This window comes from Schistocerca nitens, chromosome 1 (genome assembly GCF_023898315.1).
Source record: "Schistocerca nitens isolate TAMUIC-IGC-003100 chromosome 1, iqSchNite1.1, whole genome shotgun sequence".
NCBI classification, from domain to species: Eukaryota; Metazoa; Arthropoda; class Insecta; order Orthoptera; family Acrididae; genus Schistocerca; species Schistocerca nitens.
The window spans coordinates 31,711,620-32,633,379 of NC_064614.1; the positions used below are offsets into that span (position 1 = coordinate 31,711,620).

Genomic DNA, 921,760 nt, shown 5'->3' on the forward strand with positions numbered 1-921,760 from the left:
TAGAACAGAGGATTTTTCTGGTGTTGGAATTCCACCGCCTAGAACACAGTGTTGTTGCAACAAGACGAAGTTTTCAACGGAGGTTTAATGTAACCAAAGGACCGAAAAGCGATACAATAAAGGATGCGTTTGCAAAATTTCAACGGACTGGGAACGTGACGGATGAACGTGCTGGAAAGGTAGGGCGACCGCGTACGGCAACCACAGAGGGCAACGCGCAGCTACTGCAGCAGGTGATCCAACAGCGGCCTCGGGTTTCCGTTCGCCGTGTTGCAGCTGCGGTCCAAATGACGCCAACGTCCACGTATCGTCTCATGCGCCAGAGTTTACACCTCTATCCATACAAAATTCAAACGCGGCAACCCCTCAGCGCCACTACCATTGCTGCACGAGAGACATTCGCTAACGATATAGTGCACAGGATTGATGACGGCGATATGCATGTGGGCAGCATTTGATTTACTGACGAAGCTTATTTTTACCTGGACGGCTTCGTCAATAAACAGAACTGGCGCATATGGGGAACCGAAAAGCCCCATGTTGCAGTCCCATCGTCCCTGCATCCTCAAAAAGTAGTGGTCTGGGCCGCCATTTCTTCCAAAGGAATCATTGGCCCATTTTTCAGATCCGACACGATTACTGCATCACGCTATCTGGACATTCTTCGTGAATTTGTGGCGGTACAAACTGCCTTAGACGACACTGCTAACACCTCGTGGTTTATGCAAGATGGTGCCCGGCCACATCGCACGGCCGACGTCTTTAATTTCCTGAATGAATATTTCGATGATCGTGTGATTGCTTTGGGCTATCCGAAACATACAGGAGGCGGCGTGGATTGGCCTCCCTATTCGCCAGACATGAACCCCTGCGACTTCTTTCTGTGAGGACACTTGAAAGACCAGGTGTACCGCCAGAATCCAGAAACAATTGAACAGCTGAAGCAGTACATCTCATCTGCATGTGAAGCCATTCCGCCAGACACGTTGTCAAAGGTTTCGGGTAATTTCATTCAGAGACTACGCCATATTATTGCTACGCATGGTGGATATGTGGATAATATCGTACTATAGAGTTTCCCAGACCGCAGCGCCATCTGTTGTTGAAAATTGTAACTACTGTAATTTCGAAAGTTTGTCTGCCTGAAAATGTACTGTTGTCCCAAGCATATTGCAACAAACGGTGTATTTCTATCGCTGCTCGTTTAGTTTGTATTTCCGTTTCAAATATACCGCTCATTTTTGAAACACCCTGTACCTGTTACGTTGTCTCGTGCCAGTCTGTGCAGCCTTTGAAGCTAGTGATTTCATTGTCCCTAGACAGCGATATTGCCAATAGCCTAAGAAGGCGAAACTCAGTTTTAACAAAATAAATGTGACGTGACGTGCTCGCCTCCCATATAAGCGAGCCCGGGTTCGTTTACCGGCCGGGTTGAACATTTCCTCCGCTCGGGTACTGGATGCTGTGTTGTCCTCACCATCATTTCATCCTCATCACCGGCGGGCAAGTCGCCCATTGTGGCGACGACTGAAATGAGACTTGCATTTGGGTGCCGAAATCCCCCGACAGGGCATCCCGGCCAACGATCCTATACGCTCATTTCATTTCATAGTTGTCTGCCCCCGGTAGCTGAGTGGTCACCGCGACAGATTGTCAATCCTAAGGGCCCGGGTTCGATTGCTGGCTGGGTCGGCGATTTTCTCCGCTCGGGGACTGGGTGTTGTGTTGTCCTAATCATCATCATTTCATCCCCATCGACGCGCAAGTCACCGAAAGGCGTTAAATCGAAAGACTTGCAGCTGGCTAACGGTCTACCCGATGGGAGGCCCTCGTCACACGACATAAAAATAATAATGATAATAATTTGATAGGTAGGGCAAAAGCAATTCGAATTTTCAGCTTGTGTTGTCTGTTTCTGGCGAGGCAACCAAACTGCCTCCCTATAAATCTGTCTGCATTGTCGTCTGGCGATTTTATTTTACTTTTTTTTTTTTACTTTGCTTCCGAATCTCACGACCAGTCACATGCACCTGCAGCATTCCCCGTCCAGTCTGCTCGTAGCAAAATATGCTACTGCTGCTGTATCGTCCTCCATACTGAGCATCTGAAATGTGTTATGCCGAAATTGCGTTGAGGTATAGGGAATAATGATTCCCTTTACGCTTGGGGCCACACTTTATCACTTTTAATCAAACCGCACATCACCTGCATCTACAGCTACATGGATACTCTGCAAATCCCATTTAAGTGCCTGGCAGAGGGTTCATCGAACCACCTTCAGAATTCTCTATTATTCCAATCTCCTATAGCGCGCGGAAAGAATGAACACCTGTATATTTCCGTACGAGCTCTAATTTCCCTTATTTTATCGTGGTGATCGTTCTTCCCTATGTAGGTCAGTATCAACAAAATATTTTCGAATTCGGAGGAGAGAGCTGGTGATTGGAATTTCGTGAAAAGATTCCGTCGCTACGAAAACCTCCTTTCTTTTAATGATGCCCAGCCCATCTGTGACACTCCCTCCCATATTTCACGATAATAGCTCTTTGTTCTAGACCTGTACCTGTGAAATATATCTGAATCACTAAGAGCTGAACGGTGATACAGATTTATTAAAACAAGAAAGTGAATAGCAAATGCGTAAAGGGTCTTGGAACCCAGAGTGCTTTAATTGGCTGACTTGGCACAACGACTCAACTTGTAGGACGCTAGGAGATTCCTGTTCAGCTAGTTTGGTAGTCTGGTCTCACAGAAGTCTCGCCCGTCGAGGGCAAAGAACTGGCGGACGGTGGGCCTGATGCGTGGCGGCGTGAGCCATAGCTTCCAGTCTCGTGTGCGTGTGAGTCCGCTGGCTGCACGTGCCGGATAATGGGCAGCCGCCGGCGGTTGATCGCTTCAGTCCCTTTGTGCGAGCAAAGCGGATTACGACCCTTATCCGCCAGCCCAGGTCACTTGGCCGGCCGGGCTTCGACGTAGTTCAGGTAGTGAGCTGGTAGCCATCACCGACCCCGTACTCTGACACCCTGGTAGGACTCCAGGCACGAACTGGAATGACACAACGAAGGCTTTCAGTATTCGATGAAATTGCTGCTGGTAAACTTTGGAACACCTACATCTACATCCATACTCCGCAAGCCACCTGACGGTGTGTGGCGGAGGGTACCCTCAGTACCTCTACCGGTTCTCCCTTCTATTCCAGTCTCGTATTGTTCGTGGAAAGAAGGATTGTCGGTATGCTTCTGTGTGGGCTCTAATCTCTCTGATTTTATACTCATGGTCTCTTCGCGAGATATACGTAGGAGGGAGCAATATACTGCTTGACTCCTCGGTGAAGGTATGTTCGCGAAACTTCAACAAAAGCCCGTACCGAGCTACTGAGCGTCTCTCCTGCAGAGTCTTCCACTGGAGTTTATCTATCATCTCCGTAACGCTTTCGCGATTACTAAATGAGCCTGTAACGAAGCGCGCTGCTCTCCGTTGGATCTTCTCTATCTCTTCTATCGACCCTATCTGGTACGGATCCCACACTGCTGAGCAGTATTCAAGCAGTGGGCGAACAAGCGTACTGTAACCTACTTCCTTTGTTTTCGGATTGCATTTCCTTAGGGTTCTTCCAATGAATCTCAGTCTGGCATCTGCTTTACCGACGATCAACTGTATATGATCATTCTATTTTAAATCACTCCTAATGCGTACTCCCAGATAATTTATGGAATTAACTGCTTCCAGTTGCTGACCTGCTATATCGTAGCTAAATGATAAGGGATCTATCTTTCTATGTATTCGCAGCACTTTAAACTTGTCTACATTGAGACTGAATTGCCATTCCCTGCACCATGCGTCAATTCGCTGCAGCTCCTCCCGCATTTCAGTACAATTTTCCATTGTTACAACCTCTCGATACACCACAGCATCATCTGCAAAAAGCGTCAGTGAACTTCCGATGTTATCCACAAGGTCATTTATGTATATTGTGAATAGCAACGGTCCTATGACACTCCCCTGCGGCACACCTGAAATCACTCTTAGTTCGGAAGACTTCTCTCCATTGAGAATGACATGCTGCGTTCTGTTATCTAGGAACTCTTCAATCCAATTACACAATTGGTCTGATAGTCCATATGCCCTTACTTTGTTCATTAAACTTTCCGGGGCATAACGTCATAGCCCACGAAGCTCTTCTGTTCCTCACGTCAAACAACGTCGGTAAGACTCAACGGAGGAGCCTCTGAAGATGTCCATCGCTATACTGGACGAAAAGTCAGAAACAGAAGAGTTTCGTGGATCACGACCTTATACCCTGAAAGGTTCACCGGGAGCAACGAACTGGAATGTTGTCTTCGAACGAGAAACAGTGCCAGGAAAGAATTGATATTAGCATGGTGATACGTGAATGCCTTAATCTTACCCCCACTTATACACCATATCTTAAATACCATAAAAGAGGAAGCGGGATGGAATCACAGTTTATAATTAAGACAGTTTATTAACATTACCCCCTTAAAAATTGACAATTACAAACTGTGGACGAGCCACTAGATAAAACTTTGCAAATACAGGAAGAAACCCAACGTACTCAGTACTCTAACAAACAATTCCAAATTAAGAAAACAGGGTTAATGACAAACTCGAGAACTTCGAACTCCCCATATAGGACTTCCCTCAAAATAGAAATAACGAAAACAATTACCGGTAAGGGGTGACGTAATAACACTTGAACGCTAGTGCCAAGCTAAGATGTCATTACATAACATGATAGAACCACTTAAATAAAAAACTACAACACGCACACTGATCTTTAAAAAATAAATGTTAACGAGCTCAGATGTTAATGAAAAATTACTAGAGAAAGCTGCACAAGGAACTCAGCAGATGCGATGTATTTTACGATTTAGCCAGTTGCCAGTCCCTAATATTTAAGAAAACAAGTTCATATACAAACAGGTTACATACAATAATAGATATCTACCAGCTTAACCCGCCTTAACGAAAGGACTATAAATACTAAACTTTGAAAGACAATATGGGAACAACTCCTGTAGTGGCCAGGTTCTTAAACACTGCCAGGTCTAGACCCCGAATGACATTTCACTCCCCGCGAAGGCGCTGGCGCAGTCAAGGGTTTCTGCCAGAATCACAAGGACATTACAATAACACTGAAACATAGTAACGCTCGGCAGAACCTTTGACTCACATACGGACAACTGTATAATTTACATGCAGGCCTTAAAAACAGCAACATAAAATCATTTGACTGCAAGAGAGACAAAAAAAATGGCTCTGAGCACTATGGGACTTAACTTCTGAGGTCATCAGTCCCCTAGAACTTAGAACTACTAAAACCTAACTGACCTAAGAACATCACACACATCCATGCCCGAGGCAGGATTCGAACCTGCGACCGTAGCGGTCGCGCGGCTCTAGACTGTAGCGCCTAGAACCGCTCGGCCACTTCGGCCGGCAGAGACACAAAGCACTATTAAAACTTCTGAGAAAATTTTCAAATAACGGTCACCATTTAACTAGGCCAACTGAACTCTTCCACACCGTCTTAAGGTTCGACTATGAAATTCTCACCATAATAATAAAGTTTAAAATCTCCCATTGCTTCGATGAACCAACAATTACGACGACTTACTCCATATCAGGTGCACAATACGAGGGAGCGGGTTCCACAGCTTCACCACTTCCCTTCAAATTTTGTTCCCAGCGAAGTCACAGAATTTGTATCTCCAAGCTGCCCATGTCGGCAAAACGCCCAACCGATTTCGCACCACAACGTGTAACGGTCATCACGCTCGTTCGGCAGCCGTTGACACTCGTCTCCCCGTGAATGTCACGAGATCTGGAGGGTTACCCGTCGAAAGCTAACAACCCTCTCGCTTCGCCTGCCAAGCCGCAAGATAAGAACGCGAAAAGCAAAGACAGCTTACCTCAGCCACAATCGATCTCAACGATACATGAACAAAATAAGACTATCGCCAGCTCGCCACGGCTCGCATGGGATAGAATAGAGTGGAACTGTGCATGGAGAAGGAAATACATTAGAAGGAGGGTGGTCACGAGAATGACTCGTCAACAGGAGAGTCAAAACTTGAATAAGTACTGTAAATGCAGCATCGGGATCAGATTCTCAAGACACGGATCAGAACGGAAACAAATTCGAATGTTGGTGAAAATCAGCACCAGACTGCAATTAAATCCAACGTAGAGTCTATGGAAATCAACACATCGTGGAACAGACTGAAATCAGCGAGTTTTGAAAGTCGTGTGGGGTGACACGTCTGCGGAAACGAAAGGTATGGGATTTCTGCACAGTCAAGGCACTTCGGGTAGTCCTTCGCTTTCATATTCATTGGCTTCGCCAACTCACAAACTGTCACATTCCAACCTAACCTAGTCAGGCTAAAATTACGTTTGACGTGGTCAAACTGCCACAACAATTAGTTCACTTCCAATTCCTTGCCCGGCTTTCGTTCTTGATGTGTCTTGGATCTCGAATCCTGGGTTCGGGTTTTCCATGTCATATTCCATCACACGTGAGAACCACACACACACACACACACACACACACACACACACACAGAATGATGCTAGCGAAATCCACGCAATTTATACGCAACACTACTGGTTCGTTCCGCTCAATACGTGACCCAACGACGTATATTCTTCTCCTTCTTCTTTCCAATAATTATCTGGAGGGTACGATGAATCAACTTTGGCTACTCTTCATTGTATTAGATTTCCTTAGTTTCCAAATTTCCTCCATCCTTTTACAGTGTTGTTCCCTTTCTTCTTGAATCCACTATCGTCGAACTGTTTTCTTTCTCTCCTGAAATTCTGCCTTTTGAACTGCCTTTCTGCAGTGTGTTATGTTTTCTATTGTTCCTATTGTAATTCCAGCGTTTTCCATGTCATTTTCTGTCTCTATGAACCATGCGGGTTAGACTTGTAGCTATTGAGTAATGTGAATATCCGCTTGGTTAGTCTGTTGTTATCCATTCTGAATATATATCCAAAAACTGTAGTCTCCTCTTCTTCATGACATTAGTTAGTTTTTCAGTTTTCAAGTATAGCTCTCTGTTTGGTCTTAACCTGTATTCAGCATATTCGTTTGTCTTAGCTCCCAGTATTTTCCTTATAATTCTTCTTTCGACCTTCTCTAGTTTCTCAAGATCTCATTTCTTGTTAGTTTAATTGTTTATGCCGTATACAGAGCTTCAGGTCTGGCCACTGTTTGATAGTGTCTTAATTTCGTGTTCCAGGACAAGGATTTTTTATTATAAACATTTTTGGTCACATGAAACACTCTTTGCATTTTGTGCAGTCTAGTTTCTATAGCTATCTTTTCTTTTACATTGTATGTAATCCACTCTCCTAGGTATTTAAAGGAATCTGTTTTGTGTATTGTATTGTTGTCAACTGCAATATTTTCAGGAGCATCACAGATGTTTGCCATGAACTATGTTTTTTTAAAGGGTATTTGTAGTCCTACTTTGGTTTGTGCAGTTCTCTTATTTGTTCTTGGGCATTATCTAGTGAATCTGTAATCAATGTCATGTCATCTGCGAAGGCTAAACAGTCGACAGTGATCTTGTTTGGATTTCTTCCTAGTTGAATCCCTTTAGTATTGATGGCCTTCCTCCATTGTCAAACTACGTTCTCTAACAGACAATTGAAAAGCAGAGGTGACAAACCATCTCCCTGTCGAACACCTGACTTTATTTCAAACGATTTTGAGAGCTCTCTCCCAAATTTTACTTTCGATTTTGTGTTTCTCAAAGTTGCACTAATTATTTCAGTTGTTTAAGTATCGAGTTCCAATTCTTTTAAGATATCAAGCAGTGTATTTCTGTCAATTAAATCATAGGCTTTTTTTTAAAATCCACAAAAGTAATTACATATTTTAAGTTCCTATAATCCAGTAATTATAATCACAAAGATGGGTTTACATTGAGTAAGCTTCGTACGACATTGCGTGAAGCCGAATTTCTGAAGGCTGTCAGTTAATCGTTGCGACTGAGACCCCGGAGTCTTAAACATAACAGTTTTCTGCTGTGTAATGTCACAGCATAGTGGTTAGAGTATAAACCGGACTTGTAGAAGGTCGAAGGTTTGAGTCTCGTAAACTTTAGCGAAATTTTTATTTTTCTAAATCTAATCAAAAGACTTTGATTATCATTTTTATTCAGATGATTGCTCATCGGTTGGTAAAGCAACATCCCGTGTAGTCAAGTGTGAGGACAATTTTAGGTAATCAATGACAGCGAGAAATTTACTTTTACCACTAAAACTGAAATTTTTCTGCGGAAGATGCCTATGCAAAGAAACATATAAAGAAATTTTTTTCTGTCTTCAGTTTGCTTGTAGATGTTAGGCTTAAACGCTGTGAACAATTAGTTTAGAACATGAGATTAAATCCAGGTCTGCAAAACCCTTAGTCTGCCGCATTTCAGCCTCTGGTCACCTAAAATCAGCTATTGGCAGTGCCGCGGACAGAGCTAGAAGCGACTGAAGGAGAAGGGACTGGATGACAGAACAAGTGTCAAGCCACCAGGAAATAACTTTCATGGTACTAGAGACAGTTGTGGAGGGTAAGAAAAATCTAACAAGTAATTGAGGACGAAGGAAGTAAGTTATACTAGAGGGGAAAATATACTGATGATGATTTTAGAAGAAGTTGAAATCGGCTATGATACCATTTGTGTGAGCTGTGGCTGTAAAAACACAATAAAATAACTTTAGCTTGCGTTACTTATCCCCAAGTATAGATTTCGACTCTTCGAGCCTTTGTCTCATTTCAGACAATAATGTATATTGTTATATTGGAGAGAATTTAAGGTGTAACAAGTTTACTGCTGTTGATGGGCTACTAGGAAAAGCCTTCTGCTACTACCTTCCTTCATTGATCATTTACTACGGTGTCCCCGCCAACATATCGAGTATGTCAATGCCTGCGATTCTACAGCTGCAGCCTGGAGACAGTTCTAACAAGCTGCTCTCTGAAGATCAGTAAAAGCATGAACACACCCAGCAGGTTTCTACGGTGTAGTGCGATGTTATCTCGCAATAAAATCTTGATGCGGTGAGCACTTTAATTTAACCGGTAATAGAAAAACTACTCGACAGAGTTTTCTTTCACCGGAGAGCCGTCGCAGCAGATGAAAGACCTCAGCGCCATGCCCTCGCATCGTGCCGATGTCTCATTACAAGTGGCAGCGGACGAAACTTTTTCCATTCTCTGCGGACGAGCCGTTCTCGTCCGTCCGCCCGTTCCGCAGGGGCCATCGATAAATTCAGTCCCCGCCAGGTTCTGCCAGAGACTTACTTACCACGACCGACGTGCTGCAGTGCTCTGCGCCTGTCGAAATTTGTTACGAGAATTGTAAAGTGTCTACTATTCGATAGGGAAAGAGTACGCGCCTGGTATGAGTTCGCAGTGGCACTTTCTCTACACTGGCAACACTGACCAACAATGAAAAACAACACTTAGTTATTACTTTTACAGCGACACCGTAACATGTAATCTTGAATAGCTAAGCCAGATTTATTGGTTATAGAAGGTAAATATAAATTTTTGTTCCAAATTATGTAATCTTTAAGTTGTATATCGTAAGCAATAAGCAGTATCTGGATATGCACCGGAAAATAAAATTATTCTCCAAAAGAATCACCGTTCTATAAGGAACAAACAATGGATCGAAACAGTGACTGCTAATTGTGTTATTTTTTTGAACTCTGTAGCGCATCAGTTAAGTGTACGCTGTAAGATAGGGAAAAGACTACGCTAGCGCATCAGTTAAATGTACGTTGTAAGATAGGGAAAAGACTACGCTAGCGCATCAGTTAAGTGTACGTTGTAAGATAGCGAAAAGTCTACGCTAGCGCATTAGTTAAATGTACGTTGTAAGATAGGGAAAAGACTACGCTAGCGCATCAGTTAAGTGTACGCTGTAAGATGGGGAAAAGACTACGCTAGCGAATCACTTAAATGTACGTTGTAAGATAGGGAAAAGACTACGCTAGCTCATCAGTTAAATGTACGTTGTATGATAGGGAAAAGACTACACTAGCGCATCAGTTAAATGTACGTTGTAAGATAGGGAAAAGACTACGCTAGCGCATCAGTTAAATGTACGTTGTAAGATAGGGAAAAGACTACACTAGCGCATCAGTTAAATGTACGTTGTAAGATAGGGAAAAGACTACGCTAGCGCATCAGTTAAGTGTACGTTGTAAGATAGGGAAAAGACTACACTAGTGCATCAGTTAAATGTACGTTGTAAGATAGGGAAAAGACTACACTAGCGCATCAGTTAAATGTACGTTGTAAGATAGGGAAAAGACTACGCTAGCGCATCAGTTAAATGTACGTTGTAAGATAGGGAAAAGACTACGCTAGCGCATCAGTTAAATGTACGTTGTAAGATAGGGAAAAGACTACACTAGCGCATCAGTTAAATGTACGTTGTAAGATAGGGAAAAGACTACGCTAGCGCATCAGTTAAGTGTACGTTGTAAGATAGGGAAAAGACTACACTAGTGCATCAGTTAAATGTACGTTGTAAGATAGGGAAAAGACTACACTAGCGCATCAGTTAAATGTACGTTGTAAGATAGGGAAAAGACTACGCTAGCGCATCAGTTAAATGTACGTTGTAAGATAGGGAAAAGACTACGCTAGCGCATCAGTTAAATGTACGTTGTAAGATAGGGAAAAGACTACGCTAGCGCATCAGTTAAATGTACGTTGTAAGATAGGGAAAAGACTACACTAGCGCATCAGTTAAATGTACGTTGTAAGATAGGGAAAAGACTGCGCTAGCGCATCAGTTAAATGTACGTTGTAAGATAGGGAAAAGACTACGCTAGCGCATCAGTTAAGTGTACGTTGTAAGATAGGGAAAAGACTACACTAGTGCATCAGTTAAATGTACGTTGTAAGATAGGGAAAAGACTACACTAGCGCATCAGTTAAATGTACGTTGTAAGATAGGGAAAAGACTACACTAGCGCATCAGTTAAATGTACGTTGTAAGATAGGGAAAAGACTACACTAGCGCATCAGTTAAGTGTACGTTGTAAGATAGGGAAAAGACTACGCTAGCGCATCAGTTAAATGTACGTTGTAAGATAGGGAAAAGACTACACTAGCGCATCAGTTAAATGTACGTTGTAAGATAGGGAAAAGACTGCGCTAGCGCATCAGTTAAATGTACGTTGTAAGATAGGGAAAAGACTACGCTAGCGCATCAGTTAAGTGTACGTTGTAAGATAGGGAAAAGACTACGCTAGCGCATCAGTTAAATGTACGTTGTAAGATAGGGAAAAGACTACACTAGCGCATCAGTTAAATGTACGTTGTAAGATAGGGAAAAGACTACGCTAGCGCATCAGTTAAATGTACGTTGTAAGATAGGGAAAAGACTACGCTAGCGCATCAGTTAAATGTACGTTGTAAGATAGGGAAAAGACTACGCTAGCGCATCAGTTAAGTGTACGTTGTAAGATAGGGAAAAGACTACACTAGTGCATCAGTTAAATGTACGTTGTAAGATAGGGAAAAGACTACACTAGCGCATCAGTTAAATGTACGTTGTAAGATAGGGAAAAGACTACGCTAGCGCATCAGTTAAATGTACGTTGTAAGATAGGGAAAAGACTACGCTAGCGCATCAGTTAAGTGTACGCTGAAAGACAGGGGAAACACTATGCGCGTACTCTTAACCGCCCCCCCCCCCACTCCGTCTTTGTTTCTAACGGCTACTAATCCAGGAAGACCCATTAGGCAGGCAGATACGAGTGCCTTGTTGTGAGCTGCATATTCTATGGTTGCCGCAATCCAAACAGTTCAAAAATTCTGCTAATCAGCGGGAATATTCCAGTTCAATCCGGATATCTTGACACCAGAAGACTTTGCTCCATCAGAAATCACTGACAGAACTGAATGTCCAACAACTGAAGAGGGAAAAGGACTTCAACAGGAGCCCATGGACAAACGCTACTCCTCAGTGACAGGCGATTTGTCTGAGCGGTCACCATGAAAATACCAAGAACGTCACACAAATGAAGTTCAGAGTGCTGATGTACGATCAGGTGTAGGCCTGTCCAGTATTTAGCCACTGCCGAAATAAGATAAACCCACAACTAAGAGGAAAATGGCAAAAAAATGCGAAATTTTGTCTAGGTCTCCGTACAAACTTTCATTGTTAGAAAGACAAACTAAACGAGACAAAACCATGAAGAGATAAAAATCCCAGTAACAGACTATCTGGGCTAATCTGGACTATGCAATCAACATAAGGAACAGGCAGGTCCAAATCCAAGGAAGGATCTGATGTTTTCAGTTACTCAGGGTGTGGTGACGTCTACAAGGAGCCTATCACGGAAGACTTGATTGAATGTGATAATTGCTCGCAATGACAGCATGAAAAATGAACAGGTTATGACGGAAATGGTAAATTTTCTTGTGATTTATGTTGGTGCGTATTCTTAGGCTACATGCGCGTACTCTTAGCAGACGATGCGGCTAACAATACGAACGAGCACTGTCTAACATGTCCCGATATTTAAGCTTTCTGTTAAAAGTTAGGCAGCTGTAACAGATACACGTTGTTCCTAAGTAAATCAACAACAATTTGTTATAAGAAAAGATTGCTTTAACCTTCTCATCTACTATATATGAGCGATTAAATACTAAGAGCGTACTCTTTCCCGACTTTAGCTATATCATAGCCGGCCGGTGTGGCCGTGCGGTTCTAGGCGCTTCAGTCTGGAACTGCGTGACCGCTACGGTCGCAGGTTCGAATCCTGCATCGGGCATGGATGTGTGTGATGTCCTTAGGTTAGTTAGGTTTAAGTAGTTCTAAGTTCTAGGGGACTGATGACCACAGATGTTAAGTCCCATAGTGCTCAGAGCCATTTGAGCCATTTTCGCTATATCATACGAATAAACAAACGCTCTGTAACACCAAAGTAAAATACGTGCAAGGATGGAAACGTTGCAACACACAGCGTGTTTAGACGAAAATATGATACAGTCCTTCAGGGTGATTGAGAATGGCAGACGTATGAGGGTAGTTTGAAAAGTTCGCGGTGCCACCACTAGACGTCAGCACTATCGAAATCAAATTCCGCGTAATAATAGGTCGTCCTTTACAAGTAAACACGTGACGTGTCAATGCTGTGGGTAGAGATCTGTGATGCGGACGTCTCTCTGTTGTTGTTCCCGCGCAGTAATTCGTGAAAGTGGGAAAAAAAATCGGGATTCGAGAAGTGGTAAAGTACTTCGCAAAGAAAGGTATGAAAACAATGGAAATCCAATCCGATTTTCAAAATACACTGCTACACTCTGCTCCTTCATATTCCTATTGACAAGTGAACAAACGAGATGTCGTCCAAAAAATGCCACTACCCTAGAAATTATTGCAAAAGTGCATAAAAGGGTCTTGGAGGATAATCGACTGAATGAGTGAGAAACTGCTGAAGCCGTTGGGATGTTATCTGAATCCACATATCACATTTTAACAGTTTATGAGAAAATTATCTGGTAGATAGGTACCGCGAATCTTAATAGAGAATCAGAAACGCTTTAGAACTGAAGCAAAATACACCGTGAAACACGAACCAAGGAGGGCATTAAAAGCAGATTAGCACAGGAAGTAAGGGCTTTCCTTGCCAAGGTAAGTCTGCTAGTATGAAAAATAGGCCTTAATTTGACGAATAAATTTATCAGAATGTACATTTCGAGCACAGAACTGTTTGCACTGTTTGACAGTGAATCATGGACTGCGGAGAAACCAGAATCGAAGCATTTGAAATGTGGTACTACATTTGATGGACTGACAAGGAAAGGAATGAGCAGGTTCTCCGGTGAATCGGCAAGGAAATGAATATTTGGAAAACACTGACAAGAAGAAGGGACAGATGGTAGCAGACGTGTTCAGACGTCAGGTAATATCTTGCGTGTTACTGGAGGGAACTGTAGAGGGCAAGAAGTTTTTTCTCTTGTAGAAATAGTAAACAGTAAATCAGCTGCAAAATGGAAGGTTTATTAAAACCATAAGAGACCTTTAAGATTTAATAAGACCTCTATACCATGGTTTCAACGTTTGTAAAAACATGTTGTTTAGAATAAAATATTGACAAACTAAACAAATTGACAAGGAAAAACACGTTTACATGTTATGGCAGAGGTACTTCACAATGTAGACCAAAGGCGTGAATCAGATATAAAATTTCAACTCCACAATAATTAAAACATGCACGGCATAGTGGTTTGCATTTGGTATTTCCACGCCAGTGTGCAGCCATTGCATTACCATCACATACGCAACACTAGCTTCTGACAAGAGTGGGCACTAGTAGTGTACGCACAGAGAGTGTGAATTAGTGGACCCAACTTTATCATGATCAGCTAGCTTAAAAAGTTAAAATTAAAATTATGACATTAAAAACCAGATCACATTTAGCAGTATATAAAATGGCAACAAATAATAAGTTACCATCTAAAAAAGGTCATTCTGGTAAAAACAAATTACGTAAAACTGTCAATAGCGCAAATAGAAACAATAGCAAAAACACCTTGAGTGGGAAAGGGGGAGAGGAGAAGGGGAAAAGGGAGAGGGCAAAAACCGTAGAGGAAGATAAAGATTGGAATACATCCAGTAAGTAACTTAGGACGTAGGTTGCAAGTCCCACTCTGAGGTGAAGAGGTTGGCACAGCAGACGATTTCTGGTGCGCCGCATCAAACCAGCAACCAAACTGAAGAGTCATACTGACTGATGCCACATCTGCCTCATGCGCCTGATTTGGCCCCATCACACTTTCAGCTCGTCCCCGAGCTCAAAATTTTCCTCGCTGACGGAGATTCTCTTCTAACGAAGAACTGACAGCCGTCATTGGCTGGTATTTTGCTGGCACGGAGAAATACAATCTTCAAGGCGCGATCAATCTCTGGGACAAGAGCATTGAAAAATAAAAATGTTTCACTCAGGTAAGTCGTTTCTTTCTATTCCATTCCGAGAACCGAACTACCTTCGTGTCAGTTTGAGATAGGGAACGCCGGCTCAAAAGCGACTGATTTTTTTTAATTATTATTTATTGTCATTTCGTCCCTCTCGCCTCATATCGGTGGAATGTGGGCTGCCAACAGTACAACATTCCACTCCTCAAAAAATGGCTCTGAGCACTATGGGACTTAACTGCTAAGGTCATCAGTCCCCTAGAAGTTAGAACTACTTAAACCTAACTAACCTAAGGACATCACACACATCCATTCCCGATGCAGGATTCGAACCTGCGACCGTAGCGGTCGCGCGGTTTCAGACTGAAGGGCCGAGAAACGCTCGGCCACACCGGCTGGCTCCACTCCTCAGCCAAAAGCTTTAACAATAGATCACAAAAAATATGATGCCAAGGTAGCAATTTTTATAGATTTCAAAGTCTACAAAAAAGATGATTTTTTGTGTTATAAAATTAAGCTGTTACTTTTCAATGTTGTTTGATTTAAAACATGAACCCTAAAAGACAAAGATAAAGCGGAAATAAGTACACTGGTGTCCAAAATTAAAGCAACAAGCGGAAAGCTGGCCGGTGTTGCCGAGCGGTTCTAGGCGCTTCAGTCTGGAACCGCGCGACCGCTCCGGTCGCAGGTTCGAATCCTGCCTCGGGCATGGATGTGTGTGATGTCCTTAGGTTAATTAGGTTTAAGTAGTTCTAAGGTCTAGGAGACTCATGACCTCAGATGTTAAGTCCCATAGTGCTCAGAGCCATTTGAACAAGCGGAAATTTGCTACATTGCGTTTATTTTGCCATAAAACAGTACAAACAGGTGATAGTTAAGTGGAAACAATGTAAAGAATACAGAACGTAAACAACTGCAACATGGATAATGACGAAAGTGTTCTTTTTTTTTTTTCAACTTGATAAATTTGTACACACATTCTGAGATCTGGTTTATATGCTCAGTATGGGGTATGACTATCTCTGACAACAATACAGGCATGACAACGATGGGGGATGCTGTGAATGATGTCATCAATCTCATGTTGAGGCAGCATCGCCCGTTCCTACTGCAGAGCTGCTTGCTCTTGGAGAGTGGTTGGTGAAAGCCGACGAGATACAACCGCTCTCCCAACACTTACAAGGTGCGACAATAAAGTAATGAGACTGATTTCCTTTGCAAGATGTGGCAACGCTACAGGCTTGCCTAGGCACAATGTCTTTGACCTTGGTCTATAAGCTGCGTCTAGTCCAAGTGGCACATCGATGCAACTGCTCAGTCGTGAGTTGTGCTGTAATAAGTTAACACGTGTTTGTGTCTCTCGTCACGGAAATGGAATCGCGTATTATATCCGCGACGATATGCCATTTCTTTCTGCGTTAAATTGGATGAAAGCGCGACGACAGCTTACGGTAAGCGTCAGAAGGCTTTTGGAGAGGAGGTTATGTCAAGAGCTCAAGTTTTTCATTGGCATAAAATGTTTAGTGAAGGCAGAACGAATGTTGAAGATGAATACCGCAGTGGACGACCATCAACCTCTCGGATGGATGTCGGTTTGGCCAGGGTGCGTGAGCTCGTACGATCTGATCGAAGATTACCCGTGAAAATGATTGCATAAGAACTGAACATCAATCGAGAAACGGTTCGTCTAATAATAACTGAAGATCTTGGTATGATTCTGCATGACGATAATGCGCCATCCCATACTGCTCTGTCAATACAGCAATTTTTAACCTCAGAACAAATTTCAGTACTACTACATCCACCTTATTCAACAGATATCGCTCCGTGCGATATTTTCTGTGTCCAAGATTCAAAACAGTAGTCAAGGGACACCATTTTCAAACAACACAAGATGTCCAAAAAGCTGTGACGAGGGGTTTGGAGGACATCACAGAAGATTAGTTCCAGAAATGTTACCGTCAGTGGCAGAAGCGCTGGAAAAGGTGTGTGCAATCAGAAGGGAACTACTTTGAAGGAGACAACACTAAACTTGACTAAAACGATAAGCAACATTTTTTTCACACCTGTATGATTACTTTATTGTCGCACCTCGAACTCTATGGGGTTCAATTCGGGAGAGCGAGCAGGCCACGCCATGGGGCACTATCTTCCGTTTCCAAGACAACATCAACGGCCCATGCTCTTTGAGGACGAGCGTTTTATCGCCCATCAGTACGAGGCCTGGGCTCACAGCACCTCGCAACAACCGCAGATGAGGTCCCAAGATCTCATCACGACACATGACAGCAGTTAAACCTTGCCGTTTCATCCGTACAATTTCGTTAAGAGATGTGGTTAACATAATCCCTGCCCGTACCATTAGGGAGGACGATGGTTCAATCCCGCGTCCGGCCATCCTGATTTAGGCTGTCCGTGATTTCCCTAACTCACTCCAGGCAAATGCCGGGATGGTTCCTCTGAAAGGGCACGGCCGACTTCCTTCCCCATCCTTCCCTAATCCGATGAGACCGACGACCGCGCTGTCTGGTCTCCTTCCCCAAACAACCCAACCCCCATACCATTAGAGAACCTCCGCGATGTCGGTCTTTTTGCACAGAGTTAGGGTCCTGAAATCGATTTCCACGTTCCCTACCGAGCGAGGTGGCGCAGTGGTTAGCACACTGGACTCGCATTCGGGAGGACGACGGTTCAATCCCGTCTCCAGCCATCCTGATTTAGGTTTTCCGTGATTTCCCTAAATCGTTTCAGGCAAATGCCGGGATGGTTCCTTTGAAAGGGCACGGCCGATTTCCTTCCCAATCCTTCCCTAACCCGAGCTTGCGCTCCGTCTCTAATGACCTCGTTGTCGACGGGACGTTAAACACTAACCACCACCACCACCACCACCACGTTCCCTCCAGATGCGAATCCATCGAGAATCATTCTCTAGACCAAATCAAGACTCATCTGTGAAAAGAACATTGGCACACTGTTAGACCGTCCAGGTGGCATGCTGATCACTCCACTCTGGATAATCCCCACTGTGAAGACGCCTGAGAGGTACACATACAGGAGGCCTCCGGCTGTAAAAGCCACTCTGCCAAAGCCTACATCGTCTACCTCGATACAACTCGTCCAATGGATGCTGTGCAGTACTAAGGCAGTATCGTTGCTCCATTACAGCCAAATAACTGTCTTCTGGCCGCGCGGGATTAGTCGGAGTGGTCTAGGGGCGCTGCAGTCATGGACTGTTTGGCTGGTCCCGACGGAGGTTCGAGTCCTCCCTCGGGCATGGGTGTGTGTGTTTGTCCTTAGGATAATTTAGGTTGTGTGTAAGCTTAGGGACTGATGACCTTAGCAGTTAAGTCCCATAAGATTTCACACACGTTTGAACATTTGAAATGTCTTCTCTTTCTGATGTCACGAATGGTCGGCCCTCCCCTGGTCTTCGGGATACTTAAATCTCACATTGCGATACAGTTTCGATCTCTGTAAACACACCCGAGAAACAACAAAAAGGTTCACATTAAACCATCGGGCCACATCAGTTTTCTGCTGTCCTCCTTCCATTCTTCCTATGGCCCTCCAGCGCAGAGAGTATGGTAGGCGTCTTCTCAGCTCCATACTGCACCGTCTGTGACTGTGTACCCAGAAATTGTGAATGAGAAACTACCCGGCAAACACTGTAATGTTTGACGGGTGTTGGTGTGGTTTTCCGTTGACCCGAATTACACCAGTGCAGAACGCGATCGTACGGATATCTGTTGACAAATTGTATGATTATATCGTGAATTAGACACGGAAATAGTTACTTTAATTTTGGACACCAGTGTATATTAAAACACGGCTCAGAAATGGTGGCGTTCTTTTGAAAAGGAGCACAGCAGGGTCACTAAAAATTTGAAGTGCATGTGCTGGAGAAAGGTGAAAGGATTCGCGGAGGGTGAAATTTATTTTAGGTTTGAGTGGTGTAGAAATAAATATATGAGCCCGTTGGCTAACATCTATGGTGATGATCCTTTCCTCTATGTCTGTATAAGCTGCATTTCCTGTGATGCTGAACTTATTGTTTAATGTGCTCAATTTGGTGTCTCTCCCTATTTCTTCCTTCCCTCCACTTTCAATGGTTTTTTCCAGTGATCGCTGTCTGTTGTTCTTCAGTCAAACAATATTCTCTTCGTGGAGGCGATATTATTCCAAGACTTTAGAGTATATTATTCAATATTTCTTTAAATAGAAATATTCCTAGTATTTCATTAAGTGACATCATTCCTTTTGTCAGAAACTCTTCTCCTTGATTCCAGCCAATTTAATGAGTCGGTCCGCTAACTGTAGCGGCAAACACCACAGATTTCCATGGCTGAGAAGTATCTTTTATACTGAAACAAGTGTAGCGAGTTGCAGCGAGTAATCCTTAAATGGAAGCGCGGGAGTCCACTGAACACAATATCAGATTTTCTCGCAACGGTAAACATTAACCCAGGAACAGATCCGTTGACAAAATGTAAATATTGCAGGAATAAACAGACAACAAACGTCTACTGGGAAAAGCACGATGTCAAATATAAACGGCTGGTAGTCGATGCGGAGTCTGGAAGGGAAGTAACTACGCCGTCAGTGGGTAAAAAACGTTGGCTGTTATCGAAGTAAATGTATACCAGGCACTAATGTAAAAGTAAATTACCTCGTCTCCATCGGTTCTGCCCACCTCTCCAATGTTCCGCACACACTGAGAACTTCGCTCTACCAAAACTGCGGTTTGGTAGTTTTGGTACAGTAGGTAAATGACGTAGCAAACGGTAGGATTACCGGTAGCATTGGTACGGAAATAAATATAAATAAGTGTAGGAACTGGGAGCTGACGACTGTTCTTAGTTTGTTTGTTTTGCACATAATTAGAGCCGCACATCATTCAGTTTCAAAAAGGCTCTGAGCACTATGGGACTTAACTTCTGAGGTCATCAGTCCCCCTAGAACTTTGAACTACTTAAACCTAACTAACCGAAGGACATCACACACATCCATGCCCGAGGCAGGATTCGAACCTGCGACCGTAGTGGTAGTGCGGTTCCAGACTGTAGCGCCTAGAACCGCTCGGCCACCCTTCAGTTTTAAACCAACGTGTACTTTATACCCTTACGGAATATAAATTGTACTTTATAAGCAATAAAAATGAGTCGATCGCGTAACTTCTACACTTTTATATAACCGAATCAATTACTTTTGATACAACAACAGTTTACTTTACATGTACCAACATAAAAAATATATATAACTATTGTTGTTTTTCGTACTCAATAGAACGTTCTTCATCATAAAGTGTTAAACGTTGTTGCTTAGTTCAGTGGCCGTTTACAAATTAAAGTTAAAGCAGTTATAGCCCTCGCTCACAAATTTTAAGTCTTTTGACCAAGTTTCAACACTTCTATGTATACCTTCATCAGAAATTAGCTATTCAAATTGGCCTATAACATAAGTAAAAATTTGTGGAAAAGAGATTTATATATAAAAGTGTAAGTACTGACTAACAGTACAAGAAAGAAGCAGTGCTTACGTCACGTACAAGATAAAATATCAAGCCAGAAAATCTTTAGTCACAAAAATTATAAAGAATACATGGAAGGCTAGCCACTATGGGCTGCTCATACCTATAAAGCCACAGGAAGCAACAGACTTCATTATGATCAAAGTCAAAAGTTTCCTGTTATTCAGAAATGAGAAAGTTGTTTACGAATAACAGAAACACATTATATAAAAGTTCCATGAAGTATTAGTTTGATACATTTTTGTTTTGCTTCTTTTTACATTTTGTTTTCTAGCGTTATTTGATTAATTTGTATTGTCATCCTTATTTTGACTACACTATCAATGTGTCACGTTACAGATCAACAAAGTTCGAATTAAACCTGAATTAAACATTAAAATGTTCCATTTTTATGTAAATGCTGTCTATTTTTAAGCAAGGGGCAGGAGAATAATGATGTAGAACAAAAATGTAAAGCCTGTTATACATACATATTCTCTCTCAGTGTCTAGACGGTTTAACACTTCCTATTTTTAGGGGAATTTAGTAAGAGACTGTTCACATACCTAAAGAAAGCGACCGTTATTAGGTAACGCAACAAACCTAATATACTGGTTACGGCCTTAACTGACCAAAACTGCCAGGAAAACTACGGAAGTCTACAGTGGACCATGGTGGTTTTACAACTCTAAACACTCTTCATCATCTCACATGCGCTCTTCGCTTTGTTGCTGGAAAAGAGTGATTTTTTTCATCGTTCGGTATTGGCCATTCTTTGCCACCAAATGAAGATATTATGTGCAATTTGGAATCTATATTCACCGTGGAGAGCTACTTGCATTGCCCAGTTTATCGTGTATTCTAAGTATTCTAAAATCCGAAACCCCTAATAACAGTCACATTCTGGGAGTCATAAGAGAAACAACAAATAACGAAGTACTCCAGCAATAGAGTAGCTGTTAAATTCAGCGTATTACTTTCAGACATCAGTTAAATGCTCAGCTGCAACGTAATGCAGTGTATAGAGTTTTTGACCTGAAACACTTTAAAAGCGAAATTTTAGTGTCCTACTTAGGTCAAACAGTTACGGATAACGACCATTTGATTATTAGGACTCAGCAGAGATGAAAATTTTTGTTACATGTATCACTTCCAGAATCATGAGTATTCCTAGTATCTACTCTGGAAGAATAATCTCCACTACCTGTGACACTGAAAGACGAAGGTTTGTTTGCTTTGCTTACTTCCAGTCTGCTATGGGGCAATTCTGTGCATTAACCAAATCAGGCAGATCTGCGGTGTCAGTTCGCTAACACCATTTAGGCCGTTGTTCACAAGTCTGGGAATTCTTTCATGCTTGAACATAATTATACTCCATCGTGGGATTTATTGATGACAATAAAGGAAACTGAAATATGTATTCATTGAATATTTGTCACAAAAACTATTTGCACTTTGAGAATACTTTTGTTCATAATATTCACTCATTCCGAAGAAACAGAAATACGCAGTCAGTGAACATTTGACGGAAGAACTATTTCTACTTGGAGAATACTTCCTTAAGGGGCTCCGGAACGCCCTATACTTGCAATGTTAAAATAACGCTTATAAATTACATCTTTCCTCGCAAAGTATTTGAGGTAGGAAGTTGAACTTTTTACAGATTATTTATTGGAATATGGGCTACAACTTAACACAGGGATTTTACAAAATTTTAGTTCAGTTATTAAGGATGATTTTTTTTCAATTGTAATGAAAATTCACAACATTTTTTTGCAATTTTTTATTTATATATTCAAAAATATACAGTTTTTTGGAAAAAGGTTGTGTTAAATTATGCAGAAGGTACTGTGTAACATTTACTGAAAGTTTGAAACAAATATGTTTGGAAGATCCTTAGAAAACATGTAATTAGTATGAGAAAATAAAAGTTTTGGGAATCGAGCGACAAAGATTGGATTAACTTTTTAGTGCATTCCAGGTCCATACGATGGATTATCTTCATCCTCTGCAAACTCCTCCTCCAGATTCCTCTTGTTCCTCCTCCTGTTTACTCTTGCTTGTATTTCTAGACTCTTTACAGCCCTGTCTGCAGCCCGAAGGCGTTCCTTGTCTAAAGCAAGCATCGCTCGTACCATGTTAGAACCTATCTTCATTCCCATATTTCTAAATACCTTGCACCTTACAATGTTGCCTTCATTGAAAGTCGCAACAGCATCATACACACCAAAGTGAAGTGTTTCTATTCCAACAAATACAGTCTTGGGGATTCTCGACCATGTAACACTATTTACACTTTCATTGGCGTTTTGAGTTTTTCCGTGAATACACTTTTTCAACAGTTCAGGTGCTGCTAAGTCTCTGAAAATAGGTTTTATCACCTCCATTATTGCATGAGGCAGACTATGCTTATGAGTGTACGCTTCACCAGTTAGCAATCCTTTGTTATATTTACACCAACTGTCTTCTTCTTTGGGACACAAGCTATGTTGGGGATTTTCATCGTCTTTATTGTTTACAGTAATAATACATACCTTTGACTTTCGAACATTTCTCCTTTTCTTAAAAGCCTTCATAGGATTTCTAATAACTTTACTTTTACTCATTATTATACTTCAACAAAACAGAGACTCAAGAAACAGAATTAATTACGAATATTTTCGAGATAACGACAGAGTAAATAAACATGAAACAATCGACAATCACACCAGCGATATATATTGAACCATCACAGGTTAGCCACAACACATACTTTATCTCACATCACTAAAATGTACCTGATGAACACGGACGTTAATAATAACACCATTTGACAGCAGTTTAACAGCGCCACAGTGGGTCCGCCCATGTAGAACACATTTCAAAAAAAATTTAAAAATAGTTGTAGTCTTCGGAATTGAATAAATTATATATCTATTAAAAGGTAATAGTCTGCAGATTCAGAAAACGCTAAAAAGTAAAAATTGAACTTTTCATGATTTTGAGCCTTTCCGGAGCCCCTTAACCACTGTACAAAAATACGTGCTCCATTTATCAGGTTTCATTTTCAATATGCTTCAAAAAAACTTTAAAAATTGAATGTTAAACCCCAAGTCATCGGATAAAGTTGAAAGGCTTCGCCGGCCGCGGTGGTCTAGCGGTTCTAGGCGCTCAGTCCGGGGCCGCGCGACTGCTACGGTCGCAGGTTCGAATCCTGCCTCGGGCATGGATGTGTGTGATGTCCTTAGGTTAGTTAGGTTTAAGTAGTTCTAAGTTCTAGGGGGCTGATGACCATAGATGTTAAGTCCCATAGTACTCAGAGCCATTTCAACCATGTGAAAGGCTTCCTTCTGGCATATTGCTTATATTACGTATGATAGGTTAGTTGCAGTAGTTGAAAAGTGGTCTCTGTACTCTATTATTTAATAGTACATTATTCTCAGTTTTTCTCCAGTTATTTCATTACTTTTACAACCAGAATTGTGTGAACTAGCTGCTGGCTCGTTTAGTGCCCAAACAGTTTTGGTGCTCACTGTACCACACAACTTGATAAATAAATGAAAATAGTAATCAGTATACAGGGTGTTCCTATTAGTGGCTTGTAGTTGTAGAGGGGCTCAGTAGACAAAGTTCTGCTAAGGAACACATGTACGGCAATGAACCGTTTGGATGTAAAGTAAGTATGAAGATCGGATTGCTTTCAAATTTCCCGCTTCACAGTACTCATGCAGCGGACCCAGTGAGCTCTGACCCATGTGGTATACAGGGGCCGATGACATGGGCAATGTTTCGAGTACTCGTGGTCGGGTTCTCTTCTACGTTACAAAGAACATTCTCTTCAAAGTCAAGATTTCGATGTGTACGTGGATAACGTCCATATTCTGTTACAGCCCATCGATACATTATTTAAAATAAAATAAAGACATACTTATCGTACAGAATCATCTACAGGTTGAAGCTCTTCTGTCCATGTTTGCGTACAAATAGATGAGATTGTGGAGGGGTTCCGCCTTGAGAAAAACACAATTTTACATTTTCCTCTATTTCCCAACATGTTTGGCTAAGTTTCAGCATCATCAGTGGACTGTTAAACATGAAAAACGCTCTTTACTACTTGTACACATATAAATTTGAGTTTTTAAGGCAGTATTTACAAATTTGAAAAACAGCAAAGTTTTGTATATATACCTTGTTACCACATGTTGTGGTGTTCCTGCGTGCTTATGTTTTTGATTGCACTAATCGTCTTACACAGTTTGCCATTTACAACCCGTTGGTCATCTTGAAAATTCCCAAAAGCAGTAACAGCCCCAAAAAAACTAATAACTGAAAAAAACTATCAAATACAATAATCCATAGTTAAAGAAAACAAATAATAAATGGTTACACAGCTCTCTCCAACGTAACTCTGTTTTCTGTCCTCAAAGAACTATTAGACAACACCAACCGGCCCCCCTTTCCTCCCACACACATACACACACACACACACACACACACACACACACACACACACACACACAAGCACGCACGCAGAAAGAGAATCTTCCACGCAGGATTAGTTAATATTAGGCCTAACCATAACATCCCCAGTCGTAAGAAAATAACTCATCTATACCAAGTTCTATACGGGTGCAAATGACAGACTGAAAGAATACAAGACTGTGCAATAAAACAACATGAAAACCCAGGGAAACCACAGAAGGTGGTAACAAGATATACAGGGTGATTCAAAAAGAATACCACAAATTAAAAAAATGTGTATTTAATGAAAGAAACATAATATAACCTTCTGTTATACATCATTACAAAGAGTATTTAAAATGGTTTCTTTTCACTCAAAAACAAGTTCAGAGATGTTCAATATGGCCCCCTCCAGACACTCAAACAATATCAACCCGATACTCCAACTCGTTCCACACTCTCTCTAGCATATCAGGCGTAACAGTTTGGATAGCTGCTGTTATTTCTCGTTTCATATCGTCAATGGTGGCTGGGAGAGGTGGCCGAAACACCATATCCTTAACATACCCCCATAAGAAAAATCGCAGGGGGTAAGATCAGGGCTTCTTGGAGGCCAGTGATGAAGTGCTCTGTCACGGGCTGCCTGGCGGCCGATCCATCGCCTCGGGTAGTTGACGTTCAGGTAGTTACGGACAGATAAGTGCCAATGTGGTGGCGCTCCATTCTGCTGAAATATGAATTGTTGTGCTTCTTGTTCGAGCTGAGAGAACAGCCAATTCTCTAACATCTCCAGATACTGTAGTCCAGTTACAGTAGCACCTTCGAAGAAAAAGGAACCAAAAACTTTATTGGCTGAAATGGCACAGAAAACGTTCACCTTAGGCGAGTCACGTTCATACTGAGTTGTTTCCCGCGGATTCTCAGTGCCCCATATACAGACATTGTGACGGTTGACTTTCCCGTTAGTGTGGAAAGTTGCTTCATCACTAAACACAATCTTTGAAACGAAAGATTCATCTGTTTCCATTTGAGCAAGGATAAAATAACAGAAATCGATTCTTTTAACCTTATCAGCTGCAGACAGTGCTTGAACCAATTTCAGACGATAAGGTTTCATAACTAACCTTTTTCGTAGGACTCTCCATACAGTTGATTGTGGAATTTGCAGCTCTCTGCTAGCTCTGCGAGTCGATTTTCCTGGGCTGCGAACAAATGCTTGCTGGATGCGTGCTACATTTTCATCACTCGTTCTCGGCCGTCCAGAACTTTTCCCTTTGCACAAACACCCATTCTCTGTAAACTGTTTATACCAACGTTTAATACACCACCTATCAGGAGGTTTAACACCATACTTCGTTCGAAATGCACGCTGAACAACTGTCGTCGATTCACTTCTGCCGTACTCAATAACACAAAAAGCTTTCTGTTGAGCGGTCGCCATCTTAGCATCAACTGACGCTGACGCCTAGTCAACAGCGCCTCAAGCGAACAAATGTACAACTAAATGAAACTTTATAGCTCCCTTAATTCGCCGACAGATAGTGCTTAGCTCTGCCTTTTGTCGTTGCAGAGTTTTAAATTCCTAAAGTTGTAGTATTCTTTTTGAATCACCCTGTATATACGGAACTGTCTGTTTTTCAGATTACTAAATGCTTGTAACGCTGCGCTTGTGCACACGCTACTCCTTAAAGCCTGTACTATAGTAAGTTGACGGGCTTCACCTTAAGAGAAAGGATTTTTGTATAGACATTGACCGCGTGTACCTGAATGGAGGCAAATCCGACTTACACCCACTCAGTAATAACAATGATACGTCAAGCAAGTCCGAAATGCAACTACACGTCAGGGCGGACAAGAAACAACACAGAAGATGTTACCAATTTGTTAATAATACGGTCGCCAGCCTAATTAGGCATTAACTGAGTTTCTTCCCTGTACAAGTTGATGTACGTTCGAGCATAACAACACGCAGTAACACTGCATAATATGGTAAATTTTAGAACCAGAAAATCAACTGAACTGATAATTTCACTTTCTGTACCAATATGGATAAACCATAAATACACAACATTACACTATAATGTTTACTACGAAACTTCGTACTGTCTATTGATCTGATTAAAATCGGGCATAGGCTACCCTAGAAATAGTACTTTCGAAACACACACACAATGTCAATTTTGATAAATGTAAAACACTGATAAATTTTGGTTTTTTTGTATTGGCTTTAACTTTGCTGCTCTAATCAGTTTAGAACACTTCAGAATTCAAATGAATAAGAAAGAGGGGGGGGGGGACCCTGAAACTCTTATGATCACTGTATTAAAACAATTAATTTATTGAAATAATTAAGCACTCAAAATTTCCACTATATGAGTTACTACTCTTTTTAGCTTATTTCCTGCTCATTTAATTACCATTATATCTGCCTCAAAATAATTAAACTTCACTACTAAACCAATTTCAAAATTATCTTCCCACTTTGTCAGACCTTTGTTATTTACCTATAGATTCATTAACAGAACAGTTCTTTAAACATCATTCTAACATAGCTAGGTCTGCAAGTAATTATTATTAACATAAACTTTAAATCTTCATCTCGGGACACTCGGATTGCACAACATGTGGAAAGGACCCTGTCTAGGTTAGTTGTGAGGATAATTAAATGATAGGACAGTTCTGGTAAAATTTAAGTTGTTATTGAACAGTATGGAACAAAAGTAACATTGGTCCACACGAGTACAGTACTAAAAGTTTCAACCTGTTCGTATCGATGCGGCGGTCGGCAGGCAGCGAGATAGCGAGGCACAGGGCACACATACAATCACAGCAATGGCTCTTGATGTATCGGCACTTTGCTTCTTCTTAGCGTCGCAATTCTTTTCCATTTAGTGCCTATGGAATTTTGCCATGCTGTATAGGCGTCGAGACGGCACATCCGAGGCTCAATGAAACTACGTCTTCCAGGAGAGCCTCCTCGATCCAGAACATGTTGCTCAGACCAATGCCCAACTCCGACTTCTACTGCTGAGCCCGTTATGCCGTGCAGCGCCCGTGTGCATTTTTCCGCGCTCGCCTGCCATCCACCTTTTACCGCTCCCCTACAGACAGGGTATTCACCAGAGGTTTTGCATTCTACATATCCCAATACATTGCCTACGTATGGACCAGAAGCACAATTACAAATTTAACATCTTACAACAGATTCAACGTTTCTTACATTTCAATTCTGTTACAATATTGTTTGACATTTGACATAAACATTAATATTCACATCGAAATTTGTTTACAGTTTTCTTAACACAATGACATGAAAAGAAAAGAAATGAAATCAGAATATCGATTACACTAATTTACTGAAATTCAGAAGAAAAAAAATTATATGTTCAATAGTACAGCGTTGTTGTTGTTACATGCTGTCTTAAAAATTGAAACTTATACGTGTACACGTAGTAAAGAGGAATTATACTGTCTAATAGGAAGAAAATAAAAGCCCACTGACGATGCTGAAACTTCAGTGCGACATGTCTGGGAAACAGAAGATAAGATAAAAGGTGTACCCCCTACGAAAACAAATCTATATTTACCTATAATTATTTAAACATTTAACAGAATATAATAATAGATAAGCTCCAGCAATTGAACGTTACTTCATACTCAAATTAAGAACCCATATCTCTGACTGTATAACATCTCTGAATTGATAGTGTAAACAAATATACAGTGCAGGGAACACGCAAGAAGTTGCAGGATCCAGCAGCCTTTCCACTTTGTTCGCCTTTTAAGTACACTTCCTTCTTACAAACTCATTTTTTTTAGCTTTAACGGTGCCTTTTCTGAAAAAACAATTTTAGCACCAGCAAAAGACGCAACATAACCTGTCTTGCACTTGGTCTGTTGCTATGAAGAAGCGTTTGTGCTTTTCGTTGAGACCAGCAGTGTAACTACACAGTACTTCTCCTGTAGATGATAGTGAAAATAAGTGACTGACGCAGTAAGTAGTTTTATTTATGTTATCAACAGTCTCAGCCCTAATGATCCGTTCTTTATGGACGAAATACTCATAGTGTGTTTGTAACAGACGCTGTATCGTCAGATGTTACATATATGAAAGTAACTGCTGACTGTTAACTTCAGATACTTCACAAAGACATCTTTGAATTGCTTTTAAAATTACTCGTAAGATGTCTGCACGAGTTGCAAACGTCCACTCGTACAAATTGCGAAATAATTCCGTATGCATTTACAGATTGAGTTCTACGGCGTATTGAAAATACGACAGGCTTCGCACTGCGGAAAGTACCAGCAACGTTTCGTTTGTTTACTCTGACAAGTGTAGCTTTCTGCAAACTTCCGCCGGCATCCGGTAGAGCCCGACGTTAGCGCATCGGAAGCAAAAACAGTTTTCACGGAGCCGGAGCTGAAAGGGTTCGCAACTCGTCGGGGTAATCATAGAGACATTACAGCGTGTAAGTCCGCTTTAATGAGTTGCAGCGGTACAAGCCGCCATTAGTCAACCCTGCGCGGACTTCATTCCCTCTTAATGAATCGAGGGCCCGCTAAAGTGCAGAAATTATTCCCTCTGTGGAGTAGAAAATTCGTTTAAATGCAGCTGGGGAAGGAAAAAAGCGTGGCCCCACAAAAATAGAATTTTAATTATGTCTCCTACTTTCAGGGACAAAAAATATTCACCTGCGCTGGATTTGACGTTTTAATTTAAAAATGCTGCGCAGAGTCTGTGGCCCGTTGGACTCGCCACAAAAACAGAGCAGCGTTGGCGAAGGCAGGGACTGGCAGTCAGTGGAAGAGGGACCAAACAGTGCAGACCGTACACTCAGCCGGAGCAGAAGTCTTCCTTCTTGTAACTGTCTCTGAATCTTGAGTCGAGGCCCACAGCACGTTGAAGTATGGGCTATTTTCAAACCGCTGCAGGTAGCACGCGGATATAACTCGTTTCTCCACGTTTGCAATTGTCGCTGACATACGAGTTGTGGCTATAAAATAATGGGTTTAAAATGGCTCTGAGCACTATGGGACTTAACATCTGAGGTCATCAGTCCCCTAGAACTTAGAACTACTTAAACCTAACTAACCTAAGGATATCACACACATCCATGCCCGAGGCAGGATTCGAACCTGCGACCGTAGCGGTCGCGCGGTTCCAGACTGAAGCGCTTAGAACCGCTCGGCCACCCCGGCCGGCAAAATAATGGGACTATTGCTGCAAAAAAAAATTATTTCAGGGGCATACATACTGAGCTATTGTCACCCTCCACATACTCCCTCCTCTATCCCTACAACGCTTCGTGCGTATTTCCATTGAAGGACGCAGTACTGGAAGTCTTCCTGTGTGAGTTCCTTTGTCTTTCTCTGCTTCAACGGATTGAGATTAGATTAGATTAGTACTTGTTCCATAGATCACGAATACGACACTTCGTAATGATGTGGAACGTGTCAGGTTAATAAAAGATTCAAATGGTTCAAATGGCTCTGAGCACTATGGGACTTAACATCTGTGGTCATCAGTCTCCTAGAACTTGGAATTACTTAAACCTAACGAACCTAAGGACATCACACACATCCATGCCCGAGGCAGGATTCGAATCTGCGACCGTAGCGGTCCCGCGGTTCCAGACTGAAGCGCCTAGAACTGCACGGCCACACCGGCCGGCTAATAAAAGGTGTCCATACAAGATATTACATTACACAAAATATTATATGACACTTAATATTTTTAATTTTTATTTTATTTTATTTTTTTGTGGGGGTAGGGGAAATTACCCACTTACTATATCCAAAAATTCATCTAATGAGTAGAAGGAGTTGCCAATAAAAAATTCTTTTAATTTCCTTTTAAATGCTATATGGCTATCTGTCAGACTTTTGATGCTATTAGGTAAGTGACCAAAGACTTTTGTGGCAGCATAATTTACCCCCTTCTGAGCCAAAGTTAGATTTAACCTTGAGTAGCGAAGATCATCCTGAAATATAGTTCCCGTGGTCTAGGGGTAGCGTCTTTGATTCATAATAAAACGTCTTCGGTCCCGGGTTCGATCCCCGCCACTGCCTAAATTTTGATAAATAATCAGCATTGGCGGCCGAAGACTTCCGGCATAAGAAGTCAGCCTCATTCTGCCAACGGCCTTGTCAAAGAGGGCGGAGGAGCGGATAGAGGTTCAGGGCACTCTCTTGTCCTAGGGGTGGGAAATTGCCCCTAAAGGCGGAAGAATCAGCAATGATCAACGACATGAGGATGCAGAAGGCAATGGAAACCACTGCATTAAAGACACGTAACGAGTATCCACAGGACATGTGGCCTGTAATTGAACAAGTGTCATGATGATCTCTCCATTGGCAAAAGATTCCGGAATAGTCCCCCATTCGGATCTCCGGGAGGGGACTGCCAAGGGGGAGGTTACCATGAGAAAAAGATTGAATAATCAACGAAAGGATAGCGTTCTACGAGTCGGGGCGTGGAATATCAGAAGCTTGAACGCGGTAGGGAAACTAGAAAATCTGAAAAGGTAAATGCAAAGGCTCAATCTAGATATCGTAGGGGTCAGTGAAGTGAAGTGGAAGGAAGACAAGGATTTCTGGTCAGATGAGTATCGGATAATATCAACAGCAGCAGAAAATGGTATAACAGGTGTAGGATTCGTTATGAATAGGAAGGTAGGGCAGAGGGTGTGTTACTGTGAACAGTTCAGTGACCGAGTTGTTCTAATCAGAATCGACAGCAGACCAACACCGGCAACGATAGTTCAGGTATACATGCCGACGTCGCAAGCTGAAGATGAACAGATAGAGAAAGTGTATGAGGATATTGAAAGGGTAATGCAGTATGTAAAGGGGGACGAAAATCTAATAGTCATGGGCGACTGGAATGCAGTTGTAGGGGAAGGAGTAGAAGAAAAGGTTAAAGGAGAATATGGGCTTGGGACAAGGAATGAGAGAGGAGAAAGACTAATTGGGTTCTGCAACAAGTTTCAGCTAGTAATAGCGAATACCCTGTTCAAGAATCACAAGAGGAGGTGGTATACTTGGAAAAGGCCGGGAGATACGGGAAGATTTCAATTAGATTACATCATGGTCAGACAGAGATTCCGAAATCAGATACTGGACTTTAAGGCGTACCCAGGAGCAGATATAGACTCAGATCACAATATAGTAGTGATGAAGAGTAGGCTGAAGTTCAAGACATTAGTCAGGAAGAATCAATACGCAAAGAAGTGGGATACGGAAGTACTAAGGAATGACGAGATACGTTTGAAGTTCTCTAACGCTATAGATACGGCAATAAGGAATAGCGCAGTAGGCAGTACAGTCGAAAAGGAATGGACATCTCTAAAAAGGGCCATCACAGAAGTTGGGAAGGAAAACATAGGTACAAAGAAGGTAGCTGGGAAGAAACCATGGGTAACAGAAGAAATACTTCAGTTGATTGATGAAAGGAGGAAGTACAAACATGTTCCGGGAAAATCAGGAATACAGAAATACAAGTCGCTTAGGAATAAAATAAATAGGAAGTGCAGGGAAGCTAAGACGAAATGGCTGCAGGAAAAATGTGAAGACATCGAAAAAGATATGATTGTCGGAAGGACAGACTCAGCATACAGGAAAGTCAAAACAACCTTTGGTGACATTAAAAGCAACGGTGGTAACATTAAGAGTGCAACGGGAATTCCACTGTTAAATGCAGAGGAGAGAGCAGGTAGGTGGAAAGAATACATTGAAAGCCTCTATGAGGGTGAAGATTTGTCTGATGTGATAGAAGAAGAAACAGGAGTCGATTTAGAAGAGAAAGGGGATCCAGTATTAGAATCGGAATTTAAAAGAGCTTTTGAGGACTTACGGTCAAATAAGGCAGAAGGGATAGATAACATTCCATCAGAATTGGGGGAAGTGGCAACAAAACGACTATTCACGTTGGTGTGTAGAATATATGAGTCTGGCGACATACCATCTGACTTTCGGAAAAGCATCATCCACACAATTCCGAAGACGGCAAGAGCTGACAAGTGCGAGAATTATCGCACAATCAGCTTAACAGCTCATGCATCGAAGCTGCTTACAAGAATAATATACAGAAGAATGGAAAAGAAAATTGAGAATGCGCTAGGTGACGATCAGTTTGGCTTTAGGAAAAGTAAAGGGACGAGAGAGGCAATTCTGACGTTACGGCTAATAATGGAAGCAAGGCTAAAGAAAAATCAAGACACTTTCATAGGATTTGTCGACCTGGAAAAAGCGTTCGACACTATAAAATGGTGCAAGCTGTTCGAGATTCTGAAAAAAGTAGGGGTAAGCTATAGGGAGAGACGGGTCATATACAATATGTACAGCAACCAAGAGGGAATAATAAGAGTGGACGATCAAGAACGAAGTGCTCGTATTAAGAAGGGTGTAAGACAAGGCTTTCGCCCCTACTCTTCAATCTGTACATCGAGGAAGCAATGATGGAAATAAAAGAAAGGTTCAGGAGTGGAATTAAAATACAAGGTGAAAGGATATTAATGATACGATTCGCTGATGACATTGCTTTCCTGAGTGAAAGTGAAGAAGAATTAAATGATCTGCTGAACGGAATGAACAGTCTAATGAGTACACAGTATGGTTTGAGAGTAAATCGGAGAAAGACGATGGTAATGAGAAATAGTAGAAATGAGACAGCGAGAAACTTAACATCAGGATTGATGGTCACGAAGTCAATGAAGTTAAGGAATTCTGCTACCTAGGCAGTAAAATAACCAATGACGGACGGAGCAAGGAGGACATCAAAAGCAGACTCGTTATGGCAAAAAAGGCATTTCTGGCCAAGAGAAGTCTACTAATGTCAAATACCGGCCTTAATTTGAGGAAGAAATTTCTGAGGATGTACGTCTGGAGTACAACATTGTATGGTAGTGAAACATGGACTGTGGGAAAACCGGAACAGAAGAGAATCGAAGCATTTGAGATGTGGTGCTATAGACGAATGTTGAAAATTATGTGGACTGATAAGGTAAGGAATGAGGAGGTTCTATGCAGAATCGGAGAGGAAAGGAATATGTGGAAAACACTGATAAGGAGAAGGGACAGGATGATAGGACATCTGCTAAGACATGAGGGAATGACTTCCATGGTACTAGAGGGAGCTGTAGAGGGCGAAAACTGTAGAGGAAGACAGAGTTTGGAATACGTCAAGCAAATAATTGAGGACGTAGGTTGCAAGTGCTACTCTGAGATGAAGGGGTTAGCACAGGAAAGGAATTCATGGCGGGCCGCATCAAAGCAGTCAGTAGACTGATGACTAAAAAAAAATAATAATGCATATTTTATCTTGGGGAATAGATAAGTCACTTGGCACCGGGTCAGGCTAGTAAAGTGCGTGGTCTAACACTTGGATTCTGTACTTCGCTAGAAACCTCTCAACTGTCAATGTTCTTCCACAATTCGGGTCGTTTTTTTCTTATTTTCGCACGCACTTGAGCAAGAACCTAAACGTCGTAATGCTGATTAACACTCTGATCTTCAGGAACCCAATTTAAATAAACGATTCCATGAATACTGAAAAAAAACACCATCGTTTTGAACCTTGATTTGTTCTTTTCTTTCGCTCTCTGTGAGGTCGGGCCGGTGCTTACTGTCTGGATCGTAAATGAAAAACCAAGATTCGTCACGTGTTATCACTCTTTCTAAGAAAGTAGGATCTTTCCAGTGGTATTCAAAGTGTCAATACAAACATTTTCACGACCTTCTTTTTGTCCGATCGCGAGAATTTTCGGCACCAGTTTCGCACACACTTTTCTCATTTAAACTGGTTACTTAAAATTTGCCTCATGCATTTTTTGTCAATTGCTACAGTTTCAACAAACGATCGAATACTCAACCGACGGTCAGATCCAATCAGATTTCCTAACTTTTCGATAGTTTCACCCGTTGTTGATGTTTAAGAGCGTCCGACATGAGTCATCTTCAATGTCTTCTCGATCGTCGTGGAAACTCTTGAACCACTTAATAATTTGCGAACGTCGTAAACAATCTTCGCCATACACTTCTTTTAGTTTGTTCAAATGGCTCTGAGCACTATGGGACTTAACTTCTGAGGTCATCAGTCCCCTAGAACTTAGAACTACTTAAACCTAACTAACCTAAGGACGTCACACACATCCATGCCCAAGGCAGGATTCGAACCTGCAACCGTAGCGGTCGCGCGGTTCCAGACTGTAGCGGCTAGAACCGCTCGGCCATTCCGGCCGGCACTTCTTTTAGTAAAAGATAGGTTTCAGTAGCAGTTTTTTTCAAGTTTCGACTGAAAATTCACTACAATTCGTGGCTGTTTTAATTCAGTTATCATTTATCAAAATAAAACAACAGCTCTTATTCAAACTAAAGTCACGGCTATACTGATTTGTCTACATACATTAGAGATGTCGCATTCGATTGAGAAGTTTTAACTCTTCAAAAATATTGGTCGTTCATCTTTGGCGATTGCGCACTGCCACAGCATCAGTCCCGTTATTTTACAGCCGGACCTCGTATGATGGCCTCTGATTTTCGCATGCCTACATCAACATCGTTATTCTAAAGGATGTTTCGAAAACATTCATCCGAAATCACACTACGATACACTGATGGACCAAAGATTATCACCACCTGCTTAACATGGCTGACATCGAAATAAATGCCCAAGGAATAGAAAAGCAACTGAAATCACTCAAAAGAGGAAGGTCCACTGGACCTGACGGGATACCAATTCGACTCTACACAGAGTACGCGAAAGAACTTGCCCCCCTTTTAACAGCCGTGTACCGCAAGCCTCTAGAGGAATGAAAGGTTCCAAATGACTGTAAAAGAGCACAGGTAGTTCCAGTTTTCAAGAAGGGTTGTCGAGCAGATGCGCAAAACTATAGGCCTATATCTCTGACATCAATCTGTTGTAGAATTTCGGAACATGTTTTTTGCTCGTGTATCATGTCATTTCTGGAAACCCAGAATCTACTCTGTAGGAATCAACATGGATTCCGGAAACAGCGATCGTCTGAGACCCAACTCGCTTTATTTGTTCATGAGACTCAGAAAATATTAGATACAGACTCCCAGGTAGATGCCATTTTCCTTGACTTCCGGAAGGCGTTCGATACAGTTCCGCACTGTCGCCTGATAAACAAAGTAAGAGACTACGGAATATCAGACAAACTGTGTGGCTGGATTGAAGAGTTTTTAGCAAACAGAACATGGCATGTTGTTCTCAATGGAGAGACGTCTACAGACGTTAAAGTAACCTCTGGCGTGCAACAGGGGAGTGTTATGGGACCATTGCTTTTTACAATATATATAAATGACTTAGTAGATAGTGTCGGAAGTTCCATGCGGTTTTTCGCGGATGATGCTGTAGTATACACACAGAAGTTGCAGCATTAGAAAATTGCAGCGAAATGCAGGAAGATCTGCAGCGCATGGGCACTTGGTGCAGGGAGTGGCAACTGACTCTTAACACAGACAAATGTAATGTATTGCGAATACATAGAAAGAAGGATCTTTTTAATTGTATGATTATATGATAGTGGAACAAACACTGGTAGCAGTTATTTCTGTAAAATATCTAGGAGTATGCGTGCGGAACGATTTGAAGTGGAATGATTATATAAAATTAATTGTTGGTAAGGCGGGTGCCAGGTTGAGATTCATTGGGAGAGTCCTTAGAAAATGTAGTCCATCAACAAACGTGGTGGCTTACAAAACACTCGTTCGACCTATACTCATCAGTGTGGGATCCGTACCCGGTCGGGTTGACAGAGGAGATAGAGAAGATCCAAAGAAGAGCGGCGCGTTTCATCACAGGTTTATTTGGTAAGCGTGATAGCGTTAAGGAGACGTTTAGCCAATTCAAGTGGCAGACTGTGCAAGAGAGGCGCTCTGCATCGCGGTGTAGCTTGCTGTCCAGGTTTCGAGAGAGTGCGTTTCTGGATGAGGTATCGAATGTATTGCTTCCCCCTACTTATACCTCCTGAGGAGATCACGAATGTAAAATCAGAGAGATTCGAGCGCGCAGGGAGGCTTTCCGGCAGTCGTTCTTCCCGCGAACCATATGCGAATGGAACAGGGAAGGGAGGTAATGACAGTGGTACATAAAGTGCCCTCCGCCACACACCGTTGGGTGGCTTGCGGAGTATAAATGTAGATGTAGACGTAGAACAGCAAATTATTCCGCCTCTGCAGCACAATATAGCAGCGATTCTGCGCGTCACCGATTCAACAGTTCCTGGGTAGATTTTAGAAGGTATGGCGCCCTAGACGTGCGCCAGTGTGCCCGGGTCGCCGTGTCTCCGAGTTCCGAATGGACATGGAGTTGAGTCGGGTTGGAGCTGCAGTCAGCTTCGGACGGCCAAGACTCGCCCGACAGTTGCAGACACACGCAACTTGAGTGGGAACGACCTGGGTTAGTCGTTCGGTCGGTCGTCTCATCGGACGACGTGTATTTTCTCGCCGACCCCTAGAGGAAACTCTCTGAGTGTCGAACTGATTCATCCTTGTAGTTCCACAGTGATTGCTTTTACGATTGTTCGAGTTCTTGTGCAAGTGTGTTTACGTGGAACTGTGTGTAGCTTCTGTGATTTCCACTGAGCAGATGAATGCTGTCTGCATACTGGGGTTGGGTTGTGTTGGGGAAGACCAGACAGCGAGGTCATCGGTCTCATCGCACTAGGGAAGAACGGGGAAGGAAGTCGGCCGTGCCCTTTGAAAAGAACCATCCCGGCATTTGCCTGGAGCGATTTGGGGAAATCACGGAAAACCTAAATCAGGATGGCCGGACACGGGATTGAACCGTCGTCCTCCCGAATGCGAGTCCAGTTCTGCGTACTGGATTAGGCATTTGATCGGTTTCGACAGAAGGAATTGATTAGGTTGTTGGTTGGTTCTTCAGCCGTCCCTAGGTCGTGTTGCAACCCGATTGTTTAGTGTTAAGCCTGGCTGTCTGTCTCACCTAAACTGCTGTTAGAGTTTCGCCCCCAGGCCGACCCATGGAACGCTTCTGAGCACCGCTGTTCTGTTGTTTGTGATTTTCTTTCAAAAATGGCTCTGAGCACTATGGGACTTAACATCTTAAACCTGACTAACCTAAGGATATCACACACATACATGCCCGAGGCAGGATTCAAACCTGCGACCGTAGCGGTCACTCGGTTCCAGACTGAAGTGCCTAAAATTGCTACACCACGAAGATGACGTGCTACAGACGAGAAATTTTACCGACACGAAGAAGATGCTGTGATATGCAAATTATTAGCTTTTCAGTGCATTTACACAAGGTTGGTGCCGGTGGCTACACCTACAACGTGCTGACATGAGGAAAGTTTCCAACCGATTTCTCATACACAAACACCAGTTGACCGGCGTTGCCTGGTGAAACGTTGTTGTGATGCCTCGTGTAAGGAAGAGAAATGCGTACCATCACGTTTCCGACTTTGATAAAGGTCGCATTGTAGCCTATCGCGATTGCGGTTTATCGTATCGTGACATTGCTGCTCGCCTTGGTCGAGATCCAATGACTGTTAGCAGAATATGGAATGGGTGGGTTCAGGAGGGTAATACGGAACGCCTTGCTGGATCCCAACGGCCTCGCATCACTAGCAGTCGAGATGACAGGCATCTCATCCGCATGGCTGTAACGGATCGTGTAGCCACGTCTCGATCCCTGAGTCAACAGATGGGGATGTTTGCAAGACAACATCCATCTGCATGAACAGTTTGACGAGGTTTGCAGTAGCATGGACTATCAGCTCGGAAACCATGGCTGCGGTTACCCTCGACGCTGCATCACAGACAGGAGTGCCTGCGATGGTGTACTCAACGACTAACCTGGGTGCACGAATGGCAAAACGTCATTTTTTCGGATGAATCCAGATTCTGTGTACAGCATCATGATGGTCGCATCCGTGTTTGGCGTCATCGTGGTGAACGTGGCATATCACACGGCGTGATGGTATGGGGTGCCATTGGTTACACGTCTCGGTCACCTCTTGTTCGCATTGACGGCACTTTGAACAGTGGACGTTACATTTCAGATGTGTTACGACCCGTTGCTCTACCCTTCATTCGATCCCTGCGAAACCGTACATTTCAGCAGGATAATGCACGACCGCATGTTGCAGGTCCTGTAAGGGCCTTTCTGGATACAGAAAATGTTCGACCGCTGCCCTGGCCAGCACATTCTCCAGATCTCTCACCAACTGAAAACGTCTGGTCAATGGTGGCGGAGCAACTGGCTCGTCACAATACTATTCATGATGAACTGTGGTATCGTGCTGAAGGTGCATGGGCACGCTATCCAAGGTCTGTTTGACTCAATGCCCAGGAGTATCAACGCCTTTATTACGGCTAGAGGACGTTGTTCTGGGTACTGATTTCTCAGGATCTATGCACCCAAACTGAGTGAAAATGTAATCACATGTCAGTTCTAGTATAATATATTTGTCCAATGAATACCCGTTTATCATTTGCATTTCTTCTTGGTGTAGCAATTTTAATGGCCAGTAGTGTAGTAGAGTGTTCATTATTCATCGACCACCGTTATTCGTATTTGAAGTACGTTGCAAATAAAATACTTGAAGAGTAATGCACTTTCAAGCTTTAATTATAGGGTAAAACTTACTAGCACGGCTCGCAGAAAAAAAAAAATCGGTGGGCTACCACCCCTGATATTAATGCTACGGCCAGTACTCTGAAGCTGTGTTCTGTTCTCTCACTGCCACATTTCAACCCCGATTGGGTGAACACCCGTGACAAAGGCGTAGCACAACTTTCAAATCAGCTGCGTCAATTAGCACAGGGATCAACCGTGTTTTGACTGCAGCACACAGAATAAAACTGTAGTTAACAGCGGTTCAGTCATATTCGGAGCACTCGGGCACCAATTTGCGGCGCGTAATGCGCTTAGCATCGGCCCACGTGCGGCGGTGGGGGCAGCTAATGCCATTAGGCCGCTACTGTGCGGCTAATACGTGGCATTATTGCAGCAATTAGCAGCTGACACAGGCCCGGGGCGCACTCAACCTGCCGGGCACGTGACCGTCGCGCGGACCACCACTGGGGGGCGCCCACCCTGCTCCGCCACCTGTCACGAGGGCAGCCCGCTTCTCCAGCGCGTCCTGGATAGCGATTGTTCAAGTGAGAAAGTCCAGCACATGGGGGAAATGCCTCTCCAAGCGACGGAAATGGCCCATGTAGTCACTGCAGGCAAACAACAGCTACACTACTGGCCATTAAAATTGCTACAGCAAGAAGAAATGCAGATAATAAAAGGGTGTTCATTAGGCAAATATATTATACTAGAACTGACATGTGATTACATTTTCACGCAATTTGGGTGCATAGATCCTGAGAAATCAGTACCCAGAACAACCACCTCTGGCCGTAATAACGGCCTTGATACGCCTGGGCAACTCAAACAGAGCTTGGATGGCACCTACAGTTACAGCTGCCCATGCGCTTCAACACCATACCACAGTTCATCAAGAGTAGTGACTGGCGTATTGTGACGAGCCAGTTGCTCGGCCACCATTGACCAGACGTTTTCAATTGGTGAGAGATCTGGAGAATGTGCTGGCAAGGACAGCAGTCGAACATTTTCTGTATCCAGAAAGGCCCGAACAAGACCTACAACATGTGGTCGTGGATTATCCTGCTGAAATGTCCAACGGATGTGGTCACGAGCTCAAAAGAGGCGCTGCAAGCGATGCCGTGCTGTTAGTAAACGTACTCGCGTGAGCTGTCTGCTCCCACAGTCATTAACCCCAAATTACGCCGCATTGTCGTAACGGATAACTCCATAGTACGTCCAGCATTGATGTCTGCGGTTATTTCATGCAGTGTTGCTTGTATAATGCCACTAACAACTCTACGCAAATGCCACTGTTCTCGGTCGTTAAGTGAAAGCCGTCGGCCACTTCGTTGTCCGGGGTGAGAGATAATTACTGAAATTTGGTACTCTCGGCACAATCTTGACACTCTGGAACCCCGGAATATTGAACCCCCTAACGATTTCGAAAATGGGATGTCCCAAGAGCCTAGCTCCAACTACTATTCCGCCTTTAAAGTTTGTTAATTTACATCGTGCGGCAGTAATGAAGTCGGAAATCTTTTCAACGTATTACCGAAGTACAAATGACAGCTGCACTAGTGCACAGTCCTTTCATTCCCTGTGTACGCGATAATACTGCCTTCTGTATAATATATGCATGCCGCTATCCCATGAGATTCGTCATTGCGAGCTAACATCCCAAAGATGTTCAGGCTCACATGTGGTTCCTCTTCGTCGAGATGTCTTGGCTCAAACTCGTCTACGGGTTGAACCGCACATGTCGCATTACACGCCCTAAATTAGACACTTGTGACCCTTTGGTTAAATTGTCTAGCTCAAAAATGGCTCAAATGGCTCTGAGCACTATGGGACTTAACAGCTGAGGTCATCAGCCTCCTAGAACTTAGAACTACTTAAACCTTACTAACCTAAGGACACCACACACGTCCATGCCAGAGGCAGGATTCGAACCTGCGACCGTAGCGGTCCTGCGGTTCCGGACTGAAGCGCCTAGAACCGCTCGGCCACTCCGGCCGGCGAATTGTCTAGTTGATAGCAAGTTTGCATAGCACAAAGTTAACATAAAATATAATAACAATAATAATAATATAGGCCCCATAAATGATGTATGCCACACAGTTGCGATTTTGTTATGATGCTGTTTATTCAGAAAGCAAAGTAATAGCGAAAGTGGTCGTATTTAGAGTTACTATTACACTCCAGCGCAGGTCCATTTGACACAGTTCGGTCATTCACAATCTCATCGTGAATTACATGTCCACTACTCCACCTCGTCAACAATGCGAAGGTCGGCCGCGGTGGCCAAGCGGTTCTAGGCGCTTCAGTACGTAACCGCGTGACTGCTACGGTCGCAGGTTCGAATCCTGCCTCGGGTATGGATGTGTGGATGTCCTTAGGTTAGTTAGATTTAAGTAGTGCTAAGTTCTAGGGGACTGATGACCTCAGATGTTAATTCCGATAGTGCTCAGAGCCATTTGAACCATTTTTGAACTATGCGCAAAGTTAAAGTTCACACTAGGCGCCCGGCAGCTCACCGCTCAGAGACTAAGTCCCGCGATGACAAACAACGCGAAATTTTCTAAGTCGTTTCAGTTCCTTGCTGCCTAAGGACCGGCCGTCCGCTTTCGCGTCTCAATCCGATCTTTGGTGTCTAGACCAGAACTGTCCACTTTGGTGTCTCCAGCCGAACTGTCCGTCTTCCCGTCCCTGGCCGCGTTTCCCGCGCGCCGAATATCCTCGCTCAACTGACTAGGGCGGTTCCCTTTCCTGAATCCGCCCATCTGATTGGATACAGCTTATTCTACATTACATTTTAACATAAGTAAATAATCAAATGTTGACCACGTTCACGTTCTAAATAATGTAACAATAGTATCCGTTACATAATAAATGTTAAATTCTTTTACATAAAACCAATACAATTTCCTTCTTAACTTTGAATGTCAGGGCCAGTAGCTTTGCAACAATGAGCTTTCTGGCCAATGAAGAAAGAACAAAAGTAACTATTATGCACTAAACTTTACAACTAATATTCTATTCCCTTTTGATTCAGTAAGATGTCAGGCTGTCAACGTTCAACGTGTTTTGTGCGGAGGAAATGATGATCTGATGCTCAACTGAAAATACTGATAATTTAAATTTACTATATCTTTTAAACAAATAGAGTTAACAAATAGAGTTACAGAGTTGATATTTACAACGTTTGTCATTTTAATAATGCCCTTTTATATGAAATGTCCATCGTTAATATCGACGAAAGCGTTCAGATTTTAGCATTCAGGTCTTTGTTACAAAACTTGTTAATTTCACTTTAACAGTAAATCTTAAACTATTATAGATATGATCGATATTCAAGGTTTATTGAGATCACCATGAAAATTTATGGAGGATGGCAGATTAAAATTACTGTGGCTTAATTCCCTGCATTACAACAGAATTAAATAATTTTCATAAACGTTTCGCTTTATGGCCGATCTTAGGTCCGCCATATTTAACACTGCTACATCTCCTTGGCCACAAAAGGCTTCTACTGGGTTTCCCTATGACGGAGATTCTCGTCTGTCTTACTCACACACTACAGGCTTAGGCCTCAACAGACAATAGACGCTTGTGAGTTTCCCCATCACGTGGTGAATCTGCATCCTTTGTTGCATCCGGTCCCGGACGACAGGGTTCGTTTCACAATTCCTGAAGGCTGATTCTTTTAGCCATATACTTAAACGAGAGCGAGACGCTCTTTAACTCACAGTCACCTCAGTGTATGTTGCCCGAGTCATCTCGAACTGTATACACCGAAATTTGAACAATAGTAGTAACACTTTTCTTGCTGTCATTTCTTTTAAGATCCCCGGACAAAATGATGATCATCTACCTGAAAGCTCACACTGGTTGCTTACGAGAGCAGCAGACGGTGAAAACCTGTTACCTGGCAGTCATGTAATCTTCTAGTGTTGATGTGAATCAGTGTAGGACTGGATATGTGGCAGTCAGTAAATTTTTTAATACATTGCGTCCTGAAATTGGGCTAACAAATGTAAAATAATTTCTATTCCATACAGACAGTTCCGAAAATGGTTCAAATGGCTCTGAGCACTATGCGACTTAACTTCTGAGGTCATCAGTCGCCTAGAACTTAGAACTAATTAAACGTAACCAACCTAAGGACATCACACACATCCATGCCCGAGGCAGGATTCGAACCTGCGACCGTAGCGGTCACGCGGTTCCAGACTGAAGCGCCTTTAACCGCACGGCCACACCGGCCGGCTTCCGAAAATGTTTGATTATGAATTATTAATAGCTATCAAAATACTTTCAAGATTTAAAACAATAAACATGGAGCACATGCAATGGAGAATAGTTAGGAGGTGAATTGTTCATGCAGGATTTATGTATTGCACGTGCGAGACGTTTTTCGTCATAAATCTTAAAAGTACTTTTCATAGTTGTTAAAGACACGATCAGAAATTTTCAGAACTATCCATGTGGGGTTAGGAATTCGTGTGGGACTACGAGAAATTATTTTACACTTTCGTATGATTTAAAAACGTGATATGTTGAACATTTGTTTTTGTTTGAATAATTATTTCCTACTTTTTGGTCTCTGTGAAATTTCTCAACATTTTTCTGACGTTATAAGAGAGACGCTCTTAAATTTGAAGTTTATTTCAGTGTCCTTTCGTCTGATCATATTTGAAATCGGATAGTGTTACACCTACCTATTACTGTAACATATTGCGTAACTACACCTAGACTGACTGCCACAGTTTTCGTACCCAGGTGATATGAATGAAAAGAGCTTTCCCCAGTTGGTGAGCGAGATAAATACTGATAGGCCATCGGGATGTCATAGAAGTACTCTACCCAGTATCAGACCGTGAGAAGGCATGGACTACAACCCAACTACCAGGGAGCCATTGGTTTGAATGGATACTGGGGGAAGGTGGTAGAAATCGCGACATAAACAAAAGATTTAGAAAGTATCACAAAAAGATATATTCTGAAATTATCAAAGGACGACGCTCTCTTAATCGAAGTCAGCCTCCACTGACACAGACATTCACAGAATGACGTATAGAAACAGCTTTGAACTATAGCCACACAGTTCCACAAAATTTCAGGCGAACTGCTGGATGTTTGTAACTTCCTGCCACAATATTTCGGCGCAGAGTCTTCTGGCCATTTTCGGGTGAACTGGCGAAAACTCCCTGAGCTCTGGTATTTAAGGCCCCTCCGGCACATGCGTGGTGGATTCACTTGACGTTGCGCGTGCGCTACTCGAGCGCTTTCAATTCTGCTGCACCGCGCGCCCTCCGTGGTGAAAACTCGCCGCATCGATATCAGTTCGATTGTCTCCCCGCGGTTCCATCACAGAACTACGCCGGCTACGGAGGATACCAAGTTTTTCGACGATTGGATTCCATGCCGAATTCAATTGAAAACCGCCATCTCGATTAATAAGAGACTCATTGTCAGACAGCCTGATTTCCACGGATTAGATAATAATAGAACTCCATAAGTTAGACGTATGGGCCAAAATTTTCGTCTCATTCTACTTCATGGCATGACCAGTGGAACTACAGTGTTCGGCGATGGCACACTTAGAAGGCTGAAGAAGGCGACTATGCCGCTGATGTTTTACAATGCGATCCTGCACAGTACGCGTCGTTTGTCCTATATAAGACTTGTCGCATTCACATGCGTTCCTGTAAACACTTGCCTTGCGCAGCTCTAGGTCATCTTTGACGGATCCCAACAGCGACGAAATTTTTGCAGTAGGGCAAAAGATTGCTTTCACTTCATATTTTCTTACTATTCTGCCTATTTGAGCTGAAATTTTACCAATATATGGTAAATAGGCAGTCGTTTTAAAGGCCTCTTCCTCTTCTTTGCTCCGTCGTTTACAGGTCTGCAACGCTCTCTCCACTTGCTGGGACGAATAGCCATTCTTCAGAAAAAATCTGCAGGTGCTCCAGTTGCGTTTGCAAACTATCCGTGTCTCACATATAGCCACACAATTTAAACTGAGAGCAGTTTGGAGAGAGAATACTGAGCCATTAGGACTAGGTTTCGGCAACAAAAGGCGGGGTGGCAGAATTCAGTGCACCTTACCGCACTGCTAGCGCTTCTGATCTCCCGCACTACCGCGAAACGCTCGCGATCGCCAAACAAACGGATCGGCCATCAAATCCGAGCACTACTATTAGTCTGTGCCTGAAATTACGAACCATTAAGCATTATCGTTGTATGGCAGAGGGTACCTATGAACAATAGGCGGTCGCGGGCGAGGCGGCAATTGGTGGACCTTCGAAGAAGGCGTTCCAGAATGGGCCCGAGCGACTCTGTTCAGGGCTCGGCACCTCACACGGTGTGCCTCCGGCTGAATACAGTAGTTCCGGTGCCAACTTTCTGGATTGTCAAGCGACTAGCTGTCGCCTGCTGGGCTACAGAACTGGCCACTTCCTTTTCGCACCAGCGGTTTCCTAAACTGGCGCAGCCTCGTACGTTGGGAGGGCCGGCTTTTCTGTATTCGTGCGCGCATCAAGATGAAGTAGATACCCGGTTTAAGTTGAAATAATTTCTCTCTAAAAAGGTGACAGCTGAAATCTATTTACAGATTTCGCTTCTTCTATTTATAGGGAATTGTGATTACAAGGTTTTTTTCCTTTTTGTATTAATGTAGACACTTTAATTTGCGGTTGAATCTTTATATACTTCGAGTTAAAATTGTTGTGCAGATTATGCGTAGAGCAGAGATTTGTTCATCATCTAAAGGTCCCGAATATGTCACCTGATTTCTTATTCTTTAATTACTAATCAACCCATCCAATGTTTTCTGCCTTGCATGGCAGCTCAAATACTCGTCACTGCACGTTGCTATCTTCGTGGGATTCGTAACTTGATGTGTTCTAATATAAATCTCTTTAGTTCTGTTTCTTCTGACAATAAATTAAAGAACAACCAAAATTAATTTCGTATTGTTTTTATAAGAATTTCATTTTATTTGTTGCAAACTATTGTGATCAGAATCTAAGAAGAACGATTCAAAGAACCAGCAGAGACCGATCTGGGGGGGCATCAACAGTGGTTAGCCAAATGTGAAATTGAGAATAACAACAACAGTAAAACGGGCAATGGAGTCTGTGCAACAAAACAGCGAAGTTCCGACAAGTAATCTAAGAGTGAAATTCTGAGACACAGCGAAATACTGGGTACTGTTTTGTTTCATGATTGACCTTTTTTCTAAGGTTTATGATTAGGAAATGTTACTACTGGAAAATATTGCTGTATAATTATTCAAATTTTAGTATGCAAAAGTTTCAAATCATCGGTGTTCCTGTCTCGCTGCCACATTTTTTTCTCCTTTCAGAAATGTACACTTTGGCGACGGAAACGTTGAAACATTTCATATATGAAATATGGCTTTCTGGCAATTCTTGATGTGTTTTAATTACCGACGGGGATGAAAGTGCACGCTCAAAGATCCGTTCATAGAAACAGAAAGTACACAAAAGTCATTTAAAGAATATACTGTCATTGATCAATCAAAATAATTCCATGACGTACGTTGTTGCAGATTTCAGTACTAGGCCATCAACTAGTGTCAGCGTGCGAACCATTCAACGAAACATCAGCCATATGGGCTTTCGGACCGGAATGCCCACTCGTGTATCCTTGATGACTGAACGACACGTTGTTGCAGATTTCAGTACTAGGCCATCAACTAGTGTCAGCGTGCGAACCATTCAACGAAACATCAGCCATATGGGCTTTCGGAGTGGAATGCCCACTCGTGTATCCTTGATGACTGAACGACATGTTGTTGCAGATTTCAGTACTAGGCCATCAACTAGTGTCAGCGTGCGAACCATTCAACGAAACATCAGCCATATGGGTTTTCGGAGTGGAATGCCCACTCGTGTATCCTTGATGACTGAACGACACGTTGTTGCAGATTTCAGTACTAGGCCATCAACTAGTGTCAGCGTGCGAACCATTCAACGAAACATCAGCCATATGGGCTTTCGGAGCGGAATGCCCACTCGTGTATCCTTGATGACTGAACGACATGTTGTTGCAGATTTCAGTACTAGGCCATCAACTAGTGTCAGCGTGCGAACCATTCAACGAAACATCAGCCATATGGGTTTTCGGAGTGGAATGCCCACTCGTGTATCCTTGATGACTGAACGACACGTTGTTGCAGATTTCAGTACTAGACCATCAACTAGTGTCAGCGTGCGAACCATTCAACGAAACATCAGCCATATGGGCTTTCGGAGCGGAATGCCCACTCGTGTATCCTTGAAGACTGAACGACACGTTGTTGCAGATTTCAGTACTAGGCCATCAACTAGTGTCAGCGTGCGAACCATTCAACGAAACATCAGCCATATGGGTTTTCGGAGTGGAATGCCCACTCGTGTATCCTTGATGACTGAACGACACGTTGTTGCAGATTTCAGTACTAGGCCATCAACTAGTGTCAGCGTGCGAACCATTCAACGAAACATCAGCCATATGGGCTTTCGGAGCGGAATGCCCACTCGTGTATCCTTGATGACTGAACGACACAAAGTTTTACGCCTCGTCTGGGTCCGTCAACGCCGACATTGGACTGTTGATGACTGGAAACATGTTGCCTGCTCAGACAAGTCTCGTTTCACATTCTATCGAGCGGATGGACGTGTACGGGTATGGGAGTTACCTTATGAATCCATGGATCCTGCATGTCAGCAGGGAACTGTTAAAGCTGGTGGAGGCTTTGTAATGGTATGGTGCATGTGCAGTTGGAGTGATATGAGATCCCTGAGACGTCTAGATATGACAGGTGACTCAACGTAAGCATCCTGTCTGATTACCTATATCCATTCCTGTCAACTGTACATTCCGATGGACTTGGGTAATTTCAGCAGGACAGTGCAACACCGCACACGTCAAGATTTGCAAATGAGTGGCTCCAGGAACACTCTTCGGAGTTTAAACACTCCCACTGGCCACTAAACTCCCAGGACATGAACATCATTGAGCGCATCTGGGATGCCTTCCAACATGTTGTTCAGAAGAGATCTTCACTCCCCTCGTACTCTTATGGTTTTATGGAGAGCCCTGCAGGATTCATGGTTCCAGTACCTTCGAGCACTACTTCAGACAACAGGCGAGTGAGCGTTTAGACGTTCCTCCATTGGTGTAAAACATACCACCTAGTGTGAGAAAGAACGCTGAAATGCTAATGACTATTTTCCCTGTAGAAACATTACTTAACTGGACTATTCTGTATTAAGTAGACTGAGTACTTCGATCCTTAATTGATGTGTCGCCGACGATGCTTACCGATGCCCACTTGAATAACCATGTGGAACCGATTATTATCCAAGTATAAAAATAAACTATCACCAAGAAATATAGTCAGGTAGAATCGATAATAAGTATGACGGAACTTGAGCAATAAATGTTTACATTAAGTACCTTTAGTTAGATATCTACAGAACGCATTTTATGTTCGCCGATGTGGTGTAACAGGTAAATACATCAAAGAGGTTACTTTGTCGAAGCAGAAATGAAATTATTCAACTGACTATTAATACACAACCACTTGAGAGCCGAAGCCTAACTTTAATATTTCGTGTTACTCTACAAACAGAAATGAAATTATCCATTTGAGTACTAATACAGAGCCCCTTTATAGCCGAAGTCTATCACTAACATATCGCAATTCTTCAAGTGTGATGCTTGACTCTGTAAATAAACAGAGTTGTGAAATGATCGCTGGAATTAGCTCATAAGCAACTGCCGAAACTCAATCTCAGATTACGCCAAAGATTGCCGCATACTTTACAGCCTTCTTTCTTATGCTTTCAAAAGAGCTTCCGCATTTGGGTGCATATACAGGGTGTTTCAAAAATGACCGGTATATTTGAAACGGCAATAAAAACTAAACGAGCAGCGATAGAAATACACCGTCTGTTGCAATATGCTTGGGACAATAGTACATTTTCAGGCGGACAAACTTTCGAAATTACAGTAGTTACAATTTTCAACAACAGATGGCGCTGCAAGTGATGTGAAAGATATAGACGACAACGCAGTCTGTGGGTGCGCCATTCTGTACGTCGTCTTTCTGCTGTAAGCGTGTGCTGTTCACAACGTGCAAGTGTGCTGTGGACAACATGGTTTATTCCTTAGAACAGAGGATTTTTCTGGTGTTGGAATTCCACTGCCTAGAACACAGTGTTGTTGCAACAAGACGAAGTTTTCAACGGAGGTTTAATGTAACCAAAGGACCGAAAAGCGATACAATAAAGGATCTGTTTGAAAAATTTCAACGGACTGGGAACGTGACGGATGAACGTGCTGGAAAGGTAGGGCGACCGCGTACGGCAACCACAGAGGGCAACGCGCAGCTAGTGCAGCAGGTGATCCAACAGCGGCCTCGAGTTTCCGTTCGCCGTGTTGCAGCTGCGGTCCAAATCACGCCAACGTCCACGTATCGTCTCATGCGCCAGAGTTTACACCTCTATCCATACAAAATTCAAACGCGGCAACCCCTCAGCGCCGCTACCATTGCTGCACGAGAGACATTCGCTAACGATATAGTGCACAGGATTGATGACGGCGATATGCATGTGGGCAGCATTTGGTTTACTGACGAAGCTTATTTTTACCTGGACGGCTTCGTCAATAAACAGAACTGGCGCATATGGGGAACCGAAAAGCCCCATGTTGCAGTCCCATCGTCCCTGCATCCTCAAAAAGTACTGGTCTGGGCCGCCATTTCTTCCAAAGGAATCATTGACCCATTTTTCAGATCCGAAACGATTACTGCATCACGCTATCTGGACATTCTTCGTGAATTTGTGGCGGTACAAACTGCCTTAGACGACACCGCGAACACCTCGTGGTTTATGCAAGATGGTGCCCGGCCACTTCGCACGGCCGACGTCTTTAATTTCCTGAATGAATATTTCGATGATCGTGTGATTGCTTTGGGCTATCCGAAACATACAGGAGGCGGCGTGGATTGGCCTCCCTATTCGCCAGACATGAACCCCTGTGACTTCTTTCTGTGGGGACATTTGAAAGACCAGGTGTACCGCCAGAATCCAGAAACAATTGAACAGCTGAAGCAGTACATCTCATCTGCATGTGAAGCCATTCCGCCAGACACGTTGTCAAAGGTTTCGGGTAATTTCATTCAGAGACTACGCCATATTATTGCTACGCATGGTGGATATGTGGAAAATATCGTACTATAGAGTGTCCCAGACCGCAGCGCCATCTGTTGTTGACAATTGTAACTACTGTAATTTCGAAAGTTTGTCTGCCTGAAAATGTACTGTTGTCCCAAGCATATTGCTACAAACGGTGTATTTCTATCGCTGGTCGTTTAGTTTGTATTGCCGTTTCAAATATACCGGTCATTTTTGAAACACCCTGTATACGTACTTGAATCTCTGGCACCAACGATGATATCGAAACTCGCCTTCATGCTATAGAGTTAACGTAATCTGTGGAGAGACGATGAAAAGCGACACAGTCATTTTACGTTCATAAGCTGCGCCAAGGAAGTCGACATGGACACCTTTCACAGGATCCTGTGTTGCTGTTGTCGCGATCAGTCGCCTGAACCAATTACGCCACAGCTCTAAGACTGACTCATATTCATATTTGTCCTGGTATAAAGTTACACGTTCATTACTTTTGAGCAAGTTTTACATTAATTTCCACAGTGTAATATAACATTCTACATAAAGTAATAATATCAATGAGGAAAGCAAGTGAGAGACGAAAAATGAAAGGAAGGGTTGATAAACAAACTTTGAATTCGCGATATATCACTTTGCCGACTACAGTTACGACGAGCAGGACATCTCGTAAGGCAAATTTAAGTGCCGGTACGACGGCGCCCTTTTTCTCATTACAACGAGGTGCTCACACTAAAGCCCGACTGAAACTAGCGAGGCAGGAGAGTAATATAACAAAATTTCTTTGAAAACAAGAAAATCAGGTCGCTGTTGGCCGTCGCCGATGGCAGAACCTCTTTCCAAAGCACGTGGAAGCTACAGCTGAAAGCAGTAAACGAAAAACGCGAATACCCTCACCTGCTACAGCTCTCTTCCTCTTTATTTGAAACATCAGTCTACGAAACCTTTCCGACAACTCCGCATTCTCATCACTGCCGCCATACGTATCCGTGTGTGATTCCTACCTGAGGGGCTTCACCAAGGAAAGAAACTCTTCTAGATCCAGCGACGTTGACTGTATCGAGAAGGCGCATTTATAAAATTAGCCTGAAATCTTAAGAGGGATAGAAACAGCCAACGAGTTGCATACATTTATATTGACTTGATTTCGATACCAACTAAGAGTATCTCCGTCAAAATTAGTCAGACGTACCTATAATTTTTTAATCAATGTAGAAGAATACCAACCATGTTAAAAAAATTAAGTGGCACTAGAATTAGTAAAAACAGAAAGCTTAATACCTACAGAGAATCGCATTGCATGGAGAGAGAGTAAAAACATATGAGCTTAACGGCTCAAGTCAGATAAGTAAAAGTTGTCTTGGAAAGCCGACAGCAAAAACACAAACATAACAAGCCGCTAGCTCTGACGTCACACTGAAATGTTTGTCAACTGATTACATCAAGTGGCAGTTAACCCTAAATAACGGCCGGCCGGAGTGGCCGTGCGGTTCTAGGCGCTACAGTCTGGAGCCGAGCGACCGCTACGGTCGCAGGTTCGAATCCTGCCTCGGGCATGGATTGTGTGATGTCCTTAGGTTAGTTAGGTTTAATTAGTTCTAAGTTCTAGGCGACTGATGACCTCAGAAGTTAAGTCGCATAGTGCTCAGAGCCATTTGCACCTAAATAACGAAAATTGTGAGGTCATCCACGTGAGTGCTAAAAGGACTTCGTTTAACTTCGGTCACACGATAAATCAGTCTAATCTAAAAGCCGTAAATTCAACTAAATACCTAGGTATTACAATTATTAACAACTTAAATTGGAAGGGACACATAGAAAATGTTGTGGGGAAGGCTAACCAAAGACTGCGTTTTATTGGCAGGACACTTAGAAAATTTAACAGACCTACTAAGGAGGCTCCCTACACTACGCTTGTCCGTCCTCTTTTAGAATACTGCTGCCCGGTGTGGGATCCTTACCAGATGGGACTGACGGAGTACATCGAAAAAGTTCAAAGAATGGCAGCACGTTTTGTATTATCGCGAAATATGGGAGAGAGTGCCACAGAAATGATACAGCATTTGGGCTGAACATCATTAAAAGAAAGGCGTTTCTCGTTGCGACGGAATCTTCTCACGAAATTCCAATCACCGACTTTCTCCTCCGAATGCGAAAATATTTCGTTGACACAGAGCTACATAGGGAGGAATTATCACCACGATAAAATAAGGCAAATCAGAGCTCGTACGGAAAGATATAGGTGTTCATTCTTTACGCACGCTGTACGAGATTGGAATAATAGAGAATTGTGAAGGTGGTTCGATGAACCCTCTGCCAGGCACATAAATGTGATTTGCAGAGTATCCATGTAGATGTAGATGTAGATGTAGATGTAGACATCTCTACATTGGAACAGAGTAGTGCGCGCCACACATCGGGCGCGAATAGCGTAGAGCAGTACAAATTAAGAAAATAGTTATATTATAAATGAAAATATTTGTAAGAAGAGATCAAGCTTAATAACACAAGGATAAATATGGGTAATAAATGAAGTATGCAGGAAACGCTGTAAAATGATTCAGGGAGCTGGGCTACCAGGCCCACCACAGGACTTGAGCAAGCGAGCAAACAGTTGAACGCACCATCTGTCCAGTGCAGACAGCGTTAAACTGCTTAAAACGATCAGAATTAACACAGCAGGAATAAAAGCTATGGAATACAATAAAAACAACTGAAAGAGGAGGATGTAAAATGCTTACGAATAGCGGTTTGAAGCCGTTAAGAGGCTCCGGAACGCCCTATACTTGCAATGTTAAAATAACGCTTATAAATTACATCTTTCCTCACAAAGTATTTGAGGTAGGAAGTTGAACTTTTTACAGATTACTTATTGGAATATGGGCTACAACTTAACACAGGGATTTTACAAAATTTTAGTTCAGTTATTAAAGATGATTTTTTTTTCAATTGTAATGAAAATTCACAACATTTTTTTGCAATTTTTTATTTATACATTCAAAAATGTACAGTTTTTTGGGAAAAGGCTTTGTTAAATTATGCAGAAGGTACTGTGTAACATTTACTGAAAGTTTGAAACAAATATGTTTGGAAGATCCTTAGAAAACATTTAATTAGTATGAGAAAATTAAAAGTTTTGGGAATCGAGCGACAAAGATTGGATTAACTTTTTAGTGCATTCCAGGTCCATAGGATGGATTATCTTCATCCTCTGCAAACTCCTCCTCCAGCTTCCTCTTGTTCCTCCTCCTGTTTACTCTTGCTTGTATTTCTAGACTCTTTACAGCCCTGTCTGCAGCCCGAAGGCGTTCCTCTGTCTAAAGCAAGCATCGCTCGTACCATGTTAGAACCTATCTTCATTCCGATATTTCTAAATACCTTGGCTTTCCAACATTTCTCCTTTTCTTAAAAGCCTTCAGAGGATTTCTAATAACTTTACTTTTACTCATTATTATACTTCAACAAAACAGAGACTCAAGAAACAGAATTAATTACGAATATTTTCGAGATAACGACAGAGTTAATAAACATGAAACAATCGACAATCACACCAGCGATATATATTGAACCATCACAGGTTAGCCACAACACATACTTTATCTCACATCACTAAAATGTACCTGATGAACACGGACGTTAATAATAACACCATTTGACAGCAGTTTAACAGCGCCACAGTGGGTCACGCCCATGTAGAACACATTTCAAAAAAAATTTAAAAATAGTTGTAGTCTTTGATATTCTTCAAGAATATCAAGCCTAGAACTTTCCTTTCGTTATGGATTATAGTAATTTCATTGACTACCTTCTGTTTATGGCCTGTAATTATCAAATGAGCCACACACAACGAATTATGCACGTTAGTTCCCATTGTAACCAATAAATGTTCTTCATATCTCATACTGATGGCTCTTCCGCTCCGTCCTATGCAACAGACCGGACTAGTGCCGCAGATGAATTACGCGAAAGAGTAATCGAAGATTTCAAATTGCGAATTAGTTTTCTCTGCAAGCTGTTATTACTGGAAAAGGCAACTTTGCATCCATATCTTTTTTCCAGCAGCCCACGAATTCTGTAGGAAACGGTCTCTAAGTAAGGTAATCAGGAAATCGTTTTGCTTTCGTCATTGTCATTATCAGCAATACTGCCCGATTAGTGACTCTGCTAATAGTTAGTGCTTTGAAAATATTATCGACTAAGGAAGGTTCATAACCATTACTAACTTCTTCAGTTTTTATTAAATTCGTTTCAACTTTTAAGCTTTTCTGTTGATAACAGTGTTGAAACACTCCGACGGACGGGTGAATGGAGAGAGACACCGTGTTTAATCACCTCTGATGGCATATGGCACAATGTTTAAGATCGGGGGAGAAAATTGTAAGCATTCTAAGTACATAGGTTGTTTTTCTGTACTCGAATTTTCTCTTCCATCGTCGCATTTTTACAAGTTGTTTACATAAAAAGTAACACTAAATCACTATACAAAAAATGGAATTCATTACTCTACTCTACGGTTGTCTTTAGCACGAAAAGGATACACAGTTATACCAACAAAATTTTTGATCACCTACCGATTGATACAAAATGTCTGACAGACAATGAAGTTAAATTCGAAAAAAAACTGAAAATGTTTCTTCTTGACAGCTCCTTCTGTTCCGTAGAAGAATGTGTATTGTTGCATTTTTTAAAAGGTCATGGGTGGGTACCACTCACTCACTGGTGTTTTAAAAAAACGGGCACAAATGAAAAAACTTGTGCGGCTGGTCCCGGCAGAGGTTCGAGTCCTCCCTCGGGCATGTGTGTGTGTGTGTGTGTGTGTGTGTGTGTGTGTGTGTGTGTGTGTGTTTGTCCTTAGGATAATTTAGGTTAAGTAGTGTGTAAGCTTAGGGACTGATGACCTTAGCAGTTAAGTCGCATAAGATCGCACACACATTTGAACATTTTTTTGAAAAAACTTGCAAATGGTCAGCATGTAGCCTTTATTTACATACGAATATCTGACGTGAATGTAAAATAACTGGTTACGATTAATTGTCAAACGAACCGTGGAACATGAAACTAACTAACTATGGGAGTTATCTTTTGCGACTGTATAGTCTGATGTAGACCACACACTTATTCACGCACACAAGTCACTACATACCACTCCTTCCACCCTTTTCAATACTCCGCACGGGTAAAAAAGACACAGATAAAAGCACGCATGCGTGCGCGCGCATACATACACGCACACGCACACACACACACATACACACAAGAGGGAGAGGGATAGGGGGGGGGGAGGGAGAGAGAGAGAGAGAGAGAGCGATCAGTCGGATACATAGGAACACACAGAGGAATAGGAGACGCCACCACAATCACAAAAACAAAGCATCAGATGTTGGCATTTCACGTGGCAGAAACAAAGCACACAAATACACGAGCTGAATCTGGATATATAAAAACATATAAACGAGAAAATATTGCGTCACTGCAATGTATTCAATATCGAGCGCCTGTGTATAGAACAACACATGGAAATTTTTAGGGGATAAAAAATGTGAATAATGAAAAAAAACGTTATTTTAAAAATGTAAACAGTATGTGAGCTTGTTAAACTGATTTGTAAACAATACCGCAATTGTTAAAATGACCACTGACGATGTTTTAAATAAAGGGAATAGCGTTTGGTCTAAATAATAAGGTCCAGCTAAGACATTACTCAGTCGTAAAAGACGGTACAATTGCCATGTTATTTGTAATTATCAAATAAAATTTAAATATACACAGACAAGAACTGAGAGGAACACAGTCAAAGTCATCCAATGAAATTGTTTTGTTGTATTTCTCAACCTCGAGTTGCACAAATAACACCACGACCGGATTCTGCTTCTCAGTGAGAAGGAGAAAATGCTTTGAATCTTTTGCACAGTAAGACGTTAACTGAACACGCCGAGAGGGGCGCTCGCGGTGTGGAAGTTCCTGCGCTGTGATGGTTGAGGTTTTCAAGTGTTTTTTTGTGGTTCAACAGATGGATCAGTGGCGAAGACAGTTAATAATGGAAATGGTGGTACTGAATAGGTAATGGCAGATGAGGAGTAAAAAGTCATTTCATGAACGAAGAATGGCAAAACTCTGACAGTTGATTTTGTTTGATTGGGAGTGGTTAAATGTGCAGGAAAATATATATAAAATACATTTTAAAATTTATTTGCAGACGAAAGACAGTCCCAGAAACTACAACAACAGCAAATTTGTTCTCTAACAGAAAAAGTGAACAGACAAAAGGTAAAAAATTGCTCACTTATCAGCTGACTCTCCTTAGTGTTGTTATTTTCTGCAGTCCGAAGACTGGTTTGATGCAGCTCTCCATGCAGTTCTATCCTGTGCAATCCTCTTCGACTCCGAATAACTGCTGCAACCAGGATCCTTTCGAACGTGCTTACTGTGTTCATCTCTTGAGCTTCCTCTACAATTTTTACGCCCCAAGTCTCCCTCCAGTACTAAATTCGTGATCCCTTGATATCTCAAAAAATGTTCTATGAACCGAGCCCTTTTTTTAAATCCAGAAGTGCCACAAATTTTCTTTCTCTTCTATTCTACTTGACCTATCCATCCAGTCTTCAGCATTCTTATGTAGTACCACAGTTCAACAGCCTCTACTCTCTTGTTGTCTGACTTGTTCATCGCTCAAATTTCATCTTCCGTACAAGGCCTCACTTCAGACGAATGCCGCACGGGGTAGCCGTGCGGTCTCAGGCGCCTTGCCACGGTTGGCGCGGCTCCCACCCCCCCTTCCCCCCGTCGGAGGTTCGAGTCCTCCCTTGGGCATGAGTGTGTGTGTTATTGTTGTGTACATAGTTCGGCGTAGTCAGCGCGTACACAACTTTCCCACTAGAGCGCGCCCCGCTAAGCACAACAGCGCAGGCGCAGCGCTCGTCCGTCTCTGCTCTACGAGATGGCGCTGCCATAAAGACGGACCAAATTCTGCTTCCGCCGATACGCGTATTAATATGTAACGCAGCCAATGAGATTGCTGCTAACGTAGAACCATTTCTCCTCGCGGATCACACTCGCGCAGGGATACCTGAACGCGCGAGGTATTATAACGAGTGTACAGACCTCCGATTAGTCAGTCTGCCTTAGTCTATACCAATCCGTAGTCAAATTTCAGTCTGCGCCTAATAAGATTATCATATTCCTGTACATAGCCATGAAGAGAAATGTATAGACACTTTGTCAAGTATCAGAGATATGTGAGAATAAGATTAACGTACCAAGACCGAAGGAACTTCAGATTGTCAATTGTAAACAGCTTCCAGAATCAAGTTACGTAATATCTATGATTTTTATTATTTTAATAAATGTGTGTGAAAATTAATCAAGTTCTGTTTAAAGTTGGTCACCGTCAATCTGCTACTCTAAGCGTGCAAGTGCCATTTCTATCGTCTGACCTAACGGGAGAAGATAAACACGCCACGATAAGACCACGAGACATATTGCTGACACTCGCATAGAGCGACAAGTCAAATAATTTGATGGTGTGTGTACCGAATGTCTTACAGTACGCACACCACAGTTGTCCTTAGCGTAAGTTAGTTAAAGTTAGGTTAAGAAGTGTGTAAGCGTAGGGACCGATGACCTTACCAGTTTGGTACCATAGTTCTTACCATAAATTTCGAATTTTCCAGGCAAATACCTTCAGAAAAAGAGTTCCTAACATTTAATTCCACATACGAACTTCCAGCGCCTTGCGGACTTACGTTAATCAGTAGAAAGAAAATCCAGTCCAAAGTTCTAAATTTCACTTTCTTTTTATTCACTCGATGATTAGTTTCGGGCCGAAACCGATTTTCGGATCAGCGTAACATAGCCATAAATGGTATTTCCGATAATGCAAAAACGTGTCAAAATGTGCAACGAACAGTTACAGCGCATTCAGATGAAAAAAGTGGAACTGGTTTCTCGTTGTACTGATTTAAATCTGTATTAGATAATAACACACTCTTCGGTGCCATCGCCAGTTTACAATATCTGTCGTCACTACTTCGGCCATCATCGGTTCTTTTACTGCCCAAATAGCAGAACTCCTCTACTACTTGTAATGTATCGTTTTGTAATGCAATTCCCTCAGCTTCTCCTGATTTAATTTGAGTATATTCTATTATACCTGTTCTCCCTTTGTTAATGTTCATGTCATTTCCTCCTTGTCCATTCCGTTTAACTGCTCTTTCAAGTCCTTGGCTGTCTCTGACAGAATTACAGCCGGCCGCAGTGGCAGAGCGGTTCTAGGCGTTACAGTCTGCCTTGGGCATGATGTGTGTGATGTCCTTAGGTTAGTTAGGTTTAAGTATTTCTAAGTTCTAGGGGACTGATGACCTCAGATGTTAAGTCCCATAGTGCTCAGAGCCATTTTTTGAACAGAATTACAATGTTAAGATTTTTATTTCTTCCCTCTGAATTTTAATTCCTTCCCTAAATTTTTCTTTTGTTTCTTTTATTGTTCGCTCAATGTACAGACTGAATAACATCTGAGGCGGCGGGTGGAATGTAATAATATTAAGAAATACAGTATTAATTACTTTTTGATCGCCTGAAAACTATTTTTGTTGTCAGCCAGTAAGGGATGGAGAACATACTGACTATGTTTTCCAGTCTGAAAGTCCAGATTTTTCTTTTTTCACTGAAAGAAATGTTTCTACCCTCTGTTTACTCAGTGGAATCAGGAACTGTGATTATAACTGATTCAATTATATTTAAAAAATTTCGCACGCACAAAATAGCAATATTCCTGATAATAATAGTAATGATGACGTCTTTATCATAAACAGCACTATGAGAAGTTCAGAGGAGACCTCTACGGTAAGTTCCCATTAAATGGTCTTTTGCCCTGACTTCTAATAACCAAAGTTAATTGCTAGTCTAGAAAGTGGAAAATAATGTAACTACTTGCCACGCTGTTTTATTAACGTTACAGACGGCACACAAACAGTTACTTCCGCGAAATCTAAGCTACCCAGGACGGTGTACAGTCCTCGCGAGTTCACTTGCTATTTGCATCGAAAACATGCATTTAGCTGCTGACTGGCTGTGACGTCATCCGAAGCAGCGCGTAAGCCGGCGTGGACAGAGTGATAGCTCGATGCAAAGTGTGTTTTTCACAAATCTAAAAGATCCAGGACGGTATAAAGTCCTTGCGAGTTCACTTTCTACTTTTACGGAACACGCGTGATCGCTCGCTGCGAAGTGTAGTCCTTCACTGTCTCTCAGGCCGTATTTATACATGGGAGCGGCGGACGGCCGAAGGGAAAATCTGCCGTCATCTGCTGTATGCGCAGGTAGCATTATCCAAATGTCCACTTTCTCGGACGCATATATTTTAATAACTTCGTCATTAATCAAATTAGAATCTTCGTAATTTTTGTATGGGTGGAGTTAGGTTGGCTCTAATTACAGAAAAAAGTTTCAGTTCCATTGCATTTAAACTGCGCCCTCTAGAATTTTCAGAATGGAACCGACAGTAGAACATGACCTCTGAACTACAACTTTAAACAGACCTTGTATTGACTGGTATTTGCATCAAAGTCTTGAAACCTGTTATAGCTTTATTATTTAATGGGTGCTGTAAACAGAACTTCCTATCGTTAATATAACTGTATCTTAATCTACTACAAATAGGGACATGTTTTTTCGAAATCTAGTTTTCAGTAGATTACTTGAATACTATTAGAGGTAGCTTAATGGGGTCACATAGTTAAGGTATGTATATCAAACTGACGCTTCATGCCAAGTTTCATGTTTCTGAGTCAAAATTTAGCACCTTCAATTTTCGTAAACAAAAGCCCAATTTACCCAAACTATTTCTCCAGTGAAGTTGAGACTTGTAACAGTTAATTTTGACATACATTTACACATCATGAGCAATTTTTGGCTTTCTAGCTTTATTTTTTAGCGCCACTGTTTTTTTTAACTATGCATTTGGGGAAACATATGCATCTGATCACTCTGAGGTTTAACAGTTTAGGCATAAATATACTGAAGCGTTTGTTGACAAAGTTCAAATGAGCTACTTTAATTTTTAATTTCATTCTTACATTATGGTGCAATATTGGTGTGCTACGCACAGGTGCGTTATAGTGACGTGGCGCAAGTGGCAGTGAACTGGGGTGAGTCCCGGCGCACCCGTTCCTCCTATCTCTCTAATGATACAGCACTTGTTTCGCCACAAGGTTACAACCCTGTATCACTCCTTTCTCAACCCCTGCTTTCCTTTCGTGCCTCTCCGTAAAATATGAAGTCATTACCCATCACAGAAAGAAAACAAATTGATTTTAATCAGGATAAAGAGCAAGCTTTCTATGGAAGTGGCACAGTGGACTATTTGCAGATCATGAACGAATGTTTAGAAAGAAGTAACGATATGAGTATATTTCACCTCTTCGTTTCGTAGATTGTGTGAAAACTTTTACTCGGTTTTGAAGACAGTCTGTACTGACAGCCCTTGAGAAGTAAGATACTCAGTGAATCTACGCCAGTATACCGAAGAATATACACTGAAAAGCCGAAGAAACTGGTACACCTGCCTAATATCGTGTGGGACCCCCGAGAGCACGTAGAAGTGCCGCAAAACGACGCGGCATGGAATAGACTAATGTCTGAATTAATGCTGGAGGGAACTGACACCATGAATCCTGCAGAGCTGTCCAATAGTACGACGGTGTGGAGATCTCTTCTGAACAGCACGTTGCAAGACATCTCTGATATGCTCAATAATGTTCATGTCTGGGAAGTTTGGTAGCCAGCGGAAGTCTTTAAACTCAGAAGAGTGTTCCTGCAGCCACTCTGTAGCAATTCTGGACGCGGGGTGTCGCATTGTCCGGGTGGAATGGCCCAAGTCCGTCGGATGCACAATGGACATGAATGGATCCAGGTGATCAGACAGGATACTTACGTACGTGTCACCTGTCAGAGTCGTATCTAGACGTAGCAGGGGTCAACTGCACGCGCTTCATACCATTACAGAGCCTCCGCCAGCTTGAACAGCCCCTGCTGACATGCAGGGTCCATTGGTTCATGAGGTTGTCTCTATATCCGTACGCGTTCATCCGCTCGATACAATTTGAAACGAGACTCGTCCGACCAGGCATCATGATTCCATTCATCAACAGTCCAATGTCACTGCTGACGGGCCCAGGCGAGGCGTAAAGCTTTGTGTCGTGCAGTCATCAAGGGCCTTCAGCTCCGAAAGCCCATACCGATGACGTTTCGTCGAACGGTTCACACGCTCACACTTGTTGATGGCCCAGTACTGAAAACTGCAGCAGTTTGCCGAAGGGTTGCATTTCTCTCACGTTCAACAGTTCCCTTCAGTCATCGTTGGTCCCACTCTTGCTGGATCTTCTCCCGACCGCAGTGATGTCGGAAATTTGATGTTTTACCGAATTCCTTATACTCACGGTACACTCGTGAAATGGTCGTAGGGGGAAATCCCCACTTCATCGCTACCTAGAGATGCTGTGTCCCATCGCTCGTGCACCGGCTATAACACCTGTTCAGACTCACTTAAATCTTGATAACCTGCCATTGTAGCAGCAGTAACCGGTCCAACAAATGCGCCAGACACTTGTTGTCTTCTATAGGCATTTCCTACCGCAGCTCCGTATTCTGCCTGTTTACACATCCCTGTATTTGAAAACGCATGCCTGTACCAGTTTCTTTGGCATTTCAGTGCACGTACCTCACTACTATATGTTCCATCAGACTTCGTCAATACAATGAAACATTCAGAATTGAATTGGGAGTGGGGAAAATACATTCCGTATCACCAAAACTACTTTCACCAAAATGACAGGAAATATTCATATTTTTAAATCATAAAAACGAAGAAAGAATACGTGTTAATGGAATTTATCTGAGCCACCTTCCTTTCGCTAGTGATAGTGTACTGTTTTATAGATGAACACCAAGGAATGGAAGTAGTTTGATAAGTAGTGTTGAAAATGAGTAACAATAAGTCAAAAATTATTTGCAGTTAACATACCGAAAAGAAAATAGAAATTAACAATAACTTTGAAAATTTAATGCAGTTGCAAGAAATGAGTTCATCGGTAGAAAGGATAAGACATGGAACATACCGAAAAAGAAGGGACAGGATGATAGGACATGGGTTAGCAGATCACGAAGGAATTTCCGTGGTACCAGGAGCAGTCGTACAGAGTAAAAATAGGGAAGACAGAGAATGAAATACATCTAACAAATAATCGAGGTCGTTCGACGTACGTGTCACTACAATACCAAGCAACTGCCACAGGACAGGTAGTCATGTCCGGCTGCATCAAATGAACAATGGACGACTTTATACATAGTGTTTCGCAATTCCTATTACTGGATTGTAGAGGTTATAGAGGGGCTCAGTACATAAAGTTTTGACAGGGAACCCATGTCCGGAAGAATACCGTTTCGGAGTGAAATAAGTTTGAATGTAGGATCACTTTCAAATCTGCCGCTGTAGAGTAGGCACACAGCGGAGATGTGACCTCTACAGGAACCCACGGCATGGGCAGTGTTTCGAGTACTCGTTGTCGGTTTTCTTTCTACGAGGCGGACGTCATCTGTCGAGGCGGCGGTGCGTCCGTGGAGCACCACAGCTAACAGTCCTAGTTATGAACGCACCTGTTTCCCACAGCCGTTGTTGCAATCGACGAATACGCTACGTGATGTCATAATTACAAACGGACCGACGATGGCGCTGTCTTCTCACTTTGTGTGCGTACCGTGAAGCGGGAGATTTGAAACTGATCCGATCTTCAAATTTGTTTTATATCCAAACGATATTTTTGCACACAAAGGTTCCTTATCAAAAGTTTATCTACTAAATTGCTCCACAACTCCTAGCAGGGTGTAATAGGAATTGTGAAATACCCTGTACATTTAGTGCAATTAAAGACAAGGGCATGATGGACAGGAAAAGAAATAGACAAAAGAGTAAATGTTTCCTTCTGTGTTTTGGTAAACTAAATGGGCTTCGCAAAGTTAATTTGGCAGTGGTAAGATGTGTAATTTAAGTTGCTAGGCACGATCTAAGAACATACAAATAAAATGGAAGACGAAACAAAAATGAAGCCAAAGTTTGCGGGACATCTATTGAGGTGAAGGAATGGTAGAAGGACCAGAGAAATTAATTTCTGCTTTTCAAGAAATAAAAGAATTGCAAGATGACACTCTGCTAGAAAGCATTAGATTTCTTGCAGGAGTTACATGATTACGATGATGATTAATAAAACCACAATTAATAAGACAATGGCAAGCAGATGGTATAAATTTAAAATACGAAAATTCTTTTTGGTGAATACCAGACTCTTAGATATCATATATGTGAATGTATCTTCGCAACTGCGCGTTCTGCCTGCAGCGAGATGTGTAATTACGTAAAGCTCTCATACCATTCGACGATACATTTACCAATACATTTCTCCTGCGGTATGTACGGGGTTCACGTTCCGAAAATCTCTCGCGTATATAGAATTCCCGAATACAGGTGCCCTAGTAGTATGAATCGAAAATTAGTGCACACGTCTGTGGATTTCATCTCGTGAGTGCTTTTCTCACAAGGAACGTATGATGAAAATTCTCGATAAGATAAGCACGTATGTCATTTCATGCGTACAAGGTTCACTGGTAGCGCTAAGGGGCTATGAATGGTTGCCCAAAAGAGTAATAGTTTCAGGATCAAACCACGATTTAGTTTTGTATAGATGCAATTTAACAAAATGACTGAAATTGGTATTCGTACTCTTCGAATCATACAGAGTTTGGTACAGATTTATTGATGACATCTTCATGATCTGGACTCACAGTGAAGAAGAACTCCAGAATTTCCTCTCCAACCTCAACTCCTTTGGTTCCATCAGATTCACCTGGTCCTACTCCAAATCCCATGCCACTTTCCTTGACGTTGACCTCCATCTGTCCAATGGCCAGCTTCACACGTCCGTCCACACCAAACCCACCAACAAGCAACAATACCTCCATTATGACAGCTGCCACCCATTCCACATCAAACGGTCCCTTCCCTACAGCCTAGGTCTTCGTGGCAAACGAATCTGCTCCAGTCCGGAATCCCTGAACCATTACACCAACAACCTGAAAACAGCTTTCGCATCCCGCAACTACCCTCCCGACCTGGTACAGAATCAAATAACCAGAGCCACTTCCTCATCCCCTCAAACCCAGAACCACAAAAGTGCCCCACTTGTGACAGGATACTTTCCGGGACTGGATCAGACTCTGAATGTGGCTCTCCAGCAGGGATACGACTTCCTCAAATCCTGCCCTGAAATGACATCCATCCTTCATGAAATCCACCCCATTCCACCAAGAGTGTCTTTCCGCCGTCCACCTAACCTTCGTAACCTCTTAGTTCATCCCTATGAAATCCCCAAACCACTTTCCCTACCCTCCCACCACTGCATACTCCAGTCCTGTAACCCGGAGGGTGTACACGATCAAAGGCAGAGCCACGTGTGAAAGCACCCACGTGATTTACCAACTGACCTGCCTACACTGTGACGCATTCTATGTGGGAATGACCAGCAACAAACTGTCCATTCGCATGAATGGACACAGGCAGACAGTGTTTGTTGGTAATGAGGATCACCCTGTGGCTAAACATGCCTTGGTGCACGGCCAGCACATCTTGGCACAGTGTTACACCGTCCGGGTTATCTGGATACTCCGCACTAACACCAACATATCCGAACTCCGGAGATGGGAACTTGCCCTTCAATATATCCTCTCTTCCCGTTATCCACCAGGCCTCAGTCTCCGCTAATTTCAAGTTGCCGCCACTCATACCTCACCTGTCATTCAACAACATCTTTGCCTCTGCACTTCCGCCTCGACTGACATCTCTGCTCAAACTCTTTGCCTTTGAATATGTCTGCTTGTGTCTGTATATGCGTGGATGGATATGTGTGTATGTGCGAGTGTATACCCGTCCTTTTTTTCCCGTAAGGTAAGTCTTTCCGCTCCCGGGATTGGTATGACTCCATACCCTCTCCCTTAAAACCCACATCCTTTCGTCTTTCCCTCTCCTTCCCTCTGTCCTGACGAAGCAACCATTGGTTGCGAAAGCTTGAATTTTGTGTGTATGTTTGTGTTTGTGTGTCTATCGACCTGCCAGCGCTTTCGTTTGGTAAGTCACATCATCTTTGTTTTTAGAGAGAGAGAGAGAGAGAGAGAGAGATTTTGCAACATTGCTGTTAGACTGTCTCGCCAGTCGATTAAACCAGTGACTACTCTCAGTGCCCTTTTTTTATATACACCCGGTATTCCGTGTTATTATTAATTGATACCTTCTTTTAGACAATCTGTACTCCCCAGCATACCTTCATTGAGTCGCAGCTTGCCGTTTGATTTACGTATAACTGAGCCAATCTTGTCGTCTCACTTCACATCTCTACAAAATGTTACTCACGTATATTTGTACCATATGGCTAATTCTGTTTGTGTCTCATGAATTCAGTAGTCAATGAATATCACGCTGTTGTGTTCCTGTAAGCGCACGCTGCTCATTTCTCTAAATTAAGAGCAAGATGCCAGTCTTTCCAACGGCGATATTTTATCCAGATTTAACTGAATAGTACTACAGTTTGCACAGATAGAATTTCCGCATTGTACCGACGTAGACACAGTACCTTTTTCATGGTGCCGACGTGGGATTTTAATTTCCCGGAAATTGTGTCGAGCGACACTGCAGGGCCACGTAAAGGACGCGATTGTCCATGCACTGCCTGAGGCGCAAGGACACATTCCGTGGCCGCGTGTTTTCGGGTCCGGCTTAGACGCCACAGAAACTATCAGTGATTGCATCTGGGCGAGAGGCATTGGTTTTATCTGACGAATAATTAGGAATTTTCGGCGAATGCTCGGACACTGAACCATGACAGTCACGTACACCCAGTTACGAGATAGCTACTGGGAAATCTTCTTTCGAAGGATTTTTGAGGCTTTCCGTTATTCGAATGGTGGTTGTTGAATCCAAAGTGTCTGTTACAACCATCCTTGGAGTTATGTGACGATGTGTGGTTATGACACCAGACACTTATGGTTTTTTTGAGAAACATTGTGTTCAACAAATATCAAGAACCATAGTAGACTGGGCAGTATTTCGGGCTGCCATGCTCTCAGCAGACGGCCTTTCCGGCCCTTTGAGCGCTGCCTACCGACGTCAGAGACACCTCGTCCGGTTCCTCCCTGGAAGTGTCTGAGTTCATCTGACAGCGTTGTTTACTGTTTACTGCAGAGAAACAGTCTGAAGACGAAGAGAGTATGAGCAGGGCAATGCACCCTGTCTTAAAACAGAGTCTGTGAGGCAATGGTTTTAGACTAGCCTCCACTGAGTCCCTACCTGAACTCTGTAGAACACCTTTGGGATGAATTAGTATGTCGACTTCGCTCCAACGTCCAACTTCACTACCTGCTCTGGTCTCAGAACTTTCGAAAAAACGGGCTGGCATTCCTTCACAGCTACTCACTGAAAGTGTCCCCAGCGATAAGCCTGAGACTGCAACTAACATTATAAAAATGGCTGTGATCACTATGGGACTTAACTTCTGAGGTCATCAGTCCCCTACAACCTAGAACTATTTAAACCTAACTAACCTAAGGACATCACACATATCCATGCCCGAGGTAGGATTCGAACCTGGAGCGCCTAGAACCGCTCAGACACTCCGGCCGGCGCAACTAACACTATACCCTAAGTCACACAGTACGTCATGCCCTAAGTCATGTACAATATGAATAACAATGGTGTTATTTCAAGTACCTGGGAAACACCAGATTTTACTTCAATATCAGCAGATCTCTCTCCAGCCATGATAACGTGTTATTGGCTGCATGTTAGGAACTTTTGGATCCAGACGTAAAGAATGGAACTCTCGTGTATAAAACAGCTTCAAAAATCTGAATACTTTACAAATGTGTTAAATATTTAGTATGTAAGCGAGAAAAAGTTTAGCCAACGTTTGAAATTACGCTTAATGCTTGCTGAACGTCGCTTAGTGCTCTCCTTTGAAACACTTAATGAAGACAGTGTGGGTACTTTGCGCTCTATTTTAAACAAAAACAAGTTTTTCGCGCATCTCATTGTTTAGGACCTAATGTCTCGTGAACTACATGTCTTAAAACGACGTAATATTACACGTATATTCAGTGGTGTGTGTGGATACCGTATTGCGAATAGAGCCGCTGGTAAAGAAGTACACTACTGGCCATTAAAATTACTACACCAAGAAGAAATGCAGATGCTAAACTGGTATTCAGTGGACAAATATATTATACTAGGACTGACATGTGATTACATTTCCACACAGTTTGGATGCATAGATCCTGAGAAATCAGTACCCAGAATAACCACCTCTGGCCGTAATAACGGCCTTGATACGCCTGGGAATTGAGTCAAACACAGCTTGGATGGCGTGTACAGGTACAGCTGCCCATGCAGCTTCAACACGATACCACAGTTCGTCAAGAGTAGTGACTGGCGTATTGTGACGAGCCAGTTGCTCGGCCGCCATTGAGCAGACGTTTTCAATTGGTGAGAGATCTGGAGAAAGTGCTGGCCAGGGCAGCCCGTAGAGGACCTGCAACATGCGGTCGTGCATTATCCTGCTGAAATGTAGGGTTTTGCAGGGATGGAGTTAGAGCCACGGGTAGTAACACATCTGTAATGTAACGTCCACTGTTCAAAGTGCCGTCAATGCGAACAAGAGATGACCGAGACGTGTAAACAATGGCACCCCATACCATGACGCCGGGTGATACGCCAGTATGGCGATGACGAATACACGCTTCCAAAGTGCGTTCACCGCGAAGTCGCCAAATGCGGATGCGACCATCATGATGCTGCAAACAGAACCTGGATTCATCCGAAAAAATGACGTTTTGCCATTCGTGCACCCAGGTTCGTCGTTGAGTACACCATCGCAGGCGCTCCTGTCTGTGATGCAGTGTCAAGGGTAACCGCAGCCATCACAACAACGTTTCACCAGGCAACGCCGGTCAACTGCTCTTTGTGTATGAGAAATCGGTTGGAAACTTTCCTCATCTCAGCACGTTGTAGGTGTCGCCACTGGCGCCAACCTTGTGTGAATGGTCTGAAAAGCTAATAATTGGCATATCACAGCATCTTCTTCCTGTCGGTTAAATTTCGCGTCTGTATCACGTCATCTTCGTGGTGTAGCAATTTAAAGGCCAGTAGTGTAATACATTAAACTGTCATTTCTGATGCTTGAGTTTGACTACGTGACGAGCGAAAATTTAGTAGACGATAAACGTTTTTCCCTTCATCATTTTGCAGGGGGTGTCAGCGAGGAAAGTTTCGTATAGGTTCAGTTTGTTCAGAGTCGCAAATTTCTCTCAGTCTTTAATACTGCATGAATGTAGTCCGGGTATTTGCGGGACGTCAGTTACGTTGCCTCAGAACAAACACACAGTTTCCAGCTGTAATACTTGTCTTATTGCGTTAAACTATTATCAAAAGTATATACCACTTATGGCAACGGCCTTGCCACAGTGGATATACCGGTTCCCTTGAGATCACCGAAGTTAAGCGCTGTCAGGCGTGGCCGGCACTTGGATGGGTGACCATCCAGCCTCCATGCGCTGTTGCCATTTTTCGGGGTGCACTCAGCCTCGTGACGCCAACTGAGGAGCTACTTGACCGAATAGTAGCGGCTCCGGTCAAAGAAAACCATCATAACGACCGGGAGAGCGGTCTGCTGGACCACACGCCCCTCCTATCCGCATCCTCAGCTGAGGATGATACGGTGGTCGGATGGTCCCGATGGTCCACCTGTGGCCTGAAGACGGAGTGCATATACCACTTATGACAACATCTGAAATTTACAAATTCTGTCAATAATCACGCGAAGTAGTGGAAATTAAATTGTTACTGCCCCTGGAAGCCGTCAGACAAGCAACCTACAACTGGCTTTGGGTTCCGGGATAGCTGTTTAGTAGTATAGCTACGAGGGCATTTTCTCTTGAAGACGTCGATGAATTGATCAAAAGCTTTTCAAAATTTTAGAAACACTAAATCGACCTAGTTTTCTGTATCCACAGCGCTGAGAATGCCCAACGTCGTGGAAGAAAACGGGCTGCTTTTCATACAATCGCTACGCTGATACACGGAGAATGTGAGGGAAATTGATGCTAAAATGAAACACTGTTTTGTTTAAAATAAGATATTGAATACAAAATATGACTATTCCATCAGAAATGTCATCTCCGTTAATTTATACGTCTATTGAAAAAGGATCGATAACAATTGTGATGGAAAACGAATATGTTCAATAATGACAATATGGTTTTTAATATAGTGTAAATTATGAGATTTCTGAAGCGTTATGATAGAGTAAAATAGATTTAAATCGTAAAGAAAAACGCCATTTTATATTTTTTTATAAAAATATTAAATTATTCATTGACATCAGCTGGAACTCCACCCGCACAGGCCATGGAGGCCCAATGGTACCGACCGGCCGCCGTGTCATCCGGAGCCCACAGGCGTCACTGGATGTGGCTTTGGAAGGGCATGTGGTCAGCACACCGCTCTCCCAGCCGTATGTTAGTTTCCGAGACCGGAGCCGCTACTTCTCAATCGAGTAGCTCCTCAGGTTGCCTCGCAAGGGCTGAGTGAACCCCGCTTGCCAACAGCGCTCGGCAGACCGGATGGTCATCCATCCAAGTACTAGCCCAGCCCGACAGCGCTTAACTTCGGTGATGTGGCGGGAACCGATGTTACCACTGCGGCAAGCCCGTGGGCACATTACCTAGAAGAAGACTACAAATAACAGTGAAAATTATAATAACACTGTTTTTATGACCTGTAAATCGCAATTTCAATTCACCGTGCAAAATTCTTCACTAGCAATAGTCGCAAATGGAAAACTTCAGTCCATTACCCACAACACAACGTATCGCCTCATTCCGGACACATGACAGACTGAACTGAAGTTGTCCAGATTTTGACTTTTTGAATGTTTCGCACAAAATAGATGGTCTGCATCATCTTTCTCAGGAACTTCCATCCCCAGAGGTTCCGTCAGGTTTTAAGCACCAGAAGACAGCCTTTCTTCTTTCTGGCTGTAATCTTCATTTCTTCTCCTTTTCCACGTCTTCGTTTCCCTGTGTGAATGGTCTTTTTTTCTAAGATTTGTTTGACGTTTTTATGGTTCCTGGTTGACCTTTGTTATCTGAGTTGATGCCTTCTTCTTCCGCGGTTTTTTTTTCACCTACGGAACATATTAACGCTGTTATTTTTCATCGATAAGCAATATTGAAAGTTTTTTTTATTTCTTGGGGAAGTACGCATTTTCTACCAAATTTATTTTCAGAGAAATTGTACTTCCGACCTTTCTAAACACTGTAGCTGTTTGGTGTATTGAAATATATTTCTGCTTCATGTAGGGTATCAGTTTTATGCCTAACAGCTATTACTCCTTTAACCATTTCTTCAGGTCTCCATTTCTGCTGCGTTCCTTCTTTTTTAAGATTATAGACTGGTTCTTGGAGTAGCGGTACTTACAAAAGAAGAGTGATTATGCTATGCAATAGCGTGTTTTATATTGCTAAGCGACATCATTTTCGAAACTGAGCAATGGAACTAGATATTCGACACGCAGTTTCAGGTACCTAACATTCTCATTTGTAAGTTCAACTCTAGTGTTAAGTCATAAAATAGGTAGAGTATAAATTTTATAAATGAAGGTAACATAAAAATGTTTGAATCTTACATCACAAAAACTTTCAGAAGTTGGAATACAAAGTGCCTGTATTCACGACGGTACACAACCTGATACTGATGTCTTCTACTTATAGTGACGGAAACGAAGCGTTACAATTGTGACACGTTGCCGGTAGATGGCACTAGTAGCCACAGAATACTATTCTATTTCGTATTATAATCTTGTTTCATGCTAACCACCACCTACTTTATTCTACATATATCAGAATATTTGAACTCAGATATTTACTGATATTCTGTTTTAATTAGATGTGAGTGGTACATGACTTTTGTTATGTGGATGATTTTTGCAAAAGAGTATGAAAAAATATCTTCTCAAGGAATCTGGGGCAAATTAAGGTCGTAAGTGCAACAATTCTCTCACACATTTAGAAGAATTTGGGAGACTCCATGAGACTGTTGTACCTTACTGAGTATTGGAGCTTTTAAGTATCACCCTTATCGATTTGTGTCACTCATTTTAGCAGTGCTAAAGAGGTATGATATACCTACTTGATTTTACTCTGTAGAGGAGCATTTTAAGATGGATTTAATACGAAAATTAAGTCTATTTTCGTGAAAGCGAAAGTCACGTTAAGCGCAATAAATCGTTCGCCACGGCGGAAGGCATTCATATTAGGGCAGAAACGTCGTCACAGGTGTGAGGCAATACATTACGTGACAACAGTGAAACAAAATAGTCACACTCGGTCTGTTTCAAGATGTGCAGTGGGGGGCGGGGGGGGGGGGCGGTTGGAAACTCTTCCCTCCATAATCCCGCACCTCGGCCTTGCAATCTGTCACGAGCGTAACACACGCAGATAATCTCCTCTATCAGTCAGCTTATGCGGCTGAACTTTCTCCATTTCTCACAGAGCCTGCACGCAGCGTTGCCTTCAGCAGGCGAGGGGAAAGCTGGAAAATGCAAACGGTGGCGCGAGCCGGCTATAGAGTGCCTCTGGGGAAAGCTCCCTTAAAACCTGGACACAAACTTACTTGCCCTCGCACCTTTTTGATCCCTCGGCTTATTCACTCTCTACAAAACATTAACGCCGCGAGGAAAAAGTTTTTAGCAGCTCCTTAAGCTGAAGGCACACCGAGACGCTTCATACGGAAACGAAGCATGATGGTGATCTAGAAGAACCTGCTCTAGGATTTATAGTACCAAGTACGTAACCAAATCAGGAAGTTTCTAGCAGGAATCGCTGAGTCGATATTTTTCAAATACAAATGCGTGCGAGGTTTAAAATCACTGTACACCATCTGCCTACTTGCGGCTTTAGTGTAAATTTTAAAAGGAATTATTCACCATTACTCAAGCCCTCTACTGTGCTCTCACTGATACTAATCGTAATCGACGTATACATAGCAGAAGCATACTGCCGTCATATCGTATTGTGTCATGATAATTTAATTAATAACCTGGTGAAGCCCGTACACACTCGCCTCCATAGTTCTTACCAACATCAAGCCATCCTCTAATACATGCGTTAAAGTATTTGCGAAAATTACAACTTCCGTTGGTGGAATATTAATTAAGTGGTATCAGTTAAGAGCCGAAAGAAAAAAGAGTTATTCATATTACTTAGTCTGCCGCCCAGATTCTCGTTTATATGGTTTAAAGAACTTGCAGGATGTAAATCGAGCCGGCCGCGGTGGTCTAGCGGTTCTAGGCGCTCCAGTCCGGAGCCGCACTGCTGCTACGGTCGCAGGTTCGAATCCTGCCTCGGGCATGAGTGTGTGTGATGTCCTTAGGTTAGTTAGGTTTAAGTAGTTCTAAGTTCTAGAGGACTAATGACCACAGCAGTTAAGTCCCATAGTGCTCGGAGCCATTGAACCATTTGATGTAAGTCGAGGTCCGACTCAGAGACTAAAATTAACAATTTAATAGTATTCCCATCAATATCGTTTACCAGTTCTTTACATTTTACGTTTCGTTAAGGTATATGATTATATCTTCGTTTTCTCAAGACGAAAAAAATGTTTTCTGAAGACGGAAGAAATATTCAGCATTATCTAACATTTATGAGAAGAACCCCGCAGAAAAAAATCAAGTTATATTTTCAACGATATAATGTGCTACAAGGAAGGCGAGATAAGTAATTTGTGATAATAGAAGAAAATCTAAGAAATTCAATATGTACGCGAAATTTTTGTAGCCACGTTTCAAGGCATGAAACAGGATTGATAGAAACTTAGTGTCTAACGTCCTACCGATTAGGACGACACTGAAGACCGAACACAAGCTCGGATTACGGAAGTAAATCGTCCGTATCTTTTCAAAGGAACAATCCCACCAATAGTCAGTGGTAGAGTATACTTACAGCTGGATGGTCGGACGGGGATTTGAACAGTCTTTCTGCCAAATACTTATCTAGTCTCTTACTCCTGCGTTACCTCACGCGATCTAGATGAGTGAGACAAAAGTTTTTGGCTGAAGGGAAATCACATAGTAGCCAAACTTATTTCGAAGTTATTCATAAGACGTAATAGGTATCTTTTTTGAAAACAAGGACATTAGCAAAAATGGCTCTGAGCACTATGGGACTTAACTGCTGTGGTCATCAGTCCCCTAGAACTTAGAACTACTTAAACCTAACTAACCTAAGGACATCACATACATCGATGCCCCAGGCAGGATTCGAACCTGCGACCGTAGCGGTCGCGCGGTTCCAGACTGTAGCGCCTAGAACCGCTCGGCCACTCCGGCCGGCGACATTAGCAGTTGACTAAAATATGCATTATGTTGCATCATTATACAAGACAGTTCACAAAAGTTCCGAATTAGTTAATTCAGTGGAAGCTCATACATGCCGCAAAAAAGAACTTCTAAGTGTCATGGCGCGGGAAATGAGAGGGCTTGATATCTTTTCGCAAAATCTTTCTCCACATTTGTGTCCGACTTCATAAAGGATGAAGAGTAGTTCACGGACGATCGTGACGTGTAAGGTAACGTCCAACCGTGTCTCAGACATACAAGAGTATTCAAAACGCTGGAACCGATTTAATTAATTTTTATATTATGACATGAAAATTGGATATGAATACTCTAAACGTAGATGAAATCAGAAATTTTCAAAATTTTTAAACACATGTCTTTAACGTTTAGCGAAACGTCTTTGCACAGACATAAACCAACAGTTTATGCATTTCCTAGTTGGTGGCTCGATGCCGAAACATGGACGAAATTCCTTGTGCAGTGAAACAGCCGACTCTCTGCTTTCGAACTCAAGAACGCAGAAAACCGTAAGTTGCAGGGCAGCCAACATAAAGCTGATGCAAATTGGCTGTCTGTTGACGCGAGTACTCTAGATTGAGTTCTCTCCAGTTGTATAAAATTTATTCATATCCATCCAATTTATATTTCATGCAATAAAAATTAATTAAATTGGGTCCATCTTTTTTTGAATAACCTTCTATTCGACAGGTATCATATCGGGCGAACGTGAGGGCAGGTGAGCAGGCAGTGTTACCTCCTGGTCTTCGAAGAACAGTTCCACATTGCTCGGGATACGTGGTCAGTAATTTTCCTGGTGAAACAAAGCACATTTGGTTGGACAGTACCGCAAACTTTAAGACCACGACGGAGTGACAGCAGTTAAGATTATCCGAAATAATGCAGGCTGACAGATTATAGTCACCAGGGCACCATAAGTGCCGTTGTCACGGGGCTGGTCCCAAAACTCTACATTTAGTCGCTCAACACTCAGGTAAGCTACCTTCGCAGTGTACCATAAATCTGACCGCCACTTGGACCCATATGCACCACTACTAACACCACCGTAGGCTTGTCCTAGCGGTTACATCGCAGAAAGAGTTGCTGTTTGGATGAAGCTCTTACTTGTACTGTGTTTCCGAACTGGTTTCCTTTCGGTCATTGCATCATAAGAACCATTTTGTTTCCTTGTTTACACATCTCGTAGAAGTAGCGTTCATTGCATGTAGTAAAAGTCTTTACGTAGATGTCTAACTAGTTGACCCTACATGTAACGTGTCAAAATAATAAACACAAGCCACTGAATACTGCTTATTCCAGGCAGCGTACACAGCCCGTCCGAAGAAGTCTGAAACTGATTTTATATTTGGCGTATAGGAGACGCCAACGCAGTAACTACGGTGGCGGCTTGAACTAACAACTGTAAAGTACAGATGTGCCTACAACCAGTAAGTTGTGTACACGCACCGTTGTTGTGTCACAGGTCGCATTGAAGCAACGAACCGAACATCTCTAAATCAAATGCTCAAAATACTCTCCAGAATGTTTTGGAGAAGAGAAAAGTGTGTGCAAAGTCCGTCCCACACATCTTAACCCACAAAACAGCGGTGTGTGGACGATTGCCGCCAGTTGATTGAAATGAAAAGCGTTTGGAGTTCTTTCCTGGAGAAAATCATCAAGCCTGAGGAGACTTTGTGATATCAATACAAACTTTACATGAAACGATAAAGCGCAGATGGTTCGCCAAGACTTACGAAGGTGCGAACGGTGACGCGCTAGTTGAACAACATCCCAAGGATTTAAAAGGATGGCGAGACAGCTGGCGTGTCCTCCTTTCGGCGCACTCTGAAGGTGCCTGAACGTTATACATTAAGGTGAGAAAAGTCATGGGATAACGGCATGTACTTATACGACGGCTGTCCAGAAAGTAAGTTACGATTGATCGCGAAATGAAAATCACAGTGAAAATCAGAAATGTTTCATTTGTAACAGTTAGCTACACCTTTCAGCTACTTCTCTACGTAGTCGCCGTTCTGACTCAGACATTCGTCGTAGCGTTGTACCAACTTTCCAATACCCTCATCATAGAAGGCAGCCACCAGCGCTTTCCGCCAATTTTCTACGCTGGCCTAAAGCTCGTTGTCTGTGCCAAAATGTTGTCTTCATAGCCAGCGGTTCGTTTGAGCAGAGATGAAACTCAGTGGGAGACAATTACGGGCTGTATTGTGGGTAAACAAACATTTCCAATTGAAACGATGCAGGAACATCTTCATTGCCCCTGCAGAATGAGGCTGAGAATTGTCTTGAAGAAGAAGCCGCACGACAGTTATGTAATGTTGGTTGCTTAGCTTCAGGGGAAAATTCTCACCAGGCCCTCGTACTTGGCGGGAGACACTATTTTCTGTAACATCTTTACGCGCTCACTAAGAGCTCAGGAATGAAAAGAGTGACATAATTCTACCTAGAGTCATACTAGAGACACTGCCCAGCACATCTTTGCAAAGCTTTATCGGATTTTCATAGTCGTTTCCATTTCGCGACCGATCGTAACTTCCTTTCTGGACAGCCCTCGTACAAACAGCGGTAATGTCGGGTACACAAGATATAAAAGGGCAGTGCTTAGCGGAGCTGCCACTTGTGATTCGTGTACAAAAGGTTTCCGCCGTGATTATGCCCGCACCACGGAAATTAAAAGACTTTGAACTCGGGATGTTAGTTGTAGCTTGACGCCTGCGACAATCTATTTCGGAAATCGTTAGTGAATTCAGTATTCCGAGATTCACAGTGTCAAGAGTGCCAAGGACACAAAATTTCAGGCATTATCTCTCACCACGGACAACGCAGTTGCCGACGGCCTTCTCTTAATCTCCCAGCGCCACCACTTTTGCGTAGAGTTTGTAAGAGGTCCATGATTAAGAAATTTGTTGCTAGCGCACTCGAGCAGATGTAATTTCGTTGTATTGCTCACGCGCTACCTGCGATATGCAAGGTATAAGAGAATCTCAGACCAGAGAGCAGTGTTGTCAGCAGTAGCAGTAACTAGTAGCTAGCAGTCGTGTGTGTGGAGTTGGCTGGGCCGGTCGTGGGGAGCGATGGCGGAGCCTGAGCGATATAATGTAAGGTAAAAGCAGCCTCGCGCATATGTAGTATTGTTATCTCAAGTCCCATGTAAATATTTTTAAAAAAATCTCTTAATAATAATCTTTCTTATAAAAAAGTAACTTTTGACAATCAATCATCCCAATGTAAAGAATTTACTACTTTCTCCAATCCATGGTCATTCCGATTATTGCAAAGAAAAATCAGTTGTTCTTTTCATACATGACAAATCTATCGGCGAGCATTGCACTCAGCTGTGCCAGAAAAATTTCTTATAGGAGCAGATATATATGCGTTATCCGGCGACTAGACTGAGGTAAGAATTTTCAATTTATTCAGTATGATCTTTCAGGGCCATGACGCTGCACTGCTGACGTCCAAAATTTACCAGGTTAAATTGACAGTCAATTATTGAAAGGCTGTAAGTGAGCGACAATTTTTTATTATTGAGAGATTGGTCACATTTTATTATTGATAGGTTACGCAATTTTCGTTACGCAATTTATTCTTTGGGAGGTTACACTAAATGTGAATATTATTCGTATTATTTTTATTTTTTATTTTGTGGGGAGGTTACAAGTTGTCAGTGCTAAAGGACAAGAAACACTAAGTGAAATAACCGCAGAATTAGTGTAGGATGTACGACGAACGTAGACGTTAGGGCTGTGTGGCGAAATTTGGCATTAATGGGTGATGGCAGCAGGCGACCGACGTGAGTGCCTCTACTAAGACGTGAGTGCCTCTACTAACGACATCGCCTGCAGCGCCCCTCCTGGGCTCGTGACATAACGGTTGGAACCTATAAGAACGTAAAACCGTGGTCTGCTGAGATGAGCCTCGATTTCAGTTGTTAGGGGCTGATGGTAGGGTCCGAGTTTGGCACAGACCCCACGAGCAGAACACTGTGCAAGATGGTGTTGTTGTTGTTGTGGTCTTCAGTCCTGACTGGTTTGATGCAGCTCACCATGCTACTCTATCCTGTGTAAGCTTCTTCATCTCCCAGTACTTACTGCAACCTACATCCTTCTGAATCTGCTTAGTGTATTCATCTCTTGGTCTCCCTCTACGACTTTTACCCTCCACGCTGCCCTCCAATGCTAAATTTGTGATCCCTTGATGCCTCAAAACATGTCCTACCAACCGATCCCTCCTTCTAGTCAAGTTGTGCCACAAACTTCTCTTCTCCCCAATCCTATTCAATACCTCCACATTAGTTACGTGATCTACCCACCTTATCTTCAGCATTCTTCTGTAGCACCACATTTCGAAAGCTTCTATTCTCTTCTTGTCCAAACTGGTTATCGTCCATGTTTCACTTCCATACATGGCTACACTCCATACAAATACTTTCAGAAACGACTTCCTGACACTTAAATCTATACTCAATCTTAACAAATTTCTCTTCTTCAGAAACGATTTCCTTGCCATTGCCAGTCTACATTTTATATCCTCTCTACTTCGACCATCATCAGTTATTTTGCTCCCCAAATAGCAAAACTCCTTTACTACTTTAAGTGTCTCATTTCCTAATCTAATTCCCGCAGCATCACCTGACTTAATTCGACTACATTCCATTATCCTCGTTTTGCTTTTGTTGATGTTCATCTTATATCCTCCTTTCAAGACACTGTCCATTCCGTTCAACTGCTCTTCCAAGTCCTTTGCTGTCTCTGACAGAAGTACAATGTCATCGGTGAACCTCAAAGTTTTTACTTCTTCTCCATGAATTTTAATACCTACTCCGAATTTTTCTTTTGTTTCCTTTACTGCTTGCTCAATATGATGGCTCCATAATGATGTGGTCTGTGTTGACATGGAATGGACGGGGTCCTCTGGTCAAACTGAGCCGATCATTGACCGGAAATAGTTATATTCGGCTACTTGGAGACCATATGCAGCCATTCATGGACTTCACGTTTCCAAACTACGATGTCATGTTACCGGTCCACAGTTGTTCTCGATTGGCTTGAAGAATATTTTGGACAGTTCGAGCAAATAATTTGGCCACCCGGATCGACAGATATCAACCCCATGGGACATTTATGGGACATAATCGAGAGCTCGGGGCTGAGCGGTTCTAGGTGCTACAGTCTGGAGCTGCGCGACCGCTACGGTCGCAGGTTCGAATCCTGCCTCGGGCATGGATGTGTGTGATGTCCTTAGGTTTAAGTAGTTCTAAGTTCTAGGGGACGGATGACCTCAGAAGTTAAGTCCCATAGTGCTCAGAGCCATTTGAACCTTTCGAGAGTTCGGATCGTGACAACATCCTGCGCCGGCAACACTTTCACAACTATGGATCGCTATACAGGCAGCATGGCTCAACGACTCTGCAGGGGAGTTTCAGCGACTTGTTGAACCATGCCACGCCGAGTTGCTGCACTACGCCGGGAAAAAGAAGGTCCGATACCATATTAGGAGGTAATCCATGACTTTTGTCTCCTCGGATCACTTCAGTATACAGAACTGATGCAACTGCACACCCGAAATTTAATGGAGGACGATATTGCCTTTTTAGTTACTACGGTCAACGTGTGCGTCAATCTACGTCCATAAAAAATTAAGGTATGGAATTGAGGGTGGTTCAAATGGCTCTGAGCACTATGGGACTCAGCATCTGAGGTCATCAGTCCCCTAGAACTTAGAACTACTTAAACCTAACTAACCTAAGGACATCACACACATCCATGCCCGAGGCAGGATTCGAACCTGCGACCGTAGCAGTCACGCGGTTCTGGACTGAAGTGCCTAGAACCACACGGCCACCACCGGCTGGAATTGAGGTGTTAATGCAAGTACAGTATTTGTAAATAATGGGGGAACGAGGGGATTACACTAACGGAAGCAACTGTGTGTGTGTGGGTGGGTGGGTGGGTGTGGGTCTGTGTGTGCGTGTGTTTGAAACTGAATGAAGTTTCCTTTGGCTAGTGAGTAGCTCTCAGTTCCTTTTAGCAGGTCCATCCTTCTGGCTGTACGTTTTACAGAAAAATTTTTGATAGTGGCCATAAGTCAATATGTCAGTACATTGATATGTTTTAGTACTGAATCTGCAGTGTTGGCCCTCCGGTTCGTAAGCAATACTTTATTTATAAAAGACCCTTCTTGAAGAGGCTTAAGGTGTATGACAGGAGAAACGTTTAGTTTTTACCAGCCACGATGACTCTGATAGTTTTCACTGTAATTTTTTTCCTCGTTCTTCTTCGTTTGTTCGCCCGTCGTTTCTCTAAGAGAGATGAGAGCATTCCGTGAATGAGCTTTCTTTGCATAAAAAGAATTCGCCTTCGCTCATTTCCTGCGTCCCTGGGGAAATTACGCGTGTCTGCGCTACTACGCCCTTCCACCGTGGGGACACTGCGCCCAAGAATCGCACGCACGCCCTTCCCAGGCTGCTCTGCATCTCTCCCGGCCCGCGTTAAGCTAACGCGCCAGTCTCTCATCAGCAGTTCTCGTCACTGCAAATCCTCACCCTGATTGCTGTAGACTCTTGCAGGCTCCTTCCAGAATACTGTAGCATCTCCGAGACGCCAGAGAATCGTTTACGCGTCCTCGTTTGTAGGTCTTTTACATTCAAAGTGCTGACACTAACAAATGAGTTTCAGTTAGACACACCCCACAGCTATTATGTACTCACACCATTCTCCATCTGTGGGAATTTCTTAGAGGCACGGAAATATTGGAGTACCAATTTGCTAACTTTTGTTCTAGGTATTCATGGTACAGCACTTTCCAAACCCACAGTGAAGAAGAGTACCGAGATGTTTCCTCCGTAAAAGTTTGTAAGTAGGCTGTTTAGGTTTTTTTATTGGTAACGCCACCTCTGTATGAAAATCACTGGCTGTGCTGTGTGCAGTCTGTGGCTGTTTTGCATTGTTGTAATACTCGCCATTGTAGTGTTAGACAGCTGGCTGTGAACAGCGCGTAGCGTTGGGCAGTTGGAGGTGAGCCGCCAGCAGTGGTGGTTGTGTGGGAGAGAACTGGAGTTCAACTACAGTTTCGGCCGCTTCATGAGCTCAGAAGCGTCCGCGGTGCTTTCGTCGACCTGTGGCCTCAACGAAGATGCCCAGTGCAGAGAGAATTTCGTCGGATCATCTCGGTAGAGTTCGTCTTCACGAAGTTCTGGTTGCGCAGTGTTACCGATCAATTGCTTGACCATTCTTACGGATTTTCCGTCACTGCCCAACGCTACGCGCTGTTCACAGCCAGCTGCCTAACACTACAATGGCGAGTATTACAACAATGCAAAACAGCCACAGACTGCACACAGCACAGCCAGTGATTTTCATACAGAGGTGGCGTTACCAATAAAAAAACCTAAACAGCCTACTTACAAGTTTACGGTCACTTCCACACTACATTCTCGTGTAGCCTTTACTGGTACCGCCGTCCTCGACAGAAGACTAGTCTCCAACTTCCCTCATATCTGACAAGCACAGGGTGTAACTGAACTTCGAAAAGTAAACAAAGGTGGTTCGCTGTCAGGTTGATAAGCCGAGCTGCTAGGTGCTGAGTTTCAGTAATTCAGTAGTATCTGGTTCGTAGAAATACTGCATCTTGCTGAAGGGACCACTGCAGTAAATTTTCCATGTAATGAGGAAATGCTTTTAGATATCTTGAGACTGGCAGTCTCGATGGGTAGGGGGTAACGTTGCTTCGGGTTTGTTGGCCACTATAACTACATAAAATTAAAGTACTACTAGATTCGTGATTCCTTAATCGTACCTCGCTTACACACCATATCTTAAATACCATAAAATAGGAAGCAGGATGGAATCATGGTTGGTAGTCACAATTTATAATTAAGACAGTTTATTCACGTTACCCCATTAAAAAAATGACAATTACAAATTGTGGACGAGCCGCTAGATAAAACTTTGGAAATACAGTTAGAATGCCAACGTACTCAGTACTCTAACAAACAATTCAAAATTAAGAAAACAGGGTTAATGACAAACTCAACAGAAACCAAAACATTGCTTTAAAACAAGCGTTCAGTGCATAGTGTTGTGGAATGGGGAAAAAACCGCAAATTGGCGTTCATAAAAAGAATAACAACACCAAAAATGCAACAGGAGCGTAATATGTAGGAAATTGTCCACGCAACCTGCCACTGATGATGCCTTGCAGAAAATAAAGGCAAAACGCGTATGGCACTAAAATTGTGTTTTATTCAGTTGCTGTCAGACGGTCCATAAGTAAAAATTATTAATATACCGTAATATTACACGCAACTGAGGAAGACAGGACTATAAAAGTTGAAGATGACAAACTCGAGAACTTCAAACTCCCATACTGGACTTCCCTCAAAATAGATATAATGAAAACAATTACAGGCAAAGAGTGACTTAATAACACTTGAACACTAGTTCCAAGCTAAGACGCCATTACATTACATGATAGAACCACTTAAATACAAAACTACAACAGAAACACTGCTCTTTAAAAAATAAATGTTCACTTGCTCAGACGTGTTAATAAAAAATTACCAGAAAAATCTGCACAAGGAACGCAGTAAATGCTATGCAGTTTAAGGTTTAGTCGGTTACCAGTCCCTAATATTTAAGAAAACAAGTTCATATGCAAACAGGTTACATACTATTTCTATGCACCAGCATGACCTGCGTTGACGGAAGGAAGATAAATACTACACTTTGGAAGGTGATAAGTGAACAACTCCGGTAGTGACCAGGTTCTTAAACAGTGCCATGCCTAGACCTCAGATGACATTTCACTCCCCACCAAGGCGCTGGCACAATCAAAAGTTTCTGCCAGAATCACAAAGACATTCCAATAACCCTGAAACATAGAAACACTCGGCAGAACCTTTGACTCACGCATGGACAACTGTATTAATGACGTGCAGGTTTTAAAAACGGCAACATAAACTCATTTGATTGCAAGAGACGCAAAGCACTAGTAAAACTCGTGAGAAAATTTTCAAATAACGGCCACCATTTAACTAGGTCTACTGAACTCTTCCACACCATCTTACGGTTCGTCTATGAAAGTGTCACCATAATAATAAAGTTTAAACCCTAGTGCGTCGGTGAACAAACAATTACGACGACTTACTCCATATCACGTACACAATACGAGGGAGCGGGTTCCACAGCTTCACCGCTTCCCTTCAAATTTTGTTCCCAGCGGAGTCACAGAACTTGTGTCTCCAAGCTGCCCATGTCGGCAAAACGACCAACCAATGTCACACCACAACGTGTAACGGGCATCACGCTTGTTCGGCAGCCGTTGACACTCGTCTCCCCGCGAGTGTCACGAGATCTCGGGGGTTGCCCATCAAAGGGTAACAACCAACTTGCTTCGCCTGCCAAGCCGCAAGATAAGAACGCGAAAAGCAAAGACAGCTTACCTCAGCCACAATCGATCTCAACGATACATGAACAAAATAAGACTGTTGCCTGCTCGCCACGGCTAACTACTATATTACTTCTTAAATATTATGTGTGGTGGGAGACCGTAAGCATTTTATTTAGTCACGTCAGTTTTCTGTGTGAAGCACAAAACTGTTCTTCGTATAAATAGGATCTCTGGATATCTTAAAATCCGATAGAGTAAAAAAAAAAAATTCTCAGGTCTGAATACTATTAAGGCTTTCACGTTCGTTTTTTATACACTGACTTATGAAATTTATTGTCTTTTGTTCTTAACAAGTCCACTCCCAGTCAAAGTTCGAGTAACCTCGGTTGTGGGATTTCTTTGAAATTACGAAATGAATAATCACCCAGTCGCCTGTAGATAAACTATCGGACTCCTTCAGTGTAATTTTGGAGAGACACAGATCCCTTTTGTAGATAAAATTGACTCACTGACTGTCTGTGAAGCCGACCAAAAATTCTTGCCACGGAAACTTCGAGTACTACAATGCCGAAGGACATTGTTACTAACTATCTCAAAATGAGCCATGACTCAGGATATCTAAAAATAGCGCACGACTCTCAGTAATACTCTGCTTTTAAATAAAAATTTTCAACCTGAATAATATTGCATGAATCAGCAACGAACCCTAAAAATAGCATTCTCAATAGGAACTGCAAGAGGAATGAATAATATTGTACTGTTTCGTCACATTTACACTTTCACAAAAAAATTTAAGCCTGTTACGACGCACTCTGTCTCAAGTCTCTGCTTGAAGTTCTTTTCTCCGTTACTTTACTGTCTCGGAAGGTTTTGTCTATTTATTACTTATAATCTTTCACTCGTAATAAAGGGTACAGGAATAAAAATACGAGAAATAACTTAAATCTAGAAAAGAGACGCCACACTACTCTTTAGTTTAGCAGTTGGCACCAGTTTCAACGTCTACCATTCTTGCCACATGCTGGCCAGCATTCAGCCCCCATAATTGCCAAACCAGTCCTCTTGTCACATTGGGTAACTCCGCACACCACAATTTCAAGTGTTGGTAAATGGGTCTCCAGAATAGCTACGCTCTGAGACAATTCAGCAGGTCGATTTGACCACCACATACAGAAGCAAGACTCATCACTGAACACCGCCGAGTGCTACTCAGTGACGCAGCTAACTCTGGTTCCACACTGAGCACGTACACATGTTGCCTGTGGTACGGTCGCAGCAGTAAACTACAGATGCCAAGTCGCGATCTCAACCCACTTTCCAGTAATCTTTTTCCAGCTGGTCGTGGTGACTGCCTGTACCCTCTTTCTGGATTTCATCTATTTGTCATCTGTCTATTCGTCACAACCAATCGAATAATCATGTGATTGTCTCGTGCTATACTCGGTTTGGAAGGACCCTTGCCTGCTCCACTTACCACACTGTGTCCAGAGTCCGTAACGCTACCACTCGAACTGCGGTAATTGAACTGCAGTCGGTTGTCGGTGCGCTCTGTCGGTATGACGCTCCCTTGTCAATCGTGCCATTGACTCGAAAGGTCCCGTAGTGTCCGGCTATAGCATTTGCAGTGTGCTGCTTGACAGTCTCGGCGGTTAAACGTCTATATGCGACCTTTCAAAGCGATGTGGACGAGCATATAAAGTTGTAGTAGGGAAGGCGAATGGTCGATTTCGGTTTATTGAGAGAATTTTAAGAAAATGTGGTTCATCTGTAAAGGAGACCGCATTTGTGTACTGCTAGTCTGTTTGGGATCCGCGCCAGATCGGATTAAAGGAATGCATCTGCGCAATTCAGAGCCGGGCTGCATGATTTAATACCGGCAGGTTCGAACAAAAGGGTACTGTTACGGAGATGCTTCGGAAACTGAAATGGGAATCCCTGTAGGTAAGGCGGCAGTCTTTTAGAGGAGCACTATTGTGAAAATTTAGAGAAGCTAAATGCAGAACGACTCTACTGCCACGAAGATAACAGAGGTTAAGTCTCGTACGTAGGCATACGGATTGTGGTTTTCCGTGGATCTATTTCCGAGTGGAATAGGACAGGAAATGACCAGTAGTTGTACAGGGTATCTTCTGCAGAGCACTACACAGTGGCTTGCGAAGTGTGAATATAGATTAAAATGTAGATAGCGAGAATCTGCCCGTGCATACCTTCTGGGCATGCTGTGTTCCGATCTCCGCCGGAAAAGTTCCAGTAACGTTAGACAAGACCCATAGCCATGACTCACACCATTCTTCATTTTTGGGAATGTTCCATAGGCAGGAAACATTGGAGTATCAGTCTGGTAACGTTCGTTGTGGGTACTCATGGTGCAATACTTTCTAAAGCTGTCAGTAAAGAAAATAACGGTCAGTTTCGCACTCCATTCCTGAGCAGCCTTTGCTGACATTCCCGCTGTCGACGGGAGACTGACTTCCAATCATCCCTCTTATGTGAGAAGCTGGTTAGTACGAAAAGTGAACTTCTCACTGTAAAGACAGGTTTGCTTACTATGAAATTTATTTGCCGTGATTCGTGGCAACTGTGCTTAAGAGAGTGAAGGGAAGTATCCTGTTGCACAGATCGCATGGTATCAAGCTCGTGTTACTTCGCGAATAAATCATAATTACTTTGTCATTCTCATAGCGAGACCTGGCAGTTTGGGAGAGATGGGGCTGGGTTGAGAGAGGTGTACAAACTTTAAAACCATTGGTTTTTCCAAGCAACTGAAATCCCCACTCCAAAATGATGTGAACCCAGTTCGTTATTGTGAACACACAACTATCTCACGAAACATCAAAGCACCCTCTTAACATTATTAAACATTAGTACAATTCGTAAAAGCTCAAATATGAAAGCAGGAAATAAACCTTATATACACTCCTGGAAATGGAAAAAAGAACACATTGACACCGGTGTGTCAGACCCACCATACTTGCTCCGGACACTGCGACAGGGCCGTACAAGCAATGATCACACGCACGGCACAGCGGACACACCAGGAACCGCGGTGTTGGCCGTCGAATGGCGCTAGCTGCGCAGCATTTGTGCACCGCCGCCGTCAGTGTCAGCCAGTTTGCCGTGGCATACGGAGCTCCATCGCAGTCTTTAACACTGGTAGCATGCCGCGACAGCGTGGACGTGAACCGTATGTGCAGTTGACGGACTTTGAGCGAGGGCGTATAGTGGGCATGCGGGAGGCCGGGTGGACGTACCGCCGAATTGCTCAACACGTGGGGCGTGAGGTCTCCACAGTACATCGATGTTGTCGCCAGTGGTCGGCGGAAGGTACACGTGCCCGTCGACCTGGGACCGGACCGCAGCGACGCACGGATGCACGCCAAGACCGTAGGATCCTACGCAGTGCCGTAGGGGACCGCACCGCCACTTCCCAGCAAATTAGGGACACTGTTGCTCCTGGGGTATCGGCGAGGACCATTCGCAACCGTCTCCATGAAGCTGGGCTACGGTCCCGCACACCGTTAGGCCGTCTTCCGCTCACGCCCCAACATCGTGCAGCCCGCCTCCAGTGGTGTCGCGACAGGCGTGAATGGAGGGACGAATGGAGACGTGTCGTCTTCAGCGATGAGAGTCGCTTCTGCCTTGGTGCCAATGATGGTCGTATGCGTGTTTGGCGCCGTGCAGGTGAGCGCCACAATCAGGACTGCATACGACCGAGGCACACAGGGCCAACACCCGGCATCATGGTGTGGGGAGCGATCTCCTACACTGGCCGTACACCACTGGTGACCGTCGAGGGGACACTGAATAGTGCACGGTACATCCAAACCGTCATCGAACCCATCGTTCTACCATTCCTAGACCGGCAAGGGAACTTGCTGTTCCAACTGGACAATGCACGTCCGCATGTATCCCGTGCCACCCAACGTGCTCTAGAAGGTGTAAGTCAACTACCCTGGCCAGCAAGATCTCCGGATCTGTCCCCCATTGAGCATGTTTGGGACTGGATGAAGCGTCGTCTCACGCGGTCTGCACGTCCAGCACGAACGCTGGTCCAACTGAGGCGCCAGGTGGAAATGGCATGGCAAGCCGTTCCACAGGACTACATCCAGCATCTCTACGATCGTCTCCATGGGAGAATAGCAGCCTGCATTGCTGCGAAAGGTGGATATACACTGTACTAGTGCCGACATTGTGCATGCTCTGTTGCCTGTGTCTATGTGCCTGTGGTTCTGTCAGTGTGTTCTTATTTCAATTTCCAGGAGTGTATTTACAATTTTCATAACACAGATTCAGGCTTGTCAAATTCAGCCACTCTAAAATTAACGTATGTCAATGATTACACGAACTGTACACTCACGTTTCTCGACCTACACAGGTTATAGTCCCAAAACACAAGTGGTGGTCAAGATCTAGCTTTAATTTCGGTTTCAGTAAGCTCCAATATTGATATCAAAAGTTAGCCTGCGTTTAACGCAGCTAACGGTTAATACCACAGTTCCAAGAACAAACAGTACACTGCCAAGCACGTCCGATCGATGCGGGTGTAAAGATTAGTCAATACAAAATACCAACGACCCACTACAGATTGCACAAATCATCATTTACTGCCAAAGGGGAGAGCGCCAAGATGTGCGGTACACAAACAGCGCTATGCTCGGCTACTGAACAAGACAATAATTAGCTCACAGACTCTGCTCTCCTCTAATAAAGACCCAATAGCACATACGAGCACAGAACTCAAGCCTGCCGATGCACAAAGCATAAGTTGCGTATGTAGCTACCCAAAACAACAAGAACACTTGCTTGAGAATTGTTCCTCAGCTGCGTAATTCTCTGCTGCAAATACGCCTCACTGCTCAAAAGTGCAGCAAGTCTCACAACAGGTAAAACCACCAATAACTCGTGACATGGCAAGGGAGAAGAGATATGTCGGTGACCACACAACACCCTTGCAGTGTGACCTTTCTAACCACGTCACGAGCCGTCAGCACTTACTACCACAGAATACAGGATGCACTCTTGTTGTTCGGAATCCTCCCTAGTATCAGCTTATTGAGATTGGTACCGACCCAAAAATGCTCGATGGCCGCCAGTCCAGCCGGTGAAATCCAAACAGCGCCGGCTCGCCACGCACCACACTGCCCGACGTGACCTCCGTCCCCGAGGGCGACGTTGACCTGTCTGTCGCTGACTTCGCAGAGACGCCACCCGCATCCAGCGCCTGTCGCACGAATCGACTCCATCGCGTACGATTACGGCTAGTAGCGCCACAATTCCGTAACAACCCACCGGAGACCACAGGTATCATATGCTGAAGTAGCCACAAAATGTCCCTGAACAACTCCCAAAACGGCAGTGGATTTTGGGTTAACCCTGTGTAAACGATCTGCCAGGCATTGTATGCTGCAAAGGTGTTCAACAAACACGCCGGCCGCATTCGTCCCAAAGCAAGTATCAAAGCCGCCCAAGAATTTTCAAGAGGAAACTTCCGCCACATGATACTTTCTCTCATTGGCTCATCCTGCTTTTTTGTGTGTTATTGTTACTGTTAAGTATATTACGTGCAGCCCAAAAGTACTCTTCTTCCAGTGTGGCCCAGGTAAGCTAAAAGGTAGGACACCACCGCTATACAGAGAGATCGCCATGTTGTTGTTGTGGTCTTCAGTCCTGAGACTGGTTTGATGCAGCTCTCCATGCTACTCTATCCTGTGCAAGCTTCTTCATCTTCCAGTACCTACTGCAACCTACATCCTTCTGAATCTGCTTAGTGTATTCATCTCTTGGTCTCCCTCTACGATTTTTACCCTCCACGCTGCCCTCCAATGCTAAATTGGTGATCCCTTGATGCCTCAGAACATGTCCTACCAACCGATCCCTTCTTCTGGTCAAGTTGTGCCACAAACTCCTCTTCTCCCCAATCCTATTCAGTACCTCCTCATTAGTTATGTGATCTACCCATCTAATCTTCAGCATTCTTCTGTAGCACCACATTTCGAAACCTTCTATTCTCTTCTTGTCCAAACTATTTACCGTCCATGTTTCACTTCCATACATGGCTACACTCCATACAAATACTTTCAGAAATGACTTCCTGACACTTAAATCTATACTCGATGTTAACAAATTTCTCTTCTTCAGGAACGCTTTCCTTGCCATTGCCAGCCTACATTTTATATCCTCTCTACTTCGACCATCATCAGTTATTTTGCTCCCCAAATAGCAAAACTCCTTTACTACTTTAATTGTCTCATTTCCTAATCTAATACCCTCAACATCACCCGACTTAATTCGACTACATTCCATGTCGTTAGAAAAAGGCTTACAAAATGCTGAAAGACTAGAGGATAATCAACACTTAATGCGAAGACTGGCAACATAAATGAATGTCAAGGTTTTGTTCATTGTGATGCTTTTGAGGGTCCGTGACCGAAGTATTTCAGGGTGGTAGTGAAAGACCTTTCCAGAGCCACTGCCAGAAAAGTTTTATGAACAAAATTCATTCCAAGGTTTTAAATCTCATTTTCATATTTTTCGGCGATCACATCTTCGTTTTGACGAAAATTACACATCGGAGTTACATAACACACCGCCAGCTACTTAATAGCCTCACACACAAAGCACGTTTATTTTGTTCTGTTGTAGTATCACATTATTTTCATGTCTTATTTTTTGACTGTACGTACAGAAGAAACTTTTCGAAATAAGATTTAAAATTTCTAAACGTGTCATTTGAAGAAAAATTTCCTAGCAGTGGCTGCAAAATGAGCATTCACTAACCTCCATAAATAAAAGTGACGTAAATAGGCAGAAAACTCAAAAAAATGGTTCAAAAGGCTCTGAGCACTATGGGACTTAACATCAGTCCCATAGAACTTAGAGCTACTTAAACCTAACTAACCTAAGGACATCACATACATCCATGCCCGAGGCAGGATTCGAACCTGCGACCGTAGCGGTCGCGCGGTTCCAGACGCAAGCGCCTAGAACCGCTCGGTCACCCCGACCGGCCAAAAAACTCAATATCATTCGACGACATATACATTGATACCCTGCAAGACACTATACAGAAATGGCGGAAGGTACATCGCATCAATATTATCGTTTTCTCTCCTATTACTATCGCGTATTCAGCGAGGCACAGTGTCTTTATGGCTCTGTATGTGCTCTACTCATTCTCTCACTGCCCGATGTTGGCAGCATAATGGTTGCACGATCTTCTTTAAATACAGGTCTCTAAATTTTCTGGACAGGATCTCCCAGAGGAAATACGTCCGTCTTTCTGTCAAGGATCCCAGTTCAAGTTCCCCGAGCATTTCTGTTACATTTTCGTTTGGACTACACCGACCAGTTAAGCTCCTAATAGCGCTTCTCTGAATTCGTTCGTTTTCTGTTGTCAGTCCTGCTTGACAAGGATTCCAAATCGTGCAACAATACCCTAGAATTGGCCACACTAGGTTTTTATACGAGATTTCTTTTACAGATGCATCTCATTCCCCAGAACCCTTGCACCAAACTTAAGTCTTTCATTCGGCTATCCTAATACTGATTTTACGTGACGTAACATCTCTTTGATTTTCTTAGACGGCCCAAGGGAGGTCTTAATCTCGTATCTGTTTAAGATTCCTGCAGTTGTACTTGACTTTGCCCCACGAAACGAAAGAAACACCGTGTGCTGATTTTGCTCTGTTGGTTTATCGAATTTTTACTTGCGTTTTCTGGAGAGAGTTGACTCAGTTTGACGTACCTGATAGCCATTTTCTAGAACGCAACGACATTAATAAGGTGTACAGTAATGTAGTATAAGAACAAAAAAACATTCATAAGAATAGTTTAGTGGGACGTCTTCCGTTATTTACAGAGATGGTTTACTCGGAGATTGAAGGAGCAGCAGGTAACAAAAATCGTACGAAAGGACAAAGACTTGAAAATGCTACACAGATTGTAGATAATACTGCGTGCAGTATGAATGAGAAGTTGAAAATGTTAGTAAAAGATCATATGAGATGGCAGTAGTTGTCAAAAGATTTTAAGTTGGTAACCTAAAAATGAAAGTGCAATGCCTCTTTAATGACGGAAGGGTGTATCCTAAAACTGAATTGTGTACATAAATACGAAAAGTTCATAGTCCGAAAAGTTGACTCTGGACAGCACGGTTTTGCAACCCTCTACCCCATTTCTAGGGATGTAGCAGCAGGAGATAGCCCGACACGTGCTGCTGACAGAGGCAGTGCGGATCGACAACACACGCCACCTCCATACAGCTGTCTGGTAGTGTTTTATTTTTATCCTGCAGCACCTGTGCAGAAAGACAGTTTCGACGCTAACGTGTTTCCTGTTATTTAAACATTTGCCTCTGTGTCCGACAAATGCATTTATTTCTCCTGTACACCACAGAATTTCCTCTCTTTAGTTTCCGAAGAGTTTAATTAAATTTCTCGATGGTTTTCCGAACAACAGACAGGATTCCTGCTAATTGAAAACATATTTGGAAGAAATAGAACGACATAGGTAGAGCGTCATCTGACAAACACGTGATATTCCCTCCTTCTCTTTACTGTTAATGCGTCGTATCATGGCCGTGCTATTACTTTGCACTCCTTTTGAATCATTCATTAATCGTGTACCGTAACTGGCATAATGAAGTAACATAAGGATTTTCACAGGGAAAAATAACAGCATTAATTTTCTCAGAACAATAGCAGATTTGTCACATAGGGTAAGCAGCAGACATTATTTGTTGTCTGGCTACGTTGTTGATTTAGTTAGTTCCATGTTCAGTAGCTCATATTCACGACCAACGTTTAATGTGAAATGTGGCAGATGAATAAACTATTGCAGAAAGAATTAGATTACTGTGATGACTGAAATCATTTGACACGATAATCTGAATTACATAAATAAAGTATTGCAGAGAGAATTAGATTACTGTGATGATTGAAATCATTAGTCAGAGCTAGATCAGAAATGTAAGGACTATTATATGAAGATCAGCATCTCCAAAACGAAAGTAATGTCAATGGGAAGGAGATATAAACGGATTGAGTGCCAAATAGGAGGAACGAAGTTAGAACAGGTGGACGGTTTCAAGTACTTAGGATGCATATTCTCACAGGATGGCAACATAGTGAAAGAACTGGAAGCGAGGTGTAGCAAAGCTAATGCAGTGAGCGCTCAGCTACGATCTAGTCTCTTCTGCAAGAAGGAAGTCAGTACCAAGACTAAGTTATCTGTGCACCGTTCAATCTTTCGACCAACTTTGTTGTATGGGAGCGAAAGCTGGGTGGACTCAGGTTACCTTATCAATAAGGTTGAGGTTGCGGATATGAAGTAGCTAGGATGTTTGCAGGTACTAGTAGATGGGAACAATGACAAGAGGATGTCCTCAACGAGGTTCAAAATGGCTCTGAGCACTATGGGACTCAACTGCTGTGGTCATAAGTCCCCTAGAACTTAGAAATACTTAAACCTAACTAACCTAAGGACATCACACACATCCATGACCGAGGCACGCGGTTCCAGACTAGAACCGCTCGGCCACTCCGGCCGGCTAGGGACCGACGACCTCAGCAGTTTGGTCCCATAGGAACTTACCACAAATTTCCAAAATAACACTGTATTTACAAAATAACCACGTCAGATCTCAACTTCCCACCGTATACAAGAACAATAACATTATTCCATTATAAACCTATAAAATTAAGTTATTGTGTCACGACCAACTCTAAGCTGACTAACTCGTTTGCACAAAAAGTTAGATTTTTAGAGTCTTGTTCACCCCCACCCCCCGTACCCCCCTCCCCCACCCCTTGATAAATTTCTGCGGACGCCAACATGGCAGTGCCACTTTTTGGCTCCTCCATCGGCGTTGTTGTATCAGGTCATATGAACCAGGACTGCAGTCATGTACCTCTAAAAAACGTTAATTATGTAACTTCTATATTTTCGAAATCCTAATGAACACTTTATGAGTTGTTGTTGTTGTGGTCTTCAGTCCTGAGACTGGTTTGATGCAGCTCTCCATGCTACTGTATCCTGTGCAAGCTTCTTAATCTCCCAGTACCTACTGCAACCTACATCCTTCTGAATCTGCTTAGTGTAGTCATCTCTTGGTCTCCCTCTACGATTTTTACCCTCCACGCTGCCCTCCAGTACCAAATTGGTGACCCCTTGATGCCTCAGAACATGTCCTACCAACCGATCCCTTCTTCTAGTCAAGTTTGCCACAAACTCCACTTCTCTCCAATTCTATTCAATACCTCTTCATTAGTTATGTGATCTACCCATCTAATCTTCAGCATTCTTCTGTAGCACCACATTTCGAAAGCGTCTATTCTCTTCTTGTCTTAACTATTTATAGTCCATGTTTCACTTCCATACATGGCTACATTCCATACAAATGCTTTCAGAAACGACTCCCTGACACTTAAATCAATACTCGAGGTTAACAAAACTTTATGAGTACCCCTTCTAAAATAAATTCCAAGTTTTTCATATAACACGGAAAAATGAAAAAATACGGAGCTCATTGCGCAGTATCCTACGTCGCTCCACATTATAGTTGAGGCACCGATCTGTTGACAGTCTAGCGGCACAACCTTCGCCTTATTATTTTATATGTATAGGAAGATCACCTGTGAGCTTTGCTTCTAATTCAGTTCTGTCCAGTTCACGCAGAAGTATAGTATGTAATTTATAATGCTTTTGTTAAGACAAAGACGACACCCACAAAACTAAACTAACTATGTAATACCGATAGTGCCTTACAAACACAAAATAGTATTTGTTCCAACTCGTAATGTTTCAGATACATTAATTATGTAACATTTATCGTATTAAGCATATTTATCTGACACTATATTGCACAACACAGGATGGCTTGCAGTGCCACAAATATCTACTGGAGATAAGGGGAGCTTTTATAGTAATTCATCAGCGGACATTTCCTTTAGTGGACGTTCCCCGCAAACAGAGTAGATTCTAATTCTAACAGCTAAGAATGTGGATCGCTAAGTAAACCTCTGTCCTCTATAGACATGAACTGCCCAACATGGGGAAATAAGAAAAAGTGCAGTGATGTTTAAGTCAAATCAGAAACTTTGTTTCTCTCTCTGCCATGTGTGTGACGGATGATCCAAGTTTTCTTGCATGGCTTCAAATTCCGCATACGACAGCAGTAACGTTTCGGCCGTAACGCGGACTTCCATCTTCTGTTGCAGTGGTGCGGCAGGACTACGAGGTGCAGGTGTACCGCGCGCATGCGCTGCTGGGCAACACGGCGGTGCTGCGCTGCGTCATCCCGCCCTTCGTCCGGGACGACGTCTCCGTCTCCTCCTGGTTCCGGGACGACACCATCATCCTGCCGGGTAGCCACGATGCAGGTGAGAACAAAGCTTCTAATCGAAGATAAGACATAACGAACGGTGACGTTGCGAAATACCTGTGGAGTAAGCAATCACTCTCCATCTGATTAGGAATTATTTAGTCGTGGTGTTCCTCAAGGTACCATGTTGGTTCCATTGCTTTTATTTATTTATTTATTTTTGTACATTAATGACCTCTCGTTTGTTACATTGCCAGATGCTAAGTTTGTTTTGTTTTCAGATGACACGCACATTGCAATAAATTGCAAGTCAAGTAAAGATTCAGAAATGGCTGCTAATTAAAAATTTTTTCTGATATTAATAAAAGCTTTAAATCTAACTCCCTGTCATTAAACTTTGAAAAGACCACTGTATTCAGTTCAGAAATTGTAAGAAGTTTCCTTACATGGTACATATAACATATGAAGAGATGCCGATCGACGTGGTTTAAAGCGTTAAATTTCTGGGATTACAACTCGATAGTAAATGCAATTGGAAAAGGTGTAGCACAGAATTATTGAAGCGCCTAATGAAGTCTGTATTTGCAGTGCGAATGATGTCAGGTGTAAGAGATATAAACACAAAAAAACTTGCCTACTTTGCTTACTTTCATTCTATTATGACATATGGGATCATATTCTGTGGTAACTTGTCAAATCGAGTAAAAGTTTATAGCGTGCGGAAGCGTGTAGTAAGATTCATTTCTGGTGTAAATTCAAGATCAATCTGTCATTTTCCGAAGTTCAATTTATGTTGCAACCCAGTACTGAGTTAATCTGTTCAAAACAGTTAAGAGCAACAAGATGTTTCAGTTGCGTAGATGGCGACTGACTGTATACTGAAAAAAAAAAAAAAAAAAAAACTATATGTACTCTCTATGACTTTACTGTGGATTAAAACTGAAGAAACTAAGGAAACTGCAAACAGGTGGGAATTTAAGGAGATGGGACCTGAATAAACTGACTAAACCAGAGGTTGTACAGAGTTTCAAGGAGAGCATAAGGGAACAATTGACAGGAATGGGGGAAAGAAATACAGTAGGAGAAGAATGGATAGGTCTGAGGGATGAAGTAGTGAAGGCAGCAGAGGATCAAGGAGGTAAGACGAGGGCTAGTAGAAATCCTTGCGTAACAGAAGAGATACTGAATTTAATTGATGAAAGGAGAAAATACAAATATGCAGTAAGTGAAGCAGGCAAAAAGGAATACAAACGTCACAAAAATGAGATCGACAGGAAGTTCAAAATGGCTAAGCAGGGATGGCTAGAGGACAAATGTAAGGATGTAGAGGCTTATCTCACTAGGGGTAAGGTAGATACTGCCTACAGGAAAATTAAAGAGACCTTTGGAGAAAGGAGAGCCACTTTTATGAATATCAAGAGCTCAGATGGAAACCCAGTTCTAAGCAAAGAAGGGAAAGGTTTGAAGGAGTATATAGAGAATCTATACAAGGGCGACGTACTTGAGGACAATATTATGGAAATGGAAGAGGGTGTAGATGAAGATGAAATGGGAGATATGATACTGCGTGAAGAGTTTGACAGAGCACTGAAAGACCTGAGTCGAAACAAGGCCCCGGGAGTAGACAGAATTCCATTGGAACTACTGACGGCCTTGGGAGAGCCAATCCTGACAAACCTCTACCATCTGGTGAGCAAGATGTATGAGACAGGCGAAATACCCTCAAACTTCAAGAAGAATATAATAATTGTAGACTTAGAGAAAGTTTTGACAATGTTGACTGGAATACTCTCTTTCAAATTCTGAAAGTGGCAGGGGTAAAATACAGGGAGCAAGAGGCTATTTACAATTTGTACAGAAACCAGATGGCAGTTATAAGAGTCGAGGGGCATGAAAGGGAAGCAGTGGTTGGGGAGGGAGTGAGACAGGGTTGTAGTCTCTCCACGATGTTATTCAATCTGTGTATTGAGCAAGCAGTAAAGGAAACAAAAGGAAAATTGGGAGTAGGTATTAAAGTCCATGGAGAAGAAATAAAAACGTTGAGGTTCGCCGATGACATTGTAATTCTGTCAGAGACAGCAAAAGACTTGGAAGAGCAGTTGAACGGAATAGACAGTCTCTTGAAAGGAGGATATAAGATGAACATAAACAAAAGTAAAATGAGGATAATGGAATGTAGTCCAATTAAGTCGGGTGATGCTGAGGGAATTAAATTAGGAAATGAGACACTTCAAGTAGTAAAGGAGTTTTTCTATATGGGGAGCAAAATAACTGATGATGGTCGAAGTAGAGAAGATATAAAATGTAGACTGGCAATGGCAAGGATAGCGTTTCTGAAGAAGAGAAATTTGTTAACATCGAGTATAGATTTATGTGTCAGGAAGTCGTTTCTTAAATTATTTGTATGGAGTGTAGCCATGTATGGAAGTGAAACATGGACGATAAATAGTTTGGACACGAAGAGAATAGAAGCTTTCGAAATGTTGTGCTGCAGATGAATGCTGAAGATTAGATGGGTAGATCACATAACTAATGAGGAGGTATTGAATAGAATTGGGGAGAAGAGAAGTTTGTGGCACAACTTGACAAGAAGAAGGGACCGATTGGTAGGACATGTTCTGAGGCATCAAGGGATCACAAATTTAGTATTGGAGGGCAGCGTGCAGGGTAAAAATCGTAGAGGGAGACCAAGAGATGAATACACTAAGCAGATTCAGAAGGATGTAGGTTGCAGTAGGCATTGGGAGATGAAGAAGCTTGCACAGGATAGAGTAGCATGGAGAGCTGCATCAAACCAGTCTCAGGACTGAAGACAGCAACAACAATGACTTTACTTCCGTTTCCAAATTTGTCATTCAATTCCTTCATAGTTTCTCGGCGATTGAAAACATCGAGAATAAAACGTGACAAATCCCTCTTGCTCCCTTCTCAACTACAGCTTATCTTTCACGTGCTCCCCTTCCACCTTCCCCCCCTTACGGCTTCACTATGGTCTCTGTACAAGATGTAGATAACCTTCCGCTCTTCCGCCCTACAGAAATACACTGTGGAACTTCTCGGTCCTAGCAGCGGTCTCGTTGTCTGTCCCATATACCTGCCTCTGCGTCCATCTCCGACACTACCCCATCCTTGCCCTCTAACCCCCCCCCCCCCCCTTCCCTCTCTCTCTCTCTCACTCTCTCTCTCTCTCTCTCTCTCTCTCTCTCTCTCTCTCACACACACACACACACACAGAGTTAGCTGAGCTGCCCGGCCCAGCTCCACGCCTACTGCGGCCTCCCGCAGTGAGCCGGCCTGCCGCTGATGCGTGCCGCAGAGTAAACTCGGTTACTCACGCACACATACGCACACGCGGCCCGCTGTTTGATTGTGAATGACGGGCCGCGAGCAGCCGTGCGGGCGCTGCATGCCTCATATATCACGCGCCCCGAGCTGTCTGTCACACGGACGGCACTGCGGCCTCCCTCTGTATTCTGACCGCCGCGCCGCACAGTTTCGCCTCGGCTCGAATTACGGATATGCTGTGTGCGGTTACGAATGTGAACCCCAGCGGCCTGCACAGGACACAACGGAACCATGCGGGATGTTTCTGCACGCCGCGAGTGTTATCATCTACAAAACTATACCGCTTGTGTCACTATTGTTGGGGCAAGCGAAAGGGGGCGAATAGAGGACAGTAAAACAAGCAAATAATCCTAGTGGCCAGAGATCTGGAAATCAATCGTTGCCGTGACACTGGGGGCGCACAAGTACAGTCATGGCAATGCTACAACACCGTCAGTATCGAAGGCTACGTTTACCTCGAAACACCGCAAGCGAGCCGTAAATTACGAAATAATAAACTGTCCTCGTTTCATTTTATCGTCATTGATTCCGCATACCTAAGTACTGGTGAATTGCACTGTTTAACCCGCAGGACATGACAGATAGAATAAAATGTGGAAAGGGGCCAAAATAAGGGGCTGTCAGTTACACTCGAAGATACAACTTTACTATTTGATCAAAAATTACAAGAGCCCAAAAAATTTTTAAACACACAGCTTTAATCTTTGGGACTTAATTACCAGCTGAAAGCCACTTTAATTTAAAAACGGTCGAAGACTAATAACTTAAAACGCAAGTACGAGGCCTGTTCAGAAAGTAAGCTCCGATTGATTGCCAAATTGAAACCACAGTGAACATCAGAAATGTTTTACTTGTAACAATTAGCTACACCTTTCAGCTACTTCTCTACGTAGTCGCCGTTCTGACTTAGACTTTTGTCATAGCGTTGTACCAACTTTTCAATAGCCTCATCATAGAAGGCAGCCGCCAGTGCTTTCCGCCAATTCTCCACGCTGGCCTACACCTCGTTGTCTGTGTCAAAATGTTGTCTTCAAAGACAGCGGTTCATGTGACCAGAGATGAAACTCAGGTGGAGACAATTGCGGACTGTATTGTGGGTAATCGCACATTTCCATTTGAAAACGATGCAGGAGCATCTTCATTGCCCCTGCAGAATGCGGCTGAGAATTGTCTTGAAGAAGAAACAGCACGACAGTTATGTAATGTTAGCTGCATAGCTTCAGGCGAAATTTCTCACCAGGCCCTCGTACTTGGCGGCAGACACTATTTTCTAGACATCTTTACGCACTCACTGCGAGCTCAGAAATGAGAAGAGCGACGTGATGCTAACTGGGGTTATACTAGAGACACTACCCAACACATCTGTGCAAAGCTTTATCGGATTTTCGTAGTCGTTTCCATTTCGCGACCGATCGGAGCTTACTTTCTGAACGCCCCTCGTATAATCAGAAATTTAAAAGGCAAGCCTTATCTTAAAACAGTTCTTTAGTTAGCCTGAAGTAAACAAGTTAAATTCAAATCGGCTGAAGGCTGAACACTTAAAACTCCAAAACATTATTTTTTTAAATACCAAAGTCCTTACGTGAAACATTTCTTTATTTTAGGCTGAAAGCCTTAAGAACAGACAACTGAAACTCAAACTGGCTGAAGGCCGAAGACTTAAAAATCCAAAAAATTTTAAAATGCCGAAGGGCTTACGTGAAACATTACTTTAACTTGGCTGAAACCCTTAAGAGTAAAACAACTCTAATTTAAAACACAGAACCGGCTAGAAGCAATACTAGGACCAACAACACGAACAATTTTTTAAAAAATAAGGCAGTGCACACAAGGGCGCCCAGATGTTCATGGTTTGGCCTGGAATTCAAACACTAACGCTCGCTTAGATGAGACAGGCAGTCGGGCCAACCATTCACGATCCGACAACAACCCGGCCGGCCGACAGTCAGCGGACCCACCCACAAGATAACTTCCACTTCACCTGATCAGGGCACAACAGGGAGTTGAACGGAACAACGCAGAAGATAATGGCGCCCACAACCAATCATACACGGAGCTGTCAAACTACACAACCTGCTGGACAGCAACAACACGATGAGGAAACCACACTGCCTGAAATTTACGTCAACGGGCAGGACAGGTAACTGGAACGTTAACGGCCACAAGCCAGAAGATTACGCTGGTGCACTTCAGTTCAAATAACCAAATACAGTGAAACACCACCGGAGGGTGGCTAGAATTTTGCAACTTGAAAATCACATGGTTGCTCGTGGGAATATCCCAGCAGCCGACAACGAACTCCAAACGACACAATTTGAACAGTCTTGACTTGCTGGTAGGCGAAATCAAAACTAAACTTTCGTGTCCAGGGTCGGTGAGCCACGGACCTCGTAGCAATGGGAGCAGCACCACACATTCCGACACCGCGTAGAGTCCGCCAGCGCGCCCGGCCAAACTTCACCCCGCCGAGATTTCCTCGCTGCTCCACGCCAACCGTCCAGCTCGACAGAGCCAGTACACCGACAGCATTTAAAATAACTTTTCATTCAAAATCACACAAACTACACACAGTTTCATGAACACTTGCACGAAGAACTAGACAATGCTAACGGCAGTTCCTGTGCAATAACAGCGACGAATCATGAGTCAGCACACACACAGCCAACCCATAAGCGATTGCTGGCCAAATACACGTCATCCGGCAAGACGACCGACCAACGACCAACCAAAGTGGACCCCACTCCAGTCATGTGTGTCGGCAACCGTTGGGCGAGTCATGGCGGTCCGGACCTCACTGCTGCCGCGCCCCAACTGAACTTGTGCCACGTGCCCACTCAAACACTGCCAGGTCCGAACTAACTGTTGGCATGTTCCAACTCACTGGCAGATCCGAACTGACTCCCAACACACGACAACCGGGAAGTAATGGCAGTCAGCAAAGATAATACGCCAGGGCCTGTATCGATAAATGCCGCCAGGGGGCAACTCAGTGACACCAGTAATTGAAATTATGATAATGAGGTGGTAGTACAGTAAACACAGGATGTCAAATGAGACATGGCACGGACACGAGGCATGTACGGCTCAACGGGTATGCAGCGTTTCAAAAACAATGGGTCGTGGCTCGCCGTGGTCTCCCAGGTCCCCCGATTTCAATTACTTGGATTGTGTGTGTGTGTGTGTGGTGGGGCGTATTCAAAAACTTCGGTGTACTCCAGCCCTATCCACAGTTTTAATGAATTCCAGCGACTGACCGTCATTGTATTCAGAACACAGGCATACCTGGTATATTAGAACGCGTACAGGTACAAATGAGGAGAGGGATGGGATAATCCGACAGGTGAAAACCGATACCGGTATTTTAGTTGTAAATAACAGGTATTTTTCTGTATTTGTTTCGTCTCGGTTATAACAAATATTTCTCTTTTTCACTGATAATCGGGAATAAAACCGACGTATCAATTTGCCGTAGCAGTGGTGCTAAGATTTTTTGTATTAGATAGAACTTCTTTTAAAAAACGAGTTTGGTGGGCGTTCTGTGGCTTCTGGAAGAATGAGAGCGTCTTTGAATAAGGTTGTTCCTGATGAAAGGAGTCAACTTACAGATCAGTAGAATATAGAACGAGTATTTATGAACAGATTGGATAATAAGTATTTACCAATGGATTAGTTCATTATTGAAATTTCAAAATATTGTCATGAATCTGTTCCTCGTGAATTTTATATTTCGCCCTCTACGTAAACTATTCATTTGTGTTTCTTAAAAGATCATTTTTGGTTTATTCAGCAAAAAATCAATTGTGTTCAAATTCCCGTTAAAAAGTACAGTTATATACTTGATTAAACGGCCTTTTCATTGGAAATAGTTAAAGAGAAAGAATGCTAAAAAATTTTACACAAAAGCTTATTACTTGTCTCTCTTTTCTACGAAATAATAAAAACGCGAGCAATAAAAGTTTAACAAATCATTCAGAGCTTATAATAGAAACAGAAATTAGCCCATCTGCTGCCTGTGTCTTCTGCATTCTTTGCCTGCTTGCAGCATTTAGAAACGGTCAATTTAACACGAAAAATAGAGTGATTCAACCTTAGTTTGCACCCTTTAGCACTGAGTATCTGTAACGCTCATATAATGGTACAACCCTCCATTAAAAAGTGATTTTTTAACAGAGATTTTAAAAAAGCAACGAGATAATGTGTAGCGCTCTCTATTAGAGTTACGTTGCACCTCGCATTTGGAAGGAGTATTCGAAGAGCGAGTTAAAGACTGATGTCCTCGAGGGTCAGTAAGCCTCACTCCCCACTCTTTACTGGTACTTGAAACCGGATAGCCCTCAGTCTTTCAGCTATTTTACAGCACTCAGAAAGAATCGACCATTTTATAGGTTCAAAAGGCTCAAATGGCTCTGAGCACTATGGGACTTAACTTCTAAGGTCGTCAGTCCCCTAGAACTTAGAACTACTTAAACCTAAGTAAGGACATCAGGATTCGCAGGATTCGAACCTGCGGCCGCGCGGTTCCAGACTGTAGCGCCCAGAACCGCTCCGCCATCCCAGCCGGCTGACCATTTTATAGGTATTTCTATTCTTAAACAAAACGCAATCAAAATGTAGTAAGTTGGCACACAAACCACAAAGCAAACTGAATAAATTCCTTCTTCATAGGTAAGAAACCCAAAATAAATAAAATCTATCGGAAGCAGCAAATCAGTTTCGTTGCAAAAAAGTAAATCTGTATATCCCAGCTAAGTAAGTTCACTGTTGTTTTGCAGTCACAAAGATAAAACTGTGCCGCTTAATTCTATCACTGATGTAAACTTCCGAAAATACTTCCTTCACTGACGTAAAAGAACTAGGAGCGCCATTTATTGGTTCCTTGGTGTACTACGTCGTGATGATCATATCACTGAGGTAAACATCGGAGCTAATATGCTGAGCAGGCAGATTAAAACTGTGTGCCCGACCGATACTCGAACTCGGGACCTTTGCCTTTCGCGGGCAAGTGCTCTACCATCTGAGCTACCGAAGCACGACTCACGCCCGGTCCTCACAGCTTTACTTCTGCCAGTATCTCGTCTCCTACCTTCCAAACTTTACAGAAGCTCTCCGCTGCAGAGTGAAAATCTCATTCTGGAAACATCCCCCAGGCTGTGGCTAAGCCATGTCTCCGCTATATCCTTTCTTTTCAGGAGTGCTAGTTCTGCAAGGTTCGCAGGAGAGCTTCTGTAGAGTTTGGAAGGTAGGAGACGAGGTACTGGCAGAAGTAAAGCTGTGAGGACCGGGCGTGAGTCGTGCTTTGGTAGCTCAGATGGTCAGTCTGCGTTCGGCAGGGCAGCAGTGCGCACGGCGCTCGGCCGACCACGCCGCTGCGCGCGCGGAGTGTTTTGTTTACTTCCTCGTCACCGCGCTTCTCAGTCGAACAAGCTCTAATGGCCAACTCTTACAGGAAGAACACTCTTAAGTTCACCTTCTCAAACGAATACGCACGACCCAAAGCACTGGCCGTCGAACGCTTCCTACGCGAAGACGTGAAGATCCCCCGTGACGAACTCATCGGCATACACCTATCGATCATTAGCAGCGTCGTTTATGTTAAGATGACTTTCGACGCTGCCTGCAATGAGATTATTCAAAGGACACGACATGGACTAAAATTTCGACACTCCGACGGAAACGTCGGGCCTGTGAATGTCGACCATGCAGAACTTGGCCTTCGGACGATCCGTGTATTCGAACTGCCTTTCGAGGTGAATGAAGATGAAGTCATCGCGGCGCTAAGCCCGTTCGGAAAAGTCCAGAGCCACGTAGCCGAGACTTGGGCACAGTTTACGACGTATCCGGTGCTTAATGGTGTGAGACAAGTCCGAATCGATCTCAAACGGCACGTTCCATCGTACATTTCTATCGGCGGCTGCCGTGCGGTGGTCATTTACGACGGACAATCTCGAACATGTTCCGGTTGTGGCAAAGAAGGCCACGTCCGTAATGAATGCCTGCAACGCCGCATCACACAACTAAGGCACGACGACACGAACACCGACAGTACCACAACACCCAGTCACCTATGCGGCGACACTGCACGCCCAGCCCTCACAAGACCCCGTTCATGAGCGTCTCTCTGGTCCGATACACCCGGAGACGTCCCAGCACTTTGACACCGGCGATGCCGCCCGTGAACATGTCCAACAGCCGGACACGCCCACGCTAGAAGATCACAAGGATACCAACGAGACTGTTTTGGAGAATGACGACCGCATCATAACAGCCGCGGCTTTTGTACCGGAACGACGTGAATCTCTTTTTTATTTATTTATTTATTTATTTATTGTTCCGTGGGACCAAATTAAGGAGAAATCTCCATGGTCATGGAACGAGTCAATACATGAAATTATAACACGATATTAGAAACAGATAAAATGAAATATAGAAAAAAAAAACATATTCAGGTGACAAGTCATAAGTTTAAATGAAGACAATCAACAATGTAACACTGGAATTTGCTTAATTTTTTAGCTCTTCCAGGAGCTCCTCGACAGAATGGAAGGAGTGAGCCATGAGGAAACTCTTCAGTTTAGACTTAAAAGAGTTTGGGTTACTGCTAAGATTTTTGAGTTCTTGTGGTAGCTTATTGAAAATGGATGCAGCAGAATACTGCACTCCTTTCTGCACAAGAGTCAAGGAACTGCATTCTACATGCAGATTTGATTTCTGCCTAGTATTAACTGAGTGAAAGCTGCTAACTCTTGGGAATAGGCTAATATTGCTAACAACAAACGACATTAAAGAAAATATATACTGTGAGGGCAATGTCAGAATTCCCAGATTTTTGAATAGGGGTCGACAAGAGGTTCTCGAACTTACACCACATAAAGCTCGAACAGCCCGTTTTTGAGCCAATAATACCCTTTTTGAATCAGAAGAATTACCCCAAAAAATAATACCATACGACATAAGCGTATGAAAATATGCGAAGTAGACTACTTTTCGTGTTGAAGTGTCACTTATTTCAGATACTGTTCTAATGGTAAATAAAGCAGCATTTAGTTTCTGAACAAGATCCTGAACATGGGCTTTCCACAACAGCTTACTATCTATCCGTACGCCTAGGAACTTGAACTGTTCCGTCTCGCTTATAACATGCCCATTCTGTCTGATTAAAATGTCAGTTCTTGTTGAATTGTGAGTTAGAAACTGTAAAAACTGAGTCTTACTGTGATTTAGCATCAAATTATTTTCCACAAGCCAAGAACTAATTTCATGAACTAAATTATTTGTTACTGTTTCAATATTACACACAAGATCCTTCACTATCAAGCTGGTGTCATCAGCAAACAGAAATATTTTTGAATCACCTGTAATACTAGAAGGCATATCATTTATATAAATAAGAAACAGCAGTGGCCCCAGCACCGACCCTTGGGGAACGCCCCACTTAACAGTGCCCCATTGGGACTGAACATCACTACCACTCTCAATATTGTGGAGAATTACCCTCTGCTTTCTGTTCTTAAAGTAAGAGGCGAACCAATTGTAAGCTACTCCCCTTACTCCATAATGGTCCAACTTCTGCAGTAATATTTTGAGGTCGACACAGTCAAAAGCCTTCGTTAAATCAAAGAAAACACCTAGCGTTCGCAACCTTTTATTTAATCCGTCGAAAACCTCACAGAGAAAAGAGAATATAGCATTTTCAGTTGTTAAACCATTTCTAAAACCAAACTGAACATTTGACAGCAAATTATGTGAATTTAAATGCTCCAGTAACCTTGTATATACAACCTTCTCGATAACTTTAGCAAACACCGATGGCATAGAAATAGGTCTAAAATTGTCAACATTATCAATGTCTCCCTTTTTATAAAGTGGCTTCACTACCGAGTATTTTAATCGATCAGGAAACCGACCACTCCTAAAGGAAAAGTTACAGATATGGCTAAGTACTGGGCTAATATACATAGAACAATACTTCAGTATTCTGCTAGATACCCCGTCATATCCATGAGAGTTCTTGGTCTTTAGTGATTTAATTATTAACTCAATCTCCCTCTTGTCAGTATCATGGAGGAGCATTTCAGGTAACAGTCTCGGAACACTTTTTTCTAAGAGCGCTATATGATTCCCTGTTGGAATTAGGTTTCTATTTAGTTCACCTGCTATATTCAGAAAGTGATTATTAAATACTGTACATATATGCGACTTATCAGTAACACGGACATTCCCACTACGCACTGATTCTATATCCTCGACCTGTCTCTGCAGACCAGCAACTTCCTTTACGACTGACCATATGGTTTTAATTTTATCCTGAGACTTAGCTATTCTATCTGCATACCACATACTTTTTGCCTTCCTAATAACATTTTTAAGCACCTTACAATACTGTTTGTAATGGGCTGCTGCATTTAGATTTTGACTGTTTCTAACGTTTTGATATAATTGCCACTTTGTTCTACAAGATATTCTTATCCCTCTAGTCAGCCACCCAGGCTGCCTGTTTGTGCTAGTACCCTGTTTTAAACGTTGTAACGGAAAGCAACTTTCAAAGAGCATGAGAAAGGTCTTTAGAAAAGCATTATATTTATCGTTTACTGTCTCAGCGCTATAAACATCTTGCCACTCTTGTTCCTTTATAAGGTTTACAAAGGTCTCTACAGCAACCGGATCAGCTTTCCTGAACAGCTGATGACTATATTTAACACGAGTTGCAGCATAAAAATCTTTTAAAGTTAAAATTTGCGCATCATGATCTGAAAGGCCATTCACCTTTTTTCTAACAGAATGCCCTTCTAGTAATGAGGAATGAACAAAAATGTTGTCTATGGTTGTTCTACTGTTCCCTTGCACTCTCGTTGGAAAGAATACGGTTTGCATAAGATTATATGAATTAAAGAGGTCTACCAGCATCCTCTTCCTTGCACAATCACTTATACAATTAATATTGAAGTCACCACATATAACTAACTTTTTGTATTTCCTATAAAGTGAACCAAGAACCTCCTCTAGCTTTAGCAAAAATGATGTGAAATCGGAGTCTGGGGATCTATAAATAACAACAGTTACAAGTTTAACTCCGTTAAATTTAACCACACCTGCACAACATTCAAACACCTTTTCAGTGCAGTACTTTGAAACATCAATTGACTCAAATGCGATGCCGTTTTTCACATACATGGCTACTCCCCCACACCGCAAAGAGCTCCTCGAAAAGCAGCCAGCCAACCTGTATCCTGGTAAAGGAAGCCTCTGAATTATCTCCTTATTTAAGAAGTGTTCAGATATACCAATAATTTCAGAGTCAACATCTATAAGCAGTTCACTAACTTTATCCCTAATACCTTGTATATTTTGATGAAATATACTAATTCCCTCATTACTCGGATACCTAAGCTTTGTCAAAAGTGATTCCCTTGTTAGAGAGACTTCCCTTAAGCAGGAATACCTATCAGCTGACTTCAATCTAAAAAAGGTGCAGCTCTAACACACACTACTGCAGGAATTTTCCCATGAGTGATCCCACCAACCCCACCTATGCTGTCACCTATAAGCTTTGCCAACTTCCCCTTCCCATACCTGTTGAGGTGCAGGCCGTGTCTAGTGAAACCCGTCCTGCTGATAGACTCCACCGACACCACTGTAATGTGACCCATGCTTTCTGTCATCAGCGCACCCCCAAGTCTCATGTTATTACGCCTGACGGCTGTATTAAGATGAGGCCGATCGTGACGCTGAAACAGTTCCACGAAATGCACATTCGTGTTGCCAGTCTGAGTGGCTATCTTTTCCAGGTCACCATCTATGTTATACTCCCCATCCCTACCAATACTATTACCAGCCCCACCCACAATCACTACCTGATCCTCTTTAGTAAAATCCCTACATAACCCCCCTATGTTAACAGTCACCTGAGCCAACCCTGCATTAGGCTTCACAATGCTGGTGACCTGGTACTCACTTCCCAGCACTTCCTGCAACTGCTGGCCTACACCTCTGCCATGTGAACTACCTAACAGCAGAACCTTCTTCTTCCTCTTCGACTTTGCAACTGTTCTAGGCACAGTAACTACTGAGGTCTGCTGCATACTTCCTACATCTACAGCTACTAGAGATTCCTCTCCACTAGACTCTGACAGTTGGTCATATCTATTGTAAACACCAATAGTAAAACTATCTGAAAATCTTCTTCTCCTAGCAGATCTCTTGCCAACAGCCAGCTCCCATTCCCCAACCCCCTTCTCCCTCCTCATCCTATCTAGCTCCTCCTGTGCGTTTTTCAACTGCACCTGAAGGGCACAGATCTTACGCTCCTGCTCCTCTATCAGTTTACTCTTGCTACATAACCTGCAGTTCCAGGAGAGGATCTCACCAGAATGCCCACTGGCTTCCCCACTGCATTCCCCCCCTTCCACAGACACCGAAACTCATTGCCGAAAGCAGAAGTCGCCCAAACGACGAAAAAAAACGCCGCAAGACATCAGAATCGACCATTGATCCCCCTCCGCAGGACGAAGAGATGGCACATCACTCTGACGGAGAACACGATAACACTTTCTCCTCTGCCACGGAGACGCGTCATCCACAAGACGGTGAACCGTCCAACAGAGATCGTGCGCAAGCCCCGCGCCCAGAAGCCATGGAACACAGCACGCCTGTTGTCACCGACGCAATTGAGCCGACTCGGCCAGCGCTGCCACCTCTTGCCGATGTCAAACCTGTCGGACATTTTTCATGGGCGGATGACACGGATTTCCCACCTCCATCTGATGCGGAAATGAGATCTGTTCCTCCGTTAGACCAACACTAAAATGGGGGAAGTTTCTACGGCGACTCCTGCGACTTCTATGGACGTCACGCATCCACCACGACAATCTTCACCAGCCACGAACCTATCGGCAGCACGGATCTCCCATCAGGCGTACCGAATAGCTACTATCAATACTAATAATATCGGCTCCCATGTTAAACTTTAACTGCTCCGTGACACGCTAAGAGCAGCGGACATCGACATCGCCATGTTACAAGAACTGAGGACAGCAACTTGGACTGGGTGTTATGGATATGAGACGTACGCCGCCCCTGCAGCTATGGAACACATAGGCGCAGCCATCCTCCTACGAGAAGGGATTGCAGTTTCCGATGTCGCATACCTCCCAACGGCGTGAGGGGTGGCCATAACAGTTGAAGGACTCAAAATCATAAATCTCTACGCCCCATCGGGCACTGATAAACGGAGGGATCGCTCCCAGTTCTACGCAGAAGATATCACGCCTTTATTCCTCGGTCGATACGATCATCTCATCGTAGGTGGAGATTTCAACTGCGTTCTCGAGCGCACAGACCAATACCCCCATTTCACCACATGTCCGGAACTTCGTTTCCTCGTCCGCCGCCTTCGTCTCCTCGATACTTGGCGAGTGGTACACGGCGACCGCCCGGGGTATACACACATCACGAGCCACTCCGCCAGCCGACTTGATAGAATATACGTCTCTGACACTCTGAAATCAGTTCTCCTCGACGCGGAACGTTGGCAGTCTGCCTTTTCGGATCATGACATCTACATCTGTACCATGAACCTACGTCGACAGTCTATATGGCGCAGTGCAGGACCTTGGAAACTCAATGTCACGCTACTGCGGGACCCTGAATGTCGACAACAGGTCACCGACACGTGGCACACCTGTGTTCAACGCATTATGCGTTACGAGACCACACTGCAGTGGTGGTTGCTGTGCGCCGAACCGGCCATCCGACGCACATTGACACACTATGGCAGAGCCAAAGCCAGGTGGAATCACCACACAACTGATTTCTACTATAGCGCTCTTCGTGAACTCATGGATCATCCTCCATCCCCGGATCGTCTAAAAGAAGCTCAACGCATCAAGGCAACCTTGACCGGATGCCGTCTAGAGGGAGCCATTGTACGAGCACGCAGCCAAGATAGGATTAACGGTGAAGAACCTTCTATGCATCATATCGTTCAAAATGTTCGTCGACGCTGACAGGCTTTAATGACAACTTTAGACTTATCTGATGGATGACGGCTGACTTCGCAAGCTACCATTGCGGATGCATTCACAACGCACTATAGACTTTTCTATCAAGAAGTACCTGCCGGTGCAGAGGACATTGCTGAGGTTGCCCAGGAGACACTTGTTACTCTAAATGCAGCAGCTGCAACCCTCCTGTCTTCTGAAGTGACCACCGACGACGTCCAACGCGCTGTGCCCAAAGTGTCTCTGAATCAATCTCCCGGCCCGGATGGTTTACCTCTCGAATTTTACAGAACCTTCCAAGATTTGATGTTGCCACGATGGAGGGTCATGTTCTGGGAACTTTTGTCCGGCGCGGTGAACCCGCCACCAGTGTTCATGGAAGGCTTACTTGTACCAGTCCCGAAACCCGCAAGAGGAACACGACTCGACAGTCATCGGCCAATCACGTTACTCAATTCCGACTTCAAGATTTTCACACGCCTTCTAGCAGTGCGACTCAAACATGTCTTACGTGACATTGTTTCCCACCAACAAACATCCTTAGGCGGCGATCGTAATATACAGACAGCCCTCACTGAATATCGAGATGTGATCGCTGTGGCAACACACTCGCGACTGCCAGGCGCTTTAATCTCCATCGACTTCAAACAAGCGTTTGACCGCGTCAATCATGCATTCCACAACGCAGTGATGGACCGAATGGCAATTCCCCCGACGTTCACGCAAGTGATTATGCGGCTCCTTCGTGGAGCAACGTACAGACTTCTCGTCAACGGCAGACTTGCAGAACCTATACGGATTGAAAGCTCAGTACGGCAGGGTTGCCCTTTGTCGACGGTGCTTTATGCCATTGCGATGGAACCACTCATTTGCGGATTACGGCGACGTTTGACAGGTATTCCACTCCGGGATCATGTGTTCCGCTGCCGAGCTTACGCGGACGACTTGGTCCTCGTCGTACGTTCAGCGGCCGACGTACAAGCTGCGATGCAGTGGATCACCCGTTACAGTGCAGGGGCAGGGAGCGCTATGAACGTGGCAAAATCATGCGCCATGAAGATCGGCCGCGGCCTTCCCGCAGACAGCGTAGTCCCATTTCAACTGGTGGACACCCTTCGTTGTCTCGGATTGGGGTGCACGCGAGACATTCGCCGCACCTCGCGCGATCAATTTTCGGGCGGTACTGCAACGCATCCGGGCCAACATACAAAATCACATACTACGCCCGCTGAATATGTGCCAGAGAGTCACCTTCGTCAATACCCATCTGGCAGCCCGGATACCCCCTATAGCGCAGATTCTGCCCATCACTGCGACAATGGCGGCCGGATTACAGGCGGCTTTCGGCTATTTTATTTGTTCTGGACACATCTTCAAAGTCCAGTATGAAGCTCTCACCGAAGCGGGACGGTGGCCTCGATCTGGTTAATGTGAGAGCCAGGGCTACGGTACTTTAGACCAATACTATGCTCCGGTTTTGGAAAAGCCAAAATGCTAGTTTTACTGGAATGTTGACCACCGAGCTCGCACCTGTTTCGAGACGCCCACCGACGTCTCTGGCACACATCCCACCTCCGATGTCACATATCGGCCGTTTCTTTTTGGAGTACAGCTACATATGCACCGAGCTCCCCAGAACCAGGAAGACGACCACCCGCGACATCTACCGCCTTCTCCGAAAGTCTCCCCCCCCCCCCCGCAGCCCCGTCAAAACACGTCACCCCCAGCTTTCATGGCCTACAGTTTGGAAAGCGATCCACCAATCATATCACACCACTGACACCATCTCTATGTTGTACCTTCTCGTCAAGTATACTACAAGACAGAAACTGCATCGCATCGCACTGGTGGACTCACCCATGTGCCTCAAGTGCAATGTCGAAGATACAGATTTACATCGTTTCGAGTGTCGGCCAGCAGCAACTGTCTGGATCCTCGCACAGAAGATTGTGGCTTTCTACCTCCGAGTTCCACCACATCACGTTTCTCCTACCATGATGATATATCCCGAGACGACCTACTTTCCATCGGCTAAGTGGCACGCCATCACATGGATCAGTGGCATGGCTGTCAACTACCTCTTCCGGGACGACATCGTCGATCCGGCGGACTTTTGGACACGCCTCCAAGTACATCACCACACCCTTCGCCGACATCGACACTATCGGGCCACTTTCGCGAACTATTTACAGAGTATTTTCACCAACCCGCCTCAAAGCTGGAATCTCAACGAACTGTGCCAGCCAAGACTGGACGATCCCACGTTCCCCTTTAATGGTCAATGATAGAATGCATTTTGTTCTGATGGCGCGCCAAAGTGGAGTACGGCGCGGAAAGTATTTCTATTTTATTTCAAATCTCTTTTCTCCTCCTCTTCTAAGTTTTTTTTCCTTACACATGTAACAAAAAAATAAATAAATCAATAAATAAAAAAAGAAGGCCATTGCGGAAATATAGCTACATTTTATGTTTTACTTTTCAAAGGATATTGTGTTATTTTATGAAGAATGTCGTCTTTTATTTTCATATACAAGAGGTTTTTGTTTTCTCCTTACCTGCAACTTAAAAAAAGAAAAAAGACTAAAAAACAAATAAAAATAAAAAAAACAAAATAAAAAATATAAAAAAGTTAAAAAAGGACCGTGTGCTGCAAGATTTGTGTTGTTAGTAGTGTTAGTGCCATGTCTTGCCGTTAGAGGCCGGTGCTAGAACGGCGAAATAGAGCTAAAACAAGAGGAACGGTTTGCATTACAGCTGCTCACAAACAACGTGGGTCTGGACAAGGCGAGCAGGGCTTTACTCGTAAAGCCGTTTTATCAAAACAACAGCAATAGTTCTCTTGCGCTCCGCGAGTATAGACGTATTAAAGGAATAGGAATCGTCCTCTTTCCGCACTGGTGTTGGAGAACACGATTCGGAAGTTAGAATTATCTGGCGATTTGTGAATTACTCCTGTGAGAGGCTGACGGCCACTTCTGCCACAAATTATTAAAAAGTTACTGTTGAAAGAAAAAAAAAAAAAGATGGTAGAGCACTTGCCAGCGAAAGGCAAAGGTCCCGAGTTCGAGTGTCGGTGAGGCACACAGTTTTAATCTGCCAGGAAGTTTCATATCAGCGCACACTCCGCTGCAGAGTGAAAATCTCATTCTGAAGACTTGTAAAACTTTAAATTAAGATATCTTTTTCCCTAGAACTGTGTCTGATCAAACAGAGCATAAATGTTTCCCCCGAGCTAGGCTCACCCTTACCTGTGAAACAAGCAAGCAAGCACTCCGTCTTCAGGCCACAAGTGGCTCATCCGGACCATCCGACCGCCGTTTCATCCTCAGCTGAGGATGCGGATAGGAGGGCGCGTGGTCAGCACACAGCTCTCCCAGTCGTTATGATGGTTTTCTGTGACCGAAGCCGCTCCTATTCGGTCGAGTAGCTCCTCAGCTGGCATCACGAGGCTGAGTGCACCCCGAAAAATGGCAACAGTGCATGGCGGCCCGGATGGTCACCCATCCAAATGCCGGCCACAACCGACAGCGCTTAACTTCGGTGATCTGACTGGAACTGGCGTATCCACAACGGCAAGGCCATTCCCCACCTTGCCTGTGAAAACTCTGTGAAAATCCGTCTAGGAGTTTTGGAGATTAGCGAATTCAAACAGACAGACAAAAGATTTTAAAAATATATTCTGTCCTGTTACACTCAATTTTTAGCAAAAATTTTCAATGAGCAGACACGACGGTTGTATAGTTTTATTCATTTATTCGAATAATCCTTGTGGAAGGTATGATAAATCAATTCTGATTTTGATTCTTTGTATTTAATTTTGGTTGTTCCCAGACTTCCTTCATCCTTTTGAGAGTGTATTTCCTTTTCTTCCTGGGTCCACTTCCTTCCTTTTGCAGACCCCTATCTTTACTGAAATCCTGATTTTTTTGTGTTGCTTTTGTTGTCTATTATGTCCATTCTAATTCCTGTGTGTTTCATATCTTTGTCAATTGCGGTGAACCATGTGGGTTTGGATTTGTAGCGGTTTAGTGAATTGAGGGTCTTGGGTAGTCTGTTGTTAACCATTTCGTACCTGTGGCCATAAAACTGTAATCTTCTTTTCTTCATTTCATCAGTTAACTTTACCATTTTCAAATAAAGCTCTCTGTTTTATCTTAATTTGTATTCAACGTTAGTATTACTTCTAGGTTCCAGCATTTCCCTTAGAATTCTTCTTTCATCTTTTTCCAGTTTTTCAAGATACCTAAATATTGTTAGTTTACGTGTTTATGTTGCATACAGTGTTTTTGGCCTTCCCACTGTTTGATAATGCCTTAGTTTTGTGCTCCAGAACAATTTTTTTTTCTTATATAAGTTTTTTGTCATTTGGAATACCCTTACCACTTTATGTACTCTCTTTTCTATAGTTATATTTTCTCTTTTGTTGCTTGTTATCCGTGAAAGGAGGATATTAGTGTTTAACGTCCCGTCGACAACGAGGTCATTAGAGACGGAGCGCAAGCTCGGGTGAGGAAAGGATGGGGAAGGAAATCGGCCGTGCCAAGGAACCATCCCGGCATTTGCCTGAAGCGATTTAGGGAAATCACGGAAAACCTAAATCAGGATGGCCGGAGACGGGATTGAACCGTCGTCCTCCCGAATGCGAGTCTTGTTATCCGTTCTGCTAGGTATTTAAAACACTTTGTTTGAGATATTATGTTCTTATGAATTGTAAGATATAGAGAGGCATCACTGGTACTCGTCAGAAATGTGTTGTTTCAAATGAAAGTTTCAGTTTGTTTCTGTAGTTCCATGATTTTTTTTTTCTTTGACACTATCCAGTGAGTCAGCAATTAATGTCGCATCATCTGCAAAATCTAGACCATCTGTGGTTATTTTATTTGGGTTTCTTCCTAGTTGAGAACCCTTAATATTAATATATTTTCTCCATTTTCTCACTACCTTCTGTAATGCACAGTTAAAAATACGGGTGATAAACTATTACCGTGGCTTATTCCTAATTTTGCTTCAAAAAGTTTTCACAGCTCCCCTATAACTTTTACTTTTGATGTGGTTTTTGTCAGTTTCTTTAATTATTTCTGTTCTATTATTGTCTAGTCTGAAGTCCTTTAAAATATTAATCTGTGCATTTCTATTAATTGAGTCATATGTTTTTTTAATCTACAAAAATTATCGTCAGCTTTATGATTTTCTTTATTCCTATTATGTTCTTTAGATTTAGTACTTGCTCTGCACAAGATTTTCCCTTCCTAAATCCTGCTTGATACTCTCCTAGCTGTGAGTCAAGTATTCCTTAAAAGTGCCATGGACAAGATCTTTTACGTCACTGAAAAGAGGGAAATCCCTCTATAATCGTTAGGCTCAGTTTTCTTTCCTTTTTTACGTAGTTTATATATTAAAGCCAGCGTCCATTCTGATGGCAAGCTGTTTGTTGTCCAAATTTCACTAATGATTTCTATTGTCACTAGAGTGTTTCCACAATTCAGCAACTAAATTGTCTCCTCCTGTGCATTGTTATTTTTAAGATGTTTCTTTGATTTACTCTGTTTTGCTCACATTGAGTTTGGTTGTATTTGGATTATCATTTTTTTTTCTTTGGGAAGTTTATTAATGTATTAAGTTTTCCTGTTTGTAAGAATGAATTTACATAAAAAGTGGCTACGTAATTTATGTTTCTGTGTTTGATTTTACGGATTTGTTGTTTAAAACAGGTTTCAGAATACTCCAACTCATTCTTTGCACGACGTTGTAGGCCCCCACAATCCGAATGCCTGCCTTTCATTCCTTAGAAATGGGATATCATATGCTCCCTAGGGTAAACTCCCTTACCAGGTGTTCTCTATTGTTGATTGTTTGTTGAATTAGGGGAACAAGTCCCCTAAAGATACTACTCAGGGTTTTCAGCATAGAGGAACACGTTTCCAGCCGCACCTCTGGTGAAAAGGTGCTGACGACTTTGTAACATGTTGCATGTCAGACGCAGTGTGGATTTTTCCTTGTGTCTTTCTTCCACTAGTTCCGCCATTCCAAGATGCCTTCTTTCTGCCTTCAATACCGGTGAATTCTTCAGTGTAACCCTAGTCCTCACAAGGTGCTACGACAGCTATGTCAGTTCTGGTTGTTACTCCTTCCTCATCACTTGCATGATGAGGCCCCAGGCTTAGGACTGGCATAGCGCAGATTTTATAGTTTTATAATTAGTATGCATTTGCTTGTTTCATGCCCTCTATTTGTTTCTGTCGTTTGCACATATTAACACAAAGCACCTTGTAGGCTTCCATTGCCAGTACAAATTTGAATTTTGGATGCTAGTCTCCATCATTTAAAAAAAACTAAAACAACTATAAAAGCAGCGTTTCGACCGTCTTTGATGCTGCCATCTTCGGGGCGGCTAAATTGCTCAATTCTGGGGATAATCTTCCCCCTGGGGTGGTCTTCCCTCTGTACACACCATCTTCTTTCAGTTGTCAGATGTCGACATATGATAACTTCTGGTATGCTATTGATCAGTTCGAAGTCAAAATCCTAGAGTGGCAGCTGCACGGTAAACCATTGCCTGTGCTACTCAGGTGGGTGATTAGCAGGAACAACAAATGGATATCTTGTACCCGAGAAGTTACTTTTGCTCCATAACGCTCTACCTAATTCTGGGTTGGACACTGGCCCCCTTGCTTCTTTGGACTGCAAATATTGCCAAACATCACCTCTTTGTTTTTCTCGCAATCCAATCAGCGAATTCTTACTGTTTCCTCGGATGAAGACACCACTGGGTGGCAGGAAATTCCAGAACGATGACGAGCTAATGTATGAGATGGAACGTTACCTGAATATCCAGAATGCAAAGCTCTACATCCAAGGCCTCCTGTAGCCCCATCAGAAAATGTTGGCGGTACATTAAAGTGGCTTTTTGTCTCTTAGGAAGATAATCCGTTAGGATAGTTTTCCAACACATGGCAGGGATGGTACAGCAAGGTACAGCAACCAGTAATATACTATAAAGAAAAAGTCAGTTTGGTTGCAGGGATGTATTTATTACTTATTTACCAATGATGTATTCGCCTGATTCAAACATCTTCGGGTTGTCTGAATATTAGATACTGTTAGTTACTTCAGTTACCTAGCACACAGAACGTTAGATCAAATAATTGCCCTCATCAAATATTTGTAAACATTGCACGGTGTCCTTGTTGAGATATGCGACGTAATCCAATGAAAGCAAAATAGCATCTGGCCAACATACTAGTGTCACCATACAAACATGTCAGAGGTTGTTGTTGTAGTTGTTGTGGTCTTCAGTCCTGAGACTGGTTTGATGCAGCTCTCTATGCTACTCTATCCTGTGCAAGCTTCTTCATCTCTTAGTACCTACTGCAGCCTACATCCTTCTGAATCTGCTTAGTGTATTCATCTCTTGGTCTCCCTCTACGATTTTTACCCTCCACGCTGCCCTCCAATACTAAATTGGTGATCCCTCGATGTCTCACAACATGTCCTACCAACCGATCCCTTCTTCTAATCAAGTTGTGCCACAAGCTCCTCTTTTCCCCAATTCTATTCAATACCTCCTCATTAGTTATGTGATCAACCCATCTAATCTTCAGCATTCTTCTGTAGCACCACATTTCGAAAGCTTGTATTCTCTTCTTGTCTAAGCTATTTATCGTCCACGTTTCACTTCCATACATGGCTACACTCCACACAAATACTTTCAGAAACGACTTCCTGACATTTAAATCTAAAATAGATGTTAACAAATTTTTCTTCTTCAGAAACGCTTTCCTTGCCATTGCCAGTCTACATTTTATATCCTCTCTACTTCGACCATCATCAGTTATTTTGCTCCCCGTATAGAAAAACTCCTTTACTACTTTAAGTGTCTCATTTCCTAATCTAATTCCCTCAGCATCACCCGCTTTAATTCGACTACATTCCATTATCCTCGTTTTGCTTTTGTTGATGTTCATCTTATACCCTCCTTTCAAGACACTGTCCATTCCGTTCAACTGCTCTTCCAAGTCCTTTGCTGTCTCTGACAGAATTACAATGTCATCGGTGAACCTCAAAGTTTTTATTTCTTCTCCATGGATTTTAATACCTACTCCGAACTTTTCTTTTGTTTCCTTTATTGCTTGCTCAATATACAGATTGAATAACACCGGGGATAGGCTACAACCCTGTCTCACTCCCTTCCCAACCATTGCTTCCCTTTCATACCCCTTGACTCTTATAACTGCCATCTGCTTTCTGTACAAATTGTAAATAGCCTTTCGCTCTCTGTATTTTGCCCCTGCCACCTTCAGAATTGGAAAGAGAGTATTCCAGTCAACATTGTCAAAAGCTTTCTCTAAGTCTACAAATGCTAGAAACGTAGGTTTGCCTTTCCTTAATCTTCCTTCTAAGATAAGTCGTAGGGTCAGTATTGCCTCACGTGTTCCAACATTTCTACGGAATCCAAACTGATCTTCCCCGAGGTCGGCTTCTATCAGTTTTTTCATTCGTCTTTAAAGAATTCGCGTTAGTATTTTGCAGCTGTGAGTTATTAAACTGATAGTTCGGTAATTTTCACATCTGTCAACACCTGCTTTCTTTGGGATTGGGATTATTATATTCTTCTTGAAGTCTAAGGGTATTTCGTCTGTCTCATACATCTTGCTCACCAGATGGTAGAGTTTTGTCAGGACTGGCTCTCCCAAGGTTGTCAGTAGTTCTAATGGAATGTTGTCTACTCCGGGGGCCTTGTTTCGCAATATCGTATTTCCCATTTCATCTTCATCAGAGGTGTATTTGCTTATATCCAGTTAATGCACATAGTACTATTTTGTGCTGTTTTGCACTCATTAGACTATGTCACATACCTCAACAAGAACAATGTGGAATGTTTCCAAATATTTAACGAGAGCAGTTATTTGCTGGGACGTTCTGTATGCTCAGCATCCCATGTACATAACACCATCTGACATTCAGCCAATATGAGGACGCCTGAAACAGGCGAAACGCATCATTTTAAATAAATAATAAATACATCCCTGCAACCAAAATTTAGTGCTTGTTTTTTTTACAATCTGTGAGCACCATACCGTGGTACTCCCAATAAATCACTCACCATCACTTTGCCCATGATATTGCGTCTTCGACTTTTTCAACCGTGATGAGTTCACATGTTTCCATTGTTCGTCTTGCTCCTTTCTCGCAAGGTTACAGTCACACATCATGGTGACTAGGCAGCCAAAGAAATGACCTGGTTTGACCTAACACAGCTGCAACTGTACTCCCTCGGTGAATTTTCTGAATGATTGTGATCAGTAGCGGAACCCATGAAGTAGCGATCTGTATCATGTTCACTTTTTCCGCTTTCACTTCGATTGTGATGCACCGTTCTGCGAGCCCTGGGGCCTATTAATTCCCTCTTCTTCACCGAGAGATGGCGTGTCACTTCGCCATTAAGAGTTGTTTTACTACAATGGAACTATCTGCTCCGCCTAAACACTTTGTCATATGATGGCATATTGTTGACGTACACTCTTCCAACATCTCAGCATGGACTGCTGTAGCATTGTCCGTCTTCAAAAGCGGAAAACGAATTATCGCAGGACACTCCACTTTCTCAATCGGCTGCACCATTTTGACTCCTCTAATGGCGTGCTATACTGCTGTGGTGTGGGGATTTCAGCTTGTGTCAATAACAACAGAGATCTACATGAATACTATCAAAAAATAGCGTATTTACGCGAATCTAAGGCGCCAAATAATGTAGTGCGCACCTCAATTTTGAAATATAAAATCATAAAAAAGAGTTTGTTGGCGCATCTGTGGGTAGCTCAATTTACTTTATCCAACAGTCGATTTAAACATGAACTATCAAAATAACAACAACTTCAAAATGCCCAATTGTTAAGTGACACGGTTATTATTAGAAAAGAGTGCCTAAATTAAAACTTTTATCCATTCTGGATTTGGAACACTGTCTTGTTAAAGGTTTCAGGAATTACCGCAACCAATCGCCGTTTTTTCTTCACATTAACTTGTGGCAGCTGTTCTTTCTACTACATAGGATAGACAGGAAGAAATTTTGAAATCCGATACAAAGAGCACACTGACGCACTCCGTTTAAAAATTTAAATAAATCCACATTTGCAGCCCATGTAGCCCTAAATAGTCATTCAATTGCAGATATAAAAACCAACCTCCATTTTCTACACAATGTAGACAAAGGAATACAATCGGACCTCCTGGAGCAATTAGAAATTTTCATACATAACAATAAAACACCCCACACCATCTTAAATGAAAAAATTGATTTAGCAAACAACCCGTTCTTCCAAAATTTTAAGGAGTCCTTAAATTTGAAAACTTATGAATACTGTACTCATCCACTTCCATACCCATTCCCCACCTCGCGCATACCACACCTAAACACCATCCTCTTTGCCTCTGTTTTCACACACACACACACACTATCTCCCTCTCTCTGTCTCTCTCTCTCTCTCTCTCCCTCTCTCCCTCTCTCTCCGTTCCCCCTCCCATCCCTCCCTCCCTCATTCCCCTCCTTCCCACCTTCCCCTCGCCATATGTATACTGTCCTGTTTATTGAGCAATGAGAAACATGCCAAACATAACTTCACTACCAGAAATATCGTCCTAAGCACTTCGTTGTAGATTTTGTAAATAGCATAAGAAAATTCTACAATGTAAAAACATAATAATTTTGATAAAGAAAGTAATATAATAAATATATATTCTATTACGAATGCCATACAAAACGAAAAATGAGCAAAGATAATCTCTGCCTCCACAAACTCTTTGGAGACAACAACAGCCACACTCTTTGGTTTGTTTATATTTTGTAAAGCATGTGGGAGTCGCTATCGGAGGAAAAGTGCCTGTTCCACTTGATATGTAACGATACTGGTAAGCACACATTATGTTTTCCAGAGCAGTGCCTGCCACAAGAATAAAAACAGTGATTAATACCATCAAATTAATCTTACAATAGTAATATTCTTTCCACATACAGTGTTCACTTTTTCGTCTCTGTATTTTCCACAGGTGCAAAACCCCGAGAATACTCCAAACTAAGTTGTATCATCTGATGATGAATTACCAAGAGATTCGAAACCGGTCATGAATAAATAAAAATTGAAGAAAAAATGGCGATTGGTTGCAGTAATTCCTGAAACTTTTAATGCCTAAATTGACTACCTCCATGACATGCAAAACAAACATACCGTAAATTATAGGTGTCACTCACCATTATTAATTAACGTCATCCTCAGAAGAGTCTACGTCAGAAATAGTTTCATTTCCTCTTTCCCCATCATCCTCGGTGTCTTTCCATCTCTGCCATCCAGAATATTGAAATATAGTGTTTCTTGAGTGGCTTTACGATCATTGGTGTTTCAATGCTTTTCCAACCTGCCGAAACGCCGTTGTGCAAAAATGTGGCTGCGACATACTTAATTTTTCCTGAAGGAGTCAGTTTGGTTCACAAAACCATTTGTGGTACTGATCCTGAACGTAACCTTTGATAGATTTGTTTATACTAACGTCCTGGGGTTGTAACACAGAAGTCAGCCCTCCAGGCTGTGGATCTTCTTTCTTATGTCTTCAGTTAGATAACTACGAAATGCATCAACACAAAGCACTGATGGTACTTTGGAAAGCCCACCAGGACGGATTTCCCACAAGTTTCGATACCAGTCAAGCGTTAAAGTTTGTCATCGTCTCTTCTCTTGATTTCGAACAAAGATGACATCAGGGAACAGTTCCACAAGATTTCGGGATTGCAGCCGGTTCTCATCGACTTCTTTCCACGATATTTCGGCTGACAACGTTACAGCCATCTTCAGGCGAGTGTTTGACACTGGAGATTGCTAGTGCAAGTCTCTCCATAGATGCAGTAATATTGTAGAGGGCCATGGAATCGACAGGTGGCGCGCATGCCTGCGGCACTTTTACGTATAAATAGAGTGACTTGCACTAGCAATCTCCAGTGTCAAACACTCGCCTGAAGATGGCTGTAAGGTTGTCAGCCGAAATATCGTGGAAAGAAGTCGATGAGATCCGGCTGCAATCCCGAAATCTTGTGGAATATTCGATACGCCGGGAGAATTTCAAGAGTCACATCAGGGAACAGCTTTTCGTTTTTAGAGATCTTGGTGTTTGTTTTATGCTTGAATATTAACAAAGGGAGAAGTTTGTATCCAACCGATGCGATCGCCAGGATTACAGTTACTGCGCTGATTTTCATACTCTGATGCTTTGATGGTAAATTCTTTTGTCCCATTCTTATCAATCGGGTAATTATTTGGTGTATCAGACCAAATTGGCGTCTCTTCAACGTTGCCTATTTAGACCATCGCAAAATTCTTCTCTTCAGAAATCTGATGACATACCGCTGATATTCTGAAAGTTTTCTCTCGAAATCCTTTATACGCCTTTGACATACTGTTGGACGGTGTCATAAAGCCTGCCTGTTTCATTACGCAATCAACCTATCTACGGCTAGCCTTACACTCTTGCCTCCTTATACGAGGGCTATCCACAAAGTACATTACGTTTTGGAATTAAAAATAAATAAAGTATTGGAAATTTATTTTTTGTTATATACATATGAAAGCCACACCTAAATACTACTTTTCTACATAGTTGCCATTTAAATTAAGGCACTTATCGTAGCGATGGATGAGCTTGGAAATTCCTTCGTCGTAAAATTCGGCCGCCTGCGCCTTCAACCACGTGGTTACCTCTTCTTGAAGCTGTGCGACGTCATCAAAACGCTGCATAGCCAACCACTTCTTCATTGCTGGGAATAAGTGGAAGTCGCTCGGTGCCAGGTCGGGACTGTACGGCGGATGAGGAAACAACTCCCACTTAAAAGATTCGAGAACTTCACGAGTGGCATTTGCCGTGTGGGCCAGGGCGTTGTCGTGAATCAGCAAAATCTTTGAGCCCAACTTTCCCCTGCGCTTGTTTAGTATTGCTCTTCTGAGGTTGTGCAGAGTTTGGCAATACCTTTGAGAGTTTATTGTAGTGCCTCTTTCCAGGAAATCCACAAAAATCACACCTTTTCTGTCCCAAAAGACAGTCATTACGTGGTTGAAGGCGCAGGCGGCCGAATTTTACGACGAAGGAATTTCCAAGCTCGTCCATCGCTACGATAAGTGCCTTAATTTAAATGGCAACTATGCAGAAAAGTAGTATTTAACTGTGGCTTTATCTGCATATAATAAAAAAAATTTCCAATACTTTATTTATTTTTAATTCCAAAACGTAATGTACTTTGTGGATAGCCCTCGTAGCAAGACCTGTCATGCACCGACAACGTTATTGAAATTTATTGTTCCTTACGTCACAGTCCATTGTCGTAATTCTAAAATTCGTTTTTTCTTGATCTGTTACCGCACAGTGTCTGCATTGGGCAAACACGAAGTGGAAGGCAGGCAGAGAAGAACATCGTACTTTCAAGCGTAAAGTAATTCTATATGCTGAAAAGTATGGTAACAGTACGACGGGACCAGAGTTAAATATACTTGAGTGTAACATTCGCTTATGGAAGAAACAGAAATCGGTATTATTTGAAACTATCACTGCTAGAATGAAATTCACAGTCCCTTCAAAAGGAAGACACCTTGACGTTGCAATACAAGTTTTGAAATTCCTCCGTGAAAGGAGGTGTTACTAGTCACAGATTGCCCGTCTTCCTCCTTTCACGGAGGAACTTCAAAACTTTTATTGCAAAGTCAAGACGTCTTCCTTTTCGAGGGACTGTGAGTTTCATTCTAGCAGCGGTAATTGCAAATATTACCGATTTCTGTTTCTTTCATAAGCGAATGTTGCACTCAGCTATATTTAACTCTCGGTCCGTCGTATTGTTACCACGCTTTCCAGTATAAAGAATTACTTTACGCTTGAAAGTACGATGTTCTTCTCTGTTTGGTTTCCATTTCGTGTCTCTCTAATGCAGACATTATTCGGTAACAGATAAAGAAAAACGCAACGAAATTGGAAATTAACGACAATGCACTGTGATGTGAGGAACAATACCTAAATTTCAATGATGTTGTCGGTGCATGACGGATTCAGGTTTGTGCTCGAGTGTAATGCGCCATCGAATCTTATGCGCACCCCAACTATGAACGCTGCATGTAGTTAAAACAGTCCAAGAGATTCGCATAAATACGACAACTGGGTTTGGTGCAAGAAGGAGGCAGCTCCACTTTTTCCGGTTTGTGGCAAATAAAAAAAAAAAGTTTTAAAAATTCAGTTTTCACCAAAACTAAAAAATTGTGAGCCTCGTTTAGGCTATGGGGTATCTAATACTACAGACGAGAATAAACGCAAATCCATGCACTCAGGTACGTGCAATAGAGTTTTGAATTTTGGAGCTGCCTCCGTTTTGCTCCAAAGTGAATGAAAAGCACTTTGTAGGACCATTTTCTTCATAATTAACCACATTCCAGTTAAAAAAAACATTTATTAATAAAGAGAGTACAACATTATTGGCATAATACATTAATTCTATCAATCACCTCAGGATCGTTTGAAGCAACTGACGTCAACTGGTTGTAAAACAACATTATGTTTTACCCAACATACTTTCTGTCCAGCTCTTTGACATCTTTAAATTTTTGGCCTTTAAGCTGGAGGAGACAATCATAATCTTGATGAAAGTGTTCCATTGTTATTAGACTCGCAGGTCCTTGGTTGCGAATTTGCGCATTATCGGAGACAGTGTTCCCTACGGTCGCACTGCATTGAATAATCCCTTTACTGATGTATGGCTGTTCATAGAGGAATATTTTGTCCTTAGTGATTAAATATTTTCCTCTTTTCTTGTTCGATAATGATACGTAAGGGTTCTTTAGAAAAACCCGTGAAATCAAATGACGATGAAGTCACAAAACGGATCGTAAATCTGATAAAAAGATATCCCTCACAGAGAACGAGCGATGTTTACACCGGTCTGCTGAACAATACGCAACACAACCTCCTTCCTGCTATTGTTTTGGGGAAGAAGCTCCATGAGCTGCTTCTGTTTTCATGCAAACTCGGAATACAGGCAGCTCCATCTTTGGATTTCTCTGAAACTAGTGGGTGGAGCTGCCTCTTCCTTGCACCACCAAACGAAGGGGCTTTTTTTGTGTGTCATAGAATGTTCAACTCAATAGAGTCAAAATGTGGCGTTGCCTCCTTCTTGCGCCAAACCCCTCAATTACGTAAATTTATCTTTCCGTGCAGACTTGAAGAAGAATATAGTAAATCCAATCCCAAAGAAAGCAGGTGTTGACAGATGTGAAAATTACCGAACTATCAGTTTAATAAGTCACAGCTGCAAAATACTAACGCGAATTCTTTACAGGCGAATGGAAAAACTGGTAGAAGCTGAATTCGGGGAAGATCAGTTTGGATTCCGTATAAATGTTGGAACACGTGAGGCAATACTGACCCTACGACTTGTCTTAGAAGAAAGATTAAGGAAAGGAAAACCTAAGTTTCTAGCATTTGTAGACCTAGAGAAAGATTTTGACAATGTTGACTGGAATACTCTCTTTCCAATTCTGAAGGTGGCAGGGGCAAAATACAGAGAGCGAAAGGCTATTTACAATTTGTACAGAAAGCAGATGGCAGTTATAAGAGTCGAGGGAGATGAAAGGGAAGCAGTGGTTGGGAAGGGAGTGAGACAGGTTTGTAGCCTATCCCCGGTGTTATTCAATCTGTATATTGAGCAAGCAATGAAGAAAAGAAAAGAAAAGTTCGGAGTAGGTATTAAAATCCATGGAGAAGAAATAAAAACTTTGAGGTTCACCGATGACATTGTAATTCTGTCAGAGACAGCAAAGGACTTGGAAGAGCAGTTGAACGGAATGGACAGTGTCTTGAAAGGAGGGTATAAGATGAGCATCAACAAAAGCAAAACGAGGATAATGGAATGTAGTCGAATTAAAGCGGGTGATGCTGAGGGAATTAGATTAGGAAATGAGACACTTAAAGTAGTAAAGGAGTTTTTCTATACGGGGAGCAAAATAACTGATGATGGTCGAAGTAGAGAGGATATAAAATGTAGACTGGCAATGGCAAGGAAAGCGTTTCTGAAGAAGAAAAATTTGTTAACATCTATTTTAGATTTAAATGTCAGGAAGTCGTTTCTGAAAGTATTTGTATGGAGTGTAGCCATGTATGGAAGTGAAACGTGGACGATAAATAGCTTAGACAAGAAGAGAATACAAGCTTTCGAAATGTGGTGCTACAGAAGAATGCTGAAGATTAGATGGGTAGATCACATAACTAATGAGGAGGTATTGAATAGAATTGGGGAGAAGAGGAGTTTGTGGAACAACTTGACTAGAAGAAGGGATCGGTTGGTAGGACATGTTCTGAGGCATCAAGGGATCACCAATTTGGTACTGGAGGGCAGCGTGGAGGGTAAAAATCGTAGAGGGAGACCAAGAGATGGATACACTAAGCAGATTCAGAAGGATGTAGGCTGCAGTAGGTACTAAGAGATGAAGAAGCTTGCACAGGATAGATTAGCATGGAGAGCTGCATCAAATCAGTCTCAGGACTGAAGACCACAACACAACACATCTTTCCGTGGTGACAGTTAAACCTTTATGACTACTTTTCACTTATTTTTGCTGTTCGCTGTCAATATTTCTCATATTATCGACGTTCACTGATTAATTTCAATATTTCATCGGGCTGCTCGAAATATCGTGTCATCTCTATCGCCTAACATTGACCAAGATCTTTAAATTGAAGTTCCACCTGAAATTCTCACCTGAGGGGTAAACGCACTTGCATTTTAAGCAGGTGCACCAAACGCTCTAACAGTCTGAGCAGCAAACAGATGATCCTCATTTGGAAGAAACAGTGCTCCAGGCCGAAGGAGCCGGTAGGTAAGGGAGGAAATGGAAAACGGAGTACTGTTGGCTACACTGGGGCTCTGCTGATGTTCTTTAGGACGGGCCCTGCAGCTCGCGGCACGTAGCCAGCCGGCCAACTACGGCAGGTGGATTCATTGGGCAGACTCGCAGTCCTAATTACGGGCACATCACGGCTCGTGCCTTGCACATTAGTCGCCAGCTGACTGCTTTACAACCGGCCCAGATCTCATTAACGCGAATTCCGGAAGCTGGGGTCCGCTCCGCTACGAGTACGTCGAGTGCAGAGCGAAACTGATAGAGGCCGACGTTGCGCAGCGGAGGAGGAAAGGGGCGTGGCGTTAGGACGGTGGGTAAAGACCGTGTACTCGGGACAAATGAGCAGCTGGAGAGCAGCAAGGGAGTGCGCGCGGTAGGTCGATGTTTCGATTGTAATGGCCAGCAGGGAAGGAGAAGCCGCGCGGTTAGGGTCCCCTAGCAGTACTGCACGAAGAGTAATAAGGGACACAGGGAAGGGAGAATTGGAGGTTTGTGGAACACATCGTCACATCACTTAAATCCTAATTGAATGCTTTGAGTGAAACGTGCTGCAGTTGCTACTGCTGCTGAAAGCATGGTAATTAAAATAGTCTTAATATTATGCTTCACGCCTTTTATAAAAGAATTTTTTTTTTTGTAAACCACCACAAAGCAGTTAAAACCTTTATTTCTCTGCCGCTGATTTCGACAGATTTATAACACTCTCAGACCCCGACATGGTTGACAGTAAAAACATAAAATTTTCCCGAGGGTGAGACGTATGTAATACTTACAAAAAATATTTATCGTAACAGTATCAGATGCAGACTGTGGCACTGAATATCCTAACAATATGTCATCCATTATCCGTACGTAATACACTACTGGCCATTAAAATTGCTACACCAAGAAGAAATGCAGATGATAAACGGGTATTCATTGGACAAATATATTATACTAGAACTGACATGTGATGACATTTTCACGAAATTTGGGTGCATAGATCCTGAGAAATCAGTACCCAGAACAACTACCTCTGGCCGTAATAACGGCCTTGATACGCCTGGGCATTGAGTGAAACAGAGCTTGGATGGCGTGTACAGGTTCAGCTGCAGATACAGCTTCAACGCGATACCACAGTTCATCAAGAGTAGTGACTGGCGTATTGTGACGAGCCAGTTGCTCGGCCGCCATTGACCAGACGTTTTCAATTGGTGAGAGATCTGGAGAATGTGCTGGCTAGGGTAGCAGTCGAACAATTTCTGTATCAAGAAAGGCCCGTACAGGACCTGCAACATGCGGTCGTGCATTATCCTGCTGAAATGTAGGGTTTCGCAGGGATCGAATGAAGAGTAGAGCCGCGGATCGTAACACATCTGAAATGTAACGTCCAATGTTCAAAGTGCCGTCATTGCGAATAAGAGGTGACCGAGACGTGTAACCAATGGCACCCCATACCATCACGCCGGGTGATATGCCAGTATGGCGATGGCGAATACACGCTGCCAATGTGCGTTCACCGCGATGTCGCCAAACACGGATGGGACCATCATGATGCTGTAAACAGAACATCGATTCATCCGAAATAATGACGTTTTGCCATTCGTGTACCCAGGTTCGTCGTTGAGTACACCATCGCAGGCGCTCCTGTCTGTGATGCAGCATCAAGGGTAACCGCAGCCACGGTCTCCGAGCTGATAGTCCATGCTGCTGCAAACGTCGTCGAACTGTTCGTGCAGATGGTTGTTCTCTTGCAAACGTCCCCATCTGTTGACTCAGGTATCGAGACGTGGCTGCACGATCCGTTACAGCCATGCGGATAAGATGCCTGTCATCCCGACTGCTAGTGATACGAGGCCGTTGGGATCCAGCACGGCTTTCCGTATTGCCCTCCTGAACCCACCGATTCCATAGTCTGCTAACAGTCATTGGATCTCGACCAACGCGAGCAGCAATATCGCGATACGATAAACCACAATCGCAATAAGCTACAATCCGACCTTTATCAAAGTCGGAAACGTGATGGTACGTATTTCTCCTCCTAACACGAGACATCACAACAACGTTTCACCAGGCAACGCCGGTCTACTGCTATTTGTGTATGAGAAATCGGTTGGAATCTTTCCTCATGTCAGCACGTTGTAGGTGTCGCCACCGGCGCCAACCTTATGTGAATGCTCTGAAAAGCTCATCATTTGCATATCACAGCATCTTCTTCCTGTCGGTTAAATTTCGCGTCTGTAGCACGTCATCTTCGTGGTGTAACAATTTGAACGGCCAATAGTGTAATATGATTGTACAGAATTATACCATTAAGTACGTATATTAACGTTGAAAATAACGCATACCCTATGGCGAAATGCATACTCCACGGGTAACCATTCTGCAAATAAATTCGGCTGCTGCGAAGCTCTTGCTATTGCACTAACGGAAGCTGAGCGGAATAAACTTCTGGATGCGCACCATATTTAGTAAGTGCTGTGGAACCACATGTACCATATTCCACATGTAACTTTACAATTTCTCCCTAATGAACAGTCTGCTCCACGTACACCATCCTCCCAAAAAGTTCCAAGGCTTGTTTTATTCCTGACATACAAGCGGAGCCAGCGCTGTAATGACGGTGAAAACTTGAACTACCAAACGTAAACAAAAAATGTCCATTCGACCAGTTAGTATTAAGTAGTGGGCGAGCTACTGTAGTGAATCAAGGTTACTGTGTCACAAACCATGATGGAGAAATATCTCTAAATAAAGTATTAAAGATATCCTGCAGAATGTTTTGAAGAAGAGAACAGTGTGTGCAAAGTGTGTCCCTCACACGTTGAAAAAGGATGGTTCGAATGGCTCTGAGCACTATGGGACTCAACATCTTAGGTCACCAGTCCCCTAGAACTTAGAACTACTTAAACCTTACTAACCTAAGGATACCACACACATCAATGCCGGAGGCAGGATTCGAACCTGCGACCGTAGCGGTCGCGCGGGTCCAGACTCTAGCGCCTAGAACCGCTTGGCCACCCCGGCCGGCCTCACATGTTGACTACCGATCAAAAAGAACGACGTTCGGACGCCTGCCGCAACTTGCTTGAAATGCAAAACGCAGACAATCGTCTTCCGGCAAAAAATCATGACAGGTGACGCGACTTGGTGTTATCATTACGAGTCTACCACCAAATCCAGAGTTATACATCAGGTACAAGATCACTAACAATCTACAAAAAGTATTGAGACACATACCACGGAAATCGGGGCCCTTTTCGTAATCAGGAATCTACGAACGTAACTGTGAAGAACGTTCAAAATTTCATATTGGACGAACAGGAAGGAAAGTGAGCACACGATTTAAAAAACACACTACAATAAGCGACAATAACCCATCCACCTTTGCTGCACACTTAAGAGACACCAACCGCAAAATACCCAATACAGATGAATCACTACAAATATTACATAAGTTACAGAAAGGAAAAAAAAACTTGGACGTAATGAAAGAAACTGAAATTTACATCCATCTAAAACACAAGTCAGATAAAGCTTTAAATGAACAATAAGACCTGCGAAATGGAAAATTCCTTGATTACTTTCTACCATTTCTACGACGAAGCATTACAGAACAATACAATGCATAATTATTGCTACACTCATTAATAAATACGATTGTAAGGTGAAAAATCACGCAACCGCAAAGCAGTTTTTACTAGATTCTCGTAGTTTTCAGTACTGTTTCATTAGAGTGCTGCAGTCAGTTTTATATGAAAGACTTTCTAACAGCTATTCAAAAATGACGCGCTCTCACAATAACAAAACAAATATTTACTAGTTTTTTAAAGAAATTACATGCAGACATAGTTACACCAATGTTTTCTGTAGGTGTTATTAATCCAGTATCGAAACTTTTTGGACTATTTAGAACTAAATTTTACATATATTCCTTCATTTTCCCGTTTTTCTTTTCTTTTAAGAATGTATTGCGCCTTCCTGCATACATGCCGCAGACCATAACAATAGTAATTTTATAGTTCTTGGTAAGCATCCAGATCTTTATTCTCCATAGCTTCCGGTAATGCAATAACAAGAGCTTCGCAGCAGCCGAATTTATTTGCACAATGGCGACTCGTGGAGTATACGTTTCGCCTATAAAAATGCAGACAAGGTTCTGTTTCCCACAATAAGGATTCTTTATTAGGGAATCGTGGCAATATTGGAACAAGAACACACGCTGGGACGCACTGAAGAGCTGCTCGTAAAGCTACTGGCGGAAACAGAATTATATTCAAGGATACGCTGCAGAGTGAGGCCACGTGAAAATGTAAAATTTAATATCATATACAGAAGCCGTTGTTTCCCACCAGTCTAATATTAAATATTATGTAACGGCATCGGTTTAAATGATCGTGTACTAGCTGAAATGCTTTAGGTACTATTCGTTTGAATAAGAGTCTAGATATTCTTTGAAATAAAACCTCTCCAGTTATCGAGATGTCATATGATCACATCCCTACTTTAAAAATTAGTTACATACAATAGTGTTGGGGCCACTCCTGTTCCTGATTTATATAAATGAAATGCGTCCTAGTATTACGGATAACTCTGAAATATTTCTGTTTGCTGATGACACTAGCTTGGTAGTAAAGAATGTTGAGTGCAACACTGGCTTGGTTTGAAATACTACAGTTCGTGACGTAAATTCATGGCTGTAGAAAATAAACTGATATTAAATCACAGTAAGACTCAGTTTTTACAGTTTCTAACACACAATTCAACAAAACCCGACGTTTTAATTTCACAGAATGGACATATGACTGGTGAAACTGAACACTAGGTTCTAGGTATTCAGACAGATAGTAAACTGTCATGGAAGGCCCACGTTCAGGATCTTGTTCAGATACTTAATGCTGCCATTTTTGCTATTCGAAAGGTATCTGAAGTAAGTGATTATTCGACACGAAAGTTAATCTACTTTGCTTAGTTTCATTCGCTTATGTCGTATGGTGGTACACTTTGGTTTAACTCTTTCCATTCTAAAAGGATTTTTTTGGCTCAGAAACGGGCGGTTCGGGCAATAAGTGGAGTAAGTTCACGAATCTCTTGTCGACCCGTGGGTATTCCGACATTAGCCTCTCAATATATATATTCTTTACTATCGTTTCTTGTTTACAATATCAGCTTATTCCCAAGAATAAGAAGCTTTCAGATAAGATTACATTAGATTATATTAGTACTTGCTCCATAGATAATGAATACGACACTTCGTAATGATGTGGAACGTGTCAGGTTAACAAAAGGTGTCTATACAAGATATTACATTACACAAAATATTACATGACACTTAATATTTTTAATTTTTTTGTGGGGGTTGGGGCATCACCCACTTACTATATCCAAAAATTCATCTAATGAGTAGAAGGAGTTGCCATTAAGAAATTCTTTTAATTTCCTTTTAAATGCTATATAGCTATCTGTCAGATTTTTCATGCTATTAGGTAAGTGACCAAAGACTTTTGTGGCAGCATAATTTACCCCATTCTGCGCCAAAGTTAGATCTAACTTTGAGTAGTGAAGATCATCCTTTCTCCTAGTGTTGTAGGCATGTATACTGCTGTTACTTTTGAATTCGTTCGGATTATTAATAACAAATTTCATAATTGAATATATATATATATATATATATATTGTGAGGCTACAGTGAAGATCTCTAGCTCTTTAAATAAGTGTCTGCAGGATGATCTTGGATGAGCTCCAGCAATTATTCTGATTACACGCTTTTGTGCAATGAACACTCTTTTACTCAATGATGAGTTACCCCAGAATATGATGCCATACGAAAGCAGAGAATGAAAACAGGCGTGGTAAGCTAATTTACTGAGATGTATACCGCCAAAATTTGCAGTGACCCTAATAGCATAAGTAGCTGAACTCAAACGTTTCAGCAGAACTTCAGTGTGTTTTTTCCAGTTCAACTCCTCATCAGTGCATACATCTAAAAATTTTGAATATTCTACTTAGCTACCGATTTCTGATAGAAGTCTATATTTATTATTGGTGTCATTCCATTTACTGTGTGGAACTGTATATACTGTGTTTTGTCAAAATGTAATGAGAGCCCATTTGCAGAGAACCACTTAATGATTTTCTGAAAACATTGTTTACAATTTCACCAGTTAATTCTTGTCTGTTGGGTGTGGTAGCTATACTTGTATCATCGACAAAAAGTACCAGCTTTGCATCTACGTGAATAAAGAATAGCAAGTCATTAATATATATTAAGAACAGCAGAGGACCCAAGACCGAACCTTGCGGCACCCCATTCTTGATTGTTCCCCAGTTTGAGAAATCACCAGTTTTTTGCATATTATGTGAACTGCTTATTTCAGCTTTCTATACTCTTCCAATTAGGTATGATTTAAACCGTTTGAGCGCTGTCTCATTCATACCACAGTACTTGAGCTTATCTAGAAGTATTCCATGATTTACACAATCAGAAGCCTTTGAGAGATCACAAAAAAATCCTAACGGGTGACTTCCGGTTACTCAGAGCATTTAATATTTCATTAGTGAAAGTATATATAGCATTTCCCGTTGAAAACCCTTTCTGGAAACCAAACTGACATTTTGTTAAAACTTTATTTTTACAAAGGTGTGAAGCTACTCTACAATACATTACCTTTTTAAAAATTTTGGATAAGGCAGTCAGAAGAGAGATTGGGCGGTAGTTGTTGACATCAGACGTATCCCCTTTTTTATGCAGTGGTTTAACAATGGCATACTTCAGTCTATCTGGGAAAATACCTTGCTTCAGAGAGCTATTACATATGTGGCTGAGAATCCCACTTATCTCTTGGGAACAAGGTTTTATTATCCTGTTGGAAATGCCATCAATTCCAAGTGAGCTTTTATTCTTGAGAGAGTTTATTATCTTCCCAATTTCAGAAGGAGAGGTGGGTGGAATTTCAATTGTATGAAATGATGTGGGTAAGGCCTCTTCCATTAATTGCCTTGCTTCTTCTAATGAACATTTAGATCCTATTTTCTCTACAACATTTAAAAAATGATTATTCAAAATGTTTTCGACATCTGGCTTGTTGTTTGTCAAGTTTCCATTCGCTTTGGTGGTAATGTCGTCATGCTGTGCTCTTGGTTGCCCAGTCTCCCTTGCAACAATATTCCAAATTGTTTTTATTTTGTTAGTGAAATAAACAAATAATGTTTGTAAAATCATTTGAAGAGCGATACAACATGTTGTGGCGTAACAAGCTAGCTACGCCACACTGAAGTAGCCGAAAGGGCACGCGTCAACTCACGCCGTCTTGCGTTAAGTCTGAAACAGGATACTTTATGAATGCTATAAAGAAAAGAACGGAGCTTCTCGTATACTTAACTTTGTTCCCTCTTGTGGTACATCGCTATGGTTAATACAAGTGAGACTCTCTCCAGATATGGTTAATGGCGCCTTGCTAGGTCGTAGCCATGGACTTAGCTGAAGGCTATTCTAACTGTCTCTCGGCAATTGAGAGAAAGGCTTCGTACGTGTAGTCGCTAGCAATGTCGTCCGTACAACTGGGGCGAGTGCTCGTACGTCTCTCTAGACCTGCCGTGTGGTGGCGCTCGGTCTACGATCACACAGTGGCGACACGCGGGTCCGACATGTACTAATGGACCGCGGCCGATTTAAAGCTACCACCTAGCAATTGTGGTGTCTAGCGGTGACACCACACAACACTTATGACAAATACAGCATGATTAAACAGTGAAATGTAGAAAATCTAACTCTACTATCTACATTTCCTGTCCGCTTCCATAGCTGAGTGCTGCCCGCAGCTCGTGGTATAGTGGGTAGCGTTGCTGCCTCTGGATCACGGAGTCCCGGATTTATTCTCGGCCGAGTAGGGTATTTTCTCCAGATTTATCATCTCATCATCATTCGCGAAAGATGACGTACGTGGGTGTCGGGAGAGGCCATCTACACCCTACAGCAATCCTCTTCCAAAATGTTTTCTCACTGTATGCATTGGGGGTGCATTTCTTCAGTACTGTTCACCGAACTGCGGCAGCCACATATCGCCGGCTACTACAAGGGACACGTGCGCTGCTCCGTGATATCAGATTCCACAATATCGATATGGTTCTCCGAACGCGTTACGCCACCACTTACCTGGTGTCCAAACTTAATTACTTTGCTCGAACAGTCCACGGGTACACTGCCGGTTCATAGTGTCCAACGGGCACAATATTTCGGCGATCAGACATGTCGCCATCGTCAGGTGCGCTGACGAACTGAGCTCCTGAGGGCGGCCGGCCGATTTAAATCCCCCCCCCCCCCCCCCCGGGGCCGCTCTCTTCGCCGTCCGCGCCCGCGCGCCGGCGGTCGCGAAGACGTTGGCGTCGGAATCTGTCGTAGCGTCAATGTGCTTGCTACGTCTGCCCTGGTCGCCAGTTCGTACTTCTTGCTGAGAGTCTTCTTAATTACATGGAGTGCCGGGTCCCAAGCCTTGCTGAGATTGTAGCCGCAGTCTCGGTTGATAAGATCTTCCCTGGTGCGAATTTCGATAGCCTCCCTTATAACGCTGTCCCAATATTTAGAGGTCTGAGCCAGGATCTTGGTACGCTCATAATCCATCTAGTGTTTCTCTGACAAACAGTGCTCTGCTACCGCTGACATATTTGGATATTTCAGTCGAGTGTGCCTTTGATGTTCTCGGCAACGATCTTCGATGGTGCGGACTGTTAGTCCGATATAAGTCTTCCCACAAAATGGTTCAAATGGCTCTGAGCACTATGGGACTTAACTGCTGTGGTCATCAGTCCCCTAGAACTTAGAACTACTTAAACCTAACTAACCTAAGGACATCACACACATCCATGCCCGAGGCAGGATTCGAACCTGCGACCGTAGCGGTCACGCGGTTCCAGACTGAAGCGCCTTTAACCGCACGGCCACACCGGCCGGCCTCTTCCCACACTCACAGGGAATTTGGTATAAGCCAGGTCATCTTTCACACTTCCCAGTAATGGTTCAAATGGCTCTGAGCACTATGGGACTTAACATCTTAGGTAATCAGTCCCCTGGAACTTAGAATTAGTTAAACCTAACTAACCTAAGGACATCACACACATCCATGCCCGAGGCAGGATTCGAACCTGCGACCGTAGCAGTCGCGCGGTTCCGGACTGCGTGCCTAGAACCGCGAGACCACCGCGGCCGGCCTTCCCAGTAATGCCCGGGTTTTATTGGGCGGGCAAAAGACGGTTTTAACTCGGTGTTTCTTTAATATACGGCCGATTTTCTCCGACAGTGCACCATTGTACGGAATAAAGGCAGTGGCTACCTCTTCTTCCGTGACTTCATCCGTCTCCACAGGTTGTGCTGTGGTGGTGGGACGGAGAGCGCGTCTAATCTGCCATTCCGAGTACCCGTTTTTTCGGAACACGGTCTTGAGGTGTTCCAATTCCTGGGGCAGATTCTCTGCGTCTGAGATGCTGCGCGCCCGGTGTATTAGTGATTTTAGTACTCCATTGCTCTGAGAAGGTACAGGTCGGTCTGCATGCAGGTACAGGTCGGTGTGCGTTTTCTTCCTGTACACACCGTGGGCTCAGGGTACCATCAGCTCTTCTCTTGACCGTGACGTCCAGGAATGGTAATCTTCCTTCTGCTTTGGTCTCCATAGTGAATTTCATGTTTGCATAAATGGAGTTTAGGTGTGTAAGGAAATCCAGGAGCTTGTCCCTACCATGGGGCCAGATGACGAACGTGTCATCGACATAACGGAAGAAACAAGTAGGTTTCCAATTGGATGACGCCAAGGTTTCCTCCTCGAAGTACTCCATGTACAAATTCTCGACCACCGGCGAGAGTGGGCTGCCCATTGCGACTCCATCCGTTTGCTCATAGTATTCCCCATTAAACAGAAAATACGTTGAGGTCAAGATATGCGTAAAGAGTTCGGTGGTCTTCTCGTCAAATTTCTGCTCAATAAGCTCGACTGACTCTCGTAGAGGCACCCTGGTGAATAGTGAAACCACGTCGAATCTCACTAGGATATCAGTGTCTTTTAGACTGAAGTTGTCGAGACGTTTCACGAAATCGACGGAATTACGGATATGGTGAGGGCATTTGCCTACATAGGGGCTAAGTAATTCAGCCAGATATTTTGCCAGCAAGTAAGTAGGTGCCCTAATGTTGCTGACAATCGGGCGTATAGGTACCCCCTCTTTGTGGACCTTAGGGAGTCCATAGAGTCTTCGTGGTACAGGTCCTTGAGGTGACAATTTCTTGGCGTCCCCCTCTGGTAGATCCGTGTCCTTGAGTAGAGCTCTGGCCTTGTTCTCCACCTTCTTCGTGGGGTCAGCGTTGATCTTCCTGTAGGAGTCGTCATCTAGCAGGCGCTGCATCTTCTCACTGTAGTCCTTACGAGAAAGAACAACAGTGGCATTGTCTTTGTCAGTAGGTAAGATAACAATCTCAGAGCACTCTCTTAGGTCCCGAATGGCCGCCCTCTCTCTACAGGTAATGTTAGTCTTCGTAGGTTTAGTTCTGGTCAGAGCCCGGCAGGTTTCCCGACGCACTTCTTCTGCTGCTTCAGGTGGTAATCGCGCTGCAATCTGTTCCACTGCACTGACGATGTCTGCGACCGGCGTGAACCTAGGAGTGGGAGCAAAGTTGAGTCCCTTCTCCAGAACCGAAACCGCCTCATGAGACAGCTCCATGTCAGTGAGATTGATGATCGTCTTGCATGGTGCCTCTAGCGATGGTTTATCCGAGAGACGTGAGAATCTTGAAATCTGACGTCCAGTGGCCTTTTTATGTGCAGAATCGGCTGTCGTCCAGGTAACACCATCCACCCAGACCCAGGTCCACGAATTAAACTGATTGGCCAGTTTATGATGAAGTTAAAATAGTTCCTGGGAGTTGTATTCAACGCTGCGGCGAGTGAAGTGCACCCTCTCACGTACCAAGGTAAGGCTGGCCCGTCTCTTAATTCTCTTGGCTGCTGCAGAATCGATGTGATGCGTGACCTTGTCAAAGTTCGGCATAATCTGCTCGGCACACATTCTTCCCTTAACGTTCACCATGGTCCACAGTTTCCAGGCGGCATGCGGACAATTTGTGAGTGTAGGTCACATATTCAATGTCCGTCGCACTACTTTAACGAGGCCTCCACTGGCAGTGGGCCTGGGGTTGACTCACATCCACAACCGCGCGCGGGCATTGTACCCACGGACAACGCGACTCACATGGACCGCGGCCAACACCAAGTTGACGGGGACACTGCTTCGGATCATTGCGCCCCGAGGTCGCCGTGGGCCACATCTCTCCGTCTCTTGCCCACCCCCTGAGATTTCCTGGTCGAACTGAGCTACGTGATCGAGGATGTACCGGTGACGAGGGCACCGAGCACGGGAGATTATTCCGCGTCTGTCAAGTATAAGAACCACGTAACAACGTCCAACAACAACAGCCAACCACCCGCTGGACTAGGGTGTCGCGAGTCGTCCACACTCCGTACCGGCCCACGTTTGCTCGTTCCTTGTGGTATGTGCTGGTGAACGGCAAATTAGCCACAGGCCAGCGCCTCCTTTCCATACATCTCAATGACGATCCTATGTGCCCACACTGCCCATTCGTCGATTCGCCGCAAGCGCACTGCTTGACATGTGCTGTGACGGGCAGCTGCTCGGATGTTATACAACGTACGCTGGCGCTACCGCTGCAACGACAGCCGGAGTGTATCACGCCGGACGAACTCCTACGCCCAGATACTGTTTACGTTCCCACTACCAGAACGAACACCGTCAACTGGCTGAAGGGCATGGTGCTGCTTTACGTTTTGCAAGCCGCGACCGAAAGCGCTCTCGACTTGTGGTTCCGCCTAACGAAGACTCATGAAGCGTTCCGGCGCCATGCATTGCACCGAACACGACTATCAAATAATTTGGGCGCATTATTCGAGGATCCTCCTGTCCATTGGGACGTTCTGATTTCAGAAGGCACATTCGAAGATGACTCACGGCACGTGATTGATATCCTCTGAGGAAACGGTTTAGAGGGAGTCCCCCCTCCATACATATATATAAAATTGCTCAAACAAATTTCTCTTGATCCTGTAGGAGTCCTTTCCTTCCTTGTCTCTGGGAGGGCGGGAACGGGACATTGAGACCAGGCATCGGACGACCCCTGCCCTCTTTGCCCCTGACCCTACTCTTGGGTCATCTTTAAAAGAAAAAAATATACATGTGGTCAGCGCGACAGACTGCCACGCGAACATCCTGGATTCGATTCCGGGCCGCGTCAAAATTTTTCTCTCGTTAAGGACTTGGTGCTGTGTTGTCTTCATAATCTTTCCATTCTCATCGACACGCAGGTCACTGAAGTGGCGTCAGCTAAAATGACATACACCAGGCGACCGGTCTACGCCAAGGGACGCCGTATCAGCACATACATTTCATTTCATCTCCATTTACGCATTCGAAGATGATTTTTTGTTCGGTTAGCTATCTCACGTTTCGGTCCACAGCTGCAACGAATTTTCTGAAACTGCCAAAAACACATAAAAATTGACAGACGCCACTAAGGATGAATTTGACCATAACTTTAACGAAACAACTCTAGTTTAGACACGTTATTTAAGACCCTTTCAATTCCAATACTTTAACATTAATGTAAAATAACAGTGGACACACAGCCTCAATTTTAACACCAATACTTAGAACATATTTATTAAAATGTAACTTGGGCAATCTTGCAAAATACTAGACTATAGAACCTTGCAGAGCGAACCACGAAATTATTCACATGCCCATTGGCTTGTAAGATGGTCTTTTAGGGCATAGAAAGTTACAACTTTGTACAATCATAAATGTGTAACAACAGAAGTAAGGCCCAAGCTTGTAAGGCCGAAGTTTAACCACGAATGGTGGTGCGAAGTGAGGGAAGTAATAGTTAACGTCGAACCAAGAAGAGGCTCCGTATGCAACCCCACATCCAATAGGCCACCGAAATGTGAACCCAGCAAACGGTACCGAAGAGGAACACACGAGCTCATGCGAAGTCCACCGCCCACCAGCCAAACTTGTAAGCTAAAGGGAAGCTGTGCCGCCGCGCGGGATTAGCCGAGCGGTCTTGGGGCGCTGCAGTGATGGACTGGGCGGCTGATCCCCGCGGAGGTTCGAGTCCTCCCTCAGGCATGGGTGTGTGTGTTTGTCCTTAGGATAATTTAGGTTAAGTAGCGTGTAAGCTTAGGGACTGATGACCTTAGCAGTTAAGTCCCATAAGATTTCACAAACATTTGAACATTTCTGGAAGCTGTGCCCTTCGGCTGTCCGCTGCCTCAGCTCACTGAAACACATACCACAGCCGACAACAGGAGGCCAAAAATATTTTTTATTAACTTTAACATTCAAGATTGACCAGTAAATTAACACTATAAAATCAAGGTTAAACAACAACTAATTTCACTCGTAAGTCCTTTCTTTAAGTGAAACAGTACCTGATAAACAAAAGCTAAGAGTGGTTTCAAATGGTTCAAATGGCTCGAAGCACTATGGGGCTTAACATCTGAGGTCAACAGTCCCCTAGACTTAGAACTCTTAAACCTAACTAACCTAAGGACATCACGCACATCCATGCCCGAGGCAGGATTCGAACCTGCGACCGTAGCAGCAGCGCGGTTCCGGACTGAAGAGCCGAGAACCGCTCGGCCACAGCAGCCGGCGCTAAGATTGGGAAATGAACTGGCTCACGAGAATCGGCACTGACTAGAACTTATTGGCCACCTTACGTGGGCCTGCAAAGCTCAACACGGTAACCTTTAGAAATTAAAACTCAGATTGCGTGTAGGGCACATACTGACATGGATTAACCGATATCATAAGAAAATTAAACACTTGCTAATAATAGCTAATGAACTAACATTCTGCAAATACATCAATATTATGCGGAAACAGAGCACACGCTTAGTAAGAGGCATCAAATGAAATCTAACACACATGACATCACGAGTACGGCAACGTCTTACTATACCAAGAGCGATCACAATCACAGTTAACTAAGCGCTCTTAGTAATTAGAGTACTTAACTGGATGTCTTGATGCTGGGGAGGTTTTGCAAAGAGGTCAGACCATCACTTCGCAAGAACTTAACAGCAGATGCCTTCAAGGAAGCGGGCACATACACAGCTCACGAGGTTGCCGGAGAATGCACAGTGCCGGAAAACTCCCGCCGCCTCCAGTATAACCACGTGACAACCGCCGCCCTGCCTCAGGCACGCCGTCTTCGCTTCTGCACGCCAGCCAATCGGCGACTCGCGCACCGCCGCCTTCCGTTCTCACCCCAAGACAAACCTCTGTACTGGGAAATCGATCGTACTCATGTCAGAGATACTACTGGCGCCGCTTCCCCCACGGCTCAGTTCTAACCTAAAAGTAATGACTTTTTATCTGCATTTTTATGTTTTTGGCTGTGGAAACACTTTCAAACAGCCGCTGTGAATATCGATAGCTGCTACTAATTTTTATAACGCAGAACATCATACATAAATTGATAATTTTCTAAAACTGTAAACTTTTTTGTGTCCTCAGACAAGTTGGTAGCTTACAGTTCCACGTCACGAGCGTTTTTATGAATTTACTGAACTTCGTTGACAATATTTTACACCGAAACAACAATTTTTCGTGTCAACATATTTCTCACAGCACTCATATTTACAGGCAATCTGTAAATAGTAACAAGAAATTTTCTGGAACATCGAATTGTTCATTGCCAATTCTGTCGCTGGGTCTCTGATTGAACAAATCTAAAGTACTGTCCACTTCTAGTATTATGTATCTTTTATTTTTTTTTTTTTTCCTTGTATCGCATGGCTGAATGCCCGAATTTTATCATGGTCCTCTTGTCCTTCAAGCGCCTTTCTGCACGTCAAAAAATCCTATGAACGTCTCTTGATTTTTCTTTAGCCTTGCTGTTGTTATCAACCCCAACGTCAGAAGTGCACCTCTGGTGAATTTACCTTTCCTAAAGCCAAACTGATCATCGTCTAACACATGCTCAGTTTTCTTTTCTCCTCTTCTGTATATTATTCTTTTCAGCCACTTGGATGAGCTGTTAAGCTGATTGTGCGATAATTCTCGCATTTGTCGGCTCTTGTCATCTTCGCAAATGTGTGGAAGGTAAGATGGTGCGCTGCCAGATTCACTCATCTGCACACCAAACTGAATAGTCGTTTTGTTGCCACTTCCCTCAATGATGTTTGAAATTCCGATGATATGTTATCTACCCCTTCCGCCTTATATGGTCTTCATTCGTCGAAAGCTCTTTTAAATTCTGATTCTAATACTGGATCCCTTGCCGGCCGTTGTGGCCAAGCGGTTCTAGGCGCTAAAGTCTGGAACCGCGCGACCGCTACGGTCGCAGGTTCGAATCCTGCCTCGGGCATGGATGTGCGTGATGTCCTTAGGTTAGTTAGGTTTAAGTAGGTCTAGGTTATAGAGGACTGATGACCTCACATGTTAAGTCCCATACTGCTCAGAGCCATTTTTTGAACTGGATCCCCTATCTATTCCCTATTGCCCTATTTTTTCCCTCTTGGTTCTTGTACATATTACATAGCCTACCTATATTTTTCTCAGAGTTTTCCTACATCATGCACCATTGTCGAACGCTTCCTCCAGGTCGAAAATTCCTATGAACAAGTCTCGGTTTTTCTTCAGTCTTGCTTCCACTATCAACATCAACGTCAGAACTGCTTCTCCTTCCTAAATCCAAACTGATTGTCATCTAACAGATCCTCAGTTTTCTTTTCCAGTCTTCTATATACTATTCTTGTCAGTATAAATTGTGAAGCTGATCGCGAGATAATTCTCGAGCATGTCAGCTCTTGGTATCTGCAGGTCGTGTGGATGACTTTTTTCCGTAAGTGTAATGGTATATCGTCAGTCTCTTACCTTCTACACACCAACATGAATAGTCATTTTGTTGACGCTTCCCCCAATGATTTTAGAAATTCCGATGGAATGTTATCTAGCCCTTCCGCCTTAAGTGATCTTAAGTCGTCCAAAGCTCTTTTAAATTGTGATTCTAATACTGGATGCCCTATCTTTTTCCTGTCGACTTCTGTTTCTTCTCCCATCACGTAATCAGACAAGTCCTCCACCTAATAGAGGATTTCAGCGGACTCATTCCACCTATCCAATCTCTCCGCTGCACTTAACACTGCAGTTCCCACTGCATACTTAATGATGCGTTTCTTGCTTTTAAGTTCTAAAAACATTTAGCTACTGCCGAGAAAATCCGATATGTCACAGTTGATTGTGCTTCGATAACAATACGATTAGGTTCTGGGTTCGAATCCCTGCCCAACACAAAGTTTTACCTCACGGCATTTCAAGTAAGTTACTTGTGAAGAAGCAATGTTAACATCTCTTGTAGTTCGTTAACAGGGACAATAGATACTGGGTAGGAATTCGCGTCCGTTAAAAATGTTTACGTTATGTAATTTAAAGTTGATATTTGCTATCTGATACTGTCTAAAAGCGTGGTATATCGCTCTCTGTATGCCTAGTCAGGAATGACTGTTAGTTTCCGTCAGTCACGAAATCTTAGTCTTCATGACCTGGGCTTGAACCCATACGCAGAACGAGACGGTTCGTCGTGTCATTTTAAGTTCATACATATTCTCAACTAGCTGCTCGTGAATACATAAATTTTTAATGTCACTTTGTGTTAAATAACAAGTACGGTAAGTTACTTTGAAGAGGAAATCATGAATACGACGAACTTACTACGTGCATTACCAATCTGACGTAATAATGAGAGTGGTAACATTTCAGGTACATCATTTATTGCAATAAATGTGAGCTTACAAGCCTTAAGCACAGTCCTATCTGTGATAAGGTGTTCCCTGATATTTCTAGTATCGTGGTATTACCTTACATCTTGAGTGGTGATTTGTTGGAACCGTTTTCAATAGTTAAGCGACTGCACCAAGTAGCGATTAGAGGACCTGCTAGACAGCTGTGTTATGCGGGTTGCATGCGAGTCAGGCGAAATGCAATTCAGGTCGTTCGGATACTTTTGAGCACGACTGTACATGGTATGCTGTATATTCTCGACATTGCAAGTTGACCCCGTTTTTTCCTTTTCCGATATGAGACACCCTTTGATCTTCTTTGTCTGTTTATAAATGTTCTATACGCCCTTTTTTGCGCAGTATACGGCCGATTATGTCCTTCACTCTGGGAATGTATGGCAGAAAGGTTGTAGGCGACATTTCTTTCTCCGATATGTCACATCGTCGAATTTTTGATTCTGTCTCACGAAGATCGATAACACAATCTCGAAGGTTATGCGTCTTCTGGGAAAGCACTGTGACATGCTTGTGTGGTCACCGAACATAAAATCATTACAACGGAAACGAAGGCATATGACATGAAACTACATCCATTCATCCTCCCTCTTATAAATAGATCTTGTTTCAACGTGCAAAGCCCGCATCTCGTGGTCGTGCGGTAGCGTTCTCGCTTCCCACGCCCGGGTTCCCGGGTTCGATTCCCGGCGGGGTCAGGGATTTTCTCTGCCTCGTGATGGCTGGGTGTTGTGTGCTGTCCTTAGGTTAGTTAGGTTTAAGTAGTTCTAAGTTCTAGGGGACTTATGACCACAGCAGTTGAGTCCCATAGTGCTCAGAGCCATTCAACGTGCAAAACACATATATGAAACATTATTTTATCAACGGTCGACGTTAGAACACAGAGACTGTTGATCTAATGAAAGGTTGGAAAATTTGCAACTAGTCGCTTTTTTTACAATAATTTATTATACCGTTATCCGTACGAAAGTCGTTGCTATGGCCTGGAAGCAGCAATCTACGCGAAACTGATGTCCTTGTGAATGTGCATATGCAACTGCCGTCTGAAGGTGAGCAAACTAGATCATCCACCGTGCAGCCCCGATCTTGCGGTCAGTGACTACCACCTGTTCCTGCACTTGAAGAAACACCTGGGCGGTCAGCGTGTTCGAGACGATGACGAAGTCAAAACAGTGGTGATGCAGTGGTTAACAAGTCAGGCGGCAGACTTCTATGAGGAGGGTATTCAAAAACTGGTACAACGTTATGACAAGTGCCTCAATATTGACGGAAATTATGCAGTAAAGTAGATTAAGGTACAGGCTTTCATGTAAAAATAAAATTATTGAGATACCTTAGCTCGTTTTTTCTTCATTTCAAAATGGTACTTACTTAAAAAACACGCCTCGTGAATTCCCCTACAAATATGACTGGTCGTAGTTCCTTCACGCTTTCGACGTACTCGTACGTTAAATCTAATTCCTGGTAGCACTTGCCGTAGACTGCAGCATGCTCTGCTATGCTACTAGACAGGACTGAAATTCTTAACGTGCTTACATGGCGACAGCGAAAGGCCGCTTATCCCAACAATTATTCCAAGCCCCCTCCTCACTTTAGGACTACGTCTACATCTACATGATTACTCTGCAATTCACATTTAAGTGCTTGGCAGAGGGTTCATCGAACCACAATCATACTATCTCTCTACCATTCCACTCCCGAACAACGCGCGGGAAAAACGAACACCTAAACCTTTCTGTTCGAGCTCTGATTTCTCTTATTTTATTTTGATGATCATTCCTACCTATGTAGGTTGGGCTCAACAAAATATTTTCGCATTCGGAAGAGAAAGTTGGTGACTGAAATTTCGTAAATAGATCTCGCCGCGACGAAAAACGTCTTTGCTTTAATGACTTCCATCCCAACTCGCGTATCATATCTGCCACACTCTCTCCCCTATTACGTGATAATACAAAACGAGCTGCCCTTTTTTGCACCCATTCGATGTCCTCCGTCAATCCCACCTGGTAAGGATCCAACACCGCGCAGCAATATTCCAACAGAGGACGAACAAGTGTAGTGTAAGCTGTCTCTTTAGTGGACTTGTTGCATCTTCTAAGTGTCCTGCCAATGAAACGCAACCTTTGGCTCGCCTTCCCCACAAAATTATCTATGTGGTCTTTCCAACTGAAGTTGTTCGTAATTTTAACACCCAGGTTCTTAGTTGAATTGACAACCTTGAGAATTGTACTATTTATCGAGTAATCGAATTCCAACGGATATCTCTTGGAAATCATGTGGATCACCTCACACTTTTCGTTATTTAGCGTCAACTACTACCTGCCACACCATACAGGAATCTTTTCTAAATCGCTTTGCAACTGATACTGGTCTTCGGGTGACCTTACTAGACGGTAAATTACAGCATCATCTGCGAACAACCTAAGAGAACTGCTCAGATTGTCACCCAGGTCATTTATATAGATCAGGAACAGCAGAGGTCCCAGGACGCTTCCCTGGGGAACACCCGACATCACTTCAGTTTTAGTCGATTATTTGCCGTCTATTACTACGAAATGCGACCTTCCTGACAGGAAATCACGAATCCAGCCACACAACTGAGACGATACCCGATAGGCCCGCAGCTTGATTAGAACTCGCTTGTGAGGAACGGTGTCAAAAGCTTTCCGGAAATCTAGAAATACGGAATCAACTTGATATCCCCTGTCGATAGCGTGCGGATAAAGAGCTAACGGGACGAACTAGCTCAATATAATATAAAAGGTATCCACATTCTGTTTCTCCAGAAGTTATGAACAAGGTCCAGTGGACCGCACAATTTACCAACAAAGCATTCCTCCAGCTTACTTTGGTGGTATCAGTGACGCCGCTTGTGGACAGCAGCTGGAGGATCGCAGAGTGGCCCGCATACCACGCGCAGGTCCTGGAGGAGGCGCGTCTGTCGTATTGTTGGTCGGCACTCAGGTACACAGCGGGGGCGGCGGCGGCCGGCTATGGCTACATCCACCGGCAGCGGGCTGGCTTGGTTATTGGATTCCGATGCGACCGCCCCACGCCGCTCCGCGTCCCTGGAGCAGCCGGCGGATTCCAGCCGGCCGCGGCCACGTGCCTTGCAGTCGCGCCACTGGAGCCTGCCTGCCCGCCAACCCGTGGGCGGAAGGCTACAGCCGCCCACAAGGGCCGCCGCGTCGCCCACAGTACCTGTACTTCCTGCTGCCCCAATGAACACAAAAGCCGTCTAACAAGGGGACCGATGTGATTCATACACACAGGGTGTAAAGGACACAAGTGGGACTTCAACATATCTACAGGGTGGGCCATTGATCGTGACCGGGCCAAATATCTCAAGAAATGAGCGTCAAACCAAAGAACCACAAAGAACGAAACTCGTCTAGCTTGAAGGGGGAATCCAGATGGCGCTATGGTTGGCCCGCTAGATTGCGGTGCCATAGGCCAAATGGATATCAACTCCTTTTTTTAAAAATAGGAACCCCCATTTTTTATTACATATTCGTGTTGTACGTAAAGAAATATGAATGTTTTAGTTGGACCACTTTTTTCGCTTTGTGATAGATGGCGCTGTAATAGTCACAAACATATGGCTCACATGAAACTTCCTGGAAGATTAAAACTGTGCGCCGGACCGAGACTTGAACTCGGTAGAGCATTTGCCCGCGAAAGGCAAAGGTCCTGAGTTCGAGTCTCGGTCCGGCACACAGTTTTAATCAGCCAGGAAGTTTCATATCAGCGCACACTCCGCTCCAGAGAGAAAATCTCATTCTGGAAACATCCCCCAGGCTGTGGCTAAGCCATGTCTCCGCAATATCCTTTCTTTCAGGAGTGTTAGTCCTGCAGGGTTCGCAGGAGAGCTTCTGTAAAGTTTGGAAGGTAGGAGACGAGGTACTGGCAGAAGTAAAGTTGTGAGGACGGGGCGTGAGTCGTGATTGGGTAGCTCAGTTGGAGCCGGCACCGTAGCTTAGCGTGTTCGGTCAGAGGGTTACGTGCCCTCTGCAACAAAAAAAACTGAGTTAATCGATCAATAACGAACTTAAACGGTTGTCTTACGACGTCCGCCCCGAGCAGATGCAACGAACAAAAGCGAACAAAATGAGATTAAAAAAAAAAGTTGGTAGAGCACTTGCCCGCAAAAGGCAAAGGTCCCGAGTTCGAGTCTCGGTCCTGCACACAGTTTTAATCTGCCAGGAAGTTTCATATCAGCGCACACTCCGCTGCAGAGTGAAAATCTCATTCTGGAAATATGGCTCACAATTTTAGACGAACAGTTGGTAATAGGTACGTTTTTAAATTAGAATACAAAACATAGGTACGTCTGAACATTTTATTTCGGTTGTTCCAATGTGATATATGTACCATTGTGAACTTATCATTTCTGAGAACGCTTGCTGTTACAGAGTGATTACTTGTAAATACCACATTAATGCAATAAATGCTCAAAATGATGTTCGTCAACCTCAATGCATTTGCCAATACGCGTAACCACATTCCTCTCAACAACGAGTAATTCGTCTTCCGTAATGTTCGCGCATGCATTGACAATGTGCTGACGCATGTTGTCAGGCGTTGTCGGTGTATCACGGTGGCAAATATCCTTCAACTTTCCCCACAGAAAGAAATCCGGGGACGTCAGATCCGGTGAACGTGCGGGCCATGGTATGGTGCTTCGACGACCAATCCACCTGTCATGAAATATGCTATTCAACACCGCTTCAACAGCACGCGAGCTATGTGCCGGAGATCCATCATGTTGGAAGTACATCGCCATTCTGTCATGCAGTGAAACATCTTGTAGTAACATAGGTAGAACATTACGTACGAAATCAGCATACATTGCACCATTTAGATTGCCATCGATAAAATGGGAGCCAATTATCCTTCCTCTCATAATGCCGCACCATACATTAACCCGCGAAGGTCTCTGATGTTCCACTTCTCGCAGCCATCGTCGATTTCCCGTTGCCCAATAGTGTATATTATGCCGGTTTACGTTACCGCTATTGATGAATGGCGCTTCGTCGCTAAATAGAACGCGTGCAAAAAATCTGTCACCATCCCGTAATGTCTCTTGTGCCCAATGGCAGAACTGTACACGACGTTCAAAGTCGTCGTCATGCAATTCCTGGTGCGTAGATATATGGTACGGATGCAATCGATGTTGATGTAGCATTCTCAACACCGACGTTTCTGAGATTCCCGATTCTCGCGCAATTTCTATGCTACTGATGTGCGGATTAGCCGCGACAGCAGCTAAAACACCTACTTGGGCATCATCATTTGCTGCAGGTCGTGGTTGACGTTTCACATGTGGCTGAACACTTCCTGTTTCCTTAAATAACGTAACTATCCGGCGAACGGTCCGGACACTTGTATGATGTCGTCCAGGATACCGAGAAGCATACATAGCACACACCCGTTGGCCATTTTGGTCACAATAGCCATACATCAACACGATATCGACCTTTTCCGCAATTAGTAAACGGCCCATTTTAACACTGGTAATGTATCACGAAGCAAATACCGTCCGCACTGGCGGATACCACGTACTTATACGTTTGTGGCTATTACAGCGCCATCTATCACAAAGCGAAAAAAGTGGTCCAACTAAAACATTCATATTTCTTTATATACTACACGAATATGTAATAAAAATGGGGGTTCCTATTTAAAAAAAAAACGCAGTTGATATCCGTTTGACCTATGGCAGCACCATCTAGAAGGCGAACCATAGCGCCATCTGGTTTCCCCCTTCAAGCTAGACGAGTTTCGTCCTTTGTAGCTTTTTCGTTTGATGCTTATTTCGTGAGATATTCGGCCAGGTCACTATCAATGGGCCACCCTGTATACAGGAAGACGTAACTCTCAGCTTCTTTCGAGAAAAACGAATTTGAAAATTCTTTCACGTATTCGTATATTTTGTATGGTCACTAGTACTCGAGAAGGCCGCCTTCGAGAGCGTTAAGCGATTTGATTCAGGAGGGCTAGGTCCTTGGATCAAATACACTTCCCTGCATTTTTTCTTTCTTCCCACATAATTCTTACGATCGTGCAAACTGTCATTATTGAATGATTCGTTTATTATTGTGAAAATCTTTATCCGGAAAATAGAAGAAAATACACTACTGGCCATTAAAATTGCTACACCAAGAAGAAATGCAGATGATAAACTGGTATTCATTGGACAAATATATTATTCTACAACTGACATGTGATTACATTTTCACGCAATTTGGGTGCATAGATCCTGAGAAATCAGTACCCATTACAGCCACCTCTAGACGTGATAACGGCCTTGATACGCCTGGGCGTTGAGTCAAACAGAGCTTGGAAGGCGTCTACAGGTATAGCTGCCCATGCAGCTTCAACACGATACCACAGTTCATCAAGAGTAGTGACTGGCGTATTGTGACAAGCCAGTTGCTCGGTCACCAATGACCAGACTTTTTCAGTTGGTGAGAGATCTGGAGAGTGTGCTGGCCAGGGTAGCAGTCGAACATTTTCTGTATCCAGAAAGGCCCGTACAGGACCTGCAACATGCGGTCGTGCATTATCCTGCTGAAATGTAGGGCTTCGCAGGGATCGAATGAAGGGTAGAGCCGCGGGTCGTAACAGATCTGAAATGTAACGTCCTCTGTTCAAAGTGCCGTCAATGCGAACATGAGGTGACCGAGACGTGTGGCACCCCATTCCGTCACGCCGGGTGATACGCCAGTACGGCGATAACGAATACACGCTTCCAATGTGCGTTCACCGCGATGTCGCCAAACACGGATGCGACTGTCATTATGCTGTAAATAGAACCTTGATGCATCCGAAAAAATGACGTATTGCCATTCGTGCACCCAGCTTCGTCGTTGAGTACACCATCGCAGGCGCTCCTGTCTGTGATGCAGCGTCAACGGTAAGCGCAGCCATAGTGTCCGAGCTGATAGTCCATGCTGCTGCAAACGTCGTCCATATGTTCGTGCAGATGGTTGTTGTCTTGCAAACGTCCCCATCTGTTGACTCAGGGATCGAGACGTGGCTGCACGATCCGTTACAGCCATGAGGGTAAGACGCCTGTCATCTCGACTGCCAGTGATACGAGGCCGTTGGGATCCAGCACGGCGTTCCGTATTACCCTCCTGAACCCACCGATTCCATATTCTGCTAACAGTCATTGGATCTCGACCAACGCGAGCAACAATGTCGCAATACGATAAACCGCAATCGCGATAGGCTACAATCCGACCTTTACCAAAGTCGGAAACGTGATGGTAAGCATTACTCCTCCTTACACGAGGTATCACAACAACGTTTCACCAGGTAACGCAGGTCAACTGCTGTTTGTTCGGTTGGAAACTTTCCTCGTATCAGCACGTTGTAGGTGTCGCCACCGGCACCAACCTGGTATGAATGCTCTGAAAAGGTAATCATTTGCATATCACAGCATCTTCTTCCTGTCGGTTAAATTTCGCGTCTGTTGCACATCATCTTCGTGGTGTAGCAATTTTAATGGCCAGTAGTATACTTTTTGTGATGAGACTGGAAAAAATTGATACAAAAAACTTTCAATTACATCAGTTTAGTCACATCATTTGCATTATTTCGTTTACATATTTGAGAAATATAATACGTAATCCGTGAAACACTGTACGAAGCAGGATCATGTTGATCTTAGAAACACTGGAAACAATTGTTATTGGGACATACAACACTTCTAATAAACCCGTATCTTCCACGTGCATGGATTTTTCAGTGTTTCTATTGCAAAACAAACTTGGGTCACATTCGTAAGAGGTGGTCAGTGATCACGTAATGTGGTGGCGTACCACGCATATCTGTTGTTAGAATAACGTGGGAATAAAATAAAAAAAGAGTGCGAGAAGCGAGATTCAATCCAGAACCTTCGCGCTATTTAAACTAAGCGCTTACTCCCGTTTTGCTCAATTTTGTTCAACATTGTTCTCATCATATGATCTGGGCGGACGTTACACGACATCCCTTTAGTTTCAGCGCTGAGTACATCATCGCAGTTTTTTTTTTTATTATTACAGAGGACAGCCAACCCTCTGACCGTACACACTGCGCTGCAGTGCTTGCTGCTTAGCAGCGGAATACTTGATTACTAGCGAGTATACGAAGTATGTAAGCTCGACTAAAATATTCAAATTCTATTTTCTCAAAAACGGTTGAGACTTGCGTCTTGCTGTTTATATACTGTAGTTGAAGTCCTAGTCGTGCCCTACGCAGCTTGTCGGTATAAGACAATCCGTGAGGCAAAGTTCGTATAATCCCCTTGTAAGCATGCTTACTGGTTGGTCGTCAGTTACAGTGCACCGACACCTTTTCCCTGCAAGAAAAAGACCAATTTGACAGGATACGGCAAGTATAAAATCTCCGTCCCCTACCCTCACAAAAAAAAGGTCCGGCAAATCACTACGTTAGAAACTACAGCAGCCGGGTGCTACCGAGTGTATCTATGGTTGGAGTCAAAAACGATGTCGATCGAGTTTACGCTAGTTCTGCGCACCTGCGTCACGCATTCTTTGACAGAGAATGAGCGTTCGGGAGTGTTCTGAGCGCTCCGCTGTGAATGTCATACCCAATGCGAACGCTGAACGTGACCGTAGCGAGCTGTTTAGTGAACTTTTATTTCATTTGTTTCGGGTTGTCGTGGCTGATGGTGGTGGTGAGCGACGAATTCTACACAAACAAGTTAGAGACATATACTATGTGATCAAAAGTATCCGAACACATGGCTGAAAATGACTTACAAGTTCGTGGCGCCATCCATCGGTAATGTTGGAATTCATTATGGTGTTGCCCCACCATTAGCCCACATGACAGCTTCCACTCTCGCAGGCATACGTTCAGTCAGGTGCTGCAAGGTTTCTTGAGGAATGGCAGCCCATTCTTCACGGAGTGATGCACTGGGGAGAGGTATCGATGTCGGCCGGTGAGGTCTGGCACGATAGGCGGCGTTCCAAAACATCCCAAAGGTGTTCTATAGGATTCAAGCGAGGACTCTGTGCAGGCCATTACAGGGATGCTACTGTCCTGTAACCACTCCGCCACAGGCCGTGCATTATAAACAGGTGTTCGATCGCGTTGGAAGATGCAGTCGCCATCCCCGAATTGCTCTTCAACTGTGGGAAGCAAAAAGGTGCTTAAAACATCAATGTACGCCTTTCTGTGATAGTGCCACGCAAAACTACGTACAAGGGGTCGATGCCCCCTCCATGAAATCCCACGATCATAACATAGCACCACCGCCTCCGAATTTTACTGTTGGCACTACACACGGGCCGGCCGTGGTGGCCAAGCGGTTCTAGGCGCTTTAGTCCGGAACCACGCCACTGCTACGGTCGCAGGTTGGAATCCTGCCTCGGGCATGGATGTGTGTGATGTCCTTAGGTTAGTTAGGTTTAAGTAGTTCTAAGTTCTAGGGGACTGATGACCTCAGATGTTAAGTCCCATAGTGCTCAGAGACATTTTTGAACTACACACGGGGGGCAGTTGACGTTCACCGGGCATCCGCCATACCCACACCCTGTCATGGGATCGTCAAATTGCCGACCCTGATTTGTCATTCGACACAACGTTTTTCCACTGTTCAATCATCCAATGTTTACGCTCCTTACACCAAGCGAGGCGTCGTTTGGCATCTACCGGCCTGATGTGTATCTTATGAGCAGCGGCTCTACCATGAAATCCAAGTTCTCTCACCTCCCACCTAACTGCCATAGTACTTGCAGTGGGTCGAGATGCAGTTTGGTATTCCTGTGTGATGGTCTGGATAGGTGTCTGCCTATTACCCATCACGGCCCACTTCAACTGTCGGTGGTCCCTGTCAGTCAACAGACGAGGTCGGCCCGTACGCTTTTGTGCTGTACGTGTCCACTTCCCTATCACATCGGAAACAGTGGACCTAGGTATGTTTAGGACTGTGGAAATCTCACGTACAGACATGTGACATCCAATCACCTGACCACGTTCGAAGTCCGTGAGTTCCGCGGAGCGCCCCATCCTGCTCTGTCACGATGTCTAATGACTACTGAGGTCGGTGATGTGGAGTATCTGGCAGTAGATGGCGGCACAATGCACCTAATATGAAAAACTTATATCTTTGGGGTGTCCGGATACTTTTGATGACATAGCGCAGTTTGCAGTATACACGCGTACATCAAGCGCAAAGCACGCGTATGAGCGTACCGCAACATCTACGTCTACATCCATATTCCGCAAGCCACCTTCCGGTGTGTGGCGCTGGGTACTTTGAGTACTTCTATCGGCTCTCCCTTCTATTCCAGTCTCGTATTGTTCGTGGAAAGAAAGATTGTCGGTATGCCTCTGTGTGGGCTCTGATCTCTCTGATTTTATCCTCATGGTCTCTTCACGAGATATACGTAGGAGGGAGAATTAAACCGCTTGACTCCTCGGTGAAGGTATGTTCTCGAAACTTCAACAAAAGCCCGTACCGAGCTACTAAGCGTCTCTCCTGCAAAGTCTTCCACTGGAGATTATCTATCATCTCCCTAACGCTTTCGCGATTACTAAATGATCCTGTAACGAAGCGCGCTGCTCTCCGTTGGATCTTCTCTATCTCTTCTATCACCCCCATCTGGTACGGATCCCACACTGCTGAGCAGTATTCAAACAGTGGGCGAACAAGCGTACTGTAACCTACTTCCTCTGTTTTCGGATTGCATTTCCTTAGGATTCTTCCAATGAATCTCAGTCTGGCATCTGCTTTACCGACGATCAACTTTATATGATCATTCCATTTTAAATCACTCGTAATGCCTACTCCCAGATAATTTATGGAATTAACTGCTTCCAGTTGCTGACCTGCTATATTGTAGCTAAATGATAAAGGATCTTTCTTTCTATGTATTTTCAGCACATTACACTTGTCTACATTGAGATTCTATTGCCATTCCCTGCACCATGCGTCAAATCGTTGCAGATCCTCCTGCATTTCAGTACAGTTCTCCATTGTTACAACCTCTCGATATACCTCAGCATCATCCGCAAAAAGCCTCAGTGAACTTCGGATGTTATCCACAAGGTCATTTATGTATATTGTGAATAGCAACGGTCCTACGACACTCTCCTGCGGCACACCTGAAATCACTCTTACTTGGGAAGACTTCTCTCCATTGAGAATGACATGCTGCGTTCTCTTATCTAGGAACTCTTCCATCCAATCACACAATTGGTCTGATAGTCCATATGCTCTTACTTTGTTCATTAAACGACTGTGGGGAACAGTATTGAACGCCTTGCGGAAGTCAAGAAACACGGCATCTACCTGGGAACCCGTGTCTATGGCCCTCTGAGTCTCGTTTCGAAACCCATGCTGATTCCTACAGAGTAGATTTCTAGTCTCCAGAAATGTCATTATACTCGAACATAATACGTCTTCCAAAATTCTACATTTGGTCGACGTTAGAGTTATAGGTCTATAGTTCTTCACATCTGTTCGACGTCCCTTCTTGAAAACGGGAATGACCTGTGCCCTTTTCCAATCTTTTGGTAGGCTACGCTCTTCTAGAGACCTACGGTACACCGCTGCAAGAAGGGGGGCAAGTTCCTTCGCGTGTAAAATCGAACTGGTAACCCATCAGGTCCAGCGGCCTTTCCTCTTTTGAACGATTTTAATTGCTTCTCCATCCCTCTGTCGTCTATTTCGATACCTTCCATTTTGTCATCTGTGCGACAATCTAGAGAGGGAACTACAGTGCAGTCTTCCCCCGTGAAACAGTTTTGGAAAAAGACATTTAGTATTTCGGCCTTTAGTCTGTCATCCTCTGTTTCAGTATCATTTTGGTCACAGAGTGTCTGGACATTTTGTTTTGATCCACCTACCGTTTTGACATAAGACCAAAATTTCTTAGTATTTTCTGCCAAGTCGGTACATTGAACTTTACTTTCGAATTCATTGAACGCCTTGCGCAAAGCCCTCCTCACGCTACATTTCGCATCGTGTAATTTTTGTTTGTCTGCAAGGCTCTGGCTATGTTTATGTTTGCTCCGAAGTTCCCTTTGCTTCCGCAGCAGTTTTCTAACTCTGTTGTTGTACCACGGTGGCTTTTTTGCATCTCTTACGATCTTCTTGGCACATACTCATCTAATGCATACTGTACGATGGTTTTGAACTTTGTCCTCTGATCCTCAACACTATCTGTACTTCAGACAAAACGTTTGTGTTGAGCCGTCAAGTACTCTGAAATCTGCTTTTTGTCACTTTTGCTAAACAGAAAAATCTTCCTACCTTTTTAATATTTCTATTTACGGCTGAAATCATCGATGCAGTAACCGTTTTATGATCGCTGATTCCCTGTTCTGCGTTAACTGTTTCAAGTAGTTCGGGTCTGTTTGTCACCAGAAGGTCTAATATTTTATCGCTACGAGTCGGTTCTCTGTTTAATTGCTGAAGGTAGTTTTCAGATAATGCACTTAAAAAATTTCACTGGAGTCTTTGTCCCTGTGTGGGGCGGCGGGTGGAAAATAATTGTTGCATAAATGTTTGTAGAATGTAGAATTTGTTCCTATTATTTAGAATGTTATTTATGCTGTCTTTCGCCGTTCTCAACACTGGCTCTCTAACTACAATATTGGCAACCAGAAAGTGATTAGCAAAACGTGAAGCCTGTAATTAGAATTCCTAGTGCCCACTTCATCTGAGAATACACTTATAGTTACAGCTTATAGCTCTGAGGAATTCGGAGATTGTCTGGGATTTATAATCAAAAACGGTCTTGAAAAAACGTTCTGTATTCTGAAAGTCACAGATGAAAACCAAAGAATCCACACAATCTAACTAACAGAGCAGTTCAGAGTCTAATGCGCTGATGCAACTATAAATGTCCAAATTAAATGTTTAAATGAATCCTCGCCATAATTTGATGATAATGTTTCATCAAACGCCACGCTAAATAATTGGTAGAATGTCTGTCCCGAGGCGGCACGTGAAAATACAATACGCAAACTGAAGATCGATAATTAAAGTCAACCCAGAATTAATACTCCACTCGAAAAGGATTTCATGGTTATACGTATCACTAGTAACTTGATACGGCATCCAAGGCTGTTTGTAGCAATGATACCGACGCGACGCGACTCCCGACACAGATAGCGTGTTATTCAGCGTCTGGAGAGAACTGAGACCTTGCTTCCTCGCGCAGCGTTCTTATATATAAAGCCGCGGTGCGGACGGTTAAGGGAACGCCTGATCAAATCGGCTCTCCCGACTAGCCGCTGGGCTAGTAATGCACCACATTAAGTAACCGAATAAATCATAGCTTCTCTTGCTGATGGCAGATGAAGCTCTTAATTTAAATGTGCATTCAGCACGCAGGTAAGTATTGATAATAAAATTTTGACGTGGCTAAGTTAAATATTTTGGGCGAGAGAATTAATTTAATTACACTGCATGCAGTAGACGAGCTCTGAACTGGCCCTTTGGAGATACGCTATCGCTATAGTTGTATAGGTATTCAAATGAAACTTTTCACATCTTCATAGTTATAGCGGATCTCCAACCTACTTAAATATAAACATCCTAGCCTTATTTATTAGCCTACTTAATCTATCTTGCTTCCTTAAGTTTTAAGACAAAAACCAGGAAATATTGAATTTCAACTAAAATCTAAAATTGTGAGATCCAGATGATTGTTTGTATTAAATATTTATGAAAAAGGAATCTAATTATAAATTTTGAGGTCTCTAGCTCTTTTCTGTTGCGCCAATGATTTTTACAGAAAAACGTCCAAATTTCGAAAATGGCTAAAGTTATCGAACTGATATTCAACACATATTAATTTAGTATTACTCCTGACATGCTAGAAACATTTTAGGTTATTTATTTGATTTTTAAAGTATTGCGCAACATTTATGACGTCAGAGCTAGTTACAGCGGACTGGCTGGCACACAATGGAAAGACTGATGTGAATTTACTATGGCGTGAGTAGGCTGCTTCCCTACACCTGTCACCCGTTATAAACGTTTGAGTCTCCCAGTCTATACCCGGCAAATTAAAATCCCCACCCAGAACTATAACATGGTCGGGAAATATAATCGAAATATTTTCCAAATTTCGCTTGGGACATGTAGCAGTGCAATCCCCGTGCGTATCTGACCTGCGCGGTCCGCCATCATTCGTCGATCGGACGCCATTGTTGTGCTAGATTGGAAAGCGACCGTAGCGTTGCAGTATGAGCGGTGGTTGCTGCCAACCCACACTATCATTTCAGCCCCAAGTCAGCGCAGCATACAGCTCCACCCTGCCGTCGATGCCGAGGAGATTTGCGTCGGAAGGAAGTGCATAACACACGAAGTGTAACACACTGCCTCAATTAGTCCCGATGTTTTTCATACACTGGTTTCAACCAGAGAAAAAGTGATTGTTACGACCCAGGTAATGTAGTACCGAGGTCTGACGCCATTCCAGTGCATATAGAGATTCTTTATTATTGGTTGCATTTCGTAAAGCACTTCGATGATAGCGGGTCTGGGGCTAGAGGCGGCTAGTAGGCAGCGGGTGACGTATACTGAGACAACGTAATGCTGCGGCAGCACTACAGTATGAGTTGGCGCGGCACTTTCGCCGACGTAAATCAGGTGTCAGCTTCTGGCACGGCGAAGTTTGTCAGCTGGGCTACCGAACACCGCACGCCGCCCTGAGCTGGTCGCAAGAGCGCGCGGGCTCTTGGAGTCGAACCCAGTACCCTCAGAGACTAGACGGAGGGTCAGACAGTGGCTTTCACGCAGCGGCATTGCCTCGTAGGGTCCACTTCAGGACCCGTAGATAAGCTGCTTCGCCTAATTAGTAATGCTGCTCGATTAGTCTGTAGTAGCTTAGCCGCTCTCTCGACCGATGATTGGTGCCGGGACCGTAAAGGTCGATGTTAATACCGGTACCAGCTGACGTGCTTGTGTGATCTCCATCTACTTGCCTACTCTGCAGTTCACAATTAAGTGCCTGGCGGAGGGTTTAACAAACCACCTTCAAGCTCTTCCTCTACTGCTCCACTCTCGAACAGCTTGCGCCGCGCGGGATTAGCCGAGCGGTCTGAGGCGCTGCAGTCATGGTCTGTGCGGCTGGTCCCGGCGGAGGTTCGAGTCCTCCCTCGGGAATGGGTGTGTGTGTTTGTCCTTAGGATAATTTAGGTTAAGTAGTGTGTAAACTTAGGGACTGATGACCTTAGCAGTTAAGTCCCATAAGATTTCACACACATCTGAACAGCGTGCGGGAAAAATGAACACCTAAATCTTTCTGTGCGAGCTCTGTTTTTTTCGTATTTTATTAAGATGATAATTTTCTCATTAAGTACACAATAATCAATAAAATATTTTCGCTTTCACACGAGAAAGGTCGTGACTGAAATTTCTTGAAACGATCTCGTCTCATCGAAAAAGGTCGTTCTATCAATAACTGCCACCCCAGCTCGCGTGTCATATCTGTGAACTCTCTCCACTATTCCGCAATAATACAAAAAAAGCTGCCCTTCTTTGAAATTTTTCGATATTTTCAGTCAGCCCTATCTTAGCTTCGCTTTCCCCACAATATTATCTATGTCATCCTTCTAGTTTAAGAAAGATAGTAGGAGTAATCCACTAAATTACAGGCCCATATCGTTAACGTCGATATGCAGCAGGATTTTAGAACATATATTGTGTTCGAATGTAATGAATTACCTCGAAGGAAACGGCCTATTGACACAAAGTCAACATGGGTTTAGAAAACATCGTTCTTGTGAAACACAACTTGCTCTTTATTCACATGAAGTGCTGAGTGTTATTGACAAGGAATTTCAGATCGATTCCGTATTTCTGGATTTCCGGAAGGCTTTTGACACTGTACCACACAAGCGGCTCGTAGTGAAATTGCGTGCTTATGGAATATCGTCTCAGTTATGTGACTGGATCTGTGATTTCCTGTCAGAGAGGTAACAGTTCGTAGTAACTGACGGAAATTCTTCGAGTAAAACAGAAGTGATTTCTGGCGTTCCCAAAGGTAGTGTTATAGGACCTTTCCTGTTCCTTTTCTATATAAACGATTTGGGAGACAATCTGAGGAGCCGTCTTCGGTTGTTTGCAGATGGCACTGTCGTTTATCGACTAATAAAGTCATCAGAAGATCAAATTAAATTGCAAAACGATTTATAAAAAATATCTGAATGGTGCGGAAAGTGGCAGTTGACCTTAAATAACGAAAAGTATGAGGTCATCCACATGAGTGCTAAAAAGAACGCGTTAAACTTCGGTTACACGATAAATCAGTCTAATCTAAAAGCCGTAAATTCAACTAAATACCTACGAATGCCAATTACGAACAATTTAAATTGGAAGGAACACATAGAAAATGTTGTGGGAAAGGCTAACCAAAGACTGCGCGTCATTGGCAGAACACTTAGAAAATGTAACAGATCTACTAAGGAGACTGCCTACACTACGCTTGTCCGTCCTCTTTTAGAATACTGTTGCGCGGTGTGGGACCTTTACACAGATAAGACTGACTGAGTACATCGAAAAAATTCAAATAAAGGCAGCACGTTTTGTATTATCGCGAAATACGGGGGCGAGTGTCACAGAAATGATACAGGATTTGGAACGGACATCATTAAAAGAAAGGCGTTTTTCGTTGCGACGGAATCTTCTCACGAAATTCCAATCACCAACTCTCTCCTCCGAGTGCGAAAATATTTTGTTGACACCGACTTACATAGGAGGGAACGATCACAAAGATAAAATACGGGAAATCAGAGCTCGTACGGAGAGATATAGGTGTTCATTCTTACCGCGCGCTATACGAGATTGGAATAAGAGAGAATTGTGAAGGTGGTTCGATGAACCCTCTGCCAGGCACTTAAATGTGATTTGCAGAGTATCCATGTAGATGTAGATGTAGATTTGTGATTGTAATCCACAAGTTTTTAGTTGAATCAATAGCCTTAGGTCGTGTAATCCGAATTTAGTGGATTCCTTTTAGTACTCATTTGGATGATTCCACACTTTTCATTATTTAGAGTCAATTGCCGCTTTTCGCATCTTACAGATATCTTGTCTAAACCATTTTGCAACTGATTTTGATGTTCTGATGGCTTTACAACACCGTAAATGACTTCATCGTCTGCAGACAATCAAAGATGGCTGTTCAGATTTCCTCCTGAATCATTTATATAGATTAGGAGCAGTAGAGGCCCTGTAATAGTTCCCTGGAGAACGGTAGGTATTACTTTTACTCGATGTCTTTCCACCAATTACTACGAATTGACCTTTCTGACAGGAAATCACGAAACTATTCGCTCAACGGAGACGATACTACCGGCCGCTGTGGCCGAGCGGTTCTAGGCGCTTCAGTCTGGAACCGCGCAACCGCTACGGTCGCAGGTTCGAATCCTGCCTCGGGAATGCAAGTGTGTGATGTCCTTAGGTTAGTTAGGTTTAAGTACTTCCAAGTCTAGGCGACTGATGACCTCAGATGTTAAGTCCCATGGTGCTCAGAGCCATTTGAACCATTTTTTGAGACGATACGCCATATGCATGCAGCTAAGATATAAGTAATTTGTGTGGAACAGTGTTGAGAGCTATCTAGAAATCGAGAAATTCAAAGTCAGTTTGAGGTCCTAAGTCGGTAGCACTTATTACTTCGTGTGAATAAAGAGCTATTGGTCAATAGATCCATTTGTTCGAGGTAATTCGCAGTGTTCGAAAACAGTTGATGTTCCAAAATCCTACTGCAATGCAATGTCAGCGAGAGAGGTCTTTAATTCAGCGGATTACTCCTATTTCTTTTCTAAGTCATTGGTGTGACCTGCGCAACTTTCATGTCTTTAGCTACGAATCTGTCGTCGAGCGAGCTGTTTTATACGACTGCTAAGTATGGAGCTATTGTATCAGCAGACGCCCATCACGTACTTGGTTGTGGAAACGCCGCTTTGTGCTACACCATTTCCGCAGAAGGCCCCGTTGCAGGATGTTGAGCAATAAAACTATCGGGAGGCCATTAAGTAATATTCTTATTGTGTCTACTTGCTCACACAGTCCCGATCCCGACCGCTTCTGAAATTATTAAAATCTTTGCCTCAGGTGAGAACTTCCGCAGTAGGGGCCTAATATTACAATTCCTTAAGAGCGCACTCGGTTATTAGGCTGGTGGCCTCGATTAATGATCTGAATGCCTTGTAGTTAAAGTTCCTCCATACACGAAGTCTGAAGTTTCAGTTCTCAGAAACATCTCATACAATAAAAGTTACAGTGCAAATTATTCTTCAAATCATGACATACTGCGACATAACTTACTTCAAACTACGAAACAGTATAGGGAGAACTGCTGTGATACACTGCAAATGCATTCTTCAAACGAAATTACACGCAATGCGCCGTCTATTCAGCGTAAATGACATGAAAAGTGCAGTATTGGCTACATATTTCCACATCTTGTCAACAGATGAACACCCTATTCATAATCTGTGCCGCATTAGCTGGTGGTCGCCCTTGACTATTCCAAATAATTAAAACATTAACTGTAATAAAATTCTGGCCTGGCGCAACGGAAAAGTAAGCTTCAAGCAGCACTTATAAACCAGAGGCTCAATATACGTAATTTAATTTCATAGAATCTTCGTAGTAGCAGAGGTGTCCCGAAGCTCCATGACTGTCGCAGTATTTATATGAATGCGTGGCGTCTAAATCCCCAGCTGTGATATGTTATATGTAAATTTAAGGTGGAGATGGGATAAAGGAAAGGAAAAGAAAGGGAAGAGACTATAGATGTCAGCTCGTTACCTTGAGATTACGGCAGGAAGCGAGACGCAATCGTGCAACAGTACTGAAGAAGTTGGTTTTATTGCCCACCGAGACGAATCAGTTATATGAATGCGCGGTGTCTGACATTCTGCGGGAATCTCAAAGTAGAGAGTGGAACGTCAACACAGAGGTTGAGACAGAAAAGGAATCATATGGAAGGGCGAGTCCAGAATTTTTGCATAATTTCTTCTTTGGATAATCACATTTATTTACAGTGAAAATGAAAGCACAAAATAAAATACAATAATCACCAGATATCTCTGACTATAAAGGTTGTAAAATGGAAACAAATTCAAAATTTTAAGCACAGATTGACGTGGCTAAACCTGCAATTCTTGCTACCCCAACGAATCAATGCCATCGACAAATGAAGAAATAAATCTCTTAAACGATGAGTGGGTAAAAGATAACTCCTGCTCAATCTTCTTAAACAGTCACAGTTATTAAGAACTGGTAATTTAGAATAGACGCCCAAGCATGTCAGATCTGACAAATTTTCTTACATCCGGAGAACGGATGCAATGACAATTTAAGCTCAGGCAAAGAATAGTGGGTTAATATAAAAAACAGAAGTCTAAGGAGATGATAATCGGAAATCATTTTGCACGGCAATCCGCCAGCGCATACAGCCAAGCTGTGGCCGTTCAGTTCGGTCGATGGTACTGGGACGTACTGTACCATCCACCATATTCCCCGAACATTAGTCCTTGAGACTTTGATTTGATTCCGAAGATTAAGGAACCAATTCGTGGCATTCGCTTCACCACTGTTCCAGAGATTCGACAGGCAGTAGACCGCTCCATACACACCATCAACAAAACAGGCTCTGCTAACGGTATACTACGCCTTCCACATCCCGGGCAACGCGTTCTACACAATGCTGGTGAATACTCTGAAGGACAGTAACAGGTGCAAACATGTAACTCTTTTGTATCGGTTGTGAAAAAGTAGTTGCCACTATTTAAGTTTCAACCCTCGTACATACGCCATTCTTCATCTGTAGTAATGATTCTTTTTCTGTACTGGAAATAAAGTCGCATAAGAATGTTATCTTAATCAGCATACCCCTCAGGCACCGAATCACGGATAATCAGTTTGGTAGAGTTGGGTCATGGAAGAATCATGGAGATACTAAAAGGTATCAGATAGATTATGTAATGGTAAGGCAGAGATTTAGGAACCAGGTTTTAAACTGTAAGAGATTTCCAGGGGCAGATGCGAACTCTCGCCACAATCTATTGCTTATGAAGTGTACATTATAACTGAAGAAACTGCAAAAAGGTGGGAATTTAAGGAGATGGGACCTTGATAAACTGACTACACCAGAGGTTGTAGAGAGTTGCAGGGAGAGCATAAGGGAACACTTGACAGGAATGGGGCAAAGAAATGCAGTAGAAGAAGAATGGGTAGATCTGAGGGACGAAGTAGTGAAGGCAGCAGACGATCAAGTAGGAAAAAGACGAGGGCTAGTAGAAATCCTTGGGTAACAGAAGAAATATTGAATTTATTGATGAAAGGAGAAAATATAAAAATCCAGTAAACGAAGCAGGCAATAAGGAATACAAACGTCTCAAAAATGAGATCGACAGGAAGTGCAAAATGGCTAAGCAGGCATGGCTAGAGGACAAATGCAAGGATCTAGAGGCTTATCTCACTAGGTGTAAGATAGATACTGCCTACAGGAAAATTAAAGAGACCTTTGGAGGAAAGAGTAACACCTGTATGAATATCAAGAACTTAGATGGAAACCCAGTTCTAAGCAAAGAAGGGAAAGCAGAAATGTGGGAGGAGTATATAGAGGGTCTATACAAGGGCGATGTACTTGAGTACAATATTACGGAAATGGAAGAGGATGTAGATGAAGATGAAATGGGAGATATGATACTGCGTGAACAGTTTGACAGAGCACTGAAGGTCAAAGTCGAAAGAAGGCCCCAGGAGTAGACAAGATTCCATTAGAACTACTGACAGCCTTCGGAGAGCCAGTCATGACAAAACTCTACCATCTGGTAAGCAAGATGTATGAGACAAGCGAAATTACCTCAGACTTCAAGAAGAATATAATAATTCCAATCCCAAAGAAAGCAGGTGTCGACAGATGTGAAAATTACAGAACTATCAGTTTAATAAGTCACGGCTGCAAAATACTAACGCGAATCCTTTACAGACGAATGGAAAAACTGGTAGAAGCCGATCTAGGGAAAGATCAGTTTGGATTCCGTAGAAATGTTGGAACACGTGAGGCAATACTGACCTTACGCCTCATCTTAGAAGAAAGTTTAAGGAAAGGCAGACCTACGTTTCTAGCATTTGTAGACTTAGAGAAAGCTTTTGACAATGTTTACTGGAATACTCTCTTTCAAATTCTAAAGGAAAATGCAGGGAGCGAAAGGCTGATTACAGTTTGTACAGAAAACAGATGGCAGTTGTAAGAGTCGAGGGGCATGAAAGGGAAGCAGCGGTTGGGAGGGGAGTGGGACAGGGTTGTAGCCTGATGTTATTCAATCTGTATATTGAGAAACCAGTAAAGGAAACAAAAGAAAAATTCGGAGTAGGTATTAAAATCCATGGAGAATAAATAAAAACTTTGCGGTTCGCCGATGACATTGTAATTCTGTCAGAGACAGCAAAGGACTTGGAAGAGCAGTTGAACGGAATGGACAGTGTCTTGAAAGGAGGATATAGGATGAACATCAACAAAAGCAAAACGAGGATAATGGAATGTAGTCGGGTGATGCTGAGGGAATTAGATTAGGAAATGAGACACTTAAAGTAGTAAAGGAGTTTTGCTATTTGGTGAGCAAAATAACTGATGATGGTCGAAGTAGAGAGGATATAAAATGTAAACTGGCAATGGCAAGGAAAGCGTTTCTGAAGAAGAGAAATTTGTTAACATCGAGTATAGATGTAAGTGTCAGGAAGTCGTTTCTGAAAGTATTTGTTTGGAGTGTAGCCATGTATGGAAGTGAAACATGGACGATAAATATTTTAGACTAGAAGAGAATTGTAGCTTTCGAAATCTGGTGCTACAGAAGAATGCTGAAGATTAGATGGGTAGATCACGTAACTAATGGGGAGGTATTGAATAGGATTGGAGAGAAGAGGAGCTGGTGGCACAACTTGACTAGAAGAAGGGACCGGTTGGTAGGGCTTGTTCTGAGGCATCAAGGGATCGCCAATTTAGCATTGGAGGACAGCGTGGAGGGTAAAAATTGTAGAGGGTGACCAATAGATGAAGACACTAAGCAGATTCAGAAGGATGTATGTTGCAGTAAGTACTGGGAGATGAAGAAGCTTGCCCGGGATAGAGTAGCATGGAGAGCTGCTTCAAACCAGTCTCAGGACTGAAGACCACAACAACAGAGTTGGGTCGAGGTGTTTTTGGTGTAAGATTATACATTTCTGTCAGTATAGCCCATTTAGATGTATCAGAAATAATACCACTCGTTGTATTGTGTCTCGGGAAGCTCCATTAAAGATTTCTCCTCCATCATAAAATCTCACTTCTCTAGTTACATCGAATTACGTGAAACAATATGGTCCATTTTTAATTTCTCCAATTTTAGTTTGAGTCCAAATGATAGATGGTTGAGTGCATTACCACTGTAGCACTGCGAGCACTGAAGCCATAAGATGGGGACGTTCACGTTTCAGGAGGCGGCCGCTTCGTGGTGACGAGCACCGGGGACCTGCTGGTGAGGCGGGCCACGGCGGCGGACGCCTCCTCCCGCTACAGCTGCCTGACGCTGCACGCACTCACCGGGGAGCGGCGCAGGAGTACCCCGACCCAGCTTCTCACCGTCACAGGTACACAACTGTCTTCCACTTGTAACCTCCCCCTCACTTATCGACCTTAATGACAGTGAAAAATTAAACCGCTTGTACCTAATGGAAATTTGGGAAAAGCAATCGTCACCGAAGTTAATCTGTCGGTAAAGAGGGAGGAAAGGGTTACATCTAAATGAAAGGAAAAATGCAAATGAAACTGGTGGAAATTAATTTTGAAAAGGGGTAAAGTTAATAGAGAAAGTAAATGTGCAGCCGTTACGTTAACAATTAACTAGCGGTAATTAGATATTTGAGATTTGGGGGAAATTACGATCGCCAGTCCTAAGGACAATTGCTCTAGTAACTGAAAAAATAAAGGTTATTACACATATAATTAGCACTAGAAGCGTGGCAACTGAAGGTTGACACGTGTAGTGTGAAAACTGAAAGTTTGTCAGAAGTAATAACTTTCGCTACACTCTGACTTAATTTAGCAAAAGAATTAATAAAACCGGAAAATCGGAAGTTAATTTAGTGACTGAAGTTAATAGTGAGCTTTCTTTCTGAAGCACATCGAAATTCAGTAAAATAAGGTTAGTCTTGGACTACCTCAACAATCATTTCAAAAGCTACTTGAATCTACGCAATTTAGAAATAAGAGATTTAACTTTGAACTTGAATTAAATGATTCTGAACAATTAACAATAGTAAAATTTAGTACGTACCAAGCTGAGCTGCAGTCACAGGTAACTAAAATACGGTAACAAAACTCGCTTGTGCAATCTAAATATTGTAGCCAGCTATGAATACCTTAACTGAACTTTGAAATTAAAGCGGTGAAATCGAATGATGCTGGCGTTTGAATTTCAACGACACTCGGGCTCATTTCGGAAAAGGAAGGTAACCTGATTGGCAATGCAATTGGGACAATGAGCAACAAAGGTTCATGCTAAGTTGCTGTAATTTTGTGATGCAACAATTTTAAAAGTTTGAAAAGCTGAGGTCTGCCATACAGCTATAAAACTTTACGTGCTTCCAGTCTTCCTTGTTGGCTGATTGAGGGTTTGAAGCCGTCGATCGAGGAGGTGGCGACAGTCACTCATTGTCGGCCGTCGCTGTTGCAGAAGCTGGATGTTGGCGCGCCTTCTTCTCGACACGGTCACCAGACGAAACGGTCTCTTGATGTGCGCCAGCTAATGCTTCCCGTCCGCAACACCATGTCAGAAACTATAATTGCAAGTCGAGCGCAATTACAATCTGCCAAACCCCGAAAGCGCGGCAACTCGCGGGAGCTTCACACAACACACCTGCTCCACTGCACCACCCCAGCCAGACTCTCTCTGCTCTGCCCGCGCTCCACGCGGCAGAGTTAACCCTACCAAAGATCCTAAACACTTTGGTTCTCCACACGACCTATCGATGTAATGGTTCGATAGCATAGTTTCCCTAGGCCAGACCCAGCGTAAAAATACAAATAATCTTTACACAACAAACCAATTATACATCAACATAAATGCATATATATATATATACAAATAATAAAACAATTACAATATACAAAGACACAGAAACGTCATATATTCAGGTAACAAAATAAGGAACAAAAATTATAGTACAATACATGGAAATATGAGGATATGCATTTCCGGCGTTACACACTGATCTGCATTTCAGCCAGCCTACAACGGGGTGGTAATAAAGACTACCGCCTCGAGAACAGTAATTCGTGTACTTAATTTTTTGTTTGTTGGGAAGTACATCTCTGCATTGCCCAACGTAAAGTACCGAGCGACTGGAAATGAGCGCAGGTGACGCCTTTATATAAGAACGTTAGAAGGACGGATCCTCAAAATTACAGACCAATATCCTTAACATCGGTTTGTTGCAGGATTCTCGAACATATTCTCAGTTCGAATATAATGAATTTCCTTGAGGCAGAGACGTTGCTGTCCATGAATCAGCACGGCTTTAGAAAACATCGCTCCTGCGAAACGCAACTCGCCCTTTTTTCTCATGATATCTTGCGAACCATGGATGAAGGGTATCAGACGGATGCCATATTCCTTGACTTCGGGACAGCGTTTGACTCGTTCCCCCACTGCAGACTCGTAACTAAGGTACGAGCATATGGGATTGATTCCCAAATATGTGAGTGGCTCGAAGACTTCTTAAGTAATAGAACCCAGCACATTGTCCTCGATGGTGAGTGTTCATCGGAGGTGAGGGTATCATCTAGAATGCCCCAGGGAGGTGTGGTAGGTCCGCTGTTGCTTTCCATCTACATAAATGATCTTTTGGATAGGGTGGATAGCAATGTGCGGCTGTTTGCTAATGATGCTGTGGTGTACGGGAAGGTGTCGTCCTTGAGTGACTGTAGGAGGATACAAGGTGACTTGGACAGGATTTGTGATTGGTGTAAAGAATGGCAGCTAACTCTAAATATAGATAAATGTAAATTAATGCAGATGAATAGGAAAAAGAATCCCGTAATGTTTGAATACTCCATTAGTAGTGTAGTGCTTGACAGAGTCACTTCGATTAAATATTTGGGCGTAACATTGCAGAGCGATATGAAGTGGGATAAGCCTGTAATGGCAGTTGTGGAGAAGGCGGATAGTCGTCTTCGGTTCATTGGTAGAATTTTGGGAAGATGTGGTTCATCTGTAAAGGAGACCACTTACAAAACACTAATACGACCTATTCTTGAGTACTGCTCGAGCGTTTGCGATCCCTATCAGGTCGGATTAAGGGAGGACATAGAAGAAATTCGGAGGCGGGCTGCTAGATTTGTTACTGGTAGGTTTGATCATCACGCGAGTGTTACGGAAGTGCTTCAGGAACCCGGGTGGGAGTCTCTGGAGGAAAGGAGGCGTTCTATTCATGAATCGCTACTGTGGAAATTCAGAGAACCAGTATTTGAGGCTGAGTGCAGTACAATTTTACTGCCGCCAACTTACATTTCGCGGAAAGACCACAAAGATAAGATAAGAGAGATTAGGGCTCGTACAGCGGCATATAGGCAGTCATTTTTCCCTCGTTCTGTTTGGGAGTGGAACAGGGAGAGAAGATGCTAGTTGTGGTACGACGTACCCTCCGCCACGCACCGTATGGTGGATTGCGGAGTATTTATGTAGATAGATGTAGATGTACATTCCTGGTACACAATGAAATGCCCGCGGCACAATGGCGTAGCATGTCGCTAGAGGTGTTAAAACGATATGATGCACCCCACGGGCAAAGTGCATCAATTGGCACTACCGTGGCCCGGGCATTTCATTGTGTAACAGGAACGTAGACAGGTACTTGGAAACAAACAAAAAATTAATTACTTTTCCATGTGACAGTTAAAACATTACGACTATGCCTCCTACAGTGTTCTCTGGCTCTTTCATCTCCACGTATTTCTCACACTCCAAATCCTCGATTATCTTCATCGCACATCTTCATCCTTTGCCATCCCTTTCAGCTACACTACGTGCTCAAAAGTACCCGGACACCTGAATGAAAATGCCTTACAAGTTCGTGGTGCCCTCCGTCGGTAATGCTGAAATTTAATATGGTGTTGGCCCACCCTTAGCCTAGATGACAGTTTCCACTCTCGCAGGCAACGTTCAGTGAGGTGCTGGAAGGTTTCTTGGCGAATGGCAGCATATTCTTGACGGAGTGCTGCACTGTGGAGAGCTATCCATGTCGGTCGGTGAGGCCTGGCACGAAGTTGGCGTTCCAAAACGGCCCTAAGGTGTTCTATAGGATTCAGATCAGGACTCTGTGCAGACCAGTCCCTAACAGGGATGTTATTGTCGTGTAACCACCCCACCACAGGCCGTGCATTATGAACAGGTGCTCGATCGTGTTGAAAGATGCAATCACCATCCCCGAATTGCTCTTCAACAGTGGGAAGAAAGAAGGTGCTTAAAACATCAATGTTGGCCTGTGCTGTGAAAGTGCCACGCAAAACAACATGGGGTGCAAGCCCCCTCCATGAAAAACACGACCACAGCATAACACCACTGCCTCCGAATTTTACTGTTGCCATACACACCCTGGCAGATGACGTTCACCGGGCATTCGCCGTACCCACACCCTGCCATAGGATCGCCACATTGCAGACCCTATTTTGTCATTCGACACAACGTTTTCCCAGTACTCAATCGTCCAATGTTCACGCTCCTTACACCAAGCGAGGCATCGTTTGGCATTTACCAGCGTGATGTGTGGCTTACGAGCAGCCGCTCGACCATGAAGTCCAAGTTTTCTCACCTCCCGCCTAACATTCATAGTATCTACAGTGGATCCTGATGCAGTCTGGAATTCTTGTGTGATAGTCTGGATAGATGTCTGCCTATTACACATTACGACCCTCTTCAACTGTCGGCGGTCTCCGTGAGCAAACAGACGAGGTCGGCATGTACGCTTTTGTGCTGTACGTGTCCCTTCATGTCTCCACTTCACTATCACATCGGAAACAGTGGACCTAGGGATCTTTAGGAGTGTGGAAATCTCGCGTACAGACTTTTGACACAGATGACACCAAATCACCTGACCACGTTCGAAGTCCGTGAGTTCCGCGGAGCGCCCCATTCTGCTCTCTCACGATGTCTAATAACTACTGAGGTCGCCGATATGGAGTACCTGGCAGCAGGTGGCAGCACAATGTACCTAATTTGAAAAACGGCCGGCCGAAGTGGCCGCGCGGTTCTGGCGCTGCAGTCTGGAACCGCGAGACCGCTACGGTCGCAGGTTCGAATCCTGCCTCGGGCATGGATGTGTGTGATGTCCTTAGGTTAGTTAGGTTTAACTAGTTCTAAGTTCTAGGGGACTAATGACCTCAGCAGTTGAGTCCCATAGTGCTCAGAGCCATTTTTTTTTAAAAACGTACTTTTTGGTGGGTGTCCAGATACTTTTGATCACGCAGTGTATAAGGAGTTCTGAGATGTCTAGGACTTTGCTCTTGGCTAGTCATATAATTTCTGGGGGGGGGGGGGGGGGGGCAGCCAGGCACATGGGGTGATACGTACACACTTAGTGTGATATCTCGCATTTATGTCGCAAATAGTAATAGTTGACCGTGTGCTGATGGCGGCTTATGCTGCTTTCTTCCACGCAGAAGCGACCGGAGGCATGCCCCCGCGGCTGACGCAGCGTTCGGTGACGTCACTGGTGGTGGAGCAGGGCCGTGACGTCACGCTGAGCTGCGCCGCCCAGGGGAACCCGGCGCCCACCTTCACGTGAGTACCGCGAGCTGCTACGTATCCGCAGTCGCCAGCAAATCCTCCACATCTAGGCCAAACTTTGGTCCTGTACACCACTAGGCTGAACTTGCAGTATGGCCCTCATTAGCAAAAATTTTCTGGTAACTATAACCTACAAAAAAGAACATTCTAGAGCGATTTTCGAATTAGAAGTTTATAATGCAGCACATAAAGTTTATTGTTTACTGTTGTTGTTGTTGTTGTGGTCTTCAGTCCTGAGACTGGTTTGATGCAGCTCTCCATGCTACTCTATCCTGTGCAATCTTCTTCATCTCCCAGTACCTACTGCAGCCTACATCCTTCTGAATCTGCTTAGTGTATTCATCTCTTGGTCTACCTCTACGATTTTTACCCTCCACGCTGCCCTCCAATGCTAAATTTGTGATCCCTTGATGCCTCAAAACATGTCCTACCAACCGATCCCTTCTTCTAGTCAAGTTGTGCCACAAACTTCTCTTCTCCCCAATCCTATTCAATACCTCCTCATTAGTTACGTGATCTACCCATCTTATCTTCAGCATTCTTCTGTAGCACTGTAAGTAGGCTGTTTAGGTTTTTTTATTAGTAACGCCACCTCTGTATCACTGGCTGTGCTGTGTGCAGCCTGTGGCTGCTTTGCATTGTTGTAATACTCGCCATTGTAGTGTTAGGCAGCTGGCTGTGAACAGCGCATAGCGTTGCGCAGTTGGAGGTGAGCCGCCAGCAGTGGTGGATGTGGGGAGAGAGATGGCGGAGTTTTGTAATTTGTCATGAACTGCTATATATATGATGATATCAAGGTAAGTACATTCTTTGTTCTCTATTAATATCTTTCATTTGCTAACTATCCCTATCAGTAGTTAGTGCCTTCCATAGTTTGAATCTTTTATTTAGCTGGCAGTAGTGGCGCTCGCTGTATTGCAGTAGCTTGAGCAGCGAAGATTTTTGTGAGGTAAGTGATTTGTGAAAGGTATAGTTTAATGTTAGTCAGGGCCATTCTTTTGTAGGGAATTTTGAAAGTCAGATTGCGTTGCGCTAACAAAATATTGTGTGTCAGTATAAGCACAGCCCTGTAAAATTATTAAAAGGGGACGTTTCAGCACCACATTTCGAAAGCTTCTATTCTCTTCTTGTCCAAACTAGTTATCGCCCATGTTTCACTTCCATACATGGCTACACTCCATACAAATACTTTCAGAAAGGACTTCCTGACACTTAAATCTATACCTGATGTTAACAAATTTCTCTTCTTCAGATACGATTTCCTTGCCATTGCCAGTCTACATTTTATATCCTCTCTACTTCGACCATCAACAGTTATTTTGCTCCCCAAATAGCAAAACTCCTTTACTACTTTAAGTGTCTCATTTCCTAATCTAATTCTCTCAGCATCCCCCGACTTAATTCGACTACATTCCATTATCCTCGTTTTGCATTTGTTGATGTTCATCCTATATCCTCCATTAAAGACACTGTCCATTCCGTTCAACTGCTCTTCCAAGTCCTTTGGTGTCTCTGACAGAATTACAATGTCATCGGCAAACCTCCAAGTTTTTACTTTCCTCCATGAATTTTAATACCTACTCCGAATTTTTCTTTTGTTTCCTTTACTGCTTCCTCAATATACAGATTGAATAACATCGGGGAGAGGCTACAACCCTGTCTCACTCCTTTCCCAACCACTGCTTCCCTTTCATGCCCCTCGACTCTTATAACTGCCATCTGGTTTCTGTACAAATTGTAAATAGCCTTTCGCTCCGTGTATTTTACCCCTGCCACCATCAGAATTTGAAAGAGAGTATTCCAGTTAACATTGTCAAAAGCTTTCTCTAAGTCTACAAATGCTAGAAACGTAGGTTTGCCTTTTCTTAATCTTTCTTCTAAGGTTAGTTAGTTGTTTACTGTATTACATGATTTTTTGTGAAGTTGTAATCCCTGACACAGTACTCGTTAAAGCCTGTGCTATGGTAAGTGAGCGGGATTCACCTTATGAGAAAGGATTTTCGCATAGATAATGACCGTGTGTACGTGCATGGTGGCAAATCAGACTTACATCCACTCTGTAATAACAATGATCCGTCAAATAAGTTCGAAATGCAATCGCACGTCAGGATGGATCAAAAGCAAACCAGAAGATGCTACCAACGTGACAATAATACGGTCGCCAGCCTAATTAGGCATTAAATGAGTTTCTTCCCTGTACAAGTTGGTGTATATTCATGCTAAACAACAAGTTGTAACACTGCATAATATAGTAGAATTTTAGAACCAGAAAATCTATTGAACTGATGGTTTCACGTTCAGTACTGATATGGAAAATCATCAATACATAACACTACACTATAATGTTTACTACAAAACTTTATACTGTCTATTAATCTGATTAAAATCGGGCATAGGTTACCCTAGAAATTGTACTTTCATGCCACACACAAAATGTCAATTTTGATAAAGATAAAACACTGACAAATTTTGACTTTTATATTGACTTTAACTTTTTGCTGGTCAAACCAATTTAGAACACTTCAGAACTGAAATGAATTAGCGAGGACCCTGAAACTGTTATGATCGCTGTATGTAAAAAAATTATTACTGAATTTATTATTCATTCAAGATTTCCAGTATATAAGTTACTACTCTTTTCATCTTATTTACTGCTCATTTAAATGCCTATCTCGAAATAATAAACTTCATTATTATATCAATACTAAAGTTATCTTTCGACTTCGTTAGACCTTCGCTATTCATTTATTGGTTCTTTAACAAAACATTTCTTTAAACACCATTCTAATATAGCTAGTTTTATTAACACAATTTTTTATTTTCATTTCGGGACATTCGGATTGCACAACGTTTGGAAAGGACCCTGTCTAGGTTAGCTGTGAGGATAATTAAATGATGGAAAAGTTCTGGTAAAATTTAGGTTATTATTGCACCAAACAAACACAGTTCACTCTCTGATCCATGCGAATACAGTACTAAAAGTTTCAACCTGCTAGTATCGATGCGGCGGTTGGCAGGCGGCGAGATGGCGAGGCACAGAGCACACATACAACCACAGCTATGGCTCTTGACGTATCGGCACTTTAATTCTTCTTAGCGTCGCAATGCTTTTCCATTTAGTGCCTATGGAATTTTACCATGCTGTGTGGGCGTTGGAACGGCATACCCGAGGCTCAGTGAAGCTACGTCTTCCAGGAGAGCCTCCTCGCTCCAGAAGGTGTTGCTCAGACCAATGCCAAACTCCAACTACTACTGAGCCCGTTGTGCCGTGCAGTGCCCGTGCGCATTCTCCGGCGCTCGCCTGCCATCCACCTTTTACCGCTGCTTGACAGACCAGGTATTCACCCGAGGTTTTGCATTCTACATATCCTAACACATTGCCTACGTATAGACCAGACGCACAGTTACAATTTTAAACATCTTACAGCAGTTTCAACATTTGTTACATTTCAATTCTATTGCAATATTACTTGACATTTGACATAAACATTAATATTCACATTGAAGCTTATTTACAGTTTTCTTAACATAATGGCATGAAACAAAAAGAAATGAAATCAGAACATCAATTACACAAGTTTATTGTAAAATCAGATGAAAAGAATTACTTATATGTACAATAGTACAGAGTCGTTGTTGTTACAAAGTGATGAGATCAAAAATGAGAATAACTGAAATAATTAAAACATTTGACACGATTTATTATCATTTCTGTGAGAAATAACAAGGAGCTTAGATTATGCAGTGAAAAAATCAGAATTACAATCTTAAAAGTAACGGATAGTAACTATAAGCAAACATGTGAGGTAAAAGCAAGATAACAAAATGATTGTAACAAATAACTAGATTTCCATTATATTTGATTCAAATACAAATCTTTCGCAGACAATCATCCTTGAACGACAAAAAATGGTCTTATTGGCTAATTGGTTTGTGGAAATACTTCATACTAATTAAGCTACTTATAAATTTGTACATAACACGCACGTGTTACTCTTCGACATTGTCAGTGGGGAGATACGCGATCTGTTGATTTAAAATATGTATGGATAAAAATACTAAGTCAAGATCGCAAATTTTCTTTATTGACTACCGGTTTCGATTCATTACTGAGCAATCTTAAGGTCAATGTAAAATGTTGTTCAATGTGTGACACTCATCACACATCGTCATATTTTTAGATCTAAGTCGTCTTTGTTAAATAAAAAATTTAAAAACCTTACTTAACTAGGGCCGCTTAACTCTTAAAAATACGACGATGTGTGACACACACTGAGCAACATTTTATAGTGATCTGAAGATGATTTCGTAATGAGCCGAAACCGATTGGTGATAAAGGAAATATACGATCTTGACGTAGGATTTTTATCCTCACATGTTTTATAACACTTACAACCATCCTATAATAGGAAAGTTGACAACTTTTTGGAGTATCTCCCATTCGATTTTAGTTTAATTAGTACCACAAACAATATTTTTATTAAAACTACTTTCATATTTTTTTAAACACATTTATTTATTTATTTGACTTGAATAACCCGATAAACGCTCGAAGTGGTAGCGTGACCTCACTATGACACCGCGAGTTTTTCAGCCATTATGGATATGAAGAGATCTACTTCGTTTCCCGCAATATCTCGTTAATGAATCAAGCAAAGTGAATGCGGTTTAACCCTGCTTCAAGAGCTCAAGTACCCGTGCCTGGTGACATGAAGCAAATACATTTCACTGATGCTTGTTTTGGATTAAGTGAAATAAGGAAAGAACTGGATCTCCGTCAAATCGAAATCATTGCAAACCGCCAAAATGCCAGTAGTTGTTCTTATAAAGGTCTTAGCGATTTTGCCAGCTGTAAACCGTCACGTGTTTGAGCGTGCACCACAGGGTTAGACTTAATTCAACCGAATAAGCTCATCGTACAAAATAATGACATCTTCGCCTTTTATGGCAACAAGAGGACCCGCAGTGCAGCACTAAAACAAAGCGATTTCTTGCTGATGAGATCATCCCATCTAATTGTCGACGACTTGCTCCTTCTCCCCCCCCCCCCCCCTTACCACCCAACCTCATCAGCATCACCAGCGCCATCACCGTCACCACCAACCGCGTCTTCTCATCAGGAGGAGACAGAAGACACGCGGCTGCTCACCCATCACGGCCTCGGCAGACGTTCTGCGGTCCGACGGCTTTACAGGGACGAAATGAACGTGACTCATCGCCTGAAAATTACGAGCAGAAAACCCGTCGAAACGCTGCGACAACACGAAACCATGACTCAGATGATAGCCTGAGAAGATTTCATCAAGGAAAGTCGTCGAGAAAGCTTGCATTCCCATAGAGAATTTTTTATTTTAAATTACTATGGTGCGAGCCCCTTAGTGTAGCACCTAGACTGCGGCCCTTTGCCCTACGTCTTTACCCCTAGACGGTACTAGGACCATGTGTCTGCCACTCTGCAGTTGCTGTTTGGATAATGTAATTAATTGCACTAGACTCCGACTGGAGTAAGTTTGATCTCGGCGAAATGTGTGCCATGCTGCTAACCACTCCTAGTCGCTTGCAGGTGTACCGCTTATACACTGAAAACCAATATTCTATGTGTGTGTAGTTGGCTATATGTCAGGTGGGCTGTGATGCAACCATCTAGAATGAGTACATCTACATCTACATCTACATGATTACTCTGCAATTCACATTTAAGTGCTTGGCAGAGGGTTCATCGAACCACAATCATACTATCTCTCTACCATTCCACTCCCGAACAGCGCGCGGCAAAAACGAACACCCAAACCTTTCTGTTCGAGCTCTGATTTCTCTTATTTTATTTTGATGATCATTCCTACCTATGTAGGTTGGGCTCAACCAAATATTTTCGCATTCGGAAGAGAAAGTTGGTGACTGAAATTTCGTAAATAGATTTCGCCACGACGAAAAACGTCTTTGCTTTAATGACTTCCATCCCAACTCGCGTATCATATCTGCCACCATCTCTCCCCTATTACGTGATAATTCAAAACGAGCTGCCCTTTTTTGCACCCTTTCGATGTCCTCCGTCAATCCCACCTGGTAAGGATCACACACCGCGCAGCAATATTCTAACAGAGGACGAACGAGTGTAGTGTAAGCTGTCTCTTTAGTGGACTTGTTGCATCTTCTAAGTGTCCTGCCAATGCAACGCAACCTTTCGTTCGCCTTCCCCACAATATTATCTATGTGGTCTTTCCAACTGAAGCTGTTCGTAATTTTAACACCCAGGTACTTAGTTGAATTGCCGGCCGGTGTGGCTGTGCGGTTAAAGGCGCTTCAGTCTGGAACCGCGTGACCGCTACGGTCGCAGGTTCGAATCCTGCCTCGGGCATGGATGTGTGTGATGTCCTTAGGTTAGTTAGGTTTAATTAGTTCTAAGTTCTAGGCGACTGATGACCTCAGAAGTTAAGTCGCATAGTGCTCAGAGCCATTTGAACCATTTTTTGAACTTAGTTGAATTGACAGCCTTGAGAATTGTACTATTTATCGAGTAATCGAATTCCAACGGATTTCTTTTGGAACTCGTGTGGATCACCTCACACTTTTCATTATTTAGCGTCGACTGCCACCTACCACACCATACAGCAATCTTTTCTAAATTGCTTTGCAACTGATACTGGTCTTCGGATGACCCTACAAGACGGTAAATTACAGCGTCATCTGCGAACAACCTAAGAAAACTGCTCAGATTGTCACCCAGGTCATTTATATAGATCAGGAACAGCAGATGTCCCAGGACGCTTCCCTGGGGAACACTTGATATCACTTCAGTTTTAGTCGATTATTTGCCGTCTATTACTACGAACTGCGACCTTCCTGACAGGAAATCACGAATCCAGTCGCACAACTGAGACGATACCCCATAGACCCGCAGCTTGATTAGAAGTCGCTTGTGAGGAACGGTGTCAAAAGCTTTCCGGAAATCTAGAAATACGGAATCAACTTGAGATCCCCTGTCGATAGCGGTCATTACTTCGTGCGAATAAAGAGCTAGCTGCGTTGCACAAGAACGATGTTTTCTGCAATAGTGCTGATTACGTATCAATAGATCGTTCCCTTCGAGGTGATTCATAATGTTTGAATACAGTATATGCTCCAAAACCCTACTGCAAACCGACGTCAATGATATAGGTCTGTAGTTCCATGGATTACTCCTACTACCCTTCTTAAACACTGGTGCGACCTGCGCAATTTTCCACTCTGTAGGTACAGATCTATCGGTGAGCGAGCGGTTGTATATGATTGCTAAGTAGGGAGCTATTGTATCAGCGTAATCTGAAAGGAACCTAATCGGTATACAATCTGGACCTGAAGACTTGCCCGTATCAAGCGATTTGAGTTGCTTCGCAACCCCTAAGGTATCTACTTCTAAGAAACTCATGCTAGCAGCTGTTCGTGTTTCAAATTCTGAAATATTCCATTCGTCTTCCCTGGTGAAGGAATTTCGGAAAACTGCGTTCAATAATGCCATAATTAATATTTCTTAGGGACAGCCGAACTTATTGCCTTCTCAAACTAAAAAACTTGCGCGTAGCGATCGCGAACTACCTATAATCATTTCATATCACCCCACCCCTTCTCCTTGGCACTATTATCCACGTGTTCCTTGCCGATACTGCGTTTAGTGGTTCAAAAATGGTTCAAATGGCTCTGAGCACTATGGGACTTAACATCTATGGTCATCAGTCCCCTAGAACTCAGAACTACTTAAACCTAACTAACCTAAGGACAGCACACAACACCTAGCCATCACGAGGCAGAGAAAATCCCTGACCCCGCCGGGAATCGAACCCGGGAACCCGGGCGTGGCGTTTAGTGTGCTTATACGTCCACTTCTCATCGTCCATTACGGTTTATTACGCTTCCGTCCCTATGTAATGTAATATGATGGTAATATCCTGCTGCGAGTATCGGCGATGATGCGCTACCGGAATTTGATACGACAACGCTCCTTGCTCTGACGACAACACTTTTTGATAAAAAGAGGAGCATCCATGTTTTCTTGTAATTGTTGGAGATAAGAAATGCCGATTGGACATTGTGCCTTTTGAAGTCAGATAAGCTTGCATATAGAAGTAATATGAAGTGCAGAGGTCAACTTTTCATAGCAATTATCAAGAATAAAAAATTTAATTTGTGAAGAAGCTGAATATCGTTTACGAATTTTTATTCGATGTTGGATCCCCGGACGTTCATAAAAACTGTTAGTGTGTTTTGCAATTCAGTGCACAGTGGTTTCTCCGCGAATTAACAATACTGGGCGAATCTGCTACTATCACGGACCGAACGACGTGCAAAATGTTTCGCCGTTCAAGACGTTCCCTAAGCGACCAGTTTGTTAGAAGATACTACACTGCCCCTGTTTGTTCAACTTTCTCATTTTGAAAGTGTTTTCCAGAAAACCTTATGGCGACTGTGGGTCTTTTGGTGGCAAGAGAGAGACGGAGTCTTCATCACATGTTGTAGTGTTGTTGTTGTTGTGGTCTTCAGTCCTGAGACTGGTTTGATGCAGCTCTCCATGCTACTCTATCCTGTGCAAGCTTCTTCATCTCCCAGTACCTACTGCAACCTACATCCTTCTGAATCTGCTTAGTGTATTCATCTCTTGGTCTCCCTCTACGATTTTTACCCTCCACGCTGCCCTCCAATACTAAATTGGTGATCCCTTGAGGCCTCAGAACATGTCCTACCAACCGATCCCGTCTTCTGGTCAAGTTGTGCCACAAACTTCTCTTCTCCCCATACATGGCTACACTCCATACAAATACTTTCAGAAATGACTTCCTGACACTTAAATCTATACTCGATGTTAACAAATTTCTCTTCTTCAGAAACGCTTTCCTTGCCATTGCCAGTCTACATTTTATATCCTCTGTACTTCGACCATCATCAGTTATTTTGCTCCCCAAATAGCAAAATTCCTTTACTACTTTAAGTGTCTCATTTCCTAATCTAATTCCCTCAGCATCACCCGACTTAATTCGACTACATTCCATTATCCTCGTTTTGCTTTTGTTGATGTTCATCTTATATCCTCCTTTCAAGACACTGTCCATTCCATTCAACTGCTCTTCCAAGTCCTTTGCTGTCTCTGACAGAATTACAATGTCATCGGCGAACCTCAAAGTTTTTATTTCTTCTCCATGGATTTTAATACCTACTCCGAATTTTTCTTTTGTTTCCTTTACTGGTTGCTCAATATACAGATTGAATAACATCGGGGAGAGGCTACAACCCTGTCTTACTCCCTTCCCAACCACTGCTTCCCTTTCATGTCCCTCGACTCTTATAACTGCCATCTGGTTTCTGTACAAATTGTAAATAGCCTTTCGCTCCCTGTATTTTACCCTTGCCACCTTTAGAATTTGAAAGAGAGTATTCCAGTCAACATTGTCAAAAGCCTTCTCTAAGTCTACAAATGCTAGAAACGTAAGTCGTAAAGTCAATATTGCGTCACGTGTTCCATCATTTCTACGGAATCCAAACTGATCTTCCCCGAGCTCGGCTTCTATCAGTTTTTCCATTCGTACAAATTTGTTAAACAAATGTCTTATAAGGGAATACAGAATTAATAAGGCAGATAGCCTCCAGAAATCTGATCGGGCACTAATTACATAGTTAAACCCAGTTTTACAAGTCTAAATTCATTTTTAGAGCGAAAGGTGCATTCGCCAAAGTGGTAGAGGAACGAGCTAAAAGCTTAACAACCTGACAGAGCCACGAGCAAAGAGCACAGCAATACTCAAATTAAGGACGAGATCGAGACAGAAGGCCAGCAACATGGAGCCCGTTCTAACGAATCACAGTTCCACTGGCAACGGCCAAGTCGTCAAGCCCCGGTGCCACGCCCTACCGTACCGGACGAAACACTTCGCGCTCCGCCCAACTGTAACAAATCAACTACAACAGCACACTTGCAGTTGCACATTCATATTACACAAAATAATAAAACATAACATTGAAGCAGGAAAGCTTGCTAAAAAAATTTTAAACCCAACACTTAAGAATTCATTTAAACACTACAATACATGCGTAAGTAAGATTGTTTCTTGAAACGTGATAGTAACAGCTGAGTATTATTTGAAACGGGCAAGAGCCCACCGGAACTACATTTTCATAGAATCTGATGTTTGTAATGGCATCCGTCCATCGTTGGGGGATGATGGTGTAGCATGCTTGGTTCAGAGCCTGCAGCGTCTGCTGTGGCTAAAAAGTCCCACTCTAGAGTGGCAGTCCCTACTGCAGTTTGGACATGTGAAATTTGGGGGACTTCGAACACAAGCCGCTCTGTCTCTTCGCTTTTTCCTCTTCCTGATTTGTTCCTGTGTGCGTTCGTCCTCTGAGAGCTTGACGCCGTTGCGCACAGTTACTCGCCACTTGACACGGTCATCTGCAATGCTTTCCCAGCGACTTGGATTGATTCTGGTCTCGGTCAGGTCTCTCTTGCAGACATCCTTGAAACGAAGATGCGGTCGTCCCACTGGCCTCACACCCTCCTGAAGTTCTCCGTACAGCAGTTGTTTCGGTATCCGTTCAGGATCCATGCCTCTGACATGTCCCAACCATCTTAGACGTCGATGACTCAGGAGTGCGAAGATGCTGGTTGTGCTTGCACGATGAAAGACTTCGGTGTTGGGTACTCTATCTCTCCAAGAGATCTGAAGGATCTTTCTGAGACAACGGAGATGGAAGCTGTTGAGTCGAGATTCATGCTTAGAAAGAGTTGCCCATGTCTCACAGCTATAGAGAAGGGTGCTTATAACACAAGCGTTGTAGACTTTTAATTTAGTTTTTGTGGTAAGCAGTCCGTTGTTCCATACTCTGTTTTTCAGTCTAGCCATGACAGATGATGCCTTTGCGATTCTGTTAGTAAGTTCAGTGTCCATGGACAAGTTGCTACATATTGTGGATCCCAAGTAGGTAAAGTCATCAACTATCTGGAGAGGATTGCCATCAATGCTGATGGATGGAAGGTTGGTAGTGCTCTGCGCCATGATCTTAGTCTTTTGAAGGCTGATGAGTAGACCAAACTTTTCACAGGCATTTGATAATTTGTTGATTATATACTGCAGCTCATCTTCTGTGTTCGCTACTAGAGCTGCATCGTCCGCATATAACAACTCACGTATAACAACTGTATTTACTTTGGTCTTGGCCTTGAGGCGAGCAATGTTGAAAAGATTTCCATCAGACCTCGTATGTAGATACACTCCCGCCTCACAGTCTTCAATGGCAAATCTGAGTAGAAGGGAAAAGCAAATCCCAAATAATGTAGGAGCTAACACACGCCACTGTTTCACACCGCTATTAACAGGGAATGCTTCTGATGTTTTACCTTTGAAGCAGATTGTTGCTTGTGTTTTCTCATGGAAAGAGACAATTATTTGTAGTAGTTTGGGTGGGCATCCAATCTTCTGCAACAGTTTGAAAACCCCATTTCTGCTCACTAAATCGAACGCTTTAACAAGGTCAATGAAAGCAATATAAAGTGGCCTCTGCTGTTCACGACATTTCTCTTGTAGCTGTCATAAGGAGAAGATCATATCTACGGTTGATTGGCCAGGCCTGAAGCCACACTGAGATTCTGGGTAGATTCTGGAAGCTAAGATTTGTAATCGCATTAGGATGACTCTTACATAAGCTTTCCCGGCTACACTTAGTAATGAAATGCCTCGGTAATTGTTACAGTCACTTCTGTTCCCTTTCTGTTTATATAGAGTAACTATCCTCGAATTCCGCATACTCATCGGGACATAACCTTCTTCCCAGCTGGTTGTGATAAGTGAATATAAATGTTTGAGAATAACAGACTTGTTGTACTTAATAACCTCTGCAGGGATCCCATCTTCACCTGGGGCCTTTCCGTTAGCAAGAGTTTCTTCCATAGTAGGCATTGCATCTAGTTCTTCCATAACTGGCATTTGTTTGATGCCGTCACATGCATCCTTGCTAACTTCATTCTCGGCTGCATACAACTCCATGTAGTATTCAACCCAGCGTTCCATTTGCTTGCCTTCATCAGTAATGACTTCACCCGTCTTGGAATTCAGAGGAGCTGTTTTTATGACAGTTGGTCCAATTGCTTTCTTAATACCATCGTACATTGCATTAGCATCCCCAGAATCGGCCGCTTTCTGCATACCTGCATATAAATTCAGCCAGTAGTTATTTGCGCATCTCCTGGCTGTTTGCTGTGCCCTGTTCTTTGCTTTTCGTAGGTCATCTCGAGTTCTTTCATTTGGGTTTCTTTTGTAAGCAAGAAGGGCTTTCCGTTTAGCCTCAGTGACTGGTTCCATTTCTTCCAAATTTTGCTCGTACCAGTCCTTATTTCTTTTTCCTTTTATTCCATAGGCCAATACTGCTGAGTTGTAGATTGAACCCGAGAGTTTTGCCCATTTCTTATCAACATTCCTTTCTGATTGCACGTTTCCTGTGAAGGCACTTTCAAAATTACTGGCAAAATCCTGCTTTCTTTGTGTGTCAGGGACATGAACTGTGTTGATACGGGGATGACCTGCCGGTTTAGCGTGGTGACATTTCTTAGGAGTGAGCCTCAATGTGCACGCCACTAGGGCGTGGTCTGTGTTGCAATCAGCACTATGATAAATTCGTGTCAGTAGCACATTTTTGAGACCAGTACGCCTAGCTATGACTAAGTCAAGTTGATGCCAGTGATGAGAGTGCGGGTGTCTCCAGGAAACCTTGTGCTGATCCTTAAGCTGGAAATATGTGTTTGTAATGCAGAGTCCATAAAAGCAGCAAACTTCAAGCAGTCTCTGGGCATTTTCATTCATTTTTCCCACCCCATGATGTCCCAGGCAATTCGGCGATATGTCATTATCTGATTCAACTCTAGCATTAAAGTCCCCTAGAATATACAGTGTCTCGGTGCTAGGTACCTTGGCTATTATGTCGCTGAGTAAATCATAAAACAGATCCTTCTCTTCTATGCTGGATGATAAGGTATAGTTCAATTCTTTTATCTTGGCGGCTCGCGCAGGCCCGCCCAGACGCTGGAGATTGCTGCGTTGCCAGTTGCACACGACGCACGCGCCAATAGAAGCAGCGCCATAGTATAGCATAGTTCGCAAGCTTACGTGTAGCGGGGAGCGCGCAGTTCATGAAGTAAAGCCACCACGGCCGCATTAACCCTTTCGCTGCTACAAAGACGTGCTCCCTGCATTCCGCGCTGTGGGCGATTTTGTCACTGCACTGCTCGCCTGTGCAGACACATTGTGTTCCGACTGCTTTGACACTCTTTATCATTCGATTCCACAAAAACTATTTGGCTCAAAAATTAGATTTTTACCTATCTTCTTGACTGATACCTTCCCCCCATAAATGACTCAATTTTGTTACGATGTTCAACGCAGTTATTATGCAGCATTAAATATAGTAAACCTTTGCACGAAATTTTGAAGAGTTTGCAGAGGTAAAAGTCCATAGAGCATACTTTCCGTATGGTCGATTTTAGTTGCCACAATGTTGAGAATGAAATGTGGACAAGATACCTGTATATTTCATTTAATTTAAGTACCACATAAGTGTCGTGTGTAATATTGAGAAATATTCCACCTTTCGCGACTGTAACAAAAGTTTTACTTACACTGGGCACGTTTGGCTTTATTTTAAGGCACTTCAAGCAATCAAAAGGAAGTAGACAAAATACATTAAACAAAACTGTGGACTTACAAAAACATTAGGACTTGAATATACCGTCTGTCAGTGAAGTGCTCAGAGCTATGTCAAATATAATTTTGTGTGTGGCACACACAAACAGCATTTATTTGCTAAAACACTGATGAGCCAACACAAACGTTGAATATTGTGCTACCGCAGCACAAAACTACGAAAGGTGACTTGGCAATGGAGGACACAAAATACAGTCCTCTTATGATGCTTCAAAAGAGAGAAACGCGTCTGGTCTAAATAAGTCGCTTATTACAGTTGCAGAAGGGGGATATATTTCAATACCATTGGTAAAACTGCGACTGTGGAACAAAAACAAGAAATAGAACATGAATACCATTGTGTATGTGCCATACCATTCATCGATGGAAGTGCTTTAAAATAAAGCCAAACGCGCCGTGTGTATATAAAACTTTCATTACAGTCGCGAAAGACGGAATATTTCTCAATATTACATACGACACCTATGTGGTACTTAAATTAAATGAGATATTGTTATACAGTAAATATTATATGAAATTTAGGTATCTTGTCCACATTTCATTCTCAACATTGTGGCAACTAAAATCGACCATACGGAAAGTATACGCTATGGACTTTTACCTCTGCAAACTCTTCAAAATTTCGTGCAATGGTTTACTACATTTAATGCTGCACATCAAAACAAAATTAAGTCATTTATGGGGGAAGGTATCAGGCAAGAAGACGTGTAAAAATCAAATTTTTTGGCCAAATAGTTTTTGTGAAATCAAATGATAAGTGTGTCAAAGCAGTGGGAACACCATGTGTCTGCACAGGCGAGAAGTGCAGTGATGACAAAATCGCGCACAGTGCGGAATGCGGGGATCACGTGTCTGCAGCAGCGAAAAAGTTAATGAAGAGGCAAAGCACTAGAAATTTCATTCAAACGAATAAAATTCGTGAAGTAAGGCACTCCAATATTGTTTTTAAATAAAGAAAATATTAAGCACCACACAAGGTTTGAACTCATAACCTTTCACTTGGCAGCCCAACACCTTAAAAAAACCGTTCCGCTACCTCAGCTCACCGAACAGTGTAACTCCATAAGGACTCTAACACCTCACGGAACTACTTATAAACACTGTTGGTATGTCTATGAATTACTCACGCTTCGTCGAAGTAGAATAGGAAATAAACAATTACCGCTGTTCTTTATTGCGAAAAAGCAGTTCGTGAGATTGAAACAAACACCTTTCCTTGCTATCGCCTGAATTAGGAGTCTTATTGCTTGTTTGGTTTAATTAATTAATAGAATATGAAGCAATTGGTATAAAGAATGCTTTTTCCAAACTTTCTGTAAAAGAAAGTCTGCTATCAAGACATTGCTTTTGTTCTATTACTTTATTTATGACTGAACGTTTCTAAAACTGAAGACACTCGTCCGTGCTCTGCACTGCTGTCGAGATCTGGCAACGTCGTTCTCTGTTCATTGGCTGACTGTGTTTTGTGACGTCAGATGCGCAGAACGAACCTAAACTCGGCTGCCAAGATATATGACGCGCACTTTAGGAGCGTACACATTTAGGATGTTGACAGTGCCACTTGAGGAGCATATTTTCAAATCAATAATTCGCTCTGTTCCACCGGATGGTGGCGCAGTACAGTCCAGGAGGGCGTTTTTAACAGCAAATCCTACGCCATGAAGTCTTGGCTCGTCTTGAGACTTCCCCTGCCAGAAGAATGTGTAATTATCCTCCCTGATAGAGCCCGCGTCTGGAAGCCGCGTCTCCTGCAGTCCCGCGATGTCAACATTCAAACGGTGGAGCTCTGTGTCAATTACGGCAGTCTTACGGATGAAATCAACCTCTTGGGCATCGTCAATGTACCTTGGACACATGGTCCTAACATTCCAGGTGGCAATACGAAATAGTGATTTCTTTATTATTTCATTTCTGTTGTTGGTAGGTGTACTACATCAACCCGCTTGTCGAAGATTACTTCTACGCTCCACACACCACGTGAAGCAGGCGGATAGTGGCGGGACAGCACCTTATTGGCTGGGGGCTGCCCAGCTTGAGGCGAGCGGTAGCTGTCCAGTGAGATGCAATGATCTCTCCCACCGTCGGAAGTGGCCCCTGGCACTCGAGTCTTACGCCAATCAGACAGAGCTTATAACCGGTAACTGCCTCTTCCCGTGTTGTGCCGAAGTCCTTGGACGACGCTGAAGTGTCCTCTCCAGGATGCTACAAGCCTGAGCGATAAATATGAAGACACGTGAGTTGCCCAATAGTCACGGTCTCCCTACATCTACATCTACATACATACTCCGCAATCCACCATACGGTGCGTGGCGGAGGGTACCTCGTACCACAACTAGCATCTTATCTCCCTGTTCCACTCCCAAACAGAACGAGGGAAAAATGACTGCCTATATGCCTCTGTACGAGCCCTGACCTCTCCTATCTTATCTTTGTGGTCTTTCTGCGAAATATAAGTTGGTGGCAGTAAAATCGTACTGCAGTCAGCCTCAAATGCTGGTTCTCTAAATTTCCTCAGTAGCGATTCATGAAAAGAACGCCTTCTTTCCTCCAGAGGCTCCCACCCGAGTTCCTGAAGCATTTCCGTGACACTCGCGTGATCATCAAACCTACCAGTAACAAATCTAGCACGCCGCCTCTGAATTGCTTCTATGTCCTCCCTCAATCCGACCTGATAGTGATCCCAAACGCTCGAGCAGTACTCAAGAATAGGCCGTATTAGTGTTTTATAAGCGGTCCCCTATACAGATGAACCACATCTTCCCAAAATTCTACCAATGAACCGAAGACGACTATTAGGCCTCCCCACAACTGCCATTACATGCTTTTCCCACTTCATATCGCTCTGCAATGTTACGCCCAAATATTTAATCGACGTGACTGTGTCAAGCGCTACACTACTAATGGAGTATTCAAACATTACGGGATTCTTTTTCCTATTCATCTGCATTAATTTACATTTATCTATATTTAGAGTTAGCTGCCGTTCTTTACACCAATCACAAATCCTGTTCAAGTCATCTTGTATCCTCCTACAGTCACTCAACGACGACACCTTCCCGTACACCACAGCATCATCAGCAAACAGCCGCACATTGCTATCCACCCTATCCAAAAGATCATTTATGTAGCTAGAAAACAACAGCGGACCTACCACACTTCCCTGGGGACTCTAGATGATACCCTCACCTCCGATGAACACTCACCATCGAGGACAACGTACTGGGTTCTATTACATAAGACGTCTTCGAGCCACTCACATATTTGGGAACCAATCCCATATGCTCGTACCTTAGTTAGGAGTCTGCAGTGGGGCACCGAGTCAAACGCTTTCTGGAAGTCAAGGAATATGGCATCCGTCTGATACCCTTCCTCCATGGTTCGCAAGATATCATGTGAAAAAGGGCGAGTTGCGTTTCGCAGGAGCGATGCCTTCTAAAGCCGTGCTGATGCATGGACAGCAGCTTCTCTGTCTCAAGGAAATTCATTATATTCGAACTGAGAATATGTTCGAGAATCCTGCAACAAACCGTTAGTAAGGATATTGGTCTGCAATTTTGAGGATCCGTCCTTCTACCCTTCTTATATACAGGCGTCACCTGCGCAATTTTCCAGTCGCTCGGGACTTTACGTTGGGCAAGAGATTCGCGATAAATGCAAGCTAAGTAAGGAGCCAATGCAATAGAGTACTCTCTGTAAAACCGAATTGGAATCCCATCAGGACCTGGCGATTTATTTATTTTCAACCCATTCAGCTGCTTCACAACCCCAGGGATGTCTATCACTATGTCCTCCTTATGGGAATCTGTACGAGACTCAAATGGCGGTATGTTTGTACGATCCTCCTGCGTGAAAGATTTCTCAAATGCTAAATTTAAAATTTCAGCTTTCTTTTTTCTGTCTTCCGTTGCCAGGCCAGACTGATCAGTGAGTGACTGGATGGAAGCCTTCGACTTTCTTACCGATTTTACGTAAGACCAGAATTTCCTTGGGTTTTCAGCAACATCTTTTGCTAAGGTATGACGGTGGTAGTGGTTGTATGCTTCGCGCATCGCTCTTTTTACAGCAGCACGAATCTCTACTAACCTTTGCCTGTCCTCATTCTCCTGATTTTTCTTGTACCGCGAGTGCAACTGTCTTTGCTTCCTGAGCATTCTCCGAATTGCGCTGTTAAACCACGGGGGGGGGGGGGGGGTCTTTTCCGTACTTAACCCACTTTTTCGGCACATACCTGTCCAATGCGTGATTTACAATATGTTTAAAATTTGCCCATAATTCTTCCACGTCCATCTTACCGGAAGTAAATGGAGTCGATTCATTTACTAATTTGAATGATAACAACTGTTTATCTGCTCTTTCTAGTAAGAATATTCTCCTAGCCTTCTTGACCGACTTTTTAACTTTCGTAACCATAGTCGTAATGACATCATGATCACTAATCCCTGTCTGAACACTGGTCTGTTCGTGCCTACCAGATCTAAAATATTTCCATTACGTGTTTGCTGTAGATTTAGCTGCTCAAGACAGTTTTCGGATAATGTGTTCAAAAGTAATTCACACGATGGCTTGTCTGTACCACCTGTAATGAATCCGTAGACATCCCAGTCTATACTAGGTAGGTTGAAGTCGCCTCCGACTAATATAGCATGATCCGGGTACTTCTGCGATACAGGGTGTAGACTCCCTTTGAATGATTCTAGAACTGTCCCGGTGGAACCTGGTGGCCGGTAATAACACCGAACAATTAACTTTATTTCTCCTAGGCCTGTTAAACGTGTCCAGATAACTTCACAATCACACTCTACTTCGACCTCAGTAGACACAATGATAATATCCAGAGGAAAGGCAAGCCAATACGTCTGGTATCACTTCGGTTGCAGGAGCTGCCGAAGGGGGACGTAGTACGCCTTCCAACCGCCTTTGGGGCCCCACTCCAGATTTTCTTTCAGGGTTTTCTCCCTTAGCCTTCATCCCTCCCGAGACCAACCACAAGGCAGTGGTGTGTTAAGGTAATTAGAGAAAGAGAAGGAATGGTAGCTGAGGAGAGGGTAGGGAATAGGGTATATAGGATATAGGATATAAGACGGGTCGTTGTGAGGCACACTTTGTCTGGCTCCTCTGCTGCGACCTGCCCGTCTAGTTTGGACCTGCCAGTAGCTACGCTACCGCCGATGTAGCTCTCAGCTTCCTTGGAGCACACAAACTCCCCCGCCCACACGGACAGTGCTACGATAAGACGGTGCCTCATGGGAGGATGTAGTTTTACGAGATAACATAGTATTTCGTTACTCGTAAACTAAGGTGCAAATTTTGGTACTTAATCACCAAGGTTACAACTACTTTAGATATATCATCACTCAATAATGACCAGCTCACCGGTCTTCCTTAGATATAGCTGCAGATCCTTAAAGTGGCAGGAAACTAAGATGAAAAGCACAAGCCCCGTTATCATGCCACTTGTGACATAACTTTGACATTTCAGACTCGTCAGCAAATTCACACTGAAGACAACATTAGTTGACCATTAAAAATATTGATAAGCACACAATTGCACCTGTTTAAATCAAACACACACCATATGTCCAGGCGAACGGTTAATGCCAGGCGACGCTCCGGCAAGCTCTTCTCAGGGTGATGAAAAAGCCAGTATAAATTTGGAAACTTAATAAACCACGGAATAATGTAGATAGAGAGGTCAAAATTGACAAACATGCTTGGAATGACATGAGGTTTTATTAGAACCAAAAAGAAAAACAAAGTTCACAAAATGTCCGACAGATGGCGCTGGACAGCAAAACGTCAGTAATTGCTACCGTGACGGGTGAGAGGTACGCCGATATGTTACAGAATCGCATCATCCCCAGCCTGGCTGATAAACACCTGCTGGAACGTATGATGTTTATGCAGGATGGCGCTCCACCCCATATTGCTAGACGCGTGAAAGATCTCTTGCGCGCGTCGTTTGGTGATGATCGTGTGCTCAGCCGGGCCTTTCGTCATGCTTGGCCTCCCAGGTCCCCAGACCTCAGTCCGTGCGATTATTGGCTTTGGGGTTACCTGAAGTCGTGATCGACCGACGTCTCTAGGGATGCTGAAAGACAACATCCGACTCCTATGCCTCACCATAACTCCGGGCATGCATTCCTCGACTACAGCTATTGTTGAGGAATGATGGTGGACATATTGAGCATTTCCTGTAAAGAACATCATCTTTGCTTTGTCTTACTTTGTTATGCTAATTATTGCTATTCTGATCAGATGAAGCGCCATCTGTTGGAAATTTGTTAACTTTTGTATTTTTTGGTTCTAATAAAACCCCATGTCATTCCAAGCATGTGTGTCAATTTGTACCTCTCTATCTACATTATTCAGTGATTTATTCAGTTTTCAAATTTGTACTGACACTTTGATCACCCGGTACACTGCGTGGCGAAGAAAGCCAAACAGCACGCCTCGTGCCGGAAACCAAACCTTCCCGCCGTCTCCGGCCGCAGCACCCCAGTAATACCATGAGCATTGAGCATGCGCACCAAGTAAGGACCAACCTCCAGACCGTGTTGTAACCGCAACCGACAGACAACACGTGAGGCTGCTGCCTCGACGCTGCAAAATGGTTCAAATGGCTCTGAGCACTATGGGACTCAACTGCTGAGGTCATCAGTCCCCTAGAACTTAGAACTACTTAAACCTAACTAACCTAAGGACAACACACACATCCATGCCCGAGGCAGGATTCGAACCTGCGACCGTAGCGGTCGCGCGGTTCCAGACTGTAGCGCCAGAACCGCTCGGCCACCAGCGGCCGGCTCGACGCTGCAGACTTAAATAGCCGAACCCGAGATGAACAACTGACACGCGGTCGGCCAAAGCGAAATCGATGACAAAGATGACACTACAAGAAAAAGGCACTGGAGCCAGCCGAATCTGTAAGTGGCAAGTGTAGAAATGGATACATTACATCATTTAAAACAGCTGCTGTAACAAGCGTTTCGTCAACGTGTGATAAAAATGTATACAAGAGGGACAACCAATGATAATTGGTTATAGAATGTAGATTGCCACCTGTGGAGAATTGAAGAAAACTCGCGGATCGTATGCCAGCAAAGATAGCATATGGACTATCAGACCAATTGTGTGATTGCATTGAAGAGTTCCTAGATAAAAGAACGCAGCGTGTCATTCTCAATGGAGAGAAGTCTTCCGAACTAAGAGTGATTTTAGGTGTGCCGCAGGGAAGTGTCGTAGGACCGTTGCTATTCACAATATACATAAATGACGTTGTGGATGACATCGGAAGTTCACCGAGGCTTTTTGCGGATGATGCTCTGGTATATCGAGAGGTTGTAACAATGGAAAATTGTACTGAAATGCAGGAGGATCTGCAGCGAATTGATGCAAGGTGCAGGGAATGGCAATTGAATCTCAATGTAGACAAGTGTAATGTGCTGCGAATACATAGAAAGAAAGATCCCTTATCATTTAGCTTCAATATAGCAGGTCAGCAACTGGAAGCAGTTAATTCCATAAATTATCTGGGAGTACGCATTAGGAGTGATTTAAAATGGAATGATCATATAAAGTTGTTCGTCGGTAAATCAGATGCCAGACTGAGATTCCTTGGAAGAATCCTAAGGAAATGCAATCCGAAAACAAAGGAAGTAGGTTACAGTACGCTTGTTCGCCCACTGCTTGAATACTGCTCAGCAGTGTGGGATCCGTACCAGATAGGGTTGATAGAAGAGGTAGAGAGGATCCAACGGAGATCAGCGCGCTTCGTTACAGGATCATTTAGTAATCGCGAAAGCGTTACGGAGATGATAGAGAAACTCCAGTGGAAGACTCTCCAGGAGAGACGCTCATTAGGCAAGTGTAGAAATGGATACATTACATCATTTAAAACAGCTGCTGTAACAAGCGTTTCGTCAACGTGTGATAAAAATGTATACAAGAGGGACAACCAATGATAGCAGTATATTGCTCCCTCCTACATATATCTCGCGAAGAGGCCATGAGGATAAAATCAGAGAGATTAGAGCCCACACAGAGGCATACCGACAATCTTCCTTTCCAGGAACAATACGAGACTGGAATAGAAAGGAGAACCGATACAGGTACTCAAAGTACCCTCCGTCACACACCGTCAGGTGGCTTGCGGAGTATGGATGTAGATGTAGATGTAGATGTAGATGTAGATCTTCAGTGACGCCAGTGGCTCCCATGGAAACGGCGTGGAATTATCGGTACCCATGGGAAGACGTTTACAGAGATTCGAAAGAGATTGGAGTTAAAAATGTACTGGCGTATAGGCAGGCATGTAGCTTTGTGTGTCGGATATTTCAGATTGTTCGCAGAGTGTTACGTTTTAAGCAACTGCAAACAACTATTTCACAGCATGTTTTACAGTTCTAACTGCTTATCTTCTTTATTTATGTCAGGCATGATGGTTTCATTTTGGAAGTTTTGACTTTCTAATTCCTTTGTTGTAACATAGTTCACATCCGCTTATTTGCTGTTTTGATTTCTGTGAAAGGTCGATGCGTCATCTCGCCTGTTGTTACTGTTCATAACATTTACTTGTAATAGTAGAACATTCTTATCACATGACGTATTCTATAACTAGTGTATAGTATGACAATTTCCGAGACTGCAGAAGGAGAAAAGACATGTCAAAAACCGTATTTGTGAAAAAAATGATTTGAACACGTGTGTTCCCCTTCGCAGTCCAGCACACTTGCGACTTCAGGTAACCCCAAAGCCAATAATCGCACGGACTGAGGTCTGGGGACCTGGGAGGCCAAGCATGACGAATTTGGCGGCTGAGCACACGATCATCAACAAACGACGCGCGCAAGAAATCTTTCACGCGTCTAGCAATACTTTGTTTTTTTTGTTTCTAATAAAACCCCATGTCATTCCAGGCATGTGTGTCAATTTTTACCTCTCTATCTACATTATTCGGTGGTTTATTAAGTTTTCAAATTTATACTGACTTTTTGATCAGCCGGTACATGAATCGACAACCAATAACTTCGCTCTATCGTCGGGTTGCAAACATCTCTTTGCTCTTGTTAGAACGAAATATCCTGCCTCTGATAGTTTACCTTCAATAACGGGTGAACGTAACAAATAATCTGGCACGAAATATGCGAGTATACTTTCTTCATTCGCCACGGCTTCCGGAGGAATAATATCGTGTTGTGTAACCAGCCGTCAAATAACAATATGACGCGAAATGCGCATTCAGAGTCCAAAGGGGAGGGAAATTGAATGCATTCCTCGGCCTCCTTTGAGGCATTGTCTGGGTCGGGCGAACACGCGACGAAATCTCAGACGGGCGCCTGAAAAGCCACCGTGGCGCGACAAAGATTAAAAATTGACTGGCGCCGCGGCGCAGCCATTCTCCACTGCGCTGCTCGGGCACAGAAAATATCACCTGCCGGCGAGGGGGGGGAAAGGGGGGGGCGAGAGAGATAGGGAAATTCCTTTCAGGGAGATCCCTTTGAGCTACTACGCCTCATCCGACAAGTAATCAGGGCAAACGGAAGCTCTTTTATCGAGGATGCGACTGAAAAATGTCTCCTCGATTAATCGTCGATCAAAAATCGTCTGTCGGAAACAAAATAACAACGGTGCACAGGTAGTCTTGAACTTTTAGGGTCACAATAATACTCATCAAAGACAGTGCTCATCTAAGTTCTTTGAGATAAAGAAATAACTGCCGAATGTTGGTATTTAGTTTTTTATTACTAACGATTTTGAAACGTCTACCGGCGATACAAACTTGTAAGACTGGATGTCATGAACTGATATATACAGGGTGTTACAAAAAGGTACGGCCAAACCTTCAGGAAACACTCCTCACACACAAATAAAGAAAAGATGTTATGTGGACATGCGTCCGGAAACGCTTAATTTCCATGTTAGAGCTCATTTTAGTTTCGTCAGTATGTACTGTACTTCTTCGATTCACCGCCAGTTGGCCCAATTGAAGCTGAAGTCAATGTTGACTTCGGTGCTTTTGTTGACATGCGACTCATTACTCTACAGTACTAGCATCAAGCACATCAGTACTTAGCATCAACAGGCTATGTGTTCATCACGAACGTGGTTTTGCACTCAGTGCAATGTTTACAAATACGGAGTTGGCAGATGCCCATTTGATGTATGGATTAGCACGGGGCAATAGCCGTGGCGTGATACGTTTGTATCGAGACAGATTTCCAGAACGAAGGTGTCCCGACAGGAAGACGTTCGAAGCAATTGGCTCAAATGGTTCAAATGGCTCTGAGCACTATGGGACTTAACTGCTGAGGTCATCAGTCCCCTAGAACTTAGAACTACTTAAACCTAACTAACCTAAGGACATCACACACATCCATGCCCGAGGCAGGATTCGAACCTGCGACCGTAGCGGTCGCGCGGTCGAAGCAATTGATCGGCGTCTTAGGGAGCACGGAACATTCCAGCCTATGACTCGCGACTGGGGAAGACCTAGAACGACGAGGACACCTGCAATGGACGAGGCAATTCTTCGTGCAGTTGACGATAACCCTAATGTCAGCGTCAGAGAAGTTGCTGCTGTACAAGGTAACGTTGACCACGCCACTGTATGGAGAGTGCTACGGGAGAACCAGTTGTTTCCGTACCATGTACAGCGTGTGCAGGCACTATCAGCAGCTGATTGGCCCCCACGGGTACACTTCTGCGACTGGTTCATCCAACAATGTGTCAATCCTCATTTCAGTGCAAATGTTCTCTTTACGGGTGAGGCTTTATTCCAGCGTGATCAAATTGTAAATCTTCACAATCAACATGTGTGGGCTGACGAGAATCCGCACGCAATTGTGCAATCACTTCATCAACACAGATTTTCTGTGAACGTCTGGGCAGGCATTGTTGGTGATGTCTTGATTGAGCCCCATGTTCTTCCACCTAAGCTCAATGGAGCACGTTATCATTATTTCATACGGGATACTCTACCTGTGCTGCTAGAACACGTGCCTTTACAAGTACGACACAACATGTGGTTCATGCACGATGGAGCCCCTGCACATTTCAGTCGAAGTGTTCGTACGCTTCTCAACAACAGATTCGGTGACCGATCGATTGGTAGAGGCGGACCAATTCCATGGCCTCCACGCTCTGCTGACCTCAACCCTCTTGACTTTCATTTATGGGGGCGTTTGAAAGCTCTTGTCTACGCAACCCCGGTACCAAATGCAGAGACTCTTCGTGCTCGTATTGTGGACGGCTGTGATACAATACGCCATTCTCCAGGGCTGCATCAGCGCATCAGGGATTCCATGCGATGGAGGGTGGATGCATGTATCCTCGCCAACGGAGGACATTTTGAACATTTCCTGTAACAAAGTGTTTGAAGTCACGCTGGTACGTTCTGTTGCAGTGTTTTTCCATTCCATGATTAATGTAATTTGAAGAGAAGTAATAAAATGAGCTCTAACATGGAAAGTAAGCTTTTCCAGACACATGTCCACATAACATACTTTCTTTCTTTGTGTGTGAGGAATGTTTTCCGAAAGTTTGGCCGTGCCTTTTTGTAACACCCTGTATATTATGACTTTTGAACACTATTAAGGTAAATACATTGTTTGTTCTCTATCAAAATCTTTCATTTGCTGACTATTCCTATCAGTAGTTAGTGCCTTTAGTAGTTAGAATCTTTTATTTAGCTGGCAGTAGTGGCACTCGCTGTATTGCAGCAGTTCGAGTAAAGAAGATTTTTGTGAGGTAAGTGATTCGTGAAAGATATAGGTTAATGTTAGTCAGGGCCATTCTTTTGTAGGGATTATTGAAAGTCAGATTGCGTTGCGCTAAAAATACTGTGCGTCTGTTTAGTATTGATCAGAATAAGTAAAGAGAGAAATGTCTGAGTACGTTCAGTTCTGCTCAGCTGTTTGAAAATCAAATAACGAAGAGGATTACAAGCACAGTAATTCATAGATTTTTCTAAGGGGACGTTTCATATGGCGACCCTGCCAGGATTCGAACCTGGAATCTTCTGATGTGTTGATCAGAACAAGTAAAGAGAGAAACGTCTGAGTACATTCAGTTCTGCTCAGATGTTTGAAAATCAAATAACGAAGAGGTTTACCAGCACAGTAATTCATAGATTTTTCTAAGGAAACGTTTCATGTGGCGACCCTGCCAGGATTCGAACCTGGAATCTTCTGATGTGTTGATCAGAACAAGTAAAGAGAGAAACGTCTGAGTACATTCAGTTCTGCTCAGCTGTTTGAAAATCAAATAACGAAGAGGTTTACCAGCACAGTAATTCATAGATTTTTCTAAGGGGACGTTTCAAGCCACTCACCAGCCAGCCACCCACCAGCTAAAATTCTTTTTTTAGCGTCCCGTTTCCGTGTATCTTAGGCTAGGAGACGTCTATCTCTCAGAATGTTTCTGTGACACAGGCCTTCCTGTCGCCCCCTGCTTCAATGAATACCTCACTGTAGAACTGTAACTTTCAGGGTACCTTTCTCTAACAGGGCGCAGCCATAAAAAGCACCGCTCTCTACACGGACCTCGCGTTTTTAACGTATCTGCTACCATGCCTGACACTGTGCCAGTGTGACCGGCTCTGCCATTCTGCCGCACCTGGGCCTGCGCCTGTCTTCTGCTGTCACGCACACAAACCAGCCGCTTCTTCCTTTGCTTCCCGCTGGCCAATTCTCACAAGACTTTCCGCTTGCGTCTCATTTGGAATGTCCTCGCGTACATACTGCACCGCACCACATCTTGAAAGGTCACACAAATAAATCATTTTAACAGCTTGCACTATCTTAATTGTTGAACAGAAAAAAAAGGAAGTGAAATTGCCCCTTACAATCACTGCTATAGTTTTATCGAACACGAAAAACATGTTTGCACGATCTGCATAAGTTTAATTACGTTAAACAGAATGTGCATATCAAGATGACTGAAATGTAACCAACCGAAACGGTACAAAACATTTCATGACGACTAGCTCCCAGACTGGTTGACCATCTGTGGGGCGGCGAGTAAGCTACTTCACTGGTTTAAAGTTTTGATGCCGTCTTTAATCACGTGAGCCTGGCAACTAACTTGGTGGTCAGCCAGAAAGCGAAGGGAGACATACTGACCTTAATTTCCAGTCTGCACGGCCACATTCCGGTCCAGCCCACTGAAAGAAAAGTTTCTATTTCCCATTTCTTTGCGGGATCAGGACTATGACTTCAGTAAAAGTTCATAAACTTCCAATCAAGATTTAATTAAATTAAAGTTTCTCACAAACGACACTTAAAATTGCGTTATGTTCAACTGAAAACAAGTCTTTCTAATCTAACAGAACCTTTAGTAGTTCAGAGGCGACCTCTACGGTAACTTCCTACCAGATTGTTTTTCGCCCTGACTAACATCACTCAATTGAAAGTTCGCCATAAATGTTCAAAAATTAATGCTCGCCATAAAAGTGGAAATATGTAAATTCACCACTTGCCACGCGGAATTGAATTTCACACGGACGGCACACTAACAGTTATTTTAGCGAATTCTAAACGATCCAGGACGGTGTACAGTCCTCGGGATTTCACTATCCGTTTTCACTGCCAAATACCCGCTTGTCACAGCTCGGCTCTGACGTCATCCGAGGCAGAGCGCGACCAGACGTTTAACTGGCGTGGACCTCACAGTGTCTGAGAGCGAAGTGAACCTTACTGCTGCTTCAGGGGCTGTATTTATAAGGTGCCGGTGCAGACTGCGGAGAAAACATCTGTTGTCTCTGTCTATTTGCATACGGCGGCAGTCTACAAACGACCACTATCTCGGGCACATAATCTTTAATAATATAGTTACCAATTACTTCAGAAACTTCTTAATTTTTGCTGGTATGTAGATAAACAGTTTGAAAGCACGTAGAAAGTTTCAGCTCTCTAGAATGAAAACTTTGCTTAACAGAATTTATTTAGTAGAACTAACGGTAGATTGTATCTCTGAACCATACCTTTTCATAAGATTTATATCAGTTGCTATTTATGTTACAAGTCTTAAACTTGGTGTAGCTCTATTATTTAATATATTTGATCATCTGGTTTAACCAAAATCCTCTATCATTAAAATTTCAAGTACTTAATCTACAACACTTAGGTACATTTTAGTTACAAAATTAGTTTTTTTTTAATTACTCAAAAACTATAAGAGGTAGATTAACGTGGACTCTCTGTTATTATTTTTGGGGTATACTGAAGCATAAAACAAATTTTCAAGTTTCTAAAGTCCTTTATTTAGCGCCTCTGATTTTTTCCGAAAAACGTGGATTCTGGCGTTAATTTTTGTTTTATGGTTTTATTTATAACTTGTAACTGCACGTTCTGACCAAATTCTGGCTTCGTAGCGTCATTATTTAGCGCCTCTGATTTTTCTCTTAAAACGGCCTTTTTCCGTAAACTATTAAGTTTAGAACATCAGGACTTGGTATTTGGAACATTATTACACTAAACTATAATTTAACAAAAATTTTGTTTTTTAATTTCATATTAAATTGTGGTGCAATACTTGTACGCTACATGCAGGCTCGTTAAGGTGACGTGGCGCTACTAGCAGTGAACTGGGGTAAGTCTCGGCGCACTCGCTCGCCTCTGTATCTCACACATGATACAGCGCTTGGTTTGCTTCACATCGATGAAGACGTCGATGAGAATTCGCGTCATCTTAATAACTGTTATCCACTGACGATTTTCATCCGCGGCGACCTCACCTTCATAGATGGTCGCTTTGCTTAGTTTTCCTGAATTGGGATGCTAGGCTCGTTTTGGGGTGTGACCTAGCCAGGGTACAGCGATCAGCTATACTCGTCTGTAGTTGACGAGTGAGTAGGACTGTTGTGATGGTTGCCGTATTGCCGCGTAGTAGTCGGCGAGCAGTATTCTTTCTCTGCAGAAACACACAGAACGTACTGTACATTCCGTCTTAAGTGAAAACAGACTGGCGTGTTGACCTCCATCCTTCTGTGGGCCGCTTTACTTGGTGCAGGACGTGGTTGTACCTACGTTGGTCGGATGCTGGGTTGTCGTTTGGCGGCAGTGGCGTATGTCCGTGTTGGTCGGGTCTATTCTTCATGGTGTGTTCGACTGGTGGAGGAAATTGGTGCCAAAGACTAAGATACCTCTTCTTCGACATTCTTCATTATCTCCTGACGCATGGCCTCAACATTCGTGACTGCTATCCCTTGCGTACTCGGTCCGACATTTCTGGCTGCCATATGCTCTTACTATCTGGCGTATGAGAGAAAGGCGGGCTCAAGATGGTCTTTCGCAGCTGCCATTAGACCACATTAGCCACTTGGTCGTATCTCTTTCTTTCTTTCTTTTTCTCTGCATCTGTATTCTGTCTCTGTCTCTCTTCTCCCTCTCCCTCTCTCTCTCTCTCTCTCTCTCTCTCTCTCTCTCTCTCTCTCGCTTTTATTGCGCTTCCTCGATTCGCTGGCGCCAATTGATGACTTTCTATGTTGTTGTGGCAACCTTTACCAGAAGAATTGGTACATGTCTTCTGCGACTCCATTCATCAATTGACACATTTAGTCGGCTTCTGACATATTAGGATTCATGCATTCAGTATGTACGACTTGTGTCGTTTCGCCATGACGTTCGGCCCTGTTGTTCAACTGTTCTTTCACTACGCGGATTTGTTGCTGATTCTCGCCAAACTTTTGTTTCAGTTGAACCTGCAATTTTTCCCGTCTGTTGAGCCCCTCTTCGTGGTTCTCGGACTGCTGCTGGGCTTTGCCATCCAAGCTACACATTTGCCGAACCCATCACATGGCCATATCAGCTGTATTTGGCGACTTGATCCAAACATTTTAGACAATTTTTCGGATACTGACAAGCGTCTCTGGAAAACACTGATGTATGCTTGTTGTACATCTGATTTATTGCTGTTTTGGAATCCATATGTTTCCTGAACATACGGACCTTAAGAACGATTTACTGCTTGTATTCTGATTGTTGCCCGTGTAGAAGACACATTTTACGCTGCCTAATTGGAGACACGGTAATACAGACGTTTTGAAGTACGCAGCATCTTCACCAGATAATGTTTGTGCCACAATTAAGTCCAAATCCGAAGGCAGAGTCGTCAGTGAAGTACAATATTTAGCACTGAAAGCAGGATTGTTACTGACAGCAACACACAACGAGAACAGAACTGATCTCCTGCACTGACAATGGAGTTACTTGTAAAAACCTCGAAACCTCGAATATTCCAGAAAACTAATATTTATACAAACATCGAATATTCCAGATATACAAACATTACAAGCGTAAGGTTTTTCAAGAATCTTCCAGAAATTATGAATGTTAAATCCATAAGAACGGATGTATTTAAGTGTGTACGTGTATGTACGTTCCACAACCCCTCCGTAAACCACTAGATCCAGTTCAACCAAACTTGGTACACAAAATTGTTAAGGCTTTCGTGGCCACTTGTTGACAAACTGCCTATTGGCTTCTGTCTCGGGTTCTTCGGCCGACGTTCATCTAATAATTTTTCTGACGTTTCGCCAGCACGAGTGGCTGGCATTGTCAAAGCTTCACCCTCCATTGTTCACCACCGGCAATGGAGGGTGAAGCTTTGACAATGCCAGCCACTCGTGCTGGCGAAACGTCAGAAAAATTATTAGATGAACGTCGGCCGAAGAACCCGAGACAGAAGCCAATAGGCAGTTTGTCAAACTTGGTACACATATCCGTTAGCATCAGGCAAGTCACTGTAGGGGTAACAACCATCTAAGTGTCGCAGTTCAGGAGATATGACGTCATAAACAATTAGATGCGTGGAAAACTACCCCATTATGCATGACATTTGTGTTTATTACTTGCCGGCCGGAGTGGCCGAGCGGTTCTAGGCGCTACAGTCTGGAACGGCGCGACCGCTACGGTCGCAGGTTCGAATCCTGCCTCGGGCGTGGATGTGTGTGATGTCATTAGGTTAGTTAGGTTTAAGTAGTTCTAAGTTCTAGGGAACTGATGACCTCAGCAGTTAAGTCCCATAGTGCTCAGAGCCATTTTGTTTATTACTTCTTACCAAATAACTCTATCCGCAGCACATTTGTCAGACAGTACCCATATATGACACTGCGTGTAGCTATAAAATGTGCGACACATACTTCAAGAGATAAGATATTACGAGGCGTGTTTTTTAAATAAGTACCGTTTTGAAATTAAAAAAAAAAACGTGCTAAGATATCTCAATAATTTTATTTTTACATGAAAGCCTGTACCTTAATTTACTTTTCTACATAATTTCCGTCAATATTGAGGCACTTGTCATAACGTTGTACCAGTTTTTGAATACCCTCCTCATAGATGTCTGCCGCCTGACTTGTTAACCACTGCATCACCACTGTTTTGACTTCGTCGTCGTCTTGAAGACGCTGACCGCCCAGGTGTTTCTTCAAGTGCAGGAACAGGTGGTAGTGACTGGGCGCAAGATCGGGGCTGTACGGAGGACGATCTAGAGTTTCCCATCCAAAAGATGTGATTAGATCTTTGGTCTGATTCGCCACATGCGGACGGGCATTGTCTTGCAGCAAAACGATGCCCTTGCTCAACTTCCATGGACTGTTGCTTTGATTCTGGTGTGACGTAGGCCACCCATGTTTCATCGCGCGTAACAATTTGACTTAAGAAATCATCACTGTCGTTGTGGTACCGCTCAAGGAAACTCAATGCACTGTCTAAACGTTTTGTTTTGTGCTCATCCGTCAACATTTTCGGTATCCAACGTGCGCGCAATTTTCGGTAATTCAAGTGCTCGGTTACAATGCCATACAAAACACCACGAGAAACATTAGGAAAGTCATCCCGCAAGTAGTAAATCGTAAAGCGTCTGTTTACTCTCACATCATTGTCCACTTCCTACACCAAACTTTCATTAAGGACCGAAGGACGCCCACTCCGTTGTTCATCATGCACATTTGTGCTGCCATCTCTAAATGCGCTCACCCACTTTCTTACCATTCCATCACTCATAATGTTTTCCCCGTAAACTGCACAGATCTCACGATGAATATCGATCGCTTTTAGGCCTTTAGCCCTAAGAAATCTCATAACAGCCCGTACTTCACAGTCGGCGGGACTCACGATTATCGGAGGCATCTTAAACACTCAGTACACAACGTAAACAAGGAAGAATCGGACTGTAATGGCGTCAGTGCGTAGATTAAGGTACAGGCTTTCATGTAAAAATAAAATTATTGAGATATCTTAGCACGTCTTTTTTAAAATTTCAAAACGGTACTCGTATAAACACTGCGATATGTGAAAAAAAATACCGCACCACGCACACATATTATTCAGTACTAAGACCCTCCTACGCTCGAGGAACATACTGACAATTACGCAGAAACTTTGACAGCTTTCAACTGTGAAGCGCAAACGGCAAAAGTCTAAAACGATGGCCATCAATCAAGCTATAAAGAAGTGTTGCCTTAGAAACGTTTACAAAATCGCGTTGTAGACACGCACAGCAGCTACGCCCGGCGTCCAGATACTGTCTGGGATCGTGTTTCTAATTTGGATACTGTGCTTGTACCACTGTTTCATAGATTCAAAGGTATTTTCGCGAAAACGTGGAAATGAGTTTTTTTCCATGTTTCGCTACAAACACTTTATTTCATTTTTTGTTTTCGTTTCTAATAGAAAACTGGGAGAATGGCAGATTCGTCAGCTTGCAACGGTACTTTCGCGTTCTCGTCAATACGGTACCAGAATGTTTAAGTTCTACCACTGTAAAGACGGAAGATCCGCGATTCGGAATGTCAGAACTGTGCAGTAAGTAGCGGCAGGAACACCACCACAAAATCACGCAGCACTAACACTCCAAACCATCGACACTCGGAGAGGGATTTTAACCGTGTTCAACCCAATGGTGAAGTATCGAACTATTTTTCTCCGAATCATACAGTTTGGGGGAAAAGCAGTGAGAATAATTACTTTTGGAAACCTTTTATCAGACAAAGCCTGTTATAACAATAAACTGTTTCGCTTAGTAAAACGGCCGCCAGCCCAAATCGGGAACAGTGTCTACACAAAAAGATGAAGTCAATTTTCGACACTGAATAAATAACTACTTTCACTTACTACGGTCACTTGGCAGTTGTTGTTGTGGTCTTCAGTCCTGACACTGGTTTGATGCAGCTCTCCATGCTACTCTATCCTGTGCAAACCTCTTCATCTCCCAGTACCTACTGCAACCTACATCCTTCTGAATCTGCTTAGTGTATTCATCTCTTGGTCTCCCTCTACGATTTTTACCCTCCACGCTGCCCTCCAATACTAAATTGGTGATCCCTTGATGCCTCAGAACATGTCCTACCAACCGATCCCTTCTTCTGGTCAAGTTGTGCCACAAACTTCTCTTCTCCCCAATCCTATTCAATACTTCCTCATTAGTTATGTGGTCTACCCATCTAATCTTCAGCATTCTTCTGTAGCACCACATTTCGAAAGCTTCTATTCTCTTCTTGTCCAAACTATTTATCGTCCATTTTCACTTCCATACAAGGCTACACTCCATACAAATACTTTCAGAAATGACTTCCTGATACTTAAATCTATACTCGATGTTAACAAATTTCTCTTCTTCAGAAACGCTTTCCTTGCCATTGCCAGTCTACATTTTATATCCTCTCTACTTCGACCATCATCAGTTATTTTGCTCCCCAAACAGCAAAACTCATTTACTACTTTAAGTGTCTCATTTCCTAATCTAATTCCCTCAGCATCACCCGACTACATTCCATTATCCTCGTTTTGCTTTGGTGATGTTCATCCTATATCCTCCTTTCAAGACACTGTCCATTCCGTTCAACTGCTCTTCCAAGTCCTTTGCTGTCTCTGACAGAATTACAATGTCATCGGCGAACCTCAAAGTTTCTACTTCTTCTCCGTGGCATTTAATACCTACTCCAAATTTTTCTTTTGTTTCCTTTACTCCTTGCTCAATATACAGATTGAATAACATCGCGGAGAGGCTACAACCCTGTCTCACTCCCTTCCCAACCACTGCTCCCCTTTAGTGCCCCTCGACTCTTATAACTGCCATCTGGTTTCTGTACAAATTGTAAATAGCCTTTCGCTCCCTGTATTTTACCCCTGCCACCTTTAGAATTTGAAAGAGTGTATTCCAGTCAACATTGTCAAAAGCTTTCTCTAAGTCTACAAATGCTAGAAACGTAGGTTTGCCTTTCCTTATTCTTTCGTCTAAGATAAGTCGTAAGATCAGTATTGCCTCACGTGTTCCTGTGTTTCTACGGAATCCAAACTGATCTTCCCCGAGGTCGGCTTCTACTAGTTTTTCCATTCGTCTGTAAAGAATTCGTGTTAGTATTTTGCAGCTGTGGCTTATTAAACTGATTGTACGGTAATTTTCACATCTGTCAACACCTGCTTTCTTTGGGATTGGAATTATTATATTCTTCTTGAAGTCTGAGGTATTTCGCCTGTTTCATACATCTTGCTCACCAGATGGTAGAGTTTTGTCAGGACTGGCTCTCCCAAGGCCGTCAGTAGTTCCAATGGAACGTTGTCTACTCCCGGGGCCTTGTTTCGACTCATGTCTTTCAGAGCTCTGTCAAACTCTTCACGCAGTATCGTATCTCCCATTTCATCTTCATCTACATCCTCTTCCATTTCCATAATATTGTCCTCAAGTACATCGTCCTTGTATAGATCCTCTATATACTCCTTTCACCTTTCTGCTTTCCCTTCTTTGTTTGAACTGGGTTTCCATCTGAGTTCTTGATATTCATACAAGTCGTTCTCTTATCTCCAAAGGTCTCTTTAATTTTCCTGTAGGCAGTATCTATCTTACCCCTAGTGAGATAAGCCTCTACATCCTTACATTTGTCCGCTAGCCATCCCTGCTTAGCCATTTTGCACTTCCTGTCGATCTCATTTTTGAGACGTTTGTATTCCTTTTTGCCTGCTTCATTTACTGCATTTTTATATTTTCTCCTTTCATCAATTAAATTCAATATTTCTTTTGCTACCCAAGGATTTCTACTAGTCCCCGTCTTTTTACCTACTTGATCCTCTGCTGCCTTCACTACTTCATCCCTCAAAGCTACCCATTCTTCTTCTACTGTATTTCTTTCCCCCATTCCTGTCAATTGTTCCCTTATGCTGTCCCTGAAACTCTGTACAACCTCTGGTTCTTTCAGTTTATCCAGGTCCCATCTCCTTAAATTACCACCTTTTTGCAGTTTCTTCAATTTAATCTACAGGTCATAACCAATAGATTGTGGTCAGAGTCCACATCTGCATATCTTACAATTTAAAACCTGGTTCCTAAATCTCTGCCTTACCATTATATAATCTATCTGATACCTTTTAGTATCTCCAGGGTTCTTCCATGTATACAACCTTCTTTCATGGTTCTTAAACCAAGTGTCAGCTATGATTATGTTGTGCTCTGTGCAAAATTCTACCAGGCGGCTTCCTCTTTCATTTCTTAGCCCCAATCCATATTCACCTACTACGTTTCCTTCTCTCCCTTTTCCTACACTCGAATTCCAGTCACCCATGACTATTAAATTTTCGTCTCCCTTCACTATCTGAATAATTTCTTTTATTTCATCATACATTTCTTCAATTTCTTCGTCATCTGCAGCGCTAGTTGGCATATAAACTTGTACTACTGTAGTAGGTGTGGGCTTCGTATCTATCTTGGCCACAATAATGCGTTCACTATGCTGTTTGTAGTAGCTTACCCGCATTCCTACTTTCCTATTCATTATTAAACCTACTCCTGCATTACCCCTATTTGATTTTGTGTTTATAACCCTGTAGTCACCTGACCAGAAGTCTTGTTCCCCCTGTCACCGAACTTCACTAATTCCCACTATATCTAACTTTCACCTATCCATTTCCCTTTTTAAATTTTCTAACCTACCTGCCCGATTGAGGGATCTGACATTCCGCGCTCCGATTCGTAGAACGCCAGTTTTCTTTCTCTTGATAACGACATCCTCTTGAGTAGTCCCCGCCCGGAGATCCGAATGGGGGACTATTTTACCTCCGGAATATTTTTCCCAAGAGGACGCCATCATCATTTAATCATACAGTAAAGCTGCATGCCCTCGGGAAAAATTACGGCTGTAGTTTCCCCTTGCTTTCAGCCGTTCGCAGTACCAGCACAGCAAGGCCGTTTTGATTAATGTTACAAGGCCAGATCAGTCAATCATCCAGACTGTTGCCCCTGCAACTACTGAAAAGGCTGCTGCCCCTCTTCAGGAACCACACGTTTGTCTGGCCTCTCAACAGATACCCCTCTGTTGTGGTTGTACCTACGGTACGGCTATCTGTATCGCTGAGGCACGCAAGTCTCCGCACCAACGGCAAGGTCCATGGTTCATGGAGGGGAGGCACTTGGCAGTAAGTACTATTAATCCCACACTTGGCAGTAAGTACTATTAATCCCACTTTCTGTTACTTATGGAATTTATCACTGTACTTCAGTAATTATTTAAAGAAGAAACACATATATTTCGACAAGGATACAAAAAATATTAATCTTATAGCTATCATTCATATGACCAAAACTATTATTTAACACGACTAAATTTCATTTCTGTAGGACTGTTATTTGTTAACGTTTTACTAACACCAGTATTTTTCTGGCTTTCTTTGACATGGAGAAGCAACACGCACAATTACCGTTAAGATTGTTGCAGTTAAACAATTATGTTACTTTATTCACAATAAAGGATGACAGCCAGAAACAGTTGCAGGATAGAATTTTTTTATTAAAATTCTTGACCACGGTTTCGGTACATATAAATATACCTTCATCAGAAGTAAAACTTCCTGAACAGAAATACACATTCATTAGAAAAGCCATATCAACGAAAGTGAGAAACAAAAGCTTAAGTAACAGTGAAATTACTAAAGTAATACAGGCACAAAATCTTTAGTACTTACTAAAATTACATCATGCCATGGAGAATAATAAAATAATTATGCCAAAGGCGTCGTCAGTAATTTAAAACATCATCTCCATCTGTACGACATGTGTAATGGGCACAAGATCATAGCGAACAGTTTAACACCGTTACTTCGCCTATGAACTATTGAGACACGAGTGTGAAGGCACTAAGGCAGACTGTTTCGCCGCGAGAGGGCACTTGCATATGCAAGACTCGCGTATATTAAAATCCATAAGTACATACATAAGCGCATCAAAAATTATTAAAGATTGTGTTAATTCAAACTCTGTCTTAACAATAAAACGTATCAGGGCAATTAAAGACACTTATGTAAAATAAAAATATAGAACCAAATTTGCCTGTGTCCTAGTGTCAAACGGATAAAGCTTGAGCTTGGAACATCTAACGAGAGAGGGCACAAGTGTATTGCGCGAGAGTCTCGCGTAACGTAGGCATGAAATACATACTAGCGAAACAACCAAATTGTTATAATAAAATGAAACCATCTGTCATTATGAATAAAACATAGTAGTCATTTAACCACACATACACATTAAAATTCATAACTAACAAACATCACAATACTTAGAATCCCAACAAGACAGGAAAAGCGCATTTCACCGGCATCAACAAGCAAGAAAATAACTACTAGTCAGCCAGACTAAATTACATTAAGGCAATGAGGGGTTTGAAACTGTCTAAAAAATTTTTTTTTCGAAGCTGCACCTGTTCATTAAGAACAAAACCATCTTTTAGAGACAGATGCTTAAAAATCTCTAATTCTTCGAGCAAGTCTAGTTTGTAACCTTTATTAGCTTCATGAAGCAGCTCTACGTCGTCCAGTTCACATGGCGTGTGCCGTAAGAGCCATAGATGTTCAGCAAAGGTGGAATTATATACGTTTTCCCCATTTTTACCTAACATGTGTTCTTTATACCTAACTTTAATGGGTCTACCTGTCTGCCCTATGTAATAGTTTGGGCAGTCGTTACAAGTAATTTTGTATACACCGGACTTAGTGCTGAGTTCTTCTCGTGCTCCAATATTATGAATTACTCTACGTTTCAGGCTATTATTTACGGAAAAAGCAACTCTATAACCGTATTGTTTCTGTAAAAGTCTTCTTATCTTATATGAAACGTTACCTAAAAATGGAATAGACATAAAGTTACTCTCATACTTAATTGCCCTGTTATCTCCTAAAGTAGAAAATTTTACAGCTGTTTTTTTCTTAGCAATTTGGTCAATTAATTTAGGGTTGTATCCATTGTTGGTAGCTAATGATTTTAATAAAGATATTTCATTTTCAAAACAATTCTGTGCTAAAGGTGTGCTCACAGCGCGATGAACTGCAGAATGAAAAAAGGCGATCTTGTGAGTTTGAGGATGACAGGAATCTGCTGGAATAATATTATCAGAAAAAGTTTCTTTACGGAAAATGTCAAAGCTAATAGTGTTACCCGATAACTTAAGTTTCAAATCAAGAAAATTGAGTTCTCTCTCGTTATTTTGTATCTCTTTAGTGAATTTCATTTTCTCGTGGAAACTGTTGAAAACATGAAACAGTTGTTGTAGATCTTGGTCACACCCTTGGAATAGTATGAGTATATCATCAACATAACGAGCGTAAAAAGAAATCTTATTGCCTAAAGTAGGATTGTTTTTGAAGAAATTTTCTTCTAGTGCATTCACAAAGATGTCAGCTAAGATGCCAGCTAGCGGGCAACCCATGGCTAAGCCGAATGGTTGTTCATACATCTTACCATTAAACTGAAAGTAATTGTACTCTAGTACAACCTGCAGTAGTGACATAAGTTCCGACAACTGTGGCTCACTTAGAGTTCTATGTTGTCGAATGTTACCTTCAATAATCTTAAGAGTGATAGCCACTGGAACATTAGTGTATAAACTTACGACGCCAAAAGAAACCAAACGAGAGGAAGAAGTGATCTCTATCGATTTTAGCTTGTTTATTACCTCAGCACTATTTTTAACAGAGTAATTGTTTCCAAAAACAAAGGCTTCTTTAATTTTAGTGTGTAAAAATCTCGCTAATTTATGATGTGGGCTCTTTATTCCGTTAACGATGGGACGAACTGGGTGTTGACTTTTGTGTACCTTAAACTGACTTCTAAGCGTAGGTGCTCTAGGGTTCATATTAATTAAGGTTTTCTTTTGAAACTCTTTCATAAGATGTTTACTTCTTCTTAACGTATCCCTAATTTGCTTTTGTAACGTAGGGGTATGATCCTGCTCAATTTCAAGTATACCATTTTCTTCGAAAAAAGCCAAAGTTTTAGCGATATATTCACTTTTATAGGCTACAACAAGTGAATTTCCTTTGTCTGATTTAGTGATGAGAGCCTCGTTATTTTTTAATTTACGGTTAATACTAGTAATGATGTTACCCCCTCTCTGTTTTAAATCACTGTTTTTTACCGACTTGACCTCTCTTTCTATAATTGAGCTATCCTATTTTGTTGGGATTTTTCAGTTTTTAAGGAGTCAAGACCAACTTTAAGGTCAACAATAAAATTATCTACCACTTTAGGATCGTTAATATTAGGCATGAAATTGTATTTAAAACCTCTCGCTAGCATGGCGCTTTCTTGAGGGGTAAAGCTTATAGAAGTTTTTTTTAGTACTCTGTCGAAAAATTGGTGTTCGCAATTGACAGTTCTTTTTGCATGAACAACATTAGATTTTGGGGTAACATTTTCCAGTTTATCAAGTTTAAAATCATGCCTACATTGAATTTCAACCTTACGATTGTGTAACCACTCGTTAACACTATGCCAAATACTGTCTACATGAAAGTTAAAATAATCTTTAAAAGTTCTAGTAATACAGAGATACAAAGAGTAAGCTTCTTCATTTAGTTTATCTTTCTTCTTATAAAGGTCACTGATTCTGTCACTCATAATTTGTTTCACCAGTTTAGCTTTAGTAGATGGAAACTTCTTACACTGTTTCACATTGATAAAAGCCTTCACGTAATTCGGTGTCAAATGGCGTCTCTCACACTGTTTAGTGAAGTCAATAGCCATACCTGTTTTCAGGATTTTAAATGAGATGTCCATGTATTTCGAAACAGCCTTTGAAACCTGGGCAGGTACATATTTTTTCAAGATTTTAAACATGGCTGCAGCAGCAACTGTTAAAATTCTTCACAATAAAGGATGACAGCCAGAAACAGTTGCAGGATAGAATTTTTTTATTAAAATTCTTGACCACGGTTTCGGTACATATAAATATACCTTCATCAGAAGTAAAACTTCCTGAACAGAAAGACACATTCATTAGAAAAGCCATATCAACGAAAGTGAGAAACAAAAGCTTAAGTAACAGTGAAATTACTAAAGTAATACAGGCACAAAATCTTTAGTACTTACTAAAATTACATCATGCCATGGAGAATAATAAAATAATTATGCCAAAGGCGTCGTCAGTAATTTAAAACATCATCTCCATCTGTACGACATGTGTAATGGGCACAAGATCATAGCGAACAGTTTAACACCGTTACTTCGCCTATGAACTATTGAGACACGAGTGTGAAAGCACTAAGGCAGACTGTTTCGCCGCGAGAGGGCACTTGCATATGCAATCTTGAAATATGTTACTTTACTTTCAGAAATACAATTGAAAATTTTTCCTCATGGTCACGCAAAGCGGTGGCCCTTAAACTGATACGTACAAACTTTAGTATTTAATAATGATTTTCAGAATTTACTACCAAAACAGAACTCTTGCCAGTAATTTACTATTATTCAAGATTCAATAAACATCAGGATACGCGGAATAAATTCGTTTAGGTAAGGACCCTACTGAGGTAAATGACATAGGGAAATCACGGTTAAACACTTGTATTCCACTGATTGAAGATGGATGGTTCACACTGTGATACACTTCTAAATAAAGTACTTTGCCTGTTACTGATGTCGAAGGTGGCGTGAGGCGGTGCTGCGTAGTAACATTGCGCAGGTACGGCTCTTGATGTACATAGCTCTGTCTTCCTCTTGGTGGCGACGATAAAATTGCAAATTTCTGAGCTATTTGTTTATTGCCGTACTGCGCCAATCATGTAGAACACGTCCGAGGCCAAAAACCCAGTCTTGCAGGTAAATTCGGGGCCTCTAGTGCTTGACCAACGTAATGCGTGTTCACCACTTGCAGGGCAGCTACCGACTCTATATGCCACTTGCGCGCCAAATCTCACTCGGCGCCCCACCACCTTTTCCATTCCACCACAGAACGGAGTTCCGTTCTACCTATGATCCCTACACCTTTTCAATTTACACTTCTGCTTACAAAAACCCTAAGTATGAACCATCGACAATTGCATGACAGCATATACATACAAAATTAACATAATTATTTACAGTTGTACTTGAAATATTACATAATTATTTACAAAATATATTTTAATACATTTATTCCACCTACGTCAAAGAGGTGATTTTAAACAGATAAACTACACTTAACAAAAGCTTACTCTCGTTATAGTAATTTGCTTAATTTTTCAAAATTATTACGGAACAAAAAAAAAATATACAGATTAATGGCAGTCATGTATGGAAGTGGAACATGGACGATAAATAGTTTAGACAAGAAGAGAATAGAAGCTTTCGAAACGTGGTGCTACAGAAGAATGCTGAAGATTAGATGGGTAGATCACATAACTAATGAGGAGGTATTGAATGGAATTGGGGAGAAGAGGAGCTTGTGGCACAACTTGACGAGAAGAAGGGACCGGTTGGTAGGACATGTTCTGAAGCATCGAGGGATCACCAATTTAGTATTGGAGGGCAGCGTGGAGGGTAAAAATCGTAGAAGGAGGCCAAGAGATGAATACACTAAGCAGATTCAGAAGGATGTAGGTTGCAGTAGGTACTGGGAGATGAAGAAGCTTGCACAGGATAGAGTAGCATGGAGAGCTGCATCAAACCAGTCTCAGGACTGAAGGCTACAACAACAACAATGGCAGTATTATAGTTACAATAGCATTACAAGTAGTAACAAATAATTGCACCTGGTAGGGGTTTCCAATGAAGATCTGTAGTACAGTAGCGGGCGATGCTAATCACTACACTATATGCATCAGAGATGGCACCAAAATCACACTGTGCAGAGCGCGTGTCGGGAATCTCCTCAGTTGTAAAAATTCGAAGCCTGAATTCGGAATGTGACGTGCCACTAATGTATGCTCCATATGCTTCACACGGCAGAGCTATTACGCAAGGCGGCAGCGCCCGCCCACGAGCGGCAGCAGGCGCCACGGCCACGGGAGATCGTGTCGGTGACTGAGAGCCACCCGCACGCCGGGCTGCGCAGTTATTCCCACGCCGCGCGCATAAAGCGCGGCCCTTTGTCATCGCCACGGCCGGCCGTTCATCGCAGCGCGCGTGATAAACGCTAAATGCCGCCCAATATCACAACACGATTTTATTCTGCCCGACCCCACCCCGACCGCTTTATTCCTGGCGCCGGCACGGGTCGTAAAATAAACGCCAGCGGCCGGAAACGGCTCTCAATTTGCAAGAGACTCCATCGACCCCCGGGAATATTTCTCGCTGTCGACAGCTGAGTGAGACGAATGGCCAGCGCGACCGGCCGCACTAGCGGCTAATTTCCTTTTTCTGCGGCGCCGGTAAATCACGAACCGGTTATAGCCGTATCGTGCAGTAACGTTCCGCGTATACGCAGATCCAACTTGGCGCAGGTTGGCTGACTAGCGACGTGACATCGCAACTGGAGACGGAGATCTGAGGCGATAATGAGAGAGGCCACCCCAGGGGAATTACACAGTAATTTTCTTAACGAGCTACAATTAACTTCAACTGACTTTTTTCAGTCGTTTTTTTTTTACTTGGAAGCCTCCTTAAAATCGATGTCGGCTGTTGGGCAGCAGCGTGAAACAGCGAATGAACAGAGGTCTCCGTTGAAGTGATTATAAATGTGGCTACCGCATGTAAATTACTCAACAATTATTCTAACTGTCTACAGGGTGAAAAGTATTTAGACCGACAAACTCTGGGAGGTTGTAGGGGACATCAAAACAAATATTTTTCCCTAATGTCATTTTTCCCTATGAGGAGTATTTAAATCGGTAGAGGAAGATTTCTTTGGCGGCAAATTAATTAAACCAAGAAACACTTTTCCATTTTTTTATGACCAGGAGACAACACATTAACACAACCCAATTTCAATTACAGTAGATTTTCAAAAATGCCTCCATTGACACGTAAACAAAGGTTACAATGTCGGATCATGTTCTGTCTGACATGGACAAAAAACCCCAAGAGTACCCTGAATTGTTCCTGCTGCTGCTGCTGCTGCTGCTATCCAGGCAACCAGATCCTCTTCTGATGCAACAGGAGTTGCGTAAACAAGGTTGCGCATCTCTCCCCACACAAAAAGTCCAGAGGGGACATATCTGGGGATCGAGCAGGCCATGGTACAGGACCACCTCTGCCAATCCACGTTTTTGGAAACCGTCGGTCCAGGAATCGATGCACACGACGACTGAAATGTGCCGGCGCCCCCTCATATTGGAACCACATGCGTTGTCTTGTAGGGAGCGGGACGTCTTCCAGCAACTCTGGCAATGCTCTGGGGAGAAAATGCCATTTAATGGCCTAGGTAGCAGATACGGCCCAATTAAACAGTCCCCGACAACACCGACCCACACATCAACGAAGAACCGCACTTGATGGGCGCTAGTAACTGTGGCATGTGGGTTATCCTCACTCCAAACATGTGAATTGTGCGTTTTGAAGACTCCATCACGCCCGAACGTTGCTTCATCGGTAAACAACACAGACGATGGAAATGTAGGATGCATTTCACACCGTTCCAGGTACCACTGCGAAAACTGTGCTCTGGGTGGATAATCAACTGGTTCCAGGTTGTGGACACGCTGTAAGTGAAATGGACGTAATTATTGCTCTCGAAGGACAGCTCTTACATTCGTCTGATTCGTCCCCATGTTACGTGCAATTGCACGAGTGCTGATTGAAGGATCCCGCTCCACATGCTGCAAGACAGTTCCTCAAATTGCAGCGTTCTTACCGTGCGACGGCGTCCCTGTCCAGGTAATCTGCAAAATGACCCAGTCTCACGCAGACGTTTCTACACAGGAGCAAACGCCGTATGATGCGGGATAATGCGATTAGGATATTGTTGTTGATAAACCCGCTGTGCAGCTCGTAGGTCGTGGTGCGCTACGTAGTACGCACCAACCATATCAGTGTACTCACTCCAGGTGTATCGCTCCATTAGTAATCAGAGGCAATGCACTACTACACTGGTGGACAGCAGTTGCTTACAACTGAAGATCGTAATACGCCCTCTAACAACAAGATCGTAATACGCCCTCTAACAAGTGAAGATCGTAATACGACCTCTAACAACTGAAGAGCGTTATACGGACTCTACGGGTTTAAATAATCCTCACCGGAAAATATGACATTAAGGAAAAATATTTGTTGATGTCCCCTACAACCTCCCAGAGCTCGTCGATTTAATTACTTTTCACCCTGTATAGTTATCTGCTGTCGATTGTTTCAGCTCCTTTTTCTTACGTGGAAAAGTCCTTAAAATTGAAACTGAGTGTTGGGAAACAATCAGGCCCAAACGATCGACCGTTCCTATCAAAGAAATTTCTGCCTACAGTAACTCGGTTGAAAATAGACGTACTGCGATTGTGGTGGACTTTAAAGAGGAAAGATTTAAAGCATCCTTAAGAAAAGAGAAACAACGCACCACAACGGAATTATCCGAATGTACAGACTGACAAATGATTAAAATTCAAAAAAAGAAGTCGATGATTTATTCAAAAGAAAGAGCTTCACAAATTGATCAGGTCAGTAACGCGTCTGTCCACCTCTGATTCTTATTCAAAAAGTTATTCGGTTTGGCATTGATTGACAGAGTTACTGGATGTCTCCTGAGGGTTGTCGTACGAAATTGTGTCAAACTGGAGCGTAAGATCGCAGGAACTTCGTGCTGCTTGGAGAGCCCTGCCCAAACATTCATAGTTGGGGAGAGGTCCACTGGCCAAGGTAGGATTTTGAATGCGGGAAGAAAAGCAGTAGAAATTCTCGGCGTGTGAGGACGGGCATTGTCTTGCCGTAACATAAACCCAGGACAGCTTCCCATGAACGGCAACAAAACTGAGCGTAGAATATCGTCGACATACACTATGTGACCAAAAGTATCCAGGTACCCCCAAAAACATACGTTTTTCATATTAGGTGCATTGTGCTGCCATCTACTGCCAGGTACTCCATATCCGCGACCTCATTAGTCATTAGACATCGTAAGAGAACAGAATGGGGCGCTCCGCAGAACGTGATTGGGTGTCACTGGTGTCATACATCTGTACGCGAGATTTCCATACTCCTAAACAACCCTAGGTCCACTGTTTCCTATGTGATAGTGAAGTGGAGACCTAAAGGGACACCTACAGCACAAAGGCGTACACAGCCGACCTCGTCTGTTGACTGACAAACACCGCCAATAGTTGAAGAGGGTCGTAATGTGTAATGGGCAGACATCTATCCAGACCGTCACACAGGAATTCCAAACTGCCTCGGGATCCACCGCAAGTGCTATTGGAGAGCAACAGCAGACCATGATGCCGTATTACCGAAATACAAAACATAAGACGATTAGGTTCCACAGCAGGAACAGTTTATGGGCAAAGAGCCTACACGGTAAGATATTATAAAGTTCATGGTGTTTCAACTCCACTTAAATTCCAAAGCGACACTTACTCACTTACTATACTTCCAAACATATAAGTTATCCCACATTTCATAGCGATAATAATAATCCCATAATACTAACAGCACATATACGGTTAAAAAGCGAGCTCAGCTCAGAATTATTCCTACAAAATTTTAGGGTGAATCTTTCATGTACTCCCAGCCATTCTATATCCACACATCTCTATATCATAATTTCCTATAAAGGGCCCCCTGCTCGCTTATTTGAAAATTTTCACTTAATACTAGTAACAGCATTACTGAAATCTTAAACCAACTATAGCATTAATAAAATATAAAACTACAACCCATTTCACTCATTAATAAATTTAAAAGTACATTAATTTAGGACATACAGATACAAAACAAATATTCAAGTAACTTGCGAACATCGGCGAAGTGGCTCATGTAGTTATATCTTTTGTCACGAGCGTGGTACATTTCTTTTCATCTAACAGCCGTTACTTGTTTGGGCCTTTCTGTTTGCTGTCCACACAGATAACTGGTAGTTAGCGTATCTAAGGTTCATCTGAAACAGACATACTGTGCGATATAGCTGCTGCTGCCAGGAAAGATACCGCAAAATGCACTTGAGGTCCGGTAACATAGTTCGCACTCCACAGCTAGGTGAAAATGATTTGATACCAAGAATGGACTATAATCCAGTCCCAACATCACTATACTGTGGGCTTTATAGTCGCACCACAGTATATGCACTACATCAATAGGCAAATAATCACCAATAATGTTCTATAATGCTTAGAAGGTCGCAAGGCAAATACCAGCTATACCACCCACGAGTTTGCGGCAAAACATAGTGACAACAAGCAGTGACAAATGTCAATTCAGAGCAGCAAATTCCCTTCAGTACGGAATTACTCAGAAGGCCTGCCACATAAACAGTCCCTTGATTTGACCCACCCGTACTACAGAACGGGAAGTTGCACCCGTCTACTGCGTTACATCAAAACCAACACAGCGTCATGTCCAAGCTATACGGGCCTCGTTCCTCTCGGAAGATAGTGACTCAAAATCTCCACAGACTTAACCACAGTATTCACTGGAATCTTCTGCGTCACTTACATCGCACACACTGCCGTAGACCCACTTGTTACACACACGTGCCGTTATGTCCTGCCCCCACATACAGGCCACACTTGAGCTTGTTATGGCTCCTAGGTCCCCTTCCAAGATGCTACTCCAGGCGAGTTTAAAAGGAATGTGCGCAACGGAAAATAATAAACGCTAAAACGAAGATTTGGCCCTGTCTGACTACCCCTTGAAGCAGATCTTAGAATCTCTTAATTCTATGAATTAAAATCTAAACATAAATGATTGATGTAGGCAACTAATCCTACTAAATGATAAACGTTGTTCCTGCTTATATATTTATTGTAGATTGAAAAAAAAAACTTTATATTACAAAGTTTATATTTCCTAAGTGAAATTACTAATCAATTGCCCAACTCTGCCCGTTATTATGACTGCGTGGTCTAACATCAATAACGCGAAATGACTGACATCATGTACGTACCAAACACTAGAAGACACTACTTTCGAAGATGATCTACGGTGGTGTGGAACCTCAGTGGAAATAAACTAAAGTGATCACAGCTGTTTAGCTTTTATAGTCCTAATACGCCGAAGCAGTTTGCGATATCACCATATGTACTGCGTCCGGTGCGTCGAAATGATGGTTCTCGTACTCGTCTGCGACGATGGAGGAATTCCAGCCACAAATAAACTCTTTCAGACACTAGGACGGCAGAAGGCGGTCCTGTGACTAATATACTCTAATACTGTCTTCTACTCTCTGTGTTCTACAGACGAGAAACACGAACTCCCAGCCACAACGACGGAGTTCAGATAATGTCTCAACGTAAGTGTGAAACGTCCCCTTTGAATAGTTATACAGGACTGTGCTTAAACTGACACACAATATTTTTTTTTTTTTAGCGCAACGCAATCTGACTTTCAGAATTCCCTACAAAAGAATGGCCCTGACTAACATTAACCTATACCTTCCACAAATCACTTACCTCACAAAATCTTCGTTACTCGAACTACTGCAATACAGCGAGCGCCACTACTGCCAGCTAAATAAAAGATTCAAACTACTGAAGGCACTAACTACTGATAGGCATAGTTAGCAAATGAAAGATTTTAATAGAGAACAAACAATGTATTTACCTCAATAGTCATAATATATATAGCAGTTCATAACAAATTTCAAAACTCCGCCATCTCTCTCCCCACATCCACCACTGCTGGCGGCTCACCTCCAACTGCGGAACGCTACGCGCTGTTCACAGCCAGCTGCCTAACACTACAATGGCAGACAACAATGCAAACTAGACACAGACTGCACACAGCACAGCCAGTGATTTTTATACAGAGGTGGCGTTACCAACAAAAAAACCTAAACAGCCTACTTAGAAGTGTAGGCACAAGAAGTGCTCTCAATTACTGAACGCTGCGTACTCAACGAGTAGGCCGGAGGTAAAGTCCAGAATCGTATAGGTTCCAACTATAAACTCTCCTGAGAACAAAGACAGTATGTCCGTCAGTACCAACAAAGCTGATATCGAGCGAACGTCACACACGGGCGCTCGCAGTGGAAGACCTCGTCTCTCCACTGCTGGCCTCCCAGCAAGGCTCGGCTCCCCACCCTCGTAATTCCGAAAACGAATCATATTCCCGAAACCACCTCTCTACAGATTCTTCCGATCGCCGACCAATCATATTTTAGTCTTTTGTCGTCCAGCGAGGAAAGGTTGAGAGGAAAAACCTATACTCGTACAATGGTGTGCGGCTGAGTAAAAATCGTTGGAAAGAACCCAGGCTGCGAGGTTCCCGAGGCGACACTTACAAGTTCCTCTCAGTTGCGTCCAAGATTTTCATGGTTTCCGAAGTCTAATCCTTCCTCTCCGGCTACAATACGGGCCGGTCGCGACTCTATTGCGCCCCAACGCTCAGCTGTCCCAACGTCCGTCTCGCTACTTGCTGTATTTAAGCAGGACCAACACACCTGTGTGGGCCTTCCACCCAGGGCCTGAGTTCAGCATGCCGTTTCATTTCCAGTGTCGTTCCAACCTCTACTAGTATGATAATAAAGACACACCGTCACCTTTCATGCAGTAAGCGTTAGCAATTATTTACAAGGCATATGTGACAATGTCAGTCTCCTTTATATATTAATATATACGATGTACAGTCATTCATATGATACCTGATAGTGTTTGTAGTGAGTGTCTGTCGGTTAACATCTACATCTACATCCACACTCCGCAAGCCACCTGACGGTGTGTGGCGGAGGGTACCTTGAGTACCACTATCGGTTCTCCCTTCTATTCCAGTCTCGTATTGTTCGTGGAAAGAAAGATTGTCGGTATGCCTCTGTGTGGGCTCTAATCTCTCTGATTTTATCCTCATGGTCTCTTCTCGAGATGAACGTAGGAGGGAGGAATATATTGCTTGACTCCTCGGTGAAGGTATGTTCTCGAAACTTCAACAAAAGTCCGTAACGAGCTACTGAGCGTCTGTCCTGCAGAGTCTTCCACTGGAGTTTATCTGTCATCACCGTAACGCTTTCGCGATTACTAAATGATCCTATAACGAAATGCGCTGCTCTCCGTGCGTTCTTCTCTATCTCTTCTATCAACCCTATCTGGTACGGATCCCACACTGCCGAGAAGTATTCAAGCAGTGGGCGAACAAGCGTACTGTAACCTACTTCCTTTGTTTTCGAATTGCATTACTTTAGGATTCTTCCAATGAATCTCAGTCTGGCATCTGCTTTACCAAAGATCAACTTTATATGATCATTCCATTTTAAATCACTCCTAATGCGTACTCCCAGATAATTTATGGAATTAACTGCTTCCAATTGCTGACCTGCTATATTGTAGCTAAATGATAAGGGATCTTTCTTTCTATGTATTCGCAGCACATTACAATTGTCTACATTGAGATTCAATTGCCATTCCCTGCACCATGCGTCAATTCGCTGCAGATCCTCCTGGATTTCAGTACAATTTTCCATTGTTACAACCTCTCGATATACCACAGCATCATCCGCAAAAAGCGTCAGTGAACTTTCGATGTCATCCACAAGGTCATTTATGTATATTGTGAATAGAACGATCCTACGACACTCCCCTGCGGCACACCTGAAATCACTCTTACTTCGGAAGACTTCTCTCCATTGAGAATGACATGCTGCGTTCTGTTATCTAGGAATTCTTCAATTCAATCACACAATTGGTCTGATAGTCCGTATGCTCTTACTTTGTTCATTAAACGACTGTGGGGAACTGTATCGAACGCCTTGCGGAAGTCAAGAAACACGGCATCTACCTGTGAACCCGTGTCTATGGCCCTCTGTGTCTCGTGGACGAATAGCGCGAGCTGGGTTTCACACGATCGTCTTTTTCGAAACCCATGCTGATTCCTACGGAGTAGATTTCTAGTCTCCAGAAAAGTCATTATTCTCGAACATAATACGTCTTCCAAAATTCTACATTTGGTCGACGTTAGAGTTATAGGTCTATAGTTCTGCACATCTGTTCGAGTCCCTTCTTGAAAACGTGGATGACCTGTGCCCTTTTCCAATCCTTTGGAGCGCTATGCTCTTCTAGAGACCTACGGTACACCGCTGCAGGAAGGGGGGCAAGTTCCTTCACGTACTCTGTGTAAAATCGAACTGGTATCCCATCAGGTGCAGCGGCCTTTCCTCTTTTAAGCGATTTAAATTGTTTCTCTATCCCTCTGTCGTCTATTTTGATATCTAGCATTTAGTCATCTGTGCGACAATCAAGAGAAGGAACTACAGTGCAGTCTTCCACAGCAAAGTATGTGGATGGGTGCTTGTAAGGTGCGAAATTATAGCCACCTTACAACCTACGTAGCAATCACGATGGTCGCCGTTGCCACTCTACTCCATGCGATGCACGACACACAGCCCATCGACCACCACAAATCTATCGATAGCAAAGACCCACCAACCGGTGAAACCGGTATTGGCAGAATTTTCGGGGTTGGTAGGGACCTCTACCCCCTCCTTCAGCGATGAGAAGAGTGACCGTTAGCTGCATGGATGTAAAAAAAAGAGGGGAGGTAGTAATAACTCACAAACTTGAAGCCGATGTCCGCCATCTTAATTAGCCCAAAATATTTGGTTCACCGCACTCATACCACCTTAGTTCGATTCGGTGGCTCTTCCCGGTGACGTCACTCTGACTGTGTCGTATTACTAGAGAAAATACTCGTTCAAGATCAGAGAAACGGTCAAAATTGTCTTCCTGACGCTATGTTATTCATGTAAGCTCTATACTTTTTATTATTTAAAACAGCTGTTGCTTGCACTCGACAGAAATAAAAAACAAGAAAAACTCGTAAACAACAGTCTGCTAATGTTTTCGGCCTCTTAAAATGGCGGCAGGCCCCACTCACTCTAGCTTCAAAACAAGGTACATCGTAAGTCTGCGGTGCCACCTCCCTTCTTTTTGTACCTCCATGGTTAGCTGGCGGTCTGCCATCTTCATTAGTCAGTTTGCAGCTGGCTGAGACGATGGACGGACTGTGTGCATGTTTCCATCAGGTTGAATGGTCAGTTCAGAGGATGAAATGGTTCAAATGGCTCTGAGCACTATGGGACTTAACATCTATGGTCATAAGTCCCCTAGAACTTAGAACTACTTAAACCTAACTAACCTAAGGACATCACACAACACCCAGTCATCACGAGGCAGAGAAAATCCCTGACCCCGCCGGGAATCGAACCCGGGAACCCGGGCGTGGGAAGCGAGAACGCTACCGCACGACCACGAGCTGCGGACTCAGAGGATGAGATACATTGTAATTAAAATAAGTAATCCGTTTTGTTTCAGCCTGTCATTGTCAGGGTTATGTTGCGACCACCTTTTGTAATTATTTTTCAAGTAAACTCAGTGGTTAGAACTTAGAAATCTAACGAGAACATGGCGCTCATTTCAGTCCAGCGGTATGAAGTTATCCTTTGATGCTCTCAGCATATTTAACATTTGTTGACTTACTATTACTCTTAATTTACGTTTATTCATTTTCAGTAACTTTCTGAAGAGAATTTAACATTCTTGCTTGTTGATATAGGTCTCACCGCTTCTTTCTTGTTGATAAGGGCCTCACCGCTCAGCCAACCATGTGGTCGCAACCATTTCATACATTAGTTTATAATCGAGTGAATAGTGTGCATCATTTAAGTATTCTGACAAGTTTACTTATTTTTGCTTGGTTCGTCTTTGTCTCCATGCTCCCACGAGAGCACGACTACATGAGAAACGACCATGTGCTCCGTAAGTTAGTAAATGATAAAATATGCCTATGATGCGTCTGCAGTTTTGCTATTAATCCAAGAAAGATCCAACTGAGCGAGTACATAAGTGTGCCATTGACTTACGGTCATCTACATGATGTCGGCTGCACAGCTGACGAACGATGATAGTTGGAATTTCATAACAGGCTTTACTTGTGTTGGAATTTTGCTAATAAACCAAGAACAATCCAACACGATGAGTACACAGTTCTTCTATTGACTTCTAATCACCCACATGCTGTTGGCTGCACAGTCAATGAATCCTGAAGAATTTCGTGTCAGGCTAAGCGTGTGTGTGTGTGTGAAAAATATGGTAGGGTGTACTATTGATTTATATGTGTTTTATGTTGTATACTTCTGTCGGCTCCAACTCCACTTGTCTTCAGATGATACTTTGAGGTTACATGCTCACCGTTCCCGCCAAATCTATTGAGCACCCCGAAGACGTGTTGTGTGCCTAATTATGAGCAACAGCAGTCTTTAAGCAGTCTATGAGTACCATGAGTATGGAAGTTAAATATGAGAAGCATCTTAATCCCAGTAGCAACATATTTTCGTCCCAACCTCATGGATTGTAAATTACGCGTAGATGTTGACCACCTTCAGCGCGTGGAGTTTGTTACACATGTTTTGTTCACCTTTGAGATTCGGGCAGGATCCTGTAACAAAACCATTAAGCGGGAATTACCCTCAGATTGTTCACGCTAGTAATTTCAGTCACCTGATCCTACCTAATAATGCAATCGCGAGCAGATTAGCCGCTTGAAATAACATTGATTGAGTCAGTAATTGAATTAAAATCCCATGTTGATATTTATCGTGTCAGACTGCTGAAAGCGGTCTCACTCAGTTATCTCCTTTGGTTACCTGCTTCCTCCCTTTCGCATTATCCATTGTGCTACGTTGTTTAATTGAAGATTAATGTAAGTACTTGATTGATTAAATACTCTATCTCCCTATCAATTATCAGCAAGCACTGATTCAAAGAAGGTAACGAGATCGTGCAGAAATATAGAAGCCACAGCGCGCGCCGTCAGGCAGCGACCAATAAATTCGAAATCTGAATCCTTTCAAGTGTCGAATCCAGTTCAGCATAATAAACAAAAGAGGGGTAGTCTTTCAACGTTAAGCATACGGTAGATGTGGCTATTTTCCGATCCCGTGAAGTAAACATCATACTCTATTTTCTAAGGCTGTAACTATTCCTGTTAAGTGTGCGTGGAGATAGACTTTCGCCAACGTGGCGCCTACGACAAGGTTCTCTGTGATACAGTCTGACAACAGGAGACTATACGATAAGCACTCCAAGCAGCTGTTCCTATAGAAATCTGTATGTCTGGTCCAAACCACCGTCTGCCATCAAGGAAGATGTACCTGAGCTCCTGGTGCCCTTCATAAATCCAAGGAATTTCACTACCACCAATAATTAAAGTCTGAAAGGCCAAAATCACTCCAGTAATTTCCGTCCCATTCCAGCCTTGAGGATACACATGAAATCGTGAGGCACCGTTTATTTATTTTAATTTATAACTAAATCCTCTAACTACAAGCGCTCTCTCAGCAATTCCTAACTGAACTGTCCGTGTTCCTAAGGCTTTGGCTATTGGTCCTTTATGGGAAAGACTTACAGCAGACCACGATCGCAAATGGAAAAATAAAGGTGTCTGACTTGTCTGGAATTATTTGTCCCAAAAATTGATCATACGTGATGGTAAGAATCTTCTTCAGTAAAAGATGATGTCCTTTCGTACTTTATTTAATTTCTAGCAACGGAAGTACACCTAACCATATCTCATTATTACCACTGATGAAACTGACAAATCCAAATCCGTTCATTCCGAAAAGCCATATATTGTTCAACATTCCTGTTCCAATTAAACACGCCCCTCAGCAAACTATCAAATACTTTCCGCTTCAACTTCGTATATTTCTGCCTTCCTGAATCGTTCACCAGATGTGTACTCGGCCGACTTCACCCAACTACTGACTTTGGACGCTCGCAACTGATTAGCGACACGACATAGCCCTGCCCCCCCCCCCCCCCCCCCCAGAAAGTGTGGGAAAAGATAGTGGGTTTTTGAAGCACATACCTGCTAGTTAGAGCATGATGCTAGGCCGTTCGCTGGCAACTATATCGATCACGGTACCCCCATAACGAAATAAATGTTTGCTGGTAATACATGCGACGGTAAAAACCTGGAACAGTGATTGGATCACTCTTCCCACTTAGTGAAAAGAAAGTGTCAAAACACTATGGCTACTTGTTCAGTTTCAATGTATACATGCCCTAAGTCGGAAGTGGTCTAGAATTGTATTTCAATTTACGATCACATGCTGTACATCTAAATAATGCGCTGAATATCTGCAATAGATCGAATTTTACAATCTTTTTTATAAATGTCCTTTTGTGTTTCGTCTGAACCGGATGAATAATGGTTCAAAATGTATGTGAATGTGTGAGTGTAGAAAACTATCAGTAAAATTCTGAAATGTGTTTCTTCGTATCCTTCTTGTTTGTATAAAGCACAACTAAGGTTGAAACACTAATCCACTCCACTATATCGTAGATGAGTGTGGGTAACCACCAAAAAACTACCAGTAGAACCGATTCGGAACAACCTGGTGTCTACTATAGATATCATAATGTGACACTCTTGACGCGTTACCTCATACTCACCTCAGGAGGTCAACTGTCTTCATGTCAGTAAGAGACAGAAAACATCAGGTGGAATTTAACTAGGCAGTGGCGTTTCCTTGCTAACAAGGAAATATCGGCAACTCGACTTCGTATTATAAGGAGAAAAAAGCAGACATGGAACATTCAACACCAGAAATCTGCCCAGCGCAAATATTTGGGTCCTAATTCTGACAGTACGCAGTTATAACAGTCTGAAAGTACACTTTTTAGTCTTTTGCGCACTCCGTTTGTTTGTCACTCGCTCCGCCTTACAGCAGCTGCCTAATGCCCGAGCGTTAAGTAGTGTCCATTGAGAAAGAGATTTGTGAGATACTACACACATCAAAAAAAGTTTTGCATCCCCTCGGTTCCGAGAGTTCCGGAACCTGTACAGAAAATTGGAATAGAGATCAACATAAACATCACTTCCACCCTTTTCATTGTTGATGAAAAACACACATTACATGTTGTACCAATATACAGCGAGACCTTCAGAGGTGGTGGTCCAGATTGCTGTACACACCGGTACCTCTAATACCCAGTAGCACGTCCTCTTGCATTGATGCCTGCTTGTATACGTCATGACATATCATCCACAACTTCATCAAGGCACTGTTAGTCCAAATCGTCCCAATCTACAACGGCGATTCGGCGTAGATCCCTCTGAGTGGTTAGTGGGTCACGTTGTCCACAAACAGCCCTTTTCAAACTATCCCAGGCATGTTCGATAGGGTTTATGTCTGGAGAACATGCTGACCACTCGTCGAGCGACGTCGTTTTCCTGAAGGAATTCACTCACAAGATGTGCACGATGGGGGTGCGAATAGCCGTCCATGAAGACGAATGCCTCGCCAATACGCTGCCAATATGGTTGCACTGTCGGTCGGAGGATGGCATCCACGTATCGTACAGCCGTTACGGCGCCTTCCATGACAACCAGCGGCGTACCTCCGCCCCACATAATGCAACTGTAAAACAGCAGGGAACCTCCACCTTGCTGCACTCGCTGGACAGTGTGTCTAAGGCGTTCAGCCTGACCGGGTTGCCTCCAAACACGTCTCCGACTGATGACTGATTGATGGAATGTGCGACACTCATCGGTGAAGAGAACGTGATACCAATACTGAGCGGTCCCTTCGGCATGTTGTTGGGCCCATCCGCACCGCGCTGCATGGTGTCGTGGTTGCAAAGATAGACCTCGCCATGGACGTCTGGAGTGAAGTTGCGCATCATGCAGCCTACTGCGCACAGGTTGAGTCGTAACACGACGTCCTGTGGCTGCACCAAAAGCATTCTCCAACATGGTGGCATTGGTGTCAGGGTTCCTCCGAGTCATAATCCGTACGTAGCGGTCATCCACTGCAGTAGTAGCCCTCGGGCGGCCTGAGCGAGGCACGTCATCGACTGTTCCTGTCTCTCTGTATCTCCTCCATGTCCGAACAACATCGCTTTGGTTCACTCCGAGGCGCCTAGACACTTCCCCTGTTGAGAGTTCTCCCTGGCACAAAGTAGCAATGCGGACGCGATCGATCCGTGGTACTGACCGTCTAGGCATGTTTGAACGACAGACAACACGAGCCGTGTACCTCCTTCCTGGTGGAATGACTGGAACTGATCGGCTGTCAAACCCCCTCCGTCTAATAGGCCCTGCTAATGCATGGCTGTTTACATCTTCGGGCGGGTTTAGTGACATCTCTGAACAGTCAAAGGGACTGTGTCTGTGATACAATATCCTCAGTCAACATTTATCTTCAGGAGTTCTGGGAACCGGGGTGATGCAAAACTTTTTTTATGTGTCCATTTTAACAGTAGTAACATGCTTTGTCCATTGTTCCAAGGCGCTCAGCTTGTAACATACAGCTAGAGCCAGAGATCTCTTTTCTTTGAAAATTTTTATGTTGCGATTCACAGTTAATGCAGTGTAACAGAATGAAAAAAATCGTGTTACTAAGCAAGTAGCGTAGTGCTATTCAGTCATTAATGTCGCTGTCGGTTCGATTTCAAAGTTGACGCTGTTAAAGCAAAGTACATTTGCAGGAGATGCACTGTCCATCAACGAGATATGCATAACTAAATTGTAAATCGAAAATCATTAACTTCATTTCGTAACAGTTCTTCAGTTGCGTAATTTTAAGCCATTTTGATTCTGTACATAGGTGCAGAATATCAATTAGAGAATATTGTTAAAATCATATGGAATGCATGTGTGCGTGAGTTTTATACATTGCGTACTTATGCTTGTTACCCTTTATCGCGAACAATAATCTGTTCCTGAACAGGATTTGAAAAGACATTGGGCAGATGTGTTCATCTTCCCCCTCCTCGTCCGTATCTTTCAACGTTCCGCTAATACGATATCCCTGATTGTCACTCGGCTGTCACGTCGTGCTGGGGTGTTAGGCCGCTGAAGTGGGACGGAGAGTGTGACACACGTTGCACCGAAAGTTATTTAGCTGTACTTCCTGAAGTTCATAATTGCGTAGTAGCAGAATTATGGCTCAAATGTTCACGCGGGATCGATTTCTGGGGCCGATATCTTGCATGTGTCCTTTTTCTCCTTAATACACTACTGGCTATTAAAATTGATACACCACGAAGAACACGTGCTACGGACGCGAAATTTAATCAGCAGGAAGAAGATGCTGTGATATGCAAATGATTAGCTTTTCAGAGCATTCACACAAGGTTGGCGCCGGTGGCGAAACCTACAACGTGCTGACATGAGGAAAGTTTCCAACCGATTTGCCTGTTGAAACGTTGTTGTGATGCCACGTGTAAGAAGGAGAAATGCGTACCATCACGTTTCCGACTTTGATAGAGGTCGGATTGTAGCCTATCGCGATTGTGGTTTATCGTATCTTGACATTGCTGCTCGCGTTGGTCGAGATCCAATGACTGTTAGCAGAATATGGAATCGGTGAGTTCAAGGGGGTAATACGGAACGCCGTGCTGGAGCCCAACGGCCTCATATCACTAGCAGTCGAGATGAAAGGCATCTTATCCGCATGGCTGTAACGAATCGTACAGCCACGTCTCGATCCATGAGTCAAAATATGGGGTCGTTTGCAAGACAACAACCATCCGCACGAACAGTTCGATGACGTTTGTAGCAGCATGGACTATCAGCTCGGAGACCATGGCTGCGGCTACCCTTGACGTTGCATGGTGTACTCAACGACGAACGTGGGTGCACGAATAGCAAAACGTCATTTTTTCGGATGAATCCAGGTTCTGTTTACAGCATCATGATAGTCGCATCCGTGTTTGGCCACATCGCGGTGAACGCACATTGGAAGCGTGTATTCGTTATCACCATACTGGCGTATCACCCGGCGTGATGATATGGGGTGCCATTGGTTACACGTCTCGGTCACCTCTTGTTCGCATTGACGGCACTTTGAACAGTGGACGTTACATTTCAGATGTGTTACGACCCGTGGCTCTACCCTTCATTCGATCCCTGCGAAACCCTACATTTCAGTAGGATAATGGACGACCGCATGTTGCAGGTCCTGTATGGGCCTTTCTGGATACAGAAAATGTTCGACTGCTGCCCTGGGCAGCACATTCTCCACATCTCTCTGTTTGACTCAATTTCCAGGCGGTGGTTGTTCTGGGTATTGATTTCTCAGGATATATGCACCCAAATTGCGTGAAAATGTAATCACATGTAAGTTCTAGTATAATATATTTGTGCAATGAATACCTGTTTATCATCTGCATTTCTTCTTGGTGTAGCAATTTCAATGGCCAGGAGTGTACATGAGGTCTAGTTGGTGATGTTTCCTTCTAAGTAAATCAAGCTATAAAACTGTAGTTATGGCGGGTGGTCAGGTCTTTTCACAGTATGTTAATTTGTTGGTCAGCAGACGGTTCAGAAACCGAGACACGTAACATCTGAATGCGCAAGACACACAGTTTGTATACACAGGACATTTTGCGTGTTATTGGAAAATCATCATGACTATTTCTCCATTGTCACTAGATTCTGGATTAGTTTAACATTTGGAACCCCGGAAGGGGACTACCAGCGGTCAAGTGACCGTTTTCATTCCACTGTTAAGCGTAGAGGAGAGAGCAGATAGACGGAAGCAGTACATGGATGACTACTGCCGGAGGGGGAAGGGGAGACATGTCTGTTGACGCAATAGAAGAAATGGCAGTTCATGTGGAAAGCAAGGATCCAGTGTTAGAGTTTAGTAGCGGTTTGGAAGAAGACATAGATTAAACTCCTACGAAATATCTAAACTCATTGGGTTGATTGGGAACTAAAGGACAGTTCAGGTTTGTTTGTGGAGTAGGAGACATACTATGAGACATTCGGAAAAGTATCAGCCGCACAATCTTGATACTAGCAAGGGCGAACAACTGCAAGTTGCTGACAAAAATAATGCACAGGAGGATGGAGAAGAAAACCGAGGATTTGTTAGACGATGATCCGTTTGGTTTTGGGAAAGGTAAAGGCACCGAGAGGCGGTTCTGACGTTGCGCTTGATAATGGAAGCAAGATTTTAAGAAAGTCAAGACACTGTTATAGGGTTCGTCTACTTGAAAAAGCATTCGACAGTGAAAATGTTATAAGATGTTCAAAATTCTTTCGAAAATTGCTGTAAGCTATAAGGAAACACGAGTAATATAAAATATGTTCAAGAATAAAGAGGGATCAATAAAAATAAAAACCCAAGAACGAAGCGGTCGCACTAGAAAGGGTGTAAGGCAGGGATGCAGTCTCTTGCCCCTACTGTCTGATATACACATCTAGAAGGCAGTGATGAAATGAAAGGCATTCTCAGGTATGGGATTAAAATTAAGGGTGAGAGGCTATGAATGAGAGATGGTTGACATTGCTGTCCTCAATGAAAGCGAAGAAGAATCACAGGATGTGCCGAATGGAGTGAACAGTCAATTGAATACAAAATATGAATTGAGAGCAACACAAAGAAACAATGTAAATAGTGAGGATATAACTACCCTCTCGATATTCATCCAGGCCCGCTATATTAGGTCACAGTCTCTCCTTACTTTTCCAGCAAACTTTCCGTAGAGCTACTCCCATTAAATAATTCCTCCAGGGCCGGCCGGGGTGGCCGAGCGGTTGTAGGCGCTACAGTCTGGAACCGAGTGACCGCTACGGTCGTAGGTTCGAATCCTGCCTCGGGAATGGGTGTGTGTGATGTCCTTAGGTTAGTTAGGTTTAAGTTGTTCTAAGTTCTAGGGGACTGATGACCTCAAACGTTAAGTCCCATAGTGCTCAGAGCCATTTGAACCATTTTTGAATTCCTCCAGGGATGTAATGATGACTCTTTCAAGTGAGAACATCGATTGTTAAGGGGTCACGAATTATGCTTTATTCAAACGCTCAGTAAACATTAACACTTTTGATAACATTCAGTGTTTCAATCTACATCAGTGCCGACGATTGCACTATCCAAGCTCGGTTTACTTCGCCCTGGCCTAGAGCCCAACTGCAACTAACTCGCCCTACAACGATAACTGGTCCCAAGCATATTGTCAAGAAGGAAAGATTAACTTGTAGCCACGGCTACAACACGCTCAGTGGAGAACTTCATCGATAACTACATATGAAAAATAATTATTCATATATTGCAAATACATTGCCATGTGAGGACACTGTACCTTCAGAAGGAGTAGCACAAAAGAGATTAGTGAGAAACTTACCATCAACACTGCAGACCGCGAAGTGGGTGAAGTGAAGCATTTCTGTTACCTTGCAAGCAAAATAGCAGAAGGCGGACGAAGCAATGAGGACGTAAAAAACAGACTAGCGCAGCAAAGAAGGCATTCTTCACCAAAATACGAGGGTAATCCCAAAAGTTAGGTCTCCTTTTTTTATAAGTAAATAGACCTGTTTATTTCTACAATGGTTTACATCAGTTTACAGCCTGAATATTTAGCTATTTTTCGACATAATCACCATTTATATCGATTTATTTTTGTAGACGCTGTGGCAGTTTCTGTATACCCTTGTCATACACAGCTCTCCGCCATGCTGTTCAGAAAGTTATGAACCTCTTCTTTCACCTCGTCGCGGAGCTGAATCGCTTTCCCCCCAAATGCTCTTTTAACTTACGGAACTGGTGATAGTCATTGGGCGCCAAGTCAGGACTATAGGGTGGGTGGGTGATTATGTTCCATTGAAACTGTTGCAGGAGAGCAACGGTTTGCCGAGCGATGTGTGGGCGAGCGTTGTCATGGAGAATCTGTACGCCCTTGCTCAACATTCTTCTTCTCCGGTTCTGAATTGCCCGTCTGAGTTTTTGCAGAGTCTCACAGTACCTGTCAGCGTAAATTGTGGTCCCAGTGGGCATAAAGTCGACCAACAATACCCCTTTCCGATCCCAAAAAAACGGTTATCATGACTTTACTGGCAGACTCTGTTTGTTTGAATTTCCGCGGCTTTGGCGAAAAAGGATGCCGCCACTGGCGTGATTGTTGCTTGGTCTCAGGTGTAAAGTGGTATGACCAGGTTTCGTCACCCGTGACAATTGAGTCCAGGAAGTTGTCCTGTTCGGCTGCAAGGCGGTGAAGAAATGCGCGGGAAGCATCAGCTCCTTGCCGCATGTGTTCCTCAGTCAGCATGCGTGGCACCCATCTTGCGCACACCTTCCGGTAGTTCATTGTTTCCGTTAAAATTCTGTGAGCGGTGCTTCGGGAAACCTGAGGAACCAACGTGCAGAGATCATCCAGGGTGATCCGACGATCTTCACGCATGCTTTGCCCAACCTTCAACACTGTCTACTCAGAAATTGACGGTCTCCCGCTCCTTTGTTAGTCTTAAATTTCGGTCCAACCAGCTGCAAACTCTCTACACCACTTACGAACATTTTTGACATCCATGCACGGCTCACCATACACTTCCGTCATTTGGCGATGGATTTCAATCGGCGCAGTGCCCTTTGCGTTCAAAAACCCAATAACTGCGCGCAATTCGCACATGGCGGTAACATCCAACGGGAGCTCCATTCTCAACGGCTGCCAAGCCAAGACTGAGCGCCTCAGCGCGGCGTGCACATGTTTACACACAGCGCGTGAAGCATTCTTCATTACAGTGTGACCAACTGCCACACAAACAGAGTTCTGTACTTATAAAAAAATAGGAGACCTTACTTTTGGGATTAGCCTCATAAGTCTACGTGTATTATCATCCATCGCACTTAGTTTGAGAAGGAAATTTCTTAGGATATACATTTGGAACAGGGTATTGTATGGAAGTGAATCATGAACCGTGGGCAAACCGGAAGCGAACAGAAGCGCTTTAGATGTGTTGTTGTAGAAGGATGTTGAAAATTACCTGGACGGATAAGATGAGAAATGAGGAGGTTCTCTGCAGAACCGGCGAGGAGAGAAACTTTTGGAAGACGTTGACAATAAGAATAGACAGGATAATACATGTGTCAACACATCATGGAACTACTTCCATGTGCTAGAGGGAGCTGCAGAGGGTAAAAATTGTAGGTGAAGACAGATTGGCATATATTCAACAAATAATTGGTGCAAGCGCTGCTCTGAGATGAAGAGTTTTGCACAAGTGAGGAATTCTTAGCTAGACGCATGCGGGAGTCAGAGGACTAATAACGCAAAAAACCAAGCATCTGTTAGCGCTTGATTTAGTGAGACAGAATTTTACTACACTTTACCTTTACATTCTGCGAGGAGGGAAAATAATACGTTTACAAAATGTGGATACTTATTTTTCAACAATGATCTCTCTACGGGACGCCGCGCGACCTTAAACTGACCCTGCACGATGATCGATTATCTAGTAATTTTTCCGGACCGTATTAAAGTGGAACGATATCATAAAATTAACTGTAAAAAAGACAGATGTCACACTCAGATGTACTGGTTGGATCCTGTGGAAATGTAATTCCCTTACAAGACTTCGTTGGACTAATTCTTGGTCACTGTTTGCCAATGTGGCATTCTTACCAAATAGGATTAATAGAAGAGACGGAAAATATTCAGAGAAAAGCTGCACGATTCAGTAGAAATTTGTTTAGTCAGAGTGAGGACTGTCGTGGTATTAAGCTGTAGTCAACTTGAAGGTTGGTCTGGACACAGTGACTTACTTTGCATGGTCCTTTTGGAGATGGCATTCTACTGCCTTCTTCCGACTTGACACACCCAGCAAGTTACAGAAGGAGCTGCTGTTTGACATGGACTCCGGTCTACGGTGCCTTTCTCACATTAATAAACATTACCAGGTGCGAAATAAGTGATAAGTGAGAGAGTAAAACCCTAAGAGTGACTGGAGATCGAATATTAACTTTGGATTTTTCGTCTGGTAATTTACTACTGGGCTACCAAGAAAGCTCTAAAACAGTCACTGGGAGACATAAGACAGACATTGGGCATCATGGGGCATCCAACGGCCCACGTTCCAAACTGTCAGGAAACGTACCATTCCCTCTGCTTTTATTTTTTACTGGTTTGCTGCGGCCCACCACGTCTTCCTCCCTTGGGCCAACGTTATCACCTCAGAGTAGTACTTGCAGCCTATATCCTCAGTTACTCATGTTTTCTGGGTGTATTCCAGTCTGTGTCTTCCTCTTTTCCTCGACAGGTTTTACCCTCCACTGCTCTCTCTACTATTCCCTGATGTCGAAACACATGTCCTATCATCCTGCCCCTTCTTGTCGTCAGTGTTTTCCAAGTGTTCCTTTGTTCTCCGTGTCTGTAGAGAACCTTATCATTGTTTATTTTATCTACCCACCTAATTTTCAACATTCATTTGTATCACTACGTTTCAAACGCTTCGACCCTCTTCTGCTCCTGTTTTCCTCTCTGTCCGCGAATCACTACCATACAATGCTGTGCTCTTCTAGGAAATTTTAGTCCTCAACTTAAGGCCTGTGTTTTATACCAGTAAACCTCTCTTGATTAGGAAAGCCCTCTTTACCTATGTTAGTCTGATTTTTCTGTCCTTCTTGCTTCGTCCGTCATGGCCATTTTGCTCCCAGGGTAGCAGGGTCCCGTAAGTTTGTTTACCTTGTGACCACCAATTTTGACGTTATCATTTTCACTTTTACCATTTCTACTACAACCCATTACATTTGTCTTTCTCCGGTTTACTCTAATCCATATTCTGTACTTATTTGATTGTTCATGCCATTCAATAGATGACATAGTTCATCTTTACTTTCTCAGGGGACAGCAATGTGATCAGCAAAACGAATGAATGATATCCTTTCACCCTGAATTTTAATCCCACTCTTTAACCCTTCTTTTATTTCTGTCACTGCTTCTTCGATGTATAGTCTGAATACTAGAGGGGAAAGACGGTATCCCTGTCTAACATCCATCATCCATTTTAATTCGAGCACAGTGTTGTTGTTCCCTCTTGGTTCTCGTACATATTGTATATTACCCGTCTTTCCGTATAGTGCACTCCCATTTTTCTTAGAATTTTGACCATCTTACACTATTTTACGTGATCGAACGCTTTTTCCAGGAAACCAAATCCTATAGACGTGTACTGATTTTCCTTCAGTCTTGCTTCCATTATCAAGCACAATGTGATAACTGCCTCTCTAGTGCCTTAATTTTCCTGAAGCCAAACTACTCGTCATCTAACTGATTCTCAATTTTCCATTCTTGTGTACATTATTCTTGCCAGCAGCTTGGATCGAAAATCTGATAGTACATAATAAATGTCATATATTCTGCACACCAATTTGAACAGTCGTTTTGTTGCCATTTCTTTCAATTATATTAGAAATTCCGACCGAACGCTATCTATTCCTTCCACTTTATTTGACCTTAAGTCTCTTTTAAATTCTGACTGGAATATCGGATGCCCTACGTCTTCCATACTGACTTCAGTTGTCTCCTCTTGTATCACGTAATCAGTCTATTCGTCACCCTCATAGAGACCTTTAATGTACTTTTTCCATTTATCCGTTCTCTCCTCTGCATTTAACAGTGCAATTTCCATTTCACTCTTAATGTTACGACCCTCGCTTTTAATTTCATCGGATGTTGTTTTGACTTTTCTATATGATGATTCAGTCCTCCAGACAATCATTTATTTTGCGATTTCTACGCATCTTTCTTGCAGCCATTTCGCCTTGGCTTCCCTGCATTTCCTATTTGATTCCCAATGGATTTATACTGCTGCATCCCCTGAAAATTTTTGCACTTCCTTCTTTTGTCGATCAGATGAAGTATTTCCTCTGTTATGAAATCTTCTCGGGTTTTCCGAGAAGATTTCATGGCCTAAATACGCCGAGAAAGCCTGCATCACATACATTTTTTCTACTACCCAAGCTTTCTTCGCAGTTACCTTCCTCGTGCCTATGTCTGTCCGTCCACATCTGTGATTGGCCTTTTTAGATATATCCTCGCATAGCAGACAAAAAAAATCTTCTTACGATCCAGAAGAAATAAATATTAGTTGTCTTTAGTAACTGCGTCCATGGGTATACAACTGAACGCCACTTTGGATGGTCTGAGGGCGAATACTGCTACAGCCTGCGCATGCGCGTTGGGGAACCCCAGAGCGCAGCTTGCTGAATGCAAACAAAACCCTACAAACAGTAGGGATCGGCGACCCGTATAATCGCTGCATAACAATTCAATTTGTGTATTGACAGCGCAGATTTATTTATGCTATTAATCACGCTAATCCGCGGCTCATATTCGCAGATAATTTAATGAACCGTGCTTGTCACTCTAACGATAATCGTTTACTCTTATTTATTCACCTGCGCGCGTATAATCGCCCACCGTTTCCAGGTTAAATATGAGCACACACTCCCACTCGCCCCTCTGATGTATCAAGGATTACGCAAAATCAGATCACACAGGCCTCGATTTCCACGAACATGTTCCCCGCTGTGGTGTTGCAGGTACATTTGATAGAAAACTCATTTGCTTTTGGTCTGATACTGACATCCGGAAACGTTTATGATAATGATCGCATCAGTTGCGATAGTCTCGGTATGTGATCAAAAAAGCGTCACAAAACTGGAAACTACTGAAACGTAAATAAAAGGCAGAATTTCGTTTAATGGTCTGGTGTATCTCAAGAAAGAGTGACAGGATAGCTAACATCTTTAGATAAAATTATATATAAATTAGCCTCTGGCTGAGGTCGGTATTCAGTTTCTTTCTTGCATTATCGAGTTTGGGCCTATAAGCCGCATCTTCAGATGCGCCTGTTCACATTAAAAAAATCCCAGAATTACATTACAGCGGTGCATACACAAATAGCATTATTAGTAAACTATGGGTTACAAGTTGTTAGGCATGCGATCAGATTCATGTTCATATATTCAAATCCAACTATTCGTGACATTACGATTACTTATAATCACAGGCAAAAACGTTAATATATAAAACCAAGGAGGTGTTATCATGTAAGTATTTTATTATGGTTCGGTGTCTTTTTAGAATAAATGTCACCATGCTTTATTTAAAAAATTTGAATTTGTTCTTAACGTCATAAGTGGTTCGTCATAGTAGAACGATATATATTGCCCCTTTAAATGTAAACTAGCTGCTCACATTCTGTAACGACACTTAACATACATAAGTTTAAAACAATATTACTAACTTAATATTTCTTCCCATAGCTACGAGCAACTGTAATTTCACAAACAGTTTGATCTGAACATAGGAATACTAATCTGATCCCATGGCGAATAGAGATCTACCAGCTTCTAATGTACAGAATACAACTACTGATGTTATTTTGTAGATTCACAGCTGTCAACTGACAGTTGATGGTTAGTGATGACACATTATCTGCAAATCCAGTAATGCTGGCAACTGATGGGTTATGCATGGGGATCGTATCAACCTGTACCGCATCAAAACAGCCTGAATATGACGCAATGAAGCGTCGAAACTGGTAGCGACAAAATAAAATAAAATCATAAGGACGGCTGGAGGTGTTTTTATTTTTTGTCATGATTCAGCAAATTATTCTGAAGTGTATCGAAGAGGTACTTCCCGATGTACGACACTGCGTTTTCTTCGCATTCCATTCACGTCCGGAGCGTGGCAAGAATGTACAAATATGAGCGCCGTAATTAGTTTGACCTTTCATTCGCGGTCCTTACGGGAGCGATAATAGGGCGCTGTACATTAGGCATATGAGACGAAAGCCTGAGAAGGGGCGGGGGGGGGGGGTGGAAAACAAGGGTGACGTTCCTTCCCCTCGCCTCCTTCCATCGTCTGTTTCAGTAAACGTCCGGAAAATTATGCCCTACAATTAGACTTCGTCCGAAGCTCGTGGTCTTGCTGTACCGTTTTGGCTTCCAGCGCACAGGGTCCCGGGTGCGGTTTCCGGCGGGGTCAGGGATTTTCTCTGACCTCGAGATGACTGGGTGTTGATGTGTCGTCTTCATCATCACCATTCATCCCCATTTGCCTAGTACGGCGGTGCGGGTTTCCCGCATCGTCCTCTACACTCCTCGGACTATGGGACCTCATGATCAAGTAGACTTCATTGCTAACCTTGCTACGCTTCATCGCTAGCTGTAAACGGCCTCCCTGTTTCTTTTATTTGGGTGTAGCACAAGTGTGAAACAGGAAAATTCTAGTGAGCCGTTCATGTAGACATATTTTAAGGAAAATAAAGACATGAAGTCCCCACTATTCCCGAAATTGAAACTAAATAAAGCGAAACGCTTTCCGTGAGTCGTGACGAAAAACCTTATTTCTGTACTTACACACAAAGCAGTAGTGTCAATAAATTATTTATACAGCAGCTGCTCACACCATGTACACACAAACAGAGGATTTAAGAACTTTCAGCATGCTTGAATAATTATAGGCCAGCAACTTCTGTTAACGAGTACGACGGTAAACCAGCCAAAGTTGCAGATTTCCATTTTTTTTATTTATTTGGCGACTTGTTCAAATCATCCAGGAGAAAAAATTGGGTCCCGACCCGAAACTAGTCATCAAACAAGTAAAAAAGTGAAATCTGCAGCTTTGGCTAGTTTTCCGTTGTACTGAATAGAGAATTTGACTGACACTATTGTGAACGTGCCAGTGCGTTGAAGAGGTGAGTTGACGTTCCTCGAACGTCGTTAAGTGAGACACGGCGGCAAAGTTGGCGTAATTGCATTCATGAAATTCTTTTTAAAATAGTGCGGTGCTGACCCTATGTGTTGCGCAGTGCCGGTCGCGCTTATCTTCCTAACTGCAGACAGCAGTGTATTGCCAGACTCCTCGCATCATACAAATTCAAACAGTTTTGTAACTGATATTATTGGGTAGTTCACGTATATTTTGAAGTGCCCGTCATGTCAGGTTTTTCAGTATTTATGTGTCGCTCTAATATAACCGGAAAAAAACCTACGACTGTTCATTCTGCGCTTAGTTGTCTAACAGTTTAATATCCCCTGTTAGTCCTATTTAATATAGGTCCTGCATTTTTGTGAAGTATTCTAGAATGAGTCTCATTGTTTTGTACGCAATCTCCTTCATAGACTCATTGAATTTTCCCAAAATTCCAAAGGTGCCTTAGCTACTATTAAACCTACGTGATGATTCCTTTTCACATCCCTTCTATTTGTCCGAGTTGACTGATCCCAAATGTAGCTCATTGGCATTGTATTCATAGCACAACGCTCTTGGCTAAATGAGTGATTGGAATCATCCCACATAAACAGATTCACCTGCATATCAAATCAGTTCACTCCTATGTTCACAACCTCAAACAGGCATTCCTGTCGCGGGGGCAAACAACTGAAACTTAAATAGGACTACACCTACTTACATACACTGCACACCACTGTGAAGTGCGTCGAGGAAGATATTTGGCATTGTACCACAAGTATACCCGTGTTAATCGGACTCGGTACGGACCCCACACACTTGAGTCATATTCTGAGATGGGAGGCACAACTTACACTACTGGCCATTAAAATTGCTACACCACGAAGATGACGTGCTACAGACACGAAATTTAACCGGCAGGAAGAAGATGCTGTGATATGCAAATGATTAGCTTTTCAGAGCATTCACACAAGGTTGGCGCCGGTGGCGACACCTACAACGTGCTGACATGAGGAAAGTTTCAAACCTATTTCTCACACACAAACAGCAGTTGACCGGCGCTGCCTGATAAAACGTTGTGATGCCTCGTGTAATCAGGAGAAATGCGTACCATCACGTTTCGGACTTCGATAAATATCGGATTGTAGCCTAACGCGATTGCGGTTTATCGTATCGCGACATTGCTGCTCGCGTTGGTCGAGATCCAATGACTGTTAGCAGGATATGGAATCGGTGGGTTCAGGAGGGTAATACGGAACGCCGTGCTGGATCCCAACAGCCTCGTAACACTAGCAGTCGAGATGACAGGCATCTTATCCGCACGGCTGTAACGGGTCGTGCAGCCACGTCTCGATCCCTGAGTCAACAGATGGGGACGTTTGCAAGACAACAACCATCTGCACGAACAATTCGACGACGTTTGCAGCAGCGTGGACTGTCACCTCGGAGACCATGGTTGCGGTTACCCTTGACGCTGCATCACAGCAGGAGCGCCTGCGATGGTGTACTCGACGAACCTGGGTGCACGAATGGCAAAACGTCATTTTCTCGGTTGAATCCAGGTTCTGTTTACTGCGTCATGATGTGTTTGGCGACATCGTGGTGAATGCACATTGGAAGCGTGTATTCGTCATGGCCATACTGGCGTATCACCCGGCGTGATGGTATGGAGTGCCATTGGTCACACGTGTCGGTCACCTCTTGTTCGCATATACGGCACTTTGAAGAGTGGACGTTACATTTCAGATGTGTTACGACCCGTGGCTCTACCCTTCATTCGATCCCTGCGAAACCCTACATTTCAGCAGGATAATGCACTACCGCATGTTGCAGGTCCTGCACAGGCATTTCTGGATACAGAAAATGTTGGACTGCTGCCCTGGCCAGCACATTCTCCAGATCTCTCACCAATTGAAAACGTCTGGTCAATGGTGGCCGAGCAACTGGCTCGTCACAATACGGCAGTCACTACTCTTGATGAGCTGTGGTATCGTGTTGAGGCTGCATGGGCAGCTGTACCTGTGCACGCCATCGAAGCTCTGACTCAATGCCCAGGCGTATCAAGGCCAGAGATGGTTGTTGTGGGTACTGATTTCTCAGGATCTATGCACCCAAATTGCGTGAAAATGTGATCACATGTCAGTTATAGCATAATATATTTGTTCAAGGAATACCAGTTTATCATCTGCATTTCTTCTTGGAGTAGCAATTTTAATGGCCAGTAGTGTAACATCTCTGGTAGTGAATGTTTACGTCTTACGATGTTAGCGCGGTCGTTGGCGAAACCACGATGGATGTCTGGCGAAGTAGTGTTTGCTTTTAGGCAACAGCATCTCGGCGTCGAGGCCGAGAGGAGAAGAAATGGGTCGGAACGGCGCCGGCAGCTCGCTCATTACTCGGCTGCGCCGCGGCGGCTCCCGCAGACCGCACACTGCGGCCGCCATGGCCGCCGCGCCGGCCGCGCTCTTCCTCCGGCCCATTGCAGCCAACACCTGCGAGAGCTCCGGTGTTCCGTATAATGGGGCGGAACGCCTGCCGGCCCACTTCCCCGTCGCGGTCGATACTGAAGACTGTCTGGCGCCGCAACGCTGTAACGCAATTAGGGCAGCGGCCATTCCACGCTACACCTGCCCGGCTGACTGGCTTCCCTCCCGTCTGTCTGTCTGTCCGGAGAGCGCCGTCGCTCACGAGGGAGCCAATTTCGCTGTTTCTCTAACACAGCCCGCATCCAGCTTCTTCAGCTTGTAAGAGTACAGTACCCTTACGTAGCATCGATTATGCACTATGCAGAGATCATACGTGGTTTAAGCAAAGACTGCAGTGCAGTCAACAATGTGCGAGTGGGTAAGCAGTAGTCGAGTGTTGGAGTCCGTGGGTGGAAGTCGGGTATCAGAGGCTAGAGAGAGAGGTTGCTCGGTAGCGAGGCCGGAGATGAGTGGCAGAATGGCACACAGTGTTTGATGTTCATTACTGTTTATAAATTGAGTGATTTAATTAATAAATTCCAGCATTTAAGAAAGGAGATGTTATCATTTGGTCGTTTTCACAATAACTGAAGTGGACAACAATGAGTCTCATGACAAGGAGGAAAGATATATATTATGCTAAAATAATTGAAATATAACTTCACCTACAGTGTTTGCGAATAATATAGTTCGGTGCGAAACTGGGGGGAGGTCACAAGCTCGTCACGAGTCATCATGCTATAATTTACAAATTTCCAAGAATGCAATTGCACACAAAATGCTCTTACGTATTAAAAATCCAACAAAAACTTATACGTAACAAGATCAACTGCAGATGACAACAATCTAAATCAGTCGACAACAACCTGCGGCCCACGGCCCGGAGGCAGCCCAAATCAAGTTATCGTGCGGCCCTCTGTTCCCAGCCGTAGTTTATAATAATATGCATCCAATAACTAACAGCCAAACCCACAAACGGCAAATAAACTTACTAGCTTCTCAACAGCGTAGTTTTCCTTGACAGTAACAAACAAAAATACTTACAGAGACAGTAATGATCTAAGATGTGCTTAGTTTAAATTGATATCGGTAAATTTGGCAGTGAGCTAAATTCGCTGCTTACCTCATGAGCAGGGCGCGACGGGGAGGGGGGGGGCTATGTAGCACGATCACTGTGTGACAGGCGGAATGCTTTGTCTTGCAGTACTGACAACTAACGGGCTGATGCGACTCCTACCGATTGGTTGCTTTGGTATAAATTTTGGCACGCAAGTGACACGGGTTCATGAATGCGCAATATGCAGACAGTCGTCTTCAAACACGGTACTTCTCTGTAGCAAGGAACATTAAATTAATGAAGCATTTCGTAGCACAACACATAGAGTAGAAGAAAGTTGGCATTGAAATCATTTACTAAACCTCTGTCATGATGTCCCATATTCAAAAGTGCATTTCAATATAAATACAAATACTTTTATTAATCAAACTCATTCGTACACACAGTGAAACCAAGAACACTTTATATATACTAAGATAGTATCTGTCCTTTCGGACATGTCCGAAAGAACCATCTTAGTATATATATATATATAATTAAGGGCCACCGGCCACTTGACCATCTTCTTCTTCTGTGCGAATGCACAAACAGTGCCCGAACTCTTACGGGAATCGGCAACGCGCCGCGAGTAATGAGTATAATGGGCGGGGGCACTACGAATGTACTGCGGGACAATACGTTGAGAATGTGGGTTTCGCGGCAGGCGTGCCAGAGATAAATCCCTGCAGTCGCGCTATCCTCTGTGTTCTCGGTGGCTCAGATGGATAGAGCGTCTGCCTTGTAAGCAGGAGATCCCAGGTTCGAGTCCCCGTCGTGGCACACAATTTCATCTGTCCCAGTTGACGTATTTCAACGCCTGTAAGCAGCTAAGGGTGTTCATTTCATTGCAAGAACACTTTATCATGCAACCATAGTGTCACAACAGTTGGGGTCGCTGAGGTTGGCCACAATATGAAACAGACCAGTCAGTACGATGTACGAGGGCTATTCCGAAAGTAAGGTCCGATCGGTCACGAAATGGAAACGACTATGAACATCCGATAAAGCTTTGCACAGATGTGTTGGGTAGTGTCTCTAGTATAACCCCAGTTAGCATCACGTCGCTCTTCTCATTTCTGAGCTCGCAGTGAGTGCGTAAAGATGTCTAGAAAATAGTGTCTGCCGCCAAGTACGGGGGCCTGGTGAGAAATTTCCCCTGAAGCTATGCAGCTAACATTACATAACTGTCGTGCTGTTTCGTCTTCACGACAATTCTCAGCCGCATTCTGCAGGGGCAATGAAGATGCTCCTGCATCGTTTTCAAATGGAAATGTGAGATTACCCACAATACAGCCCGTAATTGTCTCCCTCTGAGTTTCAGCTCAGGTCACATGAACCGCTGGTTATGAAGACAACATTTCGGCACAAGACAACGAGCCGTAGGCCAGCGTAGAGAATTGGCGGTGAGCACTGGCGGCTGCCTTCTATAGCGAGGGTATGGGAACGTTGGTACAACGCTACGATACACGTCTAAGTCGGGTCGGCGACTATGGAGATAAGTAGCTGCAAGGTGTATCTAACTGTTGCAAATAAAACATTTTTGATTTTTACCGTGGTTCCCATTTCGCGACCTATCGGACCTTACTTTCGGAATAGCCCTCGTATTTCGTATTTTGCCTCCGATTAATTATCAATACTTTTGGTGCTTCACCCACCTTAATTGCTCCGACACTATAGGCAGTCTTCTGGAGGATCATAACATAAGAAGTTATGTACTTTACCAGTTTTATTGATTGGTACATATGTGGCTCTATGTGGCGCCCCGCAATGTCAGTATTGGCTCTTGAACAGAAAAGCTTGACAAACACTGATCTAAATAATCAGTATTAGGAAATAGGAAAACTGAAAACATGACCTCACAGCATGTTCTGATGTACTCTCTATTACTGATGAGCTGCATCAAACGGTTCAAATGGCTCTAAGCACTATGGGACGTAACATCTGAGGTCATCAGTCCCCTAGACTTAGAACTACTTGAACCTAACTAACCTAAGGACATCACACTTATCCATGCCGGACGCAGGATTCGAACCTGCGACCGTAGCAGCAGCGGGGTTCCGGACTGAAGTGCCTAAAACCGCTCGGCCACAGCGGGTGGCTTGAGCTGTATTACTGCCGGGGTTGCGTTCTGGACTACTACAAGAATAAAAGTAATAAAGTGCCAGAACCCTTACTATTATAACCCACAAAATACCTTGACATGAACTCTCGTACACGAGTACTCAATATAGACGAAAACGTAGTCTGTGACAAGTTGTCACTTCCACTAGTAAATAGCCTCCAGATACCTAGTCTGTATCGTTGATGCTGCACTGTTCGTATGGTGGTTCCAATAACAAATGTACCTACTAATACGGCGTATTCCAGTATGGCATTGAAACGTACCCTTAGAAAAATTATAAATGACTGTGCTTAAACTGACACACAATATTTTTAGCGCAACGCAATCTTACTTTCAATAATCCCTACAAAAGAATGGCCCTGACTAACATTAACCTTTACCTTTCACAAATCACTTACCTCACAAAAATCTTCGTTACTCGAACTACTGCAATACAGCGAGCGCGAATACTGCCAGCTAAATAAAAGATTCTAACTACTGAAGGCACTAACTACTGATGGGCATAGTTAGCAAATGAAAGATTTTGATAGAGAACAAACAACGTATTTACCTTCATCAGGTCCACATGAGTGGCTGCTTCTGTCGGAGATCCTTTATCATTGGCTCTCCTGGCCACATGATATCGTCGTAGTCTCTGACACACCCGTAGTAGGCCGGCCGCGGTGGCCGAGCGGTTCTAGGCGCTTCAGTCCGGAACCGCGCGACTGCTACGGTCGCAGGTTCCAATCCTGCCTCGGGCATGGATGTGTGTGATGTGCTTAGGTTAGGTAAGGTTAGTTAGGTTTAAGTAGTTCTAAGTTCTAGGGGACTGATGACCTCAGATGTTAAGTCCCATAGTGCTCAAAGCCACATCCGTAGTAGGTGTGGTAATGTAGACCATCTGCTGTAGGCGATCTCATTGAGGCTCTGTAAGGCCAGGCGCACATCAGGAACCAGCCGGCGAAGAGTAAGGGAGGACAGCGCAGCGAAGGTTTTTGTGACTCGTGGGTGTAAATACAACAGCGCAAATTGAGGCGAAGGACAGGGAAGGGAAGCACGGTGCCTGCTTGCGCCTGCGCCGCACAGTTTCCGAAACTCAATTTACTGCGCGAGCGGTACGAAGATTACGGAAGGCGTAAAGATCACGTGCTCTTGCGGGGTGAGCACGATAGAGGAAATTGCCTCCCAATGTGCCCACCTCTGTGTCGCCAAGTATTTCCTTCGCCAGCTGTCCTGCCCTGCCCTTCATCTTCCGCGTCCCAATGCGCGTCTGACTGCTAACGGCCTCGCCTGCGGCTCATGCAACATATGCAACCCGGAATACAAAGATGCTAGAAGGGATGTCCGTCTGGCTGCGCTAGCAGGAGTACTAAACAGGAAAGCTGCAGGATGACTTCAGATTATTCAGCAACTAATGTCGATAGCACTATTACTTTCTCGTCAAGCATAATTCAGGTATGCTGGCTGTCGCCAGAATCGGAGCGGAGAACGTGTGGAAAACACTGAAATAGAGAAGCGGTATGTGTAGAGGCTTGAAGGAATCACTTCCATTGTACATACGGGAAATGTAAATTCTCAGTAACTTCTTACAGAATTAAAATTATCATAACGCATTTCGCATATGTCCCACAAGGATTTAAATAATGCCAGTCAACGTTCATGGAACTGTTGATATTTGATGTCACGTGATGTTTTTCGAAGAGGTAGTACCTAGTCTTAAATCTGCACCTTGAAATCCCTCTTAGCTCTATGTAGCAGAGGTTTGAGGGCTTGGTTTCCTCGGAGTACTTTCTAATGATCGTCCTGAAGGCTCTGGTGTTTCAGCCTAAGGGTGTCCTACTGTAACCTCCCTCTTACTAATCGGCCTATCCTGCTTGCGATATAAAATATGACCGTCGATCGCGTGTATGGCTAATGGCTTTTTCTAATTGGATAAGGCTATCTTTCTCGAAGACGTGATACCGATAAGTAGGAGGAAAGTGTACAACCGACCCTTCTGATGGAAAGTCTACTAAAAATAAAAAGTAATGAAACCGAACAGGGCTATAATTTGGAAAAAGAAAGTTATTTTGTGCATTCACTCACGGACAACTCTGGACAAAAAAGGGATACCACTGATCATGAATCCAAAAGTTAGACTAATGAATGAAAAGGAAATAATCAACGGTCGCCAGCCCACTAGGGCAATTTACATCCAAAATCCTGTACAAGAAAGAAAAACATGCATTATTAAACACTGACGTGGCAACTTGAAGGTTGTCACGTTTTTTGACACTAATTTTAAGTGAGTATGTAATGATAAAGAACACTGAGAAGTCACTTTTACATTATGTTTGGCATTTAATTTTGAAAAAGACAATCGAGTAATGATTTGAAAATATGGAATTAAACTTTATGTTAGTACTGAACTTCGTTACGTGAACAATGACTTTCAATGACCTCAACATAACGTCATAAAAGCAATTTAGAAAAAAGCAAGCACTTTTTACTTTGCTGTAAACAGACAGTTACAGCTTTTCTTTTGCACTGCACGACGTTTTCAACAGATAGCCCAATAGACTAACTCAAATGGGAAGGAACACTTCCTATTTAAACTTCTGCATCCTACACTGTTGACAGTTATGTGTAGGTGGCAGTTACGTGATTTTTTTTCGGTGATTACAAAATAGAATCGAATGTATGCACTGGGTAGCCGAGGCAGCTAGTTCATGGCGATTCGGTCAACCAAGTAAATGAATGTACTGAACATTCTGCAAACCACTACAGGGAACCTGTGTGTCAGAATTCCCATCGAGTGTGCCGCAATGGTGTTATGATAGAAAGTGAGGCTCAGAGAAGAGGATTTGGTGGTCTGTTGGATTGGTGACAGGTTCCTATGACGGTGGTCTGGGTTCGATTCTAACTTCTGCCGATGATTTTTAATAGGGAGGGTCAGATTCTATTCTCTTCTGGCTACGCCAAGTGAAGAAGGTATAATGGCATTGTGGTCTGAAATTCACATTAAACATGGTATTCCTTCTCTACCAAGTAGACGTTAGGTTGAACCACAATAAAGTCAGGAGTCGCGAAGTGTGGGAACTCTATCACCAGTAACATATCTTATACTAGTTATTTATTTCTAGTGACGAAACAAACGCTATGTAGGATCACAGGACACTTATTCATCTTTTATTTGAGCTTCTGTATGTCGATAAAATTGGTTCTGAACTGGGAATGCAACTCAGACCTCCCTTAACGCGGAATTTGATCCCTTCGTGACAATACAGCTCGACTACAATTTGTTGTTTGTTCAAAACTGCAGATTCCTCAACATCTCCACACATTGCGCGTGAATGGGTTCGAATCCTGGTCTGGCACTAAAGTTTTCATTATGTATAATCAAGCTCTTGCATGGGAGCACCTATCTGCTGGTCGATAATAATTTTGATTTTTAATGCACTTTCATTCGTTGTCAACATCAACGATATCTGACGTTTTTGACTCCCAGTGAGACACAGGACTATTTGAGAGATCACTGTAAGTTCAAGTATGTTATTCCGAGCTGCTGGTGGAGAAAAATTCGGTAGCTGACGTTTCTTTGTGTGTAGTCAACAACGATATGTGTGGAGTTCGATTCCCAGTCAGCACTGAACTCTTCGTCATATTATTTCCCATTCAGAAATGCTCACATGTCGCTGCTGGTGTCACAAAACCATATTTAACGTTCGTTTTCTCTAGAATACAACAGCGATGGGTGCCGGATTGGAGTCCTGGGAAGGAAAAAATTAATGTTTCGTCTCGTCCTTGCAGTTAAAACATCTAGCTATTGCCGAGAAAATCCGACATGTCACACTTCATTGTGCTTCGATAACAATCCGATTAGGTTCTGGGTTAGAATCCCTGTCCAACACAAAGCCTTACCTCACGGCATTTCAACTAAGTTACTTGTGAAGAAGCAGTATTTAACATCTCTCGTAGTTCGTTAACAGTGACAATAGATACTGGGTAGGAATTCGCATCCGTTAAAAATGTTTACATTATGTAATTTAAAGTCGATATTTGCTATCTGATACTGTCTAAAAGCGTGGTATATCGCTCTCTGTATGCCTAGTCAGGAATGACTGTTAGTTTCCGTCAGTCACGAAATCTTAGTCTTCATGACCTGGGTTTGAATCCATACGCAGAACGAGACGGTTCGTCGTGTCATTTGAAGTTCATACATATTCTCAACTAGCTGCTCGTGAATAACTTAAATTTTTAATGTCATTTTGTGTTAAATAACAAGTACGGTATGTTACTTTGAAGAGGAAATCATGAATACGACGGACTTTCTACGTGCATTACCTATCTGACGTAATAATGAGAGTGGTAACATTTCAGTTATATCATTTATTGCAATAAATGTGAGCTTACAAGCCTTAAGCACAGTCTTATCTTTGATAAGGTGTTCCCTGATATTTCTATTATCGTGGTATTACTTTACATCTTGAGTTATTGCGATACAGAGCAGTGTTTTCTAGTGGTGACTTGTTGGAACCATTTTCAATAGTCAAACGACTGTACCAAGGAGCGATTAGAGGACCTGCTAGACATCTGCGTTATGTGAGTTGCGTGCGAATCAGACGAAATGCAATTCAGGTCGTTCGGATACTTTTGAGAATGACTGTACATGATGCCGCCGAAATGGTACTCTCTACTGCGAGAGCGTTAACACCACACTTCCGCACACTACAAGGGCTGGAACCCTTCTCTCCTCTCTCTCTCTCTGCGCGCGCTCTGTGCAACAAACCCCTACCCAAAGGTTTTACAACGCACAAGCACTGCTATTACGTTGCCAGTCGATACAAATAACAATTCCTTTGGCTTTTTCCCAGAGCTTATAAGTTTCACAGTAAAACACAGATAAATACAATGAAACGTCAACAGACTTCTACCTAAATGTACACATACAGTGAATCAATGTCCTTACTTATTAAAAGAAAGCATTTAAATTACAAAATATTTACATACAATTTAAAAAAATGTATATATCGGTATCAGGTGCCATGCATCCTACATTTTCGGTGTTACACTACCAACGTGCGCACAATTTTCACATTCCACTGCTTACATCAAAAGGGAATTAACAGAATTGCTGAAACTTCGCTATTGAATATCTGTCTCTATACATCTCTATTACGCTTTGATGCGGCTTTAATCGACGTTTAGTATTATTGTTTTGATAGTGTTTTACACAGGTTTTTTGGATCTGCCATTGGTTATACTATCCACTGTGGAATTTCCCAACAGAGTTCACCAGAGTAACGTAAGTATCACCACCTAGCGAGAGTTTCACGAATGATTACAGGAAAAGAGCATGCAAAATATACCCCTTGAGCGAAAAATGTCCCGTTACTTTAGTTTTCTTGCTTGCTGACAGATGGAAACGTGCGCTATCAGTAAGTTTCTTTCTGTGAGTGCAATATGCGACAGTTTAGTGAGTTTTGCTTTCTTGCGAATAACAGCAGCATGCCCCGAGTTCGAAAACAATACCTTATGAATTCAGTCTGCAATTTATCAGGTAAAATTTTGGAACATACGGTTAGGATAAAAGTGAAGGAACTTGGTGGTCCGCCGGCCGCAGTGGCCATGCGGTTCTAGACGCTTCAGTCTGGAGCCGCGCGACCGCTACGGTCGCAGGTTCGAATCCTGCCTCGGGCATGGATGTGTGTGATGTCCTTAGGTTAGTTAGGTTTAAGTAGTTCTAAGTTCTAGGGGACTGATGACCACAGATGTTAAGTCCCATAGTGCTCAGAGCCATTTGAACCATTTTTTTGAACTTGGTGGTCCCATATTCCATGTAAACATGAATCAAGAACAAAAACAGAGTAAATCCAGGCAAGGATATACACAAAATTTTAACAGAGCACTGTACGTACAATGCGGCTGAGTGGTTGTGTGCGCTATACTACTTAAAATGCATATTTTTGTAATGCACAAGTGTAAATACGACAAATTCGGTCTGTTATTTTCCATGGCGATTGCTCAGGTTGCTCATGACAGCCAATCACAGCACAAGATCGTGACGTCATGGAAACACCATTGTTTCGTCACGGGATCTGATAAATACCGCGGATTGCGTGCACAAAACGTGAAACATCTGAAGTTTAGAAATGAAAATCCTGAATTTTGGTCATGTTGACAGACTGATCTGTAGCGTCGCCTGAGGTCTAGGTTTAGTTCCGATTTATAAAAGTCGCAACCTTCCCCAGCTTTGAAAACACGAGCCGCGCCTAGTCAAGTGTATTACCCTATGAATCTGTCACAGATAACTTCTGTCCACACATTGATAATGAACAGTTTCTGATGCCTCACCTCTATGGGTACTCGAGGATTTGCATCTGCATATTGTGGTAATTTCGTGTATCATCTCTTGTGAATCCCGCAGCATCTGCAAATAAAATGCAGGCTGTGAATAGATGATCTTTAACGGCACATACCTCAACAGATATTGGTTTCTAGGCATATCATTATAGGACCCTTTCTTCTAGTTTTGACCAATACTGCCTCCGGTAGGGTAGGTGGCACTTTTTTCCAAAGATCCTGCACCAACGCAAACAGCAGCGGCAGCTAAATTAACTAATTCCTCCATGCTGATAGCAACTGTCGCTTACTGAAACGCTTCACGCTTCGCCGTCACAGACCGCTGCAAGCTGGTGGTGATCGTTGCTTGGTGTGTGAGGCGTTGTGAGTGTTCTTTCCACCTAATTTGGACCGAGACTGAAATGATACAGTCCACGAGGACACACGCCAAATGGATCACTCCACTGCTTATAGGTCTGCCCTCACAGATTTTCATTAATGACAGTTTCATGCGATAACATGTGGGTTCCTCCTGTAAAAATCGAATATTCGTTAGTCTAATAATTGATGGTTTCTTTAACACAATGGATCTTATGTTTATATATTTTAAATTTTTGCAAAATCAATTACAGAAAAATAATTTTTTGCTACGAATGATGTTACCGTTTCTCAAATTATACACTCATAAAGTATTTACTGTTCTGCGTGCGTTCGAACCATTTCATGGGAAAACTTTTTCCCTTTGATATCGATACCTAAATAATATGGTTTTGGACAGATTCAACTGCTTCTTAAGACAATGAAAACGCTGTTCACACATTATTTGCTTGATACAAAGGAACAAGAAGAATGCGCTAAGCTGTAAATCAGGCGAATATGGGCAATCAGACATTAAATCGATGTTTATCTCCGTCGACCACTTAATTATATGACGTGCTGGACTGCAGCTGAGATCTTCATGATGAATAATGATTGCGCGTTTTTGGTACTTTTCCTTGATTTCACCGATAACTTGTGTGAAAAAAATTGTTGTGTCATTCAGCAGTAGCTGTTTTTCAAGCCTCTAAAACATGGATCACCTCGAGTTCGCAGAAACTAAAGAAACAAGCAAGTGGAAGCGCTTAGCTAATGAACCATTTTCTAGTGGCTAGCGTTGCTGCCTCTTCATCACGGGGTCCCCGGTTCGATTCCCGACCGAGTCGGATTTTCACCGCCCGGAGACAGGGTGTTTTTGTTGTCCTCATCATCATTCCATCATCAGTCGGGTAGCAGCGAGACTGGAAATGGAAAGATTGGAACTTGTACGGGCGCTGATGACCAGTATGTTGAGCGCCCCACGAACCAACATCATGAACAATGTATACAAGTTTCGCCTCCTGTTACGATGCTGTATTGTAATGTATTTTACATTTCCTTGATCGAATTCTTTGATATCTTTCTTACACCAATTTACTGTCACGAGAGCCAGTTTCATCTCAACACACACACACACACACACACACACACACACACACACACACACACACACAAATAGCTGTCGCGTATTATAAAACAAAAATATTCCCGTTTTCCTCTAACGATTGTAAACCGAAAGCACCAACGAATGTTCACTTTGTTTTTGGAATAAGCCTGATAAAATTGTTACCTACATAAAAACGTTACCTGGTCGTCAACTCAGGTTAAATAATTATACACGGATTTCATAATATCCTCCGAAAATTCTGGAATGATAGCACATATCGATGCGTAGATACCTTGAACCGAAAAATGAATCTTGAGGAATTAATGCCTTTAGCAAGAAATCTAAGTGCCTCAACTAAATATCACGTGCGTAACTCATTTATTCTGTACTTCACAATGAACTATTATTTTGGTAACGCTCGCTACATACGAATAAAATTTTCCAGGAGTCTTCCATCTTTATCTCTTCAGCCACACTCACTCGGCGCGAAGGGTATTCAGTTATCCAGTACTTTTACTTCTTTCTTCGATTTCCACATCTGTTGCAACAACAACAAATAACTATCGATTATACTAATCCCTTATTATGTATTTAAAGCATTGCTGACCACAATACCTTACTCCAGGATAATTAATGTCAGTCTGATGATGTCCATCTTCATGAGCCACAAACAATAAGACGGAAGCATCTTGTCACACAAAATACACTAAAATTACAAAGTAAAGCAATCAGAAATGGATTTATGCGTAAATGACATTCACATACCTGAGTACAAACACATCGTCCCAACATATGTAAATGTAGCACAGTTAGAATGCAATAAGCCAAAAATAATTTGTCGTTGTTATCAAAAATGGAAACACCTCTGCACTCTTTGAACACACATGTTGAATATATACAAAATCTTAGCACGCTTGCAGTCCGGCGCTGCTGTGTAGCGAGTTAACATGGAATTAGCCATTTATGGAATAAAGAATTTCTCGAAACCGTTTTCACAAACGTCTATAAAAATATTGCTGCTATTATGGCGCGATTGGTGGTAATGTATATTCGCTGCCACGCCCATAGCTACTGGATCATACCTTTCAATTGGCCTAGTTTTAGAGGTGACTCCCTGTCGGCAATCTCAGATTTTGTTCAAATATTGTGTGCTGGTTTGCTAAACTTTCAATAGAAACTTCTGTGGATGGTTGTAGATGTTCGAGAAAAAAATCAATCCCTTGAATCTGATATTTTACGCAGGAAAAAGAGTGCTCTTTCATATGGTGGTCAACGCAAACATTAATCAAGCGTCCCTTTCAAGATACAAGGGTTTGGAGGTCACTTATTTTTGCAACAGATTTATTTCCTACGTAACTCACTCCTATCTATCTCACAACTTACATACCGAATAGAAATAAAACTTGCGCATTTTATAAACAAGCTATGAGATAAGGTTATGAAAGAAGTCCTCCTTAAAGCAACTATGGACAAGATCAAGCTATTTAAACTTGGCAGACATTTTCACACAGCCAACTTTTTTGGCAACTTAGATCGAAAATAACGAATCAAATGCCCACAGAACTTTTAGAATGTGCATAATGCACACTGCTGAACCATAGTACCACGTTTTGCACCACTACCACAATTATTCACTGAAATACAGCTCTTGGGACTCGACAAAAATTTTTTAAATGTTGTCGCGCCATTTTGTTGCCTTTCACGTAAAACGCTCTTACTCCCAGAGTATTAAAACTTTGCAGATTTGTGTACACTATGTGATCAAAAGTATCCGGGCTGCTGGCTGAAAATGACTTATAAGTTCGTGGCGATCTCCATTGGTAATGCTGAAATTCAGTGTGGTGTTCGCCCACTCGTAGCCTTGACAGCATCCACTCTCGCAGGCATACATTGAATCAGGTACTGGAAGGTTTCTTGGGGAATGGAAACCCATTCTTCACGGAGTGCTGCGCTGAGGAGAGGTATCGATGTCGGTCGGTGAGGCCTGGCACGAACTCGGCGTTCCAAAACATCCCAAAGGTGTTCTATAGGATTCAGGTCAGGACTCTGTGCAGGCCAGTCCCTAACAGGGATGCTATTGCCGTGTAGCCACCCCGCCACAGGCCGTGCATTAGGAACAGGTGCTCGATCGTGTTGAAAGATGCAATCGCCATCCCAGAATTGCTCTTCAACAGTGGGAAGCAAGAAGGTGGTTAAAACTTTCCACGGGCATTCGCCGTATCACACCCTGCCATCGGGTCGCCACATTGTATACCGTGATTCGTCACTCCACACAAGGTTTTTACACTGTTCAATCGTCCAATGCTTATGTTCCTTAGACCAAGCGAGGCATCGTTTGGCATTTACCTACGTATTGTTTGGCTTATGAACAGCTGCTCTACCACGAAATCCAAGTTTTCTTACCTCCCTCCTAAGTGTCATAGTACGACTTTCCCCGGGCATTCGCCATACCCACACCGTGCCATCAGGTCGCCACGTTGTGTACCGTGATTCGCCACTTCACACAAGGTTTTTCCACTGTTCAATCGTCCAGTGTTTATGCTCCTTACACCAAGCGAGGCGTCGTTTGGCATTTACCGGCGTGATGTTTTCCTTATGAGCAGCTGCTCTACCATGAAAGCCAAGTTCTCTCACCTTCCTCCTAACTGTCATAGTACTTTCATTGGCTCCTTACGCAGTTTGGAATTCCTGTGTGATGGTCTGGATAGATGTTGCCTATTACACATTACGACCCTCTACAACTGTCGGCGGTCTCTGTCAGTCAACAGACGAGGTCGGCCTGTACGCTTTTGTGCTGTACGTGTCCCTTCACGTTTCCACTTCACTAGCACATCGGAAACAATGAACCTAGGGGTATTTACGAGTGTGTAAATCCCGCGTACAGACGTATGACACAAGTGACATCCAATCACCTGCCCACGTTGGAAGTCCGTAAGTTCTGCAGAGGGCCGCATTCTGCTATCTCACGATGTCTAATGACTACTGATGTCCCTGATATGGAGTACCTGGCAGCAGGTGGCAGTACGATGCACCTAATATGAAAAATCTGTGTTTTTGGAGCAGTCCGGATACTTTTGATCACATACTGTATATTCCTTTGATAGTGTACCAAATCAGCACACGAAAAAAATTGAACCAAAACCCGAACAAAATCTGAGATGTGACTCCACCTGCACGCAAAGCAGGCATCTCCGACTTTGCAATAAACGGTGCGTCCTCCTGTGTCAGTGCTTGTGGAATGACGCGTGCGTACATCATGAAACTGAGGCTAGCGCATAGACGCAAGCTCCTTCTTGCGACCCACGGAGACTGGATGCGGAACGCACAGCCCTAAAGCTCCGTCCACTTGTTGCAGGTGGTGGCACGAGTCCGGGACGCCGGTGGCTTCTTCCGGCCGTGTGTGGGCCTCGCAGGAGGCGCTGCACATCCGCGGGGCGCGGCCCGAGGACGCCGGCAGGTGGGAGTGTCGCGTGCACAACGCCTTCGGGGAGCAGCGGGTGCACGCCTCCCTGCAGGTCACCGCGCCGCTAGCAGTACACGTCACGCCGCACCTGCTGGTACGTCGCCCGACATTCATCTGTTATGCTACCGTCAAACAAGAAATTGTTGGAGTGGTCTCGATGATGCCGTTTGCAGTGAACTCTACGTCCCCTTAATATGTGTGTCCACCCTTGAACACATCATTTTTCAGCTCTGGATGGCTAATAAACCCTAATAGGTTACGCATTGGCTGTCGTCCAGTTCTACACTACTGGCCATTAAAATTGCTACTCCACGAAGATGACGTGCTACAGACGCGAAATTTAACCGACAGGAAGAAGATGCTGTGATATGCAAATGAATAGTTATTCAGAGCAATCATACATGGTTGGCGCCGGTGGTGACACCTACAACGTGCTGACATGAGGAAAGTTTCCAACCGATTTCTCATACACAAACAGCAGTTGACCGGCGTTGCCTGGTGAAACGTTGTTGTCATGCCTCATTTAAGGAGGAGAAATGCGTACCGTCATGTTTCCGACTTTGATAAATGTCGGATTGTAGACTATCGCGATTGCGGTGGAATCGGTGCGTTCAGGAGGACAATATGGAAAGCCGTGATGGATCCCAACGGCCTCGTATCACTAGCAGTCGAGATGACAGGCATCTTATCCGCATGGCTGTAACGGATCGTGCAGCCACGTCTCGATACCTGACTCAACAGATGGGGACGTTTGCCAGACAACAACCATCTGCACGAACAGTTCGACGACGTTTGCAGCAGCATGGACTATCAGCTCGGTGACCATGGCTGCGGTTACTCTTGACGCTACATCACAGACAGGAGCGCCTACGATGGTGTACTCAACGACGAACCTGGGTGCACGAATAGCAAAACGTCATTTTTTCGGATGAATTCAGGTTCTGTTTACAGCATCATGATGGTCGCATCCGTGTTTGGCGACATCGCGGTGAACGCACATTGGAAGCGTGTATTCGTCATCGCCATCCTGGCGTATCATCCGGCGTGGTGGTATGGGGTCCCATTGGTTACACGTCTCGGTGTCCTCTTGTTCGCATTGGCGGCACTTTGAACAGTGGACGTTACATTTCAGATGTGTTACGACCCGTGGCTCTACCCTTCATTCGATCCTTGCGAAACCCTACATTTCAGCAGGGTAATGGACGACCGCATGTTGCAGGTCCTGTAGGGGCCTTTCTGGATACAGAAAATGTTCGACTGCTGCACTGGCCAGCACATTCTCCAGATCTATCACCAATTGAAAACGTCTGGTCAATGGTGGCCGAGCAGCTAGCTCGTCACAATACGCCAGTCACTACTCTTGATGAACTGTGCTATCGCGTTGAAGCTGCACGGGCAGCTGTACCTGTACACGGCATCCAAGCTCTCTTGGACTCAATGCTCAGGTGTATCAAGGCCGTTATTACGGCCAGAGGTGGTTGTTCTGGGTACTGATTTCTCAGCATCTATGCACCCAAATAGCGTGAAAATGTAATCACATGTAAGTTTTAGTACAATATATTTGTTCAATAAATACCGGTTTATCATCTGCATTTCTTCTTGGTGTAGCAATTTTAATGGCCAGTAGTGTACTTCCACCCTTGGCCCGAAATCCAGTGATCATGCTCTTTTAGACGGCAGATAAATCGCTCTGTTTACCTAGACAACAACTGCAATGTTCGCTGCATCCCCCCTCCCCCTCCCGGCCCTCTACTCTTGCAGCCACCTGACTTCTGTGAGAGGTTACTGCATGTTGACGTCAGACGTAGGCGGTGGTCACATTAGTGTTAACGTGTAGTTTAAATATGATTTTCACCTTTATTTTGGTTAGGGTTTTACTTTAAAATTTTAACTACTTACGAAGAAGGCTGTTATTTTACGATGGCGCTGAAGTAAGTTGTCACCAATGTGACAATATATGCATACGTTTCCTTACAGCTACATTTTCCCAACTTCCGTAAACTGAACCTGCGCTTCTCTGTAATCTGGTTCGTATTGCTTTACGATTTTTTAATTCGTACTGATGACGTGATAGAAGAAGAAACAGGTGTCGATAAGAAGAAACAGAAGTCGATATAGAAGAGATTGGGGACCCAGCACTAGAATCAGAATTTTAAAGAGCTTTTGCAGACATAAAATCAAATAAGGCAGAAGGGATAGATAACATTCGGTCAGAATTTCTAAAATCATTCCGAGAAATGGCAACAAACGAGTATTCACGTTGGTGTGCAGATGTATTAATCTGGCGATATACCGTCTGACTTTCGGTAAAACATCATCCGCATAGTTCCGAAGATTACAAGAGCCGACAAATGTGAGAATTATCGCACAATCAGCTTAACAGCTTATGCATCCAAGTTGTTGACATGAATAATATACACAAGAGTGGAAAAGAAAATTGAGTATGTTTTAGATGACGATCAGTTTGGCGTTAGGAAACGTAGAGGCACTGGAGAGGCAGTTCCGACGTTGCTGTTGATAATGGAAGCAAGACTAAAGAAAAATCAAGACACATTCATAGGAGTTGTCGACATTGAAAAAGCATTCGAAAGTGTCAAATGGTACAAGATTCTCGACATTATGAGAAATATAGCGTTCAGCTATAGGCAAAGATTGGTATTATACAATATGTACAAGTGGCAAGGGGGAACAATAAGAGTGGAAGACCAAGAACGAAGTGCTCTGATTAAAAAGAGTGCAAGACAGGCATGTGGTGTTTTGCTCCTACTGTTCAATCTATGTATCGAAGAAGAAACGATGGAAATAAAAGACAAATTCAAGAGTGGAGTGAAAATTGAATGTAGAAGGATATCAGTGACAAGATTCACTGATGAAATCGCTATTCTCAGTCAAAGTGACGAAAAATTACAGGATCTACTGAACAGAACGAACAGTCTCAGGAATATAGGAGTATATAATATGGACTGAGAGTAAATCTCAAAAAGACGAAGGTAATGAGAAGTAGCAGAAATGAATATAGCGAGAGCACCATCAGGATTGGTGATCACGAAATAGAGAAAGTTAAGGAATTCTGCTACCTGGGCAGCAAAATAACGCATGACGGACGGAACAAGGAGGATATAAAAAGCAGACTAGAACTGGCATAAAGGACTTTCCTGGCCAAGAGAAGTCTACTAGTATGAAACATAGGCTTTAATTTGGGGAAAAAATTTCTGAAAATGTAGTTTTCAGCACAGCATTTTATGGTAGTGAAACGTGGACTGTGGGAAATTCTGAAAGAGAGGAGAATTTAAGCATGGCTAAGACATGAATAGTCCGCAGCTCGTGGTCGTGCGGTAGCGTTCTCGCTTCCCACGCCCGGGTTCCCGGGTTCGATTCCCGGCGGGGTCAGGGATTTTCTCTGCCTCGTGATGACTGGGTGTTGTGTGATGTCCTTAGGTTAGTTAGGTTTAAATAGTTCTAAGTTCTAGGGGACTGATGACCATAGATGTTAAGTCCCATAGTGCTCAGAGCCATTTGAACCAAGAAATGAATATATGGAAAACACTGACAAGAAAAGGACAGGTTGAAACGACGTCTGTCAAGACTTCACAGAACAATTTCTATGGTACCAGAAGGAGCGATAGGGAGCAAAAAATAAACAGGTAGACGGAGGTTGGAATACATCCAGCGAATAATTGAGGAAGTATCTTGCGAGTGCTACTCTGAGATGAAGAGGTTGACCTAGGGGAGGAGTTCGTGGTGGGCCAGATTAAACCTGTCAGGATACTGATGAAGAAAAAAAAAACGGATTGTATACTGCGACTGTTGTATTTTTACATTTTTACGTGACATTACGATCAGCTTTGTCATACAGCGTCCATTTCTCTTATTTTACTTATTTGATCGATCTGAGGAAGACCTCCAGTATACTCTGCCCTTCTAAAAAATTCTGAGTCTGATTTTAGTGCTGGCTTCTATTCCTTCTGTTGCTTGTGCCTTTTCCCGCAATGACGCAGGGTCGGCATGGTTAATCGGATTTGGCAAGGTTAATTTAAGGGGTGGCCGGATGCCCTTCCTGCCGCCACCCCGTACCCCCCCCCCCCCCCCCTGGGACGGCATTATTGTATCCCAACTGTCTGTGTCTAGTGTAATCCATGGAATAGAGCGAATGTATTCAAATGTCTGTGAGCCGTGTAACAGAGGCGGCGGGACGTGGGGACCAGCCCGGTATTCACTTAGGGGCATGTGGAAAACCGCCTAAAAACCACATCCAGGCTGGCCGGCACACCGGCCTCCGTCGTTAAGCCGCCAGGCGGATTCGATCCGGGGCCGGCGCGCCTACCCGAGTCCAGGAAGCAGCGCATTAGCGCTCTCGGCTAACCTGGCGGGCCAAATACGGGCTCTTCCTGGGGAAAAAAAAATAGTGACGGGCGACGATATCTGGTGGTATCAATACGAATCAACGACAAAGCGCAGAAATTCACGTGAAGGGTCAACGCTTTGACGACACAACCTTCATTCAAGCCAATGTGACGCTCCAGCTGAACAGCATCCCAAAGAGGGACTTGCTCTGACAATTTCACATGCCTGTATTCCAGTCTCGGAACTTTTTGGACTGGTGAGCTAGGTCGAAACCGAATAGTCCAGTAAAATGTACCAAGTGACCCTAACAGGGCCTTCATTCATTACAATTACAAGAGGTCAGTTCCCTGAGATACCACGTCTTCAATTACGGCACTGCAGAATTTAGACGCAGATGTTACTACACTACTGCCCATTAAAATTGCTACATTACGAAGATGACGTGCTACAGACGCGAAATGTAACCGACAGGAAGAACATGCTGTGATATGCAGATTATTAGCTTTCCAGAGCATTCACACAACGTTATCGCCGGTGGCGACACCTACAACGTGTTGGCGTGAGGAAACTTTCCAACCGATTTCTCATACACAAACAGCAGTTGACCGGCGTTCTCTGGTGAAACGTTGTTGTGATGCCTCGTGTATGGGGGAGAAATGCGTACCATCACGTTTCAGACTTTGATAAAGGTCGGATTGTAGTCTATCGCGATTGCGGTTTACCGTATTTCGACATTGCTGCTCGCGTTGGTCGAGATCCAATAACTGTTAGCAGCATATGGAATCGGTGGGTTCAGGAGGGTAATACGGAACGCCGTGCTGGATCCCAACGGTCACGTATCACTAGCAGTCGAGATGACAGGCACCTTATTCCCATGGCTGTAACGGATCGTGCAGCCACGTCTGAATCCCTGAATCAACAGATGGCGACGTTTCCAAGACAACAACCATCTGCAAGAACGGTTCGACGACGTTTCCTGCAGCATGGACTATCTGCTCGGAGACCATGGCTGCGGTTACCCTTGACGCTGCATCACAGACAGGAGTGCCTGGGTGCACAAACGGCAAAACGTCATTTTTTCGGATGAATCCACGTTCTGTTTACAGCACATGATGGTCGCATCCGTGTTTGGCGACATCGCGGTGAACGCACATTGGAAGCGTGTGTTCGTCATCGCCATACTGGTGTATCACCCGGCGTGATGGTATGGGGTGCCATTGGTTACACGTCTCGGTCACCTCTTGTTCGCATTGACGGCACTTTGAACAGTGGACGTTACATTTCAGATGTGTTACGACCCGTGGCTCCACCCTTCATTCGATCCCTGCGAAACCCTACATTTCAGCAGGAAAATGCACGACAGCATGTTGTAGGTCCTGTAGGGGCCTATCTGGATACATAAAATGTTCGACTGCTGCTCTGACCAGCACATTCTCCAGATCTCGCACCAACTGAAAACGTCAGGTCAACGGTGGCCGAGCAACTGGCTCGTCACAATACGCCAGTCACTACTCTTGATGAACTGTGGTATCGTGTTGAAGCTGCATGGCCAGCTGTACCCGTACACGCTGTCCAAGGTCTGTTTGACTCAATGCCCAGGCGTATCAAGACCGTTATTACGGCCAGAGGTGGTTGTTCTGGGTACTGATTTCTCAGGATCTATGCGCCCAAATTTCGAGAAAATGTAATCACAAATCAGTTCTAGTATAATATATTTGCCCAATGAATACCCGTTTATCATCTGCATTTCTTCTTGGTGTAGCAATTTTAATGGCTAGTAGTGTATTTAAAAGTCTGGCAACACAGCCGGCCGTTGTGGCCGAGCGGTTCTAGGCGCTACAGTCTGGACCCGCGCGACCGCTACGGTCGCAGGTCCGAATCCTGCCTCGGGTATGGATGTGTGTGATGTTCTTAGTTTAGTTAGGTTTAACTAGTTCTAAGTTCTAGGGGACTGATGACCTTAGATGTTAAGTTCCATAGTGCTCAGAGCCATTTGAGCCATTTGAATCTGGCAACACAGCGCCGCCTCGGCGGCCGCGAAACGTGTTCGGACAAATTAGTTTAAAACAAATGACTGTCCCACAAAAGGGAAGCCAGGGCAGTGTTTGTACACAGTGTAGCGTGGCGACCTAATACAGCCAGAGCGACTCGGAGTTGTTACACAGCGCGCGGCTGATACCTCGCGAGGCCGAGAATGCTGCGTGGCGCCGCCTGATACCCGGCTACACGCCAGCCTAGCGGCAGATTCTGCAGACTCGGCGCTCTCGCACGGTTTTTGTTTGTTTGGTTTTTACACGCGTCTCGCCCACCTCCGGCGTCGCACTCCAGCCTGTGCGAGGAGAGTTTACATATTTAAATTATTGTTGGCAGACTGCGGAGGGGAGAGAGCCCGTGCATCAGATTGACGAATATTCCGCGGACGGCTCAACCCGCACGCATCCATATTCATCGCATTCTTTAAAAATTCATATCTCGGTGGCCAACGTTTGCACGGCGAAGTCTGCGCTCGCTGCACGGAATGCTCTGTGGGGTTTCCACAGTAATCCACATGGGGGGGGACATACCGCGACGCGGAAACGAAATCCAAGCGTCGAGCGGTACGTCGAGCGGTGTCAAACCTTTGTGGAGTTGTAAAGCATACAGAACTTAAAAACATATTACTTCTCCACACCTACTCTTAAAAATGGCTTACTTCGAACACACTGGAAATAAAGCAAACCAACGTTAGTCAGAGAATCTACTCTGGTATTCAGACATCAACAAATAGAAACACTTTGAGGTTCATCAGCTTAGAACAATGTTAGGCATAGATAACTAGCCATCATTTAAAATGTTATGGCACATTTGTGATAGTTATATTTCGTCTGGTAATACACACTAAAAAAGACCAAACTTCCAGGTTTATTTTTCATATTTATTTTAGTTATTTGATACATTAAAAATTCTACAATAATTATGACAAAAGTATAATTATTCTTCAAAAAAAAATGCGAGGTTGGTTCTTGAGCAATTTTACACGTAACTGGTGTTTGTATGTTGGACTGAGGGTAATAACAGTTGATTTCTCTCCTGCTTGTGTTGCCGATGAATTATCTCGTCTTCTAGAAATAATTCTTGGAAACCCGTGTTGGACGCTTCTTCATTATGGGGTTCATCTGCAAAAAGGTCAACAGAAATAAATTGTAATTGCTGCAGTATTATCTGTAGCAACAATTTTAGCGAACAAATGTTGTAGCAGGCAGCAGGTTATCTGAGTATGAATTTTCTTCAGTACTTCCCAATCAGATACTTCTTCCTCCGATACAGAATCACTGAATTCTCCCTCTTGGGCTTCCAAAATTTCTTCTTCGCTCAACAAGTGTGACATATTTGTAGCACAATTACAACGAACTGCGAAATCTAAAGAGTTTAAACATGAAACGCACGACGAAGAAAGCACACTTTGGCTCAGTCGCGACAACAGCTCTTATGTTCGCTATTGTTTATTTCGAAGTAATTGTAGCAATTGGCAACAGAAGGGAGCAGCGTGAAGGGACAGGTAGCGAGCCGTCGGCATATTGTTCTCATCCAAAGTAAGTCCACTTTTCGAGCGATGCGCGAGAATCGTGGCCCGACCTACACTCGGGTTTGGTCGCCAAAGTGTTAATTTGGTGATTGAGGAAGGTGTAGGAGCGGGGGAGGGGGGGGGGGGGTGAGGCAAAATTTGTAGCGGAGACCAAAGCTTGTCTACATTAAGAAGGTTCAAATTCATGTGGGATGCAATAGTTCTGTAGCGATATAGTGGTTTGCACAGGATAGGCTAGCATGAAGAGCTGCATCAAACTAGTCTTCAGACTGAAGACTACAACAAGAAGCGACGTATATTTTGCGTATCAAAACCGCAAAAAAATATAGTGTTCTGTGATGTCACAAACACTGAGTCACAAGTGGAATCAGTCAACTCCTATAAATATGTTGATGTAACCGTTTAAGGAGATATGAAATGAAATTCCGAATTATGGTCAGTTACAGATAAACCAGTTGGTAGACTTAGGTTCATTGGAAGGATACGTAGAATATGGAATCGGTCCGAATAGAAGACGGCTTACAAAACAATCATGAGATCCAAGCCAGAATATTAATTGTGTAGGATTCATACCAAATAGGATTAACAGCAGATTTTGAACATATATAACGAAGGGCACGGAGACTGGTCAGAGGTTTATTCATTTGAGAGCTTTACTGGGATGCTGAAACACCTGAACTGGCGGATGTTTCAACTTAGATGGCAACAATCCCGCAACTTACAAAATTTTTAGAAGCGGTACTAAGGGAATATTAGAGTAATTAAAGAGTGCACAGAGGGAAGCAAGTAATCTTTCTTCCTGCGCTCCTAACGTGCTTGGTACGCGAAAAATCTCTAACATGTAATACAGTGTCAAAAACTGCCTGCTATTCACTTCACAGTTGTTTGCTGAGTAGAAGTATATGTAAATAAGTGCCGCAATCATCAGGCATTTGGCATCTTGCTAGAAAAAGGCCTTCTCTACGCTTTTACAATCTTCATCCGTAACCGTTCATGGTGCTCCACCTTTCCTAATGACATCTACACACCTACCTCCCTTTTCTAAGTAAAGTAAATCTATCCTCAAGCCGACAATTAGTTTGCACAACGCAGTGTTTTAATAGGCATGAAACTATTAGTGGTAATATGCCCATTCCTTCCTTCGTCCTTCCAAAGCGACTTAAAACAGCCAGTAGGTACCTGAAAAAATCGTAACACCAACTGAGGATTGACGTATGAATTTGTATTCCTATAGTTGCCCGCCTTTCTTTGGTTGCAGACCTCCTCCATAGCCGAATACTTTTAGATATTGTCCAAAGGGTCGCCTTTACTAGACCCCACGTGGCATCCCGCATACTTCATTTGGCGCAGATCCTACCTATCTTTGTTTACTTCGTTAGTAGTGGACTTCTCTTCAAGATATGATACGCTGCCCTCACCCTCCCTCCCCTCGTGGAGGGCTGGGATGCATCAAAAACGACCGCTTGTGGCGGACCATTACATCAGCACCATGCTCAAGATGTGGACCCATCATCGACACAGTTTCACTGGTCTCTTCATTGATGACCTGGGGATTACGTCCTGCCTGCCTGCCCCGCCTCATGTTGAACTCGCCCACATCGCGCGGCGCTCTTCCCCACATCAAAAGATTCTTTCTCGTTTATAGCTACAGTATGTGCGCATGAATTTCCCCCTTAGCAGGGTACCTGCGGCGCGTGGCCTGTTGATGACGAATCGCCCTTGTAATGTGGTTTTGGGAAGCTACCCAGGTATGGTGTGACCTGCGGTGTGGCGAGAGATTCACTAAACTTATTTCACGAACGGGACCCGCGCCAACTGGTAATTCGTGTGCAGGAAAAAATTTCCGAAAAGATGCAGTCTGCACAACATTGCTCTAGCTGATTCCCCAGTGTGCATACAGTGTGCAGTGTCGTGCGACAGACACGGATGAACATCGCCTGGGACATAGACCTTCCGCAGGAGAGTGGCTTCTAATTCAGAAGAAGCTTGCCATCTAACTCCGAGTGCCGCCTCACACGATCGAGCACGGAATGCTCCATCGGCCGGTTCAGACCTACTTTTCCCAGCCAAAGAAACATGTGATGAAATGGATCAAAGGACTTCCTGTGTACTTTCTTTTTCAAGACGGTCTCAAAGCCGTGCTTGGCTTTCGGACTTTCTTATAGGAACAACACGATCAGTTGCAGTACTATTCTAGATATCGTCAGACTTTTGCTAATTACTTAAGCAGTGTATTCGACGCGTGCCGCTCCCCCCCCCCCCTCCCCCCCTGTCCAACTGGACAACCGTGGGTAAGAGAAGTTGATTCTAGTGGACGTTATTTGACTCTCACAATGGACCACTGAACGAGACTGACTTCCGAGAAGACGTACCCGGCTCTCCGCTATGAAGAGCTGAGACCAGACAGCGTTTATATTCTGATATTCGTTCCTAAGTTGTACTATCGAAAGGGTAGCCTCAGTTTGATTGTAATCTGTTTTATATTGTTTACAAATAAAATACAACGCTGTGACGCAGCTTTCATTCTGTGCTGTAATTTTATTATGTTCACTATTGTTAGGACCATGTGAGTGCACTAACTTATAAAAAAATACGTTACTGTAGCAGGTGGAAAAATTACAGTAATATTTTTCTTATTCAAATTGTACAGTAAATCTTCCTCCTTGTCATTATTGTAATTATTTTATGTGATTATGTGATGGGAGAAATAGTTATTACCGCTCCCTGCGATACGGAAAGACTCTGAATCGATTCCTGGTAGCTCTTAAAAAGTGGTTAGCGTCGCTGCCTTCGGTGCGGAAAGACTTGAGTTCGATGTCTGAGAGCTCCTCAGACTTTTTCTTAGGTAGGGAGGTCTGCAACGGTGTTCACTCAGCGACACAGACAGGATTCATGTGCTGGCAAAAATAGCTGGAAGGATTGGCGTGTTGCTGATCACATATCTCGCCATCATATACTGCAACTCGTACTGCCTTGCAGATAGCCGTCGGAAGAACCTAACGCTTAGTCCTTCAGAGGTGTTGGTGCTTAGTATTGATTATCTATTTAGGCATAATTTAGCAAAATTATTATCCCACTAGACAAGAAATACTGCCAATGCATGTACCGTAATTATGATCAAACTGAAACATTACTGTATCACAAATGAGTTCACTCATCATCACAAAACTTCATTGTTTCCAGACAGCATGTCTTACAGTACTGCCACACCCGTATAACCAAATAAAACATTTCTAATACAGTACTATAAAGCACAAGATCAACTATTTTAAGATGTTTTTATTTTGTTGCTTGGAAATCGTGACAAATATTCTTTTCTCCAACTCATACCACTTTTTTCGTGTAGAAGAAAAACACCACGCTGCTCCATCGTCCTCTTACAGAGTAAAACTTAATTTTCATCTCCGTTGACACAGGGCATTCAAAACAGAACACTGTACAAGATCTTCAATGAGTGTAGTAGTGAACCCTAGGTCCACCGAAGTATGTGAACGTTGGCTTCTGCGGCCTTTGTCATTGCCCTTAAAATTCTTCAGGGTATCCGACCGCATTGTCATATGTAACATTCCTCCGACGTTTCGGTCACTGTTGCAAATGGACTTCCTCGGGGTGCTTTGCTCGCAGGAAGCAAAACCAGCTGAGGATGGTCATTTCAAACAGTAGCCCAAACAGGAGGAATTTTACATACTGATATTGGGTCACGTATCCTGAAGAAATTCATGCTGCACCGCCATAATTTCGGAGGTTGTTTCGCAATTTTTCTGAATATTTTCATACAATGGACGCTTGGTCTTCAGTGGATCGTTACAGAGTAACTGCATTTTGATTTCTTACCCCTTCTATTTTTGTACCTGTATATCGAAGCGCAAGTCGCCGAAGTGGCGTCAAATCGAAAGACTTGCACCAGGCGAGCGATCTACCCGACGGGAGGTCCTCGTCACACGGCATTAAATAAATTAACCTGAAGACATTTTCGCAACAACGCAGATATCGACAGTATGCGTTGTGTATGTTGTTTGAAAACAAACTTATTCCATTCAAGCACAGTTCTTGCTGTTCACAGTAACAATACGTATTTTACTCTTCGCTCTCCACTTTGCATTAAGTTCTGCTCTGTTTTGCCCACAGTTTGTTTCCGCAAGAGTTTTGGTGACAGTACGTTTACAGTGATAACACAGAGATGTGGATCAGCTTATGACAGCTCGTGTATGCGTTCCCTGACGCTAAACTGAACTGGTTTCCGCAGAGACGGCAACCACATCACAGTAAATTTTCATCTGCCTGAGGATTGTCTCACTACTCCTGCATTTTTACGGTGTACATTCGCGTATAGCATGCTTTTTCACTCTTGTGAAGGTATTTGCACAAAACAAAGGTAGCTGGGGTAACAATCCAGATAAATCATAGTTGCATTATTACTCTGCGAAGATCCACCGGAGACCATGGGCCCCTTATTCTAGAATCTTATAAAATGTGCCTGAACAGCCTCCGACCAAATAGTGCTCGTTACTCGGTCCAGGCATCGAAAGCCTCTTTCCAGCAACCTGAGGTGGTGTCCCTTTCTACAAGACTGTTTTTTTCATATCCATATCCATATCTCATGGTCGAAGTAGAGAGGATATAAAATGTAGACTGGCAATGGCAAGGAAAGCGTTTCTGAAGAAGAGAAATTTGTTAACATCGAGTATAGATTTAAGTGTCAGGAAGTCTTTTCTGAAAGTATTTGTATGGACTGTAGCCATGTATGGAAGTGAAACATGGACGATAAATAGTTTGGACAAGAAGAGAATAGAAGCTTTCGAAATGTGGTGCTACAGAAGAATGCTGAAGATTAGATGGGTAGATCACATAACTAATGAGGAGGTACTGAATAGGATTAGGGAGAAGAGGAGTTTGTGGCACAAATTGACCAGAAGAAGGGATCGGTTGGTAGGACATGTTCTGAGGCATCAAGGGATCACCAATTTAGTATTGGAGGGCAGCGTGGAGGGTAAAAATCGTAGGGGGAGACCAAGAGATGCATACACTAAGCAGATTCAGAAGGATGTAGGTTGCAGTAGGTACTGGGAGATGAAGAAGCTTGCACAGGATAGAGTAGCATGGAGAGCTGCATCAAACCAGTCTCAGGACTGAAGACCACAACAACAACATCTCATTTCCTGTGGACAACGAGCCACCATCTTTGTGCATTATCTGTATCAAACAACTGTCACCCGCAGAGCTGAGTAGAGTTGTTGCATGCGTTGAATCAATATGCATTGAAGCCAATTTGTTTTTATTTCATATCACAAATATCCACTTTGAGAGCCGGTATAAGACGAGAGCAAGCATTTCGCTACATAGTTAACACTTGACAACATTGTTGTAAACATTTGACAACCTTGTGACAGTGCATTCATTTCCGCATGCAGTCCAGACCTGTTCCACTAAATTCACTTGGCGTCCCCTTTACACTTCGATGGCTTATGCTACATAATCACCGTGTAAGATAGGACACTTGAGACGGAAAATTTAATTTTTGGGCTCCATAAATTCCATACTTCACGTAAGTGAAACTGTTCTTATCGTTAACGTTGTGCTGTGTGGCTCAGTTGCTATAATGCGATGAGAGAGGCCTGCTCCCAGCAGTGTCTCATTAGCTCAGTGAAAGCTGGCACGGTAGCTCAGCGTACTCGGTCAGAGGGTTAGCTGCCCTCTGTGATAAAAAGAAACTGAGTGAACGGATGAACGATGAACTTTAACAGGTGTCATGGCACGTCCGCCCCGAACAAATTTAACGAACAATAACAAACAAAATGAGGACATAAAAAAGTGAGTCCACAAATGTCTTGTGATGCGAGGGCGGCGTGAATTCTCAGCTCTGATCTCAATCGAACTGCAGATTGTTAGAAGAAATTCCTTAACAAAATCTTAAGAAAAACTTTACGCATTAGGTCTTCTCACAAGCTTAACTCAGAAAAATGTGTTCTACACCTACATCTACACGGTTACTCCGCAATTCAGACTTAAGTGCTTGGTAGAGGGTTCATCGAACCGTTTTCATACTACTTCTCTACCATTCCACTCTCGAATGGCGCGTGGGAAAAAGAAACACCTAAATCTTTCCGTTCGAGCTCTGATTTGTGTTATTTTATTATGATGATCGTGTCTCACTACATAGCTGGGTGTCAAAAAATACACTCCTGGAAATTGAAATAAGAACACCGTGAATTCATTGTCCCAGGAAGGGGAAACTTTATTGACACATTCCTGGGGTCAGATACATCACATGATCACACTGACAGAACCACAGGCACATAGACACGGGCAACAGAGCATGCACAATGTCGGCACTAGTACAGTGTATATCCACCTTTCGCAGCAATGCAGGCTGCTATTCTCCCATGGAGACGGTCGTAGAGATGCTGGATGTAGTCCTGTGGAACGGCTTGCCATGCCATTTCCACCTGGCGCCTCAGTTGGACCAGCGTTCGTGCTGGACGTGCAGACCGCGTGAGACGACGCTTCATCCAGTCCCAAACATGCTCAATGGGGGACAGATCCGGAGATCTTGTTGGCCAGGGTAGTTGACTTACACCTTCTAGAGCACGTTGGGTGGCACGGGATACATGCGGACGTGCATTGTCCTGTTGGAACAGCAAGTTCCCTTGCCGGTCTAGGAATGGTAGAACGATGGGTTCGATGACGATTTGGATGTACCGTGCACTATTCAGTGTCCCCTCGACGATCACCAGTGGTGTACGGCCAGTGTAGGAGATCGCTCCCCACACCATGATGCCGGGTGTTGGCCCTGTGTGCCTCGGTCGTATGCAGTCCTGATTGTGGCGCTCACCTGCACGGCGCCAAACACGCATACGACCATCATTGGCACCAAGGCAGAAGCGACTCGCATCGCTGAAGACGACACGTCTCCATTCGTCCCTCCATTCACGCCTGTCGCGACACCACTGGAGGCGGGCTGCACGATGTTGGGGCGTGAGCGGAAGACGGCCTAACGGTGTGCGGGACCGTAGCCCAGCTTCATGGAGACGGTTGCGAATGGTCCTCGCCGATACCCCAGGAGCAACAGTGTCCCTAATTTGCTGGGAAGTGGCGTTGCGGTCCCCTACGGCACTACGTAGGATCCTACGGTCTTGGCGTGCATCCGTGCGTCGCTGCGGTCCGGTCCCAGGTCGACGGGCACGTGCACCTTCCGCCGACCACTGGCGACAACATCGATGTACTGTGGAGATCTCACGCCCCACGTGTTGAGCAATTCGGCGGTACGTCCACCCGGCCTCCCGCATGCCCACTATACGCCCTCGCTCAAAGTCCGTCAACTGCACATACGGTTCACGTCCACGCTGTCGCGGCATGCTACCAGTGTTAAAGACTGCGATGGAGCTCCGTATGCCACGGCAAACTGGCTGACAGTGACGGCGGCGGTGCACAAATGCTGCGCAGCTAGCGCCATTCAACGGCCAACACCGCGGTTCCTGGTGTGTCCGCTGTGCCGTGCGTGTGATCATTGCTTGTACAGCATTCTCGCAGTGTCCGGAGCAAGTATGATGGGTCTGACACACCGGTGTCAATGTGTTCCTTTTTCCATTTCCAGGAGTGTATATTCGCATTCGGAAGAGAAAGTTGGTGATTGAAATTTCGTAAATAGATCTCGCCGCAAAGAAAACCGCCTTTGTTTCGGTGACTGCCACCCCAACTCGCGTATCATATAACTGACACACTCACCGCTATTGCGCGATAACACGGAACGAGCTGCCCTTCTTTCAATCCTACCTGGTAGGGATCCCACACCGCGAGCAATATTCCAGCAGAGGACGGACAAGCGTAATGTAGGCTGTCTCTTTAGTGGGTTTCTCACATCTTCTTAGTGTTCTGCCAACAAAGCGCAGTCTTTGTTTCGCCTTCCCGACTATATTATCTATGTGTTCTTTCCAATTTAAGTTGCTCGTAATTGTAATTCCTTGGTATTTAGTCGAATTGACACCCCTTAGATTTGTGCGATTTATCGTATACCCAAAATTTACCTGATTTCTTTTAGTACCCATGTGGATGACCTCGCACTTTTCTTTGTTTAGTGCCAATTTCCACTTTTGGCACCATACAGAAATTCTCTCTAGATCATTTTGTAATCGGAATTGATCATCTGATGATTTTACTAGACGGTAAATTACAGCGTCATCTGCAAACAATCTGGCTGCTCAGAGTATCACCTAGACCATTTATGTAAATCAGGAACAGCACAGGGCCTGTGACACTACCTCGCGGAACGCCAGATATCACTGTTCATGGTCACTAATTTCTGCTTTGTGAATCAGTGCCGGATACAGAAAAACCTCAAGGAGGGGGCGCTAAGGATATCTTCAGCTACCTTTACTTTTACCGCAATAAAAAATAATCAAGTCACGTGCAAAGTTTAAGAAACTTTTATTTAAACGGATATACACATATACAAGACGACGCCATCTTACGGTATAAAAAAGTTACAATTGTGGTTCTCTTCCTTAAATGGTGAATTCTATGAGCCTATTCTTCCTGGCAAATCGGTTAATTACATCGTCAATAGGACAATCAATGTCAGGGTGAGAGTTCAACAGAGGTAAGCCGTTCCTTTCTTGTGCATTCGATAGAGGGCCTATATAGTAACAATGCGTTTTTAGGTATTTTCTCGAAAGTCACTATTACCGGAGATACAAGAATCAATAGTTTCCCAAACATTATGAGTTAGGTACGGGAAACTATGGTTACGTTATTAGTAAAAATATTGTTACGAGTCCGCGTAATAATATTTTTACTGAGAAATTGCTATGAAATACTATTATTAATACTTCACAATCAGTTAATCACTCTCACTCTTGACTAATCTTCACACTCAACGCTTGCTAAAAGTAGAACTTTTTTCTTATTCATTGTTCAGTCTTGATATTTCTGCTTCTGAATGTAAACTAGCTTCCTATTCGACGAATAGTCCGTATTTATAGCGCTACTTATCGAAGGTTCGCTGTACAAGAAAACAGTAGAATATTCGCGACTTTTCTCGCATAAATGGCTGACATAACGTATCGAGATCACTAAAATGGCCGCGACTTTTCTCGTTGGTATTTGTTGGTTATCTATGTGCCAGGCAGAAACGCACAAAATACGATGACGCGGACGCGCGTGCTACATAGAAAAGCACACCTACTCGATAACACGATACAGTAGAGTCGACTGACGAAAGAAACGAACGAGGTTGTGAATACTGAACTTTTTCACCATGCAAGTGTCTGAACAACTTCGACTCGATCATCATCGATACGAGTTTGAGTTTTCTAGTAGGACCCATACGTCAACGGAATAGTTGTGAAGTGTAGTTCCTCTGTGCTAACTCCGTGTAACAGCAATTAGGCAGCCCTGTAGACGTTTACTGACGCCAGCACCAGGAGCTTCCTTCCACTCTGGGTAGCTTCAAAAATGGGCCGTTTTGTTGGTTTACATCTAATTCAAAACCTTAAATATCACTTTCCATCAAAGTTAAATTCTTCATTAATCCATAAACGGACCTCAAAATGTGCAGTGTGCCTGCTTTGTTATAGAGCATGCACTACAAGGTGTTCACGCACTTTATAGCGTACTGATAATTAAATCGACACCCTGGCTTCCAACAGGCATTGATATACATCGTTGGGGACATGGAAATGTGTGCCCCGATGGGGACTCAAACCCGGCATCTCCTGCTTACATAGCAGACGCTCTATCCATCAGAGCCACCTAGGGCACTGAGGATAGTGCGCCCTCGGTGGCTCAAATGGACAGAGCGTCTGCCATGCAAGCAGGAGACCCCAGGGTCGAGTCCCTGGTCGGGGCACACAATTTCAACATGTCTCCAATTATGTATATCAACGCCTGTTTGTAGCTATGGTGTCGATTTAATTATCATTTCATTCTAGAGAAACTGCACGGTCATCAAAGGTATCTGTTGTTTCGGGAATAGATACTACCTTCATATATACACTCCTGAAAATTGAAATAAGAACACCGTGAATTCATTGTCCCAGGAAGGGGAAACTTTATTGACACATTCCTGGGGTCAGATACATCACATGATCACACTGACAGAACCACAGGCACATAGACACAGGCAACAGAGCATGCACAATGTCGGCACTAGTACAGTGTATATCCACCTTTCGCAGCAATGCAGGCTGCTATTCTCCCATGGAGACGATCGTAGAGATGCTGGATGTAGTCCTGTGGAACGGCTTGCCATGCCATTTCCACCTGGCGCCTCAGTTGGACCAGCGTTCGTGCTGGACGTGCAGACCGCGTGAGACGACGCTTCATCCAGTCCCAAACATGCTCAATGGGGGACAGATCCGGAGATCTTGCTGGCCAGGGTAGTTGACTTACACCTTCTAGAGCACGTTGGGTGGCACGGGATACATGCGGACGTGCATTGTCCTGTTGGAACAGCAAGTTCCCTTGCCGGTCTAGGAATGGTAGAACGATGAGTTCGATGACGGTTTGGTTGTACCGTGCACTATTCAGTGTCCCCTCGACGGTCACCAGTGGTGTACGGCCAGTGTAGGAGATCGCTCCCCACACCATGATGCCGGGTGTTGGCCCTGTGTGCCTTGGTCGTATGCAATCCTGATTGTGGCGCTCACCTGCACGGCGCCAAACACGCATACGACCATCATTGGCACCAAGGCAGAAGCGACTCTCATCGCTGAAGACGACACGTCTCCATTCGTCCCTCCATTCACGCCTGTCGCGACACCACTGGAGGCGGGCTGCACGATGTTGGGGCGTGAGCGGAAGACGGCCTAACGGTGTGCGGGACCGTAGCCCAGCTTCATGGAGACGGTTGCGAATGGTCCTCGCCGATACCCCAAGAGCAACAGTGTCCCTAATTTGCTGGGAAGTGGCGTTGCGGTCCCCTACGGCACTGCGTAGGATCCTACGGTCTTGGCGTGCATCCGTGCGTCGCTGCGGTCCGGTCCCAGGTCGACGGGCACGTGCACCTTCCGCCGACCACTGGCGACAACATCGATGTACTGTGGAGACCTCACGCCCCACGTGTTGAGCAATTCGGCGGTACGTCCACCCGGCCTCCCGCATGCTCACTATACGCCCTCGCTCAAAGTCCGTCAACTGCACATACGGTTCACGTCCACGCTGTCGCGGCATGCTACCAGTGTTAAAGACTGCGATGGAGCTCCGTATGCCACGGCAAACTGGCTGACAGTGACGGCGGCGGTGCACAAATGCTGCGCAGCTAGCGCCATTCGACGGCCAACACCGCGGGTCCTGGTGTGTCCGCTGTGCCGTGCGTGTGATCATTGCTTGTACAGCCCTCTCGCAGTGTCCGGAGCAAGTATGGTGGGTCTGACACACCGGTGTCAATGTGTTCTTTTTTCCATTTCCAGCAGTGTAGTTTATAGCGCACATTTACCGTAAGAAATCAAATAACAACAATAAAAACCATTACATCATAGCTACTTACCGTTCCTCGGAAGAAACATACGAATTCCTTGCAAAAAAAAAAAATAATTTTGAGCCATAGTGACGCCTTACATATTAGTGCAATGCAATACTCAATATACACTGATCAACCAGAGCGTTATGGACACCTACCTAACAGCCGGTACGGCCACCTTTGGCACGGATAACAGCGGTGATGCGTCGTGATATGGAAGCAATGAGGCCTCGGTAAGTCGCTGGAGGGAGTTGGCACCACATCTACACACACAACTCACCTAATAGTATAAAATATTGTAGAACTTCTTGCCGCATCAATTCAGGATAAAATCTCGAGTTTTCGACGATTTCCATCACGAGCATCTGACTGTCAAAATCGCTCTTATGGTGGCCTTAAATAGCCCGAAGACGGCTTCTGATTGGTCGGTAGTTAAATCATGCTGTTGCAGATGGTGTCAACGTCTGCGAAGGTGGCTCCACCGCTCCGGCCGTAGCGTAAACATTGCGACGAACATCTATGGCTCTTCTCTGCATCGAGAGATTGCTTCGATGCACCGCTAAGTTCGTACATGCCTTTTGAAGGTTTTCTCACACATTCTTGTTTCTATAGTCTCTTTAATTATAGTGTCCCACTATATGGCAGCTTGGAGAAAAACTTTTGTTTCGTCAGATAGTATTTTATTTTTGCTTGTCAGGCTATGCTCAGCAACTGCGGATTTCTCCAGATCACGATTTGTACTATGCCGTTGATGTTCTGCACAGTGGTCGGATACTGTGCGGATGGCCTGGTCGATATAGCTGCTTCCGCATTCACATGGGATGTTGTAAATTCTAGGAATCGTGAGGCCAAGACTATCCGTAAGAGGCTGTTGCATCTCCTTTATCTTCTAAGGAGGTTGGAGAACACATCTTCTTCCCACTTCCCAGGGCTCTGCCTATTTTGCTCTTCTACCCACGGCTCTGCCTATTTATCTGATGTAGCGCCGCAGAAGGGACGGAATGCAATCGGTGGCTCATCAAATGAATGTTCAACATTTTCACGTTTCCTTTTCTTGGAGAATGCTGACTTGATATGACTTGACACATAGTCGGTTTTCCGGAACGTATACTTCAGATGATTGATTTCTGAATCCAAGTGGTCTTTGTCAGGAACAGTTTTTGCTCTGTGTACCACTGTGTTTAAAGCCTCTATCCTCTGTACTGGATGATGAAAACTCTGGGCGCTCAGATATAACTCAGTGTGCATCGGCTTGCGGTGCACTGAGTGGCCGACACGCCCATCTGACTTCCGTTGTACCACATCTAGAAACGGCAGCCTTCCCTCTTTCTCTGTCTCGACGGTGAACTAGATGTTTGGGTGCATACTGTTCATATGTTCCTGGAAGTGCTAAAGAGCTAATACGCCGTGTGGCCAGAGCACAAACGTGTCGTCAGCATAACGATAAAATGAAAATGTTTCGTTGAACATTGCTGGAGACAACGGAGAATCCGTAGCCATTCCGTCCATCATTTCATAAAACTTACTGCCCTACAAGATGTAGTTGGTCGTCAAGACATGTCGGAACAACTTAATCGTTTCAGGAGGAAAATGCTCTATCAACAACTTCAATGTGTCCTCCACGGGGATCTTTTGTAAATAATGAGACCAACTGTAATCTGTTTAATTTTCTCAATAAACATCTGAGAGTTTTTGACGTGATGTTCACAGCGTCCGACTATCGGTGTTGCGTAGTTACATATTTCGCCATCCTGCAGGTAGGAGAACCAAGGGCCTCAGTGGAATACCTTTCTTGTGGACTTCAGGTAATCCCTGTAGACCAGAATTCTTCAGGACCTCCACAGTTTTTCTATTATATGTCAGAGATCGGTCCCGTTTAAGGAATTTTTACTTGCCATCTTCCAACAACGATTGCATTTTGCAGTGATATTCAGTGGTATTAAGAACAACCCTGACATTTCTTTTGTCAGCAGGCAGTACCAGAAGATCTTCGTCTTTCCGCAATGCACGGAGCCCCCCCCCCTCTCTTTCTCTCTCTCTGCTCTGCTGATGTTAGATTTGGGCGGCTTGGCTGAGGCTAAAATGCGACAGGTGGTAAGCCTTACATCGTCGGTGTCTCTTGTGAGAGAGGCCGCACCGCCTGTTCCGCTCCACTAATAAAATCCGCGATAGGTACAGTGCTCGCCGTAGGAGTGAAATTCAATCGTTTATTAAGAGCCGAAATAGCTCCTTCGTCCAGGTTGTTGTCCGACATGTTTATGACAGTGCGTCCCGTTCCGTGAGATGACACCGGTCTTTGCGTGTTTGCAAGTCTGTCCAATCTCTTTGCCTGTTTCGCCGTTATATTGCTATTACGAGCTCTTTGATGAGATGCCGTCGACATATCGACCCACTTCCAGCCGAGAGATGAGAGGACTGCAGATAAAAAGAGATGCCAGTTACACCAACTGTGTTCATTAGTATCCAGTTCATTAGTATCTTGTATGTTGTATCCTTTCTTTGACGATGGCCAGGCTAGTCTTCCGTAAAATATTAGTCATTCCTGGCGACCTTATGTGATATTTTACTGTAGCAGTATGTGATAGCTGACGTCCACTCTGCACACAAAGTACCTCGCATAAGGCTCACCTATCGCGTTGTGCCTCAGTGTGTTGCTTTCTCTGCCTATGCCATAGGGCCACGCCTTTGAACACACAACCTCCCCTTCCCCCTCCCCTTGCCCCCTCCCCCCACCACCGTACACCTCCTTGCACAGACACATCACGAGCTGAACTCTAGACGATCCATGCATTTCATTTCAGAGCAATGGATCTATTTTGTGAGGCTTCAGTAAACGCGCACATCGAGTGTTTTATTTACGTGTCTAGTGAGAAGTGATATTCGAGACAGTCGATTATCAACATACGCCACTCTGTTATATTAAGCTACGAATAAAAGTAATTTTTAAATAACAATGACGAACTGTGGGATAACGATGTTACACGCCGATTGCATGCGGATTGTAGATCCGGTGTCGAATGTAGGGTAGTCTGTTAGAAGAAGTCGTAAACGGCAATTAATACCCTCATCAGTGTGGAATGGAAAAATGATGATCAGCGACATGTTGTATGAGTGGTTACTGAGAATTTGTACATGCATTATGGTCTATGTTGCTGCTAACATATGAATAAGCGCCGAAGCTCGTTATTGCTATCAGTGATTGTAACTTAGAAACTTTGTTCACCTCCAGCTATAAATAACCACAACAAGAAAACACTAGTTGCAAGTTGGGCCACGGTATTAGCAGCAACCGTACTGACAAGTAATTGAGGTTACTTAGCGTGTATCGCGATATCAGAATGGAAGTAGACAGGTAACATCGAAATTTCTCAAATCGGTGATACCAGAAACGAAATCAGTCATAAGAGGTGGTAAGGTTCCTCTGCAATAAAAGATGCCGTCCTTTAACTTAATTTATTCACCTTCGTAACATGGAAAACCCGCCTAACTATAGCGCACTCATTCACTTTTAAGATTCTAACAAATTTTAAAGTTCACCCTCTCAAAAAAAAAAAAAAAAAAAGGAAAAGTCACGGACGATTCAACATCCGTATTCCCACGATTCAACATCCCTATTCCCACGGAATATTTCCCTCAGTGTGGTATGAAACACTTTATAATCCAACTTCGCGTACTGCTGACGCACAGCTCTTTCAATGCATGTTCACTCGACCCAGTCTACACCACTACACCCCCTCGCGCGCTCGCTGCTCACTTGCATTGTCGTCGCGACAAGACAATGCCCTTTCCGCCGGAGAAAGCGGAACACCGCAGAAAGCTCGAGAAGCTAAGCCTCGCTAGCTAGCGCCTGCTGCTAAGTAGTTCACTGGCAAAGATATAGACCGCGGTATCCTTATACTCACTCCATATCGGCCGACAGCTGACAGTAAAGTGCGCCTGTCCGAGAGTAGTTTGGCACATTTTCAGTCGACATTGTTTATAAAATGATATTCATTAAAAAATTCAAGTTAAATAACTGACGACAGCAAATTTAGAGAGACTACGGTTCGGTAGTTTTGATACACTATATAAATGACGTAGTAAATCGTCGGATTACCGGTAGTATTGGTAGGGAAAGAAACATAAACGAATGTGTAAGACAGACACTGGTTACCTACGATTTCCCTTCTTTCCTTTTTCCTTTTTTACACATAATTTGAACCGCCCGGCTGAAAAGACATTCAGCATGTGATGATCTCAACCCACAGGAAAAATACACTCCTGGATATGGAAAAAAGAACACATTGACACCGGTGTGTCAGACCCACCATACTTGCACCGGACACTGCGAGAGGGCTGTACAAGCAATGATCACACGCACGGCACAGCGGACACACCAGGAACCGCGGTGTTGGCCGTCGAATGGCGCTAGCTGCGCAGCATTTGTGCACCGCTGCCGTCAGTGTCAGCCAGTTTGCCGTGGCATACGGAGCTCCATCGCAGTCTTTAACACTGGTAGCATGCCGCGACAGCGTGGACGTGAACCGTATGTGCAGTTGACGGACTTTGAGCGAGGGCGTATAGTGGGCATGCGGGAGGCCGGGTGGACGTACCGCCGAATTGCTCAACACGTGGGGCGTGAGGTCTCCACAGTACATCGATGTTGTCGCCAGTGGTCGGCGGAAGGTGCACGTGCCCGTCGACCTGGGACCGGACCGCAGCGACGCACGGATGCACGCCAAGACCGTAGGATCCTACGCAGTGCCGTAGGGGACCGCACCGCCACTTCCCAGCAAATTAGGGACACTGTTGCTCCTGGGGTATCGGCGAGGACCATTCGCAACCGTCTCCATGAAGCTGGGCTACGGTCCCGCACACCGTTAGGCCGTCTTCCGCTCACGCCCCAACATCGTGCAGCCCGCCTCCAGTGGTGTCGCGACAGGCGTGAATGGAGGGACGAATGGAGACGTGTCGTCTTCAGCGATGAGAGTCGCTTCTGCCTTGGTGCCAATGATGGTCGTATGCGTGTTTGGCGCCGTGCAGGTGAGCGCCACAATCAGGATTGCATACGACCAAGGCACACAGGGCCAACACCCGGCATCATGGTGTGGGGAGCGATCTCCTACACTGGCCGTACACCACTGGTGACCGTCGAGGGGACACTGAATAGTGCACGGTACAACCAAACCGTCATCGAACTCATCGTTCTACCATTCCTAGACCGGCAAGGGAACTTGCTGTTCCAACAGGACAATGCACGTCCGCATGTATCCCGTGCCACCCAACGTGCTCTAGAAGGTGTAAGTCAACTACCCTGGCCAGCAAGATCTCCGGATCTGTCCCCCATTGAGCATGTTTGGGACTGGATGAAGCGTCGTCTCACGCGGTCTGCACGTCCAGCACGAACGCTGGTCCAACTGAGGCGCCAGGTGGAAATGGCATGGCAAGCCGTTCCACAGGACTACATCCAGCATCTCTACGATCGTCTCCATGGGAGAATAGCAGCCTGCATTGCTGCGAAAGGTGGATATACACTGTACTAGTGCCGACATTGTGCATGCTCTGTTGCCTGTGTCTATGTGCCTGTGGTTCTGTCAGTGTGATCATGTGATGTATCTGACCCCAGGAATGTGTCAATAAAGTTTCCCCTTCCTGGGACAATGAATTCACGGTGTTCTTATTTCAATTTCCAGGAGTGTAATTATCAAAATCTGAACTGTGAAGTCATCCAAAATTCTAGTTGGAAAACCACACTATTTGTTATACTTCTCAATTGTTCACGATCCCACTTTGTTTATGAACTGAAAACTCTAATATTCACGAGAAACTGCTCTGAAATGAACCCGAACCGACAAAATTGTATATATATTCTCTGAAACTTCAAAGACATCTAAGACAATATCTGAAAGGAATTAGAAAAAGTGACAAAATTTCGTGAATCACACACAATACTGTTAACAATCGCATGAACACTGGGGAGTTTCACCATACATCTACCCACTTTTGAGTATAACCAGTGTCTCTTAATACTACGACTCGTAGCAATACAGTATCAAAAACTTTTATTACTGGGTAAACAGTCCCTACGCGATTTGACAGCTGACATTTATAATTCACGCTCACGTCAGGATATGCACCAATACGGGAATAGCAGCTTTTACGTTATTGGTCAGAACGCAAGCAATTATGGCGGTCGCCGTAATTTTCGCGCGACAAAATACTCTTATTAGTCACTGTCATATATCTAGTTTCATAATAATACATAAAATAACCACAATAATTTTGATATGCAAGGAGAATTAGTTCTAATGAGAGGAAAAAGTTTATATTTACTGGTTTTTCAACAATGACTACCCAGCAACTTTTAATTCGCTGATTGTAATTTTATTTTCGTTAGCAGAAAGTAAACTTTAACTAAACAAAGAATTTATTTGAATAGAGTCTGTAATTCTTATACTTTTAAAAGAGAAAGAAAGTTTCTAGGTCAGGGGATAGCGTTCGGTGAAATCTCTTAACTTTTTGTTGCATACCGAAGCGTTGCGTTGGGCAGCAGGATGTCGGCGGGTTACGATGATGAGAACAGGATACAGGCAGTTCCGCTGGTTAATCTCCTCCGGCGAAACGCAAATAAAGTTCCGGCACAGCGGTATCATTAGCCTCGTGGTGATTAACAAACCACAAGACGCCAGTATACGACCGTTGTTGACATGTCCTCTCTTTCAAAGTGCATTACGTAGACATCGCTCGTTTTTACACTTTATGCACTGTCCGTGACGCTATCGTCCATAATTACACAGTTCGTCACATTCATATAGTCTTAGCCACAAATACACAGTTCGTAGATTTGTTCTTGTGTGTGAAGCACACCGTAAACAATGTCCACTCTGTTCTCGCATTTCAAACTCCGACAACGTCACTGAAAGTCATTTATATTACACAGTTAATTTAAGTTTTCACTTTCACGGCTTGATAGAATGTGACAGACAACAGTTCCACCACCCAAAACCAATACCAGCAAAGTTCATTCGCATAAAAGCACTGTTCGTGTCGGCCACAACAAAGTATTGTTAGTGGCACTTTCACAGTCCGTTTTATTTGCTCTTAAAGTTCGCTGGCGATGGCATTACATACCGCAGTGGTAAAGAGAATTAACAATCTGATAGTTCGGTATCACTGTCCATACAATTACGAATGCTTTTCATAAAAAACAGTACTATTTTTCCGCGCACGCTTCATAGACACACCATCAACCATCCTCTCTACTACACAATAACCTTTCGACTATCTATATCACTATCGCTGTCCCCTGTCTATAGATGTTATATCGTAAATTACATAAATCTTTATAAATGTTATTGACTGCATTTTTCACGATTAATAATACTCCAAAAGAGAACTTTACAAACTTTACCACAGGTACAAAGCAAGAAACATATTTATCCATTGGAAAACGAAATAATCAAAATTACATCTTTACATTTAAAACCACAGTAAAATGTTACATAATCACAATTAGAAATGACCATATGAACAAAAGAAAAAATAGAAATCCAAATAAAATCACGAAAAAAAATTTATATGCGTAATTAGCAATGCCTTCACACCATCATTCACTGTTAGTCCACTCTGTACTTTATATCCTTACAGAATATAAATTGCAATTTATAAGTAATAAGAAATAGTAGATCGCATAAATTATGGGCTTTTGTATAACATTTGATGCGAGTGCCGTACAGTTTACATACACAAACGTATACATTCTTGTTATTTTGTACTGAATTCATTCTTCATCGTGATCAAAGGCAAGAGTTTCCTGTTTTTATTGAGAAATGCGACAGATATTAGTCTTTAGTACAGGATCAAAGGGGCTTAAGTCAAAACTATGACTTTTTGAGGAGAGCCACAACAAACAAATTCCACCACAATCCTCTCTAAAATCCAACAATGAATATATTTAAACTAACAGTACATTACTACATAGTAACTATTCCCTAGTTTATAGCCCCATTTCCTTGGGCTCTCAAGTTTATTTTTCCCCCTTTTTATCCTGTAAACGTAGATATGTGCTCCGTACCATCCGCTTGATAATGTTATGACCTTAATGAATGTGACATGAAATAACTTTATTTGCAAATAATTACCACATCGCGACAACATTATATGAGTAGCACTAAATATTAAACAAGAAAGTACATACTGTGTAAATATTTCTATAACAACAAGTTATGAATGTTATGAACAAGAACAATATTGTGGATTCAGTAATTCCATAAATCAGCCTGAGGTTATAAATAAATCGAACACGATACAACAAGAATGCTACTCCAACTCAATTTCAGTTAGATCTGGACCTTGTGCAATTGCATCAGGATCTGTATGAAGACTCATAAAATTCATGAAACACTGGTGGTATAGACGCAACAGGTCAAGTAAATCCTTCTTCTTTTCGTTGGATATAGGCACGAGTGATTTGTTTTCCCTTTCCACTTACTCTATTGATGTCCTGCCCCTTCTTCTGAAACTCAACGTCTTGAAAGGTTCGTCATCCAAGGAATTCTCGTAGTTGACCATTCCTTCATTGTTATTATAGTGGAGCCATTGAACAGTATTCCATGAGTAATGTTCTCCATCTGTGTTTTTCTTTCTAGAAATCAAACTAGATTTGAGCAGTGCAGCGAAGTCACAAAACTGATCTTGGTTTAATACAACAACGTTGAATTGTTGTTTTTTGTCAGTGCTCCACACCAACTGGTACCAATCATGAGGATGGTAAATTGGAACCTTGCATTATTTCCCTTGGTTCTCTATCATGGATCGGTCGATGTCGCATTCCATGTGCGTGTGTCCAGCAATTAGGAATTGACCCTGATGTGAGAGTAGTCCCTCAAATCCTTAATGAACATGGCTGTAATATGGGAGTTTTTATTTTGGCCCCGACATGTGTCTGAATAATAGGTTATTTTTGAAATATTTATGGGCATATTAGACAAATGCATGTATACGCACGAAGCTTTTTCGTTTGCTCCCTGCTACTTAAAGTTTCATTCCACATACAGTTGGTGGATTGTCCTGTACCATTGTCATGTACTGTCAAAATAAATTTTCACTGCTGACGTTTGTAGAAAGCTACAGAAGAACCAAGGCATGGTGTAGGAAGGCATTACTGCAGATCAAAACTGAAACATTTTTTAGAATCATCTTGCTTACACATATTTTTGTCATTTGCTTTTGATAAGTAAGGAAAGTCAGCTGCCTCTTGATGTAGGTTTTGTTCGGCTGAGTAATTTTGTACATCTGCTGCATTACCGGTTTCTTTTGCAACTTGTATTTTCCTATGTAAGACATCACATTTTTTAAAGTAGAGTTTCGAGGCATGAAGTTCCCTTTCGTACATAAATTTGGATACAGGTTTTGATTTGTTCTCCGTGTATAACTGGTACATCATTTGCAAATTCAGATGAGACGGGAGATACCTCTTGTCATTGCTCCTTCTGGTGTAATGACTCTCGTACGAAGGGAAAGAAAATAAATGAGCTCTTAAGACGTCGTTCAATTCTTCCTCACTCTTCTTATTTTCCGGAGTATGTTTCCCACGCCGATCACTGGGGGGGAGGGGAGGGGGAGGGTTCCAGTAGTGCTTCGTCTTTTATTTTTAATGGTGTGTCTATCAAATTTCCCATGTTTATCCAGTGTGCTGAGGAAACAGTGTCTGCATAGAGGTTTCCTTTGACCATTGATTTCAAAACAGTATTCATGGGTAACATTCCTGTTTCTAGAACATGTTTCCTTTCTGGGTCTCCTAGTTGCTACATGTTTAGTAGTGAGATGCTTTGCTACAAACGCAACTCTTTTATCGTGAGCACCGAGTCCCTAGTATCACGAAAAAATAGTTTTACGAATATCATTTTCCAGAACGATAAAATATTTCTTTTTGCACTGTTTAAGAGGTTTCATCTTTCTAGCACGTACTTCCTTCTCACAAAGATTAATGTACGACTGTCCACTATGCAAGAGAACAGTTCGTTCTTTGCGCAGTGCTGTAGCCCAAAGATGTTGAATAGCCGTACCTTCGCCATTGCCATTGCTTGTAGCAGGCTGCTCAATTCCATCTCTTGAAAGAGATGTCTCCACCACAGGATCTGCAGGAATATTTTGCCAAGTGTATTCTTGCTGCTGATCTGAATCATCAAGAGGCACTTTTAGTTTTTTAGTAACGTGACTTTTTCTTCTCATTATTATTTCATCATCTATGCTGCTTTTACTTTCTGAACCTGGAACATATGTCTTGTCTTGATCGCTGTCATCATCATAATCCAAAATATCTGACAGTGAAGATGTTAGTTTGTTCATTGATGGTTTGTCAGGGGCTCCCTTCGATATATCCCGTATTTTATCTTGTTCGGTTAGTGGTGAATACAATATTAAATTGTTATCACCGCATTCATCTAACAATAAACAATAAAATGTTTTGTAGAAATTAATAATGTTTCGTATTCAGTATCCTCAATTATTGTCTCTGTAATTTTACAAGAAGTGCAGTTTGACACAACTTTTATAAAGAGGTCTGTATCACTACAGTTTATTTAGTCTCGTAAAATTAAATCTACTACATCGATTTAAAGATCCACTTACTTGTGTTAATGCCAGTCTGTTTCTGCACTGAATGAACCATTTCCTTCCCACGGGAAAACATTTTCAAACATGTTCAATAATCAGTGAATGTTAATCTTCCCTCTTTGACAATGCAACATCAACTGAAATATTCATAGCACAAGCTTCCTCAGTAATACAGTATTGCCAACCCTGGCAAAGATTACGGAATAACAAATATAAATTAAAAATATTGAGTGTTACTAATGGTATAAGTCAACATAAAACTTGTTCAGTTTATCACACACTGCCGATACTAAGGGCATAAGTCGACATAAGCCCTTAATACAAAAGAAATATTAGGAAATATGATTTAAGGCACAGTGACCATGTGATTCAGTATGCCTTGTATTGCACCCTGACATAAGCCCTTTATACCACAATAAACCTTGTGTTTTCCTTGTCAATGTCGTTCAACAAACCAAAGAGGACCAAAAAGTGATTTACGCCCTTTTGACCCTGCACTAAAGATTTATTAATAACAGAAACATGTTTTATATACGTTCGACGAAGTTTTGAAGCAATGTTTGATATATGTCACCGAGAAAACTGCGTTTCTAGCGCTAAATGATAAATCTGTATTTTCTCTTTATTTTTACTACAACATCCTCTGTTTCATGTTACAAATCAACAAGTTTAGGATAAAAACTGAATTAAACATTGACAGGTTCAATTTTGCTACAAACACTATTTATTGTTGAGTAACAGACAGGACAGTAACTATGCGGAACAAACATGTTCCGTAGGATACACTGCCCTTTATATACCCTCAGTCATTTTCTAGACTATTTACCGCTTCCGGATTTTATGGGATTCTACTAAGATACTGATCGCATACGTAAGGAAAGCGATCCTTATGAGGTAACGACCGATAGGTATGCAACGCACCCAACGTACAGGTAACGCAGCTACGACTTTAACTGACCAAAGTTACTAGGAAAACTACGGCAGTCCATGCTTAGTTATGATAGTCTACGGTAGCCTATCGTAGCCTATCGCATACGTAAGGAAAGCGATCCTTATGAGGTTACGACCGATAGGTATGCAACGCACCCAACGTACAGGTAACGCAGCTACGACCTTAACTGACCAAAGTTACTAGGAAAATTACGGCAGTCCATGCTTAGTTATGATAGTCTACGGTAGCCTATCGTAGTCTCACAACTCTAGTTGTGATGCTCTTTCTGACGGTATCTGTCTGGAGTATAGTCTTGTACAGAAGTCAAACGAGGACGATTAGCAGTTCAGACAAAAAAGAAGCTTTTGGAATGAAGATTAGATGGATAGACCGAATAGCTGATGAGGATATTCTGAATCGAATTGGGGGGGGGGGGGGGGGGAGGGGGAGAAAAGAAATCTAAGACACAACTTGACTAAAACAAGCGATCGGTTGGTAAGAAATATCCTGAGGCATGAAAATATAGTCAGTTTGGTAATGGAGTGAACTGTGGCGAGATAACACCTATGCATGAATACAGTAATCCGGTTCAAATGGACGCACGCTGCAGTAGTTAGGCAGAGATGAAAAGTCTTGTACAGAAGAGAGTAGTGTGGAGAGCTGTACGTGACTGTGGCCGAGCGGTTATAGGCGCTTCAGCCCGGAACCGCGCTGCTGCTACGGTCGCAGGTTCGAATCCTGCCTCGGGCATGGATGTGTGTGATGTCCTTAGGTTAGTTAGGTTTAAGTAGTTCTAAGTCTAGGGGACTGATGACTCCAGATGTTAAGTCCCACAGTGCTTAGAACCATTTGAACAAGCGTTAGTTATACGGTGTGGTTAGCGCAGCTGCTGAAGGAGTTGCGTCTGTGCCGGCAGGTGGTGAACTCCGGCGAGCCGGCGACGTTCAACTGCTCGGTGTCCGGCTCCCCCGTGGCCGGCGTGGAGTGGCTGCACAACGCGGAGCCGCTGGCCGCCGGCCGCGCGCGCCTCCTGTCGCCGCTGGCTCTGCACGTCGGCGCCGCGACGCGCGCCCACCGCGGCGTCTACCAGTGCGTCGCCAGGGGAGACGGGGACAGCGCGCAGGCCGGCGCCGAGCTGCGGCTCGGAGGTTAGTCAAACCATCTTGTGCTGTATGTTAACCGGGGATCTAGAAACGACGGAGAGGCTCCGTCCCCGCCGCAGCCGCAGTGGTCCACAACCCCACGACCGTTACCGTAGTCCACTTCAGCCCTCCGCCGCCCCACACCGAACCCAGGGTTATTGTGCGGTTCGGCCCCGATGGACCCCCCCCCCCCCCTCCCCAGGGAAAGCCTCACACCATACGAGTGTAACCCCTATGTTTGCGTGGTAGAGCAATGGTTATGTACGCGTACGTGGAGAACTTGTTTGCGCAGCAATCGCCGACATAGGCAGCTGAGGCGGAATAAGGGCAACCAGCCCGCATTCACCAAGGCAGATGGAAAACTGCCTAAAAACTTTCCACAGACTGGCCGGCTCACCAGACCTTGACACAAGTCTGCCGGGCGGATTCGTGCCGGGGACCAGACGCTCCTTTCCACTCCGGAAAGCCATGCGTTAGACCGCTCGGCTAACCGGGCGGGCAAAACCATCTTACTCTGGCCGTCACCCAGATTTTCAAGACTTTTCTGATCTATGTTCTGATAATACGTCGCCCGGCTCTCCTGTGCGAAACTCATCTCAGAATAACCCCAATTTCGATGTTCTCACTTACTGCGTATTTGTACTATCTGCCTTCGTCTGCAGTTTTAGACTCCTATACCTCACTCTAACACTATGGAAGTTATTCTCTGACGTTTTGAAACATGTCCAATTATCCTGACCTTTCGTCCAAATTTTTACTAGCTACATATTCCTTTCCCAGCGATTCTGAGAAAAACTGACCATTCCAGTTAATTTAACCTTTAGCGACCTTATCGCTCTGTTGCAGGGTTGCAATGAGGTTCGCTAAACCTCTGAGACTGATCCTAAAGCGATGATCTAGATGTCAAGCGGTCCTAGTCGAAGACTACATGTTTGTTCCACATAGTTACTGTCCTGTCTGTTACTTAACAACAAAAAGTGTTTGTAGCTGTTTTGTTTTCTATTAGCGCTCGTTGTACAACTATAAGGCTGGCATCGGACCCAGAAGCATTTTGGGGAAAGGGACCAAACAGCTAGGTCATCAGTCCCATCGGAGTAGGGAAGGACGGGGAAGGATGTTTAAAAAAAATGGTTCAAATGCCTCTGAGCACTATGGGACTTAACTTCTGAGGTCATCAGTCCCCTAGAACTTAGAACTACTTAAACCTAACTAACCTAAGGACATCACACACATCCATGCCCGGGGCAGGATTCGAACCTGCGACCGTAACGGTCGCGAGGTTCCAGACTGAAGCGCCCAGAAACGCTCGGCACTCCGGCCGGCCGGGGAAGCAAGTCGGCCGTGTCCTTTCAAAGGAACCACCCTGGCATTTGCCTGAAACGATTTAGCGAAATCGCGGAAAACCTATATCAGGATGGCCGAACGCGGGTTTGAACGGCCGTCCTCCCGAATGCGAGTCCATTGTGCTATTCACTGCACTACCTCTCTCGGTATCCAGAAGCAGTCCTGCCGATTCAGTCCCCCGACTGTCCTTGTGCCGGGCAGCTAACATAAATACATGGCGGGCAAAGTGATACTGGACAACGCTCGATTTCCGCCCACGTGATAAGCGATACAAAGTAGGCAAATGTGTCGCCCTCTTCAGGCTAGAGCACAGGTACGGCTTTAGCCGTACATAGTCTCACCTCTTGACGCCTGCTGAGTAGGCAACCCAAGTTACACGTCTGTAGCGCGTGGAACAACCGTGCCCAGTATGATACAGCACCTCAGTAACACTACGCCCACAAGACTTCGACTTTATTTTCCGGTTTACGGTCGGGTCATTACTAACTTCCACACAGTGATGTCCTCCAAACCGCTGGCAATTAAAATTGCAAAACCTTGATTGCATGCAGCCGACAGTTATGAAACTGGCCTGAAAAGTTCTCCTTGCTTGGGTACACGAAGTATAGAATTTCAGCACCGCAGCACGAAGTAGATAAGACTGACGCCACCTCATTTTCTGTATAAGGAAAGAGTACACAGCAGCTTTCTACCTCAAAAATCTTATTTGAATGTTGTTTGTTAATAAGACTGTGGGATGTAAAAGTCACTAATGTTCAGAAAAAACAGAACACCTTGAACGATTGGAAATACCACGTTCATATTCACAGGACATGTACACCCGTATGTCCTGCCGAAATGATTAGCATTTCAGTCATTTCGGTTCACCATGTGTCCTGTGGCCTAGTAAGCACAGGTCCGCCAAGGGTCCTGATAATTTGTTCCATGCGTGATGTCATCGACCAGTGTAAGGTGCGAATGTCATCCTGTGGTACACCCATCCATGCTGCTTTCAACTGGTTACGAAGTTCATCTGTGGCGATTGCCATTGGTTCATAGAGCTGCACCCATCCTTTCACCATTACCCACACATTTTCGATTGGCGACAAGTCTGGTGATCCGGCATGCAGACATCCTAGGACATCAAGAATGCACGTGTTCGTGCTGCAACATTTGCCCGCGCATTGTCTTCCTGAAAAATGTGCATTAAGGGTATGGCTGTGTCGCAAGAAGTCATTCACGGAAGTAACACTGGTCACAGTGCCCTGGACACCTACCAAATGTGATCTGTGGTTGTACCTAATAGCATAGCACCCCACACCATAAAACCTAGCGTTTGCCTGTATGTCTTGCGTGAATGCAGTCATTATGATGCTACTCCCCCTGTTTGTGACGAACAAAAATGCGGCCATCATTTTCGATCAAACAGAACCAGAATTCGTCCAAAAACACTATCTGATGCCATTCCTGTCTCCAGTGACGTCGTCCCACACTGTTTGTGGTGTAGTCGATAGTCGTAGCGCTGGCGCCTGTTATCGACAAACACAGATACTCCTTGCTGTCGATGTGTAGCGGGCCACACCAATGAGACGGAAGTGGCAAGACACTCCCACAGAAGCTCTTCAGGCGACCGTCGGCGTCCTGTCTTGAAATAGACCGACACATAGACAAGAGGTCAGTTCTAAGTCTACATCTACATCTACATCCATACTCCGCAAGCGACCTTACAGTGTGTGGCGGAGGGTACTTTGAGTACCTCTATTGGTTCTCCCTCCTATTCCAGTCTCGTATTGTTCGTGGAAAGAAAGATTGTTGGTATGCCTCTGTGTGGGCTCTAATCTCTCTGATTTTATCCTCGTGGTCTCTTCGCGAGATATACGTAGGAGGGAGCAATATACTGCTTGACTCCTCGGTGAAGGTATGTTCTCGAAACTTCAACAAAAGCCCATACCGAGCTACTGAGCGTCTCTCTTGCATATTCTTCCACTGGAGTTTATCTATCTTCTCCGTAACATTTCGCGATTAATAAATGATCCTGTAACGAAGCGGGCTGCTCTCCGTTGGATCTTCTGTATCTCTTCTATCGACCCCATCTGGTACGGATCCCACACCGGTGAGCAGTATTCAAGCAGTGGGCGAACAACTGTACTGTAACCTACTTCCTTTGTTTTCGGATTGCATTTCCTTAAGATTCTTCCAATGAATCTCAATCCGGCATCTGATTTACCGACGATTAATTTTATATAGTCATTCCATTTTAGATCACTTGTAATGCTTACTCCCAGATAATTTATGGAATTTTTTTACAGTTGCTGACCTGCTATGTTGTAGCTAAATGATAACGGATCTTTCTTTCTATGTATTCGCAGCACATTACACTTGTCTACATTGAGATTCAATTGCCATTCTCTGCCCCATGTGTCAATTCGTTGCAGATCCTCCTGCATTTCAGTACAATTTTCAATTGTTACAACCTCTCGATACACTACAGCATCATCCGCAAAAAGCCTCAGTGAACTTCCGATGTTATCCACAAGGTCATTTATGTATATTGTGAATAGCAACGGTCCTACGAAACTCCCCTGCGGCACACCTGAATCACTCTTACTTCGGAAGACTTCTCTCCATTGAGAATGACATGCTGCGTTCTGTTATCTAGGAACTCTTCAATTCAATCACACAATTGGTCTGATAGTCCATATGCTCTTACTTTGTTCATTAAACCACTGTGGGTAACTGTATAGAACGTCTTGCGGAAGTCAAGAAACACGGCATCTACCTGGGAACCTGTGTCTATGGCCCTCTGAGTCTCGTGGACGAATAGCGCGAGCTAGGTTTCACACGATCGTCTTTTTCGAAACCCATGCTGATTCCTGCAGAGTAGATTTCTAGTCTCCAGAAAAGTCATTAAACTCGAACATAATACGTGTTCCAAAATTCTACAGCTGATCGACGTAAGAGATATAGGTCTATAGATCTGCACATCTGTTCGACGTCCCTTCTTGAAATCGGGGATGACCTGTGCCCTTTTCCAATCCTTTGGAACGCTACGCTCTTCTAGAGACCTACGGTACACCGCTGCAAGAAGGGGGGCAAGTTCCTTCGCGTACTCAGTGTAAAATCGAGCTGGTATCCCATCAGGTCCAGCGGCCTTTCCTCTTTTGAGCGATTTAAATTGTTTTTATATTCCTCTGTCATCTATTCGATATCTATCATTTTATCATCTGTGCGACAATCTAGAGAAGGAACTACAGTGCAGTCTTCCTCCGTGAAACAGCTTTGGAAAAAGACATTTAGTATTTCGGCCTTTAGTCTGTCATCCTCTGTTTCAGTACCATTTTGGTCACAGAGTGTCTGGACACTTCGTTTTGATCCACCTACCGCTTTGACATAAGACCAAAATTTCTTAGGATTTTCTGCCAAGTCAGTACATAGAACTTTACTTTCGAATTCAATGAATGCCTCTCGCATAGCCCTCCGCACACTACATTTCGCTTCGTGTAATTTTTGTTTGTCTGCAAGGCTTTGGCTATGTTTATGTTTGCTGTGAAGTTTGCCTTGCTTCCGTAGCAGTTTCCTAACTCGGTTGTTGTACCACGGTGGCTCTTTTCCATCTCTTACGATCTTGCTCGGCACATACTCATCTAATGCATATTGTACGATGGTTTTGAACTTTGTCTACTGATCCTCAACACTATCTGTACTTGAGATAAAACTTACGTGTTGAGCCATCAAGTACTCTGAAATCTGCTTTTTGTCACTTTTGCTAAACAGAAAAATCTTCCTACCTTTTTTAATATTTCTATTTATGGCTGAAATCATCGACGCAGTAACCGCTTTATGATCGCTGATTCCCTGTTCTGCGTTAACTGTTTCAAATAGTTCGGGTCTGTTTGTCACCAGAAGGTCTAATATGTTATCGCCACGAGTCAGTTCTCTGTTTAACTGCTCAAGGTAGTTTTCAGATAAAGCAAAAAAAAAAAAAAAATTCACTGGATTCTTTGACCCTGCCACCCGATATAAACGTTTCAGTATCCCAGTCTATATCTGGCAAATTAACATCTCCACCCAGAACTGTAACATGGTCGGGAAATCTACTCGAAATATTTTCCAAATTTTCCTTCAGGTGCTCTGCCACAACAGCTGCTGAACCAGGGGGCCTATAGAGACATCCAATTACTATGTCTGAGCCTGCTTTAACCGTGACCTTCGCCCAAATTATTTCACATTTCGGATTTCCGTCAATTTCCTTCGATACTATTGCACTTCTTATCGCTATAAACACGCCTCCCCCTTCACTGTCCAGCCTGTCTCTGGGGTATACATTCCAATCTGAGTTTAGAATTTCATTACTGTTTGCATCTGGTTTCAGCCAACTTTCTGTCCATAGAACTATGTGGGTATTGTGACCGTTTAATAATGAGAGCAGTTCTGGGACCTTTCTATAGACGTTCCTGCAGTTTACTATTACTATATTAATATTGTTATTCCCTGTTGCGTTTTACCTACTACTACCTTGTCGCGTCTCAGGAGGCGTCTTGCCGGGCCTAGGGAGGGAATTCTCTAACTTAAAAAAAAACCATGTGCAGTCCACACGTACTCCGCTACTCTTGTAGCCGCTTCCTGCGTGTAGTGCACGCCTCACCTATTCAGTGGGACCCTACATTTCTCCACCCGATAGCGGAGGTCGAGAAATTTGCACTCCAGATCTCCGCAGAATCGTCTGAGCCTCTGGTTTAAGCCTTCCACTCGGCTCCAAACCAGAGGACCGCGATCGGTTCTGGGAACGATACTACAAATAGTTAGCTCAGATTCGACCCCACGAGCGAGGCTTTCCACCTTCACGAACTCCGCCAACCGCCTGTACGAACTGAGGATGACCTCTGAACACAGACGGCAGGAGTCATTGGTGCCGACATGAGCAACAATTTGCAGTCAGGTGCACCCAGTGCTCTCTATCGCCGCCGGCAGGGCCTGCTCCACGTCTCGGATGAGACCCCCCGGCAAGCAGACAGAGTGAACACTGGCTTTCTTCCCCGACCTTTCCGCTATTTCCCTAAGGGGCTCCATCATCTGCCTAACACTGGAGCTCCCAATCACTAATAAACACCTCCCCCCGCGTGCCTGCTCGGACCTTGCTGAAGGAGCGGCCACATGTCCACTCACAGGCAGAGCGGGCGATGCCACACGGCCAGCCGCCACATTGACCCTCCACATCGTGCGACGCCGCCGAACCCGTCACTCCCCTTGGAGAGAGGGTGGCCCAAACGCGCCCGGTACCTGCGAAGATGTCTCGACAGCAGGGACCGTGGGTGAAGCATGTAACACCTGGGGTGTACCATGAGACGCTTCAGACTCCTCACTGACGCTACACTCCGAGGCAGCAGCCTGAAGACGGCTGACCGTGGCCATCAACACGTTCAGCTGTTCGCGAACAGTGGCCAGCTCTTCCTGCGTCCGTACACAGCAGTCACACATCCTACCCATCCTAAGAAATCAACAGTTTACTGTAGAGAGTTAATCAACTTTTAACTAGACTGCTAATTCACTAAAGGCGGCTGATAGCTGACTAAAGTGTGGTTACTAGACACTTCTTGTTGGAAACAATGAAAATAAGTTCTAACTGTCTCTGGACTGTATTCAGAACATGCACGAAATCTATGGAACACTATTACTAGTACTCGAAAATTGAAGCTGCCTAAAAGCAAAAACACACAGAAAAAGAAGTTACAAGTAATAAAAACACAGTTAATACTTAAATTAACGTAGCTTGCTGCACAGCAGATGTGAAGCAGACGGCAGTTACGACGACACTGACCAGTCAACGCCTAGTCCACAGCAAGCAACGAGAGCAGTACTGTGTCCGGCGACAACAGAATTGGAGACAACCAGTTAGACTCTTAAATTCAGCACAAGTGTTACACTGGTTGCCTCTATGTATATAAATGTGCCTACGCCCTGATCCACAGTCACACAAGACTTCATTTTGACTGTGTAAGAGTGTTTCAGTTCCTACATTTTACGCGTGCAATAATCATGTCATTTATCACCCGGTCAGAACCTAATTCAGTTGTGACAACCCATCACAAGAATTTGACCAGCAAGTGTACCGTTTTCAATTATTTGGAAATAAGTACGCCCATGCGTACCTCACCACACCGTAACTTCTGGACACCAAAACGATAATGGTCGACATTGTTCCTGGGTATTTACTTGTTCCCACAGCTCTTCATATGAGGGTACATGCAGAATCACTACTCAGACTGAGTCTGTTCTCATCCGAGAAGAGCACGCGACTCCACTCCACGTTGGTCCAATCCCTATGCTCTTGGCACCGTCAGTAAAGCTGTCACCGGTGAGTGGGTATCAACGGAACACAGTGTACTGGTGGTCGGGCAAAGAGACCCCTCCCATGCAGTCGCCGTGTCGCTGTGGAGCGTGAGACTGCCTGCCTTGCACTAATGCTAAATGTGGTTGCAATTGCACTCGTGTTTCATGTGACAAGTCTGCTGCTCAGTGTACTGGTCATCTACTGCTGTAGCTGACTGCGGTCGATCGCCTCCTGTCCTTGGGTCAGCAATGCCTGTGGTTCAGAACGCTCCCCGTCCACTTGACACGATGGTGTGAGCACTACCGAACTCTTGGTTACACCCGTCACACTTCCTCCTTCATCCAGTTCCACTATGATTCTTCCCGTGTGATGTTATCCAAATGTTGTATTCAGGTCATGTTGTAATGAAGAACATTATCACTGCGCACAGTAACTGCTCGCTGTTAGATACACACAAGGCCAGTCCCAATTGGCCTCAAGCCATGTGACGTCCAGTTTTCTGTGCACGACTGGAAGACTTCTAACAACATGTTCTCGCTCTTTCATTCATTTACACGGGAGTATTTAATACGTTATACGAGGTACTACAATAAAGTAATGAGACAGATTTTTCTTTGCAAGATGTGGCCATTCTGCAGGCTTGCGTAGGCACAATATCTTTGACCTTGATCTATAAGCTGCTTCTAGTCCAAGCGGCACATCGATGCAACTGCACAGTCATGAGCTGTGCTGTAATAAGTTAATACGTGTTTGTGTCTCTCGTCACGGAAATGGAACTGCATAATATTGCGCAAAGGTATGCCATTTCTTTTGATGTTAAATTGGGTGAAAACGCGACGACAACTTACGGTAAGCTTCAGAAGGCTTTTGGAGAGGAGTTTATGTCAAGAGCTCAAGTTTTCGTTGGCATGAAATGTTTAGTGAAGGCAGAACGAATGTTGAAGATGAAGACCGCAGTGGACGACCATCAACCTCGCGGACGGATGTCAACTTGGCCAGGGTGCGTGAACTCGTACGATCTGATCGAAGATTATCCGTGAAAATGATTGCAGAAGAATTGAACATCAGTCGAGAAACGGTCCATCTAATAATAACTGAAGATCTTGGTATGAGAAAGATTTGTGAAAAAATGATCCCCAAAAATTTCACACCACAACAGCGAGAAACACGGAAAAATGCGGCAGCCGATCTGTTAGAGCAAACGCAAATCAATGCAGAATTATTTTGCCGTGTTATCACTCGTGATGAAAGTTGGATTTTTCAGTACGATCCAGAGATAAAACGCCAAAGTTCGCAATGCTGCTCAGAGGGATCGCCCAGACCAAAAAAAGCTCGCATGCCAAAGTCAAAAGTGAAATGCATGCTTGTGTGCTTCTTTGATTCCAAGAGAATTGTTCATAAAGAGTGGGTGCCTCCTGGACAAACAGTTTACCAATATTACTACAAAGAAATTTTAGAAAGACTTCGTAAAAGAGTTTTTTGTGTCCTTGCCAACATTGCTGATAATTGGATTCTGCATCATGATTAATGCGCCATCCGATACTGCTCTGTCAGTACAGCAATTTTTAACCTCAAAACAAATTTCAGTACTACCACAGCCACCTTCTTATTCACCAGATATCGCCCCATGCGACTTTTTTCTATTTCCAAGAGTCAAAACGGCGATCAAGGGACACCATTTTCAAACAACACAAGATGTCCAAAAAGCTGTGACGAGGGTCTTGGAGGATATTACAGAAGATGAGTTCCAGAAATGTTACCATAAATGGCAGAAGCGCTGGAAAAAGTGTGTGCAATCAGAAGGGAACTACTTTGAGGGAGATAGCACTAAACTTGACTAAAACGGTAAGCAACATTTTTTTTCACATCAGTCTCATTACTTTATTGTCACACCTCGTATTACTTTATATATCTCGTACTTAAGTTTAGCAGAGCCGTATAAATACTGTGGGTTTCGTAGGGTGAACAACTCTCCCGTATTTCCCGGGATCTCCTGTATTATACGAGGGTTATTCAGAGAGTAAGAAAACACAGTGAATATCTGATGAAGGTTTGCACAGACAGTGAGAACGTAAAGATGGCTAGAAATTAGCGTCTCCCGCCAAGTATGAGGGTCTGGCGAAAAATTTCGCCTGAAGCTATGCAATCCACATAACATAACTGTCATGCGGTTCGTTCTACACGACACTTCTCGGCCGCACTCTGCAGGGGCAATGAAGATTCTCCCTCCGCGTTTTCGATGGGAAGTGTTTGATCACCCACAATACAGCCCGTAATCGGGTACCCCTGAAGTTCACCTCTACTCAAATGAACCGCTGGCTGTGAAAACAATATTTTGACACAGACAACGAGCTGCAGTCCAGGGTAGAAAACTGTGAAATGCACTGGCGGCTGTCTTCCATAATGAGGCAATTGAAAAGTTGGTACAACGCTACGACAGATGTCTAAGTCTGAGCGGCGACTGTGTAGAAAAGTAGCTGGAAAGTGTAGCTAACCGTTGCGAATAAAACAGTTTTCATTTTCACTGTGGTTTCCATTTCGCGACATAAAATATTAATCCAGTGAAGTACTATCGATAGCTCACGTTCACTGACCAAGAGATCTACAAAAGTTTTCGTATAATAATCGATGCTGCCATTGACGTAGTCTACTATCAGTTCGTGCTTCTACGAAAAGATGACGGTTCGCCTCAAGGGAATGCGAGAAGTGGAGGAAGAATAACAAAGGCTGCCGGTATAGAGGGGTCGTGACATTGGGAACGTTTAATTTTTCCTGGGTCTCTGCTGTACTGGCAACCCACGCGTGCGTTCGTCTCGTACCGATCAGCAGCTGTGGTACAAATTACACACGGAAGTAAGAAGGGGTCGCAAAAGAGTATTATAGGGTAGTTCATATTTAAATACGCTCCTTATTTATTTGTTAACTGATTCACATAAAACAAAAATATTTCTTAACGCTTCGAAAGAGATATTTCCCTTACGAACAGTAAGTGGTCTGCTCGGAGAAACAGCAGAAGACTGCTTAAGTCAAAGCTTACGATTGAAATAAATTTTGATGTAGCTGCGAAGAGTATTTTAAATTTGCACAGGAAGAGAACAGATTGCAGAGGTCTGCAGCGTCTGTAAATAAGTACTTGCTCAAAAGAATTAGGGGAACATGACTTTGGGATTCCGCCTTACTCCGTTACCAAATTATACCTTTATCTCACACAAATTAGGTACAGAACAAACATCATTGCATATTCGATATCTTGGACCGTTTACATAAAAAGAACTGAAACGTTCAACAGGCGTCGAAAACAAAGTGGAAAAAATAATACACCCCGTCATGTTGGGTGCTTTTCGTTAAGACTTCAAGAGGTTCAATAACGTCATGTCCTTTGTGAATGTTTATTACTAGCTCACACCTATGTGGCATGCTCCGCGTAAGTCTATAGAGGTCGCCGTTCCGTGTCCGTTTCCATTCTTCTATGAGAGCCCATGAGAGTTCTTGGAGTGTTAATGGTGAAATAGGACGACCACGAACTTGTCTGTCAAGCATGTACCAGTTTTGCACGATGTGGTTTAGGTCGAGACACACCGCCGGCCATTCCATTACTTCAATGCCCAGGCTTCGCAAGACATCACTGCCGACGTCCGCCCCAAAGGCCCTGGCATTAGAAGCAATTCAGAGCCCATCACCATATGCAGCAGTCACCACGTGGCCCAACGGGGTATGTTCGATGTACTGCCTGGCGGTAATGCTACCATGGACAACAAGATCCGTAAGGATGCCAACACTGGAGCCTGCCCACAACATCACAGAAACTTGGAAATCTGTCTATATCTTGGACAACATGTGGCAGGTTCCACACACGATCACGGCCATACCTTGAGTCAAGAGCATGTCTGGACTCGTCTGTGAATAACACGTTTCGCTAGCGGCGAACTTCCAACTTGACATGGGAACGGTCTAGCGGTTCTAGGCGCGCAGTCCGGAACCGCGCGACTGCTACGGTCGCAGGTTCGAATCCTGCCTCGGGCATGGATGTGTGTGATGTCCTTAGGTTAGTTAGGTTTAAGTAGTTCTAAGTTCTAGGGGACTGATGACCACAGATGTTAAGTCCCATAGTGCTCAGAACCATTTGAACCATTTTTTTGACATGGGAACGGAAGAACTGAAGGCGACCTGCAAAATGTTCTCGTGTAAAGCGAGGTACTCGAACAGTACCTCCGAGTCGTAAGGTGCTTTCTCGTAGTCTGTTCAGTACAGTCTTATCCGATACAGCAGCTCCAGCGACTCCAGCGGCTCTTCCGACACCGTACTGCAGCTCTTTGGCGGTGTCCATACAACGCCGCAACGCAGAGATGGCCAGATATCGGTCTTCACGTCGGGTTTTAATGCAACGGCGACCTTTCCCAACTGGCGTTGTGTACTAACCTGCCTCCCTATTGCGTGTCCACAACCTACAGATGACATGTGAAGAGGCCTTGGCATCTGCAGTAGCACAGTCGAAGCTCAGCCTTTTTTTATCAAACAGACTGCCCTACCAAACTGCACTTCCTTAAGACGTCGCATTGCACATGATTGGCTGAATATAACGTCCACAAATAAAAATGCCATCTGCGTACATCACTAGAAAACACTGGGGCACCGACACTCACTTATTTCTGAGAGGACACCTGACAATGTTTACGCTTAACAAAGTCAATCGTTAAAATGGCTCTAAGCACTATGGGACTTAACATCTGAGGTCATCAGTCCCCTAGACTTAAAACTACTTAAACCTAAGTAACCTAAGGACATCACACATCCATGCCCGAGGCAGGATTCAAACCTGTGACTGGAGCAGCAGCGCGGTTCGGGACTGAATCGCCAAGAACCGCACGGCCACAGCGGCCGAAACACAGTCAATAGATAGAGAATGGTTTTAATTGTTGCGTACATTGAAAGCGAAGATATCAAGACATGCAACAAGACCACAGTTATCAAAACAGATTTAACGTACCGGACGTAGATGCATGTGTTCCCCTAATTCTTCTAAACTGTGCATATATGTCGAAGTCCATCCTTTTTGGATCAGACAGACTGCCCTATCAAATTGCACTGCGTTAAGATGTTGCATTGCATATACTTTATTGAGTATAACGTCCACAAATAAAAATGCCATCCGCGTACCTCACTAGAAAACACTGGGGCACCGGCACTCACTTCTTTCTGAGAGGACACCTGAAACTGTTTGTGCTTAACGCAGTCAATAGATAGTGAATGATTTTAATTGTTGCCTACATTGAAAGCGAAGATATCAAGACATGCAACAAGACCACAGGTATCAAAACAGATGTAACGTACCGTACATAGATGCATGTGTTCCCCTAATTCTTTTAAACGGTGCATATATATGTGCAAATTTGTTAAATTTTATTGTGATTGTATTTGTGGATTATATGCGATGAACAAACAAATAGTTTTGTTTAAATTAGATTAGATTCACTTTTCATTCCATCATCATCATTTCCTTGGGCATTTGTCCCTCTTCAACGTGGGGTTGGCCCTGTTACTATGGATTTGGCAATGTTAGTGTCAAAGAGTGGCCAGATGTTCTTCCTCTCGCCACCCTGTACCTCCCGTGATGGAATGAGTGTACACCAGCTGTCTGCGTCTAGTGTAAGCCATGAAATAATGCGAACGTTTTCAAATGTCTGCGAGTCGCGTAACTGAGGTGGAGGACCAGCCCAGTATTCACCTAGTGGGATGTGGAAAACCGCCTAAAAACCACATCCAGGCTGGACGGCACCCCGGCCCTCGTCGGTAAACCATTGGGTGGGTTAGATCTGGGGCCAGCGTTCCTACCAGAGTCCAGGAAGCAGATCATTAGCGCCCTCGGCTAATCTGCCGGGTATTGACTTCTCATTCCATAGACAAAAAAAAAAAAAAAAAAAAAAAAAAATGAGGGGATACCCGTAAGCATGGAACATGTCAGAAAATGTAATATAAAATACATATTTAGAAGTAACTTCTCATGGTTGGGATTCAGTCGTACAATATTTCTTAAAAGACATCATAGTCGCCGTTGACTGTACAAAATATTTATTGTTACTATTGCAATTTCGGCCTTATGGCCATTTTCAAGTATGCAAAGTTACATTCTGTCAGAATATAAAACTATCTGACATGAGTACATGTCGTCGTCAAAATGCAGCCTTTTCACTGTGAGGGTGCCACATGTACTCATATCAGATAGTTTTATATTCTGACAGAATGTAACTTTGCAGTGTTACTTGAAAATGGCCATAAGGCCGAAATTGCAATAGTAACAATAAATATTTTATACAGTCAACGACGACTATGATGTCTGTTAAGAAACATATTTAGAAGACTGAACGCAATACTCATCTCTGAACTTACACCAGCAGTGAGTCTTATTATACGCTTTTGTACTCTAAGAACTTTCTCTCCGTTTCTGGAATTACGGTACCCCAAAATATGATGCTGTGTGACATAATAGAGCAAAATATGCCTGTTTACTTTTTATATTTCTATTGTCACTCTATTGCCCATTTTTATATCTCGCCTAAATCGCCCTTAAATTCGTGACAAGATATTGGTCACCTCCGTTAAAACCATGATCAAATGTTGGCCACCCTAGGATTTGGAGAGGTACAGCTCGCAGGAAATCGCAAGCTACTGTGGACCTTTGGTTGCTCCTTTGTACTGGTAATCTGGTCCTGGGGACTGTCTAGGTGGTGGTTGCGCGGCGCGACAGCCATTTGTTAGTCAAAACACGCGGCCGGCTTTTAAAAGCCGCTCCGGAGCTGGAGGCACAGGACGCGCACCCCGAGCCGCCCACCGCCGCCCACCTCGGCCGGCTCCACATAATCAATCTGGCGCCGCTCTGCGGGCTCGGCTGCATTATGCATGCGGTCCGTACCGGCCGTGACAAATGACCAGCGACCGCCGCAGCCGGCTGTCAGCCACTGTGTCGCCGCCGCCGCCAGGGGGCTGCGTCACGCCGGCGGCTTCCGCCCCCCCAGCACTGTACCCAGCGCGCTGCGTCACAACTTTCTTGCTCGCCTGGCGCCTGCACGTGGCGTCCGACACAATGCCAGCAACACAGAACTCCGGCGAGCTGACTCGGAGTTTTTTCCTACAGGGAAAATCCTTGACATCTCGTACCGTACTGGAAAGCTAAAAAACTAATCCGGCCCTATAGTATGCCCTAGTAGAATTTCATTCTGTAATCCGTGGTGTAAAAAGTTTAGAAAAACTAAACTTTTTGATACACTACTGACCATTAAAATTGCTACATCAACAAGAAATACAGATGATAAACGGGTATTCATTGGACAAATATATTATACTAGAACTGACATGTGACTACATTTTCACGCAATTTGGGTGCATAGAACCTGAGAAATCAGTACCGAGAACAGCCACCTCTGGCCGTAATAACGGCCTTGATATGCCAGGGCATTGAGTCAAACAGAGCTTGGATGTCGTGTACAGGTACAGGTACAGCTGTACAGGTACAGCTGCCCATGCAGCTTCAACACGATACCACAGTTCATCAAGAGTAATGACTGCCGAATTGTGACGAGCCAGTTGCTCGGCCACCATTGATCAGACGTTTTCAATTGGTGAGAGATCTGGAGAATGTGCTGGCCAGGGCAGCAGTCGAACATTTTCTGTATCAAGAAAGGCCCGTACAGGACCTGCAACATGCGGTCGTGCATTATCCTGCTGAAGTGTAGGGTTTCGCTGGGATCGAATGAAGGGTAGGGACACGGGTCGTAACACATCAGAAATGTAACGTCCACTGTTCAAAGAGCCATGAACGCGAACAAGAGATGACCGAGACGTGCAACCAATGCCACCCCATACCATCATGCTGGGTGATACGCCAGTATTGCGATGACGCTTCCAATATACGTTCACTGCGATGTCGCCAAACACGGATGCGACTGTCATGACGCTGTAAACAGAACCTGGATTCATCCGAAAAAATGACGTTTTGCCATTCGTGCACCCAGGTTCGTCGTTGAGTACACAATCGCAGGCGCTCCTGTCGGTGATGCAGCGTCATGGGTAACCGCAGCCATGGTCTCCGAGCTGATAGTCCATGCTGCTGCAAACGTCGTCCAACTGTTCGTGCAGATGGTTGTTGTCTTGCAAACGTCCCCATCTGTTGACTCAGGGATCGAACGTGGCTGCACGATCCATTACAGCCATGTGGATAAGGTGCCTGACATCTCGACTGCTAGTGACACGAGGCCATTGGGATCCAGCACGGCGTTCCGTATTACTCTCCTGAACCCACCGATTCCATATTCTACTAACAGTCTTTGTATCTCGACCAACGGGATCAGCAATGTCTCAATACGATAAACCGCAATCGCGATAGGCTACAATCCAACCTTTATCAAAGTCGGAAACGTGATGGTACCCATTTCTCCTCCTTACACGAGTCATCACAACAACGTTTCACCAGGCAACGCCGGTGAACTGCTGTTCGTGTATGAGAAATCGGTTGGAAACTTTCATCATGTCAACACGTTGGAGGTGTCCCTACCAGCGCCAACCTTGTGTGAATGCTCTGAAAAGCTAATCATTTGCATATCATAGTGTCTGCTTCCTGTCGGTTAAATTTCGCGTCTGTAGCAAGCCATCTTCGTGGTGTAGCAATGGTAATGGCCAGTAGTGCAATAATTTTATCCAATACTAACTGATAACGCCTCATTGTCCGGGAATTCATTTTGACATTTTTCTATTCGAAAAGAAAACAAAATGTCAACTACGCTCATAGTGAAGTGTCGAAAAAAATTTCGTTCCCACGTATTCTTGAAAACACCTTTGAAATTATGAAACAGGAAATATGCACAATCTACAAACATGGAACCACAATATCCAATTTGAGAAACGTAAACCCGGGCAGTTTCTGTACGGTGGGTGCAGATGCTTCGCGTGTCTAAAAAGCTATTTTGTAAGCGTCTCTATGGCAACGCCTCTTCATATATCTACAGACGGCTACTCTTTCCACCTACGACCGCTTTCTTTTAGCACTTGAAAGCTGTCAAAAGCACTGCTAGGTGTCAGGTGAGATGGATTTCCTTAAGCTGACTCGATTGTAGGATTCTGTTCGTAATAAAGAATTAATGTATTAAAACTTCATGCACGATACACCTTTCTTTCACACATCTCACTGTTTATGTCGCCATATCTGTTGAACTGTTTGTCGACCAGTAAAATATTTGTGAACACGATAGTAACTGGTCTCGAAAGAACAGAAACCATTGATGACCGTGCAGCTTCTCTTGAATAAATGATAATTAATTGAAACCCTCAGCTGCCGTCAAGTGTTGTTGATATACCTCGATGGGGACAGCTGAAAACGTGTGCCCCGACCGGGACTCGAACCTAGGATCTCCTGCATCTTCGGGTGGGTTTCGTGACATCTCTGAACAGTCAAAGGGACTGCGTCTGTGATACAATATCCAGAGTCAATGTCTATCTTCAGCAGTTCTGGGAACTGGGGTGATGCAAAACCTTTTTTGATGTGACTCCCGACTGGTACACACCAGCAGAAACATTGACAATGACCTTCAATGAATGTACAATTGCCCAAAATTCAAGGTAAGATGAGAACTAAAGCAGACGGCTACCTCAGCCTACAAGGAACAAGCAGGCAAGTTTCACAATGAGTGGAGTTAGCTAATGACTGTGGATCAAAGGAAAGGCTCAACAGTTTATATTGATAAGTAAAAGGCCTTAAACTTAACGCACTCGCAAGAAGCAATAAGGGTGCAAGGCTTAAACGAGTAGTTAAAGAAGAGGTATGGTGAGGAAGAACTTTGGGCTTGCAAAACATGCTTTAAACTGCAAGAGCTTACTGAATTCACCAAATAGAGGTGACTACTGGTTCCCAATTAATCGACGACACCCCTCCGCGTCACGCATCAGACCATCACCCTTACATAACTTGAGTCACCACGACGCGGCTGGTATAGAGGCACATGACTGCCGGCCAACCCAGACGCCGTGCATCGACGGAAGTGCCGCCGAGGCAGAGAACAAACACGCCTCTGCTCCAGGCCCAGGGAAGAGGAACGCGTCGTCTCCTGCCAAAGCTACCCTGCAAACACACATCAAAATGGAAAAGTAATCCGCGCAAATAAGTCTACAGACAAAAATGCCTAAGATGTAGAAAATCTGAGCTAATCGCGCAAGTGACTACCGATACAAGTTACAAGCTTAACACTTCAGAAAATTACTCGTTGTTTAGAAGCGGCAACATCAGTGCCTGCTGATGCAATAATTCAGGCATCATCATCATCAGTTTTCTGCTACACTACTGGCCATTAAAATTGCTACACCACGAAGATGACGCGCTACAGGCGCGAAATTTAACTGACAGGAAGAAGATGATGTGACATGCAAATGATGAGCTTTTCAGAGCATTCAAACAAGGTTGGCGCCGGTGGCGACACCTACAACGTGCTGACTTGAGGAAAGTTTCCAACCGACTTCTCATACAGAAACAGCAGTTGACCGGCGTTACCTGGTGAAACGTTGTTGTGATGCCTCGTGTAAGGAGGAGAAATGCAAACCATCACGTTTCCGACTTTGATAAAGGTCGGATTGTAGCCTATCGCGATTGCGGTTTATCGTATTGCGACATTGGTGCTCGCGTTGGTCGAGATCCAATGACTTAACAGAATATGGAATCGGTGGGTTCAGGAGAGTAATACGGAACGCCGTGCTGGATCCCAACGGCCTCGTATCACTAGCAGTCGAGATGACAGGCATCTTATTCCGCATGGCTGTAACGGCTCGCGCAGCCACGTCTCGATCCCTGTGTCAACAGATGGGGACGTTTGCAAGACAACAACCATCTGCACGAACAGCTGGACGACGTTTGCAGCAACAGGGACTATCAGCTCGGAGACCATGGCTGCGGTTACCCATGACGCTGCATCACAGACAGGAGCGCCTGCGATGGTGTACTCAACGACGAACCTGGGTGCACGAATGGCAAAACGTCATTTTTTCGGATGAATCCAGGTTCTGTTTACAGCATCATGATGGTCGCATCCGTTTTTGGCGACATCGCGGTGAACGCACATTGGAAGCGTGTAGTCGTCATCGCCATACTGGCGTATCACCCGGAGTGATGGTATGGGTGCCACAGGTTACACGTTTCGGTCACCTCTTGTTCGCATTTACGGCACTTTGAACAGTGGACGTTACATTTCAGATGTGTTACGACCCGTGGCTGTACCCTTCATTCGATCCCTGCGAAACCCTACATTTCAGCAGGATAATGCACGACCGCATGTTGCAAGTCCTGTTCGGGCCTTTCTGGATACAGAAAATGTTCGATTGCTGCCCTTGCCAGCACATTCTCCAGATCTCTCACCAACTGAAAACATCTGGTCAATGGTGGCCGAGCAACTGGCTCGTCACAATACTCCAGTCACTACTCTTGATGAACTGTGGTGTCGTGTTGAAGCTGCATGGGCAGCTGTACCTGTACACGCCATCCAAGCTCTGTTTGACTCAATGCCCAGGCGTATCAAGGCCGTTATTACGGCCAGAAATGGGTGTTCTGGGTACTGATTTCTCAGGATCTATGCACCCAAATTGCGTGAAAATATACTGACATGTCAGTTCTAGTATAACATATTTGTCCAATGAATACCCGTTTATCATCTTCATTTCTTCTTGGTGTAGCAATTTTAATGGCCAGTAGTGTATATTAGCAGGTTCTTTGCCTCTCCATTTTCTGCGATCCATTGCTTCCTTTTTAAGGCTGCTGTATGTTGTACCGTCCGTCACGTCATACAGTATCTGAAACCTCTTCCTTCCTCGCTTCCTTTCCCCTTCTACATAACCGTCTAAAACTGTTTTTATCACTCCGTTATTCTTTCTTAATATATGCCCAATCTAATTTCTTTTTATTCTTTTTATTACATCTAGTAACTGTCTTTTCTCTCCCACTCTTCTCAGTACCTCTTAATTTTTACCCCGGCCATCCAACTTATTCTTTCCATCGTCCGCCATGTCCACATCTCAAAAGTCTCCAGCCTTTCTCTGTCTTTCTCTCTCAAAGTCCATGTTTCAGCGCTTACAGAAGAACACTCGATACAAAACATTTTATGAGTCTTTTTCTCAGTTCTCTCTCCAGACTGCTGCAGAAAATTCTCCTTTTCTTATGAAATGCCTCTTTTGCCATTGCTAACCTTGTTTTAATTTCCGTGCTGCACTTCCAGTCGGTGTCTATCCTGCTTCCAAGATACTTAAAATTTGGTACCTATTCTAATATTTCTCCATTCAGCATAGTTTTTATTTCTTTATTTCCTCCTAGTTCCAATACTTTTGTTTCCTTTGTGTCAATTTTCATTCCATAATTTTTTTGCGTTAGCTTCAATGGTGTCCACTAAATCCTGTAATTCTTTTTCCCCTGTGGCTAGAAGGACCATGTCATCAGCATACCTCAAACACCCTACTCTTCTTCCTGCAATTTCTCCTTTGCCATATAATGAGAATAGGTCAATCATAATTTCCAAGTAGAGGTTGAAAAGGGTAGATGACAAAGAGCATCCTTGTCTTACTCCCTGTCGTAGTCCGATCCAGTTTGTACTTTCTCCTCTCACTTTAGCTGAGGCTTTTGGATTCAGATATAATGTTTAGAAGTCTTCTGGTTTTCCAGTCCACTCTCTTTTCCCTCATTATAGTCGCCAGCTTGTCCCAAGCCATATTGTGAAATGCCTTTTCTAGATCGATGAAGAACGTATATAGGTCTCTTCCTTTTTCAATAAACCTTTCTCCCAAGATTCGTAGGAGCCCTATTGCATCTCTGGTGCCCGTATTCCGTCTGAAGCCAAATTGCTCCTCGCCAAGATTCTCCTCCATTTTTCAAGTCTCTTATTAATTGATTGGCGACTCGACAGAGTGCTGTGTGCACAACAACCATATGATAAATAAAATTAAAGGGAAGCTCAGCATTGGCCATAATTTTGATGATTTTTTAAAGAGCAAAATTGATTTTCGATCACATAATAATCATCTTCAGTGTTTCAGCGTACAAATTAAATTTCGTAGGCACTGGTGTCTAGTTATTAGCAGTAACAGCGGCTTCAGTTATTGTGATCGTTTCATAGCTTCTGTTACTGCTAATAACTCGACACCAGTGCCTACGAAATTTAATTTGTACGCTGAAACACTGAAGATGATTATTATGTGATCGAAAATCAATTTTGCTCTTTAAAAAATCATCAAAATTAAGGCAAATGCTGACCTTTCTTCTAATTTTTTCTTATTAATTATTCTTAACATCACTGCTTATGATATGAGGCTGATTAGCCGTGTGCTCACTGCATTTCTTGGTTCCTTGATTTTTCGGTAATGGAATCATTACTGTTGTCAGAAAAACCTCAGGCCATTCACCACTGTCATATATTTGACTACATAACCTCAATATTTCTCTTATTCCATCTTGGTTCAAGCATTTTAATTCAGGCATACTCATCTACAGAGGTTGCTTTGCCTCCGACACAGATTATGTTACAAATTTAATTCCGTCCATTGAATTTATAACAGAAAATACTCATACACTTGCACGGAATATGGCCTGGAACACAAATTGCTATAAGTTACACTGACTAATTATCATGCATACAATCACTCGTAGGCCGGTTAATATAACAGGTCCAAATACACATAACACGGACATGGCCGGCCGGCCGCTGTGGCCGAGCGGTTCTAAGCGCTTCAGTCTGGAACTGCGCGACCGCTACAGTCGCAGGTTCGAATCCTGCCTCGGGCATGGATGTCTGTGATGTCCTTTGGTTAGTTAGGTTTAAGTAGTTCTACGTTCTAGGGGACTGATGACCTCAGCTGTTGAGTTCCATAGTGCTCAGAGCCAACTGTCCCTCGAAGTCGCATTTGACTGTCATTTGACCACTGCAAGAAATGAAATCTCGACGTACTGTGCAAATAACGTTGCTGCAAATAGAGTAACAATAAAATGCAATAAGATGGTAATGGAAAAATAAGAGTGACAGCTGTTAGAGGCATTGTGAAATGTACAGGCATTTTTAATTTGGTTGCGTACGAGGTGGATGGTCACTATCAAATGAAAAGTTGTGGGATGACAATGAGAGAATAGAATACCGAATATGTATGTGGGAGGTATAGGCAGCGAGATTGGCGAGATTGACTCTGTAAGCCGGAAAAAAAATGTTGAAGGATCGTATCAGTCTGGGGCCGACACGGTAAACTGAAAGCAGAGCTACAGATACGTCGGATGATTCCACAAAAATATCAGACGCGACTGCTCTGCCAGGACACTTGAATAGCAATGCGCGCCGCCACTATCTCAGCGCGAATGCCACTTTCAGCGCCGCCCACACCCTGCCGTCTGGCCACTCCACACACACACACACTGACACACAAGTGCGCGCGGCGATGTCCGTACATATTCGCGGGCGCCGCGTTTTGTTCTCGCGACATACAAAATGCATGACGCAGCGCGCCGCCGCCAGCGCCCCTGGCGGATTACATCTGCCGCGGTCGCCGCACCTTTTGCGAGCAGCGGCGCCCGATTTCCGCTTTCAGATCCGCGATTTCTGTGTATCTGATCCGGGCTCCCCTCTGTGCGCTGCCGGCCCGCCGCTGTATCGGAAATTAGAGGAGCGAGCGCGCAGCGGGAGACCGAATTACGCCGGCGGATTAAAAACCCGCGCGGCCTTTTCCGCCAGCAGTCGCCGTTTTAGCGAAATTGAATGACCGCCCGCCGGTAGGTCTAGTGGCCGCGGTCCGGAGGGGTGGGGTGAGGGGGGGGGGGATTGGAGGGGCGGAGGCAGTGTTGCAATACAACACGCGCGACGCTGCAGCAGTTGCTCGTCCGTCCCGAAAACACCGCGCACGTTGCGGCCCGCTGTTTACATTTCATTCTCTGCCCTCCCAGGAAACCTTTCCCCCCATGAATTGAATTTCGCTGCTTTGTTCTTGAATCCTCGGAGTTGTTCCTCACGCTCGACTGTTCTTCATGCGCCAGTTCTTCTCGTACCCGGCACACACACACACACGCAGCGACGTGGCGGATGTTGCCCCACACCTACACAATGCGTAAGCCGCGCTGGACGCGGTCACAGAGCCTTTTTCTGAAATGCTACGGGGCACTAACAAGGGAAACTCCCCATCGCACCACCCTCAGATTTAGTTGTAAGAGGGCGGAGTGGACAGCCCGTCAAATATTGAACACGTATCAAGCATGGAAACAGGAAGAAGGTGTACTGGACTGTGAAAAAAAACAGCAAAATTGAACAGTGAAAGTCCAAGAACAAGAAGTGCAATATAGAGCAGCCAGGACGGCAAATGGAAACATGGTTTAGCCGCCACGATAGCTCAGTATATTCGATGAGAGAGTTAGCTACCCTCCGCAATAAAAGAGCTGAGTGAACGGACCAAGGAAGAATTTGAACGGGTGTCATCGGACGTCCGCCCTGAGCAAATTCGACGAACAACAGAATAAAATGAAATAAAATAAAAGTGGTTACCGTGTTGGACTACCAAGCGATGAGCCGTCTTCAAACCTGCCTCGTGTCAATTCTTTTTCCCTCGCTCTTCGCTTTATTTAAATTTGTGTTTGTGTCGTGGTGTAACATTCGTTTGCAACAGCGAGGTGTAAGGTAGGGAGGGGCCTATAATGACAGTTGATTCTGCACAACTACTCTATTAGCAGCCGAAAGAAAGTGGCCGGCCACTGTGGCCGAGTGGTTCTAGGCGCTTCAGTCCGGAACCGCGCTGCTGCTACGGTCGCAGGTTCGAATCCTGCCTCGGGCAAGGATGTGTATGATGTCCTTAGGTTAGTTAGGTTTAAGTAGTTCTAAGTCTACGGGACTGATGACCTCAGATGTAACGTCCCATAGTGCTCAGAGCCATTTGAACCATTTTTTGAAAGAAACTGGCTTTCGAATGGAACAGCAAACGTATGATGACAAGGCGACAAGTCAACCAAACCGTCCACCGGAAAGCAAGTCTGGTGTGTCATACAAGGCATTAGTGACAGTAAGTGTGTCATATGATAGGAATCTCTTATCGACGCACCTAATTTGTACGACCGGTAAATGAGTAGGATATGCCTCCTTGTCCGTATGAACGTGGATGTGATCACTCCCAAGGAAATGATGAAAACATAATAGTTTGTCACATAAGCTGCAACAAATAAATGCAACACTTTCACGATCACACAGTTCCTCTGCGCTCTGTAAAAACAAATGTTTTTAACGTTTTTGAAGTTGCGTTCCGTTTAGGAAGTCTTGCCTCTTGAAATCCTTGGTGAGGTGAGAAAACTTGGATTTCATGGTCGAGCAGCTGCTCATAAACCACACATCACGTGGTAAATGCCAAACGATGCCTCACTTGGTGTAATGAGCGTAGACATTGGACGATTGAACAGTGGAAAAACGTTGTGAGGAGTGACGAATCACGGTACACAATGTGGTGATCCGATGGCAGCATGTGAGTATGGGAATTCCGGGTGAACGTCATCTGCCAGTGTGTGTAGTGCCAACAATAAAAAAAAAATGGTTCAAATAGCTCTGAGCACTATGGGACTTAACATCTGTGGTCATCAGTCCCCTAGAACTTAGAACTACTTAAACCTAACTAACCTAAGGACATCACGCTCATCCATGCCCGAGGCAGGATTCGAACCTGCGACCGTAGTAGTCGCGCGGTTCCGGACTGAAGCGCCTAGAACCGCTAGACCACCGCGGCCGGCGCCAACAATAAAACCCGGAGGCGGTGGTGTTATGATATGGTCGTGTTTTTCATGAATGGGGCTTGCACCCCTTTTTGTTTTGCGTGGAACTATCACGGAACAGGCCTACATTCATGTAATACACGACCTGTGGCGGAGTGGCCACGCGACAGCAACATCCCTGTAATGGACTGGCCTGCACAGAGTCCTGACCTGAATCCTATAGAACACCTTTGGGATGTTTTGGAACGCCGACTTCGCGCTAGGCCTCACCGACCGACATCGATACCTCACCTCAGTGCAGCACTCCGTGAAGGATGGGTGGCCATTCCCCAAGAAACCTTCCAGCACCTGACTGAGAGGATGAGCCAACACCATATTGAATTTCAGCATTACCGATAGAAGGCGCCACGTTCTTGTAAGTCATTTTCAGCCAGGCGTCCGGATACTTTTGATCACATAGTGTATGTTGGCGGAAGCACGAACTTTCTGCAGTCAGCTCCAAATACCAGTTCTGTAAATTTTCTCGATAATGTTCCTCAAAAAGAACGTCGCCTTCCCTGCAGTGATTCCCATTTGAGTTCTCGAAGCATCTCCGTAACACTTGCGTGTTGTTCGAACCTACGTGTCACAAATCTAGTAGCCCGCCTCTGAATTGCTTCGATGTCTTCCTTTAATCCGAACTGGTGCGGATCCCAAACACTCGAGCAGCGCTCAAGAATAGATCGCACTAGCTTCCTACATGGTCACGCGGTTCCAGACTGAAGCGCCTAGAACCGCACGGCCACACCGGCCGGCCACGCTCTTTCCATTCCATATCGCTTTGCAACGTTACGCCCAGACATTTAAACGACTTGACTGTGTCAAGCAGGGCATTACTAGTGCTGTATCCGAATATAATGAGTCTGTTTTTACTACTCATCCAAATTAACTTGTGCGCCCCCGGTAGCTGAATGGCCAGCGCGACGGATTGTCAATCCTCTGGGGCCGGGTTCGATTCCCGGCTGGGTCGGGGAATTTTCTACGCCCAGGGACTGGGTGTTGTGTTGTCGTCATCATCAGCCTACCATCCACATCGACTGCACGTCAAATTGGAAGACCGGCACGGGGCAAACGGTCTGCCCGACGGGGGTGCCTGGCCATACGATTAAATAAATAATCCAAATTAACTTACCTTTTTATATATTTCGAGGCAGCTGCCATTCATCACACCGACTAGAATCTAGAAATATGGTATTTGCTTCTCTCCCTTCATCTACAGTTCGGAGTATGTCATATGAGAAGAAGGCACACTGAGCTCCGCACGAACGATGATTTCCAAAAGCGTGCTGGTTCGTGGACTTAACCTTTCATTCTCTAGGAAATTTATTACATTCGAACTCAAAATATATTGTAGAATTCTGCAGCAATTCGATGTTAAATCTGTAGTTTTGCGGGTCCGTTCTTTTGCCATTCTTGTGTGCAGGAGTCACCTCCGTTTCTTTTCCAGTCGCTTCGGACTTTGCACCGAGAGGTGTAGCGCAGTGGCTGGCACACTGGATTCGCATTCGGGAAGACGACGGTTCAAACCCGCTTCCGTCCATCCTGATTTAGGTTATCCGTGATGTCTCAAACTCGCGTAAGGCAAATGCGGGCATGTTGTTGTTGTGGTCTTCAGTCCAGAGACTGGTTTGACGCAGCTCTCCATGCTACTCTATCCTGTGCAAGCTTCTTCATCTCCCAGTACCTACTGCAACCTACATCCTTCTGAATCTGCTTAGTGTATTCTTCTCTTGGTCTCCCTCTACGATTTTTACCCTCCACGTTGCCCTCCAATACTAAATTGGTGATCCCTTGATGCCTCAGAACATGTCCTACCAACCGATCCCTTCTTCTGGTCAAGTTGTGCCACAAACTCCTCTTCTCCCCAATCCTATTCAGTACCTCCTCATTAGTTATGTGATCTACCCATCTAATCTTCAGCATTCTTCTGTAGCACCACATTTTGAAAGCTTCTATTCTCTTCTTGTCCAAACTATTTACCGTCCATGTTTCACTTCCATACATGGCTACACTCCATACAAATACTTTCAGAAATGGCTTCCTGACACTTAAATCTATACTCGATGTTAACAAATTTCTCTTCTTCAGAAACGCTTTCCTTGCCATTGCCAGTCTACATTTTATATCCTCTCTACTTCGACCATCATCAGTTATTTTGCTCCCCAAATAGCAAAACTCCTTTACTACTTTAACTGTCTCATTTCCTAATCTAATTCCCTCAGCATCACCCGACTTAATTCGACTACATTCCATTATCCTCGTTTTGCTTTTGTTGATGTTCGTCTTATATCCTCCCTTCAAGACACCATCCATTCCGTTCAACTGCTCTTCCAAGTCCTTTGCTGTCTCTGACAGAATTACAATGTCATCGGCGAACCTCAAAGTTTTTATTTCTTCTCCATGGATTTTAATACCTACTCCGAATTTTTCTTTTGTTTCCTTTACTGCTTGCTCAATATACATATTGAATAACATCGGGGAGAGGCTACAACCCTGTCTTACTCCCTTCCCAACCACTGCTTCCCTTTCATCTCCCTCGACTCTTATAACTGCCATCTGGTTTCTGTACAAATTGTAAATAGCCTTTCGCTCCCTGTATTTTACCCCTGCCACCTACAGAATTTGAAAGAGAGTATTCCAGTCAACAATGTCAAAAACTTTCTCTAAGTCTACAAATGCTAGAAACGTATGTTTGCCTTTCCTTAATCTATTTTCTAAGATAAGAAGTAGGGTCAGTATTGCCTCACGTGTTCCAACATTTCTACGGAAGGTTAGGTTAGGTTAGGTTAGGTTAGGTTAGGTTAGGTTCCAAACTGATCTTCCCCGAGGTCGGCTTCGACCAGTTTTTCCATTCGTCTCTAAAGAATTCGTGTTAGTATTTTGCAGCAGTGGCTTATTAAACTGCGGGCATGGTTCCTTGGAAAGGGCACAGCCGCTTTACTTCTGCATCCTTCCCTAATCTTAGCTTGTGTTCCGTCTCTAATTACATCGTTGTCGACGGGACGTTAAACGCTAATATCCTTCTCCTCTTCCTCGTACTTTGCGCTGAGCAAGAGGTTCGCAGTAAATGCTGTAAGTGGGCTGCTTCTGTGTTGGCAGCGCTGTGTATCGCTTTGCATTGGATCTCTGATTACGCTTTCTTTGTAAGACACTCTGTGACTGGTTGGACTCGTTGTTGGAAGTTAATCGCCAGGAGTGTTGGGCAGTTGGAAGTTAGTCGCCAGCAGTGATGGAAGTACTGTTGGGCAGTTGGAGGAGAACAGCCAGCAGTGATGGATGTTAGATGTGGGAAGTTAGCATTGATGGAGGGTAGATGTGTTAGCGTAGGCTAACGATCTGGAAGTATCCGACTTGAGGAGATTGAAAATTATTCATGACTATATACAGGGTGTTTCAAAAATGACCGGTATATTTGAAACGGCAATAAAAACTAAACGAGCAGCGATAGAAATACACCGTTTGTTGCAATATGCTTGGGACAACAGTACATTTTCAGGCGGACAAACTTTCGAAATTACAGTAGTTACAATTTTCAACAACAGATGGCGCTGCAAGTGATGTGAAAGATATAGACGACAACGCAGTCTGTGGGTGCGCCATTCTGTACGTCGTCTTTCTGCTGTAAGCGTGTGCTGTTCACAACGTGAAAGTGTGCTGTGGACAACATGGTTTATTCCTTAGAACAGAGGATTTTTCTGGTGTTGGAATTCCACCGCCTAGAACACAGTGTTGTTGCACCAAGACGAAGTTTTCAACGGAGGTTTAATGTAACCAAAGGACCGAAAAGCGATACAATAAAGGATCTGTTTGCAAAATTTCAACGGACTGGGAACGTGACGGATGAACGTGCTGGAAAGGTAGGGCGACCGCGTACGGCAACCATAGAGGGCAACGCGCAGCTAGTGCAGCAGGTGATCCAACAGCGGCCTCGGTTTTCCGTTCGCTGTGTTGCAGCTGCGGTCCAAATGACGCCAACGTCCACGTATCGTCTCATGCGCCAGAGTTTACACCTCTATCCATACAAAATTCAAACGCGGCAACCCCTCAGCGCCGCTACCATTGCTGCACGAGAGACATTCGCTAACGATATAGTGCACAGGATTGATGACGGCGATATGCATGTGGGCAGCATTTGGTTTACTGACGAAGCTTATTTTTACCTGGACGGCTTCGTCAATAAACAGAACTGGCGCATATGGGGAACCGAAAAGCCCCATGTTGCAGTCCCATCGTCCCTGCATCCTCAAAAAGTACTGGTCTGGGCCGCCATTTCTTCCAAAGGAATCATTGGCCCATTTTTCAGATCCGAAACGATTACTGCATCACGCTATCTGGACATTCTTCGTGAATTTGTGGCGGTACAAACTGCCTTAGACGACACTGCGAACACCTCGTGGTTTATGCAAGATGGTGCCCGGCCACATCGCACGGCCGACGTCTTTAATTTCCTGAATGAATATTTCGATGATCGTGTGATTGCTTTGGGCTATCCGAAACATACAGGAGGCGGCGTGGATTGGCCTCCCTATTCGCCAGACATGAACCCCTGTGACTTCTTTCTGTGGGGACACTTGAAAGACCAGGTGCACAGCCAGAATCCAGAAACAATTGAACAGCTGAAGCAGTACATCTCATCTGCATGTGAAGCCATTCCGCCAGACACCTTGTCAAAGGTTTCGGGTAATTTCATTCAGAGACTACGCCATAATATTGCTACGCATGGTGGATATGTGGAAAATATCGTACTATAGAGTTTCCCAGACCGCAGCGCCATCTGTTGTTGACAATTGTAACTACTGTAATTTCGAAAGTTTGTCTGCCTGAAAATGTACTGTTGTCCCAAGCATATTGCAACAAACGGTGTATTTTATCGCTGCTCGTTTAGTTTTTATTGCCGTTTCAAATATACCGGTCATTTTTGAAACACCCTGTATCTTTGTACTGGATGTCAATGTTTGAACTAGATGTCACACTATTAAGGTAAAAAATACATTATTTGGTTTGCAATAAAATCTGTTGTTTGCTAACCACATGCCTTTTTGTAGTTAGTGGCTTTAGTAGTTAGAATCTTTATTTAGCTGGCAGTAGTCACGCTCGCTGTATTGCAGTAGTTCGCGTAATGAAGATTTCTGTGAGGTAAGTGCTTAAGGAAATGTATAGGTTATTGTCAGGATTGCTTCTTATTCAGGGACATTCTTTTGTATTAATTATTTGAAGTCAGTTAAAAAATAAAAAATAAAAACAGTCAGATTGCGTTGCGCTAGAATATTGTGGGTCAGTGTTGACATGATAAGAAAAAGTAAAGAGAAAGTAAGCTCAGTACGTTCAGATTTACTCAAGTGTTTCAGAATCAAAGAACGTAGAAGTTTCATCTTCTCAGTCATTCAGCAATTTAAGTACAGATTCATACATTTAAATAAAGAAGTTCCAATGCAAGATAAGGAAAGGGCAAAAGCCTTAGAGTACTCTTGTAAAACCGAACTGGGATCCCATCCGGACCTGGCGGCTCATTTGTTTTCAACTCTTTCAGCTTTTTCTCTACGCCAGGGTTGCTTATTAGTATGTCGCCCACACAGCAGTCAGTGCGATGGTCAATCGACGTTATATCAGCAAAATTGATTACATATACGTCAACCCAAAACACACAGTCTGCAAGGTAGACCACGGTGTAGTCTCATCTCCAGCCCACAACCAACTGAACTGAACCCAGTTTCCGTGGGGCTGTCCCCAATCCAGTCCTCAAAGGACGCTCTTGTCACCAGCCGCTGGAGGTCGGACGCTGTAGGCGTGCTACATTGGCCGCGGCTTTGACTTGCACGATCGCTATCGGCGTCCGCAGAATTTTTGTGGTATGTTGGCAGTTATTGCAATGCGCCGGCTCCGGTAATGCCGACTGCAAAACGAGTGCCGTATGTCGAAGCTAAGTGAATGCGAACGAGGGCAAACGGTTGCTGCTCTTGCAATCGAGAGAGCCGCAGTGTTAGGTGTTTCAAGAAGCACCGTATCGAAGATTTATACAGCATACAGGCAAAGCGGAGAAACATCATCGTCTAAGTAACAACGCGGAAGAAAGTGTGTGTTGAGTGATCGTGACAGACGGTCACTGAGGAGGATTGTGGTGAACAACAAGGGGACGATAGCTGCAAAAGTCACTGCAGAACTGAATGTTGCACTCACGAACCCTGTCAGCACCACAACAACACCAAGAGACCTCCATAAGCAGAGAATTTCAGGGCCAGCTGGAACTCCAGAAACACTCATCAGTGATGCAAATGCCCGGAACAGGAGAACTTGGTGCCGAAGGCTTAAGACCTAGACTACGGAGCAATGGAAAAAAGTCACTTGCTCTGATGTCTGTTTTCAACTTCTGGCAGAGTTTCTGTCCCAGGGGTTACACATGACGGCAGTTCGGTGGCGATTTGGGTACCCTTATAGCAATGACCCCGTGGTTACTCAGCGAGGTCGCATTACTGCCAAAGGATTGTGTAACCATTTTGGCTGATCAGGCCCATCCCACGGTACAATGTTTGTTCCCCAACGATGATGCTGTGTTCTGAAACGACAGGGCCCCTGTTCATACGGTTCGCATCGCCCGGGACTCGTTTGGGACCGGCAATGTAATTATAATGTGTATCCGACATTTGTATAGGCCGATACGTCGATATTCTTCTCTCAGATACATCGATACCATTTTGTCGATACATCGACGACAATAAATGATACTTTCTACATGTCGATATATCAGATTCCCGATATTTTTAAAAATACCAACAGTTCCACTCCAGATATCGTCACGCACTCCGTGTTATGACGTAAGTGTATGAGAGCCTTGAACTCACCGATTCCACATTCACATGGTATTTGTGGGGTCCCGACCAACACGAGTAACTATAGTGTGGGACGCTAAAGCGCAGTCCCGATAGGTCGCGGTTCAATTCCGACAAATATTTTCAGATCTACATCCATACTCCGCAAGCCGCCTGACGGTGTGTGGCGGAGGGCACTTTGAGTGCCTCTATCGCTTCTCCCTTCTATTCCAGTCTCGTATTGTTCGTGGAAAGAAAGATTGTCGGTATGGCTCTATGTGAGCTCTAATCTTTCTGATTTTATCCTCATGGTCTCTTCGCGAGATATACATGGGAGGGAGCAATATACTGCTTGACTCCTCGGTGAAGATATGTTCTAGAAACTTCAACAAACGACCGTACCGAGTTACTGAGCAGAGTCTTCCACTGGAGTTTATCTATCTTCTCCGTAATGGTTTCGCGATTACTAAATGATCCTGTAACGAAACGCGCTGCTCTCCGTTGGATCTTCTCTATCTCTTCTATCAACCTTATCTGGTACGGATGCCACACCGGCGAACAATATTCAAGCACTGGGCGAACAAGTGTACTGTAACCTACTTCCTTTGTTTTCGGATTGCATTTCCTTAGGATTCTTCCAATGAATCTCAGTCTGGCATCTGCTTTAACGACGATCAACTTTATATGATCATTCAATTTTAAATCACACCTAATGCCTACACCCAGATAATTTATGTAAGTAAATGCTTCCATTTGCTGACCTGCTATATTGTAGCTAAATGATAAAGGATCTTTCTTTCTATCTACTCGCAGCACATTACACTTGTCTACATTGAGATTCAATTGCCATTCTCTGCACCATGTGTCAATTCGTTGCAGATCCTCCTGCATTTCAGTACAATTTTCCATTGTACAACCTCTCGATATACCACAGCATAATCCGCAAAAGCCTCAGTGAACTTCCGATGTTATTCACAAGGTCATTTATGTATATTGTGAATAGCAACGGTCCTACGACACTCCCCTGCGGCACACCTGAAATCACTGTTACTTCGGAAGACTTCTCTCCATTGAGAATGACATGCTGCGTTCTGTTATCTAGGAACTATTCAATCCAATCACAGAAGTGGTCTGATAGTCCATATGCTCCTACTTTGTTCATTTAACGACTGTGGGGAACCGTATCGAACGCCTTTCGGAAGTCAAGAAACACGGCATCTACCTGGTAACCCGTGTCTATGGCCATCTGAGTTTCGTGGACAATGCATGTATGGTATTCTCAGAAACAACCAAACTTCAAATGCGATATCTGAATAACAAATGCGTTCCTTATATACAGAATGTGGCGGCGTTATCCCTACCTACCACGTGCGGCTGCACTGACAAGCGTTGTATGGGTTCTACCTTATTTTTTATATTCCATGAGAGTGATGTGAGTTCTCTTTTTATTCGATGAGTCATATTTCACACTTCTACACTGGATATTTTTTTCAGCCAGATGTCTTTGTTGGTCGATATGTTACGCCACAGAGGATTTGAGTATATGCGATATGATCTTTGGTTTTCAGTAATATTTTCGTTGCCCGTGTAGTCTTCGGGAGTACTTTTTACTGATGTTGGTCACGCTGCTCAGCGGTCTCTGAATAAATAGCAGACCACAGAGAACCAAACGCAAACGATGTTGATTTTTGGAAATATGGTTTTGTAGAGATTGATTTCAGAAGTGTGAAAATATTCAGGTTTTGTTATCACTGCATTGCTCGGTCGCGCGTAATTTATAATGAGTTTCTGAAAGGCAAATTTTCAATATGATTTATCTTGATTGATTCTGGTCGGTTAGTTCTATCCACCACTTCTTTACCATTTCATTAACGAATTACATGGCAGAGTATTATTTTGTTGCAAAAAGTGGATTTTGTAAGGTTTGTAGTAATAGATTAAAGTTAGTTTCACAATAAAGTTTGTAAATGTTCGTCTTATCTGTATCATTCAGTAAGTTCAAATTTTTTTCGCTATCTGATTACTAAAGTTTTGTGTTAGTAATCGGGTGTCGCCGCATTGCACTCAACGGAACACAGTTGCACAAGCTTAAAGTGTGACGTGCTTAGCAAAGATGCTTTTCCTTGGATTGCACTTGGGCAAAGTTTTCTTTATCTGGTTTGCTGCTACGCTGCATTTTAACATTCACCACTTTCGAGCAGTACCGAGTTTCCGTTGCCAAAAGGTAGTTTGTTAGGGTCAGTTTAACTTCACTCTTAGAATACAGTAAGATTATTTACAGTTAAGCATTGCATTTCAAATTATCGGCAGGGTCAATTCCCTTCAAGTTTAGTTCACAGCCGGCAGGAGTGGCCGTGCGGTTCTAGGCGCTACAGTCTGTAACCGAGCGACCGCTACGGTCGCAGGTTCGAATCCTGCATCGGATGTGTGTGATGTCGTTAGGTTAGTTAGGTTTAATTATTTCTAAGTTCTAGGCGACTGATGACCTCAGAAGTTAAGTCGCATAGTGCTCAGAGCCATTTGAACCATTTTTTTAGTTCACACCTCATTTCTTTTATCAGACATTCTTACCTTTACAGTGCAGTATTATATATTTGGGTGTGTGTCATTTAGCCTTCGGAATATTACCTAGTTTTGGTACGTAAACTTGCAGGGCATTTTAAAACAAGCATTTTTGGATATTTATTCTTTCAAAGTTTTTGTAATTTTATGCAGGATTTTTACTCGGTTAGATAATGTGTATTGCAATTGCAAGACACGTACTGTGACATCACGCACTGTAGCGTTATTCGCTACACTGCACAATACAAAGTTTCACAGGAAAGCTTCTTTAGCATACAGTTTAGGTTTTCTAATTCTTTTACTAAAAGTTAAATGGAATAGAGTTACACAATTTCAGACGGATTTAGGGACTCATTTCATCAAATAGCATTTACGTAAGCATACCACTTGCTTTGTTCAGCTGAGAGAACGTTTACATTACAATAAATACACATACAAAGGTTAAGAATAGGAGACCAGTATACAGAACAAAACAAACAAAACATTCACTGCGTATCTAAGTACACGGTGACAATTATTGAACAATATGAAATAAAATCGTCATAACTTCTGACCGGTTTGCGTTAGGACGCTCAAACTGCACGGTTGGCCGCGGGGCATGATGGGAGTTAGTATGCGCCTTGTTGATGTTTAGCTTAGCGAAGCCCACTTTCAATTGGATGGGTTCAACAATGAGCAAAACTGGCGCATTTGAGGGACTGAGAATCCGCATTTTGCGATCGAGAAGTCTCTCCACCCTCAACTGGTGGATGTGTGGTATGCAGTGCCCAGTCAAGGAATAATCGGTGCGATATTCCTTGATGGCACGATGACTATCGAACGGTGCGTGAAGGTTTTGGAGGATGATTTCATCCCCAATATCCAAAGTGACCCTGACTTAGACAAGATGTGGTCCATGCAAGACGGAGCCCGACCCCATCGAATCAGGAGTGTGTTTGATGACCTGGAAGAGCACTTTGGGGAACGCATTCTGGCTCTGGGGTACCCAGAAGTCACTGGCATGGGCCTAGATTGGCCTTCATATTCTCCGGATCTGAACACACACGACTCCTTTTTGTGGGGCCATATTATGAAAATAAGTACAGCAATAACCCCAAAACCTTTGCTGAGTTGAAAACAGCCATTCAGGAGGTCATCGACAGCACGTTTGCTGCATGCAGTCTTAGTAATGGTTGAGTTTTAGTGATTGGCAGTATAGTTACGCAGATGTGAAAAGTTTAACCCGAGATAATAAAAAAATAAAGGGCAGCATCAGACTTTAACCCTACCGCTACAGTGCAGACACTGTAATTATTATGTTTTTAAAAGAGGAAAAGCCCAGTTGATAACTTCAAGGAAACTAAAAAAATTTTTGCCCAGGGGGGACCTATAAAAAAGCACTTCCCGTAACCAGTCAACTTAAATACTAAAATGCTTAGATACTACAGCACACACTTTTTATACTGAACATTTCACTTCAAGAAAACCTCTCTCTTACTGGAATTTACTTTCAAAAGTTATTACTCTTTGTACTAACTCTGTACAGTCATTAATAGATTCTAGTAACTTTGCTTTAAATGGTTCAAATGGCTCTGAGCACTATGGGACTTAACATCGTAGGTCATCAGTCCCCTAGAACTTAGAACTACTTAAACCTAACTAACCTAAGGACATCACACACATCCATGCCCGAGGCAGGATTCGAACCTGCGACCGTAGCAGTCCCGCGGTCCCGGACTGCAGCGCCTAGAACCGCACGACCACCGCGGCCGGCTAACTTTGCTTTACTCTGACTGAATTTTACGTAAGTTAACTTATAATACAACACTTGCAAGAGTTAAGAAAACTTTTACAACAAGAATAGTTTGACTTTATTTCTCTGTAATGTTTTATTACTCTAACTAAATGTATTATTACTCTAACTAAAATTGTCATTACGCCTTTCAGTGAAACAACTAAGACAACTTTTCTTTAACTATTGCTCACGTTGAAAATATTTATGAACCCTTTAACTTTGTGATGCAAAATTACATTTAAATTCACTATATTCAATTTAGACTGGAACACGTGAGGCAATACTGACCTTACGAATTATCTTAGAAGAAAGATTAAGGAAAGGCAAACCTACGTTTCTAGCATTTGTAGACTTAGAGAAAGCTTTTGACAATGTTGACTGGAAAACTCTCTTTCAAATTCTAAAGGTGGCAGGGGTAAAATACAGGGAGCGAAAGGCTATTTACAATTTGTACAGAAAGCAGATGGCAGTTATAAGAGTCGAGGGACATGAAAGGGAAGCAGTTGTTGGGAAGGGAGTAAGACAGGGTTGTAGCCTCTCCCCGATGTTATTCAATCTGTATATTGAGCAAGCAGTAAAGGAAACAAAAGAATAATTCGGAGTAGGTATTAAAATCCATGGAGAAGAAATAAAAACTTTGAGGTTCGCCGATGACATAGTAATTCTGTCAGAGACAGCAAAGGACTTGGAAGAGCAGTTGAATGGAATGGATAGCGTCTTGAAAGGAGGATATAAGATGAACATCAACAAAAGCAAAACGAGAATAATGGAATGTAGTCGAATTAAGTTGGTTGATGCTGAGGGAATTAGATCAGGAAATGAGACACTTAAAGTAGTAAAGGAGTTTTGCTATTTGGGGAGCAAAATAACTGATGATGGTCGAAGTAGAGAGGATATAAAATGTAGACTGGCAATGGCAAGGAAAGCGTTTATGAAGAAGAGAAATTTGTTAACATCGAGTATAGATTTAAGTGTCAGGAAGCCATTTCTGAAAGTATTTGTATGGAGTGTAGCCATGTATGGAAGTGAAACATGGACGATAACAAGTTTGGACAAGGAGAGAATAGAAGCTTTCGAAATGTGGTGCTACAGAAGAATGCTGAAGATTAGATGGGTAGATCACATAACTAATGAGGAAGTATTGAATAGGATTGGGGAGAAGAGAAGTTTGTGGCACAGCTTGACCAGAAGAAGGGATCGGTTGGTAGGACATGTTCTGAGGCATCAAGGGATCTCAAATTTAGTATTGGAGGGCAGCGTGGAGGGTAAAAATCGTAAAGGGAGACCAAGATATGAATACACTAAGCAGATTCAGAAGGATGTAGGTTGCAGTAGGTACTGGGAGATGAAGAAGCTTGCACAGGATAGAGTAGCATGGAGAGCTGCATCAAACCAGTCTCAGGACTGAAGACCGCAACAACAACAACAACAATTTAGACTCTTCCACCTCTGAGACGTAATTTCATTACTACAGGATTTCGTCCTCCACACATATATCTCATTATTTACACAAAAACAATTTAAATGGCGCCCCTTTATATTAACTTAGCACTTCATAAATCTGTAAAACAGGATACTCGGATTAATCAAGCACCAGAAAGGAACCGTATATAGATGTTTGATTAGGATGAAATAACAAGGTAAACCAGTTTCTTTAAAGTTCAAGAATGATTACTCACTAATAAAACACAGTTAAAATTAATGGTTCACGCTGTACACAAGTTATCTTTGGCTGTAGGCTTGGATGTGGCAAACAATAATTTATAGCGGCTACACTACCCACAGTACAGCCTGCAAGTATCTTGCTGTATGGGCTCAATTTCTCTTCTTGGCCTCGTTCAATTTTACATACAGTAGCCCAACAACTCGCAGCTATGCCGTAAGCCGTTTGCAGTCTTCATCCGAGGCATGCTTCTCCTGCTCCTCAAGGGTGTTGCCTCAATCTTGCTGCCTACAGGCTGTGTCTCTTACTTCCCGCGCTTGCTCTAGGTAGCGTGCCAATTCGCCCTTGCCACCTTTTCCACTCCCCAGAGCTGCTTTCGTTTCAAACAAAAGCAGATTGGCTTTTACATAACACCTATTTATTACACTGTTCCTAAGCGTGACCATTTCTTAGAATTGCGAAATTGATATCAACAAAAAAAAAATGGCTCTGAGCACTATGGGACTCAACTGCTGAGGTCATTAGTCCCCTAGAACTTAGAACTAGTTAAACCTAACTAACCTAAGGACACCACAAACATCCATGCCCGAGGCAGGATTCGAACCTGCGACCGTAGCGGTCTTGCGGTTCCAGACTGCAGCGCCTTTAACCGCACGGCCACTTCGGCCGGCGGATATCAACATAAACAGTTTATACACACAAATATTTTAAACACAAATGTCATCAGAAAATTATTTAACGTAATAAACAATTTACATAGTATTTTACATACATTACTGACGTACTATGCAAAGAACTTCAACCTGAAGTATAGCACAGTTTGCTTTACTTATACAGAAAATATAGTACCAATATTCGAAAAATACAGAAACCAGATGGCAGCTATAAGAGTCGAGGAACATGAAAGGGAAGCAGTGGTTGGGAAGGGAGTGAGACAGGGTTGTAGCCTCTCCCCGATGTTATTCAATCTGTATATTTAGCAAGCAGTAAAGGAAACAAAAGAAAAGTTCGGAGTAGTTATTAAAATCCATGGAGATGAAGTAAAATCTTTGAGGTTCGCCGATGACATTGCAATTCTGTCAGAGACAGCAAAGGATTTGGAAGAGCAGTTGAACGGAATGGACAGTGTCTTGAAAGTAGGGTATAAGATGAACATCAACAAAAGCAAAACGAGGATAATGGAATGTAGTCGAATTAAGTCGGGTGATGCTGAGGGAATTAGATTAGGAAATGAGACACTTAAAGTAGTAAAGGAGTTTTGCTGTTTGCGGACCAAAATAACTGATGATGGTCGAAGTAGAGAGGGTATAAAATGTAGACTGGCAATGGCAAGGAAAGCGTTCCTGAAGAAGAGAAATTTGTTCACATCGAGTATTGATTTAAGTGTCAGGAAATCGTTTCCGAAAGTATTTGTATGGAATGTAGCCATGTATGGAAGTGAAACATGGACGATAAATAGTTTAGACAAGAAGAGAATAGAAGCTTTCGAAATGTGGTGCTACAGAAGAATGCTGAAAATTAGATGGGTAGATGACATAACTAATGAGGAGGTATTGAATAGAATTGGGGAGAAGAGGAGTTTGTGACACAACTTGACTAGAAGAAGGGATCTGTTGGTAGGACATGTTCTGAGGCATCAAGGGATCACAAATTTAGCATTGGAGGGCAGCGTGGAGGGTAAAAATCGTAGAGGGAGACCAAGAGATGAATACACTAAGCAGATTCAGAAGGATGTAGGCTACAGTACGTACTGGGAGATGAAGCAGCTTGCACAGGATAGAGTAGCATGGAGAGCTGCATCAAATCAGTCTCAGGACTGAAGACCGCGACAACAACAACATTCGAAAAATTTAAAGCAAAATAGTATAAAAGATTCAGATGACTCATAAACAAATAGTGTTGTAAGACTAGTCAAAAGAGGAGTGACTTAAAAATAAAACAGTAATGAAGCAGAAAAAAGGAGATACAGGAGACCAACGAAGAACCTGTAACGACAATAGATGAATATTTCAATTAGAAATTGATGTGGGCTTCCATCGGTAGATCCGTAAGTGAGCGAAGGATACTGGTTACTGACTTCACACAAAGTTTGTTCGCGTGAGCACTATGCTACGTGTAGCGTACTCCAGCAAGTAAAGCGTGGACTTTCATTAGAGGTTTGCAAATTTGATCTGCAGTGCTGTTACGGGGTCCTAGCGGTGTTTGCGAATTTGTTAAGTGACTGCGTATTTCGGTACAGCAGCTAATGCTCTAATTACCTGTTTACGTCAATAATGATTGCGTGCAGTATTAATTGCCGTTTACTCCGCATAAACGCTGAGGATGAATGTTTACACTGGACAGTGATCCGTTCCTCATCAAAAATTAATGTTCTGTACATGATGAATTGTAGCCAAAGTAAAGCGCCTAGAGCCCAAGGGAAGTAAGTGCAGTTTACCGCGTTGTTAGAAAATCGATTTCAAAGTTTAGCAAGCGGGATTGTGTTTGGTTGCATTTAATAGGGTATGTAATGGGGTTTCCACTTACATTCTGAGGTTGTGGTCTTCAGTCCGAAGAGTGGTTTGATATGACTCCTGTACAAGCCTCATCATCTTTATACAATTACTGCAACCTGTTTCCATTTCAGCCGACTTACTGTATTTATATGTTGGTCTCCCTCTCTCAATTTTAGTACCCACTCCCCCTCCCCCCAGAACAAAAAACCTCCCTCTATTACCTGATGCTTTGTTAAGTTACGCCATAAATAATTTTTTCGCTAGTTTAATTCATTGCCTCATTATTGTCTATTCGATCAACCCGCCAAATCTTCAACGTTCTTCTGTTACAACACATTTCAAAAACTTCTATTCTCCTTTGGCCTGAACATTTATCGTCTATCATTCACTTCCACACATTCCTTCAGAAAAGACTAAGTAATAGTTAAATTTATATCCCATATTGGCACATTTCTCTTATACAGGAATGGTCTTCTCGCCGTTGCCAATCTGTATTACATATCTTCGCTATTTCGGCCATTGTTATTTTGCTGCCCAATTAGCAAAGCTCGTCTATTACTTTTAGGATCTCATTACCTAATTTAATTCCCTTAGTGTCTCCTGATTTAATTCAACTTGCTGTTCATATTACAAGCCCTTTCCGTTCAACTGCACTTCCAAGACCTTAGCATTACTGACCGATCTCAGGACAATTAAAACCCCATGTGAGTGATGCTTTTTATGAGGTTTTTGAGCAAGGACAATTAGAAACCGATTTTCCCATCCGATGTGATAGGGCCTTGCCGTGGTGGATGGGCTTACGTAACTAACAGTATCACACTTGTACGCCCATACACGCTGAGTAGTACAGTTTGTTTAATTTCAAACGTGCACCTTAGGCATTGTCATTTTAGTCGACCACTATTAAATTATGATGCTTACAGCACCATCTATTGCTACATTTTGTAACTATTTATTTTTCTTCTTCCATACGTTTTCGCCCTTCTCCGATAATATTCGTTTCAATTTGACGTCATTCCGACCGGTGGTGTTATTTCCACAGCGGTTTGAAAGTTTAACTTTGATTATAATCACCCTGCATGTAAAACTTAAGAGGTGGACTGGTCGTATAAGGCACAGCAACTTCTTTTAGTTCTTGTATTTTATATGTTTTATCTTCAGTTTGTGGGGGCTGCAAGGGAGCTCTTTTGGAAGCACAACCTGTCCATGCTCCCCCTATGATTCTGGCCACGGATCTAGTTCCTCAGAAATCTCGTTTGTTGAAAAGCATCCACTAGGTACTGTGTATGTATTTCACTATATTCTTACTAAGCTGTTTCAAGTGTTAAACTGTTTTAAATACAAATACTTTCCACAAGTGTGTACCTGTACGAAGTTACGTTGACATCCACCCATGTCTTCCGAGCACTTCACTTTCCTTGCCATGTAGTGTATAATCCTTTAGATCAGCGAATTGTTTATGAAAAGTAATGTTTCGTGTACATCTCTGTATACGAGCGAAACGTAGACAGTGTGGAAGCCAGCAATGAACAGAGTAGAATCCTTTGAAATGTGGCTTCGCAGGGAACTGCTGACACATTCAGTAAAGACGTCCTGCCAAGAATCAAGGACAGCAAAGTGCCTAATAGGAAATACAATGAATCAAAGATATACGAGGGCGCTTCAAACGAAAATTTTAATTAATTATTTATTATTATGAAAACGAGGGAAAACAGAAAGATTACATATATATAATTTTTCGATGAAGTCGCCACGGCGTATAGTTCACGTATTCTGCCTCTTCAGAAGTGCGTGGATACCTCGTGAGAAGATTTGAAGATGTAACTTCATTGAGAATGCAACAACTCGTGCACCGCCGATTCTTCTGAAACATTTGCCTGGCAACGGTTCTTTGAGCCTTCTGAACACGCGAGGCGCTCGGGGCGAGGTTTTGGGAGTAAGAATATTATTCGGGACATTTAAATTTCATATGCTGCATTATTGGTACGAGCGGCATGGGGACGAACATTGTCGTGACACAACGAAACACAATCCTCGTCGTTTACTCCTGATTTCAGGGCGAATGGTATTTCGTAGTAGACTTGAGTACGAATTACTGGTCACCCCTTTCTCATCATCTGTGTCAGTTGTGTACAGAAACGATGCAAAAGTGTCTCACATGCATCGACGCGAGGATCTCCATGTCCAGCAGTAAACTGGCGTGGCACCCATCTTGCGGAAAATTTATTGAATGCAACACATCATGGAAAATATTGTATGCTGATCCAACACCAATATCCAAAACTTAGTTCTTCTGTTCACAATAACACGTCTGCTTCTGCCACAGCGGCAGTGCTTTCGTTTGTCACTGCGCGTCGTGACTGGCCGAAGCACAGAGCATCTTTTCCTAAAGTTACACCTTTTGTTTTAAACTTCCTGCACCACTCAGTTGTTGCAGGGACCTACACGAATCACCAAATACAGGTTGACACCCGGCGCGGTGGCTGATGGGAAATGCCATCATCTCGAACTGCGCGAATAATATTAAGACATGAGTTGCTACAACGACCATTTTCCACATCTGCACATCCATATTGTAGTAATATGGATGTGCAGATGTGGAAAATGGTCGTTGTAGCAACTCATGTCTTCATATTATTCGCGCAGTTCGAGATGATGGCATTTATATTACACTCCACGTGTCCCCATTCTATCATCATTAAGCCAGGCCATTACTATATAAGAAACGTCCAGTGGTTTCACCAGTCAGTTTCTGACGAAAATTTTCGAAAATCTTAAGACAGACATGTCGTGTTTTGAAAACAGAGAGAAATCGGTATGGGGGTGCTGCCCAGAGAAACAATGAGACCTACCTTTCTTACTCAGGCGGCAACTTGGCGAGCGAGGACGAACTTACTCGTTCGCAGCTTTGGAAATGAATTCTCGGGATGAAATGTTTAATGGAAGCGAAAGCGGTGCGCCGTCTTGCCATCGTATTTCTTGGCAACGCTGTCACCTCGAGCACAAGGCAACGTTTCAACGCTTGGTAAGTAACGCCGCGCCACCAGCCATAGTCGGTTTCCCCATACAACATGTGTGGCAAACGCCACGGACCCCGCACTGTCAAGGGCATTGCACAAACACTTCTCAGTTTTAGGGGACGAAATAACGAATACTTCACCAAACGTTAAAACACAGCAATAAACAGATGATTTATGCCTTTTTTCTACTCATCAAGATCTAGAATCAGTTTGCCTAATTTAGACAGAATCATTTACGCACTAACCCGTTGGTTGGCCTAACAGATTCAACTGAGACATATTCTGTACTTCTCTTCGGCCGCAGAATGACACGCTCGAACAGCTCAGGCATTTTTATAGGAGATCTCTCCTTCCTGCTGGTGACTTGAGTAAAATTTTTGGGTTTCGTATTTGATATCCGCCTTACATGGGCTGACGACAGCTCATGTAAACAAGAAAACTCTATGACATCAGTGGTTGGAACTTGGTGGGCGGCGTAAAGTCAGCGCCGGCACGCCAGTCTGGAACTAAAGAGAAGAGACTGCTGTGAGAAGACGTCAGCCAATCGCACGCTGCCCGACTGCTCCAAGACGACAACGCTACATCAGCGGTCCATATGTGAAGAGGACGTAAGAGCCGCGCGCGACTGGTAGGAACTCACTTCAATAGCAGCTTCAAGATTAGTCTACATCTACATCTACATCTACATACCTACTCCGCAATCCACCATACGGTGCGTGGCGGAGGGTGCCTCGTACCACTACTAGCATCTTCTCTCCCTGTTCCACTCCCAGACAGAACGAGGGAAAATTGACTGCCTATATGCCTCTGTACGAGCCCTAATCTCTCTTATCTTATCTTTGTGGTCTTTCCGCGAAATGTAAGTTGGCGGCAGTAAAATTGTACTGCACTCAGCCTCAAATACTGGTTCTCTGAATTTCCTCAGTAGCGATTCACGAAAAGAACGCCTCCTTTCCTCCAGAGACTCCCACCCGAGTTCCTGAAGCATTTCCGTAACACTCGCGTGATGATCAAACCTACCAATAACAAATCTAGCAGCCCGCCTCTAAATTGCTTCTATGTCCTCCCTCAATCCGACCTGATGGGGATCCCAAACGCTCGAGCTGTACTCAAGAATAGGTCGTATTAGTGTTTTATAAGCGGTCTCCTTTACAGATGAACCACATCTTCCCAAAATTCTACCAATGAACCGAAGACGACTCTCCGCCTTCCCTACAACTGCCATTACATGCTTTTCCCACTTCATATCGCTCTGCAATGTTACGCCCAAATATTTAATCGAAGTGACTCTGTCAAGCACTACACTACTAATGGACTATTCAAACATTACAGGCTTCTTTTTCCTATTCATCTGCATTAATTTACATTTATCTATATTTATAGTTAGCTGCCATTCTTTACACCATTCACAAAGTCATCTTGTATCCTCCTACAGTCACTCGACGACGACACCTTCCCGTACACCACAGCATCATCAGCAAACAGCCGCACATTGCTATCCACCCTATCCAAAAGATCATTTATGTAGATAGAAAACAACAGCGGACCTACCACACTTCCCTGGGGCACTCCAGATGATACCCTCACCTCCGATGAACACTCACCATCGAGGACAACGTCACGTAGATAGCAGATTCAATGTTAGCCACTTCGTTAGTTATCTCCATGTTGCACCAACTTGTGTTTCTCTATTGTGAAGAAGACTGATTATTTTACACTCCTGGAAATGGAAAAAAGAACACATTGACACCGGTGTGTCAGACCCACCATACTTGCTCCGGACACTGCGAGAGGGCTGTACAAGCAATGATCACACGCACGGCACAGCGGACACACCAGGAACCGCGGTGTTGGCCGTCGAATGGCGCTAGCTGCGCAGCATTTGTGCACCGCCGCCGTCAGTGTCAGCCAGTTTGCCGTGGCATACGGAGCTCCATCGCAGTCTTTAACACTGGTAGCATGCCGCGACAGCGTGGACGTGAACCGTATGTGCAGTTGACGGACTTTGAGCGAGGGCGTATAGTGGGCATGCGGGAGGCCGGGTGGACGTACCGCCGAATTGCTCAACACGTGGGGCGTGAGGTCTCCACAGTACATCGATGTTGTCGCCAGTGGTCGGCGGAAGGTGCACGTGCCCGTCGACCTGGGACCGGACCGCAGCGACGCACGGATGCACGCCAAGACCGTAGGATCCTACGCAGTGCCGTAGGGGACCGCACCGCCACTTCCCAGCAAATTAGGGACACTGTTGCTCCTGGGGTATCGGCGAGGACCATTCGCAACCGTCTCCATGAAGCTGGGCTACGGTCCCGCACACCGTTAGGCCGTCTTCCGCTCACGCCCCAACATCGTGCAGCCCGCCTCCAGTGGTGTCGCGACAGGCGTGAATGGAGGGACGAATGGAGACGTGTCGTCTTCAGCGATGAGAGTCGCTTCTGCCTTGGTGCCAATGATGGTCGTATGCGTGTTTGGCGCCGTGCAGGTGAGCGCCACAGTCAGGACTGCATACGACCGAGGCACACAGGGCCAACACCCGGCATCATGGTGTGGGGAGCGATCTCCTACACTGGCCGTACACCACTGGTGATCGTCGAGGGGACACTGAATAGTGCACGGTACATCCAAACCGTCATCGAACCCATCGTTCTACCATTCCTAGACCGGCAAGGGAACTTGCTGTTCCAACAGGACAATGCACGTCCGCACGTATCCCGTGCCACCCAACGTGCTCTAGAAGGTGTAAATCAACTACCCTGGCCAGCAAGATCTCCGGATCTGTCCCCCATTGAGCATGTTTGGGACTGGATGAAGCGTCGTCTCACGCGGTCTGCACGTCCAGCACGAACACTGGTCCAACTGAGGCGCCAGGTGGAAATGGCATGGCAAGCCGTTCCACAGGACTACATCCAGCATCTCTACGATCGTCTCCATGGGAGAATAGCAGCCTGCATTGCTGCGAAAGGTGGATATACACTGTACTAGTGCCGACATTGTGCATGCTCTGTTGCCTGTGTCTATGTGCCTGTGGTTCTGTCAGTGTGATCATGTGATGAATCTGACCCCAGGAATGTGTCAATAAAGTTTCCCCTTCCTGGGGCAATGAATTCACGGTGTTCTTATTTCAATTTCCAGGAGTGTATATGTCGCCCTTTGCTTGCGACACATATCAGAGTTAAGTACTGTAATTGTCTTATTGTAATAAAACTCATTAATACGAGTTGTTTGTTTGTCTAGCGAAACGAGTATACACGATTCCTAGACACAACACACACCAAAACATTTTCTTGATCATGTACAAGGGCCTCTTGCACCCAGTCATCAATTATGGATGCTTCTCGCATCACGGTGCTGCTCAACGTGTACTTCATGAACTAAGATACGGTACAGTTTGATGCTTGCTCATGTGCCTTGGCGAAATGCAATCGGTTTGCTAGTAGAAGCTACTGAACCTGCGCTGTATGTTCGATGCCAGTACCTGACGAAGAAATTTCGTTACCAAAAGAGTCAATAACCCAATAGCAAATTAACAACCCTCCAAAGCGAAGTGAAAGACAATCTTCCCCTCATAAGGTCTACATCGGAAATTAGGAACCTGTACCCTATTCTAGTGGCAGCATTGGACTCAATGCGTACCACCGACAGCTGAATTCAAATGGATAACGACATAGTCCCATTTGGAATTCAGTTCCGATATCAGCTGGAAAATATTACTATTTCAGTTATATGAATCATTGCGTTGCCATAATCAGTTCAGCTTTCAGTGTTTATGTTAATCTTTATTCGTCGCACTTCGTTCATTTGTATACTGATGCCTCTCGATATCGACACATCAGCAGGTTGCTCAATTTTTAGTGCGGAAGCAAAAGCTATTCGCGTGCTCTTCACATTTGGTTTCGTGTCGGGTTCAAGTACAGCTTAGGTTGCCATCGGTCCCGATATATCGGGACCGTCATAGTTAAGGACGTTCTTGACCCGACATCCCGACAAGACCCAATTATTTTACCGATTTTGCATAACACTGCTACGATCTTGGCTCAAGAAGTATTGAAGTAACGCCATCTGTTAGCGCAGCCTCAATTAGTTGTATTTATGTCAGTAAGTTCATGTTGACAAGGTCGTCTCACAGATGGCGTTGCATGTTCGTATCCTGTACCGACGACGTCAGCACCTTCTAGATCTAGCTCCATCATTCGAGGAAAAAAAAAATGCCCGCCTTAACAACTGAGTGATCAGCGCGACGGAATGTCATTCAAAGGGGCCCGGGTTGGATTCCCGGCTGGGTCGGAGATTTTCTCCGCTCAGGGACTGGGTGTTGTGTTGTCTTCATCATCATCATCTCATCCCTATCGACACGCAAGTCGCCGATGTGGTGTCAACTAAAAAAGACATGCACGAGGCAATCGGTCTACCCGACGGGAGGCCGTAGCCACACGAAGGCGATTCGAGAAAATACCAGACTTCACCAGTGATACGGGCCTGGAACTATTTAAGCAGCGCCACGCGGAACAATCGACCGGTTCCCATTTGAATAGTAATCTGATAAGGCTATTCTTTCTAAATGTAATACCAACAGGGGCTGCTGGTCACTAATGTTTGTAATATTTACTGCGGGTATGTAGGGCGTGAAGTGTATAGTTACGTGTACTTCGATGACAAGGGTTACTGTCGACTGTTTACCAATTGATAAACTTGTTTTGTCATAGCTTACGGAAATGCCCAGGATGTATATTACGCAAAAAAGTGGTCTTTTGTCATGAAAGGACGTACGGATCAGGAAGCGTTGTGTGACATTCGTAGCTGTCATCTCACAAGGGAACCTCCCCATCGCACCCCCCTCAGATTTAGTTATAAGTTGGCACAGGGATAGGCCTTGAAAATCTGAACACAGATCAATCGAGAAAACAGGAAGAAGTTGTGTGGAACTATGAAAAAAATAAGCAAAATATACAAACTGAGTAGTCCATGCGCAACGTAGGCAACATCAAGGAGAGTGTTGGCTTACGAGCGCCGTGGTCCCGTGGTTAGCGTGAGCAGCTATGGAACGACAGGTTCTTGGTTCAAATCTTCTCTCGGGTGAAAATTTTAATTTTTTATTTTCAGATAATTATCAAAGTTTAGGCACTCACACATAATCAACTTCGCTCTCCAAAATTCCAGGACATGTTCAGATTTGCTTGGACATATACAGAATTTGACGGTCTACGCACGGAAACATTTGAAAACGTAAAAAACATATGTTTTGACAGAGCACAGGGAAAACTGTGCGACTCTGAAACTGTTGCATTCATTTGATGCAGTTTATGTGACAAACTCTTATGTTTTCATCACTTTTTTTGGAGTGATTGTCATATCCACAAGAAAACCTAAATCGGGCAAGGTAGAAGAATCTTTTTACCCATTCGCCAAGTGTGCAAGTTAGGTGGGTCGACAACATATTCCTGTCATGTGACGCACATGCCGTCACCAGTGTCGTAAAGAATATATCAGACGTGTTTTCCTGTGGAGGAATCGGTTGACCTATGACCTTGCGATCAAATGTTTTCGGTTCCTATTGGAGAGGAACGTCCTTTCGTCTATTAATCGCACGGTTTTGCGGTGCGGTCGCAAAACACAGACACTAAACTTATTACAGTGAACAGAGACGTCAATGAATGAACGGACAGATCGTAACTTTGCGAAAATAAAGAAAGTAAAATTTTCACTCGAGGGAGGACTCGAACCAAGGACCTTTCGTTCCGCCGTTGCTCGCTCTAACCACGAGACCACGGCGCTCATCAGCTAATGTTCTCTTTTATGTTGCCTATCTTTCACATGGACTACTCAGTTTGTATATTTTGCTTATTTTTTCATAGTTCCACACAACTTCTTCCTGTTTTCTCGATTGATCTGTGTTCAGTTTTTCAAGGCCTATCCACTGTGTCAGTTTATAACTAAATCTGAGGGGGGTGCGATGGGGAGGTTCCCTTGTCAGTAGCCTACTGAGGTAAGGTAAATGTGAGGCATCACATATCTACGAAGAATTGTATAAACAAATTCGCAGTAGTTGCGACATCAAAGCCTATTTCTATATTCATGGTTAAAGAAAATAAACGTGTAACACGTCAGCCTCAGTAGTAAATAGAAACCAATCTTTACCTAGGTTTCAGCCAAAATAATTTGGTCTTCTTGAGAAGCTATTGACACTAAACTACTGCATGCCAAAGTTTGGCCATGTCAGGCATAAAACTACAGCACCGTAGTACCCTGTCATCAATCTACATTTCTTGGGCTGAAGAGAGACAGCAGGCCCCACTGCGCGGACGAGGTCGGTAGGCCGCGAGAGCTGCGCGGAACTAATCGCAGCGAGCAGCTGTGTACCAAGAAACGCTGATGGTCATGCGCATGCACGCGTGAAAATATATATGCATAAACAGTAGCTATCTTTACGTTAGGAATTGGATTAATATAACCATTAAAACTGTTAATCGCGTAATCTGTAACCGAACTTACTTCTGACGAGGATGAGTACCCTATAAACGGATTCGGAGCCTGTAAGAAAGACTAGCTATTACTCGGCAAAATTAGTCTTCAATTTTGAATACTTTACTAATCGACTAAAGAAAGTGGAGTCAGGCGTCGGCGACTAAAAAGACACCGTAACATCAGGGCCGGTGAAGCAAAGGTTGAAACCCTCGAAAAAGTTCTTATTTCTCAATTGTAACTGGTCATTAATTAGGTTTTCTTTATCAACCAACAGGTGTTTAAAGATTTGCAACGCCTCAAGGATGTCAAGCCTAGTGCCTTTAACCTCGCAATTTAAAAGCTCTTTGTTATTTGGAGGATTGGGAGCACGGGCCAATTAGGTTAGAGGGACCCCCCCTTGGGCGAAACGATAAAATACCTGACGGCTTACCAGAGAGAACATTATCATCGTTGATAAAGAACGTCCGTCCTCAGAGACCAAAAACAGGAAAAGTTAACGTAATATTGGTAAACTGCAGGAGTATCCAGGGCAAGGTTCCTGAATTAGTATCTCTTATTGAAGGAAATAGTGCGCATATAGTATTAGGAACGGAAAGTTGGTTAAAACCGGAAGTGAACAGTAACGAAATCCTAGACACAGAATGGAATATATACCGCAAGGATAGGATAAACGCCAATGGTGGAGGAGTATTTATAGCAGTAAAGAATTCAATAATATCCAGTGAAGTTATTAGCGAATGCGAATGTGAAATAATCTGGGTTAAGTTAAGTATCAAAGGTGGGTCAGATATGATAGTCGGATGCTTCTATAGGCCACCTGCATCAGCAACCGTAGTAGTTGAGCGCCTCAGAGAGAACCTGCAGAACGTCGTGAAGAAGTTTCGTGATCATACTATTGTAATAGGGGGAGACTTCAATCTACCAGGTATAGAATGGGATAGTCACACAATCAGAACTGGAGCCAGGGACAGAGACTCTTGTGACATTATCCTGACTGCCTTGTCCGAGAATTACTTCGAGCAGATAGTTAGAGAACCAACTCGTGAAGCTAACGTTTTAGACCTCATAGCAACAAATAGACCGGAACTTTTCGACTCCGTGAATGTAGAAGAGGGTATCAGTGATCATAAGTCAGTGGTTGCATCAATGACTACAAGTGTAATAAGAAATGCCAAGAAAGGAAGGAAAATCTATTTGCTTAACAAGAGTGATAGGGCACAAATCGCAGAATATCTGAGTGACCACCATCAAACGTTCATTTCTGAGGAAGAGGATGTGGAACAAAAATGGAAAAAATTCAGAAACATCGTCCAGTACGCCTTAGATAAGTTCGTACCGACTAAGGTCCAAAGCGAGGGGAAAGATCCACCGTGGTATAACAATCATGTACGAAAGGTACTACGGAAACAAAGAAAGCTTCACCATAGGTTTAAGAGTAGTCGAATCATACCTGATAAGGAAAAGCTGAACGAAGCGAAAAAGAGCGTAAAGAGAGCAATGAGAGAAGCATTCAACGAATTCGAACATAAAACATTGGCAAACAATCTAAACAAGAACCCTAAAAAGTTTTGGTCATATGTAAAATCGGTAAGCGGATCTAAATCCCCTATTCAGTCACTCGTTGACCACGATGGCACCGAAACAGAGGACGACCGAAGAAAGGCAGAAATACTGAATTCAGTGTTCCGAAACTGTTTCACTGCGGAAAATCGTAACACGGTCCCTGACTTCAGCCGTCGCACGGACGCCAAAATGGAAAATATTGAAATAAACGATATCGGAATTGAAAAACAACTGCTATCACTTAGTAGCGGAAAAGCATCCGGACCAGACGAGATACCCTTAAGATTCTACAGTGATTATGCTAAAGAACTTGCCCCCTTTCTATCAGCAATTTATCGTAGATCTCTGGAAGAACGTAAAGTACCTAGCGACTGGAAGAAAGCACAGGTCGTTCCCATTTTCAAGAAGGGTCATAAATCAGATGCGAATAATTATAGGCCTATTTCACTTACGTCAATCTGTTGTAGAATAATGGAACATGTTTTGTGTTCTCGTATTATGACGTTCTTAGATAATACAAATCTCCTTCATCATAACCAACATGGATTCCGCAAACAGAGATCATGTGAAACCCAGCTCGCCCTATTTGCCCAAGAAATTCACAGTGCCGTAGACACTGGCGAGCAGATTGATGCCGTATTCCTGGACTTCAGGAAGGCATTTGATACGGTTCCGCACTTACGTTTAGTGAAAAAAATACGAGCTTACGGAATATCGGACCAGGTTTGTGATTGGATTCAGGATTTCCTAGAAGAAAGAACACAACATGTCATTCTTAACGGTTCAAAATCTGCAGATGTAGAGGTAATTTCGGGAGTACCGCAAGGAAGCGTGATAGGACCTTTATTGTTTACAATATACATAAATGACTTAGTTGACAACATCGGTAGCTCCATGAGGCTATTTGCAGATGACACGGTTGTCTACAAGAAAGTAGCAACATCAGAAGACTCGTACGTACTCCAGGAAGACCTGCAGAGGATTAATGAATGGTGCGACAGCTGGCAGCTTTCCCTAAATGTAGATAAATGTAATATAATGCGCATACATAGGGGCAGAAATCCATTCCAGTACGATTATGCCATAGGTGGTAAATCATTGGAAGCGGTAACGACCGTAAAATACTTAGGAGTTACTATCCGGAGCGATCTGAAGTGGAATGATCACATAAAACAAATAGTGGGAAAAGCAGGCGCCAGGTTGAGATTCATAGGAAGAATTCTAAGAAAATGTGACTCATCGACGAAAGAAGTAGCTTACAAAACGCTTGTTCGTCCGATTCTTGAGTATTGCTCATCAGTATGGGACCCTTACCAGGTTGGATTAATAGAAGAGATAGACATGATCCAGCGAAAAGCAGCGCGATTCGTCATGGGGACATTTAGTCAGCGCGAGAGCGTTACGGAGATGCTGAACAAGCTCCAGTGGCAGACACTTCAAGAAAGGCGTTACGCAATACGGAGAGGTTTATTATCGAAATTACGAGAGAGCACATTCCGGGAAGAGATGGGCAACATATTACTACCGCCCACATATATCTCGCGTAATGATCACAACGAAAAGATCCGAGAAATTAGAGCAAATACGGAGACTTACAAGCAGTCGTTCTTCCCACGCACAATTCGTGAATGGAACAGGGAAGGGGGGATCAGATAGTGGTACAATAAGTACCCTCCGCCACACACCGTAAGGTGGCTCGCGGAGTATAGATGTAGATGTAGATGTAGACAAGGTGCTCGGCAAAAGTCGAGCCACGCGTGCCATCACCACTTTCCGTGGGTATATGTTGTTTATATCTAGCTGAGAGGGCTCTCCCTGTATGGCCGATGAAATAACTCGGGCAATCACTACAGGTGATTTTGTACACCCCAGAACGAGGTAATTTGTTCAAATGGCTCTGAGCACTATGGGACTTAACTTCTGAGATCATCAGTCCCTCAGGAACTTAGAACTACTTAAACCTAACTAATCTAAGAACATCACGCACATCCATGCCCGAGGCAGGATTCTAACCTGCGACCGTAGCGGTCGCGCGGTTCCAGACTGTAGCGGCTAGAACCGCTCGGCCACCCCTGCCGGCGAGATAATTTGTCATTAGTATTCTTTAATGAGTGGACCAAGTTCTTTTTGAGGCTGTTATTCGTAGAATATGCAATGTTATAGCCGTGGCTCTTGAAGAGTCGCCCTATTTCATAAGCTGCTTTGCCTGTGAAGGGAATAGAAATGAAGCTAGTGGAGTTGTCCTCTGGTGTGACACCAAGTGTGGATGAGGTCGCAGTTTTTCTACCTGTTTCCTTGTTAAAGAGCTGTCTCACAATTTCTGGTTTATATCTATTATTATAGGCGATAACTTCTAAGGTTTGTAACTCGTTCTCCATTGCGTCTGCTCAAAGAGGAAAGGCGAGCGCTCGGTGTATGCAAGAATGGAAGAAGGCCATTTTGTGGGCTTGGGAGTGTGTAGAATTGGCTGGGATGATATTATAAAAGGTATTTTTCCGAAAAATGTTAAACCTAGTACGGTTGTCCTCTATTGCCAGATTTAGGTCTACATAATTCAAAGATCTATTGGGAGATTCATTTTCCAGTATATAATTATGAAGAGTAAGTCGTCTACATATCTTGCATAAAAATAATTTTGCTCCCTAAATCTGCATTATTTTGAAAGAAAAGGCGTTCCATAATTTTACAAAGATTTCAAATAAAATACCTGACAGAAGGCATCCCACTGCTAGACCAGATTCTTGAGAATACATTTCTGCATTAAAAGAGAAATAGTTATACTTCAGGGTAATGCGCAAGACAGTCATTAATTCACCTATTTCAGTGTCGGATACTTTTTGTGGACACGCAAGTTAGCTTCTAAAATGTCTAAAATTTGGTACACTGGCACTTTAGTGTACAGACTTGTGATGTCAAAGGAAACGAGTTTAGAAACATGAGAGCAGATTAAAGTTTTCAATCTGCTAGCTAGGTCAATCGACACTACAGATTACGCGATTAACAGTTTTAATGATTATATTAATCCAATTCCTAACGTAAAGATAGCTACTGTTTATGCATATATATTTTCACGCGTGCATGCGCATGACCATCAGCGGTGCTCGGTACACAGCTGCTCGCTGCGATTAGTTCCGCAGTTTATTAAAAGTTGTGGAGATTTGACCTATATCATCTTGAGAGCCGTTAATTATGAAGAGTAAGTCGTCTACATATCTTGCATAAAAATAATTTTGCTGCTTTGCCTGTGAAGGGAATAGAAATGAAGCTAGTGGAGTTGTCCTCTGGTGTGACACCAAGTGTGGATGAGGTCGCAGTTTTTCTCTAGCGGCCTACCGACCTCGTCCGCGCAGTGGGGCCTGCTGTCTCTCTTCAGCCCAAGAAATGTAGATTGATGACAGGGTACTACGGTGCTGTAGTTTTATGCCTGACATGGCCAAACTTTGGCATGCAGTAGTTTAGTGTCAATAGCTTCTGAAGAAGGCCAAATTATTTTGGATGAAAACTAGGTAAAGATTGGTTTCTATTTGCAACTGAGGATGACGTGTTATATGTTTAATTATCACAGTTGCCCACAAGGCTGCACGATGTTAAAAATTCTTAAAGGAAATACCCAGGAAGAACTGCTCGTTGCTGCCGCAGAAATAACAACAGCTTATAAAGTTGTCAAGCATCGTCAGTCCTTCAGTTCCCATGGCTGTAAAGTAAAACTAAATGCCACAGTGTCTCCTGACTCCAAAGTCGCCGCAAAGAAGTCTACAGCCAGGACAAAAGCTACAGCGATTGTTGGCCGGCCGAAGTGGCCGTGCGGTTAAAGGCGCTGCAGTCTGGAACCGCAAGACCGCTACGGTCGCAGGTTCGAATCCTGCCTCGGGCATGGATGTTTGTGCTGTCCTTAGGTTAGTTAGGTTTAACTAGTTCTAAGTTCTAGGGGACTAATGACCTCAGCAGTTGAGTCCCATAGTGCTCAGAGCCATTTTTACAGCGATTGTTAAAAATATTCCCGCACCACACTGCGTCAGAATGCTTAAAACAATCGCAAGAAGTTTCATTTTACGGCATAGGCACCGACGCATCGAAACACAAAGCTGGACAGATGTTTCCTTCAGTTGTTCAGTATTTTGCTGAAACTGAGGCAATCCAACAGAAGCTGTTAAAGTTTGATTCGCTGAATAACGGAATATTGGACAATTGCAAAGTTTAGTCTAGACACTTTAAGTTAACTGCTAATGCCATTAGATAAATTAATCGCTTTTTGTGGAGACAATACCAGTACCAACATCGGAGGGCTTCACCGACGCTGCCAGCGGAATGTGTTTCACCAAATTAAAGAAGTAAGACTATATCAGGCGCTGCTGGAGTCTTAACTGCCAAAATTGAAATAATCGTCATGACAATAGTCGAATATGTTTCAAGATACACGGTCAGAACATAGAAACTGAAAGAGCTCTGCTTATATGTTAAAGGCAATCATCAGACTCTTCTGTCTTACTTCAAAACAGGATGGTTGTTGTTAATGCGGCCAATTGAGAGAATTATTATGGTTTGTGCTGTGGCCGAGCGGTTCTAGGCGCTTCAGTCCGCAACCGCGCTACTGCTACGGTCGCACGTTCGAATCCTGCCTCTTGCATGGATGTGTGTGATGTCCTTAGGTTAGTTAGGTTTAAGTAGTTCTAAGTCTACGGGATTGATGACCTCAGATGTTAAGTCCCATAGTGCTCAGAGCCATTTGAACCATTTTTGGATTCCATTACAATTTTTTGACGCCTAAGACAGGCCACCTAAAATAATTTCAGGTTTTCTCAGTAGTCCATCAATGGAGCTTACTTCCTGTTTCCGCAGTCAAACTTGGCTCTGTTTGAAAAAAAAAATAATTGAAAAGCGAGGAGAAGATTAAAATCTCGATAACTGATATATGTGTACGAGAACCGTGAAGTTACTCTAATGAGAGTGATTTAGTACCAGCCTTGAAGTTGTGAGAGCAGGTCATAGGCCGTGCCCGGTCTGCGAAAGGCCAGGTTCGAGCCCCGGCCCGGCACACTGTTACAATCGGGCAGGAAGTTTCAGATCAGCGCGCACTCCGCTGCAATGAGATAACTCGTTCTGCTAACCAACGATAACAATCGTATTTCACTGAGATACAGTGTTTCACAACGTTTTTACGATTTCAAACTTGAATAACGCTCGCTGAAAACAAGATACAGGGACGGTGGCGCCGTCTATTAGTAGTGCTGAGTGTCAAGTTTCATCCCATGTACAGGTCAGTAATCATTCATACTAGTCGAAGCAACATAGTGTTTTAGCGATGGAGCGCTGTTTTCGCTACGGTGAATCTGCCGTGTTCGTGAAACGTGCCATTCGTAAGCATTTAAACATTCAGCCACGATATCCAACTCTTGCTCACGGAACAATACAGAACTGGGTTAAGAAACTCCGCGCAAATGATAGTGCATCGAGCCGAAAGTCAATCGACCCTTGGAACACCATCCGATCTCCCGAGAACATCAAACGTGTGTGCATCAGTTTACAGTCAAGCTCTCCTCATTCGTAACGAAACGCGCCGAAACGCTGAACATGCCACGCTTCCAACAAGACTTTGTGTAAGTTCTCCGTGAAGCGTTTGGTATCCACATAACTTCTAAAAGCGTTTGTGTCGATTGACCGTCTCCCTCGCCTGATTTAACGGTGCCGGACTTTTACCTATGTGATTATTTGAAGGCGAGAAAGTACTCCGACCAGCCGAGAAGTTTACAGCAGTTAAAGGATCCAATCTACGAAGAAATTTCCAGAATTGCTCCAGCAGTTGCGAAAGATTAGTCAAAAACTGAGCCAAAGGTCTAGATCATTGTGTAGGTGCGTATGGCGATTTGTCCTATTTAGTATTTTACAATAAACTTGAATAAATGTTGCATCTTGTGTAAAATATTCAACTTTAGATTGTGTGTTATTCAAATTTGAAATCATCAAAACATTGTGAAACCTCCTGTATGTAGTTTCAAGATATAACGTTATAAGTTTGAAACTATTTCTACATCTACATCTACATCTGCATGGATACCCTGCAAATCACATTTAAGTGCGTGGCAGAGTGTTCATCGAACCATCTTCACAATGCTCTATTATTCCAATCTCGTACAGCGCGAGTAAAGAACGAACACTAGCATTTGGTGACAAATGTCGTGACGTTGCAGACAGGGTGCCGGAGCTGCAGTGGACGTGACATACTGAGACGATATTCCACAAGCACGCTATTTCACTACAAGCCGCTTGTGTGGTACAGTGTCAAAAGCCTTCCGGAAATCCATAAATACGGAATCGATCTGAAATCCCTTGTCAATAGCACTCAACACTTCATGTGAATAAAGAGCGAGTTGTGTTTCACATGAACGATGTTTTCTAAACTCATGTTGACTGTGTGTAAATAGACGGTTCCTTCGAGGTAATTCATAATGTTCGAACACAATATATGCTCCAAAAACCTGCTGCATATCGACGATAATGATATGGACTTAATTAAAATTAAGAACATTTTCGATATGCTTAGAGACGTTATAGAGACACATACCATATGCAAATTCCTCGGTGGAGAACGGAACGCTGTGGCGGCTACCTGCAGAAAATAATTGCGGCGACAACTCGCAAATATGGACCTTAAAACACCCAAAAATTTTCAATGATTATTAAGAATAGCTACGGCTGATTGTTATTGTTGGAAACTTGCACTACTGGGCAAGTATGCCACACGGATGTCTGCTTACTGCCTTTCCGTCTTGAGATGTTTATATTTTCCCACCTCTGCGTTGCAAATGTTTTGAGTGAAATGCCCAGTCGATGCGCAGTTGTTTTCACGTCAATTCTACCAACATTGAGAGTTGTTTAGTTCTCGGGGTTTTGTAAAATTCCTGGATTCATGTCTCGTCGCTGTGCAGCCTATGAAAAGGATTGCGGAAGACTCCCAAATAAATTCCAAAGTACAGTGCAGTTTTAATACCAATATATTTCCAGGACTCTGGTGTCCGAGCCTGGTGAACTATACTGGTTACATCACATGTACCCAAAGTTGACATCAAACGACACAGAGTTCACAACAATCAACAAACGAGTGAGCCTACAGTACATTAGCTCGCAACCAGAGCCAAAAAACGAGTGCCCCAAGGCGCCTGCGTGACCTCTATTTATACTTTTGTTAACAATTACCTACAATGAAAATTACAATTTTATGTAAAATCACAATTAAAAGTTAAAGCGAATATGAGCTACACATTGCTAAAAATTTACAATCTCAGTGCTGAACACGGTGAACTTCTTTTCAACTTAGTTACGAGTTAATATAACATTTTCTGACTAATTATGTTACAGGTAACAATTACATTTCTAAATTTGTTTATAACAAATCAACTAGTGCCTGAATTTTAGTGCTAACATACATCGTAGATTCAATTAACGTGCTTTATTTATATGTTCTATTTAAATTGTTGTAGTAATTTTATAATGATAGGTTTACTGGTACATCCTGACCATGTGCTACATTTCTTTCGATTAGTTACAGTATTAATTTCACATTTATATTGTGTTTCTCACATAAAAACAATGTTAAATGCTTTTGGCACATTAAAAATACACACAGTGGCTTTTACACATATGGTATAAGCAAAGCATCGTTTTCGAATTATATGTATACTGAAATAGTGGTTATTTTTGTATGTAATGGACAGTTTGGACTAGTGTCTATCTTTGATGCTCTCCGAGGGGTTCTGATAGGTAGCAATGAGATACAGTAATACACTCCTGGAAATGGAAAAAAGAACACATTGACACCGGTGTGTCAGATCCACCATACTTGCTCCGGACACTGCGAGAGGGCTGTACAAGCAATGATCACACGCACGGCACAGTGGACACACCAGGAACCGCGGTGTTGGCCGTCGAATGGCGCTAGCTGCGCAGCATTTGTGCACCGCCGCCGTCAGTGTCAGCCAGTTTGCCGTGGCATACGGAGCTCCATCGCAGTCCTTAACACGATCAAATACAGAGCTGCAAGGTACTGGTTAAAGGTGGGGAGACTAGATAAGGTACACACAATAACCGGTGTGCCCATAGAGACGATACGTCACCTTAAAAGATGGCGTTTGGATACATGGCAAGGTGAGTGGGATGTAAGTGATAAGGGACGTAGACTGCACGACTTCCTCCCTGACATAAGGGAGCGGTTGAGAATGAGACATATCGATCCCAGCCGCGGTATGGTACATTTCTTAACCGGGCACGGACCTTATCCCACGCACTTAAACCGCGTGAGTCTGAGGCAGACACCTACATGCACATGCGGGGAAGAAGGTTCCCCAGAACACACTGTCTTTTTCTGCGGGCAATACGCGAACAATAGACATACACTACACTTAGATTACACAGATACAGACATAGATATATACACCGCAATAAGAGACGAAGAACAATGGGCACAATTAAATGCACTGACAAACAGTATTTCAAAAACAACACATGAAGAGTATATGCGGACACGACATCACAGACATGCCTATGTGCAGCGTAACAACAATCTCCAGAGGGTGGACAGCGATACCTACAGTGACAGCGAAAATAGTGACAATGAGGAGGAACAGGAGGAGGAAGCTGAGATGTGACATAAGGTGCTGGTGATCTAGCCAAGAAAACACCAAATGCTGTACATGGATGCACACCTAATGTAGTTAATACATAGGATTAGTAACAAATAGGATAAGAAACATTATTTCTCTACTAATAACCATTTGTGTGTGTGTGTGTGTGTGTGTGTGTGTGTGTGTGTGTGTGTGTGTGTGTGACTGGCGGTCAACGGCTCGATGAAACCATTCCGAGGTATTCACCGTCAGTCACACTCGGTGATGGTACTAACATATCTCTCATCTATCCTATCTTCTTTTTATATTCTTCTTAAAAACAACAAAATTTTATTTATATTTCAACCTCAAATTATTGTTATTTTGAACCATACTTTGTAAATGTTGTAGATAAAAAAAAAAGGAAAGAAAACTGTAAAAAGATGAAAAACTAAAATTGTAAGATGTACGACCTGTTTTAAACATTAGGTAACAGGTCTATAATTTGGCAATAAATAAATAAAAAAAAAGTCCTTAACACTGGTAGCATGCCGCGACAGCGTGGACGTGAACCGTATGTGCAGTTGACGGACTTTGAGCGAGGGCGTATAGTGGGCATGCGGGAGGCCGGGTGGACGTACCGCCGAATTGCTCAACACGTGGGGCGTGAGGTCTCCACAGTACATCGATGTTGTCGCCAGTGGTCGGCGGAAGGTGCACGTGCCCGTCGACCTGGGACCGGACCGCAGCGACGCACGGATGCACGCCAAGACCGTAGGATCCTACGCAGTGCCGTAGGGGACCGCACCGCCACTTCCCAGCAAATTAGGGACACTGTTGCTCCTGGGGTATCGGCGAGGACCATTCGCAACCGTCTCCATGAAGCTGGGCTACAGTCCCGCACACCGTTAGGCCGTCTTCCGCTCACGCCCCAACATCGTGCAGCCCGCCTCCAGTGGTGTCGCGACAGGCGTGAATGGAGGGACGAATGGAGACGTGTCGTCTTCAGCGATGAGAGTCGCTTCTGCCTTGGTGCCAATGATGGTCGTATGCGTGTTTGGCGCCGTGCAGGTGAGCGCCACAATCAGGACTGCATACGACCGAGGCACACAGGGCCAACACCCGGCATCATGGTGTGGGGAGCGATCTCCTACACTGGCCGTACACCACTGGTGATCGTCGAGGGGACACTGAATAGTGCACGGTACATCCAAACCGTCATCGAACCCATCGTTCTACCATTCCTAGACCGGCAAGGGAACTTGCTGTTCCAACAGGACAATGCACGTCCGCATGTATCCCGTGCCACCCAACGTGCTCTAGGAGGTGTAAGTCAACTACCCTGGCCAGCAAGATCTCCGGATCTGTCCCCCATTGAGCATGTTTGGGACTGGATGAAGCGTCGTCTCACGCGGTCTGCACGTCCAGCACGAACGCTGGTCCAACTGAGGCGCCAGGTGGAAATGGCATGGCAAACCGTTCCACAGGACTACATCCAGCATCTCTACGATCGTCTCCATGGGAGAATAGCAGCCTGCATTGCTGCGAAAGGTGGATATACACTGTACTAGTGCCGACATTGTGCATGCTCTGTTGCCTGTGTCTATGTGCCTGTGGTTCTGTCAGTGTGATCATGTGATGTATCTGACCCCAGGAATGTGTCAATAAAGTTTCCCCTTCCTGGGACAATGAATTCACGGTGTTCTTATTTCAATTTCCAGGAGTGTTCAAAAAAAATGGCTCTGAGCACTATGGGACTCAACTGCTGAGGTCATTAGTCCCCTAGAACTTAGAACTAGTTAAACCTAACTAACCTAAGGACATCACAAACATCCATGTCCGAGGCAGGATTCGAACCTGCGACCGTAGCGGTCTTGCGGTTCCAGACTGCAGCGCCTTTAACCGCACGGCCACTTCGGCCGGCTCCAGGAGTGTATTTCAGTGTACACAGAAAGTAACGTTTGGTCACAAATGTCGTGACGTTGCAGACACGGTGCCGGAGCTGCAGTGGACGTTCGTGGAGCAGGCGCTGAGTCCCGGACCCCCCGTGTCACTGCGCTGCTCCGCCGCTGGAAGTCCGCCCCCGCAGTTCACCTGGTACCTCGATGGACGGCCTCTTACCGCCGCACGTCTCGGCCACAGGTCAGTAGCCAGTACCCTTCAATATGTATATACCGATCTGGAACAGCTCTCAAAGACTAGCTCTCTGTGTTATTACAATGGGCTTCCTTAGTAGAGTACATCAATTACAAAAGTTCGCTGTTGTTGTTATTGTTGAAGGTAATATGATGATGCTGGTGATGATGTTGACGTTGTCTTCGGTCGGAAGACTAGTTTGAAGCAGCTCTTCATGTTTGTCTATTCAGTGCAAGCTTCTTCATGTGCACCGTACCAGGCCCTTACTAAGAGGGCGGCAACATAGACCCCACAAAGGGCGCAGCCACAGAGGAGGCCCATAAGCCGATAGGGAAAAACACTACAAAAACAGGATTTAAGAATTGACCGGAAAGAAACTTCTTCTACTCCTTCAATTCCTGTCTTCTGCCTTTCCGTTGTAAAAGCACGCTGTTCTCACAGCGTCATTTCTACAGATTCATTTCGTCCCGTGTAGCTTCATAAAGAAACGACTACTGCCGGGCAGACGTCCATCGCTAACATGGTTTCATTGTTTTTGTGACAACACTGCGCTCTATTGACACAGTTGCCGCCTACACAGCTCGCCCACGTGCAACAATGGAGTTCTTGACAAACTGCCTATTGGCTTCTGTCTCGGGTTCTTCAGCCGACGTTCATCTAATGATTTTTCTGACGTTTCGCCAGCACGAGTGGCTGGCATTGTCAAAGCTTCACCCTCCATTGCCGGTGGTGAACTGGAGCCGAGCTCGCGGGCGCAGGCTATATGTACCTGGCGCGCCAACGTCCGAGGGCTTCTCCGCGGTCATTTCCGGTGCGGTTCTCCTCTTGCTACCTGCGACGGTCGTTCGCTGCAGTACGGGAAGCCAGGATCCGTTGACCTTAAGGCTTTCCTCTTTCTTGTTCAAACTGTTCGCGTGTTTTTGTATTTCTACAGCTTCTCTGAACAAGCGCGTGTGATAGTGCTTCTCTACAGCCAGAACTTCCGTGTCGGCGAATTTTATTACATGGTCGGTCTCATTCAGTGCGTGCTCTGCCACGGCCGATTTCTCCACCTGCCCCAACCTGCAATGTCGCTTATGCTCTTTGATCCTGGTGTTAATGGATCGTCCAGTCATTCCGACATAAACTTTTCCGCATGTGCATGGTATGCGGTATATTCCCGACATTGCAAGTGGGTCTCTTTTCTCCTTCGCCGATCTAAGACACTCTTTGATCTTCCTTGTCGGTTTGAAAATCGTCTTTACGCCATGTTTGCGCAATATACGGCCGATTCTGTCCGTCACTCTGGGAATGAATGGCAGAAAGGCCGTACCCGACAATTCTTTTTTTTTCCGGTTCCTTACTTCGCCGAGGGTTGGGCTCTGTTACACTTCTAATATAATTTGTGGAGTAACCATTGCTCCTCAGGACAGTTTCCAGGTGTTGCATTTCTCGTTTGAGGTGTTGCGGCTCACATATTCGTCCTGCTCTCGTTACGAGCGTACTAATCATGCCTCTTTTCTGGCTCGGGTGGTGGTTTGACAGTTTGTGCAGGTATCGGTCCGTGTGAGTCGGTTTTCGATACACGCTGTGTCCCAGATCTTCGCCGTCCCTTGTGACCAGAACATCTAGAAATGGCAGTTTCTTGTCCTTTTCTACTTCCATGGTAAATGTTATGTTGGCATGGAGGCTGTTCAAGTGTCTTAGGAAGTCACTGAGCTGTTCTTCACCATGGCTCCACACCACGAAAGTATCATCGACGTACCTGTACCACACCTTAGGTTTGCAAGTCGCCGAGTCCAGTGCCTGTGCTTCGAATTGTTCCATGAAGAAGTTGGCCACCACTGGACTGAGAGGACTACCCATGGCGACGCCTTCCAGCTGTTCGTAGAAATCGCCATTCCACGTGAAATAGCTCGTGGTGAGACATGCATGGAAGAGCTTTCTGATGTCTAGCGGAAAAATGGAACCGATGTGCTCCAGAGCGTCACTGAGTGGCACTTTCGTAAATAACGAAAGAACATCAAAGCTGACCAGGATGTCGTTTGGTGCAAGTTTCAGTTTCTTCAGCTTCTCAATGAAATGTCCTGAGTCCTTAATGTATGTGTCGGTCTTCCCCACGTGTGGCTGGAGCAGAGAGGCCAAGTGTTTTGCCAGTTTATATGTCGGTGATCCAGGAGCGCTAACGATCGGTCTCAGTGGAACGTTGTTCTTATGGATCTTGGGTAATCCATACAGCCGAGGTGGTAGGGCTTCTGTGTTGCGCAGGTTTCTCTGTTTGTCCGCCGGCAGAGAAGACGCCTTGATTAATCGATTCGTATTCCTTGTGATACGTTGCGTCGGATCTGCGCTTAGTTTTCGGTACGTCGTCGGATCTAATAGGTCTCGGATCTTTTGCTCATAATCTTCGGTCTTCATTACGACGGTCGCATTCCCCTTATCGGCAGGCAGTACCAATATACTCTTGTCGGCGTTGAGATTCTTAATGGCTTGTACCTCTTCTTTCTTCAGGTTGCAAGCTGGTGGTTTTGCTCGGCGCAGTATCCTGGCTGTTTCCGTGCGTATTTCCTCTGCCCTTTCACAAGGAAGGGTACGAATGGCTGCTTCGGTGTTGGCAATGATGTCCTCCATAGGTATAGTTCTCGGGATGATAGCGAAATTCCCTCCTTTTTGAAGAACAGACACTTCCTCTTCGGTCAATTGTCGTTCAGTGAGGTTGACCACTGTGTGTGACATGTCGGGAGTCGCCTTGTCGGTGTGCTTCCGGCATCTTTCAAACTTTTTCTTCTGTCGATCGGTGCAGCGCTCGAGTTCGTTCTGCATGCTCCTGTGAGTGATGCTGTCAATCTTGTCCCAGTCGTCTCGATGCATTCTGCTACTTAGTTAATAGAAAAGGTCCAGAAGTTCCTGATCCGTTCTTGCCAAGTCTCTCCGTGTTGTATGTATTCGCTCACGAAGAAAAGCTCGTTCCATTCTGTCGTAGATGCGATGTGCTTGGGCGGTGGTGAATAGGCGCTTACATCTCAAGAACTTCGGTGTAGCACATTCATCTCGGCAACGTGACAGAAAGGCGAGAGAGGACATCAGTCGCGCTTTCTTCTTCCGTCGTTGGTCAAGGCGTCGGTACAATCTGCAAATCTCCTCCCCGTAGAGGCGTAATACAAAATTGTTGAGGCTTTCGTGGCCACTTGTTGACAAACTGCCTATTGGCTTCTGTCTCGGGTTCTTCGGCCGACGTTCATCTAATGATTTTTCTGACGTTTCGCCAGCACGAGTGGCTGGCATTGTCAAAGCTTCACCCTCCATTGCCGGTGGTAGGCGTCGCCATGGGTAGTCCTCTCAGTCCAGTGGTGGCCAACTTCTTCATGGAACAATTCGAAGCACAGGCACTGGACTCGGCGACTTGCAAACCTAAGGTGTGGTACAGGTACGTCGATGATACTTTCGTGGTGTGGAGCCATGGTGAAGAACAGCTCAGTGACTTCCTAAGACACTTGAACAGCCTCCATGCCAACATAACATTTACCATGGAAGTAGAAAAGGACAAGAAACTGCCATTTCTAGATGTTCTGGTCACAAGGGACGGCGAAGATCTGGGACACAGCGTGTATCGAAAACCGACTCACACGGACCGATACCTGCACAAACTGTCAAACCACCACCCGAGCCAGAAAAGAGGCATGATTAGTACGCTCGTAACGAGAGCAGGACGAATATGTGAGCCGCAACACCTCAAACGAGAAATGCAACACCTGGAAACTGTCCTGAGGAGCAATGGTTACTCCACAAATTATATTAGAAGTGTAACAGAGCCCAACCCTCGGCGAAGTAAGGAACCGGAAAAAAAAAGAATTGTCGGGTACGGCCTTTCTGCCATTCATTCCCAGAGTGACGGACAGAATCGGCCGTATATTGCGCAAACATGGCGTAAAGACGATTTTCAAACCGACAAGGAAGATCAAAGAGTGTCTTAGATTGGCGAAGGAGAAAAGAGACCCACTTGCAATGTCGGGAATATACCGCATACCATGCACATGCGGAAAAGTTTATGTCGGAATGACTGGACGATCCATTAACACCAGGATCAAAGAGCATAAGCGACATTGCAGGTTGGGGCAGGTGGAGAAATCGGCCGTGGCAGAGCACGCACTGAATGAGACCGACCATGTAATAAAATTCGCCGACACGGAAGTTCTGGCTGTAGAGAAGCACTATCACACGCGCTTGTTCAGAGAAGCTGTAGAAATACAAAAACACGCGAACAGTTTGAACAAGAAAGAGGAAAGCCTTAAGGTCAACGGATCCTGGCTTCCCGTACTGCAGCGAACGACCGTCGCAGGTAGCAAGAGGAGAACCGCACCGGAAATGACCGCGGAGAAGCCCTCGGACGTTGGCGCGCCAGGTACATATAGCCTGCGCCCGCGAGCTCGGCTCCAGTTCACCACCGGCAATGGAGGGTGAAGCTTTGACAATGCCAGCCACTCGTGCTGGCGAAACGTCAGAAAAATCATTAGATGAACGTCGGCCGAAGAACCCGAGACAGAAGCCAATAGGCAGTTTGTCAACAAGTGGCCACGAAAGCCTCAACAATTTTGTAATGGAGTTCTTACTGCTGATTCACTGTACTTCCTTCGTCATAAGAATAAACCTGATGTATGCACTCCACGCCAGTAAATGCATTGTTAGCTGAAGCTGCAAAAATGCCCTGTGCCCTGCGATGGAAATTAATGACCGATATATTCCTTGTAAGAAGACTTGGTGTAATTGACCACCCACTGATACAGAAACTCGACAGATGGTTTCAAAAAGACATGAATAGACAGAGAAGAAACACTGCCCTAAAACCAGGACTGTACAAGCTTCGTAAGCCCAAAGTACATCATACCTAATATCCGAAGAACGTTAACATATCCTAATTCAGAATAACTTCAGTAGCTGATGTCTTCTAATTCCCAATAACAACCAATAATGGTGCAGAACTTACTGACGTCTCCAAAACTCTAGATAATGGTAGAGTAGGTTGGGCTTTCCTACGTCCAAGCACAAATTACAGGGAACTGATATCGCTTCCCAGTTAAACCTCTAGCTTTACGGCAGAAGCTAAACCTATACTCGCAGCTTTATGTTATTCGCGGATATCACACCAAGAAGCATTTTTATTATAACGCACTGAAGAAGCTTGCTCCAATACTTGCAGACACATGCCATTCTCAAGAAATTGAATCCACTGGTAGTGGACATCATGAAAGCAACCAAAGAAAACGAATATACTGGAAAGAAGATAAAACTTACGTGCATCAAACAACAGGCCAACATTAAATATAATGAAATGGTCGATGAATTAGCGAAAAGTGCTGCTCAACACTTTACTTTTGTAAATATCTTATTACCGTCATCAGACACGAAGACTACTTTATGTAGAAGAACAAGGCGACAATGAAACGACGAATATCAAGCTTCATTGCGCTTTAGAGGGAAATATTATGGTCAAATATAGCCGAACATTCCTTCAAAGCCCTGGTTCTACTCAATTAAGGCGAACGAAAAATTTATAAACTCAATAATCCGAATAAGATTTAATCACGGATCTTTCCCTAACCGTCTTCACCGATTAAGCGTCCTAGACAATCCTTATTGCGAATGTAATGGAATATCAGTGGGGGATATCAGTCACATCTTTTTCGAACGTAAACTACATGGAAAGCAAAAAATCGAATTTGTTCAACAATTAATGAGATGCCATCAACCATTGCCAACTACCGTACCAGATCTCCTGCAATCGAATAATATACTAATCCTAAAAGTAATTACGAAATTTTTAGATAAATGTGACCTCACTTTGTAAACCCGAAAGCATTGAAAGATAGTTGTATGGTCTTCAGAACAAAAGTCAAAATAAACAAAATAAACATAAAAAGAATCTGACGTAAACGAACACAAACGCTATGATTGGTCAGCAGCCGTAGCACAAACAGTGCACTGGTGTTGTTCCGCTCTTGGAAGTAGGTCCTACTTATCTATTAGATATTTTATTATTTTCTTGCTGTAAATGAAGTTTTAAGATATGTATGAACAACTATCAACATTTTCCGTAATCATACTTTAGCTATGAAGTTTTAATTTCAAAAATCGTGTACAGTCTTTATAACTGCTTGTTGTGCTTTGATGGTCGCGGTGGCAATACGTGCTGCGAATATGGGTGAAGCTGCTCCCTGCTCCGTAGTGATATGTTCGTGAAATATTGTTAACAAATGGCAAGAAACAATTTGTTCTTAACATTTTTCACATGTTTACAGAGAAAATCGAGTTCTAAGTTGTAAAGAGACGCCTGGTGTATTCGGTAGCACTGGAGCCTCGTAATTTGGTGTATTGTGCATGATCGCAGGTTCGAATCACCCTGACTGGGGTTTATTATTTTTAAAAAATTCAGCTTTTAGATATAAAATTCGTCGAATGTACGTTAATTAATAAAGATTTCATTATCATTTTACGGAAAATGCACATCTTGTTTCTAATTACATATCGCATGCTCAATTCCAGTTTTCATTGCAAATATAAATTCTCAATTATCGATATTTTATTAAATATTGTTAATAAAGCTTGTTTAGAATTTAAAAAAGCGTTACAAATTTTTGGGGCAAAAATTACAAATCAAAAACTTTTGACTTGGACTGTGACCATTGTTTTACACCACAGATGTTATTTCACACGGGCCAGAATGACAAGCGTCGTTTGACATCGAAAATAATTTAACGGCATCGAACAGACCGCACAAAAGCTGCATTTCCACTGTTTTACCGTAAAACTGCAATCTGAACACAACGGAATTGATCTACATCTACGTCTACATGGTTACTCGGCAATTGACACTTACGTGCCTGGCAGAGGTTTCGTCGAACCATATTCAAACTACTTCTCTGCCATTCCACTCTCGATTGGCGCGTGGAACAAAGGAAGAACTAAATCTTTCCGTTCGAGCTCTAATTTTTCTTATTTTATTATGATGATCGTTTCTCTCTACGTAGGTGGGTGTCAACGAAATATTTTCGCATTCGGAAGAGAAAGTTGGTGATTGAAATTTCGTAAATAGATCTCGCCGCAAAGAAAACCGCCTTTGTTTCGGTGGCTGCACCCCAGTTCGCGTATCATATCAGTGCCACTCTCACCCCTATTGCGCGATAACACGAAACGAGCTGTCCTTCTTTGCACTTGTTCGATGTCCTCCGTCAATCCTGCGTGGTAAGGTGTCAAGAGAAGGAACTTGTCGCGAGAAATAACTATTCATTTATGCTGCCAAACGTACTGAAGCTAATACACGAAGGGTTGTCACACGTCATTGTCGAACGCTGGCATGACACAGAATGGCACGTCATAAAAGAAGAGGAGAAAATGTGGCGCTTGGATGGCTTCTTGGATTCTGTTGTTGAAACCTCGTTATCAATAATGCAGATGATAGTTCCAATATTGAAATGTATCCACGAACAATACGAGACTGGAATAGAAGCGAGAACCGATAGAGATACTCAAGGTACCCTCCGCCACACGCCTTCAGGTGGCTTGCGGAGTATGGATGCAGATGTAGACATATTCGTCGGATATGAAAGGAGTTCAGAGGTTAAGAGATGACTGACAGTGATACCGTCGGGTGGCTTAAATATTCAATAAAGGGTGAAATCCTGTTCTGTTTTTAAGTTAGGAACTTTCTTCACACTTGTTTTCAATTACAATAATATGTTCGCTAAGAACGTGAGCATGTCGTGTTTTCAGTTTGGTCTCCTAAAGAGGCACATTGCCGAAGTTTTGCCACATATCGTTTCATTCTGTTTAAAAATGAAGTGAAATTCGAAGCTATATTGCTTGTCTGGTCGTATCTTTTTACATCTTAACTGCAGCTGTTCACAAGTTCGCAGATTAATTGAACTACCTGGCTGGCCAGTGCTGTCCAAGTTAAATGCGCCAGTAAAGCTTTCATCCAGTGATCTCGCTGAGTCGCTGCGCTCGAAACGCAAAGCATAAAACGTAATCCTTCTTATCGTTTTCGACTGTACTCAAGGCAGCTTCGCTGATCGCTCCACGAGAAACAAAATCCAATGAGATTCCAGCAAACGCGGAAGAATACATGGTGCAATATTTACACCAAGTTTATTCTTATGATGAACGCAGTATAGCCCACTATATTGTTTGTCGGACGTCATAGGTCGGTGAGCAGGTGCTGAATCAAGGGCTTTCGATTTCTGCAAACAGAGGACTGTTGCGAGACGTGACGGTGGAGGAAGCAAGCAGCTAAAGTGGAAGGCTTGCTGCTCCCAAGTTTCTGTTGGTAGGATACGCTGTATAGATTTTTAAAATATCGAGAGTAAGCCACCTGTGGCCGAGTAATAACATTACCGGATTTCTTAGTCATTGAGCCTATAGACAATACGTATTTAAAAGCTGATCTCTGCCATAAACAATCGTACGTTCCTTCAGTGGTTATCGGCTGCATTGCTCAAACATCTGGTGTCGTAAGACCATTGAAACAAGGCGTCACTGATGTATTACGTACAATGATTAGGTATTTTGTTTTTATCCCAGTGCGAATGAAACTCTCACACTCCTTAAAACATCGAAAATTAACGTTTTTTGTTGAACACCGTGCTAAACGTTTAACTCACGTAAAATCTTTATTAAACTTCACCGGACATTCGATTCCCCTGTGCTTAATTTTTATTAAACCTACTTACAAAATTATAAAATTTGCTGAATAGGCCTAGAAAAATAGCAGAAAGATAATTTACAGGGGAGTGTGTGTGTGGGGGGGGGGGGCAGTTTTGGCTGTTCTGCTACAGACACATTATCACCCCACCAGACCTCTGCACCCTACATCCAGTAAACTTCCTTGCTATAGTCAAGACTTGGTCCCCCCCCCCTTCACTTTTTACCCCACTGCACTTCCCTCCTTTACGAAATTGACGTTTCCTTGATACCTCGAGATGAGTCTTCTCAATCGATCCTCTCTTTTAGGAAAGCTGCGCCATAAATTTATTTTCTCCCAGTCGGATTCAATCCCTCCCTCGTTAATTTTCTATCTACCAATCATTCTTCCCGCGCTTCATACGTGAATGGAACGGGAAGAGTCCCTAATAAATGGTACAATGGGAAAGTACCCTCTGGCAAGCACTTCATGGTCATTTGCAGAGTACAGATATAGATGTAGATGTAGTTCCTGCAGCCATATCAGCTGTGTGAATATTTTCATTCAGTTTCCGTGTTTGAATGGCTTCACTCAATGTGAGACAACAGATTGACACAAATTTCTTGACACTTACGGCGCTCAGAGAGTGAGTGACTTCGATAACATATTTTTCAGCCTTTTTTCGGTTATACAAGAACTACATTCAGGATTGCCAACTGTTTTAGAGACAAAAAACGTGTATTATTTGAGGTAGTGGTTAATAAAATATTTCTGAAAATTAAGTATTTTCAAACTGGATCTATTTATTTCCTTAAATAGGAATTTTTCGTACAATCGCATTAAATATGGGTTTCTGGTTGGATGTAAAAGGTTAATAACTAGTGTTGCGTTACAAATTTGTTTAAATGAATAAACAACCACTTTTTATTTAAATTTGTTCACTCTCACTCTCCTTTCCGCTGGTTTGCACCCAGCACTGGAATTCTTTTTTGGTATACGCTGAGGCAACATGAACGGAAACCATGTAGGACGCAATTTTTTAATTTTTCATTCACTTAATCACTTGCTTTTTAAGCATGCTAACTGCTGAGAAAGTGCTTTTGCGCTCGTTTCCCGTACCGGTCACGCTCTCCGTAATTTCTTGTCGGCCGAGAATAGTTCAGAATTTCGTGCAGAGGTATGTGCGCTCTAGCCAAGACTGCATTTGCTGTTTTGTCTCTTTTCTGATGAAATTAATTAAATCCACGTGGCAGCATCTCAGTAAATGGAATTCTCTCCTTTCTACCCACACCGGCTTGCGTTCTCATTCCGGTAACATTTGTACCAGTGCTTGAGTACCCACGGCACATTGTAATGGTACACTATGTGATCAAAAGTATCCGGACACCCGCAAAAACAGACGTTTCTCATATTAGGTGCATCGTGCTGCCAAATACTGCCAGGTACTCCACATCAGCGACCTCAGTAGTCATTAGACATCTTGAGAGAGCAGAATGGGGCGCTCCGCGGAACTCATGGACTTCGAACGTGGTCAGATGATTGGGTGTCACTTGTGTCTTATGTCTGTACGCGGGATTTCCACACTCCTAAACATCCCTAGATCCACTGTTTTCGATGTGATAGTGAAGTGGAAACGTGAAGGGACACGTACAGCACAAAAGCGTACAGGCCAACCTCGCCTGTTGACTGAAAGAGACCGCCGACAGTTGAAGAAGGTCATAATGTGTAATAGGCGGACATCTGTCCAGACCATCACACAGGAATTCCAAACTGTACCAGGATCCACTGTAAATACTATGTCAGTTAGACAGGAGATGAGAAAACTTGGATTTCATGGTCGAGCGACTGTCCACAAGCCACGCATCACGCCAGTAAATTCCAATGACGCCTCGCTTGGTGTATGGTGCGTAAACATTGGACGACTGAACAGTGGAAAAACGTTGTGTGGAGTGACGAATCACGGTACACAACGTGGCGATCTGATGACAGGGTTTGGGTTTGGTGGACGCCCGGTGAACGTCATCTGCCAGCGAGTGTAGTGCCAACAGTAAAATTCCGAGGCAGTGGTGTTATGGTGTGGTCGTGTTTTTCATAGAGGGGGCTCGCACCATTTGAGTTTTGCGTGGCACTATCACAGTACAGGCCTACATTGATGTTTTAAGCACCTTCTTTCTTCCCACTGTTGAAGAGCAATGCGAGGATGGCGATTGCATCTTTCAACACGATCGAGCACCTGTTCATAATGCACGGCCTGTGGCGGAGTGGTTACATGACAATAACATCTCTGTAATGGACTGGCCTGCACAGAGTCCAGATTGGAATCCTATAGGACACTTTTGGAATGTTTTGGAACGCCGACTTCGTGCCAGGCCTCGCCGATACCTCTCCTCAGCGCAGCACTCCGTGAAGAATGGGCTGCCATTCCCCAAGAAACCTTGCAGCACCTGACTGAACGCATGCCTGCGAGAGTGGAAGCTGTCATCAAGGCTAAAGCCGTCGGCACACGGACCGTGCATCCGAACGTTGAGCGTTGAGCGTGCCGAGTTTCTGACGTCATAGCGTGGAACAGCACGTTCGGGAGTCTTTCCGAACGTGCAGTGCCATATCTGGCATGTCAAATATTCTGAGCGTGCGTCTGAGCGTTGACCAATGAGATGGCACAACGCCACCTACGTCACACGCACGCCGTCTCCCTTCAGTACAGAGTTGTGAGGCGCCATATTGCCATTCATTTCAAGCTAATATGTATATATGCCGTTTCTGAGCACCAGCAAATTCAGAATCATTGGAAAAACCGTTGTTAACTGTGTGATTCGTTCCAATAAAACAACGAGAAACATCATATTCATGTCAAAATAATTATTGTAACTTGCGTCTTATGAGAGTAGGCTATTTGAAGAAAGGTGGAAGGAGTATATATAGAGGTTCTATACAAGGGCGATGTACTTGAGGACAATATTATAGAAATGGAAGATGATGTAGATGAAGATGAAATGAGAGATACGATACTGCGTGAAGAGTTTGACAGAGCACTGAAACACCTGAGTCGAAACAAGTCCCTGGGAGTAGACAACATTTCATTAGAACTACTGATGGCCTTGGGAGAGCCAGTCCTGACAAAACTCTACCATCTGGTGAGCAAGATGTATGAGACAGGCGAAATACCCTCAGACTTCAAGAAGAATATAATAATTCCAGTCCCAAAGAAAGCAGGTGTTGACAGATGTGAAAATTACCGAACTATCAGTTTAATAACTAACAGCTGCAAAATACTAACACGAATTCTTTACAGACGAATGGAAAAACTAGTAGAAGCCGACCTCGGGGAAGATCAGTTTGGATTCCGTAGAAATACTGGAACACGTGAGGCAATACTGACCTTACGACTTATCTTAGAAGAAAGATTAAGGAAAGGCAAACCTACGTTTCTAGCATTTGTAGACTTAGAGAAAGCTTTTGACAATGTTGACTGGAATACTCTATTTCTAATTCTAAAGGTGGCAGGGGTAAAATACAGGGAGCGAAAGGCTATTTACAATTTGTACAGAAACCAGATGGCAGTTATAAGAGTCGAGGGATATGAAAGGGAAGCAGTGGTTGGAAAGGGAGTGAGACAGGGTTGTAGCCTCTCCCCGATGTTATTCAATCTGTATATTGAGCAAGCAGTAAATGAAACAAAAGAAAAATTCGGAGTAGGTATTAAAATCCATGGAGAAGAAATAAAAACTTTGAGGTTCGCCGATGACATTGTAATTCTGTCAGAGACAGCAAAGGACTGGAAGAGCAGTTGATCGGAATGGACAGTGTCTTGAAAGGAGGATATAAGATGAACATCAACAAAAGCAAAACGAGGATAATGGAATGTAGTCGAATTAAGTCGGGTGATGCTGAGGGAATTAGATTAGGAAATGAGACACTTAAAGTAGTAAAGGAGTTTTGCTATTTGGGGAGCAAAATAACTGATGATGGTCGAAGTAGAGAGGATATAAAATGTAGACTGGCAATGGAAAGGAAAGCGTTTCTGAAGAAAAGGAATTTGTTAACATCGAGTATAGATTTAAGTGTCAGGATGTCGTTTCTGAAAGTATTTGTATGGAGTGTAGCCATGTATGGAAGTGAAACATGGACGATAAATAGTTTAGACAAGAAGAGAATAGAAGCTTTCGAAATGTGGTGCTACAGAAGAATGCTGAAGATTAGATGGGTAGATCACATGACTAATGAGGAAGTATTGAATAGGATTGGGGAGAAGAGAAGTTTGTGGCACGACTTGACCAGAAGAAGGGATCGGTTGGTAGGACATGTTCTGAGGCATCAAGGGATCACCAATTTAGTATTGGATGGCAGTGTGGAGGGTAAAAATCGTAGAGGGAGACCAAGAGATGAATACACTAAGCAGATTCAGAAGGATGTAGATTGCAGTAGGTACTGGGAGATGAAGAAGCTTGCACAGGATAGGGCAGCATGGAGAGCTGCATCAAACCAGTCTCAGGACTGATGACCACAACAACAACAACGACACACGGAAGATCCACCCAAAACGCATTGTTCTTCGTATAATTTGTTATAATTGAATTTCAATTAGTAACATATCTACCATAAGGTTTTCTGTAACGGTAAGACACTTTGATTACTTGGGAAGTATGTTGGTGTTGTTGGATTAGCGTACTGAGTACCGTCACTGTTCCGTAATGCTTTGGTAGTTGGGGCGGAGGTTCGCGTCCTGACACTGCTAGATTTTATTTTCTAACATTAGCGTTTTTATTAGGTTCTGATACTTTATTATTAGTTTAATATAAGTATATACTATGAGATTTGATGTTATGTAAATTTAAGTTCCCCTGTTTTTCAGGGGTGACTTTGTTCGATTTGCGTAATCTACAGAACAGCTTGCGCTACTTGTATAAAGATATTTTGCTCCTTTATCTTTTACGCTTCGTAATTCACGTGTTGCAAAGATTCTGCTATTGGGTAGGAACAGTGATAAAGTAAGACTGACCTTGGGGTTTTAATAAAATGTGGGAATGATGAAATAATGTTTATCTTATGCGGAGAAGTATTCCAAATTTGCAACGCACTGTTTGTAATGGAACTTTTATAAGCCTGCGCCCTTATTGACTGGACATGGTACTTTCATTTTCGTGGACGATGGAGGAAATGTGCGTTTTAATAGAGCTAACGTGGGAATTTTACGCGCGCCCGTTGGGTAAACAGTGTGATTTACGAACTAGAAACATCCCTCAACTGCCGCTGGAGTGCGTTGCGATCGCGTATACCACGCTGGGGCCCACGTACCGAATGCACAAGTCGCATCGTTCCTGAGCGTTCAGCAGCACGTTGAACTTGGCACGCTCAACGTTAACGTTCGACAGCACGGTCCGTGTGCCGACGGCTTAAGGGTGGGCCAACACCATAATGAATACCAGCATTACCAGTGGAGAGCGCCACGAATTTGTAAGTCATTTTCAGCCAGGTGTCCGGATACTTTTGATCACATAGTGCATTTGCTGAGGTCTCTACTTCAGCATCTGAGGACATTGTAAATCTCCATCCAGGGAAAATCTGTTTGATGGTATCGAATAAATTAATGTTCACCCAGTACAGAAATTTTTAAAACATTTCTCTCTTCTTTGAGCTACATTATCTGGAAACCCTTTTGTGATACGAAATTGATCACTAGGTATGATGAGAGGCGAACCCACCAGTATTGAAGGAGGTGGGCAGTATGGTGTTGTCAGTAGACAACAGAATGGGTAATGGAGGAGAGAATAGTAACTTCTAAGGTGGACTGGTCACTGGGTGTGACCTGAGAAATAAATCCATCAGAGCCATTTCAGACCTTCCACAGCTGGCCAAGTGGACTTCTGGTGATGTGACATGTGACAGTGAAGCGGAAACGCAGAAGAACAACCACAACTAAACCGAGACCAGGCAAACGCCATGCATTGTCGGAAGGGGATCGCCGAGCACAGCAGAGGGTGGTTGCAGACACTCGCATCAAATCAGTGGAAGGAATCCCTCAAGAGTTTCAGACTGCTGCCAGATGTCCAGCCAATACAGTAATTGTACGTAGGGAGTTGAAAAGCACGGAGTATAAAGGGCGAGGAGCCCCTTAAAAGCCAAACATTCTATTGTCGGTGCTAAGCGTCGCTTGAGGTGGTGTAAAGAGCGATGCCACTGGGCAGAGGATGGCTGGAAACGAGTCATTTGGAGTGATGAATCACGCTGTGACCTGGGGCAATCCGGAGGAAGGGTCTGGATTTGGCACATGCTTGGAGAAAGTTACCTGCCATCATGTGTAGTGCCAACAGTGAAGTACGGATGATATGGTGATACGATATGGGTGGGGAGGCGGTGTTTTCGCGTTTAGGGTGTGACCCCCTCGCTGCGCTTAATAAAACGCTAAATGTGGAAGGATATGAACCCATTTTAAAACGTTTTGTATTATGTACAACAGAGGAACAATTCTTAGACGATGATTGCAGCAGCATGATCATGCCATCTGTCATAAAGCAGCATCTATGAGATCGTTTGTAGACAGTTTTACCTCTGAAATGGACTGGCCTATCTAGACTCCCTACATGAGCCTAAAGGATCACCTCTTGGATAAGACGACGATTTCGCTCCAGACCGCAGCACCCAACATCGGTTCCTTCGCTTGCTTCGGTTCTTGAACAACAACGGACTGCCATTCCTCAACACCCATTCAGACACCTCAGTGAAAGTGTCCCCAGTAGAGTTAAAGCCATCATAAAGACGTAGGGGCACACCCGTTAAAGGGTTTTCGGACAGTTTTGGCCAGATGGTATGTGTCCTTTCACTAGTTTTAAGTATTAGGAGGCTCGACCGCAAGTACTATCTTCCACCAATGTCTGGTAAATCGGGAAGAGTAAGCTGGAGAGCAGCGTCAATGTGCTGTACAGTTAGCATTGCGTTTCTTCCAGCTACTGACAGACAAAGAGCCAGACCGTAAATGGGTCAGTACGTTGAAAGATAATTATTTGTTTCTCAAGTTTCTTGGCAATAGGTGAGCTACTTTTCCACTTTGCCCATTCACTTGCTTTCTCCTGTGTCACAGGTATACGATTGGCCAGTACGTGGACCAAGCTGGTGACGTCATCAGTCACGTGAACATCTCGTCGGTGCGCATACAGGATGGCGGTTTGTACACGTGCAAGGCCAGCAACTCAATGGGTGCCGTGTCCTACGAGGCCAGGCTCAATATTTACGGTGAGTATGTTTAGATTTCTCACAAACAAATTTCTTGGCGCAGGAGAAATATGACATGTTTATGTTTCATTCTGGGAGCCATTAGAGTTTCCGAAATGAGGTCCCACTCTGCAGCGGAGAGCACGCCGATTTGAAACTTCCTGGCAGATTAAAACTGTGTACGGAACCAGGAATCGAACCTGGGACCTTTGCCTTTTGAGTGCCAGTGGTCCACTGGCTGAGCTACCAAACCACAACTCACGAACCATCCTCAAAACTTTGTATCCACCAGTAGTGGCGCCTGAGACTTCGGGACAGTTTTATAACCACCTTCTCCTCTTTGCTACCGTCCAGATAAATTCTAAAGACCTATCGTCTTTGTAAATGGAAATCTAACCAAAGTAATGTAGTCATTGCACAGAAAGAAAGAAAGATTTTTCTCTGGATCTCATTAAAAAGCAAAGATGAGAACTAAGCTTAAGCAGAGTTATGTACAGAAAGGCAAACTGATAAATATTTAACATGTTTTCTGATACTTTTTGGCGTGATTGGTAGATCCTGTGTCAGACACTTCAGGGGCTTAAAAATGCCATCTCCCTTTGCAAAAATATGTTTTTACTGTTACACAAAAACTGTGCCCCATATGTTCATAAAGTACATGCATTGAGAACAGTTACAACGTGGGCTCCTGATACTTCTCTTACTGTGAAGAATAAGTTCTAAATTACTGTAATTATTACATTACCCGTTGAAAGACAAAAGACACACAAACAAAGATAGAAGACAAAAACCATATCCGCAACATGAATTGATGCACACAAAGAACCATGTAACCAACAACACCAGCGAATATTTGTCACATAAATTAGCGGAATTGATGGAAGAAGTATACTACTGTGGTAAAAGGACTGTTGAGATGTGGATAAAGATGTGACAAGAGTGAATCGAATTCTTGAAGGAGGCAGTGTGCAATGGGAAAGAGAAGTATGACCAGGTTCCAGCCAGACCTACGCCAGCGTTTGCAGACTTAAGTCAGATACAATTGGAACACCAATACAAGGGATAACAGTATGCAGAAACACTACTGAACATTGCATCACGACCGTCGTACGGCTGTGACGTGTATCGAAAGAAGTTTCTCGTGTCGATGTTCCGCCCCCAGCTTAATCACAGGAATGTAAGCGTAGGCTACTGCGGCCATTTTCACAGTTAATAAAATTCTTCTGGTATGTCAATGTATAAAATTCTCCGAAGTTTCGCTGACTATTGCAAAAGGAATTCCTCAGAGCGTTTTTGCTAACTGTTGGATGAGAAAACTTTTGGATCTTATATACTGGCGGAAGAGGCTGTTACTGTAATCTTATGGGGTATCGAGGACGAGGAGAAGGTGTGTCAGACATCATTTATTGCTGTTTGCATTATTTCTTTTCATTCCTAAAAATAGATGTTCTTGTTTGGTGCTTGCGTTATTGCCACTGGTGGAAACGGCCTGCAGCTCTGACGTAACGCTGTTTACTTGCTGTCCAGTGCCGGCCGAGGCTTTCCAGTGCTCTGTGTACCTGCGGCCGCTGTGGGCTTCCGCGCGCCTGTGTGTGTTGCTTCGCATGAGCGGCCGTTCCGTAGTGCTGTTACTGCTGGCAGCCAAGACGAAGGAATGTACAGAACCTCTTTATTTATGTTGGCGGGTCGCTTGGCTATGTCTATCGCCTCTCTAATCTTCCTTCTGATAGTTGTTTCGCCAGTATGCGTATTTCTCTCAGTCCTGTGCACCACACTCATCCTGGTGTTCTGCCACCTCTGACTTGGTGTGTTGTCCTAGTCAGATATATCTTCCATGTACAGATATCCCTGTGCTCATCGGCCATTCCGTCTCGCCTACATACACTAGTACACACTCACAGCCAATTTCGTAAACTCCAGCAGTAAGTGGCTTGCCAATTGCATCTTCCGTTGAACCAAGAACATGTTTATTCTGTTGCTGCTTAGAAAAACCAGCTTGGTACCTGCTGGTCGGGGAATTTCACCCACACGTTCAGTGACCCCTTGAACATATGTTAGTAGGACGATATTTTGCGCTTCCTTCTCGCTTCCCTATTGCCCTCATCCTTTGTCGCTATAGCTTTTATCTATTTCATGCCATAAACATTGGCCTAATAAATGGATTTGTGTTTTGCTGTTCAGCCTTCAGACGTCCTTCTTCATCGCTAATCCCGTGGGCCCTCTTGGTTAAAGTATACAGGGCCGATTTCTTTTGCGTAAGGTTCAAAATGGTTCAAATGGTTCTGAGCACTATGGGACTTAACATCTGTGGCCATAAGTCCCCTAGAACTTAGAACTACTTAAACCTAACTAACCTAAGGACATCACACACATCCACGCCCGAGGCAGGATTCGAACCTGCGACCGTAGCGGTCACGCGGTTCCAGACTGAAGCGCCGAGAACCGCACGGCCACACCGGCCGGCTTTGCGTAAGGTGAAAGAGAGGGGAGACATATAGGTACCTGTCTGTGCTAGCGGGATTTCTATATACTCTCTGGTCAAGTTTACCATCAGGCTTCCGGTAAACTTCCGCGTCGATGGTAGTCAGTACTCCATACTTCTCTAACTCCATAATAAATTGGATTGCCGGCGGCTGTGGCCCAGCGGTTCTAGGCGCTTCAGTCTGGAACCGCGCGACCGCTACGGTCGCAGGTTCGAATCCTGCCTCGGGTGTGGATGTTTGTGATGTCCTTAGGTTAGTTAGGTTTAAGTTCTAGGGGACTGATGACCTCAGAAGTTAAGTCTCATAGTACTCAAGGCCATTTTGAACTAGCTCGCACACACCGGGTGCCGTACGTTCACGGAATCTGACACTGATACATGTGTGAATAAAGACTTCACGTCGAAGCTGACCATCAGGTCAGCAGCCTAGATACATTTCTCTTTTAAAAGTGCTACAAAATGGGTGGCGTCCTCAATATATGAGTGTGTGTGTCTCACCAGATGTCGAAGCTTCGGAGACAGTTCTTGCGCTAGACTGTAGGTCAGTGAATTAATGCTATTCACAATGCAGCTTCGGTACGCCGTTTACACTTGGTGCCTGTGGAACTTGTGGGATGAGTCTTCTGTCTGTGTCGAAGTCCATTCTAGTTTGCTTTAGCAGTGCTGAAATCTATTTGATTATGTTGGCTGTCGAATCTGCCTTAACTTTCTTATAAATTGGTTCACTCAGTAGATCATTCGTTTGTTATCTGTCGTATCCACGTATCCAATACAACGATGGCATTTTCCTTGTCTGCTCGTATTACTACTAACAAGGGAACCTCCCCATCGCAACCCCCTCAGAGTTAGTTATAAGCTGACACAGTAGATAGGCCTTGAAAAACTGAACACTGATCGATCGAGAAAACAGGTAGAAGTCGTGTGGAACTATGAAAAAATAGGCAAAATATACAAACTGAGTAGTCCAGTTGCAAGATATGTAATATCAAGGAAAGTGCGAGCTCAAGAGCGCCGTGGTCCCGTGGTTAGCGTAACGAGCTGCGCAATGAAAGGTCCTTGGTTCAAGTCTTCCCTCGAGTGAAAAATTTAACTTTTTGTTTTCAGTTTATGTGACAAACTCTTATGTTTTCATCACTTTTTTGGGAGTGATTATCACATCCACAAGAAAACCTAAATCGGGCAAGGTAGAAGAATCATTTTACCCATTCGCCAAGTGTACTAGTTAGGTGGGTCGACAACATATTCCTGTCATGTGACACACATGCTGTCACCAGTGTCGTATAGAATATATCAGACGTGTTTCCCTGTGGAGGAATCGGTTGACCTATGACCTTGCGATCAAATGTTTTCGGTTCCCATTGGAGAGGCACGTCCTTTCGTCAACTAATCGCACGGTTTTGCGGTGCGGTCGCAAAATACAGACACTAAACTTATTACAGTGAACAGAGACGTCAATGAACGAACGGACAGATCATAACTTTGCGAAAATAAAGAAAGTAAAGTTTCAGTCGAGGGAAGATTTGAACCAAAGACATCTCGTTCCGCAGCTGCTCACGCTAACCACGGGACCACGGCGCTCCTGAGCTCACACTCTCCTTAATATTGCCTATCTTAATCATGAACTACTCAGTATGTATATTTTGTTTATTTTTTCATAGTTCCACAGAACTGCTTCCTGTTTTCTCGATTGATCTGTGTTCAGTTTTTCAAGGCCTATCCACTGTGCCAACTTATAACTAAATCTGAGGGGGGTGCGATGGGGATGTTCCCTTGTAAGTAGAAGCTGTTCAGAGGCTCTGCTCGAGTCACGAGTTGCACCGTTTCTTGTCGGATGTTCTCCGACTCAGCTTGTGGTAGGTGACGAACCGAAGCCTCAACAGATTCGATGATGTCTTCCTTCGCAACTCGTTTCGGTGCGATTGTGAAATTTATTCATTTGGCCAGAATTTCTGTGGCTGCACCGCTTGAGATGTCACTGGAGAGGTTAACCACTGTCTGTCGGATGTCCGATATCAGCCACTTCTCCACCGTCTTCTGCTGCAATTTGTCGTACTACCTCATCTGACGGATGGTGCTACTATCGCTCGATATTGTGGCTTGTTGAAAAGTTAACATGTCGACCTTTCCCAATATTCCATATCCATTTTCTAGTCAGAAAGAGGTTCGGTTCCCACAGTTTTCTGTCGTTTCTATCGACTATAAATGAATGTGGCGTAACCTTTCCCGCAACAAAACTTCGCTGGCTTGTACACAAATATTCTTCATCTTGTTAGATTTTATATGGGACGTCAGCCATAAGAATTTTGGCACTACAGTAGTGTCACTGCATAACTTCAAGAAGAGAAGATCATTCGTCACTTTACCTTATTTTAGCCGCAGAGTTTCAAGCTGCCTGATAATTTCGTAGACTTCCTACCCATACAGGTTGGTTGCACGTAAGCGGAGGCTTTGTGACGGTTCCATCTGCTTTATTTATCTCTTCGTCGATTGATGTTTGTTGACTGTCCTCGATGTCTTCGTACTGCGTTGCTACACTGGCTGAAAAATGGGTTGTGGATTTCGACTCTGACTACTTTAAATGATGTAGCCGATAGATGCACAGTTACGTTTTACAGTACTTTAATTTCACTGTTCACAAACCCCCAATAATACACAGTTATATGGCCAGTGCACTATTTTTTACCTTTCGATAAGCCTCATTAATAGTCTGCAGGCGAATAATTTACTGTTTAAAATGTAAGTGCAGTAAAACCTAAACACAAAGTTCAAAGTTCTTTAAGAATAATCAGGTACGTATGGATCCGACACGTCCACTGTTTTTACACACGGCCTAATTGTTTAACACTTGTTCCGCAGTTAATTTGTAGCATTGTTGTTGTTCTAACCAACACAGGTTGCTCGCCTGAACTCGGCCGTGAACTGACTGTGTCGTGACCAAAAATCGGACCCTTATATATCATCACAATAATAGGTGCTGAAACTACACATCGGTTAAAGTTAAATTTACAAAAATTACAATTAAAACTTAACTCATTAATTTGACTGAATACATCGAAAAATTGTTTCTTTTTAAGAGTTTCTTCTGCTGGAAGAGTTAGGCCCAATTATTTGTTTAAAGCGTGAAATTAACAAATATAACACGAACAATAGTTTTGACAAAACTGTTAATTGCTTTGGAATTAATGAAGGGTTGGTTTTGCTAACATGTTTTTGAATAGAGCTAAATAGATACTTTAAAGTTACTAGTACTTCGTCTTCCAAATTTTTACAATTATTACAGAATTAATATTTGTGTAAATGTCAAGAATAGAATTTAAGTAACGAAATAATCATTGATTTCACCCTATAATAAACGATACTAACTAGGAATAGTCACAATAAATTAGAAAATCAATTACATACATAAAACTAAGCACAAAATTAGATCTGTTTTTATTTACTTTAAAACTGAGGGCCAATCTTTCTCTTTTATGAAAATGCACATTAAGCTCACGTATATTAATAGTAATCAGCCAAAAGTAACAAAACGTATTTAAGGAGGCAGATGGCAAAACAAGAGGCGAATTGAAATTATCGCAGGTTGCTTCGTCACAGCTTCCATATCCGTTGTTACAGTTAATAAAATTCCGCTCGATATATGACCGCATTGTCAATGTCAGTGTATAGTATTCGACAGGAATCATGGATATGCAGTGTACCAAAGGTTCACAAAGAGGCTTCTTTGTACGGCCATTGCGAATAGCATTCATTCACCGACCTACAGTCTAGGGAAAGAACTGGCTTCGAAGCTTCGACATTTGGTGAGCCATGCAGAATCATATGTTGAGGCCTCCTCCTATTTTGTAGCACTTATGAAAGAGAAGTGTGTCTCGGCTGCTGTCCTGATGGTCAGCTTCGACGTGAAGTCTTTATTCACAAATGTACCAGCGTCAGATACCGTCAGATCATAGAGGAGCGTACGGCACCTGGTGTCTGCCAGCTAGTGCGCCACTGTTTAACGATCACCTGTTTCAGACGGAAAGAGAAATTCTTTGAACAGACAGACGATGTAACTATGGGTTCCCCTCTCTCGCCTATTGCAGCAGATATCTTCACAGAAGCATTTGAAGAAACAGCACTCCAGTCCGCACAATTACGCCCATATGTTCACGACACCTTTGTTATCTGGCCACACGAGAAGAAGAGTTAAAGAATATCCACCAACACCTCAATCAGCATCATAGAAAAATTTAATTCACTATGGAGATAGGAAAGAATGAGGGTGCTGACTTCCATCGACGTTGACCTTTACCGAAACCTGACGCCAAACTTGGCCACAGAGTATGTGGGAAGCCCACCAGCTCAGACAAGTACCTACATCCCTCCTCCCTTCTTCACTCTACACAGAAGAAATTCGCCCTGCATATTTTAGCCAAGAGGACCCACAGGATTAGCGATGGAGGGCATATGAAGGCCGAACTGCAAAACCTGAGAAGTCAATGGTTATGGCATGATATGATAGATAGAAAGTATGGCGACAAAGGGTGAAGGCAAGAGTGAAGACGTCACGGAACGCATGGGCAAAATTCCCCGACGATCAGGTATTAAGATCTTTTTAGAAGCAGCAACAGAATAAAAAATGTTCTTGACTCAACGAAAGATGCAGTATGGCTACATGCTTCTAGAATTTACATCGGCTGCGAGTGTGGACTAGTGTATGAAGGCGAGACGGGATGGCTGATCAGCACACGGATATCTTCATCTACATCTACATTTATACTCCGCAAGCCACCCAACGGTGTGTGGCGGAGGGCACTTTACGTGCCACTGTCATTACCTCCCTTTCTGTTCCAGTCGCGTAAGGTTCGCGGGAAGAACGACTGCCGGAAAGCCACCGTGCGCGCTCGAATCTCTCTAATTTTACATTCGTGATCTCCTCGGGAGGTATAAGTAGGGGGAAGCAATATCTTCGATACCTCATCCAGAAACGCACCCTCTCGAAACCTGGACAGCTAGCTACACCGCGATGCAGAGCGCCTCTCTTGCAGAGTCTGCCACTTGAGTTTGCTAAACATCTCCGTAACGCTATCACGCTTACCAAATAACCCTGTGACGAAACGCGCCGCTCTTCTTAGGATCTTCTCTATCTCCTCTGTCAACCCGATCTAGTACGGTTCCCACACTGGTGAGCAATACTCAAGTATAGGTCGAACGAGTGTTTTGTAAGCCACCTCCTTTGTTGATGGACTACATTTTCTAAGGACACTCCCAATGAATCTCAACAAGGCACCCGCCTTACCAACAATTAATTTTATATGATCATTCCACTTCAAATCGTTCCACACGCATACTCTCAGATATTTTACAGAAGTAACTGCTACCAGTGTTTGTTCCGCTACCATATAATCATACAATAAAGGATCCTTCTTTCTATGTATTCGCAATACATTACATTTGTCTATGTTAAGGGTCAGTTGCCACTCCCTGCACCTAGTGCCTATCTGCTGCAGATCTTCTTGCATTTCGCTGCAATTTTCTAATGCTGCAACTTCTCTGTATACTACAGCATCATCCGCGAAAAGCCGCATGCAACTTCCGACACTACCTACAAGGTCATTTACATATATTGTGAAAAGTAATGGTCCCATAACACTCCCCTGTGGCACGCCAGAGGTTACTTTAACGTCTGTAGACGTCTCTCCATTGAGAACAACATGCTGTGTTCTGTTTGCTAAAAACTCTTCAATCCAGCCACACAGCTGGTCTGATATTCCGTTGGCTCTTACTTTGTTTGTCAGGCGACAGTGCGGAACTGCATCGAACGCCTTACGGAAGTCAAGGAAAATGACATCTACCTGGGAGCCTGTCTCTAATATTTCCTCGGTCTCATGAACAAATAAAGCGAGTTGGGTCTCACACGATCGCTGTTTCCGGAATCCATGTTGATTCCTACAGAGTAGATTCTGGGTTTCCAGAAATGACATGATACGTGAAAGGTATGTCCGACAAAGAAAACACACCAAGTCAGCGGTGTCCGAACACCAGGATGAGTGCGGTGAACAGAATTTAGGGAAATCCGCGTACTGGCGGCACAGTCTCTTACCTTCAGGAGGGGATTTAGAGGGGCAATAAAAATAGGCAAGCGAATCTCCAACATGAGTAGAGAGGACGGGTACAGACTTTAAAATGTTCAAATGTGTGTGAATTCCTAAGGGACCAAACTTCTGAGGTCATCGGTCCCTTGACTTACACACTACTTAAAGTAACTTAAGGTAACCTCTGTTAAGAACGACACACACATACCCATGCCCGACGGAGGACTCGAATCTCCGGCGGGAGGGGCCGTGCAATCCTTGACATGACGCCTCTTGTCACGGCTGCCGGCAGTAACAACAGTACGGAGAGGCGGCTCGTGTGAAGCGAGACACACAGGCGCGCGGGGGACCGCAGCGACCGCAGGTACACAGAGCACTGACATGCCTCAGCCGGCACTAGGCAGCAAGTAAACAGCGCTACGTCACAGCTGCACGCCGTTTCTCATTCGCCTATTTTCACCAGTGGCAAGCAATTACGCAAACACCATCAAGAATGTCTATCTTCACCAATGATAAGAATTAATGCAGATACCAATAAGGACGTCTAACATCCCTTCCCCTCATTCTGAATACCCAATAAGATTACCGCTAATGATATTTTCATGAATATTAATAAATGGTTTAAAGCCAACTCACTGACATTAAACTTCGAAAAGACTCACTATATGCAATTCAGAACCTGTAAGAGGTCTCCACCCAGCATATGCATAAAGTATGAAGAAGAGCAGATAGAAGAGGTTGACAGCCGGCCGAAGTGGCCGTGCGGTTAAAGGCGCTGCAGTCTGGAACCGCAAGACCGCTACGGTCGCAGTTCAAATGGCTCTGAGCACTATGGGACTCAACTGCTGAGGTCATTAGTCCCCTAGAACTGAGAACTAGTTAAACCTAACAAACCTAAGGACATCACAAACATCCATGCCCGAGGCAGGATTCGAACCTGCGACCGTAGCGGTCTTGCGGTTCCAGACTGCAGCGCCTTTAACCGCACGGCCACTTCGGCCGGCTACGGTCGCAGGTTCGAATCCTGCCTCGGGCATGGATGTTTGTGATGTCCTTAGGTTAGTTAGGTTTAACTAGTTCTAAGTTCTAGGGGACTAATGACCTCAGCAGTTGAGTCCCATAGTGCTCCGAGCCATTTGAACCATTTGAACCAAGAGGTTGACAGTCTTAAATTCCTGGGATTACAACTTGATAATAAATTCAGTTGGGAGGAGCACACCACAGAACTGCAGAAACGCCTTAACAAATCTGTATTTGCAATTCGAGTGTTAGCAGACATAGGTGACATAAAAATGAAAAAGCTTGCATACTTTGCATACTTTCATTCCATAATGTCATATGGTATCATATATTGGGGTAACTCTTCAAGTCAAACAAAAGTTTTCCGAGTCCAAAAGCGTGTAATACGTATTATTTGTGGAGTAAATTCACGGACGTCCTGTAGAAACCTCTTCAAAGAACTGGGTATACTAACTACTGCCTCTCAGTATATTTACTCCTTAATGAAATTTGTCCTAAATAATATATCTCTTTTTCCAACAAATAGCTCAGTTCATACATACAATACCAGGAACAAAACTGATCTGCACAATGACTTAAAACCACTTACTTTAGTTCAAAAAGGAGTCCACTACTCAGAAACACTCATCTTCAATAATTTGCCAGCAAACATAAAAAATTTAGTTACAAATAAAAATCAGTTTAAAAGGACCCTGAAAGACTTACTAGTGGCCAACTCCTTTTCCTCCATTGACGAATTTTTTAATAGAAACAAATGATGTACTGTATATATTCATACTATTAGTATTGTTATTTCAGTTTTAAAAAAATCGACATGTTCCACATCCACGAGGATGTCCTCAGCACGGATCTATGGAACGAAAATCTAATCTAATCTAATCTAATCATTACGGTAACAGCCTCTTCCGCTTAAGATCCAAAAGTTTTCTTATTCAGCAATTTGCAAAAACTCCCTGAGGAAGGCTATTTGCAATAGTGATCAACGCTTCAGAGAATTTTAAACATACGGTCACACACCCAGAAAAATTTTATTGAATAACCACAGAAGGTTTCAGTAGCATCTTCACCCATTACACTGGACTGGATCACCCCATGCGAGTGTTTTTGGAGAGGGGCACTAACCGTATTAGTAGCTGTTCTCTGCGATCACAAGAAACAACCAGTTTACTATTGGGTCTAATAAAATGTGACCCACAATCACCCACTAGTGTTACGACTTTGTTAGCAACATATGATATGCAAGCTCATATTCAGATTTTTATTCACTGGTCAAATTACACAGGTCGTACAAGAACTCAACCGGTAAGCTTTCAGAGATGGTAGCGTGGACCAAAACAATAACAAAATGTCTAGTAAACATAGGCTTTAAGTACCGGCCGGGGTGGCCGAGCGGTTCTAGGCGCTACAGTCTGGAACCGCGCGACCGCTACCGTCGCAGGTTCGAATCCTGCCTCGGGCATGGATGTGTGTGATGTCCTTAGGTTAGTTAGGTTAGGTTAGGTTAGGTTAGGTTAGGTAGGTTAGTTAGGTTTAAGTAGTTCCAAGTTCTAGGGGACTGATGACCTCAGAAGTTAAGTTCCATAGTGCTCAGAGTCATTTGAACCATAGGCTTTAAAATGCAAACCTTAAGAGTTATGAGCACTTGTTTGTCTTCATACTGCGAAACAAATCTCTCCTAGGTCCTAGATCTTTGCCTTCCACACTTTGGGAGAAGGCAGTAAGGACCAAAACAAGACATGGTGTCTAAGATGCATACCTTAAGAGCTATGAGCACTCGTCCAGCGGAAGGGATGTGTTTCACAGTAGCGAAGATGAACAAATACCCATTGCTCTTAAGACATACACTTTAGAGCTCATATTTACTGGACTTTTTTTCATGTTTTAGTACACACCACCACCTCTCAAAATATGGAAAGCAAAGAGCGTTCATTAGAAGAGATGCATCTCACAGAAACTAAAATGAACAAATGCTCATAGCGCTTAAGGTATGCATTTTACAGCCCATGTTTACTAGTTATTATTTTCTTGGAAAATGGAAATTTGTGGTAAGGTCTTATGGGACCAAAGTGCTGAGGTCATCGTTCCCTAAGCTTTCACACTTTAATCTAACATAAACTAACTTACGCTAAGGACGACACACACACACACGCACACACACACACACACACACACACACACACACATCCATGCCCAATGGAGGCCTCGAACTTCCGACGTGGGGAGCCGCGCGGACCGTGACAAGATGCCCAAGACAGCCCATACTACCACTTCTGAAAGTTTGTCGGTGGAGTTCTGGTTCACCCGACATTATGATTAATTTTTTGTGCCCGACATTAAAGTATTCTTAACATGATGTATCTGTGTTTGTGTATGGGAAAGGAGAGAGGCAGGCTGGCGCCCGCACTCGTGAGTGTGTCATCCGATCTAGGCGGGTCAAGGTCAACTGACCTACTTACAGCATTGCCTTTTAGCGACAATTTAAAATGTTAGCAAAAATTCCATAAATGTATTAGACATTTCTGTTTTTTGTTTGTAATGTGACACAGTACTTTCTAAAGGAATATTCTTCCTAATTGCTACGAAAAAAAAACTAACGTTATAAGAAATCTCCAAAGAAAAAGAATTTTTACTTCAGTCTATGGAAGAAGCCAGAAACACTAATATATTGCATATTTCATGGGAGAAAATATGTGAACATTCTCAAAAATTACAGATGTGCGCAAGAAGTAGTTCATTGTGCAGACACAAATATATTTGTGAGATAAAAATAAAATCCTAGAAGAGGTGTGAAATTGTCTCGCTTTTGTGCTACTAAAAATGCCGTCACTGATGAATCTGCGTTATATTAGACCTCGTAGGAACTTCCAGCGAGAAAATTGCTAAGAAATTTACAAAATTAATTTTGATGACACCTTAGACGTTATTATGTCATCTCACCTATTAAAACTATTTATTTACGAGAGACTCCGTGCGTGGTAGAGAACAATGATCGCTTGCCGCTGCCACAGTTCTTTCTCCTTCAGCTTGCATTAATACGACAGGGAACATTCCACACTTACAGAAAATATAATACTTGCAACTGTTCGGTCACAGACGCTTCATCACTGTACACATCACCTAAAACACCGATGTACGCTGTAGAAAAGTGTACATGAAACACCAGTCCCTTACAATCACAAATGAATATACGTGAAAAACGATCGTAAATTTACAGATGATGTATGAATTGAGATTTTTTGCAACAATTCAATGACTGCTTACCAAAAACACTATTGCGTCCTGCACGTTCAGACATAAGAAAGATGGTAGCACTTGGAAATTATTCACAGTACATCCTATAAGAAAAGAAATACGTGCAGTAAGGAAGCAGCTTTACTAACTGCACTAGTTGAAGCAGCTAAATGCAGAATGTTGTTTAAGACTTTATAGATACCTAAATTTGTTCATCCTCTGATTGTTATTCAAGTTTAATGACTGTGGTTCCACAGCAGCACCCCAATGTATTGCTTATCATTTTTTCGCACAACTCCTCCAAATATTTCACTCATATAGTCCAATCTTGTTTCATAAATCGATCTAGAGATGTGTACATAAGCCGTTCAACATTGGCGAACCTAAAAACAACGTTCCTTTCTGCCACATCACGTTTAACCTGAGCTCATATCAACTCAGTGGGATTATATTGGCAATGGTATGACGGACGTCGCACAACTTCATGTACCATTTTCTTTGCAATGTAGCCCCGTTCATAGACCTTCTCTGCACTTCTTATCCCTTGCTTGGATAAAAGTTTACCCTTAGTTTCAGCAGGAGAAAGCTGAACACCCTTTTTCTGATCCACAATGTCCGTCTTACGTCAGTTCGATGATGGAGGTTTGTAAACATGCGTGGAATAATGGATAATAGCTGGCATTATCAATAACAATAATGTAGCCTTCTTCTAATGAGCGCACTAGATTAACGAATTTCTGCTTGACATAGCGCCGTTGATCCCCGAATGGAACTGTGATAGGAAAGAACTCTAACAACCACGAAATTCGAAGTTGAACTAGCAGAAAACCAGTATTTGCGTATCCAGCATGAGCCACAATGAGTTAGGTGCTTTCAGGCTACCACTTCCAGTGGAGTCATGCCCAGTATACCAACGGATAAAAAAGTGAAGTATCCAGAAAGGAATGAAGAAACGAAATGAAGCTTACCGGGCTGAGAGGGTATGTGATGTTATTTCGGTGATTAAAAAATCGAGTCAAAGAACTTGGCATTATGAGCAGTATGATATTGGATCCCCTCTAGCCTGGGTGCTTGCACAGACGCGGTTGGGACGGATGTCCTCTTCTGAGGCAAGCTGGCCCACAACTGTCGTAATTCGTTCTTGATATCCTGGATACTAGCACTGGCTGGTTGGTTAGTTGGTTGGTTTGGGGGAGGCGATCAAACAGCGAGGTCATCGGTCCCATCGGAATAGGGAAGGATGTGGAAGGAAATTGGCCGTGCCCTTTCGAAGGAACCATCCCGGTATTTGCCTCAAACGATTTAGGGAAATAATAGAAAACCTAATACAGGATCGCCAGACGGGGGTTTGACCAATCGTCCTCCCGAATGCGAGTCCATTGTGCTAACCACTGCGCCACCTCACTCGGTGATCGTGGCACTGGGACAGAGCTGACGTCCTAGCTTGTCTCTCACATGTTCTGTCAGGGATACATCTGGGGATTCTGCTGGGCACGGAAGTGTTCAACATCATGTATCATGTATAGAGGTGCATTCCCCTGTTGGAAAACGGCACGAAGATAATGTTGCATGAGAGCGCAGGATGTCCATGATGTACTGTTGTACCGTCACAGTTCCTTAAATCACTACCAACTGTCACCTGAAGCTATACCCAATGGATTCTCATACAATGATGACAGGAGTAACATTGCTGCGACTCTCCAAAACATTGGACGAGGGGGAACTCTCCCCAGGTTGTGGCCATAGTCGCTGACGTTAGACCCCTGCGGTAGTGCAAATGGTTCAAATGGCTCTGAGCACTATGGGACTCAACTGCTGAGGTCATTAGTCCCCTAGAACTTAGAACTAGTTAAACCTAACTAACCTAAGGACATCACAAACATCCATGCCCTAGGCAGGATTCGAACCTGCGACCGTAGCGGTCTTGCGGTTCCAGACTGCAGCGCCTTTAACCGCACGGCCACTTCGGCCGGCGCGGTAGTGCAGAATAGCGATACATCGCTGAACACAGTGCAACATTACTGATCAGTAGTCCAAGCCTAGTGATCAAGAAACCACTCCAGACTCAACTGCTGGTGTCGTGGTATTAATGGCAGCTTACGCATTGGACAGTTGCTCCCTAGTTGCTCTCAGTTGCTGTTAGTCTCCTATCAATGGTGCAGGGAGTCTATTAGTTGTTCTCAGATGGCAGGCGCGAATGTCAAAGGTTAAATAATGTGCTCTGTGCACAATACAGCGATTGGGGCGTCTGACGTAGTCGGCCGGAACCTTGACGGCGAGTATGCCTGCCGTCACGTTCCCATGCAGTCCAACACTGGGCCACTGTCACACTTGAATACCCCACAAATCTTGAAGCACCATTCGACCAAGCGGCGAAATGGAGACCTGCACTGAAGCCTCGTTCATACTCCGTCAGGTGTCCTTCACAGTGATCACTCAACATGTGTAGCTAGCTGTTCATGCCCCTTACATACCCGACCAGGCCTGGTAACAACACTACACTCAAACAACACTAATGCAATCTCGTGACCATTCCACTTGTTGCAGATAATTGCCACTATTATAACTTACATTCCTGGCAGTGGTGTGAAAGTTTAAGAATACGTTGGCGTATGACACGTCTTCTGCGTGCTTCACTTTTTTTGTCAGGCCCTGTATATTTGCTTCTAGCAACGCCGGATAGCCGAACATGTAAAAGCGCCCCTTCCGGGATGGCGAGGTGCGCCGGCCCCTGATCGAATCTGCCTGGTGGACTAACGACGAGGGTCATTGTGCTGGCCAGCCTGGTTGCGGTTTTCAGGCGGTTTCCCACATCCCAGTAGGTGAATACTGTGCTGATACTGAATTCCCGCCTCTGCTACACGATTTGCAAACATTTGAAAAGCTTTCGCTCAGTTTCAGATGAATAACACAGAGAGAGGTGTACACAAAGTCCTTCCATTCGAGGGGAGGGAGAATGGGGGAAGGGGGAAATAATGAGGTGGTGACAGGAAGAGCATTGGGGCACCCTTTGAACTAACTGTGCCAAATCAGTTCATAACCATGCCGAGCCAGCAAAGGCACAAGAAAAATTATATATTTGTTCTTATGCTTTTGTGATGTAGTGGTTAATAAAAAAAGAAAAATAAATAAGAGGAGAAGAAAAGGTTGAAAATGTGGAAGAAATCGTGAATAAAAATGGTTTTTTCTAAATCAGTAAAGACCGTGAAAAAAGGGAAAGAAAGAAAGAAATGCAGATCGGACTTCGTATTACAGAAAAGCTATCGGACTTCGTTATTCGGAAAAGCTTTGTTGGGGTGGTCCTTGTGACGTTTTTGAGCAAAAGTTAAACCAATTTCCACTACAAAAATTTTGAAAAATAACAGAGAATAACAAAATGTAACTGACAGGGGGAAATGGCGTAGCTTAGAGTTCATTCTTTACCAGGTTAACATGTCTTCTTTCGTGCGGCGTCCAGGTCTTCAAAAATCTCCTTCAATTCTGCGTGAAAAGTCTGCTCCGAAATCTTGCAATCGTCCAGGAATCACTAATTTATACCAATTAAAATCATCTTGATACTGTATGCAATTTAATTTACTTTCCTACTACCATCCTCCGAATTTCTTAACAACTTCCACAATGTCTACAAGATTAGCCATTAAGTTTTTACGTCGGCATCAGATCACGTCTGCCTTAAGCTTCGGCTATCAAGAGACAAACAAAAAACGGATAGAAAACAAAAAAAGAGTTACCATTTTAGTATTTTCTCTGCCGTCGAGCGCTCATACCGCTGCGACGGGATATTTTTTATCTGAGGGAACGAGTGTAGCGCGGCGAAATTCAAAGTCCCGCTACAGTGAAACCCATGTTTCGTCCGGATAAACTACAGTTCTACTTGCCTTCTGTGTGCAGTGAATGCTTAGTCCGCGAAAATGTACCTGGTGATCAAAAAGTCAGTATAAATTTGAAAACTGAATAAATCACGGAATAATGCAGATAGAGAGGTACAAATTGACACACATGCTTGGAATGACATGGGGTTTTATTAGAACCAAAAAAATGCAAAAGTTCAAAAAAAGTCCGACAGATGGCGCTTCATCTGATCAGAATAGCAATAATTAGCATAACAAAGTAAGAGAAAGCAAAGATGATGTTCTTTACAGGAAATGCTCAATACGTTCACCATCATTCCTCAACAATAGCTGTAGTCGAGGAATAATGTTGTGAACAGCACTGTAAAGCACGTCCGGAGTTAGGGTGAGGCATTGGCGTCGGATGTTGTCTTTCAGCATCCCTAGAGACGTCGGTCGATCACGATACACTTGCGACTTCAGGTAACCCCAAAGCCAACAATCGCACGGACTGAGGTTTGGGGACCTGGGAGGCCAAGCATGACGAAAGTGGCGGCTGAGCACACGATCGTCACCAAACGACGCGCGCAAGAGATCTTTCACTCGTGTAGCAATATGGGGTGAAGCGCCACCCTGCATAACATCGTACGTTCCAGCAGGTGTTTATGAGCCAGGCTGGGGATGATGCAATTCTGTAACATATCGGCGTACCTGTCACCCGTCACGGTAGCAGTTTTGCTGCCCAGCGCCATCTGTCGGACATTTTGTGAACTTTTTTTTGGTTCTAATAAAACTTCATGTCATTCCAAGCACGTGTGTCAATTTTTACCTATCTACATTATTCCGTGGTTTATTAAGTTTTCAAATTTATACTGACTTTTCGATCACCCGGTACGTCTGCAGGCGACATCGTCCTTCGTTCCGCACGAGTTCTGAAATTAATGGCCAGCCGCGTCTTTTCGTTGAGCCGCAGCCTGTAGTGCAGCGCTTCCCCTGGACGTCCGCAGGCCCGCCGTACGTGCGCCAGGTGGGTGAGCCGGTGCGCGCCGTGGCGGCCGCCGACGCGACGCTGCGCTGCCCGTACGCCGGCCACCCCGTCAGCGGCGTCTCCTGGGAGCGCCGCGGCGCCCCGCTCACCGCAGACCTGCGCCACGAGCTGCGCGACGGTGGCGCCGCCCTCCATATCGTGCGCGTCGACCCGGCGGCCGACGCGGGCGCCTACGTCTGCAAAGTGCGCGGCGCCGCCGGCGAGGTCGCCAGCGGCGAGCTGCTGCTGGCCGTCACCAGTGAGTGTCACCCTGCTTGCCAGCCGCGCGCGCTTCTATAAGCGGCAGTCAGATGAAACAGAGACAGGTGGAAAGAAAAGTAAGAAATGCCGAGCGGGGTAGCCGCGCGGTCTTGGGGGTCTTGTCACGGTTCGCGCGTCGCTCCCCCCCCAACCCAACCACCGCCTCCCCCCCCCTCCCCACCGTCGGTGGTTCGAGTCCTCCCTCGGGCATGGGTGTCTGTGTCGTTCTTAGCGGAAGTTAGTTTAAGCTAGACTAACAAGGGAACCTCCCCATCGCACCCCCCTCAGATTTAGTTATAAGTTGGCACAGTGGATAGGCGTTGAAAAACTGAACACAGCTCAATCGAGAAAACAGAAAAAAGTTGTGTGGAACTATGAAAAAAATAAGCAAAATATACAAACTGAGTAGTCCATGCGCAGGTTAGGCAACATCAAGGATAATCTGAGCTCAGGAGCGCCGTGGTCCCGTGGTTAGCGTGAGCACCTGCGGAACGAGAGGTCCTTGGTTCAAGTCTACCCTCGAGCGAAGAGTTTAATTTTTTGTTTTCAGACAATTATCAAAGTTCAGGTACTCACACACAATCAACTTCGCTCTCCAAAATTCCAGGACATGTTCAGATTTGCTTGGACATATGCAGGATTTGGCTGTCTACACGTTGAAAACGTTAAAAACATAGCACAAAACAGAGCACAGGGAAAACTGTGCGACTGTGAAACTGTTGCAGTCATTTGTTGCAGTTTATGTGACAAACTCTTATGATTTAATCACTTTTCTGGGAGTGATTATCACATCCACAAGAAAACCTAAATCGGGCAAGGTGGAAGAATCTTTTTACCCATTCGCCAAGTGTACAAGTTAGGTGGGTCGACAACATATTCCTGTCATGTGAAGCACATGCCGTCACCAGTGTCGTATAGAATATATCAGACGTGTTTTCCTGTGGAGGAATAGGTTGACCTATGACCTTGCGATCAAATGTTTTCGGTTCTCATTGGAGAGGCACGCCCTTTCGTCTACTAATCGCACGGTTTTGCGGTGCGGTCGCAAAACACAGACACTAAACTTATTACAGTGAACAGAGACGTCAATGAACGAACGGACAGATCATAACTTTGCGAAAATAAAGAAATGAAAATTTTCACTCGAGGGAAGACTTGAACCAAGGTCCTCTCGTTGGTCAGGTGCTCACGCTAAACACGGGACCACGGTTCTACTAATCTCGCATTATCCTTGTTGTTGCCTATGTTGCGCATGGACTACTCAGTTTGTATGTTTTCCTTTTTTTTTTTTTCATAGTTCCACACAACTTCTTCCTGTTTTCTCGATTGATCTGTGTTGAGTTTTTCAAGGCCTATCCACTGTGCCAACTTATAACTAAATCTGAGGGGGGTGCGATGGGGAGGTTCCCTTGCAAGTAGTGTGTAAGTTTAGGGACCGATGACCTCAGCAGTTTGGTCCCATAAGACCTTACCACAAATTTCCAGTTTCCAAGTACGAAATCTGTTTATTATTTAAACAGCTCTAATAGTATTGCCACAGTGGTAACACACGTTCCTTTCAGAGCACCGACGGTAAGCGCTATCGGGCGGGCTTGGCCAGCTCTTGGATGGGTGACGTCAGAGTCTGCCAAGCGCTGTTGGCAAACTGGGTGCACTCAACCCTTGTAAGGCCAACTAGGCGAACTATAGGATTGAGAAGTAGAGGCTCCGAACACGAAAACTAACGACGGCCGGGAGAGCAGCGTGCTGACCACATGACCCTCCATATCTGCTTCCAGTGACGCCTCTCAGCTGTGGATGACACAGCTTTCGATCAGTGCCGTTGGGTCTTCCGAGGTCTCTTCGGAGTATAGTTTACTGTTTCAAAAGTAATCCTTATAAATGAAAACACAGTTATCATGACCGAGCAAGAGTGCACAGTGGTTAGCATTTGGGAGGACGACAGTTCAAACACGCGTCCAGTCATCCTGATGTAGGTTTTCTGTGATTTCCCTAAGTCGTTTTAGGCGAAAGCCGGGATGGTTCTTTTGGAAGGGCACAGACGACTTCCTTCTCCCCTAATCCGATGGAACGGATGACCTCGCTGTTTGGTCCACTCGCCCGAATCAACCAACCAACGCATTCATGGAAGAATGTTTGCAGTTGCCTACAGAACCACGATTGTGCCCAGGCGTGTGCTTCTTCGTCCGAAACAAATTGACGGCCACGAATGCCTTCTTCAGGACTCCAAAAATATGGAAATGGCATGTGGAGAGATTGGGACTGTGTCTGCTCATTGAGTTTATGGAACATGATTCCACAGTGGTACGTGCACACTTTTCAAAAATTGAAGCGCGCCATCAAGTCCAAACGCCCAGAAATGTTGACGGACGGCATCATTCTGTGCCAGGATTAAACCCGCCACATGTTGCCATGGTAGTTTCGACTACGTTGCAGAAGTTTTCTGGGAAGCCCTTACACTTTCTCCGTACAGTCCCGATCCCTCCCAATGCTGTTTCTATATTTTTGGAGCCCAGAACAAACACGTTCGTTGCCGTCGATGTGCTTCAGACGAAGAGGTGTACGCCTGGGTACAGTTATGTTTACGTAGGCAACAGCAAACATTTTTTTTCCACGAAGGCGCTGACCGGCTTGTCTCACAGTGGGATAAATGTGTTAACAGTTTATGATGATTACAGTACCTTTCAAATAATAAACAGTTTACTTGCTTCTCTCGATCTGTCTAGTTTTCACTACCAAAAATTATCTTAGGAGATCTGTGACATCTTCAGCACTGAATGGAAATGCTCTACTCTTGGTCACGAATGTAATTATACTGGTGATCAAGGCTAATATATTTACATTCATTTTTTGGTTTTATTGTTGTATACTTTCAACTGTGTCACTTTACGCTATTAATTACGATATACGCTACATGCTAACTCAAGCAGTATTTACAGACTCATATATGCCAACGTTGAAATTCCTGTGTTGTTCTTCTCCCATTCGTCATCTAAATGTGAACGTGGAGTTTAAATGATGTGATTAGAACACAGTGGACTGAAACAGCTAATGGTAAGCGTCGGTATAATGTGATCACCATAACTTTCGATACGCCACTAATGAAGTACGGATACTCCGAAATTGAAGTAGCATATTGCCCTTCTTTTCCATTACGCTTTGTTTTTTCACTGCAATTCCACATCTACATTTCGATGACGAATAAAGGTATAAGTACTATAACACGCCTTGTCTGCAGCAGCATATCGCTAAAAAAATGGTTAATGCAACAGTATTTTGACTATCTGCGGCCTTCGAGAGCGATAACCGGCGTGCTGTCCGCAGGCCCTCCAGTGCTGGAGCCCATCTTCTTCCCGGCTAACATCCAGGAAGGGGCGAGGGCACAGCTCAGCTGCACTGTCTCGTCAGGAGATCTGCCCATACGGTTCTCATGGCTCAAGGACAACGCGCCGATTCCCAAGTCTTTGCAGGTAATTTCAATACCTCACGGTACCCTTAGCCATAGAAATGAAGTGAATGGTTCAAGTAAATTTTCTAAAAGTCATCAGAGACAAAGCTGACCGCATAACTGTTCAGAGCCAGATGTGTTTCAGCCGGCCGGAGTGGCCGAGCGGTTCTAGGCGCTACACTCTGGAGCTGCGCGATCGCTACGGTTCAGGTTCGAATCGTGCCTCGGGCATGGATGTGTGTGATGTCCTTAGGTTAGTTAGGTTTAAGTAGTTCTAAGTTCTAGGGGACTCAAGACCTCAGAAGTCAAGGTCCATAGTGCTCAGAGCCATTTTGAACTAGATGTGTTTCAAAAGCAACGATCGATCCGTTTTACAGGGAGGACAACAACATGAATACAAATAGTAGAGGTAGGACTGACCCCACGCATGCACATTAGCACCAGCGATGTCATCTGTAGTTGGGGATGGACGGTGTTTAGTTTCGATGGATCAAAGTGAATCAGTTGTTGTTAACACTTCGATATATGCGAAACATCGATGATCTTTTTTCTTTGCTGCATCGACGTAATCGCCCTGCAGACGTACACATTTTTCACAACGCTGACGCCATGATTCCATGGCAGCGGCGAAGGCTTCTTTAGGAGTCTGTTTTGACCACTGGAAAATCGCTGAGGCAATAGCAGCACGGCTGGTGAATGTGCGGCCACGGAGAGTGTCTTTCATTGTTGTAAAAAGCCAAAAGTCACTAGGAACCAGGTCAGGTGAGTAGGGAGCATGAGGAATCACTTCAAAGTTGTTATGACGAAGAAACTGTTGCGTAACGTTAGCTCGATGTGCGGGTGCGTTGTCTTGGTGAAACAGCTCATGCGCAGCCCTTCCCGGACGTTTTTGTTGCAGTGCAGGAAGGAATTTGTTCTTCAAAACATTTTCGTAGGATGCACCTGTTACCGTAGTGCCCTTTGGAACGCAATGGGTAAGGATTACGCCCTCGCTGTCCCAGAACATGGACACCATCATTTTTTCAGCACTGGCGGTTACCCGAAACTTTTTTTGGTGGCGGTGAATCTGTGTGCTTCCATTGAGCTGACTGGCGCTTTGTTTCTGGATTGAAAAATGGCATCCACGTCTCATCCATTGTCACAACCGACGAAAAGAAAGTCCCATTCATGCTGTCGTTGCGCGTCAACATGCCACTCGGGCAGCCATGTGGTCGTCCGTCAGCATTCGTGGCACCCACTTGGATGACACTTTTCGCATTTTCATGTCGTCATGCAGGATTGTGTGCACAGAACCCACAGAAATGCCAACTCTGGAGGCGATCTGTTCAAGAGTCATTCGGCGATCCCCCAAAACAATTCTCTCCACTTTCTCGATCATGTCGTCAGACCGGCTTGTGCGAGCCCGAGGTTGTTTCAGTTTGTTGTCACACGATGTTCTGCCTTCATTAAACTGTCGCACCCACGAACGCACTTTCGACACATCCATAACTCCATCACCACATGTCTCCTTCAACTGTCGATGAATTTCAATTGGTTTCACACCACGCAAAATCAGAAAACGAATGATTGCACGCTGTTCAAGTAAGGAAAACGTTGCCATTTTAAGTATTTAAAACAGTTCTCATTCTCGCTGCTGGCGGTAAAATTCCATCTGCCGTACAGTGCTGCCATCTCTGGGACGTATTGACAATGAATGCGGCCTCATTTTAAAACAATGCGCATGTTTCTATCTCTTTCCAGTCCGGAGAAAAAAAATCGGAGGCCTTAGAACTTGAATGCACTTCGTATATGACAGCTGCAATTTCTTAGACTTTCCCAGCGATTTTGTGATATCTCGTTGAATCGGGTGTACTGCCGGTGGTCTGCCTTCCTCTAACACAATATTTCGACGTCATACCTCGGCGTCTTCATCAGGTGCTTCCTGGGACTGAACAACACGCTGACCGTTTATGTCTGTACGGTGTCTGGCGTTCCCTACGCCGTCCGCTCCCGCTGCGACGGCTGTCCACAGGACACAGGGTGCTACCAAACTCGTGCTTTGGCTGCTTGTTACTGTGGTAGCTGTCGTGCCCACTACTGGCAGTCAGCAACTCTGTTATTCTGATCCAAGTAGAGTACCTCATCATTTGCTTTGTTGTCTTAAATCATTTTCGTCACCTGAGAGGGCGCAACAGCGATAGACAGACGCTCGCGCAAATTAATGAACTTGTAAGATTCTGTAGTTTGTGGAAATGCTGTAGCAAAACTTAAAGAATCGCGAAATTTTCCTCAAAATGTAGATACGGAATTCGACTCTGACAGGTCTGATAAAAATGAAGAGACTTCTTTATTATTAATTGACCATCATAAATTAATACATCGAATCTGAAGAGTAATAAACCTCCCGATAGTTTTTCTGATGAACTTTTAATTTATCTGAGAAACCTTGTAGAAAAATTAAAATAAAATCAGTTGGAAATATCGAAATATTATAAAATCCCAATCTCCAAAATTGTGTAAAATCACGTTTAAATATTTGACAGTGGTCAGTACATCTGTTCCTGTTGAGACTATTTTCGCAGATGGTGGGAGATTTTGAATCAGCAACGAAATCGATTGTAAAGAATGAGTAAAATTTACTGTCGCAAGAAGAAATATTGGAACTTTTGAAGAACTAAATTTTTTTATGACACACTTGTCATTCCTAACAAAATGTTCTAGACATTATGAAATTATCGTTTTTTTTATGTTTCAGGCGTATCCGTATTGTGTTGCAAAACACAACGATGTTTAGGACACATCAGAGTATTTTTCGATGTCTCAACATAACATCGATGCCACTACACGATATTTTGCAAGGGAAAAAATAGATTAATTTTTTAATGTCCATTCGTACTTCCGTTGGTTTTCTGCATAAGAATGTAAGAAATGGCTTAGATAACAATAAAAAATTCCACCAAACTTATCCAAATGCTTATCCAATTTCCAACGCAAAAATTTAAAATAATACTACATTGATCACGGACAGATTTATATTAAGACATAATGAAGCAGGAGTGTGTGTGGTTACTAAGTGGAACATTATTTCCTGTCGTGCTTAACTGCCTGATTTGAAAGCGATTGCGCCCTGGAAAGTGCAGTAGATTTCTAATTATTGATCTTGGTGCTGTAAGAACGTCCACACAAATAGTTCCATCTTTGTGTGTGATCTTCCTGGCTGACTAAAAACAAATCAGCCAGTTATTTACAGGGAATCTAATAGCAAACATTTTCAAAATCCTATTTAAGTTACGCTGTAGACATTTTGTATCTGTTTTCATTGAAAAGCACTGTATTGTTTGTCAAGGGGCACTATTTGCTGTACTTAATTCTATCACTGTTATTGTTTCTTGAGGTGTGACTACTGCGATGTAATGATTATCCTGCTCTTCTCTCGGTAGGTGAGTGAGAAAGAGGTGAGCGAGTTCATCAGCCTCCTGGTGTTCAGCAAAGTTTCCTCGCAGCACAGTGGTACCTACACGTGCGTCGTCTCCAACAACGCCGCCAGCACCAACCACTCGGCCCAGCTGCAGGTCAAAGGTGGGGTCAAAGCGCTGGACGTACTCGTACACCACATCTCTCTGTACGTCCATCTTTTCACATGTGGTTGCTGGACCTCGGCTGTTCAGTACAGAATGTCAGATCTAACACATTCCAGCCGTCTAAAATTCCAAATTGTTATTTTATTGGGCCACTAGTTTCGGCGATATATTACGCCATCTTCAGGCCCCCTACCGAGGTGTAGGAAGATTCGCTCTTCCTAGATTTCAAAACAGGAGCCAGCATTCAGTGACTGGTATCCGTAGATTTCTACTTCAGGTCGTTAGGTGACTTTTGAAGTGATCACTGTTTCAGGTATAAATCTACGGATATCATTCACTGACTGCTGGCCCCTATTTTGACTGGACCAGAGTTGGGAATCTTCCAACATGTCGGCCAGGGAGCTGAAGAAGGCGTAATATATTGCGCGAAACTGTCACCCCCAATAAAATAACAATTTATAAATTTAGACGTATGAAAGGTGATTGATTTGATATTCTGTATATCAGATGTGTTTCTTGTGTGTGTGTGTGTGTGTGTGTGTGTGTGTGTGTGTGTGTGTGTGTGTGTGTGTGAATAAAATAACAATTTATAAATTTAGACCTATGAAAGGTGATTGATTTGACATTCTGTATATCAGATGTGTTTCTTGTGTGTGTGTGTGTGTGTGTGTGTGTGAACGACTGGTGCAATGTCAACAGAACTTGGAAATAATACTGTGACACTAGGGCTTCCTTGCCATACTTAGCGGAGGAGTAAGCACTGAGGAAGCAGTTTTAGGTACGTCGGCCGTTCACTTATATAATAAAATGGAACATCTATAGCCGTCTTTACGATGTTATTTACTATATGGCTATCAGTTTCGGTGCTTCAGTGCGCCATCTTTAGGCCTTAACTGACGCTGACGGGGTTAAATCCAAACGTATACCCGATTCATCAGTGGCCAACATCTGTGAATTGGTTTTCGCAGACTACCTGCAACAACGATGTTGTATCTTCCACCATCAACCTGTTGATGTTTCTGTCGCATAAACTCCCGTAAAAAGGACAAAGAAACAGACATCGCGGTCATTGAGAAGCCCCTGAAAGAGTTAAAAACACGTAAATCTCCAGTTCTGGATGGAATCACAATTCGGTGTCAAGGGGTAGTGGCCTCTTAATTAGTTTGAGTTAATCGTGACTCTCTCGCCCAGTGCCAACCCAAAGGACTACAAAGAAAACGCAGGTGACTCGGGTATGCAAAATGAGTAAAAGAACGTACCCGCAAAATTACATACCAATATTCTTAATATCGATCTGCTGTAAAATTCTTGAACAAATCCTAAGTTCGAAATTATTAAATTGCATTGAGACAGAAAACGGTCTGTCCACAAACCAGCACTGATTTAGAAAGCCTGTGCTTTCGAAATCCGTGCTGAAACTCAACTTGCTCTTTTTCTCATACGATATCCCGCGAACCGTGGATGAAGGGCAACAGGCAGATTTCATATTCATAATTTCGGAGAGTGTTTGACACAGAGCCCCACTGCAGACTGTTAAAAGTTGGGCACGTGTCATCGTTGTGTGATTGTAGAATACCATACAAGATCGCTTACTCAGAATTTCTATTAGGTTTGATGAATGACTGCTTGCTCTACATGTAGAAATACGTGAATTAATGCAGACGAGTAGGAAAAACATTCCTGTAATATTCGAATACAGCATTTGTGGCGTGCTGCTTGGCGCAGGTACGACGATTAATTAATTATTTAAAGGTGACATTGCAGACCGCTTTGAAATGGAGCGAACGCTTAAGATCAGTGGCAGGGAAGGCGAATGGTAGACTTCGATTTATTGGGAGTATGTTGGAAAGGCGTAGTTCATCTATAAATTACAATTTGCATAAAGGCACTGTGAGACCAGGAAAAAAATTGCGGTAACTTCGTATGGGACCAAACTTCTGAGGTAAAAGGTCCCCAGGCTTACACTTACACACTATTTAATCAAACACACACACACACATATATATATATATATATATATATATATATATATATATATATATATATATATATATATATGGTGTCTGTTCTTTCGGACATGTATCTCGTTTTTAGAATAAAATTACAATGAAATCACTACGCTTAGCTGCATACAGGCGTAGATATACATCAACGGGAACAGTCGAAAATATGGCCATTGGACCATCTTCTTCTGTGCGGATGCACAAACAGTGCCCGAACTCTCACGGGAATTGGCAAAAAGCAGCGAGTAATGAGTATAATGGGCAGGGGCACTATGAATATAGGGTGGGACAATAAGTTGGGAATGTGGGTCTCACGGGGGGGCGAGCCGGAAGTAAGTCCCTGCATTCGCACTATCCTCTGTGTCCTAGGTGGCTGAGATGGATAGAGCATCTGTCATGTAAACAGGAGATTCCGGGTTCGAGACCCGGTCGGGGTACACATTTTCGACTGTCCCCGTTGACGTATATCAACGCCTGTATGCAACTAAACGTAGTGACTTCATTATAATTTCAAACTTAAACTATCTTACGCTAAGGACAACACACATACCCATGCCCGAGGGAGGACTCTAACCTCCGTCGGGGGTAGCCGCGCGAACTGTAAAAAGGCGCCTCAGACCACGCGCCTACCCCACCCGGCGTGAGACAAGGGGCCATTGGATGCACGTAAACACTTTTAGATGTCTTGACCAAAATTTTATTATTGTAAAGGTCCTTAACGCATCTCATCTTACGTCGTTATCAAAGTGTATAAAAAATATAAAGACACAACTGGTATCAATAGAAATACAAGACATCTGACATTTTCACCATTAAGTGGAACCAGATATGGAAAGTAAAATATGGTTTAAAGCTTATCAAATATTTAATGAGTCAGTAGGAACTAGTCCAGATGGATACACGGTGTCTATAATCCGATTAAAATTACTTGACGGTTCGGCAGCTCACTTCACAAATGGTGTTAATATGTAAAGCGAACAAAGTCAGAAGCTGCCGCGGTGAGATGTGAGAGAAATGCGACAGCTAATTTGAAGTGACCAGTGCCTGAATTGGCGGCAGACGACTCGTTTTGTAGCTCTGAATTCAAACTCATGTCCTAGGCTAATCATAACATCGTGATGTGCAGTATATACGAGAAACAGCGGTCAAGAATCTGCGGCAGAACTAAAATTACGACCATTTTGCTCACGGCGATTAAAGCTAATCCCTACTAGCAAACTCAAGACAGAAACATTACAGTTTCAACGCTAAAAGCAAACAGTAACTTCTAGCTATCATTGGTTACTTGAAACTATCCTCACAATGGCTAGCCGCGCGGGATTAGCCGAGCGGTCTCAGGCGCTGCAGTTGTGGACTGTGCGGCTGGTCCCGGCGGAGGTTCGAGTCCTCCCTCGGGCATGGATGTGTGTGCTTGTCCTTAGGATAATTTAGGTCAAGTAGTGTGCAAGCTTAGGCACTGATGACCATAGCAGTTAGGTCCCATAAGATTTCACACACACAATGGCTACACGAGCTGCCGCCTAACCAACTGATGAGCACTCCTGGTTGGCACTGGGTTGCAGATTATAGGCGAAACTGGCAGATTCCATACAAAAACGGAATGATAGGACGAAAGCAAGTAAAACAGTCAAAACAGTGATAAAAATGGCGCTACAACTATCAGGAAAAAAATACGTTTAAAGTAATTAATTGAATAAACGTAACAATAAAAGTCTTTTTTATTAGATTTAGAAATAAAAATATTTTAGTGCTTGTGACAAGATTCGAACCTACAGGCTTCCACACATCAGGTTTGTTCGCTAACAACTGCACTAACCATAGCACTGTGTGAACTGTTTATTTATGACTCTGCTGACCGTGTTGCATAAATGAATTGCACCCTTCTAAAATTCGGCTCCACGCAATGTCATGCGGAGCGTAACAACTGCACTAACCATGACACTGTGTGAGCTTTTATATTTATGACTCTACTGACCCTGTCGCAACGATGAATTGCAGCCGTCTAAAACTCGGCTTTACGCACCGTCGTGCGAAGCTTTCTAACGTAAGCCGATTTCTGTGATTGTAATAACTGTATATGTGATGCTGAATCGCATCTTCTGCGGATGGATACAGCAGTGTTTCGTTAGCGCTGTGTATGGCTCAAATGGCTCTGAGCACTATGGGACTTAACTTCTGAGGTCATCAGTCCCCTAGAACTGAGAACTACTTAAACCTAACTAAGCTAAGGACATCACGCTCATCCATGCCCGAGGCAGGATTCGAACCTGCGACCGTAGCGGTCGCGTGGTTCCAGACTGTAGCGCCTAGAACCGCTCGGCCACACTGGCCGGTCGCTGTGTATGAAACGTGTGTATTTCTTTACCGTTGTGTGTGTGTGTGTGTGTGTGTGTGTGTGTGTGTGTGTGTGTGTGTGTGTGTGCACGTGCTTACGTGTTATGTTTGGTGTGGTTATGATGTATGATGCAATACGAAATTAAAGGGCCAGTGAAAAGACCAATTGTTGTGGCAGTCTGTCAACGGCGAAAGGTTCCTGCGTGACACGGAACGATCTGATTGGAGGAAACCAACGTGTGAAGTGTGAACTATCAAGCAATTTTAACCGTACTATAGTCAAAATTCCTTTACAATACGCTAGTGCAAACTTCCTTCAAGGATCAAGAATGATACAAGAAGAATAAACTGCTAGGCAGTGCTGGGGTCGTGGTGTAATGGGGCAACTGTTTGCTTACAAAATAAGTGAGTTAACCAACTTCATAATATAAATATCTGCACCAGTGACGAAAACATAAAATTTACGATACAATAATTTTACAAATAGTAGTTTTAAAATACTAGTGGTACTACACCACGTACCCACTTCCATTCGTTCACAGTACTTCGCCAAGTATACAGTAGATGTAGATCAATGGAAACGAAATGATGTTAGTGTCAAATCCACAAGTTTTTTGTTTGCTAGGTTGTTTGGTGACAGTTCCGTTAACATTTCATCTGTGCTAGCGTGTTGGGGGGTGTGATGCGAAGGGTGACACATAAAAATAATCTAAAACTACAAGTACGAGGTGTGGCTAGAAAAAAACCGGACTAGTACTGGTGAAACAATAAAACGAATGCAATAAGGTTGAAAGTCGCGTGGCCTGTCACGTGACTCTCGCTCCGCCTACTGCTCGAGTTTCATCTGCCTCCTGCACTCAGTCTGCCCGTGGCGTCTGTTTTAAGTAGTTGACGTTTTGTCTGTGCGTCGGAAAATGTTGAGTGTACAGAAAGAACAGCGTGTTAACATCAAATTTTGTTTCAAACTAGGAAAATCTGCAAGTGAAACGTTTGTAATGTTACAACAAGTGTACGGCGATGATTGTTTATCGCGAACACAAGTGTTTGAGTGGTTTAAACGATTTAAAGATGGCCGCGAAGACACCAGTGATGACACTCGCACTGGCAGACCATTCTCAGCAAAAACTGATGCAAACATTGAAAAAATCGGTAAACTTGTTCGACAAGATCGCCGTTTAACAATCAGAGCAGTGTCTGAGTTAACAGGAGTTGACAAGGAAAGTGTTAGGCAGATTCTTCATGAAAGTTTCAACATGAACAAAGTGTGTTCAAAAATGGTTCCAAAGTGTCTCACAATTGAACAGAAGGAACGCCGAAGAATGATTTGTTCTGACATCCTGGAAAACATTGAAAGTGATCCCACCTTCTTACAAAATGTTATTACTTGCGATGAATCGTGGTTTTTTACTTACGATCCCGAAACTAAACGCCAATCGATGCATTGGAAAACTCCTGGTTCTCCACGACAAAAAAAAGCACGAATGTCAAAATCGAAATTCAAGGCAATGATGATTGTTTTTTTTGACATCAAAGGGATTGTGCACATTGATTGGGTACCAGAGGGACAAACAGTGAATCAGCATTACTACATTAGCGTCCTGGCTACCCTACGTGAGCGAGTACGGAGAAAACGGAACGATTTGTGGAGAAAAAAGTCATGGATCCTTCACCAAGACAATGCCCCAGCTCACAGTGTGTCGTCAGTGAAGACGTTTTTGGCAAAACACAACATTCCCATCTTAGATCATCCACCCTACTCACCTGATTTGGCCCCCTGTGACTTTTTTCTTTTCCCTAAAGTCAAGTCAGCTTTGAAAGGAACTAGATTTGAGACTGTTGAAGCAGTAAAAGAAAAAGCGACGGAAGTAACGTATGGAGTTACCGAAAATGATCTGCAGCATTGCTATGAACAGTGGAAAATTCGTATGGAGCGGTGTAGAGACCGAGGAGGAGAGTACATTGAAGGAGATAACATGAAATTGTAAATAATTGCAAATAAATGTTTTTTCCAGCATCAGTCCATTTTTTTTTCTAGCCGCCCCTCGTATTTGTTTCGAATCATCAGAGTGCTCACTGTCTTGTTTTCGATTGATCCATAATAGGTGGATGTGAGTTTGTATACTTGTATACTTGATGTTCAATAAGTAACACAACACTTTTTTTTCTTGGCCACTTTCGGTTTAAAAAAAAATACGAAAGTGGTTGTGGGACATTGCAAAATATTCCCGCTTCCTCCCCTATCGTTTCATGAAGTTACGACAGGCTGCGGGCTATACACGGCGTTCAAAATGGCGTTTGCAATGGAAGTGCTTTCCAAGCGGAGCGCCGTCATTGAGTTTCTATTGCGGACAAACAGAGCATCACAGATATTCATAGGTGCTTGCAGAATGTCTTCAGAGATCTGGCAGTGAACAAAAGCATGGTGAGTCGTTGGGCGAGGCTTGTGTCACCATGGCAACAAGGTCGCGCAAACCTGACCGATCAGCCGCGTGCCGGCTGACCGTGCGCAGCTGTGAGTCCTGCAGTGCTGGTACGTGTGGACACTCTCGTTGGACGTGATCGACGGATCACAGTCCACGCTGCTCAACTGGACGTCTCTGTTGGTAGTGCTGACACACTCGTCCAGAAGTTGGGATACTCATAGCTGTGTGCGAGCTCTCGCTAAATTTCATTGGACTCTTCTCCCTCATCCACCCTGGAGCCCGGACCTCTCAGATTCCGACTTCCATCTTTTTGGCCCAATGAAGGAAGCACTCCGCAGGAAGCTGCACTGAACAAATGGGAGGTTTTTGTTTGAGGAAGACGTTGGCTCCGACGTCAACAAGTAGAGCGGCACCGTATGGGCATACAGGCACTCCTAGCAATGTGGCGAAAGGCTATCGCATTGTACGGAAGTTAAGTTAGGAAACAGTGTTTTGTAGCCAAAAGAGTGGGGAATAATATGGTGTGCTGGAATCGTGCATAAAAACAAACTGTTTTCAAAAAAAAAGTGTTGCAATACTTATTGAACACCCCTCGCATTTCGTGTAGGTTAAGGTGTCCTATTTTCGGATGGTGGACTAATTCCGGATAGATGGATACTTGCTTCCTGGACAGTGCAGCCGATGCGGAAACTAGCTGTATTCCGACATTTTAGTGTCCTGCTAACAGCCAAGCGGATCAGTCGCACTCGTAACTCGCATTTTATTTTTTTCTTAATGTCGTACATTTGAGTGTAGTATTTTGTAGATACAACGTACGCATCACCGCTGCATTGTATTTAGTTTGATATTTGTCTTATTTATTAGTGATATATTTAATGAAAATTGTGAGTAGCTTTTAAATGCAACAATTCATTGCACATTTCTGATACTGCTAGAGTGCTTAATTTCGACCATCCAGAAATAGGCCCCTTAGAAGGTTTTGCATTTTATTTCTTTTCAAGAGACGGCTGAGAAGAAAAGAAAGTGTTGGGCAGAGAAAAATTTGAGCAAGGCACTGGAAGCCATTAGAAATAAAGAAATGGGATTTTTAAAGGCGTCGAAAGTGCTTCAAGCGCTAAAACCTGCACTCTTAGATTACATAAAGGTAAAAATACTGGTGTGCCTACCACCCCATAGTATCCATAACCTACAGCCACTAGACGCCATTCAAAAGGGTTTACTCACTAGAAATTGATCTCCGGCTTGACAACCATCCATTTCACGTTGTGACTATGACTGAAGTTGGGGAAATATTTGTAAAAGCATATGTGCGAGCCGTAAATATGCAAACAACTATAACTGGTTTCAAGATATGTGGAATAATTCCGTTCAATCCAAACGTTTTCGATGTTGCAGACTTTCTCCAACAGGAAACCAGTCCAGAAGAAGAAACAAATGAAGGTGACTGCTGCGAAGATGTAGAAAACTACCTACAGCCACAGTTTCATCATTTCAAATGCGCCCACCGCCATTCTCAACTCAATCTTCTACAAGTGGAAGACAAAGCGTAAATAAAGGAGTGTTGACATTCTCACCTTATCTGAAAGAGCTTGCTGCCTTCAACTCAAGACAAGCTAAAATGCAAAAGCGCAATTTTATAAGAACTAGGACACTCTTCAAAAAAGGGAAAACATCAAAGCACCCAAAAAGCCAGCCAGAAGAACACAAAAGCGGCTAAAATTAGCAGACGACGAAGAAAATCAACATGTTAGCTATCATCAGCTGAGATTTCCGAAAGTTCTGTTTTCCTTGCCTCAACAAATGGTTCAAATGGCTTGAGCACTATGGGACTTTACATCTGAGGCCATCAGTCCCCTAGAACTTAGAATTACTTAAACCTAACCAACCTAAGGACATCACACACAACCATGCCCGAGGCAGGATTCGAACCTCGGCGGTCGCACGGTTCCAGACTGAAGCGCCTAGAACCCCTCGGCCACACCGGCCGGCCCTTGTCTCGACAGATGATGATGATAGTGCAGATGAGGAATGCATCTATTGTTCTGTCCCATACCGGGAAGATAAATCTGGAGAAGTTTCGATAAGGTATTTAGGATGTTTGCGTTGGCTGCATGGACTGTGTGCTGGGACTGAAAAACGTGGCTAGAAGACGTACAAAGGTGAAAGCTGCAAATGATAGTCTCAATGTAGTTATAAGTGCATCACTGTGGTAATCAAATTGGAATATCTCAGTATTATTTTTTGTACTTTTTTATAATAAAATAGTATTCCTAAAGATATACAGTCTCGAATTTTCTTTATGAAATAGCTCTGTTCGAAATTAGGAACCACGGTATCTGAAATTGCCCACCCTCTCCAAAATGCGCAAGATTCCGCTATATTAGGTTATATATAACCAAAATCTCTTATGTGTTTGGGATCTTTCGGCTGATTTTTAAACAACCATATCCTCAGATTTCCTTAGCTATGCGAAAATATGGCACCTTACCGTGCCGTATTTACACTTTAAGAAACATATAAACTTTGTTTTTTCACTGTAGGTAGATTTTATTCCTTTTCTTTGTTTTTTAAGTGTAGATAGATTTTATTACTTTTCCTAACTAACATATGTTCGCATAAATAAGTAAGCGAGCAAAGCTGGGTAGCCCTCTAAGGAAAGGCGTGACTTTGACAAAACACAGTATATACAGTTCCACACAGTAAATGGAATGACCCCATTAATAAATATGGACTTCGATCAGAAATAGGTAGAATATTCAAAATTTCTAGGTGTATGCATTGATGGGTTTAACTGGAAAAAACACACTGAGGATCTGCTAAAACGTTTGAGTTCAGCTACTTACGCTATTAGGGTCATTGCAAATTTTGGCGATATACATCTGAGTAAATTAGCTTACCACGCCTATTTTCATTCTCTGCTTTCGAATGGCAACATATTCTGGGGTAACTCATCATTGAGTAAAAGAGTGTTCATTGCACAAAAGCGTGTAATCAGAATAATTGCTGGAGCTCATTCAAGATCATCCTGCAGACACTTATTTAAAGAGCTAGAAACTTCACTGTAGCCTCACTATATATATATATATATATATATATATATATATATATATATATATATATATATATATATATATATATTCGCTTATGAAATTTGTTATTAACAATCCGAACGAATTCAAAAGTAATAGCAGTGTACATGGCTACAACACTAGAAGAAAGGATGATCTTCACTACTCAAGGTTAAATCAAACTTTGGCTCAGAAGGGGGTAAATTATGCTGCCACAAAAGTCTTTGGTCACTTAAGTAATAGCGTCAACAGTCTGACAGATAGCCATGTAGCATTTAAAAGGAAATTAAAAGAATTTCTTAATGGCAACTCCTTCTACTCATTTGATGAATTTTTTGATATAGTAAGTTGGTAATTTCCCAACCTCCACAAAAAATAAATTAAAAATATTAAATTTCATGTAATATTTTGTGTAATGTAATACCTTGTATAGACACCTTTTATTAACCTGGCACATTCCACATCATTACGAAGTGTCGTATTCATGATATATGGAACAAGTACTAATCTAATCTAATCTAATCTAACCGTGTGTGTGTGTGTGTGGTGTTTCAGTGGCGCCGCAGTGGCTGATGGAGCCCAGGGACACGTCGGTTCTGGCGGGCAACCGGCTCTCCGTCCACTGCCAGGCACACGGGTTTCCTCAGCCCGCCGTCACCTGGCTACGCGGACATGGCAAGTAAAACAACTCATTCCCAGCGACAGCTACGTTGCGCTGCACCAGGGCCCAAAAGATGTTTTTTTTATTTAATCGTATCGGCACCTGATGTACAATGCCCACAAAACGAGTTAAGTCCCCGTACCTGCGCAGACTCCGCACTAGGGGAAGGGACGAGGGTGGCGGTCGGGAATCCCCGTCGTGAACGGCCATCGCGCGGTAGGGTGAAATCGCATAACAATAGTACGAGGGTGGTTTGATAAGTTCTCGGAACGGAATAGAAAAAAATTATTTACATCACTGAAACTTGTGGGTAAAATCTTCTCAGATATTGTTGAAAGGAAAGTGCGAGTATTAGTTGAGGACCAATTGGATGAAAATCAGTGTAGGTGTAAGCCTTTTAGAGGTTGTCAGGACCAGATCTTTAGCTTACGGCAAATAATGGAGAAGTGTTACGAGTGGAACAGGGAATTGTATCTATGCTTTATAGATCTAGAAAAGGCATATGACCAGGTTCCTAGGAGGAAGTTATTGTCTGTTCTACGAGATTATGGAATAGGAGGCAAATTTTTGCAAGCAATTAAAGGTCTTTACATAGATAGTCAGGCAGCAGTTAAAGTTGACAGTAAATTGAGTTCATGGTTCAGAGTAGTTTCGGGGGTAAGACAAGGCTGCAAGCTGTCTCCACTGTTGTTCGTATTATTTATGGATCATATGTTGAAAACAATAGAGTGGCTGGGTGAGATGAAGATATGTGAACACAAAATAAGCAGTCTCGCATATGCGGATGACTTAGTTGTGATGGCAGATTCGATTGAAAGTTTGCAAAGTAGTGTTTCAGGACTATGGTATCAAGATTAGCATCTCCAAAACGAAACTAATGTCAGTGGGAAAGAGATATAAATGGACTGAGTGCCAATTAGGAGGAACAAAGTTAGAACAGGTGGACTGTTTCAAGTACGTAGGATGCATATTCTCACAGGATGGCAACATAGTGAAAGAACTGGAAGCGAGGTGTAGCAAAGCTAATGCAGTGAGCGCTCAGCTACGATCTACTCTCTTCTGCAAGAAAGAAGTCAGTACTGAGACTAAGTTATCTGTGCACCAACTTTCGACCAACTTTGTTGTATGGGAGCGAAAGCTGGGTGGATTCAGGTTACCTTATCAACAAGGTTGAGGTTACGGATATGAAAGTAGCTAGGATGATTGCAGGTACTAGTAGATGGGAACAATGGCAGGAGGGTGTCCACAATGAGGAAATCAAAGAAAAACTGGGAATGAACTCTACAGATGTAGCAGTCAGGGCGAACAGGCTTAGATGGTGGGGTCATGTTACACGCATGGGAGAAGCAAGGTTACCCAAGAGACTCATGGGTTCAGCAGTAGAGGGTAGGAGGAGTCGGGGTAGACCAAGGAGAAGGTACCTGGATTCGGTTAAGAATGACTTTGAACTAGGCTTAACATCAGAAGAGGCACCAATGTTAGCACTGAATAGGGGATCATGGAGAAGTTTAATAAGGGGGACTACGCTCCAGACGAACGCTGAAAGGCATAATCAGTCTTAAATGATGATGATGAAGATGATGAAACTTTTTTTTTATTTTTCAATGCAGTCTCCTTGTAAGTTAATGCACTTGGTCCAATGCTGTTCCAGTGCCTTGATCCCACCTCGAAAATGAGTTTCCTCCTGGCCTGCAAAATAGTTATCAACTCCGGCTATCAATTCTTCGTTTGAACTGAATCTTCGTCCACCAAGAAAACTTTTCAGTTTTGGGAAGAGATGGAAGTTTGACGGAGCCATATCAGGTGAATAAGGCGGGTGTGGCAACAATTCATACCTTAGTTCGTGTAATTTGCCATGACGACGGTACATGTTTTTGATACAGCGTCGAGAGTCGCGGCACCCATCTTGCAGATAATTTTTTTTTTTCATTTCTAATTCTTCAGTTAAAATGTGATATACCCTTTCAGATGACATCTGGCACGCGTGAGTCATTTCATGCACTTCCAATCGGCGAACCTCTATGACCATTTTATGCACTTTTGCAACGATTTTGGCCAACCACTGCGCGGATCACCATCCAAGCTTTCCCGACCAAGCCGGCCGAAGTGGCCGTGCGGTTAAAGGCGCTGCAGTCTGGAACCGCGAGACCGCTACGGTCGCAGGTTCGAATCCTGCCTCGGGCATGGATATTTGTGATGTCCTTAGGTTAGTTAGGTTTAAGTAGTTCTAAGTTCTAGGGGACTAATGACCTCCGCAGTTGAGTCCCATAGTGCTCAGAGCCATTTGAACCATTTTTCCCGACCAAATTTAAATTCATTTGTCCACTTGGCAACAGTTGAATATGAAGGAGCAGAGTCCCCCAGTGTGTTCTGGTAATCGGCATGAATTTCCTTTGCTTTCATACCTTCCTTTACGAAGTACTTAATCACTGCTCGAATCTTGATTTTTTTTTTTTTTTCACCTTCGGAAATCTCTATGCAGGAACAACAACAGAGCCACGTCACCGCCACAGCTCTCTTCCAAGGGCACTTGGTTCAGATGGCTCTAAGCAATATGGGGTCATCAGTCGCCTAGACTTAGAACTACTTAAACCTAACTAACCTAAGGACATCACACACATCCATGCCCGAGGCAGGATTCGAATCTACGACCGTACCAGTAGCGTGGTTCCGGACTGAAGCGCCTAGAACCGCTCGGTCACAGCGGCCGGCTCCAAGAGCACTGACGTGGCACGTGTTCACAGGCAATAGTCCAACGAATATCATGTGAACAACTCGTTGCGCTAGCGCTGACCTCTCGTCGTGATTCGGAGAACTTTTCAAACCACCCTTGTAGTAACAGGTTATGCCAGCACGACCAATAAGTTTACGAGTACATAAGTTCAGAGTCAATAGTTCTTCACTAAAGTACCGAAAGGGAAACAGTCTGGTAAACAGAGGGTGAACCAAAGCAAAATAAGTCCAACTGTGTGCTGCTTAAAGGAAACCTCTCAAAACAAAAAAAAGAGATAAAAATGTAGCATAGTGACCACATCACTCACTACAACAGTGACAACTTAGAGTAAATAATATGTATCATGTGGAAATAATACGTCAGTCCCTTGATGACCTGTTTAACGATGTTACCTAAATGTGAAATTTTGCTGGCCGGGGTGGCCGAGCGGTTCTAGGCGCTGCAGTCTGGAACTGCGCGACTGCTACAGTCGCAGGTTCGAATCCTGCCTCGGGCATGGATGTATGTGATGTCCTTAGGTTATTTAGGTTTAAGTACTTCTAAGTTCTAGGAGACTTATGACCTCAGCAGCTAAGTCCCATAGTGCTTAGAGCCATTTGAACCATTTTTTGTGAAATTTTCTGCCCCTTCTTTTCCTGAAATAGTGAAGCCATGAGAAGTACTTGTTTCTTTTCTCCCTCTTCAACTTTATTCTCCTTATTGTGCTGCTGGAACCGCTATCAGTTCCTGAAACCATCTCGAGCACACTTTCTAATGAGACATTTGCCTTCTTGTTTGCCTCTTACGACATAAATTTAACGGCATCGCATATAACGACACGTGTCGGATTCTGAAGAACTTCCCTGCACCTACGGTGCACGAAGACAGGGGGACCATGCTATGTAGTTAAGGCACAGCAACGAGAACTCTCAAAGTGCGCAGCTTTTTAGACTACAAATAACTAATGCAGCCTCCCTTTGGAACAATACAATCGCCCAATGCTCAGGGCGAGTTGTTATATGCAATGTCAAAATATACATAACGTTAGTAGTATATACGATATACGGAGTCGAGTCCAGGATTTTGGTCTGCAGAGGAGGGGAAGGGCCGGCCGCGGTGGTCTCGCGGTTCTGGCGCTGCAGTCCGGAACCGCGGGACTGCTACGGTCGCAGGTTCGAATCCTGCCTCGGGCATGGGTGTGTGTGATGTCCTTAGGTTAGTTAGGTTTAAGTAGTTCTAAGTTCTAGGGGACTTATGACCTAAGATGTTGAGTCCCATAGTGCTCAGAGCCATTTGAACCATTTGGAGGGGAAGGGGCCGAGTTCATAGAAATTTGTATCACCTGCCGTCTCAAAAGTCTGTACAGTAAACGAAGGTGTTTTCTTTACCTATTATGTTACAGTAATAGCTTTTTTTATTTAGATTAGCTAGAAACAGGTGTAACTATGAGGGAGGTAGGGGGCTGCAGACCCATAGTTTCCACCTGGATTCGGCTCTGAGTATATACATTGTCCAGTCACACTATTCGGACAGTAGTGGGGCAAAGGGGGTTCTGGGCAAATTTTGTGTGAGTTGCATACATTCAGGGTCAACCATACATTCAGGGGACAACACCTCTGCTTCCCACAGTGTCCAGAAGGCTTGTGCCCCGGCCTGCAGACAACTAGTGAGTAGTGGGAACTACTGATCAGTGATCACATCACAAAGAGTGACGTGGTCAACCACATGTGTATAGCAAATCAAGTACCGGTAATTAAATTTGAAGTGCACTCGCCGTATACTGGCGGTCTTGTATGCAGAGAAGTTTGAGAACACAAGCACCATCCTCTACATGTCTCCCATTACCCACATTGTCACGAAGACCGCCAAATGCATATTGAGTATAGTTCACTATTCATCCACCTAGGGACACCTTGAGCGTCGCCAAATGGGCAGTTCAGTTATCCCAGAGCAGAAGTCGGCGTCCTTTTTCATATTTGATACCTAAGAAACCACCTCTGCCCTCTCTCAAGTGGCTACTTCCTGTTTATGTGTGATCAAACATGTCCAAACACGCAGACGAAAGTTTTCATCCCTCCTCAGAATACTGCATTCCTATTGGCTGATGCTGAAACAGTGAAGCTCAAGGTCGATGATATAAAGTCAATTCGCAGTAAAAATATTTCTGTTACTGATAAATCAGATATATGTACAGTATTTAACAATCATTTTCTGAGCATTGCTGGTGAATTAAATAAAAATTTAGTTTGTACAGGGAATCATATAACTTTCTTCACAAATGCCTTTCTGAGATTAATGTCTGAAATACTCCTCTGTGATACAGACAAGAGGAGTCAATAATTAAATCACTGAAGACTAAGGACTCTCATGGTTATGATGGAGTGTCTAGCAGAATATTAAAGTATTGTGCTGCACATGTTAGCCATGTAATTGTAATTGAATCAGCAGTTGGAAGAAGGAAATAACTCCATAAACCTGTCTGTTGGGAAATTAAAAAAAAAACTGTGTCCTATGCATTTTACATTGAACCAGAAATCATTTTTTACTGCACACACTGAAAAACATTTCCATCCATTTGCAGTGTTCGGACAATTCCCAGGTGTTGTACTTTGACTCGTAAAATTAAAAAAAGTTGATGGATTTGTGTCCTTCTTTCAACTGATTGAAAATGTGACAAAAAATAAAGAAATAAATCAATAACGCCTTTCAAATTTTATTCAAAATTGTAGAATCATAACATTATAGGCTATTGGAAAAATGTACATAGCTGAAAAGTTTAAAAGGGCATCAACTATTTGACCCCAAGAATGGGCAGAAAGTATTAGAGAAAAAACTTGGACACAAAAATCACTCATCATCATGATCAGCTGGATCTGAGGTGGTAGGTCAGGTCATTAAGTCCTCATAGAAGTCTATTTTTTCTGTAGGTATGTAGGTGATTATCTTCTATACGTCTTGCATTTTTTCTCATTTATGAGTATTTTCCTGCGTATGCAATCTGTTTAGGAAGCGTTATTTCATCCAATAACTTTAGTTTTTGAAGGACAAATCTTGTCTGAACGATGCCATCAATGAATTCGGAGGCTATTACAGAACCCATCGAATCGGTTGAATATTGAAGGTGTCAGTGTTTAGAAATACAAAAGTTTGAATATTTGTTGTTCATTGATTTCTTGAAGAACTTGGGCCTCCAATCCTTATAGGTCACGATTTGTTCTGAAGTCACCTTTCTCACAGAATATCCAGATTCCCTCGCTGTTTGTATCAACTCACAATACTCGTCCGGAGTGTATATTCTGTTCATTTTCCTAATCTTACACTTGGCGGTACCAAAGATCGTATCACATTGCAGAAACGAATGTCCACGAATAGGAAAATATTGGTGAATTTTAGCAAAACGGCCAAGTGATACCAAGGCAAGTAGTAACCTGATGACAGTATTATTTCGGTTTCGTCCGCCGCAAGCGTCGCTAAAAATGTGAAGTTCTTTAACAGTTGGACGCATGTCCGGAATCTTCAACCAAAGTACCTCATCAGGGCCTATTTCAGCCACACCATCTGGATATGTGTAGGAATTTGCTGATCCTGTTTTCACATCATGGATACAGAAAACGTACAACCGAAGCTTTCTTAGACAGAACGTCCCTTACACCGGAATTTTCGGCGTTGGAAGATTTTGCATGTAGTCAAAGACGAGGCACCCTACTTCTTCTTTTTCATTGCACAGTTGTAACACTTTTTTTTTTTGTTTGGAGCAAAATTTCTTGGTTCCACGTAAATGGACCATCTTTTCAGCGACTGGGACACGTTTTGCGGTGTCGTTGAGAACTGGTGATTTGATCTTTCATTTCCAATTCCTCACATGTGCTACAGACGTAATTTTGGAGCCTCCCAAATCTATATCTATGGTTCTCATTATAATATTTCCGATAAAAATCTTCTTTGACACTAAACGCATAATGCGGATGTTTCTCACAAAACAGGCAGTGCAAAGTTTTTATGTCCAGCTCGGCACTTAGATATTTAATTTCTTTACTGCAGTAATGAGAATAGTGAATTGGGAACTCATTTACATGATCATCAATAGCACCTAGTATTTGTGGAGGTAACACATTACCCCAGTTCATATGTTTACCGCACATATCAATTGCAGATTTCCCAGAAGCAATTAAAGTAGTCAAACGGAAAAGCGCTTTATTTTTGATGGCATATAAAACGGAAAATGCAGTTCCACGAACTTGATTTCTTTTGTTGGCATTGTTCAGAACAAAGAAATCGAAAACTTTGTCTCGTTTCTTAAGGTTTTCGTTCTTTGAACGCGGCGTTTAGGATCACGTCATATTATCAGACCCATTAGGAATGTACATTGTTCATTTTTGTTTCGTCCGTCATATAAATTATCTAGAAAATATGTCCTCTTTTCAGGAGGGAAGTTGTCTGTACATTTCTACTTGGAAGAACACGAAATGGTGGTGTTTGATTTTGCAGGAATAGTGTTACTTATGGAGATACATATTGTTGACCAAGAAGACGCTGTCTCTTCTGTACTTCACGTCTATAGCAGTGAACATAGAAAACTCCTTTTTTCCGCTTGTTTCTGAACGATGAAGCCACTTCAGAATTATTCTCGGAAATCGATGACGTTATATAAGTTTGTTGTAGTATGAAGAAATTAGTGATTATTAAAAGTTCTACGCGAACACATAATCACATTAACCAACTGTTTGCAAACTAACTAATTATAAAATATATCCAGCAGATGGAGCAAGAACAAACTTGTTCTGTGCCCTGCTGGCATGTCTTGGCCATGTGTGGCACTAGTTGGAAGACAGAAATAAATCCGGTCTTTGTTTCCTTCTTCCAATTTACGTAATATTCAGACCTGGTTTTCAAGGTTTGATGGGATGGTTTTCGTTCCTTTCTTGTATTCTATAGTTTCGTGTACCCTTTCGTGACTCGAATTCGGCAAAATCTCGATTTATTATTTGCGGTGTTTATTCCCTTCTTCCAACTACCGATTAAATTGTTCCTTTAGAAATGGTCAGTTTCCTGAGCGATTAAAGTACTCAGTAGTAAAGCTGCTTTATGAAAAGGGAGAAAGGGATAATGGAAATAATTTTAGACCTATTTCTATGCCATCAGTGTTTGCAAAAGTTATTGAAAAGGTTGTGCATGTAAGGATAATTGATCATTTTACGAGGGAAGTTCAATAAGTAATGCAACACAATTTTTTCTCGGCCAATTTTGGTTGAAAAAACCAGAAATTTCTTGTGGAATATTTTCAAACATTCTCGCTTCGTCTCGTATAGTTTCATTGACTTCCGACAGGTGGCAGCGCTGTACGGAGCTGTTAAAATGGCGTCTGTAACGGATGTGCGTTGCAAACAACGGGCAGTGATCGAGTTTCTTTGGGCGGAAAACCAGGGCATCTCAGATATTCATAGGCGCTTGCAGAATGTCTACGGTGATCTGGCAGTGGACAAAAGCACGGTGAGTCGTTGGGCAAAGCGTGTGTCATCATCGCCGCAAGGTCAAGCAAGACTGTCTGATCTCTCGCGTGCGGGCCGGCCGTGCACAGCTGTGACTCCTGCAATGGCGGAGCATGCGAACACACTCGTTCGAGATGATCGACGGATCACCATCAAACAACTCAGTGCTCAACTTGACATCTCTGTTGGTAGTGCTGTCACAATTGTTCACCAGTTGGGATATTCAAAGGTTTCTTCCCACTGGGTCCCTCGTTGTCTAACCGAACACCATAAAGAGCAAAGGAGAACCATCTGTGCGGAACTGCTTGCTCGTCATGTGGCTGAGGGTGACAATTTCTTGTCAAAGATTGTTACAGGCGATGAAACATGGGTTCATCACTTCGAACCTGAAACAAAACGGCAATCAATGGAGTGGCGCCACACCCACTCCCCTACCAAGAAAAAGTTTAAAGCCATACCCTCAGCCGGTAAAGTCATGGTTACAGTCTTCTGGGACGCTGAAGGGGTTATTCTGTTCGATGTCCTTCCCCATGGTGTAACCTCCCCACAGAATTTTGAAATACAATACTTAATAGAAATGGAGCCAGAAGCTAAGTGTAACCTCCCCGTAATTATATTTAATCACAACGACAATAAATCAGAAATAGCAATCTGACCCAAATGTAAGCTGCCCACAAAAAATGTAACACAATTCAGTGATAATAAAATCTCAGTGACAATGAAAACAAATAGACGGAAGTATCAGTCTTTGGCCCTGTGCGAAATCAGAATTAATTTCTTACCTCAGTATAACTGCATGTCAAAGTTCTGCTCTTATTGTTGGCCGCGGCTTGGAGGAAATGCGTTGCAAGTACTTTTTTTTTTGAAATCTAACTGAAACTTTTCTTTAAAGGAAATGTAAGGAATTTGTTCGTTCAATTAAATGGTTCTTTATCAGAATGCATTGAAAACAAAATTATTATTAGGGCGATTCTTGCACAAATTAGTTACAGTCAATTTACATTACTAGCTGAGCGCAGGGCTGCTTACTTAAAATAATATACCTCATCCTGAATCTTGACCAGAGTGCGATGTCGACGCCCGCCGACTGCTCACACACAACTAAACTCTCTCGCATCTAGACCGCGACTGCCCTCTCTCTAAAAGCTAACTCGCGACTGGACTGCTATAGCACTGTCACACGCTCTCTGGTCAGAGATTTTACCATATGCCTCACCATCGCCGCTACACAACATACGTGTTTCATAACCCTCCACTGGGGGGCAAAAATTTGGCAGCGATGGTGAGTCATTTGGACTTGCCAATCGCGGCAAAATTTTTTCTTTAATTAATTAAGTTTTACAAATTACAAAATATTCAGATGTAGTACATGAATTAAATGTGCACATGCACCGAGTACAAAACATTTCAGACAAAGACAAAATATAAGTACAAAACATATCTGGAAAATGTATATACAAATTATTTGATAGATGACAAAGTGCACACGCACTGTAAGATTCTGTAGCATTTTCAGAACAAGTAAATAGAATGGCAAAATAGCATGTTGACAAGTGACATGAGTGCACATGCACTGCAGTTCAGAACATATCAGCATATGGCGAAATGTATATACAATGAGTAACAAATGACATAAAACATATCACGAAATCATAAAAGGTATACAGAATAAGCACAAATCATATTGAAAAATGAGAAAAGTGCACAGGCACTGAAGTTCAGTAGAAAACATATTAACACATAAGTGCACATGCACTGAAATCTTTTGAACAAAATCACAAAAAGTATATACAATATAGATGACAAGAGTGCACACATACTGCACTTCAGAACAAATCGAAAAAAATGCCTTTAGCATTTACACAACAAATAAACATAATGGCAAAAAATCATGTCGACAAGTGACATAAGTGTACTTGCACTGGAGTTCAACAAATCGAAAAAACATGTACAGGCCATGAACATAAATGATGTTGGCAAAAAAAATTATTTTCACTATTAGGATAGGAAAGGAAAGGATTGCATCATGGTTGTAGCACTTTAATTTGCACACAGCTGCACTGAAAGTCCATATCTTTCCACAGAATCACAACACCAAGTGATACAATCTGCAGTTCAGAAGCATTTATCAACGTATCAAGACACTGAAACGTCGTAGTAATATTCCATGCTATCATTTGGCAGTACACCAGGTACACCAAACAGTGGGACCATAATAACGTCTTCATCGCTTACGGTGGTGGACAGCATGTCGTGTCAACACCACGCTCTTAAAAAGGCACACCATCGTAGAATTAGTGCAAAAACCAAATATAGTGCTCCATGATAATGAGGATGGACAAGACAAATGGATATTACAGTAATTTCAGGTAGATAGGTCAGAAAGTGAAGGACATTAACTAACAGACAAGTCTTGATTAGTGATTACATAAGTAGTTTGCGGCATCCATAGTCTAGTTATTGAACATTTCTGTACCATGTATTTTAGTATTACAGAATAATGTTCATAAAATTAAATTATTGGCCTCATGGGTAATCATATTACAATAAACAGCGGCAGTCTTGGGCCAGTTACAAACCATGTTTAGTATGACAGAATAATGTTCCTCAGAAGTCTTAATTACATTAATTATTGGCACTCAGTGGCCATTTACTAAAATCATTATTGAAAACAAGAGCTAATTAATGGCATAATTAATAACATAATTTATATAGTTACATTAATTATTGGCACTCAGTGGCCAGCAAGTATTGAATAGTATAAAACATTGTTCATCATTCAGTATTATTCAGATCATTAAGAAGTCATTATAAAAAATCAGTTAATTACAATCATAGCATTAATAATCATGGGCATTATAAGTAGTCTCATTACAATAAACAGTGGCAGTTATTAGCCAGTTACAAAATTACAATCATAGCATTAATAATCATGGGCATTATAAGTAGTCTCATTACAATAAACAGTGGCAGTTATTAGCCAGTTACAAAGCATTATATTTTTTATATATATATATATTTTTTTGTATCATTAAGAAGTCATTATTCAAGTGACATACTATTCAGAGCTGATCAGTATTATTCAGAATTATTATAAACTAGTGACATTATATGAGACTGGTAATACATTTTTTTTTTGTGCTAGCAATGCATTGCTTTGGGTAATTATAAGGGAAAGCAAGAAGAAATAAGAGAAAAAATTGCTTCTAGGTTGTTCCTATAAATGAAAAATGTGTAACGTCATTCGTCAGCTGTACCAAGGTTGTGACACAAGGTAGTATATGTGATCACATGTGTAAATTATATACACAAATGGGTAAAAAAATTGCAAGTATTAGAACAGGTATAATAAGTAACAAGTTTAGTAAGTATCATGAAAAGCTTCTCCTGGACATAATACAAAATGGATTATTGAGCTGAAAGAAGAAACGCAGACTATGCTGAAAAGTAGTGGACTTCGAATTAACAGGTAGTGAAATGTGTATAAAAAATGTGTTCCATAGCTGTCCTTTCCAAAACCTTCAGTCATCCTACTACGCAATATAACACCTGCTGTCAAAGCAAACTGCAACAAATACTTAAATAACTACATAGCATAAATACATAAACTTCAACATCATCCTCATCTGTAAAGAAAAAAAAACTTCATTATCCATATTATCATAACTCCATTATCGTCATCACCTGTAAAGAAAAACTTCATTATCCATATTAGTATATTCTTCATCATTATTCATCATCAGCATTCATTATCATCTGCAAAAATCACTTCATTATTCATCACACAAGTATTCCTTATCTCTAGCATATTTCATCACTTAAAACTAAGATGTGTAGTTCTGTCTGACAGCTTGCATCAATCGCCTTGTATTCTGAAAGAAAAGATTAGTTAAGACTGCTATTCTGCGATGTGTATAGTATATTCTTGTTAATGCTTGTTAATTCTGATCCATTTACTCGTCCTCATAAGGTTTTGTATTTTCTTTCATCTATTCCGTAGGTGAAATTCCCATTCTGTTTAATTTATTTCCTTTACGCATCATTTCTTTCTGAAACTGATGAACAAAGATTAATGTCTTGTATTTAAATCATATACCCATTAGATAATGACTGGTTAATCGTGACACAATTAAGCATACAGCATAACATGACAGAAAACGTAATATGTCAAAAGCATAGACAGTGTTCAAAAGCAAAAAGTGTACAGAGAATATCATAATGCAGCAGCAAAAAAAAAGAAAAATGTAAAACAGTCACGATGTTGAGATATCATAGGGCAAAAATGTCAAAGTCAACTGGTGTGTGTTATACCTTAACTAGTTCACAGTGCATACAAACAAAACATGAAAACAATCGTACATACATAAGAAAGACAAAATGTGACATTCGTTGTGTTCAGCTTGTATGTAGTGTAGTTAATAGAGGCGATAATTAAAGACTTTACTGGAGAGAGAATTTGATAAAATTAATGCGTCACTACAGAGAATTGCATAATTATTCATAAAATGCGTAAGTTCATCTGGAAAATATGCACGGTCTAGTGTGTAACGACAAGAAGAGCGACCTGCTAACCTTACCTTGCCGGGCACTTGCCAAGAAAAAATACGATAATCATCAATAAGTAGTCACATAAATATAATTGCATAAGTGGTCATAAAAATGTGTAAGTTCATCTGGAAAATATGCACGGTCTGATGTGTAACGACAAGAAGAGCGACCTGCTAACCTTACCTTGCCGGGCACTTGCCAAGAAAAAATACGATAATCATAAAAATGTGTAAGTTCATCTGGAAAATATGCACGGTCTGATGTGTAACGACAAGAAGAGCGACCTGCTAACCTTACCTTGCCGGGCACTTGCCAAGAAAAAATACGATAATCATCAATAAGTAGTCATGTGAATATAATTGCAGAAATGTTCATAAAAATTAGCAAATAGCATTACGGTGTGATAAATCATAAAGTATGTTCACTCAATAAAGGGTTTTATGTTTGACCAATGGTGGTTGCCTTTCGATTTCCTGGTTCTCAGAGTTTCGACGTGTACAACATTGGGGTGAGGAATGCTGCAAATCCGATATGGACCTGCGTACAGAAGTTCAAATTTACTGCACTTACCTTTTAATTTGCTGGATAAATAGTGTGTACGTACTAATATCTTCTGTCCAACGTGAAAGTCTCGGCGTCTACAAACCTGTTTTTGCTGTCTTCTCCGGCGCTCTGCGGCACGTTTGATGTTGTTCAGCGCAATGTCAATTATTTCGTGGTGTCGTAATCGACGAGATGTAGGAAATGTTACTAATTCTTTAATTTTGTTTGGTGGTTCAACGTTTTTCAGTATTACAGACGGAGATAGCATAGTGGATTCATTTGGAATGGAATTAATTACATCTTGGAATGAGTGTATGTGTGTGTCCCAATTAACATGTCTTTTGTGGCAGTATATTCTACACAGTTTACCAATTTCTTTCATTAATCGTTCACAAGGGTTCGAAGAAGCGTGGTACTTGGATATATAAATCGGAGAAATGTTTCTAGCTCGTAACATGCGTGTCCATATAGCAGAACGAAATTGTGGTCCATTGTCAGAAATTACTTTCATCACATGCCCTACATGAAATAGAAAATGTTTTACAAATGCTTTCGAAACAGTTTTAGCAGTAGCTTTGCGTAACGGAGTGAAAGTAACAAATTTTGAAGTGAGTTCAACAGCGACAAAGATGTAGCAAAAACCTCTATTAGTTCTCGGAATTGGACCAAAAATGTCTACTGCGGCCATATGTCTTAATTTAACAGGTACAATGGGGTATAATGGAGGAATATGTGAAGTGGTGTCAGACTTAGCTTTCTGGCAAATTTTACATGACGCTAAAACTCGTCGTATACGTTTTTCCATGTTTGTAAAATAACAGTTCTGTCTCAGTATAAGAAAACATTTTCTGGCTCCGTAATGTGCGTAGCTTAAATGCGTGTACCAAATTAATTTATTAACCAGTTCGTCAGGAATGCATAATAACCAATTGTTGCTGTCTGGATGAGAGCGGCGAAACAGAATGTCATTGCGTACAGTGTAGTGGTTCCTAATCGTAACATTATTCTTATCTTTCCAAAGGTGTTTAATTTCTTTCCACACATTGTCTTCGCTTTGCTCTCGTGCTATGTCCTGTAATGACGATGAAATAAAATTTTCAAATGCAACTTGCTGAATGTACATAATGCTGAAATTTGCTTTGCAGAAGTTGTTTGCTACGTCTTGCTGATTGTTGCTGAGAGAACGCGATAGTGCGTCTGCTATAACATTTTGTGTGCCGGGAATGTGAACAATCGTAAAATTAAATTCCTGTAAATAAAGTTTCCATCTGCTTAATCTGTCATGAGTGAATTTAGCCGAAAGTAAAAATTGTATAGCTCTGTGATCTGTGTAAACGGTCGTGTGTCTTCCATAAAGAAAGTGCCGAAATCTTGTGAAAGCCCATACAACACATAACGTTTCCAATTCTGTGACGGAATAATTTCGCTCAGCAGGTGACAAAATGCGGCTTGCAAATGCGATGTTCTTAATTACCGTTGAGCCATCTTCTTCAATTTCCTGAAAAATATGTACGCCTAAAGCTGTGTTGGAACTGTCGGTAGCAATAGAAAAATTCCGAGTAAGATCTGGGTGCGATAAAAGTGGTGCATTCAACAAAGCATATTTCAAATAACATTCTCGTGAACAAAATTCTGCGTGTCAATAAGTATTGCTTACGTTACTGGAATAGGCTACCTGTACTGTGTCTGGTCAAATTCTGTCGTACGTGCTGTTATTTACGGGACGATGCTGTGGTATTTTGACTATTTAAACTGCTCTGTCATTTCTTACCGACATGTTACGCTATAGATGACACCTATTGTCTGTTTCATTCATGATTATATGTTGTTGCTGACATTCTTGCTGCTGAAAAGATCGACTGTAATGAAATGTACGCTGAAAATTGTGCTCGTTAATTTTACGTCTGTCATAATAGTCACTTCTATACGGCGCATTGCGATACGAGTCGAAATAGTGTGTTTTCTGTACGTAGTTATTTCTCTGCTGTGCGTTACTATTTATTGTAGCTGGGACTATACGTGCACGCGGCGAAACATTAAAGCTTGTACATTACATTGTTGGTCAGGAATGCTAAGCGGCTGACTTTCATGCCGTTGTGGTGAAAAACGTCTATTGTTACCAAAAAAATGCGTTTGCTGTTAATTTTACACATACTGATGATTACGATTTTTATCTGTTATCAAAATTCTCGTGGTTCTCATTTTTGGAGTGCCTAATGAAAATTGTCACATTCGGTAAAATTTTGTCTTATCGGGTTCTCATTACTCATTTTTCTTAATTCTAGGAAGAGCAATAGTTAAAGAGCTGTTTTGATAGATATAAAGGATAGTAGAAGAGAAGGCAGCAGTGCAGAAAACTAAAGATGAAACAGCACTACTACAGCTCGGGGCCGTATGCTCGCTACGGCACATATTCATTAAAGCGTAATGAATCCCCTGAGGTCTATTACACGCTGCAAATGAATTTTAGCTTTTGCGTTCCATGCAACCGCGGTAAAAATTCAGAAATAAATTGTTGTATCCATGCTAATTGTTGTTTCTTCATTACAGTCAATGCTATTAAAAATACAAAAATAAATCGACGTATCCAGTTCAAATCGTGTATCTGTGCTCTGTCATTATTAAATTCCTTAGATTTTTTTACAAATGCAAATTGCTTATAATCAACGTTCTCGTCACTGAATTTGAGAACACGTTCAGGTTTGTGTGAGAATCTGTTTGTCTGTGTCCTTTCGGATTTAAAGTTGCGTAACTTTTCAGATTTTAAGTCGCGTAGTCTCTGTAAATTGCTCAAATTGTACGCGCTGCGTGAGTCTGACAAATGTTCGCAAAGTGGCGTCTGCTGTGATGTGTTATTAACTGAAATATTTTTCATCTGTGTTACTTCTTGCTGTAAACTTGACAATTTTCTACGCAACGTGTTATTAGACGAATCGATCTCATTAATTGTCTGCTGTAAATTTTGAAATTCAGGTGTTTGATTAAATGAAACCGGTGAAGTATCGTCTGATTTATTGTCATTAGTACTTTCGATGACGTCAATACGACTGGCCAATTCATCATATTTTTCAGTCAGTATTTTTGCCTGATCATCGTTTTTAGAATCGGACGCATCAATCTGTTTTTGCAACTTACGTGTAATTTCGTTCAGTTTTTTAACGTCAGCTTTGACGACATCGGAATCCTGTGTTATTTCTAATTCTTCAAATCTGTCTGTCACTGTCTGAATATCTGCTGTGTGTGTATCTGTTTTTGATTTAAGATCAGAAATTTCATCATGTAATTCCGCGTTCAACTGTTCGATGGTATTAATTTTGTCGGACATTGTAGCAATATTGTTGTCTACGTATGTTTTTGCTTTCGCAAACATCTTACGTTTCTCTTCTTGTCTCTGTGCAGTGATTGTTTCCATGACTTGACGTTTGACTTTATTTTGATCCTCAATAAATTTGCGGAAACGCGTATCACTGTTTTCTATGTGAAGACTAAGACGCTCGTTAATTTGAGTGTTCTGTTGTTCGAATTTCGCGTCTATCTTTGCGTCCATTGTGCGCGAAAGTTCTACCGTCATTGCTTTAAACTCGTCCCGTAATTGTGTAACTTTTTCAGAGCATTGTTTAGCGACTCCGCTAATTTCCGCTCTAAGTGTTTCTGTTGTAGTTGTTTGCATTTCCCTTAATTCCTGAGCAACAGACCTAATTTCTTCGCTACTTTTTCTTGAACAACCCCCAATTTCCTCGCGCAACTGTTCCTTGGTGTCATGACACTGCGCGGCAACGGCTCTAATTTGTTCACTAAGTTCCCTGGAATTGTCGTCTAATTTTTTATTAAGCTGTCTGGAATTGTTGTCTAATTTTTCATTAAGCTGTTTGTTCTGCTCACTAAGTTGTCTGAAATCTTCACTAAGTTTATCTTGTTTTTCGTTCTGTTGTTTGACCTGTTCACTAAGTTGTTTGAGATTTTCGTCATTGTTGTCTAATTTTTCACTCTGTTGTTTACCCTGTTGTACCAATATTGCCATAATTTGTTCCAAGGTAACATTACCTACTCTATTCTCTGTACTGTATGACTGTGTATTTGCAATTGTCGCGTTTTGTGTGACCATTTGGTCATTCTGTACTTTACAAAAAGGTTTATCAGACGGATGTACACTGTCAGACATTATTTCGGAATTAAATAAGTCCGTCGTACTTTGTGTCTCCTGTTCATTTTCATTAGACAAATTTGTCTGTTCGTCACGTGAATTTAGTAATCCGGTTGTGTTGAGCTGGGCAGCGCTCATTACAATAGGGCGCCCCGCGTCATCGATTGTCGTCAAATCAACAGAAGACACAATTGAGTTCGTTTGTTCATCATTAAGGTCTACATCATTAGAGGTTGGAACACACTGAATGTCGGTGAACTCAGGATTGTCACCATTACACTGCGTGTCAGAATTACTATCGGTAAAGTTATTTAAGTCGGCAGTTTCATTTATAATACCTCGCGATACACTATTCACAGTCTTTCGCGGCATTTTTACAATAGTCACAATTAATCACAAAACAAATAAGCACAATGCAAAAACAACACACCAATACAACAGAGCAACGAATTGCCGTTGACCTGCAGAAAGAAAGTCACAAGATTAGTAAAAGCGTTGCGCCAAATTCTAATTATATCTAAGCAAATAAGAGCAATTACCTGACTGTTTTTCAAAAGATTCTGAACGAAATACGATCCTGGACTGGGTGTCGCCAAGTGTAACCTCCCCACAGAATTTTGAAATACAATACTTAATAGAAATGGAGCCAGAAGCTAAGTGTAACCTCCCCGTAATTATATTTAATCACAACGACAATAAATCAGAAATAGCAATCTGACCCAAATGTAAGCTGCCCACAAAAAATGTAACACAATTCAGTGATAATAAAATCTCAGTGACAATGAAAACAAATAGACGGAAATATCAGTCTTTGGCCCTGTGCGAAATCAGAATTAATTTCTTACCTCAGTATAACTGCATGTCAAAGTTGTTGGCCGCGGCTTGGAGGAAATGCATTGCAAGTACTTTTTTTTTTTTGAAATCTAACTGGAACTTTTCTTTAAAGGAAATGTAAGGAATTTGTTCGTTCAATTAAATGGTTCTTTATCAGAATGCATTGAAAACAAAATTATTATTAGGGCGATTCTTGCACAAATTAGTTACAGTCAATTTACATTACTAGCTGAGCGCAGGGCTGCTTACTTAAAATAATATACCTCATCCTGAATCTTGACCAGAGTGCGATGTCGACGCCCGCCGACTGCTCACACACAACTAAACTCTCTCGCATCTAGACCGCGACTGCCCTCTCTCTAAAACCTAACTCGCGACTGGACTGCTATAGCACTGTCACACGCTCTCTGGTCAGAGATTTTACCATATGCCTCACCATCGCCGCTACACAACATACGTGTTTCAATGGTCAAACGATCAACTCTGAAGTGTATTGTGCTACTCTTCAGAAATTGAAGAAACGACTTCAGCGTGTTCGTAGGCACAAAAATCTGAACGAACTTCTCCTTCTTCATGACAACACAAGACCTCACACAAGTCTTCGCACCCGAGAGGAGCTCACAAAACTTCAGTGGACTGTTCTTCCTCATGCACCCTACAGCCCCGATCTCGCACTGTCGGATTTCCATATGTTTGGCCCAATGAAGGACGCAATCCGTGGGAGGCACTACGCGGATGATGAAGAAGTTATTGATGCAGTACGACGTTGGCTCCGACATCGACCAGTGGAATGGTACCGTGCAGGCATACAGGCCCTCATTTCAAGGTGGCGTAAGGCCGTAGCATTGAATGGAGATTACGTTGAAAAATAGTGTTGTGTAGCTAAAAGATTGGGGAATAACCTGGTGTATTTCAATGCTGAATAAAACAACCCCTGTTTCAGAAAAAAAATGTGTTGCATTACTTATTGAACTGCCCTCGTATATCACACGATTTGCTATCAAATGTAAAGTTCGACTTTAGAAGTCGTTTAACAACTGAAAATGCTATATTCTCTTTTCTCTGTGATGTACTGGATGGGTTAAACAAAAGGTTTCGAACGCTTGGCATATTTTTTTGATTTAACTAAGGCATTTGATTGTGTTGATCACGAAATATTGCTCCATACGTTGGACCATTACGGAATACGGGGAGTAGCTCACAATTGGCTCACTTCTTACTTTAGCAACAGGCAGCAAAAGGTCATTATTCGCAGTGTTGATACCAGCTATGATGTGATATCTGAGTGGGGTTCTGTCAAGTGGGGGGTGTCCCAGGGATCAGTGTCAGGGCTACCCCTGTTCCTTATTTATATAAATGATATGCCCTCTAGTATTACGGGTAATTCTAAAATATATCTGTTTGCTGATGACACTAGCTTTGTAGTAAAGGATGTTGTGTGCAACATTGACTCGGTTTCAAATAGTGCAGCACATGACCTAAGTTCATGGCTTGTAGAAAATAAACTAACGTTAAATCACAGTAAGACTCAGTTTTTACAGTTTCAAACACACAATACAACAAAACCTGACGTTTTAATTTCACAGAACGCGCATATGATTAGTGAATCTGGGTAGTTCAAATGTCTAGGTGTTCAGATTGATAGTAAGGTGTCATGCAAAGCCCACTTTCAGGATCTTGTTCAAAGACTTAATACTGCCATTTTTACTGTTCGAACAGTATCTGAAGTGAGAGATCGTTCGACACAAAAATTAGTGGTGTAAGTTAACGAACATCTTGTTGACCAATGTTCACGAGTCTCGGTATTTTGACATTGGCCTCTCAATATATATGTATATTCCTTAATGTCATTTCTTGTTAACAGTATTAGCTTATTCCAAAGAATAAGCGGCTATTCTACTTGGTAGGAATCAAACCTGCAATTGGATCGGACTTCCTTAACTCTTGTGCAGAAAGGTGTGCAGTATGCTGCAGCATCCATTTTCAATAAGCTACTACTCGAATTCAAAAATCTTAGCAGTAACCCAGGTGCTTTTAAATCGTGGAGTTCCTTGAAAAAATAAGCTGATTCTTATTGTTGACTGTGTTTACCTAAACTTATGGACTGACTTTTTTTGGGTTCATAAACATTTATTTTTATCTTTTATTACTTTTATGTTGCAATTTCATGTCCTGACACATTCCACGACCTTGGAGTTTTGCTCCTTAATTTGGTCCCATGGAACTTGACGAGTAAATAAAATAAAATAAATTATAAACCCTATCTCCTCCACCCCGCCGTCCTTCTGCTAGCGTCTGCGGTTGGGTCAACTCGACTGTCTTGCTCAAGGAGGTAGAATAAGGGGAGATGACGCAACAGACTTACGCTGTACGTTGTTTTGAAGCCAGTGCGCGGGGCCTGCCGCCATCTTTGATTCCTCAAAACATTAGCAGACGAGTGTTTACAATTCCTTCTTGTTCGTTATTTCTGTCGTGTGCACGCTATATATATTTTATACAGTAAATGTTACACTGTTTTAGTGAACAACACAGCATAAGGAACACAACTTCAACCGTTTTTCTGCTCTCAAATGCGTATTAGATACAGTAATACGACACCAAAATATGAAGCTTCTGGCCTCAGTACTGTAATTCCTTTTTGTTTATACACTTCGAATAACCGAGAAGAGAAGTATGTGCTATGAAAAGCGTGCTTTCGTAATCCATTTCTATCACTTTCATTGTATCTGTGTCGATAATTGATAAAGCCAGACCTCCAAAAGCAATGATTGATAGTTTAGTCACCGATTTGTATTCGTTGCATTTTCAAGTCAAATGCAGATTTTAAATGTTCAGGTTTGCAAGAAACTTGCCTTATTTCCTTTGGTGTCCCATAGATGTATGCAGGGATGATATAAACAAGCCAGCTGTCATGTCAACAAAGTGAAAGGTTCGTTCAATTACGAAGGAAAAGAATGGAATTTAAGATTGTCAGGCCCATTGTAGTGTACACATCTGCTTTGTTTTTAAATTGTACATACCAGGTGACATTCAGTGTGGCGAATAACAGCAGTTTACAGGGTAACACGACAACACAATGATTAATGTAATGCAACAAATAGCCTGGACGTAGATACGGAACTTTGCTTTAACAAATATGTAACACTTTAAGTACTCATAATTTAACCACTGTAACATGTGTTCCACAGATTTTACTGAAGATTTAATTAACTTCATGAAGTTACACCACTTTTATATTAAATTATCGCATTTTAAAACATTAGTCCCAATTTCCAGGGTATTTCATGCCAGGACTTTTCAGTTACTTGGGAATAACCAAACAATGAAACCAACTGTATTGCTCACCTCCAGAGAGTTCTTCGCATTGGACTGATAGGAAATCTAAAGCCAACTCACAGAAATAAAACCATACTGTAGAACTTCACAGCGCATCAGAATTTCAAGTATATATAAGAAAATAGCGCTTAAATAAGTCCACTTACGAATGAAATGTGATTTGTTTAAACTTTATACTACAATCAGAACGATTAGTACACCAGTAAGCGACGCAAGCCGGCATTTTTTATCAAAACACTTCACGACTACACGGAATCAAACTACCAGAAGCGAATATTTTGGGGTAGCTAACATGACGGATCTTGACTTGGGTCGGCTTCAAGTTTGTGACGTCATGACAACTCCTCTCATTTTTACCTCCATGGTCTTGCTGTCGGTTGTGCTTGCATTAATCGTTAGTTTGCTTCGTCTCTGATCTAACGTGAAGCGTTCAGCGGCATCAGGCAGCACCAGTGGCTGTGCCAGTGGCAGCAAACGCTCAAGACCGTCGCAGTAATGAGAATTACCAGGTAAGCATATATTTAATTTCTACTATGAGATCAGATATCGTAGTGTATATATTTGTAAAAAAGTTTCGCAGTAGCAAATCACTGTATGTTCAGATTTCGAAGTATATTCTTATAAAACAAGTTTCGTAGTTCCAAATCGCATCAAATCCTAGTGTATTCAGATTTCAAAGTTAAAAAAAGTGGCGTAGCAAGTATTCAGATTTAGGCAATTTTTTCAGCACACATGAACCAAATCGTGGATGAGTTGGAGGCGGAGAGGTTGCAGCAGCAGCAGCAACAGCATCGTATGTACTATATATTCTTCTTTTTACACATAATAAGCTGCTCTTATATTAATGGTCAGTGAGACTTTGCTTTTAAACATGATTTCGAGAATCAGAAACGTTAACTGTAGCTTTTTCACTAAGAATTTTGTGGCACTGAATTCAGGTCATCTTATTGTTTCAGTATACATCCAGCAGACAACTGATGACCTGCTTGCTGAAACCCAGCAACAGTAGCAGCAGCATTGTAAGTAGTATATACTTTCTTCTTCATAGTACTGTGCCTATACGTAATATGCTGTAATATGCTGCTGTTAGACAAAAATTTTATCATATACGTGAAACGAAAAATATGTTGCATATTTTCTGTTATTGTTGTTGACTATTTCGAGGAGCAGGGGCAGGAATGGAAAGAGATTGTGATGCTATCCGCATTACGGATATTGTGCAAATACATATTCGTTCGTCAAATTTTTTCTTGTTTTGTGTGTACACATTTTTTTAATTAAATCAATGTGTTGCTGTTCTAGGTGATTTCGGAGACCTCGATCGATTGATCCACGGTGATTTGGATGAGGTGAAGCCTGAGCGGGTGGAGGAGACGGAGAGCGAACTGCATCGCCATGATGAGATGCCAGATGACCTCAGGGGTATGCCGCAGAGCCAGAGCGACACAGGAAATAAATACTCTGCTTAAAAATAACCAGTATTCTTTTCTTGCAGTAGTAGGCAATGTCTGGATCAATGTACTTATTTCTCGTTATTATTTCTCTACAGCATCAGTATCCATTCAGTATGCAGTGGTGCAGGTACTGGGGATGTGAAGAAATCACCAAGCTGCAGTCTAGTGCGGCATGCTCCACCATGTCACTGGTCCTAAATTACTTTGTGTGGATACAGATTGCTTCATCTGTTGGGTGAAGAACTGCAATCCATATGAAGTAATGAGGTACCATGGCAATGAATTCAATACATCTTCATACACGACGAATAATCCTCATAGTTTCACAGTACAAGAAGGTTATTCGCCTAATGAAAGACAAGCCAAATGGATTGCTAATTGTACACTTTGTAGGCCTGTGAGCAAAAATGTATGTGTATCACACATTGCAAGGTGCCATCCAGAGGCAGGCTAAGGGTGTGCATAGTGTGTTATCGAGAGCCCTCTCTATCTGAGACTATTTTCAGTGTCTGTACAGTGGAGTTCTTGGTGCTCCACACAGGTACAGCATATGGTGTAGCACACTAGTATTCAATTCAGAGGACTTGAGGTGTACTGTGCTGCAATCTAAAGCCGATCTGTAGCTTCATGACAATAAAAGGCTCATTTATGATTATGGGATTGAAATTCTCAGTATTCACACTACTCACTTGTTGAGAGAGAGGCAGTGGGGGACTCTGATTGAGTGAGAGGAAGAGGATGAGGCTGGATGTAAAGGCTGCAGAATAGTGCGACCCTTCTATCATAGTGTAAGTAACTGTGTGTGTGTGTATCATGTAAATATTTATTCATGCACACCATGTGTGTACTGTATACACCCATGTAAATACACACATCAAAAAAAGTTTTACATCACCTCAGTTCTGAGAGTTCTGGAACCTGTACGGAAAATTGGAACATAGATCAACAAAAACATCATTTCTGCCCCTTTTATTGCTCATGAAAACCACACATTGCATGTTTTACCACCATACAGCGAGACCTTCAGAGGTGGTGGTCCAGATTGCTGTACACACTGGTAGCTCTAATATCCAGTAGCAAGTCCTCTTGCATTGATGCATGCTTGCATTCAGCGTGGTTTACTATCCACAAGTTCATCAAGGCACTGTTGGTCCAGATTGTCCCACTCCTCAACGTCGATTCGGCATAGATCCCTCAGAGGGGGAAGCAAATTATTATTTGTGGGGACTTCAATGTAGATTCTCTGAAAGAGGGTACTAGGAAAAATGACCTTGAAGTATTACTCGGTTCTTTCAATTTGACACCCGTTATTGATTTTCCTACTCGGGTGGTAAAGGATAGCAGCTCACTGATAGATAACTTCTTTATAGACCAAGATAAGTTTAACCAGATAAATTCTCAGCCTGTTGAGAATGGTCTTTCTGATCATGGTGCACAGCTAGTTACAATATATGACATAGCTCCATTCAGCAATACTAAACAGTCCTCCAAAGTAGTACGTTCAGTCAACGATTTAACAATTGCAAATATCAGGGAAAGCCTGCAGCAGTTAGACTGGGATGAGGTGTACCGTGAACCTGATGCCAATTTAAAATATAATTTATTTCATGACATTTTTCTAAACGCATTTGAAAACTGCTTCCCCAAGAAAATAGTTAAATATACTCGTAAGAAACCTTGCAACAAACCATGGCTTACTAAGGGTATAAAAATATCTTGTAACCGGAAAAGGGAAATGTATCTGACAGTAAGAAAGTGTAGTGACCCAGAAACTATCAAACATTATAAAAACTACGGTGTTATATTAAGAAAAGTTATTAAAAACTCCAGGAGTATGTGTATCATGTCTGAAATCAGCAACTCTGATAATAAAATTAAAACAATTTGGAATATTATTAAAAGAGAAACAGGTCAACCAAGAGCAGAGGAAGACAGTATTACCATCAAATTGAATGAAAACTTTACGAACAAAAAGTCAGAAGTTGAAAATATTTTTAATAATCATTTTCTAAATGTTGTGGATATAGTAGGATCCAGGTGTTCATTAGAAGATGCTAGGCTGTTAATGGAAGAGGCCATACCTATGCAATTTGATACAATTGAAATCTCACCCACTTCTCCCTCTGAAATTAGGAAAATAATAAACTTGCTTAAAAGCAAAAACTCACATGGAATTGATGGCATTTCCAGCAAAATACTAAAAGCTTGTTCTCAACAGATAAGTAAGATTCTCAGCCACCTGTGTAATAGCTCTCTGGAACAGGGCATTTTCCCTGATAGACTGAAATATGCTATTGTTATACCTTTGCATAAAAAGGGGGATAGATCTGATGTCAACAATTACCGTCCAATCTCCCTTCTAACAGCTTTATCCAAAATTTTTGAGAAAGTAATGTATTCAAGAGTAGCTTCACATATCTGTAAAAATGAAGTACTAACAAAATGTCAGTTTGGTTTCCAGAAAGGTTTTTCAACAGAAAATGCCATATATGCTTTCACCAGTCAAATTTTGAATGATCTGAATAACCAAACACCACCCATTGGGATTTTTTGTGATCTCTCAAAGGCTTTTGATTGTGTAAATCATGAAATTCTGCTAGACAAGCTCAAGTATTGTGGCATGAGTGGGACAGTGCACAAATGGTTTAATTCGTACCTAACTGGAAGAGTGCAGAAAGTTGAAATAAGTAATTCTCATACTATGCAAAGATCAGCACATTCCTCAAACTGGGGAACTATCAAGAATGGGGTTCCACAAGGGTCAGTCTTGGGTCCTTTGTTGTTCTTAATATATATTAATGACTTGCCATTCTATATTCATGAAGAGGCAAAGTAAGTTCTCTTTGCTGATGATACAAGTATAGTAATCACACCTGACAAACAAGAATTAACTGATGAAATTGTCAATACTGTCTTTCAGAAAATTACTAAGTGGTTCCTTGTAAACGGACTCTCGCTGAATTTTGATAAAACACAGTACATACAGTTCCGTAAAGTGAATGGTATGACGCCATTAATAAGTATAGACCTTAATCAGAAGCATATAGCTAAGGTAGAATATTCCAAATTTTTAGGTGTGTCCATTGATGAGAGATTAAATTGGAAGAAACACATTGATGATCTGCTGAAACGTTTGTGTTCAGCTACTTATGCAATAAGGGTCATTGCAAATTTTGGTGATAAACATCTTAGTAAATTAGCTTACTACGCCTATTTTCATTCATTGCTTTCATATGGCATCATATTTTGGGGTAATTCATCACTGAGGAATAAAGTATTTATTGCACAAAAGCGTGTAATCAGAATAATAGCTGGAGTACACACGAGATCATCCTGCAGACATTTATTTAAGGATCTAGGGATATTCACAGTAGCTTCTCAGTATATATACTCTCTTATGAAATTTGGTATTAACAACCATACCCAATTCAAAAGTGATAGCAGTGTGCATAACTACAATACTAGGAGAAAGGATGATCTTCACTATTCAAGATTAAATCTAACTTTGGCACAGAAAGGGGTGAATTATACTGGCAGTAAAGTCTTTGGTCACTTACCAAATGGTATCAAAAGTCTGACAGATAACCAACAAGTATTTAAGAAGAAATTAAAAGAATTTCTGAATGACAACTCCTTTTACTCCATAGAGGAATTTTTAGATATAAATTAAGAAAAAAAATATTAAAAAAAATAAAAAAACACAAAAAATAAAAAAGTTGTTCTATTAACTTAAGTATGTTGTTAAATTAACTTAATTATGTCATGTATTGGAAAATTTGACGCGTTCCACATCATTACGAAATATCGTATTCATGATCAATGGAACTAGTATTAATCTAATCTAATCTAATCTAGAGTGGTTGGTGGGTCACGTCGTCCATAAACAGCCCTTTTCAATCTACTCCAGGCATGTTCGATAGGGTTCATGTCTGTAGAACATGCTGGCCACTCTAGTCGAGCGATGTCGTTATCCTGAAAAAAGTCATTCACAAGATGTGCACTATGGGATCCCAGATTGTCGTCCATGAAGACGAATTCCTCGTCAGTATGCTGCCGATGTGGTTGCACTATCGGTTGAAGGATGCCACTCACGTATCGTACAGCCATTACCGCGCCTTCCATGACCGCCAGTGGCGTACGTTGGCCCCACATAATACCACTCCAAAACAGCAGGGAACCACCACCTTGCTGCACTCGCTGGACAGTGTGTCTAAGGCTTTCAGCCTGACCAGGTTGACTCCAATCACGTCTCCGACGATTGTCTGGTTGGAGACATATACGACACTCATCAGTGAAGAGAATGTGATGCCAGTCCTGAGCGGTCCATTCGGCATGTTGTTGGGCCCATCTGTACCTCGCACATGGTGTTGTGGTTGCAAAGATGGACCTTGCCATGGTCGTCGGGAGTGACGAGCATCATGCAGCCTATTATGCACAGTTTGAGTCGTAACATGACGTCCTGTGTCTGCACAAAAAGCATTATTCAACATGGTGGCGTTACTGTCAGGGTTCCTCCGAGCCATAATCCATAGGTAGCGGTCATCCACTGCAGTAGTAGCCCTTGGGCGGCCTGAGCGAGGCATGTCATCGACAGTTCCTGTCTCTCTGTATCTTCTCCATGTGCGAACACATTGCTTTGGTTCACTGCAAGACACCTGAAAACTTCCCTTGTTGAGAGCCCTTCCTGGCACAAAGTAACAATGCTGATGCGATCAAACCGCGGTATTTATTGTCTAGGCACGGTTGAACTACAGACAACACGAGCCATGCATCTCCTTCCTGGTGGAATGACTGGAACTGATGGGCCGTCGGAACCCCTCCGACTAATAGGCGCTGCTACTGCATGGTTGTTTACATCTTTAGGAGGGTTTAGTGACATCTCTGAACAGTCAAAGGAACAGTGTCTGTGATACAATATCCAGAGTCAACGTCTATCTTCAAGAGTTCTGGGAACCGGGCTGATGCAAAACTTTTTTGATGTATGTATATTTGCTCCCCATGATTCCTAACAAAAAATGTATGTATATATGGACATGCAGAACGTATGTACTGACGAAAAAAGTATACAGTTGCAAAAAAATTTGTACTTTGCATGTCAGATTAGTTTTTAAGGGTACAGTGTTCACAGTCCATCAGAATTATTGTTGTTCATCCATGTAACTGCTGCTATTGAGACTATTGCAGTGTAAGAATAAAAGTATCTCTGCAGCAGTCTTTAGCACAGATTTATTCATATCTGAAAACTATTAATATTTCAACCAGTGACTTCTTTGTTTGTTATTGCCAAGAAAAAAGTATTATGTGAAAAAGATTCAAATTGCAATCTCCAGAACTGAACTGTAATCTCAAGAACCAAATTGTATATTTGAGAACAGAATAAATGAAAAACTTCTATACCATACATCCTTATTGTTGTTATTTACAAAAAAAATCCTAATTGTGTATACCTGTATAAAGGATATGCAGGACACAAATGACGTTAGTTTTGAAGTTCAGTGTTGAAGAGGACAAAATATATAGAATGGTTGCAAGGGATTACACCTATCTTACAGCACGAATTGGCTCATGGGAGCAGGAGACACGTTACCATCTCCATTTCCAGAGACATATAGCAAACATGTCTAAACTTATATCACCAGTACTTGAAGAAAACCATAGACATAGTATCTAGGTAAAGCTGTATACTGTCAGAGTGGGAACATGATGAAAAGAAATTATTTATTTTTCATTAAAACTTAAAAGTAATTTTAGATTTTCATAAGCTCTCCATCATCTCAAGAGGAAGAAAAAGATGTGTGTAAACACTGTTTAAACATATCTTTTTCTTCATCCTGAGACTATGGAGAGCAGGACACCCAAAGAATTCCAGGTCTTAAATAATAGCAAACTTGAAGATTCGACACATCCATGTGATCTTCTCCTCACCTCTGAGGTAGATGATGAAATCTGTGCCATCGAATAAGCAAAACGATGTCATTATACCTTTATAGTGTATTCTAGTATCATCCCAGTGGATTACATTGTAGAAATGTGTTAACCAGTTTGCACTCTTCCATGTTTTAGCACACTTCATGTCCTTGAAAGACCTCAGTGATACAATATTTCATTAGAATGTCACTATTATTCTGTATCTTCTGTGCATGCTATGAATGCAACATTTTTAAATACGATTTTTCTACACTCATCGTCATAGAAAGCCTGAGTGTCTGCAACGATGGCCAGACCTTGAGTTGCTGTTGTGAAATGCTCCGTGTGTGGCTCAGCATCTGTTTTCTTATACAGCTCATTGCACAACACCAGTGATGGGGCAATTGTTAATCACACGGTTATATGGAACTAGAGCATATGTTGCAGTGTGTTCTGGGAAATTTGCCAAAGATTCAGATTCAGTTCGTACAACTATAGGTCCAGATTTAATTATCTCATTCTGTTTTAAGCAGCCTATTATGATGATTGGGGGCACCTCCTTGAATTTCTGTGGGCTGAGTAGACATCCGTCCTCTTGATAGTACAAAGCACAGAACCTAGCATACAGGTCATATGCTAGGCAGCATACATTTTCATTCCACTGCAGGTGTAAATTATCACACAGGTTCAATTCAGAGTTCAGCTAGACTCTGGCATTAGTTAACCTGTAATTATCAAATTTGGTGGGTGGAATTATTTGCATATTCCCTCTTCTATTGGTGTGAAATGCAAGTATGATGAACCTGGGTGTCTCCAGATGAGTGGAGGCTTTAATAGACCATGTTTGTCTGCTTACAGTCAGTAGCGCTGGGTACCTGAAAACCTTGCACGAACGGAAAGATAATGGTAGAAATACACTAGCATTCAGAAGTTTTAATGCTTCATATACTGCTATCAAATACAGTGATGTGTGGCATTTTGCATGTTATTTTACAGATAGTGATCTCGTTTTCCACTTGAACTCCTTGAATGTATGAGTTGTTATCCATTTGCACTGTGTACCAGAATATGTTCCTGTTTAGGCTTCAGAACAATTCACCGCATGTCCTCTAAGTATCCCTCAAACAATTTTAGAGGTATACATGCAGTAAATTTCTTGTACTCTTCCACTGTTCTATCTAGTGGCTCGTCTATGAACCATCCAACATTTTCTAAATCGTTCAGATCTGAGGCAGAAGCATACACATACGTTTTAAGAGTTGATGTTACGCCTTCACTGCATTTATGATCAATCTCGATCCCATGAAGTACGTATCGTATCTCATGATACAATACTAAAGCATTACGTGTAAGGTTCAATGCCACTGTAAGATGGGTGCCTCACATGTGCCCAGTCAGGCAGTAGGTTTGCTGGCTGCCACATGGTGGTGGTTGTGTGCTCGCCCTCGCAATATCATAATGTGCCATTAGCTGCAGGCTTCCACAGCAAATGAAGTTGTCAGCACTCGGCACTCTGCCAGGTGCTGGTGGCGTCTGGTTAGCAGACATTGCCTGATATCTATGACACACAGATCGGTGCACTCGGTGCCCACTGTCTGGCAGCACTTGGCTGACTGACATGGATGACAGACACACAACCAGGCAAACCAAAATGGCTGCTAATATGTTACACTTCATGTCATTCCTCAGTGCTTACAGTTATTACATCATGAAAAATGGGGGGGGAGGAGGGGAGAAGCCTCATTTGCAGTACACTGATTAAATACAAGGTCTGTTCAAAAAGTTACAGAAATTTGTCCGCAAAATTTTTCTATACTTAACTTTTACTTATTGTGCATGGTCTCCTTCGAAGTACTCTCCTTCACAACTGGTACACCACTCCCAACACCATTTCAACTTCCAGAAAAAGTCTTGGTATACCTCTTGCTGGATTGCATGAAATGCCATCTGCGCATATTCTTTTATCTCTTCTATCGTTGCAAACCTTCGTCCTTACAATAGGGTTTTTAATTTTAAAACTATGAGCATGGTTTTGAAATTTGACCTGACAAGCCTTTTTTGATCATGGAGGACCTTTCCCAACCCATTGTGAAGATTGAACCTTGGTCCCAACATCATAATCGTAGACCCATGTCTCAACACAAGTTATGATTCTCTTAAGGGCTATGTCGTTCTCATTTGCTTGCTCCAAAAGCTCTTCAAAGATTGCAGGGTGAACATCTTTTTGGTCTTGACTCATAAGCTATAGGACAAACGTGATGGCAACATAATGCACTCCAAGATGCCATGTCAGGATTTCATGACATGATATAACGGAAATTCTGCAATCTCTTGGACAGTCAGTCTAAGACTGGCACACATAATTTCTGTTGATGTACCTGACATGAGTGTCATCAGCAGACTTCAAAAGCCCTTATGAATGAGGGTCACCTTTAATTTCTTTCCGAGCATTTTTAAACTGAGTACCAGAGCAGCTTAAGCGCTCATCAGCTTAAGCTTCATGCATCCTTTGGTGTGTATCTGTAAAGGTTTTCTTGAGTTTTGTGCAAAATTTAATGCATATGCATTGCTCCTCTTTCTCTGCCATCTGGAAATTCGCAAACTGTGTGACACACTGTTCTACTCAATACAGCACTGAACAATAAGTAACAGACGTACAACAATGAAACTTCCAACCGTTACACATTAAACACAGGCGTGTGCAGGGATCCCAGCTGCATCTCAGTCCACCACTGGCATGACATTACGAATGTTCTGGAATTTTTTGAAAAGACCTCATAAAGAATATGCATATTGAATTGAACAATTCATTATTATGTCAGTTGCCATTGATTTGAATTTTGTGTCATGACATCCTTTTCCTGCCAATTTCCAGATGGGAGTGGAGGGGAGACGTGGGAGGGGGGAGGGCTGGGGCATTTTCCAGGAGGGGGAAAAGAGGCTCAGAACTGAGCTGGGGAGGAGGTAACAAAAGAGTGACGCATTTTGCAGAGTGGTGGGAGAGGAGGAGGATGAGGAGGTGGGGTAGTGTGGTTTCTCAGAAGGACAGATTATCCCCAGGAGTCATAAATCAATCCCAAGGATGTCATAAATCTATTACCATAGTAATAGGTTAATGGGAGGAAGAGTGGAATAATTTATCCGTGAATGTTTCCCTGCTCCTGAATGTATGCAGCCACACAAAATAAGGCCCAAAACGCCCCTTTGCCCCACTACTTGTGACCAACTTTCAAAATCCTAAGCAACCACCTTTTGTGGCTTGGACTGCAGTGAAACGTGAAGGAAGGTAATCAGTGATTTTCTGGAAGCTGACTCCAGTGCAGTGGTCACCTGTGCTATGTTTCTTGGATGAGTATGCATGGCGCAAACAGCCCAATAGAGGTGTTTTCACATATTCTTGCTAGAATTTAAATCTGGGGATATTTGTAGCCAGGGGAGTACTGTAAACTTAACCTGGTGCTCTTCGAACCATGCATGTACAACGCAAACTGTGTGACATGTTGTATTCTCCTGCTAGTAATGCCATTGTGCCAAGGAAAAACAAAGCACAAGTAGGGGTGGACATGGTCCCGAAGGAAATATATGTACTTGTGTTGATCCACTGTGCCTACCAGAATGACAAGATCACACAGGGACTGCCACAAAAACATTCCCCAGACCATAATACTCTCTCCTCAGGCTTGGACCTTTCCAACAATTGTTACAGGGTGCTTGCTTTCTGAAGTTTCACACCGAACGCAACAGCAGACATGTATCCAGTGGAAGTATAAAACGTGATTCATCTGGAAAGGCCACCAGTTGCCACTCAGCAGACACCTATTGCAGTACAGGTTTTCAAATTCCAACCTTCGTTGCTGATACACAGCATTCAGCATGGGTGCACGAACCAGGCACCTGCTGTGAAAGCCCATACCCAGCAGTGTTCTCTGAAAGGTCATTGAGGAGACAATATTGGTAGCCCCCTGGTTCATCTGAGTGGTCAGTTCCTCAATATTGCACAGCTATTCACGTGAAAACATCTCTATAGCTGTCGTTGATCCCTGTCATCTATGGCCTGTGGTGTACCACATTTGCATCGGCTCCAATATGGATAGCACCATTTTGCTATGTGCAGTGTACTCTAACCACGATAGCATGCAAACAGATAACAGACTTGCCTACTTCGGAAATGCTTTTACCCTTGGCCCGAAAGCCAATGATCGTGCCCTTTCAGGCATCCGATAAATCGCTCTGTTTCCATATTACATCAAAAACTGCACTGTTTTCTGAGGCTTTATACACCCTCCATTGCTAGTGCTGCCATCTGCCATCTGTGAGTCGTTAGGGGAAAGTGGCCCAAAATGATGTAGAAAAGCAAAACGACGTATTGGCTTTTTTTTTAATTCAGTAACTGACAAGATCTTAGTTTTTTATGTACTTGATTGCTTGTTGTGACTATATTTTACCCACAAGCCATAAATCTCTGCACACTTCCATTTCGGGAAATGAGGTGTGGGAAACTGTTTTCGAATTTATCGAAACCAATATTTCTGTTAGGAAAGTTTAAAAGTGTGCAGTTTTGATTATTTGTGTGGAAGATGTACTGTCAGGGGGAGGCCTTATAAAGGTAAGTACTTAAATATTTTGATCATGTGTTTGATAGTTTTCCAGGTTATGACCAAAGATTACGATTGTGTTGAAATTACACGTGTGTAGAAATTCTGCTTGTGTTGAAATTACGATTGTGCTGAAATGACACAGGGCTACATTGGTTTTGTGCTGCTTCATCACTTACCTTATCGACTGCTGCAGTGCATTTGTTTATAAAATGTCTATTAAAAATTAAAATAGTAACTGGCAAGAACAACTACTACACTTTATAAGTGAGTTATAAGATTCTAACTTCCTGGATGTAACTTGGCGCAAATTTTGTTAATTTATTAGGATTACAATTCTAACACTTAATTAAGTTATAATATATGTTTAATGCTATAATTTATGCTTACACTAACAATGTAGTAGTAAAAAATAAAGGAGTAAATCTGCTAAGGAGAATAGGTGGGGCACACCTGATAACCCAAAATTATACGCTGACAGTATCTTTGAAATAAGGAATTCGAAGCAAACTTAATTATTTTATACTGAACTCTAATGTAAAATTGCATTTATATAATTTTAATTGGTATAGATGAGCTGTGAAAGACAATTAATTTTTAGTATGTCTTTTCGGTCATTTTCCCCTATTGCATGTTGACTTTGAACATAGTCAATGGTCACGTTAACATGACTGGACTGTGTATGAGTACATCAAATTTATGTTACTACATACGAAGACGTTGGTACAGTGAAATCCAGAGGAAGTTTACCGAAGTTCCACAACACTGCAGCCCAGCCTCTTTCTGCACTATGCTCATAAGGTAGATACTGTTACTTCTCCGTACTGCTGGGAAGGAAGGAAGGAAGATAGGGGTTTAATGTCCCGTTGATGACATGGTCATTAGAGCTGGAGCAGAAGGAAATAAGCCACGTCCTTCTGAAAGGAACCACCTCAGCACCTACGTTAAGCACTCTAGGGAAACTAGGGGAGACCTATATTTGCAAATTTGAACTGCTGTCGTCCCGAATACGAGTCCAGTGCTTTGCCACTGCGCCATCTGTTGATGGTACCCTTTATGAGTGAGGTATGAGGAAGATCTTGTTCACTCCAAGCCCAACTGGTTAGCTTTTACGATGACCGCTGCCTCTGGCGTGATCTGAGGAAAGGAGATTAGGACAAAAGAAAGCTGTGGGCATATTTTTCTTCTGATCGAAAGCCAAACTGGTTCTTACTCAATAATTTATTACTTTCAAAATAATTGTAAATTTGGATATGTATGCAGTTTTCTATTACTTTCGATATAATGGGAACTATTGATATAGGTCTATAATTATTTGGCATTTTTCTGTCACCTTTCTTATAGATTGGCAGTGTAACTGTCATTTTCAGACATTCAGGGAATACTCCTTCTTCTAGTATGCGATTCGTCAGATATGTTAGTGGCATTAAGACTACAGTGGCTATGTGTTTAACAATACTGTTACTAAGTCCGTAATAGTCCTCTGCTTTTGAGTTGAAGAAGAAGAAGAAGAAGAAGAATGAGAGCTGGCAGAATTTATAAAATACTCGTTAAATATGTTGCAATCTATAGGCACTGTGGCTTCCTGTTTACTCATATTGATTTCACTTTTTATTATATTCCAAGCTGCTTGACAGGCATTTTTTGAGCCTGCAATATATTAATCATTTACTTTACTTTTAGCTGATTTTATTTCATATTTGTACAACTTCTTAAGGGTCACATAGTGTTTCCTGGCTTCCTCATTTTTATCACTATTATGTTTTAGTATAAGTAGCAGTGTCCTCATTTACTTGAGCTCTGGAGTGTACCACTTGTTAGAGTGCTGAGGTTTTTTTCTGTTGTTAGGGGCGCATCTTTTTGTGATAAGTGGACAGTGACTATCTACTGCATTTTTAATGATATATAAAAATATAGAGAAACATTCATCAAGACTTTTTATATTGTGTAGTGTATTTGGCCAATCTACCACCTTCAGTTCATGTTTCAATTGTACAATATTACTCTCTGTTAATATTCTGAAAGTGACTAACTGTTTAGTTCTCTCCGGGTTCATACTGCCTATTCTGACCCATATCCTGTCATGATCAGATAACTCTAACTTAATCACATCATGCTTTAGTTGATCTTGATTTACATTACTAATTACATTGTCAAGGCATGCATCTAGTCTAGTAGGTTTATCATTTATACAGTAGCAGTTTAGTGCCTTTAGGCTGTTAACCATGTCATTTACATTTTTCTACTTTCCCTTATATCTATATTGAAGTCACCTGCAACAAAAATTTTGTGATTTTTGTTTTTAGTGAATAATTTGATTAGTGAATTTAGTTTATCTATAAGAACTTCCTCATCAGAGGCTGTTGTACGGCACACAGAAGCAATGATAATTTTTTGGGTATGCAGTACTATGGCTGCTACTTCAAATACACCTTCAATGCAATGTTGGTGTAGATCTATCACTGAATGCTGCAGATTTAAGTTTTCTTTGATGTAGATTGCAACTCCACCATGTGAAATATTTGTTCTACAATATTTTGTGGCTAATATGTAGCCATAAGGTACACATAAAACTATTTCTGAGTCATGCAACCAATGCTCATTAATACACAGTATGCTACAGTTAATTTTGTCTGCTGAGTACTGTAACTCATTAACCTTATGTCTTAGGGAGTGTACATTAACATGAAATAACATTAAATCGTTTTTGTTACTGGGAGAAATACTTGTTGCTTTTTCTGTTGCATTATCTTTACTGTCCCTTGCAGGCTGTTGTGACCAAATACAACTAGTGTTAGATTTGGTCACTACTGGGAGTTTCCCTGTACCATATCTTTGAACTGAAGCCTATAAGTTGTTTTATTAGCAGAGCTTAATTTTTTTCTTACAATCCCAAGTATTTTTTTGCTTAGAAGTGACTTTCCTAAGCCATTTAGATGCTGACCATGGCTTGTATGACAAGCTCTGTTACAGTGACAAGGTTTGCTAAGGGGCACAATTGTGGTGTCAATCACTGTTACATTTTTGAAATGTTTACATACTGAATCATAGAGGTTATTTGCTTCTTTAATTTCGTTGTTCACACATGATTGTTCTATTAGATCATATCGGTAAGGTATTTTAGCCACTATTACATTGGTATGTGTTAGCTTACCCAGTGACTCTTTCAGGGCATTTGTTGCTGCAACTGTTTCATTGTGATACACATCATTAGCACCTCCTATAATTACTGCATAGTCCTTTGATGATAGATTCTTGCATTCTTCTTCAACACTGTCAACAACGTGGCTTAATTTTGCATTTGGTTTTACTAGTCCCTGAATTTTGAACCTTCCTGCTGCCTCATCTGTTTTCAGTTTTATAGCTAACCCTCTTCCAAAACTGTATGAGAAAACTTTTAGGTTATTATAGTGTGTATTTTTTCGTAGTACCTTTGTGTTCGTTTGACGGGATTGTTTTATCGCAGTTTTGTTTGGGGTATGTCTTCTTTGGACTGTCACTAGATGATCACTGTCATTGTTTATGAGTTAGAGCTGAGTATCTATTCTCATGTTCAAGGATTGTACAAAGATTAAGATAGCTATTCACTTTCGTGTTGTTTGTTACCTTACGAGGCGGTCGAGGCATAATCCATCCTGTGCTACTTTTCTGAAAATGTGTTTGCCCAGTGGACTGGGACGGTGTTTCATTATTTAGCGTGTCTATTGTTGTTGTAAATTCTCTATGGTAAACTTCCTGTTGGCTTATAGCATTAGATCTTGTCCTACATTCCTCACATTTCCAGTTTGTCAACAATTTCATGTCTTCTGTAAGGGATGGATCAACTTTTCCACATCTAAAGTGAAATAGTAGATAGCACTCATTGCACTTCACAACACTTTTCAGATTTTTCTTGCATCCTTTACAACGAGACGAAATTTCATCACTTGAAAATTGGGTGCTAGGATCTAGTCTTTTATCAGTGTGAGTTATACTACGATTTTCTTTTATCATATACGAAAGTTCATCACATTTGTATTTTAATGTATGTATTTCTTCTATTAGCGCCATAATAATTTCGTTTTTACAGTCCTTTTTAAGTTTACTATTCAGTTCATGTTGATCACATTTTGCACATAACCATATTTTCCATTTCGAAGTCGTATTTGCACATTGAAAAGCAAATATTGTTTTACATTTCACACATGTTATTCCTTTGTGAGCTCGCTTTTCACAGTAGCAATAACCGGAACCGAGAAATACGTTCATATCACTGTTGTAGGACGTGGTTGCTATGCAGGCAATGTTTTCTACGTCCTTAGTCTTTATTTCGGTTGTTTTTCCAGCAATATGACACACCAAGCACATATTATTACGGTAAACACAGAATTGTTTGCACTTTTCACACATTTTCTCGCAATTTCTTTGTTTACTAACAGGAATATCACACTCGCGATTTACTTCGGCCGCCATCTTGGTCAGGATGTCAGAAGACTCACAAATCAAAGTAAAGGTTAATTAAAAGATATACAATTACAACAGTCTCTAAAACACATTATTAGAAAACTTTTAAAACCGTAGATACACATTAAAATAGCTGTAACGACATAATAAAATATTTTTCGCATGAACGAGCCAGTTAATAGGAAATGTGATTACCCTTGCCTGTCATACATAGAATCCTCTGTGGAGCAATTTACGAGTTCATGAGATCCCCATGCTAACAAGAACGACTGCAGTATAGGGTAACACTGCCGAAATGCATATAGGGAGCATGCAAACTGCAAGTTCTACACCTTGCGAAAGTCTTGAAAGAAAAAATGGTACGTATAAGGGCGTGCTAGTATAAAGGGGGCTTCAGGTTCTAGATGGGGCAACTGTAATTGTCCTGTAGTTGTTGCAACTAATGGCATAACTCAAGTATAACCTGCGCATGATACGGTGGACAATGTGCAGTGACCAGTTTATGTCCAAAGCACTGGGCATGTTCATTCGTTTGTGTCGGGGGTACCAACTGACTGAAACCTTTCGGCCGGTCGGTGATGACAAAATCGGGGCATACGGCCTGCAATCTTTCTCAAACGATTTTATAGAAACTATTTATTTGATAAAAAAAATATTTTTGCTTTACTCAAAACTTTACATGTCATGTTCATGATGATGTGCCCATCATTTAGTTAATGGTTATGGTTATTATAATACTTACGTGGAAACTAGAAACTGCGAGCAGTTCAAAACAGTTGTCATTGAAAAATAGAGGTCGCTATGGTTTTGCGTTTGGTGCATTTACGTAATATGTTTCAGCGTTTGAAATTTAGCTAACATACTGATTTTTTCTTTAGACTTGCGTGGAGGTTTCTATCTTTCACGAATCTCGAGAAAATTTATCTGATGTAACACACTCATTTGTGATCGCGTGCGCCAGCGATAAAGCCAGAATGAAATATCCGTAACATTCCTCATATTTTATAAACGGTTTGAGATATTGAAATGAGATTTTGACAAATTATGGAAATGGTTAAAATGGCTCTGAGCACTATGCGACTTAACTTCTGAGGTCATCAGTCGCCTAGAACTTAGAACTAATTAAACCTAACTAACCTAAGGACATCACACACATCCATGCCCGAGGCAGGATTCAAACCTGCGACCGTAGCGGTCGCTCGGTTCCAGACTGCAGCGCCTAGAACCGACGGCCACTCCGGCCGGCGACAAATGATAGCACACAAAGAAAAGAATATTTTGTCATATGGTTATTACGCAAAACTTCATTGTCTACCGTGTTATTCCACTAATTATAGACATTTTTAATAAAAGAATGCAATTTTCAAGTGCCATCGATAGGTGGTGAAACTAGAAATGCTACAGGTGTTAGAACAACATAAGTGAAGACATTACACGTTTATTTTGTACCGAGAATGTGCTTTTTCATAAGCTACTGATCTTACTTTTCCTCAGTTCCTCACTTAATAAACTTAATAAAGCACTTTTTCAGAACTCTTTTGCAATCGTGTCCGCACAACATGTTATTGAGGTGAGACTGTGTAAACACCGCTGTGTTTTGGCAAAAGGAGCAAATTTTAACATGGCAACCCGAGAAATGTGTATGTTTTACGCAAAATTCGCCCCTCTCGGCGCTTATCTAAAAGTTACAAATGGTTAACAAGCCAGACGAGAATAAAGCACTGCATTTTCGACAAAATTCTATTTAGATTCTAACGAAAACAGAGGTGGCAGTAGATCTTTTTGAATGGTCACCATGCAAGTGTGGGCGTGGAAGGGCTCCGCTTAATATTTACAGAAAATGTGTGCGTGGGCTTCAGTTTAGAATGGCACCCTCTAGCGCCTACCCATAACCTCGCCACCATTGCCCTCCCCACACTTGCCTTGCTGTCTGCGCATCTATCGACCACGGTATTCTGCGGGCACTATAGACTTCTAATAAGAATAATCCGAGTTTACCTCAATTTCTGAGCGAAGCTTCAGACGTGATGAATAGAAAACCACCAAAACTTCCGATTTTTTTAAAGAACACTCTTAAAACAGCAGCACTTAAGGAGGAAACATATTATATTCAATTTGTTCAACAGCGTCTATTACCAACTGTTTCACAGCTAAGTTGGATATAACTTTAAGCGTTACTTTCATGCTCTTCTTGTAATATATGAGAAAAGGCATATTATCTCTTTGACCTCGTGTAGTACCTCTTGTTTATTGTTCTTCGACCGTTTCGCCTTTGGAGTACAAGCCGCAAAGACAACAACCTGGATTTTCGCGTGTTGCGGAAGGATAGTTTTAGAAAAATCTCTGTCACTTTTTTTACAGCTTCCCGAGAGGCCTGCATTACACATATATTCACCTTTCTGAAAAACAAAAGTTATATGCACGTGCCATTTATTAACGTTATATAAATAACATTTTCATATTGCACAATTGCAATAAACATGTTTGTGCAACTTACTTTGATTTTAACTGTGTACGATTTCAGATTAGCACTAGTTTTTCTTTAACACTTGCCACACGCTTCCTCTCCCAATACTTTCTTAACTTCAAAAACATGATAACTGTTTTGAAGGTGGATGCCTTTCCCTCATAGTGGAAGACCTGAAATACAGTGAGCCCCATTTTACATTCTAGAAGCCAACATAAATTACGCTTTTAGTGCTGGACGCCAAGACGTGCACTAGAATACAGCTGACCAGTAGGTCCGTTATTGTTAAAAGTTTTCCACTCCTGTTGCTGGAGAGGTCGCCGTCAAAAATTGTGCATTCGCATGCTCCCTTCATAGGCCAGTAAAATTAGCTCCAAATAAGGAGCTGCCTTCCAAGAATTAATGGAATGCTCGAAACTGTTTTAATCACTCAAGTAGACTGCTGATAAGAATAATCTGAGTTTGTCCCGATTTCTGAGTGGAGCTTCAGCCGTGATGTATAGAAAACGACCAAAATTTCGTAATTTTTTTTCAAATTCCCCCAAAACTATGCGTTTAATTGAAAAATCCAAGGTTATCAAAAAATACAGAGCATTAAATTCTGCACTGAATGAATAACAAAACTTTGTTACTTCATTAACATTTCCTATAGAAAATCTATGACAGAAGATGGCAATTTTCACACTTTTCGAGAAACACTCATTTCGTTGCTATAAAACGTACAGCATCTGAGAACTAGTCAGTTCGACACAAAAGTGTGCAGAGCATCAAATCGTGTTTTTAGTAAACCAAAGAAAGTGATAAAAATACCTAGGTGGTAAATAAATGTCCTCATTATGCAATTACAAGTAAATCGCATGGTCAACAACCAATATTAGCTTGCTATTTTCACTTAAATGATTTCTTCCGGTGTTCACTCTTGATCGTTTACTTTTGAGTACATTCATATTCTGCCTACATAGGTATGTAGAAACACACAAAACCATGTTTTACGGGTTGTTTGATGCCGTCAAAGACCCAGTTGATTTCGAAAAGACAGATTTCGCAATAGACAGGGTGACATGGGAAGAAAAAGAACTATTTTCTTTCATAATCACAGAGTACATAGATTGTTGTATGACAGAAAGGACACGATTGGTTTGATAGCACCCTGATGTGAAAAGTGAGTGGAGCACGAAATCAGCAGAGCAGCTGCGTAGAGTCATCAAAGAAACTCCACCAGCTGTCACAATTGATGTAACGTAACAATGGCAAAGATTTTTTTGTCTGGAACGAACAAAATAAACAGCGCCATTGCTTTACCAATAGCAAAACTTGAGGGCGAGCATCTCATAACTAAGCAATCTGCTGAGGACGCCGATACTGTAATTGTAGCTACTGATGTTGACGTTGCTCAGACTCTGTGTCGTCATTACGGAGGTCACCGACTTCTTGCGATTCTGATCGCTTGAGCCGCATTGCTCCCCAACATTTTTCCACTGATGCCTGACAAAGGCAGAGAGTGCCCTTCAACTTTCAAGTTGTGTCAAGTATGAGGAGATAATATTCTGTTCCTACATGCCTTCGGTGGCTGCAATACGACTTCGTCGTTATTCGGCAAACGAAAACAAACTCCTCAAGTCATTGGTGACGATAAACAACCTACAGAAAGCATAAGAGATTTCAGCAATTTCAGTGCTACTGCTGAAGAGATTGAAGAGGCTGGACAGAGCTTCATAGCAGACCTGTACTTTGAAAATGAAACAAAACCATTAACCCTTCTGCTACCAATGGGGGTAATGGAGTTACCCTACTTACCATTTTTTGCGTACAAATGCTTGAACTATTTTCCATGGTTCATGTAGAGTGTTTCTGTGTCCTCCCCCCCCCCCCCCCCCCCCCAGGTCATGTTTGCTACGAAATTTGTAGCCAGTAGGATTTCCTCCATAGCCTTGTTATCCCATGCAGAAGCAATAAAAATTATGTTTTCACTATTGCTATTATGCTGTACTTCGATTTTCATTGTTGAGATCGGAAAAAAATGACAACATTGAATTTATAACGGGTCTTCGTTGTTTTCTTCTTAGGGATGTTTGGCTTGTATTTCTGAGTGTAAACATGGACAAGGGCTAGGCCCTACAGTATGCAGGAGTTGGAAAGGATTATAAATATTGATAATCCAGATCCATGTGACAAAGATTGTGATATGTACAATTTGTGGTATGATGAAGATGAAAACGATAATGCTGAAGTTATTTAAGAAGTTGTTGATGCCAAAGAAATGAATGAAATGCGTCAAACAACAGAGCCACCATGGTCAGAAAGTTTATCAGAAGATCCAACTCTTTCAGGTATGTTCAAATCTAGGAAGTGGTTTAGTGTGGCATTCTACTACACCCGTCCGTCAATGAAGAAGACCAGTTCAAAGTATTCTTCGACAAAAAACTGGTATTTTAAGTGGCAGTAAAACTGTAGGTTCGAATGATAATATGTTTGCTCTCTGTCTTCCTGAAAACATGCTTGATATAGTATGTAGGCTTTATAATGAAAAATGTTAAGATGCAATGAATCCCACCCAGAATGATCTAAAGAATAACACAACATGACAAATAAGGAGGTTTTTCATTTATTTCCATACTATTGGCTGCAGGGAAGATTCGTGGAAATCGCACCATAGTGCTTCCGATTTATGGACTAACCACTCAGCTTTTCGAAATCAGTATTTCACGGCTTGAAGGTGATTTCAACAATTGTTAGCTGTTTTCAGGTTTGATGTCTAGTTGTTGTTGTTGTTGTGATCTTCAGTCCTGAGACTGGCTTGATGCAGCTCTCCATGCTACTCTATCCTGTGCAAGCTTCTTCGTCTCCCAGTACTTACCATAACCCACATCCTTCTGAATCTGCTTAGTGTATTCATCTCTTGGTCTCCCTCTACGATTTTTACCCTCCACACTGCCCTCCAATGCTAAATTTGTGATCCCTTGATGCCTCAGAACATGTCCTACCTTCTTGTCAAGTTGTGCCACAAACTCCTCTCCTCCCCAATTCTATCCAATACCTCCACATTAGTTATGTGATCTACCGATCTAATCTTCAGCATTCTTCTGTAGCACCACATTTCGAAAGCTTCTATTCTCTTCTTGTCCAAACTATTTATCGTCCATGTTTCACTTCCATACATGGCTACACTCCATACAAATACTTTCAGAAACAACTTCCTGTCACTTAAATCTATACTCGATGTTAACAAATTTCTCTTCTTCAGAAACGCTTTCCTTGCCATTGCCAGCCTACATTTTATATCCTCTCTACTTCGACCATCATCAGTTATTTTGCTCCCCAAATAGCAAAACTCCTTTACTACTTTAAGTGTCACATTTCCTAATCTAATTCCCTCAGCATTACCTGACTTAATTTGACTACATTAAATTATCCTCGTTTTGCTCTTGTTGATGTTCATCTGATATCCTCCTTTCAAGACACTGTCCATTCCGTTCAACTGCTCTTCCAAGTCCTTTGCTGTCTCTGACAGAATTACAATGTCATCGGTGAACCTCAAAGTTTTTATTTCTTCTCCATGGATTTTAATACCTACTCCGAATTTTTCTTTTGTTTCCTTTACTGCTTGCTCAATATACAGATTGAATAACATCTGGGAGAGGCTAGAACCCTGTCTCACTCCCTTCCCAACCACTGCTTCCCTTTCATATCCCTCGACTCTTATAACTGCCATCTGGTTTCTGTACAAATTGTAAATAGCCATTCGCTCCCTGTATTTTACCCCTGCCACCTTTAGAATTTGAAAGAGAGTATTCCAGTCAACATTATCAAAAGCTTTCTCCAAGTCTACAAATGCTAGAAACGTACGTTTGCCTTTTCTTAGTCTAGATTCTATGACAAGTCGTAGGGTCAGTATTGCCTCATGTGTTCCCATATTTCTATGGAATCCAAACTGATCTTCCCCGAATTCGGCTTCTACCAGTTTTTCCATTCGTCTGTAAAGAATTCGCGTTAGTATTTTGCAGCTGTGACTTATTAAACTGATAGTTTGGTAATTTTCACATCTGTCAACGCCTCCTTTCTTTGGGATTGGAATTATTATATTCTTCTTGAGGTCTGAGGGTATTTCGCCTGTTTCATACATTTTGCTCTCCAGATGGTAGAGTTTTGTTAGGACTGGCTCTCCCAACGCTTAGAACTGCGTTTCCATCTGAGCTCTTGATATTCATACAAGTGGTTCTCTTTTCTCCAAAGGTCTCTCTAATTTTCCTGTAGGCAGTATCTATCTTACCCTTAGTGAGATAAGCCTCTACATCCTTACATTTGTCCTCTAGCCACGCCTGCTTAGCCGTTTTGCACTTCCTGTCGACTGTCGATCTCATTTTTGAGACGTTTGTATTCCTTTTTGCCTGCTTCATTTACTGCATTTTTGTATTTTCTTCTTTCATCAATTGAATTCAATATTTCTTCTGTTACCCAAGGAGTTCTACTAGCCCTCGTCTTTTTACCTATTTGAACCTCTGCTACCTTCACTATTTCATGCCTCAAAGCTACCCATTCTTCTTCTACTGTATTTTCTTCCCCCATTCCAGTCAATTGTTCCCTTATGCTCTCCCTGAAACCCTGTACAACCTCTGGTTTAATCAGTTTATCCAGGTCCCATCTTCTTAAATGCCCACCTTTTTGCATTTTCTTCAGTTTTAATCTACAGTTCATAACCAATTGATTGTGGTCAGAGTCCACATCTGCCCCTGGAAATGTCCTATAATTTAAAACCTGGTTCCTAAATCTCTGTCTTACCATTATACAATCTATCTGAAACCTGTCAGTATCTCCAGGCTTCTTCCATGTATACAACCTTCTTTCATGATTCTTAAATCAAGTGTTAGCTATGATTAAGTTGCACTCTGTGCAAAATTCTACCAGGCAGCTTCCTCTTTCATTTCTTAGCCCCAATCCATATTCACCCATGACTATTAAATTTTCGTCTCCCTTCACTACCTGAGTAATTTCTTTTATCTCTCCTACATTTCTTCAATATCTTCATCTGCAGAGCTAGTTGGCATATAGACTTGTACTACTGTGGTAGTCGTGGGCTTCATGTCTATCTTGGCCACAATAATGCGTTCACTATGTTTTTTGTAGTAGCTTACCCGAACTCCTATTTTTTTATTCATTATTAAACCTACTCCTGCATTACCCCTCTTTGATTTTGTATTTATAACCCTGTATTCACCTGACCAAAAGTCTTGTTCCTCCTGCCACCGAACTTCGCTAATTCCCACTATATCTAACTTTAACCTATCCATTTACCTTTTTAAATTTTCTTATCTACCTGCCCAATTAAGGGATCTGACATTCCACGCTCCGATCCATAGAACGCCAGTATTCTTTCTCCTGATAACGATGTCCTCCTGAGTAGTCCCCGCCCGGGAATCTGAATGGGGGACTATTTTATCTCCGGAATATTTTACCGAAGAGGACACCATCATCATTTATCCATACAGTAAAGCTGCATGCCTTCGGGAAAAATTACGGCCGTAGTTCCCCTTGCTTTCAGCCGTTCGCAGTACCAGCACAGCAAGGCTGGTTTGGTTAATGTTACAAGGCCAGATCAGTCAATCATCCAGACTGTTGCCCTTGCAACTACTGAAAAGGCTGCTGCCCCTTTTCAGGAACCATACGTTTGTCTGGCCTCTCAACAGATACCCCTCCGTTGTGGTTGCACCTACGGTATGACTATCTGTATCGCTGAGGCACTCAAACCTCCCCACCAACGGCAAGGTCTATGGTTCATGGGGGGGGGGGGGGGGGGTGATGTCAAGTAAGAATCGCAATATGAGAATCACAGATGCAAATGATAAGCCTCAGGCAATGAGAGAGGTTTCTAATATCTATGTGAATCCAGGCATAAATAATTACGAACCTAATGAGCACCAAACTGTTGATGAAAGTCTTGCAACTATCTGTGGCAACTGCTCATTTCGAGTGTACATGACACTGAAACCAGGAAAGTATGGATTAAAAAAGGTGGATATGTGCAAATGCTAAAAATGAAAATTATAGATACCTACAAGTACATACAGGCATGTAGAGCAACCAGAGAAATGTTTTGAAGATGACACAATTTTGTGTCAATGATCTTCCAGTGCTGTGCAGTCGTGTATACACGACCCCAAATGGTATGGGGGAGTGTGATACCTGGAGAATAATGTGCCTAAGAACACAAAAAAAATTTTTCTGTATTTCATTCAAGAGAGTAAGTTAAGAATTACATGGTCTGTAGACCACCACAAAGTAGTTTCCACCATTTTCTACAGTTTTTGTTGTTAGACATGAGGTTGCATTTTGCACAGCATTTGTAAATATTTTACTTTCTACGCATTTAAATGCTGTATAATACAGTATGTGAAAGCTGTTTGGAATATATTGTTGATATTTGGTGCGGCGGCTGACGGGTGCGACCCTAAAAAAATTTCCCATTTACTGTAATTCCCATCAGCCAGCCCGCACAGCATGAACCAGGTCTGTGAGGCCAGTACCACAGTCTAACAGTCGTGACACACACTGCTGTAAAAGGTGCTACCGTTTGACAGATAGAGCGACACTAGCGCTCCAAGCGGCGAGTAAGGTGACGTCAGACGTGTCGTAATCATAATGTTTGTTTTGCATCCATTTCCTACGTAATTTGCGAAATGTTTGAGTTATTTTCTTGCCTCCGAGGATTTGTGTAGCATCAGAAGGCATATATGTTTCTAAAAATGATTCTAAAATAAGCACAAGTATGGACAAAAACCATGAATCGAGTGGAAAGATACAACACATTCGTGAAGAAACACTTGTGATGTTGGATAGAATTGCAGCTTACCGCGTCGATATCAAAAGAATATAAACATACAGATTCACACTTAAGAAGCACAGACATGTACCTCTACATGCAAAAGGGATCGACAGCTCATTTATCGTTCTGTAGGCTTGTTTGTCATTGTCGCTTGTTGCCACAAGTACGACCTTCATCTTTTATGTGGAAAACATTAAAATGAGCTGATTACATTACATTTCATGCAAAACCAAATATTTGAAAAATTTTCAAACAAAAATGGTTCAAATGGCTCTGAGCACTATGGGACTTAACATCGGAGATCATGAGTCCCCTAGAACTTAGAACTACTTAAACCTAACTAACCTAAGGATATCACACACATCCTTGCCCGAGGCAGGATTCGAACCTGTGACCGTAGCAGTCACGCGGTTCCAGACTGAAGGGCCCAGAATCCTCTTGGCCACCACGGCCGGCTTTTCAAACAATCTGTCAATGAACAAGGTGCTAGCAAAATAATGCCACCACATGAAGGAAGCAAGGAAAATTAAGTGACTAACAGCAGAAGTGAATGAAATACTTACCAAACATTACGCTTTTGTAAGACATGAATAACTGCACTTAATCTAACCACTTCATCGTCAAAGCAGGTCTGTGTTGACGATTCACACGAATCTGGCACTGATACATTGAGAGTTGAACTAGCTGCTTCTGCGTCATAGGACTGTTTTAAAGCTTTAGATGGATTGACGAATCTTTGTGGCAGTTTCCTCTTCATCGTCAGTTGAGGTGGCTTGTTTGGGATGTCAGACAGGGTGGGTACTGCATTCCACACGAGTTTATTATTGTCTGCGTTCATGAACTGGTTTTATTCGAAATGTAGCGAACAAAGCCTAATACTATTGTACAGGTAAACTGAGTCTTTTTCATAAAGTCTTCTCATCTGCTATTAACTAGCCATTTTCTGCTCCTAAAACGAAACATTAATCATTAATACACATGTAGTTTGCAAGTGAATCCTGACGATACAGTTTAATAACATGATGGTATATACCTCTCAGGATCCTTAGGAAACCTAAAAAAAGACAGCTGTGGTATCTTCTTCCTGTTGTTGCTGCAATTTATTGCGCTACAAACGCTCCTGCTTGTAAAAACCATTGTAGAAATCAAAATAAACAACCGCTATTCGCTTTCACGAATGCGTCGAACTCACAGTTTTAAGTTACCGGCCGCTTGGGGCGCTGCTGGCACGGTAGGTAACAAAATCGAGGCGAAGTGTCGCGACTGTTATGTTAGACTATAGTTCAATTCTTTTATCTTGGCGGCTCGCGCATGCCCGCCCAGACGCTGGAGATTGCTGCGTTGCCAGTTGCACACGACGCACGCGCCAATAGAAGCAGCGCCATAGTATAGCATAGTTCGAAGCTTACGTGTAGGGGTGAGCGCGCAGTTCATGAAGTAAAGCCACCACGGCCGCATTAACCCTTTCGCTGCTACAAAGACGTGCTCCCTGCATTCCGCGCTGTGGGCGATTTTGTTACTGCACTGCTCGCCTGTGCAGACACATTGTGTTCCGACTGCTTTGACACTCTTTATCATTCGATTCCACAAAAACTATTTGGCTCAAAAATTAGATTTTTACCTATCTTCTTGACTGATACCTTCCCCCCATAAATTACTTAATTTTGTTTCGATGTTCAACGCAGTTATTATGCAGCATTAAATATAGTAAACCTTTGCACGAAATTTTGAAGAGTTTGCAGAGGTAAAAGTCCGTAGAGCATACTTTCCGTATGATCGATTTTAGTTGCCACAATGTTGAGAATGAAATGTGGACAAGATACCTATATATTTCATTTAATTTAAGTACCACATAAGTGTTGTATGTAATATTGAGAAATATTCCACCTTTCGCGACTGTAACAAAAGTTTTACTTACACTGGGCACGTTTGGCTTTATTTTAAGGCACTTCAAGCAATCAAAAGGAAGTAGACAAAATACATTAAACAAAACTGTGGACTTACAAAAACATTAGGACTTGAATATACCGTCTGTCAGTGAAGTGCTCAGAGCTATGTCAAATATAATTTTGTGTGTGGCACACACAAACAGCATTTATTTGCTAAAACACTGATGAGCCAACACAAACGTTGAATATTGTGCTACCGCAGCACAAAACTACGAAAGGTGACTTGGCAATGGAGGACACAAAATACAGTCCTCTTATGATGCTTCAAAAGAGAGAAACGCGTCTGGTCTAAATAAGTCGCTTATTACAGTTGCAGAAGAGGGATATATTTCAATACCATTGGTAAAACTGCGACTGTGGAACAAAAACAAGAAATAGAACATGAATACCATTGTGTATGTGCCATACCTTTCACCGATGGAAGTGCTTTAAAATAAAGCCAAACGCGCCGTGTGTATATAAAACTTTTCTTACAGTCGCGAAAGGCGGAATATTTCTCAATATTACATACGACACCTATGTGGTACTTAAATTAAATGAGATATTGTTATACAGTAGATATTATATGAAATTTAGGTATCTTGTCCACATTTCATTCTCAACATTGTGGCAACTAAAACTGAGCATACGGAAAGTATACGCTATGGACTTTTACCTCTGCAAACTCTTCAAAATTTCGTGCAATGGTTTACTACATTTAATGCTACACATCAAAACAAAATTAAGTCATTTATGGGGGGAAGGTATCAGGCAAGAAGACGTGTAAAAATCAAATTTTTTGGCCAAATAGTTTTTGTGAAATCGAATGATAAGTGTGTCAAAGCAGTGGGAACACCATGTGTCTGCACAGGCGAGAAGTGCAGTGATGACAAAATCGCGCACAGCGCGGAATGCGGGGAGCATGTGTCTGCAGCAGCGAAAAAGTTAATGAAGAGGCAAAGCACTAGAAATTTCATTCAAACGAATAAAATTCGTAAAGTGAGGCACTCCAATATTGTTTTTAAATAAAGAAAATATTAAGCACCACACAAGGTTTGAACTCACTTGGTAGCCCAACACCTTAACCGTTCCGCTACCTCAGCTCACCGAACAGTGTAACTCCATAAGGACTCTAACACCTCATGCAACTACTTATAAACACTGTTGGTATGACTATGAATTACTCACGCTTCGTCGAAGTACAATAGGAAATAAACAATTACCGCTGTTCTTTATTGCGAAAATGTAGTTCGTGAGATTGAAACAAACACCTTTCCTTGCTATCGCCTGAATTAGGAGTCTTATTGCTTGTTTGGTTTAATTAATTAATAGACTATGAAGCAATTGGTATAAAGAATGCTTTTTCCAAACTTTCTGTAAAAGAAAATCTGCTATCAAGACATTACTTTTGTTCTATTACTTTATTTATGACTGAAAGTTTCTAAAACTGAAGACACTCGTCCGTGCTCTGCACTGCTGTCGAGATCTGGCAACGTCGTTCTCTGTTCATTGGCTGACTGTGTTTTGTGACGTCAGATGTGCAGAACGAACCTAAACTTGGCCGCCAAGATATATGACGCGCACTTTAGGACAGCTCCATACTTTCCTACCTCAACAAGAATATCTGTCAATAACTACTTTGGCTTTCGCGCCAGTATACAAATATTATTTACATTTACAGTATTTTAACAATTCTAAAACAGTACTGCACTAATTACAATTCGCACAAGACAGCAACAAAGTAGAAAATAATGTTTCGTGTTAAAAATTATCAGCACTTAGGTCGATGAGACACTTTTTTTTTTTTTTTTACTCTAAGTCGTACATACAATACTACTTAGTCTACATTACCTATCGATACTTTTTCTGTGCTACTTGTTGATGATGATGCTCACATTAGAACGAAAATATAAATTTCCATCTCAGATTCACATTCAAGAAGATCGGAAAATCTTAAATAGAGTGCTCTCTCTCTCTCTCTCTCTCTCTCTCTCTCTCTCTCTCTCTCAAACAGTAACATTTGCCACTTTTGGCCATAATTCAAACTGTTTTATATTCAGTATTATTAAATTATTGTTATTAATATTGTCATTATGTTTCCTTTCCAACTTTTTGTTTGCCAGATGGCAAAGCATTTGACTTCCAACCTTTGGACAACCTGATGTCTGGTGCAGTTGTCATGGCAAATGGGACACTGTCTATTCCATCTGCATCATCAGATGATGAGGGATTTTACCTCTGTCAGGCAGACAATGGAATAGGTGCTGGACTCAGCAAAGCTGTGCAGATATCAGTAAATGGTAAGCAATCCAGCTGTTCATTCCTTACAGGTACTTTAGATTATTATTATTATTATTATAACAGTAAACACAGCTTATGAGTTCATTATACTGTATTTTGTACTTTATGACTAGTTGGACAATTCCCAAGTATCTGACTTTGTGACGTGTTGACAGATAATTCAAACAGATCCCAGTAAAGTGCCTTTTTGTAATTGGCAGAGGGATATTATAGCAATGTCAATGGTTTTCACGTGTCCCTAAGATACTGTGGCACTGCTCCCAGTCTGCCAAACACCACTTTCACTGCTTTATAATAGAGTCACTGGTTCAATTTTCGTACCTGACGAGTTTTTTTAAATTGTTTCATATCAGTTCTGCAGTCATCTCTGATGACAATGCCAGTGATCCAGACTGGTAATGTCAATGATCTACACTTTCTTTTTCTCCACAGTTGTGATGTCTGGTGTACTGTGTTCCAGCACGTGACCTGTCTGAAGTCAGAAGCCCCACAGTAATTTGATATATTCATTTTTGACAATTATTTCTGGCTTGTGGTCCCACCAGTTCACTGCCACCAGCATGTGGTAATTTTAGCATAAGTTCCAGTGGCTCATTCATGCCACTTCATTGTGCCTCTGTTTGTAATCAGTCTGGGCACTTTTGCTGCAACAGTTCAAGATATTGTCTTCTTCTTCTTTCCAGAGTCCGAACTTTGGGTAGTTTGCTTACTTATTGCTCCTGGCTTTGGTAGTATCAGTTCTGATGGTTTGTTCCAGTGCAGAAAAAATCAGCCCTGTTCCCTTCTTAAGTGTTTCATTGGTCAACCATGATCAGGACTATTCTTTATCTATTTTGCCTTCAGTCTGCACTCTTATTGCATAGCCCATTAGTCCGTCATTGGAGTACAGCTTTCCATGCAGAGTATTTATTCTAGGTTTGCTGTACAGTACTTTGAAGAGCTTTCAGTTGTTGACTTCAGTAGCTGATGCTTTACTGTCTTTCACATACTGCAGTGATTACTACTCCACTACTAAGGTTCAGCATGTCCTAACACAATGTAAATACACTTCTTTCATGACCATAAAGTATTAAGTGAGAGCATTCATTTCTAAAAGATTCTCAGTGTACTTTTCATATGAAGCATAACTTTGAACCAGATGTTTCCAGGTTTTTCTTTTTTGTGTTAAGCAGTTTTGTTCCTGATGAAGAGGAGACAAATTCTAGTCAATGTGTTGATATTAAATTTGGATTTCTCATGAAATGTTGACTGAGAATAAGTAATATGATTCTTTCACATGTACAGTAGCATCATTACTCAGAAATTCATAATAAGTTACTTACTGATTGTACAATTATTTATACTGAAAATGTCCTGCACTCTCTCTGGTGATTTCACTGTTGAAAAAACATTAAACTGTAATCACATATTCGTGGGGACTAGACTTATGTGTTCTCGCTGCATAGTTTAACTTTCTTCAGACTGATGTTGTATGGTATTGTTTTTTTCTGTAATATTTTTATTTTATTTTTTCTAATAATACATTGCAAACTTTTCCTTTTGGTTGTCTAATTTGCTAAATATGCAAAAACATGCTGCTATACTTTTGTGGTTTTTCTTTATCGTAAATATTTTTAAACAAAGAGAAGCATCCACTTACCAGCCACAAAGACAGGAACAGATGGAACTGAGCTGCCACACAAATAAATTTAATAATAACAATAAATTTTCATTGTTCTTTTTCTTGCATTTGTTAATTAATATTAAACCTTTCTTGTGAACCTGCATCACAGGAATAGTAGTTAGTTTAGCATAACAGTTTCTCTGCTGCAATGTATTCATTCAGTTTCTCTCCTCCTATCTGTAATTTACTGACTAAGAGTTTCATGCTGGGTTTATAATTGACAGTACTAGATTTTTGCAAACATGATTAATTGAAACCAATCATCAAAGCTAAGCTTATGTCCTGCTCCAATTCTGCTATGATATTAAAAATTGTATAGTCGAAGCTTTTCTTCTCTTAATGTTAATCTAATTCATAATATGATCTGAATTTTCAGAGCCAGTAAGATTTGATGTTATGGAGAAAAATGTAGCAGCCAGGCGTGGGGAAGAAGTGGCCCTCAAGTGTGACATCAGAGGTGATCATCCCATCAAAGTGGATTGGCTCTACAATGGACAGAGAATACATCCCAACTATAGGTGTGTGTATCTGACATTTCATCCTATATGTTATCTGATATTACTCCATGCAGTATTGGAAACAGATGGAATAAATTATTATTGAAATTGCATCATTCAATAAATATACTTGCACTGACCTTGGCAATATTGCTTTCTAAACTTCATGTAGATAAAAATATAAGAAATATAAAAATTGTGACAATGAGTATTATAATCAATATTTCAGATTTCATGAGCAGTAGGTGCTGCGTGTTCATGACACTAACTTGCATTTCATGTAGTCCAGTCTGTTTTTCTGCAAACAGATAATACATCAATTGAGTACATTCTTCACTCTCTTAACTTGCACAATGTACTTGCACTAAATATTTCTGCTAATAATTACCAAGTGCATTAAATTATTCCAGAAATTTCTTTGGAAACTACCTTGCACCTTAGATACTTGACATGCGACCTATCTATGTTCTCCTTGCACTAAGTATTACAATTATGAATGTTGAAAACTGCTATTTACCATAAAGATGACACGTTAAGTTGCAGACTGGTGCAATGAAAAGATACTTACACAAAGATTTCATCCACAGCCTTCATCATAAAAAGAGCAACACACACCATTCATTCACACAAGAAAGTCAGGGCCCAAGCTGCTGGAGTTGGTGGTCGTATGTGTGTGAATTAATGGTGTGTGTTTCTCTTTCTCCAAAAAAGGCTTGGGCCGAAAGCCTTTGAAAGTTTCTTTTAATTCTGCCTGACTGCAACTTAACATGTCATCATTACAGAAAGCAGCAATCTATCTTTTTTACATTGTTAATATAATGTAAATGGACAGATTAAAAAAATCTACTCACCAAGTCTTTCCTTCTCATCCCATTTGGCAAGTCTCCCCTGACCTGGGGCTCTGGGTGACTTTTCTAAACTGTACCTCTTTCCCTAAACCTCTCCAATCCTTTTCCTTCATCCCTCTTTCTTACCCTTCAACTCTTCCGCCAGAAGAAGAAGCCACTGGCTCCAGAAGCTTGTGAAAGTCAAATCCTTTTGTGTGTGTGTTCCCCTTTCGCCACTTGGTTAGTAGATTTTTTTTCCAGTTGATTAACATTATATTTCTATGTTATTGATATTCCTACCTGTAGTTTCCTTTGTTTAATCATGAATGTTGTGTTTCTTATGGCAAGTTTCTTCATATAACTTCAGATCAACAGGCAATATACTGAATGAAAACTGTTATTACTGTCAGTTTAGCAAGTTTGTGGTAAGCTGATATCTTGTTCCACTGATTTACTTTTTCCTACAGTAGAAACACGTTTCTGTATACTGTTGATTATCCTCACAGACTCAGCCCATAGTTGATATGTCAGTGCAAAGGAGCGCAACAAATTGCTACCTGGCATTTTCTGTTATCATATGAGGATGACTTGCAAACTCTTTGCCACTGTTTTTTGTTACCCAAAATAAGGTGCATACAGGTAACTGCAAATGTATGTACTGTTCTACGTACCTTAATCTATTTTTCCACATTGACCCAACACCATTTCAGAAATTTATCTCATTGCTACACTGAATTTGAGACATCCCTGTGGTTGAATTCATCCACCTGACTGTGGAACCACCATGGGACTGCTGTCCTGGCTTCATCGTTGCATGTGAATCGCTGTCCTGCCAGGAACTTCTTCTGCCAACTGAAAACGTAGTAATGTCAAGGAATGAGGTCTGTACAGTATGGTGGGACTCTCTCACTGAAAAGACCACAGGTTGTCGGCAGTCCTGATGGCAACATGTGGTCTCACAGTGTCATGGAGGATAACCGTGTTGTCCACATCATGAAATTGTCAGTGCCTCTTCCTGATGGCAGCCCACAGACATGACAGTGTCGAGCAATAACTGTCAGCATTGGTGATTGCGTCTAGCAGCCTGAAATCCAGCAAGAGTGCTCCAGTGTGATCCCAGAAGACCATTGACATCCCTTTCCTAACACACGGCACTGATCAGAAATTTTTGTCACAGACAAACCTGGGTGTTCCCACAACATGCTACGCTGCTTCGATTCTGGCATGAAATACAGTATCCATGTTTCATCGCCAGTAACAGTGTAGTCCAGGAAATTGTCACCCTCATTGGCATACCATTGCAAATGATTTGGCAAAGCAATCATTTGCTTGCCTTTCAGCATGTCGCCCATCTGCTTAAGCACCCACCAATGCGAAACCTTCTCATACCCTGAGGTTCTCTGGACAATGTTGTAAACACTCCTATACAAATGCCAAGCTCCTGGAAGATATCCTAGCGATGTATACACTGATCCACTTCCACCATTGTGTCCATGCAGGAAATGTTGTTGCCAGTCAGCAACAAATGGGGCCTCCCTGAATGCTCATTGTCATGCAGATCTTTGTGGCCTTTTGCAAACTCTCATTACCACCACCTCATTTTCCCCTGTGTGTGGGATGGATTTCCCTGTGGATTTTGATAGGCGTTCATCCCTAGCTCCATAGAAAATGAACAACATTTCATTGCTCATATTTCATGGATACACAACCACCATCTTCAACAACTGACAGCACCACTGTGCCATGGAGCTGCTGGTAGATAAGGCCAGGCTGGTCTAATAAAGGTCCATCGCTGGGAACGGATATGTTGATTTTACATTTACAGCTGCAATTTATATAAAACAAAGAAAGGGGCAAAGCTTTATGATTCAACCTCGTGCTTTGTGATACTCTTCAGTAAATCCAGCAGGAAAATGGCAGGGTGAGGTTGTAACATGCATTAGTGCTTCATACTACCATCTGCATTTTGTTCACATTCATTTTCATTTTATTTATGCACCTTACATCTTTCCCTCATGAAATTGGTCATCATCTCATTGTGCTGCACGAATCTTTTCCCTTAGGCAATAAGGCTGTGACATCTGCAAATTACGCAGTTGAACCTCTGAAGCTCAACCACTCAGGAAATTGAGGGGAGGGGTGGGGTGGAAACAGGAAAAGTCCTTCAACATCACAGGAATTACGTTTGCTGCATATGTCATTATGTTGAATGGAAATGGGTGGCATACTAAGCTCACCAAGTGTTAGTTCCATTGACTATTTTTCTTCTAACATCCAGCTTCGATAACTTTAAGCTAATATGTAATAATTCAATACCTTTCACATTCTCAAATGTGCAACATTAGGTACAAGGCAGTAGGTAATAAATTTTACAATCCATTGATGTTGTTATGTTTGGCTTTCCACTCCTGCATGTAGACAGACAAAAGTAAGACAGTCTGATAAACAAGGTTGGCTAGCTCAGACAGGCCCCCTTAGATATACTCAGAATGAGTAAATATATTGAGATACAGTTTTCTCTAAATTATTGTGGACAACGTGGCAAATTTTCTGATATGTGCAACTAATTTTTAACATTAATATAATAGAGGGAAACATTCCACGTGGGAAAAATATATCTAAAAGCAAAGATGATGTGACTTACCGAACGAAAGTGTTGGCAGGTCGATAGACACACAAACAAACACAAACATACACACAAAATTCTAGCTTTCGCAACAAACGGTTGCTTCGACACGAAAGAGGGAAGGAGAGGGAAAGACGAAAGGAAGTGGGTTTTAAGGGAGAGGGTAAGGAGTCATTCCAACCCGGGAGCGGAAAGACTTACCTTAGGGGGAAAAAAGGACGGGTATACACTCGCACACACACACACATATCCATCCACACATATACAGACACAAGCAGACATATTTAAAGACAAAGAGTTTGGGCAGAGATGTCAGTCGAGGCAGAAGTGCAGAGGCAAAGATGATGTTGAATGACAGGTGAGGTATGAGTGGCGGCAACTTGAAATTAGCGGAGATTGAGGCCTGGTGGGTAACGGGAAGAGAGGATATACTGAAGAGCAAGTTCCCATCTCCGGAGTTCGGATAGGTTGGTGTTGGTGGGAAGTATCCAGATAACCCGGACGGTGTAACACTGTGCCAAGATGTGCTGGCCGTGCACCAAGGCATGCTCAGCCACAGGGTGATCCTCATTACCAACAAACACTGTCTGCCTGTGCCCATTCATGCGAATGGACAGTTTGTTGCTGGTCATTCCCACATAGAATGCATCACAGTGTAGGCAGGTCAGTTGGTAAATCACGTGAGTGCTTTCACATGTGGCTCTGCCTTTGATCGTGTACACCTTCCGGGTTACAGGACTGGAGTAGGTGGTGGTGGTGGGAGGTTGCATGGGACAGGTTTTACACCGGGGGCGGTTACAAGGATAGGAGCCAGAGGGTAGGGAAGGTGGTTTGGGGATTTCATAGGGATGAACTAAGAGGTTACGAAGGTTAGGTGGATGGCGGAAAACACTCTTGGTGGAGTGGGGAGGATTTCATGAAGGATGGATCTCATTTCAGGGCAGGATTTGAGGAAGTCGTATCCCTGCTGGAGAGCCACATTCAGAGTCCTGGAAAGTATCCTGTCACAAGTGGGGCACTTTTGTGGTTCTTCTGTGGGGTATTCTGGGTTTGAGGGGATGAGGAAGTGGCTCTGGTTATTTGCTTCTGTACCAGGTCGGGAGGGTAGTTGCGGGATGCGAAAGCTGTTGTCAGGTTGTTGGTGTAATGGTTCAGGGATTCCGGACTGGAGCAGATTCGTTTGCCACGAAGACCTAGGCTGTAGGGAAGGGACCGTTTGACGTGGAATGGGTGGCAGCTGTCATAATGGAGGTACTGTTGTTTGTTGGTGGGTTTGATGTGGACGGACGTGTGAAGCTGGCCATTGGACAGGTGGAGGTCAACGTCAAGGAAAGTGGCATGGGATTTGGAGTAGGACCAAAGGAGTTGAGGTTGGAGAGGAAATTCTGGAGTTCTTCTTCACTGTTTAGTCCAGATCATGAAGATGTCATCAATAAATCTGTACCAAACTTTGGGTTGGCAGGCCTGGGTAACCAAGAAGGCTTCCTCTAAGCGACCCATGAATAGGTTGGCGTACAAGGGGGCCATCATGGTACCCATGGCTGTTCCCTTTAATTGTTGGTATGTCTGGCCTTCAAAAGTGAAGAAGTTGTAGGTCAGGATGAAGCTGGCTAAGGTGATGAGGAAAGAGGTTTTAGGTAGGGTGAGCTTTTGACCAAGAGGCCTTTTGTTGAAAATAGACAACATACACTCATGCAAATGAAACTCACACACACATGACCAAACTCTCTGGCAGCTGAAGCCAGACTGCAAGCAGGAGCACATGATGGGAGAGGCAACCAGGTGAGGGGTTATTGGACAGTCTTTCCTTTTCATAATAATGTTACATTCCATCCTGGATTTTTCATTGATTAACTTTTAACATTTATAGTTGTCAAGCTGTGATATAGGCTTAGTTCTTTTTAAGTGAACTATGTATTTCTTTCTGTGGCATTGGAAAGTACCTTTGAAGTTTCTGAAATAACATAACATGTGTGGAGCTTAATCAAATAGTAACAATATAACATTGCCATAAACCACTGTTGCATCATCAGGTGACGGTGTCCCACAAACAACTGCTCTGCTGTACCAAGTATAAGCAAACTTGTAACTCAGGTATGGTTTGCGTGTGTGTTTGTATGATTCCTGTATGAAGTACACAAAATGTTGACACGGAACATTGACACATACTATAGAACTATTTATAACAGACAGTTCTACAGGCTAAGTTTCATCTGGACCTATTGCAGCTCAGTTTTGGGGTACTACTTTTCTGCATTTGGTAAAGTGGAAAACTTTAAATTTATATACATTTAAAGCTAGTGGCCTACTTCTACACCACTTTGAAATCTTCTGACAGCCTGACTTTATATCTGTGCTATTTGTCCAGTTTTTCTCCAAATAGTGCTTCATTACAGATAACTTTATCATTTGCTTAAAAGTTTGTGGTTAGTTTTAAAATTGTCTGCCGGGTCATCAATAAACTACATGAACAACAAGGGTCCCAACAAACTTCTGAGGGGCATGCCTGAAAAATTCATTCAAGATAACATTCTGTTTTCTTCGTGTCGAGAAATCCTCACTTCAGGGATAAATTTTGTTTGATATCCCTTTTTCAGTAGTACTGAAATTGTTGATGCGGTACTGAATTAAGTGCTTTTCAAAAGTGAAGAAGAACTACATTGACTTGACTACACCAGATGAGTGGCTTTTGGGATCTTATGTGAGACAAGTGTAAGCTGGATTTTGCATGATGGATGTTGTGAAATCCTTGCTAGTTGACATGGGGGAGGTTATTCTGTTTAAGATACTTCATTATGTTTGAACTCATTATACAGAGTGTCCCAAAAAGAATGATGTGATTTTAAATAGAATTATTTATTAGGAAGAAGGGCTTAACACCAACAAATTGCATATTGAATTACTCAGAAAAGACAGAAGTTTATAAAAATCCATCATAAATGTTCAATATGTCTTCCATTGGCTGCACGGATGACATCTAGCCAATAGCCGAATTCATCCCTAACTGAGCGTAAGGTGTCTTCTGTCACTGAAGCTACAGCAGCCGATATTCTGGTTTTTAGTTCATCAGTGTCACAAGGTAAGGGAGGAATCGAAACACATTGTTTAACATATACCCACAGGAAGAAATCACATGGTGTTAAGCCATGGGACCCAGGAGGCCAAGCGTGTAAAGCCTGGTCTCACGGCCCTGTACGCCCTATCCAACATTGAGGCACATTGGCATTGAGGACACACTCGTAGAGACATCTAATGCATTTTTTCTGAAACTCTAGACCATGCCGATTACATCTAGTGCTTTTTCAGTTACCTAGTGACATTTGTCTCAATATTATTACAAGTTAAAATCGGGTCATTCTTTTTGGAAACCTGTATATTCAAAGATTCTACAGCAGATGGACATCAGTGAAACTGGATGGTAGTTTTATGGATCACTTTGTTGCCCTTCATATAGATTGGTGAAACCTCTGCTTGTGGCCAACCACTGGGCACAGTTTTTGTTCGAGGAACTACAGTTTATTGTGGTTAAAATGGGAACTAACTCAGTTGCAAATTCTGTGTAGAATCTGACTGGGGTTGCATTGGTCACTGGAGCCTTATTTAATTTTAGTGATTCCAGCTGTTCCTAAACACCACTGACGATAATGTCTACATCACTCATATTTGCAGTGGTGCAGTAATTAAATTGTGGCAATGCTCCTGGATTATCCTTTGTAAATGATCATTTAAAAATGGTGTTCAGCATTTCTGCTTTTTCTTTGCTACCCTCAGTTTCAGTTCCTTTCTCATCCATGACAGTAACTCTGGTACCACTAACAACCTTTATGTGTGCATAATTTCTTTGATTTTGAGAGAGATCTTTAGATTCTGCTGCTAAACACTTTGTTCTTGTGACAGCCTAATGTATTCATTCAGCGTCACTTGTTCTACTAGATATATATTTATCGAGTTGTCAGTCAATTATTCTTCTAAACTTGAGCCATAGTCCCTCTACTTGATGCTCCCCAGAGCTAAATGTTCTGAATTCCTCCTTGAGATATTACACTACTGTCTCTTTATCTAATTACTGAGTAATGTAAATCTTTCTTCTTGTTTTGGTGTACCAGAAAACAGACATCAAACAAAGCAGTAGGAGGAAGTCAGTGGGCTTCTCTCCTGGGATATACAAGGAAATCTTCGCATTGATTACCATATAAAGTATAAAAGCATAATTGGTGAATACTATCCTTGTCTTCTACACCAACAGGATAAAATAATGCCTATGAAAAGGCCTGAATTGTTAAAGAAAAAAATACTTCTTTAGTTATGGCTGTGCAATAGGTCATCAAAATCCCTTCACAGTAGAAAAACTGAAAGAATGGAAGTATGAAATTTGTTGTTACAAACTGGCTTCAGTCTACTGAAGAGGTTGGGACCACTTTAGATGTGTACTTTGCAGAGCTTCCTTCCTTCATGAATGGAATCTGGAAAAATGTCACACAAGCACATTGACATAAAGGAGGGTTACATTAAGAAATGAGTCAATTTTTAGACAAAGAAAGACTTTCACAGGCTTGGCAAGAACTTTCTAACTGATTCCTGTAAATGTGAAATAGCATTGCTTGACCCAGAAGTATATAACCAGTTTGAACAAACAAACAGTCTTTTACAGATACTGTAAATGGTCTGTCATGTTACAGAAAATGGCACACTAAAAGCATTTAATTGAATATTATTATTTAACTTATTTACAGGACAAGTGTAGCTGATGTGAAGACTGACACAGGGCTACAGTCTCAGCTTGTTATCAGTCAATCTGATCGGCAGGACTCAGGGCTATATACATGCCAAGCTGGCAATATGTTTGGGCATGGTGAACTGCTGATCAATCTGGCCATTCAGGGTAGGTAAAATTTTGGCACTTCACTTGTTTCGGTTTACTGAAATCATTATATTTAACGCACACTTTAAATTAATCTAAGTTAATCGCGTACACTTTTCAGATTATATGTAATTTCAGTGCTTTCCGTTTATGAAAGATATTTATTAATTTTATGCTAAGATGCTATCTTATGAAAGTGTAATAAAAGGTACCAAATAAAAACCAAACAATGCTAGGAGTCTGACATATTCGAAACTACAACTGGCAACTTGTTACGAACCTCCGTGGATAGACAAATAAATTCGGTTGCCAGTACTTCCATCACAGATCAGAAAGTGATAGCATATACCCATGAAACACTAAGAGTGGTTATCTATATAAATGTGGTGCTTGCAGGAATGTTAATTTAAATCCTGATTTCATCAGGCAGTCTCTTTTTAATGTTCATGGTTGGAGAGCATTGACAGTTTAATTATAACAGTGGAATAAATACTTCAATCATAGAGTTTGATCTGCTAATAATATACACTTATTAAGAGATAAATAAGACAAAATAAGCATGCTACCAACATACTGAATAAGAAGAAAGAGAGAATCATATCAGCACAGTCACAAAGAAATTATTCACCATTCCAGGCAGTACATGAATGGAGCTTAATAAAAGTTTTCCCTTGAATTCAACATGATAGGAAAAGAAAGAATTATGCAAATAGTTGTGTGAAGCATTTATTATAGTAAGAGACTAGCAGGGAAGCTAAATCCTAGGCATAAAATCCTCTCTCCTCAAACAGCTGAAATTCCTGTTGTTGATCGATTGCATTGCAGTGCAGGCTTACCATATATGAAATGAATCTGTGCCTAACTGTATGCTGTGCTGCTGATCAGTCAGTCTTTCCTTCTCATCCCATCCAAAAAGTCTCCCCTTATCCGGGTTTCTGGATGACTTTTCTGAATTGTACCTCTTTCCCTAAACCTCTCCAGTCACTTTCCTTTCCCCCTATTCCTTCCCCTTCAACTCTTCTGCCAGAAGAAGGAGGCACTGGCTCCGAAAGCTTGTAAAAGTTAAACTCCTTTTGTGTGTGCATTCCCCTGCCACCATGTGGTGAGTAGATTTTTTTATCTAACCATTTACATTATGGCCTGAAATACAGTCTGATATACCATCTGCAGTTTGATTTTCTGGAATAAAGAATGCCTAAAACTGTTCAAATATTTCTACATTGATTATGTACCATAAAACAGGGATCATCTGAATGTGTTCTGAAATGTGTTGTGTCATGAGCTGAACAAAGAAGCTAATTTCCATTCTTATCCCTTCATGGTGTAATGGTAGCAGGCAGTGAAGTGTCTCATTCTGAATGGTCTTGAAAACACCATTGAAGACTCAAATGGTTACTCAGTGCTTCTTCAACTCTGAACTTAATTTAGATGCAGAATTTAGTAACCCTCTAAATACTACTAGATTTACTAAATCGTCTTTCCCGTTATGTCCATCTAAGGGAGTGTCAAAGTTTCCATGAAAGAAAATGCAGTCCATTATTTTTGACATTATTTCACAGTTCTTTTCAGCTTTTAAATCGTGCTCATTGATTGAAAGTGTATGTCTCACAATGTTTTTCATTATACTTGTGGTTTCTAAAAGTGACAGTGAAACTACATTAGCAGTGTGCTTCTTTGATTTCTCACATTTTTCAGTTTTTTATTTCATTTTGTTTATATTCAGAAAACCATCTTTTAGGCACCATACATCACATCCAAACAACAAATACAGAAAGTAAAATATTGCATTTTTTTTACTTCACAGCCGCAAAGCCAGTTTTTCCATTGCTATCATTCAGAATTAAAGCCATGAATATTTTTCTTGTTGTTTGTTCTGGCTGAATTATTCTAATATCATGTGCTGAATGACAGCTTTCCTTAACTGTGACTTTCCCACGAAGAGACAGCTATGAAAACTTAAGCTGTTGAGTAACAGCTGTAAAGTAACAGAACTGGAAAAAATCAGTGATACAAAATAACTGGGAGTAGGACAATAATCCAGTTCTATGCTTCATCACATTCAAGAATATGATGCAAGGATTTTAAGCACAACACATATATAGGGGGGGGGGGGGGGGAATCTGCATGCCAGGCTTGGCACTGTGGGGGTGACAGTGCTCTCTCTCCTTCTCAGCCTTGTCTGCAGCTTCCTGTGTGCACACATACACAACAGCCAAACTCCATGCCACTGGAACTGTGAAGCAAACAGTTCCATACAAAGATTTTTCTCTCTCTTTCATAAACTGAGAGATGACTACTGACATTAAGGATTATATATTGTACAAATATAAAGAAAGAATTAAAGAAAGATGAACCAGTTATATTAAATGATGTAAATGGATAGATAAAAAAAACTACTCACCAAGCAGCGGCAGGAGAACATACACACACAAAAGGATTTAACTTTTACTTTTTGCCATTGTATTAAATGTTATCCATAATATAAAATGAAAATTGGGAGTGCTGCAGCTCCACTGTGCCTGTAAGTGAGCCACCACTGCTTGTTTGTTTTATTTATCACTATTAAGGGATTTTTAGACCTCCACTACATCCCTTCCTTAAAGATATTTTATGATTTCAATTTCCTCTCAATGTGCCTGAATTATGCCAAGAGCTGTTTGAAGTGGGGTTGTTGTATTTGGATTAGATCAGTCCTTCTCAGTGGATAACTGGTAGTAGAATGGGAAGAAAGGACTGTCCATAAGTTTGACTATCCTGCTTATAGATCAGATCAGGCAGATTTTTCAAGTCTGTGAAAACCTGAATGATATATGTTTAACGTTTTTAGCTAATTACTTAATAATGAGTTGCAACTTGCATGATGGTCAAGAACATTTTCATTGTTCTTCAATGAAAGTTCTTATCTTTATTGTAAAACCCTAAAAGTACTTTATTTTTAATCCTCATTTTCACCAACTGTGATATGTAAAAGCTCCATTTTGATTTCCTTATTGTTTCCTTTCTTTTCATTACTCTTCCAGCTTTTTTCTCATCTGTTCATGTTGCTCCAGTGGTTATTATTACTATTATTACCCTCCTAGACCTGAGTAAAGCATTTGACACTGTATCTCATAGTACTTTGATCATGAAATTAAGACACTACGGTATGGAAGAGGATACCCTGAAATTATTAGAATCCTATGTAAGCAACAGAGTACAATTTTTTAGTGTAAATGGGCAGCTGTCAAACCCACAAACAATAAAAAGAGGTGAGCCACAGGGCTCCATACTTGGGCCCTTCCTGTTTGTAGTGTATGTTAATGATATTCCACAGTATTTACCCTGTAAATACTGTGCGGACGATACAACTTTTATCAATTCAGGACAGACTCTTGAATCTGTACGAGAAAAAAATAATATAATATTTGAAAAATCGGTTCATTGGTTTAGTGCAAACTCCCTATTCATAAATGAAACAAAAACTGAGGAAATATTCCTTAATTTGAAGGTATCAAACAAAGAAAATAAGTCCATTAAACTGGTAGGAATGATGATTGACCAGAAACTTAGCTGGGATAAACATATCACATACGTCTGTTCTAACTTGCACGTGCTATGTTCCTACTTTATAAGCTTAGGAATAACTTCAGCCAAAAGTTGCTGCTGCATTCATATTTTGCTTATATCCATCCCCATCTTTCATATGGTCTTCTGCTCTGGGGAAATTCTCCCAATTCAATATCAATTTTCAGATGGCAAAAAAAAAAGCTCTTCGATGTATAGTGGGTTTATCTCCTAGGGATACATGCAGGTAACATTTCAAAAAACTTAACATCATGACAGTTCCTTGTTTGTACATCTATTATTGCTTATTGCACGTAAAAGAAAACATAGCTCAATATCCCCTTAGGTCATCTGTCCACACCCACAATACAAGACGAAACCACACAATTGATCTGCCATACTCTAGATTGTCCAAGATACATAATAGTTATAAATATGTAGGCCTCGAACTGTTTAATATGCTCCCTAAAATTGTACAAGTAGTATCTAAAAATAACTTTAAGACAACATTGGGTCAATGGCTCAAAGGTAAAGCATTTTACTCAGTTGATGAATATAAAGATTGTAATATGGCAGATTTGCTGTTTGAACACAGAGAAAGGCACCTCTGCCTCTAGTAGGACCTAAATTTGGAAAAACAATATCTAACATATAGGCATAATAGACCTATTTCGAGTGCTCTATATTTGTATCAATAGCTTAGGATAATGGCATAGTGTTATCAACATGTATATGATAATGACATAGTGTCATCAACGTGAATACTCCCCGCTTAATATAAATCTGTATAATGTTTTCTTTTTTATTGTAAAATTAACAATATATAAAATTCGAAATGTGTGCTATTGTACTACACTTACATTCATATGATTTATATATACATTGTTATGAGAATATAACTATCTTTATACTGTAATTGAACTTATTGACGAAGCCGATTGTATAAGAAAATACTGAACAGCTAGTAAAGTATTATTATTATTATTATTATTATTATTATTATGATCATTGTTATTCTTACCATTAACATTTTGTTCCTATTACATTTATGAAATTCTCCTTTACTTCTTTATTTCTGGTTATCAAACATTTTTTGATTGCTTGCTGCAATAGCTCTGTTTTCAGATTTCTGATGTCCACAAATAAATTATTTTGTCACTATAAATGTTTCCAGAACCACCTGATCCTCCACTTGATGTGGAAGTGACAGAGGTTAACAGCAGATCTATTCGCTTGTCATGGCAACCTCCATTTGATGGCCATAGTGCCTTGACAAGTTATCTAATACAATACAAGAGAGGAACTAGTCTTATCAGTGACTGGCAACACTCTGGAACTGTCAACATTTCTGTCCCAGCCTCAGGAACTGATTTTACAAGTAAGAAGTGAGTATTGATGGCATTCATACATCACTGAAGCTCATGAAGAATAATTCACAGCTACTGGTAAAGTTCATCTGTTGGAATTCGTATTCTTTGTATGTACGTAGTGTTTGTAATTATGATAATTACACTACAGCCCACTGTTTCTTCCGTGTGATATTTAAGTATTCTCTTCACTATCAGTAAATCGTAGCCTTGCAATAAATTCAATAATTCTACTTCAGTTATAACATACGTAAAGGAAAGGCAACTAGCAACTTCTCACATATAGCTCACTGATGCATGGCACACAAAAACATGCAACAGAAAAAAGTATTTACTCTAGCTTTCAAGCTCTTATTTTTTCTCTAGTGGAATTACACACATTTACACACACAACCACGAAGATGCCCAAACATTCACACTAATGGCCACGACGGCCTCGGACTACAGAATACAACTCAGTAGTAACATAGTGTTGTTCTTTTGGGGACTGAGTAAGTAGGACCAGATTAATCAAACAACTATTAAAATATCAGCGGATAAGAAACTCAACAATCACCTGAATCAAAACAACAAGAAGGATTTATAAAGGCATAAAAGAAAGAAATGTCGTAATAAATGAGATATTAAAATATGGACGATTCCAAGGCAAGGAAACCAGAGAATAATTGAAGCATCAGAATCTAAAGAGAGAAAAAAGATCAGTTGAGATTGGAATTTGATCCCATTTGGTCAATAAAAAAATTAAGAAAATCAGAAACAAAAGATTGATGATAGCGGAAGGACAGAGAAAAAGAACTTGGAAAGAAAATAGGCACTGACTATAAATCTGATTTGAGTGTTATGATCACTCTGAATAACAACAATCTGAAACATATTTTTAACTTAGGAAAATAGCCTATTAAATTTAGAACACCATTACAATATGTATTAAACAGGGTAATAACATTACAAGGAAAATTCCCTGTGTGAAGTCAGTTAATCAAAGGCCTCTTGGCGAACAGCAAAATTCATTTACAGTGCAGGTCAGATAATATAAACTTCTCAACTTTAGCACAGTGTCACGAACCGGCTCTAATATGCAGGAAAAGTTAACTCCATAAGGACACCGTTACGGTGTGGCTAATGGCTGTAAAGGAATTTAGTAGAGCTGGCCATGATGTCTCCTTTGTTGATGCTGCTGTGTCTGCGTTGTCCTTGTGGCTTCTTGTTGTCTAGGCGATGATTCCTTGGTTGCTTTGGGTCCAAGAAAAGGTGCGGGTTTTTTAATTATTACTGGACTATCGAAAAATGACGCAGTATTCCACGGTTTCTTTGTATCAAACACATTTATTGCAAGAACTATATGCACAACTACACTCAACCGCGGCCAACACACAAGTGGTCGAAGACCCGTCGTAGACCAAAGATCACGGTCATAAGCTACCAAGAACATACAATTCCAATATCGATTATTGATCGCAACACCTAACTTAGTATTATCGTAAGCAAAAGCTTTTATAACACGACTTTAGTGTATAATAAAATAAAGTGACGTCTATTAGTGTATCATAAAATAAAATGACGTCTATTTGTCAGTTCCATTACAACAGACAGAAAGCACATACAACTGCAAACACATAGCAAGCTGTGTTAGGAAATGCTTGTGAGCCATACACAGCTACAAGCAAGCCAGGCCCACGCAGCAAGAAGCCAGCGACACGGAACGCCGTTTTCCTGCCAACTCAGTAAGTTCTGTTAACAAACACAGAATATTAAATTTATCACTGAATCACACTGTAAGTGAAAGTTCTTGTTTAACCATGATTGCACATATAGAACCTTCCCAATAAGGTTATACACCATAGAAAATAAGCTTCTTTAAAAATGTATGGTGTAAGAGAGAACGACTCAAAGGGACCTGTAAATTGTTCCAGAAAGGAATATAAAAAACATCTCACTAAGGTCTTACTGGGGAAAGAAATACAGTAGAAGAAGACTGGGTAGCTTTGAGAGACGAAATAGTGAAGGCAGCAGAGGATCAAGTAGGTAAAAAGATGAGGGCTAGTAGAAATCCTTGGGTAACAGAAGAGAAATTGAATTTAATTGATGAAAGGGGAAAATATAAAAATGCAGTAAATGAAGCAGGCAAGACGGAATACGAATGTCCAAAAATAAGGCTGATAGGAACTGCAAAATGGCTAAGCAAGGATGGCTAGAGGACAAATGTAAGGATGTAAAGGCATATATCACTAGGGGTAAGATAGATACTGCCAACAGGAAAATTAAAGAAGTATGAATATAAAGAGCTCAGATGGAAAACCAGTCCTAAGCAAAGAAGGGAAAGCAGAAATGTGGAAAGAGTATATAGAGGATCTCTACAAGGGCGATTTACTTGAGGGCAATATTATGGAAATGGAAGAGGATGTAGATGAAGATGAAATGGGAGAAATGATACTGCACGAAGAATTTGGTGGAGCACTGAAATAGGCCCCGGGAATAGACAACATTCCATTAGAACTACTGATGGCACTGGGAGAGCCAGCCATGATAAAACTGTACCATCTGGTGAGCAAGATGTATGAGACAGGTGAAATACCTTCAGACTTCAAGAATAATATAGTAATTTTCTGTACATGCTATTCATGGCTTTAATCATTTAAGGTAAGACTTACACTGAACTTGTGTCCATCATTTTGAAAAATGTTTTAAATTTTCAGATCGGATTCCATAAAAACAGCAGTAATAAGTGATTTGCATCCTGCCACCACATACCACATAAGAATGCTTGCAATGAATACTATTGAGGCCAGCATCTTCACTGAACCCCTGATTGTTAAGACACAAGAAGAAGGTAAATCTTTCAGTTCTTAATTGTGTCTTCTTTTGTATTTCCTAAAAGATTGCATATTAAGTGAACAATAAATATTTGTGCTCAAATTTGTTCTTAGTTCTAAAACAGTAAGTACTTGTGTAACTTCAGCTCCAGTTGGGCCTCCACAGGATGTGAGAGCAGAAACTATTGGTCCAGATGAACTGCTTATAACATGGAAGGTATGTATAATTTTAATTTTTCTGTTACTGTTTTCAGACAATCCTGTAGCCCAAAACCTACATCATAATAAAAATAACATTTCAGCAGGTGACATAGCTATACACACTGAAATAAGCTCACTGGGCAGAAATTGCCATTTTTAGTGTAGCTGGGCACACCATCCCCACAAGCCTCAATATCAAGCTGCTCTCCACTGTAATGCAGACTGCACAAGATTTTTGATGCGGTTTCCAAGCACCTCTGTCACAAAACACACATATGTTGACCAGACAGCATCTGTGTCATGCTTAATATTTGTCTCATAATTTCAAGACTTCTAAGTAACTTTCTGTGTGCTCTGTGTGTGAGTGGAGATGTCTGATGGAGATTTGTGACTGCCCGTGGGTGTTCCTTACACGAAACATTCATTTTTAGTGCAGCTGAAGCAAAATCATTATTGGAAGACAATGTTGGTGATACAATAGGCCTCATTAAGTTAATGAGCATTCTTTGTTGTTCACTAACTTATACTGTCTTTCTGATTCATGGTATCTGTTAACCATTGTTATGTATTTAAAAAAAAAATTCTTCAACTTGCTCCAGCCTTGCATGCAATGTGTACAAAAGGATATCTGAAGTCTACAATGAAAAAAAAGCTTGTGGGTACAGGGGGGATGTTATGGGAACCCTTGTTTTTCAGTAATGAAGTTTTACTTCCAAAGGCCAAATACAGCCCATGAATTGTTGTAGAAACATATGGTAAGGACAAGTGTAAATTATTCATATCTTATTGTGACATTCACTTCTATATGTTACCCCACTGTACACATGAAATTCTCTGACCATAATGAGCCATGCCTATATGTTTATAATAGCATAAAAACTGTACAAAGTACCAGTTACAAACAACTGAAAGGCAAAGAAAAATCACTCAGTGAATGACTTTCTTCTGAGAATTATTACATTGATTGACTTTTCCATCAATTCTTGGTAGAATATTTCATTCATTATGAATAAAAATGCACACAGCACCAGTGTAATATTCTACAATAATGTTGTAGAATATTACACCAGTGTTGTGTGTGTTTTCATTCATAAGAGATTGATTAGTTCAAGAACGTGTTTCCAGTACTTTTGGTAAACTGTCTGCTCCTTTCATGTTCTTACAAGTATTTTTATCACTTTGGTTGTTTCTTTTAATTAAAACCTTAAGACATTCTTTGTAATAAAATATTCTTCTTAGAAGCCAAATAAGTGCCTTGATATTTTTAACAGCCACCACTACCAGATACATGGAATGGTGAAATTGTGGGATACACAGTTCACTGGAGTCTTCATGGAGCTTCATTTTCTGATAGCAACAACACAAATACAAGTTCGGTTAGTATATTTTTTAGTTAAAAAGCAAGAAAACCCCAAATATTCAAGTCAGTGTTTCATACTTATTAACCATTTCATTTGCAGGTTAGAGGGCTCCAAAATACAGAGATAAGACTGAAACAACTGAAGAAATTTACAAAATATGACATTTATGTTCAAGCCTTCAACAGTGTGGGACATGGACCAAAATCATCTCCTTTCACTGTCACAACGCAAGAAGGAGGTTACAACATTGTACTTTTCATTTATAAAATCACATACTGTAGAAAGTTTTAGGTTAATATGACATGGAACACCATTTTTACATAAGAACTTTCACTCCTTCTCATCCTGTATGATAAGTCTGCCCTGACCCGCAGTTCTGGGTGACTTTCCTGAAATCTACCCCTTTTCCTAGAAGTCTGCAGTCCTTTTCCTTCACTCTTCTTCCGTCCCCTTCAGTCCTTCTGCCTGAATTAAGCCATGTGATATACCACTTGCAAAAAGCACTCAATACAACTTTAGTTACTTCATACTTCAATATAATCTCCTTTTTCATTATCATCAACCTAAGAATTCATTGCATAGACATGAGAATTATATTCCATCAGTGCTTCCTTAATCCTCATACGATGTTGCAACTATTCATATGCTGGATTGTTTATTATGTGTTAATCACATTCTGATTTGTAGACTGATTTCATTGAGAACTGATGACATTTCTGCAAATTTGTGAATTAGAACTTGAACAATAGCAAAATAATTTTATTTTTTAATATTAGTTTCCAGATGTTCTACAATTACACAAACTATATCTTGTCATAATTATTTGGCCCAATACAGTTTCAGTATGATTATAAAAGGAAACACATAACTGTTTTGTGGATTAAATACCTCAAAAATTTGTTACAACTATACTTTTTAATGTCTTTGCTGTCAGTCTTGTTTTTTTTTTTTTTATTTTTGCAAAAATCAAATATGACATGCAGTTTTTAGTGATATTAGATGCAATGTGCAAAGTCAGATTTGGTTTGTATGTGTATTAGCTCTTACAAATAAATTTTTATAGTTAATGAGTGAAACATAGACAACATAATGTTGCAGTTTAGTGTAACTGAATATCATCTGGACAGTTTAAGAATTATTTGTGCATGCATGCATTATTCTCAAAGAGACAGAATTCCACAGAGAGGCAACATTGTGATCTCAAAGTAAAGCAAATTGAACAACCATCTGCCATGGTTTTGGAAGTCAAAACAAAGGCACATGATACATGATATTGCATACGGATATTACGAAACATAGGGTAAAATAATAAATTTTCATAAAGTTAAACACATGAAAGTTCTTTCCTTGTTGTTGTATAACACAAATGTAAGAAACTACAAACACATAATAATTTTAAACTGTACCCACTTGAAATAAGATATATTCACAGTCTTATTGCTTTTTGGCATGCAGTTACGTGCTGTGCAAATGTTAGGTATGATTTCAAAAAAGAAAAATAAGAAAATAATTGTCAATTGCTTATCTTAAAAGTTTGCACCCATACTATTTCGCTTTGAAAACAACTGCAGAATGATGAGTGACTATAATGAGGAAGCCACAAAAGCTTTTGGCTGGCTTTCAACTGAAACAACAAATCAATCACATGATGCCCCTCATGCCCTAATTCATTGTAATTTGTTGTTTCCATTTTATAACTTGTGTGTTATGACAGAATGGCATTTCAGAGCAACAGCACATTGAAGAATTATAACAAACATGTCACTTTAGATATGTTCTGTAATAATTAAATGTTAGTTAATAACATATCAGCTTCAGGAGACTCTAAGGTGAATGTTAATATTCCAAATTGTATGAGGCCACTGCGGTTTTGTGACTGAGACAATATATATTGTATATGTGTTTGTAACACACTCTAGGACTATCTTACACATGTAACAGAAGTATGTTCTGCAGCATTTGATGTTATTTACATAGAAGAGCATACTCTCTTATGAATTAGTTTCCTCAATTATGTGACTTAAGTCTGACTAAAAAAACAAAAGATGAAATTGCTATGAGTGAAACAACCAGCAATGACACTTATATTCTTTCTTCTCTCAAATATATGACCTTTTTTCTGAATATGTCAAGATTTCTGATGGTGTGCGTAGGCAAGAACCTAAGAGCACAGCAATCATTTTTATAGTCTTGCTTGTCACAAATAGTTAACTGTAATCAAATCCTTTAACAATGCTTTCACAAATTTGGTGGTCAAGATCACACCACACAGCAAGTGATGGATGTCACATGACCAATTTCATCTGAACACCAGTTGCATGCTGTGGTGCTTCCTCATTTTAGTTGCTTGTTGTACACAGTGACTTCTGAAAAATATGGTGCATTGTGGTACATCATGGCACTGTGGGGAATGCTAAATAGCATGGCACAGCCTCTCTGTGTAGACTCTATCCCTTTGATTATGCTATTACCGTGTTTTTAAATGTTTTGAAAGCTGTGTGGTAAAAATGTCAGACTTTCTTCCCATTCTAGGAACAATAAAAACTAGTACAATATGCCTCATTCTACAGTTCCAGAGGCTGCACCTCAGAATGTAACATGCTCTCCATTGTCTTCAAAGAGTGTGAAAGTTAAGTGGTTACCACCACCTACACAGTACCATGGAGGAGTTATTCAAGGTTATAAAGTCATTTACAGACCAGTTATTACTGATTCAAGTAAGTGTCATATTAATTTTTTATTTTAATTTTTTTTTTTTCAATCAAAAACTTCCAAAGTTTCAAGAACTAGTACTAAGCAAGAAATCTTGGAATATACAATATGCATCACTCCTATAGCGACCACAAAGATAAGATTAGACAAATTACTGACACATGAGAGAGTTTCATGGAGATACTAAAGAAACTGAACTAGCAAATGCTTCAAGATAAATGTGAAGTATCCTGAGAAGGTCTACTTACAAAGTTTCAAGAACTAGCTTTAAATGATTAACCTAAGAATAGACCATAACCTACTATGCATTACCTCAAAAGGGATCACCAGGACAAGATTATACTAATTATAGCATGCACAGAGGTGCAATCATTCTCCCCAAACCTCACATGTGAATAAAGTGGGAAGGAGCCATAAGAACTGTTACAGTGGGAAGTGCCTTCTCTCATGCATTTCACAATGGTTTTCTGAGTGCTGATGTAGATGCAGGTTATAGTACACACAGAAGTGTTTTAAATATTTTTAGTCCTGTTCCTGCTTTCCGTACACTTAATTGTTTGCAGAATATACATGTAGGTGTCAATACATATTTGAATAGCACATCTCTTGGGAGTAACTTATTACACACCAAAAACAAAACATTTTAAAATGACAGAATTACATGACTGGTGTGAACATACAGTTAATATTTTTAAAGCTTTAGAGTTCTTTCTATTCTTTACTGTCTTATATTTCAATCAAGTGTCACATTGTCCATAGAAGCTTTGAAGGATTTCCCAAAAAGCATTAACTGTGTAAGTCACACAACCATATTTATAATAAATTATTAATTCTGTAATCAATTGTTTGTTCCAGTTGTTATTATCTCATAAGTAAGGAGTTAGGGAATGGGAGGGAAGTTCTATGGAAGGGTGGCTAACAGCTCGGAGGGAGAGACATCAGGTGAATGTGTGGAATCCTGCCCACTTGCGTCTTACAGGGTGCCTAGGATGCTGCTTTCACAGATAGCTAAACAACACACAAGCAAATCCTATTACATGAGTTTATTACAGTAACTGAATTGACAATGCTTAACTTTGGGTCACAAGCAAATGGTGACATGTAGAATAATCAATGTTTTTATGCTATATACAATGTCCATGCAAGTTAATCACGCAAGTTCATATTTCACTGCTATCGTTAATATTATTGTGGCTTTTCTAGTGCTCTCTTCTAGTCCAAGTCTGCTAGTGCATCTCTTCTAGTCCTCTCTTCTAGTGCAGGCAAGGCTAGGCAGTGCATCGGTTTTATTCTCTTTGTATAGATGCAGCTCCTGTCATGGTGATGTCCTACTCTGCGTGCTATAGGCTGATGTCGTCTCACAGCCCTCTTTCCTGTATTATTCTTGTTCTCCATGCTCACACATGTTGTTTGCCAGAGCAGTCCTCCCCCCCCCCTCCCCCAAAGCGAAGCAGTGCGACAATGGTGGGGGAGGCAGGAGTGTGGGTGCAGTGCTGAAACAGAAGCTGTCGCTGCAGGTGATGTCAAGTTTCCAGTCATACCCTGCCATCCGGCCTTCGCTCTTGCAGAAACATCCCCCGGAAAATGACCAGAAGGGTACATGTCCACCTCCTGAGGCCATGAACCAAATGAAGAAGGTGACGACTGCTGTGGTGTGGGTGGGTCCAGCTCCATCGGTAGGATGAGAAGAGGCAAAGGCCCCACCTCTATGGGGTCATCCCGCAGTGTCTTGATGACACCCTCTGACAGCTGCTGTGGCTGTGCTGTCCTCAGGATCTGTGAATCTGGGGGAAGAGACACTGAAGATTGTCGTGCACATGACAGAGGCGAAGTTGATTTCGATGTTGGCGCTGCAAGTCATCTGGACCTGAAATAAGATACATGCAAGTTCCAAGTCGACGGACAATCTCACAACGCACCCACCATCTGCTGCCACTAAAAACCATGTAAAAGACAATTATCATACAGCACAAAGTAGGCACCGGATGCTGACGAGGGTGGAGCAGGTGAGTGCAGAGCAAAGTTTGGCCATCTGCTGCTTAAAGGTTCTGACAAAACATTCTGCTTCACCATTCATTCGACATGAAATGAGGGTGTTGCCTGACACTATTACTTCAGGTAAACCTTTGAGGCAAAAAAATAGAGGACAACAGCTGAATTGTGCTACGTGACATTGTTGAGTTCATTGGCACAGGAAAAGGAAACTTGCTGTATGAGTCAACCACAATCAACCAACACGGTGATTGCGACTTCGGCCAAGCAGAGAATTTCTATGGTGGATCAGACTCATTTTCCACATATTTGTGACACTGTGACATCATCTGTTCTACTTGGGTGTCCATATACTGCCAGGTACAGTGTCGATGTGCCAACTTTTTCATATGAACAGTCCCCCAGTGCCCCAGTGTCCTTGGTGAAGTAACTGCAACACTTCTTTTTGCAAAGCTTTCTACATCTACACCTACATACATACTTTGCTAGCCACCAAGCAGTGTGTGGTGGAGGGCACTATTCGTGCCAAAGTCATATTCCCCCCCCCCCCCTCCCCCCCTGTTCCATTTGCGGATTGCACAAGGGAAAAACAACTGTCTGAATGCCTCAGTACGAGCTCTAATTTCCCTTATCTTTGAACAGTGATCATAGCATGATATGAAAATTTGGTAGTAATAGTATATGCTCTACATCCTCGGTGAAGATCGGATTTTGGAATTTAGTGAGGAGCCCCTTCCGTTTAGCATGTCGTCTATCTGCAAGTATGTCCCACTTCAAACTTTCTATGAGATTTGTAATGCTCTCGCAATGGCTAAATGAACCAGTCACAAATATTGTTGCTCTTCTTTGGATCTTCTCAATCTCTTGAATCAGACCCAACTGGTAAGAGTCCCATACAGATGAACAATACTCTACGACTGGATGAACTAAAGTATTGTAAGCAATTTCCTTTGTTGAAGGACTGCATCGCTTCAGGATTCTACCAATAAACTGAAATCTAGAGTTCACCTTACCCATTACTTGTGTAAGCTGATCATTCCATTTGAGATAATTTCGAATAGTCACACCCAGGTACTTGACGGATGTTCCCGCTTCCAAAGGCTGGGTATTTATTTTGTACTCATATATTAATGAGGACTTTTGCTTTGTTATTTGCAATAGGTTACACTAACTAATATTGAGAGATAACTGCCAATCATTACACCATGCTTTAGGGATCATCCTATGACTGTCCATTGTCATTTTGAGCAAGAATCTTACCTTTCTATACAGCAAGGCTATGCCGATGTGCAAAGTATTGGTGCACTACAGAGTTGTGTATGCTATGCAAGGAATGAGGCCAAGATGTGCGAATGAATGTGAGCAAAATGTTCAAATCCAAATCGGCTTCTGTGGCCTGTGCAGTTTTTCTATAGTTCAGCGGAAAAGATTGAAGCGATTCAGAATCCTGAGCATTGATGTGACAAAAAGATGCAGCAGAAGCATCAAAGTCTGTATCAGGACCAATCAGAAAATGGGAAATTGCATCTGCATTACCACATTGAACTGTCATATGATACACAACCCCATACCGGTATTGAGACAACAACAAAGCCCATCTTTGCAATTTTTGGGCAGTTTGTACCTGAACCAATTCATCAGATGAAACAAGGACTGCAAAGGCTTGTGATCCATTACTAAGTAGAATTTTCTGCCATACAAATAGTGGTGGAACTTGGTGATACCATACAAAATAACCAAAGCCTCTTTCTCAGTTACACTGTGCTTTGGACAACACTTTCAATGCCAAAGCAATGGGCCTTTCTTTATTACCAATTCTGTGCAAAAGCACTGCACCAGTTCTGTAAGAGGAAGTGTCAACTTTCAATATAACTGGTTTGTCAGGATCAGAGTGAACTAAGCATTGATCACTGAGCAATACATCTTTAAGTTTTCGAAAAGCTGCTTGGCACACATCTGTCCAAACAAAGGGGACATTCTTGAAATGCAAGCGATGCATTGGAGCCACTTTTTGCGCAGCATTCGGTATGAACCAAATATAATAGTTCATTTTCCCTAAGACGGACTGCAATTCTGTGACATTGCGAGGAACTGGCAAATCTCATTTGGCTAACAAATGCGACTGAAGAGAATGTACACCTTGACTGTTTATGACATGACCAAGATACTCCAACTCAGGTTTTAAAAAATTGCACTTGTCCAATCTACACTTTAGTCCTGCATCAGGCAGCACACGAAACAAAACATGTAAATTTGCAATATGTTCTTTAGGTGTATGACCTGCTATGACAACATCATCCAAATAGCTTGAAAAGTTTGGTACTTTCACAGTCAGCTGTTCCAAATACCATTGGAAAATGGCAGGTGCAGAAGCACTGCCAAAAGTCAGTTGTGAATATTTGAACAAGCCAAAATGAGTATTCATTACACACACTTTTTGAGATTCTTCATCAAGCGGTATTTGAAGATATGCATCCTGCAAATCAATTTTTGAAAAGTAGCGTCTAGAGCGTAATTTGTCCATGAGATCCTCTGGGCATGGCAGTGGTCAAGTATCAATCACAGTTTGTGGGTTGACCGCATACTTAGAGTCAACACAGAGGCAAATGTGACATGAAGGTTTGGGGAGGAAAACCAATGGACTTGCCCTTTGACTAGCTTGTATGGGTGCAATAGCCCCACTGTCTTGCAAGTTCATCAGAGACTTTGTCCCTTAATGCAAGGGGAACAGTTCTGGCCCAGAAAAGTTTTGGCTGAGCATTGTCTTTCAGAGTAATATGTGCAATAAAATTGTTAGCCTTGCCTAAACCTTTGGAAAAGAGTTCCAGGAACTCTTTTAGCAAGCTAGCGACACTGGCGTTTGCATGGAATGCAGACACTGACAACAGATTGTCCTGAAAGTTAAAGCCAAATAAATCAAATGAATCAAGACCAACTATGTTCTCACAACTGTGTGATTGTAGCACCATAAAAGTCACTGTTCACGTATGTGAGCGATACATGGCAGGCAATGTACATTGTCCGAGAATGGGAATGTCTTATCCATTATAAGCTGTCACTTGTGTGCTACTTTTAGACAGGTATGGTGAGCCTAACAGTTCATATGTGTGACAATTTAGCAACGTGACAAAGGCACCCAGGTCCAACTGAAATTTCCCACATTTCCCACAAAGAAGCAAATGAACAAAAAGTTTGTTGGACTGGTGTATCACTGAAGAAACTGCACGCTTGCTAGGTTTGCTAATGCTTGTTGCAGACTTTGAATGTACTGCATTAATGTGACTAGATTTTTGTGAGTGGGCCAAATTCTTATGTTTGTTCCTCTGCAAACATACAAATTGTACATGTCCTTTCCTAACACAAGTGTAACAATGAGCTTGTTGGGAGGGGCAGTCTTGGCGTTTATGCTGTGAATAACTCTGAGGGCAAGACTTAATTCTGATCACTTGTGTAGCCACCTGTTTAGCAAATTGCTTACGCAGCGTGGAGCATTGTTTACTTGGCGTGGCTCGTGCAAGCTGCCACTGTATCGGACAATTGCAAACAAGGGACTCAACCCAACAAGTGGCTGGCTGCTAAAATTTATCGGCTGTCAGGGCACCTGAATAGTACTGATCTAGTTGTTGCACTACCTGCTGAAATGAAGGATCGGACTGTTTCAGAATCTGTTCCCTGAGTTTGACATCAGGTACATTGTACACGATCACATCACGCAACATAACATCTGAATATAAAGCACTACAAACACATTTAAATATGCATTTCCTTATCATATCCTGTTACCCACTCACGAAAAGTTTGTTCTGACCGTTTTTTGCAATTAAAGAACTGATACCTAGCTGTTACCACATTCACTTGTTGGTCATGATAGTTTGTTAGCAACTCTACCACCTGTTTACAAGCAAGTTCACTCGGAGTGGCTTTAGGAAACAGCTTCTGAATTAATCAGAACACTGCATTTCCTACCGTGGATAATAGATATGGAAGTTCCACAGTACCTGGTATGTTGTGAGCAAGTATGTGTGCTTCAAATTGTTGCAACTACTCAAGCCATTCCTCTTCTTATTCACAAAACTGTCAAAAAGGTGGTATAGCTGCAGGTGTTGCTGTGAGAGGTGCTTGTTACGTCAGATACACAGCATTGGCCAGTAGCTGTTGTACCAACATAGATAATTGCTGCATCTGGAACAGAAACATCTGTGTTTGCTATGTTGTATCTAACACTTGCAGCTGTGGCTCCTGAGCAGAGGGCGGGATAGGTGGGGAGGGCATCTTGGAACAGACAAATGCAAGAAACAGACAAGGCAAGCAAGAAAAAGAAGTATAAAAGTGAAGAAAATTTCTGCAACGCCCACCTGAAAACACTGTTTATCAAAAGAGCCTGTTGAAGCAAGTAACACCCCTGCAAAGTAAAGGCAAGACAGAATTAAGGCAACAGAAAAAAAAAAAAAAAAAAAAAAAAAACATCACTACCAGGCACTAGGTTCTTGTGATAACACATTGCCAATGTGGAATCCTGCTCACTCATGTCTTACAGGGTGCCTAAGATGCTGCTTTCTCAGATAGCTAAACAACACAGAAGCAAATCATATTAATGGAGTTTATTACAGTAATTGCATTCACAATACTTAACTCTGGGTCACAAGCAAATGACGTGCAAATAATCAGTGTCCTTCACTATATACAATGTCCATGCAAGTTAATCACACAAGTTCATATGTCACTGCTATCGTTAATATCACTGTAGCTCTTCTAGTGCTCTCTTCTAGTCCGGGTCTACGAGTGCGACTCTTCTAGTCCTCTCTTCTAGTGCGGCCGAGGCTAGGCAGCACACACTTTTATTCTCTTCTTCTTTATAAAAAGGGAGAAAGGGATAATGTAGATAATTTTAAACCTATTTCTATGCCATCAGTGTTTGCAAAAGTTATCGAAAAGGCTGTGTATGTAAGGTTAATTGATCATTTTATATCACACGATTTGCTATCAAATGTACAGTTCGGCTTTAGAAGTCATTTGACAACTGAAAATGTTATATTCTCTTTTCTCTGTGAGGTACTGGATGGGCTAAACAAAAAGTTTCGAACGCTTGGCGTATTTTTTGATTTAACAAAGGCATTTGACTGTGTTGATCTCACAATATTGCTCCAGAAGTTGGACCATTACGGGATAAGAGGAGTAGCTCACAATTGGTTCACGTCTCACTTTAGCAACAGGCAGCAAAAGGTCATTATTCACAATGTTGATAACGGCTGTGATGTGGGATCTGAGTGGGGTACTGTCAAGTGGGGGGTGCCCCAGGGATCAGTGTTGGGGCAGCTCCTGTTCCTTATTTATATAAATGATATACTCACTGCACAGCATGGCTGTTTGTTATGGGATTTTAATCTTCCTGATCTAGGCTGAAGTAGCTGGGAAGAAATCTGGACACAGGTTTTTCCGTTTACAGTAGACAGACACACTGGTATGGACAAGAAAATTTAGTGACTGGTTGTGAATTATTAACAGAAGAGAAAGCTTTTGTGATCACGCCACATAAGAATTCAACTTAGGCTGAAGCATGTTTATGCTGTGTCATTGTTGTTGTGAATTAGCTGGCTAGGCAACTTAGTGTGGATGTGGCAGAATTCTACAACTTGCCTGTGTTTATAGCACTGCACATGAAACATGTCCCCCATGGACATTGATTGAGATCTAGGATGCTTTGAAAAACAGTCTGGAGAACCTTGTTATTGTGATGTTGGCTGCTATATGAATTTTCAGTTCAAAATGGGAAGAGAATACATCAGTCTTCAGTATTAATAGAGGTCAGGGCAAAATTTATTTGGAAGAGACATTGTTGGTGGGTGATTATTTAAAAAAACCACTGCTGATGAATGTCATTGATATCACTAACCTGGAAATAAGATTGCTTGTGTTTGCAGTATGACTCCCACCGTGCTACACTGGCATGATGAGTTGCTGTAGCACGAGTCGGTATTGTACAGCCTCCTCGGCTTGTCATTCCAATAAGGCCAGCAGCCGAGTGTGCTGCTGAGCATGCTTCTCCACCTGCTTTTGTTCTTGTCATGCATTTGAAGTTGCAGTCACAGTTTCAAGAATTCTTGATCCATATTAACTAAAACCCGGTCTGCCATTCCAACACATGAACTGAATTTGTGTCCTTATCGACAGTGTAATATCTGTTGAATTTATTATGAGTAAGAGTGTAGTTTGTTGGGTGTATAGTTAACAAAAGTGATTTATTTCACTACTCGTTATACAACACCAAAATACACTGATAGGACATAAAACTAGTCTGTGCTTGACACCATAAAAGTGATAGATAACCAGCCTAAAGATCCATCAAAGAAGTCTGTCACCGCATCAGTGACCAAATAGTTGCAAAGTATAAGTCTGAAAAAATAACCACAAGAATGTTCTAACTCACAGCCAGGTAGAATAGAGCACAGTGTTAGTGAGAGCCATAAGCAAAAGCACTGCATGGACCAAAGAATTTGTGCTCCTCTAGATATCAAGTTATGTCAGCCATATGCTGTCAACAGTCTTGTACATATGATATCCTTTGCACTCTGTCTTGCGATAGTTGATGAAGCCTGTAGCACAGTGATCTTAAGCTAGTGAGCTTGCTGTCCAAAGATTTAGTTATAGTACAATTATTAGACAAAAATCATTATAAACATTGATTGATGTTATCAATACTGTTAATACATTTATCGAAAGTTATCACTGTGTACCTACAAGAGACATAATATTCACCTTTGTAGTAAATTTTGAAACTGTAATCATCTGAAGAAAGTTGTAGGTATCTATATTTTTTTTCATACTTTCAGCTCTGCAGATAGCTGGCAGTGAAGTGAAGAGAACAGCCAGTCTGGAAACATATCTACATGGACTTCTAAAGTTTACAAATTACTCTGTGAGACTGTTGGCATACACAAATGTTGGTGATGGTGTTCTGAGTACAGCAGTCTTCTGTATTACTGAACAAGATGGTAATAGAAACCCATGTAACATATTTATTATAATATTATTAGTATTCTAATAAGTGACAAATCTGTCTAATGTAGTTTTATAATTATGGAAGAAGTAGAGGTTGTAACTTGCCACATAACTTAAACAAGACTGAAAACATTACTAACCTTTTGGACAATTCCTTTCTTCGGAAATAACTAACATAGGGTACACATACTCAGAAGAAGGACTTTGTCCAAAAGCCAACATTTTCAGTCTTTTTTGTGTACATTTTGATTGTTCAAAGGCTCAACTCTAAGCAAGTTATTATCTTTACTCCTTTTACTTGTATTCCACCCAAGACTTTCTGTTATTCTGTGTGTGTGATTTGCTATTACATGCATGAAGAAACTATTATTCTTTTTCTGGTATTACTATTTTCCACTTCACCCTTTTTTAAGTACTTTGTATGCTGACAAGAATGATTATTCTCATCAATTCACTTGTGATCCTTTCTGTTTGGTTTTCATAACCCTAAAATGTAATTTTTGAGTAAAAACAATTATTCACATTGCACTGTTTTCTCCATTTACCATCAACTGCCCAGCAATACAATTTATTATGTAAGTTTTGTTTACAATGTCTATAAAGTATAACCCCACTTCTATGTTCCCAAGATTAATGTTTTCTCACTGTTTAAGACCTTTTCGATTGGGCCCTTGAAATTCTCTATGTTCAGAATGATAATTTCCAGACACTTGTGAATTATTATAAATTTCCCATCATTTACATTTAGTGTAACAGCATACTGGTAATTGAGATATAATGATGCTGCAAAGGTGTTGCCTTTCAAGCAAGGTTTATGAACATTATGCAGTAAACTTTCCCTAGTTCTGAAGTGCTAGCAGCCATTAGTTGGAACAATTCACACCACTAGTGTTTTATCTCCTAACACTAGCAATCTAACAATAATTGTGTGTAGCGTTGTTCGTTGTTGCATTGTCAAAGTATTGGCTTGAGGTATCAAGTCTGAATGGAAGGAAAGTAGACAACAAGAAACAAGAGCTATGATGGCACCATTTTAAAATAATATATGAACCACTTTGGAGCTATTTTGATGTTTTGTTCTTTGAACTGTCACAGATGTGATGCCTTGCAAGAAAAATGTGAACTACATGGGAATTTTTAGGATATTATTGCGTTAAAAAATTACTACACACTCTTGGAACTTCTTTTGGAATAATGTCAAATGGGGTGAAGTTGGTTCCTGAGGTGAAATTAACCAAAAGATTCAGAAAGATTTTATGTTAAATAATAACACATTGGTGACAAAAATTCTTTTATTTTAGTTATTATATTTACTGTTTGAAAGTTCTTACTTCTGGATAAATGTACAGTACTCTGAACAAATGTCTGAACACTAATCAGTTCTAGAAGGACTGATTCTTTTAACTTTCTTAGTGAACTTTAACTTCTACTTGTTTGACTGGCATGAAACCACTCTTTTGTCTTGATCTTAAATATGTCACATACTGGCCATTGACAATGACAACTATAGCAATAACTGAAATAAGTCTCCTATACTAACCTTTTTATAGACATGTAAATAAAATTGTGCAAATTCTTGGTGGAACTGGAGTGAGGTTGTCTGATTCTTTTCGAACACTTCTTTAAAGAATGTCACCTTTGGAACACAGCAACAATGTGATCCAGTGGATGCAGCTAGAGCTGTCTGTAACAGTCTAATGTTGGAATGAGGGAGTCATTGTTGCAAGATAATGTCTGTATGTCAACTAATGAATTTATGACATAGGTCAGAGTTGTGTTTGTTGCGTGATAGTATTGAGATCATACGAGTGTGAAAATGCTGCATGTGTACAAAAGTAAATCAGGCGAATTGAAAAAATATAGTCTTCATGTTTCAGAACTGTGACCCACAAAACTTTTAAATGGAAAAATAAGAATCAACAAGGTGCCAGGTTCCCAAAGTAACCCTGGTAAAGTGGATTCATAGTCACCATGGTAAAAAACAAGGTGTCAAATGAGTTTTTAGTGCTAAAGAAGACTGTGAATTTCTTTGGAATTTTATAAAGCAAATCTGTGATCATGTTTTTTTGTTCTTAAACTTTCTTTTTATATTCCTCTTAAATTAGTTTTAAAATTTATTTATTATGCCATGGACATACAAACAGGGGTATGACCATGGGAAACAGGATGGCTCTTTCCTATGCTAATCTTTTCATGGATCGTTTCAAGGGGGTTTTCCTGGTATCCATAAGTCTTCAGCCCCTGGTTTGGTTTAGATATATTGATGACATATTTGCTCGTGGTGAGGCTGACCTGTTAAAATTCCGGTAATCTCTAAATACCTTCTTCCAACTAAATTTCACATTTTAAATGTCACTCCTGTTATTTGAGAATACCATCCTCAGACAGATTTTTGGGCCAGTGAAGGATGCAGATGAATAGAGGAAAAGAAAGAACTGTGAATTGCAGAAGCTATACAAGTCGATGGACATTGTGGCAGTGATCAAAGAAAGAAGACTGAAGTGGTATGGACACGTAATGTGTCGAGAATGCCAGATCATCGGGCAGGTAGTGAAGGAAGATATTAGAGGCAAAAGACCATGGGGAAGATCACGACTCCAGTGGATTGATCAGGTCAGAGAGGATATGAGTACGCTGGGGCTGTCTGAAGAAGAATACATGGACCAACAGGGTGTATACGATCTGAGACAACCAGGAAATCCGGGAAAAACCTGGGAATTTTTTCATCCGGGAGAAAACCAGGAAAAACCAGGGAATTTCTCAGATTTTTGGAATTTTTCATTGTTTTAGCTTTCAGTTAAATTTTTGTAATTTTGACTGGTAAGAATTGATTCTCTAGCAAAGAATGTTACTGCATCCTGCTACTGGAGAATGATACTGCAAAATAAAATACAAGCAAGAGGAAGAAAATAAAACTTTAGTGGCAAAGGAAATGTGCAATTTACAACAACAAAACACCGAGCATGCACAAGCATCTGAAAGAAGCAAAAATATGTCAAAGGCCATAGGGCGAAGACTATGTAATTCCTCGTAACAATAAACTGCTTGCTATGAGCATGACGTCACAATTGTTCACATGAGGTTCATTTGACCAGTTGCCAGCGGGCTGATGCACATTCACAGTTGACTTGCGTATGAGCAGTACCTTCTGCCGCTTTCTGCTACTTGAAGTGTGGCTGTTAGCTGCATCGGCAGTAGCAGCAAGCAGCCAGATGCAAACGAGAAAAATGTTTCTCGCGCGCCCTAGCTGCCAGATTCATGCATGCACAGAATTGTCTGAGTTGTAGTGGGGAGGGCGTTAGCCTCCACGTGACCCATGTTTGCGTTGAGTGATTTCGCTGCTTCTCTTCGTTTACAGATACCACGTCAAATGAAAACAAAATGGATTTCTGTGGTGGGAGCTATCAAGTGAATTAAAATACATTCACATAATTACGTAGGGCAGTGTGGAGGGTAAAAATCGTAGAGGGAGACCAAGAGATGAATACGCTAAACAGATTCAGAAGGATGTAGGTTGCAGTAGGTACTGGGAGATGAGGAAGCTTGCACAGGATAGAGTAGCATGGAGAGCTACATCAAACCAGTCTCAGGACTGAAGACCACAACAACAACAATTACGGAGGACAAAAATATATTATTAGTTTCAGTTTTCTGATTTTATTTTGTTTCCAAGTTATTAGCAGTCAAACATTAATCACCTTGCAGAACAATGAAGTTATTTTTGCAAGTTTGCTAAAGAAATTTGGCTTTATTAATCTTTCCACAGAGGCAATCATTTTTTTTTAAACGAAGTGTTTCATTCCATAGTATTGGCTAGTTCCAACTGTTTGCTGAATTTCAAGTGCACGTTATCATTATCTCCCTTGTATGGCATTATGCCATAATAAAGAACCAAAAACGCGATTCTAGAGTACTGGTACTCCAAGAAAATTTATATCCCAAAAACCACACTGAGAAGCTTAATATCAGATGGGACCTACTTCATTGTGAATCTGGAAAAAACCAATGTGCACTTCAAGCTGAATTATGCATTTTAGTATGGTGCTCTTGGGAGTATCCTCTGATGCCGTTTCTTTTATGGTGTAATGTAAGCTCTCTTAGTGCTTTATACATACGCACCTATTTCTAACAGTCTCCAGATAGTATGCGAACAGTGGTTCGAAAAGCGTTACTTTCAAAGTAAATTTCTTTTTACGCAAGATGAATTATGTTACATGTGAGAAAGTGAGATGAATTTCTAAATCACAGAGCGTTTAAAACTGAACGCTTCGAGGACCGGCCACTTACAAGAATTTCAAGCCCAGACATTTATGTCATAATTTTAAATTTTACTGGCACATTTGTGTGATGTATCTTAAAGTATAACACACACAAAAAAGAACAATATTACATGTGGAAGCTTAGCTTCTGTTGTAGCTTGTTAATCTTAGAGACCAATATTATATGTGAAATCTTAGCTTGTCTTGTAGCTATACTATGTATATTAATGTAAACCGTTAACTTTTCCTCTTTGTGTGTTCGCGCTATATAACCAGTAATCTTGCTATTGGCTGACTATAACACGTGTCCTATGCTTTGAATATCTGCTGTCATCGGCTGGCGTGATCACGAGGCATGAGATATAATTGGCTTACAAAAGGACATTACAACCTCGGTTTCAACGCTCCGGAAACTAACATGCTGTGTTTGGTGCAATTCGAATTTATACTTTCGTAATATGAAAATATGCAGTGTATATGTTGCTGCAAATCAAAGGTCATTCCAAAACTTCTCTTCCACGTCTTTACTTTTTTTTCCGGGAAGTTCTATGTGAGTGTATAAAATGTTAACCATTCAAAGGATTGATAAGTTTTACAGTTCCGAGGGAATATCTATGGAAAACCTACTGTCACATGGCACAGAAAAAGTGTATTTTTACCCAGGAAAAAGCATATTTTTTAAACGGGATATCCAGGAAAAATCTGGGAATTTTTTTTCCTTGTCCCCATATACTCCCTGACCAAGGACACTGGAGGAGGCTGATTGGTGAGGCCAAAGACCGACTGTGGTTTGTGTGTCCAACACAGTAAGTAAGTGTGGTCATATTCTGAATACCAGGCCACTTTCCATGATGTTGATCTCATCCTCACCAAAGGCCAACTACACACTTCCATCCACATTAAACTTACTAACAAACAACAGTACTTACATTTTGACAGTTGCCATGCTTCCCATCTCAAACATTCACTCCCATACGGCCTTGTCATTCAGGACTAATGTTTTTGGTTGGTTGCAGTCTCTTTAGAGCAATACACTGCCATTCTCACCTCAGTCTTCACTGGATGTAATTATCCAACCAGCCTAATTCAAAAGTTTGGTTGGATGCAGTCTCTTTAGAGCAATACACTGCCATTCTCACCTCAGTCTTCACTGGATGTAATTATCCAACCAGCCTAATTCAAAAGCAGATTTCCCGGCCATCACACCCAATCCCAGTACTGCTGATTCAATATTCTTGTCAGACCCTGTACTCCCTGTGCAGCCTTCTTGCTACCCTATGGCTCCTACCCCTGTGACTGTCCCTGCTGCAGGATTTGTTGTCCTTTGCACCCTTTATCACCACTACCCCAGCCCTGTAACTGACAAAACATATACTATCAAAGGCAGAGCCGCCTGTGGAATGACACATCATATACCGGCTGTTATGTAAACACTGTTTGGCCTTTTACATCAACATGACTACCACCAAGTTATCAGTTAGGATGAGTGGGCATAGGCAGAGCATGCACTACAAAATGACAGTTGTGTCCTCAGTGACTTTTTGACCTCACATGATGTCTGGATTCTTTCCCCAGACACCAGTTTCTCAGAACTCTATAGGTGTGAACTAGTGCTACAACATGTCCTTAATTCTTGCCACTCACCTGGCCTTAATTTTCATTAATTTTGATGTATCAGCTTTTCTTCACAGTAATTACTCTTTTCTTCACTCCATTTTAATTTTCTACATCTTTCATTTTCTGATCTATCTATTTTTTGTTAACCCCCTCCCACCTCTGTTACATACATTGCACTTAGCTTTTCACTCTTACTAACTCCTGCACAGTGTTTTTGCAGTAATCTCTGTCTTGCATATTGCCCTGTCTTCTATCTTGAAGCTCTTTGGTTTTCAGATCTCGTTCAGTGATGTCCCCAACAATCAGTCATCCCATCCAATAAGTCTCCCCTGGCCCCCGGTTTCAGATGACTTTTCCAAAATATACCCCTTTTCCTAAATCTCCCCAATTCTTTTCCTTCAACCCTCTTTCTTCCCCTCCTGCCAGAAGAAGAAGCCACTGGCTCCAAAAGCTTGCTTAAGTTTAACCTTTTTTTATGTATGTGTTCTAAACTGGATGAAATACTTTTAAGGGAGGAGAGCCTGTTGTCATGATTTATCCTAAGAAGCATCAAGTGCCCCTACTCATGACAACAGTTATTTTACCATGTGTGACTCCATATCCACCTGCTATGCTCTCTCTAGTTAACTTTACTATGAACTTGGTCCTAGTCATGTTCAGGTGCAGTCAATGCATGGTGTAGCTTCCATCTCCCAATAGTGTCCACCAGTACCAGTGCAATGTGGATCCGGTCAGCAGCCATCATTGCCATCTCTAGCTCTACTTTGACTCACCGTACAGCACTGCCAAAATAAGGCTGATCATGCCAACAGAACAGTTCAGTCATGCTCACAGTGGTGTTGCCAATTAGGCAAGCTATTACCTGTATTGTATGCTGTGTCTCTATCTTTACTGTTCCCTGCCCTACCCCCTATCACTACCTAATCATTTTTTGTGAAATCCTTACACAAAGGCCATAAATTCTCAATTACTTGACTCAGCCTAGCAGTCAGCTTAAAAATGCTGGTAACCTGATATTACTCTCTTCTTTCTAACATTTGAGCTTTTCCTATCCTTCCTACTCATGGACAGAGTCTGCTGCACATTTCCTACCCTACACCATCCTGAGGTTCCTCTCTCCTCATCTCTGGCAGCTATGAACTGTTGCTGGAGGACATGAAGAAAAAAAAAAGCTTTCAGTCCACATCCTCCTCCTGCTGGCCTTCTACCAACTGCTAGTTCCCAACTAGCCCCTTGACCACTGCCTTTCATTACACTCACTAGCTCTCGCCTAGCTCAGTCTAAATTATCAGAAGTATGATTGCCTGGGGTACCAAAAGAAATTTGTGACTGGATTGAGGAATTTTTGGTAGAGAGGGCACAGCAAACTATCTTGGAGAGCCATTGACAAATGCAGAAGTAACTTCAGGTGTGTCCCAGGGAAGTGTGTTGGATCCATTTGCTGTACAATGTATATTAATGACCTTGGAGACAATATTAAAAGTAACTTCAGACTTTTGTAGATGATACAGTTATCTATAATAAAATACAGTCTGAAAGAAGCTGCACAAACATTGTCAGATCTTGTTAAGATTTCACAACGGTGCAAAGATTGGCAGCTTGCTTTAAATGTTCAGAAACATGAAATTGTACACTCATAAATTAAAAACACATAGTCTGCTATGACAGTAATGTCAGTGAGTCACAGCTGGAAGTGGCCAATTCGTACAAATACGTGGTTTTAACACTCTTTAGGGATATCATGGAACTATCATGTAGGCTCATTCATAGGTAAAGCAGGTAGCAGCCTTCCGTTTATTGGTAGAACCCTAGGGAAATGCAGTCAGTCTACAAAGGAGACTGTTTACAAATGACTCATGCAACCCATCCTAGAATATTGCTCAAGTGTGTAGGACCCAAACCAAATAGGATTGACAGGGAGTATTGAACATATACACAGAATGGCAGCATGAATGGTCACAGGTTTGTTTGCCCCCTGGGAGAGAGTCACAGAAATGGTGAAGGAACTGAACTGGCAGAATCTTGAAGATAGACATAAAATATCCCAAGAAAGCCTACTTATAAATCTTCAAGAACCAGCTTTAAATGATGATTCTAGAACCCCCTACATATCATTACCATAGGGATAAGAAGGACAAGATGGAGTGAGTTATAGCACATGAAGAAGCATTTAAACACCCATTCCTCCAGCTCTCTATGTGTGAATGGAATGAGAAAAAGCCCCAATAACTAGGACAAAGGGATGTTCCCTCTCCAATACACTTCACTGTCATTTGCAGATTATGAATGTAGATATAGATGTGCCTGAAGAGCACAGATCTTCCTTTCCTGCAGCTCTATTAACCTGTTCCTAGTGCATATTTTGTCCTCCCAAGGGCCTCAGTGACCTCCCCAGAGTTCTCTCCACTATCCCCTCCTGCCTCACCCTAGTGAAACCATTTGCTGCAGCTCCCACAATGAAACCCATTGATTACCTTCCTATGGCAACTCCCACAGTTTACACATATGAACAAGTAAATTGTTTATAGCAAAGGGGGAAAAAACCTAAATACGTGGAACTTGAAGAATTTTCTGAGACACATTACATTTATTGCACTCTACAAAAATGTAAACTCTGGTAATGTGCTGAGTTCATCATGAGCATGAGTCCAGAAATGTCAAGCATATGTATGTATGTAAACAAAGCACTGGATTGAAATCACACCAACAAAAATTCAAAATAATTCAACAGAAATTCAAAACAATTCGAAGTATTTGCAATGCAGAGGTGCCAAAACTTAAATTGTACGATAAGAAAAAAGACACTAGTGCGCCTGTTCATAGCAGAAGGTGTACTTGAAAATACACAAAGATATGCACAGTTCATTATGAGTAAGAGATCAATGTGCAAACAAGAGCCAGACCTAGATAGCAACTCTGAAAATTCAGTGTACAGTTAAACCTTCAACATAGTAACTACTAAATATACTACGGAAGGTATTAAAATGCAACAACGCACAAAAATACAACAAGAATTGTGGAAAAAACTTATGTCTTGACAAGCACTTTTGTTAATAATGTTGTATTGATGTAGAAGAATTTGTAATTTGCAGAATGAGACTTCTTGTATGAAAGATAATGTTTACTGTTATAAAACCTAGGTAAGGAACTGTAACATGCCACAGTTATTTTAAGTTCCACCTGAAAATCTACTTTCTTTTTTTCCAGTTCCTGGACCACCAGCAGCCATAAAAGCTCATTCCCTAACTTCTGATTCCATTCTGGTTTCATGGCTGCCACCTGAACACCCAAATGGAGTACTCACACAATACACCATTTACTACAGTGAGAAACATGGAGTGCAGAAGGTCAGCTGTTCGTATGTCTCATTTTGATGTAATAGATGATTACAACTTTGCTGAAATGATGGTAAACTTTCAGATTCTGTTTTCATTATTTGTCACATAATGAATATGAAAGACATTGTTCCCACATTACTGAATATTGCATAAGTGTAGGTTTTATGTAATTAGTCATAAATTTTATAGAATCATAATGGCAATCTGAGCATTAGGCTCTTTCTACTTATTTATAAATGACATATTCAACATCCCAAAAGATGCTATATCTATAATTTTTTATTTATAACTAGTTTCAGTCATAAATCATCAAGTCAACATAGTATTATAATTGTAGACAGTAGACATCAGACGTACAAGAAAAATTAAGAGCCCCCTGTAATATGCATTATGGTTCTCCAATTACTTCGTTTTGCTGATGTCAGATATAAGATCTAGTTATGAGTGCCTACTCTTTAGTGTATGTTATTACAGACGGTACATTGAGCACTTATCATTTGTCTTTACATCTATTATGAATGAACTGAAGTACCTGTAAAGTCCTGCTGTTCAATACAGTTGGCTCTTATGTCTCGCTTGTACATATGATGTCAGTGAAATGTCTTTTCATATTATGTTGACATCACAATGAACTATGCTTAGGCATATTCTGTCCTATCAGTGGCAGAGCAATCATATGATTCACTAACTCTTTGCAACTTTTGCATAGTGTTATATGCGGGCATAGCAACCAACCAGCTGTCTACCCTGGCAAACTGAGACCAAGAGCAGAGTTTACCACTGCCAACTAATAGAATATGCTGATGATTGCAACATGTTTGTCTACAATGGCCTTTTCACAACTCATGACATATACGTCCAACGCCCCCCCCCCCCCCCCCCCCATTTTCCTCAACCAGCTTCTCCCAACTACATAGTGTAACATTATGCTACAAAAATATATCAATTTACCGATGAGAAAAAGCTGATTTTGTAATTGGTTTCTAATTGGTTTACAAAGTGAACTACAAAATATTAGAATTACATATAGCAGAATGCTACTTGTCTTAGTCTTGTTCTCATGGTAGGGGTGCTTCACAGCAGTTAATACTGTTTTGATTCATCACACATGTAGGAAAATTGAACTTGAAATCCCATTAAATGACATAAGGAGATTCTTTATCCACCTTCACTAGATACTAAACAATGGAAAATCTCATAAAATGTGTCAGTTTTGACAAACTTGGCACACTGTGACATAGTGAACCAAACTGATACTGGGACACTGAGCCAAAAAAATTACTACTGCCCATTATTGACATGACTGAACAAATATGTTTGCATTTAACATTTTCAATTTTATAAGAATTTGGACTTACAGTTTGGTTCTAAAGAAAGTATAGACATGTTTATCTGGAAATTATGATATTGTAAATGCACATTTTAATATAAAATTTAGTAAAGTGACAAATATAGATTGCTACTTATCATAAAGATGACATGTTAACTAACAAACAGGCACAATTAACAGACAATTCTACATAATCTTTTAGCCACAGCTTTCATCAGAAAAAGAAAGAGAAACACACACAATTCATTCACACAAACAAGCACACCTAACGCTCACATGACTACTGACTCTGCCAGCTCAGGCCAGAATCTGCCCAAGTTGCTGGAGTTGGCAGTAATGTGTGTGTGAGGTGTGCTTGCTTGTGTAAATTAATGCTGTATGTTTCTCTTTCTTTTTCTGATGGAGACTGTGGCTGAAAGCTTATGTGTAAGTGTCTTTTAACTGTGCCTGCCTGCAACCTAACATGATCTATCTTTTCCTTACATTGTTGTCATTCCAGCCAGGAATTTCCGTTGTTTCATTAAATAAAGTGATTCTTTCATACAATCAAATCATAGAAGTGTTAATTTCTTTTTTAGTAGCATCACAGTTTTCAATGCTTATATTTTTGTAGAATTTCATTCTACTAACTGACATTATGCAACTGTTGTTTCTGGAATTACTAATTTGGAAGTGCTATTTCAGGAAATTATGTCAAACTGATTTTCTGGCACTTTTTATAAAATAGGAGTTACATAAAATAATGATAATTTGAAAACTAAGTTGCTGCCAGACTACTTAAGTTCAATAACAGTTATGGAGTCGTATCCAAGTAAAATTAAGTAGTTCATGAAATATATGTTTTATATGCTTGAGACATGTATTGAGACATGAATTAGTCCTGGCGTCAATCACACCACTATAATGTTCTACATTACAATAGTTTGGATTGGGAATTGTTCTTTCAGTACATTACCCTTCGATCCTGCAATCTTTCTAGCTTCCTCTAGCCCCTGCCTCACATTCATCTCCACTCCCTATCCCTGTATCCCCATTTTTTCTCATTCTACACTCGCACTCTCTTTTTCCACAGTCTCCACCTTCCTCTTTTATTGAAAGTGCTGGCAGGTCGACAGACGCACAAACGAACACAAACATACACACAAAATTCAAGCTTTCGCAACAAACGGTTGCTTCATCAGGAAAGAGGGAAGGAGAGGGAAAGACGAAAGGATGTGGGTTTTAAGGGAGAGGGTAAGGAGTCATTCCAATCCCGGGAGCGGAAAGACTCACCTTAGGGGGAAAAAAGGACGGGTATACACTCGCACACACACACACACATCCATCCACGCATATACAGACACAAGCAGACACATTTAAAGACAAAGAGTCTCCCCGTCCCCAAATACGTCTGCCTGCGCCCGCACTCCCCCCCCCCCAAGGGAGTCGTTCCGGTCCTGGGAGCGGAGGGACTTGCCTTGGGAGGGGGGGGGGGGTGGGTGTGCACTCGCACGCGCGCGCATGTGTCCGTCCACACGTGTGCAGGCACAGGCAGACGCATCCAGGGACAAAGAAACTCCCCGTCCCCAAACTCGTCTGCCCGCGTCTGCACATGTGTGGATGGACACGTGTGTGCGTGCGCGCGAGTGCACACCCGTCCCTCCTCCCCCCCCCCCAAGGCAAGTCCCTCAGCTCACGGGACTGGAACGACTCCCCACCCTCCCCCCCAAAAAACCCACATCCCCCCGTCCTCCGCCTCCCCCCCATCCCCCCCCTCCCCCCCTCCCCTCCCCTCCCCCCCCTCCCCCCCGACAAGGCAACAGTCCGTCGCGAAAGCCCGAATCCTGTGCGTGTGCCTGCGTGCGCCCGTGCGTCTATCGACGTGCCAGCGCCCCCGTTCGGCAAGTCACATCATCCCTGCTTCCCACACACATATATATATATATATATATATATATATATATATATATATATATATATATATATATATATATATATACAAAGATGATGCGACCCACCAAACGAAAGCGCCGGCAGGCCGACAGACACACAAACGAACACAAACACACACACAAAATTCAAGCTTTCGCAACAAACCGCCGCCTCACCAGGAAAGAGGGAAAGAGAGGGAAAGACGAAAGGATGTGGGTCCCAAGGGAGAGGGCAAGGAGCCACTCCAATCCCGGGAGTGGAAAGACCCACCTTAGGGGGAAAAAAGGACAGGTATACACTCGCACACACACACACACACACATCCATCCCACATACACAGTCACAAGCAGACATATTTAAAGTTTGGGGACAGGGAGTTTCTTTGTCCCTGGATGCGTCTGCCTGTGCCTGCACACGTGTGGACGGACACATGCGCGCACGTGCGAGTGCACCCCCCCCCCCCCCCCCCCCAAGGCAAGTCCCTCCGCTCCCAGGACCGGAACGACTCCCTTGGGGGGGGGGGGAGTGCGGGCGCAGGCAGACGTATTTGGGGACGGGGAGACTCTTTGTCTTTAAATGTGTCTGCCTGTGTCTGTATATGTGTGGATGGATGTGTGTGTGTGTGTGCGCGAGTGTATACCCGTCCTTTTTTCCCCCTAAGGTGAGTCTTTCCGCTCCCGGGATTCGAATGACTCCTTACCCTCTCCCTTAAAACCCACATCCTTTCGTCTTTCCCTCTCCTTCCCTCTTTCCTGATGAAGCAACCGTTTGTTGCGAAAGCTTGAATTTTGTGTGTATGTTTGTGTTTGTTTGTGTGTCTGTCGACCTGCCAGCATTTTCATTTGGTAAGTCACATCATCTTTGTTTTTAGATATATTTTTCCTACGTGGAATGTTTCCCTCTATTATTATCCACTACTGGCCATTAAAATTGTTACACCAAGAAGAAATGCAGATGATAAACGGGTATTCATTGGACAAATATACACTCCTGGAAATGGAAAAAAGAACACATTGACACCGGTGTGTCAGACCCACCATACTTGCTCCGGACACTGCGAGAGGGCTGTACAAGCAATGATCACACGCACGGCACAGCGGACACACCAGGAACCGCGGTGTTTGCCGTCGAATGGCGCTAGCTGCGCAGCATTTGTGCACCGCCGCCGTCTGTGTCAGCCAGTTTGCCGTGGCATACGGAGCTCCATCGCAGTCTTTAACACTGGTAGCATGCCGCGACAGCGTGGACGTGAACTGTATGTGCAGTTGACGGACTTTGAGCGAGGGCGTATAGTGGGCATGCAGGAGGCCGGGTGGACGTACCGCCGAATTGCTCAACACGTGGGGCGTGAGGTATCCACAGTACATCGATGTTGTCGCCAGTGGTCGGCGGAAGGTGCACGTGCCCGTCGACCTGGGACCGGACCGCAGTGACGCACGGATGCACGCCAAGACCGTAGGATCCTACGCAGTGCCGTAGGGGACCGCACCGCCACTTCCCAGCAAATTAGGGACACTGTTGCTCCTGGGGTATCGGCAAGGACCATTCGCAACCGTCTCCATGAAGCTGGGCTACGGTCCCGCACACCGTTAGGCCGTCTTCCGCTCACGCCCCAACATCGTGCAGCCCGCCTCCAGTGGTGTCGCGACAGGCGTGAATGGAGGGACGAATGGAGACATGTCGTCTTCAGCGATGAGAGTCGCTTCTGCCTTGGTGCCAATGATGGTCGTATGTGTGTTTGGCGCCGTGCAGGTGAGCGCCACAATCAGGACTGCATACGACCGAGGCACACAGGGCCAACACCCGGCATCATGGTGTGGGGAGCGATCTCCTACACTGGCCGTACACCACTGGTGATCGTCGAGGGGACACTGAATAGTGCACGGTACATCCAAACCGTCATCGAACCCATCGTTCTACCATTCCTAGACCGGCAAGGGAACTTGCTGTTCCAACAGGACAATGCACGTCCGCATGTATCCCGTGCCACCCAACGTGCTCTAGAAGGTGTAAGTCAACTACCCTGGCCAGCAAGATCTCCGGATCTGTCCCCCATTGAGCATGTTTGGGACTGGATGAAGTGTCGTCTCACGCGGTCTGCACGTCCAGCACGAACGCTGGTCCAACTGAGGCGCCAGGTGGAAATGGCATGGCAAGCCATTCCACAGGACTACATCCAGCATCTCTACGATCGTCTCCATGGGAGAATAGCAGCCTGCATTGCTGCGAAAGGTGGATATACACTGTACTAGTGCCGACATTGTGCATGCTCTGTTGCCTGTGTCTATGTGCCTGTGGTTCTGTCAGTGTGATCATGTGATGTATCTGACCCCAGGAATGTGTCAATAAAGTTTCCCCTTCCTGGGACAATGAATTCACGGTGTTCTTATTTCAATTTCCAGGAGTGTATTATACTAGAATTGACATGTGATTACATTTTCACGCAATTTGGGTACATAGATCCTGAGAAATCAGTACCCAAAGCAACCACCTCTGGCCGTAATAACGGCCTTGATACGCTTGGGCATTGAGTCAAACAGAGCTTGGATGGCGTGTACAGGTAGAACTGCCCATGCAGCTTCGACATGATACCATAGTCCATCAAGAGTAGTGACTGGCGTATTGTGATGAGCCAGCTGCTCGGCCACCATTGACCAGACGTTTTCAATTGGTGAGAGATCTGGAGAATGTGCTGGCCAGGACAGCAGTCGAACATTTTCTGTATCCAGAAGGTCCCGTACAGGACCTGCAACATGCGGTCATGTGTTATCCTGCTGAAATGTAGGGTTTCACATGGATCGAATGAAGGGTAGAGCCATGGGTCATAACACATCTGAAATGTAACTTCCACTGTTCAAAGTGCCCTCAATGCAAACAAGAGGTGCCTGAAACATGTAATCAATGGCACCCCATACCATAACGCCGGGTGACACGCCAGTATGGTGATGACGAATACACACTTCCAATGTGCGTTCACCAAGATGTCGCCAAACACGGATGTGACCATCATGATGTTGTAAACAGAAAATGGATTCATCCGAAAAAATAACGTTTTGCCATTCGTGCACCCAGGTTCGTCGTTGAGTACACAATTGCAGGCATTCCTGTCCGTGATGCAGCATCAAGGGTAACCGCAGCCATTATCTCCGAGCTGATTGTCCATGCTGCTGCAAATGTCGTCGAACTGTTCATGCAGATGCTTGTTGTCTTGCAAACGTCCCCATCTGTTGACTCAGGGATCGAGACGTGGCTGCACGATCCGTTACAGCTATGCAGATAAAATGCCTGCCATCTCGGCTGCTAGTGATACAAGGCCTTTGGGATCTAGCATGGCGTTCCATATTACCCTCCTGAACCCACAGATTCCATATTCTGCTAACAGTCTTTGGATCTCGACCAACACGAGCAGCAATGTTGTGATACGACAAAACCACAATCGCGATAGGCTACAATCCGACCTTTATCAAAGTCGGAAATGTGACAGTATGCATTTCTCCTCCTTACACGAGGCATCACAAAAACTTTTCACCAGGCAACGCCGATTAACTGCTGCTTGTGTATGAGAAATAGGTTGGAAACTTTCCTTATGTCAGCACGTTGTAGGTGTCGCCACTGGCACCCAACTTGTGTGAATGCTCTGAAAAGCTAATCATTTGCATATCACAGTATCTTCTTCCTGTTGGTTAAATTTCACGTCTGTAGCACGTCATCTTCATGGTGTAGCAATTTTAATGGCCAGTATATATATATATATATATATATATATATATATATATATATATATATATATATATATATATATATATATATATATATAAAAAAATAGAGGGAAACATTCCACGTGAGAAAAATATATCTTAAAACAAAGTTAATGAGACTTACCAAACAAAAGAGCTAGCAGGTCGATAGACACACAAACAAACACAAACTTACACACAAAATTCTAGCTTTCGCAACCAACGGTTGCTTCATCAGGAAAGAGGGAAGGAGAGGGAAAGACAAAAGGATGTGGGTTTTAAGGGAGAGGGTAAGGAGTCATTCCAATCCCGGGGGCGGAAAGACTTACCTTAGGGGGAAAAAAGGACAGGTATACACTCGCATACACACACATATCCATCCGCACATACACAGACACAAGCAGGCATTTGTAAAGGCAAAGATTATGGGCAGAGATGTCAGTTGAAGCGGAAGCAAAGAGGCAAAGACGTTGTTGAAAGACAGGTGAGATATGAGTGGCGGCAACTTGAAATTAGCGGAGGTTGAGGCCTGGCGGATAACGAGAAGAGAGGATATACTGAAGGGCAAGTTCCCATCTCCGGAGTTCTGACAGGTTGGTGTTAGTGGGAAGTATCCAGATAACCCGGACGGTGTAACACTGTGCCAAGATGTGCTGGCCGTGCACCAAGGCATGTTTAGCCACAGGGTGATCCTCATTACCAACAAACACTGTCTGCCTGTGTCCATTCATGCGAATGGACAGTTTGTTGCTGGTCATTCCCACATAGAAAGCTTCACAGTGTAGGCAGGTTAGTTGGTAAATCACGTGGGTGCTTTCACACGTGGCTCTGCCTTTGATCGTGTACACCTTCCGGGTTACAGGACTGGAATAGGTGGTGGTGGGAGGGTGCATGAGACAGGTTTTACACTGGGGGCAGTTACAAGGGTAGGAGCCAGAGGGTAGGGAAGGTGGTTTGGGGATTTCATAGGGATGAACTAAGAGGTTACGAAGGTTAGGTGGACGGCGGAAAGACACTCTTGGTGGAGTGGGGAGGATTTCATGAAGGATGGGTCTCATTTCAGGGCAGGATTTGAGGAAGTCGTATCCCTGCTGGAGAGCCACATTCAGAGTCTGATCCAGTCCCGGAAAGTATCCTGTCACAAGTGGGGCACTTTTGTGGTTCTTCTGTGGGAGGTTCTGGGTTTGAAGGGATGAGGAAGTGGCTCTGGTTATTTGCTTCTGTACCAGGTCGGGAGGGTAGTTGCGGGATGCGAAAGCTGTTGTCAGGTTGTTGGTGTAATGGTTCAGGGATTCAGGACTGGAGCAGATTCGTTTGCCATGAAGACCTAGGCTGTAGGGAAGGGACCGTTTGATGTGGAATGTGTGGCAGCTATCATAATGGAGGTACTGTTGCTTGTTGGTGGGTTTGATGTGGACGGACGTGTGAAGCTGGCCATTGGACAGATGGAGGTCAACGTCAACGAAAGTGGCATGGGATTTAGAGTAGGACCAGGTGAATCTGATGGAACCAAAGGAGTTGGGGTTGGAGAGGAAATTCTGGAGTTCTTCTTCACTGTAAGTCCAGATCATGAAGATGTCATCAATAAATCTGTACCAAACTTTGGGTTTGCAGGCCTGGGTAACCAAGAAGGCTTCCTCTAAGCAACCCATGAATAGGTTGGCGTACGAGGGGGCCATCCTGGTACCCATGGCTGTTCCCTTTAATTGTTGGTATGTCTGGCCTTCAAAAGTGAAGAAGTTGTGGGTCAGGATGAAGCTGGCTAAGGTAATGAGGAAAGAGGTTTTAGGTAGGGTGGCAGGTGATCGGCGTGAACGGAACTGCTCCATTGCAGCGAGGCCCTGGACGTGCAGAATATTTGTGTATAAGGAAGTGGCATCAATGGTTACAAGGATGGTTTCCGGGGGTAACAGATTGGGTAAGGATTCCAGGCGTTCGAAAAAGTGGTTGGTGTCTTTGATGAAGGATGCGAGACTGCATGTAATGGGTTGAAGGTGTTGATCTACAAAGGCAGAGATACGTTCTGTGGGGGCTTGGGAACCAGCTACAATGGGGCGGCCGGGATGATTGGGTTTGTGAATTTTAGGTAGAAGGTAGGGGTGCGGGGTGTCGCTGGGGTCAGGAGGTTGATGGAGTCAGGTGAAAGGTTTTGTAGGGGGCCTAATGTTCTGAGGATTCCTTGAAGCTCCGCCTGGACATCAGGAATGGGATTACCTTGGCAAACTTTGTATGTGGTGTTGTCTGAAAGCTGACGCTGTCCCTCAGCCACATACTCCCGACGATCAAGTACCACTGTCGTGGAACCCTTGTCCGCCGGAAGAATGACGATGGATCGGTCAGCCTTCAGATCACTGATAGCTTGGGCGTCAGCAGTGGTGATGTTGGGAGTAGGATTAAGGTTTTTTAAGAAGGACTGAGATGCAGGGCTGGACGTCAGTAACTCCTGGAAGGTTTGGAGAGGGTGATTTTGAGGAAGAGGAGGTGGTACAGATTTATTGATGACATCTTCATGATCTGGACTCACAGTGAAGAAGAACTCCAGAATTTCCTCTCCAACCTCAACTCCTTTGGTTCCATCAGATTCACCTGGTCCTACACCAAATCACATGCCACTTTCCTTGACGTTGACCTCCACCTGTCCAATGGCCAGCTTCACACGTCCGTCCACATCAAACCCACCAACAAACAACAGTACCTCCATTATGACAGCTGCCACCCATTCCACATCAAACGGTCCCTTCCCTACAGCCTAGGTCTTCGTGGCAAACGAATCTGCTCCAGTCCAGAATCCCTGAACCATTACACCAACAACCTGACAACAGCTTTCGCATCCTGCAACTACCCTTCCGACCTGGTAGAGAAGCAAATAACCAGAGCCACTTCCTCATCCCCTCAAACCCAGAATCCCCCACAGAAGAACCACAAAAGTGCCCCACTTGTGACAGGATACTTTCCAGGACTGGACCAGACTCTGAATGTGGCTCTCCAGCAGGGATATGACTTCCTCAAATCCTGTCCTGAAATGAGATCCATCCTTCATGAAATCCTCCCCACTCCACCAAGAGGGTCTTTCCACCATCCACCTAACCTTCATAACCTCTTAGTTCATCCCTATGAAATCCGCAAACCACCTTCCCTACCCTCTGGCTCCTATCCTTGTAACCGCCCCCGGTGTAAAACCTGTCCCATGCACCCTCCCACCACCACCTACTCCAGTCCTGTAACCCGGAAGGTGTACACGACCAAAGGCAGAGCCACATGTGAAAGCACCCACGTGATTTACCAACTGACCTGCCTACACTGTGATGCATTCTATGTGGGAATGACCAGCAACAAACTGTCCATTCGCATGAATGGACACAAGCAGACAGTGTTTGTTGGTAATGAGGATCACCCTGTGGCTAAGCATGCCTTGGTGCACGGCCAGCACATCTTGGCACAGTGTTACACCGTCCGGGTTATCTGGATACTTCCCACCAACACCAACCTATCCAAACTCCGGAGATGGGAACTTGCTCTTCAATATATCCTCTCTTCCCGTTACCCACCAGGCCTCAATCTCCGCTAATTTCAAGTTGCCGCCACTCATACGTCATCTGTCATTCAACATCATCTTTGCCTCTGCACTTCCGCCTTGACTGACGTCTCTGTCCAAACTCTTTGTCTTTAAATATGTCTGCTTGTGTCTGTATATGTGTGGATGGATATGTGTGTGTGTGCGAGTGTATACCCGTCCTTTTTTCCCCCTAAGGTAAGTCTTTCCGCTCCCGGGATTGGAATGACTCCTTACTCTCTCCCTTAAAACCCACATCCTTTCGTCTTTCCCTCTCCCTCCGTCTTTCCTGATAAGGTAACAGTTTGTTGTGAAAGCTTGAATTTTGTGTGTATGTTTGTGTTTGTTTGTGTGTCTATCGACCTGCCAGCGCTTTCGTTCGGTAAGTCACATCATCTTTGTTTTTAGATATATTTTTCCCACGTGCAATCGTTCCCTCTATTATTTTGATATCATTAATTTGAACCCAACAATTACGTTTGTTATTGTCACTGTTGCATTTCGAAATCTTTTCTGTCGTCTTATTTTCTCTTTCTGTTTCTGCCAGTAGTTTCACTTTGTATTCACCTTCTTTTTACCGTAATCTGCTATACAATTTTATCCCGCATATATTTTTCCGTTTTTCCCACATCACTGATAATTTTTAGCCGCTTCCCCCAGGTTTTAACGTCATTATTTCTTCGTCAGACAATTGTTAGCCTCATTTTCATAATCTGCCACCACAAAACCACTCCTTTTAATATATTACACGCAGTTTTTTCGAAATTTTCCCGAATTTCTCCGTCCTTTAACGTGTTTTGGCGGCAACACAACCACCTAACCTTTGTGCACATCGTTGTCTACCAACCCAAGTCCAACATAGCCCAGCTGTAACCAACACCTTTTCACCTTTTTTCACACCAGATCTCCAGTTACTATCCAGTTCACCTTTTTCTCTCCCCATATATTTTTATTTTCATTTTCATTTCAGCCTCATGTTACACTTTCCACCTTCTAATACCATGTCACCCTCACAACTCTCCCACAACGACCCCATTAAGTTTTATTTACATTCCCTCCGCAAACATGCCTTCACCCTAGACAGATTACGCTCCCATATTCTATTTTCTCAGGCTTGTCTGACATTTGGCATTACCCCCAAAGGCCTCACACTTAAAGTTCCCATCTCTGGCTGCAACCCTTCTTTCCATCAGTCCCTATACCAGTACCAAACTGAACAATCCATTGCCCTCACCCACCTAATCCTTCACCTACACATCAACTCAGCCAATGAACACACCCGTCAACTCCTATCCTTAATAAAAGTCCTTAATCTTTTCTCTCCCACATCCACACCAGCTGTTCAGAGCATCCTCCTACAGGCCAACCGTAAATTAGAACAGCATGCCACCCTCCACCTCAAAAAACCATCCAATCTCCTGGTTGCCCACCTCCGGAAAGGCAACTCACTCACCCGTCACAAGCTTTCCAGCAAACCTCAACCTCCTCTCATTGCACACAAACCCAGTCTCTCCCATCTACTCAATCTCCCACTTCCAGCTCCACTCCCTCCAAAACCTCAAAATTCCAATCGACACAATCTGGAACCACAACACCCTAATTCAGTAGTTAACCTTTCCTCCAAACCTCTCTCCCAATCCGAAACCTCTGTCCTATCCAAAGGCCTCACCTTCAGCCCCACTCCCAGATTCAACCAAACAGCCCTCGTCAAAGATTTACTGTCCTACACTCGTACTCTCTGCTGGAAATATCACTTTGCCACAAAGAAAAATGATCCTAATCCTACTCCTAATGATCCAACTCCCCAAGGCACCATCCAAATTGAACTCTACCTGGAACAGTTCCGTCCTCCGTCGCAGCGGGTCCCACCTCCTCTACCTCAAAATCACCCTCTCCAAACCTTCCAGGAATTTCTGACTTCCAGCCTTGCATCTCAATCCTTCTTAAAAAACCTTAATCCTACTCCCAACATCACCACTGCTGAAGCCCAGGCTATCCGTGATCTGAAGGCTGACCGATCCATCGTCATTCTTCCGGCGGACAAGGGTTCCACGAGAGTGGTACTTGATCGTGGTACTGCGTCAGCTTTCAGACAACACCACATACAAAGTTTGCCAAGGTAGCCCCATTCCCAATGTCCAGGCGGAGCTTCAAGGAATCCTCAGAACCTTAGGCCCCCTGCAAAACCTTTCACCTGACTCCATCAACCTCCTGACCCCACCGACACCCCGCACCCCTACCTTCTACCTACTTCATAAAATCCACAAACCCAATCATCCCGGCCGCCCCATTGTAGCTGGTTACCAAGCCCCCACAGAAGGTATCTCTGCCTACGTAGATCAACACCTTCAACCCATTACATGCAGTCACCCATCCTTCATCAAAGACACCAACCACTTTCTCGGACGCCTGGAATCCTTACCCAATCTGTTACCCCCAGAAATCATCCTTGTAACCATTGATGCAACTTCCTTATACACAAATATTCCGCACGTCCAGGGCCTCGCTGTGATGGAGCATTTCCTTTCACACCGATCACCTGCCACCCTGCCTAAAACCTCTTTCCTCATCACCTTAGCCAGCTTCATCCTGACCCACAACTTCTTCACTTTTGAAGGCCAGACATACCAACAATTAAAGGGAACAGCCATGGGTACCAGGATGGCCCCCTCGTACGCCAACCTATTCATGGGTTGCTTAGAGGAAGCCTTCTTGGTTACCCAGGCCTGCCAACCCAAAGTTTGGTACAGATTTATTGATGACATCTTCATGATCTGGACTCACAGTGAAGAAGAACTCCAGAATTTCCTCTCCAACATCAACTCCTTTGGTTCCATCAGATTCACCTGGTCCTACTCCAAATCACATGCCACTTTCCTTGACGTTGACCTCCACCTGTCCAATGGCCAGCTTCACACATCCGTCCACATCAAACCCACCAACAAACAACGTACCTCCATTATGACAGCTGTCACCCATTCCACATCAAACGGTCCCTTCCCTACAGCCTACGTCTTCGTGGCAAACGAATCTGCTCCAGTCCGGAATCCCTGAAGCATTACACCAACAACCTGACAACAGCTTTCGCATCCCGCAACTACCCTCCCGACCTGGTACAGAAGCAAATAACCAGAGCCACTTCCTCATCCCCTCAAACCCAGAATCCCCCACAGAAGAACCACAAAAGTGCCCCACTTGTGACAGGATACTTTCCAGGACTGGACCAGACTCTGAATGCGGCTCTCCAGCAGGGATACGACTTCCTCAAATCCTGCCCTGAAATGAGATCCATCCTTCATGAAATCCTCCCCACTCCACCAAGAGTGTCTTTCCGCCATCCACCTAACCTTCATAACCTCTTAGTTCATCCCTATGAAATCCCCAAACCACCTTCCCTACCCTCTGGCTCCTATCCTTGTAACCGCCCCCGGTGTAAAACCTGTCCCATGCACCCTCCCACCACCACCTACTCCAGTCCTGTAACCCGGAAGGTGTACACGATCAAAGGCAGAGCCACATGTGAAAGCACCCACGTGATTTACCAACTGACCTGCCTACACTGTGATGCATTCTATGTGGGAATGACCAGCAACAAACTGTCCATTTGCATGAATGGACACAGGCAGACAGTGTTTGTTGGTAATGAAGATCACCCTGTGGCTAAGCATGCCTTGGTGCACGGCCAGCACATCTTGGCACAGTGTTACACCATCCAGGTTATCTGGATACTTCCCACCAACACCAACCTATCCGAACTCCGGAGATGGGAACTTGCTCTTCAATATATCCTCTCTTCCCGTTAACCACCAGGCCTCAATCTCCGCTAACTGCAAGTTGTCGCCACTGATACCTCACCTGTCATTCAACATCATCTTTGCCTCTGCACTTCCGCCTCGACTGACATCTCTGTCCGAACTCTTTGTCTTTAAATATGTCTGCTTGTGTCTGTATATGTGTGGATGGATATGTGTGTGTGTGCGAGTGTATACCCGTCCTTTTTTCCCCCTAAAGTAAGTCTTTCTGCTCCCAGGATTGGAATGACTCCTTACCCTCTCCCTTAAAACCCACATCCTTTCGTCTTTCCCTCTCCTTCCCTCTTTCCTGATAAGGTAACAGTTTGTTGCGAAAGCTTGAATTTTGTGTGTATGTTTGTGTTTGTTTGTGTGTCTGTCGACCTGCCAGCATTTTCATTTGGTAAGTCACATCATCTTTGTTTTTAGATATATGTGTGTGTGTGTGTGTGGGGATGGGTAAACAAAGATGATGTAACTTACCAAATGAAAGTGCTGGCAGGTCGACAGACACACAAACAAACACAAACATACACACAGAATTCAAGCTTTCGCAACAAACTGTTGCCTCATCAGGAAAGAGGGAAGGAGAGGGAAAGACGAAAGGATGTGTGTTTTAAGGGACAGGGTAAGGAGTCATTCCAATCCCGGGAGCGGAAAGACTTACCTTAGGGGGAAAAAAGGATGGGTATACACTCACACACACACACATATCCATCCACACATATACAGACACAAGCAGACATCCTACGTGGAATGTTTCCCTCTATTACACACAAATTTCAAGCTTTTGGAGAGGGACTTACCTTTGGGGGAAAAAAGGACAGGTATACACTCACACACACGCACGTATCCATCTGCACATATACAGACACAGGCAGACATATCTGTATATGTACGGATGGATATGCGCGTGTGTGCGAGTGTATACCTGTCCTTTTTTCTCCCTAAGGTAAGTCTTTCCGCTCCCAGGATTGGAATGACTCCTTACCCTCTCCAGTAAAACCCACATCCTTTCATCTTTTCCTCTCCTTCCCTCTTTCCTGATGAAGCAACCTTGTGTTGGAAAGCTTGAAATTTGTGTGTGTGTTTTTTTATTGTGTCTATCTACCAGTGCTTTCCCGTTTGGTTAGTCACAGCATGTTTCTTTTTTATATATATTTTTCCCATGTGGAATTTTTCTATATTTGGGGGGTGGGTGTGTTTTCTGTACTATAATAAGAATATACCTGTTGTAAACAAACACAGAAGGGATGTTTGGTCAGAAGCCATAGCACATGTACACTGGTGTTGCTACACTCTTGGAAGTAGGTCCTACTTATGCATTAGATATATTATTACTAAGTTACATTAAATGAAACTTTAAGATATTCCAATGTAATAACAGCCTTCAATGTTTTTCTTAATCACACTTTAGCTATGTAGGTTTTATTTCAAAAATCGTGTACAGTTACATCCTCTGCACTGTTGTGCTCTGATTCTCGTGCTGCTAATGCACAGTATAAAAATAGCTGAGGCTGCTTTCTGTTCCGCAGTGAAACACATGTGGAATACTGTTAAAAAGGGCCAAGAAATAGGCTGTTCTTAAAGTTTTCGTAAATTTACAGAGATAATCGGCCTTGAAGTTTTCCCACCAATTGTATGCAATACAGTTGGTACACAAAGCCACAATGTACATGTAGGGCAGTCAGTAACATAATAGAATGTAACTCAAATACAGGTAATTGTTCTTTGGTTCAAATCTCCGCAGTATCATTTTTTTTCTCATTCATTTTGAAATAATTACATCTCATAATTATAAAACTCATCATCCTTTTTTGTGAATAATGCACCTCTTCTTGTTTCTAATTTCATATTGCACACAAAATTCCTGTTTTCATTTCAAATACAAATTCGTAATTATCTATCTTTTATGAAAGACTGTCCATAAAAGTTGCTTAAATTAAAAAAACATAACAATTTAATGTTTTAAGGCAAAAATGAAAAACCAAATCCTCTTTATTTGGACTATGTCCAACATTTTAGACACAGAGGTCGATAAGTATCGTAGAAACATGAAAAACAATCATTTTTGCAGCATTGAGCACATCATTCAAATGCTGCATTTTTTTCATTTGGTACTGTCCCATTAGAATATGAACTTAACAGAACCGATCTGAAGCAAAGTTGCAGGATTTGGCCAATGAAGTAACAAGACTTTTCAACTGCCAGACGTACTGGAACTAACACACACAGCTTTTTCAAAAGTCATTGCCAGATGCTGGCAGGATATAATACATTGTCATGAAAGAAGAAGAGAAAATGCTGCTCCTAGTTGGCTTTGTGGATTTTGTTGTTGATAGACTTGTTATCAATGTAGTAGGTGACACTTCCAGAAGTGAAACGTATTTCTTGGATTTGGATAAGGAAGGAGCTAAGAGATTACCAGACAACTGACTGTAATTAATACCTTCAGTGGCTTCAGTATTCAACAGTACAGTGACTTCCCTGCAGCATGCTTTTGCATTACACACAGCTCACTCAGAAAAATTGCCCTCATTTAAGTTAGAAATTTTCATCACTCTTGTTCGTAATTAGAATACTATGTCAGGTGAGAACGAGTGCATTTTATGCTTTCCGTCTGGTCACCTAAGGAGCGTACGGTAGTGATGGAGTTTCTCTGAATATTATTTCATTCTCTTTAAAAATTAAATGACATCCAATGCTATAGTGTTTCTTTGCTCGTCTCTTTTTATGTATGAAATGCAACTGCTCACATCATTGCAGGTTAGTTGGACCACTGGCTGGCCAGTGCTGTCCAAGTTTAATCCTCTGGTAAAACTGTTGTCCCGCATTATTGCTCAGTCTATGTGCATGTAACAAAGCATAATACGTATCCTTATGATTGTACTTGACTGTACTGGTCACAGCTTGGTTTCTGCTCCACGTGAAATGAAATCCAGTGAGATTCAAACAAATGTGGAAGAATACATGGCATAATGTTAACATCAGGTTTATCCTTATGATGAACAGAGTATAGTTACCTCTGAAGAAGTAAGTCATTCAAAACCTTAGCAATACTTTCAGTCATGTTTACGAGCCTATCAACCACGCAATGCCTATTTATGAGACTATTGACTACTCAGTGCCTCAACTGTATACCAATTGTGACCTTTACCCTTTCCACCATCTATATTCCAACCAGTCTTTCCATTATCATACTCATGATTGAAACTAGTTGTAAATAAGCAATTATTGCTATAGAAGCTACTGGTGGTTTGAAGATGCCAGTCGTGAACCATTTGAGAGATATGGAACAAAGCCTGTAGAATGTATTTCTTATTAGATGTGGATTACCTGTGGAATTCTATTTTTCATCTGATTGTGTGCACTTAGTTACTTCCAGATAATTAATTCATTAATTAGTAACTTCCTGTGCATTGATGCGCAGTTTTATGATGCGCACCAATAATAAAACCAAATACATAAAGAGACTGGTGTTAACAGCAGAAACAGTTTATACTGCTGGCATCCCCTGTTATACTATTTACTGCTCCCCAGTAAATTTATCCCTTAGTCAAATTTATCATTAAATATCTGTCTCTTTTTCAAACAAACAGCTTAGTTCTTGAAATCAATACTAGAAGTAAGAATAACCTCCACAAAGATTTAAAGCCAAGTACTCTGGTCCAAAAATGTGTTCATTAAGAGGTCTTAGCTGTAGGCCACTGATGAATCATCTATGTGATTGAAATTAACCCCACTCAGTGTCAGTTAAGGCCTGAAAATGGTGCACTGAAGCACTGAAACTGGTAGCCATATAATAAATAACATCATAAGGGTGGCTGCTGGCATTCCATTTTATTACAGTTATATATTACATTTTATATGAAAATAATTTTAAGAATTTATAGACTTATTCTACATCTATGAGGACCATTTCACTTGCGATCTGTGGGAGGTGAATTAGCATACCTGCCTTTCTTTGTAAATATTTACTGTCTATTCTTGTTTTTCTGACATGTTCTACTTGCTGGAGGATCTCCTCATTGTAAATTTAATGAAACAAAAAGTTAATTTAATCCAATCTGTCTTTTATTCAGTCATTGATGCATTTTGCTTTGTTTCGTATTGAAATCTACAGTGCATCATATGCAAATGAATTAATGATTGACAATGTATTTGACTCTTAATCTGTTCACATTCTAGCTTTATAATGCTCACAGTAAATTAACTTTTAAGTGAATTGCTATCTTGTTCTAATCTTATAATAGATAACACACAATAATCCACCTTTGGTTTAGCATATTTTAATATTTGTGCATACCTACAATATTTTCTGTCTACTCACCTCTTCAAGTGTTATGTCAACCATTACCAGATGCATGGACAGGTGTCTCACTGACCTGTTACTTATTCTGGTAAGGGTATTCCACAAACTTACTTCCTTGCTTCCTCTTTGTAGTATCTATTAATTTTGTGTGTTATCTGTTCATTAAATATAAATTACAATTTTTCCTCAAGGCTTACAGCTTCCCATAGATATGTCCACTAACAGAGAATCTTGAGAGACAGGAAACTTTTATACTCTTTTGCAGCCAGTACGACATCAGATAGGAGCTACCTCAAACACACATGAAGTGCGAGGGTTGAAAGAACTTCAGCAGTATGAGTTCTGGGTAACTGCCTCTACAACTGCTGGAGAAGGAGACAGTACAAGGCCAGTTCTTCAGGCACCAAATTCAAGAGGTGAAACTGACAGAGTATTACAATATAAACAGTTCAAAAACGTTTTGCACCACGCTCAGGATTTGCATGGTATTTTTGTTTCTCTTGATACATACTCTTTTGGCCACATGAATCATTACGTGCAGCCACCTATGTGATGGAGACAAGAATAAACTTGCATTCTCAATGCAGTACAAAAGAGCATGCTGAGACCCAAGTTATGAATGAGATAATATGGCTTGTGTACATGGCTCAGTGTATCAACATGCCTCAAAAGGAGTCATTTCAAGCTTAGACTTCGAATGCATCGTCACATTGATGCTACAAGAAGGACTGTCAGCATGGGAAGTTGCCTGCTAAACTGGTGTATACAAGTGGAATGTTGTTTGAACATTCAGCCACTATTGTGAGAGGCAAGACATTCAAGATTTGCTATCATCAACAATACCAAGTGAGACTCTGTTTCTTTAGATTATAACTTGTAGGTAACCTGAGGAGAAAGGAAAAGAACCATGCATTGCCTTTCTAGAGACAAGTGGGAGGACTGAGTTGTTTCGGACAATACACAGCTATCTTGCACTCACCAGTTTGGATTGTAGGCATCCATATTAGCAACAGCACAAACCTCCCAGTACCATTCATGAAGTACAGGAGCAAGGGAGCACCTTGAATGGAGCTTGTATCATTGGCAATGGGTTCTAATCGGCTTCTCTTAACTAACAAGTGCATGATTTGTCCAACACCTGATGGTAACCGCATAAAAGTATGGAGGCATTCAGATACCAAAGCACATATAAGACATGCATTCCTGCTGGTTCAACAGGGAGGTGGGCTAGTCATGTTTGGACTGGTATGATGATCTCATTTTGGACTTCTCACCACTCTTGAGGATAATTTGAGGTCTGTGCACTGTTGGAAAGGGATGCTCCAACCTTTTGTCCTTCCCTTCAGTCAGTATTTTGATTATGAATTGTCTTTGAAGATGGTAATATCCTCACGAAAATTTCCTTCATAAGGCAGGCATCAACCTAATGGAATATGTTGCTGAAATTACTGACATGAACCCAATTGAGTACGCATGTGGCCAATTGAAACTTTTGAAACTTTCTGTGCATCATTGTAGGAACTGTTCTCACATAATGAATGAACTCAGGAGAGCCACTGTCAAAGAGTGGGATGGATGAAGTAGCAGCATCTTGTAGACAGGCTGTCTAGGAGGATCCCAGCACATTACAGTTCTTGGGATGGAGGAAGATGGTATTGTATGTTACCCACCAACAGAATTTGATTTCACACAATTCAAAGATGTGCACTTTTGAATTTACTTTCTTTATTTCAGTTATTGGTTTGTTTTCATTTCGCAGTAAAGCTCATTTTCCCCATAAGGCTAGTTCTTTAATTTCCTTATCCTCTCATATTTACACATTTGCTGGTGGTGCAAAACTTTTTGAGCAGTTTTTTCCACTAACATGGAATACATCTAATATAATATAATATAATATGTTAATAGTCTAAAGATTTGTGGGAACATGAGAAATTACCATTAAAAATCAGTTATTATTACACCTTTTGTTCTTTATGAATTTAATTGTATGACCTTTGGACTTCGTAAAGCACCTAGCACATTTCAGAGGTTTATACGCGAAGTTTTAAGAGAACTGGATTTATGTGTTTCATATTTGGATGATAGTTTAATAACATCTGAATCTCCAGAGCAACGTGTTCAGCTTCTAAATTCACTCTTTAAGCAACTGAATGAGTATGATCTCATAATAAATGTTGGCAAATCAGTATCTGGTGTACAACAGTTAACATTCTTAGGACATTTAATTAAAATATAGAGAAAAAAGCAAGACCCAGAAAGGGGTGTGACATATCAAACTATAAATCACCCAAAACAGTTCATGCACTAAGAGCATACTTAGGGATCATCAATTTCTATCGTTGGCATTTGGAACATGCTGCTGAAAACCAAGCTTTGCTGAATGATTACTTAAATGTACAACTAAAACTGACTAAAGCTGTATTGACTGGACAGAAGAAGCGATTGCACAATTCCAAAAATGCAAAGATCTCACTAAGGCTACACTTCTGTCATTTCCTGGTTTGCATGATCAGCTTGCACTATTTGTTGATACACCAGATTTTGTGGCAGGTGCTCTATTGCAATATTGGAAAGAAAGACAGTGGAGACGAGTGATTTTTTTTTTTTTAGAAAAGTTCACAATGTGTTAGATGGAAGAGGTTTCATTATTTATACTGACTGTGCTCTCTAATGTTTGCATTCAAACAAAAGAATGAGAAATCAGTGCCAATCCAATTATGTTATTTTTAGTATATTTCATAATTTACTACTGATCTGTGACATATATCTGGTAAAGAAAATGTTGCTGATAGCTTATGAAGGCTTGAAAAATTAATTCCACTTAACTATGAAGATATAGCACAAGCACAAGAAGATGACAAATAGCTTCATCCACTATATTACAGCCATCATACATCACTTAAATTAAAATACTGCTTGACACATGAAGGAAAACAATTGTGGTGTGATATGTTAACCTATATTATTTGCCCTTATATTCCTGAAACATTTAGATATCCTATTTTCCAAAACTACTGTAATTTGGCTCATCCAGGCATTAAGACAATTGTAAACATGACCACATTAAGGTTTGCCTGGATAAATATAAGAAAGGATGTCCAAAACTGGGCAAAAACATGTATTGCTTGTCAGAAAAATAAAATGTCATGACATGTTCAGTTGCCATTAGGACATTTTCCTTAGTCAGTGAGGCTCCAGCTTTCAGCTGATACAGATCTACGGAGTGGGAAATTAAGTGTGTATCTTTTCCTCATAGTATGTTTATTCAATTTCATGTGCTTTTTCCTGTTTAAGAGATTTAATCTCAAATTTTTGTAAGCGTAAATTCGTTCAGTCTGTAGTACAGTAGTTGCTCATTTGTTTTGTTTTAAGACATGTATACATTCATTTAGTAATCCAGTCAGTGAGGCTCCAGCTCTCACCTGATACATATCTACAGAGTGGCAAGTTAAGTGTTTATTTTTTCCTGTCTTTCCTCACAGTATATTTATGAAATTTTGTGTGTGTTTACATTTAAGAGGTGTAAGCTTGCATTTTCTAAGTGTAAATTCAGGCAGTGTGTAGCACAGTTTTCATTTTTTCTGAACAGCCAGCTACATAACTCATTGAGGCATCAGCATCAATTGGCGGCACAACATGAGGATAGCAAGTTGCATATCTAGGATTTTATCTGCTTTTATAGTTTACTTCTTCAGTTAGTCTTGCTAGGACGAGCAGGATGCTGTATGCGGATGCAGGAGGAGCTGGCCACAGTTCACAAACAGCTGAATGCACTCTTGGCTATGGTCAGTCACCTTCAGGCTGCTGCTTTGTGGTGTGAGAGTGGTGGAGAAATTGGCAAGAGACATCTCAGGTGTCACTTGTTTCACCCATGGACTCTGCTGTTGAGACACCTTCTAGTGTATCTGATGCAGTGGATCTGCCCTCACAGCAGAGTGAGTGGCAGGTAGTAACACATTCATGTCACTTGAAGTGGAGGACTGATCTGGAAATTGGTCATCTGGCCTCGCTCATTTATGCTGGGAATGGACAAGTGGCTGCTCCTTCAGCAGGGTCTGAGCAGGTACATGGGGGAAGGATTTACTAGTTATTGGCAGCTCCAATGTTAGGCGCATTATGGAGCCCCTTAGGCAGATAGCATTCATGGCTAAAAAGAAAGCCAGCATGCACTTGGTATGTCTATCAAGAGGCCTCATCTGAGATGTGGAGGCAGCCTAGCAAGTTGTAGCTCATGTCAGCCCCAGTGACACCTGTCACATGGGTTCTGAGGCCACCCTCAGTTCATACAGGTGGCTGCTTGCCTCACACATTGGGTGCAAGCAGAACCTACAGTTTGCAGCATTGTTCCCAGGGTTAATCAGGGTCTACTGATTTGGGGCCAAGTGGAGGGTCTCAACGAAAGGATTCGTCAACTCTTTGACAGTCTAGACTGCAGATTTCCTAGACCTACATCATTGGTTGGAGATTTGTAGGACTCCCCTTGATGGTCAGCAGTGCACTATACCAAGGAAGCAGCTACTCGGGTGGCAGAGTACTTGTGTAGTGCTAGGCAGTTGTTTGAGGTACTCTGATGAACACTCACCAGTTGATATGCAGCAAGGGAAGTCAGGTTACACTCAGAGTAAAGACACTTCAACTGTCAAAATTTTATCAGTAAACTGTTCCAATATTCATAACAAAGTTCCTGAATTTACTGCTCTCCAGAAAAGTTCATGTGCTCAAATTATTCTCGGGACCAAGAGCTGGTTGAAACATGAAGTAAAAAGCTGTGAGACATTTAGCGAGGCATGGAACATGTATTGGAAAGACAGATTTAGAGACCAAATGAGGGTGAGTGCTCATTGCAGTTGACAAAAAACTTCTCTCTATTGAGGTTAAAGTTGAGTGTGACAGTGAAGTTATCTGGTCACGTATCACAGGTCTAGGTGAAACCAAGCTAATTGTTGGATCTTCTCACTGGCCACCCGATTCTGCTGTGACAGTTCTTGAGTCATTCAAAGAATGTCTATGGTCAGTAGCACATAAATATCCATATCATGGTGAATTTAACCTACCAGGTATAGACTGGGATATCTATGGATTCAATGCAGTGGGCACCGGCAGACAGTCATGCGAAGTACTTTGGAACATGTTTTCTGAAAACTTTCTTCAGAAGCTAGTTTGGCAGCCCAAACATAATGAAAATATCTTAGACCTTGTAGCTACAATTAGGTCTGACCTTATTGACAACATTGTTATAGACATGGGGATTAGCAATTGTGATATCATTATAGCAACTATGATCACATAAGTCAACAAATCAGTTAAGAAGGCTAGGAGGATGTTTCTGCTAGAAAGAGCAGATAAGCAGCTGTTAGCATCTCACTTAGATAGTGAATTGACATCACTTAGTTGCAGTAAGATATACATAGAGGAATTATGGGCAAAGTTTAAGCAGATTGTAAATCATGGGCTGGAGAATTATGTGCCTAGTAAGTGGATTAAGGATGGAAAAGACCCACCATGGTTTAATAATGAGATTTGGAAAATGCTGAGGAAGCAGAGGTTGTTGCACCCTCAGTTCAAAAGAAAGTGACAACAAGCAAAGGTTAGTAGAGATTCATGCATATGTGAAAAGATCCATGTGCGAAGCATACAACTACTACCACCGTCATACCTTAGCAAAAGATCTGATAGAGAACATGAGGAAATTCTAGTCCTATGTAAAATCGCTGAATGAGTCTAAGGCTTCCATCATGTCACTTGGTGACCAGTGTGGGGTGGCAGTTGAAGATAGCAAAATGTAAACTGAAGTTTTAAATTTAATGTTCAAGATGTTGTTCACACTGGAAAACTGTACAAACATACCATCATTTGACCATCAAACAGACTCCCGTATGCATGAAACAGTAATAAGCATCCCTGGTGTAGAAGAACAACTGAAGGAGATGAAAACAAATAAGTCACCAGGTCCAGATGGAAACCCTGTTCAGTTTTTCAAAGAGTACTCTACAGCACTGGCCCCTTACTTATCGTGCCTTTATCATGAATGTATCCCCAAGTGCAAAGTCCTGAATGACTGGAAAAAATCACAGGTGTCTTCTGTGTATAAGAAGGGCAAAAGTACGGACCTGCAAAGTTGCAGACCAACATGCCTTACATCAGTTTGCTGCGGAATCCTTGAACACATTCTGAGTTTGAATGTAATAAATTTTCTTGAGACTGAGAAGCTTGTGTCCACAAGTGAGCATGATTTTAGAAAACATCACTCATGCAAAACTCAGCGTGGCCTTCTCTCACGTGATATACTGCAAACTGTGGATGAAGGGCATTAAGCATATTCCATATTTCTAGATTTCCGGAACGCATTTGACATGGTGCCCCATTGCAGGCTGTTAAAGAAGGTCAAAGAATACGGAATAGGTTCATAGATATGTGAGTGGCTTGTAGACTTCTTAAGTTGTAGAATCCAATATGCAGTCCTTGATCGCAAGTGTTCATCAGAGACAAGTGTACCATCAGAAGTGCCCCAGGAAAGTGTGATAGGACTGCTCTTATTCTCTATGTACATAAATGATTTAGCAGACAGGGTGGGCAGTAATCTGCAGTTATTTGCTGATGATATGTGATGTACAGTAAGGTGTCGAAGTTGAGTGACTGTAGGAGGATACAAGATGATTGGACAAAATTTCTATTTGATGTGATGAATGGCAGCTAACTCTAAATGTAGAAAAATGTAAGCTAATGTGGATGAGTAGAAAAAACAAACTCATAATGCTCAGATATGACATTAGTAGTGTCCTACTTAACACAGACACATCATTTAAATATCTGGGCATAACATTGTAAAGCAATATGAAATGGTACGAGCATGTGAGGATAGTGGAAGGGAAAGTAAGTCAACTTCTGTTTATTAGGAGAATTTTAGGAAATGACTAGTAGTAGTACAGGGTACCCTCTGCTGTGCACCATAAGGTGAATTCTAGAGTACTGATGTAGATGTAGGTGTAATGATGAATGTTTCACAGTTATTCACCTTGAGCAACAGGCATTCATAGAGTTAAAGTTTAACTCTCAGCTATTCCAAGCACTATCAAAAATATGTGATTGTCACCAAACACAAACTGTGGCATACAGAGATGGCTTTTACATCAGTGAATTTTTGTTTTTGTTTTGTTGGAGCATATTGCATCCTCAGTCAAATGAAAATTTGGAAAATTTCATCAGACACTTAAAGCAGCCATCCATGCCCATGTAACTGCTAAATGGACTCAAATACCAGTAATCCTTCTTGGTCCTCAATGCATCATTAGAGAAAACACTAATGCTACTATTTCAGATACGGTTTATGGATCACCCATCAGGTTACGAGGTGATTGTTTTCATGAGTATGGCACAAAAATGCAGACTTACCTCAATTTGTGTAACAGCTGAAACAGTGTATGAATAATCAGAAACCTGTACAATATCCCTACAAAGGAAAATGAACACCATTCATACATAAGGGCCTCAGCAGCTCAACACATATGTTCGTAAGCGTTGACCAAGTGAAGAAGGCATTACAGTCTCTGTATGAAGGCCTGTATGAAGTAATTGAAATGATCCCAAAATTTTTTGGATTTAAAGTGAAAGACCAAATTGAGAACATCTCCACTGACTGATTAAAACCTGCATACCTGATGAATGAGAATAATAAACACCCTGAACACACTCCAGTTGAACTGTCAACTCAGGACCAACATTCAGACTCTGCAGAGGGTAAAAAACTGAGAAGAACAACAAGATGCAGTCATTAAATTCGATTTCCTACAAACTGACTATGCTACTGGGAAGGGGCTGATGTGGGAACATAACATATTACTATTTGTATTTGTATGTGTTTGTAAAGTGTTTTGTGTGATCATGTTGGCAGAACAGGATTATTGTTCTTTGGAATTTAAGAAAAAACAATGTTGTTGCTCCATGTTTATTGTAATTCATGTTTCAGTGTGTGTGTGATAAGAAAATAAAATAAACGGAAAAAGCTAACTTAAATTGAGTTCTTAATGAACGTAGAGGGTAACAGATTGTCTATTGTATTACTTCAGTTAAAAACAGTTCATTCAAATGTTGTGCAGTGACTGCATTAATTTTATGCTTTTATTTAACTTTAAAAAAAATTATCCTTTTAGTAGTATTAGAAAAAGGATAGACTGTTACTCATCATAAAGATACCCCTTTTAGTTGAAGACAGACACAATAAAAAGACTGTTACACATTACTGCTTTAGCACAAAGCCTTATTCAGTAAAGAAAACACACACATATTCCCACAAGCAAGCATGTGACTGTTACACATTACAGGTTTCAGGCAAAGCCTTCTTCAATAAAGAAAACACACACACACACACATATTCACACAAGCAAGCATGTGAGGTATGCTTGCTTGTGTGAATATGTGTGTGTGTGTGTGTGTGTGTTTATTGAAGAAGGCTTTGCCTGAAACCTATAATGTGTAACAGTCTCCTCATGTGCTTGCTTGCATAAGTGTTTTTTCTTTACTAAATAGGCTTTGACTGAAAGCTGTAATGTGTAACAGTCTTTTCATTGTGATTGCATGCAACTCAACAAGTCATCTTTATGGTCAGTAGCAGCAGTCCATCCTTTTCCTAAAATTGTTGATACACCAACGTGGAGTTTCCATTATTTGATTCCTCCTTTCAGTTCCATGTTCTTGAGGGCAACATGAAACGTTTTAGCCTAGCACAGGGCTGGCTTTTACATCAATGAATTTTTGTTTTTGTTTTGTTGGATCACGTCACATAACGACGCAAACCAAGTGTCAGTTCAGTCTGCAGAACACTTTGTTTAAAGCACTCTTGTTGTGTATGTTTTGTTAAAATGGATAAACTAGTATACTGAGCTGTTATACAAGAGGTAGTCAAAAAGTTTTGACTATCGACTAATTAAAAAAAAAAAAAAAATCGAGCTGTGACAATGACTTTTGATGGCAATGTTAGTTTTTCTTTCTATATTCAACTTTCATTGTTAAACATTTTTCTCAGTGATAGATGATGTGCAGGAGACCTCGGTTGAAGACATCACGATTTTGGCTGTTCAGAAAATGTTCCATCACAAAAATCATGCCCTCACTATTTTGGAAATACCTGCCAAGCAATTGAATCTTCATCTGATGAAAGGGGAGGAAGCCTTAGGTTACTACATCAGGAGAATATTGGGGATGAGGCAAAATGTGCTAGTCCAAAGAAGAAACATGATTGATTATATCCTGTGCAGAAAGATTTGGGATGTTGTCTTGGAGCAAAATCACCCCTTTGAACAGCTTCCTTAGTGCTACACTGTGGAAACCTCCCACAACATTTTCAGAAGATTCAATAGTATGTTTCTGTGATGTTTTGTCCCTTACGAGCCTAATCTGTTAGCACCACACCATGGCAGTCCCCAAAAACACTCAGAGTGTCGTGTTCAGATGGTAGAGCCTTCATCATTTTTGGCAGTGGTGAATACACATTTCCACTACTTCCTTTGCTACTTTCTCTTGAGGTCACAGTGAAACACCCAGACTCATCCTTGGTGATTAGGTAGTTTAAGAAGTTATCTGGTGTGGTCTGGCATAGGTGCAACGTTTCTTCCGGTGCTTGAATGTGAACAGTCATGGAATCCAATGGTCAGCAACTCTTATCACGTTCAAAATACCATGTGAGGTGTTGAAAACAGATCCATAACTGATTTTCACTTTTTCCACTATCACCCAAATTGTGAAATGCTGATGTTCAAGCACCAGGGACTCCATTTCACTTTTGATCCTTGGTTCTTTGTTTTGGAAAGTCATCTTTAGAAAATGGATAGCTGAATTAATAAAATGGGCTATGATGTAGCTTACACTACAGGCAAAGAAAGTATATAGTATATTAAAAAAAGATGCTGGGACTTACCAAATGAGAAAGCGCTGGTAGATAGACACAATAAAAAACACACAAACACACACACAAATTTCAAGCTTTTGCAACCCACAGTTGCTTCATCAGGAAAGAGGGAAGGAGAGGGAAAGACGAAAGGATGTGGGTTTTAAGGGAGAAGGTAAGGAGTCATTCCAATACCGGGAGCGGAAAGACTTACCTTAGTGGGAAAAAGGGACAGGTATACACTCGCACACTCACACATATCCATCTGCACATATACAGACACAAGCAGACATATGTAAAGGCAAAGAGTTTGGGCAGAGATGTCAGTTGAGGCGGAAATACAGAGGCAAAGATGCTGTTGAGTGAAAAGTGATGTACGGGGGTGGCTCAACAAGCTTTCTCGTTTGGTAAGTCACAGCATCTTTTTTTAATATATTTTTCCCATGTGGAACGTTTCTTTCTATTACATTCAAAGTACATAGTATATTTTGTATGATGAATTAAGTGCAAGAAAATGTTTTACAAGGAGTTGCGCTTGATACTGGCAAAACGTAAATATGGAAAAGATGTTCTTAGCAATTTTTTATACAATCCTAAAACAATTCAAGAGTTTTTTTTTGCTGATTTGTAACCATGAATGAAATGTTAGTTCAAAACCTTAGTTCAAAACTTCATTCCAGAAATTAAACAGAAGTCAAAGCAGTGGTAGGTAGCCATTGGCCCAGAAACAAAAACAAAACAAAATGTATTTCATCTGCTGGAGACATTATGGACAAAGGGGTATTCGTTTTACTGATTACGTTCCAAAGTGTAAAATAGTAAGTGATGATACTGCACTAGCTAGCTCATACAATATACAAAGTACTTTAAACAAAGTGTTCTGCAGACTGAACTGACACTTGGTTTGTGTCACTATGTGATGTGCTCCAACAATACAAGTGCAACAAAAAGACTGTTTGTTGTGCCTATCTACGACAAGCATCTCTACTATATGGTGAGCAGCAACATTCCTTTTCACAATACTGTTGCATTCCATCCTGGATTTTCCACCGTTTAATATCTGAGAAGACTATTATATAATTCTACTGAATTCTCCACTCTTTTTTGTCAATCTAAGATTGCTTGCATCACCTTGCATCAATAAAACAGACATGGGATATGCAAGGAAGAACTGTGCAAAACTGATGAACGGGACAAATGCAACAGGAAAATAAATTGTTGCCATAATGGCCCAATGGTGGAGACTTAAATTTTAGAATGCTAATGATTTTCAACAGGCATTCAGTATGTCAAAAATGAAGTCTAAATTAAAAATTCATCTGTTCTGATTCTCAACTCTCTCATACGTTGAGATATACCGGGTGATCAAAAAGTCAGTATAAATTTGAAAACTAATAATGTAGATAGAGAGGTACACATTGACACACATGCTTGGAATGACATGGGGTTTTATTAGAAACAAAAAAATACAAAAGTTCAAACAATATCCGACAGATGGCACTTCATCTGATCAGAATAGCAATAATTAGCATAACAAAGTAAGACAAAGCAAAGATGATGTTCTTTACAGGAAATGCTCAATATGTCCACCATCATTCCTCAACAATAGCTGTAGTCGAGGAATAATGTTGTGAAGGCCACTGTAAAGCATGTCCGGAGTTAAGGTGAGGCATTGGCATTGGATGTTGTCTTTCAGCATCCCTAGAGATGTCGGTCAATCATGATACACTTGCGACTTCAGGTAACCCGAAAGCCAATAATCGCACGGACTGAGGTCTGGGGACCTGGGAGGCCAAGCATGATGAAAGTGGCGGCTGAGCACACGATCATCACCAAACGACGCGTGCAAGAGATCTTTCACGCGTCTAGCTATATGGGGTGGTTCTAATACAACCCCGTGTCATTCCAAGCATGTGTGTTCCTTTGCTTTGTGTAGTTCATGGTCCCCCAATCTGATGTCAAGTTTACCACCAATCTCATTTCTGGTGCCACTCATTACCTTTGTCGTTCCTCAGTTTATTGTGAATTGATAGTGTATGCTCATTAGACTATTTATTCCATTCAACGGGCCCTGCAATTCTTCCTCATTTTCCCTGAGGACAGCAATGTCATCAGCAGATCTCATCATTCATATCCTTTCACCCCAAATTTTAGTACCACTTCTGGATGTTTCTTTTATTTCTGTCATTTCTTCTTCAATGTTCAGACTGAACAGTAGACTGCATCCCTGTCTTACATCAGTTTTAATATGAGCACTTCATTCTAGATCTCTATTATTACTGCCCCCTTTCAGTTCTTCTATATATTGTACAGGCTACTTTAAATGATTCATTCATTATTATTGTTCTATATTTTCCAAACTATGGCATGTAAAAATATGATTTATTTATCAATTGGACCATAAATTCACCAAGTTTGCATTGTGCCCACCAATTGGTGTTACAAGTGCAGTGCCTTGACAAAATGGTGACAGAAAAAAGAGAACATTTTGCCTCCAAGCTGATATTCAGTGATGAAGCAACCATCCATTTATCTGAAGAGGTTGATTTGATTTGATTTGATTTTAACAGGGAAGCTAAAACAGCTTAGGTCTGACCCACCACTGCCCGCACCGAAACTGAGTGTATTGTGTGGTATCGCTCCCTGTATATCTAGTAAAGTCAACCAGTGTCTTTAAATAAGGCAAGGAGTCCCTTTACCAGTTTTTTGTTAGACACAATTTCTTCAGGTCTTGTCCCGAAGATTCTGTATCTTTTGCTCTCCAGTGCAATGCATTCGAAGATTAGGTGTGATGCAGTCTCTTCACCCTCATCACAGATCCTACATTTAGGGTCTTTTTCCACTATACCCATTGCATATAGGTGGTTTTCTTAAATTCCCATGACCTGTCATCAGTCCAGTCATGAGTTTGATCTCTTTCCTGCTCAATCTCAGGATTACATAGCTTCTTTTAAAACATGGCTTGGGCATCATTACCTTACCATGTTTTTGTTTATGGACCTTGGTCCAGTATTCTATTTGCTTTTTCCTAAGCCTGTTCCGTAGTTCTAGTTTGATCATAGCCTTGGTGACTGTGAGGACAGGTACCAGTCCAATAAATGGAGTCATTGCCCCCATCCTGGCCAATCTGTCAGTTTGTTCATTGCCACAGACCCCTGAGTGGCCAGGGACTCACACTAGGTTTATCCTATTTCTTCCCTCTAGCTCCACCAGAGCCCTGTGGTATTCTGCAAGAATCTTAGATCTTGTTGCAGGAGCTGCCAATGATTTCAGGGCTACCTGGCTGAATAGATGTCGATGCTACGGTCATTGTAGCACCTACGCATATTCTCCTCCACACATGCCCTGATTGAAGTAATTTCAGCTTGAAATACAGAGTCCAGTTTTCCTAGAGAGATGATGCCCTCCAGTCTTGGCTGAACCCCGTACACTCCTGCCCCAACTCCTTGGTCTGATTTCGACCCATCGGTGAACCAAACGATGTCCCCCCGTATGGTGTTGAGCTGTTTTTTCCCACTGCTCCCTGCTTCCAATTATTATATTGCAAGACTTGTTAAAGCAGTTGGGAGTTATTATATAGTCCGCAGGCATTTCCTCAGCCATTCCTATATTTACCTCACTCACTATATTAGTGTGTGATTCTGGATATCCGAATGAGACCCAGCTGCTGCCTCCATCTTGACCCAAAGGTATAGGAGGCATGTCCAACATGGCTTCCATTCCAGTGGTTGGTGTGCTGCTAATTCCACCTGTTATGGCTAAGCAGGCCAATCTCTGCACCTTAGCACTCTCCTTAGCTGCAACCCGCTGTTCTATCTTCTTCCACCACACTACGGCCCTGTAGGAAATCCTAGGTCTAACCACTGTGGTACGTATCCAATGCATACCCCTGGGATCTGAAGAAGTTAATCACCACAATGTGACAGTGGGGGACACTGAATATCCTCATGAAATTGTGGTGTGTGAATGGGAGTCACCATAGGTTAATGTTGTCAGTGCAATGTCACAGACAAAGCTGCAAGCACCATTTTTTTCTTCTGTGAGAAGACTATGATGGGTATCTATTAGCTTGTAGTATGACACAGTTGTGACTGTTTCCACAACTAATTTCTGATTCTCAGAATTTCGGCACTCAGTGAGATGGATTACCTCCTCATTGATGCACTGATGTTCATTGCTACCTCTGCATTGCTGGATTGGGTGTAGTGATGAAGGTGATGTGTATGTTCCGTTTGCCACCCAAGTTGCCTGACATAACACCTTGTGATATTTTTCCTGTGAGTATTGATTAAGAATCATGTTTACATACACCCACTGCCAAGAACACTGGAACAGCTTGGAGGACACTTCAGTACTGCTGTGATGACCATTGACAGAATTTTGCTACATAGGATATGAAACGAACTTGACCACTGGTTGGACATATTCTGTATGATAAGAGTACCCATAGAACATTTGTAGTGCACAAAGTGCAAACATGCTCAGTTTACAGTTCTATTCATGCATCAATCATATTTGTACACATAATACTTCAGATAATAGAGATTTGAAAATGAAGGAATCATTTATAATAGTCTTGTATGTTACCCATCTATCTCTGCAGCTTACACCTATTTTCTTAAGAATTTCAAACACCTTACACAATTTTACACTGTCAAACACTTTTTCTAAGTTGATAAATCATATGAACTTGTCTTGATTTTTCTTAAGTCTTGCCTCCATAATCAAATGTAATGTTGGAACTGCCTCTCTGGTGCCTTTACCTTTGCTAAACCCAAACATATTGTCTCCTAGCAGACTGTCAGTTTTCTTCTGTATATTATTTCTGTCACCAACATGGATGCGTGAGCTGTTAAGGTGATTGTGTGATAGTTCTTGCAGTTATCTCTCCTTTAGGTTTTGGAGATTGTGTGGTTGATATTGTTCTGAAAGTTAGTATGTCTCCTTGAATTGTCCTTCATTTGCTAATTTCCCTAATGGTGTTAGAAATACTGAAAGACTTTAATCTCTGTCTTCCATCTTATCTAAATGCAAGTCTTATAAATCTCTATTAAATACTTCCTCAATTAAACTCCGCCTTATGTTTTTTATTTTATTTCCCATTTTTCTTTTGTCATCCCATCATACCATTTCTCTCCCTTGTAGCATCAATAAGTGCACTCTTCCCATCTATCCACTCTATCCTTTGTGTTTTGCTGTAGAATTCCTATTTCACTTTTAATTCTGACTTCTTTGCTTTTCATTTTGCCAGAAGATGTTTTGATTAAACAGTATGCTGAGCTATACCTTCAAATGACCATTTCCTTCTGATTTCTTTGTACTTTTCCTGCAGCCATTTTGTCATGGCTATCCTGCATTTCCTATTTATTTAATTCCTAAGTGACTTGTATTTCTGTCTTTTCCTAAACATTTTTGTGCTTCCTTCTCTCTTCGATCAGTTGAATTATTCCTAATGGTACCTGAGATGTCTTCGCAGTTAACATCCTGGTATTTGCCTGTCCAACTTCTTTGATTGTCCTTCTCAGAGATGTCCATTCCTCTTAAACTGAACTATCTGTTGTGGTATTCACTATCACTGTACTTACAGTAACAGTGAACTTCAAATATGCTTCACATCATTCCTCAGCTCTTCTGTACCCCACTTCTTCCCACATTGGTTCTCAAAGATGATTCTGTTAAACATCAGTCTACCCATCGTCACTACTAAATTGTGATATGAGTCCATATCTACTCCCAGGTACACCATACAATCCCATGTCCCATTTTGGAATCTCTGTCTGACTGTGATATAATCCAGCTGGAATCCTCCCATGTCTCCAGGCCTTTACCAAGTATAGTTCCCCCTCTTGTGAGTATTGAGTAATATTTTTGCTGTTTATTGCAAAACTAAGTTAGTCTTTCTCCTCTCTTATTCCTACCACTGAGCCCATATTCTACTGTAAAACTGCCTTCTATTCCTTCCTCCACTACAGTGCTCGAACCATCTTCATGTACTAAATTATCCATTTAGTATCATCACATATTTTATCTTTTTATATTCAGCATGTGATATCAACATGTGTAACTGAATTATTGTTGTTGGTGCTGGCTTGCTGTCAATTCTAATGAGAATAATCCAATCACTAAACTGTTCAAAGTAACTCTCCATTTTATGCTGCTATTGATATTACCCCATATTCATGTAACCAAAACTCCTTACCTTCTTTACCTTTCATTGCACTGACTTTCACTGTATCTGTATTGGTAACACTGCACTGCAATTCTAATGGCTTTTTCTCTTACATGTTGCAGTTCGTAACTGTTTGCATGGCGCAGTGTCTAGAACAAAAGTAATCAATTCATATGCATTTCCCTTTTCAGATTTTTCTAGCTCCCTCACCACATTCAAACTTCTGGCATTCCATGCTCTTAGAACATTGCACTTTTATTGGTTATTCAATAATTTTCTCATGGTTGAATCTCCCTAGATAGTTCCTTCCTGAAGATCTGAATGGAAAACTAATTGCCTTTTGTACCCTCGTGTCATAGATCGTTACTGATTCTTCCAGCTTCTAGGCAGTTTTTCATCTGAAGGGCAAGAGGTTGCCCTGAACCTCTGTCTGCTCTTACACCCTCTTTGACAAAGCCATAAGCAGAACAATGGTGACTCATTGTGCTGGAATCCTTCAGCCACGACTCCTGATGATTTGTATTCAAAATTTAAGCAGCTACTGGATTTGAATCTGCGATATTTTGATTACTACCCAGAGGCCATGATGACTTATTGAGAAATACTTATTGTGACATTGTGACACAGGACGGTGACACCCACCATCCTACTTTGTAAACAGTCTTATTTCAAGTAATAAGGTCTATATAAAATTTTTGCTAACTTTCTTTTCGAAATTCTGATGTTAAAGTTCCTACATTAAGCACATAGTATGCACATTATCAAAATGGTATAGTCAAATTTCTCCCAACCAAAATTTATTATTCAGATTATTCAATTTGTTCTCCTGGTGGTTGTAAACTAATTAGATGAACCAGAAATGATGGCAACCAAAAGTTATTGCAATTATAAAATTTTGGACATCTAGCTATAGGGGAAACCTTATGAACTAATAGGTAAATTCAGAAGGAAAGACCACTTCCACATTAAAGAGCTATTTTTCCTCTTTTCAGTAAAGTATTTACTTTAACTCAAAAGTAATTAGTTGAAAACATATCGTTAAACAAACATTTCACCCAGTCCAAATTTCCAGTGCCAGTTATAGCCAACCTAATGTAAATTTCTGGGATCTTTTGATATCACCTGATTTTTCTGAATTTATTGACTTCCGTATTATAAGCAAGAATCCTTAATTAAAAATTAATAACCTTTGAATAACTAAGTTTTACTGACCAAGTTGGATCATATGGTAATAAACCCAGGATTCCCAACTATGCAAGTAAGGTAAATAATATACATGATAAATAATATACAAGCAAACTATGATAACAAAATCAAATGCCAATAAAAGATGAACTTTGTGGTATATAGGATTTGTAAACTACTGCAAGTTAACGAAGTTCAATAAAATCCTAGAGTGAGTCTTTATAAGGCTAACACTCACACCATTTTCAGGCAGTCTGTTCTTAGGATTCTGTCATTCTGTTCATTTTGCTCTTAGTATTCAGCTGGTATAGCTAGTCTGCTTTTTAGCCCAGCCTTGGGAACCATTTGTTTTGCCCCTATGTTTATGTAATTCAGGCTGAGAAAACATGTATTATAGTTATGAACAATAGACATTAAAATTTTGTAAATATTTGTGACTATAGTAACTGTTCTGAGACTTTTTCTACTTAATTGTGTGTGAAGTAATGTATGATCACTTCATCTGTACTATGTGAAATTTTACTGTCTGGTTAGATAAGTACAATTAAGCTCTACATATGTCCATACCAACTGCCCATTTGTAAACATTATAGAGACTGTAAGAGACCTGGTAATCACTGGTAAGGTCGTAAATATGTTATTAAAGATTGGTAAACTCTTAATTTTGAACTAAAAAAGAAACTTCTTGCAATTCATTTTAAGGATAAGTCCTACAACAGTACTTTCAGCAAAACTGTGCAGCTACCAAGGCTTATTCCATAACAGGTAGGACTATGTTCAATTGAGACTGCATTAATACAAGCCCCCACAATAAACAGCAAAATATTACTCAATACTCACAAGAGGAGGAACTATACTTGGTAAAGGCCTGGAGACATGGGAGGATTCCAGTTGGATCCATAACTCCTGTGAATAAACTTATCTTGACTAGTTATGTTTTCCTCCTTGGTTACAATTCACATCTTCATTTAATGTTTGAAATGATGATTGGGGTTGGGTGTAATAAACAGCAATTTTGTAGAATGTTTTTTAATTTGATGTCCATGTTTAAACAAGAACACAAGTGTGTTACAATGAAATACATCACTCCATCAGTGTCGCTAACTTCACACTAAGCAAAAACAAAACAGCACCATCTTGTAAGCTTGTATGTCATTAACACTCAAAGCATCTGCTTGCAGCACCCATTGTTATTGTGCCAAGACTGTCACTGCCAGCTGAAGGATCACCTTTTAACTTGGTGGCTTGTGACATCACTGTTATGCTATCATCTGAGTCATACATCAGAATTACAGTGTGTCTTATGACTCAGTTTAAGTTTCATATAATTATAAGTTATGCTGAAGGCCAATTATATGGATAATTCAGTGCACCAAAATGACATTCAGAGTCCCTCACAAATTTCTGTTTCTGTTTGTATGCAAATTGTGTTTATAGTATATTGATTACACTGGATTAAAAAGGGGGACAGAAGAGCTAAAATCATGCAAAATCTAAAATCTATGGAGAAATGTTAAAATCAAACAGAATGTTATTGTGATGTTTATCACACAATTCTGTTTGATCAGAGGACTATGAAACTGAAATTAGATACTGTCTAGGCAGAGTATCCAAGGAAAAGGATAGACTGCTGCTCACCATAAAGATGACCCATTGAGTTGCAGACAGGCACAATGCAAAGGCTGTTCCACATTATAGCTTTCAGCAAAATCCTTTTTCAGCAAAGAAACCACATACACTTTCACACAAGCAAGCACACCTCATATACACATGACCACTACCACCGGCAGTTCTAACCTGCAGCATGAGGAATGTTTGCTTGCATGAATGTATGTGTGTTTCCTTTCCTGAAGAAGGCTTTGTCTGAAAGCTATAATGTGTAACAGTCTTTTCATTGCACCTCTCTGCAATCTCTACAGTGAGTAGCAATCTATCCTTTTCATAATAATGTTGATATTCCAACCTTGAGTTTCCACTGTTCGGAGTATTAAGGGAGTTTCTGTATCACAATAGTTGCCAATGTATCTTTATTGAAGTTTGACTTAATTATAATAACTAAAACATCATCTTTTAAGTAAAACAATTTACCAGAATTGAAGTATTTTCATGTCGTGCCTCAATTAAGATACCTTGATCACTTCAAAAGGCTTTTCTAAAAAAAAGCATCAAAATTAATTTGAGCCTTTCTCTCGTATCAGGCTTGGTGGGTTTCTTTCATGGAAGATATCCCCCACAGAAGCTGTTGTGTCAATGTTATTCTGGTGGTTCTGGCTTCAATTAATATTTGCAGTGTAGGCATAATTTCTAAAAAGGAAACCAACAGTGAAAATGTTAGTTACACAATAAGTGCTGATATTTAAATAAAATTAGTAGTATGAGCAGAGATATAGAATTTGAAGCAGCCAACCGTATCTGCTACATGAGAATTAGCTTTTACGAGGGTCACTCCAAAAGAAATGCACACTATTTTTGTAAAAATTCAGTTTTCATTTTGAATGTGTGAAAGTGTTACAGTGTGTAGATACATCCTTCCCAATTGTTATCAAACTTTGTTCAACCTGTTCCCGTGAGTGGTGCCGTCACAGCATATCTTCAAGATGGATGCTACACTTGATGTTCATCAGGAGCAACGTGCTGTCATAGGATTTCTGTGCTGTGAAAACGAGACAGTGGGAAACATACACAAGAGGTTGAAAAAGGTGTATGGAGATGCTGCTGTCGATCGCAGTACAGTTAGTCGGTGGGCAAGCAGGTTACGTGATGAAAGTGGGCACAGCAATATTGAGGATTGTCCTCGCAGTGGCAGACCTCATACTGCACACACTCCAGTCAATGTGCAGAGAGTTAATGAATTGGTGACTGCTGACAGACGCATCACACTAAATGAATTGTCACGCTACATTGGGATAGGGGAAGGAAGTGTTTGCAGAATACTGAAAGTGTTGGCGTTAAAAAAGGTTTGTGCCAGGTGGGTTCCCAGGATGTAGGCAATGGCTCACAAAGAAACAAGAAAAATGATATGCAGCGAACTTTTGGAACAGTACAAGAATGGTGGAGATGAATTTCTTGGAAGAATTGTGACAGGTGATGAAACATAGCTCCATCATTTTTCACCAGAGACGAAGAGGTAATCAATGGAGAGGCATCATGCAAATTCACCCAAGAAAAAAAAAATTCAAAACCACACCTTCTGCTGGAAAAGTTATGGCTATGGTGTTTTTCGAGTCTGAAGGACTCTTGCTTGTGGACATCATTCCAAGTGGTACCACCATAAATTCTGATACATATGTGACGACAGTAAAGAAACTTCAAGCTCGATTGAGTTGTGTTTGATCATATCGTCAAAAGCAGGTTGTTTTGCTGTTGCATGACAATGCACGGCCACATGTCAGTCAAAAAACCATGGAAGCGATCACAAAACTCAGATGGACAACACTGAAACATCTGCCTTACAGTCCTGACCTGGCTCCATGTGACTATCATCTCTTTGGGAAACTGAAAGACTCTTTTCATGGAACAAGGTTTGAAGATGATGACTCCCTTGTGCACACTGCCAAACAGTGGCTCCAACAAGATGGTCCAGAATTTTACCGTGCGGGTATACAGGCGCTGGATCCAAGATGGCGTAAGGCAGTTGAGAGGGATGGGAATTATGTGGAGAAATGAAAATATTGTTCGAAAAGGATGTGTCTACACACTGTAAAACTTTCAAACATGTAGAATAAAAGATGGATTTAAAAAAAAATGGTGTGCATTTGTTTTGGAGTGATCCTCATACTAAATGTTACATTATGCAATGGAGGTTTTTTTTCTGAAGTAGTCAACTAAATGTACGTCAAGAGCTTGCAATTGATCTTTGACTGATAAAGAGTGGGAATAGTACAATAGAAACAGATTGCAAACTTTTCTCCATCTTATTTGTCCAGAAATGTTTGGATGAGAAAAAAAGCCAGTTCTAAAGTCATCATAGCTTCCTTCCTCTACAACTGTTTTCAACACTTAAATGTTTGTCATGTCACTTACATGAATTACATATTATAATACCAATGGTCTAATAATCAATTTATTCTGTTTCAGCTCCAGCCCGTATTGCATCATTTTCTCAAGTTTTACATCAAGCACTAAAATCAAGAGTAACTTTACCATGCATGGCTGTTGGGAACCCTACACCTAGTGTCCACTGGTTTTATGGAAATAATCCTGTCAGATCTAATTCAGTATACAGTATATCACAAGATTTATTACATATTGCAAGTATGTGCAGTTTGAATGTTATTAATAGCTACTGCAGTACATTTTTTAATAGTTTTGTAATATTTCAAAGGTTTCCTGCATTGCAAGTAGATTATACCTTTCCGAAAACATTCTCTGAAAAATGTAACATATGTAAGCAATACACACATTACACAAATATGTGAATGTTAAACCTATGAATTAAGTAAAATAAGCTGTAAAAAGCTTAAATAAAGAAGGTTGGATACCCAGTACCTAACTTCAGAATACAGTTGAAAAAAAAAAATATGTGAAAGGTGTAACATTCAGATCTGTTGGTTCCTTTCATAGGGCATGAGCAGAGAGTGGAATTGAAGTAGATAGGAAAGAAAAGGAGGAAGGGCAAGTCACCTAGAACCTAAGGGAAGAGGGGCTAATGAGATACCCAGAGGATGGGATGGGTTACAATAAAGGACAGGTTAGCAAGCACTGGACCAGTTGCAGATCTGTAGTGCTAAAAATGCAGCAAAAAATTAATTGAAAACAATACTTATACCAAAATATTGTTTTTTGCTGCGTTTTTTAGCACTGCAGATCTGCTACTGTAAAATAAAATAAGGAAAGAAAATGGGAATGGTGTAAAAACAAAAAATACAGGAAGGCCCATCATGTACTGCTTATGTAAAGCGGTAAGAGAGCGCAAGAGAAGGTGGAGAGGGCAGATGCATAATGGTGTATGGAGCAAAAATGTGGAGGAGACAAACAACGAAGGAGGCAAGGGGGAGGGGTCAGGCTTGGGTTGAGAACAGAGATGGAGGTAGTGTTGGTTGGAGGATGAACAGGAGAAAGATAGAAATGACTCTGTGCTCAAGGATGTCTAGTGCCCATTTGGTGAACTGCCTGCTATAGGATACCAGATTTCGATGCCTGTGTTAGGAAGAATTATGGAATCTTCCTTTGGACATGCATGCCTGTTTGAAGGAACACTGAACTGTTCTTCTAACAATACAGGCACCGCAATACCACATTTATCCATTGATACCAGGCAGTGACTTTCAGTTAAAATGTCCTCTCCTGTACGCGAATTACATAATGTGTGTATTAATGCAGGTTGTCATGCAGGAATGACCACATACAGAAGTTTGTGCCTGGGATGGATAGCCAGAGTGGTCAAGGTGATTGCTTGTGTAAAGAGGGAAATCTGGGTTAAAGTCAGTGTGCCGGCAGATGCCGAGCTGAGCAGACACACCAGCAGCAGCAGCAGCAGCAGATCTTATCGCCCATCATTGTGTAATGCAGCTTCCTAGTATAATTTTCCTGCTGTCAGATTGCCATGTCACACCACTATATTTTAATCTCATGCTGGTACACGGCATATAGTTTAGATCAGTGCATTGTAGTTTGCAGACTTATCTCATGCAGTAGCTGTAGGGTAAGCAGAGTTTCTAGTAACAAGTAACTATAGATAGATCCACTTTAGTAGAAAAATTTATTTCTGGTAAAGTGAGAAATCTGTAGAGCAGTTTTTAGTGTTTTGTTATTCTCCTCATTATATTTTGCATACATTCCAAACTCAGTAGTGCCATAAAGATCTTATATCTGATTTTACACACTATGATATGGCTAGGGTCTGTGCTTGTTGTGAGCGGACACAAGGAGTTAATGGCTGCAGTCCATAGACCACTGGAAGCAGTGTTGGCTACCATCAACATGCTTCTGGATAATGCCCAAAGTTGCGGTGGCAGCGGGGTGCTGGGACCGAGACCTGTGACACCTCTGATGCCATTGGAATCCCCTGCATCTTCTGATATTCATGTGGCCAGTCCATCCTCACTCAAGAGTGGTGGCAGACAGTGGTGGGTTTGCATGTACTGAGTGGAATGTGAAAGAGGGAGCAGGTCTCATGGCTGGCTCCCTACACCGTAACAACAGGTATGAGGTGCTACCCAATGTTGATGATAACTCTGAGACAGCAGGACATGTCTCTCCTGTTGAGCCAGTGCCTGATTTTCCTACTGAATGTGGACAAGTGCAGAGGTTGAGTATGCTTGTCATTGGGAGCTCCAATGTTAGACGGGTGATGGAGCCCCTCAGGGAAACTGCAGGGAAGGTGGGAAAGAATGCCACTGTGCACTTGGTATGTTTCCAAGGGGGTCTTGTCCATAATGTGGAAGAGATTCTGCCAGTGGCTATTGAATGCACTAGGTGAAACCAGCTGCACATAGTGGCACATGTCAGCACAAATGACAGCTGCTGCTTGGGTTCTGAGGACACCCTCAGCAGATGGCTGATTTGGTGAAGGAAACTAGCATCGTATGCAGGATGCAGGCTAAGCTGTCTATTTGTAGCGTCTTACCCATGGTTGATTGTGATCGTTTGGTTTGGAGCAGAGTGGGAGGTCTAAAACAGAGGCTCAGATGACTCTGTGATGGTATTGGATTCAAATTTCTTGACCTCCGCTATCAGGTACAGAATTGTGGGATCCCCTTAATAGGTCAGATGTGCTCTACATGCAGGAACCAGCTACTAGGGTAGCAGAGTGTGTGTGGTGTGCACAAGGGGCTTTTTTAGGTTAGAGAAATGCTCCCTTGAGATCAACGATGATTTGCCTGTTAAATTTGCCACAATATTCTCAGAGAATATTCGTTGTAGCAGATCAGAGACAGAAAAGGTTAATATGATCTCAGTAAACTGCAGGAGCATCCAAGGAAAGACCCCAGAATTAGTATTGCTTACTGAAGGTTATAATGCACAGACTGTGTGTTGGTTGAAACTAGATGTTAATGACAATGAAATCCTAAGTTCAGATTGGAATATTTATCATAAGGTTAGGCTAGTCACCAATGATGGTGGCATGCTTATTGCAGTAAAGAAATAGATAAAATCTAGCAAGGTTATCACGGATTCCAACTGTCAGTTAATCAGGGTGAAGTTAACTATCAAAGATTGGTCAAAAATGGTAATTGGATGCTTTTGTAGACTGCCTGGGTCAGGAGCCCTAGTGATAGAGTGCTTCAGACAGAACTTGCAGAATATTGTTAATAATTTTCCTGATCATGCTGTTGTAATAGCGAGTGACTTCAACTTGCCAGTTATAGATTGAGAGTGTCGTGCTGTCAAAACTGGTGCCAGAGACAGAGTTTTGTTGGACATTGATCTGGATGGCTTGCCCAAAAATTACTTAGAACAGATAGTTAGAGAACTAACTCGTGAAGGTGACATCTTAGAACTCCTGGCACCAAACAGACCTGAAATTATCGACTCAGTTAATGTATAGGAAGGTATCAGTGGTTTTAAGGCTGTGATAGCATTTATGACAACATGTCTGACATAAAATGTTAAGAAATGTAGGCAGGTGTTTTTGCTTAACAAGAGTGACAGGATACAAATTTCACAGTACCTGAGCAGTCAGTGTCAAATATTAGGTGATGAGGACAAAGATGTGGAAAGCACATGGAAAAAAATCAAAGGAATCATATAATGTGCCCTAGACAAGTATGTTCAGAGTAAAGTCTTAAGGCATAGAGAAGACCCACCATGATTTAATAGCCATGTTAGAAAACTACTACATAAAGAAAGAGAACTTCATCACAGATTCAGATGTAAAAACCTAGCTGACAAACAAAAGTTGGAAGAAGTGAAAATGAGCATAAGGAGAGCAACGAAAGAAGCTTCCAATGACTTTGAAAGTAAAATTTTGTCAATCAATCTGCGTAAAAACACTAAGAGGTTTTGGTCACACGTGAATTCGGTGAGTGTGTCAAAATCATATATTTATTCACTTGGTGACCATACTGGTACTGATATGGAAGATAATAGAGAGAAGGCCAAAATACTGAATTTGCTCTTCTGAAATTGTTTCACCATGGCTGATTGCAATGTGGTCCCTCATTTCAGTCATTGTACAAGTGTTGAAATGGTAGGTATTGAGATAATCGATGGCAGAATAGAAAGACAGCTACAATTTCTTTGTGGTGGAAAGACATAAGGACCAGATTCTACAAAGATTATGTGAAAGAACTTGCCCCCCTTCTAGCAGTAATTTATTGTACATCGCTTACGCAACAAAGGCTACCTAGCAACTGGAAGAAAGGGCAGGTCATAGTGATTTTTAAGAAGGGCTGTAGAACAGATGTACACAATTACATACTAATACTGTTGACATCAATCTGTTGCAGATTTATACAACATATTTTAGGTTCGAGAATTATGATGTTCTTGGAGAAGAAAAGTCTCCTCTATTAAAATCAGCATGGATTTCACAAACAGAAATCCTGCAGAACTCAGCTCAGTCTGTTCCTCCATGAGATCCACAACATTGTAGACAATGGCAGTCAGGTTGATGCCATGTTCCTTGACTTCAGAAAGGCTTTTGACACTGTCCCACACTGCTGCTTAGTGAAAAAATATGAGCTTATCAAGTATCAGAGCAGATTTGCAATTGCATTCAAGACTTCCTTCCAGAAAGAACTCAACAAGTTACTCTTCATGGAACAAAATTGACAGACTTAAAAGTAATTTCCAGAGTACCCCAAGGAAGTGTGTTAGGACCATTACTGTTTACAATATATATAAATCATATAGTAGAAAGTGTTGAATCCTCTCTAAGGCTGTTCGCAGATGGTGCAGTTGTCTATAACAAAATAACAATGCCAGAAGATAGTAACAAATTGCAGAATGACCACCAAAGAATTGATGAATGGTGTAGGCTCTGGCAATTGACAATGAACATAAATAAATGTAACATATTGTGCATATGTAAGAAAAGAAATCCACTACTGCATAGCTACACTATTGATGAGAAACTGCTGGAAACAGCATCTGCCATAAAATATCTAGGAGTAACTATCCAGATAACCTTACGTGGAATGACCACATAAAACAAACAGTGGGAAACACAGATGCTGGACTCAGATTCACAGGAAGAATCTTAACGAAATATAACTCATCCATGAAGAGAATGGCTTGTAAGGCGCTTGTTCAGCCAATTCTTGAGTACTGTTCATCTATCTGGAATCCCTACCAGGATAGGACTGATAAAAGAGATAGAAGAACCAACAAAAAGTGGCATGTTTCCTCACAGGATCATTTAGTTGGCACAATAGCATTACTGAGTTGTCCAACAAATCCACTGGTAGACATTACAAGAGAGGTGTGCATCACAGACAGATTTATTATTAAAATTTTTGAGAGAGCACTTTCTGGGAAGTGTTGGACAACAAATTATTCCACTCCACCCACCCCCCCTCCCCCCCATATGTCTCACGTAATGATCATAAAGAGAAAATTCTAGAAATCAGAGCCAATACAGGGACTTACCAACAATTGTTCTTCCTACACCCTGTTTGCGAGTGGAACAGAATTAAAAGGCTCAGTTAGTAGCACAGAAAATACCCTCCACTGCACACAATTAGGTGGCTTGCAGAGTATGATGTAGATGTAGATGTCACAGTCTGGCACAAATTGTCACATTGTCACTGTCTTATACAGCTGATGGTTGTTGGCATTTGCAACTGTGATTACATTTCATGTATGTCTGTCATAGCTCTAAATCTTGTCACAGCAATCATCTGACTGAAGTGCAAGTTGTCAGAAAACCCAACACATCACCATTATTGGACTTAGTTGTAACAGTTCCGAAAAGGCAGGGAGCGTGGAGTTGGGAGCAGTAAGGTGCTGAGGATATGGAAAACAAAAATTTTAAAAATATTTATTTGTTTCAGTGGATTTTTAACATAAACAAAGTGAAATATAAAATATGCCAGGATGAAAATGATCATTCAAGTGTCCAATACCTCGACAAATTTTTAACTTTGACCATACATAAACATTTTTTAAATAAGAGAACAAATTTTGTAACAGAAAAATAACTGACAACATGAATGGCAATAGAAAAACCTGAAACAAACACTTCTGGTCATTAACCAGAGGTTAATACTGTGTGACTAGCTTGAACTTAGCCCAGACATTGTTATGTCTCTTCATTAAGTTTGGAATCGGAATATTGGAACACACACACACACACACACACACACACACACACACACACACACACACACACACACACACACACACACATGCACGCACACACACAGGGCAAAATTTAAAACCACACAGACACAAGATAACAAGAAAAATAAATTTTGATTCACACAACAGGAAATCTCATAAGGCCCTTTCAAGTTTAACTATGTGTCAATAACAATGATAGTATATCTAAAAAGAAAGAAAGTGAGAGACTTACCAAACAAAAGTGCTGGCAGGTCGATAGACACACAAACAAACACAAACATACACACAAAATTCTAGCTTTCGCAACAAACGGTTGCTTCGTCAGGAAAGAGGGAAGGAGAGGGAAAGATGAAAGGAAGTGGGTTTTAAGGGAGAGGGTAAGGAGTCATTCCAATCCCGGGAGCGGAAAGACTTACCTTAGGGGGAAAAAAGGACGGGTATACACTCGCACACACACACACATATCCATCCGCATATACACAGACACAAGCAGACATTTGTAAAGGCAAAGAGTTTTAAATGATAGTAAACAATGATAGTAAACAATGATAGTAATTTGACACACAAATAAAAGATAAATTCATCAGGGAGTTAACTTCTTTCAATTTTAAGATAAGATCCTTTAAAAAGAGAGTCCATAATTCAAAAAATTAAAAAAAAGGAAAATAAAACTTTTGTAAGACAGTGCATTCTATAATCTAAACTCTGTTTTTCTTTAACTCTGTTTTTCTTTAACAAACAGCTTAAAATAACATGATCTTGTACTGTTACATGTTAAAATAACACGATCTAGTACTGTTACATGGAATGCTGATCCACATAGTGCTCTGAGGCAAATGTAATTGTCACTGATCAGAGCTAGTCAAAGTTATGCAGGAGAATCCAAACTCAATTTCATGCAGCAAACAAGGAATTTCGTGAATGGAAACCAACTCTTTAGCTACACATAACAAAAGGTGCTCACCATTTCCATGGTGCACCTCTCTTTGGCTGTAAGTAAATACTAATAGCACAGCAACCGCAACCAAGGCAGCTGAAATGAGAAATATGCTGACTCTGAAGATACAAATTTGCAAACATAAGGGCAGAAGTACACTATAACTGTTCAGCTGTCAAGTTCACACCGTTTCTATGTTTCCCAACCCATGGTTGCTGGTGAATACTGGCACCACAGCATTGACAATCACGGCAGCAAAATGGAGAAATTTGCCAACTCTGAAGACACAAGCCTGCAACTATGTAGGCAGAGGGAAGATTGCTTTGGGCAGACTGGGAAGATTGGCTGCAGTTGCCTGAGACAGTGGTCATGTGTCTGTAAGTTATGCTTGTGTGAATGTGTGTGTGTGTGTGTGTGTGTGTGTGTGTGTGTGTGTGTGTGTGTGTGTGTGTGTTTGTGTGTGTTTTCTTCTTTAGAAGAAGGCCATCTGATCAAAAGCTAAATGTGTAGCAATCTTTGTGTTGTGCCCGTCTGCAACTCAACATCTGCTCTATGCGGTGGGTAGCAATCTATCTTTTTCATAATATAATAATCACACAGTCTTAGCAATAGGTAAAGCTGGTGGAAGACTGTGGCTTATTGGAGAAATGCAAACAATCTGCAAATGAGACTGCATATAAAAGACTTGTGTGACCCACCCTAGAGTAATGGTGAAGTGTATGGGACCCATACCAAATGGGACTCACAGGGGATATTGAATGGATATGAAGAAATACAGCACAAATGGTCACAGTTTTGTTTGAGCCATGGGAGATTGGCACAAGCTGCTGAAAGAACTAAACTGACAGCCACTTGAAGATAGACATGAACTATCTTATGATCAACTACTTAGAAAGTTTATAGAACCAACTTAAAGTGATAAATATTGAAATATATAACAATCCTCCACATATCACTCCCATAGGGATTGTGAAGACAAAGTTAGACTAAATATGTAGAGGCATTTAAGCAATAATTCTTCCTGCACTCTATACATGAGTGGAGCAGGAAAAAGGCCTTAATAACTGGTAGAAAAGAGTTGTGGGAGACCTGTGGGTGAGGTGTCATGTGACTATCAAATCACTGTGCTCCATATGTGCTGACAATGTCACTGTATGAAAACTTATCATGCTGATAATGTGTCCAAATATGGTAACCGAGATATTGCTAACTGGCGAGTCCAAAATCACACATAGCTCTCTACCCTCAGTTTATTGTACAATAATGAGGATGAACAATGGGTCTAGTCTGTATCTATAATGATGGTGATGTTATTATGCTAAATTTTTTTCATGCTTTACGTTTCTACTAGAACATGTTCTTGAGTATTTGATCTGATTGATGACAGATGTGTTTGTAGGTGTACTATCTTTTCATGCCTATCAGTGTATGTTCGTGCTAGTAATAACCTCCAGACAAATTATTTTAGATATTTTTATTGTTAATAATTTTATTTTCTCTTATTTTCTCTTTTATTCATGAGTCTGCCACTGTTTTAATGTCATCCTCTGCTACTTCTGACTCTTTCCTAAGCTCTTAAAATCGCACATCTATTATACCCAACACTCTTGATATTCTGTTTCACATATTATCTTTGTCTGTTATCACAACTTTTCCCTCTCTGCTACTACTTCCAGTGTAATTTTAACAAGTCCTGATTGACTTGCACATATCCCACTAAATTCTTCCTTCTTCTGGTGAGTCTGTCCGATGGACAATGTTCCTCATTTCATTCTGAGTTTTAATTTCTTTTTTTGCATTACACGTCAAATCTATCTAGTTTCTTCTTTCCTACTTTTTCCTTGATTCTTGTTTCATTACCTTACAATATTGTTATACTAGTGTATGGTTTCAGAAAGATTTTTCCTAAGTTCTGTGTCAATATTTGATGCCATTGGAACTTATTTGTTGAAGAAATTTTTGTTAATGCCAATCTTCTTTTGTTGTTGTCACTTTGTTTCAGCCATCTTACATAATCCAGCATTCTAAATGGTAGTATTGTTTCACTTTTTGTGATATGTCTTCCCCAGAATCTGTAGTAAGCAAATTGCTAATCCCCTTTCTGGCCCTCATCATCAGCTTTGACATAGTTTCTCTTTTCCTTTACCCAGTTCAGAACTAAGTAGAAGGCTGGAAGGAATATTACTGTTAAGGGTCCATTGACAACGAGGTGACTGGAAGAGGAGGACAAGTTCGGACTGGGAATGACAGGGTTGGACATCACTTACATTTTTTTCAAAGGAGCCATCCCAACATTAGTCTTACATGATTTAGGGAAATACAGTAAACTTGAACCTAAATGGCTGGACAGAGACTTGAATCCTGAGTCTCATGAATACAAGCTCAGTGACTTACCTTTGCACCAATTCACTCAGCAGTAGTAGATACACTGTACTCGCACCATTTAACATTTATTTTTAGTTTTCCTCACTTTCAGTTGGATGAACTACATCTTATGTTGCACTTATATTTTTTTCTTTTTTCCAGAAAGTATCCTTCAGTGCTTCTACAAGTTGACAAACTTGTTTAATTGCAAATCTTATGTACACTTCCTTTAATATGAACTCCTACAGTACTTAATCATTCATCACATTCTTTTGATGTAGCAATTGTGGTGTGCAATTTACTTCATGTGGTTTTTGCCTAGTTTCTTCTTCTTCTTCTTCTTCTTCTTCTTTTTCTTCTTCTTTAACTTGTTTTATGAAAGCACTATAAGCTTCTATTTGTCTTTCAGAGCTGGAAAAGAGAAATGGAGGAAATTACTCATGCACAGCAAAGAACTTATTTGGTGAAGATAGAATTACTTATCACATTATTGTGCTCACAGCCCCTGAGCCTCCATATCTCGAAGTTCTACATTCAGATTATGATAGCTTGGAACTGCGGTGGACATCCCCCAGAGATGGAGGCACTCCAGTGTTAGGTTTGTAAAACTATATATTTATAAAAGTCACTCATCACTGCTGAAAATTAATCTAAAAGTGAAAAATACAAGAACACACACACACACACATTTGCCATTGATTATGAATTAGGGAAGACAACTGGACCTGACAGGATACCAGTATGATTTTACAGAGTATATGAAAGAACTTGCTGCTCTTCTAACAGCAGTGTACGATCAGTCTGTGGAGAAAAGCACAGGTTATTCCAGTTTTTTAGGAACCATCATTGAACAGATGTCCAAAACTGCAGACCTATATCTCTGACATTGGTAAGCTGTAGAATTTAGGAATATGTCATGTACTATGACATTTTTGGAGAATGAAAATGTTCATTGTAGGAATCAGCATGGGCTCTGAAAACAATGATCATCTGAAACCCGGGTCACTTAGTTCATCCATGAGACCCAGAAGGTGGTAGATACAGGCACCCAGATAGATGCCATATTCCTTGGCTTCTGTAAGACTTTTGATACAATTATACATTGCTGCCTAATGAATAAAATGTCAGTGTATGGAATATCAAATCAACTGTGTGGTTGGACTGAAGGGTTTCTAGCAAACTGAACAGAGCACTTCGTTCTCAGTGGACACGACATGTCACTCTCAGTGGAGAGAAGTCTTCAGACATAAAGTGACTTCAGTCATACTCCAAGGGAGTGTTATAGGTCCATTACTTTTCACGATGTATATAGATGATATAATAGGCAGCATCAAAAGTTCCACGCGGCTTTCATGGATGATGCTGTTGTATACAGAGGAGTCATAATGTTAGAAAATTGTAGCAAAATGTGGGAAGACCTGCAGAGAATTGACACTTGATGCAAAGAACGCCACGGTGACAAAGGTGACTTCAGGGCAGCGGCCTGTGACGCACAAGGCCCGCAGGCAGTGACCATGTGTGCTATTTCAGAGTCGATGCCAGGCCAGTACACATGACGGCGTGCCAGAGATTTTGTGCGAGACACACCCCAGTGCCCTTAGTGAAGGAGGCGCAAGACCGAAGCACGCAAAGACGCAGGTACCACAACATGCGGCGAAGCATTGTCAGTGGAGAGGAGGATAACACCATCCCTAGCCATGAGGCGGTTGCGCAAAGTGTAGTAGTTCCGCAACAGATCAGAAGTCTTAGCGGACAGGCGATGTGGCCAACCCTTCTGAATACAGCGTAAAACCCGGGAGAGGGTAGGGTCAGAACCCGTAGCAGCTGCCAGCCTGTCCCCAGTGATGGGGAACCCGTCCACAACCCGCTGCTCGGCAACATCCAGGTGGAAACACAAAAGTTCGTCCCTATCGAATGCCTGATCAGGACCCATGGGAAGGCGAGACAGAGCATCAGCATTTGCATGTTGAGTCGTTGGCCGGAAATGAATATCATAATTGAAACAAGACAAGTAAAGAGCCCAACACTGGAGGCAGTGTGCAGCCTTGTTGGGAAGTGACGTTGATGGATGAAACAAGGAAACAAATGGTTTGTGTTCTGTAACAAGATGAAATTTTGAGCCATAGAGAAAAACACCAAACTTATGAAGAGCATAAATAATGGCCAAAGCTTCTTTTTCAATTTGAGAATACTTTTGTTGGGCATCCGTGAGCGTTTTGGAGGCATAAGCAATGGGTTGTTCCGAACCGTCAGAAAAACGGTGCACAAGGACTGCACTGACCCCGTATTGAGAGGCGTCTGTGGCAAGAACAAGATGTTGGCCAGGTCGATAAGTAGCCAGGCACGGGACCTGTTTCAGCATAGTCTTCAATTTCTGGAAAGCCGCTTTGCATGACACGGACCAGTGAAAAGGCACGTTTTTATGCAACAGGCGATGCAACGGCTGAGCCACCGAAGCCGCAGACGGTAAAAACTTGTGATAGTATGCTATTTTCCCCAAGCAGGCCTGCAGTTCCTTAACAGATGTAGGCTGAGTAAGGGCATCGATCGCAGCAACAGTTTGTTGAAGTGGACGAATACCATCCCGAGAGAGTTGAAACCCCAAATACGTGATAGATGCCTGAAAAAATTGTGATTTCTGAAGACTACACTCAAGACCGGCAGTCTGTAAGACATGAAAAAGTGTGCGGAGATTTTGAAGATGTTCTTCAGTAGTGGAGCCAGTGACAACAATGTTGTCCATGTAATTGATACACCCAGGGACAGGGAGCAATAATTGTTCCAAGAATCGCTGAAAGAGAGCAGGGGCACTAGCAACCCCGAATGGCAAGCATTGGTATTGATAGAGGCCGAAAGGCGTGTTAAAGACCAGAAACTGCCGGGAAGCAGCGTCGAGAGGAAGTTGATGATAAGCTTCTGACAGGTCAATTTCAGAAAAATACTGGCCTCCAGCAAGTTTAGTGAACAGTTCTTCAGGACGGGGCATAGGGTAAGTGTCAATGAGGCATTCAGCATTTACAGTGGCTTTGAAATCGTCACAGAGACAAATATCACCATTTGGCTTAGCAATGACAACGACAGGAGAGGACCACTCACTGGAAGTGACAGGAAGCAAGACCCCTGAAGTAGTGAGACGATCCAACTCCCGTTTTACCCGATCACGAAGGGCCACAGGAATGGGCCGAGCCCGAAAAAACTTAGGCTGAGCAGTGGGTTTGAGTGTGATATGAGCTTCAAAGTCGTTTGCACGGCCTAACCCAGGAGACAAGGAATCCAGCTGAGCATAAGGAATAGCATCAGAGACAATATTGACAGAGACATCTATGTAGAACCCAAAAAACGCGAAAGGCATCGAAACCAAAAAGATTTTCTGCGTTGCTCTGGTCGACCACAAATATGGGAACAGTGCGAACGACGGATTTGTAAGATACCTCAGCACTAAACTGTCCCAAGAGAGAAATCTTCTGTTTATTGTACGTCCGTAATTGCCGAGTGACAGGTGTCAGGAGTGGAGAACCCAACTGAAGATACGTCTGAGAGTTAATTATAGTGGCAGCAGAACCAGTATCCACTTGCATGCGAACATCTCGACCAAGGATTTGGACAGTGAGGAATAACTTCCCTGAAAGGGAAGAAGTGCAATTGACAGACAACACAGAATCAGAATCAGTGTCATGTTCATGAACATCATGTATGCGGTCGGATTTGCAAACGGAAGACACATGACCTTTCTTTTTGCAATTGTGACACACAGCCCAACGTTGGGGACAATCCTCGTGTGAATGTTTCGTAAAACACCACGGACATGAAGGAAGTTGCCGGGGGTTTTGCTGCAGTTTCTTAGCGGGTTGTTTACGGCTAGGCCGAGGCTGCACGTGGGAGCGTACTGCAGCCACGTCGGCCGTCGGGGACGCGCCGCACGCGTCGTAAACAGCGCACAGAGGTTGTATTTCACCGACATCACCCCACGCCTCTATTTGCGTCCCAGCGGCGCAAGAAATTTCAAAAGACTGCGCAATGGAGAGAACTTCACCTAGAGTCGGATTCGCCAACTGAAGGGCATGTTGCCGAACTTCTTTGTCGGGCGCTGACCGGATAATAGCATCCCGTACCATGGAATCGGCATAGGATTCCTTGTGAACGTCAGTAACAAATTGACACTTTCGACTGAGGCCGTGAAGTTCAGCAGCCCAAGCACGATAGGATTGATGTGGCTGTTTTTGACAATGATAAAAGGCAACATGAGAGGCTACCACATGCGTTTGCTTTTGAAAATAGACAGACAGACAGAAGTGAGCACATTTCAGCAAAGGACAAAGATGCAGGATCCTTCAAAGGTGCCAATTGCGACAACAACCAATACATTTGAGGTGAAATCCAGTAAAGGAACAGAGACTTACATGGTTGTTCGTCCGTGACATGAAATGCCAGGAAGTGCTGTCGAAGACGTTTTTCATAATCAGACCAGTCTTCCGCCGTCTCGTCGTAAGGAGGAAAGGGAGGTACAGCCAACGACGAGAAACGCCCCGCATTTGACGCCGCGACGAAATCGCAAATCGCCGCTGTTAGAAGTGTTTGCTGTTCAAGGAGATTTTGCAATAGTTGCTCGACAGTAGCCATGGAACCCTGTGGGTCATCGGAGAAAAGGAAATCCACTACTTTGTCACCAATTGTTATAACATCAAGTTTAACAAATATATTTCAGAATGACACAACACATAGAAGTCACAGAGTAAGTTGACAAGCAAGACATGTGTACACGTTAGCATTCGAGTGAGCCCTGAGTCCTAGTCTAGCGGCCGCTGCTCGGCTGGCCACTTAGGTGGCGCAGCTGCTGCATGGCTGGCAGACAGCACCACACATAGAGGCAGCACTTTGAATGATCGGCGAGTCACAACAAAACCCACCAAGTTCATCAGGCATGGTGGTCACCATGCCATGTCCAGATGAAAAGCACACCAACTGACATCCGACTTACCAATCTAGAAATTCAAACCTAAATTTCAGTTTGTTATAATTAGAAGGGATATTTTTCTTCTTCATAGTTAGGTTGGCTGTGTTGTAGCAAATGCATACGCAAAAGTGAAGCTCTTGTTGGCAATGCATTGTCAAAATGTAGGCCAGTAATCACAGTTCAGCTGATCAGCAGGGTGTTTATTGATGTATGTGCATGAGTTTTTTGAAGAAAGTGTTTGATTTCATGAACAGTTTAAATGCAGAAGATGGTACAAATGAAGTGGGAGTAATTTAAATAGTAGAAATTCTGCAAGAAATCGAATCTTTATTAGTAGTTGAAAATACCAGAACAAGACCAAAGGTAATGATCCATCCTGGAAAAGGAAGAGGCGTCCTGATCATTGGAAAATAAATGTTTCCAAAACAGAAAGGTACAAACATGAAAAGTATTATTAAAGCAATGTTATGCAATGGGAACTGCATTGACACTAATTATTATGACATACACAAAAGGCTTAGTAAAAGTGACTGGTAACTGGCATTTCTAGATTCAAGAACCCCAAAAAATCGTTTTCACGAAAAGCAGGAACAAGAAGATTTGTCTAGTTCATGGAGAGCCCTTCTACAATTTTGAAGCTGGAGAGGGGAAGAGCATCCTGAAGAGCGGAAAAAATTTCAGCAAAGGAAACGGTGCAACACGATTCACAGCAGGTGTAGATCTTTCAGAAACCAAACTCGGAGATGTCAAAAAACTTTTAGAGCTCCACTTTGGTGAAGATTGGGTGACTAACAACAAATTCAAATTCTACACTGAGATGTTAGACAAGCAGGAAGGCACTCCTAGAGTCGCTCCTGCTGCTGCCAACTCTCAGAATGAGGAACAACCCGGAAGTGATTTTGAGTTGATGGACAGTGTTGAGGTCAACATCACTTAAAAGCAACATTCAACCAATTTCATTTTCTATAATATTTTGTCACTGTTTTAACTAAGATGAAACTTTCCAGCAATTTTACCATTTTCTAATATTTTGTTGATGTTTTACTAAGATGCAGTTTGGAACTTATTTTATTTTCTATAACATCTTGTGATGTCAAAAGCATGGTGGTGTATTTTTTAAAAAACATAATGTTGAACATTCATTTATGTTCTCTTTTTGACGTTAAATAAATCAGTTGTTCCTGGTAAAATAATGTCACTTTCGTGAATTTTCAGACTTCTCTTTGAAATAAAATGTATTCTGTGATTCTTGAGTTTCTCCCGGCGTATTTGATAATCAAAATATCCACGGGTATGCTGCCGGTCTATAGTGTCCAACGGGCACAATATTTCGGCGATCATACATGTTGCCATCATCAGGTGAACTGACGGACTGAGCTCCTGTGAACGTGCCGGCACGGAGATCCGTACGCTATGGCTGCTCAGAGGGAACTGGGTTTGGTCGCGGCGGCGGCCGATTTAAATACCCTCCGCCCGCGGCGCGCTTCCTCCGCCGGCCGCGCCCCGCGTATCAAATACGCCGGGAGAAACTCAAGAATCACATCATACACCTTTACGGGGAGGAGATGTATCACAGCATGAAGAAATTTGAAAAGTTGCGCCACCGTAGATGTCGTTTGCTAAGTACTCTTGCCTTTCTAAAGAGATGTCGTTCCGAGAATGTTGTTCCAAATTTTGCTAAGGTTATGCATCACATCGATTCTGCAGCAGCTAAGGGAAACAAGAAACGAGCCAGCCTCGCATTGGTACGTGAGAGAGTGCAATTCACCCACCGGAGCCTTGAATTTATCTCACAGGAATTACTCAAACTACATTTGCAACTGGCTAATAAGTTCACTTCTTGTTCCTGGGATTGGATTGATGGTGTCACCTGGGTGTCAGCTGATTCCACCCATAAGAAGGCTACAGGACGTCAAACAGCTAAGTTCTCACATCTCCTTGACAAACCATCTCTGCAGGTTCCGGGCAAGACTGTCATCAATTTGAGTGGCATGGTGTTGAGTGATGATGCGGTCTCGGTTTTTCAGAAAGGTCTCAACTTCGCTCCCACCCCAAAGTTCACTCTGGTCACAGAAATTGTTAGTGCTGTTGAACAGGTTGCAGCTCAACTTCCACCAGAATCAGCCGAGGAAATACGTCGTGAAACGTGTCGTGCGTTGACGAAATCCAAGCTGATGAAGTCAAATATCAGCAGTAAAGAGAGGGCGGCCATTCGTGATCTGAGGGAGCGCTCTGAAATTGTTGTCTTACTGGCTGACAAAGGCAATGCTACAGTTGTTGTCTCCCATAAGGACTACACTGATAAGATGCAGAGCCCGCTAAATGACGATTCCTACCAGAAGATCAGCATTGACCCTACAAAGAAGGTGGAGAACAAGACGAGGGCACTTCTCAAGGACGCAGATTTACCGGAGGGTGACGCTAAGAAATTGTTACCCCAAGGTCCGGTACCGCCTAGACTATATGGACTCCCGAAGGTTCACAAAGAGGGGGTACCATTACGCCCCATTGTCAGCAACATCAGGGCACCTACATATTTGTTGGCCAAATACCTGACGGGAATATTAAGTCCTTATGTGGGTAAATGCCCTCATCACATCCGTAATTCCGTGGATTTTGTTAAACACCTTGATAGCTTCAGGTTGGATGAGTCAGATATCGTGGTGAGTTTTGACGTTGTTTCCTTGTTTATGAGGGTACCCCTGTGAGAGCCACTAGAATTGATTAGTCAGAAGTTTGACGAGAAGACCACTGAACTTTTTAGGCATGTCTTGACTTCCACGTATTTTCTTTTTAATGGAGAATACTACGAACAAACGGAGGGAGTCGCCATAGGTAGCCCACTCTCACCGGTGGTAGCGAATTTGTACATGGAGAACTTCGAGGAGGAAGCCCTGTCGTCATCCGTATGGAAACCTACTTGCTTTTTCCATTACGTGGACAACACATTCGTCATCTGGCCACATGGTATGGATAAACTCCTTGACTTCCTTACACATCTAAACTCCATACACCCCAACATCAAATTCACTATGGAGACTGAAACGGAGGGTAAATTACCTTTCCTTGACGTCTTGGTCAAGAGAAGGGCTGACGGCACCCTAGGTCATGGGGTGTATCGGAAGACTACGCACACAGATCTGTATTTGCACGCAGACAGCTGCCACCACCCTTCACAGAGGAATGGGGTACTTAAAACTCTAGTACATAGGGCGCGCACTATCTCTGATGCAGAGAGTCTATCCTAGGAATTGGAACATCTGAGAACTGTATTTCGAAAAAATGGGTACTCAGAGTGGCAGATTCAAAGTGCTCTCCGCTCAACCACTGAAGCACAACCTGTTGAGATGGATGAAGCACGAGGGAGGAGGTAGGCACTGCATTTATTCCATACACAGGCGCACTCTCGGGGAAAATCACCCGCATTCTGAAGAAACACCGGGTCGGAACTGTGTTTTGTCCTCCAAATAAAACTCGTGCACTGGTGGGGAGCGCCAAAGATGACCTGGGTTTGAGGAAGGCCGGCGTGTACCAGATTCTGTGTCAATGTGGCAAGTCGTATATTGGTCAGACGATGCATACCGTCGAGGATCGATGCCGTGAACACCAGAGGCACATGTATCCGAGCAAGTCGGTGGTCACTGAACATTGTTTGTCGGAAAATCACGCCATGGAGTATGACCGCACGAGGATTCTGGTACAGACGTCGAGATACTGGGACAGCGTTGTTAGAGAGGCCATCGAAATTCGCACCAATGATGACCTCATAAACCGTGACTGTGGCTATAATCTTGGCAAGGCTTGGGAACCAGCAATTTGCTTAATCAAGAGTAAATCGAGCAAACGTATAGTTGTGACGACCACGGCGGACAGAGCCATCACACCGACGTCATCTCAGACGCCGTCGCAATCTGTTCCACCACGCGACCATGGCGCTGGGCGCGGACGGCAGAGGGAGAGCGCTGCGGGCGGAGGGTATTTAAATCGGCCGCCGCCGCGACCAAACCCAGTTCCCTCTGAGCAGCCATAGCGTACGGATCTCCGTACCAGCACGTTCACAGGAGCTCAGTCCGTCAGTTCACCTGATGATGGCGACATGTATGATCGCCGAAATATTGTGCCCGTTGGACACTATAGACCGGCAGCATACCCGTGGATATTTTGATTAAAATGTATTCTGTTTATATTTACAATAATTAAATTCCTTCCGTCTGTCATTCAAGACTTACCAGCAGATAGTGGGTTTTATATCTGAATGTTTGTTTCACAATTGGATCAATACATTTGCAAAGCCTGATAACTACCTAAATCAGGTGCAAAAACCACTAAGTAAGTATTTCACTTAAGATTTTAACATATAAAACTTAACCACAGATTTCAGCTTATTAACACCAAACAATTAATTATTTTTTTACTAATTTTTAAAAAAGAAGTGAGATCTTCAACTTTAATAATTTGGATGGAACGAGTTTTTCATGCTTATCTCAGTTTCGCTTATCATGCAGTTAGCGGCTTTTGCATCTGGGATACTCCGTTCATAGTATTATTTATTCACATTGTCTCTATAAACACTCAGATCATTTTAATACTATTTTTCATATTAAAATTGTTATTTCTTAGGCAATTATGATGTGAAAAAGGTATTGCATGTGTGAAACTTGGTCTGCTGTAAGAGAGGGCGTGATGGCCCAATCAGATGAGGTTAAATAAATGAATACATCACATTCTGTAGATCTCATAATGAAGAAGAACTTTCAGCTATATTGAGTAAGCTAAAGTATAGATTAACAGAGAGTGCATTAGCTGTCAAAACCGCCAGAAAACTGTATACCTCTACTACACATGAACAATATACTCTAATTAATATGTTATATTATACTCCAAAAAGCTACACTATGTGATCAAAAGTATCCGGACACCTAGCTAAAAATGACTTACAATTTTGTTGTGCCCTCCATCAGTAATGCTGGAATTCAATATGGTGTTGGTCCACCCTTAGTCCTGATGACTGCTTCCACTCTCACAGGCATACGTTCAATCAGGTGCTGGAAGGTTTCTTGGGGAATGGCAGCCCATTCTTCATGAAGTTCTGCACTGAGGAGAGGTATCGATGTTGGTTGGTGAGGCCTGGCACGAAGTCAGCATTCCAAAACATCCCAAAGGTGTTCTGTAGGATTCAGGTCAGGGCTCTGTGCAGGCCAGTCCATTACAGGGATTTTATTGTCATTTAACCACTCCCCCACAGGCCGTGCATTATGAACAGGTGCTCGATCATGTTGAAAGATGCAGTCTTCATCCCTGAATTGCTCTTCAACAGTGGTAAGCAAGAAAGTGCTTAAAACATCAACATAGGCCTGTGCTGTGATAGTGCCATGCAAAACAACAAGGGGTGCAAGCCCTCTCTATGAAAAACATGACTACACCACAACACCACTGCCTCTGAATTTTACTGTTGGCACTACATGTGCTGGCAGATGAAGTTCACCGGGCATTCGCCATACCTACACCATACGATCAGATCACCATATTGTGTACCGTGATTTGTCACTCCACACAACGTTTTTCCACTGTTCAGTCGTCCAATGTTTATGCTCTTTACACCAAGCGAGGCTTGGTTTGGCATTTACTGGTGTGATGTGTGGGTTATGAGCAGCTGTTTGACCATGAAATCCAAGTTTTCTCACCTCCCACCTAACAGTCAAGTACTTGCACTGGATCCTGATGCAGTTTGGAATTCCAGTGTGATGGTCTAGATAGATGTCGGCCTATTACACATTATGACCCTCTTCAACTGTCGGCAGTCTCTGTCAGTCAACAGATGAGATCAGCCTGTACACTTTTGTGCTGCACGTGCCCCTTCACGTTTCTACTTCACTATCACATTGGAAACAGTGGACCTAGCAATGTTTAGGAGTGTGGAAATCTCACATACAGACTTGTGACACAAGTGACACCCAATCACCTGACCATGTTCAAAGTCCCAGAGTTCTACGGAGGGTCTCATTCTGCTCTCTCACGATGTCTAATGACTACTGAGGTCGCTGATATTGAGTACCTGGCAGTAGGTGGCACCACAATGCACCTAATGTGAAAAATGTATGTTTTTGGAGGTTTCTGGATACTTTTGATCACATAGTGTATATACATAATAGGCTATAAGGAGCAGAAAAACTTTTTGTTCAGATTGGTATAAATTAGTTGCTGTTTACCTGCTCTTCCTTGCTTAAAATTTTTTGAGTGCACCATTAATTAAAAAGTCTTTTAAAGCAATAACCAGCAGTTATAGTGGAACACTTGATGCTGATAGTGCTGATATTGATAATTTACAGTTGTCAAAAGATAAAAATTATCAACATGCTGTGAAAATGATGACATATATGCTGTGGGTATTGCCTAAAGATCCTGCTGACAGGTTTTTATAGTAGTGCTATGAAATGATGCCCACTTTACTGAGATTGTTTAGTGCTATGAAATGATGCCCACTTTACTGAGATTGTTCAAAGTCTTGGTGAATCTGAATTCCATGTTGCTTGTCTTAGATTGTGTGAATTTGGCAAACATACATTTTCAGTCAGTGTTGATCAGGAGATAATAAAAAAAATCATTTTACTGTTTTTACTTGCAACAAAAGTATAAGGTAAACTTATTGCAAAAATGTGCAGGTTACACACTGAATTATAAGAAGGACCATGGAACATGGCAGGAGGTCCAGATGGATGTCGAAAAGAATTCCCATAAATTAAACGACATAGACTGTGGTGCGACATACCATGCATATATCACAGCATGGAACAGAATTGGTAACAGTCATCCTAGTGCTACAGTCACTGCCAGAACTAAGGGGACTGGTAAGTAAGCTTATTGTATTTCATGAAGTATATGAAGATGATCTTAGTACAATCAACATCATGGCTGTCAGTAACTTTGCAAAAAATCTTTCAGACAAATGTCATTAAACATTAAAAATAGATATCTAAATTACTAGAAGTCAGATCAATGACAATTACTACAATTTTAATTACTTTTAAAAATAAGTAAATTAATATGCATTTTAAAGCAGATCACAAATCACGAAATAATGCTAAGCAATGGACAGCCACATACAAATAAAACAAAATTGCTTAGTTTTCATGTTAAATCTGTATTCAGAGCTAAGAAATAAGCACTTAACAGTAGCTGTGTAATTTGAACATGTTCATTAACACTAAAGTAAAACTGCAAAAAACTAAGCAATTAACTTCTCAGTTATGAAGCAGAATGGGCCGATAAGTACTGATGATTTCAAGTATTTTTTCCAGTTGGCCAATAACTCTCCATTACAAGTAAATAACGACTAAGGTGTGGAAAACTGGTCCACCAAAAGGATTAAGTAGCAGTATTGCATTGCTATGGCACATGTTACATGCTTATTTACTCCTTGGCACTACACCAAGTGTAAGGCCTTGGCCTTCTGGACAATCTCCGCCCACTCTTCTCTGCTGGCTGCCTTAGCTCTCCATCTTCTAACTCCCATAATTCTCAAGTCCTCCTCCACATTGTCAAGCCATCTGCTCCTTCGTGTGCCCCTTATATGGCACCCACCTGGTTTTCCGTCAAAAACTTTCTTGATTGTGCTGCTCTCCACCATTCTTTCTACATGTCCCAACCAATGTAGTCTGTTACTCTTTATTTCTGTCATTATATCTGGCTTGTTGTATAACTCTCTGATCTGCTTATTATTTCTGATTTGCCAAAACCTCCTATCATTGACTGGCCCGAAGATTTTCTTAAGTTTCTTCCTTTCCCATCTTTGCAACAACTCCTCGTCATTTTGCATCATTGACCAAGTCTCTGAACTTTACATCACCACAGGTCTCGCTACTGTACAGTACATTGTCAGCTTCAGATTCCTACTAAGGCTTCTTGCTTCAAATATGAAATGTGAAAGACACAAAGCAGCAACCCTGGGGGGGGGGGGGGGGGGGGACACTGTTTAATATAGTGACGCAAGATCTTGCATATGCAGATGTTATTGATTTGTTATCCAGGAGGAAACGGCCCGGAACAAAAGGTTGAAAAATTAGAAAGATATGGAGTGGAGATGGGGCTGACAATTAATCAGACAAAGCCAAAGTATGCCATGTGTTGGTGAAACAAAATTATGTAATAACATTATTGAGACTGAAATTATACTTGAGGTAGCCAGATTGTGGATTCCACCAACTTCACTTTACTTTTGTAGGAAGAGGGGAGTATTCTGACTAGCCTTGATACAGTGAACAAAAGATCATGGGAATTTCAGATCTGACAAATGCAATCCCACACAAAACAAAAATCACAATACCGAATACTTGTATGTAAACAAAAATTCATAATATATAGAGCTTTTATCATAGCTAACACTTGGTCAAGAATCATAAAAGAAGGTTGTATACCTGGAAGAATCCTGGAGATACTAAAAGGTATCAGATAGATTATATAATGGTAAGACAGAGATTTAGGAACCAGGTTTTAAATTGTAAGACATTTCCAGGGGCAGATGTGGATTCTGACCACAATCTATTGGTTATGAACTGCAGATTGGAACTGAAGAAACTGCAAAAAGGTGGGAATTTAAGGAGATGGGACCTGGATAAACGGAAAGAACCAGAGGTTGTAGAGAGTTTCAGGGAGAGCATAAGGGAACAATTGACAGGAATGGGGGAAAGAAATACAGTAGAAGAAGAATGGGTAGCTCTGAGGGATGAAGTAGTGAAGGCAGCAGAGGATCAAGTAGGTAAAAAGACGAGGGCTAATAGAAATCCTTGGGTAACAGAAGAAATATTGAATTTAATTGATGAAAGGAGAAAATATAAAAATGCAGTAAATGACGCAGGCAAAAAGGAATACAAACGTCTCAAAAATGAGATCGACAGGAAGTGCAAAATGGCTAAGCAGGGATGGCTAGAGGACAAATGTAAGGATGTAGAGGCTTGTCTCACTAGGGGTAAGATAGATACTGCCTACAGGAAAATTAAAGAGACCTTTGGAGAGAAGAGAACCACTTGTATGAATATCAAGAGCTCAGATGGCAACCCAGTTCTAAGTAAAGAAGGGAAGGCAGAAAGGTGGAAGGAGTATATAGAGGGTTTACACAAGGACGATGTACTTGAGGACAATATTATGGAAATGGAAGAGGATGTAGATGAAGATGAAATGGGAGATAAGATACTGCATGAAGAGTTTGACAGAGCACTGAAAGACCTGAGTCGAAACAAGGCCCCGGGAGTAGACAACATTCCATTAGAACTACTGATGGCTTTGGGAGAACCAGTCATGACAAAACTCTACCATCTGGTGAGCAAGATGTATGAGACAGGTGAAATACCCACAGACTTCAAGAAGAATATAATAATTCCAATCCCAAAGAAAGCAGGTGTTGACAGATGTGAAAATTACCGAACTATCAGTTTAATAAGTCACAGCTGCAAAATACTAACGCAAATTCTTTACAGACGAATCGAAAAACTGGTAGAAGCCGACCTCAGGGAAGATCAGTTTGGATTCTGTAGAAATGTTGGAACACGTGAGGCAATACTAACCTTACGACTTATCTTAGAAGAAAGATTAAGAAAAGGCAAACCTATGTTTCTAGCATTTGTAGACTTAGAGAAAGCTTTTGACAACGTTAACTGGAATACTCTCTTTCAAATTTTGAAGGTGGCAGGGGTAAAATACAGGGAGCGAAAGGCTATTTACAATTTGTACAGAAACCAGATGGCAGTTATAAGAGTCGAGGGGCATGAAAGGGAAGCAGTGGTTGGGAAAGGAGTGAGACAGGGTTGTAGCCTCTCCCCGATGTTATTCAATCTGTATATTGAGCAAGCAGTAACGGAAACAAAAGAAAAATTTGGAGTAGGTATTAAAATTCATGGAGAAGAAGTAAAAACTTTGAGGTTCGCCGATGACATTGTAATTCTGTCAGAGACAGCAAAGGACTTGGAAGAGCAGTTCAACGGAATGGACAGTGTCTTGAAAGGAGGATATAAGATGAAAATCAACAAAAGCAAAACGAGGATAATGGAATGTAGTCAAATTAATTCGGGTGATGCTGAGGGGATTAGATTAGGAAATGAGACACTTAAAGTAGTAAAGGAGTTTTGCTATTTGGGGAGTAGAATAACTGATGATGGTCGAAGTAGAGAGGATATAAAATGTAGACTGGCAATGGCAAGGAAATCGTTTCTGAAGAAGAGAAATTTGTTAACATCAAGTATAGATTTAAGGGTCAGGAAGTCGTTTCTGAAAGTATTTGTATGGAGTGTAGCCATGTATGGAAGTGAAACATGGACGATAACCAGTTTGGACAAGAAGAGAATAGAAGCTTTCGAAATGTGGTGCTACAGAAGAATGCTGAAGATAAGGTGGGTAGATCACGTAACTAATGAGGAGGTATTGAATAGGATTGGGGAGAAGCGAAGTTTGTGGCACAACTTGACTAGAAGAAGGGATCGGTTGGTAGGACATGTTTTGAGGCATCAAGGGATCACAAATTTAGCATTGGAGGGCAGCGTGGAGGGTAAAAATCGTAGAGGGAGACCAAGAGATGAATACACTAAGCAGATTCAGAAGGATGTAGGTTGCAGTAGGTACTGGGAGATGAAGAAGCTTGCACAGGATAGAGTAGCATGGAGAGCTGCATCAAACCAGTCTCAGGACTGAAGACCACAACAACAATAGAGCTTTTAATTTGTCACCCACTCAACCTCCACAAAACCCTAGACCATCGCTATGCCAGTCACAATCCCAACCTCTCATATCCACCCACCCACCACTTCCTGTTCCAGTCCTGTCACAGGCTTAACCTACCCCATCAGCAGCCAGACCACCTGTGAAAGTATCAATGTCATATATCAACTCTGCTGCAATCATTACGCAGCCTCTTATATTGGTATGATTACCATTCAGCTGTCCACAAGGATGAACAGCCACCACGAAACTGTGTCCAAGAGCATAGCAGACCACCCTGTGGCGAAAGATGCATCTGAACGTAACATGCTTGATTTCAATGGCTGCTACACTATGGAAGCCATCTGGATCCTCCCCAGCACCACCAGCTTTTCCTAAACTGCGCAGATGGGAGTTATCATTAAAATATATTCTCCACTCCAGAAATGATCCTGGTCTCAAACTATGGTAACCTACTGTCGCAGCATCCTCGACCCGACAGTCTCCACCCCATCTGTCGTGTCACTTCCTCCCTATTCTCATCCACTCACCTTCTTTATGTGCCACCCTCTGCAATTGCATCCACCCATCTTTTGCCAACACTGGAAACAACACCTAATGAGAATTCCAGGTCACTGAGCGTCCCATAAGATCTACATCTACATCTATATATACTACGCAAACCACCGTGAAGTGCATGGTAGAGGGTACGTTCCATTGTACCGGTTATTAGGGTTTCTTCCTGTTCCATTTACATATGGAGCATGGGAAGAATGATTGTTTGAAAGCCTCTGTGCATGCAGTAATTATTCTAATCTTATCTTCATGATCCCTGTGTAAGCAATATGTATGGGGTTGTAGTATGTCCCTAGAGTAATCATTTAAATCCAGTTCATGAAACTGTGTTAATAGACTTTCTCAGGCTAGTTTAAGTCTCTGTTCAAGAGTCTGCCATTTCAGTTCCTTCAATATCTAATCCCTGGATTAAACAAGCCTGTGTCCATTCTTGCTTCCCTTCTCTGTATATGTTCAATGTACCCTGTTAATCCTATCCGGTACGGGTCCCTCACACTTGAGCAGTATTCTAGGATAGATTCCATAAGCAATCTCTTTAGTAGACTGATTGCACTTCTCCAGTATTCTACCAACAAACCCAGTCTACCACCTGCTTTACCTACAACTGAACCTATGTGATCATTCCATTTCATATCCCTACAAAGTGTTACACCCAGATATTTGTATGAGTTGGTCCATTGTATTACCTTATAAATAAATAAAAAACTTTTTTATTTTAAATTCAGTGCATTAGTATTTGTAAAATGACTCTTAGTGTTCATTAAAAAATGACGATCATTCCACTTGGGACCTGTGGAATGGTACATTAGCTTATTTGTTTTAGTTGTAAATATTTGTCATGTATTGTTGTTTTTCTGACATGTTCCACATCCTGGAGGACCTCCTCACTACGGATCAATTGGAATGAAAGTAAATCTAATCTAATCTAATTCCAACAGTGACTCATTGATATTACAGTCATACAATACTACATTTTTTGGTGAACTACAAGCCAAATGGGGAAAGAGAGATACTGGAGGGCCTAAAAAAATATGGGAATTGTTTTACATCTACATCTACATTTATACTCCGCAAGCCACCCAACATTGTGTGGCGGAGGGCACTTTACGTGCCACTGTCATTACCTCCCTTTTCTGTTCCAGTCGCATATGGTTTGCGGGAAAAACGACTGTCTGAAAGCCTCCGTGCACGCTCGAATCTCTCTAATTTTACATTCGTGATCTCCTCGGGAGGTATAAGTAGGGGGGAAGCAATATATTCGATACCTCATCCAGAAACGCACCCTCTCGAAACCTGGCGAGCAAGCTACACCGTGATGCAGAGCGCCTCTCTTGCAGAGTCTGCCACTTGAGTTTGCTAAACATCTCCGTAACGCTGCTCTTCTTTGGATCTTCTCTATCTCCTCTGTCAACCCGATCTGGTACAGATCCCACACTGATGAGCAATACTCAAATATAGGTCAAACGAGTGTTTTGTAAGCCACCTCCTTTGTTGATGGACTACATTTTCTAAGGACTCTCCCAATAAATCTGAACCTGGTACCCGCCTTACCAACAATTAATTTTATATGATCATTCCACTTCAAGTCGTTCCGCACGCATACTCCCAGATATTTTACAGAAGTAACTGCTACCAGTGTTTGTTCCGCTATCATATAATCATACAATAAAGGATCTTTCTTTCTATGTATTCGCAATACATTACATTTGTCTATGTTAAGGGTCAGTTGCCACTCGCTGCACCAAGTGCCTACCCGCTGCAGATCTTCCTGCATTTCGCTACAATTTTCTAATGCTGCAACTTCTCTGTATACTACAGCATCATCCACGAAAACCCGCATGGAACTTCCTACACTATCTACTAGGTCATTTATATATATTGTGAAAAGCAATGGTCCCATAACACTCCCCTGTGGCATGCCAGAGGTTACTTTAACGTCTGTGGACATCTCTCCATTGATAACAACATCCTGTGTTCTGTTTGCTAAAAACTCTTCAATCCAGCCACACAGCTGGTCTGATATTCCGTAGGCTCTTACTTTGTTTATCAGACGACAGTGCAGAACTGTATCGAACGCCTTCCGGAAGTCAAGGAAAATGGCATCTACCTGGGAGCCTGTATCTAATATTTTCTGGGTCTCATGAACAAATAAAGCGAGTTGGGTCTCACACAATCGCTGTTTCCAGAATCCATGTTGATTCCTACAGAGTCCATTCTGGGTTTCCAAAAACGACATGATACGCGAGCAAAAAACATGTTCTAAAATTCTGCAACAGATCGACGTCAGAGATATAGGTCTATAGTTTTGCGCATCTGCTCGATAACCCTTCTTGAAGACTGGGACTACCTGTGCTCTTTTCCAATCATTTGGAACCTTCGTTCCTCTAGAGACTTGCGGTACATGGCTGTTAGAAGGGGGGCAAGTTCTTTCGCGTACTCTGTATAGATTCGAATTGGTATCCCGTCAGGTCCAGTGGACTTTCCTCTGTTGAGTGATTCCAGTTGCTTTTCTATTCCTTGGACACTTATTTCAATGTCAGCCATTTTTTCATTTGTGCGAGGATTTAGAGAAGGAACTGCAGTGCCGTCTTCCTCCGTGAAACAGCTTTGGAAAAAGGTGTTTAGTATTTCAGCTTTACGCGTGTCATCCTCTGTTTCAATGCCATCATCATCCCGGAGTTTCTGGATATGCTGTTTCGAGCCACTTACTGATTTAACGTAAGACCAGAACTTCCTAGGATTTTCTGTCAAGCCGGTACATAGAATTTTACTTTCGAATTCACTGAACGCTTCATGCATAGCCCTCCTTATGCTAACTTTGACATCATTTAGCTTCTGTTTGTCTGAGAGGTTTTGGCTGCGTTTACACTTGGAGTGAAGCTCTCTTTGCTTTCGCAGTAGTTTCCTAACTTTGTTGTTGAACCACGGTGGGTTTTTCCCGTCCCTCACAGTTTTACTCGGCACGTACCTGTCTAAAACGCATTTTACGATTGCTGTGAACTTTTTCCATAAACACTCAACATTGTCAGTGTTGGAACAGAAATTTTCGTTTTGATCTGTTAGGTAGTCTGAAATCTGCCTTCTATTACTCTTGCTAAACAGATAAACCTTCCTCCCTTTTTTTGTATTACTATTAACTTTCATATTCAGGAATGCTGCAATGGCCTTATGATCACTGATTCCCTGTTGTGCACTTACAGAGTCGAAAAGTTCGGGTCTGTTTGTTATCAGTAGGTCCAAGATGTTATCTCCATGAGATGGTTCTCTGTTTAATTGCTCGAGGTAATTTTCGGATAGTGCACTCAGTATAATGTCACTCGATGCTCTGTCCCTACCACCCGTCCTAAACATCTGAGTGTCCCAGTCTATATCTGGTAAATTGAAATCTCCACCTAAGACTATAACATGCTGAGAAAATTTATGTGAAATGTATTCCAAATTTTCTCTCAGTTGTTCTGGCACTAATGCTGCTGAGTCAGGAGGTCGGTAAAAGGAGCCAACTATTAACCTAGCTCGGTTGTTGAGTGTAACCTCCACCCATGATAATTCACAGGAACTATCCACTTCTACTTCACTACAGGATAAACTACTACTGGCAGCGACAAACACGCCACCACCGTCCGTGCCTTTGTAAAAATTTCAGCAGAATTTATCTCTGGCTTCAGCCAGCTTTCTGTACCTATAACAATTTCAGCTTCGGTGCTTTCTATCAGCGCTTGAAGTTCCGGTACTTTACCAATGCAGCTTCGACAGTTTACAATTACAATACCGATTGCTGCTTGGCCCCTGCATGTCTTGACTTTGCCCCGCACCCTTTGAGGCTGCTGCCCTTTCTGTACTTGCCCGAGGCCATCTAACCTAAAAAACTGCCCAGTCCACGCCACACAACCCCTGCTACCTGTGTAGCCGCTTGCTGTGTGTAGTGGACTCCTGACCTATCCAGGAGATCAGAACTGGCAGCTATCTAATCGAACGGAAGATGATTATGATGGTGGTGGTGAGGGTGGTGATGATGATGATGGTGATGATGATGATGATGATGATGATGATGTTTTGGGATTGTGCCTGGGATATTATCATTTCTTTTTCCAGTATTTCAGCTACGGATGAAAATAGACATTGTCGAGAAGTATCACCAAGTGACCTCTGAGTGTGATGTATGTCTGTTTACTCCTTGGGATGTCAATGCAGTGAAATGAAGTTTTCAGAATGCAGTAAACATTGTTTACAAATAAAAATGATAGATGAAACATACAAATTCATAATGATTATGCCTCTGAGGATGGTTATTCATATTGTTTGGGGCTGCAGATTTAGAACAAAAATTGCCATGAGAGCAGCCTGTATAAGATATGAGTGAATTCCATGTACTGTCTAATTGTAACTCTCATCTCAACTGACTAGACTGACTTCTAGTCACATTTCCAATGCCTCTACAGGGTGATATTTCCACTGTGTACAAACTTCAGGGATTGATCAATGAGAGTATACAGAACAAAGAAGGTCTAATGCACTTATGTCTGAAAATTCATGGTTTCGATGCTAGAGACCATTTATTCAAACATACTTTGTTACAAAGACTGCAGTCTAATAAGTGCTGTACCATGCAGCCACAGTTTCAGTATGTGTGGTTTCCTCCTAGAGGGTGGTACCATTGCTTGTATTTCATGTTCTAGTGCCCTCTCCTGCCATAGTAACTGGCAATGTTGCATGTGATTCACTTCTCTTGCTGACACTCCTTGTAGTGGATGTGATACAGCATTGTACACAATGGTTCCATATTCAAACCTAGAGCTTGCTGACATGGTGTTTACTTACGGAAAGGTGAATGGCAATGGACAACGGGCACCAAGGTTGTATCAGGCTGAGACAGGGTTGTTTCAGGAAGAAGGAAATCATTAACAATGTAACCAAAATGTTCAGACAACAGACTTGAAGGAAAATGTGATGAACACTATGGAAGATAACTGCCATGTCAGTACCAGACAGTTAGCCTGCCAGTACATGGTAAGCCAGATGACAGCATGGAACAAATGTTACTACCCTTGTCACTAACAGCAAGTGCAGGGCTTACTAGTGACAGACTTTCCACATCAGGAGAAATTTTGTTACTGGTTTCTTCACCAGGCAACCACAATTCTGGGGTTTGTGTCATCCATCCTATTCACAGATGTCACCACCTTTATGCCCTTTATGCAGAACGGTATCTTCAACATTCATAACAGTCATCTGTGGTATAGTGTGCAGGACCCCCATGGTATGGTGACAGTGGATCATATCAGTGTAGCCTGAATGTGTGGGCCGGGAAAATTGGTGACCGTATTTTGGGACCAGTCTTCCTTCCATGTCACCTAAGAGGCCAGGACTATCAGCATTTCTTGCAGGTTGTAACCTCCCACTCACTTATCGACCTTAATGACAATGAAAAATTAAACCGCGTGTACCTAATGGAAATTTGGGAAAAGCAATCGTCATCGAAGTTAATCTGTCGGTACAGAGGGAGGAAGGGTGACATCTTAATGAAAGGAAAAATGCAAATAAAATTGGTGGAAATTAATTTTGAAAAAGGGTAACGTTAATAAAGAAGGTAAATGTGCGGTCGTTACATTAACCATTAACTGGTGTTAATTAGATATTTGAGATTTGGGGAAAATTACAGTCGCCAGTCCTATGGACACGTACTATAATAACTGAAAAAGAAAGGTTAATGCACATATAATTAGCACTAAAAGCATGGCAACTGAAGGATGACACGTGTTGTGTGAAAACTGAATGTTTGTCAGAAGTAATAAAATTCGCTACACTCTGACTTAATTTAGCAAAATAATTAATAAAACCAGAAAATTGAAAGTTAATTTAGTGACTGAAATTAATTGTGAAATTTGTTCCTGAAGCACTACGAAATAAAATAAAATAAGGTTAGTCTTGGGCTACCTCAACAATCATCTCAAAAGCTACTTGAATCTACACAATTTAGAAATAAGAGATTTAACTTTGAACTTGAATTAAATGATTTTGAACAATTAACAATAATAAAATTTAGTACGTACCAAGCTGAGCTTGTCTAATCTAAATATTGTAACCAGCTATGAATACTTAAACTGAACTTTGAAATTAAAGCAGTGAAATGGAATGGTATTACTTTAATGCTGGTGTTTGAATTTCAACGACACTCGGGTTCATTTTGGAAAAAGAAGGGACCCTGCTTGGTAATGCAATTGGGACAATGAGCAACAAACGTTCATGCTAAGTTGCTGTATTTTAGTGATGCAAATGGAACAGTTTGAAAAGCTGAGGTCTGCCATACAGTTCTAAACCCTTATGTGCTTTCAGTCTTCCTTGCTGGTTGATTGAAGTTTTGAAGTCGTCGATTGAGGAGGTGGCGACAATCACTTATTGTCAGCCGTTGCTGTTGCAGAAGCTGGATGTTGGTGCGTCTTCTTCTCGACATGGTCACCAGGCGAAATGGGCTCTTGATGTGTGCCAGCTAATGCTTCCTGTCCGCGACACCATGTCAGAAACTATCATAGCCAGTCAAGCGTAATTACATGCTGCCAAACCCCAAAAGCGCGGCAACTCGCGGCAGTGTCACACAACGCACCTGCTCCACCGCCCTACCCCAGCCAGACTCTGGCCTGCCCACACTCCACGCGGCCGAGTTAGCACTACCCAAGATCCTAAACACTTTGGTTCTCCACACAACCTATCGATGTAATCATTCGATAGCGTAGTTTTCCCTAGGCAAGACCCAGCATAAAAATACAAATAATATTTACAAAACAAACCAATTATACTTGGACATAAATGCATAAATGTATATACAATTTGTAAAACAATTACAATATATAAAGACACAGAAATGTCATATCTTCAGGTAACAAAATAAGAAAAAAATTATAGTACAATAGAAGGAAATAGGAGGATATGCATTTCCAGCGTTACAAGGTGACTTTGCCCCCCTCCTTCTGGAAGTGCCATTGATGATTCAAGTCAATGGGTCAGACGAGTTGGTCCAGTTGCATGGCCTGCTCATTCACTGAATCTCACCCATGTGATTTCTGGTTATGGGGCCATCTCAAAAGTATCATGTATGCAGAGCCCATTCCAGATGTGTAGACACTGGGGCAGGATATTCATACTGTCTTTGACACTGTTCAGATGCAGCCTGACAAGTGTGAACCTGTGAGACAGAACACGCTGCTGCACGTACACACATGTGTTGTGGCACATGGAACCCATTTTCAACACATACTGTAACTGTGGCTGCATGGTACAATGTGTATTAGACCACAAACTCTGTAACAATGTATGATTGAATAAATGGTCTCTAGCATGGAAAAAATGCATTTTGAGACATAAATTCATTAGAACTTCTTTGTTCCATATCCTCTCACAGAGTCACAAAGAGATATTGTTGTGACCTGTTTCTGTTTCCTTCATGGCTGTACTTAACATTGCATAATTTATACAATATGGATTTATAGTGTCCAGCTGCACTGAAGATCCCATTTTCTGCACAATATTTTGAGGACTGAGTTGTCATCTTTATCAGATGGTGTGTGGGATAGCATGTAATAGATGTCACTGAGCGAGTCACTGATCTACTGTGAAGCAAAGAGGAATGATCAAAATGATAGGACATCTAAAAATGCATCTTCTTAAGGGTTTTGTAGAATCTTGTACCACGAGGATGTTGTTATGGGTGACTGGTATCCTCTTTGTACAACACAAATTCACACATGTATTAATATTATTCTTCATTTACATGAACATTTACTTAACTGGAATAGAGTCCATGTTCTGTGGTACAAGCTCATCGGTAATAGTCCTCTTGCAGACAATATCGGTAATCCTGCTATAGTCACTAATCTGGTCGCTATGCGCTGTTGGAGCCCGTGACTTGAACTGAGCCCACACAGCAATATGCTGACAGATGCCAACTGGAATGAGTGAGTCAGTGAGACCCTTTGGTCAGTGGCAGCAGCCTAAATATGTGCTGTCGAGAGGGCATTGGTGACATGTTGCTTGTCGGTGATTTTCTGGCCTCTCTTGAGATAGGTGCACTTGATCCAATGTCTACTATGGATCTTTGCACTACATCTTTGTTGACCAGTGTGGATAGAGGCTTTCATACTTTTTAAACATGGTAGGCAGTATTTTGTGGCAGAGCTGACAACAGAGAACAGTTCTGATACAGGCACAAGTGTTGTAGGGAACATCCTTCAGCATTCATGGTTAAACATGGGGCTCCACACCAGATAACACTTACATGTTTCCATGTTGACTTATCGACATGATCAGGTATGATTGCAGAGGGTGTGAGATCATCAAGAGTGACCATGGATTAAAAGAAACTTCTTGTCCGGTCAGATGAATCACTTTTCTTGTTACACCAGGTAAATGGTCTTATCTGGATACACTTTCATTCAGATGAACAGTTAGTTGAACATGCAACATGCCATAGACACAGGCTGGAGGGGGACATTCACCTGGGCTTCCATGGGACATGCGGTTGTAATTTCTGGTGTCATAATATCTGTGGACTGTGTGAACATTATTGCTGATTACCTGCATCTACATCTACATCTACATCCATACTCCGCAAGCGACCTTACAGTGTGTGGCAGAGGGTACCCTGAGTACCTCTATTGGTTCTCCCTTCTATTCCAGTCTCGTATTGTTCGTGGAAAGAAGGATTGTCGGTATGCCTCTGTGTGGGCTCTAATCTCTCTGATTTTATCCTCATGGTCTCTTCGTGAGATATACGTAGGAGGGAGCAATATACTGCTTGACTCCTCGGTGAAGGTATGTTCTCGAAACTTCAACAAAAGCCCGTACCAAGCTACTGAGCGTCTCTCCTGCAGAGTTTTCCACTGGAGTTTATCTATCATCTCTGTAACACTTTCGCGATTACTAAATGATCCTGTAACGTAACGCACTGCTCTCCGTTGGATCTTCTATATCTCTTCTATCGACCCTATCTGGCATGGATCCCACACTGCTGAGCAGTAATCATGCAGTGGGCGAACAAGCATACTGTAACCTACTTCCTTTGTTTTCAGATTGCATTTCCTTAGGATTCTTCCAATGAATCTGTCTGGAATTTGCTTTACCGACGATCAACTTTACATGATCATTCCATTTTAAATCACTCCTAATGCGTACTCCTAGATAATTTATGGAATTAACTGCTTCCAGTTGCTGACCTGCTACGTTGTAGCTAAATGATAAGGGATCTTTCTTTCTGTGCATTCGCAGCACATTACACTTGTCTATATTGAGATTCAATTGCCATTCCCTGCACCATGTGTCAATTTGCTGCAGATCCTCCTGCATTTCAGTACAATTTTCCATTGTTACAACCTCTCGATATACCACAGCATCATCCGCAAAAAGCCTCAGTGAACTTCCGATGTCATCCACAAGGTCATTTATGTATATTGTGAATAGCAACGGTCCTACGACACTCCCCTGCGGCACACCTGAAATCACTCTTACTTTGGAAGACTTCTCTCCATTGAGAATGACATTCTGCGTTCTGTTATCTAGGAACTCTTCAATCCAATCACACAATTAGTCTGATAGTCCATATGCTCTTACTTTGTTCATTAAACAACTGTGGGGAACTGTATCGAACGCCTTGTGGAAGTCAAGAAACATGGCAGCTACCTGAGAACTCGTGCCTATGGCCCTCTGAGTCTCGTGGATGAATAGCGAGAGCTGGATTTCACACGATCATCTTTTTCAAAACCCATGCTGATTCCTACAGAGTAGATTTCCAGTCTCCAGAAAAGTCATTATACTCAAACATAATACGTGTTCCAAAATTCTACAACTGATTGACGTTAGAGATATAAGTCTATAGTTCTGCACATCTGTTCGACATACCTTCTTGAAAACGGGGATGACCTGTGCCCTTTTCCAATCCTTTGGAACGCTACGCTCTTCTAGAGACCTACGGTACACTGCTGCAAGAAGGGGGGCAAGATCCTTCGCGTACTCTGTGTAAAATCGAACTGGTATCCCATCAGGTCTAGCGGCCTTACCTCCTTTGAGTGATTTTAATTGTTTCTCTATCCCTCTGTCGTCTATTTCGATATCTACCATTTTGTCATCTGTGCGACAATCTAGAGAAGGAACTACAGTGCAGTCTTCCTCTGTGAAACAGCTTTGGAAAAAGACATTTAGTATTTCGGCCTTTAGTCTGTCATCCTCTGTTTCAGTACCATTTTGGTCACAGAGTGTCTGGACATTTTGTTTTGATCAACTTACCGCTTTGACATAAGACCAAAATTTCTTAGGATTTTCTGCCAAGTCAGTACATAGAACTTTACTTTCGAATTCATTGAACGCCTCTCACATAGCCCTCCTCACATTACATTTTGCTTCGCGTAATTTTTGTTTGTCTGCAAGGCTTTGGCTATGTTTATGTTTGCTGTGAAGTTCCCTTTGCTTCTGCAGCAGTTTTCTAACTCGGTTGTTGTACCACCGTGGCTCTTTTCCATCTCTTACGATCTTGCTTGGCACATACTCATCTAACGCATATTGTACAATGGTATTGAACTTTGTTCACTGATCCTCAACACTATCTGTATTTGATACAAAACTTTTGTGTTGAGCCATCAAGTACTCTGAAATCTGCTTTTTGACACTTTTGCTAAACAGAAAAATCTTCCTACCTTTTTTAATATTTCTATTTACGGCTGAAATCATCAATGCAGTAACCACTTTATGATCGCTGATTCCCTGTTCTGTGTTAATTGTTTCAAATAGTTCGGGTCTGTTTGTCACCAGAAGGTCTAATATCTTATCGTCACGAGTCGGTTCTCTGTTTAACTGCTCAAGGTAGTTTTCAGATAAAGCACTTAAAAAAATTTCACTGGATTCTTTGTCCCTGTCACCCATTATGAATGTTTGAGTCTCCCAGTCTATATTCGGCAAATTAAAATCTCCACCCAGAACTATAACATGGTGGGGAAATCTACTCCCTTCACACTTAACGTCTTTCACAACAGCAATGGCATCTTCCAGCAAGGAAAACTTTCCATGTCACCAGGCTGGAAATGTGCTGCACTGGTTTGAGGAGCATGATACAGAACTTACATTGATGTCTTGTCTGGCCACATAATTCATCTGATCTGAATGCAACTGTATACATCTGGGATACTTTTGGGTAGCAACCTGCCACCACATACCACTGGCCTATAATGTATGGGAATTGTGTGACCTGTGCATGGGCATCTGGTGTAACATACCACCAGAAAACTATTGAGGACTTATTGAATCCAAGCCACACAGAACTGCTGCTGTATTATGTTCCAAAGGTGAACCAACATGCTATTAAGCAAGTGGTCATAATGTTTTGGCTCATCAACATCTGTGGAGTTAATATGTTTATGTTTTGTAAGTATCAGAAATTATTTCTTTTTTTCAGAGCCACAGATCCCCAATTCAAATGAAATTTTGTCAAGAAATGCTACTTCTTTATACCTGCATCTGCCTTCCTGGCCAGATGGAGGTTGTCCCATGCTGTATTTTGTTATTGAGTATCATGTTTTGGGTAGCGCCAGTGAGTGGATTTTGGTAGATAACAATGCAGCTAGTAAAAATGTCCTAATTGGGGATCTACAGCCTGGAACCTGGTACCAACTGAGAGTCACAGCTCACAATAATGCTGGATCAGTGAGAGTGAATTTCAAGATTGCCACAACAACTATAACAGGAGGTAAGGAAAACACAAGATTGAGGCAAACACAAGATCCTCTATATGACCTAAATTCAGAAAATTACAGTTGCAGTTGCTATCTTTTCACTGAGCACTTTAGATCTTCCATATATTAAATCAGCAATTTTCTTTTAAAAAGGATGAATACAAAAAGGCAGTGACTTATTCTCTCTTTACCAGCGACTGTATCTCCAATTCAAGAAAGTCAAACACACACAGTTCACTTCTATGAAGATGTGTATATAATAGTGCCATCAGTGTGCTCAGCAATCTTGTTGCTCTGTGCTGCCTCTCTTGCATACATCACAGCCCATAAAAGGTAGGCAGAATATAGCACTTATATAAAATTCATATAACTTTCAACTCATTATTAAAATGTGATTTTACTTTGAAGGCACTGTCAAGAAAATCCAGAATTTAAAACTGGCCAAGGTGCACCAGAAAGTCCAAATTCTTGCAAAGCAGCTGCTGAAATGGACAACAAAAGAAATTTTCAGCAGATATATTCATCATCACCCACAAAAATGGATGACTGTCAAGCTGTGAGTCATCCAGACACTTCTTCTGGTAAGAAGAAATATTATTTGCACTAATTTTTCCATCTGTTCACAGTAGTGAGTACTGCTTACTATAATTCAGTTCAATTCAAGTCAATTTATTGCTCATAACATGTAATTTTACATCATGTGTGAACCAAGTATGAAGTTTTTACAATTGTAATTTTTTTAGGTTACATTATTTCTTATTACATTTTAATTCATGAAAAATTCGAATTATAAGGGCATTTTTGGATAAGCCACTGCTTGGCCCACTCTTTAAAAGTATCCCCTGTCAATATCTTAACTTCATTTGGCAACAAGTTATTAAAAACAGCTCCTTTGACATAGGGGCTTTTCGCTGTTAAAGTTAACCTTCTGTTAACCATATGAAAATCTTTTCTATGCCTTGTTACATAGTTGTGAATATCCACATTTCTTTTTGTGATTTTAGTGTCTTCTTTCACTAGTGTTATAGTTTCTAGTATATACATGGCATAAACTGCGAGAATATTTTGTCTAATGAATAGGGGTTTGCAAGAAGTTCCTGATTTTACTTGTGCTATGATCCTCAAGACTCGCTTCTGCAGTATGAAAACTCTTTTCATATTAGTTTGGCATGTCCCACCCCTCAGAACTATTCCACAAGACAAGAAATAGTACAGTCTTTAGGGTTTCAGAATTAAGATATGGTGACAATCTTCTTAATGCATATAGACTGGGTGCTATTTTTTTACAGACATAATCAGCTTGCTGCTTCCATGAAAGTCGATCATCTATGAATAAACCCAAGAATTTACAATCTGTTTCATTGTTTCTGATTTTATTTACAATTGACCAGCAAGTCTTTGTAACATTATCTGAACCTCATATCTGTTGGCTGATTTTTTCTGATTCTAATCTCGTGACTTCTTTGCGGTAATTATATTTGTACTACTTGTAGAGTTCTTTATGTAACTCTGAGTTAGACAGTCTGTGTAATGTATACATGTTTTCCATTTTTTTCAGATCTTTTGTTTTAAAATCTGATGGCACAGGTTTTGATTTTGAAGGCTGATTTTTCTGGATACTCACTTTTTTTAATGACATGGCTCTATTTAAGTGCTCAGTCATAATTTATGTGAACATGCTCCATTTATTGTTGACGCCAATGGTAGTCATAACTGATTCTCATGATTCCTGTCTTAAACTGTGTCTTAGTGTAGCAATAAAGAATTGTATAAATTGGTCATTGTCTAAGAGACTAGTTATACCCACTCAATGATAAATGTTTCTCATTTCACCTGTGCAAACCTCAGTGAACATAACCTTCAAACAACAAGGATTACCTGGTTGAAGGGCTCCTCCAGTTGTCAGATACATCTACCTACAAGCCATGCCACAGTGACCCCATTTCAGAAATTCAGCAGGATCTCCAGTCTCTTTTCAAATCCTAAGGGCCATCCCAGAATCCCTCCCCAGAGTCTATGTCTTTCCTCAACCACTCCTAACTTCTACATGCTTCCTAAAGTTCATAAACTCAACCCCCAGGATGCCCTGTTGGGACCACTTACTGTGCCTCCATTGAGAGAATCTCTACTCTCATAGACCAGCACCATGAGGCTACTCCCCACAATCTACTCACATATATAAAAGATACCAATCATTTCTTCCACTGACTCTCCACAGTTTCTGTTCCTTTACCATACAATGCCCTGCTCGTTGCTATTGATGCTTCCTCCCTTTACATTAACATCCCTAATGCCCACTCCCTTGCTGCTATTGAACACTACCTTTCATAATGCCTGACATTTTAAAAATCTACAACCTCCTTCCTGGTCACCATGACGCCACCGATTATTACTGTACTTCTCCTTTGAAGGCATCACCTACAAACAGATCTGGAGTATGGCATGGGCATCTGTATGGCACCATCCAATTCCAACATGTTCTACAATTACCTCTACATCTACATCACTAATATAGCGAGGGAAAAACGACCGTCTGTATGCCTCTATATGAGCTCTAATTTCCCAGATCTTATCTTCATGGTCCCTAAGTGAAATGTATGTTGGCAGCAGTAGGATCGTTCTGCAGTCAGACTCAAATGCTGATTCTCTGAACTTTCTCAGTAGTGTTCTTTGAAATGAATGTCTTCTTTCCTCAAGGAATTTGCACTTGAGGTCCTGAAGCATATCCATAACACTTGCATGCTGATTTAACCTACTGCTAACAATTCTAGCAGCTTGCCTCTAAATTACTTCAATGTGTTTTTTCAATTTGACCTGGTGTAGATTCCAAACACTTGACCAATACTCAGGAATAGGTCGCATTAGCTTCCTATATGTGGTCTGTTTTACAGGTGAACTTCACTTTCCAAAAATTCTCCTAATAAACCGAAGTTAACCATTCACCTGCCCTACCAGAATCCTCACATGCTCTTCCGATTTCATATCACTTCACAATGTTATGCCCAGATATTTAAACAATGTGACTGTGTCAAACAGGACACTACTAATGCTATATCTGAACATTATGGGTTTATTTTTACTACTCATCTGCATTAACTTACATTTTTCTACATTAAGAGCCAGCTGCCATTCATCACACCAACTAGAAATTTTGTCTAGGTCATCTTGTATCAAGCTAAAGTCGCTATCTTCAACACCTTCCTGTACACTACAGCATCATCAGTGAACAACCATAAATTACTGCTCACCCTCTCTGCCAGATCATTTATGTACATAGGAAGTAGCAATGATCCTATCGCATTTCCCTGGGCACTCCTGGTATTATCCCTGTCTCCAATGAACACTCGCCATTGAGGACAAAACACTGTACCGAGTGAGGTGGTGGAGTGGTTATCACACTGGAATCGTATTCAGGAGGATGACGGTTCAAACCCATGTGCAGCCATCCTGATTTAGGTTTTCCGTGATTTCCCTAAATCGCTTCAGGCAAATGCTGGTATGGTTACTGTGAAAGGGCACAGTCAATTTCCTTCCCCGTCCTTCCCTAATCTGAGCTTGTGCTCCATCCCTAATGACTTCATTGTCGACAGAACATTAAACACTAATCTCCTCCTCCACAAAATACTGGGTTCTATAACATAAGAAGTCTTTGAGCCAGTCACATATCTGGAAGCCTATTCCGTATGTATGTACCTTTGTTATCAGTCTGCAGTACAAATGCTTTTCAGAAGTCTAGAAGTATGGAATCTCACTGTTGTTCTTTATCCATGGTTTGCAAAATATTGTGTGAGAAAAGAGCAAGCTGAATTCTGCATGAGTGATGCTTTGTATAGTCATACTGATTCGTGGACATGAGCTTTTTTGTCTCCAAGAAATTTATTGTATTCAAACTCAGAATATCCTCTAGAATTACACAGCAAACTGATATTAAGAATATTTGTCTGTAATTTTGCAGGTCCTTTCTTTCATACTTCTTATATACAGGAGTCACCTCAGCTTTTTTCCAGATGCTTGGCGTTTTATGCTGGTCGAGAGACTCATGATAAATGCAAACTAAGTAAGGGGCCAGTGATGTAGAGTACTCCTTGTAAAAGTGAATTAGGATTCCATCCAGACTGGCAACTTATTTGTTTTCAACTCTTTCAGTTGTTTCTCTATGTCAGAAATGCTTATTACTATGTCATCCATATGGGACTCTGTGTGATGGCCAAATGACATTACGTTTGTATGATTCTCCTATGTGAATGATTTTTGAAATGTGGAACTTAGAACTGCGAACTTCCTTCATTATCTTCCAGTGCCAAACTAGACTCATCAATGAGTGACTGGAGGGAAGCCTTAGATTCACTTAGCAATTTTACATAGGACTAGAATTTTTCTGGATTCTCTATCAGATCTTTAGCCAAGATATGAGTTATGATACGTGCATGGCTCTTTTCTCAATCTCTACTAATCTTTGCCTGTTTTCATTTGTGTGTCCTCTTTAGAACTGAGAGTGCAATGGTTGTTGCTTCCTCAGCATTTTACTCATTTCATTATTAAGCCACAATGGATTTTTTCCATCCTTAATCAACTTACTAGGCATATTATTGTCCAGAAAATGATTTACAATATGTTTAAACATTGCCCATAATTCCTCCATATCCACCATTCTGGAACTAAATGATTGCAGTTCATTGTCCAAGTGAGGTGCTAACAACTGCTTATCTGCTCTTTCTAGCAGAAGGACTCTCTTAGCCCTCTTGATTGATTTATTAACTTTCGACGTCATGATCACTAATCCCCGTCGCTATCTGACACCATCAATAAGATCCAGTCTGTTTGAAGCTACAAGGTGCAGGATACTTCCATTGCATGTGGGCTGCCGAACTAGCTGCTCAAGACAGTTTTCAGAAGACTTGTTCAAAAGTACTTCTCAAGACTGTATGTCTGTATTCTGTGCAATGAAGCCAAACATGTCCCAGTCTAGGTTAAAGTCGCCGCCAATTAGTATTGCAAGATCTGGGTATTTATGCACAAATAACTGTAGACTTCCTTCGAATGACTCTAGAGCCATAACAGCAAAATCAGGCACTCAATAAAAACATCTGGCAGTTATCTTGCTTTCACCTAGACCTGTTATGTGCTACCAGATCCTACACCACCACACTCAATTTCAACCTAAATGTAGACAGTATTTTTGTCAACTGCAATGAACACTCCACCTCCTAAGGTGTCTAATCTGTCTTCCCGATAAACAATCCAAGTCTTACTAAATATCTCAGAGTATTTTACTTCGAGTTTTAGCTGTATCTCAGTCCCAAGAATAAACTGAGGTTGAGAATTTTCCTGGAAGGCAGTAAATTCGGGGACTTCATCACAAAATACCGTGACAGTTTACTGATAAATTTTTACAGTCAAAGTGTCTTTACTCTGAAGACAGTCTAATTTCAGTATATGCATATTGATTGGTGAGTGTTCATGAGAGTACCTCAAAAAAAAAAAAAAAAAAAAAAAAAAAAAAAAAAAAAAAAAAAAAAAAAAAAAAAAAAACATTTGCACTCCAAAAGTACTCTGCTACCCGAGTAGCTGCTTCCTTTGTGTAGTGCACCCCTGACCTATTAAGGGGAGTCTTACAAATCCCTACCCAATAATGCAGGTCCAGAAATCTGCAGCCAAGACCATCACAGAGACAATGAAGCCTTTGATTGGGTCCCTCCCCTCAGCTTCAAACCAAAGGGCCCCGATCACAACTCCGGGTACAATGCCGCAAATTGTGAGCTCTGCTTACACTCTGCAAGTGAGGCCAGCAGTCTTCACCACCTCATCAGCCACCTGTAAGAATTGAGGATGGCCACAGAACCAATGTGACAGGTATTATTGTGGCCAACATGAGTCATAAGTTGCAGATGACTTCACCCTGTACGCTCGACAGCTACGGGCAAGGCCACCTCCCCACCTCAAATGAGGCAACTTGGCAGAAATACCAAGTGCACATTGTCTTTATTTCAGTGCTGAATGCTATCTTCCACAGCAGCTCCATAATGTGCCTAACATTGGAGCTCCCAATAACTAGCAAACCCCTGCCCACATGTTCCTGCTCGAACCCTACTGAGGGTAGGTTGAATAGGCGAGGCCATATAACCAGTGTCCACATTAGGTCTCCATCTGGAGTGATGCGAATGCCTTACCTCCCGCCACTCATCCTGTGGGTCCACTGTGTTGGGTACACTAGAAGGTGCCTCAGCAATAGAGCCCAGGGTGAAACAAGCAATACCTGCAGTGTCCCATGCGATGCTCCAGAACCTCTGCCACCACTATGCTGCAAGGAGGTAGCCTGAAGGCCAGTTATTGCAGTCAAAACCATATTCATCTGTTCATAAACTGCTTCCAGCTCCTCCTGCACCTGCACGCATCCTAGCAGGACTAACTGAAGAGTCAGCGGTAAAAGCTGGCAGAAACTAGATAATCAACGTGTTACCCTCCTGACCTGTAACACTGATACCTCAATGAACTATGTAACTGGCTGTTCAGAAAAAGACAGCTGAGCTACAAACTGCCTAAAAATACACTCACATTAACAAAAAAAGCATGAAACTAAACTTCTTAAATACCAAATCATGCAAGCAATTAAACATAGATATACTGTTAAGGAAACACAGGAATAAATAATACGTAACTTGATGCCCTGGAGATGTGTCACAGGTGATAGCTGGCACCGAACTGAGTGCCTAACTATGCTTACTATCATGGTCACTAGTCTTTAAGCAAACAGCTGAATAACTACTGTGCTATGCACTAATTGAATATACACTTACAAAACACAAGATTAAACTCTGAGAATCTGAGGCTGAAGGTCTACTGAATATTTACTATTTGCAAAGGTTGTTGAATAAAGTAAATAAAGCAACACTAGCGACTTCTGCGGCAGAAATCTACATTAGAAAGTAAACTCACTCAAGGCAAAAGATCAAGAAATTGCAAATTATTGCTAAACAATGTAAACAAACTGTGTACAATCAATAAGTTGCTGCTGCTGACCTCCACTGTGCTTTGAGGCTGGAGGTCATTGGCCATCTAGAGGAATCCCTCCTGACCACCCACAATCCCAAACACCTTGCCTAGTTCAGATTCATTGGGGACATGTTCATGATCGGGATTGAGGGTGAAGACACCCTGTCCACATTCCTCCAGAACCTCAACACCTTCTCCCCCATTTGCTTCACCTGTTCCTCCTCAAACCACCTTCCATGATGTTGACCTCCAGCTCAAATATGGTTACATTAGTACCTCCTTCCACCTCCTTCCTCTTTTGACACAGTACCACCCAGGACTGGAACAACTGAATTAAATTGTCTGCCAGGGCTTTAACTACCTCTCATCACCCCCTAAACTGAGGAATGTCCTACTCACTATTCTTTCCCATCCCTGCCACAGTTGTATTCTGCTGCCCGCTGAAGCTATACAATATCCCCATCCATTCCTACTCAACCCTGCCTCCCAACCCCTTTTCTCATGACTCATATGCCGGTAACAGATGTAGACGCAAGACCTGTCCCATACATCCTCGCACCACCACCTACTCAAGTCCGGACATGAGCATCACCTATCCCATCAAAGGCAGGGCTACCTGTGAACCCAGTCATGTGATCTATAGCTAAACTGCAACCACTGTGCTGTACTCTACATGGGCATGACAACCAACAAGCTGTCTGTCTGCATGAGTGGCCACCGACAAACTGTGCCAAGAAGCAGCTGGACCACCCAGTTACTAAGCATGCACCCTATACAGATTTGTTCGTTTCAGTGACTGCTTCACAGCCTGTGCCATCTGGATCCTTCCTATCAACAACAGCTCTTCTGAATAGTGCAGGTGGGTATGCTACCAACCATATAGCCTACTTTCCTGTAGACCTCCTGGCCTCAACCTTCATTAGTCACTGTCCTTACCTACATATACCCTTCTCTGTTCACACTCCAGCACTACACAGCTTTCTATTCCACCAGTGCATCTACAGTCTTTTTACTTCTCTCCTTTTTCAGACCCCTCCCCACCCCCCGATCCCTCCCCCCTCGGCCCTCCATCTAAGCTCCGGAATGCACCTACCTGCCTTACCCTCTTCCCACCTCATCTCTGTATGCTCCCACAAGTAGCATGGTACCACCCACCACCCCTACCCTACTATCCATCCATCCCAGAATTCTCATTACCCTCACCACCCAGATGGCCACAGCAGCCAGAGACACTGGTCATGTGTGTATGAGTTGCATTTGCATGAATGTGTGTATGTTGTCTAATACAGAAGAAAGCCTTGTGGCCAAATACTTGTTTAGCAGTATTTATGTGGTGCCTGTTTGTAACTCAACATCTCCACTACATGGTGAGTAGTGATCTATGCTTTTCATAGTATTATCAAATGTAATTTTCACCACCTTAGCAATATCCATATTTGCATCCTTTAAATTTATCTATCTGTGAAAAAAACTTTTTTGTTATTTTGTAGATAACAGCAACAGATGAGTGGTATAATGGGAGAAGCAGCAGCTTCTCTCAAAGTACTTTTTCTGCTATTATACATAAACACATATAAAATAATGTAGGAGTAATTCTCTTAATTATCAGTGTGGGTTAGTACTAGACATAATTTGTTATCAGTATACTTTACAGAATCATCCTACAATGATTTCATGTTCCTGTTGTATAGTTTGACTCACTCCACACCCCCCCCCCCCCCCCCAAAGGCTCTCATTCATGATGGGATTTACAGAACATGATGTATGAGTGAGTCAGTGAATGTCCAGCCATCTTGTCTCATTGTAAAAACTACATCAACTTGATCATACTTTTATGTGAATGGTTGTTTTCTTATGAATGATACTGATGTTAAAATTGGCCAATGATGAAGAATATTTTTTTTGTTCAATACAATGCTGCTGTGCAGTAAAAATTATTTCATTTAATACATTCATTTATCTGGTAGAAGTTATGTAGTTTATCAGAATTATTTAAATTCTCTGTAAGTCATGTACATCCATCATAGTGTGATACTTAAGTAGTAATAAGTATGTATAGTTTGAATTTTTTCTTAATACACACATTCATGTCCTTATATTTTACATAGATCATGCCACTAGTTGATTCCATAAATGAGCAGCTCTCTTCCAGTGCATATGCTTGTTTTGAAATAGCTCTTTTTGTGGGAGGGATCAATATTTGTTTAAAAACATTAAAATGGTTTGTTATTCACTTACTACGGTATGACAAGTATTGGAAATGAGGCTTAGTTTTTCAGCTGGAGATGTTTTATGAAATTATTGTTTAAAATGAGGCTAAGTGCAGCCACAGAACAAAGGTAAATCAATTTCCTGAGCAATGATTTTACTAAGACCTCAGCTTTAATTCTCTCACATTATGTATATTAATAATGTAGAAATTTCACATCTCCTGTGACCAGTTATTTTATGATAACCAGAAAACATAACTGAAATTAGAAATGTAAATGAGCATGTGGGTAGGCCTCCTGTCAGTTAGATCTTTTGTCTGGTATAAGTCTTTTTAGTTGATGCCACTTCGGCAACTTGTGTGTCAAGCTGAACTTAGAGAATTTCAAATTATTAAAAATTTTCAATTTATAATATCAAGGAAAAACAAGTTCCTGTGTACAGTATGAATACCATTTGTCTTTCCAAAAGAGTATAATGAATATGGTGATGGATCAGGTTTTCTGCATTTCAATAGTTATTCATGTTTGGGATCTAATAGAAATGACAATCATTCATCATCACTTAACACTTCCGGGCTGAGATGCTGTGGTCCATACATAAGACTCTCCCCTGATATTTCACCTTTGACTGCGGAAGGCATCCTCCAAGGACAATCGGTGAACTGCAACGAGAGCGTGAGTGAGCGCCATATATATAAGCCATCCAGAGGGCGCTGCTGTCAATCATGTGATGTCGGCTGTGCTATGAGCTTTGATATAGCCAACTTTCTCAATTGGAATTAATCGATTGTCATGCTGTTGCTGCAATGTTGAGATCCATATCTTATTCAGGTTAATGCCTTCATCTTTTCTATTAAAATTATTGCAGTGTTTGGCAATCTCAATGGCCTCTCTGTACATAACAATGCGACATCTTTGCTATAACGGTCATCTCACTAAACTTTATTTCATGATCACCTTCCTGAAACACATGTTCCGTTACAGCTGATTTATCAATATGTCTGAGGTGGCAGTTCCTTTTATGTTCACCAAGACGGGTGTTGACGCTTCTTTTTGTTGTGCCTATATAGACCTCTCCACAACTGCACGGAATTTTAAAGACGCCTGGTGCAGCTAGAGGATGTCATTTATCTTTAGTGGATCTTAAACATTCTTTTATTTTCGTAATGGGTCTGAAAACAGTTTCCACATCGTACTTGCTTAAAATTTTTCCAATTTGATCAGTGACCTTACTGATAAATGGTAAGAACACTTTCCCCTTGGGTTGGTGTTGATCCTCGTCCATCCTGGTTGTCAATCTAGGGTGCAGTGCATGATCTAGCTCTCTGTTGGAATACTCATTCTTCTTGAAGGTCGCTCTAAGGTGTTAAATCTCATCATCTAAGTGAGCTGGTTCACATATTTTGTGCGCCCTGTCTATTAATGTTTTAATCACCCCTCTTTTATGTCTTGGGTGGTGGTTAGAATCTTTCTGCAGATAACGATCAGTGTATGGACCATGGCATCTCAGCCCGGAAGTGTTAAGTGATGACAACACCTGCCGTGAAAGCCTTCATTCTATTCATTTATCAGTTGTGGTGGTTTTAATGACATACTTTATGTAAGATGATACTGAAGTTTCACAAACAAATGAAAACAGATAAAAACAGAGTGTTGTGTATTTATTACTTGCCATTTCACTACTGACAATGAGATTATGTTCCATTTTTCTTTGTGTATATACTGTCTTGAATCTTCATTGTTATTATCATGTTTAAAATCTTTATGATTAACATAGGATGTCTCTTTCAGAGCACTATGAGATGAGTCCATATGCCACATTTGCAGTATCATCAGATTCACCTAAAACAATGAATGCAATGATACTAGACTACACCATGCAGTTCAAAACATTTGGTCATTCTGAAAATGACAGTGGCATACAACATGAATGTGTTCATCAAATCAACAAGAAACGGCAGCGAAAAGGACCAGACGGTAACTCAGACTACTTCTGTTGCATACAGGGTGTAATTTATTGCGCAATGTATTAAGTTTTCTTAGTGTTATCTGACGAGGTCCATCATACTGATATACTTTGATTACAATACTACTTTTTTGGTTAGTGTACTCAACACAGTATGTGGTACTTTGTCTTGTTTCTGCATTCATTATCACTTATATCATCATGATGACCAGTCTCAGATCTCACAGAGAGTGATAATCACTGACAGTCACTTTCTGTAACATATGAATCAGTCTGATAGTGACAAAATGCAGTGCACTATTGCATATGAATTCTAATGGTCGAATATCACAAGTCTGGGTTTTGAGCCTACAGTCTTTGAAATGTGAATTGTGGTTTATTTGTCTCATAATATACATAATCTAAATCATTTGATTCAGCTACAGGAGACATGTCAAACTGCAGTAAAATTTCACCATTAACAAGGAACAGCTGATGTTAACTAACAGAATCATAATAATAGTACAATTTTGTTATACATACATATAATAAAATCTAACACTTAATTACTTCTTGCTCAAATTATCATTTCATCCCCTATAAATTCTTCCATTGAATAGTAGCATTTCTCCCACAGAACCTGCTGTAGCCTCATTTTTAAAATTTCTGGCTTCATATTAAATATGTTTTTGCCCATTAACTTCTTGTATATTGTCATACCCATTACTGTGGACTCAGTGCATATAATTTCAACTGGTGCATGGGTAGCATAAAATTATTTTTATCTCTTGTGTTATATGTATAGTTAAACTGATTATCCTCAAGTAAGTTTTCTCTGTGTGTGTAGGAAGATTATAATTTCATAAATGTATATGGAGGAAACAGTTATGATTAGTAGTTTCCGGATTAATGGGCAACAAGACTCAGTTTGCTGTGCAGTACACATGTAACAGACAATTTTCTATTGCAGTTTCAGTACTCAAACATAATAAACTTTCTGATCACTTATAGAAATAAGGAGATGTCAGTGTTGTCAACATAAAAAACAACAGAAATGGAAGATACTCACAAAGATCAGTGACTAATAAATGAGAGACATGAAGACATTTGTGAAGTGACTGCTGTACACAGGCTTTTTAACACAGTGATGTTAGATCATATGAATGCTGTCAACAGACACTGGAGTTTTGGGTGGAAAGTAGTACTTATAGAATAGCATGCTGACATTTTGTGATTTTGAAAATTACATATTAGATTATAAAACTGCTGGATGCAGAGTTAATAGTATAGATGATACATAGGTCCCATCAATGATTTGCTTTAAGTAAAAGGTAGCTGGTTAGAAAAGTATAGAAGTTCACCATAATATTTGGTTAGCACACTGTATGCCTCCACAGTGAATTTTGGTTACAGGTGCAACCAAAGACCTTTTTCTGACAGAATCAAAATACTTACGAAACATTGTACAAAGTGCTTTGAAGTGCAGGGAGGTTATGTAGAAAAATAATGTATGTTTCAGTTTTCTATTATTAGAATAAATATTCCTTTTCTAAGGAACCTTTTCTCCCCCCCATGAACCATGGACCTTGCCGTTGGTGGGGAGGCTTGCGTGCCTCATCGATACAGATAGCCGTACCGTAGGTACAACCATAACGGAGGGGTATCTGTTGAGAGGCCAGACAAACGTGTGGTTCCTGAAGAGGGGCAGCAGCCTTTTCAGTAGCTGCAAGGGCAACAGTCTGGATGATTGACTGATCTGGCCTTGTAACAATAACCAAAACGGCCTTGCTGTGCTGGTACTGCGAACGGCTGAAAGCAAGGGGAAACTACGGCCGTAATTTTTCCCGAGGGCATGCAGCTTTACTGTATGATTAAATAAATGATGATGGCGTCCTCTTGGGTAAAATATTCCGGAGGTAAAATAGTCCCCCATTCGGATCTCCGGGCGGGGACTACTCAAGAGGATGTCGTTATCAGGAGAAAGAAAACTGGCGTTCTACGGATCGGAGCGTGGAATGTCAGGTCCCTTAATCGGGCAGGTAGGTTAGAAAATTTGAAAAGGGAAATGGATAGGTTAAAGTTAGATATAGTGGGAATTAGTGAAGTTCGGTGGCAGGAGGAACAAGACTTCTGGTCAGGTGACTACAGGGTTATAAACACAAAGTCAAATAGGGGTAATGCAGGAGTAGGTTTAATAATGAATAGGAAAATAGGAACGCGGGTAAGCTACTACAAACAGCTTAGTGAACGCATTATTGTGGCCAAGATAGATACGAAGCCCACACCTACTACAGTAGTACAAGTTTATATGCCAACTACCTCTGCAGATGACGAAGAAATTGAGGAAATGTATGATGAAATAAAAGAAATTATTCAGATTGTGAAGGGAGATGAAAATTTAATAGTTATGGGTGACTGGAATTCCAGTGTAGGAAAAGGGAGAGAAGGAAACATAGTAGGTGAATATGGATTGGGGCTAAGAAATGAAAGAGGAAGCCGCCTGGTAGAATTTTGCACAGAGCACAATTTAATCATAGCTAACACTTGGTTTAAGAATCATGATAGAAGGTTGTATACATGGAAGAACCCTGGAGATACTAAAAGGTATCAGATTGATTATATAATGGTAAGACAGAGATTTAGGAACCAGGTTTTAAATTGTAAGACATTTCCAGGGGCAGATGTGGACTCTGACCACAATCTATTGGTTATGACCTGTAGATTAAAACTGAAGAAACTGCAAAAAGGTGGGAATTTAAGGAGATGGGACCTGGATAAACTGAAAGAACCAGAGGTTGTACAGAGTTTCAGGGAGAGCATAAGGGAACAATTGACAGGAATGGGGGAAAGAAATACAGTAGAAGAAGAATGGGTAGCTTTGAAGACAGAGATTTAGGAACCAGGTTTTAAATTGTAAGACATTTCCAGGGGCAGATGTGGACTCTGACCACAATCTATTGGTTATGACCTGTAGATTAAAACTGAAGAAACTGCAAAAAGGTGGGAATTTAAGGAGATGGGACCTGGATAAACTGAAAGAACCAGAGGTTGTACAGAGTTTCAGGGAGAGCATAAGGGAACAATTGACAGGAATGGGGGAAAGAAATACAGTAGAAGAAGAATGGGTAGCTTTGAGGGATGAAGTAGTGAAGGCAGCAGAGTATCAAGTAGGTAAAAAGACGAGGGCTAGTAGAAATCCTTGGGTAACAGAAGAAATATTGAATTTAATTGATGAAAGGAGAAAATATAAAAATGCAGTAAATGAAGCAGGCAAAAAGGAATACAAACGTCTCAAAAATGAGATCGACAGGAAGTGCAAAATGGCTAAGCAGGGATGGCTAGAGGACAAATGTAAGGATGTAGAGGCTTATCTTACTAGGGGTAAGATAGATACTGCCTACAGGAAAATTAAAGAGACCTTTGGAGATAAGAGAACCACTTGTATGAACATCAAGAGCTCAGATGGTAACCCAGTTCTAAGCAAAGAAGGGAAAGCAGAAAGGTGGAAGGAGTATATAGAGGGTCTATACAAGGGCGATGTACTTGAGGACAATATTATGGAAATGGAAGAGGATGTAGATGAAGATGAAATGGGAGATACGATACTGCGTGAAGAGTTTGACAGAGCACTGAAAGACCTGAGTCGAAACAAGGCCCCCGGAGTAGACAACATTCCATTGGAACTACTGACGGCCTTGGGAGAGCCAGTCCTGACAAAACTCTACCATCTGGTGAGCAAGATGTATGAAACAGGCGAAATACCCTCAGACTTCAAGAAGAATATAATAATTCCAATCCCAAAGAAAGCAGGTGTTGACAAATGTGAAAATTACCGAACAATCAGTTTAATAAGCCACAGCTGCAAAATACTAACACGAATTCTTTACAGACGAATGGAAAAACTAGTAGAAGCCGACCTCGGGGAAGATCAGTTTGGATTCCGTAGAAATACTGGGACACGTGAGGCAATACTGACCTTACGACTTATCTTAGAAGAAAGATTAAGGAAAGGCAAACCTACGTTTCTAGCATTTGTAGACTTAGAGAAAGCTTTTGACAATGTTGACTGGAATACTCTCTTTCAAATTCTAAAGGTGGCAGGGGTAAAATACAGGGAGCGAAAGGCTATTTACAATTTGTACAGAAACCAGATGGCAGTTATAAGAGTCGAGGGACATGAAAGGGAAGCAGTGGTTGGGAAGGGAGTAAGACAGGGTTGTAGCCTCTCCCCGATGTTATTCAATCTGTATATTGAGCAAGCAGTAAAGGAAACAAAAGAAAAATTCGGAGTAGGTATTAAAATCCATGGAGAAGAAATAAAAACTTTGAGGTTCGCCGATGACATTGTAATTCTGTCAGAGACAGCAAAGGACTTGGAAGAGCAGTTGAATGGAATGGATGGTGTCTTGAAGGGAGGATATAAGATGAACATCAACAAAAGCAAAACGAGGATAATGGAATGTAGTCGAATTAAGTCGGGTGATGTTGAGGGTATTAGATTAGGAAATGAGACACTTAAAGTAGTAAAGGAGTTTTGCTATTTGGGGAGCAAAATAACTGATGATGGTCGAAGTAGAGAGGATATAAAATGTAGACTGGCAATGGCAAGGAAAGCGTTTCTGAAGAAGAGAAATTTGTTAACATCGAGTATAGATTTAAGTGTCAGGAAGTCTTTTCTGAAAGTATTTGTATGGAGTGTAGCCATGTATGGAAGTGAAACATGGACGATAAATAGTTTAGACAAGAAGAGAATAGAAGCTTTCGAAATGTGGTGCTACAGAAGAATGCTGAAGATTAGGTGGGTAGATCACATAACTAATGAGGAGGTACTGAATAGGATTGGGGAGAAGAGGAGTTTGTGGCACAACTTGACCAGAAGAAGGGATCGGTTGGTAGGACATGTTCTGAGGCATCAAGGGATCACCAATTTAGTACTGGAGGGCAGCGTGGAGGGTAAAAATCGTAGGGGGAGACCAAGAGATGCATACACTAAGCAGATTCAGAAGGATGTAGGTTGCAGTAGGTACTGGGAGATGAAGAAGCTTGCACAGGATAGAGTAGCATGGAGAGCTGCATCAAACCAGTCTCAGGACTGAAGACCACAACAACAACAACAACATTCCTTTTCTCAAAAGTCACATTACTTTTTGACTTCCCCTCATATGTATAAAAGATCATTTTATTTTCAAAGTTCTGTATGATATCTTAGATGACTTTACTTCTAGATGTGGTGTAGGTGGAGATCCTCTCAATAGGCAAAACATGCTATTTGCCTCATCTGCACGATTTTGTACTTATCTCTGGTACCAATAACTTGTAAATTGCATGTAATTGCCTAGAGTATTTTGTATCTGGCTATATATTCTAATTCATTTGATGTGAATTAACTTATGGTTGGTACCAGTGGACATATCATCAAATATGACAACTCACAGATGGCAGCATGGGCATTACCAGCATAAATTATTGGTGGTGGTGGAGAGGAGGGCTCCTCTATAGATAAGGTATAGATCATAAGAGGGTCTAAACAGAGACCCCATATATAAAAAAAGTAACTGAACACCATGATAGGCGTCACAAGGACTGAAAGCACCCTGCTTGCCAACAGCACTTGGCACATCTGGATGGGCATCTGTCCAATTGTTAGCCAGTCCCAGCAGCACTTAGGTCATCTGATGGGAAGTGGTATTACCACTGTGGCAAAGCCGTTGGCATCATTATACCAAAACCAGACTTTAAGTGATGTGATGTGGCATTCGATTGTTAGCTGTCTCCCTCTTGGGCACCCATCCTATGAACTAATGATTTGTGCTTATCTATGTGTAGCAATCAGATGTATGATCACACCGGATCATTGACCAAGTCATAATATGCAAAATCAATAATGTTGCAGCCATGTGTTTCTTTCACCATGTTATCTAATTTCTAGTTTGAAGACCAGTTAATGTCAGGAATATTTGAGACTTATGAGGAGTATAAATTACCATTGTCAGAATATGAAGACCTGATGATGACAGATACATTTTAAAAGAATAAAGTGGCTGAACCTCAGATTTTAAGAACTTTTTCTCATTGTTCTTTTATTAGAAGGTGGGAGATGATGGAAATTGGAAGAAAAATGTAATAGGTAGATATAAAATGAGGAAAAACCACTTCAGCTCAGAATAAGGAAAAGGCAAGGTATAACTTCAAAACTAGGGTATTCAAGTGAAAGTTTGATATTGGGAAATTCATTTCATTTGTTCTTAATGGTAGAATACTTTGAATCTTTAGAAATACAGTGTTTCCCTCTTCTTGCCGCATGTATTGTTCTGCCAACACCAAGCTAGGGAGCACCATGATAAGACATTGTACTTGCATTTGGCATGGCAGTTTAAATCCTCATAAAGACCTACATGTTCCCAGATTTTCCTAAATGATTTAAAGTAAATGCTTGGGGATGCCTCATCAATTTGTGTTAATGATACTGCATTCAACTGTGACTGTGATGATCACGCAGTACTCCCCTAGAGCTTGTAACGGAACATATTAAAGACTTTACTTTACCGAAGTATGCGATACCCTCCAGATTCAACCAGTTTAACGAGTATTTATGATTATAGAAAAGTTATTGTGTATGTTAACAATGATTGCATAACATGTCTCCATAAACAGTCAACCCATTAAATTATACTGAATAACTGACCCACACAAAAGTTAATATCACTGGATCACTGATACAGCAAATATCATCATGTAAAAACACTAAGTTCATCTTAAATAATTAATATGAAGTACGAAAATAGTGGCCAACTTAGGTATTTTGGATCTCCTTGAATAAAAATCACCCAGTGAAATCTATTTGTTCACTAGGAGCGTTTTCACTCAGTATTCACACAATCACTCGTATTTTAGACGAAAACCAATGTAATTCTTAATAATTCATGTTATTTACTTATTTATGCAAATTAGAGAAGTCAATTGACAAACTTCTAAAAAACGGCCTTTTTGTAACAAAGAATTATTCTGTCAAGTCAACAAATCTGTCTGTCATTTTAATAACATGTTAAATTATGTCACTCGATGCAAATTAATAACTTTTCTACACAAATTATGATAACAGATGTACATGTGACTTATAAACTGTATCTCTTTTTAGTAGTTCTTTGACAATGTTATAAATACAAGCAGCAAGAAGGGTCGGGGGCGCAGTCGGAATGTCACTTTGGTAAAGTGTGTTTATGTGTTATTGTTTGAGGTGGATAAACAATGCAAAGAACATGTAAAGGAAGTACTACTTTGTGTTGTGTCATGGTCTTTGGTGGACAGTGGAATTAAGATGGCCACCAGTGTAATAAATATTTGAAGTTTTCATATTTGTTGGTTTCGCTCGTTCTTTATCATCAAAAGCACATAAAAAACATGGGACCTCATGTTTTTAACCCTAGACAACCAGATTTAGAGCCAGCATCAGCATCAAGACACAGCAGCGATCCAACAAGCAGCAGCGATTACTACAATGCATTTTAATGGCGCCAACCTAACATCAAGTGCTAACAAGCTCCGTAAATGGGAGTGAAATAGTGCGATTGTGGCAATTAGCAATATCTACCACCAGGTGACCATTACAAGCTCTTGAACCATAGTACACCACAGAAAACAGTTATTTACTCATTCTACTTAAATCAGTAGACTGAGTTCTTGTTAACAAATTACCTTATTTTTAGTGTCAGTTACAGAACATACGATGTCTCTTGCGATGTTACCATAAAACAGGTCCATCTAGAGACTTCAGACAAGAGACTGCTTAAAACTGTACATCCAAGCTTTATAGTCTTTACTTCAGTATTTTCCATTAAGCTTCAAGCAATCTGCTGTCTGGTGTATACCTTGCGGCTGCGGTTGGTGATGAGGTCTCTCTGCACTTGCTCTGATGTCACATCATCAGGTGCTGTGCTCCAGTGTCACCTTCCAATAATACCTCAAACAGAATGTGCACAATACCAAACAGAGACAATTACTTGCAATATGTGTTTGCAGAATAATGTCATATGACATGAATCAGTACCAGAAATAATGCTTTAACTGTACACATTTACTCAGTCATATGTGTCATCAAGGGAGCAGTAATTTTAGTGTGATACTCGTACATTTGTGCATATTTCAGGATTTTAAGACTCAAAATTTCTGCACCCTTTCATCTGCCGCCCTTATTAATAAGTGAACGTAACTAATTTCTGTTTTTGTAAAACTACATAAACTATCACATTCATTATAGGTTTCTTTTTTATATATGTAACATCTTAATTCATAGATCCACAACCTACTTAAAAAGAAGTAAATCATAGAATCCTCTTTCATTGTGATCTTAGCAAAAAAGTTCTCCTTTTTTTCATAATTATAACTAATGTGTAACTTTATGTTTGTCATAAGTGAATCCCTGTAGCTTTTGCTGATTGAGTTAATCGAGTTTATTGCATAAAATGATAATAATATCTTCATCAAAATGTCCAGGTCAGCTATTACAGTTAGCCACTAAGGAGGGTAGTGGAAGGAGTCGTTACTGATTTAGATATCCAGAGACTTGCAAGAATCTGATAGAGACTTATTATCGTAGACTGGCAATTTGTCTGCAAGAAACTTCAAGAGTTTGTGAGGATGTTATGCACTAATAATCCTTAGATATATGTCACCTTGGTTAATGAGCATGAGTAAACTGGCTGGTACTTGTGTCCTTTTCTTCTTAGACACAAAGAATAGTAACATATGTCAGTACATCTGATATTCACTAAACAGAATAGGAATCATCTGGGGACATGTGACACTATAAAACTTACATAAACTAGACTCACTATATGCACCCTGTAGACAAATACAGACCCTCACAGATGTCGATAATCAAGCAAATGTTCCCCTAGAAATCTTATCATACAAGAGTACACAAATTTTTAATTCAGAAAGGCCATATGAATTCTGGACATCATTTTAGGGAAGGACAGTGATGCCTTAGAACATGGCTTAATGTAGGAGAGAGACTTGGTAAGGAGTTAAGCTTCTTTGCATCTTATTACTGACAACTGGTCCCTTATGGAAGCACTAAAGGACACATTGGTCACCAGATCTGAACAGTTTTCCTCCCAGGGCTGTCACTCTACACATCTCTTATGCACAAACCATAAAACACTTCCATCAGATGTAAACCCTTTTAAGGGTAACAAAATGTATTAGTTCTCTGGTCATCCTAAAATAGTGTGTTAAGGTTAACCCTAAAGTCAACACCCACATACATCATGCAATATCAATATTACTGCCGTCTCTTAGCCAAGGCAGATACACAGCGTTCTTGTACCAACAAAATGAAAAGCTGGTAGAAATTGGGTACAGTATTCACCCACTATGCGTAAGTGTATATTAGTGCCTGTCCCGTAGTCTCCAAAAATATCAGAGATGCATTTTTCCTTTCTCTTACAGCTGCAAAAATGCCTGTTTGTTGAATTGTACTGGTGTTCCTATTCTCCACCTCCTTTTTATCTCATGCTTTGGTTAACAATTCCTTAATAGTAGTTTCTACTTCCTGTTTTAATATGTTCTCCTTTGGCCAATCAATCCATGTCAGCAATGGTTCTCCTTCTAATTTACTGCCTGTTACCTTGATAGGTGACATTTTTGTAACTGAATGTGGTACTCGTTTAAAACTTCTTCAAGATCCTTGTTCATCTCAACCCACATTGGATATCTATTATACCATAACATTCTGCATTATCTACCTAGTTCCCTCTTAATTCTTTTTGCGGGATGAGCTTGTGTATGGTAACAGGATATTAAAATATGAGTATCATTTTCGCATGCTAGCAGTTCTCTGAATTTTCTGGCATTCAATTGTGCTCCATTATCAGAGAGAAGTTTACTGGGCTTCCCTATATTTTTAAAATAGTGGTCCCTTAATTTAGAATCACCACACAGGTTGTAACTTTCATCATCAGATATAATGTTACTAGCTTAGACCATCATTCAACCACAAGAATGCCTGTCATCCCTCTCCACCCTCTAGCTAGTGGTCCACAGCCACTAACTCCCAGGGGCATTAGGTATTATTGGGCATAACAGTGAATGTGTTCCACTTGTTGCTGATTCTACCATCTGACATACAATATAGTGTCTAACAAGGGAACCTCCCCATCGCACCCCCCTCAGATTTAGTTATAAGTTGGCACAGTGGATAGCCCTTGAAAAACTGAACACAGATCAATCGAGAAAACAGGAAGAAGTTGTGTGGAACTATGAAAAAATAAGCAAAATATACAAACTGAGTAGTCCATGCACCAGATAGGCAACAACAAGGAGAGAGCAAGCTCAGGAGTACCGTCGTCCCGTGGTTAGCGTGAGCAGCTGCGGGACGAAAGGTCGTTGGTTCAAGACTTCCCTCGAGTGAAAAGTTTAACTTTTTATTTTCAGTTTATGTAACAAACGCTTACATTTTCATCAATTTTTTGGGAGTGATTATCACATCCACAAGAAAACCTAAATCGGGCAAGGTAGAAGAATCTTTTTACCCATTCGCCAAGTGTACAAGTTAGGTGGGTCGACAACGTATTCCTGTCATGTGACACACATGCCGTCACCAGTGTCGTATAGAATATATGAGATGTGTTTTCCTGTGGAGGAATCGGTTGACCTATGACCTTGCGATCAAATGTTTTTGGTTCCCATTGGATAGGCACGTCCTTTCGTCTACTAATTGCACGGTTTTGCGGTGTGGTCGCAAAACACAGACACTAAACTTATTACAGTGAACAGAGACATCAATCAACGAACGGACACATCATAACTTTGCGAAAATAAAGAAAGTAAACTTTTCACCCGAGGGAAGACTTGAACCAAGGACCTCTCATTCCGCAGCTGCTCACGCTAACCACGAGACCACGGCGCTCCTGAGCTCACACTATCCTTTATGTTGCCTATCTTGCACATGGACTACTCAGTTTGTATATTTTGCTTATTTTTTCATAGTTCTGCACAACTTCTTCCTGTTTTCTTGATTGATCTGTGTTCAGTTTTTCAAGGCCCATCCACTGTGCCAACTTATAACTAAATCTGAGGGGGGTGCGATGGGGAGCTTCCCTTGTAAGTACTTTTTTTTCTTGTCTGTACATATTCTTAAAGTAATAATATTTTTTGTGTGCAATGTACACTTCTTTGTTCTGAAATGTGCACATCACAGTTGTGTGTACCATTCTAATAGATGTACTGCAGATTGTGGCATGCACAGCACCCAGTTGTTCATTCTATTATTCTTATAGAATAACACACACTTTTGTATTTTCCACTTATCATCTTCTTGTGATCTTGTATTTTCAATTTTCTCAGTATGAGCCCCCAAGAATATCCTTCTCTCACCTTAGTTGCTATATTGTTTGCTAATTGTCCTATCTCCCAGTGGTTTTTACAGTGATACCCCTATTTTACATTTTCATGTGGCCGATACTTTAAAAAATGCAAAAGTGAAGAAAATGCGGAATCGAGGAAAACTATAAAACTCCCAAAATATGAGCAAAAAAATATGTAATTGGCATATGTGATTAAAAATTGTAATCCTCATCAGTACATTACAATCTGTATAAATGAAAAATTAAATGTACAGTGCAGTATTTATACAATAATTTGTGGTAATGAATTTCATTAGTTCTGAAAAAATCACAGATAAGTAACAGCAAGTAAAAACTCATTAAAATATTGAAATTGATATCTGGGTACAAGGTAATCAAGATATTTTCCAACATGCTACAACCACAGATTTAAACACGAGTTTTTGAGAACTCTTTCCTTCGTCCTCACCCAGAAAAAAGCAACAATTGATGAACATGACGAATTAAACTGAAAACTATGGATTACGGTGAAAGGCATCAGAATCTAAAGACACATACACACTGAGCTTGAAATATACTTTCAAAACATGTTTCCAGATAATTGACTGGGACACTGTTTGGAAGCATGTTTTCTTAATGCACAGAAACATCTGTCTGTATCCATGTTGGTACAGACCAAAGGAAACAATGATTCAGGGCAGCTACGCTGTCACCACCGTACAGCACTAGTGTATGTTTATGTGTCGCATTGCATCATTTGTTGTGTAGAGTTGTTAGATTTTTTGTTTTTCCTTGCTGTATTAAGATTTTCTGAAAAAAATGTAGTGAAAGAGAGCAGACAGTTGAGTTGTTATCTGTGTACAAGGCTGAGGGTTGCTTGTGGAATGTATGAAGCAAGCAGTTCAGGAATAGCAATGAAACACAAGACCCACTGCACAACACTGCTGCTACATCTGGTAGAATACTGACAAAGACTGCATAGAAAAGAAAATAATGTCATTTATCATAGCTTGCTTTGAAATGCAAACTGAATACTCAAGGCTCTGGAATGAATCTCACGTTACCGAAAAACTAGGACTAACAGCATGTCTGGTACCGATTCCTTTCCTGAAATTTTTGTCTTTGTTTAAAAAAATATTGATACCATATTTGCCAGAAATTCAAAATCATTAGTTGATACCAAAGTGAAATTATGGAATCTAGAGCTGTCTTCCTTATTCAGTTCCCATATGCGGCAAGTTTTTCCCACCAGTCCATCTATAGTATGTTTTCACTCACAGACAACGATGACTGTGTGCAAAGCAGCAAATTGATTTCGTACAGTAACTAATCTGATGTTATCAACCATTACCAAGTACTATACAAACTCTCCCTCATCAAAATAATATCGCAGTTTTAAAACCAATTATGGAATTTTTTGATAACTGCAATCTTCTTCTGTGAAATTCTGAAACACTGAGAAAAGGCTGTATGGTCTTCAGGTCAAAAGTAATGATAAACAAATAAATGAACAAAGAATGATGATGATGCCTTTCATTTTGTTTTTGTTAATCTTCAAGTATTAATAATGCAGCAGCATGCATTACTGCTTCCTCACCTCTGGACATGACGTGGCAGACAATACAAAATCAATACAACAAATAGCTTTGCAGATGATGCAAATACACTGAGAAATGCTTGCTACTAGTGTGGACAGAAACAGAGACAAGAAAAAAGTTGGGAACAGATGCAAAACACTGCAGGAAACAACGTTTCCAACTGAAAAGTGTTTCCAGTGGCAATGTGGATGTGGCTTAACATGTGGGGGAGGGTGTTTTTCTTCTCTAGTCAATGGCGGTGCAGCATATTCTGGTGATACATGAGCTGTAACCTCTAGTGTACTGCTTGTAAACTTTTCTGTGTTTGTTGAGTTGGGTAGTTGAACTGGAGCATTCTGCAGTATTACCAATGTGCGCTGTTTGTGCTTTGAACACATCGCTTATTCTGGTGTAAAAACAGCAAATTTTGTGAAAGCACCTGTATACGGAAAAGTTTTCCTTCATATCCGAATGAATATGAAATAAAGTTAAGCCTGCTGTGATTCCAGTGTTTCTCTGTCCCAGCAATCCATTACATTGATAACTCTCCATCTATGTAATAAAACATGACGAAAATGTTTTTGTGAAGTTTGCAATGTGTGTCGTTTAACACAAGAAAAACAATGTTCAGTATACCATGTTTTACCACAATACAGCATAAAAAATATTCTCCGCCATTTTTATACATAACTCGTGTAATCTGAGGTACTGTTTCTTGATGCTGCTGTAGTTCCATTTTGATGTTACTGCATTGTCACATGGAAATCATTTAATAGTTGAAATAAGTTTCAGTGCTATCTGTTTACAATAGATTTTATTTCACACACTAGGTGTTCATTGGCGAACATACATTGTAAAACTCACAAAGTCTGATTACATACTGTTGATACAAAATTTGGTCTAAGATTGAAATATGGCAGCGTACAAATCACCTCTATTTATATGGTTTTAAACCATTATTTTCATTCATCCACGAGACTCAGAGGGCCATAGACACAGGTTCACAGGTAGATGCCGTGTTTCTTGACTTCCGCAAGGCATTCGATACAGTTCCCCACAGTCGTTTAATGAACAAAGTAAGAGCATATGGACTATCAGACCAATTCTGTGATTGGATTGAAGAGTTCCTAGATAACAGAACACAGCATGTCATTCTCAATGGAGAGAAGTCATCCGAAGTAAGAGTGATTTCAGGTGTGCCGCAGGGGAGTGTCATACGACTGTTGCTATTCACAATATACATTAATGACCTTGTGGATGACATCGGAAGTTCACTGAGGCTTTTTGCAGATGATGCTATGGTGTATTGAGAGGTTGTAACAATGGAAAATTGTACTGAAATGCAGGAGGATCTGCAGTGAATTGACGCATGGTGCAGGGATTGGCAATTCAATCTCAATGTAGACAAGTGTAATGTGCTGTGAATACATAGAAAGATAGATCCCTTATCATTTAGCTACAAAATAGCATGTCAGCAACTGGAAGCAGTTAGTTCCATAAATTATCTGGGAGTACGCATTAGGAGTGATTTAAAATGGAATGATCATATAAAGTTGATTGTCGGTAAAGCAGATGCCAGACTGAGATTCATTGGAAGAATCCTAAGGAAATGCAATCCAAAAACAAAGGAAGTAGGTTACAGAACGCTTGTTCGCCCACTGCTTGAATACTGCTCAGCAGTGTGAGATCCGTACCAGATAGGGTTGATCGAAGAGATAGAGAAGATCCAACGGAGAGCAGCGCGCTTCGTTACAGGATCATTTAGTAATCGCAAAAGTGTTACGGAGATGATAGATAAACTCCAGTGGAAGACTCTGCAGGAGAGATGCTCAGTAGCTCGGTATGGGCTTTTGTTAAAGTTTCGAGAACATACCTTCACCGAAGGGTCAAGCAGTATATTTCTCCCTCCTACATATATCTCGCGAAGAGACCATGAGGATAAAATCAGAGAGATTAGAGCCCACACAGAAGCATACCGACAATCCTTCTTTCCACGAACAATACGAGACTGGAATAGAAGGGAGAACCGATAGAGGTACTCAGGGTACCCTCCGCCACACACCGTCAGGTGGCTTGCGGAGTATGGATGTAGATGTAGATGTTACATATTGAATTTTGCATATATACAAATAAAGTTTTTACATACATCTTCCCAAATTACATAGAAATTTGCATAGCATAAAAGTGAATAATGTCATACAAAGACAAGAAAGAATCTGTTTCTATTAAGACTATAAATTACATGTTTTATCATTGCACAATATATTTTGTTAATTTGCATATAGTGTTTTTCTGACTTCTTTGAAAATCATGCTATCATTTTCAGGTGAACAGAGTGATTAGTTTTATTGAATGAAAGACCTAGATGCAGCTAATTAATTCTTGTACAAGTAAAATTTTACATTTCTATATGGTGATAATTACAGTTCTACTTACTAACACCAATTAAAACAGGATATGCTTGATTCTGACAGAAAAATCATTGTGTCTTATTTTTTTAGGGATAAAAACATTTTCTGGTTTCAAAACATAAAAATAGCTGTCTCTCTATGTCTTGGAAATATTGTAACTTTAATCATTAATTACTCCATAATTACAATAGCAAAATCATTCCTCCCATGTTCCTAAAATTTGTATTGTGTGTAAATTATGCTGGTACATTAGTTTTCAATTCAACATGTTTCCTTCATTCCATTTTCTGGTGAGGCCCAATGTAAAAATTGTCAAAAACAAAAGTTTAAATTAGTGTAAATTACTAATATTATATATACGCCCTCTTCAGGAGAGTGGAGATGAGATTGAAATAGGATGTAGGGTCCCAAGATGTTGTGGTATTACATCTGCCATCACAATACATTAAACACAATTGAGGACTCCAACAAAGACGAAGCCGTTGCACAACTGTTCACTGAACACCTCCTGTTAATTGTGGAGCCGCACATAGCAGATGAAGTAGCCAATGTTGGCTGTAGTTGGTAGAGGAACAATACATTCTGCATTCTGTCGATAGGCTTCAAGCACAACTACTGTAAGTAAAATTAATACATGGTAGTGAAGGATGTACAGGGTATTACTATATAAATGGAACCGCGGTGGAAGCTGAGGTCACTCCATTTACTATACACCAATCACATCAGCCATATTTTGGAAGTAGCTGCCTAGTAACCTTGCTGTTTTTCACTCTGTATGTTAGAACCCACTGCATTAGTGTGACATCACCCGCTACTGGCTGCAGATGGAAAGCAAACACCCGAGATATTATAAACATCCAAGATGTTGTAATCCAGCAGTTTTCACCATACTGCACAGTTTTCAGTTTAGGCTGCAAATTTGTGCTGTTTTTGAGGAGAACATAAAATGAAAAAACCTTCAAACTGCTTGTTTTGAGGTATAATTTATGGCAGTGGTGTGTAGGGAAATGGCTCATTAACCTTGTACATCATTAGGAAAAGCAATAGTCTTTTCATTTACACACCCTGCAGTATTATTAGTGGAAAAACTCACTTTTTTCCTGGAAGGCTTGTTATACACTCCTGGAAATTGAAATAAGAACACCGTGAATTCATTGTCCCAGGAAGGGGAAACATTATTGACACATTCCTGGGGTCAGATACATCACATGATCACACTGACAGAACCACAGGCACATAGACACAGGCAACAGAGCATGCACAATGTCGGCACTAGTACAGTGTATATCCACCTTTCGCAGCAATGCAGGCTGCTATTCTCCCATGGAGACGATCGTAGAGATGCTGGATGTAGTCCTGTGGAACGGCTTGCCATGCCATTTCCACCTGGCGCCTCAGTTGGACCAGCGTTCGTGCTGGACGTGCAGACCGCGTGAGACGATGCTTCATCCAGTCCCAAACATGCTCAATGGGGGACAGATCCGGAGATCTTGCTGGCCAGGGTAGTTGACTTACACCTTCTAGAGCACGTTGGGTGGCACGGGATACATGCGGACGTGCATTGTCCTGTTGGAACAGCAAGTTCCCTTGCCGGTCTAGGAATGGTAGAACGATGGGTTCGATGACGGTTTCGATGTACCGTGCACTATTCAGTGTCCCCTCGACGATCACCAGTGGTGTATGGCCAGTGTAGGAGATCGCTCCCCACACCATGATGCCGGGTGTTGGCCCTGTGTGCCTCGGTCGTATGCAGTCCTGATTGTGGCACTCACCTGCACGGCGCCAAACACGCATACGACCATCATTGGCACCAAGGCAGAAGCGACTCTCATCGCTGAAGACGACATGTCTCCATTCGTCCCTCCATTCACGCCTGTCATGACACCACTGGAGGCGGGCTGCACGATGTTGGGGCGTGAGCGGAAGACGGCCTAACGGTGTGCGGGACCGTAGCCCAGCTTCATGGAGACGGTTGCGAATGGTCCTCGCCGATACCCCAGGAGCAACAGTGTCCCTAATTTGCTGGGAAGTGGCGGTGCGGTCCCCTACGGCACTGCGTAGGATCCTACGGTCTTGGCGTGCATCCGTGCGTCGCTGCGGTCCGGTCCCAGGTCGACGGGCACGTGCACCTTCCGCCGACCACTGGCGACAACATCGATGTACTGTGGAGACCTCACGCCCCACGTGTTGAGCAATTCGGCGGTACGTCCACCCAGCCTCCCGCATGCCCACTATACGCCCTCGCTCAAAGTCCGTCAACTGCACATACGGTTCACATCCATGCTGTCGTGGCATGCTACCAGTGTTAAAGACTGCGATGGAGCTCCGTATGCCATGGCAAACCGGCTGACACTGACGGCGGCGGTGCACAAATGCTGCGCAGCTAGCGTCATTCGATGGCCAACACCGCGGTTCCTGGTGTGTCCGCTGTGCCGTGCATGTGATCATTGCTTGTACAGCCCTCTCGCAGTGTCCGGAGCAAGTATGGTGGGTCTGACACACCGGTGTCAATGTGTTCTTTTTTTCCATTTCCAGGAGTGTATAACATTAAATTTTGAAATTTCTTTCTTATTGTTGAAACTTTTACCTAGAAGGAGAAGAATGAGATCCTCACACTGACTTTGATTTATAGCTTTTGTGCCTGTTTACAATCCAGTGCTTAAGGAATTTCAAATGTTTTATAGGCTAAGGTCTGTAAACTTATATAGTGTAGTATGGTGACTGTGCCGGATGTTGGGTGATGTAACAAGTTGCCAACAAATAAGAGCTCACTAACTGGAAATGATTGTTTCCTACATTCTGGCCAAGCTTATTCTTTGAGACTCGGTGTTTGAATTTAGTAGTTGATGGTCACTCTCATTGCTGACTACAGTACATCAGACATCAGTACACTCAAAAATATGAGACCAAGTTATAAGTGGCACAAGAAAATGTGGCAGCTGGTCCCTTTCATCATGTATTGGCTTGGTTTGGAACACTTCGCATCGACTGGCTTGTTTTTCCATTGTTGCTGCAACCAAGCAGTAGTTGTGTTGTACCTGTGCAGTGACACTATACGTTGCAAGTTGTGCTGGCAATGCCATTCATGGATTGTGTAAGTATTTCCTCTCTCATGTCTCTGCAATGGCCTAAAATATTCCCTTAACTCTGCCATGCAGCTTTACTGTATGATTAAATGATGATGGCGTCCTCTTGGGTAAAATATTCCGGAGGTAAAATAGTCCCCCATTCGGCACTCCGGGCGGGGACTACTCAAGAGGACGTCGTTATCAGGAGAAAGAAAACTGGCATTCTACGGATTGGAGCGTGGAATGTCAGATCCCTTAATCGGGCAGGTGGGTTAGAAAATTTAAAACGGGAAATGGATAGGTTAAAGTTAGATATAGTGGGAATTAGTGAAGTTCGGTGGCAGGAGGAAGAAGACTTTTGGTCAGGTGATTACAGGGTGATAAATACAAAATCAAATAGGGGTAATGCAGGAGTAGGTTTAATAATGAATAAAAAAATAGGAATGCGGGTTAGCTACTACAAACAGCATAGTGAACGCATTATTGTGGCCAAGATAGACACAAAGCCCATGCCTACTACAGTAGTACAAGTTTATATGCCAACTAGCTCTGCAGATGAAGAAGAAATTGATGAAATGTATGACGAGATAAAAGAAATTATTCAGGTAGTGAAGGGAGACGAAAATTTAATAGTCATGGGTGACTGGAATTCGTCAGTAGGAAAAGGGAGAGAAGGAAACATAGTAGGTGAATATGTATTGGGGGGAAGAAATGAAAGAGGAAGCCACCTTGTAGAATTTTGCACAGAACATAACTTAATCATAGCTAACACTTGGTTCAAGAATCATAAAAGAAGGTTGTATACCTGGAAGAATCCTGGAGATACTAAAAGGTATCAGATAGATTATATAATGGTAAGACAGAGATTTAGGAACCACGTTTTAAACTGTAAGACATTTCCAGGGGCAGATGTGGATTCTGACCACAATCTATTGGTTATGAACTGCAGGTTGAAACTGAAGAAACTGCAAAAAGGTGGGAATTTAAGGAGATGGGACCTGGATAAACGGAAGGAACCAGAGGTTGTAGAGAGTTTCAGGGAGAGCATAAGGGAACAATTGACAGGAATGGGGGAAAGAAATACAGTAGAAGAAGAATGGGTAGCTCTGAGGGATGAAGTAGTGAAGGCAGCAGAGGATCAAGTAGGTAAAAAGACGAGGGCTAATAGAAATCCTTGGGTAACAGAAGAAATATTGAATTTAATTGATGAAAGGAGAAAATATAAAAATGCAGTAAATGACGCAGGCAAAAAGGAATACATACGTCTCAAAAATGAGATCGACAGTAAGTGCAAAATGGCTAAGCAGGGATGGCTAGAGGACAAATGTAAGGATGTAGAGGCTTGTCTCACTAGGGGTAAGATAGATACTGCCTACAGGAAAATTAAAGAGACCTTTGGAGAGAAGAGAATCACTTGTATGAATATCAAGAGCTCAGATGGCAACCCAGTTCTAAGCAAAGAAGGGAAGGCAGAAAGGTGGAAGGAGTATATACAGGGTTTAAACAAGCGCGATGTACTTGAGGACAATATTATGGAAATGGAAGAGGATGTAGATGAAGATGAAATGGGAGATAAGATACTGCGTGAAGAGTTTGACAGAGCACTGAAAGACCTGAGTCGAAACAAGGCCCCGGGAGTAGACAACATTCCATTAGAACTACTGATGGCCTTGGGAGAGCCAGTCATGACAAAACTCTACCATCTGGTGAGCAAGATGTATGAGACAGGCGAAATACCCACAGACTTCAAGAAGAATATAATAATTCCAATCCCAAAGAAAGCAGGCGTTGACAGATGTGAAAATTACTGAACTATCAGTTTAATAAGTCACAGCTGCAAAATACTAACGCTAATTCTTTACAGACGAATCGAAAAACTGGTAGAAGCGGACCTCGGGGAAGATCAGTTTGGATTCCGTAGAAATGTTGGAACACATGAGGCAATACTAACCTTACGACTTATCTTAGAAGAAAGATTAAGAAAAGGCAAACCTATGATTCTAGCATTTGTCGACTTAGAGAAAGCTTTTGACAACATTAACTGGAATACTCTCTTTCAAATTCTGAAGGTGGCAGGGGTAAAATACATGGAGCGAAAGGCTACTTACAATTTGTACAGAAACCAGATGGCAGTTATAAGAGTCGAGGGGCATGAAAGGGAAGCAGTGGTTGGGAAGGGAGTGAGACAGGGTTGTAGCCTCTCCCCGATGTTATTCAATCTGTATATTGAGCAAGCAGTAACGGAAACAAAAGAAAAATTCGGAGTAGGTATTAAAATTCATGGAAAAGAAGTAAAAACTTTGAGGTTCGCTGATGACATTGTAATTCTGTCAGAGACAGCAAAGGACTTGGAACAGCAGTTGAACGGAATGGACAGTGTCTTGAAAGGAGGATATAAGATGAACATCAACAAAAGCAAAACGAGGATAATGGAATGTAGTCAAATTAATTCGGGTGATGCTGAGGGGATTAGATTAGGTAATGAGACACTTAAAGTAGTAAAGGAGTTTTGCTATTTAGGGAGCAAAATAACTGATGATGGTCGAAGTAGAGAGGATATAAAATGTAGACTGGCAATGGCAAGGAAATCGTTTCTGAAGAAGAGAAATTTGCTAACATTGAGTATAGATTTAAGTGTCAGGAAGTCGTTTCTGAAAGTATTTGTATGGAGTGTAGCCATGCATGGAAGTGAAACATGGACGATAACCAGTTTGGACAAGAAGAGAATAGATGCTTTTGAAATGTGGTGCTACAGAAGAATGCTGAAGATAAGATGGGTAGATCACGTAACTAATGAGGAGGTATTGAATAGGATTGGGGAGAAGAGAAGTTTGTGGCACAACTTGACTAGAAGAAGGGATCGGTTGGTAGGACATGTTTTGAGGCATCAAGGGATCACAAATTTAGCATTGGAGGGCAGCGTGGAGGGTAAAAATCGTAGAGGGAGACCAAGAGATGAATACACTAAGCAGATTCAGAAGGATGTAGGCTGCAGTAGGTACTGGGAGATGAAGAAGCTTGCACAGGATAGAGTAGCATGGAGAGCTGCATCAAACCAGTCTCAGGACTGAAGACCACAACAACAACAACAACTCTGCCACCACCTGCAGTGTGAACCATCTGTCTTCTGTGCAGCTTTATAACTCCTTCAGTCACATCAAATGTCAGTAGGAAAAAAGCAGAGGAAGTCAAGCAAGACATTGAACAAGAGTGTAGAATTGAGGTAAACCATACTAGGAAGAAACATAAAATCAGGGAATTTTTAGCTTCGATCTTATGGGTTTTCCACAGGGGCTATGAATTTATGGTGTGGAATCACAAAAACTGTAAAATCAGAGACTATAAAATTGAAGTTTCACTGTATTATTTTATAGGAAGCAGACACTTTTATATTTTTGGCTGCTCCATACATTGGTAATCATGATAACATATTTAGTACCGGTACTGAATGTTGTTGTGACCTTTTACAATATACTCTATAGTAAACTTAAATTGCTGTAAAAATAAAACCCATAATCTTAGTCTGCTATGTAATAATCTGCTTCTTAATAAAAAGGATATTGCACTGTGGTTACTAAGTATTGTTGTCTCATTCCCAGCTAATAAATATTTAAATTTCTTAAAACACCATACCATTGCTAATGTTTCCTTCTCCTTATAGAATGATTCTTTTCTTGCTATAGTAACATTTTACTCACATAAGCTGTTGACCCATGTTCATTATTAATTTCCTGGAAAATCTGACAATCCAAACCATAATTTGACGCATCTGCTGCTAAGTGAAATGGGTACGTAAAATGTGGTTTTTGTAAGTAATTGCACATGCAAGAAACTGTCTTTAGTTATTTTGAATTCTGTTTCACATTGTTGCATCCATTTCAAGTGTGTGTTTTCTTTCACTAATGCTAATAAATTTGGCCTGTTCAAAACTGAATTTGCCATGAACTTACGGTAAAATCCTATCATTCCTAAGTATGATTATATTTTCTTTTTAATTTTTTTGTGTTCTTTTTTTTCATTTGGTGCAGGACTACTTTTACAGTATCCAGCCAACTTGGATCAGGCTTATACTTTGTGTCTTATAATATAGCCTAGGAATTTTAGTTCCTCCTAGCCAAACTCAGATTTTGACCTTGTCCTATAGCTTTTTTTAGTACTTGTATAAAAGCAAATACAGATGCATGTAAACTGGAAGGTAGTACTTTGAATTGATAGCACCTCCCTTCAAAAAGAAATGATGTACAATATTTTCAAGGAATCTTCTGTCTGCTGTACTCCTTGGAGCTGTGGTTGGCAATGAGGTATTCTGCACTTGCTCTGATGTCACAACATCAGCTACTGCTCCCAATGCCACCCATATACCAACGAATAACTTCAACAGAGTGCACAAAATCAAATAGAGACAAATACCTACAATATGTAAATGAAACATGAGTTTGCATAATAACACCATATAACATGAATCAGTACCATGAATAATGCTGTGACTCTACATGTTTACTCATTAACGTACATTACGAGAGGAGCAGTAATTTTAGCATGATACATATATGCATATTTCAGTAATGTAAGTCTCAAAACGCCTGCACTCATTTAGCGCCTCTCTGGAGGACATGGCCAATATCCTTTCCCATCCAAGCTTTTTCTCTGTCCCTAAGGTCCTCATCATTGACAGGATGTTAAATCCTAACCTTTCTTTTGATCTGTCATCTATCATGTCTTGTAGGCTTCTCTTTATTATTGCTATTTTTTGTAGATTCTTTCCACAGTTTTTTTATTGTTATTTATTGTTAAAACTTCGTTTTGTAGCAGTTCATATCATGTAAGTTGCCACTGCATTGTAATAACTCTCTCTTATTGTTAGACTGTGTTAGAGTTAATGGAGGCGGACTTCCACTGATAGAATAAATTTCTCTGCAGCAGGGAGCGGCCATGAATCAGTACTGTCATCCAGTCTGCGCAGGCATATCAACATGAAGCAGCATCACAGAAAGCCCAGCACATGTCATAACTCAGAATCTGACACAAGTGGTAGCCCATCAGCAGTAAGCAGCTATAGGGTACCTACAAAACCGGCTGCTTCTAGGAGTCTTGGTATGTATGTTAAACATTCACTCCATAAGATTTATGTATTCTTCCTTCTGTAACTGGTCATTTGTTTTTGCATGTTATTTGTAGTAGATTCACTTGCAATGAAAGTTATGTATCCTGAAGTAACCATCTTTACATCATATAATTAAAATATGAGCATGCCATATTAACCCACAACATTCTCAGACTGTACCACTATTTACAGCAAGGAAATGTAACTTTTATGGTGTGATCAACAAGTTTATAAGATAGTTGTTACAGTGGTTACCCCAGAGCTTCTGTGTTAAATGCTAGCCAGTATTACCCTCCAGCACAGTAAAAACAGTTACCTTGTACCTAAAGTTAGCATACAGAGATCTAAAATATAATTATATGGTTCATGCTGGAATGTGAGGAAACACTATTTGTCAGTTGAAATTAGGTTTAGGAGCTGCTGTAAAGAGGGAATAATGTGCAGTACCTACACAAACATTTTCAGTCACTACTCTAAATATATTCTTTGTGACATCAGACTACATACAGCTATTCAACACTAATATTTTCAGAACCATAATTTTGTTTTCACCCTGACGAGTTGTGAGAAAGTCCTCATGAATGACCTATAGCATGTTTTTAGCTATATTAGTTATGGAGATTACAACTTCACTTTTTCAAATGTAGGTATAGTAATTTCTGTTGCTTGCATTGTAGTCCTAAAGGAGGTGAATTGAATGGTGCTTTGCTCTTCAAAATCCAGTTACCATTTTTGGAGTAATTACGGTATTTAGAACATAGGATGTATCCTATTTTGATCATGAAAATGATTGCTATCTTAAGTGGACGTTTGCAATTTCATACCAAAATTAAAAAAAAAAATGTGTTATATCAGAAAAGTAGGAAACAACATGTGCACTGTCATAGTATCAGTTGGGGTAAGATTTGTACACCACATAAAATTATGTACAAGCATTTAAACACGCGGACTTACTTTTTATTACTCACTGTGCAAAATAGGCTCTTTGTAAGCAACATAAAATAACAAGGCACTGAGAGCAACTTTGTACCAGCAGTAACACATACTATGGTTGATTGCTGGGTCAAATATTCCCATACAGCCCAACCCCCTTATAATTCGAAGCACATGGAATGTAAGGAAGTTTAAAGTTTATTTGATGGCTGGCTCCTGTGCAAACTGCTGGCTGTAGTGTTTGGTGCAGCTGCTGGCTGTGATGACATGTGGCTGCTGGGTGATGGAGAGGGGTGATAACCACAAGTGAGCTCGGCACAGGTGTCTCCAGGCACAGTAAGGACTGCAGCATACGTGTGGTGTCTGGCAAGGATGAAGGTAGGACTTACTCTGATTTGACTCACTTGGTTGAGACTGTTGTGGTTTTACCATTTTGCAAGGTCTCCATGGTGTGGTCTCCTCATCGGAACACCAGAAAGAAGCAAGTGTATGGTAGTTGGAGTGGTGATCTTATGAGATCTGTGCAGAGCGCAATGTGAGTGCAATAATCCAAATGTCTGTCAGTGAAAATGGTATGTTCACCATGAAGTGAAGCATTTCATTGTTGGACCTTGCCACTTAATCTCAGAGCTCTTGCACCAAATGTGGCAGTTCCACTGGGGATGGCTGTGGTGCCAGTGATGCTCCAAATGTCTGGCTTGTGCACTGTGTGAAGGCCTGAAAGGGCCAAGGGAAGGGCCTCCACCTATTTCTCACAATGGCAAATGAGAGCTGTCTTTAGCATCTGAAGCCACCTTCCTACCATCCCAATGCTGGCAGGATAGTAGCTTCTATATAATGATTCTAAGAACCACATAAATTGGGCAACTCTTGGAACAGAATAGATTCAGGCGTGATTTGTAGTGATGTGGAGGGGGCAACTGAATTGTGCTACCCAAGTAGCGATGAAGGCTTTGCTTTTGTCTCGGCAGAAATGTGCTCAATGGTTGTTGCTTCTGCTCATTGACTGTGTGTCCGCTACAGTGAACAGGTTTCTGCAGCTGTCCAAAGATGGAAGGGGATCTACAAGACCAATTTGGACATGGGCAAATGTCACTGGAGAGCACTGAAAGTGCCCGACATCGAAATGTACATTTTGTCCCAGTTTACACTGTTGGCATTGAATACACACGATCACATGCCTGTACATCTGTTTAATCAACTGCCTCGCAGAATAATCAATCAGTAATTTGGTGGTCATATTTATTCCTGCATGTGACAGATTGTGAACATTGTTGAAAGCAGCTTGATGGAGTTTTGGCAAGATGTAGGGTCTTGGCTTCAACTGGGAGATGTTTCATCATGGTGTCAACTTGGTAACTGGCAGTGGGATTTGGGTGAGTCACAGTTATGTAGAACAGTCAACCAATAATTTTTGAGTTGTGAATCTGCAGTTAGGGCAGTGATGAGTTCTTTCTGGTCCATAGTATTTGCCAGACACAGGTATACAAAAATTAATTGTCAATGATGTTTTCTGATCCTTTTATGTGGTTCTCATCCACCATAAACTATCTGACAAGCTCTGTATGTCTGAACTTCTGGAATCTGGAAAGTGAAGGCAATCAGTTTGTGGTCAGTGAAAATTGTCAAAGGGTGAGCATCAATTTGCGGGTGAAAATGTCTAACAACTTCATAAATCTATCATATATCCTCTAGTACTGCTGCGCTGGTTGCAACAGTAAAAAAAATTAATTAATGGTTGCCAATGGTGGTCAATATGTTGGTACAGGGCTACACTTATTGATGTTTGGGTAGTGTCTAGACTATGGAAGGGGGTGCAGATGGCACCGGGCGAGCGAGGAGAACAGCACCAGTAAGCTCACCCGAAGATCGCAGAAAACTTTTTCTTATCATGGGGTCCACTTGAGAGCTCGCGAGCCCATGGTGCCATGTCCTGCAAGTGTGTAAGTGGTTTTTGTCTATCTGCCACTGCCAGGAGGTGGTGATGATAAACATAAACTATACCTAGAAAACATCATACCTGTTGGTATTGTGTCAGCTTTGAAAGGGCTTGTAGAGCTGCTATCTTCTCTGGTAACGAACAGCTGCCATCTGCTGAAGTCAAATGTTCTGTGATAAACATACTGCTTTGCCAATGAAGCACTTTCCTTCATCCAGTATTTTGTCGAGGCTGTACAGCTGCTGACTCATTTATCATGTGTTGTTCATGTAGCAGGGTGTTGGTGACAACATAAGAATGTCATCAAGGCACGCAAAGCAAAATGGAAGCCCCTTCAATACTCCATCCACAAAATGTTGTCATGTCCATATGGTTTCCTTGAGACCAAATGACGTAAATGAAAATTCAGATAGGTTGAAGGGTGTAATTAGTGCAATCTTTGGGACAAACACTGGTAGCAATTACTTCTGTAAAATATCTTGGAGTATGCGTATGGAACGATTTGAAGTGGAACGATCATATAAAATTAATTTTTGGTAAGGTGGATGCCAGGTTGAGATCCATTGGGAGAGTCCTTAGAAAATGTAGTCCATCAACAAAGGAGGTGGCTTACAAAACACTCGTTCGACCTATACTTGAGTATTGCTCATCAGTGTGGGATCCGTATCAGGTCGGGTTGACAGAGGAGATAGAGAAGATCCAGAGAAGAGCGTCGCGTTTTGTCACAGGGTTATTTGATAAGCGTGATAGCGTTACGGAGATGTTTAGCAAACTCAAGTGGCAGTCTCTGCAAGAGAGGTGCTCTGCATCGGGGTGTAGCTTGCTGTCCAGGTTTCGAGAGGGTGCATTTCTGGATGAGGTATCGAAGATATTGCTTCCCCCTACTTATACCTCCCGAGGAGATCATGAATGTAAAATTAGAGAGATTCAAGCACACACGGAGGCTTTCCAGCAGTCGTTCTTCCTGCGAACCATATGCAACTGGAACAGGAAAGGGAGGTAATGACAGTGGCACGTAAAGTGCCCTCCACCACACACTGTTGGGTGGCTTGCGGAGTATAGATGTAGATGTAGATGTAGATGTAGATGTAGACATCGTAAGGTGTCAGGTATTTGCTTGTAGGCTTTGTGATAGTCTGTGATGCTGAATAGTTGTGCATCAGCTAATGCACTTGTCAAATCTTAAATGTTTGTTATAGGGCACCTGTATGGGACTGTCCTTGCATTTAAAGCATGATAATCACCACAGGGAAGCCACAATCCATCTTGCCTGTGAATGAGGTGCAAAGGTGAAGACCACAGACTGTCATAATGGCAGAGGATTCTATTTGGAGAATTTCTGTGAATGTGGCCTTAGTTTCTGTTAGGCACTCCAGAGTAATACTGTGGATAAGTTGTGAAACAAGTTGGCCAGGTGTGGTATGGATAGATTATGTGGTATTGTGTTTGATACTACTATGCTGTACTGGTGTCCTTAAATTGGTAGGAAACTTCACTTCACAATCCAAAATGATGTTTGAGGATGGGCCGGCCGAAGTGGCCGTGCGGTTAAAGGCGCTGCAGTCTGGAACCGCGAGACCGCTACGGTCGCAGGTTCGAATCCTGCCTCGGGCATGGATGTTTGTGATGTCCTTAGGTTAGTTAGGTTTAAGTAGTTCTAAGTTCTAGGGGACTAATGACCTCAGCAGTTGAGTCCCATAGTGCTCAGAGCCATTTGAACCATTTTTTTGATGTTTGAGGATGAGTACTTCCTTTTTCAATTATTCTGTTTCCATTTCAGCTGCTTTCAGTTACCTTTGCTGAACAACAATATCAGTTTTAAATCTTGGTTTTAGTCATATAATAAGTAAGGCATAAGCAAGATATGCTCTAGGCATATCATGATATATATTCTTGAGAAGTTCTGGCAGCATCCTAGTCGCCATGTTTACCTGACAAGAACCCAGCTGTATATTCATCGACTCAAGTGGAGAGATCTATTTTAAGTGTCCCCCCCTTTTGAAGACAATTATACAACAGTTCTCAAGTGTCCTTCCATGATTATCAACTTGGTCCACTTCATCAGAAGAGACATCAGAATATTTGTCCAATTTTTCCTTATTACTTACAGAATGGTGTCCAGCAGGAAAGGGGTGTTTTGGTTGTAAACAGCCCCATCTCTCTCATGCATTGTACACATGATGTGTGAATGAATGTGCTTCATACTGGGCATCTACAAAAAATAGAAATGACACAAAGTTCACTACATACTTGTATTGTAGCCCACCATCTGTGGGGAGTTATATGTACTACCTGTGATGGACCAGGAATTGCTTCATTGCTCATTTTTAAACTAATAAATGAACTGACAAAACAGAATGGCATTCACTGTGTAATAACATGTTAGAGTGCTGAGGTTGACAGTAACTGGACACAGAGCAGATGGAAGTTCTGTGACTTTCCAAGTTTAGAATTGCGGAACCTGGTCAATAAAAATTTGTAAAAATAGCACATAATATTGGGCACCTAACATGTGATTTGTGCTGTGTTGTTTTATAAGGGTGGAGATTATATGTGCATTTTTATAAAACTGAGCTGGATAATATATTGCCATTATCATAGAAAGCATGAATGCATTTTGAATGTTAGGTAATTGTGCTCGATATAAAGCCAGAAGCCTTCAAAAACATATCTCTGTATAATCAAACAATGGAAAATCCAAGATGGAATGTAACAATACCAGATAAGGAAAGTTGCTACTCACCATATAGCAGAGATGCTGAGTTGCGATAGGCAAAACAAACCAACAAAAAGATTCACACAATTATAGCTTTCCTTTTGGCCATTAAGGCCTTTGTCAGCAGTGGAGACACACACACACACACACATCTGCAGCCTCGCAGAGAACTGAAACCACACTGCAAGCCACAGCACCAGTGCATGATGCGAGTGGTGACTGGGTGGAGGTAAGGCGGAGGGATAGTATGGTGGGGGTGGCAGACAGTGATGTATTGCAGTTTAGACGGAGGACAGGGGAGAAGGTGCGGAGGGGGGAGGGGCTAAGTAGAGTAAGGGAGAGAAATAAAAAGAAATTAAAAGACTGGGTGTGGCAGTGAAATGATGGCTGTGTAGTGCTGGAATGGGAATAGGGAGGGGGCTGGATGGGTGAGGACAGTGACTAACGAAGGTTGAGGCCAGGAGGTTACGGGAAAGTAGGATGTACTGCAAGGAAAGTTCCCACCTGCGCAATTTAGAAAAGCTGGTGTTGGTGGGAAGGATCCATATGGCACAGGCTGTGAAGCAGTCATTGAGATGAAGGATATCATGTCTGGCAGCATGTTCAACAACAGGGTGGTCCACTTGTTTTTTGGCCGCAGTTTGTCGGTGGTCATTCATGCTTAGACAGCTTGTTGGTTGACACGCCTACATAGAATGCAGCACAGTGGTTGCAGCTTAGCTTGTAAATCACATGACTGGTTTCACAGGTAGCCCTGCCTTTGATAGGTGATATTAGTGACCGGACTGGAGTAGGTGGTGGTAGGAGGATGTATGGGACAAGTCTTGCATCTAGGTCTATTACACAGGTATGAGCCATGAGGTAAGGGGACTGGGAGCAGGGGTTGTGTAAGGATGCACGAGTAAATTGTATAGGTTCAGTGGATGGCATAATACCATGATAGGAGGGGGGGGGGGGGGGGGGGGGGAAGGATAGTGAGCAGGACATTCCTCATTTCAGGGCACAACGAGAGGTAATCGAAACTCTGGCGGAGAATGTAATTCAATTGCTCCAGTCCCGGATGGTACTGAGATACGAAGGGAATGCTCCTCTGTAGCTGGACTGTGAGACTTTGGGAGGTGGTGGGGGACTGGAAATATAAGGCACGGGAGATTTGTTTTTGTACAAGTATGGGAGGATAATTACGGTCAGTAGAGGCTTCAGTGAGACCCTCAGTATATTTTGAGAGCGGCTGCTTGCCACTGCAGATGTGACGACCACGGGTGGCTAGGCTGTACGGAAGGGACTTCTTGGTATGGAATGGGTGGCAGCTGTCAAAGTGGAGGTATTGCTGGTGGTTAGTAGGTTTGATATGGACAAAGGTACTGATGTAGCCATCTCTGAGATGGAGATCATCATCTAGGAAGGTGGCTTGTTGGTTTGAGTATGACCAGGTGAAGCAGATTGGGGAGAAGTTGTTGAGGTTCTGGAGGAATGTGAATAAGGTGTCCTCAACTTCAATCCAGATAGCAAAGATGTCATCAATGAATATGAACCAGTTGAGGGGTTTAGGATTCTGGGTTTTTAGGAAGGATTCCTCTACATGGCCCATGAATAGGTTAGCATAGGATGGTGTCATGCGGGTGCCCATAGCCGTACCACGGATTTGTTTGTAGGTAATGCCTTCAAAGTAGAAGTAATTGCGGGTGAGGATATAGTTGGTCATGGAGACTAGGAAGGAGGTTGTTTGTTTGGAATCCATAGTGCGTCTAGAAAGGTAGTGTTCAATAGCAGTAAGGCCATTAGGAATGTTAATGTAGAGGGAGGTGGCATCAATAGTGATGAGCAGGGCACCATATGGTAAAGGGACAGGAACTGTGGAGGGTCAGTCGAGGAAATGGTCAGTATCTTTTATATAGGAGGATAGCTTCCAGGTAATAGGCTGAAGGTGTCAGTCTATGAGAGAAGAGATTCTCTTAGAGGGGGCACAGTAACCGGCCACAATGGGACGTCCTGGGTTGTTGGGTTTGTGGACTTTAGGAAGCATGTAGAAGGTGGGAGTGCAGGGAGTGGTAGCGGTGTGCTGTTTTCCTTTGTCACTACTTTCTTTTGCATCGCTATACTCAATGTCCATCCTTCTTTCTTTTCTTTCCTGTGTTTCTCTTGTTGGCTTATGAACTGCACGTAACGCTCTACTTGCGAGCCACACTGTATCAACCATCTGAGCTGCACGCAACAGATGGCCTCAAGACCACGTTGATTGTTGGTGCAGCATCTTATGTTCCACATTACTCCCGCCAATATAGTTAAGCCTATGCCTTCAAACTGATCACTCTCCTTGTGTCAGTTCCCGTATTTTTGCGTGTTATCTCCCACACTTTTCTGCTGCCACACGATCGTGCATTTCTACCTACGAACCTCTCCCAAACCCCCACACTTTCTCTATTCTATCCCTGTTCGCACCCACTAATTCCATCTCATCCAGACACATCTGCCATCCCTCTTCTTTATGCTTATCTGCCCTCAAACCTGCTACCCACAGTAATATACATATATTTATTAATGATTAGATACTCTCTACTTTGACCCTTGTGACTTCTCAACATTTTTAGTGAGTTTTCACCTTCCACTATCATCGTCTTCCTCAGATTTCATCTCATTTTTCCCCTTGTGCATTCATTTCATCTGTTTCGTATTTTTCACACATATTTGGGTGTATTTTTGGGTATTTTTTCGGACATAATTCTACTTTCTTAAGTAATTTTTTGCACCATAATGGATCCTTGCTCCTTCCATCTGCGTCAATACAGAAAAATTTCCTTATCCCTAGCCAGATCCCAGTCCCACATACTGTTCCTGTGTTGTTTACTGTTCCTGTGTTGTTGCTTGGCTCATGAAATCCCCCCACCCCCCCTAATGGCCTTACCATCAAATTACCCATCTCCAGTTGCCACCCCTCCTTCCACAATGACCTCCACCTGTTCAGATTCCGCCAATCTTTAGTTCTCACCAACACAGTCCTGCAAAACCATATCAATCAAGCCCAATCCTCCATGCAGTACCTTCTCTCCATCTGGAAAATTCTCGTGCTATGTAATCGCAAATTCCGGGAACCCATAACATACATTGAAACTCTTACCCTGCAGGAACTTGAGCAACATGCACAACGCCACCTGAAAAAGCTCTCCATCCTGTTCACTTCCTATTCCCGCCTCTGAGTACCGCTGTCCACCACTACTACAACAACCTCCAAACCTCCCGCACACCCTCTCATAGCTGACAAACCCTGTCTCGCAGACCTACTACACTTACCCCACCCTCCAAAACTCCCTCCCACCACCACACAGAACCCAGAACTTAAACAGACCCACAACACAGTTATGAACCTTTCCTCCAGAAGCCTTAGTCTCACAGAAATATCAGTCCTTTCCAAAGGTCTCACCTTTTGCCCCACTCCCAAATTCAACCATGCAGGACTAGTTAAAGACCTTCTCTCATTCTCTCGATCCCTACAGTGGAAACACTTTTTTGCCACCAACCCGACCAATCAGACTCAACCAAAGACCAATACTGAACCTTGCCTAACTCAGTTCACTCCTCTATCCAACTGTGATCCACCCCCATTGCCTCCAAACCACCCCTTGTTAACTTTCCAGAATTTCTTAACCTCAAACCTGCCTCACCATCATTCTCCAAATCCCTCAACATGAAACTAACCTTACAACCTCAGAAAGAACCACAGTCCACCATCTAAAAACTGATCCCAACCTTATAAACCTACCTGCAGACAATTGCTCCACCACCATTGTTTTGAACTGCAAGAATCACGTGGCAGAAGGACTCCGTCAGATACTTCCACCTACAAACCATGCCACAGTGATCCCATTCCAGTAATCCAGCAGGATCTCCAGTCACTACTCAAATCCTTAGGCCCATCCCAGAACCTCTCCCCTGAGGCCATCTCTCTACTTACCCCTACCACGCCCTGCACTCCCACCTTCTACATGCTCCCTAAAGTCCATAAATCCAACCACCCAGGATGCCCCATTGTGGCCGGTTACTGTGCCTCCACTGAGAGAATCTCTGCTCTTGTAGATCAACACCTTCAACCTATTACCTGGAACCTATCCTCCTTTATAAAAGGCACCGACCATTTACTTGACCGCCTCTCCACAGTTCCTGTGCCTTTACCACACGGTGCCCTGCTTGTCACTATTGATGCCACCTCCCTGTACACTAACATTGCTAATGCCCATGCCCTTACTGCTATTGAACACTACCTTTCAAGATGCCCTATGGATTCCAAACCAACAACCTCCTTCTTAGTCTACATGACCAACTATATCCTCACCCACAATTACTTCTCCTTTGAAGGCATTACCTACAAACAAATCTGTGGTATGGCTATGGGCACCCGCATGGCACCATCCTATGCTAACCTATTCATGGGCCATCTAGAGGAATCCTTCCTAAAACCCCAGAATTTTAAACTCCTCACCGGGTTCATATTCATTGATGACATCTTTGCTATCTGGATTGAAGTTGAGGACACCTTATTCACATTCCTCCAGAACCTCAACAACTTCTCCCCCATCTTCTTCACCTGGTCATACTCAACCCAACAAGCCACCTTCCTAGATGTTGACCTCCACCTCAGAGATGGCTACATCAGTACCTCTATCCATATCAAACCTACTAACCACCAGCAATACCTCCACTTTGACAGCTGCCAACGATTCCATACCAAGAAGTCCCTTCTGTACAGCCTAGCCACCTGTGGTCATCGCTTCTACATTGACAAGCAGTCCCTCTCAAAATATACCGAGGGTCTCACTGAAGCCTCTATTGACCGTAATTATCCTCCCATATTTGTACAAAAACAAATCTCCCGTGTCTTATCTTTCCAGTCTCCCACCACCTCCCAAAGTCCCACAGTCCGGCCACAGAGGAGCATTCCTCTCGTAGCTTAGTACCATCCAGGACTGGAGCAACTGAATTACATTCCCACCAACACCAGCTTTTCTGAATTGCGCAGGTGGGAAGTTTCCTTGCAATATATCCTACGTTCCCGTAACCCTCCTGGTCTCAACCTTTGTTAGTCACTGTCCTCACCCATCCAGCCCCCTCCCTGTTCCAATTCCAGCACTACACAGCCATCATTTCACCACCACACCCAGTATTTTAATTTCTTTTTCTCTCCCCCCTCCCCCCTCTCCCCCCCTCCACCCTTCCCCCGCACCTTCTCCCCTGTCCTCCGTCTAAACTGCAACACATCAATGTCCGCCACCCGCACCATACTGTCCCTCCCCCTCCCCGCCCCAGCCTCGTCCTTACCCCCACCCATTTGCCACTCCCATCATGCATTGGTACTGCTGCTCGCAATGGGGTTTCAGTTCTCGTGTGTGTGTGTGTGTGTGTGTGTGTGTGTGTGTGTGTGTGTATGTGTGTGTGTGTACTGCTGACAAAGGCAATGGCCTAAAGCTATAATTGTGTGAAACTTTTTGTTGTGCCTATCACGACTCAGTATCTCTGCTATGTGGCGAGTAGCAACTCTCCTTCTCTGGTGTTATTATCTCTGTGTAATGCTGCGCCACCTCCCTGTACACTAACATTGCTAATGCCCATGCCCTTACTGCTATTGAACACTACCTTTCAAGATGCCCTATGGATTCCAAACCAACAACCTCCTTCTTAGTCTACATGACCAACTATATCCTCACCCACAATTACTTCTCCTTTGAAGGCATTACCTACAAACAAATCTGTGGTATGGCTATGGGCACCCGCATGGCACCATCCTATGCTAACCTATTCATGGGCCATCTAGAGGAATCCTTCCTAAAACCCCAGAATTTTAAACTCCTCACCGGGTTCATATTCATTGATGACATCTTTGCTATCTGGATTGAAGTTGAGGACACCTTATTCACATTCCTCCAGAACCTCAACAACTTCTCCCCCATCTTCTTCACCAGGTCATACTCAACCCAACAAGCCACCTTCCTAGATGTTGACCTCCACCTCAGAGATGGCTACATCAGTACCTCTATCCATATCAAACCTACTAACCACCAGCAATACCTCCACTTTGACAGCTGCCAACGATTCCATACCAAGAAGTCCCTTCTGTACAGCCTAGCCACCTGTGGTCATCGCTTCTACATTGACAAGCAGTCCCTCTCAAAATATACCGAGGGTCTCACTGAAGCCTCTATTGACAGTAAAGGAAACAAAAGAAAAATTCGGAGTAGGTATTAAAATCCATGGAGAAGAAATAAAAACTTTGAGGTTCGCCGATGACATTGTAATTCTGTCAGAGACAGCAAAGGACTTGGAAGAGCAGTTGAATGGAATGGATGGTGTCTTGAAGGGAGGATATAAGATGAACATCAACAAAAGCAAAACAAGGATAATGGAATGTAGTCGAATTAAGTCGGGTGAAGTTGAGGGTATTAGATTAGGAAATGAGACACTTAAAGTAGTAAAGGAGTTTTGCTATTTGGGGAGCAAAATAACTGATGATGGTCGAAGTAGAGAGGATATAAAATGTAGACTGGCAATGGCAAGGAAAGCGTTTCTGAAGAAGAGAAATTTGTTAACATCGAGTATAGATTTAAGTGTCAGGAAGTCGTTTCTGAAAGTATTTGTATGGAGTGTAGCCATGTATGGAAGTGAAACATGGACGATAACTAGTTTGGACAAGAAGAGAATAGAAGCTTTCGAAATGTGGTGCTACAGAAGGATGCTGAAGATTAGATGGGTAGATCACATAACTAATGAGGAGGTACTGAACAGGATTGGGGAGAGGAGGAGTTTGTGGCACAACTTGACCAGAAGAAGGGATCGGTTGGTAGGACATGTTCTGAGGCATCAAGGGATCACCAATTTAGTATTGGAGGGCAGCGTGGAGGGTAAAAATCGTAGGGGGAGACCAAGAGATGCATACACTAAGCAGATTCAGAAGGATGTAGGTTGCAGTAGGTACTGGGAGATGAAGAAGCTTGCACAGGATAGAGTAGCATGGAGAGCTGCATCAAACCAGTCTCAGGACTGAAGACCACAACAACAACAATGCTGCGCAGTATGTGTATTACATGTAATTTGAGGTGAAATGAGAAGAATTTTAATGAAAAATTATGGCATATAATTATGGGCTGCTAGGCCATTTCCAAATACCTATGTAGAGTAATATGGTTACTACACTTAATTATAAAATGTATTAAATTAAAATGTTATTATTGTCATGGTTTAGATGTACACATTTTATTTGTAGATTCTAATAATTATTCTGATGTCACAATAAAATATGCTTGGATTATTAGATATAAAACTGTGTAATAAACAGTATTAACAAACTCTCATTTGCTTTAAACATGTGTTATAGAAATTTATCAACTTGACTCTAGTACTGAGTCAAATGAGACTTCACCTCTTCCCCAAAGAAGGCAGATGCCCCTCCAGCCTATGTGCTCTAGCAAGACAGCACTGCAGATGCACACCAGGTAGTCAAGGTTTGTTCCTACAGACTAGTTACATTCACACAACATGTCGATAGAAAAATGAAATACAAGGTCATCAGGTTTTTCTGCCATGTGTATGTTATCTGGCTTTATACTGTTGAAAAGTTGGAGTTATCATATTTTCCCTTTAAAAAAGTATTGTAAGGTTATTAACATTGTTTGATTTGAAATATAGAAGAAATTTTTGTATGTTTTATCATCATGTAAATAAACCATGTTGTTAAGCATGCTTGACTCAGAGATTACTGGTTCAAATTCTGCTGGTACAAGAAATTTTCATCACCAATATTTGGCTAATATGTGGAGAAGAGATGACACCGCACCGTTCCTTATCACCACAATCTGCATTAGTGCCTTGAGTGTTGCAAAAATCTCAAAGGTGTATCATGGTGTGAGGGGATGCGACACTCTTGATGTTGGGTGGAAGATCATGCTATCTCAGCTATTGCAACTGGGAAGCGGGTTAATATTCATCAAGAGAACTCTGTAGTGATTCATTTCAGATCATCACTGAGTAATTTTGGATATACTATTTACTAAGCAAAAAAGGATCCAATATATAGAGAGTAGGCATATTTGCAACTACAACTGATACCCCACAACAGCTGTAACCAACCAACCAAAACTGAACTCCCCCAGCAGGGTCTCAGTTTTGATGCTGAATGGCACTCCTCTGGAAATGGCTGTAAGTCTTTGTGACCTCTTTTGTGATTACATCCTGACTACTCCCCCTTTCAAGGTAGGGATATGGATAATGCGGTCTGAAAGACAAAATTCTGAGCTTCGTAGTCAAAATTAGAATGATGAGCACTTGCTTTTCACTAAGTCTCTTCTCCTTTCTGGCTTTTCAAAACTAACAGCTGTGGAGGAGGAGGAGGAGATTAGTGTTTAACGTCCCGTCGACAACGAGGTCATTAGAGACGGAGCGCAAGCTCGGGTGAGGAAAGGATGGGGAAGGAAATTGGCCGTGCCCTTTCACAGGAACCATCCTGGCATTTGCCTGAAGCGATTTAGGGAAATCACGGAAAACCTAAATCAGGATGGCCGGAGACGGGATTGAACCGTCGTCCTCCCGAATGCGAGTCCAGTGTGCTAACCACCTCGCTCGGTACTAACAGCTGTGCAATATATATTAAAGATGAATGTCTTCTTCTTTTATTTAATTTTGTCTGCTTGCTGCAGCTTTAATTTTCTGTATTTTCGACATTAAAATCCACATGAATAGTGATTCAGCGATTCCTTATCCTTCCGTTGTTCATTGATTAAAATATTTCTTTCATTCCTGTATGTCAGTGAACTTTTATTACAAGCATTTATTTTGAGTGGTGGCTGAGCTTGTACTAACTAAAAGTTTTACATAACTTTCCTTTGTTTCCATTTACGTTGTTATCTAGAATGTCTGTTGAAGTACTTAGGGATGTGGTATGAAGTCCTCCTTGGCACTCTGCATGGCATTGGTAGCTTCATGCAGTACCTGCTGTGATGTAGATATTTCTGCTACAAAACACCATCCACCGCATGCCACCCTGGGAGTACCCGAAGCAAATAATAATAATATAAAATAAATATTTGAACATATATAGGATATTGTCTATGTATAAATAGCAGTTTTTTTTTTCTTTGGGCTATTTTTCTCCCATTTACTTATTACTAAAACTATAATAAAATTAGTTGTACACGCACTTGCTCATTTGTAAATGACAAGCCTACAGAAAATTTAAAATCTCTAATATTTACAAAAAAATCTTGTATTTCATTCAGCTGAATTTTGTATCCTTGTAGGTTGAGAATTCACTTCTCAGTGTGAAGTGTAGAATTGGCTATTGCTGATTTTCTTAGTAGGGCGCATCCTATGACTAAGGCTCCACACATGCTGGTGTCCTTAGTAAGGCACACCCAGCAGTGGCCTCACAGTCTTACAGTCTTTGTTTTGTAATTACCATTAAGGTTGTTTGTGCTAATGATTAGGTTATCATTCTCATTTCTTAGTCCATTTTGATCCATTAGGTAAGAGAATTCAATTTTGAGAAAGAGAAAGAACACAGACAGTACAATTTCAATTTATAAATCACAAATGATAAACTGTGCAGTGTAAATATTGAAAATTTTCAATATAATTTGAATTTCGGTTTTTTAGCATACCCTACAGATGGGTTCATGGAAACGTTATAATTCAGTCTACATAAAGGACATCGCATTCAGTGTGTGAATGTGTGTGGGGGGGGGGGGGGGGGGTAAGAAAACAGCTAAGACATGATTGCTATTGATTTTCAGTACCTTTATGAGGTTGTTAGCTGTGCGACTGAATTAATGACAAATCATTATCATTTTAATTAATTCATATATTGATATCTTTATTTCAGTGCTCTGCGTGTAGAATGTTTATTGGTGTCTAAAGGAATGAAAATAATGTAGAGTTGGTGAGTATTGTTGTCAGTTTCTTGTTGATCATATATTAGATTTACAGTCACAATTTGCAATAATCGGAGGCAGGAAAGATTTAGTCTGTTGACTGGCTGAGATCACCGACAGTTAAAGAGGGTCATAATGCGTAATAGGCAGATATCTATCCAGACCATAACACAGGAATCCCAAATTGCATTCAGATCCAATACAAGTACTATGACAGTTAGGCAGGAGGTGAGAAAACTGGGATTTCATGGTCAAGCACCTGCTCATAAGGCACATGTCATGCCAGTAAATGCCAAATGGCACCTCACTTTGTGTAAAGAGTGTAAACATTGGAAGACCGAACTGTGGAAAAACGCTGCGTGGAGTGGCAAATCACAGTACACAATGTGGCAATCTGATGACAGGGTTCGGGTTTGGTGAATGCCCAGTGAACGTCATCTGCCAGCTTGTGTAGTGCCAACAGTAAATTTTGGGGGCAGTGCTGTTATGGTGTGGTCATGTTTTTCATGGAGGGGGCTTGCACCCCTTGTTGTTTTGCATGGCATTATCACAGCACAGGCCTACATTGATGTTTTAAGCACCTTCTTGCTTCCCACTGTTGAAGAGCGATTCGGGGATAGCGATTGCTTCTTTCAACATGATCGAGCACCTGTTCATAATGCACGGCCTATGACAGAGTGGTTACACGACAATAACATCCCTGTAATGGACTGGCCTGCACAGGGTCCTGACCTGAATCCTGTGCAACACTTTTGGGATGTTTTGGAACACCGACTTCATGCCAGGCCTCACCGACCAACATTGATACCTCTCCTCAATGCACCACTCCATGAAGAATGGGTTGCCATTCCCCAAGATACCTTCCAGCAACTGACTGAACGTATGCCTGGAAGCTGTCATCAAGGCTAAGGGTGAATTCCAGCATTACCGATGGAGGGCACCATGAACTTGTAAGTCATTTTCAGCCAGATATCCGGATACTTTTGATCACATAGTGTACATTCTTTGGGTGCTTTTAGTCAGCAGTTGTGGGATGCCCAGGACGATTTGGTTTGTGGGTCTTAAGAAGAAGTGTGGGGTAAGAAGTTCTATGGATTGAGGTGTTAGTCCTTGTGAGGGGCCTAATGTTTTAAGGAGAGACTGTAGGTCAGTTTGTATCACAGGGACAGGATCTTGATGAAGATGCTGAATGTAGAAGTGTCAGACAGCTGACGTAGACCCTCGTTTACATACTCTTGTCGCTCAAGTTCCATAGTGGTAGATCCCTTGTCTGCTGTGAGGATAATGATGAAGTCATCATTTTTTAGATAATGTACACATAACTGTCATGAGAGCTAAGTGCCAGGAATACCTGGAGAACCTTTGTAAGCTACACACATCGAAAAAAAGTTTTGCATCACCTCGGTTCCAAGAGTTCCGGAATCTGTACAGAAAATTTGAATAGAGATCAACGTAAACATCATTTCTGCCCCTTTTATTGCTCATGAAAACCACACATTGCATGTTGTACCACCATACAGTGAGACCTTCAGAGTTGGTGGTCCAGACTGCTGTATACACCGTTACCTCTGATACCCAGTAGCACATTCTCTTGCATCGATGCATGCCTGTATTCATCATGACATACTATCCACAAGTTCATCAAGGCACTGTTGGTCCAGATTGTCCTACTCCTCAATGGCGATTCGGCGTAGATTTCTCAGAGTCGTTGGTGGGTCACGTCGTCCATAAACAGCCCTTTTCAGTCTATCCCAGGCATGTGCAATAGCATTCATGTCTGGAGAACATGCTGGCCACTCTAGTCAAGGGATATCGTTATTCTGAAGGTAGTCATTCACCAAATGTGCATGATGTGGGTGCAAATTGTCATCCATGAAGACGAATACCTCGCCAATATGCTGCCGACATGGTTGCACTATCGGTCGGAGGATGGCATTCACATATCGTACAGCCATTACTTCCATGACAACCAGCAGCATACGCCGGCCCCACATAATGCCACCCCAAAACAGCAGGGAACCTCCACCTTGCTGCACTCGCTGGACAGTGTGTCTAAGGTGTTCAGCCCGACGGGGTTGCCTCCAAACATGTCTCCGACGATTGTCTGGTTGAAGGCATATGCGACACTCATCGATGAAGAGAATGTGATGCCAATCCTGAGTGGTCCATTCGGCATGTTGCTGGGCCCATCTGTATCATGCTGCATGGTGTCATGGTTGCAATGATGGACCTCGTCATGGACATTGGGAGTGAAGTTGCGCATCATGAAGCCTTTTGCACACAGTTTTGGTTGTAACACCATGTCCTGTGGCTGCACGAAAAGCATTACTCAACATGGTGGCATTGCTGTCAGCATTCCTCCGAGCCATAATCCGTAGGTAGCAGTCATCCACTGCAGTAGTAGCCTTTGGGCGGCCTGAGCGAGGCATGTCATCGACAGTTCCTGTCTCTCTGTATCTTCTCCATGTCCAAACAACATCACTTTGGTTCACTCGCAGATGTCTGGACACTTCCCTTGTTGAGATATGTTGTACGCGTGGCATTCATCACAACAGAAGCCACAGAGCTCCTATTCTAGTGCAGATTCTACAACTACAGCATCTGACAATGGGTCCAATTCATAGCAACTGTTTTCAGTGAGTACTACACATCAAACAACATAAAGCATCATTTTAACCCTCCATTCCAACCATGCTCCAGTGACAAAACGGAGTACAAGATGTGGACATTTAAGTGGCAAATGTTTAAAGCACTGGGAACCTCCACCACAACAACAGTGCTCACATGTTTCCAGGGCATGTACAGGACCACAGCCATCCAGCCCTGCAGCTCCTCCATAGCAGAAAACCATGAATGTTCCTTATTCTTCTGGTCACAGAGCCCCTGGAAACCAAAGGACACTGTGTGCTACTGCTAAGAACAACAGTCTTGACACACTCCTATGTAGCAGAAGAACTGTGGACACCAGCAGCAAAGGTAGACACCCAAGGACAGCATATCGCCTTTGTCAGTTCATCGAAGGGTTTGGACTGCTGCCATACAAACTATCTCTGTTCATTCCTGCCAACCACACCATCATCACTACCAGAAGCACACCCACAACCAGAACACTCTCCAACGTCAGAACTGTGTAACTGCAAAGATACATCCACATCCAATACAACTAGTAGGAGTACTAATAGGCACATACATGGAAATGGAGATATCCAGACAGACTTTGGAGTCACGGCAAACAACATTCACGTCACCATAATCCAGCTCGACTCTAAATTATCCAAGTTCCATACACTAGGCTTAGCCACAGCCTATGGGATGTTTCCAGAATGAGATTTTCACTCTGCAGTGTAGTGTGTGCTGATGTGCCATGTCTCGGCAATATCCTTTCATCCAGGAATGCTAGTTCTACAAGGTTCACAGAAGCTTGGAAGGTAGGAGACTAGGTACTGGCAGAATTGAAGCTATGGGGATGAGTCATGACTCGTGCTTGGGTAGCTCAGTTGATAGGGCACTTGCCCGTGAAAGGCAAAGGTCCTGAGTTCAAGTCTCAGTCTGGCACACAGTTTTAATCTGCCAGGAAGTTTCATATCAGCACACACTCCACTGCAGAGTGAAAATCTCATTCTGGCCTTGAATAATGCCTGCAGAATGCAAATGACCCTATAGTTGGAAGGTTGTTCAGCATATTCTTTCTTGGATTCTTCCTGTTTTCAGGAAGTTGGGAAGATGCTGAGAGTCAGAGAATGGTTGAAAATGTCTGTTATTTTGAGTAGCAGAGGATCGAAGAGGAAACTGGTCATTTGCACTGCTATATTATCCTGTCCTACAGCTGCCAAACAAATACATGCAATGGTCTCCCTGACTGTATTATGGCTTACCAGCTACAGGCAATATTATTTGTTTGTATCAACCACTGATATTTTAAGGGAGTCATTGGTTTGTGGCCTTATGTGTTCATTGAGTAAAGATGTCTGCATGGCGAAACAGTCACTTAGATCTTCAATACGGACTAGTGGTTCAGCTGCAAATTTAGGTTTGCCTCTTCCTAGACATTGTAGATTTTTCCACAGGACAGTAGGTCTGTGAAAGTCCTCAGTTCACGAGTGGGCATACCTGAGTTTTGCCTTTCCCACAAATTGAATAACTCACTTGCATAGTTGCTTGTAGCTGAGATGGTTATCAGAAATCAGGTGCCATTTGTATGTTCTGTGTGCTGCATCTCTGACCATCATAAGATGCTTGAGGTGGTTTGTAAGCCATGATGCAGGTTTTATTTCTACTCTTATTGTTTTTAGCAAAGTGTGTTTATCATATAGAGTATTTAGGCTCTTGGTGATTATACTGAAAATAATAATAATGCAAAAGGAAACAATAAAAACAACAGATTATACCAAAAATATCAAGGAACTTTATTTTCCTTGCTTTTTCTTTCTCTAAACTTGGATTAAACACAGTACTAGTTGAGAAACACAACTACAATAAGGAGCTAGACATACTTATTCAAATAGCAAAACATAATGCATACCAAGAATCCCTAAGTACAAAACTGAGTTGAGAAAGTCCAGAAAAACATATAACTAAGAAATGAAAATATCACACAAATCCAGGAACCCCCCCCCCCCACACACACACACACAAACAACAACAAAAACAACACTAACACTACACACCAAGGACACAATACCAAAACTTGACAGACAAACTGGTACACAATCAAATATAGAAATGAACTGCACATAGAATTTGGAACATCCTTAACCTACAACAAATAAAACTAGTGTAATAAACCACACTCCTGACACGAAAACCACCACCCTAATAGGAACAAACAAGAAAATAGTAAGATTCTATAACCCTACAAAAGAACTTCTAAATCCAAATGGCAATAATAGAGAAGAAACACATAATAAATTACCAAGCAAATATTAGCAACCACTCCATATTTCAACTAAAACATACAGTACATAAAGAACAACTTCCCTGGACACTACAAAAGTAATATAACATAAACTAGACAATGCACTCACCCTACATCACTCACCACTGTACCATTGTAGAACAATAATTTACACTCACAAACAAGCACATGTCACCCCCCGTTAAAAAATAAATAAATAAATAAATAAATAGCAGATGATCCCAAGTACCACCAAAACAAAACAAAAGACAAGCACACCCCACAGTATCACAACAAAGTGCATGAAATGGCAAGATGGCAGTGCACCTACATAACACAAAAATGTGAATATATATTTCATGTCAGTGAAAGTTCTACGTATAACACCATTAAGAAACAAAGAAAAATATCATGAGTTATGATAATAATTTAATACTGTTCATATTACTAAGTTAAAGCATGAGAAATGTTCATAGTCCTAGCAAACAAAATTATACGAAAAACCATATTGTGACCACAGAAGATTCTCTAAATTAAATATAAAGGCATTTGATATCAATAAGGCTTTTTTACAGTTGCCAAACATGGTATTAACCGATATAACTTGTAAAACTGCAGCTGAAGAAAAAGGAGGCATAAAATAAAGAAGACAACATGCACTACTAGTTTTTGATATTAGCTTTGCTCTATTTCTGGTTTTCTCTTGAGTTGTTCGCAGGACTTTGCTTATGAGTCACACAGTCTACACTTATCTGTTTCCTCATTGTTATGTCTTGATTGTTCACTTTCAGTGATTTGCTGCTTAGTGGATCAGACTGGTTGATCTACTCTCATCACGTCCTTCAGTCACTCTCAATATTCTGTCATATCTCAGTCACAATACTACTGAGGATTGCTTTTTCTGTTTCAAAAAGAGATGGAAGTAATAACAAAATAACTGGAACTATGTTTGATTTCTAGCATGAAAAACTAAAAGTTGTATTCTTCATTATTTAATTATTCCTAATAGCTTTCCCTCTGTTAAACACTACAGTATACATGCTAGGAGATAATAAATATAAAATAATTTTACTGCAATTTCTGCTCCACAAGGAAAATTCAAGCTTTGTAATTTACTAGACATCCCTTCACCTAATTTCCTATTTTCTTAATTTGCCCAGAAGATTATAAAAAAATAATATTCTTTCTAGGAGAGGCTCCAGTTCTGCCGAGGACGAGAGCAGCTTCTCGAGCTATCAACTGCAGCCCCCCTGCGGATTTTCAGACAGTCGTGAATTAAGTGAAGCTGAATGTGATAGAGATGCCAGTGAACTAGATAAACTTCTTGCCAGGTATGTCGAAGTAGTTATCTGCAAAAAGCTCAGGTGATATGACATCGGAATTAACAAGTAAGCATCTAATATTTTTGTGGTATCATATCTAAATAAATGACTGGTGAATGTTGCAACAGTCACAGCCATAAAAATTTGTGTCATTGGTTTTAGTACATTAGTCACAATAACATATTATTCACACACAGATATTTAGTCTATTTATGCTGTCAATGTAATGTGAGAACTCCATGATTGGACCTGGCTGAATAACTGAAACACATTCAGGAATGAGTACATTAATCTCTTGAGTTTTATGTTTGCTTTTATGCAATTAGCCCCCTCCAAAAGGAAACATCAATTCAACACTATGCACTATGAAGGAAAGGGTGGGGGGGGGGGGCGGGGGGGGAGATAAGATTACACCATTGAAGCACACAAAACAACTACAGTGAAGACTGCACACTGCAGTACAAAAGACACATGCCATGCATCAGGTTGATGGCAACAAGTAAGATGTCTAGGTTTATAGAACTGTACATCACTCCTGAGAATTCAGTATGCAGCAACCACAATCTAAATGGCATGGCATGGAACAAAAAAATGCCTAGATATGTTCCGAAGGAGTTCCCTGAGTTCAGTTTGTATGCAAGTCACCAATCACCAGCAGGAGTTGCTAGACAACCATGACAAATTATTTAATGGGTATCATGTGAGAGGAATATATAAGCTAGGAAAGTAGTGGTGCCCACATTCTCCAGAGAAGAGTTGTATTCTCCTCACTTCATATTGCCAGGCATCGTCCTGCAGAAACATGACATGTGGAGATTTCTGGGAGCTGGAGTAACTTGGGCTTTAAAATCTCCCTGATGTAGCAGCTGGTTTCACAACAAAAAGGGGAAAACCATGACTTAGGTAAGTCAATCAGAAATGACACTCAGCAAAAGATCAATTATCTAATGAGTGTGTGCAAAAAGTCACCCATCTTGAAACCTAGCAACCCACATCTGCAAAAAGTCAATACTAAATGTGACAAACTGTGTATTTTCTATCAAAATATAAGGAGGCTAAGAAGTAAACTAGAACTGTTGACAATGAATATTAGTGACAGTAATACTATTGATAATGCCAATATCCTTTGTTTTACCGAACACCATGTAAAGGAGGGTATCAATACGCTGAATCTAGATGGCTATCATATTGCCTCTCACTTTTGTAGAAACAGTGTGCAGAAGGGTGGTGTAATTATATATGTAAAAAAGAATATAATGTATTGATCTTTAGAGCTAACAAAATACTGTTGTGATCAGCATTTTGAAGCTTGTGGTATAGAAATTAGCACCAAGATCCTGTCACTCATTGTAGTAACAGTGTATAGTGCCCCATAAGGGAAGCAATGTATGTTCTTTAAGCAACTCAAATCTCTTCTATCCCATATATATTCAAAAAATAAAAATACTGTAGTCTTAGGAGACTTTAACATTAACTTGCTAGATTATGATAGTAGTAGAGCTGACCTGCTACATGTAATGAACACATACAACATCACACCCATGGTAGACTTCCCCACAAGGGTTACGGACTACTGTTCAAGTCTTATAGATAATATTTTCATTGATGAGAATAGAAACACCAATGCAACAGTAAAACAAGTGCTAAATGGTCTTTCAGACCATGATGGCCAATTGCTAACTATCAATGATATATGCCCACACAAGAAGGACAAAGTCTGTAAAAGGTCATTTAGGGTAACTAATAATGAAAATCTCATGATCTTCAACAGTTATCTTCAACTCATTGACTGGAGTCCAATTTATAGAGCACTGAAAGTCAATGACAAATTTAACCTATTTACAAATGAATTTATGTGCCACTTTGAAGCTGTCTTCCCTCTAACTGCAAAGAACAGGTACCAGAGCCATACCAGCAAACAGTGGCTCACAAAAGGAATAAAAACATCATGTAGGACTAAAAGACTGCTGTATGTTTCTCTCAGAAATACTAATGATCCTGAAATAACAGCTCATTATAAAAGGTACTGCCAGATCTTAAATAAAGTTCTGATAAAGGCAAAAAGTATGTTCATCAAATCAGAAATAGATAGTTCTGGCAATAAAATAAAAACCATCTGGGGTATTATTAAAAGAGAAACTGGTAGTTACTCAAATGATGCAGAAAATATTGAAGTCAGAGATAATGGGAATATAACTGATAAAGGTGAAAATGTTGCAAAAATTTTCAACAAGCATTTTTTGACTGGGGCAGATAAAATAGGGTGTAATGTTTCTATAAATGAGGCTCTGAATCTTTTACAAAGAAGTGCACTTAGTGCAACACCCCAGATTAGCATGCCTCCTGTCACTCTTGAGGAAATTAAGAAGATAATAAGGACCATGAAAAACAAAAACTCAACTGGTATTGATGGTATTTCCATCAAAGTGTTGAAACACACAAACATTTTCATTTGTGAAGTCCTGTGCCACAACTTTAATGTACCACTGAGACTAGGAATTGTCCCTGATAGACTTAAATATGAAGTGGTGAAACCATTGTACAAGAAGGGTGACAGAAATGAAGTAACGAATTATTGTCCTATTTCACTCTTGACTTGTTTCTCCGAGATTCTCGAGAAACTTGTACACAGAAGGTTTCTTGAACATCTTAGTAAATACAATATTCTCAATAAAAGTCAATTCGGTTTCCAGAAAAATATCTCAACAGAAGATGCAATATATTCTTTCACCAATGCAATTTTTGAATCAATCAATAATAAAATGTCTCCAACTGGAATTTATTGTAACCTTTCTAAGGTGTTCGATTGTGTGAACCATGAGATTTTTCTGAGAAAGGCAGAATTTTATGGGTTAACTGGAGAAGCAGGGATGTGGTTTGCCTCCTATTTAAAGAACCGGAAACAGAAAGTCATGGTAAATGACACTAATGGAGAACCAGTGTCCTCTTCTTGGGGCACAATAAACTGTGGAGTCCCACAGGGCTCTATTCTGGGTCCTCTACTTTTCCTTATTTTCATAAATGACCTTCCAGTGTGTACAAGGGCTAAGATAAAATTTACTTTGTTTGCCAATGACACGACGATTCTGGTAGACAATTCAACAAATACTAATCTTGAAATCACTGTAAATGAAATTTTTCAGGAAACCTTTAACTGGTTTGCCTCTAATGGATTATCACTAAATTTTGAAAAAACTCAATTGATTCAATTCCATACAAGCCAAAATATCGAAGGTGAGATTAATGTTAAATACAATGATGGGAATTTAGCAAGAGTGGAGTCAACAAAGTTCCTGGGTCTACTTGTTAATAGCAATCTAAACTGGTCCTTACACATCCCTTACCTATATAAAAAAAAAAAAACTAAGCTCAGCAATTACGCTATTTGTGCGATTGCTTCCTTCAGTGACTTAAATACTTTGAAAGCTGCCTATTTTGGTTATTTTCATGCCCTGATGGCCTATGGAATTATATTCTGGGGAAACCAGCCAAAGGCAAACAAAATCCTCATAGCCCAGAAAACAGTCATTAGGATTCTGTGTGGTGTCAATTACAGACATTCCTGCAGGAAACTCTTCCAAGAGCTAAGAATACTCACAACAGTATCTCAGTACATTTTTCTCTCTCGTGTGTTTCTTGTGTAAAAACCATTCCCTTTTTTAAATGAACAGCATGTATCATAACTATGACACTAGGGTAAAAAATGATCTTCATCTTGAGCAAAAGAATCTAAGTATGGTGCAGAAAGGAGTACACTACTCTTGCATAAAAATATTTAATGCTCTCCCTCAGGCAATAAAAATGTCAGTTACTGATCCACCTACTTTTAAAGATCAACTTAAACAGTATCTTCTAAGTAAAACCATTTACTCACTGGACGAATTTATGTATAAGAATAAGTGAAATAATTTTGATCTATTGTAAGTCTGTTCAATGTAATTTGTAACTTTTTACAAAAAACAATTCTTGTAAACATTTTTTCTATGTAATATATTATTCATTGTACAACCTATTATTATAAACAAATGTCTCAAATCTATGTAAATGACACGTTCTACACCCAAGCAATTTATCGCTAATGGGTCTGCAGGACATGAATGAAATACACTCCTGGAAATTGAAATAAGAACACCGTGAATTCATTGTCCCAGGAAGGGGAAACTTTATTGACACATTCCTGGGGTCAGATACATCACATGATCACACTGACAGAACCACAGGCACATAGACACAGGCAACAGAGCATGCACAATGTCGGCACTAGTGCAGTGTATATCCACCTTTCGCAGCAATGCAGGCTGCTATTCTCCCATGGAGACGATCGTAGAGATGCTGGATGTAGTCCTGTGGAACGGCTTGCCATGCCATTTCCACCTGGCGCCTCAGTTGGACCAGCGTTCGTGCTGGACGTGCAGACCGCGTGAGACGACGCTTCATCCAGTCCCAAACATGCTCAATGGGGGACAGATCTGGAGATCTTGCTGGCCAGGGTAGTTGACTTACACCTTCTAGAGCACGTTGGGTGGTACGGGATACATGCGGACGTGCATTGTACTGTTGGAACAGCAAGTTCCCTTGCCGGTCTAGGAATGGTAGAACGATGGGTTCGATGACGGTTTCGATGTACCGTGCACTATTCAGTGTCCCCTCGACGATCACCAGTGGTGTACGGCCAGTGTAGGAGATCACTCCCCACACCATGATGCCGGGTGTTGGCCCTGTGTGCCTCGGTCGTATGCAGTCCTGATTGTGGCGCTCACCTGCACGGCGCCAAACACGCATACGACCATCATTGGCACCAAGGCAGAAGCGACTCTCATCGCTGAAGACGACACGTCTCCATTCGTCCCTCCATTCACGCCTGTCGCGACACCACTGGAGGCGGGCTGCACGATGTTGGGGAGTGAGCGGAAGACGGCCTATCGGTGTGCGGGACCGTAGCCCAGCTTCATGGAGACGGTTGCGAATGGTCCTCGCCGATACCCCAGGAGCAACAGTGTCCCTAATTTGCTGGGAAGTGGCGGTGCGGTCCCCTACGGCACTGCGTAGGATCCTACAGTCTTGGCGTGCATCCGTGCGTCGCTGCGGTCCGGTCCCAGGTTGACGGGCACGTGCACCTTCCGCCGACCACTGGCGACAACATCGATGTACTGTGGAGACCTCACGCCCCACGTGTTGAGCAATTCGGCGGTACATCCACCCGGCCTCCCGCATGCCCACTATACGCCCTCGCTCAAAGTCCGTCAACTGCACATACGGTTCACGTCCACGCTGTCGCGGCATGCTACCAGTGTTAAAGACTGCGATGGAGCTCCGTATGTCACGGCAAACTGGCTGACACTGACGGTGGCGGTGCACAAATGCTGCGCAGCTAGCGCCATTCGACGGCCAACACCGCGGTTCCTGGTGTGTCCGCTGTGCCGTGCGTGTGATCATTGCTTGTACAGCCCTCTCGCAGTGTCTGGAGCAAGTATGGTGGGTCTGACACACCGGTGTCAATGTGTTCTTTTTTCCATTTCCAGGAGTGTAAATAAAATAAAATAAATGTTCAGATAGCTCTTAATGTGCAGGAGGATAAATTTCACGTTGTATACAGTGGTTCCCCAAACCATCACACTGTGAATTTATGACACACTGAGGGCTTTCACATCCAATTGTCTTAATTGATACTGGATCTTCCAGGTTGTGTAGTTGTGGCCTAAGGAACTTTTTGTTCCTGAAATTTTGTCCAGGGTTGCAGGCCCTGCTGTGTCTCTCCAATTAACAGGTCAAATGTCAAGAGCAGTACAAATATCATAAAAATGGAGCTTGATAGTTAATTATGGAATGAGTCATTTTACATTCACATTGCAAATTAATTATCAAATATGGTCACGTGCTAAACATTTCTAAGCTTTCATTTTATTTATTAATCTTTTAAACAAAGAAGGCAAGAAGACATTTGTAAGTTAGTAATTCCTACCTTTTACGCATTACAATAACAGAAATTTTATTTTGCTGTCTGTCAGACATTTTGTATCATAGGGTAAGTGATCAATATTTTTATTGCAGCATTGTGTATCTCTTTCTGTGCTAAAGAAAACTATAATGTGCAGCAATGAATGTCACTTTTCCTTCTGGTATTGTAGTTATGTATGTCATTGTTCACTTTGAACTGTAGTGGATTATTTACTACAAACTTCAGGAGGGAATAATATACTACAAAGCCGTAATCAGAATGCCCAACTCCTTAAACAGATGTTTACAAAATGATCGTGGGTAGCACCACATATTATTCTTACAGCCTGTTTTCGAGCAACAAAGACTTTCTTTCTTAAAGACGACTTACCCCAAAATATTATTCCATATGACATTATTGAATGAAAATATGCAAAATGTCAACTTACTGATTTGTCTCTCCTCAAAATTTGGAATGATCCTAAGTGCAAATGTATCTGAAATAAGTTGTTTTAGGAGTTCTAAAATGTGCTTTTTCCAGTTTAAATTCTCATCAATATGGACACCTAAGAATTTTGAAATCTGCAGGCTATTTATTATTTTATCACCATGTGTTATGCTTATCATTGGTAGTACCCCTAGATGTGCAGAAGTTAGTACCATTTGCAGAAAACCAATGATACTTTTAAGAAGATTGCTCACCATTCTTCTGTTTCTGTATGTATGCTTGGACTGATAACAATACTAGTGTTACCTGCAATAAGTAAATAAATAATAATAAATATTCTGCTGGTTGTATATTAGACAGAAGATCATTTACATATATGAGGAACAATAGGGAGTCTTGGGGAACCCCATATATGATTTCTCCCCAGTCTGAATTACATCCCCAGATTACATTGGTTGAATTATGAAGTACAACTTTTTGGAATCATTTGGTTACATATGACCTAAGGTTACACATGATTATCAAAGATAATCCTTATCAAAGAAAAAACTTAAATATCAAATTGTCATCGTTCAAAGAAAGAACTATATGATCTGTAGAGTTACTGTTCATATATCACTGAGATTGATGGCTTCTTCTTTTCTGTTAAAATTGTCCCCATGTTTATATATTTTAATGACTTCTCTGTACAGTTGTGGGTAATAGTTTATACTTGGTTTTCGAAAACTTCAAATTCATTCTTTCCTGACTGAAGAAAATGCCCTGCTACAACTCATTTTCTTACTTTCCTTAGTCAGTAAAGAATTTTGTGTTCCTTCAAATGTGTATTCACTCATTCCTTTGTGGTTACAATGTAGACCTTACCCTGTGTAAATGGAATTCCATATACCTTACATGCCAACAGAGGAGGGCAATCTTCTTTCACATATCTGAGAGCTAGACATAATTTTGTGGCGACTTTCTAGTATGCCCGAACTATAGAATAATACACAGTTGTTCGGAATAACATTTATTACTTTCACACTCGAAAACACAATGATAAACATAAACAACTCTAAGTCACTATGCCAACAGCAGAGCGGCAAAGATTATGCTCTAATATGTCAGCAATACGATCGTGCTAAACTCACGTGGCAAAGAATGTCAAAGTGTTGCCACATCAGCCCCCCCTTTTTTTTTAAACCGGGTGCTCCTGGTATGTCAGGGAATTTACACTTCACTTGCCTACCTGCTCTTGTAACCACTGTTGGAACCCGATCCTGTTCTTCCTGTTCCTCTGTGTGTGTTTCTGTTTTTTTTTTTTTTTTTTTCCATGTTCTCTGGCATCACCATGATGGGTTCCTCGTTGGGTGAACCTGACACCATGGGTTGAGTGCTGGGAGTGTCCACATCGATGTACGTGGGTTTGAGGCACTCAATGGACACTGTTTCTTGATTGCCATTCTTCTTGATTCTGAACCAGTGTTCACCTCTCTCTATCACTCGGGAGGGAGCACAGTATGGAGAAACAAGCGGTGGGCATACTGCATCATCTCTGAGCCACACATGAGATGTTTGTGTCAAGTCTTTATGCACAAACACCTTTTGTTCCCCATGCATGACACGGTTGGTAGGCTGGAGTTTTCGCATTCTGCTGCTAAGTTGTTGTGCAAACTGTGTGTAAAGCTCTGAAGTGGCCAATAAAGAGGATTGCGGCGCGGTTAATTCCCCTGTGACTCTCAACTCTTCGCCATAAACTAATTGCATGGGCAAGCACTGTAAATCTTCTTTCACGATTGTTCGTAATCCAAGGAGGACCAGAGGCAGTGCTTTGAGCCAGTCAGACATACTACACATTAGAGCAGTTTTGAGAGTGCGGTGAAAACGCTCCACCATCCCGTCACTAGCTGGATGATAACTAGTTGTACAAAAATTGTTGCAGCCACATTACTGCAATAGTTCCTTGAAAAGCTGGCTCTCAAACTGTCTGTCCTGATCAGTGGTAATGTCGTGTGGTACACCGAACCGAGAGAACCAGGAGCATATCAATGCTTTTGCTACTTACTCGGCTGAGATGTCTGTTAAGATGGCGGCCTCTGGCCATCTAGTGAAACGATCGATGACCGTAAGTAAATACTGGTGGCCTCCAGCTTGTGGAAATGGTCCCACAACGTCGACATGAATGTGCATAAACCTTGCTGACGGTGCTGGAAATTGATGCAAAAACATGCCCACTGATTTTATTGTGCTGACACATTAAGCAATCGTGTGTCCAGTCGTGGCAGTCTTTCTGTATCCCTGGCCTCACTACTATGGCAGATACTAGTCTTGCTGTTACTCAGATTCCAGGGTGAGAAAGATCATGTAAGGCCTTGAAGATCTCTTTGTGGTATTCTTCCTTTCTTCACATCACACCAAATTCCTTCTGGTGCATTCAGAGTCAAAATGCATTTAAGCTGTAATGCCATTGACTGGCACTGTAGGAGACTGCACAGGAAAGGATCATATTGTTGTGTTGTTGCTATCTCTGACCATTGTACGGCATTGAAACTAGCACAGTTGCATGATAAGCAGTCTGAGACCAGGTTCTTCTTCCCTGCTATGTGACGTATATCCAATGTGAACTGCATGATGTATTCTATCTGTCTACATTGCCATGGTGAAGCTGGGTCTGTGTCACGCTGGAAGATGGCCGCTAGCAGTTTATGGTCTGTGATAATGGTGAAATTTTGCCCCTCTGTCAATGAACGGAAGTGCTTGACTGCAAGGTACATGGCTAACGGTTTGCAGTCGAGAGCACTCCTCTTTTGCTGCCTTTGGTCCAAGGGTCTTGAAAAAATAGCGAGTGGCTGCCATTTACCACTAAGTTCCTGTTGCAGTACCGTTCCTACAGCTGTCTGGCTTGCATCGACAATAATCGCCAAGGATGAATGTACTCTTAGGTGAGCCAGCAAAGTCGCTTGTGACAAATGTTCCTTTAATCTATGGAATGCTGGTTCAGCCTCTGATGTCCATGATATTACATGGTTTCCTGTAATATTTTTTCCTATGAGTGGAGCCGTGAGTGGTCTCATACTGTCGCTAGGTGAGATAAATGGCAGTGGTAGTAGTTGAGCATGCCGAGGAATCAACAAAGTCCTTTGTATGTTATTGGGAGGGGCATCCGTTAAACTGCCTCCACACATTCAGGCAGCAGTGACAGACCTGCTGCCGAGACCACATACCCGAGAAATTTGACTGCCTGTTTGCGCAATGCACACTTTGCCTTGTTGACTAAGATGCCATAGCGTTCAAAACACTGTAAAAGCAGTTGCAGGTGTTCTTTGTGTTCTTCCATTGATCAGGAGAAAACTAAAACATCGTCCATGTAGCAAAAAACAAATGGCAGCTCTCGTAGCACTTCATGCATAAACCGCTACCAAGTTTTGGCCAAGGTTCCTAAGACCAAATGGCACAAAGTTGTATTCAAACAATTCAAACGGTGTGATTACTGCAGTTTTTTGAACATCTGCGTGCCATTGGAATTTGTAAGTATGCTTTTTCACAGTCTATCACACTGAAGATGGTAGCATTGCCAATATTATAATTGAAATCCATCACATTGGGAACAGGATACCAATCCAGAATTGTTCGAGAATTGAATGCCCTATAATCACCACATATCCTCCAAGAATTGTCTTTTTTGCGAACCATGTGAGAGGTTGAAGCCCACGCACTGTCTGACTTAGTTACTATACCTGTCACCAAAGTCGATCAAACTCTGCTTGTGCCACAAGTAGTTTCTCTGGAGACAGACGTCTTGGACGGAATGCAACTGGTTGGCCGGGCTTCGTGTGGATGTGATGCTGTGTCTCATGAAAGTACTTCCTGGTGGTGTTCGCCAGGGGAGTGATTGCTGAAAAGTGTTGAAGTATGCTGTGAAAATATGCGTCCTCCTTTTATGTTGTCATATTGCCTACAACAAATGAATCGTTTCATTTGAGAAACTTCTTCTTGCATGGCCCACACATGTGCATCCCGCATTGTTGTAAGCACGAATTTGTATCGATGTGTTCTGGCATGGAGAAAGTGTTAGAATGACCGAGCACTTTGCACTGAATTTGCCCTGATGCAGAAGTGAGGGGAGGCAATGTTTCTTTCTTGCGTATTGGAACCAATCGTCGATTGACAAGGTATGGCATAAGGCAATATTTGCACAAGAAGTCTGCACCAATAATAGGGTCTGGTACATCTGCTATTATGAAAGTCCATACCAGTTTGAAATCAGGTTCGAGATGTAATGCCAATTGTTTCTCACTGCAGTGAGCAGGTGATGTGACATAGTTCTTTGGATGTCACTATTTCTTCTAGGATACACGCTAGCCTCTGAACCTTTATCAATCAGAAACTTCTCTCCAGATGTAAGGCATTGGATGAATAGTCTGTCCCATTTGCTAATCATAGATATCATTTTCTTAGCACCATTTCGTTTTTCTCCTGTCTCCGGGCACTTAAGAAATTGATGACAAACATTCACACCCATTAATGTCCGTCTCCAAAGTTTGGGAAGCTGCGGGGTTGGGTACATTGACGAGCAGAATCGTGGAAGCATTTGTGATACCAGCACCAAGGTTCTGACTTGCTTTGAGGAATGTTATTCCTGCGTATTTTCCAGTGTTGGCTTTGTAAATGTTGTTGGTGCTTGGCGACTTAGATGTTAAGTTTTGCCACTTGTGCTATCAACTGTTCCATGGTGGATTCTTGTAATGTGTGCTGGTGATGAGAGGAAGTAATGCCTGCACCAAAATCCACAGTGTCTGACTCTTTATTGCTGTATACTCACATGCTTCTATTGTGGTTTGTATTGACTGTTGCCCAAGCAGAGGATTCTCTTAAATTATTTGCAATGGTGTCTGCCTTCTTCGCTGATGTCATTAACGGTACATCTGTTTGTACGGCGATGATAGCGTGGATGTTGGCTGGCAGTTTATGTAGCCACAGTACCTGTAAAGATTGTTCTGGCAGCAAATCTGGGCCCACCAATGCACGTAATGACCTAAGGATTTGCGACAAAAGCTTGTGTTACACACATTTTTCAGTGAAGACTTTTTGAAGACGTAGTTCTGTCGGTAAAGTGTAGCATTGTATTAGGGCCTTTTTTAACACTGCTTAACTTCATTGTGACAAGCTATCTTCTTCTATCACTTCCAAGGCTAGACTTGAAACCTGAATGTTGAACTTATCAGTATCACAGGCTACCTTGCGTTGATGAAATATACATTCCGCCTGTGTGAATCACAGCTGTGGCCTTGTTGTCCAGAAAGCAGGGAGTTTGACATTTCCTTGGCCTATAGGCGTACTTCTATGTTCTCCTGAGGAGGAGCTTGCAGCAGGCGATGTACTTTGTTCCTGCTCGAAACTGTTTCCTGCTACTGTTGTCAGTGCAGTCATTATTCCTTACTTGGTGTCTGTGTTGTTATGTCTTCTTCGCGCGGTCACCACTGTGGTGACTTTCTAGTATGCCCAAACTATAGGATAATACACAGTTGTTCAGAATAACTTTTATTACTTTCACACTTGAAAGATTATGCTCTAATATTTCAGTGATACGATCGCACTAAACTCACATGGTAAAGAATGTCAAAGTGTTGCCACAATTTCTTTGTTAGTCAGAAACTGATCTCATGTTATGTTTCTATAAAAACTTACCAGTCTGATCAGTTTTTCTTGTAAAATAAGAGAGGGAAACCCTTCTTTCTTGTTTTTCACTCTTTTCTTTCAGAGTACTGCTTTTGTGATGTAGAACCCTATTTACCTCTTTTACTGAGTAGATATGTTGATATGTTCCTCGAAAGCCTAATTCAGATGTTTTAATTTGGCTTGTAAATATTTTGGTGTTCAAATACCTTGGCTCTGTCAATAAGATGTTTGCTAACAGGTCTCTTTTGCCAAGGATGATGGTTGGACTCCTTATGTAAATATCTGTTTGTATGTGTGGCTTTGTAAAAATGTTATGTTACATTAGCCTATCTCACAAGCAAACCATCCAAAAAAGATATTTTGTTGTAATTTTCCATGTTGATAGTAAACTGCATGTTTGAATTTATATTATTTAGATAATGAAAGAATTCCTCTAAAGCTTTTTGCCATGTGATCAAACTATATATGTACCATTCCCAAAAAGTGCCATTGAGAATGTGTTTGATTTTTCTAGAGTTGACTGTTCAAATTTTTCCATATAAAAATTGACAACTGCAGGACCTAATGTATTGCCCATTGCAACACCACTGACTTGCTCATAGAATTCATCATCCTATTGGAACTGGCTCAAAATGAGGCAATATCTAAAAAGAGCAGCCAAATCCTATGCAAAAACATCTGCTTTATAGACTATCACTTCATTAACTGTAATCATAATAAATAGAGACATTATGTCAAAATTTACAAAAACATCTTCAGGAGCCAAAGTCAACCCTTCAACTTTTTCTATAAAATGACATGGGTCTCAGGAGGAAGGACCAAATATTCAGGGATATGTCCAGAGTGATCATTTGTAGAAAACTAAATGTGAGCTCTAAAAATACATATGTGGGGACGTAGAACCATTGGCTCTAACCCTCAATAATATCACTGGCTTATCGCAGCAAGAACAACTATATCTTTGCCAGATCAGTCCTCTGTAGTACGCACTCTATGCTACATGCATTGTTTATACACTGCAAGAATAAAAGTATTCATAGCAAGTGACTGGAGTGCGAGTGATTATTTATTATTGTAATTGTGGTGACCCCATTATTTTCCTTTCAACTGCACCGTGAAATACTGAGTTATACTTGTGTCAGCACACTACTGATCACCATGGCATACAAATGTCACGCCACACAGAATATGCCCCACGATGGTGCTTCATCGCCTGGAATCACTACAAACAATTTCTTTGTGCATCTATTTGATGCTACTCTGATATCTCGGCCAACACTGTCACAAGCTTTTATCACACTACGGATTACACCTGTTGGTTGTCCAGACTCCCTGACAACTGACTAGAGCCGGCAGTTTGAGTCGGCAACGGTTCCATGTAATGGACTACTATCCTCAATTCAATGGACTTGCGGAACGGTGGCACCGCACCCTCAGACAGCACTCATATGCCACAACCAGGAGTGAATGGAGGCCCTCCTCTGGGTGCTGCTAGGCACACAAGCTGCCTACAAAGAAGATCTGGACACCTTGCTGGCAGAGGTGCTCTATGGGGAACCAACCACCCTCCCAGCAGAGTTCATATCACAAACCACTGACCCCATTAACGTCAACCTGCCAGACCTAGTAAAACGTGACAGGGACCACATCCACCACGTCCTCATCCCATCACCATCCCTCCACATCAGATTGACCATCTTTGTGCACAAGGACCTCCAATCGTGCACACATGTCATGCTCGGGACTGACACCGTAAAACCCGCCTTCCAACCTTCATACAGTGGCCCGTACAAGGTGTTGAAAACAGGGCCAAACACTTTTAACATTTTGCCAGCTGGAAAAACACCAACAGAGTCACTGAACCGCCTAAAACCATCGTGGACTTTAGTGGACACACCTGGTGTTTCCCCTCCACTGGCCCCAGCTCCAGGCCCTTCAAGCCACTTTACAGTCAACCTAGACCTGCAAGACTACCTCTCAGGAGACATTTCCATAACACTGCAGGACTCATCATTCGTGGTTATAGCCAAATTTGACACTATACAGTCAGCCTACAGCATGATATCAAGGTCATTAGAGCACTCCATACGCCTTCCGCCTTCAATCGACACAGCTGGTTTGAAATCCACTCATTCTTCAGGTGGCTAACTGCTCAAGTTGATCCTGGAGCACTTCATAATGACAACTGACACACCGGACAACACACTACCAGCCAGCAACACCTCAACAAACACTGACACCACAGCATCGGTAACACCCCTGACGTCACAGACCGGCCGCCCTTTTACGACCACCGAGGCACCTGGTGGACTACAATATGTCGGCCTTTGCCATTGCCAGCAGGACAATGCATCATGACGTAGGGGAGGGGGGCGGAGGGGGCACTCTGTGGGGAACTGGACCCAATGGCTCAACCCCCCAATAATATCGCTGCCTGAACACAGCATGAAAAACTGCATCTTTGTCAGATCAGTTCCCTGCAGTACCCGTCCTAAGCTACATGCATTGTATATATGCTGCGAGAATAAAAGTATTCATAGTAAATTACAGGAGTGTGAGTGATAATTTTTCACTGTAATTACCACACCTGCTCCCCACTACTTACACATACCTTAAAAGCTGTGAGCACTTTTTCATCTTCGCTACTGCATAACACAAACAAGTTGTCACTTGAGGGCACTAACAATTGGCCTTGATTGTACTAACAATTGGCCCCAGAGGAATATTAATTTTTTGAATTTTGGGTAGACCATAAAGCCTGGGACACACAGCCTTAGTCCTCATTTAGGTTTCGTTACCTTGTTTTCGAAGTGACGTACAGAACTTTATCAGAGTATTTGTTTTCTTCATTGCACTGGCTGTTGGGTCTTTCTTAAACTTTTTGTTCTGTCCTTCCATTAAAAATATTCAAAATTTTGCTTCAGTAACACTCTGTACTCATGACAATATTAGTGTTTCCTATGTCAGCTACACATAAATCTTTAAGAGCCTTCCTCTCACCTTTTGTCAAAGATTTCCTGTGGGACAACACTATGGTGTTTCAGTTCAAATTTCATTTGCAGTTTGTTTGTGGATCATCCTTGTATCTGCTTCTAAATTTGTGATATGCCTGGGCCCCTAAGTTAGTATTTTCATGTGTTTATAGCATATTTGACATCTTAAGCAAGGATTACAATCTCATCTTGAGACTATAAATTCTGTGATTTACTAGTAACTGTATCAGACTTCACCATATTACTTGTACTTTCCACACTACTTTGTAATTTTTTAAACCACTGATAACGTTTCCCGGGTCTCTTGTCATTCACTGCTAATATTTCCACTGCAGCATAATGCTCACATCAAACAGTTTAAATCTTACGCTCATTTAGTCTTATATTTACAGTGTAAAAAACATTTAGAAATGTTTTTTTTGATCAGTCATTAAATGAAACATTGAATAATGTCCTTGGGTATATACAGCTTGATAACAAGCTAAATTCAGCACATAGACAAACTAATCAAGACATTCAATACAGAAGAACAAAATTGTGCTACCAAGTTTGAGATAATTTATGTACATGTTACTCTGATAATGATTTTTGTTCAAAAACAAAGTGGTTTAATTTACACTAGTTTGTTTTAATTCATACTTTTGACATCAGTTCTGTATTTGCATATATTTTAATAAACTGTCAATTTGTTTCTTTCACATTTTCAGATTTCATCAACAGAAAAGACAAGAGAGGCTGCAACACATAATTCATGTCTGAGTTTGCCAACTATCAAGGAGACTCCATGTTTCAGAATGCTATCATCTGCATGGAGTGATACACAGCTGTATCATTCACAAACAACACTTTTCTTCTTTTACCCTCAGGCGTGAAAACTGAAATCGATCATTTACAGTGATGCGTATTCCCAGAAAGGAAAATAAATAAATAAAGTGTATCATTCTGTGAAGCAAGAGAAGTCACTCATGTGCATAAAAAAATTTCCTAATGACATTTACAGTGTAACTATTCAGAAAATTATTTTGGGGGAAACGTGTTGATCAGCATGACAACATTACAAATTTTAAAGCCACTGTGCTAGGAAATATTTTATGAGAAACTACTGACAAAAATCCGTATTTTATGGGATCATGTCATATACTTTTGGAGACTGAAATTATGTACAGATTTAAAAATTTACATGTTCAATTTTATGTATTTTTAAATGAATAAAAATTTAATAAATGATATTTTAAAAGTTTCTGTATTTTTATTCAGTCAGCATAGTGTACACTACTTGATTTTCCTTGTTTATTTCTTGTTCTTTCTTTGTTTTGGCCACCTAGGGATCATGTCAACTGAGCTATCTCTTTTTCTGAGCTTTAACTGCCACCCAATGCTCTTGCATCCATTTCCACTATTGTTCTGTTCTCTCTTGGGTCCATACGTTCCCTGTGTTCAGGTTTGGCTTTTCCAGGAAAGGTTTGTGTGTATATAATTTTTGCTTAAGATTATCACTCTTCTGTATATCTTTAGGAGAAATTTCCAGTTCTTTTAGACCTTTTTTGTCTTCTGCAAACCATGCCCCTTTGGGTTTTCTTGTCTTGAAAGTAGGCTAACACGCGTATAGATGTCCTTCCTGGTCTCGTACATGTCATGTGACCACAAATGGCAATCCCTCTTTTCCAGTCTGTGTCACTTATATTCTCCACATGTTTTTGGAGTTCATGGTTTGATGCCTTCTGTACTCATCATTCTTTTTGATGGGACTCAGCCTACTTTTCATACTTCTTTGTTTATTTATTATTTATTTAAGATGGCATGATTATGACCATCATGCCCTCCTTTGCCTTACACACATTACAATAAGCATGTTATAAGTTACATCTGATATAGAATACAACATTTAGAAATTACTACAGTCCAGAAAAAATACATTCATTCATGAGAAGTACAATTATAAATTGCAAAGGTAGGTGTGACTGTATGTCTCAATAATGCCACACACTGTGGGGAAAATGCATGAACTTTTTTTAGATGCTTGCTATCATCATAAGATCAAATTGTACATCATCTGCTTTGTGCCCAACAGCTAAACTTGCTGCAAATATTGCTATAATAAGTGATCATGCAGTTTAAATTGTCAAGTTTGGCAAGTTTAATAATTAATAAAATAAATAAATGTGATAAAAGGTTGTACTCTTTTGGATAAATGATGATGATAGGCTACACCAAAGGATTTAGATTTTTGAAACTGATAGTTTATTCATCTAGTTAAATACACAAATATTTGAAATGGTAGTTCTATAAGATATGCACACAAGCAAAAAGTAAAAAAATAATAATAATAATAACAATCATAATAATAATAAACAAATGCAGTAAATACTGCTTATGTGTGAAACAATGTGGTAGCAGATACCCCAAAATTAACTGAGTCACTGGTGTGGTGTGGGAATACAAAATCCCATTTTGCTAAACTGTTCACAAATATTGAAAGTTTGCAATAGCAACTAACATATGGCTCAATGCAAACAGGTTGACATTGAATGTAAATAAAACAAATTGTATGCAGTTTGGGAAAAGATGTCAAAATGTAAATCTCGATCTGGTGTGGGGTGACAAAGCCTTAGACAGAGTGACATCCACAAAATTGCTGGGGATTCATGTGGATGAAAACTTAAATTTTAATGACCAAGTAATAAAACTTGCACAGAAACTTAATTCAGCCTGTTTTGCTCTCAGAATTATTGCAAATGTTTGTACCTCAGAGGGTGCCAGAATGGCATATTTTGGCTATTTTCAATCTCTTGCCACATACGGAATAATATTTTGGCATTCCACAACAGGGCGCCTAAAACAAATTTTTTTGTTGCAGAAGAGGGCCATCCGAATAATAACTCACAGTCATCCACAGACACACTGCAAACCCATATTCAAAAAGCTTAGAATACTTACTATACCATCATTATACATATACAAATGTGTATTGTATGTCAGGACCGACATTGCAGATTTTCAGACAAATGCCGACTTCCATAACTACAATACCCGTAATAGCGCAGCACTCCATACTCAGTGAACAAAAAGAACGAATACACAAAGGCATGTGAGCCATATCGGTGAAAAACTGTACAACACACTGTCAGTCAACATCAGGCAGTTAGAAGATGATAACAAATTTAAAACAGAATTTAAAAAATTTCTAGTAGAACAATGTTTTTATTGTGTAAATGACTATGTAGGTCAATAAATTTTTTCTGATGATATTTATAAAGGCAAAATGGAAAATACTCAATATGTACCTAATCATTCATTACCTAATCATTCATTACATTTACATACTTAAAGGACAGCTGTTGTTTGATGTAAATATATACTTAAGCAGTGTGGTGTATATAAGGACTTGCCGTTTAGGGAGGACAAAACTAAAGCCTTATGAAAAACTATGCATTTAAAATAACAAGCAGGGGTGTATATAGGCTATATTACTTTCATTGTATTATTATTAACCTCATTGTATTATTTTGTTTTGTACTTTTTTACGTATATATTGTTTGTGTCAATTTCTTTGAAATGGCTTGACAACATCCATACAATATTTATTGTCAACGAATGGATAAATAAAATAAATAAATAATATCTAAACTCCTGTAATAATGGATAATTTTCTAACAGGATAACTCATAATTACACTTAAATGCAGCAATGACAGACACTCGTGGAATGTTAAGAGTACCTGCTGGCTCCCAGATAATAAGTCCAACTCAACCTGGAATTTTACTGAGTTCAACCAAAAGTTAAAGTATTGCTCAGGCACTTGCTGCCTGGAACCCATCACTTAACAACTTCGCAACCATATGAACAGACCTCTAACATGCAAGTTACTGCAGTGACAGATCTGAACAGAATAAACGGAAGTGACCCTTCACTTGCCCTTTATGCCTTCTCTGAGCCAGCCAAAATTGACAGCTATAAACAAAATGGGCCACCATTTAAAATATAAACAATTCGCAGACATAATGAAACATCTTACTCTGTTGAGCCTCCTCAGCCTACACACTATGTTAAATCTAACAAATTAGCCACAAATAATTTAAATATGACTTTTTCATACATGTGCTCAACATTAATAATACATAAACATCATTAATACATGAGCAACAATAAAGATGGCTTGATCAATATAAGCATCTCTTTGCACCCTATTCAGTTGTGATATCAGACTTTACGTATAAAGTACCACTTTAAAGTGATCTGTGTCCTTATTAGAGAACACATTAATATTTAATTAATTGGACAAGAAACTGGTTTATAAATTAAACATATAACACATGGATAAAAAGTGAAATGTACTAGGAATGTCATACTGCATTCATCTTGTGTGTAATGTGGAGGAACTGATATTTTGACTCATTTGCTTCTTTAAAACTATATAAAGCATGGTATAATTCATTATATAAAATAGATATTGAAGTGTGACCTTCAGTGATCGTACTTAATGATCTCTGTTAGTGCCCAACACCTTGATTGTAAAGATCTTGTTATGTGTTCAAGAGTTATAAACACTTCGGAAATCAGCCAATTGGAAGAATATTGGGCCTCGGATACCAGCTATTTTTGCCATTATTTAAAGCATTACTGGTATATATGTAATCAAAGTATCTTCAAGGGTAATAAATACTAAAAAGGGCCAAGCTTCATGATTTATTTTTTATACTGACTTCAGTTTTTTGGATTACAAAATTTTAAAATAATGGTGACAGAAAATATACGTATCAATCCCACAAAAAAAGTTTGAGATGAGTTATTGAGCAAATTCTTCCTCTTGAGCTTCCAGAATTTCTTGCTCACCCACAAATATGACATTTTTGTTGCAGAACTACAACAAACTGTAAAATCTAAGATGTACACATACAAAATTATGTCAGTTTGGTTATATAGACTCAGCGATTCATGACAGCAGCTGTTAATTTTGCTACTGTTTCATTCAAAATAATTCTAGAAACTGACAACAGAAGGCAGCACATCAAGGGGCAGCCTGCAAGACACCCACACATTGTTCTTGTACAAAATGAGTCCAGTTTTCGAGCAAGAGGTGACCCATACATTGAGAAAATCGCAGTCTGACTTATACTCGGACATAGTCTTTTCAACACAAAGTTGTGACCCAAGCTATGCTCTGGCTTGGTCTCCAAATTGTTAATTTGTAAACGTTTGTGTGATATTTTTCATTTACAATGCTGACATTAACTTCTACAGTTTTTACAATAAAACCGTTACTAAAACAGCAAGACAAGCAGCTTATTGCCATGATTACACTGATATGCCTAGATTTTCAGTACAACAATTCAATAAATTACTACACAATTTAGTCATCATTATTTTCCATATTGTGGAAGTCATTACGTTTATGGTCACCTCCATCCCATGCACCCCAACTCTAGCCGCCAAACCTAACTGACACTCCTCTAACCCCCCCCCCCCCCCCCCCCCCCCCCCGTGGCAATGGAAATCTAGTTACAGATCAACCTAGCCCACATTACCAGCAGCTGCATTCCACTGGCTGTGGGCCAGTCCAACCATGCTGGCTCTTGCAATTTTGCATACTCTGCCCTGCTGACAGCTTGCTAGCATGTGTCAGTTTACACAGGTAACTTTAAACTATGATAACTAGCAGCACTGGACATGAGAGGTGGGGAGGGGGGCGGGGAGACATGATAAAACACAAGTAATGAAGATATGGGAAAAGAAAGTGATGTAACTGATACAGAAATGAAAAGGAAAGAAGAGTTAACTGGCAAATATTTGGAGCATTTACTTTTAGTATTTGACAGAGGGAAACTGGCTATTTATGTTACTTTTTGGGGAAATGTTACAGTGGTGATAGAAGGAAGTGTTCAGCTTCTTAAAAGCAATAGTCCATTGTACTGTGTGCTATGTGCAGGGTAGGTTGTTAGAGAGGTGGAGCATAGCAACAGAGTAGTAGTTTGTGAATGTTTTTGTTTTATGGATGGCCACAGCTGTGATACTACATAAGTGAGTCCTTGTGGTTTGATTACGATCACATGTTGTTGTTATTGTTGTTGCTGCTTCTGCAGTCTTCAGTCTGGAAACTAGTTTTTTGCAGCTCTCCTGCTAGTGTACTGTGCAAGGTTGTTATCTCTACACAATTATCACAACCTACATCCATTCCAACTTCTATTCAAGCTTGGTCTCTCTAAGCAATTCCCCCCCCCCCCCCCCCCCCCCACACACACACACACACACTCTCTCTCTCTCTCTCTCTCTCTCTTTCTCTCTCTCTGTATTCATGCATCGATCTTCCTCCACATTTTCTCCCATTACCAAATAGACAATTCTTCGAAGCCTGTGTCCTATCAACCAATCCCATCTTTTAATCAAATTACATACAAAAAAAATTCTTTCCTCAATTTGACCCAGAACCTCACTAGTTATTTGATCTCTGCATCTAATGTTCCACATTCTACTACAGCACCACATTTTTAAAACTTCTCTTCTCTTGTCTGAAATGCTTATCATACACATTTCACTTCCTCACAAGCCTATACTCCAGACAAATACTTTCAGAAAGGACTTATTAACACTTAAATTTCTATAGATGTTAGCAAATTATTCTTTTTTAGAAATGGTTCCCTTGCTACTGCTAATCTGAGTTTTATGCCCTTTGTACTTTTCCCATCAACAGTTATTTTCCTGTCCAAACAGAAAATTCACCTATTACTTATAGTGTCTCATTTCCTATTCTAATATACTCCACATTGTCTGTTTTAATTTGACTACATTCCATTACCCATGCTTTACATTTGTTTATGTTCATCATAGAACATTTTTTCAAGACACTAGTCTGATACCTTGAGAGTTTCATAGAGTGTATACTAGTCAACACTGTCAAAAACTCTATCTAAATCAACCAATTCTACAAATGTAGATTTGCTCTTCTTTAACGTAAATTCTAAGATAAAGCGTAGGGTCAGTATTGCCTCACATGTTCTTACACTTCTCCAGAAACCATACTGATCTTCCTCAAGGTTGGCTTCCAGAAGTGTTAGTATTCTTTTTTAAATAATTTGTGTAATTATTTCAAAAGCATGACTTATTAAACATAGTTCAACAATATGCACACCTAGCAACCCTTATCTTCTTCAGAATTGCAGTTGTTACATTCATCTTAAAGGCTGAGGGTGTAATGACGTGATGGGTACTTAATCTGTAATGTAAGATAGTGAGGTGTATGTGTGCTGAGGAACTGATGAAGTAGATACAGTTTACGGTAGTTTCATAACTTGCCTGGCAGCAATTAATCAACCTAATAGGGCATATGAAGTACTAGGCATATCTTAAGAAACTTCTTCACGACATAGAGGCAAGTAGAGCAAATTCTTCACAGTATTCTGATATGTTATTGGAATACAGTGAAGAATAATAGAAGGCATTGTTTATGGAATTCTAAACCAATTAATTGGTGAGTGGGATACTAAGTTTATTTGTAAAAATATTCGTGAACTCTTGATTGACATGGGTTAGGCATGTACCATTTAAGTAAATGAATAACTAATCAAAGGCAGCTCACTAATAAGTAATTAAGTGAAATTCTTGCAGACATATGTCACACCGAAAGACAGTAAATACCTATGAGCCAATGTACCAAACTGATGGAGCTTACAAGTACAGTATGAATCAATACCCAAGACCATTAATAAGGCTTTATACTTATAATTTTTGTAGCCATGTTACAATTACCAGTAAAACTTTATAAAAAAGGCAATAAGGATAAGTGTTCTACATGTAAAATAAACATAACTGGTGAGTAACATATGAAATAAATGTAAAGGATTGTTCTTTTGCAATTGTACAACAAAAATATGTCAACTGGATGTCCAATGTAAGTTGATGAAGAGAAAGCATATACCCTTATACATATATATAAATGAAATATATCTAAAAACAAAGATGATGTGACTTACCGAACGAAAGCGCTGGCAGGTTGATAGACACACAAACAAACACAAATATACACACAAAATTCTAGCTTTCGCAACAAATGGTTGCTTCGTCAGGAAAGAGGGAAGGAGAGGGAAAGACGAAAGGAAGTGGGTTTTAAGGGAGAGGGTAAGGAGTCATTCCAATCCTGGGATCGGAAAGACTTACCTTAGGGGGAAAAAAGGACGGGTATACACTCGCACACACACACATATCCATCCAAACATATACAGACACAAGCAGACATATTTAAATATGTCTACTTGTGTCTGTATATGTTTGGATGGATATGTGTGTGTGTGCGAGTGTATACCCGTCCTTTTTTTCCCCCTAAGGTAAGTCTTTCCGCTCCCGGGATTGGAATGACTCCTTACCCTCTCCCGTAAAACCCACTTCCTTTCGTCTTTCCCTCTCCTTCCCTCTTTCCTGACGAAGCAACCGTTTGTTGCGAAAGCTAGAATTTTGTGTGTATATTTGTGTTTGTTTGTGTGTCTATCGACCTGCCAGCGCTTTCGTTCGGTAAGTCACATCATCTTTGTTTTTAGATATATTTTTCCCACGTGGAATGTTTCCCTCTATTATATTGATATATAAATGAAATGTTATATAAATTTTATGTGAGCATAAAAGAGCTACAGTGTTTGTCTCGTTATGTATGTAGCATTAAATACTCAAATTTAACAAGACAAATTTCTTCCTTCACACATTTTATCAAAAGAAGTTGACTAGTGACCACTTTAAGGGAAACATAAAAAGGAAAATCTCTACCTGCCAGAGCATTTGTACTGTAAAATAATAAATACTTGCATTTCTTTTTAATACAAGGGTTGTCCAGGAAGTAAGTTCCAATTGGTTGTGAAATGGAAACCATAGCGAAAACCAGAAACATTTTATTTGCAACAGTTAGGTACACCTTCCACCTACTTCTCTACATAGTCACCACTCCAACTTCAAGTTTTGTCATGGTGTTGTATCAACTTTCCAATATCCTCATCATTGAAAGCAGCCGCCTGTGCTTTCGACCAGTTATCTGCACTTGTCTGCAGTCCATTGTCTGTGGAAAAATTTGGTCTTCATAGCCAGCAGTTATTGTGAGCAGAGATGAGACTCAGCGGGATCCAATTATGGACTATATTGTGGGTGATCAAACGTTTCTTACTGGAAACGCTGTCGTAGGGTCTTCATTGCCCCTGAAGTGTGCGGCTGAGAATGGGCATGAAGAAGGAATTGCTTGACAGTTGTGTTATGTGGGATGCACGACACAGGCGAAATCTCTACCCAGGCCCTCATACTTGGTGGGAGACGCTATTCCCTATGCATCTTTATGTGCTCACTGTTCACTCAAAACTGACAAGAGTGACGCGACACGTTCCATGGGCATACTAGAGACACTGCCCACACACCTGTGAAAAGCTTTACCAGATTTTCCCAGTGGTTTCCATTTTGCGATCAATCAGAACTTACTTTCCTGGACAACCCTCATATATTATCATAATGAGACAAGATTACTGAATAACTCGCTGTTTGGAAAACAGACAAAAACAGTTGTAAATATGGATCAGAAGGAGTTTTCAATTACACCTCAGTGTATCATTCTGTAGTTGAGACCTCAAAAATACATTGCGTGTCACATCTTTTTATTTTAGTGTTGGGTAATGATTACGTATACTGTTAGTAATGTAAATGGAAAAAAAGACTACAAAATGTTTGTATGTGTTTGCTTCTTTTGTTACACAAGTGCCACAACAAATAAATGTAACAATAATAATAATAATAATAATATTTATTCAACATCGAATAATCAAATACAATCCCTAGAAATAATACAGTTTCAGGACATCATACAGATTATTCTTCTGAATACGTCAGTTTATAAATTACAACTAAAGATTTGTTTGTATTAATAAATTTTACATTTTGATGGATTTTACATTTGGTAGTATACAATCACAATATTACAAATATTGTTTTTATCAACATTATATTAGTTGTAGGTTACTTAAAACTATGAGCTTGACATACTTATGAAGCACTTTTCATACAGATATAATACTCGTCTAGGGAATAAAAAGGGTTTTCAATTAGAATTATTTTTAGCTGATCTTTTAATTTGTTAGTAGGAAGGGTTGTGAGACTTTTTGGTAGAGCATTGGCTAGCTTCAGCCCAGCATGAAGTGCATTTTTTTCATATAAAGCTGTTCTGTGGCTATTTACATGGTATCTGAACTTCTGCCTTGTATCGTACTGGTGCATGTCACAGTTGAAATTTGGATTTATTGTTTTCACAAGCAATATAACTTTCAATATGTATACACCTATAATGGTAATCACACCTAATTTTGGGAACAGATTCCGACATGATTCTTGAGGTTTGGCACCACAAATAATTCTGATAACTTTTTTCTGTAGCATTAATAATGTACAGGGTGTTTCAAAAATGACCGGTATATTTGAAACGGCAATAAAAACTAAACGAGCAGTGATAGAAATACACCGTTTGTTGCAATATGCTTGGAACAACAGTACATTTTCAGGCGGACAAACTTTCGAAATTACAGTAGTTACAATTTTCAACAACAGATGGCGCTGCAAGTGATGTGAAAGATATAGAAGACAACGCAGTCTGTGGGTGCGCCATTCTGTACGTCGTCTTTCTGCTGTAAGCGTGTGCTGTTCACAACGTGCAAGTATGCTGTAGACAACATGGTTTATTCCTTAGAACAGAGGATTTTTCTGGTGTTGGAATTCCACCACCTAGAACACAGTGTTGTTGCAACAAGACGAAGTTTTCAATGGAGGTTTAATGTAACCAAAGCACCGAAAAGCGATACAATAAAGGATCTGTTTGAAAAATTTCAACGGACTGGGAACGTGACGGATGAACGTGCTGGAAAGGTAGGGCGACCGCGTACGGCAACCACAGAGGGCAACGCGCAGCTAGTGCAGCAGGTGATCCAACAGCGGCCTCGGGTTTCTGTTCGCCGTGTTGCAGCTGCGGTCCAAATGACGCCAACGTCCACGTATCGTCTCATGCGCCAGAGTTTACACCTCTATCCATACAAAATTCAAACGCGGCAACCCCTCAGTGCCGCTACCATTGCTGCACGAGAGACATTCGCTAACGATATAGTGGACAGGATTGATGACGGCGATATGCATGTGGGCAGCATTTGGTTTACTGACGAAGCTTATTTTTACCTGGACGGCTTCATCAATAAACAGAACTGGCGCATATGGGGAACCGAAAAGCCCCATGTTGCAGTCCCATCGTCCCTGCATCCTCAAAAAGTACTGGTCTGGGCCGCCATGTCTTCCAAAGGAATCATTGACCCATTTTTCAGATCCGAAACGATTACTGCATCACGCTATCTGGACATTCTTCATGAATTTGTGGTGGTACAAACTGCCTTAGACGACACTGCGAACACCTCGTGGTTTATGCGAGATGGTGCCCGGCCACATCGCACGGCTGACGTCTTTAATTTCCTGAATGAATATTTCGATGATCGTGTGATTGCTTTGGGCTATCCGAAACATACAGGAGGCGGCGTGGATTGGCCTCCCTATTCGCCAGACATGAACCCCTGTGACTTCTTTCTGTGGGGACACTTGAAAGACCAGGTGTACCGCCAGAATCCAGAAACAATTGAACAGCTGAAGCAGTACATCTCATCTGCATGTGAAGCCATTCCGCCAGACATGTTGTCAAAGGTTTCGGGTAATTTCATTCAGAGACTACGCCATATTATTGCTACGCATGGTGGATATGTGGAAAATATCGTACTATAGAGTTTCCCAGACCGCAGCGCCATCTGTTGTTGAAAATTGTAACTACTGTAATTTCGAAAGTTTGTCTGCCTGAAAATGTACTGTTGTCCCAAGCATATTGCAACAAACGGTGTATTTCTATCGCTGCTCGTTTAGTTTTTATTGCCGTTTCAAATATACCGGTCATTTTTTAAACACCCTGTATTTAGGTTGGCTTGAGTTGTTGCACCCCATATTTCTACAGCATAGTTTAAGTTTGATGAGAATAGGGCATGATAAGCAGTTTTTAGTACACACATGTCCTTACAATATTTGCTAATCATATTTATAGCAAACACATTCTTTGACAGCTTACACGCTAAGGTATCAATATGCATGTCCCATTTGAGGCTGTCCTGGATTGTAATTCCCAAGAACTTTGTCCGTTTTTCCTTTTTTACAATGTCATTTCCTATGGATAATTTCATGTCAAATTCTATTTGTTTCCTTGTGTTAAATTCCATCATTTCAGTCTTTGAAGCACTTACATTTAGATGGCTTTCATTAAAATACTTGACTATTTCATTAGTTACACTGTTGCACAGTACCTCCAGACTCTCATAGTCTTTGTGTTTACACACTATTGATGTGTCATCTGCATACAATATTTTTGTACAGTTAGGAGAACAATACTGTATACCATTAACATAAATCAAGAAAATAAGGGGTCCCAAGACAGAACCTTGAGGCATTCCATATTTGATATCAGTAATTTTAGATTTGTAAGACCCACTGTTTGTTTTAACCAAGACAAATTGTTTTCTATTGCTCATATACGATTTTATTAGCTCATAGCCAGTTCCTCTGATACCCAGGTTCCACAGCTTGTCAAGTAATATGGGGATGTTGACACAATCAAAAGCTTTTTCTAGATCAAGGAACACTCCAGTTACATACTCCTTGTTCTCTATGGCTGTTATTATTTTGTCTATTAATTGTGCTGCTGCTACTGATGTTGACTTGTTTTTCATAAAGCCATTCTAATTTTCAAATATTAAATTGTGTTGACTCAGGAATGTCATTAGTCTAGTATAAATAACTTTCTCAACTACCTTAGAATATGCAGGTAAGATTGGTAGTTTTCAATTTTAGATTTATCACCTTTCTTGTAAATCGGGGTTACTTGTGCTATCTTTAGACTATCTGGGAAACAACCTGATGCAATTACATCATTTACTGCTGTGGCCATGGGATCAGATATGTTGTCTATGCATATTTTCAGTGTACTGACAGACAATCCATCATAGCCTGCTGATTTTGTATTTTTTAATAACATTACTATGTTTTTGATTTCCTTGTTATAAAAATAATCAATTATTGATCATATAATTTTTCCTTCTCATCCCGTCTGGTAAGTCTCCCCTGACCCAGTGTTCAGGATGACTTCTCTGAACTGTATCCCTTTCCCTAAACCTCTCCAGTCCTTTACCCTGCAGCCACTTGGTGAGTAGATTTTTGTATCTATCCATTTATATTAACAACAAATAAATGGGAGCACAAAGAGTTCGCATCACCAGATGTCATCTTCATGGAGTATGTAGTGGAAGAAGATGCCTGAAACTGCTATGATAAATGTTTCAACAATATAAAAATTTTAAAAAATATATTATATATGATGAAACAAGTTCAGTTGATAGATCATGTACAGAGAGTTGGTACTGATATGTTGTATGTACCACGCTCATGTTAATTTCATTTGTAATGTGTGGCAGACATTGTAATCTGCTATTAATAAACCAATGTGAATTCAGTATGAAGAAATATATTTCTGATCTTTTGAACTTTTGAAAGTAGTCAGCGTACAGAATCATTACTTTCAGTTGTGTTATCATGATTATTTAAATGAAGATCGCTTATTTTGAAGACAAAAGGTACTGAAACAATGGACATCATGGATAGTACAAAGATAATAATATCCACAGTTTGAACATTATGAGAGATTAGTTGAAATTTAATGAAAGGGGCAAAAACACTAAGGATTAAGAAGATGCAGGCTCTATTAATTAATGACAATGACTAAAGTGGAAACAAGACTTTCAAATATCAGAATTAACATATTTGTAATCAGACAGTCTGACTACAGAATTAGCACTACATTACAGCAAAGTTTTGTTGTAGAATCTCTGGTTGCTACAGTAAATATTGTCAACTGCACTAATAATAAACAACTTTCTAACTGATTCTATGAAGCTTATTATTGTAAAATGAAAAAGATTTTGTGCCCACAGTTAAAAAAAGATGTGATAAAGAATCTGTATGGATATGTTTATACAGGGCTATTACAAATGATTGAAGCGATTTCATAAATTCACTGTAGCCCCATTCATTGACATATGGTCACGACACACTACAGATACGTAGAAAAACTCATAAAGTTTTGTTCGGCTGAAGCCGCACTTCAGGTTTCTGCCGCCAGAGTGCTCGAGAGCGCAGTGAGACAAAATGGTGACAGGAGCCGAGAAAGCGTATGTCGTGCTTGAAATGCACTCACATCAGTCAGTCATAACAGTGCAATGACACTTCAGGACGAAGTTCAACAAAGATCCACCAACTGCTAACTCCATTCGGCGATGGTATGCGCAGTTTAAAGCTTCTGGATGCCTCTGTAAGGGGAAATCAACGGGTCGGCCTGCAGTGAGCGAAGAAACGGTTGAACACGTGCGGGCAAGTTTCACGCATAGCCCGCGGAAGTCGACGAATAAAGCAAGCAGGGAGCTAAACGTACCACAGCTGACGGTTTGGAAAATCTTACGGAAAAGGCTAAAGCAGAAGCCTTACCATTTACAATTGCTACAAGCCCTGACACCCGATGACAAAGTCAAACGCTTTGAATTTTCGGCGCGGTTGCAACAGCTCATGGAAGAGGATGTGTTCCGTGCGAAACTTGTTTTCAGTGATGAAGCAACATTTTTTCTTAATGGTGAAGTGAACAGACACAATGTGTGAATCTGGGCGGTAGAGAATCCTCACGCATTCGTGCAGCAAATTCGCAATTCACCAAAAGTTAACATGTTTTGTGCAATCTCACAGTTTAAAGTTTACGGCCCCTTTTTCTTCTGCGAGAAAAACGTTACAGGACACATGTATCTGGACATGCTGGAAAATTGGCTCATGCCACAACTGGAGACCGACAGTGCCGACTTCATCTTTCAACAGGATGGTGCTCCACCGCACTTCCATCATGATGTTCGGCATTTCTTAAACAGGAGATTGGAAAACCGATGGATCAGTCGTGGTGGAGATCATGATCAGCAATTCATGTCATGGCCTCCACACTCTCCCGACTTAGCCCCATGCGATTTCTTTCTGTGGGGTTACGTGAAAGATTCAGTGTTTAAACTTCCTCTACCAAGAAACGTGCCAGAACTGCGAGCTCGCATCAACGATGCTTTCGAACTCATTGATGGGGACATGCTGCGCCGAGTGTGGGAGGAACTCGATTATCGGCTTGATGTCTGCCGAATCACTAAAGGGGCACATATCGAACATTTCTGAATGCCTAAAAAAACTTTTTGAGTTTTTGTATGTCTGTGCAAAGCATTGTGAAAATATCTCAAATAATAAAGTTATTGTAGAGCTGTGAAATCGCTTCAATCATTTGTAATAACCCTGTACTTGTCGAAAGTCAGTGAAGTGCAATCCTAAAAGCAGTAGTAATTCTGATCGTAATACGACAATACCAATATAACGCACAATAGTGCACTGTCATTACATTACTATCCAATACCACAAGGGTCTCACCACTGCAATACTTGTACCAGTCATTTTGGCTTTATTGACGTATTAAGAAATTTTCTTAGCTATGGTTTTGTGTGTGTGATTTTGCCTTTCATTTGCTTTTGGGTGAGTAGGTGTTTCCTCTATTTCTTAATTTTCAACAGTTTACAAACCTGAGCGAATAAGACAGACATTCTATTTGTCCCTTGTAAAGTAACAGAATGAGGTAACACATATCAAAAGAGTATGGTACACACCACATTGTAGTGTCTGATACTCCCAATGTATATGTGAACTTATGTAACTCAATCAGAACACATTGTAACAATATTAGTTGGCTGAACTAATGAAACTGAGATGGCTGGAGCTATATAATAATGTAATATCATAATATTATGATGAAATGTAGTTTCTATCTGAAAATGTTTGTAACAAATATTAAAAAGATTAATTTTTAACTGTAAATAATAGATTTCAGCTATCAGTCGTCCTTTTTAAATTTTATTGGCAGATCTAGATTTCAGCTAGAAACTAGCCATTCTCAATGCACTATAATTTTTTATCAATGCATGTAATGCCTGTTGGTTGGGCTTCATCCACAGTCCATTGAATGTGGATGGACTGTGGATGAAGCCCAACGAACAGGTATTACATGCATTGATCAAAAATGATAGTGCATTGAGAATGGCTAGTTTCTAGCTGAAATCTAGATCTGTCAATAAAATTTAAAAAAGGATTACTGATAGCTGAAATCTATTACTTACAAGTCAATATAACAATCGCTGCGTGCAACAGCCTTCTGAATGGAAGGTAACCTGATGAAAAAGATTCATGTTAGTATTGAAATCAAACCTGTGAGGTGGAGGTTCGGGTTGGTTACACCAAACAACACCAATTTAACAGTAGTTCATTTATTCACCTAAACACATCAAAGGCTCACAAAGAACTCACATGGTGGAAGGTCAAAGATAATCTTAGCTTAGTTCAAAGATGGATGCATCGATGTTGGTGTCGACTTCATCAGCGCCACATAGCCTCCCCCTCCCCTCCCCCGCAGTACTCTTGAGAGGCTGGGGGGGGGGGGGGTGACTATGGCGTTGGCAGGAGTGGTCCGTGGGAGCCGGACCATGATCAGCTCGACAGCGTCGCCGGGGAGCTGTGTGGGTAGATGTCGTGAATGAAGGTTCGGCCACCGAACCTGGAAGTCGTTGAAGCGAGCCGGGCGTCATACTGGGCGTGCTGGTCGTCTGCCTGTGTCTGTATATGTGCGGGTGGAAATGTGTGTGTGTGCGCGAGTGTATACCTGTCCTTTTTCACCCTAAGGTAAGCCTTTCTGCTCCCGGGATTGGAATGACTCCTTCCCCTCTCCCTTAAAACCCACATCCTTTAGTCTTTCCCTTTCTTTCCCTCTTTCCTGACGAAGCAACCTTGGGTTGCGAAAGCTTGAATATTTGTGTGTGTGTGTGTTTGCGTGTTTTTTTATTATGTCTATCAACATACCAGTACTTTTTCGTTTGGTAAGTTACAGCATCTTTGTTTTTTATATGTATTTTTCCCACGTGGAATGTTTATATATATATAAAATAGAGGGAAACATTCCACGTGGGAAAAAATGTTTATAAAAACAAAGATTCTGTAACTTACTAAATGAGAAAGTGTTGGTATGTTGATAGAGATAATAAAAAACACACAACCTGATGAAGCAATCTTGGGATATATATATATGGGATTAAGGGGTTTGATGCTGCTTTCCAACTGGCTGTGATGTTTTTCTGCCAATCAGAAATCAGCATATTCACATGTATTTTGGGAACTGGAAGCTTCTTATGTGTAGGGAAGTGAGGAGAGTGAGGGCTCGGGTCTCATAGTAATCAGTTCTATTGTTATGTACTCCGATGAAAATTATTAATATTGTGATATTTCAGTACCAAAATGTTTGAGAAGTTCCATAAACTGTGGAAGAGAGTTTGATTCAATGCATGTAGTAAAGTTCAGAACTTCTGGAGACATTTAAATAACTAAAATCTGCGTGGTGTGTTGCTTACTCATGAACGCGTGAGCATTTTGCCATGTGAGATGGATTATAACAATGTTTGAGTGAGCTACTCTGCAAGAAACTATCCATTTGCAAACTTTCAGTGAAAGATAGTTAATAATTACCATAAACTGGCTACTGTTATGAATGATGTGTGCATGTGGAATTTTCAGAATTTGTACAGTTTAGAGTAAGGCTTGGTAATGAGTAGTATATGTAAGCTTGCTGTAATACAGTGAAAGTTTATGCACATAAATACTTTCATTTAACTATTCCATCCACTGACAAAACAATTTTTGGTGCAACTTATAGTTACGAGGTGTACGGCTGTTTTTTCTATAGCCATTTCTGGCCGAGACTGCATTTCAGTAACTTCAAGGAGGCGTGTGTGTGAGAAGAGATTCATCACCAGGTGAGTTGAACTTTGCAATGCACTGCTCAGCCACAATGTCCCTATGCAAAATGACTCCTTGGACCATATTCAAGGACTGGTGAGGTGTAATGGACACCAAAATGTTGCCAAGATGATCACAAGTGCGAAGAACTGGAGACTGGGTGGCAGAAGGAGGTTTGATCAACAAAGAAATTGACTGCATCTTACTGAGAGACTCCACTTTGCCAAACTTATCTTCAATGTTTTCCACAAAAAATAATGGCTTTGTGGCTGTGAATATGTCTCTGTATGTCCTAGTACAGACCATGTAGTGGGAAAAGTGTTTCACCCCAAGCCGGCGAGCCTGGCCTCCTCCCAGGGCGTACGCAGGGGAGGGAAGGGAAGGCCGCTGGGTCATAAGAAGCACATTCAATGAATCTGTTACCACTCGAAGATACAGCTGTAGAAGAATAGCCAGATTTTTGGAGATTGATATGCTTTACACACAAAGCATCCATCCTCATCCCACCCAATCCAATCAGGGGGCTTTCCCCATGGGCGCCATCCAGCCACAGCAAGGGTCTTCTTCTAGCAAAAGAGGTCATTTCTGGGAGTTCCAATGCTCTGGAATGACAAGCACAGGGAAGCAACAGCTCAGCTATCAAAAGTGCAATCCCTGTGTTGTAATGGGACTCTGCCATGAGTACATAACAGCCTCACCACACGGACTGGCTACACATGCTGGTGACCAAGTGGGGAGGAGGGGGTACAGCAGGGAAGGAAGAGGGGAAGGAAGTGGGGAGAGGAAACCACAAAATAGATGCTAAGCAGGGCTTCCCCAAATGGCTCACACTACAGACAGAAAATTTAGAAGTGGAGGTCAAAGCCCAAAGGGGGGCCTAAAACACCAAAATGGAAGGATAACAGAGAAAAGGCTATGGGACCAAAACCACAAGGAATACAGGAAACCAGGTGGATAGCGACCGAGAGAGGGGAAGAAGGGGTCAGAGGGGGAGGAGTGAGGCCACAGAGGGAGAAGCACAGGGAAGCAAATGCAGCCCGGGAAGGAAGAATAGGTTGCAATAGCTCAAGGCCCCTTGTGTGCCACACACGAACTCACAAAAGAACTGTGAGCCCCCTGGGGGACCCCTGATTGAGAGGGAGGGGGCGACACCACTTGGGATGTTGGGATGGGCATCCCAAGACTTAAGCATCTTCTTCTCCTTCAGAGGGCGAGAGTGGGTGATCTCGGGAAGAGAGCAAGTTGCAGCAATATCAGGATCTGAAAGAGAACGAGTGGCCTTCAGGCCTATAGAGTGTCCAACTCTAAGTAACAGGATTCTTGTCCTAGAGACACTTGGGAGGGGGAAGGGGTGGGAGTCCTAGAGGGATCTCCTTCCCCAGTGGGTACCAGAGAGGAAGGTTTATTCTCCTGCTGACCAGACAGACTGGTTCTGCGAGGGGAGGGAATGGGAACTGGCAGGGAGGAAGAAAGGAAAGGGGATAGGATGAGGTCAGGAGGAAGGAAGATGAGGAAAGGGCGCAACAGAAGCAAAGTTAGAAGTTAAAGAGACAGGCCTCAAAGTAGGATAGAGGGTCGAGAGTTTTGAATTTCTGAATCTGGTATTGGTGACATAGTCTGGAGGAATGCACACTATAGATACAGAGGGAGATTTCCCAAATGCCTCACACTACAGAAATAGAATTTAGAAAGGGAGTTCAAATGTCAAGGGGGAGGGGAGGGGAGGGGGAGAGAGTGGGGGGAAGGAGAGAGAGAGAGAGGGAGAGAGTGAGACAGGGAGAGAGAGGGGGGAGGGAGAGAGAGAGAGGGGGGGGAGAGAGGGAGAGAGAGAGACAGGGAGAGAGAGGGAGAGAGGGAGGGGGGGAGAGAGAGGGGGGGAGGGAGAAAGAGAGACAGGGAGAGAGAGGGAGAGAGAGAGAGGGGGGGGAGGAGGGGAGAGGGAGAGAGAGAGAGAGAGAGAGAAGGGGGAAGGGGAAAGACGAGACTGAAAAGGAATAGCAGTACCAAGGGAATAGTGGGGTCTTCACAAATGGAAACAACAAGGAAGAAAGGGGGAGCAAGAGGGGGAGGAGCTAGGATGGGAAGGAGTGGATACTGGGAAGGGAACACAGCCCAGGAGAGAAGAAAGGCAGCAATAGAGCAATAGCTCAGGGCCCTGTCCACACACATGTACCCACAAAAGAATGGAGAGCTCCTGGGGAGGCGGGGTGGGGGGGGGGGGGGGTTGGTAGTCATACCTATGGAAAATGCTACATAACATGGCTGCTTTCACAGGTGGCCTGGCCTCAGTTAAACCTGTGACAGGACTGGAAAAGGAAGTGCTCGGTGGATGGACTGGGCACGTTTTGCACTTGGATCTTTCACAGGAATGTTATCCCTGTGGCAAAGGTCTGAGATTGGGAATGGCACAGGGGTGGCTAGGATGTAGTGGAGGTTGGGTGGGTGATGGAACACAACTTTAAGAGACATGAGAAGAGTCTTGAGTAGGACGTCTCTCATTTCAGGAAATGATAATAGATAATCACAGCCCTGACACAGGGTGTAGTTCAGTTGTCCCCATCTGGGGCAATATAGAGTGATGAAAGGGGCACTCCTTTGTAGCTGGTTCTTGGGAGAGGAGGGAGGAATGTGGGTGTGTGGTGATAAGGCATGGCAAATCTGCTTGTGGACTCAGTGTGTGCCTGCCTGTAAAGGCCTTTGTGAGACCCTCAGTATACTAGGCAAGGGATTACTTATCACTGAAGATACTCTGTCTCCAGGAGGCCAGTCTGTATGGGAAGAATTTTTTTAGTGTGGGAAGAATGGCAGTTGTTGAAATGCAAGTGCTGTTGGTGGGTTTAATGTGGGCAGAGTTGTGGATGCAGCCATCGGAGAGGAAGAGGTCAACATCCAGGAAGATAGCATGCTGAACTGAGGAGGAACAGGTGGAGCAGATGGGAGAGGTGTTGAGATTGTGAAGGAATGAACATAGGTTGTCTTTGCGTCAAGTCCAAATCGTGAAGATATCATCAACGAACTTGAACTAGACCAGGGCTTTGGTGTTTTGGGAGGCTAAGGAGGTTTCCTCTAGATGGCTCATATACTGGTCGGCCTACAGCTGTGCTGCAGGTTTACTTTTATACCTTCCTGTCTAAGGAGAAGTAGTTGTGTATTAGGGTAAATTTAGTAACATGTATGAGGAATAAGGTATCAGGTTTGGAATCTGAAGGATGTTGGGAGAGTTAGTGTTCAATAGCAGTCAGTGTGAGTATAGGGAAGTGACATCAACAGTGATGAGTGAGGATCCAACAGGTAAAGGGGTGGGGATAATGGAGATATAGTTAGTATCTCTGATGTGGGAGGCTAGATTTTGGACAATTGTGTGGAGGTGTTGTTCAATGAGGGCCAAAATTCTTTCAATGGGGGCACAATAACCAGTTACAATTGTGAGTCCAGGATTATTGGGTTTGTGGATTTTGAGGAGCATGTAGAAGGTGGGTGTATAGGGCGTCATAGGGATGAGGAGGGAAATGGATTCAGGGAGGAGGAGGGGCCTAAGGCTTAAGCACAGATTAGAGATTATGTTGGACTTCTGGGATGGGATCACTCTGATAGAGTCTGTAAGTGGAGGAGCCACACAATTGCAATTCATTCAATGCAACAGCTGCAGTCTGCCCACAGTGGTTGGAGATACCAATCATGTGTGTGTGTTGGGGAAACTTGTGTGACTGTGTGTGTGTTTTTTTTCCTTTCTTTTCTGAGAAGGCTTCGTCCGAAAGTGTGGTGGTATCAATTTTTTCTTTGTGTCTGTCTGCAACTCAACATGTCATCTTTACAGTGAGTAGCAATCTGTCCTTTCCTTTTTCATAATTGTAGTACTGTTTTCATTGACTATGACCTTTGTACGGACTGTAATTTTGCAAGTCCAAATAAAAATCAGTGAATCACTTTTAGGTAAAGCAGGATGTAAGCTTTGTTCATTGGTAGGATATTGGGAAAATGCAATGCAACTACAAAGCAGATTGCCTACAGAAGACTTGTGTGACCCATTCTAGTATATTGCCAAGTGTATGGAATACATAGCAAATAGGACTGTAAGGGGATATTGGATGTATACAAAGAAGGGCAACACAAGTAATCACAAGTTTGTTTGACCCTCAGCAAGAGTGTTATGGAAACAATGAAAAAATTGGAATGGCAGATGCTTGAAGGCAGATACTAACAATCCCACCAATGCCTCCTTACCAAGTTTCAAGAACTAGTATTAAGTGATAAATCTAGGAATATTACACAGCATCTTGACACAAAGATAAGTTTGGGCATATACCTACTAATTACAGTACACACAGAGACTTCTAGCAAAACATTCTCCTAACACTATGAGAAAGAAAGATATCAAACTTCCTGGCAGATTAAAACTGTGTGCCGGACCGAGACTCAAATTTGGGACCTTTGCCTTTCGTGGGCAAATGCTCTACCAACTGAGCTACCCAAGCACGACACACGCCCCATCCTCACAGCTTTACTTCTTGTCTCCTACCTTCCAAACTTTACAGAAGCTCTCCTGCCGACCTTGCAGAACTAACACTCCTGAAAGAAAGGTTCGCAGGAGAGCTTCTGTAAAGTTTGGAAGGTAGGAGACGAGGTACTGGCAGTAAAGCTGTGAGGACGGGGTGTGAGTCATGCTTGGGTAGCTCAGTTGGTAGAGCATTTGCCCGCGAAAGGCAAAGGTCCCGAGTTCGAGTCTCGGTCTGGCACACAATTTTAATCTGCCAGGAAGTTTCATATCAGCGCACACTCCGCTGCAGAGTGAAAATCTCATTCTGGAAGAAAGATATCACCTACAGGTCAATTAAAGAGGCCTTTGGACAAAACAGAAGCAGCTGTATGAATATCAAGAGCTCACATGGAAAATGAGGCCTAAGCAAAAGCTGAAAGGTGGAAGGAATATATAGAGGATCTACGCAAGGGAGATGTACTTAAAGGCATTATTATGGAAATGGCAGAGGATGTGGATGAAGATGAGATGGGAGATATGATGCAGCAAGAAGAATTTGACAGAGTACTAAAATAACTTAGTCAAAACAAGGCTGCAGGCGTAGATCACTTTCCATCAGATCTACTGATAGCCTTCGGAGAGCCAGCCATGACAAACCCTTCCATCTGGTGCACAAGATATGAGACAGGAGAAATACCCTCAGACTTCAAGAAGAATATAATAATTCCACTTCCAAAGAAAGCAGGTACCAACAGGTATGAATATTACAGAACAATTAGTTTAATAAGTCATGGTTGCAAAATGTTAACACAAATTCTTTACAGAAGAATGGAAAAGCTGGTCTAACCTCAGGGAAGATCAGTTTGCATTTCAGAGCACTACAGGAACTCATGAGGCGACAATGACACTATGACATATCTTAGAAGATAGGTTTAGGAAAGGCAAACTTACATTTATAGCATTTGCAGTCTTACAGGAAGACTTGGACAATGCTGACTGAAATATTCTCTTTGAAATTCTGAAAGTAGCAGGGGTAAAATACAGTGACCGAAATGCTATTTAAAACTTGTACAGAAACCAGGTGGCAGTTACAAGAGTCGAATGGCATCACAAGAGATTGAGACAGGGTAGTGGCGTATCCCTAAACTTATTCAAACTGTACATTGGGCAAGCAGTAAAGGAAACCAAAGAAAAATTTGGAGTAGGAACTAAAGTTCAGGGAAAAGAAATAAGAACTTTACTGTTTGCTAACGACATTGTAATTCTGTCAGAGACAGCAAAGGACTTGCAAGAGCAATTGAATGAAATGGGCAGTGTGTTGAATGGAGGATATAAGATGAACACCAACAAAAGCAAAACGAGGATAATGGAATGTAGTCGAATTAATTCAGAGTCATTCCATGTCAAGTCACCCAGGCCTTGACACTAACCATGTCAGATTTTGATGAAACTTGGTACAATTACTTCTTTTATCATCCTGAAAGAACTTGTAAATTTTTTTTGCTCTATCTCTTATAGTTTTTTTAATAAATTTTTAAAGTTTTTAGATTTGGCGTTGTTTCAGCAGTCAGAAACCGTAACTTAAACGTGTCCTCACAACTAAAAAAATTTGTATATTAAAGAATACTCAAGATATCAGTATGAAATTTCGGAGAAAATTTGTGTGTTATATCTAAATGTTAAAAAAAAAAAATACCATAAAGATATATTAAAATTTTCCAAATGAAAAAAATTTACAAGTTTTTTTTAATTTGTTTTAGCTAAAGGATGTTTAGTTTTACAAAAACTGCAATATCTAGAGTCTCAGACCTGATAGAAAGTTCTAATTTTTTAAAAAAATACTCTTAATTGTATAGGCTATTAGATAAAAGAAAAAATTATGTTGGCTTTTTAACCTGTTTAATAGTTATATAATTTTTAAAATAATATTAATTATATTTTAAAAATAAAAAGTACCAAGTGACTTAGAGACCGAAAATAAGTTTTTGTCTTCTTGGAGTAACAATGTACACTTGGATTTTGTTTTGTTACTCCTGTGTTTTGAAGTAAAAAATTATTACAGTGTTAAATAGTGCTTGGATAGTATTTTATTAAGTTTATTTGAACTTTCAGTACGTACTGTTACTTAGTTTACAGAGATTCTTTTCCAATATCCTATAAAAGTAACCAGAACAGTAATCAGACCAAAAGTGAAATCAGTATGTCGGATATTCAAACCTGTAGCGTAGGGTTATTTAAAAAATTTGACTGTTTCCAAACAACCTACACACCTTCAAAAAAGTTACAGCCGGTACCTGAATTGAATGAGGAAGAAAAAGATTTGATCCACTTATAATCTGGAATTAATCTGTGTGAATTTAAGAATATACGTTCACACCACAGCTACTACTTTTTAAATGTTTTTGAAAAATATCAAACAACATGTGTAGACCCACTAAAAAAACACAAAAAGCCCATCAAAAAATCGTTGAGAAGTGTAGGCTTGGATCTTTCTAAACAATTACTGACAAAAAATATTAGCATAAAACCTGGACAAAAGTTTTGCTCAACATGCCGTAACTTTTGTGAGGAAAAATTAAGAGTTGAAGTCAATGAAAGTGAAACAGGTGATGAAATCATGGTTGAATTAGAATCATTGGAATCCAGAAATGAATCCCTCGTACAAACAAACATTGCTCTTGATAATTTAGGTTTAACACCGATAAAGCTTTATGGCTTGTCAGAACAAAGTAAAGGGTCTTGTTTTAAAAGGAAGGTTAGCAGTATTGAAAAGACTGCAAAAAAGACGGTTTCAAAAGCATTAAAATATGATGCACCAAGTTCTCATGATGACGAAGAAGATACAAGTGTGGTTGAGAAAGCAAAGGATTTTGATGTAATGATTTCTCTTATGAAAGAGAAGATTTCATCTGTTGGGAGGGCTAGAAAAATCCAGATTCTGACCTTGGCTCCAGATTCTTGGAGTCGAAATAAAGTGATGAAAGAATTTAATGTAAGTGAGTACATGGTGCGACAAGCTAGAAAGCTAAAATCTGAAAATGGTATTTTGGAAACTCCTGGTCCAAAAAAAAGGTAAAACTCTTTCTGAAAATACAGTAAGACTTGTAACAGATTTTTATGAAAAGGATGAAAGTTCCAGAGTGCTACCTGGAACAAAAGACAAAGTAAGTGTTCAAAAAAATGTGTACATGCAAAAGAGACTTATTTTGTGTAACTTGAGAGAACTCTATTATTCTTTCAAATGGGAGAATCCCGAGGTAGAAGTAGGATTTTCAAAATTTTGTTTCTTGAGACCTAAATGGTGTATCCTTGCTTGTGCTGCAGGCACACACACTGTATGTGTATGCAGTATCCACCAGAATGTTAAACTATTACTGGATGCTGTGAAAATTGAAGAATCTTATAAAGACCTAATTAAGATGCTCGTGTGCAACACGGAAAACCAAAACTGCGTGCTACGTCATTGCGACAGCTGTCCTGCAAATACTGCACTAACTGTGTACTTAACTGAAAAACTAAGTGAAGATTATGATTTAGAAGAAGAAATTGTAATGAGTCAGTTGGTTAACACAGACAGGGCAGAAATGATCAAACAGTCTATCAGTATTGAAGACTACATTTCTTTATTGGTTATGTCATTGGAAAAGCTCACCCCACACTCGTTTATAGCAAAATCCCAATCAGCAGCCTTTAAAAGATTGAAAGAAGATCCACCACCCAAAACAGCAATTATTGTGATGGATTTCAGTGAAAATAATTCCTTTGTTGTACAAAATGAGATCCAAAGTTACCACTGGAATAGAGGTGGTTGTACTCTACGTCCAGTTGGAGTTTTTCCAAGAAATGAGGAAAACAATGTTTTTGTTTCCAACCAATGTTTTATTAGTGATGACCAAGAACATGACACTGGTTTTGTTAACTTTTTACAAAAAGAAATTACAAAGTGGCTGTCATTACATCATACTGACATTGACTCAGTTCACTACTTTACAGATGGTTGTGCTGGGCAGTACAAAAATAGAAACAGTTTTAAAAATCTGACTGATCACTTGAGAGACTAATTTGAAGGCCCAACACTCTTTTTTGCAACAAGTCATGGGAAGTCAATTTGTGATGGCCTAGGAGGAACTATTAAAGAATTTTAAGGAAAGCCAGTCTACAGCTTTCAGACGAAGAACAAATAATGACAGCAATCGATGTGTACAAGTTTTGTAAAAAAAATATTGAAAACATTCATTTTCACTTTATTGACAAAATAGAAGCTGATTTGCTATGGTTAAAACTAGAAAAACGTTTTTCAGCAACCCGAACCATTCCTGGAACAAGAAGTTTTCATAACTTCAAACCACTTCCAACAAACAACCTTGAAATTAGAAGGAATACAGATAGTGTAAAACCCTCCTCAGTCTTTTCTTTCCATTCATGTTCTGATTGGGTTCGTGTTGAACCATCCATAAACAGCTATGTGGCTGCAAATTATGATGGTAACTGGTACTTTGGACTGATAAAGACAATATTCAATGATGAAGAAGATGCATAAATTCTATTTCTACATCCTTCAGGACCAGCTGCATCATTTTATTGGCCTAAAAGAGAAGATTCTTGCATAGTGCCTTTGGAGCACATAGTCTGTGTAGTAGATGCACCTGAATCAAGCGGCACTGGAAGAATGTATTACTTCAAAAAAGACTGTATTAAAAGAACTGAAAGCTCTTGGATGAAGTGGAAAAACAGTTTGAATCAGCATTAATGTTTATTAAAAAGACAAAATTACTCAAAAAATTCAATGTTTCAAGCAATCAGTTGGGTTTCAAGCAATCAAATGGGTTATACATAAGTGTCGTAAGTACACTATTTTTGTACATAATTCTAATGTAATCTACTATAATTAATAAACATGTTAAAAAGCCATCATTATTTTTGTTTTATCAAGTAGCCTATATGTTTAAGAGTAAATTAAAACAAATTTGAGCATTCTATCAGGTCTGAGACTCTAGATATTGCAATTCTTATAAAACAAAACATCTGTTACAAAAAAAAATACACATATATTTTTTTTTCATAGAAAATATTAATATATTTTAATAGTATCATTTTTATCTACAAATACGTATAATAAATAACCTTGCTGCAAAAATTCATGACGTTATCTAGAAGAGTTTTTAAGATAACCAATTTTAAAGTTTTGAATACAAATTAAATTTACCATTTCCGAAGGTTCGGAAAACGCAAAACATAAAAACTTTAAAAATTTATAAAAAAAAAAACTATAAGAGATACAGCAAAAAAAATTTGCAGGTTTCTGTCAGGATGGTATTAGAACCATTTGAGCCAAATTTCATGAAAATCTAAGGAGGTGGGTGTAAAATTTATTTTTTATTGGGTGATTTTATATGGAATGACCCCTCAGGTGATACTGAGGGAATTAGATTATTAGAAGAGTTTTGCTATTTGGGGAGCAAAATAACTGACGATGGCCAAAGTGGAGAGGGCATAAAATGTAGATTGGCAATGGTGAGAAAAGTGTCTCTGAAGAAGAGAAATTTGTTAACATCAAATATAGTAGACTTAAGTGTTAGGTAGTCTTTTCTGAAAGTATCTGTATGGTATGCAGCCATGTATGGAAGTGAAACATGAGTGATAAACAGTTTAGACATGTAAAGAATAGAAGTTCTAGGAATGTGGTTCTACAGAAGAATGCTGAAGATTAGATAGGTAGACCATGTAACTAATGAGAAGGTAATGAATGGAATCGGGGATTTAAATATGTGCATAACCTGAGTAGGACACATTCTGAGACATCAAGGGATCCCAGTTCAGTATTGGAGTTAAAAATCGTAGGAAGAGACCAAAAGATGAATACGTTAAGCAGATTCAGAAGGATGTAGGTTGCAGTAGTTATTCAATGAGGATGAGCCTTGAATAGGGTACAGCAACTCAGTGAGGTTGAGCCTTGCATAGGGTACAGCAGCGTGGAGAGCTCCATCAAACCAGTCTTCGGACTTACTATCACAACAACATCGAAATAAATTTCCCGGGCAGATGACTGACAAAATTATCGGTAACACATTCAAGTCGCGTTTGTCTGAAACAAAACATTAGAGCTAAAATGATAAGTAGTTGGGGAAAGAGGCCTCTTCTACTAGACTGCTACTCACACGAAACCCCCAAGCCATTCCAGGTAATCACGGGGATGCTTTACTTCTGATTTAATTGAAGTTTTATGATTATCATTTATTCCTTCAACCTCTCCATTTATGATTTTTTCTGTAGTGCGGTAATGCCGCAAAACTTATAAAAGTTATGATTTTTTTCCACTTCATTACTGCAGAATTATTTGCGTCTATTGCGATGACAGACTTTAAAGTGGTTGTCCCTTAAGCGCAAACAATACTTAACATGGCGTTGCTAGTCTTCTTTCGGTTTCATTCGTACTGGGCGGCGTATGTATGAACATGGAATTTGTTGGGGAACTTTATATTTTACAGTAAATAACGGAAGCAATACTACATGCATATTCTGTAACTGTTTTGTTTCAGCTGAATTCATTAGACCAGGCCTCCTCGTCTGCCTTCTCTCTTTATATTTTACTTTTACTTTAGCAGATCATAATGTGTATGTATACTGATTTGATAATTTGTGAAACATAATATTTTGTTGTTAAAACCAGCCATTGACACACCCCGGCAAACCATGATTCGGAAAACTAAATAATATGGTACAACATTTATATTTCGTTTGAGAAGTGACAGTTCCCTTCTTCACATTTCCTACTTTGTAAAATAAAAATTTCTAAACAACACCACGGTGCTCACAGCACGCTTTCTGAAGCGGTTGTTCGAGCTTAAAGGCCCGTCCACACGTTACGATCTGTCTGCGCAAATGTCTGCACACATCACATCTGCGCAGACAGATCGTTGCGTGTGGACAGAAGATTTGCACCAACCTGAGGTGTGTGCAAACCTGGAAGTTGGAGTTGGAGGTTTGAGCGAAACCTCTCAAATCTGTGGGTTCAAACCACATCTGCGCAGACAAGTTGGAGCGTGTGGACAGGAGATCGCCGCAAATCTGGCGCGAAACAGCTGTTTGCTCAGTCTAGTGTTTGTATTTGTGCGCACAGGGCATTAAATTGGCTGATACTCGTCAGTGTTCTCGAGAGTTTGTAAGTGAATTCATTGAATTTGTAGAAACCACCCATGTTTGTGGATGATTAAAAGTAAAGAATATAGTGACCGAGACAAAAAGGTTGCAGCATACAATGCTCTAATTGAGTTATCCAAAGTTCAGAAATCTAGATCTGGTGTAGGAGTAGATCAAGTATACCAGCCAACGTTATGGTATTTTGATCTGCTTGGCTTTCTTAGTGATCAAGAAACACCAAGACCAAGCAGGAGTACAATTGAAGATGAAATTGGAGTGTCAATGTTACCGCCAGCCGTTCATGAGGAGAAATTGCCCTTCTCATACAAGTATTTTTCCTCATAATATGAAGGGTTACAAGCTTTAAGAGATAATTATAAGTTTCGACATCCATCCGCAAAATAATTTCGCCAGTCGTTAGGTTCGTCCTGCAACTCCCTCAGTAAATTTACGTGAGAAAACTGCTTTCGCTTTAGCAGCCACTGTCTACACCATTTTGCCCGCTTTCTCTGTTTCCTGCGGTTGGTCGGAATGTTTTTTGCAACAAAAGTTGCGAACACAGACCACAACAGAACTTCCTCCATTTCTATATTTCAAAATAACTGAATTAAATGTTTGACGTTTACGGGGAGCGTAGTCGCTTGCCACTGATATTTCTTTTCTACACCGACAGATGGCGAGCGAGTAGTAGATTGGGGTTTGTGTCGTGTGAACACAACACATTTGCAGCGATCTTTTGCATGTACAGACATTTGCACCGATGTCTGCGCAGACAGATCGTTGCGTGTGGACCGGGCTTAATACATGCGCGTCAACATTTGCACAATAAATTTTCGACTTATAGAGTACTAGTGTAGGATCCTTGCAAAACAGTCTTTCACCGGACTGCGGAAAACGAGATTTGACAAAGATGATAGTTTCGTCATAGAGTAAACAAGAAACCAACCATGCAAAATGCTTGTGTTGTGGAACCCTTATGGCTTGTTGTGGTAGCAAATTTTTCAAAATTTAAGAAACTTCAAATTTTTTTGTTTTGCACATGTGCCTCGAAATATATTTGAACAAGAAAATAAGTATTAGTGACAGACGCTGATTGCAGCTGCACGCGTCGTAAGTCGCCCAGTAAAATTTTTGTAAAAGATGACTTGATGAAATTATTAGAAGGAGAAGGAAGGTATGTACAATCACAATCATCCTGTGGTACGATGTTGGTGTTTGTGATGTAGTTAATAACATTGGTATTGCGTGGTAGTTTGAAACCACTTGGGCATGACAGTTGTCATGTTGCCCAGTTCTTGGGCGACAGATGATGTTCTATAACAGCTACAAAATTTGTCGGTTAAAAAAAAAAAAAAAAAATAGAATTTCACACAGGAAAATTCCTGTCGTATCAATCAAGGAATCAATTTTACGAAATATCGAATTGTAACTCCCACAGTGCATCTATACACACAAATATTTTGATGTACCTTTTAATTTCACGTGACACCAGTATTTTAATTAGTGAGGTAAGTAATAGAAGAAATTAACTGCACATTTAAAAGAAGTGAGCATCATAAGCTTATGCAAGGGCCGACAGTTTTTCACATGTCATTCCAAATCATTTTCTGCTTTTGTAAGAGATATATAAGCTTTTCTTACACAAAATAACAACAGCACTGAACTTGTAAGCTAGGGCCATAATATCTTTAGTCTGTGGTGGAAAGTTTCAACACTCCAAAAACAGACGTTAGACATGAAACTTAGACGTCACACATGTTCATAAATAAACCTCTATTTGTATCATTAAAGTACTTGGAATGTGAGGAAAGTAACATTTCAGTGTCTCCAGTTTAACATATGTAGTATTGGAGTCACTACCTGACTCAGATTTTCATGCAGCTCGGCACAGTGGTAGCCTACATATAGATAAAGAAAAATGCCCAATGTTATTAATATACTTCAGTCCATTATGAAAATAGAACAATGTGAAATTGTAAAACAATTGCAAAAAAAAGCTCCCCACTGCCATAATTTCAAATTGCTGTAGCATCTCTCCCAACTAAGCTAAAATGGTGGTACAGGTATCCTTTTGGAACTCTTTCCTTGATTCTAAATTTATACATTTAAACAAAAAAATATATGTAACTTTATTGCTAACATATCCCTGTACACATTCACACTTACTGTTAACACGTGCATTTGAATTGTCTCATGTGAAACTTGTTACAAAAGTATGTGTTTTAAGTTCTCACTCCTTTTTAAAAAAAATATCATGCCCAGGAATTTCATACATTCTTACTCCTGGTGTCACTGGGTTTGCTTTACAAATAATGTTATTTACAGATACTAACAGAATATCTAGTTTTGTAGGATATGCCTAAGACAATGATGGGCCAGCTGAATGACGGGAAGTAACTTTAACTTCATCAAGAACTTCATCTTTTGTTAAAAAAATTTAAAAAATAAACTAGCCTCCATTTTGTGTCGTATATGGCAGCAATGTATCCATGAATATCTGTCAAAGCCAGTTTTCCAAAGGTTTTGTGACTGTTTCAACAGTAGATTGTGTTGTAGGCCTATCTGAAGAAATCTGTACATTTTTTTACTCTTGATGCTATCAGTATAAAGACATGTAACCTCTGTGTTCCTCCGATGGTAACAGATTAGTTGAAGCACTCTCCTAGAAATCTTTCGGTTTCAATGTACTCCTCTTGTGTTCAAAATTCTGAGTGTACAGATGTAATGTTTTTAACTGCCCAATCAAAAAGTTGTTGTGGAGTAAGAATTTGGTTATCATATACCCTCTGCACACTTGCTTTGTTACTAATGTCTTAACAATGCCACCAACACAGTTGCGAGGTCCTTTTCTGTGACTATTACTAGTCATTGTTCACTGGCCATGGCTGGACAGATTGAGTCACATCTCGTCCATTATATGTTAAAACCACTGCTAAAACTAAGATAACAGACAAGGGGCATTACACAACATAGATGTTATAAACAGTACTTTACAGCTGTTTCATGTTTTCGGTTTGTGGCTTCACATGTCATAGTGTCAAGTTGACCAGCCTACAGTTCCACTTGTAGAGAAAACTTTGTTTACAGAATATAGTGGCTGGTGCTTGAGCACGTGTGTCAGTCTAGCTCTGAATATCCTCAGGAACAGTGTTCAAACATACAGTGGTAGATGGTTGAAAGTCTTCAGGGCAGCTGTGGGAAAACTGTCCAATGTCTTGCTTATGTGGCAGTTTGGAATATCGCTGTTGGCCGTATTTCTTGTGTCATAGTTGTGAATCTTTTATTTATTGCAGAATCCTTGATTTCCTTTTATACAGACAAGAGAATTGAAAGCATACTGGCTAAATATTCCTATGACACATCTGTGGACACTTACAAAGTCACACATTGTGTTCCTTTACATTATACTACTCTACCCTTTCTTCTCCAAACCCTAATGCTGCAGTACACATGACACACTTATTCCATAGCTATTGAAGTATGTATGGCTGTGGAAGTGAGTCCAGTAACTTTACCTATAGAAAGTAGTTACTTCACTCAGGAGTGTAAGACTCATATGGTTCCTTTCTTTGCACTCTTTTCTGTGTTCACAGTTTCGTTCTTGTTACAAGTTTTAGTCATTTGAAAAGTGTTGTAGAGTCTTTTATGTTTTTTATAAATTCTATAAATTCCCTCAATATGTCTAATTTTAGGAATTGCCTGTTAAGTATAGGTGTAATTAATAGTACATTTTTTGTTATTGGTTCTTACATATTGATTTTCCCATTTTCTGTTTACCTAAGTATAAGTATCTGACATAATTTTCAGTTAGTTCAGTATATGTTTGGGCTTTTTATACAGAATGGGAATTAGTGCTGAGTGTCTTGCTTTCTTCTTTATTTATAGATTTTGCTAAAGGCTAGTTTTGCTGCTACATCTGTGAATCGAACAAACCACCATTACATGCAGCTTTTTCTTATGTGTAACCAAACACATGTGGTTCCTTTTTAGGCCGAGCTTGTCAGTATGCCTTTGAACTATTTTTGTTGATGCAGTAGGTTATTCATTATTGTCAAACACTTTCACAGTATCTGAATAAGCCAATTGCCACTGTGTTAGGCTATTAGCAATTGTTTTGTAGTAGAAGTCATTATTTATTGACGATTTGAATTAGAGGTTGTTGAAGTAACTTGGCACTGTCTGCTGTTCTTTTAGCTCCAGTCTTACCAAAATAACATAGATTATTGCTACAACTTCTAGTTGTCAATATTTTATTTTCAATTCTGTCTAAATGTGTTACAGTCAAAATTTGCATAGCTGCTGCCTGGGTTTGCTGAGTCAATAATGTATAGCTTGAATAATTGCCTCTGTTACACTGTTCAAGACATCTGCAAAGTCACTTCATTATCTACAAACTGACCATTGTTCAAGAGATCTTGCTGTGTTATTGTTCAGTTCCTGTACACTGCTTGCCATCATAGGAATTACTTTCATTTTGAGATCACAATAGAACACTCACTGAAACACTCAGAAGAACCAATTAATACAAAGATGAAACATTCCATTGTAGTTGATGTCATATTTTTTGATTTAAGATTACAGTATTTGCATTTTGTGAGTGACTTGAATTGTTCTACAGTTATCTGCAGTCTATTTATCAGATCACTTATCATTAGAAAGTTGAAATCTTATCAGGACTTCGTTGTGATAATTTTGTAGCTAAACTCATCTGTCTTGTAGCTGAACATTTTATTCATTCATTTATGGAGGCAATATTTACCATTATGTAGATATTAAAATGGACTGTGTTACTGGTTTATGAATCTACATATTGTAGAATATACAGTGTTTTCGATTGTAATAGAACTGTTTGAAATGCTTCTCATACACTTATAACATTTAGCTGCATATGAGGTGGATTTCCACCACTCTCAAGATATCATCTGTATTCTGTCTCAATTGAAGGAACTCAGAATAGCTACACTAATTAATAACACTATAATAATATATTTCTCAAACTAATACATTTGAAAACATTGTAAAACTATGACACTGTAATTATTTACAACAATGAAGTAAAATACAATTCAAAATGTGGGGAAGCCAATCTTCATTCATTCATTCATTTATTCATCTTGTTCCCTATAGTCCATCAAGAAATATAACATCCAGGGATGTTAATCAATCAAGGTACACATTTAAGTTAACTGTAAACACTAAACTATTGCTAGGCACATGTAATACTGTGCTTATATCAACTAAAAATACCTGGTAAACCAGTGAGAAAGCTGCTTTAAAAAGGAGGGGGGGGGGGGGGGGGACTGATTACTCAGAAGTACTGAAAGCTACTGTTTTTCTTCTTTGGTCAAATTAATATTTACATCAGTACAATGTCATTTTTCTAAAAAACAGTTACCTCCATCAGTCACAGCAGGGGCCTATTTAAAATACACCTTTATTTGCCAGGCAGCTTTGCAGTGGATATTGATACATGTAATGCAACTAGCAGGAATTTTCATTATTTGAATGTATATAAATCAGATGATTGTAAGAGTGCTTTGAAGTATGTACGAATTTTGTTTTTAGAGATCCCCAGATTTTTTATTTATGTGTAATGGGAATATTTTGCTGACCAGTTTCTGAATAATTTGTCTGAAGAGAATGGTTCCTCTCTCAGAAGTCCATGTATAACAAGCATCATGTCATCCACTAAAAAGGACCAAAATGCTAAGTTATTCAGTCGTAATAACTGATCAAATTTCACATAGCCTAACCCTGCGCATATGTATTCTCATTACTGTCATCATAAGGGAGGGTTACACATAACAGGACCCTAGCTGTCAAACAGTGGAAACTCCAGGTTGGAATATCAACAATATTAAGAAAAGGATGGTCTGCTACCCACCATAAATATGACCCACTGAGTTGCAGACAGGCATAATGAAAAGACTGTTACATATTATAGCTTTTCAGTCAAAGCCTTCTTCAGCAAAGAATGCACACATACACACATTCACACAAGCAAGCACATCTCATTAATCCAAGTTAGTAATGTAGCTGCTTTTCATGGTATTGTAGTTATTCCCTCCTCAAGCATTACTACAGAAGGAATTGCTGGTGCCCTTACTTTTACAATGTGTTTAATAACAAAGATACTGCAGTGCCTGACAAAAAAAGTTAAGCACCCAGAAGACGTGCTGAGATATGTCACTCATCAAATAATACAATCCTGAACTAATAATACATTGACAGTTGGTATTTTTTGTGATCTCTCCAGGCCTTCGATTGTGTAGATCATGATACTGTCTTAGAAAAACTCAAGTTTTATGGAACTGATGGCTTTAGACACAGCTGGTTTGAATCGTACTTAACAAATGGAATGCAAAAGGTTGTGTTGAAAAATTCAGAAAATGTCTAAACGGTAGAAAATTTTAGTGATTGCTGTAAAATCACAAAGGGTGTCCCGCAGGTTTCAATTTTGGGTCCACTCCTATTCCTTATAAGTGTGTAATGGCCTTCCACGTAACATTCAGTAAGCAAAATTGGCTGATGATACTAGTTATAGTAAATCCCAGTGTTGAGAGAAAGCAAAAGAAGAGATAGTAAATGATATTTTCCAGAGAAGTATTAAGTGGCTCTCTGAAAATGCTCTCTCTTAAATTTTTTTTGAAAAACACACGACATTCAGTTTTTTACAACAGAGTCATACAACAGTTGATGTAGTGCATGAGCAGGAGTCAGTCAGTAAGGTAGCATGCTCCAAATATTTGAGTGTACATTATGATGAAAACTTGAACTGGAAGAAGCATTTTACTGAGCTTCTCAAACAGTTCAATTCAGCTACTTTCGCTCTACTAATTGTTATTCTTGAAAAGAAACGTATCAACCTCATGAGATATTTTGCAGTTTCCACTCAGGAATGCTATACGGAATAATTTTCTGAGGTAACTCGGTAACTCATCGCTTACAAAGAAAATATTAATTGCAGAAAAGTGAGCTGTAAGAGTAATATTTGAAATTGTATAGTCAGATAACTTGTAGGAGAGGTTGCTAATGAGAAGTATGTTAAATTTTCATTTTCTTTTCTAAGTATGTTCTTAATTTTTTTTTCTTATACATACTGATTGGAGCTTTTTGGACAGTGTCAAAGTATAGAACCTCTCTCTGATTACCAGATTTGGAGGCAGAGCCTATAAGTAAATTATTTTTCTGTCTCTCTTATAGTGTAACTGCAGTCTCAGGCAGCTGAAACTGCAGTGTGGTTGAGTTGTGTGTGTGTATGTGGGGGGGGGGGGGGGGGTCTATTTTTGACGAAGGCCTTACTGGCCGAAAGCTTTATTTGTGACAGCCTTTTTGTTGTGCCTATCTGCGACTCAGCATATCCGCTATATGGTGAATGGCAACTTTCCTTTTCATAATATTGTTACATTCCATTCCTGATTTTCCATTGTTTGATTTTTAGCTGTCTCTTTTCATTTCTAGCAGCAAATGCTGTTAAGTAATAAAAGTTCTGGGAAGGATATGTGACACTTCCTCATCATTGAGAAGACGTTCCTCAGAGGTTTCGTTACCTAATTTGCATAGTTCTCTTTCTCTTCAGAGACTGAAACTTTTCTTTTGTTTAGCTGCTTTTCCCAAGAATTTAATTCCATAAGACTTTGAGGCAGCATACTGGTACTCCAGATAAAGCAATGAGAGATACTACTGAGGGAAAAGCCTAGTATACCAATGATCTTGATTAGCTTTTTTGCATGTTCACTCCATTTTAATATGTTATCCAACTGGACCATGCCCCCCTCGCTCCCCCAAGCAATTTTAAATTTAATGTATGGCCATTAAAATCTACTATTTTTTCCCTATTCCATTCTCATATGGATCACAGAACAAATGACTGTTTAAATACACACTGTAATTAATCTAATCATGTCATCAAGATCCCTGTGGGGGCAATACATAGGATGTTGTAGTATATTCCTAGAGTCATCATTTGAAGTTAATTATTCAAACTTCGTAAGTAGGCTTTCTTGGAATAGTTCATGTATCTTCAAGAGTCTGCCATTTCAGCATATCTGTGACATTCTCCCAAGGGTTATGCAGTATCAGCGGGTTTTTGTCAACTGCGCATGGCATGTCGCTCACATTTCTGTGGAAGAAGATACATTTAAATGGGCTGGCAGCACACCACCACAAGTCTTGCTTACTCCAGGGCTCACCATCCTCCTGTGGGTGACACTGCCGATGCCACCAGAGGACACAGTTTTCACTTTTACTCGGTACATGCTATGTATCCGTTCTTGTATCTTTCTAAGACACCACATATGGAGCTATGTTCCCTCCCCCACGCCATCTCCCCTACTGGTTTCCTTCCAGATCACAAAAGACCAGCAGTGAGACAACTATGTACTAGCAGATGATGTTGATATGTAGTGATTGAAACTGTTAGCAGGAGATAACATTATGATACAGATAGTTCAATGATTAACATCTGAGAACCAAGAGATCTAAATAATGTATAACATACTGTATGTTGTACATAGTGTAAATAAATATGTTCATGTTTTATTCCTTTATTAAATGTATGTAGTGTTGTAAGCCACCTCATATTAACTACAGACACAATGGATCAGACAAACTCCGACAATTTGTGCTGTGTTTATCTGTGTCTGTTCGGTATCTCATGTTAGTCATATCTGGCACAGATCTCACACATTGGAGAATATTCTAGGATGGGTCACATGAGTGATTTGTTAGAAACCTCCTTTGTAGACTGATTGTAATTTCCTAGTATTCAACTAATAAACTAAAGCCTGTCACCTGCTTTACCTGTGATGGAGCCTATGTGATTGTTCCATCTCTTATCTCTAAAAAAAAAGAAAAAAAAAGTTGACCAATTCCAACTGTGACTCATTGATATTATAGTCACAGAATACCAGGTATTTTCCATTTTGTGAAGTGCACAATTCTGCATTCTGTACATTTAAAGCAAATTATCAAGCCTTGCACCACTTTGAAATCATATCAAGATCTGACTGAATAATTGTGCAGCTCCTTTCAGACAGAACAACTGCACCATCCCCCAAAAGGCCGAGGTCAGTAATATACAAGATGAAGAGCAAGAATCCCACACACTTCCTTGGGGCATACCTGAAGTTACTTTGACATCTTTTGCTCACTCTCCATCCAACATAACTTGCTGCACCCTACATCATCATCATTTAAGACTGATTATGCCTTTCAGCGTTCAGTCTGGAGCATAGCCCCCTTATAAAATTCCTCCACGATCCCTTATTCAGTGCTAACATTGGTGCCTCTTCTGATGTTAAACCTATTACTTCCAAATCATTCTTAACCGAATCCAGGTACCTTCTCCTTGGTCTGCCCCGACTCCTCCTACCCTCTACTGCTGAACCCATGAGTCTTTTGGGTAACCTTGCTTCTCCCATGTGTGTAACATGACCCCACCATCTAAGCCTGTTCGCCCTGACTGCTACATCTATAGAGTTCATTCCCAGTTTTTCTTTGATTTCCTCATTGTGGACACCCTCCTGCCATTGTTCCCATCTACTAGTACCTGCAATCATCCTAGCTACTTTCATATCTGTAACCTCAACCTTGTTGATAAGGTACCAACCTGAATCCACCCAGCTTTCGCTCCCATACAACAAAGTTGGTCGAAAGATTGAACGGTGCACAGATAACTTAGTCGTGGTACTGACTTCCTTCTTGCAGAAGAGATTAGATCGTAGCTGAGCGCTCACTGCATTAGCTTTGCTACACCTCGCTTCCAGTTCTTCCACTATGTTGCCACTATGTAACAACTATAACGGCTTCTGATACCAAATGTAACAATTGTGTTACTAAATGTGACACTTCTGCTACAAAATGTAACTGGGTTTTCTCTTTGGATGCTGTCAATTGTCAGGATGAGCATTCTAAAGCATTCTGTCAGGGTGAAAATATTAAATAAATTAACTTTTCTCTCTTAACAACATGTGGGCAGGGTGGGTTCTTCCTTGGCTCGGGTATGAGGTCGAATGAAACATCATTTTTACATAAGATAACTTTTATTGAAGATTTGTACAACTGTATCTTACGGGATGTTCTGATTCGGAGAGCGGCAGCTGTGTCGTTTGTGAAGTCTTCTGCTGCGGCGGCGGCGGCGGCGGCGGCGGCGGCGTCTGATTACGCGTAGCGGTGTGTATCTCGTGTCGCTGTCTCGCCCAGCTGACTGGAGAAGCGCAGCGCGAGGTGGCCCGTTTAATTATTGCGAGCGAAATCGTGCATCGGATGATATCTTGGGTGTCGCGTCCCAATGTTTCTCTTCTCTATGCGGCCGCGTGTGTTGTCCGTCGACCAGCGGAGCGGCGCGGCGGGGGAAGGCCAGTGTCCCGGACTCGAACCACGGACTCCCGCTTGCCAGTCTTTGGCTGTCAGGTCTTCATCCCAGCTCACAGGTGACTACTGATGTGAGGCCGTCTCCTTCCCGTCCTCACGAGTCACCCGGGTATGTAAAAACCAGACTTCAAATACCTTTTAACTTCTGTCTTCTGGCGCAGCGGCTGCTGCTTGCTATTCCATTACAGCGGCGGACTTGGTTCGTCTGTGCATGATGCAGACTCTTCTTGCATGACGGTCTTCAGCACCGAAACTGACTGAAAACTACTGCTACTCTTCTTTTCTTTCTCCGTCTCCGTCTCCATCTGACTTCATCTGTCTGGCCCACTGCGTCTCGCGTATTTATTCACTTCAGTTTACTGGAGGTGAACGACTTCACGGTCATTGCCTCGTCTGTCACGTTGAAAAGCTTCTCGAAGAATCTTCTTAACGTCGGTCGTTGGCTCTTGGAATGTAGGTGAGGGCTTTTGATCCCATGTGACGACTGAGAAACACGTGAGCCGGTCATTGCCTCTTCTGTCACGTTGAATAGCTTCTCGAAGAATCTTCTTTACGTCGGTCATTGGCTCTTGGGATGTAGGCGAGGGCCTTTGCTCACATACGACAACTGAGAAACACGTGAGCCGGTCGGGCGATGCCCTGACGGCTGAATCGACAGCGCCCGCTTATGTGGAACTCGCTGACTTCATGGTCATTGTCTCTTCTGTTCTGCTGTTTTGCCCGCTGAATGCCAGTATGTAACTCTCTAAACTAAACCAAGTTTTCCATTTATATTCTAATTTCTAGTTCACTTTGATTTCACTAATTTATTTACTTAAGTACCACTCAACATTCCTCCACCCTTCGGAGAAATTCGCCCTCGAATTTACCACTCAACATTCCTCCACTCTTCACACGGCAAAAGCACTAACATAAGCAAAAAAAAAAAAAAAAAACTCTCGACTTAGAAGATTACACACGCTTCACATTAAGTATGTTGAAAATACTTTATCACTTTACTAAAGCACTGTATGCTCATAAATCACATAGTTCACACATAAATGGTTATAATAAGTGTAACAAATCTTGATGACAATGAATGAACAAAAATAGATTATTCACTTAGAAAGTAACATAGCAACACCTGTTTAATGTACCCTATACTAATGCAAGAATATCTATTCTACAGTATTGTTTATTTTAACATGAGACTGTTTAATAAAGAATGAAGTACAATAAACAAAATTAATACACTAGTGCTGAAAAGTAACTACTGAAGTACACCAGTTAAGAGTGTGGTATCCAGGTAACAGGGATTTGATGAAGTGGTATATTATTATTGGGCTTCTTTTTTCGTCTTAGATAAAAGAAAACTGTACAAAGTAGAAACACCAACACAAAGGTTCCAGATATACCCGTTCCTAGCGTTATAATTTTCGTTTTGCGTTCACCTTTTAATTTTAGGACATGTTGCATCATAACATTGGCATCAATTTTGCCTTGCTGTGAGTTTATGAACATATCTAATGACTTCAGAAGGGAACTGTCAAGGGAGTCATTGAGGTAGGACAGGTTTTGTGTAGGAAATGCTTGCATGGCGTTTTCTGGCCAATAAATTAGAGGGAAGGATGAATTAACATTAGTTGTACCAGTGATTGTTGCGGGTAAATGAAAATTCGCTCCTGAGATGGAACATAACGTGCCGTTAATTATTAGCCCGCTTCCATGAAGTTCAAAATGTTGTAATGTTGTAGCTACACCGTTCTCGTAACATTGTGCAAAAATATCAGTTGGATTGCTGACTGCATATAACCAGTGATTTTCTACTTGCTCGAAAAAACATGATGTGGAAGTTAATATATCGCGTGGGCAATTGATGGCGTCAGATTGTTCGAAAAATAATTGAGATTCACAACTATTGGCATGTAATTGGATTGCGCGAGATGGACATATAATAACTTGTTCGAATGTGCAACTATTTAATTCAGAAGTTGTCATTACCGTGCTCGTATTGGTGGTTTGGGAGATTAAAAATACTTGGTGTGTCCGGAACTGTACAAATTTATTTATTTTGCCCCACTTTACCGGAAATGAGTGTACTCTGTAACAGTCATATATACCCATTTTATCTGTAACCGGGAAAGATATACGAACTCGTATTCTTGCATTATCTGTGTCAACTAGTACTGTAGCTAAGTGGTAATACTGTGGTAAATGTTTCTTATCTGCAGGAAATATTAACTTTAGTGAATCTGGCAATTGTTTTTCAATTTTAACTAATAATGAGATGAATGTAACCGGCGATAGTAATGTGGGTGACAAATGTCCCTGTACTGCATAGTGGATGGCTTCCTTTAATTCCTCCGCTGCTAGCCGTGCATCTATCACTTGATCAGTGAGTAGCCTAAGCGATCTTGCTACTGCAAGTTTCTTATCCACAATATCGAGCCTTGTTTGTATGACCTTTAGGTCTTTATTCAGCGTAGCAGTAGTACCTAGAAGATAATCGTTTAATTCTTGGGTGAGGTTCCTGATGACCTTGGTATTAGTAAAAACTGTTTGCTCCAATCCGTTTAATCTTGTCGTGTGCCATTCTATAGTGCCTTTATTTAATTCCGCGGTACTCTCTATGTTCTGTAATGAATTATTTAACTGATTAATATCTTCGTTATCCGCTGTACCGAAAATGGTCTTTAGTAGTTTACCTCCTGCGTCCACCCATCCACGTTTAGCTCGTTTAACGGTCTGCGGAAGTATATCTTGTAACTGACGCAACTGTCCTCTCAACTGTTCGTATGAGTAGTGTAATGTTTTAAATTCACTGGATATTTCTTCAAAAATCTCTGGTGAACTTGTCCTTTCATGTAGCGTATCAAATTCTAATTCAAGGTTCTTAAGTTCATTACGTAAGGCCCATAAATTATACTCTAATGAAATAGTCCACTTGTGATTGGTCAGAATTACAGTACCCTGTTTTACAAAAATTACACCACTCATCAACTGATTGATCTGTAGTCCGTTATTCGTATTAGTCAATAATGCAATTATGATGAGCAGTACAGTCACAATGTAGTTGTCCATTATGCTAGAGGCGTTACCTGAAAAAGCAAACAACATGGTTATGGACCTACCAACCTAGTGAAAACAAAAACAAAGAAAAGAAGGAATACATTGTTAACTACAAGATCTTCATGTTTCTACGTTCAAATTTTCTTTCTTAGAAAATAAACCATTATCATGTATTAATTATTTACATTTGTATATTATCCACAGTCTACTAAGATTCCACTAGGACATTCGTACTCTTGGTCGAAGATTGTATGGTGCCATGTCTGTATGTTGGGCTGGCGTGGCCACTCTTTTTCCTTTACGGGAACTTTCTCCACCCTTCGGAAAAGCAGACACTATTGTTGAAGGAATTACATCTGGAGCGCCCTTGAAAGGTTTTAAACGACTTGCATGCACAATGGTAGTTCGGGTGGGCAGTTGCAATTTAACGTTGACTGGTGACGTGATCTCAATAATTTGGTAAGGACCTCTGTAGTTTGTTACAAATTTCTTCGTTTTTCCTCTCGCAATATAAGGAGTTGAAACCATAACCCACTGACCTATTTTGTAATTTGGATATTTAGCTTGGGTATTACCTAATCTTTCCTGTCGTTCCAAAGCCTTTGTATTAGATTTTTGAACCTTTTTCCATACATCCTTCATCATTCGACTGAAATCTCTTACTGTTTCTCCGACTTTTCCGTTTTTCTGCCTGATTACATCAAAAGGGGACGGCATTTTTCTGCCATAGACCACTTCATAAGGTGACATGCCAGTTGCTTCATGCGTTTTGGCGTTGTATACCGACACGATTATTGGTAAATACGTATCCCAATTAGAATGTTGTTCGTTAATATAATAACTAAGCATCTTGCCAATTGTCCGATGAACTCTTTCTGTGCGCCCGTTGCACTGAGGGTGTAACGGAGTTGTGCGTAATTTACGTATTTTTAGTAAGTGGCATAGCTGTTTCATTAGTTCAGACATAAAATTAGATCCCTGATCTGTGATAATAGCTTCAGGTACGCCAAATTTAAGTATCCAGTTGTTAACTAAAGCTTGGGCAACTGTATTTGCTTGCTGATCTGGGAGACTCACCATAGCTAGATAGCGTGAAAAGTGATCTATAATTGTAAGAACATACTTATTACCAGCAGGTGTTTTATGAAATGGCCCGTAGAGATCGATTCCGCAGATTTGAAATGGACATGAAGCTTCGGGGAGCCTCTGTAAGGGTATTTTTGAACGAGAAAGTTCTGCTCGTTGTGCGCACGCAATGCAATTACGAACGTACTGCGCAACATCCTGCTTTCTGGTTTGCCACCAAAATCGCTCTGCTACACGTCTTTCGGTTGTCCGCTGTCCACCGTGTCCTGCAAGGATATGATCGTGGGCCTCTGCCATTATTTCTTGTCTAAGGTGTTGGGGAACAACAATTCGCGGTCCAAGTTTTGTTTTACGGCATAATACACCATCTTCAAAGCAAAATTGTTTTTGAGTTGCGAATTTTTTGCATTCTGTATCCTCATCTTGTGCCTTTCTCCAGTCCTCAGTATCTCGGCCTGTTGCTTCCAAAAGTGCTATTTTCCGACTTAGGCAATCTGCATTCGTGTGTTTTTTGCCTGGTTTATGGATAACTTCGAAATCCATTTCGGAAAGACATAGGGCCCAACGCGTGAGACGACTAGATGGATCCTTTAATCCAAGCAACCATTTTAAAGCTGCGTGGTCTGTAATGACCTTGAATTTCCTACCATACAAGTAGCATTTAAAGTATTTGATGCCATAAATAACACTTAACAATTCTTTCTCCGTTGTGGAATAATTTCTTTCTGCCGTTGTTAGTTGTCTCGAAGCGTAAGCTATGGGGTGTTCCGCGCCATTAATATTCTGACTCAAAACAACTCCTACTGAATGACCACTTGCGTCACAGGATAAAATAAATTCTTTATTATAATCTGGGTAGGCTAATACTGGACTGTGTGTTAACTTATCTTTAAGGGTTTGAAATGCTGATTCACAATCTTCAGACCAATGAAATTTTGCACCCTTTTTCAATAATTGGGTTAGGGGTCGGGCAATTTCAGCGAAATTTTGAACATATTTTCGGTAGTACGATGCGAGACCAATGAAACTTTGTACATCCTTAACGCGTTGTGGTGTTGGGAAGTCCTTAACTGCCGAAATTAATCGAGGATCTGTTTTAATTCCTTTTTCACTAATGACATGCCCTAGGTAAGTAACCTCTGTCAATGCAAAAGTACATTTTTCCATATTTAATGTTAATTTAGCTTTTCTAAGTCTCTGAAAAACGTTACGCAGACGCACAGCATGTTCATTAATGTCTTTGGAGAATACAATAATATCGTCTAGATATACACAACATTGCTGAGTTTTGAGTCCTCGCAATACTCCATCGAGTAGTCTTTGAAAAGTTGCTGGTGCATTTTTCAAACCGAAAGGCATTCTTTTAAATTGCCAATGGCCTCCAGGGGTAGAAAATGCTGTTTTATGCCTATCTTCAGGTGCAACTTCCAATTGATGATATCCGCTACGTAGATCGATTGTTGAAAAGTATTTACTGTTACCCAAACTGTCAATGATGTCTGTAATGTTTGGAAGAGGATAAACATCTGAGATAGTTTGTTTGTTAAGGTGTCTGTAGTCACAACAAAATCTATATCGTTTCGTACCGTCGGGAGACTTCTTTGGAATAATTACGATATTTGAATTATAAGGCGAATCAGAATATTCTATAATTCCATCTTTTAGATGCTGTTCTATAAATTCATCCAGTACTGGCTGTAAGTGATGCGCAACTCTATAAGGCTTCCTATAAACTGGGGGGCTATTTCCTGTTGGGATCCTATGCTGTGTGATATCTGTTGCTGGCAGTGGACCTTCTGCATTAAATAAATCTTGAAACTCAACTAAAACTGTTTCTATCGTGTCTCTATCATTTCCTTTCAAATGCTCAATCTTCTGGCGTAATGCGGTTTTATAGGCGTCTGGTTTCTGACCATCGTTAATAACTGACCAAATGAAATCTTCTTCTTCAAAAGTACTGACTGTAGCTACTAATATTCCCTTATGCAACTCTTTGTCCTCCACTCCGAAATTGTCAATATGTACCGCTACTTTTCTTTCTCCCTCAACGTCTTGAACCCGTACAACACTTCTACGTACAAAACAATGTGATACATCTAATTCCTCATTTTCCTCTAAAGGCTCTATTAGACATATTGTATCTGTAGGTACCTCGGGGTCAACGGTCATCCAGAAAAGTTTTCCTGAGCCAGATGGTATCTGATCCCGCGAATCAACCTTCAAGGACGTTGCACGCAGTATAGTTGATTTCGCCTTCCGGTTAGGGAAATCTTGCGGCAGCGGGCCCTTTGCAGCGGTGTCACCTAGCTGAAACACTATTCCGCTAAGTTCTACAGTTTGCTGTCTGAGGTCAATTTTAGCGTGATGTTTATTCAGGAAATCCAGTCCTAGGATCGCGTCGTACCCGTCAGTTACCTTTGTTACCACTTCTACATCTTCTTGAAATTGTACACCGTGAATATAGAAAATCAGTGATATACATCCTAATGACTTCACTGTACCTCCTCCTACTCCACTCAATCTATACCTTGGAGGGTCATATTTCTTTTCTCCAATACATTCATTACTTACTATTGATACGTTTGCACCTGTATCCACTAGTATCCTTGCCTCTTTATCCTGTATGGTAGCAGATAACCAGCATTCCGCCTTCACATTCGCCTTAATGGCATGAAATTTTATTGGGAACGCCTGGCGGCGGCTCCGGCATTCCCGTTTGAGTTTAACTGATTTCCATTTCCAAAAACTTTCTTAAACCTGCATTCCCTGAATGTGTGACCTATTCTTTGACAATTAGTGCATTGAGGTTGTCTGCAGTTTTTTGCTATATGTCCCTGTCGATCGCACCTAAAACATCGTACTCCTGCTGAAAATATATTTCGCTTCTCCTTGTATCTGGTGGCAATGTCAATTTCTTCAAAAGCCGTCGCCACAGATACAGCTTCTGCTAAATTTTTAGGAAACTCTGCCCTGACACGACGAGACGTTTCAGGAGGCAACCCACGTAAAAATGTATCCAGAGCTCTATTTTCTGCCTCTTGTAAAATAACTTTATTTGCTTCATCACTAGTTGTCAACTGATAGGTGTTAATATTAACTTTTCTAATCCTATCTACAAAACTTTCTAACGACTCGTTTTGCCTCTGACTGATAGTGTTTAACTTCCCTATAAAATCTACAGCTGTTCTGTTTTTGAAAACGTGTAAGCAATCCTTTCTTCAATTCCTCAAATGTTAGAGCCTTTCGTAATTCTTCATGGTATAATACGTGTGCTTTAGCCTCTCCTATCAATCTTAACTTTGTCATTTGAAAGAGTTGTTCATCTGACCATGATCCTAACTTTGCAGCTGCTACTAAATCATCAAAAAAGGCTGTTATGTCCTCCCCAGGTTTACCTGAAAAAGGAGTTACCAAGGCTGCTGCTGAGGAATCTAGGGTGGGAGGGATTGAACTGGTTTGCCTAACCTCACTCAACTGTTTAAATAATGCATTATTATCATTTTTAAGCTGTGCTATCTGATTAACTAAGATCTGAATAGCTTCCTCAGTAGAAACCGCTTGTGGTGCTGACTCTGACTTTGTACGATTTCGTGTCATCATTTTACAAACTATTAGTTACACAATCTTACCACACTGAATTCAAAAGATGTTTAAATACTTTCGACAAACTCTTCAAATTATGAGAGAGAATACACTTCTAAATAAAGAAAATATTACGACTGCTATGCAAACCTCTATCCTTTCACACATTAAACAATACTAACTGTGGACCTTTAGTGACTGTCATTCACACCTCATATTGAGCCAAGGGTTTTTTCTCTGACACCAAATGTAACAACTATAACGACTTCTGACATCAAATGTAACAATTGTGTTACTAAATGTGACACTTCTGCTACAAAATGTAACTGGGTTTTCTCTTTGGATGCTGTCAATTGTCAGGATGAGCATTCTAAAGCATTCTGTCAGGGTGAAAATATTAAATAAATTAACTTTTCTCTCTTAACAACATGTGGGCAGGGTGGGTTCTTCCTTGGCTCGGGTATGAGGTCGAATGAAACATCATTTTTACATAAGATAACTTTTATTGAAGATTTGTACAACTGTATCTTACGGGATGTTCTGATTCGGAGAGCGGCAGCTGTGTCGTTTGTGAAGTCTTCTGCTGCGGCAGCGGCGGCGGCGGCGGCGTCTGATTACGCGTAGCGGTGTGTATCTCGTGTCGCTGTCTCGCCCAGCTGACTGGAGAAGCGCAGCGCGAGGTGGCCCGTTTAATTATTGCGAGCGAAATCGTGCATCGGATGATATCTTGGGTGTCGCGTCCCAATGTTTCTCTTCTCTATGCGGCCGCGTGTGTTGTCCGTCGACCAGCGGAGCGGCGCGGCGGGGGAAGGCCAGTGTCCCGGACTCGAACCACGGACTCCCGCTTGCCAGTCTTTGGCTGTCAGGTCTTCATCCCAGCTCACAGGTGACTACTGATGTGAGGCCGTCTCCTTCCCGTCCTCACGAGTCACCCGGGTATGTAAAAACCAGACTTCAAATACCTTTTAACTTCTGTCTTCTGGCGCAGCGGCTGCTGCTTGCTATTCCATTACAGCGGCGGACTTGGTTCGTCTGTGCATGATGCAGACTCTTCTTGCATGACGGTCTTCAGCACCGAAACTGACTGAAAACTACTGCTACTCTTCTTTTCTTTCTCCGTCTCCGTCTCCATCTGACTTCATCTGTCTGGCCCACTGCGTCTCGCGTATTTATTCACTTCAGTTTACTGGAGGTGAACGACTTCACGGTCATTGCCTCGTCTGTCACGTTGAAAAGCTTCTCGAAGAATCTTCTTAACGTCGGTCGTTGGCTCTTGGAATGTAGGTGAGGGCTTTTGATCCCATGTGACGACTGAGAAACACGTGAGCCGGTCATTGCCTCTTCTGTCACGTTGAATAGCTTCTCGAAGAATCTTCTTTACGTCGGTCATTGGCTCTTGGGATGTAGGCGAGGGCCTTTGCTCACATACGACAACTGAGAAACACGTGAGCCGGTCGGGCGATGCCCTGACGGCTGAATCGACAGCGCCCGCTTATGTGGAACTCGCTGACTTCATGGTCATTGTCTCTTCTGTTCTGCTGTTTTGCCCGCTGAATGCCAGTATGTAACTCTCTAAACTAAACCAAGTTTTCCATTTATATTCTAATTTCTAGTTCACTTTGATTTCACTAATTTATTTACTTAAGTACCACTCAACAATTGGTGCCTCTTCTGATGTTAAACCTATTACTTCCAAATCATTCTTAACCGAATCCAGGTACCTTCTCCTTGGTCTGCCCCGACTCCTCCTACCCTCTACTGCTGAACCCATGAGTCTTTTGGGTAACCTTGCTTCTCCCATGTGTGTAACATGACCCCACCATCTAAGCCTGTTCGCCCTGACTGCTACATCTATAGAGTTCATTCCCAGTTTTTCTTTGATTTCCTCATTGTGGACACCCTCCTGCCATTGTTCCCATCTACTAGTACCTGCAATCATCCTAGCTACTTTCATATCTGTAACCTCAACCTTGTTGATAAGGTACCAACCTGAATCCACCCAGCTTTCGCTCCCATACAACAAAGTTGGTCGAAAGATTGAACGGTGCACAGATAACTTAGTCGTGGTACTGACTTCCTTCTTGCAGAAGAGATTAGATCGTAGCTGAGCGCTCACTGCATTAGCTTTGCTACACCTCGCTTCCAGTTCTTCCACTATGTTGCCACTATGTAACAACTATAACGGCTTCTGATACCAAATGTAACAATTGTGTTACTAAATGTGACACTTCTGCTACAAAATGTAACTGGGTTTTCTCTTTGGATGCTGTCAATTGTCAGGATGAGCATTCTAAAGCATTCTGTCAGGGTGAAAATATTAAATAAATTAACTTTTCTCTCTTAACAACATGTGGGCAGGGTGGGTTCTTCCTTGGCTCGGGTATGAGGTCGAATGAAACATCATTTTTACATAAGATAACTTTTATTGAAGATTTGTACAACTGTATCTTACGGGATGTTCTGATTCGGAGAGCGGCAGCTGTGTCGTTTGTGAAGTCTTCTGCTGCGGCAGCGGCGGCGTCTGATTACGCGTAGCGGTGTGTATCTCGTGTCGCTGTCTCGCCCAGCTGACTGGAGAAGCGCAGCGCGAGGTGGCCCGTTTAATTATTGCGAGCGAAATCGTGCATCGGATGATATCTTGGGTGTCGCGTCCCAATGTTTCTCTTCTCTATGCGGCCGCGTGTGTTGTCCGTCGACCAGCGGAGCGGCGCGGCGGGGGAAGGCCAGTGTCCCGGACTCGAACCACGGACTCCCGCTTGCCAGTCTTTGGCTGTCAGGTCTTCATCCCAGCTCACAGGTGACTACTGATGTGAGGCCGTCTCCTTCCCGTCCTCACGAGTCACCCGGGTATGTAAAAACCAGACTTCAAATACCTTTTAACTTCTGTCTTCTGGCGCAGCGGCTGCTGCTTGCTATTCCATTACAGCGGCGGACTTGGTTCGTCTGTGCATGATGCAGACTCTTCTTGCATGACGGTCTTCAGCACCGAAACTGACTGAAAACTACTGCTACTCTTCTTTTCTTTCTCCGTCTCCGTCTCCATCTGACTTCATCTGTCTGGCCCACTGCGTCTCGCGTATTTATTCACTTCAGTTTACTGGAGGTGAACGACTTCACGGTCATTGCCTCGTCTGTCACGTTGAAAAGCTTCTCGAAGAATCTTCTTAACGTCGGTCGTTGGCTCTTGGAATGTAGGTGAGGGCTTTTGATCCCATGTGACGACTGAGAAACACGTGAGCCGGTCATTGCCTCTTCTGTCACGTTGAATAGCTTCTCGAAGAATCTTCTTTACGTCGGTCATTGGCTCTTGGGATGTAGGCGAGGGCCTTTGCTCACATACGACAACTGAGAAACACGTGAGCCGGTCGGGCGATGCCCTGACGGCTGAATCGACAGCGCCCGCTTATGTGGAACTCGCTGACTTCATGGTCATTGTCTCTTCTGTTCTGCTGTTTTGCCCGCTGAATGCCAGTATGTAACTCTCTAAACTAAACCAAGTTTTCCATTTATATTCTAATTTCTAGTTCACTTTGATTTCACTAATTTATTTACTTAAGTACCACTCAACATTCCTCCACCCTTCGGAGAAATTCGCCCTCGAATTTACCACTCAACATTCCTCCACTCTTCACACGGCAAAAGCACTAACATAAGCAAAAAAAAAAAAAAAAAACTCTCGACTTAGAAGATTACACACGCTTCACATTAAGTATGTTGAAAATACTTTATCACTTTACTAAAGCACTGTACGCTCATAAATCACATAGTTCACACATAAATGGTTATAATAAGTGTAACAAATCTTGATGACAATGAATGAACAAAAATAGATTATTCACTTAGAAAGTAACATAGCAACACCTGTTTAATGTACCCTATACTAATGCAAGAATATCTATTCTACAGTATTGTTTATTTTAACATGAGACTGTTTAATAAAGAATGAAGTACAATAAACAAAATTAATACACTAGTGCTGAAAAGTAACTACTGAAGTACACCAGTTAAGAGTGTGGTATCCAGGTAACAGGGATTTGATGAAGTGGTATATTATTATTGGGCTTCTTTTTTCGTCTTAGATAAAAGAAAACTGTACAAAGTAGAAACACCAACACAAAGGTTCCAGATATACCCGTTCCTAGCGTTATAATTTTCGTTTTGCGTTCACCTTTTAATTTTAGGACATGTTGCATCATAACATTGGCATCAATTTTGCCTTGCTGTGAGTTTATGAACATATCTAATGACTTCAGAAGGGAACTGTCAAGGGAGTCATTGAGGTAGGACAGGTTTTGTGTAGGAAATGCTTGCATGGCGTTTTCTGGCCAATAAATTAGAGGGAAGGATGAATTAACATTAGTTGTACCAGTGATTGTTGCGGGTAAATGAAAATTCGCTCCTGAGATGGAACATAACGTGCCGTTAATTATTAGCCCGCTTCCATGAAGTTCAAAATGTTGTAATGTTGTAGCTACACCGTTCTCGTAACATTGTGCAAAAATATCAGTTGGATTGCTGACTGCATATAACCAGTGATTTTCTACTTGCTCGAAAAAACATGATGTGGAAGTTAATATATCGCGTGGGCAATTGATGGCGTCAGATTGTTCGAAAAATAATTGAGATTCACAACTATTGGCATGTAATTGGATTGCGCGAGATGGACATATAATAACTTGTTCGAATGTGCAACTATTTAATTCAGAAGTTGTCATTACCGTGCTCGTATTGGTGGTTTGGGAGATTAAAAATACTTGGTGTGTCCGGAACTGTACAAATTTATTTATTTTGCCCCACTTTACCGGAAATGAGTGTACTCTGTAACAGTCATATATACCCATTTTATCTGTAACCGGGAAAGATATACGAACTCGTATTCTTGCATTATCTGTGTCAACTAGTACTGTAGCTAAGTGGCAATACTGTGGTAAATGTTTCTTATCTGCAGGAAATATTAACTTTAGTGAATCTGGCAATTGTTTTTCAATTTTAACTAATAATGAGATGAATGTAACCGGCGATAGTAATGTGGGTGACAAATGTCCCTGTACTGCATAGTGGATGGCTTCCTTTAATTCCTCCGCTGCTAGCCGTGCATCTATCACTTGATCAGTGAGTAGCCTAAGCGATCTTGCTACTGCAAGTTTCTTATCCACAATATCGAGCCTTGTTTGTATGACCTTTAGGTCTTTATTCAGCGTAGCAGTAGTACCTAGAAGATAATCGTTTAATTCTTGGGTGAGGTTCCTGATGACCTTGGTATTAGTAAAAACTGTTTGCTCCAATCCGTTTAATCTTGTCGTGTGCCATTCTATAGTGCCTTTATTTAATTCCGCGGTACTCTCTATGTTCTGTAATGAATTATTTAACTGATTAATATCTTCGTTATCCGCTGTACCGAAAATGGTCTTTAGTAGTTTAACTCCTGCGTCCACCCATCCACGTTTAGCTCGTTTAACGGTCTGCGGAAGTATATCTTGTAACTGACGCAACTGTCCTCTCAACTGTTCGTATGAGTAGTGTAATGTTTTAAATTCACTGGATATTTCTTCAAAAATCTCTGGTGAACTTGTCCTTTCATGTAGCGTATCAAATTCTAATTCAAGGTTCTTAAGTTCATTACGTAAGGCCCATAAATTATACTCTAATGAAATAGTCCACTTGTGATTGGTCAGAATTACAGTACCCTGTTTTACAAAAATTACACCACTCATCAACTGATTGATCTGTAGTCCGTTATTCGTATTAGTCAATAATGCAATTATGATGAGCAGTACAGTCACAATGTAGTTGTCCATTATGCTAGAGGCGTTACCTGAAAAAGCAAACAACATGGTTATGGACCTACCAACCTAGTGAAAACAAAAACAAAGAAAAGAAGGAATACATTGTTAACTACAAGATCTTCATGTTTCTACGTTCAAATTTTCTTTCTTAGAAAATAAACCATTATCATGTATTAATTATTTACATTTGTATATTATCCACAGTCTACTAAGATTCCACTAGGACATTCGTACTCTTGGTCGAAGATTGTATGGTGCCATGTCTGTATGTTGGGCTGGCGTGGCCACTCTTTTTCCTTTACGGGAACTTTCTCCACCCTTCGGAAAAGCAGACACTATTGTTGAAGGAATTACATCTGGAGCGCCCTTGAAAGGTTTTAAACGACTTGCATGCACAATGGTAGTTCGGGTGGGCAGTTGCAATTTAACGTTGACTGGTGACGTGATCTCAATAATTTGGTAAGGACCTCTGTAGTTTGTTACAAATTTCTTCGTTTTTCCTCTCGCAATATAAGGAGTTGAAACCATAACCCACTGACCTATTTTGTAATTTGGATATTTAGCTTGGGTATTACCTAATCTTTCCTGTCGTTCCAAAGCCTTTGTATTAGATTTTTGAACCTTTTTCCATACATCCTTCATCATTCGACTGAAATCTCTTACTGTTTCTCCGACTTTTCCGTTTTTCTGCCTGATTACATCAAAAGGGGACGGCATTTTTCTGCCATAGACCACTTCATAAGGTGACATGCCAGTTGCTTCATGCGTTTTGGCGTTGTATACCGACACGATTATTGGTAAATACGTATCCCAATTAGAATGTTGTTCGTTAATATAATAACTAAGCATCTTGCCAATTGTCCGATGAACTCTTTCTGTGCGCCCGTTGCACTGAGGGTGTAACGGAGTTGTGCGTAATTTACGTATTTTTAGTAAGTGGCATAGCTGTTTCATTAGTTCAGACATAAAATTAGATCCCTGATCTGTGATAATAGCTTCAGGTACGCCAAATTTAAGTATCCAGTTGTTAACTAAAGCTTGGGCAACTGTATTTGCTTGCTGATCTGGGAGACTCACCATAGCTAGATAGCGTGAAAAGTGATCTATAATTGTAAGAACATACTTATTACCAGCAGGTGTTTTATGAAATGGCCCGTAGAGATCGATTCCGCAGATTTGAAATGGACATGAAGCTTCGGGGAGCCTCTGTAAGGGTATTTTTGAACGAGAAAGTTCTGCTCGTTGTGCGCACGCAATGCAATTACGAACGTACTGCGCAACATCCTGCTTTCTGGTTTGCCACCAAAATCGCTCTGCTACACGTCTTTCGGTTGTCCGCTGTCCACCGTGTCCTGCAAGGATATGATCGTGGGCCTCTGCCATTATTTCTTGTCTAAGGTGTTGGGGAACAACAATTCGCGGTCCAAGTTTTGTTTTACGGCATAATACACCATCTTCAAAGCAAAATTGTTTTTGAGTTGCGAATTTTTTGCATTCTGTATCCTCATCTTGTGCCTTTCTCCAGTCCTCAGTATCTCGGCCTGTTGCTTCCAAAAGTGCTATTTTCCGACTTAGGCAATCTGCATTCGTGTGTTTTTTGCCTGGTTTATGGATAACTTCGAAATCCATTTCGGAAAGACATAGGGCCCAACGCGTGAGACGACTAGATGGATCCTTTAATCCAAGCAACCATTTTAAAGCTGCGTGGTCTGTAATGACCTTGAATTTCCTACCATACAAGTAGCATTTAAAGTATTTGATGCCATAAATAACACTTAACAATTCTTTCTCCGTTGTGGAATAATTTCTTTCTGCCGTTGTTAGTTGTCTCGAAGCGTAAGCTATGGGGTGTTCCGCGCCATTAATATTCTGACTCAAAACAACTCCTACTGAATGACCACTTGCGTCACAGGATAAAATAAATTCTTTATTATAATCTGGGTAGGCTAATACTGGACTGTGTGTTAACTTATCTTTAAGGGTTTGAAATGCTGATTCACAATCTTCAGACCAATGAAATTTTCCACCCTTTTTCAATAATTGGGTTAGGGGTCGGGCAATTTCAGCGAAATTTTGAACATATTTTCGGTAGTACGATGCGAGACCAATGAAACTTTGTACATCCTTAACGCGTTGTGGTGTTGGGAAGTCCTTAACTGCCGAAATTAATCGAGGATCTGTTTTAATTCCTTTTTCACTAATGACATGCCCTAGGTAAGTAACCTCTGTCAATGCAAAAGTACATTTTTCCATATTTAATGTTAATTTAGCTTTTCTAAGTCTCTGAAAAACGTTACGCAGACGCACAGCATGTTCATTAATGTCTTTGGAGAATACAATAATATCGTCTAGATATACACAACATTGCTGAGTTTTGAGTCCTCGCAATACTCCATCGAGTAGTCTTTGAAAAGTTGCTGGTGCATTTTTCAAACCGAAAGGCATTCTTTTAAATTGCCAATGGCCTCCAGGGGTAGAAAATGCTGTTTTATGCCTATCTTCAGGTGCAACTTCCAATTGATGATATCCGCTACGTAGATCGATTGTTGAAAAGTATTTACTGTTACCCAAACTGTCAATGATGTCTGTAATGTTTGGAAGAGGATAAACATCTGAGATAGTTTGTTTGTTAAGGTGTCTGTAGTCACAACAAAATCTATATCATTTCGTACCGTCGGGAGACTTCTTTGGAATAATTACGATATTTGAATTATAAGGCGAATCAGAATATTCTATAATTCCATCTTTTAGATGCTGTTCTATAAATTCATCCAGTACTGGCTGTAAGTGATGCGCAACTCTATAAGGCTTCCTATAAACTGGGGGGCTATTTCCTGTTGGGATCCTATGCTGTGTGATATCTGTTGCTGGCAGTGGACCTTCTGCATTAAATAAATCTTGAAACTCAACTAAAACTGTTTCTATCGTGTCTCTATCATTTCCTTTCAAATGCTCAATCTTCTGGCGTAATGCGGTTTTATAGGCGTCTGGTTTCTGACCATCGTTAATAACTGACCAAATGAAATCTTCTTCTTCAAAAGTACTGACTGTAGCTACTAATATTCCCTTATGCAACTCTTTGTCCTCCACTCCGAAATTGTCAATATGTACCGCTACTTTTCTTTCTCCCTCAACGTCTTGAACCCGTACAACACTTCTACGTACAAAACAATGTGATACATCTAATTCCTCATTTTCCTCTAAAGGCTCTATTAGACATATTGTATCTGTAGGTACCTCGGGGTCAACGGTCATCCAGAAAAGTTTTCCTGAGCCAGATGGTATCTGATCCCGCGAATCAACCTTCAAGGACGTTGCACGCAGTATAGTTGATTTCGCCTTCCGGTTAGGGAAATCTTGCGGCAGCGGGCCCTTTGCAGCGGTGTCACCTAGCTGAAACACTATTCCGCTAAGTTCTACAGTTTGCTGTCTGAGGTCAATTTTAGCGTGATGTTTATTCAGGAAATCCAGTCCTAGGATCGCGTCGTACCCGTCAGTTACCTTTGTTACCACTTCTACATCTTCTTGAAATTGTACACCGTGAATATAGAAAATCAGTGATATACATCCTAATGACTTCACTGTACCTCCTCCTACTCCACTCAATCTATACCTTGGAGGGTCATATTTCTTTTCTCCAATACATTCATTACTTACTATTGATACGTTTGCACCTGTATCCACTAGTATCCTTGCCTCTTTATCCTGTATGGTAGCAGATAACCAGCATTCCGCCTTCACATTCGCCTTAATGGCATGAAATTTTATTGGGAACGCCTGGCGGCGGCTCTGGCATTCCCGTTTGAGTTTAACTGATTTCCATTTCCAAAAACTTTCTTAAACCTGCATTCCCTGAATGTGTGACCTATTCTTTGACAATTAGTGCATTGAGGTTGTCTGCAGTTTTTTGCTATAAGTCCCTGTCGATCGCACCTAAAACATCGTACTCCTGCTGAAAATATATTTCGCTTCTCCTTGTATCTGGTGGCAATGTCAATTTCTTCAAAAGCCGTCGCCACAGATACAGCTTCTGCTAAATTTTTAGGAAACTCTGCCCTGACACGACGAGACGTTTCAGGAGGCAACCCACGTAAAAATGTATCCAGAGCTCTATTTTCTGCCTCTTGTAAAATAACTTTATTTGCTTCATCACTAGTTGTCAACTGATAGGTGTTAATATTAACTTTTCTAATCCTATCTACAAAACTTTCTAACGACTCGTTTTGCCTCTGACTGATAGTGTTTAACTTCCCTATAAAATCTACAGCTGTTCTGTTTTTGAAAACGTGTAAGCAATCCTTTCTTCAATTCCTCAAATGTTAGAGCCTTTCGTAATTCTTCATGGTATAATACGTGTGCTTTAGCCTCTCCTATCAATCTTAACTTTGTCATTTGAAAGAGTTGTTCATCTGACCATGATCCTAACTTTGCAGCTGCTACTAAATCATCAAAAAAGGCTGTTATGTCCTCCCCAGGTTTACCTGAAAAAGGAGTTACCAAGGCTGCTGCTGAGGAATCTAGGGTGGGAGGGATTGAACTGGTTTGCCTAACCTCACTCAACTGTTTAAATAATGCATTATTATCATTTTTAAGCTGTGCTATCTGATTAACTAAGATCTGAATAGCTTCCTCAGTAGAAACCGCTTGTGGTGCTGACTCTGACTTTGTACGATTTCGTGTCATCATTTTACAAACTATTAGTTACACAATCTTACCACACTGAATTCAAAAGATGTTTAAATACTTTCGACAAACTCTTCAAATTATGAGAGAGAATACACTTCTAAATAAAGAAAATATTACGACTGCTATGCAAACCTCTATCCTTTCACACATTAAACAATACTAACTGTGGACCTTTAGTGACTGTCATTCACACCTCATATTGAGCCAAGGGTTTTTTCTCTGACACCAAATGTAACAACTATAACGACTTCTGACATCAAATGTAACAATTGTGTTACTAAATGTGACACTTCTGCTACAAAATGTAACTGGGTTTTCTCTTTGGATGCTGTCAATTGTCAGGATGAGCATTCTAAAGCATTCTGTCAGGGTGAAAATATTAAATAAATTAACTTTTCTCTCTTAACAACATGTGGGCAGGGTGGGTTCTTCCTTGGCTCGGGTATGAGGTCGAATGAAACATCATTTTTACATAAGATAACTTTTATTGAAGATTTGTACAACTGTATCTTACGGGATGTTCTGATTCGGAGAGCGGCAGCTGTGTCGTTTGTGAAGTCTTCAGCTGCGGCAGCGGCGGCGGCGGCGGCGTCTGATTACGCGTAGCGGTGTGTATCTCGTGTCGCTGTCTCGCCCAGCTGACTGGAGAAGCGCAGCGCGAGGTGGCCCGTTTAATTATTGCGAGCGAAATCGTGCATCGGATGATATCTTGGGTGTCGCGTCCCAATGTTTCTCTTCTCTATGCGGCCGCGTGTGTTGTCCGTCGACCAGCGGAGCGGCGCGGCGGGGGAAGGCCAGTGTCCCGGACTCGAACCACGGACTCCCGCTTGCCAGTCTTTGGCTGTCAGGTCTTCATCCCAGCTCACAGGTGACTACTGATGTGAGGCCGTCTCCTTCCCGTCCTCACGAGTCACCCGGGTATGTAAAAACCAGACTTCAAATACCTTTTAACTTCTGTCTTCTGGCGCAGCGGCTGCTGCTTGCTATTCCATTACAGCGGCGGACTTGGTTCGTCTGTGCATGATGCAGACTCTTCTTGCATGACGGTCTTCAGCACCGAAACTGACTGAAAACTACTGCTACTCTTCTTTTCTTTCTCCGTCTCCGTCTCCATCTGACTTCATCTGTCTGGCCCACTGCATCTCGCGTATTTATTCACTTCAGTTTACTGGAGGTGAACGACTTCACGGTCATTGCCTCGTCTGTCACGTTGAAAAGCTTCTCGAAGAATCTTCTTAACGTCGGTCGTTGGCTCTTGGAATGTAGGTGAGGGCTTTTGATCCCATGTGACGACTGAGAAACACGTGAGCCGGTCATTGCCTCTTCTGTCACGTTGAATTGCTTCTCGAAGAATCTTCTTTACGTCGGTCATTGGCTCTTGGGATGTAGGCGAGGGCCTTTGCTCACATACGACAACTGAGAAACACGTGAGCCGGTCGGGCGATGCCCTGACGGCTGAATCGACAGCGCCCGCTTATGTGGAACTCGCTGACTTCATGGTCATTGTCTCTTCTGTTCTGCTGTTTTGCCCGCTGAATGCCAGTATGTAACTCTCTAAACTAAACCAAGTTTTCCATTTATATTCTAATTTCTAGTTCACTTTGATTTCACTAATTTATTTACTTAAGTACCACTCAACAATTGGTGCCTCTTCTGATGTTAAACCTATTACTTCCAAATCATTCTTAACCGAATCCAGGTACCTTCTCCTTGGTCTGCCCCGACTCCTCCTACCCTCTACTGCTGAACCCATGAGTCTTTTGGGTAACCTTGCTTCTCCCATGTGTGTAACATGACCCCACCATCTAAGCCTGTTCGCCCTGACTGCTACATCTATAGAGTTCATTCCCAGTTTTTCTTTGATTTCCTCATTGTGGACACCCTCCTGCCATTGTTCCCATCTACTAGTACCTGCAATCATCCTAGCTACTTTCATATCTGTAACCTCAACCTTGTTGATAAGGTACCAACCTGAATCCACCCAGCTTTCGCTCCCATACAACAAAGTTGGTCGAAAGATTGAACGGTGCACAGATAACTTAGTCGTGGTACTGACTTCCTTCTTGCAGAAGAGATTAGATCGTAGCTGAGCGCTCACTGCATTAGCTTTGCTACACCTCGCTTCCAGTTCTTCCACTATGTTGCCGTCCTGTGAGAATATGCATCCTAAGTACTTGAAACCGTCCACCTGTTCTAACTTTGTTCCTCCTATTTGGCACTCAATCCGTTTATATTTCTTTCCCACTGACATTACTTTCGTTTTGGAGATGCTAATCTTCATACCATAGTCCTTACATTTCTGATCTAGCCCTGAAATATTACTTTGCAAACTTTCAATCGAATCTGCCATCATAACTAAGTCATCCGCATATGCAAGACTGCTTATTTTGTGTTCACATATCTTAATCTCACCCAGCCAGTCTATTGTTATCAACATATGATCCATAAATAATATGAACAACAGTAGAGACAGGTTGCAGCCTTGTCTTACCCCTGAAACTATTCTGAACCATGAACTCAATTTACTGTCAACTCTAACTGCTGCCTGACTGTCCATGTAAAGACCTTTAATTGCTTGCAAAAGTTTGCCTCCTATTCCATAATCTCGTAGAACAGACAATAACTTCCTCCTAGGAACCCGGTCATATGCCTTTTCTAGATCTATAAAGCATAGATACAATTCCCTGTTCCACTCATAACACTTCTCCATTATTTGCCGTAAGCTAAAGATCTGGTCCTGACAACCTCTAAGAGGCCTAAACCCACACTGATTTTCATCCAATTGGTCCTCAACTAATACTCGCACTTTCCTTTCAACAATACCTGAAAAGATTTTACCCACAACGCTGATTAAAGAGATACCTCTGTAGGTGTTACAATCTTTTCTGTTTCCATGTTTAATGATTGGTGTGATTACTGCTTTTGTCCAGTCTGATGGAACCTGTCCCGACTCCCAGGCCATTTCAATTATCCTGTGTAGCCATTTAAGACGTGACATTCCACTGTATTTGATGAGTTCCGACTTAATTTCATCCACCCCAGCTGCTTTATTGCACTGCAATCTATTGACCATTTTCTCCTCTTCCTCAAATGTGATCCTATTTCCATCATCATTCTTATCCCATTTTACCTCGAAATCTGAAACATTACTGATCGTATTTTCACCTACATTGAGCAACTCTTCAAAATATTCCCTCCATCTGCCCAAGGCATCCACAGGATTCACCAGCAGTTTTCCTGACCTGTCCAAAATACTTGTCATTTCCTTCTTACCACCCTTTCGAAGACTGCTAATTACACTCCAGAATGGTTTTCCAGCAGCTTGACCCATAGTCTCCAACCTGTATCCAAAGTCTTCCCAAGATTTCTTCTTGGATGCTGCAGTTATCTGTTTGGCTTTGTTTCTTTCTTCAACATAACTTTCTCTGTCTACTTGAGTTCTAGTATGTAGCCATTTTTGATATGCCTTCTTTTTCCTTTTACCGGCTGCCTTGACTGTGTCATTCCACCAAGCTGTTTGCTTCATCCTACTTTTACACACTACTGTTCCAAGACATTCTTTAGCCACTTCTAGTACTGTGTCCCTGTACCTTGTCCATTCCTTTTCCAATGACTGTAATTGACTACATTCAACTAACTGGTACCTTTCTGAGATCGCTGTTATGTACTTGTGCCTGATTTCCTTATCCTGAAGTTTCTCCACTCTTATCCTCCTACATATGGACCTGACCTCCTGCACTTTCGGCCTCACAATCCCAATTTCACTGCCGATTAAATAATGATCAGTGTCATCAAAGAATCCCCTGAATACACATGTGTCCCTCACAGCCTTCCTGAATTCCTGCTCTGTTATTATATAGTCAATGACAGATCTGGTTCCCCTGCCTTCCCAAGTATACCGGTGAATGTTCTTATGTTTAAAAAAGGAGTTTGTGATTACTAAGCCCATATTGTCACAGAAATCCAAGAGTTGTTTCTCGTTCCTGTTGGCCTCCATATCCTCTCCAAATTTACCCATAACCTTTTCATATCCTTCTGTTCGATTTCCAATCCTGGCGTTAAAATCACCCATGAGCAGAACCCTGTCCTTGTCCTTTACTCTAACAACTACATACTGAGTGCCTCATAAAAACTATCCATCTTATCTTGATCTGTCCCTTCACAATACGAATATACTGACACAATCCTAATTTTCTTGCTAGACACTGTCAAGTCTATCCACATCAGTCGTTCATTTACATACCTTATTGCAACTACACTGGGTTCCATTTCTTTCCTGATGTAAAGCCCTACACCCCATTGTGCTATTCCTGCTTTGACTCCTGACAGGTAGACCTTGTATTCTCCCACTTCCTCTTCTTTCTCACCCCTTACCCGAATGTCACTAACAGCTAAATCGTCCAGCCCCATCTTACTTGCAGCCTCTGCCAGCTCTACCCTACTTATTAAAAAATCACCTGTCCTGTCGCTGATTTTGCTAGATACCCCATACCATTTTACTTTTGATAATAAGCATAGATATGGTTCTGAGTCAAATACTTTTTGCAAGTTGAGAAATACTGCATCTACCTGACTCCCTTGATCCATCGAGTTCAGCATTTCATGTGAGAAAAGTGCGAGTTTGGTTTCACATGATAGATGTTTTTGAAAACCATGCTTGTTGGTGTGGAGAAGATCATTCTTTTTCAAGATAACTCATTATGTTTGAGCTCAGAATATGTCCTAAGTTTCCACAAAAAGTGAATGTCAAAGATATTGGATGGTAATTTTGTGTACCGCTTGCGTTACTTGATTTTTAAACAGATGTGATCTGTACTTTCTCCCAACAACTGGGCATAGGTTTTTGTTTGAGTGATCTACAGTGGATTATAGATAAAAGAGGGGGTAACTCAGCCACAAATTCAACATAGAATCTGATAGCACTTGTGCTTCGTTCAGTTTTAACGATTTCAGCTCTTTGTCAATGCCACTGACATTAATACCCATTTCAATCATCTTTGCAATGGCATAAAGATTATTTTGTTGCAATCTCCTGTGTTTTTCTTTGTAAAGGAGAAGTTTAAAATTGAGTTAAACATTTCTGCCTTTGCTTTGCTACCTGAAATTTCATTTCTTGTCTCATCTGTGAGTGTCTGGATCCTAACTTTGGCTCCCCTATCAGTGTTTACATAAAATCAGAATTTATTTGGGTTTTGTGAAAGATAATTCTACAATATTTTGGTACACTAGTCATTGAAGGCTTCTGCATTGCTCTCTTGGCAGCCTAAAATGTTTCCCTTTGCTTTGTTTAATACCTGTTTGCAGTAGTCTCCTTGTCTTTAGAGGTTTCTTTACAGTGACTGTATACCATGGAGCATTCCTTCCACCATGAATTGCTCTTCTGGGTACATTCTGTCCAGTGCATAATCAAATATTCTTTTAAACTTGAGCCGTGGTTCATCTGCCTGCTCCTGTCCTGAGCTGAAAGTTTCAAGTTCCTCGTGGAGCTATGACATTGTTGCATCTTTATTGAGTCTGCTGAATTATATAAGTCTTTCTGCTTGTTGCAGGTGTCCTTTGTACTTTGCAATCATTGTTACTATAACTGACCCAAACTTGCTGATCCCAGTTCCATTGTCAACAACCTCAAAGAGATCAGGTCTGTGTGTTGCCATTAGATCTAATATATTTGCATCGTGAGTGGGGTTCAGAACTACCTGTTCTAGGTAGTTTTCAGAGAAGGCATTTAGTAGTGTCTCGCTGGATGTCTTGTCATGCCCACAACAAAACTTTAAGTATCCCTATTGATTGTTGGATGATTAATGTCTCCTCCGATGGTTACATTATGATGGGGGAACTTACACTCTACTGAACTGAGATTTATTCTAAAATTTTAACCTACATGAAGAGGTGAGCCCGGTGGTACATACAAGGATACAATTACAATTTTTTCGTCATCTCTGATACTGAGTCTTGCCCAAACTATCTCACATGTAGCTTCAATTTCTATATTGGTAGAGTTGAGTGTCTTGTGTACTGTCACAAAGACCCTGCCTCCATTTCCCATTAGCCTCACCTTTCCATTTGCACTTTAAATTTTCCCAAAAATCTCACTGCTGTCAACTTCAGGTTTGAACCAGTTTCCTGTACCTGTCTTATGTGAGCTTCACAGGTTTTTAGTAGCTCTTTACGTTCTGGCACTTCGTTGCAAATGCTTCGGCAGTTAACCGCTAGGAATTTAATGCTATATTGACCTGGGGTGAATGGGGCTGCTATACTGTAGAGGTAGTGAAGTGGCGTGTCGTTTAGGCAGGGGCTAGGAAAACTCTGCTGCAAGATAAACATATTTTATTTGGTCTCGATGTACAATTTTGAAGTGCTGCGATGCCCCCAGATATGTCCTCTGCAGGCTCGTGGTCTACCTGCAGTGCCACAGACTTTGGAAGGTCATGATAGTAGGATGGCCATTTGACTTCATGTACTACTTTGCTGACACTGTTTACCCCACTTGGCAGTGTGTGCCTGAGTTAACAGTTTTTATAACTGTGACTGGTCTGGTGGAGATGGCTGACCAGACCACTGTCATCTGCTTCCTGGCCCATAGCGTGATAGAGACTTGTGTGGACCTGATGTTGTGGAGGGTGCTGCACATAACTGTGCTTGAATCAGAAGGTATTTGTAGTGAATAATGACATGTGTGTTGTGCTGATACACTGCTTTGAAGCATGTTAAACCCAACACCCTTGTGTCTCAGTCGTGTGGAAATACTCCGGGTGTTGGTTCATAGTTGCATGGTCTTTCTGCAATATCACGATGATGGTGCAGCTTGGCAGAGCCACCTTGTGGTGTACGGACAGGATCACTTGTGAAAGTACATGTCAACACCTCTGCTCCTGCCTCCTTGCTTCACATTAGTGGAGTTGCTTTTCACCCAATAATGCCTAAATTAGTAACGGTGCTACATACCTCCCCTCTGTCGGAGGGCCCCTTGTCTGAACCCATGACTAGTCTGCAGCTAAAGACTTCACATACATAGTTACAACATAATTATATATAGTTGTCCTCCTACATTAAGCAACAAATTTCAGAATCCCCACATTCCCTCTATGATTCTTAGCCCATCCGCTCGTCCATCCATATTTATGCTACTGCATAAAACCTCTGGTCTCCTTTGAGCTACCTCATAAGTATTACCCCCTCCAAAACACTAAACTACTACTTACATGAATATCCATTCATCATACTCTTATGGTGTCTTGTGCAGTAACCAACAACGCTCATTTTAACACCACACAGGGTTCCTTGTCTTCTGACTCACAATTAATTACATACTTCAATACATCTCTCTTATTATTATATCCAGGGTTTCGATTACCTCTCATCGTGCCCTGAAATGAGAAATGTCATGCCCACTATCCTTCTCACCCGCTGTCCACCGAACCTACACAATATACTCGTCCATCCTTACACAACCCCTGCTCCCAATCCCTTACCTCATGGCTCATACGACTGTAATAGACCTAGATGCAAGACCTGTCCCATACATCCTCTCACCACCACGTACTCCAGTCTGGTCACTAATGTCACCTATCCCATCAAAGGAAGGGCTACCGGTGAAACCAGTCATGTGATCTACAAGCTAAGCTGCAACCACTGTGCTGCATTCTATGTAGGCATGACAACCAACAAGCTGTCTGTCCGCATGAATGGCCAATGACAAACTGTGGCCAAGAAACAAGTGGACCGCCCTGTTGCTGAACACATTGCCAAACATGATATCCTTCATTTCAATGACTGCTTCACAGCCTGTGCCATATGGATCCTTCCCACCAACACCAGCTTTTCTGAATTGCGCAGGTGGGAACTTTCCCTGCAATACATCCTACATTCCCGTAACCCTCCTGGCCTCAACCTTCGTTATTCGCTGTTCTCACCCATCTGGCCCCTACCCTGCTCCCATTCCAGCACTACACAGCCGTCATTCTCCACCACACCCAACCTTTTATATTTTATTTTATTATTTATTTCTCTCTATTTCTCTCCTCTTGTGCTACTTCCCACCCCTCCCCCCTCCCCACCTCTCCCATGTCCGCCGCCAGCCTGCAGCACTTCACTGTCCGCCACCCCCACCATACTATCCCTCCCCCTCACCGCCCCAGTCTCCTCCTTTCCCCCACCCAGTCGCCACTTCCATCAGGCACTAGTGCTGCCGCTTGCAGTGTGCTTTCAGTTGTGTGTGTGTGTGTGTGTGTGTGTGTGTGTGTGTGTGTGTGTGTGTGTGTGTGTGTGTGTGTGTAGTTGGCAAAGGGCATTGGCCAGAAGCTTGAAGTGTGAAAATTTTTTTGTTGTGCCTATCTGCGACTCAGCATCTCCGCTATATGGTGAGTGGCAACTTTCCTTCTCATAATATTGAAATATTTTGTTGGGTGGACATGGGAACACGTAAGTCATGTGCTACAAAGTGCCATGTTCAGAAACACATGTTGAACACTGTGCTCCAAATCACTTGTGCTTGCACCAGTATTGTGCTCTTGCCTTCAGATCAGCCACAGATCACCATTTGTCCTGCCTTACAGAGTGGACAAGCCTTCGAACTCACTGTCTGTCATGAAGGGTGGATGTCCAACACTTTGTTACTTACTTGTGCTTTCACTGTCCTCCAGCCACGTATGACAGAGGCTTATGGCGGTAGTATATGAACAGTGAACCAGCTTAATCATTTCCAAGATGCTTCTGTCCAGGTCTTAGGCCACAACAACAAGACCTTTGTCAGAGTTGTTTATTTTAGTGGATTTCATCAGTAGAAAGATTTTTCATTCATCTATGCTGTATTTATATGTTTTCCTTACCACATCAGGAACTCGGAATGCCATCAAGTAGCATTAAATCTTGCAGTGAGCAGTGATCATAAATTTTTGTCTTGTCCATCTGTATATTAACTGTATATCTACTATAACTTGAATGATGGGTGTTGTTAAAAAACTTCTGCTTACAAGTCTGGAGTAAGTATGAAAGTGCTGGTGGCCAGTGGACCACGGTCAGTCCCTTGTGTGTGGCTATAGGTGACATAATTGTGTCTATTTGTTTTATCCTCTGGATACTAATCATGGGCAGTGATATGCTCCACTTCTGTGGTGACGAGGGGAACTTTCACATGACTGGTCACAGCCAAGTGACATAGCTTGATGAAACTTGGACCGTACATAAAAAGAGCTGCTGCAGTATAGTACATAAGGTAACTGAAAGAAATAAGCAATGAGGTGAACAGATTAGAATTCTATTCAAAGATAATAATTACACTGAAGTCACCTTGAATCACGATGGTCCCCTGGATATTACCGAAGGTGGGACGTGATTCTTAACCCATTGACTGTGGCTGACTACTACTGCATTCCAACCGCGCCGTGCCCTGGGTGTGATTGACTGCCACAGCAGTTCACCACTGTCATGCCCCAGGTGCTGCCAAATACTGTAGAAGTTCTGAGATGTTCACTCGCCTATAGTGTAGCTGCGCTTGAATAAGACGTCTGTTTGTTTGCAGCACCACTGGCGGACTCTCTCCACACCTTATCGCTTGCTCTAACTGCAACACATGGCATTTCAATATGCGGAACATGACTATATTTGACAAAGATGTCAGCACTTTTGGCGGACCCTCACAGCACTTGTACGAGTGATTTGCTTTAGACACAACAGATGACACGACTGTGATTTCTGTCGAACTGCAGTTTCGCACCTTTCTGCAAGAGACTATCCTTGGTTCAGACATCAGTCACCTGTTATTCGCTTGTGTTTGCATAGTGAATTTACATATTGTGATGACATGTAAAAAGCTCCTCGCCTCCGAAGACTCCAGATGTTGATGGAGAGTGACTCTGAAGAATCGCTGTGCTCATCAATAAATAGCGATTCAGGTGAAGAAGCTTCTCTTACAAATAGTTCACAATCTTCAGACATTGTTGATTTTCATTCATCTCCGTCTGTAATTACTAGTGCAAAGCCTACTACATCAAGAGGAAGTTCACAGCTGGTTTTTTTCTGTTCAACACTCATCATCTTCAAATGAAGACGCACAGTGACCCACAAGGATGACAGAAAACAAATGGAGCAATAAAAAACTTTTTATTCTTGTTTTGAGAGAGTAGTAAGTCACTTTTGTGAACGTCTTTATTTGTATGTACATTGTAATTTGTATGTACATTGTAACTTATTAAAACACTCAAAAATGAAGTGTAAATATTGTAAATAAATACCCCAATTCATCCAAAGCTAGTCCAAAGGCCAGAACAAAATAGAAAGCTGAAAAACAGCAAGCGTGTGGAAGCATTGCACGTGGGGAGCGCGCCAGATGCATTCAGCACCCAGCGCACGGCGAGTGGTGCGACAATGCAGCACACAAATTGCAACAGCCAGTGTTGCGCATAGCAGTCAAAGGGTTAATAGTGTGTGTGATCACCACGGTCAATAACACATGTTCTGTAATGTGCTCCCATGCTGGTCACATGGTTGGTAAGGGATTCTTGTGGTAGGCTGTTCTATTCCTCCACTAGCAAGGTGGACAACAGCTGCATCATTGTTGATGTCTGTGTACATGCTGCAACATCTTTCTCTTCAAGAATTCCACATGTACTTGGTAAAATTTTAAGTCAGGAGAACAGGCAGGGCAGTCAATTTCTTCTCATTCCGAGAGATTCTCAATGTTTGCCGTTTGATGTGGTTGGGAATTATATCATCCATAAAAATTGGCAAGTAAGACTCACGCACTGAGAGTTCCTTGCAAATTTTATATATGGGAATTGAGAATCTCAACAATTTTTGCCTGATTTAAATATGGAAACTGGCAAGATATTGGTCCCAGAAATTCCAACACCATATCAAAATATCTACAGTAGTTCGTCATACTAAAATGGACATACAAAGAGAAGCGAGCAGAGTACTTCAGTTTAGGTATTTAGATGTAGAAGACTTATTAAAACACCTTTATTTACTTACTAAAACATCACTAAAACTCACAACTCACGTTTGAATGCAGTAATGTATGTGTATTATGCTTTTGAGAGATGATGAATGCAGTGAATTTCTAATGGCAAAAAGTTATTTTTATGTTATATAATCACAGTTTAACAATTTTCAGATTGTTTTGCTTTACTTGTACTGTGAAACCTTGCTTGTTACAAAATTTCATGATTCTAGTTCAACGGGAAGTACCCTGTAGCTTTTTGATGTGAGTTTTTGAGTATCACAATATATAACATAAATATCCACATATTGTGATTGCATTGACACAGAAGTTTAAAATTTTTACATCAAAATTTTTACAGTAGACCTTAATATGTGACATAAATTTGAACTTGATATGTGTACCCCTTCCTGAGAAAAAGAGCTGTTAATAGTTGGACAGTCAGACAGACTACAACACGGTGAACCTATAAGGGTTTCTTTTTTACAGACTGAAGCATGGAACCCTAAAAATAAAGTCAAGGTTGAATGCACCACTAAAAAGATCCACATGGGGAAGGAGTACACTGTCACAATACCATTGAGCATTGAGTGCACCATCTTCAAAGGTTTGGGGGTCAATATTTCCATGTAACATTAACTGAGATGACAAATGCCAGGGGCACTTCCTAACATCGTGTCAGACCTTTTGCACAGCATAGTGCAGCAACTCAATGTGGCACGAACTCACCAAGTCGTTAGAAGTCCCCTGAAGAAATATTGACCCATGCAGCCTCTATAGCCATGCAAAAGTGTTGCAGGTGCACGATTTTGTGCATGAACTGAACTTTCAATTATATACCATGAATGTTCAATGAGAGTTATGTTGGATGATTTGGGTTGCCAGATCATTCTCTTGAATTGTCCCCAATGTTCTTCAAACCAATCACAAACAATTGTAGCCTGGTGACATGGCGCACTCTCATCTACAAAAATTCCACAAAGATGATGTGACTTACCGAACGAAAGCGCTGGCAGGTCGATAGACACACAAACAAACACAAACACACACACAAAATTCAAGCTTTCGTAACAAACTGTTGCCTCATCAGGAAAGAGGGAAGGAGAGGGAAAGACGAAAGGATGTGGGTTTTAGGGGAGAGGGTAAGGAGTCATTCCAATCCCGGGAGCGGAAAGACTTACCTTAGGGGGAAAAAAGGGACGGGTATACACTCGCGCACACACACACACACACACACATATCCATCCACACATATACAGACACAAGCAGACATCTCACAAGCAGTCTGCTTATGAGATGTCTGCTTGTGTCTGTATATGTGTGGATGGATATGTGTGTGTGTGTGCGCACGAGTCTGCTTGTGAGATGTCTGCTTGTGTCTGTATATGTGTGGATGGATATGTGTGTGTGTGCGCGAGTGTATACCCGTCCCTTTTTTCCCCCTAAGGTAAGTCTTTCCGCTCCCGGGATTGGAATGACTCCTTACCCTCTCCCCTAAAACCCACATCCTTTCGTCTTTCCCTCTCCTTCCCTCTTTCCTGATGAGGCAACAGTTTGTTGCGAAAGCTTGAATTTTGTGTGTGTGTTTGTGTTTGTTTGTGTGTCTATCGACCTGCCAGCGCTTTCGTTCGGTAAGTCACATCATATATATATATATATATATATATATATATATATATATATATATATATATATATATATATATATATATATTAGGAGCATGAAGCACATGATTGGCTGCAAATGATCTCCAAGGAGCCAAACATAACCATTTCTAGTCAATGATTGGTTCAGTTGGACCAGAGGACCCAGTCCATTCCATGTAAACACAGCCTACACCATTATCGAGCTACCATCAGCTTGCAGAATGCATTGTTGACAGCTCAGATCAGTGGGTTCATGGGACCTGAACCACACTTGAACCCCATCATTAGCTCTTACCAACTGAAATTAGGACTCATCTGACCAGACCACAGTTTTCCAGTCATCTGGGTCCAACCTGTATGGTCACTATCCAAGGAGAAATGCTGCAGGTGATGTCATGCTGTTAGCAAAGGCACTTGCATTGGTCGTCTGATGCCATAGCCCTTTAATGCCAAGTTCCCCACACTGTCCTAATGGGTAATACATCATATTTTCCACATTGATTTCTTGCAGTGTTGCTTGTCTGTCACCAGTGACAGCTCTACTCAAACACCCCTGCTCTCGGCTGTTAAGTGAAGGCTGTCAGCCTCTGTATTGTCTGTGGTGAGGGGTAATGCCTGAAATTTGGTATTGTTGTCACACTCTTGACATGGTTACTTGGAATATTGTATTCCCTAACGATTTCTGAAATGAAATACCCAATGCGTGTAGCTCCAAATACCATTCTGCATTCAAAGTTTCTTAATTTGTGTTGTGCAACAATAATCATGTTGGAAACCTTTTCACATGAATTGCCTGAGTACAAATGACAGCTCTGCCAATGCACTGAGCTTTTATACCTCATATATGCAATGCTACTGCCATCTGTATGCATATCACTATCCCATGGCTTTTGTCACCTCATTGTATGTCTCAACACACCATAACACCTGGACTACCAAAATAGTCATGTTTGACTTTGTTCGTGGGTGCATTATACGTTCTCACCTCTCACTGTATGAGGATACATCCAGAATCAGTACTCAGACTGAATCTGCTCTCATCTGGAGGGGAAAAAAAAGTGTGACCCCCTCTCCTTATTGGTCCAGTCCCCATGCTCTTGGCACCATCGCAAACTGTGCCACCGATGTGCAGGTATCCCAGAAAATAATTGACTGATCGTTGGGAATAGAGACCATCCCAGGCAGCTTCCATACCACTGTGGAGCATGAGACTCCATGCCTTGCGGTAGTATTAAATATGGTTGCAGTAGCACCCACTCTTTGATGTGGGTCTCTTTTTGTCTGTTGCAAAATGTGCCAGTATCTGCTGCTGTAAGTTGACCTTCAGGCAGCAGTGCCTGTGGTTTGGAACACTCTCCATGCACAGGAAACAATGTCGTCAGTGATACCAAACTCCTGGGCTGCACTTACCCCACTTCTTTCAGTTTCCCCATGATACTACCCCATGCGAAGCCATACAGATATTGTCTCCAGCTCATGTAGTGAAGAACACCTCCACATGGCACGTAACTGCTCACTAGGCCTGTAAATGCTCACTAATTGACACACACACTTTATTCCTCTCCCTTCAACTACTTTGTGTTACGGGGCCAGCTGCATTTGCTGCAGTGTCATGCCATGTGATTTCTAGCTTTCTGTGCATGACTGGGAGACATCTGGAAAGGTGTTACCACACTTTCTTTCATTTTCACCAGGTAGTTAATATGTTTGGTACTTCATCTGCCTTTGCAGGCAGTGTATTATCTATGTAGTGGAACTTATAGATTTGGTGATGATCATATTAGTGCACTGTTTGAGTGCAATCTCATGAGTTTGTTTGAATGATGCTGCTTTTACATTAACGTAGTGATGTGTTGATTTCACATTCTGAATTTTTATAATTTACTTTAAGTTGTAGTACAATTAAAGCCACTGAATGAAGGGAATAGTCAACACTGTGATATACCTGTGCAGAGAGGCTTACAGATTATGAAAGACAATCGTTCATCAGTGTTAATACTTGTAAATGAACCAATGCTTGTGAATTTCACATACCACATTCTGTGTTATTTAAACATTACTGATTTTTTTTTATGAACTCACAGCTAGAATACGGCATGTACCATATGTGTTCACAGCGGCGGGCCAGTAATTTGCTAAGTGTGTGCAACTCCACACCACATTTTTATCAGGGTTGTAAACCTGCAAGGTAGTCTTCAAATTTCTGAGTGTTGTGTGTGGGTTATGGATTACCTGTCTTAATTTTTCATATTCTCTTTACTGATTTCACAGTTAGTCATCATGTGAGAGTATAACAGAAATGATCTGCAAACCAGTGGGAGACACTACAGGGGAGGCACTGTACACCATGTAGAACCTTAGTCCCAGCATTCCATGAGCCAACACACTAATACAAATCAAGAGCCATATCACATCCTGCAGCTTATCTCTCATCTAATAACGATAAGGGAAAAATTGGAGATGTTCATATCTCTGTAGAAGGGTATCAACAATCTTTTTCTTGTGCGCTGTCTGCAAATGGAACACAAAAGTTGAAAATCACTCTAGTGCACCTACATCCAACACGGGAAAAGGTACAATGGATTGTGGAGTACAATAATAAACGAACAATGTAGCATCAACTTTTTGTATTATGAAGCAACTTCTTTAGAATGTATATAAAGACAGTATTATACGCGGTGGGTAAACTGAATGACATTGCATTGCTTTAAACAGACTGACCTTATATTCAGGAAAATGATGGCTCTAATTCCATCAGACCATCCTGATTTAGGTTTTATGTGGAGTGGAAGGGGTATGGAGCATTGTACAGAGTGTATCAAAAAGAATCATCCGATTTGGCATGTCTATATTTCTGAAACTAATAAACATGTACAATGAATTTTGTTTTTGATGAACAGGAAACAAAGTTTTTTTTTCATATCTTTTCATAGGTGTTCAAACTGCACCCCTTGAGATGCATGGCATATGTCTATGTGGTATCATATTGTTCCCACACTGCAGCGAGCATGTCTTCTTGAGTTACTGCTTCCACAGCTGCTGTTATGCGATGTCTCAGTTCATTCATTGTTGTTGGTAATGGAGGCACATAAACAGAGTCGTTTATAAATCCCCACAAGAAATAATCACATACAGTCAGGTATGTGGCCTTGGAGGCCAGTAATGTAAGGCTGAATCATTTGGTCCATTGCAACCAATCCATCGCTCAGTAATCCTTTGATTTAAAAATTCCAGCACTTCCAGATTCCAGTGTGAAGGTGCCCCATCCTGTTGGTAAATCAGTCTCCAACTGTGGGAGAAGAAAGTTCTCAACCGTATTGAGATATGTGCTTCCTGTAACAGTGTTCTCGGCAAAGAAAAGTGGAGCCTACACCTTTCCCCGTGAAACTGCACAAAACTATTTAATTTTGGAGAGTCCCTCTCATGTTGTACAACTTCATGTGGTTGTTCCGTACCCCATATTCTCACATTATGACAGTTCATCTTTCCATTTAAAAGGAATGTTGCCTCTTCACTAAACACTAAGTGTGGAAGAAAACTGTCATATCTTGCCAAGAACAAAACTACAGAACTCCACACATTGTTGTTTATCACCTTCATGAAGAACTTGCATAGCTGAATTTTGTGTAGTTACATATGTAAATGTCAACGCAACACATGCCAGATGGACATCAGGGCATGTTGAGGTGTCAAGCTGCATGTTGAACGGGTTTCTGCGAACTCCTTGTGAAACCATGGTGGATGCATTATACGTCTGTGTCAGACACTCTGGGGCAGCCCAGCGATTTGCCTGTACACAAACAATACCTAGGACGAAAGCCGTCCTGAACAGTTATTACTAACCTGCACTGTGCAAAATGTAGAACACAAAATGCCTTCTGTTGTCCCAACATCATTTTTATTAGAACTATTCCTACTGAGTGGGAACCATGTAAAACTCGAGAGTATGCTTTTTCCAAGAGTATGTTGTTCTTGCTCATATCTGAAGTAACATAATAGTTATGATTTTTTTAAAATCGGATGATTCTTTTTGATACACCCTGTATTTTGAATAATATATGTTTGTAAAGATTACAGGTATGGGCATTTAAATGCTCTGCATTAACGTGTGGCGTGAAAATGATGGTATTGAGAGATGTAGAAACGTAATTGCCCTCAGATATGTTACTTTGGATCATTGCATCTTTTTTATTATTTCATGGAAAAGTAGAAATTATTTTTGAATATTCTGTATTATGGACTTTTTAGTCTCTCTCATTTGCCACTTTGTGGAATTTGAGTAAAATAAATTTATGTACTGCATTGCAGAGTATGGAGAACTCCTTTATTATTATTTTCAATGCACATAAACTATTTTGGAACTTCGGAAACTTTGAATAATACCACTAGCGTATCACTCAAGCCATGGAAGCAATTGAAATTATAAGTAATATATTTGGAGAAGATGTCGTGCTATTACATCAGCTGCTGTCAGTATATGACATGCCTAATAAATCTCGGTGAGTTGAAATTTGTGATCCTTTACTTTAATACTAAAATATTGAGAACCAGATGTGAAGATACCCAGATTACTAGTAGATTTTCAAATGTTATCTATTGATGACCTCTCATTGTTGATTTGCCCCAATTTGTATCATACTACTTCTTTCTTGTCCCATGGTTCTTCTTGTTTAGTAGTTGAACAGTCCTATTTACATTAAAAAAAAGGAACCAGGAATTTTTGCCTCTGATGGCTTTAGTTAGTATATCTTTCTTTGTGTCTATACCTTTGGTAAAGGTTTCTTTATCGATAATATGCTAATCCACTGAGTGTTTATGTCTATTAAGCAATTTTTTATTTCTTTCAGTATTTAGTCTTGTGACTTCCATTTTGTTGTTTTCTTTTATAAGTAAGATGTCTATCTGTCAATAGCTTAAATTGTAAATCTTTTGTCTCTCTCCATACTCTCTTGTCTCTCCCTACTTTTCCCTCTTCTGCCCTCTTTACACACTCTGCTTCGTCATCTGACCAACCCTTCGTCTCTCTCTCTCTCTCTCTCTCTCTCTCTCTCTCTCTCTCTCTCTCTCTCTCTCTCTCTAGTAAGTATAGGTGTGGGTGCATGTGCACCAGCACCTCTCTCTCATTTTCTTTCATTATGTCACTTTACCCCGCTATCATTCCCCATTCCAGTTTCTCTCTGAATGTGTAATATCGATTGTATACCAAAAATCCTATGTCATTATCATCCAAAGTAATAGTTGCAAAGTTGACAATCTTATTTCAGTACTGCAGTTTACCTGAGAACAATCAGTCAATGGCTGGAAGATGCTCTGAACAATATGAAAATGGATACTGATGAAAACATTCACTTTTGTGACAAACGTGAAGGGAGACTAGGTCCCTCTCATGTTTGTTTTGACGTAGCATCTCACGTTGGACTCTTCGTGCTTGGATCAGACAGACTTAGTGTAAATTCGCAAGGAAATTTTAGTACAATACGTGCAAATGTCTGTCTTTACAAAGGTAACCATCTATTTTATTTCCAGTAAATTATGTTATAATATGTCTGATAATGCCATATTTGGAGACACCTTTATATGTCACTATCATTGCTAGAGCATGACATCCTGACAGCATACTGCTTTGTTTTAGGTAAATGGCAATACGAAGTACAGCTAGGATCCAAAGGTGTTATGCAGATTGGCTGGGCCACAAATAATTGCAGATTTACTCAGGAAACAGGTGTAGGTGAGTAGTGCTTGATTATTTTTTCTCTCTTCTGTAAAGATTTTTGAAACAGATACTTGAGAATCAGCAGCTTCATTTGGTATGTGTTGTCATGAAGAGCCATACGTGTCATTCTTGAGGTTATTGCAGCATTGTTCCTGTATAGAAATATCCCGAAAATATTTAGACAATATTGTAGCCCAAGATCTATTCATGTATTGTAAAATAACAAATGGTGAGTTAAGTTAAAAAACCCAAGATCTAGTGATATATTGTAAAATAAGAAATGGTGGGTTCTACATCTACATTTATACTCTGCAAGCCACCCAACGGTGTGTGGCGGAGGGCACTTTATGTGCCACTGTCATTACCTCCCGTTTCTGTTCCAGTTGTGTATGGTTCGCAGGAAGAACGACTGCCGGAAATCCTCCATGTGCGCTCGAATCACTCTAATTTTACATTCGTGATCTCCTTGGGAGGTATAAGTAGGGGGAAGCAATATATTCGATACATCATCCAGAAACGCACCCTCTCGAAACCTGGACAGCAAGCTACACCGCGATGCAGAGCACCTCTCTTGCAGAGTTTGCCACTTGAGTTTGCTAAACATCTCCGTAACGCTATCACGCTTACCAAATAACCCTGTGACAAAACGTGCCACTCTTCTTTGGTTCTTCTCTATCTCCTCTGTCAACCCGATCTGGTACGGATCCCACACTGATGAGCAATACTCAAGTATAGGTCGAACAAGTGTTTTGTAAGCCACCTCCTATGTTGATGGACTACATTTTCTAAGGACTCTCCCAATGAATCTCAACCTGGTACCCGCCTTACCAACAATTAGTTTTATTTGATCATTCCACTTCAAATTGTTCCGCATGCATACTCCCAGATATTTTACAGAAGTAACTGCTACCAGTGTTTGTTCCGCTATCATATAATCATACAGTAAAGGATCCTTCTTTCTATGTATTCGCAATACATTACATTTGTCTATGTTAAGGGTCAGTTGCCAGTTAAATTTTTGCATGTTCTGTGGATCTTATTCACGACAACTCACAATCACGTATAACGTGTCAGTAGGCTTACAAATAAAGTAAAATTCTGTATGAAAACAAGGCTACATGCTGGATATTTACATAACTGAATTTGTCTTTCTGTTTTAGCTTTCTTTAAAATACAAGAAACTTTGGTAAATGTAATCCAACAAAATACATGCTAAACATTCAGTAATTCATGCATGGTGTAGGTGTTGTGGAGCAGAAACTTTCAACCACCCTTAATACACAAGGGGGTTTATCAAATGTTTTTATGGCTGCATGCTCCATTCCTTTCTGCACAAGAGTGATGTTAAGTTGTGGGTAGGGGAGACTATTTAGATTTCTACTGTTATATTTATGAGTGCTACCACAATAGAGGGGTATCTTTGAGAGGCCAGTAAAATGTGTGGTTCTGGAGAGGGGCACAGCCTTTTCATTAGTTTCAAGGGCAACAGTCTGGATGACTGACTGATCAGGCCTTGTAACATCAACCAGAACGTCCTTGCTGTGATGGTTCTGCGAACAGCTGAAAGCTAGTGGAAACTAGAGCCATAATTTTTACTGAGGGCATGCAGCTCTACTCTATGATTAAATGATGATGGCGTCCTTGTGGGTAAAATATTCAGTAGGTAAAATAGTCCCCCATTCGCGTGTCTGGGCTGGGACTACTCAGAGAATGCCGTTATCAGGAGAAACAAAACGGAATTCCATGGATTGGAGCATGGAATATTAGATCCCTTAATCGGGCTGGCAGGTTAGAAAATTTAAAAAGGGAAAAGGATAGGTTGAAGTTAGATACAGTGCGAATTAGTGAAGTTCATTGGCAGGAGGAACAGGATGTCTGGTCTGGTGAATACAGGATTATTAATATGAAATCAAATAGGGGTAATGCAGGAATAGATTTAATAATGAATAAGAAAATAGGAATGTGGATAAGCTATTCTGAGCAGCATAGTGAATGCATTATCATTGCCCAGATGGACATGAAGTGCATGCCTACCACAGTTTATATGTGAAATGGCTCTGCAGATAATTAGATAAAAGAAATTACAGGGTTAAGACAGATAGCTTGACTTGTGGGATTGAATTGGAGCTATTGTTTTGTAGCATCATTCCCAGAATTGAGTTAGCCTCTGTTTGGAGCCAAGTGAAAGGCTTAAACCTAGTCTTAGACAATTCTGTGTCAATCTTGGATGCAGATATCTTGAGCTCGTCTATGGGGTCGAGAAATGTAAGACTCCCCTGTAATAGGTCAGGCATGCACTACGTCTAGGAATCAGCTATCAGTGTAGGGGTTTTAGGATAGAGAAATCTCTTCATAGGCCGGAAAAGACGTATTCTGGATCTGGACAGAGAAGCATTCATCATAGCAGATTGAAGGAAGAAAATATTAGTAGTATTACGTAACTGCAGGAGCATCTGTGGAAAGGTTCTGGAAGTAGTATCACTTATAAACAGTATCATAGGGACAGAAAGCTGGCTGAAACTATATGTCAATAGTAATGAAATTCTAGACCCTGGCTGGAATATCACAAAGATAGGTTGAATGCTGGTGGTGGAGTTGTGTTTATAGCAATAGAAAGTGTTAACAGAATCATCCATCGGTTCTTGGTAGAACAACATTATAACAAATGAAAAGCACCAGTTTGCTTTTGTTCTACAATATTACTTCCGTTGCGTTAACCGGTTTTCAGCGTACAAGGCCATCTTCAGACGTTTACTCTAAAGGTGGCCTTGTAAATTGAAAACCAGTTAATACAATAAAAGTGATATTGTAGAACAAAAGCAAACTGGTGCTTTTCACCTATTAATAGAAAATGTGAAATATCTAGTGAGACCAGTACAGATTCAGAATTCGAAATAATGTGGATAAAGATAAGTGTTAAAGGTGCCCTTGTAGACCGTCATCTGAGGGGAACCTCGGAGAATATTTCGCATAAATTTCCTAGTCTTGTTATAATTTTAGATGGAGATTTTTAACTTGCTGGCTATAGACTGGGAAACTCAAGTGATTAGGGCAGGTAGTAGGGACAGAGAATTGAGGGAAATAAATTGATCTAAGTGCCTTATCTGAAAATTACCTAGAGCAGTTAATAAGAGAACTGACTCATGAAGATAATGTCTTAGCTCTGCTGGTGACAAACAGACCTGAACTTTTTGAATCAGTTTGTGTAGAAGAGGGAGTCAGTGATTATAGGATGTTTCAGCACCACTGAATTACAGCTGTAAGTAGGAATATGAGGAAAGTTAGGAAGATCTTTCTGTTTAGCAAGAGTGAAAAGAGACAGATTTCAAATCACCTGATAGGTCAAGGTGAAAATTTTACCTTCAGCACTAGCAGTGTTGACCATCAGTATACAAAATTCAAGAGCATCGTATAATACACTTTAACAATATTAGGAAAAGAATGCTACTCACCATAAAGATGACCCATTGAGTTGCAGACAGGCACAAAGAAAAGACATTGTTGCACCTGTTCTCAACTCGACAGGTCATCTTTACGGTGAGTAGCAATTTATCCTTTTCCTAACATTGTTGACATTCCAACTTGGGCTTTCCATTGTATAATACACTTCAGACTGGTACGTGCCAGGCAACATTGTATGAGGAATGGAAAAGGCCCACCTTGCTCTGACTACCATGTTGGAAAGCTGTTGTGAAAGCAAAGAGAGCTCCACTCTAAATTTAAACATAGGCAAAGCCTCACAGACAAGCCAAAATTATTGTAAGAAGCGCTATATATGAATTCAAAAGTCCAAATCTCTGTACCGACTTGACAGAAAATCATATGTTAAAGCAGCAAATCGAAGCCTTATGTCCAAGTACTCTGTGACCATAATGGCTTAGAAGCAGAGGATGGAAGAAAAAGGCTAAAATACTAAACATCTTTTTCCAAAACTATTTCACAGGAGAAGATCGCAATATAGTTTTTCCTTTAAATTGTTGCACAAATGACAAAATGGCATATATTGAAATAAGTGACCAAGGGATAGAAAAGCAACTGAAATCTCTCACTAGAGGAAAGGCCACTGAAACTTATGGGATACCAGTTTGATGCTACACATAGTATACAAAAGAACTCACCCCTCTTCTAGCAGCAGCGCACCATAGTTCTTTTGAGCAAAGATATGTTCCTAATGATTAGGAAAAACATGGTTAATTCCCATTTACAAGAAGGGTTGTTGAACAGATTTAACAAAATTATTGGTCTACATCTCTGATGTCAGTCTGTTGTAGAATTTTGGAACATGTTTTATGGTTGCTTATTATGACATTTCTGGAGACCAAAAATCACCTCTATAGGAAATACTATGGGTTCTGAGAACAACAGTTATGTGAGACCCATCTCACTCCATTCATCCATGAGACCCAGAAAGCAATAGATACAGTTGCCCAGGTAGATGCCATGTTCTTTGACTTCCAGAGAGTGTTCAATACAGTTTTGCATTAGCACCAACTGATCAAAATATGAGCTTACAGAATATGAGACCAACTGTGTGATTGGACTGAAATGCTCCCAGCAAACAAAGCAGAACACAGCATGTCATTGTGAATGGAGAGAGGTCTTTGGACATCAAAATAACTGCAGGCGTGTCCTAAGGGAGTGTAATAGACCATTATTTTTCATAATGTACATAAATGACATAGTAAGTAATGTTGGAAGTTCCAGGAGGCTTTTTGTGGATGATGCCATTGTATGCAGAGAAGTTGCAATGCTAGAAAATTGTAGTGAAATGCAGGAAGACCTGAAGAGGATCGATGTTTGGTGCAGGGAATGGCAATTGACCCTCAATATTAACAAATGTAATGTATTGTAAATACATCCCCTGTATTGTATGATTACATGGTTTCAGAGTGATCACTGCCTGTAGCTACTTCCATAAAATAGCTGGGAGTAATTGTATGGAGTGAATTGCTGTGGAACAACCACATAAAATTAGTTGCAGATAAGACAGATGATAAAGATTCACTGGAAGAATCCCCAGGAAAGGAAATGCAGTCCATCAACAAAGGAAATAGTTTACAAAACATTTATTCGACCAATACTTGCATACTTCTCATTAGTCAGGGATCAGCACCAGATAGGATTGAAGGAGGAAATAGAGAAGATGCAAATAGGAACAGCATGTTTCATTACAAGTTGATTTAGTAATTACAAAAGATCAGACATGATCAACCAACTCCAGCAGCAGACTCTGCAAGAGTGGCATTATGCATCACAGTATGGTCTACTCTTAAAATTCCGAGTTTGTATATGTTCCTCCTACATATATCTTTTGATAAGGCCGTGAACATAAAATTAGAGAGATTTGAGTGCAAAACGAGGCTTACCAGCAATTGTTCTTCTCGTGAACTGTAAGCAGCTGGAACCGGAAAAGGGGGTATTGACAGACGTACACAAAGTACCCTCTGCCATGCAGTGTAGCGTGGCTGCGGAGTATAGCTGTAAATACAGATTTGAAATTTTGGATGAAACTGAAATTAAAGTGTAACTAACAAAGCTTTGTTTTTCTTTTTCTTGTATTTTTAGGTGATACTCTCCACTCATACGCTTATGATGGCAACCGGGTGCGAAAATGGAATGTTTCCACCTACAAATATGGTGAACCGTGGCTGAGTGGTGATATTATTGGCTGCACAATTGATTTAGACAGAGGTGCTGTAGGATTTCACAGGTACAGCTGCATTTACAAAAATAGTTTTACTAGTTACTCTTAATCATAATGAAGAAGAGAATTTGTTTGATGTGATAAAGTTATTTTTTTTTAGTTTCCACAGGAAGTAAAAGCAATATCCCAAAATTCAGTTAATGGATATTCTTAGTTTCCAGAATGAAATTTTCACTCTGCAACTGAGTGTGCACTGATATGAAACATTTTGGCAGATTAAAACCGTGTACTGGACCGAGACTCGAACTGAGACTCGAACGTGGGACCTTTGCCTTTTGCCGGCAAATCTCCACCAACTGAGCTATTTAAGAATAACTCATGACCTATCTTCACAGCTTTACTTCCCCTAGTATCTCATCTTCTACTTTCCAAACTTCACAGAAGCTCTCCTCTGAACCTTGCAAGAGTAGTACTCCTGGAAGGAAGGATACTGTGGAGATTTGGCGTAGCCACGCCTGGGCTGTGAGTCGTGACTCTGAGTTGTGAATCGTGCTTGGGTAGCTCAGTTGGTAGAGTACTTGTCCACAAAAGACAAAGGTCTTGAGTTCAAGTCTCGGTCTGCCACACAGCTTTTATCTGCCAGGAAGGTTCATATTTAAAGTTTTTGTAATGAAATACCAAATAGAAAATTATTTAATTTTTTTCAGCTGGATTTACACAAGTGTAATTAAATTATGAATACTTTGCTGTTTACCAAAATAGGGCCCGGGTTCGATTCTTGGCAGGAGATTGGGTGTTGTGTGTCCATCATCATTTTCATCATCATTGACCCGCAAGTTGCCGAAGTGGCGTCAACTAAAAAAAAAAGGACTTGTAATACAGCGGCCGAACTCCCCTGCATGGGGCCTTCTGGCCAACAATGCCATACAATCATTTCATTTCATTTCGTTTCAATGAAAATATGGCTGGAGATGAAATGTATGTCTGTTGACACAAAGACTGGCTGCCAGGTCTTTCAGAATGTGAACAGATATAAGCAGATTGTACTGACCCCAGACTCAGAGATTCAGAAGCACTCGGATGTGTACTGAGATTGTTGTGTTCGTAGCTCTGCCATGATTGGAAATTGTTCACATTACTTGCCAAACTCTTCTCACTGTGACATGCAAGTGTACCATGGGTAACATTGTTGGAGATAAATGTACTGAAAATTGCAATTTCCTGTGATATTGATGATAATAGAAATCTTCTGATACTTTTTTGTGTAGAAACAATAAATTGTTAAAATTTCAAAATGTGAAGGAAAGTTAGTGGAGTCACTAAAACCAAATAAGATGTAGAACATTTATCAGAACTGTAGTTACAAAACAGTAAAATTACAAAAATGGTTTAAATTTTGTTCATAAATTATGGAACATAACTGAGGGATAGTCATAAAGTTTAGGTTATCACTTTGAAAAAATAAAATTACATAATTAATTTTTGTTTGTTTGTTTGCTAGTATATGTCTGTAGTCTTGGTACACATTATAAAATCTGAACCGTAGGTTGCTAAAGGAACCAGAATAAAATGGCGTAGCCCATTTTATTTTTTGATGGTAGTGTCAGGAATGTCACAGCTGTTTCAGGTCACTCTGGAATGCCAAAGAAGTCATTTGATTTTATCTGCAAATCTGCTACTGCTGCTGATATTCCACTTTATTTCTGGGGTGCACCATTTTATTTTTGCTGCTCTAGCCATGCCTATCGTTCTGTGGCATGGGGAGTTTGATGTGTGTCAGAACTGCAAACAAATAATCTATTAATTGCCTAACCTTAATCTTATGATAGTTAAAACTTTATGACTGCCCCAAATACTTCGAAAAGTTTCATATGTCAGTTGTGCATCAGAACAATTTTGGAGGCCATCGTTGTGTAATGAGGAAATGCTGAAAACAAATGGAATAGAAATAATATAATTGAAAACATGTTTACAGGCAAATTGTTTAGACCTTACAATCTTTGCACCAACTATGTGCACTACATATTTGTATATATGCATACCTTTATGAGAGAGTCTTTTGTTTATGGTTCCTGTTCACTTTTAACCAATCTGACATTGTATTCTGGCTAAACTTAATTTTCTGGCACTCGTAATTTCTCAGACTGCCTCCTTACTTCATGTTTTCAATAACATTATTCCCATTCTATTTGTGTTTGGCATTTTCTGAATGCACAATGTGGAAGTGTAATAGGATTTCAAACTACAAAACAGTTCTAATGCACATTTCATTTATGTCAGTTCCACAATGTACTGGCAGCATTTGCACTGCACAAACATCTCATTGTACATTTTTGTAATGTGTAAGTTTTAGTTGTTGATGTTGAGACAGTGATAGTGGCCAGTGACTTGAAACTGGTTGTACATAATAAAGGAAATATTTACACAGCTGATTGTCATGTCAAAATGAAACTGACTGCATTTTATCAAATAATAAAGAAGTTTTGCAGGTTGTGACAGCCCTAAACTGCTTCTGAACTGCAAGTGATCATAAAAAACAGAGTAAAAATACACACAAAACTGAAAGGAAACACCCTTGCCAACAGAAAGCCAGAAATCTAGGTTATGAAAAGATTTAAAAAGTGGATTGATAGCTAAAGCGGGCAATTATTTTAGGAAGGTACTTGTGCGAGGAGCAAAAGCTGTTGTAGGCCAGAAGAAAGCACATAAATACTATCGGGCATCATTTAAAAAAGAGGGGAAGAGTTTCAATAAAACAATGTTAAAAACATGACAGAATATGATAAGTGTTTTCTAAAGGATGAGACAAGATAGTATGAAAATTTGGCAAGGAAAAAAAAAAAAAAAAGAAAAAAGATAGACACCACATCTCAAGAGTTAATGTAGCACAGTTACAATAACAGAGACGTAATTCTACATGCATTTCAAGATTTCTTTAAATTTTGATGTAGTTCAGGAGATGAATCATAAGCACAAATATTAGGTTGGTGTATAAGTTTGTAATGTTTTTGTTTTGCATGTTGATATGCCTGTTGCTGTGGTTTTTATTTATCTGTTGTCATTTTTTATTGGTTGTTTACTATTGCCATTGAGTTTACATTTTGTCATTTGGACATAGTAAATGGAACTGTGGCAGCTAAAAAAATGGAGTGTCAAGCGGAGAAATTCTAACATTTCCGACATATTCTTCTGTTTGAGTTCAGTAGAGGGGTGACAGCAATGGAGTCAGATAGAAACATTTGCGCCATATGTCCGCCCCGTAGTGCAGCGGTAGCATTACTGCCTACCATGCAAGGGACCCAGGTTCGATTCCTGGCAGGGGACTTTGTGTTGTGTGTCCTTCATCATCGTTTCATCATCATTGACATCCAAGTCACCGAAGTGGCGTCAACTAAAAAGACTTGCAGTACGACAGCCAAACCTCAAAGGGGATATCCCGGCCAATAAATGCCAAAAGATCATTTTGTTTGCACCATGTATGGGGATAATCCCATTGTTCAGAGCAGAGCAAGAAAATGTCATTCTCATTTTAAATGGGATCGTTTTGACATTAGTAGTTCTCCGTGTTTAGGGTGACCTTCGTGGTTTGATGAAGATCATTTAAATGCTTCAATCCATACTGATTCACATCAGTGTACTTGAGAACTGGCAAATACGATGAACTGTGATCATTCCACCACTGTGCAACATTTGCAGGCAGTAGGGAAGGTTCAAATATCGGGTGTATGGGTACTGCATGCTTTAAGCCAAAATTACAAAAATCAGTGGGTGGCCATATGTGCATATCTGCTTGCTTGTCATCAATTGGCTCATGAACAACACTGAACATTCCTATTCTGTATCATTATTGGTGATGAGAAATGGTGTCTTGATGCTAACATAAGGGAAAGAAAGGAATGGTTAATCCCAAACAAAGCAGCAACTTCCCGTACAAAGACATGTGCGCATCCACAAAAGATGGTTTTATGCGTCTGGTGGAACAGTGACAAAGTGGTGTACTACAAATTGCTTCCCCGAGATGTAACCATCACTGCTAACATTTACTGTCAGTAACTGAGATGTCTTGCAGATGCAGTCCAAGAGTATCAACTAGGAAGACTGCATGAAGTGATGCTAGTCTACAATAATGTCCACCCATGTTCTGCTAGACTGACAAAAATCACTATACAGGAGTTTCAATCTCTGTTGGTCCATCTTGACCAGGGGACATCGGCTGGTTAAGTAATTGTCAGCATCGATAAAATTTATCAACAGCCGTGTACTTTAAAACATTATTTTATTTTATTGTGAAGGCAACCCCACCCATGATCTGCTCAAAAATCACTATACAGGAGTTTCAATCTTGTTGGTCCATCTTGACCTGGGGACATCAGCTGGTTAAGTAATTGTCAGTGTTGATAAAATTTATCAACAGCCGTGTACTTCAAAACATTATTTTATTTTATTTTGAAGGCAACCAGTTTCGACATTTCATTATGCCATCTTCAGGCCCCATACACATCTATCCAAATCAACGAACTTGTTGTATAGCTCCGTAAATCACTGGATATCATGAATTCAATCGTTATACAATTGCTTCATTTGAAGATGTAATAGCAACTGACAGCAACAGCAGTTGCTATCACATCTTCAAATGAAACAATTGTATAACGATTGAATTCATGATATCCAGTGATTTACGGAGCTATACAACAAGTTCGTTGATTTGGATAGATGTGTATGGGGCCTGAAGATGGCATAATGAAATGTCGAAACTGGTTGCCTTCAGAATAAAATAAAATAATATCTTAAAGTACACAGCTGTTGGTAAATTTTACTGGAATTGACAAATACAGGAGTTTGGTTGGGAAATCATTCTACGTCCACCTTATTCACCTGGTCTTGTGCCCACAGATTTTCACCTTTTCTGCTTTATCGAGCAACATTCAGGGAACTTCCTTTCCGGATGAAAATGTGCTCTGAACGTGGCTCGATGGGAACTTCACCTCAAAGCCATGTAATTTCTACAGTTGTGGAATCAAGAAGCTGTCTCGGTGTCGACAGAGTGTTGTAAATAGTGATGGAGAATGTATTGTTGATGACTGAAGTTTCTGATGGTATGTAAAGCCATTCCAGATATGACGAAAGGGAAGACTGTATCACATAGCTGTTGGGCTGTGCTTCTTTTGACTCTTTGAGTCCTGGTTGATTTTGCTACAAATACCTGTAAAGTTCTATATTTTCAGTCTTTTTGTCTTGTACGTGAATCTGTCAATACTGTGTAATGCAGCCATTTGCTTATGCCAGATAAGTGTATGGGTTCTGTCTATCTTTACTCAGTGTGTTTGATTTTCAGATTTTTAAAACTTTTAATTAATTAATTAATAATTTTTTTTTGAAACTTCTTTAACTCTTTTACTTTGCAGCAATGTTTTATGCTTAATGAAGTCAGATTTTCCTTAATATACAAATAATTTTGAAAATTAAAGTGTCTTGTTCTTAATGCTGTAATTTACTTTGATATGTTTAGGAATGGCCACACAATGGGAGAAGCCTTCTCTGATGTTAAATTAGGCCCTGGAATGGTCTATTTCCCTGCAGTAAGCTTAGCTTTCACTGAAAACCTGGTTGCAAATTTTGGGTCTACACCATTTCGTTATCCAGTCGAAGGATATCAGCCAATTCAGGAAGTTCCACATCATGACTTAGACAAAGCCAATATGCTATTCAAATGGTTGCTGCAGCTTCTTATGGTTTTTGAACAAAGTTATGAAGTTAGTAAGATTTATTAACTGTGAAATATTTCATGTTTTAAATAGGAAATATTTCTTATTATGATCTCATAATATGTATTTTTCTCTGTATGTTGTGTTGCATTTTACTTTTTTTATGTTACTACAGCATTGCTTATATATATGTATTTCCTGCCTGTATATTTGTGTCAAAAATTAATTCTGTAGTCTGTATCTTGAACAGAATTCTACTCGGAACATAGAGGATGTGACATCAAACCAGGCATTACTAATGGGATTAGCTGGTGTTTTGATAGACCCATTGGCTCCATTGCTGCTGTCATCATATATTTCAGAAGCATGCTTGTTACCCTTTTTAGAGCTCTTGTGTGGTGTGCCTGCAGATTATATGCAACCAGAAGGAAACACAAGGGAAAAGAAACATAAATTTTTAATTTTCATGGATTTATTGTGGGCATTTCTTGAGGTACTTTGTATGATTCTTAAATAGTTTTTACCTGCTGTTGGGTGAGAATATGCTTGCTTAAGAACTATAATCTCTTCCAGGAGCATGAAATAAAGCAGTGTCTGGAAAGTATAGCATCATGCTTACTTGCTTGCTATCGCCATGTTTCATTTGATCTCGATTATGCTAGTCAAAAGAGGAGCCTCGTAATGCTTACCCATTTGGTTAGCCACCCACGAACAAGGCACTATCTGTTGGAAAATGTGCTGTTTGATAAAGTGAGGTGAGTGAGTGGTTTGTCGTATGTACGTCAATTGCAGTTTCTTTATGGCTCCTTCATTGTCAGCCTAAGTGTCAGAAAAATATATCTGACTCTACTCACAGTTAACTTCTTATTTTGCATAAACTGAAGTTTTGTTACCCTTTTCTGGCTCATATCTGTCATACAGCAAAAATTCAGTGCGTTTTGTGGTACCTAGTAACTATTTAGTCATGCACGAGTAGAAAGTGGATAATTTCTGTGTAGAATGGTGTGCAGGATACATAATCATGTCAACCATAGTTTGTATGTTAGTCCTGTCACTATGATTTAGGCCTTAGATGATTTGTTACAACTCAAGAAATACAGTTCTTGTCTGATGATATGACATTATACCTTGCTTTAGAAGTTGAAGGTAAAATCTTCTAGGTTGTTTGGCTGTATCATGTTCCTTTTCAGTATCTTCTACACAGTCAATGTTTTGACCTCTCTACTGGGATCTACTTCAGTGTCATCTGGTGCCACAGATAGCTGAGCACTCTGCAAGAAGTTCCCAGAAGAAGGGTCAAAATGTCAATTGTGTAGAAAAAATTGAAGAGGAACATTGACACTACTAACATCTTAATAGATTTTTACCTTCAGTGGCAATGAACATGAAAAACTGCAGATATACCGTAGAAGATTTCAATGGAGTTCCATCCCTCTATGAGCTGAGAAGTTGTGGTGGTGTGGACATTGTGCCATTAGGAGGAAATCATTTAACAACCCAACCATAGGAAGTTTGTTTAGAATCTCATCTTTAATTGTATGTTTTACTTTTGCAACATCATCACATAACTAAACATGATTTTGATGACAGTGAAGGCATCATGATGCTTCCTCACTACTACCTTTACTTTATTATTGATGTCATAATTAAAGCAATTCTTTAGTTTAGTGCCACATGGGTGCCTTAAAGTATCTTGTGTATAATGAATTGATTTTATTGTTACACCTTTTCCTATAAAATCAATATGATTAACACTGTCTTCATCTGTTAAAATATACATCCATATTTCTGTACACTGGACTGGCATTTGGGGGGACAATGGTTCAAACCTGTGTTTAGCTGTCCAGATTTATGTTTTCCATGATTTCCCAAAATTGCTCCAGGCAAATGTCGGGATGGTTCCTTTGAAAGGGCAAGGCTGATTTCCTTCCACATCCTTGACACAATCTGAGCTTGTACTCCGTCTCTAATGACCTCGATGTTGACAGGACGTTAAACCCAAATCTTCCTTCCTTTCTTCCTTTCATATTTGTGTACTTTTGATGTACAAAATGCCCAAAGTAGTCTCTGGCTTTATTCAAGAGAAGGTCTACAGATACAGTGAACATCAAATGTATGAACTGTAACATTTATTTTAATTACAGAGAGCTATTGGATAGATGAAAATAAGCTCACATTCACCATGAGACAGATATTGATTCTCTCTCAAAATGATGTGATAGTACCTTCAATCAAATCGCCCAACTCCATGACTAGTTGAACAGCATAGGGAACCTTGCTCAGTTTACCATTCTGAAATGCCACCCTTAAATGTGTGAGAGGAGAGATCATTTTAATTACCACTGACACCGAGTGAGAATAAAATTTCAGTTTTTGTAGTTGTATCTATAATTGGACAGTGGTAACAGTGAATTCTCAATCATACCATTGGAACAACTTAATAGTTTGGGCCTTCACCATTCTCAAGTATGCAGAATGAAAACTAGAAAATTTCAATCACAGTTAATGAAAGTTCACATAAAAACTTAGCTGCTTCATATGATGAGATCTGAACTTGGATATCCTCGGCGGTTTTGCTTCAGAAAGTCCCAGTGTTCGATATTGCTGATGTACTAATTTTTGTATAAAACACAGAGTATATCACATTCCTTGTTTTGTGCTATGACCGATTTGGATGCACATTGATGATATGTACATTTCTTGTCTGACAGCCTTTGAAAGAATCTCACAAGCAGCTTCCGAAAGACAATAATGCAGACTCACTGACTGACTGACTGACTCTGTCATTGCCTCCGACTGTCTCCCTTTGACTTACTACCCACTGCCTGCTGTGGTTCATGTGTCACTTCTTTTTGTATAAAACCAAACAACTGAATACATTGTTAAATGTAAGATTTATGAAATAACAATTAAGTCATTAGATGTTTTTTGTTACTTACATCAAAAAATGGGCCACATATAGCCCTACATGTTCTGATATTCAGTTTGGAAGAGTTTACTTAATTTCATATACAATTTCAATGAATTTTACAGTACAGTTTAAATTACATTTTAGTTAATTATAAACAAATTACTTTGAATAAGATATTGTTATCAGTGTTTGGTTTGCTCTCTATTAGCACTATCATTTTAAATAATCATAATGAATAAACATTGTAGCTTTTCAAATATAGGGAAGAAGTTAAATTTCCAAGAATGTGTGGTGCAACATGGCTGCACAGTTCACATAACGAAATTTCAAAGTTGGATTATTAACAAATGGCTTTTCCCCTTAGTTGCTAATATAAATCAGGTAACATATTAATGTGAAATTTAATTTGATATAGGAAACTCATTTGTACTAATTTTTTAAAGGGCAGTTTACTACTGGAAATGGGTATATGCATAACAGTATGAAGGCCAGAAAGTTAAAAATTCAAGCTAAATTGACCCCTTCAGAGAATGTTGACATGAGGAGGGAATTTTGGATAGGGACGTGAAGGTAGTCTCATTTCAGTTCCTAAAGTAGAACTTTATCAAAGGTGGTGACTTGTTCTGTGATGTCAGTGACTAACGGCTGACAGTGTGACTGAACCTGCTGAAAAAGTGAGGAAAAAATTACGTTTTAATATTAGTGCAAACTTTTTAAACTTGTTTACTCTTTGTTTGTGTACCCAATAATTATTCTATTCAAATAATCAATCATATTCAGAGTTCTTTGGAAGTTTATTAATTCACATTTAGCTCATTTCAGGAAATTTAATACCTTTATAAAATCCGTGTTAGTACTGTTTATGTATGTAAGTGTGCATACACTTACCACAAATTGCTTAACAATACTGAAATTAAAAAGGACTGACTGTCCATCTCCCTTGCTGAGCATTCAGCATGTTCGACTGCCATGTGGAGAATATGGACGAATTCCTGCTACTGCTGGCTATTTTACCTGTTGGGAGAATTGTATCAGGCCATGTGAGGCCAGTCAAGGAGCTGCTTCTGTCAGAAGTAGTGGATGCAAGGTTGGTTAGGTGACAAGGGATGCTACAGGGGTTTTGCTAATCACCCTATAGGTCCCTCTACATCTCGTTGATAGAGAATGACTTGACAGCAAATAAGCAGCGTGTAATCTTAAAGACCTGATTGTCAAGACGAGTCCATAAATGAGTGTCCAAATACTGGTCACTAAAAAAAGGAAGACTCGGGTTCTGTTAATGTACATGCAGTCAGAAACTGACATGATTCTCTGACATTGGTAACAGTACAATTTCTCATTTCATGGATAATATGTTATAGGAATTGGGAAAAAGAGAAGGTAAAATATACGAATGGGTGGAATTGTTGAAAATCCTAAACTGGATGGGTTATTTTTTTCGAAAGTGTATGACTGTTAGTTTCCATTGAGCTCTACCTATCTTTTAAATCTTATTGCTCGTACATCATTATTTATGTTAGTACCTCAAATTTGTGTTGTGCCCAGGATGTATAGGTAGTAACATTTCATGCTGAATTAAGTGTCTTTCATTTAATTCATGTATGCAATGGTAATCTTTTTGAAGTGAAGTTGTGGAGTCACTTTCCTTTTATACCAGCACCTGTACATTTTTCCAGTTTTTAAAATTCATATTAAAATCCTATTTTATCTTTCTACTGATAAAGAAATTTTTGCAACTAGGATCAAGTAGGTAAAAAGACGAGGGCTAATAGAAATCCTTGGGTAACAGAAGAGATACTGAATTTAATTGATGAAAGGAGGAAATATAAAAATGCAGTAAATGAAGCAGGCAAAAAGGAATACAGACATCTCAAAAATGAGATCGACAGGAAGTACAAAATGGCTAAGCAGGGATGGCTAGAGGACAAATGTAAGGATGTAGAGGCTTATCTCACGAGGGGTAAGATAGATACTGACTACAGAAAAATTAAAGAGACCTGTGGAGAAAAGAGAACCACTTGCATGAATGTCAAGAGCTCAGATGGAAACCCAGTTCTAAGCAAAGAAGGGAAAGCAGAAAAGTGGAAGGAGTATATAGAGGGTCTATACAAGGGCGATGTTCTTGAGGACAATACTATGGCAATGGAAGAGGATGTAGATGAAGATGAAATGGGAGATACGATACTGCGTGAAGAGTTTGACAGAGCACTGAAAGACCTAAGTCGAAACAAGGCCCCGGGAGTAGACAACATTCAATCAGAACTACTGACAGCCTTGGGAGAGCCAGGCCTAACAAAACTCTACCATCTGGTGAGCAAGATGTATGAGACAGGCGAAATTCCTTCATACTTCAAGAAGAATATAGTAATTCCAATCCCAAAGATAGCAGGTATTGACAGATGTGAAAATAATCCATGGCTGCAAAATACTAACACGAATTTTTTACAGACAATGGAAAAACTGGTAGAAGCTGACCTTGGGGAAGATCAGTTTGGATTCCGTAGAAATGTTGGAACACGTGAGGCAATACTATCTTAGAAAATAGATTAAGGAAAGGCAAACCTACATTTCTAGCATTTGTAGACTTAGAGAAAGCTTTTGACAATGTTGACTGGAATACCCTCTTTCAAATTCTGAAGGTGGCGGGGGAAAAATACAGGGAGCAAAAGGCTATTTACAATTTGTACAGGAACCAGATGGCTGTTATGAGTCGAGGGGCATGAAAGGGAAGCAGTGGTTGGGAAGGGAGTGAGACAGGTTTGTAGCCTGTCCCCAATGTTATTCAATCTGTATATTGAGCAAGCAGTAAAGGAAACAAAAGAAAAATTCAGAGTAGGAATTAAAATCCATGGAGAAGAAATTAAAACTTTGAGGTTCGCCGATGAGATTGGCAATAACATCTCGATTGGCGAAGGATTCGAGTCCAGGAAGGGAGGCGTTTTCACAATGAACAATGGCTAGGTTAAACCAACCACTACCAGAATTTCCAGTAGCGACATCTGTTACAGATAGAGCTCACTGCGGAATGGTTCCACTGGCATGCACTGCCCACTTATATACAGAGCGAGTGACCGTGATTATGTAACGCGCTGATAACGGACTTAGACTCTGCATGCACCACCTGGAGTCGTTATCCCGTATGCGCGCTGTAGTCGCTTTAGCAGTGCGCTCCGCCGGTCTGGCGCCGAACCAAGTCGGGCGGGTTACGTCACCTACTCGCTACGCGCTCAGCGGGCAGTGCGGCGCTATGTTTTCCAATTTTTTCAAACTGTTGCATCCTTGAGCCCCCGGTTTGCAATGTACGACTAGCGGTTACAAAGGTCGAGGATCACACTTTATTAATAATTATAGTACAAAGTAACATCTCCTGTTACAGTTACATTTTCAGCAAGTACACCAAGTCCTTTCATCTATACACGTTTTTTTTCATTATTACTAATTTTTCTACAAGAGCGGGTATACAATGAAATAATCCGAAAACATAGTGCCGCACTGACCGCTGAGCGCCTAGCGAGTAGGTGACGTAACCCGCCCGACTTGGCTCGGCGCCAGACCGGCGCACCAGCGGAGCGCGCTGCTAAAGCGACTACAGCGCGCGTATGGTATAACGACTCCAGCTGGTGCGTGCAGAGCCTATGTCCGTTATCAGCGCGTTATGTAATCAAGGTCACTCGCTCTGTGCATGCCAGTGGAACCGTTCCGCTGTGAGCTCTATCTGCAACAGCGTTCAAGCACTATGCCTCATCGTCGTGTTTATCTTCAATGACGCCACCGCATGCCTGTCTACAAACATATTATTAGCCTTGAAAATAAACTTGGAGGAAATGGAACAGCCCAGGCAATTGTTTTAAATGGATCTATATTCTTTCGAGGCTGCAGGGTTAATTTTACTCTGGATGTCGCTACTGGAAATTCTGGTAGTGGTTGGCTTACCCTAGCCATTGTTCGTTGTGAAAATGCCTCCCTTCCTGGACTGGAATCCTTCTCCGATCGAGATGTTATCGCCTACAAGACGTGGCATTGTGGAATCGACCCAAAGACTCAAAGTAGACCTAGTTATGTGTATAGTAATATGCCTTTTACATTGTATACCCGCTCTTGTAGAAAAGTGCGGTACTATGTTTTCGAATTTTTTCAAACTGTTGCATCCTTGAGCCCCAAGTTCGCGATGTACGACTAGCGGTTACAAAGGACAAGGATAACACTTTTTTAATAATTATGGTACGAAGTAATATCTCCAGTTACTGTTACATTTTCAGCAAGTACAACAAGTCCTTTCATCCATACACGTATTTTTTCATCATTACTAACTTTTCTACAAGAGCGGGTATACAATGTAAAAGGCATATTACTATACACATAACTAGGTCTACTTTGAGTCTTCGGGTCGATTCCACAATGCGACCTCTTGTAGGCGATAACATCTCAATCGGCGAAGGATTCCAGTTGAACATCGCGAACCGGGGGCTCAAGGATGCAACAGTTTGAAAAAATTCCAAAACATAGTGCCGCACTGCCCGCTGAGCGCCTAGCGAGTCGGTGACGTAACCCGCCTGACTTGGCTCGGCGCCAGGATGGCGCACCAGCAGAGCGCGCTCTAAAACAACTACTGCGTGCGTACGGGGTAACGACTCCGGCTGGTACATGCAGAGTGTAAGTCCATTATCAGCGTGTTACGTAATCGAGGTCACTCGCTCTGTATATAAGTGGGCAGTGCATGCCAGCAGAACCATTTCGCTGTGAGCTCTATCTGCAACAGCATTGAGGCCCTATACCTCGTCATCGTGTTTATCGTCAACGGCGCCACCTCATGCCTGTCTGTAAACATATTATTAGCCTTATTTGGAGGAAATGGAACAGCCCAGCAAAGGACCTGGAAGAGCAGCTGAACGGAATGGACCGTGTCTTGAAAGGAGGATATAAGAGGAACATCAAAAGCAAAACGAGGATAATGGAATGTAGTCGAGTTAAATCTGGTGATGCTGTGGGAATTAGATTAGGAAATGAGACACTTAAAGCAGTAAATGAGTTTTGCTATTTGGGGAGCAAAGTAACTGAGGATGGTCGGAGTAGAGGAGATATAAACTGTAGACTGGCAATGGCAAGGAAGGCGTTTCTGAAGAAGAGAAATTTGTTAACATCAAGTATAGATTTAAGTGTCAGGAAGTCATTTCTGAAAGTATTTGTGTGGAGTGTAGCCATGTATGGAAGTGAAACGTGGACAATAAATAGTTTAGACAAAAAGAGAATAGAAGCTTTTGAAATGTGGTGCTACAGAAGGATGCTGAAGATGAGATGGGTAGATCACATAACTAATGAGGAGGTATTGAATAGAATTGGGGAGAAGAGAAATTTGTGGCAAAACTTGACTAGAAGAAGGGATTGGTTGGTAGGACATGTTCTGAGGCATCAAGGGATCACCAATTTAGTATTGGAGGGCAGCATGTAGGGTAAAAATCGTAGAGGGAGACCAAGAGATGAATACAGTAAAGAGATTCAGAAGGATGTAGGCTGCAGTACATACTGGGAGATGAAGCAGCTTGCATGGGATAGAATAGCATGGAGAACTGCATCAGACCAGTCTGGACTGAAGACCACAACAACAACAGTTTCAACCATGATTTTTACTTTGTGTGTATTATACCTTCTCTCACTGTTTCTGGCTTGGCAGTTGGTAAATTTAATATTTAATATTTTTAATTTAGTTCTTTACTATTTCTTTGTCTCAGGCCTTTGTCACACTTTGGAATAGGATAAGCATGATTAGTAATGGATTTGGCGTGGTTAATGTAAGGGGTGGTTGGATGCCCTTCCTGTCACCATCCCGTTATCACCTGGTATGGAAAATTTACACGCCAACTGGCTACATATAGTGTCATTCATGTGAAAATGAGCAAACGTTTCCTAAATGTTTACTAGTCATATAACTGAGTGGGACTTGGGTATGAGTGCAATAATCACTTAGAATGGACGGCACACTAACCCTCGTTGTTAATCCACTGGGTGGATTCAATCCAGTGCTAGCACACTTCCCAGTCCTGAAAGCAGTGCTCTAACATGCGTGGCTATCTGGGTGGGTAATGTTCTTACTCTCTTAATTGTTACATAATACACTCCTGGAAATGGAAAAAAGAACACATTGACACCGGTGTGTCAGACCCACCATACTTGCTCCGGACACTGCGAGAGGGCTGTACAACCAATGATCACACGCACGGCACAGCGGACACACCAGGAACCGCGGTGTTGGCCGTCGAATGGCGCTAGCTGCGCAGCATTTGTGCACCACCGCCGTCAGTGTCAGCCAGTTTGCCGTGGCATACGGAGCTCCATCGCAGTCTTTAACACTGGTAGCATGCCGCGACAGCGTGGACGTGAACCGTATGTGCAGTTGACGGACTTTGAGCGAGGGCATATAGTGGGCATGCGGGAGGCCGGGTGGACGTACCGCCGAATTGCTCCACACGTGGGGCGTGAGGTCTCCACAGTACATCGATGTTGTCGCCAGTGGTCGGCGGAAGGTGCACGTGCCCGTTGACCTGGGACCGGACCGCAGCGACGCACGGATGCACGCCAAGACCGTAGGATCCTACGCAGTGCCGTAGGGGACCGCACCGCCACTTCCCAGCAAATTAGGGACACTGTTGCTCCTGGGGTATTGGCGAGGACCATTCGCAACCGTCTCCATGAAGCTGGGCTACGGTCCCGCACACCGTTAGGCCGTCTTCCGCTCACGCCCCAACATCGTGCAGCCCGCCTCCAGTGGTGTCACGACAGGCGTGAATGGAGGGACGAATGGAGACGTGTCGTCTTCAGCAGTGAGAGTCGCTTCTGCCTTGGTGGCAATGATGGTCGTATGCGTGTTTGGCGCCGTGCAGGTGAGCGCCACAGTCAGGACTGCATACGACCGAGGCACACAGGGCCAACACCCGGCATCATGGTGTGGGGAGCGATCTCCTACACTGGCCGTACACCACTGGTGATCGTCGAGGGGACACTGAATAGTGCACGGTACATCGAAACCGTCATCGAACCCATCGTTCTACCATTCCTAGACCGGCAAGGGAACTTGCTGTTCCAACAGGACAATGCACGTCCGCACGTATCCCGTGCCACCCAACGTGCTCTAGAAGGTATAAGTCAACTACCCTGGCCAGCAAGCTCTCCGGATCTGTCCCCCATTGAGCATGTTTGGGACTGGATGAAGCGTCGTCTCACGCGGTCTGCACGTCCAGCACGAACGCTGGTCCAACTGAGGCGCCAGGTGGAAATGGCATGGCAAGCCATTCCACAGGACTACATCCAGTGTCTCTACGATCGTCTCCATGAGAGAATAGCAGCCTGCATTGCTGCGAAAGGTGGATATACACTGTACTAGTGCCGACATTGTGCATGCTCTGTTGCCTGTGTCTATGTGCCTGTGGTTCTGTCAGTGTGATCATGTGATGTATCTGACCCCAGGAATGTGTCAATAAAGTTTCCCCTTCCTGGGACAATGAATTCACGGTGTTCTTATTTCAATTTCCAGAGGTGTATCAGTGTGAAATTAAGGGAAAGGCCACCACTCAGTTGTAGAAGGTCGATGGTAGGAGCGCAGAAACACACAACAGAAAATGGCATTCACACTAGCTTTTAAGCACTAGCTCTTTCTCTAACGGTTCGCTGATGACATTGTAATTCTGTCAGAGACAGCAAAGGACTTGGAAGAGCAGTTGAACGGAATGGACCGTGTCTTGAAAGGAGGATATAAGATCAACATCAACAAAAGCAAAACGAGGATAATGGAATGTAGTTGAATTAAGTCGCGTGATGCTGAGGGAATTAGGTTAGGAAATGAGACACTTAAAGTAGTAAAGGAGTTTTGCTATTTGGGGAGCAAAATAATTGATGATGGTCGAAGTAGAGAGGATATAAAATGTAGACTGGCAATGGGAAGGAAAGCGTTTCTGAAGAAAAGGAATTTGTTGACATCAAGTATAGATTTAAGTGTCAGGAAGTCATTTCTGAAAGTATTTGTGTGGAGTGTAGCCATGTATGGAAGTGAAACATGGACGATAAATAGTTTGGACAAGAAGAGAATAGAAGATTTCGAAATGTGATGCTACAGGAGAATGCTGAAGATTAGATGGGTAGATCACATAACTAATGAGGAAGTATTGAATAGGATTGGGGAAAAGAGAAGTTGCTGGCAAAACTTGACTAGAAGAAGGGATCGGTTGGTAGGACATGTTCTGAGGCATCAAGGGATCACCAATTTAGTATTGGAGGGCAGCGTGAAGGGTAAAAATCGTAGAGGGAGACCAAGAGATGAATACACCAAGCAGATTCAGAAGGATGTAGGTTGCAGTAGGTAGTGGGAGATGAAGAAGCTTGCACAGGATAGAGTAGCATGGAGAGCTGCATCAAACCAGTCTCAGGACTGAAGACCACAACAACAACAGTACACACAGCCACAGAAATGCACACTCCCATGACCAATATCACATGTTAAAAGAAGACTATTTGCTCCAAGTTTATGATAAATATTAGCAAATGTCAATAGATTTTGTAAACTGAATAACTCTATACCACTGTACAGTGAGAATAACTACTGCTGTATTTTTAAAGGATAAGCATGTCTGCTACCATTTGCATATCTACTTAACTGATTTAGTGCTGTGAATGATTACTGCTACTTAAGCTAAGACCATCTTTAAGGGCTTCATTATCAATGAGCTACTAAACCAAAATCTTCCTTTCTTATGATGCAGTCATAGAGTGACAATTTTTATGTAACTAAACAGCTTTCTTATTTCCTTTGTGTATGATAGGGGCAGTACCTTTGAGTATCAGTTTTCTTTTATGTTCTTTTAAGAAGTTTGTGTGCCCATTACTGTGAGATACCAGTGGTTGGTTTGATATGATTTCTATTGCTATTTTCTTTCATTGTTCTGTGTGCTGCAGTGTATTTTCAAATAGTGTTATACAATTGCAAATGGCATTAGTAATTTTCATTATCCATTGTTTCTTAATTTGTGCTTACGCTTTCTGATTGTTTGCATCTTCCATCAGGCATACAGTGAGAGTGGGTATAACTGTTGATTGTTTACTACAATTCCTTACAGATTTGCAAATTTTGTCCATGTTAAACCAATGGACGAAGGTGGCTTGGCTCAAGTTGTGACAAACCCGTGGTGGGAAACAGATGTTGTTGATAAAGATGTTGAAAGAAACAAGGAAGATTATTTGCAAGCCTGTCAGAAAATTAAGGAAGCTGCAGCAAGTCAGTTCTTACCTAACTTTGGTAGTTATATTTATATTTTTGTCCCCAGTATGTTTCAGTAACGTTTGCTGTTTGATGTAGGTGTAGAAGCTGTGCAAATTAATTTTCTTGGGAAACTTCTGGATAATGCAGATGGAACTGAAACACAGCCGTCCTCAAGAAAGATATTCCTGAAGAAATTTCGTGTCTTCTTGCATGAAAATCTCATCTCCAGTCAAGTATGGTCCATAATTTCATTAGTAGACATTATTACATTACTTTCTATTTGATTTATGAACTATAATAATGAAAGTTTCAAGCAACTTTTGCATTATGTTACCATTTAAGTGACTTGTCATTACGGCACTGAAGAAACTCTTCAGCCAGTAAATATATATGCCATGCTGTTTATGTTACCTGATTGCATTATACTACAAAAATGGAATTTACATCTGCCACTAATTTGGTTGGTTATGGTAAATAACAATCCCCATGTTTACTATTAAATATTTTCTTTGTAGATCATACAATAGTACAGTCCACATTGAAGTCTTATGAGTAAAGGAAACCCTGTGTAGAAAGTTTAAATTCATGTAAAGCTGCAGGTTGTATAAATTAAGTATCAGAAACTTTAAGGATTTGTTCTCAATTTCAAAATACAAAATTTTGTACAGAAACGAGATCGCAGTTATAAGAGTCGAGGGACATAAAAGGGAAGCAGCGGTTGGGAAGGGAGTGAGACAGGGTTGTAGCCTCTCCCCGATGTTATTCAACCTGTATATTGAGCAAGCAATAATGGAAACAAAAGAAAAATTTGGAGTAGGTATTAAAATCCTGGATAAGAAATAAAGACTTTGAGGTTCGCCAATGACATTGTAATTCTGTCAGACACAGCAAAGGACTTGGAAGAACAGCTGAACAGAATGGACAGTGTCTTGAAAGGAGGATATAAGATGAACATCAACAAAAGCAAAATGAGGATAATGGAATGTAGTAGAGTTAACTATGGTGATGCTGAGGGTATTAGATTAGGAAATGAGACGCTTAAAGTAGTAAATGAGTATTGCTATTTGGGAAGCAAAATAACTGATGATGGTCGAAATAGAGAGGATATAAAATGTAGACTGGCAATGGCAAGGAAAGCATTTCTGAAGAAGAGAAATTTGTTAAGATTGAGTATAGATTTAAGTGTCAGGAAGTCGTTTCTGAAAGTATTTGTATGGAGTGTAGCCATGTATGGAAGTGAAACATGGACAAAAAGAGAATAGAAGCTTTCGAAATGTGGTGCTACAGATGAATGCTGAAGATTAGATGGGTAGATCACATAACTAATGAGGAGGTATTGAACAGAATTGGGGAGGAGTTTGTGGCACAACTTGACTAGAAGAAGGGATCGGTTGGTAGGACATGTTCTGAGGCATCAAGGGATCACAAATTTAGCATTGGGGGGCAGTGTGGAGGGTAAAAATCGTAGAGGGAGTCCAAGAGATGAATACACTAAGCAGATTCTTACGGTAAATACTGGGAGATGAAGAAGCTTGCACAGGATAGAGTAGCATGGAGAGCTGCATCAAACCAGTCTCAGGACTGAAGACCACAACAACAACATTAAAATATTACACAAAGTTTGTTCAAAAATCCTTAGTTGGTACATTTACTAAACACATTTGCATATATGAAAAGATTCAGCACTCGTGGAATGAAAATTGTATGTTTACCAAACACATTTACATTTACAAAAAATACTTGAAATAATCACCTCGTGCTTTTGTGCATCCCCTGATCCTATGTTCTGTACTTCACTGTACATTGTGGAAAACTCCTGAGTCTTTCCATATTTTGTCAAATCCATTTGCTCCATCAGAGCATCGCGATTGGGTATGGGAATTGAATACACTAAGGATTTTAAAAGTCACCAAAGGAAAAGAATTCCATTTGATATAAATCTGGCTATCGGACAGGCCATGTAGTGGATTTCCCTCGATCAATCTACCTGTTCAGAAACTAGTTGTCGTGACACTGTCACACTATCAGTGTGAAGTGAGGTGAAGTGCCATTGTGCGTTAAATGAAGTCTAGAAGCACATCATCGAGTAAATGAAGTGACTCGTGTCTGAGAAACTGTAGATATGTTTGCCCTGTAAGACGTTGTAAAAAGAAGTAGGGGCCAATAAGATGTCATGATTTATTCCACCCCACATGTTGAGGCTGACCTCTGTTGATGTCTGTCTTGTCACAATTCATGAGGTTTTTCACAAGCCCAGCTGTGGTTGTTATGATAATTGAAGGCCCCATCACGTGAAAGATCAGCCTCTTCAGTGAATAAGGGACATGCCAAGAACTGTAAAAACACAGCACACTGCCCTAACATGCATTGACAGAAAGCTGTTCTTGGCTGAAAGTCTGCATCATTTATTCCTAGCAACGGTAAAGGTGAGATGGGTATAGAAGATTTTCATGCAGAATGTTCCAGATCATCAAGTGGTTAATGCCTTCCCTTTGTAATACATCTACCATTCAAAAGTCATGAAATAATAAATATTGTAATCATTGCAAATAATGAACTTCATAAAATTACAGCTGATTCTGTAGGAATAAATGCCAATGTCAATCACTAAGAGAGAAAAACTAAAGTGGTGAATGTGCAACTAAGAGCAATTGTGAAATTATACTCATATGGGAGAAAGATGCAACTTTGCCTGGATCTTTGGTAATTACAGTTATCATAACCCAAATACCATTTTGTAATTACTCTTCATTTGTTGCACCAGATTAATCAGACAAACAAAAACAATACACATCTCTGCCAATAACCAACACAGACTACCTGCCTTAGCTATGGCTAAAACTGCACTCCCTTGGCAGGTGCTGCCTCCACTGTATAAATGACATACAACAATCAGCATATGTCACAGAGTTGTTTAAGTGATTACATAATTGAAAAAATTAAGTAGTTGTACATAAAATGATAATTTGAAGTTAGTGGCATGGTATTCAATATAATAACAGTTTCAGACAGGTGATACATTGGAATTATAGAATGAACACAGTTTATAATCTGAGAAAAAGTTACATAATTCTGACCTAGGTATCATATTCTATTCTAAAGTTACGAGTTAGATCATCAGATTGTATACTAGTCTGTACCACTGCCCAGTTTCATTACAATAGCTCCTCCTCCTCTCCTCTCCTCTCTCCCTGACGAATTTTGTAAGCATGGAAATGCGAACAGAATACTGACAGAAAAATAATGGAAATGCCCAATGTTAATTTTGATAAATGTAAAAAATTTCTGAAAGCGAAATGTGCTTAATGTATGTAAGTTTTTTGTTTAGTTAATGAAAATTATATAAATTAAACTTAAATGCTACGTTTCTTGTTTTTACCAAGAAAACATGGTTTTCATAAAACCCAAAAACAAATTTCAAGATCTGTCAGCGATTCACTGCTGTTGCAGAATTCATCAGCCATTGTTTAATAGCTAGACACTAGTGTATGCAGAATATAATTACAAATTAGTAGCTAATTATGAAGTGTACTTTTTTTAATGAACAAAGGAAAATATGTTATTTTTCTAAGTTAATACTTATGTCGTATTTTATGCTCAATGAACAAATTCCCCCATAATCAGTAATAACAGTCCCTCATTACTCACATTACATCATTGTACCTTCCAGTTTCTGTCTATTAACATACATTTCTATTTTGCTTGTGATGTTATATGGTGTAAATGGTAATTACAACCTCTCATTACAATTAAAAATTCAGTTAATCATCATTGAATAAGATTAACTTCATCCCACATCTGTGCTGAATGTACAGTTTAATTGATACATTGTTTTATTCCCATGTTTTTAAAATTAGCTGTCCACTACATTTATATTTTCTCTTGTCACAGATGATTTCAATAATTACCTTCATAAATTTACCAATGTTTTATTATCAATCCATTCCACATGACTGCACGAACATGATCTACTACATTCCATAATACAAAGTTCCTAATCACAGCTTCATCATCCTATATCTTCATTATCTCTGCTATATTGTCATCAAAGTCATATCATCATCATCATCATCATCATCATCATCATCATCATCACAATCTATATCTACATCTACAACCGTACTCCGCAAGCCACCTGACGATGTGTGGCGGAGGGTACCTTGAGTACCTCTATCGGTTCTCCCTTCTATTCCAGTCTCATATTCTTCATGGAAAGAAAGATTGTCAGTATGCCTCTGTGTGGGATGTAATCTCTCTGATTTTATCCTCATGGTCTCTTCGTGAGATATACATAGGAGGGAGCAATATACTGCTTGACTCCTCAGTGAAGGTATGTTCTCGAAACTTCAACAAAAGCCCGTACCGAGCTACTGAGTGTCTCTCTCTTACAGAGTCTTCCATTGGAATTTATCTGTCATCTCCATAACGCTATTGTGGTTACTAAATGATCCTGTAATGAAGTGCACTGCTTTCTGTTGGATTTTCTCTATCTCTTCTATCAACCTTATCTGTTACGGATCCCACACCAGTAAGCAGTATTCAAGCAGTGGGCATACTAGTGTACTGTAACCTACTTCCTTTGTTTTCGGACTGCATTTCCTTAGGATTCTTCCAATGAATCTGTGTCTGGTGTCTGCTTTACCGACGATTAACATTATATGGTCATTCCATTTTAAATCACTCCAATGCCTGCTCCCAGATAATTTATGCAATTAACTGCTTCCAGTTGCTGAAATGCTATATTGTTGCTAAATGATAATGGATCTTTCTTTCTATGTATTCGCAGCACTTTACACATGTTTACATTGAGATTCAATTGCACAATAATCCATATAACCATCATTTCCCTCAATGTGCCCTAATGTCAACATAACAACTCACATAGAATTCCCTAGCGTGTCATCATACTTGTAGCACATCATAGTAAATCCATAATGCTTCTTTATCTCCACATAATTACCTATCACTTTTAATTGCAATATTATGAAAGTAGCAAAACAATGTTCACCTGATCATCATCATAATATAGACAACATTCTGAACCCTATTACTCAATATTGGTTCATTCAGGTTAGGACAAGAATAGATATTCTTTTCTTACAAAATTTTCATGGAATTTCAAAGTCCAAAGTGTTACTTAGCTATTCTTCTCCAATGGTCAACAAAGTCCATAAAACAGACATGGGACAAGCAAAAACAGCCATTACACATGACAAAAGTTTTCACTTAGCTCTCTGTTTCCAATATAACACTTAATTATTTCAGTATTCTTCCATTAGTCATTATTTTCATCAGTGCAATAGAAGAAACCATAAAGTAACACCCCTCCCTATCCATAGTTTTACCCATAACAATTAAAATTTTTGCAAAACACTTCATGACAATCACAATTTCCAAGACAATTAATAATAAGTATTGAATGTCACTAAAATATATGACAGAATGAACTGGTAATCCACATCAAGCTCAGTTATAGTGCACAGGGCTCCTCACTTCCAGTAGCGAAATGAGAGTTAAGAAAGCATAATTAAATAAATGACTTCAAAAAAACTACTTAGCCATCCACAAAAAACTTAATTTTCTTATGTTGTTGTTAAAATTACTATAGTAAATCTGAACTGGTGACTAGCCTAGGCATAGCAGCAGTAAATGTCTCTCTCATATAAAAGCTGCATCTATATGCTGTCAGACAACTGGGAAATGTGGGAAAGATGCGGGAATTTTTTCACATGGGAAAAACCTGTGAATTTTTAGAATTCTGAGAATTCCTCATAATTTTCGTTTTCAGCTAAATTTTTGTGGTTTTGAGTGGTAAGAACTTATACTCTAACAAAGAATTTTATTTTTTGCTAGCTACTTCAGAATAATTTTGCAGCAATAAAACATGAACAAGAAATTCAGTGGGTTGGAAATAACAGCCAACCAGTTGGAAGACACAGGTTTATTAAACCTTGAACATGGTTTCAACAGTTGTAACACTTTTTCAGTTGTAAAACTTTTTCAGAAGGTATTGTACATAGAATCATATATTGCGTATCCAATGTGATAGTCATTGACTGTCTTGTACATGCACATCCTCCACTTAATCACCATTTAAAATATATGATTTACAAGTGCTAAATCATGTATTTTTTAAATTGTAATTACAATATTATGAAAAGGATAGTTGCTACTCACCATATAGCGGAGATAAGCACAATAACAAGACTTTCACTCTTAAAGCTTTCGGCCAATGGCCTTCGTCAACAATAGACACACATTCTCTCTCTCTCTCTCTCTCTCTCACACACACACACACACACTCACTCACTCACTCACTCACTCACTCACTCACTCACGCTCACGCAAATGCAACTCACACACATGACCACAGTCTGTGGCCGCTGAAGCCACACTACGAGCAACAGCTGCAGTGCATGATGGGAGAAGCAACTGGGTGGGGTTAAGGAGGAGGCTGAGGTGGGGAGGGGGAAGGGATAGCAGGGTAGGGGTGTGGGACAGTGAGTGCTGCTGGAGAACATGCAGGGAGGAGGTGGAGAGAGGATGGGGCAGCTAGGTGCAGTTGGGAACTTAGACGGTGAGTGGGGAAGAGGTGGGGGGTAGTGGAAAAGGAGAGAAGTAAAAAGTGTATGGGGTGGAATAGAGAGCTGTGTAGTGCTGGAATGGGAACAGGGAGGGGCTGATGGGTAAGGACAATGACTAACAAAGACTGGGGCTGGGAGTGTTATGGGAACTTAGGATATACCGTATTTACTCGAATCTAAGCTGCACCTGAAAAATGAGACTCTAAATCAAGGAAAAAAAAAATTTCCCGAATCTAAACCGCACCTAAAATTTGAGAGTCGAAATTCAAGGGGAGAGACAAGTTTTAGGCCGCACCTCCAAATCGAAACAAAGTTGGTCCATTGTAATATGAGACACAATTTAGGTCAAATGAATGACGATACAGCTATAGTAGTTTGGTTCGAGTCGTAAGCTTAGGAGTTAAGCTTTACCAGGTAGCCATTGCTATGTGTCAGGCGCTCCGTCCGTATTTATACGGGTACCCTTCCGTTTTCACGTGCTTCGTCTGGTTTGAATTGATTGCTTATTTTTGTTTGATCTGATAATTGCCGTTCTCTTTGTTATAGGTGTTTACGTCACTCTAAGCTGAAGGTGCATTACTGTACTGTGTCATGCATTGTTTGTCGCATTCTGATAATGAGTGTTTACGGCCTGGTTTGCTCTTGTGCGTGCTTCCGCTGCTTACAATTCAAAAAAAAAAAAAAAAAAAAAAGAGTGGGGGGGGGGGGAATCGTCTCATTAGCAAAACAATGGGAAGAGACTGCTATTTGTTGTTACTTACACTGCTGCTTTCTTTGATAATGATCAACAAGAACCAAATAATAGACTATGTATGATAGAAGACATTCTGAATGAGAGTTTAGCGAAAATTTTTCACCGTCTGAAAATCTTTGCAGATGCCTCTTTAGTACATTATATTCTGCACAGAAATTAGAGTCATCTTAGATTTAAAAATCTAGTCAATTGCCGTGCTTCATTTCTGACTGTACTACTATTAGGCATAAGAATAATATGAATATAAACATGACATGATATGTGTATTCTTCTGCGTTTGCTGTTGTCTCACTCTAGTTTCGTAGTTTATTAGGCAGACAGGATTTAAATGAGATAGCTGCAAACACAAAAGAATACGTGGCAAAATGTTTTTATTCATGTTATTCTTATGGTGAAGAGAATACTGCATGTGATTCACAATTCATAAAAGTTCCTATTAGCAGCCATCTCTTCTCACAGGTAGGAAAAAATTCAGAACATAGAGTTGGCCATATTGACAAACATCCCTAACAGTCTTGCCAGTCGGATTTTCGTAGTACATTGAAACGCTGCAACATTCGAAGATGAACAATACGGAATTTGTATTTACTTCGATGGATAATGTATGAAAATGCAGTGGTCAAAACTTGGGGCGGAGGAGAAAAAGCTCGTCTTCCACCTATTTCTTAAATTTATTTACTGACGCAGAGGTTTTGGCGCCAGTATTTATCTTTGTGCCTGCAAAGCATGCCTGTGTAGCGCTACATATATTCGACGGCAGAAGTTAGTTGTGGTGACACCTACCAACATTTTTCAGAACTTCCGCTTACTTTGCACTCAATTCTAAGCCGCAGGTGGTTTTTTGAATTACAAAAACCGCAAAAAAGTGCGGCTTAGATTCGAGTAAATACGGTATTGCAAGGAGAGTTCTCACCTGCGCAACTCAGAAAAGCTGGTGTTGGTGGGAAGGATCCATAAGGCACAGGCTGTGAAGCAGTCATTGAAATGAAGAATGTCCTGTTTGTGGGTGTGCTCAGCAACAGGGTGGTCCACTTGTTTCTTGGCCACAGTTTGTCGGTGGTTACAGCTTAGTTTGTAGATCACATGACTGATTTCACAGGTAGCGGTGCCTTTGGTGGGATAGGTGATGTTTGTGACTGGACTGGAGTAGTTGGTGGTGGAAGGATGTATGGGACAGGTATTGGATCTAAACAACCTCCTACCTGGTAATCATGACCTACTATATTTTCACCCACAATTACTTCTGCTTTGAAGGCATTACCTACAAGCAAATCTGGGGGACGGATATGGGCACCCGCATGGCACCATCCTATGCCAAAATATTCATGGGCCATCTAGAGGAATCCTTCGTAAACACATAGAATCTTAAACCACTCACTGGTTCAGATTCATTGAAGACATTTTTGCGATCTGGATCGAGGGTAAGGACACCCTACCCACCTTCCTCCAGAAACTCGGCAGCTCTCAGCCATTCACTTCACCTGGTCCTACTCAACACAACAAGTCACCTTCGTAGATCTTGAACTCTATCTCGAACATCATTACCTCTGTTCATATCAAACATACTAACCACTAGCAGTTCCTCTCCTTCGACAGTTTCACCCGTTCTATGCCAAGAAGTCCCTTCCATACAGCCTAGCCATCCGTGATCATCGCATCTGCAGTGACGAGTGGTTCCTCTCAAAATATACGGAGGTTTTATACACCAGAATAGACTTTCCCAGCACTTTAGGAAATGAAACTCAGCAAAAAATGACACTTTTGGAGAGATCTTTGATGCACAGCATTTTCTTGTAATACGAAAGTATGAACACAAATTCCAACGCACTGAAATAGATAATTGTGCTGTGCAGTTGCTTTCGTCAGCCAATCATCACTCATGCCATATGGACTCGCCAGACAATGATGGCAGGAATTCAGAACATACAGCACGTCATGTAGTCAGCCCATAGCAACATCACTGTTAAGCAGACAAACACACAAATAGGAAGAGTTAATGGTTTAAATTAATATACTTAGAGTATAGCTACAAGAAAAGCTAAGCTTCCGCATATAATATTGGTCGTCAAAAATGTTTTGCTGTTTTTCTTTCGGTGGCGGAGGGGGGAGGGGGGGGGGGGTCGGTTAGGCACAGCTTAAACTGCAGCAGCCGAATATTTCTGACAAGTACAGTTATAAATACCACTGCTGTGCACCAAACTTTTTTTTGGGTTCCCTGGCTGACTACATGAACCGTCGAGCACTTCAGCTTTCCCGTAATTATCATCCCAACCTTATACAAAAACAAATCTCCCATGCATTATCTTTCCAGCCTCCCTCCACCTCCCAAAGTCTCACTGTCCAGCCACAAAGCACCATTCCCCTCGTAACTCAATACCACTCAGGACTGGAACAACTGAATTACATTCTCCGCCAGGGTTTCGACTACCTCTTGTCATGCCCAGAAGTGAGAAATGTCCTGCCTACTATTCTTCCCACCTCTCCCACAGTGGTGTTTTGCCGTCCACCGAACCTATACACTATACTCACCCATCCCTACATGATCCCTCATCCCACCCTCTTACCTTATGGCTCATATCTGTGTAACAGACCTATATGCAAGACCTGTCCCATACATACTCCCACCACCATCTACTTTTCTGCTCCAGTCCATTCACAGACATCACCTAACCCATCAAAGGAAGGAATCAAACAATGGAAAATCCAGGATAGAATATAACAGTATTATGAGAAAGAAAGTTGTTACTCTCCATGTAGCAAAGATGCTGAGTCACAGATAGGCACAACAAAATGACTCTCACCATTATAGCTTTCGACCGTTACGGACTTTATGAACAACACACACACACACACACACACACACACACACACACACACACAACTGAAAGCACACTGCAAGCAGCAGCACTAGTGCATGATGGAAATGGCGACTGGGTGGGAGTAAGGAGGAGGCTGGGGTGTGGAGGGGGAGGGATAGTATGGTGGGGGTGGCAGACAGTGAAGTGCTGCAGTTTAGACAGATGGAAGGGGAGGGGTGTGGAAAGGGGGGGGGGGGAAGTAGTGGAAAAGGAGAGAAATAAAAAGACTGGATTTGGTGGTGGAATGATGGCTTTGTAGTGCTGGAATGGGAACAGGGAGGGGGCTGGATGGGTGAGGGCAGTGACTAACGGAGGTTGAGGCCAAGAGGGTTACAGAAATGTAGGATGTATTACAGGGAAAGTTTCCACCTGTGCAATTCAGAAAAGCCGGTGTTGGTGGGAAGGATCCGTATGGCACAGGTTGTGAAGCAGACATTGAAATTGGTCCACTTGTTTCTTGGCCACTGTTTGTCGGTGGCCATTCACGCGGACAGACAGCTTGTTGATTGTCATGCCCACATAGAACGCAGCACAGTGGTTGCAGCTTAGCTTGTAGATCACATGACTGGTTTCACAGGTAGCCCTGCCTTTGATGGGATAGGTGATATTAGTGACCCAACTGGAGTTGGTGGTGGTGGGAGGATGTATGGGACAGGTCTTGCATCTAGGTCTATTACAAGGGTATGAGCTTTGAGGTAAGGGATTGGGAGCTGAAATTGTGTAAGGATGGACAAGTATATTGTGTAGGTTCGGTAGACAGCGGAATACCACTGTGGGAGGGGTGGGATGAGTAGTGGGCATGACATTTCTCATTTCAGGGCACAGCGAGAGGTAATCGAAACCCTGGTGGAGAATGTAATTCAGTTGCTCCAGTCCTGGGTGGTACTGAGTTATGAGGGTAGTGCTCCTCTGTGGCTGGACGGTGGGAGTTTGGGAGGTGGTGGGAGACTGGAAAGATAAGGCACAGGAGATACATTTTTGTACAGGGTTGGAGGGATAATTAGAGTCAGTGAAGGCTTCAGTGAGACCCTCGGTATATTTCGAGAGGGACTGCTTTTCACTGCAGATGCGACAACCAGAGGTGGCTAGGCTGTACAGAAAGGACTTCTTGGTTGGAAATGGGTGGCAGCTGTCAAAGGAGAGGTATTGCTGGTGATTATTAGGTATGAAACTGACGGAGGTACTGATGTACCCATCTTTGAGGTGGAGGACAACATCTAGCAAGGTGGCTTGTTGGGTTGGAAGCAAGTAAGTGAGAAGTTGTTGAGGTTCTGGAGGAATGTGGATAGGATGTCCTCACCTTTGATCCACGTAGCAAAGATGTCATCAATCAATCTGAACCCGGTTAGGGGTTTAGGATTCTGGGTTTTTGGGAAGGATTCCCCTAGATGGCCCATGAATAGGTTGACATAGGATGGTGCCATGCTTGTGCCCTTAGCCATACCCGGGATTTGTTTGTAGGTAATGCCTCTTCAAAGGAAAGGCTACCTGTGAAACCAGTCCTGTGATCTACAAGCTAAGCTGCAACCACTGTGCTGCATTCTGTGTGGGCATGACAATAAACAGCTGTCTGTGTGCATGAATGGCCTTCGACAAACTGTGGCTATGAAGTACCTGGACCACCCTGTTGCTGAACCTAACCCCAAACATGACATTCTTCATTTAAATGACTGCTTCACAGCCTGTGCTATATGGATTCTTCCCACCAACACCAGATTTTCTGAATTGCGCAGGTGGGAACTCTCCCTGCAATATATCCTACGTTCCTGTTACCCTCCTGGCTTCAGCCTTCGTTAGTCATTGCCCTCACCCATCAGCTCCTTCTCTGTTCCCATTTCAGCACTACACAGCCCTTTATTCCACCCACACACTTTTTACTTCTTTCCTTTTCCTGTACCCTCCACCCACTTTTTCTCAACTCTCCGTGTAAGCTCCTGACTGCACCTTGATTCCCTATCATCTCTGTGCATTGTCCTTGCACACTACCTACCAGTACTCACTGTCCCCCTCCCTTACCCGGCTATCCTTCCCCCTTCCCACCCCAGCCTCCTCCTTACCCTACCCAGTTGCCTCTCCCATTATGCACTGCTGCTGCTGCTTGTGGTGTGGCTTCAGCTGCCACAGACTGTGGTCATGTGTGTGTGTGTGTGTGTGTGTGAGAGAGAGAGAGAGAGAGAGAGAGAGAGAGAGAGAGAGAGATAGAGAGTGAGAGAGTGTGTTGTCTATTTTTGACAATGGTCTTATTGGCCGAAAGCTTATTTTGTGACAGTCTTTTTGTTGTGCCTGTCTGTGGCAAAGCAGCTCTGCCATATGATGAGTAGCACCTATCATATTCATAATGTTGTTACATTCCATCCTGGATTTTCCTTTGTTTAAATGGTGATTAAATGGATGACTCTCATATGTACAAGACAGCCTGTGACTCCCACATTGCGTATAGATAATATGCGATTCTAATTACAATACCTTCTGAAGAAGACAGTTTTAAAACAGATGAAACCATGATCAAGGTTTAATAAACCTGTATTTTGCAAGTGACTGGCTGTTGCTTCCAGTTTATGGAGGTTTTGCATAGACAGTTGCTGAAATGGAGCCATGTTCAAAATCATGTAAATAATAGAATAGCAAAATCCACAGTGCACACAAGTATGTGCCAAGTGCAAAATGTGTCAGAGGCTTCAGGATAAAGACTGTGCAATACTTCTTAACAACAAACTATTTTTGATGAGCATGACTTAACAACTGTTTACATTTCTAATAGGTTGTGGGAAAATATTGTGTGTGGCGATTTCAGAAGTTTTACTTTCAAAGTAAATTGACTTTTACACAAAGTGAATTATGTTACGTGTGAATGTGTGATGAATTTGTTAAACCATGGAGCAGTCGGCTCTCATTCATAGTTGATCATTTGAGGACCAACCACTTAGAAAAATTTCAGGCCCAGAAGATTAGTCACGCCAGCATTTAAAATTTTAATGCCACATTTGTGTTTGATGTCTTGAAGGGTAACACATGTTAAAAAAGATCAAGCTTCAAGGTTAGTTTTCCTTATGTATTTTAGTTCTTTCATAAATTATAAATTATGCAGTAATGAAGGCAAAAAAGTATGAACTGATTTCTTGAGTGATTTCATATGTAATTGGCTTTTCTATGCAAAAGTTGAAGTGCTCAACGGTTCATGTAGGCAGCCAGGGAACCCAAAAAAAAAGTTTGGTGCACAGCAGTGGTATTTATAACTGTGCTTGTCAGAAATATTCGTCTGCCGCAGTTTAAGCTGTGCTCTTAGGATCTTGCCTAACCGCACCCCCCGAAAGCAAAACAGCAAAAAATTTTTGACAACTAATATTATATGTGGAAGCTTAGCTTTTCTTGTAGCTATACTCTAAGTATATTAATTTAAACCATTAACTCTTCCTATTTGTGTGTTTGTCTGCTTAACAGTGATGTTGCTATGCGCTGACTACATGACGTGCTGTATGTTCTGAATTCCTGCCATCATTGTCTGGCGAGTCCATATGGCATGAGTGATGATTGGCTGATGAAAGCACATCGCACAGCGCCATTATCTATTTCAGTGCGTTGGAATTTGTGTTCATACTTTCGTATGACAAGAAAATGTCGTGCATCAAAGATCTCTCCAAAATGTGTCGTTTTTTGCTGAGTTTCATTTCCTAAATTGCTGGGAAAGTCTATTCCAGTGTATAAAACCTTCACTTTTCAAAAGATTGATAAGTTCACAGCTGCGAGGAAAAGTATGTTGTTACTTAACTTAGAAAAAATGTACTTTCACTTGGGTTATAGTGAGTTTTCATGTGGGGAAAAAGTGTATTTTTAATGAGGAAATCTGGGAAAACCCAGGAATTTTTTTTTCTTGTCTGTGTATACACACCTAATATTGCAGTTGGAGAGAATATTATATACAGAGTTTCATTAAAAACTGATTTGCAACATAAATGCTAAGTCACAAATCTCCCCTTTCCACTACCTAACACAGTAGCAGTCCTCAACCAACAAAACAAGAAAATGACTGTATAGTAAGAAATAGTAAAACGGTAAGTATATGTATAAATATCATGAAATTCAGATCAGTCTTACAGGGGTAAACCATTTCTTTCCTTTATTATTACTATTATTATTATTATGTAGTATTCTGCCTAGTGACAGGTCCATGTATTTGTACGGAGAATTTTTGATTCCACTGTTCCCTGTCTTCAGCTTCTTCCTTCAGTTTGTTGTATCTCCTTCCATCTTTCATGTCGTCCAGATGTTGAATTCTTCTTCTTCCTTGTCCTGCGTTTCCTCTGAGTTTCCATTCGATGACAACATGTATGAGTCTCTCGTGTCTAAGTACATGTCCAATCCAGTTGGCCTTTCTCTGAATACTTCTCTTCTCTCCTACTCTTCGCAGTACATCGTCATTTTTTACATGATCCGTCCACTTGATCTTTTCCATTCTCCTCCAGCACCACATTTCAAAGCTCTCTAAGTGTTTTCTCTCCTTTTTTCTCATGGTCCATGTCTCTGCTCCATACAGTGCAATGCTCCAAATGTAGCACTTTGTCAATTTTTTCCTCAATGCCAAACTCAACTTGCTGATCAGCAGAGTCCTCTTCTTGTTGAAAGCAGCTTTGGCCATGGCGATTCTTGCTCAGATTTTGTTGGTGCAGTGGGCATCCTTTGTGATAAAACTTCCCAGGTACTTGAACTGATTCACATTTTCCAGTTCCCAATTGTCAACAGTTATCTTCAAGTGTTTCTCATGTTTTGATATGCACATCACTTCTGATTTTTTGATGTTTATTTCCATGCTGTATTTTCTTCCCGTTTCCAGCAAATTGTTCATCATGTGTTGCAGCTGTCTCTGATTTTTGGCAAGCACTACCAGTTCGTTTGCATACTTGATGGTGTTGATGAGACGTCGTCCTACTTTGAAGTTTCCGCATCCTTCCAGCACTTCTCTCACCAGTATTTCTCCATACAGGTTGAAGAGACTTGGCGACAGACAACATCCTTGTCTCACTCCCCTTCCTATTTCCACACTGTTCATTTCTCCATAGTTCAGTCGTACCTTTCCCCTTTGTCCCAGGTACAAGTTCCTTAGAAGTCTCCGATCTCTCCAGTTGATTCCTTTTTCCTTAAGGATGTTCATCAATATATTCCAATGGACTCTGTCGAAGGCCTTCTGGCAGTCTATAAAACAAGTGCAAACTTCTTCGTTAACGGCCAAAACTCTCTCTGACAATTTCCTCATAATGCCAATGATGTCTCTGGTCCCTTTTCCTTTCCTGAAGCCAAACTGGTTCTCTCCCATCACTTCTTCAATTTTGTTTTCCAACCATCTGTTTAGTATTCTTGCAATGAACTTTGCCACACGCGATATCAGACTAATTGTTCTATAATCACAACAATTCGTGGCTTGCTTTTTCTTCTCAAGAGTAACCATTGTGACACCCAAAAAGTCTTCAGGCCATTCTCCAGTTTCATAGATTTTGAGTTGTGTCAGAACTTTCAAACTTTCATTTCCGATTTCTTTAAGCAAATCCACTGGTATGTCATCATCCCCTGTAGCTTTCCTACTCTTCGTGTCCTTTATCACCTTCTTTACTTCCCTTGTCAATATAATGGGCCCCTTTTCATCTTCGTCAATAGCTTCCTCTGGTTCTATGTCGATGTCATCTGGGCGATGTTCTGTATCATATCGTTTCCTTATATATTCTTCCCATGTTTTCAGCACTTCCACTTGTTCAGTAACCACTTGTCTTCTAGAATCTTCTATTGTGAACGTCCTTACACTTTTGTTCTCTCCTTCTCCCAGTTCCTTCGTTTTATGGTACATGAGGTCGTACCTTCCTCTTCTTTGTAGTTCTTCTATTTTGTCACACATTTCTTCTAAGTACTTTTCCTTCGCTTTGTCTGTTTCCCTCCTGAGGGTGTTGTTAAGTCTTCTGTATTCTTCTTCATTAACATTTTTACGCTTCCTCCTTTCCTTCATCTTCTCCAGCATCCCATTGGGGATCCAGGGTTTTCTCGCTCTCTTTCTTTCCCTCCCAACTTCACTCTTCAGAGTATTTAACAAAACCATTTTAACATTTTGCCACTGATCTTCCCCACTTACACTTTTTGTATCTCACTTCGTTAAATTTTTTCTCTAACGATTCTCTTACTGCCAACTTATTCTCTCTTAGCTTTTCCAAGTCCCATCTCTGTTTTCTCCTCCCATGCTGTCGGATCTTCTTCAGCCTTGTGCTGATATCGGCAACCAAAATGTTGTGATCCGAGTCGATGTTGGCAGCCGGCATAGTCTTGGCGTCCTTCACTCTGCCCCTAAACCTCCGTTTGACAAATATATAGTCTATATGATATCTGTTCATATCTCCTGAGCTCTTCCATGTGTACAGTTTACTCTTCCTTTTCTTGAGCCAAGTGTTTATCACCACCAAATTATTTCGGTGACAGAATTCCACTAGCATTCCTCCTCTGTTGTTTCTTTGTACTAATCCATATTGCCCAACAATGTTTGCTAAATTGACTTGCCCAACCACACTATTCCAATCACCCATGATTATGGTATTTACTTTTCCTGTTCCTTCAGACTGAATGATGTCTTCTATTTCATCATACATTTTCTCCACTTCTTCGTCATCGTGATCTGATGTTGGCATGTACACTTGGACTATTAGAATGTCTACTGGTTTTGCACTTATTTTCATTTATTTTCCTTTTTTACATCCTCTAATTAATAATTATGCTTACTTAGAATTGCATATTAGTTAAGTTCTATAATTATACTAATTATTGTGTTAATGGCAGCTTAATTAATTACCAGTCATCCTAACTGAAATCTCATTCTCCAAGGTAATTATTACAGATTATCAATAGCAGATCATCATGCAAGACAGTTCACATATATCATTATAATGGTACATAATTAATAAAAGTGTTAGTGAAATTAATTACAATGGAGGAATGAATCGCGTATACTATAAGTTTTGCATGAACTGTGTCATCGTAGTATCATGTCGAAAGTTTTACTTACATTAACACACTGAAACCTTTCTACTGCATACATTACAAGTTGAACATTATGTAACTTAATTCCTTAGTTAGCAAAATATTTATCCAATGATTTAAAATTTGCATAAAATGAATAGTAATGACCACACTGTATTTACTGCCCACATAAATATAGTTAGTTCTATAGTACTGTATTCATTACATTGAAATTAATAATTACTGTGAAATAATCCTGTATCTGATCAGCAAAAGTGCATTATCATTGTGTCTTCCTACAGCCATGTTTCCATAAAAGTACCAATAATCTACATCATATGTTATTAAATATACACAATGTACTCTGTAATGCCAAGTCACAATGAATTTATCTAGTAAAGTGAAATGTAATCTAACTTAGTCCCATCATTATTACAGACAGAAAATTTAAGGATTACAATCAAAAACTTGTTGGCATTTACAAAATAATTGTACACAATGAAATATTAATTTGCCCCTCCCATCCCACACTTTGACTTTATGTTTTACTTGGTCCTTAATTTTTAGTACTGAACTTCACAAAATAGGTTCGCTAACAATGTGTTTTACAAAATCATTTATATCATGAGAGTTTTTAGCTGGAAAATGTTGCTAAAAGGTACATGAGTTCTTTACATAAGCACAAATGAAAAACTAGTTTCACTTTTTGTGAAAAGTGTTCTCAAATTACAAAATGACAATAGTTTATGATTTATCTTCAAGTATAGATTAGTAGTAGCAAAATGTTTTTCCACCAAATAAAATTGAAATGACGTTATTGACAGAATACGAAACACTATAAAAAATTTTAAAATTCCGAAGGAAATGAAATACGAATATTACAAAATTTATACAAGCCTGTAAATGTGAAAGCATAATATCTGACACTAACACTTCATGTCATAATTTTTCCCCTTCCCCTGTCCCCCAGTGTCAAAGATGAGAAACAGATACAATATTCAGCCAAAAATTAAACTTCAGTCAACTGCCGGAAACACAGTATAACCAAATAACTCCCCAAAAGTTACCATTCAGCAAAACATGAAGTTGACATCAGAGTTCAATGAACGTAAATTGTAACAATGAATGAACCTGATCAAATATATAATAAACATGAGTACAAGCTCAAGCATAGCATAGTGGAAAGATTCAAATTTAAACATTGTACTATTCCACATTAATTAAAAAAGAATTAAAAGCACCAATCACACAAAATTATAAAATACACTATGTGATCAAAAGTATCCGGATACCTGGCTGAAAATGACTTACGAGTTCGTGGCACCCTTGAACGGTAATGCTGAAATTCATTATGGTGTTGGCCCATCCTTAGTCTTGATGACAGCTTCTACTGACGCAGGCATATGTTCAATCAGGTGTTGGAAGGTTTCTTGGGGAGTAGCACCCCATTCTTCACAGACTGCTGTACTGAGGAGAGGTATCGATGTCAGTCGGTTAGGCCTGGCATGAAGTCGGTGTTGCAAAAACATCCCAAAGGTGTTGTATATCATTCAGGTCAGGACTCTGTGCAGGCCAGTCCATTACAGGGATGTTATTGTCGTGTAACCACTCTGCCACAGGCCGTGCCCTGTGAACAGGTGCTCGATTGTGTTGAAAGATGCAATCACCATCCCCAAAGTGCTCTTCTACAGTGGGAAGCAAAAAGGTGCTTAAAAATCAATGTAGGCCTGTACTGTGATAGTGCCATGCAAAACAACAAAGGGTGTAAACTCCCTCCTTGAAAAATGTGACCACACCATAACACCACCACCTCTGAATTTTGCTGTTGACACTACACACGCTGGCAGATGACATTCACCGGGCGTTCGCCTTTCCCACACCCTGCCATCGGATTGCCACATTATGTACTGTGATTCATCACTCCACACAACAGTTTTTTTACTGTTCAGTAGTCCAATGTTTATGCTCCTTACACTAAGCGAGGCGTTGTTTGGCATTTACCGGTGTGATGTATGGCTTATGAGCAGCTGCTCGACCATGAAATCGCAGTTTCCTCACCTCCCACCTAACTGTCATAGTATTTGTAGTGGATCCTGATGCAGTTTGGATTTCCTGTGTGATTGTCTGGATAGATGTCTGCGTATTACACATTACGATCCTCTTCAACTGCCGGCAGTCTCTGTCAGTCGACAGTCGAGGTCGGCCTGTATGCTTTTGTGCTGTAAGTGTCACTTCAGATTTCCACTTCACTGTCACATCAGAAACAGTGGACCTAGGGATGTTTAGCAGTGTGGAAATCTCGCATACTGACGTATGACACAAGTAACACCCGATCACCTGACCACGTTCAAAGTCTGTGAATTCCGCAGAGTGCCACATTCTGCTCTCTCGTGTCTAATGACTACTGAGGTCACTGATATGGAGTACCTTGCAGTAGGTGGCAGCACAATGCACCTAATACGAAAAACATATGTTTTTGGGGGTGTTCGGATACTTTTGATCACATAGCGTATATACATTCTCCATAGTCACATGCTTGAGAAAATCACAGTCCATTTGTGGTAACACCTCTTTCTAGTCCCTTTATATTCTTCTGGTGCTCCCAGGCATACAGTCTCTGTGTTCAATAATTTCAACAATACATACAATTGACTTCTAGTCTCTATTCATTAGTCCAACATACACATCATAGTGTACAAAGGAACAAAATGGGAAACAACTATATAAAGTTGATGCTCTAAGTCAGATATATCGTTTGTATTAAATATCCTGTAGTTTCATTAATGTTACACAAATAGGGTTTCATAAACAGTAGCTTTCCAGTAAGATAAATTTTATCAGTTCTACCAATATATGTGCATAACTTCCTTAAACGGCATTTGTGGGTAATATGTACATGACAAATTTCACCTCAAGTACAAACTACAAATTGTAACATTATGTAGATAACATGATAGTTAGTTTGTGTTTTCTTTGGCATAAGTTGTTTTCAGTTTCTTTACATGTTTTTGTATTCATTTTGACATTACACTTGCTCTCTCTGTAAAGTTGTACATAAACTCATGAAACATCAAAACATTAAATAATAAAAATCTTTTGTTCAGTCGAAGGAAACACTGTTCAGGCCCATGCTTTTGTACTAATGTCCCTTTCATGTAAGCAGTCATGTACATATTCATATTAATGAAATAAATAATTAATAAATTCCTTGCTTCCATTTATCAGTACTGTACAGTTGTGATCACTCAATGTAAGGAACACTGTGCAGGCAATGCTCTTGTGCAAGTGTTCCTCACATTAATATGTAATAAATCTTGACACAATGACAAATAGATATGTTCAGTGTTCCAATTATGTGATTAACAATTTATTAATCCAGTCAGATGTCTCTCTACAAGTGATAACTCATATGCAACTCATATTCAACCGTCTCCATTCCTGAATAGATAAAAAATCTACCCACCAAGGCATGGCAGAACACACACATAAAAGAAGGATATAATTAGGCAAGCTTTCAGAGCCAGTCGCTCCTTCTTCAGGTAAAAGGATTGAAATGGAAGGAAGAGAACTGCAGGTCAGGGGAGACTTACCCCACGGAATGAGAAGGAAAGACTGATTGTTGGGAACTGCATCAGATGAGATTTGAAAACCTGATAGGTTAAAGGTGGAAGACTGGGTAATATGCAAAATAGAGGTTACTGTTTAAACATCGTGCATGTGTTAAGAAGAGTGAAATTCTATGTGAGTTGTACATTAGAAGGGAAAGGGGGGGGGGGGTGAAAGACGGGTACGACAATGAAAGATGTAGAAAACTAAAACTGAGTGAAGAAAAGAGTAGTTACTGTGAAGAAATGCTGAAGCAGAAGAAATTAATGTAAATTAAGGGCAGGTGGGTGTCGAGAACCGAGGACATGTTGTAGCGCTAGTTCCCACCTGCAGAGTTCTGAGAACTGGTATCTGGGGGGGGGGGGGGGGGGGGAAGAATTCATATGGCGCGTGTAGTGAAACAGGCACTGAGGTTACGATTGTCATGTTGTAGAGCACGCTCTGTAACAGGAAATTGCGTGTTGCCAGTATGCAGCCTTTGGCTACACATTTTCATCCTAATTGATAATTTGGTGGTAGTCACGCCAATGTAAAAGGCCGAACAGTGTTCACATAACAGCTGCTATATAACATGGGTTGTTTCAAAAGTGGCTCTCCCTTTGATAGTATATGTTTTGCCAGTTAAAGGGCCACTATAGGTGGTGGTAGGAGGGTTCATAGGGCAAGTCTTGCAGCAGGGATGGTCACAGAGTAGGAGGCATAGGGCAGGGAGATGGATGCAGAAGGAGCATAAGGTCTGACAAGAATATTGCGGAGATTGGGAGGGCGACAAAAATCTATTCTAGATGTGGTGGACAAAATTTCAGACAGACTGGATCTCATTTCAGGGCATGATTTTAGCAAGTCATGGCCATGTCTAAGTAGCTGATTAATACATTCCAGATCAGGATAATACTGATTCAGCTGTGATGTGGTCCGAAGTTATTTTTTGGAGGGATCAGCAGTACCAGGATTGGATGTGATGGCCCAGGAAATCTGCTTTTGAACTACGCTGGTGGGGTAATTATGTGCAGTGAAGTCTGAAGTGAGAATGGTGGTGTATTGCTGTAAAGAGTCTGTATCCAAACAAATGCTTTTGCCTTGGATGCCAAGGCTGTATGGGAGGGAACATTTGACATGGAAAGAACGGCAACTATCAAAATGTAAGTACTGTTGTTTGTTGGTGGGTTTACTGTGGCCTTTGGTGAGGATGAGATCAACATTGGGGAAAGTGGCATGGGATTCAGAATAGGACCATGTGAATTTAATTGGGAGAAGGCATTCAGAGATTCCAAGAATTTTAACAGGTCAGCCTCACCATGAGTCCATGTGGTAAAGATCTTGTAAATGTATCTAAAACAAACCAGGGGCTGAAGACTTAAGGATCCCAGGAAAGCCCCCTCCAAGCAACCCTTGATAAGGTTGGCATAAGAAGGAGCCATTCTGGTTCCCACAGCTGCACCTCTGATCTATTTGTATGTCTGTCCCTCAAAGGTGAAGTAGTTGTTGGTAAGTATAAAGTTGATTAAGGTGAGTAGGCAGGATGTCATAGGTTTGGAGTCAGATGGGTTCTGACAGGAAATTCTGACTGAGGAAATTTTCAACATCACAAAGATCATGCGCATGGGGGATGTTGGTATAGAAAGAAGTGGCAGCAATGGTAACAAGCAAAGGTTTGTTCTGGGAGAGGGACGGGCACAGATTTCAGATGATCTAGGAAATGGTATGTTTTGATATAGGAGGGGAGTCTTTGTACTATGGGTTGCAGGTGCCGATCAGGTAAGGCAGATATATGTTCGGTGGTTGCTTTACAGTCAGCAACTATAGGACGACCAGGATGATTGGGTTTATGGACCTTAGGAAGAAGGTAAAAGGTGGGTGTGCATGGTTTGGCTGGGGTGAGAACTTCTATGAATTGAGGTTTCAGCCTTTGTGAGGGACCTGGGGTTTTAAGGGTGGTCTGCAATCACAGCGAGGAGATCGTGATGGCACTACAGTGGTAGATCCTTTGTCTGGTGGGAGGATAATGATGGAGTCATCAGCTTTTAGGGAGTGTAGAGCCTGGAGTTCTGCAGAGGACAGGTTAGGGTCATGTTGTAGGGACCTGAGAAAGGGTTGTGAAGCAATGCTGGATGTGCGGAATTCTTGGAAGGCTTGTAAGGGATGATTTTGAGGTAGTGGTGGTGGATCAGGTTGGGATCATGATTGTAACTGTTTAAGTTGGTTCATTGTCAGGTTTCCTGTTGGAAAGGTTTTGGGATTGCATTGCAAAGTGATATTTCCAATTGATATTATATGGAAGGCTCGTAGGTCCTTCACTACAGCAGCACCATCAAATACAGGTTTAGGGTTGAAAGGGATTCTCTTAGATAATACAGATAATTCAAATAATACAGATAATTCCGTGTCTGCCATCAAAATCCCATTCGTGTAAATCAGACTGACCTGCAGTCCCTCTGTAAAACCTCAGGCCCCTCACAAGGACTGACACCTCAATCCATAGAACTTCTCACCCTGCCCAAACCATACACCCCCACCTTTTACCTTCTTCCTAAGATCCACAAACCCAGTCATCCTGACCATCCTATGGTTGCTGGCTTCAAAGCACCCACCGATTATATATCTGCCTTAGTTGATCAGTACCTGCAACCCATAGTAAAATGACTCCCCTCCTATATCAAAGACACCAACCATTTTCTAGATTGCCTGAAATTTGTGCCCATCCCACTCCAACCATACACCTTGCTTGTCACCATTGATGCCACCTCACTCTACCGGTATACCAACATCCCTCACATACGTGGTCTGTCTGTTGCTGTACATTTCCTCAGTCAGCACCCACCTGGTTCCAAACCTATGGTATCCTTCCTATTCACCTTAAACAAATTTCTACTTATCAGGAACTACTCCACTTTTGAGGGGCAGACATACAAACAGTTCAGGGGTATGACCATGGGAACCAGGATGGCTCCTTCCTATTGCAACCTTTTCAAGGTTCACTTGGAGGGGGCTGGAGCCCCTGGTTTGGTTTAGACACATTTGATGACATCCTTACCATATGGACTCATGGTGAGGCAGACCTTTTAAAATTCCTGGAATCTCTGAACACCTTCTCCCAATTATGTTTCACATGGTCCTTTTTTAAATCCCGTGCTGCTTTCCTTGATGTTGATCTTGTCCTCACCAAAGGCCAGCTACACACTTCCATCCACAGTAAACCTACCAACAAACAACAGTACTTACATTTTGACAGTTGCCATCCTTTCCATGTCAAACATTACCTCTCATATAGCCGTGGCATTCAAGCCAAACATATTTGTTAGTATCAGACTCTTTACAGGAATACACCATCATTCTCACCTCAGCCTTCACTGCACATAATTACCCCACCAGCCTATTTAAAAAGCAGATTTCCTGGGCCATCACATCCAATCCTGGTACTGCTGATCCCTCCAAAAAACAACTTCGGATCACACCACAGCTGAGTCAGTATTATCCTGGTCTGGAATGTGTTAATCAGCTACTTCAACAGGGCCATGACTTACTAAAATCATGCTCTAGATGAGATCCATTCTCTCCAAAATTTCACTACGCGGGAACAACAGAGCCACATCAGCACCACACCTCCCTTACAAGAGTACTGACGTGGCACATGTTTACAGGCAACAGTCCCATGAAAATCATGTGAACAACTCGTTGCACTAACGCTGACCTCTCGTTGTGATTCTGAGAACTTTTCAAATCACCCTCGAATTCACAGCATGTACATACTGAATGTAACATAACTTCATAGCGTTATTCTCTTGTAATATAGTGCTTTGTTTCACAGTAATTTTCACACAGTAATTATTTAAACAAAATAGCTCCCTCATCTCTTAATAATCTAAATAAATATATCTTTCAGTATCATTAGTAATTCATGTGTGTGGCTTCTTTTTTAAGATTGCTAGAACAGCTGTTTTTTTCCTTCAAGTATTAAATTCTGTGTGCTAAGTTAAGTATTCACTTTAATACAACTCATCACAGTTTAGTTTTAAACAGTGTGTGTATCTGTATATATCTATTAGTTAGTGTGTACAATCCAATCCTTCAACAAGCTCTTCCAGTACCAAGCAAAATGTGTCTCACGTATCTCACATTACTTGCGACATAATTTTCAGTCAGTTGTTGTAGTTGACAAACTCACAGAATACAAGTTAGATGGAATTAATACATAATGAAAAGTATTTCAGTAGAAAGACTGAGATTCTTTGTAAGATTAACATGTCATCATTTTTAACTGAGTACCTTTTCTATGTGACTTAAGCTCTTTTTTTTTCAAATTTGCAAAATGACCATAATTCCACAGCATCAGTTTAATGAAATTTGTCATTCACAAGTCACTCATCAACAGCAAAGAAAGAATAAAGGGATAGTCAGAGAATAACTGTACCATCAGAAGGCTAAATTACAGAAGGAGACGGTACAGGGCCGGGTCCGTAGAGGTTGCCACATCCCTAATACACAAAGAAAACACATTTCCCCAAGGGAATACTGACATAATTGTAAAAATAAAAATCATATATCACACTTTCTGTTTTCAGAAAATAGTACTAAAAGATTTCTAACTTTTCCACTCCACATCACATGTCAATTTACCTTCTCTTTCCTTGTCTATAAGCTTTTAGTTGTACAATATTTCTTAACCCAAATATTTTTCTTGTTTTAGGATAAACTAATCTGTAGGCATTTGGATGAGAATTTGAGAGCACTTCAAATGGTCTTGTGTGTATATAAAAAAACTTATTAATTGCTCTAGATCTTTCATTTTCTGTCACTAGAACCAGGCCCTTAATTCTGAATTCTGTAACTTTTACTTTTCTGACACATCTCTCTTTTCCTAAATTTTACTTTTGTTCCATGTTCCTCCTAACAATCTCTTCTCCTTCCTGTGCAGTTAAACTTTTACATTCAATGTATTCTGTTAGTTCATTGAAAATGTTGTCAGGTTCTCGTCTTACATAATTTCATAAGGATAAAATCCAGCAGCAGAGTGCTGTTAACTATTTAAAATGTCTTCAAAGTCCCTCACCTAGTCTATCCATCCACAACGATTTATACCGCAGTATGTTCTAAACAAGCTAGTTATCTCTCTCATGTACCTCGACAATAGTTCTACAATTCCACTGTTTGAGCCTGCAGCTTCAGTTTTGTCGAAACCAAGGAATGGTTAACAAGCACTTACACTAATAGTTCCTATTGCTTCATCATCACATATCTCGGCCTGTGCTACCTCATTGTTTACTTTGGTTTCACTTTCATATTCCTCTTTAAACTCGCAACATCTTGTACTACCTGTTCCTGATTTTCTATTGGTACATGTCTTAATTATCACCATATTTATGAACAAACACAGTTTTAACACTTTGAATGAGAATTTCAATCTTCAAACTAAAATTCTAGTCATAATACGAAATTTCTACCGCAGAGGAAAAAGAATAAACAATCAAGGTACTTATCTCAGTTGTCTGCAATGATTTAGTTCCAGGCCGTAAACTTCTTGTTTTTTTTTTTTTTGGTCCACTTTTTAACTATCATCTCTTTATTCACTTATGTAAATGTATAGTCCATTTCAGATTTCCACGCTGTTGTTTTCATTTAAATTTTCCAGTGTATCGACTTCCATTATTACATAAATCAACCAGAAACTCAAAATTCCGCTAGAGAAACTTAATTAGCAGGACATTTGTAACGCCAGGATCCTCTACCACAATTGAAATGCTACAGGGCTACTCTGGGTGTAACAGTTAGTACGCAATACTCATCTTCATTTTTCAGCAAACTATAATGCTGCAACATGGTGTAACTAATGATTTGGTACACCAAGAGAAATTTCAAGTAATCACATTGACATGAAGTTTCGCTTTCACAATTACATGCTTATTGCATAAAAACTGTTACAGAACTGACTCTCTCAAAAACTGGCACACTCAAAAACCATAGCAAACTTGCCCCCATCCCCATACCTGATTTGCCTCTGCTTGTATTCATTTCGATAATTACAGGTGCCATATTCCATTATTACAGACAAAAAATTTAAGGATTACAATAAAAAACTTGTTGGTATTTACAAACTGATAGTACAAAATTAAGTATTATTCATTCCTCCCATGCTATGACATTAAGTTTTACTTGGTTCTTAGTTTTTAGTACTGAAATTCACAAAATAACTTCGTATCAATGTGTTTTACAAAGTTTTTTATTTCATGAGAATTATTAGCTGGGAAATGTTGCTAACATATACATGAGCTCTTTACATAAGTATAAATAAAAAGCTAGTTTCACTTATTCTGAAAAGTATTCTGAAATGACAAAATGAGAATAGTTTATGATTTATATTTAAATATAGATTAGTAGTGGCCAAACCAAAACTGAGATGTTTTAGCACATGATGAAATTGAAATGAAATTGATGACAGAATATGAAACAGTATAAGAAATTGATTTTTAAAATGCCCATATAAATGAAATAAGAGTGTTACAAAATTTATATAAGCCTTTAAATGTTGAAGCCTGACACCTGAGGCCAACAAGCCATGTCATACGTATCCTAATGTTTGTATATTGGTACATTTCAAACAGTACCAGTAAAATGCAAATTGTGTTCTGATTATGTGCTGATGAGGAATTAGAAGTTGGTCCACTTTGCTCTTGGCCCAAGTTTAGCAGTGTTCATTCACTTTGATGGACAGCTGATTGGCAGTTATACCAATATAAAAAGCTACGCTATGGCTGCAGAGTGATGGTAATATTACATGGCTGCTTTCACAAGTGCCCCGGCCTCTGATGGGGTAGGATAAGCCTATGACAAGACAGGATATTATCCCTATGGCAATGGGTTTAAATTGGGAGTGGCATAGGGATGGACTAGGATGTTGTGGTGGATGTATGGGTGACAGAACACCACCTTAGGAGGGGTGGGAAGGACCGTGAGTAGGATGTCCCTCATTTTGGGGCATGATTATAGATAATAGGAAGATGTGATTCAGTTGTTCCTGTCCCATGTGGTACTGAGTGATGAAGAAGTCTCTCCTTTGTAGCTATTTCTTGAGGGTGGTGCAGAATTGGGGGTGTGCAGGGATATAATAGCATGGGAAATCTCTTTGAATACCTGGTGTTGGGAATAGCACCTGTTTGTGAAAGCCTTTGTAAGAACTTAAGCACACTGGGTAAGGGAGTTATTGTGACTGCAGATACGTTGTCCCCAGGAGGCCAGTTATATGTGAGGGACATTTGGTTGTGGAAGGGATGGCAGCTGTTGAAATGCAGCCACTGTTGATGATTGATTATTTAACGTAGACAGAGGTGTGGATGGAGCCATCAGAGAGGAAGACATCAACACTCAGGAAGGTGGTGTACTAGGTTGTGGAGGATAAGATGAAGGGGATGGGAGAGAAAGTGTTGAGATTGTGAAGGAATGGGGATAGAATATCTTGGCCCTGAGTCCAGATCATGAAGATATCAGCAATGAACCTAAACCAGACCAAGGGTTTGGCGTTTTTGAGGCCATGTGGGTGCCCATGGCCATGCCATGGATTTGTTTGTATACCTTCCCTTCAAAGGAGAAGTAGTGGTGGGTTAGGATGAAGTTAGTAAAGTGTATGAGGGATTGAGGCAGTGGGTTTGGAATCTGAAGGACATTGGGAGAAGTAGTGTTCAATAGCAGCCAGACGATAGTCGTGAGGTATGTTGGTATATAGGGAAGTGGCATCAATAGTGAGGTAGTAGGGAACCAGGAAGTAAAGGGATGGGGATAATGGAGAGTTGAGGAAGGAAGTGGTTGGTATCTTTGACATGGAAGGCTAGATTGTGGGCAATTGGTTGTAGGTGTTGGTCAGTGAGGGCCCAAATTCTTTCATTGGGGCAAAATAACCAATTACAATGGGGTGTTCAGTGTTGTTGGGTTTGTGGATTTTGGGTAGCATGCAGAAAGTGGGATGCAGGGTGTCTTAAGCCGGTATTACACGACGATCCACCGCGAACGGTACAGATCTATCGCGACAGCCATCTAGCAGTAGAGCGGGTGAAACTACGAAAATTAGCAGACACATTATCTGCACGCAGGAATAGAGAGCAGTTCTAAACTGCCGTCAATCCGCGCACGCGCAGTAGGCAGCGATAATTCGCGCATGCGCAGAAGGATGTACCACGGTGCTTTCTGCTTGTTGTTTGGTTATTAGTGGCTAATTTCAGACGTTTGTGTTGGGGATTTTTCGCGTTGGGGATCTTCTGCATTTTTTTCAGTAAACAGGTTTCACAAATGCAGAAAAGAAACTTTTTTGCAGTAGACTCTTATATACCAGCTGTTTGTGAAAGGATTTTTTGTATTGATAGCTTCGTATTCTAGAAATGAAATGGAGCAGAGAGGAATTAAGCGTCTGAAATCAGGCATACAGCGAGGGAAATGTGTATGTATGACCCACTGTATCATAATAAGATAGTCGGAAATCGTTTCTTTCTGAGGAATATGCATATAACGTTATACGGTGATTTTCGATTTGTATCATAATGCCTTAGTTTACGAAAGTTCAGGTTTGATTTAATTGCACCTCTTGCTTGCTTTCAACATGCCAGTAAACAGAAACTAGCAGTGAAAGGGAGAAAGTCCTTGCAGTTTGCCCCAGTGCGACAGACGAGGACTGCAAAATTCTGAGTATAGTCCAAACTTGGAAAAATAACACAAGGTCACCTAAGTATTGGTCATTTAATGTGTTGCAAAATGCAGTGCATACATCCACAATAAATTTTGAAATGGTGGGCTGTGCTATTCTGTGGCTAAAAGCCAGACTCCTAAAAGATTCCCCGTTCGCCAGAAAACGTAATGTTACAACCAGCCAGCAACATAACAGGGCCTTTCACCGGTATTTTATTTGTGATCTAGGCTGGTATGAACACAAAACATAACCATATAATTCTTACTCTCTAGAAGGTGAGATAGCCTCACTCATGACTGTGTCACACTTTCTGTTTCCATCTTCTATCATAGAAAGCAGCTTCTCGAAACAGGCCATGTACATCCTAACAAAGTTCCGAAATTCTTACGGATCTTTGGGCCTCAGTTCTTTCATTAACAGTGAATATATTTCCCTGCCTTCCACCCTTCTTGTCAGCCAGCGTCGAACTCAACAACGTTTGACTTTTCGATTTCGTCGCCGCTCTGCCCTAATCCGAAGATTTACTGTCACTGCCAGGGCAATAGCTTCAAAAACAAGTGGATCCTCCCTGTGCAATATGCTGTATAAATGTAAATTTCGATATACATGTACCTGTGTAATCAAGTGTCGTGATATAAAACTATTGCATCTGTAATTCAGAACAGTACTAACCTACGTTAGAGAAAAACTATTACTTAATATATATAATGGTAGGAAACAATTTCTTTATAAATAGGAACCTTGAGTTCACAAATAATTTGAACGTATGATGCTTTAGTATATCATACAGTCGCCCTTGAGTTGTGCGCAGTAGAACGAACGACGTTACAAGACATCAGGACATAAGACATCTATTTTCTTTTCGCACGTACAGTCCGCTGGTGCACATGCGTGCTAGGTATATCCCGTGCGGATAGTGTAATAGGTCGGAAGTGAACCAGTCTGTAGTTACAGGTATGCACATTAGGGGCGTTGGTGCATAGGTGTACGGTTTAGGCCCATCGTGTAATACGGGCTTTAGGGGTGAGGAGGAAACAGATTCAGGGAGAGGGAAGAGCCCGAGGTTTTAAGCAGGGATTGGAGGCTCTGTTGGACTTGTGGGAAGGCATCAGTGTTGTAGAGTTTATAGATGGAGGAGTCAGACAATTGGCAGAGGCCTTCTGCCAGGTGGAACATTTGCCTGTGGGTAGGGTGGTGGGTCAGGATCTGTTTAGCTTCAAAAGGGCTGTGGAATAAAAAGAAAGCATAACAAAGTAAAATTACATGAAATGCATCCTATCGTATTGTAAAATAAGATTAGGTTGACAGAGAATGAATAAAGAATCGTCAGTGCATGCTGTTGAAGTACTGAATTAGGCATCAGAAAGGGAAGGGAGGAAGAAACGAGGGAAAAGGGAAATAAAGCTTTTATCTATTATGGACAAGGAACACTGCGTCTGTGATGAATAAAGAAGGTTTCTTGAAATTACTGCAACTAGTCGTCTGTGGTTTGTTCTTCAATTCTCTCTCTCTCTCTCTCTCTCTCTCTCTCTCTCTCTCTCTCTCTCTCTCTCTCTGTTTTTTTCCCCCCCATTACGGATTTCAAATCACCCAGTGAATTATCATTAGATGGTACATATTTATTAATTGTCTGCAGCAATGTGGGAGTCTTGTAGCTGTAGCAAGATGTATAAATGAAACAGATAAGCACTGAGTGTGGCAGGAATTATTCATATTATGAGATAGATTTTGTTGCCTTAGTATTCTTTGGTTGAATATTGATGTACACAGTATTCTGGACAACATAATGCACTTTACACATTTAGCCACAGGTATCATGTTCCACATGCTTTACAAAATGTAAATAAACCAAAGAGTATGACTAAAGTTATGCCAAGAGTTGGTGTTAGGACAGAGTGTCTCCTTCTTCAGCTCTTGTAATACACACTGGCATCAATAAGTATGTACCTATTTCTCTATTGTAAAATAACATGTAGTAATATGGCAAAACTGACATGTGCTATTTATAAAATCTATTAAATAATGAGTTTGGAGTTAGGAAGATAATACAACTACAATTTTAGCAGTGTAATTCGGTTGACATTTCATTTGGCTTTTATTTAACTAACATTGATCAACATTTATGAAATTAACTATAAACATCACAGCATTACATTTTTTTGTTATTTAGTAATGATCTGTTAAGCTGTTTGGTATGTGGGATCAGGAGATGTGTGTGTGTGTGTGTGTATTTTTGTTTGTTTGTTTGTTTGTTTGTGTAGTAGAAGGTCAAAGAAAATGTTAGGTACGTGTGCCAATGTGTGTGTGTGTGGGGGGGGGGGGGGGGAAGGTTGTTTTTTAGTTATTTGGTTTTTCAAGTGTAATGATTCTTTGAAATTTTTGAAGAATGGGTTATTTTCTAAATCCGTTTGTTCATTTAAGATGGTGTGAGGAGGCTTACTCTTATTGTTCCATGAGATCCATTTTTATTTTGCAAAAACGGACATAATGGGATAACAGCAATCAGTGATTTTATAATGTTACTTAAAATCCGTCTTGATTGAAAAAAAAAATTGCAATCAAGACGGATTTTAAGTAACATTATCCATTTTTATTCTTTTGTCTGCAGTGGGTAGGATATGGAGGTTTATTGGAGGTTTATTTTGATGTTTGTAACTGAATGACTGTTTTGTGCTAAGTGGGCTGCAAAATTATATTTACCTAAATTTTTTTTAACACACTGCGCCTGTGTGTTCTTTGTATTGAATTTCAAAGTTTCATCCTGTTTGTCTTATGTAGTAGCAAGAGCAGCTGTTGCAGGTTAATGCATATATACCAGAGTTTTGAAAAGGTGGTTTGGCTGTTTTCATTTTATGAACTTTTTTTCTATTGGTTGTGTGGTAACTTATTTTGAATCTGTGTGGTTTAAACAGTTTTGCAAGTTGTTGTGATATGTTACTGAGGAATGGCATGGAAATATGCTACATGGAGATGTGCTACTTAGGGCTTTGTTGTTGATGCTGTTTGTTTGGTTTTATCTTTTAACGTAATTTTTCAACTTTGGATGGATCATAAGCATTGTTGTTCGCTATTGTTTTGAAAATGTTTAGTGCTTTGGTTTTTACATAGTGTTCAGCATGAATTTTGATTACATGGTTGAGTTCTGATCTAAGAAATGCTAATTTATGTTGATTTGGGTTGCATGATGTGTTGTTTATAATGTCATCTGATGTGGCTAGTATTCTATAAATTTGGCATTTCATGTTCAGGGAAAGAAAATTAATTCCTTGTTGTGTTTGCTGTTCAACTGTAAATTGTATTTTTGGGTGAATACTATTAATTTTATCAGCTAAGCTTCCTATTTCAGTGGTTGCACCATTGCAAAGTATCAAGGTGTCATTGACATAACATTTCTAGTAAATGATCCTGTCGTCTTCAATTTTGTTTGCTTTGAAAAATTTGGTTTCTAGATTATTAATGTAAATGTCAGCTGGTCTGCCAGCTAAGCTACTTCCCATTGCTAGGCCGTCCTTCTGAGTATAGATTTTGTTGTTAATGGAAAAGTAGGTCATAGATTTCTACATCACTTAACTTTGTGTTGCAACAAGTTGTCTTTGATAATACATTGTGTTTCTGTTATGGGTATATTGGTGTAGAGGTTGACTATGTCAAGGGTTGTAAACTTTGCTGTACTTGGTATGGTGACATAATTGATGCTGTTAATCAATTCATAACTACTGTTTACTGAGTAGTTGGTTGTAAATGTGTATGCTTTGCTAAGGATTTTATGAAGTTTTTTTTTTTAGTTAATATGTACCCAGGAGTGTTTATTGAGTTGATTAATGGGCGTATTGTATTGGCTGGCCTTGTTGATGAAACTTGAGCTGTGATTAGAGCTTTGGAGCTGTAAGGTTCATTGTTATGCAGCGTTTAGCTTCAGAGGATGTTAGGAGGAAATTGCAGTTTTTTATCAGGTTTTTTATTTTAGCTTGGAATTTGGAAGTGGGATCAGATTCTAATTCAATTGGTTGTTATTTTTGAAAAATTCTAATGTTTTGTTAATGTGATCTAATTCATACATTATTACAGCTGTATTGTTTTTGTCTGCCTTAACCACAATGGTATTATTGTTAGCTTGTTTTTTTATTGATTTGATTCAGTGTTGTAGCTTCATTGTGTGTGTTCCTCTGCAGTTTTTGTGTTTTTAGGTATTTCTTTATTATTTTATGTGCATCGTGCTGCAGCATTTTGTTCATTTTGACTCAATTTTACTGATAGACGGGTTATTTTAGGGCTAGTAATTAGATCTTTAACTGTGTTTTCATCAAGTTTGGTGGCAATATTATGTTAGAGTCCTTTATTTAGCAAATTAAGTTATATGTTGTAGAAGTTAATGTTAATTGTGTTCACTACTCTGTCAAAGAATTTGTTGTTCAGCACGTGAGTTATACTGAGAGCTGGTGCACTTCTTAGCTACAATGACAGACAGCTTTTTCTTTTGTTTGGATGAGATTTTTAGTATTTCTTTATCCACAGATTGTTGAACTACATGTAAGAATTTTACAGGTTGGGATAGCGTAAGATAGTTGCTTAATTCTAGGTGCAGCCTGTAGGTGTCTTTGTTGAGTAAGTCTCTGTGTTTATAATGAGATCTGATTTCATTTTTGATCCATGTGATTTCACATGTACTTTTGGCTGCTCATGCTGATTTACATTTGAACACCAAACACAACAAGGAATTAATTTTCTTGGCCTAAACATAACCTGTCATAACAATAAATGTCGTTATAAATAACACATCAACACATATTAGCATTTTTTAGATCAGCAGTCAACTGTGTAAACAAAACTCATTCTGAACATGATGTAAAAAGCAAAGAATTAAACATTTTAAAAACAACAGCCCACAACAATGCTTATGACCCATCCATAGTTGACAAATTAGGTGAAAAGATAAAAACCATATAAACAGCATCAACAACATAGCCATCAATAGCAAATGAAGTTAAATACATCTCCATGTAATTCCTCAGTAACATCTCGTACCAACTTGCAAAACTGTTTGAACCACAGAGAATCAAAATAAGTTACCACACAACCAACAGAATAAAAAAAAATGTAGTTTATAACACCAAAACAGCCAAATCACCTTTTCAAAAACCTGGCATACATAAATTAACCTGTGACAGCTTTTCCTGCTACTATGTAGGACAAACAGGATGAAACTTTGAAATTCGATACAAAGAACACACAGATGCACTACATTTTAAAAAATTTAAGGAGATTTAGTTTTTCCACCTGTCTGGCATAAAACATTAAAGTTACAAACATCAAAACAAATCTCCATATCCTACCCATTGCAGACAAAGGAATAAAAATGGGTCTCCTGGAACAATCAGATATTTTTGCTCATAAGAATAAGTCTCCCCACACCATTTTAAATGAACAAACAGATTTAGCAAATAAACCATTCTTCCAAAATTACACTGAGAGGGAGGAAGGGGTGGGGGGGGAGAGATCCTTTCCCCTCCTCTTTCTCTCACTCGCTTTCGCTCTCCCACATTGGCACACCTACTCAACACTCCTTTTGGCCTTCTACTACACACACACACACACACACACACACACACACACACACACAAAATCTCCCCCTCCCACATATTAACCAGCTTAACAGTTCATTATTAAATAACAAAAAAAATGTAATGCTGTGATATTTACTGTTAATTTCATAAATGTTGATCAATGTTAGTTAAACAAAAGACAAATGAAATTTCAGTCAAAATTGCAGTGCTAAAATTGTAGTTATATTATCCTCCCAACATCATACTCATTGTTTAATAGATTTTATAATATTACACTGCCTCGCTGAGTGAAAGGCAGGCGCTTAAATACATGATAGGGTAAGTCGCTATTGGCCCCTGGGACCACATGCTCCACAGTGGCGCCCTCACATTATACGTGAGCCAGGAGCGCGTGCAGCCACGGCTTACAGCACGACGGAGGAACGGATGTCCGAGGTGTCCAGGATGGCCAACCCAGAGGGAAGGGCAGCGGAGGGAGCCGCCGATCCACCTGGGGCAGGGAGGGCCGGTGGCAGGATCGCGGGGAAGCAGCAATGGGGGGCAGTGGCGGTGACTCAAGGAGCACGTTTGTATCTGAACCAGGTAGCAGACGAGGAGGAGGCGGCGGTGGTGGAAGTCCTGCAGGGGTAAGTGGGGGGAGCTGGTTATGATGGCGGCCTCCAACCCTTTCACGTCTGCACTGACACGACATGCCACTCGTGGGCTGTGATGACCACGGCGGGCGTCCAGCTCGCCTTGCTCCCGTACACGTGGGCCCACACGGCCGCGCCAGGGGTGTAATGCTGAGAGGGCCAGGAGCGAGGCCAGGAGGGGGACTTCATCTGCAAATGGAGCAGGGTCCGCAGCTGTACTCCACGGAGGAGCTCCGCTGGACTACGTCTGTCATTCAGCTCAGTGAAATAGGTGCTCAAGAACAGTGTGAGGGCCAACGTGGTTGGAGATGTTTCGACCGCCTGCGTCAACTGTTGTTTAAATATGCGGACAAGCCACGCCCTTGGAGGAAGGTTGGAAAGGTGGGCTATGGATATGTTTGATACCGTTGGCCTGATAGATGTCACGGAAGGAGAATGCTGTGAATTGGGGGTCATTATAGGAGACCAATGTGTGAGGCAGGCCCTCAATGGCGAGAACCTGGGCCAGGGCCTGAGTGTGGCCTCCTTGGTGGTGGACATCATGCAGACGACATGGGTGTTCGGAGTAGGCATCAGTGACAGGTAACCACATGGACCCCAAAAACGGGCTTGCAAAATTGAGATTGATGCAATCCCAGGGCCGGCGAGGCACAGGACAGGGTGCAAATGACTGAGGGGGAGTCTTGCCTGGTGATGCGCACACACAATGCACGAGCGGACCAGGCGGTCAATATCGCCATCGATGCCAGGCCAATACACGTGCCGGCGAGCTAAAAGTTTCATGCGGGACATAACCCATTGCTTGCAGTGTAACAAACTGAGCACTTGATGCCGCAAATCTGGAGGGATGAGCACCCGATGGGCACCCGACTCCTTGGCCAACAGAAGAACATCATCAACCACGGAGAGCCTGTGGGACTGGTGGCGCCAGGGGCTGAAGTCAGTCCGCATCCGACGAGTAATATACGAGGGTCACCTGTGGACCACTTAACAGAGAACCTGCCGCAAGATAGGGTCACGGCGTGTAACTGTGGCAACGTGAGCAGCCATAAGAGGCAGACCGTCCAGTGCATCCTAGCGGACGGAATCAGTGTGAAAGCAGAGGATCTCCTGGGGGTCAAAAGCAGGATCAGGGCCTGCTGAGAGACATGACAAGATGCCCACATTAGCATGTTGGGGGGTGGCTTATACTGGTTGGTGTAAGCATAATTCCGTAAAAATAACGCCCAGTGCTGAGGATGTTGAGCCATTCACTCTGGAAGGTGAGAGTAGGGTCCGAAAAGTGTAACTAAGGGTTTATGGTCTACCAGGAGGGTGAACTTTGCCCCAAGAGATAGGTGTGAAATTTTTGGATGGCAAACACTATCACCAGGGCCTCCTTTTCAATCTGGGAGTAGTTCTGTTGTGCTGGGGTCAATGTCTTAGATGTATGAGTGACGGGCTGTTCTGAGCCATCGGCATTCCGATGCGTGAGGACGGCCCCAATGCCGTATGCTGACGCATCAGCTGCCACAACCAAGGGGCGGTCTGGAGAGAGGGGAAAAGGCAAGGGGCGGACTTCTGCTTTACCTTTAAACGGAGAAAAGCCTGGTCACAGGCAGGAGTCCAGTCAAAAGGTACACCTTTGCGACACAAGTGATTGAGGGGTTGAGCAATGGAGGCAGCCTGGGGTAAGAACTTTATGTAATAAGTAACCTTGCCCAAAAACACCTGACGTTCAGACAAGTCCTTGGGGCGAGGAAGAGCCTCAATGGCCACGACATTATGATCCGAAGGGCGAATGCCATCTTTGTTAAGCCAGTGGCCTAAGTATTCCACTTCCGGTTGAAAAAAAACAACACTTGTCCAGCCGACAGCGTAAACCTGCAGATTGCAGAGTGTGAAATAAGGTGCTGAGGTTTTGCAGATGTTCCTGGCAGGAACTCCCAGTGACCAAGATGTCATCCAGATAATTCATGCAAGCAGGGATAGGCTGCGTAAGCTGCTGCAGGAACCGCTGGAAAATGACCGGCACCGAAGAGACACCAAATGGAAGGCGCTTGTACTTGTATAATCTGAAAAGCGTGTTGATAACCAAGATGTTCTGGGAATCGGCATCCAAGGGTAAGTGGTGGTATGCCTCAGCCAGGTCGATCTTTGAAAAGTACTCTCCCCCAGTAAGCTTGGCAAGAAGGTCTTCCTGTCGGGGAATGGGGTAAGTGTCTACGAGGGACTGGGCATTGAGAGTAGCGCCGAAGTCCCCACACAGCTGAAGGGGCCCATTGGGTTTCCTTATGACCTCCAATGGTGTCGCCCAGGCACTGTATGTCACAGGCTCCAGAATGCCAGCAGCCTGGAGCTGATGAAGTTCCTGCTTGACTGCTGCCCGTAAGGCCACTAGAAGGGGTCAGGCCTCGAGAAAGCACCTGAAAATCTGAAGCACATCCAAGATCCGTTGCAAACAACGATGCAAAAGCTGAGCACAGATCGTCCAAGTCCTGAAAAGGAACAGCCATGGTAACGACCTTAACTTCATTGGAAATTGAAAAGCCAAACAGTTGAAACGCATCCAGGCCAAAAATATTCGAAGCCGATGGATGGCAAATAGGGTAAGGAGCCGGGGAACATGTTTGTACGTTGCCTGGATGACGAACTGCCCACAGAGGGGAATGGAACCGTCGCCGCCAGCCGGTGTGGCCAAGCGGTTCTAGTTACTTCAGTCTGGAACTGCGCGACTGCAGATTCGAATCCTGCCTTGGGCATGGATGTGTGTGATGTCCTTAGGTTAGTTAGGTTTAAGTAGTTCTATGTTCTATGGGACTGATGACCTCAGATGTTAAGTCCCATAGCGCTTAGAGCCATTTGGAACCGTCGCCATAGGCGACCAAATGCCGAGAGGGAGGTGACAACTCAGGAGAGCCCAGTCAGGTATATGTTGCCATATTAATCAGGGAGATGAGCAACTATGGCAAACCAATCAGATGTGGCCCTCCTTGTCACACAGCGAGCACGTTTTCCAGCGGTGGGGACAATCAGCTTGATAATGTGAGGTAAAGCACTGTGGGCAAGATGGAAGTGGACCACGCGACCAGCGATGAGGGGCGACTGGAGGCTCCAGTGCCATAGAGACATCAAAGAAGAGTCCCAATGGCACTGGCCTCTGTTGGCCGGGCCACGTCGACATTGTGAGATCGGAACCTGACGAGACATGCTGATCGCTGCCACTTGCGGCTGTGCCATGAGTTGCTCATTAGCCACCTGAAAAATTTCAAATGAGTGGGCGATGCAGAGAATCTCTTCCAAGGAGGGATTATCCAGTTTCAATGCCGCAGTGCGGACCTCAGGATCGGGAAACACCTGAACCACCACATCCCGGATCAGGGAGTCCGCATACAAAGCCTTACACTGCTGATTGGTGCACATAAAATCACATCGACGGCTGAGACCCTGCAAGTCTGTGACTCAGGAACGATACGATTGACCAGGCTGTTTATGGTACTGGTGGAACTCCAGCCAAGAGGCGACCACATGGTAGCGTTGTGGATAATAGTTTGTCAGCAAAAGGCATATCTCCTAGAAAGAGAGAGCCACAATATCAGACAACGGTACGAACTTGCAAAGAAGAAAGAGCGTGTCTGGGGAGGCCCAAGACAAAAACAACAACCGCTGCAAGGAGTCATCCGTGACTTGAAAAGCCATGAAATGTTGTTCTTGCTGATGTAAGTACGTTTCCCAATCTTCTTTAGTGTCATTAAATGGGGTGAACAATGGTGGGCGTGGGAAAGCATCAGACACCCGAGGACTCGGATGCTGTTGTGGTAGTGCGTCCCTTGCATCAACTTTGTCTGTTAGCAACCGCAGTGACTGCTATAAGATGTGTAACTGGAGCTGCTGCTGCTGCTGCATTAGCTGTTGGTCTTGCCCCAGAAGACAGACCAACTTCGCCTCCATGCTAAAAACTACCACCGTTTACCTCATCGCCAAAATTATGTAACCGCGACCGTTCTGGTCATGGGGTGGCTGTGCACGGAAGCGCAGCGGGACCGAATGGGAGCGGCCCTCAAACAAACAAGATTAACGAATGGGAAGGGATGGACATGCACGACAGACGACCGAGCAAGACACCAAGAACAACATGCAAGAAGCAATGGGGTCACAAGCAAATACCTCACAAAATCAACAACGTCCACTAGTACATGGAAATAAGCAAAGTAAACATGATATCTGTAAGCGAGATATTGAGGGACTCACGCGAATATCGGACTGCCATGCTGAGTGAGAGGCAGGTGCTTAAATACATGATAGGGTACGTTGCTATTGGCTGCTGGGACCACGTGCTCCACAGTGGCGCCCTCACATTATACGCAGGCCAGGAGCGCGCGCAGCCAGTGTACTAAATTTCATACCCTGTGTACCTTCACATTGCCTACAAAGTCAGTAATGTATTCTTTGTACTTTACTGTCTATGCACAATAAGTAAAATTTGTTACTTTCTATGCTTCACTATGTTGCAATTTTAATGCTCAGCAGTGTGTGTGTGTGTGTGTGTGTGTGTGTGTGTGTGTGTGTGTGTGTGTTTGAGTCAAAGTTTGATATTCCACACATTAATGCACATATGAACATATGAGGTTTTTTTGTATTGCATGTGTTCATATGATGCATTTCATCTGAACTTATCAGTTTCTCATATTTTAGTGCATTGTTGGGCTTACAAAATACATACAAATCAGTATTATTTAACCACTAACTTCTGTTTTTCAAATAAAATTAATTAACTTGTAACATACAAAATTGAACATTTAAATGCGTGTTATAAGTGTACTTACTCGGTTGTCGTCTCTTCTTCCTCAATAGTGGTCTCAAACTGGAAAAGAAGTTAGGATATTCTAATTATGTTCAACACAATGAATGCAACACCATGAAGTTTCAGATTCAATAGTGTACACATTTATTTTTTCCAGTACACTATTGAGCAACGATCAATCTTTAAAAATTGGAAATACTTTACTTATCAGTTCACCAGTGCCTCTTTAATTTCCATATATAACATCATCATCAATCAGTCGAGTACAGTACCCTTATGTCCGGATATTGTAAGTGAAAGCAACACTCAGCAGGAGCTCGTAGAACCTATTCTGCATTGTTGTCTTTACTAATTTTGTTTGCCACTTAACACTACTTTATAATTCACCATGATGACTACCCACACTGCCCAAGTAATTATCCACTAACCAAAATTCTTTAGTTGAAAATAACACAACGTGACAGTAGTTTATGCACATATGTGTTCTGGCGCATAGGTATTATTGTGTATGACCTATGAACAGAGGAATCACTTCCTTTACTTCATAGTGGTGTTATGCCGATTACTGAGCCTGTACTTTTGAATTTTAAAATTTTTCTGGTGAACTAAATGTTCAAACAAATTTTGGGCTTGCAGCCAGTCTTCATTCAGTTATCCCACAATATTTCAACTACTAGCCTGTCAGTCGTCCTCAGGTGAGTCATTGAAGACTGACAAAAACTTCCTTTGTTGTACAGTATATAGTGCACTGAGAGTATTCCATGTACATATCAGAATCAAGTTGACAGTTGGATCACACTTCTTGGCGGCAGTGCCCTTGCTGGAGGAACCACGGAACATTAGCTCTCGATGCGGCTGTTGATTCAATCTGTCAGTGTCAATTACAGGAAATTTATACGCCTCCACAGTGAATTCCCTACTTCCATGCGAAGGTGCCATGTTCAAAATTTTTGCTAATTATGCGAATTCTTCATTAGGGACTTAATTCAATAATGAAGAGTGGTATATGTCTCAGAAAATTTAGGGTAATCTAAGTATGTCAGATCTTGCTATCAAACAAGCATAATGGCTCAAATGTCAAATTTGGGTGTCATCAGACTTTCATTGTAAAAGTTAATTAGCTTTTGGTAAAATGAAAGTGGTTACTGGAAAGAATGAACGTGGCTTTTTAGTGGATAGTTCCAATCCTCTCATGTCTACTGATTATCTCTCACTATTTTAGTAGTCATATGCTAATGGGGCAACTTCAGTTACTAATTTATCTCAAAGGAATTTGTTGTACTGAAAACTAACAATGCTATTGCAATTAGCAAGTTGAATTTTATGAGACACATAATAAGACTACATAAAATATTACAGAAATAAAAATTTAGCAGTTTTGAGTGTACACTGCATATTATGTGCATAAATAAGAGTCAGATGTGAAAAACAAAGAAAAATTTAGTTATTTGACTGGAATAGAATAATGGCAGGTGGAGTAAGTCCACTTTGCTATGATTCAATACTTGTAAAATATATTTTGTTTTTCAGACACTTCCACTTCTGCAAACACCACTTCCAGTTTCTCTTTGTTGCTTCCATCGGTTGCTAGTTACCTTCAGGATACTTTGGAGCCATGAAATTGGTCAGGGAAATGTTTACGTACCATCAACAATATTTTATGATGGAAGTATCAATTATTTCAGCATTGATCGCCTTGGAGGTGTTTTGTCTCACCTGAACAAAACACTGCGAGCAGATCTGTCAAGAGTTCTTGGTGAAGAACACAGAGTTGTTGCCAGCATACCTCTTGTTGCACCAGAACGTGCTGGAGGTACAGGTATGTGGTACCTCTTTCCTTTTGTTATTGTAATCCTAAAGAGATATTGTGAACTGTTGCTAAGTTGCAATTGTCAGCGGTGAGTATTTAAGGGAGCAGTTATCAGGTTCGGATTTTAATTGGGGCTCTAATTTTGTGCATATTTTATTCTCTTCTGATGGGCAGATGCCCCTGGGAATGCGATCTTACCCAGATGTCAGCATGGCAAACTCAAACATCCATTAGAGTTTCCATGAGACACATTTCTAGGCCCTCTGGACAAGGGGAGCTCACTCTGAACATAGTTGAGAGCTCTAGGCTGGACTCGCCTAATCAATGTAAAAGTTGGCTGTCGGAGAGATTCACAGTGCATGCAGAATGTCATACTTGTGTCTGATAGGTTCGCAGTGATATCAGGTAATCTCCCTGTCAGTTTTTGGGATGCTAAATGTGAGAAGCCCAATTAGAAGGCAGCACTGGGAGAGAAGTGCTATTGGTGAAAGAAAATGAATGAACAATGAAAATAATGTATTTGAGTCAAAAGACTTCTCAGGCTAGTTGGCTGAGAGGCCTTAATGTTTACTAGGTTCAGGATTGTTGGAAGTCATTGGCCAAGAGTTCTGTGTGTAGGAAATGAGTTGCAGGTCCTCTGAAGTTATGGTGATGTTTGATAGCACTGCACGTTTCTGATGTCAGAAGTTAGCCATCCATAATGATCAACAAAGTTATGCCAGTAGTACATAAATTTACAGCAATTTACAAGTTCTGATTAACTTTTTCCAATTTTTATAGTTGAGTGAAGTTGGCTTTGGAGATAAACTAAATAATTTTTTGTTTGTTTCTATATCTTTTGATATGGCTTTTGCTGTGATTCATAAGGTCTGTAACTTTTTGAACAGTTATCTTTGTTTAGAGATTCCTGTGGAAGTTAAAAAGAAAGCTGGTGAAGATGGCACATGGACTGTTAGCTGTGTGTCTTTTCCAGTCCAGTGATTAGATCTTGAATCTTTCATAGATTATTACAGAGCTTATATCTTTGGTACAGGAATGAAGATTATTTAACAATGTTTTATGAATCAAAGAAATGCTAACAAACCTTATCAAAACTCTTTAACAAGTGTTGGACAGAAATGCTAAAAGAACTGAATTGGACATTACTTGCATACAGACACCAATTAACCCATAAAAACGTATTTACAAGGTTTAAAGAACCAGTATTAAGTGAAGAACCTGAGATATACTTCAGTCCACTACATATCACTCCCGCAGAGACTGTTAAGACAGGATTAGACTAATTACAGTGTGCCCAGGAGCATTTATGCAGTCATTTCATTCAGCACTTGATATGCATATGGAAGGCAAAGAAACTCACATGTGGTACAAAGCTAAATACCTTCTGTTTCCTCTCTGTAGCAATTTGTAGCATACATACGCAGATATAGACACAGGAATGATGCACATTGCGTATTCCGGCCATGGATGGGAATGAGACTTCACACATTGCCATGAAATTTGAAAGGAGAAGGAAAACAACATTTTGCTATAACTTTTAAGACTATATCAGACACAACAGAAATTCCCATTATTTGAAGTGGACCCTATTAATTTCAAATTTATGCATTGTTCTGCTTCACACTGCATTTTCCTGGTGGTTTCTTGATGATTTGTTCTATGTTTAATGCTGAATTTTGTACAACCCCAGAGGCATTGTAGCAAATAAAAGTGTTCAAAGCATTAAATTCTTTGTAGTCCCTCATCACTTCAGTGCTTTACACATCATTCAGTAGTTTCACTGGACAAAAAAATTCTAGTATTTCCAAGAAATGCCCTTCCATTGCAAAGCTAGAGTGAGCGAGTTCCCTTTTTACATGAGTGTCATTTGTCAAACAATTTCTTAGTGATTAGATTCCTTTCTTGAGGAAATAACCAACAGATCCCATAAATCTCTCGTTTACTGTAAAATCCTTATCAGCCACAAATTTCTTTAGCTGTGGTAATGGCGGATAAAGTCAGATGAGGTTAAATATGGTGCGTGACCCAGAAAAGCATTGCTCCTCTTTATCTCATATGCCAGAGTCCCTTCTTAGATAGATGCAATGTCTTGATGGAAGACTGCTTTTCTATGCGGTTCAGATTTCTTCTCATATACTTCGTCATCCAGTTGGCATATAAGTTGTGTATGGTATTCACCAGATATCATTTAATTCTTTTCAAGTTAATCAGTGAGAAGATTCCATTTGAATCCCACAAAACTCAGTCATTGTTTCTGACAAATGGAATAGTTTTAATTGGTTTTGATGGACTGCCATTGGCTTCCACTTACTGTTCTGGTTGCTGTTGTGTTTTTGTTGTGAAGTAATAGCTCCATATCTATCCACTATAGCAAATTACTGCACAAAATCAGTTGGATTGTTTTTGAAACACTGCAGATATAATTGAGAATTTCATTTTTGCAGATTCTTTTAATCAGCATTACCAAATATGACATCTTTCTTGCATTAAGCTTTCTCATAGTTAAGTATTTGTGAAAAAATGTATCATTCTATGTCTTCCGATACATCTATTGTGTCAGCTATATCATAGACTGCTAATTGCTGATTTTCCACTGAAGTATTGTGTACTTTCTTGATGTTTTCTATATTTTTTTAGTTGTGAGATATCCTTCACATGAATCCTCTTCAGGAGAAGTATGCCCACATTTGATTTAACTGTTGTAAATGAAAGAGTAGACTTTAGTAAACAATTTCCATATTTTGTAGGACTCAGCTAGCTGTTAGCAATCTCTCACTGTGATGTGCAATGATTCAGTTTTATAATTATAGACATCTTTTCTGTGAGAAAATGACCATAAGCTGACCTTTTACATGATTTCTTAAGGGTTTTTTTTCCCTCCCACCCATATGCAAGCAGTGATTTATATGTAACTGTGTTCAGTATGTTACACACACACACACACACACACACACACACACACACACACCACCCTACTAAACATTCAAAATTTTCTATTCAATTGTGTACAGGATGTAGCAGATAGATACAGCCTAACTTTCAGGACACATTCCTAATGCATAAAAAAAAGAAAATACGTTATGTTGATAATTTTCGGTACAGGTCTATCCATGTGCAACTGAATCAAACCAGTTTTTTTCATACCGAATGTTTTTATGTGTTGAAAGGCATGAACACCTTCTATTATTCATTTGCACATGGACAGACCTTACCTGAAAATTATCCACATAATCCTTTATGCAACTCAGGGCAACAGTATAACAGACTAAACATGGATCCAAAATTTTTTAATTTCCATGTGGCCTTAACAATCATACTTTTGAGTGATACTGGGAAATAATTAAAGATCTTTACCTTTGACCAACATGTTTCAGACAAAGAAAATTTTCGGTGTGTGGAAGATTTGCCAAGTGAACTAAAACATTGGACTTACATTTGCGAGAAATGCGGTCCAGATTCCTTCCCATTTACACAAACATTTTGTTTCTGGGTTTTCCTAAGTTATAACAGGTGGCTTATTTGCTTTCCAATCCTTGTCAGATTTGTGCTTCTCTCCAGCGACTTCAGCACCACCACCATATGTAACTTCTCTTTGTCTATAGTTTCGAAGTGAGGTTTTAGAGGCTGGGTTTGTTCTGGCTTATAATTTGGTGCATATCTTGTATTACCACATGTTTAGGCAGTTCTTAGCATTGTGACTCTTGTCTCCTGTATGTATTTTATGATGCAGCTGTCAGTCATAAACATATTTTTGTGTATTTAACCAATTTTCTTTTCTGCTGCATTGCAAGTTGATGATTTCATGAAATTTCTCTTCCCACTTAGCAGTAGCTGGGAGAAGTTCTGTTCCATTACAATCACGATTCTCAGAAGGAAATTCGCCCTTCATGATACCAGCTCTAGCACGACTCATAACTCACCAGCAAACTGCTTCAGGGCCAGCACTTACAGACAGAATGCCAGTGTTATTTACAAGAGAGCAAGAGAGTCTTAATGTTTCCAGGGGTAATGGAAATGCTAATCCAATGGAATCATTAATTGAACTGCTGGATGGATTAGTCCTTTTTTATCATCTTGGAGCCCATAAGCAAATAGTGAAGGTAAGATTTCAGTCAATCTTTGGAATGAATCTGCAGTTCTTGGTTCTTATTTGTGGTGTCCTTTGACTTAACATTACATAAGTGCAATTTCCGTAACTATCTTCAGGCTTTGTTTACTCTAGTCTACCCAAAATACATTTAATTTGTTCATGAAATGAAGTTACATGAGGAATACCAAGTACCCGTCATTTGCTCTAACAGAAAACTTGTGTTATCATTACCTTTAGGGAAAAAATCATGCACTACTTTCCTCCTCTTGTTAGTCATATGTAGTGAAGCAATTATGGTTTGTGAAATGAAACAAGAAACAAAATATTACTTATTGCATTAGACTTACTTTTGTAGATTTTTGCATTAGAGTGCTGCAAATAACCAGATAGGAAAATAAGTGTAGCAGGTGCTTTCATTGCTGTGCACCTTTTTCAGGTATGGCCTTTGTGCTCCATGAGGCTGGATCATATTTTCCAAATTAGATCTTTTCCTTTGTCTTCCATCTGTCCCCTCTAGTGTCGTTCTGTTGTACAAAAAACGAGTTTTCGCAGTGTAAAGAAAGATTCATTCGTTCACTGCCTGTCAGCTCACTTGAAAGATGTCGAAAGGTATATAGCTGATAGATTGCTGAAAGATATATAGCTGAAACTTTATGAGAAGAAATAGTATTTCTGTGAGAAGAAATAGTATTTCTGCAGTTGCATGCACTAAATCTCATGTAAGAGAGAGAGAGAGAGAGAGAGAGAGAGAGAGAGAGAGAGAGAGAGAGTTGTGTGTAAAACAGACTCAATAGGAAACAGATCAGAAGTGCTATTTGGTCCCTGCAAAGGAAAAAAATTGTTTTTTGTGCAAAAAATAGTGTTCAAAAGCAAATGATTAAACAATAACTTTATTACTTCCAGCTTAAATGTTAACCTTCCAGCAGTTGTTGTCCAATGAGCTGGCACGTGTTGTAAAATTTTAACATGTACATTTGTCAATAAAAACAAGCCTGTGCTGAACAAGCTGTTATATTTATCGAAGAAAGCAGTTCACTTTCACGGTCTTCAACATTTATAACAAAAGCTTTTGCTCATTTAGTTCTTCTAACAACTATTTAGCCTATTATTCTGTCATATGTTCACTTTCATAACACGTTCCACAAACAATTAGTTTATCAGTATCCATTTCCAAGCTAAGTTATTACATCCATCACATTTAATTAATGTGGATGAATTTTTTTGATGTCCACATAGGATACACATCCCATGTTTTTTCACTGATTATTGTAAGTCAATGCTTTAGCAAAAACTATATAAGAAATACTGAGCGATCGGCTGGTAACAATTTGAGGGGAGTTCTAGATATGAGTTGTTCTTTCATAAGACCTTCTGCTAGCTTCTTGAGATAAATATTTCTTCATGAAGTGATCTCTGGCTTTGTGAAGGGAAGCAATATTTGCATATTAATTCCAGCAGTGTCCAAAAAACAGGAAAGAAATAAAAATAAAAAAGACCCAATGGCCGTCTCCTTGTAAGTCTTGAAACAGAGTAACAAGCACATTTTATCTACAATTTCTGCTTCACCTTTTGTCACATTGTAGTCAATTATGATTTCAGGTTTGTATGTTTATTCAATTGTGAATGTGACATGCTTAGTAGACAAAAAGTATGACAGCACAGTTGTTATCAGGAACATATGAAACTAAGGTTACCATGAAGAAATCTGCACTTCCAGTTTCTCTTGTTTTGTATGGGAGAAATTCTGAAAGAATTTCATGCCCATTCTTCCTCACAGTACCAATAAAAGTGAGTTTCTTTTGTAGCAAATATTCAGAAAGGATGTAGCTTATGTACCAATTATCAGTTGTAATGTTCCTGTTAGAATTTTCAATAGGCATCACATCACTATGCCCCCAGGAGAAGGACTTAACACTTGTGTATGTGCCTTAATTTCTTGAATCTTAGCTTCATGGCCCTTATGCACAATGTATGTTGGCAGCAATAGAATCTTTTGACAGTCAACTTTAAGTGCCAATTCCCTAAATTTTCTCAATAGTGTTTCTCAAAAATATGTCTCCTTTCCCCCAGGGATTCCCATTTGTGTTTTCCAAGCACCTCTGTAACACTTAAGTGTTGTTCGAACCTACTGGTAACGAATCTAGGAGCCGATCACTGAATTGCTTTGATGTCTCCCTTCAATCTGACGTGGTACAGAAATGAAACCCATGAGTAGTACTCAAGAACAGATTGCACGAGCATCCTATTTTCAGTCTCCTTTAGAGGTGAACCACTCTTTTCTAAAATTCTCCCAATAAATAGAAGTTTATCATTTGCTTTCCCTACCAGAACTCACACAGGCTCGTTCCATTTGATGTTGCTTTGTAACGTTACACCTAGATATTTAAAGGACTAGACAGTGTCAAGCAGGACACTAATAATACTCTAACTGAACATTACAGTTCTGTTCTTCCTACTCATCTGCATTAACTTACATTTTTCCACATTTAGAGCTAGCTGCCATTCATCACACCAACCAGAAATTTTGTCTAAGTCATCTTGTATCTTCCTACAGTCACTCAACTTACCACACACCATAGCATTATCAGAAAACAACTGCAGATTGCCACATACCCTGTTTACCAAATCATTTATGTACATAGAGAACAACAGCAGTCCTATCACCCTTCCCTGGGGCTCTTCTGATGAACATTCGCCATTGACAACAACATATAGGGTTCTATTACTTAATTAGTCTCCGAGCCACCCCATATGCTTGTACCTTTGTTAACAGCCTGCAGTGGGGCACCTTGTCAAATGCTTTCCTGAAATCAATAAATATGGTATCTCCCTGTTGTCCTTCGTCCATAGTTTACAGTGTATTGTGTGAGAAAAGGGCAAGCTGAGTTTCGCATGAGCAATCCTTTCTAAACCTGTGCTGATTCGTGAACATAAGCTTCTCAGCCTCAAGAAAGTTTATTATACTCGAACTGAGAATATGTTCAAGGATTCTGCAGCAAACCAGTGTTGGTGAATTGATCTGTTATTTTGCAGGTGCATTCTTTTACTCTTTTTATATACTGAAGTCACCTGTGCTTATCAGTCATGTTGGGTGAGAGTTTCACGATAAATGCAAGCTAGGTAATGGGCCAATGCCGTAGAGTACTTTTTGTAAAATCAAATTGTGATTCCATCCACACATGGCAACTTATTTGCTTTCAAATCTTTCATTTGTTTCTCTGTGCCAGGGATGTTTATTAACATGTTGTCCATACGGGGGTCTTTTTGATGGTCAGATGTCAGTATGTTTGTATGATTCTCCTGTGTGAATGATTTTGTGAATGTGAAGTTTAAAATCTTGGGTTTTGTTTTGCTATCTTTAACTTCCACACCAGACTAGTCAACAAGGGACTGAATGGAAGCTGTAGACCTGCTTAGTGATTTTACATACAACCAGAATTTTCTCACATTCTCTGCCAGACCTTTTCCTAAGGTGCGATGGTAGTAGTTGTCATATGCTTCGCACATATATTTTTTCACAGATGCACGAATCTCTGCTAATCTTTGCTTGTCATCATTTGTGCATTGTCTTTTGAACCGAGAGTGCAACGGTCTCTGCTTCCTCAGCATCTTCCGAATTTTGTTGTTAAATCATGGTGGGGCTTTTCCATCCTTTATCCACTCTCCAGACCACGATTTACAATCTGCTTAAACTTTGCTGATAATTCCTCCACATCCATCTTACTGGGACTAAGTGATGTCCATTCACTGTCTAAATGAGATGGTAATGACTGCTTATCTGCTGTACCTAGCAGAAACAACCATAGTTGCTGTAGTGACATCATGATCGCTAATCCTTGTTTCTATACTGACATTGTCAATAAGGTCCAACCTACTTGCAGCTACAAGGTCCAGAATATTTCCATTGTGCATGGGCTGCTGAGGTAGCGGTTCAAGACAGTTTCTAGAAGACGTTTTCAAAAGTGTTTTGCATGACTGTTTGCCTATACCCCTGGAGTGAATCTATAGACATCCCAGCCTATACTTGGTAGGTTAAAGGCACCTCCAACTAGGAAAGGAAATGCCTAGTAGTGGTACAGGGTACCCTCTGCCACACACCATACAGTTGCTAGTGTAGTATCTATGTAGATATGGATGTAGATACCTGATATAGCCTCCAGTTGCATGCCACAGTAAGCCCACAGATTACTGCAATAAAATGCTTTTTGCATCACATAGTGCAAATATTTTTATCCTGTAAGTAGCTGGTTTCTTGGATATGTACTGAATCCAGCCACAGCAACCTCTGAACGGTGAACTCACTGAGGCTGTACGAACTTTGACAGTTAGCAAATAAAGCATCCAATATTGTCCAAATTGCAGCCACCTTGTCAGTTTTTCTCTTGTCGTTCCTTGGTTCCATGTCACCAAACCGCATACAGTGTGGAACAAACACAAACCTTTTGTTACCCATTGCAGTCCTAAGCAGTTGCATTTATGTTTCATCTGCTACCCAGAGTTCCAGTACATTAGCATGATGGTCTCTTCTTGTTCCAATCAAAAACGGGATCCTGAACACAGCCATTATTTCGTGTCATGATGTCACTTTATTATCTCTTGTGTGTGAGAATTGATGTGTGTCTCACAGCCTATTCATTTATGTATTTGTATAGTTTATGCTTTCATCAATAATGTCAATTTTTTTTCGGAAAAGCACTAACCTCATCAGTTATATCCATCATGTGGTATAATTTGCACAATGTTTTTCCCTTGGTTTTTGATGTTTTAACACAGTTACTTTTACACCAGTGTGTAACTTTGTCTTTTCCAATAAAGAACCCCCACACATCTGCTATCTCTTTGAGATCATCACTGCCCTCATCTTCAAGCTTCAAGTTCAGATTTGCTGCCATGATTCTCATATTCAGTACCTTTCATCAGTCAAATCCACTTCATGTTCCTCCAGATCTGAAAAATCTGGATAGACTCCTTTGTCACTTTCTTCAAGTAGTGTGTGAATTTCCTCATCTGATACACCCTTTCAAATGAAACAAAACATTAAAAGAAATGAAATGAATAAATAAATTCAGATGTCATTATAATGAAATTAATGTTTGACATACATCTGTACAAAATAAAAAACAGTTAATAAGTATAGTTAACTTTTTATTACACTTACCTCTGCATATTGACTGCTGGAACAAACTTTGCAACCATCACACCAGCAGGTGCATGTTGTACTTTTTACAGTGTTACTTACAATTCAGAAAACAAAATGAGAAAGCTAGCCAAAGGAATTGAAGTCACTTTAACATTGACAAGAAAACATAGCAATGGAATACATGGCAGCGGTGGTGCAACAGCTCAATGTTAAGACATCAGTTAGGCATAAAAATGCTGCTGTTGTACATTTTACAATAGCACAGGTACTCGAGGGTTAATATTACATTATTAACTTTAATAATGTTGTCTGTAAGATTGCTACATATAACCTTTTTGAGCCAAATATGATGAGATGATAACAGTTTCTTTTAAAAGGTCTTATGCTTCAGTAAAGCCTCTTTATATACCTGAGAAACTTATGACAATAGTCAGGTACAACTGAAGCACATACTGTTTGTCATATTTATAAATTATTTATCGTACTCTTCCATGAGCTTTTGAAGCCTCTCTCAGTGAGATAATTTACCATTTTTAGTTTAGGTCTGGAAGTTGCTGCCATGATATTTCAGCAGTCTTGTGACCATCTTCAGATGTATACATCTAAAGACTGCCAGAAGACTTGGCACTGAAATTTTGTGGCACAGACTATGGACATCTGTCAGTTCACCCAAAATTTCAAGGAACTTCAGTGTATAGTGTTTATGAAATCTTAATTTTTGTGCTGCTGTGAAGTTCTGATGTAAGGAACTTGTCACTCATATGAAATGTGGTAAAAACTAATTTTATTAGAAACAAACTACTCAGTCCCGTAATTGATAATTAATGGGATTTTATTGGTGCCTAATTGAATCATTTTAATATTTTTGTCTGATGGTTCTGCTTCATGATTCAGTGCTTTTGGATGCTTACTAGTATTGTGGATATGTCTTAGTAAACTGTGAGCTACAGTTCTGAATTCTGTAAAATGTGGCGACATTATCCTTTCAGAAAATTATTTCCACCCTTACTGCAGTGTAAGTACTTATTTGATTACTACACTGTTTATTCTTTTCCTGCTCTGCTTTCTTCTGAGTCAGTGTTTGGAAGTTTATGATCATGATGTAAATGTAGTTTTCAAGAAATCAACTCTGAGTTGTAATATTCTGTTTTTTGCATATTAAAATTGTCATGCCGTGTTCTATTTAATTTCTCACTTCAATAGTGGCATATATTATCAGCATTTGTTGTATGTTAACACTGTTGTTGACACTGTTATGCAAATGTAATAGTGACTGTAACCTCAACAAAAGTCTCGGACATGAGATGAGTTAGTTGCTGTTTGTAAGCAACTGGAAATGGCACTGATCGCTGTCACGTATTTGGAAGCTACTTTTAACAGAATGCTGAGAATCATGTACCAGAGATACAAAGTTACATCAAGTATTATCCTCTTCAGTGGGTGATCTTGCATCTGCCAGAAGTAAGTGATCTATCAGTGCTTGTCCACTTAGCTGTGAGTGGCATGTCAGTGGAGGTCTAGGGGCTCTGTACAGGGAAAACAGGAACCAGTGAGAATTCAGGGCATTCAACCCAACCCACTAACTAACAAATTTGAGGTACTTTCATCCAATGAAACAGAGCACCCGTGAAACCCACTTGAACTTTGTGGACACTTGCTCTGACTGTTGTCAGGGAGGAGTGAGCCCAAAAGCAATAGGGGTCTTTTGATCACCGCCACTCAAACACATGGTGAGTAATGGTACTACTTAGGAAGATAGGAACATGGGATGGGAAGACTTACCTTGTGCACTCAGTATATATGTCTGGAATCTTCATCCCATACATTGGAGAAGCTGTTCTAGCAGCCATTTAGGGAACAGGGTGTGGCCAACTGCAGATTGTGGTGCCCGTAGGAATGAATGATGCCTGTCGTCTGAACTGTGAGGTCATACTTGGATCATTAAGACAAGTTGCAGAGAAGGATGAGAAGACCAATCTTGCTCATGGACTTTTAATGATTCCCTCAATCTGCAGCATTGTCCCCAGAGCTGATCATGTCCCTCTGGCTATGAGCCAAGTAGAAGACTTGACACTTGAAGTTTCTGTGACAAGTTATATTGTGCCTCCCTGGAGAGCATTCAAGGGATTTTTAGCTTAGACGACTCTCATGGCAGATAACGATAGCTGGTGAAGCCTGCAAAGTAATAGTATAAGACTGAAAGAAATCACCCTTAAAGATGAAAAGATTAAAATTCTAATGATAATTGCTGTAACATTCACAAGAAATTTCCAGAGTTTAAAGCAGTCCTAAAAAGCAGTGGAGCTCACATGATACTAGGTACAGAAAGCTAGCTAAAACCCAGAATTGACAGCAGTCAGATGTAAAAAAAATTTAAGTGCCTATTGGAAGGATGAGCTAATGGGAGTATAGGTGGTGTATTTGTCACAGTAGACAAATCCGCTGAAATAAAAATTGAAGCTGCATGTGAGATAGTGTGCCTAAGTCTCAGGGAGAAGATTGGGCATAAGCTTCTAATTGGATCCTTCTGTCAACCAACAGACTCGCCCACAGAAGTAGCCAAAAACCACAGGGAGTATCTCAGTTCACTAATATGAATGTTCCCAGTCATACTGTCATCATTGGAGGAGAATTTACTCATCCAACAATCAACTGGGAAAATTAGCTTGGTGAGTGATGGCCATGACAAGACATCTTGCAAAACATTGTTAAAAGTCTTCTCTGAAAACTATGTATAACAGATAATTTGCAAGCCCACACAAGATGGAAATATAGAACACCTAATGGCAACAAATAAGACTTGAATTCTTTGTGGATGTCCATGTTGAAACTGTTATCAACAACCATGAGGCAGTTCCAGAATGAAATTTTAACACTGCAGTGGAGTGTGCGCTGATATGAAACTTCCTGGCAGATTAAAGCTGTGTGCCAGACCGAGACTGAAACTTGGGACATTTGTCTTTCACGGGCTACCCAAGCATGACTCATGACCCGTCCTCACAGCTTCAATTCCTCCAGTACCTCATCTCCTATTCCAAACTTCACAGAAGCTATTCTGCGAACCAGTGAAGTTTGGAAGGTAGGAGACATTCTAATGCTACATACTTCAGCACAATCTAGGTAAAATCTTTCTGTAGCTGAAGTGCTGATTCAAAATATAGTGAAGCTTCAGTGATGCCCCACTTGAAATACTTGAATGCATCAACAGTACATTAAAAATTGTTTACCATCTTATTAAACAATGGATATCGAGAATGAAATAATGAAATATTATGAAAAGGATAGATCACTCACCATATAGCAGAGACGTTGAGTCACAGACAGGCACAACAAAAAGACTACTAAACATGTTAGCGATGGTCCAGAAGACCCTCTCCTGAATTAGACAACAAACACAACACAGTCATTCATGTGGATGCAGCTCACACATACAAGACCATTGTCTCTGGCTGCCGAAGTCTGGCCTTGGCAGCTAGAGACAGTGGTTATGTGTGCATGAGCTGTGCTTGCACGAGTGTGTGTGTGTTGTGTATGTTGTCTAATTCAGGAGAAGGCCTGCTGCTCGGAAGCTTATGTGGTTAGTAGTCTTTTCACCTTGCCTGTCTGTGAATCAACATTTCTGCTATATGGTAAGCAGCAATCTATCCTTTTCATAATATTGTGATCAGAAACTTCCTGGCAGATTAAAACTGTGTGCCCGACCGAGACTCGAACTCGGGACCTTTGCCTTTCGCGGGCAAGTGCTCTACCAACTGAGCAACCGAAGCACGACTCACGCCCGGTACTCACAGCTTTACTTCTGCCAGTACCTCATCTCCTACCTTCCAAACTTTACAGAAGCTCTCCTGCGAAACTTGCAGAACTAGCACTCCTGAAAGAAAGGATATTGCGGAGACATGGCTTAGCCACAGCCTGGGGGATGTTTCCAGAATGAGATTTTCACTCTGCAGCAGAGTGTGCGCTGATATGAAACTTCCTGGCAGATTAAAACTGTGTGCCCGACCGAGACTCGAACTCGGGACCTTTGCCTTTCGCGGGCAAGTGCTCTACCAACTGAGCTACCGAAGCACGACTCACGCCCGGTACTCACAGCTTTACTTCTGCCAGTACCTCGTCTCCTACATTCCAAACTTTACAGAAGCTCTCCTGCGAAACTTGCAGAACTAGCATTCCTGAAAGAAAGGATATTGTGGAGACATGGCTTAGCCACAGCCTGGGGGATGTTTCCAGAATGAGATTTTCACTCTGCAGCGGATTGTGTGCTGATATGAAACTTCCTGGCAGATTAAAACTGTGTGCCCGACCGAGACTCGAACTCAGGACCTTTGCCTTTCGCGGGCAAGTGCTCTACCAACTGAGCTACCGAAGCACGACTCATGCCCGGTACTCACAGCTTTACTTTCATATCAGCGCACACTCCGCTGCAGAGTGAAAATCTCATTCTGGAAACATCCCCCAGGCTGTGGCTAAGCCATGTCTCCGCAATATCCTTTCTTTCAGGAGTGCTAGTTCTGCAAGTTTCGCAGGAGAGCTTCTGTAAAGTTTGGAAGGTAGGAGATGAGGTACTGGCAGAAGTAAAGCTGTGAGTACCGGGCGTGAGTCATGCTTCAGTAGCTCAGTTGGTAGAGCACTTGCCCATGAAAGGCAAAGGTCCCGAGTTCGAGTCTCGGTCGGGCACACAGTTTTAATCTGCCAGGAAGTTTCATATCAGCGCACACTCCACTGCAGAGTGAAAATCTCATTCTGGATATTGTGATCACTTTATTAGCCTTTTATGAGAAAAGTACAGGACGTTTAACAAACTATTTTCTTTGACTTGCACATATATGCGCATGCAAGTGGACCACAGCAATTAATAATAGAAAAAATCAGAAAGTTGTCAGAAGCTACTGTGTAGTGGAAAGGAAGTCAAACTAAGCAAATTAAACTAGAGGCAATGTACAGTGCTCACCACAATAAAAAAACTTCTCTGTGGGAAGCAAGATGTACAGAAGTTTTTAGTTAGCATTTCAATTTCTTCATTGTATATACTTTCATTTTCATCTTAACAGACATAATTTGGCAATCTAGTATGTACTCATTTTGAAGTTTAAAAGAATGATTCAAACCTTTTAATACCCATATGTCCAATTGCTCATTATTTTTTTCTTTAGGTTAGCACTCTGAGGGAGAATATGTCTGAGTATGTAATAGCTCTGAATGACACTAACTTCAGGCTAGCATCATACAGCAGTCACCTGAATGATGATGCCTCGTGCAGCACTGAAGATGAAGTTGTCAGAGAATTGTTAAATTCTCGCCAAGTGTTTGAAACCAAACTCATGGAACAAGCTAGACATATGGCATGGGTGCGTGGGGCTGTCTACTCTCCAGAAAAGCAGGGTCATCTTGTTTGGTTCCTCAGAATAATTTTACAATCTCTCAAGAAAGCATCAGGAGAAGGAAATCTGTTTTCTTTTGTGCCTGATTTTTATCTTGAGACGGTCGTTGAGGTGTGTACTGCACTTAGATCCTATTTGCATCCCACAGCACCTCTGGAACAAGTTGAAGGTAAGAATCACATTGTAAGCATTTTTATGTTTCACTAATGGCTAAATTATGCCTGATCTGGCTCATTTGATGTAAGGAACAGCTGCAAATAAATCCTCCTAAGTGAACTCTATACACCAATGATTACAGGAGGTGTTTCAAAGTATACTAAAAAAAGTACACTCCTCGAAGAAATTATCTGGATAGGATGGAAATCATTAGTTGTGATTTACATGTATGGACTAACAAATGCTTACAGTATCAGAAAAATTGGATGATTTATTCAACAGAAAGAATTTAACAAATTGAGAAAGTCAATAATTCATGGATCCACCTTTGGTATTTATGCAAGCAGTTATTTAGCTTGGGAGTGATTGATTGATAGAGTTGTTGGATATCCTCTTGAGGGATATCATACCAGGTTCTATCCAATTGGCGCATTAGATCATCAAAATCCCGAGCTGGTTGAAGGGCCTTTCCCATAATGCCCCAAATGTTCTCAGTTGGGGAGAGTTCAGACAACCTTGCTGGCAAAGATAGGGTTTGGCAAGCATGAAGACAAGCAGTAGAAATTCCTGCTGTGTGTGGATGGGCATTATCTCATTGAAATGTAAGCTCAGATTGGGTTGCCATGAAGGGCAACAAAACGTGGCATAGAATATCCACCAATGCTCGAGACATCTCCAGACACATCTTTGGTGCTCATCAGGGCCGAATTTGAAGTGGGACTCAACACTGAAGGCAGTTGAACTCCACTGAACAAATTCCAGGTTGAAGACATGTCTGGAGACACCTGGATAGTGGTACATACCAACTTGACTGTCTCCACCACACAGGCCTGCCACCAGGAGTGATGGTCTGGGGTGCCAATTCTTTTCATTTCAGGACCCCTTTGGATATCATCTATGGCACCCTTACAGCACAGTGGTATCTTGATGATATCCTATGCCTCATTTTGTTGCTCTTCGTGACAAGTCATCCAAAGTTACAGCAAGATAATGTGTGCCACACATGGCAAGAGTTTCTTGTGCTTGTCATTGTGCTTGCCAAACCCTACATGGGCCAGCAAGGTCACCAGATCTCCCCCCAATTGAGAACATTTGGAGCATTATGGGCAGGGCCCTCCAATTATCTGGGGATTTTGATGAACTAACCCACCAGTTGGAGAGAATTTGTCACGATATCCCTCAGGAGGACATTCAGCAAATCTGTAAATCAGTTCCAATCTGAATAACAGCTTGCCAAGGGTCAGTGGTGGGTCATTGAATTGTTGACTTTCTTAATTGTGAAGATCTTTCTCTTTTATAAATCACCCATTTTTTCTGAAGTTCTAATCATTTGTTTGTTTGTAGATGTACATCATATCTGCCAATTTCCATCCTGTTTGGATAATTACTTCGAGGTGCATCTTTTCTTTGTCTTATAGTGTAAAGTGAACATATATTTGTTTCACTTTGTCTGTAAGTGAATTCCTAGTAACTCCATCTCTCAGCTTTTGTAGAAAACTTGATCATTACGAAAATCAGATTGTGGATAGCAAGTTGCTGTTTGCAGCTCAGAAACTTGTATACATTCTTTGGCAATCAGAATGTAGAATAATTTTTATTTAACTATGTTTGAGGATACATTCATGATCAAGATGTTTTCTGCAATTGAGGATGTAAAATAGTAGTCCTGTTAGTAAAGTTTCTACAAATCAGTTAAATTTTAGAGAAACAACAACAAATGTCACCAAAAGCCATCTGAATATTCCAAATGGTTTCCACTTGGCAGTCACCCAGTTACTGTTCAAAATTTGATGCAGTAGCACTGCTCCAGTTGTTCTGTCATTTCCATTGCAATGAAAAACCGATGTTAGCACTAGACACTACCTCACTCAGCTGCTGCTTGTCAGCAGACAATACGAGATCTATTATAAAAGTATGCAACCTTTGGCCGGGGAAAGAAAAACTGGCTTACCTGTAGTGTTGAACACCTAATCACCCTCAGAGTAGTTCTCTTGGGACTCCACACACTTCTTCCAGCAGTGCCGCCATTCTGGCAAGCATACTGAAAAACCCTGTTTCGGAGTGTAGTTCAGCTTGACTGTCATTGCTGCCATAATGCCTTCTCTTGTCTGAAATCACCTTTCAATGGCCTCTTGAGTATGGGGAACTACCAGAAATCACAGGGGGTCATACAAAGAGAGTAAGCAGTCTGTTGAAGTATGTATAGGAATCTGGTTTTTCACCAAAAGGTCTGAATCAAGTGCGATGAATATGCTGGAGCATTGTCATGATGGAGGTGCCAATTTCCTGTTGACTTTAAGTCTGATCTCTTGCACCATGCAGCATCATGTAGGCAACAGAGGACATCACTGTGGTACTCTTTTTTGATTGTTTGACCATGTGGTGCATCATTGTGGTATAGAACACCATGGGAGTCAAAGAAAGCAATCAGTATCAACTTTGACATTGCTGTGTGCATGGTAGGCCTTTTTAGTCTTCTTGATGAGGAATGCTTCCACTGTGATGACAGGGATTTGGTTTCTGGGTCATACCTGTACACCCAGGTGGGCTCGACAGAAGACTCGACTTGTTAACTCTCTGGATGACTGACTGGGCCCTTTGGTCCTCTATGGCGATCTGAATACTGGCAGCCGAGAGGGTGTTGGCGATGCGTTTCTTATGAGTCTGTCTTTGGCCTCTATTGATCTTCTTGCAACCTCTTTGCCGCTTGGCGTGCTAGTGGCAGCTTACGCCAGCACGTTGATTCCGATGGTATTTCTGTATGGAGATAGCTTGAACCCTGAGGAAGACCATAAGCTACTTTAGAAAGTTGTATCTTTTTGAATATTATTACCATTTTTAAATATGTATGTGTGAGTGACATGCAGATGACGCTGTTGCAATGGTTGGTGACTCTTAGTGCCTATAGCTTATTCTGTGACAGCGCAAATCCAATGTTATTGTGCACATGGTTCGTGATATTGAGTTACTCCATCACCTGGCATAGGTGGAGAATTATAGTAGAGGTACAAAATAAAATCAAACAATAAGCCTGAGGACCATATTTAAAATTATTATTATAAGCCTCGCAAAAGTAAGTCAGATGTAGTGTGTAGTTCAAGAAAAGAGCTCAGGCTGTGAAAGATTTTCAAATCCAACAAACCTCAGAGAAATCTCATGTCAACCAGGACCTGTATGCATATCATCAGGTGGCCTGAAGAACTACAGAGACAGAACAGTCACAGGCCCTTTCCATTTTAGATGCTGAGCATCACACATCTCTTAAGGCTTCCGAGATACTTGAAGACTCACAATGATGGCATCATTTAAGGGCTGCATGCAAGACACCAGGTGTCTTTGAATATGTCTGCTTGTGTCTGTATATGTGTGGATGGATATGTGTGTGTGTGTGTGTGTGTGTGTGTGTGTGTGTGTGTGTGTGTGTGTGTGTGCGAGTGTATACCCGTCCTTTTTTCCCCCCTAAGGTAAGTCTTTCCACTCCTGGGATTGGGATGACTCCTTACCCTCTCCCTTAAAACCCACATCCTTTCGTCTTTCCCTCTCCGTCCCTCTTTCCTGACGAAGCAACCGTTGGTTGCGAAAGCTAGAATTTTGTGTGTATGTGTTTGTTTGTGTGTGTATCGACCTGCCAGCACTTTCGTTTGGTAAGTCACATCATCTTTATATATATATATATATATATATATATATATATATATATATATATATATATATATAGGGTGAGGCAGTGAAACGGCACGATTTTGTAAAACCACCAAAGATTTATTTACAAGTAAAATCATAATAGTTGAACATGGATCTCAAGTACAAGAGTGGAAATTAAAGATTTAACTTAAAAACAATCATTTTTTAAATATGGTGTCAGTGAGGTGTCGTCCTTGGTTTTGCACACATTGTCTAAGCCTGAGATGAAATTGTCCCATGACGTTTCGTAGCATCTGTACTGGAATGTTGTTAATTTCCTGTCGAATTCGCTCCTTCAGGTCTTCTTTTGTTCTTGGTGGATTTTCCTGGAAGACTTTGCACTTGAGGTAGCCCCAAAGAAAAAAGTCTGGTGCCGTCAGATCTGGTGAACGGGCAGGCCAGGGGAAATCGCCATTCCTGCTGATTAGACGTCCTGGAAATGCAAGTCTGAGCAATTCCATTGAGACATTAGCAGTATGGCTTGTTGCACCATCTTGCTGGAAGAGTGTTTCAGCATCTGGATCATGTCGATCAATTCCAGGCAGACCAAAAATGGTCAACATGTCAGCATAACGTCCAGAGTTTACCGTCACTGTGTTGCCATCTTCATCTTCAAAAAAATAGGGCCCCACGATTCCACGAGATGACATTGCGCACCAGACTGTTACTTTTTCAGAATGGAGAGGTTTTTCATGAAGTTCGTGCGGGTTATCTGAGGACCAATATCTGAAGTTTTGCTTATTTACGTACCCACTAAGATGAAAGTGGGCTTCATCACTCATCCATAAGTTATGCACTCTTTCTTCATTTCGTTCAATAACGTTAAGCATTGACTGGCAAAAGCGTATACGGTTATTGTAGTCATTAGGTTTAAGGGCTTGCACTACCTGAATTTTGTATGGATGATAGTGAAGGTCACTCTTCAAAATCTGTCTTACTGATCGATTGCTGAGACCAAGTTCTGCGCTGTGCCGTCTCGCGGATTTTCGCGGACTTCGTCCCAACGCTTCGCGCACACGATTAATGTTCTCGGGTGTCCGGATTGTTTTTGTGCTGCCGCCTCTTTTCTTTGTTGTGCTAGCAGTAGCTTCAAAGGTTTTAACCGAAAGGAGAATGGCTTTCCTTGATGGCACGGGAGCCCGTGGCGGCAGGTTGTATTCACGACGAAAGGCGCGTTGAGCACCAACCACACTATCCGTGTTTTTGTAATATGCCTTTACGGCATATGCACGTTGCGCACTCGACCAACGCTCCATGGCTACTGAAACTTCCACCACTCTAGACGCCCAAGGTCACTTCCCCCACTCTCGCAACCCCCCTCCGCGCCCGACAACCACTATCGAAATCGTGCCGTTTCACTGCCTCACCCTGTATATACCGCCGTCCACCTAACCTTCGTAACCTCTTAGTTCATCCCTATGAAATCCCCAAACCACCTTCCCTACCCTCTGGCTCCTACCCTTGTAACCGCCCCCGGTGTAAAAACTGTCCCATGCACCCTCCCACCACCATCTACTCCAGTCCTGTAACCCGGAGGGTGTACACGATCAAAGGCAGAGCCACGTGTGAAAGCACCCACGTGATCTACCAACTGACCTGCCTACACTGTGATGCATTCTATGTGGGAATGACCAGCAACAAACTGTCCATTCGCATGAATGGACACAGGCAGACAGTGTTTGTTGGTAATGAGGATCACCCTGTGGCTAAACATGCCTTGGTGCACGGCCAGCACATCTTGGCGCAGTGTTACACCGTCCGGGTTATCTGGATACTTCCCACTAACACCAACCTATCCGAGCTCCGGAGATGGGAACTTGCTCTTCAATATATCCTCTCTTCTCGTTATCCACCAGGCCTCAATCTCCGCTAATTTCAAGTTGCCGCCACTCATACCTCACCTGTCATTCAACAATATCTTTGCCTCTGCACTTCTGCCTCGACTGACATCTCTGCCCAAACTCTTTGTCTTTAAATATGTCTGCTTGTGAGATGTCTGCTTGTGTCTGTATATGTGTGGATGGATATGTGTGTGTGTGCGAGTGTATACCCGTCCTTTTTCCCCCTAAGGTAAGTCTTTCCGCTCCCGGGATTGGAATGACTCCTTACCTTCTCCCTTAAAACCCATATCCTTTCGTCTTTCCCTCTCCTTCCCTCTTTCCTGATGAGGCAACAGTGTGTTGCGAAAGCTTGAATTTTGTGTGTATGTTTGTGTTCGTTTGTGTGTCTGTCGACCTGCCAGCACTTTCATTTGGTAAGTCACATCATCTTTGTATATATATATATATATATATATATATATATATATATATATATATATAACAGAGGGAAACATTCCACGTGGAAAAAATATATCTAAAAAGAAAGATGATGAGACTTACCAAACAAAAGCGCTGGCAGGTCGATAGACACACAAACAAACACAAATATACACACAAAATTCAAGCTTTCGCAACAAACTGTTGCCTCATCAGGAAAGAGGGAACGAGAGGGAAAGACGAAAGGATGTAGGTTTTAAGGGAGTGGGTAAGGAGTCATTCCAATCCCGGGAGCGGAAAGACTTACCTTAGGGGGAAAAAAGGACAGGTATGTCTGCTTGTGTCTGTATGTGTGGATGGATATGTGTGTGTGTGCGAGTGATACCTGTCCTTTTTTCCCCCTAAGGTAAGTCTTTCCGCTCCCGGGATTGGAATGACTCCCTTAAAACCTACATCCTTTCGTCTTTCCCTCTCGTTCCCTCTTTCCTGATGAGGCAACAGTTTGTTGCGAAAGCTTGAATTTTGTGTGTATATTTGTGTTTGTTTGTGTGTCTATCGACCTGCCAGCGCTTTTGTTTGGTAAGTCTCATCATCTTTCTTTTTATATATATATATATATATATATATATATATATATATATATATATATATATATATATATATATATAAAGAAAGATGATGAGACTTACCAAACAAAAGCGCTGGCAGGTCGATAGACACACAAACAAACACAAATATACACACAAAATTCAAGCTTTCGCAACAAACTGTTGCCTCATCAGGAAAGAGGGAAGGAGAGGGAAAGACGAAAGGATGTGGGTTTTAAGGGAGAGGGTAAGGAGTCATTCCAATCCCGGGAGCGGAAAGACTTACCTTAGGGGGAAAAAAGGACAGGTATACACTCGCACACACACACATATCCATCCACACATATACAGACACAAGCAGACATATTTAAAGACAAAGAGTTTGGGCAGAGATGTCAGTCGAGGTGGAAGAGTAGAGGCAAAGAAGTTGTTGAGAGACAGGTGAGGTATGAGTGGCGGCAACTGGAAATTAGCGGAGATTGAGGCCTGGCGGATAACGAGAAGAGAGGATATACTGAAGGGCACGTTCCCATCTCCGGAGTTCGGATAGGTTGGTGTTGGTGGGAAGTATCCAGATAACCCGGACGGTGTAACACTGTGCCAAGATGTGCTGGCTGTGCACCAAGGCATGTTTCGCTACAGGGTGATCCTCATTACCAACAAACACTGTCTGCCTGTGTCCATTCATGCGAATGGACAGTTTGTTGCTGGTCATTCCCACATAGAATGCATCACAGTGTAGGCAGGTCAGTTGGTAAATCACGTGGGTGCTTTCACACGTGGCTCTGCCTTTGATCGTGTACACCTTCTGGGTTACAGGACTGGAGTAGGTGGTGGTGGGAGGGTGCATGGGACAGGTTTTGCACCGGGGGCGGTTACAAGGATAGGAGCCAGAGGGTAGGGAAGGTGGTTTGGGGATTTCATAGGGATGAACTAAGAGGTTACGAAGGTTAGGTGGACGGCGGAAAGACACTCTTGGTGGAGTGGGGAGGATTTCATGAAGGATGGATCTCATTTCAGGGCAGGATTTGAGGAAGTCGTATCCCTGCTGGAGAGCCACATTCAGAGTCTGGTCCAGTCCCGGAAAGTATCCTGTCACAAGTGGGGCACTTTTGTGGTTCTTCTGTGGGGGATTCTGGGTTTGAGGGGATGAGGAAGTGGCTCTGGTTATTTGCTTCTGTACCAGGCCGGGAGGGTAGTTGCGGGATGCGAAAGCTGTTGTCAGGTTGTTGGTGTAATTTTTCAGGGATTCCGGACTGGAGCAGATTCGTTTGCCACGAAGACCTAGGCTGTAGGGAAGGGACCGTTTGATGTGGAATGGGTGGCAGCTGTCATAATGGAGGTACTGTTGCTTGTTGGTGGGTTTGATGTGGATGGACGTGTGAAGTTGGCCATTGGACAGGTGGAGGTCAACGTGAAGGAAAGTGGCATGGGATTTGGAGTAGGACCAGGTGAATCTGATGGAACCAAAGGAGTTGAGGTTGGAGAGGAAATTCTGGAGTTCTTCTTCACTGTGAGTCCAGATCATGAAGATGTCATCAATAAATCTGTACCAAACTTTGGGTTGGCAGACCTGGGTAACCAAGAAGGCTTCCTCTAAGCGACCCATGAATAGGTTGGCGTATGAGGGGGCCATCCTGGTACCCATGGCTGTTCCCTTTAATTGTTGGTATGTCTGGCCTTCAAAAGTGAAGAAGTTGTGAGTCAGGATGAAGCTGGCTAAGGTAATGAGGAAAGAGGTTTTAGGTAGGGTGGCAGGTGATTGGCGTGAAAGGAAATGCTCCATCGCAGCGAGGCCCTGGACGTGCGGAATATTTGTGTATAAGGAAGTGGCATCAATGGTTACAAGGATGGTTTCCGGGGGTAACAGATTGGGTAAGGATTCCAGGCGTTCAAGGAAGTGGTTGGTGTCTTTGATGAAGGATGGGAGACTGCATGTAATGGGTTGAAGGTGTTGATCTACGTAGGCAGAGATACGTTCTGTGGGGGCTTGGTGGGAAAAGCAGGCGCCAGGTTGAGATTCATAGGAAGAATTCCAAGAAAATGTGACTCATCGACGAAAGAAGTAGCTTACAAAACGCTTGTTCGTCCGGATCTTGAGTATTGCTCATCAGTATGGGACCCTTACCAGGTTGGATTAATAGAAGAGATAGACATGATCCAGCGAAAAGCAGCGCGATTCGTCATGGGGACATTTAGTCAGCGCGAGAGCGTTACGGAGATGCTGAACAAGCTCCAGTGGCGGACACTTCAAGAAAGGCGTTACGCAATACGGAGAGGTTTATTATCGAAATTATGAGAGAGCACATTCCGGGAAGAGATGGGCAACATATTACTACCGCCCACATATATCTCGCGTAATGATTACAACGAAAAGATCCGAGAAATTAGAGCAAATACGGAGACTTACAAGCAGTCGTTCTTCCCACGCACAATTCGTGATTGGAACAGGGAAGGGGGGATCAGATAGTGGTACAATAAGTACCCTCCGCCACACACCGTAAGGTGGCTCGCGGAGTATAGATGTAGATGTAGATGTAGAAGGCTGACCGGTCCATCGTCATTCTTCCGGCGGACAAGGGTTCCACAACCGTGGTACTTGATCGTCGGGAGTATGTGGCTGAGGGACTGCGTCAGCTTTCAGACAACACCACATACAAAGTTTGCCAAGGTAATCCCATTCCTGATGTCCAGGCGGAGCTTCAAGGAATCCTCAGAAACTTAGGCCCCCTACAAAACCACCTTTCACCTGACTCCGTCAACCTCCTGACCCCACCGACACCCCGCACCCCTACCTTCTACCTTCTTCCTAAAATTCACAAACCCAATCATCCCGGCCGCCCCATTGTAGCTGGTTACCAAGCCCCCACAGAACGTATCTCTGCCTACGTAGATCAACACCTTCAACCCATTACGTGCAGTCTCCCATCCTTCATCAAAGACACCAACCACTTTCTCGAACGCCTGGAATCCTTACCCAATCCGTTACCCCCAGAAACCATCCTTTCAACCATTGATGCCACTTCCTTATAAACAAATATCCCGCACGTCCAGGGCCTCGCTGCGATGGAGCACTTCCTTTCACGCCGATCACCTGCCACCCTACCTAAAACCTCTTTCCTCATTACCTTAGCCAGCTTCATCCTGACCCACAACTTCTTCACTTTTGAAGGCCAGACATACCAACAATTAAAGGGAACAGCCATGGGTACCAGGATGGCCCCTTCGTATGCCAACCTATTCATGGGTCGCTTAGAGGAAGCCTTCTTGGTTACCCAGGCCTGCCAACCCAAAGTTTGGTACAGATTTATTGATGACATCTTCATGATCTGGACTCACAGTGAAGAAGAACTCCAGAATTTCCTCTCCAACCTCAACTCCTTTGGTTCCATCAGATTCACCTGGTCCTACTCCAAATCCAATGCCACTTTCCTTGATGTTGACCTCCACCTGTCCAATGGCCAGCTTCACACGTCCGTCCACATCAAACCCACCAACAAGCAACAGTACCTCCATTACGACAGCTGCCACCCATTCCACATCAAACGGTCCCTTCCCTACAGCCTAGGTCTACGTGGCAAACGAATCTGCTCCAGTCCGGAATCCCTGAAGCATTACACCAACAACCTGACAACAGCTTTCGCATCCCGCAACTACCCTCCCGACCTGGTAGAGAAACAAATAACCAGAGCCACTTCCTCATCCTCTCAAACCCAGAACCTCCCTCAGAAGAACCACAAAAGTGCCCCACTTGTGACAGGATACTTTCAGGGACTGGATCAGATTCTGGATGTGGCTCTCCAGCAGGGATACGACTTCCTCAAATCCTGCCCTGAAATGAGATCCATCCTTCATGAAACCCTCCCCACTCCACCAAGAGTGTCTTTCCGCCGTCCACCTAACCTTCGTAACCTCTTAGTTCATCCCTATGAAATCCCCAAACCACCTTCCCTACCCTCTGGCTCCTACCCTTGTAACCGCCCCCGGTGTAAAACCTGTCCCATGCACCCTCCCACCACCACCTATTCCAGTCCTGTAACCTGGAAGGGGTACACGATCAAAGGCAGAGCCACGTGTGAAAGCACCCACGTGATTTACCAACTGACCTGCCTACACTGTGATGCATTCTATGTGGGAATGACCAGCAACAAACTGTCCATTCGCATGAATGGACACAGGCAGACAGTGTTTGTTGGTAATGAGGATCACCCTATGGCTAAACATGCCTTGGTGCACGGCCAGCACATCTTGGCACAGTGTTACACCGTCCGGGTTATCTGGATACTTCCCACTAACACCAACACATCCGAACTCCGGAGATGGGAACTTGCTCTTCAATATATCCTCTCTTCCCGTTATCCACCAGGCCTCAATCTCCGCTAATTTCAAGTTGCCGCCACTCACACCTCACCTGTCATTCAACAACATCTTTGCCTCTGCACTTCTGCCTCGACTGACATCTCTGCCCAAACTCTTTGTCTTTAAATATGTCTGCTTGTGTCTGTATATGTGTGGATGGATATGTGTGTGTGTGCGAGTGTATACCTGTCCTTTTTTCCCCCTATGGTAAGTCTTTCCGCTCCCGGGATTGGAATGACTCCTCACCCTCTCCCTTAAAACCCACATCCTTTCGTCTTTCCCTCTCCTTCCCTCTTTCCTGATGAGGCAACAGTTTGTTGCGAAAGCCTGAATTTTGTGTGTATGGTTGTGTTTGTTTGTGTGTCTGTCGACCTGCCAGCAGTTTCATTTGGTAAATCACACACAAAGATGATGAGACTTACCAAACAAAAGCGCTGGCAGGTCGATAGACACACAAACATATACACAAAATTCTAGCTTTCGCAACCAACGGTTGCTTCGTCCGGAAAGAGGGCAGGAGAGGGAAAGACGAAAGGATGTGGGTTTTAAGGGAGAGGGTAAGGAGTCATTCCAATCCCGGGAGCGGAAAGACTTACCTTAGGGGGAAAAAGGACGGGTATACACTCGCGCACACACACACATATCCATCCGCACATACACAGACACAAGCAGACATTTGTAAAGGCAAAGAGTGTTGGGCAGAGATGTCAGTCGAGGCGGAAGTAAAGAGGCAAAGATGTTGTTGAAAGACAGGTGAGGTATGAGCGGCGGCAACTTGAAATTAGCGGAGGTTGAGGCCTGGCGGATAACGAGAAGAGAGAATATATTGAATGGCAAGTTCCCATCTCCGGAGTTCTGACAGGTCGGTGTTAGTGGGAAGTATCCAGATAACCCGGACGATGTAACACTGTGCCAAGATGTGCTGGCCGTGCACCAAGGCATGTTTAGCCATAGGGTGATCCTCATTACCAACAAACACTGTCTGCCTGTGTCCATTCATGCGAATGGGCAGTTTGTTGCTGGTCATTCCCACATAGAAAGCTTCACAGTGTAGGCAGGTTAGTTGGTAAATCACGTGGGTGCTTTCACACGTGGCTCTGCCTTTGATCGTGTACACCTTCCAGGTTACAGGACTGGAATAGGTGGTGGTGGGAGGGTGCATGGGACAGGTTTTACACTGGGGGCGATTACAAGGGTAGGAGCCAGAGGGTAGGGAAGGTGGTTTGGGGATTTCATAGGGATGAACTAAGAGGTTACGAAGGTTAGGTGGACGGCGGAAAGACACTCTTGGTGGAGTGGGGAGGATTTCATGAAGGATGGATCTCATTTCAGGGCAGGATTTGAGGAAGTCGTATCCCTGCTGGAGAGCCACATCCAGAATCTGATCCAGTCCCTGAAAGTATCCTGTCACAAGTGGGGCACTTTTGTGGTTCTTCTGAGGGAGGTTCTGGGTTTGAGAGGATGAGGAAGTGACTCTGGTTATTTGTTTCTCTACCAGGTCGGGAGGGTAGTTGCGGGATGCGAAAGCTGTTGTCAGGTTGTTGGTGTAATGCTTCAGGGATTCCGGACTGGAGCAGATTCGTTTGCCACGTAGACCTAGGCTGTAGGGAAGGGACCGTTTGATGTGGAATGGGTGGCAGCTGTCGTAATGGAGGTACTGTTGCTTGTTGGTGGGTTTGATGTGGACGGACGTGTGAAGCTGGCCATTGGACAGGTGGAGGTCAACATCAAGGAAAGTGGCATTGGATTTGGAGTAGGACCAGGTGAATCTGATGGAACCAAAGGAGTTGAGGTTGGAGAGGAAATTCTGGAGTTCTTCTTCACTGTGAGTCCAGATCATGAAGATGTCATCAATAAATCTGTACCAAACTTTGGGGTGGCAGGCGTACTTCTACTTTTCTTCAGCAATTATTTGGACACTTTTCATATTAACCTCAATATATTCACCACAGATATGTACCATATCCTTCAACTAACATTAACTTCAATCAAAACATCTAACCCAAACACTACATATAAATTTTTTCATAGAATGACAGATTCAGAATTACAGATCAATTCATAATTAATTTGTTTCAGTATCAGTGCAGCCATTGTCATCCTTTCTTGGATTTTCTCTGGTTTGACCCACTTCCCAGAGTAGGCGAGCATTTCACCGAGCTTCTATATCACGACCTCACAAGTACATCCTCTCTCGAAGTTACTGCATTCATCGTCCCATCTTGTAGTCACACATTGTCTCTTGGCCTGGATCTCCACTTGGAAATAAAACATTAAAGCCATGCATTAGTCGTGCTGTTTTACTGAATAATTTGTTTAACTACTTTTTCATTCACAAGCATCATTTGTGAGTAAGAATTAGGAACTTATGTCTCCCTTCTGGAGTTATATGTAACACCACAAGTATCCTGTTGGTGATTTGTACCACAGACATGAGGTGTGCTTGTGTGGGCTCCCATGTAAGCTAACACCAGTCATTTTAAGAACAGGGATGCTGTGTAGCAAGTACTGTGTGCTTTGCATACATGCCCAACCAATTGCATGAATTGATGGCAATGGCTGAGCAGCCATTGATCAAGCACCTCGTGTCCACACAATGACATATCTTCAGATCAAAAGAGGGATTTTATATATTTCTGAGTAGATGTGTCCAATACAGTTGCTCACAAGAATATCTTCAATATTAATTTTTCATTATCAGTATTGCACGTGGGGAGGAATACATAAACATGCAAATTTCAGATGTGAGTTCTTGTGTTGTTTATTATAATTTTAATTCCATTCTCTGTGTTCTTGTCTGTCACAGGCCTTACTCTATGAAGGCTTATTTGTGATGCACATTCCATAATGTCATACATACATAATTTTTTTTGTTATTAATCCTTTCTTGCTAAGTACACTCTGGACCATTAAAATTGCAACACCACGAAGAAAGCAAGTAACAAATGTTAACTTGGCATGAAGTATCCTACATTCTTGGAGATGCAGAAGATTACCGTATTGACTCGAATCTAAGCCGCACTCTAATCTAAGCCGCACATGAAAAATGAGACTCGAAATCAAGGGAAAAAAATACCTGAATCTAAGCCGCACCTGAAATTTGAGACTCGAAATTCAAGGGGAGAGAAAAGTTTTAGGCCGCACCTCCAAATAGAAACAAAGTTGGCCCATTGTAATATGAGACACAATTTAGGTCAAATGAATGATGATACAGCTATAGTAGTTTGGTTTGAGTCGTAAGCTTAGGAGTTAAGCTTTACCAGGTAGCCATTGCTATGTGTCAGTTGCTCCATCCGTACCCTTCTTTTTCCACATGCTTCGTCTGGTTTGAATTGATTGCTTATTTTTCTTTGATCTGATAAGTGCCATTCTCTTTTTTATAGGTGTTTACGTCACTCTAAGCTGAAAACGCATTATTGTACTGTGTCATGCATTGTTTGTCGCATTCTAATAATGACCTGTCGCCGCTCGCGGCATGGCTTGCTTTTGTGCGTGCTACCGCCGCTTACAATAAAAAAAATAAAAAAAATAAATAAAATAAAAAAAAGAAAAGGGGGGGGGGGAATCGTCTCATTTGCGAAACAATGGCAAGACACTGCCATTTGTTGTTACTTACACTACTGCTTTCTTTGATGATGACCAACAAAAACCAAATAACAGACTGCATATGATAGAAGATGCTCTGAACGAGAGTTTAGCGAAAATTTTTCTCTGTTTGAAAATTTGCAGACGCCTCTTTAGTACAGTACATTCTGCACAGAAATTAGAGTCATCTTAGATTTAAAAATCTAGTCAATTGCCGTGTTTCATTTCTGACTGTATCACCATTAGGTATAAGAATAATACGAATATAAACATGACATGATATGTATATTCTTCTGCATTTGCTGTTGTCTCACTGTAGTTTCGTAGTTTATCAGGCAGACAGGATTTAAATGAGATAGCAGCAAACACGAAAGAATACATGGCCAAATGTTTGTATTCGTATTATTCTTATGGTGAAGAGAATACTGCATGTGATTCACAATTCATAAAAGTTCCTATTAGCAATCATCTCTTCGCACAGATAGGAAAAAATTCAGAACGTAGAGTTGGCCATATTGACAAACATCCCAAACAGCCTTGCCAGTCGGATTTTTGTAGTACATTGAAATGCTGCTACATTCAAAGATGAACAATACGGAATTTGTATTTACTTCGTTGGATAATGTAGGAAAATTCAGTGGTCGAAACTCGGGGCGGAGAAAAAGCTCGTCTTCCACCTTTCTGACGCAGAGGTTTTGGCGCCAGTATTTATCTTTGTGCTTGCAAAGCATGCCTGTGTAGCGCTACATATATTCGACGGCAGAAGTTAGTTGTGGCGGCACCTACCAACATTTTTCAGAACTTCCGCTTACTTTGCACTCGATTCTAAGCCGCAGGTGGTTTTTTGGATTACAAAAACCGGAAAAAAAGTGCGGCTTAGATTAGAGTAAATACAGTAGCACTTCAGTGTGGCCACACTTATATTTCAAAATCTAAGATGACTCTGAATGCAAAACAACCCGTCATTGTTCTGCAAGGGATTGCAGAAAAACATGCACATACATAGTAGGTTTGTTGTGAAAACTTACAAATGGTTACCTTATTACCGGTAACTGAGGGAGACAATAAAAGTATCGGTACACAGAAAATAAAATCAGATAAAGACCTCCCTTAGATACAGATGCCACCAATTCGTCCTCACTGGAATGGTCCACAGATTCTGCTATGTCACTGCCATTGTCGTGTTTATCTTGGATTTCTTCTATTAGTAGATTGTCTTCACTCCCATCTAAGGCATTTGTTACATGGCACTTCTTAAATGTATTCACAACTGATGCAGTGGATATGCATGTTCAAGCAGTCTGGATCCATTCCACTTTTAGAGATACTGAAGGCTTCATCAAATTCCCAATATGGGTCAGTGCTTGACTGCATTGAAGTAACCAATTGCTGTACAGCAGCTTCAGGTCACACCACATCTAACACTTGTTGGGAAATTATGTCTCCTGGAATGATGAAAAGATCTGTGTTTGATTTCAGGATTTTTGCCCTCACTGGTGGTGTCAGATGCTTATGAAAATGATCAAGGATGAACATTACACAGTTCTATAGAAGAGCACCTGGCCTCTTGCTCCAGGCTGTGCAGAGCCAACCTACAATCAACTTATTGGTTGTACATCATTTTTTGTTGCAGTGAAATACAGTGCTGGGTGCCATCTTTTACATTGATGTAGTCTTACAATTGAGGGTGACATAGGTCGCATCTTTGTTCCATTGGCAAGCACACACAACATCATAGTGATTTGCAATTTCTCATTGCCGATAGTGCAAACCCATGAATTTTTGGCACCTTCCTCCTGTGCTGTTTTACTGGATGGCATGTCGAAGTAGAGAGGCATCTTGTCAAAGTTTGCAATTTGGTCTAAGAGATAAGCACCTTCCTTTGTCTGTCTTATAATGTGTCACTGATACTCAACCAACTTCTCCATATACAATACTGGAAGATGCTGAGCAAGTAATGTTCGATGTTGCAGCACAAGTCCATCCTTGAACACCATCCAAAGCTGGCCTTAAATTGGACTCAGAGTTCCTGTGCCAATTCGCGCCTGTGCCAATTCGCGTGCTTTATTTTGTATGACCTCACAGGAAACTGCTGTTCCTTCTTTATGTTTCTTGAGCACAGTTGCCCCTACTTTCATTTGGACAATTTTGAAACATCCTCTCTGTGGGCCACTGAAAGCTTTCCTATTGGACTTCGCATTTTTTCAGAAGTCCTTTGCCCTCTTGCCATCCCCAAGCATTGGCTTCTGTGGCTCCATACGTCCTCAATGCTGCACAATTGTTTGTTGCTTCTGCACACCTAGCAAGCATGATTTTGAAATTGGTGTTGTAACAATGCTTGCATCTTATTGAAAAATTCTATTTTGGATCATATTGTTCCACACCATGATACATTACACACTTTGCTACACAATTTAGAATTGGGAACTGCAAGGTGAAACAACAAATGATGAAAAAATTGCCGCAACAAACACTTTCTGCTATTGTACAACAAGGTTCAAGTGCCAGGGATGAAGAGAGTAGAGGTACAGCTTAATGGAAGCTCAGTCTTCTATATAGTAAAGAAAGAAAAACTCCATATCATATGCCACGAATGCCAGACGATCCCCTGCTTCTGGGCACAAAATTTCAGGAGAAAACCTTATCTTGGATTCGGAGGCATACAGTAAATAGGAGTAAAACCATTTACAGTCTGCGCATAATGAGAGACCACATAGTAGTTTTCTGATTTAAAAGTTGTGTTTGAATATTGTTCGTGTGTGAGAACATTGTGTTATGCCTTGTGTAAAGAACATGTACCAATATGTGTTGGAATTAGACATTGACAGGATCATGGCCTTTCTGAAAATGATCCTGACTACTTCTTTACCTTTCTGCATGCTTAACTATCATGACTGTTATTGGTTTGCTTAAGACAGTTTTACAAAGTTTGTGGAGCTTCTAAATCATTGATACTTTCTACAATAATTCCAGTTGTACCAAAGAGATATGAACAAAATCAGTATTCTCCCCATGCTGAATATACCGTAATGCTGTGATAACAAGAATTCAATATAGTGTCACGAATAATAAAAATCTTGGTATGTGACATGGCCTCCCCAACACCATACTGACTAAAATCAATTCAAAATACAATGTGTCTTTGGCATTTATTTTTTAAGGGAAAGCCTTCACTTTCACTTTAGTACACTTTAAATAAACTGCTTGTCAAATGATTATTTTGCGATGTCAAAGAAAGATAATGGTGCATTTGGAGTCAGTGATCTAATCACTTCACTGATATAACTGCTCGTCCAATCTGAGGTCGTCGTTGCCACAAAGGAAGTACTCTGTTGCTGTTCTCTGCTGTTCTTCAAGATCACTGATCTGCAGCAAGATGGTGATGGCTATTTCGCTAATTAAAAATGATTAATTGTTAAAATTGAAGTAAAACTTTGTGCTGCTCCAGTGTGTCATTTATTTGCAAAATACACTGTGAATATAACTTTTAGATGTTTCTAAGTAGGATGCAGGAAGGGATTTCAGGTATATGTTACGTTAGTAAATTTTGCAGACACAGATTTTGCACTTACAACAATGACATCTGCATAACTTGACTGAAACTAGCAGATCACCTATTTATTAATTCATTCAAAGCTAAATAAATGGAAGCTTAGGTCCTCACACTGTTTAGTCTAACTTTTGAAAACAGTTCACAGTTAGATGTTCAGAACAATTTGTCAATTTCCGCTTGTAGGTCTGTATCGCACAAACAGTTCGATTTAATATATCAACAAAATTAATCAGTTTTGGAAAATATAATGTAACTGGATAGATAAAAAGTCTACTCGCCTAGCAGTGACAGGAGAAAACACATAAAGGTATTGAAATTTGCTAGCTTTCACAGCCAGTGGCGCCTTCTTCTGGCAGAAGGTTTGAAGGCGAGGGGAGAGAAGTGATGGAAAAGGACTGATGAGGTTTAGGAAATGGGGAGAGTTTGGAAAAGTTGCCCAGAAAGACTTCACCAGACAGGATGAGAAGGAAAGATGATCATTGGCAACTGGACCGAGGTTTTCAAATTCTGGTGTTTTCTCCTGCCACCGCTTTATGAGTAGATTTTTTTATCTATCCAATTACATTAAACAGTTCAGTTTGCTGCTCAAATAAATCACAATGTAATAGAGCCTTCACAGTGTGCTTGCTTCGTGTTATTGATTGTTCGGCAAGTTTCTTCTTCTTCTTCTTCCTGCATTTATGCAATAATCTGGAAGTATCGTCTCTCTTGTATGGGTCTGGGTTCTTCTCCAGGGCATTCACCATATACGCTTCCTCTTCTGCATCAGTTTTTGAAATAAATCTTCTTCTCACAGTCTCAGTAATTGTCACAACAATGCTGCTGAAATCATCTTCCAGAATGTTCCAAGTTCTACTCACCTCTCCCTGAAAATTTAAATCATTATCTGTCTCAAGACACTGTAGCTGATACCTTCCAAACTTCTCCATTTTTCACCTCAAAAGAAACTGTTCTTTCCACAAACTAATTAAATTTTTGCAAATTTACTCTCTTCCTTATGACCAACCATCTTAATACTTCTTAGACTTGCCATTAAACTTGATCGCTCATCAGCTGTTACTTCCTTCCTCGTAATTTTTTTTGTTACACAGATGAAATATTCCCTACCGGCCCAAAGATCCCAAAAATACGCAGAGTAACTATATATGATTACATAGAGAATAACAACATTACTAATTTGCATAACAATTTCTCATTTCATGTTTACACACACAAAACTATAACATAAATAAATGAAATTTAAAAGATTAGAAAGAAAATAATATACAGTACACAATTATACAATGCATTTTTATAAAATATTACATTGGTGGGGAGGCTGTTGCATAGACATTGAAAGGGCTAAAATTTGCCCATCGCATTATCATAATTGCTGTTTATCATTGCATGCTACTGCTGCTTGCATTAAACTGAATCTCATGGCTGCCTTGCAAATATGGATTCAGTGGGTTCAAGAGGACCATACTAAATGCCATGCAGGTGCTCCATGGTCCTCTGCAGTAGGACTAGGGAGGACAGCATATGTTCACTCAGGCATATGCATGTATCCTGAGTGAGGAATAGGCCTGTTTTCAGTATCCAGATGGGCTACACAATGATGCCTGGGGCACAACAGACTGTCAGTAAGATGACCATTGTTGCACCATGAAAAGTGTGTTGTGTACATCTTGTTGTACTACTTTTCAATGAGAACTGAAGAAATTCAAAACTGCTTTCTCTTTGTCAGTCAAGGAAAATTCCACGCTGATTCCTGTGAAAGACCGCACCCAGTTACCTTCCTCATTCTTTCCCAATCCCAGCATATGCTCTCTGTCTATTGATCTCATTGTTGGTGGGATGTTAAACCCAGCTCTTCTTTCTTTTCTCTTAAGTTCAAGATTGCATTCTCAGTCTGGGTGTAGATGTGTATTAACATGTAGGCTGATAATTTTGAATGCTAATTTTTCATTGTATTCTTTCCAGTTCTCTCCAAAACAACTACTTCTCATACTTCTAATATTTAAGTACTGTGTTAGTATTGATAAGATTTCTACAAATATATGCTTCTTTGAAAAATGACTTTAAGTGTACCCGATAGAGAATGCAGAACTTTTCTTTTCTAGGTAGTGAGGAGTTGCTGAAAGATGTTGCAGAATTTCTTTGCAATCATTTTGCTGACCCACGAATAGTAAATGCTGGTTCAAAAGACACATTAATACAAGCTGTGGCAAGCTTCGTTTCCCATTCACACACATTGCAGTGTCTGGAGTTAGTACCAGAAAGCAGGTATGTTTGTCGCATTGATGTCAGAAAGTGATGATGCATTTTGGTAAATGAGAAGTTTTGTGCTTGCTGTTGAAGGCTGGTTTGTGCTTCAGTGCAAACTTGATAGGATGTTGCTCAGTGTATTTAAAGAGTTGAAAATTAATGCCGACACAGCAAGGAGTTTTCATCAATGTTTTAGCATTTCTTTGAGTGTATAAAGGGAGGAGCTGAAGAAATGTGAAGAGCTTAAGGAAGCTTATTCCTTGAACCAGCATAGTTCAATCAAAATACTGGGTATTTTCTAATTCCAATGCTCTCATGGTAGTGGTAGGTACATATTGCTGGCAGCAAGCTTTGTTATTATTCAAATGAAGTAATAGTGTAGCCCATTAATTTTGACAGTTTTGAAAACTACTGTTTATTAACACTTCATTATAAATAGGCCTCCATTCTTACAATGTGTATGTCTATATCTATACTCTGCAAACCACCATGAAGTGCATAGCAGGGGTAGGGCACAACATTCTAGTTGTACGTGTTACCTTTGTTAGTTACTAGTGTAGTTACATAAATAGCAAGCCAGCAGCAGTATATTAACAATTACTACTTAGCATAACTTAGAAAGCAGTAATCTTTGTCAGTGAAGTGTGTTTCCAACTTCGTTATGTTCTTTTATAATCTGTGCAAGTACTAATAACTAACACAGCATAAAGAACTACATTCTAAGTGCTGTTTCTGCCTGTTAATACAGCTTTGCTTGATCTACATCACTAAAGGTCCTCCTTCAAAGTAGAACATATAGAACAGAATGAATGAAAAATGGAGGAATTAATGAACGTTGGTGCAGTTAGATACTGTGTTTTGCATTAATATGTTGTTTTCAGGAACAGATTACTGCTGTGCTATGTGTTCGTCTTTCATCAAAATTCTAAATATTTTGCACTATTCATATGATTTTTTTTATTCTTCTTCTGATAAGCTTGTCACATAAGCTATTTCGTACACCTTTAATTGTGGGTTTCCTAATGATATGTTGTGCATTAGCTTTGCTTTCTACTTTGATTTTAGTTTTATTCCGTCCTTCATTCCAAACTTATTGAAAATGAAAGAAGAGACAAACTTAGGATGATTTTCTGTTGGCGATCAGTTATTAAAGATTTTTATGAGATCATGGTACTTTGTGTTATCTATTTGAATGGAATACAAACAATGTGAGAAGTTATGGAAACATAACTATTCAACCTTTCTAGGTTTCACATGACGTGTTATTGCGTGACATGGACTAATGTAGAAAAAAATTAGAGTTTTGTTGATTTCAGGGCGTCAATCACTGTACTACAATGATAATTTTTCTTTTTTTTCTTTTTGTTTTTGCATAATAAGTAAACAAAAAGTAGCTCCTCATTTGCAATGTAATTGCAAACTACAGTCTTTTCCACAGTTGTCCACATTTCTGAAAATTTCTTGTGCACAAATTAGATTTCTTTACAACAAAAAATCACAAGCACTGTGAACATTTGAGTTGGAGTGTAACAGTAGTGGTTGCATCTGAAGGTGGCAAATATGTCCTAACACAAATCTGGTGCAGAATTAGCCATCTAATGAAATTATTTCATTTATAACTTGATTTCAGTGCAGCTTTGAGTAGTGCTATGCAGATATCCTAAGACCTGTATCCTAAAGATCAGACTGTCCAGAATATTCTGGATCATAATCTCAAAAATAGGGGAAACTTGCAGCATTGCTTTAAAACATTTTCTATATTTTAGCCACTATCATCCTATAATTTTTTTATTTACACTAAAAACTCCATTGCTGGCTTTGCTAACACCATTCCAACAAAAAAATCTAGTAATAGAAAGTCCAGTGTGGGATAACAACAGCACTATGAAAAAGACAGATTGCTGCTCACCACATAGAGGAGGCATTGAGTTGCAGATTGGCGCAATGAAAAGATTACTAAACATTTAATCTCTCAGACAAAAAGAGTTAATCTTTGAAAATGGGCCTCTCTCTCTCTCTCTCTCTCTCTCTCTATCTATCTATCTATCTATCACTCCTACACACACACACACACACACACACACACACAAAAACGTGGCCACTGTGGCGACAGCAGCCAGAAACAATAGCTTTGTGTGTGTGAGTAGTGGTTCTGTGAATATGTGTGTATACTTTCTATTTCCAAAGGACTTTTTCTGCCAAAAGCTTAAATGTTTAGCTGTAATTTCATTGTGCCTGTCTATGACTCAACACCACCTCTATGTGGTGGGTAGAAGTCTATCCTTTTCGTAATACTGGTGTTAAAAAGCCAACAGTGTGTTTATGTTGATTTGAGAGTGCTTTAATCAATAACTAAAATCTGTTCAAAAAATATTTCTGATTCACCATACCATCCTTCAGTGCTATATGTAGGAGATATTTCAAGAACAAAAGATGTAAAACTTGCAATTTTATCACTTTCTTGTGATCAGGTTGTTGCTAATTTTTAGATCAAACATTTTGAAGGATATTATTCCATACATCCTTTTCCAGGTTGCTTTTTGTCAGTGTTCTCCATATCACATTTTATGTGGTTCACACTGGTTTCTTTACTTTGTCGTTAAAATCTGTATTACAGGCTTCTTGAATTTGAAGACACGTTTGTTTTACTTTTTCGTATCTAGCCCAATAAATTTCTTGTTTATAAATTCTACAGCTCCTGTATGATTACTTTGGTACCAAAAGTGGCTTGTTTTCTGTTTAGGCAGCTGAAGAATGACATGATGCAGTCTGCATTATTATTTTTTCCTTTCTTGTGCTGTTGCTAATTATAACCTAATCTCTGGTGTACATAACATTGAGTATACTTTTTAAAATTAATTTCCTGTCATAATTTATGCATGGGCATTTCTTTCTTTGCTAAAATTACAGATTGATTTTTTTTTTACTGCTTATTTTTGTCAAATGTAAACAGAATCACTTACCATTTCCATTTCAAAATACCATAGTATGTTGTTTATAATAGAGGGAAACATTCCACGTGGGAAAAATATATCTAAAAACAAAGATGATGTAACTTACCAAGCGAAAGCGTTGGCATGTTGATAGACACGCAAACAAACACAAAATTCAAGTTTTGGCAACCAACGGTTGCTTCGTCAGGAAAGAGGGAAGGAGAGGGAAAGGCGAAAGGATGTGGGTTTTAAGGGAGAGGGTAAGGAGTCATTCCAATCCCGGGAGCGGAAAGACTTACCTTAGGGGGAAAAAAGGACAGGTATACACTCGCGTACACACACATACATATCCACTTGCACACATACAGACACAAGCAGACATTTGTAAAGGCAAAGAGTTTGGGCAGAGATGTCAGTCGAGGCGGACGTACAGAGGCCTCTGTACTTCCGCCTCGACTGACATCTCTGCCCAAACTCTTTGCGTTTACAAATGTCTGCTTGTGTATGTATATCTGCGGATGGATATGTGTGTCTTTGTTTTTAGATATATAGTATGTTGTTTGAATCATTACAGATTGTTTGATAGTTTTTAAAAGTGGCATTCCTTCATATCTCTCCCCCCCCCCCCCCCATTTTTTTTTTTTCTTTGTCATCATCTGCTGTCATGCAACACAAATAGCAGAACCCATCTATTACTACTTTTAGCATCTCATTTCATAATGTAATTTCTTCAGCAACATACAAGTTGAATATACTCCCATTACCATCATTTTATTATTCTTGATCTTCATCCTGCATTCTTTTTTAAGACTGTATCCATTTTGTTCAGATGCTCTTGAAAGTCCTTAACTGTCTCTGACTGAATTACAATGTCATCAGCAAACTGAAAAGTTTTTAATTTCATTTATTTCTTCTCCCTGAACTTTAATTCCTTTTCCAAATTTCTCCTTGGTTTTCTGTCCTGCGAATCCTAGAACTGTCATAGAAGTTGTAGATTAATTTTCACTTTCTGTGCTTTATCCCTGACAGCTTCAGTATTTCAAAACATAAGCTTGCTTTTTTTTCTTCCCCTAAATCTACAAAGGCTATAAATTCATGTTTGTCTACTTTCACCTAATGGGGTCAATATTACTTAGCATGTTTTACACTTATCTGGAATACAGCATAGTCTTCTTCCAGCTCATCTTCTACCAGTCATTCAAACTTTCTGCAAATGAGTTGTGTTAGTATTTTGGAACCATGATTTAGTAACATTCACACTTGTCAACTCCTGTCTTCTTTGATGTTAGGACTACTCCCTTCTTCATGGGGTCTAAGGGTATTTTAACTGTTTCATATATCCTGCATGCTAGATGTCTTCAACTGTAATGTGGCTATAAAACTATAACTTTTTCAGACTTTTTTTATACTACCATTGTGTTTGCAATATTTTGCAGCCAAGTCAAAATGGTGAAATCACTGCTGAGACCGTATGAAAATCGTGCTTGGGCTCAGAGTAATTGGGTATTACTGAGACTGTGGCATGGCTGTGGTTTTGCATTTAGGTACCAGAAGTCCCCACATCTGATACGGAAGATTGGTCCCAAAATGTTGCCATCAGACACTGGTCTCATTAGTCAAACAATGAGTAAGTACAGCAAGTAATTAATTTCAAAAATTTAACTTTAATGAAGAATATAAATGAAAAGATTGTCTTATATAGATTATCTTATTACTAATGCAACAAAATTATGCATGTAACTAATTTGTTGGAAGAGATTAGTGGAAAAGATTTTGTTTTACAGGCCTGTGACTGAGGTGATGAAGAATGAAAATATATCAGCACATATCACTCACTGTATGTGCTTCTTAATTAATTTGAAATTATTCCTCCTTTACACCATTTACATTGGAGTCGGCTGAGAATATGTTATGGGCACAAGATAATGCAGTTATCACCATGAGTTCTAGTTTCTCCTATCTCCATGGTCCTTATGTATGTTGACGGCAGTGTACTTATTCAGCAGCTGCTCTCAAGTACCTGTTCTCTAAATTTTCTCAATAGTGCCTCATGAAAAGGACATCTCCTTTTCTCTAGGCATTCTCATTTGAATTCATGAAGTGTCTCCTTAATACTTGTGTGCTGGTTGAACCTACTGGTAACAAACCTCATGACACACCTCTGAATCGCTTTGATGTCTTTCTTTAATCTGACCTTGTAGAGATTCCAAATACTCGAGTGGTAATAAAGAATGGGTTGTCTTAGTGTTTCGTAAGTAATCTCCTTTATAGATGAGCTACACGTTCACAAAATTCTCCCAATGAAACAAAGTTGACCATTCGCCTTGTCTGCTACAAACCTGGCATGCTCATTCCATTTCATATTCATATTGCTTTGCATTACTCTTAGATATTTAATTGATGTGACTGTATCAAGCAGGGAGACTGGGCATTTGTGTTATCCTCATCATTTCATCAACACCATCATCATTCGTGACAGTGGCTAGATTGGACTGTGGAAAAAAAAATGGACTGGGTACAAGTTGGTACTTTGTATGGGCACTGATGACTGCGCAGTTGAGTGCCCCACAAACCAATAATAATAATAATAATAATAATAATAATAATAATAATAATAATCATCATGTGTGAAGCAGCACACTACTAACGCTGTATTTGACTTTACAGGATAATTTTTCCCACTCATCTGCATTAACTTACATTTTTCTCCATTCAGAGGAAGCTGTCATTGTCACACCAACTGGAAATTCTTCTTAAATCATCCTGTATTCTCCTACAGTGACATCTTCCGATAAATCAAATCTTCATGAGCAAACAGCTGTGAAATGCTTCTCACCTTCCAGTCAGATCATGTATGTTAACAGCGAACAAGAGTCGTCCTGTCACACTTCTTAGGCACTTCCAATACCCTTGTCTCTGATGAACACTCACTGTCCTGAACAGTGTGCAGGATTCTATTACTTAAGAAGTCTTCAAGCCACTCACACATCTGCAAAATGTTGGCAGTGATGAACAAGAAGTTGCAGTAAGTGAAATCAAGTATCTGGCCATGCATTACTCCTGATGGTTGTTCAGGTGGGATAAAGTGATTGTTACATGTCTCCAAATCGAGCACTGTCCTTACACATTAGCTTCTTACTCTGGCAAGAGAATCCCCCCATTCTGTAATCCTGTGGTGTGCAAATTACTGTGCATTATATTTTAACTGAGTGCATGCTCTGTCATGATGAGAGGGTGGAAGTGAGTTTGGTGGGGATCTGTTCTGCCTTTAAGCTGATGAAGAGGAGAGTCTAGTCTAAGTTTTGAGGTTTTTTAATGTGTCCAGACTCTGGCCTCAAGTCATAGGCTGGAGGTTTTTGTGTGTTGCAGAGTGGCTGGCTCATCGTTTTTCTTCCTACGATCAGTCAGCCATGGCCATCCGCTGTGTTGTTTTAACTTCTACAACTTTCTCCTGTTAGTCGTAAGTTTTAAATTTGATGTGATACCCATTTTGTGCTCCAGTGTGAGTGCACACGTGGTTTACCGCAATTTTGTTACTTTCAATTTCCATTGCTAATTCCTACTCCTGTTTACTGTATTTTTCTGCCACTTGTCTCTTACTATTTTCATCTGGGTGCTAAACGCCTTGCAGTCTTGTGCCCAGACCACCCTGTCCATCCATCCATCCATACCTACAGCCATAAATACATATCTGGGAGCTTATTCCATGTGCTTGGGTCTTCGGTAACAGTTTGCTGTGGGGCTCCCTGTCAAACACTTTTTAAAAATCTAGGAATGTGAAATCTGCCTGTTGCTCTTCATCCATGGTTTGCAGGATATCATGTGAGGAAAGAGTAAGCTGAGTTTGGCACAATCAGTGCTTTCTAAATCAGTGTGCTTGTAACCTCCCCCTCACTTATCGACTTTAATGACAGTGAAAATTTAAACCGTGTGTACCTAATGGAAATTTGGGAAAAGCAATCGTCACCGAAGTTAATTTGTCGGTAAAGAGGGAGGAAAGGGTTGCATCTAAATGAAAGGAAAAATGCAAATGAAACTGGTGGAAATTAATTTTGAAAAGGGGTAAAGTTAATAAAGAAAGTAAATGTGCGGCCGTTACGTCAACAATTAACCAGCGGTAATTAGATATTTGAGATTTGGGGGAAATTACGGTCGCCAGTCCTAAGGACAATTACTATAGTAACTGAAAAAGAAAGGTTATTACACATATAATTAGCACTAGAAGCGTGGCAACTGAAGGTTGACATGTGTAGTGTGAAAACTGAAAGTTTGTCAGAAGTAATAAATTTCGCTACACTCTGACTTAATTTAGCAAAAGAATTAGTAAAACCAGAAAATTGAAAGTTAATTTAGTGACTGAAGTTAATAGTGAACTTTGTTTCTGAAGCATATTGAAATTCAGTAAAATGCAGTTAGTCTTGGGCTACCTCAACAATCATTTCAAAAGCTACTTGAATCCACGCAATTTAGAAATAAGAGATTTAACTTCTTCCCCCATGAACCATGGACCTTGCCGTTGGTGGGGAGGCTTGCGTGCCTCAACGATACAGATGGCCGTACCGTAGGTGCAACCACAACGGAGGGGTATCTGTTGAGAGGCCAGACAAACATGTGGTTCCTGAAGAGGGGCAGCAGCCTTTTCAGTAGTTGCAGGGGCAACAGTCTGGATGATTGACTGATCTGGCCTTGTAACATTAACCAAAATGGCCTTGCTGTGCTGGTACTGCGAACGGCTGAAAGCAAGGGGAAACTACAGCCGTAATTTTTCCCGAGGACATGCAGCTTTACTGTATGATTAAATGATGATGGCGTCCTCTTGGGTAAAATATTCCGGAGGTAAAATAGTCCCCCATTCGGATCTCCGGGCGGGGACTACTCAAGAGGACGTCGTTATCAGGAGAAAGAAAACTGGCATTCTACAGATCGGAGCGTGGAATGTCAGATCCCTTAATCGGGCAGGTAGGTTAGAAAATTTAAAAAGGGAAATGGATAGGTTAAAGTTAGATATAGTGGGAATTAGTGAAATTCGGTGGCAGGAGGAACAAGACTTTTGGTCAGGTGATTACAGGGTTATAAATACAAAATCAAATAGGGGTAATGCAGAAGTAGGTTTAATAATGAATAAAAAAGTAGTAGTGCGGGTTAGCTACTACAAACAGCATAGTGAACACATTATTGTGGCCAAGATAGACACAAAGCCCATGCCTGCTACAGTAGTACAGGTTTATATGCCAACTAGCTCTGCAGATGATGAAGAAATTGATGAAATGTATGACGAGATAAAAGAAATTATTCAGGTAGTGAAGGGAGACGAAAATTTAATAGTCATGGGTGACTGGAATTCGTCAGTAGGAAAAGGGAGAGAAGGAAACATAGTAGGTGAATATGGATTGGGGGGAAGAAATGAAAGAGGAAGCCGCCTTGTAGAATTTTGCACAGAGCATAACTTAATCATAGCTAACACTTGGTTCAAGAATCATAAAAGAAGGTTGTATACCTGGAAGAATCCTGGAGGTACTAAAAGGTATCAGATAGATTATATAATGGTAAGACAGAGATTTAGGAACCAGGTTTTAAATTGTAAGACATTTCCAGGGGCAGATGTGGATTCTGACCACAATCTATTGGTTATGAACTGCAGATTGAAACTGAAGAAACTGCAAAAAGGTGGGAATTTAAGGAGATGGGACCTGGATAAACTGAAAGAACCAGAGGTTGTAGAGAGTTTCAGGAGAGCATAAGGGAACAATTGACAGGAATGGGGGAAAGAAATACAGTAGAAGAAGAATGGGTAGCTCTGAGGGATGAAGTAGTGAAGGCAGCAGAGGATCAAGTAGGTAAAAAGACAAGGGTTAATAGAAATCCTTGGGTAACAGAAGAAATATTGAATTTAATTGATGAAAGGAGAAAATATAAAAATGCAGTAAATGAAGCAGGCAAAAAGGAATACATACGTCTCAAAAATGAGATCGACAGGAAGTGCAAAATGGCTAAGCAGGGATGGCTAGAGGACAAATGTAAGGATGTAGAGGCTTGTCTCACTAGGGGTAAGATAGATACTGCCTACAGGAAAATTAAAGAGACCTTTGGAGAGAAGAGAACCACTTGTACGAATATCAAGAGCTCAGATGGCAACCCAGTTCTAAGCAAAGAAGGGAAGGCAGAAAGGTGGAAGGAGTATATAGAGGGTTTATACAAGGGCGATGCACTTGAGGACAATATTATGGAAATGGATGAGGATGTAGATGAAGATGAAATGGGAGATAAGATACTGCGTGAAGAGTTTGACAGAGCACTGAAAGACCTGAGTCGAAACAAGGCCCTGGGAGTAGACAACATTCCATTAGAACTACTGATGGCCTTGGGAGAGCCAGTCATGACAAAACTCTACCATCTGGTGAGCAAGATGTATGAGACAGGCGAAATACCCACAGACTTCAAGAACAATATAATAATTCCAATCCCAAAGAAAGCAGGTGTTGACAGATGTGAAAATTACCGAACTATCAGTTTAATAAGTCACAGCTGCAAAATACTAACGCGAATTCTTTACAGACGAATGGAAAAACTGGTAGAAGCGGACCTCGGGGAAGATCAGTTTGGATTCTGTAGAAATGTTGGAACACGTGAGGCAATACTAACCTTACGACTTATCTTAGAAGAAAGATTAAGAAAAGGCAAACCTATGTTTCTAGCATTTGTAAACTTAGAGAAAGCTTTTGACAACGTTAACTGGAATACCCTCTTTCAAATTCTGAAGGTATAAAATGTAGACTGCCAATGGCAAGGAAATCGTTTCTGAAGAAGAGAAATTTGTTAACATCGAGTATAGATTTAAGTGTCAGGAAGTCATTTCTGAAAGTATTTGTATGGAGTGTAGCCATGTATGGAAGTGAAACATGGACGATAAATAGTTTGGACAAGAAGAGAATACAAGCTTTCGAAATGTGGTGCTACAGAAGAATGCTGAAGGTAAGGTGGGTAGATCACGTAATTAATGAGGAGGTATTGAATAGGATTGGGGAGAAGAGAAGTTTGTGGCACAACTTGACTAGAAGAAGGGATCGGTTGGTAGGACATGTTTTGAGGCATCAAGGGATCACAAATTTAGCATTGGAGGGCAGCGTGGAGGGTAAAAATCGTAGAGGGAGACCAAGAGATCAATACACAAAGCAGATTCAGAAGGATGTAGGTTGCAGTAAGTACTGGGAGATGAAGAGGCTTGCACAGGATAGAGTGGCATGGAGAGCTGCATCAAACCAGTCTCAGGACTGAAGACCGCAACAACAACAACTTCGAACTTGAATTAAATGATTCTGAACAATTAACAATAGTAAAATTTAGTACGTACCAATCTGAGCTGCAGTCACAGGTAAGCTAAAATATGCTAACAAAACTCGCACTCTTAATTTGTGCTCGTGTAATCTAAATATTGTAGCCAGCTATGAATAATTTAACTGAACTTTGAAATTAAGGCAGTGAAATTGAATTATATTATTTTAATGCTGGTGTTTGAATTTCAACGACACTCTGGTTCATTTCGGAAAAGGAAGGGACCCTGCTTGGCAATGCAATTGGGACAATGAGCAACAAAGGTTCATGCTAAGTTGCTGTAATTTTGTGATTTGAACAGTTTGAAAAGCTGAGGTCTGCCATACAGTTCTGAAACTTTATGTGCTTTTAGTCTTCCTTGTTGGTTGATTGAAGGTTCGAAGTCGCCGATCGAGGAGGTGGCGACAGTCACTCATTGTTGGCCGTCGCTGTTGCAGAAGCTGGATTCTGGCGTGCCTTCTTCTCGACACGGTCACCAGGCGAAACGGGCTCGTGATGTGTGCCAGCTAATGCTTCCTGTCCGCGACACCGTGCTAGAAACTACCATAGCCAGTTGATCGCAATTACATGCTGCCAAACCCCGAAAGCCCGGCAACTTGCGGGAGCGTCACACAACACACCTGCTCAATCGCACTACTTCAACCAGACTCCCCCTTGCTGCCCGCGCTCCACGCGGCAGAGTTAACACTACCAAAGATCCTACACACTTTCGTTCTTCACACGACCTATCGATGTATTCGTTCGATAGCATAGTTTCCCTAGGCCAGACCCAGCGTATAAATACAAATAATATTTACAAAATAAACCAATTATAAATCGACATAAATGCATATATATATATATATATATATATACAAATTGTAACACAATTACAATATATAAAGACACAGAAATGTCATATCTTGAGGTAACAAAACAAGGGAAAAAATTATAGTACAATAGATGGAAATATGAGGATATGCATTTCCGGCGTTACACGTGCTCCACATTGTCTGAGGATGTTCCTGTAACCTAATCAGACTCAGAAAATGTCCCCCCCCCCCCCCCAAAAAAAACAGCGGAAATGCTTATGCTCAAAACATCAACAAAATTTAGCATTCGTCTATTAAGCATAAATCAATTTTTAGACCATAATAATTGAGTGGAGACACTCTGTCATCTTGCACAAAATAAAACAGGTTGACAACATATTAAAATTCATAGAAAACATAGAAAATGGTTTAGCTATTCTAAAATCGTCAAAATTCATAGCACTATCAAGAAATGGAATATTATTTACAAAATTAATCAGAGTACATGGCCATAAAAACAAGTAGATCAAAATATGCAAATTAATTATTAATTACATATTATACACATTTTTATATAACCTTTTCATAATTAATATTCTCGTCATGAGAGTACAATTAAAGCTAAACAAGAAAATAATATTTAGCAGATCGACAAAAACATAAATATTGAGAGCAGAATTCTTTCACATCAGCTGTCCGGGAAGAAAAACTATTCCGCCTTTCGTGCCCGCAAGTACAAAGAATGCCGAGAGCGTCACAAGAGCCGACAGCGGTTCCGCCTCGCCAGTATTGTTGCGCTCGCCTGTGCGGCACGCTTGATCTCACTCGCCTGTGTAACGCCATTTCCAGAACGTCCGTTTCACTGAGTTCTTTCGGAACAACTCACTCCCGAGTAATCTCAAGGAGTCCATTAATTCTATCACAGTGGATAACTTAACACTGTCCATCATCACACGCATGTACTAGCCTGAAACTTAAAACAGCGTCTAAGTACATCGGCAATGACTAGTAAAACACATATTCATGAAATCTTACAGCTTTTTACAAAATCATATTTCCAATCCTTAATCTACTGTGACTCAGCTGAAAACTTAAACTAGCAGCTTGGATTTTTCAGTAGATTAATAACCAATTCCTCTTAAATCATTTAATCAAAATTAATTACCTATTAATTACAAGTTCTTTAATGTCCTCTTGGTCAGGCAAAAGCATGGCAATCTAGCAAATCGTTTAAATCTTACACTCCATATTCACATACTGTACATATTACCCATTGTATGGTATTAATCGATGCTAGGTTGGTACAATTTCAAGTCTACAATGTTCTGTATACCTAATAGTTTTCCAGAGCTTGGATACTCTAAGCAATAAGCATTTGTGTGAGGTATACCGATGACTTTATATGGTCCATTATAAACAAACTTAAATTTCGAGATTTCATTGTCTATCTCGCTCGATTTCTCATGAGCTTTTACAAGTACTAAGTCTCCGATTGCAAACTTAGCAAAACGCGCTTTAGCGTCATGACGACCTATGCGAGCATCGACTTTTAGCTTCATTACTTCTCGCAAACGATCTTTTTTCACACCAACACTAATGTCAATCCGTGGAGGGAATTTGATTATCTCTTCCAATTCACTTTCTACACTTTTGTCAATGCCGAGATTCCTCACGTTACGGTAGTCCAAATTCGTACCTACGTCAATGGCATCCGGCCAGTTAACAATGTGTATAGGCTAGTATTGCCTATGCACACCGTCTCCTGTCTCGTCAAAAGTAACTACTATTGTTTTATCTTGTGACGTACATGTCAAAGTTTTGTTTTCGCAATTAATCACTGCACGGTACTTTAATAGCCAATCTAACCCGATAATTACTTCCGTAGTTAAGTCTGGCACGACGACAAACTCTTGTTCAAATCGTGCCCCACATATCTCGAAGTTGACAAAAATCTGTTTTGTGACCGGTTTACTGGCCTTCCCAGTAGCACCGATAATTTTCACTCCTGTTACTGGCATAACTACGATACCAGGTCTGTCTTTCAGTAACTCAAATATTTTCCCAGACACCGCACTCAATTCTGCACCGGTGTCAATCAAAACGTTTAGTTGTAGGTCGTGCATATTAACAGACACTACTATCTGCCTACACTTATCCTCGACTGTTTCTTTATTTTCCCACAATAAATCCTCGTCTACATCCAGGTCATTCCAGAAAAAACCATCCGGCTTTGAGCCTAAATCCGGCTTATCTGGCAGCTTTTTCAGCCTCTGTTCACATACAGTTTTAATTTCAACACGTTTGTCCTGAGGCTCAGTCTGTAGCTTCGCCTCCAATACCGAAACCTTTTCCTGTAACTCGTCAACTAGTGAGTGTTGCTTTGCTATCAATTCATAAATTGTCACCTTCGTTGATTCCTCTTTGGTCAGATTGATCTCATCTGCCAATCTACCTGGAGGAATGGGCCCAGTAGTATCTGCAATTACTTCCTCTGGATCTGCGCAACCCACACTGCTACCGTCCGACCGTATAACGTCAGCTCTAACCTCATACACGCTGTAATCTACGTGCTTTTCTGCCAATCGTGTCCGGCTATCACTAAAATTTTCGTAATCTTTCTCCTTAATACTTTCGCAATGTTTAAACTGGAGCTTTGCGTCGGATGGGTCGGCCACTTCTACCACTATAACTTTCGGTAAAGTCTGCCGGTCAGGGCGAGAACTTTCCGTTACTACTTCAACATCCAACTCCTGCGGGACGAAACACGACGAATCTTGCTCGTGCTCCCCATTAACATCAACTATTTCTGGTAAAGTCTGCCGGTTAGGGCCAGAACTTTCTATCACTTCACAAACACTATCTTCCTGCGGGACGAGACGCGGCAAATCCTGCACGCGCTCCCCATAAACACTTCTCCCATACATGCCCCTATAATCTCTTAGTTCGTCGTATAAGCGACCGAACTGCCTTAACCAGACCTCATCCCTCTCTGCCTCCCCTCGCTCAATGACGGACGTGTTATCCGACATCTGATTTTCTCTCAACAATTGCGAATCATTCTTAAACTCAATCTCCAGTTCTGCTGTGGGTGTTACAGCTGCCACTTTATAATCTATTTCCGGAACACTACTTACATTGTTCTCACTGACAGTGAATGTATTTTCTACTGCCGTGTCTACAGCTGATCTACTACTTGTGGGCGCACTCCTTTCTCTTAACACTGGCACACTCTCCCGCCGTTGATTATTCCACACGGAATTTTCATAACGACGACACCTGGGTTTTCTCCTGTTATTGGGCCTCCAAAATTTCTCCATGCCCGGTCGGCCCCTCACCGGCGCGGCTAATGGTTTCCCTGTTTCGTCCCAGCAGATACGCTCCCCGTATGCTGCTGAGGCGGCTGATCACACCCTCTGGCGTTATTACTATTCCGCGAAGCCCGTATCACGCTAGTATGATACTGGTTTCCGTCATTCCTGTTATTATTTGCATTGTACCGATTGTTATTACGGTCCGAGCCACTATTGTTATTGCTGCCAAGATTGCGGTATGCATTATTCCCATAGTTGTCGTTGTTGTGGTTGCTGTGGTACCCGTTGTTGTTACCACGGCCTCTACCACTGTCGCGATTATTGCGCCAATTGTCCTCGTCCTCAACTCTTTCCAGGAAATCATTGATTGTCCTGTAATTGCTTCCTATGTAGCGTTTTGTATCATCTGGAAGCTTCTTATAGAGTTCCCAGACTATTTCGGATTCCGTGCGGCGATCACGCAAATATTCCAACTAGCGGATCCAGCCCTCACAAAACTCCTTCATCGAGCCGCGCGAATTCGCGTCGAAAGGCCTCGATACGACAAATTCGCGCCAGACACTTTGCTGTTTTTGCTCTGACCAGTATTCAGCCAGAAACAAATTTTTAAACTCGTCAAAAGTCAGGTTCGTAATGTTGAGGTTTAAGCCCCAACGCTTGGCATCACCATCCAACACACCAATAACCGCATTAATTTTTCTCTCATTAGTCCATGATCTGGGTAAAACTCTTTCACAATTTTTAATGAAATCCGTCGCGTGTATACCGCCTTTTTTCAAGGGGTCGAACCGCTCCTCTTTCGTCAACAATTCCGAACTAAGTGCACAGATTGGCACATAGCTCTGTTTTTCGTCAAGTTTCTTTTCTAATTCCGACACTCTCGTAATTACTTGGCAAGTGGTTGTCGCAAGCCTTTCTACTTCCCTTTTTTTCTCTTCGCAGGTATTAGCCTGCTTCGTCACTTTGGTATCTACTTCGGATACTAAAGCCTTTAAAGTTTCCACCTTCTTTTGATCCTCTTTTTTCACTAATTGAATTTGTTCCGTCACCTTATTCTCGATGATCGGAGCAACTGCTTCTCCTACACTTTTTTCGATTCTGCTAATTTCGGAATTAAAACGCGTATTTATGCTCGCAATTTCCGCCTGAACGCCTATCATTTCCTGTTTAAGAGTACCGATTTCGGTATTAATCACAACAATATCTTCTTTGATTTTATCAACTTTTGCGTTAACAACTCCAACATTGTTGTTAACAACATTAATAGCTTTGTTCTGATTGTCTAGCTTCCTGTCAATTTTTTCAGACTGAGCTTCTTGCTTGGCAGACTGAGCTTCTTGCTTGGCAGCCTGAGCTTTAATTTCTGCCGATTGATTTTCTATCTTGCTAGACTGAGCCTTGATTTCGTTAATCAAAACATTCAATAAATCAGCTAAATTCCCGGAAACTACCGGTTTTACTTCTGTAGCGGCTTCCTCTTTAATTGTCCCCGCGTATTCGTCATCAAGGGGTTCAGATTTGATTTTCACTTCCAATTCCGAAACATTTTCTAAGGTTTGGAATTCCATTTATGCTCTTTGTTGCGTTTCGGCGGTCGCGTCTTTCACGCTAGCCGCCTACCCCTGAACAATGGGTACCGCGGTGCGCGTTTCCCACTGTTCGACCGATTGTTCCGTATCCAAGTCTACCAAATTTTGGTAATTGTTGCCTTCACTCATTTTAATAATTTTCAATATAAATAACAAATCTCAAATCTAATTAGGATTCCTCCCACTACTTAATCTCGCTGACGTAACTATCTGTTCGTATCCAATACTTTGTTACAACATTTGCACCAAACAATGCAAAATTCGTGTCCAGAACAACCTCAAATCTGAAGATTGTCCTGTCACCAGGTCGCCACGTGTAACCTCCCCCCGACCTTAATGACAGTGAAAATTTAATCCGCGTGTACCTTATGGAAATTTGGGAAAAGCAATCGTCACCGAAGTTAATTTGTCGGTAAAGAGGGAGGAAAGGGTTACATCTAAATGAAAGGAAAAATGCAAATGAAACTGGTGGAAATTAATTTTGAAAAGGGGTGAAGTTAATAAAGAAAGTAAATGTGCGGCCGTTACGTCAACAATTAACCAGCGGTAATTAGATATTTGAGATTTGGGGGAAATTACGGTCGCCAGTCCTAAGGACAATTACTATAGTAACTGAAAAAGAAAGGTTATTACACATATAATTAGCACTAGAAGCGTGGCAACTGAAGGTTGACACGTGTAGTGTGAAAACTGAAAGTTTGTCAGAAGTAATAAATTTCGCTACACTCTGACTTAATTTAGCAAAAGAATTAGTAAAACCAGAAAATTGAAAGTTAATTTAGTGACTGAAATTAATAGTGAACTTTGTTTCTGAAGCATATTGAAATTCAGTAAAATACAGTTAGTCTTGGGCTACCTCAACAATCATTTCAAAAGCTACTTGAATCTACGCAATTTAGAAATAAGAGATTTAACTTCGAACTTCAATTAAATGATTCTGAACAATTAACAATAGTAAAATTTAGTACATACCAATCTGAGCTGCAGTCACAGGTAAGCTAAAATATGCTAACAAAACTCGCACTCTTAATTTGTGCTCGTGTAATCTAAATATTGTAGCCAGCTATGAATAATTTAACTGAACTTTGAAATTAAGGCAGTGAAATTGAATTATATTATTTTAATGCTGGCGTTTGAATTTCAACGACACTCGGGTTCATTTCGGAAAAGGAAGGGACCCTGCTTGGCAATGCAATTGGGACAATGAGCAACAAAGGTTCATGCTAAGTTGCTGTAATTTTGTGATTTGAACAGTTTGAAAAGCTGAGGTCTGCCATACAGTTCTGAAACTTTATGTGCTTTTAGTCTTCCTTGTTGGTTGATTGAAGGTTCGAAGTCGCCGATCGAGGAGGTGGCGACAGTCACTCATTGTCGGCCGTCGCTGTTGCAGAAGCTGGATTCTGGCGCGCCTTCTTCTCGACATGGTCACCAGGCGAAATGGGCTCGTGATGTGTGCCAGCTAATGCTTCCTGTCCGCGACACCGTGCTAGAAACTACCATAGCCAGTCGATCGCAATTACGTGCTGCCAAACCCCGAAAGCCCGGCAACTTGCGGGAGCGTCGCACAACACACCTGCTCAATCGCACTACTCAAACCAGACTCCCTCCCTTGCCTGCGCTCCACGCGGCAGAGTTAACACTACCAAAGATCCTACACACTTCCGTTCTTCACACGACCTATCGATGTATTCGTTCGATAGCATAGTTTTCCCTAGGCCAGACCCAGCGTATAAATACAAATAATATTCACAAAATAAACCAATTATAAATTGACATAAATGCATAAATATATATACAAATAGTAACACAATTACAATATATAAAGACACAGAAATGTCATATCTTGAGGTAACAAAACAAGGAAAAAAAATTATAGTACAATAGATGGAAATACGAGGATATGAATTTCCGGCGTTACATGCTGATTAGTGGACAGAAACTTCTCTGTCTCAAGGAAATTTATTACCTTCAATCTCAGAAATGTGTTCAATAAATCTGCAGCGAACTGATGTTAGAGTGTTGGTCTGCAGTTGTGCAGTTTCATTCTTTTAGCTTTCTTATAGGTAGAACTCACTTTTTTTCCAGCACTTTGCGCTGGGCAAGAGATTCATAATAAGTGCTGAGTAAAGAGCCAATGCCGCAGAGTAATTTCTTTGTAATCAAACTGAGATTCCATCTGGGCCTGGTGACTTACTTGTTTTCAACCCTCTCAGTTCCTTCTCTACAACAGGGGTGCCTATTTCTATTTTCTCCATGCAGAAGTGTGTGTTACAGTCAAATGACTGTATGTTTATATGATCCTTCTGTGTGAATGATTTCTTAACACTGTGGCTGCCAGCAGCATTTGGTAAATTTTTCATGTTGTCCATGACTCTTTTCCTTCATTGTATTTTAAGAAATTGAAGCTAGTACTTCTGAGGAAATTGTTTTTAACCTGATAAACGTGGTTTGATGAAATATTATGCACATGGCCTATTTTGAACTAGGAAGTTTTTTATGACCATTACACACACTCATGTATTTCAGGAAGACATTATTATTGGCAAAAACTCCAGCTATATGTTACATAATTGCTTTGATTTTAAAAATAAAAATAAAAATTACTTTTATACATGTTCGTGGGGAAAAAAAATTCATGGACATTAAACTCTGAGTACAAATGAGGCATTTCAATAACACCTACTTGCTTTGTTTGATTGCATGCTTTCACCCACCTGCTTTGGAGAGTTTCTGGTAACAGCTGTTGCAACATTGTCTCATTGCAGTGTCAGTCAGTTTGTGGTTCCTATTCCTTTTTTCTACTTTGAAAATGGTCAATCCCAAGTAACTTATTTGCAATGCCTCACAAAAAACAATGATACCCATTTTTTTTTTTTGTTTTGTAATTTGAACACACAAAGTGTGAGCATTTACAAGCATAGTACTGAACAGTAATTCAAAGATCACTTTACGCTACCACTTCACCGACTTCTCAAGCATGAGCCATAGGGTTTTTTATCTGAACCTGGTTTTCAGTGCCACAAGCTCAGGTTTGTGTTTGGTTGTCAGAAAAATGATGTCTGTCTTGTCATGTCACTTTCCAACAACCATCTTTGTGTTGCTTTCCATAGGAGCCATTTCCCCCTTCTTTAACTTTTTTTTGTGTTAGTTTCTCAATTTCCCCTTCTTTTTGTGGAGCCAGATAAGCTGGTTGTTCCAGAAGAACATGCTCCAAGTTCATCAAAGTGTAGAAGTTATCTATAAAGAATGTCCTTCCAGAATTCAAAAGTGATTCCATTAACTCCGAAACAGTTGTTATTGTTATGTCTGTAGCATTAACTTCTTTTTCACAGTACATTTTAACATTCCAAGTATATCCACCTACAGCACACACTTTGTATAATTTCAGTCCATATTTAAAATGTTTAGTAGGAATGTACTGACAAAAGTGTAACCATCCATGAAATGGAACCATTGTTTCATCAATACAAACAGCATCACCTGGAGTGAAAGTTTCCTGGAATATTGTGTTCAGAAAATTCAAGAATTTCCTAATTTGGAACATCTTGTCCTGTTCATCTGAGTTTTCATTGTCACAAAAATTTATGCAATGGAGCAACAAATTAAACATAATTTGGGAAATAGTAGAAGACACCTGGTTTTTGTAAAGCAGATTCCAGCTCCAATAATCCTGTATTCTTGGCTTATGTTCAAACCCTATCCACAATATAAGTCCCATAAATTTCCTCAAATCATCAATGCTGAAATCACTCCATGAAGTCAGTCTTGATGATGATGATAATAATGTTCTTGCAGTTATTCCACTAACAATCTTTTGTTCAGCAAAACAGTTTGTTACCTTCATTATGAACTTGCACATTTCTTCATCAAGGAAAAAATTGGAAATCTCATTGGGATGAATATTTGTAGGTAGATTGTCCAAAAGTGTGTTGCCTATTCCACAGAAGAAAGCAAAATTGTTTACATTCCCCTGCACATCAGACCACTTTATTCGTGAAGTAGGGAGCCCAGCAGTACAAGATCTCTTCAGGTGACAGCTTACTTTCACTGTCTTCATCAATGGAAGATGAAACTTCTTTTGCCCCATTTGTGGATGTGTCATTTGTAACTTGCATGTGTACCTTTTGTTTCTTCAATGGAAAAACTCCATCTTCACTGCTATTCTCACCCGAGAAAGGAGCATTATAGCCTGGGTTGGAATTACATCCACTTCAGAACAGTGGTTCATCAGATAAACTGATTCCTCCAACCATTGTTGGCTTGTCTCCTCTTGTGAATCCATTTTTCATCAAAGCACTACACAGTGCCACATATGTAAACAAAATGCCATTGCCAGCAGGTAACATTTACTGATGCTACATTGTAACCAGACAACAGTTGCCTGTCATCCAGTGTTGCCACAACAAAACCATCATCATATGACTTTTGCCGCTGGCCCGTAGAATATGGCACCCTTTTGTTTTTAACACAGCTGTGATCATATGTGCACCACAGGTAAATGATCCCTCATGTGATCGAATATGATACACACGGCAAAAACGGGGAAACTGGTGTGCATCATATATAATACACATGGTGGTAAAAGTGTTAAACATGAAATTTAAAACTTCAGCATTCCTTTTGCTGTCTTCTGTTCCCACCCCAGATGCCTCTACAAGCGACAGGATAGAAGCCCTCAACCCGCTTAGTGATTTTACATATGACCAGATTTCTTTCAGCTTCTCAGGAAGATTTTTCTTTAAGGTATGAGGGTGGAAGTTGTATGCTTCACACATCGATCTTGGTATGGGCACACAAATTTCTGCTAATTTTTGCCTGTCGACATTTGTGCGTTCTTTTTTGAACCGAGAGTGCAACAATCTCCGCTTCCTGAGCATTTTTCAAAATTCATTATTAAGCCAGATGTGGGTCTTTCCATTTCATGTGGGCTGTTAAACTAATTATTCTAGCCAGTTTTTGAAATACATGTTCAAAAATATGTTACATGACTGTTTGTCTGTGTCATCTACAGTGAATCCATATATGCCCCAGTCTATACTCAGTAGAGTCGAGTCACCTCCAATTAATATCGTATGATCTGAGCATCTCTGCGCTATGGAGCAAATACTTTCTTCGAATAATTCTTCATCTATCAAGGTAGAATCGGGTGGTGATAAAAACATCCAATAATTAACTTAATTTGACCTAGGCCTACTACTCGTGTTCAGACAACTTCACAGGCAGGCTCAATATTTACCTCAATAGGCAAAATATTTTTGTCGACAGGAATGAAATCTCCACCTCCAGTGGCATCTAATCTGTCATTTCGGTATGTGTTCCATGCCTTGCTAAATATTTCAGAGCTTTCTATTTTGGATTTCATCCAGCTTTTGGTTCTGAGAATAATTTGAGTACAAGAACTTTACTGGAGGGCAGTAATTGCAGGAACTTTGTTACAATCACTTTGCCAATTTACTATACAAATTTTGACCGTCAAAAAGTGTCTTTACTTAACATGCTATCTGATTTTTTTCTCTCTGCATATTGACTGGAAAGCACTCGTCAGAGAATCTCAAACTACTTCATAGCTTGAAAAACCCCAATGTGCACTCTACAAGTACTGTACTACCTCAATAGCTGCTTTCTGTGTGTAGTAAACCCCTGACCTATCAAAGGGAGTCCTTCAACTCTCCATCCCATAATGAAAGTCCAGAAATCTGCAGGCATGACCATCGACAGAGCCTTTGGTTGAGACCCTCCACTCGGCTCCAAACCCCAATTGACTCAGGGCACAATACTGCAAATTGTAAGCTCTGCTTGCTCCAAGTGAGCATGGCCACAGTTCCGCAAGCTGCCCATGGGTACTGAGGATGGCTTCAAACCCTAAGCAACAGATATCATCAGTGCCGATATGAGCAGCAACTTGCAGACTACTGCACCCTGCACTGTCAGTAGCCACAGGCAAGACCTCCTTCACCTTTCAGATGAGGCTTCCCAGCTGACACACCTAGTTTACATCAGATTTCTTTCCAGCTCTGGTCGCCATTTCCCTAAAGGTTCTATAATCCACCTAGCATTGGAGCCCCCAGTAACTAGTAAAACCCTCCCTCCATGTGCCTACACAGACCCTGACGAGGGAATGGCTGCCTGTCTGCTCACAGAGTGAATGAGTGAGGCCAGATGGGCAGCCTCAGCCCTGACTCCTTCTCGAGTGACAACACCACATAACAAAGCTCTACTCTCTCTGCAGTAAGTGCAGATCCCCTGCATTGAGTACACTGGAAGGTGCCTCAAGCAGCAGAGCCTTTGGTGGAAAGCAGTGATACCCGAAGTGTCCCATGCAACACGCCAGTTTCTCTGCTTCTGCCACACCAAGAGGTAACAGCCTGCAGATGGCTGCCTGTGGCCATTAGTGTCTTCAGCTGTTCGCAAACTGTGGCCAGCTCCTTTTGCTTTTGCATATAGCATGCATACACCCTATCAATCCTGCTATTATTAATTTAAGAATTAAACTATGAAAACAGACAGAAAAGGCTAAATATGTGAGTTGCTAGCCTCCTCGTGCTTCACCAATGGAGGCTGACACTGGGGTGAAAAACCAATAAAAATGTGTTAGTCGTTAGCCTACCTGAAAGTCCTGGCCTGTAATTTTATGGTGCACTTTTTTGGTGTTCCCTTTCAGTCTCCCCTAAGTATTCTTATGGTTCCCACATGATCAGGTTTCTCAGTAGTGACTGTAGTTCTGTTATTGGTCACTAGATCGTGTGGATATGCTGGAGAAGAATTTATTTTTATATTTTCTTGTGGATATTGTCAGTGGCATATTTTTGCTGCTTGCTTAATTGTATAAATTGATACAATTAAGCATGCAGCAAAAACATGCCATTGCCAACATTCCAGTGAGTCTCTGTTTGGCCAATTATGGGATTCCTCATGAGTTTTCCTTTTGATTTTGAGTTTAGTAACTTCAATGGGATGAACAATTTTGTTTTTTGCATAAATGGATTGTCTTAACATTATGTTGGAAGGATAAAAGGAATGTACACATGATAAGCACACTTCTGAGATGGTCACCTATACTGATAGAGACAGGGAGAAGTCAAGCCCAGCTTGTATGGCAGACTATAACAAACACAAGTTGGATACTGATTTATCTGAACAGCAGATGTCCTACAGTGTGTGAAAATCAAACTATGAATTTGTAGAGAAAGTTGGTATTCCATGTACTTCTGCATATTATAGCACAAAGTATCTAGAAATGCCAGAACTTCTCAGTATATGACAACCATCGGTGGAGATCTTGCTGAGAGCAGAGATCTCGAACAATAACTTGGTGCATGAGCGCTTTCCCAACCATAGACTGGAAATAATTTGTTTCAAAAACTTGAGGCAGAATAAGGGACAGAACAAAGGCAGTGTGTACTGAGCTCCCATAAGAAGAAGGCGCCTACTCATCATCACCAATTTCGTCCATATTTATGGCACAAAGGGCGTTCAAAAAGTTTTGCACAGTTGTCTCTAATTTTTTCATTTTTTGCAGGAGGAGAATGAAATTTTTTATGAATGTACTTGGAACATTTAGCTATACATTGAGCCTACTCAAGGTAGCCTCCATCTGCTGTGACACATCTGGCCCAACGTTCTTTACGTGATGTAAATGCACTTTGGTAAAATTCTGGGGATTGACTTTTACAGCATTGCTTGACACAAGGAATAAGGTCTTTCTCACTATCAAATGTTTTAATGCACAGGTAGTCTTTCAGATTACCAAAGAGGTAAAAATCAGATGAAGCCAAGTCCGGACTGGAGGGAGGATGAGGAACAATTTTCCAACACATTTTCCTGATTTTCTCCTGTGTTGTAAGGGCTGTATGGGGTTTGGCATTGTCATGGTGTAGTCTGATGAGCTGACCCTGAAGCTGTGGTCTGTGGTCTTGATGGCGTGTTGCAGCTTGTCCAATGACAAACAGTAACAATTTTGGATGATTTGATCAGTGGTATCCTTATTCACATCATTCATTGCCGTCAATGGTCTACTGCATCGTGGATTGTCCAGTAGAGAGAAATCACCTTCTTTAAACATCTGCAACCACTGCTGGATACTGCTGCGATCCACTGTGTCCTCCCCATAAATAGGGAGCAACTTCCTGTGAATCAATGTGGCAGAGTCGTCACCAGTCTTGAAGAGGAACTCCATCACCTACTGCAACCTGACATCTACTTCATGGTCCATTATGGCTCATCTGTAAATAAAAGAACATACTCCTATATACCAACTTATAGCAAAATGTTCCAAGTATGTTCACAAAAAATTTCATTCTCCTCCTACAAAAAATAAAAAAAGTTAGAGACGACTGTGCAAAACTTTTTGGACGCCCTTTGTACATGCAGGGCATGACCAGAAATGAAACTGTCAGAAGTGGATATGGAGTACCATATGAGCATGTGTTAAAAAAAAATAATGTTTCTGATATAGGTAGGGTGACGCATGAGCCATTTATGTTAACATTGTTTTTAAGCAGTGTTTGGTGCAGCAGAAAGATTTCAGAATAGTAATTAAAAGGTCAGAGGACCAAGTCCCTATGTGGAAGCTTTCTTTATTGTCAGTTTTTTTGTTACTTACACTGCAAATAAATCAAAAGAATGCTCAGTATATTGTATTTATTAATATTTTCATATGAGGCATGAAAGCAAAGGCAAAGGTAAATTTGGGATTGCAAATGACTTTACAGGAAGGTGCTGTAAGACATAAACAAAAAATTTGTGTACAGAATTTGATTCTGTTATGGTTTTAGAGTTGATAATTTACACTCGCAGGACTGATATTCATCATAGAAACAGGGAAACCTCTTGTTCGTGTGCAGCTGTCGAGGGGTCCTCGAAGGTCAAAATGAAACTAATGGAATACGAAATCCTGCACGCTTTAGTTACTGTCCCTTCTTGGAAAGCTATTTTCAGAGTCCTCGTGGATGCTGTAAGTACAATTCTTTCTAGGAAATTATTTGCAACACGTAAATTTCTTTTGCCTTTCCATTTCATGCCTTTTATGAAGATGTTAATAAATACAGTTTATTGTGAACTATTTCAATTTATTTGCAGTTAAATAGCTTAAAACATGTGAAATAAGAAAATGGAAAAGTTTTTCACATTGGAAATCAACGTCATGACTCTCAGATTACCAAACTAGACTCTTTCTTCTGCACCAGCTGCTGCGTGGAAAATGTGCTAACATAGTTGGCTCATGGATCATCCAACACATGCCAAAAATGCTGTTTTTGTTTTTAAAAAATGCTTGGTCATTGGAGCTTCCAAGCCCTGCATACCATAAATTTGGATGAAATCAGTGATGATGAGTCGGCGTGGACCCCTTGTCAAAGAGGCAAGGGGTTGACTAGAAAAGCATGGCACAATGATACAAATTGCAAGCATAGTGTGTGTTAACTTACATTGTGTTAATTAAAATGCTGCAGAATATATTGTAAAAAGTAGATGTATCATAAAATGTCCCCAAATGTGATTACAATACATAAACAAACTGTGTACTTTGTTATTAAATATTTTTGAGAGAAAGACTGTTGTTAGCATGTGAAAAACTAAATATGTATGCTTGGCCAGTTTGTACATTTTCTCAAAAACAATTGCATTAAAAAAATAATGTACAAAAGAACTTATTAATTCAAGATAGAAGTATTGCTTGTCACATTAAATTAGATGTCTAAAATTGTCTTTAATGTAAAACTACTAGTGTACTGCCTTCTTAAAAAGCTACTACAGCTTAAAATATTGTAAAATAGCTGGGTTTTTCAGTAGATGATTGCATGTTACAGATAGGGACCCAATGTATTAAGCATTTGTGCTTTTTTCACTCATTCACAGTTTTGATTTTGTTTTGTTTAATATTTTAACTAGCCAATATGATGACAGTCATCAACATCTGGTTTTGGCAGCCAGAGGCAGTGGTGTGTGTGTGTGTGTGTGTGTGTGTGTGTGTGTGAGAGAGAGAGAGAGAGAGAGTTCCATTTGCATCAGTGTGTGTGTGTGTGTATGTGTGTGTGTGTGTGTGTGTGTGTGTGTGTGTTTTGTCTAATTCGGAAGAAGGCCTTGTGCCCATGAGCTTACTTGTTTAGTAGTCTTTTTGTTGGGCCTGTCTGCTACTCAACGTCTCCACTATATGTCAAGTAGCAATCTATCATTTTCATCTCATTGTCATCCGTCATCAAAAATTTCATATAAAATTATCTGCATGTTCTCAGCCTGCCTGAGAAGGAATTGTCATGTAATATCTTTCACAATAAATGGCCATTTTAGTACAATCCGTGTTTTCCGCAATGAGGTATTAGCAAAGGTATTACCAAATTAAAGTATGTAAACTTTCTGTAAAACTGTATTTTGTTTTTTTGCTTTTACTTTTTTTTTAAACAAAGTTCTTATAAACTCCACCATATCTTATCTAGCTGACTTCAAATAAAAATTTGATCCCAGAAGTTTGGAACTTTCACTCTGAAATATGTTGTTGTTTGTTGTTGTGGTCTTCAGTCCTGAGACTGGTTTGATGCAGTTCTCCATGCTACTCTATCCTGTGCAAGCTTCTTCATCTCCCAGTACCTACTGCAACCTACATCCTTCTGAATCTGCTTAGTGTATATATGTATAGCTCCCAAAAGCCATAATGAATACAGTGGCAAAAGTAAGTTTGTACCTTTAGAAAAAAAAAAATTTGTTTTTGAAATACTTCATTGCACCCATAAAGTTTAAATGATTGTATCCCACCTGCAACTGCCAATTTTACTTTAGTTGTTGTACAATTTAAGTTTTAGGCCATTTTTAAGTACCTGGATGTTTGTAGCCAAAACATTAGTAAAAAATCAACGGCAAATAATTACATTTGTCATAAATAATAAGCAAGGCACACTATGACATACTAATCTCTTGCACATGTTGTATTTTAGGAGTGTCCACAGCCATTCTACTTTTGCAAATGTTATAGTTGTTATAAAAACCTGTAGCAGTAGCACAATTGACTTGGCGGCATATTAGAAATTTAAAATTACTTATATTACCAAATACTGACTTACTTGCTATGACCAGATGGTAGTTAACATGTGCTTGGTGTGCTCTTCAAATAAAACATGTCCAAGAAAACAGTTTAATAAATTCCTGCTCCTCATTTATGACAAATATAGTGTTTACAAATCTCCATGTATTCAAAAAGGGTGTGAAGCCAAAATTGAACAATAGCACAACAACAAAAAAAGTAAATTTTTGTCCACTGTTAAGTGTTGTTGCCGTGCATGTATTTTTATTGTGAAAATAGTAGGAAAGTGAATTACCTTCAATCACTAGTCGTGGTTTTATTTCACGCAGTGCATTTCAAGCCATGGGGTTCATCATAAGGTGCTTGGCATCAGTTTACGTTATTATTTGGAAATGAGTCACCACTGGTTGCAAAGAGATAGATTGTATGAAAACATTCTAAACCAACAAACAACATTTGACAGCCCTTGGCTTATCAGCAGTTTCAAAATTTAATTTTTTCCGCGAAGGAGCCAGAATTTAACAGAACCATTTTATAATCCACAGTCACATCTGATATCTGCAGGAAAATTTGTTTTACAAGCAATAGAAAAATGAAACATCTTACATTCAGATATTCTTTGACTAGTTTAAATTTTGTACAAATGTGCTGTGGAACGAAAGGTGTTTGTATGCATGTATATATGTCTACAGATGCTGTATGTAAAAACTGTATAACAGTTATTGCAAACAGTACGTCATTCTCCTTTTTGTATTACTTTGGTTAAAAAAAAAAAAAAAAGAAAGAAAGAAAGAAGAAGGAAAAAATGTAGCTGCATTAGAACATGGCATATCACATTGTAATATGCCTGTGAACACACAAACTGTTTTCAAACGATGTTGTAAACTGAAACTTCCTGGCAGATTAAAACTGTGTGCCAGACCGCAACTCACACTCAGGACCTTTGCCTTTTGCGGGCAAGTGCTCTACCACAGTTTTAATCTGCCAGGAAGTTTCATATCAGCACACACTCCGCTGCAGAGTGAAAATCTCATTCTGATGTTGTAAACTGTTGCCACCCACCTGAATATGAGCCCCCAGGGCTTGGAATGTATCGTGCATTGAAATAAAATTACAGTTGTTGTCTACAGGTAGTTTATTTCTTTCCGGTTTTGTGAAAACTGAGGAAAACTGACAACTGCAGGCAGGATACAATTACCTACACAATTTGTCAATGAAAAAGCTTCCATCAAGATTTGGTCCAATTTTGTGAAGTGAAAACAGTTCCTCCAACTTATTTATGTAAGTTCTCTTTATGTAAGTTGACAGTGGATTGTAAAGAACAACACCCCAGTGGCTCACATGCCTGAGTACAAGTTGTTGTAACTTAAACAACAGAAAATCTAGGATGTAATGTTGACAATATTTTGAAAAATTCACCATGTAGAGGAGATGTTGAGTTGCGGACAGGCACAACAAAAAGAGTGCTAAATATGTGAGCTTTTGGGCAAAAGGCCTTCTAGTAGACAATACACATGTTTCAGACACACAGTGGTCATGTAAATGTGAGTTGTCTTTGCATTAATGTGTGTATGTTGTCTTCTTCAGAAGAATGCCTCTTTTGGCAAAAGGCTCACATATTTAGCAGTCTTTTTGTTGTGCCTGTCTGGGACTTGACATCTCCTATATGGTGAGTAGCAATCTACCCTTTTCATAATAGCATCAGCTGTTCTAACTTATTCTGTATGGAGGGACCCCCAGTTACTAATATTATAACTGTGGTAATCAGAGTTGGTTTGCAAATCACAAAGTCTTGCACTTGCCATCAACACACATTTGTGTATATACATGAAGGGTTCAATAAGGAGAGCTGTCTGACAAAATTGGAAGAGCCATTTTCTGTAATGTAAAAAGTTTTATTTAATAGACTGTTAATTTTATGCCAGAAAATTATTCCATAAGCCAAAAGGGACTGGAAGTAGTTAAAGTAAGCCATACTAGCACTATCTATGGAGTCAGAAGCAAACTTTAGAAATAATTCTCAGAGCAAAATATGCGGAACTAAGTCTGGGAGAGCTTAGTTACATGGTCTTTGCGGTTATAGACTTGATCCTATAAGTTTTGTGCATCGTAACCTTTCTAATTCATTTCTGCCTAGTAGCAGTTGGAGATCTTGATTTTGATCCATCTTTCAAAATTGAATATAATTTGTTTTCTTCACATTAAGGAACTTAACGATTTCAGCTTGTTCCAACTGAACCTGCAAGGACATGAATTCTTGATCAGTTGTTGTAGACAGAGATTCCTTAGCATCACCCACTATTACATAGTATCATCTCAAAAAGACATGATCTTGGCTGCAGTTTCTGAGGTTTGTGTGTTATTTATATAAATAAGGAGCAGGAGGGGACCTAACACACTACCGTGGAGTACACCTTTTTATTATTTTGTTGCATCGGATACTAATCTGATTTCATGATTAGAATGACCTCATGTGAGCCCCACAACCTGATCTGTTTTGCAAATATGATTCTGAAACCACTTGTTTTCTATTCCGCTATCTTGGCTCCAACTTATCTAAAGACATTTTGTGACTAACAGCGTCTAAAGCTTTAGAAAAATCTAAATTGACTCCTACAACACTGTTGTCGCTATCAAAGTTTCAAACTACTTCACCAAGGTAATCCATTATTGCTGTTTCTGTATCCTATCAGTTTGAAAGCCATGCTGATTATTATTCCGTCAACTGTGGTCGTTTAAGTTCTTGGTTATTCATTGTTTCATTAATCTCTCGGTTATTTTAGAGAATGCTGAGAGGAATGAAATAGGTCAATAGTTTTCAACTTTATTACTGTTGGCATTCTTGAATAAAGGTATCACATTTGGTATTCTTATCTGTGGGGGACACTCTCTCAGTGAATGATAAATTAATAATGTGAGCCAAGGGCTTTGCAATTTGTGTAGCAGTACGAATTATAAGTGACACTGGTATATCATCTCCATCTGCCAGCATTTGAGGATTTTAATCACATGTACTACTTCATGTTCATTAGTTGGAACTAATGTCATGCTATATGCAGTTATATGACACCTAAGTTTATTGTTCTTTGTGAAATTTAAGCTAAGTGTTTGGGAAGCATGTTTAAAGCAATCACTTATGTAGTTTGGCCGGTCCTTTTTTTTCCAATATTGATGTCATCAGCATTTGTAAGTGTAATTTCCTTCTCATCCTGTACCTTCCCTGTTTTGCTTTTTACAATCCATACAGATTTTGATTTGCTGCATGACATTCTTATTATTTTTTTAAATTTCTAAGTATCTGTTGGTATATTTTCTTATAAGTCTTCATGTGTTCTATAAACTGTGGTTCTTTTCATTTGAGATCTGAACCTTTTGTAATTTCCTACATGAAATCGTAGTGTCTGATGTAATCCAGGAACTAGATTTGATGATCTGTCATGAATGGACTCTAGCCAGTTTCTTAGGAAAACATGTTTCAAAATTTGATGTGTATTTTGAATAGAAAGCATTATAAGCATTGTTAGTACTTGGTAGTGAAAGCACTTTTAACCAGGATTCATTTCTTAGACTACCAACAAAACTAGTACTGCTTTCTGCAGGAAAATTTCTTCTCACAGTTCTAAAATTTATCATGCCCATTATAGTCAAGACAGCATAAGAAGACCCCTGATAGCTCGCAATGCTGTTGCGAGATTTTAGCTGCAAGCCACTAACAGTTGCATGCACAGACAGTAGTCATCTAGAGAGCTGTGACAACTCTGAGACACTGCTATAGAGACATTTACATTATTGTACAGATTGTATACCGATTAGGTTCCTTTCAGATTACGCTGATACAATAGCTCCCTACTTAGCAATCATATACAACCACTCGCTCACCGATAGATCTGTACCTACAGTTTGGAAAATTGTGCAGGTCGCACCAGTGTTTAAGAAGGGTAGTGGGAGTAATCCATCGAACTACAGATCTATATCATTGACGTTGGTTTGCAGTAGGGTTCTGGAGCATAAACTGTATTCAAACATTATGAATCACCTCAGAGGGAACGATCTAGTGATACGTAATCAGCATGGTTTCAGAAAACATCGTTCTTGTGCAACGCAGCTAGCTCTTTATTCGCATGAAGTAATGGCCGCTATCGACAGGGGATCTCAAGTTGATTCCGTATTTCTAGATTTCCGGAAAGCTTTTGACACCATTCCTCACAAGCGACTTCTAATCAAGCTGCGGGCCTATGGGGTATCGTCTCACTTGTGCGACTGGATTTTTGATTTCCTGTCAGGAAGGTCGCAGTTCGTAGTAATAAATGGCAAATCATCGAGTAAAACTGAAGTGATATTAGGTGTTCCCCAGGGAAGCATCCTGGGACCTCTGCTGTTCCTGATCTATATAAATGACCTGGGTGACAATCTGAGCAATTCTCTTAGGTTGTTCGCAGATGATGCTGTAATTTACCATCTAGTAAGGTCATCCGAAAACCAGTATCAGTTGCAAAGCGATTTAGAAAAGGTTGCTGTATGGTGTGGCAGGTGGCAGTTGACGCTAAATAACGAAAAGTGTGAGGTGGTCCACATGAGTTCCAAAAGAAATCCGTTGGAATTCGGTTACTTGATAAATAGTACAATTCTCAAGGCTGTCAATTCAACTAAGTACCTGGGTGTAAAAATTACGAACAACTTCAGTTGGAAAGACCACATAGATAATATTGTGGGGAAGGTGAGCCAAAGGTTGCATTTCATTGGCAGGACACTTAGAAGATGCAACAAGTCCACTAAAGAGACAGCTTACACTACACTCATTCGTCCTCTGTTAGAATATTGCTGCGCGGTGTGGGATCCTTACCAGGTGGGATTGACGGAGGACATCGAAAGGGTGCAAAAAAGGGCAGCTTGTTTTGTATTATCACGTAATAGGGGGGAGAGTGTGGCAGATATGATACGCGAGTTGGGATGGAAGTCGTTAAAGCAAAGACGTTTTTCGTCGCGGCGAGATCTATTTACGAAAATTCAGTCACCAACTTTCTCTTCCGAATGCGAAAATATTTTGTTGAGCCCAACCTACATAGGTAGAAACGATCATCAAAATAAAATAAGAGAAATCAGAGCTCGAACTGAAAGGTTTAGGTGTTCATTTTTCCCGCGTGCTGTTCGGGACTGGTATGGTAGAGAGATAGTATGATTGTGCACTTAAATGTGAATTGCAGAGTAATCATGTAGATGTAGATGTCGATGTAGATTGGTTGAGGTAGCTGCAACTATGAGGTATTAACTTACCCCTATAGGCATGTTATTTTGTCCCAACTGAGGAGCACAGTTTGTGCTCATGTTAAGTACTTGAAATGTCCCAGCGATGTGTTCATGTGGAATGAGAATGTTTTGTGGGGAGAAGAAGGAGCCAGTTCTGAAAAAAAGTAGTTTATTGGCCGTTGAGCAATACAGCCTTACTTTTCTGCACATGAATGAGATGCATTCATTAAAAATGTTTTGAACCTCTCTATGTACCTTGTAAAATTTGCCCACTCTCTGTAACTATATGTTTCAATGTGTTACAGAACCATGCCCATCCGTGGTGTTTCAGAGATGTCTACGGAATGTCATGCTATCGGAAGAACAAACTTCTGTAGCATTCCTCAATTCTCTCTTAAATCAGCTGAACTGGGTATTTTCAGAATTCATAGGTATGCTTCAGGAGGTAAGTCCGTCTAATGTGTTAAGAGTTATCATTACTATTCATCAAGTATTCATATGCAAGCAGCTATTACGTCTTTGTGTATTTTTTCCAGATACAGAACCTTTCAAACCGTCCACAGAGAGTATATATTGAATCTAGGCAGTTGAAGATATGTGCAACACATTTTGATTTAGCTTTGTCACTTCTCAGGGTGCTTGAAATGGTTGCATCTGTAGCGAGAGAGATATTTAGTAATCCAGAGAGCGAATCTTCAGAATCACTGTTATCAAGGCTGTGTCAGGTTAGAACATGTGTTGTTGATTAAAATAAACACTGAACAACGGATATTTCATGAATTGTTTATCGTCTTTTGTTTCTTTCAGCTGCTGTGCCAGGTATTGAACAGAATCAGCTCTCCAGCTGGTTGCTTCCAGCATGTGGTCATTCTGGAAATACCTGACCTAGAGACTATTGACCATTTTCCCATTTTGGCAGCAGTCATTGGTATATTGTTGGCCCTTCTTGAAGCAGACATGATCAATTTCAGTGGCAAGTATTAAATAATGCATAATTAAAAACAGAGGAGCTTCATAAACAAGTTGTTTATAGGAAGTAGAAGCCACAAAAATGTGCACAAAAAAATTGCAATTGGATGTCACAATACATACCACGCTGTTGATGTTTTGATGGTGGTAATCAATCAGTAATAGATTGATGCTGCTGAAATGCTAAATTTTATAGCTAAATACACTGGCAGAAAAAAAATTGCAACATCAAGGAGGAGTTGTGGGACGTAAACAAAAGTTGGTAGGTATGTTTCGACATCTGAAAAATGATGCCTCTTTACATTACGTGCCAGTTGCATAAGAGCAGCACTACTAGAGCCACTATCAGGATGCAAATCAGGTTTGCTTTAAATTCACGCTTTGACGATCATGAGCATTAGTTTGGACGTGGGAAGTTGATGTTAGTCAAGGATGACTTTAAGGTGACAAAGATTCCATTATCACCACCTCACTGAGTTCGAATGAGGTTAATAAGGCTACGAGAGGCTGGATGTTTTTTCTGCATTTTTGTGGAAAGACTTGGCGGGAATGTAGCCACAGTTCATGGATGCTGGCAGCGGTGGTCACAAGAATGTGTGGTCGCAAGATGATCGGGCCCTGGATGGCCACATGGCACTACTGAGAGGGAAAACATCATGTTCAACATATGGTTCTGGTGCATCATATCACATTTGCAGCAGCAGTTTGAGCAGCAGTTGGCACTACAGAGTCACAACAAACTGTCACACACTACAGGAAGCCTCTGAACCAGACGCCCTGTAGTGTGCATTCCTCGGGCCCCAAACCACCTCCATTTGTGTCAAATGAGAGCTCATTGGAGGGTGGAGTATAGGTCTGTTGTGTTTTCTGATGAAAAGTTTTTCTGCTTTGGTGCTAGTGATAGTCATGTGTTGGTTTGAATTAGGTCAGTTGAGGACCTGCACCCAACTTCTGTGCATCATCCTATACACAGTGGACTTACATCTGGAGCTCTGGTCTGGGGGGCAATTTCGTATGTCAGCAGGAGTGCTCTTATTGTTACCCATGCACCCCAACTGCAAAACTGTACATCAGTCTGCTGATTCGACGTTTTGTGCTGTCATTCTTGAAGAGCATTCCAGGATTTTTTCTCCAACGGTATAACACTCACTCACATACTGGGTGTAATTCAACATGCTATGCAGAGTGTCGACATGGTGAGCCAGCCGTTGTGGTCAAGCGGTTCTAGGCACTTCAGTCCGGAACCACGCGGCTGCTGCAGTTGCAGGTTTGATCCTGCATAGGGCATGGATGTGTGTGATGTCCTTAGGATAGTTAGGTTTAAGTAGTTCTAAGTCTAGGGGACTGATGACCTCAGATGTTAAGTCCCATAGTGCTTAGAGCCATTTGTCAACATGTTGCCTAGGCCTGCTGGATCATCAGATTTGTCTCCAATCGAGTACGTATGGGACATCATCGGATGACAACTCCAGCACTATCCACGAACAGCTTTACCCTTCTCTGTATTGACTGACTAGGTGCAACTGATATCCAGCACCTGTAAAACACGATTTATGCACATTTGCATGCTTGCATTCTACATTCTGGTGTTTTCACTGGTTATCAATGTACCCACAAACATTAACCTGTGATCTTGCAATTTAAATCACCTAAATAGGCTACCTAGACAAATGTGTTCTCAAAATTTCATTGTCCTACATTAGTTACTTTTTGGTGTTGTCTTTTTTTCCCGCCAGTGCAGTTTGACACATTCTGAGCTAAAGTATGGATTAGCATCATAGTTATGACATATGTGGTAAAAGTTTGTTGAGTTAGTTTGATGAGTAATGTTGAAAATACAATAGTAACATGGTTCTATCTGGAGACTAGATATTTATTTTATTGGAATGACAGAATTCTCTCTGTTTTATTGTGACCTGACAAAACTTTCCAGACTTTTTGATGTCCCTGATAACTAATTAATACACTCTTAATATACCACCAGTTCTGCTTTCACTTACAGCAATGTGTCTCGTGTTTAGAAAGAAGTATTGAGCTCCCTTTCCTTAGAAGACTTCAGTCCTTGTTTAATATAACCATTACCTTTACAAGTATACCTTTGGTAGTTGTGCCTCCATCGAGCCTGGCTGAAAAGTTGGTGATGGGGACAGTTTACTACTAATAATGTGGTCCAAACTGGATTTGTGCTTTGCATACTTTAATTGCATTTGGATGTTGGCTGAACAACTGCTTATGGTCAGATCCAGTCTCATCTATATAAATTATGTACAGATACATGGTTACCCACATAATACACTCATTTGATGTTCTATTATGTGATTGTGCCACTGCACTAACCTAACACTGAAATTACACAATAGTTCACATGTAGCAAACAAATAATTAACACTGTCACATTGTAATAGTCTTAAAACATGTCTTTCAGATCTAACAGTCAAATTGAAATGTAAATGATGTACACAGCAACTGTCATTTAGAAATAATACAGCTCAAGTCATACTATTGTCACAGTTTGCATTAGTTATTATTCCAGTTAAACACTGTCGATGAGAATAGTTGTAAGTTCACAGACAGTCATTAAAAAACAGTCATTGAATCATAGAGTGAACCCCCAGACATGAAATTTAATAAATTGCCGTACAGTTACCAACTTGAAAACTCTTCTACATTTTCTTTGCTACATTGTCCAGTATTTTTGGTCACAGATCTTGCCCATTTCATAACCTTCCATAGACTGACAAAAATGGCTTCCTTCTTTTATAAGATTACAGCAATTAGAACTTAAGGTAGCTGTTGTTGTGCACTAGCTTTTCGCACATTACAATTAAATATTTATGTTTCTTAGTAACTGAATAGAGGAGAACATTTGTTTGAATAAACAACAGTTTATCTGCAAAGCCAGTGTGGACCACGTTATTAGTAGTTAACTGTTCCCACCACCAACTTTTCAGCCAGGTCCGAATGAGGCGCAGCTACCGAAGGCATATTTGAACAGGTAACTGTTACATTATGCTTGTATGTACCTAGAGTGATTTTGTTTTGTTTATGAGGTGATAGTGTAAAGCTGGTCTTTCAGATGTCAAGAAACACAGCATCAACTTGGCCTCCACTGCCTACAGCCTGTTGGAGTTTGTGAACAAAAAGGCAAAGCTAGTTATGCATATCTGGTGCTACTGCTTCTTCCTGAGGAGACATTGTGTACCACACCTATTCTCCTAGGGGTGCTAAACAGAGCTAATACACAGACTTAACCACTGTATTTTGAGCCTTTAGAGCTCTGACTATGTTTGTCAGTACAAGGAAGAGAAATGTGGGAAATAGAAACAAAAGCTAAAATGAGTAGGTAACATAGCAAAGAGAATGCCCCTTGGAAGCATGGATTCAAAGAGATACAAGCAATAGGAAAAGGACCAGACTGTGAAGATTACATTTACGCATTGAGTTTCAAACCCCCAAAAAGCCTAAGGGCTTTTGGAAGCCATTAAATTCTATGCAGGACCCATATTAGCCCAACCAACAGTCAGGGGAATATGATCTGATGTATGTTTTTCTCATTTTTCTCAGTGGTACTGAAAAACTCCTGTGCTACATAAAAGTTATGCTATCTATCTGCCTCTTCGTTGGAAGTAATATCCTTCCTTTACTCGTTTAGCAAGTGAGACTGGTGAGAGCAATGGACTTAACAGTAGGAGTGATATTTAAACTACAGTCCAGCTATCCAGATGCACATTTCTGTTTTTCTTGTAATTCTCACAATACAAAAAGAACCAATACTGCCCACTGTATATTGTATACCATATTTAGTCGAATCTAAGCCGCACTCAAATCTAAGCCGCACCTGAAAAATGAGACTCAAAATCAAGGAAAAAAACATTTCCCGAACCTAAGCCGCACCAGAAATTTGAGACTCGAAATTCAAGGGGAGAGAAAAGTTTTAGGCCACACCACCAAATCGAAACAAAGTTGGTCTATTGTAATATGAGACACAATTTAGGTCGAATGAATGACGATTCAGCTACAGTAGTTTGGTTCGAGTCGTAAGCTTAGGAGTTAAACTTTACCAGGTAGCCATTGCTATGTGTCAGGCACTCCGTCCGTATTTATATGGGTACCCTTTCTTTTTCACGTGCCTCGTCTGGTTTGAATTGCTTGCTTATTTTTATTCGATCTGATAAGTGCCGTTCTCTTTCTTATAGGTGTTTACGTCACTCTAAGCTGAAAATGCATTACTGTAATGTGTCGTGCGTTGTTTGTCGCATTCTGTTAATGAGTTCAAATGGCTCTGAGCACTATGGGACTTAACTTCTGAGGTCATCAGTCCCCTAGAACTTATAACTACTTAAACCTAACTAACCTAAGGACATCACACACATCCGTGCCCGAGGCAGGATTCGAACCTGCAACCATAGCGGTTGCGCAGCTCCAGACTGTAGAGCTTAGATCCACTTGGCCACTCCAGCAGGCTTCTGATAATGAGTGTTTACGGCCTGTCACCGCTCGCGGCATGGCTTGCTTTTGTGCACGCTACCGCCGCTAAAAAAAAAGAGAGAGAGAGAGAGGAATCGTCTCATTAGCGAAACAATGGCAAGAGACTACTATTTGTTTTTACTTACATTGCTGCTTTCTTTGATATGATCAAAAAGAACCAAATAATAGACTGCGTATGATAGAAGATGTTGTGAACGAGAGTTTAGCGAAAATTTTTCACCGTTTGAAAACCTTTGCAGACGCCTCTTTAGTACATTACATTCTGCACATAAATTAGAGTCATCTTAGATTTAAAAATCTATTCAATCGCCATGCTTCATTTCTGACTGTATCACTATTAGGCATTAGAATAATACGAATATAAACATGACATATGTATATTCTTCCACATTTGCTGTTGTCTCACTCTAGTTTCGTAGTTTATTAGGCAGACAGGATTTAAATGAGATAGCAGCAAACACGAAAGAATACATGGCAAAATGTTTATATTCATGTTATTCTTATGGTGAAGAGAATACTGCATGTGATTCACAATTCATAAAAGTTCCTATTAGCAACCATCTCTTCTCACATGTAGGAAAAAATTCAGAACATAGAGTTGGCCATATTGACAAACATCCCAAACAGTCTTGTTAGTCGGATTTTCGTAGTACATTGAAATGCTGCTACATTCGAAGATGAACAATACAGAATTTCTATTTACTTCGTTGGATAATGTATAACAATGCAGTGGTCAAAACTTGGGGTGGAGGAAAAAAGCTCGTCTTCCACCCTTTTTTACTGACACAGAGGTTTTGGTGCCAGTATTTATCTTTGTGCCTGCAAAGCATGCCTGTGTAGTGCTACATATATTCGACGGCAGAAGTTAGTTGTGGCAGCACCTACCAACATTTTTCAGAACTTCCGCTTACTTTGCACTCGATTCTAAGCCACAGGCGGTTTTTTGGATTACAAAAACTGGAAAAAAAGTGCGGCTTAGATTGGAGTAAATACAGTATATTGTATGGCATTAACATATACTACAAAAAATAGTGGACCTATGATTATGCCATGGGGAACCCCCTATGTGATTTCTCCCCAATCAGAAGACTCTCCCTGATTACATTGGTTGAATTGTTAAGTAATCTCTATGCGTTCTCAAAGCCCCAAGAGCTCTAACTCACTTCAGGCAGATAATGGGGTGGTTCCTTTGGATAGGCTGTGATTAATTCCCTTCTTAGCCATTGTCCAGTCTGTCTTAAGGAAACCAGTAACAGTCATGTTAGTTAGGCAGGCAGAAAGGTAAAGTAGTAGTTAGGACCATTTTAAAAAAGGCCACAATCCTGCCACTGAGCCTGAACTTTACTGACAATGACCATTTTGTTGACAGGACTTTAAACACTAACATGCCTCCCTGCTCTCTCATTACCTTTTATCTCCTTTTTCTTTGCAGCAAATGTATCTTTGCCATAATTTTATGTGAATAGTGTCCATTCTCTCTTCTTATTGTTGTTAATTTAACAAAGTGTTTCTTCCAAATTGAAATGATTTACAATTGTTTTAGATAAAGGAGAAGCTGTGCCCAAGGTGTCAAAATGTTTGCTATCAGAGCCAAGTTTTCAGATGAGTTCCTTACATTTTGTTCTTGGTAATGCTGAGAAGAGCCGCCAGAAGTTGGATCCTAAACCATTTTCATTCAGGAATTGTAAGTGATATTTGCTGTAATTTCAAATCCATTCTTATCTTTAATTGTACATTAATTCATGGTTTAGTATTTTTTTACATACTACTTCCATATATAAGTTCACACCATTTAAAACAGAAAACATGATGTGTGATGAAAAAGCATAAGTGTGCAGTTAAGGCTTTTGTTTCGTATTTCATTTTAATTGCAGATAACCCCGAGATCTCCGTAATTTCAGTCATTAAAGCTATGTGGTCCACTGTCTTAATAAAGTTTGTTGTCAAGATTATCATTTTTACGTCCATTGTCATAAGTTGTTGCTGCCCTTGGTTTAGTATTTGTGTAACTTTGTCTTGAGCACTTTGTGTAGCATGTCAGTGTTGACAGAGTTGTTAAATTTGTGGTGAGTGTTGTGGAACATGTGCAAAAGAAGAAAGCTTAGCTTCTGTTTTCAAAATTACAAGGAGACTGAATGGTTGGCCAGTACATTTCCTTCAGGAGGAAGAATTCCAAGTAGTGTGGATAGATATTTTTAAAATCAGATAAAGTTTATCCCTTCCTGTGGTAGAAGAGATAGATGTGTTGGAGAGTCTTAGAAATGAGAGGTAAGTCACTCAGATCCAGGTTGAGATGGACCCATCTGATGTGGTACAAGGTGAGGTATGTATGTGTGAGACAAAGTGAGAAACTTGAAGGAAAAAAAAATAACAGAATAAATTCTGACTAAATAAATACCACTCAAATAGAAATGGGGAAAAAGGGGATGTATGCTAATGGAGGCTAGGTTCAGAACTGTGGCAGGGTGCAAGGATATGTTGAAGGGATAGTTCCCAACTACAGAGTTCAGGGAAACTAGTAGTGTGTTAGAGGATCCATATGGCCTATTTAATGTAACAGGCATTCTGTCTTCTTGTAATTTTGTAGGTTTTTGAGTGAATTTTCCTTTTGGTACAATTAACTTCTGTATTCTTTATTCTCAGATCCCGAGGCTGTGACAGAAGAAGAAATTAGTCATGTAGTGTATATGATACAAATGTTGGAATGTTACCAGCGAAGAATTTCTGAAGTAAAAATTGCTTCAGAGGATGACTTGTGTACAATATGTTATGCTTTTCCAATAAGTGCTACTTTTAAACCATGCAACCACCAGTCTTGCAGGTAAGAAACAAGGTGATGCCTCTGTCTGTCTGCAGTTGCTATACTACTTTTCTCTTTTATCCTCTGTCTACCCCTCCACTTACACATACACACACACACACACACACACACACACACACACACACACACACACACACGTGTTTGTGTGCTCACCTGACCTCAAACCAGCTGCAGATGAGGGTTTGTCTTTGCTCACTTTTTCACTTGTGTTTATTATTTTACCGTCTTTATGTTCTAGACTTCTTGCAGTGTATACCTGTGCCGTCGAAACATTGCATTTGACAGTTTGCATTATGTCAAATTAGGTTGGCTATACTACAATAGCAATGTTGCAGCAGCAGTGTCAATAGACATAGCAGATAATACGGTTTTCTTTTCCATCTGTTAAGCAATAGTTATTGAGCAATAACAATGTAAGAATTAGTTTTTGAGTTGCTATCACAGTGACAGCAAATAAACAATCACATAATAATGTAGATCTAAGCCTGACAAAATACATGTTTTTGATAATGGAGCAAAGAAATACAGGAAATAATCATTTGATGATGACTTGCATCTTGAAAACATAGTATGCAAAATAAATACTAAGCAAGATTGTAACTTCTGGCTGTTCATTTTATAATGACAGTGATGCAATAAATAACGTTATTCGTAGCTTACCACATGCCAATTTGTGGTGACAGTGCACCCAGCTTCCTATTGTCACTATTGTTAGAGTCAGCACCAAAAGCATCATTGTCGTCATCATCGCCAAGACATATCATTAATTGTTTTGATGGTCACTGATGATACCTTCCATTGTCTGTGCTGCTCGGATAAGTTTTTCAACTTGCTCGACTTTCATTCTCCGCAAGGATGCATCTACAGCTGTAAGAGCTTCACCACGTCTTTCCACCCCTGTTGTTGTAGAGGACTTCTTATTTTTCCTTATTTATGTCTTCATATCACTTCATAATACCTCAGTAGGGTTGAAATGGCAGTGGTATGGTGGCAGTCTGGTCCTTGGTGATTTTTTCTACTACAGTTGTAGACATTGTAAGCTTATTTTCTTTAACAAGTGAATATAATGCAACCCTGCACCATAACTTCTTTGCAATTGTCTGTGGTTGGAGCTTCATTCAGAGGCACTGAATCATATGGAGCATAATACATTACAGTTATTATAGGTACAGGAAAGTGTTTTAAAAGTTTTCTAAGCCACTCAACAAATCGTGTATGGTCCATGCTTTCATGGTAATCATCTGTCTCTTTGGATTGAAAAACTAAAAGTGCATCAGGAACAAAACCACTGGAAGAGCCTGCATGGACCACAAGTAATCTAGCTCCCCTTCTGGTCGGTTGATGACCACTACTGCTTGGAGTGTCATCCGTCCAGCATTATTGACAGCTTCCCCAGCTTAACTCACACTTTGTCTAGCCTTATTATCAAATAAATGCCTTCGCCCACAATTTTGTACAAGAATATGCTTCGAGCCATAACAGTATGTGCATTTTCTAATAGGACTTTGCATCCATTTAGTGCTTTGTAAAGGAAATCCATCCTTTCCAGCACAGTTTTTAGTGACATTTTCTCACCTCTGAGAAGACCGCTTTCTTTTAATGACACTAGTAACTTTGCTACTTTGTCTGACAATTGCATTAGTCTGGAAAGAATCTTATTCAGTGATAGACTGAGCCTGCTTTTTCTTCTTTCCGGGAGTTGCTAAAAGTATATATGTTATCCAGACAGCTCGGAATCATTACAGCTCACTTTCTTACTTACTACTGTTCTTGCACTAATTCCAAGAGTTTTTGTTGTTTGTTCCTGAACTTTATTGGCAGGAATTAATAGCTGTCCATGAATATGTACTTCTACTTTCTCCTGCTCATAAAACTCGCAAGTTGTCCACAGTAACTCCGGCGTCTAGCTGTTTAATGGCACACCTCCATGCAAAGAATTACCCTAGTCTTTTTGGTGACATTTTCCAAGTATCAGAATTTTCTAAACCACAATTAAGCAAAGCACAGTACAGTGCAAACACACAGTAGAGTCCATACACAATGCACATTGTTTATGTTCACACAAACAAAGACGGTAACACGGGAGCTTCGACATCACAACAAGCAGTGATTACTGCACTGGCATTGGCTTGTGCCCTGTGCTTAGTGCCTCATGCTTCTCATTCTGTACTGCCAACTTGAAATGTGTATGTGAAGTACAAAGTTTCAGTGGCCTGGGTATAAGTTAGCTCTGTGGAAGGTACTGTTAAAGTTGTTTCAGTTATCATTGGAGTCTGTTGTAATCACATTTTGACATTTATTTCATGAAAAACACAAAATAAATGTATTTCTTTTAGTCTCTTATTACTCATTTTTAAAGTCTGTGGAAACCTACTGATTAGCATATTCATTGACAGTTGTTTAAAATTTTGAAATGTCTCTGTTGTCATCAGGTGACTCTCCCACTCCAATAAAACCAGCAACAATTATAGTACTGTGATTTTATTATATATGAAGTAGTAAAATAGTACACTTAGCTGTAAAAATAAAGATATGTACATAACAGGGGGAAGTTTGGGGGGGGGGGGGGGGGGGAGAAGCTCCTTAGCTGTTTTATGTTTAATTTCCTTCTCTTTTCTCAATGTTTTGAAGAGTGATAAATCAGATATATGGGGTATAAGTTACTTTAATAACTGATTGATGTTGTACTATAATTCAACCTCTGTAACGAAACTGTACTGCAGAAAGCATATTGAGATCTATGGGCCTTTTTAGATCTTCCAGACCCGCATCAAGCAGTAAGGCATCCTGGTACAATTACAGATGATTATCTTGCTTTCCAAATTTTAATTTTTTTTTTTGGTTCCCAAAAACAGTCCATTTGATAAGACCCATATATTGTTTTTGCTATTCACATTAAAATAAGCTCATGTTTCATTTCTAAAGACCATTGTATTGACAGAAAAGAAGGGGGAGGGGAATAGTCTTTAATAACTCAAAATCATTCCACAGCTAAGGTAATTAACTTAGTGAGTGTCCACATTGTTATCATTATTTTATGTGGTAGGTGAGCTGTGACTTTTCTGAGCATATTATGTAGCATATTATTTCTGCCAGCAATATGCATTTTTGTTGTCAATACTTTTGAATATATAAGTATAATTATCACAGTTACTCTATTAAGAGAGAGAAATTAGTTGATTATTAAATGTGAATCTTATTTTTTAATTATTGTAAATATTTCATTTCCGTACTAAAATTATGTGAATTATTTCTGGACAACAGTTTGCTCTACATTTCAGATCATGCATTGCTCACCATCTGATGAATGCCAAAGACTGCTTCTTTTGCAAAACCCCCATACAAACTGTTATTGGCCCTGATGGCCAAATTCTACATGATTGTACTACAGAAGTAGACTGAATGTACAAGATAATTAATACTTCTGTTGATGTGACATTTGTGTAAGACATATTTTCAGTGTGCCATCTTTCCAGTTCATAATACCGATTGTAACAAAACTGCAAAACTGGTACCATCTCATTACAATAACAAGACCATAAAAAATATAGTCTGTTGGTATTCAGCAAAATTATTTTATTTCATTTATTTACAAATTTTTGTCATTGTGTTTACAAAGTAATTGGCACTCTTGGTTTTAATGTCTACAGAAGTTGTTTAAAGAATTTACGTATCAGGCTTTTTAAAATTATATTGTACATAAATATTATTAATTTATTTCTCTGTTTATAATTGTTTAATATTATACATCCTTTCAGTTCTGTGAAGACTGAAATGATTTGCATAATTATAAAATATCACTGTTCTCTCTTTTGACAGAAAATGTAATGAGATTGTATGAAAAAGAATATGGTTTCAGTTTATTTTCATCCCTTTGGAAAAAAGTAGACAGCTAAACATCTATGTTTATGTAGACTTTTGCCGCAATATTCTAAATTGTTTAGGCAGGAGGTTCATCCTGCCATTATTAAACACTTCTGTCTGTATATGTATTCCCTAAGGCATGTTATAGTGTGTGACAGAAACTACAGGGTGTGCCAGACTCCCCCCCACCCTCACCACACCAACCATCTCTGCCTGTTTGGAAAGGATGATTGTGGATTCCCCATTGTAGGAAACTGAATTTCTCTAATTTTCAAATCATCCTCATATAGTCATTCTACTAGTTAGAAGTTTCAAAAAGTGCTATGTTTTTATTGGAATTAGAATTTTTGCAGCTTTGGGAATGCAGAGAATTTACTTAATAATTCAACCAGCGTAATCAGGGGAGAGTCTTCTGATTGGTGAGCAATCACATACAGGGTTCCCCAAGGCAGAATCGTAGATCTGCTGTTGTTCCTAGTATATGTTAACGATATACAAAATATATAATATACAACAAGCAATATTACTATATTTTGCGGTTGACACTACTGTAGCATTCAATCCAAGTATATGTACAGAAGGGTTGAAGGGAAAAGGACTGGAGAGTTCTAGGAAAAGGGGTAGACTTTGGGAAAATCGCCCAGAACAGTGGGTCATGGGAAACTTGCTGCACAGAATGAAAAGGAAAGACGGATTCAATCTTTCCTTCTCATCCCGTGCAGCAAGTCTCCCCTAACCCACAGTTCTGTGTGACTTTCACAAAGTCTGCCCCTTTTCCTAGACCTCTCCAGTTGTTTTCCTTCGCCCCTCTTCCTTCCCTTTCAACCCCTCTGTCTGAAGAAGGAGCCACTGGCCCCCAAACCTTGCCTAATTACAATTCTCTTTTATATGTGTGTTCTGCCGCTGCTTGGTGAGTAGATTTTTTTATCTATCTAGTTAAATTATTTTGTCAAGCGTATATACAGCAACAGAAGAAATGGTAAACAATGTTCTTAAAGTATCATTGACCCCTCAATTTCAAAGGACATAAAATATTCACCTCTGTACATTCACAGCAGTGATGAGTGTCACAAATAAACCTTTCTACCAGTAAGGCCTTCATCAAAAATAGACGACACACACACACACACACACACACACACACACACACACATATGACTACAGCCTCAGGCAACTGAAGCCACACAGTTCAGTTGCTTCAGTGGCTTCAGTTGCCTGAGACTGCAGTCAAGTGTATGTGAGTTGCGTTTGCGCATGTGTGTTTGTGCGCATGTGTGTTTGTGCGCATGTGTGTTTGTGCGCATGTGTGTTTGTGTGTGTGTGTGTGTGTGGTCCATTTTTGACAAAGGCCTTACTGGCCAAAAGCTTTATTTGTGACAGTCTTTCTGTTGTTCCTATCTATGACTCAGCATCTCCCCTGTGTGGAGAGACAGATCAGTTAAGTTGGTAAATTTTACATATTTTCTGTCAGTTATATCATATTAAGTAATGTTCTGGGGTAACTCATCTGTAAGAAAGAAAGTTTTCATTGCAAAACAAGTATGCTGTAAGAATAATATGTGCTCATTTGTGATCATCCTGTAGATATCTGTTTAAAGAGGTAGGCATTAATGATCACATGCATTAAGGTATTTACCCACTGGGACATGAGTAAATTAATTCCTGTTTGATAGAATTCGGTCGGCTGCTAACAGAGCCACAATTGCACCCATTCTTGCACTTCTCCATCCAGGTGAAACTGACATCCACGCGTGTCTTTCTTTAGGTCACCAAAAATGTGAAAGAGTGAATGAGCCAGGGTGTACAGAGCATGTTGCAGTGTTTCTCAACCAAATCACTAAAGCATAGTCTTCATTGGATTGGCAGTGTGGTGCAGGTGTTATACAAAAGGATGATTCCATCCAACAGCATTCCTGGGCATTTTGACTTTATGGTGTGCTGCAGTTTCTGAAAAGTATCTTCATAGTGCTGCGTATTGATTGTGGTTTCGCACCTGAGAATCTTGACAAGCAGAGGGCCCCTGCAGTTGAAGGAGGAGTTCACCAAGGCCTTACTGGAATCTTTGGGAATAGCTTTGAGTATCTTTGGCAGGAGAGTATGGGATGTTTTCATATTGGCTTTGCTGTTTGCCCTCAGACTCAAAATGATGGCACCACATAAGGTCATAATGGGCCCCTCCTTCAACTGCATGGTCCCCCTGCTCATCAAATTCCACAAGTGTAGTACCATAATCAGTGTGCAGCACTATGAAGACTCTTTGCAGAAACTGTGATGCGTTATAAAGCTGAAATGCCCAGGAATGCTGTCGGAGGGAATCATCATGTTTCATGATAATGCCGCCCCCCACACTGCCAATTGGACGAAGGCTATATTTCAGTTATTTGATTGGGAAACACTGCAACATCATCCTTGCAGCCCGGATTGTTCACCATGTGATTTTTACATCTCTAGCTACCTGAAGAAAGACATGCACGGATGTTGGTTGCTTTCAGATGAGGAAGCACAAGAGGGGGTGCAGTTGGGGAGCCATTAGCAGCTGTGACCACATTGTATGAAACAGTAATATATTATTTCATCTCATAGTGGTATAAATTTCTTAATGCATTTGGTGACTACTTTTGAATGGAGCAATTTGATGATCATGTTGTGGTGAGTGTTTGATTTTCATTTGACTGCTGCTCATAAAATATCTTGACAAACAGCCAAGTACAATTTGAAAACTAAATGAGATTCCTCGTTGACAGTTCCATATATTCTGTTGAAGAATTCCTATTATTGTAATGTCCAAAAGGTCGTGGGGAAGACAAAAATTGCCAACTCAAGCATGTAGGTGTATTTACAAATTAGTTTGTTATTTTGAATGTGATATGACTTGGTTCATATCATTACAATTTATCGTGCAAATGATCCATGGAATGTGAGACTAATTAACTTGCTGAGGTTGATGCTTTCCATAGTACACAGTGCTTTTTTTCTAATATCTGTTGAGCATTTTTGTAACATTTGCAGTGTCTAGTTACTAAAGAAATCCTGTGACCAAAGCACATGGCTCTTTTTGAATCCTCCATTTATTATTTTATGTCACGTTGTCCTAAAAGTTGCACTGTGTATCCACAGAATTATTCCAAGAAATCAGTAAGTTCCACTTGCCCTTCCTACATACGATCATTCCGAATATATCTTGTTCTCCATCGTGAAATAAATTATGAGAACTTTATTACTGAATGTGTGTCAGTAATTCTTCATTTGTTCTCATTTTTGATGACTGCTAAATAGATGCTCTTATTTTTTCATATGTTCTGTTAAGGTATTTTCACTCTTGCATCAGTAGTGCCACTATTTTTTTATAAGTTTTGGCTTGTTTTACAGGGTGTATCAAAAAGAATCACCCAATTTGGCACATCTATATTTCTGAAACTAATAAACAATGAATTCTGTGGACAAATGTTGATGGTGTTGAGACAGCAACCAGCTACAAATTTATTTTCAGTTCCTTTATTCAAAAGGTACCGTTACCGGTTTCAAATCATTACTATTCATCTTCAGACGATTTTCATGCTTTCATTAGAACACGTGGTGCTTGGTACCCCCCCCCCCCCCTCTCCCCCAGATTAATTGTTGTGAAATGTCAGTTTGGAGTATGCATTCTTATTGTTGCACACGAAAAAATTTTCTCACTGAACAACTGAACACTTTAGATTTGTCTCAGAATAGATTTCTAACATGCACCACATGTTTTGATAGATACTAAGAAATTATCAAATACAGTCAGGTCCAGTGAACTTGGAGGCCAGTAATGTAAGAATGAATCATTTGGTCTAGTGTGACCAATCCATCATTCAGTAACCCTTAATTTAAAAAGTCCGTCACTTCCAGATGGCAGTGTGGGGATGCCCCATCCTGTTGGTAAATGAAGTCATTCAAATCAGTCTCCAGCTGTGGGAAAAGAAAGATGTGTGCTTCCTGTAACAGTGTTCTTGACAAAAAAAATGGACCATACACCTTTTCCCATGAAACTGCACAAAGCACATTAAATTTTGGAAGGTCCCTCTCATGTTGAACGACTTCATGTGGTTGTTCTGTACCCCGTATTCTCACATTATGATGATTCCCCTTTCCATTTAAATGGAATGTTGCCTTGTCATTAAATACTAAGCTTGGAAGAAAGCTGTCATCCTCCATCTTGCCAAGGACAGAATTACAGAACTCCACATATTTTTGTTTGTCACCTTCACAAAGAGCTTGCAGTAGCTGAATTTTGTATAGTTTCATGTGTAAACATCAACACAACATATGCCAGATGGACATTGGGGGGCATGTTCAGCTGTCCAGCTGCACAGCGAATGGATTTCTGCAGACTCCTTGTGAAACCATGGCACACTTGAGCACACCAGACACTTGGGGACAGTCCAGGAATTTGCCTTTACACAATCAACCTGTTTTTTGGAGTTGTTCATGCCTATTATAATGCTCTGTGCTGTAGGAGGATCCACACTGTACCTAGTACAAAAGTCACACTGAACAGTTATTACTGACCCGCACTGCACAAAACATAGAACACAAAATGCTTTCTGCTGTCCTGACACCGTTTTCTACTAGAACTGTGATTTTTTTTAAAATCAGATGATTCGATATACCTTGTACATTTACTGCAAGGTTTTTGTAAAAACCGTAAATGTTTATTTTTTTCATTGAACTGGAGAGCGGATTAATATCACCCTTAAAGTAACTTGGTTTCAGTTAAAATCTCACTGATTCACCCCTTTTATATGTATGGTGTGCTCAAGTGCACCATTGTTTCCATTTGCCATATACTGACTGTTCAGCTTCATTTGTGATTTTGCGCACTATTTTCCAGGTCTGTTCAGAATCACTCTATACTAAACTTTTTAGTGCCTAATATGAAAGTGAAATTACAACCCAATGTAATTAGAAAAATGTTTACATACCAAACAGTTAAATGGTAACACAAAAAAGATACCAAAGTTATTGGCATCTGACTTCCTATTTCTTGAAGAAGAGCGTAAGATTCGTAGATAAAAAAAAAGGAAGATTTTTAAACATCACAGAAGAAAAGTTATTCAGCATTTTAAGTTGGTACTAAGTATGAAATGTCAACAACGTACTAAAATTAGATATTAAATTTAAAATTTTATTGTGTTTCAGTACAGATTTGTGTCAAATTTGCCACATGATAACAAACTTAAGTTTGTAGTAACATTACATTTACCCCTCACATAAGGTGTTAGGAGGAATTCCTAAATGCTGATCAATCTGTTACTGTACAAAGAAAATATAAAGTAACATTACTGAAAAAGTTATATTTAGTTTGAATAAATATTACTGCTTCTACTTCACAATACTGAATTAACCACAGTGCTTTTTAGACTCGTACTGATTCATTTACATGAGAGGAATTCAAATTAACCAGATACATTAAGGAGTCCATAAGTTTCAGTGTATCAGAATGGAAAACTATGAAGTCGCCCAGAATGGTGATCTCGCAGAATCGGCTTTACTTCAATAACAGCCACTCACGTGGCAACTTCTCTGTGATCATCATATATTTAGTCTTGATAATTGAACAAGGAAAGTTCTGGCACAATATAAATAATTTAGAAATAATTTAGGAGTAAAGGAGACCACTCACCAAACAGCATACATGAAAGTGAAAGCTGAGAGAAAGGAAAAAAAATAAAAGCTAGCTTCCAGAATAAATCATTTGTCGAGCTAAGTACACACACACACACACAAAGTGAAAGGGGAAAGAAAGAAAAAAAATAAAAGCTAGCTTCCAGAATAAATCATTTGTCGAGCTGAGTACACACACACACACACACACACACACACACACACACACACACACACACAGTGCTCTTATATTGTGCCGATTGGACATGCAGTGCCGGGATTTCATATCGGCATGTGAACTAGGCTGGGGTAAGTGTTGTGTTGGGTGGGGTAGGTAGAGGGGGGGAGAGGCAGAAGGCAGGAAGAAATGTTGAGTTGAGGGTAGCTAGTGGCTTGGAGGGAGGCCGCAGGTCATCTGGCTAGGAATGCCGTAGGGAGGGGTGGCTGTTGCACAAGCTAGGTATGTGATAAAAGGACAACAGGGCTGATATGGTGTGGTGCACAATGAAGGTGATGTGAAAGCATGGAAATGAGAGGGAATGACAAGACAGAGGGAGGGGAAAAACAGCTGAGTAGGTTTATGACATGGCTGCTTTCATAGGTGGTCTGCCTCTGATTGAATAGAACAAGTGCGCGACAGGACTGGAGCAGGAAGTGTGTGAAGCATTTGTGCTACTGAAGGCATAAACCACTCTCCCACTTGGTCAAGTCTGCATATCATATTGTGTACAAGTTCTCAGGCCACAATACCATATGCAAGGGTACAGCTTTTTCAGTGAATTCTAAGGTAGGCTACTGGAGCTTTGCAGTTCCATGTTTGCATTTTATTTATGAACAAGCTTAGTGCCCACTGCTTCACTCGCATAGATGTGGCCTGCACAGATTTTCTTGTTTATCTGTAATGAATTTTCACATCATTCACAAATTGCAACATCATCTAAACTTTTCATACTAATTAAGGCATGGTCTCTTCCAAATGTACTTCTGACTGAAAAGCGATTATTGTAGCAGGAGTCAGAGGTTTTCCTAATCCTGACTATTGAGTTCTTGTGGTGGTATTTCCATAGAAACTATCATCCCCTAACACATGTTTCCTTAAAAGTCCAATATCAATTTTCGTAGCTTTTCCTTTAAAAATTTTTGATATACCAATAATGAAAAGTTTCATCCCCTGTTTCATCCCTTAGGGGCTTGAATTTCCTAAACAAAGTGGAACATGGTCTTTTTTAAAAAAATGAGAAGCCAAGTATGAATTTTCTGATATTTGGCTTTGAAAATGCTTTCATAATGAAATATTTTCATACAGATGTTCATGCCCTATTTCACCCTTGAAATCCAGAACTACTGAAATTTTAATTTTTAATGTATATGTCAAATATCAGTTTTCATAATTGTATCTTTAAAAATCTATTAGCAGTTCTTTAACTATGATTTATTCTAAAAATGAATTATTTTAATTAGTTAATCATTAATAGTCATTTACTCTACTGGCCATTAAAATTGACACACCATGAAGATGACGTGCTACAGATGTGAAATTTATCCAACAGGAAGAAGATGCTGTGATACGCAAATGATTAGCTTTTCAGAGCATTCACACAAGGTTGGCACCAGTGGTGACACCTACAACATACTGACATGAGGAAAATTTCCACTCGATTTCTCATACACAAACAGCAGGAGACTGGCGTTGCATGGTGAAACGTTGTTGTGATGCCTCGTGCAAGGAGGAGAAATGCTTACCAACACGTTTCCGACTTTTATAAAGGTCGGATTGTAGCCTGTCGCGATTGCGGTTTATTGTATCACGACATTGCTGCTCGCATTGGTTGAAATCCAATGACTGTTAGCAGAATATGGAATCGGTGGGTTCAGGAGGGTAATACAGAACACCGTGCTGGATCCCAACGGCCTCGTATTGGATCCCAACGGCCTTGTATCACTAGCAGTTGAGATGACAGGCATATTATCCGCATGGCTGTAATGGATCATGCAGCCACGTCTCGATCCCTGAGTCAACAGATGGGGACGTTTGCAAGACAACAACCATCTGCACGAACAGTTCAACGACATTTGCAGCAGCATGGACTATCAGCTCGGAGACCATGGCTGCGGTTACCCTTGACGGTGCATCACAGACAGGAGCGCCTGCTCCTGCGATGGTGTACTCAACGACGAACCTGGGTGCACGAATGGCAAAACGTCATTTTTTCGGATGAATCCAGGTTCTGTTGACAGCATCATGAAGGTCACATCAGTGTTTGGTGACATTGCCGTGAACGCTTATTGGAAGCATGTATTCGTCGTTGCCATACTGGCGTATCACCCGGCGTGACGGTATGGGGTGCCATTGGTTAGGGCGGTATTACACTATCAAATTTCTTTGTCAAAGATTTGATCAAAGATGTGATCAAATATTCCGTCAAATATGTTTGACAAAGATCTTTGAGGTAGCGCTAGAAGGGGTATTACACTGTCATCAAATTTTTCGTCAAAGTTCAAGATGGCTGACAACAACTTGTTATTAACCGCAGCAGTTGCACGTACCGCAATTGCATCGTGTGCACGTGCGGAAAAGAAGTGGGGGAAAAAAAGGAACCATACATACGAGGTTGACAGTCTTAAATTCCTGGGATTACAACAGAAACGCCTTAACAAATCTGTATTTGCAATTCGAGTGTTAGCAGACATAGGCAACATAAAAAAGAAAAAGCTTGCATACTTTGCCTACTTTCATTCCATAATGTCATATGGTATAATATTTTGGGGTAAATCTTAAAGTCAAACAAAAGTTTTCAGAGTCCAAAAGCGTGTAATACGTATTATTTGTGGAGTAAATTCATGGACGTCCTGCAGAAACCTCTTCAAAGAACTGGGTATACTAACTACTACCTCTCAGTATATTTACTCTTTAATGAAATTTGTCCTAAATAATATATCTCTTTTTCCAACAAACAACTCAGTTCATACATACAATACCAGGAACAAAAATGATCTGCACAAGGACTTCAAAGCACTTACTTTAGTTCAAAATAGGGTCCACTACTCAGGAACACTCATCTTAAATAATTTGCCAGCAAACATAAAAATTTTAGTTACAAATGAAGATCAGTTTAAAAGAAACCTGAAAGACTTACTAGTGGCCAATTCCTTCTACTCCATTGACGAAATTTTTAATAGAAATAAATGATGTATTTATTCATACTATTAGTATTGTTATTTCAGCTTTAAAAAAATTGACATGTTCCACATTCACGAGGATCTCCTCAGCACGGATCTATGGAACGAAAAACTAATCTAATCTGCGTGAAGCCGTGGGTTTTACGACGATACGATAAAAGCATTTAACAAAACTTGTTAGGTGGGCTTACAGTGGAAGACGTTAAGTTGTACATCGATTACTTAAGAATGGATGAGAATACATTTCTGTATGTGCTCTGTGAGGTGTATCCTCATATCACAAAGCACAATATTCACTTAAGAACTGCTATATCTTCAGAAGACAGGCTCACTGTAACACTCCGATTCCTTGCTACAGAAGAGGGTTATGTTAGGTTAGGTCAGGTCAGGTCTCCAATCTTCTTAATCTATTTTTGTATTCAGGGTGCCTCACGTTGTAAAGTGCCTTATCAGCTTCATACATCTCTATTAATTTTGTAGTTGTCAGCACACACCAATTGTATTTACCGGCAATGTTTATAAAAACACTACAGACGACAGAATGCAGTGATGCTAGCGCTCCATGTGGTAACATCTCACATTGCAGTGAACAGAAGACAGGCGATTTCTTTGATCGAATCTACAGCGAGGCCCTAGATTTGATCAAATATTGGACGACATTTGACAAAGTCACTATTACACCATCAAATATCTTTGAGAAAGATATTTGACAAAGAAATTTGATAGTGTAATACCGGCCTTACACATCTCAATCACCTCTTGTTCGCATTGATGGCACTTTGAACAGTGTACGTTACATTTCAGACGTGTTATGACCCATGGCTCTACCCTTCATTTGATCCCTGTGAAACCCTACATTTCAGCAGGATAATGGACGACTGCATGTTGCATGTCCTGTACAGGCCTTTCTGGTTACAGAAAATGTTCGACTGCTGCCCTGGCCAGCACATTTTCCAGATCTCTCACTAATTGAAAACGTCTGGTCAACGGTGGCCGAGCAACTGGCTCATCACAATATGCCAGTCACTACTCTTGATGAACTGTGGTATCGTGTTGAAGCTACACGAGCAGATGTACCTGTACACGCCATCCAAGCTCTATTTGACTCAATGCCCAGGCATATCAAGGCCGTTATTACAGCCAGAGGTGGTTGTTCTGGGTACTGATTTCTCAGGATCTGTGCACCCAAATTGCATGAAAACGTAATCACGTGTCAGTTCTAGTATAATATATTGGTCCAATGAATACCCGTTTATCATCTGCATTTCTTCTTGGTGTAGCAATTTTAATGGCGAGTAGTGTATTTTCAACAAAGCTTCCACCCTCTATTTTACTCCCTTAGTAGCTGAATTTCCGAAAATGTTGAGGCATGTATTTTTCAATTTTTGACTAAGAAAGCAAATACCAATGTTCTTAGTTAAAGCTTCAAAATTACCTTAATAGTGACATATTTTCAAAAAACATTTCATCCCCTTAGGGGTGGAACTTAAAAAAAAATCCGTTCTTAATAACCTCCTTAAGAGGGGCAGCAGCCTTTTCAGTAGTTGCAGGGGCAACAGTCTGGATGATTGACTGATCTGGTCTTGTAACACTAACCAAAACGGCCTTGCTGTGCTGGTACTGCGAATGGCTGAAAGCAAGGGGAAACTACAGCCGTAATTTTTCCCGAGGGCATGCAGCTTTACTGTATGGTTAAATGATGGCTTCCTCTTGGGTAAAATATTCTGGAGGTAAAATAGTTCCCCATTTGGATCTCCAGGTGGGGACTACTCAAGAGGACGATGTTATCAGGAGAAAGAAAACTGGCGTTCTACGGATCGGAGCGTGGAATGTCAGAACCCTTAATCGGGCAGGTAGGTTAGAAAATTTAAAAAGGGAATTGGATAGGTTAAAGTTAGATATAGTGGGAATTAGTGAAGTTCGGTGGCAGGAGGAACAAGACTTTTGGTCAGATGAATACAGGGTTATAAATACAAAATCAAATAGGGGTAATGCAGGAGTAGGTTTAATAATGAATTAAAAAAATAGGAGTGTGGGTAAGCTACTACAAACATCATAGTGAACGCATTATTGTGGCCGAGATAGACACAAAGCCCATGCCTACTACAGTAGTACAAGTTTATATGCCAACTAGCTCTGCAGATGATGAAGAAATTGATGAAATGTATGATGAGATAAAGGAAATTATTCAGGTAGTGAAGGGAGATGAAAATTTAATAGTCATGGGTGACTGGAATTCGACAGTAGGAAAAGGATGAGAAGGAAACGTAGTAGGTGAATATGGATTGGGGCTAAGAAATGAAAGAGGAAGCCGCCTGGTAGAATTTTGCACAGAGCGTAACTTAATCATAGCTAACACTTGGTTCAAGAATAAGAATCATGAAAGAAGGTTGTTTACATGGAAGAAATCCTGGAGATACTAGAAGGTATCAGATAGATTACATAATGGTAAGACAGAGATATAGGAACCAGCTTTTAAATTGTAAGACATTTCTAGGGGCAGATGTGGACTCTGACCACAATCTATTGGTTATGAACTGTAGATTAAAACTGAAGAAACTGCAAAAAGGTGGGAATTTAAGGAGATGGGACCTAGATAAACTGAAAGAACCAGAGGTTGTACAGAGTTTCAGGGGGAGCATAAGGGAACAAAAAAATACAGTAGATGAAGAATGGGTAGCTCTGGGGGATGAAGTAGTGAAGGCAGCAGAGGATCAAGTAGGTAAAAAGACGAGGGCTAGTAGAAATCCTTGGGTAACAGAGGAAATATTGAATTTAATTGATGAAAGGAGGAAACATAAAAACGCAGTAAATGAAGCAGGCAAAAAGGAATACAAACCTCTCAAAAATGAGATCGACAGGAAGTGCTAAATGGCTAAGCAGGGATGGCTAGAGGACATATGTAAGGATGTAGAGGTTTATCTCACTAGGGGTAAGACAGATACTGCCTACAGCAAAAATTAAAGAGACCTTTGGAGAAAAGAGAACCACTTGTATGAATATCAAAAGCTCAGATGGAAACCCACTCCTAACCAAAGAAGGGAAAGCAGAAAGGTGGAAGGAGTATATCGAGGGTCTATACAAGGGCGATGTACTTGAGGACAATATTATAGAAATGGAAGAGAATGTAGATGAAGATGAAATGGGAGATACGATACTGTGTGAAGAGTGTGACGGAGCACTGAAAGACCTGAGCCGAAACAAGGCCCCGGGAGTAGACAACATTCCATTAGAACTACTGGCAGCCTTGGGAGAGCCAGTCCTGACAAAACTCTACCATCTGGTGAGCATGATGTATGAGACAGGCGAAGTACCCTCAGACTTCAAGAAGAATATAATAATTCCAATCCCAAAGAAAGCAGGTGTTGACAGATGTGAAAATTACCGAACTATCAGTTTAATAAGTCACAGCTGCAAAATACTAACGGGAATTCTTTACAGACGAATGGAAAAACTGGTAGAATCAGACCTCGGGGAAGATCAGTTTGGATTCCGTAGAAATATTGGAACACGTGAGGCAATACTGACCTTACGACTTATCTTACAAGGGAACCTCCCCATCGCACTCAGATTTAGTTATAAGTTGGCACAGTGGATAGGCCTTGAAAAACTGAACACAGATCAATTGAGAAAACAGGAAGAAGTTGTGTGGAACTGTGAAAAAATAAGCAAAATATACAAACTGAGTAGTTCATGGGAAGATATGCAACATCAAGGACACTAGGAACGCAGGAGCGTCGTGGTCTCGTGGTAATGTGGGCAGCTGCGGAATGAAAGGTCACTGGTTCAAATCTTCCGTCGAGTGAAAAATTTTAACTTTTTATTTTCAGTTTATGTGACAAACTCTTATGTTTTCATCACTTTTTTGGGAGTGGTTATCACATCCACAAGAAAATCTAAATCGGGCAAGGTAAAAGAATCTTTTTACCCATTCGCCAAGTGTACAAGTTAGGTGGGTCGGCAACATATTCCTGTCATGTGACGCACATGCCGTCACCAGTGTCGTATAGAATATATCAGATGTGTTTTCCTGTGGAGGAATCGGTTGACCTATGACCTTGCGATCAAATGTTTTCGGTTCCCATTGGAGAGGCACGTCCTTTTGTCTACTAATCGCACGGTTTTGCGATGCGGTCGCAAAACACAGACACTAAACTTATTACAGTGAACAGAGACGTCAATGAACGAACGGACAGATAATAACTATGCAAAAATAAAGAAAGTAAAATTTTCACTCGAGAGAAGACTTGAACCAAGGACCTCTTGTTCAGCAGCTGCTCACGCTGCCACGGGACCACGGCGCTCCTGAGCTCATGTTCTCCATGATGTTGCCTATGTGGTCCATGGACTACTCAGTTTGTATATTTTGCTTATTTTTTCACAGTTCCACACAACTTCTTCCTGTTTTCTCAATTGATCTGTGTTCAGTTTATCAAGGCCTATCCACTGTGCCAACTTATAACTAAATCTGAGGGGGGTGCGATGGGGAGGTTCCCTTGTTAGAAGAAAGATTAAGGAAAGGCAAACCTATGTTTCTAGCATTTGTAGACTTAGAGAAAGCTTTCGACAATGTTGACTGGAATACTCTCTTTCAAATTCTAAAGGTGGCAGGGGTAAAATACAGGGAGCGAAAGGCTACTTACAATTTGTACAGAAACCAGATGGCAGTTATAAGAGTCGAGGGGCATGAAAGGGAAGCAGTGGTTGGGAAGGGAGTAAGACAGGGTTGTAGCCTCTCCCCAATGTTATTCAAGCTGTATATTGAGCAAGCAGTAAAGGAAACAAAAGAAAAATTCGGAGTAGGTATTAAAATCCATGGAGAAGAAATAAAAACTTTGAGGTTCGCCGATGACATTGTAATTCTGTCGGAGATAGCAGAGGACTTGGAAGAGCAGGTGAACGGAATGGACAGTGTCTTAAAAGGAGGATATAAGATGAACATCAACAAAAGCAAAACGAGGATAATGGAATGTAGTCGAATTAAGTCGGGTGATGCTGAGGGAATTAGATTAGGAAATGAGACACTTAAAGTAGTAAAGGAGTTTTGCTGTTTGGGGAGCAAAATAACTGATGATGGTCGAAGTAGAGAGGATATAAAATGTAGACTGGCAATGGCAAGGAAAGCGGTTCTGAAGAAGAGAAATTTGTTAACATCGAGTATAGATTTAAGTGTCAGGAAGTCGTTTCTGAAAGTATTTGTATGGAGTGTAGCCATGTATGGAAGTGAAACATGGACGATAAATAGTTTGGAAAGAAGAGAACAGAAGCTTTCAAAATGTGGTGCTACAGAAGAATGCTGAAGATTAGATAGGTAGATCACATAACTAATGAGGAGGTATTGAATAGAATTGGGGAGAAGAGGAGTTTGTGGCACAACTTGACAAGAAGAAGGGACCGGTTGTTAGGACATTTTCTGAGGCATCAAGGTATCACCAATTTAGTACTGGAGGGCAGCGTGGAGGGTAAAAGTCGTAGAGGGCGACCAAGAGATGAATACACTAAGCAGATTCAGAAGGATATAGGTTGCAGTAAGTACTGGGAGATGAGAAGCTTGAACAGGATAGAGTAGCATGGAGAGCTGCATCAAACCAGTCTCAGGACTGATGACCACAACAACAACAACATCAACAACAACAACCATGTGTGGGCAGATCCATATCCATGCGTAAATGTGTAAGCCAAGCATTAGTATCAATGTGTGGGCAGCAATTCTGGGCTGCAGCCTAAAACCACACACTTTATCAGACAAATTAAGATGCAGTAGCCCAATATGGCTGAAATCAAAACCTTTACAAAAACAGACACAACTGTACACGGATATTTTGCTGTGACAGAGAAAGTAGGTGCAACAGCTAATGGGGCTATACCAGCCGTGCTGGTCTGGATTGGCAGCAAGCTACACCACAGTCGTAGCGCTCATTGGGAGGTGGTGGCAAGATGGGTACAGACTACAGACTCAGTGCTTATTGGACACTGACAGTATGAAAAATACCATGGCTGCAGCTGTAAACTGATGGACTGGCAAGTAGGCTGGGAAAACCCGGTGCACTTGGCTGTTGCGGTGGGATTAGCTGCCAAGGCACAAATGAGTGACTGCAGTACGAACTAAATAGAATTAAATTCAATGAAAATGGATCCAAAACAGTTACAGAAAAATCAATAACCCCTCTAAAAAGATAAAATTAGTCAAGCGCATGTGTGGTGTGAAAATGTGCCTTCAATTGAAGTAGTAGTTGTTTTAAGTTACTCCTCATCGAAGCTTTTACAAATAGTATTAACTTCAAAAATTAATATCTTTTCAATGCCAGGAGTGATTTCTTAAAACTAAGTGTCCATGGATGGAGCTCATGAAACTCTGTCAGAACATACTATTAAAATTACAGTAAGTATATTATTTTAAACTCCATGTCAAAATAAATATTCCAAGTATAAGAATGTCAATTTTGCACAAAATGGTTAATAGGATGGTAAAAGTAACGGTGACATATTAATTTAGTTGTAGGTATTTATGTATAACTGTTTGTTTCTATTTGTTACTTAATTTTAATAGCAAAATAGTCTAAACTAGCTATTACACCTTAAAACATTAATTTTTGACCAAACAAATGAACTAAGTGAAAAACTGACAGCATCAGAAAGTTGCGAAAATTTTCCACCAAATTTGTTGTATTTTATGTATCTGAGAGCAAGATAAATAGTTGTTAAGAATGTATGGTATATGCATGTATGCAAATTTTCGAAACGGTAGTGCGGTGGCATAAACGAGCAGTGGCCATGTTGGCCATGGTGTTGGTGAGACGCAGAGTGAAAGGTGGACACAGCAACATTTGCGGAGCATGTCACCTTCATGCTGCCATCATAGGGCACTCCCTAGGGAGTCATCTTAGTATTTTGCACAAGTGTCATGTTTAGTGTTTGTCCTGGAGTAAAGGTATCGTGTTTGCAAATGTAGTGTTACTGCTTTTCAGTACACTGGTGATTGCAAAGGTTGTGGGCAGGAATTGTGGAACAGGTGGTTACTGTGAAGTCATCTGTGCTGAGACCTTCCTTTTTGTGCTGCTGCAAGGCATCTTCCCTCCTCCTCCCAAGGTACAGGGTGTTTGCAAACCAGGGCTCTTTGCGCTGCATGGAAACCTGCTTTTGCTTTAGTTGCTGGCTTTGATGTGGGTAAGTGCCATTTAATTATGGAAGTTTGAACCAAGCATCAACCAATGACCCATGGTGGCATCACAAAATGTCTGACTGATAGAATCGCATCATCGTGTTCATCAAAGGAATCCACATCCGTAGTCAGTTGCAGCACTCGTAAGAATGCGTGCAACCTGAGTAGAGCAACAAAGACAACAAGCAACACTGACAAGGTGAGGTTGGCATTGGTGTGAGAGGAGGAAGACAAGTTGGATCATGAGAATGGGAAGGATACAAAGGGAAATGCACATAGTGAAGTGGAAGGATGAGCGTGTACCATTAATAAGTCTACCTGACCTAGGTGGATTGCTGATATGCTCAAAGAATTGCAGGGGATTTAGAAAGATCAACTTACAACAGTCTACCAGCCCAGAATAACAAAGTTTCAGGCAGTGTCGATAGAAGACTATGACAAAGCTAAAGAAAAACTGAGAAAGCAGGAGATCAGATTCCATTTTTACACTGTAGAACCAAAGCAGGCATGAGTGGTCCTGAAGCATCTACTGATTCATGACAATTGCAGAGAAATAAAGGCTACACTGTGGCAGAAGGGTTTGAGATCATGAGTGTGCATCAATTTACCAAACCAGCTCCACAAGGGGAAGAAGAAAACAGGCACAAGAATGAGACAAACTTTCTTGTTGTGCTCATAAACAACAATGGGGCAAAGAGAGTTTTCACTATCTAATATATTCTTGGCTTCCATGTCAGGATAGGAGAATATATCAAGCCTGAAGCTCCCAGACAGTGCAACAGCTGTCAATGGCTTGATGAACCTGACCAAAATTGTACCTTTAAATCAAGGTGTATAAAACTTACAGGCCCTCATTTGACTACACTATGCAAAAAAGGAAAGGAAGACAAACCTTGATTGTGCTAACCTGACCAATTACAGAGCCTGCAAACCATACTAGAGACTGGCACATAACCAGACATCCTCACCATCCCAGATGGGGCGCTCCTGACAGTGGCGCAGCCAGTGGCGCTCCTGACAATACCATAGGAGTTATCCAGCACAGGTAACAAATTTGACAGCCTTACGCAGGAATTTAAAGAAATTGGAGCACTATTTGCTGGCCTTGGTCCCAGCAACATAGTCGGGAAACATAACAAACAAAGATTGGGATTCACATTGAAACAGACAAATTGACTAAGAGGATGATTATAATACTCACATGAGTCACCATTTCCTTATATTGAAGACAAAATAGGAACTTCACATCCTTAAGTGTAGTGCCAATGGTATTCCTCATAAAATTACACAGTTACAGTACTTTCTAGACTGGCACGCTATAGATGTTGCCTGCATCTCACAGATGCATCTAACTCTGGCAGCTCGAATTAAAGTGCACAGTTGTTCTGTCCACTGGGTTGACCATTCTGGCCAAGGCCACGGCAACCAACTTGGTGGCAGATTGGCTGTCATTGTGATGCTGAGGATTTACCACCGGACAGTCAATATCCAAAATTTGCCCCTAGTCGATGTTGCTGGTGTCGAGCTAAAGGTAGTGAACACCACCCTTACAATAGTTGCTGCATATAAACAACCCATTAGATTTATTAGCATACTGGACCCTCAGGACTTGACAGGCAAAAATCCGAATGTGTACTAATAGCAAGAAACCTGAACTCCAAACTGGGTGACCAGGGCTGCATACCAGGATTGAAAGTGGGAGGAGATAGAGGTGGTTTGTTGATGGTGATCCCTCACTGGATAATTGCTCCAAGGACCCTACTCACATCATTTCATGCTCTGAACAGGCCAGGTATCATTCTGTCTAGGGGACACACCGACTGCAAATGTAGAATAAGAGGGAACTCTTTACTTAACAGACGTCCTTCAGACTTGTGCTTCAGAGACAAGCACCAGGCTGACCACCAAACCTAGTGCAAAGGACCTACCCATCTGGGACCTGCCAGTCGCTAAGCAGCACATGAGAAAGGCCTGCCAGCATTACTGTGCTCTCGCTGATTGTTGCTTGCTTAGGCAGCTGGAAGACCAGGTAAAGCAAAAGCTGCAGCTGTACAGAGGCCTCTGCTGGGAAGAGGGACTCTGAAATGCAGAACAAGATATGAACCAACAATGGTGGATCATGAAAATGCACATTCGGGAGGACGATGGTTCAATCCCGCGTCCGGCCATCCTGATTTAGGTTTTCCGTGATTTCCCTAAATCGCTCCAGGCAAATGCCGGGATGGTTCCTTTCAAAGGGCACGGCCGACTTCCTTCCCCGTCGTTCCCTACTCCGATGCGACCGATGACCTAGCTGTCTGGTCTCCTTCCCCAAAAACAACCAACAACATGAAAATGCAGAAAGCTGTTCCCAGGGTAGACAGGCCTCTTCGAGGGGAAAACAGGCTAGTATATGAAGAAGAGGAGAAAGCAGAAATAATGGCTATGCCACTAGAGTCACAATTCCAAACCCACATCATTCAAGACAATGAGTGTGACAACCAGGAGAGAATAACAGTTGGATGAGTGGCTCGATTGAGAGAGGATAGGTCAGAAACAGAGTTCACACCAGTATCTGATTGCCTTGTGTGTGCCTTCATTAGACACTTAGGAAAAAACAAATCTCCCTGGTTCTGACAAGGTCTGTGTCCCACACATGCAGTACCTATCTCCTACTGAACTCACTTACCTCGTTACCATTATGTGAGGGTTCTATCCTTCTTGATACAATCTTCTTACTCATTTCAGAGGGACCCCACATTCCACCAGACTTCTGTGAAATGACTACTATTATGGAGTAACATGCGCTGGTAGGTTTATTGTTGCAGTTACAAATTGGTTTAACTTCTGACTGACAATATCTTCTTAAAATCCATAACAAGTTCATTCCAGTTCTTTGTTTTCTGCAAGTTTCTGTAGTTAACAAGTCCCATTATCACAGAATTTGGCCATGGATGGAGCTCCATGGCATGCCACACTGCTCTGCAGATTCTGAGTCCTGACACACACAATTTTGCATTCTCCATTCAGCAGTAAAGGCGCATATCACCAGCTCCCATTGACCACCATGCGCATTTCCACCCTTACATCTGCCACCCCCTCAAGTTTGCATGATTGTATCTGCTTACACATATCTTAATAGTAACTGAGGGCATCCCGCAACTTAGATAATTGTTGTTATTGTTGTTGTGGTCTTCAGTCCAGAGACTGGCTTGATGCAGTTATCCATGCTACTCTATCCTATGGAAGCCTCTTAATCTCCAAGTAAGTACCGCAACATACATCCTTCTGAATGTGCTTGTTGTAGTCATCTCTACGGTTTTTACGCTTCACGCTTCCCTCCAATACTAAATTGGTGATCCCTCGATGCCCCAGAATGTGTCCTTCCAACCAATCCCTTCTTCTAGTCAAGTTGTTCCGCAAGTTTCTCTTCTGCCCAATTCTATTCAGTACCTACTCATTAGTTACGTGATCTACCTATCTAATCTTCAGCATTCTTCTGTAACACCATATTTCAAAAGCTTCTATTTTCTTCTTGTGTAAACTGTTTGTTGTCCATGTTTCACTTCCATACATGGCTACACTTCAAACAAATAGAAAACATTCTTTATTGTTATTAATTTATACATAATTGAAAAGCTTATATTTTTGTCTATTTTTCAACATAGTCTCCATTTTTTTCAACACACTTTTGAAGACGGTGCTCCCACTTTTGTACTCCTAAGTCAAAGGAGTCTGCTGCCAACCCGTTGAGGGAGTGTGTGACCTCTGCTCGGACTTCATCATTGCTCTTGAAGCGTTTGCCACCTAAGTTTTCCTTCAGCTTGAGGAAGAGGCGATAATCGCTGGGGACTAAGTCTGGGCTGTACGGGGGTTGGGGCATAACAGCCCACCCAAGTTTCTTCAAAAGCTCCTGTGTTTGACGAGCAACATGGGGTCGAGCATTGTCGTGAAGAAGCACTACTCCCTCCATCAGTCATCCTCTCCAGCGATCCTGGATTGCTCGCCTGAGTTTGGTTAATGTTGCACAACATCTGTCTGAATTTTCTGTCGTCCCAGGTTCCATGAAATCGATCAGGAGTACCCCCTTCTGATCTCAAAACACAGTTGCCATAACCTTTCCTGCTGACTGTTTTTTGTTTGAATTTCTTTGGTGATGGTGAACCGGAGTGACACCACGGACGAAATTGTTGTTTTGTTTCAGGGGTGTAATGAAACACACACGTTTCATCTCCCGTGACAATAGAGTACAACAACTTCTCCTTGTCGCCTCCCCCCTCACATTATTGAAGAAACTTGCGAGCACAGTCAAGGCGTTGCTCCTTGTGTCCATCAGTCAGCATCTGGGGGACCCAGCGAGCACACACCTTGCAATAACCTAACATTTCTGTTAAAGTTCTTTCAATTGTGCTGTGGGAAACTTCCAGAATGCGTTCAACAAGTTCACTGACAGTGACCCTCCAATCTTTGGGCAGCTCCCTGTTGATCTTCTGGAAAGTTGCATCCAAAATCAGTGCCCTTCACTCCGTTCTTCATCGTGAACATCCATGCGACCCTCAGCAAAAGCCCTGCACCATTTGCGGACGTGCTGTATGAACATGCACTCTTCGCCATAAACCTCAGTTTCTGATGAATCTCTACAGGCGGTAACTTCCTTGCATGGAGAAACCAGCTTACTGCTTGAACCTCGCACTTGGCCGAAGCGGCGATCAACACTCCCATCTCAGATGGCTGCCAAGCCAACACTGAGCGATGTAGCGAATCGCAGACGGGTGGCCTACTGAGGCCATGGACCTTAAAAATCCAGTGCTACTAAATCATGTAACTCATAAGGTATTACAGGATCAGGTAAGCTGTGTAGTTTTGTCATTGTATTTTCACCTTCTGACAAGCCTCACACTACTGTAACTTTTTTTAACTTATCAGTGCATGTGATAATACTTTTTAATGTGCACGATACATTTCATAGGGGCAAACTGACCATAGCCTAGATATATGTACTATGTTATTAATTCAATACAGCTGAAAAGAATACAGAGCAACCAGTTACTTGAAGTGTGACTTTTGTGGCACAATATCCATTTTGAAGCTTCCATCTATTGTTGAACTACTCACCCCTATTTGCTAACTGTTGAATACGTTTAAGTGGTGTTTGATCTACATCGACATCTATATTGATACTCTGCAAATCACATTTAAGCACCCGGCAGAGGGTTCATCAAACCACTTTCACAATTCTCTATTATTCCAATTTCGTATAGTGCGCAGAAAGAACGAACACCTGTATCTTTCTGTACGAGCTCTGATTTCCCTTAGTTTATCGTGGTGATTATTTCTTCCTATGTAGGTCGGTGTCAACAGTATATTTTTGCATTCAGAGGAGAAAGTTGGTGATTGGAATTACGTGAGAAGATTCTGTCGCAACAAAAAACACCTTTCTTTTAATGATATCCAGCCCAAATCCTGTATCATTTCAGTGATACTCTCTCCCATATTTTGTGATAATACAAAATGTGGTGCCCTTCTTTGAACTTTTTCAATGTACTCCATCAGTCCTGTCTGGTAAGGATCCCACACCGCGCCCTCTGTGTTGCTCTGTTTGCAAGTTATGACAGAAATTTATAACATCCCTATCTAAACTGTCTGTTGCCACATACTGCTTGGTGGCTAGTGGAGTATATATGTAGATGTAAAAAATATATTGCAAGAGTGCCACATTCTCTGAAATCTTCTTGTTGCCGTAAAACTATTGGAAGCCGGGACGATGCATCTGGTACTCTGTTTTTGTTGGCTTTGATATAACTTGTAGAAAAACTGAAGTGCTGCAAGAACATTGCGCAACTAGTGGGTCTACAGTGTAAAAACTTACTTTTTGAGAGTAGCGTTAATGATGTGTGATCACTATGGACGATAATCTCATGTCCTTCTAATAGGCATTTGAACTTTTTAAAAGCCTGTATTACTGCTAATGTCTTTTTTCCATTATGCCATAATTTCTTTCAGAATATATGATGGCTTACAAAAGCTATATGTTTGGGTTCAACTACAACACCTCACCTCATCATGTTTCTTGGTACAGCCCGGCCCTGAGGCCATAATCTGAGGCACCTGTTGCAAGATGGAATGGTTGACTGAAATCAGAATGCACCAGTAATGCTGCTAACACTAAACTGTGTTTGATAACTAAGAACTCAGCTGTGCATTCTTGTGTCCATCACCACGCTGAATATCATTTCAGTAACTTTGTCATATGTGGTGCATTTGGGACTGATTTGATTGGTTCAAAAACTTTATGTGAAATCCTCCCATCCCTAAATATGCTCGCAGCTGTTTTTTGTGTGATGATTGCAGACATTTACTAATCACTCCTAGCTTATGTGAGTTTTGTCTTATTCCTACTCTATTTATCACGTGTCCTAAAAATGGCAGTATGCCATTAAACTCATGTCCCAAGTATTCAGTAGATCGACACCAAGTTACTACTATACTATCATATTAAAACTTGACTTTAAAAGAACTTTAGAGATTGGAGGTTGACTGTCAGTCACTGATTGCTAATACTGTCAGTCACTGATTGCTAATTCTGCACTGAATTCATTCAGTACAACATATCTATCATTATACAAACAAATAAACATATCTCATTTTTGACCCACTTATATTTAAGCTCGAAAGGTAAATGTTGATGTACACTCTTAAATTATGCACTTCACTGCTGCAAGGTATTGATGTGAGAGGCTGGAATGTGTGCCCGCTACCGCTGTCGTGTGGTCGTGATACAGAAACTGATGTACCAGCATTCAGCGACTCTTTGTAGTTATAGATTGGCATGCTAGAAATGTCCTGAAGTATTCCAGAATGAGATCTTCACTCTGCAGCGGAGTGTGCACTGATATGAAACTTCCTGGCAGATTAAAACTGTGTGCCAGACCGAGACTCGAACTCGGGATCTTTGCTTTTTGCGGGCAAGTTTCATCCTGAAGTATTGCTTGATTCATATTTAGTGATCCATAGATGCAAACGAGCCACAGTCTGTGATATCGTCAATGAATAAACTCATTACCGGTTGTTTACATGTGTGGCAACATGTTGTTGATTCTTGTTACTATGGTTACATTGTTCGTGAATGAAGAAAATTATAGTTTTCACTGGTAAATATTGTTATTCCACTGTATAACAGAATAAAATGCATTCACTTGCAACTTTAATGTGATTCGTACTGTTTCTTGTGTTGTAATTGCATACACTGTACCAACTTTTCGATGTCCATTTTTATCATTCTAATTGTAATTGAATTTTGTGGGTTAGTATGACATTTATAACCAGGGTTTTTTTTTTTCTTTGAATGTTCCACACACTTGTCAGCGGATACTGCATGACTGGTATTTGGTCATCTTTACCTCTGTGAAACGTCGTACTTGTGTTTGTTCATAGGTTCACAAATCCACGGTCGTCATGTGTAAGTGTTCTCTCCTTGATATGATCTTCTTACTCGTTTTGGAGGAATCCCACCTTCTCCTGTGAAATTATTACTATTACGTAGTGACAGGTGGCGGTAGGTTCACAAACAAGGGTTTATTATTCCAGTTACAAATTGGTTTAACTTCTGACTGACAATAATTACTTAAAGTCCATAACAGACTCTTATGATGCTTCGGACCAAATCCAGTTCTGTGTTTTCTAAAGCATCCACAGTTACCAAGTCACACGATCACAGAACTTCGCCATGGATGGAACTCCATGGCTAGCTACACTGCTCTGCAGATTCTGAGCCGTGCCTGCTCTGATGTCATGAGCAGCCATCTGGCACTCCTGGAATATCTCGAACATAAATTACCACACCAACTCAAACAGAACCTAAATTATTTGTACCTATAACTATTATTACTTAAACCTAATCTTTTGCAGTTCAGTTCACAGCCTTACATATATTTCTGTAGACACACACGATCTCACAATCTCATATCAGCAGAAAAGGTGCGTATCACCAATTCCCATTGACCACCATGTGCATTTGCATCCTTAAAATCTATAACCAGCCCCCATGCACTGCATAAACTGCTCAGGTTTTGACCTTACTCTAATGTAATAAAAACTCCCATCCATCCACAAAGCTACAGACCCATTTCACTCCTGTACTTTCTCTGTAAAGTACTGAAGTGCCTCATCCTCAGAGCCCTTATCCAGTTCCTTAAAGGCAACAGAATCATCATCCCTGAGCAGTTTTGCTTCCATGCAGAACATAGCACTACCCATCAACCCCAGCATCTGGTGGAACACATATGTAGGGTGAAAAGTAGGAGACAGCACAAGAGCAGTTTTTCTCCCCATCGAGAAAGTGTTCGGTAAAGCCTGGAATGATGGCTTAATTTACAAACTATCCTAGTTAGACATTCCAGGACATATAATCAGCATGACTGACTCATTCCTGGCAGGGGGGCACTACACCGTCAGGTTGCCAAACATGTTAGCACTATCAGGAATGCTGTGCTCAGGCTTGTGCGGGGCTCAGTTCTGGGCCCCATATTGTACACACTCTGCTCCAACAATGTTCCAAAATTGCCAGGTTGTGAAATTGTGCTGTATGCATATAACATAGTGGTGTACAGGAGCAGCACCTATCTAAATTTCATTGCCAGAAAACTGCATGAACACCTGTATGTGATCATCAATTGGTGTAACGTCTGGAAGATAAGATAAATTCCAAGAAAAGTGTAGCAATCACTTTCACGTGAAGATTAACCTACCAGAGTGTCATATTTCTGTTGATAGCAGGAGCGTCACAGTGATTCGTCTTGGCCTTCAACTGAACAGACGGATCACTTTTGCCGAAGAGATTAAAAGAGCCAGAAGTAGAGTCTGTACTGATTTCAAACATTTGTATCCACTCCTCAAGGCTGGGGGAGGGGTTAACAATTACAATAAAGATACTGCTTTTAAAATGAAGTCAGAATCTCTACGAGAATGCTTCCACTTCAATCCAGCACTTCATTCATCAATTAGGTACACAATACCATGACACAGATAAGCGACTTTTCTCCACACTCAACAGACAGTTTTGGTAATCGCATGTTGGCTCCTGTCTCAGGTTCTTCGAATGGCATTCATCTAATGATTTTACTGACATTTCGCCAGCATGAGTGGCTGGCATTGTCAAAGCTTCACCCTCCATTGCTGGTGGTAAACTGGAGCCGAGCTAACGGCCGCAGCCTATATGTACCTGGCGCGCCAACATCCGAGGGCTTCTCCACGGTCATTTCCTGTGCGGTTCCCCTCTTGCTACCTGCAACGGTTGTTCGCGGCAGTACGGGAAGCCAGGATCTGTTTACCATAAGGCTTTCCTCTTTCTTGTTGAAACTGTTCACATGTTTTTGTATTTCTACAGCTTCTCTGAAGAAGCGCGTGTGATAGTGCTTCTCTACAGCCAGAACTTCTGTGTCGGCGAATTTTATTACGTGGTTGGTCTCACTCAGTGCTTGCTCTGCGGCGGCCGATTTCTCCATCTGCCCAACCTGCAATGTCGCTTATGTTCTTTGATCCTGGTGTTGATTGATCGTCCAGTCATTCCGACATAAACTTTTCCGCATGTGCATGGTATACGGTATATTCCCAACATTGCAAGTGGATCCCTTTTCTCCTTTGCCGATCTGAGACACTCTTTGATCTTCCTTGTCAGTTTGAAAATCGTCTTTACGCTGTGTTTGCGCAATATACGGCCGATTCTGTCCATCACTCTTGGAATGTATGGCAGAAAGGCCATACTCGACATTTCTTTTTCTGATTCCTTACTTCGCCAAGTGTTTGGCTCTGTTACACTTCTAATATAACTTGTGGAGTACCCGTTGCTCCTCAGAACACTTTCTGGGTGCTGCATTTCCCACCTGAGGTGCTGCGCCTCACATATTCGTCCTGCTCGCATTACGAGTGTATTAATCATGCCTCTTTTCTGGCTCGGGTGGTGGTTTGATAGTTTGTGCAGGTATCGGTCCATGTGTGTCAGTTTTCGATACACGCTGTGTCCCAGGTTTTCACAATCACTTGTGACCAACACATCTAGAAATGGCAGCTTTTTGTCCTTTTCTATTTCCATGGTAAATTTTATGTTGGCATGGAGGCTGCTCAAGTGTCTTAGGAAGCCACCAAGCTGTTTTTTACTGTGACTCCACACAACGAAAGCATCGTCAACGTACCTGTACCACACCGTAGGTTTGCAAGTCGCCAAGTCCAGTGCCTGTGCTTCGAATTGTTCCATGAAGAAGTTGGCCACCACTGGACTAATAGCGACGCCTTCCAGCTGTTTGTAGAAATCACCATTCCATGTGAAATAGTCCGTGGTGAGACATGCATGTAAGAGCTTTGTGATGTCTTGCAGAAAAATGGAACCGATGTGCTCCAGAGCATCACTGAGTGGCACTTCCATAAACAAAGAAACAACAACGAAGCTGAGCAGGATGTTGTTTGGTGCAAGTGGCAGTTTCTTCAGCTTCTCAATGAAATGCCCTGAGTCCTTTATGTATGTGTCGGTCTTCCCCACATGTGGCTGGAGCAGAGAGGGCAAGTGTTTTGCCAGTTTATGTGTCGGTGAGCCAGGAGCACTAACAATCGGTCTTAGTGGAACGTTGTTCTTATGGATCTTGTGTAATCCATACAGCCGAGGTAGTAGGGCTTCTGTGTTGCGCAGGTTTCTCTGCATGTCCACCGGCAGAGAAGACTTTTTGATTAATCTATTCGTATTCCGTGTGATACGCTGCGTCGGAACTGCGCTTAGTTTCCTGTTTGTCGTCGGGTCTAATAGGTCTCGGATCTTTTGTTCATAATCTTCGGTCTTCATTACGACGGTCACATTCCCCTTATTGGCAGGCAGTAGCAATATACAGGGCTATTACAAATGATTGAAACGATTTCATAAATTCACTGGAGCTCCATTCATTGACATATGATCACGACACACTACAGATACGTAGAAAAACTCATAAAGTTTTGTTCGGCTGAAGCCGCACTTCAGGTTTCTGCCGCCAGAGCGCTCGAGAGCGCAGTGAGACAAAATGGCGACAGGAGCCGAGAAAGCGTATGTCGTGCTTGAAGTGCACTCACATCAGTCAGTCATAACAGTGCAACGACACTTCAGGACGAAGTTCAACAAAGATCCACCAACTGCTAACTCCATTCGGCGATGGTATGCGCAGTTTAAAGCTTCTGGATGCCTCTGTAAGGGGAAATCAACGGGTCGGCCTGCAGTGAGCGAAGAAACGGTTGAACGCGGGCGGGCAAGTTTCACGCGTAGCCCGCGGAAGTCGACGAATAAAGCAAGCAGGGAGCTAAACGTACCACAGCCGACGGTTTGGAAAATCTTACGGAAAAGGCTAAAGCAGAAGCCTTAGCGTTTACAATTACTACAAGCCCTGACACCCGATGACAAAGTCAAACGCTTTGAATTTTCGGCGCGGTTGCAACAGCTCATGGAAGAGGATGCGTTCAGTGCGAAACTTGTTTTCAGTGATGAAGCAACATTTTTTCTTAATGGTGAAGTGAACAGACACAATGTGCGAATCTGGGTGGTAGAGAATCCTCACGCATTCATGCAGCAAATTCGCAATTCACCAAAAGTTAATGTGTTTTGTGCAATCTCACGGTTTAAAGTTTACGGCCCCTTTTTCTTCTGCGAAAAAAACGTTACAGGACACGTGTATCTGGACATGTTGGAAAATTGGCTCATGCCACAACTGGAGACCGACAGCGCCGACTTCGTCTTTCAACAGGATGGTGCTCCACTGCACTTCCATCATGATGTTCAGCATTTCTTAAACAGGAGATTGGAAAAACGATGGATCGGTCGTGGTGGAGCTCATGATCAGCAATTCATGTTATGGCCTCCACGCTCCCCCGACTTAACCCCATGCGATTTCTTTCTGTGGGGTTATGTGAAAGATTCAGTGTTTAAACCTCCTCTACCAAGAAACGTGCCAGAACTGCGAGCTCGCATCAACGATGCTTTCGAACTCATTGATGGGGACATGCCGCGCCGAGTGTGGGAGGAACTTGATTATCGGCTTGATGTCGGCCGAATCAGTAAAGGGGCACATATCGAACATATGTGAATGCCTAAAAAAACTTTTTGAGTTTTTGTATGTGTGTGCAAAGCATTGTGAAAATATCTCAAATAATAAAGTTATTGTAGAGCTGTGAAATCGCTTCAATCATTTGTAATAACCCTGTACTCTTGTCGGCATTGAGATTCTTGATGGCTTGTAGCCATTTCTAGATGAGTTGGTAACAAGGGATGTTGAAAACCTGGGACACAGCGTGTATCGAAAACCGACGCACTTGGACCTATACCTGCACAAACTATCAAACCACCACCCGAGCCAGAAAAGGGGCATGATTAGTACGCTCGTAACGAGAGCAGGACGAATATGTGAGCCACAGAACCTCAGATGCATAATGCAACACCTGGAAAGTGTTCTGAGGAGCAATGGGTGCTCCACAAGTTACATTAGAAGTGTAACAGAGTCAAACACTCGGCGAAGTAAGGAATCACAAAAAGAAATGTCGGGCATGGCCTTTCTGCCATACATTCCAAGAGTGACGGACAGAATCGGCCGCATATTGCGCAAACGCAGCGTAAAGACAATTTTCAAACCGACAAGGAAGATCAAAGAGTGTCTTAGATCGGCAAAGGAGAAAAGGAACCCACTTGCAATGTCGGGAATATACCGTATACCATGCACACGCGGAAAAGTTTATGTCAGAATGACTGGACGATCAATCATCACCAGGATCAAAGAACATTGCATATGGGGGCAGGTGGAGAAATCGGCCGTGGCAGAGGAAGCACTGAGTGAGACCGACCACGTAATATAAATTCGCCAACACGGAAGTTCTGGCTGTAGAGGAGCACTATCACACGCGCTTCTTCAGAGAAGCTGTAGAATTACAAAAACACGTGAACAGTTTCGACAAGAAAGAGGAAAGCCTTAAAGTAAACAGTTCCTGGCTTCCAGTACCGCAGCGAACGACTGTCGCAGGTAGCAAGAGGGGAACCACACCGGAAATGACAGAGGAGAAGCCCTTGGACATTGGCGTGTCAGGTACATATAGTCTGTGGCCGCTAGCTCGGCTCCAGTTCACCACCGGCAATGGAGGGTGAAGCTTTGACAATGCCAGCCACTTGTGCTGGTGAAACATCAGTAAAATCATTAGATGAATGCCGGCTGAAACACTCGAGACAGAAGCCAATAGGCAGTTTGTCAACAAGTGGCCACGAAACCCTTAACAATTTTGTATTATGCCTCTACGTATTTGCATATTGTAGCGACGCCTTGACCAATGACAGTAGAAGAAAGCGTGGTAAGATGCCCTCTCTCGCCTTTCTGTCATGGTGCCGAGATGAAGGTACTACACCGAAGTTCTTGAAATGTAAGCCCGTATTTAGCACCGCCCAAGCACATCGCATCTACGAGAGAATGGAACGAACTTTTCTTCGTGAGCCAATTCATACAACACAGAGAGACTTGGCAAGAACGGATCAGTATGTTTGGACATTTTCTATCAACTAAGTAGCAGAATGCATCAAGATGACTGGGACAAGATCGATAGCATCACCCACAGGAGCATGCAGAACGAACACGAGTGCTGCACTGAGTGACAAAAGACAAAGTTTTAAAGATACCAGAAGCAGACTGACAAGGCGATTCCCGATATGTCACACATAGTGGTCAACCTCACTGAATGACAAATGACCAAAGAGGAAGTGTCTGTTCTTCAAAAAGGAGGGAATTTCGCTATCCTCCTGAGAACTGTACCTATGGACGACATCATTGCCAACACCGAAGTGCCCAATTGGACCCTTCCTTGTGAAAGGGCAGAGGAAATATGCACTGAAACAGCCAGGATACTGCGCCGAGCAAAACCACCAGCTTGCAACCTGAAGAAAGAAGAGCTACAAGCCATTAAGAATCTCAATACTGACAAGAGAATATTGGTACTGCCTGCCGATAAAGGGAATGCGACCATCGTAATGAAGACCGAAGATTATGAACAAAAGATCCGAGACCTATTAGATCCGACGACGAACAAGAAACTAAGCGCAGATCCGACGCAGCGTATCACACGGAATACGAATAGATTAATCAAAAAGTCTTCTCTGCCGGTGGACATGCAGAGAAACCTGCGCAACACAGAAGCCCTACTACCTCGGCTGTATGGATTACACAAGATCCATAAGAACAACGTTCCACTAAGACTGATTGTTAGTGCTGCTGGCTCACCAACATATAAACTGGCAAAACACTTGCCCTCTCTGCTCCAGCCACATGTGGGGAAGACTGACACATACATAAAGGACTCAGGGCATTTCATTGAGAAGCTGAAGAAACTGCCACTTGCACCAAACAACATCCTGCTCAGCTTTGTTGTTGTTTCTTTGTTTATGGAAGTGCCACTCAGTGATGCTCTGGAGCACATCGGTTCCATTTTTCTGCAAGACATCACAAAGCTCTTACATGCATGTCTCACCACAGGCTATTTCACATGGAATGGTGATTTCTACAAACAGCTGGAAGGCGTCGCTATTAGTCCAGTGGTGGCCAACTTCTTCATGGAACAATTCGAAGCACAGGCACTGGACTTGGCGACTTGCAAACCTAAGGTGTGGTACAGGTACGTTGACGATGCTTTTGTTGTGTGGAGCCACGGTAAAAAACAGCTTGGTGGCTTCCTAAGACACTTGAGCAGCCTCCATGCCAACATAAAATTTACCATGGAAATAGAAAAGGACAAAAAGCTGCCATTTCTAGATGTGTTGGTCACAAGTGATTGTGAAAACCTGGGACACAGCGTGTATCGAAAACTGACACACATGGACCGATACCTGCACAAACTATCAAACCACCACCCGAGCCAGAAAAGAGGCATGATTAATACACTCGTAATGCGAGCAGGACGAATATGTGAGGCGCAGCACCTCAGGTGGGAAATGCAGCACCCAGAAAGTGTTCTGAGGAGCAACGGGTACTCCACAAGTTATATTAGAAGTGTAACAGAGCCAAACACTTGGCGAAGTAAGGAATCAGAAAAAGAAATGTCGAGTATGGCCTTTCTGCCATACATTCCAAGAGTGATGGACAGAATCGGCCGTATATTGCGCAAACACAGCGTAAAGACGATTTTCAAACTGACAAGGAAGATCAAAGAGTGTCTCAGATTGGCAAAGGAGAAAAGGGATCCACTTGCAATGTTGGGAATATACCGTATACCATGCACATGTGGAAAAGTTTATGTCGGAATGACTGGACGATCAGTCAACACCAGGATCAAAGAACATAAGCGACATTGCAGGTTGGGCAGATGGAGAAATCGGCCGCCGCAGAGCAAGCACTGAGTGAGACCAATCACGTTGTAAAATTCGCTGACACAGAAGTTCTGGCTGTAGAGAAGCACTATCACACGCACTTCTTCAGAGAAGCTGTAGAAATACAAAAACACGTGAACAGTTTCAAGAAGAAAGAGGAAAGCCTTAAGGTAAATGGATCCTGGCTTCCCGTACTGCAGCGGATGACTGTCGCAGGTAGCAAGAGGGGAACTGCACCAGTAATGACCGTGGAGAAGCCCTCGGATGTTGGCGCGCCAGGTACATATAGCCTGCGGCCGCGAGGTCGGCTGCTGTTCACCACCAGCAGTGGAGGGTGAAGCTTGACAATGGCAGCCACTCGTGCTGGCAAAACGTCAGTAAAATCATTAGATGAATGCCGGCCGAAGAACCCGAGACAGAAGCCAAGAGGCAGTTTGTCAACAAGCGGCCATGAAAGCCTGAATAATTTTGTAGTTTGGTAATCACAGTTCATTGACAACAATCATATATACAACCCATCATCCAGAGTTATGACGACCTCTATTTCCACATCCTTTATGCCATGCTAGAAGTCATATGGGGAATGTCCTGTGGTGCTTCATAGGATAAAACACAGACAGACGAAACAATCAATAGTCATTTCTGTGCGAGAACTGGAGTAGTAATGGATATATGTATCTGTGAACAGTGAGTGAGAGAGAGAGAGAGAGAGAGAGAGAGAGAGAGAGAGAGTCGTGTAGTGTAGTGTAGTGTAATGTTCAGAAATTTTATTTGTATGGGTCAGGATCTTGTGATATACTTGTACATTTATGGTAACAAAGAGATAGAGGGGCTGGCCAGTACTTACCTCAGCACAGTACAGCCGATACATATACAAAAAACAGAACCGAAAATTTACGTTCCTAGCTTTCGGAACTTTGTTCCTTCATCAGGGAGGAGAGAGGGGAAAGAAAGGGAAGAAGGGAAAGTGGATTAAGTTACTCACAACCCAGGTTATGAAGCAACAGGGAAAGGAAAACAGGGAGAGTAGCAAGGATGGAGGCATGGTTGTCAGAGGGAAGCCAAAGATATTCTACTGTAAGTACTGTGCCAGCTTCAAACCAAAGAGGATGCATACAGAAGTAAAGAGATATATAGTATAAAGATAAACACAACTATGTAGGATGAAAAGATGCGTGAATGGCTAAAGCGGAAAGGGAAAGAGGAGAAGACTGAAGAGTAAATGGGAGTGAGGTGGTTTAACGTAGGTTCAGTCCAGGGGGATGGCAGGATGAAAGGATGTGTTGGAGTGCAAGTTCCCATCTCCACAGTTCAGAGGGACTGGAGTTGGGTGGGAGAAGCCAAATGGCACATACGGTGTAGCAGGTTCCTAGGTCTCTAGAATTATGCTGGAGGGCATGCTCTGCTACTGGGTATTGGACATCTCCTAGGCGGACAGTTCGTTTGTGTCTGTTCATGCACTCAGCCAGTTTAGTTGTTGTCATGCCGATGTAAAAGGCTGTGCAGTGCAGGCATGTCAGCTGATAAATGACATGTGTAGTTTCACATGTGGCCCTGCCTTGAATTGTGTATGTTTTACCAGTAGCGGGGCTGGAGTATGTGGTTGTTGGGGGATGCATGGGGCAGGTTTTGCAGCGAGGTCGGTTACAGGGGTAGGAACCGCTGGATAGAGAAGGTAGTCTGGGAATATTGTAGGGTTTGACAAGGATGTTACGGAGGTTAGGGGGGTGACGAAAGGCAACTCTGGGTGGTGTGGGGAGAATTTTGTCAAGGGATGATCTCATTTCAGGGGTTGACTTGAGAAAGTCATATCCCTGGCGGATAAATTTTTTGATGTATTCGAGGCCAGGATAATATTGGGTAACAATGGGGATGCTTCTGTGTGGTCTAGGGGTAGGAACATTGTTGTTGGACGGGGAGGAATGTATTACTCGGGAGATCTGTTTGTGGACAAGGTCTGCAGGATAGTTGCGGGAGAGGAAAGCACTGGTCAGGTTATTGGTGTAATTGTTGAGGGATTCGTCACTGGAGCAGATATGTTTGCCACGAATACCGAGGCTGTAGGGAAGGGAGCATTTGATGTGGAATGGATGGCAGATATCAAAGTGAAGGTACTGTTGTTTGTTTGTGGGTTTGATATGGATATAGGTGTGGATGTGAGCTTCAACAAGATGAAGGTCAACATCCAGGAAGGTGGCTTGGGTTTTGGAGAAGGACCAGGTGAAATTCAGTTTCGAAAAGGAGTTGAGGTTATGGAGGAAATTAAGGAGTGTTTCTTCATCATGAGTCCTGACCACAAATATGTCATCTATAAACCTATACCAGGCCAGGGGAAGCAGCTGTTGGGTCTTCAGGAAAGCCTCCTCCATGCGGCCCATGAAGAGGTTGGCACAGGATGGAGCCATCCTGGTTCCCATGGCCGTTCCCCTGATTTGTTTGTAGGTCTGGTCAGTACTGGCGGAATTAAAGCTGTGAGTATGGGGCGTGAGTCGTGCTTGGGTATGTCAGCTGGTAGAGCACTTGCCCGCGAAAGGCAAAGGTCCCGAGTTCGAGTCTCGGTCCGGCACACAGTTTTAATCTGCCAGGAAGTTTCAACAACTAAACTGGCTGAGCGCATGAACGGACACAGACGAACTGTCTGCCTAGGAGATGTCCAATACCCAGTAGCAGAGCATGCCCTCCAGCATAATTCTAGAGACCTAGGAACCTGCTACACCGTATGTGCCATTTGGCTTCTCCCAACCAACTCCAGTCCCTCTGAACTGCGGAGATGGGAACTTGCACTCCAACACATCCTTTCATCCCGCCATCCCCCTGGACTGAACCTATGTTAAACAACCTCACTCCCATTTACTCTTCAGTCTTCTCCTCTTTCCCTTTCCGCTTTAGCCATTCATGCATCTTTTCATCCTACATAGTTGTGTTTATCTTTATACTATATACCTCTTTACTTCTGTATGCATCCTCTTTGGTTTGAAGCTGGCACAGTACTTACAGTAGAATATCTTTGGCTTCCCTCTGACAACCATGCCTCCATCCTTGCTACTCTCCCTGTTTTCCTTTCCCTGTTGCTTCATAACCTGGGTTGTGAGTAACTTAATCCACTTTCCCTTCTTCCCTTTCTTTCCCCTCTCTCCTCCCTGATGAAGGAACAAAGTTCCGAAAGCTAGGAACGTAAATTTTCGGTTCTGTTTTTTGTATATGTATCGGCTGTACTGAGCTGAGGTAAGTACTGCCCAGCCCCTCTATCTCTTTGTTAGTATTTGTTTCACATCTTTATATGAGATTTTCCATTAATCATTTGTACATTTGTGGCTAACACTTAGAAAATCCATGGCTGTTTAGTGGTGTGGACTTAAGATTTCAGCAAGTTAGCAAGATGAAATAGTTTGAAGTCTTAACATTTTTGTAAAATTTCAGTCACTTTGGACTTGTGATTAACACTGGTTTGCTAGTGTGAAATCTCAAGTTTGAACACACACAGTTGACTTTAGAACAGTTTTCAGTAATTTATCGGTACTACTCATTGGTTGATGAGGTGTACTGCTCTGGTTTATTCCTTAACAATCTTTAGTTGCTGCCTTTACATTGATGTAGCTAAGAGGAAGAATCAATAAACTGTGATTATACACTCTAAGACGACAAAAAGAAAGGAGTATTGGAATAGAATGGAAATCGGTAGATGTGATGTATATGTACAGACAAACAAATTATTACAGTTTCAGAAAAAATTGATAACTTATTCAAGAGAAAGTCAATAACACGTTGGTCCATCTCTGAACCTTATGCAAGCAGTTATTCGACTTGGCATTGATTGACGGAGTTGTTGGATGTCCTACTGAGATTAGATTAGATTAGGTTAATTATTCATTCCATAGACCCACAAAAGAGGGGATCCTCTTGGGTGTGGAACATGTCAGATAAACAGATTACAAAAGTGTAATTAGAAAAACTTGAGTTTCATTAATTTTAATGATCCTCAGTCAATAAACAGTAAAATTATGTAGTACATGATTTGAAATTAAACAGGTTTAATACTTACATCTGCTTTCATTAAATCCATCATTCACATAGTAGCTAGTATTGTCAAAAATTAAAGAAAATTATTCATTTCAGTGATCCTCAGTTAAGAACAGTCAAATTATGTACAAGATTTAAAAATTAAACTTCCACTATTTACAGACTTAAGACTTACATCTGTTTTACATTAGATTTCATTCCAATTGATCCGTAGTGAGGAGGTCCTCCAGGATGTGGAACAAGTCAGAAAAACAACAATACACGACAAATACTTACAACTAAAACAAGTAAGCTAATGTACCATTCCACAGGTTCCAAGTGGAATGATCGTCATTTTTTAATGAACACTAAGAGTCATTTTACAAATACTAATGCACTGAATTTAAAATAAAAAAGTTCTTTATTTATTTATAAGGTAATAAACGTAATACAACTACTGTAATACTTATTTACAATGAACACATTACTGCACTGAAATGGTGCAGAAGTTATGTTGTACTTATATACAAATCAGTTGGTTTTACTAAGAAATTCATCAATGGAGTAGAAGGAGTTGGCCACCAATAAATCCTTTAGGCTTCTCTTAAACTGAATTTCATTGGTTGTTAAGCTTTTTATGGCTGCTGGCAAGTTATTGAAAATGTGTGTTCCTGAATAATGCACACCTTTTTGTACAAGACTAAGTGACTTTAAATCCTTTTGAAGATTATTCTTATTTCTAGTATTGATTCCATGTATTGAGCTGTTGGTTTGAAAAAGTGATATATTTTTAATGACAAATTTCATTAAGGAATAAATATATTGGGAAGCAGTAGTTAGTATCCCTAGTTCCCTAAACAGGCTTCTGCAGGATGTTCTTGAGTTCACACCACATATAACTCTTACTGCACGTTTTTGTGCCCGGAAAACTTTAGCTTGGCTTGATGAATTACCCCAAAAAATAATCCCATATGACATTATGGAATGAAAGTAAGCATAGTATGCCAGCTTTTTCATTTTTATATCCCCTATGACAAAATTCGCACTGCAAACAGAGATTTGTTAAGACACTTCAGCAGTTCTGTGGTGTGCTCCTCCCAGTTGAATTTATTATCAAGCTGTAATCCCAAGAATTTAACACTGTCCACTTCTTCTATCTTCTTGTCATCATATGTTAGACATATACTCTTGGGACACCCCTTACAAGTTCTGAACTGCATGTAGTGTGTTTTTTCAAATTTTAGTGACAAGGAATTGGCTAGGAACCAGTGATTAATGTCCACAAATATTTTATTGGCTGATCTTTCTAAGACTACACTTGATTTGCTATTTATTGCAGTGTTTGTATCATCGGCAAACAAAACAAACTTGGCATCTGGTAATGTTACTGATGAAAGGTCATTGATATACACAAGAAAACGTAAGGGCCCAAAAATGGAACCTTGTGGGACCCCACATGTAATTAGTTCCCAGTCGGATGATGCCTGATAGCTTGATACATGTCTCTTTCCTAATAACACCCTTTGTTTCCTGCCAGAGATATAAGATTTGAACCATTTTGCAGCATTTCCCGTTACAATATAATATTCTAGTTTACTTAAAAGGATATTGTGATTTACACAGTCAAATGCCTTTGACAGATCACAAAAAATACCAGTTGCCTGCAATTTTTTGTCTAATGAATTAAGCACATTTTCACTGTAAGTGTAGATAGCCTTCTCAATAACAGAACCTTTTAGAAATCCAAACTGTGACTTTGACAGTATGTTATTTGAGATAAGATGGTTATAAAGACGACTGTACATTACTTTTTTGAAAATTTTTGAGAATGCTGGCAACAGTGAAATTGGATGGAAATTTGATGCTATTTCTTTATCTCCCTTCTTAAACAGCGGCTTAACTTCAGCATATTTCAGCCACTCAGGAAATATTCCACTGATAAACGACTGGTTACACAGATAGCTTAATATGTTACTTAGCTCAGAATCACATTCTTTAATTAACTTTGTTGATATTTCATCATACCCACTAGATGTTTTTGATTTTAAAGATTTTATGATGGATATTATTTCTGTTGGGGTAGTGAGGGTCAAATTCATATTATGGAAGTTACTTGAAATGTCTGGTCTAAGGTAATCCATAGCAGCATCTACTGAACCTGACAACCCCATCTTTTCAGTAACAGTTATAAAATGTTTGTTAAAAAGTTCTGCAACACTATACACATGTCACCAATGTCTCATTTACTCTTAATGCTATTTGTTCCTCTTCATGTCTGGTTCTACCGGTCTCCTCCTTCACTATATCCCATATTGTCTTTATTTTGTTATCTGATATGACTATCTTTTCCTTGTAATATATTTGCTTTGCCATCCGTATTACAGTCTTTAATATTTTGCAGTATTTCTTATAATGTGCTATAGCATCAACATTGGAAATGTTTCGGATTGACAGATACAGTTTTCTTTTTGTTTTATAAGATACCCCTATTCCTCGAGTAATCCATGGCTTCTTTGTAGACTTTGCTCTAACCTTGGTAAGTTTTGGGGGAAAGCAGTGTTCGAATAAGGTAAGCACTTTATTAACAAAAATGTTTCTGAGGAGTGTCCTAAAATAATCAATTTTTGGCTTACTGATTATCCTCTTGAGCTCAGATTTAACAGATTTTATATCCTGTTCAGTATTAACATTTAACAGAAGGAACTGCATGTCATGGTCTGAGAGGCCATTGACTATTGGTTTTGTAATATAATTTTGTTCATTGGACTTTTCTATAAAGATATTATCAATGGCTGTTTGTGAGCAAGTGGCTATCCTAGTGGGGAACTTTACAGTGGGAATTAAGTTGAATGATAGTGTTACTAACTCAAGTTCTTATTGGGAGAGTCTTTAAGGAAATCTACATTGAAATCACCAGCAACCACTATTTCTTTGTTTTTGGTTGTTAAATGGGCCAGTACAGCTTCAAGGTGGTTTACAAACAGATTAAAGTTACCTGCAGGTGCTCGATATACACTTAATATTATGAAGGATTTTTTGTGAAATTCTAATTCTGTTGCACATGCTTCCATATGCTGTTCTAGGCAAAATTTATGAATGTCTATGTTCTTAAATTTATGACAGTTCCTGATGAATGTGGCAACTCCTCCTTTCTCCATTTCTGATTTACAAAAGTGAGATGCTAAACTAAACCCTGTAACACTTAAAAGTTCTATACCAGTGGTCACATAAGACAGAAAGATGTCAAGTTCTACGAGAGGTCAGGATTGAAACAAATATTCAGTTTAGGAAAGAAATTAAACAGCACAATTCTAGCACATTGGATCACCAATCACAGCTATCAATTATAAATTTTCACCAATCACCAGAAATTTTATCTCCACCAAGTTGTATCTCAGTCCTAGGTAATTGCATTGATGAATTAAAGTCACCCAACCCAGTTGACATAATCTGCCTCTCTGAACACCGTGTGACCACTGGTATAGGAACTAGGCCTAAGCACAATGAGAAACTCAGACAGGAGAGTACTGCAAATGTTAGAATAAGGAAAGGTTCTCATAAAAGTATAATTAAAAATAATGTAAGTATATTTCATCAAAATATTGGGAGTTTAAAGAATAAAGTAGATGAGCTTCTGGTTTGTTTAGAAGATTTAGAAGCTGAGAATGAGATAGATATACTATGCCTGTCTGAGCATCACATTGTTACTGATATGGATAAGGTAAATGTAAGTGGATATAAGCTCTCTGCACATGTAATGAGAGAAAATATGGAGAAAGGAGGAGTTGCCATATATGTCAAAAGTTATCATTGTGCAAAAAGTATAGAAACAAAAAAGTTTTGTGTAGAGAAACATATAGAAGCATGTGCCTGTGAGCTTAAATTAAATAAAGGCACATTTATAATTGTAACTGTATATAGGTCCCCATCAGGAAATTTTCATCTATTTCTGAAAAATTTGGACTCCTTGTTGTGCTATCTGTCAGACAGGGGGGAAGCAAATTATTATTTGTGGGGACTTCAATGTAGATTCTCTGAAAGAGGGTAATAGGAAAAATGACCTTGAAGTATTACTCGGTTCTTTCAATTTGACACCCGTTATTGATTTTCCTACTCGGGTGGTAAAGGATAGCAGCTCACTGATAGATAACTTCTTTATAGACCAAGATAAGTTTAACCAGATAAATGCTCAGCCTGTTGAGAATGGTCTTTCTGATCATGGTGCACAGCTAGTTACAATATATGACATAGCTCCATTCAGCAATACTAAACAGTCCTCCAAAGTAGTACGTCCAGTCAACGATTTAACAATTGCAAATTTCAGGGAAAGCCTACAGCAGTTAGACTGGGATGAGGTGTACCGTGAACCTGATGCCAATTTAAAATATAATTTATTTCATGACATTTTTGTAAATGCATTTGAAAACTGCTTCCCCAAGAAAATAGTTAAATATACTCGTAAGAAACCTTGTAACAAACCATGGCTTACTAAGGGTATAAAAATACCTTGTAACCAGAAAAGGGAAATGTATCTGACAGCAAGAAAGAGTAGTGACCGAGAAACTATCAAAAATTATAAAAACTACTGTGTTATATTAAGAAAAGTTATTAAAAAATCCAGGAGTATGTGTATCATGTCTGAAATAAGCAACTCTGATAATAAAATTAAAACAATTTGGAATATTATTAAAAGAGAAACAGGTCAACCAAGAGCAGAGGAAGACAGTATTACCATCAAATTGAATGAAAACTTTACGAACAAAAAGTCAGAAGTTGAAAATATTTTTAATAATCATTTTCTAAATGTTGTGGATATAGTAGGATCCAGGTGTTCATTAGAAGATGCTAGGCTGTTAATGGAAGAGGCCATACCTATGAAATTTGATACAATTGAAATCTCACCCACTTCTCCCTCTGAAATTAGGAAAATAATAAACTTGCTTAAAAGCAAAAACTCACATGGAATTGATGGCATTTCCAGCAAAATACTAAAAGCTTGTTCTCAACAGATAAGTAAGATTCTCAGCCACCTGTGTAATAGCTCTCTGGAACAGGGCATTTTCCCTGATAGACTGAAATATGCTATTGTTATATCTTTGCATAAAAAGGGGGATAGATCTGATGTCAACAATTACCATCCAATCTCCCTTCTAACAGCTTTATCCAAAATTTTTGAGAAAATAATGTATTCAAGAGTAGCTTCACATATCTGTAAAAATGAAGTACTAACAAAATGTCAGTTTGGTTTCCAGAAAGGTTTTTCAACAGAAAATGCCATATATGCTTTCACCAGTCAAATTTTGAATGATCTGAATAACCGAACACCACCCATTGGGATTTTTTGTGATCTCTCAAAGGCTTTTGATTGTGTAAATCATGAAATTCTGCTAGACAAGCTCAAGTATTGTGGCATGAGTGGGACAGTGCACAAATGGTTTAATTCGTACCTAACTGGAAGAGTGCAGAAAGTTGAAATAAGTAGTTCTCGTAACATGCAAAGATCAGCACATTCCTCAAACTGGGGAACTATCAAGAATGGGGTTCCACAAGGGTCAGTCTTGGGTCCTTTGTTGTTCTTATTATATATTAATGACTTGCCATTCTATATTCATGAAGAGGCAAAGTTAGTTCTCTTTGCTGATGATACAAGTATAGTAATCACACCTGACAAACAAGAATTAACTGATGAAATTGTCAATACTGTCTTTCAGAAAATTACTAAGTGGTTCCTTGTAAACGGACTCTCACTGAATTTTGATAAGACACAGTACATACAGTTCCGTACAGTGAATGGTATGACGCCATTAATAAATATAGACCTTAATCAGAAGCATATAGCTAAGGTAGAATATTGCAAATTTTTAGGTGTGTCCATTGATGAGAGATTAAATTGGAAGAAACACATTGATGATCTGCTGAAACGTTTGAGTTCAGCTACTTATGCAATAAGGGTCATTGCAAATTTTGGTGATAAACATCTTAGTAAATTAGCTTACTACGCCTATTTTCACTCATTGCTTTCATATGGCATCAAATTTTGGGGTAATTCATCACTGAGGAATAAAGTATTTATTGCACAAAAGCGTGTAATCAGAATAATAGCTGGAGTCCACCCAAGATCATCCTGCAGACATTTATTTAAGGATCTAGGGATATTCACAGTAGCTTCTCAGTATATATACTCTCTTATGAAATTTGTTATTAACAACCAAACCCAATTCAAAAGTAATAGCAGTGTGCATAACTACAATACTAGGAGAAAGGATGATCTTCACTATTCAAGATCAAATCTAACTTTGGCACAGAAAGGGGTGAATTATACTGGCACTAAAGTCTTTGGTCACTTACCAAATAGTATCAAAAGTCTGACAGATAACCAACAAGTATTTAAGAAGAAATTAAAAGAATTTCTGAATGACAACTCCTTGTACTCCATAGAGGAATTTTTAGATATAAATTAAGAAAAAAAAAACAAAAAAAAATATTTAAAAAAAATAAAAAATAAAGAAAAAAAAACACAATAAAATAAAAAAAATTTGTTATATTAACTTAAGTATGTTGTTAAATTAACCTAATTATGTCATGTATTGGAAAATTCGACTCGTTCCACATCATTACGAAATATCGTATTCATGATCCATGGAACTAGTATTAATCTAATCTAATCTAATCTAATCTAATCTAATCTACATGATGTTCAGAGAGGCAGATTATGTCAGCTGGGTTTGAAGACTGTAATTCATCTATGCAGATAGTTAATTCATTAATTTTATTTCTCAGTCCTCGAATATTTTGATGCAATAAAGATAGCTGACATTTCACATTGACTGAGTTAAAATTGGGTGGAGTTAAAATATCTGCTGACAGTTGAAAATTCTTAACCAATGGCTGTTTATGCTGATGTAATAAGCTGGAATTATGTGTTTTGATTTCTTTCTCAAACTGAAGGTTTGTCTCATACATCCATCATTCACATAGTTGGTAATTACTTGGCTGTTACAACCAAGTCTTGTCAAAAATTAAAGTATACTAAATTTTCATTAAAATGGTCTACTGCACTTGTTGAGAAATTCATGGATGGAATAGGAGGAGGTGGCCACAAAAAATTCTTTTAAATTATGTTTAAATTGTGCCTTGTCTGAAAATATGCATTGCTGAGTACTGGACTCCTTCCTGGGCAAGAGTAAGTGATTTTAAATCTTTATGTATATTGTTCTTATTCCTAGTATTGATGCTGTGTACTAAGCAGTTAGTTGGAAAAAGAGATGTATTATTTACAACAAACTTCATTAAGGAATAAATATACTGAAAAGCTGTGGTTAGTATGCCCAATACTTTGAATAGGTTTCGACATCATGTTCTTGGATTTACAGTACACATTACTCTTATTATACGCTTCTGAAGTCAAAATTTTTTCTCGGTTTGTGGAGTTACCCCACAATCACGATATGATACCACAATATGATGACATAATGGAGTGAAAATAAGCAAAATATGCCAGTTTTTTTAAATATATTTATATCTCCTATGTCAGACATCATTCGCATTGCAAACATAGACTTGTTTAGGCGCTGTAGCAGTTTGTTAGTATGTCGCTCCCAACTGAATTTATTATCAAGTTGTAATCCCAAGAATTTTACACTCTCAACTTCTCCTATTTCCATGTCATCATATTTTATACACACCCTAGAAGGAAATCTCTTGGAAGTTCTGAACTGCATATAATGGGTCTTTTCAAAGTTTAATGACAGTGAATTGGCTATGAACCACTTATTAATGTCAGTAAAAATTTGATTAGCTGCCCTTTCTAAATGTATATTTGATTTACTATTTTTTACAATGTTTGTATCATCTGCAAATAAGACAAACTTGGCATCTGATAATGTGACAGATGACAGGTCATTAATATACACTAGAAAAAGTAGTTGGCCTAGTATGGAACCTTGGGGAATGCCACATGTAATTTCTTCCCAGTCAGATGATGTCTGATTGCCTACTGCTGAAGTGTTACGTAATGACACCCTGTGTTTTCTATTAGTAAGATATGACTGAAACCACTTTGCAGCACTACCAGTGATGCCATAATATTTTAATTTTGTTAAAAGAATGCTGTGAGTCACACAGTCAAAAGCCTTTGACGGGTCACAGAATATGCCAGTTGCCTCTAATTTGTTGTCTAATGAATTAAGGACATTTTCAGTGTAAGTGTAAATAGCCTTCTCAATATCAGAACCCTTAAGAAACTCAAACTGTGACTTTGACAGTATGTTATTTCCACTGAGGTGCTTAAGTAGACACTTGAACATAACCTTTTCAAAGATTTTTGAAAAAGCTGGCAAAAGTGAGATCGGTCAGTAATTTGATGGCATTTCTTTGTCCTCTTTCTTGTGGAGAGGTATAACTTCAGCATATTTAAGCCAGTCTGGCAATTTTCCTGTGATAAGTGATTGATTACACAAATAATTTAAGATATGACTAAGCTCACATGAACACTCTTATTAACTTTGTTGATATGTTATCATAACCACTAGAATGCTTTGATTTCAAGGACCTTATGATGGATTCTATTTCTTTGGGCGAAGTAAGTGTTAATTCCATTTTACTGAGATTGCTTGTGTGCACTGGTCTCAGATATTCCATTGCATTATGCACTGAACGTGACAACCCCATGCTAGCAGTAACAGATACAAAACACTTGTTTAAATGGTTTGCAACACAACGTGCGTTTGTTACCAGGGTTTCCATTTATTTTTAGAGCTATTTGTTCCTCCTCATTTCTGGTCCTACCTGTCTCTGACTTAACTATATCCCATTGTTTTTATTTTATTGTTGGTTGTATTTATCTTCTTTCAAAATGCAGGTGTTTTAGATTTCTGGATAACCTTCTTCAATATTTTGCAGTAATTTTTGTAATGAGCTATAATGCTAGTATCAAAGGTGTCCCTACATATCAGATAGAGTTTCCTTTTTGTCTCACATGATATCTTTATCCCTTGTGTGATCCATGGTTTCTTATTAGACTTCTGCTTAATTTGAGTTACCTTCATTGAGCAATCTCCTAAATTTCTCAGTTTTTGACTGTTTTATTGGCTTTCTGTACTCAGTTCTGATAGATGTTTTATCCTGGCAATTTTCAAAATTTAGTGTTAGGTGTTGCATGTCATGGTCATATAGCCCATTTACTACTGGTTTTACAGTGTGGCTTAGTTGCCTAGAATTGTCTATAAAGATATTATCAATGGCAGTCTTAGAACAGTTGTATACTCTAGTTGGGAAATTTACAGTATAAATTAAACTGAATGACAGTGTAACTGATTTCAGTAACTGTTCACTTACACTGTTTTTCAGGACATCTATATTAAAATCACCAGCAACCACTAGCTCTTTGTTTTTTAATTTTAGATGAGATAATAAATCTTCAAGACCGTTCATAAACAGGTTGAAATTTCCTGAAGGTGCTCTGTATATGTCTACTATTATAAAGGACCTATTATGAAATTCTATCTCTGTTGCACATGCTTCTAAGTGCTGCTCTAAGAAAAATTTATTAATGTCGATATTCTTAAATTTAAAACTGTTTTTAACAAATGTGGCAACTCCTCCTTTCTTCATATTTTGTCAACAGAAGTAAGAGGCTAACTTAAATTCTGTAAGGTTTAACATATGTATACCAGTGGTCACATGATGTTCAGAGAGGCAGATTATATCAACTGTGTTTGATGACTCTAATTCATCAATTCACATAATTAGTTCATTAACTTTACTTCTAAGCCCTCGAATATTTTGATGCACTAAAGATAGTTGGCATTTCACATTTACCAAAATGAAATAAAATTTCTGCTGATTGCTTTAAATTTCTAACCAACAGCTGTGTTCGCTGAGGGATATCGAGCCAAATTCTGTCCAGCTGGTACATCACATCATCAAAATCTTGAGATAGTTGGAGAGCTTTGCCCATAATTCTCCAAACATTCTCAATTGGGGAGAGATCCAGCGATGTTGCTGGCCAAGGTAGGATTTAGCAAGCACAAAGACAAGCAGTAGAAATGCTCACCATGTGCAGGGCATTATCTTACTGGAATGTAAGCCCAGGATGGCTTATCATGAACGGCATGGAAATGGGATGAAGAATATCATCAATGTACAGCTTTGCTGTAAGGGTGCTGCAGATGACAACTGAAAGGATCCTGCTATGAAAATAAATGGTGCTTCACACCATCATTCCTGGTTGTCAGACTGTATGGTGGGTGACAGTGATGTTGGTATATCACCACTGCCCGGGGAATCTCCAGACAGGTCTTTGGCCTGGGGATCTCATTTACTGGAGTAGAATTATCTTCAGTGATGAGTACCACTTTGAACTTAGCACTGATGACACATGAAGACGTGTCTGGAGGCACCCTGGACAGCAGTGGGATAACAATCTGACTGTCACCCACCGTACAGCCTGACAACCAGGAGTGATGGTCTGTGGTGATATTTCTTTCCATAGTAGGATCCCTTTGGCTGTCATCCATGGCACAATTACAACATAGTGGTAGACTGACGATTTTCTACACCCTGTTTTGTTGTTCTTCATGGCAAGCCATCATGGGCTTACATTTCACTAAGAAATTGCCTGCTTACACACTGTGAGGGTTTCTACTGCTTGTCTTTGTGCTTGCCAAACCATACATTTGGCAGCAAGGTCACTGGATCTCTCCCAATTGACTGTGTTTGGAGCCTTATGGGCAGGGCCTTCCAACCAGCTTGGGATTTTGACAATCAAACACACCACTTGGACAATTTGTCACAATATCCCTCAGGAAGACATCCAGCAACGCTGTCAGCCAATGTCAGGCCAAATAACTGCTTGCATAAGATGACCAATGATTCACTGTTTTGGTCAATTTGTCTGTCTGTATACATACATCACATCTACTGATTTCTGTCCCATTCATTTCTGTGGTGCTTTCTTTTTTTTATTTAAATCAAAACTTTAGTGAGCTGTGAACATTATTTTTCACCACACAGTAAAAACCTGCCTGCATTTTATTAACTTATTTAACAGTTGAATTAATTATCAAGAGATTGTGACAAGTGTGTTGGTTGATCCTGGGATTTTAAATGTACCCAAATAATTAAAAGCAACCATGCATTCAGCAACTCAGGAAGTATTTATTTATTTTATTATTACATTTTTTTAAATTTCACACTGTTAAGTCACACTTTTCATCACCAATTTCTCTGTGACAAGTTACTTATGCTATTGGACAATGTTACCCTTGCGGAAAGACAGCAGATGTGGCTTACACATGGAGTGGCACCACCCTATTTTCTGAATTTTCAATAGTACCTAACACAAACAATGTGTGCTGGCTATAATCCAGTTATCTGCTCCATGTGAAAATATCTTTCTGCACCTAGAACAACTCATTGTGGAGATTTTCTTGTTGAAACTCACTCCTTTCAATTTACTGGGAGGGCTGGAATAAATTCTACTAACAGATTTATAGTGATGGCTTTCAACAAGAAATCAACAGTTACCTAGCAAGGTGGCAATGCAGAAATTGACAAGGGAAGAGCAAATAAAAAGAGTCAGAACATTGAGAAAATATTTTTATTATTATTTCAGCTCAGTACAACATCGCTATTCTCGGTACACGCCTAATGGAAAAGAGCAAATATATTTGTCAGTCTGGTGCAGACATCAGTCAAATTTTTGAATCAGCCATGAAATGTGATGATTTCAATGTTATACTGGTAGCTAACATGGTGTGAATAAGAGGATAGATCATATTCACCAAACAGCCATGGCAGCAGATTGGATGCAAAAATGAGACAGAAAAATACTAAGATATTGGATACAGTTTTTCCCCCTATCAGAGCTTATAACTTGCTGTCTCTTGCAGAATTATTATATCATCAGCAAAACTTAAAGCTTTTATTTCTTCTCTCTGAACTTTAATTCCTATTCTAAATTTCTCCTTGGTTTCCTTTACTGTTCGCTCACTGTATGGCCTGAATAAGATTACGGGGATAAGCATCAATCCTGTCTCACTCATTCTCAATTACTGCTTTTCTTTCATGCCCTGGAACTCTTAAAACAGCAGTCTGGTTTCTCTGTAAGATTTAAGTAATCTTTTGTTCCCTGTGTTTCATTGCCATGGAACCCTTAAAAAAGCAATCTGGTTTCTCTATAAGTTGTAAATAATCTTTTGCTCCCTGTATTTCATTCTTGTTACCTTCAGAATTAAAAAAAAAAAAAAAAAAAAAAAAACTATGTTTCATGAGATTAGCATACATTACTTAAATTTTTGCAAATTGTGTTTCCATTGGGTTTCGAAATTGTTATGATGCCCAGAAAATGAAGGGATTTGGTAGTGTTTTGATGTTTCTTACCCAATACAGTGATGAGGGAAATGAACTGTTAAACAGAATTGTGACCAGGCAGACAGGTTTTTTAGGTTAAGGCCAAAGTACAGACAGACAATAATCAAGAAAAATAGAATAAAAGAAGTTTTGTGTACAATAGATAGGGATAAAACTGAGGGTAGTATTAATTTACTTCATCAAAATATCAGGGGAATAAAAAATAAAGTAGATGAGCTGTTAGTGTGTTTAGATGACCTCAAAAATACGAATGAGACTTATATACTTCGTCTGTCTGAACACCATGTAGCTGTGGGGATGGAAAGTGTCAGTTTAAATGGATATAATTTAGCATCTTACACTTGCAGCTCTAGCATGGATAAAGGAGGAATTGCCATTTACACAAAACAATGGTATTGTTTGACTTTCTATTATGCTGTCTGTCAGACAAAAAGAACTTCCTAAGCAATTCTGATAGGGAAAGTGAACTAGAAGTGCTATTAATGACTTATAACTTAGAATCAGTCATCAATTTCACTACACGTGTAGCTCAAGACAGTAGAAACTTACAAAACTTAGCAAGATTTACAGTTCAGAAACCGTTAAGTAAAAGTGTAAGGCTAGTCAACCCGGTATCTCTAGAGCACATCAGAGAAAGTTTAAGTAATGTTAACTGGGGCAAGACATGTTAATTCAACAATAAAATCAAATCAGTATGGAATGTTGTTAGAAGAGGGACAGGAAAAGTAACCACTGGAGTAGGTAGTATTACTATTAAAGAAAATGTGACCATTTTAACCAACAGTACACAAGTAGCTAATGTATTTAACAACTATTTCTTAAGTGTAGGTGAAAAAATTGGTGAGAATAGTTCAAAAGAAAAAGCCAAGCAGCACATGGAAGAGTCAGTTTTGAGCAGTCCTTGCCAGATTAATTTTTATCTAACAACCTCTTGTGAAATAAGGAAAATCATTAAATCTTTGAAAAATAAATGTTCCATCAGAGTAGATGACATCTCTAACAAGATATTAAAACAATGTGGAGTAGTTACAGCTGATGTTCTGAGTCATATCTGTAATGCATTTTCCTAGACAGGTTAAAATATGCCATCAAGCCTCTCTACAAGAAAGGGGACACCACAGATGTCAATAATTACCGGCCAGTATCCTTGCTCTTAGCATTTTCAAAAATTGTCAAGAAAGTAATGTACTCAAGAGTGGTTAGCCATCTCAGCAGTAATTGGATACTTAGTAAATCACAGTTTGGATTTCAAAAATGCTCTTCCACTGAGACAGCAATATACAACTTCACTGCCCACAGAGTGGTCTTTAAATAGTAGAATGTCACCAATGGAATTTTCTGTGACTTATCCAAAGCATTTCATTGTGTGAACCATAACATTATGTTACAGAAATTACAATTCTATAGTATAAATGGAACAGCATACGAGTGTTTAAGTAATATCTACAGAACAGGAAGCAAAAAGTTTCTTTATATGGTTTAAGTGATTTAAGGAAGTTTCCCACTTCATATAACTGGGGTGAAATTACATTGAGTGTTCCATAGGGTTCGATCATGGGCCCCTTCTGTTCTTGATATATTTGAATGGCCTCCCTTCTTATCTGAAATAAGAAGCTAAACTGACACTGTTAGCTGATGACAGAAGCATCATTATTAATCCAGTAAAAGAAACTTCAATAGAAAATGACAAATAATGTCTTTGGAAAAGTTATTGATTGGTTTTCTGTGACTGAGCTTGCTCTGAACTTTGGACAGAAACACACACACACACACACACACACACACACACACACACACACACAGTACATCCAATTTTCTACTGCAAAGAGTATACAGTTCCTTCAATAAATATAACACATCAAGAGAAGTCAGTAGCCGGGGTAGAGCATAGTAAGTTTTTGGGTGTACATATAGATGAGAATTTTAAATGGGAAATTCATATTTTGGATCTCCTAAAGCGACCAGGTTCAGCAACTTTTGCAATCAGAATTGCTAATTTTGTGGATATAGAAATTAGCAAGCTAACATAGTTTGCGTACTTTCACTCTCTCATGTCATGTGGAATAATATTTTGAGGGGCTCATAGTCGCACATCTTGTAGGCATCTGTTTAAAAGGTTAGGAATTCTTACAACAGCCTTACAGTACATTTACTCAGTAATGAAATTTGTTATCAACAACATGGACCAGTTTAAAAACAACAGTGCATTCATGGATTATAATACCAGAAGAAAGAAAGAAAGACTTACACTATCCTCTACTTAACCTATCTTTGGCACAGAAAGGGGTGAAATATGCTGTTGTAAAACTTCGATAAATTGCCAGATGAAATAAAATGTCTGACAGATAGCAGTAATAGTTTTAAAAATAAACTGAAATCGTATCTCCTTGACAAGTCCTTCTATACCATAAGTGAATTCTTGAATAGGAATAAATGACTCTATATGTATAATATAAGCATTTTGTGACATTTAAGGGAATGGGGTAGATGATAAAAATTAAAAACACGTTGATTCATGTGTGCATTTCTTATGCACTTGACACGCTCCACATCATAACGGTTAACAAGAGATTGATCAATGGAACACATAACTAACTAACTAACTGGGATGAAACGTGGGTTTGTCGTGTCACTCCATAATCGAAATAACAGTCCATGGAGTGGAGGCACTCGCAATCGCCAATAATCCCCCCCCCCCCCCCCCTACACACACACAAAAACCATTGTCAGCACAAAAAATCATATGAACTGTGATCTGGGACAGACAGAGCGTTCTGCTTGCTGAGTCCCTTCCTAGATCTGAAACCATCAATGCCATATGATACTGTGAAACATGGTGAAAATTTCAGAGTGTAAATCAGAACAAAAGGGATGAAAAGCACTGTGTTGCTTCATGATAACACATACATTCTGCTGATGTGACTCAAAACATTATTCAACAATTCAGTTGGGAGCAGTGTGATCACCCGCCATACAGCCCCGATCACACACTTCTTGAGTATCACTTGTTCTTAAACTTGAAACACAATTTTGGAGAAAGGTACTTTGACAGCAATGATGGCACAAAAAAAATGGTATTCAGCAGTTACTGTCTTCGTTAGCAGCATCTTACTATGAAGAGGGCATAGGAAAATTGGGTTTCTGCTATGACAAATCTTTGAATCATGTTGGAAACTATGTGGAAAAATAGTTTAAAAAATGCTCTTTCCCATAAAAATAAATTCTCATTTGAAAAAAAAATGTTTTTATGAGGTTTTTTTTTCCAAAATGTTGCCAACAGTGTGATATGTTCACATTCAAGGCCTGCTGCTGTGACTCCATCCCTGAAATCCAACATAACCTGCAGTCCCAAATAGTCGCTCTCTCTCTCTCTCTCTCCCTCCCTCTGTGTGTGTGTGTGTGTGTGTGTGTGTGTGTGTGTGTGTGTGTGTGTTCAGAACTTTTCCACGTTTTTTTCGTGTCTTTCTGGTGCCCAATGCCATTTCTACTTGGTGCATAGCAGTCTATCCTCCTGTATGTATTGTACTTTCCATCATTATTGCATAACTAACTCACTGACAATTTTAAGAATTGCTGTATTAATATTTGCAGTACTGCAATCAAATTACTTATTTAAATACGTATTCTTTCAAAAATGAGAAAAGGAGAAAGAAACACCTGTTTTTTAATAATAATAAGGGACAGTACTGTGGGGCGGCGAGTAAGAATTGAAAATATGGTTGTTGCTGTATAAAATGTTTGTTTGTTGAATCAGCTTCTGGCTATTAGAATATTGTTAAAGCTGTCTTTCACCGTTCTCAACACTGGCTCTCTATTTACGTGTTAGCCCCCAGAAAGCAATTTAACAAAACGTGAAGCTTGTAAAAAGAGTTCCTAGTGCCCACTTTATCTGAGAAGAATATTATAGCTGCAGCTTGTAGCTCTGAGGAATCAGGAGATTGTCCGGAATTTATAATCAAACACGATTTTTCAAAATAGTTGAGTATATTCTGAAATTCACTGGTAGAAACACAAGTATCCTTTCAACCTCACCAACAGAGCAGTTCAGAGTCTAATGCGCTGATGCAACTATAAATGTCCGAATTAAATGTTGAATTGAATGCTCGCCATAATTTGATGAGAGAATTTCATCAAACGCCACGCTAAATTATTGGTAGAATGTCTGTCCCGCGACGGCACGTGAAAATACGACAATACGCAAACTGAAGCTAGAAAATGAAAATCACTTGAAATGATTTCATGGTTACGCGCATCTCGAGTAACTGAATACGGCATCCGAGGCTGTTAGTAGCAGAGATACCGGCGCGATGCGACTGCCGACACAGATGGCGTGTCATTCAGCGTCTGGAGAGAACTGGGGCCTTGCCTCCTCGCGCAGCGCTCTTTTATATAAATCCGCGGTGCGGACGGCTAAGGGAACGCCTGATCAAATCGGCTGTCCCGACTAGCCGCTGTGCTAGTAACGCACCACTTCAAGTCACATAATAAATTAAGAGCTTCATCGGCCATCAGCAAGAGAAGCTATGATTTATTATGTGACTTGAAGTGGTGCGTTACTAGCACAGCGGCTAGTCGGGACAGCCAATTTGATCAGGCGTTCCCTTAGCCGTCCGCACCGCGGATTTATATAAAAGAGCGCTGCGCGAGGAGGCAAGGCCCCAGTTCTCTCCAGACGCTGAATGACACGCCATCTGTGTCGGCAGTCGCGTCGCGCCGGTATCTCTGCTACTAACAGCCTCGGATGCCGTATTCAGTTACTCGAGATGCGCGTAACCATGAAATCATTTCAAGTGATTTTCATTTTCTAGCTTCAGTTTGCGTATTGTCGTATTTTCACGTGCCGTCGCGGGACAGACATTCTACCAATAATTTAGCGTGGCGTTTGATGAAATTCTCTCCTCAAATTATGGCGAGCATTCAATTCAACATTTAATTCGGACATTTATAGTTGCATCAGCGCATTAGACTCTGAACTGCTCTGTTGGTGAGGTTGAAAGGATACTTGTGTTTCTACCAGTGAATTTCAGAATATACTCAACTATTTTGAAAAATCGTGTTTGATTATAAATTCCGGACAATCTCCTGATTCCTCAGAGCTACAAGCTGCAGCTATAATATTCTTCTCAGATAAAGTGGGCACTAGGAACTCTTTTTACAAGCTTCATGTTTTGTTAAATCGCTTTCTGGGGGCTAACACGTAAATAGAGAGCCAGTGTTGAGAACGGTGAAAGACAGCTTTAACAATATTCTAATAGCCAGAAGCTGATTCAACAAACAAACATTTTATACAGCAACAACCATATTTTCAATTCTTACTCGCCGCCCCACATATGGTGCATCGGCCGGGAATCAACTAAGTGAAAGTGATTTTTAACTATTCGGATTCGCGAGTGGAATGCGACACGCAGCTGAGTAATAGAACAGTGGAAGTGTTACGTGTGCATGTGGACGACGCAATTGGATTAACAACGCATCTGGATTGACGGAGCTGGCACTGAGTCTAGCGGTGCTGCCGGCATCGCGAGAACCCAGTTTCGCCGTACCGCAGTCGTCCGCTGGAGCAGCCGGAATCGCGCCTGCCATTGCGGGCCACGCAAACACACAACAGCCGTCGGAGTGCCGTCTGCAGTTCAACGTGCCACGTCACATCAGTAATCCTGGTACGCCGCGCCGACAACGTCGTGCAGAAGGAACTAAGTTAAGTGAAAAGCTGTTAAAAATTTTACTAACCTGCACTAAAAGACTGTCGGCGATGGAGTCGCCAAAAGAAACTGAGTTTAAAGTTAAATTAGAACCTATGTCTGTTGAGGGACCTGTAAATTCAGACAACGTTTCAAGTATAAACATGCATGAAAGTAGTAATGTTAAAGTGAAATATGAAGTATTGTCTCCTGACAGTAGTGTGCGAAGGGGCAATGATTCAATAATAGAGACCCCTGTAGTAAAACAGAAACCAGAAATTGTAAATTTATTGGATGATAGTTTCTCTGATGAATTAATAATGAAACAGTCATCAGAGATGGTAGAGTTTAAGAAGGAGAAGTTAGATATAACTGATCAATCTGCAGTTTCATGTAGTTTTGATGATTCTGGTATTGGAGCTAGTTTTTCGTCACCTGAGTGTGATAAAAATCCAGCTAGTAAGCAACCCAAAGATGCTGGGGCTGTTGATTTAAATGTTATATTACAAGCAATAGCTGCCAGTAATGCTAAAATGACAGCTGAATTAAAGTCTGAAATAAGTGAACAGGTCAAAAGCAGTAATGCTGAATTAAAATCCGATATAATTGAGGTAAATAACAGGATTGTGGCCAGCCAAACAAATTTTAATAAACGATTGGAGGTAATGGATGATACCTTCAAGGCTGGTTGCAATAAATTGAAAGAGGATCTAGACAGTTTGAATTGTAAAATTGATTACAATCATGAGGATATCAAGAAAAAGGTTGCTCAACAGTTTTCAGAAATGTATAAAACAGTAAAATCCGAAGTTGCTGAGGTTCGCAAAGACTTCCAAATGGAAGATGTGAAGCTGGAGCACAAGTTAACAGAAAAGATCGAGACGGAATCTGAACTGTGCTCAGATAGATTTAGAGATGTTAATATAAAGGTAAACATATGTCAAGCAGACGTAGATGCAATCAAAACTGATACTACTCATATTGTACAAAGAGTAGATAATGTGGAAATGAAAGTAGAAAGTATGAGTACTAACATTGCTAACCTTGAGAGTAAAGTAGCTTCAGTAGCTTCTGGTAACGGTAGTATACAACAAGTTGTAGCTGCAAACGCCGCTTTTATCGGGTGTCGGCAGTTCTTGCGGTTCGATCCAGATAAAAATATCCACCCGCTAGATTTCTGGAACGATTTTGAAGATGTGATTCCACCAACTTGGTCTGAACGAGAGAAAATCTCATTTATTAAAAGCCATTTAGCAGGTGACGCCATGCGTTGGTCAGCTGATGTTATGTTGAAATGTAAAACATTAGCGGAGTTTAAAACAGCTTTTATTAATGAGTACTGGTCTAGTAATAAGCAGAATGAAGTGTTGAGAGAATTTTGGAGTGGAAAACGCTTCAATGCAGGCAAGGAATCAATTAAAGAGTTTGCTAGGTCATGGATCTCACGTTTGTCACATTTGGCGGAAAAGCTAAAACCGGAAATGATTATATTAGGTCTTGAAGCCAAACTGCCATGGTATTGGCAAACTAGAATTATATCTGCCCCTAGAGACAATCTGGATCGTTTCATTGAGTATCTGGAACGTGTAGAACGTGTTGCTGCCAATGAGGAGCAAGCACGTAATAATAGAAATGCTAATAATAATAGTAGTAATTTTAGGAACGAGCAAAATGGCAATGTAAACATCAGAACAGTAGGTGTTCGCCATCCTAAGAGAGGTAGGAATTGGGGGAATAATTATCAGAACCAACAATGGCATCCAAATGACAGTAATGCTGTGCCAAACAAAATTATGCATGTAAACCACAGTACGGAAAGTAATGCTGTGCCAGTCAACTATAATGAAAATAAAGGAAACAGTAGTAGGCCGAGGCAGGAAAACTAGTTCCCGTCTATGAGGACACTGGCGCTCACCAGGCGGTTACTTTTCCTAAGCCAGTAGTTAAGGGAATTGGTAAGACAGATCAGAATACTCAAACTGAACATGTGGATGAAGAGTCGGTAGCACCTAAGGATACAACAGAAATATTAGATCACTCACAGTATTTGATAGATACCGTGTTAGAGACGCTTTCTAAGTGGGAAGAGAAAGAGAAGGCGCAGCTGTGTAATGATAGGGAAGAGCTACAAAATATTAAATTGTCAGGTGAAGAAGCAGAAGAAATTCATGCTTATATATACGATGAAGATGATGTGCTCTTATCTAAAGTGCCTGTGCAGGATGTTGATAATGTACTAATAGATTTAGGACAGGAGATAAGTGAGAATGTAGAGGGTAGGCTGTTGGGGGTCGATGAACCCAGTAGCTGTGACCAGTTGTCACTTGAGAAGGAAACCGACGATAATGGTGAAAGTAGTTTAGCTGTAACTAGTGTTATGCCCGGTCTGGAGGCGCAGAATCGCTCAGACTACAGTAATTTGGGTCATGTTCAGCAAACTAAATGTAATGAAGTCGTGCGGTGTTTCGATTTAAAATTAATAGACCGACTGGAAAAGGCAGCTGAAAATGTAATTCAGGAAACCCCTACACACTGTGACCTAAATGTAATGAAGACAGATGTTGATCAATTTAGTTGGAGACAAATCCAAAAGGAACTAATAGATGAATTTGAGGAACCACCTGTACAACTTAGAATAAGCCACCCTATAATAATAGTGAATATGTTGGGTATCAATGTACGTTGTCTCTTAGACAGTGGAAGTGAGGTGAGTGCAATATCTCAGTCCTTCTTTGATGCATTACCTGGTAAAGACAAGCTTACTGTAATGAGGGTATCAGGACTAAGAATAATTGGTGCTACTGGCAAGGTGTCAAAAACAGTAAAGCAAGAAGCTTTACTGCCCTTTAACATAAATGGTAATTTAATTGATCATCCATGTTTAATTGTAAACAATCTCAGTATTGAGGTTTTAATTGGCATAGATTTCTTGTCAAAATATCAGAGTGTTGTTGACTTTGAAAGAAGCCAGTTAAAAATGGTCTTGCCAATAACCGGAGTAGTTATAGTACCTTTTAGTGATAAACATGTAGTAACTGATGATGAAACTTGGGAGCTGCCTATACGAGTTCTGAAAAACAGGAGCTATTGGGACGAAGATGATAACCTTAGTGGAAGTAAACTAAACACAGAAGAAGAAGAAGCAATAATTTTGGGCAAAATAGAAGCTAAATTGCAGAAAATCAATAAAATTTCAGACAATCAGAAGGAAGAACTGAGACAGGTTCTAAAAAGGTATCATAAAGTATTTTCAGATCGACGTGGCGTGTTCATAGGCAGCCAATGAATGCTGTAGGGAGGAGGTTGTTCTGTAACCTCTACACAGTGTGGCAGCTGTGCAGTCCCAGCTGTGTGAGATCTTCTTTCCCATTTCAGGTCTCACTCACTCTTCATCTTTCCTATCTACAAAAATTTCGACCCCTTCTTTCCATTACGAAAATTTTCTGAAACCAGCATTCAACTAATGAATGCTGTAGGGAGGAGGTTGTTCTGTAACCTCTACACAGTGTGGCAGCTGTGCAGTCCCAGCTGTGTGAGATCTTCTTTCCCTTTCAGGTCTCACTCAATCTTCATCTTTCCTATCTACACAAAAAAAAAAAAAAAAAAAAAAAAAAAAAAAAAAAAAAATTCGACCTCTTCTTTAAAACAAAATTTTCTGTTATGGCTATCAAGCCATGAATTATGTAACCATTCTATCCACCGATTAGTGAAACAAAATACCTGATGTGACAAACCTAATAGTGACAAACAATAGAGAAGTATGAAGTAATTAAGATACAACTGTAATTGAGTAACAATTATGTATAGTACCCTGGTAATATAGTAAGTACGAAGTGTTGTTTTATTGGAAATGGTCCCATAATAGTAATTTAAAAGGAAGTACAAATTCATGTACGAGCAGGATCTGAAGTGGTAGTGAAACCTAGTGTATGCATTAGAGCTAACTAAGAAATAGTAAAAGAGATTGCTTAGTGTTATAAGAAAAATATGCAGACAAGTGGTAAGAATAAACTCACCTGGTGTAGTAAGGAAAGGCAGTGTAATAGAATTGAGCAGTGTTTGTGGTTGAGACGTGAAGGAGACGTCCCTGAAGTATTTATAAGGTTGGAGCTGGCCATTATTTTGGTGTAGTGTGTGATAGGATACACCTACACGTATTGAGGTTATGAGTTGGAGGCGTGAATGCGACCATAGGTACCCTTATGTTAGATGAGACAGAGCAGCTCATGGTGTCCTATAGGTTTAAGGAAATTAGCATTACGCTCGTCCATAATTATGTGATGCACTTTAGTGGTAGGTCGAGAGAGACTACCTGTGGTTTCAGCGTCCGATCGATTGGAAATGGATTGCCACGTGAGCAAACTGATCAGCTGCAATACACTAAAGATATGAAATAAATGTGCTATCCTGTGCTTTAAATTTTAATAGAGTGAGTGTTAAATAAGTATATACACTAGCAAAGTAAATAAGTAACATAATGGCAGACGTAAAACATTGTTTTAGCTCAGCATAAATACACTTCAAAGTAAATAAGTACCTAATTGCAGATGTGGAACTGACATAACAGCAGAGGACCAATAAGTGGATTTTGTAGTCAACTAAACGTAGTGTGTTTTGAACACTCACAAATGTACTATTACCAATAGTTACTCACATGTACAAAGAAGCTGAGAAAGCAACTACTAATCAAATATACTCATACTATCTCTAAGAATAAGGTAATCAAAGATGAGTCAGCTAAGTGAATAAAATACAGATTTGTCAGGAATTTACCGAGCATTGGTTCAGTGTTCCGGCCCAGAAATAATAAATTCAAATTAAATATGATTTATGATTATATGCCTTGA

The 921,760-nt window shown here is 41.5% G+C and overlaps 2 protein-coding genes across 3 annotated transcripts; both read left to right on the top strand.

The window, feature by feature from the left end:
• The first annotated feature begins 91,451 nt into the window (after window positions 1-91,451).
• On the top strand, window positions 91,452-643,169 carry LOC126262686 (Down syndrome cell adhesion molecule-like protein Dscam2). Its single transcript, XM_049959465.1, has 36 exons — window positions 91,452-91,482; window positions 94,808-94,969; window positions 166,478-166,627; window positions 171,696-171,816; window positions 256,124-256,325; window positions 288,039-288,270; window positions 349,632-349,785; window positions 365,511-365,662; window positions 383,286-383,564; window positions 386,891-387,036; window positions 390,434-390,572; window positions 400,958-401,077; window positions 452,408-452,584; window positions 454,625-454,766; window positions 462,932-463,080; window positions 467,777-467,987; window positions 470,666-470,799; window positions 470,929-470,999; window positions 472,255-472,359; window positions 472,444-472,582; window positions 474,915-475,061; window positions 483,879-484,040; window positions 493,131-493,277; window positions 505,634-505,654; window positions 512,183-512,311; window positions 533,210-533,386; window positions 543,067-543,255; window positions 554,274-554,459; window positions 570,308-570,598; window positions 570,779-570,917; window positions 570,993-571,165; window positions 581,579-581,764; window positions 605,054-605,227; window positions 618,189-618,306; window positions 626,821-626,961; window positions 642,696-643,169. Exons 1-36 carry the CDS (start codon window positions 91,452-91,454, stop codon window positions 642,745-642,747), a joined length of 5,448 nt encoding a protein of 1,815 aa, XP_049815422.1. The 3' UTR covers window positions 642,748-643,169.
• A 29,260-nt stretch (window positions 643,170-672,429) lies between these two features.
• On the top strand, window positions 672,430-863,267 carry LOC126240733 (E3 ubiquitin-protein ligase RNF123-like). Of its 2 annotated transcripts, none has more exons than XM_049947947.1 (21): window positions 672,430-672,716; window positions 716,998-717,188; window positions 717,954-718,192; window positions 718,322-718,417; window positions 723,968-724,112; window positions 729,556-729,799; window positions 730,002-730,244; window positions 730,325-730,506; window positions 741,767-741,924; window positions 742,006-742,142; window positions 783,882-784,170; window positions 787,987-788,261; window positions 798,545-798,941; window positions 819,057-819,219; window positions 823,571-823,761; window positions 851,724-851,863; window positions 851,955-852,143; window positions 852,226-852,391; window positions 858,419-858,559; window positions 859,519-859,696; window positions 862,978-863,267. In XM_049947947.1, exons 2-21 carry the CDS (start codon window positions 717,094-717,096, stop codon window positions 863,096-863,098), a joined length of 3,789 nt encoding a protein of 1,262 aa, XP_049803904.1. In that variant the 5' UTR covers window positions 672,430-672,716; window positions 716,998-717,093; the 3' UTR covers window positions 863,099-863,267. The 2 variants fall into 2 exon arrangements, with proteins under 2 accessions (XP_049803904.1, XP_049803905.1); XM_049947948.1 differs by having other exon boundaries at window positions 787,990-788,261.
• The last annotated feature ends 58,493 nt before the right edge of the window (window positions 863,268-921,760 follow it).

Coding starts and splice junctions, on each gene's coding strand:
- LOC126262686 (XM_049959465.1), top strand. CDS start 91,452: ATGGTTTACTCGGAGATTGAAGGAGCAGCAG. Junction 472,583..474,914: donor TGTCACAACGCAAGAAGGAG/GTTACAACATTG, acceptor CTCATTCTACAG/TTCCAGAGGCTGCACCTCAG. Junction 581,765..605,053: donor GCAGCGAAAAGGACCAGACG/GTAACTCAGACT, acceptor ATTTCTCTGCAG/CAGGGAGCGGCCATGAATCA.
- LOC126240733 (XM_049947947.1), top strand. CDS start 717,094: ATGGAAGCAATTGAAATTATAAGTAATATATTTGGAGAAGATGTCGTG. Junction 717,189..717,953: donor GACATGCCTAATAAATCTCG/GTGAGTTGAAAT, acceptor ATCTTATTTCAG/TACTGCAGTTTACCTGAGAA. Junction 851,864..851,954: donor TCATAGGTATGCTTCAGGAG/GTAAGTCCGTCT, acceptor TATTTTTTCCAG/ATACAGAACCTTTCAAACCG.